The sequence below is a fragment of the Natator depressus genome, chromosome 14, assembly GCF_965152275.1.
Source record: "Natator depressus isolate rNatDep1 chromosome 14, rNatDep2.hap1, whole genome shotgun sequence".
NCBI classification, from domain to species: domain Eukaryota; kingdom Metazoa; phylum Chordata; order Testudines; family Cheloniidae; genus Natator; species Natator depressus.
The window spans coordinates 4,316,134-5,469,566 of record NC_134247.1 but is presented as its reverse complement, the minus strand read 5'-3'; the positions used below and the strand labels follow the sequence as shown (position 1 = coordinate 5,469,566).

The window sequence follows — 1,153,433 nt, the reverse complement described above, 5'->3', positions numbered from 1 at the left end:
CACAGTGACCTTTAAAAGTTCAGGTTGTGAGAATGTTAAAATCAGTCTTAAATGCCTTTCCGTACCTACCTATATTTTCTTACTGGAATGTGAGAAGGAACAGCACAATCTGGCTAACATCCTTAACTTTGCTAAGCTCCTAGCGTGCTGCTGACCTTTGTTTCAAATCATGGACTGGTTAATTACAGAACCCGATGGGGTGGAAGCAAAAAATTACATCAGGCTTCTCAGAGTGTAAGTGAAGTACAGACCATTTCTATATCTCTCCCATTTCTACAAACACCACACCTTTGGTGAAAGGAGTTTGATTTGAAATAGGTGGTTGATATCTGACCTCTAATGATAAGTACCTCCCACCACTGAACCATGAGGCTGCATCTTTACCAAAGAGGAGCAGATTGATTTATTCTCTTCCTACCACCCCAGATTATGCCACTGGCCAGGGCATCCTGAAACTTGGTGTCCTTGATGAGCAATTAGGTAGAAACCAAGTTGTTTATTTTATTGTAACTATTAATCTATCTTCGTTCTCATTTGGCTTTTAAGTAAAGATTTGCTATAGCACCCCACTGAGCTCTTAGATGTCTTTCCATTAATTATTTATTGCTCTGTCCTCAAATAAATGTGTTCATATTAAAATTGGTGCTTTTGAAGGTACACTCTGTCCATGAACCTCAGAAAAACATTCATTTCCTTGCAATGGGATTCACGCTGCAGTAAAATGGCTAAGAGAAAAACCGCACCGCTGGAGCTGACCAAGCTTTTTTACTTCTGATGTTATGCCCCTAAGCTGCTTAGAGAATGGTGGCATTATATATACACATTATGTGATTTAATACATTTAAATTCATCACATTATTACATCGGTTCTCAACCTGGGAATTGCAAATGGCTGTCAGCTAGACCTAACCACCCTCCATTTCTTTAGGTTAGATGATAGAGGAGGGAATATAGGAGAGGGAAGTCTTGAAACTTTTTTGTCCTGTGATGGGGTGATGGTATGGAAGGCACGAAGAATCACTACAAGATCGCTTGCACACCATGGAGGAAGAATTGTGGAACTGAACACTAAGAAAGCCCAATCGATGGACAATTGTCTTACTATATCCTTTTGCAAAGGCTATGAAATATAATAGCATTCTCATGATATGCTGTCATAAATATAAGGGGAAGGGTAAACACCTTTAAATCCCTCCTGGCCAGAGGACAAGCCCTTTCACCTGTAAAGGGTTAAGAAGCTAAGATAACCTCGCTGGCACCTGACCAAAATGACCAATGAGGAGACAAGATACTTTCAAAGGTGGGGGGGGGACAGGACAAAGGGTTCTCTCTGTCTGTGTGTTGCTTTTGCCAGGACCAGAGCAGGAATGCAGGTCAGAACTCCTGTAAAGAGTTAATAAGCAATCTAGTTAGATATGCGTTAGATTCTGTTTTGTTTAAATGGCTGATAAAATAAGTTGTGCTGAATGGAATGTATATTCCTGTTTTGGGGTCTTTTTGTAACTTAAGGTTTTGCCTAGAGGGATTTTCTATGTTTTGAATCTGATTACCCTGTAAGGTATTTACCATCTTGATTTTACAGAGGTGATTCTTTTACTTTTTCTTTAATTAAAATTCTTCTCTTAAGAACCTGATTGCTTTTTCATTGTTCTTAAGATCCAAGGATTTGGGTCTGTGTTCACCTGTGCAAATTGGTGAGGATTTTATCAAGCCTTCCCCAGGAAAGGGGGGTAGGGCTTGGGAAGATTTTTGGGGGAAAGACATTTCCAAGTGGGCTCTTTCCCTGTTATTTTTGTTAGACGCTTGGTGGTGGCAGCAATAAGATCCAGGGACAAAAAGGTAAAATAGTTTGTACCTTGGGGAAGTTTTAACCTCAACTGGTAAAAATAAGCTTAGGGGGTTTTTCATGCAGGTCTCCACATCTGTACCCTAGAGTTCAGAGTGGGGAAGGACCCTTGACATATGCCATTTTAAAAGTATCTAATTCTGGTATGATGGGCCAAATAGAAATTACATTAAGAACCAGTGGAATTCCAGGAACAATAGGTTCTCACTGTCCTGGAAGAGTCTTCATGCAAATTTGTAAGACTTAAGATCTTACCAAAGTGGGTGGTTTAAAAAAAAAAGTGGGGGTGAATGAAAGGTTCTTTTGACCAGTTAGTTGTTTTTGGCTTTTTCTCTGAAGTGCACCTCTACATATCAGAGAAGCAAGAAGTCCCTGAGTAGTAATATGAGAAGGATATTAACGCCATTAGCCATCCAGACTTCCTGAGGAATTGTGCAGCAGGTTCCATTGCACAGCAGTATACGAGTTGCAGAACAAAGACTATAAAGATTTCCTGTCCTTTGTATACAGTATTTTTTTGGTCTCCTAATTTACTTTGGAACACACAATCTGAATATATTTGATGTCACACAGAGCCCATTTGACAAAGCTATTCTGCAAGGTTAACAACAACTTTTTATGCATTGCTTTTGCAAGATCTGTTGTTTCTGTGAATCCAGCTCACACCAGTGAATGTGCCTGATGGCATTAAATAGTTGGTGGATCCTGTGCCTAGTGGATAAGACTAAAAAAAAAACATTAAAAAAAACCTCACCATCCCAATGGCCTTGATGAACACCAAGAAGCCAAGGACTAAATGGGCCATAGAAACTCCAGTCCCTTCTTACATCTGGAACATATTCTTCTCATTAGAATTTAGATACACCACAGGGTGGTTTCTAGGAAACCAACTGTCTGTGCTTATATCAATTCTGAGGATACATAAAGGACAGCAATCTCCAGAAACTTGGTCTGGCATCTTTCAATGGCACTAATTCTCCTTGAAATTGCTCTTTTGTATAGAATATAATCAGTTCATTGCTATAGTGGCTTATGAGTTTCTTTCTATTCTGTGCTGCCAGTGCCCTTGGTTGCAACGTCACCTGGCATAACTTGCCTTTGGAAATCACCCATGTCTGGTGTGTGCAATCCCTAGGAGCAAGAAGAATGGCTGAAAAACAAGTGATCATACGAAGGATGCCCTTATTACTTGGAACTGATTTGGCTCATTTCATACTAATCTACACTGATAACAACCTCAGAGGGAGAGGCCCCAGTCTCTAAACAGGGATTATGGTGACATGAACATCTTGCATACTTCTCAGGGTGGAATGTTGGCAAACAGATTAGCATGTCTAATTAGACCCTGACCTTTAAATGAAATGCAACCAGTTGGCTACCTTCAGATTCTTCAGTGGCTTTCCTTCCTTTGTTTTTCTTCATGCAGTTTTATCTATAAGTGTAAAAGTAAATAGTGGAGGAACTCTGTACCTTGGAAATAAATGACTTAGGGGATTTGCTAGTCCATGGGTGGGTAGAACAGTATGGTGCAAAAGCTTTTTATGGTGCAAGGAGAAAAGAAAGTCAATGTGTGAAATCTTAGGACAAGTTTTTAAAGCGTCCTCTGGTTTTGCATGGCTCAGTTTTCAAATGGAATCTTGAGACACCTGAAATTCCCAGTGACTTCAGCTGGAGTTGTGGGTGCCCATCGCTTCTGAAAATCCAGCCCAAGGAGTCTCAATCTGGGAGCTTCCTAAAAAAGCAAGGCATCAAAAATCAGAGGCCACTGGTGAAAATGTCCCTAACGTAGTGATCCATAGGTTCATTTGCTATATACACTGGTTTCTTTGACATATTTGCAATTCGTCAGCATTTAAATTGTAACCAGAAGTATTTTAAAAGTGCAACCAGTACCAACATGTGACGGCAGTTCAGCAGTATTCTCGCAAATAGAAAGAGCCTATTCAATAATGCTTCATTACAGAGCCTCTCATGCAAAACTGTAGATCTGTTGACGAGCACGTATCTGTGAATGGAAGCTTAGCTCACACCATTTAGTACCATCATGATTATGAATGTGTGCAGCTGGAAAAAATGTTAAAAGTTTTCATGGATCAGTGAATCAAAGTTTTGCTCTTAACTGCTTAACCTAGTTCTATTTACTGTATATAATCCAGCATTTTGTCATTCTGTAATCCATTAAAGCCATATAGCTTTACCTGGCAAGAGTAATGGATTTTTTTAAAAGTCTGCTCTAATAAACAGTGTTCTCTGTTTGTATGTGAAGATTTCACATATATTTCTGCATTTCTCATGGACATTTGGTTTTATTTAGCGCCAACAACTGCGGCCTGAATTTTGGTCTTTATTGTCTGAAAGCACACATTTTTATCAAGTTTATTTATAGCTGATCCAAGGGTGGGCTTTTTTTGTTATTATTTTTGGGATGCCAGAGAGAATGGAGCTCAGTTCTCATTGTCCACTCCAGATGTCCACAGTAATTGGAAGCCAGGTTAGCGATCCTTACAGACCAAACTAAGAAGCTTCCTTACTACTGTAAATAACAAGTGTTTAAATGAAGTACCACACCACAGTACTGCAGCCAGTGGTGTTCGTCAAGCAACAGGTAACCCTAAAGGACCTAAAGAATTATCTGAAATTTTTGTTTAGTTGGTTGACCAAGGCCTTATACATTCAAGGATAATGAGAGTATTGTTATCAGCCACTCTTTTAATAAATAGATAACTATCCACAGCATGTGTGTATGTCTCCGGTGTGATTTTATGTTGCACTGCATTATTTCTATTTTAGTACACTATAAACTGATACCTATTGCAAGTTATTCATTCATCTGCATTCTGCCAAATAAAGATGTGTGTGTGAATGTTTGAGAGACAAGAGGCATTGTCTATTGACTAGACCAGGAGACATAATTGTGACCCCTGGGTACTTTTTACAATCCACCAGTAGTGTTTTGGGCAACACCTAAACTCTCAATTTCCTCATCTATCTGACAGCCAGGCTAGGAGGATAAGAACATAAGAACGGCCATACTGGGTCAGACCAAAGGTCCATCTAGCCTAGTATCCTGTCTTCCGACAGTGGCCAATGCCAGGTGCCCCAGAGGGAATGAACAGAACAGATCATCATCAAGTGATCCATCCCATGTCGCCTATTCCCAGCTTCTGGCAAACAAACAGAGACCATGGACACCATCCCTGCCTATCCTGACTAATAGCCATTGATGGACCTATCCTCCATGAACTTATCTAGCTCTTTTCTGAACCCTGTTATAAATTCATTTGTATTTTCAAAATGTTCTCCAGGTGAAAGGCTCTAAATAAGGATAATTCAATATGGTTCTGAGATAACCTCTCCATACACTGTTTATTCTTGGAAAACACCATTATGAAGCTAAGAAATCACCTAGTTTTCCTTTCTGTCCTCTTATATTCTGAGTGATTCAATTTGGCAGACATTCCATGGACTTATTTTTTTCTCATCTTATCACTATTGCTCTTCATTTGTACTGGCAATGGTATATGGGAAGTGCTTATGGCTGTCACCCCTGCAGGTTTATTAGCTCATGCTACCAAGATTAACCAGGACATAGATTTGTCCAGGGCCCTTGTGTGCATAGGAAGTAAGGAGCTGTTTCCTATACTGCTTTTAATTACTAATATTCACATGAAAGAGAAATAAGATCAAGTTTGTGCTTAAGAAAACAAGTGCTTACATGACAATAGGAGATGGCTGTGTGTGAGCTCAGCTCCCTTTCAAAGAAAAACCCATAATGTTTTCACACTATTAACCATGTGCTAAGAGGTTAAGTCTGCTCTTTCTGTCCCTCTGCACATTTTCATACCTGCCTTGTGTACCATTACCTCACAACTTCTTGACAATAGTTGTTGAAGGAGAACGATAGATGAGAAGGCCTGTTTTCTTGATTCCCACTTAGGGAAGAAATCACTGGTAACGTATACACCATGGACCTTTACTATTATTCTGCTTTTTAAGATGGGATACAGAGCCCATTGAAGTCAATGAAATAATCCCACTGACTTCTGTGGTCTTTGGATGAGGCCTTAATAGGGAATGTGCAAAGGAAGGGAAGACAAAAGAAAATACAAGTGAAAAAGACTGCTGTAGTACCAAGACGTCAGGTATGCAACTAAGATCACCTGTCCATAATTACTCCATTCACTCTGCAGAAAATGAATTGTGTGTGGATATTTAGGTCTAAATGTCTAATTTCCAATACATCCCTAAATGTATTTGTAGGCCCCCAAAATACAACTAGAATACTAAGCTATACCCGAATGCTGCAAGTGGATCCCAGAAAGTATACATCTCTATTTTTTTTCCAGTTGATCTTCCTAAAAGATCTGCTCTGGGAATTATTTTGGGGGAAGTTCTATGACCTGTGCTATGCAGATGGACAGACTGGATGATCACAATGGTCCCTTCTGGCCTCAGAATCTAGGAGTCTTTTGTTGCGAGACTGCAGTCTTATTTTGTAAGCTCTAACACCAGAATTCTCCCAAGATCTGTCTGTGACATAACATTGCCTGAGTAATAGTATGCAGGAGTGTTGCCTCAAACAAGGACATTTTCTAAATATGGGCAGAAGGGAAACTTTCCACCAATTCATTTGTAATGATTGCAAACCCAACTCTAGAAAAAAAAATCTACAATTCTGCCCCCAATGTGATTGCAAACTAGCATCACTTTAAATCACTTGATGCATTTTGCGCATGTCACCCTCGCAGGGTTTTATGCCTTGAAAGTATATCAGCATTAACTCATTAATTCCCACAGCATCTATGTGAGATATCTTGGTATGTTATTTCTCCCGATTTATAGATGGGGAAACTGAGTCAGAGTGGTCAAGTACATCATTTAGTGACTGATGGTCGCATATAAGAGCTTGAACTAGAGTGCAAAGTTACTGGTTCCCAGAACCCTAGTTTCTCAAGTAGACCGCATTAAATTAGGCTTGAATAAAGACTGGGAGTGGATGTGTCATTACACAAAGTAAAACTATTTCCCCATGTTTATTTTTCCCCCCTACTCTTTCTCACACGTTCTTGTCAACTGCTGCAAATGGCCCATCTTGATTATCACTATCATTATCATCATCATCAAAAAAAGGTTTTTTGGTTTTTTTTTTTTTGGTTGGTCTCCTGTTGGTAATAGCTCACCTTAACTGATCACTCTTGTTATAGCGTATATGACAACACCCATTGTTTCATGTTCTCTGTGTATCTATCTTCCTACTGTATTTTTCACTGCACGCATCCGATTAAGTGGGGTTTAGCCCACGAAAGCTTATGCGCAAATAAATTTGTTAGTCCCTAAGGTGCCACAAGTACTCCTGTTCTTTTTGCGGATACAGACTAACACGGCTGCTACTCTGAAACAAGTAGACTGTATAATTTTCAAACATGTTCCCTAGAATTTGTCCCATTCTAGTTTTCTAATCATTCATTCAGGATCCCAGAGGTTAAAAGCTTTGAATAGAACCACAAGGTCAGTCACCCCCTTCAAGAAAGCTATCACTAGAGAACATTAACTTCCAAAACCCAGCTTTTTCCCTGAGAATACACTCCAGAAGAGATCAATTTTAGCAATTGGCGCAAGGATAGCCTGTTGCTGAATTTCTGATCTGCGTGAAGAGGAGATGCATCTCTTCAATGGCAGATATTAATCTAGAAGGAAGATTTCCCAACCTTTGGGAACTAGGAAGGGCATTTCTTTCTGCATAGCTTGTGGGGCAAGCATCACTCTGCCATGAATGGAAATACAAGGGCTAGGAGGAGGTTTGCGATCAAGCCAGGTTTTGTTTGTTTGTTTATGGGGGACACTGAATCAATGGATCAAACTAGGGAATAAAGAGGGTAGGGCCAGATGGATTTCACTAGTATAAATCAGGAGTAACTCTACTATAGTCAGTGAGGTGCAACAGCTCTTCCCCAGAGATATTGAGATCAAATTGCTATCCTAAACAGAAAGTTAAACAAAAAAGTCTATGCCTTTCTTTAGGGATGCATCAGCCACAAATTTCTCTGGGGGACCCTGGCTTCTTCATTCCAGGTTTCTCCTGTTCTTACAAGGACTCTCACCAACACTGCCTACTCTCTCTAAAGAAACTAGTAGCTTCTGCCCCACCTGCTTTAATAATCTTGATGAGAAAGCAGCCCCAGCTGGAGACTACCTAATTCCTCCAGTGCAATCGCTGAAGTGACTGTAGACAGCTGAGAACCTTGCCCTGCTTAGGGAATAAAAATTAGCCCTGTGCTCTCCCAAGGTGAGTCAGTTGAGAATCTAGCCCATTATCTCTAGGAGATTTAACAAAGAAGCCAAGGAACTAAATAGACAGCAGAACAGAATAATAATTTGTTCAGGGCTATAGGCTTGCTCTCTTTTGTTCATTAGAACTCATGCAAGGGCTGATTTATGCCTTTATCTTTGACAGTCTTTTATAACAATAACCATTTTTGTGCAGATTTTACTAGCAAAACTAGTCACCTAGCCTGCGATCCAATTAGCACAACTCTAATGTGAGATTGAAAAGATTTGGGGTCTATTCCCACTTCTACTGCATGATTAGACACGTCATTTTGCCTCCATTTCCCTTTCCACTTTTTGCCTTCTTGTTTATTTAGACAGTGAGTTTTTGGAGTAAAGACTTTCTCTTACCAAGTGTTTCTATAGCACCTAGCCCACTGGCGTCTTATTATTATCCAAACACAGACTCCATTGGGCTAGCTGCTGTACAAACACAGAACAAAAAGATGATCCCTTTCCCACAGAGCCTCCAATCTATACTAGTCTGAGGCTTCTAGATGCTCACATACTACAAATAATACTAAATACGACGTATAATGAAACAGCAATTATTATTAGAGCTCAAGTCAGATGCTCATGAGGGAGTCAAACACTGAGGACTATGCTCAAGGCATGGTGGATTATCCTTTAACTTGTTCACTAGAATCCTACTGGCATCTTTTAACCTTGCTATTAGCCCTCCCTACCTTTCCAGTAGCACAGCATCCAGTCCCAGCTGCTGCTCTGGTATTTCTTTTGGTGCATATGGCTTTGTAATTTGGGACAATTTATCAGAGACAAATTCAGATTAAACCGACACAATCCAGTGCACAAAAATAATGATTTGTGCAAGGAAAGGTATTAGACCAGCCTCCTTCAAAATAGGCTTCTAAAAGTAGCACCAGACTCGGAAGAGGCATATTTGTATTTTGAAGGCATCAAGTAAGAAGGAGAGAAGAGAAAAAGAATGTGGGAGAAGAAAGGAGAGAGAGAGAGCACCTCAGCATGACATATGTATTGGGGGCAGTAGCAGGCATATAATTATAGTATTGCCAACCTCAAACCTTCAAAAATTATGAGTCAAGGCAAAGAAAGAAATATTATCTTAAAAATTATGAGATTGAAAAATAACAGTTTTTCAATTAAAATTGAGATTTTCACAAAATTAATTACTTCCAGAAGCTAGGGTTTTAAGAATATATTTATATAACGATGCTCACAATAAAATCACAGGCATAGGCAACAGTGTTCATTTATTTCAAACAAGGATGATAATTTCAATATAAATATTCTTAGTCTAATGAGTTGGTGGCTCACCTGTGTGTCATAAGCCCTATAAATCTAACAACTAATGAAGAGTCTCCTTTAACTCAGTTGCTTTTTGGGAACAGGAACCACACTGTCAATTCAAAATGCCCAATGGTCATATTTTGCAGCACAGTGACTACTGCGGTAGCCACAGATTTATTATTTTAGAGAGAGAGAGAGAGAGAAAGAGATGGTTGGAAAATGGAATGTCTGTCCTGCAGGAAATTCTGGCATTTTGAAATTTGTTGTTGTTCTGAATCAGAACAAAAATTTGAAATTTTGAAATTTCTAGCAGAACAGACTTTAAAAAAAAATTGTGAAACTCAAAACATTTTGTTCCAAGAATGTTAACATATTATAAAATGTTATGTATTAAATATATAAAATATAATGTTACAATTAATAATATAATACAAAATAAAAGTTGAAACAAAAAATTCACCAATATCAAAATAAAATAAGAAACAAAAATGAAATGAGCCCCCGAAATGTTTTGATGTCAATAGAACAGCATTTCTCAGTGTGAAATTATTTACCTGAAAAATTTTCTACCCGCTCTAATACAATTTCAATCTAGAGATGTTAGCTCAAGCAGTGCTGCAGATTGAATCTTCTGTTTCGTCACAGAACAGGCTGAGCGGAGGCAATGATTGGACAGTCTTCCAACTTGTCATCTGACCTTTGTAACTCAGCTCTCTCCCAGGTGACCACTTATATGCCACAAAGGTTATTGGCTAATGCCAGTTGTGGTGCTTGTTTTTTGATGAGGTCCTGGATGGAGACCACTGAGTAATGTCACACTGGCCACCAAACAGTCCTCAGTGTTTAAAAGCAGTTGCCATGATCCCAAAGCACTTTACTGTGGTGGGGCTGTCACCCACTTGTTTCAGAGTTTCAGACTCGTGCACTCACCTGGGAAACCCAAGCTCAAATTACCATTGTAGTGCACACATTTGAACCCAAGTCTTCTCCTTCACTCGTGAGGGCCCTTACCACCAGACCATCTGTTACTTGGTGGTGGATGACTCTCAATCTCTGCTGCTGAAGCCATTTTGTAGAACTAATTTAAATAGTCATTAGTACAGAGACTCAAACTTGCATCTCCCACATAACTGCTCTAACCAGAGGCTGGAGAGTCTCTGAGGTTCAGTAACCTTCCATCTCTCCTGTTGAGGCTGTTCCAGTTGTCCAAAATACTTGCATAGTCACTGTGCTGGAGAGAGTGAGACTAACCACATAGCCTCCTCCTCTCACAATTTTGTGAATCTAGACCTTTAAAAATATCTGGAAACAAAATGGTTTGGGTCAAAAACATGTTTTGTTTGACCTGAAATGGCCGTTCTTGATTCACCAATTTTTTTCCTGACATTTCTGATTCAGTTTGACCCAGTTTGTTTGGCTTTGTGGAACTGCCAGCAAACTGAAAAATCAGTTATTTGCCGACCTCTCATTTTCATTCCTAACAGCTCTTGTTATTTATGTAGTTATTTCAAAGCCTGAAAACATGGCAACCATCAGAGAAATTATATCTAATCTGATTTCTTTAGCAACAGTACTTGTGGCTCTAAGGCAAATGTTTACCAATAGTTCAGTTTCCTTTGATTCAGGACAAAGGAACAGCAAGTCACCCAGCTCACTGGGAATAACTTGCATCACAGAAGGGGATGTTTGTAGGTTTTACTGCAGCCAGGGAAAAGTTTGTCACGAACCTGCTTTCCTTATTCAAACTTTATGTCCATTGCAGAGAACTCCAGCTTCCTTGCTGTCATTGGTTTGGGGTCTCAAGGACAGATAAACTGAAAGAAAACATATGACACAGAGGTACACAAGGGAAATAGGATGAAATGTTAACAATTTCCATAAAGCACAATGGAACAAAACTTTCCATATAGAGCACAAATGCAAAGAAAAGGTACTGCAAGTGAAGCAGTATAGCCCAATGGCTAGTGCCCAAGACTGGAACTCAGGTGCAGTGGGTTCTAGTCCTGGCTCTGCCAGCACCCTACTAGGTGATCATGGGAATGTCACTTCCTGTCTGTAAAATAGAGAAACTTATACTGACCTCCTTCGTAATGTGTTTTGAGATCTACTGCCCCAAATACTTATATAGGAGTTAAGTATTATTATTATCTTCACAATGAAAGCAAGCAACAGAAATTCATGGCACTGTTCATTTCTTTCATAATAATTTATCAGTTAGGGACCCTTGGGACAAGAGTAACATCAGTCTTTCTCTGCAGTTCCAGAAATTTTTTCAAAGAAGACACAATGTACCAGAGTAGGGAAATAAAGGCAAGTAAGAGAGAAATCTCACACTAAGGGCAGGGATAGTTTGATAAAGAAGCATTTGAGCAAAGTAAATTCCACATTGTGATTTTTGACTATTTCTTTTCCTGTGTTAAGACAGCACTTGATATTTTATAACCTGGCATAGTGCAAGCAAATGATGAATGTGTCTATCGGAGACATGCTCAAAGTAACACTCATACATGAAAAAAAGGAGGGAGTGCAGGCTCAGACTGTTTGGCCATGTGAAGCAGCTAAGAAAGTCCAACCGATCAAGGTTAAAGGAAAAAAAGACAGAGAGGCTGACCCAAGAGGAACTGGTGGGATATCATAAAGAAAGGAACGTTAGCATGTGGCGTGATAGAGTATATGGCATTGAAGGGAGCACTTTGAGAGGAGAGGACTCATAGAGAGGACCCTATTTGATGGGATTAATGCAAGGAAGAAGAATCTGGCATCGAGGGGGGGATTTGATAGCAGTCGTCAACTACCTGAACGGGGTTCCAAAGACGAGAGAGCTTGGCTGTTCTCAGTGGTGGCAGATGACAGAGCAAGGAGCAATGCTCTCAAGTTGCAGTGAGGGAAGTCTAGGTTGGATATTAGGAAAAACTATTTTACTAGGAGGCTGGTGAAGCACTGGAACAGGTTACCTAGGGAGGTGATGGAATCTCCATTCTTGGAGGTCCAGCTTGACAAAGCCCTGGCTGGGATGATTTAGTTGGTGTTGGTCTTGCTTTGAGCAGGGGATTGGACTAGATGACCTCCTGAGGTCCCTACGAACCCTAATCTTCTATGATTCTATGATAATTTAAGTGACCTCTCAAAGAATAGGGGAGAGGTAAAGATGTCCACACTGATATGAAAGTGAAACGGATGGCATCAGGGAACACCGATCTGCACCACTGCGTTCTGGTCATGTCTTCAGCTGCGGCAAGTCAGGAACAGAATCCTAAACACAGGTAGCGAATGGAGTTTTGCCATTCACTCCAGTGGAAGTAGGTTGGGGATCCACAGCACAGTCTCTGGGGACATAAAGGATTCTGGGAATAGCTGAGCACCTCCTGCCACCTGGATCTCAGAGGTGTTAACGACAGTGGAGGATGCTCAGCAGGCATTCAGTGGTGCACCGACTACCTTACTCCATAGGGTCAGAAGACCCCAATATTTTAAGGTTTCAGAACTTAGGCTTGAATAAAGACTGGGAGTGGATGGGTCATTACACAAAGTAAAACTATTTCCCCATGTTTATTCCCCCCCCTCCACCCGCTGTTCCTCAGACGTTCTTGTCAACTGCTGGAAATGGCCCACCTTGATTATCACTACAAAAGTTTTTTCTCCCCCCCTCCCCCGCTCTCCTGCTGGTAATAGCTCACCTTACCTGATCACTCTCGTTACAGTGTGTATGGTAACACCCATTGTTTCATGTTCTCTATGTATATAACTCTCCCCACTGTATTTTCCACTGAATGCATCGATGAAGTAAGCTGTAGCTCACAAAAGCTTATGCTCAAATAAATTTGTTAGTCTCTAAGGTGCCACAAGTTCTCCTTTTCTTTTTGCCAATATTTTAAGACATACATGAGTTGAGTTCAAGAATCAGGATGCTAAATATTCCTGCTTTGCTGAGCTTCATCTTGACCATGAATCCTTAATCAGGATGCTAAATATTCCTGCTTTGCTGAGCTTCATCTTGACCATGAATCCTGAATCCTTCCTTCCTTTTCTTGCTGTTTGCTCCTCCTCCTCCCTCCAGCTTCCTTTCTATTAGATTTATTACCTTAATATTATTCCAAATGGATGATGTTCTGGGATTCAATACATGTCTCATTCTGCAATAAATATGATCAACACAGACTCAGTCTATGGTCTTCCAGTGCTGCATTTTGCAAAACATCTACTTGAACAGTCTAATCATGCAGTCGATATTGTCTAATCCAAGCTCCTATTGGCATTCTGGCACCTAAATGGAGTCCTAACACCAAAAGAGAAAGGAAAAGAAGAGCTCCAAAGATCTTCTGCTTTAAGGTATTCAATTGCAAATTTACCTGTGTGATGGATTTCATTTTCTAAATTGGTGGAAACTGTCCAAAAATGTTGATTTCTGAAGTACAAGTGCCTACTAGTATTTTTAGCTCTACCCACTCTCTGCCCACCTCTGCACATTGCAGAAATAGCTGTGCATTTATTGATTGACACCCAAATCTGCATCCAGAGATGGGCAAAAGAAACAAAATGTAGAGATAGGAACAGATCTGGATTGCAGACGCCTCAAATGATGGAGGTGTTTGGCTCAGCGGTGTTTGGAGCATTCGGGAGATAGGCCCATTTGTAATACTTATATCTAGCTCCCGGTCAGGCTTTTAATTGTCACTAGCACAACCATTATGGTCACCATCATCATCCTCACTACCACAGCCATGGGTGTTTCGAAGTGGGGGTTTTGATCAGGCTTATCTGTGGCTCTGTCTACACTGCACCCCAGTGGCAGAGGTGGGTAGGTATGTGTAGCGCACACTGTTGTGAAAAACAGGCTGCGTCCACATTGCGGTGTGTATTTACCCCGCTCAGCGAAAGGCTCTAGCGGGGAGGAGGCACCGGCGACAGGTTCCAATGGTCGGCAGGCAGCGGGACACTACTCTCAGCAGTGGAGATGGGGAGGCACTGCTTGGATGAATAGAGAGCCGTGTAGGGTCTGCACTTGAGTGCATGACCACAGACTTCAGGTGTGCCCTTTCCCACCAAAGCTGTGCCTTGCCATCTACAGTGTATATACCCTTGCTAGGGGGGCTATCTGTGTTTGTGTTTGTACTCGACATGCCAGCCACTGAAAGAAGTAGACAGACCTTGTGCTTAGCTGGACACCCGGATGTCTGTATGTGGTCACATGTCTCTTTGGACACATGGGTGCCTTCGCTTGTATCTGTGCATTGGAGGCAGAATGGTAGAGTGGATAGGATCTATTTCTAGCTCTTCCACTGGCATACTGTGTGACCTTGGGCAAGTCCCTTCCACTCTCTGCCTCAGTTCTGCATCTGTAAAATGGAGATAATGCTACTGATCTTCCTTGGTAGATCACTTGTGTCCATTTGGACATGTTGATATCTGCTCTTGGTCCTTTCTACACACCAATTTGACATGGACATTTTTGAAATTTTACCCTATTATTATTAACATTGTAAAACACCATCACTGTGATTACTTGACCACTTTCTCTCCTGTAATAGAAACAGATGGCCCCACCCATTACCCTGTCCAGTTCAGGATTGTTTCCTTCAGTACATTCCCAGAAAGGACTGAAACATTATCTACCCCAACAAACATGAGAAGCCTTGTGTATGCATGAGGGAAGGGAATAAAGAAATCATTACTGAGTGTCAGCTGCTGTGGCCGTTAAAGAGAATAGCTTGGCCAGCGAATGCTCCTATATCCCCATTGTAGATTACACTTGAATCAAAAAGATTTCCTATTTCTTCCACCGGCTCAGGCCACAAATCAATATATTTAATAAAGTAACCAAACAACAATATCAAACTATAAATTCATTTCTTCCAAAATCAATACAAAGAAATTGAAACTTTGGCTCTATGGTACCTTTCTTCTTTTGCAGAAGCATAAAAAGATACGGTTTAAATGTTCACAAAACTGGGAAAGAACATCTTTTCTTATGGGCCAAAGCATGAGTACCCAATTGCAATCCCTTTACAAAAGTTGATAGTATATTGCACATACATCCTGAGAGTAATTGGGTTTTTAAAAAAAGACAAAGCAAAAAAACCTGGATATAGCAATTGGAATAGTCAGAAATGTTGCAAATAGAAGAGATTTGGATTTAATTTTGCATTCCTGGTGAGGAATGCACTATAAACATGAATGACAGATTGTCAAAAGATCATCACTGGTCATTCCAATATACGAGATAAAAGTTGTGTGTCAGTTTCTTAATTTGCCTTATTGTAAGAGTGAGACTTGTTGAAGGCTCTGAAATGTTCCATTTACATTGTGGTACCATTAAAGTTCATCTATCATCTCCCTCTGCAGATTGTGCTAGTACTGGAAGGACCAATATACTGATTGACTGTTTTATTCTTGAGGAACATACAGCCTGCATTGAAGCACAGGGAAGTGTATGCAGAATGTCTGTTCTTGAATGATTCCCAGTGAAAATGGTTCAGACAACTTTTGTGCAAGCTTCATCTGGGTACTTATCTCACAACCAGATTTGAACCAAACTCCCGAATTTCAGGCAGCACTAAGTGGGATCAGACAGAGATCAGAGCCGCAAAGCTTCCTCAATGTGTGAAGTTGTTGACATTAGAGGTATGTGTTTGGAGCCACCTGTAATCACATACTGAAAATACCTTTCCTGTGACATTCTGCTGCCTTCTAGATATGTGCGTTATTTTATTCATTAATTGCTATTGTTATTTGTATTACAGAAGTGCTGGATGGCCCCAGTCAGTGATTCGGGACCCAACGTGCTAGATGCTATACACACTATAAAAAGATAGCTCTTGTCCCAAAGGTTTACAATCTAAGGCCCCAGTCTTGCAAAGACTTACCCAGGAGCTTAAAATTATGCTCTGTGAGTAGCTCCATTGGCACTACACTGTATAAAATTAAGCATGTGCATAAGATTTTGCAGGATTGGGGTCTACGTATGAGAAGATATATCAACTGGATACAACAAACTGATTGTGGGGACAGGTGGGAATAGAAAAACACTTATTATTAGTAGATTAAGCAGTGCTTTGTTGATTAATGATTTCATTCCATTTCCCCCTACCACCCTTATTTTGATCTGAAATGGTTCTCAAAATAATAATTTTCCTGTTTTCTTTCCATAAAACTTAAAAATACCAGCTAGCTTTGTGCTTTTCCAGAGGTATCTAGATTTGGCTGTATATTTCAGATAAATTCTCCCACCCATTAAACAGCAATACATAAAAAGGGACATGTTTACAGCTGATTGAACCAAATGGCCAACAGTCGCTGTGCCTCAAATATTCTTGTAAACAGGGTCTTTAGTTCCAAGGCTTTAATATCAGTGATGCACTAAAAAAAAAAAAAAAAAGAGAGCTCTGGTAAACTAGATCATGATTAGGATAATTATTTTTGTTTCTTACAATTTAATAATGACTGAACAGCCATGTGACTTCCCAGTCTGTTGGAAAGCACTGGCAAGACGGAAGCCCATGTCGTGAACAAACAACATGCTAACACTGGACTTTTTTAAACACAAAAATGATTTCACCAAAGATGGTCCCTGGAATCAGTGGCCAAGCATCCAACATCCATTGGCTTTGCTGGGAAATGCTTCATGTTTACTTCTCAAATTATTACCCACAAAGGAAGAAGTCAGACAACCGCACAGATGGTGTTATACCTGACTCACAATCATCTTTTATTTTATTTTTTTTTGTGAGATAATGAGCATATTTAATTAAAGATCAGTTTCTTTTTAGCTGTTAGTTTCCATTGGGTAACCTGGTGGATATGCCAGCCAGCCCTTATTATGAAAAGTAGAGGAGGTCTTTGGTATTTTTTTGTGGCTGTCAACTCCTGATCTGAAACAGACAGGTACCCATTATCCTTAATCCATTGGATTTGCAAAGTACTAGGGATGCTCTGAAATGCTTGATTTGTATTCGTATCTCCTCCTTCTCATCTAACACCCCTCGCATCATGAGACCATCACGAGACCAACACTTGGCACAGTTCATCCTTCTCCATTTCAGCTTGGCAGTGCCCTTGAAGGAGCATTTGAAGCTGCAAGTAACCCAACTCCTTGAAGACTGGCAAAGCACATGTCAAGAAACTCTTTTCAAAGGGTGATCGGTCCACGTATTGGAAAAAGCACAGAGGAGCGTATTTGTAAAGTGACCTTTCAGCAAAGCTGCATCTATTTATCTTGTGTGACAGCTGCCAAGAGTGTTCTAGCATCTCTGCTGGTAGAAAAGAGACAGGACATCGTTTTAAATGGTTTAGAGAGGATTTTGGGTTAAGGCACAGGAAACAGACAGGACAGATGTAGTACATCATAGGACCTAACCACGTCATCCACGCCATCAGGGGTTCATTCACCTGCACGTCTATCAATGTGATATATGCCATCATGTGCCAGCAATGCCCCTCTGCCATGTACATTGGCTAAACTGGACAGTCTCTACACAAAAGAATAAATGGACAGAAATCTGACATTAAAAAACCAGTAGGAGAACACTTCAATCTCCCTGGTCACTCAATAACAGACCTAAAAGTGGCAATTCTTCAACAAAAAAACTGCAGAACTGGAATTAATTTGCAAACTTGACACCATCAAATTAGGCCTGAATAAAGACTGGGAGTGGTTGGATCATTACAAAATCTAATTTCCCCCATACTAATTTCCTCTGACTGTTACTCACACCTTCTTGTCAACTGTTTGAAATGGGCCACTCATTACCACTACAAAAGTGATTTTTCCCTCCCTTGGTATCCTACGGTTAATTGATTTGTCTCATTAGATTGACCTCCCACTGGGTAAGGCAACTCCCATCTTTTCATGTGCTGTGTATTTATACCTGCTACTGTATTTTCCACTCCATGCATCTGATGAAGTGGGTTCTAGCCCATGAAAGCTTATGCCCAAATAAATTGATTAGTCTCTAAGGTGCCACAAGGACTCCCCAGTGTTTTTGTAGTACTTTGTAGACTCTAGGCTAGTTCAGCCTGTGCTACCTAGGGTCACCACATAAGATTTCCTTACATCCTGGCCCTGTACTAAGCAGTTATGGAAGGAATTGTTGAGTACAGTACAGATGTAAGACACACGGGCCCCAACCTTCATACATAGAAGCACTGAAGCTTAGCACTAATCATCTGTTGCCAGTGTCACCAGTGTCTGCCCTTGTTGTATGTTGCCAAAGATTTCCGCTTTTTGGCTAAGGTGGGGATCATGCACGACTAAGCTAGGTCTACACTTATGGTGGTGTGTAAAGTATATACATTACTCCTCCCCCACCTCCCAAGCACAGGTATAAACAACAGAGTAGATAGTGAAGCACTTCTAGGCGAATAAAGACATCAGAACCTTAGAATATACACCCTGTACGGCTCTCTGTGTTCCCTAACAGTGACCCCCACATCTACACTACTGCTGTTCTTAGCAGTGCAGTATCCCACTGCCTCCCCTCTGTTGGAGCCTTTCCCCACCACTGGTAAACCTCTGGCAGCAGGGAAAGACTCTGGCAGGGGGGAAACATTCTGGCAGCTCCCCACTTCTGGAGCCTTTCCCCTCGGCCTCCCACTTGCTACCAAACTCTTTGATTGCTGCATGTAGCTACACACCGCGGTGAGGACACAGCGTGCTTTTCACGCCGGTGTATAGCTGCATGGACCCTATGCACTGCCACCAATGTAGACAAGGCCTCAGCCTCCTGGGGGGCCTGAAGGCACAATCAGTTGCCATGGGAAGCAAATTTATCCACGTCACTGCTGAGCTGAAAAAACCAAAGCGGCAGGGGGAAAAGGTCAATGGTGTTATTATTTATGAAGAACTCCACTTGCTGACCTGCTTGCATCCTTAGCAGAGGCCACTGGATGACAGAAATAAAACACAGATGGTGAAGGAGAAAATTTCACAAGTTATCCTTGATTAACGCTAGCATGAGAGGAGAATCAAATCTAAAAGCCAATGGCAAAGTCCAAACTGATTTAGAAAATGCTGTCTAAAAAAACCCACATAGGCACTTCCCCTTTACCTAACCTGGTACCAGTACCCAACACCAGCATGGCCACTTAGGCCAAAATCCTCAAAGGGATTGAAATCAACAGGAGTTAGCCACCTAAATATCTTTGAGGATCAGGGTCTTAGTTATTCGTGGAAACAGCAGAACTACAGCTGTGATCCTGCTTCTTGTAACTCATTATCCAGAGTTAAAGGAGCACCTGGCATAAAAACAAGGATTTTAAACAGAAGATAAATTAAACTAAATGCTTAGGATTTACAAATGCTACAATGGGAGCTTAGGCAGCAAACAAGGCATCCATCAGGGCCCCTTGCACAGGCCTAATGAAGGGTTGCTCCCTAGAACAATAGATAATCTCATCTCATACAGTAATTAGGCAGTAATGGTGGGTTAAGGGAGGGAAGCATCCAGGGATAAACATCCAACCCTGGACACCATGAAAGAGATTTTAGACTATAGTGAAGGCTTAATGGGCTGCCCACCTGTGTCAGAAGAGTTAATATAAAGGCTATAGGATTGCACAAATGGTTTCATTTGAAAACACTGAGGCTGCAAAGTGGCAGCAGGTTACATGAGTACAAGTGATAACTTATGAATGCACTGGAAGGAAAGAACCTAGCTGGCGCATCAGCACTGAGTGCTTTGGATATGAGACGCTGAGAGAACACAGGCATAGCACCCTGCCATGCCATTTTCCACAGTCACTTTACCGACTAGATCTTTACCACATGGTGATTCATTCTGCCAACGCACGAACAACTTCTGCAGGACAAGATGTGGGGAATGATGCTGGCTAACGCTTTCCTTTACAAAGCATGTAGAAGCAACAATAGCATGCTGCCATCTTGTGTTGAAAGGGAAATTGACAGGGGCAACTTTTCCCCTCTAAAGGGCATTTTCAGAAGCAGCTACTCATTTTTGGGTGGCGACCGTGAGAAGCCTGATTTTCCAAAAGTGCAGAGCACTCACCGTCTGATGAGGAGATCCTTTTAAGGTGTTCCAAGTTGAGCAGACAAAACCTGAGGGACAGGAAAACCCTTTTGAAAATGAAAGCCTGTGTCTGTCACATTTAGCAGAAGAAAACAACCCCCACCCGCACTTGCTTGCTCTTGTTTGAATTCTTATTAAGGGACGGTTTCAAGTCTTGGGCCAGGTAAACAAAGGATTTGCCATACATGATCGAAATGACCCAGTATCCTGTCTCTGGCAACAGTAGCCAATGTTAGAGGGAAGGCCACAACAAGCTAGACCCATAAAGGAAATTTAGCAGCAGTGTTGCAATGCCTGACTTTAGGTGCCTTGCTGCTCTGGAGAATTCTCAGTCCTGAATTAGGTGCCTAGGCTCTCAAACAATGCATGGGGAGTTATATGCCTAAAAACGGGATTCACAAATGCCAGTACGCTGGAAGGGGGAGCAGCTTGGGCTAGCCAGTAGGAAACGATGAGGAGAAGGGTGTGGCCTAAGCTCCACCCCTTTAAAAGAGTTGAGGCAGTAACACCTGTCTCCACTTGGGATTCACAGCTATGAACCTTCTCCTGGGGTTTATGCCTAAACCAGCTCAGTCCTTTCTCACAAAAGAAAAGGGGACTGGTCTCACCTTTTCTATCGCCCAGTGGTTAGTATACTCACCTGTAATGCAGGAAACTTAGCCTCAAATCCCCACTGCCTGTGTCAGAGAAGGGGCATGAACCCAGCTTTTCTACCTCCATGTGAGTGCCCTGACCACTGGACTGTAGGGGTAAATTGAGGAGGGACTTTCAATCTCTCCTGTTGAAGCTGCTCCACTTTGTATAAACACTTAACTTGTCATTAGCACAGGGAGGAGGAACCTGGGTCTTCCCAGAGAGTACCCTGACCACTGGACTGTAGAGACTATTCAGAGTGTTGTCGATAAAACCCTATTACATTTCTGTAGATCTCTATAGGTTTCCCTCATATTAAAGTCTAGACTAGAGTGCTTTGTCTCGAGAGTCTGGATTGATTGCCTAAAGATCCATACAGAGCGCGCTTCTAAGTAGGGAGTTCTGTGTGATTGGTCACTTAAGTCACATGGCAAGTTTTCTATTCTTTGATTGGAAGTTCTAAGCTTTATAAACAGGATGGAGGTTAGCAGAGGATCTCGCAGGGGGAATATGGGGTATAGGTAAGGGAGGGGCAGGATAGCAGTCGGATGACATTTTAGGGTATATATTTTGTAGATGAAAGAAGATTTTATTTGATCGCATACCAGATCCCAGATTTTTTTTTTAAAGTTGACTTCCTTCTTAAATGATGATGGGAGAAAGATATAAACCAGGTTCATTGTTTGTCTTCTAGGATTTATATTCAGCTTTCTCTTATCATACTTTACTGATGTATACAGGTGAGCACTAATACCCTTGCACAAAGCAGCAACACAAATACATGTTCTCGAATGAATGAATGAATGAATGATCCTCCCCAAACATTCATGTGAACAAGGACTGCATGAGCACTTGCAGAAAAGCAAAAAATATGGTGTGAACAGGAGAAACGATGAAAAGGACAATCAAATAAACCCTTTGGGGTGCCTCAGAGGTTGTGAGGTTTCTGCCTGAAGGATTCCTAAGAAACCTTGTTGTCTCTTTGAATTGCTGGAAACACTGAGATTAATTTGTATGCACATGTTCTTACTGGCATGTTCCTTGTTGAATCTGAGCCTACATCATGTTGTTGCCACTTGGCTAAAATCTAAATTTTTCTATAGGGTGAGTTTTGAATTCCGTTGGGAAAAGAAACAAGGCAGCAGTATTTCTTTCCTTCATTGACATTGGGTTGTGTAAGCAAACACCTGCTCTTTTGCCACAAAATGCCACCATGTTACCAGGAACACACCTTGTCCAGCTCTCAAAGTGTATTCAGCTCTAATGTGCAAATTTAACTCATTTTTAGTAGGCTTGATTTTTGCCATTGTTCACTTATAGTATAAAAGAGTTTATTTCAGAGCTGTTTCATAGTACTATAACTCATATCAGGGATACTAGAGATAGGAAAGTCTTATAAGGCCCTCCAGTCTAGGAGGCTATGTTGGTTTTTAACCTAAAAGCCATAAAATGTACCCCCAAAAAGAAAGGATGAGTGAAATGGAAAAGTATCTTTGCCCACTTTCTTCCCCAAAGACTCATGTGAATTGTGTCTCAAATGGAGCTTGCTCACTCCACTGCTATGTACATTGAACCTTGTTCTGTTTGGCACAGCCTGGCTCTTGATTGCCATTTTACACGAAGGGGTACGGAGGCAGAATGATTGGTCACATGCTAACGATGGTCTATGTGCTCTCAGCTATGAACAAAGCTGAGTGTCTGATCATACAACTCAGCACGATTTCACCCAGTCATTAAAGGACCTCCCCAAGACAAATCCTCATCAGTATGATAACAAATATGTGATGCAGAAACCCCAGAACATTTGTTATGCTTCTCTTTTGTTTTCTAACATTCTATTAGCATGTTTTACTCTGAAAGTTCACAATAATTTCCAAAAATCACCAGAAATATATCTGAATAAGACAATGCATGACATGTTCAACCTAAAAATGAGAATCCCTGTAAATGGCAAATTTTGAATAAGAAATTATGAACAAGAATAAACTGTTTGAATAGTTGGACCCCCCCCACACACACACTACTAGTCATTGCCTTTAACTTTATAACACTTTATACCACCACATGCAGCTGATGAAGTGAGCTGTAGCTCACAAAAGCTTATGCTCAAATACATTTGTTAGTCTCTAATGTGCCACAAGTCCTCCTTTTCTTTTTGCGGATACAGACTAACACGGCTGCTACTCTGAAACCTGTCATAAACTTAACTGTTATATCCACAAGAGGGAGCTCTAATGACACAAATGAAATAAGCATCTGCTCTACTCACTGTTCATGGAATTCATGTCTTAGATTGAAATGTATTAGAAGAACACAGTGAAAAACAACCGCGATATGGTGCTACAAACATTTTGAACATAGGGCTATTTCCAGTTACTGCAAGGTTTCTTTCTTAGAAAAAGGACAGTAGTTCTTTTCTCTGCCTTCTCGATAAAGAACCAGAAAGTAATCTGGGAGTATCTGAGGACTCTCTTCCATTTCTAGAGTCCCCAGAGAGTGCCAGTGGCTTGGAGCCTTCATCACTAGTGTGAGGTCCAAGTTTTCTTTCAGAGCTCCAAGGTGAATTCCAAGCCTCGATCTTCAAGTGGTATAAGGGGTTTGTTTTAGTTTAAGCCAGCTTCAAAAGAGTTAGAAGTTGGATGGTGCTTTCATGACTTCATTCCAGGAAGGAAAAATGAAATCTTACTGGTACTCGTACCAATGTGTGTGCCTGTGTGTTTATCAGAGACATTAAGGGGTTGGCACCAATAACATGAGCAAAAGACTCGAAGAGTAAACCAACCCATTCTCTTCAATATCTGCCTATTTGGTGCCTAGGTATGGCAGGAGATAATATAAAGATCATCCTGAGAGATCCCTTCTGGTAAATAAGGCCAACAGGGTGTCACTATCACATAAGCATTTACTCAGATGTCTGGAAAATCATAGGTGTGTAGGTTAACTCAGTTATGATGTATGAAACAAAGAATTGCTGGCCATTTGGAAGCTCCCTGCCTAGTTGCACTAGCCTCTTTTGTTCAGTTGGGAGAGCACTGACTGAAGATAGAAAGATCCGTGCTCCCTGGACAAGTTTGGACAAGTCTCTCCTTTTGAAAACTTAGATAAAACACTGATGAGCAAAAGAGAGAACCCTCTGATGGAGAGTTATGAAGGCCAAGAACACCGGATCAACTTCTTAATGTTAATTAATTGCCTTGAGCATCTGAAGTGCAAGTAGAGATGCAAAACAGAGAAATATTTCCATTTTTTAATAGAAATACCAAGGAAATTTTGTATCTGAACTGAGTTCTGAGATCAGGAAGCTGACAGGATCATATAAAAATGGACCCAAGACGGTTTGATGTTTGAACATGTTTCACATTTCCACCGCTGCCCCCCGCTCCCCCCCATGCACTTCTCCACTTCCTTATTTTGGCCAGAGTTAGAAGTAGAGCTACTGAAATGATGTGGGGGGAGGCTGTTTTATTCTGTCATTCTCTAAACTGGCTCGAACATGACCTCACACGAGTGAGACTGTGCTGGCAAATTTTCTAAGTTCATTCTTAGACCAAAGAGGCTTGGATAAGCAGAGAGAGAACTTTTAGTTACTTATCCAAACTGAACACAGATACCTCTTGAGAGCCACGCCCTGAAATATGGCGATGTGGTGATCCTGCACTATAAAGGGTGGAATGGTCCTTAAACGATTAGCCCTGATCATGAACACTCCCAGACAGTTGGGGTGGGACAGGTAGGCACCCATAAAGGCATCTGCAGGGTGAAATACAATGAACAAGCTCTTGTTGCTGCTGCAAAATAATAATAATAATAATAATTAATAATAATTAATAATAATAATTTTAATGTGGGCAAAACCAAAGCAGAAGTTCCACACTCGGAGCCTCCCTCCCCATCCCTAAAGCCACGGCTGGTACACAAATTCAGCACAACTTGTAGGCCATGCGTGAAGAAGCCTCACTTCATCCCAGCTCTCTCAGCCAGGGTGGTCGTCTGTGTGGAAAGCCTAAAGCAAACAAAGGCAAGCTACAGCCAGATGTGGGGAGGCTTTCAGGTTCACTTGGTGTTCCTGGGGTAGGCGGCACATGCATGCCTGTGCTCTCTGCTCAGAGGAATGAGGATGGGCGGGGGAGGATAAGTCCTAGTGACCAGACCATGCCTCTTGCAAACATTTTCCTCTGCAAGGGTACAACACCATTTTTTTCCTTTTTAGAACCATCTGAGCAAATATGGGCCCTGGTCAAAACATCAGCAACTGCTGATCCATCAAGGCTACGCTAAACAAACCCGGCTGAACAATTTATAACTTTACCCCACATTATGCCTGGGCTCAGTAAATGGAGTCTCTGAAAGGCCTTTTCATGCCAGACACACAAGGCTAAATTAGCCAAATCTATAGCACATCCGCTTCACCCCTCTTTTAATTCTTCTGTGAGGGAGTGATCTTTGAAGGACATTGTCCTTCAGGTGGCATTCAGAAGCCAGTGGGTGCAAGCCAAACAGTTTCCCTTTCCTCTTTTTGACAGCACACTTCTTCCTATTGCCCATAACAAGAACACTTGCTCTTCCTTGAATTAAAATGCAAGTCTCTCTGATGTCAGTCTTCTGATGTCATTCTCCTTGAGCAAGTTACTCAGCATCATAGTGTGCTAACACTGGCAGGGGGATTCTGGGTAATCCCACAGGAAATATAATTTAACTGGAGCACTTGTTTTCATGGCTCCTGGATCCTGTTGCTTTTTTGTGTTGTTGGGCAAGTTCCAGCTTTCTGTGACTCAGTTTCCGTCTGTGAAAGGTTAGATTATACCCTTATAATCTGTTTTGAGTAAGTAGTGGTGTGTACTTGTGGTGTCCAGGAAACATAGAATAAACAGTAGTGAAGAATTTACTATGTTGAAGGATAATATGAGGATAAAACCATTGTTCTTGGGAAAACTGAATAGCAGTTTGCCTATGTATTGCAGACATCATCTCTGTTTTCATGTGGCAATGAAATTCATGTTGAATTTCTTCTCTGCACAATTTATCTCCTGAGATTTTGAAAGGATAATCCGGTATGATAGTTCCATATAGAACATTTGGCATATGGAGACAGATAGATAGATGAACTAATTATATGGGTTTTAAAGTTTTGGGGAGACTCCTCCTTTGTTTCCCTTCAGGAGCCAGGACATCAACATATTGTAAAAAATGGGGAGGCATTAAAGTTCTTCTGTTAAACAGGTGGGCTTCTATCCTACTATGGTATGTCTACACAGAATTTTTGTAATGTGGGTGGATGGATGCACACTAGTTCTGCTCAAGTTAACACAGAAAAATAACAAAGTAGCCGGAATTAGCACAGGTAGTGAGTCAGTCTAAGTATGCCCAAGTATGTACCCAAAGGGTCCAGGCAGGTTTGCACTCTGGCAGATAGCCTGAGCTCCCGCCCATGTTTCCCTCCAGTCACATTGCTACCCTTATGTGCTAGAACACCTCAAATTGGCACACACCTGTCTACTTGAGCTGGGAAGCACGCTCCCAGCTGTGGCTAGATGTACCCCTTTTAGAAGCAGAGATGACCGGAGGATGACAACTCTATTTCATGGCAACTTTTGAGGTTGTAAAATTTGTTTTCATTCCACACTGGAATAAAAACAAAACCCATCACACATTTTTGTGCAAAAAGAATTGCCAGAAGGTCCATTTTCCAATGAAAAACCTGAGGTTTTAGATTCATGATTAGACTTGGCAGAATTTGATTTTTATCATTTCAAAGGATAATACCAATGTTATTTTTAAGCATTTTTTTTAAATATTGATTTAAATGTTCAGTTTTGCAAAATTATGGAGGGTAAGCATTTTTTATATTTCATCAATTTAAATTTGTTCAGTTGTGGGAGCTTCCAGGCATGGGTCGGACAATAATTATTTGATTGTCATTAATGTTGAGATTTAAAAAGTTCAAGCTTTATAGCCATTAAAACACAAATTCTCAACTTCATATGTTAAAATATGCAAAGTAAAGAGCCTTTAACAAGCAGTATTTTTCTTACTTTGCCTGTCTGAAAATTTTGATTATTGATGGAAATATTTTTCATCGGGGGGGAGGGGTGTACGGTGAAATCACCGTTTAGTGACAAAGTCTAATCCATTCAAGTTTAGATATGGTGTATAAACACCACCCACTGGAAAGTGTAATATAAATCCCTCATTTATATGCAGATGATGGCTGGAATTATAGGTAAAAGAAGGTGATTAGAAATCTCATAACCAGAGATGTCAGTGTACCCGCAAACCCACAACAGATACTTTCGGATAATGCTTTGGTCTCAAAGCTCAGATCTGCTTCTTCAAAAGACTTGCTAGGGGTTTGTGAACTTTTTGAGAAAACTGTGTCCAGTTTCCAACAAATTTGACTGATTTGTGGTTCCACAACAAGAATATTATGAAGTTCAAGGGTGTTCAGAGTCAGGATTTTAGGTCAGGCCTTTATAAAGATAGAGTTAACTTCAGTAGCTGGATGTGGATTCTCCCGCCCCACAGCAGTATTTGAATGAGAGGGGTTGGTCCAACCCCACCTGAGTTCAAAACTAGAGCTGGTCAAAAGATGAGGGAGGAGGGAAATGAATGTTTTGCAAGAAACTTTCCCCATTTGTTGCCAGCATTTTTATAAAGATATGTTGCATTTTAAAAGAATACAACCCGCTCTGGTCAGAACCATGCCAACATTGCATTTGAGTAGGTCTTGGATGCTGCACTGGGTGAAAACCGATGGATTGTTTTTGTTTAGTGCTGGGCTTCACTTGAAACCAGATCAAATCAGATCACGAGGCTGGCAAGGGAATCAGCCCAGATCAAAATTGCTGAGTTTCTCAGAAGTCTACTCCTGAGTCACCAGTGAGTCTCTTATCCACACAGAACTACGGGCAACTGGGTTAGTTCTGCCCAAACCACAGTCCAAAAGATTGTTCTCCGTGAATTGAGAACAAACACATAATGTTGCTTGACTTTAAGTGCTAAGTAGAAGCTCCCTGCATCCATTGCAGTTAAGTAGCTAGGTTGCCATTTCAGTGCTCATATAGATAAAAGTCAAATAATTTAACCTGCCAATTCAATATGAAACTGATGATAATAGTTGATGCATAGGCTACCGGATGGGTCTTTGCAAAAAAATTACTTGATAGGACAGAGCACAACAGATCAGGAGGATTAGCTGGTCTGGGTTTTGTTTCTATTGAGACAATGGTGTAAATAGGGACTAAACACCTGCAGCATTCAAGGGGAAGAAGAAATCAGGAAGGGAAAAAATAGGTCTTTTAATCAGCCGCTGTCTATGCTCTTTTGAGACAATACTAATTTATGCCACATCCTGTCTACTGCTCAGTAAGCTATACATCTGCTGCATTTCCTCCATAAATGCCATGCCAGGCCAGCACTGAATGGCTCTCATAGATAGTGTCTGGTGTCATGGGCATCAGAATTTCAGCACAGGATGTGCCATTGGCATCTGATGGGAAGGGAGGTTTTGTGTCTAGTGCACCCGGCTGGGGCTGTAGAGGAGTCTGTTCAATTCCAAGCTCAGCTGTCAACTTTTTCTAGGTGAGACCTATTTGTGGCTGAATGCCCTCAGGGATGTAAAGTGGTATGAATGACTCTGGCTTGCAAAGTGCTTTGAGATCCTCACATGGATGATGCTATACAATAGGAAAATATTATCATTATTATTGCTATTTAGCTCTTTATAAAGCACTGTATGCTGACTGCAAAGCTTTGATGGAAACCAAAGCCATCACATTCAAGGAAGCTTCTGTCAGGAACGATATTGCCTCTTTGTATAAACACTTGCATGACCTCACTGACGAGAGAGGTCATTCTCTCGGTGTGGTCCACTCCAGTTCTGGCCAGTCAATCAATGTAGAAGCAGAGTGTATGACATATTGGTGTGAGCATTTCAGCCAGCTGCTCAATGAACCCCTCATTTCTTTGCATTCTGATACTAGGGATTCTGCCGAGTTGACCCATTCTGCAGATATGTGTCTAAGCACGTGTGTTTCCCAACACGCTCTAAAACTTCTCACACTGAGTAGAGTGAAGAAGCTCATCCCCTTTCTGGCATTTGATTTTATTAACAAAGAAGTTAACAATAGCATAACCAAGTTCAGCTCAAATTTTCTCCCTAGTATTGGCTGCTCCTGAGGTTTCTCCTCAGGACTTTGCTCAGCCCACACTCTAGATCCTCTCTCTCTCTAACAGCACTCCCACCTTTCTTATATGCATAGGTGCCAGCTTCCTCTGGGCCTGTGGGTGGTCAACCCCCCCGTTCCACCCCAGGCCCTGCCCCCCGCCCCACGCCTCTTCCCAAATCCCCACCCACACCCCACCTCTTCCCACCCCCACCCTGCCTCTTTCTCCGCCTCTTCCTACCCAGTTTTGCCCACTTCCCTGAGCGTCCCCGTCCCCACCCCTCCCCCTTCCTCCCAGAGCTTCCTGCACGCTGCAAAACAGTTGATTGTGGGAGGTGCTGGGAGGAAGGGGGAGGAGTTGATCGGGGCGGCTGGAAGACAGGAGGCACCGGGGGGGAAGGGACAGCTGGCTGTCGTTGGGTGCTAAGCACCCGCAAATTTTTTTCCATGGGTGCTCCAGCCCTGGAGCACCCACTTTGTCAGTGCCTATGCTTATATCTATGTAGGATGATGAGCCACCTGCCCCAGTGAGTCAGCAGAACCCATGTCACCCTTTCACAGTAGGCTCAACCCCTGTCCATGGGGTGGGGTGTTACAGGCTGACACTGACAGATTGTTACAATTTGCTGACAAATGTGCTACCCAAGAGCATATGCGGTTGTCAAGTTTTGAAATTAATGAAAAAAGAAGGAGAAATGACAGACACTAAATTATGTGTGTGGTGGTTACAACAAAGGAGGGAATGAGGGTGTTAAATATGGAAAAGTAGGAGGCCTGTTCCTTGTGTGGAAGTGGGGAAGAGGTTGTGACCCGCTGTGAATTAATCGCCCATAAAGCATTCTCTGACATCCAAAAGGAAAATCGGAAGCAGATGGATTGGATTCCGTCTTTTCACAGTACAACATGATGACGAACAACTGAATACCCACCTCAGTGAATCATTGCAGCCAAAGATTCTTAAATCTACCTTCAGGCCTGAAAGAATATGATACAAAATGAATGACTAAGGGTTACCGCTCATGCCAATAAATTAATCATTTCAGCAGGCTGATTAAAATATGAGTTAAAAAGCAGGGAGAAAATCGTACAGTAACTTGACTGCAAAGAGACCAAGGGCTTGGCTCTCCCGTAGCCCAGACTCATATTACATAGACATAATTCCATTTATGTCAATGGATTTTTTCCTGATTTGCCCTAGTGAATCAGGACCCTATAGGCTTTTTACACATGGAAACAGCCCAGTGATGACTGTGTATGTGCCAGGTCTTCAGGTGGTGTATATCAGCAAATTCCATTCAAGACATTGGAGAGGCAACGTTTTATACCCGCTGCAGATCTGGCCCATGAACTACAAGCTGATTAGAGGAAGAAGGGATTGAAGCTTGAAAATATAGTGAAGTGTTTAGCATTTCCATGGGCAGTGGGTACCATAGGTTGTGGGAGGCTGTGCCTTCCCAATTACCAGGAATGGCCCTGCCCACGCTCCGCCTCCAGACCCGCCACGGCTTGAACTTTCCGCTCTGCCTGTGAGTGGCTACAGTCCCAATGTGAGGTGGACTCCGGGGCTAGGAGGGCTAACCTGGGGCAGGGCCGGTGGCTGTGGCAGGGGGGGCGCAGAAGGGGTGTGGCTTGGGCAGAAGGGGCGAGCCTCCCCCAACCTGCTGTTCACACGCTGCCCATGAGAGTTTCCATTAATTTTGATGGATACTAATAAGAAAACCACCATAAAGCTGGGTGGTTCTTTGACAAGATTCATATAAACTCCAGATTCATCGTGGTCAAAAATCTATCTTCCCACCTGCCTTCAGGAAGATGTTGTTACTATATTATTCTGGGGATTGCCATGAATGTTCCTGAAAATCACAATAACACGAGGAATATGTTGTCACAATGTTTGACTCAGACATGACAGGTCGTGATGAAGAGACAATTTTTCTTCCTTTATACATTTTGTTATGCTTCAGCATTTGGTAGTAGCGTGTGCTTCTCTCCCCATACCCTCCCCCCGAAAAAATAAACCAACACAGAAAATGTAGTACTGGAGATGAGGGAAGAGAAGGCCTCTGTGAAAGAAGCAAGGAGAGCATAAAACTGTCAGCTGTGTGAGCTGAAATTCCCACGACCCCTGGGCCGAACATTGTAAATAGACTTGGCACTGAATTCTCGCCTCCGGAAAATAGAGTGGTGGCAGGGAGGGGTAACAAACAAATAAATAAGTAAAACCCTCAGCTGAACCCTGGGCCTGGCCCTTAACGCAACTGCTGTGGCATCTTTTTCTTCTGACCCTGTGATAAGACCAAAGCGTTTGTGGATTTATGCTTTTTCTATTCCTGCCCTTCCTCTGAATGGGAAGCAGCACATGGAGGCTGCAGCCGGCTAAGGGAAATGGCAGGGTTGTTATTCTGTAATTTATTCTCACTTTATGCTCACAAAGAGGTGTAAAAGGGCCTCTGTGTAACTGGGGATCTGGCCTACTTTGGGGATCCTGCAAACAGCTTGTGCTGTTGTTTTACGGACAATATCTAATTATTAAAATGACAGGCCTTGCTAAGCAAGAAATGTCTTGCATACCAACATTCAAACCCCTTGCCCCTGCCCCCAGGCCGCTTGCAAGCACCACTGTTAATGTGCTACATTCTTATGCACACCAAGAAACAGTATGAATTATGCAAATGACCCATTTCCCCATCATGTGCAATTACACACCAATATTGCTGACATCAATGTGCTCAGGCAGACCAGCCTAGCAATAGACAGGCACTTATGGGGAAGTACAGAGCCACCAATATGATCCAGGGAACAATAAGAGCCACAAAATTCCCACAAGTTCAAGAGTGCTCAGAGCCAATCTCCCATTCAGCTGGTTCCCTCCCCTTATGTATAATTCTGGCCCTACATGTCAGCCCCACTCATACTACAATATGCAGGCACATGGTAACGCACGCAAGGAGAGAGAGCGCTCTGTGTCTTCTCTAGTGGCTGATCGACATAAACACCAACCGATTAACGTGCAGAAGGTCACCGGTTCAGGTCTCTGTGGGTCTGTCTACACTGCAGAAACAAAGCCTGTAGCAGTAAGTGTCAGACCCGAACCAACTGACTGGGGTTTGTGCGGCAGGGATAAAAAGAGTAGTGTAGGTGCTGCCACACCCCCAGGCTTGAAGTAGTAGTAAGAACCCAAAGACATGGTTTCTGCCTTCAGCACCCCCACTATAAAAACTGTTCCAGCACCACTGGGGCTACCCAGTCCCAGGAAAACAGGGAAGCTGTTTGGATCTCGTTGAGGAATGCGACTGAATGTGAGAGAGTCCAGAGCTTGTTGTAAGACATGGGAGAAGGGACTGAGGATGGCTATCTAGGTAATTGGTTATGGAGTAGATTAAAGCTAATAGATTTCCCCACTCTGCAAACTAACTTCCGCAAACTCAGTCCAAATTGATTTTGTCTGAATTTCTCTTACAATTCTACTCACAGCTATGCTGTTAAGTAGGAAAATATTATTGATACCCACACTTTACAGATAAGGAAACTGAGGCACAAAGAAGCTAAGTAATTTTCCCGAGGTCTCACAGCAAGTCAATGGCAGAGACAGGAATAAAATGACCTTAGCATAAATCCGGGGTTCTCAGACTTTTGAACTGGTGACCCCTTTCAATCCTCTGACTGCAACCCCCCGCCCCCATACATTAAAAACACTTTTTTTTATATATTTAACACCATTATAGATGCTGGTGGTGAAGCAGAGTTTGGAGTGGAGGCTGACAGCTCAGGACCCCCATGTAATAACCTCACAACCCCCTGAAGGATCCCGACCCCCAGTTTGAGACCCCCTGGCATAAATGCATGTAGACAGATTCCACACTGTACCAGATGGCTGTTGCGCCCAGTGTGGACACAAACCACATCATCCTCCAGTCCATAGCCTAGGTAGATGGCCAAATCTCTCAGGAGATCAGGAGAATTGCTTGCACTAAGGAAGGTCCTGTGGAGCACAAGAGATCATCCCCACACTGAGAGCTGGGGAATATGTTCCTTCACATATAGGTGGGTTCAAAATGGCCTGCTTTCTAGACTGTTTAAGATGGCAACTAAGGCCTGGCTTGTGTTTTGGCAATGCAGCTGAGCCTGATCCCTTGGACCCAGCAGCGTTGCCAAGGAGCAGTAATTTTGCCCAGACATTAATGTATCCTGATAAATCAGCTCCTGATCAGGAGATGTTCATCAAGTTTACTGTCTCCTCCATAATTGCTGGCTGCTTCATCCTGGCCTAGGCTGGCTTTCTGGCTGTTTTCTGTAAGGTCCCTGACCTGGTTCTACTCTCCTGGCGACTTGGATGCTGTATCTGAGCACACCGGGCTCTTCCCACCCACATTTAGCTCCAGTGTCTTGCTAGGTCTATACTAGAGGTTTTAGAGTTGCACAGTTGTACCGGTGCAGCCGTGCCGCTGTAAGATTGCTCCTGTAGCTGCTCTATGCCCACGAGAGAGCTCTCGCGTCGACATAATTAAACCACCTCCAACAAGCGGCTGTAGCTATGTCAGCGGGAGATGCTCTCTGCCGACACAGCACTGTAAACACACAACCACTTAGGACAGCAAAATGAATGTCACTCGGGAGTGGTTTGTTTTTTTTTCACACCCCCTGAGCGACATAAGTTTTGCCGACATAAGAGGTAGTGTAGACGCGGCCTTAGAGACTGTGCCATGACTCCACCTTGAATGATGATCTCTTTAGGACATAGTTCCTCTCATAGGTGGGTGCTCCAGGGCTGGAGCACCCACAGGGAAAAAATTGTGGGTGCTGAGCACCCACCGGCAGCCCCTCTACCAATTCCCCACTCCTCAGTGGGCCCTGCAGCTCAGCACCTTCCCCTCCCTCCCCATGCCTCCTGCCTGCCACGATCCGCTGTTTCGCAGTGGGCTGGAGGCTCTGGGGGGGAGGAGCGAGGATGCAGCATGCTCGGGGGAGGGGGTGGAACCGGGCAGGAAGAGGTGGGGTGGGGGTGGAGCGGAGGTGGGGCCTTGGGGGAAGGGGTGGAGTGGGGGCAGGATATGGGGCAGAGCCACGGGTTGAGCTCCCCCCCCCCCGGCACATTGAAAAGTCGGTGACTGTGGCTCTTCTCCCTCTGTCCCATCAGATGCTCTCTTAGCTCGCTGAGGTGCTCTGAACATTTCTTCCTGCTCCCCGGCCTCTTTGAATCCCCTCCCTCTCTCAGCTCCCCTTGTGTCTCTTTATCTTATCAGGTCAACTTTCATAGCATCTGCCTAAGAGCTGTGCCTCCCGCCTGACATACCGCATTGCTCTAAAAACTGTCCCTCTGCCTGCTACAGCACTGGGGCTGAGATCTCTCTTCTGTTCTCTCTGGCAGCTGGGGAAGTCAGCAATGCTGGGCCAGGACGCTGCACTGATTGCGAAAACACACCCACAAACGTAATTCTGATCTGACATGTCCTAGAGAGCTATCGCTTCACATCACACAGTGGGCAGGAACCAGCCATTTTGAGCCAAGAGTCAAGGCTTGAGGCATTCAGAGTCAAGGCTCTACAGCAGTGGTTCCCAAAGTAGGGGCGCCACTTGTTCACGGAAAGCCCCTGGCGGGCGGGGCCGGTTTGTTTACCTGCCGCGTCTGCAGGTTCGGCCGATCACGGCTCCCACTGGCCGTGGTTCGCGGCGCAGGCCGAGGGATGTGCTGGCCGCCCTTCCTGCAGCCCCCATTGGCCTGGATCGGCAAACTGCAGCCAGTGGGAGCCGCGATCGGCCGAACTTGCAGGACGCGGCAGGTAAACAAACTGGCCTGGCCCGGCAGGGGCTTTCCCTGAACAAGGGGCACCCCTACCTTGGAAAGCACTGCTCTACAGCATTACATATTGTTCAAAGGAGGGACATACCCTACGGGGCCTGAACATGTAATGGTTTGAAAAGGACTAACTGAAACAACCTTTTCTGCTTTTGGTGGTGGAGCTGATTTATCAGGCTACATTAATGGCTGGGCAAGGTTACTGCTCCTCGGCAATGCTGCTGGGTCCAAGGGATCTGGCTCAGCTGCATTGTCCTGCAGTCCATTCAGTTTGGAAGCTTCCAACGGACGGAGGCGACCTGTGCCTGACTGATAGTGGGGGAGGGACGGAGTGAGGGCAGCCGGCTTCAGCAGTGTTACTAAGCATGCTCAGTCTGTGTGAGCATGCTCAGTACAAGCCCAGACACAACTTTCCTGGCTAGCTACTATGTTTAAGAAATGCCACCAGGATTTTTGGAAATGGACTTGTGGTTTGCGTTGCTTCAACTTTTGATGGCTAACTTGACTGCTTGGTTTTCAGAATGGGTTGGGTACCCACCCTCTGGAAATATGACAAGGACTTCACGAGAGGTGTCAGTGAATTAGGCTTTCAAGTTTACACTCCCAAAGCTTGTTTCTCTCACCAACAGAAGTTGATCCAATAAAAGCTATTATCTCGCCCACCTTGTCTCTCTAATATCCTTGGACCACCCTGGCTACAACAACACTGCATATCTTTAAGTCATGGTCTTTTGGAGTCCCAGATTTACTTGCCTTTTGGATGACCACTGGCTATGCTTTGCTGGAACTTTAGCCCTAACCCAAGGTGCCCAAGCATCTCCTGGAGGTGCTGAGCATTGGTAAATCAATGGGAGCTACGGCATGCAGCGCTCAAAGCTGTCACTATGGACTAAGGGTGCTGAGGACTTCCCACTGCATGATAACTGTAGCAGATGCAGGGATGTTGCCTGGAAATGCAAACCAGAAAAACACAATGTCTTTGGTGGCAAAGCCATGTCCTGCATACCAACAGAAGCACTCAGCCCCTCTGATGCCGATTTGCATCACAGAGGGGGTTCTATCATTCAGGGCAGAAAGAAAAGCAAATCAGCTGCTTTTAACGAGCTTGTGAATTTCACAACACCATTGAGTTGCCCACCTTTTATTTACTGTAAAGGCTGAGGTTTCCATTGCAGCATGATTGTGTATCTCCACACAATGAAAACATTGGCCCTTCTTGATTCAGACAAAGAAATGAAGGCATTCCCTTTCTGCTGCCTGGAAGCTGGATTCAGCTGTTTGCCAAACCATAGAAGCATCTGCTTGTGCCATCCAATCCGCCGCCTTTCCCTAGAGGCCTAATATCCAGACATTGTCATTTCAACACAAGGCGTCAGATGCATTTATTAACCAACCTTTTGCTGAGCGGAAGTCTGGTCGCCCTCTCTTAATACAGCCTAAAACCCGCAGTCTCCAAGACTACACAAAAGAACATCCCCCACCACTCGGCTTTACAGAACTGGGAAGAGCTGAATGCTGCTTCTCTTTTACTGCCTGGGGTTTTGCATGCCTGTACATGAAAGTTGGACATTCCCCATTGTTTTGGAAACATTCTGTGATGGATCACATTTTAATTGGCATTGAGGCTTACAGAGGAAAGGGGTACGGCAGGAAGCTATTAGAATAACACTGCGCACCTGCACAAGAATTGAACCATGGTGGGCATATTAACTGGCCCCAAATGTTTTGGTTTTTCCCATCAATGCAAGTTCATTGATAATTTAGCTCAGCACACCATACTTTTTGATGTATTTCACTTCCAGTAAAAATGCAGGAGTTTTGATTCATTGGATTTTACAACCCCAGCATGTAATAACCGTACCTAGTTCTTATACAGCACTCTTCATCTGAAGATCTCAAAGCACATTATAGAGGAGGCAAGCATCATTATTTCTATTTTACAAATGGGGAAATCGAGACAGAGAGAGGGAAGTGATTTGCCTGAGGTATCTCAGTAGGCCAATGACAGGGTAGGAATTAGAACCCAGAGCTCTTAATTTGCAGTCCAGTACTCATTCCACTGGGTCAGAAGATGGTTTTTTTTCCCATGGAAAATGTTGCCATTTTGTCTCAAAACCAAAAACCTGAAACATTTTCTGCTGAAACCACCTCCAAATTGTCTTTCTCAGTTATGTGTAAAAAAGTTTTCAAGGAAAGCAAACTCTCACTGCATGCATCCGATGAAGTGAGCTGTAGCTCACGAAAGCTTATGCGCAAATAAATTTGTTAGTCTCTAAGGTGCCACAAGTACTCCTTTTCTTTCTGCAACGTATAAGTTAGCTGAAAGCCCAATTTTTCCCTGAGCGGGAGGGGGAAAGCTTTGATAGAAAATTCTGAACCACCCCAAATCAAAGTCACACTCAGTGAGTAAAGAACTTCTGTTTGTGCTTGGAAACATAAGTACTTCTTTTAGTTTTCACTTTATTAACCCTAACACTTCACCCTTTCTCCTTTTCCCTTGACTGCTGTCACTCCAGTACTACACAAAAGCAGTGCCCAGACTACAGCAGCTGAAGGCGTGCTTGTGTAAACCAGCTGCTGGCTTTCTGACCACTGTCATCTATACCTGCTTTATCCAAGCCCACAGGACAGGTCAAATCACCTGGTCTACCTTATCTGCACTACAGTTCCCAGCTTGAAACTGCCTCAGTGGTAGCAAGAGTAGGTAATTGTAACACAAAAAGGTTAAAGTAGAGAAGTCTGTTCTCAGTTTCACCCATATTGTTTATGTCTTCACTGGTTTTACTTTGCATTTGCACTGCTGAAACTGAGTGCAAAATTTTGCCTTTAGCATCTAGATACTGTATCCTTTGAGGGTCCTGAGTGATTCCTGTGAGGTCTCAAGTGCCTTGAATTCCAATTGGATTTGAGGATGCTCAGCAAATGACTCTGTTCTACCAGGGGGGTCTTAAGTATGAATAAGGCCTTTTGTTTCCAATTTTTAGTTTATTTAAAATTTCCTAGAAATTTATCAGTGTTTATTTCAAAAAATTGAAAAAATGGGTGAAAAATCAGCATTAAAAACAGGTGAAAAATCCATGCAACAGGTAAAAATCTGTGCAAAAAATTAACTTAACAGTTTTCTGGGAAAATATCAGAGTTAATATGGGGCAACAGAAAGAGAGGGGAAAAAGCAACAAATAGAGAAAAGTCTGAGTTTATTGTTTATGAAACCATTATCTCTGATCCCCATTACAAAAATAAAACAGCGTTTAAAACATAGTTTACGCTTGGTGACTTGCTCAGTTATGTTTGATAGAAGGGACTTCAGTGCAAATTCTAAAAGTCCTGGGTGCTAGAAGGTTGCAACTGTGTTTTCAGAGTGTCATGTTCCAGGCGCATTCTCCATTGGAGACCGATGCCAGTTTAGCTGTTTGATGCCAAAGGGAGTAGAGGCAGGATCTGAATTACTGGCAAAAACAAAACAAAAAAAACTTCCAACACTCATTCGCTGTGCTGCACAGGAGAAGCAGGTGTTAACAAAAAGGAGGAACAAAGCGTTCACGTATAAATACAGCTGGCTACCAGGCCTGGCATTTGACCCTTGGAAAGCCCATAGCCATGGGGACCCCCCTGTAACTTGGGAGAACCCAGCAATGTGAAAGACAATCTCAGCATTCATGCTAAAAGCCAGGTTTCTAGCTCTGGGCCTTTTGGGGAGTCTGGAAAGAATGGACCCACAGCTAGGATGGGGAATTTGTCATGATATCTCGTCGACATCACGGGGTGCGCATGGTCCCCCAGTACAGGAGGCAGATCGTGCCTGGTACTCACGGAGAAGCAAACAGGAGGGAAGGGGTGCCCTGAGGAGAGAGGGAAGGTCTGTATCCTCTTGGGGCCATGCTGAATGGCCAGGGGTCAGGAGGAGGCCAGTACTCACCGGGCACAGCCGTCTGCTCCCTGCGTTCTGTCTCTGCAATATTCGGATGGTCTCAGCAGGCTGCCTGCCCTTCTCACCCATCCCACCAGTCCAGCTGCAACAGCTACCCTCCCTTGTGTAGGTTAGCTGTGCCGTCCGGTGGAGAGTCTGCCATGGGGAGCCAGAGCTAGGGACTTTAAGCAGTTAAAAAAATCTGAATATTGAGCTTTTTAAACCCAGGAATTTTTCAGTGGTGTGCAGTAAAAACAGAAAACGAAGAGCCCTAAGTATGAAACATGAACTTGAGGTTAAATATCAGAACTGGAAATTGTGAGCCCAGAGTTCTGATCCCTGACACTGAGTTACTGGTTGACTTTGGGCAAGTCATTTAATCTCTTGGGGCTTGCTCTTTTCATCTGTAATTATTAATTTGCCTACCTTACATGCGAAACATGAGGATAATTTAATTAACATTAACATTAATTCATATATTTATTTAGAGAAGGTTTAGAGATGTTCAGGCGAAAGGTGCTACGTAAGGAAAAAAGGTATAATTATTTCTATGATGTAATTCAGTCTGACCTTAATACAGCCTCCAGCATAATATGCACAATTTCATGCATTCACACACTTCCACATATGCTCACCAGTGCATAGATGGGTATTAGTATTTGCACATTCAAAACCCACCTGACATTAAAACTGCCCATGTGAAATTCAGATCCATGCTATCCACTTGATCCACATTCTGGTTATTGCTGGAAGAAAATTCTTCTCCCACTATCCTTTTATCATCCACAGTTATTGTAGAGCGGACGTGCACTTTGTATTACTCGTCAGACTCACAACACCAGGTGAATCATGAACATCTACCATATGTGACCAGCAAAATAAATATAAACAGTTGTACTGGGACATGGTTTATCATTTGTTGCAATTCTTTAGGTGCAAAACCCCATATAGTCCTGCTCAGCTCCTTGGCTTCATTCCCAACTAAGTTTTGGCTGCAAAACTTCCGATGACACAGGTGGGATTTTAATGAAATAAAGAGCATCATGAGGAATGTGAAGCACTTGTTGATAAATTTGAGCCCAAACCTCTCCCTGCCCTGGCCTTTCTCTCCCTTCTTGCACATCCGTGACTTTGCTGTCAGGCCCAGAGGAAGGACACACAGCCGAGATAAAGAGATCGGAGCCAAGAAACCAGACAAGAAATATTCATATCAGATGGGACACAGATGAACATCTGTGCAGAGGAAAAAAGCCAAGATCTGGGTCCTTTCAAACTGAGAAGTCAGGGCAGATGACATATTAAAATGGGCCTTGGGGCATTCCTTCTGCCTTCCACTTAAAGTGACAACCTCCTTCATTTCATGCCTATCTTTTAAGTAGTTTCTTCCAGTGTCATATTTTGTATCTTGCAGTTTTACAGGATCAGTGGCATCCCTCGGATGTTGGATCTGCAGCTACATGTGGCATTGCCAGCTAGGGTTTTTGCTTTGAGGCACAATTAAAGGAGGAACTTGCCCCTGTCAGTTTGTTTCCAGGCATTACCTCAGAACAATTGTTCCTAAAATCTCCAGTGTTTTCACTGCTCAAAACCAATTGCCTTTATTTTGGAGAATAAAAGGAGGTGACACTAGATGACAGCTTCAATGGGCTCTTTTCCCTGGCATTCACTTTGCCCAATGTCACTTCTGAATTGCTCTAGCTGGGGGGTGGGGGGATATTCAAACCACTGATTCAGGCAAGCATCCCCTCTTTATGACCTCTGGAGAACTGTGTGAAATATTGGAATCAGATCTCCAACTGCAGTTAGTCGGGAGTTTTCCAACAAAACCTTTTTTAGTTGGAAAATGCCAATTCATCAGACCAAAAGCATTGGTTTAAATGAATCTCTCAATTGGATTTTTAAAAAAAGAAAAGAAAAGAAAAAGATTCAAAACTGTTGGAATGTCCTGTTTCAACATTTCCTGAAAAAAAGTTTCATCTTCTGGTTCAAAATGACTTTTTGTTTGGAAATTTATTTAATTTATACAAAAAAACAAAAAAAAAGAGAGAGAGAATGTGGCCAAAGGTGATCCAGTGGATATATAGTGTACTTGGGCTCTCAGAAAGCCTTTGACAGGGTCCCTCATCAAAGGCTTTTAAGCAAAGTAAGCCGCCATGGGATAACTGGTTAAAAGATAGGAAACAATTGATAGGAATAAACAGCCAGTTTTCACAGGGGAGCGAGGTCCCCCAAGAATCTGTAAGGGCACCAGAGCTGTTCAATTTATTCATAAATAATCTGGAAATAAAGGCATGAAGAGTGAGGTGGCACAGTTTGCAGATGATACAAAATTACTCAAGATAGTTAATCCAAAACTGACTGCGAAGAGCTACAAAGGGATCTCACAAAACTGGGTGACTGGGCAACAAAATAGAAGATGAAATTCAGTGTTGATAAGTACAAAGTAATGAACATTCAAAAACATAATCCCAACTCTACATACCAAATGATGGGGTCTAAATTAGCTGTTACCACTCAAGAAAGATTATGCAGTCATTGTGGATAGTTCTCTGAAAACATCTGCTCAGTGTGCAGTGCCAGTCAAAGCTAGCAGAATGTTAGGGACCCCCAAGAAAGAGAGAGAGATAATAAAACAGAAAATATCACAATGCAGTTCTCATCATTGCCTCTCAAAAAAGATGTATTTGAATTGGAACATGTACAGAGAAGGGCAACAGAAATGATGAGGGGTATGGAACAGCTTCCATATGAGGAGAGATTAAAAAGACTGGGAATGTTCATCTTACAAAGGAGTTGACTAAGAGGGGCTATGACAGAGGTGTATAAAATGGTCAATGATGTGGACAAAGTGAAGAACGAAGTGTTTTTTAGTCCTTCAAATAACACAAGAATCAGGGATTCACCCAATGAAATTAATAGGCACCACTTTAAAAACTGACATAAAGAAGTATTTCTTCACACAATGCACAGTCATCATGTGGAACTCATTGCCAGGGGATTTTGTGAAGGCCAAAAATATAATTGGGTTAAAAAAGGAATTAGATAATTCATAGAGGATAGGTCCATCAATCGGTATTAGCCAAGGTGGTCAGAGACATAACCCCATGCTTTGGATGTCCCTAAACCTCCAACTGCCAAAAGCTGGGACTGGAGGACATAGATGGATCACTCGATAATTGCCTTATTCTGTGCTTTCCCTTTGGAGCATCTGGCAGCAGCAGCCACCACTGGGAGACAGGATATTGGGCTAGATGGACCATTGTTCTGATCCAGTATAGTCATCTTACTTTCTTATGCTTTGAGGTACAAAGAATCCATAGATGGCAGACTTTACCCTGGGAAGCAGTGACTCTGAAAAAGATTTGGGGATCATGGTGGATAATCAGCTGAACATGAGCTGCCAGTGTGACACTGTGGCCAAAAATGCTAATGCGATCCTGAGATGCATAAACATGGGAATCTCAAGCAGGAGTAGAGAGATTATTTTACTTCTGTGTTTGGCACTGGTGTGATCACTGCTGGAATACTTTGTCCAGTTCTGGTGTCCACAATTCAAGAAGGATGTTGATACATTGGAGAGGGTTCAGAGAAGAGCCATGAGAATGATTAAAGGATTAGAAAACGTGCCTTCCAATGATGTTTCCAAGGAGCTCAATCTATTCAGTTTAACAAAGAAGATTAAGGGGCGATTTGATGAGTCTATAAGTATCTATAAGGGGAACAAATATTTAATAATGGGCTCTTCAGTATAGCAGACAAAGGTATAACACGTTCCAATGACTGGAAGTTGAAGCTAGTCAAATAAGGTCTAATTTTTTCACAGTGAGAGTAATTAATCTCTGGAACAATTTATCAAGGGTTGTGGTGGATTCTCCATCACTGACAATTTTTTAAATCATCATTGGATGTTTTTCTAAAAGATCTGCTCTAGGAATTATTGTGGGGAAGTTCTATGGCCTGTTTTATAAGGAGATCAGACTAGATAATCACAATTGTCCTTCTGGCCTTGGAATCTATGAATCCGCAGATGAAAGGCTTGTTGGTGAGACAGAAGCACAGTAGCAAGTTATCTTACCTGTTGCCCTGCTGGACTATGATTAAGGAGATGCCACGTTAATTCGTATGTTTGAAGCCAAATGATAACGAGAAAAGCAACATGAGAATGCTCAATGCTGTTTTTCACGTAGATGGGAATGGTGCCGATGCATTCCCACACTGGACCATGTGCTCCCTTGTCTCTCCCACTGTCTTCTGCTGGAGCCTCATAACACTGCCCTGAGTGAAAAGCAACACCACTTGAAAAAAACAAAAGCAAACAAAAGCCCCCCCTCACAACAATAGTCTGTCAGGCATGATTTAGTGTGCTAGTATTCACTGGGCAAGCTTCACTGAACAATCTGAATCCTTGGGTTTGCACCCGGGTTGGCTTTCCTACTACTCAGCAAAGAGACAAGTAGATGGGCAGTAAATAAATTACAATGTCTTTTGTGCCATTGTATGGAAGCCTCTCTCTGGGGAGGCTGAATAAATGATGTGTGAAATGTGATATGAAATCAATTTCTTCTCTCATTGGAGTTAGGTGGAGAATGGGAAAACTCACTTTGTAATGGTGGCGGGGAGGCAATTATTGTGATTGGTTAAAAGATTAAACTGTCTCCCCTCTGGAATTTCCCAATTGCTAGCCTCTCTCTTCTTCTCTATGTAGTTTTTGAAATACATAGTTACTGTAACAAATCAATTCCCACCTAAGCTGTCACTATTGTACAGGATTGGAGCTCCCAGCAACATTTGGGATATAAACCAGATCCTCCTCCTCCTCCAGAAGCACAATCCTCTAGCACAGACTTGCATAGTCCAGACTTCCAACTTTTCCATTTCTTAAGAAAATGACCCTCTCAAGGACCCACCTGTAGTTTATGGAGCCTGTTGCTCAGTATCCTGCTGCTTGGTTCTCAAAAGGGTCTATGCTGTGAGGCACCAGGAAGGGCTACTGGTGGAAGGATCACATTTTCAGAACCACTAATGTCTACCAATCAAGAATAAATAAAGTGGGAATAGGAGGCCATATCACCCTATCATGTAAATCCACATGGATCCATTAAAGTCAATGGAACAGCGTGAATTGACACTGTCTGAGGATCTGGCCCAGAACTTTTATGTGAATGTTTAAAGTTTGTTTTTCCTTCTGGTTCTGTAGATTATCCATTCAACCTATTTATGTGAAATATATGAGAGACCTATAGCTGCAGCTATAAACATGTTATAAACAGGATGAATAGATAATCTGCGGAAACAAAACATCAAACTTTGAATGTGCCACAGCAAAAAATGTCTATTGCTTGTATGTGACTGTGATATCCTTGAGATAAATTGCAGACCCATATAGTAAACAAATTTATCAGGCACTGCCTCAGTTACCCTTTGCCCCCTAATCTCCCTCTCCCAGGATTTATTGTAGTATTCCCAATCTCTGAACAGCTTCAAACAGCTGGAATATTTTTGTTGTTAAATCAACCTGCCACAATAAATATTTCCTCTTTCTACTGAGAATTTTTGAATTTCCTTCTTTCACCACACACAAGAAACAGAACAAAACAAAACTAAAACTCATTACCTTTCCAAGGCATAGAATAGTTAAGATTCAATCCAGCACCAGAGCCAGATTTTCAAGTCTGAGACTTCTCACAAGAGCAGAGGTATCAAACTCACTGACCAAGCCAAATTTCATTTGGGGTAAGTACGTTCTGCTTGTCTATCCCAATCCTGCAGTCTCCGATTTTAACTTCACTTACTGTCCTAGACCATTGTGTTATTGTTCAATGCTAAACAGCTGCCATTATTCTCTTCAAAGGGGCTGCAGTTCATCAGTGATTCTTCTATACTCTGCATACCTTACGCACCATAGGAACGTCGTGAGACTTAATTATTAAGGCCAGATTCACCGGTACAGTTGGGCTGTTTTGCACTCTGGCAATGCAAAACTGCCATTAACCCGGCTTAAGCGGCTCTTTTGTGTAACTGGGGAGTTATGCAAAGCAGCCAGATGCTACTAACCCAGAATCTGGCCCTAGATGTCCATAAAGTGTATTGCTTTGAGATCATCAGCTACAAAGCATTATAAAGTACAGAGACCTACTACTGCTCTCTAATTTAGCATATTTCTTGTCTTGTTCACCAACACACTGCAAATGTGAAGATACATGAATGGAAAGACCTTAGAACATAAAGTTCAGTGAAGCTAGCTACTATTCTTCTTAATTTGGATAGGACACTGCTTGATCTCAAAACTGCAATGTAAATACAAACAAGCTACTGCAAATCTCATGGGGTTATTAGTTTTTAGCAAATAATTTTTTGTTTACCGTCTTCCTTTATCTTCCTTCAAGCACTATTGCTTTAGTGTGCTTCTATCATCGATTCAGACCAAACTTGTCAAACACCTGAGATCCTGGTGTGGTTACTGAGGGCACAAAACACTGCAAAGACCTTTGGTAGATTCCAGCGTGGCTCAGCAATGTGAATAATTCGGGGTGTTATGCTGCCTCTGCAAACGATAGCAGCCTGCTAAAGGCAGTTGTCTCTCCACTCAGCACTTTGCTAGCTCTCTCAACACATGGAACAGATTAGCTGGGCCCTGCAATGTTGTTAAATAAAATACTCACAAAGAAAATACAATTATTGCTAAAGTGAAAACATACCGCATGGGATTATTAAAAAAGCAAGATGTTTTATATTTTAAGGATGTTCTGCTTTTTTTTCTTCCCCCCCCCCCTCCATGCTGCAAAAGATTGGCACCAAGACATTGCAAACCTAGTGTTAAACTTTTCCATCTGATCTCACTATCTCACATAACGTTCACACGGCATAATCGTGTCATCTTCTTGGGGGACTAGGCTGGATTCTCTCAACCTCAGCTGAGCACTTCTTGGACGTAGGGTTGGGTGCAACAGGGAGCTGGTTATGACTCCCTGATTTAGCTCCAGCCAGCTCCAGAAAAAGTGATTGTGGCTGGTAGCCTGCTGTAACATTTGCCACTGGCCCCTCCTCCGCCAACATGCTTCCTATGATGCGGAGAGGTGCCACTCTATACCGCAGACAGATCTCCTACATAAGGGGAATTCTCACCTTGCCATTTCTGCCCATCTACCTTGTGCCATCTCAGCAGCACAAAGTAGACATAATGGGCCAGGGAATCCAGCCTACATATTTCTCATTGACACTTTGTTTCCCATCTTTCATGATCTGTGGATCTAAATGACTGAGTTGATTCAAATCATTATCAGTAAACGAGGACTGAATGTGTTTTTTTTATTTTTTTTATTTTAAGTGAGTGAGTTCCACATCTTGTAAAGAGTCAGATAGACTTGTTTGAAAGTGTGGGTTTTCCAGGGTAGCCACAGCAAATGTGATTGCAGTCTCCTTTTCAATTTGTTGGCTTTACTACAGCACCATCTCCAGACACATTAATTTAGGGCTCAATCCTGCAAGGTATTGAGCACTAATGGTCCTGATCCAGAGAAACACTTAAGCACGTGCTTAAAGTTAAGAATGTGAGTAGTCCCAATACAATCAATGCTTAACCTCATGTATGTGCTTAAGTGGTTAGCTCGATTGGGTTCGAGCATTCAGCACCTTGCAGGATCAACCTCTGCAAGGTAGGTAGAAAATGAATTTCACTTATGGAAATGGCTAAGTATAGGAGATGTGAAGCACATGCTCTTAATGTTAGAGATCAGCTGTGAGTAGCCCCCCACATCTTTTCACTATTCATCATTCTAAACTGCTCCATTGATAAAGGGCAATTGTTTGGATGCTTTCCCTCTAAATTCTGATTTTCTACTGAGGCTATACAAAAAATTCAGCTCCTGGGAAACCTTATTTTTTAACTGCATATGAAATACTTGGGGAATCCTGACAGATGATTGGCTTATGGACAGAACTCCTATGATGCCCGGCACCAGAAATCCTGATGATTTTTCACCATAATGTCATTTCCAGATGTCTAACCTCTAGAAATCAGCACTTCTGGGAATAATATTACAGTAGATATACAGCAGGACAAATCTGCAGTGTACATAGGTGTGGGGGAAAGTCACTTGCCCTATTTCTCCCCTTTACCTGGTCTGAAATGGTCCAGTTATTAGACTGAAAGTGGTAAACCCATAATAAGAAACAGGATGTGTCCCTTTCAATTGGTTTTTGTTTCACCCCTGTGGAAAATTCTTACTACATGTTAAAGAAACCCCCCCCCCACACTACATTATAGAAAATTATAGTAACTAGAGAAGGAAAAAACCCCTAAGGTCACTCCAGCTTAGGTACTTGCTAACACATCATTGGTATTATATGTTAGTGGTTTACTAGCCTAATTTAAAACTTCTCAATTTTAAAATGAAAAACAAACAAAAACATAATTAAAAGTTAAAACATTTCCATTGATTTATAAGAGGATCCAGATTACCTTCAAAACAATTGTCTGACCAAGCCCTTTGGAAGAAGAAAAACAGCATGTTCATGGAATCACCAGGGTATTTTTCCTGTGATGACATATATATATATATATATATATATATATATATATATATATATATATAACTTTTGGGTACATATATATATAACTTTTGCCTAAAATTTTGATATTTCTTGTACTAAGAAAAAAATTAAAGGCTGGGGTCTGTCCGGCATGGAAGCAGGAATGTATGTGCCTTAAATTCTGAATGGTGGAACACTCTCTAGAAAATCAAATATTAAGGAAAGTATGTGCCATGGCAAAAATAATAAACAGTGATATAAAACTTCTGACCACAATTTGTATTAAAAGAATTTTGTTCAGACTTGTTAAGTGTAAGGCAGAGAGTTAAATTAAACTGTATTACTTTTGATAGAATCCCTGACTTTTTATTAAAAACAAAACTCCCCAAAACACGATTCTTTTTTGGGGTCTCATAATAATGGTGAACCAGGCACTTGTTTATATAAAGATTACATTGGGTAACTATAGACAACAACTTTGCTAAGAAATAATTCCAGTCCATGAGATTCTGCAAGGAACAAAACTTTGGTATAATGCAGTAGCTTCTAAAAAGCAATGTCATGACACTAACAGCACAGCTGTTTCGTTTCCTCGATTGGTTGAAGTATAGCAGCATTCATAGGTCCCAGTGAAGTTTAGCATCCCATTATACTAAGCACTCTACAGGTATGACAATTTCCTGAACTCCTGTGCTGTTACGTGGCCAAATCCAGCAGTCCTGACTCAGGTTTAACTCTAATTGTGGTCAATGGTATTTTAGTCTCCTAGTTACTCTTCTATTCTAGAATTCTGTTTAGCCTAGTGGCCCTTACCTGTCACAGAGGGGCCTATCATTAAGTTGGATAAAACCCTGGATGTAAGAGGGAAAGGATAAACCAGTGGTTAAGGCACTATTCTAGGACTTGGGATACCTGGGTACAATTTTGTGTTCTTGCACAGACTTCCAGTGTGACCTTGGGAAAGTCATTTAGCTTCTCTGTGCCTCAGTTTCCTATCTGTATATTGGGATGTTAGCAGTGCCCAGCTTTGCATTGGTCTCGTGAGAATAATTATGTTAAAGATAGTGAGAGACTCTGATAAAGGGTGTTATATAAGTACTTAAGATAAACAGACTTTCTAATGGGAAGCCACACAGCTAAAATCCCATCAAAACCTCTGAAAAACTTTCCAGTCGGATGGTGTTCAAATAAAAAGTTTGTTGAACAAGGCAAAATTTTATACTGAGAGGATGACATGGCCAAGAAGCCACTGGTACCTTAAAAGTAACTGAAAACAAGATTATCCAGCCAATGTAAATTATACTGGCACAGTCAGTGTTTTTAAAATTTTAGAGACACTTGGAATGCAAGGGGAAAAAACCCCAAACTTCCAAGTGTCAACCATTGCGTACACTATGTACACTTCAGGAGGAAACTTGGTTATGAGCAAATATTTTAGAACAAATCAAATGCCTCCCAGGAACAGGCAGCTGGGAAGGCGGGAAGAGATTAATATTGGGAGCTTTAGAACTTCCCAAACTCATTCCATAGCTCCTTGATTGAAGGCATTAACTTTTATTTTATTAACTTTTTAATGCCCTTCTAAAGTCCAAGGAGCTCTCTCGGAATCGCTCCCCCCACCCTCAGTAGGATTGCCCTGGGGATGTTGCTCCTCGTAGGTTTCAGCAGCAGCTGGCTGTGATTAGAAGGATTGTGAGGATCAGTGCTTGATTAACTTTCAGCTGCTATTGGTTTGCCCAAGTTCCTGCAACAGAATTAATCTTTTGGTTCGGCTAAATGTTGGGCCCTAATGGATACCAGACTTTTTGAGCCCACCCAGACTACAAAGTGCTAGGACTCCCTTTTTAACACATTAAGGCTCTGATGCTCTTATCCTTTCAAAGGTGAAATTCACATGGAAGCAAAAGGGTGTTTTGCCTATTTCAGGACTACAGGGTCAGCCAGTAAAACTGTCAACATTCAGTCCCATTGACCTGTCTTTCAGTCTATCATCTACCTATCTTTCATCATACTTACCTTTCTTTCACTTTTATATGCAGACAGACAATTTTATTGTAACCCAAAGGAGTTAAACTCCACCTTCAGTTATGCATGAGCCACTCCCATTAAGGCCAATGAACCTGTGCTTAAGCGATGTGTTTGTATAGGGATGTCTTTAAGCACCTGCTTAAGGTTAGGCATACATGCTTTGCTGAATTGGCGCCTTTGTGAGGGACAAAGGCCAGATCCAAAGCCACTGAAATTGAGAGTCTTTCCAGTTGTTTCCATGAGTTTTGGATCAGGCTCCAGAAGAACAAGGAATAGGATCTCCAATATTCAGGTTTTCTGAGTGGAGAATGCTGGCTGCTGGTAAGAGGAGAAACCTCACTCATTCCTCATATGATCATGGTGCTCTGGTTTGCCAACCACAGGTCTAGAACTGGATGGAAGTATTTATTACATCCTGTGGCTATCATCTCAAGATTCCAACTGGGACTTTAGAACAAACCCAGAAGATACTGACCCTATGAGAATCCCTCCCAGGTGGCAAACTGAGCCCAGGTCTCACTGGGATAGGACTTCAGGAGCTCCGTATTGGGTTATCTCTCACCTACTGTCATCTTTCACACCAGAGCAAACTGGGTGGAAAAAAGCTACCAAATCAGAACAGCAGCATTTCACATTTGCTTTGCACTTGTGTAAAATGAAAACATAGAAAGCAGGGCCATGGAGAATCAGGCCCTGGGAGTGTCAACAATACTGTGTGACTGTGATGCTGTTTCCAGGCAGTACCTGGGGTTGTGAGGCATTCTGCTACCACCTGCCCTTAGCATGAGGAAGTCTTGCTTGTGCCTGCTGTGGAATAGCTCCCTGACTCCACCAGCCTCAGGCTACACAACGCACTGCAGGCCAGGTCTCCACAGGTCTTGCTCTCTCTGCACAGGTCAGTCATAGACACACACCAACCCTCCAGTCCTCTAAGTGTCCCCCTGGAGTGCCCAGTCCCTGTTCCACTTACCACGCACAGAAATCTCATATTTGCTGCTCCTAAAGGAATAGTACATACTGTACCAGCTTACTAGGATCACTGCTCCGCTTAACACACAGCACTTATATAAATATTTATACTGAAAACAAGAATAAGTTTATTATCAGAGCACAGCGATTCAAATGACAGAAAGTAAGGACATCAGAAACAAATGGTTACACGTAAAACAAAATCAGACCCTGCTTTCTAGAGTCTAAACTTAACTCACAGGACATTCCCTGTCCTCCACAGGATAGCTTAACCGAAGCCCTTTTCCAGCCAGGCTCTCCCTTTAATAAGATCATACCCACTGGTAGCTTGACTTCTCAGACTGAAAGATGTCAGGTATCCCTACATCCCAGGAAATACAAGACCAAGCCTTTGTTCTTCACCTGAAAACAGGGCCCTCCTTCCTCACCTCCCTCCTTTCTTTCAATTTCCTTCTAAAGTCTCTGCAACCTCTTCATTGTCATTTGCTTCAGTGTGAGAATAGATTTCTGTTGTGAGAAAACACAATACACAATGATCCACCATGGTGATCTCCTGTCTGGAGATGTTTGACTCCAGGAACTGTACCTCTGAGTGACCTGTCTTTAACTAAAAGGCCTAAAGAATAAAATTGTCAACATATATACATAACTCCTCACATATTTTCCATCCTTTCAAATACTATAATGGCCAGTGTGACATGGGCTTTCATTAGAGACATTACATGATAGTCTTTTGGAGAACCCAGGAGATTACTGTACCCCTAGGTACCCCTTTGCCCTCTACCAATTGGCATCAAGAGATCTTTGGGTAAAAGTGACTACTGAGAGAGGGTCGAAGTTATCAATAGAGCTGATAGAAAAGTACATCCTTTCTGAGTCTGAATGCTTAGATTTAAGTTGACCTCAGTAACCAGGGCTGTAACAGTGCAGAAATGTTTTATTTTAAAGACATGCCTTAAAAACTGGGAAAAGCAACATTTTAATTACCTTCTTTTAAAAGTTCTAATCACTGAGCCAAAACCTGAGATCCTTGAAAGTGCAGTTGTTTCCCTTTAATTTGTTTTCTTAAACTTCAGTGCTGTTTTCCCCTTATAAACGTACAGATTTAGAGTTTAATTGTCCAGTGCCCTGCATCTTGTCTCCATTTATATCAGTGAAACATGACTGGAAAGGAATGTAAAATGCTACAGCCAGTGTAAGTGAGAGGAGAATTTTGATGTTATGAGCGTTACACTCACTTTGCACAGCTATAAATGGCAACACAAGGTGCAGAGCTGCGGAGCTTCAAGCCCTAAAAATTTGATCCTGTGCTTTCCCTTCTGTTGAAACTCTGATCAAGGACAGTGGGATTTTTGACTTAAGTAAAGAGTGCATGATTAGACCAAACTCATGGCAACAATCTAGCTATTGGGTCAAATCCTGCTTACCTTACTCACAGGAGGAGCAATCCAGCTAACGCAGTGGGACTGCTCATGTAAGTAAAGACTTGGTGCACTATCAAAAACCTTTCAATGTCAAGTGATCGTGCACAAACCCGCAATCAGAGGCAACCCTACAAAAACGAAGCAGCATGTGCAAGACCAATACTACCATAATGAATCAATGTGTACTGTCCAGTGGTTAGGTGCAACTCTACAATAGCTATTATCTTCATTCATTGTTCACAAGCAACCTTACAATAAATGAATGTTTGCTTACACTATTGAACAAACATTCTTTTAACGAGAACATTCTTAATTTTAAACTTTCATGGATTGTTTTTAAACAGCAAGTTTAAAAATTAAATTAAATTAAATAAAAATGACCAAAGAAAATAAGGAAACTTTACTGTGCCTTTTAAATATCCTGGGCTAACTTATGCTTGGACTTAAATGTTTGAACCCCAAATGAAGACCATAGATGTTTCAAAAATATATCCCAGGGCAAAGTTTGTCCCAGCAATTGCATTAAGACTTTATTCTTGCAGTTAGTTTACCATGAAACAATTTTGCTTTATTTTTGAGTCATTAGTGTGAGATTGTCACTGGAAGGATACAGTCTTGGTTTAAAAAAAACCAAAACACAACACTCTAGATGTCTCCCAGTCTCCAGTGTTTGTTCTGATAAATCAGGTTTGAAGATTTTACGGGGTATGGAAATTCACTACTTACAATATGGCTATAAAGCATGATCATGGATGATTTAACAAATTACATAACCCAAGAGACTCGGCTGCATATTGGATGAATAGAAGTCTCTGTTTCTCTGAATTAAAAGAAAGAAAGAGAGGAAGAGAAAATGGGGAGAGGACAAAAAGAGGGTTTCTTCTCATATCATTGTCTCTACACCCAACACAAGTTTTATTTCTAATGGAGGAATTAAGATTGAGGCATACCAGAAAAACACAAAACTGTGCAAAGGCAGTTAAGTTATTTTACTTATAGACTAATAGAAAGTGACAGGCCAAGCCTTGCTGTGTAACTCCTCACCATGCTTTGCATTATTGTCCTGATTAGATTTGGCTCCCTTTTCAAGTAGTCAGCCTTTGACAAGTTTGACTGCATCTCTGTTAGCATCAGAAAGACCAAATTCCTGGAGCTTCTGAATTCATAAAGAGGCCGAGTACCTCAGAAGTTTAAAATGGTATTGACCTCCACAACTTATACTATAAATTATGTGTGTATAGTACGCACCCTGGTTCAAGCACACATTTTTGGCTTCAGTACTTGCTTGGTAGGAAAAAACAATTCCCTCTATTACACAAATAGGGTGAAATTCTCTAGCCTGTGTTATGCAGGTCAGGGAGACTGCATGAGCACAGTGGTCCCTTCAGGCCTCGCAATTTAGAACATAAGAACGGCCATACTGGGTCAAACCACTGGTCCATCTAGCCCATCTAGCCTTCTGACAGTGGCCAATGCCAGGTGCTTCAGAGGGAACGAACAGAACAGACAATCATCAAGTGATCCACCCCCTATTGTCCACTCCCAGTTTCTGACAGTCAGAGGCTAGGAATACTCGGAGCATGGGGTTGCAACCCTGCCCATGTTGGCTAATAGCCATTGATGGACCTATCCTCCATAAACTTATCTAATTCTTTTTTAAACCTTGTTATAGTTTTAGCCTTCACAACATCCCCTGGCAAAGAGTTCCACAGGTTGGCTGTGCATTGTGTGAAGAAGTACTTCCTTTTGTGTGTTTTAAATCTGCTGCCTATTAATTTCACTGATTGATCCCTAGTTCTTGTGTTATGTGAAGGAGTTAATAACATTCACTTTCTCCACACCTGTCAAGAGTTCATAGGCCTCTATAATATTCTCCTTTAGTCATCTCTTTTCTAAGATGAAAAGTCCCAGTCTTTTTAATCTCTCCTCATACGGAAGCAGTTCCATACCCTTTATATGTTTTGTTGCCCTTCTCTGTAGCTTTTCCAATTCCAATATATCTTTTTTGAGATGGAGCGACCAGAACTGCAGGCAGTATTCAAGATGTGGGCGTACCATGGATATATATATAGAGACAATATGATATTTTCTATCTTATTATCCAATCCTTTCCTAATGGTTTCTAACATTCTGTTAGCTTTTTTGACTGCCACTGCACATTGAGCAGATGTTTTCAGAGAACTATCCACAATGACACCAAGATCTCTTTATTGAGTGACAACAGCTAATGTAGACCCCACCATTTTGTATGTATAGTTGGGATTATGTTTTCCAGTGTGCATTGCTTTGCATTTATCAACATTGAATTTCATCTGCCATTTTGTTGCCCGGTCACCAACGGTGCTGGAAGTAGGAGTGCTGCAGGTGCTGCTGTACCCCCTGGCTTGAAGTGCTTTCCCTTATATACATGGTTGACAGTTTGTTTCGTTCGTTCTCAGCGTCCACAATATAAAAATCGTTCCAGCACCTCTACCCGTCACCCAGTTTTGTAAGATCCCTTTGTGACTCTTCACAATCTGCTTGAGACTTAACTATGTTGAGTAATTTTATATCATCTGCACATTTTGCCACTTCACAATTTACCCCTTTTTCGAGATTATTTATGAATATGTTAAATAGCACTGGTCCCACTATAGACCCCGATTTACCTCTCTCCATGCTGAAAACTGACCATTTATTCCTACCCTCTTTGTTTCTTATCTTTTAACCAGTTACTGATCCATGAGAGGACCTTCCCTCTTACCCCATGACTTACCAACACACATGCATGAAAGTATGTTGCTATGTTCTGTACAGGTGTGCTCGAGTACAAATGACACCAACACAACCACAAAAGAAAAAGCCAGAAAATCACTAGTCTAGCGTTCATCCAAACACTTTCAAACTACACCCATCACTTGGCCTTTTCCATGTTATCATTCAAAGGACATGATGGGGACAGCTGCCTGTGCTTTACCTGTTGGGCGGATTGACAGTCTGCAGATTTTAGAGAGTATTAATTCAGCACCTTTCCACCAGTCCTGAATTCACTTTCAACTATAAAAGGTTGAAATTGTGGGGAGTGGGGGGCTTGCTTGCCAGAGTTCAAACCTCTGGCAAACATCTTGTTGCAGCCCTGTCTGTATGGGCCACTGGTGGCATATGGTGCATATCTCCTCTGCAGAGCTAGCTCAAGAGTTAAAAACAAACTTCACCTTTTGGAATGTACCCCGCAGATGAAAACAAATTAACTTTTTTTTTGGTATATTTTAATACAATGTCTGTTTTAACGTCCCGTTTTACAGTTTTTCATGATACATTCCTTGGGTTGCCATCTCTCTATTCCAAGTCAGTTTCTTCATTAATCATAGCCCTGGCACTTTGCTTATATGTTTCCAAACGCACAGGACCCTCTTCTCTGCTTGTAGCCCCACTTGTTGCAACAAACACATGGGAAACTTGTTTGCTTTGCATGTCAGACATTGTTAGTGTTTGATTTGGTGGCCTCTCGTGCAAAGTACAACATGGTCAGGCTCAGGTTTCCATTCCGTCATGGAAGTGACAACACGCCGTTTAATTTAAATGACTGCCCGGTGTGTCTGGAGATTTACAGATATTTGCTTCTGTTGCATTCTGATTCATGATTATTCCCTGCTTTTATGGAGAATATATCGGCAAACATATGAGACCGGCCAAACTACTCCAAAGGAATATCTTTTTGCACTTCAAAACTGAGCAAACCTAAGCGTTGCTGTTGACTTGGATAGCAGATATGGAACATAAGATAAATATTACACAAACATGATCTTGTTTCTGCCTAAGACACTGTTACCAGTGGCAGTATTTTTCATAAGGGAATGTTATTAGAAGCCATAGGTCTGCATGGGTACAGCTGTGAGGATAATAACTTATCCCAGATACATAGGCTGAGCTAGCCTAAAACATATCCTTAATTCACCCCATGTATTGTGGGTCACATATCCAGTGTGGAACAATGCTCACCCTTCTGAGGCTACTTGGTAAGTGGCCAGGAAAATAACAATACATAGGTATAACAAAGCAAGTCTGATGTAGTACTTCAATTTCCACTCTGAATAATTGCTGGCATGACATGCTGTGCTACCTTAATGATATGGTAATGTAGCTTTATTTTTTTTCCAGAATTAACGTGTGTTATTTAATGGTAAATATTAATTTGGGAACTTTAATGTAGATATTCCTTATTTTAGAAGAGATTTTTCACCAGATATGCCATATCGTCTATGCAGTGAGCACTTAGGAACACCTAAATCCTTATATTATTTAGCTGTATGTGCACTTTGAGTCTGCCTTCCAAGAATCATTGTGAGATTCTCCTTGGTGGCGCCATACACATGTTAAACCATGTTGTTTTGGAACCAAATGACTCAATAGTTCACGATAGTTTCATTTGTTTGTTTTTTCACATTACTCAACCCACTAGTCTACTCTACAGACTCGTGGAATGTAAAAGTCATTTGAGACAATAAGGGTCATTAGAAGAGGCCAAACGGCTTCTGGGACTGCTATATTCTCTCCTCCTCTTTTATATGCTTGTGACTTTAATATGTGCATATCTCCTTTCCAGGGCTAGTTCAAGGGTTAAAAACAAACTGGAATGCAATTCCAGTGGAATTCCTCCACACACACACACACCCTCCCCAAAAAGGAGTCTTCAAGACTGCTTTCTGTGATGCCTATCGCTAATGCTGCAGAAGAAGACTGAAAACACCTGCACACAAATAGAATCAATAGTGCAATGCTGAATCTTGGAAAGAGGGATGGAGAAGTATCCTTATTTAACCCTGTAGTGATCAGCTGACGCCCTGAAGCGTGAGACTGGATTATTTTTATTTTGGCTTGTCCTAACCACATATGTTGTTTAAAATCTATGAAACTCACACATGACCACTCAAGGGTTAAGACCCCAAATGCAGAGCTGCTCAGCATTGTTCATTGGGGGGGGGGGGGGAATATGAAAATGGCCTTAAGAAATCAAAATAAAACAAAACAAAAACCCCAAACCAACCAAACAAACAAAACCTGTATATTTCACATTTTTCTTTAAATTCAGTATATCGTGTTTCTGAACAGCAAAAATGGCTACTGCATGGTACATTTACAGTCCACCAGCTCAACTGGTTGTCATCCACTGCTCCCTCTTCTATTCTAGAAGAGAGTTGGTTAGAACAATAAATTCAATGGCACTCAAAACACCATCCATCTATTTAACAAGTCTGAACAGAACTAGTATCACTAGGCATCGCTGTAGTTCTGCAGAATTAACATTATGAATTGCCTTCCTGCCTGAACTCTGAAATGCAAAATGCTTTAACATGCAAAGACAGCTATGCCAGGCTTACTGGCTGTAAATGAAGCTGTGGTGTTTAGTTCAGCTTGATTTCCATCCTACTTCTGGCGTATCTATCAGCCAGACTCCATGCAATCTAATTTATGTCTCAACATGGGCACCAGCACTGTGGACTGTTTGTTGTCACATTTATTAGGGTAAATTTTACATAAAGCAATTGGTGGAGTTTAATCACCAAACATAGGAAATATTGGAAACACAGATTCAGAAATGTGCTTCTTTGACTCTTCAAGGTTTTCAACAAGACAGAAAGTAATTTAAACTTGGTGCTGCTTCAAAAATTCTACGAAGTCTCTTAAAGCTACACCCTCAGGAAGCTACTGCTAATGGTCACCACTGGAGCCAGTGGATATTGACCCCAGCCATGAGAGAAGGCCAGCCATGTTGTAGCCCTGTCCAAGTCCAACTGTATATCTTGTGATTGGAACCAGGAAATAAAAAGTGATCCCTTACCAGCACTTCTGTGCGCAACACCTTACTACAGCTACCACCAGTCAAGTTTACTCATATTGTAGGAAATTCATTCAAAGGGCAAGCTCTCAGCACCACTTTGTCACATGGGGAGTCAGCGTAGGTCAACACTGGTGGAGGACCTACACTGTGTTGTCTCCACGGGCTGCCATGTTTTCTGTGCATAATGAGTGCAGACAGGCTTCAGCTTCTTCCAACATACAGACTGAAGCATCTGCTACGGTGATGGGAACAGAGGGAACTCTGGATTTATGCTGGTGAAGTGAATCTTGGCCAGGGTTGCCATCTGGGGCTCAGAACAAGGATCGATACACACAATCCCAGGATGACAATAGTACCGAGATGGAATTGCAGTACATTTTGAAATGAGTCTCTAAATAACATTGATTGAGCCTGCGGGTGCCAGAGGTGACTGCTGGGTCCTTGATTGGAGCTGGCTAGAAACTTCCTCCTTGGCAAGAAACTAGGAAGATGATTATATAACAGTGCCTGCAGTGAGCATGGGATAGCATCAAATTAGACTTTGGATCAGGGTTATGTGAGCTCTAAGTGATGCTTGGACTTCTGCTGTCCCTCTGCAAAGGGATGAACTTCACTGTCCGGGAACAGTCCCTCTGAACATGAACAGGGGTGGCTGAGCTTCAGATTCACTGTGAACTAGGGACAAGTGGAGCCAAATGCTAGACTTTGCAGAAAACCTGAGCTGTAGTTAGATTTATAACTAGAAATCCTGTTCTCAGCAAACTGAAGAACAGCAGCTGGGTCTCCCGCAGATAGCTTTCCAGAAGAGCTTCAGATATGAGCTGTAAATTCTGCCTCGGCACCAGATTTTGCATTTTTGTGAAGTGAAACACAAAACAAAACACCAGTTGCCTGGCTAATCTTAAATCATGAAGGGCTCAGATGAACCTCACAATTTTCTGAAGACTACAATGATAATTATATTCTATTTCTAACTGAGCTCAGCACTTACATTTAGCAAATGTGCAGGGAAACCTGAGATATACCATATCAGTTAAACCCTTATATATACGAAATTGGGAGGTAATGAAATTAAAACTAACAGAAAAATTTCTCTAACTATAAAAATCAGTCCAATGTGTTGATAATGTTGTTAAAATATGATGGAGCATTGGGTTGATTCACTCCATTGCTATGCTCAACAGATATTTTGGATCCTTTACAAGTCTGTGTGTTTTTCATATTTCTTTTTTAGTAAGAGAATGATACATTGGACATTATATTGTTGCAGTTTGATTCAATGCATTCTGAGTAAAATTTTCAAAAGTGTCTAAGTGATTTAGTGATTTAGTGATTTCTCCCCTTCCAACGTTATAACCCTTTTCCCCAAGGTTACCTTTTTTTTTTCCTGTCCTCCCTCTTTACTTATGTTTGTTAAATAAAGTAAATGGATTCAAGAAATAAATGTTCTTTATTGAGTAGAAGCAGGGGCCTTGGACAGGGTGTTGGCTTTACAGGGACAGCTTACATTACGGTAACTCATTATTGAAACAGCTTTTCAAAACCTCGCAGCTACACAGCAGCCCTTGCTGTGCTCTTCTTCTTGCCCTGGTGTCTGGCTGCTCAAAAATGGCTGCCATGTGATCTGTCTCAACTGCTCACCCCTGCGGAAAATTTTCCCTCTTTTTTCACAGATATTATGGAGCACACAGCAGGCAGCTATAACCATGGGGATGTTCTCTTCACAAAGGTCCAACCTTGTTAGTAAACTTCTCCAGCACCCTTTTAAATGACCAAAGGCACATTCAACCACCATTCTGCACTTGCTGAGCCTATAGTTGAACCATTCCTTACTGCTGTCCAGACGTCCAGTGTAAGGCTTCATGAGCCATGGGAGCAAGGGGCAGGCTGGGTCCCCCAGGATAACTATAGGCATCTCAACATTGTCATTGCTCATTTTGTGGTCTGGAAAGAAAGTCCCAGATTGCAGCCTTTTGAACAGACCCTAGTTCCTAAAGATGTGCCCGTCATGAACCTTTCCCGACCATCCTATGTTGATGTTGGTGAAACGCCCCCTGTGATCCACCAGCACTTGCAACACCATTGAAAAGTATCCTTTTTGTTTTATGTACTCTTTGGCAAGGTGGTCTATTGCCAAGATGGGGATACGCATGCCATCTATCACCCCACCACAATTAGGGAACCCCGTCACGGCAAAACCATTCACTATGTCCTGCACATTTCCGAGACTCACTACTGTTCATAGCAGAAGTCGATTAATGACCCTGCACACCTGGAGCACAGCAGCTCCCACAGTTGATTTACTTACTCCAAATTGATTCCCCACTGACAGGTACTGTCTCCCTTTGCAAGCTTCCAGATAGCGATCGCCACTCGCTTCTCCACTGTCAGAGCAGCTCTCGTTTTCGTGTTGCTGAACTGCAGGGCTGGGGAACGCTCCACACACAGTTCCTGGAAGGTGGCCTTCCGCATTTGAAAGTTCTGCAGCCACTGCTCATCATCCCAGACCTGCAAAACGGTGCGGTCCCACCAGTCAGTGCGTGTTTCATGCGACCAGAAACGGCGCTCCACAGAGTGCTGCTCTGTGATTGCCCGCAGCAACTGTGAATTGTTTTTTTTCAATGGCTTGCAGGAGGGCTGCTTGCGGGACATCGCTATGTTCTACGTGGTGGACCCTACTTTGGCTCTGGAAGTATTGCAGGAGAAGGCGTGAGGTGTTTCAGATGCTCACAGCAAGAGTGCACAACTGAGCAGGCTCCACGCTTCTGGGGTTATTGAGTACGCGCAGCAGTTTTAAGGCATGAAAGCCACTGGATTGTTTGCCGTTGATATGAGGGAGGGAGCACAATCCATTATGGGATGCCGATGCAACCTTCCCATTCTCTCTGGCGACAGTGTTTTGGTCCCATGAGGCATCGCACAAACTTCCCCAAAACACTGCAGCAAGTTGCAGTGTGGGATAGCTACCCATGATGCACTGCTTTGTGCATCGCTGCCGGCACTGCTAGTGAGGACGCACTCCATCGAGACAATGAGCATGGTGTGACCACGGACAATTGACTTAATTAATTCGGGGTCAATTGACTACAGCTTGCAGGGCTCAGGCTGCGGGGCTAAAAATAGCAGTGTGACATTCCTGCTCAGGGTGGAGCCCAAGCTCTGAGACTCTCCCCCATTGCTGGGTTTCAGAGCCAAGGCTCCAGCCCAAGTGGGAGTGTCTATGCTGTTATTTTTCTCCCCACAGCCCAAGCCCCATGAGCCCAAGTCAGTTGACCCTGGCTCTGAGACTCAGTGCTGCGGGGTTTTCTTTGCAGGGTAGACATACCTTTTTGAAAATTTTACGCTTTTTTTTCATTCACATTGTGCGGTGGGGGGAGGGGTTATTTTCAAAACTGTCTAAGGGATTTAGGCATATAAGTCCCATTGAAAGTCCATGGAACAAGCCTTACTTGCCTGCCTTCTGCAAGTGGTCCCAGTGACTTCAGTTCTGATACTCGTGTGAGTACAGCTGCAAAGCAAGCAGGTTAAGCATTTAAACATACCCATCTTTACAAGAATAAAACCTTAGCAAAAGATCTTTGTTAAAGACTTCATGACTTGCAGCAGCTAAAGGAAGTTTTATCACAGCAAGGATAAGTTGGGGCAGAATTATGCCCCCTGATGTCGTTCAGTACTCCGAGAACTAACCAAAATCAGTGGGAGTGTTTGCCTTTAAAAAAGAAAGATCATTGACAGGAAATGCTCCTTCATCACAGGAAATAGAACCAAGTGTAAAGCTAATGAAGTCAAATTGTTCGACTTCCATGGGCTGCACAGATGTAACAGAGCAGAGTTTGACCCAGTAGTTCTGAAAACCCCTGACAACTGTATGTGGTATACGGTTTCAGAAGGCAAAAAAAAGAACTCCATTCTGAAACGTAACTGTAGTCATTGCATGAGGTATAGATTGGTTAGTGTCATGTGCACTAACTTGTGATTAGGTAAGTAATCTCTTGGGGACTGCACTGTTTTGCAATATGTCCTTGGCTAATGGGAAGTTGTATGTACGGTTTCTTTTAAACTGTAACAGGAAGCTTGGCAGGAGCAGGGCTGGGGGAAGGACTGATGCAGAAGCTCTATGGTGAAACATAGTGAGGAAGGAATTATTTTTTCCTTCTTCTCACAAAGTTCTCTGTTCGATGTTAAAACAAACCTCTGTCTGTGATTCTTTTCCATTTTAATATAATTGCTAGCACCTTTCCTTTGTCCTAATCACAGATGCATCACATCCCAGAATTTATTGACTACCCAAAATATCACAGAATTGAGCAGTTTCATTTTCACTTAGCAATGTCACCAATTTCTATAGGGTTGCCTGGATATAAGTGAGGGCAGACTTTGGCTCACTGTAGCTAATAGACGTATGCAGATTTGCATTCTTATTTCCCAAATCATCCGTTCTCCAAAAATATGAGACACCACCATCAATTTCTGACCCCGAATCCAGTCCCAAAAAATAATCAAATATTTTGAGTTCCTGTTTTAGGGTGTTAGGAGCCTTATTCCTTCACCCACTTACTTCCCTGGTCCTTCTCACATGAACAGAGAGCAACAATACCCGAAGTCCAAAGGTGCAAACAATTCAATGTTTATTGGGGTGAACTTCCAGCAAGCATGTTTCCAGTTTCCTTCCTTAATGTCCCTCTTCCCAGCTCTAACACCACAGAGCCTTACACCTGTGTCTGTTCCCATTCCTGCCCTTAGCCAAACATGATTCCAATTTCCCCACCCCCATTCCCTGTTCCCATTTCCCCCCCCACACACACACCCACACTTCCTGATTGACTGCAGACTATATAGTAAAACTTGAGTTCTGCTTAGCTATACCTTAACCAATCATTTTACTGAAATTTAACTAATCAATCCTAACATATTGTAACGTGATTATGTAACCAATTATATCCCACCACCTTAATTAGTTTACACCCAGCAAAATTAATTATACAGCAGACAGAAACAATCACAGAACCAGACACAGATTATACAGACAAACAATAGGGAAATGGGGATTACAGTGATAGAACAAACACAGAAATAAGGATTTCACATCCCAGCTATTGATAAGTGAGTTCTTGCCAGACAGGATGCTATCAAACTAAGTTTCCTTTTAGATCTTCTAGGCACTTCCCTTTCTCTGGAGGCAATAGGCATTGTCAGGACAGGATTGTATTCGTAACAGCCCAATAGCACCTTATTTCAACGTGAGGGGTTTGGAATATGAGAAGGTGACCCGGTCGCTTCCAAGCTTATGGCTGCCTCTGCTGCTTAGCCAAAGGCCTTAGCCTAAGAACAGGGCCTCAGACTGTCACAGTAAGAGAAGGCCCTTACACCGGTAGACAGTCACTTTGTTTCTTTCTTTTATACCTCTATAACTAGCCAAGTGATAAGAATACACCTAAATTCTTAGAGTACAGGCCTTTACAGACAGGCCTGAATATCTATATCCTAACATAGGGTACATTTTTTCTCATAAAAATAATGTGTCAATGTCTGAACCACATTTAGGAATTGTATGTCATCTTGGGCCTGCCAACTAAAACAATGGTTTTTGTGTCTTTATATGAAGGCACTTCACCGTTTAAAAATAAATATTTAAATACAACCTCATAGGGAAAAATATTCCTGTGTTTAGATGAGATACTCTGGAAATTTTAAGGCTGGTGCTTAGAAAGCATGTGGTAGTCTTACATTTTCCTTTTCTTAACTTGACTAATCATCTTCAAACTACAAAATTCAGGTCAGACGAAAAAAATAGGTTAGTTGATAATATTTATAACAGACTTCTTCAGTTACTTTTCATTTGTAAATTTACTCAAGAGAATAGAATTTTCCCTTGTAATCTGTTCTACAATCATGCTACCCAAAATCTTCACTTGCTCTGTGAACAGAACTCCCACTGACAAAATTAGAATAGGCAAAATGGATTAGAAAAAATGGGAGAATTTTGCCCTGTGTGCTTCACAACAGCTAGTACCTCATTTCTGATGTTTTTGGCTATTGGATTTAAGAATTGTTTGACTTTTCTTTCTACAGAGACAAAGATATAATGAAAGAAAGAAAGTTGAGGAGTGGATACAATTTCTGGAATTTATCTTTCAACATGAATAGTCGCAGTGACTATGAATCTGCTCATGTGTGTCAGATCTGCTAGTCTGAATAGGTTTCTAGAATCAGGCCTTCTGTCAGTCAATGTTATAACTATTCTGTTATAGTCATCACAACTAGCTGAGGAAAAGCCAGTTGAACTGCAGTGTGGTCCATTAGATACAGTGCTAGCTTAGGATGCAGGAAAACTAGGTTATATTCTTGACTGCTATTATCTTGTAAGGTAATTGTAGAAAAGTCATGTAGTCTCTCTGACTTCAGCTAACCCCATCTGAAAAATGAGAATCAGCGTTTCTGTAAAGCTCTGTGAGATCTCTAGATGAAGAGCTCTGTATAAGAACTCTTACTCATTTTTAATAACAATTATAAACATAAAACTCTAGTTGATTATTCCAAATTTATGCAAATGTGGTTTCGGGGCTACTTAACAAAAATACTTTCACCAGAGAGTTAAACTTCCATCCCACAGAGCTTTGTCCATAGCCTGTTGAAGACAATGTGTGTCTTTTCATTGACTTCAGTAAGCACTGAATCTAACCCAGTGGTCCTTTTGTACTGGTGACCCCTTTCACATAGCAAGCCTCTGAGTGTGACCCCCCTAATAAATTAAAAACACATTTTTATATACCATTATAAATGCTGGAGAAAAAGTGGGGTTTGGGGTGGAGGCTGACAGCTCGCGGCCCCCCCATGTAATAACCTCGTTACCCCCTGTTTGAGAACCCCTGATCTAGTCCGTAAGGAAGGATTTTCTAATATGACCTCTTGGGGGTAGGGGAGTATGTTGTTTTCAATGTCCCTTGTAATAAAATAAAGGGAAAGGGAAAGACAAAAAATGTATTGTACATGGACAGAATTGTCTCTACATTGATCATTTCTAAAACTTTTCCATGATTCAGTAGAATCAGCATGACTTAAGGAGTTCTAGAGAAGTTCTAAATTCTATAACCACTCATATTCTAAAGGGTTCTTCATAATGGGATTTGCTTTCTCCTATCTCAGTCAAATGATTTGATGAAACAATATAATCCTTTGGGGCTGGATTGTGGCCCTTTGGTGGACAGATTGAGCTGTTTCCTTTAGCATCAGTGCATTTTATAATTTGTGTTTTCACACTAATGTAAAACCCCAACCACTGGATTTATCAGTGAAAAAGGCAGCTCACTGCAAAATCAAGTATCTGACTGACTCTCCAATAGGGCCTAATCCAAAGCCCACTGAATTTCACTGACTTCGACTGATTTTGGATTGGTGCCATACTGCAGAAGACAGAATTTTAAATTTCAGTTGACATCCCTTTGCTCCTGATGCTTTGTCTCACATTTATTGGTTCTCACCCAAGCAAACAGCCTTCTCAAATCAGATTAGCTACCCTGCCTTGAGAAAATCAGATACTGATCACCACATTCATTACCTGTTATCTTGGTCAAAGAAAAAATACCTTGCCTTGAATTGGATATGGTTCTTTTAGGCAGTGGGATATCAGCTTTCAGACCTGGAATCCCCTGCACTTCAGTGCTGCCAAAGGGTAACCCATATTTATCTTTTTCACTTGGAATGAAAAAACAATATTTTCCCTCGGGCCCCGTGGCAAGCTTGAGGTAGCAAATCACACATTACTGGATTTCCAAGCTTTATCCTCCCAGTCTACCTTATAATACCATTCTCCCTCTCTCAGTGAGTCATATATCCGTTGTTTTACCACCCAATTTATTTGATCACCAGGGAAGATAAATGGCTTCTGCTGAAATATTAAACAAAGGGAAAATTAAAGTACAGGGAAGGGTAAACAATACAGTAAAGCACAATTTCCTCTCTTCAGTATAAACAGAATAGGGTCTCTCTCTCTCCCTTACTCAGTCTCAACACATATAGTCCAATTCTGCTCTTATAAAATTCTTACTCAAGTCAATGGGAGTAGCACATTTATGTCTTAGCGCAGAATTTTGAGTAAGAGTAGGTTACTAGAATTTTTAAATCTGAAAATAAGATTTTGCTCACTGATGGAACGTTTTATATGTAAAACATTTTTCTGTCTCTGCCTTTCTTCTTCATGTCTTCAACTTTTTGCTATATCATTTTATTTTTTAAAAAATCAGGTCTATAACCAGATGGAACCTTGGAATGATCATCTAGTGCACAAATTGCCTTGAGGAAATACTGTGACGTATCTGGGTAACAGATCACTATCTCTGGTGCCCAAATGATGATAAGAAGAACAAGTCTTAATGAACATTTTCACCTGTGGTGAACTATAGTAGATAATCCTCAGTCTATTATTAGAATGGTAACCAAAGCAAAAGTACTGGTATCCTGGGGCTAGCTTCTATTGGAGTGCATGACAACGCTCCATTGACTTTACTGCGAACAGGATCAGAGGTCTTGATTGTATGCTTTCTCTGGCAGGGCCCTAGTCTGCAAATACTTAGACACAAGTAACTTTATTCATGCAGGTAGCCTCGCTGACATTGCAAATTTTCAGGTTCAGCAAGTTGACAGAAATCAAGGAATGCAAATCTTCATCAGTACAATAAAGTCTTCCAACTAAAAAACCATGAGGTATGCCTCACAAATGAAAATCCAGAGCACAAAAGCAAGATGTTTAATAAAAGACATGATTGTCACTTTACACTTTCACCCATCGTGAAGGGACAGCTACATTCCGACAAGGGATAGTCAGAATCAAACTTCTGATAGTGACTTCTGCTAAGTAAGGGACTGTGCCTCTATGGAAGTGGTATACTTTTGAAAGCTGTCAGATCAAACTGTGACCAAATGCACTGAGCAGTTTTATTTGCCCACATCTCATTTCATCTTAATTGTTGATGAAAGAGGGAAAAAACCTTTCCTGGGTTTTACTTGTTGGTCATTACTATTTTACCTCTTAACTTAAAAAAACAGACCAACAAAAGACTCCGAATAATTTAAATGACATTTCAGAGAATCAGCAGCACCAGCTTTTAAAAGGGATTCCCTGACATGAATAATTTAACCTGAGAACTGATTGATAAGATGGAGGGAATCAGACTAACATTAATACAGAATTACAACTAGATCAAGGGGAAGGACTGAGGTTCAGGTCATTTCTATTTCCAAACTAGATCAATTACCTTTAGGCCCAATCTTGCAGCCCTTAATCACATGAGTTAACTTATGGGTCCAGATTCTCATCTTTTGTTGATTGTCATCGCTCCCTTGACTTCCGTGGAAATACACCAGTTGATGCAAGCTAATGATCTTATCCTTGGACTTCAGTTTGTGTATGATTCTCCTCTAACTTACATCAGTTTTACAGTCTTGTACCTCAGTTGACTTCAGTAGAGTGACCAATATGAGTGAGAGGAAAATCAGGCCCACTAAAGTTAATGTAGCTACTCAGGCAGCAAGGTCGGGCATCTACTTCTTATTACTGGATTATCTCTGGAATTTGGAATGTATTTTTAGATAGTCTGAAAAGACCTCCCTGTTTGGGGTGTAATTTGTACGTGCAAAAGGGAAGGTCACCTAACTGAACATTTATCCTGTAGGTTATTTTTTTTCCAGTGCCAAAGAAGCACAAAAGAAGAAGAAAGAAAAAGAAAACAAGTGACACCACAAATCAGGTTATTGCCCCACATTTCTGGCCTGGGTAGAATTTCACTGTAAGGAACGTCCATATATTTCCTTAGTTTATTAGTGGGAACTAACCATTTTGTCCCTTAATGTATGTAAGCACTAAGAGAGAAAACATCATTGAATGTCTGAATGGAAACCAGCACGTCAGTGTTTGACGTTTTATGAGTCCATTGGTGATAAGATTGATAAGGGCTAGCAAAAGGAGCTTGGACCAGCTTTGTCCACAGGAGCAGAATCTTTTATGCGAAGGGACTGAAGCAGAGTAAGGAGAGTGTGTTTACAGTGCTCCTGATTACTACTCAGGGAATGGGAAGGGCAAATCTGAAATCTCCTCTCTTGTTGAAGGTAGCAGTGTATGGTGGAGCTTCTGTAATGCTGCCCTACCAGTGACCTTAACCTAGCCAGAGAAAGCCTGTTTCTCTAGGGTGAAGAGTAATTCAGATTCCATATTAACTGAGCCCTGACCTTCCCTTTGACAGAGATGGATGCCAAACTGTGCTAATTATGTGTGGCGGTTTTGTGTGTGGATCTGCATGTCCAGCACTAGCCTGGGATTAGCAAACTCATTTCCCTCTCAGGTTTTGCTTGATCCATTGTACCTGAGACACCTGCCACTTTAGTCACTAACCTCCTAGAACGTATGGGGGCAACATCTTCCCTTCTGGTCTCATCTCCATGCCACCACCATGAAGACTGAGTGTCACTGAGCCTTAAACACACACACAAGGTTGTAACTGGCAGGGATCCATGGGTAAGGGAATCTATACCATTTCAAACTAAGCAGGTGGGTAAGACTAGGAGAGCACAGGATAGCTGAGGGTGACATTACTGTACAGGAGAAAGCAGAGTACAAAAGACAGAAGTTGATATTCCTTTAAGATGTGTGTGTAGATATGTATTCACTGTCTATAGATATATATACCAATTTTATTTATAAAGAGATGGAGACATGCAAACCGACATATAAATATAAAGGAGAAAAAAGAAAGGGAGGGAAGTGAGTCAGTGCTGTTGAAAGTGAGGGCTGGTTAGAATGTATTGATCTTAGACCTAAGGCCTGGGAGGTGCTCAGCATCTTTAACTCCCATTCTTGGCCATTCCTATAAACAGGAGATTGGCAAACTCAGCTGTTCAGCACCTGGCTGTTTCAGCTCCATAGTGTAAGGAAGTATTGTTACTATTACTGACCCTAAACCAAACTTGACACCTCTCTGCCTCCTGCCATAGATGTCTCTGCTCTCATTTCCTCCTGTTCCCTGTCTCAGTGCATAGAATCCTCTTCACTCCTCACCTTACTGATTCTTTTGCTTCTTCTCCTTCTTTCAACTTCATAGTTTCTATTGTGTTGGCCCCTGAGGTTGGAACATCCTGCCCCTCTTCATTCCCCCAAGCATCTTCTCTGGCTTTCTAATTCCTACTTAAAACACATCTTTCCAAGCCATCCCTCCTCTCTTCTTGGCACTAGTCCCCCTCCCCCTTCCTCTCTTGAATTGTGTCCTTTGTCTTCTCATGTCTTATGTAGGTTGGGAGCTCTTTGGGGCAAGGAACAGCTCCTGTCCATGTGTGCAAAGTGCCAGGAACACTTAACGGGTCTCAGATGAATATGTTTAAAAACAATTAAATAATTAGATAAAAGCTAACAATGTTCAAGTCTTATGCTTTTGTTTGCTCTGTGCCTTTCCCGTTCCTGCTCTAAAAAGAGAGGTATGTTTTAGTGATCTGAGCAAGCAATGGGTAATAGGAAATCTTATGTTCTAATCTTCAGTCTGACTCCTTCTATGGTCTAAGTCATATGACCACACTGTGTCTCTAATGTAGCTTCTCTTCCAAGACCAGCTTCTCCCTTCCAGAGAAAAATGTGGATAAACTGGTGAAGAAATGCTATTATATAATAACGCAGAATGGAGGCAATTGAGTAGTTTGTCACAATAGTCAACAAAAAAATTCCCTCAGGATAATAATTTTGAGAGAAACAAGAAAACAGGTTTGGCCCAGATCTGCTGAAAACTGACTTTTTGTGTTTTGTTTTTGTTTGTTTGGGGTGTTTTTGTAGGGGTTTCTGTTAGTTGGTTGGTTGGTTTTTGGCTAAAAATATTTTAGCTGGAGATTTTTGTTTTTTCCAAGGAATAATTAAAAACAATTCAATGAAAGAAAACAATTATGGTGAAAACTTTTGTTCTGCAAAAATCCACTTTTCCATTGAAAATATGTTTTGACCAGTTGAACTATCAGTGAAGGGTGGAATTGATTGGTATGTTCCCAGCCGGTGCTTTGTAGACTTATGTCATTAGCGGGGAGGATGAAAGCTGAGCAATCATAAGATACCTCTGGATCAAACTGCTGTCCTCTGGACTCAAACTTGTTCAAACCTTCCTGCTTCCCATTCATCTTCCCCCTTTCTTGCAATTCAGGGACTGTCATTGGGGTTAGCATTAGCCAACCACGGCTCCGGGTTCGAATGTTTCCAGCTTACTCATCTTTTCCCTCAGCTATGATGCATCAGATTTATGACACATGAATGGCCTCTGGATCAATATTTTACTAATGGAAATTGGTCACCTATGAAAATATCTGTGGTGTAATGTTCTTGCATATCCTTAATAAACAGCTAATAAGCAAAAGTTAAATGTCATTTTAACTGCTTGTAGCAATCTCCAGTGTTTAGCTCTCTATTCTTCTATTCACAAGGTGCTACACAGACATTTAGCCCTGATAAAACCAGCTGATGCTAATGACATCTATTTCCCACTTCACGTCACTGAAAATGCAGAGGTGAATGTTGGGTGGTTTTTGTTTTCATAACTTGTATAAACACAGGGTGAATCCTGGTCTAATTGCAATCAATGGCAAAACTCCCATTGGCTTCAGTGGGGCCATGATTTCAACCACAGGGTACAAATTCGCTTGTAGCATTGGCATGATGTGATGAGATGTGACCCTGACAAGATATTTATTTTTTTCCTTTTCTATGGAGGCTCACATGGGAGAGCAAAATAAAAAAGACCAGAGGGATTATGAAGAAGGGCGTTTTGACTCATGATGGGTAACTTCAAAAGGTCCAGAGGTTTGGCTGAGATGAGCAGCAAAGTGTTTAGCCAGCAAACTGTGGTCTGAAATGTAGATATCTCGTGCAAAGAGAACATCTTGGGACATTGCCTGTACTATGTGGTTGTAGCCAGGTTAGGAATAATGCAAAGCAGATTTGTTCACAGGATGTTGGGAGTCCCCACTTTCTCTCCACCTGAACACTGCATGAGCCTCTAATGATTGCATTACTTCACAGCACCTCAGAGACTTCAGATATCCCAGTCACCACTCCTGAGCAGGACATCTGGCCATGAATATGGAACCGAAAACTCCTGCTCCAGAAACAGATCCTTGACTGTACTGAAGGAGCTTCATGCCCAGTTATAATCTCTGTGAGCCCTTCAGCCATATTTATCATCACACACCGTTGAGCTGGTTGGCCTGATAGCCAGTAGAAGGGGCAGTGTTAACAAGTACAGCGCAGTCAGCAAGTGACAAGAATGTCTGGCAATTAAAGAAAAAAAACCCTCCAATCTCGAAGGTTCAGGATTGTTTTATTTCAAGATTTTGGTCAAAGTTAGAGACAGGTCACACATTGGAAAAAAATTAAAACAATGCACTGATTTTATTTATTTATCTCTTTATTTATTCTCTCTCCCCCCCCCCCCATTTCAATTTTGGAATTGCAAGGAAAAGAAATGTTGACATTCAAAAGATTTCAACCATCTCATAGCTGGTCATTAAATGCAAAAAAAAAAAAAAAAAAAAAACCCTGACTTTTTTTTTTTGTTAGCAATAACTTTATTTTTGTTGGCTTTTTCCCATCAAAATTTGGTATTTTGATGAAAAATTCAGTCCAAAAAGCAAATTTTGGAAAATTCCCACCAGCTTCAAAGCTTTAACAATCAGAGCAGTCCTTATTTTAGACATATGGAACTGTTACCTCTAATTTTTATATGACTTCTTTTTACCACTGCCCTGGACACCTTACAAATACTAATCTGTATTTGTAAGGTGCCCAGGGCAGTGGTAAAAAAGTAGCTAACAATAGATTAAATGAGAGTTTATCGATGCCTTTTTGATTATCCTTAGAGATTACCTCATTTTATCCCTCTCTTGCTTCTGTCAGCACCTGAGATGCTTGATCCAACTTCATCTTATACCAAAATGCTGTAAAACAAGATCAACTACTTTTGAAAATCCTGGTGTCGCTATCCAGCACATCTCTTTAACTGTAGACACACATAACAACAGGGAGCCACTTTCAGGTAGGACTTAATAACTTTCCACAGTACCTATAAATGGAGGCACGTTTCGTAATTTACTTCTTGCCTTTAGCGGGACTACTCATCCAGCGAAAAATAACGACTTGCAGTGGACATTTGCAGTTACAAAGGTTAGCAAGTGCTCTCCAGTTTATGGCTTCATTTCTGTTACAGAAGAGGTCCATTTTATAGCGGTACTTGAGCATTTTGCTAGCCCGACTGCTACAGAGTCAGTTAATTTACAGTCAAGCAGCAGGAGCTGTAAATAAGTTACTGCAGTCCAATTTGGAATATGCATTTAGATGAGATATACCATCCCTGCCTTTGAACCAGCCTCTGTGTTTTGGAAAGGTTAAGGGGCAACCTGCCCAGACTCTCAGGGCAAATACAGCAGCACACTGTTCAGTCATAACATACATAGTTGCACATTTTGCAGGAGTTTGGGGGACTAGAGTAAGTAAAGACTTTTTAAAAAAAATTATTCAAAGAAAACATTTTTCCTGGACAGTTGGGAGGAATGAAGGAGACCCTCTTCTGGAACACAGTGATTGACTTTAATCCCTGCAGGATGCAGTTTCTAATTTAACAAGGCATGAATTTAAATACATTGAGAACTAAACAAAACACTGGGAAAACTGGTGAGGTGAAAAGCCACTGCCCCTCCTTGTCCCGCTGTCTTCTTTTTGTTGGCTGCTGGGCTGGGAGACACAAAATAAAACTAGCAACATAACCTGTCTGAGTTTTATTCAAATAAGCCAATTAAAACATCAAGTTGAAATGTCAGCGAACATGTTATGGCCACTCAGGAATTAAAGCAGGAAGGCATCTGTCTGTCTTCACCACAAAGCACTGAAGATTTTTAATTCCACTTCTGCAAAAACTATGACATTAGATTACAGCCATGAAAAACACCATCTGTAATGTGCCCTGCCTGGCTGGCTGTCATCAACAGTTGCTTTCCCATAAAGCTAGATTGAGTTAAACGCCTTTTTCTTTCTCAGGAACTATTTATCACATACTGGTTCTTTCTCCAAGGTGTGACAGACTACCTTATGGCATGACAAAGACATAGGACCCTTGGCCACATCTTCAGCTGGTGGAATTTGGCATAGCTCCATTGACTTTACTGGTGCTGATTTGTACCAGGTGAAGATCTGGCCCAATGTGAACTTTGAAGACTTATAATAATGTTTCTACAATGCAAACATCTGTATGGGAAACTTAAGGAGAGCTGAAGCCAGAAAAACCCTTTCAGATGACAGCTTTAATCCCTGATATAGCTTAAAATGCTGTTCATCTTTTCATAGATTCATCAATTTTAAGGCCCGAGGGGACCATTGTGGTAATCTAGTTTGCATAATACAGGCCTTAGGATCTCACCCAGTGATTCCTGCATCAAGCCCAGATCTAGCAGTTGAGCTAGAGCTTCTTTTCTAGGAAGATGTTCAATACTGAATGTGGATTTTTATATTCTAATATCCCCATGATAGGAAATAATTTGTGATACAATATTTCACCTCCATGAGTGGAATATGGCAATAAAATACCAAAAAGGGGGAGGGAATTGATGAAACTAATCCGATTGATGAAACATTAACTTTCTCTTGAAGGGGAAGGAGGGTCCAGTGGGTAGAATACTAGTCTGGGACATTTTGTTCAAGTCCCTACTCTGCTCCAAACTTCCGATGTGACGGTGGACAAGTCACTTAGTCTCTCTCTTCACGGAAGTTCCCCCTCTGTAAATAGTACTTCAGAGGGGTGTAAATACATACATCAAAGCATTGTGAGATCTATTTAACCTATACTATTCAAACATGTCAATTTCTGTCATATCTTACAGATTCTAACGTGCAAATGGGACCAATTTCCCTCTCTGCCCCATTAAGAAAGAAAGAAAAAGAAAAACAAGAAAATGTCTCCACGATTCCCATTTTCTAAATGCAAATTTAGGTTCCCTAGGTGCAGTAACTGGCAGGGTAAGCCCTTATAAAAGTTATATATGTTCATTACAACGGAAGTTTCTGTAAGTAATGTTCTTGTCTCTAGGGCAGATCAGGATCACAAGTAACATTTTGGAACTGCTCCTGGTACACTGCCTTTGATATTTAGGTAAAGCTTGCTGGGGAAAGCTTGCTGGGGAAAGCTTGTTTTCATTTTCATCTTGACTTGAGGCCTCATTGCTCTGTGGACATAAATGCTCAGTTGATAGCAGTCTGGTTTCTGGTCTCATACCAAGACTTGGGCTCATATCTAATGCTGACATGAACATACCATACTGGGCTGAAGGGATGAGGGTATGTGCAGCCCTGGCAAAGGTGCCCTTGTGTGGAAATGAAAACTGCCGAACTTGGGCAGAGATGAAAGACCCCATCACACTTTTGAAAAGCACAAAAACTACAGTAGCTCCATTTTCCTGGACATTTTTCCTGCTTTCGGTTCCTCGGGGACAAGTTCTAGTAATCAACATATGCTTTACTTGTAGAATTCTTCTCATGTTCTCCTCCTCCTACTACAGTATGTGTCAGAGGAGTATATCTGTGCAGTAGGATCACACAGATAGCGGAACCTACCCAATGTATCTATCATGTATGGATTTTCAGGAGGATGGATTCCTTTCCTCACAGTCTCTCTGTATTTGTCTTCCCAACTGCCCTGCTATCTCTTCTCTTTTTCCTGGAACTTGGGATCCTCCCTGAACTCCTTTTCTGTTTTTCACACTCCTAGTCAGGGAATGAACCCAACTGTGAATTCCGTCTGAACTTCCAGAAGCTCAAGGGGGATTTAAAATTGGGCAAAAAAAGAGTTTACCTGCCCTAACAACTGAAAAGACACCTGTGGTGAAGATACGCAGTCCAACTATTATCATTACTGACTTCGTTATGTATTGAAGCTCGTTTATTGGGTTTTTTTTTTTAATATGATAGAGGAGATGCTGTGAGGTTCTACCTGACTTTCTCACAAACATTCTCTCTCTGTCTCCCCTTCCTTCAACTGATGGGTGCACCACATTCCTAACACTCGTCCTCTTGGGCCTAATTCTGCATTGCTTGGCTCCTTGTGTGGTCATTTACACAGATGCAAAGTGAGTGAAGAGTGCATGAAAAATTCTACCACATCCATATGGTAGCATTACACATCCACTTTGCACTTCTATAAATGACTGTCTAAGGTACAGGACAACAGAGAACCAGGCCCTTATGCTGTGGCTTCTGCTAAGAGCTGATATAAAAAGCACGGAGAGTAAATCATTTGCAAAACCCAGGAATGTGCTACCTACTCTTTTCAGAGTAACAGCTGTGTTAGTCAGTATTTGCAAAAAGAAAAGGAGTACTTGTGGCACCTTAGAGACTAACCAATTTATTTGAGCATAAGCTTTCGTGAGCTACAGCTTATGCTCAAATAAATTGGTTAGTCTCTAAGGTGCCACAAGTACTCCTTTTCTTTCTACCTACTCTTGAGCACCATCTACTGGTACCTTATCTATCAACTAATTAACTACATATATACAGAGAGCACTCCTGTAACAGGCACATCTCAGGCCCAGTAAAAGAGAATCTAAAGGCTACAAACAGGAAACCTGGCTTGGCTTGCTGCTAATTATAAGATGGTCATCTCATCTGTCGGTGGAGAAAGCACAAACAGAAACCTGACACAAAGGAACTTGCTCCTGTCACCTCCCCTATTCTGCCAATAATGACACCAGCAGCTGCAGCTTAGGGCATGAGCCTCAGCCAGTCCAGTGACATCCCACAGTACTTGGGGAGTACAGCTGTAGCAACGTTCCCTGCTGTGATTTGTCCTCTGATAGATGAAACCACACCAAAAGCAATAGATGATATTTTCTCCCAGCAAATATTGTCCCAGTGCCTTGAAAAACTCACTGCAGTGACTTTTTAATTAGGCCTTAAGTGTAAAAGTCATGAGTACAAAAAAAAAAGTTGATCAGCATCTTTATCTGAAAACGTAATTATCCTGTTGCTGGGGGAGGGTCTTCTTGTTTCAAATAATGATTTAAGAATGTGCATTGAGATCCTATGAGCTAATAAATGGAAGGACTTTTCCACCCTGATTATGGGAAGTGCAGCCTGCTCTAACCTCCTTTTAAAGCCAATGGGAGTTAAGGGTGTACAGCACCTCGTCCCACGATTTCTCTTACCAGCTCACGGAATATTGCCATAATTTTGCTAAAAGTTCTCAGGATTCTTCTCCGGAATCCTATGTAGAACAGGTTGGAAAATGTTGGGTTTTGAATTTTTCAACAAAATATGGACTTTCCCCCCCGTGCCCCTTTTTTGACCAGCTCTATGTATATGTGACATGCTGACTTTGTGTACCATGTCCTCCTCTAGTGGCAGGTCTGCATAAATGATAAGAGCCTGCTATTGCTACCAGTTAGGTGAGGTTCTCCTTCAGTTCAAGTGGCAGAGGCCTAGGATTTGATTTTAAAGGTCCTGGGGTCTTTCTTTGCTGATGACCCATGGTGGGGGTTGTTACACATATAATAACCTATGGTAATAGCAGTGCAGAGTTGTCGTGGATATTCACATTAGCCAGATTCTTGCAGGTCTATGATCACCCCTCTGTTTGCAGGTTAAATTTCAATAGGAATGCATCCATATCTAGTCTTCCACTATAGCTCATTGATCACAGTGACAAATTACTAACAAGCTTCATTGTTATTTCAACTGTTGTAGCACTTTGAGGATTCAATGTGATAGGCAGCATACAAGCACATAGGGAGAGACAGTCATTGCCCTGAAGGGCTTACAATCTAAATAGACAAGACTGTCAAATGGTGGGAGAGAAAATAAACGTACAGAGAGGTGAAGTGACTTGTCCAGGGTGACAGCAGGTCAGAGGCAGAGCTAGAATTAGAAGTTGAACCCAAGTATCCTTACTCCCACTCCAGTTCCCTCTCTACCAGACCATGCTAGCAATTTTCTTTTATTCCTTTCTCATCTAGACAATCTCCACGTCCATTAATCTTTAGTAGCTGCTCAGAATAGTTCTGAGTACAACTTCACATCTTTGCAACCCTTCTTCACCCTTCTACAAAGCCCATCATAAATATGTGCTATGAAATCTCAAGGGAGGAACATACAACCCAAATGAAGGCATGTTAAAAATAGAATGAAGAAAGAGCGAGCAAGATGTAGGAGGAAAATTACCAGACAACACAGTCTTTTAATTTGATAAGGCAGCTAGGAACATTTTGAAAAATACACAGACATTATCCTGGAAAACTGCATAGCCAGCATGAGCAAAAGAGCAATGTCTAGACTCAACTAGCTGTTTCATGCAACTTACAAACTAGGGAAATAAAAAAAATCTATTTTCTGATTTTCAAAGACATTGAGTTACAAGCATGGAAAGGATGTGATCTAGGGTGTTCCCTGCACTCCAGAATTTCCTGTGCAAACATCATGGACCATATTTTTGGAGAAGTGTATAAAATGTTTCATGTCTGCAATAATTATAGTGTGGCAGCAAAATTAAAATTTGCAATTTTCCACATCCTGAGCAAGAAAGCAGGACTAATCATACAGACCCAAGTACAGATAAAATAAACATGGGTCTTCTGTCTGCTAGTCTGACTTTTCTGAAATAGCAATTTGGGTATTTAAATCTCTCTTAAGTTATGTATGAATATGTAGATGTGTAATAACATTGTCACTCCCCCCCGCCCCATATATATATATATATATACATATATATATATTTGGCACCCAGATACTATGGTGCAGAGTGGATTAGAAATACAACTGCCACAAATTTCAGAGTAACAGCCGTGTTAGTCTGTATTTGCAAAAAGAAAAGGAGTACTTGTGGCACCTTAGAGACTAACCAATTTATTTGAGCATAAGCTTTCGTGAGCTACAGCTCACTTCATCGGATGCATACTGTGGAAAGTGTAGAAGATCTTTTAAACACACAAAGCATGAAAAATACCTCCCCCCACCCCACTCTCCTGCTGGCAATAGCTAATCTAAAGTGATCACTCTCCTTACAATGTGTATGATAATCAAGTTGGGCCATTTCCAGCACAAATCCAGGTTTTCTCACCCCCCCCCGCCCCCCCCACAACAAACCCACTCTCCTGCTGGTAATAGCTTATCTAAAGTGACCACTCTCCTTACAATGTGTATGATAATCAAGGTGGGCCATTTCCAGCATTTCCAGCATTGTGACAATCTATGTCATTCAAGAGGAGTTTTGAACAGTTAGAGGTAAAATCCTCCATTTGAATCATTAGACCAAGATTTTTCCCTGTTTATATCTGGTGGCTATCCAGGTGGATGTTAACAATGTCATGGCATTTTTCTTGTAAAGAGGAGGGCACAACTCTGATGTTGTGGCCATCATAAAGGGCTAAATTCAGAGATGATGTATACGTTTGGCTCCCTTATACTAATCTAGACTCACTTGCAATGAGAATCCCTTACATCTGCTTACGCACACTCTGCCAAGCTGTAAGCTAATTGAAGATCGTGTAACGTATACATGAAAAAGCCGGAGGGTACATATACGTTTAAATCTCAAATGGGAAGATTCTAAATAATGGCCAGGAATGTTTGCATGAACGTTTGTTTGCCTGCCGAGTCACTGCAGTACTAAAGCTTTATTTTCCTCTCATTTACAAGCTGCAGTGGAGCACTGCTGATTTCCTCCCATTTAAATGAGCTTAGAATCATGTCCCCATGATCTAAATCAGCAAGTGTTTTGAGAGCAGCAATGGATAAACTACAAAATATTTTGGATCTTTGTTTCCATTTGTCTAAGCATCCAGAAATGATGCATCTAACATCATCTCATCTTCTTAGGCTGTATAAGTAACTGCAATAAAACAGGGGAAAATTCACAAATTTTCTTTAAAATGGACTTTTAAAACCCATCATTTAAGGCAATTTTTAGAAGTTAGCTCCTGTCCCATTTCCTTTCCTCCTTCCTTCCTTCCTCTGTCTCTCTCTCGTTCTCTTTTAAAATTCATCTCTGTGTTTTAAATTAGTTATGAGAAATTAAAATAGGGGGGTTGAAATCATTTCAGTGTGACAGGATGATGTTATTTTATGTGAGTCTAAATGAGGCTTTAGAAAATGATACAGCATCCCTTAAAAGGATCTGCTGTGGTCAAAGACCATTAGGCAATGGAGGAAGATTCCACAGGGACAGCTGAGACCAGACGTCTGAATCCCAGAGGATGGAGACCACTGTTTATTTTTCTGCATGGAGAATTAATATATGTATCCATCTTCCACCAGCAGCCCTGAACCAGCGAACATAAAGAAAACAGCATGGGTGGAAAATTTTTTTTGCACGTGTGCTTTTTTTTTTCGGTTTGGATTTGTTTTCCCTTTCAGTGTTTGCCTGTTATTTTTTGCTTTCTGTCATTAGGAACATTCTTTTGTTGACTTTTGGGGCAGTTCATCTGTCCTAAACAGGTATCTACAGATTCTGAGTAAGGCTTATTATAATTTAGTGGTTTTGGCTACCTTCTGCTTGTAAGATTAATTGGTGTCCTCGAAGTGTCAAGTTTGTTTAAACAGTTTTAATGACAACAAAAAGAATTAGAAAGAAGAACAGACAGGAAACTTGGTTAGTGCCAACAGCATTAAGTACATGAGTCATGGAGTCATTTTGTTATCTGTGATATGATAAATCAGTTGATTATTAAAACAGAAATACTCCCTACTTCATCTAGGGATATGTTTAAAGCTCCATTCTGTTTTTTATTTGTTTTGAAATTTTCATTCTTTCATCTACTCTTTGCACAGCAAATAGTGTATTGTGACCTGCCCTTATAGGCAGTTCTGCTATTGCATTTCTATCAACAGTATTGCAAATGTGTAACTGTGAGTTTATAACTTGCTCACTTTCCATACCACACCAGGATGATTTGGAAAGGCTTATGCAGATAACTTCTTAGAAGTTGGGAAAAATGAGATGGGGAAAATATTAGATTAGTTTTTCCCCACTCTTCACAGGATTCATAAATTAGGGGAATAATGATTCTAGGACTTCAGTGCAATCTTGGGTAATCACATTCTCCCTTACTCATTTCTCCCTTCAATTCTCATCCCAGTGTCTATAAAATGTCTTAGGAACATAGGAATCACTGTACTTCATCAGACCAGTGCTGTGTCTAGTTCTGTCACCAACAATGGCCAGTAGCAGATGAGGATGTGGATTAACCCTGAAGCATGAGGTAATCTTCCAAAACATTTAAAGAAACAACAATAATAATTAATAATAAACAACAATTAATAATTAATATTAAGTAACATCTATTCTAGATATTTGCTATCATAACTTCCTGTCCCTAAACCGTTGTATACTGACATTGTTCATAGCGGTCAGGGTGTGGCTCTTTCACCCCAGAGGCTGCTATATTTAATTGGTGGACCAAGTGAGTTCTGTAGAATTGCAAACCTGTCTGAGAGCCAACTGGTAGGAAAGTGCTATAATTGTAAAATAAATGATTTCTTACTACACGGGACAACAGAATAGAATTGTCGTGTAGGACTGTTTTATTCACCGGGTACAAGGTATGGACCAATATCAAGAGATATCTATATATATTTCTGGAGAAGCAAAGTGAGGGGCATGGTTAAAAAGGAAGGTAGAATTAAAATCAGTTTCCAACCACATACATGTCCTCATACATCATTTTGAGCCAGGGGAGCTTTCATGCTTCTCACATTTCTTATCAACCAACACCCCCTCTCCCAAAATTAAACTGGATTCTCCACGTTCATTTGTTTTCATTCTGAGTTCTCTTTATTTAGAGTATGAGAAATTAAAAAAAAAATCTCTGTATGCAGAAGTCCTTTTCAAACTGACGATACCCAGGCTATACATCCACTCTAACTCATAGCTGTCTGTCATAATCCTGTCATATTCTGTATGGAGCATGCTAAGAATAATAGAAACAATAAACCTGAGCTCCACAGAAGCGTTTCACAGCTGGATTAAACTTGTCGTCTGTGGATTTTTGCTTTTCTGTCAGTAAGTGGAGACAAGACTCCCATATAATCCTATTTTATTGTCAGCAGCTATTTTGCACGTGTATTCTTTATGTCCTCATAATTCATTTGTGTGTGTGTGTGTGTGTGTGTGTGTGTGTGTGTGTGTGTGTGTGTGTGTGTGCGATAAACCTCTAAATGGTAACAGATTAAGTTCCCTTACAGAGTAAAACTTCCTCTGCACATGTCATGCCAAGTCATAACTGGAAATATCCTGAAATTGAGTGCTTTTGTGTGGCTAATATTCTGAGCCCACAGTATTTAACTGGATAATTTTCCCCCCAATACTGTTCACCCACCCTTGGTCAAACAGGTCTGTTTTCCAAGCAAGGACAGTTGAAAGTGTTAGTCGCCACAGTTTGTTGGCCCTTAAAGTGCTCAAGATATTGTCTGGTCCCAGAGGATATATTAACTCTGTATAAATTTAGGGTGCTGACCAGACATGCCAAACCCACGAAAAAAATGCAGACATTGGACTTGGTTTTGGCTTAATTGGCTTATGAATTGCTTTTTGGCTAGTTTTTGGTTCGTAGCTTGTTGCTTCTTTTTTTTTTTTTTTGATCAGGGGTAGGGGAAGGAGAGAGTTAGGGTGCACAGCGGGCCCACCACAGTCCCAGACTGCACGGCAGGGGGATCTAGTCACACAGAGTGTTGGGGTTCTTAGGGATTGGCTTATTTTGGCCTTGTTTTGAAATGGGATTAGCTTGGTTTGGGGTTTATTGTGAAAGTCAGGTGCTTATTTACCTCATGAAAGTTGGCAACTGTGGTGCTGACGGAGGTTTTATTCATGCTTGTGGTGCTTAGTCATAGTATTCTACTCTGCCTTGCAAGAACCTGGGTTTGATTCCCAATTCACTTCCTTGCTCTCCAGGCTAAAGGGCTGGTGACCACTGCAAAAGAGCAACCTGGAAGAAGTGTGCTGCCATGGCTTATCAGCAACACCTCTGGCCATCCATTTTCTCTCATGAGAAAGGATGGTGGCTGCAATAGAGGGCTTTTTGGTAAAGACAGAAGAAATGGGTCTCCTCAATATTACACCCCAATAACCCATGGTGAGGAATGGGTCCATAACTATGTGTCAGGGTCTGGCAGAGCCTGGTTTCTAGAACGAGGCGAATGTTTTCAACTGAAAAAAATTCTCCATTGGAAAAATGTGGTTGAATTGAGACATGTATTGAGGGACAGGGGGAGAATATTGATTTTGACAATTTTATTTTTTATTGTTTCAATAAGAAAATCTGAAATAAACAAATATTGTTTTGGATGAACATTTCAAAATAAAACAGACTTTTTTCATTTCACTATGACTTAAAATGACATTTTAATTTGCCTTTTGTAAACTGAAGAATGTCAGGTTTCCTTTTTCAGTTTTGGGTTTTGTTCCCCTCCCCACCCCCCCCACCCCACACACTTTTTCTCCTTTTTAAAAATCCCTCCCTTTTTTTCCCACTAGGTAAAAGGGGAAAAGGTAAAAAAAGTGTGTGAAAATGTGACCCCCTCCCCTACTTTTCACACATTTTTATTATTTATCATCTGGGAAAACTTGGAACTTTTCCACACACTCTGCACACTTTTTTACTTTTTCTCCATTTTTCCCAGTGCAGAAAAGGAAGAAAACTAAAGGAGAGAAAGCAGAAAAAAAAATCCATAAACTGAAAATCAAAGTCCAAAGCTTTTGGATTCCAAAAAACAAAACAAAATGACAGTTTAAGCTGAAAGAGAACAAAACAAATTTGTTACATTCTGATATTTCAAAATGATTTTTTTTATCTAGATGTGTCATTTCAAATCAATTAAAAAATTACAATTTTAAATTAAAATTCCCTCAGAGAATCTGGCATTTTGTGGTGGAGAAATGTTAAAAAGTCATTTTCTGCAGGGATAATTGGTGTTTTCCCACCATCTCTAATGATTCAAGTACACTGTGGCAAAAGTAAAAAGGGAAGAGTTGTAAGGAAACAAACAAATATTGTCTTTGTTAAGGATTAGAACTAACTTGGTAATGCGTGGACTCTGAGTCAACTCACGTGCACATGAAAAACACCCAGCAAACTATCTGCTGAGCAGCCTAATACCCCCCCATCTCCCAGGAAGATAGCTCTTTTAGGAATAATCTTTTGATTTGGGTTGTTTTACAGGGCACCGTGAATTAGAAGTTCTGGCGCAATAATACTCTTGCTCAAATCTGATAAATCTTCCCAAACATTGTCTGCTGGAGATGTCTGCACTATAAAAAGAATGATTAACAAAATGTGCATCTAACTTAAAACCTCTGTCCTCCCCTAACCATGAGTACACACGTCTTCATGGGGAGAGGAGGTAGCTGCCAGCTTCTTAGTGTCCCATGTCAAATGCAGGTTCCCCTGGCAAACGAAATACCCCCTGCAATGTAGCCATCACAATAAGTATTTCCACCTTCAGAAATGTGCATGCAACCTGCAATGTGTTACTCCAACAGATACACTCCTAATTTCTGCGACATGGGATATTTAAACCTCTCAATGATGATCCACTACACTTCTAGGGTGTATGAAAACCTTCAGTGGAATGTCAGGATATTGGCTTATGTTCAGAAGAGCTATAGAAATGCTGCTTCTTGGTGGGACACTTAAGTGTTGCCAAGGGCATAGGTAAACACACCTGAAGTTTTGGTTTGCCTCTAAAGAGGAGCCATCCAAAGAACAGATGTCGCATTCCTCCACAGTGATCTATTTCACTGGCAGATTAAATTATTTTATAACTATTTAGCCAGATTAGTCTCATAGTTACAGTTGGGTTCCATTGAGGTTACTCCCCATTTACACTAATCTGAAAGAAGGATCAGCCCTGTAGTTTGTAAAGTGCTATAAAATTCTACCAGATGAAAGTGGCTATATGAGCTGAGTAGAGGTTTTATTCTTTTACTTTCTCTTTTACTGTCTCTACTGGCACATGTGCCAGTTGTGTTTTGTGTAAATCTCATATAATAATCTATCAGGTTGCAAATTAATTAGGTGCTTTCAGGCCCTCTTTTTCATGGGTTGTTCACAACCAGCTGCAATTGGCTGCAAGCAGAGGTGATAGGGCATCAGTGCATTAGAGTAGAACTGTGCCTTCTGTTTCTCCTTTCAATGTGTAAGCCAGATATTGCATAAAGTTGGAAATGAAATAGCCCTGTACTTCTCCAGTTGCACAGACCGTACTTTCAAGCATTCTGTTAGTGAAGAGAATGCCAATATATTAACAAGGAAAAAAGCCGAATTTGACCATTAAGGCTTATGATTGATGCAGTGTTGAAAGCTCGTTTAAAGGACTGTACATTGCAGCTCACTTGAGAAACAGAAAGAAGAACAGCAACACAAAAAGCCAGTTCACTGCTTCTGTATATAGATGAAATCTATGGGTCTGTAGAGGGCACTAACGAGCTTTGGGTCTTTATGACCCATCTGATGCAAGAGAAAGTAGCAGGCTGCTTCTTACAATTTACTATTAAAAAAAGAAAATAAAGTTTTAACCCTCTTTAGAAACAAGTGGAACCACATCAGATCAAAATATTACAACTTCTCCTTTTTTAACCACTAATAACATGGTGAACTAATCGATGTTTTGATTTGGGGTTTCATTCTTCCATTTCTAAAAAATATTTAGCAGCGTGGAACCCTCTTTCAGCCGCATCTTCAACAACAGAGAATATCTTCAGCACAGCAGAATCCCATGCCTCAGGAGAAGCAATCTGCCCGAGTGGCTGACAAGTGGCAATTTATCAAACGAGTTGTCACGGTGCAAGAAAGGAGGGACGGGTGGAGAGTAAATCTGAATAAATTATGACCCAGCCTGAATGGTTTCTGGATGTCCTGAACAGTATGGGAGGCTCCTTTTGTTTATTTTTTGCATGTCTCTTCACTTTCTGGTTTTGGCTGGGAGAACAAAGGAAGGTAAGAGAATACCCCAAGTAAAGCTATTCTTGTAGTATTTTCAGCCTGACTGAAACCATCAAGAACTGGAAATCTCACAAGAAAGCCTCTTCTGATGACATTTGCAGCCTGATGAATAGACTGAACAGGGAAGGTTCATATGATCTTCAAATGCAAGCACTTCACCTGAGCTAATTCTGATTCTGCAAGAACTAAAGATATGAAGCCGTGTTGCTGTTTGAAAATTGGTTTTTGGACTGTAGGCTACTAATTCCAAGTCTGACACAAAGGGCAAAGTTCTGCTCTTGAATCAGCAGTGTAGATCTCTTCAAGCCAAGCTACAGATTTCTATAGATACTCACCATTTGTTTCCTGCCAGTAACCCACTGATACATCTTGGCTACTAGCCAAGATGATCAGGGATGCAACCCCATGCTGTGGGTGTCCCTAAACCTCTGACTGCCAGAAGCTGGGACCGGATGACAGGGAGTGGATCACTCGATGAATTGATCTTTTCTGTTCACTCCGTTTGAAGCATCTGGCACCACCCACTGTCAGAGACAGGATACTGAGCTAGATGGACCATTGATCTGACCCAGTATGACTATTCTTATGGTCTTATGTAGAATGAGGGAAGAATATGCCCTCAGAGTATGTATCTCTTTCTGCTGATTTCAGTAGGCTGTGAATCCAGTCCACAATAAGGAAATGAAACAGGACTAAGAGCTTGTCTACAATGGGAAATCAACTGGCATGACTATACCGGTAGCAGTATAATTATATCGCTATAATTTGTACAAATATAAATCCCCATGTAGACACTCTTATTCTGACATAACAGTGCCTGACTATAGCAGTATATTTATACTGGTGTAGCTATGCTAGTAAATTTCTGTGTGTAGACAAGTCCTAAGTTTATATCTGATAATATATTGTGCAGTGAAAAGGAATGCTAGCATGTATCTATAAAAAAAGAGTAATGGGATATTTTTTCACACACACTTTGCTAAATGAAATCCACTAAATGTCACTCACATACCATTAACTGATCTCACATACAAACACTGTAGTCCATTCTTAGTGTATGATCAGTTCTTCATATAGCACCTTTCTTTGGCGGAGTCATTGGCTGGTTGTCCAAGAGGAAGTTAAAGACCTCATAACCCTTTGTGAATAAGATTACAAATGACTGCCTGTCCATAAAAGTGCATCCTTCTGACACAGGTTGTGTGTAAGCTATTTCTGAGTGTGTATTGGCTTGATCTTTTCCTTAATTAACAACCAGCAACTTTGAAATAGAGATGGATGAAGGAGATCAGGTTTAGCCTAGAGTTCGGGGGTCAGTCTAAATTAGAGCTATTGTTCTGATTTGATAGTGATGAGATCTTGCAGCTGATCTCAGAAGGTTTCATCCATATCCACACTGAAAATAACCTGCAGCTTGTGGAACTGACCAGCTGGGAGAAAGAATTAGGTTGTGGTTTATCTCTTGTTTATTATTGCACCCAGTGCAGGGACACTGGCTAGAACATTCCGTGATTTAAATCCAAACGTGACTCTCATTTGTCCTGTAGTTTGATGGTATTTGGATTTGAGGTTTGGATATAAAATAAATACACCGTTTAAAAACAAACAAGCACACAAACAAAAATACCTCTCACAGAGTTCTCTGCAAGTGTATGATCTTCCATATTTAGCATTCATGTTGGTTAGCTCTGATTGGTCAGACGAGTCTCATAGTTTGGTTTCTGTTCTTTAATTTGATGAATGCCCCCAGACTTTTGCAGTAGCACATAACTGGAGTTTGAAGAGTGCTATACAAAAGTGAGAAGGCATTGTGATATATCTACCAGGGAGGCTTCCTTTTCCAATCAGCATACCTCAAGAAGCAACAAACACATGGGACGTTTCTTTCCCCATATCCAGCGTATTCTTGAATAGGTCATACATTTTATGGTTCATGGCAGACAGCCAATAGGGTAAGGTAATTTAATTCCTATTTTTAATTACTACAGGGTGCTGGTGACAAAACCAGGATGGTTTTTTTTGCAAGTACATTAGAAGTCAAGCCACTTTAAAAAAAATTCAAATGGGAATATGTATCTGAAACATAAAAACAAACAAATGGACATCTTGACTGCAAGTTCTCCCTGGGAATCACAGATACTTTAAACTAACAAAAAACCGATGTAGTTTAGCTTATAAAAATAGTAAAACAGTAAAAAGGTACCACATGTTCCTTCTGTATCACAAGCCAAACAATTGTTATTACATTTAAATCATGTTCTGACATAATGCCGTAGTAACCCCGAAAACCATAGAGCCTACATTGCTGAATTATACTCTGCTAAAAAAGCAATGTGTGTTTGGAGCTTAATATCCCATTTGCTCAAAGACTTTTTATGAGCCCCTTTCATGAGAAAACAAAATATCCATATTTCCTCCTCCTCCATAATCAACCTGTATCGCTTGAGAGCAAACGAGCTTTCAATGAATGACACCTCAGGTCGATAAACTCAGCTGCCGGGCTGTTTGAGGATTCAGCTGTTAGTCATCAGTTGGCTTGAGCAGCTCCAAGTGGCGGCTGTGCCGAAGGCAATGCCAGATCCCGTACAGCTTCAGAATACTAATCGGCAGCTCTGGCCTGTTCTGTTTATTTTTTCTTTTGAAATAGCCACACAAATAAGACACTGGCACAGAATGTCAGTGCCCCTGGAGCTTACATATGATATGCAAGATTCATGGCTTTCTTTTTCTTGTTCCTTCCCCTGCCCCCTTCTCCACCTCCTCTTTTAGATTTAGAATGAGAACACAACTTGCCTGGTAGTAAATCTGTCAATTGCTTGTAAAGGTCCTAATTTTTTGTCTGATTTCAGACTGTTCCTGGCACTCTACTGGCTTGAAGCGTCGAGCACTAACTCCGAGACAGCTCAGAATCCTTGCTGATGCACCACCAGTTCCAAATTAATGTGCATACTTTGGGCAGGAGAAAATACTGAGGTGGTTGAAAGTGCCACCACTGATCAATGCTTATGGGGTAGCCAGTCGCTGCTTCTTTTACCCGCAAATTGAAACCTGGAATAATCTAAGAGTCATTTGCAAAAAAGATAAAAACCACAGTACTTCAGGATCTAAATGGACAGAGCACCTTATATTCCATAGTAACATAGATCCCGGGGGGCGGGGGGTGGGGGGGAAAGAGATTTTCAGATGTGGCAAGGTATGGAAGAACACAAACTCCATTAAAAATAATTGGGATTTGGGCTCTTAAATATTTTAGAAAAATGTCCCCCTAAAGCCCCAAGAGTAAAACCCAGCACCACAGGCCATGGAACAAAAGACCCACAAAACCTAAAATCACAGATCCAAAAATTACAGCACCACAGAAACTAAAACACAATGGGCCTGATTCTGCTGTCACTTATCTCAGGTTAAGCTAGGAGTAATGACATTAAACCGAATGGAATTACATTGGTGTAAAACTGATACAAGAGGAGAATCGGATCTGGCGTTTGAAATTCATTTCTTGTGTGAATGTGTGTAACTCCACCAAATTACTCTTAGGATTTTCCTGCCTGGGTGAATTTGGCTCAGTGACTGTTCAGGGATCTTTGTTTGCCCTTTCAGTTGGTTGAGTTTGGGGAGCTCCTGGGTAACTGTATAATCTCTGCATGTATTTGATAGCTCCAGCCTCCAGAAATGAAGTTAGCAATTGCTGTTAACACAAGCAGTCTTCAAACTCCTGGTGCTCTCATTCCTCCCATTCATTATATTCTTTAATAAATCAGAGGATTATTATCCATTGTCTGCATACCCTCCTCAGAACCCTTTAGCTTCCATTCCATCCTTCTAAATCATTCCCATGTTCACTTATTTTCTTCCCACAGGTGTGTGTGTGCATGTGAGTGGAGAGATGGGTTCTTTTACTACTCCCCTCTGTTTACCCTTGTTTTATCTAGATAGCGGTAGAAGAGCACAAAATGCAACAGATGCATGTTAAAAAAACCTTTCATTTGTGTCATTATCTTGCTTTTGGGGATCAATCCTGATCCAGAGGCATGCTTGTCCGCCTCAGAACTTGTGTTGTTCTGCAATGCAAGGGAGGCAAGGTGACAGGCAGTTTAAGGGGAAGGTATCCCTTGAATTGCATAGAGCTGTGCTCTTTGAACACCAGTATGCAAGAGTCAGATTGGAGTTGGGCATGAACAGGCTGAGGATTGGGCCCAAGAATCTGCTGCTATGAGGATCTCCCCGTTTTCCATTCCTGGCCACCATGTAGAGGGAATGCAAGCCTCAGATTTCTTCCCATGCAGATACCCTATGGAGCTCCCTAGTGCTCAGCATCATATTCAGGTTGTGCAGTGGAAGAGAAGATGGGAGCCTTTGTTATCACTTGCTTTATGCCGAATATTGTTAGTCTTAGGCTATTAGTTTGTTATTCTCTGAAGACATTATTGCTTTATTGCTTAAGTCCCATCATTTGGATTTCATTTTAAATTACTCATGATATTTAATCATGGCAAAGTTCAAGTTACACAGGCAGCCACTAATCCACATTATTCAAGGACATTTCCAAAATTCTACTCCAAACATTCTTTGTGGTGCTTCGCAAATAGAGGCAGTTCTCAGTTGGCCCCGAAATTTACACTTCAAATATTTTCACAAAATTAAGGATGAGCAAAATGATCCTTGGGTCAGTTCAATTCATTATACAGACTTCCACCCATGTTTAATTTGGATAGCACCATTTGTTTTCCTGAACTCCCCTCCCATTCCTAAATGAAATTAGGACCAAGCCTAGTGGACCATCATAGTTTTAAGAAAAATATACTTTAACTTGATCTCCTGGTTCCTCCTTACCTTTCCCATTATTGAGTCAAGAGTAATGGTGCATGTCTTATTTAGATGCTGGTCAGTACTCTACATTAGAGAGAAGGAGTTAGGGCACAAGTTTAGGGCTTAGAACTTCTGGGTTCAAATCCCTGCCCTGTCACAGGTTTCCTTTGTGATCTTGGTAAATCACTTAGACTCCCTGTTCCTGAGTTCTCCATCTGGACAATAGGGGTGCCCGACCTCACTGGGGTGTTTTGAGGCTAAAGATATTAAAAGAATAGGAAGTGCTCAAATACTATGGTAATTGGACTCATCATATAAGCTGAGCGGGACAAGGAGAGGCTATGTACTAATCTAAGAACACTGATATATAATGTGGTAGAATATTGCAAATAATCTGGTCAGTGGGGTTGAGTTACTGTATAACTATGTGAAGATATTAGAATTTCCTGTGTGCTTATACTGGTCTCACTTAACAGGAGGCTGTGAGAAGCTCAAGCAGGAAAGCAACAAAATACATGGAGATGAGCAGCCCCTAGCACAGTCGACAGACAATGGGGCAAGTTGTTAGCGTCAACAATCATGATTCCAAGAGGTTGCAAGTCTTTTTTTTCCCCCCCCCACTGGAGATCGAATGTACACTAAGCAATTAAAAAGCCATTCCCAGGAGAAGAAAGAGGGTCACTTGTCAGAAGGTGCCTAAGGAGACTGGCTGACACACAGAGAGAAATTCTTAGGAGGGAGTTCCCAGATCCAGGGAACAGCAAGTCTTAGGGAAAAGCAGGCATGCATATAGGCTGGCTTATTGTTTTTAAGATAAGTTTTCTCTAAAATGTTTTAATAAATCATACTCTGCTCAGGAAGGTTGTTTAGTCTCTAATTACTACTGTCATTACACCCTATAGGAATAGAAACTACAGGGTCTGATCCTAAGTCAAGCCTGCTGAGGTAGTCATGGTTGATCCACGGTGGGCTGTAATCAGGGCATGGTCTAAGAGTGGAAGGACCATGTGACTCCACCCCAGGCCAGGTGAGGGGAAGGGGGCAGAGACCTGAGAGCGGGGATGAACTCAAAGAGACCTGGAGAGCTCAGAGGTACAGCTCACCCAGTAACTATGACCAGTAGCATAGATGAATGCCTGGGTTCCACTATCTACCAGATACCAATATGAGGTGCTTCAATGTTGGCAATATAATAACTCACTTAAAATAGTGTTTCATTTTTGGGGTACTTTGTGCAATAAAATGATATATTCAATCAAAACAACACAAAATTTTCATTAGTTTCAAAATGTCGATTCCTACTGAAAACTTCCAAATTTCCCACAGTTAAAACTGAAACGTTCTGTCAGAACTGATACTTTCACATCATTCTGGAAACGTGTTCAAAGCAGCCATGTGACAAAAGCCATAGTCTAGTACACTGAGAAACTGCTAAAACGTGCCCACTGCAACCTCTGTGTGACTGGGTATTTGTCTGGCTAGCTGGAAGACCAAGGGGCATTGCCCTTTTAAGGGCTCTCTTGTAAGAGGGGGTAGAAGGGGGAAAGCTTATAGGGATGCACGGGAAGGGCAGGGTGCAGTTGGGGCCAGATCAAGGTCACAGCATTGCCCTGCCTGCTGAGTGGGAGGAGTATTTATACCCCATGTAACCGCAGAGAGGCCCTCTTTGTCAGGAGCAGCAGCATCAGCAGGGTCTCCATGTGTAATTAACTTTTCAGCAGATGCCTCCATAACAGAGTGGTTAGATCACGAAGGGGACAGAGGATTCCATTCCTACCAGAAAGTGGGGCCTGACTTGGGGGAGAAGGGAGTTCACCCTTTCCAGCTGACAGACAATGAGGATAAACACTGTAATAAGATTTTCTTTGGAGGAGACTGGAAATTTAAACCCCCATTGTTGAGCGAGAGTAGCGGTGTGGCTTGGGCACTCAACCAAGACTCAGAAGGACCTTCACTCTATTCCTGGCTCTGCTTCTAAACCGCTGTGTGAAACTGGGCAAGTAATTTCACCTCTTTGTGCCTCAGTTTGCCCCTCTGTAAAATAGGGATAAATGATTAGCGCTGGGCAAAAAAATGGTTTTCCTATCCCATGAGAATTTTCAAGGTACTGAAAAATTTTTCCATCCCACATTGTGATGAAAAATTGTCATGCACCAATAATCCAAAAAGAGATTCAGATCGGGTCAATCAAAATGTTTAGTTTTGGTAATGTGAAAATGTTTTCTTTTGTCTGTGATCTTTTACCATTTTTACCCCTACCTTTTTGGGGTAGAAATTAACTAAAATTTCAAAATGAAAAGTTGTTTGGAACCAAAAAAACAAGACTTCTCATTTTGAAAATGTTGAAATGGGAAGTTTTGATAATTTCAAAACTTTTCTATTTTTTTTCTTCCAAATTGGGAGATTCATCGAAACTGCCCCATTCCCATGCAGAGTTTCAATTTTGACACATCGACAGTTTCTGATGGAAAAAACTGCATTGGAAAATTCCTGACCAGGTCTAATTATGATGCTTATGTCCCTTGTAAAATGCTTTGAGACAAGCTGATGAAAAGTATGTTATAAAAGCTGGGTATTATTATTATTATTAGAACATTTATGCACTTTACTCATGTTGGAGTAATCCTGTTTTTTGATTCCACGCTCCTGAGATTAACCTAGTTGTGGACAATCTGAGCTTGGACAATACTGATGAAGATTCTGTATTTACCTTTCGAAACTTTTAAACATAAGCATTTGAACACTGGATAAGATTTCCTGATCGGGGCCCTACAATTTCTCTTTATTGGGGATAATTGTTCCAATTGTTATTGAACTTTAAACAAGGTGAGGTAATGTTCTCACCATCAGAAAACACATTTGTGCCCTTCATATATCTGAATATTGTTCACACCCTGGGTGGGATGCCTAAGATTAAACTTGTGATTCTTTTCATAGGAACACATAGCTGTGACCATGCTATGAAATTTGGATCTCAGGCTGGGTCAGAATTTCACTACAATTTGTGGTATTCAGAACCAGGAATTTGTTAAGGCCCCTTATAGCCAGAGAGGGACAAGTGGCAACATTTGGATTTGGATCCAAATTACCCCCAAATTCTCAGTTGTTCAGAGATGAAAGTCGGGTTCAGGCTCATTTCTGGTAAAAACAGACTCAGTTAGAATCTTCACTTTTCTTCTCTTTTCCTCTTTGCAAGATACCTACAAATTTGCACTGCACATTTACTTAACTGAAACATCCTTGCTTCACTTTGTTGATTCAGGAAACCACTTAAAAGTTACAAGAGGCACTTAGTATACCTGGAAGAAAGATCTTTTTGTTCTCATGTGTTCCTGTGAGATGTAGTTTTCATCTGAGCTGTTTACTGGTTGTCACCACTTTAAATTAAAATAAATCACACTGAAAAAGCCTTACTGCTGTCATATGGGACTTTCTGCCAGCCACCAGTAAAGCTATTATGATCTAGTCTCTTCAGAATGACCTGACATTCAAAGGACTTTAGGTGGGGCATGGTTCATCTCACATATGCTGGTGTAAATTAGGAGTAACTCCATTGAAGTAAATGGATTTATACCAGTATGAAAGCAGTGCAGGAGAGAGGAAAGTCATTCTTTGGCCTTTGGAGTACCATTGAAAGGAAATTCCTAAAGTAGAGCCAAATTGAAGGAGGAGCCTAATTCATTGAAACTGCATTAGGCACAAACAGTGTAAAGAGCAAGGTATATATCCTTGCAGAAATCTAAACTTGAATTGAACTACACAGAAACAAAGGAACCAAGGAATGAAGAATGTTGAATACAAAAAAAGATTGTAGAGTGACTGGCAGTCAGTGTAGCTGTATGAATAGTGGGTGCTGGGAGCTGACATGAATGTGGGAAAGGGCTCAGCAGAGTAGATAGTCTTATTAAACAACATGAGTGGGATTCTCAAAGGTACCTCACTGAGCATCTAGGTTTATGAATATCAAACATATTCAGTGTTGTTATAATTGATTTTGGAAGGGATAGTCAGCCGCAGGCTTTCAGGCTTAAACCAGTCTCTAACTAATACAGATCAGGATGAGACCTATGTGAGAGGCAGATTGTTCACATCTACCTACTGTGGGTTTCTTATACTTTCCTCTGAAGCATCTAGTACTGGCTACTGGCAAAGACAGGATAGAAGACTAGGTGGACCTTCGGTCTGACCCACAGTGGCAACACCTACGTTCCAAAATTCCTTAGACTCCTTTGAAAATTCAATTTTATAATCTCAGTAGTTTTGAACCTTAGGGCAACCCAGGTGGGTCAGCAAGGCAATTTCAATTTTAACAGTGAATTCACTGGCTTTGAAAATATTTTTGATAGTTGATTATTTTTAAAATATAAAAAAGATAAACATTACTTTTAAAAAACCAAAAAGGCTGGTTTGGAAGCATTTTTGAACACTGTTTTAGTTTACGAAATACCATGCATTATGTAGTTACTCTTGCAGCTGAAGGCTTCTGAACAGTTTTCTCTTTGTGAATGACAAAATAAGAACAAATTATCTCAAAATAAAAAGGAAAAAAAAAAGTCACTGAAGCCGGCATTGGCCCCCTGATTTTTGCAAAGAATCTATGGAAATCTGAAAATTGTGTATGATTAATTTTTTAATGCAAACTCAAAAAGTTTGATTGTAAATGGATCCATGTTTGCTCCCAACTGAATCACTTCAATGGCCAGTGTATATGAGTGGTGCTCTTGAAAAAGATGGACAGAATTTTAGGCTTGGATAAACACATGAAACCTGGGTGTTGCATATTGTGGGGCTTTATTGTGACCGTTTGACTCAGTTCTACTTGAAAAGGCATCTCCATATAAGTCATTAACAGCTACTGTAAAAGTGATACTGTCACAAAATTTCAAGCCCCTATAATCTAATCTAATCTATCTATCTATGGTGTTTCTAGTTATTATAGTAGATATTCCTCTATCCTTTTAGTCCCAAAAGCATAGAAAATTGATGTCAGTTTTAAACATACTTGGCAAGCATTTAGGAACTGTACCAACCTTTGAATCTGAGGGTTCTTAAAATCCCAACTCTGGAAGGGAACTGAAAGTGACAAGTTTGTTTCTGAAGAAATCTTGTCATTTTCAATTTGATTTATAACCCAGCCAAATTTAGTGTCTAGTCCCACTCTCACTGAAGTCAGTAGCAAAACTCAAAGTTCAGCTTGAGACGTGGATAGCTTTGATCAAATTCTTTTCTATTTTCTTGCAAACTGGTTTTCAGATCATTGTTTTGCAGCAAATAATATATGTTCACAAACGCACAGGGATATTTATTTTGTTAGATAATTAAATTAATAATCTAATTAAAACACAACAGAATATTCCCCAGTTAAATAAAAATTTTCAATTTGAGTATTGCAAAATCATAATGGGGGAATACCTCAAATATCAAATTACTTGTTAAATCTATAATTGATCAAACACACTCCTTATTCTGCTAACACTTTACAGACTCTTTTTGTAACTGGTATTAATTTTGTCTCCCTTTTGTGACCATCAAACTCCAAAACAAAATTCTGTCCCTTTCAGCATAGCCTGAGTTTGCACTTCAGATTTAGAGCTGAAGCAAGGGAACTGTGTTGCTTTTAAACCCCTCATAAAATCAAATATTATCTTAAGAAATCCTAATCAAATTAATCTTCAACTCCATCTTCCCTCTCTTCACCCTATGACTTCATCCTGAGTTGGCCTGAGTGTGACCTGAATCTCATTTACTTCCCATTAGAAAAAGTGACGCTAACTCCTTAAAAAAAAAATAATAATAACCTTTCAATTACCTTTTAAACTCTTAAAAGAGGACTCAATTTGACCATGACATCATTCACGGATAGTTTTAGCACATGGACTATATTCCCTCACTGGCCTGTTTTATCTGAATTAACACAGATAACTAGGTAGTGAAATATTAAGAACTCCGTAACAATCATTGGCCGACTTTAACCATTTTTAGTATATATCCATATCTCTAGATAGATAGGAACATGCTATATGAACAGTACAAACACTAGGATAGATAGATAAAAAGATAGATAGATAGATTAGATATTCACCATAAATATGATTCCATCTGATTTTATATATATATATGTGTATAAACTTACACTGTACATGGTTTCCTAGTTTCAGATCGCAAATGACATTCATAGGATCTTGTATAGGTACCAGTCAGTCATCATAGATATATCAATTATCTATCTAAATCTGAGCATAGGAGAAGGGACCGATTTTTAAATCCATTCAGTGTTAGTCTAACCCTTGCTCCCATTAAGTGGAAGTTTAGGTCATTGATGAATGCTTTTCAAAATTCTACCCTAAAAGGTATCGGTAAAGCAAACTGGGTTATGATACAACTTTTATTGATTAAAAAAATCACATTTTTGTCCAGTGGCCAGATCCTACTCTAATTGAAGTCAGTGGTTTTCATTAAAATCAATAAACCATATTGCAGTAAGCTTTTAAGCAGAACTCCTCACTGACCTCAAATGGGAATTCTGCAAAATAAATGATCGCATGATACGGAACATTTATTTTAATGGGAGCAGAATCAGACAACTGAAATAAATGTCTACCATGGTCCCTTTTAGGAATCAGTTATGGTCGTACGGGTTGCAAGATGTCATGCGAGATGTGGGCTATTGTGTGTGTCTATGTACTGCTAGAGCCATCAGCCAGTGACTGATACAAATACTTGTTTATTGTGCCCTTCTCATTGCCAATCAAGGGATATTATGGAAGATCGACGTATTATTAACCTGTATTACTAGTTCCAGAAAAAAAGGCTTCATCAGTTTTCAGAATACTATACTTTTCCAAATGCCTTTACTATCTACAATCATTTACAAAGATATCAATTTTATATCTCTCTTCTAAGCCCAGATCCTGCACCATTAAAGTCAATGAGAGCTTTGTCATTGGCTTCAGTGATGATACTCAGTCTGCGTTTTAAATGTGGTTCCTTCCCCCTGACCCTTTCCACTCTTTTCCACTCTCCCCTCAATCCCATCAATGCTCAAATTTTCCTTTCCCAGGTTATCCAGAACCATAGGTGTGGGAGCTTGAAGTAGTACCCCCTGGCTTGAAGTAGTAATAACCAAACACATAGGTTCTACCTTCAGCACCCCCACTATACAAATTGTTCCAGGACCGCTGGCCAGAACTGTCCATTTTCATAATTTAGGAAACTTGTATCAGACAATCCCTTCTCTGTCGCTGACAGTGTGACCAGATCTCACTATTCTCGAGAGCTACCTTAATATTCTAACTAACCCTCACGGCTGCTACATTCTGGGGATACTTATAAGATACTCCCCAGACACTCAGCATCAACTGATCTAATGTATGTGATCACCCATTGATACCTCTGTCAGCCTGCTGCCCAAAAAAACTACTTGTAAGTCTATTCCCAAATCCAAACCTTCAAAGCTGCACAGCAATTGAATGCCATGGCCTCAATATCCTGTCCGACTGCATTAATGTAGTGTTTAATGCACCCTGGAGGAACTTCCTGTTTTGTTATTCTTAATGGACCTGCATACTCATTTTCCGTTACTGCAAGATAGTTTTTAATGGATTTGATACAGTACCAGAAAGCCTCATTGGAGACATAGTTAATGAACATTCAGAACTGGAAAACTTTAACTTAAAAAATGTCATATATCAACTGAACAGGACCAAATAAGGTAGCCAGATTTTCAATGCAAGTAGATACAACATCATCAGGATTTCCTCCTGAATGTACTATTTGGAAAAGGTGAGTGGAATTCGAGGTGATGGTGGGGAGGGTAGAATTTGTTTTTCCATGGTGGAAAGTTATTTGCTACTCCTGGGAATGCTTTACCAACACCAACTGCAAAAATATACATGTTGCCAGTTTACATTAGGGATAATGTTGTGACTGCATTTAAACTGGAAGAAACCACTCCATCAGTCAAAGAAGGATTTCAGGGGATGTGACCTTAAGTAATGTTCTGGCTTAATAAAAACTGTGGATTTCATCATTAATAATATTTTGTATGATCTCTTTTTTTTCTTCGTTCAAGGCAGACTTTGTCAGCCAGAAGGGTAAAACCTCTCTCATGTTCCATCTTTCTCCATCTTATTGCAAGCAAGAGGAATCTCTATGAAAATAATTTCTGTCTGCCAAATTGAAAAAATAACATTCCTGGGAGTGAGACTGGATTCACCTAAGGTCTCCTCAAATTATAAAATGGTCAGATTTGCGGTCTCAGCAGCTTGGATTGCAAAACACAAGTAAATAAAGGAGAATTTTCTCTCCTGGAAAGGCCTTGTTACTCTGGCTGTGCAAACATTTCATAGCTAAACCTGAAAGGAGATAAAGGTTGCCTGGCTAACAATAGCCATGCCAGTTAGTGCTTGACTGATGGTGGTTTCTATCAAGTTGACACCTGTCCAACTTGTGAAGAATGGGACTGAAATGTCCAGCTCGTTCTTTCACCAAAGAGCTATTGGGTAACAATGTTGTGCAGTGACAACACACCGGCCAATGGATTCACATCCGTGGGCCTAGTCTTGCTCCTGTTGCATCCAGAACTAGAAAGGGACTCCACCCTCCTACCTTCCCACACACACACTGAAATCCAGCAAGAACTGCTATTCTCATGAAGCTGGGAATCTTGAGAGAACATCTCATGATCCTGAGATATTCAGGAACATTGTCTGAGCTATACAGGTCCTGAATTCCTCCCAGAGACTGCATGCCCTATTTGCATGCAGTAAGAGAAGACAAACACATGGTAGTCAGTGTTCTCCTTAGGTCTCCAGCATCGTGGCAAGTGTACATCAAGACTTGCAAAGAAATGATGGACGTACAATAATGTATGACATCTCTTATTCATGCTATTCTACTTTCAGCGTCTGAGACACCCTTGCACGTACATGCACACATACACACACGTTACTTCTGGTGCTCCCAGGGCATGCTATAGTGGTGCCAGGTCCATCTCTGTAGGGTAAGTTATCAGTCCAGATCCAGTGAAACATTAGTCACGGTGGGAGTTCAATTCCTCTGTTGCTCATGCCATTCTGCTTACAGCCAGATTTATGTGTCAGGAAAAACATACAAATGGAGTCCGATTTACTTGCACAAGTTCCTGGTCTGTTTGATTTATGTCTGAGTAAATAAAGACATGTGTCTTGTAGGTCTTTGGTTTCCTTTCTCTCCATATATCTATGTCCAATTTATCAGCTTCTTTCTTTACCAGATTTCTATTTCTGAGGATTTTCAAGTGAAGCAGAGCTAGCTGAAGGTAACATCTTTGACAGTTTGAGACTCCTTTGGTAAAATATGTGCATATTTTGTGTGCTTCCAGCACCTCTCCCCTGAATATTTAAAACCATTTTACAGGCATTCTTAATAAAACTCCACTACACCCCAGTGCTATAGGCAAGCATGGCTATTATATGCATTTTACATATGACTAGCCCAGAGCAACATGGCAGCACAGTTGCAGAGCCAGAAACATGACCTGACCTTGGGGATCCCAGTTCTAACTACTAACCCATAATTAACCATTAGCCATTGGCCATACATAACCATTTTAGCCCCTTGGCTTTTCATTCTTTTGCTTCTAGTTAATAGAAGGATTGTGGCTAGAGTAGATTTGAAAACCCACATTTTTCCCATGGAAATTTTTATGAGAAAAATCCCTTTTTGAAAATTTTCAACCAACACGTTTCAGGCTTTCCAAGGAATATTGAAACAAAACAAAACAAAACAAGGATTGCCATTTTGTTTAATTTCAAAAGGACATTTTGAAACAAAAAATATTAGTTTAATTTCAACTTAAAATGTGATTTCATTCAGGTTTTTAGGAAACAGAAAAAAATGGTATACCATTTTTACTTATTGGATTTCCCCCCCTTTCTCTTCCCCCAGCCCTTTGCCCCTCTGGAACAGGGGAGAAAAAGGTAAAACATTGTATGAAAGTAGAAAAACAGTAAAAAGTGTGTGTTAGGTTTCTCTCCGCTTTCTTACCTTTTCCAACTCTTCCCAAGTGTTTAGTAACCCAGTCCTCTTCCCATTGATATTTCACTATTGATTTCAACACAAAAACATACACCATAAACCAACACATACCCTACTGACATTGGCAGTGTTAGAAATCTTGATCCAAGTCTGATTTGGGACCAAACCAAAATACTAGGACTGAACATCTCTGAATTTATGGTAGTTCACAGTCTGGATTCACATGCAATTTGTGACTGGTGTCTTTTCTAGTACTTTTACATAGACGGTGAAGAAACACACCATCTTTTCCCCAGTGAAAGCTGTGGGAACTGCAGCATGAAAGATATAAATTGCTTATGTGGCTACATTTCAGAGAGGGACTGAGTGTGAACATTGTCTTGACAAAATGGCAATGATTTTGTTTTGGGTGATGTCTAAAAGGGGCATACAATTTTTATTAGTTGCACTTCTTTGCTGAAAATATATTATGTATTTGCGTAAAAATGGACCTACTTTTGCTCAATGCTTGCAAATGAAATTTCACCAGTTGAGGCGCAAACATATCTATTTGAAGGGAAAATGAGTCCATTTACAAATACAAAATTAATTTTAGCTTTGTGAGAACAGGGTAATTTTCTATTTGGCATTGAAATGCAAATTGCATAAGAGTGTTTTAAGCCTCACCATGCTTTCTTATAATACAATAACAAGGGGACTTTCAGTCAAAGTAGAAGACAGCAGATTTAAAACTGATACATAATTTCCCACATGATGAACCATTAAACTGTGGAACTCAATCTCCTTCCTTAGAGGTTTTTAAGGTCAGGCTTGACAAAGCCCTGGCTGGGATGATTTAGTTGGGGATTGGTCGTGCTTTGAGCAGGGGGTTGGACTAGATGACCTCCTGAGGTCCCTTCCAACCATGATATTCTATGATTCTATGATCACAACAGGGTTTCATAGAGGCCAGGAGTTCAGCAGGATTCAAAAAAGGATTGGACATTTAAATGGAAAGCAAATATATCCAGTTCTAAGCATAAATATTAAAAATAAAAATAAGGTTTGGAAGGGATATAACCCCCCATGCTTCAAGGCATGAACTAACTTGTTAATATTGGACATTAGGAGGAAACTTTCTGCGGGGGCAGGATTTTCCAATATTGTCTATTGCAGCATGTCTTGAGCCTTCCAGTTTCTGGTGCTGGCCACTGGCAGAGACAGAATACTGGAGTAAATGGGCCCCTGGCTTGATAAATTCCTATGTTTCATAGAAAACATTTCACAAAGATCTATTCCTCGTGAGTTCTCTAGGTCACCTTTGATCTTGTGAATGTCAATGCACCTTTAATGGCATAACTAAGCACACACGTGGTTGGAGGCAGGCTGCATCCCATGGAGGCCAGCTCCGGTAACACCAATGTTGCGGGAACATCAACGCACTAATGTGAATGTTTTTTTGGCCACTCTTGCTACCCGCAGTTCCTTTTGCTGTTCAATTCTACTAAACATCCTGAGAAAGTATTTATCAGAGGAATGTGGTAACAGATTTATTGATTTATTGAATCCCCAAAGCCTGAGGTCAGACTTTTTAACATCAGGGGAGACTCTGAGAGAGAAGGATAGTGAGCAACACCTCAGAAATAAAGGGCAACCTACGAGATCACTGATGTTTCTGCTAATTAATAGGAAGCCTGTGGCCAATCAAACTCCAGTAGAGTGGAGGCTGGCAAGATCTCTCTCCCCTTGAACTAGTAGTGGACCTTACCATAAAGATGTGAATAGTTTCCACACAGCTGTTTAGTTTATGAGCATTCAGTGGGAGTTTGTTTAAATAGATTTGGTGCCGTTATTTTTAATAGGATTGAAATTTATAATGGTGCTTTTGTTTTAATCTGTCTTGACATTTAGGCCAAATGAACGCAATGGAATGCCACTTACAATAACAGGTCTTGGGTTGAGTGCAATTTACAATAACATCTATTGGTACGTGTAGGGCTCTTGGGTACGTAGGTAACACTCTGGATATAACATACAAAGCAGCTGGTAACACATGCCAGAGCCTAGTGCACTGAATCTAGAGTACGAAATCATTTTCTTGGTGCTGGGATCTGACAGCTGGGATGTGGCTGGGATCAAGCCATATTCACTATTACACTGAGAGTCACACTTCAGCAGCTAAATTTCTGTCCTCAGATAATGCATGCACACACTTCCCAGTGATATGGAGAACTAAATTCCTATGGTAAAAAAAGACTTATGCATTTCCAAGGGTAAAATTGGCCTGTAATATTTTAAAATCAACGGAACCTGTGCAGTACAATGGAGGGAAGCTGGGAAGCGGTTTTTTCATGACTGTCTTGATGAACATTTATCTGACTTCCTAAGAGAGGATTTTCTCTTCTGCACTAATATAGAAAGCTTAATTGCCAATTAATGTGGGGTCACTGCTTCCCCGAATCCAGCCCTGAAGTTAGTGAAGAAGCCAGAGTTGTACAGCAAATAAAGAGGCGAAAAATGTTTCACTGTGTGGTTTGTGAGGCCATGCCTGTGTTCACAATTCTCTCATCTTGGATGGAAATAGTAGAGACCAGAACTGTGGATTCCCATGTACATTCTTAAAACAAACTGAAACCAGAGGATGCATTCACAATCCCTCTGTTAAGTTCTCACAGGGCTGTAAGATCCCTACAACCTAGTTCTCCATTTTCTCCCATGTTTAATGACCCTAGGCTAAATTCTGCGGACGTTAATTCAGCAAGACTCCCACTGAACATGTGTGGAGTCTGAAGAATTTGTCCTCATGATTAGGGGATTGTGGTTCCTGAGAACAAATACCGGATGGCGGGAAATTGGGAATATATACATATTTTTGCATGAATGCTCTATCTCCTCCGCTGTCACAAACATCCCCTGCACAGTAAAGGAGGTTTTAGTTTCCCTTTAGTTTTGTGATGTAGCATGTTCTTTCTTCTAACAAGATGAGCCTTGTCAGGAGTCAAGATCTGTGGCCATCTGGAGTGTACACGTCTTTGAGATCTGCGTATGTGTAAGCCTGACAGGTCACTTAGTTGGTATATGAAATATACCAATATTCATTTTTCATGCATCAGACTGACCATTACATTATGTGCAAATTATGCAGGTCTTCTGAAGTATTCTAATGTTTTAAATGGATACAGACTATGTCAAGAAATCTCACTGTAACAATTAAAGGTTAAAACCTGAGCTCTTTACTCAATTTGGATTCAGTCATTACGAAGGCAGAGTCTCCTTGAAGTCAATGTACAGTATTAACGTTCAGTGAGGGAAGAATGTGTCTTTATGTCAGTCCCTCTGTTTAAAAAATATTCAAATTTTTTCAACCCTGGTGAATGCTGAAAAAGGAAGAACATCACAGAATAATCATTTATATCTGTCTCACTATTGTGTAGAAAAAGTCCCCTGGTAGCTTAAATATTAAATCTGCTCCCTTATTCAACATTTCCCCCACCAGTGTGCATACATTGCTTTGTAATTCTGTGGTGGCCAAGCTACCTGCAATGCTGGGTGACTCTAAGTCCTGATAATTTGGCTATGCATACAGGTTTACTGGGTATCTATAGTACTGTAGGCTTGTTCATTGTGAGCATGAAGAAAGTATGGAGACAGATCCTGGAAGCCATCTCTGCAGAACTCCCATTGCCTTCAATGAAAATTTTTTATGTAGAGGGTTTACAGGATCAAGCCCATGGTACTATCTCTTTTCCATCAAACCAACCCAACGCATCATGGATTTGTAAGATAGTACACTTAGGGTTTGTCTTCACTTTGGGCTAAATCGGCACCGCTGCAGTTGATGCAGCGGGCATCAATTTAGTGCGTCTGGTGAAGACGCGAGAACGCGATAGGAGAGCAGTCTCCTGTCGACTTCAGTACTCCTCTTCAATGAGAGGCGGAAGCTATGTCAACGGGAGAGTGTCTCCTGTCGCCACAGCAAAGCGTAGACTCGTTAAGTCAATGTAAGTTACATGGACTTGAGTTACGTAACTTAACTCATGTAACTTAGATTGATTTACATAGCTAGAGTAGACAAGGCCTTAGTTTGGTAAGGTCATCTATAAAGTGCCATCTTGAGAATATGACCCTTGCTTCTTTGGGGCCAGTTGCCCTTAGTGCCTCTGTCAGATATTTCTCTATAATCTCTATTGCCAAATGGGAAGCAAGAGAAGCATAAAGAAGCTGCCATGATAACAACAACATAATTTTCTGCTCTTATCACATGGTATAGTAATTATGCCCACTCGTTTCCATCCCCAGATGTTCTGTGTTTGAAGAGGGAGTCATAGTTATATAATGAATCAAGAGGGAGACGCAGAGAGAGGATGTGAGCCATGCTGATGGTGTAAGTAAACGAAGAGGGGATTGTTGAATTATATTGGAATAGAAGGAGGAAGGATCAGGGCAAATTCCCTGAAACCACACAGAATTCTGTGGGGAAGATTACAGTAAAAGAGAGGGGGGAATCAAGAGCAGACAGGGGAATTCACTAGTGAATTAGATAATATAGCATCAAAGCTGCTACAAAATCCAGACCTGTAAAAGGAAGAATGTCCCCCATGACGCCAAGGTTAACACAAGCCATCCAATGAGAAACAAGCCAGTTTGGTTGGAATAGTGTGCTCCATAGCCCAGTAAAATATAACAGAGAGAGCAACAACTGTGGCTAAATCTCATGATTTTTCATTTGCTCACCTCTTTCCAAAACTTTCCTCTATCGGGGTGAAAGGATCCGTGCCTGGTATGTGCCTGAAGATGGAAGTATGAGGAGGGGGAATGTTGTTTTGTGGTTTAGATTAAAAAAAACCAAAAACCACCTGACAGTTTAAGCATAAGTAGTTGAGCTATTTTTTGAATTAAATACACTGTGCCAAGGATGAAAGAATAAAACCCTTGCGATATTTTCATGAACAGCTCTAGTGGTGGTGCATCTGGCCATTGAAAGCTGTGATTTGATTGGAAATAGTCTTCACCTGGGATCCTCACCAGTTTGATTTTTTTAGCACTTCTTACCAGTGCTCTAGGGGAAGGAAAGCTCGGCTGTGCACTCGTGGGGGGTGTGGGGTGGGGTGTGGTAGCAGCGGGGGTGGGGGGCGCTAACTGGCTCCATAAGGAACTTGTATCTCTCACTGAATGATCCACAGAAGTCCTGCACATTGAGGGCTAGATTCTCAGTTGCACCAAAACTCTCCTTGGCACACCTAGGATGTGATGGCACACTCGAGTGTAGTTTTGGCCACATCAGAACTTTAAAGCAGCCTGGGGGCTGCTCTAAGTTACACCTGCCTGACTATGGCCCCAAAAGGTCTGTACACCATCCAGAGAGCACATTGCACTCTGGCCACACCCACTCCTCATCCCTATGGTTGGAGGCCAGTAGTGGGTGGTGTAGAACAGTCTGTGCCTTTGTACTCCACCACCCAGCTGGCTGTTTAAACCAGTTCTGGAGGAACAAAGGATGCCAGGATCTGACTCTGAAAGAGACAGGACTTTCTTAACCAAGCTCAATTTTCCTGTCACATCTTCGAACCATCAGTAAGAAAATCCCTGGTTCTGTGATGATGAAAAACTGGTGTGAAATTGATTACAATTTGTTGTGAAAATCGACTCAAAGTTAACAGTTGAAGATGTGGAGACCAGGAGCTACATGAAGGCTCAGAAGTCAAGGAAGGCGCTTATAAAATAATATTTATGAACAATCCTGTTTTTGTCAATCTGTCATTTACTGGTAAATAATATCAATCCATTTTAAAGTCCGACTCCCTAGTTGCAGTTACATGAAAATGAAAGTTGATATTAATAGATGTCGTTGTGCTTTTGAAATGCTTAGCAAACCTCAGTAGGAGCTTTGCTCAATGTTCATTGCTATGGCAAGCAACTAAACAAAATACCGGGCGATAGTATTTCACTTTGTTGGCAGGAACTTGTCTGTAGAACACCAGGGAGCAAAGACTGTACTGGAATAATAATAAAAAATTGCAATTATTTTTAATGTTATTCAGTATTTGTTAGCAAATTATTATACTCTTTATCTGCTACAGTGCTGCTTTGGTTCTAACAATGGCTTTCTTTCAGACCACATGGGAGGTATGTGAAAGAATTATGCCAAATTATTCCATCATTTGCATTTATTCTATTTACAATGGCCAACACTGTGTTATATATACTATGCCACCTACCAATGCATGAGACCTCCCTGATATCTCATCAGCTTTTCAAGGAGATAACTTTTGGCAAATTCCATCCCAGCTTAGGTTTATAGTCCCTTTCTACCTGTATTTCACCCTAATGCAACATACTGAGCTCATAACAACGAGGGAAATTATGGAGACAGGATCCAGAAAATCATGTAACTAATATGCGAACAAAAGGGAAATCAGATGGGGAGAATGCTTTACTGTGAACCACAGGGAGAAACTTGCATCAGGGGCAATAACCTTTCTTTCTTTCTTTCTTTCTTTCTTTCTTTCTTTCTTTCTTTCTTTCTTTCTTTCTTTCTCAGACTGATTCTTCTGTAACAATGATGAAACGTCATTGACTTTAGTGGATGCACTCTGGATTTATGTTGGTGTAAATGAGATTAGAATCTTTCCCTCTTGTTAATACAGCCAAGGATTCCACTCAGAATCTGAGGGTTTATTTTCTGCCTGAAACAGCAGTGATCATTTATAAATGTTATAAATGGCCTTGATGAAAGAATCTTTTCCCTTCTGGGAAAATCCTATATCTTGTGACTGAAAATAGAAATCTTTTAATAGGTTTTTTATACCATCCTTTAGGAATAAATGTAGGTTTAAAAATCTATAGGAAGATCATTACATTCTATAGTTTAATAGAGTAATTTCTGTAGAATCTGATTAAATTTCAATTAATCTGATCCTTGTTAAATTCTATTGGAATTTTCTAGAAAAGCTTGGCTGCTAAATATTACATTTCTGTGGGTACTGAGTGTAACATCACAAGACAGGCCTTATTAACCAATTGTTTCAAGAATGTAATTATTGCAAACAAGGTATTATGGGCCTTGTGCAAACTGGAGTCTTTCCATTGACTTCAATGGAATTTGGATCAAGCCATCATTTGTTTATATGTGTGTGTCGGCGGGATTTTAATTTTTCATTTTGTTCAATTAAGGTTGCGATTCTCTCTTTGATGCTTCTAATTCTTGACCAATACTTGAATCTGGGCAATGCTTTCTTCTAATGTTTGTTGGCCCTTCAGCCAGCCAAGGAAACACACAAGAAGAGTGCACGTACACGGCTTCCACTGCCTAAGGTTGGGGAGCACAAAGACAAGTGACAAGGAATTTCACTCATCAGGCAAACTCAAGTTAACAATTTTCTGACTGGGATCAGCAGATTCAAATACTAGAACTGGTCAAGAAAAGACACATTTCAGAATTTTTTTTATGAAAAAAAGGTTCACAAAAAAACCCCACAACTTTTTGACCAACATTTATCCAATTCAACCTGTTTAGCCTGGTTCAGATTTCCACCCAACTCAGATATAGCACACAATATTTATATAATTATTTTTGGGATACCCAAGCAAATCCTTTCTGCGGCTTAAACCTAAAGGACAAATGTCACCAAAAGGCGGTGAGGTGGAAAGTTAAAAGGAATGAGGTTTAAATCTCACATGTATTGAGTATGAAGCAACTTAACCTTATATTTCAAACACACTTCTTAAAATTTTATGATAAAGAATATTCAATACAGTGCTTCTCAGTTAGGTGATAATAGCTAGTCACCTGCTCCATTCATGCAGGAAGGTAGCTCTCCATCAGTTATGATAACATGTATTTTCATTCAAATCTTCAGAGGAGTATAAAATTCTAAAAGGTATGATAACCCAGAGTCAGTCAGTCAAGTCTTCGAGAGAGAGAGAGAGAGGGAGTTTGTCAGTTTCAAATAGACTTTGGCCGGCTTTCCTGATACGTTTTGTCAAACTTATGTTTAAAACATCAGTCACATCAATCAAAATTTTATTGGGCTCAGATCTAGGAGAAACATGCATTTTTACGCATTTTGAAAGATAATCTTGGTATATTCAGCCACCAAAATAATGCTTTCCCTTCTCATCTGTTAAAAGTAAACCCTCATAAAAATGCACAGAAGTCTGTCCCTGGTTTATTTCCAGTGGAATGTTAATTGGTGTACCTAGATGTCTTTGACACTGTACAGGATTCAACATACTGTATCAGTTTCCTTTACTGGTACAAGACTGACAGTACACAAATCATCAAATAGGCAACCCCATTAAGTGTGTGCACAGAACCAGCTTTACACTCGTCATGCTGTCACTCATGTGAAACTCTCCTAAGGATCAGCTGCCTGTAAAAGAGTTCTACCATCTGTGTGCATATGGTCACCTGGGTAAGATACAACATGGGAAAATGTGGTGCTGAATTTAAGGAGTGACCTTGACGCACATGTCAGTTCTAAAGTATCAGCTATTAGGGGAAATAAATGTGATGCTATCAGCAAATCACAGAGAACTCATATCACAGTGGGATCAGCTTCTGAGACAAGAAGAAGCCTAGAGTTAAGCTAAGTTCTTCCAGGGTCAGTTTGAATTTTCCAATCTGGCAAGCAGTACAATATATGCCCAACCTTTGGGAGAGACATTTATATCTTCTTTTTTAGAAGTACCCAAAGTTTAGTTTTGTACTGATCCAATTAGTTCCAGCATTAATTAGCTGGCTCCAGTCCCAAATCATGGCAAGAAATGAACAGATATTGGCATGCAAAAGACAAAATATTTAGTTCACAGTTCCTTCCCTGGCACAAAGTAAAATGGAGGTGTACCTTAGTCGCTATAATACTCTCCTATAAATGTGATGTAGTTTTCTTTTTCTGTTTGTAGAGCCATTAAAGGATATTGGGTCTTCCATTTAACTGCAGGGCCCTGGAACAATCTTTATTGCATTTAGGATGTGGTAATATTTTAGGATGCTTTAGATGTTTAAAATCACACTTGAGGACTATTTAAGTCCTTGAAAAAGTGCAATGGACACAGCTGTAGGGCCTGCCAATCTCATAACTGCCTGTCCTGCTAGCCCTGGGAGACATCTGCATTAGGGAACAGTTAAGAGGATTAGTTTGCCTACTGTGAGTTCACCTGTTTACCTAGGCTATTATTTATTGAAGATCAAATTGACTGAATATCATTCCCGACAGAGAGCTGGCAAGAGATTACATTATGAGGAGACCAGAGTTTGCATTTTATGGGTTCAGTTATCTGTGATTTAAGGATCATTATGATCTCTTTAAAATTCTTAGAGCTAGCCAAGAAAACTAAAATTAAAGGAAGACTGTGCCTTGCATTAAAGAATTTGGAAAACAAATGGAAATACAGTAGAGCCAGTCTGCTGGGTTTATGTTGCATCTTTATTTTGAAAACTATGAATTTCTTTAATGATTCTGAGTTTGTTTGTACCAAGCTGGGTGCTGAAGGGCAGGACTTTATTTGTAACTGGAAAACGTTTCCACAAGTAGCATTCCTATTATTTATATGGACCTATGTTTTATCTGTACACTGTATGGCAAGCTGTACAATAGCTAGAGCATTATTTTCAGAGGTGTCCATGAATCTCGGCTCCCATTGACTTAGGATGGTGTTTTGGCTACCTAGAATTTCTGAAAATCAGATGTTCGGTGAACTGTGCTCAGTGGAGCTTACTGTTTAAGGCCCCAACTCAGTAAACATTTATACCATGCAAACATGATACCCTACCCCATTGAACTATACATGGTAGTAAAGATCAGCATGTGTGTGCTTTCAGGATCAGGGCCTATGGGATCGATTTTCAGAAATGACACACACTAGAACTGGTCAAAATAAATAATAATAAATTAATAATAATAATTTGAAAAGAAGAAGATGACATTTTGTCTAATATGAAATTGTTCAATTCTTCAAAGAATTCTATTTTATTAATTAAAAAATGAAAATTAGAGATGGTCAAGAATTTCCCACCAAAATGTTTTGTTTTTTGTTTTGTTTTTGTTTTATTGTGACAGAAAATGCAGTTTCTGTACAATCAAATTATTCTGCAGGAAAATGTTGACTTTCCTTCCCCCTCTTCCCCTCATCATGAAGATCTGACCAAACTGTTTCATTTAGGATGATTTCGACATAAATCTGTCATCAAATCAGCTTCTGTGGTGCCTCATGTTTTCATTCACTGAACTATATCTCTGATGATGCATCAGCATCTCCCCATGGCCACAGATTCATAGATGATCACAATGGTTTCTTCTTGTCTTGGAATCAAAGTCATACCTCTTGTATAACATAGGCCATAAAACTTCCCCAAAATAATTCCTAAAACAAATCTTTTCGAAAACATTCAAACTTGATTTAAAAATTGTCAGTGATGGATAATCCACCATGACCCTTGATACATTGTTTCAATGGTTAATTACCCTCACTGTCATTTTTTTACATCTTATTCCAGTCTAACTTCAATTTCCAGCCATTGGATTATGTTCTAGCTTTCTCTGCTAGATTGAAGATCCCATTATTAAGTATTTGTTCCCTGTGTTTATACTTCTAGATTGTGATCAAGTCACCACTTAACTTTTTCTTTGTTAAGCTAAATAGATTGCACTCTTTGAGTCCATCCCTATTAGGCATGTTTTCTAATCCTTTAGTCATTTTCATGACTCTTCTCTGAACCCTCTCCAATTTATCAACATCCTTCTTGAATTGTGGCCAAAAGAACTGGACACAGTATTCCAGCAGCCGTCGCACCCGGTATCAAATACAGAGGTAAAATAACCTTTCTACTCCTGCTCAAGATTCCCCTGTTTATGCATCCCAGGATCACATTAGCTCTTTTGATCCCAGCATCACATAAGGTGCTCAGGTTCTACTGATTATCCCAAATCTTTTTAGAGTCACTGCTTCCCAGCATAGAGTCTCCCAATTTGTAAGTATGCATACATTTTCTTTGCTCACAGATGTATGCGTTTACATTTAGCCATTTTTAAATGGATATTGTTTGTTTGTGCACAATTTACCAAGCCATCCAGATCATTCTTAATCAGCGACCTGTCCTCTTCATTATTTACCACTACCCCAATTTTTGTGACATCTGCAAACAGCATAGAGCCAAAACCCAATCCGTATGGAACCCCACTGGAAATAGACCCTCTCAATGACAATTACCCATTTACAATTACATTTTGAGACCTAAAAGTTATGAAGTTTTTAATCCATTTAATGTGTGCCACGTTAATTTTATAGTGCTCTAGTTTTTTAATCAAAATGTTGTGGAGTACCAAGTCAAACAGCTTACAGAAGTCTAAGTATAGCACGCCAACAGAGTTGGTATGGCAACCCCCATATTTTCATGTTCTTTGTGTATATATATATATATATATCTTCTTACTGTATTTTCCACTGCATACATCTGATGAAGTGGGCTTTAGCCCACAAAAGCTTATGCTCAAATACATTTGTTAGTCTCTAAGGTGCCACAGGTACTCCTCGTTCTTTTTGCTGATACAGACTAACATGGCTACCGCTATGAAACCTAACACATTCATTATCAACACTTGTAGTCTCGTCAGAAAAAGATATAGTTTGACAGGAGCTATTTTCGATAAATACATGTTGATTTGTGCTAATTGTATTATTCTCTTTTAATTCTTTATTAGTCAAATCCTGTATCAGGTGCTTCATTATCTTGCCCAGGATCAGCGTCAGGCTGACAGCCTATAATTACCAAGTCATCCCATTTACCCTTATTAAAAATTGGTGCGCTATTAGCTTTCTTCCAGTCTCCTGGAACTTCCCCAGTGCCCCATTATTTCTTAAAAATCAACAAATGTCATGGTGCATCATGGGAGTCATAGGACTAGATGGAACGCTTCATTGGATAAGTAGAAGTAGCATATATTGATTGAGAGACCATTGTAAGCAGAAGAGACAGCAAGAAGGGCTTGAAGAATGTGTGAACAATGGAGAAGAAGGAAGCCCCTAGGGAAGGACCTGGGGCAGAACAAAGGGAAGAAATGAAGGAAAGACAAGGATACCACTGATGCATAGGCTAGTCTGAAAGGTTGATTTGGAAAGGTGCTTCTCAACATGAAGGTATTTGGCTCCCTGCAAGTAAAAACACTGAGGTTTAGCTCCAAACATCCACATATTGTGAAGCACCTGAATCTTCCCAAACCATCTCCAGTCATCCCTGTTGATGACCAAAATATGACTAAATCTGCTGACCCGGAGGAGCTGATCCTGCTAGTGGAATCATGATTATGAAATCCACATGATTTACATAATGTGTCAATGGAGGCCTGGATGACTCAAGAGGTTGGTAACAGGATATCGGAAGAAATCCTGGCCCCTTTAAGTCAATGGGAATTTGTCTATTGATTTAAATGGGGCCAGGATTTTACTTATAGAGTATTAGAACATAAGACCGGCCATACTGGGTCAGACCAAAGGTCCATGTAGCCCAATATCCTGTCTTCCAACAGTGGCCATTGCCATGTGCCCCAAAGGGTATGAACAGAACGGGTAATTACCAAGTGATCCATCCCCTGTCGCTTATTTCCAGCTTTTGGCAGACAGAGGCTAGGGACACCATCCCTGCCCATCCTGGCTAATAGCCATTGATGGACCTATCCTCCAGGAATTTATCTAGTTCTTTTTTGAACCATGTTATAGTCTTGGCCTTTATGCCTTTAGGCCACCTATTCAAATCCAGACTAGGTCGGAAGTGACCAAAGATTTTACTGCCTGATGGCTGTAGAAAAGCCTTTGTGAAATGGGCCTGTAATCTCAGTTCACTTCCTAGGCCCCAATCTTGCGCAGTCGTATGTGCGAGCTCAAACTCTGTGGGGCTTCAAATTAAGTGAGTCCTCAAATTTTTGCAGGACTTGGGCCTTGATGTGCAGGAGTGGGTCCATATCACAACATGAGCCACCACAATTAGCAGGTTTGTTGAGAGGCTCAGCACAACAGTCAAGGAGTAAGTGTGGTTGGAAAATGAACTTCTCTATCACCTTTCAAAGTGAAGGTTTGAAGATTATGAGTGGGGCAGCTTGCATTGCTGCTGCTCATCTGTGGATAAACAGAGGATTCCAACCTCTGAAGTTTTTAAGATGTTACCTTCCATGTGCATTACAGTCAATAAAACCATTTTTATTAGTAATTGATTATTCATATATTTGAATTGGCAAACAGATCATGTCAAAAGCTGCAGTTTGAATAAGAACGTAGAAGTTTGTGATTCCACACTATCCCCAGTATAAAGGAATGGTGTAGATATCTAAGGCTCAAGTTTGAAAACCATACGTTCCCTGGAGCCAAGCTTCAAAACTGACTCTGTCGTGTGTCCTCCTGAGGGCTATTAATTACCAGGCAGTTTCAAATAAGGCTTTTAGAACTGAGCCCTCATCTATTTTGCATATATATGAAAAGGGACCGCCCTGGTATCCTCAGTTAAAATTTCTGTGAGCTGACATCTCTGGACCACCCTACAGACTGGCTTATCCATGTAGTAGTCATACTATTAATTGTAGGTATATTCATTCAGAATTCAGTTGGAAATCTCCTATGAACCTCATTTATAGGAAGTAAATGTTAATGTTTGTCAGGTGAAGCCAGTTCTTAGTACTTGGAAGAAGAGGTCTGAACATTTGAAGAATGAATATCTCCCTAGTTTGTACCTCCACTTTCAACAACTTAAAAGTTTTCAGTGGCAACCATTGGCTTTCTTTAGATCATAATTTTTTCAACTTTCAGAAAGGCCTTACGGGTCCATGGGAGAGAAGCACACACTACAGCTGACTGAAGAATGTTAATATCACACAGCAGTTTTAAGTTGAAATAAATCTCTCAAGATTTAACAGCAGAGTCCTCTATTTTCCTCATACTTTTGCTTTATTTGAGGATTTCTTTGACTCCAGCCGAGCATTTCTCTCCTTATGTTTATTCTCTCAGACAAATACAGGAAAAAGCCCACTTGCTCCCCTCGACCTTTCTGCTCAGAAACTGACAATTACCTTCCTCAGCCCAAAGGCATTGCTTTTTTTGGGAGTGCCTTATTTAGAACACATGATCAGCATCCAGTGCTTTCCAGTAGTCTCTAATCGCCACTGAGTATTTATTTACATTGTATAAAATTAGAGGAAATGAAGGGGTATCTGTTTGAACTAAAAGCAACAGCCTAATTCTGCTTGTTATAAACTCCCCTAATGGAAAGATTTCAGTCAATGTCAGTTTGGGGGAAAAAAAGAACATGGCTCACAGACATTTCTAACATAATTGGGCTTATTGCCTAACAACAGAACACACTTAGCAACTTTCTAAATAAGAGTTAGTTTATGAATTGTGAGCCATTTTTGGTTCTATGCTCTGAGCTCAGATATGCTTTCAGCTTCCTATCTTACCAAAGGATGTTAACGTGAAGTCATCTTTTTTGGACAAGACAAGATGAAGAACATCCTGGTAAAAATATGTTTCAAGGTAATTTGTATGCGTTAACTTTCAGATCTACTGCATGTGAAAATAGATGTGTATCAATGAAAAGGAAGTTTACTAATGAGGAACCTGTGTCCAAAATACTGGTCATGGCATTATACCAGTTCAGTTCTGATTAGTACATAAACTTATCCTCTCTTTTTCCACTGTGGAGGAGAAGGAGGTCAGAAATGCCTCCTTGGCTTCAGTTTACACATTCAAGGTGCATGAAAATGACCTAACCTCAAGAACTACTAGCTCCAGATTTTGGTTCCAGAATAATGCTGTGAAACCAGCCTTTCCAAATCTAACAGTATAAAATCCAGACTGGGTCCTAACAGGAAGACCTGAAGACAAATGCCATAGAAGATATTCCAGACATCCATGTTGATGCTCATGATAAACTACATGGAAGTGATAATGCATCATGGAGCTCCCCAACGGTTTACCTTAATTCTTTCAGAGCATTGCAGAATAGACTATTTGAAAATGGTGCCAATAACACAAGCTATTTGCAGAGCATCAGTTGTTTTCTATTTTATTGCTTTGGGAGTGACATTTATACCTTCTTTTTCAGAGGGACTCAAGTTTAATTTTTACTTGTAATGTAGAAACACAATGGATACATTTTTGGAGGGCACCTAAATGACTTAGGTGTCCAAGTCTCACTTTCAAAAGTGACTTAGGAACCCAAGTCTCATTGAATGTCAATGGAACTTGGCTTCCTAAGGTCAGAATTTCAGAGGTATTTAGGTGCCTAAAGATGTAGATAGGCACTGAGTGGGATTTTCAAAAGCACTTAAACAACTTAGGTGCCTAAGTCCTATTCATTTCAATAGGACTTTGGTGCCTAACCTGCTTAGGTGCTTTTGAAATCCGCAGTAGGTGCCTATCTGCATCTTTAGGCACCTAAATATTTTTGCAAATCTGGCCCTAAATAGGACTTAAACTCCTGTCACTTAGACACTTTCAAAAATTTTACCCAGCATCTCTCTTGGCACCTGGCATATAATTCTTGTTAATTGTGTTGAAGGAGAGCTGTGGGTACCAGAAAAGACTGTGCAATGTAATGGCCATGTGTCACTACTTTGGGCCCTGATTCAGAAAAGCATCCTTATTGCACTTAAACATGGGCTTGACTTCAGTGGGAGTTCAGCAAGTGACTAAATTTAAGAATGTGTTTAAGTACTGTCCTGAATTGGGGCAGTTTTAATCACATGCTGAAGTGTCATTATCGGAGTCATTATTAATTATTACTATAATTTATTATTTACAAAAGATGCTCCTGAGCCTCCTCCCTGCTCCAAGGATCTCAACATCTAAAGATAGATAGACAAATAGACAGAGGTGAAGGGAAAGTACAGAAACAAGAGGTAAGTTATTTAAAAGCCAACTCAATTCCCTGTGAGTAGCATTGTGGAAGTGAGTCTTCAACAGGGATGTATAGGGTAGAGACCTTGTGGATGAGCTCAGGAAAGCCAGCCTACCACAGGGGCCTACATTAAAGATGGCATGGAAGTGATTGTGCAAGAAGCTGGTAAAGATAGAAAGACAAGTAGACAAAGGTGAAGGGAAGACTGGTAGCCTTGGCAGATCCAGGAGGACTGGAAACATGAAGCTTGGAAAAGAGGGAAGGCAGATTTTTGCAGAAATTTGAAGAGGGTGACAAAGGGTTTAAATTTGATACAACAACATGGTTAGGCATTGTCTTTAGAATGTCAGTGTAGTTGATTTTACCTGCAAAAGACATTGACATGAATGGTAGTGAGCAATCAAAACAAGAAGGCACATCATATATCTCTTGGAAAGTAAGTATATTGTAGCCTTCTAAACCAGCTTCTGCGTCCTCATAACTCCCACAGTGGGGATTGTCCGTAACTCTCAGTAATAAATATTGATGCAGCGATTTTTACATTTCTTCATTTTTTGTGTCTTCCCTTGAATGATATTCATCTTCTTCACACCAGATACTTCTTTATTACTGAGCTACGAATCATTTATTCATTGATTTATTCTGCATAGGACTTACCCCTGAACATTGTCGTCACTTCAGATAAGTCTGCCATGAACTCAAGTCTTAAAAGTTCCAAGTCAGCATTATTGATATAAAAATATTGATTAATTTCCCCATCCAATATCAGTGCTAGATATTGTACAGGCATACAGTAAGAGAGAAAGCCTCCTCAAAGGGCTTTAAATAGACAAGACAGAGACGGGGGAGAGGCATAGAAAGGAGATCAGTGGCACAGCTGGGAATCAAGAGCAAGTCTCTGGATTCCCAGTTCTGTGCCATATCCACAAAGACACACTGCTTTCCACTGTGATTTAAGTAGAGCCGGTCAAAGATCAGACTTTCTTTCCCATGGGAAATTCCAACATCTTGAAATTTGGATCCCTGAATTGGGACAAAAAATGTCAAAATTTTGTAATTTGTGTGCAATAGAAATTTAGAAACAATTCAGTTGAGAACCATAGAATTGAAATGCTTCATGTTGATAATGTGAAAACATTGTAATATAAAATATTAAATGTGATGTATATAGAGATAATATTAAATATAGTATAATTAATATAACAGTCTAAATGACATGAGACTAGAGAGCTGAAACAAAATGAGAAAGGTTAAACAAAACACTCAATTTTGAATCATTTTGAATTTTTTTAATGCAAAATATAGTTGAAATTGTCCGTTTCCCATGAAACGTGATGTTGATAAAACATTATTTTCCAATGGAAAGCTGGTTCATCTAAATATATTCAACCAGCTCTGGATTTAAGGCTTCACTCTTGTAAACATTTATGCACATGCTTAAAGTTAGGCACATGAAAAGTTTTCTTGTCTTCAATCACAGTATTTGTGTATATAAAATTAAGCCTAGGAATTATGTTTTGCAGGATCAGGCTTCAAACTATAATTCAGTCTTTTCAAATGGGTTCTGGATTTGGGAAAATTAGTTCTTCCCATCTGGACAATGTGGAAATATTCTCTATTTTGTTTGAAAGGACAAGCCACACATTGTCAGCTTTCACTATCCAGTGACCCTGTGTTTGTTTCTTACTCTAAAAATCATTGTATTTCACTAAATTCACCTCTACCTAATATGAACTAATCTATTTTAGCTCTGTCCCTTTCACTCACACAAATACACCGATCAATCCATTACTGTATGGAAATTAATAAATTTAAGTGTCTCATTGAGTTTAAGAAAAAGACAACCCTTGATCCAATAAAACTTCTATCTAAACATATATGGAAACCTCCTACAGACTTCAGTTGTCTTTGGATCAGGCCCCAGCAAACAGAACTGGTTAAAAAAACTCAGTAAAAAATGACAGGTTTCAGAGTAGCAGCCGTGTTAGTCCGTATTCGCAAAAAGAAAAGGAGTACTAGTGGCACCTTAGAGACTAACCAATTTATTTGAGCATAAGCTTTTGTGTGCTGCTCACAAAAGCTTATACTCAAGTAAATTGGTTAGTGTCTAAGGTGCCACCAGTCCTCTTTTTCTTTTTTCAGTAAAAAATGTCACAGGATTTTTTAATTACTACTTTCTAAAATTTAAAAAAGTCAACATTTCAATAAAATGAATCAATTTCTGGAAAAAAAGATCTAGAGCTGGTTGTATTCCCTAAAAATTAAATGTAAATTCTTGTCACCAATTTTTGGTTCCCTTTGTTAAAAATCTAACATTCAGTGGGAAAAAAAAGTCACTGAAGATATGAAATTTAGAAATCAGCTCTACGAAGGAGACACAGCAGGTGAATAAAACAAATAAATGCGGTGGGACAACAACACAAGCAGTGGCATCAACATAATGAGCAGCATTCTTGACACATCAGTTGCGTGGCCACTGGCAAGTGATTTGCTAGCACCAAGGCTTACGTTAGTTTTAAAGAAGGATTTGAAGGAAGACATTTGGTGGCTTTATAGGTTTTGATGGGGAACTTTTTTCCCATCACTTTAGATCATTTACCACTTTTTAGCTAGACTCATCTGACCAAGAACACACACATTTGTTTTCTGGATTTGTTTCCAACAGATTCTGTTGTGAAATGTAAATCTCTTCTGTTGCTTTTATTTCTCCAGATCCCCATTTTAGAAGATTTTCAGTTGAAATTTGTCTGCAGCTTGAAAGATTCTCAAGAAGCTACTGTTGCGAGTTTTCCACCATTCTAATTGTTTGCAATTCAGTCGCTGAAGAATGTGGATTTTTTTAAAACCTGTGGGGAGAATTTAAACTGACAGAGAGCAATTCTGAAATTAATAACATACTGTAGGCTTGATATTCTCGGCTTTCTGATTGAGATCTTCAGCTCCAAACAGAAGAAGGTTCAGCTAACATCAATTCGGTGGGTTCTCTAATGAAGCCGGGATGAAATCACAGGAGATACACTTTAATTCTCACATTAGTTTTGCATGAAACAGAATAGTCTAAGACCCGACTAGTCAGACAGAAAGCTATCTGCAACCTGTCCACTTTGAACAGAACAGTTACCACATGATGTTGCTCAGCCATATTCAAAGGCTACAATTTCCTTCCATGCTAAATTCTCAGGAACGGGTGGAATTTCTGACATACATAATGATACATCTACTCTGGTTTAATTTGGCAAGCGGCATCCCCTACATTCCACCAATATCCTTGTTTTAATCTTGAAGGACAAAATGAAAAACATATAGATAAAGCCCCGAAGTGGGTCTTGTGCCTTTGGATGCAAACAATTCAGTGGAAATATATGATCAGTGGACATTAATGAGCCTGCTCTTCAACATAATCTGAGCAGAATCCTGGATCTTCTTTATGAACTCTGGGTAGGACACACAAGATGAAACTGTTTAAGCTTCTGTCACCAGCAAAAACACAAAACCCATTTCATATTCTGTAACATAGAATCATTGACCCTAGGTGTAATTAATTATATCAACAGAGATATTTACAGCTTTCTTCCATATATTGGTATATGATAGTATCCACATCAGAGCCTTGACAAAATGCAACTGGATAAGTGACTGGTGATTTTGGGTGCTGTAGTTGCTAAACGGCATTTCATTTTCTGACAGAGGGATGCCTAGCACTTTCTGAAAAGCAGAGCCATTCAACATGTCTTAAGTTCTGATCATCAAATCAGCAGTCACTTCTGACTATTCTGACACCATTGATTAGACAGGCTTTCGTAGACTTATAAGATCAGTGGGAGTTTTGCCATCAGTTGGGCTCAAAATAGTGGTTTGTAGCTGATGTGCAATAAGAACCACATGAGTGATGGAAATGTTGGATGCTAACATCTTCAGCTTAAGCCAAAGAGAGAGAAAATAATTTAACTTGCCCAGAGGAAGAGGACACAGTCATATTTAGATAGATAGCACCATATGACAAGAGAAAAAAAATAAATTAAAACAAAAAGGGAGAGAAAAAAACCCCAAAACAAATCAAATCATGAAAGGTCAATGAAAAAGGAGGTAATTTTTGATTTTTTAAAAGAATTGTGTATGTTTGTAAATATTTGAGCATCTGGCGTGTTCTGCTAATGACTTGGAATCTTAAACAGTTTTTTAACACAAGACAAATAAATACTTCAGTGCACCTTTAAGACTCCTTTGCGATGATTAACTGCAAACATATCGAAAGGATAGACCACTATTCAGTAGCTCCTGTAATGCCCTACATTCAAGGTCAAGTAAATTCCCCGTAAAAACAAACAATTTTTCAGCCACCTTTCCACAAGGAGAGGCTGAAAACAACAGCTCACATGTTTAGAACAAACGCTAGAAAACGGTGAAAAAATGTCCAGACAAATATTTGGCCTCCATAAGAAATCACTTTTTGGCTTTTCTGAACCGAAGCTTGCAAGATATGCCTTCTCCAGAGGGATAGTTTGCCCTGCTGCCGTCTGCGTGGGTCTGATTCAGAAGCCCTCAGGAACTGGCTGAAACCTGTGTGGTGATGTAACTGTCAAACTGACACAGGAATGGTTCTGTTGATATTAGTCTGGCTAATCATTCCGCTAATTGGCCAGCCATTTGAGCCACAACGCAAAGACAGCTCAGCTTTCACTTTAACTACTCACGTAAACGAGGTTTGACTCAAATGTAATACTTTATATCAACACACTGAGTGACTGTAAAAATAATACCACATGTGCCAGAGCCTCTTTTTAATAAGTGTCTTCCTCAGTTTTCCCTGCTCTAATAGGTACTTGAACATACCCCAAATTAACGTTATTTAAGGAATATCAATTGAAAAATGCATGCACAGGAGGCTGAAAATAAATGATGGCGCTACCAGTATGACTCCCAGACGTCAGTTCTCTTAATTTGATGCATCCAATTTGACCCTCAGTTGACTTGAATTCGACAAGGGTGACCTGACTCTCCATCGCTTTGCACTTTGTAAAGTAATTTATGGCATTGGGTTTTAAATGCTACCATTATCATTTTGTAGCAACTTTATACTAACTTGGAACTGGTGTAAATTACTCCAAAAGGCAGAGGCCAATAGAGAATCGGGCCCAGATTCTGTGTCATAGTGGTGAGGCTCTTAATTTCCCCTTTAGCAGCCCTGCAACTTTGTTACTTTAACTCCTTGAGGTTGAATTATTTCCAGATCTGTTCCATAATATTTGGCTAGCCTAAAAGCGGCACCAAATTTTGATTGTCTACCTAAAAGAGCAACTGAATGGAAAACTTCTGAGAGAATTCATAGCTGAGATAGTGCTGTGTTTTTGTTATTCTCTTCTTGCACTGTCTAATAAGAGGGATATTTGCATGTAAACAAGGGGCTGGAATAAATATCTTGGACATGATTTTCTATTGCTCTGATCCTTGTTCAATCATTTACACTCGTGCAAAGTAGGCACAAAACAATTCTGTTGTGATCTCCTGCCATTTTATATCCACTTGTAAATAAGTACAGCAAGAGCAGGGTAATAAAGAATCAGATGCAAGATCTTTGTTGGGTCTCTGAAGGAGAGTATACACCTCCTTAAGTGATTGGCATGGGGGAGGACGAATGCTCCAGCTTTGAATAGAGTATCTGTGGCAGGTGTCTTCCTTTCCCTGCAATGATTCCCAGGTGAGCTACTTTTGATGATAATTATGACTGGGCTCATGCAGTTTAGAGAGATTATAAAAAGAGGGAGCTTTGTTGGTCATATTTTCTCTGAGTTTGCATGGAGCTAGAAGTCATTTGTAAGGAGAGAGCTAGTGAGAGTCTGTTTTTAGTTCCTTTGTTTATTACACTGAGCTGCAAGAAGTATTCTTAGTTTAAGTGAGCGCTGGCTGTCAGAGGCTTCTTTTACCTTTACCATTTGAGTCTTTAGGGTATTTATCCTTCCGATGCTGCTGAGAGGTAGGGAAGTGCTGTTATCCACATTTTACAGCAACCTTGTTGCCAGGTCTTACACTGGTGCCCTACCCATTGAACTATCCTTCCTCTCTCAAAGAAATCCCAGCAGGACCTCCCCAAAACCATGCAACAAATCAATAGCTGAATCAGGAATAGAACCTCGAGCTCTTACCACCTATACCTGTGTTTTTTCCACCAGACCACATTTGTTCTAATGTCATATATGGTCATACTTTCACATAGAGGTGGTGGGGGGAAAGAAGCTGAGGCCTGTGGGTGATATCCTGTCTCTATTTAAGTCTAAGGTAAAACTTGCATGATGTCTGAAGATATAAAGATCTCTGCAGATGCTAATTATAATAAAGGACAAGTACAAATAAACATAGAAATTCTATGCAAAACTGTACCCAGATGAAAGATTCTTCCCAGTTTTCCATGAGATGTCCACTGCTCTTCATAAAGCAAACTGTTCACTGTGTAACAATAATACAGCTACCCTCTGAATATAAAGAGGTAACAATTGACTAATCCAGTGTTCTGAGGATACGTTCAGCTCCAATTCAGATTCATTTAATTTTGATCACAAACAATTAAAGAAGCACTGAATTCAACATGTTTCTAATAATGAAATAGTCGCGATCATAATTTCTCTGACATTAAAATATGTTCACCAGATTGCATAGGCTGTGCATATGTACACCACAACATGAACATATATATATATAACATGATTATGCTTCGTGAAAGGCAGCAGTTCTTTTGTGATTTATATTTTCCCTGGTTTTAGTTTGAAGCTCACCAGTGATTAAATTTACAGCAAAGCCTGTAAATGGTTTTAGGAGAAGAAAAAGCAATTTTTATTTTGTTCAGAGCGAAAGGTGATCAATCTTTCTATAAATTTCTGAACATATATTTTATCATTCTAAAGAAGCGCTGAAACAGTATATCCGTTAATAACCAGAGTTAAAAATTAATGAGGAAGCACACTGAAGTTCACAGAGCAGTAGGGTTAGCAGAGCTGGGCACAATTCCTTGCAATAATAGGTTTTATTCCTGCCACTGCCCTTTTAGAGTGACCCTGGGCAGCCTTGTGACCTCTCTTTGTCTTGGGTTCGCAAGCCATGTGTCTACTAGGCATATTATAGTACTCTATCAGCAAAATGCTTGTAGTGTGGATGCAGTATATATTGGCAAAGTCAATATAGCTTCTTCCACTCAGCCCTAAATTAAACAGCTATAGCAGTAAAAGCATAGTGTTGCTGGTATAACTGCATCTACACTAGGGGCTTTGCTCAGGTACCACACTTCTTCATGCCCCGAACTAACATGGCCACACCAGCAGATGTCTGCAGTGTAGACATAGCCTCAGTGTGCAAGGTGGGGATGCCACTTTCCGGCACTACGTAGGAGCTAAGTATTTTTATTTGTAAAAAACATTCAAAACAAGAAGAAGAAAGAAACACACAGATTTTTTTTTCAAAGAAAAGAACACCCAAAGCCCAACAACAAAAAACATGAAAACCCAGCTCAAAGCAAAGAACCTTCAAGCTTGCATAACCATGTTAAATAACCACAAACCCCAGCAGTTTTTTAATGGGCTGAGTTTCAAGTCCTCCCTGATATGAATGGGGCTTTATCAGAAAGGAGAATTTGACCCATTTGATCTGATTCACAGACCCATGCCATGCACATTTTCTTAATTTCCCCTGAAGACTATATTTTACTTGTTCTATAGAAAGTTCTTTGCAAGAGATTTAGCAGACACACAAAGAACCAATGACTGAAGGTTTGCCTAGAATAGGATTACAGCCATACACAGTACCCACAGCCCTAACTCTGTCATGGGGCTTGGAGCCTGACAACACACCACAAACGTGGCTCTTGTCAAGGTGGCAGGCTGATGCCCTAAACCAGTGCATTCCCCATCAGCTCTGGCAGTTAGGATAGTATGGAGTCCTGTCCCAAGGAAATCCCCAGCGTATATAGTACTTGCTTTTCCCCAGAACTGAAACATCCTTGAGACAGATCTATCGTCATTTGCACAAGGGAATGTAATTTGCCCTACGAGGGACGGATGCATCAAGCCCATGAAATAATGAACACTCAGAGCTTTCCTGTGATGTAGGTAAGGAAGTAGTATTATATCCCCACTTGGGGAAACTGAGGAAGGAGAGGATCACCGATTTGCTGCAGGCCCAAGAGAGGGCCTGTGCCAGGGCTCAGTTAGAGCCCTGATGTTCCTGATTGCCAATCCTGTGATAAGAGCACACCCCTCTCTCTCTTCTTTATCCTCCATTGCTGATGCATTGCCCAGACAATTGTATAAATAGCAGCTCCAGCTGTAACCAGCCTCTTGTTGCTGCTTTTAAATCCCATTGCTAGTCTGAGACGCCTTCAGCAATGTCCAGGTCAGCCCCCTGATCTCGCGCCTGCTTGGAGGTGAGCTGTATGAAGTTGCAAACATTGCATTGTCATGTCACTCAGTCGGTTAGGGAGGAAGTTTGGACCAGGTGAAGCAGAAAAGAGACCTCTTGATTTATCCCTCAAATATCTTCATACTATAGAGAGAGCCTGTGACAGCACGGCAGTAGTGTGGCAGAACAGAAGAGCAATCCACAAACACTGCAGGAATCGCTCAGTGATATTCTGTAGCTTGTGCTTGCTGGAGGTCAGACTAGAGGATCACAATGGGCCCTTCTGCCCTTAAAATGCATGACATCTTTGAAAATATGTTTTATTTCATTTTCCCTGAAGTGGCTTTGATACTTTCAAGGTACGGGATGGATTTTGGCGTGAAAGGTTAATATATGCAGCTATTTTTCGAGATTCTCTGCTTCTCTGCCAGTGCAGCTCCACACTGCTTTCTGTTCTTTGGTTTCCAGATCAGATACTGACTGTGGAGGTGTAGATCATGGGTTTAGCTGGGGCCAAATTCTCTGCTTCTTTAAGAGAGAGGAAATCATCACCCAAATATCCAGTGGTCTCAGTGCAGGTTTCCTCAGATGCTAGCTGGCCAGTGCTCTCAAAAACGGTCATAAAAAACATTATGTGCCCTAAACCAGCGGTTCTCAGCAACGGGTCTGGGGCCCCTTGGGGGGGGGGCGCAAGCAAGTTTCAGAGGGTCCGCCAAAATAAACCAGAGAGCAGGGCCAGCGTTAGACCCCCCTGGGGCTCGGCGTCAAAAGCTGAAACCCAAACGATGTGGGGCTGAAGCCAAAGCCCAAGCAACTCAGCTTTGCAGGGCCTCCTGTAGTGTGGGGCCCCAGACAACTGCCCGGCTTGCTACCCCTTCACGCCAGCCCTGGCTTTGAATCTACTGGGTATGCAGAGAAACAGTTATTGTGGCACAAGTGGGCCATGGAGGTTTTCATAGCATGTTGGTGCGGGGGTGGGGAGGGGTCCTCAGAAAGGAAAAGGTTGAGAACCCCTGCCCTAAACAGATGTGACCTTAAAATACGGGGAGGGATCTTACATGGGGGGTACAAAAGCTTCATGGTGAGATTAACAGCAGGAAAATCTGAACCATACTTGGCTAGTTTCGCCTTGATTATTGCTTTCTCTTTCAGGAATGGGAGTCTAGCTATTTAACGGTGATTTCGCAGACCATTTCAACAGCAGCAAGTTCTCCCTGTGTGTATATTTCTCTTCCATTCCTTCACTCACTTCCCACTCCCCTTGTTCTAATGAAACAATCATGCCATATAATCATATAATCATTTTGTCTTTTTATTAAGAGAGCATCTACTACATGTTATGGCTCAAACTGTCACAAGGGTGGCAGTTACTTTTATTATTTATTACGTTTATTACAGTACCACTTAACACAATGATTACAGATGGAGCTTCACATGTGATAAGTGTCAAGTGCTGTACAAACTCATCGTAAGAGAAAGTCCTTGCCCTGAAGCAATTACAATTCAAGTAGACAAGACAGGCAAAAGGTGGGAAGGGAAAGGGAGGCGCAGAAAGATGAAGTGACACAGAAGATCAGTTATATACAGGGTTGTTGTAGCTGTGTTGGTCCCAAATATATCATAGTCACCAACTTCTCTTGATGAGAGAGACAAGCTTTTGTATGAAAAGCCAACCAACCAGCTGTTATTGCAGTAAAAATTATTTCAGCAGTAATCACACCTTGCACTGACCACACCACCAGAACTTACCACATTCACCAAAAAGTCCCAGTATCACTAAGGTAAATCAGCCTGCATGGATCAGCATGAAATTTTATCAGTGCTCCTCATTCTAAGCGAGTGTGACTGCAAATTAACTTGCAACATAAATTTGGCATCTGCTGTATATGGCACAATGTCCTTAAAGACATTTAACTACCAATGAAGGGGTTCTCAAACTTCTTTGCACCGTGACCCCCTTCTGACAACAAAAATTACTACACGATCCCAGGAGGGGAGAATGGAGCCTGAGCCTGACCTAGCCCTGCCACCCCGGGCCGGGGGGGGGAGGCACAGAGCCTGTAGACTGAGCCCTGCCACCCAGGACTGAAGGCCTTGGGCTTTGGCCCCAGGTACCCCCAAGTCTAACACCAGGCCTGGCGACCCCATTATAACGGGGTTGCGACCCACTTTGGGGTCCCAACACACAGTTTGAGAACTGCTGGGTTATACAATATTAGTTAGATTACATGCAGCAATTTGAATTACACTTCATTTCGAACGGTGTTAGCCATTGTCAGCTACACTTAGCTTGTGCAGATGCTCACCCCCTACTCAATAGCTAATACAGTCTAAATATTATAGCTTCCTTCTTATCTGATGCATTGTCTGTATCTGCATACTCCTTCAGTGAACGTCATGGCTATCTCTTTAATGATTTCCTGTAAGTTTCTTCGCTTCAGCAAAATTGCTCATTTTCAGAGTCCCAGGTGAATCTTTTCCGAGTATTAATACATAACTGAGAGAGCCCCCTGACTTGCCAGGGAGTAATACATCGAAGGAGCTGAGAGCAAGGTTTACAGCACAGTGGGGCATTTCCCAATATCAGGCGGGAGTGGAGGGGGTTGTGGTGTTGTACCACAGTCACTGGTAGAATATTGTTTTGGTTTTGATGAGATTGCTAAAGCAGATGTTGAATGGGAACTGGAGCTTTTCACGTACAGCAGGCTAGTATTATCCATCAGGATGGAAAGTGACCATCAGTGAGCTGTAGTGCCTTTAACCCATAGGTTTGTCCACTACTAACCCTCCAAGTAAATTCCACACCATAACGTCTCTCTCTCTTCGCGCACACACACACTGTGCTGGGATTCCTATAGACTGTACCTCTGGGTCAGTTATAGTAGCACTGTCATTGCCTGGATTCTAACTGTTCTGAAGATAAATTGGGAACCCTAATTTCCAAGGCTGAAGGATGTTGGCCAGCAATTTCACTAGCAGTAAGTTCATATGTGCAAAAAGTCAAGCATTATAAATTACTGTATAGATGGCATTTGCCTCCAGCTAAGATCAATCATATTTTGGTACCAGGGAGACATTCTGTCTGAGGGTTTGCGGGGAAACACCATACTTACACATGTGGTGTCTGTGTTCAGGAATTAGACAGTTTTGGGAGGAAATTATTGAAGAGATTCATCTTATGACAAAATGCCGACTTCCTAGGTATCCCGACTGGCTGACTTAGTACTCCAGTAAAGGATCTGCAGGTTAAACGGAATGACCAATTAATGTGTTTTTTATCAGCAGCTAGACTCTGTATTATACATTATTGGAAGAATTTGACCCCCCTCCTCCTATGGAATTGAATTATAGAAAAATATGGGCTGTTCTTGTAATGGCAAAGCTTTCACCCCATATACATACACAAGACAAGCACCAAAAAGAGGATAGATACTTAGAATTTTGGCCACCCTTTCTGGTGTGCTCAGAGGAGGTGGGCTCCTCACCTGACAAGCCAGAATTTTAGCCAGGTTCTTTCAATATGAACCTGATCCTGAGCAAGTAATGTACAATGTACTATGTTAACATTTTATTATAATTTTGCCTTAATAAAAAGTTTCAAGAATTAAGAAAAATAATTGCATTTTGACATTAGATCCTGCCAATCTGTACACTGTAAACTTATAATTAACCCTCTCGTTGAATGATTTCCTTGCATGTTCCTTTTGCAAACTAAAACTAGACATTGAAGGGAAACTTGTACATACTTGGTACACTCAGCAGCACAGAAGGCAGATATCTGCCTGGTATGCTCGCTTGCTAAATTCGGCGGCAATTAAATAGCGAGACTGGAATTTTCAAAGGAACCTAAAGCAGTTAGGTGTCCGTATACCATTACATTCGGTGGGAGTAGGGTATCTAATTTCCTTGTGGCTGCCTTGAAAACCCCAACCTAAATGTACATCAGAATTTGAGAGACCATATTTTCCCAGACTAACATTTTCCCTACCTTACTTCATAAGGCTGTCAACAATAAAGACAAATTATGTCTAGCACGTATCATTCAGCAGTGATATTGCCACACTCTGAGGAATGTTTCTTGCCAAAATCCAAGAAGAATGAGAGAGGTTGACTCAAGCTGACTGTTTACATGTATCTATTTGCCCTCAGGATATTCCTGTTACACTTGCAAATAACAAATACTAACAAGCAGCAAACTTTCTTGTAGATCAAACAAGGGGATAAGTGATCACCCCCTCCAAAAATCAGCTCTGCTGCAGAGGGTGCTAAGTTCCATGGCAATCCTTAGTATAGAGCTTAAGTGGGGCTTATATGCTAGATAAACTTGAATGGGCCACTTGTTCTTGGGTGAATTTTACTCTACACATTTCACTTTAAAAAGCAATGAGTAAATAAAATCACAAAACCACCACCCCTGACTATTATTGTAGTATCATGGTCCTCCCAAAGAGGGCACTTGTGTTCCACAGATGAGGCAAACAGCAGAGCTGAGAAATACACCAGCCAGTGCATAAATCTCTGAAGAGAAATCTGTCTTAGCACATCTACGTCAGGAAAAGGGGAATTATTACACTTAATAAAAGTGTATTGACACCATATGTGGCCCCACCTCTCCATTTTGGCTTTATTAATGATAACAAAATTGGAGCCTTATAAAGGTTTTTATTATTATTATTTATTACGTCTACACAGTAAGCATGTATCTCGAAAAAAGAAAATGCAGCAATCACTCTTGTTTAAAAAAAAACCAGATTGCAAATGCAAATAAGTTTATAGTTTCTGAAATGATATTTCTGATCCTCAGCTGGTTTTACAAAGAGGCATAAGTGAAACATTTTCTAGGTTATTTTTCATGTTATTATTTTAATGTTTGGACGGTTTTTAATACAACTTCTTTAGAGAATATATCCATTGTTTATTTTTATTAATTTTCAAGAGGGTAATTTAAATAGAACAGATGCATATTTAAAATAATGTGTGTCCAGTGTTCTCATGAGGAGGTGTTGTGAAAGCCAAAAGTATAACTGGGTTTAAAAAGGACTTAGATAAGTTCTTGGAGAGGTCCGTCAATGGCTATTAGCCAAAATGGTCAGTGATGCAACCCCATGCTCTGGGTGTCCCTAAACCTCTGACTGCCAGAAGTTGCGACTGGAAGGCAGGGGATGGATCACTCAATAATTGTCCTGTTTTGATCATTCCATCTGAAACAACTGGCAGCAGCCACTGTCAGAAGACAGGATTCTGAGCTAGATGGACCATCGGTCTGACCAAGTATGGCCATTCTTATGTTCTGTCCCATGTAAGGCAGTGAATTCCCCATATAAACTGGGTAACGAATCACAGTTAACTTACAGAGAGTTTTGATTGAATCACAAGGTAACATTTCCCAGTCTTAGGGTCTAAATGTATCTTACGGGCACCCCAAATCTTTGCCTTAGGTGTCCTTTGGTGTGGAGTTTGTATTAGACTGATCACTGTATTAGTATTTTAGAGTCCTGATTTTTTCAATCTGGTTTGTATCCCCTTATTTTTTTCCTGCCTCCTGCTTATCCCTCCCTACTTCTGGGACTCTTTTCCTACAATGAGTGCTTTTGCATTCTCTCCCTTTCCCTCGCTTGCTCTCCCTATGTCCAGAAGTTAGGAGAAATGGGAGCTCTTCCTGTATTTCCCTGCAGTGGGGTAGATGGGAACAGAATGACCGGCAGAAGTGTCTTTAACCTCTGATTTTGGGAAGGGACCAAGGTGGTGTCAGTTCAACAACCTATTCATATGCCTGGCTGCTCTGAAAAACCTGGCGGCATCTTTCTTACGCTCCAGTTGTGGGGAACCCAAACTGCTGTATGGTGGGGTACAGAGCCTGTAGCCTCTCCCCAGCAAACGAGGAGCTCACAGAAACTCAGACATACAGATATTGCACAAAGGAGCACCTCTCAGCAGCTGCTACAGGAATAAGAGTGTGCCTTGGAGAGGGCTGGTCACTGAAATCAAGGCTGGGTTGAGAAACTCTGACGGGGGAATATCTCTTCTGACATGCTGACGTTTGCTATCTGTTTTCTGTGACCAAGAAAGAATGGTGTGTCTGGGAAAGTGGATCTGTCCATCTGACTCTTTTGTTTGGGCTGTGCTGCTTCCCTAGCTTTCATCCTGCCTTTCCATCAGGGAAGCCAGCATCTTTTAGGCTACCTAGAAATCATAGGTGCAGGGGCTGAGATTTTAATGCTTATTTGGTTTCTAAGCTATAAATATTACTGGTGGCAAAAGGGTCCTGAACTTCCAAAACTTGCAGGCATTCCCCAGTAGAGTTTGGCCTTGGCTGGAAATTTCAGATAGAGCAGTGGCAAGGGTTAAATTTTTGTACCTGCCACAACATTCTCTACAATATCCCATGAGATCCCGCAACGGTTTTCCATTGCCACTGGAAATAATGACTCTCAGCTGCAGCAAAGTTGCGCTAACACTTGATATTCTAGTGCCAAATGCTCATGCACCATTGCACACTTATGAATAACTAACACCATACATTATGTTGGGCCCCTGGTCATAGTTTCTAACCGCAAGCCAGTATTTTTGATCATGATGTTTCTGAACCAGTTTTATCTTAAAATCCTATGAAAAGTGTTCCTTAGTGAGTAATAATAAATTTAACTAGCAAACTCGGGCCATATGTTCTTAACCAAGAAACAGATACAGTCACTGGACATTCCACACCTGTGGCTGTTTTTCTTCCCATGTGTCATTATAAAATGTGAATTTCAATCACGAGAGCCTAAAGCTATTAGTCCACTCCAAATTCAGGTTTGTACTTGTGATTCATATTAGGGTTTTTTTTTCACCATGCTCTTGAATTGGATAATATGATATATTTTAAAGAAGGCAAAGGTAACGATTCTAAGGCATTTCTAAGAATGAATGAATGCAGCTTTGTCAAAACACATTCTGGGTAAATTTTCTACTGGGGCTCTATCTGGCTTCCAACTCTGTATTGCCAAATTTGCTCATGCATAAAATTACTCCTGTACTTTACTACTGCAAACACCTGCTAAAAAGTTCTAACAGCTGTAAACCCCTTTCCAATAATCTATCTCTTGTGCGCATGCAAGTATTAGCATTTGCACCTGCAAAATGCATTGATCCTCTTGGGTCCATTAGATCCATTAGAGCTCACCATTGCTCGGGAGCAGGTGTCAGATTATTTAAAGGACATCTTGAAATGGTACGGCATGCACAGGAGTTTTCCCTGCTAAGGGAAGGTGCTGTGTATGTTTGTAATTTTCCACGTGCACAAATGGAGGATAATGGCTGAAAACCTGTCCCTTGCAGTGCATGTATTTGTGGTGAAGTGGGGAAACTGCCTGCTGGCATGGAAGGCATTGAAGAGAGCCTTTGGGCTCAGCTAGCCCCACCCCATTATACCTGCAGCCAGTGCCAGGCCTGGAGCAGAGAGAAAAGGAGAGAACTGGCTCAGTTTTGGCCAAAGAGGCAGGAGCTAGCTGCCTCCCTACCTGAGGAGAAGGATCAGTAGCCTGCCAGCCAAGGCAGCCACCAGAACACAAGCAGTGTCTACTTGGCCAGAGAAGACTGAGGAAGAGGCTTAGGCTTAAGAGAAAACCAGGAGATTGAAGCACAGAAACCCTGGCAAACTTATGGCTGCCACTCATGGAGGAACCAGGGACTACAACAGGACACCACACAAGGTCCATGAGGGGGCACTGTTAGAGACAAGCCACCACAGTGACTTGGACTATACAGGCCAGGCCCCAAATGGAAGAGACAGTGGTAGGAAGTAGCCCAGGGCAGTGGACATAGACTCCCCACTCAGAGGCCCCTCTACTCAGGGGTTCATTTAGACATGACCCTGAGCTGGGACCCAGTGGAGTGGAAGAGCCCAGATTCCCCTGCTTCCCCTCCCCCACCTTAAAGACTGAGGCACTTTGACGGAGCCGGGGGCCAGAAGTCAAGCTCTCCAACCACTAAGCCACCCAGCTCTCCAAGCCCCTTTGTTACAATATTATTGAGTCTCACAATTAATGGCTGAAGACAATCCGTCTCTGGTTTAATTCCACTAAAATAATGAAATACTCCTGGAATGAATTTGACCTGTTTAGTACCAAAAGACAGTAACGAAAGCAAAACATGATTATAGGGAATATGACCTAGATCTTGGTAGAGTAGTTGTATAAATTCATTAGATGGCATTGGTATCCTTCTCCACCTGCATGCCAACGCACACACAGACACAAAATGTCATCCTCGGTGTAGAATGTGCATATAAACAAAACTTACATACAGCAGAACAATTTGGGATCTTTTCTGTCAGGAGAAAAAAAATCCACTGCTAATTTTTTCCCCAGAGCCCTATAAAGGTGATGCAGAGATAAAAACTGGCAAAATAATATAGGGTTGGAACTTTTCAAATGTAATCTAATCCTTAATCAGACAATTTTTTTAAACACTATGTCCGATGATCCTGCCCCATAGCACTAGTGTTAAAAGACAGTGATTTGAATTATGCAAAATATGATCAAGGAATCAATGCCAACAATCTGTAACCAACCTGGGAATGAAGGGCGTATATTATGTCTACTCCATGATTGCTACTTCATCAGAACTTGCATGCATCCCTTCAACACTACAACTGCAGTCAGGTTATCAGTGCCGGGAACGGCATATCCAGAAATTGGAAGATTTCCAAGTCATGATCCCTAGTGGTAGTTCTATGGCAGTAATAGGTCAGTATTACTGGGTCAAAATCAGGCCCAAAATACATTCAGTATCTTGGTGGGTCTACATATCTCCAGCTTTCCAAGGTGCCAAACTTTTATGAAAAAGAACGTACATACATTCAGAACATTAACTTCCCCATATAGTACATTGGCTATAGGGGAAACTTGCTGAGGATTTAGAGTCCCATTGGAGCAGCCTTTACTGTATATCAGTAACAAAATTTCATTCAGCGTCCTTTGGATATTTTAATACCAAGTCCTCATGCCGCTTCTAGGAAGGGAGAAATAAGATTTTGGCATCGAGACTGCACGTAGTGTGTACAGTTTGGGCATTTCTTCCAAAGAGTTTGAATATAGCTTGCAGTGAAAAGTTAAAACATAATTAGTTTACTGGTTTACACTGTGGTAGTGTGAGGTGGCCCTATCCAGATCAGGGCCTCACTGGGTTAAGCGCTGTACTTTAAAAAAATGGTCTCTGACCCAAAGAATTTACTTACAACAGACAAACATTTATATACAACACATTTCACCCCAACGTACTTTACAAATGTACAGTAGAGCTCACATCATGGGCCACTGATATGAAGCCACTTCTATGGTGAAAAGAAACGGTTCGCATTTTCAGCTTAAGTCAATGGAACTATGCCCATTTACCCCAGCTCAGGATCTGGTGAAACAATAGTTTAGCAGCACATAGCAATCTTATTCGGGAGTAAAGAATATTGCATCCATTTGGAGCTGCAAAGAATATTTAGTCAGGCAGACTATAATAGCACACCAACTAGAACTGGACCAGGCCAACCGGGTTAGCAGCAGGAATGGTATTTTGCAATCAGTTAATGTAACAGTAACGTCACAGATGTACTTATAGATAGAACGTCATCAGGTAATACTGAAAGCACAACAGATAGTCTGATGGGATTGCTTCAAGCTCAGCCCCACAGGTAAAAGGAAAGATAATTTCACGCTGTATCTTCCAGTTTCTGCAAGAAGTATCTATAACTAAAACGACGACGACCACATTTCCCACAGCCTTCCCGTAACGGAAAGTGACAGTATCTCCGAAGATTTCAGAGCAAGCCAAAGTCCCTCTGTGGTGTTTATAACTGGTTATGGCAGGGGTTAAAAATTATCAGGAAGCATGAGGGATACTTGATGATGTCACAGCTGGCCTTTGGGAGAGTGAGGTCATTAACTGAGTTGTTCCTGGAGATAAGAGTCTGTTAAAATAAACAGAAATGCCACATAATTACCAAATGCTGCCAAGGAGGATTAGAGTGTTTGGAAGAGTCTGTGTCAGTATTATACTTAGTACCCCTTTTTTTAGCCCTGCTTTAGGAAGACCAGGATGGAACTCTGTGGCTGGAATCAATAACAGGAGGAATTAAGTGGATCAGTCAATGGGACTCTGCCGATTTTGTACAGCTGAGAAAACGCCCAGCTCTTCTGAAACCATTTCAATAATCCGTAGCCCATCGTAATTTTAAAAATAACAGCTGCACCTGAAGCCTTACTTTGACTTAAACACTGGTTTTATTTTTAATTTTTAAGTCCTCCAAGCGGGATTCTGAATTTAATAAGAGAATAAAACTTAATGCAATTTTTATCTATAGATCTCAAAGATCATTATAAATGTTACAGACTAAGCCTCACATAATCACTACGAGGGACAGTAGCTCACTATTAAGTGTATTTTTATGTGGACTTTAAGTGTATCGCTATACACTCCTAATAGATAAATAAACTGAGGTAAATATTGGCTGAATGGCTTATCTAAGTTCACATGCTGAGTCAGTGGCAAAGCTGGGAAAAGATTCTAGAAGCCTTGATTCCCAGTCCTTTGCTTGATTTCAAGTCCCAGGAACATTTCCATTTGGCTGGGGACACTGAGAAGGCTATATCTCCCATGTTAACAATACAACAAGGAGGGAGGGGAGGGAATCACCCTGTAACTTAATAAAGTTTTCATTGCTTCCAACAGAAGCAAAGTGCTATTCATTTGTGCCTAAAATATGTTGCTCTTTTCAAAAAAAAAATGTGAATAATTTTTTAAGGTTGTGATGCAAACCAGTCAAGGAAGGAACATTTAGAACTAAGGTTGATACACACTGTGCCAATGAGATTACAGGGATAAAATGAGGGCAGAATTTTGCCATCTGTCCTTAACTTACAGGAGTGCAAAATACATCTTTCACTATTAATACTCCACTTATTTCCTTCTTCCTCTTCTCTAACTCCTAGGGTAAATTAAATATGGCCACGGAGATTGTTCTCAACTATATTCAAGCTAGGCTGAGATCATGCGGCTTACATTTTTAACAAGAGCTAACAGTGACAGCCAAAGTATTAGGGCTTGAAAACCAAAGGTTTTTTGTCTGTTTGTTTTTTAATCTACATTCATCTCCCATAGATTTCTGTGGGATTTGAATCAGCCCCTTGAGCTCCACTGGAAACCACTATCATCAATTAATATTTTAGAATTAATGGGTCATCACATTTTTCTGTGTTTAAAAAGCACAGACTCATCTAGCATCCTTTCCTCCCCATGCTCTAGCCCTCCAGTGCCCTGGCCTTGCATGGAGAATAAACAAATGTCTTAAGGCCACCCGAATGAAGTGTCCATGATGAGAGCTGTCACTCTCACCAGGAGTAGAGCTGGTTGAAAATTTTTGGATAAATGGTTCGTTGGGTTGACCAAAACATTTTGTGGATTCATGTTGAATTTGCCAAATTGTTTTGGCCAATAAAAAAAAAGCAAACACTTTTTTTTGTGTGTGGAAAAAGTCAAATTGTTTCTATTTTTTTTATTGAAAACAACTTTCTATTTTGAATTATACTTGCTATTTTATGTTTTTTTTTTTAAAGTTAAAACAAAACAAAAAGACTTTCTCTAAAAATAAATGAAACAACATGTTTCATTTCACAAGATTTTTTTCTTTTTTTTTAAATCGGTTTTAGGTCAACCGAACCTTTTTCTTTTTTAATAAATGTTTTGCTTCCGTCATCAAACTGAAAAATCAGCTATTTACACAGCTTCAAGTAGGCAGGATGTACAAGTAGTGCCTTAGTCTGTTATCTCAGGAGAAATAAGTTAAAGTCTGCGTTTGGGTGGGTCGTAAGCATAGGGGGATGTCACCCTCACCATTAGTGGCAGTTAAGCCTATGAAACGTGGCAAGGTTGTTAGTGTCTGCCTGGCGGATGCCCAGCACTGGAATAGCAAGGGTGTGGTGGCTGAGGACTAATTTGCATGGTTTGTGCCATTGTTCCACTAGAAGCCACTGGATATGCTGCCCATGCAGGAAGCTTGCATTTCCCTGAGTAATGGCTCTGAAAGGAAAACATGAAAACCTGTGATGCAAATAACCATTTTGGCATTTTCTCCTTTTTTAAGAAGTGGAAGAGATGACCAGGAGATGTGGGCTGTCTTGGAGGCCTGTCTGAAAAGTTCCCATTTTATAAACAACTCACCAAGTTTTAAACCACTTAAAAACACTTGCACTTGAAAACATGCTTTTAGTGGTTTCATGACTGCAGTGACTTTTACCATCTATTAATATTCTGCTAGCTTTGGTTGCTAAAAGTATCCTCTTTAGCATGCTATTTTTGACATTCATCTTGGATCACAGTAAGAGCACCAGAAAGACTCTGCATAGGGTTGCCCTGGGCATTTGTGATCTTTAAAGATCTTATGGTAAGTTTCAGAAAAGGAGGTGCATAAATCCTAGGAACCTGGCCAAATTCCAACTTCAATAATACATCCTGTCTCCCCAAACTCCTCCTCAGTTTCATTTGGAAAGCTGTCCTGATGTACTATGAGGTATTGGTCCGGGCTGTTAAACAACTGCCACATTTCACCCAAGATCTGGCTGCTGTTCTCATTAAATGATTTGTAGTCACTTCCTAATGGGTTCTGGAATGAAAAGTTTTACGTAAATATATTATCATTATCATTAATATTGGCAACATTCAAGACCACCAGTGTTTAAAATCAATTAACAGTTCCTCTCCCGTTATCATCAATATTATTTTATTTTTACTCAAGGAGAACAAGCCTCTCATGAAACTTAAAATAATCTGGTTTTTGGAAGGAGTATAATAACAATAAAAGAAGGCTGATGAGGTCCCATTAGACTTTATCAGCATGTGTTTTCTGGAGCTATTCTTATATATAGAATGTTAGGGTCAGACTCAAATTTGATGTAAACGAGTGCAGCTCAGTTGAAGTAAACTCTTGAGGGACAATTGATTATTAAGATCCTGAAATTAAGACAGCCCTCAAAATGCAGCGCAAAATTACTAGTGCAGCTTTTTGTAATGATTCACAAACATAAGGTTGGACTTTATGTGAAAAACATCCCAAAAACCCATGTTGAAAGAAGATAAGAAATGTTGACATAAAAGGGTCATTGTGTTTTACATAATTCCCCCCCTTCAAATAAAAATTAGCTATGATGATACACATATTGTATATTATAAAAATTGAAGAATTACTAAATAGTAATTGGTTAGTTATATTTTAATAATTTATAACTAGGAATGGGGAATGCGTTTAGATGAGGTAACACTTAAAACCAAGGCCTTGCTGGCATGACTGTGCTTTTACCAATTCTTCTCTTCTCATATATGGATTTGCTGATTTGCTTAAAATCATGTTATTGCTGGCAGGACAAAGGTAATCTGTTGTGCTCGAAGATTTTAGATGAAAGGTACACAAACCTGTACCGATGAGAAGCCCATTTTAGTGGGAAAACCCAGGGGCAGGATTACATGGAACAGAACGTCCTAGATATTGTCTTAAAACAGCAAAATTGTGTGAACTGAAACTTGTGCATGCATATTGTATGGGTTACACAAGAAAATGCTTAACATGCTTGAAGCTGATTGGAGAAAAATTAAGAAATGTCTAATCAGAAAAAGTATACAAAGACTCAGGTGAACAAGGTCCAAATTGCAGAAACACCAGCCCAGAAAAATGAAGGAACCAGACAGAGAGACCAGACCAGAGATCAGAGATGTCATCAACCATCATGAAGTACAGAAGAACTTCCTGGTTCCCTGAAATGCAGTAACTTGGGCACCCTACCTACTCCATTTTATCTGTTTGTTGTCTGACATAAATATGTGTTTGAACACTATTAGTGATCATATTTCTGTCTGAAATTGTACTAAATAAAGGCAAAACTTGATTAAACCTAACTTCGGTGGAGTTGTGACTCTGGTTCCCATCTTACACTCCCAACAAAATTGAGCTATATCCATTTACATCAGGACTTCAGCTTGCCATTTTTTTAAAAAAAGATTGTTGTTAAAGAGGTAGAAACAGACATACTGGTAGTTTGGGTTGTGTCCAAAATTCTTATTAACCAGATATTGTGAGGGCCTATCTTTTTAATTGCTCACAGAACAAACATCCAAAAATAATGTGGATATCTTTAGAAGTTATCAATCCATTGACATAATAGTGCCAGTAAGATTCTTTTTCAGAGCTTTGTACCGTGTGTCCTATGTCAACAGTCTCACAACCTTGCACATGGGTAGGTTAGAATAATGCTAAACACACTGGACCAAATTTATGCCTGATGTAACTCCATCCTGGAGGTTTAAGTGACATATCGCTCAGGATGAATTTAGCCTGTTTTCAATGAATCTGACATTTCTGGAAGTTTTATTTAGTTTGGATCAGCATCCAGGAGTTTCAAAGCCTTCTTTAATCTGACGCTTTGTCAAAATTATGCATCTAGTATAGATGTAGCATAAGAACAAACTTCATATGTTATCTGATTTGTGTTTAGTTGGAAATAAACCAAAAAATAAATAAATAAAGATAGCCTTGCCTGAAGTATTTCCACTTTCTATTTCCGTACAAAAGCCAACATAAAGAAGTGTGTCGAAACGTCTGAGAAAATGTAAATGCCCTCCTGTCTCTCTCCCAATAAAAAAAAGTCAGACATGTTTCAAGGATTTAAAAAAAACACTCAGAGTGGAACTTTAGGAGCTATCTTATTTTATTCAAACCCATCCACCCTTATAAGCATCACCTGAATGGCACATGACGCTTAGATCTACCATTGCAAGGACAGCAGGCCATGGATGCCCTAAGTGGCTAGAAGCAGCTGGAAATAATTCGGTAACACTGTACAGAGAAAAAGAGTTTAAAAACCACATGATCTCAATGATATTTTCATAGTGCTCCAAGCAATTTACTTCCACAAGTTAAATGGTTTCAAGACTATCCAGCTTGAAATTACATACACAGCACAAATGCCAACAGTGGTATACTGCAAAGCATCAGGCCAAAGAAACAACAGCCAACAGCCCTTGAGGAAATTACAGTTAGATTTATGAATGGCATGCTCATGGCTTTGGTGGATATTACCCAAGTCCTATCTTATCTGGTCTACATCTACCTCACATATGTGTCTCACTGTGGAAAATAATTTCTGCTTCATACCTAATATTGCTGGTACCCAAAACATGAATGTACTTGTGCCTGTAAATTGCTGTTCATTATAAATTCCATGGCCTACAGTTTGCAGACATGGAGTCTATCAGTTAAAAACTTCAGTCCAAGAATCTCTACTTTTTTAATAGCATATATTATAAATTTAATATAATGGTAAAAATCGAACTTGAACATGCACAGATTTAGAATTAATACTTCTAATTCGGTTCTTAATTCATATTATCCTTCTGAGTTATTCAGGTATGGGTATATATTTCTGATTGAAGGAACCATCCAAGAAGACCTAATTTAAGTTAAATAGATCACGTACCGTATTTGTAGCTTGAGTATACTTTGACTTACAATGAGTTAAATATGGCACAATGTTTGTTGGCCGCTGTGGGATCAGCTCAGAAACTGAACTTTGTGCACTGTTGTTATCTTGGTTCAATATACCGTGCACTCTTAGTTAAAGTAGATAAAGTAAAAGAAGGGAAAACAAGCAAAGAAAATTCTGGCAAGCAAATTTTATCACTTTAAGGGATGTTAGTTGAAATATTTAGGGATTTGTCATGGATCTTCACTTAGTCAAGGATCAGACACACATGTTTAATATAAAAATTACGCCTTCTAAAGTTCCAAGCAAAAGTTATAGAGACCTTCGGACATATATATGATTAGCTTCAGAAAGAAGTTTGAATAAGAGACAGTGTCATACAGGGAAGGAGCCTACAGGGTCACAAAAGCCCAGCCATATGGAAGAGGGTCACTAAGAAGCCAGAAATCCAGCCCTGAAGAAGGCCTGGGGACATCACCTAAGAGGAATACAGGATATTATAGAGAACAAATTGCTCAAGAGCATGAAGATGGACCAGAAGACTCTTGGTAACTTTGGCTAGTTGTGGCAGCATTGATTGGTAAAGTCTGAAGAAGCGCTGAGAAAAGCCAAGAGAGCTTTGAAGAGTGAAATGATATAACAATTACAACAATATAAATGTCTTCTCTTCAGCACTTTTGCTGCAGGGATTACTATGTGAAAATCTTTGTTATACAGGAAATCAGACTGCACGGTTAAAGATGTCCCTTCTGACTTTACATCTACAAATCTGAGTGCTTTACAAATATTAATTAATTAAATAAGCCTCACCAGACCCACAGAAGGTGATTATAACCATTTTACAGGTGAATGAATTGAGACACAGGGAAGCTAAGGTCAATGTTTGCAGCCTAATGGTATTTATGCTTCCTACATGTGGATTTACATGCTTCCGACACTCATGGTTGAAAATATTGGCCTAAATGATTTGCTCAAGGCCACAGAGAAAGTCAGTAACAGAGGTGGGACCTGAATCTAGAAGCCCTTATTATTCCCCCAGATGTTCACACCACATTCTCTCAAGATGCCAAAGAACAGCAGAAAGAGACCTGGGAAAATAAGAATGTTTCAAAAGAGGTTTAAGGGAGAGTAGAAAAAGACGGAGAAACTTGTACAAACACAGAGGTGAGAGAATGAGACCTGGGTAGATTTAGGGAAGAATCTGTGGAAGTTAGAAGGACAAAGTGGTGTACTTCCAGAAAGACCAGGACAATTAATCCAATTTTGGCCTGTGAAATGACTCTTGCTGAGAGCTTACTATATTGCTTATGGCTTGATGTGATGTGTCAAAGCATAACAACTCTGAATGATGTGAGGGCAGGTAGCAACTTTCCAAGAGTTTATTGTATAGCCTGCATGACTTAACATTGCTAACTCTGCAAGGGGCACAGCGCAGTGGAGGTGTATGCCCAACCCCATGCTCTAAAGGGGTCTTTAATCTAGAGGAGAAAGGCACGAATGCATCCAATAGCTGGGACATAAAGCCAGATGGTTTCAAATTAGAAATAAGGCTCAGATTGTTTATAGTGAGAATGATTTACCACTGGAACAAATTACCAAGGGAAGTGGTGGGTTCTCCATCTCATGAGGTCATCAGATCAAGACTGGAAAGAAAGGCTTTAGTAAAACACAAATTATTCAGCTCAATGAAGGAGTAACTGGGTGAAATTTTACCACCTCAAAATCTCTGAGAGGAGGATCTCACACCAAATGCTTTCCCAACAACAGTGGGTTCCTTCTGAGTCTTCCTTGTGCGAACCTGGAAATGGTCTATAACACATAATAAATGCAACTGCAAATCACAAGGAATGTGTCACCAGAGAGCAGTTCTGCTAAAATGTCAGGGTCCTTTGGCTGGCTGTGACGTTAGCTGCGGTGCTTTTCCATGTATCCGTCAGAAACCATTACAGTGCTGAAGAAGGACACTTGGTATTTGGACTGCAGGAAATAGCCACAGACACATAGCTTAGGAAATATATAAACAAATAAATAAGTTGACAAAATATATTAGTCTGAGGTAAAATGTCATTGAATCTTCACTCAAGTATAGACTGTCTGTTCCCCAAATATGCACATACAATTTTTAAACCACTTTTAGTATTTGTAATAAGCTGTAATTATTTTTGTAGTGTTTGTAAACAAATTCTCTATGGGATTTAGGTATTTTCCGAAAGCTGTCACAGGCAGTTCTGGTTGAAAATAAGACTTGGGCAGACAGATTCTCAGCTGGTGTAAAAGGGTGTAGTTTCACTGAAGTCAACAGAGCAAGGACCATTTAATGCCAGCTGAGAATTTAGCCCAGTATCAAGATGAACTAGACAAAATAATATAAATAAAATAAAAACAGAAATTGCAAACTGGACTTTACCACAGCAAATATTGGCCTCTGAAGGGAACCTGCCTTTAGTGCTTGAACTGTCAAATGTAAAAGGTAAAACAGACGAACAAAAAATAGCTACAGCTTATTTTAGAGCCAAGATCATTGTCACATGAGGGAGTAGATCCCGGCCCCATTTGGTCCCATCTGTGCCGCTCTCATGGTGTAAAAGGGGACCTCTACCTGAACGAAGAAGCAAGATGAGGATTCTCCTGGGATGGGGGAAAACAAGCTGAGGTGGCTGGCACTGCATCCCCTCCTTTTGACCCTCCGGGGTAAGGGCTATATTGGGAGCATGGCAAGAGGGTGTGGAGCTAGAGTTCTCCAGTGATCCCTGGCTGCATAATAGCCCCTAGGGGGATGTGACCAACTGGCACAACTTAAAGTATTATTATGGCTGCTCTAAGCTGAACCCCAGGATCCTAGGGGTTACAGAAAAGCCTCTTTTGCCTTCCCCTTCCTCAGCTGCATTGAATTGAGTTTTGGTGATCCAGTGGATTCAACCCTCCAGTTAAATTATGGCTGTACGATCCAGAAGGGTAATAAGGGTGAAGAGGCACAGGCATGTCGGTGTCGGGAGTAGAGCCGTGCAGAAACTGGATTTTCTATTTCCCCGGAACTTCAGCAATTTCATAATTTGATTTTGTTCTAATCTGGAAAAAAAAAGACTTCTTAAATTTCCTGCAAAACTACATTTTTGGGAGGAAAAGTTTCATTTCTGCTTAATCAAAGCATTCAATTTTGATAGAATTGAAACATTTCATTTCAATTTCAATTTACAGTATAATGATGATGATGATGATAAAGGAGACTTATGCTGAGTTCAGTGATGAGCTACAGTCACTTATTTTTGGTCCTAAGATGAGTCCAAAGACCAGTTTTGGACCTGCTGTCCTCTCCACAAGTGCCACAGGTGAAACCAATTGTACATAAATGTGAGCTGCTATGAGCTTTACCCCTTGCACATTTCTCCTAGATTAGAGCAGTCCGTGACCTCTCGAAGTCTTTCAGCCTGAGGTGGCAGAGCAGCCACAGTTGGGTCTCACCATGGGCTAAGAGCTCTCAGGTGTTGAGGTCAACATTGTAAGATGGAAGGTGGGACTTGAGGGTGTCTTCATAACATTTGCTTTGTCTACCCCTAAAATGAGGTCCAGTTTTCAATTTTCTGTAGCTTCTGTATTTTACTGTCAGACATCCAGGCCACGTGACCACACCATCTCAGCTGCGCTCATACTATAAAAGTTACAATGCCTGTGATGTTACAGCACTCAAAGACCATTGGGAACCAGATCCTGCTATTTAATTCCCATTATCCACTGTAGACATCATGGGTAGAACTGGTCCAAGCATTATATGTGGCGCTGATAAATAGTCCACATATCTCAGCCATGGAGGACGGTGGTGACGACGACAGTAAGGTAAACATCCATTTTTGCTTGCAGTCTGACACTGTGATCATTTCAATATTATACTTTGTAAAATATATTACAAAACAAAATGCCATTTCAAATTGAAAAAATCAAAATGTTCCTTTCTGAAAATGTTGAAATGGAACCTTTAGACATTATCAAAATTCTCTGTTTTGATTTCTTTTCTAAACAACATTTCATCAGAATCAACACATTCCCACACAAAGTTTTGATTTTTGTCTAAATGGAATTAGACAGAAAAATATTTTATGGGAAAATTTTTGACCAACTTGAGTCTGGAGCTTTGAGCCAATGGTCAGTGAGCCAATAGAAGAATTCCCAGTGGCTTTAATGGCCTATGAAGCTGGCCCCATGCCTGAAGAAATTTGGAACAGTGGTGGTGAGTTAGTCTGGATTTTTTTGGTCACAGTCTGTACCCTCTTTTCTGTCAGGAAAGCACATAGCACATTGTGGGCACTGCTAGAAACAAATAATAAATTATACTAACGATGGCACAAACTCACCATGTCAGGTGTGTTCCATAATAGCTTCCCTTACTCATAAAATAACTGAGATGATAATTTGCATTATACATGGTAGTATATAGAAATAGTATATTTTCAATACACGAGCCATCTAGTGATGTTCGTTTGGTTCTGTGCTACAGAAGCCAACTAGAGCAGCTGTATCTGTGTAGGTAAGCCTGGCATGTTTGTGTATAGATAGTCAACAGCTGGTGTGATTTCACTATATTGTTCTTGTTGTGTAAAAAGCAAAAGACACACATTCACCCTCCTTGATTTTCTGTCTTGTTAAATGTTGATTGTTAGGTAGTCCTAAAGGCTCAGGAGTCAGGTGGCCACATTTCACTGGAGTTCAGTGTCTTAGCACCCTTGAAAACCCTCACCTACACATGCAGCTCTATGGTACAATGTTAAAACTAGCAGTTGTTTTTATTATGAAGAAGTACCAGAGTGTATGTGATTGGAAAAATCAAGCATTTACCCTCCTAACTATGAGCAGGTAGAACACTTAATCATTTACTGGGTAGCCTAACTCATTGATTCTTCTTTTCCTTTGTGGTTATCAACGGTGCAAGCATCTGAAAAACAGCACTACTCTCCTATTCCTAAAAGGAAGGAGAATTTTTTAGTGGTTAAAGCACAAGGCTCGAAGTCATGGCTTCTGGGTGCTCTTGGAACAGACTTTTTCTGTGACTTTGGGCAAGTCACTTTGGCCAACATTTTCAAACAGGTGACACCTAAATAAATATATAGATACTTAAATAAGTGGTCTAACTTTTCAGAGGTACTGAACACTAGCAGCTCCCAGGGAGATCATAACTTCTCTGTACCTCTGATATTCCACATTCATATATTTTTATTTATTTATGTGACATAAAAAGTCATCTAATTCAAAATAGCTCTGCCATGCTTTAAAAATATGAACCAAAACAAACAAACAAAGCAGCTTCTCCCATAAATGAGAAGAAAATAAAACGCCCCATCTCTACTACTGTCCCCAATGTATAATATACCCAGCCTTCAGCTTGTGCCTTACCCAAAAGCCTCAGGGAAAAGAAGACCTTTGCAGTGTGCCTTGAAGACTGACAGATCTGGGCTACTTTGGACCATGTGTAAAATGGAGATAATAATATGTATCGCACAGGGGCATTTGCAAGGCTTAAATAATTTATGTGCATCAAATGTTTTGAGATCTTTTAGCAAAAGGCTCCATACAAGTGCACAGTATTATCATTTGTTAAATATTCATGAGTCATTCAAGCTGCTAGGAAACCTAAAACAAGTTAGGAACTGAAGTTTATTCACCAGGACTGAGTACATTCAGCCATGCTGACATTTTGAAAACACTTAGGGACAGTACTTTTTACACACATGTGTCTCATTTAGCACATTGCCTCAGTCTTATAGTCTGTGGCTTTCCAGAAGTTCATTGACAGGTAGGAAAATGTAGTCTCAGCTGTCAGATAAATTGTTGATTATTTTAGTCCTTCTCCCAGGCTTTGAACATCCCGTTTAAATCACAGGAAAGAAAAAGCACCCTGCCCAAAAAGAAACAGATCCCGGATGTTGCTATAAGGTAGAATTCTACACTGTCTATGTTGCAAGAGTCTCACTGAACAAGAAAAGGATGTGTCGGAATGAAGCCTAGAAAGCGCTGCTTGTTTAGCAATGATATAATATCCGGTTCAGTTGGACTCAGTACAGGAGATATACCTTCTACCTGGCTCATTTGCAATTTGACAAGTGATCTTTTCAACCATTTATTTGGAATTAGCTCATCACTACTCAGTTTCATTAGGATTCATGAACAGAGTTTAAAAAAACTTTCTGATGAATGCTAGATGATACAAGTTAGCCCCTCAGTTTGGTTCACAAACCAATCCTGATTTCTACAGACGCTTCCATTGTAGAGTTTTGTTGAATCAATTTCAATTTTTTGGTTGCTCAGCTACCATTCTCTATTTGCATATTTGTGTTTCATTATTCCCGATGATTGACTGGTCGCTTGGTATTGTTTCAGATACCTAACGGGATGATTCAAAGATTGTAAGAATGAAAATGCATGGTCATTTGTGCTAAAATTCATTCAACTTTCAGGATCCCATAAGCATTGGACTGTGAACTCTTTGGGGCAGGGACTTTTTGATGTGTTTGTACAAGTCTATGTTCCATAACTGGGACTCCTAGGCGCCACCACTACACAAATAATAAATATTTGATTTTTATGAAAAAAACATCCATCAATTGCATTACTCACAAACAACAAACTATATGACCATGTGAATTGCACCAAAACAAATTTAGAACTTTTATTCATCCCCACATAGAAAATCAGGAATCAGTATTCCATTCTTGAATATCACATGAAGCTTAGAAAACAGTAGTTAAATTAGGTAGCTAGAGATGAAGCACAAATATCATAGATATCAAAACCAACCATCTCTTTTTAGTTTTTACAGGTTATTTCAACTTGATGTGGTTGTAAAAGCAAAGAAAAGTTAAAAAACATTGACAATTCCCAGGCACTAAATTCATGTACTACTGGACATTGGAGCTTACATAAACACTATAAGAAATGCAAACAATAACATGATCATTCTGAAACTCCAGTCATTTATTTGGGTTAGGAAAAAACCCACTGCAAACATGATAGACTTTTATTTTACTGCAGATTGAATTATGCCATCTGTAAGGCTTGTCTGACACTTATCTGAACCTTTGGAACAAAATGATAAACTAAACAGTAATAAGTCCCTAGGCCAGACGGTATTCACACAAGAGTTCTGAAGGAATTCAAATATGGAATTGCAGAACTGCTAACTGTGGCATGTAACCGATCATTTAAATCAGCTTCTGTACCAGCTGATTGGAGGAGAGCGAATGTGACGCCATTTTTTAAAAAAAAGGCTCAACTGGCGATCCTGGTAATTACAGGCCGATACTCCTAACTTCAATACCAGGCAAAGTGATTGACATTATAGAAAAGAACAGAATTATCAGACATGTAGAGATCATGATTTGTTGGGGAAGAGTCAAAATAGCTTTTGTAAAGGGAAATCATGCCTCACCAATCTATCACAATTCTTTCGGGGAGTCAACAAACATGTTGACAAGGGTGATCCAGTGAATATAGTATACTAGGACTTCCAGAAAGCCTTTGACAAGGTCCCTCACCAAAGGCTCTTAAGCAAAGTAAATCATGGGATAAGAGAGAAGGTCCTCTCATGGATCAGTAACTGGTTAAAAGATAGGAAACAAAAGATAGGAATCAATGGGCAGTAGAGAGAGAGGTGAATAGTGGGGTATCCCAAGGATCTGTACTGACCAGTGCTATTCAACATATTCATAAGCGATCTGGAAAAAGGGGTAAGAGTGAGGTGGCAAAATTTGCTGACAATATAAAATTACTCAACATAGTTAAGTTCTGTTACTGCTCAAGTACGAGGTCTTGGAGTCGTGGATAGTTCTTTGAAAACATCCACTTGATGTGCAGTGGCAGTCCAAAACGCTAAAAGAATGTTTTGTCAAAGCTCTCTAACCAACTGTTAACATGCGGTCAGCAGGGTGCTCATAGACAGCTGCTCTGTGGCAGGCTAGAGTGGACTAGATTGACATTCCAGCTTGCCGTAGTCTAGCTGTTCATGTAGACAAGCCCTTAGGCATTCAGAAAAATTGAGTAGTAGTATTTTTTTCTCATAGAGATTCTTTCCTTCCACTCTGTTAGGCCATAATCCAGCAAAATACTTAAGCACATGCTTACCTGTAAGTAGATGGGTAGCCCTATTGAAGTTGATGGAACTTCTCATCTATATAAAGGTAAGCATATGCTCAAATGCTGTGCTGGACTGGGGCCTGATCCAAAACACAGTAAAGTGAATAGGACTCTTTCTACTGACTTCAATGAGTGTTGGATCCAGCCATTTGTGACAATTCTATTGATACTCCAGTCTTTTTTTATTTCAAAGGCCATCCTTTGTAGAAACCGATGTTGGCATCTCACTTGGTCATATCTCTTATGTTCTACAGTTATGAATTCCCCAGGAAGGAAACACTGCACTGTTCTTAGCGAGGTTCATCTTAAACATCTGGGAAGTGTTAAAATTGCTTACAAGTGAATAGAAGTCCAGAGGTGGAGTTGGTCAGGGATCTGAAGAACCCAAATCCGTAGTCCCCTATTTTGGGATGTTTTCTCCAGAAAGCATTCCTAGTAAAAAAAGTTGTTCCATGAACCCCTGTGCATTCATTTAATGAACTATTGCTTTGCAATGGCTGTTTATAATTATAGGATTTGAATGTGGCATGTAAAATTTTGCATTTTTTTAAAAGGAGCAAAGGTGATTATATTTATAGCAAAGTGATTCCCTCCCCCTGCCCCTTCTCCCCGAGGATAGCCATGAAAACACCTTTGAAATTTATTTTTTTCCGTAAGTATGGGTTCCTTCCCGGGTGTAAGTGCACTCAAGTAAATGTAATTACATCTTGCGTTCAGCAAAATATTTGAATTCATATTAATATGTTTTCTCTCCAACTCGTGGTCAGTGTGGCTTAGTGCACAAGACACCATGTATTTTTTAAAGGTGGGCAAAAACAAAATACATTATATATAATTTTTGACATGTTTGTGCCAGAAGGAAGATCAACGGGGGGAAAAAAGCATAAGAAAAAACCTAACTCATGCCATTTTTGTGGAATAGGGGAAAAGTGTGAAAGCTCAGTGCTCACTCCTGCATTGTTACAAGCCTTAGCCATTAACTGTAAGTTACGGAGTGTACAAAAGCTGGATTTTATTAACCACTGAGTCTTCTCTGGACTCCTTCTTGGTGGCGTCACCCTAACATTTCATTGATGAATGCACTTATTTAAAGAATCTCACACTGGCCCAGTGCATACCAGTAACTTCGCCAACTTTAAGCAGTGTTTTCCCAGTATTCTTTTTGCCATCACAGCACAACATTTAAAAGGGATTTTTTTCAGCCTATTGAATTCATTATTAAGTATATTTATTCACTGGTTAAGAGAGTCCCATCTGGCCTCAACAACATAGGTACCTCTAAAGAACATTCACTACTAAAGATGGAGATAAAAAACTACCCATCTTATTGTGATGGGGTGTTCGCCCAACACCAGTCCTGAAGGGATTAAGGTAAGCTAGATGGGCCAATTATTCACAAAGGCTGCACCTGGAGAGGAGCCAAGGATCAACAATGCTTAATTAAGGATGAAGCTCACCTGGGCAGGAACAGGTGGGACTTTGATAAAGCTAAGAAGCTGAGACCAGAAGGGGACTGCAGAGGACAACAGTCTGCAGTCATTCCCTGACAAAAGGGAGGTATGTCAGATTAGAATTTGCCAAGAACCCAACAGAGGAAGCAGCTACAGTGAGCAGAGGAATCTTAGGTGGGTGGTAAACCCAGAGGTGCCAGAGGATAGGTAGAAGTAGAGTGGAGCCCAGGGAAAGAGCAACCAGGTCTGGGAGGAAGTCGACCATTGTTGCAAAGCATAGGGTCCCTGGACTGGAACCCAGAGTAGAGGGTGGGCCAGAGTTCCCCTACCAGCCACCAGGGAAGCGGCACAACCTTGGATGTAGAATGGAGGATTATCTGGAATGGCAGAGGGACGGTTTGTCCAGGGGGACACTGACAGACCCCTGTAAGGGGGTAACTAAAGTGACCTGGCTGGAAGGCTGAGTCACAAAGAAGACTACCCTGAGTCCTGTAAAGGAGACTGAGACAAAGGGCTGAGTGACTGCAGGAAGGGGCCTCTGACCTGTGGTGAGCTAATCCCCAGACGAGCCATGTGGAGGCACACCAGCAGTGAGTAGTGAACCCCATTACACTTGGGTAAGTTGGATAGTTTGAAGTGATATGTGAACATCAAAGACTTAGAAGCTCATGGTGAATGAGAGTTACCAACCTCATCTTCTCACCATGAAAGTTATAATTAACTCTACCCTTCCAGTTTTTTAGGCAGATAAAAATATTCAGTTGCTTCAATGCTGCATCTTCTTCTTTCCCCTATTCCCCCTAAATATATAACAGATGCTGAACTGTCCTCACAACATGTATGGTCACAGTATCACTAGCTTGGTGCATAACTCTTGTTTTGTCATAAACTCGGTGGCTGTGTCGTTAATTTCCAGATTCAAAGCCACTCTCGTCTCTTTGCTCCTTTCCAGAGAATCCTTTTAGTTGAATTCCATCCACAGTCTTTGACTACTTCTACCCTGGGAGCTGGGGGTGCAGTTCCTAGTTTGTGTAGATATACTCATGCTCGCTGTCATCAAGCTAGAGGGCTAAAAATAATAATGAGGTGGCGATATCATGGGCAGAATCAAGCAGTGTCATGGGCTAGCTGCACCGAGTACATAATCCCAGGGTCAGGTGGGTTTGTACTCAGGCCTGCTAGCTCATGACACTGCTTATTTACGCTACTATTTTTAGCATGCTCGCTCAACGAGAGCTAGCGCGAGTACATCTACCTGAATCAGACCCCCAGCTTCATGTGTAGACGTTGTCTGCATTTGGCTTCCTTTCTATATTCATGGCAGGTTATTTAGTTGGGGGTGATTTAGTTGGGGATTGGTCCTGTTTTGAGCAGGGGGTTGGACTAGATGACCTCCTGAGGTCCCTTCCAACCCTGATATTCTATGATTTGTGAAATCAAAGAACTGATTCTTCTTGTTCCATTTTATAATATGGCAATTTATTACCTTCTCCTAGGTTTAGGAGAATTGGGCACAGGGAACCAAACTCTTTTCTCCACTACACCTTGTAAGTTCACTGAAGTCAATGCCATTACTCCGGATTTACATGTGTAAATGATACCTCCAAATGCATGCCTGATATTCACCCCCACACAAGCTAACATGTTCTTAGATTTCACTCATGGTTTTATTCCGGATCACTTGTTCTGCTTTGTAGCAGAGGGCAAAGATACATCTGTGTTCCTCAGAGGCGGACTGCATCTCTGTGTCTGTCTCTCTCTCTCTCTCAAACACACACATACACTGAGTACCACCACTGGGGAAAGAAGTCTCACACTGTCTTCTCTCTATGGATTTGAGCCAAAGATCCTTGAAGTAGATGAAAATCTCCTGTTGATTTCAAGGGTCTCTTAAGGAGCCACACTCTATGAGCAGAAGGTCATTACAATAACTTTATATTTGGGAAGCCTAGAATTGTCAAAATTCTTCTGTTGGATTCACTGGCGGTAGATCTGTGGGTTCATTGAATTGTTCAGGGGACAATAGTTATGCTTATTGTAAAGTAATATATAATTCAGCTCGCTCAGTAAATGTTCTCATGCCAAATGGACAGGGGGTGTTTTATATGTGTCTGTATCACTCTACCAATTGTAAAGAGAATTCATATTTAAGAAGCTGACTATTGCACAAAGTAGCTCCAGGATTAAACTTTCATTTATAGCTGTCTTTACTGGTACAGGGAAGATATAAAATGAAACAGTGGACATGGCCCTTTAGCAGAATGATGTGAGATGAATGATGGGTAATTCCCCTCTTCACAGAGAGAGGAACTTTGCTGTGTGTACAGTCAGGTCAGACCCATGAATGCAGGCAGTCAAGAAAAGTGGGCAACTCCAGGAAAATACAAGGAGTACAGGGAAAAGACCGAACCCTGGACCAGAGCCAAATGAAATCTTGTTGAGGAAAAATAAATATCTTCACTGGATGTCTTTCAGAGATACTGGGATTAAGCTGGTATTCCCCAGCGAAGCCTGTAATCGCAACCAATGGCTGCTGCACCAGTCATCTTTCAGAGATACTGGGATTAAGCTGGTATTCCTCAGTGAAGCCAACCAATGGCTGCTGCACCAGTCATAGAACACAGAGGCCATGTTCAGGTTAAAGGGGAATGAAATAAAATAAACCCTCTAGATTTTTCTGAAAGACACGAGTGTAGTGCCCACACGACTCTTTGACTGAGGCTTTCAAATGACCAAAGCGACTTGCAGTGAATTTGAAAGACATACAAGCACCAGGAGGATGAATGGAGTCATGTTTCTTGAATTCTGAGTTCTCAATCTGTGCCTCAGTTTACCCATCTCTAGAATTGTCTAATACCTACCACACACCAGGCATTCCAAGCCCTATGAATTCCTCAGTTGAAAGGTGCTGCATAAATGTCCATAGAGTCACAAGGATGCTATATGTTCCACCCACTCTACATGCCATGACAACAGGGCATAAGGGAAGGTTAATTTTATCTGAGCACTATTAAAAGACAGACCTGCCACTGGTACTGAGCCTTATCCAGAAATTCCAGTCCAGCACAAAAGTACTGCCGCGTGTTTTTCAGACAGCTTCACCTCTGCCACAGCAGAATGGAGATGAAGGGAGGGAAATATCAGGTTGTGTGCTCTGTTTATCTCTCTGGCCCACATTGCCATATTATCCGAGCACCTCACAACAAGTCATTGATTTTTACCCTCCCCAAACTCCTGTGATGTAGGAGAGTTTTATCCTCAGTGTACAGATAGGTAACTGAGGTACAGCGTAGATTAAGTGATTTGCCCAAGGTCACACAAGGAGCAAGTGGCTGGGAATTCAACCCTGGGCACCTGAGTACAGTGCCCTATCCACAGCATGATTCTTTCTAAGTCCCTCTTACTCTTGCTGAAATATCAACACTTACAGTCCATTGTTTTTCCTAGGAAGGGAAAGCAGCCTTTAGTCTGCAGAAGCATTACTTGGCAGCCAATTTGGGCAGCAGTTACACAAGTTTGACATACAGGACCTTGCTTCAGAATACTGCAAATGATCATTTCTAGTCTCCAAATGGGAAAACAGAAGCATTAGTGGGTTCGCTTTGGTTTTTATCCTGAGCCCATGAAGGCAGTGCAGGTTAGATTATGTTCAGTGAACCATTCACCACACTGGGAGGATTTTAATCCTTCCCATGAGGCCCATATATATTGTTTCCTGAATCCCCTCCAAAAAAAAAGATTTAGGCGAGTGAAACCCAAGTCTGACATAAATCCATCTCCAAAGGTAACGTTCTCCACTGCAGCAATAATAATAACCATCAAGATAATAATCAAAAGAGAAAATCAGAATGGGATTGTTGAAGCTGTCCAAACTTATTGAGTTGCTTATTGATTGATGGGTAAATTTTATAATGCTAAGCACCTGAACCTGCCTGGAAAGCAAACCCAGGAGCTGTGGGTTTTCTTCAGCCTTTTTTTTTTTCATCTATCCAAACAAGAGTTTCTTTTTTTAGTTAACAGGATAAAATATCGGACTGTGCAAAATGACTTGCTGCTATATTTAACTCAGACAAACACATAACAAATCACTATTCTGCAGTGCAAAGGCACACCTCATAGGCTGTACTTTTTTTTTTTCTTGAGGCCTGGATGTAAGACCACAACCCTCTAAATAATCCTCCAGAAATAAACCAATGAAATGTTCACTCTGACAACAGACACAGTATTATACCTGCAGCTGGTAAATGTTTCCACAGTTGAACCACCTTTCCTTTCAGTTTCCAGTAAAAATTTGTTCCCGGGGGAAAGAGTCAGCAGCTAGGATTTTAATTACTTTTCTGCCATAGAGGAGAATTGAGAGAAAAGTTGATGGTTTTTTTTTTTTTAAATGCTGGTTAATATATTCAGCTTTTGTTTTCTGTTGGGGTGGTGGAGAGAAATAAGTTTCCAGCAAATGGGGATTTATCACAATTACCTAGCCTTTCATTTAGTTCCTGTGGGGGCTTGATCCTTCAATTTGTCCTGCAAGAGCAGTCTTCTGTGTTGAGTGCTGTATCAGTCCTACCTAACCTTTCCTTTTGCCCCTGCTGGGGCTTGCTCCTTCAGTTTGTCCTGCACCAGCAGTCCTCTGTTCAGAGTCCCACTAAAGATAATTGGGCTTTGAATATGCATTATAAATTGCATTTGATTGGGGCTTTCTAGTGCATTTTCACTTTTTATCTTAACAGTCACCCCGGACACAATGCATTTTGAACATGGGCTTGAGCCAAACACAAAAATGGTTGCACCCCCCTGAACCTGGAATATGAATTCAGACCTTCTTGACCTCTACATTACTAATGGGCTGTACAAAAGCCATCTTAGTTGTTTCTCTGGCCAAAGTGGGAAAAAATTTCAATGCAGCGCTCCCCTCCTCTCCCTGCAATGGCTGAGCCAAAAAAAAAAAAAGCTGGCCATCACAGCAGAGCTAATAATAATAATTAATAATACTAAAATAATAGTAATAAAACTAAAAAGACTAGCGGTTTGGCAGCACCCCCTGGAAGCTGGCACCCAGGGCGACCATCCTGCTTTCCTGCCCCTAGAATCCGCCTTGAGGCTGAAATTTAAACAGAGTATTGCCATTCCAAAGCATTCAGAAAATCGTGAGCCAGACACCAAAAATCATGAGATTGGCTTAAAAATCACAAGAATTATTTCAATATCATTGATTTGGGATTCTTTTTCTTTGCTGTCTGGAGTAATGACACATCTTTTACTCACATTGCTGTGGAACTGAAATATAAATGCGTGGGAGGTTTTGCAGGATCCTGGCCCCTAGCTTGGAGCTAGTGTTATGCTTATAAGAAGCACAGGAGATCTTTTTTAGGGGAAAAGGCAATATGCCCTGTTTATTGAAGAGACAACAATTAGCATATGCCTTCAATAACACCACGCACACATTGTCCTCCCCAGTCGATGTTATAGCTACCAGTCCAGAGTCTGGATCAACCTAGTGGCCAGCTAGGTGAATCTCTGGTAGGCAGGAGCCGGGTTCTGTTGGTCGTGACACGATGCTCTGAGGAAGTCTTGGCAGAATGAACCCAAAGTTTCATGGCAAGGCCCCCTGTTTATATAGTGATTTTCCTTCATTGGGACCAATGAGTTTTACACCGTCATGCTGTAATCAATTGTTGTTTGATGAGTGCTTGTTTTCTTAAATTGTCCTTCTCATTCTTTACTTCAAGTTCCTCAGGGAGCTATTCCATGCTGGTTTTGATCACCGCTATCTTGTCCCCACTGATAGGTGCCTGTCTCATCTTTAGAGTCGTCAATCTGCCCTCCTCTGACATTTCAATAGGGGCGTATTGCAGCCTCCTGGCGCCCTTGCGTCTGTCTCTGGCTCCTCCCTAGACCATCTGGTTCAGCAATGGCCGTCACACTTAACTCTTAACCCACACATTCCTCATTCACACACAAAACAGAATTAATTTACACAGCACATTTTGAACAGGAACATCAAGTTGCAATGCAAAAGAAAACAATCATGGCATTCCTTTACTTATTTTAAAATGCTAAACCTACAACAAATTGGTGACCCTCAAAGGATCTGTTACTGCCTTGAAATCAGTCTAGATACAGATTCTGGCTGATGGCTACAAGCAGTGAGCCTCAGAACCCAGGTCTACAGACTGGGGCTTGCAGAAGGGCACTAAAAACAGCAGTGTAGATATTCCCACTTGGCTGGAACTTGGGATCTGAGACTCACCCCCACACTCAGAACCCAAGCTCCAGTCTACGCTGCTGATTTTAGTGCCATAGAGTGAGCTTGAGTCTGTGCACCAAGGCTCTGTGACTTACTGCTGTGTTGTTGGTTTTTTTTGCAATGTAGACATACCCTCTTTGGCTTTCAGCAAGTGATTAATCCCTCTGTGCCACAGTTTCTTCAACTCTAAGAAGGAGATAGTACCAACAACCCAAGGGGGGGTGAAGGGTAAAATTACGCTGCTTAGAGCCAGACTGTGCTGTTAAAATGTAACTGTGCCTTGGAGGGCAATGGACAGTTGCACTAGCCCAAGAAAAGCAGATGCCCACTTTGAACGGACAGCTTTTAATTTCACTGTAGACTCCAGTCAACCTGCCTTTATAATCCATATAACTCACAGCATCTTTAGCTCCCAAGAAGACTCATATTTGGCCTTATCTGAATCCCACTGGAGTCAATGCAAAGATTCCCATTGACATTAATGGGCTTTGAATCAAGCACATACAGAGAAAGAAGGGACCATATAACAATGCATTGGCTCAGATTAAAAGAATTCACTGAGAATGAATTGATTGTTACAAGCAAATTTGGTCACTGCTTAACGATATTACTCTCCCTCTCCCCTTTAATAACATCACAATATTTTTTCTAGATCAGTTGCATAAGGCTCCCATGATTCCTTCTTGCTGAAAGCAAACAACAATAAAGAACCAATGCAAAAGGAGCAGCACACAGAAGTTAAGTTAAAAACTCTCTTTTTATGAAAGACTCTCCATTCCATCCCACCTCCAAAGAAACCATGCTAGCAGGCTTATCCTATCAATCATGTGGTTATTTCACTAACAGCCCATGAAAGCAGTGCTAGGCTTTCCAACCCAGCACTCAATGTGAAGGGCAAAGTTAGCACCATAAACACTTTTTGCTGGGCCACTGTGCTGGTAACTCCATCTAGAGTTTGATTTCTTAACAGAGTCTTCAAATAAGGACATAGGGAATTCCCAGGAAATTCATTAACCCAAGAGCCTCCGTGTTCTTTGACTGATTTTGACACACAAGTTCACTTTGGCAGTATATCAATATCTATATCTATATCCTCTCTCTTTAAATATATTTTCGGTACCTGGCCCTTGTCCGAACACATTGTCATTGTATTTTTCTACTGGGATCCGTATATATGTTATTTCCTGACCCTCTAGGCCTAGAGGCTTAAAAACATCTTGCGTATAACTTGTTTCTATAATAATTGTGATTTATATGAATGCTGTTTTATAGCCCCCAGTATGCATAAAACAGTGCTGCCTTCTAAATTTTAAAACTAAACTTTTCAGTAGTAACCATGCCTGCAGCATTTTCTGCCAATTATTACTCTTGTGACCACTCATCTGACCTACAAATGATCAGCTAAACCCTTTGCTGCATAGATGTGATAATATCTGCTCAGCTCATACATTCCGCAGCAGGTTAGGTTACAGAGCAGACTTTGAGAAAACCTGCGCCAGAGTTTTAGTATTAGACCTGAGATCGCTGCTGAAAATAAGCTATTTGGAATTGGGAGCCTCCGTTATTGCTGTACTCTGCAATTTACTAAAGCGCATTTGTGCACCAAAGCCCCATGCTGGATGGAGTTTGGCCTCCTCATTGGTTTATGGTGCTCTCTAGTGGCTGGGCAGTACATAGCACATAGCTTTAATTCTGCTGATTAATAATGGAGGTTTTCCTTTAATTCAAGAAGTACAGGCCTCTGATTTTAAAGAAGAATTCTAGTGGAAGATCCTTCGCTTGTGTAAACTGTCATGGTTCCCTTAAGTTAATGAAACTATGAAATTTACATCAGCTAAAGATGTATCTTGCAGCCTTCATACCATATGTGCCATTTACCGGCATGTCTATAGATTAGAGGCAGTCATCTATTACGACCACTGTGGTTTCTCTGTTCTCCTTTTCCATGCATTATATTAACATTTTTCTATTGCATATTTGTAAAAGATAGGTTTAGAAAGTGGAATTGCTGAAACACAAATATTTTAATTACATCCTGTGCACATCCCCTCTGTGCAATAAACACTTTCAACTGTATAAAGGAGGGCTATGCAATATTTGAGTCATTGGCTTCTTTATTTGTTGATAACTTTCCATCACTAAGACACAGCTTTATGAACTAGAGTGACAAAGTAGCAATATAGTCTCTGAGGATACGGAGAGAGGCCTGGGAGACACACAGTCATGGCCAGTGCAGAGAATTCATATGGTGGTTCTTGTAATGTTAACAGACAGCAGGATGTTAGTGATTCCCAAAGGCAAAAAGGAGTTTTCTTTGTAACTTACTAAGTAACTTTGCATTGCTACCTCTGACATCATGGGGATCTTTAATGAAATATTAATGGCTCTGTTCTTCAGAAGAATTTCAGCGCAACCTAAATTAAGCCACTGGAAGAGGGATATTGTTCCATTAAGAATAGTAAAACCTTAAGCTCCCTTCCTGAAGAGTAGCTGTGGGCAGTTAAAGTGACAATCAATTTAAACAGGCGATATTGCTTTATAAGTCTCTGAAGTGTGAAGTCCCAGCATGCCTGATGTATTTCATTTTAATTTCCTTTTGGACAGAGCTGTGGTTAGTGGGGAACCTCACACATACATACAAGAAAAACCTTAGGAGCACAGGAAGGGAGGAAATTATTTAACCCTTTCAAAAAGCTATACAATTTCTTTAACTAAGTAAAGAAAAATAAGCACAGATACTTTCTCCTTTAGTTCCTGTAAGAAAATAAACAATAGGCTTGCATAGTTAATAACTAGGTTGGGGCCCCTCGCTAATTTCTGCTACAAGTTCTGAAAGCTTTCGTGAAAAATCTTTTGCAGGTTTCTACTTCGTGCTACTTCTGGATCAGTAGCATGTGCCCTCTATGGGGTAGTGGGGGGAGATAAGGATCATGTAATTGCATCTGATTTCCCATTTCCAAGCTATTTCTCTGACATCAGACCACACAGGTACATGGAGACTTGTTATCAGATGTGGCTTGTTGTTGGTTTCAGGTCAAGCTTGATGTTTTCAAGATGGGAGCTTTCTTGGATCAAAGTGAGAAAGGAGTAAAGAGACCATGCAACAAAAGAAGCAGTGCTAATAGTATCCAACTGGACGAGGTTTAAAAGAGGGGCACTATGATCTAGTTTTGGGCCCTACATTTAGATTATTATGTTCTACATTTGGATTATTGAAATCTTAATAGAATGACTCATTCTCAAAAGCATTGTTCTACTGATCCCTGAAAATAAGAAAATGAAATTGACTAGAAACAACTGGCTGCAGAGCACCAGCAAAGCACACTCAAGGGGTTGATTTGTAAAGTGCTTTAACATATCACTCTCTAACTGCCCTGTGTAGACCCTGCTGGCCTACTGTGAAAGGTACCTAGTTTGTGTTAGTGTCACCTTGTTTCAAACAGGACTGTGTTAAAGCAAAATAGATAGCTTTCAGAGCACACCAGTGAGGTGTCTGTGGGGCAGTGAACGGTAAATTAGATGTCAATGCTTATAAGTTTGTTCAGTATTCTAAATTGTTATTTGTAACACAGGTACTGCAAAGTGACCTTTTATAAAGCTTGAGCCAAGACCTGCACCTGGTAGAGTCCCAGAGTCTCTAAAGAACATCAGATGTCTCTGTTATTATTTCTCTTGTACTAGCACTCATCACTGAACACTTCAATATTACCCCAGTTTTACAGAGAAATTAACCGAGGCAGAGAGAGGTGCCCACGGTCACATACTGACACAGTAGCGGACGTGGATTAGAACCAGATCTGGTATTTGCCAATCCTCTGCTTTAACCACTAGACTGTGATACCTTTTGAGAATTGTTTGTGGTACGTCTGTGTGGGATAAGTCTGTTTATTTGTAATGCACTGCAATGCAGAAAGAAATTAATTTTTTTTGCATTTGCTAGCATGAAAGGAAGGCTGTCTGTTTTCCCACATTGCCATTTTAATGGTCTGAACATCTACTCTTTCTTGCTGACAGCAGCTTCTGAAGCTGTGACCCAAGTTTGGCTGAGTTAGACAAGGCAGCTTCTTGTCTCATCATTTCATCAGCCAACAGGAACAACGTAACTTCTCTAGGCCCCCAAGGAAATTCAAAGCAAGAGGCTACCGCATGCTACATTTAGTGCTGATGCCCATCACTTGGGAGCACCGTGAAAGGCTTCTTTAGAGTTAGTAGGCTAAATGGGGTATATCAGGTTGAAGTGGTTTAGAAATGTTGCATTCAGTTTTTGAGTAAGTAGTAGAAAGTGAAGAACCCAAAGATTAAGCCTTGAAACTTAAATCTCCACTGTTGACACAAGTAGTCTTGCTTTTCAGGTACAAAAACAAATAAACGCACACAGAGCTCTACTGTGATTTGTGTCTACTGGAACTATATCTTAACACAACTGAGCAGTGCATCACCTGGGAACTCTTCTAAGCCCTGGTCTACCCTAGGAGTTGATGTCGAATTTAGCAGCGCTAAATTGATTTAACCATGCACCCATCCACACGACGAAGCCCTTTTTTTCAACTTAAAGGGCTCTTAAAATCGATTTCCTTACTCCACCCCCGACAAGGGGATTAGCGCTGAAATCGGCCTTGCCGGGTCGAATTTGGGGTACTGTGGACGCAATTAGATGGTATTGGCCTCCAGGAGCTATCCCAGAGTGCTCCATTGTGACCGCTCTGGACAGCACTCTCAACTCAGATGCACTGGCCAGGTAGACAGGAAAAGGCCTGCAAACTTTTGAATTTCAATTTCCTGTTTGGCCAGCGTGGCAAGCTGCAGGTGACCATGCAGAGCTCATCAGCAGAGGTGATCAAGATGGAGTCCCAGAATCCAGCATGGACCGAACGGGAGGTACGGGATCTGATCGCTGCATGGGGAGAGGAATCCGTGCTATCAGAATTACGTTCTGGTTTTCGAAATGCCAAAACATTTGTCAAAATCTCCCAGGGCATGAAGGACAGAGGCCATAACAGGAACCCAAAGCAGTGCCGCGTAAAACTGAAGGAGCTGAGGCAAGCCTACCAGAAAACCAGAGAGGCGAACGGCCGCTCCGGGTCAGAGCCCCAAACATGCCGCTTCTATGATGAGCTGCATGCCATTTTAGGGGGTTCAGCCACCACTACCCCAACCACGTTGTTTGACTCCTTCAGTGGAGATGGAGGCAACACGGAAGCAGGTTTTGGGGACGAGGAATGTGATGATGATGAGGTTGTAGATAGCTCACAGCAAGCAAGCGGAGAAACCAGTTTTCCCGACAGCCAGGAACCGTTTCTCACCCTGGACCTGGAGCCCGGACCCGCCAGGCGGAGAAGGGACCTCTGGTGAGTGTACCTTTTAAAATACTATACATGGTTTAAAAGCAAGCATGTTTAATGATTAATTTGCCCTGGCATTCGTGGCTTTCCTGGATATACTCCCAAAGCCTTTGCAAAAGGTTTCTGGGGAGGGCAGCCTTATTCCATCCACCATGGTAGGACACTTTACCACTCCAGGCCAGTAGCACATACTCGGGAATCATTGTAGAACAAAGCATTGCAGTGTATGTTTGTTGGCGTTCAAACAACATCCGTTCTTTATCTCTCTGTGTTATCCACAGGAGAGTGATATCATTCATGGTCACCTGGTTGAAATAGGGTGCTTTTCTTAAGGGGGCATTCAGAGGTGCCCGTTTTTGCTGGGCTGTTTGCCTGTGGCTGAACAGAAATGTTCCCCGCTGTTAGCCACGGAGAGGGTGGAGGGGCTAGCCACACGCTGCGGGGAGGCAAAATGCGAGCTTGGAACGAAAGCACATGTGCTATGTATATAATGTTAACAGCAAGGTTTACCGTGAAAAAGTGTACCCATTGTTCGATAAAATGTGTCTTTTTAAATACCACTGTCCCTTTTTTTTTCTCCACCAGCTGCATGTGTTTCAAGGCTCACAGGATCTTCTCCTTCCCAGAGGCTAGTGAAGATTAGAAAGAAAAAAAAACTCACTCGTGATGAAATGTTCTCTGAGCTCATGCAGTCCTCCCGCACTGACAGAGCACAGATGAATGCGTGGAGGCAGACAATGTCAGAGTGCAGAAAAGCACAAAATGACCGGGAGGAGAGGTAGCGGCTGAAGAGAGTAAGTGGTGGGCTGAAGAGAGGGCTGAAGCTGAAAGGTGGCAGCAGCGTGATGAGAGGAGGCAGGATTCAATGCTGAGGCTGCTGGGGGATCAAACTAATACGCTCCAGCTTATGGTTGAGCTACAGGAAAGGCAGCAGGAGCACAGACCGCCGCTACAGCCCCTGTGTAACCAACCGCCCTCCTTCCCAAGTTCCATAGCCTCCTCACCCAGACGCCCAAGAACATGGTGGGGGAGCCTCCGGCCACCCAGCCTCTCCGCTCCAGAGGATTGCCCAAGCAACAGAAGGCTGGCGTTCAATAAGTTTTAAAGTTTTGAACTTTTAAAGTGCTGTGTGGCCTTGTCCTTCCCTCCTCCACCACCCCTCCTGGTGCTTTTCTCCTCCACCACCCCTCCTGGGCTACCTTGGTAGTTATCCCCCTATTTGTGTGATGAATTAATAAAGAATGCATGAATGTGAAGCAACAATGACTTTATTGCCTCTGCAAGCGGTGATCGAAGGGAGGAGGGGAGGGTGGTTAGCTTACAGGGAAGTAGAGTGAACCAAGACGTGGGGGGTTTCATCAAGGAGAAACAAACAGAACTTTCACACCATAGCCTGTCCAGTCATGAAACTGGTTTTCAAAGCTTCTCTGATGCGTACCGCGCCCTCCTGTGCTCTTCTAATCGCCCTGGTGTCTGGCTGTGCGTAACCAGCAGCCAGGCGATTTGCCTCAACCTCCCACCCCGCCATAAACATCTCCCCCTTACTCTCACAGATATTGTGGAGCGCACAGCAAGCAGTAATAACAGTGGGAATATTGGTTTCAATGAGGTCTAACCGAGTCAGTAAACTGAGCCAGTGCGCTTTTAAACGTCCATATGCACATTCTACCACCATTCTGCACTTGCTCAGCCTGTAATTGAAACAGCTCCTGACTACTGTCCAGGCTGCCTATGTATGGCTTCATGAGCCATGGCATTAAGGGGTAGGCTGGGTCCCCAAGGATAACTATAGGCATTTCAACATCCCCAACGGTTATTTTCTGGTCTGGGAATAAAGTCCCTTCCTGCAGCTTTTGAAACAGACCAGAGTTCCTGAAGATGCGAGCATCATGAACCTTTCCCGGCCATCCCACGTTGATGTTGGTGAAACGTCCCTTGTGATCCACCAGAGCTTGCAGCACTATTGAAAAGTACCCCTTACGGTTTATGTACTCGCCGGCTTGCTGCTCCGGTGCCAAGATAGGGATATGAGTTCTGTCTATGGCCCCACCACAGTTAGGGAATCCCATTGCAGCAAAGCCTTCCACTATGACCTGCACATTTCCCAGGGTCACTCCCCTTGATATCAGCAGATCTTTGACTGTGTTGGCTACTTGCATCACAGCAGCCCCCACAGTAGATTTGCCCACTCCATATTGATTCCCAACTGACTGGTAGCTATCTGGAGTTGCAAGCTTTCACAGGGCTATTGCCACTCGCTTCTCAACTGTGAGGGCTGCTCTCATCTTGGTATTCTTGCACCTCAGGGCAGGGGAAAGCAAGTCACAAAGTTCCATGAAAGTGCCCTTACGCATGCGAAAGTTTCGCAACCACTGGGAATCGTCCCAGACCTGCCACACTATGCGGTCCCACCAGTCTGTGCTTGTTTCCCGAGCCCAGAACTGGCGTTCCACCGTATGAACCTGCCCCATTAGCACCATGATGCCCACATTGCCAGGGCCCGTGCTTTGAGAGAAGTCTGCGTCCATGTCCTCATCACTCTCGTCACTGCGCTGACGTCGCCTACTCACCCGGTTTCGCTTTGCCAGGTTCTGGTGCTGCATATACTGCTGGATAATGCACGTGGTGTTTAATGTGCTCCTAATCTCTTGCCAAAGTGATCTGAGCGGGCTCCATGCTTGCCGTGGTATGGTGTCTGCACAGAAAAAAGGCACGGAACGATTGTCTGCCGTTGCTCTGACGGAGGGAGGGGCAACTGATGACATGGCTTACAGGGTTGGCTTACAGGGAATTAAAATCAACAAAGGGGGTGGCTTTGCGAGGAACTGAATGGCCCCCTCAAGGATAGAACTCAAAATCTCAAGGATAGAACTCAAAACTGGGTTTAGCAGGCCGTTGATTTCACAGAGGGAGGGAGGGAGGGAGGAGAAAATGAATACAAAACAAATCTGGTCTATTTCTTGTTTTGAGCCACTTCATCTATCTTTATACATCTTGCTGGCAGCAGACTGTGCAGTACGACCGCTAGCCATCGTAATCTCCTGGGTGCTTGGCAGAAGAGGGTGCAGTATGACTACTGGCCATTGTCTTCTGCTGGCTGCAGATTAAAAGACTGCCGGTAGGACTCAATCGCCATGAGACGAAACAAGGGAAATGACCTGGCTGAGTCACTCCCATGTTTGCCCAGGCACCCGGTTAAAAGAGCACCCAGGACTACGTCGATGACGGCTACCAGTCATACTGCACTGTCTGCTGCCAAAAGGCAATAAACTGCTGCTGTGTAGCAATGCAGTACCACGTCTGCCAGCACCCAGGAGACATACAGTGATGGTTAGCTGAGCGGGCTCCATGCTTGCCGTGGTATGGCGTCTGCACAGGTAACTCAAGAAAAAAGGTGCAAAACGATCGTCTGCCCTTGCTTTCACGGAGGGAGGGAGGGAGGGAATGGAGGCCTGACGATATGTACCCAGAACCACCCGCGACAATGTTTTAGCTCCATCAGGCACTGGGATTTCTACCCAGAATTCAAATGGGCGGCGGAGACTGCGGGAACTGTGGGATAGCCACCCACAGTGCAACGCTCCGGAAGTCGACGGTTGCCTCGGTACTGTGGACACACTCCGCCGACTACATGCACTTAGAGCATTTGTGTGGGGACACACACAATTGACTGTATAAAAACGCTTTCTAAAAACCGACTTCTATAAATTCGACCTAATTTCATAGTGTAGACATATCCTTGATATCATACAGTCCCTATCCCCTCTGAAAGGTGTCAGCTATGCACACCAGTTTACTAGGACGCACATTCAGATACTGTACTACAGATGCAATCTGTAACCAGATGTATAATTTCTAAAAGGCAAACGCATACATCTGGGCAGCAAATTTTAACAATGGCAACAACAACAAAAACTTAATGGAGCACTAAATGAACCAGAACAAGCAATTACCACTTTGGTTTCCTCTATGCAAACTCTTATGAAGTCCTGTATAATCCCAACTTCCATTGCTTATATAGAGAACCCGGTGAATATTTCTGCAGTTCCTTTTCTTATAGGCAAAAGGTTAATTTTCCTACGGCTTAGTTTAGTGCCTCATGTGCTAAACTAGCACCTAATATGTTAAGTATGATTGAAGTTTTCCCAAACATGTGATCTAAGAAATTAATAACAAAGGGGTGGAGGGAAGAAATAAGGAAAGAGGGTCACTGATTATGTTGTTGTTTATTTCTTTGTTCTGGCCAGTGTGGTGGTGGTCAGAGTTTATATGTGGGGATATAAATATTCTTCATTCCACCTTGAAAGAGGTTATAGATTCTTGACCAGTGTCAGGGATTTATTGTTGGAGTCAGCCATTAAGAGAAAAGAATAACAAATTTATTATTATCAGGCCCTCTCCCCCTTGGAAAATGTGGAGAAATACACATTGCTCCAAGTTGTAATTTGATGGTAAAGGGAAAGTCCATTTTTCAAGGACCAGCACCAGAAAGAGTGAAAGAGATCCTTGTTTACATCCAGATTGTAACACTTAGTATTGAAATATGTGAATCTCAAAGGGGTTGGAGGTTGAGTTTCATTCAATTTAAATAAGTCCTGAAGAGTTTGTTTTGCTCAACCAAACCTTAAATGAATTCTTCAAGCGTCTTGAGTCAGCAAAATCAGGCAGGAAAGATCTCTGAAGCTTCCTGGCTGATAAGGCCAGAAATATGGAAAGAACAATGTTTCTCATGGTATATTGGATGTCCAGCTTCTGGTCTGGGACACAAGTGCAAAGGATGTCATAACTGGGCAAGGACAAGAGACAAATCACCAGACCTTGGAGCAAATATGCACATCCCAGTGCACTTGTTATGGCTCTTGGGCTCTTTAAAATTGGGAGCTGTAGACACAGGTCATATGTTTCCTCTAAGTCATGTGACCTTCAGGAAACCAAATATAAGGCTTCCTACTTCTTAGACAGTGGCAGTAAATAAGAGAGACCTACATGGGTGCTACTGTGGCTGTCTCTATAGCAGTAGACAGGAAGGCTACTTAAAGGGAAGTGTATGTCTTCTCTTCTCCAAGCAAAGAGAAACCTGAAAAGCCTTGAGCAGTTAGTACCTAGTATTTTGAGTTGATTTGTTCTTACAATTCCACAGCAGAATCCCAGTTCCAAACCCCCTCAGATTTGGAGAAGGTTTATATCGAAATCAGGATCAGACCTTCTTAAATCTCAATCTGTGCTGTGCTCAAAAACCACTGAACTAGGGGAAAGTTTGGGTTTGGATCTGAGCTTTGCAGCTCAGGTCCATAGCTAGAAAAAAAGTTATCAAACATGTATCTTAGAAATCTTTTTTTTTTTTTTAATTTGTGATGGGTTTAGGGCTGGGGATTTATATTTTATCTGGACCTGTTCACTCAATCCTAATTCTTATTAGGGCAATTTATGGCCCCTTCAATTTACAATGGCATTAATTGCTGATGCATTTGCCTTAGCAACGTATGTAAGAGTATTTGTGTATCACATGGACTAGCCTGGTTTTGTTATGTTTACTTTAGAAAAGAGAAAAGTTTGCCGAGTTGGCAAAATCTGAGGACATAATTAAAGTCAAGGGATGAATTAGGGCAACAAACAACACAAAATCTGAGGGGCAGATTATGTCTACATGTTGGCCAATTTCCCAAGTCATCAGGTTGGAAGGCTGATCACAAACCTGAAACTCAGATTGGGCTTTCCAAAAATTCACAAACATTTCAAATGAACCTAACCTAGTTTCAAGTCATGCAGGCCAAGACTGAGGGCTTCTCATTGACACTGGGAGAAATGTACCATTTTGCATAGTTTCCATGAGAGACCAAGTGAAACCTAACTGTTAATTTGGGGGTGTAAAGCCATGTGGCTTGAGACCAAATAAAATATTTGCACAAACCCCTATGAAGTTAAATTGTAGAACTTCTCACAGCTCTGCTTTTCCTCTGTGTCTCTCTCCTGTTCCTGTTAATCTGAATGGGAGCAAGACTGGTTCCCTTCCCTTTCATACCCAGTTTGCCAGAATGATGTTTTATTCTCAAAGTTCAGGTGTCTAGAGATATTGGTCGAACATTAAATGCCCTATGATTGTGGGTGCCTCAAATTTTGAGTGGTCAAAGTGAGACAACTCAAGGTATGTCTTCACTGAAGAGTTAACCCAGGTAATTGACAACCAGGTTAGCCTCACCAGGTGTAAGCAGCCACACTGCTAAGCCCTACCAGAGTTCCTGAATCCACACTGGTGATGCACTCCCTGTTGTGTGAAGCTAGACTTCTGGGAGTATATCCCATGGGGGTGGCGGGGGGGAAAGGGGGTTATACAACTGTAAGGTGAGCCACTCTCAGTCTTTCCCAGTGAATCATGGGAGAACTTGTCTTTCTTTTTGTACACACTGGGAGAGTTATGGTAAGGCATTGGAGGATTATCACTACTCGAGTAATTTAGCCTGCATCCTCACTGTAAAGTGGGTGGGTTTAAGCTATACCCTTAGCCGTTCTAGCTAGCCTAGGTTGAAAGCACTGTTGACTCAGGTGAGGAGTTTTTTCAGTGTGGATGAGAGGGCAGTTAGGGATAACACCCAGCTCAGAGCCTCGGCTAACACTGCCAGGAAGACATATACTTACAGGAGCCTGTTTTTTAATGCTTTTGGAAATCTGGCCCTTTTAAGTTCTCTCAAGTTGGCCACTCAAAAGCTGAAACATCCATGAGGCAGTTTTGAAATTGTAGGTCATACAACTTTTCTGAACCAAGTGCAAAGTGAGAAGCAGGACAAGAGAGAATAATTAAGGAAAGGAAAAGAGATAACAAAAAGAAAGTATTCTTAACTGCCTCATGGGAAGTAGGAAGGAAAATTACACTACTGGCCGATTTGCAGGTTATGATTTCCTTGTGAAACTTTCCAATACTCTGGTGTGATAAGCATAGTTTAAAACACTGGATAGAAAGAAAGAACCATTCATGACTGTTGTTTCTGCAAACTAGTTCTTGAAATCTCATGAAAACCGATTGTCTAATGAGATTTCTGATGCTTCCCACTGTAGATGGGCCACTAACACTGCCAAAACAGCCTCTCTTCATTTTGTCATTTCTGCTTCCTCTTCCTGCTAGAACCCAGATGAACAGAATGATCTGAAAGTAGAAAACAATGGCTAAGGACCAACTGAGCTTTTTTTATTAAACACACACACAGGTTTGATTCTGTCCCGTTCTTATTTTATCCAAACCAATTTGTCCATCTCTAATAAGCAGACCATGTGTGTTTGTGTATGAGGGAGGAGGCAAAAATCCACATGGATATTTCTGGGGATGTTCACAGTGCTGAGCTGAAATACCAGAGGTATGATCAGTAGTGAAGTGCTATAGCCTGAAATCAAAAATTTGAGGAGCATCCTGTCTCTCATCAACTGGAAAAAAGAACTGGGGGCATGTTAAAGTTTCCTAAATCCAGATGATGCAGGAACTAGAGTCATGGACAGAAAGTCAGTCTTCAGAGCCCAGTGATGATATCTTCTAGGATGGAAAAAATGAAGTTATACAGTACAGAAGGCTATTCAGGGCTCAAAATGGTGGAGGGGTGGGGCGGGGGGGAGCGGAGGCCAGGAGTGTAAGGAGGTTAAAATATGGATGGAATTCATAAGTCTCCAAACAGCAGCTGTAGATCAAGTCTGGCAGAGCACGTGTTTGTTTGGACAATAATATCCTAGAAGCCTCATGATAAAACCATCTCCTTGCACGATAATCCATAATACTGCCAAAAGCTTCCTTAAATATTTGCCTCCACTGGGATGTAAACCAATCTTAACTACAGGGTCTGGTCTGACATTCTGTATGGAGAGGGGAAGAGGGAATATGAAAATGATTTTCTCTTAAGTGGGGAGGAACCAAAAAAAAAGGGGTGGGGGAGAGAGGGAGGAAGGGTCAGTCTTTTGTTAAGGCTTTTTTTTTGTAATCCACAGCTTTAATTATTTCCTTGGAAAAACAAACCAGGCGATGGATCCTGGGATTCAGAGGAAGCAGCCTGTTTTTTGAAGCCCCCTTGCCATGTGGCCGCTGCTGTGTGCCTTTTGTCTCGCTGGTTTCCTGAACATGGATGGAAAGCGTGTCTCTTTCATAATCCTGCTTCACTCGTTAGCCCCCCTTCCCTTTTTATACAGTCGATAGGAGAAAAGAGCCAGCTGTAAAAAAAAGACCTTTCATGTCTCTCACACTTCTTGACCCCCTTCAACACCTTCTGTTGCTCATTGGAGCTTTCATGATTTCTAGTATTACATTAGGACAAAATCTTTCTCCTGTTGAAGTCAACAGGAGTTTGGCCACTGGGTTTGCAGCGGGCTGTTAACTTGGAATGCTGGCAATATTTTCTCCCCAGGTCATCCAAAAGTGAGAACACAATTTAGTATTGAGCTTAATAAAGAAAGAAGATAACAAATAAACTGTTGAAAATCCCAACACAAGAGAGGGGCATATTTAACTCACAAACATACATAAAACATATTAGTGTAAGATAAATGGACATGAGGTCCAGATGAACATAGGAAGAAAGGGAACATAAAATTGGATTGCAAAGGAATAACTCCATGTGGTGATTATTATTTTTTAAGTTAAAATTTATTAGAAATGGTCAGAAAATGGTAAATATTTTGCAGGGGTGGAATTTTGAAAGAAATAAAGTGTTTTTTTTCTCTTGTACATTTTTTTGGAAAGAAATGGTGTGGGATTTTGACTTTTTTTGGTTTACTTTTTGTTTTCAGCTTTTCATCCCAAAGCAGGAATATTTCTATAGAAATGAACATTTCCCACACACACAAAAAATAAATAAAAAAATGTCCATCAGCTCTGGGAATGATTCTCTGTTAGGATCTTGCCCTACCATAGAATATCATGTCAAATTAGTCCCAGCCCATATCTTCAAGGAACAATAATGTTATGAGCTGGGTGAAACCTTGTTATGTGAGGAGTTTAAATCTTGCTGAGGTTGAAGGGCGTGAACTCACCCTTCAATTAACATAACAGTCAGGATAAATTAATCACAAGCCCCTGTCTCAGACAAAAGTGTTATATGAATTCAACCAGGAATTTGGCCTGTGTGGGCAGATGGGCTTTAGCGAGTATTGTGTTGGATAAGAGTGTGGGGGGGAGGGGCAGCAGAACACACAGATGCAGAGGAGTGAAAACTGAGAGAAACAGAAGCCACCAGCAAGAAAGCCACACAATAGACTGTAAGTGCAGTGTGACCCTAGAGAAAGCTGGAGAGATATCTTGAGGTTGGCTAAAGAGGTGTAGGGCCGTAAGCTAAGTAACTGCTCCTTTTGTTCTTGGTTCCTCCAGCATTCGGAGAGGTTGGACTTTGTACATAACCAAGATTGCATCAAAGAAAATACCCACCAATTTCTTCTTCCATCCCTAGGATCCTGAACTTTGACTAGCTGCTCAGGTCTAAAATGGAAAACAATAATGGCCTAGGCTTCAGTCCTCAAAGACACCTTAAAGCTTCAGGATGAGAACTGTGGGTTGACATCTTCACTCCTCAGGCACAGTAGAGCAACGCTCATCTGTGCAGGAGATGAAGCTTTCTCACGGTCAGTCCAAGACGGTGGAAGAATTGCAGCATGATCTAAGAACCACCACACGTGCCACCACCTTCCTCTCCAGTTGGAAGGTGCACCTCAGCTTTGCCTGTGATAACACAATCACATGACACAGTGTACATGTAATATATTAAATAAAAAAATACCCACACTGTTTCCCCTGGAGAGATGAAGAAAGAAAAAATTAAGCTCATGTTCATGTTGCAAGTCCTGTTGCTTAATGAACTTCTGGAAAGCATTCAGATGTTACAGTGACAAGGGCTGCATGTAAACCTGAACAGAATAGAATAGACCACACTCAGGATATCCAGGCTACTATCCTTTTCATTTGTAGCTAGTAAATCAGTCCTCCTAAAATAAAGTTAGTGGGCCATCTATCTTCAGAAAATATCACATCTCTGAGACTTACGCTGATTTGGATCCAGGCTTAAATGCAAAAGCTCAGGAGAATAATGTCAGAAACATAAAGATGTTGAGAAGGTAGCCCAAAATCTTGCTGATTTATTTCTATATGTTTTTTAAAAAAACACAAAAAAACAGGTAGCTCAAAAGTAATCGAAGGCCCTTTAGGATAAGAAGCCGGCATTGTGCAGATTTGGCCTGGGTTAATGTTTTGCATTTTGGTTTTGGCTGCTCTGATGGGTGGGAAGACTGTTAACATTTTTTAGGTGTCTATTATTCATGAGATCTGCCAAGTATTTGGCCAGCCTAAAGCTGGGCACTGCTGCGGGTCACTGTTTAGTCTATTGAGGTATAAGTCAGATCTGTCTTTCCTTTTTTTCTACAGAAGTGCACCATCATGGCTTGTTAAGCTGGCGTAACAGTAAATGACAACTGTTACAAATGCTAGCCATTCCTCGAACACCCAGAGAGTCAAGTATCTTGAATAGGACAGGCCATATTTGGATTATTGGAATCATTTCCAAGATCCATCTCTGTAGGTAACTGACAAATATACTTAAAAAAACACTGCCACACTCAGCTAAGCTTAGTAAAGGTCATTAAAATATATTACGTACTTTTCCTCTCCACAATATTTCCATTTCCATTTTTGTTGATAACCCAAGATCCTTTCATGTAAAAGCAGAAAACCCTAGTTTGCAAAATTAACAAAAACAACAGCAACAAACTTTCTCAGGATATTTCACTTCCAGCACCAGACAGTTCTGTAGAACCAGATTTTCTCTGGGCATTTCAGAAACTCTAATTTTGCATGCAACCCGGAAAAAAAAACAAAGATCAGTAGGGGGTGCGGAATAATTTTTAGGGCAGGCAGAAGAACATACATGAATCTTTTAAATCTCAAAAAAGTTTTGGGGAAATACAACTACTACTGCTAATGCTTAGCTTTTAGCGAGAGTTTTTCATTAGTAGATCCCAAGGCATTTTGCAAAGGAGACCAGTACCATAAACTCTGCTTTACACATGAGAAAACGGAGGCTCCGAGAGGTGATACTGACCTGCCCAAGGTTGCCCAGCCGGAGAGTAGCGGAGCTGGAAAGGACTGTATTTAGAAAGAACTGACTCTGCTATCTCTTCTTGTATTTAGAGTCCTTACATGGTGGTATACTATGCTGCCACTAGCCCACTAGGTCAACTGCTAGGATTCACTATAGAAATGGCAAAATTATAAACAGCTCTAAGGAAGGGTCCAAATCTTCAGCTGGTGCAAATAGGCATAACGCTCTTGAAGGCATTGGAGTTAAGCTGATTTACAGTAGCTAAGGATCTGATTCAAAATGTGAGGAATGAAAACCACGCTAGTCCAAAAAAATTCTTAGACCACAAATACAGTAGAGATGGGTTGACTGCAATTTTCACCTTCATGTTGTTCGGTAATGACGGATTTGGCATTTGTAAATGTTTGTGAAACCTCTCTTCTGTGCGTGGAATAATTCTGCAAAGAAAATGGCCCCAGCTATTCTCAGCTCCCTGAGAAAACAAACAGAAGTGGATTAACGTAATTGCTTAATCAACAGTGTTCAACCAAGAGCCTGCAAGTGTGCTGAATTAATCATCTCATTGTGAGGTGCATTATAAGTAATGAGCATAATGAGAACTTTGCACAGCTGGGAACCATTTTGATCCATTAACAACCAAAATAAATAAGCCTTGAAAAAATATTGCTTGGTAATTTCTGACTCCCTGACTAGTGTTTGGTGTTGAATTTTATAACTGTTAATTTTGATGCAATTAAAGAAGACATCATCTTTCCACTGTCTCCCAAAATATACAAATGCTAGGTCCTGTCACAATCAGAAAGAAATTTCTCTCCCTCTCCCACAAAAGGATCATAAACCTCATGCATCATTTTGATGTTCAGCACGCATCCGATAAGAATGATACATAAAATATCTTGTACATGCCAATTGTAGGATGGAGCCACATCTTCTCACATTGCATTATAGAGCTCGAAGGTGTGAGTGGCAGCCCCACTACTGGTATACCATCTTTTCTTCCTTGTCTGATTCAACTGGCAAGAGCAGAGGGACCATGGCCTCTGCCCCAACCTTTTGCAAAGATTAGTGCCAGAAGTGGCATGAGACCTGAGGAGTCTTTGTTCTCTCTGAACACACAGACTCATGTTCTTGTAAATTCCACTGGCCAGCACACCTCCTGGAGGCATTATGATACTTGCATAGACACAAAACCTCTAACCTCTACTGTTTGGGTAGTGAACCTCCTCTTTTCTCAGCAAGTAACATGGGGTGCGGTTCTATGAGCCATAACAGACCCCTCAACAAGTGAGCCTCACAACTCCTCTGTGAGGGGATAAGTATTAGTATGTCGATTTTACAAACGATGGTAATGAGGCACATAGAAATGAACAGACTTACCTCTAGGGAAGATGGCTGAGCTCTTGAAAAGAGCAAGATTCTTATGTACGTCAATTATAGAGCTGCAGAATGGGGAATCTGTTAAGGCTAGTAACATTTTAGGTCTTTGAGCACCTTCCAAAACAGCTGCTAGCATTAAAGTCTCGCTAATTTGCGTCGACCCAACACGCAGGAATTTATTACGCTGTTTTTGAAAGGCTGACGTTTTCAAAGGAAATATTTATCCGCATGAGGCATCACTGACCTGTGATGACTCAATCAATTACAAACTGGCAAGAAAAACCAACTTATTCCAAGGGATTCAAGAGACAGAGTGCTCCCTTTGGGTTATAACTAATACATCTCTGTTCCAGTTCTCAAGGGTCATTGTTGGGGAGGCATGCAAGAAGAACCCCCAGTTGGCCAATATTTCACCAGATTGCAAAGGCAACAGCAAATATCTGGATACATTAAGTATATAAGTATACATGAATATTCTGTCTCCATTTCCCACCCAAGGTTTTTTTTTTTCCTTTAAGAGCATGAAAACAGAGACAAAACACATAGAAACGGGAGATAAAGCAAAAATTTGTCAGCATGCTGCATAGTTTGGCAAAAATAGCCAAGGGAAACTCCTTATCTGTAGACATCCCTCTTCCAAATCCATGCTGTCTCCTTGGTGTGGTGTGTTAAATATTGCAGAAATCCTGGGCTGATCCTCATGCGACTGATAAGAAAAACTTTTTTTTTCCTGTTTTCTTCCTGCAATGGGACATTCTGAAAGGGCCGCTGTCCAGTTTGAAAGCCATTTGCTGATGCTCTAGCAAAGTGGTTAATGTATGAGGCATGATGTTTCAAAGAAAAACAAAACAAAACTACATCTTGCTTACCCTCTTCATGTTAGTAATCACATTGATATTGCTGAGGCTATTCAAATGAGTAGCATTTGCCCTGCTCAGCAAAAGTTGCTGTACAAAATCCAAAGATGGACAGAGGGATTAAAAAAAGATGTATTTCCGAATGATAAATGTAAACTATCTATGCAAATCCATTCTTCAGAAAGGGGAAATATTTTCGTAATTATAGGAATTATCAGCTGTATTTTAGACAATGAAAATCACACTTTAAAGATATATCTGGATATATCTATTTTTAGACAGACAGAAAGAAGCAGTGAAATCACCTCAAAAATCATATTTTAATATCTAAGATGAACATTCATTAAGTTAGATTATTTAAAATCCTTGCATGTCAGTGAATTGTATGCAACACCATTCAACCTTAGGACACATGGGTTAAAAATCCAGATTTAGGTCAGATGTGACTGAGCTTTTTGGTCTCTTGTTCAGGTATTGAGTGTACATTTGTCCATATCACAACATGAGAATGCAGAGAAGTTCAACACAATTGGCAATCTCTGCTCAGGCAGTTCCAGTACAGGGTTGTGGGTAGGATGAATGTACATTGTCAGAATGTTTTATAATAGCAGAACTCCAGTGAACCAGCCACTATTATGCCTGGGTCTAGTCAGTGCTGGTAATTAATGTCATAATCATCACATACACATGAAATATAATACAGCGATAATCCTAAATGTGAGACACAAGTGTTTTAATCATTTTCGCACTGCCTTTGTAAATGGTTAGTGGTTGGTCACCCCGGGCATTTATGTTGGACAAAGCCCACTTGTTCTTTCAGGGACCTAGCATCGTTTTTTGGTGATCACACAGTGATATCCATGTCAGTCCACCTGAAAAAGTGGAGTGCATACCTTTTCCTTTGAGATTGAAATACCAGGTCATGAATACCAGGTCATTGCAGAGTGTTAATAAGTGACACGGGCCTCACATGACCCACTGGACATTCAAGGCCAATTTTGTATATATATATGTATGACCAAGATTTTAAAAAGTGAATAGTAACCTGAAGTATCTCAATTTTTGGAAGAAAGAAAAGGAGTACTTGTGGCACCTTAGAGACTAACAAATTTATTTGAGCATAAGCTTTCATGAGCTACAGCTCACTTTATCTGAATGCATCCGATGAAGTGAGCTGTAACTCACGAAAGCTTATGCTCAAATAAATTTGTTAGTCTCTAAGGTGCCACAAGTACTCCTTTTCTTTTTGCAAATACAGACTAACACAGCTGCTACTCTGAAACCTGTCAATTTTTGGGTGTCCAACTTGAATGAAGTTAGAGAGGTCAGAGTTTCAAGAAGTGCTTCACGCTAACCTTCTGGAAATCAGGCTCCTCTAAACTAAGTGTCTCAAGTTGGGCCCCTCAAATTACTAGGCACTAGAGCTTACTTGCGGATGACAATTTTGTTTCGCAACAACTTTTAAGGTTTCAAGGTTTTGAAATTTCACTTTTTGGGGGGTCCATACTGGAACCAACCCCCTTCATACATTTTTGCAAAATGGAACTATGTTGAAGTGTCTCTGTTTGGATCAAAAAGGTAAAGAATTATTTGAAACCACAACATATTTAGGCTTTGATGAAACGGCATATTTGATGAAAAAAACATTTTGTCCAGAATGCTCCAACCAGCTCTACTAGGCATTTTTAAAAAATCTTGGCCCTAGTGTTTATTTGCACACAGACAACTGTGCGGACATAGCTGTCCATGGGAAATCATTTACAAATGTATACCTTGTTTTGCAAATAGTTTTCACAGATAATTCTATCGTGTGTTCATAAATGATTCCTTGCACACAAAAGATACATGCATGAAAATAGAGTACAGGTTGAAAACCCTTTAAAAATTAGACCATCACAATATCCACTCATTTAACGTGACCAGCAAAAGGGGGTAATGGGGGCAATGGATTTGTGCTCTAGTGTGTTTCATTGTGATGGAGAAAGAAGGACTGAAAGGTATTTGTTAATAGTTTTGCTAGTTCCGTTTGGTTTGTACATTTAAAATTCAAGTCTTGCTTACCCTGTAGCATTCTCTGGTGACTAGAGAACTAATGAACTTGTGATGTCATTAGAGACAAGAGATGGACATTGAACATTTGAGAAGAGAATGGATGTTTAGTCAGATTATTCAGTTTTTATTTGCAAGTTATTTGCTACCCCTATTTAATTTCAACAACTAATGCACAGATATGATAAATGAAGTTTTTCTCCCCCCTCTCCATGCCCCCCCACACACACACTCTGCCTCTTCGAGTCTTTTCAACCCTTATTTTAAATCACAAAAAAATCAAAAAGAAGAAACCCATTTTAAATGAATCCTTGAAAGACCACTGTTAAGCATCTCAATTCATTTTGAAACACTGGAGTTTGGGGGTTTGTAGGAGTCCAATGGTACATACAGAATTATGGAAAAGAAGGAGAGTATTTAGCTTTTCATCAGAGTTGTCTGTATTTCTAGTTCTCAAGTTCTTCACAAACTGCACTGCAATAGCATGTGCCAGTTAAAATGAATCTATCAAAACTACACATGGGAATGAGGTTCTGTGTCCAAGATTTGATTAGTCTTAGTCACATCAGTTGGAGTAGGGCTCCCAAAACACCAGAAGCTCTTTTTCTTCATGACATTGGAGGCAAGTAAACAGCAGAAGTTAATCTTTATCCTGTGAAACTCACCAAATTGTGCTTGTTACTCCAGACACAGCAGTGACAGGTTCCAACTCATCATGTGATCAATCATAACCATCACAGGCCTTAATGTCTACTGGGTGAAATTTTGTTTGTTTGTTTTTTGCACCCATAACTCACTTTCTAGTTGAAAACAAATGGGAGAGCACTGAACTCCATCAATAGAGGAGTAAGAAAATGAACACCCTTCCACTTTGTGTTGGGTTTTCCCTTAAATTTCTCAGTCTACCTGGTATTTTGATTTATTTAAATGGCATTTCTGCCTCTAATTTCTGCCTTTGTCAAAAGGAGGGCTGGATGGGATTCCTTTCATTGCCTTTTTACAATGCCCATAGATAGTCCAAAGGACTTACTGTAGAGCCAAATGCCGCATCTGGAGTATTTCAGAGTAGCAGCCGTGTTAGTCTGTATCCGCAAAAAGAAAAGGAGGACTTGTGGCACCTTTGAGACTAACACATTTATTTGAGCATAAGCTTTCGTGAGCTACAGCCCACTTCATCAGATGCATTCTGGAGTATGTTATGTATTAGTATTCTTACCTAATAATTTTTTTTGCAACTAAGGACATCCACTACGATGGGGACCCACAGTCTAAGCTTTTGTTTTAATTAGAGCCAGGCAACCTGCCTCACCCTTTGGTTTCCACCAGAGTAACTCAGACTGCCATTCTCTAGCCACCAGACCGTTCTATGCATGTTGCCCATAAGCTACACCAGCGAGTCCAGACCCAGCTGGTGCAACCCACAAACTGATTGGGCTGGGGCAGGAGAAGTGCTGGTTTTATTGCTGCTTTAGGGACGAAGTGGTCAGACTGTGCTGTGCCAAACCACTTCATGTGGGGTCACCAGTGGCGCTTCAGTCGTGGTGTGGGGGTAACAAATGCTCTCTGCTGGCAGGTTCTCTGGCCATTTTGGCACTGGAAGCTGCTTGAATGTATTCAAGCCAATTGGACTCCTATCTGTGTTAGAACACAAGCATGAAGACCAAACTGATGATTGAAATCACATATTTCAATGATAGCTTCTGTGGTATAGTTAGCTGGGCAAAGGGGTAATAATGACAGGAAACTGTTCAGAGTATATTGTTATCAACGATTTAAGCATTCCCCTCACGCATCAATTTTACAAATCTGGGACTATTCTACCATAATTCTGTGTGTAGGTGGGAGTCCTCCTTCCAATAGCTGCTGTAAATCCAGATTTTAAATGGCCCAGGGGAAGGATTCCAGATCAGTAAATGCCAAGAAAACCTGTTTCCTGCCCCTCCCCAGTTCCACCCCTTTTCTTAAAGCAGGAAACTGTGAGTCAGAACTCCTGGGCTAGATCCACCAATGATGGAATGGATATAGTTCCAATGTGATCTGATCCCTGATAGCTACTTCCTACCAAAGACCTTTTGCTGACAACTTTCTTGTGCCTCGGTTTACCCATCTGGAAAGTGTGTTTCATAATACTGCCTACTGTACAGTGATGTTGTGACTGATTTTAATAAACATTTAAAGGAGTTCTGAAAGCTGTATTTAAAAGGATGAAGTCTCATTGTGTTTTGTTTATTCCTACATGCCGTATTCATTCTGGCAAATCTTAGCAGAGGTGAGAGTTACTTGGAAGTTGGTGTGAAAGGGGCAATCTGAAAGAAAAAGTCTCTCCCCCCTTGCTCCCCTTTCCTTCCAAGGTGAACAGCACTCTTGCTTTAGGGGAGGATTCTGGAGCTGATCAGTCAGAAGGAAAGCGACTGCTATCATAGCACACATCAATAGCACTCCTATTCTTTCTGTGCCTCATGCATGTGTCTGACAGACATGTATATGAGTCCCAAATTATGCAGACTATCACTCATCGCTCCCCACTGAATATTTGTTACATGAAAGCTTCTGTATGGCTGTGCTCTCTTGTAAACTTTCCTATTAAAAGGTTTTTTTTTTTTCCTCTTTCTCTCACCACTCTCCTTTTTTCCCGCTTCCTTCTCCAAGCTGGCTTTCCTCGGCCAGCATGGTGCTTTATCTCAGCCTTGGTCCAGTGCCTGAATGGGGCCTCTCAAAAGGTACTTCCTTTCTGGCCTACATTCGCACTGGTGAAAACCATGCCTCTCCTGAGCCCCTGAGTCGAGCTGAAGGAGGATATGAAGTCAACAAGTATAATATGAAAATAAATAAAACTCCAGTTCAAACAAACCACTTGCCTCAGTAAATAGTTTCTGGCCCATTTTCAGCACTGCCCAGCAAATCTTCTTAGCTATCTTGTTTTCAGACTGCTTGAAAGTCTAATCCTTCAAAGCTTACCTTGTTTTGAAGTACTTAATTCAGCTGACGCTGAAATGACTCAGGTATTATCATGTATTGATGATTCATGATGGCCCTGCAGGAAAATGAAAACTAAGGAGTCTAATCAATAAAATTATTTTGTCTCTTTGAACTTGTTCCAGGTCAATTTTTCTTGGCAGATTTTTGGCTTCCTGAATTATACTGACCCAAACCATGAATAATGATCTAAAATTGCACAATATACAGAAACCATCTGTTAGATAGAAAAGCTGAGTGGTGATGTCATTGGGCCATTTCTAATCTGAAGCTAATGTTCTGCCAGTGATGATGTCACAGGCTTTGGCAACTCACTGGCAGAGCCCAGCTCGTAAAGGATGAGTAGGTATTGAGGATGTTATATAACTAATCAAGAGATTTTCCTTGTGTTCTGGCTACAAGAAGGAACAATAGGTAAGGAAGCATCATACCCTGACAGGGAAAATAATCTATTGTGCATGCAGGACATTGGTTTTAAGACATTCAGATTCACTGTAGTTCAGTTACAGCCAAATCTTGCAGGCTGAAGTCAACTGAAATTCTCTTGGACTTCTTGGAGTTCTCCCATTTCTAAACTCCTGAAGGATATTCTGCCACTGAAGTCAATACAATTTTGCCTATGATTTCAACTGCACCAAGATATGAGAAAAGGAAATATATTGCATGAAAGTTCTGGTAGATTGGGCCCTTATCCTACAGTCAAAAAAATCCCATGGAAGTCAATTAAAATTCTCTTTGGACTTCTTTGGGATTTTCCTGACTGTAGGATAAGGGTCCCAATTTACCAGATTTTCATGGAATAAATTTCCTTTCCAGAAGTTACTGGTGTTTGGGGTTTCATAAAAACCTTTAGTACATTTTGTAAACATACTGCATTTCATTAAATGTTTTCAAGCTTTGTAAAATATTTGATTTGTCATTGTTTACCAAGGGCCACAATTTGATTATGCTTTCAAGTGACTGAAAATGTGTTTCTAGCTAGATGCAAACCTGACCTGGGTAAACAATCAAGATTCTTCCTTTAAAGTCATTCTCATTCTGCTTGAGGTGCTACAAGACAGTAAAATGTTGATTTTACTTCTAAATGCAGCAGTCCAGGCCCCATCATGTTTAAGGAACTGAAATCATAAAAGTTTAAAGTTCTGTTCTAAATATAGAACCAGCTATTTGCAACTGAGATTCCATTATTTGCAACTATTTAGGTGCAATAAATTCTCCCAGACCCAACTGGATTCTAATTTCTGGCTATTACTAAAAAAAACCTGCTAGTGCATATATGTAGTTTGACGCATGCCCTGAATTTATGAATTTAGGGAGTTATTTTAAATGACATAGATAGGAACCTAGATCAGAGTCTTTATATTGTGTTTTCCAGCAATAGCTCTCTGACTCTGCAGGTACCTCATATACCTACTACAGCTGGTCAAAAATTGTGAATTATTTTTGTTGGAAATTAAAAATAAAATAATTTTAAAAGCCTTTCTCAAAATGGTTGTTCTTTCTTTCTTTGATGAAAAACCGAAACTGAAAAAAAAAATCATTCTTCAAACATTATTTTTGGTTTTTTTTCTGCAAAGCATTTAATGTTGGTCAAAAAGCCATTTTTCATCAATAAAATCTTTAGTTGAAAAATGTTTTCTAATATCTATACCTACAAAGAAGAAGACAGCGTGGAAATTACAATTGGACCCATTGCCGAGAAAGCCAAAACTAAAAGGAAGAGGAAAGTAGAATTAGTTACCAAATTACTATCCTGGAAGTAACTTACTTTATGACTTCACTCTATTGTCAATATAGTATTACTGATATCTGGTTTTTCTACAACGTAGCACCTTCAGATGTGCACGGTCACTTAAATCTCCAATGATACACACTACATTATTTTCCCCTTCACATTACGGTTCATCTTCATATGTGACATTAATCAGCTTTACATAAAGACATTTTTAATGACTTGCTAGAAAGCCAGTATTGATAGATAAGACATACCATAAGTCTACAGCTAAAAATTAATAGGAATGGGAAATAGTTCTGTGTACTTCTTAACATCTTAAGCAGAGATCTCTGTGGGCTCAGAGCATGTGTATCAAAACTGAGGTGTTGGCCCAACAAAATAAATAGCACCTTACTGATCTTGTAGACATTTCCTCAAGGACCAGTCTGCTGCAAAAGTCGTCTAAAGAGTTGCTACAGGATGGCTTCATAAGGGATGTATAAGAAATATTCTCTGCTCTTTGCAATTGATTTCTGGAGTGCATCGGCTTAGTTTTACAGCATTATAAAAGACAATAAGGTAGACTGTGAGTGGGGGAGGATTAATTTTACTAATAATTTAAGATAAACATTGTAAGTGTATGGAGGGGATGGTTTGATGAGATTGCTTACCAAGGCATATGACCCGTCCTCTACTGCTAGTAGCAAATATCTCCAATGGCCAGAGGTGGGACACTAGATGGGGGGAGCTCTGAGTTACTACAGAGAATTCTTTCCGAGGTATCTGGCTGGTGGGTCTTGCCCACATGCTCAGGGTCTAACTGATCTCAATATTGGGGTTGGGAAGGAATTTCCCCCCAGGTAAAATTGGTAGAGACCCTGGGGTTGTTGGTTTTTTTGTCTTTCTCTGCAGTGTGGGGCACAGGTCAGTTGCTGGTTTGAACTATGGTAAAGGATTCTCTGTAACTTGAAGTCTTTAAAAGCAAGATTTGAGGACTTCAGTAACTCAGCGAGAGGTTATGGGCCTACTACAGGAGTGGGTGGGTGAGATGCTGTGGCCTGCGATGTGCAGGAGGTCAGAGTACATGATCATGAGGGTCCCTTCTGGCCTTGAAGTCTCTGGGTGTTTTGCCACCAGTCACATTCTGTTTTATGGATTCTCTTCTTATGGTTCCAAAGCTTTGTCATCATCTTTTTAACCCCCTCCCCTTCTAAATAGCCACCTCTAAATGACTTTGAGTTAGTTTTGGCTATAACAAAAGCAGCCTCATTTTCCCCCGACCTCCAAAAAAAAAAAAAATCTCGAAGCAGAAAAACAACAACACTGTTCTTTCCCCACTCAGGGAACACATTGCTCTCTCTTTGCGAGTTCAGTAGCAAATTTATTGCTGTTTTCAATGTGCCTTGGTAAGGTATCTAATCCAAGAACTCGCCACTGAATCAGGGCCTTAGTTAAGGCTCCATTGATCTCAATCTGTGCTCCCAGTGCCACAGCTTACTAGGTGACCATGGCAACCGAACGGTTGACGCCTGCCCAGTGTTTTCATTGGCAGCCTATCAAAGCATATGAGACCGTGCAAGGTTTGGGGCAGAAGAGGCGACATGCGTTGTCTTGTGATACCAGGCCTTGTGCCGCTTTGTTATCGGAAGTCACGGCCTTTACTGCTGTGACATGTTTGGTTCTCTAGCCATATTGGAGACAATGGATTGATTGGTGGCATTTTTAATTGCCCTCAGATACAATCATTTTCCACCTACCCCTTCACAAAGCAACTTGTTTTGCTCTCAGAACACTGAGGCTTGTGCTGAATGGAAGCACTTAGCTTTTCCTTCTGAAGTCCTCAGTGATTATAGTCATTTTATTTCAAAACGCTGGATCACATTATTTGATATGGATGTGTTGATATACAATGGACACATGGAACTTGCTAATAAACATCTCCCAAGTGGTTTAAATTCACTCGCAGTAAAGAAACTTTTACACTGAAGCAAGCTTGAAAAAACTAAAAAGGGGACATACGTTTACAAAGGAGTTTCCTCTGTCGTTCTGTGTTGCTTTTGCAACTTGGCTCAGAGCCGAGATTACTTACAGTGATGTGGAGTCATACCTGTGTTTGCAACATCACACTCTGAAAACAGTGTCGACAGGTCTGCGTTACAACTGCAATGTAGAATTAGATTGGAAGAGATTATAGACTGGGAAGGAAGCGTGGATTTGTTTAAAGTCTAGCAAGTTTGAAAGCCCCAGTTTAACAAAAATAGAATAATAACTACCTTTCAAAGGTACTATATTTTCAAGAGATATCATCAAGTTCAGTTAGGCCTGAAATTTAGGTTTTGTTAAAAAAAAAAAGTTTTCCAGAAACTAAGATAGTTGTTGTTATTAAATATTTAGGCCTCAATCCTGAAAACACTTACAGATATGCTTAAAATTACATGTGAGTAGTCCTACTGAGTTCAGCGAGGTTATTCACATGAGTAAAGTTAAGCAAGTACATAAGTGCATGCAGGATCAGGACCCAATATTGTAGCAAGCAGAAACCACAGTCAGGATCGGGTCCCCAATTTACAAGGAGCTATACAAACACAGTCAGCCAGAAGATGAAGCTGACTAAAACTGCTTGTTCTCACATGTGCTTCCAGGATTGTGGTAACCTACTGTGTCATAGTAACAGTCACTCACATATTCATAATGTTGCATAGGCATGTATTATTTATTGATGATTAAAAAAACACTCTACACTGAATACAGAGGAGTTCCTTAAAGAGATCAATTTACTATACTCTATTTGTAATCAGCATACCCCAGTTAAGCTATATTTTCCCAGTTAAGCAGATACACATCTGCCTCTTGAGAAATTTTCCCCATAAAAGAAGAAGGAAGATTGTATTATCTGTTATCATCTTTTCCCCCCAAAGAACTACAGGTTATCCCGAGTGCTACCACACAGAAGAATGGAAGAAAATGCTTCTGTCATTTTTTGTTGGGGGTGCGGGGGGGAGGGGAGCAGGGAAGCAAGAGAGGATTGGGAGAGGAGAGGGAAATATACATCTATAAATTTGTAGCCCATTTGGGATTTCAAATACTTCACTTATCTCATATTGTAAACTCCAAGCTGTGGAGTAATACTCACCAGACAAGTCATAAATCATGACTAAAGACAGGTGCAATAAATACCAATGTCAAAAAGTTACAAAGTAAAATTATATTGTTTTGACAAGGCATCCAGATGCGTTGACAACAGAGCAAGTAAATGGCCTTTTTCGGAGAACCTGCATCAGTACAGCATAGGTGGTGAAGGAGCGGATTGGAAGATACACACCCAAGAAAAATAACCCACAGGCTTAAAGGCTTATCATCAAAACTAGGCTACTGCTACAAAACACCTAGAAAGACATTTTTCTCATTTGCCATTCTTCTTTGCTTTCCTTTTCTTTCCTGAATAAATATATGCCAGTCCTGTGCATCTACTTAGTAGGTTTATCACACAAAAACAAACAAAACAAAACAAAGAAAACCTAAATAGCAACACAAAAGGAAAAGAATTTTAATGCAAAAAAAGCCGGGGGGAGGGGGTTAAGTACCCGTATGTTCAACCTGTCTGTGTAGTCACTTCTATGTCCCCACCACCACAGAATTTCAGTGCATTACAAGTGCAAGTGAGTTTATCCTCACAACCTCCCAGGGAGGCAGGGAAGTGGCATCCGCCATTTATAAATAGGAACCTGTGGTATAGAGGCCGCAGTTCAGCTAACAATCCCCTTTTCAGGAAATCAAACCTTTGCTTAAATGCTTTGCTGAATTGGGATGGGATCACTCACATGCTTAAAGTTAAAGGACCTAGGTGCTTTGCTTAACTAGGGCTTGCAGGATCAAGTACTAAGTAACTTGTCCAAGGTCATGCAGAAGCAAGGATAGAACCCAGATCTCCTGGATTCTGAGCAAGTGCCTTAGTTACAAGCCATGTGGAGTCCAGTGAAAGTCACGTCCAGAAGTTCTGTTACCATTGGCTCTTTAACTGATCTCTCCACAGACAGAACTTGAAGGGACTTTCCTGTATCAGGCAGAGCGACCTTTTCTGACTCAGATTTTTAACGGTGAGAATTTTCAGAGGACTCTAAGGACAGCTTTGATCTTAACTTTAGCTGTGAATTTTGTGGATTTCATAGCTGTCTTGAATCTTGGAGATATTAATAAAAGCCTGGTAAAATCTTGGAGATATTAATAAAAGCCTGGCCTGGTATGGCTCCTGGACAGACACTGAATTTCTCTCACCTGGTGTGTTCTTTGTCATAATGTTTTACCCATTTCCATATGAGAAATCAGTGGTGGAGCCAATATATAAAACAAATCCTAACGTTTCTACCCAGGCAAAACTTCCATTGACCTCAACGGTAGTTTTGCCTAAGTGAGAACAGGAAGTTTGACTCCTCTAATCAGGGTTCATACTGTACACGTTGGTGGGATCGCTGTGGCATAGGACTGCAAGGCCTGAGAGACAATGTGTTGCTGTTGAAAGGAATGTGTGACCACAAATGAAGGCACTTTAAGGTCAAAGGTCATTGTGTATAATTAGCACATGCCATTAAAGAAAGAATAAAAATTGGGTTTTACAATCTGGTGGGAAAGAAAGTAAAGATTGTGCCTTAGCATAAGAAAACGTTCCAACAGTGCATGGTGTGTGCGTGTGTGTGTGTGTGTGCGCTTTTATGTTTTGGGGGGGCGGGGTGCATTTCATGGTGTGTGTTCCATGACCACATACCTGAGCTTTATAGAAAAACACAAAGTGTCTTTACATTAGATACATAATATATATTTTTAAAAGCTACCTTAAAACATTTGTGTCTTCTTATCATCACATTATCTCTTTCCTCGATCTAAAAATCTTTCTGACATTGGAAAAATACACAAAGTTTGACAGCCAGGGTAAAATGAAATCTGCAAATATCCTTGGTAAATGCTGGACTTTTCAAAGCAGGCTCATGGGACACGTGAATGGATGCCGCACTATGAAAATGGAAACAATTCACAAAGGGCAAGCAGCACGCAGCCCAGTCACCTGGTGGTTAAGTGACCCATTAAAGACTCTCTTGGGACTCTGCAGTTGCCTGTTTCATTTAAAGGGAATAAAAAAATATTTTAAACTGTACATGGGACATTAGACTTGCTTAACTGTATCAAATGGGAAGTGATTTGTGTTGTAATCAGAAGTAAGCTCCAGGTCATTTGCTGCAGGAACAGTGGTTGAGTTGGATGTCTGCTTGCAATATCTACAAGCTTTTTGCACAGAATAATGTACACATACCACACTGAAGCAGACTTTTTCAAAATCATGTTAACCGTTAAGACACTTGAGAGGAAATTTTCAAATTTTCCCTTCATTGCACCCGCAGCGTTTTCACCCATGCAAGCAGACGCTGATGCATGTAATTCCTTAAACCTGTGGGATGATCAACCCTACCAGGGAATGATCAGCTCCTGTTGACATCTACCTCTTACTTCAGTGGAAGTTTGGGTGTCATTCCAACTCTCTCCGCTCCGACAACAATCATTCCAAGGACGGCTGCTCCAAGAGCCATGAAAATGTTCGTAGTAAAAAGGGAACAAGGGGGCACCTGTAGATATTTCAGTAAACTAGTTAACTGCATAAGAAATGCACACACACTTGCCCCCAAGCTTGCTTCCAGAGCGCCCAATGTCCATCACCTTCCCCATCATGGACGTCAGACACTGAGAACGGAGTTCCTCTAGGGTGGGGGATGGCATTTGGACTGTGGCTGAGCTCATGGATGAAGTCCACCGTTATTAATAGGGCCCAATTTGGTCAATCTCACGGTCATAGGATTTTTAAAATAATAAATGTCATGATTTCAGCTATTTCTAGATGAAATTTCATGGTGTTGTAAGTTTAGGCGTCCTGACCCAAAAAGGAGTTGCGGGGGGGGGGGGGGTGGTTGTGGTACTGCTACCCTTACTACTTCCCTGCTGGCCGGGATCCCAGCTCTGAGGGCAGAGCCGTCGCCAGCAGCAGCACAGAAGTAAGTGTGGCTTGGTACGGTATTGCCACACTTCTGCGCTGTTTCTGGCAGGGCGCTGCCTTCAGAGCTGGGCGCCCAGCCAACAGCCGCCACTCTCCAGCCGCCCAGCTCTGAAGACAGCACAGAAGTAGGGGTGGCAATACCATGAGCCTCCTAAAATAACCTTGCAAGCTCCCTGCAACTCTTTTTTGGGTCAGGGCCCCCAATTTGAGAAATGCTGGTCTCCCCTGTGAAATCTGTATAGTATAGGGTAAAAGCACACAAAAGACCAGATATCACTGTCTGTGACGCATTTTTCCTAGCCGTGAATTTGGTAGGGCCCTACTTATTAACCGCAAAGGCACGATACAATATGTAGCTCGTATCATCACTAAATGGGTTTTCACTTCTTGTTGACATTTCATTCTCATGGACATTTTCTAGCCAGCTCTGAGGGGAGTGAGCACCCGAAGAAAAGGGGATAGGCACATTGGAGGGAAGTTTGCATTAGTTGTTCTGCACTTGTTCACTGAATAAATGGAACATTTCTATGTCCAGTGATCCCAGAGCCTTCCCTGAACAGCAAAATGCACTCAAACCATTTAAAAAGACATATCACCAAAGATGTTTAGTAGATTATTTTACCCAAGGAACTATTTAATCTCCTGGGCCCTGATCCAGCAAAACACTGACGGTGTGCATAATTAAGTATGTGCTCAAAGTTAAGTATTTGCTTCAGTGTTTTGCTGCACTGGGGCCTTGATAACAAGTAAAAGAAGATCAGGATGTAGAATTTCATGCATCTAAATCATAAATGAGATGGATGGATCGATGGAGAAGTAGATAGGTAGTTGGATCACTTTGATTTATAGTAAATGGTTTTTCATCTCTCTCAGTGCTTGTGCCGTTTGGTGTAAGAAGCACCAGCTCTTACAATACCTCCAGCACCTGCCCAGAACACATCCTTGATTTCTTCTTCTTCTTGATAGGATAATATTTTTAATATGGTCAATTAAATTATTTTCAACAGAGCACTAGTTTTGCTTTGCTCATAGCTGGATTTTGCCTTGACTGCTTCACTGAGTGGATTTTCATTAAACACCGTCATTTTGAATGAGTATGTTGCTGATCTTTTCCTCTTGTTTTGAATATGGTAAATATGGATCTTCTTCCTGCTTCCCTTTCCTCTGTGTCTTCTCCACCTTTACCCCTTGACCTCTCTCTGACCCCAGTGTCCACCCATCATCCTGATGATGACCCTGCCCCCATCTTTTACTTGTTGCACAGGTTTCCCTTGTTGATTCTTGCTTTTTGCATCTTGCCTTAGAAGCTGCCATCCTCTGCAATGGAATTCCCCACAGGACACTTAAACATTTGCTTTTAATCTGAACCCAGCGTTTATATTGAACTCTGTAAACAAAATCAGGGAGACCTTCATAAAGCAAAGCACACGCATATCACAGCCATTTTTGCTGACACTTTTGACTCTGGGCTTGATCTTTGTCCAGGTTGCAAAATAAAAAGGGCAAAGGGCAGAGTTCAAAAGTGGCCACTTACCTCTAGGATTATTGAAAATAAAAAGCCAGCGGAAACCCTCCGGAGTAATTTGAGGAAACTTTTTTTTTCCCCTAGGAAGGATGTCATTATATTGTTTCTAAGGTTAGGTCTGTTTATAGAAATAAATACTTGAGTGAAAACAGGCACAGAATGCTAGAAAGCCAGGAAAGCAAATCTACAGAACACGTGTTTTGATATAGCAAGCAGGTACCAGGAGCAGCCTATGTCAAGTAATTCCTCCAAGTTCACGCATCCCCTCACCTGGACATGGCATGGGTCTCTGTGGAAGCTTAAAGTGGAATTTTAAAAAGCAGAAATAAAAAAGGGCTAGATTTTACTCTTAATTATCTGAGGGGTACGACTTCAGTGAAGTTACATTAAGATGAATGAGAGAAGAATTTGGATGACTTACATCAAAAGTGATGTGAATTATCCAACTCTAGACAACTTTAAAGTCATATCCCTCAGATAACTAAGCAAACTCTGTAAATCAGTCCCCTTCAAGGTGTCTCAAGCTAGCCATCTGAAAATGTAGGTGGTCAAAATTGCTAGTCACATATGAAAATGTATGCTGTGGTAAATAATACCTAGCTCTTATATAATTATTTTCTTCAACAGATCTCAAAGCACTTTACAAAGGAGGTCAATATCATTATCCCCTTTCTATTGGTGGGGAAACTGAGGCACAGAGCAGTGAAGTGACTTGCCCTGAGTTACTCAGCAGTCCAGTGGTAGAGTTGGAAACAGATCCCAAGTCTCCTGTGCTACAGTCTTGTGCACTATCCACTATTCCAGGACTTGCATCACGGTGTCTGCTATAATGTCTTGTGGTTTTCTCCCAGCCACATACACAGATGTGTGTCCTTCCCCATTTTTGTTTTCTCTCATCCTCCAGAGGTAAGTGAATGTCTCTTCACGCGTTGTAACAAATGCTAAGCAGGGACAATATATAGCAGATTGTCAGAAACTCCCTGAATATATTTCTGACATTTCCACCCTCGTTCACTTCACAGCTACACACTCTTCTCTCTTCTGATTCCCCGTATAACTGCCTCCTCCCATTCTTTCTTCATCGGACCACTCCTCACCCCCACATCCCGCAACACCATACTGTCTCCCTCTGCTTTCCCCTTGCTGTACAGGAACAAGTTTGCCACAGACTTGCCGGCTACTAAGCTGCTTGTTATGACTTTGATCCCACACCACTGAATTCAATGGAAACGAGGATATTCATTTCTATACTGTTTCTTCCTTCTGTTTCCTCTTACTATGATTTCCCCTCCTCTTTCGGCCTGAGTGAGTAGCAGTCACCATGTTTTTCTCTCCTCTGTCTCTCCATGCGGATCATTCACCTGTAGGAAGAACATAATGGACCCGATCCAAACTCCTTGCAGTAAGCAGAGAGACCGCCACTGAATGGGCTTTGGATCAGACCCTCGATAGATAGATATAGATATATAGTATTGGAGTAATATTACTCCATATTACCAAGCCATAGTCTACTTCTCTCATTGAGATAAAATTATGTATTTTTTTATTTTTCCTTTTATTGATAGGTTCCTGAATATTGTCTCACCCTTTAGTGTGGTGGATATCTCACTGGAAAAAAATGTGGTCTTAACTTGATAATAACTGGTTGTTATTTATCTATTCACTGATAGGACAGATAGGCATGTGTCTTTGTGGAAGCTGAAATTAAACAAAAAGAAAAAGGGATAATGGAAAGGGCTCGATCTTGGTCTCCGTTATCTGTGGGTCAGACTCTTGACTTTAGTAAAGTTGCACAAAGATGGATTGGACCAGAATTTGGATGACTTAATTCAGTGGCCTAAATTGGTAACAGCATAACTTGAATGCATCATGCAGTTCCAGCCTCATTTTGTGCCACATCATTCCATGGGATTTTATGCAGGACTGTTCATGGACGTCAGTGTAAAACTTTGCAATCACATTACTCTGCAACCAGCTGAGAGGTTGCAATGGTAGTCAGACACATACACATGAGGTCAGGCTTCTGTCATTCTTGATGTTGAATATGAAGTATGACGCCACATTTTCGAGGTTGGTGTTTGCTAACATAGAGTTTAGTGATGGTCAGACCCTCTTCCCATCTAATGGATATTTGGTACCCTCTGGATGAGATGAGCTTGGTGAGTCCCAGTTCCCACAGTATTAACTTCGCATTATGCTTTGCACCAGACTGTAATCTTTTTGGGACAGGTACTGTCTCTTACTATGTGTTTGTACAGTGCCTAGAACAACAAGGGCTCCATCTTGCTTAGTGAAAAGCTCCCGTATTGGGATCTAAAATTGCCTTGTCCTATACGTTTGCAAGAGTGATGCACTGTAATTCCAATATACTCATTGGAGCTAGTTAGGGAAGCTGAAAAAACAAAAGACAAAAAACAAAGCCATGATTTAAACTCATTTGTAAATAATTTCATGATTTTGGGGGATCTGATTAATTTTTTCAAACTTTTGTGGGGTTGTCCATATTGTATTCTAGATGTGTGAAAACCGGTGAGACAATGAGTGCTGTGATGAAAGGAGAAGTTAAAATGGGAGATGATGATCCTAGAGCGGTGGAGGACAGTGTTTATTGTCACTCCTGTTTGAAAGGTCAGCAGGAGAAATTGGGAGAGTGATTAAAGTAGGAAGAAAGATGACCTGGGGATTTTAAAAAGGGGGAGATTAAAGGGACTAATGAGAGTGTGGGGGAAACTATTGGTCTTTTCAACAGGACTGGAGGACTCTTCCACTTTATGGGGTAGACGGTGAGGGAAGCTCAATCTAAGGGAGATTTTGGCCAGATCATAGATGTGAATGATTTGATACAGATGGAGGCTGTGGGGGGATACTCATACCTTTTAACATCTCAACATTATATTCCTCTTTACCAAGAGGGGAGCCCTGCCCACTAGAGCCGAGGATGCGTAAAGAGAGTTGGCCGTTACAATCTGACTGCAATAATGCTCTATTCAGCTTCCCGTCTGAGAGTTTCTAGCTCTGGCTATTGTTCCCAGCTCTCCCTTCTGCCCACCGTGCAACCAATTCAGAGGCACCAGTGGGGTGAATAATGGTAGTTGGAAAAAAATACCCGCCCCCCCCCCCCCAAAAGCAGCATCTGTAAAATTCAAAAGGAAGAAATAAAGATTTAAAATCCATCCTTCCCCTCACATCTGTTTGGCAGTTTATCAGCCTGCTCTTTCACAATTTTCCTCCCCCCCAGCCCCCATTATTAATTCCCCCATGTGACTTACAGAATATCAGACTGGCTTCTGCTTTTCCTTCCTTAAGACTGGAGATAACGATTGGCTGCACAACTTGAGCTCAGCTGAAAAGGGTAATTCATGCATCCCCCCTTATCAGCTCCCAGAAGGGAGAGTTGGAGTTCTCCCTGCACACTGTGCAGTGATAGCCCTGGTCCCACATGGAGAGGTTCGTGGGTGTGGGAAGATAAGACAAGCTTGAAGCTGATACCTGTCCAGACAAAGTGGACTTTTTCTCTCTCTCTCTCTGCTCCATGGGGAGAATGTGTGGGCATCTTTGAGGACACTGGCAATGATAACTTTTTGTCTGCACTTCAGGTCTGGGGTACAGTGGGAGTAGGGAGGGGATGCACAGGGGAGAGTGAACTCAGATTGGTTATCGGGTTTTAATGCTGCTGGCATACACTTTGCCACTTTCCCAGAATTCAGAGCAAGTGGCAAGCAATAAACTCATCGTCCTTCTCCTTTCTGATATATGAGATATTTTCTTGGTGTACTCTTCCATCCTGTTCTTTGCAATGAATGATTTGGGCTTGTAAAGCATCATTACTTTGTTTTTCCAAGATCTGATTGGTGATCATTGTGTAATATTTGTTCATTATTGGTTAGATGATGCAAAGCATGGAGATCTGGTAATTTCCCTTTTTTCTCCAAAGTGCCATATATGGTAGAATAGAATTCAACAAAGCCACAAGTAATGGACATGCCTCAAACATTTTAGCTGGTCCCCAGAGTTCCTGGAGGACAACCTCACTTCTAAAAATGGGCCTGGTCTCCTAAGTCACTTAGGCACTTTTGAAAATGTTACCCTTCAAAAAACACATGCATCTATGAACTGTGTAATGAGGTCGCTGGCCCCTTAAAGGAAACTGAACTCAGCTTTCTTGTTCCTGTCCAGGAACCACTGTTTGGGCCAATTAAGAGGCTGGAGCAGCATCTGAGGAGCTATGAGAGAGTCAGTTAAAAGCAGATGGAGTCAGTCAGGAGATAGACCAGGAGACAAAAGCTGCCAGTAGAGATGCTGGTTCTGGAAGAGAGCTGAAGGCAGATGAGCAGCAAGGAGCTTGCTGGCTGGCATCCCTAAACCAAGGAGCCAGAGCTAAGGACTAGAAGAAAGGGGAAGAGTGGATGAGCTTATGCACTGGTGTCTCCTTGCCGGGTAGCTCGGTCCCAGAGGACCGATGGGAGGCTCCCAGGAGAGAGGCCATGGAAGTTCCCACTGGGAAGAGCAGGGTTGCATCTCAGAAGGAAGGGATGGGGTGGCTGTCCTGGCAGAGGGACAGAGGAGGTTTGAAGAAGAGTCCAGGGGTGGTGGAAGATGCTGAAGTTTGGTTTCTGCGACGTTCATGGACTAAAAAAGACGATATGCACTGGGTGATATGGATTATGTTGTGGGACTTTTGGTTACGGATGCTTGCACTGTGTTTTATTGATAAATTATGTTGAAGAACTTGAGGACATGCTGGCAGGGACCCCTTTGGTTTAACCAAAAAAAGAGAAACTGAGGCAAGGGGCCACTTGCAGGACTGCCACGAGGAAGCACCCGAGAGGAGGCTATGCTGTTACACACTGTTTAAAAAATATAGAAGTAAAACATACATTTCTACATATATTTGGGTTAAGCAGCATTACTGGGGAAAAGAATCCTATAGAATTTAATAGAGAATGATATCTTCTGATAGAATTTGCAAACCACCCGATAGAATTCTGCTGCAGGCACATTATTTCCTATTAAATTGTAAAAGTTGGTTTTAAAAAATATGTAGCAAAGAAATGAAAGCTGGAGAAATTATAGAGGTAATCAAAGCTAGGCCTCAAGGGGAAATGAGAGAATGTTAATTATTTGTGTAATGTTTTGGAAACGCTTATCCGTGAAATTTGGTTCCTATTTGCAAATGGATCTTCAGTGATATCATAAGACTGAATAATCTTCTAAAATTGTTTTATGACTCCGATATTACTGTAATTTTAAAGACATCCAGCCTAATGATAAACATGGTATTCACCAGCTAGTTTCATTATTGAATAAAGATCTTCAAAAATGGGGCCAAGTTATTGGCAGACAGATTTGGAAAAGTGATTACCCTCTATAGCAATTGGGTTACATTTATTAAAGAGCATAGTTCCATAAACAGTATTCACCAAGTAGTTAATGGGATTAATGCTGTCAAAAGAAGCCAAAATTATATTGTCATTAGACAGTGAAAAGTATATGACAGAACTGATTAGGATTATATAGAAGGGCTACATGAAACTTAATATGCGCCTGCCCAGTTGGAGAAGACGAATAAATATATAAATATATATATTTACAAAAAAGGAACATTTTTTCATTTAGTGTAATACTTTAACAACAATTTTCAGTTTTCTTCCCCCACGTTTCTTTCTCTTTTCCTTCTCCCCCTGTTCTCTTTATTTCTCCTTCCCCCTCCATTCTTTCTCTTTTCCATTTTGCCACTAAATAGTGGCAAAGAAAAACGAGGAGCTGGGGAGAAAAAATGATGAAACAAAACTCTCCTTTCCCCACCCTGCAAAAGCTTATTTTCAGTGGGGCCCCCATTATTTAATTAAATAAAAATAGTTCAGAATATTTTGATCAGCTGTTGTGTGTAGGTAGTGTGACAGATTTCTGCACAAGGATGAATTTCCCTCACTGAGAGGGAAAGATGGTAAGAATTTTGCTACACATGCACACACATTTGGCCTCAATTGTATGTTCCAAAATAATGTAAATATTCTGTCTCCTTATCCATTCGTATACCCCATTACTTTCCTTATAGTCTATTCCAGTTCAGATCAGAAAGGCTGCATTTATTATGATACCAGATGAATGCTCATCATTGACGTTGGTCTTCATCTGGAGCAGACACAAATAAAATAAACCTCTGAATTCAATCTTTTTTAGCTGTCTCCTCTTTGGTAGAGAATATCTTGATTATTTAAACACAGATCTGACAATGCAATGCTGATAATGCAAAGCTTATGTTTATTTCATGCCGCTGTTGTGCACAGTTAGCAAATACAATTAAGCCTGTGTAGTCTATTGGCAGTGTTATATCTGAAAACACTAGGCTTTTATTCCAAGTGTAAAACAGGAGTAGCAGAGGCCAGTGGAGTTACATCAGTGTAAAGCTTGTGTAGGTGAGAGGAGAATAAGTTTTGAGTACTAATGTGTATTACAAAAGTGTATTATAAAAACACACACAGATGTCACCTACTTAAGATGGTGTGAATGGGCTAGTTTCCCATTACTGGACCAGTTAGTGAAGGAAAATATTTACCTTGAAAGAATATCAATGATGCCAGACAGATGGTAGATGTGAATGATTTGATGCAGATGGAGGCTGTTGGGGGATACTCATACGGGAACTACCTTTTAACATCTCAACATTATATTCTTTTCCTTCATCCTCCATGACTTAGTCTTTATACAAAATCATTTATTTATATATTTTTTGCCTTGTGTCCTCTTCAGTTTTGCTGTATTCATAACTGAAATGCTAAGTCAGATATGAATCTGAGTCTATTCATGACTACATATGGGTAGTAAGTGCTCTTTTATTGGTTCCACATGACTATCTGTCTATAAATATCTCAGTAACTCCCACCGAGCTGCCGATAGTTGACTCTGGAATATGATTATGAATTTGAGACACTGTGGCACTGGTAGGTTTACGTCAACAGGCCATATTCCTCCTCTATTGACCAGCATGGAAATATAATGGCTGATGTTCCATGCTTGCTAGAGATTAACAGAAGTTGTAAAGTTCAGTTCCAAATCTGAGACCCTGTATACTGAACTAGAGATAAATTACTATTTAAAGAAATGAACAACACTTATAGATGATCATAAACCTTACAGTAAGTGAACATTTTTGTCCACCAGACCCATGGAAACGTATTGCAGTAAAGGAGTTCCATGTACAGGTATTAACAATCAAGCCAAACATTTAGTTAAATTGAGCCAAACCAATGGCAAGGCAATTAGAAGCAGATTTATGGATGTTTGAAGCTAGACACTCCCCATGGGGAGAAAGGGAAGCTGCAGTACACAGTTTCTGAAACATGACCCCCTATGTAAAAACTCTTTGATGTTGGCAGCTTCTGAAGCTAGAGCAGAGAAGAACAAGATGGAGAATCAGATCACAGTCCTAACATAATTTTAAAAGCTGGCCACACATTTATATTTTGGTAGGACAAGGAAATTGAATCCTTGGGGCAAATTCTGATCTCAGGCTGATCAGCACTTTACAATATAAGCAGTCCCATTGTCTTCAGTGGGACTATGTATTATATAAGATGATACTTAATATCAGGATATTAGAGGCTGAGCATATTGGGTCCAACTCCCTATATCTGTATTTGGTTACTCCCTACGCAATTCTTTTCAGGCCCACAAGGCAACTTTTTGTCTGCAACAAACTTTATCAGGCCAATACACCCACTAAAATTGTGGAAGGGCCTGATATAACTGCAGTGATAGCACCCCAGATATTTCACTAAAATTGACAAAGGGAGTTGAAAGACACAGTGCACAGTCTATTTAAAAAAATCACACCGGTTACAAATTAAAAAACAATATTAGTAATTTTTACTGCTGCACTTGTTCTAACAAATAGCCATTCTAACAACCTGTAAAAGCATGAGATAATGAACTAAACATTTTGAAATCAAGGACACATTTTATTTTTTTATTTGCTTTTATTATCGGCTAAAAGATCCTGATCCAAAGCCCACTGAATAATTCAGCACACTGCTGCTATACAGTAAAACAATTAAGTAATTAGTCATAATTACTCAATTAATTAGTAATTCCAAGGATTCACATGGGATCTTTCTTTTGGTTTAGTGAACATTTGAGGTTCGGATGAATCCCCAGGATCAGAGCAAAACTCCTTGGTTTTATATGAAACGTATCTGAGTAAATTCCCCTGGGTTTGGGCTTGATCCTGCAAAATTCTGAGCACTCTGGACCTCATCCAACAAAGCTCTTAAACTCGTGCTTATCTTTACACACATGAATAATCCCATTGATTTCATTGGTTCCCACCAATATATTATTCCCCCACTACCCTCAGCCTGTCTCTTCTTTTGAGACAACTGGGCTAAGTTTCAAGATCTGAAAGTTGAAAACAGGTAACTTTTTGCCTGGTATCATGTTTCGTAACAAATGTTTTGTGCAGTTCCAGAGGTGATGGGGGAGGGGGCACACTGGGTCACGTGTCCCCCCAGGGTTGTTGCTTGGCCTGTACTGAGCATGCTCACATGGGCTGAACATGCTCAGTAACATCTGCTGAAACCACTGCCCTCGCTCTGGCCCCCCACTATCGGCAGGTACAGATCACCCCTCTTTGCAGCTCCATGGCAAATCTTTCACAGAAATGCAGACCATGCCTCTTAATTAATACATGTAAAGAGAACCTGTTACAAGAGGTGCTAACAAGTTCTTAATGTTCAGTAGCTCAGTTTGGTTGGTGTAAGCATCTCTATATTTGGATGCTTGCTTTCCCAAGGCTTATCTGAACTTATCCCAACCTCTTTGGTCTGGAAATCTCAAGTGAACAAGCTTTCTTGCAAGATTCTTAATGTCTCCTGGTTTCAGATGAGTAAGAACAGATTTTCTTGTGGCATCTTATATTTCTGCTTCAGGTCTGTAACAAAATGAGAGAAAATCTCCACATTTCATGCTCTGAAAAGTTGACCAAACTTTTCCAAACCTCAAAAAAAAAAAAGAAAAAAGAAAAAAAGGTTTCATTTTCAGCTGGAGTTTTTTGTGTGAAGGCTTCAGGCTGGTGTGTATTTGATCCAAACTGGTTTGTCCAACCCCAGCAGTTTATTCACTTAGATTTTATTTTATTTTTTTTAAACTGACTTCTAAAAATAAAGTGACGCGAACCATTGAAATACAGTTTCCAAACTGATGTTTACACAAGCCATGTTGACTTAGCACTAGAATTGCTTGTCTAATTTAACTGATTCATGATGCAAGAGGATGCTGCATTCTTGATTTGTAGCCCGATGGATATTTTGCTTGCCTCAGGCAGCTATGAATGCTGAGACCTGGTTTGCATTGAATAATTAGTCCTGACAGCTGCAGGAGACAATTACCTTGCCAGCCTCATATGAAATGCTTGGGTTGGACTTTTCTGTCCCCAAGGATTGAGCCCAACCATATCATACATGTGGGAGTGGAAAGCCATCTCCCACAAGGCTAACAGAGGCATGCATAACATTCAAGAAGTAAAGAAGAGGCAATTGCAAGCAAGGCAATGGAAGGGAATGAGCCTGTTGTTGAAAGGATGTATGCCACATGGTATTGAACATTTGCTCAACATCTTTATTGGCATAGTATACTATATTCAGTATAAAATCCGACTTTGAATGAACCGTGGAACTCCATTCCCAGATTGACTCATTAGAATTGGATCAGTAATAAAATACCTTAATGATATGTTTACAAGCTTTAATTGTTTCTTCCATTTGTAGTTTTATGGGAGCACCTTGATTTTTCTATGATCCCCATCCTTTCCTTTTTAACTCAGTACCCTCTTTAAAGGACCTGCATTGGGTTAATCTGTCCTTCCTATACCTTCCTAAGGTGTTGACCTTGTTCTCTCTGATACTCATTAGAGTCACCCAGGGTCAGTTTCTAAAGATAATTTGCTTCTTAAGGAAGATACTATGAATGCGGCACCTACTGTAGCCAATTTAGCTTTTGGGAATGGAGAAGTTATCCTATTCCTAACACATAGCAAAGTCTTCTATGGCAAAACAATATGCGATTTTTTTAAACGTCAAGCTGAAATCAGCTTGCCTTTCTCGATTAAAAAATTGCATTATCCTTGAAAAATTCAAAGGTTTAAAATGTGAGGGAGTAAAGGTTCACCAAATCCAGCTAGTTCTGCAAAACCTATGAGATCCCCACCCCCAAATAATCCAAGAAGATCACAAAATTCATTGGCTTCAAAAGGTTCATTTATTCGTACTAGGAAGTGAAAACAACTGCAGGTAAGATCATCTGCCTAGATAGCTTTAATATAAAAAGATACTTTATTTTTATTTGTGTCAGTACATTTCAGGCGGGAAAAATGTTCTGGATGATAACCCTGGAAAGCAAAGTCCACTGATTCCCCAAACTCATACATTAATCACAGTGAAAGACCCTCACACAATTCCCTGCTAATGCTCCTCAAACGTGACCTGGGGGAAACACCTCTTGGTGTAAGAGGTGAGTTCAGTCTCCATGGTCTATTTAAATCCTCAGATTTCCAGGAAAATGACCATGTGGGTAACAATTGTCATTGTCGTATTCAGTAATCAGCCTGGGCCCATGGTGCTTGTAAGAGATCCTTTTTATTCGATGGTGCAGTTCCATTGACCTCTGCCTAACAAAGGCCTTTCCCTGGACTTGTTCAGGAAGCAAAATCACTTAAAGATGCAGTTCTCAACACAGCAATTTATGCTGACCTTTTTTTGAAACTACATCTTCAATAAACTGGATGGAGCTCCCCAACTTTTTTCACGTCAGCCATCACACAAGCTGGCAAGAATTTTTTGGATCAGGGTCAGATTTGTTCTGGTGGCTTAGAGGCAAATGGCTTCATTAGCTCTTACCAACCCTCTGAGCTACAAGGCTACCATAAAAAGGGGACTTTGATTGTCCCATGTTTAGGTCATATGTTGCTAGCCATGGATTCACTCTTACCCCGGTAACTCACCATTGTGCAAAATAAAACCTCTAAAGTGAAAACGTAGCCCATCTGTTAGTGATATGGGTAAGCCACATATTCTCTACATACATACATTTCCTGCATTGCATATGATTTCAAATATTTGCTTTTGGAACTGCAAGGTGTCCTACTGTCATAACAGTCTAGTTATTCATTAAGCTGTCAGCACCTTAGTGTATTGCTCCCACACAGGGTCCATTTCTGATTTTTCCATTCCCCCTTAGAGAACCTACTCACTCATCACCAAGTGCGGTTACTCTCATAAGTGGTGCAACTGAGATCCTCATGTCAACATATGTAAACCAAATCTATACCTCTCCATTGCCACGACTCCAACTCCTGAATTTCCTAGGGCACTAATGGATTTTGAGGGCCAGCTTGAATTTGTGAGAGTTTTGTTCATATCAATGTGATGCAGTTCTTGGCACAGACTTCTGAGTCAATGCCGTGAATCATTAGAAGCTAAGAAGTGGAGCAAACAAGTATCAACCAAAAGAAAACAGTGATTAATTTCAGACACCAGTGTTTTGAAATGAAGCAAAGCAGACAGTTTATAATAGCAAAGCCAAGACACCAACGTTATGTAGGCCTTTTGCCTAGGACCCAATTATTGTGCTAACACTTATTCACTAGGGAAGCATTTAGTACAGGCCATCTTTAGCAGCTGTTTACTTCTTGCAAACTCAACTTTAAGTGGAAAATAAAATCACTTTCTACAACTAATTACCTGCCCTCCATGCCCTGTGGAAAGGATACTTTTGAGATACTTTTTGTGCAGATTTGTTTCTGTCTATTCCTCAGAAGATTGAAATTAAAAAGTGATAAACATATTACCAGGAATTACACATACAATGATTTGTTATCGTAGGGTTATTCATAAGAGCTGGGCTGCCAGTGTTGTGAATGGTGATCTAACTGGATGTATCACATTTTAGCCATTTTTACTATGCATTGACTTGTGACCCACAAGTTGCAAGTCATCTCACAATATGCAAGATGAGATTCAGACGCACCCTCCATATGTCACCAGTGTCACATATCTGTGGAGAAAATGCTGTATGAAAGAAGCACTAAAATCACACCAACAACAAGGAATAGGACTGTAAAAAGGAAGAGCCTTCACTGTTAGCTAGCTGACATGTTTGATGGGTACTTTAGAGAGAACAGAGTGCTGTAATACAGCCATAGATCTGAAGGCTAGAGAAAAAAAAACAACTATGTGGATAATTTAGCCTCTCTCTCAAACCCATATTTTGAAGAACTCCCTCCTCTTCATCATACACCCCTATAATATACCCAGTTGGTTCTTGAATGTCTTGCTGGATTATGATTCCAATACTATGAGATATGTCACTGTATCATGACGTACCAATAGCCACTGACAACAATAGCCAGATCACCCAGCATAGCTCCATTAACTTCAGTAGAGCTCTGCCAATTGCCACCAATTGAAGATTTGGTCTAATAGCATTGCTGGCAAGTCACTCTTCTGGTGTAATAACTCAGAGGCTTAGTCAGATAATTGAAATAGGACTAAATCTGATCTCATCTGCACCTGAAAGGCTCAAACAATTTTTAATTTCTGGAGCACAAAATATTATCCATTGCATTCCATTCCCCTAATGATAAGTAAATAAAATACCGCAGTTCCACACTAATATGTAGATAGACATAGCAATATAAAAGAATCCCAGTAATCAGCCATTAGTTTTCCTGGACATTGACACAATTGTATAAGCACTGTTAGCAAGCAGGGTGCACAATAATGTTTCCCTTCCTCAAGGTGGCAGTAGAGGGTTATTTTGGAGGACAAGATTTTTTAAAAAAATGTTAAAATTATTTTAATCTTTTTGGACTTATTTTTTTCCCCTTTACCAGGTTTTATTTTATTATCTGAGTGTTTGTTTTTGCAGATTTGAAATACTGTGGATTTCAGAATGGGGTGGGGAGAAATCAAGTGATACCTCCTGGTTGGTAAACATTTGTTCTAAAACTTTGCAATTGCAAAGAGGGTGCTGCAAAACCGATTTTGGATCTCATCATTGCTGGGACAGCAGGGGGACTATCCCAGGTCATTTGTGGTCATATGCACTTAGCTCCAGGTTCTGAATCTGAGGCTTTTCAGCAGGAGTTTGAAGGAGTGGGGAAGATAATAACTCTGTGCTGATCAAATCCTTGTCTCTTCCAAGCTTGAAGTCAGGGGCTTCATCAAGATGCAAGATCCTTCTCCCTGGTCTCTGTGTTCAGGAATTAGTGGAGCTGGCCTCAGATTTCTCTAAGGGAGATTGTTATATAGCCCACCTCATCAACGACTTTTAAGGATATTGGGGTAGATCCTTAGCGGGAAAAAATTGTCCTGTATCCATGACTAGCTGCTCTTTCCATTTCTTTCATCCCTGCTGAATGCCTTCTCTTAAAGCTGCACACGCTTGTTCATCTTTACCAGGCGGCAATAGAGAAGTATGTTCATCTTGCCCTAAATGCTCAGTTGGTTGATTAGAAATCATTGTTTTTTATATGCTATGATGTTTTTATACCATCTGAAGATCTGTCCCATTGGTTTTCCTTCACCCTTGATATATTGACTCCTGAATGTCCTCTCCCTATATGTCAGCTTCCCAGGTCACTTTGGTATACAGATGACCTGCCTGCAACAGATGACAGAGTTCAAATGGATATCAAAGTGAATCCAGGCTGTCAATATTACTGAGGGATTCTAGTATATGCAAATCCCATCACTTCCTAGAAATCTGTTATAGAAGAGGTATAAGTAAGCGCAGTGTCCATAGCGCAGAGAGGAATGCACTGTATGTTACACCATAGCATAGGAGATCCATCCTTGAGGATGTTCCTCAGTGGTCTCTCCACAGCTGCTTTTATTTCTTTCCTCACCACCAGATGCCTCTTCTTCAAGCTCATTTCTACCAGCTCTACAGGTTGTAATAGAAGAGAGGCACATTGACCGTGACAGAAACTCTTAGTTGGCTGCTTAGGCCATTCAGCTGGGGGGAGAGCCTAGAGCAGTTGAGTCATCTAAATATGGCTATTATTATGTCCAACCTTATACTTTAATGTGCTTGACCTTCCGAATGCTTTTCATGAATGTATTTGATGATTCCAAGAAGCTGTCTCACGCTGAGCAGCTTGATACGAACAATGCCATATTAAAAATTCCACAGCAGTCTTTCAAATGACAGTTGGTGAAATCAAATCTCAGAAAAATATCTCATTTATTAACCCCGGGCAAGCATTCATAATAACACATTTCTGAACAGAGTCCGATTTAAGAGCTGGAACTGGCACAAGACCCAAATATTCGTTTTCTAATTTTATCTTTGTGACAGCGGACAGAGTTTCTCTACTCCAAGCCCTTTAAAAAGTGTGTGTGTCCATGTGCATATGCATTCAAGAGAATGTAAGCATGCAAGAGAAAAAAAGAAAAGATTATGTGACTTTATTGGCTTGGATGTGGGTTGGCCATGTTATTCACATGTAGAATTGGGCAAAACATTTTGAGTTTTGATGAAATTTCAAAATTTTTAAAAAATCAGGAAAAATGATGACTATTTTCAAATTTCTCCCCTCCTTCCCCAGGCCCCCTGGGATTTTTAACCAGTGATAAAACCTGGTTGAAATTTCAAAATGTTGAATGACTGAAATAGAAAAAAAAGGGGGGGGGGGAGGACTGCAAAACAAGTTCACAAATTCCACCCCCTCACTTTTTTTCCTCCTTCTCCTAACCCCTCAGCTCTATTCACAAGTAGTGAAGTGAGTCATATGAGTCATCTGAATGATTAGGCCAGTTCATGCCATAATATAGGCTGTATTTGACACTTACATTTGAGAAACATTATTTTATAAATGTTTTCAACATTTTTCCAACATTATATTGGCACTATTATTTGCATCCCTTTGCCTGCAAAGTCTTTCATATCTTGAGCGCTTTGTACGTGCCTTTCAGAAAAAGCATATGATATTTGAAAAAAAGATGAAAATTTGCTTCCATTCCTGTTCCATATCTAACGGGGTGCATTTAGGGTCCACTGTCCCACAGTCTCCCACGGTAAGAAACAAAGGGCCAGACAGTAGAGACAGCACTCACCAGGACACTGAACTGGGAAACAGGAGAGTTGGGTTCGACTTTCTGTTCTACCATTTACACACAAACAAATCATTTCACATCTCCTCCTCTGCTACCCCTCCTTCTACTTGTCTGTCTTTTGTATTATACCATAAGCCCTTTGGGGCAGAGGCTGTCTCCTGTTATGTGTACGAACAATGTCTAGCATACTGCCACCTTGATCTCAATTAGGACCTTTATTTGTTATTGTAATACATATAATTAGTTGGCACGAGTCCATTGACTTCAGTGGAGCTATGCTGATTTATATCAGCTGAAGATCTGACCCAAAACCTATATCCCATTATAGAGGGGAAGTCCTATTTTATTTTATTTTATTTTATTTGTGCTATAGCACATTTGTGAATAATAAGGTAAATTTGCAACTGGTTTAATGCAGAATATTTCTTGATTTGGGACTAAGGACACAATAATTTTAAGGGAAATTCCATGTTTGGAGTAGAAAGAAGGAAGCATTGCTTGGGCAATTTATTTTGTATTATGGTTTTTTAAAAGGCGGTGGCTTGAAGTTGCTCAGAGGTTTGGAATGTTAAAATCTGTGCAAACAAGGTATGTTTAGGTACCAATATGCAGGTGAGGTGCATCAAGGTGCATGATAAATATAGTTTATCCCATAGCGCTGAAATTAATCCCAGACAATCAGATTAGACTGCATACACAAAGCATTGTGTATGTTATTCCATTTATTACCTTGCTTTTCTCAGTGGTATATTACAATGCCTAGAATGCATGCTGTTCGGGAATCCCATAAAATGTTAATAAGGAAACTCTTTTCCATATAATCCACTTTGTTTTATATGGAATTCTACATACTCCATTGCAGACATAAATAAATCCAAGCGATAAATTTAATTTTGTCCATAAACACTTAACTTTCCTAATCCTGCATAAAAAGGTGAGTCCTGTCTGCACACACCCTGCTCAGATATTTCTGATTTCACATTACATGGTGTGTTCTACCACAGCATCCCCCTATTGGTTCTGTGGGGTCCATGATCATCTTTTTCTCAGGTTTCAGAGTAACAGCCGTGTTAGTCTGTATCCGCAAAAAGAAAAGGAGTACTTGTGGCACCTTAGAGACTAACACATTTATTTGAGCACAAGCTTTTGTGAGCTACAGCTCACTTCATCAATGTGCCTTATGTAGAATTTTCAGATACAGTCTACAGAGAGGCAAAATTAGATTGCAAATTAGGGGCAGAATTTTCGGAAGGGCTCAGCACCCCCAATCCAGGTGAGATTTTTAAAAGAGGTCAGATTCCATTTAGACACCAAAATAAGCATCTGGATTTTCAAAAATGCTCAACACACTGAGTGCTAAAGTTCTTTTGAAAACCTGGCCCTTATCTCGGTGCCTAAATGGGAGCTGAGCTTTGAAAATTTGGTGTTAATTGTGGGTCCTGAGCACTTGTAATTCTGGCCCGAACCATGCAGTGGCTGCAGGTTAAAAACATCTGTGTGTGTAAAAATTAACACAGGCCATTGGGCTTTTCTGTCACATAGCACTGAGGATGCTGAGAACTAGCTCTTTAGATCCTAGATTCTTTTTACTTGTGGTTAGAATAGATTTTTAGGATCAAAACCTCATCCCTTTGAGATGAGCGGCACACAGGTTGCTCCTTTCCAAAGGCTAGAGTGATTGTTAATAGATGAATCATCAAGAACTGGATGTCAGTGGGAATGGTATTCAAGCCGAAGTGTATTTGGAAAATCTCAAATGACAAGTCAATGATAAGTGTAAGACACTTCAGGAAATTTGGTCCTGTTTCTTGAAGTATCTAATTGCAGAGGGCGTTTGATGGGATTAGTAATATGTCTGTCTTGTTCCTTCATGTGTGTATTTATTTTGTCTGAAACCTTGGTGTCTCGTGTATTGTACAGTTACTAATTGTGAGATTGTTGTGTGCATGATGTTTTTCTTTGTTCATGCTCACCAGAAAATAGTACTGTTAGACAAACTGTGTTCTGCAGCTAGACTGGTGCAAACCCATTGATTTCAGTGAGGTGTCACCAGTGTAAGAGAGCAGAATTTGGCACACTGTTTAAATTAAGTGGGGGAGGGTCTTCATATGGTATCTTGGATTTTGTGCATTTTTATTGAATGAACTGGCTTTCACTGACAAAGTAAATGACCAGTGTGTCCAGGATTCACCAGAAAGACTGGAGAGTTTGCATTTTGTGTAGCTCACCTGCACTCCAAGCCCAAGTGAGCAACTCTCCATTACAAGCCACTGCAATGCGTTATTCCCAAGGGGGTAAAGTCCAATGATATCAATAGTACTATGCTACAGGGTTCAAAACACTTCAGTAAGAGTATTACTAGGAGTAGTGTTCTGGACAAATATTGTTGAATGCTATAGAGTGTAAGGACAACAAATGGAGGATGCCAAATAGTAAAAACAAAAACCTAGACTGAATGGAGGGGTATCAATCTGGATCTAGATTAGGGTTTTATAATGCCACAGATCATCATAGTATCTGAATGCCTTGGTTTCCACATAAAATCAATGGCAAGTAGAGAAGTTCCCAGCTGACTTCATGGAACCTCTGGCCCTTTTCGGGTAAAAACTCTTTGGATGAGCCCAGAACCCTTTAATAGAGTTGGAGGTGATTTGGTGTTAATATCAGACCTGTTGGTGGCCTTTTCCTATGTCTTTCTCACTGCAGTCCTGCAACACTGTCCCTGTGTGGGTACATCAGATAGGAGGGAATAAGGTTCCACTGAGCTCTCTCCTGGATAATGCACCTGCAGAGCCATGATTTAGACCCAGAACTTTTCTCATGGTTTCTTACTCTAACTCCTGGATTTTGTTTCTTTTTACATACTCTGCTGTAAAAATGAATTCAGAAGATCCAAACTGAGACTCAGCAGACAAGTTGCTCCCGGGAAAGGTAGAGGACAGATCCCTTGTGAAATCCCACTATAGACTCTCACAACCACATTCGTCTGGTCAAGTAAAGATTTATTCACCAAAAAGCCTACATTTTGGAGACTGCCGCAGCAGTGTCTCTGGACAGGATGTGTAAATGTGCAGAGCAAGGAAGCTTGCAGCTGCTTATTTTAAATGGGGCAGACACCCAGCGAGCGCCCACCGCTGTTCCTTAGAATCACATAGCTCAGAAATATCATGTTAGTTGCAGACGTAAAGAATAACAAGAAGAATTTTCCAACTTTAGTTTCCATGCTTCACTGCCAGATGAGCTTTCTCCTCCTATTTATGTGGACATATTTTAAAGAAGGTAAAAGGGGGCACTGTGTATAGCAGATTTCTTATCATTTCAAAAATAATATAAAAAGCAATTTTTCTTTTCTTTTCTTTTCTTTTCTTTTCTTTTCTTTTCTTTTCTTTTCAAATTCCCTTAGCATCATGTATTGTAAAATCAAACATGGCAGCAACCACCCAAGCATAAAGCTCATAAATAGGAGCAAGGGCAGCCAGATAATTATTCATGGGTACATTTTGCTATTGTCCTGTTCTTTCAGCAGCTTCTCATCACCGTCTTTGTAGCATATTGTACACACACGGGATTTTGAGGGGAGAGGACAGACAGCGAGCAGAAGACACTCCAATATTATGATGGTTGACCATATAGGTAGGTAGATAAACAGATACATACCAATCCACCATACTCTATTTCCCCTTCCCACCCACCCACACCCCATTTCCTGCTGGATCGTGTAGCCTGTACTAAGTAATACTACAATTTCAACTTCCATGAGTGGTCATGCTAACCACCATGTGGACATATGACTCATTTATACTGTATCATTTTTTGTTTTTTTTGAAGAAGTTCCTTTGGATCTTTAACTACCCTGGGGCCCTGAAAACCATCAGGGCTGAACAGCAAGGAACCCGGGTTAATGGTTAATATTTTCTCCTCCTGACACTCACAGACATAGCGCTGGAACCTAACCTGGAGTAAATCAGTAACTTCAATGGATCTATATCAGTTTGTACCAGTTGGGGATCTGGCCTGCAGATTTCAAAGAGGCTTTCCCTTAAGCATGTCAAAATTCAGAGGTGTGGGGTTCTGCCCTCAGAAAGCAATGGATACAAATCTAGGACTAACCGAAAATACAGGCCTCTGCCCCTCAGGATAGAGCATAATACACATTTCCAATCATATATCAGATACATAAAAAACAGTTTTGTGCCCACACAGCTACTGTATTTTTTTAATGAATCAGACAGGAATAGTGCTTAAACTCCCTACCACTAACTTTAATTTACAGCGTGTGGTAATGTAGTGACAGTAATGTTGTCATCATTCTCTTTCTTCCTCTGTGGCATCCAGCCCAGACTTTCACATTCTCATTTTTAGGATGGTGTCAAGCTGAGTTTTACCCCCACCTCCACCATCCCCCGGTGAAATGATATGTTATAAAAAGGAGACCTCACTGATAGGTCCAGAAGCTGCTGTTTCTCTCTTCTGCCTTAATGCACTTTTCATCCGAGGAACAGAATGAAAATGCATTTTCTACAGTAGGAACTGGCATGTTCTAAATGGTGTCAGAATTCAAGAACATGACAAGGAAAATACAGCTGGACCAGAGGGCTTCACCACACATACCTTAGGAAATATTGCATTCCCATGCTATTTTCATGCATGCAAACGATCACCCACATTACAAAACCTTAAAAACATTAGGAGAAACCTTGACATTTCCCAGATGGGCAGCTTATTTGAGATGAGCCCATCTGACTTTCCCTCTTCTAAGGAATTTAACCACTTGAAGTTCCTTGGGCAACTATGTATCCTTATTGTCCTGCCGAATGGCTCGTGAAATGGCATTGGTCTGGCAGCATCATTAGCCTTTGTGCTTACACCCAAACCTTTGTGCAAAGCAAGGCCAAAGATGCATCAATGGGTCTAATTCACTGATTTTATAGAGAGCAGCTAATGCCAAACTAGAATCTGTGCAAACTGCAACACAGGGCTGTAACGAGACCAAAATCAGCAAATACTATTCAGTCTACACACTCTATAATCCCAACAAGCACCTTGGCCTTTCAGGTTTTAAACTACTCTCCACGTGTCAAGACCTCTTGGGCTGGATCGCAATATGTTTTCAATAACATTGTAAAAAAAAGTTTAATCTCTCCTTTCCTCCAGGGCAGATCATTTGGGGAATTACCTCACTGTGTAGATTTTTTGGCATATGTGGATGTTAAGATTCTGGCCCATTTCTAGTGTCACTGCCAGATTGGGTGTGATTATTACTTGCCCAGGGCTGAACCCTCTATGGTATGCCCATAGTGGTCAATCTTTCTAATGCTCTTCATGGTATTATTTTAAACATGGAACATTCTGTTAACCTTGAATTAGAGCCTTGCCTTTATAAAACCATCCTGTTGGGCCTGCTGACTATTTTATAAACTAGAGAGAATTTCACTCATGGATAATCGGTTCAAAAATAGCTTTTATTTTTTCAGTGCCAGACAGCTCGTTGCTTGTATTCAACAGAATATCTGAAGGGAAAAGCATAAAAGCAGGACTTCTTGAAGTCAGAAAAATAGCACAAGGGCATTCTACTGTCAAACAACTGAATAATGCAACTCAAAGGTCCAAAAGCAAAAGGCAATGTTTATCCCCAATATAATGAGTGTTTTATCACCTAATAACCTATCTGATGCAAATCATGTATTTAATTGTTACTAGTCACTACATATGCTCTGTGTGTGTTTTAATCAAAAATAACTTCTGGAAGGAAAAATAAACAGCAGAAGACGCTCAGCTGTTTTGGCTACCATGTGTGCAAGAAATGTCTTTTTCCCCCCCTCTGTTCCTCCAAAATGAAAGGAACTAATGCACCAGCTTGAGGGCAGACAAGCAGCCTGTGAAATTTCAGCCAGTTTTCATCACAGCTGGCCATGCCTGTGTGATTTCAGAGAAAGGACTTCCGTCTTTATCTGGCGCTTATTGAGATGTCTCATTCAGCTGAAGATAAAAGGGAAAGATGTGCTTTGAAATTGAACCATTCAGGAGTCAAAGAAATCAGCATGCAAATGCCACACGCAAATGAATTCAAGATGAAGCCTCAGCGCCAAATCCTGATGCCAATGGGAGTTTGCCTATAAGCAAAACCATTGTAACGGCCTATGTTTGCACCTATGTCCATGAAAGAGAAAGAGGATAACGTTAGAAGTTGTGGAGGCAACCTTAAAGAAAGAAAAAAAGATATCTTGATGCAACTGTTTTAGAACAGGCTCAGTAGAACGGTTGCCAAAATGACCTTTGAATAAGTTCGTAAAATCTGAAACTGCTTTGTCACATCACAATTGCATATACTGACCAGTGTGTAACATTCCTTCCTATCTTAGACACATTTCCTATGCCCTGTCATGTGCTACTTTTGCACCCAAAATATCCGTTTAATCCCAGAGGTTTGGAGATTCATTCTGCAGTGTAGGTAACCTGCAAATAGATAGTCAAGACACAAAGAGTTGTTAGCTGATATGAAGTTTGCACTGATAGTTTCAATTATTCACTTCATGTAGATTCTCCCAAATAAATTATAAAGCAATTAGTTTTCCTATTATTTTTCTGCAAATAAGAGTGATGATCAGATAACACTCCTAATAGGAAGACAAGCACTCAATATAGATCCTCTTAAATCTGTCTTATAACTTTGCTATTTCAGGTGTGAGCTTCTTTTGATCCTCAGAGACTCTCAACAGTGCCAGATGTTTCAATTGTTTTGACAATATTTTTAATGTGAACCAATATCCACTACAAAATAAGATGAGGACCCAACAAACTCATTTCCACTTGGGACTTAAAATGAGGATATGAAGCATGTGCTCATAAATTGAGGCTTCAACAATAATTCAATGCTTCGGCTAAACACCTAACACACCGAGATCAAAGAGCCAAAATCCAGCAATCATTACCACTAGCAGGAAGTTTTCAACTGATGAGGTTTAATTACAAAACGATAAAATGTAGAGGGCCAGATCGTCAGTTGGTGCAGCAGATGAACTATGTTAATATGCGTTAGTGCTTTGTACATAGAATGTCTCTTTTTTTTTGGTAGCTACTAGACCACAACACAATCAGTAAGCAATGAGAAGTTTTGAGGGCTATTGAGCATTGTTTCATTGTGACACAATGAGGTTCCAATGACCCTTAAATATCCATGGTATTGTGCTGGTATATCATCACCATCATCATCACCACACCATCTGGTCTATGTCTATCTGGGTCCTTAAGAGGGTTTATGTCCATCACTGGTGATCTTATGACACGGAAGCTTTTTGCAACCTTGCGATTGCCAGCCACGTAGTGGCGTTCCTTGGAAAACACTCTTCATAATTCATTGGGCTTCCATCTTAATGATCTAAAACACATATCTACAGTTCAACCTGGCATTAGATTAATTGTTAGGCCCATCATAGCTTTCTTTGCACTGTTACTTTGCTTTAGGAAGCACATTTTAAGGGGTTTATAGGACTGGCTTTGAAAAGTACACCTTACCCATTCTTCAGCCCAGTTAGAACTTTTTGAAACTGCTATATATTTTCTGAAAAAAAATTAAGGGCAAAACAAACAAACAAAATATGTGTATTTTTTTTTGATTAAATGAAAACCAAAAATAATTTTGTTCTCCCCCCCCCGCAAAAAAAACATAATTTTTTCAAATAAAAAAAATGCTTTTTGTGTTTCCCCCCTTCACTCCCTCCCCTCCCTCCCCAATGAAATATGAGAAGAAATAAAAAAACTGAAAGCCATAAACAGAGCTCTTTTAATGTTTGATTCTGTGTTTAACAAAACCCAGAACATTTTTGTCATAAAGAAATTTTCCACGAAAATTTTAAGTTTTGTTCAAAAGCCAAATATTTCCATGACAAAGTTTTGACCATCTCTAAGGCTAGTGCATTGCCAAAGGCACATGGAAGAATTTCATTTGAGATCAGCATTGTGATAGTCTTGATCAAATCCCAAGGTGAAAATCAGAGAGATTCAAGCAGACAAATACATTTTCTCTTCCAAACTATGAAAGGGGAACATTCGCCAAAAGCAAAAGGACTGTGACAAATCAGGGTTACCATGATTAAATGTAGTGAGTGCAGTGTGTCTTCTGGTAGAGAAGAGGAACATAAAGGGGATTCTTTATTGAGCTCACTGGACACAGACAGACCCTGTGGTTCTCTTTGGTTCTCCAGCTCCCCGACTAATTTAACACAGACTAAATACATCACACAGTGTCTCGCTAATTCCTGGCCTGCACTAAGCAGTTATAGAAGGGACACAACACTGGCCACTGCAAAAATCTATAATTATAACTAGAGGCTAATTAATGGTTAGGAAAGCAGTTTGAGCTGACTTCAAGTAACGTGCCTTTCCCCACACACTCCGTGGGCAGATGTGGTAAAAGAAGTATTTCAGCTGAAATTTATTCTGACTTCAGTTACCATTTCTGTTCTTCCACACTGGCATGCCTCACAGTGGTCTTCTGATGTGGAGAAGGGAGTGTCTGAATTTTCTATGATGAAGAACATTCCACCGTATGATGGCTTTTCAGCCCTGGAGAAAACCATTGTTTAATAATGTGCAAATCTCTAGTTAAAGAATTACGGAGATTGGCCTGAAGTCTGATACTCATATTGTTACAAGGGAACTTCAGCAAAACACTGTTGACAAAGGGAAACTTTGTTAAGCATGTTTAGTTCAGCCATGCTATTGCAGTGATCCCATAGCTGCTGTCTTTTATGAGAAACCTTAGTCTCAGGGCCAACAAAGGATTTAGTTTAAAACGTATTCCTTTTACATAGTCTAGTAGTATCTAGGGATCAGGTTTTCATTTCCCATACTAAAGGTGCAATTTCATAATTGTTTCAACGATACCTGAATATTAATCAATGTCCAAGTAAAATATCAAGCACGGTGCTTGAAGAGCAAATAACAGTGACCTAGATAGCTTTTCTTCAGCAGTATTGAGTACTTATGACAGCTGTGCAAAACCTTTAAGCCCTGTCAAAAGGTGAAATTTGATGAGTATTGGCCATAAATCTCAGAGGATTTAACCAGGTCCCTCTATTTCTCCTCTTAAACAGGCCTGACATTCCCTACATCTCCCATGATGCACCTACAGTCATGTGATTCCCATGGTGCACCATGCAACTGGATAAGGGAGACCATGTTTCTTCAGGGAGGTTGTCACCTAGCCAAGAAGTACCTGAGCTACAATTCCCATGAGACAAAGTGTCACTAGGGGAAGAAGAAGTTTAATGTTGAACTGACTCAAATGAAATATTTCAGCTCTTGGTTTTCCTGATGGAAAATTGAAATGTTTTGGCAGAATCTAAATTTTCCTGTGGAAAATTTAAATTTTTCAGACACTGCATTTTCCATTAATTTTCCATTCTCTTTGGAAACTACCTGGCCAATTCAAGTTTATACCTGGATAACAGGAGGCTAATATCTGGTACAAGATCATAGTAAACAAAATGCAAGTAGAAATAAAGAAAAGGGAACAGGCACAGGTAAGCAATGGAATCTAATAGCTTCTAATATAAAAATGGAGATATCTCTATTTATCTCTATAGATATTTATATAATCCTAATAAACAAGTAATGTCTAATATACTGGAAAAGTTGTTCAAGCACATACATGATCCTCTTGAAGCTGAGCCCTGCATTTTGGGTAAAAATTTCAAAAGTTCCTACGTCACTTAAAGCATGTCTACAATGCACACTAAAACAAGACTTGTGGGCTCTGTTTCCGAGCCCATTCTTGAGTGTCCACATGGAGTGTAAACCTGGGCTTACAGTTGCTGAACGCAGTTCTCACAGCCATGCTAACACATACATATGTCACTATACAGATCTTCTGACTCACCTCTGTGGCTTGAGATGTGTCCGCACTGAGAAATGTCAGAGAGTGGACCCAAGTCTCAATGAGACTCAGGCTCTGATCTACCCCTCTAGCAGGGTCCTAGGACCCAAGTCCTGAGTGCTTGCTAAGCAGTGTCAGACTGATTTGTGTGTGGACAGAAGGTGGGCTTGGACTCAAACCTGAGTCAGATCCCAGGATTAGTGTGCGGTGTTGACATGTCCTTAGGTACCTGAGTCCCATGTTTACCCATCATCTATTTTCCATCTGAATATTGTTGGTATTGGTTATGACCCATGCAGAAGCAGGACGGTCTCATGGTTAAGGCACTGAACTCAGATGCAGGAGATTTGGCTTCAGTTCCTGGATCTACTACAAACCCCCTATTGGGTATATCACTTACTTTCTCTTTGAGCCTCAGTTTCCTGTCTGTAAAATGGAACTAATAGTACTTCCTTTCTCCCCAGCCTTTTTTCCTCTCTTGTCTATTTGGATTAAAAGATCTTCAGGGCAGCCACTGTGTGTTTGTAGAGTGCTTAGCACAATGAGGCTTTGATCTTGACTGGGACATCCAAGCCCTACCATAAGGCAGATAATAGCCAGCTCCCACTCTAAATATTCAGAGCAGTGAATGTGGACTTGAGCTGCCCTGAATAGTTTTGAATTTCCATTCCAGGCTCCAGTGTATTTGAATCTGTGTCAATGTCAGTCAGTGTAGCAGAGCACCTGGATGGCCTTCCTTCAGCATCCCTTGTGCCATTTTGCCTTTGCCACTTAAACTGATTTTGCTGTTTTTTTAAACAAGTGAATACGCAGAGAATCTATCGCCTCAGTGGTTCTAACATCAGAGGCTCTGAGTTCAGCAATACCTTGTGAAGCAAAGTGATGAGAGACAGCCTAAAGATCTAGGCATATGTAGACTATAATCGAGGCAATTCTTCCATTTGTGGCTTTGAAATCAGCCTGATTCCTCGTTTTTCCAGTAAACTCTTCATGGAAGTTGTTTCTTTGTTGATGAATTAAATGTAAAGTGTATAGCCTGCAATAAGATTTGGGCTGCTAGCTCTCTGCACAAGGGACTCTTGTGACCATATGTGAAGTCTGTGCTTCAGTGCAGTCATCCAGATCCCCACTAAATAGTGCTGTGGTATTGCTTTATTCTAGGCTGTTTGTTGCTGTGCAATAATGCTCTCTCCGTATGCTGAGAAAGGACTCTCTGTAGGTTCAGTACTGACGAATAACCCTGACTCTTCAAACTAAGAATAAAACAGTGGAGTTTCTTTAGCAGCATGTAGAATAGAGTATGCGGGTTTGATTGAAACCATTCTGCAAAAGCAGGGAGGTTTCACAGGGGCCATCAATCTTAAAATGCTTATTTAGGGCATGCTCTTATAGGGTATAAGGGCTGACAAGGTCGGGGGAGAGCGAACAGTTGTACTAGAGCCCCAAGGTCAGGGCCCCCCCAAACATCTGTAACACCTGTGTGAATAAAGTGAAATGGGGCCCCAAATATGATGTTCTGGGGCCCCAAATTTGGCTCAATGGGCCATTGACTTCAACCTGGGGGAGGGATAGCTCAGTGGTTTGAGCATTGGCCTGTTAAACCAGGGTTATGAGTTCAATCCTTGAGGGGGCCATTTAGGGATCTGGGGCAAAAATTGGGGATTGGTTCTGCTTTGAGCAGGGGGTTGGACTAGATGCCCTCCTGAGGTCCCTTCCAACCCTGAGATTCTATGAACTCACCTGCAGCTTTGGTCCCTCAGTGCTTGCTTGGTGTTTTTATTAGTTACGTTTTTGTTTATTTATTTTTCATAAAAGGAAAAAAGACAATTGGATTGAGCTCAGCAGTAACTCCATTGAAGTCAGTGGTGTTACATTGGGGTAAATTGGGTGTCAGCAAAATCAGAATCAGGCTAAGTATTTCTTAATGATAGTGACCTCGCTTGCTAGGTCAGTGCTTGTTCTCTAGACAAGATGGGGGAAATTCACCCCATGCAGTATTTCTATTATGTGATAGTTAATGGACAAACAGGCCTTTCTCACCTCTCTTCACTGGGAGGGGTATCACCCGTTAGCCATAGATTATAGCTGGATCCATCAGTCCAACAGATTATTCAGAGACAAAATACAGAAACCTGTTGTGTGATTCCTCTTTGAAATACCCATCTTGTTTGATGCAGCATTGGAAACAGGAGTGGACAGAGGACAGGAAAAGAAACTGTGAAGAGCAATCCCGCAATGGCTGGAGAATAAACAAGATGAGCTCATAGATCGTTCTGTCTTTAATTACTATGGTTCCATTGATTAAGCCCAGTAGCTCCCATCTTAATCATGAATTACTCATTGTGATCCCTACAGGGTTGAAATTCATGTGCCTTGACATTGTCACCCCAGAAATCCTGAATCCTTCAGCAGAGAGGCAGTTGCCACTGAGTGAAACAGAAACCAGCAGGTACTTTAGGGGGCGAACTCCATGTCCATCCCAGCATCCATCAAGGCAGCCTTTACTTAATTGAGTTGCTTACATTCCATGCTCAGTAACTGTCTGCTGACTTGCACAAGAACAAAGGCACAGCTACTTCCCATTAAAGAAAGTAATAACTTAATTAAAACCAAGTTGTATGCGCTGCAGGATCTAGTTTGTCATCAAGAGGCCTTAGTTGCCTACCCCTATAGTTTTTGATAATCTATGCCAGATATTTAATCGTGGGATACCCCAGTATAAAGCTTCTAGCCTCCGTAACCAGCAGAAAGCTTGTCAAAATAAATTTTAACTTCTGACCGTGGTAGAAGACTCACTAGAGGGTATTAACAGAATCAGGGCTGTCAATCAGAGCTCGGGCTCACCGTTTATATTATTAATTCCAACTCTGGTGGCATGGTCTTGGGATAACAACCATCCTAAGCTGCATTGGTCCAAAAAACACAAACCAAAAGTGGAATATATTTCGTGCTGAGGTGACGTTACCCGGTGTCCAGAGAGGTGATTTTTTTTTTTTGGTCTCTGAAAGGTGATGTTTTATTAGATTACTCCCATTGCCAAAAGACACAGCTACTGTCTGGCTTCATTTGCTGACTCTTTTCTTTCTTAATATGTAAAAGAAAAGATTTCTTCACACACACGAGCCCATAAGAAGGAAAATAAAAAAAGCAATGTGATTTTTTTCCTTCTGTTAATTTCGCTCTAATTAACGTGGCATGCTGGGATGGAGACCAGCATGGATAATGTTTGGTGGGTTACAGCTTCACAAATTGAAATATATCTCGGAGGTTGTGAGATGGAGTTTTTCTTACAATGCAAACCAGCAGGAAGGATTCCAGAGAGAAAGAGGAGAAGTGTGTTAATTGAGAGCAATAACAAGCCCAAGACCTCCAGAAGCTGATGGCCTTAATAAAATGAGACAATGCTATGTTGTTGCATAACCTGAACTTCAAACTCAATTTCAGTTATAGAGGAAGAGAAAGGATGCAGAGGTAGGTTTCTTTTCCCCTTTTATTTTGCAGAGTTATCTAAATAGACAATGTTTCTCAGTTCACTTCGAACTGGGCTTGAGTCCATAATTGTATTTCTACCTCCCTTGTGAATCACATTGGAACATGGAATAAGATTCTAAGGCCTAAACTACACATGCGGTGACATTTTCAGTAAAAGTAGTTAAAACTTGAGCACGGCTTGCATTAGCACCCTCTGCAGCGCTGCCGTATTTGTGATCACCAGAAGAACTCAAACTGTTCCACAAAGGGGTTTTAAAAGGAGGGAGCTGCTGACATTCAGTTCTCTTTGAAGGGACCACTACTTTGGAATTCACTCCTCCCTTTGCCCCCAGCACCTTGGACCAAAACACCCTCAGTTTGCTTACAGTGGTTTGAGGTCGCTGACAGCTCCCTCCCATTTCCCCATTCATTTAAGTAGCATAGAGCCTGGAGGTTCTGCTAGATTCATTAACCCTGGATGACCTGATAGTGACGCCAATCAGAAATGCCTTCTTCCACCCACAGTTTGGTAGGAATCTGCTTCTCTTCCTCTCAGATGAAGATCTGGTAACAGTGATTACTCCCACTGAAGTCAATGAGTGAGACACAAGTAGTCCTACTGAAGTCAATGACGGTTAGTTTCAGTTATCACCAGTGTATTTCCAAAACTAATATATAGCTGTACACATCTGGGCTTTTTTTTAGGGTTTGGGGTTTTTTTTAGGAAAAGTGGATCACCTCCACGGATGAAGTTGCTTTGGCACAATCTCCAAAATGAACCTTTGTGTTTAAGTGGGTGAAGACATACACACTACCTACTATTTTAAATATAGTATGGAGAGCAAAAATTGTGTACAGCCTTAAAGATTGCTCACCCAGAGGGAGGGTAATTTAGACTATTTTAAAAGCTACACTTTCAACCTGGAGCTAGTCCCCTTCTCCTCTTGTCTGAACAATAGGAGCTCAATTCTCCCTTTAGATAGGCTTGCACAACTGCTCCTGAATTGTGCATGGCCTATTAGTGGAGCAGAAGGGGCAGAATTATTTTGTCTGCCTCAGTTTTCCAGCTGCGCCTTCACAGTTCCTCAGTCCTCTAAAACACAGCAATCTTGTGTGTGCTTCCGTGGTGTGTGCGTTGCAGGCAGGCATTTGCACATATCATAAGCAGCTAGTCTCTCAAACCTTCACTGGTAGTTCCAGTTGGCTTAGAGTCTTCCTGAAAAATGTGTTTATTTTGTCTTCTTGACTTACTTTTCCTCCTGTCTGGGTATTGTGCCTCCAGGAAGAAAAGCTTAAATTGCTGAAGTACGGCCTTTTTATAAACTGTGCCAAGAATGAAATAGTTTAATAAGAAAGCACACAGATCTTGCCTCTGTTGGGGAAAAAAAAAGAGGATACGCAATTTTGAATGAGACTGGAGACTTTATTTAGACCAAGGGGTATCTTCTAAAAGTAAAAAGATTTAAGTCTTTGAGGAAGCAATAAAGAACTGACCAGCAGTGATGTTCAGAGTCGACTAGAATCTGCCAGGCTTCTGGAAAATTGGTCTCTACGCAGAGGGCTGATTTATGCAGCTGGAAATTATGTAATGGCAAATAAATGAAGTATGACAATAGATTTATAGAGTCATGGAGTCGTGCTGGCACGAAGCATCTTTTTAAAACAGCATGGCAGCCACACTGCAAGCCACGTTAGCCTTCATGTCTCATCCTGGCAATCAGTGTCACAGCTTGGCTTTGGACAGCGTGAGTGGAGCTGTGACCAGTCCATATCAGAACAGAAATGTAGGGCCTAGGCCTGCCTTCCTTGCACACCAGCAGTTTCAACTCAGCTTCCATTGTGTTTTGTATGCAAAAGGAAGGTGGGACTGGCCCCTGGCTTTTCCATCTCAGGGATGCCAATGTCAATACCAGCCAGAAGGCTGAGATCACACCCATACCCATAGTTCCTTGCCCATTTGCAGCTTGACCACCAAATGAGATGCCACTTCCATTTCTGGAGTGGATGAGACATCCTGGCAACCAGTGGTAATGATTTGTGTTTTGTCTGGACAATATTTGTGCAGCAAAAAACATCAATATGAGGCTTGATTCACCTCTGATGGTTGCAGGGCATGTGCAATGTTTTACTTCCTCCACCAGGAGGGGCAGTTACATCAGAGGGGAAATTACACCACAGTGAAAGGTAGATGGAGCTACTGCTGCTTCCCTTCCCCAATGACTCCACCAGGTGGGAGCAGCTTTAAGTTCCAGTCAGTTCCCAAGATCAAAGGCGAATCAGCCCATCTCCTGCATGCCCTGGCCCTGCCCACTTTCTGGGCTCACTGGGCAGGCTCCGGGAACACTTGGAAGAGCTGGGGTTGTGGGCAGATTGTACTCCTTTCATTTTTCCATTACACCAGGTGTACTTTCTTTCTACCACTGTGGAGTGGATTCCAACAGCCCCATTTCCCCCTGTGCATGCCCAAAGCATACAACCTGACAATGGGGAAAAAAGGAAATATGACAAAAATGGTCCCATGCTATTTTGCTTTACAAACAACCACTTGTTTTATGTCTCCTCTAGCAGATGGCACCAACAGAAGCACAGTTTGTCCTAGCACCTTGCCGGGCCAGTATTGACTCAGTCGGCTAGGAGCCACCTGTTGAATCACTTAGCATCACTTCTTGTTGCACCTGGGTTTTTATTTGTTTATGGAGGTTTCCAGTCTAAGTACAAATAAACATGCCCAACCCTTCTTAGACCACAGCCTTATGTGGAGTGGATGCAGATTTCCTGAAGACAAAGCAATGCTGGGATGAGAGACCTCTGGCTGTCAGAAAATTAGGGCAAATGATTCCCAGTGATTAGTTTCTTCAGTAATTTCCCCATCCCCCCCCCACCCCCACCGTACTATGTTTCCTATGGGTAGATTAAGAATTCCTCATTTTTTTCTGAAGAAATAATTCTTGGAATTGAGATTGAGCCTCATCAATTGGTTAAAGGAACTTGACATTCAAAACTGGTGAGGCTGTGTTGGTTAGATTTCATTGTCCACGTAGGTCACACAATACCAAATGAATGAGCATAATTCTTTTTATCCAGTCTCCTGACATTTATTAATTCAGAATTCACATTCCATGAATAATGAATAATTCTCCAATAGCCCCTTAAAATTCACTGTTATTCTGCAAAGCCAGTGTATTCGCCTGCTAGAATATTCACAGAAAGTGAATTTGTTAGTCTCTAAGGTGCCACAAGTACTCCTGTTCTTTTTGCGGATGCAGACTAACATGGCTGCTACTCTGAAATTGGAAGTACATACAGTTGAAGTAAACAACTTCTTTCTTTCTTTCTTTCTTTCTTTCTTTCTTTCTTTCTTTCTTTCTTTCTTTCTTTCTTTCTTTCTTTCTACCTACTGTGGTAATACTTAGGTCCAGGACCCTATTAGAGTGGCAATATACAAAAATGACAAAAAGATGTCATAGCCGTAGATTGGCAGATCTTTGGGGCAGGGCCAAGAAACAATAGATTGATAGAGACCGACTGATGGGGGAGCACAAGGAAACAATGTTAAGGAAACCGTATTGACAGTATTTAAAAATTCAAATGAATATTCACTGTCATATTCTTGCAGAAGTTCCCCAACTCTATTTTTTTTAAATTACAATTTAAACAAAGAAATAAAGATTCATCGCAGCCAATAGTATTATGAAACTCTGTTATGGTATATATTGTGGATAATCTCAGTAGTATTCAGTGTTTATTTTTCAACATTCCAAATGGTTTTCAAGTTATCTCAGGACACAATGAACCTTTGTTCTGCATCCATTGATGTTAATGTGATTTTTGCCATTGACTATAGTACAGGCAGGTCCAGGTAGAATTATTTACTTCCTGATTTGATCCTGTTCTGTGGAAAGACTTCCATTGACTTCAATGGGCTTTGGATGAGGCCCCTGTGGCATCTCATTTATATCAATAAGACCACTTCCATGAGTAAAGACTACTCTGTTGAATAAGAGTTTGCTGGATTGGGCCCATAACCCTTAATTTCTTATGGCCCAACTCGAATGAATAATCGCACTGAAACCAATGGCACTACCAGAGGACTAAACTACTACCCAAGTTGAGTAAAGGTTTCAGAATTTGGCCCTTTGAGCAGGGAAGATTTATGAAGAGGTCCTGTGTCCTGATTAGTATTTCTTTTAGAATCAGCAGCTAAACAGATTTGAAAGCCTCTTGTTCCATACCAGTAGAATCACCTGTTTTTAGAACATGGCACTCAAAGCTGTCTTCAGAAATAGTTTGTGTGCACTCAGGTTTCTTTATGATTCAGACTCTCTTATTTTAGCCACTGTTCTGAGGAACAGTTCTCAGGGCAGATCCTTAGGTGGTCAGAGCCCTCCCAGATTTCAGAACACTATGCTGCGCTGCCTCAGGATTTTATCCAGGGTATTGTCCCTCCCTCTGTGCCATTTACACATTGGATTGGGGGGGGGGGATTCCCTCAGTTTCTAAAGGCCAATATTTACCCTTTCCCTTATTTCTTGTGCAGTGAATAGTACCTTATTTTGAAAGTTGTCCCAAGATTTATGCAGTAAGGTACTACCCAGCATGTGTATGGGGCAAAAAACCTAGCCCAAAGTTTTGCCTAAAGCAAAATAATTCCTGCTCTGGCAGCTTTCTAACTTTTAATGTGGAACTTTCTCAATGCGTTGCACAGTTGATGAATGTCTGGTTATTATTCAAACAGAAAGTTTACCTTTGAGTACATCAGCGGTACTAAATTTTGGGGGTGGAGAAGAAACATGCTGAAGGTATTCTTTTCTGTAAAATTTGCTCCCCCTCAACCTTACGCCCCTCCTTAGAAAAGGAAAATGAATACATTGAAGTGAGTTGTTCTGTTTATTTAAGACATGGTTACAGTCAGACCAATCAGGTTTCAGACTTTGACCATGTCATTTCATCGTGAATACAATGAGCTCTGTGCTTGAAGCCTAGTGTACAACATCAAACTAGCCAAGTCATTAATTAAAAAAAAAAAAAAACCTAGCAAAACTTGATTACTGGAACGCAACAACACCCAGAAGTCCAAGTTAAAACCCCAACCTACGTCAGGTCTAATATTTATTAGGTACTGGCACCAGTGTGGTTATTTTTGCTTGTTTACTGTTGAAAAGCAGTTTACTCAAATTTGTAATCTACAAACTTTCCTTTAAGCTCCTGGGCATGAAGCTGAAAAGGGCAAATTGGGTCTGAATGGAACAGGGGGAAAAAACCCGACAAGCCAAAAATGCAAGGTATATAAACTAAAGATCTATGAGTGCCATGTCTCTACTTCACAGTGGTGTGATTACTGTATAATTTTAAAACTAGAAGCAAATTAAATTATATCGACTTTGCCACCTGCTTTTCCCCCCAAGAGGATGTTGAGAAAATGCCAGGGAGGTTGACCTCTAATGGAATCACAGAGCGAAAAAATCTATCATGGTCAGAACAAAAAAATAAAAAAAAGAAAGAGTTAATGTATGTAAATGAGACATTTGGGAATAATTTCTAAGGCATTCTAGGATTGCCCCACTAGTCAGTTTTGGTAAACTTCAAAAAGCAATCAAGTAGGCGATCAGAATGTATTAAATAGTATTTAGCTACTAAGTATCAGAGGGGTAGCCATGTTAGTCTGTATCCACAAAAACAATGAGGAGTCCAGTGGCACCTTAAAGACTAACAGATTGATTTGGGCATAAGCTTTCATGGGTAAAAAACCCAAAGTGGGTGGGTTTTTTACCCACAAAAGCTTATGCCCAAATCAATCTGTTAGTCTTTAAGGTGTCACCGGACTCCTCGTTACTTAGCTACTATAACTGTAAATGACTATACTAGTTTATGATATAGATGAGATAGCCTAATGGATGTTGTAAAAATAAACTGGGACATGTATTCATCCTACCTTCAATGGACTTCCATTGGGGTGCTCTAATTTCAATCATGAATTATGCCTAATAGGAATACGACAGCGTTGTCCACAGAGTTAATATAAGAACTCCGTTCCTATTCTCATCAAAGTCAATGGAGAAATTTGCATTGAATGTCAAACCCAGGGATTTCAGCACAGAAAATGCAGGCCTCTCCCACTTGAGTTAAAGGAGAATATTTAGCTTTGCAAAAGTAGCAAGAGTCAACCACTAGAGAGAGCCTGACTGAGTTTCAGAATTTCTAATATTTGATCCAGCTTGAAATTAGAAATATAGGCAGCCTTTGGGAAGAAAAACAACAACCAAAAAATGTAAACTTGCCTTTTTAATGAGTGTGATTGAGAAGCACAGTTCTTTATTTTACCAAAGCCATTTTGCCTGTGTATCTCCTGTAGCTGAATAAACTCTACTGTAAAAAGACATAGGAAGCTTTTGGGTACGTTAGCTCGTTGCTGCACAGGGCTCTTTAGAGAGTGGGCCTGGTTTTCTTCTCACTTGCACAATGTAAATGAGGAGTTAACATCACTGAAGTTAATGGAGTTTCACCAATTTGAAACAGGAGCAAGTGAGACAAGAATCAGGGCCTTGACTTTAGATATCCCAAACATGTTCTTTTGACTAGAAATAGACCAAAGGGCTTGCCAGGGATGCAAATCATGTGGCTTTCCCCATTTTACAGGCAATGCAAACAACATTTTTTACCCTTTTTAGTATCTGTATTATTATTATTTTCATTTTAAGAGGCAGGACATAAAAGAATATGACTTGAATAATGTGTGATACTTCCCTCCCGCCTCCCGCAATGAAACATCCTGCTAAATTTTGACCCACGCCAATTTAACAAAAATAATAACAATTGATATTACCAAAACAACGAGGAGTCCTTGTGGCACCTTAGAGACTAACAAATTTATTTGGGCCTAAGCTTTCGTGGGCTGGAACCCACTGCATCAGATGCATGGAGTGGAAAATACAGAAGCAGGTATAAATACATGAAAAGATGTGAGTTGACTTACTAAGTGTGAGGTCAGTCTAACGAGACAATTCAATTGACAGCAGGATACCAAGGGAGGAAAAATAACTTCTGAAGTGGTAATGAGAGTGGCCCATTTCAGACAGTTGACAAGAAGGTGTGATCTCTAAGATGCCACAAGGACTCCTAGTTGTTTTTGCTGATACAGACTAACACGGCTACCACTCTGAAATTGGTATTACTGTAGTTAGTGACCATGGTGCAAGGGGCTATATAGTCACAGAACAAATGGTCCCTGACTCAAAGAACTTACAATCAAAGTCATGATGGAACGTCTGTTGAAGCAGGTGCCAACACCAGAGGAGTCCACTAATCTGAACACAGAATTTTTGTCCAGGTGACAGTTCTTAGTACAAAAGTAGGATCATTGGCTTCACAGAATATGGGGACATGGGGAATTAAAGTATTTTCTCTGAAGAGAATGAAAAGCATGTTAGAGCCTCTGTTCAATGAATTTATTGCCTGAGATGTAGCCCAAACATACAGACAGATGATAATGTGATACAATATTTAGAGAGAAATTCCAAATTCTGCTCTCTAGTGTGAAGTAGATTATTAAAAAGCAAACAGGCTGCCCTCTCATCTGAATTGATTTTCATGAGCACCTTTCTTGAATGTGTATATTAAGATATTTCACTGAATATAAAAGGGATCATGTACAAATTATTGAATATCCACAAACCACCCAAATTAAACCTAATTTTGTCTATTTTAGGCTTTTTATGCTTTCTTTTTCTTTTGGCTCCCAACTAAAACTTGTGTCCTAACCAAAGCTCAGATGACAAAGAGCTTGCAGTTTACCACCACCAGGATAAATTTATAACAGCCCACTTTACTTGGCAAGGGAAAAGGATTTTTAAAAAGATGAAAATAATTAGGAGGAGGCAGTGGATATAAAAGAACCCCCAGACAAACAAGCAGAAGCATCACATGTAAATTTAGAGCCAGGGTCCGCAGGAGTGCCAACTGAAGGTGGGGACAGTAACATCACTGCGGGGTTTTTTTACATTTCCTTTGGCATGTGAAAGAGCCTTGTGAAAACCCCACCAATTACACACGAGCACACTTCTACGGCTCACTGCAAATTGTTTCAGCTCTTTTGGCTCCAGCTGTTTTCCTGGACAGGCACAGAAATGCACGGAGACTACTGCTGTTGTCTGCTTCCTTAGCTGTATTTTCATTGGGTGAACATACACGTCTTCCCCCTTCCCCTTTCCCTTTCTCCTCTCTCTTGTATTTTTCCAAGGTGGGGGAGGAGGACATGGATTTGCTTTCCTAACTCTAAAGAAACTGGATTCCAAATACTAAGCAAAACACCCAGGCAAGGAAAACCCTGACTCCTCACCTTTAGAATGTAGTGTTCTACACAAATGGCATGGTCCCCAAAGGCAAATCTCTGACACCAGATATGGCTGGTTCTAAGACCTGAGTGGAAGTGGGGCTACTGCATCCCTAAATATTTATTATTTCATTTGTTAATTGAGATGTAAACAAGGGGAAAACAAGAAGGTCTACACACCTAAACAACTAACGAAACTTATATTGTTGTTAGTAGTTATTTTATAATAGTGCCTAGAGGTCCAAACTAAGACCAGGGCCCCAGTGTGCTAAGTGCTGCACAAAACTCACCCTGCCCCAAACAGTAATCTAAATAGACAAGATAGACAATGGGTAAGAGGGAAAACAGGCTCAGAGAGGTGAGGTAACTTGCCCTAGGTAACAGACTAGATCGATGGAAGAGCTAGGAATAGAACCCATATCTGTAGTCCAGGGTCCTATCCATTCGAACCTACTGCCTCTCAGTAACAATGATGACCTCTCAGAAACATTAAATTCTCACAGCCAGCAAACACATTCATTTAGCCATCCAGCCGCATTAAATAATCATATGCAGGTCAGTGGGAAAGTGTTTGTGAATATTCATTTGTGTGAAAGCCACAGATTCTCTCCGTCACTATTTACTACATGTTCTGTTCCCTTTTTGTGAACATTGGTCTGAGTGTGATGTTGTGTACAGGAACGTCTGTGGACAGGGAAAATGTTGCAAACATAACAGGAATATTTGTGCAGCTATATATTTGCATTAAACATTCACACCAGTTTCATGTAGATTGATGTAAATCAGAAGTAGTTCCAATGGCATTACAGAGATTACACCAATGTGGTATCAGAACCAGGCCCATTATAGGGTTTCAGTTCCCAGTAGGTAGGACTAGACTGAGCTTCTTCTGGAACTCATCAAGCAGAGCTGAGCAGGAAACAGTTTTTCATCCTACAATTTTTTTTTAGATGCTAAAAAATTGTCCCAACCCAAATTGTGATGAAAAGTCAAAATATTGAAATTGTTTTCAAATTGAACACCCAAAAATATTTTGGGTCAGGTCAATCTAAATGTTTGGTTTTGATCATTTTGAAATGCTTTATTTGGATGATGACCATTATTAATTGTTTACTCTAATTACCTTAAATTTCTAAATGAATCAGAAAACTGGATTTTGAACCATTTTGACCCAGAAAACTGGAATTTTTTTTTAGTTTTGAAAATGTATTGCTTTGCCAATTTTGAAACCTTTTTTTTTTTAATTGAATCAAGAAAATCATCAAAGCTAACTCTTTCCCATGAAAAATTTCAGTTTGGAAGAAATGGCATTTTTTTAATTTAAAAAATGTTGAATTTAAAAATTTCCAACCAGCTGTCCATCAGTGACATTCAATGGTCAGATAATAGAGATCACAAACAGAGCCAGACACCTCTTTCGTCCTCATATGGCAGTAGCAAACGCCACTTGAATAGCAGGCCTGACTTCTGAAGAGCAAGAGGTCATTCCTGTAAATTCTGAACCTGGGTCCTCTCCCTCGCAATATCACCATATATTGGAGCAGCTTGAGCATTGTCCTGCAAGTTGGTTCTGTAGAGTTCTCCTATGCTGCTTTCTTGAGTTGAGTTTTGACATCTGGTATTATGACTGAGCCCAAAGATCAGATCCAGGTCCAGAATGGATTCTGATTGAAAACAGCCTTGAGGTTTCCAGATCCAGGACCCAGCAGTAGTTGAAACCGTTCCTCATGGCTTCTATGCAAAACCATAAGCCATCCAGGTTTCCTCCAACAGTTTACAAACCTTAACAATGAGACTGAGCTGATCTCTGAATTCACAATGATCTTTGTACTGCTTTGGGTTGCTAGCGGTACAATATTCCCTCTCTGTAAAGTTGCTTCACACTCTCCAATTGTTTGATTAAATGCCTAAACTGCAGAACAAAATTTGGATCGCACAGCCACAGAGAGGATGTTAGCAGCAATATTCTGCTATCCTCACTTGTGTGGCAGCATGGCAACCCAGGAGTCCTGAACTCACGGGGCTAGGGTGCCAGTTATACAGACACTGCACCATGTGCAGCCAGCAGTGTTCAGAATTGTGGTCAAAGAATACTTTCGGTTTTAACTAATATATTCTTATTAAAAAAACCATGATAGAATGGTGTGAAAAGGTTAACTTACAAAATGGTATTACTCCCAGGCCCATCCTGTGGTAGCTCTGTGGCTTCCGCCTATATAAATCTGATAATATTTTACAAATGCAGTATATGAAATATATTCTTAACATGTGTTTAATACGCTTACAATCTATTAAAATGAAAAACAGAATATGCTTCGAATACTGCTTGGGCATTTGCTTAATGCCATACGTCTGGAATATGTTAAACATTATTTTAGAGGTAATTGAAACATTTCACACACATTCACCTGGCACACTGTATGTGAAAGGCATGCACTGTGGGGCAAATCTTGCCCCATGTACATAGCCCTAGTATTTAGGCTGAGCACCAACAGATTCTGGGGGTTATGGGAGGGTGGGAAGGAATTCCCTCTAGGTATGGTATGCCTGCAGAGGTGCTTTGTGTCTCCACTTACGTTCCTGAGGGTGCATCACTCCTGCTCCCCCATAGCACAGAGGGAAATGACAACTGGGTTCTCACAGAGGTGGATCTCTGCATCTCCCGACCCCAGCTGCGCTAATTCCCCAGAGGTAACCTCTATGACAGGATTCAGAGACGCCGGGGAAGGTATGCTCTGTGGTATACAAGTTGTGCACAGCCCATGCAGAGCTGTACTGCAAAGCATATAGGCAGGGCTTGAACTGGGCTGAGATACCACCGCTAGAGCTGTACATAAGCCTTTCATGTGGGACTTCAGTGGCCCATGTGGCCTTCTGTGAGGTCACTGTTCTGTGGAGAGCACTCATATAAATTACGTATAAAACTGAGCAGCAAAGTTCTGATCCAGATTTGCACTGTGTGATTGATTACCAAGTCACATGGTGTTATCCCCACTCTCTAACTGGCTGAACCCATATGCACAAAAAGCTGTTAAAGCGACCATGCAAATTTCCAGCAGGACTATGTTGATGCATACCAGGTTCCGCTTAATCCGCGCCAGCAGGGTCTTCTAGGGGCAGTTACAGTACAACAAGTTACGGTGTGCTACAATTCACTGTAGTATGGACTGCAGTGCCATGTACACAAACCCTAAGTGAGACACTAAATTAGTTCCATGTGCCTTACTACATATTTTACATAGTAAATTCCAAATTTTGAATGTTTGAATATATGTGCTACACCAAATTCATGAGATAGCTGCAGGATATGTAAAAAGTTTTGTCAAACAAGCTTGAATATGAACCATTTCAGGCACAAACTGTAAAAAGCACAACATCTGATGCATAATTGAATCCTTCTCTTATTTAGTAATGTGTCAGCTACATACGCATTCACAAGTCAAATGAATGATAAGATCTTCACTGTGGACGAGGACTGGAATAGAAGATGAATGTTAGTATTTTAATAAGCTGCATGGTTACTGTGTGAAAAAAAAATCTTTTAATATGTGTGCACCTCAGCTCCTGCAGATGGTGCGATATAATCTCTTTAAAAAGACTTGTTATAAAATGTACTTCAGAGTGCTGAATAGCACTAGAATTATAAATGAACTTATCCTGTATCTTCAGATGTCAATGAGATACTGACGTTGATCCGCATATTTTTATTTGTTAGCACATGGCTTTGTGTAAGTCAAATGTTTTTAGCTGAATGGTTTTGGAAGAAATTGTTTCAGAGGATTTATAAATTACTGATATTTCCTTCAATTACTTTTATTGAATGCATCTCAGAATAGAAGGCCTGATCTGAGAGGAATTATGCTGGCATAAAACTGGAGGAACACAGCGACAAATAGAGCCTGGATTTTTTAAAATGTTTTTTCTCGGTGATACTTCAAAATTACTCCACTGGGATTTTATCACAGCACCAACTCTCAAGAAAAATCACAAGCATTATTTGCTCTCATTAGGGTTCAGAAATAATTATCAGTTATTGAAACATTTTCTATAATTAGTTGAAAATGTATATTTTATTTTTATAGGTTCATATTTTTAAACCACAGTTTGCATAAAGTAGCCCATCTCAAAATAAGTCCAATAATACATTCACAGCTTCATAGGGCCAAACTCTACAAGTTTTGACTTTAAGCCTGTAGGCAGGGCTGGATTAATACAGGGGCTTTAGGGGCTGCAGCCCAGAGCCCTGGCTCAAGGGGGGCCCCACAAAAATAAATCAGAGGCAGAGATCTCCAACTCTGGGCTACTAAAAGTCCTGCAGCACAGTGAGGCACTCAGGCAGGCTGTCTGCATGCTGTGGCCCCATGCCACTTCCGGAAGCAGCTGGCTGCTAGTACGTCTCTGCGGCCCCTGACCAATGGGAGCTACAGCGGCGGCGCTTGTGGGCGCGGGCAGCGCAAGGAGACACACTGTCCCTCTCCCCCCAGGGGCCACAGAGACGTGCTAGCACTCCCCCTGAAGCTCTGCGACTAGCCACTGTTGGAGACAAGACACTGGGCTAGATGGACTAGTGGGCTGATCTAGTATGGCTGTTCTTATTTTCTTAAAGAAGAATTTTTTCTGTAAGACCAAAACCTTCAATCACTTTAAACGGTCCTACTCATAGAGACTGATGGACAGAAAGCAGATTTCCAGGACAAAAGGTTCTTTACTTCCCCACAGTTGGTAAAAATACTTTTCATACACTCAGAAATGTCCTGAGTCAAGATTTCCTCAAACTGGTACCTAATGTTAGATTCCAAAGTCCATATTCAGCAATCTTAATAGGAGGCCTGACTTTCAAAAGTGCTAAACACTTAGGCAGAAGGAGTTAAGAGAGCTAAGCACCTCTTAGGAGATGCTCAGAACCCTGAAGTATCAGTTCCGTAATAATAATAGTCCCAGATGCACCATGGATATATTGTCAACACAAGGAAGGCAGCTGAAAGACTTGATAATTACTGGAGTCTGGAACGGAGAAGGTCACAACTTTTGTACCTGCTATGACTGGTGTTATATTTTCATCTATGTTCAACAAGCTCCACTATGTAAAGATTAGGCAATGCTGCAGTAACAGTGTTTTGCCTTGGGTTTTGGTTGAATATTATGACAGTATTGAGTCTATACTTTCCAGCTCTGAGTCCATAGAATCATAGAATATCAGGGTTGGAAGGGACCCTAGGAGGTCATCTAGTCCAACCCCCTGCTCAAAGCAGGACCGATCCCCGACTAAATCATCCCAGCCAGAGCTTTGTCAAGCCTGACCTTAAAAACTTCTAGGGAAGGAGATTCCACCACCTCCCTAGGTAACGCATTCCAGTGTTTCACCACCCTCATAGTGAAAAAGATTTTCCTAATATCCAACCTAAATCTCCCCCACTGCAACTTGAGACCATTACTCCTTGTTCTGCCATCTGCTACCACTGAGAACAGTCTAGAGCCATCCTCTTTGGAACCCCCTTTCAGGTAGTTGAAAGCAGCTATCAAATCCCCCCTCATTCTTCTCTTCTGAAGACTAAACATCCCCAGTTCCCTCAGCCTCTCCTCATAAATCATGTGTTCCAGTCCCCTAATCATTTTTGTTGCCCTCCGCTGGACTCTTTCCAATTTGTCCACATCCTTCTTGTAGTGTGGGGCCCAAAACTGGACACAGTACTCCAGATGAGGCCTCACCAATGTCGAATAGAGGGGAACGATCACATCCCTCGATCTGCTGGCAATGCCCCTAGTTATACATCCCAAAACGCCATTGAGAATCCACACCTAGAGAAGAACATGCTGTAGGCTTGGGAGGAACTGGCAATGGTCTGTCTGGCTCCTTTGCTTCTTTGCTTTTCATTATTAGACTCTGCATGCTGGGACATTGCACTACACACAGCAACGTCTTGTAGAAGCATCTTGTCAGATTACGTTTTTTTCCAGATATGGAAAATGAGGCCACAGTATTATTTTTAATCCTTGGATCCAACAATTTGAACTAAAATGTAGCGTTAGGCCTGTCTCTCAGACTGGAAATTCTTACCTCATTGTCAAGTCCAGTGCATAAAATCATCCATCAACTTCACAGCCCTCTGCTGTCCTATCATTTCCATGTCTTGGAGTTTTCAGTGAGTTTCTTGCAGGATTGATGTTGGGAATAACTGGACTCGCATCAGTCTGGAATCCAGTGCCATCTTGGTTTGCCACTGCAACTTGGCTGCCTAATCTCGAACAGGCATTTTGGTGTCAGCTTGCATTCCCTTCCTTCACGGGAAGGCATTGGAAAGATTTATAGCCCAATATGGAGCTGGAAGAGGAGATACCTTGAGTAAAATAATAAGATAGCTATGCCCTTAGTACACCTTAACTTTACTAGAAAGTGCCCTTCATTTGGGCCATAACATAGATTGCCCTTGACCAATGCATTCACAACTCCCATAGTTCAAGAACTACATACTGTTTCGAGGCACTGATCCCTATCATATTGGCTCTAATTATGACATAAAAGTCTTTGTGGATTAACCACAGGGTGCAAGAGAATTAACTATGAACTTCATTGCAACTTTATAGGCTTATTACAGAATATTATCCATTTTATTGTTTAATAATGTACAAGTTATACCCAACAAATAGCAAGAGATCCTTGCTCTGTCCTGACTTCCTATTTATTTGAATGGATGTTCATGAGGAAAGGCAGCCAGAAATTCAGACAGCTGTGAAAAAAAATTAGCAGCAGTATGATACAGTTGTGGTTTTTTGGGGGGTTGTTTTCATTTTGTGGTGTTGGGGTCTTTTTGCATTTAATAATTATCTTGTGGCATTTTATAGATGTTGATTAATTGTTTTGCAAAAATACAGCAAGATGGGTCAATGGTACACTTCACATGCTGCTAATTACAGCAGATGGTCCACTAGACTAAAATCCATGTTCTTCAGGTAGAAGACACCTTGCACCTGTGACTGTCAAATGTTCAGTGTCTGAAACTGTTATCGAACATTGCCCCATATGTAGAAGTCATGTTTTCACATTAGAGAAAGTGGCCACTGTCTGACTTAGCTGAAGAAACGGCTTCTGGAAATCATATTCTATCCTGCGATAACATTTTTACTCTTCAATAATTCTGCAAAATAACTTGAGAGAGAGAGAGAGACCCTAGACTGTTTTCTTGCAGCAAAATCAAATTCTCTGTGTTCATCCACAGATTCTCTTGCAATCCAACTACACGTTCTGCTTTTCTTTCTACATTTTCTCTAGCCAATTATGCAACATATTTATTTTATTTCAGTTCACATGCCAGTCTCTGACTCTGAATCTCACTGGCAATCCATAGTGTGAAGCTGCCAAGGTGAAGCTTCAATATGTTAGTCTTTTCAAGCATCAATGCCCAAGCCAATGCCAACTAGGTATCTACTAGCATTTGCTAGCTACACAGTGTTTTTGATTTGTCTGGATTTTTTAACCTTCCTGTGTGGAAGCCATTCACACACTTCAGGGCATTTTTTTCGACTGTAGGTTGCTCTGCAGCTATCTAGACATATAGGGCAGATGTTAATATTTTATTTTCCAGGTTTCTCAAGAAACATGCAGAATATACAGCAGAGAGTGTCAAGTGCTGATAGCAAATCCCTGTGGCAGCTGGATTCCTGGGGCCACTTATGAACAGACTGTCAACTTGAAAATATTCTCTTTTGCATTCTTATGTTCATTTGTTACAAACCTTATTGTCACTGCTACTGTGCTGAATAATGATTGACTAGGTCTTACAGCTCCATTACTTCCCAAGGCGTCTTTTGTTCCTGACATACACTCTGAACCAGTAGAACAGCTGCGATAGGACATCGAGGCATGAGCTCAGCTCCTTATAAGAAAGGGCTCTGGAGAACAGCAGAATTCACAAAGTAAACACCATTGAACACGTGAGCTGCCAAGGTAATTTTGTGACCAGTAATAAATAACATCTGTCTTTCCTAAGAACAAAGGAGAAAGCCCTCAAATCTTACATCCCTGGGTCAAAAGTGATCAGGAAGGCATTCCCTCCCCACGTTTAACACTGAACAATTGGCTAACTGCATTTTTTTCTCTTACGTTTCTCTGAAGCATCAGATATTGGCCACTGGAGGAGGCTGGACACCACAGGCCAATGGTTTGGTACAGCATGACAAATCCTATGCTTTTATATGGGATTTTCAGAAGCACTCAGCATGTATTTAGTTTAGCTCTCTTCGGATTATAGCATCACCAGGAACAGAGTTAGGCCAAAACTGAGTGCTTTTGAAAGTTCCATCCAATATGTCAAATGAGAGGTACTTTTCAATCTCATATTGGGGTTCTATATAATTCTATGTGGGTCAGGTAGGAAACTAGAACAAAGAAAGTGTTTACATTTTATTTTTAATTTAAATTTGTTTATATTCGTTTATAAATCCCCTGATGTACTCTCCCCCATTCCAGAATCAGTGTCATTTTGCACAGGTTCTTTTGTGTTGTTCTTTTGCATTTTAACATCTCACTGTAAAGTGCAAGGCTGGAAACTTCTGATAGTTACAGCACAAGCTATATCAGGGTTTCAAATATTTATTTCTCCACATGTGCATAAGGCTGAATTTATCCAAGAAAGCATTGAATCGAGAAACATTTTACATTTCATATCATTCCCCCGCCACACACACACACACACACATAAAAAGTGCCCTAATTTCAAAAAAAGATTGATTTTTTTTTACACATTAAAAGGGAACTTCACTAACCTCACTGTAGTTAATCAGTAGTCATGCCACTGTAAGAAAGATAAGAGTCGGGCCCATGTCTTTATCTACCTTGCCATATAAAGAGTGATTGGGTTCAAGTTTTTGTAGCCACTTAGATAGCATGGAGGCATTCAGATACCACAATGATAGATTCAGCACAAGGACCAGGGTAGAATAGACTAGAATTACTCATTTAACGTATAATAATATTATATCTAATAATATAATGCCTGAAGTCCAAAGCTGACAGTGTTATTTATTTATTTATTTTTGAAAAGGATGTAACTTTTTCCCCTTATGGTAAGAGGAGCATTGTACACAGTTATTTCTCATGCCAGTTCTCCACTGTTGCCTATAATCCATCACCATAAAATAATGTTTAAGGGACCAAGACTGGCTTTGATGGAATTACACCAGCGATGAATTTGGCCACTACATTTTAACTATATAGCCATGAAATATATGATAGCAAATAAGGATACAGAGTAACCATCAAGATTCATACATTTAAATCCTGACCCATTTAAATCTCTGTTAGGAGTCTTATTCAGTGCTGCTGAATGAAACTCAAAGACATAATACATTGTCCTTTTATGACATGAAGAGATAAACTTGAAATAGGAACTAACACATACACTACCCGCATGTGTCTTTTACAATCCCTGCTCAGCTTCACGCATTCAGAACAAATTCTAGGCAAGAGGCCACTGGGAAATTGTCCAGGTCTCTGTACCCCATGCCCAGCTCTGTCAGACTGGCTGCAGAATAATTTATTTCATACAGTTCTTCGGGCCAAGGAAAACATAATTGTGCCTTGTAGCAGGGAAGCTCTGAAATGAAGGGACTGTGTTGCAAATTATACACCCTAGGGGTCGACCTTAGATTGTGTATCTTCTGACCTTTAGGAAACGTCGAATGAGGAGACAAGACACATAAAAGATTCACTTTATAGGTCCTTATCCTTTAAGAAATCAATTTATAACCAATGGTGTGTGATACATTTCTCTTTACTTCATAAAAGCCAGTGATTTTTCTTTCTTTCTTTCTTTCTTTCTTTCTTTCTTTCTTTCCAATTATTTACAAGGTAAAAAATCACTCTCAAAGACCAGAAGATAAACACCCCTTGAAATGAAACCTCAAAAATATCCTTTATGTCTCTAGGTTGAGGTGGGAGGTGGGGGAAAATATTAAATTGAAGGCAATCCCAGTGTTCAGCTTCCTTATATTTTTCCTAATGGAACTTTTTCATTTTGGTCAGGTAATTTTTTTATGATGTTGTTATTGTTATTAATGTTATTAATGATTATTCTTAGTTGGAATGCCTGTTCAGGGGGAAAACACTTTTTCCATTCTGTACCCACCTTCCTGAGAACAAATTAAATTACTTGAAATGTGTTGTGACTAAAATAACCAAATTAGTGCTATGAATCCAGCTGGATTACTCTAGCCATGTCATTCCACCACACAGAATCCTGTCAGCATGACCTATCTTTGGGTGAAATCCTGACCCCATTAAAATCAATGAGAGTTAGAATCTCACCCATTGTTTCGTCCATTCAGTTAATCCCCTTTTGCTCCCACATTTATGCTGAGTCCAGGGGCTCTGTAGATAACACAGGATATAATAGAAGGCTCGGGAGATCCAATAGGAACTGAGCTGTTTAGGCTAGATGTAACACTTTTCACTCTTCCCAAGTGGGAATGGGGAATAGGTGTTAGCCTCCCAAAACTGTTATTGTGTGATACAGCCAGTTGGGACGACTTTGTCTGCTGTTCTAATGACTTTTCAGTGATTGCAGTGATGGTTTCTACTAATTCAGAACAAGAAGGGACCAAGGAATCTTTTGGAGAAAGATATATGCTTCTTAACTCTCAGAATATTTCTTAATGTCTAGTGGTGGGAGCAAGGATCCACAACTCTTCCAGCTCTGAAACAGACTCTTCCTGTCACTTTGAGAATGTCACTTAGCCTCAGATTACCTCAGTATATAACATGGTGACCCTGAGCTTTCACTGACGACAAAGATTAAATAATGTTTGTAGCATATCTTGGATGAAAGTCAGTATCAAAGTGCTATTCCTTTTTCTCAGCAGTCTATACTCCATCCATAATTTGTAGCCTTCCCATATTGATCTCATTTTCACTAGCGATATTATAACCAGTCCCTCTATTTTTAATCTTTTCCAAATTGTTTTGTAACAGTGTCTCAGTATTTCCTACTCCTTAACAAATGTACAGTGCCAGCAGAGAACATATAGCAAAGCTTGTTAACTTGTTTTGATCACTGGCAGGGAATGTTCTAATAAGGGCCCTATCCTGCAGACACTTTTGTACCTAAGTACAAAGAGCCAGATCTTCAGTTGATGCAAATAAGCTTAGCTTTACTGAAGTCAGTACAACTATACCCCTTCACAACATCTGGCCTGGTAACCTTATTGACCTGACCAGTCCTACTGACAGCAATGGGAGAAAGTATGTGCAGGATCTAAATCTTAATGATGTAAGTAAATAAATAAATGGGCCAAAATCTGCTTTCAATTACAGTGGTGTTAATCAGATGCAATGTCACTGATTTCTTACGTCACTTACTCTGGAGTTTCAGTAGTGTTAAATCCATTGAGGTCACTGGAGTTTCCTTGGGTTTGCACTGGCATAACTGAAATTTGGAATCTGTCTGGCTCTATGGAGAACACTCAGGTCTCAGAAGTTGTAGCAGTTCACAAGAAGCTGTTATGCTAAACCACTGTAAGAGGCTGCAAGAGAACAGTTGATCTCAGTGATCTAAGCCCACATGTATTCTGATTGGAAAAGAAAATTGAAATGAATTACATTGAAAATGAAATGGTGAGATTGGGACACTGTTATTAGGAGAGCTTTTAACATTCAATGAGACAAGCAGCCTAAATACAGGATTCCATTTACTCTGTACTTTCCTATTCACTGCCATTTATACTGGCATTATATATAAATCGAGAGTATCTCCTTTGAAATAATGTTTTTACTTCATTTGCTTGGCTGTATGTGGAAGAAGAATCAGGCCCTCTATTGTTTGTACCCAAGGCAGCACCAGGTTGATATGAAGTCATTTGACTTGAAGACGAGTTGTGCTGTCTTTCTCTTTGCATTGTCTGTCCCTGTGACACACATCCCATGTCCTCGTTTCAGCTCAGATGCTAAGCTGATTTCAGCAGGACAAGGCTGTGAAAGCCAGCTACAGTGAAAGAGATTTGACTTCCACCTGGTTTATAGGCCAGATGGAGCCACAGGGTGGGGGTATGGATCTGTAAATGAGGGAAAGCAAGTTCCAAAGTAACTCCCATACAAAAATTCCCACAAAGAACCACTGGATTGTCCCATGTACTGGGCTCTGAAACCACAACCTAGGGAATCACTGAAAAGCTCCTTTAAAAAAACTGGGAGGGGCATCCTTTTCAAATGTTTCCCAGGGGTTTGTTACCTGAGGAAATGTGTGAAAGACTCGTCTTAGCTCACCCTTGTTATCAAGTATATTTGGTTTCAGCCAACTGACAAAACCTAGCATTTAAACTTCTTATTTATTTAATGGCTTCTGTTCAGCTCCAGCCCAACTCAGTCCAACAGAGTGACAAAGGGGAGAATGAATGTGTATATGCACCTCCTGAATCTCTCTCTTTAATGCACTTGTAATATTTAAGGGAGGGCTATACATCCTGGGACTTTTTTATTTTTAAAGGGCCTTTCCATTAAAGATTCTCTACACTGCTGAAATAGACAAGACAAAAGGATCTGGTGTAAATCTGGTGCAAATTCTCTGACAATCAGTGGAGTGATGCCAATGTAAATGAGAGAAGAATCAGGCCACCAGAGGAACAATCTACCCTCATTTCCAAATGTATTTTCTTTTCAAAAAGTGTGAAGAATGTGATATATAGAAAATCTACGAAAAAAAATACCTGGTCACTGTCCTTTTTGTACAATAGTTAAAGAATCTTAAATCAACATTAGAAACTTAGATGAGACGTGAAAGACAAGTTGTCAATGACATATTTCAGCCTTTTTGTTACAAAGAAGGATACCACTGTTGTATAATGTAATACATAGAACCACTATGTTGTACCTGAGTTAATGTTTGTATATATATAATTTATCTAACACAAAACCACATATGAAAAGTTAAAGCATAAGTCCCTCTATTCTTCCACCTAGAAACACACATCTCACCCCTAAAGCACCCACTGTACCCCATAGGCAACACATCACAACCTTAACTCGGCCCAACTACCAAAGCCAATGTCCAGTACCCCTCCACAGACATGAGTAAATTTGGATGTGGTCTGTTCGTGGAGGGTGCTGGTTTGGGGGATGGGTGAGGCCTGGGATATTGAAACCATATTGGGGCCAGCTTGTGGTATGTTTTCTGTGGTGAATAGAAGTTGTTCTGGTGGTGAGAGAGGATAGACAGAGGTTGAATTTAGAAGCCAAAATTAACTATTGTGTTGCAATGACTCTGGCCTAGTAAACCAAGGGGATGCAACTCATTGTAAATCTTCACATTGTAGCAGAACAAACTCATACATTAATAATAATAATTAATAATAACTAATAAATGATGGAATTTAAAAGGTCTAACCTTGAGTCTTGTCATAGAAGACCTATGAATAGTAGCAGACTGCAGAGTATATATGCAATTCAATCGTCCACAGTTATGTCTATCTGTTGTAAGACATAATGCAAAAGTTAAAAGCCAAACTGAGTCAAGAGATTATTATTATTTATTAACCCTCCATGCAGATTATATATTTGCATTTGTGTGTAGGGCTCATTACTGTGTTCCATGCAACATCCCTTGATCCTCGGCTTCAGGTTTGAGGAACCATAATGGAAATGGAAAAATTCCACCCTAACGTCCTCCTGGGCTCCTAGTTTTTCTGGTGTGCATATGGGCACAACCACCTGGAAGAATTTGGCCCTAATTGTGGCTCAGAAGAAAGGCAGGTTCTGTGTGTATGTGTATGTGAAAGGGAGTGGAAAGGGTAGCCTACCTAAATTTTTAATAGTTATTTTATGAGTGCAGTACAGGTATTTTCCTACAATAAAACAGTAATGTTCCCATCCAGTGAGTGCTGTTCTTGGCATCTCACCTTGTTCCAATTGGCTTTTCTTGTAACCATGGGCTGGATTCATGAAAGGGCCATGCCTAGCAGGTAGGTAAGAGTAGGCACAATTTTTATACAAATAAACGGCCTTCCTAAATTATCTGCTTTCAAGCTATAACATATGGTTCAAGCCTATCCACACCTGTCACCCACCGTGCAACTGGCAACTGCCATAAAGTCCAAAAATGTGTGTAAATAATGACTTGTTCTACTGAACCTATGGTAAAAACTGTTGCAGGGATTGAAGACAAATGACTTCACTACTTGAAAACATGAGTAAGTGAAGCTGGTCAAAACTTTTCCATCAAAGTTGGATATTTTGTTTGAAAATTTCTACTTTTTTGATAAAAACTGAGAGCTCAAAAAACCTTTGGTTTTCAAAAACTGAAATGATTTTCTTTGAAAAACTTGAAGATTTCCACAAAATCTTTGGAAAAAAAATTCATTTCGGGGCTGGGTCAGAGGAATTTTCACTGACAATATCTATTACTTCCTGACTAGCCTTAGAAATAAGAATTACTACTGTACCATTTGGCTTGAAGGAGTGCATTCTATTAAATAGGGTCCTGGGCTGGGAGTCGAGAGATCTGGAATCTATTCCACTGTGCCACTGAGCTGATGTGTGCCCTCGGTCAAGACATTTCACCTCACTGTGCCTCAGTTTCTCCATCTGTAAATCACGATAATGCTACTTACTCTCCTATGTAAAGCATATTAATAACAATGTAGAAAAGCAGCTGTAGAACACCTAATTATTAGTATTTAATTGGGTTCTTTTTATTAATATTAGAGCCTCTTCATCCTCTTGCTCAAAATAAATATTTGAGCATATTTGGACAGTGGGTTCTGATTCAGCCCATCATTATTATTTATTTCTAATGCCTAGAAGCCCTAATCATGAACCAGCACCCTATTGTGCTCGGTCCTATACAAACAGAGACTAAAATTGGACTGTATAAATAGTGGCATCAAATTTGGAACCAGGTTTGAATCCCAATGCCATATCCTAAATTGGTGGTTTGAGTTCTGGTGCATCAGGCCGTTCTCTACTAAACACCTATCTGCATATATTAGCTGATATGATGGGCAAATATGATGCACCTATTAATGAGGGAGGCCAAGCCACGTACATTGGCCTCCCTCATTAATAGGTGCATCATATTTGCCCATCACATCAGCTAATATAAGGATGGGTAAATTGATCTGGGATAAATAAGAACAGCCCTTTTAACACCGGTTGATTCAAGGATCTCCTTCATACCTAACCTCTTTTAGGTTTCTGAAATGTTCGGATCCTTCCTCAACACACTGCAGGGTCTTGGCTTGAATCTGACCTGGAAATGTTGAAACTCTATGAGAAAGTTTGTTCTTGTTGTATTCCCTTCCTAAGTGTTGGAATTATCACAAGAAAGCCTGTTTTTGAGAGATTTCCAGCCTGATTCTGAAGGCTTCATAAATTCAGAGAAGCATTCAAATGTTTGGATCTTTGCCCTAACCAAACGTATAATATGAACCTCTTGAGATCTGCTCCTTTGTAATCCATGATATTAGGTAGCACTAGATAGCATTGTACATTGTCAGCAAGTCGAACAGATTTTAGCTGATTAATATCCATATATATGTGATTTGTGCTGTCTGGAACTTTACAAATTTAGCAGTATCTATGAGTCTGTTCGCAGGGACCAATGATGAACCAACCTTTGTTTCTTTCTCTGTGAGTTCAGTTTCTCCAGAATCTGTGGGTATCCTACTGTGTGTGAAAAAATTTGTGCTTGCTTTTAGGATTACCTCTTTGTGAGCATACAGTTTGTGCACCCTAATTCTGGGTTCTGTCTGCAAGATGTGCAAGGATTTTTCATAGCTCACATGTTTCTTGAGACTTTGAAAGTTCAGCTCTCTGTGTCAGTTAATGTTCCTACCATCTGTTTCTCCACCACAGACCCCCACGACATCCCCTTTAGATTAAGACCGTGTTGCAGGAAAAGGGAATCAAATCTCATGTTTCAGAGCATGCGCTGATGGCCCTTGGGTTTCGGAAGTCGTTCCCCTCCCACCTCTTTATGTCATTGCAAAAGAATGATCCTGAACATCCTCTCAGACACTGGGGAAGTTCAGATCTCAATCCAGACTTTTCAGGTTTGGACCATTTCCATGAGATAAATCCAAATCAGAATACCAGATTCAAACCCCTTTGTACTGTGGAGCTGAGCTTCATGACTTGGGGACATCTCAAGTGAGACCACTGAGCAACTGGCCAGGTAATTTGTACAGAGGGTGTTCACCCTCCTATGAAGCATCAAGACCATTGCCCCATAGGTCTCCACTGATCAATGGTTTGATTATGTATGGGCAATTTTTCCATTCCTATGAACCAAATAAAAGTTTTACTGCCCCTACTCAGACTTATGGTTAACCTTCCCATCTTATAATTCCAGTAATATAGTTGCTGAGGTTTTCCAATGCTAGCTCAAAAAGGCCAAAACAAACCTGAGAGTTGGTGGTTCCTCCTAAATATTTCAGTAAGAATAGGATGTTTCCATCCACCACTGTATATTGATTCTTGCTATGCTTCTGACCTTAAATCATTTGATGACATCACATTGTTACTTTGAATCCATGTACAAATAAGCTGTACTTCCATTAGGGAACATAAAACAGTCCATTTTGACTCATTCTACAAACTGTTTATGGGTTACTTGCAGCTTTCAGGATTTTTACAAGAGAACATCCACTGTTCATTTCCTGGCCCAGCTCCAACTGGACATGTTAACTTTGCCTAATTTCCAAGACATTTGGTGGGAATGCTTCATAATAGAAGCCATGTTTTTCCATCAGGGAACTTACACCACGTTTTTTTGGTCTATTTTTCCCAGTCAAATTAAACCCACTTTTTATGAGCTTCTTCTAAAGGGTGGAACAGTAGCTCGCCTTGTTAGATATTGGTGCTTCTGTTCGGAAAGGTGATCATGTAACTGCAAGGCCGTCGTATTTTACACTTTCTGGAGTTCATTAACCAGAGGCTTCTGTATTTGAAATGGTAACATTTTAGCTGGAAGGGACCCAAAAAAGAGAAATCCATCCAGTCCCTTAGCACAGAACTAATTGTCATCGTAGCCAAATTAGTAAATACACTGGGAGTTTACAGGAAAGGGGGAGAAGGGAAATTGATGGCTTTGCTTTTTAGAGTATAATACAGCTGAAAACATTTTACATGCTTTCTTGTTAACAGAAAATATGAAATGAAAACTATGTTTCCCATATGAAAACAATACCTATCCCAAATAATGCTGTTTATATAGTGACATATTTGATCAAATGTCTAAGGGCCCAAGGCGCAGGCAGTCTGGCCTAGTGGTCGCTGATGGGCTGGTGTCACAGAATCAAGGACAGCCACGAGACAGTAGTCTGCAAGCAGGGATCACAGTAATTGCTAGAGCCAGGATCAATAGGCAAGTGTCAGGGTCAGAGTCAGACCGGGGACGGACACTGGAGATTGGAAAGCAAGACAAGATGAAGTCTGGAGCTGCAGCAAGCTAGGAGTCTGCATCGTTGTCCAGAAAACTTCCAAGGGCACCCCCCAGCCTTAAATAGTAAGTGTGGGCTGATCAGAGGGCTGCAGGGTCCTATTGCTCAGCCCCTTTGGGGGTATTTCCTACATCACTTAATCTCCACAGTGCTGTTTGCAGGGACTCTGCTTGGCCTCCCAGTAGCTGATATGGGAACCTCAGCTCCCCCAGACTCTGCAAACCCCAGTTTTTAATCTCGCGGATCCTTACAAAATGTTAGTCACATAAGCTTTATATTTGACCACATAAGGTGCTGGGTTGTGCTTTTAAGGCAAAAAAACCCTGTGTTATGGGTAGAGGTTGGAGGATACCTTCCCTAGTCAAGACTTCTAATGTCTCCAGCTAATGCAGGGAGAACTACAAGCTTGAACAGCTCAGCTTGCCATGGAGGAGGGGGCAGTGTGATCTTGCCTCTATCCATCCCCTTTGGGAAACTAGAGGCGCTCTAAATACTAACATTACCCACTTCTGAGCTTAATGAATAAGATTGTATCTGACACAGAAAGGGGGGGGAGACTTCATCTCCTCTCTTGCAGGGCCAGACCTACTCAGACCATGGCCCTTCTCTGCAAAGACCCGATCCAAAGTCTATTGAAGTCCATGGAAAGACTGACATTGACTTCAGTGCACTTTGGATCAGGTCCCAAGTGCTCAGCATACTGGGGACACTGGATCCAAGTAAACGTGGACTTGATGCCTCCTCCAACGTCCCTCTATTGAATTAACATTGCATTTGCAGATAGTGCTTCGATTCCTGAATCCGTTTTTCCGCTCTATGGATTTTTGCAAAGCATTTTGTCACATGCCTTGCTGATTTTTGGATTCCTAATATGATTGTGAGGCAGGATGCTTTGTTTTCTCAGATAAACTCAGGATGCAGCAGGTCCAGGTGCCGACTGACTCCGAGTCATCATTCAAGTATCAGAGGGGTAGCCGTGTTAGTTTGGATCTGTAAAAGTGGCAAAGAGTCCTGTGGCACCTGAAAGACTAACAGACGTATTGGAGCATAAGCTTTCATGGGTAAATATCCACTTCATCAGATGCAAGTCATCATTGTTGACTCAGGGCCAGTTTCTGGCCTTCCTTGCATGCTATGGAATTCTGTTGATTATAATGGATGTGTAAGGCTGGGCAGACTTTTGTGCATAGTGATAGCCGATTAGGCCCAGTTCTGCTTGCAGTTTCACCAGTGTAACTCAACTGATTGCAATGGGATCACTACAGATTTACAGTGGGATAGCAAAGTGCGTGAAACTGAAGGGGGAGTCCATAAAAATTCAGTGGCTTAGCAGCTGCTGCAGAAGAAAAACATGTTTTTCTTTTACATAGGGATTCCAGTAACCGGTAAAGGGAAATGACATCATTGTGACATCATAATTCTACCCAGCGCCTACTCCAGTTTACACGCACACAAATGTGCTGAGAAATGTGTGACCATTGGAAGTGGAAAATGCAGGCAACCTGTTCATTGGGGGAAGTCAGCTCCTTTTTTAAAGCGTTCCTTTCATGATTTGAATTTTGACCAAAAAGTGGAAAAAAGAAAATCTGCATCATGTTTACAAAATTCCCATTTTTTTGTTACCAGCAAGATGGAATTAAAAGAAGAGGTAATTCTGCTAGCTCATTTCAACTGGCCTGAGCTGCTCAGTTGAACAATGTATCACCATGTGTCCAAGAGACTCAGCCTTTAGATAGATGATCTGTGATGAGTAAAGACAAAAAATAACTGAAAGATAGTATCAAAATAATGTATATAGAATTTTTAAAGGGTTATAGGCAACGAATGCTGATGATTTTATTAGTAAGACAAAAAGTTATATAGGGGAATGGATGGGAGAATTCAGGGTAAGACTTGGGCTTACTAGTTTGATGTCAACTCCACCAACAGAAGGAACACAGAAATGATGGTTCTGAGACTAAATATTGAGGAACTCATACTATCTAAGAAGAAATACATAAGTAGCAAAGGTGAGCATACCACTAGACAAGACAATATACTAGCAAGCGTGGAAGAGCAGACCCCACATACCAAAGTTTAGAGAACGTATTGAATTGTATAAGTTCTGTATGCCGCTACCTTTCAGTAGTTTACTGTCATTCAATGTACCAGGGTATTTAACAATTACACAAGTCAGTCCCAGCTTGTGGGATCATGGGCACTGATCTCTTTAATTTGTAGTGACTGAAATGCCACTCTTATTTTGAATTTCATCCCATTCGTTGATTTGGCATAGGCTCAAATTGCTAACAAATGCTGGCCCAGTTAAAATGATTGCCCTAGGGTTTTTGGGTGGCATTGTGGTCTATATTAGCTATAAATGGGGACTGACAGTCATAACTCCTGGATATGCCATTTTGACTCACTTTAGGGCTTAATTAAAATCATGCACCTGCTGTGCCAGAACTTTCCCCATCTGCAAAATGGGGATAATAGCTATCTAAGGCAGTTAGATCCCATCACTTTGGATCCAGACTTTTATATAAAACTTTATATCTTCCAAATGGTCTTACACATATTAGCTAACTAGTCCTCATACCTGAAGGTATTTAATTCAATAATGTATATGGAATGGTGCTAACTACCTCCCCACAGGTGTGAGGACTAATTAATTAATATGTGTAAAAACATTTGGAAGATATAAAACACTATATAAAGGCCTGATCCAAAGCCAAGCAAAATATTTTGATTGCCATGGGCAGGCTTTTGATCAGGCCTCAAATGCACAATGCTTTTATATCAATTATAAAATTTGAAACATTTCCTTAGACCAGTGGGGCCCAATCCTGATTAACGGCTCTAGTCAACATATAATAATATGAAGAATAATCACTAAAGTCGAAGGCAGCCAAAGTAAAACATTGTATTTGATATAGAGATGAACAGACTATTAATAGAAACTCAATCAATCATCCCAAATTAAGTTACCTCCTATTGTGGCTAATAGCATTAGTACATTGGTAATACAGTTCTTGGAATACAAGTGAAGCATTATAGCTGGTCCAAATTGACCCTTTCTAAAGAAATTTGACTATATTTAATTTATATGCATTTTGCAAACTCCAATGGTGCTTCCAGATTATTATTTTTTTAGGTGTCACCATATGGTTTTAATTTCTCTGAAATATATAGTCTAGCTTGTTCTCTGAGAAAACACTGCCAAATCTAGCTTGTCAAGATATCTGAAAGTATAATTTAACATCTAGTCTTTTCCAAGAGTGATTCTTTGCTAATGCAGAGGTAACAGTCCCAGCTGGAAAATCAAATGAGCAGTTAAATGAAGACACATAAAATGCTTATTGCTTAGTTTACTGTAAATGGAAAGGAAAATATGATTTTCTTTCCTATGTGCATTAACCATCATATCATGTCTGATCTTTTCTGTCTTCTCCCTTTAAAAAAGTAAATAACATTCGCTACTGCAGATAGCAATTAATTTAACAGCATTAGTCCAACCAGACAAATAATACCACAAACTGATTTAAGGACATGAAATATACTCTGGAAAGATAAAAGCTTTAAAATCTAAAATTGACCTGCTAAGAAAAGCTTTGACATACAGCCCTAGCTAAATTAACAAAATACAACATTTAGGTGGTCCAGTCAATTATCCAGTGGATATGCATGACTGATGAAATTCACATCCTTCTCTATAACCCTATTATCTGTTTGGTTTTTGCCTAAAATATCAGTGTGCTGGATAAGTCGATGTGAATCTTAGATTAGGGACCATTGCTTCAACCAAAGGCCATGCTTTTCTCCTGGCCCTGAAGACTTTCCACGGAACAATAAGCTAAAATGTCTATCAATATGTTCACCATCGGTGAGGTTGGTCATTTTCACGCTATTATTATTTTGTCTCGGGTGCCTGTGTTTATAAAATAGGCACAGAAACACAGACTAAATATAAATCTGTGGGGGAGTTCAGAAAGAAACCCTAAATCAGAATATTTCCAATATCAATTCTGTAGGGTGCCTAATGGTTGTTTAGAGACTGAACCAGAGCAGCGTTATCTTTGAAAGGAGTTGGCAAGAGCTGCCAAAGTTATATTAATGGTTTAAGTATTTATGGATTATCCTGGTGGTAGTTTTAACTGTGTATCATAATTTAGGTGTGGATATAGTAAAACCTGATTCATGCTTACTTCAGAAATCAGCAAACCCAATAACATTCTTAATAAAAACTTCTGGTGGTCTCATTCTAGTTTTCAGCTAAGATTTGATAGTAATGTGCTTTAATGAGGCCCCACTTTACTCAAACTTCATTACTTTTACAAAGTGTATTCCTTCATATTTACAAATATGCTGTGAAGCATAAGGGGGAACTTTTGTGTAAATTGTTTTATTTCTGTATGTAATCCCTAAACCCCTGTCAATGCATTCTGCATGATGTAGAACAGAACAAAAAGAAAAAGCAGTATAAAAAAAAACATAGTAAAATATCACCCTTTTAAAATACAAGCACATACAATCAAATGAAGGGGTCCCATTAAAAAGAGAGGGAGAGAGAGAGAGGAACCAAAAGGGGAAGGTAATAAACATAGGGCCAACAATGGTCAAACTAAACTGCCTTTGGGAAAGAAGCAAAGTTTTGTGATGTTTTTAAGTGCAGAGGGATGAAGTGAGACAGATTTCATTGTTGTTAAGGGTCAACCCTATGGGTGAAATCTTGGTCCCATTAAAGACAAAGCAAAACTCCTATTGACTTCAGTGGGACTAATATTTCATCCTTTGGGTCTTTGAAGGGTGTTAGTGCATTTAGCTGTTCAAAATGTGACTTCAATCCCCTCAAATTCCAAGGTAGTTTGCCTTGTTTTTTTTTTTTTTTTTTTTTAATAATTGAAGAAGCTCTCACCCTTGAGAGGACAGTGTTGTCCTGTTTACACCACAGTTGTTCCTGTCACAATCAATACTAGGATGCAATATTCAGTCAGGGACTGATGGTTTCTCCATTCTTCCTTGAGACCCACCCATCCCCAGTCTCCAGATGTCAGAGCCTGGGTCAACTGACTTGTGGATCTCATGCTCGAGGGCTAAAAATAGCAGGGTAGAGGCTGGGGCTGGAGTCCAGGCTCTGAGTCTCACTGCTGTGGGTCTTCTTTTTTTCAGTGTAGACATACCCTTTGCAACCCACTGAAGTTTGAATTAGGATTTAAATACCCAAGATGGGGATACATCAGTGGCATGATTTGCAAAGTTTGTAAAGCTCTTTGGGATTCTTGTAGATGAAAGGTGTTTCTAATTTGGACAGCATTACAACTGTCAATCTGTGGCATTAAATAAAACCCTACTTCTATAGTAAAAACTCTTCCTGATGTGTGGGTGAAATTTATGGGTGAGATTTTAATGCACCTAAGTGACTTAGGAGCACAAGTCCCATCGAAAGTCCATGGGTTGTGTAAATATAAATCACATAATTTTTTCAAGTGCTTAAATAATTTAGGAGCCTAACTCCCATAGATGCTTTTGAAAATTTTACTACCAGGCATTTTTGAAAACCCAACCCTATATTCTCTCCACTATATTGCTCCATTGACCTCTTATGTTTCCCACCAGAACACAGCAGTGTATGCTTTTAATTTTACAAGAAACAGCACAGAGAGCTAGAAAGCCAAATTAATCAGTGAGAATTGGCTAGTAGAGGTTTTGAAAAAATAAAGTAAAAAGTTTGTCTCTTTTTGTCAAATTCCTTTCTGCTATTTTCTATATCTTCAATTGGCCATTAGTCTCTCTGTCCATCATGTTACCATTGAAGATAAAAATTGAGACCCAGATCTTCAAAATACTCAACGGCCTAGGCTCAGGTTAACCAAAACATTGTCTAAAACTCTGAGACGAGGACAATAGTTGATTCTGCTCTTTAGACACAAGAGAAGGTTCTACCGTAAGTGTAGATCACAACTATGCAAAAGGCAGAGCTTTCTCAGGGGGCTGGTTGGACACTCTGGAACGAACTCTCCCAGGAACCAAGCATGATCACAATCCTCACCACCTTCTAGTCCAAGTGCAAGGCACACTCCTTGGGCACCGGTTTTTTTAATACAAACACCCACAGTGCTGTGTATATAAACCACTCCCACACACCAAAACAACAACAGCAACAACAACTACCAAAACAAAATCACTGCACTGCCCAGAAAATTTTCCCCTGTGAAGAGGGTGGATCACACTTATCAGATTTAGTCACATTGCTTAATGCATTACTGTAAAGATCTCAGATACCATGATGATGGTGGAAGTACAAGAATCTACAAAGAACAGACAGAGAGATTAGCTAGACAGACATTTTTCCATCACAATTTGCTTGGAACTTCATTCCAGATCAATTGGTATTAGGGTGCCGGACAATGTCCTATTATGTGATGAGAGCCATAAAAAATCTCCATAATATAGATTTTTAATGCTTAAAAATCAGAAATCTCACTTATTTTCAATGGGGAGTTCAATGTAAAAAGCTATACTACCATATGGCCCTCAGAGTGGAGAATTTTAATTCTTCTGTAGCTGTGGTGCTGGGATTCCCAAATTTCACGGTCACTAAATCAAAGCATCACATTGCTTCATCAGTTTCCCTACTGCGCTAAAGTCAGTGGCAAAATTCCCATTGACTTAATTAGGACCAGAATTTCACCCCTTTTAAAGAATATAATTCCCCCCCCACACACACACACCCTTCCTTCATCTCTGCTCTGCTCCAGTGTTCTTGGCTAACTTTAAAAAAAAAATCTGTTATTTCAACAAAACCTGAAAATGAATAAAAATAGTTTTCATTTTTTGTTTCCTGTTTTCATTTTTCTGATGGCGAGAATTTTAGTTATGTATTTTCCTTTCATATTTCCCCCCGTTTCTTACCCTACCCCACCAGCCAGCTTTCACAGTGACAAAATGGGGCAAGAGGGGAGACAAAGAAAAATGGAGAAAAAAACAAAACAAAACCTGAAAATCTATTTTTTTAAAAAACAAAATATTTTCTACTAAAATTTTTGATTAACAAGAATAATTCCTTTTTGAAACCTGTGGAATTAAAATGACTTTGATTTATAGATGTATAAATAGATCATTTGGAAACAAGTCTGTCTAATCACCATAGTGAAGTCCCTATTGCATACAAACCAGATAGAGTGAAACAAAAGGCAAACTGAACACAATACTGTCAATGTAATCATTTTTGCATTTCAGCCAATGTGAACAGCTCACATTAATGATGCATAGCAAATGTGATGATTAAATTCCTTTTGCTTTTCGTCGAAACATGTTTTATACAATGTGCACTCACATTTTTATAAATAAAATCAATTAAAAGACATTGTCCCCTATAAGATTCTGTATTCCCAGTAGAATGCAATTAATCAAAAATATGGAATTGAGGAAAATCATTAATTACATAGAATAACCATGATGACAGGGATTATATATTTGAGAAGGATAGTCTGAAAACCTCACCACATTGCAAAATACATTAATAAATGGGAGGAAGGAGGAAAAGGAAGGAGAAACAGCCTGTGTGTATGTGGGTGTTCATATAATTATATTCCAGAGCTGTTTGGACTGTTTTCCATTTAAAGCCTGATCACATCACTTACTCCACAATGCTCCTGGGAACTGTGAGGAAGACTGTTTGAACCCAGTGCTTATGTTTCTGCAGAGCTGTCAGAGATGCAAGCTTGAAAAATGCACGCCATGCAAAATTTGCCTTATATATTTTATTGCACATACACACCCAAAAACGGCATTAAAAGAACATTGTTAAAGTTACAAAATCAAGCATTCAAACTTTAGCAAATGCTAGAATTAAAGTGAGCTTGGCAACTCCAATTTGGCCCCCTTGCACATATACATTATTATGACAGAGTCTTCAATTAAATGGTCACACAGTGTTTTTTCTATGGGACCCCTGCCTCAGTCAGTGTTCTGGGGACTTGGCGACATGTTCAGAAAAAGGTAAAAGGGATGGAAAGGAGAATTGGGAGGATGAAAGGGGAAAAAGGGGGGAAACCAAAAATCTGCAAGCCAAAAGCGTTTTGATTTTTTATTCAAAGAATTGCAAAATTTGGAAAACACTAATTTTTTGCTTTTTTTAAAAAAAAGCCATGTTTTATCCACTGTTCCTTATAGACAGAATCTATAGAACCTCAGATACTATGGTGTAGGCACCATTAGTAAATTGATGGCTTTTAAATACAAAGCACTGTCTATTGATGTGTAATTTCGATCTCATCTAGCGTCTAATTGAAGTAAGTGTCGGTCTTTCCATTTACCTCAGTGAGTTTTGGATCAGGACCCTATTGCAAAACTCATTGATGTAGTGTAGCCTTACAACTGAGTATTTCTTTAATGATCATGAATGAGATGCTCCCTGACTGTGATCTATTGTAGAAGCCAGATGGAGGAGGATGATAGCACTTTTGTAGGCACTGATGCAGCCATTCTGCTTGCTGAGCACACTTTCCCCGAAGGTCTGATTTTATGGCCAAATCAAGTAGCCAAATCTCTGCTCATTTTTGTCTCCGTGCCTATGTCCAAAGCCCCAACTCTTCATTTCCAGGCTTGCTAGGAAAGAAAAACTAGGGAAGCAAAGTGAGACAATACAATTTGCATATCCCTGCACCCTCCCACAGTGCACAGCAATCGGAGAACAGTTAAAGAACGTAAAGTTGTTTTTACAAAGCAAAACCAGTGGAAATCACCACCAGTTTTAATTTGAAACAGAATAAGATAGCCTCGTTGTAGTGCCTTGAGAAAGCACACAAAGAAGGCCTTTTCTTGTTCACAAGGTGCTGACAGTATGGGCAAGAGTCCATCCTGTGCAGCTGATGTGAGGAATAGCACATCCTTAAATCTCTGCACCTGAGCACAACTCATGAGATTTAGAAAGAAAGTTTCTGAGAATGACGCTGGTGAAATCCCAAAAGGATCCTGTTGCTGGCTCACTAAAGAGCTGCAAAAATGGTTCGAAAAATAACTTCCGAGTCTCCAGAAAGGCTCATTTATCAACACAAACAAAGTTAATAAATCCTTTTTCTTTCACCCCTTTCACTAGACAATATTATTATGGCTGATGTTTCTAGATCAGATTTGTACTTGGTCATTTCACATAGCATCTGCTAATGCAACAATTGATCTCATTATAAGAAACATTTTTAATGATTTTATTTTATATTTTTTTAAAATAAAAGCTCATTTTGGGATATGTGTTTTCTACAGAGTTTCATTTTCTTTTATTCCATCTCAGAGCTGTATCTCTACTAGGGATGGGTGACTACTATGGAAAACTAAATACCAGCCAAACCAAACCTCAGGCCAAACATTGACATCAACCCAAGCATTTTTGAAGGTTTGAGTTGGTTTGGATAAGAAACCTTTCTGCCCAGTCATAAGTAGAGCTGGTTAGAAAACAGATTTTTCCACCCCGCAAAATTTTTTTGAGATTTAAAATATATATATATCCCAAATTGAGAAAAAAAGACACAATTTCCGTTTTTTTTACAAAATGAAATTTTGGGGAAAAAAGTTACTTTTGGATCAATTGAAATGTTTCGTTTTGATCAATGTGAAGCATTTCATTGTAATTTTTTACTTTTTTATTTAGTTATTCTGATATGAAAAATTGAAGCTTTTCATGCAAAAAATATAAGAGAAGGGACATTTTGACACTTTTAATTTTTTCCCCAATTTATTTTCTAAGCCAAATTTTGTGGAAATCAATATTTCTCAAAATGTTTCAGTTTAATCAAAATGGCATTTTTCTGATGGAAAACTGTTTTGACAAAAAATTTACCACCAGTTCTAGTTGTAAATTCATTCTACCCCAAATGTCTCCCTAATATGATGGAGAACCCACAAACACCATTGGAAAGGGAGATGTTGTTTTCAGGGATCTGGAAATCTCTTCTAGGCTAGCTGATGTCTTCACATCTTGCATGTATCATACAATACAGAAGAATTTCAACACATTCTTCAGACTGTGGCCATATAATGTATTCTGGGGAATTCCCTGATCCACAGAACACTGCATATGCATGGTATGAAGGCAGCAGCTAGCCTAGGAGAAACTTCAGAGGCTTCTTGATTGATGTGGGAGGATTGCTGCAGGAGTTAGAGGGTTATCAGGGATTGAGAAAAGGAAGGCTGGGAGAATTGATGGCCAGATGCATGCAATTAAAAGAAGCCAGGGAGAGAAAGCAGTAGGGTCAAAGAAGTTGGGTAGAAGGGAAGGATGGGCACATAGAAAGGAGAAGAGGCATGCAAAGAGATGTAGGAAATGAAAGAGACCGAGAGATTTTTCAAAATCTTACAGTAAATTTTGGACAAGCAGTTAGACCTTTGGGTTCTGATCTAAACAGAACATACAAACTTTTTGAAGTTCACCTACCTCACCTATACCAAGGTCGGTCAGAACTAAAAGTGTGCAGAATATTTACAAACGGCCTGATTGTGGCACACTTACTTATGATGAGGACCTTACTCCATGAGTAGTTCTGGTGATTTTTAAGAAAGCAAGGGTGGTGGAGTGGGGCTTAATGAAATTCCAAAATGCTGCAAATGTTTGATTTTAAGACTGGTCCTGTTTTCACAAAACATTTACTCTTAAAATAAGACCATTTGCAGTGTAAGCATGCCTGGCTCTGAGCAAAAATGGAAGTATTCAAAGGGTTAAAATTTTATGTGCTTTTCACAGCCATAAGAATTGCCTTCCATGAAACACAAGACATTTTGAGGAGGCATGATGGGGAAAGTGAGCAAAAATAAATTGCAGAACATTGGTTAAAATATTTCTGCAATTTAGCATGTTTAACATGTTTTTAAAATGTTTTTGTGAGTTCCTTTTCACTAGAGACCAATGCGATCACAAAAGCAAAGCCTGGAACTTTCTTGTCTTTCCCAAAGAGTTTTTAAAAGGTGATCATTTAATTAGCTATCCCCCCAAAAGGTGAGCAAACTAGAACTCGGCAGTTCAACACTGAGCTTTGTATGTAAAGGAAACTGTCTGAAATGTGAATCAGGTTAAATAGTTTAATTATTGTCCACTGCCTGCAATCTTTAGAAGGGGTGCAACTGTTTGGAATTGTTTAAGTAGTTAGTAAGGTGATCGTAACATTTACCAGCAAATGACATAAAACCAGAATTAATTATAATGGCTTAAATGGTTAAAAAGAAAGGGGATCATTGGTCCCAAGGTTTATTGTGAACTGTCAGGATAATGGAATTTTAATCAGTCCGTTTATTTTAGGAAGGATTAATTGCATGGCGCAATGCAGAAAATACAGTGACTAACTTTGGAAACTGAGTTGACTGCATAATTTTATTAAAGCAGATCAGTTGTAGCATCTTAATTTCCTTAGACATGTTTATGGGGAGTCATTTGTTTTGTCAAGATTCTTTCCTGAATGTTATAGTTGCTGAAAATGAACGTGTTCTCTGAGACCGTTACAAGGGAGTCACTCCATGTCTCTGAATGTCCCCTGGCTCTCAGTCCCAGAAGCAGTGGAGGCTGGTGGTATTTGGAAGTGAGTAGGTAAAAGAAACACAAGGTTATTCTGAGTTAATTTACAGCCATGAGTAAAGATCACACACAGTTTCTCACTAAAAACAGGGAGAACCTTCCCTGATTCACGGAGTAAAAAGATATTTCACTAGAGACATTAGATCATGTTCTTCCCTACACTACATCTGTGCAACCTCATAGAATCACTTAAACATTGGTAAGTGGTTTAAATGTTGTCTATGCAATGAAAACTGAGTAAAGGGTTATTTAATCCATTTCGTGTTACAAATCACCTCTAAATTAAGCCCAAGGTACCACCATGGCAAGATGCTACCACCCGTACCTTCTTTCTCCGTACACTTAGTACCATAAGCTGCAGTGGGACCACGTGTACTAGTAACTGTTCACGGGATCAAAAGATAGAGAGATAGAATCAGATCACCAACCACTAAAACACAGTAATTATTTTACAGGGCCCAGCAACAATACACAGCAGTCTGGCAACTGAAGTGCAGAATACTGTAGCCAAATAAAATTGCAGGGAAATTTAAGGAGCCAGAATATAGTCACGCACCCTGGAAATGGACACAACACAGGGTAGCCCAGTTTGGAGGTGATTCTGCATCTGAAACGCTGAAGACGTTTAGAATCACATTTAGTTAACAGTCTTGGCCAGTGAGAACAAAGAGAGAAGATGGGCAGACATTTCTCTCTACTGTGTCTCTCTCCAAGGTAAAAAGACAAACCCTAAAACTCTCATGCGAGGCAGGCTATTTTAAACATCCATAGGATGGAAAACAAGCTGCAACTGAAACTCGATTTTAACTTCAACCCTTCAGAGTTCCTTAGACAAAATAGGCTACTAGGGCAGAAAGGGTTCTCCTAGGTGGCTTTAGCACAGTAAGTAGAGTATGTGCCGTCCTTTGGTGCTTTCTGTAGCATGAGCAAGATCCAAGCAGTAGTGTGGGCAAGATCCCAGGGCAGCCTCTTTCCCTTGCTTAGAGGTTTTGGGAGGCAGAAACATCTTGAGTGCAATTCTCTTGTTTATACAAATGTGAGCAGAGTACTTTGTGTGCCCATGATGTGGTATATCAGCATCTATAGACAGACAAACAAATAGATGTTCCTATTAAGCAACTAGCAACCTTCTGTTTTAGGTTTGTCCATTACACGCATTTTTCCTTCACAAGAGCCTGCGGTATCTATACAAATATGACTTGTTGGATATTTTTGTTTGTTTTCTTTTTCTTTAATCCATTATTTATATTTTGTTTCCCCCTTGTTTTGATATCTAAAAAAAGCAGCCCTTCGGTAGAGAAAGTATTTCAGACTTTGCAAAGGTGGCTATAAAGAGGAATCAAGAATGTATGTATACACACTCATTATACAGCAGCATGTAGAAGCCACAACCAAGATTGGGTCCCTATGCTGCTAGGTGCTATGCATAAACAAAGTCCGGGTCCTGAAGTGTTTGCACTATAAACAAAGAGCGGGTTGAAGGAAATATTAAATCTGGGGAACTGAGATGGGGAACAAAAGAGATTAAATGATTAACCGTGGGAGGTTTGAAGCAAAGATGAGAGGATTTGAACCCAGATCTCCTGAACACTAGACTGCTGCCTCAGTCACAAGACCACCCTTCCTTTTGTATTATGTTTGGTTTCCTAGAAAAAAAGTATACTTTACCAGTATCATTCTGGTTAATTTCGGTAGGTCTAGAAACACAAGGAAAGAGGTTTTACTGGTTGAAATATTGTCAACTCTGAGATCCAGATTAAGGGGATCCAGCTATTTCTGGATGTCAGATTGTTTCTTCACAGGACTGTAATGTTGGGAACAATGGTCTTGTCAGCAGGGGATAGATTAGTCTCTCATCTGGAGATTAAAACTCAGTGGGGACAAGGATTTCCCAAACTCCATAGTGGATGAACAAGCAGGAGATGCTCTTTCTTTAGCTTAGGTAACAACTCATGACCCTGGCTTGCTGGATCCACAGGATCCTTTTTCTTTGCCCTGAATTTGGAGATTTCCTGGTTCAGTACTTAGAATGGCCAGCATGGTTTGGGACTGTTTCAGCCTTGTAAATTTGGGACTTTGTGTTTGGGACTCAGTGTTCTATGAATACTAAATTGGGTGTGACATAAGAAGACCGCAGCCATTTCCTGATGTGATACACTTGTGTCTGTTCCTTTGGCACACACCCTCCGCAAAGTTGTGAGATGGTTTTTGTTTTGCAAAAGCTTGGTCAGATTTTAGATTTGCATCAAAGCCAGGCATCGTTTTGATTTGTATCCCACTTTATCCAGACCCCCAGTGTTGTGGGACTGTGTGTGGGAATTTTGGATGCATTGTCCCAATTTGGTTCACCTTTATTTTGTTCTTCATTACTTTATATGTATATATATATAGATAAGAGAATAGGAAAGTTGGTATTCAAAATAGCTCAATATCAATACAGACTGTGCTTTCCTAAGTTATTTGTTCCCAAGCTATTATTAGGCTGCATTTGTCAGATAGTAAAACTCAACCACATTAACCAACATTTAATTTGGACTGACGCTACTAAAATAAAGTGACATAAAACAGAGAAGATGGAAACAAGGTTTACAACTAATATCATTTCTCCATCCTTCTCCCTTTGAAGCCAATGGAAAGAATTATGGTGTGCTATGCAAATAGACTTTGTGCGCATTATTAACGACAAACACAGAAAAACAAAAAAATCTTATGCTGAGTCTGAGTTACAGCAGGGAAATATTCCTAACAAGATCTGAGTAACCATTAACCTGGGAGTTGGACTCATGCAATAGAAAGAGGTTCTGCAAGGCATCTAGTCTCCGGGATATTGTTCATTTGAAAGAAAGGCTCTGATCTTGCAAAGATTTACACACATGCTTAACTTTACACTCTGTGAGTAACTCTGCACAGTGTGAGGAGTCCCTCTGAAACAAAGTTAACAATGTGTGTGTGTGTTTTTTGTAGGATGAGGGCCAAAGTTTGCATCACCCACTAATCTTTCTAGCGTCTGATGGATCTCTCAGTATAGTCAACCATACTTACATGCTTACTCTACATAGTGCTTTATTATTCAATGTTTGTGTAGGAGTTTGAAGGTGTAAACATCCACATCTGGAGCTGGGGAATACTGCTAAAAAAGAAAATTAATTCTGTAAATAGTTGTTTGAATTTTTAAATGTATTTTAATTGTGTTTGCACATATTTTGGGTTTACTTCCCATGAATGTTCCATTCAACAAGACCTACGAGCGCAAATATTAATGAAAAGCAAATTTTATGCCCAATCACTTGAATATTCATTTAAAGTGAATGTTGCATTGCATAACTAACTTACACCAGTTTGTATTTCTGCCTACAAATTTACACTCAGCTGTGCAACTGGAAATTTGTGCTGCTGTTGGTTAATTACTACAACCAATCAAAAAATAATAATATTTCCAATGGAAAACAAGGACAATTTTTTGCAGAAACGTTCGCCCATTTTCTGACCAGCTGTATAGTTACAGAAGTTATCCAGTCAGAGAAGAGAAACACTATTTTGTTATGACAATACATTTGAGATTTTCACAATCTGCTTGCCGAGGCAAAACAGCTACTCGTGCAGTGTGTAAATATTACTAGCCACATTTTACAGATGGGGAATCCGAAAAAACAAAGAAGACATGGATAAAGATACAAAGTAACTTCATGACAGAGCCCTGATTAGAAATGAGGAACTGTTAGTTCTCTGCTTAATCCACTAGACCACGTTGCCTCTGGTCAGGCCATGCTCTGTGATAATGCAGACTCCCATTAATATGAATGGAGCTTTTGTCCCATTCATTTTGAGTTTCCTTCTCACCACAAATGTTTTGAAAAGCAATTAAGTTATTTAAAAACTAGCCAACATGCCTGCCCTTTAACAGTAGCTAACATTTAAAGTGAACAACTCCAACTATTACATTTTATTTTTCAAAATATCAGGCCCTCGTCCATATACACAAATGTTACTTTTGTAACAGCAAGCTTTTTAAATTTATTTATTTTGATTTTGATTTTGGCATAAAAACATCTCTTACTGGGTCCAAAGTAGTTATATTCAGCACTAAAAGTAAGTGAGAATGACCAAGCTGAAATCCATACTGAATATAAAGATTTTTTTGTATAGTAATTAGCATGTGGGCTATTTCAAATTTTAGTCTGACACAACTGGGTAATGATAAAACCAGAATTGCTAAACAAATGCTAGAGCAACTGCCATTACTAAAAAGGTGATACCCTGATATCCATGAATCAATTCAAAGCGGGACTGGACTTTTATATGGATATCAAGAATATTCAGATTAAAAATAATTCATACTAACAAAAGTTTTGGAAGGGAAATAAAACTTTATGCTTCAGGGTTGAAGAGAAATTCTGACTAGGGGGGATTAAGGTAAGAGCTTCACGAAGGGCAGATATCAAGAATATTCAGATTAAAAATAATTCATACTAACAAAAGTTTTGGAAGGGAAATAAAACTTTATGCTTCAGGGTTGAAGAGAAATTCTGACTAGGGGGGATTAAGGTCAGAGCTTCACGAAGGGCAGATTATGCCACACCTGCCTGCCCTCTGGGGGACATTTTGCACCTTACTAGGAAGCATCCACTATTGGCCATCGTCAGACGCACAATACTAGACTAGGTGGACCATGGCTCTGATCCAGTCTCATAGTTTCTGTTGCTCACACAGTTCAGTTTCAGTTGAATCAACTCTAAAGGATGGATGTTTTACCATGATTTCTCAGAACACAAAGGAGATTACTATTATCCTGGTTAAATACTCACAAAAATACTCTTCATGCAGTTCAAATTGGAGGTGGTATTTTTATAAGAGATCATCCATCCCTATTGCCAGAAAACAAATTGAGAGGTAGCTAGTTGCAAGGGGCATGTGCTCTCCTCCACATTTGTCATGAAAGCCAGAGAAAACAGAGCCATGGGGGAAAAGGAAGATAAGTTGAAATTTTCTTTCTTTTTTTTGTAAAAGTATTTGTTTAGCTTGAAAGACAATACCCAGCTGTGCTACAGGGAGCGCACTCCCTGAGCAAACACATGCAGCTGGCATAACCGCAGTGAGAGGCGCTGCACCCTTCCAGGAGGAAAAAAGGCTCAAATGACTATATAAGTTACTCAAAACAAATAGCAGCAAAATGGAGTGGAATACAATTCTCCACTTGAATTACTATAATGTTCCATTTATAGATTCATGCCCTTAATAGACTATGATTATTGGCTAACATCTAAAAAATGCCTTATACTTGAGGTAAGGAATCTAAATCATCATTTTTTGTTTAATATACATTAGAGATCACTGCTGGATAATTATACTGTAACATGCATATGGACTACACATAGTGTTGCTGTTGTACATGGTGATTTACTTAGATTGTAAGATGCTTGGGGTAAGAACTATCTTTTTGTTCTGTATTTGTACAGCACCTAGCGCAATGAGGTCCTTGTCCGTGCCTGGGTACTATTACAAAACAAATAATAACTATTAATAATATAGGTGAATAAGAAGAGACATTCCCTGCCCTGTGGGGCTGACATTCTAAAGCCCTGGTCCTGCGAGTTGTGGTATGTGGCCAGACTGCAGGTCAAGGCATAGATAACGTTATGAAAAAATTATGGCTGATCATGAGAGTGTGGAGAAGAATTAGAAGAGAAAACAGAAAGAAAGGTGAATGGGAGACTGGATCTCAGGAGAGCATCTGTTGCAAAGAAGATCACAGCAATTATTTCTGTTTCATGTATTTGTATTACGGTAGTTCCTAGGCGCACGACAAACTGTCCTTGGAAATTTTGAATTCATACACTAGAGAGCCTAAAATGTGTGAACAGCAGGCATTACAAGACTGGATCAGAGCCATGGTCCATCTAGTCTAGTATATATAACATATATAAATTCTCTGCATTTTGTTTTCCTATTATCAAGTGCAAGAAAGAGAAAGAGAGAATAGACAACACCAGAGCTGAAGTTAGTGGTGGGAATCCAGCCAGTTGTCTCTAAAACTAGATTTTAAGAAAATGCAAAATGACAATGACTAAGAGTGCCACTGATTTGTTCAGGGCTTAATTATTACTGGAGCCCGTCACGGCCTTGCAGGGGAACAAGGGGCCACAAAGACCCTCCTTCCCTCCCTCCCTCCCACCATGAGCCTTGCCTGGATGATGAGTCCAGGCAAAGTCGAGGAACAGGAGACTGCACGGAGCTACTACTCTCCCTGCAAGCCAGTGGATGAATATTTGCCTCACTTCCCTTTCCATTGCCCCCCAGTGCACCAATGAGGAGACCCTTAGCCAGTGTAAAGGGAGAAGTAAACTGCACCCTGGGAAGGACTGCAGTAAATGAACCCCCCCCCCCCCCCCGAGGGGCAAGGATGAAGCAAAGAAGGAATTGTGTGTCTCTGAGCTCCTTTTGGTGCTGAGCACTGTCCCTTAGTCAAGGCTTTGAACAAACAATCATTCTACCTCTAAATGTGACTTGGACTGGGGGGTAGGATGGGGGCAAGGACTCCATCTCTTCTGCCACTGGATAAGGCGACCTGCAGGACCACACACCCTACCCTAGCGGATCAGGGATTGGGTTCTGCAATGTGGCACACGAACGTAAATAGCTTCTGGGATGATGGTCTGTTTTGTTCAATACAAGAAAACGAAACGGGAAGGTCGCCATTTCAAAGGAAACGACATGAGTGAGGAAACCAATGACAGCCAAATGCTGCTTCGCTGATTTTTTGGTGACATATCGTTCTAAAGGAACCATCCAATTCTGGAAGCAAAACAGAAGAAAGAGAAGGAAAGAAAGAAATCATCTGAGGCTAGATGATTTAAAAAAAAATGTCTAGGAAGGCCGCTCTGCCCTAAAGACATGGTCTCTTCCTGTCCTGGTGTAAAAAAGGCTTTTTCTCAGTTTTAGCCTGGCTAAAATCTCATGCACAGACCCTCAGTTGAGGGAGCTGACACTGATTTACACCAGCTAAAGGTCTGGCCCCAAATGTTTTGGTTTGTAGCTTCAGGGCAAGATGCTTGAATGACAGTCTGCCTTGGTGAGGAGTGGTGTGTTGCTGCGCTACCCCAGAGAATGAATTTAGTGAGAAACAATTCATCCCTTACTCTGCCATTGCTCTGTATGTCTGGCCAACAGATACTCTGGCTAGGGAGTGGGAGGACGAAGGGCCAGCTCTCTTGTTTGTCTCTGGCCTCTCCCTGCTCAGTTGTTTGCAGTAGGAGGTATTAGGCAAATAGCTCCTCTTCCTCTTTCTACAGCCAGCCACAATCTGAGCATTCTTGCTCCTCTCATGACCAACTACGGGCTGTCGAATGTATGAATACAAAATCTCCCAGGACAGTTTGTAGTGCGCCTAGGAACTACAGTAATACAAATAAATAATTATAATATCATTCGAGATGTTCAAATAATGGATTTTTCACTGGCCATTTTGAAAGGGAAAAAATTCTGGTTGACCTGAAAATAATTTTTTTTAACGTTTTTGGCTAATCAAAAAGAAGAAAAATGGATTCAGGGTGAACAGATTTTTTCATTTGAAATTAAATGAAACATTTCATTTTTGATGCCAGGAGATTTTTCTGGGTTTCTTAAATAAAATTAAAGGTCATTTCAAAACAAAAGATCTTTTTGAATAAAAAAGCTGAAGCATTCCCTTTTTGGAAATATTGAAACAAAACGTTTTGGCTGTTTTGGAAATTTGGGTTTAGTTTTCTTTTCTTTTCAGTTGAAACAATTCACCCAAATCTACCTGTATTTGCTAAAAGTTTCAGCTGAACCAAATTTGTATTTTTTTGCTGGAAAAAACTTATATTTGAAAAATTTCACCTTGCTGTAATAATAATTATTGTTCCTGTTTAGTAAACCACTATTCAGCTGTATTATTTTCTGAGACTGATTTGCCATGATTCACAGTACCTGATCCCTGGTGCAGGCCCTTGGCAACTACCATGATTAAATAATAGCTTTTGTTTGGACGTAAGGGCAATGACGAAACCCCTAAAATGCAGGACCACACAGATTATTCCATTTGAGAACAAGCCAAAGGAAGAGAGCAAGAGGCAGGATGTGAACAGAGCGCTGAAGTGCCTGGACCTGATACTCTAGGTCCTAAGGCCTTTTATACAGCTCTGGTAGTTTATAGGGAACTGAAAGGAGGCAGAAATAGCCCGTTAAGAATACCTCCTCCATCCCTTTCCCTGGCTTCTCTGGCCTGTCCAGGAGGCAGGCCAGCAGCTCTCAGTGTAAGGGATGTGTTGGGAGCAGGTCAGAGGCAGAGAGGAATGAGGCATCAGGAAGGGGTGTTGCTCCAGTCTACTTTGCGATGGCTATTTTCTGCTTCTGAGGGCCATAGCAGCCTGCCAATTAGAACAGCCTGAGAAGCAGACCCTTCCACCCCACTTCTAACTGTTCTTTCCCCAAGTATAGTCCAGCTGGGGATTCTGGCTTGAACTACGTAAGTGCTTCAAGAGCCTGATCCAAGCCCTCTGTCCTCAATGGGAGTCTTTCTCTTAATCTCAATGGCCTTCGGTTCGGCTCCTAAGTGGAGGAAGAGCAGGTAAGGAGGGCAGTTTTATATTGGAACCTGGAATGACCGGGGTGGGTTTGAAGCCAAGTTAGAAGGCAGAAACAGAGAATTATCCACTGGCCTTTTCATAACATTTGCTCAGGGTTTGCAAACCTGTCAGACTGAGGGAACAACGGAAAGCAACAGAGACCCCAGTTTCTTGCTTTGGATGCCAGAAGGTTCCCTCGAGTTTGCTAATGCCCTGGAACTGATGTATCTCCTCCCTGCAATGTGCTCAGGGAATAATCTGCGCCGGATAAATAGCAAGACTTTTTAACTGGAAAATTCAGAAATATGACATCTATAATTAATCTGTTTTCAGCAATTGACTGGGACCCTCTCTCCCCTGGCACGTGTGCGCGCGCACACATGCACACACACAAACACACACACCCCCTCCTCTGCTGAGGGCAGAGTGGTTAAATGGGCTGCCAGGCACAGGGACACTGGGAGCAGACAGTAGAAGTTAAGCATTCCCCCCCCCCCCCCCCCGCCCATATGCAATCTGTGGTTTTCTCTCCTTGGACGTATTCCCTACAGAGCTTGCAGTTACCTGCGGAAACCAAAAGGCACCGGTCTACGCACATGGCCGTCTCCATAGTCCCTGTGTAGACAAGTGGAGCCAGAGGGTCGATCCCCTGGCCCCAGCACACTGCCTTCCTTTCAGCACCTTCCGTTTACACAAAGACTAACTTATCCCACCTTTTTTTTTTCCCTCCCTCCCTCTCTCTCCCTCTCCCTCCCTCTGTCTCTGCTCCCTGCAGCCCTTGCAATGAAAAACTCTCCTTGCACAGGCTAATAAAGCCCTACACCACCTCCTCCCCCACTCCCCATCCACAGCAGTGCTGCTGCCAAAAAAAGAGAGAGGCAGAGGGAGACTTAAACCTGGAACTCATTTAGCAAAAGGGACTTTCGTTAACAAGAAAGTTACCCATCATGAACTGCCAGTAACACCTCGAGTGATCCTAAATCCATTACCCAGGGACTTAGCCCTCGCTGAGTTTGATTTTATGAACTGTGAGGCTGCTATGTTGAAAGTCTGCAAATTGGACATAAATTGGACTGCAGAAGGCTGGGGACCTGAAACCTTTTTCTTTCTGGTGATGTTAACAAACTTTGGCCACAGACTCACAGAATCTAGCGAAGAAGCTGATAGGAAGTCTCTTGCTCTCACTAAGAAAGCGAATAGGACTCTGCACTGAGAGACTCAAGAGAGCTGACTCTGCTACTTAACCACCTGACCTTGGGCAAGTCAGTGCACTTCTCTTTGCCTCAGTTTCCCCACTCATACAAGGGTAATAATACTGACTTTTTCTTAATAATACTTAAGTCTCTGGGGAATTTTCTCCACAGAGTTCAAAGTGTTAATTATTTATTTTGATTCCTCACCCACTTGCTTATATCTTTTCTCTATATTTTTGTCTTCAAAAGCAGTACAATGCAGGTCTAATTCTAATGAAACCAACTAGATTTGGCAGTGGGTTTAAAAGTTTCTCAGTTTATTCATAATCTTGGATGGCATAATTGACCCTTTGAGAAGAATGTCACTGTCGGTTAAAGTTGTTGCATGTTAGTTGCTTGTATCTGTAGTTACATTTTAAAACCTATCTGCACAGAGTTCTCCCTACAAAGCCATCTTGCATGTGAATAGTTAAACCCTTGGAACATTTGCACATATATTGATACGTCCCATGGATTTCAGAACTGTACTACCAAGTCATTGAGAAATATTGCAAGAAGAATAGTTTATTTTGTGTTTTGCTTGTTTGTTTTCAATCACAGGTGAGGTTTTATGGGGGGAACCTGTGTTTTCAGGTTTTATTTCTTTATAAGAAAGAAAGAATTTTTATCTGGAGGAGCAGCCATCAGCTAACAAAGTTGCTTTACTCAGTATACAGTTAACCTACACAACACCCTGGTGCAGGAGGAGATCAAGACAAATGACTTAGCAGTTTAAAAATGAATTTAAAAAATAAATCTAAAAAACCATGGAATGATGATTATATGACAGTCTGTAACTTTGGCTGCTTTGGACAACATAAAGGGATAAATGGCAACATGAATTACATGTGATGCAAACCCATATTAATTATTAATTCATAATATTATTATTTATATTGCATCTAAGCACCCCAGTAATAGATCAGGAGCCCTTTGTGCTACAATTCAAATTCTGATCTGACTCCAGTAGGGTTATGTCAGGACAGAATTTAGAACTAGGTTAAAAGATACCAAGGACATTTTATTTCATGCTTCAGGATATAAACTTATTGCCTGCAGAGGTCAGGAAGGAAAGTTCTTTTGACACACGGCCTTACAACATTTAATGAGAGACTCGATCCTGGCTGGCTGCAAGGTGCTGACATTAACGGAACTGCTCATGTCCTTAAAGTTAAGCATGTTCCTGGACTGGGGCAGAGTGCTCAGCACATGTAAGGACTGAGCTGCAAGTGCATTAATTAATTGATTAATTAACTAATTATATGAGAGTATTAGATCCCCATTAATTAATTGATTAATTAACTAATTATATGAGAGTGTTAGATCCTCCATTAATTCATCAAGTATTGATCATTACTGATTACTGATAGGCCTTTAGTCTCATGTAGCATAGCAACTTCTGTATTACATACTCGATCAGTAAAGGGAGCCCTTTGAAACACATGGCTAATTTTACCAGCAAGGTGGCAGCAATTCAGTATTTGGTATGTAAGGGCAAAGCCCCAGTAGTTCATTTGGTTAATTTCTTAGCCTTCTGGCTTCTGCAGTGTTTCTTTAAGGGGCACTGTATATGAGTGATTGAGTGAGAGGGAGCTTGACAGAATTAGCACACACTGGATCTTTTGACCAAGGGGTTGGGGGTGGGGAGGCGGGGGAAACCAGTCTAATGTTGGTCTAGGGGAACGTCCCCCTTAGGATTTGGGAAAGAAAAACACCCAACCGAATCATTTTGGTGCACCTCGAGCAGGGCAGCACATTCAATTAAAATCCATTTCAGAATTATTATTTTTTTAAAAGGCACTTAATCTTGGATCAAAAATAACTACAAAATTGCAGTTGGCATCATGCAGCCGGAGCTGTAGTGGGATTTCCAAGGCAAATTCAGCTCGCTGATACTGCACCACAAAATATATTTCTAAGAAATTGTTGGCAATTCCCCCTTTGAGTTTCCAAAACCGTCTGCAGCAGGCACTTTCCAATTAAACTACACAGGTACCTCAGAATCATCCGATGGTGGCCTGAAGAATTTTCCAGTGAGCTAATAAGCAGGGTGTGTTCACGTTTGCAAATAAAGAGAGAATAGCTTGTTCCATTTCTTTCTTTTGTTTATTCATGGTTATTTTCCTTTTATAGCACCCCTGACTTCACTGAATAGCCCTTCCCATGGACCAAAGGATGCTAGAAGGAATAATGCATATATATATATATATATATATATATAAGCTAGGATCCTATAGCATGTGTCTGTCTTCTAAATCCTATGTGTGTCAAAGTGATCTGATTTCTGTGTTGGGGAAACTAAGGGTTTTATCTAAAGACTAGCCATAAACCAGCCTTCCTCTTTTAGCACCTATACTTTCGTGAGCTCAGTTGATGTTAGTTATACCTAATTATGCCTGGTTGCTAAAGTGTACCAGGTAGTTAGTTCTAAATGAAAACAAAGCCTCTTCGTTTCCAGATCAAGCAACCTGATCCGGTGGTTAGAGCAAAGCTTGGGGCTCCAGATTTCTATAGCTGGCTCTGTCACTAACGTAATATTAGATCTTGGGCAATTCCTTGTAACTCACTTTTCCCCATGTGTAAAATGGACTGTAATGCAGAGGGCTTTCAGATCTTTGGAAGAAATGTGCTCTAGAGCTGCTAAGCATGGTCTCTCCTGTTGTTGCCATGCAGAGAGGTGTCACTGCTTAATAACCTGTGAGGCACTATGCTCTCGCCTGGGGAATAAAGATGTTGTCTCCATTTGCTCTTCTAACACTGAGTATAGGATTCCTGCCTACTGCATATAATGGTATCTCTCTATCTCCCTGCAGTCTAGTCTAATCCACGGTATTCCATGGTACCGATCACCATGGTGTCAAAGTGCCAGGATATAGAAGCACCTGCATGGGATCATGGGGCCTGATCGCACTCCCATTGAAGTAAAAGGAAAAACTCCCATTGACTTCAGAAGAAGTTAGAGCAGAGTTTTGGTGCCAAGGCCCTGAGTCACTTGTCTGGTGTAACTGTAGATACTCCATGCAGAATTCCTTGTTTCTAAAATGGGACCAGGCAGGATTACACACTGCCAGAAAAACATCGTACCTCTCCCATTATACACTAGTTGGCCCTTTCCTCCCAGGAGGCAGGGGGACGGGGTGGAAGGGGAGAATTTAGCACACATGTTCTGCATTGCTCCCTACATTTCTCACATGGGGATTAAGAGTTTCACATTTAAGGCCCAACTGTGCAACCCTTGCCCACAGCATCTCCCACTTACTGCAGCAAGTCGTCCTTTTGAAGATAATGGAACTACTCATGGGAGAAGGGCTGCCAGCCATGACGAAGTGCTGCAGACTTGAGCAACAATCTTTTGTCTTCCCCCCCTTTACTATAAATGAGGCCTCGATTTGGCAAGGTACTTAAACATGTGCCGAATATTTTAAGCATGGGAGGAGTGCTGTTGAAGTCAGTGGGGCAACTTATATGTTTAAAGTTAGGTGTGCTTAATTTCCTTACCAAACTGGATCCTGAAAAAAAGATGGCCAGGAAACCTTCATCTTACTAAGATACCAGAAGAGGAGTTTCAGAGTAACAGCCGTGTTAGTCTGTATTCGCAAAAAGAAAAGGAGGACTTGTGGCACCTTAGAGACTAACCAATTTATTTGAGCATAAGCTTTCGTGAGCTACAGCTCACTTCATCGGATGCATACTGTGGAAAATACAGAAGATGTTTTTATACACACAGACCATGAAAAAATGGGTGTTTATCACTACAAAAGGTTTTCTCTCCCCCCACCCCACTCTCCTGCTGGTAATAGCTTATCTAATGTGATCACTCTCCTTACAATGTGTATGATAATCAAGGTGGGCCATTTCCAGCACAAATCCAGGTTTTCTCCCTCCCACCCCCCAAAACCCACTCTCCTGTTGGGGTGGGGGGAGAAAACCTGGATTTGTGCTGGAAATGGCCCACCTTGATTATCATACACATTGTAATGAGAGTCATCACTTTAGATAAGCTATTACCAGCAGGAGAGTGGGGTGGGGGGGGGGAGAAAACCTTTTGTAGTGATAAACACCCATTTTTTCATGGTCTGTGTGTATAAAAACATCTTCTGTATTTTCCACAGTATACATCCGATGAAGTGAGCTGTAGCTCACGAAAGCTTATGCTCAGATAAATTGGTTAGTCTCTAAGGTGCCACAAGTACTCCTTTTCTTTTTGAGAAGAGGAGTTGTTTTTCTTTTTGTATCCAGTGCACCTTCCGCCCTCTTAGAATCTAACTTTCAGAGTGCTGACCCCCTGCAATTCCCACTGATTCCTGCTGGAGTTATGGGTGCTCAGCCTTTCTGCAAATCAGGCTCTCGCAACCCAGCAGAGTGCTCATCAAATTCTGGAGTGCATTCTCTTGTTCACTGGACTGGAGTCACTATGTCACATCCCTGGTGCCTTAAACCACGTAATTTAACAAGAGGGAACCATGCTTCGCCGAGCTCCCAGAGTTAGGTTTCTACTTGAATGTAAACTCAAGTTCCTGACACACTACCAGGAAAGCTTAAAAAATTAATTAAAGATAATTTATTCTAACTGAGCAGCACTAGCAATAGGTAATCTACTATATTAGAACCTTTAATGACTTAGGAGACTTATGCAACCATCAGAGCCTGTTTAATGAATGCCTGTTCTGATCCACACTTTTTGAGGCTTAAGTCTTGAACAGAGAAGAAAAGAAATTCAAAACAATTTTTATTTATTTATTTTTGGGACTGTGTGAAAATGTATGGAGCTGTTTGGTTTCCAGGACTCCTGTTCCTGCTGGGCACTGATCTCATGATGTATTACAGTAATGCATCATTAGGGCAATGGGACTCCGATGATACATTACAGCAACAAGTCATTTGTAATATGTCATCAGACAGCTGCTGCCTCCAGACTGGGGGTCTCAAATAAGATATAGACAGGCAGGCTTGTCTATGTAAATTGAAAATTCTTTCTTTTATTCTTGCTATTGTAGGAAGTGCCAATCGTATGCCATTCCTTCCATACTTATCTAGATCTATTATTTTAGGGAGGGTTGAGGTTCTCCCATGAAAATTCTTTTCCAGTGGGACTAATTGAAGGCAACTCACTCCATACCCACATGTACCCTTAGGTACAAATATAGGAACTGCCATTCTGGATCAGACCAGTGATCCATTGAGGCCAGTATCCTGTGTCTGACAGTGACCAGCATCAGCTGTTTAGGAGAAGAAAATCGTCAGTAAGCAGATGTGGGATAATCTGCCCCCCGGTCTCTTATCATAATCCCTAATAGAGATTGTTTTAAATCTAGACCCATGAGGTTTTAGAGCCCTTCTATTGTTTTTGATAGCAGTAACTCTTCTAATCCTGGATATTCATGCTAGCCATATGAATGTCCAATCCCCTTTTTTGATCATGCTGAATTCTTAGCCTCAGCACTATCATGTAGGAGTGAGTTCCATGGTCTAATTAAGTATTGTATTTAAAAAGTACTTCCTTTTTTAGTTTTGAATTTGGCACTTTTCAATTTCATGGTATGTCTCCTTGTTCTTATGTTTAAGTGTCCATGAGAATAGATGCTCCTGATCTATCTTCTCTTTACCATTCATTAGTCTGTGTATTTTATCATGTGCCTTCTTATACATTTCCTTTCTAAAGGACATTTCAGTATTCCTATTATGTTTCCAATTCACCTGTTGTCTTATGTATTGTAAACACTTAGTATATATCGGAAGACGCTGTTTCTTTATGACTTTTTCCCCATTTATCCTCAAACCAGGCATAACACAGGCAAAAAAGAGACCATATTGGGGGAGGAGGGGAAGGGAGCTTGGGAATGTTATTCTACTGAAGGTCAGTCCACAGTCTCAAACTCTATACACAATCCCAAGTCGCTGGAGGTTTTTGCTAAGAAATAGTTAACAATGTTGAAATTTCAAACATTACAATTAGGCTTCAGTATTAACACAGCACTGCAATGAATCATAGAATCATAGAATATCAGGGTTGGAAGGGACCTCAGGAGGTCATCTAGTCCAACCCTCTGCTCAAAGCAGGACCAATCCCCAATTAAATCATCCCAGTCAGGGCTTTGTCAAGCCTGACCTTAAAAACTTCTCAGGAAGGAGATTCCACCACCTCCCTAGGTAACGTATTCCAGTGTTTCACCACCCTCCTAGTGAAAAAGTTTTTCCTACTATCCAACCTAAATCTCCCCCACTGCAACTTGAGACCATTACTCCTTGTTCTGTCATCTGCTACCACTGAGAACAGTCTAGATCCACCCTCTTTGGAACCTCCTTTCAGGTAGTTGAAAGCAGCTATCAAATCCCCCCTCATTCTTCTCTTCCGTAGACTAAACAGCCCCAGTTCCCTCAGCCTCTCCTCATAACTCATGTGTTCCAGACCCCTAATCATTTTTGTTGCCCTCCGCTGGACTCTTTCCAATTTGTCCACATCCTTCTTGTAGTGTGGGGCCCAAAACTGGACACAGTACTCCAGATGAGGCCTCACCAATGTCGAATAGAGGGGAACGATCACGTCCCTCGATCTGCGGCAACGCCCATACTTATACATCCCAAAATGCCATTGGCCTTCTTGGCAACAAGGGCACACTGTTGACTCATATCCAGCTTCTCGTCCACTGTAACCCCTAGGTCCTTTTCTGTAGAACTGCTGCCGAGCCATTCGGTCCCTAGTCTGTAGCGGTGCATGGGATTCTTCTGTCCTAAGTGCAGGACTCTGCACTTGTCCTTGTTGAACCTCATCAGATTTCTTTTGGCCCAATCCTCCAATTTGTCTAGGTCCCTCTGTATCCTATCCCAACCCTCCAGCGCTTCTACCTCTCCTCCCAGTTTAGTGTCATCTGCAAACTTGCTGAGGGTGCAATCCACACCATCCTCCAGATCATTTATGAAGATATTGAACAAAACCGGCCCCAGGACCGACCCCTGGGGCACTCCACTTGATACCGGCTGCCAACTAGACATGGAGCCATTGATCACTACCCGTTGAGCCCGACAATCTAGCCAGCTTTCTATCCACCTTTATAGTCCATGACTATGTGTAGTTCTTATCATAATAATTAATACAGCCCTAAAAAGTGTACGAGGTGCTTTACAGAGCTAAGGAAAGCATATGGCTTAAGTCTTTGGGGTTAAAGGAAAAGGGTTGTGGCAATAAAAGGACATGAGTAGTTGCTTAGAGTACGTGTTCATCTCAGTGAGCTATTGTTTTAAACAGTCTGTCTGCAGACTCAGCAAGACATCGCTGCATCAGTTCACTCTCATAAGGCTTTCTTCAGAATCGTAAAGGCTAGCCATTTCCCTCCCCAAATCCTCTGCACTGCCCGTGATATGTACTGTTTCCTAGAGAGCCCCAAAGATTCTGCTCCCAAGAAATTAATTATCTTGGAATGAAGGGCCAATTTCCTTCCTATTAATTGGTTGAAACCCAAATATTGTCTTTTGTGCATCAGGCCATTTGGATATATGGGTTAGGAAATGAGTCAGTAGAAATATCCAGGTGGCAAGTGGCAACTGTACCTTCTCTTGGTATCTGCATCACTGGAATTGACTTTCCAAGCTGTTCCACTCTCCTGTACCACTCTTGGTTTTCACACATGTGGTGAGCAGGCTCCTAGAAACTGTATTTAGAATGTGTTTTTCTATCTTGAAACCGCTGTTCATTCTGTTTCTCTTTTGGCGTTTCCTTTAAAGAGAGGGCCAAGTAGAATATTGCACATCTGGATCTGAGCATTCTGAGCTTGGGGGTACTTAGAACTGGGGGGAGAGGGGAGACGATGATGGTGGTGTGTGTGTGTGTTTGTGGTTTCTGAAAGTTATAGGGAAAGGGAACAGCTAGGTCCAGATGTAAATCACTCCAGAGTTCAAGGGCATTTGAATCTATGGTTCGGGTTTTGCTCTGGGCCCATCTTTTGTTCTCTTCATTGAAGATATTTTCAGCTGGTAACACACCACTCAGTGAGATATTATTCACTGTGCTGTCCACACACACTGCAGAGTTTGTCTAATTTTTTTTTTAATTTAATGCCCGGCACTTATGAAACACCACTGCACAGCAGAACGGGGGGTGGGAAATCACATCCTTGGGTTGTCACAATGCACACGGCACATCCAAGTGCTTCAAATCCTTCAGGGGATTATTTCCAAGTCACCAGACCTTCTGGAGTTTCATTTTGGATTTGACAAAACAGTCTTTTAGCATGAAGGATGGGGTGGATGTGGGGATACCTCTTTTTGTGTGCAGAAAAGAAATATGTTCAGAAAGTTTAACAAAGGGTTCAGATGGGCTCAGCCACGTCAGCTGAGCCGAGGGTTTACAAGGATTAATCAGAGCGAGAAATGTCAGATTGCGAAAGAAATGTTCAGTGAGGTGTCCAAGCCACAAAGTTCTGTGGAGCCTAAAGTTAGTCATTCTCTAGTCACGTAGTAGTTTTTCCTCTGCTCATGCTGTCAGCCGAGGGTTTGTTCTTACGTCTGGCCCTCCTTTCACTACGTCAGTGGCACCACTGACTTCTTGGCCCTTAAGACCTAGTAGAGTGTCTGTTGCTGAGTTTCGCTCTGACTCGAGCGTATTCAGCCTGTATTCCAGTGCCCATATGCCCAGCTTCTCCCTTGTTGCTTCCGGTGCTTCCAGTTCATTACAGTGTGTGTGTGTGTGTATGTGTGTGTGTGTGTGTGTGTGTGTTTAAAGCTTAGCTCAGCACTCAAACAGGCTTTGTCTTCGCTAGAATGTGAAGGCATGTTGTTCGAAAGCATTAGCTAGCATAATCTAAAATTCAAGTGTAGACAAGGCATTGCAGATTTTAACACATGCTAAACTAGATGAGTTAAGTGAACCTCTGACCCTGTCTACACTGAGGAAATTCACACCGAGGTAGCTACTTCATTGCAAATACACAGGTACACATCCCCTAATGTAGAGATGAAGGACCAGTGCAAAACTGAGTTTACACTAATGACAAAATTATCTGCACCAGTGTAAACAATGACAAAATTATCTGCACCAGTGTAAACTCTACTTTGTCCCAGTGCAATTTAATAATAAAACATGAATAATATTTATTATTTGTGTTACACCCACAGCTCAGAATCCCAGTCATAGCCCAGGACCTGATTGTGCTAGGCACTGTCCAAACACAGAATAAAGAGACAGCCCCTCCTCCAGAGAGTTTACAATCCAAGCATCAGACAACAGATGGCTACAGATAGACAGGGAGATGTGGGATCGTAAGGAAACAATGAAACAGTGTTAGTCAGCATGGTAGGTTGCAACTGTATCATATCAACCTTCTTTCAGAACACCATGGTCTCAGCACATCATTAGCGGTTTTCACCATTATGAATGCATCATTGCAGTTGTATTCATGCAGATGTCCTTAATACAGGTCCTTCCATTTATCTACTGAGACTCACTGTGTCTTATGTAAAGCATTTATTAAAGTTAGGATCGCCAACTTTGACTGGACAAATTCCTGGAGATTTCGTCACCTGACATAATCTTTAATTAAAAAATCATCTTTAATTCCAGGATACTCCAAGACAATCCTGGAGGCTTGGCAACCCTGGTTGAAGTGTAGCTTTTTCAGTGGATAAGGGAAAGTCCTAATTCGGTGACAAATTCTCCTTTGATACAACTCCGTCGATGCCCGTGTGTTTGCCCAGTGTCACTGAGAGGAGAATCTAATTCTCAGTTTTTCCATAGGAGTCTATTTTTTTTAACGTTACCAATATAAGGGTGACAAATAAAAAGTCTATTGAACAAGTAACAGATCACAGTAAAGAGCCTGGAGGACATTTCACCCACAGCTACCAGTGATCTGTTTTAAAAACTCTGTACATTACGTATGTTTTCAAGACCCTTTCATTGCTCAGTAGTTTTTGTGCAGTTGGGAGCTGAATTTCCTGTGGGTAACAAGGAGGACAGGCTGTGACACTAAAGGATACTCACAGCAAGATTTGTTTCTTATAATATACTGAGATACTAAGGGCCAAACCCTGAGTCCTTAATCAGTCTTTACTCAGGGATGCGTATAGGTATTTTGACTGAATATGAACTTCAGGATTTAGCCTTATGTCTTGAGATAACCATAGATATGCCTTCTCAATTCACTAGACTTTGCACAGCTTCTACGACTGTCCACTTGTGCACACCATTACCTTGACTGCACACGCAATTGAGGTAATTATGGACAAAATCCTGGCCCCATTGAAATCAATGAGAGTTTTGCCATTGACTTTAATGGGATCAGGATTTCACCCTCCCCATGTAAAGTAGCAATGCGTGTTACATTTTGGGCCCAGGGAGTTCTAAAATCTGGGTGGTACTTGCTGCTAAATTTGCCAAGGGCCTATTTATTTGTCAATCAGCTTCTTTTGCTTGATACCTGCTGCAAAATCCTCTTCAGTGTCCCGGTGGTCACTTTTCCAACAGGTTTACTTGAAATCTCTGGAAGAAAAATTATGTATAATCTCAGTAGACTAAAATGTATAGGGCCAGATCCTCAGCTAGTGTACGTCAGCAAAGCCTGTGAAGCAATGTATGTTTACAATGGCTGAGGATCTGGCCCATATAGTTTACATCGTCAGTCATCATCTATCCAGGCACTTACATAGCCTTCAGCCTTGTATTTTCTGGGTATCTCAGAGTCTTTAATGCATTTTATTCTCACAGCACACTTGTGAGGTAGCAAAATATTCTCCTTGAGGACTGAGGCCCAGAATGGATTAAGTGACTTGGCCATATTCCGAAAGGGGAATCTGTGACAGAGTGAAGACATAAACCTGCATTTCCTGAGTCCCTGTACACTAAGAGAATCCTTCCTATTCTTTGTCAATCATACTGACGTAGAGAAGGGTTCAAAAGTGGAACCTCAAATCCAAATACTTTCTGGGCAGGTTTTGGTTCAAATCCCTGGATACAGGCTAAAGCTGGGCTGGAAATGGTTTTCCCATTCCACGAGAATTGTTGAGATTTCAAAGAGGGGGAAAAAAGGATCAAGTCAATTGAAAAGTTTAATTTCGATTTTGACCTAGGTTTTTTTTAACCTTTCTGTATACATTAGTTAAAATTTCTAAATGAAATGTCATTTTGAACCAAAAAATGTTTTCGGCTTTTGTTTTGAAAATATCCAAATGTCCCATTTTGACAATTTCAAAACTTTTTTTTTTTCCAAATTGTGAGATTTATCAAAATCAACATTTCCTGGAAACAGTTTTGGTTTTGACAAACTGGCATTTTCTGACGGAAAAAGCATTTCATTGGAAAATTCCTGGCCAGCATTAATATAGACCCAGCCCTTGAGTTTGGGTTATGGATTGGGTCCCAAATTGAAACTGTTACCCATCCCCACCCCATACACTGCTTACGCATCTGCTCTGTTGCTCTGTTAAAAAAGAACAGCTGAACAAATTATCATCATTTTGTGGGGATTAGGGAAATTGATACAGGCTGACTCACTGCATACCTACATAGCCCAATGCAACGTTAAAACTAAGGAAAAGAAATTGATATTGTAAAGGCTGACAGAATTATGGTATTACTCTAGCATCCTTTAATGCCAGGTTATTGGGCTCAATGCTCCACTGCCCATTTAAAGTGACAACTAATTTGGATCTAATAGCAGTTTAAGGCTTGCCTACATGGGGACATCCAAGAAAGAGAATCTGAATTTAACTAAAAGTTTGAATTTGAAGTGAATTAGTTAAACCACATTAACCCTCATTCAGAATGAAAATGGCATTTATTCAGTTTATTTTAATTCACTTCCCAAATGAATTAAACTAAACTGAATTTAATTCTGATTAACAGTGTCCACAGGATGATTTAATGTGGTTAACTAATTCACTTCAAATTCACGCCTTTAGTTAATTCAGATTCAATTTCTTGGATTTCCCTTTGCAAACAAGCCCTTAGTCTCAATTTACCTAGGTGTTTTACATGAGCTTCATTCATCTGCAAAGAAACAAGCTCGACAAGAGAGTTGGCTCAATGCAGTCTGCACATCCTCAACATCCTGACAATAATTAAGATTGCAGCACAGATATTGTCTTACTGGATATGTCTACATTTCAATAAAACACCTTTGGCTGGCCCGTATAAGCAGACTGGAGGTCTCAGGGCTCTGGCTGCGGGGCTATAAAATTGCAATGTAGACATCCAGGCTCAGGTTGGAACCTGGACTCTGGGACCATGTGATGGTGGAGGGTCCCAGAGCCTAGTCTCCAGCCCAAATATCTACACTGAAATTTTATAGCCCTGCAGCTTGTGGCCCTGAGTCTGAGTCAGCTGTCATGGGCCAGCCATAGGTGTTTTATTGTAGTATGGACATACCCTCTGAGTCTTTTATTTGGGCACCAGGCAATAGAGACTAAGAGGCATTAAGTCTACCAAGAAATATATGTATGTAATGAATGTACGCAAATGGTTCTTCCATAGAAGAATTCCAGGGAGGGACAACAATTTTCAAAATATGGCCAAAAGAAATTATTTAATACTAAGTAGGCAGCAAGTATCTTGCTTAAATTTAAAAGACAAGGAAAAGCCAAATTTGGATTAATATCTAAGTCAAAATATAAACTTCTGGTCAGATCTTGAGGGGGTTTTTCAAGCCCACTCTAATAATTGCATTTTACCCAGTCCAAATTCCACCTGCAATATCATATAGATAATTTATATCTCACTGACCCTCCTGAAAACTGTAATACTGCTGGTGAAGAAAGCCTTCCATCTCCCAAGCTATAAGACTTTTCTTCAAAGGGGGCAGAATAGTCCCTGTATAGCTAGACTTTCTCTAGCTATATAGTGGAATGATCCACATATAGTTTATAAAGTGCACTGAAAATCTTGTGGGTGAAAGATGCTTTATAATTTTTACTCTTATGATCTGTGAAGTAAATAATTCTATCACCTAAAATTTTATAAGCGTTTGTGTTTTGATTCCTTATTCTTGATCTATATGGCTAACAATAAATAATCACTTTAAAACATCTCAGAAGACCATCCTCAAAACATTCATCAGACTTCTTTCTGGCTCAAGGATATATTCAAAACAACACCAAGCTACTGGAAAAAGATTCACTTTAATGGCAATTTTCAATTCTGAAAGACATTCCTATAATCACATATGGGCCTGATCTGCAAAGGTCAGTTCTGGATCTAAACTTTCCCAAATTCCACAGGGTGTTTTTTACATCTGGGACTTTAGATCCAGCTCACTAGAATCATAGACTTCCTTTGTCCAGTGTTCATCTGATGGTGTCAGTGAAAGGAGCAGATTATCCATATCTCTGTTGTAAGTGCCTTCAAAGTATGAAAGTCCCCCTGCAGTATTCCCCAAGGCCAAGACTTTCATTTTAGAATGAACGCTGAATGAATAATCAATAAAATGGTACTACATCTGCCTCTGACAGAGGAAACACCAGGCAGACACCAGCCAGTCTGGAATCAGCTGTTTCCCTGTCTTTGATCTACTATGTCAGGGTTGCTGAAAACCCCCAACAGGCCTTGTCCCAGACTCTGATACAACCCACGTCATGCTGATAACTCCACCAAGGCCTATTGTTGGCATTGTGTTTGTGGAAGGGATCACCTGTCAAAGTGAATGGTTGCAACCCTTTCTTGACCATGGGAGGCCTTTTAATGCCGTGGTGATGATAATTAGAGTATAATTGCGTGATTAACAGCCACAGCAGCCCATGGCTTTAATGACATGTCAATATTAAGGCCTGCATTCCTTTGCAGGCCTCAGGTTTATAACTGTATGGCCATGTTATTTTCAATTATAGGCCATGCTATTTTCAATTATAAGCCTTATGCTGCCCTAGCAGGAACTTACGAAGTGGGTTCCAAGTCTTTCTTTCTTTCTTTCTTTCTTTCTTTCTTTCTTCTGTCATATATCCATACAAATAAGATCTCCATTAGAAACATGTGGAGCAATCAAAGCCATAAAAGCTGATCAAATTTGCTTACCAATGTTTTTAATCACTTTCTCTAGACACATATTGATCATGAATATTCACCGCATTTGCCAAGACACATGCAGGCAATGAAAGCCTGACTAGATATGCTGAACTTAATTAACTGGGTTTGAAGGGCCTATTAAGGCAATATTAAAAGAAGCCTGTCTCAGCAGGCCCTCACAGTGGGGAAGCAGAGCAAGGCTTTCAGTTTAAGGCTTATTACACAGATATCCTACTGCCTAGGTCCATGTTCGGCCTGGGAGCTCTTTAATAGACTACTCGGAAGCAGAATAAAAGGATTTTCAAAGAGATCAGGGTTAGCGGTGGATTTATCAAAGGAACCCAACCTGTAAAATATTATGTGCTCACTTCATGGATAGGAACAAAAGCGTCTCATAAACAGGGAGATTACACAAGGCATCTGATTAAAACAAAAGATGGTACAGACACAAATTAAAGCCATGGTGTGTATTTTAGTGATTTCTCAGACTGAAAATGGGGGGTTCTTTAATAGTTTTAGCCTGCTGCAATGACTTTCTGCTCCTTAATGAACATACAACATTTAGAGAAGGGGCAAACTTGTTTGTATAAAATAAAAAAACATTGCCAATTTCTTTCTTCTTCTACTCTCCTAGAATTCCTCCCCAACCTGGAGGAGCATCTTTTATAAATACAAGTCTGCCTCAATTAATGTTGTTCAGTTATTTTCAATTTTCACCATAGCCTCTGTAGTTCCAGATTCTCGCTGGAACTAGAGGCCCAATCCAATGTCCATTAAAGTCAATGGAAAGACTAGGATGGTACAGTAGTTAAGGCACTATTATGGGACATAGGATACCTGGGTTCAGTTACCTATTCTGTCACAGACTTCCTGTGTGACCTTGGGCAAATCAGTTAGTCCTTCTGTTCCCCCTATGTAAAATAGGAATCATAATGATCACCGATCCCACAGAGGTGTTGTGAATAAATACATTGAAGATTGTGAGGCAATCGGATAGTATGCTTACAGAGATCATCTTTCAGTTAGGTAGACTATGGTGAAGTTCTGGCCACTTTATGTCAGGAAAAGGGGCCCTAAAAGTCCTAGTTACATCAGAAGAAGGCTTCATCTAGCTCAGGTTCTAGTGAGTCATGCTTTTAACTTTGGATGTCTCTAGTTCAATCTTGGTGCTGGTGAGGATGGTGGCCACCACACCACCATTTTCCATTAAAAGGCTATACAGACATAATCTTGTCTTTGATATGTATGTGATACAATCCAGACATGTTATACATTTTACTTGGTAGCTTGGTTCCTCTACATTAGGCATATTTACTGAGTAATTTATATTTATATAAATGAATCCTGCCAATGCTCTGAATATCTGTATATTAAAAGATCCCAACCAAACTAAAAAACACACTGGTGACAAATATTGGACTCCATTTCTATGGAAAAATAAACACCATCAACAGCTCAATAATTGTGAATGGTTCAAGTTCCCGGCTATTGGAATGTAAAACAAAGCTGAGCGGTTCTAAGTGAGATGAATGATGAATAAGGAACTCTGTTTTCCAAACAGAAGCTCCCTCAGGGCACTATATATATTTATTATAAACCACTGACTTGAGAAACAACAACACAAATTAACAACAAAATAACAAAATATGCAGTTTTTCCTCATTCAGTGTAACCAGCAAACGGAACAGAGCAACAGTTAAAAGGTATTAATAATAATACTTGGCATTTATATAGTGCTTTACCATGTCAGACTGTAGCCGTTTAAGGGCTGCATTATGAAACCCTTATGTGTGTTAGGTCTGATCCCTCTATCTCTTGTATGTCGACATGAGAGTTTGATGTCCAAGTCCTGAAACCAATGGATAGGCTCTGTATCAAGGGAGGGTAAGCACTGTAGACCACCCTGCAGATATAGGGTTGGGCACTTTTCCACTACATGAGTTATTGTCTGCAATGCTGCCCCACAGTCACAGGTGTGTGGAAGAAACCAAGCCAACATGGTACATGGTTGTGACAACTCTGGTCAAGCCAGAGAGTAGCTTGTTGAGCCTAGACCAGGATCTACTATCAAATAGACAAGGAGGCCGGTACAGTGATAGACTCCTGAATTTACTTAGTGTGTTAGACTCTTTCCCACCAATGCTTCCACTCCGTAAGTTGGTCCAATAAAAGATATTACTTCACATAATTTAATCTCCCTGGCAGTGCTGATCATCTGTGCATGATAAAGGGCCAGTGGCACTGTTCTCCAAGAGCATGTGAGCTGCCGTAGCAAAGGAGTATCAAGAGATCAGCCATGGTGTCACATCCCGGTCTGTGGCAATGAGATTCCGCCACGAACATGAAAAGTCCTTCAAAGTGGCACAGCGTATTGTTCTCTGTCTGATAATTGAGCATCAGTCAACTGGAGATGTAGTGGACCGGTTTCATCTGTCGCAGCTCTCCAAACAGGCTTAACAGTAATGGCACCTTGTAGAAGGTCAGGTGGAGCTATGTTGCTAGCACATGTAGACTGGAGGTTGGTGTATAGTCCAAGCAGCCAATAATATTATGAGTGGCTGAATTCAGCTCCACGTCAACAAGCCTAGTGCGGTGGCTGCTCCCCCAAGAAACGCTTAGCAAATGTAGCTTCTTCCTGCAAATCAGTGAGAAAACTGTTGCCTTAAATGTCGCTGCACTGGCCTTCTACAAGGGTCAGTTTTGCTTCCTCTTTTGTTCAGTATACACACACACACACCGCCTCCCTGGAATGTATGCTGATGACATCTGTGCTCGACAGTAGATGTGACCTCCATAGGACTGAAGGGAATCTCAGCCAAGATTTACTTCTGGCAACGGAGACTAATTGTCAATGAAATCAAGACAGTGGCAACTACTCTCTATTTAAACAATTGTCTTGTCAATTGACCCACCTCAATCCATGTGCAAGGACAGCCACTGCCATTTCACCCAGTTGTCCCTTATTTGGGAGTAAAACTGGACTGTAACCTGACATATTGGCCTCACCTGGAACACCTGAGAATGAAGATCTCGTCTCGTACCACCTTAATATAACAATGATAGGGAAACTCCTGGGGAGCAGACCTTTTGGACCTTCATGCATATGTATTGGCCCTGGTGTTTGCTCTGTCTGAATACTTCTCCATGGTTAGGCCTGATGCACAGTTAGGTCTGAGCATTGTTGTCAACTCTCACACTTCTATGACAATAGATGGCATACTTTTCTTAAAGCCTCAGCTTGTGGAACCAGGTGATTACATGAGAGTTTCAGCTTTTCTTTAAAAAAAGAAGACTAAATTTCTAGAGTAAGTTGCAGACAAAAGCTTGAAAATGTGACCTTGGTGCACCCTAAAGGCTCCAAATCTAGCAAAAAAGCTCCTGAAAATATTATTATGTAACATCTCATGATTTTGAAGCCAGGCTTTGCGTTATTTGGGGTCTTGATTCATGAGTTTTAAACACTTGGGGTTAGCAATACTATGTTGGATATTACTTACGATAGGAGTAGTCCTAGTGACATCACTGGGTCTACAACCAGTTTTTATCACTAGTTGTGTAAGAGTTTTCAAGACCAGGTCCTAATTAAGTTACTGCCAGGAAGGTGAGAGAAACCCTCTTCTCACCCACTGCAGCCCCCTCTCATCTCTACTGAACATGGGAGGAGGGGGAAATTGGGGCTCCATACCCGATACTTCTCCCACAGCCAGGACAGATAGGTGTGGTTAGAGAGGTAGGGATAATTGGTGGATCCTTGACTCCACTCCCACAACACTGTAGCCAATACAGCTGAGGATGGAGAGGTAGTAGTGGCAAAAGATGAAAGTCAATTATTATTCCTGTTTTCCACAGGAGTAAGAGGAGAAACAGGAAGGGATTGAGCCTCTCAGAGAAAGGGTCTTCGGATGATGAGTCATTCCTTACTCTGTGCTACAGCAAAAAGGATAATCTATTAAGGATCAAATTCTACCACCCTCAGAGTTGTTACCAACTAGGCAAGTTGCTCCTTCGAAATCAGTGGGGCTACCTGGGGTTCAAGTCTACTCAACATGAGCAATAGAATCTGGCCCTATACCAGGTGGTAAGTGTTTGAGGAAAGGGTCCAAAAAAGTGAACTTTCCCACTAGGGTAAAACAAAAGGTCTCCACGTGTAAATGAAGGAGGATAAGTGTGTTTCATTGGTAACTGTATCATGTTGAGTGTTTGTAATTGTTCTTACACTTTTACTTTTACATAAAATAACAAAAGTGTGCAAAATCCAGAATCCTTAACCAACTTCTTGTACTCATTGCATTAAAAAGAGAAGGTCCTACCAAAGAATGTCTGCTCAGTACAGCCAATGGATAATTGTGTGTGGCTTCAGTTTGTTTGGCACAGGAAAATCCAGTGTAATTTGAGAATTCATTACAAGAAAAGTACAGGCCTCTTGCCATCTTTTAATGGCATTCTTACAGCTTTAAATGCAAAATTTACAAGGAAAGTCTTAAAGAAATGACAAGAAAATCTGAGAAGATAACAGAATCGGACAAGGAAATTAATGGAAGCCTTGAATTTTCTAGTCCACAGTGATTAATAATGTTGAGCTGCATGATCCTTGGTTTCCACTGGAATTGATAAAGTACTGGCTCTAGCTTCTATGCTTTAAATCAACGTGAACATTCTTCTTTGGCCTGTTTGTCATCTCTCCACTAGCTGGAGGTGAGCATAATATGTTCTAACTAGACTGTAAGGCATACCATGAATTACAGTCAGGTACGAATTCCTCCAGCTGGGTGATTCTGGAATATCCAGAAAAGATAGGTGTGACTGCCATTTTAGGTGCCAATCAGTATTCAGCACGAAAACACCATAGCCACATTGCCAGGGCTGAGCAGTTTTGTGATGTCTGTCCAGGCTTTTCAGAAAACACTGAAAATCAGGCCTCTTGAAGGTATTGCAAGTTGTGCACTGGAAAAGAGAGACATCACAGATCAATCATGACTAGACAGCCTTAGCTATCTGTATCCCCATGAGCCTTCCTGAGTCCATGCCAACCTTAAAAATTGTGCAAGATTACAAAGGAAGATAAATGTCATTGGGTTAATTTTTACAAATGGGGAAACTGAGGAATGATTTCCCAGAGGTCTGTTGAGTGGCAGAGCTAAGAGCAGAATCCAGCTACTTGAGTCTTAGTCTAGTCACCCTATCCGTGGGACCAATATGCAAGGGAAAGTATTAGCCTTCATCTTCATTTGTCATTTTAATAATGCAACCAAAAGTACAAAAGTTTTAGACATGAAAGTCTCAAATCAGCCCAAGTTTCTGCATAAAATGGGGGTTTCCACATTAGTATCAATCTAGCTCCCCATGGATATCAACTCACAAATTTGAAATAAACAGCATAATAATTTGGCACAGTTGGCTACTTAGCTTCAGAGAAGCGGCATTTAATACTGGTGCTGAAGGTTTGGATTGAGAGTAGGCATAAGGGCAAGCCTATATACATCCCACCTGTGTAAGGTAGAGGATTCAGGGCTCCAGAGGTCTGAGGGTTAAAGTCACTGCTGGTGTGCGGTATAACACACTTATTATTGGGTGGATAATGTTGATTGGATAGCTGATGAGTATAAGTAGGGAGCATGGGGGTGGGGGTGGGGAGAGCAAAGGGTCAGACCAGCCTCCCCTTGCCTATCACTATGACTCAAAGGGAAGATAAGTAAATATGTTAGTGCTGATGTGTGCTCCTACCTGACTATGCTACCATTGATTTTGGCCAGTGTTGCGAACCCTTATACTGGGGGGGGGGAGAGAATCTTAAATCATAGAATAATAGAGTCATAGAACTGGAAGGGATCTCGAGAGGTCATCCAGTCCAGTTCCCCGCACTGTAACAAGAGAGCAGTTGAACTTTTCTATGTACTAAAACATTCAGCTACAGAACACTTTGGTAAGCCAAGGAAAGAGGCTTAAACTTAGCATGAGTCATCAGGGGTATTTGATTGCATTACCATGCTGTATTTTGGCAAGGTCCAACCTACACTCTATCAGCACATCCTCCTCCAGAAAGAGAAATACTGTTCTGCTGGCAGATTTAGAAGTCAAGGCAGGTCCTCTTACATCTGCCCAGCCATTTCTAAACAGGGGCACCTGCCAGAGAGCTAACAAACCTGTAAAACGATGTTTGTCCATATTTTTTTAAAAAGTTGTTTTAGGAGAACATGGGGGATGCTTTTTTGACATAGTGGCTAACTGGACTCGTTAGCTTAATAAATATATTTTAAAATGTTAGCTTTGGGAATGCTGGTGGAAATATTGGCATTTTAGGTCATGTCAGTACACTCATTCTGGCTTTAAGCCAGTGGATAAATTTCCTCTTATTCTGGTGGGTCTAGATTGCCAGAAAGATGATAAAATCTTGCCCATATAGTTCTATTGGTCTCAAAACCTGAAATATCTGTGGGGTTCCTGGTAGGATGTACCAGGATGAAAACCTGTGGGTAATCAGCATGGCCATCGTTAGCAGCTGTGTATGTGGCCAGAGCAAAGTACTATACAGGGAGATGGGCTAATAGGGCATTTATACAGACTATCCATAAACCATTCAGTAGGTGTCTATTTAGTACAGTGGATGAGGGCCCAATCACACACCATTGAAGTCAGTGGGCCACCTACTTAGCTGGTATAAATCAGCATAGCTCATAGGAGAGGGACTGTTATTATTTTATGCATGTGTATTAACTATATTAAAGGCAACAGAGCTCTGCTGATTCACTCCAGCTGAGGATTTGGCCCAGATGACCTCTCACGTCTGGGGACCTTGACTACTTCATTTCTTCACTTGTTTCCTTTCCTTTCTCGGTGACCAGGGTATTTGCTATGGGGTCAGACATTAGTTAGGTAGCAAGGTCAAACTCAAAGGGGCCCACAGTAGGTACTTTGGGAAACATCTTTCCATCAGGAATCAGCAGCTTGCTAATATTCCTAGTCTGCACGAAATATGCTTAAAACCAGAAGTTACATTACTCACCGTTTTTTTCTTCTGATTTGGGCTCCTAAAACACCCAAAGCATTAGGATATAGGCATTATTGCTTCATCAGTGATGTACAGCACTTTAAAGACCCAACGTCCAATACATGTACTAAGTTTTTACCTTGATAGCATGCTACAACCATTCAAATCATATCACAAAAAGGACTGAAAGAACAGATTGAGATCATTGGTCATTGTTTCCCATGGGTGCATTGCTAAATTACCCCTATGGAAGCCAAATGGGAAAAAGGCCAGGATGACACAAATTCATTCAACTCATTGCTCTTTATTCATTTATTTAGTAAAAATCATTTATGTATGGAGCACTTCCAGGTGTATGTGTTGCTTTCAGATGTGCAGCCTGGTCCTGCCAGCCCTCGACTCAAATGAACAGTCCGCACTCGAATGAATGTTTCCAGTGAAATGAAGATCAAGACAGGGCATCCTTAGCCCCATTTTGAAATATCCTCCCCTACTGAAATACCATTAACTATATGCAAGGGTGGTGTTAGCTCTAGATTTATACCCTAAATATTGGGCATACTTATCATTATTTCCACCCTCACCTCAAAAAACAAACCAACTAACTCATCAGTATGTTTACCCTCATAAAACATGCTTCAGGCTTGTAGGATTGCTTTTTACAGATTTTGAGTCTCTCTCAGCCTTACATCATAGAACTGTAGAGAGGAATCCAATAACATGTTGTGTCATATCTTAAATTCTTCTCATTTATAAATGTGCATCCTTTTTGCTGGAATAAAGCCTATTTCACTGAATCTTCCGGTGATTTTTTTCTCAACATCTTACGCTGATTCTGGATTCATTTCCACTAGTTTTACATCAGCAAAATGTAATTGATGCCAGTGGAGTTGCTCATGATTTATTCTAATGTATGAGTTCTAAGAGATTCTTCCTCGATGGCACTATATAACTTTCCCACTTCAAACCCATAGAAAAACCAGTGCAGCAAATTCAGGAGGCCTGCCAGTTCTCTTTCCTTCCCAGATTCCCACAGATACAGAGTCACAAGACTATTTTCAAACTCATGTCTCCCAAAGCATGGTATGATATTGTGCCATTCTCACCACTCAAGGTAGCTGATATTCATTATTAAAAGTTTAGGCCTGTATTCCTTTAGCATTTATCTTTTCAGGTGTCCTATCTCCTCACAGATGGAGAACGTGCTGGTTGGGAGAATGAACGTGCAGTGATGAGCTACCCTTGTCTAAATATATCTTTAAAAAATAAACCCATAATTCAGACATACATTCTGTTTATTTTTGAACACAGGGTTTTGTCAGGGAATGTGCCGCCCAACCTTACACTCAACAGGAAAATGTTTATCCGAAGAGTTAACACAGATGAGTAATCTTGCACTCAACTGCCAGTTCTCGGGTGGTGGGATTCCAGTAAACAGCTAGACACTTTGAACTTATGGTTTTTCACTTTATGTCATACACCAACCACTAAAACAACACACTGCCACGGAGTTCTTCCCTGTTAAGCCAAAACACAAACGAAACCATGGAAACTTATGCTGAGAGTATCTTTCTGGAGAGACTTCTCGTCCATCATCCCATGCTTTTTAATTTGCCACTGTCTTGGGATAAGTGGCAAAACTTTACTACTACCGTTTGGATAGCTTGGTCTTATGTTTAGACTGTTTGTTCTCACCACATCACTAGTGATTCAGAAAGTGCCCTGAAAATGCTTAGTTACCCTGAAGATAAAGACACTGAGATGCGGAAGGCAGCCCGAAGGAATGTCAAAAGTGGAGGGAGTTAACATAGGGAACATGAAATTAATGCTGTCTTCTAATTAATGGGAGTAAGGAAGAAACTTAACATTTGGTCAGGTTATTTCTTATCTTTCCAGTGCAAGTTTCTTGAGCTTCTTCTGAAGCGAAGCATCTGTTACTGTTTTGAAGCATCTGTTACTCCAGCATACTGATGGAGACTGGCTAAAGGGCTAGATGGACCATTGTTCTGTTCTAGTGTGGTGATTCCAATGTCCCTTTGAGCCATCATTCACTCACTGCCCATTTTTATACCCTGTTCAAATTAAGTAAATTAAATCATCATTATTACCAGGAAAGTGATTTTTATTTTATTTTTTGGTCAGTATTCCCTACATCCATTCTTGGTCCATAAATTCTATCCTGGACAATACACATATACAGAGACATAGGGAACAACCCTGCATTGCTAGTGAAATGAATCATATAAACTTAACTGTTTTTTTTCATCTCTGTATTTATGATTCTACACAATATATTGAGCTCCTATTCTTCAAACAGAGTTATTTCTTAAAATTAATCAATCAATCAATCCCAGATTTAGCCAGGGTGGGGGTAGAGGCTGCGGGGGGAGACATCAATTTCAGCTCTCTCTGTTTTTCATATTATTACCAGCAACAAAGATTTGGAAATCAGAATGTTACCTGCAGTATTGTTTGCTGACAATGCAAGAGACGGAAAGGATGTCCAGGTCATTTTCTCAAGCTATGCTGAATGTGCAAGGGTAACTGGCATGAAAATTTGCATGGGGACACCAGCTGATGTGACTAGGAGATGCATATGGAACAGTTATGTTTAGTCAGAAGATGTTATATAGTCCAAGTGTTTGCTTATAACTAGACTTGCAGACCAAAATGCCCAAGATACATTTTGAACCAATAAAAAGAAGCTCTGAGTTATGACCTTAACCCACTTCATAGTGCATTTAGCATTAAATCCCTGTTCTGAGACTCATGAGAAATACTTGTTCATAACACAGGTGTATTAAGGATGTATTGGAAACCCCAGTTCAAAATCTCTTCTTTTTGATAGCTGAGCCCTGACTTTTTAAAATTTATATTTTTAAATTATTTCAAGTTTAGTTACTTTTGGTTTTAGATAGTAAGTAAAGGCCATATTTCCAAGATGGTCTCCATCAATGGATGAGCAAATTTGCATGTGTAAACCATTCTGCTGTTTGATTATTACTATATCTTATACACACAAGTGACAGAATCCATCATTTCCACATACTGATGATATAATTTGCATGTGCAAGAAATATTTATCCACCTATTAGGTCAAGTTGAAAATTTGGCACTGCGGGATAATTACATATTCACACCTCCCCCAGCCAATTATGGAACTGGTCTGAGAGCCATTCATGGCCAGAGCCATGTCAATGGGACTCTTACAGATCTTCTGCTAACGTTGTCACAGCCCAAAGAAGCTTTTATAATTGTTCAGTGTTAATAGCATATACAGCCATTAGAGGGAAAGTAGCCAAGGAACACTAAGAATAATACACATTGCATGTTAAGGACATTACATAACGTTCATTCTATTACATCGGCATGATTCAGTGTAATGCACTGTATATCTTTCAGGGTGGATTAAGGATACAAGCCGTTGCATATCATGGAGGCTGCTATGATGCTCCATAATGCCTCAAAAATGTGCAACGTCTTTTTAAACGACTGTGAAAAACAGCTATTCTTCATGCTCAGTAAATAACTCGGTCACGAGGGAGGCAAACGGCTAAAGGCTCAAGTCCAAAGTATGGATTAATGGCCTGTAAAATGTCATTTTAAAAGTAAAGTCCTGTTCCAGCTCGAGGAGTGTGAGAATGAAGCATCTATTACCACCAGTTAGCCAAGTTTCAGGCAGAAAAATGGGGTTTATGCTGGATGTACTGAGCTAGGTTAAGCACGGATATGCTGAATAGGGAGTAAATCAAGGGACAGTGGCACCACACGCTATATTTTCAGGTTAGCAGGATGCGGCACGTCGTACCAGAAACGTCCTCCAGGAGTCATTCCTTCCATCAGAAATGACAGGAAGTGGAAGGGTCAATATACCTGTGATGTGATTATTACATTTGTTCAGTCTGCAGTAGCATGTCTTATAAACGTATGGGCACTGTGCAAATGGACAGTACTTTCAGCTCAAGAAGGGGGTGATTTTATTGTAAAATGAAGTGGGATAAAATGGTGAATGGGAAGGCAAAAGCCAACGTGTCCTGGTTTGAAAGACCAGTGGGGTGAAGTAATCCCCAATACCATGGGAATGGGTGAAGCTTCCCCTTGGGGAGGCTAGCCCTTCCGCCCGCAGCCCCACCCATGGCCCCAGCCCCATTCCGCCCCTTCCCCACGTGACTCTGCCCCCTTTCCGCCCATGGCCCCCTCCCCATTCCACTCTTTCCCCGTGGCCCCACCCCTGTTCCACCCCAACTCCTCCTCTTCCCCCCAAGGCCTTGCCCCCACTCACTCTTCTCCACCCTCCCACCCCTGGCTGCAGCCCCAAGACCAGAAAAACTCTACGGCCCCATCGCAGCCCCAGGGACACAGCGGGGAGTGAGAGCTCCTCCAGCCTTGGGGCCGTGCTAGGGGGAAGATTATTCTGGGAGACCAAAATCTGCCACTGACACTCCCCCAGCCTCCATTACATGCCACCCATGCCTGGTGCTTTGTGCCATAATATCCATGAATAATGAACATCACTGTCGGTTTGGAGAGAGCTGCTGGCCAGAGATCTGAATTAGTGCTGGTGAGATCTCGCCAAGGTTGCCAGCATGGTTTGCCATAAGTTAGGAGCCGTAGGAAGAAATTCCTGACATTGCTCTGCTTCTATTGTATGTCTTCAGATGGGGCTAGAAGTCAATACAAGTGGGACAAATTCTGTACCACAGATAACTTGGAACTGGAGGTAAACATGCTTCCAAAATTCCCAAGAATGAGGGCCTCAAAGGAGCTTCACCAGAACAAAGAGCTGAAAGACTGAAGCAAACTCCCCCTATATTGTTGTGACAATGAGCCTGTCTGCTTCCAGATATAAAAGGTGTTTTCATTGTTTATGTCCATTCATCTTTGGCCTCTTTTCTGAGATTACCCACCAGTGCAACTGGCTCCCTCTTGATGGCAATGTGATGTGGATGGTAGAATACTAGAAACTAGACTGGAGATCCAAGTTCTTTCACAGAAGCCTCTAAACTGCCACCTGATGGTGTCACGATTGATCATTTTTATCCCAGGCTTCATTTGAAGCAACCATCTACTGCAGAGGTAAAGCTCTCCTGTAAGTCGGCCCTTCTCGTTCAAAATGCTTTCTCAAAAGGGAGCAATTCACTCTGTGCTTTTAAGCTTCTTTTGTTGTTGTTGCGGCTGCTGCTAACATTCCCACTACCCCTTTGCAAAAAATAAAATAAAAAGTTGAGGGGAGAAAGGAGGGGATCCTTCCAGAAAATTGGCTACATTTGTATTCTTTACAGCACAGAGCAGATGTTCTATTTTTTGGTCTGAAAAGAACAAAGCTTTCTCCTAGCTTTATTTTTAAACAGGAGAGGCCACCCACAGCTACAAATGTGCCTACCGAGAGGAAAAATAAATGACTAAGCTCCTTTCCAGATGCAGATGCACAAAGCATATCCATGAGGAGGAGCTGTTTGGGGGAAAAAAAATCTGATTCTGCCACTGAACTGGGCTGGCAACATCGACTTTGATACCCAGCCATGGGGCTTGTGTTACAGAAGAGACTAGCACATCACCTCGGGAGATAGCTGTACACCACCTGACATCCAAACAGGACTAAAGGGACCATTCGGCAAGGCAGAGATACACATGTGCTGAAGAGTTTGGCCACATTTTGGGAAGCTCTGAATATGGGAGTGCCAACTCCCTTATATAGAGGGAAGGTACCCGTAAGCAATTCTCTGCTGCAAGAGAATATTATTCAACAGAAATCGATCTGCAAGGATGGTCTATCAGCAGATTTTTCTCCTGAACACAGAAGCATTTTCACAGTGCAGATAATAGTGTGAGTTAGATATTCATATTTGGGGCTCCTTTATTAGGCTAGTACTCGCTCTGAGTAATTATGATACCAGGATTGCATGGAAGTTGCTTGCAAAATAACTGGTGAGCTTGGAGCAAATGTTGTTTCATCATTGCTCAGTACCACTGCCAGAATGGGAAGAACTATTCCTTCCAATGCATTATCACATTCATTCCTTCATGGAACTCAAGAAAGAGTTTACTTGTAAACTTCTGTGTCTTCCACAGGTCAAGCGTGGGGGGCCAGGTGCTGTACATATCCATTGAACAGTTTGTATTTGCTGGCTAGCTATCACCAACAGCCTGAATTTTTTAATCTAGAATAGAGTGACATCGGGTTGTGATGGGGTTACATGAAAGGAGGCTGTGAGTACTCCACAGTATGGTCAACTCTAAGCATTCAAGAATCAAGAAGTCAGGCCCCACAATCATGAACGTCACTGAATTTTTTAGCCAATCAAAATATAAAATAGTAATTGCAATCATGAGATTTTTTAAAATAATACATTTTTATTTGCCTTCTGGTTTATGAAGTTTAGACTCACATTTTCAAGCTTTTCTGCACAACCATGAGAACTAGAAACTTTGCTTTTAAAAGAAAGTTGAGTCTTTCACATAATCACATGATTCCAGGATCTGGGGCTTTATGAAAAACCACCAAATATCACAAGACTTGTGATAAAATCACTAGTGCAAGCAACACTGACTCTCCTCATCTCCTCCTTGGCCAGTTTTTCCTCTGAGTTATTTCAGTAGAAATATTCTTCCATGGATAGAAATACCAGATGAGGGCAAAATGTTTAGTTTGTTAGACCAGTTGCACTTAGAAATGACATGGGATCCTTGACATGATTGTTTGCTGGATATGTGAGTTATCACTATTTATGCATTAACGTTTTCAACTCTTACAGCCAAATTCAGATGTGATCCTAGTGAAATTTCATGTAGTTCTATATAAATCTATGGTGGAATGCCAAAACACACAAGCAAAGTACTGGACCAATGATGCCTACGTGTGTGTGTAAATTTTACATTGATTAATGGGCAGTGTTTAATTATGTGCTCAAAGGAAGAAAAACAATTGCTGTATCACTATTTTTCCATGTTAGAAACCCGTGATGAAACAATCCTTCAGCAGATGTTTCTGAGATGCCCCGTACCCCATTGGCGCAGGACATATATTCCACAAGGGCAATTCATGGAAGAAAAGTTAACAACCCATATTCAGCTGAATATATCTGGTAAATGACACCCACAAAGGGATGAGTAAGGTTGTTCTGGAGACTACTGGGTCTTTGAGACTATGTTGTAGGTTCACAATGGAATGAGTAGGGCATGTGGAAGGGATACCTGTTAAAAAAGATGACTGGCAGATGCAGAAACATCATCTCAGCACATTCATCTCTCCCTGCTCTGCCAACATTACCTTTCCCTGGCTGTTTATTTTTCTTTGCACCATTCCTCATTCTGGGAGATGCAGAACCATTTGGCGGTGGAAGGGAGAGATAGTTCAGTGGTTTGAGCTTTGGCCTGATAAAGCCAGGGTTGTGAGTTCAATCCTTGAGGGGGCCATTTAGGGATATGGGGCAAACATTGGCGATTGGTCCTGCTTTGAACAGGGGTTGGACTAGATGACCTCCCAAGGTCCCTTCGATTCTATGATCTCCATGAACTGACTTGAACCTGTAGCACAGCTGACTGGCTGGTAGGAAATTTGACTCCAGAGATCAATGGGTTGGGTGTGTTTGTTGTTTTTACGCTCCTTTCTTTTCACTCTAATTGGCTGTAGATATTGTCAGTGCTAACAAATGTTGCCCTTTTAAACAGCTACCTCTTTTAGTCAAAGGAAGACATTTGAATGACGTCCACCTCTTGATGAGTTTAATAAGTTCTATTCAAATCCACACAAAGAGAGTAATAAAGTAGAGCTGAGTGAAACCTGGTGCTTTGGGGTCCATGAAAACATTATATACTGTTCGGGTTCACCTCAGTTGGCAATCCTGGGTTCTGCTTTGAATTTCAGGTTTGAATTAACCCAAAACCTCAGAACAAACCTGAGATGAAATCACTGAATGTTGGCACCATATTTCATATGCATGTTTTCCACCAGATGTGAGACCCAGTTTCACCTAAACCCTGGCCCAGATTGGCTTGAATGTGAACCTGAGTGAATCTCTCAGTAAGCCTTGCCTGGGATTTTGTGTTTTGTAAATGTCTCACACAGATCCTAGCCGAAAAGCATCTGACTGGAAGTTCTACATTATGCAGCTCTGTATCAGAGTCTCACAAATGGTGACACTAGAATGAAAACCAAGGAGGTTTGGTTTTGAATAAGGTTGTGAAATGTTTCTGTTTACAATGTATCTTCTAAAGACCCATTTGTCTTTTACGTGGAAAATATTAATATTGAAAGTAATCCTGTTTATATTATCATATTTCAGTAACCGCATATTTTTGAATTCTTAGGGATATTTGCATGAAAAACAGGTCATTCCATTTTTAAGATTTCATTTTGTTGCTATTTCTTTCCCAGATGATATCAGAATCATCTGTTTGTGACATCAGGACTGGGTTCTACTACCAACTGATCAAAATTAAAACCCAAAAACTTCCCTAAATACCCTCAAACTTAGATTTTAACTTTTTTGCTAATATTTTTCAAAGGAATCAAACTTACGCCTCTCTGGAAACAGAAACTTAATTTAGTAGCTGGTGGTAGTTTGATGAGGGTTTGTGGATAATCCTATATTTGGCTACATTGTGTAAGGTTCTCACTCCAAATAATTACTCTCTAAATGGTTTAAATGATAGTCTAAATAGTTAATAATGATATTGGAAAATATTTATAATAGCATCTGCTGAACTGGACTATTGGACTTAAGAGAGGGTAAAAGGAACTAGAGAAATGCAAGTCATTTGTTCCATGGAGTTTTTATGGAAGATTTTCAGAAATGTTGGGATGAGGTGGGTGGAGAAAAGGGAAAAAAAAGGAGGATTATACTATTACCAAAATTGCAAACTACTTCTCAGCATATGGAAATGTACCTTAGCTCCCCATCTGTAAAATGGCCCTAGAATTGGGGTGGCTGGCAGACTAGATACCAAAGCCAGGAAACCAACAGAAGTTGGCCTTACCCAGCCTTGACACCGGAAACTGGAGATGGTGTTCATATATATAAGGGCAGGAGTAGTAAAGTGAGACCACCAGGCGTGTATAAAGCCCAGAAAAAAAAAGTCTTGATTTATACTTTGATGCACTTATTACAACTTTTCAAGTAACATTTTAGAAGTGTCTTGGGTCCAAAAATATGACAATGCATTAAGCGCAAAGTCAAACTGTAGAGGTTCATTTTATTTCCATTAAATTCCACTCTGAATATTGTGAAAGGTTTTCATTTTATTATTTTAAATTCCAACTATAATAAATATGCTTTGGGATTCAGACTGATTTATGATCATTTAAAACAGTATTATATTTGCAGCTTTCCGTGTATATAGGAAAGATTGTGACTATGTCCAAATTCAGCCTTTTTCTTCATTTATTTAATTTAAAGGACAGTGTCAGGATAAAAATCAGATATTTAAAAAAATAGTAATTTCTTTCTTCTGTGTTATTAGCCATCCTTTAACTTATTAAAACTGCAAGTATGTGAAACATCTCATTGGCTTCTTACCATTTATGCTGTTAGTTTAGAGGGAGATTTTCAAAGGCACAGGGAGCCGTTGGAGGCAAGTCAGTGGGAGCCAAATAACTAAGTCCCATTTGTGGAGAAAATCTCCTTATTTATTAGCATCTTGCCAGCTTGATCAATGAAACTAGATGATATTTTATTAGTCTATTTCACTTGTTGTTTGTGGCTCATACAAGACCAACTCATTTTCTTCCCATAATAATTATGGATGGGTTATTAAATAAGAACTATTCTGAACTTTATCCCAAAATTCTAACCAAACCAAATCCCAACATTTTTTTTATTAATGTTTGAAAAGTTATCCTTTTTATTATCAACCACACTAAAAGATACATGTTCTTGGAAGATTGCAGACCAAAGAGGATTGGCTACATTCCAATAGCCGACTCAAGCATTTGAATGCTGAAATGAACATGAAGATTTTGTGATTCACCCATCATTAATAATAATATACCAGAAGATACAAAGCAACATCCTGCAAAAAATCCAGGTTCATTGACTTTGGCTACCATAGTAACTACTAGTCATTTATATGTAATTGTATGTCAAGGGATGGCACCTCCAGAATCGTATGTTCTTTCCCTCAGAGTTAATTATCTGCCAATAACTCAATTCTACTGGGATCATTTCTGTTTAGAGGTTGAATAACAGAGCTGAGTGGGAATAATTTTTTCTGGCTCTGAAGAATTTTCAAGATTTCAAAATGTTTTCCTGTCTTGAATCAGGACAAAAAGTTGAAATCTTGAATTTTTCCATTAATTGAAAATCTTGGGGGGAATATATCAGATCAAGTTCATAGAATCATAGAATCATAGAATATCAGGGTTGGAAGGGACCCCAGAAGGTCATCTAGTCCAACCCCCTGCTCCAAGCAGGACCAATTCCCAGTTAAATCATCCCAGCCAGGGCTTTGTCAAGCCTGACCTTAAAAACCTCTAAGGAAGGAGATTCTACCACCTCCCTAGGTAACGCATTCCAGTGTTTCACCACCCTCTTAGTGAAAAAGTTTTTCCTAATATCCAATCTAAACCTCCCCCATTGCAACTTGAGACCATTACTCCTCGTTCTGTCATCTGCTACCATTGAGAACAGTCTAGAGCCATCCTCTTTGGAACCCCCTTTCAGGTAGTTGAAAGCAGCTATCAAATCCCCCCTCATTCTTCTCTTCTGCAGACTAAACAATCCCAGCTCCCTCAGCTTCTCTTCATAAGTCATGTGCTCTAGACCCCTAATCATTTTTGTTGCCCTTCGCTGGACTCTCTCCAATTTATCCACATCCTTCTTGTAGTGTGGGGCCCAAAACTGGACACAGTACTCCAGATGAGGCCTCACCAGTGTCGAATAGAGGGGAACGATCACATCCCTCGATCTGCTGGCTATGCCCCTACTTATACATCCCAAAATGCCATTGGCCTTCTTGGCAACAAGGGCACACTGTTGACTCATATCCAGCTTCTCGTCCACTGTCACCCCTAGGTCCTTTTCCGCAGAACTGCTGCCTAGCCATTCGGTCCCTAGTCTGTAGCGGTGCATTGGATTCTTCCATCCTAAGTGCAGGACCCTGCACTTATCCTTATTGAACCTCATCAGATTTCTTTTGGCCCAATCCTCCAATTTGTCTAGGTCCTTCTGTATCCTATCCCTCCCCTCCAGCGTATCTACCACTCCTCCCAGTTTAGTATCATCTGCAAATTTGCTGAGAGTGCAATCCACACCATCCTCCAGATCATTTATGAAGATATTGAACAAAACCGGCCCCAGGACTGACCCCTGGGGCACTCCACTTGACACCGGCTGCCAACTAGACATGGAGCCATTGATCACTACCCGTTGAGCCCGACAATCTAGCCAGCTTTCTACCCACCTTATAGTGCATTCATCTAGCCCATACTTCCTTAACTTGCTGACAAGAATACTGTGGGAGACCGTGTCAAAAGCTTTGCTAAAGTCAAGAAACAATACATCCACTGCTTTCCCTTCATCCACAGAACCAGTAATCTCATCATAAAAGGCGATTAGATTAGTCAGGCATGACCTTCCCTTGGTGAATCCATGCTGACTGTTCCTGATCACTTTCCTCTCATGTAAGTTGATTGGAAACATGTTGTTTCGGTAATTTCAAAATGTTTTGTTTCAAATTTTGACTTGTTGTAAAATATGTTTGTTTTCCTTAATTAACATGATGTTCAAATTAACTTAAATTTCGAACAAAACAAAAAGTTGTTTCAAACCAAAACCCAGAACATTTTTGTTCTGAAAATGTGAAAATAGGATGTTCTGAAAAGTTTGGTTTCAATGAACTGGCATTTTCCAATGAAAAAACCTCAAAAAACAAACAAACAAAGAAACAAACAAACAAAAACAACCATTAGAACTAGTCAGGAATATTTTAAGTATTACAATTGCTCACTTAAAGATCCAGGTTGACACATCTGGACCATGAAATTTTCCTTTTCTCCATGACACAAACACAGCAAAGAGAATGATTGTGACTATTTCTCCTTGTCATTCCATCACCTTGGTCTGGATGGGAACTCCTATAGGCAAATATGGGGTTAAAAACTCCATATCCATTCAGTCTTTGGCCTTTCTGGTGAGTTTGCCAATCAATGTACTAATTGGTGCCGGCTGTGGTGTTTGTTTCTGTTATATGGATGGCTGTCTAGTAGAAACCTGATTGAGATTCACCAACTCAAGTAGGGCATCAAATAGCCTTTAGCAGGTAATAACTTTTGTTCTCTTCTGATCTGGGTTGAATTTAAAAAGGCCAGTAAATAATAAAAAAATCTTGTTAGCTATCCAGTGTCTTACTGAAGTTTTGCACTGTCTACGCAGATGAAAGCCTTGTTTAATGATAAGGTGTCTGACACAATACACATTTCCATCAGCTCTGGCCACGTTATCAACATTTCTAGAAGTCACATTATTAATGAATGTTCATCGGATGGATTTATTAGGGAACAACAGGTGGGAATGAATCATAGGAGAAGGGAACTTCGGCTTGTGCTAGGATATATTCTTATGCCTATGGTGTAGGCTGAAAGGGAAGAAGAGAAAAAGGCATTTAATTCATAATGCACCTGGTCTCTCTTACAGACACAAAGCACAGTCCTGGCCACCCGTGCAACACAATACAATTACTGCTTTTGAATTACAGGGGTTGGGCTTCTCTGACCATTTATAAGATCCTGAAAGCTGACGCGACTCCCAATTCAGTGCTAATAGCAGAGTTAACATTACTCAGAGTGATTTAAACCCAATTTTAAAAAGACAAAGGGTCTCTTTCACCACTCACTTATACCATGTCTGTTGAGATGACTCCATTGATTTTAATGAAGTCATGCTAGCGTAGTGGAGCAGTGAATCAACTTCAGTTAAGTGTGATCCTAATTTCATCAGTGTAAATCTGGAGTAACTGCATTGAACTAATTTACTCCAGAGCCACTAACATCTGAATCTGGTCCATTGCTCAGCAGTGCTGAACTAAAAATACAGAGTTTATCAATGATTGCATGAATAGTGTGTCTATTATTACCATCCCTGGAAGTAGCGAATGTATCTGGAAATGCTTTTCCAGAGCTGTTTATTGCAATGAAAATGATGGCTTCATATAAAAATTTATTCTTTCTCCCATCATTGTCACAACTGTTGCATTGTGGGTGGTAATTAAGTAGGCAGTGGTACTATTTGGACCATTCACTGCACTGTTTTGAGTACTGTGCTGTTGTGGTGAAACCTTTAAAAAGGGCACATCAAGTCAGAGCATATGTAACTTTAAAAGCACATCAGTTCTCTTTCATGATTTTAAACCAGGGGATCAGATTCTGGGTGAATTGCATCCAAACAACCCTATTGACCTCAATGGGATTGTACACTTTGTAAAACAGTGCAGATTTTGCTGAAAATGCATGCATACAGGGTCAAACGTTCAAAAGCATCTGAACCACTTAGGAGCCAAATGTCCAAATAAATGAGTTGAACATGGGCTCCTAAATCACTTAGACTCTTTTGAAAATGGAACTCATTGTCGTTAACACACATGCACTCAGACAGACAGACTGAAGGAGTGAGAGAGGAGATATATCTTAGTAGGATGGAGCAAGGGATTTCACATTGATCCACAACAGTAAATTACTCTCATAAATCATAGTGGGGCTTTGCTCTTGCTCCTACTCTCTCACATACGGCAGTAAAAACAAATCTCCAGATGTAGACGTTTTAATAAAAAGTGAAAGTTAGAGGAGCGGGATCTCTGGATGAACTTGTAACTGACAGCTGCAAGCACTCAGAGCGGATAGATGGGAGAAGCTGAGCAGATAAGGCTCTGAGTGATAGTTTTCTTTGTTTTTTTTTAAAGTGGCCAGCCCAGATCCATAAAATAATCACGAAAATGTCATTGTCTTTCCAGTGCACTCTAGAGATGTTAATCACAGGACAGCTGTGCAACAATGAATAGAAATCAATGAATAATTGTTAATTATTAGTATTATTATTTGTATTGCAATAATGAATAGGAGCCCAATCATGGACCAGAACCCCTTGTGCGAGGCACTGTACACACAAAACACAAAGATGGCTCCTACTCTAAAGAGCTTATGATTAGTTGCTAGCATCATATGAATGATGATTTTAAAAGAAAAACTGTAAGAAGTCCTTCCAAAGCAGTGCAGCTTCAAGATGACGCAAGTCATTCTGCCTGGATATAAGAAACTACCATGATGAAGTCACACTGTCGGATCAATGGTAGGTTCCATTGTGAACATCAGTCTTATTTCGATTGCATTAACTACCATTATGTTTTGGGGTCTGACCCAATACCCAATATACTCAGTGGAAGGATTCCCATTGATTTCAATAGGCAACAGATCAGGCCTTCAGTTTCAAATACCACAATTGAGATCTGTTGGTGAAAAGCATTGTTTAGGCGCTAGGTATTATTATTATTATTTATTAGCTCTCAACAAAGCCAGCATTTTCAGAACCGCTTTATCCTAGGCCGGGGTGGCCAACCTGAGCCTGAGAAGGAACCAAATTTTACCAATGTACATTGCCAAAGAGCCACAGTAATATGTCAGCTCCATCAGCTCCATCCCCTCTCCCCGCTCCCAGTGCCTCCCAATCAGATGTTTCGTGGCGTGCAGGAGGCTCTGGGGGGAGGGCACGGTAGGCTCAGGGGAGGGGGCGGGAACGGGTGGAGTGGGGACAGGGCCTGTGACAGAGCCAGGGGTTGAGCAGTGACCTCTCCCCCCCCCCGGCACATTGGAAAGTTGGCACCTGTAGCTCCAGCCCTGGAGTCGGTGCCTAGACAAGGAGCCGCATATTAACTTCTGAAGAGCCGCATGTGGCTCCGGAGCCCCAGGTTGGCCACCCCTGTCCTAGGCATTCTCCTTGAAATAAGAAAATGTTACTTCCTTCTCGTGTGTGTGTAGGTGGATGGCCTCTGTGTGGATGGAAGTGCTGTCTTCTGTCCATCTGGAACTTTATCATAATAAAGAATACAAAACAGTATATAAAGATCCAAACTACAGTACTACTAACATAATATTTTGGTCAGCTATTTTTAATAGAGATTTTTAAAAGCATAGGTTAAAAGAAATCCTTAATTTAAAAGCCCAGGACTCCTCCAGGTTCATTTTTTGGTCCCTTAGCTTTTTCCAGAGTTTATATACATTATTTTATTTTCCACCTCCTGAAGTTGTTTTCTTTATAGCCATGTGTATGCAGAAAGTTGCAATTAAAACAGCTACACAGCACACCAGTGCCCGAGGAACACTTTCTCCTTGTGCTCAGGTGATGCAGTTACACCCGATCACTCTCTGCGCAGTCCATTCCATCTGCTGAGGCATGCAAAAGATCTCTGGGTTAAGTAACTCTTCTAAATGTACAAACTGTAGGAGCCATAACACAGACTCTTGTAGCCGGGCTTACTTTTTAAGTGTTAATAGAAATGAAAGATGTTCTGGATACAAGTGTGAAGACATAGGTGGCTCAGATTAGAGCTCTAGACCCATAAGTAGGAAAACTATATTATTCTCCATTTTTAATTGGATACCATATGAACCATAATAATTAGGAGTTAGCAATTAACCAAATCCATTTACTTTTCACTAATCTGAGGAATGCTTGGAGTTTCCCTGTCATCAAAACCCTGCTTGGCCCATTTGAAATTTACTATATATTGCACTTTATATGTATATTCAGTTAAGCATGTGACAGATATAAGGGTTACAAGGCTAACTTTTATACCTTAGGTTAAATAAAGGCAGCTGGGAATTGTATAGCATTTGAGGTTTCTTGTACTAGAGGTTAAATAGACCAAGGGTGTGCTGCACACATGATTTGCATTGTACTCACCAGATCCGGCACCCCCGAAGTTGGAATTATACCCCCCAATTCAAAATGTTACCTGCCTTTTCAGGCTAAATTCCGATGCCCTTACTCACGTTCTGTAGCACTTCACTCCATAAAACTATTTCAGTGGGATTACTTGAGGAGTAATGTGACTCAGGATATCGCAGTCTAGTCCTAAATGTTACATAAGGGACTGAAATAAGATAAGTGGCTCACAGTCTGACTCTGTCTTCCCACAAGTGTTTGGACTCTTACTGAAAAAATGCACGGGCTGGGGTGTAAAAACAAACAGAGGTATTTACCCAAAGCCTAATGGAGACTGTAACTACCTAGCTGTTTTATTGGATTCTGTCTTTTCATGACAGGTACAGTTAAGGGTCCCAGATTGATATGGCGGATGAACTAAGCCCATGTTTCCTTAGAGCTAATGACCAGCAACTTGACTTGGAAGTCTGGAGAGCTCTCAAAAGTTGACAGCAAAGGCACAAAAGGAAAAACAAACACTTGAGCATGATGTTTGACGGGAGTATTTTGGAAGATGAAACTTTGGACTCTGCTCTGTCAGTTGAGAGTACTTTTCAGTCTGCTGCTCCAGTAACGACAATGGGAATCAGGCTGGGTGCATTCTACAACCTATTTTCCACAAATACACTCCTGAAGCAGTTTAATCCAAAACGTCCCACTTGTGTTCACTCTCTGCAAATATTCTAGCAAAAGAGGTTACCAGCAGGCTGGTCAAGCAAAGAGGCACATTTTAAGCAAAACATTGCAGAATATTCTGAGAAAATGAATTTTGAACTCACTTGGATATTTGTTTTGGAAACCTGATAAGTGAGTGTTACACTCCTTGGATCAGGGATCAGGAACATTACCAAGTGACCTCTATGTCCAAAGAAAACAATTCACATTTGGAATATCAAATACTCACAGATTGGTAGATTCTAAGGGCAGAAGGGACCGTTATGATCATCTAGGCTGATTTCTTGCATAGCACAGGCCAAAGAACCTCCTCTAAGTATATTTTGCATCAACTCCATAGCTACTGATTGAGCTGTGGCCTATCTTGTCGTCCAGTCTTGACTTAATGACTGCAGTTGCAGGAATATCCACAACATCCCTAGGTGTGTTGTTAATTACTCATTATATTAAAAATTGGCACATAGATTCTAGTCTGAGTTACAGCCACCGCAAGCAAATTATTATCCCGCTCTAGATGCGAGTGCTGCTACGGTGTGAGCCAGGTCAGAAGAACAATTTCAACAGAATTCTTGCCCCAGAGGCCTTTGCCCCAGGAAAAAATTGAAGGGCTGTTATTTAAAATAATAATAATAGTAATCATAATAATTAATCCATGAATGAGATTTTCAAAGAAACCTAAGGAAGTTAGGTGACTTTCAATGGGAGCTGGGAAGCAACCTGCCCTTTGTGCCTTTGAAAACCTCCACTGCTATTTTAAATCTGGATTCCACTGGGGCTGGTGGGAATGGGGAGGAGGAAGGAAAGGAGACATTACAGTTGGTAGATGCTGACAATGGAATGACAACCTGTGGCGGGGTGGACCAGGCCCTTTGTGGGCCCCGCATAGACACTGAAACTAGTTTTGGGGCCCTGGCTTGAAGTGGTTTCCATCACATACAGTTGGGTTTATAGTTGGGTTCAACGGTTCTCAGCATCCCTATACAAATTGTTCCAGCACCCCTGTGGCCCGCTTCTGGAGGCCCTGCCAGCCTACCACATCCTGCCGCAGGAAAGGAGCAGTGAAGGTGGTTCCTCCAGACCTGCCTAGAGAGGCTGCATAGAAGCATCCAGTCAGAGTCCAGATAAAAGCAGCGGCAGTGTCTGAGCAGGTCAGTTGGTGGGTGGGACCAGATGGATGAGGAAGGGTGCTCTGCTCTGAGCAAAGGAACTGGGGCTGATTTACTGGCCCTTGGAATGAGGACCTGGTAACTGTAGCCCTAAAGTAATGGGTGAAAGGGGCTGCATGGGAAAAGGCCCAGGGAATAGCATCAGCAAACTCAAACCAGTGATACATGGCTGCTGTTTATAGAGTTCTGGGGTTGGGACTTGGTTCCTCCACTGGCCAGTGGGAAAGTAAACTATGCCCCAAGAAGGGGACAAGGCTCCTTTGGAAAGGAAGGGTGGGCCTTAAAGGGCCCAGAGATGGGGCTGAAGACCCTGGTGAGGGCAGAGAACTTGCTGGATTTTAGCTACCCCAGAAGGGGTTCATTGACTGTGAGACTTGGCCGTAGGGTGAGCAGCTTGCTGAGCACCTACCCTGGGAGGTGCTGGCACTTCCAAATCCCTCTGATTTCAATATGTGTGATATCTGACATAGTAGTGCCAATCCCAAGCATGCACAAATCACGAGATTGGCTTAAAATCATGAGATTTTAACAAAAAACATTACATTTTGGGTTCTGAAACCTTATGGATTCTGAACCTTTATGGCACTTAAGTCAAGATTTCAAGGTTTTCTTGAAAATGAAGGTGGTTAGAAACTTCCTTTACATGAACATCTCAGCTTTTTTTAATCACATGACTCCAGGAGTTGGGGCTTTTAGAAAAGCACCAAACATCATAAGACTTATGATAAAAATAAAAAAAGTTGGCAATGCCATCTTGTGGATTATTCCGTTAAAATACAGGGCTCAGGAGAGCCTAACCCTGGAAAAAACACATACATAGTCCCTGAGCAGTGATGATAGCCAGAGCCGGCTCCAAAGCTGGGGTAACTAACCTTTAATCTCATTCATCGTAAAACACCTGAGGCATGAAAGTATCTAGTATAACTGCATACCTTGTCCTACGCTATTGTTCTTATGCTATCCTATTGCTCTAATGGGATAGTCTTGTAGAAGGGAAAAGAGATGAATCCAACAGGTTTTCATTTTCCATTCAATTCTATAGGGTTTTCCTGTAAGTGGAAGTGTTATCTATCAGAAAAACTTTTCATGTGCTGGAAGTACTGGATTTTCTCTCTAAATCAGATTAATTTTTTGTAGCCTTTTAAAATGGCTAGAGCAAAGGCCATTTGTAACCAAATATGGTTCTTCTGTGGCTTAGCAAAGCGGAGAAGGTATCATGGGCCTCTTTTGGAAAAATTTTTTTTCTCCCTTTCGGGTTGAAAGGATCTCAAGAGTAAATAAATTACATCTAAATGTAGTGGCCTTGCCTACTAACCTCCCTCCCCCCCCAATGTGACTCCCAAAAGCCAGAGCCATCAGGAAAGTGTTTGCCAGCAGATCTCTGAAAGACTGTTTGTTATTTTACACCAATTAATGCTGTCTAAAAATAAACAAAAGCCCGATAAATCAGAGCAGTCCCAGAACCCTCTAACCTTCTAGTCCAGAGAGAACCACCAGTAGGCTGATTTTAAAACCCTTTTGCAGCTTCCCCCAATAAGAGCTTGACAGGCTTTATCTGCACTAAGGGAATAATTATTAACCATTACTTTGTTATCCTCTAGCACTGATTGCTTGATGTGGATTTTATAGCTCTATTGTTGCCATAGGGCCTGATCCTGGTGTTTTTCATCAGCACTGAAATTCACTAAAGACAATTAACATACAAGATCCACAGCATTCCCAAGAGAAGGATTGACAGCCCATACAGCTAATGGAGCAAGAGGAGATAGCATAGTTACCTGCAACATTTAGTCTCTAAGTGATATGAGAGGCCACTTGGAGTTTAAGCAGAGGATAAAACATTAAATCTTCAGAAGCTGTTAACCATGCCACTTAGTAAGTGACTTCTGCACTGAAGCTGATTATCCTTTATGCTGGATTCCACTCCTACATTTTTTCTATAGCTTACTTCTTCCATAAAACTGTCCTCTTTATATTTACAGAGAGCTATATTAGTAAACTATCATCTTCCAACCACACTGGCCAGGTTTTGTAGGGGGAGATTAGCAGAATGAAGAACACAATAGAATTTCTCTTAAATTAATAGATATTCTTCTATGTACGCTAGACATCCGCTAAAGCTTGCATTTAGACTTTAGTAATTTGGGGTCGGGATGTACCTGGGGAAGGAGTTATAATCTTCCTGATCAATAAAATGTGACAGAATTACAGATGGAATGATTGTGACAGAAAGCATGCAGGCACCCTCCTTCAATGTTAAAATACATTTAGCTTCTGACTTATTCCATGTCATTGCTATGTGGTATAGGAAAACAATTTCTCTTGAAAGCTCCATTTTAATGCATTTGATCTTGCATTGGAAATGAATACAGGCAAATAAGTAGAATCATTGCCTCTATTCCCTGTATAACTTAAAATGCAATACCTCACTGAGGTTTTCATTTAAAGATTGTCATTCTAAATTGATAATGTATATAAAGCTCTGCACAACAGCTGGAATAGACACTTTGTTTGGACATTGGATGAGTGAGATCTTGTGTAGTAATCCCTTGGGTTGGATTGTCAGCAGGGACTGTATTTGACAGTTCTTGGTCCAAAGCACAGACCTTCACAATTTACACGTAAAGACCAAGAGCAGAATTTTCAAAACTGCCTAAGTGACTAAGGAGCATAAGTCCTATTGAAAGGATCCTAAATCACCTAAAAGCTTGTGAAAATTTGGCCTTGAGTGTTAATATCAGGTGTATCTTCTATGGCTCACAAAAAGAAACACATAACACACTTTGTCAGTGTGTTACAATGCCAAACAGCATGTCAAGTACTTTGGGTTTTCTCTGGATGAAAAGTGCTGTATAATATTATTCACTTAATGTATTATTCTCAGCTACTTCAAAGAATACAGACCTAGTTCCTCTACCTCTTTTTCATAATAGAGACCATCATGCTTTATCATTTTAGTTTCAGCTTTTCATAAAATAGGGCTTAACTACATTTATTGGCTGCCTGTCCATTTTTGGTTTTTACAGGAGCCCTTCAAGAATTTATGATTTGCATTTAAAGATTCCTCACACCCTATTTGCAGCAGACAGTGTGCCAGTGTAGTGTTCTGTAATAAGTTATGATATATTATCTTAATGAGGTAGCAAACCTAAGGAGAATCTCTAAAAGATTTTGCTCTCTTTAAAATTATAACCCCCACACACACACATACATACATACATATATATATATATATAGTTAGTTAGTTAGTTAGTTGTTTAGTTTAGTTTAGTTTAACTTCATAAATAGACTTCAGACATTTTTCAGTTGATGAGTGGTGGTTAATTGCTTATTCATAACTCTGCCAACCCAGAGTCTTTGGGTTCATTTGGGTTCACATGTACAGAAATGAACCCAGTGGTTTGAAATCTCTCTTCAGAGCAGCATGTATTCAGGTATAAATATAACTTCTTGGTGTTATAAAAAAAAACCTAGGAGTGAGTGATGGAGTGAGGGATTTCCTGTCAAGAATGAAGGCATACTCAGAGGGCCAGCTTCTCAAAGGGTCTTCATCTTGCTTTATGATTTTGACCCTTTAATTTTGCGCCTGCCTTCAGTTTGGGGGGCTTACATTAGAATTCTGTTGTCTAGTGACCTGACGGAAAGACACAGAATTAGAGGCTGTGTGGTCACGTCCTGAGGACTGGCTGCGGCACAGGTCGACGTGTGTGCAGATTTAAAGTTCGCCTTTGCATCTCTCCAAGCATTGGGTTACCATATTCAACATGGTCCTGGTGTGAGTTAGACCCTGGGTTCTCAGCATTTTTCTTTCTGAGGCCTCCCCGCAGCATGCTATGAAAACTTCCATGGCCCACTTGTGCCACAGTAACTGTTTCTCTGTATACCCAGTAGATTCAAAGCCAGGGCTGGCGTGAAGGGGTAGCAAGCCAGGCAATTGTCTGTGGACCCACACCATAGGGGGCCCTGCAAAGTTGAGTTGCTTGGGCTTTGGCTTCAGCCCCACATCGTTTGGGTTTCAGCTTTCGACGCCGAGCCCCAGGGGGTCTAACGCTGGCCCTGCTCTCTAGTTTATTTTGGAGGACCTTCTGAAATCTGCTTGCGACCCCACACCCAAGGGGCCCCAGACCCCTCGTTGAGAACCGCTGAGTTAGAGCAGCATCGGGGTGGTCAAATTTATGCCACCCGCTCTAACCTCCAAGGGTACATCATCACTGCAAAAAAAACAAAGAAACCCCACACAGCAGCAAGTCTCAGAACCTGGGTTTGCAGACTCAGGTTCCCACGGTGGCACTAAACGTAGCTATGTAGCCATTCCCTCTCAGGGCTGGAGCGTGAGCTCTGAAACATGATGAGAGGAGTGAATCCCAGAGCCCAAGCTCCAGCCCTGAGAGAGAATATCTACAGGGCTATTTTTAGTGGTGTAGCCTCAGCCCAAAGACCCAGGCTCTGAGACTCACCCTCCACTTCTCCACTCTTTTTTTTTAGATTGGAGACATATCCCAAGGGGCCAAAATAGTAGTGAGGGATTGTCACAGTGTGGTTTGTATCTCATATACATACAATCAGTTGTCACTCTTTCCTCTTGACATGGCATAGCAGCCTCTTATACACCAAAAAACTCCCCTTCCACTGACATGATCCTTTTCGAGCCTGGCCAGATTCCACCACAGATGGGAAGTGAAGTAGCTGCTCTGTACCGGAGAATCTAGTTGAAGTGACCCCCAGAGGGTAAAAATATATGGTGGGGGGTAGGGTGGGAGAGAGTGTCTCTTAAGAAATCTGTTTAATCTGGGTCCATGAATACTAGTATGCATTAATTGGTAACACATGGCATCAGGGAAGAGGTTAAGGTTGTTTGAGTGTCCTAACTGTTTATTTCTTTATCTTGATTGTTTTTATAAAGATTAACCTTAGCTCTGAACTTCCGGAGCTTATCATGTTTTTTACCATTCAGTTACTGATCTGTACGCTCAACCTTAACTTCATCTTTGCAGAGTTTTCTGTCTGGGGAGATGATACATGCCTGATTTCCAAAGGTGCTGATCATGTGGTGTTCTACATGCTAGAGGTGCTAGATAAGATAACACTAAACCTTCGGAGATGCAGTACAGTTTGAGCTGTGATTTGATTTTATGATCCACCATTTCCACTGCCCTCCACCCCTTCTGCCCCCAAACCAGATGAAATATTTATTGGGTTATGCGTGTAAAGGCTCAGTGTTTTATATATAAAGGAACAGGGCAGTTCTGGCTCTGACCAACAAATTCTAAGACTTCTTTGTGGCTACTACGCGTTGGAAGAAAAACCACAAATTACCATTGGAGTGGGGCTGGGCTTTGGGTTCTGGCTCCAGTGCCCCCCCTTCACCCCCCCAAAATTTTCAAATACACTACATCTGTGTAAATAAACATACCGTAGGTAATATTTAGTGTGAATACACTTCATACAAAATCAGCAGCCGGGGGAGGTGTGGAAAAAGGCTTGTAATTACATTTTAAAAAAAATCAAGCCATTAGTGTAATTAAGATGTTTCTTTAACACATAGCTCAGGAACCTCTTGTCCTCCTTCCCTTGTCACCGTCCGCCTCCAGTAAATCAATTTCTTTTCTGTTCCGTAACAACAGACAATTATATTTTGGTTGCCACACCTAATCTTAGTGTAATCCACTGGTGACTGGTGACAGGTCCCTCTCTGTGGCCATCTGCACAAGACAAAAGTCTGTAATCCAGATAGACATGCTTGGCTCTTTAACTCAAGCTGTAGCAAGGTCATGACTTTTAGCTTTGGAGGTCCCTGGTGCAATCCCTGTGTTGGCCAATCTGCTGGCCATCACATTAGGACATACTGAGCACCTTCAGCTATATCCACCAAGGGTCTTATCATCAGACCATCTGTATGTCTTGCATTTATTTATAGATTTGATCCTCACAACACTCCTGTGAAGTAGGGAAGTATTATTCCCATTTGCCAGAAGGGGAACTGAGGCACAGGGTAGATTAAATGACTCGTCCAAAGTCACACAGGAAGCCTACAGCTGACTCAGGTATTGAAATTCGGTGTCCTGAATCCCAATCTAGAGTGTTATCCTCTAGATTATCCTTCCACACCTCCTATTTTACTACTTGCTGTCCTCCTTAATTCTCTTTATGTTTTATTTTCAGCACCATGGAGCCTGTGAAAAGCATTTGACTACATTTGCAATGCAAAGAGTCAAAGGTGCAGTTAGTTAATAACAACATGTTAATAATAAACCCAAGAAAAGACACAAAACAAATTAAACTTGCAGGTTGTGGTTTACCTGGTATATAGATTTGCACACAATTTTAGCCGTAGGGTTGGCTCAGGGACTGAATTGGCTTTGGACATCCAGAAAATACTCAAGGAACAGAGTGTATGTCTACACAGCATTTTGGAGTAAGCCTCCCAGACAATGTTGAGAGACTTCGGGTAGTGAGAAGGCAGGGGTGTTAGCACTCTAAAAATAGCTGTACATAGACAGTGCTTTGAAGTTACAGCTCAGGTTTGAAGCCTGACGCCTACGAAGAGGGTTGGCAGACTCGATGTCTGCCTCAGTTTCTCATCTGTAAAATGAGGATGACAATGCACCCTTTCTCTCACCCTTTGTCTGTCTGTGTAGGGCTCTGTTGTGATACTTACTCATGCTGCATAGTACCTTATCTTGAATTCAGGGGGACTATTCAACATTAAAAATACTACTCAGTGTGACTAGGGATATCACTGTGTGGTCCTGTCTCTGACTAGGGGTATATACAGTGTCTAGCACAATGGGACATGTGTTTCCACCTGGGCCCCTCCGCACTATGTTAATACAAATGATTAATATTATAATAACCTATAGCACAGGGCAGAGCTGTGGAGCAAAGCATGTCAGGTGGGGTTAGGTAAAGCAAAGAAAAAGCTAAAGAACAGGTTTGAGAGGAGCATCAAAGTAAATCCTTCCCCCCGTTTCCATTCCTTCTTCCCTACTGTGCAAAATTTTGAAACAGCAAAAAGCTTTTTTAAAAACAGCTGATGCTCTGGCATTTGTTTGGCTTTTGCTTAGGAAAAGTCTTTTTGTGCTCATGATGGCTTTGCTGACCCACTTCACTCCCACGTAGCCCTTCCCCAGCTTGTGCTTCCGGGCCTCTAGCACTGCGTACTGCAAACGGCACCTTTCAGATGATTAGCTATTACAGCTGCTCAGAAAATAAAACAGTCTCCCTGAAAAATGTCACCGTGGCTCTCACTCTGAAGTGTTCAAAATGGGCCCAGTTTTCACTCTTTCTACAATTTTTCCACAATTTGAAAAACCTATTGAAAGAAACCATTTCAATAGCATTTCCAATACTATTACAAACCTGGTTTTGGAAACAAAAACCTTCGATTACCAGTTTGATCATTTTTAAAAAAAAATAATACCTTTGACAAACTTTCTTAAGTGAATTTTAACCAAAGTCCTTCAGCAATGTGGGCAACTTCTATCTTGGGGAAGAAGTCCACTTTTCGATGAAACCATCTTTCTGCTTCCAAAATGTCCACCGGCTCTGTAAATTATAGCATTTTCTTCCTGAGCCACAATAAGTCAATCATGAAAAACAGACAAAAAACAAACCTTAGACTCACTCGGGCCCTGGATCGTTTTTTAATTATATTGGAGAGATTCCAGTGCTTCCATTTTACCACACGGTTTTAATGGGCTCTCTGTTTGCATTTATGGTTTTCTGATCTTTCAGGCTCTAGCATGGCTGTTTCTGGCACAGCCCCTTTAGTATCATTTTAGTAGTTACCAGGTCATTTTTGAAAGAAGGAAACTTTTTTTTTTCACGTGTGTGAAGGGAACTCCCTGATATGAATAAACCCAAAGGAAAATTTTTGTAAATTGTATGTTCCAGAGACTATGGGAGACTCCCTCATTGGATTAGGTGCTGTACAAATTCTTCTTGGAAAGACAGCTCCTGCCGCCAGGTCAATTAAACGGCACGAAATTAAAAAAAAATCAGTGAACTCGACCTAGACACTGATACTGTAACCCCTTTACAAGGGTTCTTTCCACTGCTGCAGATACTTGCAAAGCTATAGAATGAGAGGCATACTGCAGTTCTAGAAGCATTCTCCTTCCCATGTGAGTGAGTGATACTCAGCATGAGTTAGGGCTGCAGAATCGGTCTCCTAGAGTATCAAATCTTTAATAAAGAACAGGCAGGGAGTAATATAGAGTGAAATCTGGGCCCCAATGAAGTTAATGACAGAAATCCCATTGAGTTCAATGAGGCCATGTTTCACCCTCTGTATTCCTTTGGGCTGTGTTCATTTATTTTGGAAGCTTTAGGGACAGTTCAATATCTTTCTGTCCACCTGTTTTGTGCAAAGCAGCTGGAAAGCTACCCTCAGGGAACAACACAAGGCATACCTGGGTGACAAAAAAGCCACCATACAGCTTCATGCCATGCACTAGCGGCAGCAAAGGTGATGTTCTGGAGTATGGATAGGTCACGATGTGCCCTGTTAGCTGTTCTCCTCAAACACCCCTGTGTTCTCACTGTGTTATTAAGAGTAGTTCAATGACAGAATTCTTTCTTACTATATTGACCAAATTTTCAAACCCATGTGCCTACAGCCAGGCATGTAAGTACCAGTTTTAAGGATCTAAGTGATAATTCAGGCATCCAGGCATATCAGCACGTAGCTGTTTAAACACAGATTTAGGTATCCAAGTTTGAAAATTTGGCTTTATAGTCCCCATGACCTTGTCCAATCCAGTTTTACATTTTCCAAGTGATGGTGCTTCTTTTGCTTGCTCATGAAATTATTACAGACCAGTCTGTCAACAAATGTCTTATGCCATTAGTCACATAATACAGCAGCACTGATATTTTGTTTGAATTCTTTTCAACATTTTCTTCTCTATTTGTTCCCACTATCACATTTCTTGTACACCACATCACCCTCAGTAGTGCTGCAGGAGGAAAAATCTCTTAATAAAAATAGTGAAGGCAAACAGGTAGACCACTGTAAATCTGCAGTGCATGTTAGATAGCACATAAGTGTGAAATTCCAGAGATTGTCTATATGTTTATGTGTCGTTTGCTCACCCTTTCCCTTTAGATCCCATGTCAGACATGAGTTCTGTGTTATATTAACAACAACGAAAGATCTTCCCAGACAGACAAAACACGTATTTCTGTGCACAGCGCAGCAAATCAGACTCATTACAATTACGTCTTTGCCATTTCGCTGGCTACACTCAGTGGTATTTGCAAGCAAACTGAGCACTTTGTCCTGCAAAGCTTACGCTGATCAAGTGGTGGCAGTAGGTCACTTTGTTAGAATAATTCATTCCTGTATTTATATGCCCCACCATCATGTAAATAGAGTTGGGATTTAGAAGGTGTGAGCTGGCATGGCAATGATGTCTGCAAAATGTAAGCTGCAGTAGTTGAGAAGAGAGTAATGCAGGATTTTAAACTATCTTTCCCTGTGTGATTGTTGTTCTTAATTATTTGTGCAGTTGGATGCATGAAGTAGAAAAAGTTGTCTGTGATTTAGCAAAGTATTCGCTAAATTTAGAATTCCTCATTCACAATACCTCAGATTTCCTTAGAGTTGGGTCTGACCTGTGCATTTCAGAACTGGGTTTGAATCAAAATCTGTCTAGCTGGCTCTCATCACTGTAATATTTCTGCACTTCAGTTTTCCAAAGTTATGAATGATTTGGGGTAACATGTTCAAAGCACCTAAATGACTTCGGGGCCTAAGTCCCATTGACTTTCAGTGAGACTTAGGGTTCTAAATGCATGTCACTTATGAACAAGAATACCCAGAGTTATAACAGCAAATGCTTGAAAATACACAAGAAGTTATATAAACCCTCATCCTTCAGGGCTTAAGCCAACCTCTAACTATCAGGGGTTATCAGGATATCCCTTAGGTGCCTGCAGAAGGGTTTCTTGCACCTTTCTCTGAAGCAGCTATTATTGATCAGTGTCAGAGTCAGAATTCTGGACTAGATGGACACTGGGTATGATCCAGTTGAGCAATTCTTATGTTAAGAACGTCATGGACCGTAGTGACATCAGTGTGCTGCTGATATTCAGATCTACATCTTCACTAAACCCAGATCCTGTTCTGTAGCTGGTAAACTGAGAAAAGAAGTAAGGATGGAAAGTGTGTATAGACTGTTTCTTTAGTCGACTGAACGATGTGAAACGTGACAGACCCCTATATCGCCCGTCCAAATAGGTGGCTTCTTCGCGGTAACAATGGACACCCTTTCTTCTTTCAGGAGCAGACGATTTGACTGCTTGCTTACCCCCAGGAAATATCCAATACAGTGCCTCTGCCATTGTAATGCCACAACCTGCCATAAACTCTTAAGTCTGCTGGGAACAAACTGTATGAAAACTTCAGATAATGATAAGGAAACTGCCCCTCCTTTCTTTCTTGGTAATCAGACCTACTTGGGTTACACTGCTCCTTTTCTTGGCATGCATTGGGCCATCTGAATTATTCTGCTGTCTGGCATTAAGAGATTAATTATTAATTTCTATGGCCTCTAGATCAAGTGATTTTGCTGATACAGTGTTTAGCAGCTAACCCTATCACATTTCCTTTTCTAATTGGAGTCTTTTGTGATGACACACTGACCCAGCTCCAAGAAAGCTCTGTGAAGTGTTCCCAGCCTTTATTTACTCCCTGAGCCTAGTTTAAAATCTGTTGCTAACTCCTGAGAAGAGAGGACTAAAAATTCTCAGAGTAATAATTTTAGGACCTGATTCAGTATCCACTGTGAGTAATGGGAGCCTTTCCATTGACTTCAATGGGCTTTATATCAGGCTCTTAGATGAGAAAGATTTAAGGCCCTCGATTAGATTTGGGGGTCTGTTCCCATCTCTGCCACAGACTTTCTGCGTGACCTTGGACAAGTCACTTAAGCTCTCTGTGGCTCAGTTTGCCACTTGTAAAATAGAGACAGGGCTTATTTTGATTGTTCTGTATATTTAGGTGGTAAGCTCTTGTAGCCAAAGACACCGTCCAGCTCAATCAGAACTGGATCTTAGTTGGAGCCCCTGGGAATTACATCAATAATCTGGAGAGTTGCAGATGGTAGATCCAGTTAATATCTCATTAACTGTAGTCACCTTCAAGGTCTCTATGTGTGAATGTACGTGTATTCACTGCTGGGGGAAATGGTAGCCTCCTATGATAAAATAGTTTTAGAACTATTGTATTCATATCTCTGGCACTCTGTTCTCTTTGAAGTCTCTAAATAATGCCTCAGTAGATAGTAAAAAGAAAAGGAGGACTTGTGGCACCTTAGAGACTAACCAATTTATTTGAGCATAAGCTTTCGTGAGCTACAGCTCACTTCATCGGATGCATAAGCTTAAGCTTATGCTCAAATAAATTGGTTAGTCTCTAAGGTGCCACAAGTCCTCCTTTTCTTTTTGCGAATACAGACTAACACGGCTGCTACTCTGAAACCTGTCAGTAGATAGTGTGATTTTTCCCCTCTGTACATGGTCCCAGATGATCAGCACATTGTATCCAGAACACAAGTCCTAAATATAAAGAGGATTCTGAGTAAAAGTAGATGAGGTGGAAAGCTGATTTCCCCAAACTGTTATTAACGTATTTTAAACAAATGCATAGTTCAGGCAACCAGGACATTCACATTCATTTAAAACCATGCCCATTCTTTACGTCAGCAATTACTGTCAAGCATTACGAGGAGAAGTCAATATTTGCTTTCTTTTGTTTCTCTAGCTTTGTGACACAGACCAAATCTCACCACAAATTTAAATTATGCTCAATCTGACTACAATTTTATTAAAAGACATGGGGGAAGGGGAGCTCAAGCCTGCCCACCTAGGAATCATACTTCCTGATCTAGGACACTAACACCTAAATAACCTGGTCACCTTTAATGGGTTTTTTTGTTTTTTTTTCTTTTCCCTCTCACAACTACACATGGCAGTCTTGGTAACCTGGCAATGCCACTATTTTTTATTTGGGGAAAACAGACTAAGTGTCCAGGGAGCTGAAGCACCCCAAAATTCTGGCTTCCAGTGAAAGCCCTCCCATGGCCTCACCCGCTACAATCCCACCTCAATCAAGTGGGCACAGGAGCTCCCCTCTGGAGTGGACTTGCTCCAGCCTTCTGGTGTGTAAGCTCCCTTCAGCTGGGCCAGTGCCCAGCTTTTCTTTGGTTGTCAGCTGCCAGGCCCAACCTGGTTCATAGACCCCCGACTCCACCAGGCCAGTTTAGTCCTGTGCTGCCAGCTCCCAGCTGGGTTGCATTTGGGTCTTAGATGTTTGGTTAGAGCCTCTCTCATCAGAGCCAAGGCAAGACTCCAGGAGGAAGCTCTTCTCTGTGCAACATGGGCCTGCCTTCAAGGTTAGCGTGGTCATTTTCCATATTGAATATCCCCTGCTATTGAGCTATCCCATTAGTACCCTTTCTACAGTTATGCAGCCCATTTAAAACAGTCCATGAGTGTCAAGCATGGGTAACCTCTGGTTGGTACAGTCTGGGGCACTTGATAGAACTTCTCTGAGATATATGCAAATTGTACCTGACAGCAGGTAGGAAGTTCCTTGGTTTTCTCTTTGAAACCATAGGGGAAGACAGGGAGCATATAAAAGACAAGAATGAAGACATCCTGTGAGATAACATGCCACCCATATTGCTTAGTGCATACCACTGTATTTCTGCAATTATGAATGCTAGATAGTTTGGGAATAATCCATCAATAGACATTTTATTTTTGCTTGCTCTGTTCTATTCTACTCTGCTCTATCCAGGCCAAATATTTTCAAATACCAAACAGATTTGCATGTAATAGGACCATCTCATGAAGCCAAGATACCTCTCCTCAATTCACTGCATTTAATATTCAACAAATACTCTTCAAGCAGCCCTTGTCCCATTGCATTTGTAAGTTATTTTGGGGTTTGGCAGAGCAATTAGCATCAGCCTCTGAGCAGCCCTTCGAAGTGCGTGCTCAGCTAAATTTCCTTAACATAAAAAAATATTTAAAAGTCCAGCTGAGTCGCCCACCTTCCTTTCAACTTCCCATTCTATGGGATTGTTTTCAACTAAAATATCATGTGGGTGTATATAATCTAGTGGCTTGTCAAAGCTAATGTGGATATAATTATTATTATTATTATTGTTATTTTGCATGCATCTGCATTATCCTGAAGAAAAGTTTTTTGGGGAGAAGGGGGTTGGGGGAAAGAGAGTCTTGGATTCCACATGTAACCTTTTCCCTTGTTGTAGAAAGCCAGAAGAGGCCTGTGTTCATGAAGAGACTTTGCTAGCCACTTTTGAATTTACCATGTCTTAATTTCTGATTGCTTTAAAGGGACCTGACTTTCAGAGATGGGGTTGCTTAATACTTTCTGAAAATCCCTTTAAGGTATCTAAAGTTGAGGGCCCCAAAATTAAGGCACCCAGAATTACTAGTTACTTTTGAAGATCTTGGCCCTTCTGCTCTCTTCCATGCACTGAGGGGAAGGAGGAGAGAGGCTGTGGCGCGGGGATGTTCTCCAAAGGCACATCTACACTGGAATAAAAGACCTGAGGCATGGCCGTGGCTGGCCTGGGTCAGCTGACTCAGTTGTCACAGGGCTTAGGCTGCGGGGCTAAAAATTGCTGGGTAGACATTTGGGCTCGGGCTGGACCCTGGTCTCTGAAACCTTCCCACCTCCTGTGGTCCCATTGCCCAGGCTCCAGACTGAGCCCGAACATCTTATACAGCAGTTTTACAGCCCAGCAATCCAAGCCCCATGAGCCCAAGTCAGCTGCCCTGGGGCCAGCTACGAGTGTTTAATTGCTATGTAGACATACCCCAAGTGTACTAGCTAGTTTCCCTGCTCTGGAAAAAAGGGTCACACAGAAACAAGTGTGTGGGGCCAAGAGGAAGAAGTTTCAGGATGGAGAGAGCTGCACTAAGTGCTCCCCTCACCAAAAAAATTGTGGGCTGATATGGAGTAGTGAATAAAGGAATTCTGCTCACATTTTATGATAAGGGTACTGTAATACCAATGTAATTAAATGGTAATTACAGAATAATTACAATGTGGTTTTGCTTTTCAGTAATTACTACTAATTAGTATAATCAAAAGGTGAGATACATGAGTGATGTACTTGTTATTACCCTTTAATGTTCTTCCAAATACAGATAGTAATAGAATTCAGGTATGTTAGCAGAATTATATTTACAGTGCAATGAACCTTCCAGTTACACAGATTTGTGATCATTACTGATGTCATAAAGCATAGCCACACTATGTTTTTTTCTAATATGCGTATACCATTACAATAGCTCAACACTACAAGTAAAGCATTTTTTCGCAAAGTGTGACAAAAATTCTAAATATCTCTCTGGTTTGTAGGCAGCAGGATTTATAATGTTTTTTGCTTTGTTCTTTTTGTTGTTGTTCTTTAGTTTCCCTTGTCTGTGTACAATTCAAGGAGGGGCAGAAATGATCTTGGCTTAAAACATGACAGCAGAAGGCTCAGAGTTAGTGATGGAAAAATGATTTCACTAAAAGTAGAGATGACTTTAATTCGATGTAATTGAATTTGAGCATCATATCTGAATCAAACAAAAACAGATATTTAAGTAATTTAGAAAGTTTAGTATGATTTTTTTTATTTGTTCTTTTCATTATCATGCTTCTTGTAGCTGTTTTCCTGATATTTCCTCCTTGGACAAAAGTGAGAGGTATTTAAAATTGACCAGATCTCATGAGATTTTTAGCTAATCTAAAACATCTAAAAGAAGCATGATAATGAAAAGAACAACAACAACAAAAATACCAAAACACCAAACTTTCTAAAATACCTAAATATCTGTTTTTTGTTTGATTCAGAAATTATGCTAATTTTAGTCAAGAATTTCAGAGAGCTCACAGGACAGACAATATCATGTACTAACTTACCCCCATGTAAAGCCTTTTGGACTCAATAGGGCCACATTGAAACCAGTGTGTAAGTCAGGACACAATTTGGCTCTTGTGATGTATTGAGGATTATGCTGGAATTGCAAGCTATCACTTTAAGAAAGGTGGGGGGAAGGGGGGCTCCTGGTCCTGCTTGCAAGCTAGAGAGCTCCTTAGCAAAGTGTGCAATCAGAGTCAATCTGGAAAGAGCTATCTTAGCAAGGTCGGGTGAGTTGTGTCTCTCTGCCTCAGAGAGCAGCCTGTTTCTTTCTCTCTCTCTCTTTTTGGGCTCTTATGTTCTTGTGGGTTCTTGTGTTCTTTCTGGGTTCTAGGTTCTCTTCTAGTCCTGACTCACTGTGTGTGTGACCTGGACCCTGGGCTCATGATTTAACCTCTCTGTGTCTCAACTTCCCCATCTGCAAAATGGCTTGACTGACAGTGAAAATTGCCCAACCCAAAACCATGGAAATAGGTTTGCTTGTTTTTTTTATCTCTCCCTTTGTTTGTTTTTTTCTTCTTCTCCTTCTTTAGTTATTTGGTTTATTTATTCACTCATTTCCTTTAAAAAAAAGTTTTCTCTCATCTGTGGTCCAAAGTAAGCAACTTTATGTCGTTCGTTGCACCAGGATTTACACGTTTGAAATTATTCAAGTTTCAACACTTCCCAAAGATTTGTCGGCAGAGCTTGCTTTCTATCCAGGGACATTAGAACGATCAGTTACAATAATCTACCTAAACTGGTTTAAAACCAAGCTGGAATTAACCTAAACAAAAAGAAAGGTTACACCTTAAACAATCTTAGCCTAATTCCATCTGGTTTGTGAAGGGGAACTCCCAACAGCCTTCTACTGCCCCAAATTACTCCTCAGTTGTGGTACTGCACCAGGTAATTTCAGCCACTGGCTGTGGGTAATGGTTTAATATCTGGGCCATCACCTGGGTCAAACTCCACTAGTCTTTTTTTAAAGGAACCTTTTCACATAGATGTGATCTGAGCCACAAAAACTCAAATCAGACCACGATTGGGGGCATTTGGATCTGTGGGTTTGGTTTGGGCCCCATCTCAATTTTTAAGGTCACAGTCAACAAGGCTTCGTCGTTTCAAAATGCAACTTGGCTATGAAAAAGATAAACACGGGGGGAAAGCTTTTCTTGTGGACAAAACATGAAACCACTTAATAAATGTCGTGTGTATGAGATTTTTCCAGTAGAATTGGAACCTTTCGAGAAGTGTTATAAAAAACCTCAATAGGGTTGAAGTTTGGGTTTGGCTTAGCATCCCACATTTCAAGGGGGGAATTCACTGCTGGGGTAAGCAACTAGGACTCTACTGGTGGCCACACCTAGCTCGTGGCCTGATGGGACTAGCCATTTAGTGTTATTTTAAATAAAATACTTTGAAATTGTCCAGAAGTATCATGTTACGTACATAGTGAGCCCATGTGAAGGTATGGTCTTATCACTTTTATCCTCACTCTCTCCCTTTCCCTCCTATAGTTTATTATGTTTGCTTGTTGGAACTTTTCTTTAATTAGATGGTAAGCTTGTCAGGATAGGGATCATGTATCATTAGCCAGTCAGTATTTTCCAGCATTGCAGTAAGTGCTTTTCTCCCTGCTAGGTGGATGGACGGCCGCAAAGAATTGGACAAGCTAAAGCCTGGTGGTTAATTTATCTGCAAGCTAGCAAATATCGCATTACATATTCTAATGTATAATGGATTCATAGAGATGGAACTCAAAGGCATGTCATAGGTTATCAAGCCCAACCACCATGTACCTAATGCAGATTTATCCTCTACGCTATTGCCCCCTGAATTTGTTATCTAATCTGCTTTTGAAATTTCCAGTAATGGTTCCCCAACAATATCCCTTGATAGGAGGCTCCATTACCCATTTATTCTTACTGGTAGGAAGTATTTCTCTCTTATATCTGATGTCAGTTCACCCTTCTTTATTTTAAGGCTATTATTTCTTGTAATAAGTCTTATTTCAACCTCTACTAAGTCACCTCCTGTCATTTATCTTATCTTCTCTTGAGTATTTGTGTAGTGTTTTTTATGCCTCTGCCTTCTTTCCTTTGAGCTGCAGAAGTTAACATTCCTTTAACATTCCCTCATAAGTCATATCTTCCAACATGTTTATCAGTCCGGCTGATCTTTATATTCTTTCTAACGTATTCAGCAGATAAAACTGTGGGTGAATCCCTCAGTGGCAGACAAAAATAAACACAAAGTCCAATGGTTTATTTGACATGATAGTAGAAGCTTTCTGAGAATGATATTAAAGACACCATAAAGTGTTCAGTTACGAGGCTGGTGGATAAGAGAGAGAGAGAGAGAGATTAAAGTGAAAGTCTCTAGTTAAGTATAGATTCATCAGAAATAAAATCAACAGTTTGGACATCAAGTTAAGGCCACCTAAAGTCATGAGCACAACCAATTTATTTCAAGTTAACTGTAGAAACTGACACGCAAATCCATGTGTTTTGCTGGCAGCAAGGTAATGGCATAAATTACATCATTTAACTGACCTATATCTCTGTGGATCATCAATAGAGGAAATAAATCCAGTGTTGTGTCTACAGTGAAAATACAGTCCAAGCAAAACAAATAAATAGCAAGCATAAGCCCCAAATGGAACCTTCCTGGGGCATTCAAAGGTCCTCATGGAAGAATAAAAATGGCCCATGATCCATCATATAGCAGGCCACCAATCATATTGGGTTGTTACTAAGTCTAGCCAGTTTCAAGCTGTACCAGACAGAAGTAAATAGTCTGGTGACAGAAAGGACCATCATGGCTGACATCGTTGAACGCAGTGCTGAGATGGAGTAAAATGAGAATGGGAGGGAAACCAGAATTTGCATTTATGAAAAAGAATCATTTAGAACCTTGACAAGCACAGTCCCGGTGTTGTGCTAGGAATACAACCTGGGCTGAGTTTTCTCATAGAAAAAAAGAGACAATTTTGATAAATGCTCGTTCAGCTCCCTGCAGCCGACTCCTGTTCCAAAACTGTAGCCAAAAAAAGGGGTAAGTTGGAAAGAAGCCTACAATTTCCAAGGACTTCAGACTCCTGGGAATGCTCCCCAAGGTGAGGAAACACAACTGCTGTTTTAAGGGCAGGAAAAACACAGCCAACAGTCAGAGAGTTGTTTATAATAGAAACTATTGATGCCCTAATATCACTGACAAGGCACGAAAAAGGTACATTGGAATGGGGTCAAGAGGACAAGTAGTGGCCTCAAATTTGTAATAACATAAATAATTGCTGCCCAAGACAGTGGTATGTAAACATCAGTGGCTATTAAGATGATTAACCTTGTCAGTGTGTTAAAAAATATAATATTTTAATAAAACAAGAATACTTATTTCTGATCACTTTAGTTTTTAAAATCCATGCCCAGTACTGTAGCATAAGTCTCTAACATCTGCAAAGTTTTTATCTGTGGAGGAATCAAGTACTGTAGAGCTGGCAAGCAAGTGCCGAACATGGCAATAACCTCTGGCTCCACATGTTTGCTAACCCTAAAATAATGTCAGATTCTTGTCTGATATTATTGTGACCTAGCTCCATTGACTTCAGCTTTTGCACCCCAATTTACACCAGCTGATGATGTGGCCTGTTTGGTTTTGTTTAGATTGAGAGAGAAGGGCCAGTTCACTGCTGGTACATGAGGTCAGCTCCACTGATTTCAGTGAAATTTCACTCACTGACATCAGTGGAGAATTTGATCTGAAATATCTGCCTGATTGTCATATCCATGTTTCAATGAAATAGAATTTCCTGTTGATACCTGGGGAGAAGTGACCCTTATTTCTCTTAATGGTCATTTGTAACATGGCAGAGTCATCTTTCTGTGGAATATTTCATTCTCTTCTGATACACACACATACACGTAAACTAAACTCTTCTTTTCAACCATCCCTTTTTTAGACAGTTGCTCAGTTGGAGGAATAATTTGTGACCATATACATTAAATTATTGATTTATGTCACAATTTTTAAAAATCTGATCCACAATTTTTCTCATTATTTGCCCACTGCTGGTCATGGATGTGACTGAATCAAAATTTACTTTTTAATCCGAATTTGCCAATAATTCATTGTACTGTTCACCTCAGCCCTTAGCCCCATATTCATGTTTTCAAAGCTTCGTTTCCTTCATCTCCAACTTTTTCTATGAACTGCATTTATTCAGGTAGCAATATTATTTGCTTCAGTTTAATGGAAGTTTTGTTCCACAAAGGACTGCAGAAGTCGGGCCATTATTTATTGATTTCTGATTCCAAGAAGTGTGCGGGACTAGTACAAGCATGTAAAGAAATGAGGGTACAATTGTGACACATGATGTAAGAAACACATACAGGGAACTATTTACCACCATACGCCCCTGTGTGGGCTAACCATATCATGGGTTGCAACCCAGAATTGCTGTACCCCACCCCATGCAGATCCTTGACTCCATCCTTCCATGTGCTGCCCAGTGCACCTGAGCCAGCATGGAGAGTGAAGTACTTGGCAACACATATAGGGTTGCCACAGATTATTTTCTCCACCCCAGAGCAGTGCAGGAACCAGGAGCCAGACTATGACACTACCCTGGTTTCTGATCTGCTTCTCGAGAGTCCAATCACATGCTTCCCCTTACTCAAGGCTTGTGACAAAGCCAAAAGCTAGCCCTTATTGAATCCTGATGGGGGCAGAACTAAAGGTTGAGTGGATTAATCCTGAGTGTTGAGGGGACGAGCATATCTGTTGGAGATTGGCTTCAGCCCAACAAACTTGCAAAAGCATACTTCGCCCCAATGTTTCTTGAAAGAAGCCCGGCTTCAATCAACCCTCTCCCTAGACATGAGTTTTGGGTTTATAATGAAGTCTGAAGTCAGGCCGGTTTGCATGGTTTCATTGCAAACATGCCACACAACTCTACCAATAACTAGGGACAAAGGTAGCAGGATCCCAGTCTGTAGGGCCTGGGCTGGGAGAAACTTAATGTAGCTCTTTTTCCCTCTGGGAGAGGAATAGGAAACAAATGTTTTTCATTAAGCCAGCATAATTTTATGTCTCTCTCTCTCTCTCTCTCTCACACACACACACATACACACAAAGAGGCAGGGGAGGGAATGATTGTGGTAATGTGTTTGTGTGGAGGGAGTTAGGGTGAAGATCTTAGCTCTGTGTTTAGTCCATTGGAATCGTAATTCATTAAATAATATACACCAGTAAAAATCAGCAGTGTTTTCTCAAGTATCTGCATTGCCATTTATTTACTCTGGGAGAATTTACTGCAAGGTGTGTGTGTGTGTTTTCTCTGGACAACACTAATGCTTTTTATATGTGCTTTAATCTCAGCCCAGCTCTGTCAATATTTGAGCTTATCTTAAAATGAAGAACTCCAAAAGAGGGTCAAAAGAAAGTAAACTCTCCCTCCGGAAGGCAAATAACAATCATTTCATTTAATACCTCAATCAGAAAGCACTCTTTGGACACGTTCTTGACAGAAATGTCAAGAAACACTTGGTTCTCATGACACAACTGCATTGGGGTTTTGTGGGTTTGTTTTTCTTCCCCGTAATGTTGAATATTGATATGGGGCAAAGGCAACCTTTTGGGCAGTGAACTTCTATGTGATGCCACCAGGAACAGCAAGGAAAGTGCATGTGTGGTAGATTGAGGGGGTGAAATCTTGGGCCCATTGAAACCCATTGCCATTGAATCCAGTGAGGCCAGGATTTGACACCAGATTTTCAGACCAGAAGGGACCATTATGACCATCTAGTCTGACCTCCTCCATTACACAGCCAGAGAATTTCACTCAGTGTCCATTACATCTCATAATTTTTACTTCTTACCTTCCTGCCCCCCTTTCCCTTTAATAATTCCAGACCTATTACAAGCTGAACAGTCAAGGGGTCCAAGAATACAAGAAATGTACCACCTAGCTCTGAAAGATATCACCTGGCTCTCACCACATATATGCCGTACTTATTTGTATAGGAGAATTACTTACCCCCACACTGAAATGCATCCACCTCTTTAAGCAATATCACAGACAAAGTACAAGAACCATATAAGAATTCTTTATCTAATTAAAACCGCACAGGGATGACTTTGGTAGATAAAATGTTATCCAAACTGGAATTTGTCCAGGACATTGATACTAACCCTCAGCTCATATTGAAGAGTACCTTGTTCACAAGTAATCCCATTGATTTCAAAGGGACTATTCATGGTGTATGATAGTATTCAATGTAAGTAAGGATATCACAGTTTGGCCCATTTTTATTAGTCCTTTAAGGGCCACAGGATATTTAATCTTCAGGCCCTCAGTTTTATAGTTTATCCATAATCTACTAAATTCCAATATCATTTCACAGAACAATTGACAGTATAATAGGAATGGAAAATCTGAGGAAGAACTAGCGAAGACAAGACATATCAAAGGTGCATATTTCTTTGCCTGTCAAAGTGACATATATAAAAACGTCTCTGAATTTTCCTATATAGTGACATCTAAGTGTGTTCTATCAATATGTATACTGTATTTTAGAAATGATTTCTTGAGCAGTATGATTTGTTCTCATTAATGCAAATTTTCACTCTTCCATTTAATAAAGGGACAAGAGTTACTCTTTCTAGGTGTTGCTGTCAGGTGCCAGATGTTAAGAGAATTCCAGAAGTTTGATAGGTAGGTAGGGTGTGTGTGTGTGTGTGTGAGAGAGAGAGAGAGAGAGAGGACACAGTATTCCTATGTTAAGATAATTTTTCATAAATACATAATTGATATCAGTGTGCTGTACTTTTAATAATTTGAGTTCTTGCAATGAAAGCATTCTTTAAAATGCAGTCACAGACTATATTAGACACCGTTGATTCAAAGTGTGTTTCAGGTCTTCAGAATGTGTACAGACTCCTTATGGGGCAAATTTTCAAAGCAGCTGCAAATAAATTCCCTGTAACTTCTGAATGGGATTTATTGGGTCTGTAGGTCCCATGCATTGATTTGTAAACATGCTCCTTAGCTGGCTACCACAACAGCAATAAAAGCGTTCCCACCCCTCAACTTTTGTCCACCAGGGGGCAATGCCCCCTCACAATTGGAACACAGAGCCTGTACGATGCACCAGTTAAATAGGAAGGGCGGCTCATACTGGAACCATGCTCCACCTTGCTGGATAGAAGCATTTCCAGAGGCAGTGCCTCCAAGGGGACCTGTGATAGGATTTCCAAAAATGGTGGGTTTGCACAGAGAGAATAGTTATGGGGACAGAAGAGGAAATGGTGGAAATAGACTGTCCAAAATCAGGTTAAACAGTGGAGATGCTTATGCTTAGAGTATGCGCTTGCAAGCTGCTGAACATCACCTTGTGTTCAAATCTATAGTGATTATACCAGGTACCATGGAGAAATGGGTCCTAAATCCCTACAACATCAATAGAGAGATCTCAGATTTGTACGCTGATAGGACCCAGTGGTGTTTTGTGAAAACCCAAGAACAAAGGCTACCAAACTGTGGTGCTTACATCATGAGTGGTTTGCAGAGAACTAGCTGGTCCCATGGTGCTGACATGTTTACCTAATGTTGCTTTCCCATGTAAGTGAATTGCCATGGCCACCACAGAGATATCACAAATCGGATGTGATTCCGAATGGGGGGCAGATGGTGCATGTGACAATGAATGGGAGGGTGGGGGCCAATGAGACAATCTCTCAGAGTCAGATTGTGCCACTGTCATTTGCACGGCATAGTACCTTACTCAATGGGAAACCTCTGTCCTACACTTTTATAGAGCAGGATGCAACTTTGTCCTTAAAGATTTCCAGCAGTGATCTGTGGTTCCTCATTGCTCTGCAGTATGCTTTCTGGTGGTCTGCAGGGTGACATATTTGGAGACCCAAGCAGTTGGGATCTATGGGTCTGAGAGGAGGGAGAAGTCTCTGAGAACGTTCTTTCCTTACTACGGTGCCTGCAGATTGAAAATGTTGCCAGACTCCCTTCTGTAAAACGCTGTCTTTTATTATTTAGCGTGTTTCAACAAGCTAATGAGGAAGGAAAAGGTTAAGTCCAGTGCTTGGCCACTGAGACCTGTCTGGCAAAAAAATAACAAGTAACCCTTACAGAAGAAGTGTGTAAGAAGTAAAGAGTGAATCACTGGAAATAGGAACTCTGTCAGAATAAGGAAATTAAGTTCATTAAAGGTGTGGTAGCTTAATTTTCTATGCCAGAATGTAATGATTAGGGTTGGGCAGAAAAAAAAAAAAAGCTCAGTTTAATGCAAACCCACCCAAACTTGGCAAGATGGAGCACCCCCAGCCAAACCCAAATCCTGGCTTCTTATTTAGATTACATTTGCTCTAAATAGTCCAAATTAGCTTTGGACTGTGTGCCCTCCTTGTCCCCTTGATCAACATCATGTTGTGTCAACAGCATGAGAGCAGACAGGCCCTGTGGGCTGGCGGCACGCTGCTTCTTGCTTTCATGTGGGATGGCTCCTCAAACACCCCCAGTTGGGGAAATAACCTCAAGGCTCCCACAAACAAGTGGGAGGAAGGTGTGTCATGGAGACTTGGCATTTGGTCTCCCAGGGGGAAGGAGGCTGTTTCTTAAGTCTTCCCCAACTCCTTTTCTTGCCAGCTGGTCTACAAAGTAGAGTTCATGGTCAGAGGAGTGTAATGTACTAGACAGCCATAGGTACTTGGGCTGTTAGATTGGAATACCCATTATTCAAGTGTAACTGGTTTAACAAGTAAGATCCTTCCAGATCATCATGTCAGAAGCATGGGGTGAAAAAAAGCCTGTGACCTCTTTAAAAATGATATTCCTGGGAACCGTACTTTGTATAAAGGTCCCTACCATTCTCTAGAGAGCACAGTAGCACCGATGTTTTGCTAGCAATAAGTGACGCAGCAGGCAGGCAGAGCTGTAGAATAAAGGTCTTTACTGAGTGTGCATAGTGACCAGTGTTACATGCCAAGAGGCCTGTGTTTGCAGAGTCACACGCTGCTCCAGCACGTGTTCCTGAGCCTTCGGGCAGTTCTACGCTACAGCCTCAGTTGATTTAACTTACGTCGCTCAGGGTGTGAAAAACCCTCCCCACCCCAAGCGATGTAAGTTTCATGCAGTCCGCACCGGTGCTATGGCATCAGGAGACACTCTCCCGCTGATATAGCTTCTGCTTCTCACCAAGGTTAAGTAATTAAGCTGACAGGAGCTTAATTACTTAATTACTCTCTCATCGGCATAGCATGTCTTCACCAGCGCATCAGTGTAGTACTGTAGTGTAGACTTGCCCCTAGTGTCACACATAATTAGGTCTTCCTGAAACCTTGATTCTTTTTTCTCCACTTCCTCTCATCATGCTACAGTCCAGAGACTGAGGAAGGATTCCTCCAGTGAGAGCTTGTGATCTTCTGTAGCTTCTGAAAAAACGCCAGCTCACATCCCTCTCAGGCCCTTCTTAAATGTTTGTCGGCATATTCAAATTATGTAGCTCTCTTGATTTGGGGGGTGTTGTTTAAATTCATTTTGCTTCCCTCCCCCAAATCCCTCTATGGACAATGGTATCAATCAACACGAATTGTGCCATCCCTACTGCTTGGATATCAGTAAAGCATCCCTACTCCAATATTGCCTTGTTCCTATTGGCTCTTTGCCGCAGGGTGATTTCTTTGATTCATTGTAATCGGTGTTTTTCACCATTAAAAACTGGCTTCACACCATCACGTTGCCCTTGCTACCACCTGGATTTTGGTGTAGACCATCAGATATGCCAAGGTTGGGGACTGGTCCTGCTTTGAGCAGGCGGTTGGACTAGATGACCTCATGAGGTCCCTTCCAACCCTGATATTCTATATATTCTATTCTAAGGTGCACAGCTATAAAATCCCATAAGGAACCAACAAACAAAATAGAGGAGAGAGATTTCCGTAATAAAATTCTGTAAAATCAACTTATATGGTCACATTGCCCAAATCCATTCTCATTACCTGGCTTGCCATACAAGTGAAATATATGACTTTATTTGGGGGAAAAAATCTTTCTTCTATTTTTTTTAGATTCCCATATTCTAGATTCCACTCCTTCCTGGACTGCTGAGAGTCATTACATCATACACTTCATGGACCAAATTCCTTTCTGGGTTACACAGGTGTAAATTTGTGTAACTCTACAAAAACCAATAGAGTTACTTTGTATTTACAACAGTGAAATTAAGATAAGAATGTGGTTCATGTTCTTTAATTCTGTACCCAGGGCTGTTGCTGTACCCAACATTTCTTGTGGCCTTCCTAGAACTATATAAAAGGACAAAAATGTCTTGTCTCAGTGTATGCTGGGTCTTATATAAAACCTGGAATGGATTCTCTGTGGGAAGTCTCAGCTGTAGATCTTCCAAAGTCTCAGAGAGGAGCCAGGATGAGATGGTTCCATGATATTAGAGTTCCCACCAAGGGCTTATACTGCATGTATGCAGGATTCTCTCACTGCATTACAACTTTAGCAACTGGCAGTGTGTATCCCCCTTGGCAGTGTGTGTCCCCCTTATGTCTCTCATCCCTGAAATAAAGCTTTAATCAAGCACTTTCTGGGCTTTGTGAAAAGACTATCAACAAGAGGTTTCATTTTGGGGTCAGATCCTCAGATGGTATCAATTGGCATTGTTCCAGTGACTCTCACTGGCCCCATATTTCATATTTCTTTCCATCCATTAAATGTTTATCTTTTATTGTGTATCCTTCGTCATTTCACACTATTATATTCAATTGCCAGGAGAGAGCCATGGAGGGAATGTGAACTGTGTGTTGCTGGAGCTATACAGATGTGATCCTAAACCTAGGTTTTGACGACCTTAAGGGTGCAGATTGCCCCATATTAATAGGTTTCAGAGTAGCAGCCGTGTTAGTCTGTATCCACAAAAAGAAAAGGAGGACTTGTGGCACCTTAGAGACGAACAAATTTATTTGAGCATACGCTTTCGTGAGCTACAGCTCACTTCATCGGATGCGATAAAGTGATCTGTAGCTCATGAAAGCTTATGCTCAAATAAATTTGTTCGTCTCTAAGGTGCCACAAGTCCTCCTTTTCTTTTTGCCAGTATTCATAGTTTGTTTATTCTTAGTGGAGGGCCTGTGTTTTGTGCCAGGAGATGAGTTTCTTAGTTTTCAGCTCTGCTTCGTTTCCCCACTACCCAAAAGGAATTCTGTACTACAATCTCCTAAGCAACAGATGACCCCACAACAATCACCATGGTACCCCTAACCTGCAGCTGATCTGTTTTATCAGCAGCAGCACCAGGCTGGGAAGGGCATTCCTCAGCATGAAGCAAACACTGAAGCTGGTGACTTTTTAATACTGCGTTGAGAAAGTTCGCCAGGGCCTCCTCACTTGTGTATTTTTGACACCGGTCATTTTTTCTGTGCATTTTCTGTTTAATGCTGCTTTCTGAAAAGCCATTAGAGTGAACATTAAACAAAAGAAAGAAAGAAAGTAAGAAAGAAAGAAAACAGTCAAAACCAACAAGGAGGGCTTCTTTAAAAAAAAAAAAGAGTTCAAAACTGGCTCCAATTGGACCTCAACACGGAAATGCTGGAGCTTGGGCTATGTAGCCTCCAGTGGCAAAAGAAAACAGGCTACCATTATTAGAAATTTCTACAGCTCAAGATGTAACATCATAGCTAAATTCAGTCAGAGACAGGTTGAGCAACAAAAACCAGGAGCCAAGTCAGTCTAGTCTGGTCTGAAACTTGATTCAGGCACCAGATTATGAATAGATTTAACTAGTTCGCCAAATGAAAATGTAGATTTTGGCAGCGTTTGGACTTTTTATTTTTTTATTTTTTTGGTGTGCTATATGTGGAGTCCTGTTGCACACTGCAGGGATATGAGAAAGGGCCTTTTTATATTATATAACTACTTCTCTCTACACACACACACACACACACACACACACAAATTAACCCCATAAATGCTAAAAACCTGAAGCACAAGACACTTCTGGCTGATGTTCCTTAAAGGGGAAGTTTAGATTAATGCTCACCAATGGCAATCAGAAGGCAAAAGCACAATCTGCATGTCTTATAACAAATTTGTGCAAAGCCTATCCGGAGCCTCTGCTTGGGGCAGGGCTATGGCATGCAGCTGAGATCCTGGAGCAGACGTTTAGAGTAAAACGGCACTTTGCAGGAAAAGGGATGGAAAACAAATTTTTCAATGCCTTGAGATTTCTCAAATTCCCACTCTGTTCCCAACAAGCCTGGTTGTCTGCCCATCGGCACGACTCAAATTGATTTCTCTTCATTATTTTGTCATTGCCTCTGACTGCTGCTGCGGCTGTCATTGTAACTAAAAACAAAACGAACACACATGTACCGAAAGGGAAGAAGCCCTCAGTCAGATATGTTCTTTTCATTTTTATTGCAACAGTCTTGTGAAATAGAATATATCCTACTAGCTTTATTTTTCAGAGTAAATTTTAAGGTAGTGAATGGTTCTTAGACTGACAGTCTCTGAAACTGAAGTCCTCTGTGTAGCCACAGAATACATACAGTAGGGATAGCAACAATAAACACTTCCCTTGCCCTGAGCATGAGTGTATCTCAACCTTGACCTGGAGAGGTCTTTTCCAGAGATGGGGAGGTATTTCAATCTATGTAGCCCATTCAGTAGACCTCTCTACTGGGTCTTCCAAGGTTGCCAATTAGTGCCAACAGAAATGTAGATCCTTGTATGTTAGGACCAGGATAGAAACCATCAGCTCCTTTCAAATAGGCCACTGAGAAGCCTTCCAAATTTAATGTGCCAAATCTTCTGCTGGTGTAAATCAGCATAACTCATTTGACTTCAGTGGACCTAGGCTGATTTACACCAGTTGTGCCTCTGGCCCAGTAATGACTGCCTGACACTATCGACTTAAACCAAATTTGAACTAGCACTTCAGAGGGGAAGTTAGTCTATCCCATTGCTGTGCTATAGTCTTAATTGTTAGAACCAGAATCAAACAGTGTTAGTCCCCAGGTTCAAAGGGACACACAAATAGTTTTAAAACTTGACATTTAGGCTTTGTTAAAAAGAGAGTGTAAACCCGTTGGGACAGTGGCCATGCCTTCCTTTATGTTTGTACAGCACCTAACACTCACATTGTGAGTGATACTGGAAACTAGTAATATAATAACATTAAAAGGGTTTTACAAACTTATAATTAGAAACCGTCCTTTTTTAATGTCTGTGAAAAGAATATTTTTTGTTTTTTTTTAATATAAAGCATTCCTCTGGAACATTCTAAATTGCAGACAGTAAGAATGAGCTAGTGCAGGAGAACCTGTGAATGAAAATGATTATATAAAAGTGAAGCAAGCCAGGGCTGGTGACTGTAAAAAAAGTAAACAAACAGCAAACCTTGGTGAAAAGCAAAGATAGTTTTCTAATTTCTTTCCATTTTAATTATTTGAGGTCTCAGGGGCCAGATCCTGCATCTTTATGCACATGAGTATGCCTTATTCGTGAATATACATACTGGAAACAATTTTTATACCAATATAAAAATGTGCAAGATTTCAATGGTGAAGATATTCCCTAAAATAAAAGCATTTCCTTAACTGAGAAATGCAGCCGTGTATTTCTTTTCCTTCGTTGACCGTATGTGAAAAGTCTAAATCGAGTGCTACAGGAAAATGAAACACACTACGTTTATAACTTGTGTATGACTGGATGGCATTGCACAGAACCATCTAAAGCCCTCATGAAACAGAGAGGTGGATGTTTCACACAAAAAGGTTAAAAAGTACCCACAATGCTGCAGACCACATATGTACAGTAAGAAAAACAAACACAAGATCTCTGGAGGTATATTTTGATGACAGATGCCAGTTCTCTGTGGTCAGATTTCGCTCTGATTCCGTTCAGGTATGTGATCTAGGAAGTAGTAAAAAAGGTAGATGTTTAAAAAAGAAAATACAATAAAGGGGGGAAAACGCGTCAAAAGAGCAACAGAACACATGCCTGCTTTCTTTCTTCTTGGCTGTAAGCTTTTTAGGGGTATTTCATTAATAAAGAAAACACACATTGGTCTTATTCATGTGCACTATATGACACAACTGAAAGTTCAGCACAAACATGCTGGCTTCTCCCAAGCTCCCACTAACACATGAGACACAAAAGGATGCAAAGATAAAATTTCTGGACACCATCAATGATTTCTTCATGGACCAGACAGTCCTGAAACCCACAAGGGGTGAGGCAATTCTTGGTTTAGTCCTAACTGGCATTCAGGATCTGATCCAAAAGGTCAGTATAGCTGAACCACTTACTAATAGTGACCATAATGTAATTAAGTTTAACATCCTGGGGGGGGGGAGAGGGAATAAAAAAATAACCTCATCACAGTAACATTTACCTTCAGAAAAGAGAACTAAACAAACAATGAGGAGGCTGGTTAAATAGAAATTAAAAGGAACAGTCACAAGAGTGAAATACCTGCAAGCTGCCTGGAAACTGTTTAAAAACACCATAATAGAGGCTCAAACTACATGTATACCTGACATTAAAAAAAATATAACCATGGCTAAACAACAGAGTGAAAGAGGTCGTTAGACACAAAGACATCCTTTAAAAATTGGAAGTAAGATCCTGCTGAAGAGAAGGGAAAGGAAACTGTCACAAGTTATGTGTAAAAGTATAATTAGGCAGGCCAAAAAAGAATTTGAAGAGCAACTAGCAAAAGGCACAAAAAATAATAGTAAACATTTTTGAAATACATCAGAAGCAGGAAGCCTGCCAAACAATCAGTGGAGCCTCTGGACGATCAAGATGCTAAAGGAACACTAAAGAGATACAAGGCCGTTGTGGAGAAGCTAAATGAAATCTTTGTCTTGGTCTTCACTGCAGAGGATATAAGGGAGATTCCCACATCTGAGCCATTCTTTTTAGGTGACGAATCTGAAGACCTGTCCTTATTGTTCCAAAACCTCCTCTGCTGACACCTCAAACTGATAAATTAAATAGTAATAAGTCACCAGGACAAGATGATATTCACTCAAGAGTTCCAAAAGAACTCAGATATGGCATTGCAGAACTATTAATTGTGGTATGTAACCTATTGCTTAAATCAGCCTCTGCACCAGGTAAGGCTTCAGAGGTGATCTTGGCAATTACAGGCTGGTAAAGCGTAATTTAAATACATGGCAAATTGATTGAAACTATAGCAAAAGAACAGAGTTATCAGACACATAGATGAACAAGATATGTTGGACAAGAGTCAAGACGGCTTTTGTAAAGGGAAATTGTGCCTCACCAATCAGAGTTCTTTGAGGGTACCAAAATATGTGGACAAAGGTGATCCAGTGGACATTGTGTACTTGGACTTTCAGAAAGCCTTTGACAAGGTCCCGCACCAAAGGCTCTTGAGCAAAGTAAGCAGTCATGGGAATAGAAGGAAGGTCCTCTCATGGATCAGTAACAGGTTAAAGGATAGGAAACAAAGAGTGCGAATAAATGGTCAGTTTTCACAGTAGAGAGAGGAAAATAGTGGGGTCATGGATGGATCTGTACTGGGACCTGTGCTGTTCAACATATTCATAAGTGATCTGGAAAAAGGGGTACCCATTGAGGTAGCAAAGTTTGCAGATGATACAATATTACTGAAGAAGAGAGCTAAGTCCAAAGCAGACTACAAGTATTTATAAAGTTGATAAATGCACAGCACACTGGAAAACATAATCCCAACTCCACATACAAAATGATGGGATCTCAATTAGCTGTTACCACTCAAGAAAGAGGTCTTGGAATCATTGTGATAGTTCTCTGAAAACTTCTGCTCAATATGTAATGACAGTAAAAAAAAAAACAAAAAAAAAAAACCTAACAGAAAGTTAGGAACCATAGATAATAAGACAGAAACGATCATAATGCCTCTATATAAATCCATGGTGCACCCACACCTTGAATACTGTGTGTCATTCTAGTTGCTTCATCTCCAAGAAGATATATTTCAATTGGAAAAAGTACAGAGAAGGGCAACAACACTGATTAGGGGTAGGGAATAGCTTCCCTATGAGGAGAGATTTAAAAGACTGGGATTTTTCAGTGTGGAAAAGAGATGACTAAGAGGGGATATGATAGAGATCTATAAAAATCATGAATGGTGTGGAGAAAGTAAATAAGGAAGTGTGATTTAGTCCTTCACATAACACAAGAACCCGGGGTCACCCAATGAAATTAATTGGCAGCAGGTTTAAAACAAACAAGGAAGTATTTCTTCACACAACATACAGTCAACCTGTAGAACTCGTTGCCAAGGGATGTTGTGAAAGCCAGAAGGTTCAAAAAGAATTAGATAAGTTCATGGAGGATAGGTCCTTTTATGGCTATTCGTCAAGATGCTCAGGGAAGCAACCCCATGCTTTAGATGCCCCTAAACCTCTGACTGCTAGAGCCTGGGCCTGGACGACATGGAATGGATCACTCAATAAATTACTGTTTCTGTTCACTTCTTCTGAAGCATCTGGCACCGGCCACTTTCAGAAGGCTGGATACTGGGCTAGGTGTACCACAGCTCTGACCCAGTAAGGCCATTTTTATGTTCTTATCTATTCAGCCGTTGAACGTGTCCTGGAAATTAGGACATTTTTTCTAATTAGAAGCACAGATTTTGTTTTCTTCATTGATTAAGTCATCCCAAATATACTACATTAAAATATCACCATTGTAATAATTTATTCAAATATTTTGCTCTTCTATACTGTTCCATAAGCACCATTAATTAGATCCCACAACAATGCTATGAAATCAGTAGGTGTTTTTAAACTAGTGCATAGAGAAGTTAAGTGACTTACTAGGTTACAGAGGAAGTCAGTGAGAGAGCTAGGACTAGAACCAGGGAGTACACACACTCCGTCCACTTTTCAAACTACCTAAAACATTCTGTCCTATGAGAGACAGATTTTTATTTCACTTGCATTAATGTAAAACCCAAATTAGCTCCAGCAAAGTCCAGGGAGTGTGTCTGGATTTAGACTACTGAAACTCTCTCAGGTGCTTACATCGCTCCCATCATCATAGGACCAGAGCACATCTCAGTCTTTAAAATATTCATCCTCATAACACCCCATGAGGCAAAACAGTGCTATTATCACCATTTTATGTGTGGGGCACTGAGGCACAGAGAGATTAAGTGACATGCCAAAGGTCACACAGGAAGTCTGTGGCAGAATATGGAACTGAATTTGCATCTCCTAGTCCTAGACTAGGTCCCTGATCACTGGACCATGTTCCTTTCTGAGAAAAGACAAGAGACTGGCTCCATACTGTTTTTATTGACAGAATCAATCTCTGGCATTTTAATGGGGTCGCCAGGGCTGGTGTTTGGCTTCAGCCTCGAGCCCCAGTAAGTCTAAGTCTAAGCCCCACCATCCAGGGCTGAAGCTCTCAAACTCTGGCACTTCTCTCCCCTCCCCCCGAGGGTGGCAAGCTTGAGCTTTGGCCCCTCTACCCAGGGCGGTGGGGCTCGAGCTTCAGTCCCCCTTCCCGAGGTTGTGTAGTAATTTTTGTTGTCAGAAGGGGGTCGTGGTGCAATGAAATTTGAGAAACCCTGCCTAGATGTCTGTCTGTCTGCCTGCCTGTTTTCTATAGTGCCTGTTGCCACAATGCTGCCCTCAAGGGATTGTAATTGGATCCACAGGAGTGGACTTTTATGCTTGTCTAGAGTCCATTGAGGTCAATAGGCCCATGTGGGGGCACAAGAATATGCCCACTAGATTCCAATGCCAAGATTGGAGCCCAGGTAGAACCATGTGTTTTGACACACCTTGTTTAAGGGGAAAAAAAAGACGTGATGCCATATAAAAATAGCAGTAAAAGACAATGTGGCTAGAAAGCCCCTTTCTCCATCCCAGCATCTGCAGAAGAGACATAGTTATGTCCAGACAGTACAGACAGCTCTCATGGCAGCCCATTTCACACTGGGTTGAAGCATCACAGAGGAGTATCCACATGCTGGTTTTGATATTCATTAATCATCCGGCTAATTTGTTTTTACACAGGAGCGCTGACAGCAAACGAATGTTATTACAGCAAGAGCACACTGCATAATCCAGACTATTATGGCATTAGCATTGATGAAAACGGCTGCTCTGTTCGTTTATCCTCAATTCTGTAACCAACTATAATTGTAAATATATCTATTTTTATTCACATCTGCTGAAAGAAATAGACCTACCATATGTGGCTGGAGGGATAAAAGGATTGCTTCTTTCTTTCTTTCTTTCTTTCTTTGTTATCTCAGGGACATGAGTTGAAGACTAGCCCAGGATTTACTAACTGTTTGAAGACTTTTACGAACTAATATTTAAGTGGCTTTACTCAGGCTGATATGTATATATCTCCAGTACCTAAGGTTGACTTTCCTGTATATATAATATTTGTATACAATATATGCATGCTGTATGCCTGCAAGAAAGGAAGGGTTACCTGATGGTTGGGCTGGGGACTGGGAGATGCAGGTTCAATTCCCTTCTCTGCTACAAATCACTTTATGTCTCTGTGCCTGAGATGAGGATATATGCAAAATGAAGATAATGGCACTTCCCTACCTCACAGGGGTGTGATGAGGCTAAACACATTAAAGATTGTGACAGGTTTCAGAGTAGCAGCCGTGTTAGTCTGTATTCGCAAAAAGAAAAGGAGTACTTGTGGCACCTTAGAGACTAACCAATTTATTTGAGCATAAGCTTAAGCTTATGCATCCGATGAAGTGAGCTGTAGCTCACGAAAGCTTATGCTCAAATAAATTGGTTAGTCTCTAAGGTGCCACAAGTGCTCCTTTTCTTTTTAAAGATTGTGAGATGCTCAGATCTTATGAAGATGGGTGCCATATAAGTACCAAAGATAGATGTCTTTTCCCTTTCTAGGTCACATGCTTTGTCATCTGATTGTATGTATTTTCTATTGTATTAGCACTTGCCTTTCTCAAGGCAGGTACTTACTGTTACAGCACGGATACACTAGATACATATATTTCTTCTCCATAACCCCAGCTGAGAACTGAAAAAAAAATGCCAAGAAACAATCTGCCCTCCCCCAAAAAAGCATCACAGGTTTCATGCTGGACCCAGTCAGTTAAGTCTGGTGAGCCCTGGAAAGCTAATTGGTTGAAATTTTCCCACTTGCTGCCCCCTACAGGGCCCATGATTCATTGTAATCCCCATCACTTAAACCAAAGGGTTCTGCCAGAACAGCTGTGTGGGGATAGGGAGAGAAGAAGGAATGTGTCCACAAGTGACACTCTGCACAGGCATTTAGGGTCATCTGTCGGTGTTTCCTGGTAAACAGAAAAGGGGGAACCTATAATTTGCCACAGCTAAGGAACTGCATGAGTTGTGCTGATGTGCCAGGAAATCATATTAAACTCAGAGTTCTGTCAGCACATAAAAACATAAAAATGGCCACAGTGGGTCAGACCAATGGTCCATCTAGCCCTGTATCCTGTCTTCTGATATGCTCATGCCAGATATTTCAGAGAGAATGAACAGAACAGGCAATCACTGAGTGATCCATCCCCTTTCATCCACTCCCAGCTTCTGGCAAGCAGAGGCTTGGGACACTCAGAGCATGGGAGTTGCATTCCTGACTATCGTGGTTAATAGCCATTAATAAATCTGTCCTCCATGAATTTATCTAATTCTTTTTTGAACCCTGTTATTGTTTTGGCCTTCATAACATCCCTGGCAATGAGTTCCACAGGTTGACTGTGCGTTGTATGAAGAAGTACTTCCTTTTGTTTGTTTTAAACCTGCTGCCTATTAATTTAATTGGGTATCCCCTGGTTCTTGTGTTATGTGAAGGACTAAATAACACTTCCTTATTCATTTTCTTCACATCATTCACCATTTTATAGACCTCTATCATTGTGCCTCTTAGACGTCTCTTTTCCGAGATGAAAAGTCCTACTCTTTTTAATCTCTCCTCATATGGAAGCTGCTCCAAACCGCAAGTCGTTTTTGTTGCCCTTCTCTGTACTTTTTCCAATTCTAATATAACTTTTATGAGAGCACTTAAAAGAAGGAATGTGTCCACAAATGGCACACTGCAGAGGCACTTAGGGTCATCTGTGGGGGTAGGTTTCCTGTCACATATGTGTTGGCAGCCATCATGGCTGACACAGGGGATTGAAGTGGGGACCTCCAGAGCTAATAGCATGAGTTTGTGCAGCTTCTGCTAAAGAACCAGGCTTTGCAGCTCGGGCCTGTAACAGACTTTCATCTTCTGTGGATTGGGCACTGAGGGGGATACATAGCAGACGTTGATCATTGGGTTACGCATGTACTCAACACCACATGTAATTAAAGCTTCCAGCCTAAATGATTGCCACAGACATGATAATGAAATAGATGGGCAGTTGGTCTCTTCCAGCATGGCACCTCATATATGCTTCTGTTTTTGAGGAAATAGGACCTCATGATGACAATGTACTATACCATAGGGGCTGCAAAGGAGGTTCTGTATGTATCTGTCTGTCTGGCTGAGTTCCTGTGAAATAGCTACTTTAATGCTGCTGGGAATTTATTGTGTTTCTAATGATGGTAGGGTGCTTAGAGCTTTGGATAGGTGCCTTTGTTGTTATTTTAATTTATTTAGTTTTAAAATATTAAAAACTACGGAATAATGTTCCCAGTTATGTTTGTGTTGTGAAATTAGCACAAATGTGCTTGCCTGCATTGGGATTTTAGTCTCTGGTGTTGCTACATTGGGGCAAACCCCCATATAGAGATGATTTATATGAATACAGCTTGATTTACAAACATTCATTTTAACCCCTCTCAAACAAAGCCAAAACCCAATACAAACTGGACTGAGACGCAAAATCCAAGTTCAAGCTTCTTAAGGAAGAAAATAAGCTTATACTAGTGAAGATATAAGAGGCCAAACTGTAAATATATTGATGTCTGACAAACTAAATGTGTATGGAAAACAAATAGTTCCTTCTTGTATTTGTTTATCTTCCATTATTTGTGGTCTGTCCACACAGTAGGAAAGTTGTGGTTCCCTTGATTTGCTCACTCATTCTGTTATTTGAGGAGATCTCAGTCCGCACCACTGGGAACCATTTTTCTGTCCTCACTCTTTGACTGGTGCTGGGAATCCGTTCATCAAGACGGTTTGTCAGAAAGTTAAAACATGTCTATGTTTCTTCCTTCCCATTTTCAGTTGTTCAAATACCTTTGGCCAAAAATGTGCTCATATGCTTTATGCATGAGGAAAGGTGACTATTGATGTTAGAAACTGTGTGGTAATTTTGTTTTCTTGTCAAAAATGGGTGTCTGGAATCACTGATGCCTTGGGAAATTACTGTATAATTAAGCTTGGAAGGATTAGATTTTTATTGGTAGATGTCGGTTTGTGTGTGTACCGTGAAATCAACGTTTACCATTAAAAAAACGTATTTCCATCAATAATAGACATTTACAGATAGGAAAAGTAAGAAAAATGCTACTTGAGAATTTATTAGATTTTGATTTACGTATATTTACTTTGTATATTTTGACACATAATGTTGACAATTTGTACTTTAATAGCCGTAAACCTTTCATTAATTGAATCTCAGCATCTCCTGTCATTAAATAATTATTGTCTGGCCCCCTCATTATCTATCCCCCATAATATCTGTGAAATTTTAAATTGATAAAAATAAAAAAGCTTAAAAACTAGAATTGATACTCTGTGAAAATTATGTTAATAAAAACAAATTCTTCCAAATCTAAATATAATGTAACCAATTTCTTTCTTTCTTTCTTTCTTTCTTTCTTTGTTTCTTTCTTTCTTTCTTTCTTAAACAAATGTTCTCCAAGATGTTGAAATGCACAATCAAGGAATATATCAAATTACCTTTCTCTCTGATCAATGGGAAATGAATAAATTAGCACCTATGGTTTTTATTGATATTGGCCAAGATTGTCAAAATAATGATTTTGATGGTCCTAATTTTGGAGTATCCCACTTGAGGCTCCTGAAAGGGGCCTGATTTTCATAAGATGGTTCCTCAGCATTTTCTGACGCTCAGGGCCTTTTAAGATGTCTCCAATTGTGCATCTAAAAATTGAGGTACCCACAATCACTAAAACCTTTTGGATATTATGGCTCATGTGTCTGGGTTCCTAATAGGGTGACCAGAGGGCAAGTATGAAAAATCAGGACAAGGGTGAAGGGTAATAGTGCCTATATAAGAAAAAGCCCCCAAAATCGGGACTGTCCCTATAAAATCGGGACATCTGGTCACCCTAGTTCTTAACAAATGACACGAGAGCTGGAAGAGTATTGCAAAAAATTATTCATGAGTGTTAATTCATTTTTTAAATTGCTTCTATCATGTCCCTTATGTATCTTTTTTCTGTGGATATTGTACTGAGTAAGTTATACTAGTGAGAATCTTCATATATCTGATTCAGCAAAGCACTCAAGCACGTGCTTAACTTTAGGCAAGTGAGTAGGCCCAGCTGAAATCAATGGTGCTTACGTGAATGTTGCAGAATATTCTGAACTTGTAACCACAAGTATTAGTAACTGGAAATCTGATTGTAAATGTTATAAAGCAGCACTAAATACAAGATTTAGTTTGCGGGGGGAGAGGGAAGGGAAAGTTCACAAGAATGATAATGAACATTTTCCCCCTTTTTTTTTTAAACTTTAACATTTTTGGATGAAATTTTGACTACCTCTATAGTTGCTCTAAACAGGTTTAAAAATTGTGAACATTTTATCACATTTTTCCTGATTTCTTTTCAAATGTCAAAGTTTTATCAAAATTCCCTAATTAGAACAAAAAAGGACCAGCTCAAGTAAAGAGAAAACAGAGTTAGCAATTGCTTCTAAGATTCACTTTCAAAATTTTGATCCATTATGTTTTAGACAATTTCTTCTTAATCTTAGAACTCTTAAATCTGAAGTGTGGATCTCTTTGGTACATTAAATATCGTTAACTCAACTCCATATGAGTTTGTGAAGAAAAATTACACAGAGGGGCCCACTATGTACTGAAATAATGAACCACAGTGTGGGTAACAGCTTATTCTGCTGTATTTACCCAGAAATATCAGACAGTATCTTTATTGACAAACATATTCAAAAGGATATATCTCTAGCAAGGTTCCTGAGTTTGCAGCCTTTCCTGCTGAAGTACTGTAAAACTATTTATTTTGTATTACGTCAAACAGAATCTATGCTAAATAATAGGTACATTAATTAACATAATGATGTACATTACTACAATTAGCTTTAACAGTTAACTGTTAAAACTAGGATTTTTTTAAACTAACTACATTTTTCAGAAGTGGTAACTGACATGAAATCTAATATGTTGTAAGAAAAATTGAATGTAATGTGTTGTATAAACATGTAATTATGTGCATTAATGTAATTGGTTTGAGTAAATTAATCTCTTAAAATATATATATATATATATAATGTGTGCTTTTATCAGGTATCAGAGGCGTGAATTTCCTAAGGGTAATTCCAGTTTAATTATTTCTTTTCGTCTCTGTTTATATGAAATTACGAGCTAGTTAAATGGTCATTACGTTGGTTTTTTTCAGATCCAGTTTATTTTCATTTTACACTGGAGTAATTCCTATTAGCGTCAATGACTCTTGATGTACACTGATGTGACCAAGAGGAGTATCGAACTCTTTGGGCTCAATAGTTGGCTCCACACCAACTGCTTTGCACCATTCCAACAGTGCAGAGCATCCATCGAACTGGCAGACATCTGGTCCCCTGAGGACTCCTCTTGCGTACAAGGATTCTGAGTGGCAAAGAAATCTCTCTCTCCCACACCCTGTATTTGGTGCAGTGTTTTTATGAGATGTCTCTGCACCCTCGTGATCCCTGGATGCTGGAATAGGGCTCTGGGCATTTGGACTTAAGTTAGAACCACCCAGTGGTGGCTCTAACTGATGTCAGACACCAGCCCAGTAAAATTCCAGCCCCAGAATCAGGTAGGTTAAAGCAGTCTTTGCTCCTTTCCAGTCCCTCTGGTCCTGTATTGAACACAACTCTGCTGGACTGGAGAGCTAGCCTGGATTGCAGTTCTCCATGACAAAGATCCTGGAAGGAGAAAATAAAGAAAGTACCTTTTTAGAATTCTGATCTCACTTCCTGCCACAATAAATCAGAAGTAACTCCACTGAAGTCAGTGGTATTTACAATGGCATAAATGAGCTTAGAATTAGGTCTGATGAAAAGGGAAACTGTCAAAAAAACCTCCAGCCTCATGTGGCCCTTCTGCTCAGGTAAGGGACCTCTCTTAACATTTCCCCCTTAATCTTCCTGATACCAAGTGTAGCAAATTGTCAGCAGAGGTATGTAACACTAAACCTAACCCATGAACATTCAGTTAGAAGCAGACCTTGGCGAAGAACTCCCCCTCCCCATCCATTTACCCTCCATCCATTGTATGGTTTCCAAGATATCTTGTGGAAATACCCCATGGCTTGTTTTCCACTGCAGGTTAAAACCAGACTTAATGGGGTTGGAGGGGGTGTTTTTTTTTCCTGACATGTCGCCCATCACATTAAATTTATTAGAATTTTCCTTTGAAGAGTTACCTGAGGTGAAGTCTAATTGGACTTCAGGCTGCTGAGGAAGGATGCCAGAGGTTGGGAGGGTTGCCAGCAAAACTGATGTGGCTCACGCACAGAGAACAATCACAGAAATGTGCTCGATTTCATGCCATGATTTAGGATACAGCCTGTTAGGATATATTGAAGATAAAGCTTTGGTGCCTGTTAAACAGCTGAAAGTAGGAACTGTGCCACTTCAATGCAGAGAGACCAATCAGCATTAAATATAATATTTAAAAGCAAAACAGCTACATATCAAATGACAGAATGCAACAAAGGAGAGGTTAAATGCCTGGTTTCTCCAAGTTTGAGGTTCTGTGCTTTCTCTCGGTCATTATAGAAATCCAGTTGTTCCCAGCAGATGTTGCAAAGCCCATCCATTAATGGTTTAAATGAAATTTATGTGTTACAGACTAGGGGCCCCATTCTGCAAGATTTTACAGGCTGGATTCTGCTAGCCGTACTAATGTAGAGTAGTACCTTGCTCTGCAACTGGTCTCACTGTGGTTAATGTAAGGTACTACTCAAAGAAGCAGTGGCAGAATATCACTTTATGTGAATAATCCCATTGCTTTTAACGACACTGCTCATCGGACATGCCAAAACCATGAAAAAAAAAACATAGAAATTGGCCTTGGTTTTGGCTTAATTGGCTTGTGAGTTGCTTGTTGGCTAGTTTTGGGCTTGTAGTTGTTGTTTGTTTGGCTTGTAGCTTGTTGCTTCTTTTTTTTTTTTTTGATCGGCTCCCAGCAAGCAGAGGCAAGGGGGGGCAAGCAGTGGCCAGGCAGGGAGAGAGTCAGAGGTGCACCGCAGGCCCACCACAATCCCAGATGGCACACCAGGGGGATCTAGTCACATAGAGTGTTGGGGTTCTTAGGGATTGGCTTGTTTTGGCCTTGTTTTGAAATGGGATTAGGTTGATTTTTGGCTTACTGTGAAAGTCGGGGTGCAGATTTACCGTGTGAAAGTTGAAAACTGTGCTGCTCGTGTGAATGAGTGCTACTCAACATGAGTAGGGGGGAAAAAGCTAGTCCCCGTGGGAGACTAATTGCACAGAAAGGGGTTGCAGAATTGGACCCTGGGTTTTCAACAAATGCATATAATAATACTTGAGTAATAGTTGGATATTATATTTGGACAACACTGATACAACTCCACTGACTTCAATGCATCAATTAACAACAATTTTGCATCACTTTTTACATCAATTTATATCAGTTTGCATAATTTGACACTAGCTGAGGATCTAGCCTGTGCTGTTTATTGGAGAAAAACAAAGCTTCAGAAACTAATTTCATGTTTCTTCCAAATGAAATAAATAAGTAACGTAACCTATAACATATTAAAAAACATTATTTTCTTTCATATCCATCTATCTATCTGCTTACCTACCTATCTATGGTTGTAAGAATACTGTGTCAGTGAGAGAATATGACCTAAAGTTCAGCACACATCAGTCTCTGGTTCTCATGTACTAGCGAGTAAACTGACATCTAAAAGAGGTTAAAAGATTTGTTCATCAGATAATGTCATCCACTGCATGTAAGTCCTTCCTCTGGATCAGTGATGTGCATGTGTGAGAATGTTTTAACACAGAAAGTAAAATCTCCCTCTAAACCAGCGGTAGATCGGTTATAACAATTGCAACTATACTCCAAAGATTAAGATGCCCAAGAAATGTACTCTCTTTTCTTTTTTTGTAACCACAATGAAATCAGTACACGATACCTCTCTTAGGGAACCATCCCTCTTAAGAGCCTATCCACAAATATATTAGCCTAGATTTGTATAGCTCCGCGTGCAGATAAGTTTCACATCTTTGAGGTGACTGAACACACTGGCACAAATGCTGACATGGACATATAGGGACAGATCTTCAGATTGTGTACATTGGCAGAGATCTACAGTATTAACTTCAGGGAAGCTATGCTGATTCTGAACAGTTGAGATTCTAGCCCATACATGGGTAATTCGTATGCACAATTATAAGTGTGCATGCAATCACGGCAAATGCACACAAAATTTGGGAGAATGAGTAAGAGAGGAGGAGCCCGAAAATCTGGCCCAGTGTGCTCTACCTCTGTTGGAAGGGTACCTCCATTATGCAAGCAATTTTGTCTTGCTCATTTGAGGTTGCACTGCATTTAATAGAAGAAGAAACCAGGCTTGGGTTGAGGAGTCCAGCAACCAATGTGTGAAAAAATGGTTGAGATTCCCATCCCAGGTTGCAAAAAGATGATCTATGCTGCAAATACCCTCTTTCCCCTTCCAATGGCACTGATTGCTGTTGTTTTTCACCAATGGCTGCAGAAGGGATTTGGAGAAGGCTGACAGATATCACTGGATATCATTGAACATTAGACATTTAAAATTTGGTGATGGTGTGTGTGTGTTGTGGGGCGGGGTGTCAGATGGGGCAGAGGGACAGGTCAAATTGAAAATACTGAGAAAAAACACACCTATAAATGTTGTCAATCCTTTCCAGAGGTAGTTGAAATTTTTCAAATTTCAAAATTTGCAATTTGGAAGAAATTTAAATAAGAAAAATCAAAGGCAAAATACGTTGAAAACGGTTATATGATTTCTTCCCCACTCTTGCTTTTAACCAGCCTTAGTGAACATTTTGATATGCTCTGTTAGATTGTTCCTGCAGAGATGATTGAAAACAAATCACACCAACCGTTGGACCCACTTCAAATAATGACCGTGTTTTTCCATCTAATGTTATCGGTCCAAATGATGCCTTAACTTGGAATGAGAGCCAGTTAACCAAATCTTATGAAGCATTTTCCAACCCAAAATGTGGTGAAGGCTCCCTTAATGAACTCTTATTTTCCATTATAAAAATGTTAAGAATAAACAGACATACACAAAGAGAGAGAGACAGAAGGGAAAAACTAAAGCCTTTATTTTTCTTATGTACCCTCTCTGTATAATCAGATGTTTTAGAGATTAGGAGACAGAGAGTGGGGGAGGGGGAAGTCACCTGGGAGACAAAACAAAACTAAAGCCAAGATTCCTCCCCTCCCCGCCCCCCCCCCCCATCCCAACCCCATGTTGTGACTTTGACAAATGACGATGCATAGAGAAAATTTATGCCAGGTCTCGGAGCATTAGCACATTATCACGAGCAAAACAGAGCCTTTGGCTGGCGTCATTGGGGACCCATTGAAAAATTCTTTGAAAGTTATGCATGGGCCAAAGTCCATCTCAAAAAGAGCTGTGGTGCTGTCATGCTGGAGCAAGTCTGGGTAAAAGTCCTCAGAGAGCCAGGTGAAGACACTGAGCATTAGATGAGAAATGGTTAGTAAAAGTCCATTCTGGAAAGGAAAGAGGAACCTTGCCAATCTCAAGAGAGCTGCGTGTTGAATGATTTAATGGCTACCTGTAGGAAATGCTTTTTGCTTTATTGCTTTCTTGTTAAAAGGAAAAAGAAATACAATGTAGGTTCTTCCCTCCCTTTTCACCTCCCTATCCCAACTCAGTGGTCTCCACTAAGTCACAGCATGAGCCCTGTCATCTTTGCTGGAGACCCCCCAAACTGCCTGCAGATGGTCTTGTAGATTAGGTCATTACATATTTTTTTAAAAAAATCTGCAAGTGCTACTCCTTTTTAAAAGTGTTTCAGCAGGGTTTGCTGCAGAGGGTCCCGCTTCTGTGCACGTCACCTCTGCAGTTATGTCAAATGCAACTTGAGTACAGGGCCTTGTGTAGGTTAATGCTGGGAACTGACTTTTCAAAGAGGTGTACAAAAATGGAGTTCTAACAAATGAGGGATCAAAAGGGGGTGGGATTTTCAAAGGTATACAGGCACCTAAAGGCATAGATGGGTGATGAGTGGGATTTTAAAAAGCATGTAAAATGCCCGCAGGTTCTGTTAGGATATAGATATTCAGGCCTGTCTGCAAAGGCCTGTACTTTAAGAATTTAGGGGTATTCTTATCACTTGGCTAGTTCTAGAGGTATAAAAGAAAGAATCAAAATCACTGTCTGCTGGTGTAAGGGCCTTCTCTTACTGTGACAGTTTGAGGCCCTGTTCTTAGGCTAAGGCCTTTGGCTAAGCAGCAGAGGCAGCCATAAGCTAGGAAGCGAACAGTCACATCCTCACATTCCAAACTAGTCACATTGAAATAAGGTGCTATTGGGCTGTCAGGCACTATCAGGACAGGATTGTATTCCTGTCACCTCCAGAGAAAGGGAAGTGTCTAGAAAATGTAAAAGGAAACTTAGTTTGATAGCATCCTGTCTGGCAAGAACTCACTTATCAATAGCTGGGATGTGAAATCCTCACTTCTGTATTGTTTTGTCATTATAGTTCCCACTTTGCTATTGTTTGTCTGTATAATCTCTGTCTGGTTCTGTGATTGTTTCTGTCTGCTGTATAATTAATTTTGCTGGGTGTAATCTAATTAAGGTGGTGGGATATAATTGGTTAGCTAATCATGTTACAATATGTTAGGATTGGTTAGTTAAATTTCAGTAGAATGATTGGTTAAGGTATAGCTAAGAATATTACTATATAAATTAGGGGCAAACAGGAAGTAAGTTGGGATTCGAAAATAAGGAAAAAGGAACTTGTATTTAAGCTTGCTGGAAGTTCACCCCAATAAACATCGAATTGTTTGCACCTTCGGACTTTGGGTATTGTTGCTCTCTGTTCATGCGAGAAGGACCAGGGAAGTGGGAGAGTGAAGGAATAAGCTCTCTAACAGGTTCCTTAGAAGCCCAAGTCTCATTGAAAGTCAATGGAGTTTAGGTTCCTCAGTGCGGACGTCATTTTGAAAATGAGATTGAGACACCTAAATCAATTAGATGCTGCAATACTGAGTGCAGCCATACCTAAATACTTTAAAAATCTGACCTCAGTGCATTGGCCTGATCTTGCTCTCACTAATTTCAATGGCTCCATTGCTGAACACCTTTGAAATTCCTACCCCTCCCACAGACCGCAAAACATATACAATAACTAGCGTAGCATAGAATTCTTATATGTTGCAGCTGCTCAAAATGTGCATGGTGCCTCTGGTATCCAGCATAACAGTTGGCCTACCTTTCCATAAGAATTAGAACCAATTTGAAATATTGGAGGTGGTAAATCCATATTTTGATCCCCAGATCTTAAAACATACCTTCACTTTGGGTTCTGGTTGACCCAAAATAATTAAGGGTCCATATTCTGGTACTGGTTCAGATGTGACTCAGCATGCAAGATTTCGGATCATTTAACCTCAGTCTCCAAGATCTACACAGATTAAAATTTCTACAGCAAATTTGGACTGCTCCCTTATGCACCTGAGCACCTCTCCTGGAGCTACATACCCTCTAGATGCACCTATTGTGCCACGCAATATCTCAAGAGAATGTGAATAAATATAATGCATGCCTATGAGGCCAGCATGCATAAAAACTTTGTACAAGTGTGCCAAATATCCAATAAAGGCTTAGGAGTTGTCCGTGTGGTCTCTAAACATTGATATATAAAGATATGTCTCACTGGAACCTTTTAGTGATGGCCAGACATCAATAACGTGTGGTGATATGGGTTGGATAAAATATCCACTAGCTTACGTTCTTATCCACACCTAATCTAAATTATTCAAGTCTGTTCAAATTCCACAATTTAGCTGGAAATCTCAAATAGGCTTTTACAAAAATATACCATGAACAGAAAATTTTCATGCAGTTTAAAGAAAAAAATCAATACAAATAGGACCTTTAACATTTAGAAACATTCCCTTGGACTGTTGTCATGAGCCCAAATTCTGAAGAAATGTGCTAGTGCATGGGGTGGGGTCGGGGGTGGGGGGACTGACAACATCCAAACCACACAATAAACAAATAGTAAATTGACTTTTTAAAGAATTCTCTCAATTTGATAACAGTAAACATGGGTAAGGAAAACTTTTACAAATAAATGGCATTCATCTTCAGTGCTGTTCAAAGTACAGGATGTCATGATTATTTATTATATCACCATATAGCAGTTTCATGACAAATGGGTAGACTCTGATGAATGTTTGATGCAATGTGCATTATTTTATTTTAAAATAAGAAAAGTTGCTTTCAGATGCTGTCTCTCCTCAGATGTTTGCAATTGAGTCTGGGAATTCGGTTATCTGGAAGCTGGCGGTACTTCTGCAAATGTCATCAGAGCATTCAACAATCAGTGCTTTCCAGCGCTGCAATATGATTACCTCTACCCAAATACTGCGTCAGGGCAATGAGAATGGCATTGGAAAAATAAGGCAAGCTGATGCAATGGTCAAAAGAGTCAGGGATAACAAAACAGCATTGCTTCCCTTTTCTTTGGGGAAATAGTTGCCTTTTACCCAAAACTGTTTGGCCTTGCCGTTTTGTACTTGAATGAAAAAAGATTGCGCAGGAGGTCAGCCTAGACGATCATAATGGTCCCTTCTGACCTTAAAGTCTATGATCCTATTTAGTAGCATTCTATTGGAGCTCAGAACCGTGTTGTCATGCCATGTCCATAATGTGCAAACATGTGTGCCATATTAAATGCTGCATGTGTTTTAGATATGCCACCAATCCATACGCAGAGAGAAACAAAACCCCATGCTAATCCCACTCTGCGAAAAGGCCTAAGAAAATCAACGGCACTACTCAAAGAGGGCAAGGTTGTAACGTCACAATCTGCCCATGGTAAAGGATGGGACATAGATGCACCATCAGCGAAGCAGGGCAGAGAATTAATTGTGACTCACACAGGCATGATTCCTTCTCTGTCCACCTTTCTTCTAGGGAGACAAGTAAACTACTTCACCCCTTTCCATAGAGCATGCACCTGGCCAATTATGCCTAGAAATTAGCAGGGGCAGGGTGCAACTAAGGCTTCTTCTCCTGGACCCACCTGATCCACTAGCTCTCAGTGAGGAAAATTGGGTGAGTAGCTCCTAATCTATTTCCTCCTCCTGAGGATAGAGTCACAATCTGAGCAGGTCTAAGCAGAAAAGGTTTGATTTTCCATGTACAACCAAATAAACTGCTACTGCATGTGAGGAAGGACGACAGATTTGCCCCACTATAGACTTGATCCTGCAATCTTTATTCACACGGAAGAGTACTTACTATCTGCATTCCCAACACTCGTGAGTAACGGTTGCTCTGCAGAGGTGTTGCAGAATCAGGTCCTATAGTTTACTGTGGATGAGAAAGGGGAAAAAAAGCATTTTCTGCAAATAAGGTTACCCAGTGTTAAAGGCAGTTCTTTACAAAGATATCAGAGTGAGCTCGTACTGCACCTTGGACAGAAACAAGCCAGTGTTTGGAGAGAGTACAGTTGTAATTGTGGGCTGTTATATGGAGGGGAAAAATAATGTGGTTTGTCATCAATCTCTCTGCATGGCACACAAGGGCTGACTTGTTGAGATTTTGTAGGCCTGTATTTACAGAGAAAACATAGCCCTCATGCTGTGCAGTGCCCTATCAGTCCCAAGGTCTGAAACAGTCACATCTGAGAAAAAGGGAACGCCTGAATCATAACCTTTCAGGATAATCTAATTCATAAGGGAACCAAAATTACTCTGCTCCTGCGAGCGAGAATAAAACCCAAAGAATTTAATTATTGGGGAATTATTCATGAATACGTATGGTCTGGCTCAAGGCAAGAGCTGGGAAATAGGGGCATTTACTGGCTTTAATTCATGGTGCCGTTCTACATAGTTGCTGCTGATGGAAGAAAATATGGAGCCTTCCACCCTCAGGACACACTACACGGGGGAAAATGAGATTTTTCAGTGTTCTACAGAGGGGGTGTTGTTAGAGTGGGGTATAATTGGTCCTAAGCCAAGAGACCACGTTCAGAGAAAGCATTAGAACTCAAATCTTTGGTTTGTGAAGGTACAGCTTGTTTTGGTGTTATTGCTCACATGGCTATAGTCAACACTGTGGCCGTTAATATAATTTGTATTTCGGTAGCACTTAAGAAACCCGCAGACATCATGGCCCCACTGTGCTAGGCACTGTACAACCACATAACAAGAGAGAATCCTTGCCCTGAAGAGCTTGAAATCGAAAGAGATGAGGCAGAACCTCAATATCCCTCACATTACTGGTGGGGAAGTAAAGGACAGAGGTATGAAGTGACTTGCCCCAAACCAGACAGAACCAAACCCAGAACTCCTGAGATATAGCTTACTCCTTTAATCTCAAGGTCTGTCTTTCTTGCTTTTCTAGCCTGTTCGGACAGGAGCAAATCTTCTTCACCACTCTCACCAAGTGGCTAAGTGTAGAGGTCGGCCCACTAGTGATGGGCAGGAGGGAGAGTCTCTCTCAATGAGCTGAAGAATAACAACAGAGTTGCTGGGTAGCTATTAGAGCAACTTCAGGACTATTGTATTATCTCCAAATGCCTTCCAGAGTTTCCTCAGAGCTTCCTGAGATTCAGAAAAAGCAGAACCTTAGGGCTTTTGATTTGGGGGAAGATTGCAGACTATTTAACAGCTGTCTGGGGCAGTTCTGCCTAAAGTTACCACAGAATCTGATAACCGTACAGTTGCCACCAATTTCCTACCAGCTGTCTGCCTGCGGTTGAGTGAACTCCTGAGCTCAGGAGAGAGCATGACCTCTGGCCATAAGGAGAGGCAGCTCAATAGAGGTAGAATGGTACTAAAGCAAAAGACTAATCCCTGCTCTGACTCTGAGTATATGACCTTTATTATCATGTCACACAGCCCAAAATTCTAAAGCTGGGTGCCTGAAGCTGTCTGTTTTTCGTTGTCTCATTTTTAAGCATTTACCATGTATTTTCCTTTTCCTTTTTAAAAAAATTAATTCTGTCATTCTGCAGACTTATGAGTGCAGCATGAATGGCAACCCTCCCTACCCCCAAAATGTAGGAAACACCCTTGTTCTGCAATTTTAATATTTTCTTCTCGACTTACATTCTTTTAAAAGAGATATTCAAAATAGAACTGAACTGATTTTTTTAATTAGTACCACCAGATGACTCACCCAACATGCAAAGTGAAAATATATAAAAGCAACACTTCCTTTATTTTCCCCAAAACATCCAGAGGGCAATGACAGTGGGGAGGAAATTGAGAAGACCAGAGTAAGACTAAACCACACATAGATTAACACAATTTGTTGGAGGAAGAGTCCATATGGCTAATGTAAAGGGAAGTCATGATTCACCAATCTATTAGAATCACGTGAGGGTGTCAGGAAGCATTTGGATAAGGGTGATCCAGTCAGTATAGTATAGTTGGTTTTTCAGAAAGCCTTTGACAAGGTCCCTCACAAAAGGCTGTTAAGAAAACTAAGTAGTCATGGGATAAGAGGGAAGAAATTAATGCACATTGCAAAAAAATAATCCCAACTACACATAATGTGGGATCTAATTTAGCTGTTACCAATCAAGAATGAGATCTTGGGATCATCAAGGATAGTTTTCGGAAAACTTCAGCTCAGAGCACAGCAGCAGTCAAAAACGCTAACAGAATGCTAGTAACTATTAGGAAAGGGATAGAAAATAAGACAAAAAAATCATAATGCCACTATGTAAATCCATGGTGCGCCCACAGGGGTGCACAGCGGGCCCACCACACTCCTAGACTGCACGCCGGGGGAATCTAGTCACATAGAAAGTTGGGGTTCTTAGGGACTGGCTTATTTTTGCCTTGTTTTGAAATGGGATTAGCTTGATTTTTGGTTTATTGTGAAAGTTGGGGTGTTTATTTACGCATTAAAGTTGGCAACTATGGTCTCCATTTGTTACAGGTCTCCTAATAGTCCTACAGATTAAGAAACTATCACAAAAAACCCGCCACACTTATTTTAATAAACTTACCCTTGAGATATCAACATATGGCATTAACTGTTGCATTCAATCCTGTTAAAACTTTGGTAGAGACATAGGGGAATTGGTGCTCAATGTTTGTCACAAAATCACAAAAACAATGTGAAACTTGCCTGTTTTCAAGTTTTGTTACAAACTCAAATCTGGGTCAGAGTTTTGTTAAGGTTTATCAATTTAGGCCAAGTTGTTAGTAGAGTATGGATAACAATAGTACCTCGATGATCTCACCAAGATCAATACCACATTGCAATAGGTGCTCCACACATTCATAGCACTGCCAGCAGGGTGTACTGTCTAAATAGACAAGACAAAAGGTGGGAGAAAAGAAATATGACTGTCCCCATTTTACAGAATAAATTTAAAGCGAAAATAACTTGTCCAAGATCATAAGGGAAGTCTGTGTGGTAGAGCTTGGAATTGAACCCCAATATTGCAAGTCCTGCTCCCACTGCTGTCTCTTTTGGTCAAGCAAACGTTTGGCTTGAATTTTCAGCACAATTAAAATAGTGTTTCAAGAGGCTATAGCCTAATCTGAAGTCCACTCACCCTTATGATCTGTACACTCTTGTTGACTTGAATGGATTTTAGACGAGATCATGGTGAGCACGGACACTGAGATTTTCCTTGGGCCTGGTCTGTGTAACACAGAATATTTTATATGCTACTAAAATAAAGCCAAAATAGTTACACAGTGGTGGGCAAACCTCCAAAAGTTTGGAAATCAGACTAGAAATCTGTGAGGAAATGCTTATTTGCAGGAGTTCCAGTACTTTGTGGTCTCATTAAGGATAGAAATGCCTAGACAATAAGATCTATCTTGGCATTGCAGTTTTTCTAACTCCTGTCTTGGAAGAAATTAGGAGATGCAAAAGAATATATATTTTTTTTAAAAAAAAAGTGTTCACCAAACTTTTTCCAGTCTTTAAATAGTGGAAATTCAAATTGATATATGGGCTTAGTTTTGAGCTGGTTGCCATTTTACCTGAATTGGTATGCCCATCTATAGTAAATAGTTATTTCTCAGTTGATTAATACTCAGAAAACATTGTGATTAATCAGAAAAAAATGATCTGTGGACATAAATTCCTTAACGTATCTTGCAAGCACAGAAATGACAGCACTAGCTTCCTTGCTATAAGAGGTCATTAGAAAGAAAGAACAATAGCAGAGAAAAACTGAACCCACATAGTGAAGGCAATCTGGGGATTCTACCTACTCCATTGAGCTGAACCAGGGGGTAAAAACAGTAGGGATGTGTGGGTATTAAACTAGCTTACATGTTTGGATCCCACCAAAATATTGGCAGATACTAGGCCAACCATCCCTTCCACTGGGAAAATCTGCCCCAACTGTGACAAGATCTGTGGATCTCAGATTGATCTCATTAGCCACCTGAGGATCCATCAGCGACAACTAGCTATCATTTTATGGAAGACAGTCATCCTGGAACTCTGAGAGATTGCCAATTAGTATCTGAAAAAGTGCAAGTTGGGTGTCTGGTATCCTCCAAACTTAATACCTTAGAAAAGCCTTCCTTTGACATGACTGGGCCTTTCATAGGAAACAGAAAGAAATCAGAGTCTTGCCAGACTTTTACAAGATTTCCAGGACATTCAGAATGTCTACAACAGCAATATTCAGACTGAGGCTTGCAAGATGCAAGCTGCTCTTTAATGTGTCTCCTGTGGCTCTTTGCAGCGTGTGATATTAAAACACTGTGTGATTTAATTATTAACCAATCTAAGTTATTAACCAATCAGGATGCTTTTACTATGTTATTAACCACATGCAGTTGATAAAATTATAATACTTGGTCAGTCATTTTGCTGTGAGAATGATATATATATCTCCCAGGTCATACTGTTTAAATATGAATACATAGTACTACAGTAAATTAAACAATAAATTCACATTACTGTGTCTCTTTTGAGTAATGTTGATTGCTAATTTGACCCCTGAACCACTGAGGTCTGAGTATCACTGACTTACAACATTCATTACTTATACTTGTAATGGGGGTGCCTCATCCACCCATGTGCCCATTCATAGTCACTGATCAGAATGAACTGAAAGAAGGGGGAGTCCTTCTAGTGCTTCAGAGCAAAAGAGGGAGATGGGGATCAGTGCTGGTCTGGTCTGGGGAGTGGAACAGGAGGACCTGATGGGAAAGCAGTAATGTGGTGGTGGGACAGGTCCAAACAAAAGAGCAGAGCACAGTGGGGAGATGAGAGGAAGGAGAATCTCTTTATTGTTGCAAGACAGGCCAGAGGAAAAACGAGAGGAAAGTTAGTTATGTAAGATTCTGCCCTGAAGATAAGGACGAATCATGATCCAATTAACTGATCACTGAATTGCTCATTTCGGGTGATTATCTTCATTTTTATTGAAGTCAATAGCAAAACTTTGATGGACCTCAGTGGGACCATAAGACAGCCCACTGAGCTAAGTTCAGACGTTCCTGGTGACTTTTGCCAACTTGTGGTGATGTCAAAATAAATCCTGCTTCAAGAACTCAGAAGCTGCTAGGAAAAGATTCCAAATACTGGTTGCACCATTAAACAAATGTGTTATGAGTATGGGGCCATCATGGAATTCATTACAGTACCTTTGCTACTAGTTAGCATGCTCTTCATCTACTATTTAATATACTTTTGGCTACACTGCATCACCCAAGTTCAAAGTGACTCTTCAAAACTCTGCATAGCATAAAGAAATACACTTAAAGGCATAGAGAGTGTTTAAGGACAGACCGCCTTCAGAAGGCCTGAAGGCAGTCCATAGCGCTGAACATGTCATATTACAACCCAGCCTACTGCAATGACTTGATAATAACAATAACGTTTCACATTTACATGATGCCTTTTGCCCCAGTGGAAAGATCCCAAAGCACTGTACACATAGATAGCATCAATGGACTGTAGCTACTCTGGAGCACGTGATGAAAGCCAGATAAGCAACCTGCACACTGTAGATAGTAGGGTTGCAAGGTGGAATTTTGACCAGCTACTGTGGGAAATCCCTACTCTTTATTAAGGGTGTGTCCTGATAGCATAGATTTTGGTTCCAGCAGGGTCCAGACGGCTCTTTTGGAGGAAACCTTTAACAATCACATTTTGTTTGCTCTAAAAATGTTTACCATCCTCCCTTCCATGTTCACCTAACCCTGCTGTTGAACAGCATGTTGTGCATCAGTGGTTTGCCTGGCTGCTGCCCACGACCCAGAAGTGGCTGAATTTCAGAGGTGGGTGAAGGGATTCTTGCGTGTGTATAGAGCCCATGCCTATATCACTTACTCAGGCAAGTACATTTTACTCACCTGAGAAGTCCCATTGAAACACTGTTATTATTTAGTGTATTATTTTATTACATGTATGAGTAAGACTGGGAGAATTTGGAATTAGATGATTATGTATCATCCTGTATGTTCTTGATTAGAGCAGTTTGGTGGGTTACCCAGAAAGTTAAGTAAGTTAGTAGCAAATAGATAGGAGAGGAGAAGGAGGCAGGCAGAGATAGGGAAGAAAAGTGAGTAATCAATACCATTATGGAGAAAAAATGCTAGTTTTTTTTACAGTAATCAGTCAAAAGATTGTAGTGGCCCTATTGTAATCTACAGTGCATGGGGCCATTACTGTAGAATACTGCACCTTTGAAAATAAGGGCATCATAGATTTCTGGAGATATATAAAATATTAATTACAATACTGTCATATCATAATGTTATAAAAATCATTTTGTATATATAGGTATAGTTAACTGCAGGCATGAACCAATACAATATCATATTATATATGTCATATTTTGCTATATAATTGAATAGAGAATTAATAGAGAATAGAAAATGATATCCCCTATATTTAACAGATAATTGTATTCCATTAATACCATTATGGACAACATCATTGCCCAGTACCCTTTGCTTCAGTGGGATTTGGAATAGACCCTCACCAGCAGTGAAACACGAATCCATCATACAGAAATCATTTTTCAAAAAGCCTTCTGTGGCAGGGACATAATTCTCTATGAAATGCCATAGATTGATTTTTAAAATTCTACAGAAAGGATCCCACTTTTCTATTAAATCCTGTAGGACCTACTATCCATCTTTCTAGATACCAGAGATGCTCTCTATTGGGATTTAATACTGGATCAGCCTCTTGTTACAAAAGGGTCCACAGTGACGTTTCGCTTTTAAAATTATAGCAATGTAACATTATTAATATGATTATTAATATTATATCTGTCTCCAGGAACCCATAATTCTCTTTTGAAAAGTTGCTACCATATTTTATAGCAATAGTCCAAACACTACAGAGGTACTATCCCAATAGTTGAGTACTCTAGAAGAATGGATTGTTTTTCTAGAAGGGAATTCACCTTTCTCTACCTATCTCTTCCTCCACTCCTTTTTCTCACACAATTCATCAACATGTTTTTGATAGATAGATAGATAGATAGACAGATAGATAGATAGATAGATAGCAGAAAAAATATCTATCTATCTGAGAGACATACTAGTATAAACTCAGCACAGAGAAAGAATGATTCTTCTTCATCTGTGCCAGCAGCAGTGCCTTTCAGGGTAGACTTGATTACCTGTCCCATCAGACTCGTTCCTTCCCTGAAGTAAATGATTGTATTTTTTTTTCTGTATTTAAGAAGGTGATGAGATCATTTATTGTTCTTAAGGTTTAATGGAGCCTGTCAAGGTCCCCCCTCCCAGCCCCTTGGTTGTTTTTTCCGCTGTAGCAGAGATCAGTAACAGCTCCAAGCTTCATGATGCTAAATTAGACCACACTTAGGGAAAGAAAAAGAAAAACTTACCACCAAATGAAGAAGCAGTTCAAGCTGGGTTGTTGGTTTTTTTTTTTTTTTTTGGTGGGGGGGGGGAGATGGGAGGAGGAGGGAGGAGGGGACAGAATTAACTTTGGAGAGAAAATAACAAATTTTAAGTCCTGAGGTATTTCCTATATATTGAAAAGGCAGTTTGGAAAGGAAATTAGTAAAAACAAACAGAAGGTGCCAAGGTTTCTTTATCATACCTGGAGTAGGATATGCTAAATTCCACAAGCCTTTACCCTGGCGCCTGGTGCTGTGTTTTTTTAAAAATGGCACCCAGGCTCTATAAAATGATCTATTGGGACATCAAAGCCATGGCAACCCCATGTGGCACAGGATGTACTCAATTAATTATGTGATTTTTAAATGACAGGAGTTAGGAAAAGTAAAACCAAAAAATAAAATAAAATAAAAAAAGTAAAAAATAAAAGGGAGAGAGAGAGAGAGAGAGAGAGAGAGAGAGAGAGGTAAACTGAAAGGCCTTGTTGTCTGTCTGCCAAAGAGCAGTAGCAGATAAGGCCTGTAGTTACTGTGGAAACACAGGCTTGTAGGAGCCAGAATCCAATTTCAAAACCACAGAATCAACATAAACGTGTGCAAAAATAAAAAAGGTTTGTTTGGCAAGTAACAAGTAGAAGGCTACCAATGTATAAAACAGATGAACCAGGATGACCTTAGCCAACTTTAAGCCATAATAACGACAATGGCCCATGCAGATTTGGCATCCCCAAAATGAGCGCTAACAAGACACAGTCCCCTTTGCCTACTGTTAACATGGACTTGCTTTTTGTTACATTAAATAAAATGAAAAAAAAAATAAAAAAGCAACATTAGGGGCCTGTTTTTAACCCCCCTAAGAGACTATGAAATTTAGGGCTAAGGCTTTTCATTTCATATCTAGCTCATGCCATTGTGTTACTGCCTACTAATGACTAAAGGTAACATCCATTATAAGAATGGTCATACACTTCCTTTGGTCCTTCTCCATCATCTGCAGACATAGTGGGCCAGGTCTTTAGCTGCTCTCAATCAGTGTAGCTCCCCTGAAACTAATGTAGTTTTGTTAGTTGACACCAGTTCAGGATCTGACCTGATAGCTTAATGGCAGCCCAAGAAACCTACTTCTAAATGACCTGGTTTTGTGTATTTGACTCTTAATGAAAAAGGATGGCTACAGTGTTATGAATTTATGGTCCCCAACAGTACCACCTTACAACAGGCTCTATTAGTCTAGTATACTGCAGCAGTTATTATAAATAGATATTTTTATAAGTGAAATTAGATCCTTGATATTAATTTAACACAGTTTTTAACATTTATTTGTGTCTAATTAGCCACAATGTTTACTTTTCTTTTTTAAAAGGAACGAACACAACTGGATTCCAGCCAGGAAACTTAATCTCAGACCAAGATTTCAAATTCTGTAAAAACTAGGCACACTTTGATATATCCTCAAACTGTCACACTGTCAACCTTTGCATCCAGAATGTTCACTAAAAGCAGTGCTACAGTGTATGGATCAGTACTATTTTGTTAAAACAGATGTCACCGGAATGACCCCAAGTCATCAGTCCTTTCTTATAGGTGGTCAATATTACTCCATGGTCTTTGTTGTGACCATTATTAAGTGTTCAGAGGACCTTGAAACAGACTTTGAGTCTATAGGCCTTTTACTGATCACAGGCCTTGTGCATGAGTTAATTCCACGCCCCATGAGTAAGGTGTTCAGGGTTTTACCCAATGTGGGGTCTTGGTCGGGAAATGGGATAGACATACTAAGATATTGGTAGCCTTCCATGGATGGAATTTTCAGTGACTTTTGCTTGACTGCCTTAAAAAAGCAGGTTTTGTATAATCTATCATAAATCCCAGAGAATTCTGCAAACACTAGTTAATTTCTGCTGCAGATACTTTAGGGGGAGCACAAGCCATTGGTTTTGGTGGGACAAAAACGTTCTTTATATATTGCAACCCTTCTGTCAGGTGCCAATAGTAACAAAAAGGGCCAGGTTTGTTCTAGGGTGTCCTTTCCTAAAATAAATCATAACATGGTTCAAGTGCTCATCCAGAGTTGTGCATCTATTTCTCTCTGCTGCCCACACACATACATACAACCATTGAGGAGTCCAAGGGAAAAGAACAAACAAAGGGAACAAACAAAAGATACATGATAAGCACACACACACACACACACACACATATATATGGGAGACAGTGTTTCCTAGTGGGCAGAGTACTCAGGAAACCTGGGATCTGTTTCCAGCTCGGCCACTAACCTGCTGGGTGACCTTGTGGAAGTCACTTCACTTCTTGGTACTTCAGGTTCTTCATCTGTAAAATAGAAAGACTGATACTGTCTTTCTTTGTAAAGTACTTTTGACATCTGCTGATGAAAAACACTCTATAAGAGCTAAGTATTATTATGATATTTACACATAATAAAATGAGCAAAACCCAATCAGTATATCAGGAGTTTAGCCCACTCCACAATTCTAAGTATTAACTGTCCCACTTACTGAGGTTCAGACCCATTAGTCATACAACAACCACCACTCGCCTAAACCCCCACTCACTCTCAGGTCTCATTAGACTCTCTTACTCACAGGCTCTCTCCCACCTGACTGCTCCAATCCAGACATGTCCGCAACACTATGTTCTCTCTGATGTGAAGCTACATCGTCCAGTTCTGTGATATCAACTCTGCTGTCACTTGTCTGGCCGGTTCTCCCTGCCAAGTCAGCTCTGTGCCTTGGACAGCATCCTGATCTGTGGGACAAAGCCTTCTTACTCTTGCTTGTTGAATATGAATTCTGTTTATCATAGCCTTACCTCCTTTCTGCAATGACGGGGGCCAGCACAGGAGGGCGCGGACACTACAGCCTTTTAAAGGGTGAACTTTAGGAGCTGCTGCTCCTGCGCTTACAGAGGTGCTTTGTTTACCTCTGTCCACTGCAGATAGAATGCCTCCAGCCACTGTTACAAGTGCAGTTCCTCTCTGCACCCCCCAAAATGGCACAGTCTACCCCGTATGTCAGCTGAGATAGAGGCCAGGATCCTGCAGGGAGGCTGGGAGTGATTGATGGATATGAGTGAAACAGAAGAGGCCTTCACCCCACAGCGAGATGAGAATGTCTGACATGGATGATGACAGTGGTGCGGACTAAGTCATTGTTTTGAAGTATGGTGAGAATATCCATTAGGGACAGTTGGATAAGGACAAAACACAGAACCCATTAACCTGCAACAGGCTGTAAACGGCTTATATGATGGACAGAAGCAGTCATCAAGGAGCCTTTTCTCCTTGCAATGGGATAAGTGAGAATGGGACAGAAGCAGTGCCTAAAGTTAAATATAGTAGTCTTGATCCTGTATTTCTTACCAACCCAAAACTCCTGTTGAAGTCAATGGGAATTTTGGTTTCACAAGGAAGGTGTAGCATGAATTCAACGGTAGTTTAGATTGTGTCTTAATTTAAGTTTCTGTATGATGGCGGAAAGTGGCGGGGAAGAAAGAAAGTAAAAGGAATGGCACTATAATCCAAAACTATAAGAACCCAACTAGTATTCTAGTATCTTGCTGCTCCTGATGTCTTTCTACATATATTTAAACGGCAACATAATGATCCTATTCTTGCTTCAGAGCTCAAGTTAGAACTTTAGCTATGATATTTATGAATACAAAAACAGGCCTCCTGAGACAAAACGAAGAAAAATCTATCTCCAGTATAGACCTGCAAGGCCCTTGATTGTAGACTTGTTTAATTAATGAGATAATGCTAATTGCATGACAGCATCCCACACAGTGAGGAGGAGGACAAGAGGACAATGGCAGTGGCTATGATTACTTTCCATTATTAACTATTAATTATCAAACACAATTACCAAAAAGCCCAAATTAATGTATGATGGTAAAATGGGCAAGGTTATTGGAGTGAGGTTTTATAAATACCTTGCAATTGGACTCTTGACTGGGTCTTGCTTGGCTTGGAATTCCAACATTTTGATCAGTCTAGTCTTCATTACAGTCCTCTCCAGAATCCTCTCTGTCATCTTCAAGAATCTCCTAATCTCTGTCAGTTACTTTATCACCACAGAAATGTTTAGGAGACATCTCTCCAGTAAGAAAAGAGGTTGTGATTGAGACAACTATTTTCTGTTGGGTTGTTCTTTTTCCTCTAAACATCACTCCTCCCCTCTTGCAAAAGGTTTCAAAATAAGGCATTGTCCACGGTAAATTGGAAGAGGAATTGAAACGCTGACTTTACTATGTCTTTCTGTGCTTTTTTTTTTTTTTTGGCCAATGAATTGCAGAAAGAGACACTTCAGATAGGGGAACCTCATCATACACCTAGTGAAATCAATAAACGAGTCATAATTTTTGGATCTGGATTTCAAACACCTGAAAGTTTGGAGATGCTGGATCCAATGGGTTTGGTTCAGTCTACACCATTTACTGTATGGAATGGATTTGGATTTCAAATGGCCTCATACTTTGGGGACGTTTGGATCTGGGATTTTGATTCCGAATTGCATCTCTTTGATATAACTACTCCACAAATACCCAGATATTAATCTAAGGGGTGGGTATGTCTCTGTCTATGGAATAAATATGAGTTCCCCCAGCTTCTGACTATGAACCTAAATCTGGACCTAAAGAATCCCCAGCTTTTATAATTTTATACTAGATTTTTTTTAACAGAGACCAGCTCCCATGATGAAAAGTGTCAAATTATATCAGGGATTGGCAACCTTCGGCACGCAACCTGTCAGGGTAAGCCCCCTGGCAGGCCAGGACAGTTTGTTTACCTGCCGCGTCTGCAGGTTCGGCCGATCACGGCTCCCACTGGCTGCGGTTCACCGTTCCAGGCCAATGGGGACTCTGGGAAGTGGTGCAGGCCGAGGGATGTGCTGGTCGCTGCTTCCTGCATCCCCCATTGGCCTGGAACGGCAAACCAAAGCCAGTGGGAGCCACAATCGGCTGAACCCGAGGACACGGCAGGTAAACAAACCAGCCCAGCCTGCCAGGGGGCTTACTCTGGAGGGCCACGTGCCGAAGGTTGCCAATCCCTGACTTATAGTAACATTTTGTGACATGGACACAGAGCTAGGTACCACAGCTTGTGGCTTAAAACCTGAATTTAAACCAAGACTTTCAGAGGTGAAGAGCTAGTACCCTGTCTCCTAGCTCACCTTGTCCTAAAATCTGCTATTTTCAAACCAAGTCCTCAAGCGTTTGTCAATGTTTACGCCATCCTTATTCAGGCAAAAGCCTCATTAACTGAAGTTAAGTGTTTGACTCTCCTTAAAATCAAACTTTTGCCTTGATTGGGGTTAAGTTAAGAGTTTGGGATTTGGCCATTCATTTGCAGAGTGCATGGAAAACCTGAATATTACTTGTTTGGTTTTTTTTTAAATAACAGTGCAAGGGTGTTTGATTAAGTTAGTTGCTAAATAGTTTATAAATCAAAGCCAACTTATGGTATGTTGCATACACAGCTTGGGTGCGGTTGTGTGAAATGTGTTTGTATAGCACAAAGGATGTTTAAATTCATTCAATGATTAAACAGCAAGACATGATGGCTGTGCAGAAACTTCCCAATTCTGTCTCCTGATCAGAGGCTTTTTCAGGCTAGGGGTTTGGTAATCCTCTTGCATTTTTCAATTTATTCTGAATCCGATTCATTTTTGGTTTTGTGCTAATCTTTTCTTAGTTCTAACAGGATGTTCAGGAGAGCTTCCTAACAGCCACTTCACACATTGCCATTCATAACTTTGTTAAGAGTGCCATTAGAAAACCGGTAGGGCTTTAAATTACTCCAGCAAGTAAAGAAGAGAGAGGGAAGGAAAAGTGGAAAGTGGGACAGTGGGAAGGAAGTATCTGTCTTCACAATTCACATGTCTCTGGTTCTTCTGCCTCATTGGTTCTTAACACCAACAGACTTGCAAGCCCTTACTTCTCCATTCCCCTGCTTTTGGAAGCTGTGGTTCATGCATTGCACAGAGACTTGGCTTTGATGGCTTTTCTGCTCTTTTGAGTACTCCTGGGTATCAGGAATGAGATTCCATGTTGCAGGTATGTAGGACCACTCTAGTACCTCCACCGACCTTGTCTTTGTGAGGAAAAAAACCACATGGTTAAAGAAAAAAAAAATAAGGAAGGTGGAGAAAAAAGAACAAATGCAAGAACATCCCTGGTTGTTACAAAATTAATCTGCACCATTGGCTGAAACACAGTCTGCAGCTTGTTAGTAAGTTTAATATAAAAGCATTTTCTGTTTCACTGGGCAAGGTTAATAAGAAGTGACTACATGGGGCTCCCATGTCTTGTTAGATGGGGACTGTGTGCATGGTGAGTTTCAACATTGTGTGAGCTGAGAAGAAGGCCACTGGAGCTTAATTCTCCAGAATAAAAGAAGGGGCATGTTTCCCTCTCCTATTTTCAACGGAATCGCTCTGTCAGCTAAACCTAGACTTAAGGTGGCCCACTTACCGTCCATGCTCCAGATCCAAATCTACAGTCCCCTATCTGCTACTGTCTATGAAAAATGTGCCAGTGCCAAATTCCCATATTTTATTCATATGCAGCCCTCCAGAGCAAAGATTCCTCCCCCTCATAAGATGGACTCTGCAGTCTTTTTAGAAGTGTTTACAGCCTGGGTTGTGCTCGTTTTGTGACTTGTTTGTGGTTGCTCAGCCCTAAAATATGACAACAGAAACATGTACACGTTCTACGTGATATTAAAGGATGGTCTCGTGGTTCGCACCCAGGAGTAGGTGCCAGGAGATCTGCAGTCCATTCCCAGCAGTAAGACCAAGTTGCTGTGTGATCTTGGCCAAGTTACTTAGGCCTCCATTTTCAAAAATGGCCACTAAGCTAGGATGCCTTAATTTTTGCATACTCAACTTGAGAGACCTGCATCATGGAGGACTGGGTTCACAGAGGCAATCAGTACCCCACAATCCAATTCTCTCTCCTATGAGTTGTGAGTGCTCAGCACCTCTGAAAATCAGACCGTGTTTAGATAGGCATTCAAAAATTGATGACTGGTCTCCTGACCAAGTGCATAACTTGGGAAGAGATAATTGTTCCTTCTCTTCCCTCTTACACACCTATCCCAGGGCAAACATAATGCAATTTTTAACAGGTGTTAATGTTTGATGTTAGGTAAATATTCTTGTTGCTCGAATAATTTCACACATCTTTAGGGTGGTGTTTTCGAATTTTACTTCATAATGGACCACAATTCCCAGTGTCCTCAAGTCTTAGACTGTTGTGAGAACCCCAGTCATCTCTTATATAGCAATTTAAATCTACTGACTTGTGTTTTATAATGTTTTTTAAAAAGCACGTTCAATAGTGATGCCACACAAATCCTGCCACTGTTACGTAGTAGTGACACCCATGACACCTGGTGATGTCACAAACTATATATTGTGATATCAGCATGGGATGAGAAAGCTGGTTGCTTAAAAAGGGGAAGACCTCTCTTTACACAAAAGCCTTGGTAATTAGGAATTATAGGTAAGGAGAGGAGTACTTGTGGCACCTTAGAGACTAACCAATTTATTTGAGCATAAGCTTTCATGAGCTACAGCTCACTTCATCAACAAAAACCAACCTACTTGAAATATACGTAGGAGTTTGAGAAATATATTTCAAAGTTCTTTAAAGGTTCTTTAAATGTATTTGGAGATATTGTTTTATGTAATGTCTCTTTCTTTTTTAAGTACTTTACCAGTCTATCCCTGGCAGTTCAGTAGCTGTCAGCAACAGGGCTGTGTTTAAAATGATAGATATATTACAATGGAACTATACATTTGTATAGACTTACAATCTGCTTCCTTTTTTTATGTTGATAATGGGAAATGGAAATTTACAATTGAATCAGTGTCATTAGTCTTTGGACTTGATGCTGGAAACACGCATGGTGATCAGTCCCATTGACCAACAGTGCAAAAAAACCATTAGTTGGAAATAGCACATGGGATGGGTTTATGGTGAACAAATACCAGTTCAGATTTAGCTGAGCTCCCATTTTGTAAGGTCTGTGCTCAGGATGTTGTAAGGGAATTACATTTATCTCTTTCTCACCTGCCCCAGTTGCAAAGATGCTTTCATTTCCCAATGTCCCATTGGCAATAGCAGGGAAAGTCACCTTGAAAGAGCCACAGCACACCACATCCTTCGAATGCTCTTTTTTGTTGGTAGGTCAATAGCCCAACTAAGCTGTAACCAAAGATGGGTGACACCTGCCCTTGTTACAATAACTCACATATAGCCATGATAAGAACCTTAGAAACATCAGTAATTTCACAGGAGCACTCTAAGTCTATGCAAGTGGAAAGAAAGGAAACACAAAGAGATGTAACCAAGGATTCATTAAATAGGTAAACTTTAAAAAATATATACATAGTGGGAGATATTTAAAGGCACAGAGGAGGGTTAGACACCCAACACTCATTAACATTCAAAGAGAGCTGTGCACTTAACTAACCTTTAGTAATTGTAGTACAATTTGGATAGGGGTAGCATTGTAAAAACTTAAAATCATGGCCCATGCACCAAAGAGCTTTCTCAGCTGTCTCTTTGCATCTTTGAAAATTTCTTTCTTAGAGGCTAGAGCGTCAGGAAGAAACTTCCCTTATCATAGAATCATAGAATATCAGGGTTGGAAGGGACCTCAGGAGGTCATCTAGTCCAACCCCCTGCTCAAAGCAGGACCAATCCCCAACTAAATCATCCCAGCCAGGGCTTTGTCATGCCTGACCTTAAAAAAATATGGATAGAGCATTCCATAATTGTTCTATACAGAGTTTCTTGCACCTTCTTCTGAAGCTCCCAGTGCTACCCTCTGCCATAGAAAGAATATTAGGCTACCTGGAACACTGGTTTGATGCAGAAGGGCTGAGTCACAAGCTATTTTGATGCATCTCCACCAGCCCTGCACCACAGAAGGTGCAGACTGGTGTTCTCTGAAATATCCTGAAGTAGACGATTGAGACAGTCAGTTAAGTCTGCTTGGTATCAAGGGATCAGTGCAAAGCAGACTTAATAGGCTGGTGACACTGACCAATGATTTTTACCAACAGTCAGATGGTTTTAAAATAATGTTAAAATATTTCATAGCTTGATATGAGACACTAAAGATAGTCTCCATCCCCAAATAGTGACATTATTAAACACATCAGTATTTTATGAGCTGCCTCTTCCATTCTTTCTCCATACCAAATAATAATAAAATAAATAATAATAATAATTAATAATATAAATTATCTGGAAATAGAATAACAGAGCTTCCTTAAATCATAGCATTGAGAACCTGAACAGTTTTTGAAAAGAAAATTAAATAGCCTGTTTTACGATTTATTCTCTTTTTGCTGTGCTTGCGAGGTATGACTTATTTTTCCACTGAACCGTATCTGGCCACCAAGCACAAGGAAGAAAAATGCTCACAAGCCCACATCTCTGAGCACTGTTGACCTGCAATGAGTTTAAGGTATTGCCTTTTTATATTTGATATATATACACAAACATTTTGCAGAGTCATTTGAGGTCTTTTTCTTGGGCTGTACCAGTAAATTGTGGAGTCTTACCTTCAATACAGGGAGTTGGCTTGGAGATGTAATCTGATTTTGGACAGTGAATGGCTGGGTTACTTTAGTGTATGTGTGTGTGTGTATTTTCTTTCCACTGTATCACACAATGCCAGCACTCAAGGTAAGAAACAGTGGGTGAAACAGAGTCTGTTTCTTGCGGGGCTGATTAAACAAGACAAAATCAATTAGCATCTGAGACCTCACAGGTTTCTGCAGGCAAATTGTTCCAATTAGCCAGCACCAGAGAGCAAATTAGGAGCTAATTAAAAGGAGCAGCTGTGATTTCACTGACACAGTCCTGCCACTGTTGCTGTCACATGTGCTGCATGTTAGACTGATTAAACAGGGAGCTTTGCCGTGTATTTTCCCTGTAACAATAAACTTCTATGTTAATAAAAGAGAAAATACACATTTTCTTGTGTTGATCCAACAGTTGAGGACAAATGTTTCTTAAATACGATATATGGGGTGTGTGCTGTAGCTTTAACTAGAGGAGTTACTATTGTGATGAGCACACACACATACATATACACAAATCAATTACATTAATTTCAACACGAAATTAAGAAAAAATGCTATGGATAATTGTGAATGCAACATGCACTTTCATTACAAAATGTTCATCAGAAAAAAAAAGAGGAGAAGAAGAAGGGGCGGGGGGGGGAACTATTAATCCCCGTTTCACTTGAGACAAATAAACAATTTCATTGAGCTACCCATCGGTATAAACACAGATATTCACACAAAACACACATACTTTGATTAAAGACACTATACCAGTATACTGTAAGTGCAAAGACCTTAAGTCTCTTTGCAAATATGAATTAATGAAACCTCACACAGCCTTGCTTTACAGATGGGCAAAGTGAGGCACAGACTAGTTATCTGACGCAGCATCACACAAAAAGCGACTGAGTTCACTCCCCAATCCGATGCTTATTGGGCAGCCCAGCTTCCCTGACACTAATGAAAGGAAAGCTTATCCTGTGTGCAGTTGACCATTCAAGCGGAAGCCCACATGCCCCCATGTGATTTTCCTCTCTGAGGGCTGTACGCTGTCACCATTAGTTTTGCCTAGTGTATCGCCTTTTCCTTTACTATTGCTAAACCTGTTTGGGATTCTACATCTGTTGTACCTTAATTCTTAGGGCAATGGCTGATCCCTAGGTGTTTAGTGCTTTGGGCATGGGCTAGTTTCTTAAGGTTTGGACCTGGCCATTGGTGGGAGCACTGTGCCAAGAAGGAGAAGCAGGCTTCTGATCACTGAAAGGCAGAGCCATTTTGGGATTGTAGAGAGAAGCAAGTCCACCCTTCCTGACTTTCACCCCACTACAGATCCTCCTCCTTCCTTGGCCTGTGCTCCCAGCATGACCAACCTTCATGCGCGGCCAGGTCCCAACCCCTCTGTAGTGGAAAGGGAAGTTGCATCAGGAGCTAATAGCAAGAAGGAGCTGATACAGAGCTAGCACTTGGCATTGTGTGGGAAGGCTGGTGGAGAGCCATGAAGCTTTCTACCAGTCTGTGAGAGGATGGTGTGGTACTCATTGCAGGAGACAGAGAGATGTGAGGACTTGTTGTTCTATGGGCATTGGGAGGGAAGAAGCAGGAGCTGGGCTGAAAGTGAGGCTCCAGTTTGGGGGAGAAGGAGAAGAGGTGTGGATTACAGACATGTACGCTCACCGCCAGGACCTCGGTAAGGAGTATAGATGTCTACTGCACTCATCCTTAGCACTCAAAGGGTTAACAGCCTCCTTAATTAAATGGAATGTGTCAGCTTGGCTGGTACCACCCAAAAACAACAACCCAAAAAGCCCATTTTCACCTCACCAGCCGCTAGTCTGCAATCAAATCTGCTCAGTCATGCCGGGGGACAGATGAAGGAAAGGAAACCAGCCCGTTCCAGCCCTAATAATTCTGATGACTCATCTCCTGAATCAACAGAGGCCTTTGCGACAGCCGTGACGGGGTCGTGCTGCTTTTTTGAGGGAGGGTAAACACTGCTGGTAAACATGTTTCCCTCTGTCCCCTAAACATTCACCTCTTGCAAATAACGTGAGTCAGAGATCCCACCCAATAGCAGGTCACTGCCTGCCGTCTAGCTCAGACGTTCCTTTGACACAAGCTTTATACCACCCGACATCAATTCTCCCTGGACGAAGGCTCCTCTGGAAAACTGACAGGGTTTATTTATTTTTACAGAGGTACACATGCACATATATATCTGTATAAGAAAGACTTTTTTTTTTTTTAGGAGTGAGGAGAGGCGTCTCGCCAAATAAACGATGCTAAGCGGCGCGTTCCATTTTAGGTGTTGACAGTGTATAATAAATCCCGACCCTACCTAACATTTACAGGAACATTATAAAATGAGTGAAACGGCGTGAGCTGGTTCCCTGGGCAACCAGACAAACACAATAAACAAGCGGCAGAGGCAAGAGTAAGTTACACCATACTCCCTGGGCCTGAAATATATCACTTTACATTAGCCTTCTGCTGTTGCTGCTCCTAAATGCTCTTTGTTTTATTATTACTCAAAAATGATGGGGATTTTTAGTGCAGATGGGTATGAAATTGAAAAGTTCCTTTGGTGTCTTGCCTTTATGGGCCTTTTCCTATATGTTAGAGGTGGTGTGAAATAATAATAATAATAATAATAATTAATAATGGCTAATAAACTGATACAAACTCTATTCCCCCAAGCCAGAATAATATTTTTTAATATTGTGTCTAGAACTCTGAAGTTCCTCTTTGGCAGGAAGAAACTAGTTGTTTTTTCCCCTCAAAATAAAGGAAGATTAATCATAAAACTTGAGATGTGTCTGAACCAACACTCCAACTGAATTTGGATTTGGATCTGAGCTTAGTGGCAGGTCCCCAGTCTTTAACCAAACCAAACCCCTGAGTTTGACAAGCACCTGCTTTACAGAACAAGTTTGGATTCAGATTAGAACTTTGGATCTTGGGCCCACCTCTAAATATTTATTGCATTGTACGCTGGAGCCTTCTCTGTTGACTGATTGTACCTACACTGTGTGCTAGAGATCTTTCTGTTTACAGATTGGGAAGTCATGTATTCTGGGCAGGAATGGGATAAGGAATCTGGACATAGTCTATGCCGTCAGATCATCAAGAAGCGGGGAGGGCTTCTAAGAGGTGGGAAGATGGAGTGTTCCAGGGGAGGTGAGAGCAAGAAATTGTGGAAGGACCACACATAAGAAGATATCCTTAGAAAATTTCAGAGAAACCTCTAAGCCTTTACAAGTCCATTCACCATTGATTCCTCCATTGTTACTTCACCGCTGATGGATGAAATAGGATTTATTTGCTGCAGTCTCTCACCCCCCGACCACATTCCTTCAAAGTTTTCCTAGCATTTATTTTTAATCAAGCACTTTTTGTGGTTTGTTCTTGTTTTGGTTTATGTATTTATTAGTTTAGTAGCGGCAAACCCAGTGTGAGCCCTCTTGGGCTGAAGATGAAGCTCAGCCTGTGACAAAGGCACTGGAATGGCTACATTTGGTTATTCCACCTATGCAGAAACTGTATGAGCCCAAGAGGAACGTAAAGAGGACAGGAGGCAGGAAGTCATAGACTTACTGTCCTAATACCAGAAAGGCGTGAAAATTCATTCAATCCACTTAATTCCACTTCTGTTAAACAGCAGCTCTAGTGCAAGGAGGAAAATGGTGACCAGAGGGAAACTGTTTTGGAAAGTAAAGTGAATAACTAAAAAACCCAGAACTTTCATGCAAAACAGCTACAATGCATGGGTCCCCTCTTCATTTGTTGTCCAGGTTTTTTCCCCCCCTTTCTTCTCACCCTGCTTATTCCGCTCACCTGCTTTTCCCATCACTAGCTTTTTTGCAGGGTTATGAAGTTTGGAAACCTTACATCAGAGTGACTTACAAATGAGGGTGGGGTAAGTCACATGCTTCTGGCTCCCTTACCATATGTAGCTGCAATCTTTCCAGCCTGCTGAAATTTACAGAGACAGGCCTGGCAGCCCTGCCAAGTAACAAGTTACCGGCCTGTGAGCTCCAGGGCGGATGGCTTTTAAATGGGAGCACATCCACTCTCCACGGTATGAAAGCAGAGAAGAGAGCCTGGAAACGCCCCTGTGTGAAGACAGGGTAAGAGTGGAGGATTTTTTATGATAGAAACACCACCCCGTTGATGACTAATTAGACTGAGCGGGCTCCAGATGGCCAGCTTCTTTAATGACGCCAATTAGGGATCCAAATATTTGTGTGCAGTGCCCTTTTCCTAGAAAGACGGAGCAGCAATGGAGGCCTCACATTTCTGCTTCAGACTCAGGTCAGCCTTGCGATCCCTGGAACCTGAGTGTGTAACCGCAGATGTGAAGGAGGAAACCGGGAGGGATTCAGCAAGGATTGAGATATTTAAATCCCCCTTCTGACTCCAAGCTTTATCCTAAGCCAAATTATTTTTCAAGATCTGAAAAACTCCGGTTGATCAGATTCCCACCCCCATCTTTTTATTTTTATTTTTGCAGCAGACTTGGTTCTCCCAGGTTTGGGCCATGAGCAGAAACAGAAGAACCATAATACTGTGAGAAAGGATGCCCTACTCCTAACTTGACCAGAAGCAGTGAGTACTGGGAAGCTCAGAAGGTTTCCATCCTTGTTTTGCAGACCCAAGGGGTTTCCTTAGTATATGTGAGCAACTGATTTTTGGGCACTTGTCCAAACTGAATTGAATCTTCTGAGGTTCTCCAATCCCAAAAGCCCATCTAGCTCATTTGCATAGCCTCTATTACCATAGCATATGAGCACCTCACAACTGTTAATGTATTTATCTTCCCCAAACCCCTTTGAAGTGTTATCTCCATTTTACAGATAGGGAACTGAAGCAAACAGAGGATAACTGAATTGCCCAAGGCCACACAGGCAGTGCATAGAAGAGTAGGGAATTGAACACAGGTTTCCTTAGCCCCAGGCTAGCACCCTAACCACCAGGCAAGCCTTCCTCTTGCTCTGTCCTGTGATATACTCAGGACAAATGGGCAGGAACACTTGACTCCACTCCTGTCATGGGCCAAATTTTACAGCCCTTACACACATTGAGAAGCACTTACTCATGAAAAGCAATCACACTCATTTGACTTTAATGGGATTGCTTGTATCCGTAGTTACTAGACCTGGCTAGAAAACAACAATTCTGTTTCACGACAACTTTCAAGGTTTCAAAATATATTTTTGAACAAAAATAAAATCTTTCGATGGTTTTCGCAAAATGGAATTGTGTCAGAACGTCTGTTTTCAGCTCCAAAAGATCAGGCTTTTGATCTCTTTCTACCTCTTTCTCTCTCATACACCCTGGACTCGAGAAACTGTCCCATCAAAACTTCAATGCAAATTGACACATTTTTCCACGCCATTCTGGTTTTGACGAAACAACTTTTCTTCGAAATTTACCCCCGGTCCAAATCTGGCCTGTTGTATGTGTTAGATTCAAAGAATCAAGATGGAGAGCCCTCTTCTCCTGAAGGCGGCAGGGGAGGAATGCTGGTGGGTTCCAAAATGTACATTTCCAAATAGCCATTGACATGTCTGAGTGCATTGGACTAAATTAACCACAGATATTATGAGGTTTGTGTTGTGTCTGAGTGTAACAATAGCAAAAGAACCCTATATGAGAATTCCCGGACACATAAGACTAATATAGCCCATATATGTTTCATGAAATGCACTGAGCACAGCCACTCAGCTCTTATTATTAAAAATGTCGGGCATGGGAGAATGCATCTGAAACATAGCATCAAACGCAGAGGAAATGTCACAAAAACTAGCTGAACTAATGCTTTATTTTGTGTACATTATGTATATTTTATTAAAAGGATCATAAAGACAGTATGTAGAAGACAGTTTTTCTCCTTCTGTTGACTAACACACTCACCCACCCCCTCCCTCATCAGGAAGAGCCACCCACAATGCAACACAGCCCTGGCAGACAACACAGTGTCATCACAGCTATCTTGCTGTGATAATCAGGGAATGCAGGATTTGTTGGGGTAAAGCATCTGGGTTATTTTCCTTCATGAGGGGCAGTGACAGACCACAGAGAACTCAACACGCCAAGAAAGCAAATATAGAAGGTGAGCTTTGGGAGCCACTGACAACTGAAAATGCCCATTTGTTTGAAAAACGCATGCCTGTAAGGCTATCAGAGGCATATATTGCAGTTTTCAAGATGTTACCAGCAGAGCAGCAGGAAATAGCTGTGGCAATGTACTTATTTCCCAAATTCCTTCAACAACAAAATGAAAAGAACTAGCGAGAGAGAGAGAGAGAGAGAGAGAGAGAAAGTTTGAGACTTAGGCAAGGAAAGGGAGATGTATGCCCAGTTTGATCTGAATGCAGGAACATTTGCTTGCATTTAGGTTCAAGAAAATAATAATAGCGATCAGCATTTCTCTGCTGGGTTTTGGTGAGTTTGTGAAAAGCCGGCGTCTAGCAAATGGGCATCCTGAAACTCCAAAAGGAAATGTCTGAATAGTTTGGATTTCTGGCAGGACAGAGTCTGGTGGATATTTACAGAGAGCAGCTCACCACTGAGAGAGCAAAGAAATCTGCAGCAAGCTGCCCCAGTGAGGTGTGTGATGGGATGAGGAATGGTGAGAGGACATTTAAGGGCAAGATAAGTCTCTTGGGGCTCTCTGACGTATTTTGGGGATGAGCAGCGGCAAATGAGAACAAAATTTAAGACAACAGTATGGAAGTGACAGTCTAAAAACCCAGAGATTGAGCTCCCTTTGTTGTTATTTGTGGAGCTCTGGATAGGATTTCACTTGTGGTTTCTATTCTCTCCATCGTCTCTCAAAAATGTGACAAATTCAATGAGCTTTTCAACCACCGGCCAGGTCCAGCACTTGCAAAACCATCCCACCCTCCCCCAATCACACAGTCCCTTCTCCAAAGAGGCCCATTTTAATGACAGACCTCCTGATCTAAAGTGTTATGGAATTATTCTGACCTTCCTTCCCCCTCAGGCTCAGCTGAGTGTGTGTGAGGCACTTCAGCTGTGATCCAGTTGGACTTCAAAGGCTAGCGTCCCTGCGGACGGTTCAGCCGAGATCCCATTACTCTCATGACAAGCACCTGAGATTTGCAGGTTGTCTATTTCCATTGTTTGAGTTCATTTAGTGCTCTTGTAGAAGTAGTGGAATAGTGCTGTCAATAATCCAATACAGTGCTAATCGATTCAGTCTTGCAATGCCCCTCACACCTGACCTTCATCATACCAATCCATGCTGTCCCAGTCCTCATCCCTCATTGCAGTTTTCCTGATGCTCTTCAATCCCCACACATCTATGTTAATATACCTTATAGCTAAAGAGAAGCACTCCTGAAATCCTCGTCTTGTCAACCTTTCCAATGCAGTTTAATCCTCATCTGTAACAACTCCTGTGATCCTAGTCCTGGGGCCCTGTACCGCTATGCTGATGCATCTCAATAACAACTTGCAACACTCCCGTGCTATTTTAGTAATGTGCTGTCTGCCTCAAGGTTCTGTCTCAATGAAAGTGGGAAGCATGCACACCTCTGGGAATTTCAAGAGAGGAGAGAGGAGGAAAAGAAGCAACTAGTAGCACAGAAGATACGTGCCTTTAATTTCAGATGATTATCTGTAACAATAATAAACCATGTAGAGTATATCTCTATACCTTCAATGGGTACTTCCGACCCTTAATCTGGACACCTGGTTTTAGCACACTAGCTGTGTTTTAGATTCGAGAGGCAGCCTACTTTGAACTAGAAAATAAGGGTGGGAATTCTACTGAATTCCAATACAAACTGTGACAGACAGGTTGTCTTAGACAAGTCACATACACTCTCTGGCCTAGTTCTGGTTGCTTTGCATTGCTCTGGTGCGGCAAAGCAGCTGGAAAGCTGACTTAACCTGCTACTCAGGAATTCACCTTGCACAAAGTGGAATCAAGGGGTGGCCTCCAGCCAGAAAGACACAGTACGGGTTGAAATCCTGCATTAAAATTCAAGTGTTGACATTGCTATATTAAAGGGAGGAGGTACCTTCTGTCCATCTGTGATTTTCCAGATGGAAGTCAAAGGCCCTCTGGGGACAAATCCTTGTGCCCTGGCTGAGGTTCCTTGACTGAGCAGAACAAACTTAATACCTAGGGCTACCCATAAGCTATTTGCTGAGTGCATATTTGTTGTCCACATAATGACTGCACTACCAGGATGGGCTCTAATTCATCATTTTGTATACAATCCTTGGGTAATAAAAGGCAGGGCATAAACTCCAATTCTATCCCTATTTCTGGAGCCCCTTTATAGGGTCAGGCCAGCTAATGGGCCATTTCGTTCAGCACCCTGCTGGCATCTTCTCCATACTGCTTTGAGAGCTCTTTGACCAGGCTTACTTTCTGGAAGTTTTCTCTCAGATTAACTTCTAGCCGTACTTGGTCCAAGTACTCTGGGTTTGCAGCTTTCACTGTCTCCTCCAGCTGACTTTGACGCTGAAGTACAGAACGGACCATTTCCTGGAGCTTCATTTCCATAGCAATGACACCGTTCGTGGCATGATTCAGCTCCCCTACCTGCCGTTGGGCCTGCTCCAATTTTTCAGGCATTTCTTTTTCTTCTGCAACGAGTGAAAACCTATAGCCCTCCATGTGCACCTGTACATTGCAGGCACCTAAAAGACAAAACAATGTATATCTTGGGATTTAGCTCGTTCTGGTTTTGGTCCAAGAAAGATGTCTAAATGCTTTTGTCACTAGAAACCTAAACACTTGGCACCACTGAGCTATTCACAGTGACTGACTGTGAAAGGAATGACATAAAATTAGGTTCTTTCCAACTTCCTTATCTGTGGTTGAGTTTTGTGTGTGCGTGTGTTGTACAATAGAGCCATTTCCCAGTAGTAAGTCAAGCTCCTCCATGCCACTTGCTTAAACACATGCGGACCAATTCATCCTTAGTACAAACACATTGATATTCCCTCTAGGGAAGTCGTTGGAGTTAAACCAGAGTAAATTTGACCCTTAATCCTCTGTCTTTTACCTGCCATTCTTTCAATGCAAACCATCAGGTGTTGGGTGAGTCTTTATAAAAAGTGTATTGAAAATCTGGTCTAATCTTCCATGAGATGCATCATTGTTCTTCTTATTACTGGCATCACAAACACATGGTGCTTCTAGTTCCATATGGGATTTGTTTAGCTCCTTGTTTAGATTGTTTTTCTTTTTTGCTGCAGTGGCTCAGAAGGTTAACATTACATAGGAAGGTTTGGATTTACTGCCAAGTGAAGAGTTACTGCACTAGAAAGCCAAATCTAAAGAGGGGAGGAGAACTTGAGACAGATTTTTTTAGGTCACTGAACCTGGCTGGGAAATTTTTTATTCCTCTACAATGCAGAACCAACCTAGAAGCACGGTAGGTGGGAAAGGGTGTCCAAAATTCTTCGCATCTTGATTGCACATTGCGACAGAAAACCAGGAAGTGGCCTTACAAGAATTAGCAAATCAATCATATGCTTTTGTTAAATAACTGGGAAGTTCAAAACAGGGCTGGTTCTGTTGTCTAAGGATTGCCATGCCACATGGGAGACCTGGATTCAGTCCCACTCCTGGACTTCATGAGGACAGCAGAAACAAGAAACAGTGTAAATACAACTCCACCCACAAGTGGGGTGACTCCTATCCTGGAACAGTGACCCCCTTCACCCCCTGATCATCTGAAACCTTGTGAAAGGATGAATCAAACTAGGTGCCGTGTTCTTATTTTATGCAAAGCAGTTCCCTACACCCCCCCCAAGAAACATAGCCCTCGGTCTGAATGGTGTGAAACATGTTGTTTTGGGGAAAGTGAAGGTAACCATGGTCTGACACACAGCTTCGGAGGACTAATCCTTATTAATACGCTTGTTAATCTCTGCTGCTCTCTTGTAAAATGCAAACTCTTCATTGCTAACCTTCCTAGTAGCCACGGGGACTAGACAGATTCTCTATAGAGCCCAGCCAATGCTGTGCCCACATCAACTTGCAGGGGGGCACAGTTAGTTCAGTCTGAGCATTTGGTCATCACTGTTTTACCATAGGCTTCAGTTCACCCTTAGCCCTTGCCTGCTTACCGTGCTCCTGCTTTATATTCTCTATGCAGGCTGCAAGACTATTAGTGGGAGCACAGCCAGAGACTTCTTTCAGCCTTTGGATGGCTTCCTTCATGGCCCAGTGATCCCCATGCTGCTTGTTGAAAGTTTCAGCGATATCTGAAAACACCGTGTCAATCTCGAGCACATTTACCAGTTTCATGGTGAGGGTCCCTTCCTTACTGAAGACATCTGCGAAGATTAAAGACCCACAGGAATTGGAGTGTTAGCAAAATAATAAATCAAATGGGAAACGAAAAAAGACTTGCATGAAATATATGGAAGACTCTGGGCTACCGGCCATGCTCAATTACAAACTGGTAGTAATATTTAGCAGTCCTCTTGGTACCACTGGCTGGAGCCAGATATCTGTCTATCTACTTTGGTGCTTATCAGGCCCCAGTTACCATAATTATCTGCTCACTTCATGATCTTTAATGCATTTATCCTCGCAAAACCCCTCTGCAGCAAAGTGCTATTACTCCATTCTGCAAATAGGAACTGATGCACAGAGACAATAAGGGTAAGATTTTCAAATGTGCTTAAGCGATCTAGGAACATAAGACCAATTTTCAGAGTGACTTAAGTGCCTAAGTCACTTTTTAAAAATGGGACACTAAGACGTCTTTGAAAACTTTACCCTAAGTGACTTGCCCAAGGTCACTCAAGGAGTAGAGTAGAGAACTGAACTGAGATATCCTGAGTACTACACTAACTACTGCACCATCCTTTTTCTTCTATCCTCCACTTAGAGTTTTGACCAGTAGATCCCATTTTAGGGTAGGAAGGCTGGATAGGGCATTGGACTGACACTTTGGAGACCTCAGCTCCATTTCCATTTAGCCACAGACACCCTGTGAGATCTTGTGCAAATGACAAACTGAGAGATGGTCGGAAATAAATAGATGGAATTCAATAATGACATATGCAAAGTATTACACTTAGGAAGGAATAACCAATCGCACAAATACAAAATGGAAAATGACTGGCTAGGAAGGAGCACTGTAGAAAAAGGATCTGGGAGTGATAATGGATCACAAACTTAAGTATGAGTCAACAGTGTAATACTGTTGTAAAAAAAGTGAACAACATTCTGAGATGTATTAGCACTGGCAGGAGTGAGGTAAACAAGACATGAGAAATAATTCTTCCACTCAATTAACTACTGATAAGGCCTCCATTGGAGTACTGTGACCAGTTTTGGGCACCACACTTTGGGAAAGAGGTGGACAAATTAGAGAAAGGTCTAGAAAACATGACCTAGGAAGAAACTTTGTTATCATGTTGCCCCCATCCCAGTCTTCTCTTCTGCAAACTAAACTAACCCAATTTTTTCAGTCTTCAAGTATATAAAAGGTTGTTATAAAGAGGAGGGCGATAAATTGTTCTCCTTCTGCACCGAGGACAGGACAAGAAGTAATGGACTTAAATGCAGCAAGGGTGGTTTATGTTGGACATTAGGAAAAACTTCCTGTCGGGGTAGTTAAGCAGTGGAACAAATGACTTAGGGAGGTTGTGGAATCTGTCACTGGAGGTTTTTAAGAACAAGTTAGACAAACACCTGTCAGGGATGATCTAGTTAATACTTAGTCCTGGCTCACTGGAGGGGACTGGACTTCATGATCTCTCGAGGTCCCTTCCAGTCCTACATTCTATGATTCTATGATTTAATCTACTCTATGCCTCACTTTCCCATTCCTCACTTTAGAGGGGTGTTGGGAGGATAAAATCCTTCAATGCTCAAATCTTCTCCACTAAGCAAATTTTTCTTATTCTTAGCCTACGAGTTCCGTTGAACATTATGTTGCAAAGAATTTCAACTCTACTTAGAGCATTTGGCTGTCCAGTTCCCAATAACTTTAACGGGAATTTGAGAACCAAATTCCTTAGGCAATTTGAAAAAACGGTTGCACCAAAATAAGTACTAGAGTCCTAATTAAAAGTTGAGGTATCTAACTGGAAATCAGACCCGTGGTTCCATGACAACACACTTAGACCATAGTTTGTTTTACAAACCTGCAGAAAATCTAATTGCATCTCCCGAGCAATGGAACACATGATCCATTTGCTAGTAATATTTCTAACAAATGTCACAGAAACTTTTTTTTTAAAAGAAGGAAAACTCTAGTCAGATTTTATTCTCCAAAAGTAGGCTTCAGTATGCTTCCTTGCTGCCAGATTAATGCAGAGAGTGGTTTTCAAAAAGTGTCTTAGTTCTATTAAATAAAAGAGAAAGAAAACACTTTTTTTCAACAAAAAGGAAAATTAAGAGTGCAAGTAATCCATCTGTAACAAAACAGAAGGTCAGAGTCTGCTCTCTGAGATGTCAGGGAAAACCCAGAATTACTCCACTGAACTCAATGGAGTTACTCCAGAGTCAACTGAAAGCAGAATATGGCCATTTACTTAGTTCCAGGTAGATCTTTTATTTACTTATTCAGTCTGTCTGAAACAAATACCTGTTTGGAGGCTTTGTTGAATACTGTACAAAAGTGATTTGAGAGACTGTGAAACCTGTGATAAATGCCAAGCTCATAGCTTACTATACAGCTGTCAGTTATCCCAGTTCCAGGTAAAATATTAGGGCTGTTTTTTGACAGAAAATGGAGATTTCAATAAGACCAAAAAAATCATGATAAGTCTCTGCTTTCTGATAAAAATTTGAGCTTTCTTCAAAAAACCAAATGCCCAAAAACCTGAAACACTTTGATTTTTAGCTGAAGACCTATCTGATGCTGGTAGAATTGTCCCAATTTGCCACTTGTGTTCCCTTCCTAAATTACTATAAAGTCTATCACCATAGTCTCTAACCCCTTTAAATATTCCATTGAACATATTGCAAATTAAAGAGAGTTTTTAGCCCTGGTGTCTTGGGAAAAATCCATCTTTGTCAATTACATTCTATTCTACCTCCTTCAATTATCCTCCAGTTTCAACTAAATTTGGTATTCTTAACTTCCTGTCCTAAACTGCTGCATTCCACCCCACATGTGGCTCCACTTCAGTAGCACTGCAGTGAATTCCTATACATGTTTGGTAGTTTAGTTTTTTGGGGGGATAAAAAGTGTTATATAAATGTGAGAACATTCCCATTTGATATGCTCTTTTATAACCACATGCTTACAAACTCGGGGGCCGGGGCGGGGGCAGTCTGCTTTATTATTTTGTTTGTTTCTCTTGATTGCCCAAAATGGGAGCCTGAGAATATGTGAATGCGTGCATCTATGTACACACATATATATGCCTTCAGCAATGAAACATTTTTGGGTGAATACCAGAACTTACTAATTATCACTTCAACCACCATCTAGAAAGAGAAAAAATAAAACGTCCAAGGAAAATAGTTAAAATCTTACCACCGCCAATGTCTCGACAGGGTCGTTTTGGATACTGTGCAGTAAGAGCTTCCCTCTGTGAAAGAGAAGAAAAGTTATTATGTCTAATGCAAGGGTTTCAAATTGAAGGGGAATGAGCTTTGCTTATGCTAAATCAATGCTGATATCTTCACCTAAGACTATATGTATTCCCCCTTGGAGGGGAATATTAAAGACTAGAGAAGAGGAAGACTCCTAGTGTACCGGATATTATTTACAAGTATAACTCTAAAAGATGGGAGGTTTTTTTTTCACTCGGATCACACAAGGTTCAAGGTGACCAACAAATGCTGAAGCTGTGATCCCCTTGACTTGTGTTGAACAGTGCCTCATTACACCAGGAGTAGTCCTGTTGAAGTCAGTGGGGACTAGTTATGGAATAAGGTATACTCATTGTTGAGTAAGTTCTGGCCCAAAGCAAGGACAATCCCACCCAAAGAAGACTGCTAAGAACCAGAAGAAAATTTGGAAGGGTTTTCCATTAAATAAGTCAGGTACAGTTGCCTCATTTTCTCTCTCTGAGAAGATCCTGAGCTGGTGTAAATTATGATGTAGCTTGGACAATTTACACCAACTGAGCCTCTGCCCCCATGTGTTTAATTGCAATCTAGTACCATGAATACTTTTCCCAATCTTAGCTATTTTATAGCAAATTAGGTGTCTGAACTCTGAGACCTAATCTAAGTAGTTGCTCTTAGGCATTGTTTATGAGTGCTCTGAATTCTAATATCTATCTGTTGCTAGATAGAAAAGAATTTTCTCAGTTTTAGCATCCATTACATTTTCAGAATTACCACTAGAAGTTGACTATTATCAGTCTATTACACAGTTCATCATTCACTGTGCCAAACACGCCCTCTAATTCCCAACCCAGGCTTGGGACAAGATGCTGGAAAAACAATTTGCCAATGAGCTCACCGAGTGTTTAAAAATATATAAACCAGAAACATAAGCGTAAGAGAACTTTGGGTAAGTCACTTCACCTTTATCTGTGCCTCAATTTTTTCATGAATAAAATGAGGACACTATTTCATATCTACCTCAAAATAGGAATCATATGGCATAAGTAATAATGTTTGCAATGCTTTTTGAAAAGTAGAGATGAGAACGGATGAAAAAACACAGTCAACAAAACATTTGTAACATTTTGTTTTTATTGTTTCCTGTTTTTTTTTTCACCACAATTCAAAATGTAGAGACAGTTGTTCCTCATAAGTTTGAAATTCAAAAAATTTCAGTCTGCTCTTCTTCAGACGAAAGAGCTATCTGATGAAAGTGTATTTGAGGGTAAAGCACGCTGATGATCATCAATGGCAATGATCACTTATGCTGGGTTGAAAAAGCTGCTAAGAATCTGCACCAATTTTGGTTTTGTGGGTATATTTTTATATGAACTAATCAAAAAAATAAGCAGCTATTAAGGAGTGTACAATTTGGGGCCTGTTATCCCTTGGCAAAAAGGTGCTATTTAAAAATGAAAAAAGTGAAGAAAAGTCAACAGTTAAAGAAGGGGGAGCTTTCATATTATTAATTATTACTATTATTAACGTATTAATTTGTTTGGCGGTCGGGCCCATGAGCCCTATTCATGGACCAGGATCCCCATTGTGTTAGGTTTTGTACAAACACACAACAAAAAGAGGGACCCAGCCCCAAAGACCTTAGAAGCTCATACAAGCCTTTTCCAAAATCATGTACCACACACAAATTATTTTGAGAAATGTGCTTAGCTGTAGTAATTTACTGTCTGCCCTCGCTCTTATTTATGGACAGACTGGCACCTTGCAATCTGCCCTGAGTAAAGGACAGCCCACAGTTAGGCTGCCCTGGGGGCAAAGCAGACACCAAATTGTCACTGCTTACTTTCACCCCATGCATGGACTCAGCTGTGCAGGCCAGCACCATGGGGAAGTGGACCCAAAGCTCTGCCCATGCCCAGACCCTGGTCACTTGTGTAGAAGGAGGGAGTGACAGTTCCCCAGGGTCTGCTTCCCACGGCTGTGGTCTGCAATGAGACTAGCCTGTGGAGGACAGTAATGGGGCATCATACGTCACCTTAAATCCCTGCGAAGACACATACACCAGCTCAGAATTAGACCCTTCATATGCATATATGGGATTTCTGGGAAAGTACACCTACACTTCCCTCTCTCTCACATTCTCTGTACGGTGGAATCTGTTCAGCAGCCATGCCCTGCCCACATAAGACCATCTTTGCCCAGCATTCTAGGGCAAGAAAGGGGTTATCAGTTTCCAATATTATTAGTCTGCTTGATTCCCCCCCCCTCCCGCCACACTGGGCACATTAATAACCCTTTCCCCCCCTTCCTCCTTCCTATCCCTGCTCTCCCAAGAGTTCTGTCCTGCTAGGGTGACCAGATTTCCCGATTTTATAGGGACAGTCCCGATTTTTGGGTCTTTTTCTTATATAGGCTCCTATTACCCTCTACCCCCTGTCACGTATTTTTCACACTTTCTGTCTGGTCACCCTATGTCCTGCAGGCATTTTTGCACACAACAGGGTAGCTGCTCTCTTACCTCTCCTGGAGTAGCTGAGAGGCAGTGGCAACAGCAGAAGAAGGACATGCTTATTTTAAAAAAAGAAAGAACGAGGCTGAAGTTCACTAGCGGGCAGAGGGCCCTTTAACCAGCCTGCATGGACCACTTACTGTACTGGAAAACAACAAAGCAAGCGCAACCCAAGCGAAGTCAGTGTTAATGGCATTGCAGACACAGGGAATTTCAGAGAGAAACCGCTGTCCTGCCTAGAGATTCCCTGCCAAGGTTTCTTTCTTTCTGCATTTTTTTCTCTTCAGCACAGTAATGGCCTCTGACAACTCAGGCTTGTTCCCTCTGCAAACAAACTGTGCATTGTCAAACAATTACGGTGCATCTGCAGAATTTACTTCCACCCAGCAATCGCTCCCAGAACATACCATTTTTCCCTCTGGGTGGGGGAATGACTGAAAAATGGCATATACCAAGACACAAGAGGCCAGCTGTTGAGGTTACTTGGAGACTAAGGGCTAGGGTACTACCTTGATGCACGTTGAGTACCACCTCATTCCAAGAGGAGTCCCATTGATGAATATGGGACTATTTCCACAGTGAGGTATTGTATAGCGTGAGTAAAGGTGGCAAATTCTGGCCTTATGATAGAGAGAGATTATTGTAATAAATACGTGGTCACCTAGTATCTTCAAAATTTTCATTATGCTGCACATCATGTCCACACTGAACTTCGTGGTCGCACCAGAGAGAAAACTCTCACCAAAAGCTCTGAAAGCAAAAGTCCAAAGTGCTGGAAATAAAGGGGAATCTCAGATGGCTTTGAGCAATATAGAGTACATGACAAAGAGTTCTGATTCTGCCCTGTAGAGGGGAGTGCTGCACATCAGTCAATTCATTACCTACTCCTCTTAGACAAAACCTATCCTTGAGCATCTGAGGTTCATGGATCTCACTTCTGGGACAGTAGCGTAACAGCTCTGAGGCATGTCTGCCAGACTGAATTTGTCAGTAGAATTTTACAGTCACAGCAGGGATAGATCTCAGTCTACCTTAAAAACAAGCAAACAAAAAGGCACTTGCCTCTTGAGTTTAAGGAGAATCTCCATTAGCAGTTAGAGGGCCTAGGAAACACAGTTGAGCAGTTCGGTTTCTATCCAGTAAAGAAGAATGGCACTCTCTCATAGCAACTAGCTCATTACATCCCTGTAAAATTAAAATCTGAACATTGAAGAGCAACTTCAGATTTCCCATTTATTGAGGCAAATGGAAATTGACACTCCAAAATGCTTATTATTAACCACAATGCTCTGGGCAGAGATTTGTTTCTCAAATTCTTTCCCTTTTTTTCTGAACCCACTATGGCATCTTTTTTTTCTCCTTTCCTCCCACTCTTTCAACCATGGATCCCAAGTAATAGTCATATTTGTGTTCAGCCTCAAGTCTCCTGCTAGTTCTCTTGTTCCTATAAAATGGAGCAATTAATTTATTGCAGACTCACCACAGTTGTTTTATTCATCACAACTTTAATGCTGCTACGAAGTAGGCCCCGGAGATGTAATATCATCTTAACAAAACTGTCCTGAAGACAGAAAGCTGAGAATCAGGGAGAGACCTTAACATAAACAATGTACCTTGAGTGTGTTTCTGAGTTAATATTTCTTGCTATAAAACAATATGGAATAGCTAAAGAGCACACAGTATGTTCCGAGTGAAGTAACCATAATGTAAATAGATTTGGAGAGGGACAATGATAAAAACTACCCACTAACAGACCCCAGAATAGACCTAGTAAAGTTACAGTGAATAATTTGGAAGATCCACGAGTTCTACATACAGCTACCCTATCTTGTGAATAGTTTGGGTAAAATCTAACTTCACTTGAAACAAGATCTTTGCACACAGTATCCATGTCCAACAGTCAGGGCTATCAAAGCTATTTGTAGGTACTTGGATACAGTGTTAATGAGTGTAGTATAAGAACTAGAATAGAATAGAGTGGAGCGTGATTAGTGAAACAACGACTGGTGGAAAGCCCAAGCTCCAAAAGCCAGTCACTAGGACACAGGTCGTAGTAGGAGGCTTGCTGCTTCCCCAAAGTCATGTAGAAAGAGCCTAAGATCTGGGAGCTTATCACCAGAGCACAACAAGAGGAAGGGTTCTGTATGTTTGATTTGATTTTGTCATGTCTTGTGATCATCTCTAAAGCCTAAAATCAACATCTTAATCGCTCTGCCTTGGCTGCCCTTACCATTACCTAGGGATAATTTGCACAGGCACCCAAAGCCAGGACAACCTTACAAATCTGAAATTTGGGCCAGGTTCACGGAAGGTTGTTAGCCTTTTGGTGCATCTGAACTGAGTTTTACATTGCCTTGGTCTGGGTTTTCGTTCAACTTATGGTTTCAGGCAGAAACCCTGACAAACTTGGTGGATTTTTTTTTTTTATGGTTTTCCTGGTCTGAACCCATCTGCTCCGAACTGTGGGAAAGTTTGAGTCTGAATCTTGGGTTACAAATGTCCTGGCTCAGGCCTAACTCCACAGCATGCTGAAACAGAACACAAAATCTGAATCTCTCCAAACCTTGGGGACATTTGGCTCCAGTTCCATCTGTGCCTATGACTCTGGATTTGTTTTTTGAGCCCCAGTCTGGCAAAACTGGTGGCTTTATTTGAATATCAGTGTAAGGATGTTCCTAAACCAAAAGAAAAAACAAACCTTAAAAAAAAGCCACATGAAACCAAACTGTGGGTAAAACAATGTTTGCACAACCCCCTGAGAAATGAACATAATCTGGTGCCAATATCACTCCACCTTTAGAAGGCTGTTTAGTACATTCATATAAAAAAACAGTGGTTGCGGGAGGGGCGGCAGTGGGGACTACGGGGGGACAAAGGACTTATTATACCAGATGAGACCCATGGTCCATCTAGTCCAGTGTCTTGTCTCTGATAGTGGCCAGAACTAGAGCCCTCAGAGTGGAATAAATTGCCCCAAAGGAAAGTTTCTTCCTAGCCCCCATCAGGTAACAGCTGGTTTATGTCCCCAAACAGAAGCATTATGTGATCAGCCACAAAGCCACAATCAAAACCTGAAGTGCTCTGGTGTCATCCAGAGCTGTTGACAAGTATCTGTCATTTCCCTTCCAGCCTATCTCTACCATTCATCGTGTTTTATTATCATGTGTTTTAACAACTGTAATATATGTAGTGTAAAAAGCAACTGTATTTAAACAAAAAAAGGAGCTGAGACACAAAATTGGATTGTCTTACTATGACATAGTGTCATCAGGTTCCCAGCCTGTCATTATGAAAATATAGCTTACGAGCATAGTGCCCCTGCCCAACCAGGTTTCATTTGCCAATGCATGTTGAAATCATGCCCTGTTGGCCCTGCCTCTATTTACCACAATGGCATCGACTCCATGCGCTGGGGCCCATTCTGTTTAGGTTGCCTCAGCCAAGGTCATCATTGCGTAAAGCATGAGCCCACAAATAGCAATTTCTTGCTATTTCTGAGGAGAATTACTAGTCTCTGTTTGCATCAAAAGCTGTGAGGAATCCCGGCTACACTTGGGACGTGGCAAAGCTGACTTAGTCAGAGTTTCTTGGATGAAGCAGTAAGAAGAAAAAAAAGATAGAAAGATGAGTCACTGCTAAATGAAAACCTACCCTGTAGCTTCTCACAGAAGTCAAGCATTATTAATATATATATATATTTCCCTATATCCATATGGGTATATACATGTGTATATATTTATATATAGGACCAAATCCTGGATGGTGATATGCATATGCACCTGCCATAAGGCTATTTTGTCTCACAATGGAAATCTTCAACAGAAGTAACCTGTTCCACCTGTGTCTCCTTCAGAAAGTCATGGGGACATGGAGTAACATTGCAGAATGGGGTCATGAAGAAGTTACCTTCTCTGAAAGGTACTTATATAGCCCCCGTCAGCATATTATGTGAGCACCTTGCAATTTTAAATGTATTTATCTTCACAACACCTCTGTGAGGTACAGAAGCGCAGAAATGGGTTAGGAAGGGGAGCTAAGCATACGATTTCTCATAGATAAATTTCTGTTCCCTTTCAGGTCTTTCAGAGCCCTCACCCCACTCCAAGGTGTCATGCTTCATGCCTTAAACTATCTCAGGATGGATTTGTTCCATTCTCTTAGAGCAAGCCCTGATCTATGGTACCCTGTGCATTAACCATGCTTACCCATCAGGTCTGATTGAGTTCAAACATCTGCATTTCTTCCCTTCAGGTGTCTGTGACCAGTAATGTATATTGGGGGTGGGGGAAGCTTTCTTAAAACAAAGTATTGTTTCTCGTTTTAAAATCCCTTTTTTCTCTAAATGGTTTGTTCTTACTCCACAATAAACAGTTTACACACATGTCTATCTTACCTAAGCAGGATTGCCAACCCTCCCAGATTGGCCAGGAGTCTACCGGAATTAGCCTCAATCTCCCGGTGACTATTAAAAGCAATCCAGGAGATTTTAATAGGCCAAAAGTCTGGTCAGCTATGCAGTGGGACTAAGGCAGGGCTCCCTGCCTGCCCTGACTCCACGTGGCTCCTGGAAGCGGCCGGCATGTCCGGCGCCTAAGCACAGGGGAGGCCAGGGAGTCTCCACATACTGCCCCCATGCCCCGCCCCGAGCGCCGACTCCGCAGCTCCCATTGGCCGGGAACTGTGGCCAATGGGAGCTGCGGGGGCGGTGCCTGCAGGCAAGGGCAGCACACAGAGCCACCTGGTCACCGTTGAACCTAGAAGCCAGACATGCCAGTCGCTTCCGGGAGCCACCCAAAATAAGTGCCACCCAGAGCCTGCACCCCTCACCCCCTTCCGCACCCCAACCCCCTGCCCCAGCCCTGAGCCCACACCCAAACTCCCTCCCAGAGCCATACCCCACATCCCCTCTTGTACCCCACTCCCTGCCCCAGCCTGGTGAAAGTGAATGGTTGCGGGACAGCGAGTGACAGAGGGAGGAGGGATGGAGTGGGGGGCAGGGCCCCTGAGAAGGGGCGGGGCAGGGGGCTGGGCAAGAGTGTTTGGGTTTGTGCGATTAGAGAGTTGGCAACCCTACCTAAAGCCTTACTGTCCTCTGATGGTAAGCAGGCCTATCTTGTTTAGAAACCACCTGTGGAGTCCCATGTCTCTGTCTTTTTAAACCTGCGACAGTTGTTTTGATCTCTTGTTTGTGGGGCCTTTTTCCTATCTTGGCATTGTCTCTTAACAAACTCTCAAGTGTTTGCTAAAAAGTGGCTTATCTTGTGCCATTTTCCCCATTTTCCTCCACATCCCTGTATTAAACAAAACCAATGTATCCATACAATAAAGATCCCAATATCCAGATCAATATACATGATCCATAAATTATTACAGAGTGGCTCCAAATCCATGCCAGGACTGGTCCACATATTAACACCAGTTTCAAAGTATTTGTGTTTGTTTCAAGGAACAGTTATATCACCTGCCTCATATTAGCCTGCATGTGGCTTGTTAACTTGCACATCAATAACTTATAAGCACTCTAAAGAAGTCTCCAACTTTGTTGCAGTGAATTGGAAATGACACTACTCCAGTAGTCTCAACAGCTACTTCATTTTCCCTTTGATATATGTATATATCCTCAGGAAAACCAGATCACTTGAAAAAAATGTGTTATGTAATAGTCAGTGCTCCACTCCCCTCCCCTCCATGCACACACAACTCAAAAAGACAAAAATATTCAGAGAAAGTTATATTACCCAAATCTGTTCTATCTTAATTGAATGACCTTTAAGGGGTAATGTAACAACAGTATAAAGCGACATCCCAAAAGTTTCTTCCCACCTTCCGTCTTAGGTACTAGCTTTTAAATTTAAATTGTATGTTCTTGCCGTGATGAAAGAAGGAACTAAAATAAACTTTATCTGACCATGTCAAGAGTCTAAATGTATGTGAGGACAGGAAGGGGACTTCTGAGAATTTTTGTGATACTGCCTTTATCTGGATTACTCAGTTCAGCAGGCACTGTGCAGCTAGGCAAGACTGGATGAATTCTCCTCTTGTTTTCTGTGGAATTACTGAGTCAAATTACTAGGGCTGCAAGCCAGAAAATATAATTCTACCAAGTGAGCCCCTTGTCCTACTTCTGTTTATAATATGGTACTAAAACAAGATCACACTATCTTCACAGGTGCCCGAGATGTCTACCTTTATTATTCAGTCTAAGATACCATATCATTAGTCTGTAAGCCTCTTTAAACAGTATCAGCTGTCAGTAGGGCTCCTTGGAAGAGTTCAACATTAAAGTAAAAAAGTGAAATAATTTTTCTGTTAATATACCTGAGAAATCCCTCTCCCCGCCCCGATGCTTTTTTTTAATGAGTTTTACTGGTGGCTGGAAAATGCTGATAATTAAAAAAAATAGATAAAAAGTAGGACAGAATTTGTTAAGCATGTGCTTACATTCTTTATGAATATAGATGGACTTAGGGTGACCAGATAGCAAGTGTGAAAAATCAGGGTGGCGAGTAATAGTTGACTATATAAGACAAAGCCCTTAATATCGGCATATCTGGTCCTCCTACATGGACTTCTGATTTAGCTAGGGCCTGAAGCAAAAGCATCCTGACAGGTCGATAGACATGAAATCCATGCTAATAAATCCTATATGCTCTAAACGGTCTAAAGAGATGAGTGGGGGTCCAGCCTACTTATCAAATAGAGTTCTTGCCTTGGGAAGAAATACTCTAGAGAAAAATAAACACTTTTGCCATTATTTCTATGTAAACAATTCCCTCATATTTTTACTGCAGTTGAGGAATTGAACCTTTTATAAAAGTAATGAAGTCTAAGTAACCGTTTACATATTTTGTTACATATTGGACATGGAAATCAATGAGTCAAAATGTTGACTTTCCAAGCTGTATGATGACTACTGCATATCTTAGTTTGTAAATGTTTAAAATGATATGACAGTCACTCACTAGACATACACACACACACACACACAAACACAAAAATTTATTTTAAAGGATACCCATGTAGATATACATACAAAATACCTCATAATGCTAGATAAGTTAAAGATGATACATGTCAAGTGATATTAGTGACACTTAACCATCTTTCCCCTCCATCTATGCATGCAAGAAAGGTTTTTTCTAATGATCATGAGAATGTTTTGAAGGTGAGATGTTCTTATTTTTAATATTTTCTCCTATGTTTCTGTAAAAACAACATTTTTTTATTAGTGATACATCTGTAAATGACATTAAATAGTCAAGTTCGCCTTCAAGAGTAACATTATATTTACCTACAGAATAAGCCCAGTGATTGTTCTGGGTACTGATTTATTCAACAAAAAACTGAACTTGATAGTTGGTGCATTAGTCTTTCTCCTCTTGAGATTTTCATTCAGATTTTGGCTTGGGTTATGTGTTAAAATGAGTTTATTGTATCACCTATTCTAGGCCACAAAGAATGTTGTCCACATCAAAAAATTGCTATTCTCTTTGCTACAACTGAACACCACTGTTGGTCTCTGCTCAAGGAGGGACCAGAACTGGAATTGCTGGGAATACTGCATGTCAGAACTGAAGTGTATTGGTGGATCTGTTGGGGGAAGCTTGCATATTTCCTGCTCAAACTGCATCTGACACAAGCCAATGCTACTGGTCCCTCACTTTCAAGAGCTCATGCTGTATAAAAGCTACTGTCAACCAAATGTTTTGAAATCACCATGATGAGTAAAAGTTAAGTACAATACAGTGGCAAAACTAACTGAGATAAACTCCACCAATAATATAAATGGGCCTAGATCTCATAGAAGGGAACCTCAAGAAGTCATCTGGTCCATTCGCCTGCACTGAGGGAGGATTAAGTATACCTAGACTATTCCTGGCAGGTGTTTGTCTAACCTGTTCTTAAAAAACTCCAATGAGAGGCATTCCACAACCTCCCTACTAACCTGTTCCTGTGCTTAACCATCCTTACAGTAGGAAGCTTTTCTTAATACCTAACTGAATCTTCCTTGCTGTGAACTAAACTGATTAACAATCTTGACCAAGTTAAACTATCAACAGAATTTGTCCCATAGTGGGTCTGGACACACGATTTTACACACATCTGAGGCTTAATCCCACAGCCATTTCTCAGGCAAAACCGAGCTGGCTTCAGTGTGTCTGAGTAAGAACTGCAGCCCTACTTACAATAAGCAGAGAAAGTTCCCTGTAGTGAGGTTTAAGCTGACAAAATAATCAGTATGGATGGAAAAATAACTTGCAATTTGCTCTGCCCACTGAAATCTGAGACTAATCTCCTAAATGGTTTGTAATCTAAATTCTGAAACAATACCATGGCTTGGTACTAGAGGTTTCATATTACTATCTAGTGTCCGTACTTTTAACATGGCTCCTGGCGTCTTGATCTATCACCGGTACCACATCAAGATTTCAAGTATGTTATTAATAGTTGGTTCCATACCCCCAGTATCTTAAAAACTATATTGTATTTCAGTAAGTCAGAATCTCTGACTTAACAGCAGTGCATGCTCTGTTCATGTTTTTACTTTGTATTTCAATTCTGCTAGTAACAGAGTAATGGAAAATGAGAAAAAAGAAAAGAAAAGAAAATGTTATATAGCCAAAAAAATACTGCAGCTGCAAGCTTTTAGATCGCCACGAGAGGTTCCTTGTACTACATGCAAAGCCAAAATGCCAGGTTGTAATATTGTATCAGCTGACATAGTGCGTTCATACACTGGTATAAGTGTCACAGAGGGTACATCTACACCGGGGTGGGCAAACTTTTTGGCCCGAGGGCCACATCTGGGTATGGAAATTGTATGGCGGGCCATGTATACTCTGGGGTGGGGCCAGAAATGAGGAGTTCAGGGTGCAGGAGGGGGCTCCGGGCTGGGGGAGGGGATTGGGATACAGGGGTGGGGTGAGGGCTCTGGCTGGGGCTGCGGGCTGTGCAGTGAGGGGTTGGGGGTGCAAGAGGGTGCTTCGGGTTGGGGTCGAGGGGTTCAGAGGGTGGGAGGGGAACAGGGGGTTGGATTGCAAAAGGGGGTCAGGGGTGCAGGCTCTGGGTGGCACTTACCTCAAGCAGCTCCCAGAAGCAGCGGCATGTCCCCTCTCCAGCTCCTACACGGAGGTACGGCCAGGTGGCTATGTGCGCTGCCATGTCCTCAGGTGCCGCCCCTGCAGCTCCCATTGGCCGTGCTTCCCGGTCAATGGGAATTGCGGGGGTGGCGCTTGGGGCGGGGGCACCATGCAGAGCCCCTTGGCTACCCCTATGTGTAGGAGCCAGAAGGAGGACATGCCACTGCTTCCAGGAGCCGCGTGGAGCAGGGCAAGCCCCTGATCCTGCTCCCTGGCTGGAGCACTGAAGCGGGGCAGGCCCTGGACTCCGCTCCCCGATGGGAGCTCAGGGGCCGGATTAAAATGTCTGGAGGGCAAGATGCGGTCTACACTGTGATAAAAAGCCCATGGCATGGAGTCGCAGAGCCCAAGTCAATTGAGTCAGGCTGGCAGGGCTCAGGCTGTGGGGCTATAAAACTGCAATGTAGACATTCAGGGTCAGGCTGGAGCCCAGGTGTTGAGATCCCATGAGGAGGGGAGGGTCTCAGAGCCAAGCTCCAGCCTGAGCATGAATGACTACACTGCAATTCTATAGCCCTGCAGCCTGAGCACACAAGCCTGAGTCAGCTGACCTGGGCCAGCTGTGGCCATGCTGCAGCCCTACCGCAGCATAGACATAGCCACAGTGCTTGACGTGTTCAAAATCACCTAGAGCAGGGGGCTGCAGGCCAGAGCTGGGGACAGAGAAAGAGATTTCAAAGACACAAATGGGACCTAGGCAACGGATTCCTGTTGATATTGACATGCCCAGAAAACTTACACATAGAGCAACACCAGCAAGCCTTAGGCAACGCAAGGCAATGCATTCTGGAATATCCTACTAACAAAGGCAAACTCCTAAGCATACTAAGCTTTTATTCAGTCCTCTGGCAAATTCCCTCTGACGTCAATGAGCTGAGCCTGAGTGAAAAGCAAGCGACCACCTCAGAATTCAATACAAGCATTGCACCTCCTGAAGAGAACAGAGAGCCCATCATAGCCCAAGACCTGATTCTAAAACTCTTCCTCACACAAATATTCCCTTTGTAGAAGATGAAATTATCCATCTGAGGAAGGCTGACAGTGTCAGGCCCCCAGTTATTTCCTTGAGATAAGATTTGGGACTGAACCTCTCTGGAGGCCAGAGGAGAAGACGAATATTATTTCTGAAGTACATTCAGCCCACTTGATTGCTGAGGCCAATCCCACACATAGAGCCCCTCCAGTGCTATTTATAAAAAACAAGGTTGGATTCATTGGAAACATTCACCGGTTAATGCCAGTTCTGATTGATGTTTTAACATAATTTCCAGTGGCAGTGTGTCTCTGAACTTCCTACCTGGAAAATACCCTGCTGTTCCAGAATCCAAAATGGAACATCATGGCCACTGCTGAATCTGGTTGAATAACATCTGTCCCATAACATCTGTCCCATCTGGAGCATCTATAAAAGACAATAAATATATTTAAAAAACAAGGCTAAATCTGTTGGGTAATTTATTCACAATGACTATTACAATGGATATTTCAGCCTAGAAGGTATGATGCTAACTGGTAAGCAACACAAAAATTATTGCAGAAGCACACTATGGTGCAGCCGGCACGATGAAGCAAATGTTTTCTCCAGACATTTCTCATGCTTCATTGTGTCCAATTAAGGTTTTACGAGATGGTAGGACCATTGATCTCTCTCTTTCTCTCCACTGAGAACCCCCTCCTGTATGGTCACCGCATTATAAAAAGAGACACCTCTATATAAAACACAGCTGCAAACTATACAGACAATTTACAAGTCTCAATGATCTTATTTATGCAGAGGTCCCTCAGTAGATATATTCTTAATGGCGGACCCTGTAGGTGGAATGTCATTAATCAGAGGGTAATGGACAGGAAGGTGGGTGGCTGGTGATAGTTTTGGCTCATTTGAGATGGTTTTGGGAGGCTGCCAGATTGTGTGTTAAAATTTTGAAATGTTTCAAACAATACGGTCTTTACAATGTTATAAAATACTAGGGTGGTTAGAGTGGGTTTCAAACTGGCCCTAAGCCAGTAAAACCTCAGGATTCCAGTTAGCTGTAACCTGGAGTTGAATGTTTGTCTGAGGTGTTCGAGGTCACCTACCGCCAGTCTCCTCTGTGCTCACACGGGTCTTTGCACACCTCCTTAAATAAGATATGGCCCTTGGTCCAGAAGGTTACATTAAACCATAAAGCCTCTGGTTCATCACTGTACAGCTTTGCAAACACAATGGTTTCCTCTCTCTGTCTTGCAGAAAGCACCTCAGCCCCGCTGCAAAATGAGCCCATTGTGCAATCGAGAAATGAAATAGTGATTCAGATCAATCAGGGCCCAATCTTCCAATTGAGGGTACTCAGACTGTGGACTTCATCCTGGGAAGTGCTGCTATGTCCAATAGCTAAGGGAACCTGTTCACCGCAGAGAACAGACAGTGGTTGCAGAGGCACACAGGGATTGATTCTGCAAGTTCCCGTGCACCTTTTACTCCAGGTACTCACTGAGTTGCTCAGCTTCTCCACAGGATCGGATCCACATAGAGAAAATCAGACTGGAAACAATGCTACTGAACCTTAACAGCCAAGATGTGCAAATGGAAACAGGGCCAGGTTCCACTTAGGATTCAGGTCCCTTTGCACCACATGCATGGGAATGATGCCGGTAATTTGCTTAAGTAGAAAACTGAATGAAAAGAGGAGGCAAATATTTCATTTGCTTGTTTCTTATTCACTTTCCAATTATGTCATGTACGCATTTACCTGCGGTGGTAAGTGCATATGGTCTTTAAACAACGCTTCTATTGACAGTTTTCTCTTGAGAGATCAGCGCTAGACATTTATACTTCCTAATCATCTGCCTTAGGTAACTGAGGAGCATATACAACTGATGTACCCTGCCTTGGAAACAGGGAGAAGGATAAAAATACCATAGCAATCATTGGGACTTTCCTTACCCTTGTGTAATGGTTCTCCTGAAAGTGTTGTGCTGGAGGTGGTGTCTTTCCTGTAAGGCGCTAAACCCTGATTCTGATTTCTGATCACTTGCAGTCATGAAAAATCTGGCACTATTTTTTGCAAGGAAAGGTTGTCAGCTTATGTGATCTGGAAAAAAATTCTAGTTTGTTACTAGAAATTCTAGTTTGAGTAACTACATTCTGCTGGCTAACATTTCCCTTATAGTTTCTGTTTGATGGAGTCTATTTCTTCCCTGTTGTGTCGTCATTATCATTATTTATCAATGGCATTATATTAGTGCCCAAGTGCTCCAGTAAGGATCAGGACTCTATTGCACTAAGTGCTGTACAAAAGGTCTCTGCCCCAAAGAGCTCACAGTCAAAGGGCCAAATCTTGCAAACACGTACATTCAAGTATTACTCACAGGAGTAGACCCATTGATTTAACTGCCAGCCTTGTTCCTAGTGCAAGGGGAGAGGAGTAACTGACCAGGGCATCCCTGAATGATCCCTGATGTAATAATGGCTTCATGGGTAGAGCTGCTCACAATATTTTAATCAGAATAGTTTTTCAGTGAAAAAATCAATTGAAAAAAATCAAAGCATATTGAAAACCATGTCAATTTTGAGGAAATTTTGTTTACGCTAAAAACCAAAATGAAGCATTTCAATAATTTGGAAACGTTCCAGTTTAAACATTTTTTGGAATAGAACATTTCAATTTTTCATTTTGAAACAACTTTTCAAACTGAAATTCATTGTGTTTTATATAATTTTTAAAAACATTATAAAGGTCAAAATCACAACAAAATGTTTTGATCAACCCAATTATTTTTGGTCTCAATTTTGTTTCACACAAAATTTTGAAATTTTTGGTTTTCATGCCATTTCAGAAGGGAAAAAAAATTCAAATTTGGGAAATTTCGAACAAAATGGAAAATCTGGTTCAATTTTTGTTTTAATTTTATTTTAAGAAATATATACAGGTAACAGAAAATAATTTACATTACCAAATCTGGCACCATTCAGACAGCTTAATTTGTAGGAAAGTAAAATCTCAGCCGGAAACTATCTTTTCCCCCCCTGAAACCTGTGCTCCTTGGCACCTCTCAGCTTTCCCTCAGCGCTTAGTTTAAAAAATCCTCTAACACCTTTTTAATTTTATATGCTAGCAACCTGGTTCTGTTTTGGTTTAGGTGGAGCCCTTCCTTCCTGTATAGGTGGCTCCTTTCCCAAAAGGTTCCCCCTGCTCCTTGTAAATGTAAATTCCTTCTCCAAACACCATTGTCTCATCTACACATGGAGACCCTGCAATTCTGCCTGTCTGGCCCTGTGCTTGGAACTAGAAGCATTTCAAAGAAAGTCACCATGGGGATCCTGGACTTTAATCTCTTACCTAGCGGCCTAAATTTGGCCTCCATGACCTCTCTCCTACTTTTCCCTATGTCATTGGTACCTACATGTACCACGACCACTAGCTCCTCCCCAGCACGGTACATAAATCTATCTAGATGTCTCTAGTGGAACACAACCCTTGCACCTTGCAGACAATTTACCACGTGGTTCTCCCGGTCATCACACACCCAACTAATCTATATTTCTAATAATTTAATCCCCAATTATTATTACCTGTCTCTTCCTACTAATTTGAGTGCCAATTAAATGAGGATATTGATATAATAGGCTTCACAGAAACTTGGCGGAACAATGATAATCAAAGGGATGTGGTAATACCAGTGTACAAAATATATAGGAATGACAGAGTAGGTCATGGGGGAGGGGAGGCAGTGAGAATGGCACTATATGTGAAAGAAAGCGTAGAGTCAAATATAGTCAAAACCTTAAATGACTCAAAGTGTACCATAGAAGCTCTAAGAATACAAGTTCCATGCTTCAATAATCGGAGTATAGCAGTAAGAATATACTACTGATCACCTGGCGAGGATGGTGATGGTAACTGTGAAATGCTCAGGGAGATTAGAGAGGCTACATAAACAGAAAACCCAAGAATAATGGGGGATTTCAGGTATCCCCAAATATGACTGGGAAAATATCACCTGAAGGCAGGATGCAGAAATAAAATTTCTAGACACCATTAATGACTTCTTCTTGGAGCAGCTATTCCTGGAACCCACAAGGGGAGAGGCACTTCTTGATTTTGTCTTAAGTGGAGCACAATGTCTGGTCCAAGCAGTGAATATAGCTGAACCATTTGGTAATACCCACAGTGTAATTACATTTAACACCCCGGGGGTAATGGGGGGTGATACCAAAGAAATCTACCACAGTAGCATTTAACATCAGAAAGAGGAACTATTCAAAAATGAGGAAGCTGGTTAAATGAAAATTAAAAGGAACACTCACGAGAGAGATATGCCTGCAAACTGCATGGAAACTTGGAGTCATTGGGGATAGTTCTCTGAAAATGTTTTCTCATTGTGCAGCGGTGGTTAAAAAGCCGGCAGAATGTTAGGAACCATTAGGAAAGGGATAGATAATAAGACGTAAAATATCATAATGCCACCATATAAATCCATGGTACCCCCACACCTTGAATATTGTGTTCAGTTCTGGTCACCCCATCTCAAAAAAGATATATTAGATTTGGGAAAAGTAAAGAGAAGGGCAAAAAATTATTAGGAGCATGGAACAGCTTTCATATGAGGAGAGCTTAAAAAGATTGGAACTGGGAAATGAGACAGCTGAGAAAGGATATGATAAAGGACAATAAAATCATGAATGATGTGGAGAAAGTGAATAAGGAAGTGTTACTTACTCCTTCACATAACACACAAACCAGGGGTCACCCGATTAAATTAATTGGCAGCAGGTTTAAAACAAATATAAGGAAGTACTTCTTCACACAACACACAGTCAACCTATGGAACTCATTGTCAGGGGATGTATTGAAGGCCAAATGTATGGCTGGGTTCAAAAAAGAATTAGATAGGTTTGTGTCAGATAGGTACATCAATGGATATTAGCCAAGAGGGTCAGAGACAAGGGCAGCTCTACCAATTTTGCTGCCCCAAGCAGGCGCCGCTGAATTGCTGCCGCCGTGGTGGGAACAGCAGCGGAGCTGCGGCCGAATTGCCGCCACGGAACACAGACTGCCACCCCATTCTCAGTGCCGCCCTGGAGCCGGCCCTGGTCAGAGACACAACTCCATGCTGTGGGTGTCCCTAAACCTCTGACTGGATGACAGGGTATCATTGTTTCTGTTCTGTTCATACCCTCTGAAGAATTTGGCACTGGCCACAGTTGGAACACAGGATACTGGGCTAGATGAATCATTGCTCTGACCCAGTATGGCCATTCTTATATTCTTATAACAGAAGAACTAGGGATCACCTAATGAAATTAATAGGCAGCAGGTTTAAAACAAAAGGAAGTATTTCTTCATACGATGCACAGTCAATCTGTGGAACTCCTTGCCAGAGGATGTTGTGAAGGCCAAGACCATAACAGGGTTAAAAAAAGAACTAGATAAATTCATGGAGGATAGGTCCATCAATGGCTATTAGCCAGGATAGGCAGGAATGGTGTCCCTAGCCTCTGTTTGCCAGAAGCTGGGAATGAGTGACAGGGGATGGATCACTTGCTGATTACCTGTTCTGTTCATTCCCTCCGGGGCACCTGGCACTGGCCACTGTCAGAAGACAGGGTACTGGGCTAGATGGACCTTTGGTCTGACCCAGTAGGGCCATTCTTATGTTCTTATGTTCCCCTCTGTATTTCCATAAACATAATTTGTGCCAATGGAAAACATCAATAGAAATAACTTGTCATAATACTATCCACCAAAAGGCATCTGATAATCCCAGACATCTGAAGTCACGTTTGCAAGCGAAACACACTAATGGAAACAAAATGTTTTAAGAACTAGCCAATTTTGGTTTCCTTTCCTTCCTAATGTTTTAGAAAAGTAGTGGCATGCCTGAAAACCTATCCTTTGTTGTGATATCCTCTTTGACCACAACTTTAACCAGAGAAGGGCAGTGTTGCCATTTATCTCTGTGATGCTACATATAACAGCATTCACACTGTTGGACAGAGAGTTACCGCTTTCAGTGAGATGGATTCTTCAGTCCTCAATGAAGAGCAGATAAATTATTTCTGAGGACCCTACTTCCTTCTGTATGCACAGGAGATTATTAATTTGAGCATAAAACACATTTTCAGTGACACATTCTCTCTCTTCAGGAGGTTTTGAATGATGCATATTTTGAGGGTGAATGATAAGGGTGCAGCATTGACTCCCAAAAGATAAGAGCTTGGATTGAGGCCAACTAAATTAAGAATAATTATGAAATGCACTTTGGGGGTTCAGTTCAGACATATCTTTCTGTTATCCCTAAATGTTGACACACTGGCATTCACACATAAACCCCTGTGGTCCTACTGAGCTTTTGATGTAGCAATCTTAATACAAGCATTACGTTATGGTTTCAGTAACGCTACTGGGCCTGAGTGCTTGGAACAGTTTGCCTTTTCCAGTTATTAAACTACAGCATTTTCAGCAGGTTATTTTGTATGTTTGGTTTCACAATACAAACCTCTGGGGCATTATTTTAGGTCCACTCTGTTGCAGAGGATGAACTTGTGAGGTTAAAGGCTGTAACCTTGTGTGGGTTGGGGGCAAGGGGCCTGGAAGGGAAGGGAAGGGAAGGGAAGGGAAGGGAGGGGAGGGGAATGTAACTCACCAGAGTTTGTATCTCTGGTGAACAGCTCAGCATAGCTCTACTCTTGATGCCTCGCCAAGTGACTTAAACAACAGAAGTGAAAGTTAAATCTGCACTTCCATTCAGCTCTGAGGTTGCCAAACCACTTTTCCCGATCCTGTACCTATGGAGTATCAACCCCCCGCAATGCCTCACGCTCACTTCATTAACTTCGCAGCTACTGCTGCAGGTCTCTGAAGGTTTGGAATTTTTTTGTTAATATATATTATATTGTGATTATATAGTAGTTTAAGGGGCGGTATCATTAGAAGCACAGTCAACATTCCCATAATAGTAAAATACAAATAAAATTAAAAACAATTCCCAGGAATCATCTTTGCTAGAAAGGAAATTCATGGTATACAATCTTATGGCCATTTTCCCTCCTCCAAACACCAATTTGTGTTGTGAGTGGCTTTTCATGAAAGAACAGGGGAATATATTGTGGTTTCACACATACATGGATTTTACGGTCACTTATTCCGAACTAGGAGGCAGAGATACATAGCAGAGAAGTATTCTTTCTTCCCTCCAAAGCACTTAGCTTATGAGTACAGTAGGTGGTTCAATTTATTGTAATCTGATAGCCAGGAACCACATTTATACCACCAAAGAAAAAGATAAAGCAAACAATTCCAAGGTTCAGATGATGGGAAATTGTTTTAGGAGAGTTCATTTCAACCCCTAATACCTGTGATTTGGGGTGACTGAATGCTTGGTTTGTTGCCAAGCCACAGTAATCCATTGCATTACTTCATTTTTCACTTCCCCCAATGCTTCAGATAAGACGTAAAACCATGATCCTGGCCTCTTTTGGGGTTTGTGTCGACAAGGATAAAAGCTGGTTTATTAGAACCTGTTAGCAAGCATGTTCTACACAGAACATTCTAAAACTCTAGTGTAGACAAGGCAAGTTGTACTTTAGCACATGGTAGCCGGGTGACAACCCTTTTATATTAATCAAGACAAACCCAAGATACGCAAAAATACATGCATTATTGAGTGCACACTGAATGACCATGCTGAAAGCACAAAATTCATATTCATAGATTCTAAGGCCGGAAGGGACCACTGTGATCATCTAGTCTGACTACCTGTATAAAACAGGCCATAGAACTCCCCCAAAATAATTCCTAGAGCAGATCTTTTAGAAAAAAAAATCCAGCCTTGCTTTAAAAATTGTCTCTGATGGAGACTCCACCACAACACTTGGTAAATTATCCCAGTGGTTAATGACTGTTGCCATTACAAATTTACACCTTATTTCCAGTCTGAATTTGTCTAGTTTCAACATCCAGCTATTGGATCATGCTGTATCTTTTACTGCTAGAATGAAGAGCCCATTATTAAATATTTGTTCCCACTGTAGGTGCTTACAGACTTAACCTTCTCTTTGCTAAGCTAAATAGGGTGACCAGATGTCCCATTTTTATAGGGACAGTCCCGTTTTTTGGGACTTTTTCTTATATAGGCGCCTATTACCTCCCACCCCTTGTCCCGTTTTGTCACCGTTGTTATCTGGTCACTAAATAGATTGAGCTCTTTGAATCTATCACTCTAAGGCATGTTTTCTAAACCTGTAATCGTTTTTGTGGCTCTTCTCTGAACCTTCTCCAATTTATCATGTCAAAATGCCAAACCTATTCCCATATGTCAGAGTTGCATCCTTGCAAAGGCATGTGTGTGTGCAAATCTACAACTGATGGATGCTCATACAGTACTTTGTGCAACCAACTCAGGCAATGCAAAAGCATGCTTTTAAAAAATTGGGCTAACAAGCATAGCTTAGTGGCACTATTGTAAGAGTAGGTATCTTAGCCAGCACCAAATACCAAGACACCAATGCAAAGGCATTCAGAATAAGGGTTTGGGCTGAATTATTTGAAATAATTTAATTGTATTTTGGTTTGTCCTGCTCTATGCTGGGCTACAGTAGATACTGGGCTACTTGTGTCATTGCCTTCCCACTGTATTTCTGGCAGGTTAGGTCTGTTTGTCTGTTTTTGCCATGCTGGAAAGAGTCTTACTATGAGATTGAATTGACACATTACAGTGAGAACATGTGTGGTACACAGGCAAAAACCTCACGGTAGGTGATGTGATATTAGCAGCATGACCAAGAGGAATGACCACAGGACTGGAAACCAGGAATTCCTGACTTCTAACCCTAACTGTGCCACTGATGGCCTCAGTTTCCCCTGGAAACTCCCTTTGCCTCTCTGTACAATGGTAATAATCATATCTGCTCTATGCAGGTGTTGTATTACGATCATCCCATGCAGAGGGCCAGTACTATTCGATGACCAGTTTAGCCAGGATTTGAGTTGGTGCATAGACCTTGTGCTGGCTCAGCCTCACTTAGCTAATTCCCATAAAGTACTCTGCAGCAGTGCAGTAAAGCCAGATGTTCAAACGTGGGCCCCTAGAAGTGAGGTACATACATCCATAGTTGGGTACCTTCATTTTCCAACTTGATGTGATGTTCAGACCCTCTGAAAATAACTAAGTTCCAGTTCAGCAATGCATTTAATCACATGCTTTAGTCCAACCCTCTTCAGCAAAGCACTTACCTGCATATAAACACGTGCTTATATGCTTCAGTCCCACTGCCCATTGAATGGGATGTGCTTATGTGTTTTGATGAAGAGAAATGAATTGCTGAATGGGGATCTTTCTTAAGTGCCTACTATGAACTTAGGTGCCTCACTTTAGGCACCCAAATTTGAAATGTTGGTCTAAGGATATTTCAGGGACACTGAAATGTCTCTACTGTCCCTGCCCTCCATGACATTATTATTTTACAGGAGCTAGCTAGAAAAAAAAAAGTTATGCATATGGAAAAAAGCATTCTCTAATTTGGACCTACTTTTGATTGGCATTTTCATACTTTTTTCAAGCAGGATATTGGTAGCTCCTTTACAGACAGCACAAATAAACGAGAAAACGTAAATGCAGGCTTTTGTTTGGGAAATTTCCCCCCTCCCCCTCCTTTTTTTTTTGGTTTCCATCTGAATGTATCTGGGGTGAATCAAGGTTGATCCCAGTGCAAAGCTATTCTCCAACAGATAACCAAGCTGCTTGAACAAATGGTTCATGTTAGCTAGAGAAAGACACTGAATCTAAACCATGTGCTTCTGGACCTTGTGGTTTCAAACTGAACCACAAACACTCAGGCGAGCTGTCAGTCTCTATTCACAATTTCAACCAAGCTTGTAAAAAAGAAGGCAGGGGGAGGCAAAGTAATCGCCCACCTATCGTGTTTTTAACCCTTATGTGATAAGCGGGGTGATTTTTATGCTTTCAGTCCTAGAAGTGGATTGTTGCTCAGAGGGAGAAGCAAAGGGGCTAACAGGCTGGAGGAGGAATCGACTTGATGCAAGAGGGATCAAAGTAAAGACTTAATGCACTAGACAAAGCATCAGCAATGTCAAGGGTTGGAGGCTTTTTAACAGCGAAGCTGAAGGAAAAGATCCTTGAAGAAATAGCTTCCACCAGAGACCCAAGAGGAGCAGGATTGAGTAACCTAAAGGACAAGGGAGAAAGATGTGTTTATAAAAGGCCATCCGTTACCATTCTCAGTAGGCAACAGTGGAAGTGCTACTGTAGCAAATGACATCACAGGGGTTTGAACCTAGGACCTCCATCACCAAAGGCATACGTTGTCACCACTTGAGATAAAGGAATAACACGCATATCTTCTGTGGACCTGCCACTAGATAGGAATGGTTAACACACAATGAACAGTGGGTTACACTATGGAGTATGTTTATGGTCAGTTTTATGTCACAAATGGTAGAGTTTTGAAATATACAAACACGGCCATTTGTGCATTAAACTGTTCATTAATATAGTCCATGGTGTAACCCACTGTCTATTGGATGTTATACTTTCCCCTCTATTTACATATCTACAGATATAAATAAACTAGGGCTGTTCTCTTCCATGCCTTGCATTCCAAGACACAGTTGTCTGCCAACTTGATCACAGAAGGAAAGGTCTAAAGGATGAAAATCTGATATAGGGGGAATGGTTAGAGCAGGTCACTGGAAGTCAGAATTCTTGTGTTCTGCACTTAGGAAAGCCACTGACAGCCCAGGGATGACAATGCTGCCAACTTCAAGCATTCTAATATCCTGAGTCAGGACCCCAAAATCTTCTGAGTGCCTAAAAATCATGAATTTTAAAAAAAAATACATTTCAATTTCTTTTTGTTTCACTTCTGCTTTTTGAACCTGTAGGTTACACTCAGGTTTCATTTTCAGGCTTTTATCCACAACCATGAGGACTAGACACTTACTTTTAATATAAATTGAGATTCACAGGACTCCAGGAGTTGGGACTTTAAGAAATGTACCAAATATGTTGCGATTCATAATAAAATCATAGCCAGCACTAGGGTGGGGAATAATTTACAACACACTTTTAAGGAATGTACCATACAGACTGCATTGTACAAAACATCTATTTGTAGTTCCCTCTGTCATCTTTGGTGTGTAGGTGACCTACATGCACAGTAAAGAGCAGCTCATTCAGGAACCACAACTGTTGGGGGGAGGGAGACTGGGAAAGGCTACATCTGTGTTCCAACGATCGTGCTCTGCTTCGTAGAGTTCAGATATCTCTGGTTGCGAGCCCAAAATGTAAATGAACAAGGATTGAACATCATTTGAGAAGGACATGTCAGATAACACTGTTGCTTGTTCGGATGATTTTTTCCCCCTTCTGCCTATATTTTCCCAACAAAAAAGATTCTATAGTGAATGTCTGTCTGTTAGGGCTATGTATTATTAGGTCTGAATACAGCGAGGGAATGTAGTTTAGTGGCCATAGAAAGGAACTAGATGGTTAGGGATAGGCAACTCTTCTAAGTTCAGACACCTATGTGACTTTGTCACCCCTCTTTCCCCATCTGTAAAATGGGGCATAATAATATTGACTTCCCTCCAAAGACATCCTTGCAAACTGTCATGAGTAGATTTTGTACAGAGGCAGGTAACCTTTCATGCCTCCCTTTTCAATGAGAATCATTAAAATGGAAAAAAAAACCAAAGAAGTCCTGATCAAACAAAATTATTTCTTCCGCAAAGAATTCTTGGTCTGCCGGGAATTTGCATTTCCAACTGCAACGAACATGCATTATACATTTTGTGCCATAAATTATGCAACTACGTTGTGTGACTATTTGTACGTCTGCTATATTGTAGAGGCACATACAGCCACTGGAACAGACCTCTTAAAAGAAACCTAGAGAAATACTTTCAAACAAAAAAAAATAGTTTTGATTTTGTTTGAATGTATTTCTCTAAGTTTCTTTTAAGAGGTCTGTTCCAATGGCTGTAATTAACTTTGCTAATCAACCTTGCTTGAATTTCCATTTGTGTATCTGTCAGAATTATTCACAACCTGCATTATGCTTCTTATCTGCATGAATCATGCAATCAAGGAGCAGGAACAACACCACACGGCTTATGCAACTAACCATGAATCTTATAATCAACTAAAGTAGGCAATACAAAATTCACTTTTGGCAAATATGGGAGCATTACAGCTTAAAAATTCTTGTGAGTATTCCCTTGTGAATCCGGACACTCAGATGTTCCAAGAAAGCTAACACCAAAGGGGTAGAAACATACTCATATAGAAATTAGCTTTTAACTTTAAAGGAATATCATGGAGAAAAATGTTCCCCTATTCTCCTCAGCTCTGTCCACCAGTATTTTGACACTAGTTCTAATATTAATCAACAGAGGGCACTATCATATGACTTGAATCATACCCGGAAGAAAGAACCACTGGTGCAAATGGCAACGTTAAACTGGGAAATGCCATGGCAGAATTGGAAAATGCTCTCTGGTTGTCACGAGGGGAAAATGCCAGCAGTAGCATATTCAGGTTTCCCACAATGTGTGCACATATTTTCCAGGAGCCAGAGAACGGGCGAGTGTGAGGTGTTTCTGGTTTTAACCTGAGTACACAAGCGTAGCTCCTTAGCTGGTGTAAACTGGTGTCGCAGACAGATGGTCAGGAATTTTTTCCCAGCAAAATATTTGGCCAAAATCAAAACCTGTTTTCACCCAACATTTTCTACAATTTCTGGGGAGGGATTTTATTGGCGGGAGGCGGGGAATCAGTTTTTGGTTAAAAAAAACAAAAACATTTCAAAAATTGTTAGTTTGCCATTGCTGAAAATGGAAAAGAAAACTGATTTTCCAGCTTTTCTCATTTCTTGATGAAAAAGCTGAAAAAATAAGCTAAAAAAAATTCCCATGGAAATTTTCATCTTCACAAAAAAGCCATCTTTTATTGAAAAACAATATATGGAATGAGACATTTCAACCAGTTCTAGGTTAGCTCTGTTTTCTTGATTGACTTCGGTGGGGCAACAATCGTTTGTGCCAGATAAGGATTTTCTCCTGTGTATTTAGTGCTGAACTGAATCAATAAGTTTAGTGTAAGCTGATAGTTTTAAGTCTTAAGGAAAGACAGGATGAAGATGTGACACTAGGTCCTCTGTACTAAATAACTTAAGTAATTGAGTTGTGTTCATGGTGAGAAGCATTGGCTATATTGGGCAGATAAGTGTATTTAGAAGAAGCCAATAATACCTACTTGTAAACCCAACCCGTTCTTGGACAATGCTGCCTTAGCACTAGGAGTAACCTCTTCAACAATTATTTTGCTATGAGAGGCCATTAATAATTATCTCAGGGAATTATTATTCATTATATTCATTTATAATAGTGCAGCTGTTATACTGTCACAGGCAATACATGCTGGGGGCAAGTCTATGTCATATTCCCCACTTGCCATGCCACCAGGAACTCTTAGAGGCACGGTACCTCCCTCAGACACAAGAACTTCAGTCTCTGCCCATTAAGTTCCACCCCGGGTCTAAGTGAGAGGAGGGGGATGGACTGGGAATGGGGTGCAGGCACAGTGGAGCCAAGCTCCGCCATACCTGATCCCCCACCGGTGCAAGTCCTGGAGCTTACACAGCAGTGGAAACTTGTGTAGTTCTCCTGCTGCTCTAACGTCATCCAGGGCTGAGTGGCTGGTGATGTGGGAGATACAGCTAGTCCCTCAAGGCTGCTGTTGTCCACGATAACCGATCAGAGTTTGGATATAGTGGAGAACTGGCATTCGGCAGTAGTGGAGAATTGGAGCTGATGTCTCTGGAAGAGGTGGGGGAATACAGTCAGAGTGACCTTTATGCACCTTTTTTATAGAGTTTAATATGTACTCCCCATCAGTAGATCAGCTCTGCTCCCCTAGACCTTGTATAAGGGTCTCTGGCCATGACTCTCCCTCATTTAGCAAAAGAGACATCTCTCTACTGATTTAAATTGCTTCAGCTTGTGTTTTCAGAAAACTCAGTGGATCCAATTCTGCCTTCTGTCACCACACACAAATATAAATCCAAAGTCACTCTGTTGAAGTCAGTGATGTTACCCCAGATTTCTACCTCTGTACATGAGAGCAGAACATAACTCTTAAAAAGTGAACTTTTCCAACATTGCATGAAAGTTATATGATCCCCTGCTTAATATGCGCAGGGACTGGGAAGCCGCAAACTTCCCTGGGGTCTTTCAAGGGCTAAAGTAAAACTTAATTATACCTATTTGGTTAGACAGACTGTTAAACCTTTTGTTTCGCATATACTTCAGATTCCCTTCTTCCCATCTTTTCATATTTGCCAAAACCTCCTGAAGAGAAAATAGAGATTATTTTACTTTTACCTTAAAGAGCTCCTTGTGTGCATTTGCCTTATTTAATAACTGCCAGAATATCTAATATTCTGAGGACAGCGCTGATGAAAACCAATCATAACATTGGTCAACTGAGCAGGTTTCATGTGTAGCTTTGTCCCTAATTTGGTCCCGAGCCAATGAAAATTTCATATTGTGCAACCTGTGGCTACAAATGAGTTATTTGCATTTAAAGGGACCTTATACAAAATAGGATTTTTTTTTAATTTCTCATTATCCTACCTACCACAATCACGATCCATTCATTTCAATCCCAGATAATTTAACCAAAATCCACTCATGTCTTCCACCTGTCCCTGCCCAGGGATGAACCCCCTTCCTCTCCTGGATACAGTTACCTTTGCTGGTTCTGCGAAGAGCAAATAGCATTTCCCAGAAGCAGCAGTGGTGAATGGATGCAAATATTATTATTGGTCACAACAGTCTGCAGACCTGTTTCCAGCCCCGTAAGGTTTATCCATTACTACCCAAAATATAGCTATTTACTTAAAACTCTGGGGCAGAAATTGTTATCTGGTACACATTCACTGGCTTCAGAGTAGCTAGTATGTGAAAGTCACTGTTGTGCAGAGGGCTAGCTCAAGGCTGATGCATTACTTCAATCCTCCAGTGTGGGATTTATATGGCAGGTAGGCTTTCTGATGACTCTCTACAGAGGACTGATTTTCAACATCCAATGACGTGAAATTGTGCTACCTTTCTGCATGCACTTTACCGTGTTTTGGCCACCATTTTGAGGAAATGCATCTTTTTTTTCCATATGAGAAATGAAATAGCAGTTCATCTGTATGTTAGCTACTGACTGCAGTTTAATACCTATACTGTAGGTTTGCCAGTTGTTAGCTAGGAGATTCCATTCTTCAAGGGATGGAGCCTTCAGACAGGGATTTCTTCCTCTATGGTAAAACATCCCCTACCTGAGGCACCGGGATTTTGTTCAATATTGCAGTCCAGAAATAGCAAATTCAATCTAGCTGTGGCAGGCAGAGGGCGAACTGGAATGCCAACGGCGGACTGGGATTCCAAACCACGAAGCAGGGACTTGGAGCAGTGACACCAGTTGGGAGCCAAGAATTCTCACCCAGTTTGTTTAAAGAGCCTTCATTTGTCTGTGCATGTGGACAATCTTTAATATATTGCTCCACTGCTTTAAATGTATTTACTACAAATCATGCTAAGCTTTATACGACATATGGATCATGTGTCATAAGTAGTTTCCCTCCTGAATCTTTAGTGTTCTACTTATGTCATCTGCCAATTGGAATGCAGAGCACAATGAAGCCACAATTTTGCTCTGCTTTGGGGCGTTAGTGAGGTTTTTTTTTAATGGCTCTTAATGGTCAGGTTTTTAATTCTATTCAAAGAGGGTGAGAAGGAGAAACAAAAAGACTTCCAGAAAAATTTCAGTTTATATACTCAATTACACATGATTACACAGGGTGATCTAGTGGTTAGAGCAGGAGTCTGGCAAGCATTACTCTCAGCTCTGCTGCTGATTCACCACATAACCTTGGGCAAATCACTTAACCTCACTTTCCCTTAACTGATCTGTAAAATGGTTAAGTTGTGGAGCTTAATTTATTGTGTCTAAATCATGTTATGATTCTTATTTGAGCGGTACTATGTAAAAGCAAAACACTTAGGATATGTCTACACTGCAAACTCCCCCCTCCCTCTAAAAACTGTGCAAGTGAGTCTGAGAGCCCAGGTCAACAGACTCGGGCTTGTGGGGCTCCTGTCATGGGACTAAAAATTGCAGTGTAGACATTCCCACTCAGGCTGGAGCCTGGGGTCTGAAACCCAGTGAGGAGGGAGGTTCTCAGAGGCCAGGCGCCAGCCCTAGGGGGGACATCTATACTGCTATCTTAAGCCCCATTGCGCCAGCCCAAGTCAGGTTACTTGGCCTCTGAGACTCGCTGTTGCAGTGATTTTTTTTTCAGTGTAGATGTACTCTATGACACAATATATACCTGTGGCAAAATCCTGGCCCTATTGAAGTCAACAGGAGTTTTGGCATTGAAGTCAAAGGGGGAGAACCTTTTTGACTCTCCTATAGAATCTAGAATACCTTAAGTCACTGAAGTTTGTCTTTGTTTTTATGTCTGACACTTGGCATTATTATCTAGTTATCATCCACTCTGACTCTTCCTCTCACAAGCATACCCATTTTAAGGAATTAGTGGAATCCACATTAGTTTGCAGAAGTTGTCACCACTATCAATCATCTGCTTTTCAAATGCATTTCAAATATGTTTCTTTAACTTTGTGGACCAGTGGCAGAGTGAATTATCCATTCGAATAACAATGATCTACAAAGGGGAAATTTGACAGGCAAAGTAAATACTCCATCCATATTCATGTGTAAACATAGGCACATTAATGTTCATTTCAGCACACTTTTAGTAATATGGGATAATAATATTTAAATTAATGGGCCAGAGAAGAAGCTGCTGTAAAATGATGTAAAGGGAGGTGAGGATCTAGTTCAGATATGTCACATGGTAGTTATGAAGCTTAATTACTGTCATAAAGTACTTTGAGATTCTTGGCGGAAAGCTGGTATGCATGTCAAAAGCATTATTTGTTATTGAAAACAAAAGTGATTAGTGAATATTTTCAGATAATAATTGTGATCTTTATTGGCTAGAAAGAAGAATCTTTGTAACAATTCTGTCAGGGTGGAAATAGAGTTAAACAGGATGTCTTGGACTAAGAGAAATAAGTTAGAAATGGAAAAACATGTTTCAATAAATTCTGATCCTACTTGAACTTTGTGGGTTCACCAAAAAAGAAATTACTCAGAGAACCAAACCATTTTAGAAAGTTTGGAAATGTGAATGTGACACGTTTTTACTGCACTCTGAGTAATTTCCCATGGAAAAAAAATCAAGGTTTGTTTAATTTAAAAATAATGTATTTTGTTTTGCTTGATTGCCAGAAAGAAATTAGAGAGCACCTAGGAATTATAGCAGAATTCTGGAGCCCTAGCAGAAAATAATGTAGGTATATTTTTTTTAAGAATGAAGGAGAATGTTGAAAGTGACAAAGAATCGTTGCCATCTCATGGCTCTTTGATGGCCTGCGTGAAACGAATATGTGTGAATCACTGCAGTTACCAGTGAAGATGGGTCCATATCACAAAAAATGATTACCCAAGTAGCACCCTCTCTGGGATTCTGAAAGTATCCTGCATGGAGACTGAGTCACACCTAGAGACAAAGGTAAGATTGAGACACAAACGTGCACCAGCATGTGAGGAGTTGTACGTGATCTGTGAATACATAAAGGTTTTCAATTTCCACAGCTGTTCATCTGGCTTTTACTACCAATTCACTCCAAAAAAAGAAAAAGAAGACAAGCATGGGAAGGGAAAGATTTCTGAGATGGAAGATGAAGAGGGGAATATTTCAGGCAAGACAAGAAGGATGAATCACTGAATAGACAAAGGATAGGAAAGGAATTGTCTTAGACGATATGGACAGAAAATCTCATACTGTGAGTGAATGGCAAAATATGATTTTTCACTTAGCCAATGAAACTCTTTCTCTGTCTCTTTCCCATTCCCAAATTATCATTGCACAGCAGTTGTTAGAACTCGAAATAGCCCTGACCCGAAACCCGAATCCCCAAACCTCTGAGCTTTGGGAGAGCAAGGAGAAGGCAGAATCCAAAACCACATGCAAATTTAAATTTCACAAATGGTCCCTATTTCTATAATAGATGAACCAACCAGACACGATGTAATCCAACAAAGGGGGCACTGGACTGAGACTGAGAAGACTTGGGTTCGACTTCTAGTTCTGCTACTGACTTCCAGTAAATCCCGTATCTCTCTGTATATCCTTACATCTCTTGGCCAGCATGTCTACTTTGATTATAAGTTCTTAGGCACCATCTCTTCCTATGTTCATACAGTGCCTAGAACAATGGGCCTCAACGGGGGCCTTTCGGCCTAACTGTAATATAAATAATAATAATAATAATAATAATCAAAATAAGAATAAAAACAATCCCAAATTCTGAGCCTGAGTTTTCATCTCTAGCCCATCTGTAGTGAGAGTAAAAGTAATAAGTAGATGATAATATAACTTTACATCCCTGGAAATTTACTTTCCAAAAAATGTGCTAGGAATTTCAGCTGGAGTTTATGCTCATGGAACTTCTCTGAGTGCTGTTCCCCCACAGGCACTGATGAGAGAAATAACTCCTTAAATTAGGAGAGATGAGAAGAACAAAAACATGAATAAAGTGATGGAAATTGATTCTTGATATGTTTTAGGACTCAAAAACAGGAATGACTGGGCGGTATAGAAAAGTGACATTTACACTGTACATATAGACTTTTTTCCAGCAATGGAACTGTTTAAGTTTACTTTTTTTTTTTTAACTGCAGCCATGGGAAGCATTTTAGGACTTTTCGTACACCTGCTAGCTCCATTTCATTTGTTTAAACACATTTTATAACTGCAGTTTATATATTTTTCCAAGAAAATAAAAAAGCTAAAAATATAATGCAGTGTTTGGGAGAATGTAGGGGGGGGGAAGAGGGATTTGAAGGAACACGAGAACCTCCTATTAGCATATGTTCCACTTTATGCCAGCTCCAGCACATTCATCATTAACATGCTGTTTGGGGATTACCTCTGTATGCGTCCTCCACATACACACACATTTCTCCTTTGGACCAAAGAGCAAGATCATATACGGGACTCAATAGGCCTATTGGACAGGGGTGCTGCTTTATTGCTAATTACAGTGTTTGCTTCACCAAGATGTTACTGCAATTAGCCTTGAAGCAATTTTCTGCTCCATTGGTAAGATATACCTCAGCCCTTTTGGTGGTGCAGTCCCTTTTGGGACATAGCCAGGAAGAAAGGCTTTCTACACAGAAAACACTGCAGTATTTGCCCCAGGGAAAACTCTTTAGGGGGGACCCAGACTGAGTTTAGTGAGGACAAGATGTTAAAATTGTCTTATTAGCAATGGGCTGACATTCCTGTTACATGGCAATTACATATGGATCTGAGTTTCATGTGGATTGATGGTATGGTAGGTTACTCTCGTAGTCTAAAGGAAGTCATTTTCACTAGACCTATCACCAGAAGGACAGTCAGGTGTGTCTTTGATCATCCATCGTATGGGTAAAATGATTTTAGTGTTATCCGCACCAATAACCAGCTAAAGAGAAGGAGAGGTTTCCTTGGAGGGGTGATTTTCAGAAGCTTTGAGCACCATCATCAATTAATACTTTGAAATAATCAGATATCAAAGTAAAGTACTTCACAAATGTTAATTATTCCAACAGAGTCAGCTCCCTGACACAGAAAAGGGAAATGACTTGTTTAAGGTCCTACAGGGAATCGTTCGGAGTGCTGGGAGAAAAGAGAGCTAGAAATCTTGATTACTATTCCCACCACCACCATGCCAGACTGAATAAGAATAATTAACATGTTTTTGTTTTTTAGCTATAACAAGGACAAACAGCTTTGACAGCCTTTGAATTTTATAGACCATCGTGTACCTCAATCACCTTTCAATATGGAAAGGCTTCCTGATGACCAGCTCATCTGTGTCTTAAGCAAGTACGTCATATCAACCCAGAACATGTTCCATGAGACAAAGGGATATGTTTTTTTTTCTGAGGCAGTTAGTGTTCTTAGACTACAGTATTTGACGAAACTAGCCAATATGATTCAGAACTGCCAAACTATACACAAGCTTAATGTATAAAAGGAGGTAGTCTCCATTCCCAACTAACACTGATTTAGTCTGGCATTAAATACTCTCTCCCTTAAACTCCCTTCCGCCAGAACCAGAAACTTGTGACCTTTGACTTCCTTTTTGGCTTTTACCCTCTGGAATCCATACTAGTCTCTTCTCACATCCCTCTTCCTCTTCCCTTGGATTTTTTTCACACTGTCCTCCCTCAACCTGTTTTTTGTCTCTTCCTTCAGTTGCCATTAAAACAAAACCAAATAAAAATTAAAAAAAAGAATTAATACCAAACATGAAACAAGTTTGTCTTCTATATTTGAAGAGGAAAAAGAATAGCCTCAAGACAAGGCAACTCCCTTACAGCCAAGACGACTGACAAATTCTTGTGGTTTTCTCCAAAAGTCAAACCAAAATCCAACTGCCAGCCAAGCTGAGTTCTGGCACTCCTGCATTGCCTGGAAATGAGTGCAATCATATCCTAATAGCTATTTGGATAATTGTTCGTATGAGTGATCTGCCAACCAATGTTGGAAACAAGTCTTTATTACAAATATAGCATGCAGCCTAATCTGGAATACATTAAAATGTTATTTCTGTAGCTGCCTTTTCCCGAACTTTAAATAATGGCTAAACCATTTATCAGCTTTTGAGGAGAAAGGTTGTGTATACTGTACTTTTAGAGTAGACTTGAAAAAAAATCAATCTTAAACTAAAAATATGCTCCGGAATTCTTGTTCCCTGTTACACTGCTCAAAAATCACTACAAGCCCATTTCAAATTTGCTTTCATTTTCTGAAAGGTCAAAGTATGAATACAAAATATTCTGCATTATGCTAAGCACCTGCTGTGAATTCCCATTGATATCACTAGAGGTTGCAAGTGTTCGGACCCACTCGGGGTTTGTGTAATACAAATAAATAATAAAACAAACACCATTACACAACTTTCCAACAATCAACAATATAGAGATACCTAAATGCTAAAGCGACTGGCACGCTATAAGCACAATTAATAAGTCAATTGATGGCCTTTATTTGGCAATGTTCTTTTTTTTAATCCTGTGTGCAATGGAAGAGGTCACTCTAGGTAAAGCTTTGATTTGCCTCCTACATCAGAGTTCTCCTCTTTATCACAAAGGACCTGTTGGTAGCCATCTTATTTGTGAGTCAGGAGGTTGTTGGTTGAGCTCTCACACCTTGGATTGCTTAGGCTACTTTGCAGAGCTGATGCTGTCTTACAGCACCAGAGAGGGTGTGTTGCCTTTTCAGAAGTGCTGTTCTTTAGATGTAATATCAAGCCCAGTGCGCTTTTTAGTGTCTCTGGTGGCCCAGTAGGTAGAAGTTAGATATCTGCAGATGTTTTTCATAAGATGCAGAATGATAATGAGCTGGCCAGAAAATGATAAATGTTTCCCATGAATTCTAAAAGAAACAAAAGTTTTCCATACACTTTTTAAAGTCAATTTTTCATTTAAAAACAACCCCCTCTCCCCCCGTATCCTCATTTCCATCATTTTCTCAGTAAAAACAGATTCAAAGTAGACATGGACCGAAATGGGAGTACTAGATACAACTTCCCTCAGACTTCAGGAACTTCACATCTGGACCTAAACTTTGCAATTCAGCTCTATCGCTATGATAGCCTGAGCTGGAACACCAGACCAAATTTTGGATCAGAACTTTGCTACATGGGTTCATCTCTAGTTCTAATGTCTTAGACTGTGTCTTAGCTACTGTTGAACACACAGGTCCAGAACTTGAACTGATGTAAATCAACATAACTCTACTGAAATCACTAGATAATCTATACACAATATATAATCATGCTAATTTACACCATTTGCGGAGTTGACTCAGTTTTTGCTGCTTTAACTTACAGAGCCACTGTATTAACACAGGAGCTACCTAACTGCTTTGTAAAATGACTTGGGATCCCTCAACCAATATTATTCCAATTTGCTTGGTGTTGCTTGTTAGACTGTCACCGTCTCCCATGGTTTTCCAGTGGAGCTAACGCCATACTATAGTTACTCCATTGAAGATTTTACAATCAAATCAAGAGTTTGAATGTGTACAGTTCTCTTCAGATTGCAAACTGTAGTCCGTTCTATAAAAGAATGGTTCTCAACACTTGTATGTAGTGAAAATAATTATCCACCAAATAGTTCATTTTTAAAAGGTGCTGAAATCTGACAAATACATTATTTGACAAGTATTATCTGACCACATTTAGTGTATAATTACAGAGCAAGATTCTTGCACTTGATGTTTTCCATGTATAGGCCCAAATTCTGCTCTGATTTACACTGGCACAAATTCAGATTAACTCCACAGAAGCTGATGAAGTTTTATGCATTAGGGTTACAAAGATCAGAAGCCATATTTTCTACAGCATGTGCCATGTGCTTGATTCTCACACAGAGAGTGGAGAATGGAGCCTTGGGAATATCAAACCATCCTGTAGCCTCAAAGGAAGCTAGATCTCTTCTATACACCTATGATATCCACCAGGTAAATTATAACATATTGCCTCACAAGTAGCACCACACCGAGAAGGAAAACTGGGCCCGAGATTAATGTACTAAATCACAATGACTCCTTTTGGCTCTCAATGAATATATATATATAATACATTTAAATGGCATCTCATGCATCAGAGCCACTTATAACACCATAACAGCTTGCTCTAAACTTTTCTTAATTGGTGTGTTCCCCTCCACCCCAAGAAGAGTATTCTGTGTTTGATGGATGTGCTGTGACTGCCGTATTTCAATCTCCCCATTCCCCTACCTTCTTTTTTTCTTATATCTATTAAAATGATTTACGACCTTTTCATTGTTCTTCCTGGAGCCCAGCCAACTGCCGAGATCAAAATCCAAAAAATCCCCCTCACCAAAACATTAGGGTGACCAGAATGAAACAGGACCTGTGGAAAAGCCTTGAATTGTGGGAAAGGAAATAACCCCATCTCCATGGAAACACATTCACGTTTTCCAGTTGCTCCTGAATAAATGAAGTTTGTGTTCTCTAATTCCCAGACTCCAATCTCAAGCACACCTAGCTTTAAAGTACCTGGGAATACTGTTAAAAACATCAAGGTTTTCTGAGCGGCGTTATTACAGTTTAACAGCAAAGCTTTTTTTTTCCCCCAGGAAATCACCATCAGGGTCCCCTGAACAGTGGCTGCAAAACATCCACAATCCACAAGGTGCTTATAAGAATTAGTTTTAGTGGCTAAGACTCCACCACAGAGCATCAGGTCCTCCTAATTCCATAAGAATTGGTATAGTAGTCAGTAACATATAACAAGCCCCATGAGTGTGACATTAAAAAAAAAAACCAACACCTTTTAGCTTGATCCTACAGAGGCTGAGCATGCAGCCAAGTCTTTCACTCAATTTCTCCTTGTCACTTAGCCACAGTACCAGTCTGGAAAGATGCCATGCTGTTTGATTTTTCATACACAACTGTAACATACTAAATGTCTGCACCAAAGTATCCCAGGTCTGAGTCTGCATTTAGACCATGTACTCTTATAGTGAATCAGGAAAGGCAAGTTACAATCCATCGAATACAATTGTTCACACAAGTGCAATAGTTCTTCTGTGTCTCCTGGATTTTTTAGGGATACCTGGGCCATGGGATTGTCTCCTGTTGTATCTGTAGTTAAACTCCAGGCTGGGTTCAGAGGTGTATGAGATGTAACTCCATTGACTATAATGCAGTTACTCTGATTTGGACCAGTAAGTGTGAATAGATTCAGGCCTCATAACGCTTATAATAATTGTATTTTTGAGCTTGTTACCTCTGAAGAGCAGATTCAATCCATAGGTGGATCATAAAGAAAATGATTAGTGTTGTTAGTATGATAAGATATGTGTGCATGGCTCTTCAGACATGTAAGAAAACACAGTCCATCCCCCCCAGAAGCCTGCCAATTAAAGGATCTCAGCCCACTGTGGGGCAAGTGTCAGCAAAGTGGGCAATCAGAAAAAGGCATTTCACAAATACACAAGGTTTTTACAGAGCAGGGGGGCTTCTGGTCTCCATGACCCCTGGGCCGTGGAGTTCACGATTGTGACCAGAGCAGTCGCAGTTGGGCGTTCTGGAACAAATGATGGAAGTCTGTTAGGGTCCACAGAGGTCACATACTGCCTACACTCGTACTGCATCAACTTCAGGTGGTCGACCATGGCTCAGTGCTGTCGGGGGAGATGGTTTTACCGTGTTGCCAAAGGATCTTCAGGGCAGCTGCTGAGAGAACAAAGTGGAGCTGTGCTTACCTTGGCTAGAGACAAATCTGAGTGTAGGCACATGCACAAATAGGTCAACACAAGGTGACCTAACTTTGTAGTGTAGACCAGGCTTGAGTGTGGCTGACTTGCCACTCCCACCTGAGAGTTACCCCTGTAGAACATGTCCACTCTCCACTACTCTCAATCAGGGGGGCTGGAACAATTTTTATATTAGGGGTGCTGAGAGCCATTGAACCAAACTGTAAACCTGGTATATGATAGAAACCACTTCAAACCAGGCAGTGCAGTAGCACCCCCATCACCCCTAGTTCCAGCACCTATGCTCTCAATTGTTGCCACCTTGGACTGGCTCTTCCCTTCTGAAGCTGCAAAATCTTCTCAGATGTACATTTTCAAGGGGAAGGAAGGCAGAGTCTCAGCTCCTCGAGGACAGGAATCTCCTTCTTGATTCTTTGTCAGAGCTTCCAACAGATCACTCTGTTAAGGACACCCGGCACTGACAAGTCCACTGACATCCAGGCAAAATGCAGGGGATGCACTAAAAATCCTGCCCATTGGCATGGCCTCCACCCTGTCTCTTGGCAACCTGCAGCTCTCAACCCACCCCACCTACCAGCACAGCTTCACTTTGCTTGGTCAGCAGCTGCCCTGGGGAGCCAGATGGACAACACAGAAAGACTGTGCACTAAACAGTACAGTCAGGATGCATCAACTCCTCTGTCAGTGCTTAACAGTTCATAGGTCTACCCCTTTCTGCCTCTCCATCTGAGGATTACAACAGATGTACAGCATCATGCCCCTATATGTGGAAAGGTGACTGATCCTTCCTCTATGCCCCATGGCCTGGAATCCACCATGTTTTCATCCCCTCTGCCCCCTAGGAGAGAATCAAGTTATAAATACAGTAAAGGTGTGTTTCAGCAAAGCTCAATGTCTCCCTTAGCTAACAAAACTGTGACCACAAGGTGAAAGGCTTTATATCCCATTTCTAATCCCCTGTGCCTTCTGGTCACCAAGTCTGTTTATTTTTATTTTTCTGTATAAAATTAATGCTTGAAAAAATAAGGGATTAATAGAAATAACTGGTTGGCATTAGGTTTGGTGTAGGTAGGCTCTGTGCAAGATTCCCCCAGCATATAGCTCTGCCAGTACATTGCAGTTCTGACTTGCATCACTTATTACTTCTCCAGTCCTGGGTTACTCCCCATTCCTTCCAAACCAGATTTACAACTGTACATCAATCCTGCCCTACAGCAATCCCTGCTATTCCAGTTCAGGGTTCTTTCCTTAGCCTAGAAAGACTGTCACTCAAACTAGACAGTGCCAATTTTTGTGTTGATTTTTGTGACACCCAATAGGGATTAAACTAAGAGACCCTCCAACCTCAGTTTCACTTTTGACCTAAGTCGAATTTTGAACCTAGGTCTTTCGAGGTGCCCAGAGCAGCACTCAGTTCCCAACCCCCAAAGATCTCTTAGCTTTAAGACAAAGAGAGCTTTATTTGCAGTGCCACATGTGCAGTAGATTGCTTCCCTTTCCCCCATTCAATCATATTGCCACATTGTCGTGAACCTGAGCTTTCTTTCTTTCTTTCTTTTTTTCCATTTTAACTTGTTATTCATGGGGGGAGGGGTTAATTACAGATACTGTGAAGAAACAACAAAAACAAAACAAAAAACACCAAACCCTTTATAAAAAAAAAAAGAAAGAAAAAAACAAACCCTGGTCTGAAAAATTAGACCAAGCCAATACATTACACCCCATTGCCTCAGTCATCAATACTGAAGACCGTGGAGATTCCTGTGTTCTTTATCTCTCTTTGGGTTTCTTCCTGATGCCAGCACTGTACTAACTGAGTGACTTTGTCTTGATAATGCATTTTGTCTGAAAGCCCTTAGTCATCTCTATGGAGTCTCTGGATCTTAGATTCATAGATTTTAAGGCCAGAAGGAATCATTACATCATCTAGTCTGATCTCCTGTATAACACAGGCCATAGAACTCCCCCAATTCTATGCTGCGTGCAATAACTTGTGTTTATTCAAATCATCTCTTCCAGAGAGCCATTCAGACTTGCTCTGAAGATTCAAAGAGATGGAGAATCCACCATGTCTCTTGGAAGTTTGTACCCCCACTGTCAAACATCTGTGCCTCCTTCTTCTAATGGTATCCACCCAAAAGTCAGTGACTAATTTTTACAAAGAGCTGAAAAGTAGGAATAGGAATCTTTAAATCCCTCAGGGAAATATCTGTATATGGTGCCCTTCTTGCACTGTAAAATTCAAGGGCAATTCCTGACCTTGGGCAAGTCACTTAGCCGATCTGCATCCTTTCCCCCATCTATAGCACTACCCTCCCTCACAGGCGTTTTGTGAGGTACATTAACTATTATGAGGTTCTCAAATATTAATGTAATGGAGGCCATATGTATATCTGAGGTAGATGAAGAAGTAGCCTGATTTTCAGACACAAGCACATGCAGCTACCACTGACTTCAGTGGGCATTGTGGCAGCTTAGCACTACATCAGGTCAGTTATCTGGGTGTCTTTGTATGCATCTAGCTGCTTAACTTTAGACACCCAACTTTGCAAATGTTGGCCTTATTCCTATTTAGTACTATTCAGTGCTATATACTGTGCAGGACCCATGAAGTATGTTTGTTTTACATTTCAGTCCTTGGGGGTAGCTGACAGCTTTCATTCTTGCAAGGCTTCCTTGGCAGCCTAAGTGAAAGTGTTAAAATGGGTTTGACAGAGATGAATTGTCCCTCGCTGCATGAGTGAACAGGTATAAGGTGTTCAGTCTTGCTTCACTGTTACATTAGACTCTCAAAGACCCAATAGCAAACAGCTGAGTGGATCAATAAACCTCTGTGTTTCCAGTCTCTGCTCTTATTAAAGGTGGTGCATGGAGGGGGCGGGTGGGGAGACTTCTCTATTTATATCTGGAACTTAATGAAGTGAAATTATCACAGCTGACAGGCGCTGGTGTTGTAATTCAGAGACCTGGCTTGGTTTAGGGGGATTTGCAGGCTGTTTTTATTCCAAAAATTTTTTTTAAAGTGAAACCTAATCCTCTAATCAGTTCCAATTTACATATTCACGAGTCTTGTTTCCAGCCTCCTTGAAAAAAAGAAGATGGTGTTGGCATCACGATGCGATTATTTGATTAAGTAATTATTAATCCCAGAGTGCTGTGATTAGTGCTGAGAAAGTTAAATAAACCGATCGGAGCTGGGCTAGTCACCTTAACACCATTGTAACACGCACAGGCAAAACTGGCATCTATATATATTTTACCTGCTCTACACTGAGGAGTTTTGTTCACTTAAGGTCTCCCTTTCACCTCTCAGGGGGTTAATATCCTACAAAATGAAGTGTTATACATTTAATTTTTATCTGTGACTAAATGCAATACCAAATGCAGATCTTTATTTTCAGGCTGGAAACTCCATCTTGGATCTGTGTGCAATTCATTTATTACACAAGTGAACAGAGAAGAAAAGAAAAGAAAAGAAAAGAAAAGAAAAGAACATACAATTTTTGACCATATAGTGCACGGTCTATGCCTCCTGCAAGGCATCAGTCATTTGAGAGTGTGTCAAAGTGATGGATACCTATTTCAGGGTAGCTAAGATGTTCATGTGAGAATCTTATTGTTCTTCCAAAAGGAAAGGAAGGGCAAATTGGGAGAGAAAATGTCTGGAAAATTTTGCTGCATCACAAAGATTTTGCCAGGTGTATTGGAATTTTATTTACTTATTTTGTTCTGATTTTAAAACATTGTTCTGTCCTATTGCTCAGAAAGCTTCTACCATTAATTCATATCACAATAACTCAGAATGCCATTAGTTCCAGCTTAAAACTCCCTTCGAAGCCTGCCAAATTCTGTTTCTCAATCTCACCTGTTTTCCTAGTCCCCAGAAAAAGTCGGGAATGATAGAAAGGCAGTTTGTCATGTACTGATAGTAAATAAATCTGTGGTCTGCTGGACTAAGGTGGGAAGTAAATAGCTGAATCAGGATCCCATTCCCAAAAAGGGTCTGCTATCTCTATTATGCTACCAATGCTTCCAGTTTGTGCCACATGGGTGTGACTCCTTAGCAACCAGTGCTGGTCAAATTTTCAGATGTTCTTGTAAAACTTAATGCTTTTATTAGCAAAAATGTTTATCATGCGTGCTTTGCTGGATAGGAAGGGATTCAAGCTTAAACTTAAATATGGGCTTAAGTGCTTTGCTGCATTGAAGCCATTAGCTGTTTTTCACAAATCTCCAAATTTCACACACTTTAGTATGAATGGCTATTTGTCCAAAAGTCCGTAACTAAATGTTGTTATTCATTATTCATCATTCATTAGCCTCCTGTTTCAGGTACCTAATAAGGACCGCAACCTCATGTAATTAGTTATACTACATGTCTAAAACATTTGAAGCAAAGAGTTTGCCAGCAATTTGTAGGCTGAAATCAAGATTGGGTTGCCAATGATTTGCTGACAAAACATAATATTCATAACAAATAGTTTGATGAGTTCTTCTTGTGAGCATTATAGATAATCCACTGTACTCCAGCAGCATATATACTGTACAGATTGTAGGTTATGAAGCCCAATTCTACTGATTAGAAAGAGAGTTTAAATTCCCTTTGCCTCATTTTTAATGGGACACAATGTAAATTCATTTCAATGGGAAGGTTATTTGTTGAGGGGTTTGGGGAGGGGATGCAGAATACAATGTGAAACTCACAGGTAAATATTTACTCTGCATGTTTATCTTTCATTTAAAAAAACACCATGCACTCATATAGTGCATCACATAGCCCTTGATAAGCTGTGAGTGACCTCTTCGGACCAGAGCACCCCACCGGTGAAGCTCCTCTAAGAGACCCAGAAATGCTGACTTGAGCCCATTTCCTTTGATGCAGGCTGGTGCACTGCAGACAGTCACATGAATGGGATAAAAGGAAGAGTAGCTCTATCTGCAGAGGAGAGCACTCGATATGAATCAGCAGAGGATGAAAGCAGTGACCCACCATTATAATTAAAACCACAGCAGAGACTCTCAGCTACAGTGAGCAGAGCAATTGTGGGGCAGCAGCAGCATGCTGGTAGATGGTAAGTGAAACATGCAGGGCTGATTATTCCCTGTCTGTGTGTGACCAGACTGACAGACAGTTCCACATATTTGCTTAATACAGGACATAATCCCATTGAAACCAGTGAGATTCTGGGGAAGAATAAACACTGGCAGGATTAGCCCTTCACTCTATAGCTTCCAGCTCAGTAAGAATATCTATTAGCAGAGCTGACCAAAAATGGGATTTTCATCCCATGGGAAATTCCAATATTTCAATATGTTTGTGTCCCAAATCAAGACAAAAAGTCAAAAGGGCCAAGCTTTGCATGAAGCAAAAAGTTCTGAAAAAACTTGATTTGGGAATTTCAAAACCTTCCTTTGGATTGAAATAACAGATTCCTATTCTCTTCTCTTCTACCACCCTTCTCACTGTATCATCTGAGTACTTTCTAGAAGTGCCTTAAGCAATATGACTAACATCTGATCAAAACAGTTAGTTTGGGGGTTTGTCGATCAAAAGTCTACTTGTAGCTCCTCGTGAGTGTGACAGTGAGTTCACTGAAATCCCACAGAAAATTTGATATCAACAAAAGCACATTGTCCAACAGGGGTTGGCTAATGCTCTGAGGTGGTACCAAGAATGCTCTTTCTCAGGACTTGGCTTCTGGGTCTTGTTCACATGCTCAAGTTCACATGCTTTAACTGATCATCACTTTCAGAGCTGAGTAGGAATTTTCCCCAAATCAGATTGGAAGAGACGTTTGGTGTTTATCACCTTCCTTTGTAGCACAGCACAAGGGTCACTTGCTGGAATCATCTGTGTACATCTCTGTGATGGGATGGACCTTTACTAGGTCCCAGTTGGGAATTTTCAGAGTCTCTTTCCCTTCCAAAGTCCTTTCCACCTTTGGGAAGCTTCCTCCTGTATTTCAGAATTCACAGGTAAGAGGATCTTTCAATTAAGGGGACATTCAGTCTCTGAATTTTCCTGTAAGTGAATCTTTAGTAATCTGGCTTGTTTATGGCAGTTAGGTATTGCTAAACTTTGAGTCAGAATTTATCTTTGACTACTCCCTGCAGCAATCATCTTGTACCTAGTCTGGCGACTCCTTGTGGGTGGCAGAGGTCTACAAGCTGTCTTCCTCCTGGTGACTCTGTGGCAAGAGTTGGCTAACTCAGAGGCATGGCAACTTTCCTCCTGGTTGCCACCACTTCCTGTGACAAGTTCTCTCTTTTAAGATTGCTTCCTCCAACTGGAGCTGGCTCTGCAGGTGTGCCTGTTTAGTAACAGTTGAGTTCAGAGGAGGTTGTTAGCCGCCTTCTAATTGGGAGGAGGGTGCTCCCCGTCACACACTGACTTAATCAATTCGCTGCCATTGCAGGGGCCTCAGGCATTTGGGGTACCTCCATCCCTCTTGTTTTCTCCCTTTGGCACACAATAACTTAGTCTCTTGAGGGCTCTAATACTTTGAACTCATTCTGGTTGTTGACTTGGTGTAGTTGTGTGCTGTATAGTGGCCTGTGGTATATAGGAGTTTGGACTAGATGACCTGGAGGTCCCTTCTGGACTTAAACTCCATGATTCTGAAATGTTTCTTGCAAAATGTTTTGAACCAGTCCTATCCCTTAGTGCTAAATCGGATCCCCCGACAATACAGAGAACCACAGTCTGCTAACGCAACCCCACTGGCAGCTAGAAGGTAGCAGGGATGTAAATTAGGGCACACTGGGTCCCTGACTGTGACATGCTACAAAATCTGTCTGCTACATGGTAGGGAAAGAGGAGAGCTGGAAGAACATACCCAGCTACCTCAGACACTTTCAAAGTTTTCCAAGTTTAAAGGAAACTCAAAGGCAATGCAGGAATCTCCAAGAAGAAAAAAAAAAACCTCTCTTTTTTTTCTGGGCTTGTCAAATCTTTCTGGTTCTTTGACTCACTGACACACCCATGTGGAGCCGTCAAATCCACTCAAGACATCTCAGCGGCTTCCGGGCTGGCGTTTCATTCTGAGCGCAATTAAATGGAGAAGTGGCAATGAGTTCAAAAGCTTAGGAAAGAAGGTCTAGAAGCTCTCCCTGCCTGCTACAGTTTGAGTCTGGCTGCAGGCTCCATATTTGTGGTAGCACTGTACACACTGAACAGCCAGTGTTAGAGGGGGACTTTCAGAGCCTAGTCACACATCTAGCATTGTGGCTGAGAAATATTATTTTCTATCAGCCGGTGATAAAAATAACCTCTTTCCTTTATGGTTTGGAGTCACTTTTTTCCTGCTGTGAGCCAGCAGTATCTGCCTTGACACGTGTGTATCGGTATGTCTGTTTAACTGAGCTGGTCAAATAACACAAATTTCCAAATATTTTTACAAATGAAAGCAAAGAGCTCAGATTTGTGCTACCTGTTGCATCAGATTATTCATTGTTCACAAATGTTTGGAAAGTTGCCAGGTCCCTGTGGATACCTTTGTGCTTTGAAGAACTTTCATGACGTTTTAATACCAATGAAAATGCAGACTGGCAAGTGCATTGTTCACTATTCATTATTCACCATTAGTTATGCTCCTGTGTACAGTTTTAATTACCCTGTGAGGAAGCAGAATAAATACCATGTGACTTTAGAAACCAATCACTCTCTGCAAATGGTAAGTAATGAATATTCAAAGAGAAGAGTTCACAAGCAAACAATTATCTGATCTCTGCTCAAGCAATTTTTGCCACCAAATTCTTACGAATAAGAAATGTGTTTGTAGAAATCAGGGATGGTTTGCAAACAGAACGGAAAGGCTGACTATACAACACTTATTCACAATTAATGATTCAACCAGCTCTCCTGTCTAATTAGTTACAGCAGGGAACAGCTATATAATGGATTTAAAACATGACAATGCATTTCCCTTTTACTCACATTTTAAGCATACAGTACCATGTGGACACACGCTTCATTTGGTTCTTTCCTAAGTATCAGAGTAGATAACTAAACACTTGAACACTAGGGGAAAGCTCGTACCCCATGTCAGGATATGCGTGACTTATTTTGGCAAACCAGTTTCCATACCTCTCTTCAAACATAAACAAACCACATAGAACTGCTCCGAATCAGGTTTCTGTCATGTTTGCTTTATTCTCCCACATATTAGGGGGATGCCTTATGTCTGGAGAAATCCTGCATTCAAATTTTGTTTTTATTCAAACTTATCAAAGATCATGCGCAATGGATCAAATTATCCTGTTAACCCTTTTCTGGAAAATAAATGATCTTTTACTGATTTTGGTCCTTTACTTTATGTAGGAGACTCCTGCTTATAGATCCAGAGGTCCTGGAGTCAGTTGCTGCAGATGAACCATCCAAAGGCATCATTTCACTGGATGTCCTCTCTCTCTCTCTATCATCCCCACCATAGTTTGTAAACAGAAGCTTCTTTACCTGTCCTAACTAAAAACACATACGGGTTATATTTGCATGAAAAATAGAACAGTGAAGCAGAAATAGGAGTGTGGAAACTGCTCAGTTATACTTGGACCTGAAGACTGAATATCTCTCTTCTATCTCTAACTACCATCATTCAAAGATCCCAAAAGCTCCTGTGGTGGATGGACTTATGTATATGTCTTTCGGTGGATATGGCTGTACTTCAAAGAACACCCCTCTCCCCCTGTGGCACCAATTCTCGGAGTCTAGGTCAATTGACTCAGGCTCGTGCGGCCCAGGATGCAGGGCTAAAAGTAGCAGTGTAAGTATTCCTACTTGGGCTGGAACTCAGGCTCAATGACCCTCGCTTTTACGTTTCAGAGCCCTGGCTCCAGCCCACTTGGGAATGTGTACCCTGCAATGTTTTTTAGCCCTGCAGCTCAACCCCCAGTTGACCTGAGCCCTGAGACATGGTGCCATGGGTTTTTCTTTGCAGTGTAGACATACCCAATGAGCCTTGTCATCAGGGTTATTCATCATTCAAAGAACCAAGACAAAAGGGGAAACGGTCATAGATTTCACCATAAAAACAGCTAGTCTGCATAAGCACTGAATAAGTTGTGTGACCTTGCTTAGAGTGAAACTCGCCGGTGTGCATTGGCCTACGTGCAAGTCCTGCTTAAGTCATCCACACAGGGATGAATTTCACTCCTAATTAATTGGGCAGGAATCAGGATGCTGATTAATGGGGAGAGAGAGATTTTCTTTGGTGAGTGGGAGGAGAGGGTAAAGTTATGTATTGAGGGACGATAGTAAATATCCAGAAAACGTTCTCAAGTGTTTAGAGGGAATTGTGTGTTGGAATTCTGGTGAAAGGTATCACCTCTAGAAATCAGAGAGTAATTCAGTCTTATTTGGCGATTAAGTCCTTGGCTTTTCTGCCTAGACTGTTGACAAGGTGGCAAAAAAGCAGTGGTTGTTCTTGTGATGCACTCCGTTGTCCACTGGTACATAGACTGAGAACAAATCATTCAGGTCACATGAGCCACCCACGAGTTATCAGATGGTTTAACAAAAGAAAACAGTAGCCATGTTTGGTTAATCTCAGCTGGGGAGGAGCTCAAACCAGCAACTAGGTGAAAGGTAAGTGATTCTTTTCCAGTAAAATGTTCAAAAAAATGAAAAAAACCCATCAGTTTTATTTTTTTTTACCATTTTATTTTTTTTAGTTAAAAAATTATTTTTTAAAATCCTCTTTTAATTCTTTTATTAAAAAAATCCTGGACATTTAGCAAAGGAACGGAACTTTTTTCTCAAAAAAATTCATTTTTTGTTAAAAAAAAACAAATTCAAATGACAGTTCTACTCATTATCAGTCCCATTAGTATCCATTTAGTAGGACTGTGGTATTAAGTATTTATGGGAGAGACTGGCAGAGAGTGCAAAGGTCAAATGTAGATCCATGCTCATGTAACAATCGGTAATGACCAGATCTGGTCACTTTCTCTGAGCTCATCCCCACTGTAATGTATGTATGTTTCTTTAGATATTGTACTTCATGAACTCCTCATAACTAATTGCTCAAATATTCGTAACTAATAGTCTGAGATAGCGGAACCAATACCTCGTCTCCACAGTGTGGCAATGCATGCTACAGGGGTGTGATTTCTAAAGTGCACTAATGTGTTGCACATTGCTATGTGAAAGCACACTAGGGAATCCTTAGTGCACACCAGCAGGGTCCACACGGGTCAATTAATGCGCAACACATAGTGCTCTTTAGAAATCATACCCCCAAAGTGCGCATTGCCACACTGCATAAACAAGCCCTGAGGCACATCACTGGACCCATGCATCCAGTAGCATTCTGTCTCTAAGACGTTGTCGGTATCTGACACTTCAGATATGAAGCTTAGCAGGGATACTATAATACTTTCCTTAGCGTTATGCAACGTCTCACCCTGGCAAAGAGGAGATTTTAATGCAGATTACTGTCCACCCACTCTCGGATTCGAATCTGAACCTAGTCCAAGATGAACAACTATGATGAGCTGGAAACTCTTTGGGGCAGGATGGGAAATGCTCCTCTCTGGTGACACGTTCCAGGATGGATCTGCTAACACTTTGCCTCCTAAAAGCGGGATTTGAAGCAGACAACATAAAACTTTGTCTGCAAAATTCTGGGTGCTTGAGGAAAACCTCTTGTGGAAGGCGAAAATGCATGTCAGAAGACTTAACGTCTAGAGTCTTTATCCCCCACCCCCATCCTGTCTACTTCCTCTAATTTTTTTTATTTGTTTAAGCCCTCCATTAGTTTATTAGCTTGACAGCAGCCCAGTTAATTAGTCCGTCTCCTCTCCACTACTGTAAGTGGCATATTAGGCTCCCTGAATGCACACAAAATTTAGTGCTGCTGCACTTCTCAAAACAAATAAAAGATTTGTGAACTAGCCACCAAGCATCCAATGTAATTAAACAGCATTTGTTTCTTTTTCGGCACTCACACACAATCAGGGCCTTGTGAGAAGCGAGCACTGCCCCAGTAAGACTGTTTTTCTTTTGGAGGGAAGAGTGCCAGAAATTCTACTGCCACAGGTAACTTAAGATCCCGGCTAAGAGCAAATGGACAGTTGCAACCAGAATGCTGAGCTGTGGGGAGATCTATATGAATGTGAATATCTATAGCTATGGCTATATATATATGCAAACATGCACATACAGGGGAGTATAGTTCTTTGGGGAAAAAAAACTGGGAGAGGGATGGAAAGCCTCCTAGAAATTACCGCCCCATGCATAGGTATGTAAATGACTCTGGAGTCTTGCTGTCCACTGCCTCCATCAATTGCAACGTTATTCACGATAAAACAAACACCATTTCAATTAACTACATATACAGTGATGGTTAGGAGCACGGGCAGGGAAGAGGAAGCAGGGAATTTTTTGGAAAATTGAACTTTTTTCTTCTTCTCTAGAAACACACAAATAGAGGTTGCCTTGAGGTGCTCTGTGGCAGCCGCGAATCTCCAACCTCAAGGGGATATATAAAAAAAAGTCAGGTCCATATTAACTTATGTTAACCCTTTGCAGGATTCTAAAAATGGCTTAGAGAAGAAGCTGGTGTTTAATCTAGCGCATCTCTCTAGCTGGGTCAGATAGACCCTGAGTTACAAGGACTTACAGACGTGCTTAGTTCCTTGGATTTCACTGGAGTTGTTCGTGTGCTTAAAGGGTAGATAATTCATGACAAATAATTAATTCAATGAATTTCACATCGTTTTCTCATTGTTGTTGTTGTTCATGACCGACTTTCCATTTTCTCAAATTTATTTGTCTATTAAAATTATTCAGCAAAGAATTTCTGGTCAAAAGTCTTGGCCTGCAGATTGTTCAGCAGCAGTTTGTAATGGGAGTTTGATATTCAACATCTGACATACATTGGATTCATTTAGATTGGACTCATAGGTAACGTGGTGTTGATTCTTTTCTGTAACTCTTAGGATCAAGTGTCTGGTTGAAATAGTCACATTTATTAATTTAATATGTGCTTTGTAGTTGAAAGTCACCTTGTAAAGGGGAGGAGCACAAAGCTTGTAGCTACAGTTCTACAAGCCAGGATGACTTGCATCCTCAGGGTTTTAAGTGGGATTTAAATGATACATCAGTTATTTAGTTACGGTTTCCAGAGAGGGGAATTTTACCCTATCATAGAGATAAATGAACATCTTGGATCCCAACATCCTTGAACTTGGAGGATGGGAGGGATAGAATCTGATCCCAGAGCTGGTTCGAAATTGCACAGCCAGTTCTCTACCTCTATAATGACTAGAGCTGGGCAGGGAACAGCAAAAGACCCACTCCAGGGTATCCCAATAGTTAGGGCTCCCACCTGGCTGTGCCAAACCAAGGTTCAAGTCCTTGCCCTGCCATTCTCCTTCATTCCAGATAAGTGCTATGGTTGTTGGGCTAGAAGCTATTCTGCGGTGGGTCTTGGCCTCTTTTTTACCAGAAATTCCATCTTGGATACAAGAAACCTTTCTCATTGGAAGTTTTGTCAAAACCGGCACATTCTCATGAAAAGTTTTGGTTTCAACAAATTGACATTTTTCAATTATAAGCCATTTTCTCATAAAATTCCTCACCAGCTCTAATAATGACCCAAATCAAGACCCGAGATTCCAAAACCCTTGAACTTTAAGGGGAAGAGTAGAGAACACCAGGTAGGCATTGAAGATCCAGACACTGACCTGGATTTCGGACCCAGGCTCATCTGTAATTTAAATTCAGAAGCACCAGCTCCCTTTCAAACTTTATTCCTTCAATAAACATGCCTCATTTTCTCCAATCCATCCACTGCCAAAAGTCACCCTTGGTACAGAGTCAGAGATCCCTGCTGACCTGGAGACATAGCTTTGGTTTTCCTGTATATTTCTCAGGACTATTAACAGACTAATATAATGAGAAAATGAACTGAGGTTAAAAAATTCAGTACATCATGTATTTTCACTAAAAACACTTGAATACGTCAGGGGACCTGCCAAGGGGAGAGTTTAATATCTTATGAAAAGGAAGAATTTTCATAATGATACTTGGCAGTGCCTCACTCCCATCCCGTGAATGAAACTGCCGGTGCACTCTCTTCTCAGCACAATGGCAGCATGTGCTATTTTCATTTAAAACAAGCAGCAGTGATTGGGAATTGGGAGCTTTGGCTTTAGTCATGCCACTTTAATCTGCCACTATCCTGCTGGGTAACCTTGGACAAGTCGCTTCCCTGCTTTGTGCCTCAGTTTACCCATCTGTAAAATGGGGATACTGATACTGACCTCCTTTGCAAAACCTTTTGAGATCCACAGATGAGAGCAGTACGTAAGGGCTAAGCATTATTATTATTAACAGAAGTATTTTTTTTCACATATAGGGACCCTGAAAATTAATTCCTTAGCACATTCTGATCCCTGAGAGATGCCCTGCTCATGTTCTGGAACTTTCCCCTTAAGACTGTAGCATTTTCATTTGTGTTTCCTTCATTCGGTTTATTACAGGGTAATGACCCTGCTTGCTGATTACTGCTACCTTCCCCTGCCCCCCAAATGGCCTGGAAGAAAAGGATATAGCCAGAGGTTGCCCTGTGTGTCCGGTTCAATAGATAGCCAGTGGAGGGCTCCATGATGGCCACATCACAGGAGAAGGAAGTGCTACCCTGAGCTGATGTCTTAGTGATAAGGGAAAGAAATGAATTGTCCTCAGGTAGGTGCACTGGGGCCAGAGCACTCTGTAACAGAGCCCTTGGAGGGCCAAGTGGTCTAGTGGGTAGTGCACCCACCATTGCTTCTCAGGGGGCAGGTCTTTCAGTCCAGTTCCGTCCCTGAGCATGGGTTAAGTTTTACCTCAGATTGCAATGTCCGTGCCCTCTTCTTATCAGAGAGGAAGTGAGCTTGGAATGTGGCTTATGCCCCTCCTGCAGAAGGGGCAGTTGGTAGGGAAGCCCAAGCCCTTTCAGTCTACCAGGCTCCAACCCAGGGCCCTATGAGAGTCACCATTGTCCGGCACCCTGGAGTGCCCTCGGAGTTCCCCTCCCTGGGTTGCCCCTTACCATCCATCTCTCCCCCACAGCTCCAAGTCCAATATAAGGTGACAACAAAAAAGGAAAAAACAATGAAAGCTTCAGCCCTAACAGGGCACAGCATGCAGTCCTATTCAGCACCCCCTGTCTTCCTCCCGCACCTCTCTCTGACTGAGCTGGGCTGCTCCCTTCTAAGCTTCTTCTCTGTTTGGAGCACACTCTGCAGGTCTGGAGGGAAGGGACTACCTGGGCCCAGTATTGTCCTTTAGATCCTTCAGGCCCAGCATGGGTTTGCACACCCCGTCACACCATCAAATCCAAGTGTGCACTCACAGACAGCGAGGATCTGGCTGTCCCTATGTCTGTCCATGTGCTGCAGATCCTGTCCCCAGTGTAACAACATAAGGTGCTGGGATCGGGATTCTAGCTATGTGTACTCCCTTCTAGTTCCCCTGGGGATGCAAGTCACATTGGCTTTTGGAGCCAGTCAGCTTCCTCGGGGAAGCAGGCTTTACCTCTAGGGCCCATTGTGCTGGATCCACAGGCACTCTGGTAGGAGAAGGGCCCTACAGAAGTTGATGAACCTGGTCCTGCCTTGGCTAAGGGAAGTGGGTCTTTTAGCTCAAGCAATAGAGGTTTAGGGTTTAAAATCCCAGAGGGCCCAGGTTCAATTCCCTGCTGCCGATCACCCACCCCGGGATGCAGCGTAACAAGTGGTGGCTCATTCCAAGTGGTCACACTGACTGAATGTGAGTGACAGTGTTCAAACTCACAGAGACACAGGGCCTCTGCCCTGCAGAGTTTACAATCTAATCGATGTTATAGTCACGCATAGGGATGGACAGTACACATGCTTCCTCAGTGTGCTAGGGGAAAGGGTCTGCCTCATCCCGAGGCACAATCCCTCTTGAATTCCTTTTTGTGTTGTACATCCACCTCACAGATGCCGGTCTGACACAAGCAGGCCGTATACGCCGCATGCTCTGCTCATGCTAATATTTGGATGGAACTGCCAGCTCAGATGGTGAGAGACATTGGAGAAGCTGGCATTGTCCTCACAGACACTGTAAGCCAAAGCATGAAATTCAGGCTACTCTTTCTACCCACTTTTCAGCCCAAGTTTGAAGGCATGAGTGTCATGGAAGGGCTCCCTACAATATCTATAACATGCACTGGGAAATGATCTCCTTCTCTCCCCTGACTGATTCACCTTGGGGGGAACAAACATACTTCAGTACAAAGCACAGCTCTGTGAACATGACCTCTGTCAAAGGCTCCATGTAGCCACAGAGAAGAGTGTCTGGGGAAGATGCTCCCAAGAAAGAAGCTGGGAAGGTTGTGTTTGGCAGCTCTGTTGTTTCAGGACACATCCCTTCGATTCCACAGCCAAAGTACTCGCTGTGAAGAAGAAACCTCAAACAGTACTTTGGAACCTGGAAAGGGGGTTCCAAAGAGGATGGCTCTAGACTGTTCTCAATGGTAGCAGATGACAGAACGAGGAGTAATGGTCTCAAGTTGCAATGGGGGAGGTTTAGATTGGATATTAGGAAAAACTTTTTCACTAAGAGGGTGGTGAAACACTGGAATGCGTTACCTAGGGAGGTGGTAGAATCTCCTTCCTTAGAGGTTTTTAAGGTCAGGCTTGACAAAGCCCTGGCTGGGATGATTTAACTGGGAATTGGTCCTGCTTCGAGCAGGGGGTTGGACTAGATGACCTTCTGGGGTCCCTTCCAACCCTGATATTCTATTCTATGAAACCTGTTGACATTAGCATCGTGTTCGCTGATATTTTATACTAAAGTAACTGACAATCAGACTAGAGGAAATTTAGGCCACTGGCTGTTTGTGGATTTGGTCTTTAACTCTTTAGGAGGTACTAAGAAAGCACATCATTGATAGCACCAGTATAAAAACCAGGGTAGACACACAAAAATCTGGGATACATATTTGTCAGTGATATGCTCCATACTGTTAAACTTCTAGATGAAAAGATAAACCCACACAACAGAACTGATTGCACCAACCCCCCCACCTGACCTCCCACATACGTATACACCACAAGAGTTTCGTTTGCTCTTCTTATTCACCAGATATGGGCACATCTCAAAACATTCAAATGTCATTCTAGTTCAGAACAGCATGCATGAGTTTGGAAATTTATTTTAAGCTTAGCTGAATTTCTATGGTCATCTTTAGTCAAATTGAGCAGTAAATATCCTGAGCAGATCAGTTCTCAATTTATAATAAGATTCCCACTATTTCTTGGTTTCTCTTGGATCAGAAATTACACAGGGAGAGATGTTCTGGTCACAGCAAACAAGAATTAACCAAAGAGGACATTTATGTGTTAACTGCCATGTCTGAACTTCACCAGAGTTTTGGTTCAGTGTCTGGTTGAACCGTGGTTCTTATTTTATCTGAACCTGTTTGTCCATCCTTAGCTACCAAAGGTTGTAATGGGGGAATTGTGCTATTCTCGTTATTGCTCCTTGTTTTCTCTTAGTTTAGCAAATACTTTATCACTAACTATGTTTGTTCTTTTCCCAACTTCTGAATCCCACCTTATCAGAAAGTCCATGCCATTTATAATCAGATATGAAATGGAAATGGACATCTTGAAAAGATATAATATAGCTTATATTGGCCAAATCTTGTAGCCCCTACTACGAGCTCTAAAGGTCCAATCCAGGTCTCATTCATGTCAATGGAAGCCCTTCCATTCATTTCAGTGCAGGCTGGATCAGTCCCTAACTCGGGGCTGAATCCTGAATTCTCCTCTCAGCTTTAACTTAATTTTGGTTGAGGCAAAACTCTCCTGGTAGCCAACAGGAGTTTTGCCTCAGTAAAAGCTGACTAAGGATTTCACAGTTTGGCCCCGAGATGGGACAATCATTGAAGTCAAAGAAAGTTTTGCATGAGGAAGCCTCAGATTTAGTGAATCATTTTAAGCATGTGCTAAAATTTAAGCATGCACTTAAGTGCTTTCTTGAATAGGAACCTACGGATGAAGAGCCAAATCGCATTCACTTTATTCACTGGAGATGTCCCAATGGAAATCCTCACTCCTTGATCTTCAGGGGCTTACTACTACCCATCAGGAGTTATTCAAATCCTGCTGTAGCAGGAGACTATGGTCCCCGTCCTTGTTTGCTTTCAATGAAGTTCCTCGTATGAAATGAGTCGTAGGGAACAACAGCAGGATTTGACCTTTCTTCCCTTTGGCGAACATGGCAGGACCCTGATTCGCAAGATGCAGGTGATGCATGTCACCACTCTAGTATCTGCACCATATTACAGCCATTCCAAGGGACTAAGCCAGACAGCTGTAACAAGGGCTATGTAACCGGCAGTGGCATAGGAGGGAAGGAGCGAGAAACAGAAGAGCAATCTGAGTTTTATTGAGTGTGTCATGGGGGAGGTGTCTTTTTGCTTTTTTTTTTTTTAATGAAATGAGGTGCCCCAGGGGAAAGTCAGGAGTTAGAAACAGCCCCACCTGAGTGTGTCTTGGGAGGAAGCCTACTGCCTCATATTTTTTAAAAGGAAAAAATAATAATAATAATAATAATAGGCCTGAGCCAAGAATATCAAGCCGTTCATAGCTGTTAAAAAGCCAGGGAAAGCTGAGTCGCACCCATTCAATGTTTTTCTTCCAAACAAGCTGACCACCCTCCCTTCATAACATTTTATTTATTAAAGCAAAAGTTGCCCAACTGGAATAAAACGCCGCAATTTACATATTTTTTATTCAGCCAGAAGGTGCCCTGTTGATTTTAAAGCTCTGTTTCTTGGAAGTGGGTGGGGGGGGACTGGAGAGAGCTAAATTCTTAAATGATGTGGAAGGAAAAGAGTTAAAAATAAATAAAGGAACACCAGACTTTCCTTAACAGTGGAACTGGCATAGAAAAATTTTGAATGTTGGCTGTAAAGCTTGTCTTGGACATTTACCTTCTCCTCCAGAGGGGGTGTTTAGACACCCATATCAAGTGAGGGCCCCATTGGTTAAACTCATCATTCAAACACTGTCTCTTTCTACTGTCTTTAGCTGCATTGCCTAATAAGGGCACCTCTACTCTTCTGGCCAGTGGGACCTAAAACAGCCCAAGGATCTCTTAGGTAACTCTTTGGTAATGATACAAAACACTGCCATTTACAGTAGGCTTTGATGGAGTTACTGGTATTCCAGATGCTTGCTGTAAAATAATTTTTCTTTCTCTCCTGTTCTCTTTCTCTCTTGCTTCCAATTTCCTCATTGCTGTGGATGGAGAAAGAGGAACAGAGGAAGAGGGAAATTATATTAGCTGGGGAAAGAGTGAGTGGGAAAGGAGAGAAAGAGAAAAGTGAAAATGGGAAGAAGGAATAGAAGAAGGGATGGGGAGGTAAAGAGAGGGAAAATGGGAGAGAGAGAAGGGAACAGCGGTAGTGAAAGAGGAAAAGTAAAATGTGGAGGAGAGATAAATAATAAAATAAAATATAAAAAGAGAAGAGGTAAAAGAGAATGGTAAAGAACAGAGGGGGGTGCAAAAAAGATAGTAAGGTCTTTACTTACTATCCTACAAACCTTCGGTGTTTGTACAGTGCCTAGCACAATGGAACCCCATTCTCTGTTGGTCCCGAAGCCCTGCCATAATAAACAGAAAGCGAGCCAGTGAGAGGGAAGATATGGGGAACAGGTGGGGGTATAAGTGGGGAAATAGAAAGTGGGAGGGGAGCATGGTAACACTTGCCCTGGGAGACCCAGACTCTGTGGTTTTATTTGCATACATTAGTTACCTCTGAATACTTTTTTAGCTGTGAAGTGTCTAACTCAGTTGCAGGTTTTATGGAGTTATTTTAATAGCTTCATCCTGAACTGCTCATTAAAAACAACCCATTCCTGGCCATGGGGACAAAAACCTGCAGTGCCGTTAAAGATCTGACCAAACACGTTAGAGGGGCTGTAGAAGCAGCTTCTTGTTTTATTTTCCTAAAATGGGCACATTCCCATTCTCAGGTACCCCATGTTTATCTGCAGCACAGCCTGGAACTGCTGCCATAAAAACATATCTGATCTTCACAAGAATGCAACAAAATTATCAAAAATGAGTGCACATCTTAGTAAACTTCGCAAGGGTGATCCTATGGTGCAGTGTGGCAGAGATCAACACAAGAAAAAAACCTGATGATTTTTATATACATTAAAGTAGCATCTAACAGCTCCAGAAGAAATCAGCACCCTATTGTGCTTGTCACTGTACAAACACATAGTGCAAGATTTACAAAGGTATTTAGGTACCGAAAAATGCAGATAGGAATCCAGTGAGATTTACAAAACCACCGAAATGAGATAAGCGCCTAACTCCCAGACAAGACAGACAAAGGTGGGAGGAAAACAGAGGGAAAGAGAAGTGAAGTGACTTGCCTGACATCACACAGAAGGTCGAGTGGCAGTGGTTTCTTTAGATTTTTTAAATTTCAACATGCACATTTAGAGCCTGATTTTCAGACATGGCTCCCAAATTCTCATGCTAAATTTTGCACCTATTATAGGTGCAAAATTGGAGGCAATTCCTTATCATCAGACCTTGACTAAAGCAGTAACTATGGTAACATTATTCTCTTTAGACAATGAATCAATTTTCATTTGGACCATAAACTGATAGCAGAATGAATCCCCCATTCCTCGAATGGGTAGCACTGGAAAACGAGTAAATGAATTTTCGTGAAGGAAGGTGCATTCCTCTGCAGACAAGGAGCACTGAGCTTTAGAAGCAGGATACGGGAACTGATGGGCCAGTGGTCCCATGTGGTCTGGAAGCAAAATGTATGTTTCATTATTTTGCTCTCCCCATGGTTAATCCCAGAGTTTGGTTGCAACGCTCCCACTTGACTCCTGTCTATTTTCACATGCCCAGGCCAGCTTTGGCCTCACAGCACTGCACAGCAAACAGCTGGATGGCATGCAAGGATGTGAAATGCTTGATTTAGTTTCAAGACTTCTTTGATGGCTTTGAGATTAGTGGAGGAAAGAGGGAGGAGGAATCACCTGGGAAATCCACTGCTGGCACATACCCAACTCTCTTCTGAAACCCACAGAAGAGAGAGAGAGAGAGAGAGAGAGAGAGAGAAATAAATATCCCAGTTGCTGTTACCCAGTCCCCACCTTCCCCCACCGCTTTTTTTTTTGCTCATCACCATCACTCATCAATCGCCTCGCCACCCATCAGATTTTCCGACCCTGTGTCTCGTGGCGTCGTGTGGTCCTCCTGAGTGACTGCTCTGTGTTGTTTCTGGATGGAATGGTACTACTGCTTGGCATGGCAGCTGCTGGGTAATTCTGAGGTGCGTCACGGCAGACAGAATTCTGTCCAGGGTCTTCCCATGAAGGCCCTACTTCCACACAGAGAGAAATGAATTAAGCCTAGCAGAGCACGTCTTCCAAACTATCAGGAGGGGAAATTGGCACAAATCATTTAATTATTTTATTTCCACCTAGCTGTCTTGTAATTAATGTCCTGTGCAGAGTGAAGCTGTTGTGTCTTCATCTGACGTGGATTCCTTGGGAGAACTATTTTCTTTTAATGTTAATCCTTTATTTACAATCCCCTTGCACAGATTCTGGCTGCATAAAGGCCCTTTTCTTTGTAGCCTTTTTTTTTTCCTTTTTGCTGTAGGAGGAATGGGTGAACCTCAAAAGCTTCCAAGGGCTTGATGTGGTTTGGATAAGCAACCAGCCCGTCAAAACAGATGCTCTGCAATTACTCAACCACAAAACTGGTCTATCTGCTACAGCACCCCATCATTGGCAGGCAACAATGCCTGTTGCTTCAAAAGAAGGCAAGTCCCAGTCCCAAACATAATGCACCTCTCCAGTTGTGGAATGCCATGGCTTTTTCCTTACCTGTGCTTTGATTAACTCACCCTGGAACACGAGATTTATTAATCACAGTTCGGATGTCCAAAGGAACATAGGGGATTTAGGTACCCAAACCTTATTGACTTTCAAATCCAGCCCATATTATTTGCTTTAGCTTCGTTAGCTACCAACGGTATGAACAATCCTAATTTTTTCTAGCTCTTTCTGCTCTCTAAGACTTCCCCTCCGGTTCCATGCTTTGCTTACTCAGGCTCAGCTCGCGGGAAAGCCAGCTGACCTTCTTTGCCTTGCTGTGATCTTCAAAAGCATGGAATAGAAACTGGGGGCGGAGGGAGTCTGCAGTGAGCTCTGAGACGGCAAAGATGTGATGTTCACCCGCAACAGAACATGGAGGGGACAGTGGTGACAGGGAGTACAGAAGGAGACTTCTTGCATGCACCCTACACACAAATACACAGGCAAGCACACACACACCTTTGTACACCCAGACAGAGGCCAGTCACAATCTGGCTTTGTACATCAAGATATTTTTGTTTGATTATAGTTGTGTTGGCGTCTATTGTCAGTGCATGTTGATTTGTTGTTCTAGGGTGGTACGGGAGTGCCGGGCCTTGACTCTGCAAACTATAATTCAACAGGGTAAAATAAAGAAAGAAGGGATATCAGATTTGGGCCAGCTACTTTGGATCCACTGAATGTCCACTTAATGCCAGGAATTAAGTCTGCAACCAAACCTGGCAGTGGCTATTAAAATACCACTGGGTAAGTAGAAAGGGTATTCATCCCTCTCAACCTACCAAGGCCAAATGTGGCATGCAGTATCTGACAAAGCCTCAAATGAGAAACACAACAAAATTATCCATGCAGGAAACTTAATATGCTGTGGGATTCCTTCCTTTAGTGAGAAGAACTGTGACTAGAACCTGTTTCATTACTTTTTTTTTTAATTTCTGATCTAAGTAATTTTCAGCTATAAATGTAAGGGGACACCAACATTATGTGCCCACTAGGTAATTTGGAAAGTAAAATGAGGGATGTCCCTTGAGAGGGATGTTTATCTCCAAACTGAGTCAGCCCCTTTTAATTGGGCAGCAGGACTGGAAACTGTCACAGAGGATCATGAGTTTGGAGGGTTTATTTAAAAACAAAGAGGAAAAAAAGAGCAAAATCTAGCAGCCAGTGGGTTTTCCTACCTCACCCTGTCTTGCCTTGCATTAACAGAACTGAAGAAGCATTTACTCCTTGTGGCAGTAAAAAAATGCAACTCTTGGTAGATTGACTGTGACTGCTTTGGTTAGTTTGGCTCATGTATGACTCCACCTAGGCACAGAGCAGCCAATGAGCAACCACTGGCCATACTATGCCTACGTACCAAAAATCAGAGGCTTTCTAATATACTGGGAGCAAAAAGCAACCAAACATAAGCCAGACGTGATTATGGCTCTTGTACATTAATGCAGGAGAACATTTCACAAGCCAAGCAGGAATAAGGGCTATTTGGAATAAAAGTGGGAAATTTTGAGAAAGCAATGCAGGGAAATATCCTAGACTTGTTCATGTGCTATTATAGACATTAGCTCACTGTCCCTATTTCAGCAAAACCATTCAAAGCATTTGAATGCACAGGAATGAGAAAAGTAACTCATACTTTTATTTTGAAGTTCAGTCTTCTTGGCTTTAGCAGGAACTGCAAAGTCATTAAGTTGTGTGCCCTTCAAAAATTACATATGTCCAGGTAGTGTCCGTAGGAAATGAATTACTCTCTTTCTCTCTTCCCCCCATATAGTCCAAAGGAAATTGCCTGTATGGTGAACTTGCAGATGCTCCAAGGTCACTGGGCCACCCTAGGCCCAGGTTCAAGGACATTTGCAAGAGGGACTTGAAAATGTTCAAAATTGGCACCAAGGAGTCATTCCGCTTGAAAAGAGATGGCTGAGAGACAGGAAAGTGAAGTGAGTGAAGAGGAAAGTGCATCAGGCCTCAAATGCTAGTAGCGCACCAGCTCCATCTTCTGGCCTGAACTTTATGCCTCCATAATCTGTGGCAAGGACTGTCACTCCACACTGCCATTCACAAGACTGCAGACTGAACCACAGTATCTGAACTACTTTGGCACTTGCACCGTTGTCTTTCAAGAAGGATGGTTCCCATTCCATATGTGTGCAGGGCAAGAGCCAGTGATACCCTGACCTTACCAGTGATGCCATGCGTTACTTATTGAGATACCACAAAACACAGCTGTACTGGACACTACTTCCTGGGAACAGTGTATATGACTCAGATGATCTACCTGGTTTGGCAAAAAATATGAAGCATCCAAAACTCAAATTTAACCATTTGTTGGGTTTAAAAAAATGGTTATTGTATTTAGGTTGGTTAGTTTAGTTTGTTTTCATGGCTCCATATTTTCTGGTTTTAGATGGAAAAGGAAATAACCATGTCCCAGGCAAAGCCTGGTCTTGTGGTTAACATACTGGCGTGGGATGAAGAAGACAAAGAATTCAATTCCTAGGTCTGCTTCTGGCTGAATTAATAATAAAATTAATCACTCTTTTATCAATAGTGAATACATGAGAATTTCACAGTCTGTCTAGAGACAGTTGATGAACAATCAGTTCTGATGAATCATGGGCCTGGTCCAAACTTCACTGAAGTTAATGGGATCTTGATTTTAATGGGCTTTAGTTCAGACCTTATTTGAGCACTTATACTTAAATTAACTTTTCCTGGGTATTTGGATGCAAGCTGCACATGCAGGAGATAGGTTCTAATGACTGACGATAAAAAAGATCAAACTTACAAGTGCAAAACCCATTTGGCTGAATAAGATTTGTGCATGCAAATTCAGTCATCTGTATGCACAAATGCTAGAATCTATCAGCATTGTTTATAGCTGATCAAAAAAATAAACAATTCGCACAAAAAAAGTTTAAAAATATGGAGTTGATCCTGCTTCAGAGGGTTAGAAACAGACTATTTTTGGTTTTAATCAAATTTAGGTCAAATTTTGATCAAAAGTGTTGTTAGCAAAATGGTTACTTAAATTTTTCAAAGATTAAAAATAGGTTTTTGGAAAATGAAAAAAGTTGATAATGATTTTTGTTACAATTTTTTGATAGTGAAAGAAATGCCAAAAAAAGAGAAGAAAATATTTGTTTCATTAAAAATGTTGTTTTTGAAAAAAGTCCATTACTCAACATTATCAACTTTTTTGTTGGAAGTATTCAGCCAGCCCTACTGTGTATGCGGCTGTTCACTTGCTCAAATACTTGTGAAAAGTGAATTTTAAGTTTCAGTGCTCAAATATTCACCAAAAGTGCACCTTGTGAATCAGCTGTAGACAGATTGTGAATATCAGGCTATCTGACTGTGAATGCCAACTTCAGGCAGACTGTTACACGCCAGGGCACAAACCCCACACTGGTTGTGAGCTCTATACTTAGATGTCACCAACCGCGTATCAAGTATGAGCTTGAGTATGAGTATCAAGCTCTAGAACAGCCTTAACATGGAGTCAGAAATAGTCCCCTTGGGCATCCAGCTTGCCAGCCAGGCAAGCCTGCCTTTGTGATAGATAGTCCATGACTCCAAAAATCACAAGAATATTCTGGTTACTTGCAGTCCCAATGGACCAGTCACTGAGGTCATTTGTGACTCAAATCTCATACCAAAGACAAAGCTTGTAGCCAATCCTATAAAAAACTAACTAAAAATTTATTAACAAGGAAAAAAAATAAAAGACTTATTTACAAGATTCAATCAGGTAAACATACGGACAAAAATGACTTGCAATCTTAGGTTTCAAAAAGTAGGAGAAGCTGTTGTAATGTGCAAGCTCTATATGTCCTTTAGGTCTAACACAAGCTAAGCAGTTTGTAGATCCCTTGCTTATGCCTGGAAATATTGCCGTCTCCAAATTCCAAGCAGAATAGCGATAACAATTCTTTCTTGACAGGGATTTTTATTCTCTTCCCTGAGGTCAAACTGTGATGGGATGCGGCTTTGTTGATTGCTCTCCCTCCACACCCATGAAGAGGGGACGCTCACAAAGTATTTTGTCCAGTGATGTTCCACAATGGTTTGTCTGGTGTCTATAGTCCTTCTTTTGTTGGGCACAAGATGACACCTCTTGGGTAAACTAGCATTTTATACTTCATAATGCTGCTCTCCTGACTGGGGGGTGAGGTGGGCGGTGGTTCCCATTTCATAGCAAACACTTTTATAGTTATAGAGCAAAACATAATATCTGTCTCTCATGTTATAAGGTAATATTTAAATAAGTGAGATTAATGCAGGCAGCAACTCACAAGCTTATCATAAAGTCCAAACACTAAACTCATCTCTAGAAATCTAATACCTATTTCAACATTACGAACACATAGGTGAGCCAAGCTGGCTTCCAGCTATGCCTTTGTCAATGTTCAGTGAGGCCTAGGGGCCTTGTCAGGAGCTGGCATGTTGTCTGCCAGCGTCACAGTGAAATCTTATTGTTTAATCATTATTCAAAATTCATTAGGATTCAGGGCCTGATCCAACTCCAATGAAATCAATGGGAGCCTTTCCATGACTGCAAGAGACTTTGGATCAGATAACCAGTGACTCATTCTTTGCATTCAGAAATCATTCAGAAAAAAGTCTGTTGCAATTATTTGCAATTTTCACTGTGTTGGTTAGTTACATTATTCACATGATATTGTTCTGTTCTTTGATATACCTAGTACGTTCATCAATACAGCAGGTGCATGCTACTTTGAAGTACCTAGAACATTCACTAGCACATAAGGTATTTTCTACCTGGATATACTTGGTATATTCAGTAACTCAAGTAGTGTTTCTTTTTAAATTACTACTCTGAACATTTCTGTGTGACAGGCACAAAAACAGATCAGCTATCCAGGATATTTTTAGCACATTATGTATTTTTAAACTGTCTGGGAGAATGTCTTATCTCTCCTTAATAAGAGCTGATGTAATGAAAACTAATAAAACATATTGTTTTAACAATATTTGCTAAGAGTCATTATGGAGGTGAGGGAATTTATCTTGATTAAACTGCTAATATCCTTCTTTGACAGGGTGACAAGACTTGTAGATGGGGGAAGCAGTAGATATGATATATCTCAACTTTAGTAAGGCTTTTGATACTGTCTCACATTATCGTCTCATAAGCAAACTAGGGAAATATAGCCTAGACCAGGGTCAGCAGCCTTTGGCACGTGGCCAATCAGAGTAATCTGCTGGCGGGCCATGAGACATTTTGTTTACGTTGACTGTCAGTAGGCACGGCCCCTCGCAGCTCCCAGTGGCCATGATTCGCCATTCCCAGCCAATGGGAGCTGTGGGAAGTGGTGGCCAGCACGTCCCTGTGGCCCGTGGCTTCCCGCAGCTCCCATTGGCCGGGAAAGGTGAACTGCAGCCACTGGGAGCTGTAGGGGGAGGGGGGGATGTGCCTGTGGACGGTCAACATAAACAAAATATCTCACGGCCCTACAGTGGATTACCCTGATGGGCTGCGTACCGAAGCTTGCTGACCCCGGCCTAGACAAACCTACTATAAGATGGGAGCACAACTGATTGACAAACAGTTCCCAGGGAGTAGTTATCAATGGTTCAGTGTGAAGCTGGAAGGGTACATCAAGTGGGGAGCTGCAGAGATCTGTCCTGAAATCAGTTCTATTCAATATCTTCATAAATGATTTGGACAATGGCACAGAGAGTTCACTTATAAAGTCTGTGGATGATACCAAGCTTGAAGGGGTTACAAGTGCTTTGGAGGACAGGATTAGAATTTGAAAGGATTTTAACAAACTGGAAAAATAGTCTGAAATAAATAGGATGCAGTACAATAAGGACAAATGCAAAGTACTACACTTAGGAAGAAACAAATAATTACACAAATACAAAATGGCTGCCTAAGAAGAAGTACTGTAGAAAAGGATCTGGGGATTATAGTGGATCACAAACTAAATATGTACAACAATGTAATACTGCGACAAAAAAAAAGTAAACGTAATTCTGCGATGTATTAGCAGGAGTGTTATAAACAAGACATGAGAACTAATTTTTCCACTCTATCCAGCACTGGTAAGGCCCCAAATGGAGTACCGCGTCTAGTTCTAGTCACCACACTTCAGAAAAGATGTGGACAAATTGGAGAAAGTCCAAAGGAAAGCAACAAAGATGGTTAAAGGTCTAGAAAACATGATCTACAAGGAAACATTGAAAAAAGTGGGTTTGTTTAGTCTGGAGAAGAAAAGACTGAGGGGGGACATGATGCCAGTCTTCAAGTATGTAAAAGGTTGTTATAAAGAGAAGGGTGATAAATTGTTCTCCTTATCCACTGAGGACAGGGCAAAAAGTAATGGGCTTAAACTGCAGCAAGGGAGACTTAGGTTAGATGTTGGAAAAAACTTCCTAACTGCAAGGGTGGTTAAGCGCTGGGACAAATTACCTAGAGAGGTCATGGAATCTCCATTATTGGAGGTTTTTAAGAAAATATTAGTCAAACACCTGTTAGAGATGTTCTAGACAATATCTAGTCCTGTCTCAGTGCAGGGGACTGCACTAGATGACCAATTAAGGTCCCTTGATTCTATGATTCTATTATGTCAAGCTTCACAATTATTTTCATTTGATTTATTTTAAATAACTATTTAATTTCAAAATTATTTTCAAATTCATTTATTCAAATTCATCTAAGATTTTCAAAAGTGACTGGTAGAGGAGATTGAAAAATTTCTATTGATATTTTTCTCTTCAATGAAAAATGGTTTTTTGAATACCAATGTTTTTGAAAAAAAAAAAACACCCAAATTCCATTTTTGTCAAAATGTGTCAGTTTTTGTCTGAAAACCAAGCAAACAAAAACATGAAAATCAAAAACTGTTTGTTTTCTGACATCCAAAAAACATTTTTTTCCATTTCTGGGGGTATAGATTTTCAACAAGAACCCCCAAAAATCCATAAAATTTTGACAAAACCTAAAAGGCTTTGGGGGTTTTTGTTTTGTTTTTTTCAGAAAATCAAATATATTTCCTCACCAGCTCCAGGAGTAGTGATTTTGGGTGCTTCGATTTCTGAGAATTGCAAATACCCCTCTAAATTGTCTTTATACCACATTTTGAGATTGTAAAAGGGACTGAGGCAAGGAAGTGGTGCACCAAAGCAGTCTGAATACCTGAAATAAAGCATGTTATGGAAACCTGGATGGCACGATTATTTCTTCCTATAAAATTCAGAGGCTGGACATTTTGTGAGAAGAATCAAGGCCAAAAACCAACTCCTTACCAGAAGTATACATTTTTTTTTACTATCAGATGAAAATTATTGCATCAAATTTGATTGCGACTCAGATGATATGCCAATAAGAAGTGGCTAGGAGAGGAAATCCCAGTTTATATGACTCACTGTTTTTGTGCAAATGTTAACTTTGGCTGGTGAGCATTTTTTCTTGTATCACTTTTCCAGATCTGAGAGGAATTATACAACGTCTAAGAGCAAGTTAGTCTGGCTGTATTGGACTGTAGCCTTTGGTTATTTAGATAGCTTTTGTTTTTAACAATGTTTTGTCTATTTATTGTTTCTGAAACTGTAAGGAGAATTTATTTTTCCCCTCATTCTAATCCCAATGATGCTGTATCGAATTCTGCACCACTGAAAAATTCAAATTTGATGCTGGCAAGAAGCTTAACGGTGAATGACCAGGGCTTGATTTGCTGTGCTAAAAACAAAACAAAACCCTAGAAGCTGGCAGCTCAGCAATCGCTAGTTCTGAGTGTCTAATTAAACTTAAAACCCATCTAGTCTGAGAAGTTTACTTTGTCCCCAGGGATCCTTTGGTAGAAGAAATATTGATGGACACTAGAGTTAATCTTTCATTTGACAAAGAGTTTTCCTACCCTCTATAAAACTACAACTAAAGTCTGGTACCATGGAGACAAGCACCATGGACAAACTAAAGAGAGCTAGTTGGCCTAGTACATTTTAAAAAAACAGACTGAGATTCAGAAGACAGGGGTTCTGCCACTGGTCTGCTGGGTGACCTTGAGCAACTCACTTAACTTCAGTTTCCTCATGTGTAAAACAGGGCTAATGATCCTCAGTGTGCTGAGACTAGTGCCTGTCATACTGACCAGTAGTGTCTCCTTATGTTCCCTCTGTTCCCTCCTTATGTTGCCTCTGTTCTGCCTAGATAGATAGATAGATAGATAGATAGATAGATAGATAGCAGGGACCATCTTTTTGTTCTGTGTTTGTAGAGCGCCTTACAGAATGAGGTCTTGTTCCATGACTGGGGCTACTAGGTGCTCTAATAAATAATAATAATATAATTAATATAATAAATTGTCTTTCAAGATTAAATGACAATGGGCATGGCCAGAGCTAGTTTCTTAGAGGTGAAGGAAAGTATTGCATCGCTCATTGGAGACGCCTCCAGATGATCAAACAGTAAAGTTGATGGATTCAAAGAGAGTTCCTTCTAGTTGCCCTAGCCGGATGCCTGCAATACAGGAGTTTGATGATGGCTACATTAAATGTGGATTCACAGATCTTTGAGAGAGTCATACATGAGTGCGCCCCATGGGGGGAAATTTCATATTTATACTAAGTACCCGCTTTCCTACCAATTCACATTAACATATTTGGACTTATCAAAAACTATTTGAATTAGTAATAATAGAGCTTTTCTTTCTGAAGGAGCCCAAAGCATTTTTCTTGTTGTGAACTTCATTCTCCTCTTGCCTACACTTGAGGAATTCAGTTGAATTCAGCGGAGTCAGACCAGTATGAAACCGGGGAAAGAGGGGAAATCAAGCCCTATGTATATAGGGATGACTCATCAACTGCTGAACCTCAGCACCTTCTGAGATGCAACATGCCACCATTTTAACAGCAACACTGTGCAATAGCTCAAGACAGAAAAGCAGAAATAACTTTTCCAGTTGAAACTCCAGGCGGTATTTTAGGGAGGCAGAATATGAATAGCCAAGTTCAGATTTGGCCTCTACACTGGGGCTAACACCCATGCTCTTGCAAAATGTGCCATGCGCTCTTGAATGACCACAGATGGTCAGGAGTTTGGTTTTGGCATCGTATATTGACATATTTTCTCCATGAAGTCAACAGTCTTCTCCCCTGTGGTCCTTTCTTCCGCTCTCAGGAATAGCAACACTGCAGACTGACAGCTGTGATTCTGGTAGGCTCTACATCTCCAACATTTTTCTCTCTCTCTTTTGTTCTTTTACAAAACGGCTAAAATAAACAGTCAACAAGATAAAACGAGCTTGGTGCAAGCTGAGATGGAAGGGCCCTGTAAAAGGCCCTGCTAGCATGGGATCTTGAACTGAATTGAGCAACCCAGACCTTCCGCCACTTAATCTGGTGACTGCAACTTGTTTTGCTATTAAGTTTAGGGTTGTTGGGTTTTTCTTTTTCAATGAGGCTCCTTATTTCCTATTGTTATTTGATCTGTAGGCTGCTGTGGCTCTCATCGCTAGAAAGTTCCTGTTTCTTTGCACTTATCTTATCTGGGCTTTCTAATTTCCTCCATTAGGTGATGTCTGACACCTTATTTGCTCAAATCCTACAGTCTGTATACACAAGGAGATTAAAATGAGTCACTGCCCTCCTTTCTCCCTCAACCGCCACTTCTTCCAAACCTCCCTCCCTTCCCCCACACTGAGGGAGTGACTCTGTTTACAGTTTGCAATATGTTCAATGGAATAAAGGGCGCCTGGGGATTCTTTGATGAGAATACTATACACACCAAGAAAAACTCTCAGAGAGGGAAGTCTTATAAAAGCCCTGAAAACCAGTGATGACCAGAAGAATAGCCTGTCCCTTTAACAGAATTCTGTAGTGATCAGTCATACCTTGTTTGCTAAATTAAACTTCACTGCATACATGAAAAATCATTTTTCCAGAATGTCCTCAGAAATACTTCTCACCAATCCATGAATCAGATCCTTGGTGGGTGTAAACTGGCCTCAGTTACTCAGTTGAAATCACTAAAGCTATCATTGACTTGAGTTGGGTTATGTCATTTTACACCAGCTGAAGATTTGGACCCATAAGTGCAAATGTTGGTGTCTCTCTCATTGAAAGGTACTATTTTTCGGGTACTTCCTAGCAGGAAGTGCAGTCTGACGATGTAGTTTGTGACACAGGAAATGCACAAGAAAGGCAAGAGGCTCTCAGAGTTACTGGAAGGTCAGTTCTGTTTTCTCTTACATGGGTGGTGTTTGGTTAACTTAACACAAGAAACTTGCACTGTGGGTCCCCTTCCTCAGAACAGGGGAGGACTCCTGGTCATGAATTCTCCAGAGATGGCTAAATGTGAAACAGAACTTTTGTGGATTCATCTCCCCCTGTTTACTATTTGGTGAGCACTGACTGTGTGAAGCACTGCCATACTGTGTACTCAGCCACTACTCTGCATCCTGATCTCCCAAGCCAGCAAAAGCTGGGGGCGTTGTGCTGGCCAAGTGCTCAGCCCCTGGGGCAACAGGGGAGTGCCTTGCATTGCTCAGCCACAACTCTGGCCAACCAAAGAGCAGAAGTGATGCCATTTACTGACCCTGTCCGCAGGCCTGCACTTTGTTACTGCATTCCAATTTGTAGTTATAATTCTCCCCCGAGAAGAGGCCTCTTCCTTCCTGTAGCACAACGCTGGCCAATAGCCACTGTCTGCTAAGTACCAGTGTCTCAATTGCAAGCATGAATCTGAATTAACCACGGGATCTCCCCTTCTACCACTATTAATTGTTAATGCAGCCACTATTCGTAAAGCTGCTGTCAATATTATTACTTATTATTTTCATGTAAGACGTTGGAAAAGAATATTATTTTGTTGATGCAAAGCCATAGTCTGCCATCACTCACACAAACCTCTGAGTGATTCAGGTCTCTAAGCAATGACAAAATGTTAATCATTATCACTGCTCTGATGAGGTTGCAAATTGAAGGGCTAGTTTTCGGGCATCTTGCTTTCATAGTTATTCCAAATGAAATCCATGGGCCAAATTCCAATCTCAGGTGCAGTGACATATATCTGAAGTTTCCCCAGGATTTATACCCCAGGAGATAACACATATGAGTAGGGTAAGCAGAGATTGGCCTTTGACTCAAACCCACTGTAGAGGGCCAGCATACCCTATTACATTAAGTTCCAGTACTTCCCTCTTCCTCATTCTGTCCAGAGGAATGTTAAGCATCATAGTTCCTGGGGTTGATGGGAGTTGCAGCTCCACCACAAAGTATCCTGGGAAGGGTTAGTCTTCATAAAAGTGACTCCATATCTTCTCAAAAGGCGATACATGAAGATTGAAAGGGCCTGAGCAACAGCTAGAGGAGAAGCTAAAGCCAGGTGCAGAACAAACCTGGAATCCATCTTAATGGGTCAGCATTGCATGCCCTGTTACTCAGACAAATGTGAAAGTGGTAGTGGGGAAGTGCAAAAAATGATGGGAAGGGCACAGTGCCCAGGTAGAGATAACCATGTCAAGGCTCTATGGACAAAATAGGTCTGAAGGAGGAGATGGAGAAAATATGGCTGATGAGAAGCTTTGATTGAACCACTGAAGAAACAACACTGGAGGGGAAGGCCAGAAATCAGCTATGGGGAGAATGGATAAAAAGACTTTCCTTACAGCTGCCATGTGGGTCCTGCTGGCTGGTACATGCAGAGTTGGAGAAAGCACTTAGTGTGTGAATAACAATTACCAGGTTCCTAATTGAAACGTGCAAAGTGGACAATTAAAATGTAATTGTTTTATTGCAGGAAGACAATCAGCGTGAGTCAGATGATGAATGGCTTGCTGTCTTCTGTGCTTTACTAGAGAACTCCAAAGACTCCGGGTTCTAAAGCCCGTCTTCGCACTTCCCACTTAACCTTTAGACCAGAAATAAAAAGTGCCATTACTGCATTAAAAATGCACTTGGCCTGGGTTTATTCTCCCCCTGCAGTTCCCTTTTTTGTTTCTTTAGCAAAGAGCAAGGCTGTGAGTGTTCATAATTTTGGCCTTTTAAAATATTTTCACTCTGATATCCAGGGCAATAAAAAGCTCTTCCGCAGAGAGAGATGGAAGCCTTGAGCCCCCATAAATCTCGCTCGTACAAGGTCTGGACATGGTGGGCGGATGTCTTGGCTCCGAAATGACCTTTTGGCTCCTCCTCTTCATCTTGGTTTTTAACTGGATCCCAGCATTGGCCAGGTGGATCCAAGCTGTGCCCTGGCAGCCTGCCTGCAGACCCATTACTGGTTTGTAGATTAAAATAAAGGGAGCGAGCGCGCAAGAGAGAAAACAGCAAAACACTTTGTTCCAATTCAGGTGAAAATGTTCATCTAGTTGACTGTCAAGGCAGCGTGCCACATACAGGTTGGAAGGGAAGAAAGGTATTTGTGTGTGTTCGTGTGTGGATATATATAAATGATATAAATATATGTATGCGTGTGTGTATATGTTACATTCTCTAATTATCCCTGTGTGCCAGCCTCTAGGAGCGAACAAAATCCAGTGCCAAAACCTAAGCCTGCTCAGCCGTCATTCTTTTGGGAAAGCACCAGGCACGGCCTCGCTGTCAAGTGATTATCCAGCCACTTCCAACTCCTTTTCTTTTTAAACAACTGTTCATACTCACAGAATGGCGGCTAGTGGTTAGAGCAGGGATCTGGCTAACAAGATTTGGGGGTTCCATTCACAGTGCTGTTATTGACTCCGTCTGCAGCTTTGGCCATGACACTTGAACTCTGCCTCAGTTTCCCTATCTTTAAAATGGGGTCATGATACTTACCAGTGTAGAGGGATGCCGTGAGTCTTGCTTAATATTTGTAAAGTGATCTGAGATCCTTGATTAAAAGGCAGTAAAAAACCACAAAACCACAATATCTTTTCTTTGGAGATTATTCCACAGGCTATTAGACCTCGTGGTTATGACATTTTCCCTCATAGTATTCCCTCATTTTCTCTTGTATGATTCTATACTATTAAGCCTCTCTTGGACCACAGTTATACTGTCCCATATGGGGAACACTGTTCTTGTGCACGGCAAAGGGAAGAGGGTTCCTGTGAATACATCAAAGGATGGAGCTTGGGAATGCTGCTTGTTTTCTACTTGATACAAGGAGCTATAAAGATGTCTATGCACAGCAACAAACTTGAGTGAGAAGCTCAGAGTGGGGAAATGTTATCCAGTGGTTAGGGTGCTAGCCTGGGGGAGTAGGGAAACCTGGGTTCAATTCCCTGCTTTTCCACAGACTTCTTATGTGACCTTGGGTGAATCATTTAGTCTTTCTGTGTCTCAGTTCCCCACTGATAATAGCACTTCCCTATATCACAAGGGTGTTCTGAGGAAAAATAGATTGTTAAGTGCTCTGCTATTATGTCAATGTGGATCGCATAAGCTCTATTGATAGAGAGGTTGGCACCAATTAAAATGATAGTAAAAATATATTTGCTAATTATCCTTAATATTTATTTATGTTGAGAGTAAAGAAGCCAGTCCTGTGAGTTGGATTTAAACCCTCAAAATCTACTGTACTGTGGCTTTGCAAACGTGCAGGAGAAGAATGCCCCTTTATATTCCGAGGTTCAGAAAAGTTTGCAAAGAGAAATAATAATAATGATGCATCTTTTTTGTCCTCACAGTGCAAAGCAGAACTGTTTCTCATCTGCTGCTGGGGACTTCCTCTGGCTGTAGAGTGAGGGGCAAGATTTGTTCCTTAATGAGTGCTTTTGATTCCTAATCTATGCTGGCAGGTGTGCAAAATCAATGATGCATAAGGTGGACCTTCATGGGGATAATTTCTGCAACCGTCCCTCTGTCTGATGAATATTTATTCATGTGAGTAATCTCAGTGATTTACAGGAGTAAGTGCTGGCTAATTGGAGTAAGGTATGTAGAACTGGGCACCTCAAACAGAATAGGGTTTATGAACTCACAAATGGGCACATTTTGCTGAAAAATTCACCATGTTTCTTGATTATTTTGTTTAATAATGATCCCCTTTACCAATTAAAGTGAGTCCTTTTTCAAGCAACAATGAGCAAGAGGCAACTTGGAAATTTAAAATTCAGAATTTGCATATTCTCATAATTTCAGTTCTAGAAGAGTCATTTTCAAATCACGGATATTTCAATGTGACGTTTTTGCCATAAGAATATCCACTCATTTCCTCTAGTTCGGTTCATGCTATGCAGTGATATTAACTTCTGAGCAATTCAAAAACAACAAAAAAATGGCTGCCAGTCTTTAGAAGTGGTTCTAGACAACGTAGGCTTGAACAAACCAGAATCATGTCACCAAGATTTATTGGTAGCTGATACCTTCTTGAAAGCAAGAGGGACTGATAGGTGCAGAACATAAGTCTATGATACTTGCTCTACCTGGTATAGCAAGCATCAAAGACGGTTCTCATATCTCTGAAGCGAAGAAATCCCAAATGTAGGGAAATAATCCAAAATGTAACACACATGGTAAATGACTGAGGAAACTAGAACTGACATGGAGAATTTCTTTTTATGTTTTCCATAACCTCAGTTTTCTGATTTGGATTTTTTAATTAAAAAGATATATAATAATAGAAAGCTTGAAAACAGCAAATCTGTATGAGCCCGAGACAGTATTGCAACTCCCCAAAGTTCAAAAATGATGAGTCAGGCTCCCCAGAATTATGAGATTGGCTTAGAAATCATCAGATCTTTTAAACAATTATAATTAGACAGTTTTTCCTTAAAAATGCTTACTGTTTTTTGTGCCTTCAAGGTCAAGTTTTCAACTTTTCCCTACATCCATGAGGATTAAATACTTACTTTAAAAATAAATAAATAGAATCATAGAATCATAGAATATCAGGGTTGGAAGGGACCTCAGGAGGTCATCTAGTCCAACCCCCTGCTCAAAGCAGGACCAATCCCCAATTAAATCATCCCAGCCAGGGCTTTGTCAAGCCTGACCTTAAAAACTTCTAAGGAAGGAGATTCTACCACCTCCCTAGGTAACGCATTCCAGTGTTTCACCACCCTCCTAGTGAAAAAGTTTTTCCTAATATCCAACCTAAACCTCCCCCACTGCAACTTGAGACCATTACTCCTTGTCCTGTCATCTTCTACCACTGAGAATAGTCTAGAACCATCCTCTTTGGAACCACCTCTCAGGTAGTTGAAAGCAGCTATCAAATCCCCCCTCATTCTTCTCTTCTGCAGACTAAACAATCCCAGTTCCCTCAGCCGCTCCTCATAAGTCATGTGTTCCAGACCCCTAATCATTTTTGTTGCCCTTTGCTGGACTCTCTCCAATTTTTCCACATCCTTCAGGTAGTGTGGGGCCCAAAACTGGACTCTGTACTCCAGATGAGGCCTCACCAATGTCGAATAGAGGGGAACGATACGTCCCTCGATCTGCTGGCTATGCCCCTACTTATACATCCCAAAATGCCATTGGCCTTCTTGGCAACAAGGGCACACTGTTGACTCATATCCAGCTTCTCGTCCACTGTAACCCCTAGGTCCTTTTCCGCAGAACTGCTGCCTAGCCATTCGGTCCCTAGTCTGTAGCGGTGCATTGGATTCTTCTGTCCTAAGTGCAGGACCCTGCACTTATCCTTGTTGAACCTCATCAGATTTCTTTTGGCCCAATCCTCCAATTTATCTAGGTCCCTCTGTATCCTATCCCTACCTGCCACCATATCTACCACTCCTCCTAGTTTAGTATCATCTGCAAATTTGCTGAGAGTGCAATCCACACCATCCTCCAGATCATTTATGAAGATATTGAACAAAACCGGCCCCAGGACCGACCCTTGGGGCACTCCACTTGATACCGGCTGCCATCTAGACATGGAGCCATTGATCACTACCCGTTGAGCCCGACAATCTAGCCAACTTTCTACCCACCTTATAGTGCATTCATCCAGCCCATACTTCTTCAACTTGCTGACAAGAATACTGTGGGAGACCGTGTCAAAAGCTTTGCTAAAGTCAAGAAACAATACATCCACTGCTTTCCCTTCATCCACAGAACCAGTAATCTCATCATAGAAGGCGATTAGATTAGTCAGGCATGACCTTCCCTTGGTGAATCCATGCTGACTGTTCCTGATCACTTTCCTCTCGTGTAAGTGCTTCAGGATTGATTCCTTGAGGACCTGCTCCATGATTTTTCCAGGGACTGAGGTGAGGCTGACTGGCCTGTAGTTCCCAGGATCCTCCTTCTTCCCTTTTTTAAAGATGGGCGCTACATTAGCCTTTTTCCAGTCGTCCGGGACTTCCCCCGATCGCCATGAGTTTTCAAAGATAATGGCCAATGGCTCTGCAATCACAGCCGCCAACTCCTTTAGCACTCTCGGATGCAACGCATCCGGCCCCATGGACTTGTGTACGTCCAGCTTTTCTAAATAGTCCCTAACCACTTCTTTCTCCACAGAGGCCTGGCCACCTACTCCCCATGCTGTGTTGCCCAGCGCAGCAGTCTGGGAGCTTACCTTGTTCGTGAAGACAGAGGCAAAAAAAGCATTGAGTACATTAGCTTTTTCCACATCCTCTGTCACTAGGTTGCCTCCCTCATTCAGTAAGGGGCCCACACTTTCCTTGGCTTTCTTCTTGTTGCCAACATATCTGAAGAAACCCTTCTTGTTACTCTTAACATCTCTTGCTAGCTGCAGCTCCAGGTGTGATTTGGCCCTCCTGATTTCATTCCTACATGCCCGAGCAACATTTTTATACTCTTCCCTGGTCATTTGTCCAATCTTCCACTTCTTGTAAGCTTCTTTTTTATGTTTAAGATCTGCAAGGATTTCACTGTTAAACCAAGCTGGTCGTCTGCCATATTTACTATTCTTTCGACACATCGGGATGGTTTGTCCCTGTAACCTCAATAGGGATTCTTTGAAATACATAAACTAATGAAAACTAAAACTAATCACAGGACTCCAGGAGTTTGGGTTTCAGGAAAAACAGCAAATGTTACTGCCCTCGTGGTAAAATCCAGAGAGTTGACAACACTTCAGAGGTGACTTTGGGATTATAACCAATGGAGATCTTCAGAATAAAAGAACAGAAAGGCATAGGGGTGATGTGACCTAAACCTGAGCTAGATTTCTCTGTTTAGGTGGAAGACATGCAGACTTAGGGTATGTCTACATTTCGCTCATGGTCTAGCTCAATCAGCGTTAGTTCAAATATGTCTCCTCGAGCTAGGAATGGCACCTCCAGCCCAAAGTGAATGCATTTTATCTTTATTCTGGTTCTATTATTATTCCAGTCACAGGACTTTTTGTAGTCCTATTGGAAGACAGCAGCCTTGACCATGGTGTCCACTATTTTCTGTCCTTTCTCATGAATCGTTACCTCTAATATCTTATGAGAATTGTGTCATGATAAAGTCCCATCCAAACAAAGTTCCTGAACACATGCATCTTTATTCTGATTTCTGAAGCTTGTTTGAGAGCTACTAACTCACTCGGTTCAGTCTTGTATTTATTTGAGATTGTTTATGCTGGGCAAACTCCTTGGAGACAGACAGCAAATTCCTCTGAGATCTTGTGGCCAGATCAATTTGTAGAACTGTTTCCATGTTTTCTGATGCAATCGAGTGTAACGAGGTTGTAGCCCAGTAAACATGGAAATGGAGCAAAGAAAACATTTCTCAGTCAACTTCCTAAAAATACGGCTCTGGTTGGGGAGAGATTTGATTTTTATTCCAGGAGGCCTTTCAAGCCCTCACCGCTTTCCACAACATCTCAGATTTTTCTTCATCTTACATTTCACTAGCCTGACATGCAGTAAGTATTATGCATTTAAATGTATATATTCATGGGTGGAGCAACGCCAAGCCTTGTTGGAAGCAAATTTGGTATTTGGCAAACTGGGCAGACCTTTTACATCAAGGGGAATCTTGATAAGAGCTACTTTAAATTTCCTTTGTGTGTGCGTGTTTCAATCTACATGCAGCTTTTGTTTCTGTAGGAAACAATACCTGCCCTTTTCCCCCCTCTGTCTTGAGCTTGTCACAAATGAGGCTCAGCTTCCAAGCCGAAGTTCAGGAGAAAACAAGTTCGTATTGAAATTTTAATTTGAAAGACCAAGAACCAAATGGGCCAGGAAATTTCTTTTGTGTCTGAGTTAAGGAGCATTCATGAGGCGGGTGCAACATTAACTCGTGCAGGTCCCACCCAGGCCTTTCCTGTCCTAGACAATTTCAGACTCCCAGGTTGTCAATCAGGCACCACAGTTACACTTTAAAGACATTACATATTAGGACCCTGCCTTTCCAAATGTCATTTGCACAGCGAATTGTTCAGAAACACATATGCATTTGCATGACCGATTTCAACTTGCAGTTAACGTGACTGAATGTGCAGATTACCAATTTGCATATGCACCTGAGCACCTAGACACTTCCTGGTCCTTTGTTTGTATGAATACTTGATCTGAGTATGCAACTGTAAGGTCATGTAAGTGCATGAACATTTTGGCAGGTGGATTTGTTCCCCATAACCTTTAAAAATCTGACTGTAGGTATTTGGTCATTCTTTATTTTTCCTAAAATAAAACAAAATATGGCAACATTGAAAATCTTGGGCCAAATGCTGGTGTAAATGGGTGAAACTCCACTAAAGTCAATGGAGCTGTGCACTTTTACTCCAGCAGTGAATTTAGTCCTTTGGCATAACACACCATCTGGACACCGCCAGTGTTTATGATCCTGATGCACTACAAAGTGATGCCTCAGTAGCAAAAAGAAAACTTTAGCTGCAATGACTGTGTCTTTTCCCTGCTGTGGATGTTTTTGTTCTTTCTTTCGGAACACTTTGAAGCGAGTGTCTTTCCATAACCGAGATAAGGGCCCACAGAAAGCATCCTGTGGGCCCTACATTCTCAGCCGCACGAGTCACCGCAACCCCTTCCAGAGGGAGGCTCTTTGGATGATGCCCTCTCAGACTACCGCAGCTAATCCGGCTGTACCCGCGGTGATTATGTGAAGTGACATTCAAAACGGAGTGGTTTTTCTCGACACTGAGATTATGAAATTATGAAAAGCATTACAGAACCTCAGACCCTTTCCGCCCCACATGTCCCGAGAGTGGGCTAAAAATAGCACTAACTGTTCTAAACGTGTCCAAATCTTGTCGCCGGGAAGTTGATGAGGTCATGTGACTCGGGCAGGACTTGTCTGTTGTCGGAAGGATGGAGAAATCAGCACTGAGGGCGCAGTAATGTACTACTCAGTGTGAGTCAGGAGGGAAAAATAGGGACCTTTGTTTTGTTTTTTAAAGTGCTGGATTAGAAGCATTAGAATTTAGAATCCTCTGTCCACAGCAGGTACAACATAAGCAGTGACAGCACAGAGTTGCCACTCTAAGCCAAGTACGGATCAAAGGCTTTCACCCCGTAGGAAGCTACCAGTGTATCCATTACAAACAGAGCCATGTTGTGAAGTTGAGATAAAAATCTGTAAATTTCAATTGTAGGGTTTTGCTCTGGTCCATTTCCAGCATCCTGGTAACACCTTTCCCTCTAAAAAGAAAAGGAGTACTTGTGGCACCTTAGAGAAGAACAAATTTATTTGAGCATAAGCTTTCGTGGGCTACAGCTCACTTCATCGGATGCATGCAGTGGAAAATACAGTGTAATACTTTTCCCTCTGCATATACTAGCAATTTGGAGTTTCTCCTGCAATGTATTTAGGCCAGCATCAACTCTGAATTGCTTCCCTTTGTTTCGATACGACTTGTTTTCAGTATTACTCATGGGTAATATCTAAACGCTTGACTCTACTTTGTTACTGGATAGAATTCTATGGTCTGAGTTATGCAGTAACCCAAATTAAATAATCATAATGAGTCCTTCGGACCTTAAAATCAATCCTACTCTTATTTAAGTCAATGGGAGAATTGCCTTTTTCACATCTAGGAATAGGATTGGGCTCTCAGGACTGACTGACTTAAATTGCCCTATGTGTCTTGCTATGCATTCATATTGCAGAATATACATCTAGAGCTCTCTATAAATTATAGTAATGATGAGGAAACTAAACAGTGTCTGGGGGTCCACTTGGGATAAATATGCAAGCCTTCACTCTTCATCTGCATTCTTTTGTCCTGGATATTGGGGCTGGAGAGAGATTCCATCCTTCCTCACATTAGCAAGGTTGAAAATATCATGAGGACAGCCTCTCACATGGTAATTTTGAAATTTGAGCCTTGGAGGAAGCTATCAAACACAGAGGTGGAAGGGAAAATTGAAGGAGAGAAACAACCACATAACACGTCCTCTCCAAAATATGAGTTAAGATTACACTTGGTATTTTAGACCAAATCAGTTTGATAACATATTTTTTGTAAAACATATATCTTAAGAAATGATATGGATCTTTTCAGTTCTGTTTCTTTTCTGCCTTCCCAGCCCTTGGCCCTACTGAAATACAGAGAAAGAGAGAACTTCATCCATGTACAGAGGGCCAATGCAAAGCCTACTCTGAAGGCTAAAGTTGAATTTTAACTGGTGGATGTGTCTTGTGCCGGCCCTCTGCATAGGGATTAATTTTACTCTCAGAGATTAAGTGCTTTTGTCTGCTTTTGATGATGGTGTGGGAAAAGATCATTTGCACAGCACATTACATCCCTGTGTGCTTTACACAGTATAGACATTCAGCATCATTTGAAGTTGCACGCCTCCTGTCCGATCACAGCAGTAGTGAGACTGGAAGGACAGTTTGGCCAAGGTTGCCACAACAAACTCCTGTTCTTACCCTACTCTTATTAAAAGTGCCATGAGATCTTAAATATTCATGAGAGACTTTGGTTTTTAAGCTTTCACACTACACTTCCTGAAGCTGAATTTTTCTATCTAGGGTGGATGAAGGGCTGAACAACCAGGATAGCAGGGGGTCGTTGTCTTATTATTTATTTATTTATTTACTTATTTACTTATTTATTTTACTGAGCCCAAGTCATAGCCCAAGGCCCCTTCGTACTAAGGTCTGTACAACCAAACAACAAAAAGACTGTCCTGCCCCAAAGAGCTTACAGTGGGCAAACCTCCCATTGATTCAAAGAGGCCAGGATTTCACCCCTGGTGGTTAGAACTTTGAGCCTTCTTCTTTTGTGTGTAATTTCCACTACAGTCATGGGAGTCATACAGCGAGGAGTACGGACCACGTCCCAGCTCCACAAAGAATTCACTATACCAAACACAAAACTTTTCCAAAGGAGATCACCATAGAATAATGTATTCTCTTGCCTTTCATTTTCAGTTCGTCCAAACTGCACCCAGACTTCCAAGACCATCCTTATGTTACCTACCCACCCCCACTTCTACAGCCCAGTAAAAGCTGTTAAGCTATAGATCTATTATTTGCATAATTTGGTGCTAACAAAAATAAAGCTCACAAATTGCTGATAATTGCAAAATGTCAGCCACATTGGGGAGGGATCAGAGGTGAAATGCGAGGGTGGGCTTGCCAGGTGCGATGGGGTCAAAAGCAGCGTGCTATTGAAGAGAAACTTGTCAAGGGTAATATCTGTCAGAGGAAACCTGAGAGACGATTGCATTGAGGCCACCAAATTGTAGGTAACACGTAGCCCCCTTACTCCAAGACACAAGGATATGTCCTGGTACAGTTCATAATGTAACTGGTCATTAAATATTTCCTAGCATCACACTTTTAGAGTGGAGAAAGAAAGCCAGGCACTAGGCAGAAACACACTCGTGCTACAGCAAAGGGTATGAGGCACTGTAGAGCCTGCTTATAGGGAACTCGGATACCGTGAAAAATGTGAAGTGGAACAAAAGTTTAGGATCATTTCAGTGTGCTGTTCTGTGCAAACTGAAATCCTGGTTACCAGGTAAGTTTGTTCCATAAGAGAGTTCCACACTGTACTAGAAATGGCGAGTGACTGACAGGAGCAGAGATGCCACTGTTGCCTGGTCTGAGACTTGAAAAATTCCGGGATCAAGAAGCAGTTAACTTTTACAATACTTGCACTGAAGCTGTGGAGAACGGATAGCCCAAATGTCCACATTTTCATTTCCCAGCTGTAAGGTCTTAGATCATGGTTTTTTGGGGGTCGGGATTGTGTCTAGTCTTTATAACCGATTAATCTGGGTTGAGTGGCAGAAGGCACCCCTCCTTCTGTCCCTCCATTGCTTGAATGTCCTGCTTCCTCAACACATCCAGCCACTGCAGGTGGGAAGGTAAAGAGAATTGAACCTAAATATCCCATATTGTGCTGTAGAAGACTACAGGTAGGCCACCAGCATGGTTTATTTATTTGTTTTTGGTTGGGTCTCCTAAAGGGACAAGCACATTGGTCACATTCTCTGCCCACCTGAGACACTGTTCTCCACTCTTAGAATTCCACAGTGCATTGGATTCAAATGTACCTTTCCACCAACTTCATCGAGAGCTGGATAGGCCTCTTAAGGTACACCTATGCTGCAAAAAGCCCTCTGCGGCAGCCAGTTTCAGAGCCTGGGTCACCACCCATCCCCAGCCAGGTTTCAGAGTGCAGGCTCCAGCCCAAGCAGGAATGTCTACACTGGTATTTTTAGCCCCATAGCACCAGCCCCACAAACATAAGTCAGCTGACCTAGGCTCTGAGACTCACTGCTGTGGGTTTTTCTATTTGCAATGTAGATGTACCCGTAGACGACAGCAGCAGAAATCCGGGAAAAACACAGTACTCTGTAAAAATGCCCTTGGTTTTAACTGCCATTCTGTATTGCCACAGAAATCCCCTCAAGATCTTTCTTAGTTAAGTGAACAACAGCTGTACTAATTGCAAGGGCTGTTTAAAGTAACTTCACTGCAATAAAGGGGTATATGTTCCTTTAGTCTGTGGTGTTGAAAAAAAAACCTATCTGTAATGATATGTTAGATAAACACTCAGGACAAAGAGAGGGCTTTGCTGGGACATGAAGCTTCCTCACGGGGATCCTTTTTCTCTTCTATCTTCAGTTGCTTTTGAGTCTTTAACCATATGGCAGCAAAGGCAGAAGAGAAACTGCCTGACAAAGGTTTTATTGAGAAGAAGTGCATGGTTTTTTGCTAGAAAGCACTTCCTTCTGGAGAGGAGTCTTTGAAGTGCCTTCTTTGTTCTTTCAGGCTTGTTATTTTAATTCTTATAAAAAATGCTAGAAAAGAATCTTAAAAGTCATCCCTTAGTATATGCAGAATGACAAAAGCAACAATAACATAACCCCATCATTTTAAAGGATACTGTCAAGAGGGAAATAATATATTTTAAGAACCATTTCATATCTCTCTTAATATAACAGAACACTAGATGATTAGAAACTGATTTTTTAAAAAATACATACAAATTGCTTTTCAACCTGTTTTCCTTTATGCATTTCTATTTCTGTGGGTTCTTCTTCTTTTTTTGCCACTGGCCTGTTGGGTGATTATGGGCAAGTCACTTAGCTGTTCTGTCCCTCAGTTTCCCCATCTATAAAATCTGGTTAATGGTATCCAGCTTCTCTGTAAAGTGCTTTGCTATCTACTGATGAAAAGTGCTATATCAGAGCTAGGTATTATTATTATCATCATCATTTTATTTTATTATTTCACTCTGCTTCACCAGTGACATTAGACTGGTCAGTTTTACCTCTGTATACACTTAATTTCACTTTCTGTGTTTCATACATTTGTACTCTTGCCTGACCTATTGATTATGTATTAATTATACTGATGACTGAAAAATTCCCACTGAACACTCTGAGTTTTACTTGGTTCTTATCCCAAGATCAGGGCCAGTATTATTCGAATTCCTGTTTAATAGGGAACCCTGATGTGCACGGTTGCCACACTCACACTTAGAAAAAACCTTTTGTAATTGTAATAACATGGTTGGCAAAGTTACAAATACTCCAACCCAGCAAGGTAGTAGAGATAACAGAGAGTGATCTGAGCATCCATGTTTTCACACTATCCCTTGCAGAAGTGTTAGTTATCGTCTTCTTCATCTCCCCACTCACCATCATCACCATCTCCAGTGGTCATCATCCTGGCATTTCTCAAGGGCAACATCTCCCAAAACACACAGGCTGGGATACAACTTCTATAATATGTTACGCTGACTCCACTATGCTTAATGAATATTCAATAAGGGTTCTTCCCTTTTTCCAAATTTGTAGTTCCTCAGCCTGCTAATGTTGGGGTGTCTTTCTCCCATAGGTTACTAGTCCGTTTACCTCAAGCGTATTAACATATACATCAACTAGCTACCATGGCATTCTCTTGGTCAGACATCTGCTGATGTCCCTAACTTAAAATATCCCATGCAGGTATAAACTAGCATTTTGTGGTTACCTGTCAGCAGTTTAGTCATTACAGCATACTGTCTTGTGATGTCTTATGATCTAGGGTTACTTTTGGTTAGCTCCTTATACTAAGACTTTTGGGGCCTTATGCTTTGATTAGTTTAGCTGAGATATTGTCTTACAGGCCTTGAGGCTTGTAGGATCATTGCATTATTGCCTTACCTTATACCTATGCCTTACCTAGCAAATGTCTTTACCTATAGGCTATAGTACAATGATATTGCTTGAGTTTCTTCCTTGTTTAACCATGCCAAGTAGGCCCCTGCCATCCCCATCAATAACCTTCACCCTTTCTCAAACAACATGCTAAGATCCTGCCATTGACAGCATGCAGGCGGATTGCTACACCTGTGCTGAACCCTGCGAAGTCACTAGGGTTCTGCATGGGCTCAGCAGTTCCACTCCCATAAAGGCCTGCTCCTGCACCATTGAGTTAATGGGCGTTTTGCCATTGACTTCTATGGGAAGCAGGAGCAGGTCTGCCCTATGTATTGCAGGAGCAGGGCTTGAGGCTGAGCCCACAGGTTACACATGGAAGGTAATACAGATCAACAGTGAAGTCTGTTTTACTCATAATATCAGCTCAGTCAGACCACAGATACCAGCAAACCACCAGAGAAGACTTTCTGTGGTTTGACACTCTAATCCTTTCGTGAAACATGATTGTGTTAACCATATTTTTTTTTCCTGATTAATGTACTTTCTTGACTAAAGAGTATAAAGTCCAAGATCTCAGTTTAGTACTATCCTCCAAAGAGGGCTTTCTTGGCATGGGCTGGGGAACAAAAACTCCTTGGCACACAGGAATGATTGCAGCAGAGTCATTCTGCTCCTCTGAGTGCCTCCGGACTTTGCATATAGATGAAAAGCTCCTTGATATCCTTAACCCTGCCGTTGTCCACAGCACAGTAAAGCAGCATGCCGGTGGAGATATTGGGGCCTTTTGTTATTAGAAAAATGTAAATAACTCTTTCAATGCCGCATGGCCCCCCTTGTCACCATTTTAAGCTGTCCGTCCAGTGAAACACAGCAGAATGTAGGGGACACATGGTGCTGCGCTCAGCAGCAATGAGGTGTGTTTCCATGGGAATGTCTACATCTACATGGCGCAAGAATGTGTACTGGAGGGTGTGAATTCTAAAGGGGGGGGCATGGATCAGCATTCATGTGGCACTCCCCGTTCGTACCTGGCCCAAGCCGGGGAAGCTAATGATCCATCCAGTGCGCTCCTGGTCACGGGCCACCCGAGGCACATTGCACAGAAGCTAAGAAGAAGAATTCTAAAGTGCACCAACATGTTGCACACTAATTGTTCCATGTAGACCCTAAAAGTTCCCTAGTGCACGTAAACAGTACTATGTTAGTGCACGCTAGGGAAGCTTTAGAGCTGAGCAGCAGGGTCTACATGGGCCAGCTAATGCACAACACATTGGTGCAGTTTAGAATCCACACCCCTCTAGTGTGCATTGCTGCACCCTGTCGAGAAGCCCTATCAGACCCATTTGGGCCCCAGGAGTTAAAGAAAAGAGCAGACAGAAAAACGAAGAGACGGAGCAAAGTCCTAGAATAGCTCCTAGTAGGGCCCTGTTGGTGCTGCATCTGTACCATAGTTTGAAGGAGGACACCGGTCTAATGCACTGCAATGAAGTCGTACCCTTCAGGCTGAGTTGAGCTGGTCAGAATTCACTGAATCTGAATTTTTCATCTATTTTTTCCTTTTGTCTAAGTCACAAAGAAATAAAAAATTGAACGAATTTCTTGCAAAATATTTTTGAGAAATCCATCTAATTTTCCACCCGCTGATTGAAAAATTTGGACCTTTGACATTTCAATTAAAATTTCCTCAGAATTTTGACAGAAAGAAAGAAAAAAAGAAAGAAAGAAAGAAAGAAAGAAAGAAAGAAAGAAAGAAAGAAAGAAAGAACACATTTTTCTCTCGGCTCTAAATGCGAGTGATTACACAAAAGACTCAAAGATGAACATACCTGGGGAAAGTTAGAGCTCAGTTCTGTGCATTTGATTCATGCAATTGCTCATGTGAGTAGAATAAACATGATTCGTCCCCTAGATTGCCTGAGATTGTAACATCAGTTTCTCAGCAGGAATCAGACTGGACAACGTTTTTCAAAATTCTAATTCACAGGGTTAGTGAAGCTGAATTGCCAGCCTCGTAAAATCTTTGAAACTTTAATTCATCCTCATTCTTTTATAATCCTTTCCCATTTTAAATATTAGTATAAAAAGGAGATTTGAGGAACCGGGATTGCCAAAGCAAATATTAAACACACTGGTATATTACAGTTTTACGATATTAAAGCTTACGCACGCAGACACACACGCTGCTGCTGTGCTGTGATTCAAGTAGCTACGCTTGCGAGGACAAAAGCTCTGGAAAAAGAACATCAGTCTTTTTATTTGTGTGCGTGTGTTGTTTTTAAAAAGCAGTAGGATTGCACCCTGTTGGCATGGCAACAACATGTAAAATAAAAAAAATCCTGCTATTTAAGGCTCAGAAGGATATTGACTAATTTCTATCATTTAAAATAAAAACAGTAACACTGACACACTTTTTCTTTTCTTTACTGTGCAACAGACATTTATATTTGTAGGTTGTCATGGAAACTAACTGGGATTCAAAATGTTACTTGGGTTAGTTTGGGTTCTCTTTGAAAAAGACATTGCAAGATACTAAAGCTTAGGAGCTGATTCAGAAACACATGCATGCTTAACTTTGTGCATCTGAGTGATCTCACTGAAATCAGTGGGGCTACTCTCATCATGTGCAAAGCTAAGCCTATTTGGCCCAGATCTACAAAGGTATATAGTCTCCTGGCTTTCACTGAAATCAGTGGAAATTCAGAGCCTAAATATCTTTGTGGATCTGGGCCTCTGTATTTCCAGGGTTGAGCTGTTGGTTGGAAGAGCTCAATTTAAAAATTCTCATATTAATAAAAAATGTGTTCATGAAATTAAAATAAGTGAAGAGCAGAAGGTTTGTTTGAAACTCTGTGCTCTCCTTCAGCGTTTGCAACTCCAACGCTCCAGCTCTGTGCTGCTGCAGGAGAGCAGGAGCGGGAAGCACGCTGGAAACAAAAAGGGAGAAGAAAATCACAGTGGCTTGCCCTGAGCACAGGGATTTGCAAAGTGACGAGGCTGGCTCAGCTGTGGGGAATTAATTCATTGCCCACACACAGATCTTTTAAAAGGGATGAGCTGTGGTCTGCAGGGGGGTTGAGTCTGTCAGTGAGGGAAGATGGCTCTGGGAGAGGAGGGCTGTGATAATGAGTGGGTGTGTGAAATGGACTAGAAGTAAATAGGAAGCCAGGGGATTTCTGATAGCAGAGTGGTGGGTTGTTGGGTTTTTTTTTTTTTTTCTTATCTTGGAACTTGGCTGGAGTGAGCCGCACTTTAGGCCTTTACATTGGACTTGGCTGAAGGATACCAAGCCTCTTTGCTTTAGACTTGAACTGATGGAAGCCCTGCTCTGTTGGCATGTAGCCCATAAAGGTTCATAATTTTTTGACTCTTGTTTTACCCAGTAAGCCACCACCAATAAACATGGGTAACCCTTTCCCATTTTGACCAGCCTACCAAAAGATATACAACAGAATGAGAAATATGCATGTATGCAACAGCCAAATAAAAATCCCCCCAGTAGAACAGTAAGAAACACAACATCTATTAGTCACACAATATTTCAGGGGGTAAACTTTATCAAAAACGCCCCCAGCTTTCATCTTCTCCACATCTGCTCATTCTCAGGGTCCATACACCATTCTGCAATGTTTAATTCACTAGCCCTTTCCTAGGTCTGTGCTTCTAACATAGGTGCTAATGCTCAGTGAAATGAGATGTTAGTGTATATTTCATGGGCTCTATGCAACAAGGACTATACTCTGTTTGCAATGGATTCCTCTCTGCCGCAATGGAGTGGAGGGATCCAGAATTCAACTAGCATCCAGCCCTTCAATAGCTCTGAGTTTGATAATAACTTGGGGGAGAGGGGACCGTGTTTTTGTAGGAGGCCCCCTTCTCCCATCTAAACAAACAACTCAGTAAAGGAAAGGCAGCATGGGCAGCTTGATGTGTTTTTTCCAAGCTGCATGGAGGCTGTTAAAGAGACACCACTGGATCAGAGCCACTGTATTCAGATATACACCAATCTCTTGGCAGAACGGAGGAAAGGCTCCTGCCTTGTTTTGTGCTGTGGTTTGATGACGTAAGGTATTTTGGGAAAGGGATGTTTCTATGCAAACAAGACCAAGACAACAGTGTGGTGTACCACAGTCGCCATCTGTAAGCCATGGGTCATCCTACAGTGGGTTTCTAGGCTAAAGAGATGCATGTGTGGGGTGTGTACGTGCACCACTGCTCCACTACTCTCCTATTATGAGACGCGTTTTAATTCCTTTACTAGACTCCAGATAAATTTTGCCTACTTGGGTCCAATTTGTCTTCAGAAGAGAATAGGAAACATAGCTGAATATCTTTTTTAAAAAGTCTTTGATTTATCCTTATCCAGGAAGAAGGGTGTAGTGTGGATAGAACACGGGATTAGCACTCAGGAGATCTAGGTTAGGTTCAATTCTGCACTCAGCCACAGACTTATCAAGTAGCCTTGGGTAAACCATGTAATCTACTCTGTGCCCCATCTGTAAAATGGGGCCAATGCATCCCTACCTATCGGTGTGGTTCTCAGATACTCCAGTACAAAGAGCCATCCATAGATGGTGTTTTTCTTCTAAGAGAATAGAATCTGTTCCACACTGTGAAGCTTTCTCCAGAAATCACACTGCTAATGAACCTCCTCACAAATCCCCCCATGAGGGTGGGAAGAACTAATGCTAGCAGCTCCAGAGAGCGATGAAAAGCTGAATGGGCCCTGGAAATTTAACTCCCCTGCTGTGCTTTAGAATGGGTCTCTCCAAGTCAGGTTTAGTGACACAATGGCCAAAGTATCTCACAGGGGCCAGCTTTCCCTACCACAGCCTGTGCTGGGCCTGTTCTGGTGCCATAAATAGGATTAGGGCTCTTGTGCCCTAACAGGAACAGTTAGCATGGATTCACCAAGGGCAAGTCAGGCCTGACTAACCTAGTGGCCTTCTCTGACGAGATAACTGGCTCTGTGGATGAGGGGAAAGCAGTGGACGTGTTATTCCTTGACTTTAGCAAAGCTTTTGACACGGTCCCCCACAGTATTCTTGCCAGCAGGTTAAAGAAGTATGGGCTGGATGAATGGACTATAAGGTGGATAGAAAGTTGGCTAGATCGTCGGGCTCAATGGGTAGTGATCAATGGCTCCATGTCTAGTTGGCAGCCGGTATCAAGTGGAGTGCCCCAAAGGTCGGTGCTGGGGCCGGTTTTGTTCAATATCTTCATTACTGATCTGGAGGATGGTGTGGATTGCACCCTCAGCAAGTTTGCAGATGACACTAAACTGGGAGGAGTGGTAGATATGCTGGATGGTAGGGATAGAATACAGAGGGCCCTAGACAAATTAGAGAATTGGGCCAAAAGAAATCTGATGAGGTTCAACAAGGACTAGTGCAGAGTCCTGCACTTAGGATGGAAGAATCCCATGCACCGCTACAGACTAGGGACCAAGCGGCTAGGCAGCAGTTCTGCAGAAAAGGACCTAGGGGTTACAGTGGACGAGAAGCTGGATATGAATCAACAGTGTGCCCTTGTTGCCAAAAGGGCTAACGGCATTTTGGGCTGTATAAGTAGGAGTATTGCCAGCAGATCGAGGGATGTGATCATTCCCCTCTATTCAGCATTGGTGAGGCCTCATCTGGAGTACTGTGTCCAGTTTTGGGCCCCACACTACCTGAAGGATGTGGAAAAATTGGAGAGAGTCCAGCAAAGGCAACACAAATGATTAGGGGGCTGGAGCACATGACTTATGAGGACAGGCTGAGGGAACTGGGATTATTTAGTCTGCAGAAAAGAAGACTGAGGGGGGATTTGATAGCTGCTTTTAACTACCTGAAAGGGGGGTCCAAAGAGGATGGATCTAGACTGTTCTCAGTGGTGGCAGATGACAGAACAAGGAGTAATGGTCTCAAGTTGCAGTGGGGGAGGTTTAGGTTGGATATTAGGAAAAACTTTTTCACTAGGAGGGTGGTGAAGCACTGAAATGGGTTACCTAGATTCCACCACCTCCCTATGTCCTTAGAGGTTTCTTAAGGTCAGGCTTGACAAAGCCCTAGCTGGGATGATTTAGTTGGGGATTGGTCGTGCTTTGAGCAGGGGATTGGACCAGATGACCTCCTGAGGTCCCTTCCAACTCTGATATTCTATGATTCTATGCCAGGCCTTCCACCACCAAACTCATTGAACAATGCACCTGAGGCTGAATTGTGCCTTCAGCCTGAGTCCACCCCAATGTATCATACATACGGCGACTCCAATTTGGCTTGAAAACTATATGGGGTTGGGCTCAGAAGATGAATCCTTAGTAGGGTGACGAGATAGAAAGTGTGAAAAATCGGGATGGGGTGGGGGGTAATAGGTGCCTATATAAGAAAAAGTGCTGAATATCGGGACTGTCCTTATAAAATCAGGACATCTGGACACCCTAATCCAGGGGTGGCCAACCTGCGGCTCCGGAGCCCCATGCGGCTCTTCAGAAGTTAATATGAGGCTCCTTGTATGGGCACCGACTCCAGGGCTGGAGCTACAGGGGCCAACTTTCCAGTGTGCCGGGGGGTGCTCACTGCTCAACCCCTGGCTCTGCCACAGGGCCTGTCCCCACTCCACCCCTTCCCACCCCCTCCCCTGAGCCTACCGTGCCCTCACTTCTCCCCCACCTGCCCCCAAGCCTCCTGCACGCCACGGAACAGCTGATCAGGAGGTGTGGGGAGGGAAGGGGAGGCACTGATTGGCGGGCTGCTGGTGGGTGGGAAGCACTGGGAGCAGGGATGGGGGAGCTGATGGGGGGCTGCTGACGTATTACTGTGGCTCTTTGGCAATGTACATTGGTAAATTCAGGCTCCTTCTCAGGCTCAGGTTGGCCACCCCTGCCCTAATCCTTAGTAAACAGACAACTGAGAGCAGATAATATAGACAGCATACCAGCTGCAATATCACTTGCTTCCTGTACACACAGGCAAAGGATGGAATTAAATAATAACCAGGAATTAACAAAAGAAACCAAAAAGCCACGGCAACAGGAACCTGGCCAGGTCCACTTCAACAGCACGTCAGCAGAGGCTCAGACTTCGCGGGGGGAGGGTGTATGTACCTCAGCAAAATGAAACCTCCAGCTACCGTTTGTCTGCTCTCCCACCCTGTCTGTTCGGCTCCTGTCTGCTACGGATTTTGCACTGTCCATCTCCTCAGCAGGACACCGTTGCTGCAAGCAGAGAGGGGCCAACCAAAACCTGGACTCACAAATATGTCACTGTTTTTCCTTTGCTCATGGCATAAATCAAAAAAAAAAAAATCTGTTAGCACAGGGCTCAGGTTTGTTTATTTTTTTGCCAGCTGCAACATGCTACCCTCTTAGGGGATCACCTAAAACCAGTCATGGTTTAGCTTGGAGTGGCACGTCAAACCCACGCCGTGGGCTTGGCTCCTCTCAATGAATTACAACCTTGTCAGAAACCTTTTTTTTTAAATCAAGGCAGGTTTTCTATCAAATCAAATACCTGCACACTAAATTATTTGACTGGTGCCAGTCTGACTCGTTCCTCTCTCTTTTTTCACTCTTCTCACTTTCTTTTCCCCCCACGTTATGATAGAGATTTTTGTTCCTTGGAAGGAATTGATGCTTGCGACCCCACACTGCTCTGGAAATGCTGTTTGACCTTGTCACACATTTTGGTTTTGGACAGTCACTGTGACACATCCCCCCGATGGCCGGTGCAATGATAAGGATAGAGTGAGTAGCAGTGGAGGGGTGCGGGCAGAAGGAAGATGAATCGGTAATAAAATGGCTGTCAAAGATGTTTACTCATCTGTTTTCTGAAACAAGTTTGTTTTGTTTATTAATAGGGCCTGAAATGCTTAAGGGAAGACTTAGGGCGAATTGAAAATGCCATTGTTTGCTCTAGTACGGAATCTCCTTTCCTACTGGCTAAAATTAGTTGGGGGCTGGCTTTTCCCTGTTTGTTTTCATCCAATTCTTCTAAGTGTGGCCTAGATGATGGAGGAGGAGGAGGAGGAGGAAGAGGTGTCAGCAAGGGTGTTCAAAGGGTTTCCCTTTCCAGGGCAATGCAGAACTCTGTGAATGCTGATCAGAATAGAGGGCTAGGGAGTTCTTCTAGGGATGTCCTTCACAGATGCCACTCCAGCCTCAATGCTAGGGAACATTCTGGGCTAATTGTGCTTTACCTCTTCAGGGTGAATGGCTCATGGATCCATCTCTTAGGGACTTCAATGCTCCCCAATTACCATAGATCTGAGCACCTCACAAGCCACAAGAATGATTAATAGAGTTGCCAATTTTCCAATTTTTGAAAACCAGACACTACAGGCCCCCCCAGCGTTCGCTCCACCCTTCCCCTGTTACTCGCTTCCCCCACCCCCAGGATTCACCTGCCACCTGCAGAGCTGGTCTGGGAGGAGCTGACATGGAGCCTGCCTGCCTGCCCCATCAAGGCATGGTGAGGCGGGAGGGGTGGGGGGTTCAGTTCCCCAGAGCAAGGGGCCAGGGGCAATCAGGGCATGGTGGGGTGGAACAGGGGTTAGTTCCTGGGGCAAGGGGCTGGGGCAAGCAGGACACAGTGGGCAGTCCCTGGAGTGAATGGCTGGGGGCAATCAGGGCACAAAGGGGCAGAGGGGGAAGTGGTCCTCAGAGCAAGGAGTTGGAGAGAACTGGGGCCCGAGGAGACTGAGAAGGTGGTACCTACTGCCTCTCTGCCGGAGCTAGGAGCCAGTTCCTAAGATTGTCTCCAGTCAATCAGCTGAGCTCCTCCAGCATCAGCTGCTCTTCCCAGCCCACCCAACAGTGAGGCCAGGTCCCGTGGCAACCAGCCTTTTGGGATCTGGTCAGCAGTACTGACCAGACACTGCAGAGGTCCCTTTGGACCGGACTTTCCGGTTGAAAACTGGACACCTGGCAACCCTAAATTTGATTAAAAGGTCTTAGAGTGATGGACTCAAGAAGCTCAGTCTATTTTATTTAACAAAGAGAAGGCTAGGGGGTTACTAAATCAGTTTAATTATCTACCTGGGAAACAAATATTTGATAATGGGCTCTTCAATCTAGCAGGCAAATAACACAATCCAATAGCTGGATGTTAAAGCTAGACAAATTCAGATGGGAAATAGCTTGTATACTTTTGACAGTGAGAATAATTAACCATTGGAACAATTTACCAAGTGTTGTGATGGATTTTCCATCACCGGCAATTTTTAAATGAAGATGAACATAAGAACGGCCATACAGGGACAGACCAAAGGTCCATCTAGCCCAGTATCCTGTCTTCCGACAGTGGCCAATGCCAGGTGCTTCAGAGGAAATGAACAGAACAGGGAATCATCAAGTGATCCTTTCCCTGTCGCTCATTCCCAGCTTCTGGCAAACAGAGGCTAGGGACACCACCCCTGTCCATCCTGTAATAACCATTTATGGACCTGTCCTCCATGAATGTATCTAGTTCTTTTTGAACCCTGCTGTAGTCTTGGCCTTCACAACATCCTCTGGCAAGGAGTTCCACAGGTTGACTGTGCATTGTGTGAAAAAATACTTCCTTTTTGTTTGTTTTAAGCCTGCTGCCTATTAATTTCATTAGGTGACCCCTAGTTCTTGTGTTATGAGAAGTGGTAAACAACACTTCCTTATCTACTTTCTCTACACCAGTCATGATTTTATAGACCTCAATCATATCTCCCCTTAGCCATCTCTTTTCCAAGCTGAAAAGTCCCAGTCTTATTAATCTCTCCTCATACAGAAGCCGTTCCAGACCCCTAATCATTTTTGTTGCCCTTTTCTGAACCTTTTCCAATTCCAATATATCTTTTTTGAGATGGGACGACCACATCTGCACGCAGTATTCAAGAGGTGGGCGTACCATGGATTTATATAGAGGGAATATGATATTTTCTGTCTTATTAACTATCCCTTTCTTAATGATTCCCAACATTCTGTTAGCTTTTTTGACTGCTGCTGCACATTGAGTGGATGTTTTCAGAGAACTATCCACAATGACTCCAAAATCTCTTTCTTGAGTGGTAACAGCTAATTTAGACCCTATCATTTTATATGCATAGTTGGGATTATGTTTTCCAATGTACATTACTTTGCATTTGTCAACATTGAATTTCATTTGCCATTTTGATGCCCAGTCACCCAGTTTTGAGAGATCCTTTTGGAGCTCTTTGAAGTCTGCTTGGGACTTAACTATCTTGAGTAGTTTTATATCATCTGCAAATTTTGCCACCTCACTGTTTACCCCTTTTTCCAGATCATTTATGAATATGTTGAATAGGACTGGTCCCAGTACAGAGTCCTGGAGGACACCACTATTTACCACTCTCCATTCTGAAAACTGATCATTTATTCCTACCCTTTGTTTCCTATCTTTTAACCAGTTATCAGTCCATAAGAGGACCTTCCCTTTTATCCCATGACAGCTCACTTTGCCTAAGAGCCTTTGATAGGGACCTTGTCAAAGATTTCTGAAAATCTAAGTACACTAAGATGCAATGTTTTTCTAAAAGATCTGCTCTAGGAATTATTTAGGCGAAGTCCTGTGGCCTGGGTTATCCAGGAGGTCAGGCTGGATGATCACATTGGTCACTTCTTGAAGTCTATAAATCATCAAAGAATTTGTCCTCATACCCCCCTTGTGAGGTAGGGCAGAGGAACTATCTCTATTTTACAGTGGGGAAACTGAGGCATGGAGAGGCTACATCAGATACTTTTTTATATGGACCACCATACTGTTGCCTCTCAAAGGTGTGGGTGTCATTGTGCAAATAATTTAATATAAACGCTCTCCTCTTCCCGCCCCCCACCCACCAGTGCATTATAGCTAAACCATGCAATCTACCTTTGTAAGGCAAAAAATTGTTCCTGGTTAACAATTCATCCAGCAAAGCATTGGATTAAAAAATGCCCTTTGGGTGCCACCCAGAAGTCTATTGTTTGCCTGCTTTGGAACTGAATTCAGAGCAATCTTGAAGAGTAAGTAGATGTCTCCTTGAGGAGAGCCCCACCAAATGTGACTACCTCCGTTCACAGGGATTTATGTGGAAACCTCTTTCCACTTTCTCATCATGGGTGTTTGGACCTTGAGTTTTGCTTTGAGCTCATGTAGAGCTGAAAAGGGCTCCTTCACAAATTTAATACGGTATTATTGGGTCTGCTAAAGTCTAGAGAAGTGACCAATGTGATCATCCAACCTGACCTCCTGGATAACCCAGGCCATAGGACTTCCCCTAAATAATTCCTAGAGCAGCTCTTTTAGAAAAAATCACATTTGAGTGTACTTAGATTTTCAGAAATCTTTGACAAGCTATATTAACTCAGACCTATGCTTGCACTGCCCTAAACTCATACTGTTATTTGTTGTTCAAGACTAGAGGTTAAGGGATATATTTTTCTACAATTTTATTCATAGAGAGTTCTTGCAAGTACCATGCCCTTGAATCTCTCTTTAGTCACGTCTTTCGTTGTTCGGCTCTTCTGAAATCATCCAGCAGTTTTTAGATACCACGGTGACCAGCCAGGAATAAAGCCCTAGATTTAAATGTGTCATGGTGAACTAGTGACCTGCAAGTGGTATAAGGGCAAAGTGTGTGTGCGGGGCCAAGGGGGACCTGGTTGGAGATATGAAGTGGGAATGTGTACCCCTAGCTTATTTCCCTCTTTATGTCCTTGCATGCAATCTGCAGGAGTCATACACTCTCCTCTGTGACTTAACATGGTTCAAGTTCTTCAGATGCACAAAAACCATGATTGAGACAGGAGACCCAATAGCCAGCGTGACTTTGTGACTTCGTGGACTGTACAGCCCGTGATGTTGCATATGAAAAAAGCTGATGTTAAGCTTCATTGCACATTGGAGAGCCATTTCAGTGAGGGTGCGGCTGCTTTCTACTTAACCACAACCAAGATGTAGAGATACAGCCTGCACAGTTGCAGGGCTACATAGTCCCACAATTCAGTACACCAAACTCCCAGTGGGCGGCTGTTCTTGGGGGCTCTTTGTAACCCTGAGGAGTGATCTCATTGTAATGTGCCTAGAACACATATTGGGTCAGCAGCCAATTAGGTAATCCCCTGCATATTACTATGGTGACTGATGTGTGGACAGCATGCTTCTTGCCTAGCTTCTTTTTTGCTCTATTACTCTGACAACTTTGAGAGAGGGAAAGAATCACTAGATCTGGTAAACTAGCGGAGAAGGGGAAAACTAAATGTATTCAGTCACTTAATCACATTATATCCCTTATTAAATACATACACAGGCAAACACAAAGGTGGCCTGCTTTTATTTTTGATGTAGATATTATGTAAATTTATGTACCTGATTATGCAAATCATGTGCATCCCCTTGGGTTTCTGGCACATTCCCAATGTCTCCTTCCCTCAGCATGGATCACTTTGTTGTTTTGTTCTGTTTTTTATATGGGACCTAGCAGGCAAATGTTTTGCTCTCCCTTCATCCGTGGGCCAGAGCTGGCATACTGCTCTCTGGCTGGGTGGAAAACGTATGTTTTTGAGGTAAAAATTTGCCTTTCAAATTTCCATACAGCTTGTACTGAGATCATGATTACTATTCAGGGCTGAATACAAAGTGGCCCTGTGATTTCCTTTGCAGAAATATTCCGGGGGTGGGGGGTATGGTAAGGGAAACATTGTGGCCCAGATTCAGCCCTGTTGTAATTTGAAGTTGATGGCATTATCCCAGAGACGAATTTGGCTCATTCAGTCTCTCATTCTGTTCTAGATGATTAACGAATTACAAATCTTGCATAATACCCCAGGGCTTAATTAACAAATTTACTCAGAGATATCTTTTCTTACTGGACTTTTAAAGAACGAGAACAAGGCAAGCAGTAGTGGGGGGGGGAGAGAAGAAGGAATTCAAACATTTGTGTTAATAAAACCAGTGAATTTGACTGGATTCATGGCTCCTTTTTATTCATTGATTGTGAATATTCTGCCAGATAAATGTTTTGGTTCCCATGAATGTTTGGGAGAAGCTCCTGTTCACAGACCCATGTTCGTGTGAGGTGTTTGCACCAGAAATTATTAACATTATGGCCATGCAGTTAGGAAGCAGGAATAATACTGCAAGACTCTTGGTTTCCAAATCACATGGTGCAAATACCAAATGCTAACCTGAATATAGTACTCACCTGACTGTGAGCATCCCGTAGGCTGCACATAAAATATTCATTGGACAGTTGCAAATTGTGAATGAAGTCCATAAAAATAACATTGTTAGTGGACAACTTTTGAAGAGAACAAGGATTAAATTCACTGACGACTATGCTGTGAGTAGTTTATCCAGCTATAGGAAAGCTTTCCCAGAGACCTAATGAACTATGACAGGAAGATGAAGGTGAATGGAGCTATCTCATCAAACCCTAGAAGCAATGGCCCTGTAACATGGAAAAAACATCTTTATGGGTGCACATGGTGGTATAACAGGCCCCTGTGCAATCTTTTAAAATGTTCATTGTAAAATGAAAAAAAAAATGAAGCTTCCCCCTACGTGATAACAATGGATCAATCCATTACACCTGTTACACATGAAAACATCACCTCACTGATGTCTGAATTTGACCCTATGGCATCTTTAATGACACGATGGGCTGAACTGAGCTTTTCTGACCTCATCCTTCAAGTCTCATCTATTCTCCCAAACCTTTCCATAATAACAGAAGACTGGTAAACACCGACAGGCATGAAAGGAAGAAAAAAATGAAGGAAACCATCCTGGAACAGGTTCCTAGGACCTGGTGGAAGAGCAGAGCAGAATTCACGTTGAAGTGTGCTATGGATTGTGGATTCCTTTTGCCTTGCTCAGTGCGGTGAGAGGTGCAATAGAAACAGATAAAATAGATAGAAAATATCTCTATCAAGGGGACAAGAAGACCCCTCCCTTTGTGTTCATATTATTTATGGGTTTTTTTAACTGTATTCAGAAATAATATAATTTATCTGGGGACTCAAGTGGGTGACTGTGATCCTAAGCACCCCTGTATTCACCCCTCTACGTGCTGCTGCAATCATGTTTGTCCAAAATATGGCTTGTAAGGTATCATTTGAAAATTAGTAGCACACTATCGTTGTAAAATGCATATGTTAACTTTATATGTAAAGTTATGAATTCCCTCTGCACAATGTTACCACAACGTGTGTTACAAAGACAGCCTCACCTATGTAAAGTTGAATGACAGGTCTGTCCTAGACAAAGGAATGTGGATTTACCTCAATCTACATATTAGCCATAAACAAAGCTTGAAGGGGTTGTCTAGAGTTTGAACTCAAGACACAGAATATTAACATGGCTCGTGCACCCCAGAGAGACACAGGAGACTGAAGCTCCAGGAGGCCTTACGAACGTTGAGAACAAAGACTATTCTTTGAGACTATAAGGGACAATGAGACTCCATCTTTATCTTTCACCTAAGAAGACAAGGAAAACCAGCATCTCCTATTTCTGTGGAAGGTCCTGACTGAGAGACAATCATCCCTTCTGGAACAAGAGTAACTAGTGAGCTAAATCCTCTTAAACAAAGACCACACTTGCTAGGTTAAGTTTTAGACTTTTAGATGTGTTTTCACCTTTATTTGCTTATAATCATCTATGCCTTTATTTCTTTTATGTAGCTTCACTTAACCTAGGTCCTGTTGTTAATCAACTTGTTTTATTTTAATCTAACCCAACCCAGTGCTGTGTCTAAATTGAAGTAATTCTAAACTCCAGTTAAAGTACAAAACTTCTGGGTATTGTTTCTTTAAAGGAGCAAGCAAACTTTATTATTATTATTCTGAGTGGTCCAGCAGAAGGCAGATGGTTTGGGGGACATTCAGGACTGGAAGTGTGTTGGGGTCATTTTGGTAGGTGTAACCAAAACTGGCAGGAACCATGCTGGGGCAGCTGCATTGTGCAGGTTGCTGGGGTTGGAAGCACTGAACCAGGGCTGCACAACACACAGCCACCAGGATTCTGCATGCTCACCTTCTGGCTTTTGGTGTCCAGGCTGTGGTCTAGAGCAGAAGATCATTTAAGGCACCCAGGGTTGCAGGGCAGATGGTGACACAGCCCTTTACTGGCGTGAATTGCACCCCAGAACGTGACAGTGAATGCTTATCCTCAATTCAGTGTGCACGCCAGTCTCCATCTCTTATTTAAATGCTATTTTCGAGGGTAATATTATACGTTGCAAAATAACCTTCTGCCACCACAGCCCACCCCCAAGTCTAGATAATTAGCTGATGTGACTCTAATACTTTGCACATCTGGTGCTAATTGTTTTCTCCCACATGAATCCCAGTGAGGCAATAGAGCAAAATACCAACTTCAACATATATTTTAACTTTTCCTTTAAAATCTTTGCTCCATGGGATTGAAATCTTGAGATAAAACATCTGGGTTTCAATTGTGTCCCAGGGGATGAGAAGTTATAGTTCTGCGGAATACATATTGTGTATAATGCATGCTTGTTATTTCTGCATTAGCACTGCTTGTGCTGGTGCCGGCCGTTAGCATGTCATTCTCCTGACACATCATTAATAAACAGGTAATTTCAGACCTGATTTCCACCCAGTGTCATGCTGAAAACCACCTGGGTTTAGGTTTTCACCGACATAACAAGAGACGCAGACTGAAGAGTGGTGGTTATTACTGAGCTGGGGCTGGTTTAATTGAATAATGGATCAATCAGGTGGAGACAAGCACTCATGGAAAGGGGGAAAGAAACATAAGGCCCCGCTGCCCAGTTTTGCTGTGAAGCATGGGGAGGTGTGGGGCACAAAAACATACAAGTAGGGGGCACAGAAACGGTGGCTGGGGAAGCTGACAATATGGCAAATTCCATCCTTATGAAGGAGACTGAAGAAGCATCCCTGCATGACCAGTTGGGATGCGGTGGGTTTAAGGGACAGCTGTCATGCTACACAGGCTGAAAACCCATTTATGTCAATGCTGCTTGTGGGCTTGTTAACTTCCTCTCTACATGGTCTTTCCCAGGAAAGGAGAAGAAGGGCACAGGTGTGAAGTTTGTGGAGGTGGGGAGCTGCCAGTCTGAGTAAAGTTGTGCAGGCAACAACGTTGTCATAGGAGAGGGGCACCCTGGACAGCACCTCAGAAGAACGGACCCCTTGCAAAGTTGAAACATTCTCACCTCCTTACCCCAACCCCCCATGAAGGGCAAAGGCTTTGGAGGCAGGTGAATCTATTTCCCAAGTTGTCAGTCCCCTTTCTGCATGGTTTGCTAATGGATGGTCAGAATCTGAGACTTGGGCCTGATCCAACATCCATTGAAGTCAATGGAAAGATTTACCCATTTGCTTCAGTCTTTGGATCAGGCTCTTAGTCACAGAGCCAAGTGATGAGCTGCAATCACTAGTCTAGTTCAGCTGTTCTCAAACTGTGAATCGGGACCCCAAGGTGACCCTGTTTTAATGGGATCACCAGGGCTGGTGTTCAACTTGCTGGGGCCCAGGGCCGGCCCAAGGGCTTCATGCCTGGGCAGTGGGGTCAGGTTTCAGCTTCAGCCCTGGGCAGTGGAGCACAGATTACAGGTCCCCTGCCTGGGGCTGAAGCCCTTGGGTTAGGCTTCACCCCACCCCTCTCCCAGGTTGGTGGTGCTAGAGCTTTGGCTTTGCCCCCATCTTGCCCAGGTTGGCGGGGCTTGGGCGGGCTCAGGCTTTGGTCCCCCGACCTGGGGTTGTGTCGTATTTTTTGTTGTCAGAAGGGGGTCACGATGCAATGAAGTTTGAGAACCCCCAGCTCTAGTTTAATTTGACAATTGGTCCGTTTGCCTCAGAAATTACAAGGATCTGCATCCACCAGCAGGTGTCACTGTAAGAAAGAAAACTGGTAAGGCCAACAGTCAGAGTGCAACTGAGTCTTGCACAAAACACATCGTTGACCGTATAATCTCGGTATTTACATACAACTGACACCCATGTAATCTGCAGATTATATATAGTGACACCTCGGACACGACCATATAGGCACTCTTGTGAGTGCACCATTTAGGTGTTATGACACAAATGACAAGAACTAGACCAGGACAAAATTCAGCATTTACCCCAGGGCCAATCTATTGGGATTTGTAAATAATTTTACTCAAAGGAAATATATCCTGAGAAAGGAAGAACCCTAAACCATAAATTTAAGCATTTCAGAATCCAGAATATTAGGCATATCACCAGAAACTACCTTTTGCTCTTAGACATTGTTTATGAATCTACCATCTTCATGAAAGCCATAGCGAACCATACAGAATGGGGTATGCCCAATTCTGCCCTTGACAATGACTTTAAGTACCCAAGGTTACTCTGTGGACCCCTGCAACTTCTCCACCATTCCTTCCTGCTTCCTCATCACCTTCACGGATGGTCTTTGGGCCAAACAGAGAACGCCAGCTGGATAATAATAATTTTGAGTCAGTGTCTGTTGAGGCTCAATGGCTCAAAAGCCAAGGGTTTGGAGGATTCAGTAGAAACTATCTTGTGTCTGAAAGGCTCACCATGACTTCCAGGGACCTTTTTGTGTATTTAGTTATTAGCCTGGCAAAAAATACAACTCAGTGACAATGACAAAATTAATCACAAGAATGGAAACTTGCAATGGCTTTTCCACCCTTTTCCACAAGAGCTTGAGGCAAAAGCGTTGAGATAGAAGAGGTATATTTTCCCCCCGTGATGACCCAGCAAATACTGCATGAATCCTGGAAGGCAAAACAGTATTTAAATTGTGAAGCTGGTGTCCAGCTAAGGCTTAGTAGTTAGCTGCTTTATCTAAACACACAGCATTTTCACCACCACCCCCTCCCCAAAATAAAATATTGTGTCGTTTGAAATTTCCAGGGAAGCTAAAGGCCTAAAGCGTTGGGTGAAATGTAAATTTCTTAAAATATTTATCCATCCATAAGTGGCTACATTTTTGACATTATTATAGGGTTTCGCAGTGTTCCATTTTATTAAAAAATATTTATTTGGTTTCTAAGATTACTGCTTCTCTGACCACAGAAAATTCAATTACCGAAAACTGCAGCTATCAAATTGGTCGAAAATAAATAGCCTTTTATCCAAACCTGGCACAGGTTGGTTTACTTTTAATATGTAGCCATAAAAAAAGAAGCCCTTTCCACAGAGAGCCGGTTGGTTGCAGAGCAAGAAGCCAAGGAATACTTTGCATCATCAGGTTTTATTTAAAAAAGGGTAGGAAAGGGGTAAAAAAGGAGTCATTATAAGACTAATTAACTGTTGTTTTTACTCCTTTGTTTTAACAAGTGAAAGCCTATTTTAAGGCTTTCTGCCAAAATAAATTTGTCCATTTCTCTGATTCCTGTGAACAGCTATAATGTACAGGTAGCATTCCCAAATGTTGCTTCTAAACATGGTACGTCCTCCTATCAGTAAGGATTTGACTGTGCACAAAGTTTACTCATCACCTACAAATAGGTTATAGGAGAAGTGCATTCCAATCACGGGAGCACAGGTCTGGGAGCAAGGACTCTCCAAACCCTTGAACTCTGTGTTATAATACCCTTCTTCTAAAAGTTAGATCAAATCCACTGATGTCAAAAGTGGCTACCTCTTTGCTGGAGCCAATGGAGTTCTGCTCCCTGTCACGAGTGGTGAATATAGCTAGCTACTCAAATCCACTGTCAGCCAGAATGACTTGGGTAGTAGTAGGTGACTCTGTTATGCTAAACTAACAGTTACCTGCCTGAGTTAGGGGCAGGCTGGATTCTGCAACCCAAAATAGCCTAATAGGGCTACTCAACATGAGTAGGTGCTACTCAGTGTGTGTAAGGGCTGAGGAATCAAGTCCTAAGTAATAACTTGGCATTGTACCATGTAGGCACTGGTCTGCATTGGAAGTGGTATGAAAGCAGAATGTGCCCATGCACTCCTGTGTGCAGAGAAGCAATAAGTGCACCCTATCAGCCCCTGTGCAGCTGGCTACTTCTGCCGATAGGGACATGGTGCACAGAAATAACTCTGGCCTGGCTGGGGGGCTGTGTGTCTGCAGAATGGAGAAGAACCAACCCCCGCATCTCCCCTGAGCATAGGGATAACAATTCTGCCTGGCCCTCACAGGGGTTTTGCAATCTGTGTGTGGAGGCTGCTGCGGGGTGAGGGACGCTCCTTGTGTTATCACCACCCCGACTGTGCATCTATATAAGGGCTAGGCAAAATCGATCTCAAATTTACTCTCACTCCTTCCCTGTTGCTCCCTCACCAAGGCTGCCACAAAGGGGAGGCATATCAACAAGTGCAAAAGAGAAGGAAAAGGATTTTTAATGAATGACTGTGCTGTTTTGCTGGCCTTTTCACGCTTTCCAAAACATTAGGGTGGGGCAATCTCGTTCCATTAATTTGTTGTGCAATTGTGTTGCTTTTTCAGGCTCTTTCCTTCACCACATAGCCTCTCCAAGCTGGGAGAGAAGTTGTGATGTCTTTCAGCTAGGGCCCAAAAGGCATCAAAGGCTGGAATGTTAAACATCTTTGTAGTGCCATATGCCAACAGTTCATTGTTAACAGGTTCTGTTAGCAGAAGTGCTCCCTTGGCCTTAATGGATCAAGGGTACGTGCTGAGAGACAGCCCTGCGATGGCTGGATAGGGAATGATGTGTTCCAGCCGAACGTGGTTCTCCTAAGGCAAGGAAGGGCCGTCCTCCCTGGCATGAGGATGAACAGCTGTGGGATCAAAGCTGAGAACCAAGGAAAGAGTAACAATGCAATGGGCACTAAGACTGCACGGTACGTCTACTCTTAAAGGGATACTTGCCCTTTTTTATCTGGTAGAATAGAATCTGCAAAGCTTAAAGGGAAGTCTTAAAGAATGTCAGGATGAGTTTCAAGGAGAAGCTTAAAGAGTAAGGCAAACATCGTCGAAAGGGAAGAAGAAAACTCATCACTGTTAAAAATCCAAATCCTTGTTTCTTTGAAGATGGTGGAAGAGGGGAACCTAAATCCTATGGGAATACAGAAACCAATACTATGGAGTGGTTTAAAATAGTCTCGCAATTCCCATTGAGTCCAATGGGAGGTGTGGATGCTCTGTCATAGGGACATGTTGCAAGGTTTAGTGAATTTTAGATACTGCTTGTAAAGTGACTTGAAGATAGATCCTGTGCAGAAATGCTCAGTGAAAATGTGAGGAAAAGTTGGTTATTTTTACGTATGTGTGTGTTTGCAGAGAAACACACACATCATTGTGCAAAAAAAGCTTCTTAAGAATTTATGAAGCCCGTTGGCCAGCATATTGGTTGGATACTGAGTCACACAAAGATATTGCTTTGGACAACATGGCAGCAAAGCAAAGAGGCTGAGAACTCCCACGCTAATCTACTTACGATGTGATTTCCAAATTGCATCTGGTGCCCAATAAAACAGAATGCAAACTCTCCCTGTGTTTAAGGCATAATTATGCTGGAAGGAGGAGGAAAGCCCATAATTTATACCATTTATACCACATTCAGCTTCCAGGAGACCTGACCCTTTCCTCAACCTCCATGAGAATGAGCCACTTCCAGCTGTTTCCCATGCAATCTCATAGCTGTGATTCCATTGGAAACATAGGGTAATGGATCTATAATGGACCTTCCATTCAAAACCAAGAGACCGGTAGCTTAGCCATCCACAATCAGCCCATAAAAACTATGATTATCTTTTCTTTTTTTCTCCCTCCTCCTCTCTGAAAGGGGGCAGCATGCTAATGGATTTGAAATTGCAGGAGCAGGTCAACAGACTTTTTTAATAAATGGAAATAAAAGTGGGTCTCAAGTTGATGTTGATCTGTATAACTGTGAGCTGTGGAGTCCTCCCTCAGGGTTGATTCCTAGCCTAAACCACCTAGCTCTCATAGCTGATAAGTGTCTACTGAAGGGTAATAAAATACAGTGTATGCTGTTGTAGTGAAGGTAACTTATCGCTTTCATCAAAAAGCTCCCTGGAAATGTGTTTATCTAAAAGACTTGTATATTTGTGTATATTTCAAATGTCTGCTGCTAGATTGCATTGCCTGCCCATTTTAAAAGCTCTGCCTTGAGAAAAGGGCCTTTTTGGAAGCCGTTTAACTGTGGGTTCATGGTTACATTTCCTTGGTAGCAGATACCCTGCAGGTTACGGTATTCACTGAGATGCAAACAAATGAGACATTGACTATGGCCCAATTTTACTTTCTCAAGGCAAGGTTTTAAAGCCCAATTCATATTAAAAAAATTTCTGTGGGTGTTAGGTGATTTTGACATGGTCACAACTGGCTTTGGGCACCCTCCAAACCTGTGGCTTCAGAGCATAGAGGGGGAAAAAATACCAAAGGGGTAGGGGGTTGGTAGAGAGTTTGACGACCATTGGGTAATGGATGCTTGGCTTTAATTCATGTCACATAAAAGCTAGTTAGCGCTCACCATTTATCACTGATTTATGGATCATCTAGTCTGCAAATGCTTGTGGATCTTTTCCTCTACACAACCGTCCTCCCTCCCCCGATTTTTCCAATCAAAATCTGTTAGTTATAAATATCCCTGTGACATCTTGAGGTTTTCCTTAAGGAAGGTGCACACTAAGTAGCATTGATGAAACAGTTGTACGGGTACTCGTAAAGTAATATATTTTTCCATGCATGTCTTACAGGTTTCTGAGATGCAGACAGTATTGCACGTATATTTTAAAATATATTGGACATGTGCACTGCAACTGGCTAATCTGACTATTGAAATGAATTTGTATCATGCCATATATTTCAATATATGTAAAATATATAGTGTCATTGTAACAGTTCTGCCTCACCACCGTGGTGCCTCCTGCTGGTTGTTCTGGGAATTAGCTCAGTCTTTTCACAGGGCGCCCTCCTCCAGTGGTGTCTCACCTGCTGTCACTGCTGCTCCGGACCTGCGTCGCCTCAAGGATCGTGGCATCCTCTTCAGGAACACAACCCTCTGGCCATGCCCGATTCCATTCCCCCCACTTCCAGGGGAGCAGCAGTCCTCTGTCCAGCCACTCACCTCTGTGGCTAGCTGCAGCCCAAGGTTCTAGCCACTTGCCTCAGTGGCAAACTGCAGCCCTTCACTGATTGGCTGTCTGCTGCGCAGCCTCCCCAGGGCTGCTTTTAACCCTTTCTCCATCAGTGTGGGGCAGACACCCCATCACAGTCATATTTTAAACAACTTTTAAATCTGTCCCTCTAGATAGATTCTAACATGAAACGCAAATATATAGAGTCCTTATCCCTGCCTCGCATGAATTGTACCTGAGGTGCATAGGGAGGGATAGCTAAAGAGCTGCAGTATTTTCCTGTGCTCTGCTGATTGTAATAGGGGGAATTACTTGAATACAGAAGTCAAGTTATTCAAGTTATGTACATAATGATCTAAAACTACCTGGCAAGATTGTAATCATGTGTGTATAATTGTGTGTAGATATAGTGTATAAAAACTGCACTTATTAAAAAAATGTAATAGAAAAATATATTATCCAAGTAGCTGACATTTTAAATAATGAAAATACTGCAAAAGTACCTCACTTAATCTTCCGCTCTGTGAAGGTACAGAACGGACAGCTACAAGCTATGTCCACTGCTCCCGGCCAGGGTGTCTCAACCTTGGCTTAGAGGGATCATCCTTAGATATTTAAAATGTGGTGCTCTCAACGTACCCCTTCAAGCTACAGCCAGTCTTTGCTGAGACTACACCACAAACACATCACTACAGCTGGGCCTATTGTTGTCAGACACCCAGTTTTGAATACTCCCATCGACATACTTCGAGTGCTGTATGAAGGTTCATTGAAAAAAATGAATGAGCCCCATCACTCCTATTTAACTGCACGTGGACTATGGTATTTCTACATTCTCAGGCAGTACGAAATGGTGTCCTGTCGGCCGTTGACAGACTGCCAAAATAATCTCAGTTACAAATTCAGTCTCGTTTTCTCCTGCAACATTGAAGCTTCTTCCACTACAGGAAATAGCCACAGGTCGATTTTCATTTTAGGACACAGCTGAATTGTTTTAATTTTAGACATAGCCACCACTGGTAGACAAATTGGAAAGACCCAATGCCTCATGCAGTTTTTGGAGGTGAATTTTGCCAAGGGTAGAGCCAGGCAGGAAGCCCTAAGTCACCTTGATGATTGATTAAAACAACTTCCCTTGGGGATGGGAGGGGCTAGAACATCCTTTAATTTCATCCTTGTAAACGTCCTGCTTTAATTTAGGGATATTTGCCATAAGGTACAGACAATTTCATTTCTGAAGAACTGCGGGGGAGAGGAAGATAGATTAGTTGCAAACAACTTTTCCCAGTATCTTTCATCCCTGAGCCTGTCAATACCAATAACATTTGCAGTATTGTAGCCATGTTGGTCCCAGGATGTTAGAGATACAAGGTGGGTGAGGCAAAATCTTTTATTGGACCAACTTCTGGGTAGCTCGCAAGCTTGTCTCTTTCACCAACAGAAGATATAGCAGTGAGCATTTAAAAACAAGTGTCTCTATACAGGAGAAAGATGGGAAAGGAACAGAGGTGGGCCCAAGCCACAAAATTCAGATTTAGATCAGGCTCCAGATTTCAAAGATCTCAGATTTAGGGGTTATTCAAATCCATGGCTTCAGTTTTGCTCACTATAGAAATAAGGACCAACTGGAAAATTCAGATTTTGTTTTGGATTCCAACTAAGGCTCTGGCATTAGAGATGTTTGGACCCTAGAGTGTTAGTTTCTGGGTCAATTTTTAGAAAGGAATGATTATTTCATGGGTAGCTACTTATTTTAAATGTTGTTTTAATTCATTAAGAACAAACTGCTTTATGAATTTTTCAAATAGCTCAAGTCAAATGTGGCAGCCATATTCTCTGTAAAGAGCTAAGGCAATGCTCTTCAGAGAGGGAGACTATGTATACTTACTGAGCACTTCAAGAACTGAACTAATTTCTAATGTGCCAGTCACTGGGAATCCCTAGAGAGTCTCCTTTGCAACTCTACATTTTAGTTACAAACTTGGATCTTTCACTGGTTCCCATCAATACAGGCAGCATATTTTGCTTCAATTGCAGGACTTCTTGGACATAGGTCTAACGAAAAGTACAGTCATCGTATGGACTTGCAAGCCTAAAAACATTTAATTCCTCCATTAAAGGCCTGCTTCTGTTCCTGCTGAAATCAGTGACAAAACTCCCATTGATTTCAAAGGGAGTAGCATCAGACCCTACGAACGCATTCTATGAACTGTTTCCTTGTGGGATGTTGATCTTTCAGTGTCTGCCTGTCTGTCTAAGATTTGGTATAGAACTCATGTGCTGGATAAATAAAATAACGTGAAAATTGCCAATAGATCTGAGAAAATAATTTAAAAATGAATATTTTAAAATGAATTTTGCTTATTTCTCTGCTTGGGAATATCATTAGGGCAATCAAAACTTCCTCCAATTTATTCATAGTTTAAAATTATTCAATGGATTTTTGGTGATGCCTGGTGGATAGAGGAATGGACTCAAGAAACCTGGGTTCTATTCCACTTTGTCCACTGGCCAAGTAGGAGACTCTGGGCAAGTCACTTTGCCACTCTCTGCCTTAGTTTACCAATCTATGAAATGGGGATAATGATACTGACCTTCTTTGGAAAGTACTTTGAGATCTACTGATGAAAAGCACAAGATACATTTTAGGAACTGTTATATTTATAGTGCAGAATAATCAGTAAATATTCATCTGAGCCATGTTGTTTGGTTGTGACTGGCTCAACATCTGAATGCCATTCTGCCTGATGCATGGTTGATAACACTGTCACTAAAGCTTGGAATGCAAAATCCTCATTATTTATGGTGATGCAAGAAGCACAAAAAAAACCCCATGGCTTAGTTGGCTCCCAGATCAAGCTTCCAACTGACCGCTAAATATATCTTGAATGGTAAGAGATAATATGTTGGATGCAGAAGTCGTCAAGAGTAAATGAAGACAATGATATTGACACAGCTGTTTATCTATGCATATAATAGGTTAACATTATGATTAGGAACAGGAAAAAGATTACAATTTGTCATGATTTTTCCAATTTTTTCACATCTATTTTCAATAGAAATTTTCCAGATTTGTTTTATTGCATTTCTATTAAGTTTGCATGAACACCAAGTCACATATTCTGTTTAAAGGATACAAACAGATACAACCAATCCAAATAGTTGACTCTTTCCTGCTTAAAAAAAAAGACCCCCCCTTTGTGTAAAATTCTGCTCTGACCATCCATTTTCTTTCCCAAAGACCATTTGGGATTACTTAAAGTGACAAAGCCTGTCCGATGGGTCTAAGATGGGTATCCACTTCTTTTCTGAAGAGACAAATGAAGAAAAAGGCAGTTGAAATAAACGTATCAGAGCTAAAAGTAGCAAATTCATGCTGACTTGTGATGAGAAGCATTCTGCTTTTACCTGTCTCTTCCTGAGCCCCTTCAATTGCAGATTTTCAGAATTTCTGGTAAAAATTTCCCAGCCTTGAGTTAAATTTTGTATATATAAAATGAGTGTGTGTGTGTATGTATAAAAGAAAAAACGAGCAATAAACTCCCTAATAAATCTGTCACTAGAAAAGACCCTTGAAACTAAAGTAGTTCTCAGCTTTCCCCAACTATCACATCTAGTCTTTTCAGAATATAAATAGCCAGTTTTAAAACTTGGGCTGTCTACTGCAAATGTAAGATTTGCTGGCACGAGATGCCAGCTTTTGACATTAGAATTTAGGACCACACCATGAGATTTACAACCCTAAGGTCCATATTCCCTTGAAGATTAAACCTTCATTAAGTTCTTTCTTTTTTTTTTATTTCCTGCCTTTTGCTCCCATCGTATCATACCTTTCATAACCACTCTTGTTTTTAGTGCCTTATTAAAACAGCTTTGGTAGAAGATTAAAGGTACTTCAAGTGCCCTGCCCAAACCTTTTAGAAATTCATGCCGAACGAGGTAATTCAGCCTCCCTCAGTGTCCCTTTGCCTCCGACCATAGATTTCCATTAAGATGCATCTAAAGGAAGGTAGTATGTAATTTAAACGATTGCATCATGAGTTTGATTTTGTCCCTACACCATTGTTATGACTAGACAGAGGATCATACTGAATACATTAGCCAGCCAGTGACTCAGAACACCTACTGCTTGGAATGCCATTGCACTCTGAAAGGAGAGGGATAAAAAATGTCTACCTTCCATCCCTGAGCCCCACTATGTAGTAATATTTCTGCCACAGAAATACTTGGCTGTCAGCTCCAGCAAGGCAACATTGGATAGCTGCAGTAGTTTGTTGTCAAAATGAAAAATGGTTCAGTGCAAAAGGTCTCATTGCTGGGATGCTAACAATCAAGGAACACTAAGTCAAGCATTTGACAAGGAACTTTGGTCTTGCTGTTAAATACCACTTAATATTGTCCTGCCTGATAATCCCTGCTGTTTAACAACTGTGCAATCATGGCTCAGCAGTGGCATTATGCCTTTTCTGAAGGGAAAAACTGGGCCATATCTCATGCATTTGCCTGAAGGGGGAAAAAAGAAGAAAGAAAAAGAAAATACATGTCTGTTAACATCCAAGCAAAATATAAATGTTTCAAAAATAAGACAATTGCAAACACATTAGGATTGATTCATCCTTGGAGTTCATAAGGATGAGTGTTGAAATTCTAGCTGAGGTTAGTTGTAGGTGAAAAGCTGAGTTAGAGAAAGCCATAATCATAACCTGCTGAAGTGCTTGTATGTATTGCATGCTACACAGAAGAGAAAGAAATGCATTTTATATCTCCCACAAGCCTTTCTTCAAGGTAGTGGAACTGGAAACTTCTGCTGTTGTCACCTCTTGAGTCTGCAACGGCAGACATCAGAAAAGGTTACCTTATAACACCATCACCTTTTCTCTGAGGGTTTGTAACTTTCACACCATGACCTTTCATTTATCCATTCTCAGCTGGTTCTCCTCAGATAAACCCCCGAGTTCTTTGCACCATTTTTCATAGCGCTTTTGAAACCCACTGTTCAATGTGTGTTTCCCTTCCCCACCCAGTGCCTAGTCATCAGAAGATACAAGTCACTTACAACTCCCAACTATAGGAACTGGCCTGATAACTCAAGATGTATAGGGTTTATGATTTTAGCTCTGGAGGTTCCCAGTCCAGTCACCTGTGGCAGACAAGATAGCAGCTGGCACATGTTCCTGGAGCTACTACAGAAAGCAGTGAGCTGTTCTATACCTAATAATAATAATTAATAAATATATTTGCTGCTTCTGCTAGTCTGGGAATACCCCAAGGATATCCCTTCTCACCATGATTTTCTTCCTTTTAAAATACATTTGTCTCCAAAAAAAAGTTAACTGAATTTTCTGAGTCCCCAAAATAGCCTTGTTTAGGTTTGTTTTGACCTTTCAATGACAGTCCAGGTGGCGGCTAATGTAGCCCTAACCAAGGCTCTCGTGTTTAATTCAGACTGCTCAAGAGGACTTGCTGGTATCACGCTGCCTTCCAGTGTCTGCACTCTGTGATCACTCAAAAAACAATGTTGAGTCTGGTCTCCCAATGTGTGCAAATGTCTTCTTTTTCATGTCAAGGCTTTATTCCATGTGCTGACAGAGCACGGAAATAGAACCCCTTTGCTTTTGTGGTTCAAGTCATATTTAATATTATTGTAGTTTGTTATTCTGTTTGAAGCAAACTTAGCAGTTGATAGCTTATTACTGGTTTTGTTTATAGGGGGTGGTTTTGATTGGGTTCCTTCTTGTGGGTGAGATGTAAAACAAATAACCTGGCCACATTCCAACTTTGGCAAATTTTCTGTATTCTCTCTACCATTTCGGTGGTGACAGTTTCTTTTACAATGAGCCCCCATAAACCCTTTGTGTAGAGTTGCTGTGTGCTTCTGTGGCCAGATGACTGCCTGAAAAAGGAGGGGCTCAGCATCCCACAGCAGGTGCACACAGAGTCTTGTAGCCTGGAACAGATCGATAGATTCCATGTTCTACCCCACAGATAGCTGCATTTCAGCAGTCAGCAAAGTGATCCATGCACTTGTAAAGTTCTCAGAAAGCTTGTAGATCCTTCAAGATGGAAACCCCTACAGGAATGGTGAGATGCTGGATGAGACTGTTGCCCCCACTCCGGCCCTATACATAGCTGTGACAGCATACAGAGGCTGTAAGACACCTACAGCAGGGCAAGGGAGAGTATCTTTGGTGGGAGGCATTGTGGTAGATTAATAAGGACCTCCTGCAAGAGCTGGTGCAGGGGGGTTGCTGGTGAACCATGGAGGGAGCAGAGAGGTAGAACTATGTGCCATAGGCATTCTTCTCAGTATTGCACTCACAGGCCAGGGAAGACTTCTTAAACTATGCCAGGAGCTATTTCAGCCCCTGGAGCAGCCTGGGCACAATGGTGGCCTGAAGTGATTTTACCCCGCCCTCCCTCAAGGCTCTCCTAGGGGGTAGAGTGTGGACGCTCAACTGGTATTACCGTAATGATGCACAGACATCTGTTAATCAAAGCACTGCACACCTGGGGTTCAATATAAATAATGAGAGACATTGACATTACACACCTAGTTCTTTCTGGACATCACTGGATATTTCCAGAAAAGACAAGCTTAAATGACACCATGCTGAATTCTTGTGTACAGGTCTGGGTTATGAATTGGGGAATATATGAGCTGGAGAAATCAAGTGTGTATCTTAACATTGTTCCCACTACCTGCTGGAGCATCAGATGAACTCTCTGCAATTAGCCAAGTGTAGGAACTGATGATAAAGAACGTGAGCTGGTGGCAGGGGTTTTGTGTGGGGTTTTGTTTGTTTGTTTGTTTAATATTTCCTGATCTTTGTCTTAGTGGGATATTCTGAGATTCTATTAGGGGAACAAAAGCTTCTATCTCCAAGGATTTTCCAAGTCTGACAAGAAGTTCCTTTTGAAGATAGACAGTCATTAAAATTAGCTAGAAATATGGGGCCAAATTCATCTCTGGGGTAAATCCCATTGACTTTGTGAGTTTAATCCTAGGCATGAATATATATATATAGCCCATGGTGATTACTGGCTGAATTAGTTTTTTATATTAATTATACCTTTTATATTTAAATAAATTGCTCATTTTCACAATTGCATATACATTTTCTCTAAGTATTAGTATTATCCAGAAAATCTGGATTGAGCAAATGAGAGTTTACAGCTCGGTCATATCAGTGGAAAATAATCTAGTTGGACCAAGTTCTTCCTTGACTTAAACTCAATACAACCCCACTGATTTGTGCATCTAATGTTTACCAAATAGTTCTTCATCTTATAATGGGTCCAGGCAAAATTCTGATTCCCATGTAGGAAGCAAAGAAGTCTAATAAGAGGGTCTCTGAGTTTTGCAGTGCTAAGGCACTATGCATATCCTAGCAGATGCTTATTAAGAGATCACTGTAGTGATCCACTGTGTTGCTTTTGCCACCAAAAGCTGGGAAACAGCACTTTTCAAGAGACACTACAGGGAAACTAGGGATACTGAGTGACAAAACAGCTAATCTGTATGCAAAGAACTTTAAAAAATATATAACTTTGTTTTTTTTTTCTCCTTACAATGAAGTTCAAACCCACAGGCTCCTGAGCAGCTCTTGTTTCTGTTTCAGGTATCCTCATCTTGATGAGCAAGGCATCGTTTTCCTCATTCAGTAGCCTCAGAGGGAGGGCTTTAAGTGATTCTATAAATTTACTCCTGAGCCTTTGCAAGGAAATGATAGTCTGCCAGGTTGAACAAAAGAGCATATATATGTCAGATGGCAGGAGCATGGCTAGTGGGATTGTGTTTCTGTTTGCTGTGGATATAGGCTGTTCTCATTTTTTAAGGAAAAATTACTCACCCTCTTCACATTCAATTGGAGAAATGGAAAAGAAAATTGTTTCTAAGGTTTCCTGGTGTCAGAAGTTGGCTCTCTGTGCTTGGAGTGCCCAGGTCAGGCAATGACAGTGGAATAACTTGCCTTAGTATCCCGCTGCAGAACTGTTTTGTCTCATTGTGATATTCAGCACATGGTGGGGTGAATTCCTTTGCTTACTCCCAGAACTGATATACCGGCTGAACTTGAAACCATGAGCAAACACTAACCCAGGAACCTATCCCTGCAACAAACCCCGTTGCCAACTCTGTCCACATATCTATTCAAGGGACATCATCATAGGACCTAACCACATCAGCCACACCATCCGGGGCTCATTCACCTGCACATCTACCAATGTGATATATGCCATCATGTGCCAGCAATGCCCCTCTGCCATGTACATTGGCCAAACCAGACAGTCTCTACGCAAAAGAATAAATGGACACAAATCAGACATCAAGAATTGTAACATTCAAAAACCAGTAGGAGATCACTTCAGTCTCCCAGGGTACTCAATAACAGACTTAAAAGTGGCCATTCTTCAACAAAAAAACTTCAAAAACAGACTTCAATGCGAAACTGCAGAACTGGAATTCATTTGCAAACTTGACACCATCAAATTAGGCCTGAATAAAGACTGGGAATGGCTGAGTCACTAAAAAAAAGTAAAAAGAAAAGGAGTACTTGATGCAGCCGATGAAGTGAGCTGTAGCTCACGAAAGCTCATGCTCAAATAAATTGGTTAGTCTCTAAGGTGCCACAAGTACTCCTTTTCTTTTTGCGAATACAGACTAACACGGCTGTTACTCTGAAACCTAAAAAAAAGTAATTTTCCCTCTGCTGATACTCACCCCTTCTTGTCAACTGTTGGGAATAGGCTACATCCATCCTGTTTGAATTGGCCTCATTAGCACTGACCCCCCACTTGGTAAGGTAACTCCCATCTTTTCATGTGCTGTAATATCTATATCTATATCTATATACCTGCCTGCTCTATTTTTCACTCCATGCATCTGATGAAGTGGGTTATAGCCCACGAAAGCTTATGCCCAAATATATTTGTTAGTCTCTAAGGTGCCACAAGGACTCCTCGTTGTTTTTGCTGATACAGACTAACATGGCTACCCCTCTGAAACCTGTCAGCATTAACTATGGAGAGCATCCCCGGGAACATCTGAGACAAATGCCTCCCCTTCCTTGTAGAGGCATTTGTCTCAGATGTTCCTGGGGATGCTCTCCATAATGGATTTGCTATTGTTCTGACTGTGGCAGAGCTGCAAGTTGGAGACTGGAGGTTTGCGCTACAGCAAGGGAACTTGACAATAAACCCCAAATGATCATATTAAAAAGACAGGAAAGTAAACAAAGTTCCATTATCTGGCAGAGTCCTAAATAATTTTCCTTTGGAAGCCCTTATTTACTATTCTATCCTTTACCCCTTAAATTACCTCTATCCATAGCTCACCATGGAATACTCATAACTGGATTGCCCTATATTTAAAGAGAACCCCGATAAAATGGTACAATTAGGTTCTGGTAAGACAATAACCTGTACACAATTTAACACTTCCATTTTCTTCTGCATAAGTCGCCAAGCTCATATATTACTGCTGAAATCCGCCACTGAAAAATATACCACAAAGCACTTGAGATATGGAAAGAAGACTGCAAAGCTGCAGCTGAAGTAAAGACCTTGGGTAATCCATTTCCTTTTTCTCCACCTACCAGTTCCCCCACAATTTTCCCCATTCAGATGAAAAATAGTTGGACATTCCCTCCCCATCTTTCATCACTTGAACACTTTAAATACTGGAAAAAAACAAAATAATCAAACTACTTGTTGCCAGATCATTCCCAATTCCTCCTCTTTAACTAGCAAATCCACTGCACTTCTCTGAGCCAGATTGTATTGGCTCACAACATATGAAATACCAACCCCCTTGCCAGTTTCATGACCAATATTTTAATGGGAGGATAAACATAAATGTAGAGCATTAAAAGCCATGTTTATTAGTAGACTCTTTCTGCCAGTGTCGCAGGCCATGCCTTCCACCTCATCACCTTATCCTGAAAGGTGAAAGTCCATCTATCCCAACTCAGCTCTGCCGCTGAATCACCACCAAAAGTTTCCCCCGGAATAACAGCTCCCTACAGCAGTTTTGGCATAACGTGCCAATCCTGTGCGAAAAGAAAGGAGTTGCCTGAATTTCCCAGCCTTGCCACCTTTATTCTTTCCTAGGACACCGACCCTGCAGTGAGATCCCCATGTGTAAACCCCCATCCTATGTGGTGTCTCTCTGCAATAAAAGGTGGATGGTCTCTTTAGTAAGAGAGGGGCTAGAAAGGGAACTCAATGGGGCCTACTTTAGTGATAACTTCACCTGCAGTGGAATAACCCTTTCCCAAGTTCCATCCCTCCTTCCACATCTATCACTTTCATTGCCTGTTCTCAATTCACTTGAGATCCAGATGTGGGTCCAGACTTTGTGGCTGGGGCTCACATTCACTTTCACTTTTCACTTAGAGGAGACTATGAAAGTGTGGAATCACCCATCTCACTCAGCATCCTGGGGTTTTCCATTACTTTACCAACAAACCTTATTATCCTCAGCTGCTTCCTGAACTGGCTGCTTTCCAAGGATTTTTCATGCCAGAACATCAGGTGGCTAGAGAGACTCTCCGCATTTTAACTTCCTGAAGTGAAGTTAAAGGGACCCACCTGGTCCTGCTGCTAGATGGGTCAGCAGAAGAGCTCTGCATCACCATGCAGGATCTTCGAACTGTCGGGGTAGATAGACTTACAAGACCCTGATGTCCAATGATGCAAAGGAGAGTATAAAAGCAAGCGGGGGAAGGGTTTATTCATTGGTGTCCTAATATCACTTTGTTACAGCATTGCACAATAAATATGTGGTTTCATCATGTTTTTTTCCCATGAGAACATTTTAATTAATTAATAATTGCATCTGCACTTACAGGTATTTGAGTGGGCAACTTTTCATTTTTGTGCAGCCTCCGCCCCCCATGCAGAACTTGCCTCTGTGGATAGAAGCCACAGCTTCCCGGCATGTCTGTGCTGATCACTGTCACATGATGGGGTGAGCTATGGGTGGAAACATAGGGTTTTAACGTCTTTCTACCATTTTCATGCCAAATGAGACTGCTGCAACTGGCTATCTACATTCCTGAGGTCCAGTTTTAACACCCCTGTAGTTTCATGGCCCATTCTGAACTGGAGATGCCATCTGAGAGATGTGTCCAGTTTTGACTGCTCCTTGCAATTACATTTTTGCATTCAGGGTAAACGCTGATAACACAAGTACTTACTGAGTAATCTTATTGCTGCGGTCCCTTTCTTCTGATGCCAGTGTCCTGTTCTGACATCAGCTTTACCTCTGCAGAGTGTAGCAGATAATCCAGAGCTTTGCAGGTCAGTTTCCCAGTGGAGGAGAAATCAGTGAATTGGAATCAGAGTGTATTCTAAGTTATATACATCAACCAGTCCTGGAACGAAGGTGATCAAACAGCATGCAAGGCAATCCCTTCTCAGCAATCTCAGCTCTTCACAAGCGCCCTGTTCCCAGAGGACAACTCTGCCTAAAGTATGGATTCCAGAGGCCAAGGCAGAGAGCAAACAATCCTGCATTTGCTTCAGCTTCTCTCTCAAGACACTGCCTTTACATAGTTTTAGGTCATGCAAGGTTCTATCAACAACACAGCATGTCTTCCCAAAACTGAACATTTGCTTGCATGGTAAGAAAAAGAAATTAGAAGACTGTAAAAGTGCCACCTCATGATGCCTGCTATAACACTGGCTTGTTGAATCAGATCGGAGATTAGATTGTAAGGTCCTTGAGCCAGGGATCCTAGCTCTTTATGTGTATAGTGGGATGCCTATCTTATTCTGGGTGCTATAAAATTAAGGTAAGTAAAACCTTTCTTTACATTGCTAGCCTTATAGTTAATAAGGTTAGTATCTTTCTTTTTACACTGGAAACCATAGATAAATTTTTCACTACAGATTAGTTATTCTATTTATGAACATGTAAAATGTAATTTACAATCCATTTCTTTTTCCGGTCATTTGCCCATCCAACATTATTACTTACTGAAGATGAGCCAGTACTATAGACGTTTCTTCAAATAATTGTTTGAATTTTTAGCCAGTTTGCTTCACCGACGTTCATGACCCCTTTAATGTTCTAAAAAAAGACATTTCTGGCAGGGAATGCCCATGAAGAAGGTTATTACTTATTATATCCTTGGACTGGGTGGCCCTAAGGGCTGGATTAAGAACTGTTACTTAATCTATTCTGTGTAACCATTAAAGCAATTGTGCCTAGGAGGATTGCACTGTTTATTTCTGATAGGTCTAGTAAAGGAATTATTAGTTGCACAAAGTGTGCAAATGTTTTTTGGGAACCCAATAAGGGGAAGAATCCAAAGATCCTAGTGATAGGAGCACCAATAGTGCTTAGCTTAGCAAGGGCTGGCCAGATAACAAGATTTCTGTGTCATGAAAAAAAGTGATGTTTCGACATTTTTGTTCAATCTGCACTGAAATGAAACAGAGACCTTTTGGAATTGTTTGTGGAAGAAAATGAGACACACCAGAATCACCAGTAACCTAAGGGAATCATACATCCCAAGTGATGCCATAACCATGGGGATATTGGCTATTTTGGGCTCCCCCTCTCTCTTTCTCTGTGGTTTTGACCAGAAATTCCATCCTGGATCTGAGAAACCTTCCTGGTGAAACCTTTGACAAATCAATTGTTTTCCAGCAACAACATTTAGTCAAAAAATTCCTCACGACTGGTGGTGGCTCCGATCATTCACTCTCTCAGATGCTTGGCTGGCTGGTTCTTGCTCACATGCTCAGGGTCTAACTGATTGCCATATGTGGGGTCGGAAAGGAATTTTCCTCCAGGTCAGTTTGGCAGTAACCGTGGGGTTGTTTTGCCTTCCTCTGCAGCATACGGGTGCAGGTCACTTTCCAGGACTATCTGATATCTCATTTAATCATTTCCCTACCATTAGAGGGACCACAGGCACTGGTGGGCCTTGGTCCCCCTTATTCTTTGCCTGTGGCCCATAATAGTCTAGTCTCCTGTGGACTGTAATACTTTGGTCCAATTTCAATTGTTGGGTTAAGTGTACGGGTACTAGCTGGTGGTGATGGCCTGTGATATATACAGGAGGTCCATCTAGATGATCTGGTGACCCCTTCTGGCCTTAAATTCGATGACTCTATGACCTCTACCTGGCATGCTACCAAAATGTCTAGGGGACTGCTGTACCAAAACACTTGCAATGACACCTTGCAGTGGGGTCAGTTGCAGTTCTAACCACAGACTTTTGCAGTAAATCAGTCAGATTAACATATTAATCCTGCTGAGGTCAGAGTTAAGGTGTTGCATTTGTGTGCACTTTGGGTAGTTGCAAACTGGATGCAACTCCTCGTGCATGCATTTGGGGGAGTTAAAGGCTCAATAATTAAGGTTAGTCTGGAGGTTAGTTTTGGCTTAACTGATGATTTTCTAGATTTCATTATTATTATTTGGTGTTTGTGTTGAAAAGAAAGACACTTGTGTAGCTTTAATTTCAAGAGAATGACTTTTTTTTTTCTTTTGGGAATATTACAACAATCAGGTCCACATATGGCTGGCTGTTCAAGCCAGCATTGCATGCATATTTCCTTTCGAAACTTTGTTGCTAATTAAAATACACAATGCATTCCTCAGGGATAGGAGGCCTACAGCACACCAAAAAAGATAATAGTTTAATTACTAGAATCTGGTACCCTTCCAAAGTATACTGTGTCAGTTTGAGGTATGTGAGGTTGGGAAACTCAGTGTAGCTGGTATTTGAAAAACAGCTCTCAAGATGAGTCTTGCAGTAAAATGCTAGCCACACTTCAGTGAAAGACGTCAGGTGTCTGATCTCTTGTGCTAAGCAGGAGTTGCCTTCAATTTGTATGCAATGTACTTTATGTCCTTCTCATCCAAGGCTAGCATCAAATGTAGTAGGTTTTGGAGCAGTGGGCTACATTTCATTGGGTGGTAAGATCATGACAACCAAATTCATCTCTTACAGGTGTCTATTTGAAAAAATCCAAAGGCCAGGTCATGGGAACTGAAGGCCTCATGGTGAGCCAATACGAGTTACAGCTTGTTAGTCGCTAATCAAAAACGGGAAGAAGATGTATTTGCTACAAAGAAGCTCTAAGCAAAACGAGTAGGATCTCCTTTCTCCTTGCTTAGGCATCAAGGGATGACTCCCAGTGAAAATATTTTCCATTTGGACCATTTTCGAGCTCTTCCCGGACAAGGGATGGGTGTGTTGTTCTAACCATAGCAAAGTTGCTAGGTGACAAAGATTTTTCTCCATTAAATGTAGCTATAGGTCAAGTGTTAAAATATCCAGAAAGTTCCACTTACTGATACTGTGCTCCCTTCCTCATTCCTTTGAACCCTCTAGCATTAGTCGCCTCCATTGCTTTTCTCCTACATCTCATTGCTGTTGGAAAAAGAGCTTTCTGATCTGCAGCTTCTGCTATCTGGAAAATCCTCCTTGTATCTCGATGGCTGTGGACTCTCCAACTGCATTCAAATCTTCTCTGGAAGCATACACTTCCCCTTTTGCCTATAATTCTTTTGTTTCTCTTTCATTACTATTGACTATTTGACTCTTTAAAGCATTTGGAGAACATAGTTTGTATGAAAGATGCTACAAAAATAAGCTTGTACTTTATTTTGCTATGATACCCTAAGTAGCCCTGGCAACAGATTCCCTGAATGAGAATGTGCGTGTGTGTGTGTGCGTGTGTGTGTGTGCTGTTGCATGTAGGGGACCGTAGCTAACATCAAGTCTTTTTCTGACCAGGCACTGTACATTCACAGAATAAGAGACAGAGTATAGTATTCTCCCAGAAAATGATCTTCCCAAGTTGAAGACAGCATGGGTGTGAGGCCATGTGTCAGTGCAATGGCACCCCCTCTGGCCAAGCGTGGCATGGTCCCTGGGCTCACATAGCCAGTGGGGCTGTCAAGCTATTCCATGTTCCAGGAGTCTGAAAACCCTTTCTCCACCTCCAGTATGCCAGGGAGTTGGTAGAGGAACCCAGGCCAACCCACTCCACTGGGTTCCAGCTCAGTGCCCTCAAGTTAGGGAAGAAGCAGGGTCAGGGTTCGTCATCTCTGACAGTGCCCTGAGCTTCTTCCTACTTCCCCCTGGATCTCTGCAGGCTCTCCAGCCTATTGGTCAGTTCATCCCCTCCTGGGCCATTGTCTCAGGGCAGCTCTTTTGCAGCTCGCTGGCAGGAGTTCCTTTCTCCAGCCTGCTCGCTCCCTTGGTAGCTGCCCTGCCCCTCTGCTTCCCAGCCCTTCTATCCTCCCTTTTGCTGTGAGGCTTCCAATCAGCAGGGGTTGGCAGTGCCTTTGGTCACTGGGCCAGTGTGGGGTACATACTCCCCATGACAATGTCATATGCCACAAATCCCAACAACCACCGTTGCCTCTAGCTTCACTGAACTGTGGTTTTGTAACTAATAATTTCACTGATTTAAGCAGATTTATACAAGCATCTTGTAACTTCCCGTGTCGTGGGCCATGTTTTCTTTTTGTGGACAATCGCGTCACTTGTGTCACGAATGCTGATTTATTAAGGATTTGTATTTATAGGACAGTGGTTAATATTTGCAGCAGGGCATGACTGGGGTATAAAGGGAGGTGTGGCTTGTATAGTTAATCACTCTCCTATGGCATAACAAGGCACAGCTCAGCCAGGTGCATCTAATTTCCCCAGGGGGTTGATTATCTCATGATAACCACATCCTCTGAAGTTGCTTTGTTACTATATTTTCCCAGGTTCTCATACAAAGGAGCAATTTAGATGAATTGAATTGACCAACAAGAAAAAAAAAGAGGTTAGTTAGACAGCCCCAGTTATAAAGTTTACCAAGAGAAATGCCTCTTTTAAAGGACATTGAACAGCCAATTAAATCAAAGAGAGATGTTTGTAAGATGAAATAACCACAGTCGAATTTTAGTTTTAAACAGGAGTGTCAAAGCCATTAAAACATCAGTTTGCCAGGCAAACTTGAAATCTGAACTAAACTTGTTGGTATTAAACTAACTTTTGTAAACCAAGTGTCACTGTCAAATTAAAGAATGTGGTTGCGCAATAATTTTACATTGAAGAACAAACCAGTCAACGGGGGCGGGGGGGGGCGGTTTATGGTGGTGTAACTGTATAGAGACTGATACAGGGCTTCACAGAGGATGACAAGTATCATTATTAGAGCTGGTCGGATGTATATTTTTTGGAAAGTAATTTCTCATCGGGGAAAAAAACAGCCAAAAAGTGCTGAAAACCAGTTTTATTTTATTTTTTGTTTCTGGCCAAAAAGTTTTGGATTTGGGGTTTTAAAAGAATTGAGGAAAGCAGACACTTCCTATGAAAACTTTCATTTAACCAAATACCCAGTTTTTCAATGAAAAATGTTAGATGGAATTTTTTTGACCAGCCATAATCATTAACAGTTGCTCAGACAGTGAATGAGGAATGCTTTGGATTTACATTAATGTATTCAGAATCAGAATTTGGCCCCAGGGCAGGCAGATTTATAAGTCTCACAGTGTCTGGTTTAGTATTTCTATGCCGGAGTCTCCTTTTGCTCAAACCAAGGTAAAGCAGGAATAATTCAGTTGAAGTCACTGGAGCTAGAACCAGGTAAAACTGATGTGCGAGGAGAATCCAGCACTCCAGCTAATCAAAGGAAGTATGTGCTTCCTTACTTCTCTCATTTGCAGCAGTTTTACACTGGTGTTACTCCATTGACTTCATGGAGTCAACCGCTTCATTTACTGTTGTAAGTCAAAGGAGCATTAGGCTCAGTGTCCTTATAATTTATACAATGAGCCATGATCTCATTAGAACCCTATAATGACAAGTTCCCCACAGTAATGCTAAGTCATTTATTTAACCAGGGAAGTGTCTGCTTCGGGATGGGTATGTTTTAGGCCCATTCAATCTCTGGGTCCATCAATCCATTATCTTTCACTGGGTGAAAATTGAGGATTCTTTAAGAGTCAGGCAAATCCTTAGTTTGAAAGATGAATGAGTTCAAACAAACTGAATATACATGTGTCTTTTTCAGGGGAAGGATGGGCAAGAGGTAAAGTTAAACTGTAGGAACATAAGAATGTCTATACTGGGTCAGACCAATGGTCCATCCAGCCCAGTATACTGTCCTCTGACAGCGGCCAGATGCTTCACAGGGAAAGAAGAGAACAGGGCAATTTTCAAGTGATCCATCACCTATCATCCAGTCCCAGCTTCTGGCAGTTTAGGGACCCCGAGAGCATGGGGTTGCTTCCCTGACCATCTTGGTTAATAGCCATTGATGGGCTTATGTCCCATGAACATATCTAATTCTTTTTTGAACCCAGTTATACTTTTGGCCTTCACGATATCCCCCAGCAACAAATTTCATAGGTTGACTATGTGTTGTATGAAGAAGTGCTTCTTTATGTTAGTTTGAAACCTATGAATTTCATTTGGTGACCCCCGGTTCTTGTGTTTTATGTGAAGGGATAAACAACACTTCCCTATTGATTTTCCCCACACCATTCATGATTTTATAGATCTCTATCATTTCCCCCCTTAGTCTTCCCTTTTCTAAGCTGGCCTGTCCAAATCTTTTTAATTTCTCCTTACCTGAATGCTGTTGTATACCCCTAATCTTGTCTGCTGTCCTCTGTACCTTTTCCAATTCTAACACATCTTTTTTTGAGATAGGGCAACCAGAACTGGATGCAATAAGTGTACCATGGATTTATATAGTAGCATTATGATATTTTCTGTCTTATCTATCCCTTTGCTAATGGTTCCTAACACTGTTAGCTTTTTTGATTAACACTGCACATTGAGCTGATGCCCTCAGACAACTATCGATAATGTGTCCAAGATTTCTTTCTTCAGTGGTGACAGCTAATTAAGACCCCATCATTTAGTATGTGTAGTTGGGATTATGTTTTCCAGTGTACATTACTTTGAATTTAGCATAGAATTTCGTCTGGCATTTTGTCACCCAAACACCCATGTTCGTGAGATCCCTTTGTAACTCTTCGCAGTCAGCTTTGGACTAAGTATCTTGATAATTTAGTATCGTCTGAAAATTTTGGCACATCACTCTTCACTCCCTTTTCCAGATCATTTATGGATATGTTGAACAACACAGGTCCCAGGAGAGATCCTCGGGGGGATGCTGCTATTTACCTCTCTCCATTCTGAAAATTGACCATTTATCCCTACCCTTTCTTTCTTGTCTTTTTTTAAACAGTTACTGATCCATGAGAGGACCTTCCCTCTTATCCCATGACTGCCTACTTTACTTAAGAGCTTTTCTTGTGGGACCTTATCAAAGGCTTTCTGAAAATTCAAGTACACTGTATCCACTGGATCACCCTTGTCCACATGCTTATTGACACCCTCAAATAATTCTAAGAGATTGGTGAGGCATGATTTCCCTTTACAAAAGCCATGTTGACTCTTTCCTATCCTATAGGGTTTATCTTTGTCTGATAATTCTGTTCCTTACTATAGTTTCAATCAATTTGCCTGGTACTGGCCTGTAATTGGCAGGATCGCCTCTGGAGCCTTTCTTAAAAATCAGCATTACATTAGCTGCCCTCCAGTCATCTGGTGCAGAGGCTGATTTAAGCAATAGGTCACATATCACGGTCACTCATGTTAATTCACGGGGTCAAATTTGTAAGCTAGACCCCGCTCCATCAACTAATAACTCCCTTGGAGTTACTTACACCTGCTCTTCTGTCACTGCTACTTGAGTGGTGGGGCCCAGATAGCTCTCCTAATGCACTTCCTTTCCGACTGGCAGCACCTCCTGTTGTTCTCATCCTCAAATTTCCAGCAGCATAGAATTGCCAGTTCTCATCAGTCCTGACCTACAAGAACTCTATCTGGAGTTCCAGACAGTACTGCCAATGCACTCCAGTTATGACCTGCAATCTTATTCCAGTTATCAGCCTTTCTTGAACAGAGACAGTTAGTCATCCTAATAACTACCAAACTCATTCTACCTGTAAACTGAGATACCCAAGTCTCCAGAAGGGCAAGATTAACACACTAGTTCTACCCACCTAGGTCCACCCTGCCAATAAACATATTTTTGTAACTATTTTCTGAGCAGCAGGAGCAGGTAATAGATGCAGAAATAAAAAATACAAGTGGGGCTCCATCCTAGGTGTTCTTCAATATTAAGTATGAGCTCAGATTCCCCTGCCCCCGGTTCAGCATCATGTGCCCAAATGCTGGTGTAGGGATTGAAATCATAACCTCCTGAGCTGTAGGTGAGAGTGCCGCCAGGTATAGTCACAGAGTCAAGTGTGAGCTGCTTTGTCATACAGACAGGGCACTTCTGCATCTGTGACACCAACATGGAAAGTGATGTATATTTTTCTTTTCAAAGGCAAGGAAATGTGTCAAGTGGCAGAACACAACACTAGGAATCAAGGAGCCCTGTCCTTAGCTCTTCCACTAACTTACTGAATGGGCCTGGACAACTCACTTAACCTCTTTGTGCCTTAGTGTTTCCCCACCTGTAGAGTAGGACATTAATCTTTCATGTATCAGGAGGTAGCCGTGTTAGTCTGTATCCATAAAAACAACAAGGAGTCCAGTGGCACCATAAAGACTAACAGATTTATTTGGGCATAAGCTTTCGTGGGTAAAAAACCCACTTCTTCAGGGGTTTTGTTACCCACAAAAGCATATGCCCAAATAAATCTGTTAGTCATTAAGGTACCACCAGACTCCTTAATCTTTCATGGCTGCTATATAACTTTATTAGCTAATGTTCTTTAGATCACCCATTTGAGTCCATTGAAAGGCACTATAGACATTTAAAATACTATTAATAAAGATGTGAATTCCTCCAAATTCACTTCTATCCCTTACCCCTTCTTCTTATTACTCCTATGACTATTCCTTCAAAACATCCTAACAAGCTGTTGACAGTCTCCTTTCTAACGGGAGAGCCCAGACTGCTGTGTCTTGCGGTAATGCATCCTGCATCTAAAAGGAAAAGGGAAGCAGTGGAGAAAATGTCTGATAGCTGCAAGCTCAACCCCATCCTTGGATAGATGAAATCTTTTTGTGAGGCGGCCAAGTTCGAGATTTTCCAAAGCTCAAGTGTCCGTCAAAAAAGATAATTTCACCTTGGTTGCTTTCTCACCGCCATTAAAGCTTTGATCACTGACACAGGCGTAGTCCTTTCAAGGAATGTGACTTAAGGGAGCATATTGTCTCATTAAGGGTCTGATTCTAGAAATACATACCCAAGGAGGGGCAAATTGTCCCTCTTGCCACTCGTTAGCATTCTGGCCACCATCTTTGTGCTCAGTGGCAAGATCTGCCCCTAACTGAAAAGCTGAGAATTTCAGCTCACATAAAGTGGCCAGCTCCTGTATCAGTTGCCTCCCCCTAATATGGGGTGTGTCCAGAGGCAGGGCAAAGTATGCCTTCACTTCACCAGTTTTCTACCAGGGTACAGTACAGTAGGGGAATTCTGTAAAGAAACATGAAAGTTCCTCATACTGGTTGCAACCCTACCTTTTTAGATTCCATCGCTTTACAAATACTCAATTCTGTATGCCTCAGTGTCTCAGGGAAATATGTTAAATAATGCCAAACTCTACAGAAGATTTAACTAGCCAAAACTTTACATACCACATCAGCGGCCACGCCAGCAATAGAAACCGTGGGCCAGAAATGTATCTGAAATTTGACGTAATGTCCATATGCTATCCACAGCTGTTCCTCTCTAGCAGTTCAACAGTGTTTCTCAGTCTTGTGTGAAGTGTGAACAGTGAGCATCTTTAGATGGAAGTCCACTGCAGGGATGGAGTGTTTGGGTTTGGAATCTCCAATCTCTTTGAACTTAGCCCTCTGCCTTAACTCACCCTGTGGTGCCTCTGAGAATGCTGGAGGAGTGTGACCCGTGGTGGATAGAATTGGTTCTTTCCTGGAATCTGGTCCAACACAATTGAAAGTGAGATTTTTGTTATAGTGACTTCAATGAGAGCAGGATCAGGTCCCTCATATGAGCATGTTGAAGACCTTCGGGCGGGGGGGGAAATGTCCGTTCAAATTTGCTTCAACAAATGGAGAATGCTAGGGACCGAGATATACTTAGGATAAGTGTGGGAGGAGGCTGCACAACGGAATCAAAGTTGCCTGGCAATGTTCGGAAATGTTCCATTTAGGGATTTTGCAGTGAGGCAGACAGATCCAGATATCTTTTCCCCCTGAGGGCAGTGTGGGAGGCTTAAATATTTTTTTGTCCACATTTGGTTCTCCAACCTATTACTTGGAGTTTCATCCCTTCAGGAAAGGAATGAATATTTTAACCGATTAAGGAAGTGCTGGGATCCAAAACCAAGCCCTGAAGTGTGAAGGTATGCTAAAGGGCTGGTGGTGTTGGTGTTTTGGAATTCAGGTGTGGGTGGTGTGTGTGTCTCTCTCTCTACCCCTCTGCAAGCTCCAACAAGGTGCTGTTTGAGAAGCCCCAGCAGAATATTGGAAAGCCCCATGCTCATACGAAACGCATTTTCTTGGCAGTTCAGGCAGTGAAGTTATATGGAATGTCTGACTCAGAGGGTTTTCTCTAGCTTTAACAAACACCAGTCAAAACAATATCTCTGAAACCTATGTCTTCCCACGGGCAAATGCCCTAGCTCTGTGAATGTCCACCTGAGAACATCCACTCCTTTCTGCTCCAGAGCTTTGCAAGGGGCAGTAGGTTATCAGGGAAGCTAGCCGGGGTGTGTTAGCTAAATTCTACTTCAGGTAATTTATTTTCCACCTTCCTAAAACTCTCCCCGCAGCTTCAGCTGGTTACAGCATTCTTTGGCTTCTGCCCTAAAATGGTGTGTAGAGGAGTTGTGATCTTGATTATTAGCTGCCGCGTTCAATCCCACAGGTAGCTGCACTTCAGAGGTGGGTGAAGGAATTCTTGTTTGATGTGTATGACAATTTGCCAGGTTTGAAAAGCCCTTTGACCTCTAGCTGAAAGAAAAACTCAGTCTAAGTGAGAGATGGGTGGGACTCAAAACCTTGGATCCTAACATCCTACTGAACTTTGAGCGCACTTGAAGTATAGACAATGGGATCTGCTTCCAAATTTTGTATCTTGTCTGTATTGTGGACCACCCCAGTCTAAACCCCCTCAAGATTTTGGTGTGTTCAAAATCTTGGATCTGAAGTATACAGTATGTGTCCATCACTAATATATTAATATGTATGTAGGTCACTATCATTCCCATAAATATTTACTTTATGAAAGGCAAAAGGACTATAATGACAGTTTGCTTCTGTCACTTTCACTTTACCATGTTAGCAAAGGGCTGCTGAAGAAGCAAATATTTTGTGCAGAGGTATTTGTAGAACTGGGGGAAATTTTCTATTGTTTGTGTCTTTGGTAGTAATAGCTCTCATCAAAAAATGTGGAATTCCCACAACATGTGAACAAAAGGGACAACTTTTTAATTGTTGTTTCCAAAAATTCTGTCTCTCATTTTCAGTCAACTCTCGGAATTACATGTTACGGGGTTGCTGTTTCTTTCTTCGGTTTATTGCATTTTCAAATGTTTTCTTCTGTAACCGAGAGTGTTCAGAAAGACATCTCTTATTGTTTTGGGATGAAAGTAATGCATAAATGACAGCTTCCTGGATGTTAGACCTAGGCTTATCTCATAAGTCCCTTGCACCTCCGGTATCTGTCATTTTTGGCCTTGCAGTTGATATGTGATTGATGTACGCGTCCATCCTGGACAGGCTTCCCAGTATCCTTTGAAATGATTGCCCTTGGCATACCAGTGTCTCCTCCTTCCTCCCCCTGTACAGAAGCAAAATAAATATACAGTATCTATGAGTCTGCTTACACAGGATGCCAACAGATGGCAATATTTTATCATCATTACACAATGCAGGCCCCTTTCTTCTGAGGCTTAGCTGAAAGTTTGCATCCAGCTCTTCGTCGTGACACAGAAGTTGATGAAGCTTTGCTGGTCTAGCCCAAGAAATGCCTCTGGCATGATTTTTCAGGACGTTCTGGTACATGTCACACTCATGACTTTTACAAGAGTCACTTAGGATGCAGCATGTGTATAATGTGAGTCCTGGAAGGCTGTAATTGGGAGAAAAGAAGAACGAGCATCTGAGTTTCAAAGGGCCAGTATGAACAGCACTCTACAAGTTTTCCATGTGATTTTGTTTTCACAATTGTTGCATGTGGATCTCTGGTTGCTTATGCCCCATATGCATGCAGCTGATGAGACTGAAAGTCAGGAGAGCCAATTCTTCAGATATATTCTCGATGTGAAAGGTTACGGTTTGGAGGTTCTTTTCAGCTAAACACTGAGCTGGTCACTTGTTCCTAACAGCTCCAGGTTTGAGAATTAGATGTTGTAGCGTGAGCGCTGGATTGCGGATTGGGAACATCTGAGTTCTAATACTGGCTGTATCACTATCCCTCCTACTGATTTGGGGCCCATCTTTTAACCTCTCCGCCTCCACCTCCATCTCTAAAATGGGGTCATTAATAAGACCTGCCTCAGAGGTGTTGGCAAATGGACCAAATTCAGAAGAAAGAGGTGCCTATTATAACTCTGAATGCAGATTAGGCAACTAGGTGTGTGAAGGGGAAGCGTTGACTAGTATTTTAATAATGCCTGGTACAGTGGGCACTCCTGAGTGTCTGGATAGTGTTAAGAAGGTGGAGTGTTAGACTTTCTACCCAATCAGAGTTGTCAGCTCAGGATGACCCACTTTTTACCCTTTCTACCCTTCACAATTTCTCCGCCCTTTATAAATAAATTTGTACCATTTACTATCATTTCCACAGACAGAATGCAAATGGCAAACAATACAATGTAGAACAGTGTCCAGAACTGCACTGGAGTGAAAATGATGGTTTATATCAATTAAGCCTGACAGAATTAGTTTTCCCCTTTCGCTTACACAGGGATCAGACAGTTTTTTTTCCCTCTTACACCTTCTAGCTCTGAGGCTAACGCGTAAACAGAAGAGAAACACGTCCCCTGCTGCCGGGGCAGACTTTTTCTGGCATTTAATCCATAAAATAAGTGCAATGGCTTCAGGCAACATTGGACTGCATGGAAGGAAACCTTACATGAGCATCTTTGCTTCCATCAACTCTCTCGGTTCAGGAATACAGCCATGAAGGCAAAACAGCCAAAGATAGTTGTGAACAAGGAATTTGTTGTGGGAAGGAAAAAAATGGAATTTAACATGTCCCATTTATCTTATTCACAAGCAGTTCATTTATGGGGAAAAAAATCTTGTAAGCAAGTTATTTTTTTTTCTTTGACCGTGTGTGTGTGTGTGTTCATATAAAATCTACAGAAAAGTCTCTTATTGAATATCTCTGTTATTATTACAATAGCCCAGGCAGGTATAAACCATGCTTCATATCCTGTAACAATACACATCAGCCCCGAGCCACTACGGCGGGGCAGAGCTCAAACATCAAATCCACAGGCAATAAAAATGAGACCACCAGAAAACCAACTGCCATTTATTTCTTTTTTAAAATGTTTTCCCTCTTTCTTTCCCTCAGCAGATTTCCCCCACGTTGAAAGGGATCCCCTGGTCAAAAGTCAGCAGGCGAGCTTGTAGAAAGCTTTGATAGTCAGTGAAGTGGAACATTACAACACATGGTAGTAGCACACACCAATGGTGAGTCCCCTTGCTGGGTGGACCTCCCTCCAAGAATAACCTCTGTTCATTATTCTTCCAGGCCCCCCTCTAGCAGTGCAGAGCCTGTACTTCCACTGGTCCTGGGACTGCCTTGGTCCCAGCTTGCCCTTTTCCATAGGTGTTGCTAAAGCAAATAGCACACAGTATTTACTAGGTGCAATGCTTTAAATCATATTAATCTAAGCAATAAAAATATTTATTGCCAATAAAAGTTCCACAACAGCATAGCTGATTCGTAGAGAGGATGGTCAACAGAATCACGCTTTGCCCCTGGCTGGAAAGAAAAGAAGGCACAGTGAGGAAAAAGCACACAGAGTTCAAGCTGACTTTGTTTTGGGGGAGAAAGTGTTAAGAGTTTTGCATTTTTGTCTGTATGTGAATTTAGCAAGCAGAAACCAAGCGAATGCATAAAAGGGACGATTGGTGATTAGATCTGGAGGCATAAAAATGACAGATTAAGGTCCCATTTCAGCAAAACACTTTGGCCTCCACTTAACTTTATCCCAATTCTACAAACTGAAAAAGATACAAAAAGGGATTGGATGTTTCTATGGATATCAAGAATACACAGAGTTATAACTGAGGCTAAAAAATATTGGAAGGAATATTAAACCCTGGGCTTCACAGCTTAAGCCAGTTATCTAGCTACTAGAGACTACGATGAGATCTAATTTAGGGATTAGATTATCCCACATCTACCTGCTGCAGCTTTCTTACTCCTTCCTCTGAAACTTCTGATGCTGGCCACTATCAGAGACAGGATACTGGGCCTGATGGACCCTTCCAGTCTGGCAGTTCCTATATTCCCACTTATGCACAAGTTTAAGTGCCACTGAAGCCCTCATTAACCAATGGGAGCTTAGCTGAAGCGCTTTGCTGAACTGGGGCCTAGAGGAATGGAGAGTTCTAGACAATGGCCGAGGTCTGTGTGTACGGTAACACCCATTGTTTCATGTTCTCGGTGTATATACAATCTCCCCACTGTATTTTCCACTGCATGCATCCGATGAAGTGAGCTGTAGCTCACGAAAGCTTTTGCTCAAATAGATTTGTTAGTCTCTAAGGTGCCACAAGTCCTCCTTTTCTTTTTGCAGATACAGACTAACACGGCTGCTACTCTGAAACCTGTCAAAAAGGAGTATGGTCATTTTACTAGAGATTGGATAGGGCTACAAAGTTCTGATCTCAACTTCCTCAAAGTTCAAGCAGAGTCCGATCCGCTGTTCCAAATTGGACCCGTGTCAATCTGTAAATGGGGCTAAGATTCAGGACACAAATTTAGCCCTGTCCCCCACAAATCTGTGCTTCTCTCACTCAGAAATAGTTTACATAAGGAATACTGGATCATGAAACTAAGCTGACATGCTGTTGTTCACAGCTTCATGCCCTTCTAATCATCTTGCATCCTGTCCTTCGTTTGATATTTTTACCCCACATGTGAGAGATGGTCCATTCGTTAGGGTACGAGGCAGTGTGAGGGGGGTTCAGGTCCTGCTCTGCCACCAACATTCTGAGTGACAGTGGATAAGTTACTTAGTCTCTCTGTGCTTCAGTTCCCCCTCTGTAAAACAAGGACTGTAACAAATTTATCCTTGCAACACTGCTGTAGGGCAGGTCAGTGATAAAGATTGTGGGGGTCTCAGGTACTACAGAAATGGGGGCCATAGAAGTACCTAAGACAGATAAAAAGAAAAGGAGTACTAGTGGCAGACTGTTAGTCTCTAAAGTGCCACTAGTACTCCTTTTCTTTTTGCGAATACAGACTAACACGGCTGCTACTCTGAAACCTAAGACAGATAGCGAGCCTCCAGAAACTGAGGGAGAATAACTGAACATAGACCAGTTTATCCTGCTCTGGGCAAAGGACATTAAAAACCTGAAGCATAGATTAGCCATTTTTCACAACGCTATTTGTTTTTGCAAAGTTATTTTGTGCTCAGTGTACATTGGGCTATAGAGCCACCCGCAAACATTATCAAGGCCTCTAGAAATTGTTGAATCCTTAATGCACTGAGTACCAAAAGGGCCTTGGAGAGAGAATCCCTTTGCCAAACATCTGATGAATATAAATCTGGGTCAGGGTTTGCTCACAATGCCTTCTTGGGTAGGTTTGCCCTTTCTGGTTGCACAAGTTAGATGAGTTGTAGAAGGATTTTATTCAGCACCAAAAGAACATAAGAATTTAAGAACTGCTATACTTGGGTTAGACCAATGGTCCATCTAGCTCAGTATCTAGCTCTGACAGTGGCCAGTACCAAAGCTTCAGGTGAAGTGTACAGAAAGATCAATTTTGGAGAGATCCACCCATCTTCCCCTCCTGGTTTCTGGCAGTGAGAGGCTTAGGGTTCCCTTGAGCGTGGGGTTACATTCCAGAACATCTTGGCCAATAGCCATTGATGGACCTGTCCTCCATGAACTTATGCAATTCTTTTTTTTTAACCCATTTATACTTTTGGCCATCACAACATCCCATGGCAATGAGTTCCACAGATTAATTGTGCATTGTGTGAAGAAGCACTTTCTCTTGTTTTGTATTAAACCTCCTGCCTATTAATTTCATTGGTGACCCCAGATTTTTGTATTGTGGCAAAGGCTAAATAACACTTCTCTATTCACTTTCTCCACACCGTTCATAATTTTATAGACCTCTATGATATCCCTCCTTAACTATGTCAGACTTTTAATCTTTTTAGTATCTACTTGTCTGGAAGACATTCCATACTCTTGATCATCTTTGTTGCCTGTCTCTGAACCTTTTCAGGTTCCACTATATCTTTTCTGTGATAGGACGACCAGAACTGGATGCTGTATTCAAGGTGTGGGCTGCACCATTGATTTATAGAATAGCATTATGATATTTCTGTCTTATTTTCTATCCCTTTCCTAATAGTTCCTAAGGTTCTGTTAGCCCTTGTGACTGCTGCTGTACACTGAGCTGAAGTTTTCAGAGAACTATTCACAATGACTCCATGACTCCACTCTTTCTTGAGTGGTAACAGCTAATTTAGAACCCATCATTATAGATGAGTAGATTATTTTCTGCATTCTGCATTGCTTTGCACTTATCAGTGTTGAATTTCATCTGCCATGTTGTTGCCCAGTCACCCAGGTTTGTGAGATCCCTTTTTAACTCTTTCCCATCAGCTTTGGACTTAGCTATCTTGAATAATTTTGTGTCATCTGCAAACATTGACACTTCACAGCTCACTCCCTTTTCCAGATCATTAATGAATGTGTTGAACATATTCTCCGAAAGGGAAATGACTAAGCTGACGGGGTTAAAAAAAATGAATCATATGTGCTTCCCAAACCACGGCCCTGGCCACATGATTGGTTAGCTTCCAACAGGCTTGTTCCAAAACTCCTTGCAACACCATTGCTTCTCTTCTCTGAGTGGGTAGATGACTCAAGCTTTTGCTAATGTTGTGGACCACACATGACATTTAGTATGATCCGTTTTGATTTATCACGGAAATAGTGTATTCAGGAGGTGAGTACCAGACTTGTGGCTGCACCAGGTCAAAATCATAGGCGAAGCATGCTGTAGCTCATCTCAGCTTCACATGTGCTCATTAGTTAAGGTCATTTTGGAGAGTGCCCTTCAGTTACGTCTGTTTTCTGGACTATTCAGCAGCTTTCTCCCTGTTACTGTGCAGCCTATTGTTCCATATGCACAAAGCATTCATGGAGCTATGGAGCAGCTGCCCCAGCCTTGGTCCTTCCTCTAGGAGGTGGAATCATGATGGTATTAAATTAGCTGCAGCTGTTTGCTGTAGGTCAGTTTTACACTGATTTTATTTTTCTATTTTCCTGGGTGCTTCAGTAGCAAACCTTCCAATACATCACACTGGCTTGCGGGGTCACATTGCACAGCATAGAACTGGGAAAGTAATGGCAATGGAAGAGCTGACAAAAGGACTAATCTGTACAAAATTCCTGCTTCCACAAGCTCCTGTCAAGCTTAATTAATTTACATTGGAGATCTTTGGAGGGAAGGCACAATCGAAGTGCATAGTGCTGTTATCTCACTGTGGGCATCAGGCAGAAGCAACATAAATGACCGCTCCGATGCAGTTTCCCTTGGGACCCTGCAACCCTTGTGGGTTGATGTGACCTCCCGTTCTTGCTGTGGGGCTAGAGGAGGAGACTGCTTCAGTGGAGGTTACCTCTCCTTGTCTCCAAACTCCCCTTTATCAGCTGCACCAGAGTAAATGAGAGACACTCTGACATTTTAGGGCCTTATAAATCATAACGCTGTCCCTGAGATATTGCAATAGAGATGACATAGCTGTCTGGTATTGCTAACAGGTATCTGTGTTAAAACCCCTTATGGTATAGAGGGGATCTTGCTCTTTTTAGATGGAACATAGGGGAAGGTGAGAGACATGAACTCCTGGAAGGGTTTATGCACTTGTCTGTTACTTTACGCTGCCCACAAGTCAACCCCATTTCTTAAGTTGTAGTTCCCCAGCATCTTCCGTTCAGCCGCCCCCAATTAATGTTCCCTTTAAGCATCTCCGCAGTGGTCAAAGAGGTTAAGTCCTACAAGAGGGGCAGAAAGGACAGGAGAAGGGAGGAACATTTCCTGCAAATACAAACACACAAGGTGTTTTGTTTGGGGTTTTGGTGCCAATTCTGTGATGACTTTCCATCTGGCACCTTGCTGGGGAGATTGCTCAAATGGCACCTGTGTCGGTAACACACCACCCCTTAGAACAACAAATCCAACAGCATGTGTAATTAAAACTCGAACATGGCAAGACATGAGAAAGGAACAGAGGAGACACCCAAAATTAGCAAAGGCAAAGTGTGTGGATGGGGACGGGGGAGTGGAAGAATTCAGCCACAGAGCCAGATTCTTCACTGAATTGACTTAGGCCGAGCTATGACAGTCTCACTCCCAAAAAACCTCACAGTTCAACTACTCCCCTCTTTTTTTAATACCGTACCTATGCCTGAAATTTGACCTTTGTGCTTGCAACCTCTATCCTGGACCTGTGTTACAGGAGTTGTCCACCAGACAGTTTCAACTTTCTGGAGAGAGATCAATTAGATGGTTCTTATCTATCTGGTATCTACAGTATATGGTAAGCATGGCTTCAGAGCACCTTAAAGAGTGTGAGTGTGTGTGTGTGTGTATACCTCAATATGAACATGCTTCTTTCCTTTGTTTTCTCCCTTCTTAGGGAGAAAAAAAAGGGCTCTGGCAAAGAGATGAGTCTTGCATTCTGTTCTGACGGCAATAAGGTTTGTTGTGGTCATTCTTACCTATCATGGGGATTTGTGGTTGCTTGACATCTATACCTACAGCTAGAGACCTTTCACCAAAAGGAAAAGTCCTCTTCTCTTTGTCAGATTGTGCAACTGGCCTTCAGCCTGGTATTTTGCAGCTTTTCTTATGTATTGGTGCCATTCTTGTGCAGACGTGCTAACATCCTGAAAACCAAGTGTGAAAAACCCTAGGCAGAAACAGAACCTTCCATGAACACAAATACATCCAAGAGTTCATATGCTTTATTATTTCATATAAAGGCCAGAGACTCTGTACTTCAAGTTGAATGTTCTTCCAGTATATTATGTGATGGAAATCAACACCTTAACATACGTATATATGTGAAAACCAACTCCAATTAGCCCTTTTTTTAAAAAAAACCTGTGTTTCCTACTCCTTATGACTAAGTGTGGATAATTAAGCCAGGCTCACTTTTTCCGCTCCACCCTTACTTAGCAAAAACCTGTTGCAAGTTTTCTTGATATTTTGTTCCCTCTCTCCCCTCCACCCTATTCACTTTTAAAACTAAATATATACATATGTAAATGAAGCTTCTAAATGTTAATAAAATGAAGGAACCTGGATGTATTGTGCAGAGTTATTTTCGTAGCTCTTTTTATTGTAAATATTACAAGATAATGTTTTTTTGTGCATTTTCAATAACATTTAAATTTAAGTGAGGGTGGCGCTATACTCATATCATATGGCTACAAAACTATAAACAGGGGTAAATCTATTATTTGTTTTGAAATAGCTTTTTTCCCCCATTTTCTTTCAAACTGCTCCAAGTTGTGTGGTGTCATTGCTCAGTTATAAGGTTTACTGTGACCAGGTGGAGATATATTATCTTTCTGCAGTCCTGCTGTGTTCACCAAGCCATCCAGATTGCTTTTTTTGGACAGTGTTAGTGGGACGCTGTCTAGGGTTTTTGGCTTTGTCTGATATGATCAATAATGGGTAAACCTATTTGTACGTCCTCCGTCATTCATCTTCCTCCTCATGGAGAGACTCCTGCTTTGGCACAGTGCCTCATTGACTTCAAAGTAAGCTGTTTGGAGGAACCGTAAGCTTTTGTGGGAGGAACTCTGTTTTCATATGTGTTTATACCATTTTATCTAGCAGAAGGGGGCTCTAAACCCAAATGCAACCTCTAGGTACTACTGTGTTATAAATATTAAATAACAGGAATTCTGCAGATGACCAACCAATGGATAATAACCTCATTATATTTCAGTTCCAGGACTCGGGAGGGATAGCGTCACTGTCTACAAATATCTAAAGGGGATAAAAGAGAGAGAGGAGATGAAAAGAGAGAGAGGTGGCCTGTGGGCAGGAGAGGAGTCAGGGAACCAGTGCTCTGTACAGCTTGTTCCACGTACATTGGTCAGCAGCCCCATTTGCATGTCTACAATGAGACTGCTCTGAACAGCATTAACACCCGGTCTGTACTCCTCACTGGAGAGGCTAGGGGGAGTGCGGTCACTCCAGGTAACCAGTAGGATCAGGATAGAGAGACTAGCTGTTTTGCGATTGCTGGGAACTGTCCTGACTTAGGCCGGTGGAGGAGTTTAGAGTCAGATGCTCTGCAATCTGTGGGCCTTGGCCTCTGCTCATTTGGGGGGAGATCTTCCATCTCTATGCACTGCACAGAGCCCATGATCTCTGATCACCTTCTCCTTAACCTCTCCCCACTTATACCACACAGTACAGGCAGGGAAACTGGCAGCTACAGCAAGAGGGGGAAAATCCCCATGAAGGCACATTTCCCTTTTGGGTTATTTCTGCCGGACTTCCATGGCTATATGCTCCTCTGTGATGGGCAAGGGAGGGGGGAGCATGTGAACTCAAGACTGAGAGAGGGGAGCTCCCTAGGAGGGAGTAGTGTGGGAGAAAAGACCCCAAAGAATCAAGCCTTGAGGACTGTATGTAGCGACAGCTCTTAGACTGATCTGCACCCCAATCCAAAGCCCACTGAAGTTGATATGGAAAGACTGCCATTGAGTTTAGTGATCTTTGGATCAAGGCCACCTATATACTTCTCTTAAGTTATTTTGTTTTCATTTCACAATGAACACTAATGTAATATTTTTGGAAATAGGCTTTCCTTGCATTCTGAGGAGCTATCACCCCTTCCAAAACATGTAACGCTCATTCAAAGCATCTTGGAGATCTTCGCCATGCCTGCTGCTTCGGCAGCCCCATAGCTAATGCAGACAATGGGGATATTCAATAGTCCAGTACAAATTAAATTTAAAGTCAAAGTAGTATGAAATATGTCACTTATTTCCAACTAGTGGCAGGTTTTGGCCGCATCGCAAGAAAGTGTTTTGAAAATGGGGAACCTCCTCCATCAGGAGGAAATCATGCCTCCTACCTGTTTTTTTTTTAATGTTTACACCCATGCAAATGATCTGCTACTCCTAGGTGGAGTCTTCATTCCCAGAGCAAAAGCTCTTTCAATTGATTTCAATGTCATTTCTCTTTGTTCAGTTGAAAGATCCTGGCAAGATGCATTCTCTCTGCCTCTTTCACGAGAACATCTGGCAAAATATAGTAATACATTATCAGATAATACCCTGCATTCATATACCATTTCACACATAAATAGCAAAAATATAAACACTAACCTCCATGGATCAAGTCAAATAGGTCTCCGAGGCATTTTCGCCTGACCTCCTAAAGATCCATAACTTTTCTTTTCTTTCTCCAGTAAAGGTTCTCTAACTTCTTAAAGGATATACTGTTTTGATTTACAGAGAGGGCTGTTCTCTTCTGTTCTGTCATTGAACAGCCCCGGATTTTAAGACTAGTGCAAATGTTCAAAGGATTCAACATTTGAGAAAGGGATTAACAACATGAAGTGTGGTGGGATTGTTCCATTAATGTTATCTGCAGAGGCTAGTAGAGTAATAGCTATTGTGCTATTAATGTGTTTATGTGTGTCAGGAGTCCAGATGCATCCCATTTATTCTCATTATTGAACTCCTTTTATGAAAACATGACGGACAGAAGCAGTGAGCTAGTGGGGGGAGGGAAGTGGGAGACATCTCATAATGTCACATGGCGGGTCTGGGCTGGGGAAGAGAACAAGGTTAGGGAAAGCAACAGAACTCTTTGTAGTGATTCAGAACTGGTCCAAGCCAGGGGAGCAGAGCACAGGGGCAGAAGGGAAAACAGGGGAGCTCCTATAGCACTGCAAGGTTGCTCTGAGTTGGGGCACAGATACAAGGAGGGTACCGGCGAAGACCAGACTGCTGCACAGAAGTTCAGAGCTAGGGATGCAGCGAGATCCCTGTCGTGCAGGTCTGAGCTTGGGGACAGAACTCTAGGGAGATGGACAAACAGGGAGTTCTTGTAATGATGCATCCTAGCAGTAGGCTGGGGAGCTAAGCACAGGGGCAGAGAGGAAAGCAGGGTTCCTCTTGCAATGCTTTATATATATTCAGAGATAGGTGAACCAACACTTTGCAAGATGCAACATTAGATAGGCTGAATGATATAAACATCAGGGATTCGTGTTTCATCACAACTGATATTTAGTTTTACTTCTAGACACAATGAAAAAGAAACATCTTAAATACGTATATATTTCAGATGTTTCTTCTTTAATTGTTTGAATATGTATATCGTTTCTTGCAGTGTATATATATATACTTCTGTTGTTGGTTTGCTCCTACTATCCTTGCTGAACAGTGAATATCAACACACCCGTGTCTTTATGGCTTTCTTTCTGTGTCTAGTCACCCGTGACTCTGAGATGCAACTTGCTCTGGGCCAAAACTCAAAGGAACATCAAAGTGAATATTCAAAAAAAAAAAAAGAAGAAGAGTAATTAAACGTTAATTAACAGCTGTCATTTTTGGCAGGTGCAAACGTATTACTTCCAAGAGGGATATTTTTATGACTGTTTCTACAATTACTTTATGATGGGGTACAAGTCAATTTTTTTTACCTGATGTCTAAAAATATATCTGGGCCTTTTATTGGAGAATGTAATAAAGTGTGTTTAATAGGTAAATAAGAAGGGAAGAGAGGAATTGAGATTTGCCCTCTTTTTTTGTTATTCTCCAAATGTTGCATGCAGTGTTGTTATAGCCGTGTTGGAACCAGGATATTAGAGAGCAAGGTGGGCTAGGTAATATCTTTTATTGGACCAACTTCTGATGGTGAGAGAGACGAGCTTTCAAGCTTACACGGGCCTGAAGAAGAGCTCTGTGTCCGCTCGAAAGCTCGTCTCTCTCACCAACAGAAGTTGGTCCAATAAAAGATATTACCTCGCCCACCTTGTCTCTTTATTCTCCAAAGCTGTTTACCTTTCAGTATATTTCATTTGCTTCCCAGAAACCATGGAACCTTCATCGCTGCCCTTCCTATTTAAGGATCAGAATCTGTAAACCCTTAAGAGGAACTGGAGTGGAAGAAAGATCCAGTGGTTAACACACTCATCTGGGATTCAGGTGACAGGGTTTTAATTCCCTGACTTGCCATGGACACCTTCAGTAAGTTGTTTAGGAGCCTAGATTCCTTTCAAAAAATCTGGCCCCTTAGTTTTTCTGTGCCTCAGTTCCCCATATGTATAAAGGAGATAATTGCACTGCCCTCCCTCCCAAGGGTGCTGTGAGGCTAAATGCACTAAACGTGGTGAGGTACCCAGATACTACAGCAATCAGAGCCATCTAAGATGGTGATGGTGCCACTTGAAGCCAATTAAAACCACGTGTATAAGAAGTGGTCACTTCTGTGAGTACAGGGTTGGAGGAGTGGGTCCCAAGTATTTCTCATGATTGACTGATCACTGAGACATTGCAACATCTTTTTTGTGTACTTTTGTTAGGCTGCTCACGTATGATATCCAGAGAGAGAGCGAGAATCCCCGGTGATTCTAATCCAAGTCTCATTGCCAGGGCAGAATCTGCCCTTTTATTTTGTATTAGTTTAAGCGAGGCAGCAGGGTCCATTGGGTAGGATGCAGGACAGGGTCACAGAAGATCAGGATTCTGTTTCCAGCTCTGCAGCTGCCCTGATGAATGACTTTGGGCAAGTCACTTCAGCCCTTCGGTTTCCCCATTCCTGGGGATAATGATAAGATCTAGATATTATTATTTTGCCAGTATGCTCTTAAAAGAAAACTGCAATACAGTTTGCTGTGAATAAAATGAGTCTACAGTAGTAAGACTAGGAGGACTTGTGGCACCTTAGAGACTAAGAAATTTATCTGAGCATAAGCTTTCATGAGCTATAGCTCACTTCAACGGATGCATGCAGTGGAAAATCTCCCCACTGTATTTTCCACTGAATGCATCCGATGAAGTGAGCTGTAGCTCACGAAAGCTTATGCTCGAATAAATTGGTTAGTCTCTAAGGTGCCACAAGTCCTCCTTTTCTTTTTGCGGATACAGACTAACATGGCTGCTATTCTGAAGTAGTAAGACTGACTTCTTTGCAATAAAGAATTTGTTTTAATTCATCACTTACTGAAAAGCAGAATTTCGGGGGGTTGGGGGGCGGGATCAACTGTTTTTTCCCTAGTTCCAGTTAATAAAGGGACTATGGTAATAACTGTAGCTAGTAATTGCATAGTGCTTGAGCCAAAATCCATGGAAGCCTGCCATTTAAGACTCACATTCTGTTCAATGTGCTTTGGATTAGACCTTTTTGTGTATGTATATGGGGAGTATTTATTTTAAAATGTGTATTTTACCCACAAATAAGAAACGTTTAGATAGGTTTAGCTATAGCCAGAAACACAGAGATGCCAGAAGGGAAATTCTGTGCCTACAATCAGATCTTTTTGTATTGATTTATATAAAGATGAATATTTATAATAATACCTGGCGACTTTCTACCCAGCTTGTCTCAAGTTGCTGGCATGTGTGTTAACCCTTAACACCTCAGCTAAACAGAAACATTTAGCATTTAGAAGAATGATTGGGTCCTTGATGTGGGAGGTTGCATCGCATTTCAAAACTCCAGCCCTTCCATTATGCTCCTTGTATTAGCACCATGTTTGCTCATCAGTGAGCTCGGTCTTCCAAACAGGGAATTGAAATTAGTTGTGCAAGTGACCAGTCAAGATGATCGGGATCATTCCCTTTGTGGTGCAAGGTTTCAGCAGGAGCTGAGCATGCTCCAAGCCTCGCAGGAGGTATTCAGCACCTCCCAGAATTAGACCCTAAATATCCGTAGGCTACAGTGCCTGACTGAGCTTGTGGGTTTTCCTGAATTACGTTGGGCTGTCAGCTCTCCTGCTTCTGTCAGCATGGGCTTGTTTTATCTTGTCTTCCACTGCAATAATTCCCACAGACTGAGCAACAAAGAAGGTTCAGGTACAGGTTACAGACTCCCAGTCATCCAGAAAATTGACACTCACAACAGGAGATTAATTTGACTGTGTCTCTTCCGTACAACACTTTTCCTAGTATGTGAGAAAATAGGAACAAAAACCCAAGCCCTCTTGTTCTGGCCATTCCAGTTCTTTCATCATTGGTAGCACCAGCAGGCGCTGTATGAAAGTGGGTCCCCAATGCAGCTGGTGCTGGACAAAGACGTAGAAGGACAGTTCCTGCCCTGAAGAGTTTGCAGTCGAAGGACCTGAGTAAGAGAAGGAAAAGAAAGTGGTGGTGAAAGGAGAGAGAGGGGGAGAGGAGAATGAAAAGGTGAGGAAGAGAGAAGAAGGAATGAATTTTCATAGCCATAAAATGAAGCCAACAGACCAAAGCTCCCTCATTAAGCTGTGCTGGGGTCACTATGGTGAGGGTAGATCAGGGTCACCAATCACTCCTGGGGCTGGCCTATTCTAGTGTGCGGTGATGCAGTAGCAGGCACTCAAACAGTCCCACACACAATCAGGATAAGAATGGCAGTGGTTCCCTAATGGCTTTTTACACTGGATTCCTCAAGCCCTGTCCCACCACTATACACACTCAGTCACGCAAGCAAAGAGGCCACCATGGCTTCTGGTGGCCATTCACTGGGAAAGAGCACAAAAACAATGCTGGCCTGGAATCTGAGTCTACAAAACATCAGCTCAGGGGTCTGGTTTGCAAAATTAAGGCACAGCTGAGATCTGGGTCCCTTTTTGTCCAAAAGTGTGGGGAAGAGAGTCATTACCATCTAGAGGTGCTTGCCTCTCAGGGGTTTCCTTTGACACTGACCACCTAGATACAGGGTCATTTGGGTACTAGAGGGCTCTTTAATCTAGCAGACACTGACATAACAAAGTTCAGTGACTGGGAGCTTGAAGCTAGACAAATTCAAAGTGGGAATATGGAAAAATGTTTAGACCAGTGAGAACACGTAAGCATTGGAATTCCAAGGGAGGTGAAGACTTTACATCAAGACCAAATGTCTTTTTCCAGAAGAGTTGATGCAGTTCAACCACATGTTGTTGGGCTTGAAGAAGGCATTAATGAGTGAAATCCTGTGGCTTGTGTCATGGAGGCCATTAGGGTAGATGATGACAGGTGTCCTTTCTAGCCTTAGAATCGACAACAGAACTAGGATAGCTGACAAAGCATGATTCAACAGCACTAATCAGGGTGTAGAGAAGGAACTGGTTTCCTTGGTATGTTCCCTGGCCACATCAGGCAATTAATTAGAACAACATAAAGGTTCGTTTTGAGATATTTAAGAAAAGACATTCTCAAAATGGGCCCCGCCCTTGTGGTTTGCACTGAGCCTTCCTTTAAGTGTGAGAACCTTCTTCTAGATGGATTAATCAGTGCAATCATCCTATGAAATTTGCGTGAGCGAGGCCTAAGTTGACTCCATTCCAACTGATAATGAGGTTAATTGTATGGCAGACATTTTTTTTTAGGTTTAAATACACAACAAAGAAACTTGTATCCTGTGTGTTGACCACTTAATGTATTCGTTTTGTGTCTTGTGTCCTGACAAATCTAAAAAAACCTCCCCTATTTTAGTAGGTAGCTTCCTTACAGAATCTTCAGATCCTCCTCTGCAAGAGATAAAGATCAAACGATGCAAGAAAGTTGCATAAGAATTAAATTCAACTCCCAGCAACCCATTATTGCCTATGTGGATGTGAACCAATGCTTCAAAAGTAAGAGATTTGAGATGCCTGCATCCATTGTCCTGATATATCCAGCCTTCCTCACCTGATATAAATAGATCCAGGTTTTAAAACACCATGCCAGTAACCCATCTCTGGTCGCCAATTGCTCTTGTTAATATTTCTAATAAACAAAATAGGCAATATTTAATTTTGGATGCTTTTTGAGCTGGAGGGATTAATTAAATCTCCAGTATCAGGAACACCTGTAGGGCTACATGTATAGTAAAAATTAACCCCAGTTATGAAGTGGTCTCTTTACTTACAAGAGAACCAGTTTAAACAGAGAGAGAATGTATCACTGTGAAATTCAACATGCATTGGCTCTGCAGGCATTCATTTGTTGCAATTCAGTCGTTGCTAAGGATGGCCATGCCTACCACCAGAGCAGCAGTGTGTCACAACCTGTGATGTGAAGCCCCGAGCCCCTCTGTGTTTATCGGCTACGTGCATGAGAAATATCCCAAAATTCACACTCTCTGAGGGTGCTGCCAGGTGCCAGCAAGAGCCTTTTCAGTTTCAACATGCCGTTGGCTCAAATGAAGGGAGCAGGTGGGCAAGGCAAAGGGATGGTGTGACACCTGCACAAGCGCGGGCCTGCAAAACCAAAGCACAGCTGATGGTGGGTGTGAATTTCAAGCCTTGACAGTCTCCCTTTAACAACCTCTGAAGGAGGAAGGCCTTATTATCGGTCTTGATACCTAGTTCTCATTACCTTGTCAGCAAAGCAGTTTTATTAGGGAAACAAGTCCACACAACGAGTCAAGCAAGCAGCTGCTAAGCTGCTGAATTAGGACAGTCCTGTCTACATAAATGGGTATGCTTCCTCCATAACAGATGTTTTCCCTCTTTGGGACTGAAAAAAGGTACCGAGATTTTGATAGGAATTATGTGTTAGATGCTGTCAACTGAGAAGAAGGAAGGTCTTGAAGTTAAAGCACTGGACGGGGACTCAGGAGACCTGCATTTAATTGCTGGCTCTGGCAAAAACTTCCTGTGTGATATTGGGAAGTTTCCTAATTTCTGCCTTCGTTCCCCGTCGATAAAGTGGGAATAATTATTCTTTTCTCCCTCCTCCTGTTTGTCTTATCTATTTAGATTGTAAGCACTATGGGACAGGGACAGTCTGTTACCAGGTGTTTGTACAGTGCCTCAGATAACAGCATTTCACTGTAAATTGAGGCTTCTAGACACTACTGGAATAATAGAGGACCGGCCATTATGCCAGGAATTGCATTGTCATATCTTAGGTGGTGGCTGTGGCAGGCCCTGGAGAGGTTTTCACCTTGATGTCAATCTCATGTCATCCCACCTGATTTTAAGTGTGTTAAAATCTCCCCCCCCCACCCCCAACCCTGGTGCATATATTTAGTTACTGACATTCCTGGCTCCAAATTGCTATCCCTCCCCACTCCATGGATCCAGATGCAAACCCATCACTTTCAGAAGACGTGTCTGTGGCAGGTTTGAAGTATTTTTATGACGTTGCATATTTTAATTGTTGTTAGGGTGTTTCAAGCACCTCAGCAGGTTTGTGTAAGTTCTAACCAGGTTCTACCTCCAGCTTTGCCACTGGCCTGCTGGGTGACCCTTCCTCTCTATGTGCCTCAGTTTCCCCCCTCTGTAAAATGGGTATCATGATACTAACCACTTTGAGATCTACTGATGAAAAGAGCAAGGGGGTTATTATTATTATTACTGTTATTTATTATTATGAGAGGATGAAATTTGAGGAATTATAGTATGTTCTGAATAATGCATTATCTCACTCTTCCACCACCCAAGGCTTCCATTACAGTTACCACAATTCTCTTTGATATCCTACCTTTCGCTGCAGGCTGAGGTCACTGTTGAATAAAAGGAATTTAACTCCTCCTTCCTTTGCTTGGACTGAGTGAGCTGCATCTGCAGCTATTCTCAGCCATTATGAGCACAGGTTGAAGAATCACCCCCCCGCCCTCCCAAAAAAATCTTATGTGGGAGCCAAGGGATGTGCTTGCCTAGGGGAGAAACTGTCTACTAGCACTTTTTATACCCCCTAAAGATTTTATAGGTCCCAAGGCTCATCTCACTGCTGTGAGGTCAGTAAATATTATCCCCATCTTATCAGCTGGGAAATGGAGACTGAGAGGTGGAAGGATGTATTCAAGACCATAATGAGAGGCAATGTCAGAGCTGGAATTAGAAGACAGAAGTTCCTGAGTTGGCACAAATGTCTCTCTAATCATCCCTATACAAAATAGTTGCTCTAGAGCAGGATTGTTCTCATGTGTGCTCTAATCCTCCTGTTCAAGACAAAAAGAAAAGGAGTAACTGTGGCACCTTAGAGACTAACCAATTTATTTGAGCATAAGCTTTTGTGAGCTACAGCTCACTTCATCGGATTCGTGAGCTGTAGCTCACAAAAGCTTATGCTCAAATAAATTGGTTAGTCTCTAAGGTGCCACAAGTACTCCTTTTCTTTTAGCGAATACAGACTAACACGGCCGCTGCTCTGAAACCTGTTCAAGACAAAGACACATTTCTAATCAGCCACATTAACTTGAAAAGGGATTTCTTTTAAACGCCGGAGGCCCTATTCTTCCCACGTTTACACCATTGTGCATTTTTGAATACTCTGGATTTACAATGGGGTTCATGAGAGGCCAAATGAGTACATTAGGTCACTTCCATGACCAATCTGATTGTATACTTCAGTGAAGAAAGACCCTTATCTGGCTGGCTCATCAATATACGATGCTGCAAGGTGGCAAATTGGGTTCATTTCAATCCTTCTCCTGTTTAGACCTGCTGCTCCCTGCTCACTGACATATGGATGAATGTCAAATGAAAATATTTGTCAGGAAAGAGAGCACTTAACCTCAACAATTGATGTCAACATTGCTAACAGCTCAGATAGATTCATGGTCAAAACAAGTTGAAGCTAGGTAGGTGGCCCAGCACCGCGCTGCCAGGCGGAAGATCTGGGTTGGATTTCGGAGAAGCAGGGAGCTAAACACTCAGCTATCTGGCCCCCACAGAAGACATCATTTTCACCAGACACAACTGGGGCTTTAAAGACGGCTCATGCTGAGACCCTGGAGTTTTGCTTGGGCCAACAGAAGTCCTAAAATTAGACGATGGGGGATGTGTTTTTCAGGACACCGGGAAGTCTAAAATCAACTCAACGAGCGCTAAAAACTCTTCCTGCTCTGGCCTTAGTTCTGCTCAGGGTGCAAAGTAATTCCAAAGACTGTCCATAGGGGGAGTTGTATGCAGTGTTGTAGCTGTGTCAGACCCAGGACACTAGAGAGACAAGGTGGGTGAGGAGATAACTTTTATTGGACCAACTTCTGTTGGTGGGAGAAACAAGCTTTCACGTTGACACAGAGTTGTCATCTAGTCTTGCTTGGGCCACAAACTCTAAAACCAGCCCACAGGAGAGCTGTAATCCAGTTGTAGCAGGGCATCAGAAGCTAATAAACTAAGAGGGTGTAAATTACTAACACCTCGGGTCTGGACTCAGGCATGACAGTGTTGTCTATTTTGATTGGAAACTCCAGAGCAGCTCAGTCGTTTTATCCTCCAGTTGAAGAGACTTCTCCATGCTACTTTCATTTTGCAGGCTTCCATATTTCTGTATTTTGGGTTATGGGCTTTGGTTTTTTGAGGTTAAAATACAATGCAGGATCAAGGGAAGTCTGCTTTCCGAATAAAGCCAGAGACAAGCTAAATAAAGATGGGCCTAAATCTATTGCTGGTTTGTTTGCAATCCAGACTTTGGTTTTCCTTTTGAAGGTTTCTTAAAAGACACAAAAATATCAGATGCCGGTAACCCAGGAATATTAAAAATGATCATGATCTTAGGTGTATCGTCGTAATTAGAGTGTTAAATCCATTCTTGATCTGTGGGGTGACAATGCGCAGCATAGTAAGCTATATGGAAAAGATCTGTGGGAAACAAGGTGGCTTTCTCGAAGATTTGCTTGTTGCAACATGCTATCTTTATTGCAGCAAATCCTTCATGCCTATTTGCAGTTGTTAAACTAATCTGTGGCGGGGGGGAGAATGGGACTGTGGAAAGCTAAGGAAATTACACAGACACTGTCCACCCCCAGAGCTAACGTTCCCCTTCCATGTGGTTTTGGGATACATGTGGGATTTGAGTTGTACTTGGAAAGCATAATACATGTACCAACATCTGGAAGTATCATAATGATTGCTGTAAGAATTATTACAGTAGTTGTGGATGAAGTCTAGCACTTTGCAGCACATTCAGACTAGCAGCAGCGTGCTTTCGTTATTGAAAACATTTTATACCCAGGGCCAGACTTCACCAAAAAGATAAGGGGAAAAAAAAAAGAAAACAAGCTAAAAATTAGACAAACAGCATGGACTTTGAGCATTTGCATCCAAACACTATCATGAATGGAATATGTTTAGTAGTTAGAGGAAAGGACCGGGAGCCAACAACTGTGTGTTCTATTCTTAGTTTTGCAGTTGATTTGCTTAGTAATCTTGGGTCAAACATTTCAGAAATGCCAACTCATTTTGGGTGCCCAACGTGAGACACCTAAAAACCTGTGGGTGCTCATCCTCTTTGGGACTTAGGTCCCAGGTGCCTAAAATCATGAATTTAAAAAAATAAGGCAGACCAAATTAGTGGGAATATCGGAACATTTTTCCTCTTTGTGCTTCAATTTTCTCCTCCGTAAAATGTGTACAATACAATATAAACTTCTTAAGGATGTTAAGCAGCTTAATTACTGTTGGACAGTGCTTTGAGATGTTTAAATATGAAGTGCCTCAGAAGTTGCAAAGCATCAAGTTAGTCATGTTCCGACTTGTCACCCATGGGTGCTATCGTGTTTTGCTCCATGTTTGGAACAAGAACGTCTAGAAATGGCATTTCAAAACATTGTCCAAGGCTGTTTGGAAAATGTGCTCATACCCTCATCCAGAAGATACCACCTTTCAGAGGCAATAGGTAAGAGAAGGATGTGAAAAGATGGCAGCTTCCACTGATTTGATCAGTTCATAATCAAGGCAGATTTTCCATTAGAGGTAATCCTTTCTACAAATTTGATCCCTATAAGTATTATTACACCTCTGGCCTGAGTTAAGCAATATTCAGGTCCTTGTAGGCTTGTTCCATGTGTAGTGTATTGGCCCTGGTTGCAGGCAAAGGGCTCCGTAGGGAAGCATGTGATCAGAGACGAATCAGTGTGCTGCAGACTGAAAGCCTAGAGTAAGGTAGCATTAATTATGCCATTCTGGTTTAGGGAGCAGCCTGTTTTGTCTCTATCTTTTTTTCCATTTCTTGTGTGTTATCATTCTGAATTCTAAGCAGCAGGATCATGTTAGTTTGAAACCTTCCAGCAAGAGTGTTTTATGTTTTTTTAATCTAACTTCTCTATTTGTATGCTGTGAAACATAATGGGATGAGAAATTAATGATTCCAGTCTGGTATATATATTTTAACACAATTTTGTTTATTTAAACAAACATACAGAAAGATCTGTTTCCTTGAACACAGTAAAAACAAACAACACCAAGCAGTTTCCTTGCTCAGAAATCCTTAGATCTGCCACTCAAGCGACCTCTGTGCCCAGAAATCTCTGTCTCTCCACTTCATCTCAGGGTCACACTCACAGCTGTTTTTCCAGGATTTCTTCTGTCATTCTGCCTCTAATACATGCAGGCTGCAAAACCCATCTCCTAGCCCCCGAATTTGCAATCAGTCTGCAGCCCACGTGGCTTAGCTCTGACCTGACTTGTGCCTTGGGGTGGTCCCTCCACTGTTTGTAGCTGCATCTACTACAGAAAGGGGCTTAACTGCTCCTTCTATTGAGCCGGAAATAATGCTTCACATCCCTGCTGACTTTAAGGAGATCTTTGATCATCTTTGGCAGCCACTAGCCCCTTTCAGCATAACAGTGTTATTCACAGAGTGTAAGATCTGACTCTAAACCTCAACATTTGGACTTACGCTTTTGAGGGCTGATGTGTCTTTCATGCAAATCACTTACCATGATTTGTGAATAACAAACAACAAAACAATGAGCAACACTAACCATCCAGACTGAACTTCAACTCTTGGGACGTTTCCCCAACATTTTTGAACACCTTCCTATGGAACTTTGATACTTTGTGGGAGAATCTTACCTTACCTGCTGCAATAATGGGTAATCTCCTCGGGTTCTAATGGGGAAAAGGCAGCCCCACTCCAAAACAAATTAAGCCATCCATAAATGAAAGGAACACAAATTAAACCTGCTGACAAAACTCAAAGCTGCATCATTTCTGGCCATGTGCCACTCCAAACAGGCTGCAGGCTGAGGAAGGTGGGTGTGTTGTTTATCAGAGACACATCTCTTTAAGTTTCATAATAACTGCCTTTCAGGAAGAGCTCTAGTTAAAACAATTCCCATAGTCATGTTTTAAGAGCCCAGGGTGCAGCAAGGCACTCTGGGAAACAGCAAGAAAAAAAAAGTTCATTGAGGTCAGGCTGAGCTAAGAGTGGGAAAATGGTCCTGGAGGTGTTTTTGGTTCCGGCAATAATACAACCTGCCATTTGTTATATTTCATTTGCTCATTATTGTCTTTTGTAGGTTGATCAAAGGTTTCACAGGTGGCGGAGTAGTAATCTGTAATCTGGTTTGCATAGTCAGGTTGACTTCAGGAATCTTGCAGTTGAACTGATTCTTTGTAAATAAATTGGGTACTAACATTCCGTATGGGGATGGCACCATCAGTTTTTCTATCACCCATATGATGATCTCAAAGCAAATTCTCACAGAGAATAATGAAGCCTACAATAGCCCATACATTGTATGTAGTGTAGTTTGTAGCTGGTGCCCAGAAAACGTGTCCCTCTCACCAACAGAAATTGATCCGATAAAAGATATTACCTGACCCACCTTGTCTCTCTACTATTCCTGACAGGTTAGACAAACACCTGTCAGGAATGGTCTAGAGAATACTTATCCCTGCCATGAGTGCTGGGGACTGAACTAGATGACCTCTTGAGGTCCCTTCCAGTCTTATGATTCTATGTTTCCATCCCATGAAGTACATTATTATTATTCTCATTTTACAGATGGAAAAACAGAGGTTCACTGATGGAGCTAGGAACAGAGCCTAGATCTCCTAATGCTAGTTCTTTCTTGTAGTCACATGTAAAAGCATCCCCTCCTTTGCTATCAGCCACATCCTCGTGCAATTTGCAGTGAGCCACTAATTGCTGCATAGTAGAATTATGTTAATATGGAGAATGATTTTATAATGGTTTTTCATTAAGGAAAAGTCATTTCACTCACTACATATGTCACACAGTTAACTTCCGCCATTCTGTGAAAGGCCTCGGGCTGTTCATTCATGGGTCTGACAAGATATGGCACTTGGTATGATTGGAAAGTCCTGATGTTGACTGGGATGGAGAATATTTCTTGACACTGTTGCCCAATTTAACTCAGAGGGTGGGAAATGAAAAGCTGATACAAGGGAGTAGGTATTGAACTCTAGCACAATTCACTCGCATTGGTTTCTAAATATCTGTACTTGCCTATTTGGCTAAACAACTGTTGTTAATTGGTGGGAGATGAATCTGAGGAATTCTTGCACTGAAAGCTAAAGAAGGTGGAATAGAGAAATGCCTGTAAAACATCTTGGTCATTTTCTCACCTGCTGTGGAGACTGTGGCAAGCTACATAACACTATATAAATTCATTAGTATTTCTGTATCGTACTTGATCATGCAGCAGCTGGGAATGAGCAACAGGGGATGGATCACTTGATGATCCCCTGCTCTGTTCATTCCCTCTGGGACACCTGCATTGGCCACTGTCGGAAGACAGGACGCTGGGCTGGATGGACCTTTGGTCTAACCCAGTAGGGCCATTCTTATGTTCGTATGCTTACACCAAACCAACATCCTAGCAATCATCTTCCAGAAGTTGCACTATCATTCCATATTTTGTCTGTTTCCATATTTTACTGATTTTTACTGCCCACAACATGGAGAGATTGAGATTGCTGGCTGCAGAAATAGAGAACAGGGAAGAAAACTGAGCGCTATCCCCTCCTTCCCCCCACTCCGTGCAGCCCTGCCAGTACACTAGAAACCTGACTTGCCACACTTTCCCCTCTAACACAGTCTTTGACCCCTGCAGCTCAATCCAGACCTGTAGACTCCCATCTTTTCCACTCCCAGGTCTCTAAATGGATTTCAAAGCACTTTCCACCATACGAATGGCACATGCAACATGACATCCTTTTCTAGCCAAAAAATCCCAAACAAGAAAAAATAAAATAAACTCCCAAAGCCTAAAAAAACCAAACAGTAGCTTGAAACTAATCAACCTAAAAACAGTAAATTAATTTAAAAATGCTATTCCAAGTAGTTTTTACTCCAAAACAGGACAAGTACTCAATTAAGTAGGAAGGTCAATGTTGCTAATGATTTTTACATGTAAGGCTCTCTGATACTGCAGTGAAAGGCTACAGGTTTAAAACCCTAACACGGATTTCTGATCTGCTCCTACTCCTGAGACTTTACTCTCGTTAGCTTCCACTTCTGGAGCAGGGAAAGTTGGTAGTACCAGCATGTATGGTGGTTTTATGAGCTAAAATGAAACCAGCAACCATATTTCCACTTCTTCTGACCTCACCTACAATTGAACCCAGATCTATAACACTTTAAAAAACAAGTTAATTAGCCAGCCTCTCTTTTAATCCCATGTCTTGTTTGTACTCACCTGTTTTCCTATCTGTAGTCAATCTGTTTTCATGTGTGTCTACTTATATAATCATTAATCCAGTTTCTTTAGTTCAGCTCCAAGAGGGACATAGTTTAACAAGTTTCTTGCCAAGTGTTCTCTCTGCACCTGGAGGGTGTTTTTTTTTCCCCCCTTTGTCTAAAACATAGAATTTGCCTGCAGACATTTACAACATCGGATTAAAGATTTTGGGTTTTGTTGGTTCTTTTTTTAAAAAAAAAAAGAAAGACGGCAAAAAATCTTTGCAAGAAGAAACAAGTGAGCTGGTTTTCTGGTTGTGACAGGCTGAGCACAGACCACCACATTAGAACTAAAGGAAATAAACCAGAACCAGCAGCAGTAATTATACAGTACACAAAACAAAGGACGACTCAACACATCTGCATATATACCATAAATGTGTCTTGAAGAGATTTATGGTATTACTTAGACTTACTGTGGGAAGAGCTGTGTGATGGGGTAATATGTACACAATTGATTCTAGCACAATTGCATTGCTCTACTTTTCAAGCCCTTACCATGACTTCATGCACAAATTCATAGAGTCATAGCTTCCAAGGCCAGAAGAAACCATTGTCATCATCTAGTCCAACCTCCTGTATAACACAGGCCCTAGAACTTCCCCCAAAATAATTTCTAGATTGTATCATTTGTTTTAAAAAAATCCAATTTTGATTGAAACATTGTAAGTGATGGAGAATCCACCACGACCCTTGATGAATTATTCCAGTGGTTAATTATCCTCACTGTCAACAAAAATTACACCTTATTTTCAGTCTGAATTTGTCTAGCTTCAATTTCCAGCCCATTATTAAATATTTATCCCCTATGTAGATACTTATAGACTGTGATCAAGTAACCTCTTAATCTTCTCTTTGTTAAGCTAAATAGATTGAGATCTTTGAGTCATTAGGCATCTGCCCTTGCACACAGCCTGCTCTGATGAATTAAAATGCAGGTTACACATTTCTGAAGATGAAATTATATGCTTATCTGCTTCACCTCAGACCGGTGGTATTTTGCCTGCCATCTAGTGGTAGTTCTAAAAATGATAATAATACCTATCGGTAACTTACATCACACTTTCCATCAGTAGTTCTCAAGGTGCTTTACAAAGGAGGTCAGTGTCATTATCCCCAGTTTACAGCTGGGGAAACTGAGGCACAGGGGGATGAAGTGACTTTTCCAAGGTTTCCCAGCAGGTCAGTGGTCAAGCAGGGAATAGAACTGATAGCAGAGAAGGGAGAAGGTATTTTTTTCTCTGTAATACATTCTCAGAGGGTTTTTTCTTTGGGTGTGGGGGGGTGTTATCTCCTTCCTCTGGTGCACCTGGGTCCCTTATATTCTCTGCCTGTGACATATAACAGTCTAGTCTCCTGTGAGCTGTAATATTTTGGTCTAATTTCGGTTCACCAGTGAAATACAGGAGGGTCAGACTAGTTGAGTTGGTGGTCCTTTCTGGCCTCAACCTCGGTGACACTATAAGTCTCTAACTTAGGTCTCCTAAGCCCCAGTACAATGTGCTGTCCACTAGCCCACACAGCCAGCCCATAATTATAGTAACTCTTTATTCAGGAAATGCATTTAGGACAAATACTATTTCAGAATCCTTTAACAGTCTTGTCTATTTGGAAAATGAAGAACCGCGGAAGGAAGCAACACGGTTCCAGGTCTCTTTTATTTTCCTTACGTTAAACATAAAATTCTCCCTTTATGCACAATATACCACAAGCTGAACCATTTCCAAGTCTCTAATTTATGCTTATAGGTCTTCTCATCTGGAAGAACTAACTGCTCCTAACTTGAAGTGTTGTAGCTCTTATGGGAATGTCCCAGGATAATAAAGAGTTCTATGAAGGGAGGAGCTATTCTTCATTTTAATGAACATTATTTGGGTTTCTTTCCTGCTTCATTGTTCAATAGTAAATGTGTACCATGCCCTTAAGCTGCCTTTATTTTCATTACCGTGTCTGATACACTTTATTTAGGACAGAGCAACTCTTCTTCTCGTTACAAGACCTGTGGCTAAAAAAACAGAAGATCCAGTGGTTCAATTTAGAGGCGCCCTCTGGGCAGCTTACAAATGGACAGGAGGGGTTCGCTTTATGTTTTTATAGTGCCACTAAGAGCATTGTATCAATCCTGGTTGTAGTTTCATGTTTAGAGTGTGAAGGATGGACGGTGCACTCGGAAATGGATATCATACCATACCATTTTCTCAAGCAATATATCTTCATATAAAGGCGTTTGCAAGCTCGATGCATTGTTCAGGGAACCTGAATTTAGCAAATAATAACCAAGTTGCACAGTAGATTCTGAGGTATCTTATTTCTTCCCATTGTTCTTTTTCTCCCCTCCAGCTTGACCCAGAGAGGCTGTGGCTAATTGGTTGAGCTTCCCTGTACATTATTCAGCTGTAGGATATACTGGGGAAATGGAAATTGTATTCCCAGTGACAGACTGATCGGTATCATCTCACTGTTTCCTTGTACTCCCCATCCATTGAAAATGTATCCATCCATTTTCTCTTGTCATACTTAAATTGTAATCTCTTTGGGGCAAGGACAGTCTCTTTGTTCTCTGTTAGCAGATAACCTAACACAATGGAGTCCTGGACCCTGGCTGCTAGGTCCTACCTCAATATAAATAATACTAAAACAAAAATGATAGCCCTTGGCACTTCTACTGCTCCTGAGAGGATCCCAAGTATTCAAAATTACATAAACCTCACAACTTCCCATGAGGCAGTTAGATTGTCCTCATTTGACAGAAAAGCAAAATGAGGCAGGGGAGCAAGTGACTGCACCTCTAAGGTTTCACCGCAGGTCAGAGATGGGAATCAAACCTTGGCATCCTGATGCTGTCTCCTGCTGAAACCACTAGACAACACTCCCTCGAAACATATATAAAGATAGAATTTTGGGTACATAAAAGGTTGGACATGAACCCTAACTCGGTTCATAGGAGTTGGACATTCTGCCAGATGTCTGACTTTCAGAGGTTTTGCAGTCCGATCTTGAATTTGATTTATATCCTTGACATTAAGAGGAACCATTATTAATGATCTCCGTGCAGGTAATGTACAGGCAAAGAAATGCACCATATAATCACTTTGTGCATTGGCTCTTATTTGACTCATTGAAAAAGATTAACTCAATTAGTAGCCTCAGTTTCTAAACTGTGACTTAGAGCTTTCCCGTTGTTCAGCTACGTCTGGAAATACAATATGAGCCCTATTAGTTACAGGGTTTATGGCACGGTAAAGCACAAGTCTATGTCACAAATTGTAAGTAATCTGCCTACCTGAGCTCCAGCTTGATTTATCTAGATCCTTCCTGACCTCCAAAGTGGGCCAGTGCCTTAAAGGCACAATTAGGCCCTGAGGTAGGGCCCTGTCTTCTACTTGTTCTGTGAAGCATCTAGCACGTTTGTGGGCACCTGCAAAATACTCAATATTGTGGCATCGCCTGCAAGGCCCCACAGTTTTGCATGCCAAACAACTACTCAATCAGTATTTGCGGAGGTGGATTAAAAAGGTGTTGGTCTGGCTAAAAAGGAGGGAGTGATGGAGGCAGAGGGTGGGGGGAATATTTTAAATCCCCAGATTTAGCGGCTCCACTGAACTTGGTATGCTACTGAAGGATGCAGCACGAGGGAGTTTTGTTCTTGTTGAACCTAAACGCTGCTGCACAAATTGGAAGAGAAGCCGCCATGCAATACAAACCAGGAAATGCGTAATTCCTTTGCCTTGAGTGAATAACTTGAAAAGCGTGACGATGGGGGTTCTAGTGAACAAGGGCAGTGATTTAGGTCCAGCCCATAAGATAGGGTGCTGCAGAGCCCTATGGTTAACACCAGTGGTATCCAGTAGCTCTTTAGCATGTAGAAGCAATGTACCTGTTGCTTACACGGCTTTGCTGACAGCAGGTTACCCCTCTTCTAGCTTGGCCAGCCAGCTTTGCTACCTGGTGTGTAGGTGGATGAAACCATAGTCCCGTCTCACCGTTGGTTTGATCCTGCCCCCTTTAGAGCACTATGTGCTTCTGGGGAAATAGGTTGGCAGCAGACTCCCTGGCGAATTACTCTATAGCGGCAATGCTGTATATATATGGGAATACAGGCCTTATGGAAACTTTTAAAAAATCTTTCTTAAATGGGTTTCATCTCGACAGGTTTTAAAGTAACATTCTCTGGCAAGGCGAAGATTCCCGAAGACGAGCTGTTTGATTTATTGCCCAGTTCCAAAATCGAAAAATTATTGTAAATTGTCTTGTTTGGGAAAAAAACAATGACATTGGTCAGAACGTTGTTCCCTGATGTGACACTGGTCATAACATTGTTCCCAAATATTTTTTTATTTTGCTAATGGATGAATGATGAGTGACTGGTTGTTGAAAAAGAACACTGCAGGATTCTTGTGTTAAACTGTCCCTAAAGCCGACAATGTCACCTCAAGACCTGTTCACCTGTGTAAGACCATACCAGCTTCCTCAAAGTGGTCTTGTTTCTGGATTTTTGATATTTTTGAGGGCGGGGGAGAGGGGTGTGTGTGAGAGACTCAGATTTACAGTAAGTAAAACACTGAATATGTTTGAAATAGCTGATTTAAACAGGACTTTTCCCAAAACTGATGCTAGCAAAGGATGACCTAAATATAACACGATTGGACCAAATTACATAGATACAAGGGAGGCCCTCACACCTGAGTTGTCCAGAATTCTTCAAGGAAGGTGCAGCAAGGCTGATGGTGCTGAGATCACAAACCATAAAATTCAAGTAAAGGGCTGAGAAGTCACCTAAAGGAAGACTGATGTTTCAGAATTTCCAAGATCTGGCTACCTTGGGGAAAGGAAGTCAAGACATCAACAAACAGGCTATTCCAGCCTTTGTGAACTTTTCAACTCTTACAGTCTTCTGGACTCTTGCAGAGCAGAAGCTGGAACAAGAAGCTAGATTGTGATGTTCTGCTTGCACAGTGCACCTTGCTAACAGGCCTCCAGGTGCAGGGAGAGACTGGTCAAACACCTTATTATTTTAATTTCTTATTTTTCCTTTTTTCTGTTTTTTGTCCCTTGCTTCATATTAACTAGGAGATATCCCAGCCTTTTTATATCATTTGATTTTAGGGTGTGAAAGTGTGGCATGCACGTGTGTGTGATCATAAAGGCTACACAGGGAAGACTCCAGAACAAAAATTCCCCAAATTTAAATCACTAAATATTGTCTCATAAAATAACTAAAGTGTGTCCTGTGTTAAAAAGTCCTGAAAAGTTTGACAACTTGTGTTTACTAGAATTTACAGATGCCAGTTTCAAACTTTTGTTTACCAAGAGTAGTCTGCTAAAGTCTGGATTATTATATCTCTCTTAGTGGATGAGAAGGAAAGGGTTAACCACCACACAACAAGAAGGAAGCTTCATAATTCGCTTTATGACTGTGGTTTTTATTAGCTAATTGGGTAATTATAATAATACTGAAACCAAATTCTTCTCTAATAAAATCATCATCACTTAACCAACTCCGCATTATAAAATTGAATTGATTTTGATAAAATTCTTTAGCCAGGATTTATAACCAAATGGATAGCCACCTTCTTAGAATCCACTTTAAAATGTAGAAGGACTTATTATTTCTAGTATTAATTTAATTATTTAACTCATTTGATGATTTAATTCCAGTCCAGTGTTGAATCTTGTTGATTTTTTTATGGGACATTGTATTACTTTTTTCTGGATTTTTATATTAGTAAGAGTAGCTTAGCTTTGAACACATTGATTTTTATTTTTAGGTGTTTTAATACAAATAATAAATACTGAGTCACTTTCAATAACATGGGTCCAGAACCTTTGAGAGCTCTGGCTGTATATCAGCTGGTCAGCCTAAAAGCCTGACCAATTTCCCCTCATTAGCCTTTGGTTCTCACAGCTGAGTCATGAGAATGGACTTAAAGAAGAGGTTATTTTTCATTCTTAAGGAAATGAATCATGTATCCCTGAATGCTCTCCTGCCCTGACTTTAGTCCTGTGACCTTTTGCCATGTCATCCCAGGTTGCGTCCTACAGTGTGTCCAGGCAGATTGTGGGAGGTCTGACTCTCTCTGAAATCTCCGAAATTGACCCCACTCCAGGTGGTAAGTGCAAATGGTGTGTAAATAAAAGCTGGCAGACACAGGCCAATGCCAAATCATGGATGTTAGCATTGCAAAGAGGGAAGCCATTGACTTTCTGTTTGCATTCTGGAATGAAGTAGATTAATTAAACATGGCAATGACATGAAATGTTATCTTATCAGTAACATTCCACCCTTCCAAAAAAACAGGTCCCAGAACTGTCCTTCAACCCTGATCAATGTGACATCTATTGGCTGAATACTATACTACACGCACATATCGTTATTACTACAGCTAGCCCCAAACCTGGCATTTTTCCTGCAAAATTCTTCTTGGCTGGATTCTCCTTTCAATTTTTTTCCCATTGGGAGATAGTACAACTATGGAAAAGTGGGAGGAAAAACACTTGTCACTTGTAAAAGAAACACTTCCAAGATTTTGATGCTGTTGTCTGACAAAACTTGGAAAATAATTTTTAAAAAGTGTGTGTCTGAGATAAAGGGACCCACAATTTTGAAATGAAACAATCTCCCAAAATCTTCACAGTCCTCTGCAAAAAGTTTCATTCAAAAAATGAAAAATGTAGTTGAAAATATTTTTTCACCAAAACGTTTGTTTCGATTAGACCCTATCAAAAAGATTCGCTTTGAACCAGACACTTTTCAAGGCTCTCTACTTATTGCACACATTCAGTAGCATCACAACAGATGACCGCATCCAAGCTCTCTTGGGGCGGCGACATTCTGGTCTGCGTTTGTACAGCGCCTAGCACAATGGGGTCCTGCTGCGCAACGGGTGCACCTGAGCGCTACTGCAACACTATAGCAATAAAGCTTCATCGTGGTCCTGCCTTGCTGCTACATTGCATCGGGGGGCGGGGGTTGCTCTTCATGGCACTGACTCCCTGAGAAGCGCATGCAAGTCAGACAGGGTGTAAGTGAATGCAGCCGTATAGTTGCCGTTCTGTTTGCATTTGAAAATGAGAGTCTAGAAGAGAATTTTCTAGGCATTTTCTCAGTCAGAGTTCATCAAACCAACGAGGGAGGAAACCTTGCATCTAATGTGAGGCAATTTTTTTAAAAAGGGTGATGGAAGGCAAAGACAGGTTAGAGAAGCAAAACTTGACAAATATGGTCTAAACATGCTCCTCCCTCCCACTCGTCCCTGACGAGTCAGGAGAATATTTCAGATTTCTTTGCTATTTTTTTTTTTTTAAATTTGACCAACTTCTAATTTCCTGCTCCAGTGTTCACCTCTGCTGTGTCATTCCTGATAGCACTGTCTTAGAAGGTTCAAGATCTCCCACAGGGCTGGATAAGCTTTCAAGGAAAACAAATGCAGCAATACTGTGAGCTTCTACAGTATTTCATGCTATATTGCTATGATGCTGCTCTTTGGATGCGGCTGTTGGGCTTCCCAGTGGCTAGGCAGGTAGCTCCACACTAAAGGTTACTTGAAGTGTACCAAAAGAGGAGTTCTTTTGAATAAGCCGCATGATTTATGTATTCCCGGTCACAAAATGGCTAGCATAAGATTAATTCCTGTCCAAATTCCTGAAGGGTGTGGAGAGATTGGTTTCTTTGAGGAAAGGTAGTCAAAACTGCATATAGCCTATAACCAAACATATAACCAAATGCAGATTAAAGGTACTGATAACTAGCTACGAGTATTTGAAGGAGCCAAAAATAAGGTGAGGAGTGATTCTTTAGTATTATTCCAGGGTTGTATAACTAAAGTAGTCAGTCAGATATGAGGACTTAGGCCAGGTCGACACTGTGGACTTATATTGGTATAACTACGTCACTCAGGAGTGTGTAAATTCCACCCCCTTGAGCGTTGTAGTTATACCGACCTAGCAGTGTAGCTACCTCCTCTTGGGAAGGTGGATTAACTATGCCAATGGGAGACACTCTCCTGTTGGCGTGGTAGCGTCTTCACTAAAGTGCCACAGAGGCGCTGCTGTAGTGCCGTCCGTGAAGACAAGCCCGTAGTAACGAAGACCAGGTCTAGACAAGGTCAGAGGTGGCAGCTCAGTTTCGAGCCTCACTGTGGATTCCACCTGGGAATGACAGGCTGAAGTTAAGAGGGAATATTAGGATAAGCGTACGCTTCTTGAGAGTGGGTTCTATTAGCCTATTCCATAGGGATCCAATGGAAGTGGTGATGGAACATCCATTAAATGAGACTGGTGAGTGCACCAGAGAAGATATTTTAGGGGACCATCCTGCACTGGTTCCGAGGTAGACGGACTACTTAATCTTTCCCATCTTTAACTCCTCTCCATCTGTGATTCCTCCCAACGTTTATTCTTCTCCTTTCGGGAGACTGCCATGGACAAAAGAAGTGCATGTTCTGCCCCCAAAATCCATCCTTGAGACCCACATGTGCACAGGCTGCTGCAGTGTGTCTTCAGCCACGCCGAGCATGTACAATCCCTGCTGCAAATACGCAGAGACTTTGGAAACCCAGAGTTTAATTGGAAATGAGGTGGGATCAGACTTGCCCACATTATTTTCTTTTGTGCCAGGGTTAACAGATGTTTTGAGTTAAAGTAAGAAACAGCCAGGGAAAATGTGCAGATGCCTAATTCTCTGCAGGATTTATAATATTATATGGTAAGCATTTGCACCCTATACCATAAAACTGAGTTGGCTTTACTACATATAAAAGAAACCAAAACAAAAAAATCACAAGTTTGACAGTAATTAGGGTGAATAGACATTTATTTTATCCTTGTACTAGCAGGACCAATTGTGATTTTATGCTCTGAAAAAGCTCATTTTAAAGTTTTAATGTCTGAAGCTGCTTTGCCAAATCTAGCCTAATATTGTTGCATTAAATAGATGGTAAAATGCGTTCTTAAAACCCGCCATCCTGTAAAGAACCTGGGAAATGCAGCTAATGAGAGTCAGCTCCTGAAACGAAGCCCTAGTGCGTGTGTGTTAGCTACAGCACTCAATGGCTTTGCCAGTCCTTCCCAGCATGAGTCCTCCTCTCTTTTCAGACTACATAGGCCATCTAAGCTCCTGTTCATGTCTAACCACCCAGACCACGACCATTTCCACAGCCAAAGCAGGAAACCAAAGCTGTTTGAAGTCTTGCTGGCACTGTGAAAATCCTTAGAGAAACCCTCACTATCTTTAGAAGTAGATTCCCCAGTCCCTGTCCCCGTTCCCTCCCCCACTCTGGGCCTTACAAAAAAATACAAATATTCAGAAGTGACTTGGATAGAGCAGTTTCACAGCTGGCCAGAGTGCTCATTTGAGTGTTCATGAGAAATTAAACATTGCAATATGTGTATATTTTGGTAATTGCTCTTCCCATTCTCCTCCCCCACCAGTTTTCGAAACATCTCTGGTTAATGATAATCTTAGTAGTCGTAGAAGATCTTATTAAAGGGTTATTTTTATCCTACCTCCCCCAGCCCATCTTTCCACTTGTTATGAAAGGGAGTTAAAAGTAAATATAATTAATGTTCTGTGCTGCAACAAAGCTCCAGCCAAAGCTAGTTCAGAAGATGTCTTCTGAACCTCCACATTATTCACTACTTTCTAGGATGACTCCAAAGCTAGCAGGGATCTATGACTAAGCGCTAAAGCTTTCTATCTATATCTCGGTACTTACATGGCTCTCATCACAATTGTATCTGAGCACCTCACAATAAATAAATGCTACCCCACAATACCATTGTGAGGTAGAACAAGTACAGTCCCCATTTTACAGATGGGAAACTGAGGCACAGGGTAGAGTAGGCAAAGTGACTTGCCCACAGTCACACAGCAAGACTGGCCAAGCTTGGAATTGAAGCCAGGTCTCTTTGAGTCTCAGGCCAGTGCCATATCCACTAATCATCCTTCTGACCCTTGACTAAACTTTTCAAATGAGCTAAGGGAGTTAGGTACTCAATTTCAATGGGCTGTTGGGCTCTTTCGAAAATACTATCTTAAATGTAAAAGATAGGCAGTTAATATCACATTACTAATACCATAAAATCAAGAAAGAAGATACTTGCAGAAAGATCTTTCTCCTCCATCCCACGTCACGTGCCCAGGATAGTGAATATGTGAGGCTGGGTGTACGGGGAGGGGGACAGAATAGAAATTGACCTCTTGATCACACAGTCTAGTTAGATAAAAGCTGATTGTATGAGCAAATTGCCACAGTAGGCTCATGGGTTTTGAAACACGGCAGTTGCACAGTGCCCCCAGCAGGATTATGTGGTACAGCCAATTCAACAGGGTTACAATAACACCCTCGAATGATCAGCCTATTGCAGGTAAAGGCGTGGAGCGTTTCCTAGAGAAACACACCACACATTCACCTTCACGCTTCTTATGGGCCCAGGAAGTAACAACAATGCACGGAGCTAAGAGGAGATAATTAAGAGGAAAATGTGTCCAAGTGGGAGTTTAGATGTTGCCTAAGGGCAGCTGGATGAATGCTGAAGGTGTTGAAAGTTGTCACAAAGTGTTCAGGACCCATTACAACTATTACCATACCCCATTGCTATAACAGAGCACCTGAGAGAAAGGATCATCTTGTGATTTAAATATGACTGGGTCCCAAGAGAACTGGATTCAATTCTTGGTTTACAATGGATTTCCTCTGTAGCCTTGGACAACTCCACTTAACCCCTCTATGCCTCAGTTCCCAATCTGTAAAATGGGGATAATGTAGACCTGGGTGATAAGTGGTTTTCCTGTCCCATGGATATTTTTTGAAATTTCAACATTTTTTCTCATTATGCTTCTAAAGTTTTTCATGAAAAAATAGGAAGAGGCAGAGCAGATTGCCCAGTAACATGGCAGGATGTGGGTGTGACGAAGAGGGACTTTTTTCTCTGAATATTGTGGGGGTGCCTCAATTTCCCCTATGCAGTTCTTAAGTATCTAGGTGGTGGGATAAGGGTGTATGATCGTTGCAGAGCCCTAGAGGGTAGGTCCTCTTGTATGGATATGTCTCCTCTTTGGCAAACACCAGTCAAGGATGGTCTAGGTATTGTGGCAGAGCTCTGACCTTGTCCCCGTGGGTCCCGCGCTTCCAGGAGGTTTATGCTAGCTTCAGAGGCTCACTGCAACCCTCCATGTAGCCCTTCTCTCTCTAGGGCCAGGGATACAGTCTACTGAGCCCTTTTCATCATAAGCCAGCCATGGAGGTAGGTGAGAGAATTCGCACAGTCTCTGTTGCTCCTACGGCCTCATGCCATAACAGTTTAGCCTCCTGTCCTGCCAGGAACCTGTTTTCCCCTCCCAGGAGGTGTTTCTGTAGTGGTGGGCTGGCGGGAACCCAGGCCCGCTCTCTACTCTGGGTTCTGGCCCAGGGACCCAAATGGTAGCAGCTGTTGGCAGTCAACCTTTTACTGCCAGAGCTGCTTCATTTTCCTGGGCCACTTCCCCACAACTCTCCTGCTTTTCCCTCCTTCACCCTTACATTAGGGCTCCCTTACCAATGACTTGAGGGTGTCTTCATTAACCAGCCCTTCAGCCACACTTCCTCTTCCCTAGCTCCTCTCTGCCTGACTGGAGTGAGCCCTTTTATATTATCAGAGGGGCCTTAATTAGAGTCAGGTGGCCATATTAGCTTAATGGCCTCACCTGACTCTTTGCAGGTTAATTGGAGTCAGGTGTTCTCATTAACCTGGAGCAGCCCCTGCTCTGGTCAGTCAGGGAACAGAAAACTGTTAATCCAGTGGCCAGTATACCTGCCTTCTGCTAATCTGCTGTACCCAACTGGCCTGGGTCTATCACAGTATACATGGTCCAATCTCAATGCGGGGAGATGGATTAGATGACCTCTTGAGGTCCTATCTAGCCCTACATTTCCATGATTCTATCTGGGATTTGAAAAATCTTTCCCAAAGAAAGCATTGTCAAAACTGTTACGTTTCCACAAAAAGTGTATTTCTTCGAAACGGCATTTTCTGAAAAAAAAACAAAAAACCCTATTTTGTTGAAAAATTCATGAGCATCTCAACACTGGGGAGTCTGGAGTTAAATGAATGTGTCTAAAACACTTTTTGAACTTCACACGGATGATACTAGATAAATCCAAAGTAGAATTACATGTTATCCAAGTGAGAGTTGTTGAGAGTAATGCTGAACCAAGAATTGGCTTTATTTTTGTAGGGCTGCTCATGAGGACTGGGGTATATGCACACATTTGTTGCTGCAGGAATGATAGCACTGGTGCTGGCCTTGGTTTCTGACATATAAATTCATAATCCAAATGGGCTGAAAAGAATTATAATTTTCCATCTTAAAAAGCAAAATAGCAAGGTAACTTAGTCTCTCCGGACCTACCAACCTTGACCCTGTGCCTTTAATAACATTGCCTTCTAACCTGTCCTAGGGCTTCTTTCTGCATGAAGAAGTTGGTTGGTGGACAGAAGAGAAGTAAGGGAAAATGTATATCTCAATAACAAGAAGCAGGAATATTGTTTCATCAGCTTGGCAATTTCCCATCCCCACTCCCCCTCCTTCTGGCACTTGTTACTGAGCTTGGGTTAGGCCAATGGTTTGAAGACTGCGTTCAACCCAAGGGGGAAAAAATCCTGTTAAAACTAGACACATATTTCAAAACAGATCTTCACAAGTTTCATTATTAATCATGTAGGATCTAACTTTTTATCAGGCCATCCTGCCAGTATTAATAAAGGTTATTAATCCTTTTTTTTACAGGAGAGAGTCTTTGGAAATACAAAATACCGGGTTGAGCAATTTTGCTTTAATTAGAACACAGGCAGCCATTTCAAACCAGTGTTGGCTAACTTTCTTCACCGTGGACTTGTTTAAAGCTTTTTTAGCTTTCCTGGGTTGACGATTTCCAGCCTGTTTGCTCAGTAGGCTCTTATTAAAAAAAATTTTGATCATCTTAAATGCAAACAGCAAGAGTGCAGTTACTGGGAAATTAAAACTATATTGGTAGCACAATGACAAAAGCTCTTGTTTTTCCCATGAAGGGTTGGACAGTGTTTTATGTGAAAACGTAACTGTGCTTTAAACAAATAATGTTTAATGCTGGCTTGGGCCATAAACCTTTGTTCAGGCTTTCAGTGAAAGGTTTTTAAATATACATTTTATTTCAATATTTACAGTACTATTGTATGTTAACAGATGTTTTTAGTAATCATTTTATATGTATTAGTGATTAAATACAGTAATTAGATAGGGATGTTACTTGCATTGTTTTACTAACCAGTTGGTATTAAAACAGCTTATTGGAAAATGAGCCTGCTCTGTTACTTGGTACACCATAGTTTCTAATGAGATATTTGTCATTAATTTGCATTAGAATAACACCTAGAGGTCCCAGCTGAGATCCAAACTACATTGTGCTAGGGGCTGTATAAACATACACAGTAGTAAGAAACAGTCCCTGCCCCAAAGATCTTACAATCTGGGGCCTGAATACTGTAAACTTTTGTGAACTTGTCTACCCTTAAGCACATGAGCAGTCCTATTGACTTCATTTGCACTCACGTGGCACTGGTGTAGTGACTGCAGAAGGAGTAGGGCAATAGTGTAGTGAGCCCACAACCTTTAAAAATATACTCAATTCCATCCCCTCATTCATTTCAAAAGGAATTCCTCTGAATTGAATTCCAGCAAACCTTAGTGGCTCCATTTCTGTAGATAAGCACCTGAATCCATCCCCATCACCACCTGGCATATGTCATTGTTTTCAAGCACACCTGTATATTTAATGAGACAGCCACCGGCCTTCTCATTAGGAGTGTAGGAAGGTTGTGCAAGCTATAAAGGCCTAGGACAGAGTGCACCATTGCCGGTTCACTTGCTTAATTGAGGAAGTTGCACTGGGGGATAGTGGTGCAATGGTTATGTTCCAGGCAGCTGGTTTGTTGAATTCTGGATATTGGACTAATTCCATATTTCTTGTCCTTGACCCTTAGGAGGAAACTTCATGACACTTATGCATGAAAGAACAGCCTTGATGATTCAGTGACATTTCTAAGGTTAATCACTGAAGCTTTTCCACTTTCTGATGTTGACATTAACAGGGCAGAAAAGAAGAATTAGCCAGCGTGAGCTGATATGACTTTGTTCTACATACATGTCAGTGGCAACCCAGTAATTAAACACCTGTGTGATGATTAAGAACCAGTTATTAAAAGGTCTCATCCAGCATTTTGTCAGCACAATTTTGAGACTGCTATTTGGCTGGGCACTGATTCTAACATATGCATGGCTAAATCTTCAGGTACAATCAAGAGGTTAGATGGTAGCAGACACACCTTCTTCTCAACTGTGATGGCAAAAGTAGAGGCTGTTTCAAAAAATCAGGTAGTTAGAATGCAAATTGCCACTTTTAGACAAAGGCCTAAAGGGCCTTTTCATTAGATATGAGATGCATAGTTTTCTTTTTTTATTATTTTCATTTCATATCTATTGTTTTAGTGGAAGGATACATGATGCTTGTCCCTTTTTAAATAAATCTTCAAGTTTTAACAAGACATTCTAGTGGTAACTTCTGGATTTCTAGGCTCGTTGAAAATATGAGCATATGAAGATAACAGTACAAGCTGATATTTATGAATGTCAGTATTCCATGAATTTGATGATCATCCCTATACTGAGTGAGGTTGTATTAGGGTGCTAAGAAATCTTTGTCTAGAACCCTGAACTCTTCTGATCGGGTGAGTTAGGACTCTAATTAAGCCTATGAATGAACAATCTGTGGATCTAAACTAATGTTGTATGCAAAACCCTGGACCCCAAATTATCATCCCAGATGAAATTGTTGTGATACTGAAAGTGTTTATATTTTGGGCCTTTTTTTACCTGTAGAACCCTGCTTTACTACACCAGCCTGCTCTGAGACCCTAATAGCATTCCTTCTTCTCAAGAATAAGGTATACTAATGCCATTGTCACAAAGATGTAGGAGACCTAGGGTTCAGTGTGAATTTCAGACTCTGAATGGAATTCAGAGTGTGGAAGGAACATTATTTTCTTGCTACAGAGAAATAAGTCAACAAGTGTTTCTGTTGGGACACTCTCTTATGGGTGGTGGGGTGCGGGAATGTGGACTACCCTATCATAGTATTTCCATATAGGATGGCTTGCTAGTATGATGACAAAATGAAAAGCCATAGAGGGAGTTTAAGAAAAGAAACCACCATTATAAAAGACTGATACATTCTCAGTACAAATCCCCTGTACGCATAGTCTTCTAAATTTCAGTGGGAAAGGTGACGCCATCATCAGATGCAGTAGTACTTTTATTGAAGTCTGGCCTGTTTGTTCTAGGTGACTTCAGAGCACAAACATGAATCTGAAGGACAAATTCCCTCAGCCCTTTATTCACATTTAGCAGTATCTTGCTCCACAAGTGATCCAACTCAAATCAATGGAAGTGTCTGTGGAATAGGGAGCTAGTGAAGATGAGTAAAGGTGGTACAATCTAGACCTAAATAAATTGGAAAGGCTGATAAAAGCTGAAAATCATAGGACTGGAAGGGACCTCAAGAAGTCATCTAGTCCAGTCCTTTGCACTCAAGGCAGGACTAAGTATTATCTAGACCGTCCCTGACAGGTGTTTGTCTTACCTGCTCTTGAAAATCTCCAGTGACAGAGATTCCACAACCTCCCTAGGCAACTTATTCAGTGCTTAACTACCCAAGCAGTTAGGAAGTTTTTCCTAATGTCCAACCTGAACCACCCTTGCTGAATTGGACTGGGAGTCCCAGAGTGAGAATTGATGGGTTTTAGTTGAGAAGGATGGCCAGAAAAGTTAATGGCAAGCGATGGAATGGGTTGCCCCATGGTTCAGTGCTAGCTCCCGGGCTGTTTTGTCTACACAAATGACCCAACAGAATTCCTCAATACATGAAGATTCATTTATGCAGATGATCTTTGCATTGTCACCCAACTGGAAATATCTCAGGACAGTGAGTGCATTTTACCAGGCTTCCTGAGCACACAAGGAAAATATCACTCATGGTCTCTGAATGCCAATGCTCGCAAGACACAGGTGTGCGCCTTCCATCTGAAATACCATCAGGCCAACAAAGAATTCCAGATATTGTGGGATGGTGCAATCCTTGAGCACTATGAGCTTCCAGTGTACCTTGAAGTCCCATTAGACTGAATGTTAAAGTACAAAGAACGCATCAAGAAGATGACAAAGGAAGTGAATTCTAGGAACTGTGTACTCCAGAAATTGTCCAATACAAAATGGGGCGCGGACTCCAAAAAATGGAGAGTAACCAGCCTTGTGTTACTCAGCTGCAGAGTACTGTGCTCAGTATGGTCATGCTCAAGTCATACACACAAAATGATGCTGAACTCAATCAATCTTGTAGGCTCATCACAGGGGCTTTGCAACCAAGTGGCCCACTGTTGTTATGCTGCTTCGTAGGATTGTTTCATCATCAGTGAAGCAGGATGCTTTCAGTAGAAAGGAAAGACAAAAACAGGTGCATAATCCAAGACACCCACTGCATGGACATATTCCACCACTGAAGAGGCCAAAGTCCAGCAAGAGCTTTGCTGCTGAAAATCCCTTACCTGAAAATACTACCATGAAAGGCCACAGAGTAACACAATGGTGAGAAATTCTGATGACTCTGGAGACCCTGGCTTCTTCAGAACAACGAACAACTTCCTCTTCTAGGCACTGACCTTGAATGAGAACACTGGTGTACTCTACATTGAATGAGAGCTGGGGTGGCAAAGACTGGTGACAATATGAATAGGTAGAAGCTGAGAAATTACCCTAAATGTGAATGTGGAGAGCTTAGACAAACATTCGAACATTGCCAGATGCTGTGCCCTCTATCAACATAATGTATTTCTGCGGAACTAGGAGATAATTGACAACACAAGAACCTTCTTGCAGTTTTGCTATGATGAATGGAACATGCAGTTCTAATTACAAGTGCAAATTACAGTGTTTACTATGACACACGCAATACTACTTTGGAGCATAATAAGTTGTGGTACAGAGATATTACATTTTAATTAAAATACTGTAGGCTGTGTTATTGTAGCCATGTTGGTCTCAGGATATTAGAGGGATGATCCAGGCCTAAGCAAATCTCAGAGTTGGCTAACCCGGTGGAAGAGCAATGCCACTCGTAAATGTCTCTCCCAATACTTTCTGTTTAAAGACACTGTATAGAAGAAGCATGTAAATATAATGGAAGGTGCAAGTCCAGCCTTAGTGGACCTCTGTTTGAGATGAAAAACAACCAGAACAAGAGCACTCAGTAAACTTGTTGGCTGTCTGAGCAGGGAGGCTTTCGGCTAACAAGGCAAAGAGACTCACCTACCGTAGTTCCTCCCAGACAGGGTTGAGGCTGATTGGCAGAGTGGTGCAAAATTAGCTTGTGCTGCCAATGTGCGATGGATAAACACAGGAGATTCTCTAGATAAACAGAGCAGTGCTGGAACTCCAGTTTCCAGTGATGTTGATCTGGCACTTTTCAGCAGCACTAAATTCACTTTAAAGGAGGTGGGGGGGGGAGAAAGTGGGAAGACTAACAATGCTAAAAAAAGGACAGCTATATTTAGACTAAAACTAAGACCTCATTGGTCAGTCTCCAAGGCAAGTGGCCCAATGACCTAATTGCCATCCAGTAAAATAGATGGGAAAAGCTGAAGCTGGAAAACTGAATCCATTCTGTGACCTTTAAGAACTGGAGTTAAAAAAGTGAAGTTAAATGCCACTACCTTAACATTGTTTTTAATATTAATAGTTCCTAGGAGACATGTAGCTTCATGTTGCCAGAGTCTGTCCTGGTTAAACTGAACTGCTCTGAACATTACAAAATATTATTAATTATTTAATGCCTCTCCTAAATTAAAAGTCTTTTTAAAGGGCTTTTCCTCAGAGAGGCCAAGTCATCTGGGAATAATCCTTGCCATTTGTTTTTTAATCTATTGATCCTTAGATTTTTCACTTGACTGCCATTTCTTGCAGTACAACTGTTCTAATTGTTTTATTGTTCATTATATTTCAGCAGCTCCAAAAGGCCATAATTGAGATTGGGTTGTGCCAGATGCAATCTGATCCAGTTGTGCTAGATGCAATCTGAACGCAGGAAGAGACAGTCCCTGTCCCCAAAGAACTTACAGATGAAATAGACAAGAAAGGCAAAAAGTGAGAAGGGAAACTGAGAGGTGGAATGACCAACATCACAAACAGTCAATGGCCGAGCCAGAGCAGTACTGACCTGGACCATCTTACTCTTTCTCAAAATTCTTGCCAATCTCAGTAGAAGTGCATGACAGCTCACAGTGTAGTAAACAGCCATCACATGAACAACCATAGCCCCTATGATTTTGCAGGTTTTGAAGCCATCTTTGATTTATTGAGTTAAGTTTGCATCTTGGCCACAGCATGAACACGCTGGGAGGAAACTGGCTTAGTCATCAGTCAGCTGTCCCTTCAACTACTGGTGCTAGTCTACACTTTGCTCCACCTACAAGCTATAGGAGTGGATGACAGGGTAAGGATATTGCTGGTAGCTCTTTGCAGAGATAGGGTCTTTATGTAGTTGGAGTAGTTCAACCATTTTGTCCTGACTCCAAAGCCTGGGTATCTGCATTTTCTCCATACAAAAGTTAAAGAAGTCAAGTTGCCATTTCTGTGCTTTCATCCTGAACTTTAGTAACAGATCATTTGATACTCCACTGAGTCCAGCTGCCTTTCCTCATTCGAGGGTTTTCATAGCTATTGTCAGCTCCTCAGTGTTGAGCTGCTCACTGTGGACTTTGCTGTCTCTGAGGTGTGAGCAATGTTCATGTTTAATATGTTTATACTGGGTTTTGCCTGGTGGGCTGGTTTACCACACAAGATGAGTTAGTGTCTGACTTGGTTGAGAGAGATGGTAGTGATGCACCTTGGTTGTTGTCCCTCAGAGTTCAGTTTATGTGAATGGTGGCCCACATCTTTTTGCTATTGTGGCACAAGGTTGATTGTTTCAATCGTCTCCTTTCAGCCGTCACACCACTTCTTTCCTATCTCTCTCGTAAGCATCTCCCCCGAGCCCAAGGGATCTGCCTCAAACAATCCTGAGTATCTCTTATATTGTCATTTGCTTTTTTTTCCTGAAAGCCCAGGTACAGACAAGGTCTGACATCCCCTAGGGATGTACTTCTAGGCAGTCTTCCACACCGGGGAGACAAATTCTCCATAGTACTTGTGTGTCAGAGTAATGTTACAGATGGATTCAGCCAATTCAGAGGTAAAGCCTTCCCAACCAGCCTTTGTGAAGCTGAATCTTGGCAGGTACTTTGTTTTTCTGGTTTGTACTGCACCTTCTATTATCAATATGCTATTCACTGAAATCCATTAATAAAATTTCAGATCTACCTTGACAGCTCCTGAACTTCTCTGTTTTTTTTTTTCCTGAGTCTGTTTTGATTCCTTTTGATGGCTCTAGGCTTTCTCCGTTGGACGCAGAAGGATTGTGTGCAGGCAATGGGGTGTAAATATTAGATGCTGGAGTGACAGGTTGTTGCATACACAATATTTCAATGTTACTACAATCTGCTCACTAGAAATGAAATAGTTTTGATACCTGGATGTTGTTTATCTTCTGAGCCCTAGAAATAATGAGCTTAGTTAAAACATGTTCCAGAGTACACTCGACTTCAACTGAAGGAGAATATATGGAATCTTTTTCCTTGCACAATCTTCCTGTTTCTTTAATCTGTGTTGCTCCATCTACTCTACGTCATGGCAGCTAAAAGAACTGAACTGCATTACTCATTTGGCACACACGGAGGGTTTGGTCTGCTGACTTAGAACATCTCAAGAGGTGCTAAAAATATGTCGCTAAGTTCCTTCTGAAGTTAATGGGAGCTGACAGTGCTCACTTAAAGACTCAGACTCCACTGGGGGTGCAAGGTGCAGGAGCAAGCTCTAAACAAATGTGCTTGCAAATTTTGCAGGTGTGACTAAGGATACTTACTGCACAATTGACCAAAGGTAGTTGAACACTCATCTACGTGGTAAATGTTATCAACAGGCCTTTTCTCCACTAGTTAGTGGGATGCTCTTTTAGACATTTCATTCACAAAATCTGATGGATACTTTTGACGATCAAAGTATTTTTGGTCTAAAATATAGCTTTTATTGTCCTCTCTCCCTTCATACCATGGTCATATTAATGGTCATCAATCTATTATCAATAGATTTTCCCCTACTTTTTTGGGGGGAGCACCAAAAGTTCCTTTGGTTTCTCAAAGAATCTGTTTCAGAGGAAGGATGGCATGGGTGTCAAGGCATGGGATGGGGACCTAGGAGACCTGGGTGCAATTCCTGCCTCTGCCAATGATTTCTCGTAACACCTGAACAAGTCACTTAGGCTATGTCTACTCTACAGCCTATGTTGCCAAAACTTATGTCACACAGGGGTCTGAATATACAACCCCTCCTGAGTGATATGAATTACACCGACATAAGCGTTCATGTGCACAGCTTATGCTGCTCACGGAAGTGAACTCTCTCCCGTTAGCATAGAGCGTCTTCACCAGATGCACTGCAGCATTGTACCTATAGACATGGCCTGAATCTTCCTGTGCCACTACCCATCTGGATAATGACAATTCCTTTCTCCAACCCTTTACCTGGCTTGTCTATTTATTTTTAAACTGTAAACTGTGTTGGGCAGGGATTGCCTTTTTTTCTTTTAGTACAGTGCCTTGCACAATGGGGTAATGCTCTGGTGTCAGCTAGAGACTCTAACTGAGGGTATAAATAATAGATTTATAATTGCTTTCACCCAATTCCTTAATCTGCGGGGAATGGAAGAGGGAGAGCTGTTTTCTTAAATGATGCAACTTCATTTTACATTTTATTCTCTCAAAACAAACCCACACACTGTGTGAGCCATAGACAGACAGATATTTGTCACTCTATTATTGTTTTACAGTGTCAGTTCCAGATACTTAAGCATTGCTGGAATGCATTGGGGGGTGGGAGGGAATTGTGTTTTAAATCTCAGATGGGGTAATAAACTGCAGCCAGAAGCTAATTGTCATGAAACTCAATCCTTTATAATATGTTACTGCTGTAATGGGACTACTCAACACTACTGCACAGGGGGTTTATTTCACCATTAGCTGCATTTAAAAAAAAAAAGTCAGATCACAGTTTTGCTCCCAGATTACAGTTGTGCTCCCAGCTGTAGACCTAAGCACAACTCTCAAAGCGATCAGTACATTTAGTACATTAGGCCAGTGATGGAGGGTATTATTTCCCATCACATTTAATAGCTCACTGTGGATTTTCTTCCTACCAACTTTCTTCCACCCAAGAAGTCCTGAGAAAGCTGTGGCCCTCCTGTCAGGAGAAAATGAATCGTGACTAGGCAGGAGGCTGGAAGGCCAGAGGTGAATTCAAAGCAGCAGCATGAAACACTCAGATTACAGTGTTATTATTTTCTTTTTACACCCGCATTAAATAATATTTGAGCTGAGGGTGGCCAGCCCAATGGGTGGCTTAGTAAGCTGAATACAGCTGAAGAAAGAGTACATCCATCATGCATTCGTTTCAGTCTTAGTTCAATCTTTTTTGTCCCAAACTGGGGTGAACTAACCATGTCATAAGATATAAACCTTCACCCGGCATTTGGACTGAACCTTGAATGGAAAATATTATGATTACCCAAAAAATGCAATTTTGTTTTCAAATATTTTTCTCTTGTGTATTCTCTGCAAGACAGATAGCAGATGTGGCAAATTAGCACCAGAGAAGCTATTCTAATAGTATTTTTGACTCAACCAGAAGAAAACGTAGTTGAGCTGGTAGAAAAAAATGAAATATTTTTATCAGTTTCCTTGCAATTTTGATCATTTTTTTCAGAATTTTCCAATCAGCTGTAAATTCTAGTGTGTGAATCTACTCTCGTGAGATTTCCATTCCAATTCTTCTAGCTTCCAATCCTGCAAGCAGTTACGCACGTATCTTTACACATGAGGATAGTATCACTGAATTCCTCAGGACTACTCACACTGGTGTAATGTTCCACACATGCAGCAGCATTTGGAGGATCAGGGGCTTAGTCTTCTTCTAAGCCTGCACTTTATTTGTGATGTTGGTTCTTCCTGTAACCAATGTATCTAAAGTTGTTCCGTTTATTTAATTTGCATTATTTCTTTTTCCTCCTGTTGACAACTCCCTCATAAAGGATCTCCGCTGTTTACTGCAGTAACTTTATCTAGGGTGGATTTCTAAAGTGTAGTTCTAATTTATAACATGGTGCCTTTGAAATTCCAGCACTTGTTAAATCAGTAGGATATTTGCCACTGACGGCATTAGGAACAGTATTGGCCTTTGGCACTTTGGGTAACCCTGTTGGGGTCCACATGATTCTTTAATAAAAACTGCTTAGTTTATAATTAACAAGATGAGTTATCTAGCTTGCCAGCTGAGCAAATTCAGCCTCAGCCCTGAAATCCAGACAGTAACCTTTCACATTTGTACCTCATCTACGGTGACCCTTCCCCAGTGGAGATGCATTCTAGGTGTAGTTACTGTGCCACCGGGACACCTCTGTATGTCTCTAAGAAAAGATTTTGCAGCTGGAACTTAGTTAACAGTTTTGTTGATCTTGTATTTCCTTTTCGCTCCGTACAGCACGCCCTTCCATAGTTGGTCAGCTCTGAAATGCTTAATGCAGGAATGTATTTTTGACATAAAAATCAATATATTATCAATGTTATGATTTCCATTACAAAAATACCTACAAATCCAAATCAATGATCAGGTCCTATCGATCTAGGCACTGGACAGACAAATAGCAAAGAAGACAGACCCCCTCCCACAGAACTCAGACAGGGAATGACAGGTAGGCTAGCAGACATACAGGGTGATATAAGATCTAATATACCCGTCAAAAGCTCAGAACCCAAGCCCACAGGGAAGAGACCAGTTGAGTAAGTGGGTGCCATTTTATTACACAATCACTTGTCAGATCTCAGAGTAACAGCCGTGTTAGTCTGTATTCGCAAAAAGAAAAGGAGTACTTGTGGCACCTTAGAGACTAACCAAATTTATTTGAGCATAAGCTTTCGTGAGCTACAGCTCACTTCGGATGAAGTGAGCTGTAGCTCACGAAAGCTTATGCTCAAATAAATTGGTTAGTCTCTAAGGTGCCACAAGTACTCCTTTCCACTTGTCAGATCATAACTCTTAAGCAATGGACTGCAAGTTCTCTCTGCCCCTACTCTATCCAAGATGGGATATATAATCCTATGGTTTAAACAGAGCAAATTAGAAACTAATTAATTAAACCCTTTAATCCCAATACAGTGGGAAAAAAGCTGTTGAAATTTGAAGCTGTTAATCTAGCATCCTAAGGGAACCGGCACCAAAATGAAAGAGCGGAGCTCAACCCAAGCTAACTCAAAGAGGTTTTTCTGTTTACTCTTTCTTTAACCATAAAAGTACGTGTTTAGTCATAGGGGTCTTGCTGTGGCTGTAATTATATGAAGCTTTCTAGGGGTCTCTTAGACTTTCAGTCCTGTCTGTGCATGTTAAATTAACCTTCAATGAAGCAAGAAATGGGGGCAGTTTCATCTCTGGTGTAACCGTATTGGTAGCCATCAGGGATGATTATAGCTCATAATGATTAGTGGTGCATACAACACTTCTCATGTATGGATACCTAAGGTCTTCCCAAACATGGGCAAATATTGTTGGCCCTATGGATACAAAGGGCAAAATCAAGGTGAAAGGTATGACAGACGTGGCAACTTCTTGCAATATATTGGGGAGACCTTACTGTATGAAGTTTTATGTACCATTGTGGGCCACAGATGGCATGTAATGCCATTGGGGAGGGAGACCACAGCCCCTCCAGGAACTAAACACAGTGGAGGTGATTAAACAAATTAACTCATTCTGTACCATCTTCTAGAGAGTCTCGCTTATACTAGTTTAAACTGGATTCAGGACCAACAAACACAGAAAGGACATTTGGATAAAGAGCCTGAGTTTAAACTGACTCAGGGCCTTCTTTGTGATACAGCAAGCGGGCAGGACCTTCTGTCCAATGGGGACCCCTATTTTTCCTGGGAAGGGCTGGAAGAATTTTGGCCTCTGGGGAGTCCCAGGAGATTGATGGGTAACCTCTGGTAAACTGTTAGCAGGCATATAGTTTCTGTTATTGTTTTTAATGTTTTTTCCCTGTAGCCCTTTCACCTTAGGGATAAATGTGCTTGTGTATAAAGTGCTGTATGGTAACTCCTAATTTCTGGCAATTATATTGTTGGTAGCCTTTGAAGAGAAAGCAAAGTGCAGACTCTGGCCTGTTTAGGCTGTCTGGCTTGTTTGGGATATCACGGCATAGACAGGGAAAAATCCTGATCAATAGAGAGAGACATGGGTCTTTGCTCAGGAGAGGTGATGGCTGAGGACCCTGGAGTCTAGAGTGGATGTCCTTTGTGGATCACGAGGAGGCATACAAGTGTAGTTGCCCTGAACTGTGACATGGGGATTTTAATGGCCTTATTCTCCACTTCCTCGTACCCTGTTTTATCATTTACACCTGTGCAATGTAGATGTAAAAATGCCACTATTATCTCAAGACAGTCACAACTTGTTCAAGATAACACAGCAAATCAAAGCGAAGGGTGGGGAAGAGAGCCCAGGTCTCCTGATTCCCAGTCCACACCTTCCCCACTGGATCTATCTATTGTCCCTCTGAATAGACAAACAATAGAAAAAAAAATCTTCCCATGTATCAGACTGTGATATTGTTTCTATTTTCCAGGACCTTATTCCATCAAAGATGTGGCTTAAAAATTCAATAGTTGAGCTAAGTACATCTCTTAAGTAAATTTAGTGTTGATAAAAGGTGAGAAGTCATGGGCCTTGGAGACTGATGCCCTTTATATATGTAATAAATGTAGTGAATGCAGCAACAGTGTAAAGTTCCCCACTTCTCTCATAGAAGGACCTCTTATTAATAGTTCATCTGCAATGTCCATTCAAGCCTGAGTCCTTGCCTCTTGGCTGAGAATTCCAACAGAGGTGCCAGTTGTTAGCCATTCTGTTAGCCATTCTCTCGCCATTAGACTTAGACCAACTCATTGCGTAGAAGCCGGTTGAAAATTTGTCCTCTGGTAATAATTGACACACTCAGTTAAACTGGAATCCATCAGCTAAAGGTGAAAACTCTCTGTATCCCGCTGCCAGTCAATGAGTGACCTCACTGGGTGGAGAAGCTAGGGATGGGCATATTTGTTCCATTTAAACACTTTACATTTCGACTTTAAAAGTTATTTCATAGAACAGGGGATTTCATTTGATCTTTCCAGCTTATTGAGATTTCAGAGAAGGATCTTCTCTGAACATCTTTAAGGAACTATCTCTATACAAGTTCATATTTAAGGTTTGGTATAAATAATTCATCTGGTCAAAACAACTCAAATGTCATTGAAATATGCTATCACAATTTCAAACGTCAAGCCAAAAACCTGTAAAATTTTGAAAAGTTAATGGGGGAAAAGTATAAAAAATTTAAAAATTCTGTTGTAAAAACAAGGGGGAAAATAAACAAAAAAAAGTAATCCCCCCCCTTGTTTTTCAACAATTTCTAATGAATAACCTTTAGTTTCTATTGAAGCTGGTTTAAAGTTCTTACTTAAAGAGTAGTTATCATAGGTTTTCTGTCAGACTGGAAGGGCTTAACTAGTGGGGTCCCAAAGGGTCAGTTGTAGGTCTGGTACAAGATGAAATTCAGTAAAGACAAGTGCAAAGTACCACACTTAAGCAGGAAAAACCAAATGCACAGCTCTAAAATGGGGAATAACTGGGTAGGTGGTAGTGCTGCTGAAAAGAATCTGAGGGCTGTAGTGGCTCACAAATTGAATATGATCAACAATGTGATGCAGATGCAAAAAGGGCAAATACCATTTGAGGCTGTATTAAAAAGCGTGTTGTAGGTAAGACACTGGAGGTAATTGTCCCACTCTACTTGGCACTGGTGAGGCCTCAGCTGGAGTCCTGTGTCCAGTTCTGGACTCCACACTTCAGAAAAGATGTGGCTAAATTGGAGACAGTCTAGAGGAGAGCAACAAAAATGATGAATAGGTTTAGAAAACCTGACCTATGAGGAAAAGTTTAAAAAACTGGGCAAGTTTAGTCTTGAGAAAAGAAGACTGAGGAGTGACCTGATAACAGTTTTCAAATATGTTAAGGGCCATCAGAAAGAGGATGGTGAACAATTGTTCTCCATGTCCACTGAAGGTAGGACAAGAAGTAATTGCCTTAATCTGCAGCAAGGGAGATTTAGGTTAGATATTAGGAAAATCTTTCTCGCTATATGTGTAGTTAAGCACTGGAATAGGCTGCTCAAGGTGTCCACTTGATTTATCCTCTCTGACAGACTTGGCCCAAGATTGTTTTGGCTGCAGAGTACTGAACTTTTGCACCTGAGGGCTGCAGGAGCCTTCTTCCTGCAAACTGAAGTTAATACGGACAAAGGCATGCCTTGTACAAGTGCCCATTGTGTTTGTGGCATTTCTAGCATGACTTATGAAAACTCCAGAGCTGGTTCTCTTATTTTCCAGTCAATAGAGGTAGAGTGTTTTCTGCAGGAGAGGTGACATATGATTAAGGACAAGCAGCTAAAGAAATATTGTTTGACAACCTTTTATAAAGCCAGTCACTGACCACATTGTCAGCAAGTGTCCATATGTTTCTCCTACCAAACAGCCATGAGTACTGCCAGGATGTATATCAGTTGTCTGCCCAGCTGTGTTTTGGGATCTTCTGCTAGAAGTGCTTCCAATGTCTTCCCGCATGCTCCACTGAGTTTTACATACACCTGGTTGAGGGGATGTAACACGGCTTCCTCATACACCTACATTCAAACAGGAGCTTTCCCACCAAGTCAAGGGAGTTTTAGGTTCTATCTTGCATTGCTCAGGACCCAGAATTCCTGTTCCATGGGAAATCTGAAGCTTCAATTTTTTTTTTTCATTTTGAGACATTTTGACTTTAATATTGTATTTTATTTGATCATATTGTTACGAAGTATAACAGGAAAGTCAAAATGGCACATTTCAACCTTATCAAAATGAATCATTGTTATAATTATTCATCAGAATTTTTGGTTAAATCATTACACTCCTGCAGAATGTTTCAATTTAGTGGAATCTGTTCTATCAGAAAAATTTCAACCAGTTCTTTCTATCTAAACAATGGTGCTTGTTACACTTGTGCAGAAGGGGTTCGAGGGAGAAGCTCTTGAATGAATTCTCACTCCTCTTGCTTCTTCATTGGTTTCATAATAGGCCAAAATAAACTTCAAGGGCACAATCACATTTTAGACTGAGTAGTGTGGCGGGTAGAACCATATTCCACAGGCACCAGGGGTGTACAAAATTGTGTGTAAGCAGAGCCCATTTTAAATTCTATACAAGAGAGGTTGATTGTTTTGGCTTCTTTCCTTTGCTGTAGTGTAAAATAGAGGAGGCCCTCTCAGGATATTATTGGTGCAAAATTGAAAGTTTCAGTTTTTATAATCAATTGCTGTGTGCATGAATGTGAGAGAGACAGGGGAGGGAGGGTATCTGAGAATATAATCACTCTTTTATTCTTATGAATCCTTTTCACTGACATGTGAGCCTTTTCCCCTTACTTCTCAAAAATTATATTTTTAGAATTGAATGAATGCTTCAATTTAATGCAGGTGAAAAAATTAAATAGAAAGTTACTATGTGCTTTATTCTCTCTTTTCGTGCTACTGTCCTTTTTATGTCATATACATGAGAAAATACTCTATTAATAAAAGTCATTCCTATGATGCTGTTAATGTAGGTAGCATTTTCAAAGAATCATGGGCCAGATCCTTAGCTGGTGTCAACTGTTGTAGTTTAAAGGTAACCAATTTATTCCAGCTAAGGATCTGGTCCAGAGACTGACATGTCCCCTGTCCTGAAGAACACTTAAATAGTCTTACTCTGAAACTCTTACACAGATACCTATGCTCAAATATCACAGTGATGGACACAGAATAAAATGACAGGCTTCCACAGAGTAGCACTTACTCACATATGCAGTCTCACTATGACTTAATAGGATTACTTACATAAGTGCTACTCAGCCTGAATAAGGGTTATAGAACTGGGGGGCAGATGGAGACATTTTCCAAGGCACAAAGTGCAGTTAGGTGTCCAGTCCCTAAGGCAGACAAGGGGTGGGGGAAAAGAGAGGGAAAAAAGGACAGAAATGAACAATTCAATTAACAGCGGGTGTTGAGTATTGTTAAACGGGTCGTATGGCTTGCTGGAAGAAGAAGAAAAGGGACTTGAAAGAGAAGGGTGTGTGCTTGGCAGAGAAGAATGTGTTATAAAACAGAAAAGAAGTGTATACAACTGTAAGGAAAGAAGCCAGGCTGTTGAAAGGAGGAAAAGTAGGGCTTTTTTAAAATTTACGCTTGTAGTCCTTAACTGAAATACAGACCAGCCAAAATGCTTCCTTTAGTGTACCAGCATTCCATTCATTTCATAACGTTAGATTTTGCCTGTGCTTTGCCCATCTTTAATTTCTGCTAGCGCTGTGCACTACAAGAAGGCAACACATGGGTTTGGCCAACAGTGGCAGTTCTCTCCCTGAGTGAAATCCCTCTCTTCTATTGGAAAATGGCAGGGGGAGAGGGTGAAAAATGAAAATATAATTCTTCAACCCCTTTCCATGCGCTATTCACTGCAGTTAATTTAATGGTGTAGCACTTCAGTGTTTTCAAACTCAAGGATGTGTGGAAGATCATCTTCTCTGATGACTTAGGTTGTGTAGCAAGACATTCTTGTAGAGGGGGAATCCAAAATGGTGAGACCAGGATCCTAGGAGATAGGTAGCACACACAGCAAAGGACTGAGGGGCACTTTCAAAAGTACCCATATGAATAATCAGTCATAAGTTATATTGAACCATCTAAAACACTAACTTAAAGCAGCCACTGTTTGCCATAAAAAATGTCTCTCTCTGCTGTTGTATTTCTCAGAGTTGCAGGATCTGTAGCATATTTGTATTCAGTCATCAATAACATTTTTCTTAAAGATGGACCCAAGCTTCAAAGTGCTGAGAGATCCAGATCTGGGGGCATGGTTCAGTCCCAGTAGAAAGAAGGCTCCAACTGAGAAATTTAGATCTGAAGCCAACCTTTTCCCAACTTCTGGATGTTTTGATCAATGGTTTTGCTTATGGTTCCTCTCTAACTTGTTGGGGTGGGCATTCCATGAGAAGTCCCAGCTAAGGTGTTCGAGACTGAAATTTCTACAACAGGAACTTTCTCTTCCCAATTTGGTCTTCTGCCATCAGAAATAGGGAGCCTGTCCTACTCTAAGTCTGAAAACAGCATAGTACGAGCTACCTCACCACTCCCTGCCTCTCTCCTCAGCTGTCACTGCAAGAAAGTTTAGCCACCCCCCTGTTCTGTATGTCCCTTTGTCGACATTCTCCCTTCCAATACACCAACTATATCCTTCCCCTCTAATAGCATAGGCAGGAAAGGTGTCCCTAGCCTCTGTTTGCCAGAAGCTGGGAATGAGCAACAGGGGATGGATCACTTGATGATTCCCTGTTCTGTTCATTCTCTCTGGGGCACCTGGCATTGGCCACGGTCGGAAGACAGGACACTGGGCTAGATGGACCTTTGGTCTGACCCAGTGTGGCTGTTCTTATGTTCTTAATAGTCTGTGCCTGAGCTGTGCATGATCAGCAGGGAACCTGTGCCACAGGACCATGTAATCTGATGATGTATTTTAGGGAATAATCACCCATTAATTTTTAGTTCCTTTACAAACAGGCCTTAACCGCCATTGAAATGATTTATGTATATCCCTCTAGTGTGTTTGGGAAAATATTAACTTGCCTTGAAGCAGTTAGGGGGCCTTTAGCGCTATTGTATGTTCAAGACCTGTCAGCCGACTTCACTCTATGGTGGACGGAGCTTGGAAGCAGGACCTGGGGAGAGCAAATCACCTCAGGCAGAGCAGACCTTATCATGATGATTCGAAGCTCAGCTGGAGCCGAAGGGCAACGACTTTGGTGCTTGAGACACACTTTATATAAGGTCTAAATTTAGCAAACATTAAAGTCATTCAAGTACCTTTTTTTTTTTTAATGATTGTTACAGTATTTTGTAACTTCTGTTCCCTTCTGGCTATGATTCGAGAAACCTTTCTCCCCCCTCCTCCTTGACAGCAATCGCTAGTTGTAAAATAATAGACCATCAGCCAGCAATAATTTGCAATCCAAACAGACTTGACGCTCTCTGACATTTATTGAAACCTCAGACCCTGTTCGCTGGTTTCAGTTTTCCTCCCTTTGCTCTGTTTTTACAGACAGACAAGTACTTAGATTTGGGTTTAATAATGAGGAGAAATTTCGTCTTGGCCCAGCTTTGCTTGTGTTGGCTGCACTGGGGGCTTGCAGCAGACGGGCGGTTGGAGTTAATTACGCTAAATGGTGAGAACATTATTTGACCCCACTGGTTCGGCACCAGATGGTGTATGTAGCCTCTGAGAAACCAGCACAGACGTAACAATTTCAAGACTGCACGGGGAAGGATAACATATTTGGAGTTTAGTCATTGTTGTACAGCACCATCCATCCTGGAATAAGCCTGTGACAAACAAATCAACAAATGACAGTGTTCAGCCTTAGCCACTGGGAGCAGATTAGGGCGTTGTTCTATTTGTGCAGGCAAATGCATCAAAAGCCAAAAAAATCCCTCTTGCTAAACATGCACTTAACATCCTGCCAGCACAAGGTATCAACTTTGGTAAATCCTTCCTGGAAAGTGAACTTTACATTTATGGGCCAGACATGATGGAATTTAATGTTTGAAAATGATTAAAGGATTTTGTTCTTTCCTAGTAACAACTGCATTTATCAAGGTGGCAGCCATGGTGGCCTTAACAAAGTGTTGAAATGCAGCTGAACTGCTGAGCCTACAATGGTCTGGGGATGGGGGTATCCCGTGTGGCCTTTGCACATTAGGGTTGGGGAAAGCCATCTTCAGATATAGGAGGCAGGGGCTTACTGATCCCATAGTGTGTTGTTAAAGCATTTTTGGTATTTACCCTACTCAAAGATAGCTCATTGGAAAGTAAAGTTGCACCGATTTAAAGGAAAGTTGAAATTCCAATTATTCCTTGAATAAAACAATATAAACTGTTTTGCATTGTTCTCACAACGTATCTGGAGACTTAAACAGTACAAGAAGACAAACATAAAAGCTTTTTAACTGCCAAGGCATTATTATTGTTATTGGTTTTATTGTTTGCACAGCACTGACAGTGTGGTTGAGGCTGTCCAATGCCCAGAAGAAGCTGAGTTAAGTTTTCCATGTGTCTCCTTTTCCATTGGATGAAATCACTCACCTGTCAGTTAAGGTTTAAAATTTCTTCTACTGTTTTGAAGTTAACAGTAGGTCAAATCTTTCAGGAGAGGCACAGAACTCTGGATTAAAATCTAGGCAATTCAAATACCTTTCAATTCACCATTGGAAAAATATATGATTGTCCCTTTTAAGGGTGACATTCCATTGGCATAACTCCGTTGGGTTCAATAGATGCAAGCCAGCAGAGAATCTGACCCTAAGTCAAATATATTGTGTTAATAATGTGGGATCTCGAATAGTTTGGGATATTTATATTTTTATACAACTCACTTCATTTTTAACATTATTTCTGGAGCTTTCCCATAACACATTCATTGTCTGTTCTGCTTGTTGTTGGATGTGGGCTGTCCATAAATTACGTAACACATTTTTGGGTAACTTCCAAGACCCACTCTCCCCTTGTAACACTTTGTAACACTGACACAAACATGCAAAATAAAGGACCCACCCACCTCCTCCTGCATTATGTCATTTATGGGCAGCCCCATACATTCCTCGTTCCACCACAAAGCTTCAGCAGCAGCAGCAGCAAAGTTAGAGGTAAGCTGTGGCCTCACCTTATCCCAATAGCTGTACCGAATGTTTTGAAATAAGGCAATTATGGGGGGCAGAGGGGAGGATATACAACCACCTTTTTCAATTGAGCAGGTCAAAAGGTTCCCTTGCAACAAGTTTCTCCCTTCTATGTTTCATTTTGAGTTTGGTCATCTCTGAGTTCTTCTCCAGTAACATGCTTATGCATAATAAAACCACTGTTCACGTAATGCCAAACACATGCGCACAAGTACATTCGTGCAGTTATAGTCATTTCTTCTCTGCATCAATTGGGACACTTGGGACACTTAGATCAACTTAACCTGTTGAGTTTTGGCACATCATGGGCATATGGGTGCCCCTTTGCTATAAGCCTAAGGCCAAAGAATGCAACACAGTTAAAGTAATGAGGCACTATGAGCTATTGGGTAGACCATGTGACTAAAAGCAAGGAGCTCCTGAGTTCTAATAATAGATTTTACCATTGACTTACTCTGCGAAATATGGCAAGAGATTTCACCTTCCTATGTCTCAATTTCTGCATGTTAACTGTGGGTAGGTTTCAGAGTAGCAGCCATGTTAGTCTGTATCCGTAAAAAGAAAAGGAGGACTTGTGGCACCTTAGAGACTAACAAATTTATTCGAGCATAAGCTTTCGTGAGCTACAGCTCACTTCATCGGATGCATTCAGTATGCATCCGATGAAGTGAGCTGTAGCTCACGAAAGCTTATGCTCGAATAAATTTGTTAGTCTCTAAGGTGCCAATTGTGGATAGTAATACTTAACGCCCAGAAGGCTATAAGGCCTGTGTGCAGTCCAGCAAAATGGTGTTAGGGGATCTGCTGCTGGAGGGAACCACCTTTAAAATGGGATATAAACTCCCACATGGATATTAGGAAACACTATTTCACGAGGAGGGTGGTGAAGCACTGGAATGGGTTACCTAGGGAGGTGGTGGAATCTCCATCCTTAGAGGTTTTTAAGGCCCAGCTTGACAAAGCCCTGGCTGGGATGATTTAGTTGGTGTTGGTCCTGCTTTGAGGAGGGGGTTGCACTAGATGCCCTCCTGAAGTCTCTTCCAACCCTGATATTCTATGATTCAAGATCCCATGATGCTTTGCACACACATGTAAGGGTTTAGCCCTACTACCCTGACTAAAATCCTATAGGTTGACTCTCGTCTTACTTACAGCGACATAAGTAAATCATAAGTCCATTAAAATAAACGGAGTTATTCTGGAATTTCACCCATCTCGGTTTGAACAGAATCAGCCCTCCAAAGTCCTGTGCATTGTTAAAGAGATGACATCTCCCACCCAAGAGGTGGCTGCATTTCAGCAGTGGTGAAGTGATGCTTTGGTATAATTTGTCAAGCACTTTGGGATCCTTCTGCATAAATTGTGCTAGAAGACCAGATCCTGTATAACTGAAGTCAGTGGAGTTATGCTAACTTACACCAGTTGAAGATCCAGCCCGTAATATTTAAATGTTAATTATCCTAGGCTTGATTCTGCAACTCTCACCTTGAGTAGGTAGCACATATACAAATAGTCTCATTAAACTCAGTAACTGAGTTTCTACTCAGTGTGAATAAGGGTTGCACCATCCGGCCCTATTCAAATGATTAACATTGAAAGAACTGTAAAACTTACTGAATATTTGTTAACAAAAATGGTATGCCCAACATTCTCACCTCAAGACCTGCTTGTTTCAACTGTTACGCTTCACAACCTTTTCTTAAAATCAGGAAAAAAAAATACTTTGGTGCAATGGGGCTTTCAAGGAGAGCTTTAGATTCACCCACACACTGTGACATTGGCTATAATTTACTATGAAGCATGAGAGACATTAGCTCAAATTTTCAGAAGCAGATTAGGTTGAAAAGATTTATGACAGCATTTAGAAACATTAGACTTAAGACTGCATGCTGGAACATGACAAAATGGCAGGTAATAACAGATCTCATTAAAGACTGTTTATTTAAATTGAACATTATCCTGTCAGGGATGTTTTCACTGCTGTATAGGTCTTATTTTCATCTCGATTAAATATTACCAAATACAGGCACCGAAGGATGTGCACCTGGGGACAGCTCAATATGCGCATTTGTTCCAGTGTGCTCACAAAGCGTGACTTTTTCACGAATAATTTGTGGATCCTCTTTGGAAAGTACGATGCAATTTTCGATTCCTCTTTATTCTCCATCTCTGTTTATATTTGTTCATCTCTCCATAATAAAATACAGTATATCTAAGAAGTAACATTTTCAAAAGCACCTAAATCCTATTTCAAAGTCAATGGGAATTAGACTCCTAGGTGTCTAAAAATCACTTTTGCAAATGGGACTTAGGGTCCTAGGAGAATTTGGAAATTGTACTCAGAAAGTGAAATCCTCGGCCCGGTGACGTCAATGGCAAAATTCTTACTGACTTCAATGGGTCCAGGATTTCACTGAAAATCTGCATATTCAAAAGGTCCAGTGGATTTGCAGAATCCCTAAAATCAGAGCTCCATCTCTCCTAAGATCGTTGCTTACTGTGTACATTTTAAGTTCTCATTTTGCTCTCTCCTGAGCTGTGTTCCTTCTAACTCTCTCCTGGTATCCTCCTCCTCTTCCCACTTCCCCAGCTCAGACACAAAACCAGCAAGGTCTGACTCCTCCCCAGATCCATAAAGATTACCCCGCCTCAACTAGCCTACCCCTCCTAACCCCCATTTGCCCTCCTACTGATATGCATATTCCATTGACTGGTCCTCAGATCTGCAATGTTCACCAGTGGGGTTTGGGAGACTACTCTAATCCATGCCAGTTACCTTGCTGATCTTTCTTGGGTCAAAATATTTAGCTCAATACGTGTGTTGTTGAACTGTTTTTACTGGTTTGGAGGTGGTACTTACTGGAACGGTGTGATACAGGTAGCCAATAATGTCACAGTGTTCAATGCCTTTTGTTCACATGCAGTTCTGGGCACTTCAAATGCCACCAGGGCTCTACAAAGTAAGTCTCTTTATTGTTTTTAAATAAGAATTTGGTGGTGTGCAATGAAATTCACCCTGCATATCAGTTAGTATTTTAAATCTCGGAGACAGTCAATACCAGCTTTCAGTCGCTACATTTCTATTCGCAATGAACAGAATTGTTGACAGCACAAATTGTTTTCATATGTAAGTATTAGAAAAAAACGAAAAAGCTAGGAGGAAACAGCAGAGTTAAGGCAGTATAGCTATGAGTTACAGTAATTTTATATATATATTCTAGACCTTCAGCTGGTATAAACTGGTGTTGCTCTACTGAAGTTAATGGAGCTATGTTGATTTATTCCAGCTAGCTATCTGGTCCATTGCTTTTATCGATGTTTTATAGCACTACATTTTCTATCAGCCCCTCCCAGTTTTCCTCAAAACAGTCAATTGTTAATCTCATACAGGCAGTATGATATTCCATTTCTCACAATTCTTTTATTCTGGTCAACCACATTTCTAAAGATGGTATTTGGGGGTTTTGCAACCATAAAATGCCTTTAATGTCTGCAGTCAAAGTATTCTAAACATTGACCTGTCTTTCTTTAATTGCAGAAAATCAGGGTATTTTCCATACATATTAGTCATCGGGATTTTTGAGGGGTGGGGAGAGGGAGAGGTGTATATTCCTGGAATATCTTTTTCAGGCTTTTTTTCCAGGACACGTTTCAGAGAGGGAGATATTTGTTTAATTAGACGTTAGCTGTTTAGGATAATAACACCCAAGGTGAAAACATACTTTCCTGGAGGCTGATGAATCGGAAGTGCCTACAGGTCAGAAACCAAGGACTTATAAAAATATGATGAAAGGTCATTAATGATTGAGAGAGGCAAATTTTCTCCTTTTAGATTGAATTTTGGATGGCTATCATCTACTAAACTGTGATATCAGAGTCTGATTTCCACTCCCACCATTCCAAAGGCCAATTCCTCCTCTGCAATAAATCAGCAAAATACTATTAACTTCAATAGAACTACATCAATTTACTCCAGATTTAGGATTTGTTCTTCACACATTCCAGGTCCTATCCCCAAATGAACACAGTGAAGAATGTTTTAACTGATCATAAATGACAAGGAGTTGTCTGTCAAAAACCCATCAAATCCATTTACCAGTGACATCTAACTTTAATACACAATTTTTGCAAAGTTCTTTACCTTTACTTCCCTGCAAATCTTACCACTTTATTAAGCTCCATTGAGCAGCTGGCAGAGAGCGCTCTGCTTTATTTGGCTGATTGGTACAGCTGGTCTTGTGATAGTGCCCACCTTGGCATCTCTCCTTAGAACACTCAGCAGTTTGAAAAATGCCATTTGACAGCAGGTGAAACAACTGAACAGATGCACCTGTTAGACTTCCCAAGAACAATCAACAGCAATGGGCACGATGGCGTGAATTAATGAAGTGACAGTGATGAGGCACACAATTTGCTCATTGTAGACAGCACAGCGACAGGGTGGAAGGGAATTTCTCGGGAAGTTTTAGAACTGAATTTTAGAGTAGCTTGTGCAAAGTCGATCCTTGCTAATACACCTTTATTATTTTGGGTCCAATCTAATGTCCATCAGTATTAGTGGAAAGATTCCCATATGGGACAAACACAACAAACCAGAAATCCACAAAACAGTTAGCTTTTACCTTCAGCTGTGGATACAAAACTGTGTCTGACCAAAACATTATCCAACTCATTTTTTCTAGTCTTGTCCTAATTTCCTGCTCACCCCTGAGTCCCCATCCTCATATCCTGTTGTGTTTTGGGTACAGCTGAATGAATAATATAAATCATTTTCTGCAAATTTTCATTTGCTTTTTTCCAGTTAGCTTCAGCTGTGTTTGTGCCCCCCCCTTGAGTTAACTAACATTGAAGTGGATGTGACTTACTAATAGACGTGCTTACATACACGGGGGGAAGATTCTGGATTTATAAGGCTCTGAAGTAGCAGAGAAAGGCATGACAGGAGTCTGGAGGTCGATGTTAGAAAAATTCCAATACGATGCAACTTTTTACCAGGGGGGAAGTTAAACTTCAGAGCAGCTGATCCAAAGAAGTGCACATGGAGTCTTTAAATCCAGACTGGATGTGTTCCTAAGAGAATTCAGCCACCAGTTAATGAGCTTGATTGTGTCATTTAGATTCCCCCCATGATAGAGATCACTGAGTGAAATTCTATGGTCTGTGTTGTGCAGGAGCTCACACTGAATTCTCCCAACTGGCCTACCCCAGATGAATCTATAGTGAATTTTCAGCTTGCATGCTCAAATATTTGTAGAAAGTGAATTATATATATACTAAGGGTCAGTTCCTCAGCTGCAATGACAGCAGCAGAGGAAGCTTCTCGCGTGTTTCCCCAATAATGGTCCTCAACCCTGATCTAACAGGGTAAAAGTGCTACGGCTTGTCCCCTGGGCCCCTTTGCTGAAGCAGATAGCAAGGTAGCCAATTAGAGCCCGTTGTGTGGGATGTCCTACATTTTAAACAGAATTAATAAGGAGTTCTCCCCCAATATTTTTGGTATGTTCTCATATTACATAGAGTGAAAAGTACAGTGACTTTCATCCAAGAATAGCCACTCACTTTAGGTTTGGTTTGGCTTTTTCCTCCAAAGAAGGCAGTGATGTTGATTTCATTGCGGACAGTGTGGTGTTCCTGTCATAAAGCAAACAGAGATATTGTATGTAGCACTGCTGTTGTCGTGTTGGTCCCCAGATATTAGAGAGACAAGGTGGGTCAGGTAATATCTTTTATTGGACCAACTTCTGTTGGAGAGAGAGACAAGCTTTCGAGCTTACACAGAGCTCTTCTTCTTACTAGTGTTGAGGACCATTGTTCTTACCTGAAGAAGAGCTCTGTGTGGCTCAAAAGCTTGTCTCGCTCGCCAAGAAAAGTTGGTCCAATAAAAGATATTGTCTCACCCAACTGTTCTCTCAAATAGAGACATTGTCACTTTGTAACAGCCCAGTCTTCAGAGTGCACACAATAATTTTAAGTTGCTTTTCCCACCCTTCCCCCATTTGTTCCTGTATCCATTTCATGCTTAACTCCCCCAAACCATTTTTAGTGACTTTTTCTCAGTGGTACACACCAAAAGCTGGTGAAAGAGGCCCCAGTTGAATCCAGGTGGGATCACACTTGACTGTTGCCATCTGTGGCTCTGGATGAAAACCACTGAATGCCTATTTAACATAGGGTCTGATGGAGCATATGTGAAAAAGGAAGCATTGGCTTTCTGGTGCTGCTCTTTAATCCTGAGCTGTGCAGTGGAACATACCACACCAGCAAAATCAGATTGTGGTTTTTCTTTTCTGGCAAGAACTATCATTTCTTTTTGGTTTGGGCTGTATCTTGCCTAGGGAAAAGAGGGCAGCATCTGTGTTCTTGGTTGCTAAACAAGTCCAGTGCACCCAGCCAAGCCACAGAAGCAAATCTTCAACTGGGGAGCGAAATTCACAAAGGTATTCAGCCTCATAGTCTTAAATTGCCATTGAACACAAGCGCATTTTCATGGTAACTGGCAATATTTTCTCCCACCCTCTATATCCCACGTGTTTCTTGTGCCTAAATATCCAGATTTAGTTTCCTACTGTTTTTCTGGTTCAGTCCCAGATTTCAAGGGGGAAAAAATCATATTAGCTTTGCCAGGACGTCAATTAATATAGTCTTCTCATACTGGTTCTACACAAATTTGCCACCCTTCCTAATCTCGGAGTGCTACTTTTGTGTGCACAAGTGGAGCTTGTTTTAGCAGTCCTGTCTGATAATTATTAGAGCTGATCAAAAATAAGGGAGGGGTAGATTTCATGATTTTTTAAAAATTCTTGGTTTTGTAAAAGTGGCAAAGAGTTCTGTGGCACCTTATAGACTAACAGACGTATTGGAGCATAAGCTTTCGTGGGTGATCACCCACAGGACTCTTTGCCGCTTTCACAGATCCAGACTAACATGGCTACACCTCTGATACTTGGTTTTGTAGGTTTTTTTGTTTTGTTTTTTTAATCAGCCAGCTCTGTAGTTGGTGGGGAAAAACTGGGGATGGCAGTGAATTGTGAAAATTTCATTACAAGTTTTCCTTTTTTCTTTATTTCAAAATTTGAAATGTCAAAAAAATTCAGATTTTGGCCAGTTCCAACAATGCAAATAATGAATGAACATGGTGTATTGTTTTATCCGGTTACATCAAACATTTATACAAAGATGAGCATGGATCATTGTCACCATTTCACATATGGGAGAACTGAGACTTGGAGATTTATCCCAGACAGGCAGTGTTGTTCAGAGGTAGAGGTCTCTTGACATCTCCTAACTGCTTTGACCAATCTGTATCTTTTGGGTTCAGCTGCGACCATCTGTTTGTTGTATCCTCTTATTGTCTCTCATCTTATATTCAGATTGGAAGCTGTTCAGGGCAGATACCATCTATCTGTGATGTGTTTGTGCAGAGTCTAATACAATGGTACCCTGGTTCATGATTGGGACCCTTGGTGCTCCAGTAATACAAATAAACAATATCCAAAATGACATTTTCTGTAATGTGAACATCTGTCCAGTAAAACTGGAGTGGAAACCACCAACACATTTCATACAGACCAACAAAAAATCTTGATATAGCTAAAAAAAAATGAGCCATGAACTGAAGTGGATTTGAATCGGTTATACAGACACAAGAAATAGCCTATATCCCAGTATCAGTCCCCTGAACTGTCCAGTCTCCCACCTAAATCCACTGTGTTACTAGATATTGTCCCTGATGGGTCAGGCAGCTTTGTTGGACTGTGAAAATTAAGCATCCAAACTACAATTCCCATGAGGCACCACGGCAGCTCTGGTGGATGCAGATATTAATGTCAAACTGACCTGAGGCAAAATATTTCCTTTCTATTTTCTTCAGGGAAAATATTGATTTTGAATTAAAAAAAAATCTTAATTTCCACCAAAAAAACCATTTTTACAGAAAATTTGTGGCCAGCTTTGGATGTTGCAAAACATTATTTAAATACAACAGTAAAAGAAGAAAATGATTTAGCATTTGATCTTCCAGCACTCTGCTCCCCAAACTACTCCCATGCCCCAAAGATTTCTCTGCCTTTCCCTCTCTCTCGTGGCTGGTCCACATAAAAGTACCACAGAAGTAGTACCTGACCCAAAATCCATTGAAAACAAGAGGATTCTTCCCCGTGTTTTCAGTCAAGTGTGTCTGAAGACTGTAATCTGTTAGCTTGAGGAGGAGAGGCTTGCACTTTTAGCGTTGAAGGCTGTGGGTTTAAACGCTGCTGACGATTGCCCAAATGGGCCAGGTACTTAGGCGAATGGAACACTTTATCCAAAGTGAATTCCTTGCAATAACTTATTCTTGTGAAATGTGGGGAGGAGAGGACACTTAGATATATTTTCTCAGTTTCTGGTAAAAATGGTTAGAGTCTCTCTATGTAAGAGTTCAACATGATGACCACATTGTAATCCACAAAGCAGGCAGCATGTGATTACCGCTGGTCCTAGCTACAACTGGAGGTTTGGACCTTTAAGAAGGAGGAAGTTGCCAATGTGCTAGAATCTGCTGTAAGGAAATCTCAGATGTTGGCACCTATTTCAATTAAACAGTAATGTGGCAGGCAGAAAACAAGCCTGGAGCAAAACGGTTCACATCTCATCTGCTTTGTGTCCTCCCCATTGCCTGAAAAGGCTTCCTTTAGCCCACACACTCCACTTGTCAGCTCTATTAATCAGTTAGAACTGCTGTATATTTGTTCAGATTTCCCAATCCTGAATCTCTCCTTCACCTGTTACTTGACACTGCTGAAACACTAGCAGAAAGAGGGTTAAAATTAAGTATAGTCTTTGGCCGGGGATCAACCACGGATGTTGGATTATTATTATGGTAATGTATTTGAGAACGACAGCAGGAATGTGTGGAGACTGACGGGACCTGTGAAATGAAACAGGAGTGTTTAAACCATATCTGAACCTTAATTCCCTTCCTTCTTCTAATAATAATAATAATAAGAGATAGGAAAGGATGCATGAAGGCTCTGATTTGTGCAACGGCAACCTCACCAGCACACCAGGAAGCAACCGCTACAATGTAATTGTTCAGTATGACTCCTCGTTATTGTTCGAATGGCCTGAAGTAGGACCCAGTCTGTGCTGACTTCTTTGATGCAATGCTTAGTGCTGAAACAGGTATATTTGATCCTGCCTCTGCATGGGGGGGATGGATTGAATAGCTGCTTGAGGTCCCTTCCAGCCCTTCACTTCTGTGATGCTATGCTTACCTCTAAGGTGGTGTTCACCCCAGTGCAGGGACCAATATAAGTGGACCTGTGCCCCACTTACTATAAGACCCACTTAAGCCTTCAAAATGCTGTGACTGATTCTCTGGACTGTTACGCTTCTTTGATGCTGGTATAACTCCATCAACGTCAGGGCATCTTTCCTCTCAAACTAGGACTTAAATGTCTCATAGGTCTTTTGTTGATCCTCTGCAAAAGGGTGGTTTTCATTTTAGTATCTTGCGTTTGCCTCCAAGGATTGCCTTAAGTCCTCCCATTTCTAATGTAAATAGTCATACCTCTATTTAATGACCCCAAATATCCATGTAGGGCCCATGCCCATGGGTTGCTGTTTCCAAAGAGAGTTGAGAGTGCTCGTTAAGTTTCAGAAGTTTCCCAGCATGGCACAGTATCAGACCCTTAATACTGTTTTATTGAAAGTGTGAGATGTTCAATAAAAGTGAACGGATATTAATGGCTTACCTCTATAAAGGGAGACATTTTCAAAGGGTGGCCTCCTTTTGCACTTACAGAACGAATCACAATCATAAACATGAGTCTTGGCATCTCTAACTTCCTGGTCACAGACACAAAGCAGGCTGGAGGTGCCAGTACTCAGATTTCTACCTGCCGTTCATTTTGCAAATCACTCCTTCACAAGCAGAGACTCTACCTTAATCCTTGTGAAAATTGAAGCAAATACACAGGGACAAATCATGTTCCTAGTGAGGTTAGTGGCAAACGCTCAGCTACCAATTCTTCATTCTTACCCTGGTGTCATTCCACTGATTTCAAATGTATCATTTTTCCTCCTGCTTAATTTCAATGACGTTATTTCAGTATAACAAAACAGAGAATTTCACTCCCGATAACTGCACTGGGTGCCAGAGCAAGGCCTCAAGAGATAAAACTTCAGTAAACATATTCCAAGTACTAACTTAATATTCCATATCTGTACAGACAACCTACAAATACCCATCCTATTGCATTTAAACTCTCAGATGTCACAGCGTTTAGTCACGCGTTCCTTTGACTAGGGATCAAAGTCAGGGGTTTTTTCCTGGGCTGTGCAAAACAGAAGGCTGTTTGCACTGCCTGTCACAGGCTGTTTAACTTAATACAGTGCCTGCTTTGAATGTATGCCATGTGCCCGGCAATATAAATCAACAAATAAAATAAGCTATTGTGTGTTTAAATAGGCAGGGATTGGCTAGAGAGCAGGTTTAATAAGGATCATCACCAGCATTTTCAAGAGTGTCTAAAGATTTTGGGTGCTCAGCTTGAGATACTTTGCAGGCCACGGTCTGGCTGATTTTGGGGGTGTGATATAGCTCAGTGCTTTCTGAAAATCAGGCCCCTTGCAGTTGTCACAAATGGGACCCCAACAACCGGGTCCCTCTAGTCACTTTTAAAAATCTTGTCATGTGTCTACAATTGACCTTTTAAAGGGTTAACCCCTTTGCTTAGTGTAAATTGGCCTCCTCAATGGAGAGACACCAATTTACTCACACTGAGGATCTGGCCCTCAGTCTTAAAATCCCATGCTGTGACTACTGCAATTCCAGAAGAGGTAGTAATGATGGGAGGTTAGTGTAGGATGGCTGCTGATGTTTTGACCACATAACCCTGTTCCAGAACCTTTTCTCCAAAGGCCTAATGTATAGCCCACTGAAGTCAATCGGAGTCTTTCCATTACCTTCAGTGGGCTTTGAAGCCAGCCCCAAGAGCAATCTTTGTTAGCATGAGTGGGGAATTTTAAGAAAACAAAACAAAAAAAAAAGCCTAGTGTAGACAAGTCCAAAGTGAATAACATCAGAAGCCTGGTCATTTGTCATGTACAGTCACCCAAACCCATTATTTCTTTTACACACTGTAATTTTGAACAGACTTGTATAAACAGTGCACAGATTTATTTTCTCAGAATATCAGAACCACTTAGCATGAGTCACAAGCTAGATTTCAAGCAGATAATTTTCTTCTAATAGATTTTTGGGTTAACAAGATAAAAATTAACATGAAAATGATTATGTGCTGACTGAGGGAAACCTGGTTTTATTTTGTTCCCTATTTGTTTTACAAGGGAAGTCTTCAAATATCTTGCATTTAAAGTGTTTGCACATGTTTCCCATTTCCATTTTATACGATTCATTCACAGCCAGCCAAATGTATCTCTCCTTTGTACCTTTTTTAATTATCACAAAAGACTCCAGAGGTGCTTTTGTGCCTTTCTGTCTCTCTCTTTCTTCCAGCCCTGCAAAGCGGCAAGCAATCCTAGCAGCTAAGCAACGGGGCAGTAAGAAACGGCTCTGGACAAGCCTCAAAGGGTTCTGGGGTGTCCTGTGAATTGCTTAGTTCTGTACTTTGCACCTTTTCACTGAGTAGACAAAGGAGTATGCACCATGGTGAACTACAGTGGCTACACTTTGATAATGCAGATTAAACATGATGCTTTTACTGCCAAATCCTAGCCCCACTGGGAGTTTTGCCACTGAGTTCATTGAGATAAGGATAGTGGCCTTTACCTGGATAAAAACTCCTCAATTGTCTACAAGTTATTATTCTATAGTATGGTAGCACCCAGAGACTCCAAAAGAGATCTGGGCTCCATCGTGCCAGATGTCATGCATACACTTAGTAAGGGATGTTCCTTGCCCGACATGCTTACAATCTAAATGGATACGTGGGCAAAGGGTGATAGGAAAGAATTTTACAGATGGGGACCTAAGGCACAAAGAAATTAAAGTACTTCTCCCAGGTCACACAGTAGGTCTATGGGAATAGAGCCAGGAATCGAGTCCAGATCTCCTGTCTCCCAGGCCAGTGTTCTAACCACAAGGAACTCTTCCTCTCTGGAGCAATGTGTCAAACCCCTACACTTACAGTGGTGTTGCTACAGTGTTTAAGCCCATTACTGTACAATACAGTGCAATTGCTTTATACGGGGAGGGAGCCCTCGGCCTTTTTTGTCTGACCCCAGGGAGTAGATGTTGCACAGAAAGCCTGTGTTACGTATTGTAATGGGCACTGATGGTGAAATCTCATAAAGTCTCCAGTTATATTTGACAACTGAGGCAGGCAAAGGCTGGAGATAAAGGGCTGATTCCCTCCACATTGAAACTCCAGTGAGAACATTGTAACATTAAGCACTCAAGGTAGCAAATACAAATGTTCAGTTCTGTCCCCAGATAGTGCTGCTGTAGATATGTTCACTGGCAATTGTTAAAGAGACCTTGATCGTGTCAAATTTTGAGGAGGAGAAGAACGTTATCAAAGTGATTAAAGTTGCATTATACTTTGAAATGTGATAATTTTCCCTCTACACCAAACTTCTGGCAGAGAGTTGTCTTCCTCTGTCAACAAAAGGCAGGAAAAAGATGAAAACAAGTGTAAGGAATGGTTAGGCTAGCACATTTTCTTTTCCTCCCTCCGAATTATGAGAGCAATTTCCTAAGCAGTACTGTAGAATGTGGTGGCTCACATTCTAATCTCTTTATATCTTTTTTCTCCAGTGTAAATTCGGTGTCTCACTCCTTAAGGTAGGTGAAGTGACTCTAGATTTAAATGAGATAAAAATTCAGCCTAGTGCTTTTAGCACGGAAGGCCAAACTGGTTCTGCCCTCAGTGATCCCAGTTTGTGCATGCAGCTATTTTCATGAGATTTCATCTGCATCAGATGTAGGACCGGAAAATCAGCACCTTCTAGTTTGGATCAGACAAAGTACCAAATAACAATGAACAAATAAACCACCATAAAGGTGGCTTTGGATCTGGGAATCTGGTTCCATATCCTCCTGAAAACTGAAGAGGTTTGGATTCAAGGTTCCACGTTTGGCCATTTGGACAACAATATCCATCAGAGTCCATGTGCTTCATATTTCATATAATGTAACAAAAATGTTTCAATGAAAGAGCCACAAATCCAAGAAAAGGAGCATAGGGCCAGATCCTCAGCTGATGTAAATCAGTCTAGTTCCTTCAGCTTCTGATTGGCACCAGAGGATCTTGCCCCTAGGGTTTAAGTGATTTCTCCTGTTCGACTTTAGCTTCCAGTGGAGTGCTGCAACAATTCCAGAATAACATTCATTAGGCATCACCTGGAAGCCACTTTTCCCTCTTTTTCTCTTGGAACATTCTCAGCAGGCATTGTGGAGCTGTTACTAAACATGTCAGATTAAAGGTACAACCGCCCGAATGAATCCAGTCCGTTTCATAGAATCATGGAATCATTTCCCCTCACACATTCAACAGTTGTCAGCATTTTGAATGGGATTCAGAAACATGTCCTTGAAGCTGGTTGGAATGTAGCTTAATGTATCAGGGGCAGCATTAGAAAAGAAAAAGGTTTCATGGAAACTTTTCTACTGTTGCATTTACTGTAAAGCAGAAATAAATGAATTGCATTAACAAAGAAAACAAGACACTTGCTATCTAGGCAGCGAGAGGGGTTAGTTTATGAAATATTCTTCACAACAAAACTACACACACAATCTCTCTTTATGTATTTCTCTTCCTTTATCTATAATAATACCTCCTAGCTCTTATGAAGTGCATCTCCTAGTGCTTTACAAAGGAGGTCGGTATCATTACCCTGCTTTGAAGGGGGCGGGGGGGAGACTGAAGCACAGGGAGGCAAAGTGAGTCACCCAAGGTCAGCCAGTATAGCTCAAAATTGAACCTAGGCCTTCTGAGGATCTGTTCCATGCACTAGCCACTAGACCACACTGCGTCCTTACTTTGCTTAGTCTAGTTCAACTGCCTATGTATAAATCATCTATCCTCTCTCTCTCTTGCTCTCTCTCTCTGATTTTTTCCATCTTGGTGCCTGCTCCTGTTGAAGCCAATAGACGTTTTTCTATTGATCTAGTTGCCAGCAGGAGCAGGCCCATAATAAGCTGGCAAACTATGCCTTATTATTATCAATTCTTTGAAGCAGCACCTAGAGGTTGCAACATGTTAGCCACTGTACCTACATGTCGTAAGAAACAGTCCCTCTTCCAGAGAGCTTACAGTCTAAGTACACAAGATTGAAAAAGCAGCAAGGAAAACTGAGGCACAGAGAGATAAAGTGACTTCCCCACAACAGAGTACAGCCAAGGGAGAGAACAGAACCTATCTCTTTTGAGTACCTGCCCAGTGCCTTGGAACACACGGCCTTCTCCTTCCATCCCAAATTATGGAATGGCTGTTGCATGGCAGAATAACAATTTCACAAGAGGAGGACCCGTGAAACACCTGTTTAAACTTCAATATATTTAACAGTGGCTTTAAATATGGAAGGAATAGGAGATGGGGGGAAAAAACAAAGCTGTTCTCTTAATTTAACTTAAAATGTCTAATTTTTTTTCCTTTTTTCCCCAAATCTTATTCCGGCAAATTTTATTCCATGAATGAAGCCTTGATAGCTAAATTTCATTATCCTTCCCACAACTGTATCTGGGGTTTGAATGGAAATCCTAGAAGTATAAACAGTGCAGCTGGAGCAAATGATCTATCCAGAATACCTACCCATCTTTAGCATTTATCTCTATTTATCACATGTATTTATATGAAGACAAAGTGTGGTGTTAGAGTGAAAGAAAAACCATATAGGCTTCTGTACATAGTAGGGTACTTAAAATATCTCCTTAAAATGTAGATTTTGACTTTCTGCCCAGCACTGCACTGAAAGTTTTGCCACTAAGTCCTAATTGCTAAGTAAATGTTCACTCAGTATTTCTCCTCGGAGAACAAAGAGCAAGCATTTTAGTGATTTGTTTTAGTATCATTTTTTGCTTGGGGTAATCTGTTCCCTTTATTTTATGTGACATTCTCTGAATTGCAAGTTACTAATCTTCCATCTTGGTGCGGATTACAGTTCTCTGAAACCCAGGGGGAAAAATGTGTTAGATTTCCAAGAGTTATTTACCCCTTCCCAACCAAAAGAGGGATTTCTCTTCTCCAGGGCTGTGTGCACCATAATTTTCTCCTAAATATCCCTGACATGTCACAAATCACCGCTTGGTTCCCAGTTTGGAAAGAGACTCCTTTTTGCCTCTCTCATACAGATCAGGAAGCTAGTGGCTCAGATCCAAGACTGGGGCATAAGAAACACAGAGGGCTCAGGGATTTTATTTACTTAATAAGACGCATGAAATTAACTTAGTTAAACTTTAATATGATAGTTCTGTTCTATGATCTGGTGGCTTAGCACAGCCATGCAGCATCCCCAGGATAATGACGCTGGGAGTGAGCTCTATATATTGCTCGACAAACAGATTCCCTCTCCCCTCAGGGGATGAAGCCCACCCTCTTCCACTTCTGCTCAGACTTACTTTCTGAAGCAGGATCCTTACCATTTGGAAGACCCCACATCCATTACGGGCTGTGTCTAGATATGCCATGTATACAGACCCAGCCAGCCCATTAACTCAGTTACAGTTTGACATGATGTTCCAGAAAAAATGGCAAGCATAAGTACCAAAGCCCAGGGTAGGACTTTCAAAGGGGACCAGCTTTCCCAGGCACCATAGAATTGGACACCTACCTTCCTTGCGCCCCTTGGAAAATCCTTCTTAGATTGTCAGTTCTTTGGGGCAAGACCCATCTTTTTTTATTCTGTGTTTGTACAGTGCCTAGCACAATGGAGTCCCAGTCCAGGAGTTGGTCTCCTAGGTGTTACCACAATACAAATAAATAATAATGATTGGAAAAATAAGTATAAGTGGCCACAATATTAAAAAGCAGGGCCTGCTTGTGCCCTAAGGGATCTGCTCACAGAGGGGACCTCGTATGTGGGGATCTCCTTCCCCTCACAGGGAAATGCTGGGGATTCATTCACCCTTGACAATGTTGACTCTTTCTCCTGGACCCCAAGGAGGGCATCCTATTTGACTTGAAAGAGTAAGGCCGGGGAAGGAATACATGGACCGGGGGTGACCTCCAGAACTCACCAGAACCACAGAAATGTAATAAGGACAGAAGTTGTATTATCTTTCCTGCTGAAGCTGTGGTGAGGACCTCTGCCCCTTTAAAAGAGGTGCCAGCGGCAGCCATGGTTAATGGCCTTGGTGTGGAGCTACACTGAAGAGGAGGGCAGTGGCATTGGGTGGAGCAGAGCAGCTCTGGAGATACAAAGCTTCCACTTGGATGGTCCTAGCTGCTTGCAGATTTCTAATTTTTCAATGAAGAACAAAGACAATGTTTTGTAAGAGAACATTCCCCCCAAAAATGCCACCATGGAAGTTCCATGATTGAGTCACTTCTTTCCAGGCCAGCACAGACTCAGATGGCTAAAGAGGCAGCAAGTTCACATCTAGGAAGGGATGGAAATAGGGCTTTTCATTGCCTTACAGTGATCCTACTCCAGAGTGATGGTCCTGTGACCGCCACCCTCCTGGCCAACACAGTGCGAATGGAACCGGGGACCTCCGGAGCTAAAAGTATGAACTGTTACAGCTTGCAGAGTTTTTGCTCACTTTGTAGCAAAGTAAAGCTGTGTGAATAATGGATTTTTTTGGTTCACCGACAGTTCCAAAAAAATCTGAATACATACATACATACATACATACATAACCCTCATTTTTGGTCAAATGAAACATTTCTATTCAACCCAAAACAGTGTTTCAGTTCCATGGTGGGCATTTTTAATCATTTTTCAAAAGGAAGGAAATTTCAAAACAAAATGTCATTTCAACCTGAAAAATCAAGACATTTTGCTTCAGAACTATTAAAACAAAACTCTTCTGAAGTTTTTGGTAGGAGGCACGGGGACAAAGGGTGATGAAAACAATTCATCAAAATCGATACAAATTTGCTAAACGTTTTGGTTGACCTGAATCTGCATTTCTCTCCATCCCCCCCCCCCCCAAAAAAAGTTTTGGGGATGAAAAAAGTCACTCCTCTCTGTCACAGGCATTCCTCTTTAGATGTGCAGGGAGACCTGTATCATGCATTCATCACTGGACAGCAGTTAGTTTAGATTTGATCCTTCAGTCCACCAGGGTACATGGGAAGAAGTTTCAACTGCCCTTCAATCTTCCCCACCTTGGTTTTCAATGTGAGGTGAGAGTGTTCGACATCTTGCAGGGATGAAGCTCTGTATGATTTGTAAACAGCAACTGATCATTGGGAAAAAAATCTCAGATTCTGTTCTATTATACCATAGACATGTATGTAAGTGAACTTACTACCAGTCATAAATTTTTTAACCTAAATCATCACTTGACACTTATTTGACATTATGATAATTATTTTATTAAAGTAATTAGAAGCTTATTTTGGAAACCTTAAATCATTATGAAGGTAGCATACAGCAAGAAATCCCTGCCTCCAATATACCTGCATTTGGCTGACAGTGTCAGCCAAGCTGGCAGTTATTAAATGTCTTGTTAACCCATCCAAGGCTGTGAAAGTTGCACTAGACTTGAGGGTGTGCAGCTAATATTGCACTATTTGCACCATTCATGTGAATTTCAATATATAGAAAATATTTTCAATGCAGTCATAACCTGATTCATCGTCACTTATGTGAGTATTGGACTTGGGGGCGGGGGGAATGGGAAGTAAATTTTTTGTGGAGGAACTGAGGACAGGGTAGTAAAACCATCTTCTGAAATATCTTTGGTTTTGTCTTAGGAGAATTCTTCACCTCTGAATAAATTCACCGTCTGAGTTATTTCAATAGACTTCATTCTTCTCTGATGTGAAGCATGAAAATATATAGTCAGGATGTAGTAAGGAGTTTGGCATTTGGCTCCATCGGCAGATGATGCTTTGAGAGAAGAACCTGTGAGGGAAGTCCAGGTCTGGGGTTCAGTGGCGAGTACAGAAAAATGGCTTAGCCAGTTGAAGAAACTGTCAGCCAAAATGTAAATAAATAGAGGATCCTGTCTGCATCCACCGGCACACAGAGAGAAGAAAATCCAATTCATTTGTGTGTTCACTCTCAAACCCTCCCACAACACAGGAAACTGTGGGCCTTGTGAAGCCTATAAATAGCTGCATGACTTTAGGTTCCTTCTCAGATATGGAGTAAAAAAATAAAATGTTCCCTCGGGAAAAACATGATCTTTTCTCCATGTTCGAGTTGTCAGTTTTGACAGGAATGCTACAAGCTAATTAAATTTTTGTTAATTTATTTTGTCTGATTTGGTGACTGCCTGTCACACAAATTGTTCACTAAGTCAGACTTTTCTTTCCTCTAGACTTTCCTCTCTGCTATTAGGTCAACGGAGGGAAAGTGGACCTGTTTAACTCAAATAAACACAAAGAGCACTTAAGTTCAATCCACCCTCAATACTTCAGCTTCTTGTGTCTGCTTTAGACATAAGTGACTCATTCCAATTTATCAATCTACCATGGGTGGACCATTGCTTTCTCTTTTCAAACAGCTATGATCCAGATGAAATATGAAAATGGAATTAAGGAATGGCCACTGGGTGAAGGACAGAATTTATTCCATTCCAGATTTAAGGCTGTCTTTGAATTTTCACTAAGATCAGAATGATATCACATGCATCAACTCTTCCTTGTACTAATTCCATCCTGTGAAATAGCTAGTGTCATGCTTTCCTAATTCTTTTTGCTCCACTCTGGTTAATGTTGTGACCACATGCTCACCAGTGTTGATAGGGAGGGTTTTCTCCTGTGTATAGATCTTGGTGAGCATACGCTTAGCTTTGAGGAGTGGGATTTGGTGAAGGAAGACTCATCGGATTTGCATTTGTGCAACTTCTAGCTTGGCATAACCTTCTGTAGACTTATTCAATGGCCAGTGCTTATGGGACATAGCTCCTAGTGTTACCATTTTGGGAGCTAGACTGCAAGGGAAAGAAACACTGAGATATCAGGCTCTACAAAGCCAGCAAAATAACTGTCACTGGATTCACTACACAAGACCCTTGCTTCTCCTGTGATATACAAGAACATTGCAGCCATCCTAGCTGAGTGGGCATCTTTAGACTAGACAGCAGTAGCTCTTAACAACAATTAAGGATGTGTGTATGTCTCTCTTTTTCTCTGTTTCATCCAAGTGCACCTTCTATTGACTCCTCTTGGAATCATCCCACTGACTTCCTCCATCCTTCCACATCTAGTTCAGCCTTCTTGTCCTCACCTAGAAAGCTCTGTCCCAGCCTGTAAATCTCTGTTCTCCGCACTTGCCCTCTTCGCCCTCCTAGTGAAGATCACCTCACCAACCCCTGAAAATATTTCTGTCACATACCTGTGGGAGCTTTCTCCCACTCTAACCCCTATTCCTGGAACTGCTTCCTCATCCCAGTGTGCCAGGACACCCAGCCTTTCTTCTTTCTTCTCAGCTCATGACAACTCACCTAAAAATCCATGTCTTCCACCGAGACTGATGCTCTGTCTTACTCTATCAAAGAGGGAAACTAGAGGACAAGAAAACCCTCTGTGACTCAGTATTCTTCTGGGGCATCTAGTGTTTTCCCTCTCTGTCTACATGGTAAGCTCCTTGGTGCTTGCTCCTTATCTTCTGTGACTTGTACACCACTACACAGATTGACAGTGCTTAAATAATACAGAATAATGACCTCTAAAGAATGCTGGGGAAACCATGCGGCAATTCTTAGCCAGTCAGGCTCAAGAGCATTATCCCACTTCACCATGTCCAACCAAAGTATGTCACCACCCTTTCCATTTCTCATTGTCATGAAATTCTGTGTGGGTAAACCAAATCCAAAGAAGGCATTCTAAGGTCTGATTGTTCTGAGATAATCATTCAAGGAACCAGGTAAAAAAACATTCCCCCTCCCCTTTCTTTAAAGGGGTGTATACTATGCAGGCATTTTGCAGTTCAAAACATCTTTAATAAGGATTCACAAAGATGAACTATGGATAGGTTCAAAGCTGGAGGCAATCAAAGGAGAAAACATAATGAACAATTAGCAGAATTGTTCGAAGAATCAGGAGGAAGAAAAACAAACCAGACACACCAACCTAGCCTATAGGGGCTCTCTTGCTCCAGTACAGTCTATTTACATAAATATCCAATTTGGGGGAGTCATTCATCCCAGCATGGCTTTATGTTGTGTTATCATGCTTAACGTGGTAATTTCTGCTTTAAAGGAATTGCAGTTTTAAATTAAACTCTGATGCTCTTTGGCATTGAGATCCCAACGTACGTGACTTTACACTCATAAACCTCTGGCAGTTCCAACCCCTTTCTTGTCAAACAGGAATGCACCCACGGTACATTCCTCACTTTCCCTCAGCTCGCACGGCATATCTGGGGGCATGAATTCTGGCAGGTGCACTTCACAGGAGGAGATGGTATCGCAGGTTTATTGAATCACAGCAAGAGATGAATGGTTTCCATAACAACTCAGCTCATGGCAACTCATAAGCAGAATCAGAAGTGATGTTGTTAGAAACTGTCAAGTGCTCTGCACAGTTACCTGCTGATCTGGTGTCCTCATAGGTCTCTCATGAATTTCATAACATTTAAATCAAGGCAGGTGTGAGGCAAGGGACTAGATTTACAAAAGTCATTAGGCACCTAGTGCTGCAGATGCCAACTTGTGTGACAGGAAGTTAGTGAGATTTCCCAGAGCTTTGTGGCAACTTAGCCAATGGGAGCTAGGAACTTCATTAACTCTATTAGGATTTAGGAAAGCTACTGTGTGCACCTTTAGGTGCCCAAAGATCTTCCCCCATCCCTTTTAATCTCTTTATTTTATTTATCATTATTATTACAGTAGTGCCTGGGGGCCAGCTGAAAAGAGAGCCCCATTGCGCTGGGTGCTGTACAAATATAACGTAAGAGTCAGTCTCTGCCCAGAATAGTTTACAGTCAAACAAAGAAGATCGACAAAATGTCGGGGAGAGGAATGGAACGTACAAGCTGAGGGAACAATGCGCTGCCAGCAAACCTCACGTTAGTTCTGTGGGGTTTTTTGTTTTGTTTTATTTTATTTAAATCCTTTCGGAGAGGAGTAGCTAGATGGAAAGACAAGGGGGCGGGGGGCTGGAGACCCTGAGAGGGGAATGTGAGGGGTTGGAGGAAACAGCCAATCAGCATAGGGGAGAGAGAGTTCAGAGAAAAAACTGCTGAAAACAGTCTGATGACATCATTGGTGTCTGTCACTCCTGCCTTGTACTGATGACATCATCAGCATTCCTCAGTCGCTACTGGATGTGAAGATCCACAGGACTCTGACTCCGGTGCTGACCTTTGACCCAACTTTTGATTCTGGCTCTGACTCTAGGTTTGCCTCCTGGCTCTGACTCCTGCTCCAGCCACTTGGTCTGATCGCACAAGCCCCAGTCGGGAGACTTCAATTGCTTTCTGTCGCTGCTGTGCTGCCTTCAGGCTCCGGCTGGCTCCTCCCTGCAATTTCTTCCCCAAAGCTCACATGGTGAGGAGGAGAGGAGATGCTGCATGGGGCCCTGGGGCCTCAGTGAGAAGGGGGTGTCCCTTGCACAGTTCTGGGTCCTAGAGTGCATAACGGAGGGGTGGCGGACATTTATTGCAGCCTAAAGTTTTCCTTGTTATTAGTACGCACATTCAGGTCCTTGGGGGAAGAAACAAGATAACCCTCCTGCAGAGTCCGTAGCAATGGGAGCCAGGAACTCCTGCAGTGACACCCTGCAGTGCTATTGACTTCCATGGAGCCAAGGTTGCAACCTTAGCTTGAATCCTAGCTTTGCCAATGACTTGCTAAAGTCACTTACCACCTACCTCTACCCTTCCGTTGCTCCATCTGTAAAATTGCCAACCTCACAAGGGCATGGGCCCTGATTCAGGAAATCACTTAACATGAGCTCAAGTCCACTGCTCCTCAGAGCAGCCCTTGAGCACATGCTTCACTGTAAGCACACAGGTGTTCCCAGTGATTATGATGACATGGTCATTTTGACTATGAAGGGAAGCTAGGTATCTCCGGTAGCTAAGGAAAGGAGACGGTTGTATTTTCTCTTTCCAGTGGGAACTTTAACATGGTTTGACGTGGCTTTTGGCCGGGGGCAGTGTCATTAGCACTGTCCATGGAGGAAGAGGTGCAGACAAAAGAGGAAAGGAGGAAAGCATTCAGCTCTCTCAATCCTTGCAGGGTATTCCCTCAGTGAGGGGGACGCACCTGAGTTTTTGAAGCTGTAAAGCAACATGAACCTTCTGGTTTAGAAACTCCAAGGAGCTGACTAAGGCCTTAGAAAGATGCCTTGAATAAGCATTTAATACTATACATACATATGTATGGATCATAGAATCATAGAAGATTAGGGTTGGAAGAGATCTCCAGAGGTCATCTAGTCCAATCCCCTGCTCGAAGCAGGACCAACACCAACTAAGTCATCCCAGCCAGGGCTTTGTCAAGCTGAGCCTTAAAAACCTCTAAGGATGGAAAAAGAAAAGGAGTACTTGTGGCACCTTAGAGACTAACAAATTTATTAGCGCATAAGCTTTCATGGGCTACAGCCCACTTCATTGGATGCATAGAATGGAATATATAGTAAGAAGACATATATATATATATATATACACACATAGAGAGAAGGTGGAAGTTGCCATACAAAATGTAAGAGGCTAATTAATTAAGGATGGAGATTCCACCACCTCCCTAGGTAACCCATTCCGGTGCTTCAGTACACTCCTAGTGCAATAGTGTTTCCTAATATCCAACCTAGACCTCCCCCACTGCAACTTGAGACCATTACTCCTTGTCCCGTCCTCTTCTACCACTGAGAATAGTCTAGAACCATCCTCTCTGGAACCACCTCTCAGGTAGTTGAAAGCAGCTATAAAATCCCCCCTCATTCTTCTCTTCTGCAGACTAAATAACCCCAGTTCCCTCAGCCTCTCCTCATAAGTCATGTGCCCCATCCCCCTAATCATTTTCGTTGCCCTCCGCTGGACTCTCTCCAATTTGTGAACATCCCTTCTGTAGTGGGGGGACCAAAACTGGATGCAATACTCCAGATGTGGCCTCACCAGTGTCGAATAGAGGGGAATAATCACTTCCCTCGATCTGCTGGCAATGCTCCTACTAATACCACCCAATATGCCATTGGCGTTCTTGGCAACAGGGGCACACTGCTGACTGCTATCCAGCTTCTCATTCACTGTAATCCCCAGGTCCTTTTCTGCAGAACTGCTGCTTAGCCAGTCAGTCCCCAACCTGTAGCGGATACACATACACAATAATCACAGTACCCTTAAACACTCCTCTGCAGGAGACAAGCTACTTGGGTCACTAAGCCAGCAATCAAACGTTCAGTAAGAAGTGAGAGAGACTTGCCGTATATTAATAAGTTGCCAATTTAGGTCCCATACCTGCAAACATCTGTCTCTGTTCTTCCAAAGTGACTGTCACTGTGACATGTGAGTGATGCACATCAGTGAAGGATAAGCAGCAAGTGTGGTCTAAATGCCAGTAGTCCCACAGATTACCTTCTTTCACAGTGTCTGTGTCTTTCCCCGTCTTTCTTGGCTTCTTCTCCTCTGCTTTGTCCTTTCCAGCCTCCCCAATTTACCCACTTGAATAGTAAAGTCCCATGAGTAGTGCCATTGATTTCCGTGGCGTATTCAAGGGAGTAAGGAATACTCTATAGGATCAAAGGCCTGCAGGATTTGAGACCCTTTTATTTTGGAGCTTAATGATTCTTCACCTAGCCTGGCAATCTAATGGCATACGGCAGGGTATTGTGCCACTAATGCAGGTGATCAGATTTTAGCTCACAGGGTCTCTGATGAGCAGGGTTTTGGAGAGGTGCTCGGGATTCAACATGTTCGGCCAGTGTTCAAAGGGAGCTCCCCATGGCTGATTTATGGATCTGCATCCAGATCTCCTTGGAATGGGCCTTCTTTTGACTGGAGGGTGATTTGTGAGCAAACAAAGCCTTCAGCATGTATAGAGTAATCCCACTTTGCATTCACCTGGAATGAGGAAGGAAGGGTGTGAGGAGAGGGGGGACTGAGCTGAATCTCTGATTCTATATCCCAAACTGACTGTGGCTTTCTCCTGTTGGCAGCTATTATCTGGTACCTATTATGCAATAACAGTAGTGCTTAAAGACCACAAAGCCTCGGGGTGTTTCTCTTGTGGGATGAAGTCCAGGATATTTTCAATTGAGGGACTATAATATTTCCCCCTGATACTGCACATATCTAAACAGATTTCAGAGTAGCAGCCATGTTAGTCTGTATCCGCAAAAAGAAAAGGTGTAAATCCGGTGAAGTGAGCTGTAGTTCACAAAAGCTTATGGTCAAATAAATTTGTTAGTCTCTAAGGTGCCACAAGTCCTCCTTTTATCTAAACAGAGTTTAAGATGTAGGTATTGATCTGCAGAGCCCTGAGTAGCATGGGGACATGTCTATTGGAAAGATCACATCCCTCCCCATGCCATGAGGCCAGCTGCAATCAGCATGGAGGCTCAGAACAGAGGCCCCTCCTCAGTGTAAGAGGGGAGGAGCATTCTCTTAAAGGGCCCCTCAACTTCGGATCTCTTCCTTCCACATCAGTCTGAAATAGTCTGTATCTGTTAACCTTCAGGACACTGAATGGCCCATCTCGTGAGCCAGGTTTTTGGTTGAGGTAGTGGGGAGAAAAGAGCTGGTATTGCTGGGCAGGTGGCACAGATCCTTTGAATTTGAAATCTGGGTTGATTATTATCTTATCTCCTAGTGTGGCAGAAAGTTACTGGTTTTCCCATTTATGTCCTTGTTCTTTTCACCTCCTCAAAGGTGCCTAAAATCCCAGGATATGGGGCTTTTTTTTATATGAGTGAAATAATGCTCCATTTCAGATTCACATACAGGAATGGATCTTGGTTCACGAGCAACCACCTTTCCTGAGAGCTACTTTTATCTGAAGATGGAGGCTCTGGGTAACATTGGAAACAGCTTCACAAAAAGGATTGCAGAGGCTCAGACAAGTCAAAAGAAAAAATGCGGTGGGCAAACAGAGAAATCATCTACAGGATGTGGCCCAGCTGTTTATCTTGCAATGTGCCTAGCTCACAAATCAGCCAGGCAGCGTAGAGCCTGGCGTGGTGCATTTCCCCCCAAACAGCTCTGCCAAGCCACCTCCATCCTGACTTGCTATTTCATCCCTCTGCCCTTCCAGAGCATGGACTGCCAAGTGAGCCAAGCAACATGTCAAAGTATTACCAATCATGCCACTCGCTCCTCAGGCTCATGCCTGCTTGTCTTACTCTGACGTGAAATTCAAGATTTCAGCCTGGGAGGAATTATTTTTTTAAAAACACATTTTGCAGGGGAAAAAATGGAGACCTATCGAGCTGTGATGTGTAGGGCCAATGTCTCCCTGTGACGTCAGTGGCATCATTTCTATTAGCCTCATTGGGAGAGAGATCACATTTGTCTGGCACACTTGTCTTTCACACCTTTGAAACCTGTGTTCTAGTTCTGGCAGGTAAACTGGGTTTGATAGGTTTGGAACCTAATTCCCATTTGTCTGCCATGCTAAAAGCAGTTACAGCTGTGTATTCTCAGCGGCCTCTGCTCTGGGAGAAACAGGATTGGAATTAGCAGGGAGGTGATGCAGGTGAGGACACAGCTGCTACGGTACAGCTGTTGGGTGCAGGCAGGAGTGGAATTGCAGGTGCACATTTGGATATATATGAAGTAAGAGCTTGCAATTGTATGTGGATAAATAACTCCTAACCACCCAGTTGCTCTTGGTTTCTCACTACTTTCATGAGCATGACATTCATTCCCAGATTATTTTAACTGAAACCATTTTTCCTGTCCCACTGACACTGAAAAAAAATAGCTTTGTGTTTTCAAATTATGTTTCTGAACCTCTACGTCCATGATTTGTTTTAGCACCTTCAGCTATGCAGGAAATAATACTATGTAAAGAAAATCAGAGGTTCTCTCCTTTTCTAGAGAAGCGGGCTTTGTAATATGCACTGACTCCTCCTTTTTGCTGAGCTCTCTAAAGCTAAGCAGGGCCAGTCAGGGTATGTCTACACTGCAGTTAGACACTCGTGGCTGGCCCATGCCAGATGACTCGGGCGCATGGGGCTTGGGCTAAGGTGCTGTTTAATTACAGTGTAGATGTCCCGGCTTAGGCTGGCACTGGGGCTCTAGGACCCGAAGTGGGAGACTCTCAGAGGTTGGGCTGAAGCTCATGATGGAATATCTACACCACAATTAAACAGCCCCACAGCCCAAGTCCCGGGAGCCCAAGTCAGCTGGCATGGGCCAGCCACAAGTGTCTAATTGCAGTGTAGACATACCCTCGGTGGCTGGGAAATCTCTAATCAATACCTGGGTGCTGCAAGGATTCCATAGGTGGCATGAGTCAGTGCTGGAGTTAAGTGGAGGGTGTTAGGGACACTCTACTAAAGAAAAATGATCTCTTTCAGATGAGACATGAAAATGAGGGGCCTGAATATGGTGTTCAGCAAGGTTTAATGGCAGTCTCCCCCACACAACCAATGACATTGGTGCATACAAATTAGCTGTAGAGTAATGGTGCTGATTGTTTGGGTTACCTCTGATATCAGAATGGTCTGGACTCTTGGGCTGGCATACAGACATGCCTTACTATAGCTATAAAAACACATGGGTGTAATTTGCAAAGTCAAAATGGCTGAGAAATTGGATGGTTATGGACCATGAAACCTGGTTGTGATTCAGTCTGGTGATATTCTGAACAAAAAGAGATCTAAGCTACACTTGAAGCTGTTTCCATCACTTCATGATGACTCAATAGACATTCTGGGCTTCCGAGTGACACACAGAGTGGCAGTCCTGGATTCTTATTATATAGATGAGCTGGGTCTCTCTTCTGCCTCACACCAAAAGCATTTTCAGCCAAATTCTGATGGTAGGTAGGGCAAGTCAAAAAAATGGACAGTGGAAGGAATTTAAAAAAAAAAAGTCAAAATATTTCCTTATGATTTTTCATCAAAATTTGAAATTTTGGTCAAAAACATTGTTGACGTTTCAAAACATGAATCATTTCAAGTTGCTCTAATTGCAACATCTTTGTGATGTCACAGAAAGAAGGAACCCAATCTGAATTGATGGTCTCGGTTGAGGCCCTACTTCTGCAGACAGTTAACTTTCAGCCAATTAAGTCAATGGGACGACTTAAACCTTGTCTAGAGTAGAAAGGGTTTGTTGGTCTAGTTTACATCAGTCCTCCAAACAAAATAAGCTATACTGGAAAAAGCAGGGTTTTTTGCCAGTGTAACTATATCTATACTAAGGCTCTGCTGATATAAAAATGTACTTAAAAAAAATCATGCTCCTAAGTGACATTACTGCAGTGCCAGTTGTGAAGGTTTAGAGGGGTCACTAGGGGTCCTAGAGCACAGAAGTAAAAGTCTGTGTAAATAGGAAATAAAAAAAAGCCTTGTTTTCACTGCAACCATGGTGTGGCAGGGTCTCAGTAATCTCGACAAATACTTGTCCTTAGGTTCTTTGAATTAAGCATGTGCATAAGTGTTTGCATATCTGGACCTCAGTTTGCAGCACGAGTAGTTGAGAAGACATCATCTTTTGACTTGGGCAAATGTTGATATGAATTAATTGTGGAAGGACACAATTGAAGTCCCTCATCATTTTTAGAGACTCACTTCTCAGAATATAATCACACTTTTAAGCCAGCAAAATTCCTGAAGGTGTGGAGTAATGGGCCCTGATTCACTAGTGCTTTTCTCCAGGTTTACACTGGTGTAAGTCTGTTGAAATCAACTGGTTTCCACTTTACTCTCAATGTATGCACATGATGCCTATGTATGGGAATAGATCCCTTTAGCATATACACTCATGTAGTATACAGGCTGCAGTACCTAGACAGAACAGGATGAGATAAGGATGGGGTGGCAACCACATCTCTGGTTTGTTTGCTTTTGTCAGTTTGTTAATACCTAAAAGTTACTGAATGTAGCTTTGTGTGTATGTGGGTGTTTGTGTGTGACTCTGTGTTACTTGTGTTCTACAGAACTAGGTAGAAAACAAAAGTTGCAGGCTATCTTTAACAAAACTCAGGGCTTTACTGAAACAGCCCCAATGGTCTAGTTACACGTTACATCATTTGTCACTGGACACATTGAGAGTATGTCACGGGAAAAACCTTAAAAGCTGAGATGTAAGTGGTGTGGAGACAACCCCAGCCTCAGAAGGATAAAGAAGACTGTATCATTTGTAAATGTTTTCATGTATAATATTTACATTTGGAACTTTTGGATTTTTTTTAAAGCAACTTTTAACATCTGCCCAGATGTCAACTCAAGGGTTCACTAGAATGACATTTTATGACCAAAGGGGAGCATTTCAGCTGCTCCACACACACCCTCCCCACTGGATTAATTGAGCTGCATGTTGGTTCCATCACTCTTTACTCTTGGCCATATGGTTGTATGTCATTAACCCTGGAGACTAACAACCTCAGAAAGTGGAACCATATGTTCTTACCAAAGATAAATAATAAATATATTGCATATATTTTTGCAAAGAAAATTGGCACAAATACACTTTGCGCGTGCATGCGAACACGCACACACATGCACACATCCTGATTCAAAACTTGGTAATAGCGGTGACATCAGACAAAGCAGATCTCTCTTCTCATGGTGGGCTTGCTGGGTCTGTGCGTCATCATGGACTCCTGTACTAAAACACTAGGAAAGGGTAGTGCGGGTGTTTTCTCTTTTGGTACATTGAACTAATGCCTAAATCTGCAGGGAAAGTCCTCTTTCTGTCACTGCAGGGTCATTTCGTTCATGTCCCAAGATACTTGACACCAGCTGGAATCACCACTGCTTTCTGTCGATGCAGGCAGTTCGTGATGACCCCATTGAATAGATCAACCTTTTTTAAGCTAATTTTTCAGAACATTTTATTTCTTGCCAGTTTCACAGGCCGACAGGCAGCCTGTGACTTATATTTTTTCTCTCTGATAGTCTTACCCAGCGATTCCCAAACTTTAACAACATGCGAACCCCTTTCACTAAAATGTCAAGTCTCGTGAACCCCCTCCTAAAAATAAATATGTCCAGGGATTTTCTCCCTTACCTCAGCATAAATGATAAAAGCAGTGATCTTGGCAATATAAAGTTTGTTTTTATGGCATGCTTATTACACGCTATTTATTAATTATTATTTATCATTACAGTATTTTTACTACCTTATGAAAACGGCAACACTCTTCCAAAATCTCACTTTTGTAGCTGGTATCACTTTTGATTAAGCCTGTTATAAGATAAGGCTCCTATCAGAGGCACCAGTAGAAAAAAGGTGTGGGGGTGAAGCCCCTGCGCATCCCAGGGCCTGGGGGGGTCACTGCTGGAAAAGTGGGGGAGCTTGTGGGAGCCACCAGAAAAAAAGGGAGGGACCCATTGGGGGGGAGAGCCGACGCGGAGGTGGCACGTGACCCTTGTTGCCCCTCCATACTCACTCCTCTGGCTCCTAGGTTTCATCAAGGAGTATCAGATGTGAAACAGCATGAAGGTATTTGAGAAGACAACTCAAAGAGTTCCTCCTACACAAGCATTCAGGTCTTGAGCAGTCCAGGCAAACAACGCACGTTACAACAAAGCTTAAACTTGTCCTTCATAATCATTTTACAAACAATACTAGTAGCCTATTTAATTTTAAAAACAGAAAAAAATATCCACCCACCCCCCCTTCTATTTCATAAAAGGAGTCTTGAAGTTTAAATCTCCTCAGTGTGATAGATATGCTTGCTTTGATCTGCTTAGCTCTTGGAAGTCCCCAAGGCTCCGGGCTGCTGGTCCCGTGCTGCCCAGAGTCCCTATGGACAGCTCTGTCTGCCATTAGGGATTTTTTTCCCAAGAACCCCATGTAACATTTTGTGAACCCCAGTTTGGGAACCACTGGTCTTACCTGACTCTCATTGACTGGGGTAGCACATCCCGTTAGGCCAAGTGAGAAGCATGGTTGTCAACAGATGGTGTAGTAATCTAAATACTAAAGCAGGAGATTGAGAGTCAGGAGTTTGTTCCTGGTTTTTCCACTGGCTCTGTGTAACATTCAACAAACCAAACTCCCTCTCTGTGCCTCAGTGTACCCATCTTTAGAATGGGGGGACTTTAACACATACTTGCCTCATGGTGTGTTGTGAAGGTATGATTAATTACTTCTTTGTAGGAGGACAGGCACAACAGAAGTGCAAAATAAAATTATTTTATTTGGTGGTAGGAATCGAGATTCTCATTTTGAGACAAGCCCGGTGCTACTGCATGTCTTCTATAAAGCTGTTGTTTCTTGCCTGCAATAAAAACTGTGACTAAATATATCTGCCAAGTGTTTAAAGTTATTTTGTTTTAATATTAAATAAAACAAATGGGCATTTTATTATAAAAATAAAGAATTAGTTGGAGTTCACATAGGGAGATACAGTCTAGAAAAGAAACAGGGCCAAATTTTATACCCTGTCAGCTTTTCTGTCTTCTCTTGGACCTCATTACAGATGTGTTACTATGTTTGTCTACAAGAAGAGGAAACATTGTATTAGAAAATGTTGCCTCCATTCCACATCCAAGAGAAGGCGAGGTCTGGAGTCCTATATTTAGAGCAGGTCGGGAGGGGGGCATGATAAGCAGATGCCTGAATAAAGACCATTTTGTCTAACCCGAGATGTCTCACATTCCACAGACCTTGTGCCCAGTAGCACCCGGGGAAGACACTGCAGCAGTCAGGCTTCCAAATGTTATTTCTCGTTTGTTTTTACATGAGCTGGATTTCAAGCATGGCCCTGAACAACACGAAGTTGCGGTGAGCACTTATGACCCTGTTTGTTTGGCTAAATAGCCTATTAGGTAAAAACATAACATAAGTCTGCCAGTGGCGGAATTCAGAGCAAGAGACCTATAAAAGGACACTACCTATCTAGGTCCCAGAATGTACCTTTCCTAGTAGCTCTATCCTACAGTGTCCCAGGTTGCTGCTTCTCATGGGTAGAGCCTCATTATTTGAGACTTTTCTGATTGACACGCTCCCCCCACTTCAGAACTCCCACACACAAACACAAGGGGTTCCCCAGTTCACAACAATGGATTAATAGCAAAGAGCTGTAGCGAGCTCCCATACAATGTCATTAGAATAGGCTACAATGTATTTGATTAATTTAGTACGAAACATCATCAGAAACAAATGCACTAGAAATTAAAGGGCATGGTACAGCTCTGCTACTGCACATGAAAGTTACCTTCATTATCTGCTGCTGTATCTGTCCTGCGCTCCCTAAACAAATTTGTTCCAATGCACCTTTCTTCCAACCCTGCTATTCCTGCTTTGGGCCTCTCACAGCTCTGCTGACCTTCAGCATTACGTGCTCCCTCTTCTTCTATTCCAGTCTGGGGTTCCCTGTACAATGTATTTCACGTCTGGCCTGCAGCATTCCCTGCTAGTCCAGTCCTGTCAGGCCTGGAACAATAGAGATGACAGAACAAAGGGGGCATGGACAAAGCTCTGAGATTCAGGGGCCTGATCCATCCCTTCAGCAGGCCCTGCTAGTTAAATCTATATGGGATGGGGTCACTATTGGAACCTTCATTTGATGCAAATTGTACTTTTCACACTGGCCAGCAGATTTGCTCTGGAAATTGATAGACACTCAAGACTTCGTCTGAGCCAGACCCAACTTCAAGGAAAGTAGGGGAAACGGCTTCCCTTTTTGTGCCCCAGAAGTTCATACATAGTCCCAGCATGTCTGCCTCTTGGCATGTCTTCCATTTACTACATCTGGACTATGAGTACGATGCCTTTAAGGACAAAGCCCAAAATGTTAATCTTTCCTCCAACTGACTAAGTGGGAATCCAAGCCACTTTTCTTCTCTTCGTGTTTAACATTATGGGCTCATCAGAGACATCCTCTGCCATTGTGCACGTGCCTGTTTCTTTATCCTCACACATTTCACACAGCCGTGCTTTCCTCCAGAGCCTTGGTTTTGTGTGTGTGCTATCCCACTTTGTAGAACTACCCCATCTGGAAAGCAATGGGGGAGCTCAGCTTGTCATGTTTCTCTAAGCATTCTGGGATATCCTCTGTTGATGTGCTGGGCTGCTAGTTGCTTCTCAGAGCAGAGTTAATTGGATCATATTTAACATGCATTCTTCACACGTGATCTTATTACAGCTCCAATGGTCTTGTTTTTGTTTATTCGAGCTGACCTTAGGCATCTCTTGCCATCCTCTGCCATGGTCAAGACCTCCCAGCTTGCTGCCTGGTGGCCCCCAAAGGAAGGTGTGAAGATTAACAGCCTAGAGGATGTATTTAATGAATAGCAACAAGGGATTAGTGACACAGTGTCACCTTTCATGGCCCTCTTTAACCAGGCAAGCTGACACCCGTTTATTTTTGTTTGCACTGTTGAGTAAACTCTGGAAACTAACTGGATTTACAGTCTACACTCCCCCAGCTCAGAGCCCCCTTCTGTCCATTGGGCTTTGCTTGGTCTGATAATAAAACTTTTCCCCCACGGGGATGTCAGGCCTAAAGTTTCCATGGTACTCTCGTCCCCTTTCAAAAGTGATGTTTTAAACCTTAGGAAGATTTGATTGACAGCTTGGATTTGCAACACAAAAAGTCTATCAAACACTGACCATATTATCCCATCCTGCCCACCCTCGGACATGGCTATGGTGCACCTGAAAGCCTAGGTAATAGAACATTTTAGCTGCTCACACCCTATAGAACTTCACAGCCAGTCTGTGGTGACATTATTCTGCAAAATACATCGGCAAATGTGGATAACAATTTCATGACAACTCAGCTTTAACCTGCAGCTCCAGGCCATAAGACTGTAAGGACATTTCAAATTCTCAAACACAGGGGACTTTTTTTTCATGCCACAATAGCCCCTGGGCTGGGATGCAGCAATTAAACAAATAAGCCATTTCATCATAGAAATTAGAACTAGAGACGACCTAGTCATTTAGGAGCTATATATACTCCTTCCATCAAAGTCAATGACAGAACTCCCTTGGCTTTTGGATTAGGCCCTTTGGGATCAATCCTGTAAGATGCTGAGAACTCATGGGAGACTATGAATATGCTTTAAATTGAAGTCAATGGGACTATGCCTTTCCTCACAATTAAGCATGCGCTTAAATGCTTTGCTGGATTCAGGCTGAAGGGAGCTCAGCACTTTGCAGTCTCAAGCCCCTAGTCAATTTAGAAGCTAGTGCCTGATTGTTCCTTAGCAGAAATTCTGAGAGCCTTATCCAGTACAGTTTTAAATGCCTCAGCAGGCTTCTAGCCATTCCATTGCAAGGTTATTCTGCAGGCTAAGAAATCTCGTGACCCAAAATGTTTTCCTGATGGTGGCCTCCAATTCTCCTTTTTCATCTCATTCCAGCAAACACTTCTCTCCCCCTCCATTCCTCCTAAACAAATCTTCTTCTTTGGAGTCTGCACCCTTCAAAGAGTGGTAGACTCTTATCTTGGTACTTCTCCCCGTTAATCACAACCCTCCCTCCTAGCTGCAGGGTGAGGAAAGAAGCACCAAGAATGAAAGGACAAAGGCCAATCTGGCAGGAAAGGCCATCTTGGGGGATGGTAGGATGAAAGGAAAACCTGGTATGGGTAAACAGAGGTTGAACATAAAGATGGTGCATGGGAATCTACAAAAAAGAGGCAATGTCCATAGCTGGCCGTATCTTTTTGTTTCCTTAGAAACCTAAGAAGAGATATATTTGAAGCATCATGTAAGTGGGGAAGCAGCTGGGAAACTGGGAGGACTTATCTCCTCCAAGAACCTTACAATGACAAATATTGCAACTGTATCTGAAATGCTATGCAGAGATGAGTGATGTGTCTCCAAATGTGAAGCATTTTGAGTGGCTTCTCGCTCTCTCTCTCTCTCTCTCTCTCTCTCTCGGGAACAGGGAGTATCCCATGAGTCTACTTCATTTCATGCAAGGTCAGGGTCTGATAATGCTTCATGCCTGGGGAAAAAAATGAAAAAGTTCACTCAGCAGCAGTGGAAAATATAATTGTTGGCTCCATGCAAAAATGGTCACTTTGGGTGTTTTTTTTTAAATTATTCTCTAGAGACTGGTTAATTTATATTACCATTGTATCCATTTCAGCAAAGCCAGGGCATGGGTTTTTTGTTTGTTTGTTTGTTTTGTTTTGTTTTTGTTGTTTTTTAACATTAATGCATTCTTTGCAATATACGTGTTTTTTTTAGCATTGATGCATGAAACATTATATCAAAGGGTTTGTTTTCAAAGTTACTCATTCTATTACTTTGTTCAGTGTAAATACTATACACCATAGATGATTTAAATCCTTGGTTTATATTACAAGAGGAGATGAATTTGATTGCTCCCATTGTAATTGTATTTGTCTGCATTGCAAAACAACAATGCGATTAGCACCTTCTGTTCAAGAGAGTCTTAGAAGTGAAAAGTTGGGAGTGGCTGCAAATCAGGATGGTGGTGCATCCTCAGGACTGCGTGCATTCTGGGCAGGAATGATAGGTTCAGGAGCAAAGTGCATTAGCAGAGCAGACCTAAAACTGGAACAACCGAGGGTGCTGCAGATCAGGATTGAGGTTTATCCGCAGAGCTGCCTGGGATGCTGAGAACTGGAATAGCAGAGGGTGCTACATATCATGTCTAATGGGGACTGGCAGAGCAAGGGAAAGAGATAACAACTGACACAGGAATGTCTTTCAGTATGTCTGGAACAAACTAATTCTATTAGACCCTTTCTTTTATTGCTAATTAAATCCAGCCACATAACACACCTTTTTTAAAAAAAATAAAAAGACCACACTCCCAGAATGGTCCAGAAGAGCTTTAGAGAGCCCTGCTCATGTGCTTTCTGCACTCCAGGCAGTGGCATAAGGGGCGAGGAGCCATTGCCAATCCCATCAGAACCAGTTCTCACTGTGGAGGAAAGAAATGAGGATCAATCCACATGATCCATCCCAATTGCTCCCAGTGAACACAGGGTTTGAAAAGAAACCCCCAAGAGTCTTTTCCCCAAAATTCTTCTAGAGGAACGCATGCAACGCCTTCTGCTAACACACAAGAGCCATCTTTAGAAAAGCACCAATTAGCTTTGCACAGTTTCAGCAGCCAGCTTCCTGGCAGTTGGCACTGCTGTTTCTCAGAGCCTCCGATGCTGTCTGTGAGTCGGCGTGGCTGGATTCCTGAGGCTTAGCACCTTGATTCCTGAAATGAGCCCCAGTCCTAATTCCTGATTTTAGGAAAACAACATTCCTCCCATCGAATGAAAACACTCGTACACAGTTCATAAACCATCTTCCTGAGGGGGAGGATTGCAAGCTCGTGGCAGCCTAGCATAGATGGATATTGTTTGCGGCCGTCTGACGTTGCCCGAGGTGGGAGCCAGCTGCTGTTTGGTTAAGTGCTCTGTTTAAATATTCAAATCCCCTTCTGGACAGAGCTGTGATCAATACACTATGTGAATGCTTATAAAAATGCTGCAAAGAAGCCAGATATATAGATTCCTCTACATCCGCAACTGACCTGACTCAAAACTCGGGTTCCAAACACCCATGAACATTGCCGAGGTTCCGATTCAGATCCAGACCCTAACTTTCTGGCTGGCCCCATCTCTATAATGGGTCAGGTATAAACAGCCCCAGACCTTGGGAAAAAATGGGTCTGGATTCAGATGCTTTGAAGCTTGAACTAATCTCTACTTTCCATTGATTTTTGCCCAGTGACCATAGAAATTAAGACATTTTTCCCTACAAAGCAATAGATCCTGTATGTGATGGGATTCCTTCACTTCCCTCCCCTTTATTACACCCTCTCTCACGCACCCTGTTGTTGTCCCTTCCGTCTCTTTGTCAGACACGGATTGCAGCACACCTTCAGAGTCTGGTTAATGCTGTCACTGTAACAGCTACAAGGTGTCACCTAAGGTCAAGGCAAGGAGCTCTCTTCTCTCTTTGCCCCAGGTTTGAGCCTTGAAGAGTAATGGAGCCTGTTCAGGATCGCAGATTTCCTTTCTGTGGCAGCACAAGTAATTTACTGCGGGGCTAGTCCCAAGCATGACTTTCTGAGCCCAATCCAGGCTTGATATGCAAGGGGCACATGTTGCAAATCAATTTTCACTTACCCCTTTGGTGTGGAACTTGGAAATCCTGGCCCTGCTCCTACTGAAGTCAATGGCAAAAAAAAAAAAAAAAAAAACCTATTAATTTTAGTGGCGTGAGCTCAGGTTTTATCTCCTCAAAATATTTTCTCCTAACTTAGAACTGTTTGTTCCTATTAAAATGTGCAGGATGGCAACTGCAGCTCAGTGCCTACATTACACACTGGTGAGAGAGAGAGAGAATTACAAGTCTTCCTCTGTGCCCAGAGCGGAGAGAGAGTCTACTACAGTTTCCAGCTACAAAGTCAGGCTATTTAGCTCAAACTGCAGAGACTCATGCTATCATCTCTGGAGGTCTCCAATCTCGAATATGTTGGCCATGATGGCTACCATCACACCAGCCTCTCTCACACTGTCCCTGCCTGTCTGGTTTAATCCTGAAACAGAGGAGTCTGGCCTTCCGTGGCCTCTCTAATCTTTGACCTCTCTGCTGATGTCCAGAAAAGATGCCAATAGAGAAAAGTTCAGTCTGGCAAGAACTGAAGGCCGAAGGAGCCACCAACTTGATCCTTGCTCCAAACCACCCATCATCCCACTCCCAAGAAAGGCTACCTCTTTGCTGACACTTTAGGAACAGAAAAAACAAGACGGAGCAAATATTGTTGGCCACAGATCCTCCTCCATAGGAAGCTGCATTCCTGTCATAGTTGGTATCACTTTGTTCTACTCCTGTAATCTGAAAGTGTTTGCTTCAGTTAGGGAATTACATCAATTTAATGGCCAGAGAGGGAAATGAAGATGCTTTATTTATATATATAATATATTGGCTTCATATATAGGATTCTCATTTACAGCTATGTAATTCTACTGATTTTAATGGCGTTGTTCCCGATTTACATTGGAGAGGAATATCAGGCACGTACATTATATTCACTCACTGTAAATCCTCTCTTTGATTTAGAGCACGATCCAAAGTGAAGGTTTTTCCATTGAAATCAGTGGACTTTGCATCAGGGCCCTGATGCTTGATGGTGCCCATCTAAAATAATTTAGCCATAGAGGTATTGGGCCAGGTAATTAGCTCCTGTAAGCCCAAGAGAGCTATGCTGATTTACACCAGCTGAGGATCCAGCCCCTGGGTCTGAGCTCCAGTGGCTAGGCTGTATCTCAGCTGGAGCCACAACATCCACACTGCTATTTTTAGCATGCTAGCCCCAGCCCTGCTGGCACGAGTCTGTCTACTGGCAATAGGAGGCACACTCCCAGCTGCAGTGTAGACATACACCTAGAGTTTCTGGTGCATACGTGCAACAATAAAGTGAAATCTGATGTGATCATGGACGGGGCACTGACAGAGGGATTCTAGGAGAGGAGTGATATGATCTAAGTGATGAGCAAGAGGGGTGATCTTAGCAGCTGCATTTTGTATGGATTAAAGGGGAGTCTGATAAGGCTAAGAAAAATGATGATAATCCCAGTCCATGGGGTTTTGCAGCAGTATTGCAGCCCAGACTCAGCCATAGGTGGAGACCTAAGAAGGTGGTGTGTATCCTGGCAATGATATTTCCCCAGTGAGGGCTTGGTACCCACAACAGGAGCCAATCATTATGTTAGTCTCCTATGTCAGGAGATGTTGTGTATCTTCTGAAGTCTACTTTGATCAAAGTTCACCTTAAGTCTTGTTGGCTCTTCATGACACAGAACAAATTGCTGCCTTTAAGCAAGGTCTCATGGTTGTTATAGAAGACTGAGATCCCAGGGAAGATCCTGGTTTTGAATTCAGACTGAGCCACTTACAATGGGACAGATCCTGAGATTCTTACGCATGCAAACAGTTCCATGGACTTCAGTTTTGCGGCCAAGGGGAGTAACCCCGCTCCACAGTTATGTAAGAGATTTCCAAGCTGGCCCTTATCAGATCTGCAGTAAAGTGTGTCAGCTTAACTCAGCTAGGAGCATGTGACCCGAAAGAGACACCTCAGTGAAAACAAGATGAGTCAGAGCTGTGCTTCTCAGGGTAAATACATGGGGTGTGAGTCAGGGGGTGTTAGACATAGGGAAAGAAATTGTATCATAGCAGCTTGTTCCCTGTAAGCCTGCTCTCCCCAGTACCAAACCGATACTTTGTTGTACTGTGAGTTACAAACAGTCAGGAAGAGCACAAACTTCTTCACAATATGGGACTGGTAAACGACCTCTTTATCAGGCTGCCATATTCTGGCGCTGACGCCTAGACAGACAAGGGAAATCACACGTATCTGCACTGACCTCAGCACAACCAGAACACTGGATCTGCATCTGCTCCTGAGCCCGGGACCCGAGGGTCAGGAATGAAGAACACAAGAGAGGAAAACATGAGTCATCAAAGGTATATTACAACTCCATTGTCCAATTCAGATCACATCAGCTGCTATGGGCACTAGCCTTTCCAGGTTACTCCCAATGCATTATCAGTTTATCAGCAAAACCTTTCCACATTCTCTCCCTCCCTGCCTGGGTTAGCTTTCAGGAGTGCGGAAGCGGGTGTCTCTGTATGATCCAGCCCTGATATCAGATTAAACTGTCTCTGAGTTCTTACAGCAATTGAACTGAATAAATGACAGATCACAGAGATAAAGAATCTAAACCATACACCACACCACTGCACTCTGGCAGAGGGACCTTTCTGACTCCCTATTTTAATCCGCTAGACAGGGTTGTTTTTTTTTTTTGTATAGTGCTCCATGCACTTGTAAGGTTGGAGCTTATACCTGCAGTATGCAACATAATAAACTATAGTTCCTAACTGGTAGAGCCCCTTATTAGTCAATTATTTGGGCAACCTGCTAACTGGTGCAATTAGCATATTTTTAGCAGTCAAAATAATTTATTTCAGGTTATTTAGCCTGCTTTAGTACATTACAGATTTACTCGGGATATTGAGAAGCTAGGCCCAACTGCACTTCTAATGTCTCACACTATGCCCAATGCATTTCTTAAATCCACAATGCTGCAATTACCATGGTTTACTGTATTACAATTTTTTCAGAGGATCTTTTCACAGATGTGGGGCTCTGAAAAACAATTTGATACATGCCTTGGCTCAGGAAATGGTCATACAAGATGAAATGCAGTTGTTGCAAAAAAGGAAAGAAAAAAAAGAGAGAATAAAATACCCCTGCAGCTAACTCTGCATCATTAATACCCTTCTCAGATGACAGTGAAAACTTGCTCCTATGTCTTAAAAAGCTCAGCTGGAGTTTTACCATTACAGAATTCATTTGTGAAACTTGCTACCAGATGTCCCAGAGGGCTAACAAATTTGCTGGCATGGTGGCTGATAGAAATGTATTGAGTCAGGGATCATGTCTGATGAGAAAACAGCTCTGTAGTACAAAACCAGTATTACCAAAACTGCAGTACTTGTATGGGTCTGTTTACCAGCCTGCTTATATGCGCTGGCTTCTCCCTGTACACATGTCCACGCATAAACCACACGCGTAATAACTCCCAGTCCAAAACCTATCGCTGAATATTCTTAGGTTAGACAGTTTATACAAAAGGGACTGAAATGAAAGACAAGCAGACTATGCAGAACACAGGGCATGCATCTGATTGTTCTCTTGCTTGCATCAGAGGAAGACGGGGTAAATCCACTCAGCTTTATACTGGTGTAACCAAGATCAGATTCTGGCCCCTTGTTCTCATCCGTGTATGTAAACCATGTAGCCAATTTCTGTGCTATGTAAATAATAGATAACATCCTCCTCTGTTTTTAAATGGTTGAGAGCATTCTTCAAGTGACATTTTTTTCGTTACATTTTCTTTGTACTCATTCCCATAGTCTTACCAATCAAATCCGATATGTGCATCACTGAAGCAGCATGGCTTACATTGGAACAGCCCCTGGCAGGAACTCTATCATAGTTTCAGAGTTTATTGTCACGTGCTAGAAAACCCAATTATTTTTCTCTACTAGAATGACTCAGTATTTTACCACGGTCGTCTGTGTCATAGCATTGTGTCCAGTCACTGGGGAAATCAAAACAGATTCTTTCACTTTGCAGCAATGGATAGATTAAATATTCAACTCTGATGATGAAGAAATGTGTTTACAGTTGTAGCTGAGTATTAGCTGGTTAAACAGAGAGAACAGCATTGTACGAATCGTTTACCTCTGGGTATTGGTATTTAGAATCCCTCCTTGTCATATGTGGTGATGAATTTTGGGGGGGAGTGAGGTGGGAGGGATTCACACCTACAATAAAATTTACTAAGTGTTTGTGGGCATTACAAAGTCCAAATATTGCTTAGCATGATTAGAAATCAGTGCCTGGTCTAGAATAGCAGTGGATGCTGCAGGTTAGGCTTGATGTGCTTTAGCAGAGATGTGCAAGGGGAGGGGAAGACTCAAATATCAGGGTTGCTGCAGATCATAATTGGGGGGCATCAGCAGAGCTATATATGGGTTCAGGAATAATGGGGCTGGGGTGCAGCAGGCTAGGCTTGAGTTCAGGGGCACGATTGTTAGGGTGAACTTTCACTTTACTTTTCAAGACCTGAATCTGGCCAGTTCTATAATTTTCCATTGAGCATTAATATCATATGCACAATTTGAAGGAGTAAGTAAATAGATCTAAATCTGAAACACAACCTGCATAAGAGAACTAGTCATTAGCTATTTTATTCTTTTCCTGGCTGCAGGTGGTTAATATGACCCTGGGTGAACCAGGGTCCATGCTGGGTAAACCAGGGTCCAACATGCATCTACATAGGGGGAAAACATTCCTTTACTACCTCTTTCTTGAGGATCTTTTCATGCCACATTATCTCCAAGAGACACTGGGTTTCTAGGCACTAGAGTGCTGTTGAGCATCCATTTGATGCAAGGCACAGATTTTTAACAGTGAGGATAATTAGCCATTGGAACAACTTAACAAGGGATGTGGAGGATTCTCCATCACTTGATGTGTTTAAACCAAGACGGGCTATCTTTTTTAAAGATATACTGTAGCTCAAAGAGAAGTTTCAGGCTTAATGCAGAAACTACTCTGTGATGTTTTTTAGCCTGTGTATGCAGGAAGTCAGACTATATGATCATAATCATAGATGACCATCTGGCTTTAAAATCTGTGTGTATATATAGATAGAGAGATAGATTCAGGAGGCCAGGATGATAATGTTCATTGCCACCTATCTCCTGCTGAAAGTTCTGCTATGTTCTCCTTTTCCCCAGCTATAGTACAGTATGTTAATGCACCTTGTCTCGCATGCCTGGAAGCTCATAATCCACTCAACATCCTGCCAAGAACCTCATCCCAGTCATTCTGTCATAACAAACAGACCTTTTCCCCCCATGGGCTGTGTAAGAGCACCAAGGGTTGACAGAGGAGCTGACAAAAAGCAAGCAGAGGAGACAAAGTGAGCTCCAGTGGGTTCTAAGATATATATTTTTTCTAGCACACACTCCCTGTCAAATTGCAGGATACAGTCAATATGGGGAAATTACAGTCTTGCAAAAAAAAAAATTCTGAATTGGGAGGATTAATGGTCAAAAGAATGTTCTTCTGGGAGTAATCTAAGTGTTATATTTACATTTGGCTTGGAATTATTTGCAGTGAGGAATTTCAAATGCAAATATTTTAAAAGCGTAGCATGTAGAGAGACACTGTGGGCACTTCTGTTTTCCTTAAAAAAAAAAAAAAAGGAGAAGAAGAAGAAAACGGTTTTCTTGACTTTTTTTATTGGAATCTTAATGAGACCATAATTACGACAGCATAAGAGGAAAAAATGTAGCTCTTAGACACTTGCTCTTACTGTACATACAGGGCCCGGGATTTGAAAAAAATTAAAATGATGTATTTTCCAAAGTGGTGCAAAGGGGGGAAAATGACTTAGCTAAGTAACTCTTGCCCCTTTATGTACTTAGTCAGTATTTTCTTTTCTTTTATATGCACATATGAATAGATGTTGAAAGCAGGAACGACCTGGTTGCGTTGACTCCCTCCTCTATCAGGTTTGATTGTGTTGTAGCGACACAGAGCGTGTTAGCAAGAGTAGATTTTTTAGCATGGCTTCCTATGCCGGGCATCTCTGGGGTGGATCCAGACCGGGTACTTTCATGAGCCTCTGACTCTCTGGACTATGGCTTGGGCCTGGTTTCCATGTCTGTGGACACAGTTTGCACCTGCAAAGTGAGTTGCTGGCACAAATCAGAGTACATTTACCTTTAGCTCCTTGATGTGCACTCAAAGACAGATAGAGTTGCAGCTGCTGACATCTGGATCTTTAATTCCATGAGGGACTTGAGGAACCAAAATGCCCTAAAACTGTTTCCTACATAAATGTGTCAGTTTCACAGCATCCTGGTGGTTTAAGGTCCCATTGTAATCAATTGCAAAACTCCCATTGACTTTAATGCTGCAAGATCATCCATGGAGGAAGTGGAGATACTCTTCATTTGAGGTCTTCTCACCTTGATGTACCATTATCCTTATGCTCATATAAATCCAGCTTGTCTGAGGCAGAAAAATTGAAATCCAGGGTCAAATTCTGCTCTCATGTATACCATTTTAATGACAATGTGAGTCAGTACCTAAACGGACATCAGATTTCAACACCATTGAAAGGTTACAGATCTGGCATGGATTTGATATCAATTGAGTTATTCTGAATTGAGCCCCTGGACTTCGAATGGCAGCTAGTACTAGCTGTTGTCTCTAGTTCTGTTCTGGGCTCTTGTAAGATCTCTTACTGCATTCCCCTTTAGGTTATTTTATTTATTAATCTCTTAGCCATTTACATTGTCTTTAATTTTTCTGAAGGTTTACTCCATATCTTTCTTTCATTGTCTTTCCCCCTTTCTCTCTCTCTTTCCTCACAGACTCCACTTTGTGAATGTAGTAATTATTCCAGAATAAAGTCACTTTTGTTCCAGAATAGAGTGTCCACACGCAGAGTTATTCTGGAATAGTTTATTCTGCAATAGCTATGCCAGTCAGTTTTCCCAGACAGGCAAACCCTAAGAGGCAAAGCATGGAGATAGACCTATCCTAGTCTCTTCACAGCAACTTGGACCTGGGGGCTGGACTTCATCCAGAGTCTTGGCTGGGGAATAAGTCTTGTGTCTGACATACTAGGACATCAGGAAATGGGAAGCCTAACCTGGAAAGGATCCACCTAGCTATCAGTCAGAAGGAGATAAACCTTGCATGAAACAGGACTTTCTGCAGTCATTAGTTATCCACTTCTGCCAGAACCACTGATGTGCAGCTCTGGAGGAAACCGAGGACACGCAGCCAAAGAGAACAGAGAACAAACATGAATGGCAATCTGCCTGCAAGGAAGCACCTAACACAAATGTGGAAAAGTCCCTGGCCTGAGCCAAAGAGGCCACATAAAGATTTCCATACATATAGTATTGATCCATGTGAAAAATGCATTACCTGGGAAGACCTATAAACAAGAATATTAGATCAGTTTCAGGCTAATGGATGTAGCTCTAATGAAAGGGAAAATGAGATGAGCAGCCATTGTTCAATAATCTGTTATTCAAACTCCAAGAGGATCATCTGCTAGGAAAAAAGTAGCTGTGAGAGGAGTACATGGAAAGCTGATAATGCGAATGTAAGATGTACATTTGGTATACATTAAATGAGCTGCAGCCATCTCCCGTCTTCAGCTTCACCGCTCAGACAGAATGTTCTTTGAAATCCTGTCCTTAAACCTTAGTGCACTGGAAGTTGCTCAGCTGGCTTTGCTTGTTGGATTGGGTACAGCATTTTGCATGTGAAATCCTTAGTCCATAAAGTTGTCCTTCTTTGTGCAACCAAAGGCACCGTACCATGACACACAGGCAGGGCTACTCTGGCTCACTTACGGGAGCAATTTCTCTGGACGAGGAGAGGAGAGGTGGGTTACGAGTCTGTCACGAGGTGCATGCAGAAAATAACAGTACTCCTCGTTCTTTTTGCTGATACAGATTAACACGGCTACCACTCTGAAACCAGTTAGTGGAAATGTTTATTTAACACTGTAAGAGGCCAGGTGCACTGCTGGTGTAAATCAGCATAGATCCACTAAAACCAATAGAGCTACAGTTTATACCATTTAAGGGTCTGGCCCAAAACAGTTTCCTTTGTTATAAATAACAAGCGATGGTTTTTATAAGGTGACGAAAAGAACGCCACTCTTCCCATCTTGCTTTGACTCCTTCGCTCCTGGATCTCTTGTGATAGGCACTCCAAACAGAATGCTAAAATCCAGTCTGTAAGTTTCCATCCAATGGACCTTTGCCAGTGCCAGCCAATGACCCAGCAGGCTACAGGCATGTGTGTGTCTGCACTGAGTTTGGTTTTAATTTCCTTTCTCTAGTTTTCCTTCATCCTGCAAGGAATAACTGTGAAGTAAATCAAATGGCCTATCTCCACAGGCTGCCCTCGGCTTGGCACAGGGGGAATCTGGTGGGGGGAAAGAGGCTGCCAATCCTGCGGTCACTAGACAAAGTGGGTTCTGTTAGCACAGTGTAACTTATTGTAATAACAATCATCTCCAAAAGCCGTTTGGTCTTTGCTGCAATTGTGTCATGAGGCCAAGTGATCCCAGGCTCAGCACTCCCGCTTCCAGATTGGACCGAAATCAGGAATCACATGGGAACGTCTGAAAAACAGAAAGAAGTGCTTAACTTTTGCTAGGCAAAGATTTGAGATACTTCTCATTTTATCGTCAGTCCTTTGCTGCGAGGAGCACCTTCAGCAAACTCTGCGTGGGAAAGTGAGGGTGGGGATTCCGTAGTTGGTGCACTTTCCTCTGAATGGATTCAGAAGCCTGCTGTTCGGGGGCAGGAGGCTGGTGGAGGTGTCTCAGTGCAGATTCAGTATAAAGCAAAGGACCCTGACCATTTGTGCTCATTAAAGGTCTCATTGCCCTTCTCAGGAGAGGAGAGGCGTTAAGTGGCCTGGCGAAATTCCAACTTGGCCAATTGCCTTGCACCTAAAACTCCCCTCTGCAAGATCAATCGGCTCTGGTATTATCGGCTTCTTGTTCATGTAATGATCCTGTGCACTGTTACACTGTTGTGCTCCATCCCAGAGGTGGCTGCTTTTCATTCGTTAGTGAAGTGCTCCCTAAATACCTCTTCCTTCCTTACAGTCCATTTAATGCACCAAATCTTGCAGTTCTTATTCAGCCAAATATCCCATAGAAATGGAGGGGAGTATCAGTAGTGTAATGAATACAGTATTTGGCCCAATGGTTGTAAAGGGTTTTGAGATCCTCTGATGAAAGACATTGCAGACATGCAAATAATTATTATTACTATTTGAATGAGTCAGTTCAGCCCATCCCAAAACCCATATAGTGACAGGTACAGATGCAGGCTTGTCTCAGAATAGCACCATCAGTAAACCCATATATGGGGATTTCTTTGCTCTTCAGCTGTGAAGCCCACTGGCCCACTTTGTTTCCAAGTCCGACAGCTTCCATGCCTCCATAATTGTAGATGAGGCTGCAGGAAATAGCAAAGCCAGAACCCTGAAACTATCATTGTGTCTAATGCCATAAAGGAAAGTTCAGTTATTATCTCTAATATAACACACGTGTTTAATCGATGCTTCAGCAGACTGCTGCTGACACACCGACCAGCAGAACAATAGCTTGCCAGCCATATTGTAATACTATCCTAAATGGTGTAGCTGGAAAATTCTCTACAGTATGACAACTGCCATTATCTTGAGAGTTTACCAATTCCCATAAGGATCCGAAGGTCCTTTGGGTTGCTGTTTGTTTCAGCTTAGGTTACTTGGCTAAATTGCATGCATTCATATGTGGGATTGGCAGAGGGCTAGTTATCTTGTCAAAAGCAATGTAGAAGCAAAGGGAGGGAAAAGCGATCAAAGAATTAACTTGCATTGTTGCATGTTAGTAACATATTCACGTTCCATTGGGCCATATTTATTTCCTATCTCTACCTTTGCACCCATAACATTTGCAAGTACAAATGCAAAGGTCTGCCACAATATTTATGGGTACACCTTTAAGCAGGCTAGTGGAAGAGGTGACCTGTATATCTTTATCCCAGCTATTAGGTTTCAATATGCCTATTGTGCTCTATATTCAGTGGTATTCTAACAGTGAACTGTACTACCTTTTGGATTTACTCTGTTGGTGTTTAACAGCGGTCTGACTGGTTTTTCTTGTTGAATATGTGTGAGTAAAACTTCTAATACAAATACTCAGGATACCTCATCTTTGATGGGAGAGAGGTAAAGATGGGAAAAAGAAAAACAGATGATATAATTTCAATATGTTTCATACATTTAAATTTTTTAAAATACTCATTGCTTAAGTAGCTGGTTAGAGAGTTAACCCTGAATGACACACTGGCTGTTATAGAAGCGCTATGTGGGAGTCCATATGTAAATAGTTTATGGATAAAGTGCCAATAGATGTCACTGTAACTATTATAGCTACCCAGTGCGGTGGTACATGAGCCCTCTGAAGTACTAATTGTGTGCCAGGGACACTGCAACTTGGAGCAAAGTCCAGAAAGTATTTCAGCAGCGAGTCCCTGTAGGGTATGTCTACACTGCAAATAAAAGCCCGTGGCTGGCCCATGCCAGCTGACTCTAGCTCCCAGGGATCGGGCTGCAGTCTGAGCTCTGGGACATTCCCACCTCACAGTGTCCTAGAGCCCGGGCTCCAGCCCGAGCCCGATTGTCTACACAGCAATTAAACAGCCCCTTAGCCCAAGCCCCGTGGGCCTGAGTCAGCTGACATGGGCCATCCTCGGGTGTCTAATTACAATGTAGACATCCCTGTAGTTGCTAGCCCTGGTGGGTCCCACTAACCACTCCAGCACTTGACTGAAGCGAAAGGGTATTTTACTAGGGCTGGCAAAAAAGGGCATGTTTGCAAATTCCCTGTGTAGAGTGGCTTAAACCCTTACAGCTCAAAGTGAAACAAGAGCGGTTCTTATTTGTGTAAGGAGACTGTTGCCCCCCTACTAACATTCAGTGGGGGTGTTTTAGTTGCTAGCTCCCAGTACTAGAAAGGGAGAAGCGTCGATGGGGAATCAGGAACCTGAGAACTGACAGCCCCCAGGAACAATGGGGAGAGGCCAATGCTCCAAGTCAGGCTGAATGACAGGGAGAGCTAGGCTAATCAGGGAGTCAGCAGGCCAGGGAGGTCCCATCCTCCATGTGAGCTGGATTTGCCTGGGTCAGACAGAGTGGAGCCGAGCTAAGGAGAAAGCAGGGGCCTGAGCTGAGCTGGGGAGCAGAGCTGGGCCAGATCCAGAGAGAGCAGCTCCTGTCCTGGGAGCAGAGCTGCAGCCCCAAAGCCAGAGGCACAGCTCAGGGAGAGCAGACTTGCCCTGGGGCAGAGCTGCAGCAACCAGAGCCAGAGGGGCCAGAGAAGCAGCCCAGGAAGCAGGTCAGGGCTGGGAGCAGAGTCACAGAAGCAGCCTGCAGAGCAGACCTGTCCTGGGAGCAGAGCTGCAGCAACCAGAGCCAGAGGGGCCAGAGAAGCAGCCCAGGAAGCAGGTCAGTGCTGGGAGCAGAGTCACAGAAGCAGCCGGCAGAGCAGACCTGTCCTGGGAGCCGAGCTGCAGCAACCAGAGCCAGAGGGACCAAAGAAGCAGCCCAGGGAGCTGGAGGCAGAGCAGCAGCAGCAGTGCTGAGACCAAGTGGTGGAGCTGGGGCTGGAGCAGTCTGGAGCTGGGTGCGGTGAGCAGCTGGGGGAGTGAGGGGGACCCTGGGCAGTGGGCCCAGCACAGGGAGATGCCTCAGCCAAGAGGCTCTGCAGGCCAGACTTGGATCGTAACCCCGACAGGGCAGGGGCGACACTGGGAAGAAGGGTCCTACCACTTAGAGCCTGAGAGCGTGTGGCCACCACCAGAGCGAGTGTCCAACCCACAGCATCCCTGCAGCACGGCCAGGGCCTGAGAAGGGGCCTGGGACTTACAAGGAGCAGACTGTGAACTGCCCGGACATTCCAGAGACACTGTTTGTGATGTTCCCTGCCACCGAGTGGGCTGATGTGTTTCCTTTAACCTTTCCCATTTTTCCTTATCCTTTTTAAAATTAATTGTTGATTAAATAACATGCATTTGCTTTAACTTGTATGTAATGGTCAGTGGGTCAGAGAAGTGCCCAGTGCAGAGAGAGTACCCCGGAGTGGGGACACCCTAGCCCCTGTCCTAGGTGACCACAGCAGGGTTGGGGGTCGAGTCCCCCAGGAATCCTGGGCCCAGCCTTGTTGGGGTTACGAGGACTCTGCCAGACAGGAGAGTGGAAGGGGAGTCCTCAAGGGCAGGGTGACCAATGGGTAAAGGAAGTGGGAGCGAGGACTCAGATCCTTTCGCTAGCCCACTTCACCAGGGTAGTGCAGAACCAAGAAAGTTCCCCACAATAGCGGGACTATTCCCCCGCTTACATTTGGGCTCCAGGGGGCAGTCCAATCAAGAGTTAGGGCTCTAGTCCAAGGGGTGCCCTCTTCAGTCCAGGTTTCTATTCAAAACAAATAGGCACTTGCAAGTTTCACGGCCAAGATCAGCTGGGTTCCCTCTGCACTGGCTCAGTGCCCTGTCTCTCTGTTTCCCCAGAAGTCCCACATTGCTGGACTTTGCTGCTTAAGGCTATCGCATGTGTCTGCCCCGGCTCCTGCTGCAGCCAGCACTGTACTCAGTTCCTGAGGGTTTCACCCTGCATCTGGTTTCCCTGCTGCTTCTGGCTAGCCATGCCACTGCTGTTGCCAGGTCACTTCCGGGGTCAGGATATTTTTGTAGATGTTCTGCCCCCTCCCACCTAGCTAGGGGTAAGGGATGTGCAGTGGGAAGGGGTTTGTTGGGCGTTCCCTGCTTATGCCTCAGGAATATGTAGTGTAGTTCCTGAGTTTTGGAGGACCAATAAAATGTCTTGTATGCCCTGCAAATGGCTTCTTATGTTATACAGCTCTTAACAGAGCCCACCCAAAACAGAGATTGGATCATCTCTGCAGGTTGGGAATATGAATGCTGACAATTTCTGATAGACTTAAGTCGGTGGTATTTACTTTAGTACTGGGAAAACCATCCATGAAATCCATGGACCCAGTTTCTCCCCTCTGTAGGTTATAAGTAAGGATGCAAGAATAGGCCTCCCTGTGTGATTTTGTTTACCATGTTTCTTCTCGCTAATGGATCACTCTTGTGCATCTTTTGGGGAAGTCACCTTGATGAAAGCATGATGTGAAGTGGAAAGAAGGTGACTGGGGGCACACACCATCAACACACTACAATTATGAGGAATAGTGGTCAGATTATGGGTTCTTTCTCAGCCTCATCAGCTCAGGTCTGCTCTGTTCACACTGTCATCTTCTGAGCCTCTCACAGCATATTGTTCCCATACCTGAATCCCCAAGCCCTCGGATCATTCCACTCAAGCAATTTATAACTGTTTGTTTTCATTTATGGTTTAACAGACCTGCTGGAATTAGGCCCTAATTACCCTGTTATGCAAAGGAGCTCCTTTCATTTTTATAATGTCAGCTCCAATATAAATTGTATTTGTTTTTAACTCTGACATCAACGATAGCAACAGAAGGTAATGATCTGCATGTCTCACGACTGGATATGCTACCCCGTGGCTCTCAACCTTTCCAGACTACTGTACCCCTTTCCAGAGTCTGATTTGTCTTGAGTACCCCCAAGTTTCACCTCACTTAAAAGCTACTTGCTTACAAAGTCAGACATAAAAATACAAAAGCTTTCACAGCAGACTATTTCTGAAAAATTGCTGACTTTCTCATTTTTACCTTATAATTATAAAATAAATCAATTGGAATATAAACATTGTACTTACACTTCAGTGTCTAGTATACAGAGCAGTATAAACAAGTCATGGTCTGTATGAAATTTTAGTTTGTACTGACTTTGCTAGTGCTTTTTGTATAGCCTGTTTTAAAACCAGGTGTCTATCTAAATGAGTTGATGTACCTGTTGGAAGACCTCTGAATACCCCCAAGGGTACATGTACCCCTGGTGGAGAACTCCTGTGCTACCCAACTTGGCTTAGGAAGGTGGAAGAAAGAAGGAAATGTTAGTGTTCGGGTCTCCAGTTAATACCAAGACAGATAGGACCCTCTGATAGGAATTCAGAGTATTTGGTCTGGATCAAGCACTAGAAGAGGAATGTCTCTCACTATAGCTCATCCTTCTCCTCCTCTCATTTCCCACCAAAAAAAGCCCTGGCTATTATGGGCTAGCATACACAGAACTAAACACCTACACACCAGATATCTCCAGCCGTACATGTGCTGCTGTCTGGCACCAGTCTCGATACAGAATATGCTACAAGATAGTTCTTTCCATGCAAAGGAGGGAGGTGTACAGGACAGATAAGAAATAGCTTTTTCCCTTATTGTCCTCCTCCAGTCTTGCCTCCTTGTCTAGTAGCTGTTTTTCCCTTCATCTTTCAGTCCTAATTCCCTCCCTCCTTCTCTGTTTTGAGAGTTGATATTCACCCTGTTCTTACCATGCTCTCATGTTTGAGGGGCCTTTTTCTCCTCTCCAGAGAGAAGGCATGAGGGATTCCCGAGGTACAGATAATTTCCCACCCATGTGTCATCCCCTCTCAAAAATATACAGATAGAATCTGTGATGAACAGAATGTGTGATTTGAGATCTGTGATCATAGTTGGTTAAAAGTTAGGGTGTGGATCATGTTTGAACTCAGACGTTCAAATATGTATTGGTCAAAAACTCTACATTAACCGATATAACGATAGATCACTGTGGTATAATTTCTATATAATATTAGGCAATATGATTGCTCTGAATGTGGATAAGCTTCTTCATCTGTAGCTCTAAAAGTGCTCCATAAAGGAAGGATGGTCTTATGGCATTTGACTGGCCCTCAAGAGACCTGGGTTCAATTCCTGGTTCAGCCACAGATCCTGGTGTGATCTCAGACAAGTCACCTAATCTATCTATTCCTTAGATCCCTACTTGTAAGATGGGGATAATGGCACTTCTTCCACCATTGGACTCTCTTGTCTATTTAGATTGAAAACTCTTCAACGCAGGGACTGCCCCCTAGGTGTCTCTGCAGAACCTAACACAATAGGGCCCCAAACCCAGCTGGTTTCCCTAGGCCCGCTGTAGTCCAAATAATAATACAAAGGCAAAGTAGCCCGGTATTGTCCTCATGGATTAGATGGGGGAAACCAAGGCACAGAGTGTGATTTGCTCCTTGTCACTCAGCAACTTGGCAGCATAGTTGAGAATGGAAACCAGGTGTGATGACTCCCAGCCACTGTTCAATCTGCTGAGAATCATGAGAAAAAACTGAAACAAAACTTTGGGAAGGTTCCAGTCCCAAGTGGCAATCTGCAAATGTGAAATACAATCAAAACAATAATTTTGTGAAAGTAAGTGATGTTTTCCCCCAGAAACTTTAAACAAAAATCATTTTGAGTTCAGCTTTAGTACTGGGTGAATAGCCTGCTGCTTTGTTTGTTTGTTTGTTCAGAACAGGTCTGTGGAAATAATTAGGGGCGCATATAAATTAACACATACACACACACACACAGAATGCAGACAGCAAGAAGAAGTCATTCCACAGTCTAGCCTCATTAAAGAATATAGTCAGTTTCCAACAGCAAACCTCTCCCCCCTGCCTCTTTAGCCAGAGGAATTTATTTCACCTCCTCAGAAGCTGCTTATTAAAGCAAGGCTGGTGCTGGTTCCCAGGTAATAGAACATCAGCAAACCTTAAATAATCTCTATTTTTATTGCTGTAATTAAACCGTGTACTTGCTAATAAAAAAGTAATACTTTAAATTAAGGCCTCGTTTCTAAATGCGGTATTAGTATTTATGAAATGATTACTGCATACAGTCACATTCTTTAAGGACTTATGAGAAAACATGTTAAACACCCAATTGTAATAAATCCTTAATGGTTGTGCTCAGGCGAGTTGCTATTTTTCTACCCTTCCAGTAGTGTCTTCTTAGACTGGGAGGACAACACCCATCCCCCCGCCCCCTCCCTCCCGATGTTCTGCATATTGGCAATCTGAAGTCCTGTTGAATTAATGAGACATTCCATTGACTTCAGTGAATTTTGGATCAGACGCTAAAAAGAGCCTCGTTATGGTTTCCTCTACAACCCCCCAATCTCCACCTCCAATCATGTTGCCTCCTTCATCTGGCCTGAGAGCAAATTGGAATCCCAGTCTTGAATTCCTCTGCCCAGGTCACTAAGATTACAGGACAGACCTGCGGATGATACTGTTCAAGCAAATCCCTGTGAAATACAAGATATTGGGCCAAATTCTGCACAGTTTGGTTGGCTTCAGGGGGATGCCCTTGTGAATCCTACAAGCAAGGGTTTGTCCCATTACGTTGTTATAAAGCGTTGGTTCCCAACTTGTTGACTAAGATGTCAGCTGTGCCAGCCAATGACCACTGCTTCTCATTAACATAATTGACGTTGAGTTTCTCATACAGTATCTCCATTCTCCCAGTGAACAGCATACACCATTGTTGCAGAAAGAGGCAGCTAGTGCTAATCACAAAAATCTGGAGCACTAGTGTTGGCACAGATTTGGAAACTGCTCTTTTAAAGAGTCCTAATATAGAGATTGCAATGCTAGATCAGTACCAAAGCCATGGCTACGTGAGGTAACTTTTGGCCAGTGCTGAATTTTTAATGGCAAGCACTCTGTGTAAGAGAGAATAATTATTTGTAAATTAGACTTTATTAGAAATTCCCATTCGTTGTAGGTAAACTCACAATGGGAATTATGCCATTGATATCAATGGGGGCAGGATTCCCCTGTTTCTGTCTAGTTTGGAACCCACCCAGAACTCAGTTATGAAAACTTCTCATGGACTTGGACTTCTTTGGGTAAATTACAGATCCAGAGAAACTCTGTGGGGGAAAAGGAGCAAGAGTCATTCACAAAACAACTCACAATTTCAGGGCCGTGTTTACCAATGGGACAGATAAACCCAGGTTAGGTCAACAATGAATGAAGGCCTGCATTCAACCATCAACAGAAAGAGAAACGGGAACTTGGATGATTTTTTTTTCTTATAAAATGTGCCCCGTTTTTCAACAGATTTCAACGGGATTATGTCTTATTATAGAGGCCTCTCTCAGCATTTGTAAACCATATCCAGGATATTCTGGTTTGTTCTTGAAAACTTGATTTTTTTTTTGTCAGATATGGGCCCTGATTCATAAATGTTACAGTCAGAAGGGACCATTACATCATCTAGTCTGGCCTCCTGTATAACACAGGCCTTAAAATGTCACCAATTTATCCCTGTATTGTGTCCACTAAAGTGTGTGTGACTAAAGCCTATCTTCTAGAAAGGCATTCACTCTTGATTTGAAGGCTTCAAGTGATGGAGACACCTTCATTTCCCTTGGTAGTTTGTTCTAACGGTTCAGCACCCTCACTGTTAAAAATGCATGCCTTATTTTTAACTTGAATTTGTCTGCCTTTAATTTCTTTTTTATGCCTCTCTCGGGTGGCATACAGAGTCCTGTAAGACTTGTAACTATACCCCCAAGAAGGCACTTATACACCATACTGAAGTCAACTCTCAATCTTCGTATTAATAAGCTAAATAGATTGAGGGGTTTTTCATCTCTTGCTGAGAAGCATTTGCTCCAGCCTCTAATTATTTTTGTGGCTTTTCTCTGAAGGGTTAGCATCTCCTGGGAGGAGGTGCTGAGCGTGCTCAAATCCCATAGAAGCACACACTGACAGTCAGAGGGAGTTGGGGTGTGTTTCCTTACGGCCCTTAAGTGGGACAGGGAGAGAGGGGCAATATTTGTAGTGCTGGCCCTGGAGCAACAAAACTGCTATGATTTCTTATTAGTTTGTTTTCTGGAAGCAACCACCATGTGCAATGGAAGGGAGCAATGCTGACCGATTGACAGCCAGGCATGGGTGGCAGGTGAAGCTTCCCCTGTGGGATGCTAGCTCCCTGTTCCACCTCCTCTGCCCACGGCCCCTGGCCACGCTCTGCCCTAGACCCCATGCCCTCCCCCGCTCGCTCCCCTCCCCGCTCAGCCACCTGCCGCTGGTCGCTGCGTCTTTCCTCTCCTCCACCCCCTCCCGCGCGAGGCCCCCACCGCTCACGCTTTCCACGTCCCTCCTCTCCTCCACCCTCCACCCCCGTGGAGGTGAGGGGGGTGAGGAGGGACACAATGGGGGAGGGGAGGAGAGGAGGGATGCATCGAGCGGCGGGGACCTCCGGAGAGGAGGGGTGGAGTGGAGGAGAGGAAGGACTCAGCCAGGCAGTGGCAGGCTGTGGGGACCTCGGGGAAGGGGCGCAGTAGGGAGAGGAAGTGGTGGGGCCACCCAAGCCGAGGCGGCAGGTCAGCAATGACAGTGCCAGGGGAGGCTTAGTAGCCTATTATACCCGCCGCCTATGCAGCCAGGCCAAAGGTTATCTGAACTACAGCATTTTGTATGGAGTGCAACAGGAAGCCTGGATGTTGGGGGTTGAAGAGGGGAAGTTTCCTGGGGTCACAACAGATGATGAGTTGGTGAGCTCTGAATGAGAGTTTTGTCTATGGGGATAGAAATGGAGGGAAAGAAAGGGATGGATCTTGGAAATGATATGAGGAGAGAAAGGCCAGGATTTGGAAATAGTTTTGATATGTGGGGCACAGGAGACGGAAGTCGACCTATCGCACAGGGAGTGTAAGCTTTTCATGACGAAATCCAAAAGCAAATGCGTAACTCAGGCAGCTTGGTGTTTGAAATATAGATATGAAACCAAGTAGGGACCTGAAAACTTTCATCAAAGCTAAGCTTCTTTCTTGTTTTCTGGGGAAGAGCATATTTGTGTGAGCCCGGATTTTCCAACAAAAGGTGCCAGTTAGTAACGATGTGTGTCTTTTAAGCTAAGGGGAATCCCCACAAACTCACACATACTAGTTGAAAGACCTGGAAAAACTAAAAATGATAGGATTTTGCTGAAAGGTGTGTGGTTTTTTTACGTTGCGCAATTCTTATTTGCAGTGCAAACATTTGCTCAATTGTGTTTTAAGTAGGCAAATTTTGCAGTTATTTTCTGAAGTTGTTTAATTTTTCCCAGCACCCTGTGGAAAATAGTCTTTTGCTTAGATAAAAACTCTCAAAATGCATCACCAAAAATGTGTTTGGGGGAAGGTTGCATTTAAGGTGATAACTTGCTGCTTTCACTTTATTTCCAAGAAAAGGAGGACTTGTGGCACCTTAGAGACTAACAAATTTATTTGAGCATAAGCTTTCATGAGTTACAGCATCCGATGAAGTGAGCTGTAGCTCACGAAAGCTTAGGCTCAAATAAATTGGTTAGTCTCTAAGGTGCCACCAGTCCTCCTTTTCTTTTTGCGGATACAGACTAATACGGCTGCTACTCTGAAACCTTTATTTCCAAGGTTTTTCTTATCTTGGTTTTTCTTTTCCACCACTGTGTTTGTTAGTGAAGTAATTTGGCGTGTCATGATATTCCACCTTCTGCTCCACCTTTTTATTAGACCTTAATAGAAAAATACATCGTAGGTTCCCAATCCTGCAAACACTTAACATATGTGAGTAGTCCAATTTAAGCCAGTGGGGGCTACTCATGCACCTAAAGTTACTCCTATGTATAAGAAGGAGTATAAGCGTTTGAAGGATCGGAGTGTAAGTGATTAATCTTTTTTAATTAAAGCTTGGGGGGGAAAGAAAAAAAGGCCAGCACAGGAGAGGATTAAAGTGTTGCAGTAAAAAATGAAACCCCCAAAACCCAACACCTTTAAGATCCAGAATGCAAAGAGTTTTGTTTTTTGCTCAAACAGATCTAAGTTAAAGTGCACGCTTTATGGTCTAGTAACATAGCAACGTTTGTTATGTATAATAACAAGCATCCGAAATGACACAATAAAAAAAGAATTATCTGCGATTAGAACTAAACTATTGAAATTTCTCCAGCTGGAGCCAAAATTTGGAATGGGGGGGTGGCAGGGGGGGGAGTTTATTATTTCAGTAGCTGCAGTGAAAATCCCCTCTGGGTGTTTTGCAGACCGCCCTCTGCTCCTTGAAACCATCCCCCTCATTGACATGGTAATGGGCTTTGTTGAATTCAAAGACGATTACATCAGACATGTGTGGCCTCTTGTGGGTTTTCCAAGGCTTATAAAGCACACAAATTATATGAAAATATTGGGCTGAAAAATTAGCAAGCCATAGGAGTTTGTGTTGTTTTAGCCATGCTTTACTGCAGGGAAAGAAAACTCTGGCTACTAGAGACCTCTGGCCCGTCTTTCCTAGCTACTTTCTTTATTATTTTTCTTTTCTGGTGGGCTCTCTTTGGATACACCATCTGTATTTTTAAAGATCTTTCAGGCTGGGGGGAGTGGGGGGGGGGAGTGGACGGTGGACTTTTCAGTGTGTTAGGCTTAAAGACCAGGCTTAATTCTCCTCTCTTACACCGGTGGGACTCTATTGACTACACAGCGTAACAGAGAAGAATTTGGGTGCATGTTGGTTTTTTTTTTAAAGATTGCTCCCCAGTGTTGCTGCTGTGCTCTCGTGGTACCTACGCAACCAATATTTACACATGCAAAATAGGCCATGGTAGGTGTGACTGCTTTTTAACGTTTCTTTATGAAATGAGTGGATTCGCAGGGTTTTTTTGGCCATGTGTTTTAAAATCCAACCTTTGAAAATGTGGCCCCACGCACGTATCAGTTTACATTCCATTTACTTTCGTTATTGTTTTCTAACAATGTTTGCCTAACTACCCAGGCCCAAAGTATTAACATTAGGCACGGTATCTGGACAGCTAATTCCACATGCAGGCAACTAAATTCAGCACAAGGTTGTGGCCGCCACAAGCTTTGCGTAAGGGGTGACAGGTACAGCATTACCCACTCTTGTGATTTTTGCATGAGTCGTGTCATAATTGCTGTTTTCCTTAAAGCCCCAGCTCCTGGAGTCAAGTGGAGATGTGATGATTCCAGCCTTCATTCTTAAAGAAAAAGTAAGTTTCTAGCCCTCGTGGCTGTGGAGAAAGCTTCCAAATGTGACCCCCCAGGGCACTCTAAGGCTCAAAAAGCAGAAGGCCATAAAAAGAATTCCAAATCTATTATTTTTACATGATCTCCTGATTTTAAAGCCAATCTCACGATTTTTGGTGAACATGACTTACGATTTTTGAACATTTGGGGCTGGCCATCCTACATGGAAGGGCATCCTCCCAGGTACAGTGCAGGGCAGGAATTGCACCTCTGAAAAAGCACACATTCCTTCCAGCTTCCACCCTTATTCTAATCTGTATTAACAGCAAATGGCAACATATCCCACACCAGCTCAACTGCCCTGGCAAGTGAATCATTAAGGGAATTGCCAAGGCATCATACATTCCCTACATACTAATGCGAGGGAATCGCAGTACCCAGCATCTGTTTATCCCTTTGTGCCTAGATCCAAGGACTGTTTCCGGTGCTGGAAGTAAGGGGTTGACTTGACCTTACTTCCCCTTTACAGCTTAGTCATCTCTTGGACTCCAGAGTTCTAAGTATGGCTTTGTTATCAGAGGTGCTGAGCCCCAGAGCTCCAGCTGAACTCAGCTGTGTGTTATGGATGCTAAACACCTTCACAAATCAGACCAAACTCAACTAGGTGCTTAAATATGGATTCAAGGACTTACAATTTCAGTAAGTTTGAAAATTTCAGGCCAGTTTGAAAGTTTTACCCAGAGGTATTTTGGTTCCCCAAAAACTCAAACCCAAAGGATCATTTTTCACCCAGCCCAGCTTCTCTTCTGAGCTGGTCAAGGAGCGAAGTCCAGCGTTGCTCAAATCGGGACATCACATGGCATTACACTGTGATACATCCTGTAAACACAGGATGGTGACCTCAGAGTAGGATCTAGCAGAGAGGAAAGTTCAATTGTGGGGGTTGGGGGGAGACAGCTCTTATTGGGAGAGAGTTCATCTAATGGTTAATGTCGGGGAACCAGGACGCCTGATTCCCTTCCCAGCTCTGCGGCTGTCTAAACTTGGGCAAGTCACCCCACCTGTCTGTGCCTAAGTTATTATTCTATGAAATGGATATTTCATATGTCACGGTAGGGAGGAGGGTTACTTCTGTATATATTCCCAGAGTGATGGGGTTGTTTGAGTTGATCATGGGAGAACTGATGGGTCTATCTCTCTTTTATGGCAGCTTCTTGAAAATTGAAATACATTATCAAACAGAGGGGTTGTGAGGCTTCTCTAGCTATATGTAAAATGTTTTGAGGGCTTACACTAAATGAAGCTACAGTGACACCTGTGACATTCTTTTGCTTTTCAGTTCTTTTCTTGCTAAGGCTCAAATGCCCCTTTCTAAGAATTCTGAGCGATTGAATGTTAAAGGCCAATTATACAGTTATCCAAAACACAAGAATGCAGTTCCGAAGGTTACAATCCAGGAGGGGTTGATACAACAGTGTTGATACAGGTTATTGACATACTTTATCAGGAGTTAACAAATGCAATGCACGTCTCCTGTTCCCATTCAGGTTACCATGTAATCAGGCAAATTGTCCACACCTCAGAGGCAAATAAAAGAGGCTGCTTATGTAAAGGAACTTGCTGTGGATAACATTTATTTGATCTTGTCTGTCTATAGTTTCTGCAGTGATCAAGTTTATTCATGTGTTGGTTCCAGTGTGACAAGACGAGGCAGAAACTATCCACTTAGATTTGAGAGGTTTCCTGTTCACCCAAGCAAGAGGTGGTGGTCTCAGATATTGTCATGTGAGAGAAAAGAAAACCTTTTCCTAAGAGCACAGGGTCACAGGCCTACAGCTCAGAAATAATCAATACATTCATGAGCCGGAGAGTGACAACACCAAAGTGTTTCCCAGAATGAAAAGGAAGGATGGTCTCACAGACTCATAGACTTCTGGTCAGCAGGGACCATTGTGATCATCTAGTCTGACCTCCTGCACACTGCAGGCCACAGAACCTCACCCTCCCACTCCTGTAGTAGACCCCTAACCTCTGGCTGAGTTACTGAAGTCCTCAAATCATGGTTTAAAGACTTCAAGTTACAGAGAATTCACTATTTACAGTAGTTTAAACCTGCAAGTGACCCATGCCCCATGCTGCAGAGGAAGGCTACAAAAAACCCCAGGGTCTCTGCCAGTGTGACCCCGGGAAAAATTCTTTCTTAACCCCAAATATGGTGATCAGTTAGACCCTGAGTATGTGGGCGAGACCCACCAGCCAGACTCCTAGGAAAGAATTCTCTGTAGTAACTCGGAACCCTCCCCACATACTGTCCCATCTCTAGCCATCGGGTATTTTTGCTTTTGGCAATTGCCGATGGGTCACGTGCCATTGTAGGCAGGCTTGTAATTCACATGGTGTTTTAGGGCTCAGAAGATCCATGTTCAATTGCTTACTTTGTTACAGACTTCCAGTAGGACCTTAGGCAAGTCGTGTTCCTTACCAGGTGCCCAGCGAGATGCTGGCTGCATTGCTGGGCACGCTCTTCCGGCGTGGCCAGGGATTCCACATGCCCGCCTGGCAGGGTTGCCAACTGTCTAATTGCGCAAACCTAAAGACCCTTGCCCTGTCCCCTGCCCACCCCTTCCCTGAGACCATGCCCCTGTCCTGCCCCTTCTCTGGGGCCCTGCCCCCTGTTCACTCCGTCCTCCCTCCCTTTGTCGCTCGCTCTCCCCCACCCTCACTCACTTTCACCAGCCTGGGGCAGGGGGTTGGGGTGCGAGAGCAGGTGTGGGTACAGGCTCTGGGAGGGAGTTTGGGTGCGGGAGGGGTGAAGGGTCAGGCTCTGAGAGGGAATTTGTGTGTGGGAGGGGGTGAAGGATCGGGCTCTGGGAGGGAGTTGGGGTGTGGGCTCTAGGCTGGGGCAGGGGGTTGGGGTGCAGGAGGGGATCAGAGGGTCGGTGCTTACCTGGGGCGGGTCCCAAAAGCAACAGGCACACCCCTCTGGCAGCAGCTCCTAGGTGGGGGGCCCAGGCACTGCCCCCGCAGCTCCCATTGGCTGCAGTTCCTGGCCAATGGGAGCTGTGGAGTTGGCACTTGGGGCGGCGCGTGGAGACCCCCTACCCCCCAGGGGCCATACGGCCATTCCAGCTACTTCCAGGAGCGCCGTGAAGTCAGGGCGGGCAGGAAGCCTGCCTTAGCTCCACTGCGCTGGCAGTGGCCGGGGGCCCCCGGCCCCTTTTAAATCGCCCGGGCCCCTGGGCAATTGCTTCAGCTCTGCCTGTGTGTTAGAGGCAGATGAATTTAGAAGTGAGAAAGTCTGTTTTGACTACCAGTTAGGTGGGTCTGAAGACAGGAGGAGACTTGAGGGGGGGGATTTTCCCCTCTGTGACTTCTGGCACTGTTTCATTAGTCCAAGCATGCATGATTAATTGCCCATCATTTAAATAGCTCTTTTTATTCCAGCCACTCACAATATTATTATTATGAGCTACTGTTTTTCCAAAGCCAATTATTGGAGGATTAAAACACGGTATTTGCCCATATATGTGTGTAGATGCATAAATAAAGAACCAGCAATCAAATCATATATATATTTGCAGCACATCGTGTATGTGTATAAAACTCCTTGCATGGAAAGATTCAGACTTGAACAGCAATGGGATGAAGGTTTGTAAAAGGAGTAGTCAGTGGGGGGACCCTTTAGATCAAACACATGTGTCAAGCTTTTGTTCTTAAGTGGACTAACGCTGGAGCCTTTGGGGAGAACCTTTCGGCGTTGGCCATTTTTAAAGGGCTGGGGAGAGGGAGGAAAGTGAGAAAACAATTCTCCCTAGGAAGCTGTGGCAGACTAAACGGAGCTTGTTGTTATTGGCAGAGATGTCGATGCTGAGGACAGAAGCATCGTCACTGGCCCTGGAGGCAGTGGAGGTTTAAGTAAATAAGGAGCGATCCATGAACCACGATAAGTGTAATCTAGCTGTGTGGGTCTGTCTGCTCTTTGAACCAAGGGGGTATCAGTGGGGATGCGAGTAAAGGGAAGCGAATGGGTATTATTTTATGGTGGATTAAGGAGCAAATTAGGACACATTTATCTTGCTAGCAAATGTAATGTTTTTCGGGGGCAGGGGGGCGGGATCATTTAGCCCTGCTCCTCCATAATATCAAACAATCACGTGCACACACACACACACACACACACACACACACACACACAAAGCTAGCTTCAGGGAAAGTCACAATCAGGGCACTACTGGGTGTCAAAGGGCAATGACCCTCATGCAAAGGCCACTGAAGACAGTAGGAGTCTCTACACTGATTTCAGTGGGTTCTTACTCAGTTTTGCCCAGTCTTTACTTAGCAGTAAGTACCAGTGAAGTTAATGGGGACTTTGGCTCACAATCTGGCCCAAAGACTCACGTCCAGGTACGGAATAATACTAATACTAATGAAGTCTACAAAATGCTTGAGACACCAGTGGCCTGTACTGTGCAGAAAGGCAAGTATAATATCTGGTTCTCTGTTCAGGATGGATGTTCAAGAATACATTCACTAACACTAATACTCACCAAAGCAGTCTACACAGAGGTTTAGTGCCATGGGACCAAACGCATTCTGCCGGTATAATGCAACAGGCTTGTTACAGACCTCCATGCAGGAAACTTTCTTAGAGGTTCAGTGCCCACTGAACCAAACGGTTGCTCTGATTCAGGCAGAATTCCCATTGCAGGCACCTCAGGGAGGTTTGTCTGTGTAAAGAATGATCAAGGACTACTGGTTTCAGCTCATATGCAGAAACAATGCATGCCGATATAGTCTGGTTCCTTTTGGCATTTGCATCACACATGTTTCAAGCACAGGACTCAGCTCAGCTCATTGACTCTGAGCAGCAAGGCCTGGTAGACAGCGGCGACATCTACACTTGGAGGAATCATAGAATCATAGAATATCAGGGTTGGAAGGGACCCCAGAAGGTCATCTAGTCCAACCCCCTGCTCGAAGCAGGACCAATTCCCAGTTAAATCATCCCAGCCAGGGCTTTGTCAAGCCTGACCTTAAAAACCTCTAAGGAAGGAGATTCTACCACCTCCCTAGGTAACGCATTCCAGTGTTTCACCACCCTCTTAGTGAAAAAGTTTTTCCTAATATCCAATCTAAACCTCCCCCATTGCAACTTGAGACCATTACTCCTCGTTCTGTCATCTGCTACCATTGAGAACAGTCTAGAGCCATCCTCTTTGGAACCCCCTTTCAGGTAGTTGAAAGCAGCTATCAAATCCCCCCTCATTCTTCTCTTCTGCAGACTAAACAATCCCAAGGTGTGGGAAAAGGTGTGATTACTGGGAGTCACTTGTACTGTGGACATAGCCTTTGTGAGAAGCCAGAGATCTGAATTTTATTGCTGACTCTACTGCTTGCTGTGCGATTGTGAACAAGTCACGATGAGCAAAATTTGTAAAAGTGCCTAAGTCCCATTTTCAAAAGCCCCAAAGTCCGAAGCAGGATCAGGACACAAGCAAGTTGCCCCTGTATAGCTCCACTGCCTACCGACAATCCAATGCTGCAGCTGCTCAACTGAAAAGTCAGAGGGCAAATAACAAGACCTGGCTGAAACTCTGCAAGTGAAAAATTTTACCATCAGAAAATGTGATTTCATCTAAATCAAAATGTTGATTTCGATTTTTTTTCTGATGAAAAACATTGAGACAAAAATTGTGTATTGAATTAATATTTAAAAGGAAAACTAATATTTTAACTTCATTTTGACTTTAAAATGTTGTTTTGTTTCAGTTTTTGGAAACGTAAACTATTTTGCTCTTTCATGTTCAGTTTGGGAATTTGGGGTATTAGGGGGTTAAAAAATAAGAGCAAATGTCAGAAAAAAAATTCCCTGTTTCATTTCTTTATTTCTTGAAAAGTGGGAAAGGGATTTGTACAAACTTTTTTTTACTTTTTCATTTGTTTCCGGGGGGGGGGGGGGGGAGATTTTTTTCATCTGTTTGTTTTGTTTTCTTTTCATTTTTTACCATTTTCTTTCACTTTTTAATTTTTCCTTCCTAAGTTTTTCTAGTGGAAAAAAAATTAGGAAGATGTAAAAATAGTAAGCAGTGGGAAGTGAAGAATTCCAAATCCCCAAAATGAAAATAGAAATTGTTCAGCTTCCAGGAAAAAATAAAACAAAATTTTAAGCGGAAATGAAAATAATATTTTTATTTCATCTAGAAATATCCTGTAAAAAAACAAAAAAGAAAAGGAGTACTTGTGGCACCTTAGAGACTAACCAGTTTATTTTGAGCATGAGCTTTCGTGAGCTACAGCTCACTTCATCGGATGCATAGCATATCGTGGAAACTGCAGAAGACATTATATACACACAGAGACCATGAAACAAAACTTCTTCCCACCCCACTCTCCTGCTGGTAACAGCTTATCAAGCTGTTACCAGCAGGAGAGTGGGGTGGGAGGAAGTTTTGTTTCATGGTCTCTGTGTGTATATAATGTCTTCTGCAGTTTCCACGATATGCTATGCATCCGATGAAGTGAGCTGTAGCTCACGAAAGCTCATGCTCAAAATAAACTGGTTAGTCTCTAAGGTGCCACAAGTACTCCTTTTCTTTTTTCTTTTTACGAATACAGACTAACACGGCTGTTACTCTGAAACCTGTAAAAAAAACAAAAATTCTTGACAAAAAATGTTGAAGGGAAATTTTTCTCATAGAATTTTCCATGGAAATGTTTTAGGTTTTCGCCACCAGCTCTGAAAAGAACACATAATAGTGACCCAGATGTAGCAGAAATGAACGATGATCAAAATCTATGCAAAATTCCTCTTCTTCTTTGGAGACCCTTTAACCACTTCATTTCTTAGATACTTACTAACCCTTTAAATATTGAAACCTTTTGCTCTCCCATTCATGTTGTATTATGCTTGCAGGCTCTCTGAGCTGGGACTTGTTAACTGTTTGGCACACCTGATGTGCATTGATGCTATACTCACATATACATACAATGTATATATAACTAGGCTTGGAAGGGTTCCATTTTTATCGGTAAACATGGATTTCACCATACACACAAAACAATATTTCCATCTATAATCATCAAAATTTGCATAGGCAAAGTACAAAAATGCTGCTTGACAACTTATTAAAGTCCCAACTTAACACGTGTAAAACCTCTTGTAATGAATGCTGCATAAAGTGCGTATTTACAGCTCTGCTAAAACAGCCAGCGTGTAAAGCTTTATTTAATGACAGTAGATGTTGAGATTCAAAAAGTTAATTATTGTCTAACTCCTCTGCCCCATTATTTTGCACAACTGTGAAAAGTTATATCGATAAAAATAATAAAATGCTTAAAAATAAACATTGATATCTGTGGAAACTATAAAAAATAATTGAATTCTACCAAGCCTATATAAAACAGGTCAGTTAAGTTTGGGGTATATCCCAAAGAACTGTCATACTGACCTGCCCCCGAATCCTCAGCAAGTCCTGTGTATAGTGCTGTGATGAAACCCAACAAGAATCTTACTTCCGGGGATTCCCCCACCAAAAAAAAAAACAAAAAAACAAGTTCAAACTCAGTCTGCTGCTGATTGTTTAGCCTCTGCACATACACAGAGAGTATTTTAAAAAGGAAGGAACATTAATTCCCCACCTGACAACAATAGTAAAAGTCCTCGACACATTCCATTGCCATGCATCTGATTCCCGCGGCCAGAACCAACAGCAGGTCCAGGTTAAGCTGCTTGAGTACAGGGATCAAAGAATCAAGAACCTGTTTGTAATTTTTCCATGTAAACAAGAGCTGCATTAGTGCCCTTACGGGCTATATAAAGAAGCCTTCGTTTAGCAGTAAAACAGAACTATTTTTACAGAAGCAAGCGTGAAAGACTGGATCCACAAATTTAGCAAGATTACAATGAATTTTAAAAGTCCCATCTGGGACTGTTTATTCTTCTTTTGGGGATGGCAGGGAAAGGGAGATATTATTTCTACGGATTAAAGCAACAAGACAAGGTTTGTAGAGCAATTCTAATTGAATGGCGCAAACTGAGTGGCTAAAATTTTTGCCTCAGGGCTACCAATTGTATATCTTCTCACTTAGGATGCGGGGGGAGTCGTGAAATGAATCAAAGCTGTTCTGGCACCTGAAAAGGGGTCAGAGAGACCATCAGGTGGCCATCAGATGGGATAGGCTTTGAGTATATTTTGAGCCACATTTAAACCAGCAACCCAGCTCTGAAAGGCCCATTACCCTGACCCACCAGTAATAAAGAACTGGTGAATGGCAATTAGAGCCTGCTCCCATAAACTGAGCCACACTTCCTGTAAGATACTGACCCTCTCATCTCCTGTTCCAGTCATTGTGGGGCAGAGGGGCAGGGAGGGAAGCATTCAATACCTCACAGGAGCAGGTCTTTGCATGATGTTTGTTCATCCTTAAAACTCTTTTCAACCAATAACTTCACAACAATGTTTTGTGAGGTGGGCAAGTATCAGTGTCCCCATCTCACAGTCTTGGACAAGGTCACAGAAAAAGTCAGCATCCAAAAATTCAAAAACACCCAAAAATCATAAGACCAAACTCTACTCTCATTCAGACGGAAGTAAGGCCATGTACTTCAAATGGAGTCACTCTGGATTTCTAGCTGCTGTTGGATTTGTGCCCATAACTTCTAGCCTTATATAGAATCACAGAAATATAGGACTGGTAGGGACCTCATCCAGACCAGTGTCCTGCCCTGAGGTAGAACAAAGTCAGCTCAGGCCGTCCCTGACAGGTGTTTGCCCAACCTGTTCTTAAAATCTTCCATTGGGCACTCAGCTGCAACATATCACTCATTCCCCACTGCTCTACTGAAAGCACAGTTATGGCCAGAAAGGGGACTTTGCCAGATGGCATGTTTGTGTTTCTGCCATTTATTCTCCAGCAGTGTCTTTCATATCAAACGGACTCAGCGTGTGCATCACATCAAACTTTCTCCAAATGCAAGCACTTGAAATGCAACCTACATTCTTTCGGCTTCCTTTGTCACTGCCACACAGTAAAGCTCTATAAGCAGAACACAAGGCCTGGTTTAAAGGCACCTCTTGGCAGCTCCACCCCCATCTTGGAATACCCTTCCACAGACTCTGGCACGGAGGGGTCTGCAATGCAGGTGTCGCCTCGCTTTGGTGAAAGGTCAGGATTGGGGAAATAAATTTTTCCTTTGTGCTCCCTCTGTTGGGTGCCAGTTTTCTGGCAGGCACCTATGCTTGAGTTTGATGCGCATGTACAAAGGGAAGATGTCTATTGGACTCAGAATTCCAGGGCAAATTCTGTTTTCCATCTCACTAGCATAAACCCATGTGAATCTAATAATGGCTTTAGTGGAGCTCCTTGTGATATAGGATGATGCGGCAGACAGCAAAAGCATGTCTCCTGGGAGCCAGGTTCTTCAGATGGTGTAATCAGATGGTGTAAATCAGTACAGCCTGATTGATTTCAGTGCCAGTTTATGCCAGCTTGAGCACAAAGCTTCCTATGTTTAATTCCTCCTTGATTTCTGTTTTATATGCTTGTCTTAATTCCCGCATTTTTGTTAAAATCTCCCCTGCTCCCCCAGTGCGTAGGTGAATTGCACCTTTTGTTCTTCTTTTAGTTTGGCTTTGAACACAGGGAATTCCAAACAAGCTGAGTGATGAAAATCAGCCCATAAGTTGCAATTATTCGTGTCTGTTGAGCGATGTCACCAAAATGGGATCAGAGTGTAAATATTCTACTTTGCGCACACAGCAGTTCCCTTTCCTGCAAATGTGTCAGGCTCACGTCGGAGTCCAGATCCAACGGCATGTTAGTTATGGTGCAAAAACATGATCTACAAATATTTTCTATTTCGTAATTATACAAAATGAGTGGAAATTTCTATCCCCACCCCAAAAAAACATATCCCACTCTGAACACAGAGCCGGACTGCCAACTATGCAAGAACATAAATATCATTTAAGTTGTTTCGTACAGGGTAGTAGCAGGAAAGTGGAAAAATGATTGAGGGACAAGTGGTTTTAAAAATCCCCCAGAGGCCTGTAACTTACCTGTTTATTTCAAGAAGAGCTGCAACTGCCAAAAAGAAAGGAGTTACTTGAGCTGATATCATGTTCTGTTTTCACAGCAAATTTCAAAATAAACAGGCATCAAGTCATTGATTCTCTTCTCTCTTCTCTCTCACTCTGAATATGTATATGTGGTGTCATAGGCGCTGACTTTTCATTTTGAAGGTGGGTGCCCCGCACTGGCTCTGTCCCCTCCCCCCAAGGCCCCGCCCCCATTCCACCTCTTCCCACCCCTGCTTTGCCCCCTCCCCAGAGACTCCCTCCCCTGAGTGCCTCCCGCCCGCCACTCCCTCCTTTCTCTGCCCCTCCTGCCTTAAGGGCAGTGAGAGTGGCAGGGGGCAGAGAGGAGTGAGTGGTGGGGCAGCCCCGCTGAACAGCTGATGGGGGAGCCACTAAAGAGTTGCTGGGAGCATAGGGCCAGCCATTGAAACTGGCAGCCAACCCCAGGGCCACCAGAGCAGCAGCCCCCGTTAGCCCAGTGGGTGCTGAGTACCCCCTATTTTTTCCCCGTGGGTACTTGAGCCCTGGAACACCCACAGAGTCAGCACCAGTGTGTGGTGTATACATGGAGGTATAGGTATGTATATGCATACACATGTATACCCACACACAGGCTTAGATCCTACAATGGAACTACTGACATGAGTAAAGTTAAACATGTGTGTAAGTATTTGCAAGATCAGGGCCATAAGTACATCTGCACCACAGCTCCCAAGATGTGGCAAAATGGAGAATTCAGAATAAAGAGCACAGCAGGCTTCCTCTTAGGCCTCAGGTCTGATGGGCAGCTAGCTTAATTTTGGTCCTCAGAAAAAAAAATTGGGTTGGAAGTCTCCTCTCCCAGCAACTTTTGGGATATCAAGGATAGTCCCTCTGTTTTTGTAGTACACACACAGATTCCATTGAGAGTGAGCAGCTAGAGCCCTTTGAAAACATTTGTCATTATCACCTGCCTCTTGAAAAATGAAAGGAGAAAAGAGAGAAAGACACTAAATAAATTTAATGAGCAACAACACCGCTGTGCTATCCTGGGAAACGGAAACAGAATTTGTCATCATCACACTTGACAGGGTTAGTCACAGAAATGTGATGCCCGTTCATCATTGGCATAATAAAGTCTGCGGTGATGATAAGTCCCATGGGATGGTGATAACAAAGGAGCCAAGCATGATTCCATTTTTTTAAAATGACATAAATAATATAATAAATCACTCAATAATCCCTTCATAGTTGATGGGTCAGACAGTAGTGGCCAGACTGAAAACAATGTTCATTATTGCATCTAATTATCGAAGCCTGTTTTAATGGTTACCTGGTAGCCTTTGGCTAGGAAGGAGAGAGCACACTGGCATGATCTTCATTTGTACAATTTTTCATGGGAGTGTGAACTTGATGCTCAAAAAAAATGTGAGAAATTAATATTGAGACACAGGAGACCTTGCATTAGCTTCCCTCTCCAGTTCTGCCAATGCACTTGAATCCTCATCGCTAATATGTGGTGCTGTCCTGAGCAGAGACTACAGCAGACAAAGTTTTCTTTGTCTATTGACCTGTGCTGGCTCCAAACTAGAGAAACCAACTCAATATTCCGCATCCCATCTTCTGCCCCCTAAGCCGTGGAGTTTCCTGAGTGCTGACACTAAATAGGGAGGAGAGGTAGATACGTTGGAGGGCAGGGATAGGATACAGAGGGCCCTAGACAAATTAGAGGATTGGGCCAAAAGAAATCTGATAAGGTTCAACAAGGACAAGTGCAAAGTCCTGCACTTAGGACGGAAGAATCCCATTCACCACTACAGACTAGGGACCGAATGGGTTGGCAGCAGTTCTGCAGAAAAGGACCCAGGGGTTACAGTGGACGAGAAGCTGGATATGAGTCAACAGTGTGCCCTTGTTGCCAAGAAGGCCAATGGCATTTTGGGATGTATATGTAGGGGCATTGCCAGCAGATCGAGGGACGTGATCGTTCCCCCCTATTCGACATTGGTGAGGCCTCATTTGGAGTACTGTGTCCAGTTTTGGGCCCCACACTACAAAGAAGGATGTGGAAAAATTGGAAAGAGTCCAGCGGAGGGCAACAAAAATTATAAGGGGACTGGAACACATGATTTATGAGGAGAGGCTGAGGGAACTGGGATTGTTTAGTCTGCAGAAGAGAAGAATGAGGGGGGATTTGATAGCTGCTTTCAACTACCTGAAAGGGGGTTCCAAAGAGGATGGCTCTAGACTGTTCTCAGTGGTAGCAGATGACAGGACAAGGAGTAATGGTCTCAAGTTGCAGTGGGGGAGGTTTAGGTTGGGATATTAGGAAAAACTTTTTCACTAGGAGGGTGGTGAAACACTGGAATGCGTTACCTAGGGAGATGGTGGAATCTCCTTCCTTAGATATTTTTAAGGTCAGGCTTGACAAAGCCCGGGCTGGGATGATTTAGTTGGGTATTGGTCCTGCTTTGAGCAGGGGGTTGGACTAGATGACCTCCTGAGGTCCCTTCCAACCCTGATATTCTATGATTCTATGATTCTTGAGTGGTTGACTCTAGCAAAGAATTGTACTATGCATGGAGAATTAAAGAATGAATGCTCTGATCTTTCATTTGACCAGGAAAAGAGATTGATTCAAGAGGACAACAGCCACTTAAGGGCCTGATCCTGTAGCCTTTACTGATATGATTATCCCCATTTGGAACAACAAGAGCTGACGTATCCATCAACAACATGGTAGGCTGTGGATCTGAAAACAATGGGGTATATTTATAGCACTTGAAATGTCCAAAGCCATCTCTTAACATTAATAGCCATCCAACCCCAGAGAAGAAGTGGAATTTATCCTCATATAACATCTCATTACACAGGGCAGTCATATGACACTCTCACGGCCCCCACCCTATGCTGATTATGCACCTTCAGTCTGTCTAGCTGCATTTATAATTAACTCATCACCATGTTATCTGAGCTGTCTTTCAGAGGTGTTGACCAAGATATGTAGATGGTTCATATAAGAGATTAATGACCTGCTAAGTCCTCAGGCACCTGCACCTTTCCAAGGACTGTATGAGCACTGGAAAGTTTGAACCTTCTGATAAGAAGTGCAACCCAGCCATGGTACGAAGTATGACTGGAACTTGGTGGAGTGAGGTAGACATAAAAGAATGAGGAAAAAGAGATGGGTGACTTTTGAAACCTTAGCTCACTCTTGTAATGACAAATCAGAGAGGACCAGAGAGCTGCCAGATCAAACACTGAGTGCCTCATGCGGTGAGGAGAAAGGGCTCAGCTGTGAACAGCCTCGGTGGGATGGCCCCTACTAACTTCCCTGTCTGCCCCGAGCCACAGCAAGTAAATCTGGAACTCCCTTTTGAAACCATTCATTTCAGGCTCCTGGCTGCAACACTCAAAAGCTTTCTCACCCACTTCATCTGCTCCCAAACATTGGCCATGCCAGCCTGAGGGCTGGGGGAGCTTGGACCCTTGGACCCATTCTCAAAGTGTGAAGGTGGAAAAGAAAATGAGTAAGTGGCCCATCACCGGTGGGTATGTTCGTGGAGGGAGCTAATGGGAAAGTAGATGGAGGTTCCCTTTTAAGCAATTATAATATGCCCCCCACACCAGAGCTACAGGAAAAGGGAAATGTCCTAATTCCCCAGGGCGCGCACCCACATCCAAGGTAGCCACAACGGTAATAAACATTCATTGTTTAATAAATAGATTTTTAAGGCCAGGGGGAACCAACAGATCATCTCATCTGACCTCCAGTATAACCCAAGTCATAGAATTTCATCCCAGTACTCCTGTGTTGAGCCCCATAACTTGTGTGTGACTAAAGCATCTCTTCCAGCAAAGGATACAGTCTGGATGTGAAGACACCTAGAGATGGAGAATCCACCACTTCCCTTAGCAGCTTGTGCCAATGGTTAATCACCCTCGCTGTTGAAAATCTGTGCCTTATTTCTAATTTGAATGTGTCTGGCTTTAACTTCCAGCCATTTAATGTATCTAAGAAGGGCATAATAAGAACTAAAAAGCCTTTTATTACCCAGCAGGCAGCTTGCTGTCACCTAACAAGTTCAGCATAGTCCAAACAATTGTATTTTGTTTTGGTAATTTTTAGAGCTGGTCAAAAATGTTTGGTTTGATTTTGATTTTTTTTTAAAATAGCCTTTTGTTTTTAAGCAAAAAAATTGCAGGGGGATTTTTATTTCTTTCTACATTTTCTGGGTTTCTACAAAAAAAAAAAAAGCAAAAATATTTGCCCCTAACCATTGCACTACTGGTACCTAACTCCCTGTCATGAAGCAGATTTATTTCAGCTTGAAAGGCATAATATAAAACTACATTCCACAGTTACATCCCATTTGTCAGGAATTTGATACCCACAGACATGGTGTTACAAAAAGAAAAGTAAGCTGGGTAATGATTATTGATACTGTAATTGCAGAAGATCTCTGGTTGTGCATTTTAACCAGCAAACTGGTAACAAGAAAATAAAGAACTAACTTGTAGCTTTTTTGTTTCTTCTTTCCCTGACTACAGAACTAGTTGTTCCAGATAAATTGTTACAGTATTAAGAAAGTAAACAGTTAACTGTCTGAACTTCTGAAGTACCCTCATGTTTTTTTTTCCCTAGCTCTCACACCCTTATCTCAATTGCCATTATAAACCATCACCTGCAACAGCTATCTAGCTAGGCCAAGCAACTTTCATCTGGCATCCATTGAGGCTGTAAAAGAAGTTCATAAGTGCACAGCCCAGGTGTCTGCAATTTTACGCCACTGATCCATTCAAAAGCTCCCAACCAATTTCAACTGACTTGCTTCATACCTTCAGAGATGGCAGTAAAGTATATTATGGGATAGTCCCAAGATCATTATGGCAATTTAGCTAACGATTTGCTGATTTCTCTTCTAATGAGCTGAGCTTGCAAATGATCAAAGATCATTAAGAAAACATGAGTGTTGGAAATCGAAATCAAATGTGCTAAAATAGATTATGTTCTTCTCATTTCTGGAGACTGTATATTCTCAAGGAGAGAGAGAACTGTCTTGACTTGTTAATATATTATCCTGTACCCAACATGTGACTATACAGTTGCCTGTATCCCAGCAGATCATTTGCGCGTTAGCATGTCACACACTGAATATTTTGGAAACAGAGTAACTCTGGTCACTGATTTGCTTTCATTGAGAAGTGACAATAATAAACCAAATGACACCTCATGTCCGCTGAGTCAGGCTCAGGGGCTTGCCGTGGTTTTGAAGACTACTAATCGAATGAGCGAGGCTACAGCTAATGTGAAGCAAATTAAAGGCAAAATTCATACCACGTGTTGCTATGATAGCTAAAGACCTCTTCGGTTGCTGTATGTCCCGGCATCTTTTCAGCTGAGCAGGGGTTCTAGACAGTTGTTTGGGCCACTGAATCACACTTTCATGCTTAGTATTTACCAGGTATAGGGTTAAATTTCCTGAAGCAGAACTACTGGAAGCCTGATGGCCACTCTCCAGTGCCTCTCCCTTGACCACACAGTGATACCTTTGATTGATCTGTGTGATCAGTCCAGACAGCGGGTTTGTTCATGGGAATCAGGATAATGGATGAGTATTGGATGAGTTATGATTTTTAATGTTTGGGGTTGGCAATACTGCTGACAGCTCTTCAGTGCCTCTAGAAAATGAACTTGTTAGTCTCAGTCCAGTTCCTATTGGAAAACACTAAATCAACCACCTTAACTGGCATTAATTCACACCCCTCATTGCCAGTCTCAGTAGAGAAACCAAGCTTTTAACGGATCATGCAAACTGAACTTATGCTTTCCACCCTAGAGGTGGAACTTCCTGCTCATGGATGAGGCATATTGCACGGAGTGCCCCGGGTAAAGCTTACAATGTCACTTTGTGCCATAGAGACTCAATCCTGAGCCCTGCTCTGGTCCTTTTGCAACATTCCCATGATGCAAAGGAGCTGGAAAGCAGCCTGGCCTCCCCAGCTGGGGTACAGCCCAAGTAGCATACTCCTATGCAAACCATCCTTGCAGCTCCTGGTATAGAGTGAGCTGGCATCATCCTCAGCAGGGTGGGAGATGTACCCATCCAGACATAGTTTAAAGCATTCTCTAAACTACCCAGAGCCCAGGACTGATGAGCAACAAACACCAATCCACCTAGCTGCACCCAACAGATACCGGAGGATTGAGGCCTCTCAGCTCTTTGGATACATAGAAGAATTCAGACTCGAGCACTTAACTCACTTAGATTCTTCTGTAGTTGTACTGACTTTGAGCTCACGATCCGGCTCAGTGTGGCTCTGGGTTTTTTCAGTCTCAGTGGAAATTTTGTTTTGGAAACGATGCCGGGAGCACAAACAGGAAGCAGGAAGGACTTTTTGCAAAAATGCGAGACTCTGAAGGAGCTGCAGTTTCACTTTTTGGATCCAACCCACCGCTTAGTTTTGCAACAACAGCAAGAACTGAGTGGCGAGGTCAAGAGAAAAGCAAACATGTAGCAGCCGCAGAGAGCAACTTTCAAAATCACTTTTTGGAACTCTGAGTCATTTTATGTGCTGCACGCAGCCAAGATGCCTAGAAAAATAAAGAAAGATGCTGACCAGTCCCCGCAGAGCAGCCATCTATTGACAGATGGGATTAAGTGGTAGGAGTGCTCAAAGTGGGTTTGGGTTTTTTTATAGGCCCATTGCCTTTGTTTATTGTAATGTTGATTTTAGTTATTTCTGTTAAGACATTTGGGGGCCTCTGGGCATAGTGCCTATTAACCAAAACGTGTCGTTCCTGCTAATATTGTTGTTAGTTTATTTGGGAGCGCATCTATATAATTCTGGAGCGTAAAGGGCTGGGAAGAGATGGGGAACCAGGGTCCTGAAATGCAGCCGCACGTGCTGGGAGACAAACAGAGCACAGGGGTGGGATATGGCAAAAAAGGATCATTTCCGTAATGGTTCAGGGCAGGTCTGAGCTCAGGAGCAGAGCAGTAGGGGAACCTGTGCAGCAGGAGAAAGCGTAAGTATTAAGGACCCAATCCTGCAAGCTCCTGTGACCAGGTACATGGGTCCAGAAGGCCCAGCTTAGGTGATCAAACCATGGACCTGGTCCTGCAGGCCCTTTCTATGGGATATATTGCTTCCTACCTTGAATATGCCCATTAAAGTTGCTGTGCCTGACAATAAGCATTTGCTGGATCAAGTGCTATTGCTCTTTGCAAATATCTGAAAGGAAAACAAAACTGATGAATATGTTACAAATATTTTTCAATTTACCCTGAATAAGGACCACAGGATTAGGCCCGACATGGTACATCTCTAGGTGTCTTTTGTACTTAGTGGGCTTGATTACCCCCTGTGCCCAAGCACAGAGAAAGGAGCATCAGGGAGGCCGTTATGGTTCCCTGATCTTGCACTAGCCCTGGAGTCAGCTAGAGCAATCATGAAGCTGCTCTAACTTACAGCACTGACATAAGATTCCAAATGGACATTACACTAGTGGGAAATCACAGTAGCAGACCTCCATTTTACCCCACAGTATGCTCCTTTCCTCTTTTAGGATGCCCCCTACACGAAGGTGGCATAGGCGGGAAAGAGGACTCATGAGCTACCTCCACTAGGTTTCTTTAATTCTCTGCTCGGAGAATTCTCCACTGGCCATTTACAGCCCGACTCTGGCATTTCTGCCCCATCTAAGTGGGAGCTGAATCATGCAGGAGAATCTGACCTAGTGATTTTATCTCCACCATATGCTTATTCCTATTAAATAGTTTGTAAAGCCCTTTGGACTCCTTCAGTATTAAAGGTGTGATTACATATTTATTGGTTGTATAGTAATATACACGATTAGAGCTGCAAGTGACTTTAACAGGTAAAGAAAAGTATCATCAAAGAGCTGTTCGGAGTACAATATTTCTCAGATATGTGTATATAGAAGAGCTAGCCAGGAAATGTCCCCTCAGTCCCCCTCAAAAAAAAGTTTTTTCTCAAAAAACCTGAAAACCAAAACAGTTGTTTTTCTGGCAATGAAAAACTGAAATTTTTTGGTTTTAAACCACAAAACAAAAAGTTTCAATTTGAAACCAGAACGTTTGGGGGGTTTGGTTGCTGAAAACTGAAAAACGGCCACAGCTCTTAGTTTTTCAGGGCAAACCCAGATAACTTTGTTGCAGGTATATTTTTTTCCCATGAGGCACCATTTTTGGATGAAAAAGCTGTTTGCTGAAAATGTTTTGAGCAGCTCGTGTATGAATGAATGTGTATATTCTTTCCTTCAGGGAAGACCTGAACTTTTGCAGGTTATCTTTCAGATATTGTTATGTCACACATAACAATAAAAGTCGGGGACATGCGAAGGCAATAGAAATGGGTTTCTTGAAACTTGACTTACAGGTCACAGGAATAGCAGGAACAAGGGAAGTTTACCTGTTTATCTTCAAGTGGGTGACTCACCACCGCACCAAAACATTACCCTTGACCAAGTTTTATAGCTGATAGATAAGAATTTTTATCACATTCAGTTTAATATTATTGCTTAATTTTCAGAGGTGTGACGCAGTTCCTGGACTGCTGATTGGCTCAGGGGGATCTTGCCATAGGCAGTCCTACATCAATCAGTGACAGCCATCAGTATTTGCTTTTTCACAGCCTCCGAGAGATTAAAGAAGCACTCCCCACCTTTTCACCGTCAGTCAACGCCTTTCCCTTTCTGCCAGCCTTTGTGATTGGCAAATTGCAGGGCAAACTTATCAAATATTAAATGATAAATAATAGAGGACTTCCGTACTGGGGGAAAATAACAGGATTAGACAGGCCATTACCTTCTAATAGTGTGTTTATACTTTATAGTAAAGATAACTCTATGTACCTTAGGGGTTTACTCCTTCCTTCTCAACAATGCATATGTATGCGCAAACAGATGCAGTATAAAATATTTTATACACTCTCTTACAGATCACCACTTTAAAACACATATTAATGAGCCAGATCTCCAGCTGATGTAAATGGATGTAGCTCTCCTGGTGCCACGGGATTTATGCTAGCTGGGGAATTGAGTCATCGTCCCAATTCTTCTCCAGATTGCTCTTGTTTTGGATTCAGTGACATCACAGGAGACTCAGAACCTGTATCTAGTTACTCCAAGCCCAAATCTGCCCTTATATAAGAAAATGAAATCTTATGGCACATATCACTGGCAATTGTAAGTTCGTGGAGCTAGAGCCAGGGATCTGGCCCATATAGTTCCCAGGAAGTTGCAGGTATATATCTCAGGGCAGAACGTGAGCCTACACTATATATGCAGGGGAAATATTTGCTTATGGGTTCCCTGCTTTCAGATTAACAAGATATGTGTATCCTTTACACTTCAACTCTCACCTCTTCAGGAACCAATCTCACAGAATGTGGACATTCGGCACAAGCTGAACCGTCTTCTTTATGCTTCCCTGGTTAGTGTTTTTTAGCTGTTGAGTAGAAACTGGTGTTAGCTAATCAAGGTTGCATGTTGATGTTTGGTCTCACTTTGATTATTATTTTGTTTCTTTTACTGAGCAGTTTCTTTTCTACTCTTTTATTCCAAGAAATACTTGAAATCAAAAGAGATGGGGCTTGTTTTTTTCCATCCGTGGAAATTTACCAAGGTTTCCAAAAAAGATGAAGTATTTTATTTTTAAATTTGATTTATATCATGTCTTCAGATGAGCTAATCTGATTGGCTGCCTGCCAAGGGGCTAAATCTGCAAGCATGTATTGCTGGGTGAGTATAATCATCGCACTAGAGCAAATAGGCCAGAAACTTAGGGCAACATTATGAAATGAATGTCCATTGGAAAGGGAAGACCCAAGTGTCCTTGTTATCCCTGCAATGGGGCCAGATCCTCTGCTGATGTAAATCAATATGACGATGCTTAGACTTTGATGGAGCAACACTGAAGAATGCTACTTAAGTGCACTCCAAGGTCAACATTATCACTTACTTACAGAACCAGTTGTTTTGTCCTCCCCCCGCCCCTGCCATGGTTTTGCTTGGGAACGTCTCCACTCTCAAGTTTATGGCTCTTTGTGGCTTTTGTTGCTACAGCGTTCTGGGAGTTTCTTCCAAGTTGTTCTCAGTTTGTTTCGTGCTGTTGGCTTCTTGAGATTCTGTGAGGCCCAAACAAAATGTTTCTAATGCTAAACTGTCAGTAGAGATTAGGGGAGCGGAGAAAGCAGATCTGATTTCATATCTAATTTACTGTAAAATGAGAGGCAGGGAAGAAAGGAATTATTTTTAATTGGGAGAACGATTGTTGAGATACTGCTAGGTTGCTTTCTGTTTCCAGTGTGGGATCTCTCATGTATTTAACTTAGGCCTGTGTCTTTCCGAAGAAGGAAAGATTATAAACCTTGCACTCTGCTCCATCTCTACTGCTGTTTCTGCTTGGAGCACTTTGGAACCTTGCATTTTCCTGACTGCCTGACACGCGAACATTTAAGAGAAAATGTAGCTATGGGTCAAATTCTCTACTCTCATAACTCCACTGATGTCAATAGAGTTATGCCAGAAGACCCTATATATGTCCATATATAGTAGTTATGGGCTTGCTGTGTCTTGTGGGAAACGGTGCAGTCAGCAATAACACATGGCAGGGTGCAGTGATATACCCGTCTTTAGTCTTCAGGGACACATTCCTTACCGACTACATACGGACACTCAGACCAAGATGGAGAGTTGACTGCTGGGATCTGTAGTCTCCGCCATATATTCCTCTGCGTGAAAGCTGAAATTTACTCTATGTTATACGGTTTAGGTATGATCCATGGGCATCCTCAGTCTGGCCAGTTTGGGGTGATGCCCTTAGGTAAGACAAGTTTGAGCGCTTCTGTGAACCTTGGAAGAGGATAGCAATACTTTATCTGGCAAACTTATACTTAATGATCTGCCTTGTTATGTAAACTGAAAATTTAACCTAGCACAGAGAGTCTTTAAGAAATTACGGGTATTAGAATAGGCAGTTTTTAACGGCAAAGCCAGCTCCCAATTAATGGAAATACTTATTTAGGTGACTGGCGGATTATGCATCCTGCCAATTAGCTCCATCTCAATGTTCTATTTCTTGCCTTAAATCAATAAACAGTTCAAGATTTCCTGGAGTCAGAAAATGAATGTCAATGCCAAGAACTGTGGGTATATTAAAACCATACCTATAACAATAGCCCTCAACTTGGAAGTTCAACTAATCACTCCCTTGTACAGCTGAGTGTCTGACAGAGAAGTTAGAAAGCTGAAACTGGTATACACCCCCAGTAAAGAAACCACAGCTAACAGAACCCATGAAAAATATTTACTAACCTTCAGGTGCCCTTTGTTCTCTATCCTTCCTGACAAGCACTTTTCATCAGCACTGCATACCTTAAATGCCTTTGCAATATGATTCGATTGTGGGGCTTACTAAGGTGGATTGAGATGAGTGAGTCATTATCTGCCATTTATCTTTCATTTAAAGGAAAGAAAAACTCAGAACAAAACAGGACATAGGGTTTCATACTATAATTTGGCCAAATTATTTCACATTCCTTCAAAAAAAAAAAAAAAACCTGAAGATATCTATGATGGTCACACAAGGCCAGAAATTGGGGGCAGGGGGGAAGGATTTAATCAATAGGCACTTAAAATTCTGAAGTGTAGAGACTCAGCAGATTTGTAAATAGCAGCAGAATGGTGGCCCGGCATTAAATTGGATGAACCTTTTATAGAATCCATAGGGAAGTTGCATCCGATGAAGTGAGCTGTAGCTCACAAAAGCTTATGCTCAAATAAATTGGTTAGTCTCTAAGGTGCCACAAGTACTCCTTTTCTTTTTGCGAATACAGACTAACACGGCTGTTACTCTGAAACCTGCCATAGGGAAGTTGTGTTCTTCTCTTAATTTTGTTATGTCTGAATAACTCGGGTAGTAGGGCTGTGGAATCTTGCCCCTCTGTGTCACTTGATCCGTTGCCACCCAGGGTGGTATCATCTAAAAGCCACTGTCAATTAAAAACTCTCTGGAGGCCTATGTGAAATGAATTAGTATGTAGTCATGCATTGCCAAGGGAATGTGTATCCACATGAAGCTAATCCATGGATGGGATGGGCCTGGAGACTGTGATCTCTTTTTTAACTCTGTATAGGGACCCTCCATGTCAGAGTTGAAGAACATTGGCAGGGTGGCACATTCGGCAAAGTCTGTTTTAAGAGAGAACCAGGACTTGAATAGCAGATGGTGCTGCAGTTCAGGGTTGTGGTTTATCCGCAGTGCTATCTGGGGATTTCAGGTGTGGGATATGATACGAGCTGTGGGTCAGGAGTCAGGACTGGGGTGTGTTAGCAAACCTAGTGGCGGGGGTGCAGGAGGCAAGACCGGCATAGAACAGAAGTTCTGTAGGTCAGGAGGAAGACACATTAGAAGAGCCGTACAGAGCTTTGGGATTGCTATAGCACAGACATTCTGTAGATCAGGAATAAGACACATTTGCAGAGCTGTTTTGGACCCCAGGAGTGGAGGAGCATCAGGGTTCTGTGAGTCAGGACTGAGCTGCACTAGCCGAGATCTCTGTGGGCCCAGAAGTGAAGCAACAGGACAACTTAGCAATGATGGACAATGAATGAGCTGTGGTGCACAGGGCCTGCCCACTATACCACTGACTGGAGCCAGTCCCTCACTGTAATGACCATCAAATCAACTTCCCTTTTCTAAAAATCACAATGGAAAGATCAGTAAATTGCACGGTATGTCCCTCCATCGGGGTGCAGTTTGACCTTCCCACTGACGTTTCCTATCACGATAACATCAGCAAAAAATATACATACATGCTACAGTCCAGACACTTACCCTTCTTCCCAGCATTTCACCCCATCCCCAAGGCTCTGGGCTGGGATATCTGCATGGCCAGGTCAATCGCTGGCCACTTGCAACATCTTGCAATCTTTGCTGAAACACCTTGTTGCAACCATGCTGCCAAGCTCCCAAGCGGAGAAACCCAAGATGGAGAAGAGGAAGTGAGGGATGAGACCATGATTTGGCACTTTTGCGATGTGCAGCCTGGTCTGACTTGGCAGTGCTGAGATGTTAGTGGTCAGGATAGTCCTGGGTCCAATTTAATCCGCGCTGGATGGTTTTTCTAATAAGTAAATCTCAACCTCATACCCTGTACAAACCATTATATTGTTTGCGTATGGGTGAAGAGAAATTTTGCAGTTCTCAAAATTATTATTTTTTTCCTAAAAGAAGGTGTTTTTATTTCTTCCTCTACTGAAGCTGTATCACCTCAGACCGTGATCTCATTAGGTCATCCTAGCTAAGTAATATCAGAGCTGTTCAGTACTTCGATAGGAGACCACCAGGTAAAACCCAGATGGTGTTAATGCTACCATCAGTGTAGCTCTTCCTGTCTCCAGTGAATCAGTACTGCTTGAAAGTCCCTGTTTAGCACAGAGGGTCTTTGTGTTGCCTTTGGAATGTGGTATAAAAATTAAGTTCTGATCAATCCCAGTTGTTGAAGATTCCATTGTAGTTTTCACTAGAACTGGGCAGGAAATGGTTTTCCTGTCCCGTGAAAATTTTCAAAATTTTGAAAAATGTTCGTATCCCAAACTGGGACAGAAAGTTGGGCTCTTGAAACTTTTCACAAACTGAAAACACAAAAATAATTGGTTTGTTTCAGTTGTTACTTTTTGTTTGAACCATTTTTACTCTGATTGGCCTACATTTCAAAACCAAGTCGTTTCGAATAAAAAAACTAAAAATTTTCATTTTAAAAATGTTGAAACGGGATGTTTCGACTATTTCAATTTTTTTAAAAAATAATTTTTCCATTTGAGAACTTCCTGGAAACCAAGCATTTTCTGCAGAAAGTTTTGGTTTTGATGACCACCGTTTTTCGATCCAAAACCTTTTTGTCAAAAAATTCACAACCAGCTCTACTTTTCTCAGGTGTGGGGATGCCAAATGGGTTCCAGTTTTGAATGGGCAGCATTTTCAGCTCCTTTGCAGTGATGTAAAGGACGGTGCAAGGTACAGCGCATTAGAGGCTCAGGACTATGTTTTTCAGTTAGGAGCTAGCAGAGCAGATACAAAATCAAGAGCGAAATGGGTGAGTCTGACAAATTTGACTGAAATTGCTTTTGAGAATTAGTTATTCCTTTCCGCTACTGGCCATCTAATCTGCTCTTAACTCCACTCTATGATGTCATCATAGCCACAGGCATAGCACTCTGGGCAAAATCCTGAAATTCACCAAGACCAGAGTCCCCTCCCAAGCAGATCATTTTGGTGCACTGGGGCGTGGGGGCGGGGGCAGGGATGGGGAAGCACATTCACCCATATATCAAAATGTTTGTCCTCTTCCCTTTGGTGAAGAAAATGGATGAAAAACGAGTACATTGGAGCAGCCCGTCCTAGTTCTGGAGCATCAGCAGAGCGTAGCTGAGCCAAGAAAGAACACATGGCAGTTGTGTGTTGCAGTGACACCTCAAGAAAAATCACTCTGAGTCGTGAGCCTGATCACTTAACTGCTATGGGCACCTTCCCAGATTTCCTGAGTCAAATGTAAATTACTTAAAGAACTTGTTTTTTTCCCTCTCTCTCTCTCTTCCCCCTTTTGACTGAACACCATGTCTCACGGCTATTTTACTGTGTTTACCAATTATGAAAATTCTGGTCAGTTAAATATGAAAATGTTGGTAAGTCTGTAACACTGGCTCCTGGAGCCAAAGCAAAAAACAGACTGGAAAGCCCTTGGAAAATGAGCTGCTTTCTCTCCGTTCTTATTGCCAGTGGATTTTGTTGTTCTAGGGTATGACCGGTTTCAGAGGAGCAGCCCTGTTAGTCTGTATCCGCAAAAAGAAAAGGAGGACTTGTGGCACCTTAGCGAAAGCTTACGCTCTAATACATTTGTTAGTCTCTAAGGTGCCACGAGTCCTCCTTTTCTTTTTTAGGGTATGACCGTACTAGCCTGCAAAAGTTTCTTTACAAGCTGAAACACAGGAAGCTTGATTTACTTTGTACATTTGTCCTGTGTTAAGCAGAGACAGAGAGAGAAAAAGTTGGACAGAGGCCTAAAGTCTGTCTCTCTTACACCAATGTAAATCCAGTGTAATTCCAATGATATCTGTGGACCTAGCACCAGATCCTTATCTGGGGAAATCAGTGGAGCTATTTTGATCTGCTGAGGATCTGGCCCTTAATTCTTATCTCACACTGGTTGAAACCCAGAGTGATTCCACTGAACACTAAGGTCTGATTCTGATTCCGTTATAGAGGTAGTCTCCACTTAACTTCAATGCCATTATTTTGCAATGTGCATGGTGAGTGCATAACCAAGGTGAGTGAGAGGAGACTTAGTTTCACTGGGCTAAACTCTGAAGTCAGTGGAGTTATGCCAGCAAATAATTTGGCCCATTGTCCTCCATACGGCACCAGTACAGGTGCGAGGAAAATAAACCTCAGCCCGCAGCATCATTGATTTCGAAACAGTGATAGCGATTTTTACTAACTGAAGATATAGCCTGCTGAATGCAGTGGAATTACACCAGCAAAACAGAGAGCAGAATTAGGGCTAGACAGAAAAGGGAAATTCTCTGATTGATTTCATTTTCTTTACACACACTAACAAAAGCGGGCAGGGTTTTTCTTAAGGTTAATGGACGGAAAATCATCTCTGCGCATTTTGTTATGTCTTTTTTAAATTGCATTGCATGTACCTCTAAATAAAGGAGGGGATAATATATGCAAAATGCAGCGTAGTCACAGTATGACAAAATTGGTCAATTTTCGTTTTATTTAAATTATATGGTGTGACACAATACATTTAAAAATATTTTAATCAGCATGAAAATTGACCAATTTTGTAATATTTAACATATGGCTTATACATTGTTGAATATGTTAGAAATACATTTACCACGTATTTTACTAAAAAAAAAGGTGTGTATATTTAGCATGTATATTATATTTTGCTGGCATTTTGCCATTCTGGTTGATATTTAACTCATATTTTATTAAAAGAGCTGTTGTAAAGACAAGTTGACTATTGGGAACATATTTTCTGGGCTTTAATAGCTACATAATAGATACATATCTCCTTACATAGCTGTTAAACTTACTTCATGAAATTATGCTCTTAGGGTCTGATCCTATGTTCATTGAAGTCAATAGCAAAGCTCCTGTTTACTTTAATGGTGCAGGATCAATGCCCAATTCACAACAGTGTAACCCCACTGAATTCAATGAAATTAGACTGGTGGTGTAAAGAACAGAATTTGCTTTGCAAAATCAAGTGGTTTAATAAATTGAAGATTTGGGGTTGGATCCTGCATGGTGCTGAGAGTCATTGAAGTTTATAGGTTTTGAAGAAGTTCAGCATACTGCAGGATCAGAATGTTGTCAGCACATTATCATCTTTTCATTAAGGGTCGGATTAATGCACATGATTAAAGTTAATCCCATGCTTAAATGCTTTGCTGAACACAGTTGAATTTAAGCACATTCTTAAAGTTAAGCCTGGGCTAACCGACACCTAAAAAGACCTTGTCAGGGTATGGTATTCAATTTCTAGAATAATTTTTCCTTTGGTTTTGTAGGTTGGAAATTTACAACTGAAATCTGTTTCATTTTTGCAACTAATGCTATATTCCATGTCACATTTGACATGTGGTAACCGGGAGTGCCAATAGATTGCTAAGTCCCGTTGCTGTGAAATCTATTTAACATTTCCCAGTATTGTAGGAGATAACACTCATATGTCCGCACGGAATTCCAACATTGCTTCATGTTGGATTTATCATGACTTAGGGAAACAAAGTATTGGAGTGAAATATACAATAAGCCTAAGTGCAATAGTTTCCTTCATCGAAAACACTCGTGAGAACTTTAGTTAATTAGTCTATTCAGCCACAGCACACTCCAGTTTAATAACAGTTTGCAGTTTGAGCAGTTGTATCCTATAGCAAAGCAAATTATTTATTAAAAATGAAAAGGCACTTGGTATCTCCAGAATAATCAACAATATCATTTTCTAGGAAGAAAGTATTTAGTGAAAGAAAAAGTTGAGCTGCCTCTACTCTAATTACAAGAATTTAGTTTCCATAGATCTGCATTCTTGAAGCTAGGGTGTAATTTAGAAAACAAGTCTCCTTATCTAACTACACTGAGTAACTTCTTTTGTTCTCTGAAAGAGGATAGTTGGGATTTAAATCATTTAATTTCCAAGAACTGTCTTGGATCCATCCAATATTTGATAGCCATGGTATGAAACCAAGAGTCTTTTTCAAGAAAGTCCAATTGCAAGTAATAAAGAATGAGGTCTAGAAATGGACAAAGCTGGTCTAGAAAAAAAAAATTGAGATCACAGGGCTTTGGCTCAGAAGTTAAATATTTCACAACCCTCCTTATTTCAAAACAGTGTTAGAATGATTACTGGTAGACTGAAATTATGACTGCAATCTGATCTAGGGGCTATTATATACACCTCTTTCTGCTGTGGTCATCTCAGCTGGAACACGGTGAGTAAAGAGGCCATAAAACTGGATGTAGAATTTAAGGTGAGCAAGGCAACAATTAGCTTTGTAATGGTCTTTTCTTCCGGTGGCCATGTATGCGGCTATGACAGTCTCCAGTTCATGTAATCTCAGAATGACACTGCAGTATTGTTAGGGCAGAGTGGAGTTGATGAGGGTCGACTAGAAGTGCTAAGTCTAGCTTAAAAAAAATGGTTGGACTTTTTTTAATGAAATACGGCTTTTTGCACAATCTGAATATTTTGGTGAAAACGTATCACGGTGTTTGAAATATTCTGATTTTTTGACAACACAATTTGAAATGGACATTTTAAATTTGGATTCAAATCAAATAGCATCAAAATTAACTTTTTTTAGGTTTGGGGGTTTGTTTTTGTAGGTTTTTCCTTCCATTTTCTTCCCTTTTCCTCTTTCCTGGATGGAGGGAGGGGAGGAAGGAGGGTAAAGGGGACAGAAATGAGGGGAAACGAGCAAGCCAAAAACCCCTTAAAATCAAAGACCTATTCTGCTTTTATTTTGAGTCCATCTGATTCAAGACTATTTTTTTTCTTTTTCAATCAATGTTAAATTAAACGTTTTGTTTCACAGATGCACTTTGTAAACCGCTACAAACCAGGGAGTGTGGCAGCCCCCCATCACCTCTAGTTCCAGCACCTATGATCCAGGGTTTACAGCTTGGTTCAATGGCTCTCAGCACCCCCATTACACAAACTGTTCCAGCGCTCCTGCTGGGAATAGTGAGAAAATATCATGTTCACTTTTTTTTTTTCCAGAAAATATTTCCCATTTTTTGACCGGCCTGTAGAGGTACTCCTAGTGTACTGGGTGCTTTGATTCTGTAAGTGTCTAGTTATATGTCCTTTAAGAGATATAGATGTATTTAATACATCAGAAATTACATTCCATTTGTGCGATTAGGGGCTGATTCTCTTCTGGTTTACACGGATTTTACACCAGTGCGGCTCAGTTGACATCAGAAGAACTATACCAGTGTACGCAACAAAAGAATCAAGCCCCGTGTCTTTTGCTACTCTGCCCCACCCAATCATATGGGACCAGTTCATCTGAAAGCCCACGTATCACTCTCTGATAATTGAAACTGAGGAACAATTGAGCTTCCCTCGGTTCGGTATAGCAAAGGGAGAAAGGGATGTAGCAGTGTGAAGCTCTTCCAGTGAGGGATAGCTCAGTGGTTTGAGCATTGGCCTGCTAAACCCAGAGTTGTGAGTTCAATCCTTAAGGGGGCCATTTAGGGATCTGGGGCAAAAATTGGGGATTGGTCCTACTTTGAGAAGGGGGTTGGACTAGATGACCTCCTGAGGTCCCTTCCAACCCTGATATTCTATGAACTATGGGGGTTGGACTAGATGACCTCCTGAGGTCCCTTCCAACCCTGATATTCTATGAACTATTGTTAAATATTTTACAAAGTGCATCTGTGGTCTCTTCCAGGGGCAATGTTCAAGATTCCTTCCTCTTTCCCTAATGGTTTATGAGTCTTGTTCTTGTGTTGTGTGTATTTTATGTTAATGGAGGTGGCGATTTTCTCACTGAATTTCTCACTGACTCTCTCACTGACTCAAGCACATTGCTATATTGGGCAGCTTAACTATATATAGTTATAGTTAAGCTGCCCAGATGCCTTTGTCTATTATTATTATTATTGTTCAATATTCTGAAATTGGGTGCAGGCTGATCATTGTGTTCCAAGGGTGGTTAATATTTTGCAACATCAATTCCTGTACGGGCATTTGTTGGATTAAAGGGAGGCCTGCTTCTAAAATCAGTTTAGCACTGTATAAATCGATAATTAATGGCCCATCGCTTTGCTCTGCGAATATGATTTGCTCATAAAATTGAATTTCAGTGGCGAGTGCCTCCGATATTCCCGTTCTCATTAAAGCGCTATTTAGCTATAGTGTAGAAAATACCAGCTTGGCCCTATTATTCTAAAGTTAAATTGAGCCATATGATTGGAATATTGCCCAGAGTTAAAAGAAAAAAAACAATCATTTTGAAATTAACATGATCAATACCCTAATGCATGTTGAAGGCTGGTTGGGTCTGACACAGGAAGTGATGCAATAAGGGAGCCCTTAAAACTCACAGTCCTCAAACAGGAAATGTTTTCCTCGAGGAATAGTATACTTGAAAACTGCAGATTACAATTTAATACTAACCAGATTTCTACATTAAACGTGATTTCCGAGAACAATTTGATTTTTCTTTTTTTTTTTCCCCTTCTTTTTTAAATGATCAAAACTGTGTCCAACCGCAAGCAGCTCCTGGAATGAGCCCATGGCTGCCTGCAATTTAAATGTCAGACTTCACAATTGCCGAACTACATCAGATTGCTCTCAGAACCCTCTGTCACTCACCACTCACCTGTCAATCTTAATCTGCTTTGATGCTTGCACATTTCAGTATCCCTTTACTTCAATCTCATTGCATGGTTAGACCTATTCTGAGTGGGGATAGCATGGAGTTGCCCCTTAGTGTTATGATACAGAGGTCAGCTCCCCATTTAATGCACAGTAAGATTCAGCTGATTAGAATAATTCCAGAAACAGCAGCAATTAAACCCTGCTATATTTCTGGGGACCGTAGCAGAACGTGTGATCTCCATTCAGGTGCTAAGGATGGAATGAACGGAAATTCTCTTGAAGATTTTTTTCTTAATTGATTTGGGTATTGATTTCCTGCTCTGTCTCCAGCAATATGATGATAATAATTATTGGTTTCAGAGTAACAGCTGATGAAGTGAGCTGTAGCTCACGAAAGCTTATGGTCAAATAAATTGGTTAGTCTCTCAAGTGCCACAAGTACATAATAATTATTATTATTTAATTATTTGTATTGTGGTGGTAGCAAGAAACCCCAGTCTTGGACCAGAAGTAGGTGCTGTACAAACACAGAAACAAAAAGACAGTCCCCGCCCCAAAGAGTTTACAATCTGAGTAACCACCACCTTGATGACTGTTGGAGTAACTGTTTAAAGAGCCAATGTACTTCCAGGAGTAATGTGACATTAGGGGCTATCTGTGATTGTTTAACCTCAAATCGTCATTCTAGCGACTACCACCTTTTTGAAACAGGGACAGGTCAGTTCCCCATTAATATGGTCAAGTTATATTTTGTGATGAACAGCACTCATGGCTGTCAGCACCTACTCTGATAAGAAATTTCAGCATTTATTCACTTCTAGGAGGAAATCTGCTTCATGGTCACCACAAAAAATAACTTGAGCATGTTCATGGGGAACTGACCAGTCCCTGTTTCAAAAAGGGACCATATCATACACTCCCTCCTGTACAGCAAGGAGCACGTTGCCAGAGATGATTAACAAAGAGTAATTACAATAGAAGACTACTGAAATGATCGGAATATGGTGAAAGTTATTACTATTATTATTTATTATCTGTATTAACATAGGCACCCAAGAGCCCTAGTCATGAAGTGGACCCAGTTCTGCTTGGTGCAGTACAAACACAGACCAAAAAGGAAGACTAGAACCCCTGGCTAATAAAGGTGTCATTAGAGAAATAAATGGGGTGAGACGAAGGTGCTGACAGAACATTCCTCAGAGGAAATCTTCTGACCGAACAGAAGTTCTCTCTAAAAATGTCTGATTGCTGGACAGCAGCAGATTCCCTTAAAACTAAAGGCATCTGCTACCAGAGTGTAGAGGTTGCAGGGCGAAGCAATTCTCTACAGTGCAATCAGCCACTGGCCACTTGTGCAGCTTACTGGAGCAAAGTTAAAGATGGGCAAGGGGAATAATTGGCTCAACTTGATGATTTGGCTGGTAGCCCAAATTCTGTATATAAGAGCTTAGGAAAACTCATCTCCTGCGAACCTCTGTCTCTGTGGTTTTCTGAAAGCTTTTGAAAAGGTCGGCGGCCACATGGTAGTCTTCTGTACAGCACACATGAATCATCTGATTTGATTCCTGGCCCCAGCCTATCACTCCTGTGGCTAAGATGCACCCTGGGGGATATAGGAATGGAGTGCCTCACTTTAATTAACCTTCCCAGACAATTAAGGGACAAAACTGGCAAGCTCCAAAATGAGTTCTCACCATTCCTCCGCCACCTTGTAATGGGAGGCCCTGAAGATGGAGGGATTCAAGAGAGGGAAAGCAGTAAAGGATATTCTCTGAGCTCCATGAGGATACAGAGGACCTGCAAGGAAAACTTCCCCTCTCTGAAGTCAAAATGCCTTGTTCCATGGATGAATCTGAATGATCTTCTCTGTTCTCACATTCAGGAATCGAAAATATTGTTCTCCAGCCAGAACTGAAGGGCAAACCAGGGACCCTATAGAGCAGTGTGACAATTTAACATTAATCCAACCCTCTGCTGCTGATATGATGGTAATGGAGGGGAAGATTAAGCACAATAATGCCTCCCATGGTGAGCAATCACTGTACTGTAAATTGTGACTTTCAGACATCTGCTCATTGGAAACATTTACATTGAGACTAAATCCCTCCCAGGTTGCATGATAGTACCAACTCTGTTTTCTTAGGCTGTACTTCCACATTTGGCATACAGAACAAAGCCATCCAGAGGCTACAGAATCCATAAAGCACAGGCTTCAACGACCCACATATTGCCAGAAAAGTTGACAAGCATGCAGGAAACGCTCCCCAAAGCTGCCAAGTCATACAGCTCTTGAATGAACCAGCTTCTCCATGCAAACCTATTGCTTTCTTGAGCATTAAATATTATTGCTCTCCAGATGTGCCATGAAATTCTCCCACTTGTAACAGTGTCTAGAAAAAGGAATAGGCAGTGAGACTTCTGGTCCTAGACCATTACTTTTAGTTTTGTTCTGTTCATGTTTAAATTCATATGTGGCACTCCTGTTCCTCACTGTTCTGTGGGCGATTAGAAGGAGGACTGATGAGGGGCATTAAAGCATTTCAGATGAAAGGGGCTAGTACCTTATGGACATGTGTCCACATCAGACTCATATACACAAGACACTAATTGTCAACTTTGTTGTCAATTCCAAAGAACGAATGGACATGGTCTTTTCCTTTTAAGCTAATTGGTCTCCATCATTTTTTCCCCCTATTTTAAAAATAGGTTTATTGAGCAAGATAGTACTTGGTCCAAGTTTAGCCTGAAATCTAGATTTTGAACATGCCATCTCTGGGGTCTACAGATGCCAAAACTTGCTTTGCCCAATTACAGATAGGGTTTTATTGTGAAATTCAAGTCAGGCTCCAGATTCTGATCCCAACCTCCATGTGTGGGCATACACCCATATACATACATGCATGCATGTAGATCAAAGTTTAGAAGAGTGTTTGAGTCCATGGTTTTGGTGTGGGCCAATTTATAATCATGGTTTGAAACCCTCCCTTACATGCAATCCAAGACTCGGTCTGGTCACCTTTTCATTCAAGGAGATGTCAGTTTTCATGGCCATGTGGACCTACTGAGAATGTGTCCTATCTTTACAACATACAGAGGATTCCCAACACAGCTGTGAAATACCCTTGTTAACACCCTTGCTTCTTTCCTAAAATTGGATGCAACTGCATAATTCCAGGGTGTTCTGCCCTAATTTTAGGACTGCAGCTTTGGATAACCACCTATGTGTGCCTATTTTTTCTAATTAGGTGTCAGGTAACAAGCTGTTCTGAAACAGAATGTACCAGCCTGGGAACAGCAGGGATGGAAACTAATGCCAGTAAATCAGAGAGAATTTCTTCATCCTTATCCTTACTTTGACTGCAACATAGAGACGGACACTAGAACAAACCACAAAGTGTTGCAGCCTGTATCTGTATATAGTGTGTGTGTCTGTACTTTCCATGCTCAAAAGAGCTCAGGAGAAAGTACAAGATATGAGCATTTTATTTTTATCGAGCATTTCTTGAACAAACGTAAACCTCAGGAGTGAAGCACTCTTTTTGTCTGGAAGACAAATAAAAAAAAAACATAATATTTTAATACCAACAAAAAAATTGTGGTCAATTGGTTTAGGGTTGGATCTTCATCAGGCATAACTTCGTATAGCTCTATTTACTTCTCAGGAACGGGGCTGAACGACACCAAATGAAAATCTGGCCTGCGTATATTTTTTATCCAACACTTTGTGGTATCCCTTAATGTCTTCCTAAATATATTCACAGTTTCTTCAGTATCATTTTCTGCAGGTGTGGGTTTCAAAGAAAACTGTAAATGGACATTCGTGTCACAGAAGTAGAGGGGAAAGGAAGAAGAAAGGAGAGATGTAAGAAGGGACAGTCCAGACCCTCCTCAATTAATTACAAGAGATGCAATTTCTAAGTAAAAATTAAGCTTGACTCATGATCTCAGGATAGAATTTTCAAGTGTCCGGATTTTTTTTTTTCCAAACTGGAAAAAAATAAATATCTGGGCATTTGAGAGTTCTACTCGGAGACCATGAGTCAGGTTTAATAATTTTACTTAGAAATTGCTGTCAGCCAGCCCCAGGAACTGGAGCTCCCACTGTCAGCCAGATGTGTGACCTGAGAGCACCTTAAAGACTCAGAAACCGGAAGGGAAATAAAGGGAGCCCACATTTCATTAAAAAAAAATCCTCACGATTTTTGAGGGGTGGAGGGGGGCTGACTCATGATTTTCCAATGGCAAGAGGTGGCAACATTGAGACCCATTGGTGAGTCCTGATGCAGGAAACGGTGAAGTCTCTGGGTAATTGTAATTTCCTTAATGGAGGTAGTTGTCACTTAGCTATCATGAAGATGGGTGAATTAGAGAGAGAGAGTGAGAACGGCAGGCCTGATATTTCTCATTGTTACAACTACATGGTTGAAACCAATCATTATGTTCTCAAATGAACTCACATAGTATCACCCGTGGAACTCACCACAGTATCACTTTTCATGAGATGATCACCCTATATCTAACCTTTTAACACTCATCCTCAAAGGAAACCGGCACAAGGTGAGCCAGGGAACCTATATTCAGAGCCCTGCTAGACACAAACAACCATGGACTCAACAGGGACAGTGGTTCTATGGCTCATTACAACAATTTGTAACACACCAGACTGCTTGTTACCCTTAGTTGCCCACTTCAAACCTGTTATGCATGACAATCTAACCCTCAATTGCCCACTTCATTTCAAGTGACCATCTACAACACGTGTTACCTCTTATGCTTAACAATCTGTCCCATCTTGTATTTAGCTCAGACACTCTAATTTCCTTCCCCAGACCTGAAGAAGAGCTTCGTGTAGGCCAAAAGCATGTACCCTCCAGCAACAGAACTTGGTCCAATAAACAATAATACCTCACCTACCTTATCTCTCTCTCTCTGTTATACTAGCATAACTCCACTGAAGACAATGGAAACTCACTGGTGTAAAACTGGTATAAAGGAGAGTAGAATCAGACCCATTGCATTGCCCTGTACCTTGTGTTGTAATTTACATGAGCGCAAACTCGGGGTAAAATGCTGCTGATTGCGAATGGTAGCATTTTACAACCACTTCCCAACTCATCTTGCACTGATGCAAATGACGACATAAGGTGTAGAGTAAGAGAATGAGCCCCTTGAATTTTCCTTGAGGCCACTTGTTTTGTAGTTACTTCAATACCTGTTTCAGCACCTCTTTGTGAGTGTGCAGTTTTTTCTTACAAAATGTGATCTCAAAAGCCTAAGCAATCAAACCCATAGAGATCATTAGGAAAATACATTTCTGTAATGGAATGGAGGAAAGGATTTAATCTTGCTATCTTAAATCCATGCAAGACATTGAATTTGTCAAAAAAACACAACATAAAAAGAGAGAGAGAGAGAGAAACCCTGAGGGGAAAGCAAGTACATTTATGAAGGAAACACCTGTCCAGCCACAGCATCAAAATGATAGGAAATCAATATCTACAAGTTCTGTAGACTGTCAAAGGGACTTGCAGTTGGGTGTTGTGGCTTTGATTAGCTGGCACACCCTAAGGAATATCACAGGTTGTGAATAGCGAACTTCATTACCATGGGTGTAAAGTAGCTTGTTTTCAGGAGATTAGTTGGTTATCACCATTTGAAAGTGGTGAAATGCTGATCTCCCCAACACCCCTCTGTAAAATGCAGCCATTAAATCTGATTTTTTTCAGTCAGGGATTTCTGAGTTTCCAAGCAATGCCAACAAGAATTGTACCGAAAAGTTTTTGTTTTGTTTTTCAGTTTGGGCCCCCCTCCTTCCCCCCCACAATTGAGTAGAACACGCTACTTTTTGGTCATGACTGTAGATCTAAGAACTTGTTATTGCCTGAAGAAAAAAATGACTTCCTAATTCTAACAACATTTGAGCATCATCAGCCCAGCCAACCCCAACTGGTAATGAACAAAAGACGCTGTGATGGCCAACAGCTGCATTACTTTTAAATGGGTCGTTCTTGCCAGGTCCCAAAACTCAGCGGGCCTGGCACTGATCATTTCTTCAGTGGGGACACTTGGCTGCAACTTAGGAAACTGGGGTTCAACCCCTGGCTCAGCCACAGACTTCTTGTTTGAACTTGGGCAAGACACTTACATGAGTCTAACTTACATTAGCCTAACCGATCATTCCGTTTGCCATCTGTAAAATGGGGATAATATTTTCCTGTCTTACAAAGGTGTTATGGAGATAAAAAACATTGATGATTATGGGGTGCTCTATTGTTATATTGATGAGAGCCTTATAAGTGCCGAGATAGACAGACATTGTTCCTTTTGTATTAGTATTGAACAAGTAACCTAGTGTCAGCCATTTAAATGGAAGTCCTGTCTTCTCAGTGGACATTAAAACTGCAATGCCCTTATTGAAAAAGATAGGGCTACTAACCCAGTTTTTGGTTGGTTGGTTCATGAAAAATTTTGAGCTCTTTTCATCCCAGTTCAGGTAGGAATGTTTTTTTTTAAATCTGGGAAATCCTCACAGAATGGAAAAAACTGTTTTCCTCCCAACTCGACATTGTATCACTATATCTCCAAAGGAACATCCTTTTAGCAATCTAAAATTGTGAGCTTTCCCTCAGAAACACAAATAAGTTTGATCAGGTGTTTGAAGAGAAAACAAACCCACCCGGCCCACTCCACAGTAACAATGAAGAAATATAGAATGTTTAAATGCGCTGGGATTGGTGGCTAAATGGAAGAGTTTACACACGTTTGCAATGTACAAAAAGGGCAAAGGAGGAGAAAGAACATATTTTAGTACTGCCATATCAGGAATCATTACGGCTTAGCTGTTACAGGAAGGCAAGAGCGGAAAAAAACACAGAGAAACACAAACAAAGACTCATATTACCAGCCTTTTAAATGAAATACTGACCATAGAGAGGTAGTTTAAAGGCTTGGGGAAACAAATTCAGATTTCAAGGATGCGACGATGGTATCATGAGCCAAAACCTCTCATCGATCATTTAGTGGGCACCTCCAAAGGCATGGAGTACATCCAAACCCACTTGCAAAGTCATTATGGGCTCAGTCCTACAAACACCGGACACGTAAGTAATCCTTGATTACGTGTGTAATCCCTGGAAAGCCACTTAGACTACTCGTTTCAGTAAAGGCTGCCAAATCATATCAACTGAGCTTCATATAGCAACCACCCATTTCCCAATATGAAGAGCATCTTGTGTTGTTACTCATGACCCTTTAGATTTGAGATTTTTTAAACAACTTGAATCCTTCTTTGCCACAGAGAAATTGAACCCTGCAGTTCTATTCTCTATTTTATGTGTGCAGACTTGTAGCTAGAGCAGGCGACTTAGAAGGCTGCTCCATCTTGCTGTTCCTGTATTTGTCACTGATTCCCTGGGGGCCCCTGGTCAAATTATTTAACTTATCCAAGCATCAGTTTACCTATGTGAAAAATGGGTGTAACAATACCCACATCATAAGAATGCCATGAACTTTATATTTTTCTTTGTGCACGGCTTCAAGGTGCTTGAATGAAAATTGCTGTCTGAATCATTATTGGGGCTGGTTGAAATGCCTTTGAATCTAGAAATTTCAATGGCATTTTTCATCAAAAATTCAAATTTTGACAAAAGATTGAAATAAAATTTCATGAATGTTTCTCCCACCTCCATTTCTAGTCAGCTGTAATTATTATTATGGTAATTATTATTATGGTAGCATGATGTTCTTCAATGTTAGGCACCTGTATCCATCAATGGATTGGCAAAGTTAGCTCTCTGCTAAAAACTACATTGAATGGCACAGGATAGTATAGTCCAAGCTCTTTGAAATCCTCCTCTTATGCAGGAAGAGAGGGCCGTTCTAACAGAAGCTCAGTGTTACTCATGGAATTCACTCTGCAGCGAAGGTGGAGTTTAAAGTAGAGTAGGACTATGTAGCTGAGATTTCAAAACCACCTGATGGAAATTAGGCCTCTAAATCGTGTAGACAGCTTTGCAAATCTCTGTCTATATGTATTGTGGTGGGTTTGAGTAATGATGCCTTATAGGTTTCAGAGTGGTAGCCGTGTTAGTCTGTAGCAACAAAAAAAAATGAGGAGTACTTGTGGCACCTTAGAGACTAACAATTTTATTTGGGCATAAGCTTTCATGGGCTAAAACCCACTTCATTGGATGCATGCAGTGGAAAATACAGTAGGAAGATCTGTATACACAGAGAACATGAAAAAATGGGTGTTGCCATACCAACTGTAACGAGACTAATCAATTAAGGTGGGCTATTATCAGCAGGAGAAAAAAAACTTTTGTAGTGATAATCAGGATGGCTCATTTCAAACAGCTGACAAGAAGGTGTGAGTAACAGTAGGGGAAAAATTAGCATGGGGAAATAGTAATATGTGCAATGACCCATCCACTCCCAGTCTTTATTCAAGCCTAATTGAATGGTGTCCAGTTTGCAAATTAATACCAATTCTGCAGTTTCTCTAGAGTCTGTTTTTGAAGTTCTTTTGTTGAAGAATTGCAACTTTTAGGTCTGAAATTGAGTGACCAGGGAGGTTGAAGTGTTCTCTGATGGGTATTTGAATGTTATAATTCTTGACATCTGATTTGTGTCCATTTATTCTTTTGTGCAGAGATTGTCCGCTGGCTGAAAATGAAATGCCACTGTGCAGCAGTTGAAAAAGTGACGTGTACCACACTGAATCAGTGACTAGGTTTTTCCAGCTCTGTTATGCTTTCCCATGGCATGTAATGTAACTACTGTTGCTTACTCAGGCAGATGGGTGACAGATTCACCTGAGAGACCTCACCAAATAAGACATCTTTTATTCTTTGAAGGATCCACATAATTTGGCAAAAACATTTAACTAAAGTACCTAAGACCAAGCCAAACCCCAAACACTCCCCAAGCTTTTTTCCTTCTGGCTTTGCACAGTAAATCCTGCCTACAACACACTGCAGTGAATATTCGGTTTTGGAGACAGTTTCTTTAACAGGTCATTTTTCGATGGAGAGTTATGATTTAATGCGCTTCATCAACATGGACCATAACTGGCTCAAGCTTCTTTTGTGAACTTTGAATGCATTGGTGTATTTATTTGTCAATTCTCTTACCTCTAAATGAAACTGCTGACTTTCGGTATTGTGTTTTAGTCTTTGCTAGGCTTCATAAGGCAAGTAATATTTTTTTCTGAAAATTGAATAACCATACTATATATAGGTATCCTTATTGTTTTATTGGCAAATAAAAAAATTGTTTATGAGCCAGTCAACTAATAACTTTTAAATGTACTGTTTTAAAGACAGCCAGTTAAGATTTTTTTTAAATCCTAATTTTGTCAGGGATTATGCTAGTTGCTTTAAAAAATATTTGGTCCAAATTATCTGCAGACACAGCTGCATTGATTTCAATGGAGTTTCACCCAGTTACTCAAACGTGCAATTTGGGCCCTTTACTTAGCGTATGTGTTCATTTGTAAAGAAATTTTTTAAAGAAAAATAGTGTTCTAAAAAATGACTATAACAGAATTTTTATTAGAATGTGGAATTCCTTCCTTTGGGAGTGATGGAAGCACTCTTGTTTTTGGTCATTTAAACTGGACTAGATTAAGTGCTGGCGAATATACTTTAGGAAAGAATCTGGCATTAGACTGTGAAGGATCACCCAGTGAGGTATTTTCTATATCCAAATTCTTTGATTCTCTGGAATTAAAATGTCATTTGTTTACATTACATATAGGGCTAGATTCTCATCCACTGCAAACTGGAATGACTTCAATGAGGCTATGTCAATTTATACCCGCTGAGGATTTTACCCATAATCTTGTGATATAATTTCAGCCTTTACAGTCTCTAAATTTGATATTTGGGAAAAAAATCAAAATGTGCCTAAACATTTGGATTAACCTCCATCACCAATCATCATCCTCATTTAAGAAGAAAATCTTATTTGTTGATGAACCATTCAGATATCTTTAAAAGTAGAGGTCAGCATGAACCCAGACCCCAGCTAGGCACATCCCCAAACCATCTGGGAATTTTAAATGGATCTGAATTTTACAGGGGGAGGGGGAATGAGGCCGTTTGTATGTTGAGGAATCAATGCATGTGGTAGGCAAGTGAGGGATCAGAAGCCTTGCTGGGGAGGAAGCTGGTGACACACTAAGGGAACCATGGGAGTTGGAAGAGCCTTCCACAACCATTTCCAAACCACACAGAAGGTTTGGATTCATTTTTTAAAGGAGTAAAATTCAAGTCTTAATAAGTAGCCCACCCATCCATAGTGTTAACATAAATGGCTAACCTTATTCCTATGGCGAGTGCTATCCTGGAATATCTTTGGGTACTAGGACCAGATCCTCAATGGTGTCCCAGATCAATGGGAATTATAGACATTTAAATCCCTTCTTAAATCCTAGGGATCTGAGCCCTATTGAATACAAATGGGGCCATATTCTGCTCTCCGTTACACCCATGTCACCTCACTGGAGCCATATGTGATCACGGAAGGAATATGGCTCAGTATGATTGCTTTTTTTATTAGAGTTCTTCATACAAAGCATTAAGACGTATTTTGCAGACAGAGGCAAATTAGACGGATCAGATGCTTTTGGTCCTCAATCAGCAAAGCACTTATGAGCAGGTGCTTAACTCAAAGCACCTGCTTAAGTCCCACTAAAGTCAATGGGACTGAAAGGCATGTAACTTTAAGAATATATTTAAGTAATTTGATGAATAGGAATGGCTTGCTGAAATGGGCCCTTGGAAGTTGTGGATTGCAACTTTCTTTTTATATGCCATGTTTTCCCCTTTCTGCCTGTATGAAAGTGCAAGGAGGAGATATGTATAATACATGCTTTAAGGAAGATAAAAGGTCTTAAGTCTCCAACAACATGACTGGAGAATTATTATTAAATCCCTCTTTTTAACGCTTTACATATGGTATGTCATATGCTTTCTGTACTGCAAACATTGTCACTGTTTGCTTTCCAATTAGGTTGAGGGGCATCCGGAATTTGAATATGGGCCAGAGATTTTTTTTTCTCCAATGCCTCTCTTTCTTGGTCTCTCTAGCAGAAAGAAAACAGTGAAAATAGTAAAACAAACAAGAAGAAATGCTCTGCCGGGGTGGAGTTCTTCCTTTTTCCATCACAGACATTTTTTAGAAAAACACACTGAAAATGTTTGACATCCATTTGTGGGAATCTCTATAATTAGAGTTAATAAAAGGACTTGTCAAGTCCACCTACCTTTCAAAACAGAGATTCTTTTATTTTCCCCTCTTGATAACTTTAACTTGTTCTTCTGATTGGCATCTACAGAGAAATTATGATTAACATGTGATATGCATACTGTATATATAATGTGTGTGTGTGTTTCTATAGGTATATGCATGTTCTCACCCATCTCCTCTGAGGATTCCTTTAATTAAACAACTCCAAGTATCAAGGACAGCTAAAGCATTAACATAAAAATATCTATGTGAAATGAGTTAGTTCTGTCAGTGCAATTCTCCGTGGACATGTGTCTACATCAACATAAGCCAACCACCACAACTGGCACTAATTAGCACCCCTGCTGACAATCTCAGCTGAGAGGCCATGGGCTACAGAGACTCTCAGCATTAAATGTGATCCCTGTGGGACTGCTTGAGGTACAAAGGTAGACAGTGTTGGAGAAGCTTGCACTGCTACAGCTTGTGCTTTGTGGATAGCAATAAACTTCTCTCTAAATTCAGAGTGAACCCAAACTTTCTGAAGCTCAGAAAGTTTCCGTTCTTGGTCTTTTTCCTCTTAATAGTCTTCATTTCTATGGTTGTCTGATTCTGGAGGAAGACCTTGAGATAGGGTTTTCTTGTGAGCTGTCCTTCCCAGGTGTGCATGCCCCCGAGGCTTATATAGATTAGTGCTGATAAGAAAAAAAAATACAAATTGAAATTTCAATAAGAAATGGAAAAAAATTGATACTTTTCTTCTGCCAAAATTTTCCATTTTTCAACCAGCTATAAGGTAAATACTTGAGGATGTGACTACAAAGCTCTGGTGTTAGATATGTAGCTTCCTTTTGATAGCCACTATTCCCCTTGTTGAGCAGAAACAGGCAAACTGGTATGAATAAGAACTGACCAGAACCTTCATCCAAAGACCAAACCAAGCAAAACTCAGAAACGTTTTTGAAAAATTTTCTTATTTCTCTGAACATCCTGGTTTCTGATGATACAGAGAATGGTCTCCTTGTGATATTTTAGTTCTGCTGATTTTTGTATTTCTCACTCATCTAAAACACGGGGAATGCTGGAAGTCTTCTGAGAAAGTCATGATCCAAGAATCCACAGTTTCATCCAAAGTCTTTCTCCATATTTTTGGGGGGGTGCAGGGTGGGGTATTTGCATAGGCATCTACCAAGTGAATTATCAAGCCATTAGAAGGACATCCATCACTAATGCCTACATGACGGTATATCATCCGCCATACACTCCCAGGTCATTGTTTCAGCTAATAGTGAATTACTGTTAAATAATAAACAACAATTGTACCAGCCAGATCCTCAGCTGGTGCACATCAAATTAGTTACTTTGAAATAAATGGAACTACAATGATTTACACCAGCTGAGGATCTGACCCCAAACTAGTACCAAATTGAGGGCCAGATTCTTAGCTGATGTAGCTCCACTAATTTCAAACTCAATTCATTTCAATGGAGCTATGTCAATTTACACCAGCTGAGATTCTGGCCCCAATCTGTGAGACAAAATCCACAATAGAAAGGAGGGGAAGGGCTGCAAGGGGAGGGAAAGGGGAAAAGGCTCAGTTGCCCAAAAAACCAGAGCAGTTAAATAACAAACGGGGTAGGGGATGGGGGACTTATTTTAGTCTTTTGTGGGCCAAGAATGTTAATTTCACTTTACTGGAAACTGATGGGTGTGATTTGCCATTATTTTCCATTTCCTGATGACCTGAAATAAAATACGACAGCAGTCCATATTCCACCAGCTTTGCCTAAGCTCTAGGTGTTTATACTGCCTTCTGTAAACACACCTTGCTTTTCCAACTGCAGAGAGAGAGAGAGGAGAATAATTGTGTGTCTATTACAGAGAGAGAAAACCTGTGTATTCAGTGAATCACGGTCTTGGAATGGAACATTATTGTCAGCTCAGCCTTCCCAAACCAGACAGAGGTTTAACAATGGGCACAAGTTTCGCCACAGAATCATCCAGCTGTAATAGAACCAAGGCGGTGGTCACTCAGTCTGTTAGGTCATAACCCACATCGAAATATTATATATTCCACCATATGTAATAACATTGATATTGCACCTTCCAGCCCAAACCATGCACAAAGGAGTTGATTCACCCACCACTGAAATGCAGCCAATAGCCGAGGTAGAAGGGTGCGTGGGTGGCAACCAGCTTAGCCAAGCGGCACACGTCGCATACTGCACAACAGTGGGAGTTGAGGTTCCTTTTGGCCACGGACACCAAAGCAAATCCAATGGCTTACCAAAAGTGGCATGGACTCTTTAATGGCTGCACTGAAGAAACAGGACCTCTGCTTTTAATGTGCTGTCCAAAAGGTCTTTCACTACTCAGTGAGCTGTATGGAATTCAATTTCTCTACCACAGGAGGATGAAGGGCTGACTCTGCTCTGCCAGGATGTTAAGCTGTGGTTCCAGGGAATCTACAGAAGGAATTTTGAACCTCATGTTGAGACCACAAAGCCCTGCCCTCTGATATCTGTATGAAATACAGAGTCAGCAGAGCTCATCACACTTATTTTTAAAACACATATCGTAACACTGCCAAACCATGTGTGGAAAGGATCTGTACAAAGGAGCTATGTATTACCAAATAATTCTGACAATTAATAGCACTGTTCTGTGATAAAACACCTCTCCTCCAAAGTTCTGAGCCCTTTGAAAGCACTAGACAGCAGCAATTTCATGGTATAGCGTATGGAAGCCATTTGGTATCAACAGACATTCACAAGCCTTAGAGTGAAAAAGGGAAATGAGATGTGTTTCCTTATTGTATTGAAACCAATGGGAAAATGGATCAAGAAGAGGTCTCTCTCCTGTGAATTCAAATACTTTTGGTTAGCTTCTCCTCAGAAAGTATGATGGCATGTTTAGGACCTTATTCAGCAAATCAATTAAGCATGTGCTTAAGACACACCTATCAGTGTGATAGAAATGTTCTGCATACTAAATTTCTGCATGCTATGAACCAATACGGTCAAGCACAGGAGGGTTGTAGGTCCTCCCACCTTCTGACATAAGTTAACTGAACCAATCTGTCACTATATGGGATATTTTTCAAATTAAATGAGGATTATAGACCTGATTCAAAGCCCGTTGAAGTCAAAGGGGACTCTTTCCATTGATTTCCACTAGCTCTGCATCAGACCCAGAGACTCAAAGAGATCCATAAATTGACAGCTCCAACCAGATCCCATGTACAAGTTTAAAGTAGCTCCCAAGAGCTTTATATTCAGGGCCAGACTTCAGAAACATTTGATGGGCATTAGAGAAACATCGTAAAGTCAATATGAACTCACAGAAGTTCTCCTCTTTCTGCTTGCAGATAACTCGGGGGGAGGGAGGGAATGGGAATATGAAAAATAAAATGGATTCTGATTTAAATATTTCAGCACGTAGGATCTTAGCAGGATTCTCCAATTACATTCTCTTCAGCACCAGCCATTTTATCTTCATGTCAACACATCAGGGTGCCGTACCAGACTTTCAAATTAAAGACCATTTTCATAACCTCAGCTGTGCCTCAAAAATAGGCTATTCCTTATTTAATGAGGGGGGGAAAAAGGCGAAGCAACGCAGACACAAATTAATCTTTTTTTTTTCATATATGTGTGAGTGTGTGGGAAGGGTACATACCTCTTGCTCTAACACTGCTTGTTCTGAACAGTAAATTGGAATTCTTGCCACTTCCGAAGTCAGGGATTCCTCCAGACTTTTCTGAAACTTGACGAGCAATTGCCTTGGTACCCTGAGCACAGGTTTGCAACCCCAATGTGTGATAAATTAGACCTTTCACTCTGAGTTTTTCCTGGCATGGGTACTAGAACAACCCTCTGAATAGCTACTACTGCTGAATTTTAAAATCTCCCTGGCTCACTGCTCAGCCAAAACTTAAAGCTACAGTCCACGAGAATTTGGCAACGTGCAGTCTTCTGTAACCTTATCTTTTTGTAATAATCATGTTTATTAGTATTATACAGTGCATTATAGGGTCCCACTTCAAAGCCAAGGAACTATCTCTGTTACAGCAGGACATATAGCTCAAGTAATTGTCACAGGTTTTTCAAGCAACTGTTAGCCAAACTCCAGCAGTGTGGCCCAGAGAATGGTGTACTGGACTGGGACTCAGAAGATATGGGTAATATTCCTGGGTCTGCCACTGACCTGCTATATGACCTTGGGCAAGTTTCTCTGCCTCCGTTTCCCCTTCTAGACTTTGTCTATTTAAATTGGATGTGTGTTGGCACAGAGACTGCCTCTTACTATCTTGGGTGGAGGGATAGCTCAGCGGTTTGAGCATTGGCCTGCTAAACCCCGGGTTGTGAGTTCAATCCTTGAGGGGGCCATTTAGGGATCTGGGGCAAAAATTGGGGCTTGGTCCTGCTTTGAGCAGAGGGTTGGACTGGATGACCTCCTGAGGTCCCTTCCAACCCTGATATTCTATGATTCTATACTATGTATTAGTACAGCTTCCAGGATTCATTTGGGCCCTCTAGGTGCTAACATAATTAAAACAATAAATAATAATTGTCAGTCATTTCCTTTTAATTAAGAGGTATTCTATTAAAGGATCTCAAAGGGGAACTCATCTGCTTTTCTTCAACAAAAAGAAAAAACGGTCAAAATGCCAAAGATTAAGATCTGTTTGAGATCTCAAATCAGTAACAGACCGTAGAGCAGTTTCCAACGTCACTGACTTAAAATGAGATGAAGGATGAATTTGGTCTTATGTATACACTGAAGATTTACAAAAAAAAAGTTTTTAAACTAAGAATGTAAAACAGAGTTTCCCCCTTGATTTTCCAGTGATGCACTGAGCTCCAGCTTCTGGGTTTCCACTAGAGCAAGTAATAAAACTCCAACTACCTGAAGTTGCCTGCAATGATTTCAGAATGAATGGCCATGTGATCAGCTGCTCCTGGAGGACCATAAGACTTGGACCTTGCATCTTGGTAGCGTAAGGAGTTGAGTCCTGCAATAGTCTGTGGTTTCACTTGACACAAGCCTGTGCAAATGTTTTCATCAGGGCACAGTCGGTTTCTGATTCACGCGAGAAGAGTGTCACTGTGAGAGCTGAATTCAGTTGAACCCAGTATCTCAATTTTCACCTGTTTTCTAATCCAAATCAGAAGCAGCCACAAATATTGTATGATTTGGATTCCTATTTACAAAATGGATCACTTTACCCACAACATCCCAGACCTTGGGGAACATTTTGTCAGACATAGTCTGACTTTTGCTTAAAAAGCAAAGTTATGGCACTGGGCAGGTTCAGTACAGTTCCCTTCTAAAATTAAGGTTATTTGACTGTTCTCCTTCATGTACTGGAGATAAAACTTCTGTATCTTTGATTACTATCTAATCTGTCTTTGGGTATCTGTCTATATGCCTGCCTGCATTAGGCAAGGGAATTAAAAACATGAATTTACTGCATTTAACTATTTAAATGGCTACCATGATATTTGCAATAATTCTTCAATTTATATGTAGGGAAGAGCATAAATCATGGTAAAAATTGCAACTGCAAGATTTTAAGGGCAGCCATCTTATCTGTCTATGTATGGTACCTGGGCCCTACTCCAACAAAGCACTTAACCATACGCTTAACTTCAAGCGCCCAGTAGTCTATTGGCTTCAGTGGGAGTACTCAAGTACTTCAAGTTAAGCATGTGGTTTCTGGACCTCATAGAGTGCCTGATATCTAGGTGCGAAACTCTAAAAACAAAATGTCTACCTAATCGGTCTGTGTGTTTCTAACATGTCCGGCACTGTGTTATCCAGGTGCCACGTAGAAAATCAAAAGTATAATCACATCTGTCCACTAAAGACTTGTCTTTTATAACACTCCCTCCCCCAAAGCAGGACCATATTCAACAATATTTAAATTAAAAATAAATATTTTTTTTTAGCGGAGCCACTGTTGCCTAGTGGGTAAATCACAGGACTAGACCTCCAAAGACCTGGGTTCTAGTCCTAGGTCCATGACCAGCCTGCTGGGTGACCTTAGGCAAGTCACTTCCCTTCCTTATGCCTTAGTTTCCCCATCTGTAAAATGAGGATAATGATCCTGACCTCCTTTGTAAAGTGCTTTGAGATCTACTGATGAAAAGTGCTATAGAAGAGCTAGATATTCATTATTATTAATTATTATTGTTATTATTTTATTTTAAAAATCAAACTCCCAGTCAACTGTCTTGCATCCAAGCATTACCGGTCTTTCTTATTATTAACTAGTTGTTATTATGACTTATTTATTATTATTATTTTATTTTACTAGCATCCAGATGCCCCCATCACACATACACGTAACAAAAAGATCATCCCCGAAGAGCTTACAATCTGAAATCTGTTGACCGTGTTCCAATTCTTGTTTCTACCAAGTGGTGTTGGATACTATTATAATCATGGGCCTCTCCTGAGCGGACACTGTCCGTGGCATCACATTTCGTTTTAATCTGCAGTCATGATAGCTTACTCTTATTCTGGCACTTTGGGAAGGATTCATGCACTATTACCTTGTTTTCTTTTCACAGAGCTGCCCATGTTTTTTTTCCTAAAGGAGACATTTCATCTAGAGTGATCTTCTTGTTGGATTTCTTGAAGAAGGGAAACTGAAGGACTGAGAATGAGATATATATATCCACAGATAGATAGATAGATAGTGTTTGTATGTGTGACATACACACACACACACACACACACATTCAGATCTGCCCTATTAATAAGGTACATATACACACCTACAGCTGGGCTTGCAAACTTCTAGCTCTAGAGAGTTTATTGTAAAACTCAGGAATAAGGATAATCATTAATAATGGAATTTTCAAAGGGATTTGGGTGCCCAAATCTCATTGGCATTCAGAGGGAGTTGGACATGCCTAAGTTCCTTAGGCTCCTTGGAAAATCACAGCCTAAGATTTGAAGAACTCTCACTCACTCAAAGGTTTCACACACGTTTTCATAACTGCTCTCTGCTGCAAGTAGCGAGTCTCGCCAGGCTCCATACTGACTGAGGTTTCAGCAGCAGTAGCCTCTGTAAATGCGGGAATAAATATGCAAGAAAGTGAATACAGCCAAAGAAATAAGTATTAATCAGTTTACTGTTCTCCCGGTGAAATTTTAAGCATGGGGAAGGGGGACATCAAATATGTAAAATCCTGACCAGGATTTGAATCCAGGATCATTCTTAAAACTCTCAAAGATTGTGGCGGGGAGGGGTTGTCTTCCCCTCAGTGTCTGATTAGAACTTTTCTTACACACCTGTTTGGAGAAAGAACTCCATTCATTTCCCCTGCGCCTTTTTGGGTAATAAAACCCGCTGTGACTCTTTTTTTTTTTTAAATAAATGTCCAGGTGGTCATTCCTTCTGTTGTCACCATCGTATTGAAAAACCTTCACCTGCCATTCTTTTGCCACTGTGGAGACACCTCTAGAGAAGATCATGCAATTTTTTTTCTCTCAGAGATCATTTGTATGTCATACAGGGAGCTCTGAAGCAGAAAGAAATTGTTCAGAACATCAGGTGGAGAGCCCAATTTTAAAACATGGGCACCTAAAGAGGGTATCTACATCCTACATGCTCAAATTGGCACTTAGGCAATTAAATACCATGTGCAAAGTGTGCCTGTTATTATTTACATTACAGTAGCATTTCCAGACCCTACTTGAGACCAGGCCATCTTTGAGACAGGCCCTGTACATAACAGGGAATTGAGAGAGTAAGCAACTTGACCAAGGTCAAGCACAAAGTCAGTAGCAGAACTAAGAACTGAACATCAATCTCCTGAGACCCGATCCAGCTCCTTAACCACTAAACTATCCTTTCTCCGTGGAGGATATGCAACATGTAGGAACTGGAGGACTGTAATAATATTTCCTTGTTAAGATAATAGGAAGTTGTTTCAGAGTAGCAGCCGTGTTAGTCTGTATTCGCAAAAAGAAAAGGAGTACTTGTGGCATCCGATGAAGTGAGCTGTAGCTCACGAAAGCTTATGCTCAAATAAATTTGTTAGTCTCTAAGGTGCCACAAGTCCTCCTTTTCTTTTAGGACGTTGTTTGTTTATCAATTACATAGCACTGAAGTGTTGATGCAAATATTAGGCCATCAGTTTGAGAGAATTATGTCTGTTATATTCTGGTTGCTATTCAGCTTGTACAGCAAAATCTCAGTCAATATTCTTTACTTATACCATACCTGAAACTTCAATGGCCTATCTATTTAAATTATCTAGGTTAATCTACCTCGCACCTTCAGTGGTAGTTCCATATCTCAGTAGTAGCTGGATGTGAATGGGAGTTCTGTACACTAAATGAGTGCAGGATAGTCAACAGAGCAGTGATCTACAGGGCTACTGAGAGATCGGCAACGTGGAGTAGAGAGGAGACATTTCTTTTAGGTGAAGAAATGATTGTGTTGTGCTGGGATAAAGGACTCTGGCATGGATGGGTTTAAACCCCTTGCTCAAAACAGCTGATCACACCCACACTTTATTAACAGCAAATGAATTTTCAGGTGCTTTCCAGAGGAAAACAGATTAACCTTATTGGCCACAGGCAGCTGATGCCCTGAAGTTTGGGATATATAAGCCTGCAGGAAGTGAGACAACAGAGGTTAGCTATCTGGAGGGAGAGGGAGTTACTGTCTCTTGATTTTAGCCTTTGTGATAGCTGAAGCAAGCCTTTTATCTGTTTCTTTGGGGGAGCTCTGGCTAAAGCAAGCAATCTTTATGTCTGAATTTTAATGGGGCAGAGTAGAGATATATTTTGCAAATATCTCTGTTGAAAAGCACACTGAACAATTGCTTCAGATCTACCCTGGGATACAGGGCTCCAGGCTTGTAACTTCCCTTTTGCGTGTACCTTCTCTCTGCTTCCATATGATTCCCTGGAGATAAATAAAGCTTGCACCTTTTCAAAAAATACATTTGACATTTTAAAAGTATATTTCCCCTCTGAAGTCTCCACTCTTGATATAAGTTTAGATTTCAGATCTGGATTTGTTGTTGTTGAACAATGAACCACAGAGAGTTAGTATCTTCCTCTTATTAACTCTTGCAATGTTATCAAATTTTGCTTATTTCTATAATGGCAGAAGATGAAGTGTCTGTAGTTTAGTTTATCTGCATGGGAGGAATTATGTAACCCATAAGCACTATGAAAAGGAGGACTTGTGGCACCTTAGAGACTAACAAATTTATTTGAGCATAAATCGTGCATCCGATGAAGTGAGCTGTAGCTCACAGAAGCTTATGCTCAAATAAATTTGTTAGTCCCTAAGGTGCCACAAGTCCTCCTTTTCTTTTTTTGCAGATACAGACTAACACGGCTGCTACTCTGAAACCTGTCATAAGAACTATGGAGAGTAATTGCCTTGAAAGTACTTTGCATCAAGCTGTAACTATCTTTCTAGCAACGGAAGACAAGGAAGAGAACCAAATAAGTTAGTTTATTTTCTTCTTCATAGAAACCAATACATCATCACTTCAGTGATATTATTTATAAGGGGTTTTTTTTCCCTTATTTTTCAAGCACAGAAAAAAATTCTTGCCATGTTTTAGGAACAAAATGGGTATTTTACACACATACCAATACCTCTCTGGAAAGCACTTAAATTTACAAGCTGTTCGTAAATTTACTGACAGTTGGCAACACTGCATCCAACATAGAGGAACTCTTTTGGAAAACAGATCTGTTGCAAATAATATATATTGCTGCTTAATCTGAGCGTGTTTTAACTCGAAGTAGTTTTAACAAACGTTCGCTAATATATTTTTTAAAACATTAGTTAACGAGGAAGGATGTTTCAGTATCTAAAAAGATGGGTTTTTTTTTAAAAAAATTTAATAAAGAAATATAAACATTGAAAAGACGAGAATTCATAATGTTGCCACATTGGAGAAAAGAGGAAATACCTTTTGGAGAAAGATCCTTTCTTATTAATGCCTTTTCTGGATGTTTGAACAGTTGAGATGTACTCTAGGTATTATGTATTTTATGCCATATTTCTATGCAACTCTTCGATACATAACTGGGGAGTTTTCCCATTGACTTGTCTGGGAGTGGGCGTAAGCTCATATGGGGAGAAATACAAATAGGTCTATTCATTATTAAATAACTTGAGCTTTTATAAATTGTGGTTTTGAATTGACTGAGGTTGCATTTTAATAAGATAGCTGAAAGCGTTAGTCTACAATGTTGTAATATTTAAAATATAGTGACCCTGAAATACAAGCGCCCAAACTATTTGCAGATATCCCATATTTCTGTGACATGTGACAGACAATATATTGTATTGGTATTAGCTGGGAAGCTGATGCTAAACTGTAACAGCACAAACCAGATGTGTACAATGTACATAGCTAGTGACAAATCAGCACTTTTTAAAAATTCCCTAATGGTTATCTCGCAGCACAGGGAACTAACTGAAAATGGGATACAAAGCCTTTCTCCTCTTGATTCCTTTTTTCAAATTCAATCCAGGCTGACAGTGACTGACGATGTTGCTCTTTGTGGTTTGTCTGAAACATGAACGTATGACGTCAGCAGGAGGAGCAACAGGCTGCAGGATAAGGGCCCTCATTTGGCAGTGTTTTAAACTCTTGGGATTTCATCCTGAGTCTTGCGATATTTTGTGGAATTCTTCAACCCCCAGTTTCCAGAAGCACGTGAGTATGTAAGGTCTTCAGCTTTCATTTTTCAGTACTTTTTTGAAAGACAGTTTCGATCCCTCATTGTTGCAGAGAAAAGCTTTAAAACATAATCACTAAGGGGATTTGCCCAGAAGCAAATATGAAGCACCTAGAGTTGGTTACAGTCTTGTGATTTTTGAATGTATGGTGTTGGTAACACGGATGTGGTGGCTTTTCACTTCAGCTCCCAGTGGACAGGTGACCAGATCACAAACTGCCCCAAAACTTCCAGCCTAGCTTTCTTAGCAGAGAGACAGGTCGTGAATGGACCACAGAGGCTAACCTACTGGTTTATCCCTATTAGAGGTTTATATGGTACATGGTTGAGGCCATGCACAAATGTTTTATTACAAAGGGGGACTGTAAATGTATTTTTCAACTGTTAAAATCAGTTTCTCTTCAAAACTCACTGTTGCTTATAACACTCTTTGCAGACTTGAAAAGGAAATGTTACCAGGCAATGTCTTTGTCCACATGCCCACACCGGTACATTTATTGTTATATGGTTGCTCCTGACATACTGGCACTGATTCACTGCTTGCTTGCTTTGACTAAAACATTATTTGGAGCCTTTGTTTTGAGCAAACGACACAGCAAAATTATGTAGAGGCTGCAAACTATACAAGAAAAGGGGGGGAGAAGTCACTTTTAATTTCTAATAATAATGACAATGGTTACTTTTCACTTTCCTTCTAAAGCTCTCAGGTTGCCTTAGAAACAATAATAAGTTAGCCTCATAGTATCCCTGGTGGTTAGGTCTGTAAAACTGGGATAGTAGTTACATTTGGGGAAACTGAGGCACAGCATTGTTACTGTGGTACACAATCAAGTTCAGAGCCCCATTGTAGTAGGTGCTGCACAAACATACAAGAAGTCCGAATTCGTGGCCTATAGAGATTAGACAGCTTAAATGATTTACCCAAAGTTATTCAGGGCTTGATCCAAAGTCAATGGACATGTATCCATTGATTTCACCAGGCTCTGGCGCAATCCACCGGTGATTTGAAAATACAACTTAATCTTGTAGTTCCTGGTCATTTGCTTTAACAAACAGACCTTACTCCTTTCATACAAGGGAGATGATACAAGGCACCAGACATGTTGTGTGATGGACCAAGCATTAAAGCAGCTTGTTAAAGCAGTAAAAGTTAATACTTACTTCATTTGCATGGTCCGGATTGCCCAGCTCTACTTCTGTTCTCTGATCCCAAGCTCATGGCTGAATCTGGCTGCATTTCCCTTTTGTTATCCTGGAAAAAAGAAGCAGTGTCCTCCCATAAGCCTGGAGGGAGGAAGAAAGACCTGAAGTAAGCAGAATGCAGCCCCACTGGGCTAATTCGAAGGCCTTGCGTGGAAAGGGCTGGGAAACATTATATTGCTTTTGTCTGGCCCTAATGAAAATAAATGAGGGCTTCAATTTAAAGTCGTTACTAAAAATTTGTTCTTTCCTCTGCACTAATTCTGAAACCCACTTGTAGTTAATTAGACCGATTCCAGCACGCTCTCGCTGGGCTGCGCTAGTGTAAACAACGGCCATCTGAGTTTCATTACAATAAAGAAATAAAATAAACAGTGGTCCAGAAACCAGTAGTTTGGGCACAGCTCATTACAGTACAGTGCAGTTAAAATTCTTTATGCAGTCTTGGGAATGGTAGGGGGAGAAGGTAAGGGGGGCTTGATCCTTGTTTCAGTAGGGAAAGTGTTTTTTAAAGCTAGGTAGGCTCTGCTCTGCTCAGCTGTTCAACAGCTCTCCAGCATTCAAAGGATCTTCTCTCCTAGTATTTAATTAGAATTGGTTGACATTTTTTAAAATGTTGATAACTATTATCAACATTTTGAATTTGGATGATTAAAATGGGGATCAATGCTTTATGTAATTCCCCCCTCCCATTTTTGACCAGCTACAGAGCTGGAATCAAATTTTCAAAATGTCAACAATTATTGTGGTCCAAATGTCAAATAAATAAAAATGGAAAACATATTTTGAATGTCACATTTTTTTCCATTTTTCAACCAGCTCTAATCTCAATATTTCTAAGCAGATTTCTAAGCAATCTAATTTTAATATTTCTGCTTCAGGGACCGGGCTGATAGGAAGATCAGGGATATGTATAGAGATTGGGAGTGGCAGGCACCATAGAAAATAAAAATACAGTAAAAACCTAAAAGTTCAGATACATATAAGACCAGGCTGCAAATCATTTCACCACCTGAAGTCCTGTTTGGAACCATTTGCCCATTCCTATTTCTAATTCTTTTATTTTAGAGGCGTGGGATAAGTCATTTAAAAGCTCTGAGCAATCTTAAATGGCCTAAGCATGAACAAATTCATCAATGAAGCTGAAGAGCCAATGAGTAAAGTGCATTTAGAAATGGCAGAACCCGGCTCTGAAAACTACCAGGCAGACAAAACTAAATGTAAATACTAAAACACATGTCCCAGCCTTGAGATTAAAATTAATCTGTAGAAGCAGCTGTCCACCCATCCATGAAAAACAAAAAACCAGGACAGCATTTATCTGCAGCAGCAATTATGAGTATTTTCAAACTAATGCCTGACTATTACAGTGATGAATTTTTCTCTCTTGCGTGAGCAGGCCCCAATTTATCCCTTTGAAGCCTTTCCTTGAAGGATGCTTCACAGATAAAAACAAATGCAGGGAGAGGGGAGAAGGCTGTGCAACTGGTGTGAGAGTACTTAAAGTAACTAAATTTGTACAGGGATTCTCAGTAGTTCAGGTGATTGGGAACGAGGTATGGAGATTTTCACCCTTCCCTATTTTATTATTATTTCTGTCACATTAGATGCTCCAGCCGAGATCAGGGCACCATTGTGCTAGGCACTATACAAACACATAGTAAGTAAGGCACTCCCTGACCCTGAAGAGGGCAGTCTAAATGGACAAGATGGAGAGAGAATTCAAGGGGAAATAGAGGCACAAAGAAGTGAGTTGTCCAAGGTCACATAACAGGTCAATGGATAGAAATGAGGCCTCTTGACTCTTGGGCTAGTGCCCTATCCACTGCCTGGACAGTAATGACTGATGGATAGTATTGCCATGTGGTTTTGTACTGGACATTCAATAGAGTGATGATCTCCAGCAAACAAGTTTGTCCACAGCACAAAATCCATCCTTGTTGGCTGTCTTCGCAGAAAGGCAAAGAATTAACTGGCTCAGGGTCACGGGCGGTGGGTGAACCCCCCTTCTGGGAGGCTAGCCCACTGGCCCCGCTCCCCTGTGGCTGGAGGAGCCCCGAAACACACACACCCCTACACACACCCTGCAGCCAGAGGAGCCCCGGCCCACCAGCTCCAGCCACACAGGCTGTCCCCCTCCCCCCAGCGCCAGTCCCCACCACAGCACCAGGCCAAGCTGCTGGCCCCAGCACCACCTCTGGCTGCTGACAGGCCTGAGCTCCAGGCCACCGGCTGGAGCTGTGTGAGGCCCCACCAGCTTCAGGGTAGATGGGAAAGGAGGGAGGGCCTCAGGCTGTGGCCCCGCCCATGTTCCAACTCAAGTCAGGGGAGACTTAGCCTGCCCTGGCCTTTGATACCCGCCGCCCATGCTCGGAGTAGACCTGGATGAAGTGTTTCAGCAGAAACTTTATTTTTGGTGAAACATGCAGATTCAGTGACCACAAGACATTTTGCTCATTCCACATCAGTTCGGTAGAATTGTTTCAGTGAAAATAAAACAGAAAAGTTAAATCCAAAAATATCCAAACATTTGATTTTTCGGTTCAAACCAACTTTTCATTTCAGATGTTCCTTATTTCTAAAAAAAAATCAATAGCATTTTTAAAAAAATAGTTGAAATTGAAACAAAACTATTTGATTCTGTCAAAATGAAACATTTTGTTCCACCTAAAACAGTTTGGTTTTTCAACTTTTCGATTTGCCAGAAATTAGAAAGAGAAAATTGGTTTTGGCTCAACCCCAAAAGAAACATTTAGTGGGCCTCACACATACCTCCGTTGGACATTTATACACTTTGCAGGACTAACAGCATCCAACATGATGAGCAGTCTCTGCACAGAAAAGGCCCAGGACTAGAACTGCAGGTGAAAGGCTAGCCCGGTGGTTATGGCACTAGCCTGGGAGAGCTTGGTTCAGTTCCTTGCTCTAGTACAGAATTCCTGGGTGACCTTGGGCAAATCCCTTCGCTTCTCTGGAAAATGGTGATAACAGTACTTCCCCACCTCACTGGGGTTGTGAGAATAAATATGCTAAGATTGCGAGGTGCTTACACGCTATGATATTGGGGACCATCTAGGTATCTCAGCTAGACAGGCATGGCAGACCAGACTGATGTATTTTGGCAACTGGTATAAGCTAGCAGGACATCCCAAGGACAGCATAAATAGCAGAGATTGCTGCCGTTCAGATAAGACTGGCTTGGCAGATGGTGAGATTTACTTCTTTGTAAACCACCGTTCACATCCATGGTGTTAATGGCTGTTCATTCAGTTGCTAGAGACTGTCTTGCCCTCTGTTACGTTACCCTTGTGTCTCTCTGGTCTGTTCCTGAAGGAAGTGTTCTTCTGAAAGGCAAGGTCAAAAGCTAGAAGAGCTTCTCGCCTGGGCTTCAACATCCTGCCACCTGCTGATGAGAATCCTTCTCCTGTAGCAGTGGCCTCTTGCTTCAGAAACCCTGAACTCTCCTTCCAAACATCAATGCCAACACAATTCCTGTTGTTCAAAGAAAGAGCTGCAGCAAGCAGAAACCAGCTCACGCTTGAGGAGCAGAGAACCTGACATTAATCCCAAGCTAGTTGGTCTGTTATCATTTGGAGTGTCAGCCGTTCAAGGATGGTCTGTGTGGTAAGACAGAAGGCATTCTGGGAACTGAGGGGCTATTAGGAACAGGTCCCTCATACAATCTCTGTAACAGTCTCTCTCTCTCCCCCAGTGTCCTGTTTTTCTTCTTCTTAAGGAGGATATCATCCTCCATTCACTGCCCTCCAAACTCCCGGTGCTCCTGGAAAAGATAAATCAGCCCTATTAAAGGGCGGGGTGGGCTGCCGTTGGGCAGTTGCTATTCTCCATTCTCAAGGAGAGAGCAGTAGGATGTGAACCCTCTAGAGGAAAGGAAAGTTAGCAAGTGTTAGTTGACGAAGTGCTGAGATTCTCTCCTTTATTTTAACTCAGCGGCATATACTCTTCCGCTGAATGGAGACGGGATATGGTTTTCCACCAGATGAATAACTACCGAGGGAACGGCTGCACTTTGCCCTGAGAATGAGGCCATTTAAGGCACTGATTCAATAAATAATGAAAGAGAAAGGAAATGGTGTTTCTCTACTCGTCTTGTGGTCTGATATTCTGTCCTGTACAACATCCTCTTAGAGCTTAGTTTCAGGGCAAGAGTGCAAAGGGCTTGTGTGCTTTGAGTTGGAGCTGAAGAGCAGAGCCTTGGAGAAGCTTCTATAACACTCCAAGGTCTGTGAGCCAGGGAGTGGCACACAAAGGTAGACTGGGGTCACCAGATGTCCCGATTTTATAGGGACAGTCCCGATTTTGGGGGCTTTTTCGTTTATAGGCACCTATTACCCCCCACCCCGTCCCGATTTTTCACACTTGCTGTCTGGTCACCCTAGGGTATACAGGAACACCGGCAGCTCCTACAATAATAATAACGAGCTATTATATGCCACTTTTCATCAGTAGGTCTGAATGTGCTTTGTGGAGGAGGTCAGTATCATTACCCCGCCTTTTACAGATGGGGAACTTGGGGTATAGAGGGGAAGTGACTTCCCCAAGACCCAGTGGCTGAGCCCAGACTAGAACCCAAGTCTCCTGTACTGCAGGATGGGTCACAGCTGAGGAGCAGAGAGAGAGAGAGAGAGAGAGAGGAAAGCAGAGGAAGCTGGTAATGACACCCCACAGGTCTCAGGTAGGGATCCAAGCAGAGGGGACATGGAAGACAAACTCTTGTAATGCTGCAGGGCAACCCTGAAGTGTAAAGCAGAACAGTATGGGACGTGAGAGGGGGGCTTCTCCTTGAATCTCAGCTGCAGAGCAGGGTGAGGTAATGAAGTAGGAATGATCCATTTAGAAAAGATACTATCAGAGCCTTGAAATCTTTCTTCTCTTTTCACTGCCCCGTCCCTCAAACCTCCTGTTCATTCCTTCTCGGGAGCCCTCGATTCTTGATCAAACACAAAGAAAAGACCCTGTTTCTCTTTCTTTTTCTTTCAGGAGCGATGCTGAGGGTGCGAAGTGGTTAGGTTCCAAAACATGCTGCACTCCATATTTGCTGAGGGATTACCTGGGAGGGTCAGTGGCGAACAGGAGTTGGGGAACCAAAACTCTACCAAACTCTGGTTCTTAATTATGTCAATGGCCATTAAAGCTGAGGAAGAAAAGTATCACAGACACGTTAGAGAGCTGACTGCACACGTGCCAGCCAGCTGGTCAGAAGGCCAGACCCATTTCACAGCTCCCCTCACTCTGGACAGGGTGGGTGGTGGGAAGAGACCAGCATTTCCCACTTCAGCTGGGCCTCTAGCTGGACTCTCGGTGGCCTGCAGGTGGAAGTGTTGCCAGTTGGCCTAACAGCAGAGCTGGCTGGGAAGTCATGCTAAGCTTTTCTCAGCTGGAATGGGCTCCAAAAGCCAACACGCTGCACCACAGGACTGCTCCAGAAATCGCAGGCAGTGGAGCAGAAGGCCTATAAACCATGGAAGGTGTGAAACAGGGCTTCTCATAACAATTCTCTATATACTGTGGGTGTCTTGCTTTCCGCGTTCCGTTTCTTTTAAAACATGAACGCATACCCTCCCTTCCTCCTCCCCCCATTCCCTCCGCCACCACCAGCCCAGCAAGTCCCTTCCCTTGTCTGCAGACATTCATGCGGCACTCTCTCTCTCACCGCCCAGATTGGCTCGGAGCGCTGGACTTGTATCAGGGTGCTGCGCAGAGTTGCCAACTGGCAGACCTACCATGTGTTTGGTAGGCAAGAGCCAAATCATGCTCTGATACGCCAGCATAAATCGTGAGTCACAACACTGCCTTCAGCGGAGTCCTTCGAGACCCTCACCTACCAGGTGTAATGGGATCTGGCCCTTTTTGTATCTCAGCTTCATGCTGAGGCTTGGCAAGTGCAAAGGGAGATCAAGGTAGCAGGGCAGGAGGGAGGTGCATTGAAAGCGGTCCCAGTGTTTAGTGCTGAGCGGTCAGGCTGTCCACGTTTTCACATCACCTCCACGAAAAAGAGGACGAAACCAGTTCGGAATCGCCTCTGATTCTGCAGGGCAGGAGAGGTCTTTTCGTTCAGGAGCTGGTCATTAAAGAGTTAAAGCTTGTTGTGTGTTGTTTTTTTTCCCTTTGCGTCAAGATAATAAAAGGCCATTTTTTCAACTAATTTACCATCTCCCCCACCCCTGAAAAAAAATTAAAGCATTTTTACCACTGTTTGCTTTTCCAGTTTCTTTAATTTGGGTAATTGCTTAGTCAACTTTCAAAAATATATATTCTGTCTTAAAAAAACAGCAGAAAATGACAGATCACCTTCCTTTTCATTTCAGATTTGGCATGCAGGTCCCAGATTGTGTATTCTTTCCATGGCGCCATAACAGCGTCCCATACTTAATTAATTTCCCTTCGCTTGTGCAGCTTTGCACTTAAAGAGACAGTGTCCCATTTTGATGGTTTGGCTTTGGCTCGCTTTCAAGAGTGTCACTTCTTAAATCTTTTTTTTTTTTTAACCTTCCCAGAGTGCTGCATGGCAAAGAGCTGGCATTTTAATTCCCATCACTCCCACCGCTCCCCCTCCTCACTCTTCCTGTCGCTCAAGATCCAAACCAGTCTGCACACACACAAAAAGAGCGCATGAGATCCCATTTCATGTTCTTGCTGGCGTTTGCCGTTGAAAGTGGCAAGATGGCTTGGTAATGATTCTGTAAATTGGTCGCAATCACTGTGAGCTATCACATCCTATTAGATTTTGGCTTTGGTCAAAATCTACTCTCTCACACACCAGCGCAGCTCTGTTAGCCCTCTGGATCCTTACCTGTATCAACATGAGTGAAAGCAAAGGCTTTGGATCGAATTACCACTGAACTGTAGGGACGTGTGAATCTGAATCCAAACTTTAGGGCTAGCCCATCTCTCTATATGGGGGTTGAACAAAATCCCTGGACTTTAGCATCCCAGACCTTCAAGGTAGTTTGAATGAGTAGATAGATATGATCCAAAGCTAGCAAGTTTGGATCCTGATTCAGTCTATCTAATCTATTTTCTCTAATATTACTATCTTGGAACCAAAATATGCCACTTACTACCACTTTCCTCCATTTCATCTCTCACAAGGTGGCGGGGGGACAGACTTGGTTTAAATATGTTTCCTTTTTGAAAATGTTGTGAGTGAACTGGGTGCTTGTGAATCAAAGAGAAGGCCGGATAGCACCTCACACCATGCACATTTTCCTACACATCACCTTTGGCAGTGTGTAGACATAATTTTCTCTTGCTGTTCTGCTTCTGGCTCCCTCCCTCCAGGGCATTTCAGCTTCAGATGGAAACATCTCCTGCCCACTTCAGTACTAAGCTTGCACAGAGCTCTAGGAAGGCATCTCAGCCTACGGCTGTTATCCAACGCTTGGGCCTCTCTTGAACCGAGATAGCCAATTGTGCTGGAGGGGTAGAGGGTTGTGCATAAATTGGGCCAGAAATGAAGACCACTGTTCCCTCACAACAGGTGTAACGTAAGGTTAAAACCTCCAGAGATGATAGATCAATCCACTAACTCACTATGTCTCTGACCTCTAGGCAAGAGTGCTTTGCACTATGCCAATGAGCTTCCAACTCCTGCATCATGTCAATGAGCCCCTAATAAATGTCTTTCTCCTAATGACTGTGCCAGCTGATGCTGGATCTGTGTGAGTTTAAAAGCAGAATGGAGGATTGAATATAACAAGGATCATTTTGAAACTAAACCTCCTGTATCCTGGGGAAGTGGACGGCATTGGAATGTGCTATTAAGTATTTATGATGTTTGGAATTGCAGCATGCAAATTTCATAGACCATGTGGTTCAGTAAGCCAATGCAGTCGAGGAACATTTGCACTGTCCTCAATTATAGGCACCAAGGATTTTTTGTCAGATGTTCCCATATCACAATAAATGTGATTTGCAAAGGAGAAAAAGAAATGGCTTTTGCCCCATACATGCCATCACCAGGAAAACCAATCCTATGACCATTCCTCTCTCAGAATGTGGTCCAAAGCCCAATCAGGTCAAAGGGAGTGCTTCTGTTGACTCCAAGATGTTTTGGATTGGATTCTCTGATCACTGATGCAGAACTTCATAGAGTACTAAATGATTCCAGCTCATCCACTCAATAGAAAATCCTTCCATTATTCCTTTGGTTGTTTTTCTCATTCAGCCAAAACACCACAACCAGAGAATAGGAAGCCTGACTCACAAAAAATGAGAATAATTTTGAATCCTCCCTGAAACCAGTAAACAAAACTGAACAGAACCTTTTATTTTTACACACTGGCAAATGTTCACCCAATTTTTATTTCTAAGTATTTTTCATTTTCTTGCACCTCTGCACCATCCTGGATTTGGTTGGAAGTGAGACAGGTATAATCTCACAAGAACACCTGAGGAATACGAAATGAAATTAGTTCCAATAATAGTCGGATGAGCATCTGAAGGGTAACTGTCTGAACTAAATTCTTACTATCTAGACGGTTTCCCATTACTATTATACTCAAGGTATATCTAGACCACTGAGTGGCTGTTGAGGAGCTAATGATTTGTAGTAGCACACATCAGCATCTTTCAGATTATAGAACCATCACACAAACACACACATGTATTATTCATACTTTTAGTTTGTTGGTGCCATATGGCTGCAGGCCTCTGGGAATCTTAATAAAATTATAGCATTCCAAGGTAGCAACATGCCCTAGTAAATCTCCAGACTGGAGCTAAGCAATTCATTAATAATACTTGGTATAGCACTATTCATTTTCCAAGAACCTTGTGAGATCTTCAGGGCAGGGACTGTCTCTTATTATGTTCCATAAAGTACCTAATACGAGGGGATCCCGATCTCAGTTGGCTTATTTTAGGCACTACCATAATAAAAATAAAAATGATAATGACAAACAAACTGAACTACTCTGAATAAAATCCAGTAGAAACAAGGAATCCAAACCACAAGGCAGAGATCACGGTGTGACCCATTCAGAAGGCTAATACATACACAGTACAATATGTTCTCTTTACAGTCCCAGTAAAGTAGCCACGCAATGGAACACTAGGGAAGGAAACCTGGTGGCTACCTTAGTCGCTACCACTTGTTCTTTTTTATCCTGTTACCCAGACAAGTGATTGTGAACACTGCAGAAAGATGCTTTATGGAATCTATTGGGGTTCTTGTTTTCCTTTTACTGACTATACAGCAGAACTGCAGTACTTTCCGTACCCTGCAAAAAGAAAAGGAGGACTTGTGGCACTTGAATTCATTGAATGCATCCGATGAAGTGAGCTGTAGCTCACGAAAGCTTATGCTCAAATAAATTGGTTAGTTTCTAAGGTGCCACAAGTCCTCCTTTTCTGGTTGGATCAATGTGGTCCCTGCTTAATGGCAGCATCCATTCATCAGCCCTGCAGTCTCATCCCAGTGTCGTAATATCTCTCCTGCCACTCAGTCTCCATTATTAGGGTGAGCAGATGTCCCATTTTTATAGGGACAGTCCCATTTGGGGGGACTTTTTCTTATATAGTCGCCTATTGACCCCCACCCCATCCCGTTTTTTCACAGTTGCTATCTGGTCACCCTACCCATTATGCACAAAGCGCCATCACTAACAACAGAAGGTCTGAATTAGAACTTGGTTGGCATGAATCTGAATTGAGTGTGTTGGTTCTGTGGTGCTGACACCAATAAAATACAGCTTTTGTCAATAAAATATATTGATAGGCTCCCATATCTGTGCTCTACAGAGATATCACCTCATCCCTGATCCAAAAGCCACTCAAGTCAAAGGTCGGACTCCTATTGACTTCAGCAGGGTTTGAATCAGGCCAATAGCCCTTGGTTCTGACTGTGGAGGAAGCAGGAATGCCAAAATACAGCAAGAAGAGGTGCTCTTGTATGCTTTTCCAGGGCCAGCGGGAAGTGTCAGTAATCTCACAAGACAGCCTGATCTCACAAGATGTATACTCCGGTTCTGCAGACCTCTCAGGTTTGTACCCTTTGGATAAGCACCTGACCTACCCAAAGAGGACTGAGGGTTCCAAGCAGTTTGAGGATCAGCCTGTAAACAGAAGCTGGTGTTTTTTTCTTCCAAGCTGAATTGAGACAACCTGCTGTGACTTGAAGCTCACTCTAGTCTCAGAGCACGGCGCGCCAAGAACTCTGAGATGAGTCTCAACGTAGTTATCTTAATTACCATCCCTTAATTTCCAGGACACTCACTAACCTGGGTTCCTTTGCTAACCCCACATACAAATTCACCTGGATAAGCTCTCCAGTCCTGTTGAGTCAGGACACCATTGCCTGCAACCCTCCGTGCTCTCTTTTTAGACTGAACAGACTATCCCTTTAAAAGACCCAAAATGGTCATAGGCCAAGAGTATGGAACCTAAGGCTCACAATCCCTACTAAATTCAATCAGACAAAATAGTCTCCAGTCAGAACTTATCTCCTCTAGAAATAAAACATACAGTAGGAGAAGAAACAAATTGCTTGGCACCTCATTAGCAATTGTAAGCAGACTCCATTTTCACCCTGGGGCCTCATTGGAGTGATTTGTGAGGTAGTTTCTCTCTTCCTCTCCCCTTCCCCTTAATGGCTAGCGTTTTGAAGGAGTTGGAGGCAACACAAGAACAACAGTGATTATTTGCGTCCTTCTGGGACGCCCGTCTTGCTGTCTAGTGCCGAAGTGCCCCTCTCTCTGATGTTGTTTCTGGAACCTGAAGCCAGCTCCATGTTGCTTCCGTGTGTGTGGCTGATTGTTGAGAGGACGTAGTTGGTCTAATGCGAGACGGCCAGAGCTGACATTTTCTCCCATGTCGAAAAACTGAGCAAAACTCAGTCTTCAAAAGAATTGACTGACTATGTGCATGAGTCCCAAAGGATCCTACTAACATATGCCCTTCCCAGAGGACAAATTTTGAGGGACTTAATTGAGTAATAACTTTCTGCATGAGTAGACTCATTGACTGACTGATTTCAGTGGGACTACTTGAGAGTTAAGGTACTAGTCCAACAATGGCAGAATATAGCCCAAAGAGATCAGCACAATATAGGCAAATATCTGATTTGTTACACAGTTGCTTATTTTTAATTAAACATCCCAAACTTCCCTCTTTACCACCTTCCCTTCCACAGTTTGACCCTCCCATCTTTTCCTGAATACCAATTTCCAGGTTTTTATCCCCCTTCTTCGCAAAATTCAGCATTCCCTCCCTCCATACAGATAAGGAGCTTAGTGATGAGATAAATGCCTAGAGCTGGCCAGAATTTTTCAAATTTAGAAATTTTAACAGAATTTTTGGCAAAAAATTTGAAAAAACAATTTAAAAAAAAAGTTGGTCACATTTCCCCCTGTTTTTCAACCAGTTCTAATAAATACACGGCATAGATGTTGGAGAAGAAGAAGAGGGTCTTCAGAAGAGATGTAAGTGAGAAGAGGGCAGTGGCTTTGCAGAGCAGCCCAGAAGGAACATGCAAGTGAAAGTTTGGTGGTGGTGGTTGTGGGTTTTAGCATTTTTCTTCTAAATCACCAAGCTGAAGGTTCTGGTGTTCAGAGCCATGGAGCCTGATGGAGCTCTGCTTCATTCTATCTGGTTCCAACTGGCTGTGCGTAAAAATAACAAGACCTTTATAGCACCCCACCCAGTCTTGCCATCTGGGAAGCTCAACCCATAATGGTACGTCGGTTGCTGTCTTGCCAGGAAAAGAAAATTGTTGTTGTGTAGTGTTGTCTGGATTTGGATATCTTTGAAGTAGAAACAATTAGAAAACAAGGCCAACAAATCCATCCCTCTACACACAGAGAGAAACATTTTCAGTTCTATGTTTCATCAACATTTGTTTTTCATTGAATTTTTCCAACCAGCTGTGCTTGAGAAGAAGGAAGAACCTTCCCATGTCCTCTAAAACCCAGTGAAGGAAGATGGTTTTCTGGCCTGAAACACAATCTTTGAAACTGTAGCAGATCAGCTCCCGCCAGATGTCTATTTGTCATACCTCACAGATCTCTGAGTAGTGCCTTTTTCATGCTAAAGTAAAGCAATGTGTAGTGACCACCATTACAGGTCATCAGTTGAACTGAACCAAGGATCTCCAGTGCTAAAAGCATGATTCTTTATCTCTTGAGAGAAAGGAGCAACTTCTTTAGTTGACAGCTGTAACAGACTTCTGTGGATACTAGCCACTGAAAGGAGATATATAACATACACCGAGCAGTGGGTTACAAGAGTATTCCCTGAAAGAGATTTTTTAATGATAGATGGATAGATGGATGGATAGATGGATGGATAGATAGATAACTTGTTTGTTTGTTTATTTAAATGCTCCTTGTCATGGTATCTCAAGCTATGTCCATATTACAGTGTGTGGTGTGATTCCCCTACTTATGTACACATACTTACACTTGCTTAATGAGATCTAGTGAGAGTATAAATAGCAGTGTAGCCACGGTATCATTGGCAGAGGCTCCGAACCCACCTGAAACCAACGGGCATGTACGTGCCATAGCTTAGCCATTTGTGCTACCACGGCCATTTATCAAACTCATGCGAGTATGTGAACCCGAGCAGGTGAATCACACCCTTAGCTCACAATGGAGTCGCCACGCTGTGTAATTCAACCTTGCGAACCCTAATAATGTCTCTTGTAAGAATAGGCATAGAAAAACATGACAGATTGTATCTCTCTGAATTCTCTGTTTCTCTCCATCCTTTCCTCCCGCTGTTCAGCTGTGATGTGATTCCACCATTAAAATAATTGCTGGGGGAAATGGAGAAATTTTGTCTTGGATGAAATTCAACCACATGAATGTAGAGAATTTTCATTATGTTCGATGTGGCATAACACAATACAGAGAAACACACCAAATATATTTCATCTCTTTAAATTCTCTCACAGATGGACTCCGGGTCTAATAGACTTTTCATCTCTCAGTATTGAAAATGATCATATATATATATCCCCCATCTGAATCAAATGCATGCATCAGAGAGCAAAATTTGGCCCATACCTGTTTTCGTTTGCAGCTGTCTTCATCCTAGTCTTAATGTTTAATACAGCCTGGAACAAAGATGGTATCTAAATGAAATTCTGTTTAGAAAATAGAGAAGAGTTGGCTTTATTATATTTGTAAACAGAATGATAACGTGCCACTGGTTCAGATAAGAGGGAGGCTGTGTGATTTTTAACAGGCCTAAATAAAGCAGGTTAGAACTGAAGTTGCAAAAAGGTTGGTACAGAGGCAAAAAAACCAGCAGTGCCATGAATATATTACCCTGGGATCTAAGGCAAATCCTTATTGTATTGGATACACTGTTCGATGTAAATCCATAATGCTGAAATACTGCATATTTTTATGCACCCCAAAGCTGAAGACAGCTTCTATTTGATGGATTTCTGGTGATGAATGGCTTGTTTCATTTGTGCAAATGAACTGTCAGAAACAATAGATGTACAGTATGATTTCTCTCCCTCTCCCCAAAGGGCAGGAAAGCTCTGTAATCAAAATAAAGTTGTATTTTTGGTCAAGTCTAGTGAAAGAGCCGATACGGCTAGAAACTCAGAAGGATATGGATGACGAGGAAACTACTGCTGTGACTTGCCTAGGGTGTGCTATTGTTTTTTAAGCATATTGGGAAGAAAAGAAATTCTAGCAATGGTATAGGCCCATCACTAGATGGAGATGGTAAAATTGTTAATAATCACTCAGAGGTTTTCAATAAATATTTCTGTTCTGCATTTGGAAAGAAGCAGGATGAAGTGTATGTATCACATGAGGATGAAGAGTTACTTTCCAGTCTATTAGTAACCAAAGAGGATGTTAAACAACTTGGAATAGGAGTAAACATTTTTAAATCAGCAGACCCAGATAATCTGCCTCCAAGAGTCCCAAAAGAGCTGGATGAGGAGACCTCTGGGATATTGTGGTTAATTTTTAATAAATACAGAGTAAATTTCAGAAGACTGGAGGAGTGCTAATGTTGTGCCAATACTCAAAAAGGACAAACAGATGACCCAGGTAACTATAGGGTGGTTACCTGACATCAATAGCAAGCAAAATAATGGAAAAGGCGATAGAGAATATCTACAGAATGGGGGACTGTATCCTGGAAAGCAATGGCTCTAAAAAGGATTTAGGAATCATAGTGGACAAATAACTGAACATGAACTCCCCGTGTGATGCTGTGACTAAAAGGACTAATGCAATCCTTGGATTATAAATGGGAGTAGTGAATAGTAATAAGGAGGTAATTTTACCTGTATATACAGCATTGGTGAGATCAACACTATATAAATGATTCAAGGGCTAAACAAAATGCCTTACAATGAGAGACTTTTAGAGCTCACTCTGTGTATCTTATCAAAAAGAAGATTGAGAGAAAGACAAACCCAGAACCAATGGCCAGAAGCTGAAGCCAGACACACTTAAATCGGAAACAAGGCACAATTTATTTAACAGTGAGAGTGATTAATCTTTGGAGCAAACTACTGAGAGAAATGGTGGAGTCTCCATCTCTCGATGTGTTCAGACAAAGACTTGATGCCTTTATGGAAGATAGGCTTTAGTCAAACACAAGTTATTGGGATCAGTACAAGGGTAACTGGGCGAAATGTCGTTGTCTGTCATACACAGGAGGTCAGACTAAATGATCTAACTGGCCCTTCTGGCCTTAACCTCTATGAATCAATGAAACGGTTTGCCTCTGTATCTGAATGCAGATTCTCAGAGCATGCTAGGTTCCTTTAAGTATTTATCATCTCAGTATTTGTGAGTGCATTTTTCTCGTGACAACCCTTTGATATCATGATTTACAGAAGACAGCCTATACATTATTGACCACAATGTTTACCTGAAACTGGGATAGATGTATTGGAAGAAGGAGGTGTGGATTTATTCTTCATAGACTCATAAACAGAATCCAGCCCAAATGCCAGATCAGAACTCAAACTTTAGATCTCTTTAGAGTGCCTTTCAGCCAAAGTACTGTTTCAGAAGTCTATGAGACCAAGAAGCCTCCTGAGTTGCATGTATATGTGTACTTGTAAGCACTTGTGTTAAACAAAACTTTGAAAGGAAATAGAAAGCATATTATAAACTGCAGGTGGTTTGGGAGATCGATGAAAGAGAAATATTCTTGGAACCAAGTTTTTGCAGTTCAGGATGTAAGGGACTACACTCTGTAATTTCCATTTATTACTTAATAGTTCCTTTCTGAAATATTTCCCTGGATGTATCTATATCATTACTAAAAGAAAAGAAAATCTAGTAACAAGTTTGCGTTCTCCTTCAGAGTAACTGGATTCATCTTTAACAAAGTGCAACAGGCAGAGGGTTTTTTGTTTTTCAAAAAAAGATCCCACAATATAGTGAATTAGCCTGGACATTGGTGATGGTCTTCTAACATTTCTTCCCTAAATAAAATAAGTGAGCTCTTCCTATTCCATTTGTCTATGCAGTAATTGCCCTGCCAATATGTCTATACACAAGGCCCTACCAAATTCACGGTCATGAAAATCGCGTTACGGACCATGAAATCTTGTCTTCCCCTGTAAAATCTGATCTTTTGTGCGCTTTTATCCTATACTATACAGATTTCATGTGGGAGACCAACGTTTCTCAAATTGGGGGTTCTGTCCCAAAAGGGAGTTGCAGCGGGGTCACAAGGTTATTTTAGGGGGGCTCATGGTATTGCCACCCTTACTTTTGCACTGCCTTCAGAGCTGGGCAGCAGCAGCACAAAACTAAGGGTGGCAACACCACACCATGACACCCTTACTTCTGCGCTGCTGCTGGGGGCGGCTCTGCCTTCGGAGCTGGGATCCTGGCCAGCAGCCGCCGCTCTCCAGCTGCCCAGCTCTGAGGCAGCACCGTCGCCAGCAGCAGTGCAGAAGTACGGGTGGCCGTACTGCAACCTCCCCCTACAGTAACCTTGTGACCCCCCCACCCCCCACAACTCCTTTTTGGGTCAGGACCCCCTAGAATTACAACACTGTGAAATTTCAGATTTAAATAGCTGAAATCATGGAATTTACGATTTTTAAAACCCTATCACCATGAAATTGACCAAAATGGACCATGAATTTGGTAAGGCCCTATTTATACACTACTTCAGTATGTCCTGTGCACCAAAGTGAGGCAGCTTGGTCTAGTGAGAGTCAGGAGACCTGAGTCCAATTCCCAACTCTACCTCTGACCTGCTGTGTGACCTTGGATCAGCCACTTTACCTCTCTCTGTTACCGGGTCCACACCCATCCTTTATCTATTTTTTTTAATCTATCTTTTTAAATGTGGTTCTTGTAACCAAGGAACCTTATCATGTTTTCAGCTATGGACCTTCCTGGAATTCAAAGATAGAGCAATGAATCTGAAATCTTTCTCATCATCTCAACTCTCCTGCTCTTTACCCAGGATCAGTGAACCTTCCCCCTTCTCTATTGAAATGTTAAGCAATGTACTTCACTGTCCTTTCTGCTTAGCTTTTGAAAAGGAGAGCATCCATTTGTTGAAAACTAATAGCCATGTTTTCTCCCTGCACATACTGCCGAGTAATGGATTTCTGCCCATCTGAGCAGCCCAATTGTGTTAGGATTGCACATCCCCTGGGCTTGCTGAGATTCAGGGAAGGTGCAGGGAAGGCCGGGTTGCCCTAAGAATGTGAACTGCATTGATAACTACATTTAAAATGAAAGCATGACATCAGTGTATGCAGCGTCTGGTAGGATGCAAGATTATGTTGCAGATACTTTGGGTGGATGGGCTAAAAAGCACTCATGCATTCATTACAGTTTGAAAGCAATCCACCAATGCCTTGAAACATCCTTATCAGAAAGCAAAATTGGTACTGATTTTGCCTCCAGACAGTTGGGATCTTTTTTCATTTCTTTTATTGAATAGACAGTATTTCAGAACAGGAGGTTTTAATGCACTTGAACAAAGCTGCTCTAATAAGACAAAAAAAATTGAGTGACTATTGATGAAAAGAAATGAGGAAATCTATAGGGAAAGCGCGAGATCTATAGGTGGAACAGTGAACACATTTATTTGCAAATAACTTCAGCATAAGCAGGGAAGTTATCTTTTCCATTCAGAAACCTGAAAATGCTTGTCTCGGTGCCTGATGTGCTTTTTTGCAGCTCTCCATTCAAGTTTCCTATTTGTGCCAGTCAATAGCCCCCAGTTTGGGTTTTAGAGCTGCCCCTTTAAATCAAGCATCATGAAAGCAGGATCAAGGAGGCAAACTAGGACAGCAAATAAAATGCCAGCTTCTTGAGACACTCTTGAAGATTTATGGCCTCTCTACAGGATGACCAGGGTCCATGCATGCCAAGATTATTCCACAGTCATCCCACACTGCTGGTGCTGCCAGGAGGGGAGTCCGGACGGATGCAGCGTGATGGGCTGATCTCACAGCCGATGTCTGTCCCAGCTGGTAAGCTGCCAGAGGCATTGATGGGCAGGGAGAAGGGGCTCACTTTCCCAAGAAGTGGAGTGGCTGAACAGAATAAGGCTAGCTTGCCTAGGTCACACATGAGCTGCTCCTTTCTGTGAACTATCTGTTTCACTGGTCATTTACAGGGTACTTGGCTTCTACACTGTCTGCACCAAAAAAAAAAAAAAAACGTGCAATGTTTCTGCATGCTGCTGAGACATGACTGTACCTCTCCAGACCCTCTGCCCGACAGGCAGCATTGTCTAAATTCTCCTTGATTATCACAGGGACAGTGCGTGTTTTCAAACTTACCCACATCAGTTACACCAGTACAGACAGAGGGGCATTTTACAGACATCCCATTGCACAGCCACCACCACGGGTGCACTGAGGTAGTGTGTGGCCTAGTGGACAGGCCACTGGACTGAGACTCAGGAAACCTGAATGCACTTCCTAGCTCTGCCGGTGGTTTGCAGGAGGACCTTGGGCGAGTCACTTCACCTCCCTGTGCCTCAGTTTCCCCATCTGTGGGGGGCGGTAATGGTATGGGCTTCTTTTTGTATAGCGTTTTGAGATCTATAGGTGAAACGCACTACATAGGAGATTGCTATTAGTCATTGCTGGCCTCTGTTTTGTCGATCACAGTGGCAGCTGTGTGATCTACTGGTGAGAGCGCAAAGGACCAGCAGCCTGGAATGTCCTGGATTCTCTTTCCAGTTCCAGTCACTCACTTGCTATGTGACCTGGGCAAGTCACCTGACCTTCAGCCCACCTGGATGGGAACAGAAGCCAACTCACTCGGAACCAATGGCTGAAGCCCCTCAAAGGTTTCCTAGGGCCAGTGGGTGCTGCAGACCAGGACAGAGTTACACAAGAGGGCAGAGCTTAACTGCACTGGCAAAGCTGTGTGAGAGTACAGGGCTGACATAGAGAGGGCATACTAAAAGACTGAGGTGTGCTGATGGATTAGCATAGGTGTGGGAATCAATGGTAAAATAAATATATAGGAAACAAATCAATATGAAAGTAAAAGCTGGGACAATGATGTTACATTGACCCACCACAGCAACTAGAAGATGGGCTGATCAGGGAAGGAGAGTTAGCTCTCGACGGCATGCAGTGCTCATGCACTGTGGAAATGAGAAAAGATTTTGTAAACCCAAAGTACAGCTCCACAGCTTATCAGCGTCCCTAAAGTGGGCTATATTGTGTTTGTATAATTACAGTCCCGGAAGCCTTTAACATTCTATTCTGTATCGCAAAGGAAATACTTGCTTACTGACTGGATGCCCTATCTAAAGCTGTCTGTAATACATTTCCAGTGGCAACATGAAAATATCTGCAAGGGCTGCAAAGTTCTGGCAAGGGAACACACTGAGTCGGACTCATGGAGGAACTGCATTGCTGATCAGGACAATCTGTGTATGTGCTACTAAAAAAGAGGGAAAAAAATCCATCCTGGGATGACAAATCTTTGTCCTGTTTGCATTCAAGCTAACACGGGGTGCACACTCAAAGCACTGCTGTTTAGAAGTGCCTTGATTTCAACTGAGCGATTGTTTCTTTATCTTCTTCTTTAACTATAGGGAGGGAGATAGATTTGGATTCTAAAGCCAGAAGGGACCAATAGGGTCATTTAGGTGGATGTAACATAACAAGAATGAGATTGGAAGAGAGACAGAAAAAGATAAGAGATGTTGGGGAAGATGCAGGGAGCGACAGAGAATGAGGGGAACCAAAAAGGTTGCATAAGGCTCCCTACTGCCACCTCCTAGACAAGTGGTTCTCAACCTGTGGCCAGGGGCTGCTTGTGGCCCAATTGGCACACAGATGTGGTCCATGTGACATCCCCAGGGCCATATAGGTAGTATATATGTTGTGTGGATGTGGCCCACATAACACACAGAGAGGTGCATATGAGGCCTACAATTGTAAATAGGTTGAGAACCACTGTCCTAGACCCAGAAACCCTCTGGCAGCTCTTGGACCAAAGGACAGTTGGAAGAAAGTCTGCATCATTCAGGATCTGCTTTCCCTTTCCATCGTCTGAAACCACAGGAGTCCCTTGGACAATGGTTATGCAGCACAGTGTGTTTTGCCCAGGGGCTGATTAAACTTCATCCCTCTGTAAGTACAAGCTAATTGTGTGCCAGTCGGTGTGTACTAATGTCTAAATATTGGCATGCAATCTGCTTAGGGACATAATATTTCAAGGGACCTGACAGAGCTGCCAAGACGGAGCAGACTCTCATCCCTTGCAAATGACCCACATGATAATTTGCAGCTCGGAGTCAGACTATGCAGTCCAGCGTGATGCTCAGATGATTATATTAGGGATATTTGGGTTGTTGGGGCTCCCTTTTCCTTGTTGGAATTTGACACCCAGGGACAGACTTAAACCTATCTTCTTACCTACAGGAAGGGTTCCTCCACATCTGGGTGGTGTCATACTGCCAACTGCTTTAGATATGTAATTAGGATAACTATGAGATATTAGAATATTTATATATGATATATTAGATAATAAGTATGGCTAATTTAAAATGAGTCATAAATGGATGAAGTACATTAAAAAAAAGCAGAATTTATCCATGTACTTATCCAGTCTTCAGCATCCTAGTGTAGGAATTCCTCACAATGGATTAATCCTCACAACAGCCCTGGAGTTAGGGCGGTATTATCCCCATCTTACCAGTGGGAACTAGGGCACAGGAAGATGAAGTGAATTGCCCAAATTCACAATGCAAGTCTGCAGCTGAGCCAAGAAAGGAGCCATGCTCCTAACTCCCAGTCCAGTGCTCTGTTCACTCCTTCCACTCCCTCCGACCAGTAAGGAATGCTCCCACCTGCGAAGAGCTTGCTGTTTCAGAAGCAGACATCTGGACTGCCGCAGATATGACTCAGGCTGATCCATGGATCTAAGGAAGCATGTCTAGTCCACCCCAGCACTTGGATGTGCATGTTTGTCATTTGTGTGCGTGCATATTTTGCAGATGCTTTCGTGAGGTTTGTCATCCCTTTCTTTCTGGAGAGGTAGAGTGGGGATTATGCTTTGCCTTCCAGAAAAAAAGAAAATCTCTAGTGGAGTATGCCTGGAGTCTTTGCACTGCTTCAGAGAAACAAAGCCAAGAGGGGTCTCTTGCTGTCAGAGGATCCATCTGAAGAAGACATATTCACCCTCTTTCCCTCTCCTGCTGCTGCTGGCTCCCTGCAGCAAACCTGCCTGGCTGTAATTGGCTTCTAAGGGGGGAAAGGTGAAAGTGGGAGGGAGGGAGCGAGCTTTTCTCACCTCCTCTTAAGGGTTCAGCTCCCAGTCGGGTTTGCACAGCTCTGATGGTGCAGCCTGCTTTTCAGCAGCCACAGACCTGGCCGTGACTCTCCCTGGTGAAAAACCTCCTTGCTGTGCAGCAGGAGAAGCTGGAATGCTAGCATGGAGCAGACACAAGGTGGAGATGGTGCATGGCTCATCACTTTCTGCTTAGATCACCCACCCATCCCCCCACCCCCGGCACACACACACACACACACACACACACACACACACACACACTTTTTTAGTTGCTTTCTTTTTACCCAGGAGTCTGAGGCCAGGGCCCATTCTGTTGGGATGCCTTCCAGTTCCCATTCACCTCCTTTCACCCCAGCATATTGGCGCTACAGAGGTACTTACTCTCCCTGGACTCAGAATAAAACTGCACAGAGGCATGAAACACAAAACCCTGGCTGGGCTGGGTTGAAACGTTCAATTATCGCTCTGGCCAACTTCAAAGGGAGTCTCTGTTCATTTATTGCATTCCCCTATCTTCTCATTTCTTGCTATCAGTTTCAGGGCGTGTTATTGTTTTATTCTCCTTCCTCCTGTTTTGCTCTAAGCACAGCCTATAAGCATTTCTCAAAAGCACCTCCTGGAAGACATGGAATAATCCAGTCCCCCTAAGAAGAGAAGGATTTGCCTCCCCAAAACCCCTTCCTTTTGGAATCGGGAACAAACAGACCAAACCCATCTCAGGTGCAAATCTATTGACTTCGGCAGAACTGCAGCAAGGTTGAATATGACCCATTGCCTCCTGGGCCAGCCCTTGGTTGTGGCTCCTTTAGCTATCTGCCTCTGTCGCGCAATGGGTCAGCGCATTCAGCAGTTAACTGGAAGGATGGCGGTTCGAGCCCACCCAGGGAGGGTGATAAGCCTGTTTGGGGGGAGGGATAGCTCAAGTGGTTTGAGCATTGGCCTGCTAAACCCAGGGCTGTGAGTCCAATCCTCGAGAAGGCTATTTAGGGACCTGGGGCAAAAATTGGGGCTTGGTCGTGCTTTGAGCAGGGGGTTGGACTAGATGACCTCCCGAGGTCCCTCCCAACCCTGAGATTCCATGATGCTATGGCAGCTCCGCTGCCTCACAGAGGCTGCAAAGTTGGGTTCATTGGCTCCCAGGTTAAACATCCTCACAGCTTTGCACTGCCAGAACACCTGTGCATTCACACATGAGCAGCCAGCCAGTGTGTGGGGGCAATGCCTACATGTGAGGAAGGGTGAGCCCGGGGGGGTCTGCTCCCTTCCATGCCACAGGGAGACTTTCAGTGCCACCCTAAATTAGAACAACTTCTGGCAGGTGCTGACTGGCCTTGGTGCCGAGCCTAGAATTCAGGAGGTGCACAGTCCGAGAGTCAACCCACTGCTCGTAATCAGGGCCAGCAGCCTTCATTACGGGTAAGCCTAACAAAACAAAGGCTGAGAGGAGATCTGACTGTGCTCCCTAAATGCCTCAAGAGGGTAAACAGCAGGCAGGGAGATAAGGTTGCCGGGCGTCCAGTTTTCGACCAGAATGCCCCGTGGAAAAGGGGCTCTGGTCGGTGGTTAAAAGTCTGGTCGTGGCGCAGCAGGGGCCTGGGGCTAAGGCTAGGCTCCCTGCCTGCCCTAGCTCCGCGTGGCTCCCGGAAGCAGCTGCCGGGTCCTTGCAGCCCCTAGGTGCATGGACGGCCAGGGAGGCTCTGTGCTCTGCCCCCGCCCCAGTGCCAGCTCCACAGCTCCCATTGGCTGGGAACAGCAACCAATGAGAGCTGTGGGGGTGGCACCTGCAGAGCCTCCCTGGCCGCCAATGTGCCTAGGGGCTGCAAGGACCTGGTGGCTGCTTCCTGGGAGCTCCAGTAAGCGCCGCCAGGACCCCAAACTCCCTCCCGGAGTTTGCCCCCTGCACACACCCCAACTCACCAACTCCCTGCCCCAGTTCTGAGCCCCCTCCTGCACCCCAAACCCCTCAGCCCCGGCCCCACGCCAGAACCTGCACCCCCAGCCGGAGCCCTCACCCCCGCCCCTGCACCACAACCCCCTGCCCCAGCCCCCTCCTTCATGCCAAACCCTTCATCCCCAGCCCACCCCAGTGCCCACATCCCCAGACAGAGCCCACACCCCTTCCTGCACCCCAAACCCCTCATCCCCAGCCCCACCCCAGAACCTGCTCTCCCAGCCGGAGTCCTCACCCCCTACTCCCTGCCCCAGCCCAGAGCTCTCTCCCGCACCCTGAACCCCTCATTTCTGGCCCCACCTGGAGTCTGCACCCCCCACCCCAGAGTCCATAACTCCCCTGCATCCCAACCCCCTACCCCATCCTGGAGCCCTCTCCTGCACCCCAAACCCCTCATACCCGGCCCTACCCCAGAGCCTGCACCCCCAGTCTGAGCCCTCCCCCCCATCCCACACCCCAACCCCCTGCCCCAGCCTGGTGAAAGTAAGTGAGGGTGGGGGCGTGTGATGGAGGAAGGGAGGATGAAGTGAGCGGGGGTGGGGCCTTGGAGTAGGGGCAGGGCAGGGGTGGGGGCTAGGGGAAGGGCAGGGGCTAGGGGAAGGGGTGGGACCAGGGTGTTTGGCTTTGTGCCATGAGAAAGTTGGCAACCCTACTTGAGGGAGAAGAGCTATTTAAGCAAAAGGACCATGTTGGCGCACAAGCAAATGGGTATGAACTGGCCATGAATAAATGTAGGTGGGGAACCAGAAGAAGGTTTCTAATTGTCAGAGGAGTGAAGTTCAGGAACAGCCTCCCAGTAAGACTAGCGGGGGCAAACAACCTAACTCGATATAAGAAGGGGCTTCAGTCTATGAAAGGGATTATATGACAGGTCTGGCCTGCGATAGATGGGGAGCTGGACTTGATAAGCCTGGGGGAGGGAGAGCTCAGTGGTTTGAGCTTTGGCCTGCTAAACCCACGGTTATGAGTTCAACCTTTAGGGGGGCCATTTGGGATCTGGGGCAAATATTGGGGATTGGTCCTGCTATGAGCAGGGGGTTGGACTAGATGACCTCCTGAGGTCCCTTCCAACCCTGATATTCTAACCCCAGAGGACACTTCCAGTCCCCCAAGTTCCTTATTGGCTGCATTATTTTTTTAACTCTCACTAATCAATTCAAATGATAAAGGAGAAGGATTTGCATCACCGGGAGACTGAAGCCCTTTTAGAACTTGCCTCTTGACATATATCTTGTGGAAATCTCCCTTCAGCTGACCCTGGAGGACCACCCAGGGTTATTTCATCCTACGGTCTATCTTCTAAAAACCCACTGTAACAAGGTGTGTTCACCTCTGAGGTGGATTCGCAGTTGCAGCCTGGGCTGACGATGGTAACTCATCTCCCTTGTGACCTTCCTCCTCGCACATTGAGGCTTTCATCTGGCTCCTGGGATATTTTGCAGAGCTAAATGTCACCAGAATAAAGAGGAGGGACCCCACCTTTCTGAAACAAAATAAATAGGCTGTGTTGGCATCGTCGAGGATTTTCCTCAGCCCTTTAAAATAAAAATGTGTTTTTGGAAAGTGTCTACCAGGATAACTCATGTCTTCATCCACAGAATAAATTTGTCTCTAAGAAAGAGAGCACAGTGAGCAAGAAAAATATTGTGGTCCAGCAAATGACGTACAGGTCTGCTGGGTAATTACAGCACCTATAATCCTTCTGCTCTTTGAATGGAAAAGGGGGGGGGCGGGGGAAGGGTTAGAGTTAATCAGAATTTAAGGTAGCTCAGTCAAATTACTTTTCCCCCATTCTCCCTTTTGTTGGTTGGAGGTGTCGGGTGAACTCCTGTCCCCCACCCCCGACCTCAGGAAGAAGAGAGCTAATTTTGGCATAAAGTAGAACAAAGAGCTCATTTTTATAATTATTAAATCACAGGACTTTTTTTTAAAAAAAATCTGTTTTCTGATGATGCTGTGGAAAGCCCAGGTAGACAGGCAGACACTTCAGCAGTCCATTTAGCTTGATTTTCACCAAATTTAGTTTGGGCATGGATTCATAGATTCCAAGGCCAGAAGAGACCCCCGTGATCACCTGTTCTGACCTCCTGTAGAACCCAGGCCATAGAACTTCCCTGCAACAATTTCTGTTTGAACTAGAGCATATTTTTAGGGGGGGAAATCCCAACTAGATTTAAAAATTGCCAGTGTGGAAGCAGGGGCTTTGCTCTGTCCCCCCTCCCATCAGGTCTTAATTTGGTCTCTTGCGTGAGGTTTCCATGCTTATAAATATGGATTTACAAATCCTTTCAAATATTATTTTAAAAAATACCAATATCCCCCTGCTTATTACCATGCTTTGGGGCCCCATGTGGGAAAACATTCCTTTCCCATAAAATTATTCAACAATTTTTCAAATGTATAGCTTTTTATATTAAAATATATAAAATGTGCCTGTCACTGAGATTTCTGGGCACATGTTCAAATATAAGAGAGCAGCATATTGACCGGTGCCAGATAAATTACACTCCTTCAGCACCACCTCAGTGCGTTCCACCATCATCCTTCGTAGGCAAAAGACTGCGGACATGAACTTTACACCTGATGGTCAGTAAACTCCCTGGCTGTGCTGGACCAACGGGAGAAGCAATTCCAGAGCCACAGGCCCTTCCTTGAGGATGATATATCCACTGTCTTCCCTACCAACAAAAGCGTGCCTGTATGCGGACCACATGGTTCGGGTAACTGAAGACTTGGGGTTGAATCCTGGCTCCACTGAGGTCAGTGGCAACCCTCCCGTTGACTTCCATGAATATGTCTACACAGCAAAAGAAAATCCCCAGCAGCGCATCTCAAAGCCCAAGTCTACGTACTTAGGCTCATGGGGCTCATGTTAATGTGCTAAAAATTGACGTGTAGACATTCCCATTTGGGCTGGTGCTCAGGGACTGAAACCCGGGGAAAGCGTGCGTTTCAGAACCCAAGCTCCAACCTGAGCAGGAACATCTGCGTGGCTATTTGTAGCTCAAGCCCGGCAAACCTAAGTCTGTAGACCGGGCTCTGAGACTCACAGCTGTGGGTGGTTTTTTTTTTTTTTAATAGTTTAGACATTCTCAGTGAGGCCAGGATTTCACCCATGGAGCTTTTCACTTCACCAGGTTGCGTGGTCAAATCCAGCCTGGGTTGGCCAGCGAGTGCTGGAAATCAGGATGACTATTTGGTGGCCCATATTAAATGGTTTATTTTAAGCCTAGTTTCTAAAAAACAAGTGTCCACATCACAGCTAGTTCACAATACTGACACTTTTGGGCCTTCGACTCCCATAGAGCAACAGTTTTGCAGAAGGACCCCAGCTGGCATCAGCTTCCGCTTTGATAAATAGGGAGTGACATGGAAGCTGAGATTTTCAAAGTTTTTTCAGGAAATGGGATACCCAATTCCCACTAGAAATTAGTTAAACTGGTGCACACTATAGTATGGGTTCATTTATATTAGATTTAAATGGCTTAAATTTAGTTTAAACTGATATAAAAGTGCCCAGACAGGGCTGTGTCCCCGTTGAAGTAAACCAGTTGAAAAACGCAGCTTGAGTTAAACCAGTGCAACTTCGTGTGTAGACCACACCTAAGATTTCCAGAACTCAAATAATGAGGGGCTTTACAGAGCTAGATAAACACTTGGATACAAACTGGAAACCAATACAACCTTGGGACAATGGGACTCCGGTTCTGTTCTTGGGACAATAGTTCCCTACAACTAACACCATTGAGGAAGAAGGTATCGACTTTCTTTACTAGCCTGAAGCTTCTGACCAGTTCCAGGATGTCTCCACATAGAGCACACTGCAGTAGCATAACCTTGGAAGCATAAGAGCTGGACAACTGTGGCACAAGGAGTCTTCTTCCTTCTGGCCAAATTCAGATGCCAAATGCCCAAGGCCCCAGCCATCGATTAGAAGATATATGCCCAGATGAACATAGCAGATAATCCACATTCACTCTGCTGTGGAAGGGAAAAAACTCCAAGGTCCCTGCCAATATGACCTGTGGGAAAATTCCTTCCTGATCCCAAATCTGGAGACCTGTTGGATCCTGAGTATGTGAGTTAGACACACCAGCCAGGCATCTAAGAAATCATCTCATGATCCCGCTTTCTCCCTCCAATCTTCATGGCAGTTCTCTAATAGACAAACCCCCCTACCCCCACCACCACTAGCTATGGCTGCACACGATTTACCCCAGTCCCGCACTTCAAAAAGTGGGGCACGCAGTGGTATTGGGGGATAAGCAGTAACTTTGGGGCACACTTGTCATTGCTGCTTCCCATGCAGTGACTTTCACCTGCCCTAGGGAAATGAATTAAGTTCCTTCTGCAACAGACTAGATATAATTCTCTTTTTTGACCCATGGCCATACTGCACCCAAGTACCAGAGAGGCATGGTGGGTGAGGTAATGCCTTTTATTGGACCAACTTCTTTTGGTGAGAGAGAGAGACAAGCACTCTCGATTAGTCTGTCCATAGCTACACCCCTCTCCCCTGACTTTCTACCCCCATTTCCTCCTGCCCTGCCAGGTGAAGTTCTACAGGGGTGAACCAAGCTCTCAGCAGCTGCAGTACCTCTCTATTAGCTAGGATGAGTACAACTTCTCTGTTTTGTGCAAGGTGGGACCAGAATATGCAAGGAAACCTGAAACTAGGCCACACTCACCTGTGTTAGTTTCATGACAAACCCAGACCTCATTCATCAAAAGATTCACTAAGGTCCCTGGAGATCTTGCAAACAAAGTCACACGACAGTTGGTATTGACACCAAACAAATTTGTGGCATTGCTTGGTGCTGATGAGAAACAGCCTGAGGGAGAAACTCAGTGGATTGGGGTCTGATATCCAGCACCTGCACATCCCATGTGCTTCAAGTCATCAGCAAATCTGGGATTAGAATCCAGGCACCCTGGCTCCCGCTCCCTGGCGCTAATCGCTTTTCACCTGGGGGGTTGTTCAAACCTGAACCTCATAGCAAACCTATATACATCGAAGTGGAGAGAAATGTTTGCATGAACTCTTGCAAAGTGAGTGCTGAGTGCAGCCCACCAATAACTCCCTGCCCGCTTTCTCCAAGGGAACCATTTTTTACAGCAGAGTCCATTAAAAGAGAAGCAACATACAGATGGCCAACGTCCTTAAGAGCTGAAGTATTCCACAGGAAGGCTTAATCAGGGAAAAAAGTGAGGAGTTGTGAGTTCCTTGCTGTAAACAAGTTAAACAGTATTAAACACACACATGTCTCTTTAAGGAGATGAAATTATTGAGCGTGTTTATTTTCACAGCATTATTTAGCAGGTTCGGGAAATAGAAATACTGAGCATTGACGCCAGGACTACATATCAGAAACAAAGCCGAGAAAAGGATATTTCCACTGTGATCATTTTTTTTCCCTAATAACTGTCTCTCCTATCTGCCAATCTTAGGTCAACAAACATGGGCTGATTGACAAGTTAAAATGTTTAACTTAGCCTGTAACTCATATAAACCAATTTAAAATGTCTAGTGCAGGAGGGAGATGTAAAAGAAACCAATAATATCCATGCCCCCTCCCTACAGCCGCCTCCCAGAACATGATCTTGTCATGCTTGTTGGTTGACATTGTGGGATGCTCCTGTTTTCACAATTCCACAGGTAGGAAGCTCTTAGGTGGGCTAAAATGTTCTAGGGTGTGAAGGACTATGGGATACTCAAGCCACCCATCACCAGTAAAACTGATCATGTCAGAAGACTGGAGGACTCATGGGATTCTGAGGATGGTGTTTTTCCACCTCCCTGGATTCGTTATTCAAATCCAGCCAGGATGTGTGGGTGGTGATCAGAAGTTATGCTGGCTACTCAATGGCTCTTATGAAAAGAATTGGCAGTTGTGAGATGTTTGCTTCAGAAACCTGCCCTCACACCACACGTTCCATCCAATGGATTTTAAAATTCTTTAAAAGGTGGGTAACTGTGTATTTAACTGTATTTTGCAGGTGGGGAAATTGCAGCACAGAGAGGTTGCATGTTTTGTTCAAAGTCACATAGTGAATGAGCTGGGAATAGAACCTAGGTCTTCTGATTCCCAGGCACTTGCTTTAACCACCACAGGCAAAGAAAATGAACCACTGTCTCATCCTTAGACGTACGCTCCCTAGCACAGTGTCAAGGCATATTGGCTGCTTGGTACATAGGAACTGGCTCTGCTTCAGAAAGTGCTGTGCCTGTTCTTCAGATCGAGGATTTTAGTCTCCAAAGCTGTTGATCTGAGGTCTTCCACAAGCAATAAAAGCCTTAAAATGAAACTGGGAAGATGTTAAATAAAAACAACCATCTGAGCACCTAAATAAGGTTTTATTTCAGAACAGATTCCATCTCACTCTAGTTCAAGTAGCTGATCTCAGGCAAGCCTCACAGTGCCTGTTACCAGGTATAGAGATTTCTTATTCTGATCCAGTTTGCTTTTCTCGAGCAGGTGAGCCCAGGGGTTGGCATCCCATTAATGCACCTGGTGGAGCTGTGGACATGACAGTCCCCTGGTCCATCTCAGCTGCACGGGGTTGCATTGTGCAGGAGTCCAAATGCATAGTCAAGGTCTGTGTATGCATAAAGCTATTCTGCAATTCCACAGTTCACCTCGATGGCAAATGCAGCCATCCTGGGCTTTGAACAGCAGATAAGTGAATTCCCGCAGCCATCTAAGAGACTCAGCTCACCACTGCAGTGGGTGGATTACTTTACGTTCTTACTGTAAGGGAAAGCTGTTCTTTCAAGTAGGTTCTGATCACTGAATAAGCTTAGTTTTTGAATGCTAATTTTCCCTGATACCATGTGTATCTCCCCTGTAGTTTTGTAATATCTGCAGATCCTGTTTATGTTATGCACACACACACGCACACACACACAATACTATAGATAGGGTGACCAGCCCTCCCAATTTTAAAGGAACAGTCCCATATTTAAGCCCTCCTGCACTTAAAAATGGACAAACTGTCCCATATTTTCTGTCTTTCCCCCATCAGTACTGGCGGTTCTTGCTGCTGACTGGATCCCTGCTCGCCAGCCACCCGCCCACCAGCAGCGAGTGGGGTGGGGAGGTCCAGTGGCTGACGATGGGGGTCGCTGTGCAAGGCTGGTGGTGGGGCAAAGCTGCAGCACGCAAGGCCAGCCGCTCTCCCTGCTGGTCCATCAGCGCAGCCCCCGCTGGGTGCCAGCTCTCGGCCAGCAGGGCCCCACACCCCATCCTCGGTCAGTCACCACCACCACTGCCCCCTGTGTGAGAGCAGTGAACGGGAGCATGTGTGTCAGCTCTCCCAGTGTTACGGGGGAGGTACAGGGGTGTGTGTCATCTCTCCCCGTGGGGGGGTAGGGATGTGTGTGCCCTGTGTAAACCCGAAAGCCTTAAAGATAAGAAGGTAAATTAAAAGAATCCAACTATGCAGTATTTCTTTTTAACGGGGGCTCAGTCAACTTGATGTTAATTTGAACGTTTGTACTGCATAGTTCTGATTGATTGCCGTTGAAGTCGCTTGAATACAAGTAATTTTACCGGGTGACCCATATTTAGCACAGGGACATATGGTCACCCTAACTACAGCAAGCTTCGTAAACAGGAGTGCCCAGGCCAGATCCTCAGCTGATCAGTGGAGCTCATCAATGGCACAGCACCAGTTTCACCAGGTGCAGATCATCTGGTCCATGATGGTTTTTGCACCTGTCTTCCTGTTCTCTGTAAATACGTTAGCCACAAAGTTGAGGGCATCTGCATCACTGTTGATCTGGCCCCCCAGCTGTGATTCTTTTAATGGGAATAATATATTAAAACAAATAAACCCTTCATCATAGCTGGAAATCCATGATGGGAGAATTTGTTCTGGTGGCATCAGAACAAACGGTGCTCCATATGGCACCTTTCCGCCATTTCTGTTTTTGATGCTGTTAGTTTGTTTTGTTTCGTTTCCTCATTGTTTGTTTTTCCACAGGGATGAGTTGGCTGGAGAAGTCACCTACCCCAACATGGAAGTGCATGTGTGGGGAGAACTGGACCTCCCCATATAGCTCAGCCACTGGCATGGGGGCCCGTTGGAATCACAAGAGAGAAAATGTGCAAACAGAGTAGCTTGTCTAGGATGAGCTAGTGACACATACAGGGTCTCTCCTCCTTCTGTACCTCTCTGACCACAGAAAAAGTCCTCGCTGCGAGGGATGAAGAAAGTGATTTGGGTTAAATAAGACCCAACCTAAAGCTTTGCAGAGAATTCTAAGTCAAGTTGTTTAGTTAAGTTAGTTTTTATTATTAGGCCTTGGTACTTCCTGATTCAGACATGGTCACAAGCAAAAGGATCGAATTGCCATGACGGAGGCCTGGCTAGAAGCAAGGGACACCAAAAATCTAGCCAGAGAGCCTGCTCTTGTCAGATTTCCATCTCATTTTTACAAATATAAGAGATTCAGGTATTTGAAATAAACATCCACGTTTGGAGATTGATACAGTAACCCACTGATCGGTATGTGGTCCACAACACCCCCCTCCCATGTTTACAACAGTTTACAACAACCCCTAGCTAGAGGGGTTAGCTCTTTAGCTGAACTCATGTTCTTCACTCAGGAGATCTTGCATTCAATACTTACTGACAATCATTGGAGTTATATTGATCAACCCTCAGATCTTTTAGGGTTTTCCCTTCCCTAGCACTCTCTAAGGACTCAATTGTGAGAGATACTGGGGAGTTCAGTTGGAAATGGCAGTGATCTGCATCTCTCAGGGTCTGTGTGTCTCTCCCTCGCTCACAGGTGTGCCTTTCTCTTTCGCGCCCTTCCCCCAAACTCACAAAGGTCTGTGTTCTACAGCAGCCAGCCGAATGATAGCTGGACGTGACTAGTAGCTGTCAGCACTCTCCTGACATGTCATGGGGATTAGCCATAGCGTTTACAAAGTGCTACTCTCCATTGTCCCCCCAGCTAGGGGACTAGAGATGGGCTTGCACCGAAATCCCCAGATGTGAACGCCTCCAAGAAATTCAGATCTGGAGCTGAACTTTCTAGCTTAGGTCCATATGCGATTAAATGGTCTGACTCCAGCCTGCTTCTAGAACACTCCCCAGTCCAGAAGAAGATGCCCAAAGCCTGCACCAGAGACCACGGAAAAGCACAGGAGTCCTTCAGGCATTTTCAACGGCCTTTGGAGCAGGACCTGCGGGAACATCTCCCAGGCAGATGCTCTGCATTGTTGGATGCTGCCACCAGACTATGGAGCTGCCTATGGAGATTTTTGGGTGCAGTGTTGTATTTGTGTCAGCTCCAGGATATTAGAGACACAATGTGGGCGAGGTGATTGTACCAACTTCTGTTGGTGAGAGAGACAAGCTTTCAAGCTACACACAGCTCTTCCTCAGGCCTGGAAAATGTACTCAGAGTGTCACAGCTAAATACAAGGTGGAGCAGAGAAATTAGCATAAGTAGTTAGCACATATTCAAAGGGACCATTCAAAGTGAAGTGGCCCATTAACACCCCTGTAGTCATAGGGAAAATGGGGATTCCTGAGTTACAGGTTGTTGTAATAAACCATAAATTCAGTGTCTGTTTTAAGAACGGGATTTTTATTGTCAAGCAAAGTGATGAGCTCCCAGGCTGTCTTGCAGGATTCCTTTGAAGATGAGGACTGAACACTTTCCAAAAGACAATGTTGCTCCTCAGAGCTCAGACTGTGGACTGCATTGAATGCAGGGAAGGCTGGAAGGGGTTAATGAGCCGACAGCCAATGCACCACCAGAGAGTCAGTCGCTTGTCAGAATAAGGTGCTTCCCTTCTCCACAATAGACTCTTTACTTGCTTACCCCCATGCCCTCTTCTTTTTTTTTTTCTTTATGGAAGTTAATAAATTTGGATGCCAAGACACATTGCCCTACTATTAGAGGCTGCCTTGTCGCAGAAGGAATGGCCCCGCTCTATGGGAGTGGTTTTCTTTGTGGGGAGGGGGGCGGTCACCCATGCTTCATTCGTCTCTCTGCTGGGTGTGTTGGACAAGGCAGTTAACTGTGGTTTCCTCAGCCAAGCCAATACAAGCAAGCTATATACCACATGGATTGCTGGAAGGTCCATGGGTCATTTCATGGTATGCAATGAATCAGAGGCTCACCAGTGGACTGATGCATGGATTGGCCACGTCAGAATGTACAAGCACATCATATCAGGTCTCGTGCACTTTAAAAACCCAGACACACAAACAACACTCTTTACCCTGCTGTGGCATGCACAGAATATACGAGCAATTGTTAGGATGTCACAAAACATTTGTTAAATTGAGGGTTAGTTGCAGCTGTGACATAGCAACCTAGCTTTTCCTGGCCACCAAACAAGGCTTAACTGTCTCATTTTGGGTTTCAGAGTAGCAGCCGTGTTAGTCTGTATCTGCCGAAAGAAGAAGAGGACTTGTGGGACCTTAGTTTCTAAGGTGCCACAAGTCCTACTCTTCATTTTGGGTTGATTTCCAGAGAAGTGCTTGCTTATTCATTTCCTTTGAATCCCGGGGCTTTTGAATCCTGGCTTTTACATAACTACCACTGTCTTTTTTAAAACAAATTACATTATAATATGTGGAAGGCTAAGGTGAGCTTAAAAAATGGTAGCAAAGACTGATGCATGTGCATTGGGAATCCTCTTGTTACCCCACCGTTTATGATAATACACGTTTGCTGCGTGTGCCCCAGCTGTTAAGATCTTGTTAGGATTTCCACAGTGAACACCTACTTTATGTGATTCTGACACACACACAAATAATGGCATCAGTGTGGAAATGCCATACAGAGGTCTTAGACAATGGGGCAGTTAGACGCAAACCTCTTTGTTTTTAAAAAACTGAGGAGAGTGAAAAAAATCTCTCGGGATGGTTTTCAACTGTAGGACATCAAGAAAGGAAAAAAAGAAGTAACTAAAGACTTTGAGGTGTGACTAGACCAACCAATATTTATGATCACTTTGACTTATTCCTCTTACTCATCAATACTCACAATTCACTATGCAAGCCATAAGATTAGCCTGGACTACCCACCTTTGTAAACAGTGCTGGTGTCAGCAGAGGTGGTGACAAGAATCATGGATTTGATACAATACTGGATGGGAAGCCAATGGAGGGATTCAAAGAGGGGTGTTACATGATCAAACCGACAGGCAAGGAAGATGAATTTAGCAGTCAGATTGTGTATGGATTGAAGGTGTGTAATGAATTCTGTAAGACTTCTCATGTACTTAAAGTTAGGCACATGCATAAGGACCTTGTTGTTACAGGGTTTTCTAGTGTATAGAAAATGGGTAGTTTGTGAGCCTTCTAGCAGGCATCTCTGTCTTCTGTAGCAGAAGCCACCTAGCCAGAACCTAACAGAGCATCAGTGTATATATGTAACTAGGGTTTGTATGATTGTGTATAGTTCGTAAGCTCAGTTATATGAAATCTAACTGCTTCCAGGCAGTTTCCTTATATTTTTAATGTTGTGTAAAGAGCAAAGACTAATCAAAACAATTTGTTTTGTGACTAACCAAATCTCAGCTACAAACCTGGGCTTCGATTTCCACAAATACCAATATGAACAAAATGGTTCTCGCCCACACATTCATGAAAAGCAAAAGATGAGGGTCCCGACGAAAGTCTCTTTAGAATCTGAAAACTCCCCACCCACTAAGTCTCAGCTCTTTTGCTGAGCACCCTGCTGTGTGAGGTGGAATTGGAATTTTCCCTGACTCCATGGGCTCAGACACATGCTGTGAGGAGGGAAGGAGGCGGCATTACTTCATGGAAGGACTGGTGAATTTGCTTGTGATTTAGTTGGTTTGAGGTTTACTTCCTACATAACAAACATCTTGTTTTGTGGCCTGACAATAAGAGATACTTAAAACACAGTTTGTTCCTGCCATGTGCTTTGCGGTCAACTGGAGGGAACCCAGCCAAACTGCCACTCTGTAGTCAGATTGCCTCCTACTTACGGTCATTGAACACGATACCATGGGCATTGGCAAGTTTCACAGAGCTCTTCATTAAGTTCCAGTCATCTGCTTTTATTCCAAGACAGTAAAATTGCTATTCATTTCCTCTATTAACATGCTTATCTGTGGTTAGACATGAGCAGCTGTGCAAAGATGGAATGAAAGCGGAAAAGCCAAAGGAATTGCTCTCATCTGAAGAAGCAGCTGCTAAGCCATGTACTGTGCTACAGAATGGCAGTGGTTCCACTCAGTGTAGGTGTGTTTTTAGCCTCTTGATGGACAGGACAGTCTTACAGACTGTTTACCTTCTGGCACAAGACAGGCAAACTAGTATGAAAATGAATACTCAGCTTGCAGATTTCACTCAAGGCCCCCAACTGTGGGCTGCCAGTGGGTGACCTCAAATTTAGTGTGAAAAATGGAAGAGGAAATGGCCTTGTTTTTCTAACATTCAACATTAGCTAAAATTGGGATAATCGTCAGCTGCCAGAAAAAAAGTCCCCTCATTTGACTACATTATGGACTTGTATTATGGTAAGATCTACAAACCCCATCCCAAGCTGGGGCCCCTGAAGACACTGCAGTCTAAATAGACAAGACAGACAAAAACTACCTGTAAACCCAACTTCTTCATTGGAGCTATATGGTAGCAAAGCTTTTAAAAAGATACCAGGCACCCGTAATGCTGGGAATGTCACATTCCAGGCTTGCTCGATATCTTGATGTGATCCCCTCCATGACAGATTCAGGTTCTGCAGAATGCAAGCCATTATTCAACCTAAAACCCAAACAATTTCTATCCCTCAAGGATCCAAAGGCAACCTTGTGAATTAGAACATACACAATTCTGTCTTTGACTGAAACCAGCTTAATTAGAGCTATGGATTTTCTCTGTTCTTCTCAGTGGGGTATCTACTCTGAAGTCTAATGATGACAGAACAGGGGTCATGCTTTCAAGAAGTTTAGGATTATAATTTTGCAACATGCACCTAATCTGTGTTTGTAGTTCCCACAAGAGGCCATGACAGCGGGGTAATTCAACACAAAAATGACAAACAAAATGCAGAAATAGATATGAGGTAACTTTTCCAAAAGTGCCTAGAGAACCTGATTTTTAAAGGTATTTTGCTGTCTTTGAAAATCAGTCCCTAAGTGATTTAGAAGCTTAAATCCTATTGACTTTCAATGAGACTTGGGTGCCTAAATATCTGGGTCACTTTTGAAAATGGGACTTAGGCACTTTTGCAAGTTTTGCCTGTGGTCTTCAAAGTATCCAGTTTTATTTTTGCCCACAAAATGATACCAAATATATCAGTATCTTAATTACCCCAAAGCTTAGTCTAGGACTTTTAAAGGCATTTATGGGAGTTAAGCATTCAAACCCCATTAAAATTCAGTGGGAAAGGGTCTTTATAATTTCCTGAAGCTTTTCTTTCAAAAATTGCAACTTTAGTCACTACCTGGGCTCGTGGATATGGCACAGAAGATTTTAGATCAGTTCCTGGTTCTCCCACTGCTTTGCTGGGAGGACCTCGGGCAAGTCAAGTCTCCCTGTGCTTCAGTTCCCCATCTGTCAAATGGGGATAACGGCACTGACCGCCTTTGTAAAGCACTTTGAGATCTTTAGATGATGAGAGCTAGGTTTTATTGTTATAGTGGCCTCATTCTCTCCGTGATCTGTGAGCAAACAAATCCCGCAGTCACATCAATAGGCTATATGCTTAGGTCTGAGGGTAGTATATGGCCCTGTTTAAATGATTCTACCCCAGACTAACGTAACCCTTGCCACAGGATGTTATTGACACCACTGCTTTGTGAGGAAGAGGGCAAACTTTGCAAGGGGAGATATTTAAAAATCATAGAATTGTAGGGCTGGAAGAGGCCAGTGGAGAGGTCATCTAGTCCAGTCCCCTGAACTTACGGCTGGACTAAGCATTATCTAGAAGTGCCCAATCTCCCTTCTCCTCAAAAACCAGTGGGATTTTCCCAACACTCCTTGGAGCTGGCACTATCTTGCTCATTTGAAGCCTGATCGAAAACTCACTGAAGTCAATAGAAAGACTCCCATAGACTTCAGTGGATTTTGGATCAGGCTCATTAGGAACATGTCTTGTTCGATGACTTTCATGCTTTGCTGGGACGTGGCAAGCCTGGAAAAACCCAACCACTTCCTTGTGCTCACCCGAGAGCTCCAAATTGGATTAATATCCTTATCTGATCGGGGAGCATTTTTCCGTACTGGTAATGGAACCAGAGGGGGTTTCAGCTTCGGGGCTGCCAATCTTTTTATGATTTAAAAGTGATACTTTTAATATTTTGTTACTTCCTAAAGTGGGTTAAACTAGATTAGGAAAAATTAGCACCTTGCAGTTATGAACTCTGATTTCACTGGGATGCTTGTTATTCCCCTTTCAGGAGTCGTTCCTTTCCAAGGTCAAGAGTGCACAGTAGCATGCTGGAAGTGTTGGATTAAAGTGTTGATAAAGTCAGAGAGTTTAAGACCAGAAAGGAACCACCAGCTCATCCAATCTGAGCTCCTCTATAGCACAGCCCACCAGCCCCACCCAGATCCACCCCCTCACCGGTTCTCAGAGCCCAGGCTCCCGCCTGAGCCCAAACATCTATGCTGCTATTGTTAGCCCCATAGCACAAGCTCAAATCAGTCAATCTGGACTCTGAGACTCACTGCTGGGGGGAATGGGGGGAATTTCTACAGTGTAGATGTACCCTTAGATCCCTACATGCCTATGTCACTTCTGAAAATGGGAATTAAGCTCCTAAGGCACTTTTGAAAGTGTTACCCTACTTATCAATCAATTTCTGTGACTATTTCTTAGCCTGCAGGTGGTGTGAAAGCAGTTCCTTGCGAGCGGAGCTGGTTGGAACATATCTAAAAAATTGACATTTTGATGAGAAATAAGTGGGGGGGGGAAAATGTTGTTGAACTTTTTCATGGAATTCCACCCCCTCTTCCCTCCCCCCCAGTTTTTTTACCAGGTCTAGTAACAAGTATTTGGTTTTTGAAACAGGGAGCTGAGTTAGTTAGTGTAGATTGGATGCAAACTCTGATTCTGATCTGATTTCTACTCGTATAAGAGACAAGTTACCATCAAAATGTCAACATTTGCAAATAATTCCCATTGTGGTGAGGATGTATATAGTGCCCTTTCACAGGAACTCTGAGTTATTCAATGGAATGCCCACTGCAGGGATCCTGGATTTTAACAGTTAGAGGACCTTGTAAACCACGTGGTACATGGAATTACTTTGCCCTGGTATTTGCATATGAAATATGCTGATTACTATGTGAGTAAAAAGAACTTGAAGATAACTGATGCCTACAACTGAAATTTCGACAAAGGCTCCTTAGAACAGCTGAGACCCTTAACCTACAATACGTTAGAGATCCTTGTAAAGGAAAACAAAAAGTGGGCAGGGAAAAAAACACTGGGTGACTTTCTCCCCTTGCCACAGACTGAGACTCAAATAGGTCACAGTGTTCCTACTGGAAACAAAATTAATATTCGTATATGTTTATTCAAAAAATGCTGTTCTCGGCATTTTCATAGAAGTCAAGCAATCCGTCAACATAAAGGGCAAAGGCAACATTGTTTTGAATGTTTTATTATCAATTTCCACCAAGGGAAGTAGCCTCATGCTGTTATCTGCCCCTGTTTTCTCTTGCTGTAAGGAGACTGCTGTGGATGACTGTGGTCTCTGTGCTGCCTTTTCGGCTGGCCAGGGCAATACCATGGCTTTAGAAAGGCCTTCTTGTAGAAATTGGTCAGTTTCTATTGTTTGCATTTGGTCTGCAGCCAGTGGTTGGCAGACATCTGCCTATTGTGGCTGTTCAGTGGGCGCAAGCTAGGTGTCCCTCAGTCGTTTGGGTTTGGGAAAGCCTTGCGAGGGGAAAGAGTAGCAGGGATTTCCCATGTGAAATCCAGATCACACCATTTGTACAGTGTATGTTACTAATGGCAAAGCCAAAGTGACGTATTTGATTATTAATCAGACATCTAAAAAATCAGTCGGTGACAAATCATAGAAATGATTTTCATGACATTCAACACAAAGGCAGAGACGATGGCATCAGCAATGCTCAGCAGAAGTCAGTTTGGAGTTCTGGTCACTCTTTGCCTCTGCCTATCTATCTTAGGCACTTCTGAAAATCAGGAACTAGGTATTTTTGCAGCCTGGTTACCATACCTAAGAAATCATGCCCACATCCTGCAGGCATAAGTGGGGCTCAAACTCCTGACCCGGAACATCAATAGCTCAAGACCCGAGCTAAGGAAGCAACTCTGCTGGCTATGCATAAATAGGAGGCATGAGCTTCACTCAGGACAACCACTAGAGGGAGACAGGATCTCACATGTTATCGTATTGGATGTACAGAAAATAGCATAAATAAGAACATCATACATAGAACCAGCTTAATTATAGATTCAACAAAGTGTAGTCACAAAATAAAAATGTGTATGAACTAGAGATTGAAATTTGGATCCAAATTTCCTCAAAGTTTTGGATGATTGAGATCCAGGGCTCCAATTCTAGGCCACGTAAATTGCAGGCATAATAAACCACAGACTATCATTATAGAGTGATGATAAATGGGTTTGTGATTAAGGAGCTCCAGGGTCTGAATTCACCCTTGGGATCACTGAATAGCACAGTGACAACCGAAAAGCCCTAGGTGGCCTTCGCTCTATTATAGCAGCAATTTCCCTGGAGTCAGCAAACGGGATGATGGGTTCTTTCGCCTGGCACATCAAAGGATGGTTTGTTGAAGTCTGAGGGCCTGATTAAGCCGAAAGAAGAAAGGGATTTTCTTAAAATCTACTGCCTATAGTAATGGACCTAGAAAAGGGCATGCTTCTGCTATTGGGGCTCTTCCATGTGAATGGAAGAAACCAAAGCTGTAACAAACATGTTAACAATTGTCCCTAGCAAAGAGTGGATTTTCACCCAATCTGTTTTAGGGTTTTATACACCATCCATCACTATAGCATAACCATTTTAGGTTCTTGTTCTACATGTCCATGTCATCCTTTTTATAGATGCCTAACATTGGAATCTGCTCTCAGTTGTTGGAATCTGCATAATGGGACCCTTTCAATTTTTTTTTCCAGTTTGTATTGCCATCTTACTTTTTGCTTAAATATATCTGGTTTAGGTTTTGGACTCAGAGCGTTTCCCTCTGTTCTTACTTCTTCTGTTGCTGCGTGGGGCATGGTATAAGATCTGTGTCTGAGTTAATGCATTGGCTTTGGCAACAAGCATCTGATTGGCTTGTTGAGCATAAAGGAAAGGATCTTGGGCAAGGAATTTTGATTGACAGGCAATGTGAAACACCAGTATGTCAGGAAAGTTCTTCTACCATTATCAGCAGTGTATGGGTCTTTGCAGTGTAGCAACACATTATTCTGCTATGAAATAGTCATGGATGAATCATTATTCTGCTGTGAAATAGTCGTGGATGAATCAGTGTTCACATTTCCACTTGACTCTGTAAAACTAGATCATCAATCTCATAAAAAATGCTCTTGCAAGAGATTTCTGGAAATACTGTAATAGACTGTCTTGTGGTAGTGGCTCGTTCTTAGTGTTTCCATTTTATTTCTGTACGCTTGAAATGCAGTCTTCAATTTCTGTCATTGCACAATCAGCAAGATAGGGATATTCTCTCAGTGGACTATTTATTGCCTTGTCACATGGTCTTTGGGGTAGACCACTGGAGTCCAGTGTTCTGGGTTTGATTCCTGGCTCTGTCATAGATTTCCTATGTGGCAAATCACTTAATCTCTTTGTGCCTCAGTTGCTCATTTGCAAATTGGGAATAACAACACTTCTTTTCTCCCATCTTTCATCCATCTTGCCTGCTTACAATGTAAACTCATCTGGTTGGAGATTGTCTTACTTTATGTATGTCCAGATTATTGCTGGGCTATTCTAAGATACATAATTATAATTTTATTGTTTCCCATCCCAGCACAGAGCAGAATGGTGCATAAAAATGAGGAAATAATTGGAGGAGGCAAGGGGAGATTATTATAAAAACTTTTCTAATATTAACCTACCTTTTTCATATTCCCAAAGATTTGTTTCAAGTTTTAGGCAAATGTTTCAACAATGTGCTTTTATTTCCTTTGAAAATAAGTTTGCCGATCCCAATCAAAACCATTTGTAACAAAAACGATGATACATTGAGCAACAGAAGTGTGAATACCTTGCCAGGTTAAGTGTTGATTTATAAACCTGTATCGCCCTTGGTTTCAGAGTGTTTTTTATCCGTCTGTACTCACCTAGAAAAGATGAACATCTGCATGCACAGCTATCACAAGACACGGCTGCTTTGCTGACTCTCAGGAAGTGCCAATGTAAAATGGGTGTAACCTTCTTCTCCAGCTTGCCCTCAGAAAAGTACATGAAACACATCAGCCCTTGTTGCTTCCATAAGCTGGAAGGAGGTTGTGATTCCAGGTCTACTCTGCTCACAGCACGACATGCCCTGGGTCAGTCCCAGCAATAATGTTTTTAAACAATATTAGGTTATTCTTGGCAATTGATTGTGACATTTTTTTACCAATCGGGATATGAGAGAAACTTCTAATAAAAAGAAGTGATACGATAACAGAACTGGAGCTCAAAATATTCTCAAGTGCAAAGAAGTCTAGTTACTCTGTGGGCGAAGGGGGAAACTGAGTCAGGTCCCAGCTACAATTTGTCTTAAGAGTTTAACTCAAACATACTGTTAATTTCACAGTTGGAGACCCCAAGTCTAATTGTCATGTGTTCAAGGGGGACTTTGCAGTGGTAGATGAGACAGATGTTGCCAGGATATTTTCTCAGCTTCCATCCATTATCAAATTATTGCCATTTAATATATTAATTGCAATAATAAAACCTGACTTACTAATAACCCCCCAGTTACAGTGAATGTTGGATTTGTTGGATTTCTTTCTTTTTTTGAAATTTACCTCCAAGCTAAATGCACTCGCTCTCTGTAGGTATACATATATATATATTTAATGTATATTTTTGAAGTACATATTCGTTGACAAACTCATTTAGTTCTGCTCATTGATATAGCATCTGTATATTTTCTTCGGCAGTGCAAAGAGCTAATCTGGCTCTCGTTAACACTTTTCTTTCTTTCACCCTTAGTGTCTTTGTTTATTTGATTGTTATGTCTATCTTTCTCCAGATTTTCCCCAGTCTTTTCCTTGCTCCCATTCCTATTTATTTTTCCCCTCCACTTTCTTTGTTTCTGTCTGCTCTTCTCTACTCAGGTTCTACTTCCCCCTGCTTTTTTACTGATCTGGCTCTCTGACTTCTTGTTTTGCTTCATTTTTCTTCCATCTCTTTGTCTGTTTTTCTTATTATCTGTTATTTGCATTGTGGTTGCACCTCAGAGCCCCAGCCATAGACTAAGCCTCCATTGTGCTAGGTGCTGTACAAACATGGAACCAATAGATGGTCCATTTCCCAAAGAGTTTAACATCTAGGTATAAGACAAGAGACAACAGATTGATACTGACCAACAAAGAGATGGGGGAGCACAAGCAGGTAACTAGACAATACGGGTCAGCATGACATTCAATGATTTCAGCGCACCGGCTGCCTGACCATTAACCTGTCATGTGTTACTATGCAGGGCAGGGCTGATGAGAGGGGGAGGAGGGGGACAATTGTTCTGGGGCCCTGAACATCTGTAACATCCGTGTAAATGGGGTGAAATGAGCAGGTGGGGCCTCAGCAAACACGATGTACTGGGACCCCGGATTTCTCTTGATGGGCCTGTTACCAAGACTATCCTTCCTTTCTACGAGGGCTATTTTTGAAAGGCCTCATGGAAGAGGAGGCATCTGAAGGAGGTGGTTTGGTGCATTCGGAAAGGAGAGACTGTGCCAAGTTTAAAAGGCATCGTGGAAGGAAGCACAGAATAAAAAGGGAGCAGGTCGGAGGGTTAGGTGAGATGACTGATGGGCACAAAAGGGGAAGCAAGAGAAAATGAGTGCAGAGAAGTCACAAGGGCTGAGTTATGCCACGAAGGTGGTGACAAGGAGTTTGAATGTGATGCAGAAAGCAAGAAGAAGCCAAACTTTCTATGTATGTATCCTAGGAATTTTTAAAGCACCAATCACTCACGGTTGCTGACAAAGAGGGGTTCAGAGCAGCAGGAGAGGAAGACAATTTCAGCTGAAACCTTTCAGATAAACTATAAAACTTTGGCCCTGCCAGTGCAGGCTTGTTCCTTGCAGTGTATTTTCCAGTGCTTTGTCCGGCTAAGACTGAACAATAATAAGCTTTGCTCTAGCTCTCAGGCATGTGGTTACAGAATGATTTCTGCAGCTCACAGACAAAAAAACAAGATGATATGGGAGTAGGAAAAGGAACTATCTCAACAACTCCTGCTGTTACAGCTTTACCAGCCTCACGTGGTTCTGTTCCACTCCAGCCATTTCAGATTATTTTTTAGGATTTAAAAATACCCAGACATCTGCACAGAAAGCGTCATCTGGTTCTTCAGAACCATTTCCAGCAGGCTTTTCCCCAGTTCTTTTGTTGTTGTTGTTGTTTTTCGTTCAGAAATGTATCCTATTCCATGGCTAGTCCCCTCAAGACTAAAATAACTCTCTTTGGCCAGCCTGCAAGTTAGTGCAGCATTCAGGGCTTGCACAGAACAGCAGTCAATCACTTTTGCAGTTGTGATAGGGAAGTGACCCTGAGATAAACCTGCACCACCAGAGTGTGAGTGTTTCCAGTGGGCGAGCTGGAAGAACCAAGAACTGACCCAAACTGAACCAGAGGTGGAACGACGTTTAACGATTTTAGCCCCTCATTGTTTCTGCTTTACTCCAGGGCCTTAAAGCAGGTGTAAAGAACATTTACACTCATTATAGGCCACTAAAGCCTGAGAGGTGTAAAGGGACCTCAGCGTAACAGGGAATCAAACCCAGAGCCTGTCGTGATAGCGGCCAGAATTGTCCATTCTCCATGAGAGACTGTTCTCAGAGTGACCCCGTCACAGGCTCTCTTGAAGCCTCTGGACCAGTGGTTCTCAAACTTTTGTACTGGTGACCCCTTTCACAGAGGAAGCCTCTGAGTGCGACCCCCCCTTATAAATTAAAACATGTTTTTATATATTTAACACCATTATAAATGCTGGAGGCAAAACAGGTCTGGGGTGGAGGTTGACAGCTCGTGACGCCCCCATGTCCTAACCTCGCGACCCCCTGAAGGGTCCCGACCCCCAGTTTGAGAACCCCTGCTCTAGACCACTCCAGTCACTCACGGGCTAAGGGCTCTCAAGCTCCCAACAGTAATATGTCTAGAGGCATCACAGTCTTCAGTGCTGTGGAAAACAGAGAAGACAGAGCCAGCAGCTGGAGAAGCTTATGTGCTGAAAGGCAGCTCCAGGGAAATGCAAATTCCAAGCAGCTTCTGCAATGTGCGGATTAAAATCAAGGACACTTGGGGCACTTGACACCTTGCTGGATCATCTCAGTTGTCTTGGATCACACTGCAGTGCCTCTCCCAGCCTCTCCCATTTTCCAAGCTCTTCTTTTTTTTCTCTCCAGTCTCTCAAGTTCCTTTGTAGTCCCCCACCATTTTTACCCATAGCTAATTAATTATGCCTGACTCAGCACTTGATCTATCTTAGACACTTATATGGCTCACCCCCTTTAGTGTATTTTTCCCCACAACATCCCCGGGAGGCAAAGCAGTGCTCCTATCCCCATTGTGCAAATGGGGAACCGAAGCACGGACAGACCCAAGATCACTCATGAAGCCTATGGGAGAGCAGGGAATTGAACCAGGGTCTCCTGAGTCACTGGTTTACCCCTCAACAACCCGATTCTTTGAAGAAGCATGAAGTGGCCTGTGAATCACAGACTGAAGGATGCTCTGAGTCCCCCCCAGTACCAGTCTGGAAGATGCTGATGTTTGAACCATAACCCCTTTTATGACCTTATGTGAGGCACCCAAGGAGAAGGGCAGCACGAGCCGGTTTTGTTTGGAAGTCGATAATGCTAGACTGAGCAGGATACTCCACTGATGTAGACTAATGGCTCTGCCATTGCGGTGCGACAATCTGCGCTTGCTGCCCCAGTGTAGAGCAGTGGTTTTGTCTTGGAATACACATTTCAGCAGAAGGCTTTAGGGATGAATCATTGCATGTGCGGGTTGGTGGCTATGCCTGGTTTACAGCCCATTATACATTTTTTCAGTGCCAAGTTGGCAGAGATTTATGCTCAGCTCCCCCCTCCCCCCGCCAACTCTCCCTCCAGAAATATAAAATCTTTCAGCAAAGGCAGCCATTCAGCTTTTCACACTCACTGAAGAGAAGAAAAAATCAGGGTGTCCTCCTCTTCTGGTCTGCCTTTGCTTTCTTCTTCCCCTCCCCCAGCCCCCCGCCCCCTGCACCCACCCTCAAACATTTATTGAAAGAAAACCCCTTCCCTCCTCTGGTGGCTGACACATCGGTGCTAAAATGTAGCTTGCTCATAAAAGGGGAATCAGAGAGAGACGCGCTCACCCCAAAAGACAAGAAGTGGCTATTTGCAACAAAAATGATGCTTAATTTTAGGAAAGGGTGGATTCCGTTTTCCAACAGCCTCCACCTCTCCTCTCTTTAGAAAAGAGATTGCTCTGAAATTAATCTCGGGGAAGTTCAATGTAAAATGCATTTATCTAAATCAGAGAGTGCACAGAATCTAATCCATTCGTTTTGGATTTCTACCTTAGGCCTTGTCTACACGAAAGGGAAAAGTCGATCTAAGCTACACAATTTGAGTTACGTGAATAGCCTAACTCAAATCGACATAGCTTAGATCTACCTACCGCGGGGTCCACACTACGTGACATCGACAGGAGACACTCTCCCGTCAACTCCCCTTGCTCTTCTCGATTGGGAGTCAACGGGAGAGCGATTGGCGGTTAATTTAGCGGGTCTTCACTAGACCCGCTAAATCGACCGCCGATGCATTGATCACCACAGCATCGATCCTCCAGTAAGTGTAGACAAGCCCTTAGAAATGGCAACTGACCTGTGTATGTAGAATTTTCCAGGGCAGGTCTACACTTAAAACACTGCATAAGCACAGCAGCACAGATGCCGCTGTAATGAAGATGCTCTATGCTGATGGGCAAGAGCTCTCCCGTCAGCATAGTTAATCCACCTCCATGAGAGATGGTAGCTATATCAGCGGGAGAACCTCTCCCCCGGCATAGCGCTAGCTACACCGGTGCTTAGGTTAGTATAAAGGCCACTCAGAAGTGTGGAGTTTTTACACCCCTGAGCGATGCCATTATACCAAAGTAATTCTATAGTACGGACCTGTCCCCAGTCTGTTCAGGATCTGAGGAACACCCGGCTGAATGAAGTGACATACCTAAGATGATAAGAAGTAACATGCCAAGGTCTGGTCTACACCATTTTTGGTAAAGTTAAGCACATGTGGGTTTGCAGAATCTGGGCCATTTTGTGCTGTACTTTAAATGCCACAGCAGAATATAAATAGTCTTTTTCAGTATTTTATTTCCATCTAGTCAGTTTTGCAGGTGCAAATTGTGTTGACATCTTAGAAGCAAATTATAGTTTCTGTTCTAATATTTTAGGACATACTTTACTCATTAAAGACTATTTTGTATCCAAAATGGCGGGACCGTAATATAAATACAAAATAATAAGAATGACACGGATGCATTTTCAAAGCAGCCTGATGAAAATCCCTGTGTAGGGCCTGTAAAGAGATGAGGAACTTCCACTGACATGAAAGCAATCTTCCCATGCACTTCCCATGAAGGACTCAGCACCTCTCAGGACCAGATTGTAAGGGGGACTTGAGGGTTCCTTTTGTTTTTTATCATCCCCTTTATAAAGCATCTTCCATGGATGTAAACATTCAGCACATGTGAGTAGTCCGGTTGGTTGGCCAGCCAGAAAACTAACCATGGTGGTCGGTGGTAGTGATGTATTTGACTAACGGAGGTTAGATTTCTCTGCCTCTCCACATCTCTTTGTCTTAGACAAGAGGAGGGGAAAAGTCCTAACTTCCAGACAGCCATGAAAAAAAAAATAAACATGCATGTAAATGAGAGGTTATTTGGAAGAGAGTTTGTGGATATTGGCAGGAAGAACAGCAAAACTTATGACTCTCCTTTTTTTTTTTTTCATCATCGTCTTCTTTTCTTTTTCTCCTCTCAGGGCCAATGGAGATATTTTTAAAGCCAGGAGTTTATTTTTTTGACCAAATTGTTATGGCAAAATGGGGAAATGAACTTTTCATTTAGTTGGGAGGCATCGCATGATTGGCAAGTGCGAACGGCACAGGGATCCGGGACTTGAGCCATGGATGTTTTAGGTCTTTTGGGGGAGGTTGTTGCCCCTTTTACATCTGCTAACCTTGTAGGCAGAGAGTGTGAACGCTCCTGAAGTGGTGTGGAACATGCACCCTTGCCTGTCGTCTGTCAATGCTCTCTATAAAGGAGGCTACTTCACAAAGGTGGCAGCAAGGCTCAGGAGCCTTGGCTTTCTAGCTCGAGCTGCATCAGCTCATGAATTGGTGGGAGAACTAGGATTAGAACTGGGGAGTTCCTCTGCCACTGAGTTCATGCCACTGAACCATGCTTCCCCAGGAATGACTGGTGACAGGTCTGGGGTGAAAGGCTTCATTTCCCAGGCTATTGCCAAAATCATCATATTGAATTGGATCATTGGCCTGTCTTCCTCCATCCCATCAGGGGGAAAAATCTGCAGTTGAGTATTTAGTGCCCAAATCAACTAACACCTTCAGAAAATTCCCACGGGTGTAAATAAAACCATTCATAGTAGAACTTTGTTGACCAAAACTGAGGCTCTCCATCCATTTGCCAGGTAAGCTACACCTGTCACTGTGCAAGGTAACAATGAACTGTCAGGACTGACAGGTTTGTGTGGAATGGAGGCAAATTAGGGTCAATAGCAACGGCGGTTCTATGCACTGAGGCACAGTGGAAAAGCTCACAAGGGCCTGTCCTTTAATGGTGAAGCTCACCCCTCTGTAGCAGATCAGCACAAGACCTATGCATCATCTAAGTGGTACATATAAGTCTTGTGCTGGCTCTCTATATACAAGTGAATTTCATCACGGGTCCTCGGAAAGCAAGTGGGGAGTGGTGGATTCCCCCTCTTCCTGCAGGGTTTCCCATCCGTACGAAGCACCTTGAGATGCTTGTTATGAAAGATGCTCTTTAAATATAACAATGATTGTAACAGACCTGACCAGAGAAGTCATAATGTTCCACGCAATGGATGGTTGGGGAATGAGTAGCAGTGGTTATGGAGGGCTTTTTTAACACCAGATGCTGGTTTCTCTTTCGGCTGCTCTGAGGTTCTCCATTTGGGAACAATCAGCTTCTTCCTGCACCAGTGAAGTCAATGAGAGCTTTGGCATTGATTTCAGTGGTCAGCTCCTTATGTTCCCCATGGTCAGTGCACACTCAAGCTCCTCCTCTGTGCCTGATCCATATCGTTAGCTCAAGCTGGAGCAGGTCCTGGGTTGTGGGGGTTTTTTGCCTCTGGAAGTCTTCAGTTCAATCCCTGGTGTGTCAGCCAAGATGGTGGGCATCGCACATGCACACAACGTCCTTCATCCAAGCATCTCCAAATATTAAATATTTAAGCCTCACAAGGCATCACTGAAGTTGGTAATATGCTACAAACAAGTAGCAAATAGGATAGTCAGGTTACTAAGCAAGTTATGTAGATTTCCTTGAGTCTCCACTGTCCAAGTGACTCTGCCTAGCTCCAAAGAGAACAGGCTTATGGATAAATCCAATCTGTTCTAAGCATCCATCGCATCCCTACTTAAGTAGAAAACAGACATCAGGACTTAGGAAAACTTTAGCATTGTCCTATGTTAGTCAGGAACTTATATCATAGGGGCTGCTGGTGGGGAAACTTTTTAGCATGACTTTGAACAACCATTTAAAGCCCAAGGCCTGAAAAAGCTTAGTTAAGGGGGAGCGACCAGGAAAATCAGAGTATATGAAAATTGATTTATTCTCTAATAATGGTTGTAGCTGCAGCCCCAAAAAATGTTTATTTTCTTTTAATTTAGTATTTGGATCAACTTTAACCAGCTTCTCTTTCTTATTTTAACCTCTGTATACATTCTGAACGTAATCTTAAAAGGTTTAATTCTACTTTTTCTTATAAATATACATATCCCTGTACATCCTGGCTTCTGCTCTGTTCCAGCTTTCATGCAGTCTTAAAGCTGTGGGTATGAGAGTCCTCTCTGGAGCTTCTGTGGTCTGGAAAAGCCTTCCTGGATCCCTGTGTCATTTGACCCTTCCATCTCACTGCAGATTGAGTACCTCTTTACTCCCTTGTCTATAACTCTTACCTTTTCTCCCCTTGCTCTTGCTTACATCTTTTAGTGTATTATTTAACTCTGCAAAGTCTTTCCGGATGCAATTCCAAATTGTAGAGTGTGTGCATGTGTGTCAGCCCACAAATATGTCTATAATTTAAGAGTAACAAATGAGAGACACGTCAGAATAATTTATTGTAAAACTTAATGAGTCTCTTGTTAAAATCTGGTTTATTGGTGGAGGTACAAATTCTGGGCTAATATAAATCACAGAGGGAAATAAAGAAACAATCCATTTCCACCTACAAGATAAACCAACTTCACATTTAAAGTGCTCTCCGCCTTGATCCACCATTTCAGATAAGCTAATATATGGCACTGTTAAGTGCCCTGGTCTGCCTCTAACCACTGATTAACTGATGGAGCTGTGACCCATCTGTTAAGCTCTCAGAGATGCCTCCCCCACTGAGTCTGATAGCTTCCAGTCCCCGTGACCCTATCTCTCACAGGAATTTCTTTGCCCCTTTTCCCTACATACAAGATCCCACTGCATTTTAAATTGGCTCATAATTCTGCAGGGTTCCAGATGGAGGAAGCAAAAACAGGCTGAGGGAGTTGTTCTCATTAGGTGATATCCTTGCAGGTATCCTTGAAATGTGCCTTAAACTGTATGGAGGGCTTCCAATTTTCGCCATGAATTGACTATATTTCCCAAAGCAAAAATAAAAGCCAAATAAAAGTAAACAAACAAATCCAAGAAAGGCTCAATGGTCAAATGAAAGCGGGACAGGCTGTGGTGCAAAAGACCGTAGAAGAAAAGTGTCTTCACCCCTTGGCATACTAGCTGCCTAGTTTGTGCATGCAACTTTGGTAAAATACACATGCAATTGCAGCTGCCCTTTTGCACAGCAATCTCAGGACACCATTTGTGCATGATCAGCCCTGGAATCAGAGATGGACAGGGCCTATTCATCTGTGCACAGCTGCAAGTATCACCATAGGAACGGCTGGGTGCTGTGCTCGTTTAAATTTGGATCCCAGTTGTGGGTTCTGAGCACTTGAAACGTCGGCCCTCAGCACTTTTGAAAATCTGGCCCCAAAGGTCCATCCTCCCCGAAGCTGTTCCACAAAGCTCATCATCTTGTAACCTTGCCTCCAGGTTTGTTTCTCTAGTTCAGCAGTTCTCAAACTTCATTGCACCGCGACCCACTGCCGACAACAAAAATTACTGCCCGATCCCAGGAGCGGGGACTGAAGCCTGAGCCTCCCCACGCCCCGCAGTGGAGAGGGGAGGGCGGAGACAAAGCCCGAGCCCTGCCACCCCATCGTCCCCTTACTGAAGAGCTCTGAGTCACACAGTATACCTAGTGCATGTTATGCTCTGTTGTACCTAGTGCAACTGCCCAGAAGCGGAGCTGCATTCCACATTGCATGCACTGTGTTTCTAGTGCACTTGAGAAGGGGTGTGGGGTGTGTCTTTCGAAGACTTGCTTTCCAGATCTCTTCCAGTTATCTTGCACGAATCGCTTTCCAACATCCGGAAGAGAAACCCTATCTATAAAACCACCAGAAATTGCTCCCACCCTCACAGACCTAGAAGAGCAGGCAGCGGTGACTGTCACATGCACAGGTGCTCACTGTGGGTTTTCCCAGTGGGTGCTCCACCCCTGCTCCACCACAAGGCCCCGCTCCTGCTTGGCCTCTTCTCCCAAGGCCCCACCCTCGCTCCACCTCTTCCTGCCCCTCTCCGACCCCTCCCCGAGACCCCCCTCCCGCCCACCACTAGCTCCTCTCCACCTCATCCCCCGAACCTCCACCCCCACCTCCCCGGCTCTCCTTTCTCTCCACCCACTCCCCCAAGCACCTCCCAGCACTCACTGATCCTGGCCAGCCCCTGGGCCCCTCCCAAACAGCTGATTGGCAGCCAGCCCCAAGGGCCGTGGCACCACTGTGCCTGGTGGGTGCTGAGCACCCCCTGTTTTTTTCCATGGGTGCTGGAGCCCCAGAGCACCCACAGAGTCAGCGCCTGTGGTCACATGCCTGTGCCTCTGGCCCGGCTTTTTCTCTAGGAAGACTGGGGAGAGAGAGTCGGAGAGGGCCCCTGCTGGTTTTCTTTCTTAAAAACATTGCAGCGTTTCGTTCCAAGATCAGTAGCACAAGCAGCTAGTACAACCTATTAACGATGCGACTGGATGTAGAGCTGCTTTGCTTTGTGCCAGAGTCATAAAAGCCCAAAAGAGAATCACACCGGAAAAGAGAGCCAGCTAATAATGAAAACAAGGAAGGGGAATAGAACTTGCTTGTGGTCCTGATTTTTCATTAAGGACTGGAGCATTGCAAGCCAGTGGCGTGGAGCTGCAAACTAGTTAGGGGGGGAAAAGACAAGAGCTCAGCTTAACTCTAGTATGGAAGCCCCACTCCCAAGCCCTGGACCCAGTATCAGGAGTTCTGGCATTTCCTCTTTAGCAACAAGAACAGCCAGCACAACAATCGAGCTGTGATTGGGAACAGAGCGCAGTAGTTAATTAAGCCTGCTTCTTTTATTCTCTCGGGCAATTCAGCCTGGCTTGAATACGCCTGAGTGCCAGGACATGGTGGGAATCTCTCTTCGTGCAGCAGGGGAATCAAGTCTCATGGTCTGGCTCATTAGCATAACAATATCCCCCAGGATGCACTTGGAGTGATGTAATGCCCAGAGTTAGTGAGGAGAGATGAAAGTTCTTGTTGCAGGAGCCGGGAGCGATTGCAGCCAACTGGGGCTATTTCAGTGCATGAAATTTCTTTTCTTTCTCTCTCAGTTTTTTAAAGCAATGTTCAGTAATTGAGGGAGCTCAAGGAAACAATGTGCCATTAGAGACCCCCTCCCCCACCTTCGTTCTTAAATTAATGTTATCTCGATTTGCTGGCGATTTGCTTTCTCTGCTCTTCAGAAAAGAGCTAATGATGATTTTAGCTTTAAGGCAAAAGCTCAAAACAGGCCTAATAAACAGGAGAAACATGATTTGCTGGATAAAACTCAATCTCCAGCTTCCCCTAGAACAGAATTTTTAAAGTATGGGGTCTTCTCACGTGTGGGAAAAATAACCACCTCCCTGATATGTTTGCAGGAATCTCATAAGTAAAAGGAATCAAGCAACCAAATCAGTGATCTATATACAACTGACCCAATTTATTATTGCAGAAATATTGAGGATGGAAAATTGAAAGGGATCTAAAATTGTACCAAATGCTATCACATTAACTCAGCGGGCCTGGTTCCCTTACACTTACACACTTGGTGTTCACTTACACACTTGGTGTAAATCGGGAATGACTCTGTTAACATTGATGGGGTTCTAGTTGTCATAGCGATGTGAGGGAGAGGCGAATCAGGTAACCGGAGATATTTCAGGGGCTAGGTATGCCACTGAGAACCTCGAATTCTGGATGATGAGGATCCGCTCTTCCCCTGCATGAATTCTAAAGGCATAATATACCTGAGACCCCTTGCAGGAACACAGCCACCGTGCTGCCCCTTAGGAAGGCTTCCCTCTGTAGTCAGCTGGCCCTACTGCTTTTAGATAGGGTGACCATATGTCCTGTTTTGGCCAGGACAGTCCCTTTTTTAAGCCCTGTCCTGGCCATCCTGACTTTTTTGGCAAAGACTATATAAAAATTCAAACACAAATAAAATAAAATTCAGAGAATTATGCCTCTCTCCCCTGCCTGTTACCCACCCATCACCCCATGGTATCCTAGGTGAGGGAGGATGATCATTTGATTCACTGGGAGTCTGTGTCCTCATACTGTAGGTGAATTACACTTGCCAGGGAATAAAGAAAGAAACTCAGTATTGCCTATGCCAATGGGGGAAGGCCGAATGGTGCTGATGATGGCTCAGAGCAGGAGCACACCCCATGCTACCAAGGCAAATGCTCCCATCCATCTCCAACAGTTCTTTGTAAAGCCCAGATATTGGCCAGATCCTCCTTATCAACATCCTGTCTCGAAATATTCAGGCTAATTCATTGTGTATCCTGCATATGGAGATGGGGCACTGGGAGGGGTCAGCCAGGGCTCTGAGATGGGGCTGAGCATTCTCTCTCTCTCAGGTGCTTGGCTGGCTGGTTCTCGCTCCCATGCACAGCATCTAACCGATTGCCATAAGTAGGGTCTGACTTGATCCCAGGTCAGATTAGCAGTGACCTGGGCAGGGAGGGGTTTGCCTTCCTTTGCAGCATGTGGGTGTGGGTCACTTGCTAGGATTATCTGAGTATATCTCACTGAATCATTCCCCTGCCATTGTGTGGTCCGCGAGCACTCCTATTCTCCACTTGGGGCACATAATAGTGTAGTCTTCTGGGGGCTGCAATATTTTGGTCTCAGTTCGGTTGCTGGGTTTAGTGTGCAGGTATGGGGTGGCACTGAGAGCCTGTGCTATCCCAGGGGTCAGCGCAGATGATCTATGTAATTTCTCCAAGGACAAAATGTGCAGTGAAAAGAAAGAGCTCTGCAAATGTAATGCAAGTATTCCACCACGTAGACATCCTAATATTTTCTAGAAGCTTCCATTTGAGGATCTCAAAGTCCTGTGTGAAAGCTATAAGATGGGGGGAGAGGATGATCCCCTTTCTGATCCAGCAGATTTGCAGAAATCCAGAAGCATCCCTGTCATTAGCATCTTCTGCATTAGTATCACTGCAGTTTCTATTCTGGTTATAAACATTTTTGATTCTCTGTAGCTTTGAGTGCCACAGGTTAACTATATGATTGAATGAACACGGCATTTTTATTCTTTTTTTTTTTAATGAAAACAATAAAAAAGGACTTTCCACTGATTTTCTAGTTTCGTAGATCGATCATTTCCAGGCATTTAATGGAACAGAAATAACAGGAATTTTAATAAACCTCAGATTGATAGCTCTACTTCTCATCTTTGTTTCCTCTTTCATGTTTTGTCTGTCTTGTCTATATAGACTGTAAGATCTTTGGGTCAGGAATATTTCTCACTGTGTGGGCCTAAATCTTGGTTGAAACATCTAGGCACTTTCCTAATACAAACAACGATAGCAGCATGCCGCTAGGATTCACTTTGAGCAAAAGAACAGCTGTGCTTGTGTTTGTGCTCGTCTAAGTTTTATCTTCACGCCACACATTACTCATCACACTGAACACTCTTTCCGGTGGATTTTTGTGTTGTGTACACATATTTTGTGGTTTAAAAACCCCATGCCACTAAATGGTTTGACTGATTGAATGAAAAAACAGGACATTTCAGGTGCTCTGAAAGTAATCCCTGGGACACATGGATATCATATGAAAAACTGTGACTAAAAATGGGATCTAAGATCACTTTAGTTTCCTGCCCAATCAGCCAAGACAGGTATATAAAGGTAATCCCCTCCGTAACAGGCAGAGGGGTGCAGAGTTCAGGGTAAGAGCCATTGCAGGGATTAGTTTCATTAGAAGAGATGGCAGGCCTCTTACAGCATTAAAGCTGGTTCTGAAATGTACCTTTGGCAGGACTTCTGTCAAGTGCGAGAATTCCTTGATATCGGGAAACACAAGAAACATATCCTTGCCACCTGTCATCTCGGTATGGCCAACATTTGACATCTCTGGCATCCATCCTCCTTTTGTGTTTAAGGTTCCCCCTCCCACCCCAGACAAAGTCAAACATTTTGTTTCCACTTTTGCAAGAGGCACCATTGCCCGTACATCTCTCAGCACATGTAAATTAGCCATAAATAGTCCCAAATGTATGCACCCTTCTGAAGTGAAAACAGCAAAGCCATTTAAAAAGAATGACAGGTCCTGCAAATAACAAACCCAATCTTGAAGAGTTTATCCTCTTTTATTGGATTCCTTCCTCTACTGATTTTGCTAGTTAGCAATTTCCCTGGATTGGTTAGAGGGCTCAAACTCTGGGGTAGAGTGCTGGGGTACTCTGAGCTTTCATAAAGACAACAAATGAATCATGCAAGGTTGAGATTAGCTCTACTTTATTTCTCAGTCATGCATTATATATGCACAACCCATGACTTGTGGGGACAGTGTGAACCCCCTCACCATCATGGAATTCAGGGATCCAGAAGTCTGTCGATGTCCAGAACCTGCATTATGGTGTTAGAGGTTCCAGCATACAGTGCATAAGAGGTGAGAGGCACTACCATGAATCTATGGAGGAGCCAGGAACAACCTGGCCATTAAGGGATCTTTTGTAGATTGGTTTTTGTGGAGGGATGAAATAGAGCAGATCCTCAGCATATGTTCTTGGAGTCAATGGAGCTATGCTGATTTACACCAGCTGAGGATTGGGTGGACCTGATTCTGATCTCACTTACCCTTGACTTCAATGAAGTTATTCCTGATTTATGACTGGTTAGGTGAGATCAGAATCAGGTCTGTTAAGTGAGATCAGAATCAGGACCTCCCTGAGGATTTTTTTTTTTTTGCTGGCTTTGGTCCAAGAAATAATAAGATAGAACCAAAAGCGTTTCTTTTCCCCTTGAAGCTGGGAACTTCAGTGCATTATGCATGGACATAAAATCCTTGGAGAGACCTAGCCTGCAGGTATATGCCTGCTCCTGACCACATAGCCTGGAGACAGACAACAAATTCAGAACTCTCCAGACCAAGCACCTTGGCTGTTGGGGCTCTGTTATTCCAGGATGATCAGCGTATTTCAAATAGGATTAAAAATGGGAGGATTTTAGCCAGAAGTTTAACTACCAAAATGAAAGCTTGCTCCTTAAAGGAGACACAGTAGTTTATAGAAAAGGAGTACTTGTGGCACCTTAGAGACTAACCAGTTTATTTGAGCATGAGCTTTCGTGAGCTACAGCTCACTTCATCGGATGCATACTGTGGAAACTGCAGAAGACATTATATGCACAGAGACCATGAAACAATACCTCCTCCCACCCCACTCTCCTGCTGGTAATAACTTATCTAAAGTGATCATCAAGTTGGGCCATTTCCAGCACAAATCCAGGTTTTCTCACCCTCCGCCCCCCCCCCCCAACTCACTCTCCTGCTGGTAATAGCCTATCCAAAGTGACCACTCTCCTTGCAACGTGCATGAAAATCAAGGTGGGCCATTTCCAGCACAAACACAGGTTTTCTCACCCCCCCCCTTTTTCTCAAAAAACACACACACACAAACTCACTCTCCTGCTGGTAATAGCCTATCCCAAGTGACCACTCTCCCTACAATGTGCATGATAATCAAGGTGGGCCATTTCCAGCACAAATCCAGGTTTTCTCACCCCCCCCACCCCCATACACACACAAACTCACTCTCCTGCTGGTAATAGCCTATCCAAAGTGACCACTCTCCTTACAACGTGCATGAAAATCAAGGTGGGCCATTTCCAGCACAAATCCAGGTTTTCTCACCCCCCCGTTTTTCCTTTTTCCAAAAAAACAAAAACACACACACAAACTCACTCTCCTGCTGGTAATAGCCTATCCCAAGTGACCACTCTCCCTACAATGTGCATGATAATCAAGGTGGGCCATTTCCAGCACAAATCCAGGTTTTCTCACCCCCCCACCCCCATACACACACAAACTCACTCTCCTGTTGGTAATAGCCTATCCAAAGTGACCACTCTCCTTACAACGTGCATGAAAATCAAGGTGGGCCATTTCCAGCACAAATCCAGGTTTTCTCACCCCCCCGTTTTTCCTTTTTCCAAAAAAACAAAAACACACACACAAACTCACTCTCCTGCTGGTAATAGCCTATCCCAAGTGACCACTCTCCCTACAATGTGCATGATAATCAAGGTGGGCCATTTCCTGCAGGAATCCAGGTTTTCTCACCCCCCCGCCCCCCCCCACACAAACTCACTCTCCTGCTGGCAATAGCTCATCCAAACTGACCACTCTCCCCACAATGTGCATGACAATCAAGGTGGGCCATTTCCAGCATAAATCCAAGTTTAACCAGAACGTCTGGGGGGGGGGGGGGTTAGGAAAAAACAAGGGGAAATAGGCTACCTTGCATAATGACTTAGCCACTCCCAGTCTCTATTTAAGCCTAAATTAATAGTATCCAATTTGCAAATGAATTCCAATTCAGCAGTTTCTCGCTGGAGTCTGGATTTGAAGTTTTTTTGTTGTAAGATAGCGACCTTCATGTCTGTGATTGTGTGACCAGAGAGATTGAAGTGTTCTCCGACTGGTTTATGAATGTTATAATTCTTGACATCTGATTTGTGTCCATTTACTCTTTTACATAGAGACTGTCCAGTTTGACCAATGTACATGGCAGAGGGGCATTGCTGACACATGATGGCATATATCACATTGGTGGATGTGCAGGTGAACGAGCCTCTGATAGTGTGGCTGATGTTATTAGGCCCTGTGATGGTGTCCCCTGAATACATATGTGGGCACAGTTGGCAACGGGCTTTGTTGCAAGGATAGGTTCCTGGGTTAGTGGTTCTGTTGTGTGGTGTGTGGTTGTTGGTGAGTATTTGCTTCAGATTGGGGGGCTGTCTGTAGGCAAGGACTGGCCTGTCTCCCAAGATTTGTGAGAGTGTTGGGTCATCCTTCAGGATAGGTTGTAGATCCTTAATAATGCGTTGGAGGGGTTTTAGTTGGGGGCTGAAGGTGATGGCTAGTGGCGTTCTGTTATTTTCTTTGTTAGGCCTGTCCTGTAGTAGGTGACTTCTGGGAACTCTTCTGGCTCTATCAATCTGTTTCTTCACTTCCGCAGGTGGGTATTGTAGTTGTAAGAATGCTTGATAGAGATCTTGTAGGTGTTTGTCTCTGTCTGAGGGGTTGGAGCAAATGCGGTTGTATCGCAGAGCTTGGCTGTAGACGATGGATCGTGTGGTGTGGTCAGGGTGAAAGCTGGAGGTGTGTAGGTAGGAATAGCGGTCAGTAGGTTTCCGGTATAGGGTGATGTTTATGTGACCATTGTTTATTAGCACTGTAGTGTCCAGGAAGTGGATCTCTTGTGTGGACTGGACCAGGCTGAGGTTGATGGTGGGATGGAAATTGTTGAAATCATGGTGGAATTCCTCAAGGGCTTCTTTTCCATGGGTCCAGATGATGAAGATGTCCTCAATATAGCGCAAGTAGAGTAGGGGCATTAGGGGACGAGAGCTGAGGAAGCGTTGTTCTAAATCAGCCATAAAAATGTTGGCATACTGTGGGGCCATGCGGGTACCCATAGCAGTGCCGCTGATCTGAAGGTATACATTGTCCCCAAATGTAAAATAGTTTACATTTTAGTTTACATTTACATTTTAAAGTAGTTTATACACACAGCAACCTTCATGAAACCATCACTTAGCTTGCATGGGACCCATTAAAAGCAGTGGAAAGATTCTCGTTGTCTACAATAGGAACTAGATCTCTCCACGTTTATTGCTATTCCTTGGATGTAGAATAGGGGAATCTAGAGTAAATGTGGGAGACTCTGTGACTTCTGTACTTGCCATTGGTACAACTGCTGCTAGAACACTGTGTCTGGTTCTGGTGTCCACACTTCAATAAAGACATTGATTAAATTTGAGAGATTTAAGAGAAGAGTCACAAGAACGATTAAAGGATTGGAAAATATGCCGTATAATGATAGACTCTCATTCAGTTTAGCTTCACCAAGGAAGCTTTAAGGTGTTACTTAATCAGTCTGTAATTAGTACCTACATGGGGAAGAGAAAGGTGTAATAAAAGGCTGCTCAATCTAGCAGACAAAGCGATAACAAGATCCAGTGGTTGCCAGCTGAAATAAGACAACAGGGGAGGGAGAGCTCAGTGGTTTGAGCATTGGCCTGCTAAACCCAGGGTTGTGAGTTCAATCCTTGAGGGGGCCATTTAGGGATCTGGGCCAAAAATCAGGGATTGGTTCTGCTTTGAGCAGGGGGTTGGGCTAGATGACCTCCTGAGGTCCCTTCCAACCCTATGATTCTATGACATAATCATAGGGTTGGAAGGGACCTCAGAGGAATATGGTGCGATTTTTAACAATGACTGTAATTAACCACTGAAAAAACTTTGGAGTGAATTCTCCACCTCAGAATTTTTAAATCAAGACTGGAGGTTTTCTGAAGCAGATGCTCTAGTTCAAACATAACTTACTTTGGGGAAGTCCTATGGCCCGTGTTATACTGCAGGTCAGATGAGATGATCATAGTGGTCCTTTCTAGCCTCAGAATTTCTGAATCTTTTGAAGATGGGGAAACTGAGTCACATAGCAACTTGTCCAAGGTCACACTAGAAGTTCATTGCAGGGGTTGGAATAGAATCCTAGTTTGGTGTGTTAGCCAAAAGACTGTTTTCTCTCACAGTTTGCCCAGCTTCCAGCTTTGCATGGTCTTTCGTTCAGTCTGTCTCTGCCCTCTATAGGTGACTGCAGCATAGCATCTTGCACCGTGCGTTTCTCTGTCTATCCCAAACACCTTTATTTCTTGTAGACTTTCTACTGCTCCCTGAGACATGAGTGTGTGAACTAGCTATAAGTGATGACACTGCTTAGGTTTTGTTCCTAACTGAAAGCTTTGGGTTTCAGGTGGCTATTGTTTAATCTAGGTCTGCTGTTTGTTTTTGTTTTCATTTTTGTTTTAATTGGAGGAGAGGTGCAATGTCAGTTTCTGCAGCCGAAATAGCTTCGGCATTGGGCTGCTGTAGATTGTAATTAACACATTCACCAGCTAAGCTCCCAATAAGCACCAAGGAGCAACATTTACTAGCTATGAACAAAAAAAATGACTTTCAGATAACATGAAGGCTTTAATATACACTGAAAAGAGATTCAAAGCGCAGGTCGATGTTCAGTCCCCATCCGTTCTTTCGGCAAAATTATCCTCAAGCGACATGTGGCACTCCTGGTAAAGACCATTCAGGCGTGCTGGAACAACTTGTACAGTGGGGGTGCTGAGAGCCATTAAACCAAACTATAAATCCTGTATATGACAGAAACCACTTCAAGCCGTGGGGTCCCCAGCACCCCTAGTTACAGCACCTATCGGTCCACTAGAGTTATCCTCAGAACCAGAGAGGAAAGACTGAGCAGTGGTTAGGAGCCTGAATTCAGACTGAATTTCTAGCTCTGCCACAGATTTCCAAGGTGACCCTGGGCGGATCACTTAGCCTCTCTGGGCCTTAGTTTCCCATCTGTAAATCAGGGATAATAACTCTAACTCACAGAGGAGTTGTGAGGATGGATACATTAAGGATGGCAAGGGACTCAATAATTACATGTCCTCCTATCATAGCATCTAAGATCTCTAAACTGATGAATGGCACACATGGTATTAGCCCCGACGCCGGTTCAGATGGGCTGGCTGAGTAATTGTGCAAGTGTCTCTGCAAGGGAGCTACATATAAACTAATATCAGACTGTGGCTGAACTGGAGAGCATCCCATGAGCAGGGGTTCATTGAACGGCAGATGAGTTCCCCATGCTTTGTAGAAGACTTGAGGAATCTCACAACTTCACAGCCCAGCAAAGCTTTGAAGTATGCTAAAGAACAATCATAGGGACCTGGCATAACTCCATTGAAGCCAATCTGTTCTGCAGGTTGACTTGCACAGAGCCTACTCACCTTAATTCTGCAAAACACCAGGAATTAAGGGCACTACAGCAAATGCATTTCGAGAATTGGTTGAAAAATTTCCATTGGAGCCTTTGTTTGATGGATGATGGCTTCTTGATTAAACAGATTTTCATGGGGGGAAAAGCATCTATTTTGTCCCATTTTTTCAAGTTTTCAGCAACTCCCCCCCTCCAAAAAAATGTTTTTTTGGGGGGTCACTTTTTAATGAAAACCTGAAAAGTTTTAAAGAGAACTTATGATGAAAAATGTCAATGAAACTGAACATCTTTCATTTACCTCAAAATTTTTCACAGAGGAAAAAACTCCCATCAAGCTCTAAGGTATTTTTAATCTAGTACAAATCTTCAGTCTAGACTTAAATACCCACATATATTCAGAGCAACGACGTTCATAGCTGCCTAAACCAGATAGGCATAGAGCCTTTGACACTGGATCTGCCATCTGCTCACGCAGTCCTCCTGGAACTTTGGGGTTGAATTTGTTGATAAGCAGAGAAAGCGTTGCCTCCTTTGACCTTATGCCTTTATTTTCTAGAGAGTCCTTCAAGCCATCGACTGATTAGACTCGGGGATTTATTTTGCCAGAAAAGGTCATCATCCCAGCGCTGTCCACTTCCTGTTTTCCTTACAGATCTTCCTCCCTTTTCCCTCACTTGCCCCCAAGCAGTTTTGCCGTTTGACTTGAATACACAGGAAGTTTATTTATGAAGCATTTCTCAAAAGGTTGAGGTTATTGCCTGGAGCAGTCCATCTGTTAACCCTGATCAATCCAGATTGCCTGACAATAACTCTAATATTACCCAGCTGGCAAGTGGCAATACATGTGGCTTTTCAAAACCAGATTCATGGTGTCCTGATGAGAGATCAGAAGCGTAAAGCTGTATTTCTAGGTTAAATTTCTATGCGACAGCAATTTCAATACCAGACATTGTTTAGGTGCACTTTTGAGATGAGTAAACCCTGCCTCAGAGGATGTACCAAACAATATTTCTGCTTTCCCTCTGAATTATTCAAGGTACGATAAACCCTTTTCCATTCTAATATATCGGTATCCATACAATTGTATGTATCTATTTATGTTTAGAATTTTGTAGGGCACCAACCACCAAAATACCTGGAGGCCAATATACTACATGAGGACCTGATCCTGCAAAGACTTAAGTACATGCAAACTTTACACATCTGAATGACTCGAGTGGGATTACTCAAGGACATAAAATAATGCATGCATGTAAGCCTTTGCAGGATCAGAGCCAACATGGCCCAATCCCTTATGGTGCTGAGTACCCTCAATGCCCACCAAAGTCAACACAAATCAACGTTTCTCAGCTCCTCATGCTATCAAGCCACTAACTATATAATGTTGCAGAGTAATCATTCGGTTGATTGTCAAAGGCTCACATGACACTTAAATGCCTAGTTTCCATTGAAATGGGAGGATGGGTGCTCCAGTGCTTTGGGTGCTGATCTACGGCTTGTGACACCTGGGCACAATTCTCTGTCCGGGTACACATTTCTGATGTGCCCTTGGGCATTTCACTTAACATTTTAGTGTCTCATTCCCCATCTGTAAAATGGAGACAGTAGTGCTTCCCTGCAGGAGTACTGTGAGGATAAATACATTAAAAGACTATGACATGTTTGGATCATATGGTAATGGAGGACATACGAGCAACTACGATAGTTATGCACCTGCATGACTTCAAAAATCCCCCTCCAACATACTCCTGACATTCCGGCCTAGAGCCAGTTACCTAGAGTTCAGAATATTTGGACCAGCTTGATATTTTACCAAAACCATGCAGCTAAATCCCACTGCAATTACCTTGGTTTTCTACCATGGCTAATTTTCTTACAGTACATTTCCCTGTCACTTATTAATTTTTGGTCCTTTTTCTTAGATGGGGGAGTTTGATTGATATTTGGGTTTTGTGACCACCACAGCACTCTGTTTTATGGTTCATAAACGGATTTACTGCCTGCCCCATTGTTTTTCCCTCTTCCGCATACATTTTGTTTTTGATCTGTCCATTCTCAAGGGTTCCAATCTTCTTCCAAAAAGCTATTTTGCAAAAAAAAAAAAACCCAAGACCAGAGCTGTTGGGTTCTGATATATAATTGTTCATTGATTCATAAAGTGGCAATTTTCACATGTACAGTTGCAGTTTGTTATTCTTATTTATTAGTAGAAGTATTACATTAAAGCCTAGAAGCGCTGGTCCCTGGTCTGCCTGATTCAGTGTGATCTGTGATTAAAAACTTTCTCTGAATCAGGCAGAGCAAGGAGTTGAACGTGGGTCTGCCACATCCTAGGTGAATGTCCTAACCACCCGCAAAGGTTCCAAAATGGACATTTGGACACAATTCTGTTTGGGCAAAAACATTCAAAGGGTTTTGTTTTCATTCCAGTGCGGAATGAAAACAACATTCAAAACCTCTGAAGTGGCTGCAAAACAGTTGTCATTCTTTGGGCAGCTCTAATCACAACCCATTGTGATACATGGTGTACAGACACTTGGGTAAGAGACAGTTCCTGCACTAAAGAGCTCCTATCTGAAATGGACAAGTCAAAAGGTGGGGTGAAAAACAAAGGAGTAGAGACAGAAAGGGACTTGCCCAGGGTCACACAGTAGACCAGAGGCAAAGTTGGGAACAGAACCCAGCTTTTTGACCCTTAGTTCAGTGCCCTGTCCATTAGATACTTTCATATATTGCTTTCATGGTCAGGAGGAATTGACTTGGAAGAGACTGTTCCCACCAGGTTATTCCAAAGTCTAGAACCTTAGAGTTGTACAGGGCTCCATATATAAGGTTCTCTATTAGTGTTTTATATATATATTAGTGTAGGCAGTGTTGTACTGCTGTTTCTTTTTGCCAGCTCTCATTTCTACAGCCTCTTTGGAGGATCCCAGCAGAAATTAGCCAAAGTTAATTGAGTCCCTCGGCACTCAAAGAAGGAAGGAAACTACACTTGTTTCAGAAATACTGGGCCAGATTCTGCCTTGGATTGGGGTAGCTTCAGGATGTATCAACAGTGCAAAGCTATTTGAAAGACAGTTTACCTGGCCACAGAAGGAGCATCCTTGTGTGCTGGATCTTCAAGCAGAATTAAGCTACAATAGCATCTCTTGCACCACTCCCTCTCTTTGCACCTAGCCAATGTCCAAGGAAAAGGAGGTAGAGCTAAGGCACCCATCCAGCAATCACCAGCTGACATACTGGTTTTGCGGCTATTACCAGCCAAAACAAATTAGAACAGCCTTCTGACTGCTCTAACTTGTGCCAGTGATTCCAATGCAGAGCAGCACCAGGCTTGGGGGTGCATTAAGATGGTTTTAAAGCCAACTTTGCATACTTTGCCCGTCAGGACTAGTGTGACAGCCATTAAAAACAGGGGCTTTCCAAGCCACAACAGTTAAATGTACATTATTTTCCAGTACCACAAATCCCCCTAATAAAGCTGCAGTAAATGTCCATTTTTAATAGTATCCAACAACGGTAAACTGAGGCAATGAGAAATTAAGAACCAGATGTACAATGGTATTTAGGCACTTAAAGATGCAGATGGCTGCCTAGTGGAATTTACAAAAGTGCCTAAGTGAGTTAGGCACCAAACTCTCATTGACTTTCCATGGGAGTTAATCAACTAACCTGCGTAGGTGCTTTTATTAATTCTACCATCTGCATCTCAAGGTGCCTAGATACTTTTGTACTTCTGGCCCTAAGTGATTTGCCTATTGCCATGCACCAGTTCTAGACATGCCCTGAAATATTTCACTGGAAATTCGAAGGCGCTAATATTAAGCTTAACAGTAACAAGTGAGTGAGTCCCTTCAACGCTCTAAGCAGATCATGCTCTGTGTGATGGCCTGTGTGTTGTATAACTAGTGAGGATAGAACTTGGCTCAATAGGAGAGACTGGCTTAAAACTACCTGGTGAATGCAGAACAGTGGGATACAGGAAAGTAAGGAGGAGCTCTCCACCTTTCCTATAAACACCCTTGATCAAAACCACATTGTACAGGCTCAACCCTCTACATCCATCCTTTCCATGAGACACTGTAAACACTGGCCATGGATAATCACTGTAATTAAGATGGAATATGTTTCCATTTTCCAGTTGCATTAGCAAATGTTGGGGTGTTATTTGTGGTAATAACCCAGAAAGGATCTGGGGGGTTGAATTCCCCCATCTGGAAATGGTTAGGTCAGGCTTTATGGCTATTATAGCAGAGGCTGGCATTCAAGGAAGGCAGAAGGTGAGGTTTAGAACATAGGTTCTGGGATGCCAGCCTGCGACTGTAGATACATAGGGTGAGGAAGTGGGTCCTGAACGATACTGCTCTGCTATCTTAAATAGTAGCCAGAAGCTTTATAAATATTATTATCTTACAAAATGAAGAGGTGGGGGAAGAGAAATAGTGTTTTGGCATTAGAACAATTTCTCCATTACCTCAATTAGCTCAAATGATCTGGAAAGGTTCTCTCTGGAGAAATCAAGCCAGCGAAAGGGCTGGTGATTGCTTTAGGTGTTGATATGAGCATTACTCAGCACCGTAGATTGCAATGAAGTCTGCAGTATGGGCAGAGCCAGAAATTAATTAACTATATCACTGTGGTTACCAAAGTCCTTGTACTCGCTAGGATTCTGATTTGACACCTTCCATGCTGTTTCTGAAGCTGTCCACCCTTAGAAAGAACTGTTTACATAATGTCAGGAACCAATAGAAAAGGGCTAGCTAGACAATAAGACAGAAAATATCATAATGCCACTATATAAATGTCTGGTGCATCCAGACCTTGAATATTGCATGCAGTTCTGGTCGCCCCATCTCAGAAAAGATATATTAAAATTGGAAAAGTACAGAGAAGGACAACAAAAGTGATTAGGGATATGGAACAGCTTCCATAAGAGGACATTAAAAAGACTATGACTGTTCACCTTAGAAAAGAGATGACTAAGGGGTGGATATGATAGAGGTCTCTAAAATCACGAGTAGTGTGGGGAAAGTGAATAGGGAAGTGTTATTTACCCCTTCACATAACGCATGAACCAGGGGTCACCAAATGAAATGAATAGGCGGCAGATTTAAAAGAAACAAAAGGAAGTACTTCTTCACACAACGTAGAGTCAACCTGTGGAACTCATTGCCAGAAGATATTGTGAAGGCCAAAAGTACAACAGGCTTCAAAAAAGAATTAGACTTTGATGGAACTATCTTCCATGAACTTATCTATTAGTCAAGATGGTCAGGGACACAATCCAGTGCCCTAGGTTTCCCTAAGCCTCTGACAGCCAGAAACTCGGACTGCATGATGGGATGGATCACTCAGTAATTACCCTGTTCTGTTCATTCCCTTTGAAGCATCTGGAATTGGCCACTCTCAGAAGCCAGGCTACTGGGCTAGATGGACCATTGGTCTGACCCAATATGGCCATTCTTATGTTCTTACTGAAGGCCAATCTCATTCAGAGAGCTGGTTATTGAACAGATTATTTCCTACAAAACTTGGACTTTCTAAAAGATATTCATGCTCATTCTTCTTCGTTATTCTTGAGAAAGAAAGCAGAGCACAGAGCATGTGCCCTGGCTAATGAACCGCTTTTTCCATGTGCTCAAACAATGCCTTTTCCTATAGACAACAAAGATGGCCTTGTGGATAAGGTGCTGCAATAGGACTCAGGAGATCTGGTTTGAATTCCTGATTCTGTAACTTCGGACAAGTTACCCAATCTTTCTTTGCCTCAATTCCTCATCTGTGAAATGGGAATCATAATACTGCCAGAAGCTGGGAATGGGTGACAGAGGATGGATCACTTGATGATTCCCTGTTCTGGTCATTCCCTCTGAAGCACGTGGCACTGGCCACTGTCAGAAGACAGGATACGAGGCTAGATGGACCTTTGGTCTGACCCATTATGGCCGTTCTTATGTTCTTATGTTAACAGCTTCACTGTGTCTCCTTGAAATCTTGTGAAACTAGCAGGTTTACATGGTAGCCACATGAAATGAGGTGAAGCTCCCTGGGTTTGGCTGAGTTTCAGTTGGAGAGTTGGGGTTTATTCAAACTCACAGTGAAACTCAGGAGGAAAGATACAAATCCACACGGGTCAAAACCAAAGCAAATGTTTGTGCACAAACAGCCAATTTTGTGCACAAGTAACAGCCCATTATTAAACCTGGAACAGGATCAATAACTAACATCCTACTAAAAATTAAAGGCTTTGGATACTCATAAAATGGGATGGGAACTGATTCTCTTCAGGACTGACTCTCTTCACTGTAGTTTTAATCTTTGGGCAGCACTTAGATACCATGGAGATGGATAGATGGATGGCTAGAACCAGTGTTTCCAGCACTTGTGATTTTATTGCAAGCCTCACGGTATTTGATATTTTACTTAAAGTCCCAGATCCTGAAGACTGGATGAAAAATCTCAGCTTTCTTTAAAAACAAAAACATCTTCATGATTGTGAAGGATCAGAAATAGGGTGACCAGACATCCCAGTTTTAAAGGGACAATCTCGTATTTAAGCCCTCCTGCAGCATGTCCCGACTTTTTCTTAAAAATGAGCAAATTGTCCCATATTTTCTGTCTCCCCCGCCCCCAATACTGGCAGGTCCTGCTGCTGGCCAGATCCCCGCTCGCCAGCCGCCCACCCACCAGTGGTGAGTGGGGTGGGGAGGTCCAGTGGCCGATGATGGGGGTGGCTGTGCAAGGCTGGTGGCGGGGAAAAGCTGCAGCGTGCAGAGCCAGCCGCTCCCCCTGCTGGCCATCAGCGCAGCCCCCGCTGGGTGCTGGCTCTTGGCCAGCAGGGCCCCACTCCCCGTCCCTTTTCCAGCCAGCACTTGCTGCACGCTCTGAGCTGTGGTGGCTGATGAGTGTGGGCAGGCGGCCAGTTATGTGTCACCTCTGATGCCCACCCATTGGCCCTTTACATGCTCCCCCTCTCGCTGTCCTCTCTCTGCTTTGCCCCTTCAGCCCCCCCAAGCCCCGCTGCTCCTCCATATCCCCCGCCCCCAGCAGGGTGCATCCCACTCCCAGCGCTGTGTGGAGAACCAGCCCCAGGTTGGAGCGCTCAGCTCACCAACAGCCTGGCCGGCAGTGCCTTTCTTCCCCCACTGCCAAAGCCCAAGACCCTCCGGCCTGGGGCACTGGCCAGGAGGAGCCAAGCCCTGCGTGTGCCAAAGCCCCCCACAGCACTGGCACGGGGAAGCCTCTCTGCCCCTCAGCTAAGCTCTGGAGTGGCGGGGGGAGGGGGGGGGAGTGATTTCCAGCCTGTTCGCATCCCACCCCTGCAGACTCCACAGCAGCCTCTTCGCCCCCCTTCCCCCCCCCCCCGGCCCTGGGTCCTGTTTCCATGGAGCGAGGGGCTGCTCCAGCCCCTAGGCACCCTCCCCTGCTGAGCCGCCTCTCTGGCCGGGTTCAGGGAAGCCCCTGCAGTCAGGTTCCCAGGGCCCTGATGCACAATGCATCCTTAGGGCTTAACCCCTTCCTGCGCACGCTGTAGCCAGGGGACAGGAGGCAGCTGGGTTATGTCGGTGGCCAGCAGCAGCCAGGGGGTGTTAGCTGCCTTTCGGCATTGTGTAGGCAGGAAGGCATGGGAGCTGTTTCCAGCCACGAGGGAGCAGCAGGTGAGGGACGGGGCAGGGGGAGATGAGCTCTGCAAAGACCAGGGCCAGGTCATCCCTTCCCCAACTCCTCCTGCCCTGCGGCTGGAAGCAGCTCCCATCCCTTCCTTCCCACACAGTGCGGAAAAGCTGCTGCTGACCACATTCTGGTGTGAACCCTGGCAGAAATCTGGAGAGGGGGGGTATGTGACCCTCTGTGCCCCCCACCCACATGTTGCCTCAGGAAGACATGGCACCAGATACCAGGTCCATAACCAGCCAGGCCTGGAGGGTGGAGAGCCTCAGGCAGAGAGGGTCATGTTGGTCGGTCACTGCCCCCCCACCTCCCCTGTGAGAGAGGTGTACAGGAGTGTGTGTGTGTGTGTGTGTGTGACCTTTCCCTGGGGGCGGGGGAGGTGTCACCCCTCCCTGTGTGAACCCTAAAGCCTTAAAGATAAGAAGGTAAATAAAAACTATGTAGTATTTCTTTTTAGCAGGGGCTGAGTCAACTTGATGTTAATTTGAACGTTTGTACTGCATAGTTGATGGTCGTTGAACTCGCTTGACTACGAGTAATTTTATCAGGTGTCCCATATTCAGCATAGGGAAATATGGTCACCCTTCTCAGAAAACAAAAGGACAAAGAAAAGAACCCAGAACGTTTTTATTTAATTGCATGTGTTTCAAGCCAATTTCATGATTTTTGAGGGGCCGGACTCATGATTGTTGAATATTTGGGGTTGGCAATACCGTAGAGCCACCATTCAGTTTAGCAGATAAAAAACAGTTTGTTAGATGCCCTTAAGAGAAACCAACTACTAGGATTTGTTTTGAAGGCGCTTGATATTACCTCACCTACCTTGTCTCTCTAGTATGGCGCCTGTCTGTCATCTACGCCTTCTCTTCTCCCCCTCCTGACCAGTGAGTCAGGGCATGATCAATGTTTTCAAATAGTAGACCGTATAGGTGTGCAGCACTAGGGACCCCTAGGAGCAATGGAATATTTTTGTAGGCCTATAAACCTCTCAATTAACGCTGTAAATTGGGAAAATGGCTCTCAGGCTGGACACTGCCCAAGACCTAATGTGCTTTCACCGCTTCAACGAGCAAACCTTTTTGCAACTGATTGATGTGGGTGGGGGGAGAGGGATTTTGTAACTGTATTTAGTTCAAATTTCATCCAGCAGTTTTTATGGAACATTTTCTCAAAAGTCTTTACAGGGACAGAGACAAAATGGCCAAAGTAAATGAAAGGTATGTTTTCCAAAGAGCAATAAATAATATCCAACTATTATTTGTATGATGTTAGTACCCCACGGCACCAGTCAAGACCAAGGCCCAGTGTGCTAAGCACTGTACAAACACATGGAGAGAAAGTCCCTATCACAAAGAGCGGACTATGTAAATATAAAAGGCAGATAAAAGGTAGAAAGGGAAACTGAGGCACTGAAAGGCAAAGTAACTTCCCCAAGGTCATAAAGCAGTCCAGCAGTGGGAATAGAACCCCAGTCCCTTGACTCGTACTCCAGCACCCTACCCGGAAAGCCTTTAGGTTCGCTTCTGCATCTGGGGCAGCGTATAGCCTGGCAGTCTCAGGAGGAGTGCAGCGAGAGGGTTGTGACTCAGAATCCTATTTCCTTCCCTGCTCCCCCTAATTCTCCAGCAGATGTAATTTACTGGGGCCCTGAAGAGGATGTTGCTTACTTCTGCCCTCCCATCCAGTGCTTTAGTAATGGGGCTGAGCCCTAAGGCAGCGAACTATAACGCAGCTGCCCAGGAAGTTAAGGAGGGGCTTTTCTCCTCCACAGGGTTGATGGCACCCTTGGGCGTAGATAAAGGGCTAATCGGGGTTCAAGGATAAGCAAGATTTGGATGAAGTTAAATCTCAATGTACATGGTGTGGTCAGGTATAAGGGTCCCGGTCAGGCTTTGTGTAACTCTGGTTTCACTCCATGCACTTCGGTGCCTTTTCATTTACACCCGTGCAAATATGATCAGAATTAGGCCTGAGGAAGGGGAAAGGAGAGTTTAAATGATCAGCTGGTGCTGAGCTGTTCTGCAGGAATCCATCGTTGCTTCTTAGTTGCTCCGATTTTAATAAGCGCACAAAAGGAGTGAAGCTCTCATGGCCGAGCACAGCTGGGAAGACCCAGACATTGAGGATGGGAAGGAAACAGACTATCCCACTGACTCCGTCCTTTTGAAGTCCTTTTTAATTCCCCGAGCATCCTGACTCCTCTATGGCCAACTGTCTGACCACTGCCTGGAGGCAATGGCCAAGCCATTCTTTGGCTCTCTTTCCCCGCTGGGAGAAGCAGGAGGGGGATGAAGATGCAAGGGAAGCCCCTGCCACACAGAAATGTCCCTCCAGGTTAGTCAAGTGTCACAATGTTTCCAGGCCTTTAAAAAGCCTCAATTAACCAATAATCAGCACAGCATGGCAAGTTGGGAACTGATAGTTACTTCTGCTGACTCCGTGGCCAAAGGCTAAAAAGCGCTCAAGGAGCTAAATTAGTCATCTAATTGGGATTGTTCCATCCCTACACCAGTACCCACTCCTGCAGGCTCACAAAAATGTGTTGTTTGACCTCAGTAATAAGATTCCAATGGCTTCTATTTTCCTGCCGCTCTCCTCTTAGCAAACTCTCCTAATGAGCTTTACGAGGCCAAAGGGGACAGTGCATGCCAAGTTGTGACCTCAGATGCACAAGCATGACTCCAAGGAAGGAATCCAGCCCAAAAGATCTGGGGTCAGATCCTTGCCTAGTGTATATTGCTATAGCTCCTTTGGCTTCAGTTAGCGACGCTGATTTACAGCAGCTGGAGATCTGGTCCCAAATTCATTCCCACGTGCATGAGAAATCTGCTCCTTGCAAATATTGTTGAGGCCCCTGGGGGCAGAATGTGTGTGACAGAGACACCAGCCGAGGGATACAGCAAGCCATAGCAGAGGAGGACGAGGGTTGGAACTGGCAATAAAGACTAGGCACCTGGGTTAAATGTTCATAACGTTTTCTATCACTTCAGTTTTCTTGATTGGGCTAAACACGTCTTTTCTTTATGGAAAAGTCCTATAGAAAATGAGAACTTTTCTCTGGGTGTTTTGAACCATTCTATAGAATTTTAATTTTTTGTAAAGACCTGTAGAAAAGTTCTCTATCTATAAAATGTAATAGGGTTTTCGAATAACTTCTATAAAGCTCTTCTAAATGTCCATGATTTCAGCCATATTAAATTATATAGGACTTTATTGTAGAAAGAATTATAATTAAAAGTAGACTTAAAAGTGTGAAATCTTTGCCAGTGTAAGTTACGGACCCACCTGTCTGTATAATGTGTCTGTCTGTGCTTGGTAATTTAGTCCTTCCATCCAATGTCTGAGCAGAAACAAAATAAATTTTGCTGGTAGCGTTGGGTTTTTTTGGTCTTGTTTTGTTTTTCCCACAATGGCTAGCTGAGGAAAAAGAAAACAATACATTAATTCTCCCTGTATACCCCAGCTCCGCATGTTCAGCCTGATTCACCAGCGCATTGGAATCAAAAGAGTTATACGAGCAATAAGCTAGAGAATCAAGCCCTTTGATTAGAGTTGGGGCTGAACCAAAACCCCAGACCCAAACTCCCCCCCCACACACACACACACTTTGGGGAAGCCAAATGGGGAACTGAATTTTCAACTCTAGCTCCACATTTAATTGCTCCTCAGCTTTTTCCTCTCAAAAGGAGACACATTTCTATTCAGTATCCTTGAAATCAATGGAAAGACTCCAACTGACTTCACTGAGCATTAGAGAGGGCCCTGTAGGTGCTCTCTATCCCAATAGATCATTACCCCTTGGAAAAGGGTCATGGCAGCTCTGCTGTAATTTTCACTTCTCTGTCTGATCTTATTGAAAGCCTGAAGGGTACCAAGGAGAATTCCAGTCACCTCTGACCCTTCCACGCTCTGGGTTGCCTACGGGCTGTTTCCCAAGAATATTTCTAATTCACTCTTCATCAGAAGCTGCAACCTCTGTGATCATCCAGGTTAGGTTAAGACTAAAACACCAGGAGCTCCAATAACAGGGCTCCATATATTAATTACAGGCCCCACCTAGTGCTGACAGAATAGTGGATATAGCTGACAGCCCCAGCCCTTCACACTCAGATGGAATTGCTTTCTGGGAGCGGATAAAGAGTTAATTTCCCCCCAGATTATCTCTTCCTGGTTTCCAGCATGTTTCACTCTTGCACCTACCTAAGTTCCAGGTGGATTGTTCTGAGAAGGGTCATGTTTCCATCTGACATGGAGTTTGCATACAAAGGGACTTCCACTAAAATCAGTTATAGCCAGATCTTTGGCCCTGGCCTAAGGAGCAGACTAGGACAGCTTTAAAGTCCATTAAAGGAACCACTGCGGATTGTGGGGGTTGGCATGACAGAGGTTGGAGGGAGCAGGGTTGGAACTTGCTGCACTCTTGATATCCTGAGTCAACAGAATCCAAAACCTGGCAAATGGGGATTATCTCTAAATCATGTGAATGGTTCATCAATGTACCTTGCCTGGCAAATCTGATGGGTTTTGCAGGGTATAATCTCAGCTGAATCAAGGACAGAGGAGTTATACCTATTCTTTAGGCAATGCTGTTCATGCCATTAACGTTCCAGATGTGTTGTCACGTATAAGCCCCTATTTTCAGAGGGGTTATAACTCCTTTGCCGTTTGTTCCATGCTAAAACTGGCACATAGCATTTCTATCCTCCAAGAGCTATTTCTCTTTCAAGAAAACTGTGTTCTGGTCTTCTTAGTCTGCAGCTGAAGCAATGGGAGGGTCCTGTTTCCATTAGCACGGATTAGAAAATGTTTTTCTTGTTTTGGCTGAAAATTTTGATTTTTCACTGGAAAAAAAAATTTATTTTCAGCAGCTGAAAATTTTGGCCAAAAACTGCCAGAGATTGTTCCATTTTTAGCCAAAAGTCCAAAAATGTTTGGTTTTCCAGTTTTAATTTCCCCCAAAATTTAAAGGATAGCAAATACCATATGAAAAATTTTGCTTAGCCAAAACCAATGGGGAAAACAAATTCCAATGGCACAATTTTTAAACAGCTGTCTCCTGGGTTTCCATCCACAAAGCGCAAACATGTACTTTCAGTCTAAAATGAATTTTAAATTAGTGGGATTAAAAACTAAGGAAAATCAGAAGTAAAGTCTCTGAGAGAGATTACAGTGTGTGTGTCTCTTCCTTAACAGACTGCAGCGGTTCTGGGAACCAAATAGCTGCCGAACTCTGAAGACAGAGATCTTAGCTCTTTAAAATACGTACCCAGAAAAGAAAAGGCATAGCAGCTTCATAGCATCATAAATGCATGGGCCTTCTGCACAGAAAGCAGTTACAGGATTGGACCATTCCCTTGCCAGGAATTTGCCATTAGTTTAGGCCCTGCCCTGAAGCATGAAGCTTAATACAGCCTTACTGATTTTTGTCCATATTAGTTTCACTGCCGATACTGTTCCTATTCATGCAGGTCAAAAGAACTGGGTTCTAATCCCACCACTACCACTGGTCATCTGTGTAACTTTTAGCAAGTCACCCCCCACACTCTCTTTCTCCTCCCAGCTTTTGATTTTGGACCAGGGACACTCTTCCTATGTGTTTGCACAGCACCTAGCACAATGTGGCCCTGATTTCCATTGAGGCCTCTAGGCGCTACTGTAATACAAATAATATTAAATAATGATGCTAACATCCAGGAAGAGTCCTAATCTACCAGCCTGAAACCTGAGACATTTCACTGAGAGCTTGTCTCTGATTTCTGATCTCGGGTCTCTTCAGATAATCTGAATTTGCCTCCCCAGACTCTGAAATTAGCAAAATCTTTGTAAGCCTCAAAAAAAGTGAAGCCTCAGCATTCTTTGAACTCGACATACGGTAGTCAGAGTATCTGGAGCAGATAAAGAACTGCCTTACATTTAGTGCTGGTGGCTTTTGCCAACCCCATAGATGTTTACTTCCATTTCCTCCACACTAGGTTTCCCCCGAGTTCTTTCTCCCTGTGCAATAACCGATAAGAATGAGCATTCAAGTCACAGAACCATTTGCTACTGGCACTCCACATTGCACTACATACTGCAACAAAGCAAGTAGAGTTTGTGAAGGGGGCTATTTTTTTATTTTATTTTTTTGGTGGTGAAAAGGTTGCATACACTTTTTTTTTCCTGGTGCAAAGGCTCAGAAAGGGTGGAAAGCAAAATATTTTGATAATTATTCAGGCCATCGGGTTACATAAAAGGTTCCATAGCCCTGTGCATCAAACCTTAACAGTTAAAACCACAAATTCTGTTTTTTCAGCTATAAAACATTCAGAGCAATATATATATATATATAATAAAATCTATTTTCCATTCGCCTGAAACTTATAAAATTTAATGTGGTGAAAAATGACAGTTTACTCCCAGAAGGAAACTGCTCAGAGAAGCTTGTTTCATATGTACACTGGTACGGAGAAATATGTCCATTTTCAAATAAAAGTAATTAAATGTTGGAAGAGGATGTCACAGCATAAAATGTGAGAGCTACGAAGAATATGATGTTTTAAATCTTAACGGGAAACCTTCTGGGATGATGGTTCAAGAAGAAGTCAGTTCTGGAGATCTCTCTATACCAGTGTTTCCAAGGTGGTCTCAGTTTTGATAGGATGATGATTCTGCCAACTTGAAGCCAATGGCTAGATCCTATAAGGTGCTGTGGACCCACAACTTTTTTATCGCCTGGATCTCCAATTGATACAGCACTTCTCAGGTTGGTATGAGACATTAAAAGGCACTGAGATCATGGACATAGGAATGGCCCTATTGGGTCAGACCCAATGCCCATCTAGGCCAGCATCCTGTCTCCAACAGTGCCTAGCACCAGACATTTCAGAAGAAGATGTAAGAATGCTGCAGCAACAGACGTGGGATAATCTGCCCCCCAGATAGATCTCATCACGATCTTCAATAGTCTCATAGTGCCATGGCATTGTGACTGGAGCAAACCAGAAACCCAAGACTTGATTGTCCTCACACAGCAGAGACTGTAGTAGAGACACCAATGGATGCACTGAAGGTACACCTGATTTATGCTGGATTAAGTGTGAGCAGAATCTGGTCCTCTCTGTTAGACAACCTTACCAGAGCCCTATTTTGGCACAAGACATTCCAGTGATGATTTGGAGTCCTGGTTTCAGCCATACTGGAAGTATAGAGAGAATAACATTTCTTGTGCCATTTCAGTGTATGTGTTTCTGTTTTAAAGAGACAAAACATTTATGAAGTGCTGATTGTTTGAGTTTGTCTTAATTTGGTTTAAATTCTGGGGTGAAGGCTCATGTAAACATTATCTCATGGACTATTGCGCCCATCCCACCTATAAAACAACAACAAGGTAGGTTGATAATTCTCCTCATTTCACTATCCCCCCCCCCCCAAAAAAACTCTGCCTTAAAGACTTAGTTTGAGACGATACGTTCATCACCTGGTATGCCCTGACTCCACATACAGCAGCGGGGAGTTGCTGCTTCCCTTCACTTCAATGTAAATTCCCTTCACTTCCAATGAGTAAAGTATATCTCTAAGTGTGGTAGATCACATCACACTTCCACCCAGGACAACAGAGTGGCTGCACAATACAATATGCCCTGAGGGGGGGAAAGCATCCAGTATTCTGTTAAATATACTTGCAGCCTCATAGCACCTGAAGACATGGGGAGTTGGAGAAGGCAGCCCCCAGGAAATCAATCTAACTTCTTTAAGCCCACAGTAAATGTCTTTGTGGGAAAGAAACAAAGATTTTCTTTGACTGGCACATTGTTGCATCCGATTGCTGTGGGCAGCTGTATCCTGGTGCCTGGAACATCTGGGTGACTACAGAGCTGGGTGACTTTGGGGTGGCAAATAGTTTATTCAATGAGAAATGCCATTTTGGTTGACTTCAAAACTATTTGCGAATTTGACACCGTTACTTTCATCCCTTCACAAAATGGCCAGAAGAGGAGAAGGAGGGGACGGTAGTAGTGCTGCTGTTGCCACCACCACCCCTTGTATGTCTGCCCCTTTTATAATTGGGCACTCACGTGGGAGATCCAGGTTCGAATCCCTGTTCTGGAACAGCCCCAGCATTGACATTTTCAATCCACCAAGAATCCCAAAAAATGTCACATGTGATTTGACCCATTGAACCAAAAAATCCGTTATTCACCCAGCTCTACCTACGATGTTATCTTGTGTCAGCTGGCCGTTTAAGGCCTGAAATTGCAAGGTGGTGAACGCTTCTGGGAGGTGAAGTGTTGCTTTCAACTACCAGTGGTTTCATTGCAACTCGAGAGCACTTTCCAGGATTGAACCTGATCTTGCTCCCATTGAAGTCATTAGCAAAGCTGGTGTTAACGCCAAATAAGAGTAGAATACATCTCATAATGAAGGCCACAGCTATAATGACATTATAGCCGCTCAGAAGTCGTCGGTTTTCAAACTGGTTGTTTACTCGGTTTGCTGAAAATATCCAGCTTAAAATCCTAGACAAAGCATATAAAACAGCTCAGAAAAATCCACAGAAGAATACGCTTCTTTATAAACCTTTCCAATAGGATATGTATACACAAAAGATAAATTTGTATATGAAAAATCCACACTCACCAGACTTTTGCTTGCCAACTAGAATGAGTCCCACGAACATTACTAAGAAAGGGATATACTTTTCTTTATGTTCTTTCTGCATGGGAACATTAAAAAGTCATCTAATCTCCTGAAACTACAGGCTAAAGAAATATGTTAAAAATTTCCCAATAGTCAGCCACAAAAACACAGACTATTACCAGCTAAAAACCAACATTATTCCCTCTGCGTGTTAGAATTTGACACTTCTGGGCACCAGGAGCATTTTTCAAAAAAAAAAAAAAAAAAAATCAAAAATAGGTCTCTATAAATGAAAACTCCTCGCTCCCCCTTTTCCATTTCAGACATAGAAAAAAAATGACTCTTAAAATATTAATGAGCAAACATGAGCTGTGGGAGGAGACCTAAAGCCACGAGCAGGACATAATGGACTGTGTGAGTAGCTCAAATGCATGGCACATTTAAAGCCATAAGGTGATTTTGATTTGCTATGCTATACAATTAGCATGTCGAGAGAAATGCTCTCTGCTCATCAGCTAGCTAACAAGTGGCCAAATGTGTGTCTCCATTTTTAACAAGTAATGAAAATTCTACATTGTATTACAAGAGCAGCTAGAACTCCCAGTCAAAGGTCAGGGCTCCGTTGTGCTAGGGCTCTTTACAAACATGCATATTCGTTCTATCTATATAGTTATTTATGAAATATCTAATTACCATGGTGACTATGCTTCTTGGGCATGATTTTCAAAGCTAGGCACCTAAAACTAAGCTCCTACATCCATATTTAGAATAGGATTTCAAAGCCAACTAAGGGATTTCAGCATCCAATTCCTGTTAAATTCTACTGAGATTTGGACATCCAGGGTCTTAAATAAGTAGCCGTATTTCCAAAAGTGCTGAGCAGCCAGCATTTCCTTCTGAAGTTAAATGTCTGACTGTCATTTTTGGAACACCAGGCTTCTTATTTAGGAGCCTAAATATTGACTTGGAAGCCTAGGTTTTGGGCTCCAAGTTTGAAATATTGGGCCCTACTCTAATCAGAAGCACACTTCGGAAGAGCTGAAGTTTTGGTTCAGACAAGCATTCAGCAAGTCTGGTGATAACAGAACAAGGGACAAAATGCCTGCCTCCCAGCATGAAGCCTGAATCAACAGGCTTGGTGCAGGGGTTCCCCCAGGACTTGTAGTTTGCAATCCTCCTCCAAGTTATGAATCAACAGCTGAGTACATCCAGGGGCAGTAATGCAGCGTCAGGGATGCAGTAGTGTCCATGCGCTTCCCCTTCCCCACCCTCAGAGGTTTTAGCTATTTGATCCACGTAGTTGTGGATCCACTGGCTATGCTATGGTCTCATGCTAATAGTTCAGAGAGGGCCCCTGTAGAGCACTGTTATACAGGCATCCTCCACTGGATTTCAGAGGAGTGGCTTTTGCTGTACTCTGAGCGGGGCCTTTAACTCACTGGTAAATAGCTTTTAACAGCAAGGTTTTAAACAGAGAACACAGTCTCCTGACAATAAGTACTTAGAAGAAACATGCTCTCTGGGACAGAGATTTTGCTGCTCGACTGTTGATTAACTTTGCCAGCTGATGGTTGTTACCCACAAGTCAATGGTAGGGCCAGGCACAGAACCCAGGAGTCCTGACTCAGTCCCAGACACTAACCATTAGGCGACATTCCTCCCAGCAAACATGCTGCAAGACAAAACAATTGTGTACAGAAACAGAAAGACAGTCCTCATGAGAGTCGATCTGAAACACTGGTCTTCATAATGAATGAGAAGGAAACCCTGTCCTGGCTGATTTGCATCTGACAGGTAGATAGTCCCATTACTGATACCCTAATGTTTCCCAATCACAGTCTTGGGCTTTTGGGATAGGCTCAGTCATTTTCCTACATCACAGCACCTCTGAAAATATAGTGCTATTTTCTCTGCCTTAAACCATAACATGCCTCTTATGAAAATATTTTAATAAGCCTCTTTTCCCAAAGAACTTCTGTGACATTTCTTTCATAACCCTATCATGCCCATCACCTCTTACAGTAGTTCACATGCACAGCACTCATTCAGGCTCGCTTTCAACTTAAACGAGGGGTTTCAAATGTGACTTGCGATTTCAGATGTCTCAAATTTGGGGAGGAGGGAACTTGCAGCACTGAATGAGCCCCTGTAAGACGTCTCGAGCTGGGAACCCAAAGTCACCTTTGAAACTCTTGGCCCTAAACGTTACGGAAAACTCCTATAGGACTTAAGAGACAATGAGTACCTTCCTATGTAAGCTTTAACCTAGCCAGAACATTGAGTGGAAAATTTGATCCCACGTATAGATTCTTCGGAAAGGTTCAATAAACATAAAAGGAGGATCTGATTCTCTGTTATAGTCGAAAGAACTGTAGAATCATTTCAGCAGAACTCTATGTAATTGCCGTTTAATTTCACCATCGCTTCATTTCCACAGGACCTTTCTCCAAGGAAAGGGTGGGAGGTGCACACCGCTCCCTGAGGTTCTGGTTAAAAGTCTATCAGCGTGGGGCAGGAGGCATATGCCCCATTGCCTGGCAAGAAGCCAATGGAAAGCACATTATGCTGTGTATTACCTGAGTCGCAAGGCAATTTCCAGTCCTACATGAAGAAGAGGATGTGGCTGATCTGCCACTAGAGGAGACAAAGCACAATGGCAACTGTCTCTGTGTCCATCCCGCAAGATACGATCACAGGACCTCAGCAGTATGTGACTATTAGAGCAAAAGAACATAGATAATGTTGCAAGCTGCGACTTTAGAGATGGTAATAACCAGGCTGCAGAGGTAGAACCAACCCCCCTTCCTCTTCTCCTCCCTTGCTGCTCTTTTTCTCTCCCACATCTAACCTGCAGACACTCGATCCCAAAGGCTATTTAGTTCCTGGCCCTTCTGAGACCACTGGAGGCTGAGTGATACGTGTGGGAAAGTGGCAGCCATCTTTGGTGCACCTGTTGTATGGGTCACCCCCCTCCTCCACTCCCTTCTCTTCTGCCTGTCCCATTGTGCGCCACCTTATTCTGTTTCAGCAAGAGCAGAATAGAAGCCTAGCCGCTCACATTCAACACAGATACACACACACAAAAACTCCCATGAAAGAGCGCAGGAGAGCCCTCCCCGCTGTCCCTCTGAGGGGCAGCCCAGTTGCATGGTTCAATAGCAAGTTTAGCAACACTATCCCCCTTTTCAGAACAACAGCGCAACAGGGTCACTAAATAGCACTAACCAGGTCTCTCTAAGCGTGTGACCATTTTAATGGGCCTACGAACAATAGGGCTCCGGAGCTGACTTTAAAAAACATAACAAAGCAAAAACTCCTTGTATCTTGTATCCCTCGGAACAACAGATCCATTACTTTTTTGTACAAGGAAACAGACTGGAGATCAAAGGCAGCTAAGATTTCTAACTTCCAAGTAAAGTGTCTTCAGATCAATAATTATGCCCAGGATCCTTTGCACAACACACTGTGGAGCATAACCCAGGCTCTAATAACGCAGCATCCAGGATCATGCTAAAATAAAAAAGATCAGAAACCAACCCACCCCCAAAAAACTCCAAACCCTAACCCACGAACAACCCAGCTCTAGAGGGCCATGTCTTCTAAACAGCTATCGTTCCACTGACTTCTATTGGTTTCTTATACTATCCTATAGAATTTAATAATTATTTCGTGACTAAAAAAATCTGTAGGATGCATCAGAAATCCTACAGACAGGAAATATGTCTCCATCAAATGCTATAAGTCTTCAGAGTAACTCTATAGGTTGTATTACATTTCTTCAGTACCCTATTGTCTGTAGGACTTTTCCATAGTGGCTGGGGAGAATGGGGTTACTGAGGATTGGGTACTGACTGGCTTATGAGAACCATGGATATGTTAATAGTCTACAAGATGCTAAGGAATTTGCATGTGCACGCACCTGAACCTGAGCACTCTCTTCCAGTTCCATCACTTGAGTTTCAGTCCGGTGTTTCTGAAACAGCCCTGCATGGAAACAACTAACGTCTTTTCATTTTCTAGTCTCCTCAGCACACAGATTCCTTTGTAGCACACACTGCACCCCTGTCGGCAAACTGAAATTGTACAAACATAATAATAATAATGCAACCTAAGCCCAAATGCAGCCTGACATAGAGCATCTGGTGAAGATGCCCTCTGTCGACAGTAGAGAAGTCTCCCATCAGCATAATAAAACCACCCCCCCAAGAGGCGACAGTGATGTCAGCAGGAGAAGCTCTCCCGCCAACATAGCGCTGTCCGCATCAGCGCTTAGGTCAGTGTAACTTACATGGCTCACACCCTTGAGTGACATAACTGTAGTGTAGACAAGCCCTGAGGAGACTCCTAAATTCACGCTCCCGGCTTCCTTTGTCTTCCAAAGGTCATAGGATGAGGGCAAGGCTGGCTAACTGCATGGTCTGATTGCTGCTGAACTCCTCCAAAAAGCAATTTCTATTCATCTAGATAAAAAATGGAACAAGGTTTGTTTTTTCATTGGAAACATTTTGAGCCAAAAATCACTTTTTGACCATTCTCAAATGGACATTTTTTGGCATCTAGATTTTTGTTTGTTTTGACAAAAAATTGAAATTATCGGTGGAAAATTTGGACAACAAAAAATTACAAATGTAATGGAAATTGCCTAGGGGCTGAAGGTGGGTGCAGTGAAGAAACATGTTTTCCAGTCAACTTTATTGATATTATTTTTAGATTCCCAATACACAGGCAAATGAAATGTGACTATCAGGCTCCTGACCTTTGAATGGGAGGAGTGGTAGATACGCTGGAGGGGAGGGATAGGATACAGAAGGACCTAGACAAATTGGAGGATTGGGCCAAAAGAAATCTGATGAGGTTCAATAAGGATAAGTGCAGGGTCCTGCACTTAGGACGGAAGAATCCAATGCACCGCTACAGACTAGGGACCGAATGGCTAGGCAGCAGTTCTGCGGAAAAGGACCTAGGGGTGACAGTGGACGAGAAGCTGGATATGAGTCAGCAGTGTGCCCTTGTTGCCAAGAAGGCCAATGGCATTTTGGGATGTATAAGTAGGGGCATAGCGAGCAGATCGAGGGACGTGATCGTTCCCCTCTATTCGACCCTGGTGAGGCCTCATCTGGAGTACTGGGTCCAGTTTTGGGCCCCACACTACAAGAAGGATGTGGATAAATTGGAGAGAGTCCAGCGAAGGGCAACAAAAATGATTAGGGGTCTAGAGCACATGACTTATGAGGAGAGGCTGAGGGAGCTGGGATTGTTTAGTCTGCAGAAGAGAAGAATGAGGGGGGATTTGATAGCTGCTTTCAACTACCTGAAAGGGGGTTCCAAAGAGGATGGCTCTAGACTGTTCTCAATGGTAGCAGATGACAGAACGAGGAGTAATGGTCTCAAGTTGCAATGGGGGAGGTTTAGATTGGATATTAGGAAAAACTTTTTCACTAAGAGGGTGGTGAAACACTGGAATGCGTTACCTAGGGAGGTGGTAGAATCTCCTTCCTTAGAGGTTTTTAAGGTCAGGCTTGACAAAGCCCTGGCTGGGATGATTTAACTGGGAATTGGTCCTGCTTCGAGCAGGGGGTTGGACTAGATGACCTTCTGGGGTCCCTTCCAACCCTGATATTCTATGATTCTATGATTCTATGATTATAGAAAATACTTTACAAATCAACAAGGAGCCCGATGGCACCTTAAAGACTAACAGAAATCAGAATCAGTAGAGAATGCAGCTTTCCCATACCATGTTACAGAATTCTATTCCAGGGCTATAGTTTTCTGCTAAATTCTGTAGGACGGATCAGAAAACCCTATCATTTTCTATTACATTCTTTAGAACTTTTCCAGTAGGGTTTGCACTGGGAAAAAAAGGGGTTTTAAAATTGCCTGTTTTCACATTGATGAGAACTGGGAAAGAAAATGAATTATTTTAAAATTTAAAATGATTTTAATCTGTCTATTTTTTTAAGCTCTGACAGGCCTTTAAGCCATCATGTTAATCTCTAATTCCTGGATAATCATCACGCTGCGATTTAAAAATGTGGTCTCAGAGAATGACGGGAACAGCCAGGTGTAGAAAAAGCAGAACAGAACCAGAACCAGCACATCTCAGAGAGTTTTTATTATTTTTAGTATTACAGTACTATTATTTCAAGGATGCCTCTGGCATGTCTCTCCAAAACCTCTTCCCATCTGTCCTGCGGTGAAGTGAGTTGTAGGAACAGCAACAGAATCAAACACACAATGTTTCAAGAAGTTTTTAATAAAAACAAATAATAAATCTTCCTTTGTAAATCAATCAATAAAATTACATAGTTTGCCGCCTATTTAAAACAGGGTATTTACACATAACAAGTGTTATTTCATTGCTAGTCCTCCTCACCCTCTGCTTAAAAAGAAAACCCATCGCTCTACCCACATTTACAGAAGATTGCTCTTATACCAGTGTGAAGAGCAGAATAACAATCCTTATTTCAGCGACAACTACAGTATGGCCTATGAAAGCAAAAGAGAGAGATTAATACTTTAACATCAATTTTTTCCCTGTCAGATTATTTTTCCTCCTTCCCGCTCAGCTTGTCAAACGATGATTGATAGATGTAGAAATGGACCTTAAAAACAGCAGCCATTGCCTGGGGTCCTTCCTATAATCAAAGAACATGCCCACCCATGGCTAATTAGACATTAGGCTAATGTCAGCTGATTGATTTAGAACAGTCATACCACCCACCAGAGAAAGCTGTAAACCTTGTTCAAAGAGGCACGGTGCCTTTGACAATCAGCGATGGAGTGAAAGTGGTACCCAGAGGAGACGGTGTTGTTACACCTTGAAAAACCAGGAAGAAGAAAGTATTTCAGCTTATTTATGCAAGGGGGAACTGGGGATTCTTACTCCCCAGTTAAAGAAAGGAAATAGCAGGAAACGCAAGGTAAAGTGCATCCCAGCAATGTCATTCAGTTGTTTAAAAAATGAAGATATAGGGACGTTACCCTCATAATATAATTCAACGTTTTTCCCACCTGTATTGGTTTCTTCATCCTGAGTGCTCACAAGCACGTTATGGTGAGCTAAGGAATGGGGAAGGAATGCCTTGGGCCATGGGGGTGCATGGGCTGTGTGAAAGGAGACACTGCGTGCGGAGACATCCTCACGAAGCAAAGATGTAAAAACAGCAAAGGTGCAAATCAATTTTTTTTTTACAGAGTGAGGGGAGAAGAGCAGGAGGCTGTGATGAGTTTAAGAGACAGTGAGTGAAGGGGGGAATTGCAGGGACGGGGCACTGGAAAGAGGCAGGAACTGGGGATAGGGGAAAGAGAGAGGAAGTGAATGTTTCAGTGACGGGAGAAGGACAAAAGCAGAAATGGGGGATCTACATGCATAGGAAAATAGATCATGAACTTGGAGGGCATATTCTCAGCTGCATGAACTTTTAAAACAAGAACACTCAGAGGTCATCGGCTGAGTACAATGTAAGAAATCCTGGCTACACAAGGAGCCCTGTTAGGCAGATTACCCCATAAGAGAGCAGCTGTGACCAAGAAGGTTATTGCACTGCACTATGGCAAGCCCTGGCTCCATTTTGCTGGTGTTCCCAGTAGGCTAGGAAAGATCCCTATTCATTTGGCTACAATTTAGGTACAGTTTTTCAAAGTCCTTTGGCCTACATCCTTCCTGTGACTCCTCATCCCCACACACACACACTTGCTCTGAATTTATGGGCCGGAAAAACTCAAAGTTGTCTTGATGGATTAAGCAGAGACAAGTCTGTATTGAGTAAATTAAAAATGAAACAGTTACAGCTGTTGGAAGGGTCTTGGGCCCAATGAAGGTAAAAGCCTTTCTATCCTCCAGGGGCAAGGAGTCGTCTGTGAAGCACCAAGCACTTAAGTAAAGACAGCTTGAGTGAGAGCACGGGCTGTCACTGAAGTCCTGAAAGACTCATCCTTACCTGTGGCTTAGGGCATACTGAGAAATGTACAAAAATGTCCCCTTCTAGCAAAAAGAGAGCTTCAGAGTGCTTAGTTGCTGAGGGAAACAAATGCTTGTTATAATTTCCCTCCATGCATTTGTAGTGAAGATGTTAGGGCCAGTTCCAGAGTTAATGGAGCAAAGGAAGCAGAGACATTTGGAAATAAAAACATGGAGGAATTCTCCTCTCTACTCATCTTCAAATAGCACCCGGGGGTGTCTTTGTGGGATGGAGGGCATTGGACCAGATATTTATTCTGTAACATTTCCCCACACACACACACACACACACACACCCCAGCATACCAACTAGGTCCCTGAATTACTGTTTTTAAATGAGTTTAAGATGGAATTCATTTCTGCGGTTGAAATTGCAGAATTCCACGTGCATCACAAGGTTCCCCTTAACTCATCTCCTCACAGAGGAGAGTTTGTGTGAGTGAGCGAGAGAGGAGGAGAGGGATTTTTCTCCAACTGAAGGATCTGTGCAACTTGACGTTTTTCAGCTATAAACCTTTCAATACCTGGAAGTAAATCCTTCAGTTCTGTAACTGAGCTCAGCCTCTGCAGCTGCAGATTTACTCACCCAGCAGAGAATCGGGCCAAAAGACGTAAACATGAAAGATGTGACTGATAGCTCTAGGACATAACTCAAGCTCTCTCTGCCCTGCACTGCAGGGCACTTCCCAGGGAGAGACTCTCTTTGCTAACTGCCTGCTGGAGCTGCAGATCTCATACTAGAAAGTGAGGAAATTCCTCCCTTGGAAGTTGAGGGAAGGTATAGACCAGGTACACACTATGGCTGGTATAGTAACCAAATGCACTTGTTATTGTAGGGCTGCTTGCGCTGAGCTCATGTTATGAGCCTGGAGTTTTAGGGTTGCGAACGACTAACTGGCACATGGAGTTTGAAAAGAGCTAAAAGACAAAAGATGGTCCTGCTAAATCAAATGTTGAGACACTCAACCTTGATATGAACCAGCAAACTCTAAAGAGGCTTTTATTTAAAACTCACGGACAAAATCAATGGCACAGCATTGCAACCATTGCCTGTGAAGTTAGACTCTGAATCTGTGAAAGGCCTTTATAGCCTCTTTTATGTGATGTAATATACAGTCCTGAGAAAAAGAGCTTAGGAAATTACCTAGATCCACATTTCACACTCAAAGGTGTTGGGGAACGACTCCCTTTGAGTTTTCTACAGGGTCTCAGTTCCTTTTCTTCCACAGAACTGGCACATATGTCCAGCTACGGCCCTCGCTGCTACCAGAAGCATCCCAAGCTGCAAACCAAACCAAATCGTACAGATACTTAATTCGCTCAAATCTCCAGCCCAGTTCCAGTTGCTTTGCAATGCTCCGGCAGTGCAAAGAAACCTAACATTGCTTTACCTGGAGAATCTTACCCAAACTGCCTCCTGCCTCTAGCGTAATGGCATGTCCAGGGACTAGAGGCCGTGCCTGTGCTTCTCATAACCCCCCTGTCCTCAGTCATCCCTGGCTGCCAGAACAATCCTTTGGGCAGCTGGTGTAAATTAAAGCAGCCCTAAGGCAGCATAAGACAGCCCCAGCAGCTCAGACAGGAAGGTGGTTTAGAGGTACCTCTGACTCCCTTCCCTCCATGGCCATCACCACCGCACAAGCTTCTGGTCTGCCACTAATTCAGCTCAGCCAGAGCAGTGGATCTAACGGGGTTGGTGACGTTTCAAGTTTACACAGATGCAGTAATCGTTCTTGAAATCGGCATAACCTGCTCGAGCTCACATGTCCCTAAACTGGGTGACGAGGGGGTGGAGTTTTTGAGGGTGGATTATGTCTGGGGTGGGCTTGATGCTTTAGGAGAGTCTCTTGGATTTGAAGGTTGGCTGCATGATGAAGTTCTGTGTTGATGAAAGGCAGGGGAGGAGCCTGGGGGGGTGAGAACAGAACAAAGACTAAACATAAATAAGGCAGCACAGCGCTCCTGCTCCTGGCTGTCACTGGGAGCTGCTAGACTCTATCAAGCTGCAGTCACAGTGGGCCACTCATAGATACTGAGGCCAAGGGAGGCCATCCGCAGTCATTGCCAGTTATTCCTGTCTGATGGCTCATTGGTCATCTGAGTGTGGTGTCAATCCAGTCCATAGCAGATAAATGCCCACAGAACAACAGTGCTCTGAATAGCAGTTTCTTTAGAGAAGTCACGGACTGAATGAATCCAAACTGCTCTCAGACTTCATGCTCAGAGATGATGAACCTAGCAAGGCAGTGGAGGGAAGCTAGTTTATGGGTCAGCAGCTGGGTTTTGAATCTGGAACCTTTTGCATCACAGCTCTTTTACACCTAAGTGCCATTGGTGAGCAGCAGTAGTAGACTGTTATCCTTTAGTGCACCAACTACTAGATGGGGAGACAACATGCACTCTGCCAGTGTGTTACCCTGCATTCTGTTGAGGGAGGCTAGCTTCACTTTCTAGGCCTCCTGCGCTGACGATCTGCTCCAACCCAAAATTTACTTTAAAGAAAACATAAAAACAGTAAAGCTACAGTGAAATCCAGCCAAGGAAAGCAGAGCACTTGGGTTTTAAAGGAATAGCTTAAAGGGGAAGATGCAGCAATATAGCCGATCAATATGACAGCGTTAATTACCTCTGTGCCTTCCCCACATAACTTGAGGTGTGTCTGAGGCTGCAATAACTGCTCTGGAATGAGTCTCCTGATTTCGCCATGCTTGGGCAACTGTGTGCACCTCCCCAAGGCCATTGGAAAGGCAGACAATAAGGATGCAGTTTTACCCTCAGGGATTTGGCAGGATTCTCAGATGCAGGGGAGAAGCAGTGCCAGCACACACACACACACACACACACACACACACCGTGGTGGAAAATCACAGCATTAGGCTGGGCTGCAATGTAGACTTAGAGAGAGGGGCTTTAAGAACTTAATCAAGATTCTGTTTAGGGGTGAGGTCGCCCCTTTGAAGAGCTCAAATACCAACCTTGAAGCCAGTTAAATTCCACTGAACAGGGGTGAAAGTTTCACCACAGCGGACTAAGGGCTTGTCTCTACTAGAAAAGATCTGCAGGTATAACTTCAGTATAGGCCTGTTCCCTAGTGGCCAGAGCAGCAGACTGGAGACTTGACTTCTATTCCGGGCTCTGCCACTTGCTGGGTGAACTTGGGCAAGTCACGTCCCTGCCCTGTGCCTCAGTTTCCCCAACTGTAAAACAGGGATAATGATACTGCCCTCCTTTGTAAAGTGCTTTGAGATCTATGGATGGAAAGCACTGTGTGTGAGCTAGGGATTATTAGTATTAGTGTAGATGGTTTACTCCAACCATAAAATGCTTTTGCCAGTATTACTTACACTGGTTCCCCCAGCAAAATAAGCTATAGCAGCAAAAGCACTTTGATGTCTGTGGAATTGTATCGACATTAGGGATTTTAATGGTATAAAAATGTCATCCAAAATCACCCCCTAACCAACATTATTATACTAGTAATGTTTCTATGTAGACCTGGCGGGGATTGTAATAACAGGAGGAAACCACCCAGCTCGATCGATTTAAAGAGTCAGGTGGAAATATGATTTGTCTTTCCTTTCTAAACAAAACAGTGAGATAACCTTTTCTTTACCCCCCCCCCAGCCCCGTACTTGCCCTCCCAACAACCCCTAAACCATCTGACATTGCAATGCACTTTGCAAAGGTCATCTTGCAGTGTTAACTGCTGCATTTTGGCTTGGTTCATGGGCTTCTCCCCCCAAAACCTAGTGGCAAAAGCATATGACAGGCATTAGTACTCGGTGGGCAACCCCTCCCCATTCTCTCCTCTCTACCCCGGGCTCAGCCGCTTGAGAGACTGGTTTCCATTAACACGGGAAAAGCTAATAAGTCTCCTGATAAATCGGAGTGACCTGGATCATGCTGACTTGCTGGGAGAGAGAGAGAGAGAGAGTGTATTTCCTTCACGGTCCCTGACTAGCATTTCATCTTCACTTCACTGGCAAGCAACAAAAGGGGAGATTGTTTTCTCCTTTAACCCATAGGAGTGCCCCTTCCTATGTAGCACTTGAAACACTCAGCACTCTCAAACTCCATCGACAGCTGTTTGGTGCCAGGGGAAAGTCTTTGGGAAGGGGGCTTCTTATCCTTATTAAATAAATGGGGCGTCCATTTCATTAATTGCAACCCATGCCCTGCTATGAAAAGGATTTATGGAATCAGACCCAGCAACGTAGGAAAGAAGAGACTGGTGGGCAACACAAGCTAGGTTCATTACCAGAAAGACAAGAGTGATTGTCCTTATGCAACATGGGCAGTGTTGTCAGCTCTTCTGAGTCTATATGATATGTGGTGGTTTTCTTAAAGCTCCAGCTCCAGGAATCATTTGAATATGTGAGAATCTCAGCTTTCATTAAAAAAAAAGAGAGGATGCTTCTAGCTCTCGCTGTTGTCGAGTAAAGCTTGAAAATGAATAAAATACAATACATTGGAAATGCAGATTTACTCATAATGATTTGAAGAGAAAGAACAGAAGGCCATTATAAAGAATCCCAAATGTATTTTTAATACAATCTCATGGGGCAGAGGGGTCAGGTTAAGCCACTCTCATCATTTTTAGGGGCCTGAGATGTTTTCTGAGGTATGATATGTTTGGGGTTGGCAGTATTGTTGATGCTGGATTAGCCCTTGGCATAAGCAGTGCAGAAGACTACTCGGGGCCTTGTATGTTTCAAGGCCCTGTGATCCTGCCTAATTGGCTAGATGGTTATGGTTCAATTCGGGTTCCATCCCTGGCAAGTGGACTGAAGGCACCATGCTCGTTACCCCAGGCTTGCTTCACTATGTTTGTTTGTTAATAACAGCCAATGCAATCCTGCATTCTAGCAGCACCGGCTGAATTCTACATTGGTCTGGCCAATCAGTGTAGCAGCTGAGCTTGCCTAGGAGCAAGGCCCATTGTGCTAGGTGCTGCACAAACACAGACCAAAAAGATGCCCCCCGCCCCCAAAACACTTCTGATCTAAGGAATGTTTTCTTCCCACCCCAATTTTAATCTTATTTTATTCTGAGCCACTTTTCCGGGCCCCTTTTGTTGGCCTTTCTGTTTAAGGTAATTTTGTGCCTGGCCAATGTTGCTTTTGCATCCAGATTTGACCACATCCCATTGAAAACATGCCAAACCTCGACATGTCGGTTTCGAAAAGGGTCTTTCACCTGGATCAGGCCCATTCTTACTGGAAAATGGGTTCATCGGCATTGTAACAGGTTTGGGTTTGAGCCAAAAATAATTAACACAATGGGGGACACGGATGCTTAAAAAAAAGGGGGGGGGCCCATTGTTCAGCTTGTAACAAAAGATGCAGAAACGCTAATTCATTTTTCCTGTGGATATTTAGCTCTCACAAGGCTTGGGTCCCCGTAGTCAATTTAGTATTTATCAGTAGATCTGGGTCCAGTCAGACTATCCTCGCCGATCAACTCCTGGGTTATGTTTGCAGCACAATGCCTAGTTTAGCAGTAGGACGCTCAGTGATGCTGCAGACGTTACTCATGGCTGCGTCCTGGAACCCAGACGTGAACACTCATTTCACACTGCAACCATTCCTCCCACCTCCACCCCCCCCGACATTTTCTTTTATCGAGTTTCAATATAATAAACAAAGGACACGATATTACTTCACTGGCAAAGAGTCTGACTTATGCAGAAACAGCTTTAAATACTGGCAGACAGAGTGGCTTTTTCGCCATGCACTGGCTAATCCGTTCGGAACAACATCAGCGCTAATGGCTTCGAGAAATGGAAATTCAGATCCCTCACCTTAAAGAACAGTCGCAATTCATGCATTGCTAACGCTCTTTTTTTTCTTGCAAACATAGTGAACTGACTCATCACAGTTGTTTCAAAGGAAATTTTTACAAGACATTCACATATTGGAAGGGGGCTGCCTCTCGAGCTTTCAGATTTGTTCTCTGCAAAATGTGCCAACGTCTTTGGGTGGCAGTGTGTGTACCAGATACGGCACTGAACTGTGGGTCTGGAAACACCGGGTCTGTTCCTGCCTCTGCTACTGATTGGCTGTGTAACCTTGACTAGTTACTTTACTTTCCTGTAGAGCTGGTTGGAGTTTTTTCAGCGAATAGTAAATTCACCAAAGTGCATTTTTGGGGGAACCAAAAATAATCACGAATTCGTGTTGAATTTGGCAAATAGTTTCAGATGAAAACTTTTTTTAAAAAGTTCTTAATGGTTTGTTTCAACTATTTTTTGCCTTCCTCTGCAGGATGGGGCACAGGTCACTTGAGGGTTTAAACTAGTGTAAACGGTGAAGTCTCTGTAACTTGAAGTCTTTAAGCCATGATTTGAGGACTTCAGTAACTCAGCTGAGGTTAGGGGTCTATTTCAAGGGTGGGTGGGTGAGGTTCCATGGCCTGCAACGTGCAGGAGGTCAGACTAGATGATCATGATGGTCCCTGCTGACTTTAAAGTCTATGAGAACATTTTGACTCTGTTTCAAAATGACATTTTGTTTAGAAATCATAGAATCATAGGACTAGAAGGGGCCTCAAGGGGTCATCTAGTCCTGTCCCCTGCACTGAAGCAGGAGTAAGTATGATCTAGCCCATCCCTGACAGGTATTTGTCTAATCTGCTCTTAAAAACCGCCAGTGATGGAGATTCCACAACCTCCCAAGGTAATTTCTTCCTCACATTTTTTCCGAATGTCTTGACAAAGATCTCCCTTGCTGCGATTTAAGCCCATGCCGTTGCATCTATTAAAGCAGGGGGGGGCGGGAAGATAATAAAACACCCAGAAACCAAATGAAATGACATGAAAACCTCAAGAAAAAAAAAGTGAGATTCAACCAAACCAAAATATTGGGGGGGGGGGGGGGTTTCGGCCCCTGAACTGAAAAATCAGTTATCCACTAAGCTTCACTGCTCTGTCCCTGTGTCCCTTCCCATCCTTTGTCTTGTCTATTTAGACAGCAAGGCTGCCCTTATTGCGTGGGATCTATGTTCTACTCTCTGTCTGTATAGGGCTGAACACTATGGGTCACTGATCTCAGTTCGGGGGGTCGTCAGGGCTAATGTAATACAGAAATTAATAACAGAAATGCATATCAATGTAAGGGTGTGCCATGTGTTTGATAGTATTTTTGTATTTGCACAGATTATCAGTCAGACCAGATAGCATGGCAGTCAGGTAAAGGAGACAAATGGAAAGGAGGCTTTCTCTTTTGTCAGTAACTCAAGTCAGTGTTCAATCCCACATCTCTGGAGCTGAAGGGCTAATAAAGATCATAACCATTTGTACTGACACGGCAACTTCATCTTAAGGTCTCAGAGAACCTCACCAAATGTCTCACTTGACCCCTGTGGTTTGAGCTAAATTTCCCCATTTTGAGTGAGCTTCGCTGTGTAACTAAGCTCTCGTCCACCAGTGTGGCAGTAAAGGTTCAACCCTTCTCCACCCCGTGTAGGCGCAAGGCGAAACAGAGATAGCACCAGCACCACCCATCCCAGTAAGTCACGCTGGTGAAAGCACCATTTTGCACTGGAGCAGTGTGCCTCCGTGAGAGGAGAATCGACACTGTTACACCGCTGCACTTTTCACTAGTCTAAACAAAGTGCAGTGAGAAAAAGTCCTTTCTGTTCAAAGGGCCAACACAAGACTCGTGTACTACTTAAGTCTGAGTGAGTGAATGACTTTCCTAAGATTGTACTGCAAGGTCATTGGTAGAGCCAGGGCTAGCAATTTGAAGTCCTGAGTCCCTGTCCTACTGCTCTAGCTATGAACCAATACATCCTCCCACTGCACTTTCGCAACCCCTCCCCTCCACCTGGTTCCCTCACTGGAAAAACATGCCATTTTCCATAGGTGGAGGAGTTTTGGGTTACTAGGAACACAAATCGTGATGACTAAAATGGCATTCCCAATTTATTTCATTTATAATTTTATTCCTTACTCCACATTTTCCATGTGTTTCACGTCGCTCACGTCCATTCAGGACTTTACATGGAAACTTGGGCTCCTCTCTACTGGCTAATGTGTTGACGGCTTTATAAACAGTCTTGTTTCATTGTTTTCTCTGCATGTTTCTATCCCAAGGGTGTGTGACTAACGTTATGTTTGGTACAAGTCCGAGCATTCTGCAAGAGGGGGGGAAAGGGAGGGAGAGAGAAAGGCAGTTATTAATGTGATAAGCTGGAGAAAATAAGGAACATAAAATTATTCAACCCCCAGCTCCAATAAAGGAAAATCTTGAGAGTCCAGTTAAAAAAAAAAAATCTGGCCAAAGATAACAGGCCAGATTTTCCATGAGCTCCAGACAATGCAAAGAAGTGCTAGATAAATCACCTACACATAACTAGATTTTCCATCAGCTCCTGAAATACAACCCTTTGAATGAAAAGATCTCCTTTTGCTGGTGGTAGTCGAAGGTTCTTTACTTTCTCTAAGTTACAGCGAATAGACGGCACCATCACATGCACAGATGGGACACGATTGCTCACGCCCTGCCCCCCTAAACAGCCAGTGCAATTATTTTCTCCAGCTAAAAACCGACTGCATGTATGCGGGCAACTCAGGAATGCTCACTGACACCATTTGCCCCTATACATTCAAGGTTTTGGGTGTGCAACAGTAGGGGTGCTGATTTACAGGCTGCTTTTGAAGATTTGCTGCAGTGTGTCTAATTATATTCAGAGGTATTGCTTGAAGTGACATCATCATTCAGCTCCTCAGTGGAGGGATGTTCATTTACACCAGCTGATCTCATAAACTTTTAATAATCCTCTTGTGAGTTCTTAATGACACCTTCGTTAATTAATGTTTTTGTTCGTTCTGTGAACAAATGTTTTGTTCAATGTACCTATCCCATACCCGCAGCACATGGGTGGAACACACACAAGATTATGATCTTTTCCTCACCCTTCCAACCTAGTAAGAACCAGCAATTGTTTGCAATGTCAATTTTGCCCAAGTAAGATCTGTAGGCTTTTCCCCTCAACATTTTTCCTTAACTTGTACGATATCAGCACCAAGAGGGCTATCCCTTCTGGAACTATGGAAAAATGGACTAAAATAAAAGCTGGTCGTGGTGGTGATGTTTCAGTAATCTAGGGCAGTGCCGTATCAAATCAGTGCTCAGCTCCTGTGAAAACCTTGCTGGCTGTGAAGATAGATACTGTAGTTAAGGTGATTTTCTTACATTAAGAAATAGGAAAAAAATAGTATTCTAAGGCAATGAAAGGGTGAGGAGGGGAGACTGAATTAACACATCTGGTTACGTAATTACATTCACTAAAAAGTTTACAATCCAAACTACCCATACGTAATTGATCAGACTATTGTGGTGTGTCACTTTCACTTACTCATATTAAGCAGTTGGTTTCACCTAGCTTCACCCTGGGCTAACCTTCGTTGTTGACCTGCTACAGTATACTTATTAAAGCTGCAATTATGGGGTGACGCTTAATAGCAAGGTCTTGGTTCAGAGAAGGGGGGGAATGTTTCTGTAGCTCACATGTGACAATTAAAGATAATTTAAAATGTAAGTAATTGAGCTGGGTTTCTGGAAACTACTGGAGAGGTCTTGTCCCAGGCATCTGACAGGCACGGCGGTGTATTTTGACAAGTTTTGTGCAGATTTCCATTAAATGCCAAGGAGGAGTTCGATCTTCTTTGGAGTCACTGGTCAGGAAATGGTGCTTGTGAAAGGTCAGGCCTGGAAGACTCAGAAGGGGATGAAGGTGTTACTCAGATTCTATACCCTGGGGATCTAATTTCAATCTAAATCTTAAATCCCTCTCAACCTCATGATTCTTGCCTCCTGTGTAATCTTCAAGCTGCAGTAAATAGGGCCTGATCCAAAACCAATGCAAGTCTTCCCATTGACTTCCATAGGTTTGGTTCAGACCCATAGAGAGGCACCAGGAATGGTATAGCCGAGAGAAATCATCCTCAGTTCTCTGAAGCCCTGGTGGGACCCAGACCACTGGCTTTTTTAAAATGAGTAATTACTGAAGTTCATAACATTTAGAGGTTTGGCTAAACACCCACGTCTGGCTGATTTGCCATCCCCTTTCTGAATTCTCCAGAATCCTCAAGCCTGCAGAACTGGATGGGAAATCTCAGCTGTCTCCAAAGATTTCCCCAAGTTGTGATAGATGTCGGAACATTCCCGAAACCACACCCTGAAACTTTTGGAGGTTCACCAGCCACTAGCAAACACTTATGTGGTCTCATCAATTTCCAGTGCCTCAGGCTAGTGAGTGGAAGTTAGGGATTAATTTAGGGACCATCTTTAATTAAGGGACTGCCATCTGACCACAGGGATAGGAAGCATATGCTTGATAGACTGTTTGTGTACATTCTGTTGCCTCACTCTTCCTCAACTCCTTTCTTCTCTCTCTTTCTTCCTACAAAGCTCCTATGTGACCTACAGGTACCCATTTAAGAAACCAGAATTGTAAGTGTGTAATGTCTCTCAATATACAGGGACTTGGATTTTTTATTTTACTGTGATGAAAGATCATTGACATAAGGCATTACATATGAGACAAAATTACAGGATTTTTTTTTGAGGGGTTTTGGGGTTTTTTTAAGATTGATTTCAAGTATGACCCAATCACGGCCCCATTTTCATGAAGCAGCCATAGCTAAGCGCATACATAACACAAAGCATGTTACAGTGATCCAGACAGATATGCAACACGTGTCATGCAGACAAGACTATGGCTTCCCACGAGTTATTCTGACAAATGCCACCACATTGAACAATGCAGCAGCACTCGCAAACAGCCATATCCCAGTGTCCCTACAACCTGACAAGTGAGGTTTATAGTAACATCATATGGCTGTCTCCACTGTGGCTGGAAGGGGGTCTTAGAGACTCAGATGTATTTGTTAGAATTGTACATTTACAGATCTTACAATGTTGTGCTACACTGGTAAAGGAGGGAGAAAAGAAAGCAATATGGAGCTAGTTTTTAACACCAGCATTTGGATAACCGGTATTGATTGCAGTAAGTCTAATCCAACCTTCTCTACTTTTGTCTGTGCAGAGTTGTTGTAGAATATTTTGGGGGCAGCCTTTTTTATGTTTTTAAACACATAACACAGAGGAAAATAACACACTAAAGAAACTTGGCAATGGATTAGTTTGGAGTAGCCAAGTTGGGCATGGAAAAAAGAATTTTGACAATAAAAAGTTGTTTCTAGCCAAGTTTTAAGTGAGTACACAATACATGCCTTTTTTTGCCTTACTTATTGGCCAACTTGGCTAAGGGCTCATGGAAAACAGGGAAATGGAATTATTTTGATTTTTGCATGCTCTTTTTTGACCAAGCAGAAGTTCTTATAAGCAATAATTTAATTATGGCAAAAGAGGAATATAGACATCGCTTTAGGGATGTACCATAGCAAAACCTATTTTGTGTACTGTACTCAAATCTAAGGTTCATTTTCAAAGCCCCGATGATCAAATGCTATTACTATTTATGATTATTTTAAAATTATTTATTATAAAGCATGTCATAAGGAGGAAAATTACTGGTGCCAACCACATTTCCAAACAGGGTAATTGAAACCTGAATATTGAACATTTGCTTACTAAATCTAGTGTGTTTCATTATGCTAGGATCAAAAGGGATACTTTTAAGTTAACCAGCGGCTTTTGAAGTGGACAGACATAGCTGTCTCTTTTCCGGCATGCTCTTTGCATGGCAGCTATTCTCCAAGATGGCTTCAGTCTGCCGTAACATGTTTCCACATATTTTTGTCTTTTCCCTGAGGTATTTCAGGTGGATTGTTGATTAAGAGCAAGTTCCTTGCTGACGTAGGTTGAGTATTTAACATCCCTGGCATGGCGCTTACTTTTGGCTTGCCCGGTGCCTTGGAATTTTTATGAGGACATGCAGTGTAAAAAAAAAATGAAATGAAAAAACCTGTTGTTTTTCCTGAGCAGATTCCTAGACCTTTGTAGCTTGGAATCAGGTCTTCAAAAGATCCTGGGTTTTCTGTGGATGTGGCTACACTGGGGATTTTGGGACCGCTTTAGCCATGTGGCTGACCCACTGCAGCCCCCTATTGCAGATTTGCTGCAACAGCTTCAAAAGTCGCTTGCACCAATGCAGCTAATGCTGATTGAAACGTCGGACTGGATTGGGGAAGGGTTCAACTCTGCAAATAAACAGCTACAAAACTAGGAGCTCACACGGGAAAGTGGTCCTCTATAGAGGTCAATACTCCAGAACCCTCCTTCCTTTTGAAGATGCTGGGCATTGTGCCATAAGGGTTAGAGATCTCCTGAAAAGCTTGATGTAGGAATGTAAGCACTGCCAGAGTGGATCAGACCAGCGGTCCATCTAGCCCAGTCTCCTCTTGTCAACAGTGGCTGGCACCAGATGCTTCGAGGAAGGTGCAGAAAACCCTGCCCCTGAATAAATCCTGATTTCCAGAAATGTTTTGCAGGTTGAAATTTCCGGATAAAAAAATGCAGCCTTTCTTGGCATTCATTTCTGCTAGGACAGAAATTATAACATGACAGCAGAGGAGGGGAAAGGCTGAGTGCTGACAAACTGGCCTCCCAGCTGAGATAAAGATAGGCGCAGTGGGGAGAAGGACATGGCAGTATAGGGCTGAGAGAAAGAGCTGGAAGCTTTTGAAACTGTTAGGTTTCGGTGCCAATTTTTTTTCTCTCTAAGACAGGAGAAACCCTGGAAACAGAGCAGGAAGAGAGGCTACAGTTTATACTACAGAAACCAGTTAAATAAGCACAATCATCTCCTGAGCTGCCACTTGCTGACACAAGGCCATTCTTTTTGACAAGTGCTGGTCAAAAATTTTCCATCTAAAATAATTCCCAAGGGAAAATGGTCTTTTCTGACTAAGTGAACATTTTTAGGTTTTTTTTCATTTTTAAACCTTTTGCCAAAAAACACAAACCCCCCAAAATTATCAGTTTCCATTTTGCCATTGGAAAAAAGTGTGGGGAGCAAAAAACCAAAAAGTTTTCAGTTTGGCGTTCTTTTTTTCATAGAAAAAAATTCAAAGGCAATTTTGAGACCCACCCCCCCAAAAATGTCTCAAAATTTTCCACAGAAAATCACTGGCAATATTTAATACCAAAGCACTGCAAGTAGCTTCCCAGCCCACATCAGTTGTTACGTGCAAACGGCAAGTTAATGGTAACCATTTCTGAGCAGATGAGAATCACCCAGCTGGCTGTCATGACTGTTATGTGAAAACCCACAGACAGGCATCTCCAAACCTTGAATCTGGCACAGGCTGGCACACCACATAAACGGAGCAGCCAGCCCTCTGGGAAAACTTCATTGCCATCTGTTTACTTGTGTCAGTGGGGGAGAAGTTGCAACATGGCAAGCCTCATCAAGTTCCACATGTATAAGGCAGGTGAGGTCATTCCTAATTATACCCTTGGTAAGGATTTTCATGAACTAACATACCTAGCACATGAGAAGTCCATGCTGTGTAGTTTATGCAGCATTTGTTAGCGAGTATGACCGGTTAGACGTCCTACCCAGGCCCAAGCAATGATATGGATGGGAACAGTCAACTTGATGAAAAGGAGGACTTGTGGCACCTTAGAGACTAACAAATTTATTTGACCATAAGCTTTCATGAGCTACAGCCCACTTCATGATGAGTAACTATCCATTCAGAGACACTGAAGTCATCTTTAATTCAGCAGGTAATAACTTGATTTTTGACATATGCAGCAGCAAGATGGGTTAAAATGACATAGCTGGCATGAGACACGATATTAGATTTTATTAGCATTGTATGTGTGGTGGTGTGGTATTCCTACTGCATTTGTATGTCATAATAATAACTCAGATGAATGCATGAAGGGAATACCCCCCAGGTGAGACCACTGTAACTGCCTGGCCCCTTTGCAAAGGCACGGGAGAGTGGGAGCTTCTTGAAGAGAGGGAGTGGACAGCACATTGGACGGGGACTCAGGAGAAGAAGTTGCGTTTGCCATTGACAGTCTCCAAGGTCATTCACCCTCTGTTTACTCTCCTACTCTTTGCTTGTTTACACTGCAAGTCTATGGGAAAGGAACCATCCCTTACTATGTGTTCATACAGGGCCTAGCACTAAAAACAGCATGTAGGGACCCATTAAAAATAAATTGAAGTGTTAGTAACACTTCTGCACTCTTCTTTCCTACACACTGACTAGCCATGATCTGCCCGCAATTATCTAAGCATTACACCACCGCTCAGAGGTACATAAGCATTTTACACCAAGGGCGATTGAAAAATACTGAGGCTAAGTGACTTTGCCCAATATTACACATCAACACTGTGGCAGAGCTGGCAATGGGACCCAGGAGTCCTGACACCCAGTCCTCACTTTAGCCACATGACCATGCATCCCTCCCTCCCTTAGTGTCTCCAGAAGTTTTATGAAATCCTCAGAAGATTATGCAAGAATGGAAGGGGACAATGTTTGTGGGGTTTTTTTTACAAAACCCAGAACTCATCCCTGTGCTGCACTGTCAAGCCCTATTCTTAGCCTCTGCTACTCCCTTGTTTGTTTGCTCATTCCAGGAAACCACCCAGCAGCATTTCAGGGTTTGGTTTGATCAGACGCGAAGAATCTCACCCAAGCGTGAGAACCTCATGATATCAGTGGGACAGGCCATCCTGTGCAAGGATTCTGGAATCTTCCTGCTCTTAATTGTTAATGAAGTTACCTTCAGCAACATGCAGGAGTTGAGAGAAATGGCTTTAAGACGTGGTCCCACATGTTTGATGGCATTTCTTTACAGTTCTGGTGACTTTCCTACTGCATTCATTTCTGTGCCGTTGTTACGACCTCTCCGGTTGTGTTATTGACAGAGAATGAAACTGGGCTCACTAGCACCAACGCCCAGATGTCTACCACTTGAGCAAAATGACAAACTCCATTAGCTGGGAACAGCAGCGGGTGGCCATGCTCTGTGGATCAGTGACAGAAGGGGACCCAGACATACTTGGCCAGTCTATGCTATACAATCCTGCTCTCCCGCTGGACATGTGTTTCTTCAGCCTGCCTGATCTGAATGTATAACCAGGAGACCTGTTCAGGTCAGCTTCTCCAGACACCTGAGTTTGAGGCTTCCCGTACTTCCCATACAGGGCTCCAACCCATGCATAGCTCAACACAAGCCATTCCCCACAGTTCTTATGATAAGGCATGCCACAGAGTTTAGTCCCTGAGCTATCTCTGTCCTACGCAAGCCTGCTGTTGACGGCACTGGATAGTCCTGGAAATTAAGCATTGCCAGGGATGTGAAATTGCAGAGCTGCTGCTATGGCAAACAATGTTAAAGGGAAGAAGGCTGTGTCAAACTCCTGCTCACTTGGTGGCCCTGGCACATATTACATACCCGGGTATCAGAATGCAGAGTCTCTCCCATGCCTTCATAACAGAAATGGAATAAGGTGGGGAAGGATGTGATGGGGGGAAGGACACCCAGTTTAGAGCAAGCGGTAGGGAAGAATCGCCCTTCCTTTGATGGTGCTAGTCCCAGAACCAGAGGCTCAGGGTCTAATTCTCCTGTGTCCTCATTTACACGCCTGCAAACTAGATGTAACATGCTTCTAAATCAGATCAGAGTCACTTTGCCCTGGTATAAATGACGGCACAAGGTGCAAAGCCATGGCGTGTCAGGCCCTCCATGTCGCTAATTATGGTGACAAGCTCAGTACAAATGTGGATAGGTCTGAGAGAGACAAGCAGCTGGAAAGAGACAGACAGACACAGATCTAGCTTACACCTTCCCCCTTGTCCTTCTGCTTTTTAAGGTCAGTCCCTGGAGGATGCACCTAGCATTCCTCTGCGTGAGTTAGGGGGTGCGCAGCATCTCCCAGAAGGCTGCCCTGAGAAAGAATCGGGGCCCTTAAAAAGCAACAGGACACAAACCAGTTTGCAAGGTCCTGCCTACGTTCTTCTGGAGAGGATTTTCAGTGCATAGCCACAGCTAAGATTCACTAAAGCCAAGGCCCCCTCCTACGGTGTTTCCTGATCACTGCACCACCCAGAACCCACAGCTCCACGCCCATCTGCAAAATCAGCAGCTAGAGCTTGCTCGGGGCCTGTTGACTCACCAGGACACCTCAGGATGTGTAATCGTGGCGTCCTCTTAGCAAAAGCTATTTTTGTCTCCCAAACAAACAGAAGGCAACTTTGATGACGCGGATGAAAAATGGCTTTGTGGCTTCCCCGAAGGGAAGCCTTGTTTCAGTCTAACGCGAGGCAGCGATCAACAGCCCCTCTCTCTTCGATTTGATGGATCCTAGAACCAGCTTTATCCAAAAGCTACTGACAAATACCCATGTGCTAACCTCAGGAAACCTAACTCAGAAAGGCTGGCTGAGATCCTAGTGTAGCTGAAAGCATCTTGAGGCCTGGCCAGACTGAGCGGAGCATTCTGTTGTTGTTTCTTAAGAGCGCGATTCATTAAATCCAGGAGTTGGGCAAAGTTCCTTTCTTTTCATCAGGCCAGTGTACTCCTTTGCTCTGGCTACTATGGAATGGGGGGTGGGGGAAGCAAACCTTGAAAAATAAAATGTATTTGGCATTGCTGCATTTCATTGTGGGAAATTGTGTTTGCCCAGATTTTATTCAGCTCTGATCTCTTCCAGCCACATAGGGTTTGTTTTAATGATAGGGGAGTTATAAGGACCTATCTTTTCCTGATGGTTTTATATTATAATATCTATAATAATAATAATGTTTAATTCTTATACAGCCCTTTCTATCCACATGTCTCAGAAGGCTTTATTAAGGAAGGCCAGTAATAGTATCATTTCCTATTTAAATCTGGGGAAACTGAGGCACAGATGGTTATGGTGATGTGCCCAAGGTCACCCAGGAAGTCAGTGGCAGAGGCAGGAATCATGCTCATGTGCCCCTATATCCCCTTAGATCAAAACTTTTCCATCAGCTCTAGTTTGGCTCATAAATAAAAATGCCCAGTTCAATAGTGGTGTAGTGGCTGAGAAGTGAGAAAGCAGGGGACTATAAAGATCCGGTGGAAGGAGGGTCCAGTAGTTAGAGCTACAGACTGGGATGCAGGAGACTTGAACTCACGGATAAATACATTGAAGACTTGGAGCCACTCAGACACTGGGTTAAAGGGGGCCATACCAGAACCGAAGCTATCTACAGAGAGACAATGAGGCAAAGGTGTAATTTGACTGTAGAAACAGCAAAGTGAAGCTTAATCAAACTTATCTGGGGCAGCTGGCACGAAAAGAGGTTTCACAGATTGACAAATGACTAGACTCCCCTCCCTTTTTTTAGACTAGGCCCGAGAGCGGAACCAATTGCCCGAACGCCTGGTCTCCTCAGAGCCAGTCTCGGGAGGGAGGGAGGGAGGGTGAACCCAGCAAGTGAGCTATCAAATCAGCTGTGGGGAGACAGCCAACCCACCCGTCTCAGGTTCTTGCCCATTTCAGAATCGTTTGGGGAAAGCCTGCTGAATCTGGAATTGTTTGGTCTGGATTGGGGGGTGGGGGTGGGGGCTTTTTGTTTGGCTTGGGGTTCCCCCCCCCTCAATTCAGTGCATTCACCTTTCAAAGAAAAGTTCCACCTCCATTAGGAAATGATACCATTCGTTTCGCACGGTGGCTGCGGTGACAAAAGACAGCGAGGCTGAGACAAAGGCAACCGGCCGACTACATTTCTCGAGCGCCCAGTGGTAACAAGCAATAGGGATAATCCAGTTGCCGTCATGAGCTGTCTGTCGTCACGCTCATGCTCTCGCTGAACTCAGTGGTGACAATCGCATTCACTTCAACAGCAGCAGAGCCATGAGCTCTCTGTTACTGCCTCTTGCCCATATGAGTGGTGCGGGGGGACATGCACGTTTTGCAGCGAAAACCGATTTCCCCCTCGGATAAGCAGTTCCGGGGCTAGGAAATCAAAATAGCCATTGAGGATGGGCCCAATCCAAAAACTCAGCTTGAATTCACCAGGGGCAAAGTTCTGTGCTGCACTTTTAAGTGGCACAGCACAGAACTCACAACCCGGGGAGCTCAGGAAGTTATGGTCGTTCTAAGCTCATTTTGTACCCTGCAGAACCTGGGCTGCTCTGAGGACCAAAGAGAGCCCCAACACAACTTAGACAGCTCTGGGCACCTACCTAAGTTAACAGCAGCCTTGCTGTGGGCATCGGTGCTGCCCAGAATATACTTAGTGTCCCACCCCCAACATGCCCCCCTGCCACTGGCACACCCACTTTTCCAAGGTTTGCGAGGAGATCTTTGCAAACGGGGCTTTTGCTCCTTTTTATAGCATTTTACCCTTTCACCTGGCATAAAGGGACTGGAGTGGGGGTGAGGATCTGAACCCTGGGCTTTGGAAATGGTCAACGCCAACTAGAACCTTGTGGAAGGAGGGAGTCTCTTCATTGCTTTCAGTGGGCACTGGAATCTTACAACTTCAATCAGTTTCCTTAGGAACCTACCTCATGTAACCGGCAGACGCTCAGAAGGATCCCACGGCAGCGAATTTTCAGAGGTAATCATTTGTAAACGTTTTTAATTTCTGACCAAAGAACATAAGAATGGCCCTACTGGGTCAGACCAAAGGTCCATCTAGCCCAGTACCCTGTCTTCCGACAGTGGCCAGTGCCAGGTGCCCAGAGGGATGCTTTGGTTTGGTGTTCCCAAACATTGAAATGGAAAAAGCTGGCAGAGTTCAAACTCCAGGTAGAGAAATGGCAGAAAAAATATCACTGGAGCCTCCTTTTTTCATCTCCTTTAACCCTAACCATTTACTTGGACCATGTGTGAGGCAACAGGAAATGTAATATACAGGGAATATTATATTATGAATATTATGTCTAGGTTAAGATGAATCAGATTCCAGAGACATGCAATAATCCCCTTCTCCCAGCACAGGTGCTGGAGGGGAGAGGTGTGTGTACTTTTAACAAGTAGACTGATGCTTACCGAGAAACAAGCCCCAGGGAAAGCCACATTGACTTGCAACCCAGGACGGAAGGCGTGAATCTGGCAAGTTAATTTAACCCGCCAAGTTGGTAATATTTTATGTTAATTGCTGTATGTTAAACCAATAAGCAATTGGGTCAGCAATGCAGCCAGCATGTGGGAAATGACAGACAGTGGGGATCCTGCACTCAGAATGGATTTGGGCAAAACCTCCCATTGTAATAGGAAAGAACAATTCCCAGCACGACAGGAATTACTGTGTAAAATTCTATGGCCTGTGTCCCACAGGAGGTCAGACTAGATAATCCCAGTGGTCCCGTCTACACTTAAAATCTGTATACCCAGATCCAGAACACAGGCGGCTCCTTGCCTTCCAGGAATCCAGAGGAACCTGGTCCCAAACCAGGTCTTGCTAGCTTGCACAGAGGAGAGTAATGAAGTGCTGCATTTTGACAGGCCTCCCAAGAAGAAACTGCTCACGCCACCAGAAATAAGCCGTGTGGTATCCTGAGTTCTCTCTGGCTAATGGCAGACACCTGGGACCTGGAAGGAAGGAGCTGGAGCAGGAAGAGAAAGGCGGAAAGGGACTGAGATTAAAGAAGGTTGGAAAGAAGAAGTCATATTTCACTTTCCTGCCATTTCTTAACCTGCCTATACATGATCCCATATGTTCAATATGTGCTTCTGATTCCAGCTCTCCATGCGCCCTACCCCAAACAAATCCCTGCACCCTGGAATCTAGCTCTCTCCATTTGTGTTGGTAAAAAAGAGAGAGAGGAAAGAAAATAAAGGGTGGGGGGAAGCAGGCACGGAGTCTTTTTAGGGGCCTTGATTGTCTTTAATGATCTTTCTAAATTTCACATACTAGCCGATAACATGTGGGTCTCATTTATATCCCATTCACCTCTGAACTGGATGACTGATAAACATGCTTCCAAATGCAATACTGCTCTGTGACTGCTCTTGATTTTAAAAACACTTTGAATATAATGAATGCAAGATCCAGAATAGCTCCAAACAGGCCATCTGCCACTGGGTGATTTCAATTTCAGGCAGCATGTTCCACCTTTTTAAAAGTGCCTCTCTCCTTTCTTGAATTGTACGGATCAGTTCCTCAGCTGGCATTTTAGTGATGACAGTGCAAGAGGTTGGCATGGTTTTATTATCTCCACCACTGGAGCTGGTTGAAATTTTTTCAACAAAAAAAAGCTTTTTTCCCCCTCTCTTTTTTGACAAAAAACAGGGTTCCATCAAAAATGACATTTTTCACAGAAGCAATGTTTTTTATCAAATAACAAACCCAAACCTATTTCCATTTCTAAAATCCAAATTTTTTATAGGAAAAAAAATTGATGAGTGTGAAAACTTTTTTTGTTTTGGTCGAAATTTTTAACAGGGGGGGTGGGGGGGGGGTCCCGTCCTGCTCTAACACCACAACAGGGTCGCCCAGAGGGGGAGGCAAGTGGGGCAATTTGCCCCAGGCCCCCGGGCCCTGCAGAATACTATAGTATTGCAACTTATTTTTATGGAAGGGGTCCCCGAAATTGCTTTGCCCCAGGCCCCCTGAATCCTCTGGGCAGCACTGCACCACAGTGGTAATGCAAGCTTCCTCCATGTCACCCCTCCGCTGCGCTCAGCCCTGTATGGGCTCCAGACATCAGAGGGGAATTCAGTTTGCATGTTCTAGTCCTTGGCCTCCTCACTGAGATGATAGTGGTGGTAGCTTTGCGACAAGCTTTAGTCTATCCAGGATTTGGGTTGAGACACCAGCTCATGTCAAACTGAAGTCACCACGAGATGGTAACAGCTTCCGTTTACAACTGTCTGGGGTTAGATCTACACTGACAATTTAAACAAGTAGGCTTGGTATCCCATTCTTAGACCCCTCAGCTATCCTGTTTACTTCTGCCTCCATAGTTTATGGCTCTGTTGGAGTTCCCATTCAAAATCCCCTACTTGCCAGGCTTTCTAAAGCACATATTCAGTTCTGTTCCATTGTGCATTGGGGCCACACCACTAGAGAAGCTGCAAGGAAACAGACTGTTATATGGGATCCAGAACCACACCGACGCAGTCCCTTCAGTGCTATAGGATTTTCCATCTGTGAATGGGTAACGAATTCTTGAGGAGGGCTGTGTTAGGACAAATTGGACATTGTCAAGGTAAATTATATTTGGAACATCTCAGCCTAGATAGTGTCTGGCTTAAAGATTTGCTGATGGCTCATGAAAGATTTTTGAAAACTTACAACGCACGGATGTTTCTGCTGAGAGCAGAAATGTTCTGTATTTCTCCTCTTCTGTGGATCCCACCTGACATGGCAAGCTCTCGACCATGACCTAGAGCCAGTTGGAGTACAGGACCCTCAGCCCCGCGGGAAGCAGTTGCACCTTTGCAAGACTGGGGTGGTGACATCAAGAGGCCTGAGGTCTGACAGCAAAAATATGCAAGTATTTATGCATCTACTACATTTGTGCACAAATAGAGTGTGCCTTGATGGAGCAAATGTCCTAGACTAAATTCTCCTTTCACATCCACCAGCATGAGAGCACAGCACTTCACTGATAGCGGCAGAGTTATTCTGGATTTGTGACAGAGAGCAGGTCTCTGAGCCAGATTTGTCCCTGCTGTGTGACCCTGTTGCACCAGATAGGCTGGCACAAAGGGGTCATCAGGTAGGTGTAAGGCCCTCTACTTCACAAAAAAAAACCCTAGAACAGAGGACCCTGCATCAGGCCAGCTCTGCTAACTGCTGCACTGCAGGAAGGAAACGCCCTTGCTGCAGGGGGCATGCCAGGAAGGGATAGACTGAATAAGGGAGAAGGGACCATGTTGGGGCTGGAGGGGGTGTGACCTGGGTTTTCCTACACCCTGGCAGTTCTTTGCTCCTACAATGGCCCACCTAGGTCATTGCATCAGGGAGCAAGTAAGGGACAGATCTCAGGGTTTCCCTTACCAGTACCAGGGACCAAACAGGCATCCCCTGAACAGGTGAGATGCAAGCTGCCAATTTCAGTCCTTGCACCCCGTGTGATGAATCTTCCCCTCTGTCTTCACACAAACGTCCTTTGTAATTAAAACAAACTAAAGAAAAGAAAAGAAAACACCTGCTCTCTGAGCAGAAGACTTAGCTCTTGTCTAGTCATTTTCATCCATCGATCTCAAAGCACTTTACAAGGCATTCAGTATCATCATCTCCATTTTACAGCTGGGGAAAACAAGGCAATGAAAGGCGAAATGATTTGCCCAAGGTCACTCAGCAGCAGTGGCAGAAATAGAATCCATGTCATCTGAGTCCCTGTCAGTTGCCCCATTGACTAGACTTTTTCGTTTGTTTCTTTTCTGTGAGATGTCAGCAGCTTGTCATTCAAAAATAAAAAAAATATATCAGGTCAATTTAATCCAGAGTTCAGGGCCTGACTTTGGCTTTAGATCACTTAATGGCGACATGAATTCCATTTTTTTTCTCTTTTCAGTTGGGCTGCTGTGTCAGTCTAAATTTTCAGCCTTAATTCTGAATTTCCTTCTGTGGGATTTACATCAGGCCCTTACCATTACTTAGTTTTCTGTGGTTGAATACATTTTGCTGCTCTCCAAAATGTGAGCTCATAACAAAATGGACTGCATTTCAGTCCAGCTCTACAGCTGAGGCTTGGAAGGAGCAGGAAGAGTTAAAGGGAAACCCACAAGACAAACCACTTTGCCATTTGTTTTTCAATAAGCTAAATAATGATGGAGGACAGTGTAATGGACAGACCCTGCCAGAGCACAGAGAACTGTTTTGCTGATGGAACCTTTGGATTGAGTTTTCTGTTTAATTCTCCCAGACCTGCCCAGTATTGCCTGGGGGTGAAAATATCATGAACCAGCCTTCGGTGGCTTCTTCCCAGCATGTCTAGAACTGGGACATCTCCAGCTCGGATGGACGCACCAAGGCTCTTCACCAGTCAGTACTCCCAGTGCTGCTCACCACTGACCTTCTCCACAATGTTCACTCACCTTTCCCTCCTCTCCAACTGTTCCTTTCCATTCCCCCTAACCATCTCCACTCTCCCCTTCCTTCCACACTAACCTTCACCCTCCCCAACATTCACCTTTCCCTCTCTGTTGTGGTCCCCATCCATCATAGCATCCTTCTCATTCTCATCTCCACACTCTGCTTCCTTTCATGCGCCTCATTGTAACCAGTCTGCAAAAAATTCTCAGCCTTCTCTCTCCTCTGGGCCATTCCAACATTCTGTCCCTCTCTGTCTCTCAAGATCATTTTCCTTTAACTCTGAGTGAGTTTTCACAGCAAAATGCAGCTGAGGCTGACAAATTTCATCTCACTTTGACCCTCTGACCATAAATTGGCCCAGCTCCACTTGTGACTTTGCCTGAAACTTTGAAACCCCACTGGGTTTTGCTTGAAATTCCCCCTAAGTTGAAGGCTTACAAATCTCAGCAAACCTTTCCCTGAACCAGGGTTGAGTTTTGAACTGATAAAGGAACCTGAAGATTGATGAGTTTCACCAGATTCCATGTTTTGTTAAGAAACAGTCAACATAGTTTATCCTAGGAACTGCTAAAGTCAACTCTGGTCCCCAGACACCGTATAAAAAAACCTCATGTCCCTTACCTCAGATTGTGGCATCCCCAACTCTGGCAAACTGGGGCAGGTTTGAGAGAAAACCAAACTTGGATGATTATCCAAGTACCAAAAAAACATACCATATATTGTGCTGATGGATTCAGAGTTGGACACAGCTTGCATTTTGCCCTGTACCATGAGAACCCCATTTTCCATTAATGAACCCTCGTTAGCTTGCCTTACTTCTGACGCAATCTCCCCTTGAATGGGTGCCTATGTTCTACCTGGAGGGGCAGCCCTTGCTAAATGTCGTGGTTTGGAATGAGCCGACACCAGGCTGGACAAGCTTCGCCAAGTCAGTTAGGGACTGGGGGCTCGCTCTTTGAAGCTGCCATTGATAAGAGGATAAAAAGATAATTATTTGTCCAAATTTGAGTGAAACAAAAGAAAAAAAGGTAATTTCCACTGCAGCTTTCTGTTCCATCCCAGGAAGAGATTCCATTGACTCTGGAAATTCTTGTGGTTTTTCCTTATCTGTTCCCACCTCACTGTGTTTCACTCCATTCCCTCCCTTTCCCGATGGTCCTGTTTCCGGATTTAACAAGCCATAGATTATACACTAGCTAGGAATGCAGTGGTGTGGCAGCTGGGCCAAGTAATCCTCTAGCAGTGCAGCCTCCCGCACGCAACCTGTGAAATTGTTGCAGGCAAACGAGCTGTACGGTAATGGTCATGAGTGGCTGAGTTACCTCAGATATCAAAGTAATGTAGGACTCTTGGCATGGCATAGATACATGCCTTGCTGTGGCTGGACAACACACAGGTATAATTTGTACCGTCAAAATGGCTGAGAAGTTAAACGCTGGTTGGTAACAGACTGTGAAACCCACAGGTGAGTCCACTTCATGATTTTCTGAACAAAAAGAGCTCTCTCAGCCAGGCATGTAGCTGTTTCAATCGCTTCACGCTGACTCAACAGATTTTCTAGGCTTCAGAGTGACACATGGCCACGTACCAATCCTGGACTCCTATGATATAGAGATTTAAGTGAAAGGGACACCCGTAGGCAGAGGGCCAGCACAAAGGTTATGCTCCACTAAATTCCTAATGTTGTTGGTTATTTTACAGTTGGGGAAACTGAAGCCCAATGCTACTGACAAAGAATAGAGCTGTTCCTGGCTTATAGTCCTATGAACTAGAGGTCACCAAATGAAATTAATAGGCAGCAGGTTTAAAACCAACAAAAGGCAATATTTCTTCACACAGCGCACAGTCAACCTGTGGAACTCCTTGCCAGAGGATGTTGTGAAGGCCAAGACTATAACAGGGTTCAAAAAAGAACTAGGTAAGTTCATGGAGGATAGGTCCATCGGTGGCCTCTGTTTGCCAGAAGATGGGAATGGGCAACAGGAGATGGATCACTTGATGATTACCTGTTCTGTTCATTCCCTCTGAACCACCTGGCACTGGCCACTGTCGGAAGACAGGATACTGGGCTAGATGGTCTGACCCAGTATGGCTGTTCTTATGTTCAGGCCACTAGAATACATGTTCCTTTATACAGGAATATTTCTCTTTAGCTAAAGCAAAGGCGGCTTTTGCAGGGTTTCGAGGCCTGGGCTTTATCCCTATTACCAATATATACTCATTAGGGAGATAAACAGCCACCCTTACAACCAATAGTATTGTCCAACAAAAAGAAGGGATGGGTATTACTCATGCTGCCTGTAAATAATGGCCAACCGTGCAGGCTCAGACATGAAGACACATTTTGCCATAGGCAGTGGGAGGATAGGGCTAGAGGCAGGAGGACCAGGGAGGAGAGAACTGGACACAGGAAAAATGGCGTGTTTTGTCCTCCTTTTGTGTCCTGTCTTTCATACAGATTGTGAACTTTCTTGAGGAAAGGCCTTTGTTCTAGGAGTGCACAGGGTCTTGCACAATGGAGCTTTGATCCTTGATCTGGGAACTGAGGTGCTTGTGACGTTTAAATAATAACTAACGATAAGAAATGGAGAAAGAGACAGAAGAAACGATCGAGCAAAAACAGGAGTCAAAGAGCCACATAGAGAGCAAGAATAAGGAAAAAGTGGAGGAAAAAATAGAATCTGTCCAGAGAAGAAGAACTGACTGAAACAAAGAAAAGTGGGAGGAAAGAAAAAACCCAAGTAGGAATGGGAGAACATGGCAGCAAGGAGAGAACTGGGGAAAAGCTCGAGAAAGATAGAAATGAAACATGAGGGAAACAAAGACACTGCGGATGGAAAAGAGATGGTGAATGGCTAGAAGGGAGTTAATGAGAGCCAGAAACACAACAGGTTGGAGAAATGTTGATTTTATTTAGTATTAATTGCAGGAAAGAGCCTATAAACTGTGGTAAAAAAACTATTATGTGCCCCATGCAATGCCAGCTTCATGCCAGCCACCCCTTCGAAGCAGGTGTATTATTCCTAGTTCCCGAGGTATAAATAAATATTTGATTTTCCATGTCTTTTTATGATGCCATTTCATTATTTTTACTGCTATATAGTTAAAGGATCTGATTCCTCCAGAACAAATCTGGAGATTAGCCCGGGTGCATGTAAATTAGGGTGTAAGGGAGTGATGGAGGAGTTCTGCACCTGATCTCTGTCCCCTCCAAAACATACCTAATGATCATAATAATAATTCCTAGCTCTTATCTAGTGCTTTTTGTCAGTAATTCTCAACGCACTTCACAAAGAATGTCAGCACCATTATTCCTATTTTACAATGGGGAAAGTGAGGCACAGGGAGGTGAAATGACTTGCCCAAGATCTCCTGAGTACCAGTCAGTGCTCTAGCCACTAGGAAATACTGCTTCACTTCCACATACACAGAGTCATCTCTGTATCCCATTCACTGACTCATGCCTGCAGCAATTCTGAAAACTTTGAGGTGACTATACTATAGTAAAAACTATGTGTCTATTTCTCTCTGTCTTTCACTCTTGCTCCTGACTCCTCTAGCCAAAATTCAGATTAGGGAAAAAAAGGGTGTCTGTACTTTACTCAAGCTCCACCCAATAAATTTCTGCTAAAATGATTGGCGGTGAATTAACTGGCACTGCCGTTTTTAGGCTTCAGAGTTAAAATTGTCAGTTAAACTGAATGGGGCAGTTTCTTGGGCATTGTTTATGTCTGTATCTGCAGGCTTGATTTAATCAAGTCACATTCAGAAGACTTTCTTCACAACCATAAGGGCTGGAAACCTTTTCCGCCACAATGGAATCTGAAAGTCTGTAGAGTCAGATGGGATTACCAAAAAGGTGCCAGGAAGATGTGATCATCTAGAATTGGCTCACTCCAATTCCTGACCTGGGATGATGGGCTGTGCAAAATGAACACAAATTTTAAACTTGTGGCCAATTCACATCAAGGTTCACTGAGGGCCACAAACGTTTTGGTGGATCTAACCTCACTTTGGATCAAAGCACAGTTCGATGTATGATTTTAGGTGGAAAACCATGAAACAGTGATTTCAGTGCAAAAGCAAGTGAAATTTTGCTGTTTCAACTAAGAATCAGTACAGGTTAGGGGGCTTCCAAAATAAACCATCGATGGAATTAAACAAGACAGAAGTTTTCATGATGTATAAACAGGGGAATCTTAAGTAGAAATAGGAGGTTGTGTTAAATCTGTGTTGGGCACTGGTGTGACTGCCAGTGGAATTCTGTGTCTAGTTCTGGTGTCCACAGTTCAAGAAGGATGTTGATAAACTGGGGAGGGTTCAGAGAAAAGCAATGAGAATAATTAATGATTGGAAAACATGCCTCATAGTGATAGACTCAAGAGCTAATCTGTTTAGCTTAATTAGAAGGTTAAGGGGGTGACTTGATTACAGTCTATAAAGTACCTATATGGGGAACAGAAAATATGAAAACAGAGAACCTAGCAGACAAAGATATAATATGATCCAATGGCCAGAAGTTGAAGCTAGACAAATTCAGACTAGAAATAAAGTGTAAATGTTTAACAGTGAGGGTAATAACCACTGGAACAACTTACAAGATTTGTGGTGAATTCTCTTGATCACTGGACATGTTTTAATCAAGACTGGAAATTTTTCTAAAAGATCTGCACTAGTTCACACAGGATTAATTCAGGGATGTTCTATGGCCTGTGTCATTCAGAAGGCCAGACTAGATGATCAATGCTTGTTCATCAAGTGTCGGGCAGAGCTAGCCCACCCACGGGGATCTTCAACTCAATCCAGTGTCCAACCAAAGACACCGAGAGGAAAGTGATTTATGGTTTTCACAAAAATGAACAATCACTGCAGTGAGCAACAGATTTTGTTTAAACCAGAAAGCCAAGCATCAGCTTAGGAACTAGCATTTAACTAGTTTCGCCATTTTTAATGGCTCTGAGGCCAGCCTACTCCCCAGAATGTCAAAACCCGGAGTAGCACTGGGGAACTTTCAGTACATATGCATTGGCTGTATAATGTGTATGGCGCTTCCAAAGTACCAACATAAACTGCAGTACACCCACCCTTAGTCTGCAGTGTCTCTTAACCAAGAGATTGGGACTGGGGGGGGGGCGTGGGGAGGGGGGAATTATGGATGGGGGGAGGGGATTCCTGCAGTGTTCACAGAGTAAAGGTCAACTATGTAAAACTGTTAGACTCCCTGAGCTTGCAGGATATCTAAAGTTTATAGTCAGTGTTGATGTGGGCTCGCACTTGTAACATCTGTATCCAGTCGCGGAGCCAAGTCGGTCTTTTTTCCACTGCTTGGTCTCCCCTCTGTGTGCATGTAAATCTCCAAAGGGAAACACTACATCATAATTTTTGACCAAAAAGGTAATCCTGGGCAGTCTGTTATAGCAACACCTGCAACACACAGAGTCTTTTCCAGCCAGGACTACTGTTAATATGGTACAGGGCTTCCACTGCCCCCTTAGGGAATCCACAGACCAATGTGAGCTAATAAGCAACAGGGCAGACCCGTTTCGATCAGCCAGCAGGTTTGTGTCACAAGACACGGAAAAGCGGGTAACGTGACCAGTGACATCTGTCGTGGGGAAGCCAACTGGCAACTGCTGAGATTGTAAATGGGGATCTCAAGAGAACTGAAATCAGGGTGAAATTCACCCCAGTGCAAAGGGCTCATGCAAGGTGAAGCACAGCCTCAAACCAATGGTGCACGGGAGTGAATTTCAGCTTGCTGCTTAAACACTGCTGGGAATCAAACTCCATCCTTGATCTTAAAAACGGCAGCCAAGTCCTTTGGTTTGTTTGCAGTTTTCAGCACATCTTTATTTTAAAGATGAGTTTACAGTTTGGGAAAGGTACCACACTGGTAAATCCTAGCACTTGGGGTCTGAGAGACCCCAGAACTTCGGGTGAGCATGTCTTTCTTCCATATTAGTTGAATTTAGTGCAGGGTGAATAACTTTTTTCTGAAAGCAGCCATTGTGAAAGCTTTCCCCCCCTTCTTTTATTAAAATTTTCCTTTTATTGCCAATACACTTTACTCTGCATACCCTATTCCTGGGCATGCACGACCCTGCCAACATGCCTTACTCCTGACCTGCAGCACCTCTTTCTTTGCCAACCCAGAGCTCACATACAGTTCTTCTAATACTCCTCATTATTAACCTTCTGAACCCCCTGCACTTCCAGCCCTTGGCCCACACATGGAAGGCCAGGAATGAGGTACATTGCCTTACTCATCTCCATCCCACCATCCCATGACAGAAGCTGCGGGGTTGCAACCACCAGCTATGTCCTAAGAGAAATGTGACCCCCAGGTCTCTCGAGGTCTAATGCATTTACTCTGGCTGAGCTAGCTTTTTCACGACTTGGATAGCATCAGTAGCATATTTCTGAGCTCTCTCTCTCTCTCTCACTCTTTCTCTCTGTCAAGGTCAAAGAGGTTCCTTCACGTTTTCTGAAGCAGTCTGAAGAAGGTGAGTTTGCTCAAAGGGTTTATGCAGGACCTACAAGCCCTGGAGATGTAATTGGGGCACTAGAAACACAGCTTTATTAAAGGGAGAGAGAGCACAGGTATTAGCCATCTGTGTGCCATGGAATATTTCTGCCGTACTTGGGGCTGTGGTTTATTTTACTAGTGGTGACTAGTTCAAGCAACATTTAGTCAATAAATATGAGCTATGAGGTCACTCTGCCGTTTAGCTGTTACCCTGTCTACACATTTCACAGCTGGGTAGTAACCTTTTAACTAGCGTCTACCTCGGTGGGGAGTCTACATAAAATAAGAGCCAGGATCCATTGGTCTTGGTGGGGGATCAAGAAATAGAAATGCACGCAGGGTTTCTGAACAGGGAACAAAAATAATAGGTGGGGGCTCTCTCTTCATTCTGTTACGTCTGTGTGACTCCCAGTGGAGTTACTGGACCCTGGAAGCTCTCTAAGCAATGACGCCCTTCCTGCTTTTGAACATGGAAGCAAGGAGAGCACACTACTTTGAGGGCACTGTGGTGTCCAGCTTCTGCCGTCCATTTGGAAACATGGGCCAGGACACAAATAATTCCCTTCAGTTTCCATCCTCATGGAACAGTCCTATATGATTGAATACAAAATGGTAGCCTTCCATAGGGTTATTTTTAAAAATGTATAAAATGGATCTCATCGTCTAGCAGATTCTACAGGGCCCTATTACATTTCTCTAGAACTCTGCTGACTTCATCCAGTTCTACAGGATCCATCCATGAGGCCAGAGTTTTGATTCAGTGTATTATGTAGATTCCCAAATCCTCTCATGCCACGAGACCTGAGACCCAGCTGGAGAAGCAAGGGTCTTGCCCCTCTTTGTAGTCTCTCTCCCCCAGCTAGTTAAGGCCTTCAAACTGTCCAGCTCCCCAAGAATGAGTGGTGGGACGCAGGTCCTTGTTAAATGGCACTCTTTATTCTACCACAGAGTGGTTGCTGCTGAGTGACATGAGGCTCTTCCCACTAAACTCTGTTAGCAATGGGTCAGGTGTATATCCAGAACCCCTGCAGTCATGGAGCCTGAGACCACTTGTCAGAGCTAAACCTGGTTGTGATCATTGCAGCAAGCCCTGATCATAGAATCATAGAATCATAGAATATCAGGGTTGGAAGGGACCCCAGAAGGTCATCTAGTCCAACCCCCTGCTCGAAGCAGGACCAATTCCCAGTTAAATCATCCCAGCCAGGGCTTTGTCAAGCCTGTCCTTAAAAACCTCTAAGGAAGGAGATTCTACCACCTCCCTAGGTAACGCATTCCAGTGTTTCACCACCCTCTTAGTGAAAAAGTTTTTCCTAATATCCAATCTAAACCTCCCCCATTGCAACTTGAGACCATTACTCCTCGTTCTGTCATCTGCTACCATTGAGAACAGTCTAGAGCCATCCTCTTTGGAACCCCCTTTCAGGTAGTTGAAAGCAGCTATCAAATCCCCCCTCATTCTTCTCTTCTGCAGACTAAACAATCCCAGCTCCCTCAGCCTCTCCTCATAAGTCATGTGCTCTAGACCCCTAATCATTTTTGTTGCCCTTCGCTGGACTCTCTCCAATTTATCCACATCCTTCTTGTAGTGTGGGGCCCAAAACTGGACACAGTACTCCAGATGAGGCCTCACCAGTGTCGAATAGAGGGGAACGATCACGTCCCTCGATCTGCTCGCTATGCCCCTACTTATACATCCCAAAATGCCATTGGCCTTCTTGGCAACAAGGGCACACTGTTGACTCATATCCAGCTTCTCGTCCACTGTCACCCCTAGGTCCTTTTCCGCAGAACTGCTGCCTAGCCATTTGGTCCCTAGTCTGTAGCGGTGCATTGGATTCTTCCATCCTAAGTGCAGGACCCTGCACTTATCCTTATTGAACTCATCAGATTTCTTTTGGCCCAATCCTCCAATTTGTCTAGGTCCTTCTGTATCCTATCCCTCCCCTCCAGCGTATCTACCACTCCTCCCAGTTTAGTATCATCTGCAAATTTGCTGAGAGTGCAATCCACACCATCCTCCAGATCATTTATGAAGATATTGAACAAAACCGGCCCCAGGACCGACCCCTGGGGCACTCCACTTGACACCGGCTGCCAACTAGACATGGAGCCATTGATCACTACCCGTTGAGCCCGACAATCTAGCCAGCTTTCTACCCACCTTATAGTGCATTCATCTAGCCCATACTTCCTTAACTTGCTGACAAGAATACTGTGGGAGACAGTGTCAAAAGCTTTGCTAAAGTCAAGAAACAATACATCCACTGCTTTCCCTTCATCCACAGAACCAGTAATCTCATCATAAAAGGCGATTAGATTAGTCAGGCATGACCTTCCCTTGGTGAATCCATGCTGACTGTTCCTGATCACTTTCCTCTCATGTAAGTGCTTCAGGATTGATTCTTTGAGGACCTGCTCCATGATTTTTCCAGGGACTGAGGTGAGGCTGACTGGCCTGTAGTTCCCAGGATCCTCCTTCTTCCCTTTTTTAAAGATTGGCACTACATTAGCCTTTTTCCAGTCATCCGGGATCCCATGTTAGCTAAAATTGCATCTAGAAACAGTCTCAGATGGGTAGATTTCAGCTAATGCTAAGTGAGTTAGGCTCAAAAAAATTAAATCCATGAATGTCTGTGCTACAGGGTGAGCAGGGACAGGGACAGAAGAGAATGTTCTGCCAAGAAATTCCAAGAATGCCAAGAAATTCATAAGTGGAAGGATCTGGAAAGATGCCAAATTTGGAAAATACCAAAATGAGGGGAATAAAGAATGGAGCTAGGCTGAATTACACCAGTTATGGATCTGGCCCTGTAAACCAGAGGTTCAGGGGTGTAGCTTGGAAACAAAAATGCATGAGCAGGAGGTGTGGACATGAACAAACACCTGGGGCTCAACAGAAGTTGAGGCTCCTGTCCATCATCCTTCTGTAGACTGAAATGAAACGAAAAGCAAAGCCAGGGCAAAGGAGAATTCCATCGAGGGAGGGCTCTGTTCCTCCACTGTGATGTGAGCAAGGTGATGGCAAGTCCCTTCCAAGCATTGCACAGAGTCTCCGAAGAGGCAAGCCAGAAAAGCAGCTTGCTTGGGCTGCTGGCAGGGCTAGAGGTGATGGCTCGGGTAAGCCTTTTGCTCCCGCCCTCTGGCACGCCGAGAATTCCAACCTGTTTCTCTCTCGCTGACGTCAGGACGGAGCATCAGTGCTGGACACATGGCACCAGCTTCTGGAGACAGCTGCAGGCCCCACCCAGCTCAGCTGGAACCTCCTAAAACGGGACCTGTTCAGTAAGCTGCCTTTTATAGAACTATAAAACCAAGAGTTCACGTATGAGGAGCTGGGCCAGTGCGTGGGAGAGGTGGCCAGACCTGGCTGCTGCTGCTGCCATCCTGACCACTGCTCCCTGGCAATGTGTGCCACCCTGCTCCTTGCCTGACCAAAGGCCCAGTGGCATTTTTTTTTCAGAAGATCAGGGACCAGATGGCACAGAAGCAGAAGAACCAGTGCTGCATTTCCCGGACCTTCAGGCAAGATTCAGAGCGGCAGACAGATAGACTGATGGTCCGAGGGTGTTTATACACGTTCATCTTTCCAATATGCCTGTATTTGCTCGAGATAAAAATGTTTCACTGCCTTTTTCTTGTCCAACGATGTTTTCAGCTGCCTGGCAATACTCAATAGCGTCAGAATACACCCCTCTGAATGGCAATGATTGCAAGAGGGATCGAACCAAGACGCCTTGTTCCCCAAGGACAGCAGAATGTTGCCCACAGCCTCCCCCTGACCCCAACAAATCTCTTGCTCTGCGCTGGATGCAAGCCCTCCTGAGCACATTAGTATCAATGCAGTTAATAAAGTGCACACTTGTAATGCTGGGCCCGGAGACAAGAATAACATTAAATAACACTGCACCCACCCACTAAGAACACCGAATGTGTCACACTCCTCTGTGTCATGCTTTTAAAAATATCTTCTCTGACGGGCCCTCTTTTTTAAAAATTGTATTTATATTTTTGAACGTCTAACTCTGCCAGGTGGAAAATGTTTGCATCAGAGCCCAAGCAGGGGCCGGTGATGGATGTCTGCTTGTTTTACGTTAAATGGGAGGAAAGGAACAAAAAAAGTTTGCAATTACATGTTCCTCACAAAGAGGTGGGGCCGCTGGCACAGAGAGCAGCCTTAACCTAAACCGCATAGACAGATGCAAAGGGAGGTGGCTTTTGTGGCCAGTGGAAATATACAAACAGGGGCAGCCTGAAGCTGAGATTTTATAGGAGTGAAGGGATTACAGGCTGAACGAAAGGCTGGAGGATTTGGTTCTCCTGAGGGCTTCCACTTTGTGTTGTTCGTTTTGCCCGGCCCTGTGGAAGAACTTGGCAGCAGAATTTGAAATGAGAGACAGGCCTCGGTGATGGGGTTAGAGCCCAGTACCAGTTTGAATCTGGATCCCATTCTAGGAGATGTCTATGGTTCTGAACTCCCCCAGGGTCAGATACCATGTGCCTATTTGACCTCATCATCTTGCTACATAAAGCCAGGCCGGACTCAGCTATGGTGGAACGAAAACAAGAGCACCACTCCATTGAATGCATCCGATGAAGTGAACTGTAGCTCATGAAAGCTTATGCTCAAATAAATTTGTTAGTCTCTAAGGTGTCACAAGTACTCCTTTTCTTTTTGCAGATACAGACTAACACGGCTGCTACTCTGAAACCACTCCAGACAGTCACAGGATGACTGCTCAGTGTGTTCAGTTTCCCACTAACAGTTTGCTGCCCCTTTCCTGACAGGTCTCCCTGAAACTTTGCTTGTCATCATCAAAGACTTATTTTTAAATTGCCATTTCCCCCCCCAAAATTTACAAAAGCAACATTTAAATGTTACATTTCAATTAGCAAAACATGCAGCTCATTTTCAATCTGAAAACAATACAATAAATGCATTTATTCTTGAATTATTAATGCAATGTAATTCAATTCAATTAGGCTGTTATTGATGCATTAAACGCAAATTGAGATGGTACGCTCTTAGGGGCAGGTACTGTCTCCTTCTATGTATGTGCAGTGCTTAGCACAGTGGGGGCCCCACTCCCCTAGGCATACAAATAATTAATACTATTCACCTATTTCTTAGGTGAATATGAAGGACAACAGGGCTCAAGAACTGTCATCTTAGCAACTGTCTTAACAAGAGTCATTATTTACTGCCTCTGTTGAACACCCCTCTTTCTCCTTTTTTCAGTGGTCACAGCAGCCACAATACCATCCAGTGGCACTGTCCAAGTCAAATCCTGCAAAGCCTGTCATTCAGGCCAAAATTATATGGCTAGGTAGGCACAAAAGCCAGCAGAGTTTCATATAAGACTAGACTGGGCCTCACAAACTGTTCACAGAACCTCCAAGCAACAAGGTTTTGTTGTTCCCTGCTCTCGCTAGAGGTGAGACATTCCATCTCCAGGACAGATTTAGTTCTTGGGCTTTCATAGGGGTGGGAACTGTGGGTATGTCTGCATACGGATAAAAGACCCATGGCATGGCCATGGCTGGCCCGGGTCAGCTGACTCGGGCTCGCGGGGCTTGGGTTGCTGGGCTAAAAAATCACTGTGTAGACATTCAGGTTCAGGGTGGAGCCCAGGATCTGGGTCTCTCCACCCTCACAGGGTCCCAGAGTTCAGGCTTCAGCTCAAACCTGAGGATCTACATGGTGATTTTTCAGCCGCCAAGACCAAGCCCCATGAGCCTAATTCAGCTGACCTAGGCCAGCAGCGGGTTTTGTTCTCCCTGCATAGACAGACACCACAAAACTGCCATCACAGGCTATAAGATATCCCAGGCATGTTGTGAACTACAAGGCCGGTATTCCATTATGTTAATCCTGGAGACTGCCTAGGGCAGCATTTTTATATGCAGCAATGACTTTAAAGTGACATAATGGGATTGTTTGGGATTGCCGAAGGAGGTGGGAAAGAGAAAGGCTGCGTTATCAGAATAGCCTCTCTTCCAATGCCTGCTGTAATTGCTGCACTAATTTCATTGTGTTGAATTTGACTTTCCAGGCCAGCCTGCCAGATGCTTCTGGCTTTGCTATTTCCTCCAAACACGACCACAATGGGCAGTAAAAGTGACGTAGTTCTTATTCTGCCATAGCGGGTTCTCTGCACTGAGTCTGTTCATTGCAGCTTCATGGAGCGTGTTTGCATTCCAGCCAAGTGCCAGCCCCCAGGGGCTGAACCGGGAATTTGGGGTCCCATTCACTAATGTGCTATGTATCATTGCTGTCTGTTTGCCACAGGTGCTTCTAGACCCGCCTCAGCCAAATGACAGTGCTCTGCCTAGGTAGCTATCAGGTACATACCCAGAGGGGAACGCAGCTAGGCAGCATTGACCGTCTTGTGGTCAAGGCCCTGGAGGTCAGGGCTTGTGTGCGACTTAATCTCTCTGGTTCTCAGTTCTCCCTCTAGAAAATACGAATAGTAATGCTTCCTCCATCTGTCCTCTCTGTACAGAGTCTAAGGGTACGTCTACACTGCACAGACAAACCCACAGCGGTGAGTCTCAGAGCCTGGGTCAGTTGACTGGCTCGCCGGGCTCAGGCTGCAGGCTAAAAAAGAGCAGTGTTAATGTTCAAGCACAGGCTGAAGGGAGATCATAAACACACATCAGGTTTCCTTCAGGGCAAGGACTGTCTCTCAGCCCGTAGCACAAAGGGGCCCGCAGGCATTACTGAAATGCAAATAACGAATATGAATATTTGTCATTTCTTCACTGCCCAGTTGGGCCCATAAGACAAAATCCTAGTGATGGCTGGCATTGTGTTAAACAAATGTTTCCCTTGGTATATTTCATGATTTGGCACCTCCATGTGCAGCTAGAGATGAACTTCTGCCTACCACGAGAAGGAGGTTTTTGTCCCGAGCGGTACAGACAAGCATTCAGATTCCATGTGCCTGTCTACATATCCCGTTATCCCTCTGTCTCGGGGCACTGGTGCCCAGAACACACACTGTATGTAGCTCGGTTATTCCTGGCAGTGTGGAAACCATACGGGCCGCCCAGACAAGCAGAGTTTAAGATGCCCCACTGTGTGATTGCGATGTAAAGACAGATTAATAACCAGTACATAGTAAAATGGCAAAGTCACTTTAGCACCAAGGAAATGTATTGGGCTGACACCCTGGGGAGAATGGTGTTCTCTTACTGAGCCATAGGCTGCAGCACAGGCGATAGCAAGGAAGCTTAGGCACTGTGCCTAAAACCTGCTTCACTGCAGGCTCGAAAAGACCGCCTCGAAGGAGGAGGGTGGAGTTCCAGCTCCCTGGACCATTGAACCCTTGGTTTCGGGCAAGAAAGGCAGGGGAGCCAATTAGCGTGACTGGCAGTGGTGAGATTTCTACTTTGGGCACCTCTCCACCATTAAGACTTCCAAAGCCACCCAACTGCCATCAGCTGCATAATAACTTCTGGGCAAGCTCTGGAGAGGACGGCTGATTTAAACCTGTAAATGGCTCCGTTACAGAACATACTTAGAAGTCCCAAGATACTCTAGGAAACATGACCAGGTCTTTACTGCTCTCATGAAATGTAACAGATTGGCACTGAAATGCATAATGTATGCCAAAGCAATTGACAGCACAAACCCTGGACTGAGTTCCTCATTGGTATCAATCAGGATCTTTCTGGTGTTTAATTTAATTTGATTTCTCCTTTTCTCTTTAAGTTCCATGGTTTTTGGCTGGTGCGCTTTTGGAGTCAATTAGAGGTTTCTGGAAAAGCATTACTTTGTAGTCCCCCACAAATGCAATTATCATCCCTTTTCTAATTATTCCTTTTAAAACCTGCATGTAGGGGCTTCTGTCACTAGATGTTACTTTATATTTAAAAAATTAAAAAAAAACATTTGCAAGATTAGTTAGTCAAAAAACATCACCATCTTTTTCCTCTTACACTGATTTCCCACATACATATCAGTCTTAATGGGTTTCATTTTTGCCCCTTGCAAACTTCTCCTGCACATCGCAACCAATGTGTTTACACCCTCACTTCTAGAGACAAGAGGTCTATGGTCCTTTCACACTATTGCCTCCCCCGGTGAGAAGATTTTGCTAATGGTGCTGTAGCTACCTATCCACAAGGAAATATGCTCAGACCTCTTGAAACCAGGGATATGATAAAAATATGAGTGTGAAGTTTAGCTCTTACTTATGTGATTAGGGTGTTCAGTTCCCCTGTATTATGCTTTCCAGCATACAAAAGCTCAGCCATCCAGCTTCAGTCTAAACCCGCTTTTATTTTATATTGAGAAAAGCAACAAAGAAGAAAGAAGTAAAGTATCCATGAGAGGGCCCAATGTGTGTCTCTCTTCTGTAAGTCTGCAGCAGATCTGAGGACAAAATGGCTGCACTTACAAATGTAAAGGTGCAGAGCACGAAACAACAAAAGGCATCACAAGTATCCTAGCTATATACACTGACACTTGCTGTATGGAGACCTGCTTTCAACACTTCTTGGAAGACTCCTAAAACTCACAAGCTTAAGGCACTGAAGCTACTTTCATAACAAGCCTTCTCCACCTTTTCCAGTCAGGTACAAATGCCTCGTGACTTGGACAGTGTCATTTCTGTCATCTATTCAACCTTAATTTAATTGTGCAGAAAAATGGTTTCAGGTTTTGTTTTGTTTTGTTTTTCCATGAGGTGATGAGGATAAAAACAGTTCAGCAGAAGGCCTTAAGCGCTGAACCTTTCCACATTTTTTCCCATTCCCTATTTCTTCCACAACAGGAGGCTGAGGCATCAAATCAAATTTCTGACCTAATGCATGGCTGCTGCAGGATAGGAAAAAAGCAACCGAGCGCTGTATAGAATTGCCATGTTGTCGCTGTCGGGAGACTCGGCTGCAGACTAATTTGGTGCAGCTTCCTGTTTTTCTATAGCCAACTCTGAAGAGAAACAGCGGAGAAGCTAATAGGAGCTTCTCAAGGCATTGACTTGCTGCTGTTGTGTTTTTCAGCTGACAGACCCAATTCAACAGAGGCCTGACTATGCTTCCAGCATCAGCCACAGCCAAGGGACATGGTTAATGTCAAACGTGACGCACTTTGTTTACTGTGAGGTTGCAGTTACACAATGTACCGCTTGGTATTTCCAACTGAGGTCCCGGCCACGGCCTTTTTTCATTGTTTTTTGGGCAAGTGTTTGGCTTTTCAGGCCTTCGTGGACCTGGGTTAATCAGCCATTAGGAGTTCGTGTAACTCCCTGGGGGCTGCAACGGAACATCACTTTAATCTCTTCAGGCTTAGGAGAATCACAATCTACTACGACATGAACCCGATGTCTGAAAACTAATTGCATCCCTAGCCTTTAAATACCATGATGACATTTCTTAATTAACTCCTCCAGGCCTCTGCCAATTTAGACTAAAAGAAGCAAAGAGGTAGATTCCACCCCCTTTCCCCTCCCCAGTGCAAGGATACTAGCACTTATTAAGCCATTTAATTAGTCATGAGGCAGTTTGGGTGGTAGGGCTCATTTCACTGTAACTTGCATCTCAAACATCAGCATCAGTTGAAGTAAATGGAGTCATACGGGGTAAGACAGAGAGGAGAACTGGGTCTACTGTGTATTAATAACCCTTCACTGTGCAGTCAGTTTGCCCAATTGCTCCCCGTTATTGCAAATGCACACCTTGCAAAGTGCTATTGGAAACACCAGACGGGCAGAATTCCATACACACAGCACAGCTGTAGATAGGACTGTCCTATTGTGAAAAGGTCATATAACGTGACTGATTTAATCTAGCGCATGGTGTTTGCTAAGGGAGCAATATTATACAGGCGAGGAAGGCCCTGATTAACTGGTCTGGCCAAGGTACACTTGGCACAGGGTTGAGGGCGGTAAAGTTGTACCACTTTCATGTGTCTCCAATTCTGGGGCCAACCAGGGGTCAATCTAGTCTGCAGTATAACTTAGAGTAGCCTCAGGACTTCCTATATCCTACACCCAGCTGCCTATAGCCCCAGTGGGCCATTCTTGCAGCCAAAGCACAGCAGAACTGTAGCCATGCCTCCTTTTCTCCAGCCCCACACTAGCAGTTGTAAATGTAACTCAAGAGCTTCCTCCTGCGGGACTTGACTTTGTTTCTCCAGGGGAGGGGCAGAGAAGCATCGTGAAGGGGACATAGCTCTTAGCTGGATGTTCTGCGTCTCAGATAGAAACATCCCAAACGTCTCTTTGAAACTGACGGGGGACTATTTCCCATCTACTTATCGCAGTTTTACATACAAGAGCCCATAGGTCTTACCTCGTGTAATACTTTCAGTAAAGTCCTGAAAAGATTGAACTCTGGCCTATTCTTCAGCAAAGCGCTAAGCTGAAATGCAGGAAGAAGGGAAGTGTTTAGTTATGCAGAATACTGAGAATCCCCTGCCCCACATTGCCCAAGGAGGGACAGCAAAGCCCCTCTATCCCACCAGGGATTTCCTTTTGGTGGAGCGAATTCCACAATACACAGATCCTCCAGCTTCATGGCCCCTTTCCACAGGCTTCTTTTCACTTTCTGCATCAACAGTGACAATGCTAAAATTACACTGCATTGCCCATTTCATGGGAAGATCTCAGAGTGTTTTATAGATGGGGAACCTGAGACACAGAACGGGAGCTAAGCTAACCCAAGTCTCCTAACTTGCAGGTGTGTGCTCAGGCTAGAACGCGCTACATCATCTATTCAAGAGATGGTTAAGAGGAGGTTTGATCATGGTCTATAAGTTCGTATGCGAGGAGAAGAGTTCCCATAGCAGAGGGTTCTTTAATCTAGTGAACAAAGGCATAATGAGCCCCAGTGGTTGGAAGCTGAGCCTAGACCAATTTGGACTAAAATATGGAACATATTTTTAACTCTGAGGGTAATTAACCACTGGAACAAGTTAAGAAGAGGTGTAGTGGATTCTCCACCATCTCAATCTTTAAATCAAGACTTGGTGTCTTTCTACAAGATCCACTCTAGTGAAGCCAGAAGTTACGGACTTGAAGCAGGAATCACTGGATGAAATCCCCTGGCCTGTGTTATGCAGGAGGTCAGACTCAGGGATCATAATGTCTCCTTCTCTCCTTAAAATCTCTGAAGCTGTGAAAGGCCTCCTTTAAAACATGCTTCCTCTGGGAAGCTTGCCTGAGATGCCTTGTCCAAAATCTCTGTACACCCTCCCATCATTCAATGCATTAGTCTGTGTGAACAACCGTGTAAGTAGCTTCTAGCAGGGGCCTTGTCTTCTGTAACAAGCATGTGGTCGGTACTTAATCAATAATAGGGGTAAGGCCATGCATATGATGGAGACCCCTGCCAGACTGTCTGCTCCCCGCACCGGGCATAGCCATGTACAGCAGATGCTTACTCCTAGCATGTCTGTGTGGGAGGAGCTGAAAAAACACGTTACTACCCCATGTTAGTGAAGAAATGCAGTGCTGCCAGCTGGTTCCATCACTAGCACAATATCCACAGTTTAATATTATATGACACTGCTGCAGCTCGGGGCTTCAAAGAGGACAGGATCATTGGCTAATTGGATTTCTGTTCTCAATTAGGGCCGAGGGAAAGCCAAATCCAAGGTTGACATAGAAAGCTTTAAACATCTGTAACAACAAATGGGTAATTTATGACCAATCCATGGAGTCGTTTGTAATCTGAATGCAGGCTTTTACCTCAAGATGCCTACCTTTTCCCATGTGTGCACGGATTTGTTTCGCAAAATAAAAGAATGCAGAAGTTTTCAAAGTAAAATCTCCATTCCCGCTCCCCCATTACAATTATGAAGATGGTACCTGGGAGGATTTGGGTTTCAGAAAGTGAGCGCCAATCTCTTCCTGCTTTGCGATGGAAATTGGACATTTAACAGCAGGCGTGATTATTATATATATATATATTTGTGGTGGGGATGGAACTCTCTGCAGCTCAGTTGAGAAACTCCAATCGGTTTCACCTTCAAATCAAACCAAGATTTGAAACTAGCAAGCAGGTGAAATATAAAATTGGTGTTGGCCACATGTTGCAAATCAGAGGCTAATTAATCCAGCCAAAGATTTGAAGTCGATGTTCAAGCATTTCCACATGACATTCAAGAAAGCAGCTAACCCTGGAAACCCTGGAAAAAAAATTAGGAACCAACTGATAGGAATTCAGATATCAGCCATTGGATTTCCCCCATCATGTCATGACATAATACAAACCAGCATATAGCAGATTTCAGTAACAACGTGGGAGGGGAGAAGTAATTCTTTGTAATTTGGGCAGGAGACATCATGTTGGCAACTCTGCCCTTCTATTAGAGGATCTCAAAACACTTAACCAACATTAAGGGCTAAATTTTGGCCTTAAACCACCTTCCTGTACGGGAGGCAGTACGGCACTGCCAAAGAACACACCTGTTGTGCTACAATTAAACACTGTGGGTGCACTCCCTTCCAGCACCCCTGGCTAGTAAGGATGGAGATGCGGCAAAGGCCCTACCGTCTCTTTGGGATGGGTAGTGTGTCTAGCAGCTCTGGCCAAGGGGTTACCAACACTGGAGCTGTGGTCAGCCCTTGCATGCAAGAGGAGCCCCTTGCACCCACACACCCCTTGCACTTGCTGGTCATGATCTAGCCATAGTCAGTTAAGACATGCAAGGCCTTTTTAAGGTATGTAGGAAACATCAGAAGTATTTTGTGGCTATATGGTGTGGGTAACTGTCTTGACAAAATCAATGCAAATAGATCCATAACAAAGGCAGGAACTGAATTGAGGAGTCTAGTCCCTGCAGGGGGCTGGACTAGCTAACCTCTCGAAGTCCCTTCCAGTCCTACAATTCTAACTACATTCCCTCTCCATGGGAATGTAGTTACTTACTCATTGAAGACAAAGGGATACTCATCTAACGAAGGCTTTGAAATATCTGGTCATGTGCACGTATCAATCAGCTGGTGGAAGGGGAATTTAGATAGAAAAATACTATTGTAAGCAAATTGTTCTGGCTTTAAAGAGACATAATAAGTTATTTTAGGGGTCCTAATGCTTCCTTAAAAATGCTTTAATTTGATGGGGAAATACCTCCTGGATAAACAGTTTGTAATATTAAAATGCACTGTTGCTGAGAAATAAAACAAAAATATAGCCATATGTCTCTTTAAGTGCGACATATCAACAAATCACTAGATAGTGTTCTAGCACTCCGCCTACTGGCCTTCCAGCAGCAGCTAATGAACAAAAGGAACATAGTCTATCACCAGGACCTAGCTGATTAGTCTGGTGTACGAACAAGAAAATGAAGCAAGTGATGGACAAAATTTGCACACACAAATGGGAAAGTTAGATGAACAGCTACAGATTTGAGTGTGCAAATGAGAGCGAAAGCAATATTCACCCACAAGACTGTTTTGAACGTGTCTCTCTTATGTTTTCCAAACCGTGACTTTGGAGCCCCTCAAAAATTCAGCACAATCCTCTCTCTCTTTCGATAAGGCTGTTCCTTTAGCTACCAGCAGGCGTAAGCTACTATCCGCTGATGGAACTGCCGGGGAAGGGGAATATGATACTTTCTGACATGGTGCTACCTTGATTCAGCAAATAAAGCTGTGTAAACTGCATTAGCACAGCTTTACCTTTTACCCCAAAGGCAAAAGATTACATTGTTTAAATACATTATGTCAACTGAATTAAAATCTTGGTTTACATGCATTTGCATGGCACATTTACATACCCATCGGGCTAAATAACACTCAGTTAAACTAAAGTAAAGCTAGAGTAACCCCAGCAGCTTTATCAAACCAACAGCATTGCTGCAGATTCGGAAAGCTAATGATGCTACTCGAGGCTTAGTCAGAGTAGAAATTGTCCCTTGCGATGTTAGACACAAGCTAAATAGAGATCAGACATTGCAAAGTCTTCGTATGCCCAGGTTGGCTCCTGCGTGCACATGCACTCACTGCAAATGCTAGAGTATCAGTAAGTTGAAAGGAAAGGACATGAGAAGCTTCCCCAACTTCTGCCTTTGTACACAGGCTGGTTTCAATCATATTCCTGCACTGTCTATGGTCAATGTCAACACAGACAGCCACAACAGCTTCCCAAAAGGCAGTGGTGAGGGGTGGGGTGATGCTGTGGCCAAACGCTCATACATTAGCATTCAGAAGTGGACCAGTGTGGTGGGGAGCACATGCCGAGTCCTCTCAAAGGAGCTGTTCTTGGTCATCATTTCTGCCGCCTGCCCAGAGGCATTTTTCTTCCGCAGTCATTGGGATCTCCAAGCAGGGGGCACAAACCAACTCCCAAAGCCTGTGGCTGAAAAGCCACTGGTTAGGGCAAAGTCTGTACACTTCATTTTCCAGGCGCTACAGGATGAGGGCAGTTAGGCTGATTGCCAGGGGCACAGGATAGCGGCACGCTGCCGGGCAACCGCATATTATTTATGACACAGGTTCTAATAATTCGCTGCACCAACTAGGGAACTCCCAGCAGTTTCCACCCGCAGCACACACCGGTTTTTCAGTGGTGACCATCTTTGTGGCCCACAAATATTTTCATCGAGCTGAATCAAACTCGGGCATACAAACATGAGTGGCCAGATTTTCAGCTGGTAAAAATTATTTAAGACAATGGAAGGAAATCATTTTAGACAATGGGCGGTATACCAATTTACCCCGGCTGAGAAGGGGGTCTGCGAGATTATTGGTTGGAATATTTTCAAGTGTCCCGGGTTCTTTCCTATTTGAGTAGCCCTTCATTTTTACTTTCCTATAATGTGCAGCTTGACCAGAGATGGGAGGGTTGAAATGCTCCATTTTCGTTTGGCACCGTTGCCACTAAAAAAAAAAAATTGAAGCTTGGTTTGTGTGTTAGCCGCATGATTGTGAAAGGAACTCCAGGGATCCCTGAAGGATTCCAGCCAGTTCTCCCAACCACCACTGACATGGAAGGGGGGGAAAGGGTTTCAGAAGCAATGTAAAGAGCAAATCGGGCTGAACCAACAAATGTTGGGGGGTTTCGTGGCGGGGGAGGACCCACAGCCCTCCAAGCAAAGTGGCTATAGAAAGTTGATGCAGTGTAAGCACATGATTCCTTAAGACTTCTCTGAGTGTCAGATGTTCAGCATTCAATGCCATTGCCTCCAATTTAAATCATTTTTAAAGAAGTGCAGAGAAAGGTGATGAAAAGGCCCTAATGCCATTCCCTGGTCTGAAAAACACAGCCCACTTGTACACTGTGGTCAATTTTTGCATTTTGGCGAGACATCTCGTGCAGGGTTGTGCTGGAACCTTTGCTTATTTTTTAAAAGTGTAAGTCACCAGTGAGCCATAAAACGAGAATATACTTTTCCTTTGAGGAAGATTCTGGAGGAGTAGCATCTTTTCAAGAAATGGGGCGTTGCCCGCCTCCTTTCAGAAGGGGGTGTTCTTTCCAAAGCTGGGTACAAACTCAAACCTTGGATCGGGAAGCCACTAGGTTTTGTGGGATGGGCCCCTTATTTCCACTTCTCTTTGAAACGGTGGTTTAGGGACTTAACACTGTTTCAAAGGGTCTATCACAGTTTGCATCCACACTATGCTGGGTTTAAACTCTGCTGTGATCAGGTGAATTGGGGCTAATTCTCACTCTAGCCTCATGGAGCTCAGTACCACTCCATGAGGTCAGAGCAAAGTTTTCAACACAGATCTCAAATGCACTGGAAGTTTGGAGCTGTAGGCCCTGGGGTTGGATTTAATGCATGTAGCTGATTGATATTATTATTTTTTAAATTTCTGGATTAGTACCTATGGGCCTGGGAAAGCAATCACTCCAGGATTTAAGACCCTATGTGCTAGGCCCTGTTCCCCCACATAATGAAAAGAGAGTTCCAGCCCAAAAGAGCTTACAATTACATGCCTTTTCCTCTCCCACAATCTTTAAGACAATTTTTAATTTTGCCACTCAAAGAGCAGTCTTCCTTTAATTCAAAGCAGTGAATTAATATATTTCCATCACAGGGCACTGCAAAGAGGCAAACTTCAGAAGTGACCGCAAACATGAGATGGCAATGAGATCAGGAAAAAAGGTAAACATTACAATGAAACATTCAAATAGGTTTCTAGAAGGAAAAGCCAACTCTATGTGTATCATGTACAAAAAAATTCTAAAAATAGCTAACATGCTGGGTTTATCTTAATGATTTCATCTGTGCTGAAAAGCTAAGTGCCCCCAATCTAATGCATCCCCATTGACTGGCTTTAGCTGATCCAAAGCCCACTGAAGTCAATGGAAATACTCCTGTTGACTAAAGTGGGGGTTGGATTGGGTCCTGAAAGAACTTTTTTTTCAGTGATGAATGGAATCCATTTTATTCCTGAGTAACCATAATGCTAGCCCTTCAGAAGTGCATTTTGCATCCTAAAGGGGATGGCTTAGAAATACGAGCATTGGATTTCGACATACCTACCCTGGCATCTAGCCTAGCTTAAGATTTCTGGTAGAGTAGATTGAGCCCTTCAGTCTTTCCAAGAGAAATAAACTGAGTTCCATGCAGTTTACTCTATGGAGGCCTTTCAATGATACCTGTTTGCTCTGCCTAGACACTAAAGGTGCCATGGCACATTGTACAAGTAAACAATGGATAGATCTGCAAATGAGCCTCTCCAAAAGTTTAGCAGTCTCCTTCGGTTTTCGTTGTGGTTCCTCTCTAATCACCACATCTGCTTCTGCATTGCATTATTCTCTATTATGCTCCCTGTAGGTCCCACCCTATTCCATTAAAATCAATGGCAACACTCACACAGACGTTGTGACTTTTCCCTCATTGTGCAGCTTGGGCTCAAGCCTGTGAAGTGCTGGGAGCCCTCAATTCCCAGAGAAGGAAGTACAAGCCGAAGCATTGGCGCTCCACAGGGTCAAGCTCATTGACTGTAAGAACCGGAGTTTCCAAAATACACAGCAGTGACCTTACGCTGCTCCCATGGGTATAAATGACTGTACAAAGGCCGGGCAATGGGAGCTTCTTATTGACTTCAGAGTGAGCAGAGTTAAGGCAACACTGAGCACTTCTTTGAAAATCCCATCCTAAACCTCCCAGGGCCAGATTCTCTATTGCTCTACACCAATGCCAAATTGGCATAAAATGCTACCCATTCGGAATGGTGCACTCACTTTTCATTGGTATAAATGACCGTGCAAGGTACAGACCAATGGAAACTTTGGTGGCTACCTGGTTCAATTATTTGTTTGGCAAAGCTCACCAGCGTCAGAGTGCACGGCACAATCCTGATGCTACAAAATATACGTACTCTCGCAAATAAGAACATCCCTTAATATAGGCTGTTTGACTAACAGCACAGTGCTAGTGTCACTTTGAAAACAGTAGCGCACAGCTATCTAGGTAGAACCACAAAAGCAGACTCCAAATATTTGTGAATTTTTGGGTCACTATTGAAAAGCTCTGCAGGTTATGTCAAAAAAAAAATCCTCATTTCTTTGAATTGCTCTAGGTTCCTGTGGCCATTGCATTAGCCTTAATAACCTAAAACAAGAGTGGATTGCCTCTTTTAATTCAGTATTTCCTTGCACTAATTAATTGATTGATGGATTTTAAGGCCAGAAAGGTCAGCTATGATCATCTAGTCTGACCTTCTGCGTAACATAAGCCACAGAATTTTCATCAAGCCCTTAATTTCTGGTTGAGCTACAGCAGGTCTTTTTTAGAACAACATCTAAACGAGTGTCTCTTTTTATCTTTAAAAAAAAGTAGATGAACACATAAAAAGCATCCTTTTGTGATGCTGAACTTCTAGATTTACTCTCTGGAGAGCGTGTGTGCATGCTTGTATTGAAAGATAAGTTTAACAATGGTGTGATTTCAATTTTTCTTCCTGCTTATGCAGAGTTACTAATATCCTGATTGGAACCAGATTTGTGTGAATTAGAAGTCGAAATTGGAGCAGTAACTGCTGTGCAGAGGATGTAAAGGGAATAAAATGAATGGGGTATTAACCTTCAACCACTGAATATTAATCAGTGTTTCACAAAAAAGAAAATACAGAGCCTGCCACACTAAATATTTTTAGCACTTATTGACAGACTTGATTTCCTCTCTCCCTGGGTCCATTTGCTTCCATGGACCAAAAAAAGGGACATAGAAGATTTTCAGGGGGAGAAAAAATATTATACATTTTTAAATACTGTATGATGTTTGTGAGTTATGCAGTACAGAACCCCCGGTAACAAACAAAACACCTTATCCCAAAAGAGATCTGTTCAAAGGATCATTTCTCCAAGCCTCAAGCTAAACAGTAATCTAGACTGGAATATGGTGAAGCCCTCGGAAATGAATGCACGATAAAGAAATAAACTTCCTTTAAAAATAAACTTCCCGTGTGCCGAAAGGTAAAATGCAACTGAAAATCAGCCTAATAAAAGAATTGGCATGTTAAATGAAGACATTTTCTGTGCACCAAGCTAAAGTCTGTTTCATAAAATAGCAGCATCTTCTGAAAACAAAGTCCTGCTAAAAGATTTGCTGGAGTAATGAAATCTGGCTTTTCATACACTGATAACTTACATCTAGCAACACCCCCATTAGGTAGGTGTTGGCTATTATTATTCACCACAGATGGGGCAAATGAGAAACAGAGGGCCTGATATTTAAAGGTATTTAGGCACTTAAAGATTAACACGGGCACCTTCATATGTGCCTAAATCCCAATGATTTCAATAGAATCAGGCAGTTAGGTGCTTTTGAAAATTCCAGTAGGCATCCATCTCCTTCTTTAGAGACCAACATACCTTTAAAAATCTGGCCCAGAGACCCTAAAAGTGTCCTTTATATATTAACTTCTGGATGCTGACTGAAAATACATAGGGTTTGATTTCCAGAAGTGCTGAACGATGTTAGAGGCCATTTTTTATCACTTAGGTCTTAGTGAATTGGCGAAAGTCACGTATAGCAAAAAATGGCAGAACTATAAATAGGACTCAGGAATTCTTGTTCTGTATTTTAACTGCTCAGCAGTACTCCCCATCTCCTACCACTGATAAGTAGGGATAGCTAGGATGGACTTGTTATTGGCTTAAATTTGGGATGGCTGTGTTACTTAGAGGTTAAGGCCAGGTCTCAAGAAAGGTGAGTATCTATGAATGACTCTCTATCTATCTAAAGGTAGATTTTTGCTAAATTAATTAAATAAAATCTCATAGTCAGGATAGTTCAAAGAAACTGCAACTCCATATTGTCAGGAACTTATTTCAGGGTTCTCACATTGTTTATGAAATCTATTTGCTAAAACAAACAAACACACACACACACACACACACACACACACAACTAAGGCAGCTTTGACAGCAACCTAACCCATATTATGTATATTGTTGTATTTTTATTTTAAATGCCTGCCTTGTTAGACCCTTGTGAGAACTGTTGTCTACACAGGGAAACTGAAAGAGGCTGTAGACACTTCTAAGGTGATATCACAGTTTAGCAGCATGCCAATGTTGTTAGTGCTCTGATGCTGCTAGAATGTCTCACGTTTGACACATTTCAACAATCCTTTGCCCTTCTTTAGCACCTTACTCAGGGCATCAAAGGGCTGGTGAGCATCTTCAACCCCCATCGACTTCATTTGGAAGTGTGGGTGCTCAGCACCTCACCAGAGGCACCCTGTTCCTTGTAGAATTGGGCCCAGAGTGATTTACAAACATTGATCAGTCTTTGCAACCCTCTGTGAGGTGGACAGAGGCTATTATGTCCATTTTACAGATGGTTAAACTGAGGCACAGAGTTTAAGTGACTTGCTGTAGTTCACACAAGTCCATGGCATAGCAGGGAAGAGAATCCATGAGACCTGACTTCCAGCCTTGTGTTCTAACTATTAGACCACTCTGCTTTCCAGCAATCACTGGCTCCTGGTTACCTGTACATGCACGTCAAGGAAAGAATAGATTTCTCATGACTTTGTGATGGCAATGAAAGAGTCTGCTGCCCACTATGCAGTACAATATTCATACAGCATAATCATCTCTTGAATTTTTTTTTTGTCAGAAAAACAATGAGGTCTAGCAATTGCACTGTCCGTACCTTGAATGAGGACTCAAATTTCTATCTATCTCAACATTTTCAATGAAAAACACAATCCTGTTAGTAAAAAAAAAAAAAAAAGTTGTTCCAATAACTTTCATCCCATCGTTTTCACACAAACAATGTTTAAAATAACGACACACGCACAAATGGAAAACTACAGAGGTTTCTCTTTTGCCTATTCTCCCCCACAAAATTTGGCACAGCAAGACTCCGACGCTCCAAACTATAAAGCCAGATGGCCTTTGAAATCCCTTTTCAGCAGAGACAACGATGCCCCTCTCTTGCAGACTCTGCTGCCCCTCTCCTTAATGCATCTTTGAAAGACAGAATTAATTTGTTTTCATTAACTCCTTATCAAGTTACCTGGATTTGAGTCCATGCTCAAAATGTATTTAAAAAAAAACCCAGCGGTAGGTTTTCAGGAAATAGCAAGTTCTTTTTCACTAAGATAGAAATCATTTGGCAAGCGACAGTGAAATACCTCTGGTTTCCAGTAGAAGAGGGGGGAAGGAAGTTTTAAAAGAAAAATCAAACCTTACATTTGAAAACTCCTCTGTTTGAAGCCGATTTTTTCAAGTACTATCAGGGTTTGTCCCCAAGAAGGTAGATGATATCCTGGCCGTGTGTTTATGAAATGAAGTCATTAAGATAAAGTCCCACACATAATAATGACGGATGTTTAGATAGCATCCTGTAGCCAGAGGTCCTAGGCACTGGTTCAGCAAGCACTGAAGTGCATGCTTATCTTTGACTTCTGTGGGACTTAAGCATGTGTATAAGTGCTTTGCTGAACAAGGATAGATTTAAGCACATGCTTAAAGTTATGCATGTGCTTAAGTATTTTTCTGAATAAAAGTCCTCAACAAACTGATTCAGATCCATATTTTTTGTATGTAGTTATCATACTGCAGCCTAAAACTGCAGGTTAATGCAGCATAAAGCTAAAGCAAAGTGGTCGTGAATCAGGGCCACTATACGTGGGGATCAGTTTGACTCATTTCTGTAATGCAGCCACTTCGTGGCCAGATGGTAGCTGCTTTTACGCTACAGAGCAAGGAACACCCTTTTCCTAGGTTATTGCTACTTACCAAGCTACTCAGAACCGGTGTCACTGGAGTGCTGACGAGAGACCAAGGGGATAGCTATGGCCTTTGGGAATTTGTACACACATGGGCCAATCTGGATTTTCTGGCCTTATACAAATTGAAATGGCAATGTTCTGCTCCTTTATTCCATGCTTTCAGGAGATTGTCAGTCACTTGGTTTTTTTACTCCGAAGCAGGACTGCATTCTAATTAGTTTGCATTTAGAGGCTACATAATGGTAACGTGATCCTTACTCTAATATTTATCATCTGTTTCCCATCTTCAAAGCAGCACAATCCTCTTAACTCCTGGTGCACAGGCGCGGTTTTTAGACTTGCTGCTTTGCTGAGTGCAGTATTGAAACAGGAGGAGGCAAAGGTGACAGTCTCGCTTGGGGAGGGTGTCACCCTATTTCTGATACATGTACCTGGGAAGATGCAGGCTACTACCTCTGAGATAGTGGCCTCCATCTTCCCAGGTACGTGTATCAGATAGGTTCCCATGTATCACACAATGGCTGAGCTCATTTAAGGCATACTGATTGACAATCCCTGCTTGTGATGTTTGTCCCCTTCTGTGCAACTCCAGTGGTTTCTCAGAGCTTAGTTGCACTGACAGTGGTGCAAGAGATGTCTATTGGGTTGAACATTTGCTTGACTCCGGACCAATAGTAGTTTGTTTAGGGACGGCGCAAGGAAAGGGCTGCTAATACTCTCTGTCGTAGGTGGTTTCAGTTAATGTCATGTGGTGTTTAGTCTAGATTAATGCACCACATGCTAAGGTGATGGGCTCACCAGTGCATAAATGAATGCATTAAAACACCCATCTGGTGTTTTCAAAAGTTCTCACCGGTGCTAACTCTGCTTCCGTTAAAGCCAACGGTAAAATTCCCAGAGCGTTTTTGAAAACCCCACCCTAAATGGCTTAGATTTCTTTAAATCACAATAAACCCTGTGCCTGAGTAACAGCCTGCAGCAGTGAGTACCACTGGTCCTATTCCATTCTGTTTGTTTACCTAGCCCCTTTGATCCAAACGTTAATGGTAGGCTACTATAAAAAGCTTTTCTTCTTACCCATTTTAAATCCATTGCTTTTGATTTCCACCATGTGCTGCTAACTCTGGAATGTCCCAGAGAATATTTCTCTCAGCAGAGCAGGGGGAGTCATCCTGAATCGTTCCTCTAGCGTTGGCCTCCGAAGAGGAGGGGAGGAGGAACCTCCTTTGAAGTCTTCCCTGTGATTCATTTCCAGGCCCTTCCTGTCCCTTCCCACAAGCTGACCTGACCTCCACTCCTTTCTACCTCTGTGTCAGATGCAGGGAAGACCAAGTGACCTTCCAAAATCCTGAGTCAGGGAGTAAATCTCTCCCCCTCAGCTGACTGTCCTGGAGAGACAGGACCCAATTCTCCTTTTACTCCTGGTGGATATGCACCAGTGCAATTCTGTTGACTTAAGTGTAGTTCTTCCTGATTTACACCAGAAAAGATGACGTAAGTAAGAGGAAGATCGGACTCTTAGTAAATATCTTTTTTCCCCTATGAATTGTTTTTACTCCGACCTAGAGACCTTATATACTCTATTCCAGTCTTTTAAAATAAATGTCCTCGATAGAGCCCTCCTTAGATGCTGAACAAGATGTGAGCTGAACAGGAAAATCACCCTGAAGTCTGTAGTAAATACCATCTGCTCAAACCACTGTGCTAGGCTCGGATATAAAGGGGTAGCGAGATGTCCCACTTTATCTTTTCAAATAACCTCTCTCGAAAGGGTTTATTAGGATCTCTTTCATCAGTAATGTCGGGAATTTTTGTCAGGAGCGGATGATTATAGTAGTAAAATGCACTCCAAACAAAACGAAAGGCTTATTTGTTGGAACACTAGCGTCTCCATGCAGAATCTGCTACCTTGCTTTGATAATAGAAGAGTGCCAGCTAGATTTTTAAAAAAAAATTCTTTCTTTCTTTTCAAACATAACATGTTGCTTTTTTACTCATTGTTCTGCAGACACAGTTCAGCATTTTACAAAAACAAAACAAAAATCCCTAGGTGTGCGATGATTAAAGTTTTCTAGGTCTGGACGTTTTAAAATCGGAAACATATGTTTAAAATAAATTGTGCTGGCTGAGGGCCACTGCTCTTTACATCCAAAGGGCTGCTGCATTAAAAGGCTCTGCAGTTAGCATGAAGAGAAGAGAGCGCAAGCGTCAACAGGTCCTCCTGTCATTCTGATACTGCCAATGCAATTCCACACTGTGCTCCTATAGCATGCATTGCCATATACTCTGTGCTGGCTCTAGTCCCTAACGTTAATGTTATTACCCAGCGGTTCTCAAACGGGGGTCCACAAGCGTACTCCAGGGGGTCTGCAATTCATGTCCAGGGCTGCCGGCCCTGCTGATTCACTCCTCCCCCTCCCTCCCAGCGCCTTCTGCACACCGCTGAACAGCTGTTCCGCGGTGTGCAGGAGGCACTGGGAGAGAGGAGGAGGAGCAAGGACAGGTGGAGGAGGTGGAAAGAGGTGAGGAAGAGGAGGGTCAGGGATGGAGCGGGGAAGGGAAGAGGTGAGGCAGGGGTGGGGCCTTGGGGGAAGGGGTGGAGGGGGGGCAGCTTCTGGGGCTGAGCGGGAAGTTGAGCACCCCCAGGGAAAATTAGAAGCTGGCTTGGGGGGGGTCCGTGAAAAAATTTAAATCAAAATGGGGGTCCTTGGGTTGCTAAAGTTTGAGAACAGCTGTCATAACCATTTCTTTAACAGCCTGGGTGATTTTCTTTGTATTCACTGTTCATCCATCTCCTAAACTGGGGATGGAATACACCCCCATCCACATCCCCAGCAAAGTTAGACAATGCAAGATCTTCTCTACCACTTAGGGCCCAATCCAGCTCCTGCTGACATCTATAGCCAAACTCAGACCTACAGTGATTTACCAGCTGAGGATCTGGCCAAGCCTATTGACTTCCAAGAGCACTAGATCAGGGCCCTGAAGTGGGGCCTACGCAGGTCAGGAGCAAGGGTCCATTTAATCTTCAGATCACGGACACTCATTAAAAATTCCAGCCAGGGCAGGTCTATATTGCACAGTGATTTCCACATCCCAAAGGGGCAGCGGGCTGTGTATCCTAGCTGGGGCACACATTGCCTTAGTCTTTTGCACAGCCTCCTTGGTCTGAACATGCAGGAATGTGAGTGGTGATTCCCACCCTCCAGAGCAGGTGGATGTCCCAGCTCCTGCCCCTGACTCTGCTCCGAACTATCACCACTCTGTTCCTTTTTCCTCCCGTCACCTCTCCCACCCAACACACACCTGGGAGTTTTGCACTTGACGCTGAAGCAGCCATTATAAGTCACAGGTGACTGAGAGATCAGATATCAGATTAGATGGGCCGTTGCTCTGCTGAACTGGGGTGATTCAGATGTGGCTGTACAACATGGGATGACAAAAAGCAGAAGCAGCATTTATTTTGGGAAGGAAATGAATGTGATTTGTTACTTTCAATTAGACACATTTCCTCTTTCTTTTGACACATGATGTGTCCTCTCTGGCTTCTTAGAAAATTAGTAGAAAGGCATTTTTGACCCCTTACATCTCCTCACTCTGCAAGAAATGTGACCTAATTAGAGACACTTGTTTGACCTGCATCATCTAATGATATTTTTCCTCTCACTTGCCTTCCCTTTATCTGCAGGACATGAAGGTCAAGATTCCCAAAAGTATCTAAGTGACTTAAGGGCACAAGTTCTATTAACTTTCATTGTGATTTATGCTCCTACGTCATGCAGGCACTTTGGAAATGCTCACCTGCAGTGCATCTACAAGGGTTAGTTGAACTAAATGGCTGTTTTCCTGATTTCTCCTTGATATGTTTTGTTTTCTTCCCTGTTGGGTCAATGCGTTCAAGACCAAGAGGCAGCAAGAACCTGTCTGCAGAAGGGATTGTTTTGCTGCAAACGTTTGTTTTAAACCTTTGCAATGATCATAGATATTGCACTTCACTAGAAACGCCCTTCTAGGGCCTGATCCAAAAGCCTGTTGAAGTCAATAGAAAGACTCTCATTAACTCCAATTGCCTTTGGATCAGCCCCCAAATATCCAATTCCACAGCACATTAGCCTCTCTGATGATGACCCATTCAGGGAAACAGAAAGGCAGAACATTTAAAACTAGTAAAAGGTGTCCCACTTCATCACAAAAGGAAAAACATTTTAAAAAAAACCACAACAAACAAATTAGGCTGTGGAACTCATTGCCACAAGCTATGAGATCTTTAGCTGAGGCTCAGACCTTAGCAGGATTTATAGGAACAAAAAGAACATCCAGAATTATGAAAATAAGCACTTTTAAAAGGTGAGACTTTTGAACAGAATATAAGGCCTCTTACTCCAGAGCACAAGCCAACCTCTAGCCAATATGAGTAAGGAAGAAACTTTCTCTGTGGGAGGATATTTCACACAGGATAAAAATCACTGTCAGAGACTGGATGCTGGACTAGATATAGAATAGAGCAGTTTTCCTCTGCTAGTGTTTCTGTGGCTACCAGATAGTGTCCTAAAGAAGTTATCATGCAATTTATTTTCTTCTCCACTCCCTGTTTTTCTTCTGGTGTTTTAATTGTATTGTCGTTATCAGCAAAAGAATCATCTAGGTCAGGAATATGAATTTATGGACCTAACTGGTGGGAAGAAAATCCTGAAATAATTACATTGCAAGGCTGCTTAGAAGCTGCTTTACACTGAATAATATTCTTCCTCCTACATAAATTTATAGGATTTTTAACTCTTCCCTTTTTATAGGTGGGTTTCTGAAATCTATTTTATTAGGGGAAAAAGATTTGAGTGTGTTAGGCAAAGTGCCAGTAGCCATGGCAACCTAGGATTTTTCCATCTTCATTACAAGCTCAAGTAAAACCTTCATATAAAATCTAAATGAAAGGGTACATTATAAGTCAATTTTCAAATGTTTGCCTGGAAGTAAAAATTTGGACTGCATCCTTTTTTTCCTGCAGAACATTCTGGTTCTACACAGAACACATTTTTAAAGTGAGATTTTTGTTTTATTTATTTTTGCCTTCACGTTTTATTCAGTTTTCTCATGCAGAGTGTGTTGTCTAGTTGTTAGACCAAGGTAACTGGACTCCTGGATTCTAGTCACAGCTCTGACCCGCTGTCTGACCTGGGCAAGCTATTTAATCTCTACACATCTTTGTTCACTTGTCTGTACAATAATGATGACAATAAGTTATATATCTCACAGGGGTGTTGCAATGATCAACTAATTAGCAAACTACTTTGAGATCTTCCAGTTAAAGGAGTTATAAGTCTGCTAAGAGCCGCTGGTCTCTTGATTATATTTTCTCCTTAGTCTAAAAATCATACCAAAAGGCAAAGGAAATGTGTGGGTTAGAGAACAGTGTGAAGTGTCTGTTTTCTTTTCAAATAATTGATTATCTGAGAGCCTGAAGAGGAAAAACAAGGCTGTTTGTTTGGTTAAGAAACTCATGCAATGTTCCCCTAATACAGAGTCATCACACATACAAATGTTTAGGTGCCATTTAAATGGATTCATTCCAACATTGTTTCATCTGAAAGTGCTTCCGGTCAAGAGAGGAGACAAATCTGTAGCAGCCTTCATTTCCAGCCACATGGGCTGGACAACAGGAATCATTTCAAGGAGCCCCTGCTCAGCCATCCATCTCTGGGATATGCTGCTCAGTAGCTCCCGGGAGTTTGAACCAGGATGCGGCATCTCACCTCAGATCTCTGGCTGACCCTCCCTGCCTGTTCAAGGCATTCAGAACCACAGGTTTAGGGCTGTGTTTTATCCTCTAATGCAGCTTCCCCAGGGAAAGGCACAGGGTCTCTGTACGCTCAGTGCTCCCAAATGAAATCACAACCAAGCTCAGGGCTGCAGATCCAAACACGCATAGACATAAAGTCTCAGACACACCTCAAGGCAGGAACCTTGCCCATAAAGCACTCTGTATTTATAGTTTCTGAAGCCCCATGGGTGTGCAAACACGGAGGATGAAACGTGCGAATGGGACTTTCTAACTTGTGCGCATAAATCCTGTTTGCACATACAAAACGGTGGGCTGATTTTCCAAACATAGCCCTTCATCTGGAAACAGATCGGCTCCATCCCATTAGTTGGAGCATAACAGATAAAGCAATGATATACTGGTATGCCAGATTGGAACCTCACAGCAATGGTGCGAGCACCTAGAGGCATTGTGGGCCAGAAACAGGCAATTCCTCCTGGAGTTCCCTGGGAATCGTTGTCAGGCAGGGACCGGGCACAATCTGGCCTTTATGCTTTTCTTTGCAGTAAATTTCATCCTTCCTGGTGTTCATGGAAAATATTTTCCAGCTCCGCCATTAGGATGAAAGGAAACCCCACTCCTGTTGTATCTGATTTCCCTTCTGCCCTGTTACGGTTAAAGCTACAACCTGCTGCCTTCTAATATTGTACATTTCGGGGGGGAGACGGATTAAAAATGGCAGGGGGTTCTTTCTTTTTTTTGATACATCCTTCCTTCCGCCCCTCGCAATCAATTAGTGGGCAAAGACTTCCGAAAAGCTCTTTCCTCCCTAACCTTTCACAGACTGTAGCGATAATGACTCTGGAGAGCTTGAGCTGGGCCTTTGCGTGGGGTTTGTTACCCTCCTAGGGCAGCGTCAGGCGACCTCCATCACTTCCTCCTCTTCCTGTCCTACTCCTGCAGCTCAGATAGTCTCAGGAAAGAGGAGGGGGCTGCTGGAGGAAGGGATAATGTTCTCAAATTGGCTTGATGCCACCAGATAATGTTTCCTCTCTGGTGTCGTTTCTGCAGTCAGAGGTAAGAGTATGGCTGTAGAGATTATATAGGCGCACTCTTTTTCCCGTTAATAAATAATAATTATGCATACCTGGAGTCAAGGTAGGGGGGAGAGCTCGCTGTTTTTAATTTACATTCTCTTTGTCCGTCTGTCGAGTCAAACCACTTCTCGGAACCCAACCTCCCTACTGCTGCAGCTCCATCCCCCCCCAAAACACACAGCTTATAATTATGGCGTTACTTATTTTGCCAGCATTCCATGATTTTCCTTTATGCCCCTCAGCTTTCTCAGAGAGATAGATATAGGTCTGTATGAATAGGCATGGGATCCCATTGTACACTGTTGCTTGGCACCTGGTCCCTGTTTCGCAGCCAGTTTGTTTGTGACAGCTGTATCATGGGTAGGTGATGCTTCAGTCTAAAGTGTTTCTGTTTTGTGGTGCGTGCCTCTTGGGTGTGTGCATGAGAGAGAGAAAGGATCCAGTTCTGGGAAGGATTTCTAATACTTCTTAGAAGCAGGCACGGCACGGGCAGGATTTGTGCTGCACAATGCTGCCAATCGACCCCAATCCTGGCGGGCATCATCTCCTGCTCCTCCAGCCCTGGGACGCCCACAAAGCTCTGCTCAAGCACCTCAACCACTTCCCACTCTCACAGTCCTATGGCTGACACACACACACACACACACACACGCACACCTCTGCCAAAGCACCTGAGCCTGGATCTGCAACAACCCCTGCTATTCCAGGTCTGGAGTAGCTCCTGCACAAACCTTGTCACTGGTGCCATTCCAGTGGTTTACTGACGCACACCAGTGTCTACTAGGAAGTGACCTCCACGCTCATTTTCACTTGTGACCTCCAGGAAGTACTGATGGACTCCCCATTCGCCTTCCCACTACGCCGAAGTTCTGCTATTTTAACTGCGCACACAGCTCTCCTGGCGTATCTGCATCTCACATACAGATCTGTGAGAAAAGGAAGCGAACCTATAAATAGCAGTTCAAGCCATTCTGTGGCTGCTGTGCGCAATTCGGCATCTCAGTTGGCAGGGATTCAATTAAACCCATTTTTTTATTTCTCTTCGTGGCAGGGTTCACACCCTGGGAGTTTTGGTTTGAGCTTTAGGTTCAGACTAAGCCCCCTCCCCCAAAAGAAATCCTTCAATGCAGAATTCAACATAAACTTCCACTTTTTGTCCTCATTTCAGGAGAAAGATGGAGGGGATTTGGCCCTGGGGTCATTGAAAATTCAGCCCCAGTTCAGTAGCAACCCTGACCCAGACCTTCAAAGGTATTTCAGTGCATAACTACCATCAATGGGAGTTAATAGGGCTCCATGTGTCTCGTAGGATCAGGCCTATATCTCTGTCTCCATTTCTGGGTTTGGGTGTTTGGTGTGTGTCTGTCTGCTGTGTGTCCGGTCAGAGGAGATCTGGATAGGACTCAGACTTTTGATTAACTATTTGGAAACCAAGTCTTGCTCCTCTCTCGCTCTATGTTTAAGCCAACTCCAGGACTTCCATTCCAATAAACCATTCCCCCTTTGGACAATGTGTCTCCTTGTTAATTTCTCTTTGGTAGCTGTGACAACGTTTCAAACACAAGAGGCAAAATGGCCTAATCCATGAGAATACTGATTTCTGCCTTTCCCTCCTCCTTTAGAAAGCTACAAAAATTTGCAAAATTCCAAGTTTTGGTTCAGCAAAAGTCACGCACTCTGTCTTAGCTGTGTTTACGTCTCACCTTTATTTTAGCCTCATCCATCATTCTGATTCCAGAGATTTCATCCTATCAACATAATCGAGAGGCCAAAATTCTCAGTCCTAGCTGGGCATTAATAAATACAAGACGAATCCATCCAGAGGCTTAATTCTGCCTGAGATAGAGATAAGGGCTGTTAGTTATTAGATCTTCTTATTAAACCTTAACTTGGGATAGACAGTCCTTCACTAAATAGTCTAAGTTTCCAGACCCTTTTTCCTTTTCAAAAACCCATGAAATCTCATCTCTGACCACTAGAAGGAGACGGGAAAGTCAAAAGACAAGCGGAGGACACAATTCCCACTCCCCCCTTCACCTAAAATCTAATAAAGATGATTAAATTACATGTCTTTTCCTCCCATTGAAATAACCGCACACTGCTCAAATATTAGGACTCAGGAAATAAAGCACGACAACTTCCCTCATGAAACCTTAGAAGGCAGAGCAGGGGGCAAGGGCTACAGGCCTGCAAGACTGGGCTGGTCTAATTAAGAAATCACCCTGCTGAGCAGAACCTAATCTAAATAAAATAGAAAAAGGAACCTAGTTCAAACCTCTGCCTCCCTCCCTTCCTTCCCTCCCCCCCTCCCCCCCCTGCCCCAGCATGTCTGCCCCAGCACACCTCACCCCCATCCAAAACCCATCCAAGTCACAGTGCGTTTTTCTCCTCTGGAGTTTCTTGGAGGGTAAGATTGGCTCACACAGAGCTCTGTGTGTGCTTAGGGTGGCCAATTTCCAAAGGAAAAATACACCAGCCATGTATGGCAGAAGACTGCTGTTTCTTTATTGGCGATTTTTTAAAATGCTACTTGGCCTGCTGTTTGCTAAGAAAAATGCTGGTGTCTCAATTGTTGCTAGGTAGGGCTGGTTGAAACGGTTTTGGGTAGAAAATCAGGGGTTTCCGTTAAATGGCATTTTTTGCTAAGTGTCCTCTTCCCACTGAAAATTTTGATTCTTTGTAAAAAAAAAAACAACAAAAAAAACTCTTTTTAAAAAAATTTTTAGACTGAATACCAAAATATTTCTTCCAGACCCTGAAACATATTGATGCAACTATCCTACCCAGGTGTCTCCTGAGACTTGTAGTCTGGTGTCCTCATGCTCCCAGTCCCCTCTATGGACCAGAGTCCCCAGCTGGACTACATGCAGTGTAGTTGTAGCTGGGTTGGTCCCAGGATATTAGAGAGACAAGGTGGGGGAGGTCTCAGGATACGAGAGAGACAATATCTTTTATTGGACCAACTTTTGTTGGTGAGAGAGAGAAGCTTTCGAGCCACAGAAGTTGGTCCAGTAAGAGATATTACCTCACCCACATTGTCTCTCTACATCTCCCATGATTCATCATGGCCAGAGACTCCTATAATGCAAGTGCCTCCCCTCACTATGGTACACCGTGGGAAATGTAGTCCTTCCGGGGGCCCAGACTATAAAGAGAATGGGAGCATGAAGCACCCATTTGAGGCCAACTACAACTCCCATGAGGCACTGTGGCAGTATTCAAATTGAAACATTTTGGTTTTCAACTGACATATTTAGATTCCCATTTTCTGACCACCTCGGACGATTGACAAATTACCTATATATAGGCACGAGAAGCCAATGTTTTCAAAAGTGACAAGTGATTTTAGGTGCCCAATTTGAACTTCTGTAAAGGGGCCTGATATTTACCAGGAACATGCTGAGCCCCTTCTGAAAATCAGACACATTTAAAGGGTCTCAGACTGGGCACTCAAAGTCGCCGGTTACTTTTATAAAGCTTGGCCCAAAGCAACGTGGAAAGTCCATGGGAGATGGATTTGAGCCTTCCTTCCCCACCACCACCACATGAAAAAAAATAAATTTAAACATTTAAGGGTTGAGAGTTGTTATTTTCTGCTTTTTCATTATATTAGAAGAATCAGGAAGGTCAAGGACAGCCGTCCCTGTTTGTGTTGGAGAACTCATGGGAGGTCTCAGATGTAGACTGAGGTATCGCAAACCCTTAAGTGAAGTGGTGGTGGCGGCATCACATCTTTATCAGATACTTTCCTCCAGCTGTTTTCAAGGTGTTTGAGTTAAGTGGCTGTTAATAAAATGGGGCAAGAATATGTGAGCACTGGACTGACTTGGGCTACGCCTGATCCTACAGTTACTCCCAGGCCAAAGACCCTGATACTGTGACGTGTATGTATAACTCTAGGTATATATATACCCCGTTGTGTTTTTTAAAAAACTTACTTAGATGGTTAAGAAGGAAATTGTTGCAATTTGAGGGAAACATGGCCGGACCTGAAATGCAGAGCAAACAACATATATTTTTACTTATTAATAATTCCTGACAGATTATTTTTAAAGGGGATTTTGCCTTCAGTGGAGCTAGGCCAATTAACACCGGCTGAGGACCAGGCTGACGGCTGGGTGTCCTTTACAGACATAATTAGAGACGTGACAAGACCAAAATCCTAACATCCCCGAGAAGTTTGCATCCACATCCATACACTACAGTTTTGGCCCACGTCAGTGGGTAACACAGGAGTCAGGATGAGAGACAAATCTATAATCCAGAAAACTCCTTTTCTCCTTCCCAGCCACAATCTGCTAAAAGCTAATCCTAGTAATCTATAGGACATTGCCAAGTTCCTAAAGATTCCTTGCCACTGATGTGGCCCAAAGGGACCAGCCTCACTCTTGTTATCTCTCTTTATTAATAATTATTAGTTATTATGATTACCTAATTAGGTTGTCATTCAAAGAATATAACAGACTCCCAGGTTACTCACAGAAGAGAGAGCTTCAGAAGGGCAGACGTGTCCACAAGATTGGGATGTCAGCACGAGTTCATTACTCTGCCTGTGTCAGACATTACATCTGTGATCATGATGAAACAGAAGCAGACAAAATCTCAGGGGAATGGGAATGTCACAAGCAGCATTTCCAGGTTGAAGCCTAAAAGAGAGGTCATAATAACTTCAGAACCAAACATTCAGAGCCTGGGGCTCTCACTGGACTGATTTTCATACTGTGGGACTCTGCTGTCACAGATTATATTAAGTGGAGAAAAAGGCAAAGAATCTAATTTGACTGATAGGATCACCTGAAATAAGAAGATGAACAAAGCCCACCTCATCACACCCCACCCTGGCCTCTAGACACACACACACATACCACTTGCTCTCCCAAATACCCTTTGTAACCTTATACTTGCTCCTAAAATCCCCAAACAGCAGTGTAGCACACTCCCAGACACTTCCAGACTTACTGCCATTTCATTTTCTTCTTAAACAGTAAAACCGTTTCACTATAACTTGGCTAAAGCATTAACACTCTGGTTTCAGTTTCTTTTATGATAGCCTAGGGCAACTGCCAATTAGGGTCCCCCAGCCACCCTGCCCCCTCAGTAGCAACTCCCTGAACTGTCTTATAGTGCTACCCAGACACATAACTCTCCTGTTCTCTGATGAAAAAATATAAAATAATAATAAACACACCGTAGAAAAGATTATTGGAGTTATTTGCCAACAGAAAATGGCTACAAGCCAATCTCTCTTCTCAAATCCACTCTCCTCGCCCAGCATCACCACCCTTCCCCAAGCCGTTTCAACCACCATCGTTTCTTAAAGTGAAGTACACATGATTTTGCTCATTACAGGAACTGTCATAATACAGTTGTTTCAGGCTACCATGTCTGCTCTTAAATGTGAGACAAAGAGGAAAGTTAAGTGACTTGCCCAGTTACTTGCCCTGTTAAGATTGAACAGCAAGCCTGTTGCATAGACAGGAATAGAACCTGGGTATTTTGTCTCTGAGTGCTGTGCTTTAACCACTAGACAATGCTTGCATATATGGGCATTTTAACCCCTTTGTTTCTCATATGGTGGCATATATTCCCCACCATTATAAATTGACTTCATATGGCTCTGTGGACAACACAAAGCTCTACTACTCATTTACATAGTAACTAATACACTTCTAAGGAAGAAAAAAGAGATGGGAAAGACTAGAAGAAAAGCTAAAAAGAAAAGACTAAAACTGGTGAAACAAAAACAAAGTGGTGGTGTGGACGGCTCTTGAAATTTGTTGCCACTTGAAGACTTACATGGTTCAATAGACTCACTCAGAAACACATACATGCTCACAAATATGTACATCAAACCACTAGAATAAACAGACAGATTCCATCTATGAACACCACAAACATTAGAATAGATCACTACATGAATGCTACAGAGAGAGAGAGAGAGAGAGAGAGAGAATGTTTATTCCCTCATATGCATATATATCTGTAAACGTACACACACACACACATATATATACATGTTGTGCGTTATTCACACAGATAATACTTTGCTCAGCTCTTTCATGAACTTACTGAATCTTAGCCAGGCTTATGGATATGAGTCAAAATGTTAAGAGAAAATGGAGAGGGGGGGAAAAAGACCACTAAGGACATGAAAGCATAAGGTAATAACCCGGGAAACACTCAGCCTAATAAACATCTCTCAGCCACGGCCTATTTTGACTCAATTCACCGAAGCTGTGCTTAAACACAGCGTTTAGCCAATCGCATCGGGCATGGATGTGCAGGGAAAAAGGTGGATCCTGGGTCCTTTGTTGCTAAGAGCACTCGAGGCTAATTATTCTCCTTACCTTCCAGTTCTTTAAGCCTTCTTGACATCAGCAGATGTCCTGATTTGATTCCTATTTCACTGATCCTGAAGCAAGTTGATGGGTGGGGAGGGCAATGGGAAGAGGATCTTGATAGTTTGACACTCTAGATCCAGGCCGGGAAGAGAAGAAAGGAATTTATTATTACACATTTTAAACGTGGAGCCACTCCAAATTTTCATAACAGTTATTTTCATCCTCTTCAATAAATTGTAGCTTGGTACCTGGACGTCATCTGCAAATGAGCAGCAATGTAATCTCTCTGGAATAGCAGGATACCATCACATGGACCATTTTCTCTTTCTTTCAAAGCCAGACTCAGCTGAAGCCATTTGACTGCAGCTGCTGAATTCAGAACCAGCATCACCATCAACAGAGAGAGCCAGACATGTGTTGCAGCTAGGTGCATAGACAGCAATTGCACGTTTTCCACTGGGCAGCTTCTTAACTAGCTCATGGAGCCTACATGGCTTAAGATATTTAGGACAAGGACGCGCTGTCAAAATCCCAGCTCCCAATAAAGCGCCAGCTTTACCACCCCACCCTACCCCATTGCTCTGTCCGACATCACGTTTACAGTGTGTTTTCCAGTCTGGAAAACACAAAGCTCCACTAACACTCCAGAGCCAGAGGTACCACCGAGCCAAAAGGGGGGGACCAGGTCCCCAGCCAGCCTCCAATGCGGCAAGCAGCGACAACCGATCGGTGAGCAGGTCTGGTTGCTGCTGCCAGCAATGAAATGAGGCTGTAGTGTCCACCAATCTTATCTTTTATAGGCTTTGTTTATTAGCTGGGTGCCCCTATTTCATAAGGCAGCGTTAGCTAGACTGTGATGAAGATGATGACTATTAGCAGGAGGCCAAGGACACCTTTTCTTAAGCCTCATTCATAGTGGCAGACATGGTAAAACAGCCTAGCAATTGTTCTCTCAAATGTCACCTTTCTGTGTAGGCCACTGTGCAGACAAAACCCTGCTCTCGGTGGGGCTTTTTTCCTTCCCTCCCCCCCTTTAAAAAAAATAACCGTACTATCCTTTAACTATCGCCAAAGAAATTCAACCCACCAGGGACGTTTTTCTTCTTTTAGGCCTCCCCGCCCCCCATCCTTTATTTTTTCCCCTCCCTTCTTCACGTCGCTTGAACAATCTGGCTCTGTTCTGGGCACATTCTTGTGGCCTATTCTTTAGGTTGCTCGTGCAGGGTTCATTCTGAGTGGACGGTGGGGGTGGGGGGAACAATACAAGGTCTGCATTCAGGTAAGGAAGGGCAGGAAGGTGAATCTAATGTCGTGGGGGATTGTTGTGCCATCAGCTTAATACCTGAGCTGGGGAAACAAAGAACCTTTAGAGAACTTGCTTCTAGGCTGTGACCCTCCCCCTCTTTCTCCCCCCCCACCCCCACCCCTGAAGGAACTCAAAAGATAACAAGGACTGAAAGAAATGGCACCAATATAATTAAAGCTATCCAAGCAATTTCTGGGGGTATTAGATATGATGACAGAGAACCAAGCCATTAATAGTATTCCTGGTATTATTAACATCCACCAGCATGAAGGGACAGGTGTCTTTTTAAAACTCTTCATCAAAATTATTCCTCTTAGGAGTGACTCAAAGCAGGGCTGATGCTCCCAGACCAGGTAGAGCACACAGTCATTCCTAGAATGATCCAATGATCCTGTATATATATATATATATATATATATATATATATATATATATATATATATATACACACACACATATAGTCAGCAGGGTGTTTAGTGACTGCAGAACTGGGATATTTTGCAGTTCACATAGGTGGCAAATCAGGGGCCTAGTGACGGGAAAGCGTTTGACCTTGATGAGTTTGATCAATAGAGTTTGACCAAGACTCAGCTAGAAAGAGGCTGAAAGTCGCTGCTGTCTGACAGCTGTTTGATGGATTGTGGGACATGATTTGATGAGGAGGAACTCAGTCCAGTTCTCAGCGTGCAGGTATCTATCATTTAAGCCAGCTCATTTGCTGGTAGAGTCAGCAGAGAGGGATTGAATGGACCTTGGAGATAGTGTCCATCTAGCAAGCCTAGAGATGGTCTCTTGCTAGAATAATTTTGAGGCAGACTAGTAGGGCAGCTGGGCCTATTTCAGTGGCCTCCTCATCTCATCATTACATCCAGATGGCCCTAGACTACATTGGTGGATATAGCAGTAGGACGCTTTGTCAACACATCATAGCTAACGTGAAGTGCCCCTGGTGTGAGAATGGGAGAGGAACACGAGCCAAGAATACAATAAAGAATGGAAATACATACAGGAGTTCAGTTCTAAAAAAGGCTGGATACTTACATTAACAATAACATTTGCAGTTATACAGGTTAAAATGAAGATAATTAAATTTCATGCTCCAGGGCACAAATTGATTCCCACAAGGGTCAGGAAGGTATTTCCCCATAAGTACAGCATTGCTCAACTGGCTAGGTAGTTTATAAGGGAAGAGGAAGGATCACTTTCCTGTGAAATATGAGGTACTGGCCTCTGCCAGTCACAAAACGTAGGACTGGCTAGATCATCGCTCTGCTTGCAGATGGTAAACAAACACCCAGAGGCTGATCCAAAACCCATTGAAATCACTGGGTATTGAGATCAGTAGGGATTGCAATCTCTGCACAATGTGTATGGTAGTGTCTGTAGGCTCCCTTATGCTCTAGCCCTGGGTATCCAAAGCTGTGACATGCAATGTGGACTTTGAATGAAAAACATTAAAAAACATTAACTTCTCTGGGAGTTTTCTCCCCCCATGGTATCATGTCAGTCTGAAGTGATCCAAGCCAGGGCAGGATGGCTTTGGAACAAGGCTAAAGGGGTGTGAGAGATTAACTACCTGGCCTATCTTTTTGTTCAAGTGAAAGGACTTCAAACTCCCAGCTAATGAAGTCCAGAATCAAGCCATTCATCTCTTTATTAATCAGTCTCTTCATCAGTCCAATTTAATTTCAGACCAATACATTTCAAACTAGCAGCATAGCTCTGTTCTAGGTGGCAATCCCCACTACCTTCCTCAGTATTCTGTAATGAAGAGATCCCACTGGATCCTATACTATTATAACAGGCTAGACTCAAAAGCCTTATATCTTCCTCACTATCTGAGCACTGCCTGTGTCCCTGGCTCAAACCGTCTTTCCTGTGTGCTGCCAGAAGCATTATAAGCTTTTTTCATAAGGCCTCACCTTAGTTATTGGGCCACTGTTTAAAGGGATACCGTCAGCTCTTTGGGAAATGTCACTTGGACACAGCATTTCTGGCCCAACTAATCTGAGCTCCTGAGCCACCTACAAGTCATCTGTGATTTTGTTTAGTGATTAAACAAATCTCAGCTACAGGCTTGAAAATGGGCTTTTGGCAAATATCTCAGTGTTCCTAGCTCTTGCAATTTTATCATAAGTCTCATGGTTGGATGTTTTTCTTAAAGCCCAAGCTGATGGAATCAGATTCTATGAGAATCTCTGCTTTGTTTAAAAAAGAAAAGAAAAAGATTTCTAGCCCTCTGGCTTGCAGAGAAAAATCTTGAAAACATGAAGCAAATGCAGCCTAAAGGCTCACACACTGGAAGGCAAATAAGAAAACTAACCCAACATATATTGTTTTTTTTAATCTCATGATTTTAAAGCAAATCTCATGATTTGGCAGGGTGTGGGGGTCGCTCGAATCATAACTTTCGAATATTTGGGTTGATGATACTCATACCAGTACATTCCCCTGCTTGGAATGTAGCAGCCTGAGCTTGTTAACCTTTCTGGCTCATCAAAGGAAGGCTCATGTTTTCTGCTTGACCCACAGGGAGTCAAGAGCTGGGGGAAATTGGGGTAGAAGATGTCGGGGAGCTAGTGTTAGCTGTAAGTAACTACCAGAGTCGGATTATGTATGAATGGTGCCCAAAGGGCGCACTGGCCCCTCTTTTATGTAGGATAGTATGAATCTAAATAACTGTTGCTTGCACAATACCGTTAATGAAAAAGGAGTTGTGAGAAATGTGAAGTGAAGTGAAATCCTACTTAGAGGTCACCAAAAATGTTTGCAAATAGTTTTCGTCACTCTTCACCCACCTCCGCTGGTACCTAAAGCCCAGTTCCAATCTGGTCCAGTTCCATAATATAATTAATAGTCAGTTCAGCTCCTGCTGTTATGCCAGAAAACTTAAGGTAATTTCTGCTCCAATTTCAGCTCTTCCAAATCAATGTTTTTCTGGACTGGAGTTCACACTGTTTGCCTTGCTCTGCACTCAGTGTATAACCTCATTAAGCAAAAGCATAAAGTCTGTTATTTATTTATTCCACATGATAAAACCAGGATATTACTCACAGTGATAACATGGGTTAATTTTCAGTGAAGTCTCTTTTGGCAGCAGGTGGCAAACTTTTAATAAATACAATGAATAACACTCCTATCAGATCCAAGATAAAAGGCTGTCATATCATAAACTCATTTCGCTCTTTGGGCCAGTAACATTAGACTTCAAGGTGCTGTAATTATCTTCCATTGATTTTTATTTATTTTTTATTGTTACTCATAAAAAATGGAGCATAAAATTCAATGAGTTCAACAAGATTTGGTGTGAGCTTGGACGCTAAGGTGTAATAGGTGTCTATACAATGTAATTTAAGGGCACCACCCTGCCAGCTGACTACTATGAACATCCTACAGAGCTATTTCTGCTGGAAGAAAGGGTCTTTGCAGGAGTTCTGGCTGGGGATGTCTGTAATGGGAGCAAAGTTCACACCACACCAGCAGGACGGAACATCTGAAGTGCACTAGGAGCAGTGATAAGCTCCATTGACAACCCAGCCAGCCCTGCTTCTCTCTTAGAACAGAGGTCACGAGCCCTCATGGTGGAATCCACTTGCAATACAGGACAGGTAACTAGCCCTTCCCAAATGTTTCCTCCAGTAATAACCCTCACTCTAAGCTGTTACGGCAGAATGAAACATGGAGGCAGCAGGGCCCAGTGGCTGGATTGGGACTCACGACACCTGGGTTCTATTCCTGGCTCTGCCTTTGGGTGACATTGGGCTACTTACTTCCCCTTTCCTTGCCTCAGTTTCCCCAGCTGCCAAATGGAAATGATGACACTGACCTCCTTTGTAAAACGCTCTCTTATATGGTGGTTTTCGTCAGTAGATCTCAACAATGTGTTATTATATTATAGATATACCATATCTATCGATGAAAAGCACTATAAAAGGACTAGGTACTATATATATAACGGTCGAAGACGGGATCAGGAATTACTGTGGAGTGCTCCCCAGTTCAGCCCCTAGGCCAGATCCCCTGTTGTAGGCCAGCCCCTTTACAACACTGATCCTTCATTCACCTTGTAATCAGGGTGTAAGTCAGGGCAGCTTTTGGCCCGGCCTGTTGACGTTAACTATCTTGGGTGAGTTTTCAGTCAGGAATGAAAGGGGTGGGGTGTTTTTTTGGTCAGAGGTTCTGGCATGTGGTAACATTTCCAAAAGGCTATATTGATTTGAAGGCTTGTGCTATGGATTCATGGCAGGAGTTACACACACAGCCCTGCTAGCCGCAATCTTGTCCTCCTTCCCCCCAGAGCTAATTCTATTTTTAAAAAAACAGTGAGCATAGGGAAAGCAGCAGAGGAAAAAGTTTAAAACATGAACAAGGAAGCCCCAAAAGGTTTTGGGGGTGGGGGTCAGTGCAGAGAACCCCCTGAGGTTTCCATAAGAGAGAAACCCAAGCTGAAAATTTCAGATTTTCAGTAGGCGTTGGGTCACCTAAGAGACCACCTCTATCTCCATCCTCCACTGTCACAGCTGCAGAAGCACTGATGTGATGTCCCTCCTCCATATAACGGAGAGGGAATGACTGACAGGACGTTCTCTGGAAGGGTCCAGGCTTTGGAATACCTTCCCATACTGGTCCAAAATAGCCTGGCTTTGCCAATTTTCAGGGCATGCTCCAGGGCCCATTTGTTGCATCTGGTTTTAGTGACAGGAGACTGCTAATGTGCTGGGGTGTTTTCATTTGCATTTAGAGGTGCTACTCATTAAAAGGAGTGAAATGGTGTTTGATCTTGTCCTTTTAAATCGCTGACAGAGCCCTCAGAACCTTTGGACAGGTGCTTTTCACCTCTCTATATGAAACAAAATATATAACAACAGGTCAGCTCCAGATTCCAAACTCCCCCAGATGGGGGGTGTTTGGATCCAGCCCTCTGGTGTGGTATGCTGGGACGGTGGGGGCTATTGGCAAAATCAGGATCTGGCTTCAGATTCACAGCACTCACAAAGCATGAGAGGTGTTTGGAGCTGGAGTTTGGGTTCGAGTGCATGGTGTCAGAAGGAAGATGATCTTGTGGTTGAATCACTGGAGCAGGAGTCTAGAGATGTGACTTCAACTCCCCGCTCTACAGTAGGCTTCCTGCGTGACCTTGGCCAAGTCACCAGATATCTCTTTGTGTCTACACTGAACACTAAGCTTGTGTCAGGGAACTGTTGCTCCCTTACTAACATTCAGTGGGGTGTTTTAGTTGCTAGCTCCCAGTACTAAAAGGGGGAAGGGTCGATGGGGAATCAGGACCCTGAGACTGACAGCCCCCAGGAACAATGGGGAGAGGCCAATGCTCCAGGTCAGCCTGAATGACAGAGCGGGCAGGCTAATCAGGGAATCAGGAGGCCAGGGAGGTCCCATTCTCCGTGTGAGCTGGATTTGCCTGGGTCAGACAAGAGTGGGGCCGAGCTAAGGAGAAAGCAGGGGCCCGAGCTGAGCTGGGGAGCAGAGCGGGGCCAGATCCAGAGAGAGCAGCCCCTGTCCTCGGAGCAGAGCTGCAGCCCCAGAGCCAGAGGCACAGCTCAGGGAGAACAGACTTGCCCTGGGAGCAGAGCTGCAGCAACCAGAGCCAGAGGGGCCAGAGCAGCAGCCCAGGAAGCAGGTCAGTGCGGGGAGCAGAGTCACAGAAGCAGCCTGCAGAGCAGACCTGTCCTGGGAGCAGAGCTGCAGCAACCAGAGCCAGAGGGGCCAGAGCAGCAGCCCAGGAAGCAGGTCAGTGCTGGGAGCAGAGTCACAGAAGCAGCCGGCAGAGCAGACCTGTCCTGGGAGCAGAGCTGGAGCAACCAGAGCCAGAGGGGCCAGAGCAGCAGCCCAGGGAGCTGGAGGCAGAGCAGCAGCGGCAGTGCAGAGACCGAGTGGTGGAGCTGGGGCTGGAGCAGTCCGGAGCTGGGTGCGGTGAGCAGCTGGAGAGAGCGAGGGGGACCCTGGGCAGCGGGCCCAGCACAGGGAGACGCCTCAGCCAAGAGGCTCTGCAGGCCAGGCTTGGATCATAACCCCGACAGGGCGGGGGCGGCACTGGGAAGAAGGGTCCTACCACTGAGAGCGTGTGGCCACCACCAGAGCGAGTGTCCAACCCACAGCATCCCTGCTGCACAGCCAGGGCCTGAGAAGGGGCCTGGGACTTACAAGGAGCAGACTGTGAACTGCCCGGACATTCCAGAGACACTGTTTGTGATGTTCCCTGCCACCGAGCGGGCTGATATGTTTCCTTTAACCTTTCCCATTTTTCCTTATTCTTTTTAAAATTAATTGTTGATTAAATAACTTGCATTTGCTTTAACTTGTACGTAATGGTCAGTGGGTCAGAGAAGTGCCCAGTGCCCGGAGTGGAGACACCCAGCCCCTATCCTAGGTGACCGCAGCAGGGTTGGGGGTCGAGCCCCCCAGGAATCCTGGACCCAGCCTTGTTGGGGTTGCGAGGACTCTGCCAGACAGGAGAGGGGAAGGGGAGTCCTCAAGGGCAGGGAGGCCACTGGGTAAAAGAAGTGGGAGCGAGGACTCAGATCCTTTCACTAGCCCACTTCACCGGGGTAGTGCAGAAGCCAGGAAATTTCCCCACAATAGCGGGACTATTCCCCCGCTTACACTTTGGCCATGACTCAGGTTTGAGTCCAAGCCCCTCTTCCGTCCACACACAAATCAGTCTTGGGTCAGCAAGCTCCCAGGACCCAGACATAGTTGCTGTGTCTCCATTTCCAACCTTCTGCTCGCCTGTCCTTTTCTCCCCCCAGTTCCTGTCTTGTCTGTTTAATTGTAGGTTCTCTCTTACTAAATGTGTCTACAGCACATAACAGAATTGGGTTCTGGTGTCAATAGAGGCCTCCAGGCATCTCTGTAATACAAACAGTAAGAACTGGACATTTTCCAGAATTATTTGGGCTTCTTACCTATGCAAAGACACATCGTAAGTAGAGCCAGTTGACAGCATTCATTTCATTTCATTCATTTGGGCATTTTTTAAAAAGTACAAATTTTCAATTTTTTTTTACATTTTCCAGATTAAAATAGTTTTTCATTCTTTTGGGCTTCCCCAGTTTTTTATGTTTCCTTTTCCTCCCCTTTTTCTTCCTTCCATTTTGCCAAAAGGTGGTAGAAAGGCAGAAAGAGAAAAAACAAAACGCTAGGAATTCTTCAGGTTGAGGGATTTTTGAAAGAAAGAACCTTTCATATTTTTAAACAAATATTTTCAGAAAACATGTAACATTTGTGACCATCCCTCATTCGACATTTCACAAGAACAAGCCTTCTTGTGCAATTTCTACTGTTATCTGCTTCTGATAGATGCAGAAGTGCCACAAGAACGACCTTTCTTTTGTTATTTGGCATTTCCAGTCCCTCCTCCCCCCCCCCCAGGAAAAAAATGAAAAATAATATAAAATAAATTAACAAAAAATTTCTGAAAAGTCAGCAGGGTTTGGTTAACAGAAAAAATTGGCCTAATTCCTTATGACGGTTTTCTGAAATGTCATTGATTTTAGTGGAGTTATTCCTGATTTATATTATATTGGTATAAGTGACAGGAGAATTAGCCTGCACCTAAGTACTGGGTGCAGCGGGGGTGTTTTAAGATAGAAATGAATGAGTTCGTTATTTTGCAGAAGATCTTTGCATACTAAGAAACTGGAATATAAAAAAAAAAAGAAAAAATCAAGCAAGAGGTGGCATGAAACATACTATTAAACCAGTGTAGCCTTCCAAAGGTGTGAGAGTTGTGATAAGTCCTGTTTAAACTTTACCCAGAGCTAAATACCAAATGTCAACAGGCGTTCATGCCCAAACTCTCTGATCAGGCCAGACAAACATCCAATCAGAAGCATAAATCAAAGCTGAGACATAGTCGAAGGGAGGCGGGAATGTTTCGCTCTCCAATTCCCAGCGGGTTATCCTCAGCCAGTTCTTTCCCCTTCATCTATTTATACAAGACACCCTGCCACATGTATCTTTGTTTCCCATCAGGTAAACAGGCACAGTGAGTAATAACTGCTAAGTGTACATCATGTACCAAATCCACACCAACTCAAAAGGGCATCTCCAGCGTACTGTGAAAAGAAAAGGAGGACTTGTGGCACCTTAGAGACTAACCAATTTATTTGAGCATAAGCTTTCGTGAGCTACAGCTCACTTCATTGGATGCATAAAGTGGAAAATGCATTCCGATGAAGTGAGCTGTAGCTCACGAAAGTTTATGCTCAAATAAATTGGTTAGTCTCTAAGGTGCCCCAAGTCCTCCTTTTCTTTTTGCAGATACAGACTAACACGGCTGCTACTCTGAAATCTGTCAGCATACTGTGGATGCAGCATGCTTGTTTGCCTTTCCTCCAGGTCCCATCTACCTAGCAAGCATTAGGCCAGGCTCATGAACTGACTTCCGTCCAGCCACTTTCTTGAACACTAGGAGGAAAAACATTCCCTTTCTAAATCCTTCAGCTGGAGGAAGATAACGGCTCAAGAGGCGGCAGAGTGTTATAAACAGATTCTGCTGCCTTAGTTCACCTTCAGTCCCTGCCTCTGTCTGTGCATACATGGCTTACATGATTAAAGGCAGTTGTTAGACCATCATATTGCTGCGGGTGACATAGTGCATTTTGTAACAATAGCAAATATATTTCAGGTCTGTTCACAATGGCAAACATTCCGCCTGTTTTATAACCTGTCTCCGCCTAGTTTGAAGCCTCTAATCGGGTTAGTACATATATTCATGAACATCTTATGACATAATATACTTTGATCTGATCCAAAGCCTTTTGAAGTCAATGGGACGCTTTCCATTGATTTCGAAGAGCTTTGGATCAGGTCCTTAAATCCTCAAGTGACTTAAATTATAACACTCCTATGTCCATACAGCGAGTTTTTTTTATTATTGGGCTGAAGAGAGGCTAGAAAACACCATCTGTCATGGTAATGTCTTTCTTTTCTATATTTCTTTTTTCCCTTCCTCTTTAGAAAAAGCATGCTCATTCGAAGCAGGCAACATGTTTTATTAATTGATGGCAAATAATCCTAAGATAAAATGTGCAATAAACTTTTTAATGAAAACATATGGTGGGGAAAATTGATAGGGTTGAGCCTTCGAAGTGCAAGCTTTCCTTGGGAGTACTGTTATAAAAGGAGATGCTGTGTGCAGAGGGACCGGCGTGCTCTCAGAGGAGCTGAAGGTGGGGACCAGCTTCATCTACTCTGGGGAGGTAGGCTAGGCGTATTAACTGCCATGGCAAGGTGGGTAGTATTTTAACCTGAGATGGACCCAAGCCACAGAATTCAGATACGGACCTGTCTTCCGCACATCCCAAAGCCTGGGGTTTCAGAGCTTGTCTATATGCAGTCATGATGGTTTAACTGAAGATATTATTTTAGTCTGTCCACAAAGCTGTTAGCACTAGTTTAACGAATTCACTCTTATTCCAGTTTAAACCGCTCTGAGCTTAAGTCAATTAGAAACACGTTTAATCTAACCTGACGTAAGCTGCGCTTAACATGAACTAAGAGCTTTGCAGCCTTTGACCGGTTTAATTGAACCAGTGTGAGTTTGTGTGTAGATCTGGTCTTGGGGTGCAGCCTACTGTAAAGATAAGAGCTAAGTCCGATCTTGGCTATGAAGCTACATCCCCATTAACTTCAGCAGATTCACTCCTGGTTTACACCAGGGTAAAATCTTAAGCTATCATATAGCCTCACTCTAGACATAGTGGGCGAGATCCTGCCCCCATTGAAATCGGGTTTTGTTGAAAATGGCACTGCAGTTAGATCAGAGGGAATCTGTGCCTGGCTCTGCTATGACTCATGCCATGTCTATACTACGGGGATGACAGCAAGGGTACAGTAGCATGACCCTGTAGTGTAGACGCAGCCTACCAAGACAGAATGGGTTTTTCCATCGCTGTAGGACCCAGTGGTTGCTAGCTCGATAGAAGCATTCCTCTGTCAATCTAGTTCCCTCTGCACTAGTGGTTAGGTCAGCATATGCTCCAGGATGTAGATTTTCACACACCTGAGTGCCACAGCTGTGTTGACCTACATTTTAAGTGCAGACCAGGCCTCACTGGGGGACTCAGGGCAAGCCATTTTATCCCCACTGCCTGCCTCACTTTCCCTTTTCGCAAAGCTGAGAAAACAACTAATACTCCTATTAAAAACCATTCACTTCAGGCCAAATCCTGGAAAACTGAGCCAAGTGTGAGCCAAAAGGAAATGCCGCAAAGGACACAGGGAGCTTTCCTTCCCAAGACCAACCCGTATAGCCAGTTTAACCATTAAGAGTGGGATTTTTACAATGTCTAAGGCCCAGCACCTCAATGGTATTTAGGTGCCTCACTTCCATTGGATCTGTGCCTAAGTGACTCAGGGGCACAGAAGCAATTGATTTTCAGCAGGACTTCTGGTCCCTTGGGTGCTTCTGAATATCCCATCCGAAGAAGCTACCCTAAATGGTGATGTTCTGAAAGCCAAACACACACACTGCCTCAACCTGCTACTCCCAGATGTGCCTGAGAAACCAGACAAGTCTTGCAGGGAATGGTGAGAATTGGTTGATGTGGCGAGCTGCTCCCAGCTTTTGGCCCTTGTGAACGGGTTCTTTGTGCATGAAATGCACTACTGTGCCAGCACAACCTCCGTATACCACTTGAGTCTTGCTTAAACTCTCAGAATAAGTGGGACTTGCACGGAGCATACTCCAGGTGCTGGCCCTCCTGGTGACACACCATTGGCCATGGCCCCTAACACATTTCAGTGTTTCAATGCAGAGAGACCCAGACCTCAGGGGAGCAGTACAGAATCACAAATAACATCTTATTGCCTCCTCTGAGTCTCTGCATGCCACTTGCATTATTGCCAAACCTAACCATTCAAAAATCATGAGTCAGGCCCCAAAACTCTTGTGATTAGCTTCAAAAATCAAGAGATTTAAAATCATAATAATAGATTTGTGGTTCTTCTAGGTTAAACTCGGGTTCCATTTTCAAGCTTTTCTCCACAATCACAAGGGCTACAAACTTACCTTTTAAAAACAACAAAAGCTGACATTCACATGACTCCAGGAGCTGGAGCCTTAAAGAAAACATCAAAGAACATGAGATGTGTGATAAAAACACAGAAGTGGGCAACACTTCACTTTTTCTACCCAGTCATTGTTTGCTGGCCCTGATCCATCAGTCATGAGATCCTGGTTGGGGGTCAGAGGTGCCAGTTGGCCCTGGTAATCTATTAACCAGAGTCACATAAAGGTATTGAAAATATGGAGGCACCTGAATTCACTAGCAGCTTTTGCTGGCTTGTCCAGTCGTTCATTATTAGTAACATTGTTATACTGGCACCCGGAAAAAAACGAGTAAGGTCCATCCATCTGAGGCCTTTCTTTCCCCGGCCCCAGGCAGAGTTGCAGAAAGGCACCGACTGTGTCAGACGGAAGCACAAGCCCCCTCTTGCCAAGAGGCTGTAAACCTCCTGGCTCCCGGTCTCATTTATCACCTCAGCGAAGGTCCTGTGGAATTCCACTCATTCTTCACAAGGACTTTCACCGCTCAGATCAAACAAGGGAGTGACATTCCCGGGACAGCATGTGTAGGCGGGGAGGTGGGGGGAAAGGCTTAATCAATCCAGCAGACTTTCCCACACTTTTTTATCAGGGTTTTGACACAACAGGTCAAGGACCTTCTAATGGTGTCAAAGGTGCTTTTCTGGCCTAATAGGCATTGGCATTGACAGTGGAGATTTTTAACCTCCCTACAGGTGGTCCCTCCACCACAGTGGTGATAGGGCCACTCTACTGGATCCTCTCTATCCCCTGAGTAGCTAACAGACATGCCATGCAGGAATACCCAAGTATTATTTGCCCATCTTTTGGAATTCAGCTCTTAGAGCAAGTAGAACCCACTTTTTATCTGTCCAGCCACCATGAGACGCACCAGGGCTCCTTCTGCATTCCACACATAGACATGTAGAGACCCCGGAACATTCTCGGGAAGAGCAGTGAGTTCCTGTTGACAAGACGCACTTCCAGGAAGATGGGTGGTGATTAAAGAGGTCCAATTTCCCTGTGATTTACAGTCACTTTATGTCCCTTGTAACACCGTTAATTTAAATGGAGTTCCTCCTGCTGTATGAACATGTACGTGAAAAATGGTCACATTTACATTTCCCAGGTATGTTACAAAGCACCAGCTTAAGAATCACAGCACATTTATTTAACACGAACTGTACCATGGTTTCAGAGACAGGCAGTGAGGTTCTGTTTTGCAACAACAAACAAGACATTTGAGAGTATAAGGCCTGTAGAAATCGCTATGGACCAGATACCATGGTGAGGGGTTGACTAAGAAGACAGATATAGATTGGAAAGGATGGATGCTGGTAGGTGCATAACATAATCTCATTATGACCCACCCCAAAATAACTGATGGGCAGACCTTGTAAGTTTCAGAAGTTAGGTTCTGGTTCAGATACATTTCTAAAAACTCAGAATCTCATCCAAACATAAAGAGTCTGCAAACTTCAGCTAGGAAACTCATTACAACCAGATTTCTCACCCACTTTCTTGGACTGGTCAGATTGGAGATACATGGGAAATAGCTCTACTTATGGGTACTTGGCACTTCATTTTATAGTCCCAGCTGAAATAAGGAAGCTCAGAGGTTGAGAGGGAACATGAAAAATAACTCCTGGCGGGGGAAGGTAATCCAAATTTTTTACAAACTTCCCAAAAGTCTGGTTTGAGTTTTGGGGGCAGTTCTACTGTGGTTCTTATTTTACCCACCTCTACCTAAAACTAAATGCCTATCAGGGACCCAATCCCCGAGTGGGAGTTCTAGCTGCTATTGCACTACAGATAAATAATAATAATGGGTTCCTGGAACCTAAAGGGGAAAGTTTGCTCCACCAGCTAATAAATGGCTGTTTTGCAACAAGACCCAATTAGAAATCCTTTCTTTGTTTCACAGTGTCGGGTCATGCAGGGTACGAAGCCCCCTCAGCTTCCATGTACTAAAAAAGAGGAGCTGAGGGCACCTAGCAGCTCTCCAAAGCATTCAGCGCCACACAGGATCGGGCCTTAGGATCTGAACGCGTTCACTGGGGTAGAAACTGTACAGAGTGTTCTGTATCTTTTGGCAGGTATTCACTGTTTCTTTAGTTGGGGTTAAGGATACTTCTCCTCCTCATTGGCTGGAATGTCAAAGAAAATTCATAAATCTTATGTAATTTTCAGGAAGTGTGTCTCTGCAAGGAGACTGGAAATGCAACTTGCAGGCATGTCGTGTTTTGTTAACATCTCAGTCAGTAGCCTGTCTTAAAGTAGCTCTGTCAGGCCAAAAAAATTGACCCACTCTAACGTAAAATTAATTTGGGCCTTTAGAACTTCAAGGAGAGCAGCAAATATGATTGATTTAATTTTTTGCAGGCCTACAATAACAACCCGCTTTCTCCTCACGATCGCAGGCACAAGCCTGCATGAAGCACTTTGCCCATCTGCTCCCACTGACTGGATTCAGTACAGGGCAGTGAAATATACAGGTCTGTTGCTCCTCGAAGGAGACAGCAGGAGGGGCCTTGAAATTTCATTTCATGGCTTACAAGAAAGCTTCACGCACAGCAATGAGAACAAGTCCAGTTGCTAATGCTTAAAGGAGTGGATGGGGAGTCAAAACTCCCAGGTTCCATTCCCAGCTTTGCCACCAAATCATTGCCTGACCTTGGACACGTTACTTAACTTCTCTGTGCCATTGTTTCCACATCTGCAAAGGGGATAAAATACACCACTCTGGCCAACACCTTGAGAGCTAGGGGCTACGAGGTTCAAACTCACGTGCTGATTGTTGGAGCCATGGGCGCATGGGACCCCAGTAATGAGCGAGTGCTGAGAGAACGTGGAGTCGGTCAACGCTACGCTCAGCTGATGCGGCAACTCATGGTGTCGGACGCCATCAGATGGTGGAGGGATATCTACATAAAACACATCACCAGACATCAGCAATACCAGGAGGGATGAGCTGGAGTGCCGATCAGAAGTGCAGTCGGGAAAGTAACTCAAATACTTTCCTGATGGACTGTTTTTTTCTAAATAGACAACCTATCCCAATTTCTCAATTACTGAGGGACAGTCTTCATTCATTGATATATTTTTCTTTCCGCCACCATCTCTCTGTATTACTTTTTTCATGAGTAATGTACCCGAATACTTGGATGCTAAATATCTAAACTGTATTCTTAAATTCATTCACCTAAATTTGGGTTTTTGCTGATTATGCACTATATGTATCTTATGACTTTATCCACAAACACAAGGTTTGTTTTTAATCTAAGCACTGTACCCAGATGTACAAACACTCTTTTCTCTACCTGCATATTATATAATTTTAACATTAGCTTTAATAAAAATTTTAAATCTGTATCTCAAAGGGGACTTGTGAGGCTCAATTAGGGCAAGTGTGTCCCTTGCCCTACATGTGCCCACAAAGGGGGAGTAATGTTATTATAACTAAGCCTCCCCCTTACTCCCTTATGCTGGCTTCCTGCATTGCCAATCGCAGCATGGGGGTTGGACAGACTGGATTCCATGGGACCACTACACCACTGTCCCACACAGACATAGAGGTGAGCAGGGAAAGAGCAAGCCATGGCCAGAGCCTTGGTTAAATACCTCCTCCCCCAGTGCACAGGTTAGCACATCTCAGTCAGCACAGAGTATTGATCTGTCAATACCAAATTACCTTCCTCTGCAAGCAAAGAAGGAGCCAGGAACGGAGATGATTCTTATATATCCCTGGTCTGTTCCTGGGGTGATGCAGCCACATGCTGCTCCTTACTTTTGGCCATGAGCAAAATCACAATTTTGCCCTTAATTAAATGTTTTCAAATCTGGAATGCTGAGATAAAAGATGCTACATAAATTGTACTATTCTGTCTGAATCTTTTTTGTTTATGTGTACAGACAGCCTGCAACCTAAGTAACAAGTCAAAATTGTAGTCCACCTTGACAAGTGTCCCCCTAAAGCTGTTATTTCAGGCAGTGGATTTTCCAAGTGTGGCACTGTGCTGTTTTGGCCATTGCCTTTAATAGCACTTTAAAAAACATTACTACTGTTTTTAGAATAATCACCCCAAACAGCACAGTCTTGCTATTGTAAGAGGGAGCGTTCAGTTCTGGTCTTATGTTTTCAGAAAAAGGTTGCCCAGCCCTGGTAATTAGCTCAGTCTGTCTGCACTGGGTTTCTCCAACTTCTCATGAAAATACTCGTAAGGTTTTGAATAGATTTTTTTTTCCATAGCACTTTTCAGACTTGATGTTTTCCAAAGTGACTTACAAAGCAATGGGCTTGGTCTGTGCACTGCAAGCTCAGAAATAGCTCACACATGGCCCTGGAAACATAAGACTGTTCTATGGGGTCAAAGAATACTTGTCAAAACCATGGCGTTCTCCCAAGGAATGGAAACCCAGTAGAACTTCTCAATGGCAAGCTGGTGCCTTGAAGACATCATTCTTTTCCTGCACTGTGATCACCGTAACAGGGCTTTAGCTAAAGATGGGAGACCCTCATCAGGTTCAGGGCCCTGGGCAGATAAGCACACATCAGCTCAGAAGCGTATCAGAACCTCTTGAGACAGAGCTAATGCAAATCTCATGAGATCAGGTTTTTCCTCACAAGATTTGCAGTGGGCAAGTAAATGAAAAATAACGGAAACAATCTTTCCAAATGGAGGCTCTTTGGAAAGACACAAGCACGTCAGCCCAAATCCTCAAAGAGATTTCGGTGCCTAGCAATCAGTGGGAGTTAGGTGCCTAAATAGCCTTGAATCTCTGGAGAGCTACTGACTAAAACCTTGATTCAGCAAAGTACTTAAGCGTGTGATCAGTGGAACAATTCATGTACTTCAAGTGAAGCACCCGTTTAAGTACCCAGCGAAATCAGAGTCTAAAACAAAGCACTGAGCACCCAAACCAGATATTCAATGCTACAGCATATAGAGCATCATCAAAATTAATAGTCTGGCCTTGAATCTGCATTTAGGTGACAAAAGCTCTGGCAGCACAGAAGACATACATTTCAAACTGGCTAGCCGCATAGCTGGCTAAACTTACACAACAGAATGTAATGGCCATAAAGGAATCATTAGGGCATTGGCAACTCCTCTCTTCTTGTCTGAGGTATGATTATTTTGCTGTTCTCTTGCAATATTTTTAACAATTATAAGAATTTATACAGCACCTTTCATCTTGGAGGATCCCCAAGCACTTTAACTAAGGCTACATTTCTCAAAAGTGGCTAGTGATTTGGGGTGCCCAAATTTTTTGGGTGCCCAACTTGAGACACCTTAAAGGGACCTTATGTCCTGTTGGTGCGTGCTCAGTACTTCCTGAAAAACCAGGCCATGTGTCTGAGCCTTCTTCAATTTGGGCATCCAAGTCACGTTTGAAAATCTTGGCCAGTTTACCTGCCCAGAAATCTCTTTATCCACATGGGAAATGCAGCCATTTCGGGACTGGAATACTGCTCCTGTAACAATGCACAGCAATGTGGTGTGCTGTTTAGGAGAGGAAATGGAAAAGAATACCATGTCCAACTGAAACTGCAGGGGGAACTCCAGCAGAAAGAATGCAATTACCAAAACTAGGATAAACAGGACACTGGGATTAAAACAAGCCCTGTTCTTTCAAAAAGTTCCATGGGATCTTTAAAAGACAGGAAAGAGGGTCCAGTGGTTAGAGTTAGCTAGTGGCTAGCCTGGGAGCTGGGACACACAGGTTCAATTGTCTGTTCTGCCACAGATTTACCATGTAACGCTGAGCAAGTCAATTAGGCGCAGGTCCTCAAAAGTATTTAGGCACCTAACTCCCACTGAAAGGCCTTAGTCTCTCTGTGGCTCAGTTCCCCACCTGTAAAATGGGATAATAGCACCGCCCTGCCTCACAGGAGTGTTATGAGGGTAGTGCATGAATAATTGTGACTTGCTCAGATACCATGATGATGCGGGCCATGTAATTCCCTAAGATAGATACCAATTAGGACATTGTTTTATTATTATTTATTGGTCACTGAAAGGTGACATCTGCAAAATGTCCGCTTCACATGGGGCAAGGATTCAGTGCTGACTCAGAGGTGGACGCCTTCTGAACCACCAGTACTATTCCCTCCAGTACCACAGGTTTTGCTTGCAGTTCTTCCTGCTTAGTTGGGGAGCTCTGACAGCCACGTCAGTATCACTGAACACCACAAAGGCCAGGAACCAGAACCTGTTCCGCCCCAAGATGTATTAAAGGGACAGCAAGAGGTGAATTTTCAAAGTGTGCCATCAGCATTGGTTTAAATGATGTTCCAGATATAACACCATGTCTGAGGCTTTAGAAGGGGAAGTAAAAGGGCTGACAAACCCAAAATTTGCGGGGACCTCCAGCCTCTCCCCTATCCCCTTCTGCACACATGTTGCGGGTTTCTCCGAGGGATAGGTATTACTGTATATTCTGCAATACCCAAAGACTGGTCTTAACTGTGAATTCCCTACATTCCATAGGATTATGCTGGTCTGACTCAGAGTATTGCTACGCTCCAGTCAGAGGTGTGATTGCAGCTCGGTTAGCCACGTTAGCTTTGATCTAGTTAGTGTATCTAAAATAGCAGTGACGTTGAGGCAGTATGGACCTCAGCACAGGCTAGGAATGTGAGTACGTACCCAGGGTTCCAGGCAGGCTTGTACCGCCCATGCTGAAGCTCATGTCATTGTGTCTTCCTAAAGCTAGTGCAGGTATGCCTACATAAACTGTAACCCCACCTGCCAACGGCAGTGTACACATACCCTGAGAATTCACTTCCATGAGCTTCCAAGACAGCAACATTCTACTGGAACAATCAGACTGTCGGCACCCAGTAGGACAGGATCATCCTTGCGGGAAACAGAATTTTCCCAGAAGCGGGAATTTCCCAGAATTTTCTCAGCCACAAGAAATAAGAATGACAGAGAAAGTTACCTTGAATAAATGGGTTTGGTATTTAGTTATGAACAAGATGAAGCCTTCTAAAGTCTGTTGTAAGTTGCAAGCTGGTTCACAGTCAAGCTGGAAGGGCATATCAAGTGGGGTCCTGCAGGATCTGTCCTGGGTCTGGTTCTATTCAATGTCTTCATAAATTATTTTGAATAATGGCACAGAAAGTACACTTATAAAGTTTGTGGACGACACCAAGATGGGAGGTGTTACTAGTACTTTGAAGGACAGAATTAGAATTCAAAATGATCCTGAAAAATTGGAGGACATGGTCTGAAATAAATAGGATGAAATTCAGGAAGGACAAATGCAAAGTACTACACTACAGAAGGAATAATCAATTGCACGACTGCCTGGGAAGGAGTACTGCAGAAAAGGATCTGGGGGTCACAGTGGACCTTAAACTAAATATGAGTCAACAATGTAATACTGTTTCAAAAAAACAAAACATCATTCTAGGACGTATTTGCAGTAGTATTGTAAATAAAACATGAGAAGTAATTCTTCCACTCAGCACTGATAAGGCCTCAGCTGAAGTATTATGTCCATTTCTGGACAAATTGGAGAAAATCCAGAGGAGAGCAACAAAAATGATTAAAGGTCTAGAAATAACCTATGAGGAAAGACTGAAAAAACTGGGTTTGTTTAGTCTGGAGAAGAGAAGACAGAGGGGAGACATGATAATAGTCTTCAAGTGCATAAAATGTTGTTTTAAAGAGGAGGGTGATAAATTGTTCTCCTTAACCACTGAAGACAGGACAAGAAGTAATGGGCTTAAATTGTATCAAGGGAGATTTAGGTTAGGAAGTTATTCCTAATGTCTAACTGTAAGGGTAGTTAAGCACTGGAACAAATTAGCTTGGGAGGTTTTGGTGTCTCTGTCTGTCATTGGAGTTTTTTAAGAACAAATTAGGCACCTGTCAGGGATGGTCTAGCTAATACTTAGCCCTGCCTCCGTGCAGGAGACTGAACTAGACGACCTCTCGAGGTCCCTTCCAGTTCTACATTTCTATGATTCACATATACACAGACAGACACACATAAATACACCCCTCGGTCACACATTGACAAGCAAAACCTCTATAAACTACGTACGTAGGTCTCCTACAGGCTGTGAAGACAGATCAATAGATCGATAGACAGCCTATTATACAGTCATAGCAATCATCTCCAGGTGGCTAAGTTCGCTCTAAGCTGTGCGGCCCCACAACTGTGCAGCAGGCTATCAAGGGCTGCGCAGGCAGGGAGAGGTGTCTCTCTCCTGGCCCTTGCCCCAGAGCTGCCTTGGCTGGGGAGACGCGTCTCTCCCCCGGCCCCGGGTTGCTGCTGTGAGAGAGGGCTGGGGGGGGAGTCCTCTCTCCCCACTGCAGCCCCAGGGCAGCCTGCACTCCAAACCCCTCATCCCTGGCCCCATCCCACAGCCCACACCCCCAGCCGGAGCCCTCACTGACCCCTCCACCCCACATCCCAATCCTCTGCCCAAGCCCTGAGCCCCCTCCCTGACCTTGAACCCCTCATCCTCAGCCCCACTCCAGAGTTCTCACCCCCCACATCCCAACCCTCTGCCCCAGCCCTGAGCCCCACCTGCACCTTGAACCCCTCATCCCCAGCCCCACCCCAGAGCCCTCACCCCCAGCTGGAGCCTTCACCCCCCACATCCCAACCCTCTGCACCAGCCCTGAGTCCCCCTCACACTCCAAACCCCTCAGCCCCACCCCCACCACACATCACCTCCATATTGGTGCACATAACAAAATTCATTCCTCACATGGATAGAAAAAATTAGAGGGAACATTGCTACACAGACACTTTCAAGTTGTTTCTTTTTGGGTATGTCTACACTGCAGCTAAGTGTGTGCTGCCCAGCACAAGTAGACAGACGCGTGCTAGTTCTGCTCGAGCTAACGCACAAAAAATTGCCATGTAGCCGGAGTAGCACTGACAGCAGCTCAGGCTAGCTGCCTGTAGCCAGGGGCCCACGTGGGTTTGTATTCAGGCAGCTGCCCACTGTGCTACCCCTGACTACACTACTATTTTTAGCATGCTAGTTCAAGCAGAGCTGGCATGTGTTTTGTTTACCCAAGCAGGGAAGCACACTACCCTTAGGTGTGAGCAACTTTTGACTCTTAGGAAGACAAACTGTTACTGTTGTTAGTTTGGGGTCATGCAAGGTTTTGTGTAGAGGCAACTTCAGAAGAGAGGGAGTGGCTGCATTGTTTGCTCTCTGATTGGAGTCAGTCCCTGAAGCTGTGTTTCTAGGCAGTGGTTCTGTGCAGAGATTCCCGGGCGATGGGATTGCCCTGCATGCTGTGTGACCACCTCTGTTCTAGGACGGATGTATGCATGAAAATAAAACAAGTTACACTTGCATATAAATACTTTATATATACCCAGACGCCGAATCACTGATTTCTCCTCTAGTGGGATGCCGACTTGCAAAACCCCAGACATCTGCTACAACTTGGTAGAGGAGCAACAGTGGTGTCAGAGCAGGGCCCTGGTGTCAGGAGAAGGGGCAGGAATATTATTTGAACATACATTTTAATACTTTAATACGTATGGCCAGGTATCATTGCAGAGAGAGGTTATACTCTGGTATGAAAACCTACAAGGTAAGTAATGATTTGACAATCAGTAGTTTCTCAGTTCAGTGGAGCTGAATCTTTATGAGCATCTGCTGGAGCAGGTTCTATATTTTCTCTATCAGACTCCTTCAAAGTTATTGGGATCCTGAAATAAAAGGGTGAGGAGAAAAGCAAAAGAGGGCGGGCTAAGGAACCAGAACTGGGTCCTTTCCAACCTCAATAAATGAATCTCTCTCTCTTGAGGAAAACTGTTCACAAACAAATCCCGGCAGACAAACCCAGCCCTATATTATTAGTAGTCATAACTTATTCCCATTTAGCCCATCAATTAGTGCTGCTCCCCACCCCCCCTACTCTCAACTAGGTCCAACATTGGCTGAAAGGAGGTGGGGCAAAGGGGTTTCAGATTTTGGCACCCAGGCTCCAGCTGTTCTGATTGAGCAGCTGGGAGTGGAATCTGACTCTGGAGGAAGGGATTTACGACATGGTTTAGCAGTTTACCTCCAACGTTTGTCCCGAATTTTTACGGAGAGGTTCGAACTCGAGCTGAGAAGTTTCTCAAGCCCTTGTCCAAGCACAGAGGTCCGTCACACAAATGCCAACCCTGCTCTTTACCTCCCCTGAGATGCTAGGAACTTCACCAGACCAGGAGAGGAATTTTTCAGTTCCCCCCACCACCACATTCCCTCCCTCATCCTTTTTTGGCCACTGCTGCATAATGCAGTTGGCTTGTCTTGGCAGCCAACTGACAAGGTATATATGTACATACTGACCAAAATGAATGGAGTTGCTGAACTAGGTGTCAGAGTGAGACCCCTTAAAATGATGAAATACGCTTACTGTAGAGCAGAATCCAAGTCTACACAAGCCCAGCCAGAACTTCCACAGTGTAGCTCTTTTCTTCTTAACATTTTTGCTGTGGAACCATCCCCCGTGTTCAGAGTCGATTCCTTCTGGGGAAAAGACACTGCTGCCTTGAATTCAGGAGATCTCATACAACTCTCCCACTGCCTTGAATTTCATCTGCTCTTGCGAGTTTTCCACTATCTTTGGCCACATCTGTTCTGGATCCTTCCCAATTCTGGATTCAGCCTGGACCCAGAAGTGTAGCAGAAGGTTCTGGTCGAGGGACTAAAATATCACATACACACACACACACACACACACAAATTTGGGGTTGGCTCATAGCTGAAGTAGCACTTCAGGCCCCTCACTCTCCATTCACCCCAAGCTGAATGGATGAAGTAGAATCGTACAGTGGCAGGTCATCATGAGACCACTTCTATTTGCTGTTCTTTCTCAAAGGTTTCTAATCGCTCCGAATCAACAGGGCATAATGCACCGAGCACCAGTACTGGGTGCAAGTATCTGCAATCATTTCCAAATACAAAGCACTGCATTGTGGAATGGAGCTCAGATTCCCAGGTGAGTTGGTATATCTGCAATGCGTGCAGCTTCTTCTCTATGCTGGGGCAACTGCATTGGTTTCAGTTGGATCAGAACTAGAGATCTCTTCCTATGAATTGCAACCATCCAGCAGAATCCGTGCCTGGAAAATGCCTGGGGCAGATGTCATGCTTCGGCACACAGAGGTCCTGATTCTCCTCACATCTATGTTGATTTTATACAAGTATCACTCGATTGACTTCAGTGGAGTTGCTTGCGATGCACAACCAGGAAATCAAGGCCACAGTTTCATGTATGCACCGAAAGTTTCAGTCACTCCAAGCAATGATGTTTGTGACTTCTTTTGCTTAGTGTAGCTTAATGAATGAAAGCGGCTTAATTCTCTGGCACTATGCTGGGACTGGGAGTGAAAAAAACTCCTTTTGAGTAATAGATGGAGTGGATTTGATACAGAAGGTCATTGACAGAGTAAATACAAAACACGAGGATGTAATAGTCTCTCCTGACCACAACCACACCCTAAACATTAGTTTATGATGCATACAGCCAGCTATCTCCTGCTGAAGCCGGTGAACAAATGCCCTCTGAGGACAGGGAGAAGCAGACCAGGTGAGATATGGGCAAGCCAGCAAGTTTGGAGACAAGAAGACTCGCTTGGCTTTGGGAATCAAACCACAAGCGGAGCCATTGACGCTGGCCCTCCACATATGAAAAAGGAAACATATAAATAAAGATTCCTGTGGATGGCAGAAAACGATGTGAAGGGATCCCATTGGCTTGGTTTTCCTTTGGCTTGCCCTCAGTCCTGGAAGCAGAACTAAGCTGAAGTCCGGTTCTCAGATGGAGCCAGCCTTCCGTCGCCTTGGCTTTGCCCACCTCTAGAATGCAGGCCCCCCACACGCTGGAATAAGGCAGAGCCAGAACATGTGTAGCCTAAAAAAACAATTGTAACAAAAGTGACGATGGTTTTTTAAAAAAGAGATGAACCCACCTCTGTTTCAAAGGCTTGCGTTGTTTAGGTCAGTCTGACAAACTGTGAGTCTAGCCTTCTGTGGCAGAATCTTGTAGAGAGCCCCCTGGGTCAGTGGGCAGGGCACTGGGTTGGAGATACAGGCTCTATTCCCAGCTCTGTCACTGACTTGCTCTGCCACCATGGGCAAGTCACTTAGCCTCTCTCTGCCTCTGTTTCGCCTCCCACCTCTTAGGGTGCATCTACATTTGAGCTGGGAGGTGTAATTCCCAGTTCGCGAAGACATACCCCCTGCTAGCTCTGCTCAACCTAGCGCCTAAAAATAGCATTGCATCCACAGCAGTATGGCCGACCACTTGGGCTAGCTGCCCCATGTACAGCCCGCCTGAGCCCCGGCTTACATACTAGAGCTGGGATCCATGCAATCATGCGCAACCTGCTATTTTCAGACACTAACTCAAGCAGAGCTAGCACAGGTACCTCTATAGGAGCTGGGAATCCCACCGTCCAGCTCAAATGTGGACATAGCCTTAGTCTGTCTTCTTCATTTGGACTGTAAGCGCTTCAGTGCAGAGACTATATATCTGTACAACACCCACAGCAATGAGTCTCTGATCTCAGAGGAGGCCTCGAGGTGTTGTAATGGTATAAACAACAACTTTGAGGAGAAGCAAACAGGTCAAGAAGAGAAGAGGCCTTTCCAGTTTAAGAACCCAGCAAATAGCCCAGTAAAGCTACTGAATTTCTAATGTTCCTCTTGCATTTGCTGAGTCCTAAGTGGCGATGAGAGAAGTTAACAAGTTGTGCTGATCACAGGTTTGAAAGATGCTACTAAAATGCACCGTGATTCTTTCATTTCTATTCATGGAGGAAACAGGGCCCTCAGTCGCACCTTCTTTTAAAGAAACTTTTACATTCGCAAAGGCCTCAATTTTTTTTATTTTGTGCCACTGAGATTTTGAAATATTCTTTCAGACAAACCAAGATTCTCTGGAAACTCCTGTGCCAATGGGCCAGAACTTCAAGAACTTCAACTGGGGACAGAGTTTCAAAAGAACATAGCATCCAAAATCTCTCCAACATACTGAGCTCATTTGAAAACCTGGCCTGGATTGTGGGTAATGAGCCCTTGTAAATATTCTGTCCATAAATCTCTTCCCTTTTATTTTTTGTAATTGTTAATTATCACATTTCTTCAGCCTGAGGCAAAGTCTGTACTGGCGCCATTGCCAGCAGCCAAAGGGCATGGGACTTGCCTTCTGAAAATGTTCTCTGTATGGTACACAAATATTTATAGAAGCCTGACAAGGTCCCATTAGGCCATTCAAATTAAACAATGGTCTTTAAGAGGAGTGAAACTGACCCCCAAACAAAACCTGAACTTCTGTGGCTTCTTCTACCTGTACCACACACTTTCCATGGTGATTAATTCCTAACAATAAACCTACTGGCAAAAGTAACTCCCATACTCCAGAACCTAGCAAAAACAGGACAGACTCCTTAAAGCAAAGGAGTTTTCTTAATGATTTTTTCTTAGAGTTTTTCTTAAGGATTAAAGATTGGTCTAAAGACAGTCCCCAGTTCTGAACGCTCTGGAGAGTGGGATTTGGGATCCAAACCCAGATCCAAATTTCATGACTGATCCCAAGTGCTATAAATATGGGCAAAACCAAACCCCCCAGATCCTGAAGTTGAGCTCTAGATCTGGATCTAAACCTGGTGGCTTGGGCCTGTCTCAAGTATAATTAATTAGTATTGATTTTATTATTATTATTATTATTATGAGAGCGTTATTTTAGATAACACCTCTGAGGTTCATGGGGATGTACAGACAAGTAGTAAAACCAGGCATTAAATTCACTGCTGGCATAGGCAGCTGTGACTCCATTGTCTACAATAGATGGACTCAAATGACACTGATGAACGTGCCCAAGAGTTCCATATACTCTAAGCAGGTGAAATTTACCCCTAGGCAGAGTGGGCAGTGCAGCGTCTATTACACTAATTAAGCCTGTTGTTTGTCTCCTCAGAACGTCAGGAGACATAAGCAGTACATAGGCCTTCTGCTAGGGGATGAATTTCACCCAGTAACAGCAGGCAAGGGTGAAACACCAAATTCATTTGGTACAATAAGAGTCAGCCCAAATTCTCATCAAGAACCTTTGTTAGGGTTGGAATAAAATAACTGGCTAATTTTTTATCATCATGCTTATTCTCTTTCTTGGGCCCTTCCATTTCCCAGCCTTGTCCAAAGGGAGAAGCATTGACGTATCATAAGAGCGGCTATTCCCACCAACAACAGAGGAAGCAATGACTGGAAATCCCACAAGAGCCTATTCAGGTGACGCTTCCAGCCTGATTTCTAACTGAAGTCTGGCTGATCTTCCAAACTTTTAGATGTTTATCCAAACCAAGCCGACAAACCTTTGAGGTTCACCAACAGAGAGGCAGATCCTCAGTTGATGCAAGACTTCAGTGGCGTTGCACCAATTTACCGCAACGATGGATCTGCCCCAGATGTTTTAGTGAACTATTTTCCTTTTTCACACACACCTTTCCTTCCATTGGAGAAAAAAAAAAAACTTCACTGTCTCGTACCTCCTAGTGTTCCTTAAACACAGATCCGACTTTTTGGATTGGTCACCCGCAGGCTAAACCTACTGAAAGAGCCGATCGGGTTCCTCAATCATATTTGCAAATGCGCTCTCATTTCCTGCTTGCCAGGCTACCGCAAGCATATTTTGTCCCTTTAAATCATTGTCTTCGGCTAGTGATGCGAAACACTGAGCAGCCCTTGCTGCGGATGCTCAATGTCATCAAATTCAAGGAGTGGATAATTAATATTGAAAGGTGTGATTGCAGCTAAGCAGGTCAGCTAATCAACTACTGATTTCTCTATAATGTCCTAGATCGTTTGGAAATCTAATCCGGAGGGGAGGGGGAAGGGGGGACTGCTGGGAATTAGAGTGGAAATGCAGTATCCCTTTTCAAAGATAAACACTGCACGATTATGCCAGCAAGTTGGTCCCTCCTCATTCATTGGGCTATTCTCAAGCTATGGAAGTTGGACAGGCATTTCCTCCAGAGCGGCCTTCTAGTGAGTCAAATAAGAGGTCTACTTTAGCCATTGGATCTGAAGAAGTCTTATGTCATATTCATGTCTGCTTTGACAACACTGTGACTGCCTGGGCATTCATTATAAGAAATAAACAGAGGGCACTTATGCCTTCGACGCCTTAAAAAATGGGACCATGTAAAAGTACGTCTATGTAGCCACCACGCAGCTATCCGATGCCTGTAACTTTAAGTATAGGCTATGCCAAATTAAGGGACTCTATTGATTTACAGTGCTTGGGGAGTCCTCTACATATTTGGGGTCGGGAAGGAATTTTCCTCCAGGGCAGATTGGAAGAGGCCCTGGAGGTTTTTCACCTTCCTCTGTAGCATGGGGCACGGGTCACTTGCTGGAGGATTCTCTGCTCCTTGAAGTCTTTAAACCATGATTTGAGAACTTCAATAGCTCAGACATAGGTGAGAGGTTTATCGCAGGAGTGGGAGAGTGAGATTCTGTGGCCTGCATTGCGCAGGAGGTCAGACAAGATGATCATACGGTCCCTTCTGACCTTAATATCTATGAATCCATGAATCTATGAATGGAATATATTTTCTGATATGTGAACATTGCAAAAACATTATAGTAATTTACTTGGGTGATTACCTTATGTTCATGGTTCCCACAGTAAAACTGACACTTTAAAACTCTAAATACATTCCAGCCTATGTGCCCTTGTGACACGAAGATATTCCCCACTTCAGCTGTAGGACAATTCCCAACAAAGTTATAAAAGGACTAGAATGATGCAGCTGTACTGGTGCTTTTCTGGTTTCCTGTTAATCCTTTCATTACCTCTAAGAACGTGCATATTTCCTAGCTTTAGTTTTCAACTGTGGCTAACTATAGAACTTCATAGGGATGAAATCAACAGAAATGTAGTAGGATTCTGTAGAAATTGCTCTACAGAAGCAATTGATTTAAATTGAAGTGAAGGACATAGACCTTTTTGAAGATACAAGTAGGCACTCCTATCTACATCTTTTGGCACCTAAATTCTTTTAAAGATTTGTCCCTAAGAGTCTAGGCACAATCACATGAGAGTTGAGAGCAGAGCTGGGAACTGAACCCAGGGCTTTACTAGCCCAGGTCAATGTCTTACCCACAAGTCCATGCAGTTGTCTAGATGAATAGTCAGTGCACGGCAAGCTGGGGTGTAAGCCTCCAGTGCACTAGCATGGCCTGCACCTAGGGTTGCCAATCCTCCAGGATTGGCCTGGAATCTCCAGCAACTAAAGATTAATCTTTAATTAAATAGTATGTCATGTGATGAAATCTCCAGGAATACCTCCAACCAAAACTGGCAACCCTACCTGCACCACCTGTCCATGCGGACCCTGTTACCGTGCACTGAAAGTTCCCTAATGTGTATTGATTTACTCTTGTTTCAAAGCAGAGTAAATCAAAGCACATTAGGAACTGGAGTATTGTGTCCAGTCCTGGGCACCATATTTCAGGAAAGACATGGACAAACAAGAGAAAGTCCAGAGAAGAGCAACAAAAATGATTAAAGGTCTAGAAAACATGAGAGAAGATTGAAAAAGTTGGGTTTGTTTAGTCTGAAGAAAAGGACATAACAGCTTTGAAGTACATAAGAGGTTGTTACAAGGAGGAGAGAGATAAATTGTTCTCGTTAACCTCTGAGGATAGGACCAGAAGCAATGGGCTTAAATTGCCGCAAGGGCGATTTAGGTTGGACATTAGGAAAAACTTCCTAACTGTCAGGGTAGTAAAGCACAGGAATAAATTGACTAGGGAGGTTGTGGAATCTCCGTCATTGGAGATTCTTAAGAGCAGGTTCGACAAACACCTGTCAGGGATGGTCTAGATAATACTTAGTCCTGACATGAGTGCAGGGGACTCAACTAGGTGACCTCTCGAAGGCCCTTCCTGTCCTACAATTCTATGAACTTTTAGGGCCAGTTTGCAGTGTCCACATGGACAGTTAGTGCGTGGCAAGCTAGCGTACCACAGATTTACACACCAGCTTGCCGCACACTAACTTTTCATCTAGACAAGACCCACATTTCCACGCTAAACCAGTTCTTGACACAGACAGGTCATTTTCAGCTCAGCAAACACCTGCATTCCCTTTTGTCAATCTCTTTGTCCATATGCTGTCCAGAAGCATAGACGTGTTCAGCCTGTACATACTCTGGGAATCTCTCTCCTTTCTGTAGGCCTGTCTCCCTGCCTCTCACCTAGCCTTTGTTGGGACAGCCAACATTCCTCTAGTCCCACAGGAGCTGGGTGTTGTCCTACATTGCGCAAAGAAGGATTAAAAACTAGGATCTTATACCCAAAACAATGATGCTTTATTTGTCTTGGATCTCAGCAGGATTATTGCGTTTTCCTTTTAATTAAGGAAAACAATTCCTCTGCAATAGTATTTTGATTTTCCAGCCTGTGCCGTTCTCTCCTCCCCCACCCCATCTGCTTTCCTGAGACAGCGCTCAAGATAGATAACTTCATTTCTCCTTGGGACGCAAGTGCGCTTGAGAAATCACATCATATCCTCCTGCTCCTTCTTACATGTGGGAATCGTCTTCTGGGAGCTTGCATTGCTTGCAGCGTCTGTTTGTTTTGGACGCAAAGCCTGGTGCATTGGGTTAGATGTTAGTCAAACTGACCTTTCCTGTTTTCTGAGTCAATGATCTAAGATCACTAAGTCAAGCACAAGATGTTGAAAATTAATCAGCATGTGGGGTTGACAGTGAACTGTATGGTTGGGGGATGAGAGGGGGACCAGACCGACCAGCTTTCTCAGTCAAAGCATGGTCCTGTGCTTTTAAAACCTGCCCTCAGGAATTCCACCAGAAAACCCACCTGATGTGGCCACCCTGAGGCAGTGTCAGAATCGATGAGCCGCCTCCACCCCCCACTGGAATCCAAGGAAATGGAAGGTGCTCCGCACAGTGAAAGAGCTGGCCCCAAACGCTGATGGCCTCACTCACAGGGATAACCCATTTGATTTAAAAGAGCTGACCCTAAATGGCAATGAATAGCTTATTCCCTGGAAAGAATAAAACTGAGGGTGAAGATCCCATGCATGAAGTTGGCACTGTATTTCAGACATCAATTTGGATGTCGCTTTAGCTCTCCAGAAATGTTTAAGGAGTTGCACCAAGTTCTGATACATAATTTCAGGGTGTTTTCCAGTAGCAGAGGATCTTTTCTAGCACAAACCTGTATGTTTCATACACATCTAGCTATACACCCCAGCTTTTGCTCTTGCAGTGCCACAAAGCCCATGGTCTTTTCCTCTCCTGGTATACACCCCCCTATATCCCCACTGCAAATAAGAACCTGGGTCTACATTTTCAAAAGTGACTCATGATTTTTGGATACTCAGATGGACTCATTTGAAAGGAGCCTGGCTTTCAGAAAGCGCTGATCACCTGTCCGCTGGAAATGTGGGCTCTTTGGATCTGTCTCCACTGCATCTGGGAGCAAGTCTTTCCACCTGGTAGACAGACTCATGCTAGATCCACTCAAGCTACCATGGAAGAACTAGCAGAGGGGACCCTGCACCTCAAGAGACTGCTCGAGCTCCCAAGCCCTACCAGCCCCCTGAGACTGAGCTTGGGTGATGAGGCAAAGTCCCCACCAGATCCACAACATCCACCCTGCTGGTTTTAGCCCAACAGCTTGGGTGAAGCTAGGCCGAGTCAGTCTATCCAGTCTGGGAGACACATTCCCAGACGCAGTGGAGACATATCCTTTGTGGTGACTCAAGTCAGGCACCCAAAAAATGGAAATACCTCACTTCCTTTGTCTTTGAAAATCTAGGCCCAGCTGGATGAGTGGAATCCCAAGTCCTTCAGCCTGTTAAGGCTAAGTGCTAAGCTTGTGGAAGTGTCAATAAATAATAAATAAATAAATATGAATAAATCACTATTTTATAAAGAGCACATGCTAGCCAACATCACTCATGTGATCCAAGGGCCCTGCTATCAGTTTCAAGTTTAGCCAGATAAAATTTCTATATTACCAAGCAATTGTTAGCAGTAAAGGGATGAAATAATAAGTCATTCTTAAGTAATATCAGTACATTACTGTCCCGGATAGAAAAGATCCAAATTCCTCCTTTGTTTCTAAACTCTGCTGTTTTATTAAAAAAAAAAAAAAAGAAACAATACCTCCTTTCAGGCACTGCCAAGCTCCAGCTCAAGCCCCTCAGATAAGAGCTGGCAGGAAAGGTGACTGCCATCAATATTTTGGTGAATGTAACTACAGCTGAGGATGGGCTGTGTATGGGGATAATCGCAGACACTTTGGTATACCGGGGCTATGTTTAAAAGACATTTCTTATTGGATCCCCCTGAATTCCTAGCAAACTTCCTCTAACACCAGGGTTTGTAAAAGACAGAGTTTAGCAATAAGGAACTAAGTCGACTGTCCTCCATATGAAGGTACGTTTTCATCTCTTGATGCTTCCTATTGTCGATATTTCATTTACTCCATTCAAATATTATTCATCTGGAGTTTATTTTGGATGGGTGGGGAAAGTAGATTTTTTTCTTCCTACATTGCAAGTTTCAAATCTGCAATGCTAAGAAGTCTAGGGCAGCCTGGTTCCTTCAGCTCTGTAAGATAGCTACACAGTATCTGACATGCTCTGTGAAAGTTATAGTTTCTTATTATTGTTTGTATTAAGGTAGCATTTGTTTTCATCACTTTTCTACAAAGTCACTTGCATGTTACAAAGAGAGACCTGGGATTGATTGTTATGAAGAATGAGTTTAGGTTGAGAGTGAATGAAGATGTGAGCAAAAGTATATATACTGTTCTGAGACAGATTTACAATAGATTACTCCTTAAACCAGAAAATGCAATGATATTCCTTGGGCATCCTGGCTTTTTTATATTACATATATTATTAATTAGTAGTTGTTGTTGTTGTTATTAAATAATTGGGATGTGTTATTCTCAGAGTGATCTCTCCCCACTTATAAAGATGGTGAATTTTTTCAAAACTTCTATCAAAAATGTGGGACTTTTGCCAAGCTAAATGGTCAACACATGTTTAAAATCTATCAGGGAGAGAGAGAAAAGACCCTGAATGTTTTTGACCATATAAATTCTGTGCTGTATTATTGTATTAACTTTCATTTGATGTTTTTAATGTTATCCTTTTCTCTTTTAAATCCAGTGTTGTTATCTGTAATATAGCTGATTTAATATTTGGAAAATAAACATAGCAAATACAAAATAGATCCATAGAACAAATAATATGACCAGCAAGATTTCATTCTTTAATTGTTAAAATAGGAGTTTATGTTATGGTTGCTATTGTATCAAATTGAGTGAGTGCAAGTTGCTTTGAACTGAAAGCCACTATATTTTTCAGGTGCAGGTTTAGTCTTCTTTTCAAACCTTTTACACTCAGCTGATCAAGCAATTGACAAGCAGAAACACAGCATCCAGGAATGCAGATAAAGGGCTTAGTCTGAAAGAAAGGATGATCTTGTGGTTAAGGCACCAGGCTGGGCCTCAGGAGACAGGAGTACTGTTCCTGGCTCTGCCACAGACTTTCCTGTGTGACCCTGGGAAAGTCACTTAATCTCTCTGAACCTCAGTTCCCCATCTATAGAGAAGGGATAATATTTCCTTTCACCCACTCTTCCTCTGTTGTGCCCGTTTAGATTGTAAACTCTGCAGGCTGGAGGGGTTCTTTGCTATACGTGTGCCCAGTGCCTTGCACAATCAGGCTCCTGAAACCACCAGATGCTACCAAAATGCAAATACTAATCATGGTCTAAAGCCCACTGAAGTCAATAGATAGATGCAGTGGGGCTTGGAATTAGGCCCAAAATGCTCTGAGAGAAAGAGATTTTCAAAGGCACTCAGGCCACTTAAGGCATCTAAGTCTCATTGAAAGTCAATGGGAGTCAGGTGCCCAAGTGCTTGATCATCAATGTGCTGCTCAAAAGAGTGCCAGTTAAACCTTTGCAAAGTGATCAGGCTGTCAGCCCCTGGGCCAGCAGCAAATGCTGCAGGAAACCCTATTGGTAGGCTGGGCAGAATTCAAATTTTTTTTGTTTATAATTTTGACAGATAATATTAATGTTTATTTTTAAGCATTTTAACTGATTTACATTTTCACAATTGCATGAAATTATTGGGGGCCAGACAATAATTATTTAATGACAGTGGATGCTGAGATTTAAAAAGTTAAAGCTTTATAACCATGAAACACAAACTGTCAACGTGACATGCCAAAATATACACAGTAAATATCCTTAAAGCAAACTCTAGTAAGTTCTCAAGCTGCATTTTTCTTACTTTGCCTGTCCATAAATTTCAAAGATCATCCATAGAAATATTTTTCATCAGTTCATGTGTGGACAGTGAAATCCAAACCTGAAGAAGAGCTCTGTGTAAGCTCGACAGCTTGTCTCTCTCAACAACAGAAGTTGGTCCAATAAAAGATATTCTCCCCCCCCACCCCCACACCCCCCGCCACCTTGTTTCTCTACGGTGAAATCGACGTTTACCGACATTTACCGATAACCATTTAAACCTTCCAACCCTACTTATTGGGAAGTCCAGACAGCTCCATGAGCCCCAAGTACAGACAGCTTCCTTCCCATCCCCAAGTTTAAGATGGGTGAGGGGGCTAGTTAAAAATCCTCTTCCACTGGAAATGAGGGGAGAGACCAGTCTCTCATTAACACCTGGCTTCAAATGACAAAGCAAGATGCCATTCACACCTTTAATCCTCATCAAAGGTGAGAGCAGAGGACCAAAACTAGGGCCCCAATTCAGCAAGGTACATAAACGCATTCCTAACTTCAAGCAGTTACCTGCTTTTACTGAATAGAGATGGGATTACTCAAATGCTTCAAGTTAGACAACTGCTTGTGTGTTTTGCTTACGCGGGGTCTGGCTCAGCAAAGGCAGATGTGAGAGAGGAATCATTGATCAACATGTCAAGCTTTACCAGCAATCATATTTAAGGATCCACCATTTCTTTCATTAAAAAGAGAAATACAACTGAGAAAGAGAGAAAACGGGTTACTTCTGCATATGCTGATCCTTCTGCAAAAGCTTCATTAGGTTCTTTTAAGTAATATAGTGCCAGCTGAATAGGAAACATCTTATCTGCCTTCTAATAATGTCTTATCAAACTTATGTGAATATATATGTATAATGCACACATACATATATATACATTCAGAGACACAGAGCGAGACATACACACACACACACAGAGCTATATACACACAAATATACCACACACACACATATATAGGCTTGGCAGAATTCCATTTTTATTTTTTATAATTTCAGTGGATAATATTGACATTTATTTTTATCAATTTAAATGTTTACAGTTGCAAAAAATTATGTTTTAAGCTTTTTTCAGTTTTTATTGATCTAAATGTTCACAGTTGTTGACTGTCAGTCAATAATCATTTAATGACAAATGTTGAGAAGCAAAAAGTTCAAGTTTTATAATGGTTAAAACACACACAAATTGTCAACATCACTTGCCAAAATATGCAAAGTAAATACCCTTAAATCAAACGCTAATAACTGCTCAGGTAGCATCTTTCTTATTTTGCCTAGCTGTAAATTTTAAGTGTAATTGATGGAAATATTTATCGTCAGCTTGTGTGTACAGTGAAATCGACATTTACCAATAAAAACCGAATCCTTCCAAGCCTCTATATATACACACACACACACACGCACACACATTATATGCCCCCATAAATACACACCCACCCACATATATGAATCCCTGTTTATTATGCAGTAGAGAAAATTGAAGTTTTTAAATAAATAATTCCAATGTAAATAAACTTCCCACCCTGAGCAAACAAAAACGGATCCCATAGCAGATTTCTCTATTTTTCAAATAAATCATAGTTCCAAATGAACATGGGCCTGGCAGTTAGAATTTCCAAATGATTCAGTATTGGGGAAGGGGGGAGGGGGGGCAAAGGGGCTGGAAAAAACCCAAACAAACAATTTTACAAGTTCCAGAAGTGAAATCCCTCCCCCCCCCCCTTTTTTTTTTTTAATTTGAAGAACTGGGAGGGGTGGCGGCTGCGTTCTTTGGCCCATAGAAAATCAGTGACCTGAGGACATCTGCAAGCTATTAGGACACAGACTTCAGGTAGCTCCCAGAAACACATGCTGTCCACATTACACCCTCCAAGTATATTTCCACAACTTTAGCTCTCCAAATAAATAGTCGAGCTCTCCCTGCATTAGGAAGGAGCTGCACAAACAGGTAGAGAGAATGGTAGTTTTATTCCCCCTTCCAATTCTCATGAATTTCTTGTAAGCCATTGCTGGACTGTGTAATATGAACTATTCCTTGGAAAATATAATAGGGCTAGTTTTAAATTACCCCCATGCATTTATCTGTAGGTGACTATGAAATATCAGGTCCAATTTCCACAACATGTTAGCTTCAATACATATGTCATGCCTGAATAGCCACTTGTAAGAATGCGTTGTGTCAGCTGAAGAGTTAAAAAAAGATATGAAGCTACCAGGGTTTACTATGTTGCTGATGGACTTTTTATTATTAATATTTAAATAGAGTTTTCCACCTTTTGAAACAATCCTGTTTATTTTTAAGAGTTTGTAATGATTTTTAAAGGAAGGCCTCAGCACCAGAGCATGTGTTTCTTTGCAAATATAGAACAACACATAGCAACACAACCCACTGCAGTTTAAAACACTGCATCCTTCAGAATATATGCAGTTGTGATGGAGGTTGAAAGCCGACAAACGCATGATCTGAACGCAAAGCACTTGTTCAATTTGAATGTAAGATCTCTCGGTCAAACAGCAGATGAGGGGAAAATTGGGAAGGTGTTTTTTACTGTCATTTTCTTGCTGTATAGGGCTGATTTTAAGAAAAAAAAAATACTGGTTGTTCAACAAACATCTATTCCTTCTCCAGCCATCTCTGTGCTGTTATGAATTGGAAGCCAGGTCTTTGGCCCCCATTAGCAGAGTTTGACCTTTTCCCTATGATTGGTTTAAAATAAAATTATTCAAAACAGATTGCGCATCTGATTCAGATCCCTATCCAGGCAACGTCCACTCCAAAGTGGGACTCGAAGTAAGATGAACTTGAGTTAGAAAGGTAGCTCCTGGATACCTCTTCAGAGCCCACAGTTCTGACCTAGCAGAAGGCAACATAAGGCTATTTTTAGCTTGATTCTTTTGCCTGGTAGCATACTTGGATCACATCTCAAGACCTTCTTAGGAACGAAGTATCGATGTTCACATCAGGAGGCAAAAATTAGGCTATGTGACCAGACCACCAAATATAAGATGCACCCTAACGTCTTTGAAAGTATCTTGCAAAATATTCCACTTCCACTAGCATGGGAAAAATTCTGTACTATTGCAAGGGTATTCCCCTTCACTTTCAACTGTCAGATACATCTCCTAGACCTACCAAGTTTGCAGAGCTTGAAGCCAATGTTATTTTTTAAAATAATAATCTTGAGAAGAGAACATTGGTAAATTACAAGTTTGTGTGCAGTGGTTTCAAAGTGTGGAGGAAACGGGAGAAAACAAAAAGTGTGTGTGTGTGTGTACACGCACACCACTGAGCCTTCCCTGGAGCCACGAAGTGTTAAAAATCCTATAGAACTAGTCAGGTGCCCTCAGCTCAGAGATCTGGATTCAAACATGCAAAATAGAATCAACCAGTCTCTGGAGTTTCTGCTCTGCTCTGCTATCACTCATAAACAATGGATGGGTTAAAACTCCCTATTTTTCCTTGTACTAATTCTTGGTCTCTACATATTTTGGGTGCTTCTAACATTATTTTTTACCCAATGATCAGGCGCAAAAGAGCTTTCATAATCAGAGACAACAACTGTACTTGCTGCTGTCTGGAAAATTCAAATGCAATGTCTGATTCTACTTGCTGCAAAAACAGGATCTGGCCCACAGTGAATTCATACTCCTGGAATTATCTTTTTCAGGAGCAAATCTCAATTCTATTTAGAATGGTGCTATTTCATAAAGCAAGGGTCAGCCCACAGTTATTCTGTAGACAAATAAAGATGTATACCCAATCTGACCTTGCCACTCAAAAGAAGCCAGCCCTTAAAAGTAGTTACAGTATTTTTATTGCAGCACTGTCCACTTTTGCTTTATACTTTCGTTATGGAACCTTTTCATTATATTCTACATGGCAAACATGAAGAGGTAGTCATTTTCAGGGATTAATTAAAACATTAAAACGTCAATGTCCTTCAGGAAATCATACTGTAATCTGTAATCTCCCCGTCACTTTACAATCCAAAGAAAGAGAAAAATGCCACTGGTCCAGCTTTCACTCCTATTGCTTTACATTTCATTAGTTCCAAAGCTTAAATCAATCTACATTTTGCCCAGCTCAGCAGCAGCATAGGGTTGTAAATTATTCTGACAAACTGGTGATTAGATAGATAGATAGATAGATAGATAGATAGATAGATAGATAGATAGATAAAGAGCTTTGTTAATGAACAGTTAAGGTTAATATAATAATTCAACACAAATACCAAAGAATTCTTAATTCAGGCTGCAAAATAAGCCATAATTCTGCCCCAAAGCCATCACCTAACAGCCACCATTCTCACTAGTAAAACAGGACAGAAACCCACATTCCTCCTGACAAAGGCTAATCAGAAAGTGGTCTAAGAAATTAGCAGGCATTTGCAAAATAAATAGCTACAGTACACAAGGAAACATCCCAGTGGTTACTGGATTCTGAGTAAGGCAGACTGCTAACCCGAACAGAGGAGTATGTGATGGGCCACTCCTACACAAGATAATTCCTGCAGCCTCCAACCACTTTCAGCCACAGTTTAAAGCACCCACTGTTCTCCTGGCATCTCTGTAAGTGCCACAAGGGCCTCGGACAACTCTGGCGGCCTGGCAACAGCTGTTTCTAATGTTAACCCTGACGTGCATCCACATGGGTTGCCTTTCACAGTGCATGTAAAATGTAATTCTCCCCTCTGTCATTCTCTAAGCTCAAGTGATATTTATTCTTTTGCGTCAATAAAAAATCGTGAACAATTATTTATTGTTTGTTAAGTGACAACAATGTGTTTGGAAAGGTATAAGGTCCCTGCCCCAATGACCGGAGTACAAACAATCTGAATGAGATAAATTAGCTAAAATGCTAACATCTTGCACCAACAGATGAAAACATTCTGCACTGATCAAGGGTAACACTGACCTTCCAGATTTACATCTGTTCAGAGCATGTTTCCAGGCTCTCACTCCTTTTATTTTGTAAGTGGAAATAAAAATGTGTCACTGTTTTGACGTTGATGAAATTGTCTTAACACACATGAACACAGACAGTGTGCTCTTATTTAAGAAATCATCCCATGGCTTATGAGTGGGCAAAATGATTACATAGTTTTAAAAAATTCTTTACACCTCCAGATTTTCCAGTTGAAAGTTGCCTTCCAAATGGAGGAAGCACTGAGGAATCTAGGAAGTACAGACTTATCTGGCATCTGCTTTTGTGCCATGGAATAGTCATGAAAAGTTTTGCATACAGCAAAATTCAGAGAGATTTTTGCATTAGCTTCCTGGTGTATATTTTTAAAGGGTTGCACTGCATCCCCGCTCCTCTCTACTTTGCCCCACCACACACACACACACACACACACACTCCAAATGGCTGAGCATATGCAGTGACAGAAAGGGCTTTCACTCTGCAGCACATCATTTGAAAAGGCGAACATTTCTCCCAGCAGAAATGCAGGGAGCCAGCATTTCCCTGGGTTTCCTGTCCTACCAAGGATGAACTTTTTGTTCCAATGAAGAGTCTGTTCTGACCCAGCAGAGAGGTCCCAGGGCTGTGTTGGTGACATCACAGCCGACAACTATGCAAATAAGTGGCTGTCAGCAATTTCAGCATGACGACTTCACAGGGGGTTATGGGGGTGGTCAAAGAGTCTGGGGTAGAGGGGAGAGACACAGTGGACTTTAGAAATTACTGAACTTCTTAAGGAAAACATGAAGGTGAATTTGCCATCCTCCCTTCTCCCTCTCCTCCTCCCCTCTCATTTCAGTATACTACAACTGACTTACATGTACATGCAGAAGCTGGCTCTCAGCAAACACATCTGATTCATGTCAATATGGCTATGGTACACATTTGCAGGGTTTGAGAGAAAAATATTTAATGTCTTGTGTGGATATTAGTCCCCTTGCTATTAAACTGACCGTCTCTTTCCCTCTCTCCTAAATAGCTTAGAAAGAGGGTTTCCTGAAATAACTAAATAAGCTGAATTAGCACAAGAGGGGGAAAAAAATCAAATGAGGATTGTAATTCACATTCTTATTTGTCAAAAATCTTTCCTGAAGCCTGGGCTTGAATACTCCCTGTAAAATAAGATTAAATCGAAAACACACTATCCTGTTGTATAAAACATGACTTCAATAAAAAACATTCTACTCTTAAAAAGTGAATCTGATTGATCAGATTGTCCATATGTCTAACTATTCTGGAGAACAGGGCTTTTTTTAAAAAAAACTATGCAAACTATGAAACGGGACATGATATCTGCTTTACATTTTTCTTTTGTTTATTTTTCAAACTTGTTAAAACACTTTCTTTTGTTAAAATAGATTCTCTTGTCATGAGAAGGCAGAATATTTTCAACAAATGGACTTTCAGGATGAAAAATGTTCTATTACATTTTTCATTAAGTCAATTATCCTCCAAAATCATGGGATTTTTTTTCTTTGCCAATCAATCAGCACTAACAGAAGGGAACAATCTGTTGTCACTTCCCCCCCTCCCCCACCCACACCCCCTTCTCCTCCAGGTACATTTGTTCAGACTTTTTGCTTTACCAGTTCCGCTGAGAGAAGAACAATGTATTGGTTGAGCTTTCTTTGATATTTCTAGACCAAATATTAAAGAATAGATGTGCTGTGCTAAATTTGTCTCCTGAAATAGCTAATCTGAGTCTTAAATTGGTAAGCGAATTTTTTTTCCAGAATTGTCCATCTAAATATTAAGAATAGATTAACTATGTTCATCCCAAATGTTGATGCAAATCTCAATATACCTTCCTACTTGGTCTCTGCTATATATTTAGCCCAGTCATATCTGTAACACTGGGAAATGTTTTTAAGTGTTGCAGTCAATCATAAGAAAAAACAAATAATCTTCTCGCCTCCCCTATGATTTCTGACAAAGGCTCTATAAATAAGGCATACACTTACCTTTCAGCTCACCCAAAGATAGCTGTTTGCCAGAGGTTTCCAAGCAAAAACTCCCAGAGAAAGATAGCAAATACAGAAAGGGTCTAACAGGGAGTTTTTCTTCAAATTGATTTCTTCAGAGCTCCTTCCCCCTGTGCCCTTTTTTTTTTTTTTTTTTTTGCCACGCACAATTTCCAATGCCATTTCAAAAAATAATTGCACTTTTTTAAAAATGTCCCCTCGCCAATGTACGGTCATCCAGCAGGACAATGCTACCTAGAGGAATTGTTTAACCGAACAAAGGCTGTGAACTGAAGCAGTTTCCATAAAGCACTGAGGGGAAAACCCGACATCAGTGCTCGAATTGAATTCAGAATTAGGCACTGTATATTTTATAAGGAAAACTACAGCAAAAAAAGGTGTCCCCCTACTTTGGCCCTAGAGGTTTTGATCACTTAGTTTACAGGGAAGTGTGTGTGGGGGGGGGGGGGAGAGAATAGACCCTTAGGTTAAATTCGGAATCGCAGTCTTTAAAAAGCATCTGTTCTGAAATTCAGTTCTCAGCTTAGTCTTTTTATTTATTTATTTCCTTTGAAGTATCAGCACAACTTGTGTCTTATTCCCAACCGAGATAACCTTGTTATTATCTCGGACAATGCATTGGCTGTCTTGAAAGAGAAGTCTGCAATTAAAAACGTAGGTGCCGAACATTTCACTACAAAGCGAAGGGGGAATGTTTGGACTTTTTTTTTTTTTTTTTTGAAGCGCCTCTCAACACACACGTTAAAAATCGCGGCCCTTTAGAAACAGATCAGTGGCTGCAATTTTTAACGTGTGTGTTGGGACGTGTTTGTTTGTTTTTGCTGATCGAGTTTGGCCAATTTGGCGACTCTTTAAAAACCGTGCGTTGCGTCACCGATTGAAGTTGTACAAGGACAGAGACAAGTCTTTGTGGGAAAGTGTCCCCAGTCAGGCTGGAGAGCAATCTAAGCCTTCCTAAGCGATGCGGCGGCTCTGCCCAGAAGGTACTTCCAGCACGCAGCGAAATTGACATAGAAGTGCGTTGGGAAATCCAGACTGCCTCGAAGTGAGACACTGCATCGTTCACTTATAAATATGAATTTAGAAAAAGTGTGTCAGGAACTGTACGGAGTGGCCAACACGCTGTATTCTTGGGATACAGGGGTTTGGGTTTTTTTAATTCTTTAGTTATTTCTCATTTTACTCCTTAATTTTCCCACATGAACCTTAGAGAAATATTAAGAGCTCTTTGAGAGCAGCATCACAAGCAAATTAGGGATTGAGAACACTTGAGGGGGCAAGAGAAAATGCACCAGAATAACTTCCATTAGAATATGTAGATTTCCCCAAAAGTTTAAAAAAGCCCCCCCCCCCATACTTTATGGAGTATTTTATAACTATTTGGTATCTTGTCAGTTTCATTGACCACGGGCTGAAAGCACTTTGATCAGTTTCTCCTCACGGTTTGCGAAGTAAAGTTTGCTGTTGAATCTTGTAAAGGGGGAAATGCCTGGAGCTGATCAATCTGATTGTCAAAGACGAGTCCAGATTCAGCAAGAAACCTGTTCTAAAAAAGTCTCCTAAAGCGAAAAGTTTGGGGTTAGTTTCTGGGCTTTTGGCGCCCCCTCTGGATGAAGAAAAGAATTACATTTTACCAGCAGAAAGGCGATTGTTGACAACTGTAAAAGTTCCAAAAAAGAAACGGGACTATGAAATGTGAGTATCAAACGCACAGAAAGCAAAGCAAACCCATGTAATGGTGCCTGGCAGGGATCAGACAACATGACAACAATGAGGGTGCTTCTCCCATTTTAAACGATTTCTATCAACAGCTAAGTTTTATTTGCAATAGCTCTGGTACAGATCTGATGATCTGTGACTGCGAGATGATATAGATATGTGTTTGATCTGATTGTGCATCTACAAATGTTGAGGCATTAACGTGTTAATTATGAGAAGAAATAACCACATAGGTATGTTTAAAACTATTTTCTTCGCTATTTTTATTACACGGTAAATTATTTAATGATCACTAGCGGGTGTGCTGTGACAAGCTTAAAGTCAGGAATAACATTCTCAATTTTTTCCCTTCCTGTTTGTTTCAGAATTATACCAGCTTTGCAAAACAAATAGATCTTGGATGCCCTATACCAGTTATCGGCCCCTAAAGAACAGGAGATAAAGAGCAAACTGAAAATGAGTTAAACTTTTACTAGCAAGAACCCAAAAGATATTCAAAACATGTAATGAAAACGTAAACATTTACAGCAGGGAAAACAGTCTTTCTGCAAATATAGAGGCAAAGATTTGCATTCTATATCCTGCAAGTAAATTTACGGGAAGAGAGAATTTCTGGGTTTAAATGCTGGGGGAAATGCTATGTATTAGTAAATGTCATGTTTTATTACATTATTTTGCAACTATTTTAGATATGGTCTTTGCATATTTTGAGACTGTTCTCGCTTAGCAGTTAACAATTAACTTGAGCATGTATATCCCTCATGTCTTCATGATTTCATCCTGAAAACAAATCTGTTGCAAAGAACTATCACTCTTTCTAGTACATCTTAACTTTATGAAGCTCAGAAATGCAAATATACCGTTTATATTGTAAGACTGGAGAAACTTCAGTGCCATCGGTTAGCTCTATAAATGCAAGTTACAGCGATGGACGAGAACGGTATATAAAGTTTATTCGTGTATTAAAATGCAGAAAGTAGACACACTTTTACTTAGTGTGTTTCAGACCACTGAATAATTAAGGTTTAATTTTAAGACGACTAGCCCAATTGCACCATACTGACACAGTGTCAATGACTAGAGTCTTCAAACTACAGTCCAAACCAGAAGACCAGCCTCTGAACAAGGTAGCTCAGCAATAAATTGTCACAGAACTTTGCAGAGTTAAGCGAGCTCTACATCTGTGAGTACAGAACTTAAAGCACTGAATTATCAAATAAGCCTGCGCGTGGCTTTAAACCATGCTGGTTTTAATTAAAGAATAGCAGCAGACCAGTGAGCGTAACATCATCCTTGATGACAAATGTATTTTTAAAACCAGCTCTAGGTGTTATAATGAAAAAACAAACAGAGGCGAATCACAACATCGTTTACTTCACAGAAAAAGCTCGAAGTTCTTTGCCACGCCAAAGTAAGTGCAAATTAGGAGCACACAACCTGTGTGATGCAATTTGACCCCCCTGGAGTATCTTTTATAGAACAGGAGACTGTCCATAGTCCCACTGAAATCAATCAAAAATTGCCGAGACAAATATAAAATAAAGACGAGTTTACTTTTAAGGCACCACAAAAGTTCTGAAGTACAAAGAGTAAACTCAGACACTTCTACTTTTCTGTATTTTTGTCTTCCCCTTCTCTGAGACCTGCGCTCCTTTCTCCCCTCCCTACAAAAACTTGTAGCCAATCATCTGTGTGCCAGCCCCCCAGGGGCAGGGCTGTCATTGGCTGAAAGTTTCTAAGGTGAAATAGAAGAGGAGAGTATTTATTACAGAGACGCGGAGAGAGAGTTGGAGAGCTGAGCTTGAAATTGACTAGGTGAAATTGGGAGCCTTAAACTTTCCAAAAACCAAGGAATTTTTTTTTTCTTCTTCTGAGAGGCAGAGAGAAAGAGGGGACAGAGAGGGGGCTAATAAGACTAACTCCAAACTTTATTTCCCACCCCCTTTTGACTATCCTCAGAGCTGGGTCCATGCACGTCTCTGAGAGCAGATCGCTGCAGCTGCAACTTTGCAGTGGGCTGTGAACAAACTTTTTTTTCCCCCCTCCTGCAAGCTGCTGTTCACCAGCCAAAACTTTCTTGTTTCTTTTGCAAACTTTTTGCTGCCTTCCTTCCCACCCCACTCCCGCCTCCATCTCTTCCTTGCTTCCTCCACCACAAACCCAGCTGGTTTTAAAGAGGCGTTGCCACTTTATAATTATTATTTTTAATCCCTCCCCCTCTCCTCTCCCCCACCCCTTGATTTTCATCCCACTGTTTTCCCCCTCTGCCGCTTTCTCGCATGAATCTCCTAGACCCCTTCATGAAAATGACAGAAGAGCAGGACAAATGCATCTCTGGCGCCCCTAGCCCCACCATGTCGGACGACTCCACGGGGTCCCCCTGCCCTTCTGGTTCCGGCTCGGACACTGAGAACACCAGACCCCAAGAAAACACTTTCCCCAAGGGCGATCCGGATCTGAAGAAAGAGAGCGACGAGGACAAATTCCCGGTGTGCATCCGAGAGGCGGTCAGCCAAGTCCTGAAGGGTTACGACTGGACCCTGGTGCCCATGCCGGTCCGTGTGAACGGATCCAGCAAAAACAAGCCCCACGTGAAGAGACCCATGAACGCCTTCATGGTGTGGGCACAGGCGGCCCGGAGGAAGCTGGCGGACCAGTATCCGCATCTGCACAACGCAGAGCTCAGCAAAACGCTGGGCAAACTCTGGAGGTGAGTGAGGCGGGGGAGCGTGTTTAAAGGGCCTTGGTTTGCAAAGCAGGGAGAAGTTTGGACCAGGCAGGAGAGCGTGTGGTTTCGATTCTGGGAAGCTGGCTGCTGCTGCTGGCAAACTCGTGTGCATGGGGAAAGGCAGCTAAGCTAGCGCTGGGGCAAGAGCTGGGGCAGGCGGGTACTTGGGCTTGGCCTCCTCGACTTTCAAGTGGCTTTTCTGCCCTGCATGGGCTAAGGAGGAGGGGCGGGGGGCGCTGGTCCGGGAGAGGTTTGCGGAAAGATGGTGAGAAGAGCCCTTTGGTCCCCTGGCAGGCTTTGGAAAGTGGCTGGTGCTAACAAGGAGGGCGGTCTGGAACGTGTGTGTGTAAAACCGGGCTTCATCCGCATTGCATCAGATTTGCACAAACGAAGAAATGATCCTGGGGGAGAGGGGAGAGAGAAAGTTGGCAAAGTTGTGCCAAGCTAGTGAGAAAGGTGCATGGCCCGATTTCTTCGGCATTGAAAGGGAAGGAAGGGAGGGGGAAGGAGAAAGACAGTGAGTCACCTGGCCGCTTATTCTGTGACTGCAGGAGAAAAAACAAAACAAAACAAAAGTTAAATTCGCAGCAGAAGGGGAAAGTTCTGAGCGAATCTGGACCTCCAGAGGTGGTGCCCGGAGCCATCCAGGGTGTTAGTCATCTAATCTTTTTATTGAATCAGTGTGTGTGCGCACTCCTCTTCCAGAGGGGGAGAAAAGTCACTGCCTAGTTTTGTTATGTCTTGTTTGGCCACCAAAACAGTCTGCCAGTTTCATGGGGGCGGGGGGTTAGAGGGCGCCACCAGCCAGCAAGAGATTATGAAGCAATGGCAAGAGGCAGGCCGTAGAGGAAGGGGTACCTAGTGGGGATCCTTTCCTTGCAAATCAGAGAGATGCCAAGCTGGAGCAGGGGAGGTGTGCTGGTCATGCAGGATGGAGTGTGCAGAAGGGGGGCTGGGGGTGCAGATTATTGGGGGGGAGCAATCTGCACTGCAGCCTGGCCGTAGTAGTGTGTGCGGACATTTGTAGCACCCTAGGGGTGCAGAGCTCTTTATGGCAGGTCAAGACAGGGGGCCCCTTGGGGCCTGCCCTCTAGGCAGCACGACACGCTGTAAACTGTCCTTGCTGTTGGAGAAGCAACTAACCCCCAGCTCCCCTGTGTCTTGCCCAGGTTGCTGAATGAAAGCGAGAAGCGCCCTTTCGTGGAAGAGGCCGAGAGGCTGCGGGTCCAGCACAAGAAGGACCATCCCGACTACAAGTACCAGCCCCGGAGGAGAAAGTCAGTGAAGAACGGGCAGTCGGAGCAGGAGGAGGGCTCCGAGCAAACACACATCTCCCCCAATGCCATTTTCAAGGCCCTGCAGGCGGATTCTCCTCAGTCTTCCTCCAGCATGAGTGAGGTTCACTCTCCTGGGGAGCACTCTGGTAAATATGCAACCTGATACAGACACACACGCGCGCGCGCTCCTGGGCCCAACACGCTGGGCTAGGCAGCTAAGGAGAGACACAGCGGTCTGTATGTTACGGAGGTACTGGCTGTGACTCCACAGCTCATGCTGTGTTCTGAACCAGGCTCCAAATGCAATCTGCGTAGAGACAGAGTGACAGACAAACAGTAGATATGGCTCGCGAGAGCTGGATCCAGCGTCAGATACACTCACACAAACACGCTTACTAGGCTTCAGACTTTTTCACCAACTTTTCTCCTTGCAACAAAGTTTCAATCGACGTTTTCCGGCTTTTTAATTCAGAAATTAAATTAAAAACCACCTTGAGCTGCAGGCCATCTCAAAAGCCCCATATTTTATCTGGTGCTACATATTTACACAGATACAGATCACACTCGTGTTACGAACCTGGAAACGTTCGTGTTACCCTTCGCAACTGACTTCAGGGGCAAAGCGGTGATATCTGCCAGGGCCCCAAAGATCTTGAGTTAACCATTAACCGCAGTATCACCCTTATACAACTGCCTCCTGCTTATAAAAAAAACAGCTCACTTTAGATTTCAGGGCCTTATGGCTGTCTTTGTGTGCCATATCAGCTAAAGAGACAGAGAGCTCACTTAAAACAAGGGAAGCAGCCAACTCACGACTGCATGTGCTATTTCTTTTCCTCTCCAGGGCAGTCCCAGGGGCCCCCGACCCCTCCTACTACACCCAAAACCGATGTCCAGCCTGGGAAGCAAGACCTGAAGCGAGAAGGGCGCCCTTTGCAGGAAGGAGGAAGACAGCCGCCCCACATTGACTTCCGGGATGTGGACATTGGGGAACTCAGCAGCGACGTCATCTCCAACATAGAGACCTTTGACGTAAATGAGTTCGACCAGTACCTCCCACCCAACGGTCACCCGGGAGTCCCGGCCACCCACGGCCAACCCGGTCAAGTCACCTACAGCAGCAGCTATGGGATCAGTAGCACGCCCGCCACTCAAGCTGGAGCCGGGCACGTTTGGATGTCCAAGCAACAGCCGCAGCCACAGCAGCCGCCGCCCCAGGCCCAGCCGCAGCATGCGATGACCACCCTGAGCAGCGAACAGGGCCAGTCCCAGCAGAGGACACACATCAAGACAGAGCAGCTCAGTCCCAGCCATTACAGCGAGCAACAGCAGCACTCCCCTCAGCAGCTCAATTATAGCTCCTTCAACCTTCAGCACTACAGTTCCTCCTACCCGACCATCACCCGCTCGCAGTATGACTACACAGACCACCAGAGTTCCAACTCCTACTACAGCCATGCGGCCAGCCAGAGCACCAGCCTCTACTCCACCTTCACGTACATGAACCCCACCCAAAGGCCCATGTACACGCCCATTGCAGACACTACCGGAGTCCCTTCCATTCCCCAGACCCACAGCCCGCAGCACTGGGAACAGCCTGTCTACACACAGCTTACGAGGCCCTAAGGGCGACAACAACAACAAGGAGAGAGAAAAAAAGAACGGTCTCCAACTTTTTTTTTTTTTTTAATAAAGACACTAACGCTAAAGATGATGAAAAAAGAGAACACATCGGGCCTTCTGCACTACAGCACCCTTCAGGAAGTGGCCAGACCACTCTGCTGAGAACCAGCAAAACTCGGTACAGACATTCCAAGGACTGGACTTTAACCTTGATTCCGGGGCGAGAGATGAGCTTTCTCACCAGCCAACTCGTCTGCCTGTGTTTGGACTTTTGTAATTATTTTTAGCAGTAATTGAAAGAAGAAAAAAAAAGGAAAAAAAATACCCAGAGTCCTCTGTGAGGAATATTCTCTATTTTAAATATTTTTAGTATGTACTGTGTATGATTCGTTACCAATTTGAGGGGATTTATATATATTTTTAGAGATTTTTTTTTAAATGCTCTTATTTTTTCCAACAGCTAAAACGACACTTAGTGGAGCAGTCCTAGCTTTTCTTGCAGTCAGAGGTATTTTTGTATAGATAAAAGTCTTTTCTTTAAAGAAAAACAAAATAAAACGGTGTGCATTAATTAGGAACAAAAACTGTTAAACAGTGATTGGCATCAGGCTAAGCTTTGGTCAGCTGTGCAACCTAGGAGACGCAAGGAGTTAAAAACAAAAGAGGCTTTATTTTTCTAACTTGGAAGTAGCGAGAGAGCCAGGAGGAGAATTTGTTAGTTTTATTTTTTAAAGACCTTGAGCCTTAAAGCAGCGCTGTTGAAAAGCCTTAAAAGCAGTCCTGTAATATTTTTTTTCCCCCCTCAAGATTCTTATACGACTGCCGTCCAGTGCAAGGAGAAAGACAGAGCCCAGAAGGGAGGCAGATCCGATTTCTGGGAAAACTTACGTCTGACTCTTTTACCAACAATCAGCAGCAGATTATGATGCCACAACCAGCATCACCCTCCTCAGCTTCCTGCTTTGGACACCATGTGCATGACAGATGCTGGAAGCCTCCCATCACCTCCCCAGCCCTTTAAAGAGCCTTGAGTGCAAACATTTAGGGCCTGATCCAAAGCCCGTTGAAGACTCCTATTGGCTTCAGTGGGCTTTGGATTAAACCCGCAGGGCACATTGGAAACATCAGATACATTTTAAATTATTTATTTTGTGAGAAAAGCCAGTTTAATCAAGATTTTCTTTTTAAAATCTCCCTTCCATTTTTTAAACTCCTTTAAAAGCGATTAGATTTGTTGGAGTCTTATTTGGAGGGTACGATGCCTGTTAAATTATGGTCTAAACTGTAACCAGTTCTTTATTTATCTCTAATTCCTTTTTATTATTATTATTATTATTCTTTGGAATCTGTGTCCTAGGTTTGTACAAATGTGTCCTCTTCCTTTTTTTCTTTTGTTTTAAGGATAAACTGGAATTTTGTTTTGTACAAACTAGAGATTGCAAATGTAGTGTATCACTGAATCATTTGCCTTGTTTTCTGCCTCAGCTCTTTTGGACACACAAACGTGTGTGTATGTGAGACACAAGACACCATTGACAAAATGTGTGTGTGTCACCTTGCTAACCTTCCACCCCTTGATGTTGTTTTGAGGTGGGGAAGCTGTGGCTAAACAGTTAAGAATTGCTTTTTAAAAAAGACAGCAAACTTTTTTTTATTTAAAAAAATGTTATATTTGTTAACAGTTGTGGGAGTTTTTTGTTTTGGGGGTATTTTTTTAGGGATTCAGTAGAAAAAAATCTTAAAGCACTCATAATATGGCATCTTTCTATTTCTGTATAAAAGCAGATCTTTTTAAAGTATTTCTGTAACTTAAAAGACCTGTCATTTAAATCATATTTTGTCTTTAGGTAAGTTTGTTTTATTTTGTTTTGTTTGCAAGACCATTTGTTCTCTTTGTGAAACTTACCATTTTTGTATATTATTGTTTGCAATAAATATACATTGTATTAAAAATTTTAAAAAGCAACTGTGTATATTTTATTAAGTGCATCCACTTAAGAACAGTGGGATGTTAAAGCTACAGAGGGTTTTTTATATCGTGACTTGTATACTTTTGTCTCTTGTTTTGATTAACTGTTATCACTATATGGTTTTGGGACCTGAGCCTGCTTAATTGGGCCCAATCCTGAAATGGTTCTTTATACAAAACTCTCATTGAAGTCAAGCAATTGTGTCAATTTCCTCCTGCTACAGTGATAGCCCCATATGGTCAGCATTAATCCCATGGCAGGATAGGTCATTTAAATAGAAGGCTACCTGGTTCCTACTACCTCTCAGGAAAGCTAGTGTGAAAAACCTTCAAAAGCTGGATTCATATTAATGTGTTACAGTAACATATTACAGTTGGTAAGATACACCTACATGCTGTGTAAAGGCCTGTACACATGGAATCATACACAAGTTTGTGGTCTCATCCCAGTTCCTGGTGGCCAAGTGTTTATCTCACACACACCACAGTCACATCGGAGGCTAATTGTTAACAGAGTGGATGAAGAGGACCAAAGGGGGAAATGGAGCTAGAATTCCCTTCTAATCCTCTAGGAGGCAACCCTCTCAGCTCAAGAGGAGGCATATTTAAATGAATCACGAGTGGGGCTGGCAGGAGAGTGGGATTTGCATTGCTGCTGCTTATTTCTCTGCCTGTTAGATAGATGAAAGGAGGACTTGCCGCAGAGTTGCCAGACGGCCTAAATGCACAAAAAAACAAAGGCTGAGCTTGGTTTTATTTTTTGGGTGGGGGCAGAGGGGAAAAGTAGAAAACAAGAATGAAAAAAGAAGGAACTGTCAAAGAAAACCAGAGACCAATTAATCCCTGGCATAATTCCAGGGAAGTGAAAGTGATTAAGAGAGGAACCCAACTGACTTGTCCCATCTGAAAATGAAGCATAGTAACCTGAAAGGTGACAATGCGCTTCCCATCTCTACCCCCAGGATGGAGCTGGCCCTGATTTGCTGTGCACCGTCCATGCCTGCATTTCAGTTTTAACCAATTCATATCACAGCAGGGGCGCGGGGGAGGTAAGGAGATCGGACTCTGTTAGGTTTGGCATGAATCATTCAGGGAGTTTCCAAGCTCATATGGACTTTCAGGTCATTTTCACTAAACAGATGATATCATCCCCTTCCCTGTGCAGCAGAACAGAACAGGTATCAGCCTCTGTACAATGATGTCACTTTTCCTCCGAGCCAGGGGGAATGCTGGGATTTTTAAAAGGACACGTAGTCACAGTTGTTTATTATATTTACTCTGAGACTTCAGGCTTCCTGCTGAACTGCTAGCAAGAATTTTAACCCCCTGCCCTCCCAGGAGCTGCGCTTCCATCAGGTTCATTTACTGCCTCCCGGGCAGCTCACATGCCATTTGAAGGGAGTTAAGAGAAGGGGATAGAGGCTCTCAAGAGAATACCAAGCAAGGGATACGCTTGCTTTTTCCATTCCCTCTGGCACCAGCAAGGGCTGGTTTCCTTCCACTCCTGATCCTGCAAATACTCACTCACCCAAGTAGCCTCACTGATATCAGTGAAAATACTCAAGTGTGCAAGAGCTACTTGCACAAGTAAGAATTTTGCAGGATCAGGGCCGTAGTCTTTCAGGGTTTTATAACCCCAAATTAGGGCCTATTGACTTCAATGGGAGTAGGAGCAAGCCCATAACCCTTATTTCTGAGCTGGAACCTGGCAAGGGTCTCACCCCTTTCGCATGATTCATGTCCATCAGCAGGACTGTGCCTTCACGTACGTGTCCGTGTACCTATATTGCTATGTCTGTACCTAAGTGTTCTTATTCAGCACTCTATAATTAAAAATACCTTTACTGCCCATAAAAGTGAGATGCTGACATCGCCAAGTGGAGCCAAGCTACCCGTGGGCAGCTGCATAAACCCTCATGAGCAATGCCAACAGGCACCGCAGTCCAGGTCTGAAACACCTTCCGGGCCACCCTATCTAACCGCGCTGTTAGTGCATCTCAGCGCCGCCTGCTAGCCCAGATCCGCACAGTCACTGAGCTCCGCCAATGCACCTTCACCTGATTTGCAGCTCCTTCTGCTATTCCAGTGGTGGGACCCTACACAGCGCTCAAGCCTGATCGACAGACCCCATTATTATTCTAGGGCTACATTCGCCGCACACAGCTGTGCAAATGCACCTTAAACCTGACCTGCAGCCCGCCCACCCCCACTGCTATTCCAGGCTTAGGTTCTCCACACACAGCACATCTGTCCTGCAGCACCTGTTGCTGTTCCCTGCTGCGGCTGAGCCAACCCTCTCAGAGTTTCTGTCTGGTGGTTTTGAGACACTGAGAAATGTGTACTCATGGCTGGAGCTCGGTTTCATTACAGAGGTTAAAGGTTATTGCATGAACTCGTTGTGTTACTTCCCTCTTTTTGAAACGGCCCAGTTATCCACCTAAGAACACCGGCTGCTGAGCATCCATAGGAACTAGCCCCAGAGTCTGTTTCGAAGGAGCAGGGTGATCACAGAGACAGCCTCATGCTGGGAATGGACACACATTCCACTACTCCTTAAGGGCTCCTCCGGAGCTGCCGTCACTTACTGACCACAACACCTGTTCTGCAGTGTCCTTTAGCTACATATTTGCCTGACAGGCTGCAACAGTCTCCATACCTCCCTGCTGGCTGCTGTGCAGGAGGCAATCGCTCCTAGACTAGCCGCACAACGTGGGGAGTTAAAGCTGGCTGCTCGGCCTTGGCAGTGGCCTTGGTTAGTGCCCATTAACAATCACATTTCTGCCTGACCATTTCTTAGCTGCCGAATGGTTGGTCTTGAAGGCAGTAGACTGGGAGCCATGAGATCTGGATTCAACTCCCCGCTCTGCTACAGACTCACTATGTGACCTTAGGCAAGTCATTTATTCTCTCCACACCACAGTTCCCCATCTGTAAAATAGCATTTGTCAACCAGCTCTGTCACTTAGTTATTAATATTTACTGTATTTGTACGGCAGTAACACCTAGGATCTCCAATCACAGGCCAGCACCCTATTGTGCCAGGAGCTGTACACACACAGAACTAAAAGACTGTCCCTGGCCCACGCAGCCAACAATCTAAGTAAACTACTTAGTCAGTTTCCTTCTACGACTTGTGTCTTGTGGGTGTTTTGCCCAGTAATGAAAGAGGGAAAAACATTCCAAACCAGAAAGAAAAGGAGTACTAGTGGCACCTTAGAGACTAACCAATTTATTAGAGCATAAGCTTTTCGATTTTCCACTGAATGCATCCGATGAAGTGAGCTGTAGCTCACGAAAGCTTATGCTCTAATAAATTGGTTAGTCTCTAAGATGCCACTAGTACTCCTTTTCTTTTTGCGAATCCAGACTAACACGGCTGCTACTCTGAAACATTCCAAACAAGGAAAATGTTTGAGGGGGTTGTTTATTTAATTTCCTGATCTGATTCACCTCATTCCAGGAACATACTTATAGACAGTTCTAAAAGGATCGCATAGCAGTTCTGCAGCCTATACACTCAGGTCTAGATCTTCAAAGGCATTTAGGCTCCTAACTTCCTTTGAAATCAGTGGTTTCCTGGCATCACATATGATTAGGACTAACCATAAGAGCTGTAATGAATAACCAATAAGGAATGCCACTGTGCAGCTTTGCATTCGAAAAGGGTGGGAGGGGGGAGTCTGGTCCCTCAGAAGATGTTTGCCTTTGCTGCTGCGGTTTTATTTTTTCAGTTATGTTTTTCTTCCATTTTCTTAGTGGGAAGAAAAGGTTCCTTCCAAAGTGGGGACATGCGGGAAGAGAATAGAGATGGCCACTGCGCCCATGCTTGCTGCCCCCCTTGTCTAGAAAAGTCAAGTCATATTCCACAGCTGGCATTTGAGGAGATTGTAACACATATGTGCTCCCACATTACAGAAGAAGCCCAGTCCAACCACAGAGAAATCATACATAGAGCTGTGCGAATAAGGGATTATTTGATTCGCTGGCAAGTCTGAAAACAATAAAATATCCATTTCAGGCAGAACCACAACATATAATTTTTCAAAATTTTTGGTGAAGCAAAGAGTTAAAAATAAATGTGCTGGGGGGTTGAGCTTTATGTTTCATTAGATATCAACCTTTAAAAACACTTCTTGTTTTGCATTTTCCTTCTTTTTTTAAAAAAAAACAACCAAGAAGTCATTTCAACCCTTCACAAAATGTTTAAAAATCAAAACATTTAGATTTTTTCCCAACTTTTTTTTCAACTGAAACAATTGGGTGAAACTGCCATGAAGTTGCAGAATGTTTCGTCGTCCTTTGTTGCCAGAAAGAAAGTTTTGGCCCAGTTCTAGCTATGCTTCACCCTGGCTAAGAGGTGCTGTGAGTTCTAGGCCATTTGTTTCCACCTCTGGAGACCCGGGGTGGACTTGGGTCAGAAATGAAAAATGACTCCAGCAGTATCTTTCCAGTCCTGCTGTTTGTTGTACCCATCACAGAATAAACTCACCCAATGAGCAGCCCCTGCTCCGTAGTGCTGCAGGGTAAGTGGGTGCTGAGTGTGTGTGGGATGTGGGGAGAGAAGGGGAGACTTGGGAGCTGGGAAAGCAGGGGAACATCTGTAATGCCGCAGGGCAGATCTAAGTTAGAAAACAGAGCATAGGAGGGGTGAGAACCTCGCAGCCTGGGGTCTAGGGGAGCTGCTGTAATGCTGCAGGGCAGGTTGGAGCCAAAGAGCAGAGAACAGAGCAGAGTGCAGGGACAGCTGGGACAACGGGGAACGCCCGCAATGCTGTAGGGCAGGTTTAAGAACAGGCAGAGTGTGGTGGGGACTGCAAGGGAGGGAACTACCTGTAAAGTTACAAGGCAGGGCTGAGCTGCGGGTGGGGGAGTGGGAATGAAGGGGGTAGAACAGTCTGATCGACCTCAGCTGCTTTGTTGTCACCTTCTCTCTTCACTGGACCCCACTGCCTTATCTTTAGCCTGAGTGCGGTTTTTTCCCTTATTCCAGAAAAACAATAAGAACTTCAAAAAAGGGCAGGAGGGGGGAGATAGGAAAAGAAGCCCAGCTCCTGGGACGTCCTAGTGGATCAGTCACATCCCTGCTCTAGAGCCATTGTTGAATACACATTCTTATTAACATCTAATACACGCTGATGGATCAGGAGTGAGGGGCAGAAGGGAGAGAAAACCTTATTTTGTGTACGTACAGCACCTTCCACAATGGGGCCCCCCATCTCAGTAGCACCTAGTGGCCCCAGGTGTCATACAAATAATTGATCATAAGGCGCATAGAGAGATGTATTTACTTGGATCACTGGTTCTCAACCTATTTACCATTGTGGGCCACATATGCAGTTCTCTGTGTGTTGTGTGGGCCACATCCACACAACATATATACTACCTGTGTGGCCCTGAGGATGTCACATGGGCTGCAGCTGTGTGCTGACTGGGCCTCGGGTTGAGAGCCACCGACTTAAATCGTCAGCTCTTTGGGGCAGGCACCATCTCTTTGTTATTTGTTTGTCCAAGGACCAGCATGATGGGCCCTGATCTCTGACTGGGGCCCTACATGCTTCCATAATACAAATTATTAATACCTAATAAATAATAATAATAATTAATAACGCCCTGGGCATTACTCAAGTGAACCCTGTTTAGGGTTATACCTTGCAGGCAAAACTCTATTGACTTCAGTAGGGGATGGGCCTTCATGAACAATATTGGGTCAGAGCCATTTAGCAAACACAGTTATGGTGAAACTCCATTTTTGGTGCAGAAGAATGAAAGCCTGGTGCAGTTTTAATGCACTGAAAGAGGCAGCTTCTGATTATAGCAAAAGGCTTGGGTTATAGCAAAGCCATCTGAAAAAAACCCCGACTTCCCCGTAAAAAGGGTTTGTGATTTTTAAAGTTTCAATAAAAACCTTTTGAACTACGAAATAACAGTCAGCTTTGCAGCTCAGCGAAGGGCTGGGAAACAAGTTTCCAAATGCATATTTTTAATTAATGACCTGCCTAGGAGCTGCTCTCAATTTTCAGTGACTAAAAAGCCATTCAGGATTTTTTCCTCTCCCTAAATCTGATTATTTGTGGAGAGTATTTATGGAGAGCCTTTGTGGATTTTTATCTCCATCACATGCATTTTCCATTTTAAAAAGAAAAGAAAAAAAGAGAGAGAGAAAAAAAGAACTACCAACTGTAGCGTTTACTTTTAACCCTTTGCAGGGTAGAGTGATCATTTGTTTACCATTTTTCCCTGTCTCATATTGGCAATACAGGGCCTGATCTTGCAGGTAGTCCTTCGCACGATGGGGTCCATCTGTGTGGATCTGTCTGCAAGATCTGGCTGGTCCCGAAATATTACAAGAGCCTCATTTTGGTATTTCAATAGGTGTTCCACTGCTGGGTCCAATGGGAATGGGAGGTGCAGAAAAGATTAACACAGGAGAGGATAAGTGGTCTTGTAACTAAAGGTACATCTACATTGCAAAGAAATAACCCTTGGTGTCATGTCTCAGAGCCTGGGTCAGCTGACTCAGGATTCACGGGGCACGGGGTGTGGGGTTAAAAATAGCAATGTTAATATTCGGGCTCAGAATCAGGGACTCCAGGCTGAGCCCGAATGTGTACACTGCTATTTTTAGCTCTGCAGTCCAAGCCCCACAAGCCTGAGACAATTGACCCAAGGTCAGAGTCGGCACCAAGGGTTTTTCTTTGTAGTGTAGACATACTCACAGGCCCTAGCCAAGGACTTGGGAAGTCTGGGTTCAATTCCTGGCTCTGCCAAGGACTCTCTGTATGGCCTGGGCAAAGACATCTCTGTGTCTCAGTTCTCCACCTTTAAGATGAGGATACTAATCTTTTGCCCATCTTGCCTGTTCAGATTGTAAGCTCTTCAGGGCAGGGAATGTCTCTCACTATGAATTTGTACAGCTCCTAACACAACAGAGCCCCACTTCCATTGGGGCTGCCATTATACCGTTGCCCTATCTTCTGACACCAGAGTCCCATCCCGACAACAGCATTACTCCTCCATAGAGCAGCAGCAGATGTTCGGGGCTTTGCAGATTGCCTTCCTAGTGTAGGAGAAATCAGTCTTGGTATATTCTAAGCGTAACTTATTTTATTTACAGCTAAACACCAGTCCTGGAACAGAGATGGTCAAAAACAGCAAGCAGAAAAATCCCTTCTTTCAGGAATCTCAGCCCAACAGCAACATCCTGTTTCCAAGGAGAAACACTGCATCAGAAATTTACTCCAATCAGAGACCAAAGCAGAGAGCAAGTTCTCCTGTTGCTCTCACAGCTCCCTGTGTCCAGAATGTTGCATAACAAAACTACCACCACCACACAGCACGTCTTCCCAAAACTGAACATTTGCTCATACACTACTCAAAAGAACTTGTAAGACTACATGTAATGAAATCACCTGGTGATGCCTGCTATAACAATACAAAATAAATAGCAACTATGGCACCAACTCCCAGTACAGAACCGAATTCTTGGTGCTCAGTTTATCCCTTAGGCTCACAGACAGTGAGAAAGGATCACTTACATTCAGGAGTTTCACTAGGTTTGCTTCACACCTTTGTGTAATGGGCTATTAAGCCCAACATAAAGGGAATTCCTTAGGTTATCCAGGACAAAGTTTTGACTCAGGCAGCCAGGACACAGACAGACTGAGCAACAAGAGGCCATGTTTACATAGTAACACACAGAGAATATAGTTAAAGGTGCAAATCATAAATTTTAGGGCAAGAGAGGACGACTGTGCGCACCCTACTCCGACCTCCTGCATAACACAAGCCAGAGAATTTCACCCACTGATGCAGCAGAAGGAACTATTCTTCTCTGCTGTGCAGGTGAACATTACTGAGCCCAAATACCTGCGGTTAACTATTGTCTCTCTTTCAGAAAGACATCCAATCTGTTTTAAAGACTCCAGATGATGAGGAATTTGCCACCTCCCTTGGTAACTTGGTTAACAACCCTCACTGTTCGCATTTTTCATCTTATTTCCAATTTGAATTTCTGTAGCTTCAACTTCTAGCCACTGGATCTGGTTATACCTTCATCTGCTGGATTAGAGACCCTCCCTCAAATCAGATACTTCAGCCTAAACACCTCCACCAGAAGAAGATATCTCACTATAGAACATGAAAAAGAATTCATAGATAAGGTTGAGAAGCTCCAACCAAATTCACTCCATCGTGGTCTGATATTTCAGCCCACGTGGTTACATATCACACATGGATCTCAGATCCCCTCTACATCCTGGGCACAGCAAGATGAATTAGAGGGCAAAAGGGAAAGTCTTAAATTGGACTTTCTTCCCCCAGTGTGGGCATTAATTACACAGAGCTGTCTGGGCACAAACCAACTATCACCAAGGAACGTCTCACTCCATAAATTTTAAGGTACTAATAATAAGACTGGACAGCAGTTTTTAGGCTTCAGTAGATAGTTTACAATTAACCTACTCCTGTCAGCTGGAAAATCAACTTACATGTGATTCCAGTTCATGTCTGAATCACTTTGAGTTAGAAATTTCCTTTGAAACCAAGTAGACTCACATTAGGTTTCTATATAGAGATGGGCCCAAGATGCAAAACTCAGAACCAGATCCTGCTCTGAACTTCCCGGACATTTGAGTTGTTTGCATACAGGGTTTTGGTGTGGCTTATTATAGGAATAAAGGCCACCAGGGGGCTTTGGATATAAACTTCCTCAAAGGTCAGGGCTGTTTTGCCCAGGGGGTTGATTCGTCCCCATCTCGACTGAGTTTATCATCTGCTCCTAGGCTTCCTCTTTTGGAGTTAGCAGGGGCCTCAATCGCAGCTAAGACAACAGGGGAGAACAGCTGCATCTGGACGTTCTAAAGCCAAAAAGCGTGAGCTGTTCACAAGCCTCACTCAGTGAAACTAACCTCCATGCAGCTTATAGACGTGCACCGTAAGGGGCACCTGGCCAGTAAGTCATAAGACTTTTTTTACATACCTTCCTTGGATTGCTTTTTAGAAGGGAGAAGGACCTGCCTCCTGATGAGTCTCTCCAGCCATCCAACAGCCAGCTGGATGCCCTCGGTCGTCTTTCAGACAGCTCCGGTAGAGCTCTATGTACAAAACCAAAACAATCAAACCTCAGCAGTTGTCACTAGCATCCAACAATGCTCTGAAGACAAATGTGCAGCCATGTTTATCTACTGCTCAAAACCATTACAGCAGAAAGGTTGGTCACTGCTCAACATTGGGTGTGGGAGGGGGATTGCACATTTCAGAACCAAGGTGCAGCAGCTGAGCTGGGAAAGTAAGCCCAGGAATGGAATAGCAGGGAGGGGCTGCAGTCAGGAGAAGAGTGCATCAGCATAGCTGTGTAAGTGGTAGGCAGGGGGTGGGGGTGCAGGTCCAGACAGGGGTGCATTGGAAGAGCTGTCTGAGAGGGGGATCTCTGGACTGGAATAACAGGGAGCGCTGCAGGTTTGGGCCAAGGCACATTAAAAGCAGCATGCAGGTGCCATAGTAGTAGACGAGCAGAGCAGGCCTGAGGAACAGAGCAGTGCAATGGAAGTTATACCTGGCACACAGCACTCTGAGCTCCTCCCTTTCTTCAGCACCAGATTCACTCCCCATTTTTTAGATGCAAAATACAAGCAAGCAAAACGGGCATTTATTGGAGCTTTTTCCAACCTAAACCGCCCACTCAGCACCTCACGCATTGCTGACAACTGTGTCAAAGAGCAAAAACATGGGCAATTCAGGTCCATCCATCTCACGAGAGCTCCAGAGGCGGGCACTTACCAGGGCCTATAAGAGGTTTATAATGACAGAACTGGTAGTGAACAGGGGATTGGGCAGGGGAGGAGTGGAAGGGGGAAACTGGGTGGGGGGGTGGGGTGGGAATAGACGCCCAGTCATTTTGTGTGATTAGAAGGGACATTTCATTCCTCTAGGAACTTGGACCCAAATGTGGCGTTGCCATGGTTTCACACCCACAGACTGGAAATGACAATATTAGCAGGGTGACCTGGTAATTAGAAGCTGTGCCCCCAGATCAGCCTGCGGGGAAAATAAAGAGAGATTATCGAGCCCGAAAGACGCAGCATAATGCTGCAGGCTCCTGGGTTCCATACCTTTTATAACTGGCCCATTTAAATGCAGATTATGACTTTCCACCTGGGGCTGCTAATCTGTCTCACAGCCAAATCAAACAATAAAGCATCTCTCAGCACAATGGGGCCAGGGTTTTTTCAAATTTGGTCTGTCATTGGGGTTGGGTTTTTCCCCCTTTTCTCAGGAGTTGCCACATTCAAATACGATTATTTCTCCTATTCCAACCCCCTCCCTCCCCCCAGTTCCAGAGTGGCAGGGTCACATCGCAACATTTGTTCCCCAAGATTCTGAGGGCAGGATGGGCCCAAAGTTTGATCTGAGTTACACAGGTGGGAATGAGTTTCAAATGCTCAGCGCTGAAGGCAGTGAGAATGAAGGTCAAGGAGTTATGCACATGTGCAACTAAGATCAGAAACTGGGACACGCCTCTATTCCATCTAACTACACAATCCTGCTAGAAGATCTACCTCCCTACCAATCTGGGTGTTCTTCACCCATTTACCTACACTGCCTCTAGTGATGTGATTGATGTCACATTGATGTCAAGGTAGGACTTGAGAGGAAGAAGGGTACAGTGGCTACAGAGCTAGCCTCCAGCTAGACCCTGTTTCAACTCCCCCTGTGTGACCTTGGGCAAGTCACTGTCTCTTTCCATGCCTCAGTTTCCCCATCTGTGTAATGAGGATAACAGTCCTTCCCTACCACACAAGAAGGGTGAGGATGAATACCCTAAAGGTTGTGAGGCACTCAGATACTGTGTTGAAGATGTCCATGTAAGTACCTTGGGCAGGTTTGGTTGTATTGTTGGTGAAGAACACTCGGAGAGAATTAAGAGTCAACCCCTATTTTGTCTGAACGAGTTAGCCCATCATTAGTGAAGTAGCAGGAATTTCCATAGACCTGGTCTACACTTAGAAGTTTTACCAGTAACTATTGCAGTTAGGGTGTGATTATTATTACTGTTTTTAACCAAAATAGTCATGCCAGTAAAAAGCCAGTGTAGACATCGTTATATTGGTATAAAAGTGCTTATCCCAGTAGAGCTTATTACTTTTCCCATCCAGGAGAAAGCCATACTGATATAAGCAAGCAATTTTATACCAATATAACTGCATCTACACAAGGCCTTTATACTGCTTTAACTATACCGATCTAGTTAAAAGAACAGGAGGACTTGTGGTACCTTAGAGACTAACAAATGTATTTGAGCATAAGCTGTCATGGGTTAAACCCCACTTCATCAGATGCATGCAGTGGAAAATACAGTAGATAGATAGATATAGATAGATAGATATACACACACACATACACAGAGATCATGAAACAATGGGTGTTATCATACACTCTATAACGAGAGTGATCAGTTTAGGTGAGCTATTACCAGCAGGAGAGAAAAAAAACCTTTTGCAGTGATAATCAAGATGGGCCATTTCCAGCAGTTGACAAGAATGTGTGAGGAACAGTGGTACAACTTGGGGGTGTAAATAAGTCTTCAGGGTTTGATCCTGTGAGACTTTGATAATAAGACCTGTCTAGTACTTTTCATCAATAGTTCTCAAAGCACTTTGCAAAGCAGGCCAGGATCATTAGTCCCATTGTCCCAGATGGGGAAACTGAGACACAAAGTGGGGACATGACTTGCCCAAGGTCACCCAGCAGGCCGGTGGTAGAGCTCTGAATTGGACACAGGTCTTCGGAGTCCAGTTCAGCATCCTGTCCACATGGCCCCACAGCCTCTCAACTACATGGCCGATGGGAAAAGAGATACTGGAAGTGTCAGTTGGGGTTGGTCCTGCTTTGAGCAGGGGGTTGGACTAGATGACCTCCTGAGGTCTCTTCCAACCCTAATCTCCTATGATTCTATGATTCTCCATTCCTGCTGCAGCCAATGAATCTTGCCTGATCAGGAAAACAAAAAACTGTCTCTTTTTAGATGTGCTTGGCCACGGCTGCCTGCACTGGCTGTGGGGGGAGGGTTCATGCCAGAGACATTAGCAGCATTTTCAGATTTAAACAAAAAAATGAAAATAATCCATTAAAAAAATCTTCATTTTAAACACTGACAAAGCTGGTAAATGTGAGTACTGTGGAAGCCAGACAACTATATCAACACAGTCAGAGACTGGAAGGTTTAAGCTCCTTACTCCATGAATATGCTTTGAACATGCTGGTTTTTATAAAGTAGGAGAGCATTTTAATGAATTGCAAACATAGCAAAAAGCAAGCACTCTATCTGACCTCTCAGTCCTCACCCTCAAAGAAAACCTGCACAACACCTTCAGAAGATGAGCCTGGGAGCTTAAATTCATAACTTTGCTAAACACTAAAATTCATGGTCTTAATAAAGACACTGCTGTAATTGCCATAAATCCAACCTATAGCCCACTAACCCCGCTATTTTGTCCTATGACTGCAGCCATGTTAGCGGGCCACTTCACCTCAACGGTCCCTTGAAATATGTTAACTACTTAAGCTACACAATCTGTTCCACCGTGTATTTAGCTTTGACCCTCTGAGTAGTGTACCTTTCCCAGCCCCGAAGAGGAGCTCTGTGTAAGCTCAAAAGCTTGTCTCTCTCACCAATGAAAAAAGAAAAGGAGTACTAGCGGCATGTTAGAGACTAACCAATTTATTAATGCATCCGATGAAGTGAGCTGTAGCTCACGAAAGCTTATGCTCAAATAAATTGGTTAGTCTCTAAGGTGCCACAAGTCCTCCTTTCCTTTTAGCGAATACAGACTAACACGGCTGCTACTCTGAAACCTCTCACCAATGAAGTTGTTCCATTAAAAGACATTACCTCCCCCAGCTTGTCTCTTTAATCATAACACTAACGCCATGTCTACACAAGAGAGCGAACAGTGGTGCAGCTGTACTGATGTACGATCGCTCGTGTAGCCGCTCTAGGCTGAGGGGAGAAGCTCTCCCGTTGACATAATTAATCCACCCCCAACGAGCAGTGGTAGCTATGTCAGCGGGAGAAACTCTCCTACCTACACAGTGCTATGCACACTAGTGCATTTGTTGGTGTAACTCATGTCGCTCGGAAGGGTGGAATGTTCACACCCCTGAGCGACATAAGTTTTGCCAATATAAATGGTAGCGTAGCCATAGCCTAAGTTAACATCCAAGTGTTTGATCTATGTTTTCTCATAACCCTGCAGTAAGTCAGATACCACCACGATGGGCCATTTTATATAATTTTAGCTAGAGAGCCTGGATTATCATCCCCCTTTTACAGATGGGGAAACTGAGGCACGGAGGTGTGCCCCACTCAAGAAGCACCTCAGCCTTCCCATCTCAGGCTGGGAGAAAGAAAAGGTGTGGCTCACGCCTAGGGAGGCAGAGGAATCATGCTGGACTGTCCCAGAACACAGATGTACAAGAATAACCTCAAGAGAAAACGTCCCAGTGATGACTAAGGCAGGAAGGGTGCATAACTGTACAGCGCAGGCGCCTGGAGTGATCTAAAGGCATGGAGTTGCATCTGACACCACCTCCCCCAAAACTAATGCTAATCAAAGTAGACTGTTAAGCAGAGAGGAAGAATGGGCTAGTGGTTAGAGTGCTAGCCTGAGACTTGGGAGACCCAGGTTCAAATTTCTGTTCTACCACAGATGCCCTGGGAGATGTTGGACAAGTAACTCAGTTAGGCACCCAAATACCTTTGAGAATCTGGGCCTCAATCTCTGGGTCCCTCGTTGCGAGTGCATCCTGCATTAAAGGCTGTGAGGCACCTGAGCCCGACAGTAATGGAAGGTGGTTTAGGAGACTGACCTTGCACTCCTGTATTCCAATCCCAGCTCTGACACGGATTCTCTCTGGGACCTCAGGCAAATCAGTTCACATCTGTGCCTCAGTTTCCCCACCTGCAAAATAGGCACTCGTTCCACAGGGTGCAGTGAGGATTAACCATGTAATGTTTGGAAAGTGCTTTGAAGTTGAAGATTTACAATTTCACCACCCTAATATCTTAGCAACTTATCAACACGGCACAAATGGTTTCACTTGCCATAAAACTTTTAAGCAGCAGGTAACATTGATCCAATAGGAAGCTATTCTTCTACCCATGGAGAAAAGGCCCAGATCAAAAAGCTGAGGCAGGGTTTTATTACATTCATAACATGCCCTTCTCTATCCCCCAGCTCCTCCTCTCTTTCCAAAGCTGCCAGGGTTTATTTTGTTTGGGTGGATTTTTTTTCTTTTTTTTTTTTTTGCGCAAAGAGATAGTTTTCCCATGGAGATGCAATGTGCCCTGTGCCTATTAGCATCCTTGTGCATAATTAGAGCTCAATGCATTGTCATGCAAAACAGCCTCGGATGACAACACTGAATCCCGGAGGACACGAATACAGCAAGAAAGTTTCTCACACTGTTTTAGCCAATGCAAGGGGGAGTTTACAAGCTTTTACAATTAATTGATTTCAGGTTGTTGGGGTCCCCACCCTACCCACCAAGTTTGGTCTGAGCAAGTTGCATTTATGATCCCAGCTGTTCCCCTTCCATACCCCAAAGCTGATCTCTACATTTTTAATAGTTTCAGCTTGTTAAAACAAACAAACAAACAAAAAAAACCAGCAAAATCATTTCCTACCACCCACAAAACAAGGCGGGATCAGATCAGCATTTCCATCACAGCACTGAGTCCCTGCTAAGGACCTGGCTACACTGTGCAGCTTCTAGCATACAAGGCAGAGGAATCTCTCACAAACTCCATTGACCTGCTGTGTGAACCTGGGAAAGTCACTTCCATTCTCTGTGTATCCGCTTCCCCTTCCAGCTTTTCTCGGTCTTGTCTGTTTCAGACTCCCTCTCCAGGGCAGAGACTATCTGCTACAACAAGGGTCTGATCTTGGCTGGAAGACAATGCAGGTATCCTGACACCAGTAGTCCTGCTCTAACCACTATACAGCAGTCTCCTGAGGAATTTCTTCTCTCCCCCCGTCCCTCTTCCTTCCATTAGCAACCTTCCCCAGCCTCCTGGGCAGTTTCATGGGCAACATATCGGGAGGGGGGGCGGGGCGTGTGGGAACTAGTGAAAAACCAAATGACGTCCCACAAACATCTTTGCCATCACAACCTCTGAAATCTGCACCAGGGTCACGCACATCTCGGCCTTTGCAGACCAGGAGCCAGGTCTCTTCTTACAACACCCCAGAGACGGGACTTGCATGCAAACCTAGGAGCCCCCATAAACATGAAGTGGGAGTGGGGGAGGGTAATGCTCCATTTACTCCAGTTTGAAGAAACCGTGCTGATCTCTGAGGAGGTCACGTTGAAGCTGGCGCTGAAGTCTCAGCTGAATGGGTCGGCCTGCCACCACTTCACATCTCTGGAGTGGTTCCCAGCTGCTGCAGCGAACAGGGAAGAGATACTTCTTCCACTCTCCCAACTGTTCCCTTCCCACAGCTTTGGGGGAACTTGACACGGCAAGAGTTTATGGCTTTTTGTGGGAGGCAGACGGCACCTGTGTAAATCATGGGGCAGGTTTCAGAGGCAGGAGGGGGAACTCCCCAGTCAGCTGAGAAAGCAACTTTCTCATGCATTGTCAGTGAGCTTGGTGGGAGAGGGATGAGATGCCAGTGAGGAAGAAATTAAACTGTGTGAACTGGGGAGGAAGAGGGCTGAGTGTCAGGTTGCTTGTTTGCCCATTGGAATTTTGTATGGACCACAAACCCAGTGTTGTAGTCCCAGCCCTGGCATGCTGCAGCTTTGGCTCTTTCTTTCTGACCAGGACATGCAATCTTTAAAAGAAAGAGAGGGGCAGATCCAAACACTACTCCATCTATTCTGCCATTGAGTGGCACTGCTCACACGTCACTCTGCTGATGCCAGTCGGATTTACTACACGCACACTAAAGAAACTAGACCTCCTGGGTTCTGTTCCCAGCCCTGCCACGGACTCACTGTGTAATCTTGGGCAAGTCACTTCACTTCTCCATACTTCCATTTCCCTTCCAACCCTTTGCCTGTTTAAACTGGAAGCTCTTGAGGGCAGGGATTGGCTCTTAATATGGGTTTGTTCAGCAACCAGCACAATGAGACCCTGCTCAGTTGGGGACCTTTGTTCACTCGTGTAAAACAGATGATGGCAGTAACAACAACAACTTAACATGAATAAAGGTGGCAACATTTGGCTCAAAATTTAGGGAAGGTCAGAGCCAGGAACAAACTTGGGTGGCTGGGCCTTACTTCTACAGATCTCCAGGCCTTACCCCTTTGCCCCAGATTCTGCATTAAGATCCAGATTTTATAGCTACCCCCCTTAAAATGAGCCTAAACAAATATACGACCGATCTAAGCCCAAAACCTCAATTCAATACCACTGAACTTTAGGGCAGTTTGGATCCAGGCCGATCTCCAGTTGGAAACGCTCAGATCTGCCAGCAAGAGAGAAACCACCTAGTGAAAGAGATTTGCATCAAAACATATGAGTTGTTGTTTTTTTTAAATGGTGGGTTTATTTAAAGAAAATCAGGTGTCAGATCATAGGCTTTACCCCTCAGGTCCAGCGCAAGGCAAAGGATCCTCATTCTGACATTGAGCTGAGCTGAATGATACCTGGCTAAAGAGGCCTTTTACTGACCTGAGCACTAGAAAACGCGGGCTGGCAAGAACCGAGGCCTTAATCTCAAATTTCAATTTTGTGCTCAGAGGAAGACAAAGGGGAGAGCACATTCACATAAGGCAGCAGCAGCCGCTTGTGTGCTCAGATAATGCATTTACATTCCCAAGCACTTAAAGCATAATCAAATATACAGTGGCACTTTGGAAGCCTTGATTTTCAGTGGGGAACAAGGGGACCAGATCCTCTGGCTACAGAGAGGAAAAATACCAGCTTCAGGATGGAAAGATTTCTGGCTACTCATTTCCTGAACGGACACTGTCACCTCTCCTGGCTGGAGATTGGAATCCCAATCAGGTTACTGCGTGGCTCAGAGAGTCGTTGCAATCCAGGAGTTGTTTGGAGGCCCACGACTTCCAAAAGAACTCAGCACCTCCAACTGGGGCCAGATTTTCAGATCCCATAAAATGGACTGAACAGATATTCAAAGATGCTCAGAACCCAACAAAATAAGGAAGAATCCCATCCCTGGTCCCCCAGCCCATTGGGAACAATGGGAGGTGCTGAGTGCTTTTGAAAATCTGGTTCTAAACGATTGTAGACTCAGGCGAACATTTTCAAAGGTGCCTAAATGTCTTGAGGTTCCCTTCATCCCATTTTCAAAGTGATTTAGGGTTCTGCATGCCTGATCCTCATTGACTTTCCATGAGATTTAGGCTCCAAAGTGCCTCACTCCCTCCTGAAAATGAGACTTCAGGCACTTTTGAAAATTTTACCTAAGGGCAGGTTGGAAAACTTTCCATCAAAACTTTTTTCTTTCCAGAAGAAAATTGGGCTTGTGGCACAACAAATGTTCCCATGGAAAGTGCTCACTTTTCTCCCAAAAAGTCTTCAATATTTCACTGGAAAACCCCAAACCAAAAATGTTTGAGTTTCTAGTTAACAGCTGGTGGTTTTCCATTGCCATTGGGTTTCCAGTTTCTCGATGAAAAGGTCTAAGTTTTCAGCAGAATAAGGTCCCATTTTTTTCCCCCATCAGCTCTCTGGTAGCCCAGTGGCCGCAGTACCTGGCAGAGGAAAGAAGGTGAACTTTGCCATTTTGGACAGTGATACTTGTGAATAATTTAGGCTTTGATCCTCAGAAGCATTTAGGGAACGTGTCTGAGAACAAGGCCCTCAGTGGCCTTCATGGAACTTCAGATGAGGCTCCGCCCACTGACAGGCAGTGATGCTGCGAAGAATAAGCAACCAGATCCAGCCTCCCATCCACCAACTAGGGGACATTTTAGGGTTGCCAACCCTCCAGGATCGGCCTGAAGTCTCCTGGGATCGGCATCAATCTCCCGGTGACTCTTGAAAGCAATCCGGGAGAATTTAATAGGATATTTTAAGAAAATGACATTACGTCATGTTGGGAAAAATATCTCCTGGAATAGCTTCAGTCAGAGTTGGCAACCCTAGGACATTTAGACGACTCCATAAACAGATGCAGTATTAGGATCGCTCCACGTGATGCTCCCCTCCATCAGGAACAGAGGGAGGAGACTGGTGGTCAATACAGCTCTGAGCAAAAAGGCTTTGATGGTGACCCTTGTAAGCATGTCCGCTTTTGATTCTTCCCAAAGCACATGATATCCTGCAACACTTGCCAATCACCCCAGCGTGAGGCAACACCTGGTTCCAGCCAGTAGTCACCGGCACATCTTTCCTAGCCTGCCTGAGATTGCATGATGCGATTCTGAGCCCGGTTCTAATCATCCACCCTGCTGTATGTCACTGTGTTAAGTGAAGGAACAGGCAACCTTAATCCTCCTGTGTCAAGTAACATATGTATCATTCCCTTCTCCCCCTCTATAGGTTTGGCAGGTAGCTTGCAAACATCTGTTGCCTGAGGGCAGGCTGCAAACCTTAGATGCCCCTCATCAAGTAACAGCACCGGTAGGCAGCCTCTCTCTCTCTCCCTCTCTTTCTGCCAGCTCTCAGCCCCGGGGTCCACAACCACAAGCCCCTTGGAGAGGGAAAGCCCCAGAAGAGGTAAAGGGCAGTGGAGTTCTGGGAGGCCTGTCAAAAAAGGGGGAAGCAACTCTTAAATCATGCCTAGGAGATATCTCCCCGAACCATCAGTCATTGGTCCTGGAGGGGTGCCATATCTACAGCAAACTTAGACGCTGCCAGCACACACTTTGGAACCCTGCAAACTGGAAAAAAGTCACTATTTTTTGCAATTGATTCTCCCCACCCATTCTCACTCTGCCCCAGTGTAGGATTGTTCCCTAACATCCTTCACCCAGTGGTAAACTTTTCAATTCCTAATAAACAGGGTTTCCATCTGAGTTCACCAGATAAGCAAGTTCCCCTGCATATCCTCAAGGTGCCAGAGCCTCTTTTAAGGCCCAAACCACCCAGGGCTATGGCAGATCCGCTGTCACTAGCCATTTGAAATCAAGATTTCTTTTGTTTGCTTTTTTAAAAATATGCTCTAGTTCAAAAAGGAATTTATTTCGGGAGGAAGCTCAGTGGCCTGTGTTATGCGGGAGGTCAGACTAGGTGATCACAAACTGTGCCTTGGAATCTCTCTCCGAAACCCTTTCATAGGGCTCTGGGTCACGGTAGCCTATAAAGTGGGGTAAGCTGTTCTGCTAAACACACCATTGCTAGCAAGGAAGCTTTGCAAGGTGCACTGGCTTAATCATTAATCTTCGAGCTCCACTCTTCAGTTTCGCTCTGTGGCGTCCCCCCTTCCCCGCCCCCTACTCCCTACAGATCTTGAAGCAGCAGCATTTGAAGAGAGAGCTCCAAAAGTAGCTGAGGAGCAGCATGCGTCAGCCAGAAGGCATGGGGGCAGGGGAGTGGGCAGGGGGTTGCCAAAGAAAAAAGAGACAGTCCCTGAGCATGCTGTCCTCTCAGCACTCCCAGCTAGCCCAGGGAGTAAACAACCTGGACAGGCATCTCTGGTATAACAGTGCATTGTGCCAGCCCTGGATCTCCAAAGGCTTCAGCAATGAACAGTGCCATAACTTGCTTAATCCATAATAACCACGCCTTGCACCAGAGGGTCATTACGAACTTTCCACCCATTCATTTATTACACTTAATAAAATCCCTGTGAGGCTGGTATTTCTTACATCCATTTTGCAGACAGGTATGAAGAGGCACAGAGGGCCAAGGTGACTTGCCCCAGCTGAGTCAGTAACGCAAGTCCCTGCCTCTAAGTTCTCTCCCTCTCCTATATCTAATCACCCCAGACAAATTTCATGGAGCCGCAGCAGCACAGAGGGGATATCCCAAACAACCTGTAACTGCTTAATACTGACTGTTTGGTTACCTGATTGGCTGACAGAGGGAATAGACCGATCGGCTTCTGTGTTAGCCATGGATGACACACAGCTGATTAGTAATACCATCACACAGAAAGGAGATGGGCCCCTTTGAACTCCGCAGCATTTCATTCTGCCATCTTCAGAGGCTTTGTCCCCAGCGCACAAAGCTGGAACTCCCCCCCTCCCCTTCCACACACACACTCACCCGTGTATGCACACCACACACACTTTTCTCTCTGCACCACCCTGGGCGAAACACAGGAAGTTTCGATCACCATGGACACTTGGGGCCAGAGGAGGTCACAAACTGCTTCTGATTTGCGTTTTCCATCATGTTTGCTTTGCATGCCCCATGGACTCTCTGACACAAAGAAAGGACACAATGAGAAGTCAGGGGCTGACCCTTCTGGTGACCTGTAACTGGGCCATCCAAGCTCCTGATTGCAACCTTCTGTATGGGGTAACAGCTTTTAATACAATCCACCTGGATGTCACGCACTCCAGAAAGAGCTGCCAACCAATGCCTCTGCTCCCACCTTGCATACTTCAAGTGTGGAAGAGCGGCCATCCACGCCCAGCTGAAGAGCGATGGGGTAAGAGCTGTCACACCGCCATGCACCCAGGTGTCCTGGCAAGTAGCCCAAAGCACTGTACAAACATTAATGCATTAAACCTCACAATCCCCCAGCCCCTCCTGTACTGAGGAAGGTGGGTATTGTTATCCTCTCCTGACAGATGGGGAAACAGAGGCACACAGGCATTAAGTGACTTGCAGAAGGTCACATAGTAGGCCTGACTCTAACTGCATGTCGAGGAAGCATGTCAGCAGCAGAGCCATACTATAAAAACCAAGTGTCCTGTCCACACTTCCTCCCTCAGCCTTTAGAACATAAGAACGGCCATACTGGGTCAAACCAAAGATCCATCCAGCCCAGTATCCTGTCTACCGACAGTGGCCAATGCCAGGTGCCCCAGAGGGAGTGAACTTAACAGGTAATGATCTAGTGATCTCTCTCCTGCCATCCATCTCCACCCTCTGACAAAGGCTCTCCATCAGATCGATCCACTTTGCAATCATCTTTTATGTAGCTACATTGATTTGGTACCTAGAAACTGTCTTCCACTTACAAATCTGTTCTTTTTATCAGGTCGGTTTTCCATTCCCCTTTTTGGTGAGCAAAGGGCTCATTCCTTTAACATGCCTATTCCTTTTCCAGCTTTCATATGAGGGTTCTGCTGTATTTCTGCAGGGTTTCCTGCACGGGGAATGTATTCTTGGCACAAGTTTATTCCTTTAACAGGAACTCACTTTAATAGGTCTCATGGTGTTCAACATTCAAGAAGAAAGCGCCTCCTACATACGTAGAAAAAAAGAGGTTTCAGAAGAGCAATATAAGTTCCTCATACCCGTCCGCTTAGCCACTCTACTGTCATTCACTCTGGTAAGAATAGATATATAAGATGGCATAAGGCCTTCCATAAAGCTTCAACAAAGAAAAACCTTCCAACACACTAACATTTAGCAGGTTATAAAATGACAGTGCTTTAATCATCTTTATCCTAATCTAAAACTTTTTATAGGCCTCCGACAATCTAAATTCAATACATCCTAGTCAGCCCTCCCTCTCTCCCTCCCCCTCTCTTTTTTCTTTTGGTACCTGTTTAATCCTTTTAAGTTCAAGGATTTGCAAAGCAAATATTATAAAAGATGAAAGGTGGGACTGAGGAAATCAGCTTTGATAAGAAGCTTTTATGGCTTGTAAACTCTATTCCGGCCCTGTTGGCTTGAAAGGCAATGCTGATTTTAAAAGAGGTGTGCAAGCGTCATGTTGAACTAAAACGGATGCCTGACTGTAAACGATGCGAAGGGAACTTTCATTGTGGCACACTTAGAGGGCACTGATAAGGTCAGACAATTCACCACTGGACACACTCTGGCCTTTTCTTTTTCATACCTTCCTTTGCATACAATTTTCTGTCAAAACGAACTCCGAAAAGCTCCTTTCTCCTGTTAAAAAACTAGCACAAAACACCAGCAGCACAACCGTACAAGAACAAACCACCCTATGTGGCACTATCCTTGTCGGCAAACCTACAGCAAAAAAACCAGCGTGTTTAACGCAACCCTAGGGTGCAAAACTGCAACAAACCACCCCCGGGAGCTAACAAAACCAGCAGGGGCAGCACAACCCTCTGGTGCCACCCTACGAGAGCAAAAGTTCGTCTAGGATAAAGAAAACAAAATGTCAGTAAAACTGATTCAGTGTCCAGCTTCCAAGGGGTTTATAACTATGGCAGACCAAAAAAAGAGGTGAAAATCCCACAGGTGCCCTTTCCCTTCTGATGGGCTGTGCGCACATCCGTAGCAGTTTTCAACATAACATCAGTTTAAAAGGCATGTTGATGTCCCAGGCATGTCAGGTTGCAATGCAGAAGCCTTTGAGTTACCCCACCTACTTTTCCCGTCCCTGTTTACACAGCCTTTGCTTTCCCCTGCACTTTATTTAATTTATATTACAGCTTTAACATGACAAGCCTCTTTTCGTCTGCCTCAGTGGCTGAATGCACACAAGACATTGCTGAAGTGTTATGGTTCGTTACGTCTCAGGAAACAGTGCTGATCAACACCAAGCATTCAAAAACCACAAATCAGGCCTTCCCAAAACTCTTGAAATTGGCTTAGATTGTTTAAAATCATACATTTGAGGGTTCATTTTATTTGCCCTCTGGGTTTTGAGCCTTTAGGAGTCATGTCTTCAAGCTTTTTTTTTCTGCAACCACGAGGGCTAGGAAAAGCACACACTCAGAGTATATATGTAACAGAGAGTGAGAGGGAGGATGGTCTAATGATTAGGTCCCCAGCCTAGACCTTTCTCCTGCACAGACTGTCTGTGACATCTTGGAGAAGTCCCTTAACTTTTCTAAGCCTTTGTTCCCCATCCATACACTGGGGATAACAGCACTGCTCCACCTCACAGATTACAGATTGTGAAACGCTGAGCTACAATGGTTGTGGGGTCCAGCTATGTGCTTATATAGCTAATGAAAAATGAGATTCTCACCTCCCCTCATGACTCAGCCAGGGCTTTAAGAAAGCACTCAGTATTGCGGGACTTGGCAATAAAACCTTGAGAGTTGACAACACCGGAAAAGTATTATGAGATACCGACAGCCTCATGCATGGCGAGTCTGGACCCTCTCTTTCCCCAGGAGGCTTTGCAGGAGCTTTCAGGGGCAGGAAGGAAGCAGCCACAGTGTTCTTATGCCCTGGCAATTCCACACTGCTGCCAGGTGCTTTCGGGGCCATGGTAGTGGGAGTCACAACTCAAGGGTGGTAGCTTTAATCTGTGCCATGAGCCAAACCAGTCTCAGGAAACCCTGGTATTGGGATGCCACAGCTGGTACAGGGATGAAACAAGGGAGGCACAGGTAGCGACAGACACTATAACACAACAGTTCCAGCAGCAAAGAGGCCAGTTGATTAATTCCGTTCAGGTTCAGGCTCTGATCTGCGCTATACGATTCTGCTTTCACCCAAAGCTGAGGCCTGGATGTGATTAGATCACTGGTTGGCACAGCCATTCCCATACTAACTGGAAATGTGGAGTATGCGGATTACATAAGATACACGGGTGAAAGCAGAATCGTATAGCGCAGATCAGAGCCTGAAGCGGAACGGAATTAATCAAAAAGGAGAGGTCTTGTTTGACAACGTAAATATGAGAAAGAATCACAGTTGTTTGAACAGAGGCCAGGTGACTTAAAGGTAAAGTGGCTTAGCAGAGTATACCAGGCAAAGTTTTCAAAAAAAGGGCTTGTAAGATCAGAAGTCCCGATTCTGGGTACACATCAGACCTCAAAGCACTGTACAAAGGTGATCAGTATCTCTATTGTCATTTTACAGATGGAGAAACTAAGGCACCGAGAGATGAAGTGACTTGCTCAAGGTCACAACAGCAAGAACCCAAGTCTCCAGAGTCCCAGACCAGTGCTTTCTCTCCACTAGGCCACACTGCCTCTCCACAATGTTTCACGCCAGGCATTCAGAAATGGAGGCACCCAAAATTAGAATGCACTTGTAAAAATATGGCACAATATTCCTTAAAAAGAAAAGAGAGAGAGAGAGAGAGAGACTACAACAGCTGGCCACTGAATGAATGACTAGCAAGCAACAATCCACATCAAAGCATTTGTTAAGGTGTAACGATTACACAAGCAGTGTGAGTGGCTGCAAATGTCGTTAGCTCCAAATTCCATGTGAATAAATAGGCAATTAGAGTTGTGGCATTAATTAGCATTGTGTGGCATGTTCATGGAAGCCACTATTATTAGAGATTGGAGTGCTGGCTCACGGGAAATTAGCATGGATCCCAGGGAACCCTGAAGGAGGAGCAGCGAAAAGGGAACTAGGGATGGGTTACAGAAGCCGTACTCCTCTTCCTGGCGGGTGGAGATGAGGGCATTGCATGAATGTTGTGATGCCTGAATACCAATGGGTATTCAAGCAGGTGCAAGAGAAACAGAGGCAATCAGCCTGAGACAGAGATGAGGGAATATAGAGGTTAGGACCGCTTTTCAGGTAAATAGAGGGAAAATCCAAGTCTTTCTTTTATGGCACAAAATGGTTTAATAATCTTTAATCCACACACACAAGACCTGCTCCAAAGCCCATTGAAAACAATGGATTGACTCCCATGGATTTTATCGGGTTTGGGATAAGCCCCGTCATGAATTATGATTGCTGTCACAAGTGGCACCACCTCCTTGGGTGAAAGGCGCTCTCTGGAATTGCACAGCGCTATCCTTATCCTCCTGTTATGGGGGCTGGCTCCTTTCCAGATCGTAAACATTCTTTTAAAACAAAAAGCAAGTTCTGTGAGTCTATATCCCGCACTGACCTGGGTACCCAGATATGGTGGCATCTTAGCAACTGGTAGGGGTCACTTGTGTGGGTGGGAGGAAGAAAAGTCCAGCAGCTAGAGCACTGGGCTGGGAAACAGGAGACCTGGCTCTGCCACTGACCTGATCTGGGCCCTTGGGTAGGTCACCTCACCTCCCTCAATATCATTTTCCCCTCCCACCTTTTGTCTGTTTTGGTTGCAAACTCTTCAGAGCAGAGGCAGTCTCTTACTGTGTGTTTGTACGACACCTAGCACAACGGAGGAGGCCGTTGGGACCTCTAGGTGCTACTGTGATACAAATAAACGAAACCAGCAAAAATCCTTCCTCGTATACATGTTGTGTCTCCTCCTTCTCCCCAGAGCAAGAGAAGAATTTGTTGATCAGCTCCTCTCAGACCCAGCTCGCATTTCCGTTTCAGAGGTTTTATCCTCTTTCCCAAGAACGCGTGCTCGGCGCTACCACAGAAGCAAACATAATTTTGTTTAAAAGTGTATTACGGGCCCGATCCAAAGTGCACTGTCGTCAATGGGTTTCTTCAAAAAGGCTTCGGATCAGGTCCTACATGTGGCTTTGCACTCCAGGGACCCCTGCTAGGGAAGAAAGGGCAGAGCAAGAAGAGAAAATATAAAACATAGTCACCGGCTCTTTCATTTGGGACTTCGAAAATAGGATGGTGGATCCCGCCCACCACATATTCACAAAAGAACCGAGGCACCCTTAGCAGCTTCTGCGATTGCTGGTGGCACCAAGAACTTGCCCTTGGAGGCGAACAAGGGTTTTTTGTTTGTTTGTTTTCTTTCTGCCCCACAAAGTTGTTTGTTGTGTTAAAAATAAAGATAGTTACGTGTCTGAGCCAAGCAGAGGAGAAACCATGTTTGTTTTTCAACAAGCCTCTTGCATAAGTAGGGTCTGAGGTCATGCAGACGGAGGGGAGGGGCGGTGGGGGGATGGCCGGTGTTAATGGATGGCCAGGTAATGAACTGGCTCAGTAACAACACTGGCTGGCCCCACCCTGCTTCTCAACAGCTTATTTTTGCATTTAGGGTCTGAATCTGCAAGATGCTGATTATTTATTAGTGTTTGTAGTATGGTAGCAGCCATAGCCTGCATCCTGAGATCTGGTCCCCATTGGGCGAGGCACTGTAGAGATGTTAAGAGACAGTCCCTACCCCCAAAAAAAGCTTACCATCTAAATGTATGAATCAGATAAAGGGCCGGGGAAAATAATTCCCCAGGTCATACAGGAAGTCTGTGGCACAGCCAGGAATTACAGCTTGAGTTCCTGATCCCAAGTGCAGTGTTTTAACCACAAGACCATCCTCACTCCATGCTTCCCATGTCATCAATAGGTATGTCTCAACTAGAGATTTAATCCTGCTTTATTTTAACAGACTCCCAATTAACTCGAGTTAACAGAGCCTTTACAAATGCCAGTCCAGACACTCCACAAATGTTTGTTGCAGGACCCAAACATTTGTGGTTTACCCTGGGTTGAGCATGAATAATGATGGACAAGACAGGGCTGAGTAAACCACAAATGCTTTTAGGTGACCAGATTAGCATTTGCAAAGGCATTCGTTAATTTGAGTTAATTGGCAAGCAATTAACTCAGATTAAAACCAGGGCAAAACCCGTAGTCTGGACATACGCGATGGCAGCTCAGGGAGTTCAGCACTGCTCAGGTGTTGCGGCAGAGGTGGTGAGCCTTGTGCTACAAGTTATTAGACAGTCTATCCCCACCCACTGGGAGTGTAAACCCCACAATACCAATTAATTCCAGCCTAGGCTGACACATCCCAACCTCTGGGAATCTATGTTCTTGCCTGTTTCTTTGCAGCCTTCCCTCCCTTCTATGCCATTCCTCCTCTTCATCCCCTGCTGTTTTCCCCCCAGCTCCCTACCTTCACCCCATTTCTAACTGTGCGCATCGTGATTTAATTCTCTTCCCTTGCTCCTCTCCCCCTTTCTCTCCTATTCTTCCCTTTGCTCCTGTTTCCGCTGCCTCTCCTCTGGCTGTAGCAGAGCCAAACGTGCGAAAAATGCCCCATCAGAGAGACTGACCTAGTCTGAGCTTCACATGGATTCATGCTTTGTGCTGAGACCCAAGGAAAGTGAACCCAGGAAATGGAAGGCTCCGGGCAAGTTTTCCAGCTGGAACAGGCTGCAATTAGATAAAAATCTGAATGCAAAATATAAACAAAAGACAACTGCACTCCAGCCATGTCACCCACCCCCTGATGTCTTTGAAACCTCCCACTGGCACCCTCGTCTTTTACAGCACCAGATCCAGCACCTGGTTCTCACCTATGAGACCCAACATAACCTTTCTTCGACCCCCTTCTCTGCTCGCATTCCCCTGCTCCACTTGCTCCTTCCAATTCTATCCTCTGTCTTTGCCTCCTTCCCCTGATGTTGACTTCACACCCTTCATCATGCCCCTTAGACCAGAAGAAGTCCCCTTGTTCTCACCCAAGGAAGCATCCATCCCTACCACCACCACCCACACACCGCTTTAAACTCACTTCTTACAGGAATCCGTTTTACCTTTTTCTCATTAGTAACCCCCACACCCACCCTTACCCAAAGACATAGCTTGTGTCTTCCTGGTGGCTGATCTGCAGAGGACAGCTGCCTGCTATTGCTCTCAGGTAATGGACTTGGTTTGTTAGCTCAAGGTACAGTAGTCTGTGTTTCATCAAAGGAGTCCTGGGTTCAAACCCTGAAATCAGTCCAGGGTGGTGGTTGCTGTCTTGTGCTGGTTTGCTTCACCTATAAATCATTGGTTCTGCAGAGCAAGGAACTTTGCTTACTGCCAGTATAAGCTGGTAAACAATGTATGGTACTAGGTGCTTCACTTTAAATAACAACCGCGCTTACAGTTTGGCATGTATCCCAAATCCCTCTAGGTTTCTTAGCCATCTTCAGGCTAAAGGACTAAATTACAAATTATAACCAGTGACCTTCATAATTGGGCAGGTAATAGAATTTAACTATGTACTTTTCGTTGCTCTGTTTACAAAGTCAGTTGTATAAACAGTGCTTTGAATTAGGATGCTCCCAAACTGTGTATTTAATCTTTGTTTGCGTTGACATCCTACACCTCAGTCCGTGCAGAAAGGAGTAGCTGGAAGGGAAACTTATAAGATCTGAAACACCTAGATCCGGAGAAACAAAAGAGGGCATCACATCCCAGCTTTGACTAAGGCAAACCCTTCCAGAAGAACAACATTGAAGTCCCTGTTGGTCATCCTTTGTCAGTCTTCCAGAAGAGACATTAGAAAGTAAGGTCCTGACGGCTGTGTATGGACACTGGAGAGCCAATGGCACTTTTTGAACAAGGAAGACTGCCCTGGCATCTTTAGCCAAAATTTCATCCTGACCCCGTCCATTGCAAGCAATGCTCACTTCCATCCCATAGTTAGTGGCACTGCAGTAGTGTTGTGTATTTATATACTTGCCTTCAATGGAGTTACTTCCATGTAAAACCAGAATCTGGCACAGAGAGAGGAAGGGGGCACGCACCCCAAGAGAGGTCTAGATGAAATATTGTCACCAGCAGGAGAATGTAATAATTTTAATGGCCACCTGCCCCTCTCTGATCTGATCTGCCAATCTCTCCTTTCTGCACCGAAAAGCTTGTTGCCTCACACTTCGTTCCATCCATGTACAGCACTGCAAAAGGAGTGCAAAACACCCTCCATTTCAGAATGACAGCCTATTGCATCCACTGTCCTAAAGGTATCATGCAAGGTGCAGGGCAACAATGCATGAGACCATGAGTCATAGAATCATAGAATATCAGGGTTGGAAGGGACCTCAGGAGGTCATCTACTCCAACCCCCTGCTCAAAGCAGGACCAATCCCCAACTAAATCATCCCAGCCAAGGCTTTGTCAAGCCTGACTTTAAAAACCACTAAGGAAGGAGATTCCACCACCTCCCTAGGTAACCCATTCCAGTGCTTCACCACGCTCCTAGTGAAAAAGTTTTTCCTAATATCCAACTTAAACCTCCCCCACTGCAACTTGAGACCATTACTCCTTACTGCGTATTTTGCAGCCTTTCACTGCAATGAAACTCCTACACATGAGATGAGCACCGAGAGCTGTTAGAGACCCGCAGTGTGGCTAAGAGCACAAAGAGAGAGACCGGTGGGTAAACGGGGTTTGAGACCCTGCCTAGCACTGACAAGAGCTGTCAGTCATGAATCAGTTAAGCCATTCCTACAAACGTAGGGGCACAAAAGGAGAGATTCTCCTTCAAACAATGACCGGACCCTGTTTCCACATGGCCAATAGATAGGGGTGCAGCATTCAAAGGCAGGGATGCAACCTGCATGTGTTAATGAACTAAATCAGGGGTAGTCTATTTTTTTGCTCAAGTTATAGTCAAGGTCCAGACTCCAGAGAAAATAATAAAAAAAACCCCAACAATTACTATAATAAGAAAATAAAAAGATTTCGGGGTCCGTTCAAAAGTGTCTGGCTGCCCGCATTTGGCCTGTGGGCTACCTATTGACTACCCCTGAACTAAATGCTACGGCCAGAACAAGGAACGGGCAGGGCATGAGAGGGGAGCGATAAGGAACTCTTCTGCTCTACAATCAAATCAGCTCTGAATAAGCCCTGGATTTTTTTCCCCATCATCCTCATGTCTGACTTATTGTCAAGCACTTCCTATATATTGGCTCTTTAAAAAGGCCAGGCTGAGAGATCTCAGCCTGAAACCCATGTGCTCTAATACTATGAAATATGCACCAGTTTCCATAACTCAGCTTCCCCCCCCCCCACCTCCTCCCTCCCCTCTTTCACCCGCCTTTACTCCGTGATCTTTCCAGCTTGAAAAGCTATTGCTCATTTTTTGGCAGGGGGCCCTCCAGCATGTTCAGGGATTTGGGCAATGAATCAGCTACCTGCAGCTACTCCTTAGCTGCCACCCAAGTGCAAAGAATTCTAATATTAAAGTTGCAATCTACCTTTCCTAAAACCTGATTTCAGCTAATTTCAAGCAACAATATAAAGATGTAAAGCCCCTTTCCTCCCCCAGTCTTTATCCCCCTTACCCAAAAGGGCAGAGAATTTCAAACATCTACCAGCTCAGCAATGGAAACCCCGAGTGAACTCTCTAGATGGAGCCTGCAAAGTGCCTTCATCTGTATGCTTTAAAGGCAATATGTCAGGCTGTGCCATTAAAGGGAGGCTCCTCTGGCTAACATTCATTTCATACTTTGCCCCTTCTGCTCAGGGCTTTTGACCGGTGACCAGGTGGGTCTTCCCACTTACCACTCTGTCCCCGCAAGCTACTCTCCTGTTATTTTATCACAGCCTTCACAGCAGGCTTGGCTGGAAGGAGAGAGAATGCACAGCAATAGAGCCTCCGGGAATTGTGCATGCCTTGAAAAATGATATGGTACATCATAGCCTGGGGCTGCCCTGATCATCTGGAGATGTGGGTGTATGTTCCTTCATTTCAACGATGATCAGTCTGCATGGACAGGCTTTCCCTGACACGGGACAGTGACACCACATTGAGCCAGAGGGGCCCATCTAATCCTGTATCTGACTAATGCTACGGGGGGGACACCCCCCAAACACACACACACAAAAGGACCTAACAACAACATGAGCTCAAGTTTAAAGACTATCCCAACTTTATGATGAACTCAAGCTTGAGGCCGTCCAAAGGTAAGGACAATTGTGGAGAGTCCCCCATTTGAGATGGCCAACGGTTGTGGTTTGGCACAGATATAGGAGTTGAGGTGAATTCTAAAACAATCCCAATTCTGAGATAGGCCAGCATTCTGAGTTAATCCAGCTGTCAGTCCATCAGAAAGAGCAAAGGAAGAGCCCTTCATCTGGCTGAGGAGCTGCAGGAAAATATCACATCAGAAGAGAGAGTTCTCTGTGATACCTGTAGAGGTCGTAGGGGAAAGGATCCTGAAGCTGAGAACATGTAATAACATCTTGACCATCCTATGATGCTAACCTTGGAATAATACAGAGGAGAAGGAGAACTATCTATTACCAAGATAGAAATATTCAAATATTCTTGAATATTTTCAGCCAGAGAACAAAGAAAGAATGTATAATGAGGAATTTCTAGTTTCTCACCAACACCCTACAAATAACAATATTTAATACTTTTCATCTGCACTTAATGAGTGGTAATGAATTAATCTTCCCATATCCCTTGCAGTAGGTAGTAGAGATGAGAAAACTGAAGAACAGAAAAGTTAAAGGTGATGCCTTCAAAGATGGCCCCCCGATTTTGAATGCCCAATTGGAGAAAACCCAGCTTTATTTTCACATGTGCTGGGCACCTGCATCTCTAACCTACATCAGCTGGACCAGCAGATGTTCAGCACCCTGGAAAATTAGGTCCTAGACGGGCATGCAAAACCAGAGGCCACTTGGCCTAAATATGAAATATTTTGAGCTCAAAGCGACAGAGAAGCTGAGTCATAGCTGGGGTTAGACTCAGGAGCTCCTGGCTCCAAATCCTTTGCTCAGGTCCTGAGACATCTCTCTGTAAAAGAGAAGAATGTCAGCATAGGACAGGCCTTGGAGAAAAATATGGGAGAAAACTCTTCTTTGACAGCCTCCTACGTGACAGTGAATAACAGTTGATGAGTATTGGTTCCTCCTAGTTCTCCTCCTCACATCACATCACATCTGTGAAGATCAAGATCACATGTTCTGCCTTCCAAAGTCTGACAGGCTTCTCATAAGTAGGAAGATGTTCATTTGAGCAATTTAATCTCACCATTGCTTAGCTCTCCCCTTGCAAAGACAGGTACAGCTTTTAGACTTTATGAGAAAGAGCATTACAGGAAATAGATCTTGAGGAAACAAAAAAGTGGACATAAAAAGCCAAGGATGGCTTTCCAGAGTCCTCCCTTGAATTAACATTTTAAAAAATCCCAGTGTATTAATATTCATATCATTTCAACAACCCAAAGTGCATTCAAGTGGAACTACTTAAATTGCTACAAATACATTTTCTCAGTGTCCACAGATGTTCACTGCGTAAGTGGAGCCCGTCCCATGTAAAGATGTCAGGGCAGCCTGCCAGGCAGCTTTGACAATTCTACCTCTCCCGCCCTTCCCCCTCCAATTACCATGCCTCTCCCTCCACCCTGCTTGAGCAGTACTATATGCTAATGGCAGCTGCATTGGACCTGTGCCAACCCCAGCAGAATGCTGGGATGGGCACTTGATTATCTCATTGCAAGTGACACAAAGAGCACTGGAGAAGCACAGAAAGAGAGAGGGAGACACAAAACACCAACTTCTGCTGCAGAATAATAAAAACTCAGATAACCACAGCTATTTGTACTGGGGGCAAATAATGTTTCAAGCTCACAGTTGGTTTAATTACCTGCTGCCTATTTCTGGCCCAACCAGGAACACTTCAGCTGAGAGCATTTGCATTTACAAAGTCTTATTGTAGTAAGGATTATTTCTTCACTCACTTGATATTTCTTCTGTAGTTCTATCCCTGTCATTTATGCACCACTGGCAACAAACTCACACATGTACACAAGTGTCTTCTTTAGAGGTTGAAAAACTGGCTTGGAGAGAAAGCATCCTATCAACCTCTCGCCCATAACTCAAACCAAAGCTAAATTTGTCCTTTCTCATGGGTCTAACAGCAGAGCTGGTCATGAATTTGACAAAATGTTTTTTGGGTTTGTTTGGGTTTTTTTGGTCAGGAAGCCAATTAGTCCAAAAAAAACCTGAACATTTTTGTGGGGAAAGGTTGGTTTTTACATGTTTTTACTCTCAGAATTTTTTTGGGGGGGGGGGGGGAGGGAGATTAGAAATTGTGAAAATGTTTTGTTTCAACATTTTCTAAACAAAATATTTCAATTTTCCAGTTTGAAACAACTTTTTGATTTGAACTTAAAGCTAATTATTGTAAAACGAGTTTGAAAAAGATAAAAAGTGTTGAAATTTAAACAAGAGGTTTCAAAATGATTGAAATAAAACATTTCAATTCACCAGAAATTATTTTGTGTATTTTATTTTCAGTTTGTAAAAATTGTCAAGATTTTGACTTTTCATTCTGATTCAGGATGGGAACAATGTTCAAAATCTCAAAGATTTTCATGGAATGGAAATAACATTTTCCATCCAGCTCTACTTAAAAGGGACCACAAACTGAAAACTCACCTCAAAATGTGGAATTTGTAAAAACAAACACACATAAAACAAAGTCAAAAACTTTGACAGAACCAAACATAAGAACATAAGACTGGCCACACTGGGTCCAGACCAAAGGTCTATCTAGCCCAGTATCCTGTCTTCCGACAGTGGCCAATGCCAGGTGCCCCAGAGGGAATGAACAGAACAGGTAATCATCAAGTGATCCATCCCCTGTCGCCCATTCCCAGATTTTGGCAAACAGAGGCTAGGATATCATCACTGCCCACCCTGGCTAATAGCCATTGATTTTTGAACCCTGTTATAGTCTTGGCTTTCACAACATCCTCTGGCAAGGAGTTCCACAAGTTGACTGTGTGTTGTGTGAAAAAATACTTCCTTTTGTTTGTTTCAAACCTGCTGCCTATTCATGTCATTTGGTGACCCCTAGTTCTTGTGTTATGAGAAGGGGTAAATAACACTTCCTTACCTACTTTCTCCACTAACTAGTATAGCTGGTCAGAACCATGGGGTAATGTTTGAGATCTATTTTTCCCAACTTTTTTTTTTTTTATCAAAAATGCAAAATGTTGATGGCACATTCGGCAATCTGAAATGTTTAAATTTTTGAAATATGTTTTCCAGTGGAAATATTTGTTTTCCAGTTAATCAAAAATCCCCTGCAATGCCTGCAAGCTAAACACTCATAGATCTTGCCAGTTTATGGGAACCAGAGAGTGAAAATCTCTAAAAATTGCAAAAGTGAGCTTGACTCAGGTTTTTCATTGTCCAAGGTGAGCAAAATGCTGGTAGCTTTAAAAAAATGAGGGTTGTCAGGGGAAAGTAGCTAAGGCTTTTTATTTTTTTATTTTATTTTCAAAATTCACTTTTAATGATCTTTTGTGTTATTTGTAGGCCAGGTTTGCCTGGGAAGGGGTTTCATGACCAATCCAAATTATAGGCTCATAGCATCACCACGATTCTTTAACAATTCAGTGAATCTGAAGGCCACCTTTCAAGCGAACCTTGGCTCTATTTCAAGAGAAACTGGGACCACGTTATGAGAACATTGCAAAGCTCAGTTGTTTTGGCCGAGTTTCACTTGGAGACTTGGGTTTTGTCGCAACCTGAAACTCAAAGCAAAGCTCAGGTGAGGGCAAATCCCATGCAAAGTGAAAGGAGGAAAGTTTCCTGAACAATTGCAAACAGAAATCACCGAGTTTTGCATAGCACTACTGCGAGAAACACCATGGTGATGCACATGCACTGTAACAAGATGCACTGCTGGGGAACAAACCCACATTCATCTGGACCGACAGACTTCCAAAAGGCTCAATCTGTGGGCAGAACAAAAGGCAAAAGAGAGGTTGCCCTGCTCTGGGACAGAGAACACACAAACCAAACACCTCTTTCCATACCAGGCAACAAACTTCACCAATATCAACGTTAAACGGGAGAAACAGACAAATCCTGCAGCTGCCCTGCTGAGCAGCCATGTACTGGAAATGCTGTGTGCTATCAATCATCATAATGTTCCCCCAACATTTGGTCACCAGATTTGCTCCTTATTTATTTTGAAATGAGGAACAATTGCTCAACAGCTGTTGCATAGGACTGGTTAGGCAAAAACTCCTTAGCTCATGGAGAGGGAGTAACGTGGCTTCGCCACTCATTTATTTGTATTATCGTAGCACCTAAAGGCTCACACCAAGATCAGGACACCATTCTGTTAGACACTGTACATACACACAGTGAGAGACTGTACCTGCCCTAAAGCCTTTACAATCTATTCAACAGGCAAAGGGGTGGGCAAATGGACAGGTTACACCCCTGGGATTGAACTGCGGACCTCCAGAGCTAAGAGCACAAGCCACTAAAGGTCTCTATCTTGGAGCTGTATCAGACTCATAGCCCCAGCAGATTAGACCCAAAGGGCCACCTGTAGAGACTCTCATCAGTGGGTCACGCTAATATATTCAATGCTTCTCCAGCATACCTCCCTTCTCCTTAGCCTCCACCCTTTCTCTTGCTCCTTTCTGGATGATGGCTCACTCCTCGAATGGGGCCTGATCTGTCTGCCCTGGTTGATGGAACACTCATGACTACAAGTGATTGTCTCATGCTGCATGTCACAGCTGCAGTTCTCCACTGCCCTGTGCCCCTGCCTTCTTCCTCAGGATATTCTCAACATTCGGTGGCCAAGATTCTGTCCATTTCCCTGCTCTGCTGCCTCGAGCCTCCAGCATTAACAGAGGTCAGATCTTTGCTTATCTACAAGCACACGCCTGACGTTGCCGGTCACTGACACACCGTTCTCTGCTCTGAATGGTTTTTGATTTCACACCTTGCCAAATCTGACCATCTCCAGACGCGATGGGGGCAGTCCTCTCTCTTCATACCCAGTGGATCGCTAGGAGCTCGGCCTTTTCGTTGGTCTGGTTCTAGCCCACGATATGCCTCTGAAGGTTCCAAGACAGCACCCCCTACCACTCAGGTGCATTTGGATTTTACCTGAGTAACGATGATTCACAAAAACCAGGGTTTACAAGAGGAGACCCTGCCCCCAAATTTACAAAGGTATTTAGGTGCCTAACGCTAAGTGAGTTAGGTGACTAACCTGCTTAGGCACTTTTGTAAAAACCCTAAGTAGGCACTTATCTGCATCTTTAGGGGCCTAAATAGCTTGGTAGATCTGGCCCCCTATCTTTAATTAGAAGCCACTGAAGCTATATCGATGTATACCACCTCATAAACCTAGCCCTTACTTCCTACGTTTTCTTTGAAGATAGCGTACCCAAAGACAAGTCCACTGTATCAAGATTAACAGCCAAATACTACCAATGTTGCATATTTTACATGATTTGAAAAGAAAACCTTTAAAGATTTTATGAAGGAAATAATGAGCAATTTCTCTTAAATCTTTAGATCCTTTTCTACATGGTAGCACCAGTGGAATTCATGCTGTCCCTGCAACTGATAAATAAAACCTTTAATGTCAAAGTGGCTACATATTTACAGAGGTGTCTCAAACTTTAAATCAGTAACACTGGAGTCTGTTGCTTTTTAATTACCTGAAACCTCCAATATCTGAAACTGCATCTAAACTTTTTTTTCCATAAGGTGCATTGTTGTCAAATTCAAGGAGATATTTCCAGTCTGAATTTTGACACAGTATGTCCTAGAGCCCCGCACGGAGAGGCTGTGTGCAAATAACTCTGCACTTAATACCGATAGGGTTTTTTTGCAAATTAGAACTTCGCCAAAGTTCAGGGATAAACAGGGTAAAGCAAGACCCATATTGTAGCAATCTTCTCTTCATAGCCATTAATTGCATCCTGCTGGCATAGCACTTTCACATTCTGGACCGAATGTATGTCAAACACATTTCCCACTTGGTAAAGAAACGTTAACCTCTTCAGGTCTGAGACCCTGGCAGGGAGCCGGGTGGGATGAAAGCAACCAGGGGTCATTGGATGGAGTGAACCTCCAACTCATAACTGTCTTCCTTCACAAAGGACAGGGACTCTGCTGGGACAAACGCTGGTGGGAACCCGTTCCTGCTTCCCAACCTTCGGAGGATATGGTCCTGGCGGGGGATCTCCAGATGAAAGACTATCTATTTCCAGACCAAAGGCTCTTAGTTTTATTTTATTTTCAAAGGCCACATGAAGTCAGTGCCTGTAAAGGTGTTAGAAACAGATGGGACACCGTTTTCTGACCTCATACAGGGTACCCCACTTAAAATGCCATTAGAAAAGAGGAATAAATGCTTCCTAAAAGCTGCTGCTGCTCAATTCTTCCTTGCTGAGACTGGCACTAGACAACTAAAGGCTTTCTAGGGGTCAGCACCAACCACAGTGGGAAAGCTCTGGGCACTTTGAGGAAGGAGGATCTTGTGGCTCAAACACTGGTCTCTGACTCGGGTGAACTTGGTGCAATCCCTAGCTCTGTCAAACTTCTTTTGGGACCTTGGGCATTTTAACTCTCTGTGGTTCAGTTCCTCATTGAGGATCAAGAGGGGTTAATACTTTCTCTCCCACTCACTTCATATGAACTGTCTAGTGAGGCCCTGAGTAACTCATAGTAGTAATAAGAAAAGGAGGACTTGTGGCACCTTAGAGACTAACAAATTTATTTGAGCATAAGCTTTCGTGAGCTACAGCTCACTTCATCGGATGCATTCAGTGGAAACTACTGAATGCATCCGATGAAGTGAGCTGTAGCTCATGAAAGCTTATGCTCAAATAAATTTGTTAGTCTCTAAGGTGCCACCAGTCCTCCTTTTCTTTTTGCGAATACAGACTAACACGGCTGCTACTCTGAAACCTGTCATAGTAGTAATGTATCAGGATTGGGGCATGAGTTAGACTGTAAACTCTCATGAGCAGGAGCTGTCTTGTATTGATATGTATAATAACCATCGCACTACATGCTTCTCTTCTCATAGGTCTCAAGCATATTTCAGCATGACCAGCTAATTGCAAGAACAGCCTTTCTCAAGACCCATCTCCAAGCATCCTTGGTGCAAGTGCAGGATGGGTAAAGTCTGCCCACTTCCCCATGATGGCAGGGGATGCCCAAAAAGGTTATGACGCCATTTTGGCTCTCCCAGAGAGAAGATTAAACAGTGGAGCCAGTAGAAAAATGGTGAGTATTTTTTCTCTCAAAAAAGGGATGTTTTAAAATTTTCTGTGAAAAAATTTCCAGTTTTGTTTCAATTGAATAATCCCCCAAGATTTTAAGTTTTCAAAATCATTTTTGGGGGGGTGGGAGAAGGTTTTCTTTGGCTGGGTTTAGTTTTTATTCCTTCTCTTCCCCCACCCCCATCCCTTTTAGTGGCAAAATGGCAACAACAAAATAAAGCGGGAAGAGGCTCAAGGGAAAAAGGTAGGAGGAGGAAACAAGGTGGGGGAGAAATGTTGAAAAATCAGAAACCTTTGAAAAAAAACTAAAGTTTTCTGCACAAATGTTCATTTTGCCAGAAAAAAAGGCCATTTTTACCTGGGGAAAAAAAGCTTTGAACAAAAACTTCCAACTGGTTCCGTGATATAACTTGTGAGTCTTTTGCTTGGTGAAGGCCTGTGATCAACCGCAAGCTGTGACCCGGCATCCAAGCTGCAACCCGATACCAAAGGCAGCCCAAAGCCCTGTCACCACTTGTAAGCGGAACTTTATCACTCCTGGAAATACACAAGGTCCCTCTCTCTTCCCCCTCCTCTCCGAACGTTGTAATACGACTGTTTCTATGTAATATGCATAGCCAAAGCAAACACAGGTTTCTGGAGCCGGCTCTCAGATGAGCAGCTGCACAACAAAGCTGGCAACAGCGTAAGAGCCTCCTCCTCCTCGTCATCTTCCTGGTACGCCACATGTGTATGAGCGGAAGGGTCTCCCCAGTGGTTACATGTCATAAGAGCAAGTCCCTGACTCGCACATAAACTGATCAACAAGGCAGCTGTGTAATCCAGCAAGGCCTGAACTGCTGCATCTGAGAATGCAAATGAATCTCCATTTCACCACCTCATCCTCCTTGGCTGTAAGCCCTCATGGCACTGGTGCCCTAGTTAAGGGCCAAAAAGGGTAATTTACACTCTGCTACCCTGAGTTCCCCATGCCTTTTGAGTTAAATATGGCCTTCTCCTTCATTTCCTCTCCCGAAGCAGCTCTGCAGTGTTCTGTGTGCTATTCAAATCATTTCTGTGTTCCACCCCAGAGGTAGCTGCATTTCAGGGTAAAGCACATAAAGCTTACAAATCAGTTTGTAAAGTGATTTGGGATCCTTCCGGAGTCATGTCATTGCAAGAAGACAAAGCAAGTTCAAGGAAGGATGGGAAGCAGGTATGTTATTTTTTATTACTGAGCTTCCTCCAAAGGCATTTGACAGGAAGGCTGCTTTTCACCTCTTCCAAGGTTTGCTGGGCATGGACGAAAGGAATGGATTCAGCTGTCCATCATTTACTTACCTTAGCACAGAAAATGGACTCTCAGAGCACTGAACTCTTTCACAGATGACGGCCAACAGCTGTTGCATCCCAGGCTAGATATTTAATAATAAATCACAATGATTACAATTCTAAACAGCTAAATTTTCATTTTAAATGGTTGATATCTAAAGGCTTCGGAGCGCTGCATATTTAAAAGCAGAGTGTCCTGTCTCCAAATGGCAGCATAGCCCAAAAAACAAACAAGATGCAGGCATTGGGAAAAGTGGATGGGGGAAAAGGCAATTACATACAGAGGTGCTGAGGAGCCTACCAAGATCAACTCCTTGGCCCATCATGCTCCTGTGTCCTGTTGATGGCAACCCAACCAGTTGAGCTGTGGGGTTATAAAGTTTCGAGGAAGTAGGTTTGTGTTCCTGGGAAGAGACAAGCTGAAGACAGCTTTCATTTAAGTAGAAAAGTCTCTGAAAGAGGAGACTGAATGGCTCGGATGGCACCCCAGGTCTACTGAATACGGGCCCCGCTCAATAGCATAAGGTCAGTGAGTTGATGGGTATCAGTACAAGTCATTGTCAACTGCTGTCCACATCACAACTGAGACTTCCAGGCAGCCTCTGCTCGCAGTTTCACAGTCAACTGGACTGACGAACCAAACTTAGGACTAAATTCTGACTTCCAGCTGCTGAGCGGAGGTTCCCTGTGCTGTTCTGCTTGAACAGGGCAGGCAAAGATAAAATGGCTCAGAGGAGCTGGGGCATTGCAGCCAGTAGCATTCATTATGGCCAGTCAAAGCAGCAGCATATTCTGCCCCTTCTGGAGGCTGGCAGATCCAAAAGTACGGGGGAACGGATGTCTATGCGCTGGTATGGCAGATGATTCCTAAAAACCAAGTTAATAGCCTACCAAGCTGGGGCTGTTCCCATTGGTATAAATAATTAAACATTCATGGGGCCAGAGAGACACTAACTCTATATTCCATAACCACCGGGCCTGACTTCTCATAGATTCCAAGGCCAGAAGGGACCATTGTTAGGATCTAGTCTGACCTCCTGTACAACACAGGCCAGAGAATGGCCCCGAAAGTAACTCCTTGAGCAGATCTTTTAGGAGAAACATCCAATCTTGCTTTAAAAATGGTCAGTGATAGAGAATCCACCGCAACCTTTGGTAAGGCATTCCAATGCTTAGTTATGCTCACCATTAAAAATGGATGCCTTATTTCCACTCTGAATTTGTCTAGCTTCAGCTTCCAGCTATTGGATCATGTTAGACCTTTCTCTGCTAGACTGAAGAACCCACTATTAAATATTTGTTCCCCATGTAGATACTTGTAGACTGTAATCAAGTTACCCCTTAACCGTCTCTTTGTGAAGCTAAATAAATTGCACTCTTTGAGTCTCACTATAAGGCATGTTTTCTAATCGCTTAATTATTCTCTTGGCTCTTCTCTGAACCCTCTCCAATTTATCAACATCCTTCTTGAATTGTGGGCACCAGAACTGAACACAGTATTCCAGCAGCGGTCACACCAGTGCCAAATGCAGAAGTAAAATAACCTTTCTACTCCAACTCCTTGGGTGTGGGAGTCCCGGGGTTTAAGTCCATGGATTTAATCAGGCAGAGAAACTGGCTATTCTGAGCTCTCTCTCTCTCTCTCTCATATGTCAGAAATTCCATCCTGGACTTCAGGAACTTTTCCCAATAAAGTTGCATTGTAATTGGTACGCTCCCTGTGAAAAGTTTCAACTTCAACTAATAGGCATGTCCTGATGACAAACTGTTTTGTCAGAAATTTCTGAACAGCCCATTCTTTCCCCCACCTATGATGCAGCAGGGTCTGTTCTCCTCCCTGGAGATAACAGATACCTACCCCTGCAGTATACAGGCCCCTTTCTCGAGGTCGCAAGCCCAGGGCTAGAGCTACAATCTGAAAAACTCAGGCAGGGTTGCCCTTTCCTCTGATTCATTCCATATTGAGCACTTTATAAGCTTGTTAAAGACTCTCACAAAAATTCACAGGCAAAATAAATCTGAAAATAAAACAGAAAAACAAAAACCCATGTGCACTCAGATTAGAAAAAAAACAGTCCACGGAGATCCCTTTGAAGTTACTAAATTATCCATGAGCCTGTTTATGCATCAGCATGACTAGATACTGCAGGAACGCCCTCCGAACAGCTGTGATAAAGATAGACACCGAACTGAGAAGTGCTAGGAAGGGTCCTGGCATTGTCCTTGGCCTTCATCTGCATGACAAAGGGCCGCTCAATCTGAGTAGTAATTTATAGAACATCCCTAGGGGAAGCACTGTGGTTTAGGGCTTGATCCAGAGCTAGTAGAAAGGGGGTCATTAACTCAGTAGACTTTGGATCAAGTCCTGACTGGGTTGGCCTTTCACCTCTGAAGACCTGTTCCCAAATACTGGCTGGATTTTCCCAGCTAAAGAGAGCTTGGTGGCATTTCTTCGTTTCTGCTGGTATGCATTACAATCACCCCATGGGATGACACATCACACTGCTGGCAACTCATGATCTGTCATGCCCAGAATTACCTCTTAAATCTGGGCTGGGGAATAGAAGTCAAGACAGAGGTACACGCTGCATGAAGAATTCAACAGATGCTCTGCGCTAGGCAATCCCAGGGTACAGTAAATAAAGTTTAAATGAAGGAAATAGAGTGCACTTGAGTAGGGCAGGGTTGGTTCCTTCCTAATTTTTTTTTCCTACCAGGGAAAAAAGGTAATGTGATTTTTTTTAAAAAAAAGGAAAAGAAAATTTTGGAAAACGAAAGCCAAACTGTGTAAAACTGTTAAAAATCAGATTATTCCAAGTTGCATCCTATTGGATGATCTCCAGGGCTTTGCATCATTTACCAACATCACAAGCTTTTTATCTGTTTATCTAGGTTCTTATATTGGCATCATTGCTGAAGCAGGAAGGAGGAAGTGTGTTCTTGGGATTAAGACATAAGCTTTTGGCTCTGGATCCCTAGGTTAAATTTCTTGCTCTGCCAAAGACTTCCTTGATAATTATAGGCCACGTCTACACTACAAACTTCTGCTAGCACAGCTACATACGTCGGGGGTATGATCCCTGAACAACGTAGCTGTGCTGGCAGAAGTCCCTGCTGTCGATGCAGTTATGCGAGCAAAGCTGCATTTTTACCAGTATCGCTTGTTTCATTCAGGCATGGTGGAATGCGCTAGACTGGTAAAAGTACAGCTTTGCAGGTACCAGCTGTGCCCATGCTAGCCGTATAGCCAGTGTACCTGTATACCCATATCAGCAATGCAGTCCTAATGTAGACACGGTGTCCCTCTGGGCCTCCGGCCCCCCTCTGCAAAATGGAGACGATTAGAGCTGCTAGAAACAATGCCAATTTTTCACAGATATGGAAAAAAATTCTTCCTCCAGCCCTCGTTTCCCACCACATATTTAGAGAGGCTTTCAACAAGACATTAAGGCGAAAATTGAAAGATGTACTGTTTTAGAAAACCAAAAACTTCTCAAGGTTTTTTGAAAGCCAATGCGTGCGTGTGTGTCTGTGTGTGTGGTCATTAAAAAAAATTCAGTCTTCAGTTCTTGAAAATTGTAAATTTTAACCAAAACTCCAAAATTTTACCAAAATGTTTTCAGTTTCCAGCGTTGTTGTCAAAACACCAGTAATATTTTAACCAAGATGAAAATTTTCAACGCAGAATTTTTTCCTTTTGCTCAAAAAGCCATTTCCCCCCCAAAATAACCCGATGAAAAGTTTTGGGGGCAGCTCTAATAATACGTTCCTTGTCACAGGAGGGAATTGTGAGGACAGAGCCATTGAGGAGTGTGGAAGGAGCCAGATACTAACAGTGATGGACAGCAGTAATAAATACACGTTATGGGGCATTCAGATATTAGAGTGATGAGCACCCATGTAAGCAGGTAGCAGCCAAGAGTACCTGTCAAGATCAACTAGAAGCAGCAGAGACTCGAATCACTGTGCAACAAGGCACGACAGCCATGACCTGAGCGTAAATTGGCTCCGATTGAAAGAAAACTTTCTAGCACTGCACCTGGTAAAAAACAGAGCAGATTAACACATGCCTCAACCAGGGCTGTGAAGCTGGCACCGCTCATGATCACTAGGTTCCCTTTAATAGATCTATATAAATTACGTTTCCTCTCTTTTGAACTTAAATCATATCCAAACCCCCCATTCCCCCCTCCTCTCCCAACCAACAGCCCCGCCCCTTCGTTGGCTACATTGTTCCTGGATGCTTTTCTGGACCTCTCATGGTTGGAATTCCTACTGCATGACACGTGTGGGGTACCCGCCAAGGGAAGACTGGTGCAGATCAGTTCATCCACCCGGTGTCAGGGAATTCCTGACCTAGGGGCAGGAATAGGGGCTGCAGGGAGAGAGAGTGCTGTCCCCTGTTCAGGGTCAAGATCCCTGAAATCAACTTCCAGCCCCTCTCCAACTTTGCCCTTTTCCGCAGCTACTAGAAGCCTCCCGCTCCCTCATTGACAACTGACCACAATGCCCCTAGTTACTAAGATCCTCTTGCACCCCCACATGATCAACCACGACCTATTCTGCCCCTGAAAAAACCCATCCTGCTACTTTGAGCTGCTGAAATCTCTTACATGCCTTCAGGGACAGGCACACCCTGCCCAACACTCCTTCAACCTACCAAAACCCTCCAGTGACAAGTCCCGTCCCCCCCGCCCCTTCAGGGGCCAGAACTTCTGGATCCCCTGTACCAGGATGTCAGGTTCCAGGACCCCATATGGAGATCCAGGGCTCTTTTGGTGACTCCTCCTGGCAGCTGAAACCAGATGAGTCTTACCAGCAAGAATGTAGGCACCTAAACGTGTTTGGCCCTGATCTTCCATTGCCAGTCACCTCATGTAAGCATGGATACCAGTGCAAAATGAGGACAAAATGCTACCAGATCAGAATGGCAAGGTGCTATATCCATTCTGCTTGGGTGTAAATGATTTCACAAGGTGCAAGGGAGAATTGAGTGCTTTGTGTCACTCTTTGAGTCAGAGAGATCATAGAATCATAGAATATCAGGGTTGGAAGGGACCCCAGAAGGTCATCTAGTCCAACCCCCTGCTCAAAGCAGGACCAATTCCCAGTTAAATCATCCCAGCCAGGGCTTTGTCAAGCCTGACCTTAAAAACCTCTAAGGAAGGAGATTCTACCACCTCCCTAGGTAACGCATTCCAGTGTTTCACCACCCTCTTAGTGAAAAAGTTTTTCCTAATATCCAATCTAAACCTCCCCCATTGCAACTTGAGACCATTACTCCTCGTTCTGTCATCTGCTACCATTGAGAACAGTCTAGAGCCATCCTCTTTGGAACCCCCTTTCAGGTAGTTGAAAGCAGCTATCAAATCCCCCCTCATTCTTCTCTTCTGCAGACTAAACAATCCCAGCTCCCTCAGCCTCTCTTCATAAGTCATGTGCTCTAGACCCCTAATCATTTTTGTTGCCCTTCGCTGGACTCTCTCCAATTTATCCACATCCTTCTTGTAGTGGGGGGCCCAAAACTGGACACAGTACTCCAGATGAGGCCTCACCAGTGTCGAATAGAGGGGAACGATCACATCCCTCGATCTGCTCGCTATGCCCCTACTTATACATCCCAAAATGCCATTGGCCTTCTTGGCAACAAGGGCACACTGTTGACTCATATCCAGCTTCTCGTCCACTGTCACCCCTAGGTCCTTTTCCGCAGAACTGCTGCCTAGCCATTCGGTCCCTAGTCTGTAGCGGTGCATTGGATTCTTCCATCCTAAGTGCAGGACCCTGCACTTATCCTTATTGAACCTCATCAGATTTCTTTTGGCCCAATCCTCCAATTTGTCTAGGTCCTTCTGTATCCTATCCTAGATGAAGGGTGTGAGGCAGGAAGTCTTGCTAGAGGAGAGGAACCCTAAAAACAGCCAGCTTAGGCAGGAGCTGAAGCTAAGATTTATGGTTTGTTCTCTAAAGGGAAACCCCAGCAAAGTGGGTTTGAGTTTTGGACACTAAGCCAGCTCATGGGGCTGAGAGTTGGGTAAGGACTCTCCCTGAGATGTCGGAGACTCTGCCTTTAAGGGCTAAGCTTCTAGACACTGAGCCTGGGCGTGGTGCTGTGAAGCTCTCGATAAGCACAGTCACTTGGAACCAGACACAGAATAAAGCAGAGCTAAGTTGCGAGCACCTTAAGTATTGAGTGTTGACTGAACTCTGCCCATTCACCATCCCCATAATAACCTTTCCCCCTGCCCCCAAACAATCTGATAAACCCTCCTGAGTTCCCAACAAACAGGCACTCTGGAAACCTCGGCTAGACATCACACAGGGATGTCCCCCAAGAGCTGGTCTCTTCCCCCATCATGTTTGGGTGGGGGGGAGGGGCTGTTTTATTCCAGTTACCATAAAATGACAAAAATCTAGTCTTTTGGGGCCCCCTTTGTTACTCCTTACTGGGAGCTTCCACACAAAGTCAAACCCTTCCCTTCTCTCTCTGCTGATCCCAGTCACTTCTGCTGCACCACGCAGACCCAAGAAGGAAAAGAGTGTCTGCTCTGTGCCAGAGCAATATGACCCTAAGCCCCCTTTTCCCTGACACCACGGACCGCAGTGAGTCTGGCAGCTCTGGGGTTAAGCCACAAGATAGGCTTCAGGCATTCCTTTGCACTGCCTCAATGCAGATACCTCTGCGGCTACCAATAAAGAGCTTTAGCACTGACGAGCCTCGACATTAGAAGCAAGCTCAAAGAATCTAATGAACCTCTCTTCACCCCCCTCCCCAGCTCCCTACTGACCTCATCTACCAGCTGTTGATGGGTTCAGTCAAGCTAGCTGAGCTACCCACCAATCAAGTGGTGAACAAATGACCCACCAGCTCTCCCATCAGTCTCACTGCCTCCATCCCATCGGGTCTCTCAGTTTCCTTCTTTACCCATCTTCTCCCGAAGTGTTTTCTGCTCTGGATCTGCTTTGCAATCCCAAAGGAATACATGCTCGATTGGCCACACTCATTCTTGCTGGACACAGCTAGGACTGTGTGAAAAGGTTAGCAAAGCAGCTGGAAACTCCTGCCAGATTCAATATTCAGGTAATAGTGGCAAAGTATGCCCAGGCCAGTGACACCTCCTCACAAAAACAAGCAGGCAGATGTCTGAAACACCACTAGCTATTCCCATAATAAGCCTCTCCTGAATATAGATTGCCAGGCACGCTGAATCACGGGATGTGGACGAATGGCCACCAGGGACTAGGCTGAGAAACCCATCACATTCTTCACTGGTGGAAATGCTGAGACTTTGCAGAGGACACAGCCCTTGCCGCGTTTCAGTTGGAGCAAATCCCCACACTCAACCAAAACTGCCTCATCCTGCCGGGTTGCCGTTTGACAGTGCAGGCTGGCCCAAGTTTCCCTAAGCCATCTCCTCCCAGCCTCGCTAAAAAAGTCCCTGGACTCTGGTAAACGCTCTGGAGAAGATGGCCTGAGTCTGGGGTTTGCAACAAAACTTGAAACCAAGCGAGTTGCCCGGGTGACTTGGCCCAGCTGTGCTTTGAGAGTGGGCTCTGGCGGGAGGCCTCGAAACTGCTAAAAAGGGGCAGCCAAGCGGGAGGGGACAGATTCTCAGGATTTCAGAGAATTATCCTCCACCCTGCATACAAATTTTAAAAAGAGGTACAGAGGATATGTAATACCAGGTGGGCCCATTGATCCAACAAATCTGGCTTCCTGTACATTGCAGATTGTTCTATTCCTGACACTCCAGAGGAATGCAAAAAAATTCAAAGAAGACAACAAAGAGGGGAGTGCTGTACCCAGAAAGAGAATAATTCCTTCCTGACCCTTGCAAGGGTGTTCTGAAGCCTGACTTTTGATTACCCCTACCATAGTAAGTACAGCTATAAAAGATGAATGGACTATAAGGTGAATAGAAAGCTGTCTAGACTGTTGGGCTCAACGTGTAGCGATCAACGGCTCGATGTCTAGATTGTCGGGCTCCACAGCTAGGTATCAAGCAGAGTGCCCCAGGGGTCAGTCTTGGGGCCGGTTTTGTTCAACATCTTTATTAATGATCTGGACAATGGGATGAATTGCAGCTTCAGCAAGTTCGCAGATGACACTAAGATCGGGGGGAGAGGTAGATACGCTGGAGGGTAGGGATAGGGTCCAGAGTGACCTAGACAAATCGGAGGATTGGGCTAAAAGAAATCTGATGAGGTTCAACAAGGACAAGTGCAGAGTCCTGCACTTAGGACAGAAGAATCCCATGCATCGCTACAGGCTGGGGACCGACTGGCTAAGTGGCAGTTCTGCAGAAAAGGCCCTGGGGGTTACAGTGGCTGAGAAGCTGGATATGAGTCAGCAGTGTGCCCTTGTTGCCAAGAAGGCTAACATAATTTTGGGCTGCATTAGTAGGAGCATTGCCAGTAGATCAAGGGAAGTGATTATTCCCCTCTATTCAGCACTGGTGAGGACACATCTGGAGTATTGCATCCAGTTTTGGGCCTCCCACTACAGAAAGGATGTGGACAAATTGGAGAGAGTCCAGCGGAGGGCAACAAAAATGATTAGGGGGCTGGGGCACATGACTTACAAGGAGAGGCTGAAAGAATTGGGTTTGTTTAGTCTGCAGAAGAGAAGAGTGAGGGGGGATTTGATAGCAGCCTTCAACTACCTGAAGGGGGGCTCCAAAGAGGATGGAGCTCGGCTGACTCAGTGGTGGCAGAAGACAGAACAAGGAGCAATGGTCTCAAGTTGCAGTGGGGGAGATCTAGGTTGGATATTAGGAAACACTATTTCACTAGGAGGGTGGTGAAGCATGGGAATGGGTTATCTAGGGACGTGGTGGAATCTCCATCCTTAGAGGTTTTTAAGGCCCGGCTTGACAAAGCCCTGGCTGGGATGATTTAATTGGTGTTGGTCCTGGCTTTGAGCAGGGGGTTGGACTAGATGACCTCCTGAGGTCTCTTCTGACCTTAATCTTCTATGATTCTATGAAAGGCCCTGAGTCTGCTCCAGTCTTATGCAGGGATCTGCATTTGGGTTCCCTTTTGAGCGCAATGTGTCAGCCTGAGTGGCCATCGTAAGGTCAGCTGCCAAAGCAAAGGAATCTAATTGGTGCCTAGTCAAGTCAGTTACAACCACCCTCCCTTCAGCTACCAGCTTCTTGCTTGGTGTAACCACGCATAAGTGAAACCACAGAGCAGTTAATATGGGGAGCCAGGAAGAGAGATGTCCCGAGAGATCACAAGCCCCCAGATCAGTGGTGGCACTGTTTACTGTGCTACACTGATATATTTCACGGTGTGTCAGGGGCAAATAGAGGCCACAGGGGAAATTCTTTCATGTGGGATTTATGAAAGCCTGTTCACTCACCTCCTTAATCCTGCAGCAGCTACCCAGCATCTGGCTCCCGGCCCGCTGCGATGCACATGTGAGGCGGGGGGCAGATCACTGGAGATATCAGGGTGGAGCTTAGTGTCCATATTTATAAAGGCTACCCCAGCCTGTCTCTTTCTGGAATTACAAAGCTCTCTGGCGAGCTTCTGGGGTGACACCAAGTACCGATTTGTGGGGGCCGGGGGGGTCAGCCCCGCTGCCTGGGTTGTACCACTTCTACAGAAGGGAGGACTTCTGAGGGCTAGAGGACATCGAAGTGGGACTAGTCAAAGCAGTGATTCTCAACCTTTCCTTTTCCATGTGGGTATCTCCTCCCATCTAGCCAGGACCCCCATGGTATACAGCAACATGGGAAAGGCAGGCTGGCCATGACCCTCTGAGAGTTGGGACCCATCATGCTGAGCACCCACGGATTGCAGCTTGAGCAATGGCTGATCTCTAGTGAGGTGTGCTGCTCTCCCCACAACACACCTCCTCCCATCCCAGTAACAGAAAGCAGGGACAGGACAGCGGAGCAGTAAATACACCTCCCAAGGTCCCAAGTGATATAGACGCACAATTCACCCGTGGCCTAACTCCACTGAAACCAGGGGGATTATTTCTGGCCCACCAATAAAAGTGCTGTTGCAGGTGAAGGTTGTCTCATGGCTGAGGCGCTGGGGCTGGTTTCTGTTAGGTGCTTTGGACTCTGCCCTGCTGAGCTGCAGAGATCGAGTCACGGCCACTGGTTTTAGTTTCCCTCCAAAGCCGGCTCCTCGGCTTTTCCCCACAGCATGCCTATTAGACAAGGCCGTATTGCTCCTGCTCGCCTCCCCCGGAACACAATCGAGTGCGCCTACAAGGCAGAACAAAACAGTGACAATCGGTGACAAATGGACTGCACAGCATCCCCTGTCTCTGTTGCCACGGAGACATTGGCCAAGCATGGCCAGGCGATCAGGAAATGTCAACAAGGGATGGCACAGGGGACACAGGTGCTAGCAAATCAATACGGATCAATCCACTAATTGAACCTGCCAAGGCCATCAAGGGAGGGGGCAGTGAGAACTCATTTATCCTGCATGACAAAAGCCAGAGAGAGAAGCTACCAGAGCCAGCATTTGGCAGTGTAAACACGCCAAAGCTCACACCTCAGGACCTTTGGATCCTCTTGCACCTCTCAGCTAAAGCTGTGTGAAGCCAACTGCGTTTCAAGGGAGCTACCAAGGGGCGGAACGTGCCCCAAATGTTTCCTTTACTCCGTGTATCGATCCCATCCCCCAGCCGCCCACTCAGTCCACAGCTTGGTCATTATTTATTATCAGAGAGACGGGAATGAACTCTAAACCAAACACCCTTGGGTGCACAATCATCATTATTATTCCTAGCAGAGTTTTCAAACAATCGAACTTAAATCCTCCTATGGCTTCCGCTACCACAGTATCGTAGCACCTCGCACTCTAACCTAATTATCCTCACAACACCCTGTGAGGCAGGGAACAGCTGCTATCCCCATGGTACAGATGAGAAACTGAGGCACAGTGACACACAGAGTGATGAAAGACCCGCGGCTGGCTCAGGTCAGTGGACGTGTTATTCCTTGACTTTAGCAAAGCTTTTGATACGGTCTCCCACAGTATTTTTGCCAGCAAGTTAAAGTAGTATGGGCTGAATGAATGGACTATAAGGTAGACAGAAAGCTGGCTAGATCGTCAGGCTCAACGGGTAGCGATCAATGGCTCCATGTCTAGTTGGCAGCTGGTATCAAGCGGAGTGCCCCAAGGATCGGCCCTGGGGCCGGTTTTGTTCAATATCTTTATTAATGATCTGGAGGATGGTGTGGATTGCGTCCTCAGCAAGTTTGCAGATGACACTAAACTGGGAGGAGTGGTAGATATGCTGGAGGGGAGGGATAGGATACAGAGGGAACTAGAGGATTGGCCCAATTAGAGGATTGGGACAAAAGAAATCTGATGAGGTTCAAAGACAAGTGCAGAGTCCTGCACTTAGGACGGAAGAATCCCATGCACTGCTACAGACTAGGGACCGAATGGCTAGGCAGCAGTTCTGCAGAAAAGGACCTAGGGGTGACAGTGGACGAGAAGCTGGATATGAGTCAACAGTGTGCCCTTGTTGCCAAGAAGGCCAATGGCATTTTGGGCTGTATAAGTAGGAGCATTGATAGCAGATCGAGGGACGTGATCGTTCCCCTCTATTCAACATTGGTGAGGCCTCATCTGGAGTACTGTGTCCGGTTTTGGGCCCCACGCTACAAGAAGGATGTGGAAAAATTGGAAAGCGGAGGGCAACAAAAATGATTAGGGGTCTGGAACACATGACTTATGAGGAGCGGCTGAGGGAACTGGGATTATTTAGTCTGCAGAAAAAAAGAATGAGGGGGGGATTTGATAGCTGCTTTCAGCTACCTGAAAGGGGATTCCAAAGAGGATGGATCTAGACTGTTCTCAGTGGTAGCAGATGACAGAACAAGGAGTAATGGTCTGAAGTTGCAGTGGGGGAGATTTAGGTTGGATATTAGGAAAAACTTTTTCTATTGGAGGGTGGTGAAGCACTGGAATGGGTTACCTAGGGAGGTGGTGGGATCTCCATCCTTAGAGGTTTTTAAGATCAGGCTTGACAAAGCCCTGGCTGGGATGATTGGTTCTGCTTTGAGCAGGGGGTTGGAGTAGATGACCTCCTGAGGTCCCTTCCAACCCTGATATTCTTTGATTCTCTGACTCAGACTCACAGGGCCTATAGCATTCCAGTGTGAACATTCAGGCTGATGCTGGAGCCAGGCTCGAAGACCCCGCAAAGAGGGTGGATCTCAGAGTCCAGGCTCCAGCCTGGGCCCAAACATCTACACAGCAATTTTTAACCCCATAGCCTGAGCCTTGCGAGCCCAAGCCAGCTGGCCCAGGCATTCGCAGACTTGGTTGGTGCCGTGGGTTTTTTTAATCGCAGTGTAAAAGTACCTGAAGTGACCTGCCTTCCCTCTCTAGGAATGGCAAGCTGGTTAATGATATGTCCTTGGATCTGTACTGTGATCCATGAGACAATAAAATATACTCCAAACAGGTTAGGCTGGGGAAGAACATCTCTGACTATTAACACTTTGCACTTCCCTAATGCCCTCCAATCAGGGATCTTGGAGCACTTTTTAAATATTAATAAATTAAGTCCTGTGCTAGACGTAGGTCAGTGTCATTATCCCCATTTTGTGGATGGGGAAGTTGAGGCGAAGCAAAGGGAAGTGACTTGCTCAAGTGGTTCAATGACAGAGCCAAGAATAGCTATCTATTCATAAATACGGCGCTCAGAAAGACCGGCTCTTTTACCTTAAGAGGTACTGGTGCAAACACTACAGGGGGAGTATTGAATTAAACTTTTAGTTCTATTCTGTATAGTTTCTTACACCATAGAACAGGACCGTGACAAACAGCTCGGGAAAGGAGGCTGTTCGTATCTCTGAACAAAACATTGTGGTGGTTCTTTCAAAAGTTTACAGCTGAACAGTGGCTCAATACAGCTTTGACATTTTACTATGCAGAAGAAAAATGCTGATTTTCTTTTTTACTGGTTTACATTTAACACAGTACTGTACTGTATTTGGCTTTTTTTTGGAGGGGGGGGGTCTCTCCTGCCGCCTGAGTGCATGCTTCCGGTTCCAACTGAGGTGTGTGGTTGACTGGTCAGTTTGCAACTCTGGTGTTCGTAACTCTGCAGTTCTGCTGTACACGGTGTACCTTGGAGCCGTCTGAATTTTTTTTCTAAATTCAAAAAGCCGACAAAATTTTTACACTGAACTTTTGAATTTTGACCCAGCAAAAATAGGGAAGAAAAACTTTGTCTCATTTTGCAACCAGCCTTAGTTCCCATGAACCTCTGCAGCAACAGCCGTATTTGTTATTTCCTGGAAACGGCAGCTTGAGCTCTTCCGTCCACACACCCACTGATTTCGATGGAACCAGGGTTTGGCCCTTTATTCTTTCTCGATTCCAAGGTTCCCTCAGCAGGCTACACTGGTTTTCAGGAGAGGCACTAATGTCTGGGCACCTGAGTTAACGCAGAGCATCCAACATGCTGCATTTTGGTTGATTATCCTCCTCACCCTACCCCCGCCCCAAATCTAGGCGGGTGGGCAAGAAAGAGTTAAGTGTGCAGCTGCCAGCCCATGCAGTGTGGAGTTATGTTCAAACTGTTCCCATTGCCGCATGAAGTCAGCTGTCATTAGAGAACAAAGGAGCCCTGGAGCAGCTCAAGTTGTGTCACACTCGGAAGGCGCTCAGACTGCTCCCTGATTAGGATTTCTAAATCAGCCCCATCAAGACCCAAAGAATAAAGCTGCAGAACAATAAGCTGGCCACATTCACACAGCCAGCAGCCCCCTTCCATCCTCCTCACCTCCCCCCCCTTTTCCTCCCGCCATGGCCCTCAATGCCACTTCATCTCCAAGCCCCATTAAGAACCACAGTTCGCTCTGTTGCTTGAGCGATCGTCTTTCTTGCTGGGACCAGGCACCAAATCTCCACATCACTTGGATGCTTGGAACTCTGGATTCCTTGTTTTTTAGTCTATCCACCCCCTGACTTCATATCTAGGGGAAGAGACACACACCTCATGGCCCACTCTAGCCAGTTGTGGTCTGCCACATGATCATGCCAATCAGAGGAACATATTACGGAGGTGGATGCTCTTCACAGGTGGCCCTGAACTGAGGCCCCAGGCTTCTATTTCCATCAGAGCAATCTATCTACTTACAGGCCGCTTGGCAGGGCCAAATGTATCCCTGGTGTTAGCCCAGTGAGGTCAAGGGAGTTGCAGCAGGTATAACTTGAGCCCAGATGTTGCCTTATTGTGGCAATGCTCCACCCCTCTGAAGAACGCGTCGGGAACAAGCACCGATGCCTTCTGCAGGCTCCGCAGGTTAACGGTGAGTGCAATGCAACATTCGTTAACCTCCTCGCATGAGGAAGAGGGCTAGCAGCCGCTGACTGCACTAGCAAGCAAGAAAGGCAGCAGCCAGCCTCCTCCGTGTCTACCCGTATAACAGACATAACGACACACGCACCTGCTCCACAAAGTCCGAGAATCCTCCCCTGCTGGGCTCTCGGGGGACAACGATGACCAAGCATGCAGCCCCGCCAGTCATGGCCTTTCAGACTGTGCCACCTGCCTGTGTTTCCAGACAGGAAACTGACTGCCTCCCTGGGATCTTTGGTGGTGGCATTGGACAACGGAATCGGAGGCTCTCACCAAGAGATCAGTGAGATGACATGAGATCACATGGTACCAGGCTCCTTTACGGGAGGTTCACGGATGTTTGGTTTTCTGAATCATGACAGTAAGGTGCTCATAGGACTTTGCAGCAGGCATAAGCTGGGCAGGGGCTGTAGATTTCCTTCACACAGCTTTGACAATGACCTTTATCCTGACCAGAAGCAACTCCTGTTATTCGAGCCTTGGGCTCCCCTCCTCACACACAGCTCTGCTGATGCCCCTGAACTCTCCAGCCTCCCGCTATTCCATCCTGGACTCCTTACACACACAGCTCTGCCAATTCACGGCAGCCCTGGCCTAGGGTAGCCCTGCTATTCCATTGCTGGACCCTAACATCGGCGGTAGCAGCTATCCCTCGATACGAGGATGGTTTCTGCCGGAAGGAAGTCCCTGATGAGACTTCCGATGGCTGAGGAGTCCAATCCGTGCTGTACCAGTTTTTCCACATATTTGACAGGTGGTTGCTTGGAGAAAGCCTAACTGCTGGCCAGGAGGCTGTTCCCTTTTCTTCCTCCTCTGCCATTTCTCAGCCTCTTGAGCAAGGTGATTCTGTTCAAAACGGGCTGAGGCTTGATGTGTGATGCAACGCCACTGCAGTCTATTGCCAGCCAGCGCTTCCCAATTCATGGGGTCAATGCCTCCTTAGGATATATTCTCAGGACGTCCTTGTAGTGTTTCCTCTGTCCCCCGTGAGTCCTCTTACCATGACTAAGTTGAGAAAAGAGGGCTTGCTTCAGAAGACAAGTATGAGCCATCTGCATACAATGGCCAGCCCAGCAAAGTGGACGTTTCATAATCTTCTCCTCAACACTGGTGATGTTAGCTGCAGAAAGAACGCTGGGATCGGTGCGACGATCTTCCCATCTGATACAGGGCAACCAGCTGTCTGTGCTCAGGAGGGACCCAGGACTGGGGTGTATTGGCAGAGTTGTGTGAGGAGTCAGGACTGAAATAGCAGGGAGTGTTGCAGGTCAGGATTAAGGTGAATTGCAGAGCAATGTATGCGTGAAGCTGGCATGACCAAGTCCTGTGTTTATCTAACACATACCATTAACCAATCGCATTCATGAACATAGTGACACACAGAAGTACAAGAGACATCTCTTCCATATAGCTGCTAAGATGTATTTTCCTGTCTGCTCAGGGTGAAGAGATTTCCACTGACATGTGTTTCTTTCACACTAAAAGGACGGTCATGGATGCAGAGAAGAGGGGTAAGCAAGGTTTTGCTCTCCTATGCCAGAGTAACATCCTCAGGATCACACCCTTCTCTCCTGCATCCATAACTGCAGGGCTGGGGAGAGGCAGAGAGAAATGCCTTTGGGCGGGAGAAAGGCAGGCAGCCAGCAGGTGCAATGAATAAACATCTCTGCAGAAATCAATATGGAAAAAAATTTGTGGATATCGGTCATTCCCTCCCTTCCCCCAGCACAGTCCCAACACACACACAGGCAGACATACACTAATCACAGTGGCTTTGGCCACCATATGACATGGCCAATCAGTCCGAGGGAGGGGATTGAAGGCACGCCTCTTCTTTCACGCCAGGAAAGGATTTTCATTTCTTGAGAGCACAATGAAAAAAAAAAAGCCAATCAAGCTGGGATCAGCTGTGGGCAGGGCTGCTGCGGATCTGCTTGTCCCAGAGGGGGGTGCAGGGAGACATATTTGGCCGTGTGGGAAACCCACAGCCTCAGCTTCTCACACATTGTTCTCCTCTTCAGCTCCCCCCCCCCTCCAACCAAAGCCGTTAATGCCACAAAAGATACTTTGCCCATTGTGTGATAGACAGCTGAGAGGATAGAGTTAGCCTGACACAGCTTTACTGACTCTCTAGAGAGGGGATGGAGCAATCAAAATGGAGAGTTTGATGCTTATCATACAAAAGAATTAAATCCAGTTAGGCCCCTTTCTTGCTAATCTAGGACTGTGGGGGGTTAAATATGGTTACATTTTCATTAGGTACTAATAGCAAAAGGGCAGCTAATGGCAGCATGGACCGGGGTATTGTCATACTGATGGCTCAGAAAAGGGCCACTCACCATTACAGCACCAGCCCCTGTGCTGAGGCATGCTCAGAGTGGGAAATTGTGTCACACGGCATTGTGGGCTGGTGAATTCCATCAATGGGAAAGTCATGTTTCCTCCAAGGAAAGGAAACAAGTTAAAATGGTCAGGGACAGGAGGGGAGGGTGGGAAGTGGTTGGGCAGGGGTGGGGGAAGTGAGAGAGAAAAGGACAGCAGAGGAGATGTCAAGTCTGTATGGCCAATTGCATCTGAACCTTTAGTATTGCACGCCGATGGCTACTCTATGACACAAAATGCTCCTATCGGTGTTGGCAAAAGAGGCCAGCATGGGCTGTGGGAGCGGAAGATCATTTTTAAAAGATTAATTGTGGGTTATTTTGGAGGGGGGAATATCAGCGGTTGCATGCAGCACTGTGGTTAATGCGCAGAACTCCCTGAATTCTATTGCCACTTCGTACGGGCTCTCAAATCCCAGTTAGTTAACTAGCTAGACGGGTCTCCGATACAGAAGGAAGCCCCCAGTGTGTTTGGTGCCTCCTGTCTGGAATGTTTGCTACCCAGTTTAAGCACTTGTAGGACACCCAAGATACCAGGGTGAGAGGAGCCTTGCCTGTAATAACTTTCAGTTCTGCCACCAACTTGCTCTGATCTTGAGTAAGTTACTTATCCCTCTGGTGTTGCAATAAATAGGATAACAGGATAGTCTTTACACACCTCACAGTGAAAAGGATGAATGTCCCAAAGGTACTTTAAGCTCCTCAGCTGGAAGGGGAGTAGTTACCAACAAGCCATTGTATTTCACATCTGAGCACTGATTCAGGAAGGTACTCGGGCAAGAAATGCCTTGGTCCAGAAAGTGAGCTAGCCTCCAGGCCAGTACACCAGAGGCATCTGATTTGCAGGGGTGCCCTGCATGTAAAATTAAACAGGGAGGTCTGGGTGAGCATGTGGAAAGGGGCACAATAGTATCGAAAAAGCATTCAATCAAGATCCTAATTGCTGTTTTCCTGCAGCCAGACAATGAGCAAACACTTACAGCCTGGTTGTCATTTTCAGTTAAGAGAAAAATAAAACAAGAAAGAACAGAAGTCAAGTCTACAGGATAGAGCACACAGCGTATTCCCTGGGTGACACTGGCACTGACCCATACACAGGAACTGAACACACAGCAGTCCGTAGAGATTTAAAGGTGCAGTACACAGAAAACAAGGCCATCACAGTTATGTACCTAAATCCATCACACTAATCCTTCCAGAAGGATTTAGTAGCACATCATTTTAGCTGTGACAGGTAAATCCCAGACTGGAGTCCCAGAATCATTTGAGCTGAAAGTGGGTTCATAAGTGCCGACCACTTGAGATACTTACAACTAGGAAAGACAAAACACGGGACAATGTACAGCAGGGAACAATTCTGTCGCAGTCTGCTGAGGTGATACGCTAATGGCCTAATAGCAGAGCTGGTGGGGAAATGTATTTTAGTGTCCAGACAAAAATCCAAAGAAATGATTTTTTTTCAGTGAATTTGGGGGATTATTGTTGGAAAAACTGAACCATTTTCAGGGTTTTTTAGGAAAACGTTTTCTTGCCAAGGTTTCTGAAATGACCCATTTTTCACCTTAAAAGGATGCTTTGATGAATCATTTCTGACCCGCTCTAATAAGTCTTTTCCTATCCCTCATTCTTATTATTCTATTGAGCTGGAAACTGGAGATTCAAAAGAGAAGTGGGGTGAGGAGGGGAACCAGCCCTGCGGGTTTGACTCACCACCTACATCACACTGCTGCCCACAGATTATACTGCACAGTGTAACTAAGAGAACCTCCGCTGTGACTTTAGGTCATTGCTTTCATCCTCTCCTGACCCATCCCCAGTGACCTCCTCAGCAGATGGGGCTATTCTTCCTGCCTTTTATCCCACTCATGTGACAGGCTGCAGCACAGCAGCCTGCATGAAAGGAAAGGGGCTTGGGTCAGCATTTCTGGTTCCACTACCGGAAGGATGCCTTAGCTTCTGTGTTCATCCCAACTCAAGCCAGGGGATGGCTACTGACTAAGCCAGCAAAGGAGCAGGATCTGTGCTTGATATGATGAGTGCATTCACGCTGGCAGATCTGTGCAATCCATTCTCTCCATCTAGTACGTGGTAATGTACTAGGGGAGTTTAATTCTTCTGCAGACCTCACTTTGCCAGTACCTTTGGGTCCAGGCCCTGATCCTGAAGTGCATAGCGCACACAGGTGGATTGCTGTGCTGGCACCAATCTCCACTGACACACACGCTAGTCCCTGAAGGATTGGGGCCAAAGCGATGGCACGACTGGATGTGTATGGGATTCCAGGAACACCAAGGAACTGAGAGAGTCGCGGCACCTGGGCACAGAATATCAGCGTACGTAACACAGGTTTCCTGCATCTGATGCAATCAGAACCTTCTCTCATAGCCTGTTACACTCAAAGTATTTTTTACAAATACTTTAGATAAGAAAGGTTGGATCCAAAGAAGTCAATGGAGAGATACCCTCTCACTTTTACATGCTTTGGGAATCAGGCCCTACAAGAAGATAAAGGTGTAATTCAGAAACAAAGTGCTCACACATTCTGACCACAGGAAAAGCAAAGTTACACAAGAGTGAGTCATGATGAAGCAGTCACTAACTGCAGACAAGAGAAGAAATCAGATATTGGTGGTACAGTGGAGAGGATAACTGCCTTCAAATACGGAAGCCAGTTGCTGGCCAGCACAGTGTCAGGGGCAGTGTGATTTAGCAGCGAGGGCAATCGACTAGGAAAATCAGGAGACATGAATCCACAATGGAACTGTGCTACTGACTAGTTGTATAACCATGAGCAAATCACTTTCTCTCTCTGTGCCTCTGCTTTTCCTCCTGTCTTTTATTTGGCTTGTCTATTTAGACTATAATCTTCTTCTCTGATGGCTCAGTGCACAATCACAGTGACTGCACAATAGGGCCCTGATCTCCGTTGAGGCCTCATCACAAAACTCCAGGAGCTGAGGCTTTAAGGAAAAACATCAAATATTGCAAGACTCACAACAAAATCACAGTAGTTAGACAGAAAACAAAACAAAACCAGCATTGCCATTTGAAAGAGACACACGGTTGCAATCCAGACCCAGAGTTTAGATCTGGAATTTTGGGACAAACTTATTCCTACCGAAAAGCGTAACTGATACATATTATGTACCAAGTTTACATGGGCTTGATTCTTCGCTGATATAAATCCACATAGCTCAGCTGGAGTCAATGGAGTGTCACCAGTTCACACCAGCAGAGGACCTGGCCTTGTGTTTATTATTTACCATAAAATAATACATTACACTAAAGGCAAAAACGTTTGCAAGATTTCATAAAAAGGTCAGCACTTGCATTTTTTGTTGTTGCATCTTAAGCCTCTCTAATACTCTGGAGTTAACTGGCATAAGTCCCGGAACTGTGGGAGGGAAGGGGAAGCAACTAGTTTATTTCACTCAATCTGATAGCTTCAAATAAATAAATTAATTAATTAAATAAATCCAAGCACAACAACACAGCAGCAATGGCGGCTGCTTTTGAGGGGAAACTACCTTCTGATTCCTGGCCCTGTCCAAAAATTACAAGCAGTCTCCGCAATTATGAGAAGTAAAAGATTAAAAAGCATGAGGCAAAGTGCATTTGCATGCTAATAGCTCCCCTTGGTAGTGCTGCCAGGCTGTATCCAACAACAAAGCAGAAAACTTTTCTACTAGAGAAATATTAACCCTTGTGGTCACTTCTCCCTTCTTTGCCCCAGGGTTTTAACACCAAGGGATAAATTCAGACATGTTCTAAACAGGTCCAGCAACATCACAGTCAAAGGAGTTTCCACCACTTACACCAGTGCTTGACTATGGCCCCCAGAGTTTGAGTCCTCAAGTCTCAGCTGGCTTGGAGGTTCAAGGGTGAAACTTTGCTTACTCACGCCATCCCCTGAGTAGCCTTTAATGGGCTGGGGGTGGAATGGGAGGGGGGGATTGTGTTCTTTAAATGGGAAGGGTTTCACTAGCAACTGGTGTTCCAGTAAAATGCCTTCTAGGTCCTTACTAGCTGTTGCAATAACAGGTTTCAGTTTGATTCAGATAGCACAGGTGGGCAAGTTACCTGAAAGCCATAAACAGGAATCTCCCACATCCGCTCTCAAAGTGTAACTTAAGATTTAAGCCGATCAGGTGGAGGGGGAAGGGAACCTGAGAGGCACCACCTTTGCACCACCCAGAGTAGGATTTCACCTGGAAAAAAAAAAAACACTTTCTAAACATGAGCTGACAAAAGACCCTTTGAGCAAGAACTGTGGGCACGCCAGGCAAGAGAAGCAACTGCAAACCCAAACTAAAGCTTTTCAAACTTAGAAAGCAGGGGCAGCTAAAGACCAAGGGCTTGATTCGCCTCTCATTTATAACTATGTAAATCAGGAGTCACTCCACTGAAAGTTAACTGAGGGTGCTCAGTCCCTCTGGAAAGCAGCCCACTTTTATTTAGGTGCCTAAATTTAGGCATCCAAACTTTGACCTTCGCTGTTTTAGTCAGTTTCTCTAGCCCCCTGCTCTACCCTGTATTCCACCCCATTTGTCAAGATCCATATTACTTGCCTTTCTCACAGCCCTGTTGCATTCCAAGCTCATTTCTAATCTGCTGTTCACTGTCACCTCTAGCTTTCTTTTGTCATACCAACTCCCAAGATGCTTCCCCCTATTGAGTTTGGGATTATTTCCCCCTGCCAGCGTATTGACTTCCACTTTTCCTAACAGAATCCCATTTAGCTATTCTTTGTTCACATTTCTCAAGTATCTAGGCCCCTTTATATTATCCTTTCTCTTCTGACATATCTTCTCAGCTCCTCCCAATGTCATCTGTGAATTGCATTAGCACGCATGTTAAATAAAACTAGTTTTAACAATGGGTATGGATATAATAGGAAAAATGGTAGAATTGTCACTAAGAGGGTGTAACTAACCTCAACCTTTGTCCTGATGTAGACACAGGGTAACACCTTTTACCTCAATCTAGCTGGTCAAGGTCAATCCTAGGAGAAGCCTGGAGTTAATCTGAAACAGCTAAATTGGGATGACCTAGGAAAAAGGTCAAGGTTAGCTACTATGTGTTTACCTAACATTGATCATTTCTCCTAGTGTAGGCATATCCACTGGTCATTCCAGTATCTTCCCTGCAACTTGATAGATTGCCATTTATCAGAGCTGTTTATTTGTGGACCTTTAACCCATTTTCAGACCTCATGACAATTTCCCCAGTCCAAGCCAGTTTAAATTAATTTTCAAGTAATATTTTGTGCCATAGCCTGAACATTCAAATTCAATCACTTATCTGCATTTACTTTCATTTGCTGTGCTAACTTGGCTATTCTATCAAAAAAAAAAAAAAAAGTAATCACGTTTGTACTACAGTATTTGTAAACCCAGATCCATTGGCTCCACCTCTCCTCACCCCTTTTCTACTGACCACCACCACCACCTTGCAGATATCTGATCACAGAATGGAAGGAAAAGGAGGTAGAGGATAGCTAGAAAAGGTGAGACACTTTTGCTTACACAGACAATCAAGGCAATCAAGTATGATGGGAAGGGATATACAAGAAAGGATGAAATTACTCTGCAAAAATATTCATCTTGGTATTGTTGGTTCAGATGGATTTTGCATCTCCCCCGCCCCTACCCAACTTTGGTGTTTAAAATGCAGACAAGCCCCCGAAGCTCAAAGTGAAATTCAGTCCAAACCTCAGAGCTCTGCCTGGTTTCTAACTGAAACCAAAAGCCAACCCAGATTCACCCAGAACTCAACCCACATTCACGACCCTTGGCACAGGTCCCTCTGAAAGGTTCAAAAGCCTCAGCGAATCTTGCCCTAGACTAACGTTTACCATGGTGGGGTGAGGATGAACTAGATGGTCACCCGAGGGCCGTTCCAGGCCTACGTGTCTATGACTCTATAAGCTGCAAATCTCTCTATGACATTTCTCATCAGTGTTCCTGATGTTGCCCACGCAGATCCAGGCAAATGGAGCAGTTGCCGAGCCAAATTCTGCTGTTGGCTATGTTGGCATACATCCAGAGCAATGCCATGGAAAGCAATAGGGTTACTCTGGATCACCCTGGTGTACACAAGTGCAGAATCAGCCCCACTGTCTACTAGCCTGAGATAATTTCAATCCCCAGGCTGAATAAAGCAGGGGGAGGGATAGCTCAGTGGTTTGAGCGTTGGCCTGCTAAACCCAGGGTTGTGAATTCAATCCTTGAGGGGGCTGTGGGTTGGACTGGATGACCTCCTGAGGTCCCTTCCAACCCTGATATTCTATTCTATGATTCTGCTTTTGTCTCATTTCTCAGCTCCCTCCCCACATTTGTCTCAACTTTGGGCAAGCTCTGTTTTACTTTCAAGACCTGACTGCTACCCATTGTGACCTAAGGAGAGACAGGGTGATCTCCTCAGTCTCAGAGGCTTCAGACAAAATTTAAAAAGCATTTCCTTAACCAAGGATGCTTCAGGAAGGTGGGTGGCAGGCATTTCACAGTTAACCACACAGCGAGCCTTTGAGTGGGTTTGCAAATGAGATAAAACAGCCCTCTGAAGACCTTTCAACGTGACACGAAGTTTCAGAGTAAATACAGAAGTGACACATTTGAGGAGCACCCTGCAACAAAGGATCCAAGTGGCGTAAAGGGCACGTCCAGAGCTTGCTATAGAGAAAACTTCCTAAATTTATATTTAAATCCACAGGGGGATTTGTAAGTTACAGGCTGCAAAAGAGACAGGCCTTTTTTACTTAGAAAAGGCCTTCAGATTCTGTAAGTCTGCAGACTATTTCACAACCTAATCATTTTTAAATAGTGCGTATAACAGCAACCAACATGAAAAAGACTCAAAATCAAAGTAGAACAGCCACTTTCCAAGAGGTATCAATCCTCATGCTTCACGGCATAAGCCGAGGCCTAGCTGGGAGCTCTGGCACAAGGCAGGATGACAGACCACACGAGCCATCCATCAGTTTCCTGTAGAAGTTTGGTAGGATGCTTAGTAATACACTCCCCAAGCGGTGAATGAGGTTTAAAAGCACATGGCATGTCTAAGTGGAAGTCAATCGGCGGATGAAGACACACAGCTCACCACACTGAAGATATACCCCCTCATTACTCTACCTAGCCACCTCTCAACCTGCCAAGCCCAAACATGGGATGCAATGTTACGGTGAAACCCCAAAATGAAGGACATGCAGGAAACTCACATTGGGTGCGGCCGAGTGGGGGGGGGGGGTGTCAATCCTTCAGTGCAAATAGCTCTGGCAAACCCTCAGTTTCATTATTTCTGCTGTGAATTATTATCAACAATAAAAGCGAGGGGGCATTGAATTTGCGTGGGATGGAAGGGACTTCCCGACTCAAAGGCGTGAAATCCCCTGAAACAAGCACCTGAGAGACATACACATGCCAACCGGTTGCAAACTCTTTCAGTCATGGACCGAGCGAGGATTTGCCTGGGCGTTTCTGGGCTCTCCGTAAGCAGCAGAGGGAGGTTCATTAGAAGTCTCCCGCAGTACGGTATCTTTCCCCCATTTAAAAAAAAAAAAAAGATGTTCTTTTGAAGGTTGTTTTCTTTCCTCCCTCTTTTAGCCCCCTTGTTGATCTCCTTATAACCACTTGCGGTTGGCTCATTACCTCCAGCTGCGAGAGCAGGACGCTCGCCAGGAACTAGCTCCCGCGATACAGCTGCCAAGACGCCCCCCCACACACACACTATGGATCAGATGGCAACGGCTACCACAGTAGCTATAGTGGCAGGACTCCCCTCACCCAATCCGCCGCTGTCCTGCTCCACCCCAGCGTTGGGGCATCACCTCTGTGACACACACAGCTCTTGCCAAACCAGAGGGCCTGGGAACTTAAATCCATCTCAATTAGAGCTCAGGTCTACAGCATGGCAACCCAGCACAGCGTCCCTGGGGCAGCTTCCATTTGGGAAGGCTGAAACAAACCGGGGAGGAGAAAGAGAGGCAGAGATGTTTGTCCAGGGAAGAGAGGAGAAGGAATTTCCAGGCGCTTTTTATTGGTCCTATATAGTACCTCTGGCCCAGTCTTACGGCCTCTATACTAGCTAAGCTCCTATTGACCCCACAATGGGAGTTTTGCTGCATTGGGACTGCAGGATTGGGTCCCTCCATTGGGTTATCATTGAAACCTGATGATATAAAAACACATGTAGCTACACACAGTCCTTGAATGCCCCCATGGGGTTGATTTTAAACCATGCACACCGCTGGTTGGGACCCTGGGTCAAGTCTCATGTATTCAGAGGGACAGGGAAGTCACAGTCCAGTTTGCACCTCCAGCCCCACTGCTTTCAGCTCGGACCCCTGCAAATCCTGTCCCTCTCAGCCCCAAGTGACAGGATCTGCTTTTGGTTTAAGGGTGGCAACATTTCCTGTTCAAATGTAGAAAACAAGACTGAAACCATTAAACTCATTTCACCTAAGATTTTATTATTATTTGTATTACAGTCACACTTAAGAGTTCCAGTGGAAATTGGGGCCCCATCGTGTTAGGCACTGCACAGAATATTAATGTTTAAGAAAGATCAATGCAAACTGGGACAGGTGCAGAGAAGGGTTACAAGAATAATCAGAGGAATGGAAAACGTACCTTGTGAGAGGAGACTCAAGGAGTTTGGCTTGTTCAGCCTAATCAAAAGAAAGTTGACGGGGAAAAGGATTGCGCTCTATAAATACATCAAGGGGATAAATACCAGGAAGGGAGAGGAGTTATTTAAGTTAAGGGCCAATGCTGGCACAAAAACAAATGGATATAAACTGGCCATCAATCAGGTGAGATTACATGAAGGTTTCTAACCATCAGAGAAGCGAAGTTCTGGAGCAGCCTTCTGAGGGGAGCACTGGGGGCAAAAACCCTAACTGGCTTCAAGACTGAGCTTGATAAGTTTATTCAGAAGATGGCATGATGGGATAAGCCTACAATGGCATGTAGCCAAATGCGATTGCTAGTAACAAATATCCCCAATGACCGCTGATGGGACACTAGATGGGGAGGATTCTGAGTTCCTACAGAGAATTCTTTCCCAGGTGTCTGGCTGGTGGGTCTTTCCTACACGCTCAGGGTCTAATTGATCACCATATTTGGGGCTGGGAAGGAATTTCCCCCCAGGTCAGATTGGCAGAGACTCTGGGGGGGACGGGGGGGGATCACCTTCTTCTGCAGCATGGAGCACAGGTCACTTCCAAGTTTAAACTGGTGTAAATGGTGGATTCTCTGTAACCTGAAGTCTTAAAATCATTTGAGGACTTCAGTAACTCAGCCAGAGGTTAGGGGTCTACTACAGGAGTGGGTGGGTGAGGTTCTGTGGCCTGCAATGTGCAGGAGGTCAGACTAGATGATCATCTAGTCTTAAAGTCTATGCATAATATAAAGACACTGCCACAGAACACTTACAAAGCAGACCAAGGAAGTATGATTAACTCCACTGTGCAGATGCAGAGCTGAGGCTCAGAGAGGCAAGTGAGTGTCCTGTCAAGGAGTCAGTGGTGGAGCCAGGAATGGCACTCAGTTCTCCAGAGCCCTAGTCTAGTACCTTAACCACAAGACTATCCTTCTGCTGAAGATATCCCCTTACGGTATGTCCACACTGGCAGAGTTACATCGCCGCTCAGAGAACGCTGAAGGGAAACTGCTGCGGTGTGTTCACACTGTCAGCTGCCTACGCAATAGCGTGGAGCAGGCATGGTCACCTGGAAAGATGCACTGAGACCACTGCATGCATCACCGAGCAAACAGGAAGGGGACTTTCAAAATTCCCAAGGAATTTAAGGGGTGGGGCTCACGATTGGTCACCTGAGGGCAGGGCAGTAGAGTTCAAACCAATGACCAGAAAGAGAAGAACAGGCATTGTGGGACACCTCCTGGAGGCATAGAATCATAGAATATCAGGGTTGGAAGGGACCTCAGGAGGTCATCTAGTCCAACCCCCTGCTCAAAGCAGGACCAATCCCCAATTAAATCATCCCAGCCAGGGCTTTGTCAAGCCTGATCTTAAAAACTTCAAAAGGAAGGAGATTCTACCACCTCCCTAGGTAACGCATTCCAGTGCTTCACCACCCTCCTAGGGAAAAAGTTTTTCCTAATATCCAAACTAAACCTCCCCCACTGCAACTTGAGACCATTACTCCTTGTTCTGTCATCAGTTCCCATTGAGAACAGTCTAGATCCAGCCTCTTTGGAACCCCCTTTCAGGTAGCTGAAAGCAGCTATCAAATCCCCCCTCATTCTTCTCTTCTGCAGACTAAACAATCCCAGTTCCCTCAGCCTTTCCTCATAAGTCATGTGCTCCAGCCCCCTAATCATTTTTGTTGCCCTCCGCTGGACGCTTTCCAATTTTTCCACATCCTTCTTGTAGTGTGGGGCCCAAAACTGGACACAGTACTCCAGATGAGGCCTCACCAGTGTTGAATAGAGGGGAACGATCACGTCCCTCGATCTGCTGGCAATGCTCCTACTTATGCGGCCTAAAATGCCATTGGCCTTCTTAGCAACAACAGCACACTGTTGACTCATATCCAGCTTCTCGTCCACTGTAACCCCCAGGGCCTTTTCTGCAGAACTGCTGCCTAGCCATTTGGTCCCTAGTCTGTAGCGGTGCATGGGATTCTTCCGTCCTAAATGCAGGACTCTGCACTTGCCCTTGTTGAACCTCATCAGATTTCTTTAGGCCCAATCCTCTAATTTGTTTAGGTCCCTCTGTATCCTATCCCTACCCTCCAGTATATTTACCACGCCTCCCAGTTTAGTGTCATCTGCAAACTTGCTAAAGGTGCAATCCATGCTATCCTCCAGATTATTAATGAAGATACTGAACAAAACTGGCCCCAGGACCGACCCTTGGGGCACTCCACTTGATACCGGCTGCCAACTAGGCATGGAGCCATTGATCACTACCCGTTGAGCATCTAGCCAGCTTTCTATCCACCTTGTAGTCCATTCACCCAGCCCATACTTCTTTAACTTGCTGGCAACAATACTGTGGTAGACCATGTCAAAAGCTTTGCTAAAGTCAAGGAATAACACATCCACTGCTTTCCCCTCATCCACAGAGCCAGTTATCTCGTCATAGAAGGCGATTAGATTAGCCAGGCATGACTTGCCCTTGGTGAATCCATGCTGACTGTTCCTGATCACTTTCCTCTCCTCGAGGTGCTTCAGAATTGATTCCTTGAGGACCTGCTCCATGATTTTTCCAGGGACTGAGGTGAGGCTGACTGGCCTGTAGTTCCCCGGATCCTCCTCCTTCCCTTTTTTAAAGATGGGCACTACATTAGCCTTTTTCCAGCCATCCGGGACCTCCCCCGATCGCCATGAGTCTCCAAAGATAATGGCCAATGGCTCTGCAATCGCCAGCCGCAGCGCTGTAATCGACCAGGGTGTCTCCACTGGCACCGTGGCGCTGTAACCCCGGCGCAGAAAGTTGTACGGCTCTCGTTGGGGTGGGTTTTTTACAGCGCTGCAACCGTGCAGTTTCTGTGCACTCAGTGGCTTGGCAGTGTGTACCCCTGGGGAGTTACACTGCAGAACGCTGCTTTACTGCGCAGAAACTTGCCAGTGTAGACAAGGCCTCAGACTGGAACCCGGGTAGGTCATGAACTCAGAGCCTTCCATTACCTAGCTAGGCCACTGCATAAATTGGAGGCTTTTTATTATATCAACTGGAGTCAAAGAAAATCAACCCAATCTCCTTGAAACAAAAACCCTTCCATTCTTCCCTCTCTAACCCACTTCCTTCTCTCTCCCTCTCTCACCTTCCAGGCTATGCTCACAAATAAGCTGCCATGGTAAAGAAGGGATTCCCCCCGACCCCGGTGGTGGTGGTTGTGGTAGGGGAAGGCCCTTGTTTCAAATAAATAAATACAATTTATTGCCGGACACATATCTAAATCCACAGCCCAGGCCGGCAAACTGCAGCTGCAATGTAATAAGCACATAAATAAAGTTTATGGCTAAACTGGCCTGACCTAGCATTGCCCTGAGGTACAGAAGCAGTATCTTGTCATTAGTATGCAGAACACATCGCCTTAATGTCTGCTCATTTGTTCTCAGCCCACTTGGCTCTATAAATCTCCACAAAAGGGCAAGGCAGGACTAAGGGGGGGCTGGAGGGAGGGAAGCGGCGGTGGGGGGGAGAGAGAGGCTGGAGTTTAACTACTGTAATCAGACAGTTCTGCCACCATCAGAATGAATTATTCCGGGGGGCTAGGGGAGGGAGGGAATTAAGTAGTTTAAGATGAACTTTTTCTTTCCTTCCTTCATAGGCTGAAGCCAATAACTGAGCCTGAAAAACCTTCTCTGTCCAAGTGTTTGATCACTGGTTGGGCAGTGCCCATGCCGCGCTGGCCCATTTCTTTTGAAGGAGGAAAAAAATAAGGTATTATTTGTATTGCAGTATTCCTTACAGGGCCCAACCAAAACCGGGGCCTCGTTGTGCTAGGCGCTGGATATATAGAGAGTAAGAGACAGCCCCTGCACTGAAGATCTCAGAATCTACATAGGACTAGCCTGATCACAAATGCAGCTTCCGATCTGCATACAGAGTCCAGAGACACGTATGAATGTGGCAGGGAGTCCGTAGGGCTTTGAGGGTTATTCCCCAGATTGCTCTGTGCTGCTGAACTCTGGCTGATCTAGGAAGAGCAGCTCCAAAAAAGTCTCTCTCCAGCCTTCCCTTCTGGGTTTATAATTATAAAGCCTTTGTGTAGTGCCATAAATGCACATGCAGTGGACCTGATTCTGTGCAGTGCAGAGTGGCTGCTTGGGAGATGCTGAGCATTGCCAATTCCTACTGAGGCCATGATGGTTCCACCGTTAAACAAAGTCTCTGGCCACTAGCCCCATAGAACAGGGGGAAAGGAGCCAGGAAAGCTACATGCATACCGTCAGCTGATGCTTCTGTATTGCTTCTCTATTACAACTGGTCAAACTGTTGCCATCAAAACAGTCTTTCAACAATATGAGGCTTTTCGACCTTCATGGAAATTTTCACCTTGGTTTTTTTTTTTTTTTCTTTTTGGCCAAAAAGCTGAAATAGATTTTTCTTCACTGTTTGTAAACCAAAAACAGCAACATTTTTGTTTTTTAAGAACAGTGCCTAGAAGCTTCCGTGGGAAATTTTTACAGAATCTGGATTTCCTGTGAAAAGCAAAAGGCATTTTTGGACCAGTTCTACTGAGAGTGCGACCCAGACACTGAGGCTAGATGCAAGGAATCTGAAATGAGGGTTTATCTGCAACATTTTAAAGCTCCCGGTCTTTCTACCGATGTCAACCTTGTCAAATGATGAGCGGTGCCCCATCTATATTGCGATCCAAATTCAGCTGTGGTCTTGCTCCAGTGACTTCTTTCCCCTTACCGCTGTCATACAGAGAAGAGACACTTTCAGACTTCGCGATTTACTGTCAAGCATTATCCTGCAAGAACGAAAAGCTTCATTGCTTCATAAATTTACATGGAACGAGCATGTTTTCCTTACAAGGGGAAAATATTAACAGCCCTTTCTCGGTCCACGCTCTTGCACTTTTCCCCCCGTGAAGAAGACAAGCCATTATTTATCATCTGACAAAAAAAAGATGGGAGAGGACAGGTAAGAAAAGCAGGCATCATCATGGCAGGCGAAACTTCTGGGGACCAGAAAAGGAGCAACGGGAGGGTGAAATTCACAAGCAGGGAGAGAGACATGCAGTTGTTTGGCTAGAGGCAGGGGGAGTTCTGTAGCCTGTGTAACGCAGCTCAGATGAGAGGATTATCGGAGGATAGAGTACATGAGATTAGAGGAGTACAGAGGCGCCTGCTGGCTTTGAAATCTATCAAGTCCATTACGTGTTACTTTTGGGAACAGAGCAGGCTATTGAGACTGGGCCCCAGAACTTGGTTATTCCAATGTCAGAGTGGAGTAACTCCAATGATTTACTGGTGTGAAGGAGATCAGAATCTGGCCCTTTGGTTTGTTTCCAAACTGCACTGTTGGAAAGATAAAGGTGGTTGGGAAGTAGCAAAAGGTGAATTTCAGGAAGGTGCTTCACCTGTTTACCAAATAGCTTGAGTGCATGTAATATACAGATGAGATTGGGTTGATTCTCCTTCTAGTGGCTGGTCCACTCGAGGATCACAGCCTATTATTGCTACCTGTTAAGGAAGTTACTCCTTCAGCTCAATAGGTCCTGGCCCATGCTGTGGTGCTGAAGGGCTTAGGTCCAAAGCTGGGCTAATGGGCCATGCTTAGGGGTCCTTCCGCCTGAAACACAAGCTGGAAATCTTAGAGATGCCTGCTTTTTTCCTCCCACATGATTCCTTGCAGCTCAAACTGCTATGCAGATTGGAAATCTCACTGCATTTCTGCATCTCTGCTTTGGTCCCAGCCAAAGCTAGAGAAGTCAAAAGTAAAAATTAAAGGGTCCTTTACAAAGAAATGCATAGGGTACCCAAACTTTTCTCTGAGTAAAGTTTCGCATTGTGTTGCGAACCAACATTTGCAGGGAAAGGAGAGGGAGCGATCGATTCCTCCCTGCTTCTATTCACCAATTACAGGGGCAAGCTCCTACCTAGAAGACAAAAGAAGAAGCTGTGGTTTGCTAGGATGCCCTCTGGATTGCTCCTTGCTAGAAAGCCGCTGAGTTCCAAAGCTCTGCCCAAGTCAGCTCTCCATGTACTGATAAACCAGAAGTGACAGGCATGTCATCCTCTTTGGAGAGTCACCTTAATGAAGTCGTCTGGTAGGTAAGGCCTTTGTTAAAAGAGAAGGGCTACCTACTGGCACAGCCCTGCTGCTGGGGAATCAGCTCAGGGAGCATTCTCCACACATGTAATAAAGCCCCTGCTTTTCTCTGGAATTTCACACGGTGAGCTGCATTGTGCGCCCCACTGAAAAATTTCAATGAGGATGAGCTCCCTTCAATAGCGTCTGGCAAAGGCAGACTCTGGCTGCTTTGCAGAGCAGAGCTGGGAACGGTTTGGGATTCAGACCGACTCTGGCACGGTGATTGATTGCCACTGAAATGCCAGCTTTCTTGAGCACAACAATAGTTCTGTGCCTGGCCTTAGGAATGGTAATAGCTAATGATACTCTCGGTAAACAAGAAACCGAGACTGGAAGCTCTTTGAAGCAGGAATGGCTTTTTTTGTTCTCTGTTTGTACCACACCTAGCGCAATGCAGTCCTGGCCCTTGACTGAGGCTCCTAGGTGCTACCATAATACAAATAAAATTAAAAAATGCCAGGATATAGCTTTGAGAGGTGATGATTCATTGGGTTATTTTACTGATGAGGACTGAGAAGAGGGCAGTGCTTGCCATAACGAGTTCATCAGTACTGCCACTACATAGTAAACAAGCACGCCCCAATTTACAGACCACTACCAATGCAAACCCTGCCTAATCGTGACTACATTGTTATTAGTACTTTGGTAGAATGTACGAAGTGCTTTACTACCATTAACTAAGCCTCACGACAGCCTGCTGAGCTGGTCAGTATTATTACTTCCATTTTACAGATGGAGAAACTGAGGCAGAGAGAGGCTAAATGAGTTGGGGTAGATCTAGGAACAATGCCCATATTTCTAGTCTGTTGCTCTAATACCTGGAAAAATATACCCCTCTCCTTATTTCCATTCACATACATATGCTTGTTTCTCAGTTCTGGGTGGCTGCATACTAGCCCCAGAATTCATGCCATGCCATGCCATTCTGCAGATTCCAGTCCAGTGCCAGGCCCTGACTCCATTTTCAGCAGGCACCAGTGCTGGAATTCAGCCACCAGAAAAGTAAAAGTCTCCCAACTTTCAGTTAGTCTGATGTCCTGTCATAAGGGACGAAAGCGCAGCTTCTGGGAACTCCAGAGTTCTCCCCCTGACCTTGGCATACAGTTATGAGAAGATGGGGCTCAGTCTCAGTATTGCAGATGAGGTACCACCTACAACAGTCGCAGGTGAGCAGTGTTGACTTGACATCTATACCCACCTCAGGCTAGTTCCAGGACTCGCCTATCCTGCTCCTTGCTCTCTCTTTTGGAACATGAAATAAGAGAACCCAAATTGCTTGAGGGCCGAGGGCCTTCCCTCGCTGAAGACAACAGCAAAACCCACGTTGACTTCCGCAAGCCCCTAGGCAAGTCGTCTGCTGTGAACTCTCTGCACTCCTTAATGCTAACAGGCAGGAAATGGAGGTATGGAATGCTCACAAATGACCCTACAGATTGGCATGATCAATTCCAGAATTAACTGGAAACGCTGAAGACCAATCTACTTAAAAGGAAGCAAACAAGCCTTCCCCACAGCCTGCACTTTCCTGCAGCTCACGCTGGAATGGGTATCATACGGGGTGGATGTCGCAGCACTTGACGTTGTGAAACAGAAAAACAGAGTTTACAGCTTGAGACAAACACCAAGATTAGGTTTGCTCAATATCTGATCCATTCTCTCCCCTATCATCATATCGGTTTGCAAAGTCCATGCAAATATTTTAATTTCAGGCTCCAGGGCTAACACACAAAATGCTTTGATGCTTTTTTCCCTTCCCTCGAAAGATAATTACTAAGAACATTTAAAAGCAACCCGCAGTCACAACAGTAAGTGCTCATGTGAGAAAGCTATATCAGTAAGAATTCAATTTATTGTCCAGACGCTAAAGAGACTTATTAGGTCATCTTGTAAATCACCTTCCCTGCCAATGCAGGATCGTTCCCTACTGTATATTCCTAACGTCTTATACTATCTAGTTTAAAATATTCCAAATCAACCACTTCCCTGGAGAGACTATTCTAGAACCACATAGATTTCTTTGCCAGAAAGCTGAGGAAGATGGTATCTGAGAATCCTGGGGTATGCCAATTCTATTGGCTTTTTCTCCCCCCCCCCCTTTTTTTTTTGGCTAGACAGGAAGAAAAATAATCTCCCCCCCCCAAAAAAAAATTCTTATTTTTCTTAATTTCAAAAATTTGAAATCTTCTCAAAATTCCAAACATTTCAGCCTGGCTCTCTGCCTGGCGATATCATGGAGCCATGGGGGTTTGAAACTCCAGCTTGTACAGTTTAGTGGAGAACTAGGAGGCAGCATTTACTTTCAACCTCGTCACTACACTAGAACTCCAATGTAGAGATGCACCTGGAAACAGCCTCCCCTACACATACGCGCACTAAATTTTGTGGGGGCTCAAAGTAAAGATTTGAATTTTGCAGCTGAGACCCATGTCTAATCAAACATCAGGATGGGGAGGGTAATTAAAACAGAAAAGACCATGTGGCACCTAAGAGGGTAACAATATTGAAGCATCCAATTGTTGATCCCTTCTATGTTTAGTGCATGCTCATTTTCAGTGCATTGCAGTCCAGACCAGACTGAACTGTATCTCGTAGGGAAAACCTCCCACTAAGAGAAAAGCCAGCCTTTGAAGAGCACCTTAAGGCCAGAAAGGAAAAACAAAACCTGAAAACACAGCTGAGCTTTTAAGGCAGGCAAGCTTTGTATTCACAGCCCTCAAAACACATTACAATAGTCACTTTTCTGAGTCCCCAGAACTTGGCCCGGCCGGAACCTTTGGGGGAAGTTAGTCCCAGGTGGCAATGGTCACAGTAGTTAACACTATGTTCTAGCTTCCATCACGTTAACCCATTTCACAATAATCACTCCTTCCAAAGTTCTCCCCTAAGGTTGAGCTTTCCCTTATTGGAGGCCCCAACCCAGTGGGTTCTAGATTTAGGGCCAAAAGGGACAATTGTGATCCTCCAGTCTGACCTCCAGCATATAAACTTGCCATAGAATTTCACTCAAGAGATGATTTAAACTTCTTTTTTTTTTAATTTGGTGAAATCTTAGCAATCTCAGATCACCAATTTTAGAAATGTGGCACTGACAAAACCATGCATTCCCTCCATTTTTTTCTAGATTCTTTTTTGCATGTGGATAATTCTAGAAAAGCAGAACTTTAGAAGTCAAAACTTTCCAGATGTCTAGTCCTAACTAAAGACTGTTTGAAAGCTATGTATTTTTGTAAATTGCTTTTGTAGATTCAAAGTACCCAATTTCTACTACATTTAAAGTCATGAATCTATTTTCAGAAACATGAAATCAATTCACAACACTGTAGTTTCATGATTCGATAGATGGCCTCTGTCCAAATATACCAGTGTAGAATTTCACAGTCACATAGTTTCATTTTTTCCCACTGACTTGGAGAAATATGCTTTTAGTTCCTTTTCTCTTGAAACTAAAAATCAAGGAAATTAAGTGAAAAAATCTTATCAATGTAACAATAAGGTTTGAACTCAAACTAAGGTAGTGCAAAAGTTATGGGACTCCGTTTTCAAAAAAGTATCCCATATGCCTCAATCCCGTGGTGCCCAGACTGAGACATCTGAAAGTAGCCCAATGTTGGGAGGGGAAATTACACAGCACTTTCTGGAAAAATGAGGCCGCTTTAAGGTGTCTCAGATGGGGTACCCAAAAATGAAGGCACCCTAAATCACTAGCCAGTTTTGAGAATTTAAAGCCAGTAACTTTAATTTGGCCCTATTGGTACATGGCTAGTACTTTCTATTTTCCTTTTTAAGGACCGGATTCAGGAAAGCACTTAAGCACATTCTTAAACCCAACCCAATTCAGCAAAGCATTTACATGCTTAACTTTAACCATGTGCAAGAGTCCCCAACGGCCTCAATGGGACTTAAGCACCTGCCCACATGCTTGGCTGGATAGTATTGCTTTTCTGAACCAGGACTTAATAGCACTTATATTGTTACAGGTAGACCATGAAATATAAGGATGTGAAACACAGCCATGTTAAAATTCTTATGAAATCCTTACATTTTTGCATTCTGTAACCCCAGATTGTTTCACCTCCTAACCTTAGCATTGCATTGATGTCAAGGTGGATTTCAGTACATCAATGTATGGGACAGTGTATGTTATGGTGAATGAAGATTATATTAAAAAGATGTCAGATCCATTAAAACGCCTGTGGTGCTGAGAGCAAGGTGACCTTTCTTACCTTTAGTGGGAAACCAGCACATCTAGACTCTGATGCATCTCACAGATATGCTAACTTGGTAGATTGTACTCAAAGTGAAACAAACCCAGTGTTTAACTCTGTTAATTACCAGCAAGGTGTACATGAGTAACACAATATCATTAAGGGTGTGGTATGGTTTCCATTACAGACTCCTATTCTCATGACCTCCATCAAAAACGCTCCCTCTTGAATGAAACTTGGCATAAGGAATTGTTGCTCTAGTTACACTTTCCTTATCCAGGTACCCCAATGAGCTGTTGGAATCTGCCTCCCTCTCCAGTGTGGCTAATTCTACAGAATGGTACTTTGGGGTTATCTTGTTCCACCTCTAGCCAATCAGGATTTAGAACCATCACCCAAATGGCACCTAGCTGCTACAGTAATAGGGGCATTGTCAATATGATACAAATGGATAGAAGGCGTCATTCCTAAAAAATAAAGCATCCTTAAAGGGGAACAACACTATCCTTCTGAACGAAGTGGGAACTGGCGGAAATAATCGGAGGGGAACACATGAGATTTCAACAGGAAACACGTGAGTCCCACCATATTTTCTCCTAAGGTCCTGCTCTATTAAAAGAAGGGCCTGCGTTTTTTAAGGAAGTTGTTTCAAAAAGTGGCAGTTTTGCCCCCTGGGGGTTGAAGTTAGAACTTTAACATTTGAAGGTAGAAGTGGTCCAAAAAATTTCAAGTCTTTAGTTCCCACACACACACACTGGAAGAAGAGAAACAAGTAAAAATGTGAGAGTGTAGTTTCTCCCAACAACATTTAAAAAAAAAATCAAAAATATTTCATTGACTTTTTTCATCAAAAAATGAAAGTTATAAAGAAAATTTCAAATAAAATGAACAAATTCCACTTCTTAGGCTCTGACTTCTTAAAAGGTGATAGGCCTATAAAGGAACCAACCTGTTAGATATTGGTAAGAGTAAAGGAGATGAAAGAAAAAGTAAGTCCACAATGGGGAAAATCTATGGGACAGAGTATAAAAGGAGACGATAAGAACGTTTCTCAGAGATCACTGCAAAGGTAAAATGTGCAGTTTGTAATCTATGCTGTGCAGAGCCTGGGTTGTTTTGCTGGACCACAGTGTTTCACTCGGTGTTTGTAATCCTGAACTGTACACTACCAAGGAAAGTTGGTGCACCTATCCCATTAGCCTTATTAATAACCACCTGTAGCTAAAGAGGCCTCTTTCACCTTCGTTACCTTTCTCAGCATTGACAGGCTTTTGTCAGAAAGAGTGAAAGAAGATGAAGAAAGAAACATAGGTTCCCACCTTGCTTCTTTCGTCTCCTGGAGTCACTGTTCTGCAGTGCAGGTATTTCAGCTCTTACTGTGCCGTGGAACAGGATTAGACAGGTCACCGGGGAATCGGATTACAGACTTTTACCTTTTTAACTTTTCTTCTCTGCACGTAGACTGGAGAACTGACACCGAGGCAAGGGAGCAGGGAAGGGACAAGGATGGGAAGGGACGGCCGTGAAACCTCAGTGATACAGAAAGATCTGCAAAGTCACTGGAAGAGCTCACCATTCCAGCACATATAGCAAAGAACCAGTGGGGGATTAAATTAAAAAGAGCAAACCAGACCCAAGACATTTCTTCCAGGACACAAGGACGGCAAGGAGGTGAAATGCAAAAAGTGATTTGCACAACAGTTTATTCTGGGAACCCCCAAAGGCACATTTATTTAATTCCCTTCCCATTTATACCTAGAAGTCCCCATTCAGTTCTCCGGTCATTCACACAGAAGTTAAAACTCATCAGGCTTACACCACAATGAACAATTTCATTGTGTATTAGAGCTGCACCGACAACCTCTTGTATTACCTACAAAGGAGTAACACCCTCAGTTATATCCTATAGCCCACGGCCTACTTCCTCCCCAAACACCCAGAGAACCATAGAAAGTGACAAGGACTGGGAGTTACAAACTCCTGATTTCAGCTCAGGTTGTGACCATAGACAATTAGTAGATTTTTTAAGGCACCATTAGGTTTATCTAATCTGACCTCCTGTATAACACAAACAGAATTTCACCCAGTCACTCCTATATTGAGCCCAATAACTTGTGTTTAGCTAAAGCATCTCTTCCAGAAAGCTACTAAGTCTTGATTTGAAGACTTCAAGGGATGGAGAATCCACCACTTCCCTCGGTAGGCTGTCCCAGTGGTTACTCACCTTATTAAAAACGTGTGCCTTACTTTGTCATTTGACTTTGTCTGGCTGCAACTCCCAGCCACTGGTTCCTGTTAAATAGCAATTTTTCAAACATAAACCAATTAACTTGAGCCTTTCAGATAAAGCTAGCACTAGACATGATATACATAAAGTATTATAAAATCAGTGGCTAGCTCTGAGCACAACGTTTTTACCCATAAGTCAAGTTCTTGAGATTGTGATTTTAACAGGTCACGGCATGTGGAATTACTTTGCAATCAAATTAACTTTTCATCATGAAACTCTAGTCCAAACCAAACTGAACTGATCTCTCTTAGTACTTGTATAGCCCCAGTGCCTCACAGACTTTTAATGTATTTATTCAAATACCCCTGTGAGGTAGGGAATCACAATTGTACAGATGGGAAACTGAGGCACAGAGCGGCTATGTGACTTGCCCGAGGTCACACAGGAAGTCAGCAACAGAGCACGGATCTGAAGCTGGGTTTCCTCTGTCCTAGAATAGTGCTCAAACCACGGAAACATCCTTCCTCATTCACCTCGTGATTAGGCTCACTAATATGACACCTGGATTTCAAACAAATGGAAAAATTGTAACGACTAGAGAAAGCAAACTATAATTAATGAACAGTTTTCAGCCAAACAGTTCAACTTTTTTTTTCTGTTCACAAATTACCTGCTAATACACAGATTTTTACCAATTTGTTTGTTATTCAAAGTTGCCTGATTCCTCCACAGGAACATATTTGAGCCTATGGGCTGTTTACAAGATATCCACTGCAACTCGACTATGTACTATTCATAATGATTGGGCACCTAGGTCACATGGGATTGTTTCTGATCCCTGAATGGAGAGTGAAATTTATGATTGTAGGGAGAGGGAAAAATCAGATTATTTTTAGGCAGGCAGCATGAAAACATTCAGCATGAAAACTTTATCACATAAGTGTTTGTACAACGTTCAGGTTTCATGCACAATTCTGGGAACAGTGCTCTTGCAGCTTGTAGCAATGTTCTCAGAAAGTAAGTACAAAGGGGCACTGATACAGCTGAATAGAACATGTGCAGTTTATAAGAATGAATGTTTGCAAAGGCTTCTGGACAACATTGGTCCAACTCTATTAGCAGCCATCATCATCTGTAGTCCCATATGCTCACCTAAGGGTAATCAAATCTTCGACATAAGGAGTTGATTGGCACAGGTGTCCGTAGGGAATCTCCCCTTGTGCCCAGTGCAGCAACCTGCAATTGACCAGGTAAGTTATGAGATGCTGTTGACTTCAAGCACTGACACTGCCAGAAGCAGGACCCTGGGGCTGTCAGACCATTAGCTGGATCTGCTAGATCTCTTATCATCTTGTACCAAGCCAGTCCTGCACTGGAGAAGCGTGGCATGAGTTTCTGACACAACCCCCAGAATGGCTGTATAGAGCGGAACGCTCAGCTTCCGGTGGATGGAGAAAGGCAGATTGTGGTGATTTACCTGGGCGGACGCGGTGTCCCTGTTGCTGCTACGCATCAGGGTGAAGCGCGGTGTGGTGAATGACGACGAGATGTTGAACAGCCTCTGGCAGCTCTTACGTGGGCTAAGGTGTGAGGTTCTCAATGAAGTGAAATAACCCTGTTATTTAACCCTTTTAATCAGCAGCAAGGTGCTGGTTTCTGAGTAATGTTATAGCACCAAGAGCGTGTCTGGCTTTTGATTCCTATGTCGTCTTTGCAGGAGTTATAAAGTCCAGAGGGAAGGTTGCTCATTCTATCCAGGATTTAACTCTGCCGACACAGAATTTCTAAACTCTTCCTAATGTTTTAGTCGGGGTTCCGTTTTTCAAAACAAAACCCAGGGGGTTGCTCAAATCAGAGCCTCATTCAGATAAATGATTTCAATTCTGATCCATCTCTACTTGACCAGCACCAACCAGGTCTCCTGGGTCAGAAGGATACTGGACACCATTTGTTGGTAGGGGGTTATAAACAGGAAAAGACAAGAACATTGAGACCCTCTTGATAAGGAAACCCTAAGCTCAAAGGGACATCCCCTTAATATCACCACACAGATGCCAGTGCTCTCAGTACTGAATGGTGAAAAGCCATAGGCCCCCATTCTACCTTGTTAGTCGAATGTCGGCGGTTATTATATGTGGATACTTCCTTTTCCTGAGAGACATTTGAAAGGAAGGAGAGTTGCAAACTAAGCTGGCTGGGAGCCGCTGCACCAAATGACACAGGCATCATAATCTCACAGCTGGCTTCTCACCACACACTAACAAAAAAGCCAGAAACAACAAATCTGAAATGAAAACAACAGTTTAAACAGAAGCCTAGTGCCGGCAGATTTCTGCCTCAGGCTTTAGTTAGTGGTATCCCAGCAAAACCTCTGAAATCCAGGACACATCAGCAAACCAAACAGGGAACTCAGCCCATAACCAGAAGGAAAGCATTTTACCAGTTCTGGGCTCCAGAGCACAGCATGGACATAGATGAAGCCCTTAACGCAGAACCCTACCTACTTTTGGATTAGACCCACCCCTCTCCAAAGACAGGCATCCAGAGAGAGATGCCTGTTGGCAGACAAATTCCAGCCTCCGCTACTAAAAGGTAATTCAAGGAGTTCCATATCCTCTGGGATGTTTGTTTACAACAGTTTGAAAGAAAATCACCAGCAGCGCCTTGCATCGTGATATATTTTGGCTGTGGGCACGGTGACATCTCACAAATAAGACTTGGTTATGAACACAAATGTAGTACTTGTGAGATGCGTCTCCACAGAACAGGTGTAGCCTGGAGCTTTCTCCAGCTGTCCCAGCCAATATGCTGCTTTTCCTTTTGTAGCAACCTGTATGGAACTTGGAGCACAGGTTGCAGGAAGCACCAGGACATCAGAACTGGAGGGAGCCTACTCTGTAGCAAACGGAGGAATTACCCCCCATCCCTGCACCCATGGCCCATTCAATCCATGGGCTTCCCATGGGAACTACCAGCAAGGGACGTGGAGGGAGAACTATTAAGGATGTGGATTTTGTGACATGGAGACCTCTGCCACTAGGAAAGCAGCTGAGACCACCAGCTCATTTCCACACAGGCCTCCAAGCAGCATCAAATGCTAGCAACTTTCAATCTCTACAAAAATGGAGTGAATTTAAAATGCCCAGACTGGGCCAGGTTTTCAAGGGAGTTCAGCAAGCATTTGACAACTTGGCCACAACTGGGAGCTGGACTCTTATGAAAATCCCAGACCTGGTTGTGAAAAGTTTCATCTCTTTTCCCCACTCTCTGTCTAATCAGGCCTGTGTGAGCTTATTCTTTTTGACGTGATAATAGTGACGTTTCAGCCTATCATAAAATTCTCAGATTAACCCTTTCACAAATGCACCAAAGCTCCCTGTCTTGCTTTATACACAAGCCGCTATCTCAAAGAATTATTCAACTGGAAGTATTTCCTTAACCCACTTCTGCTTATTTATGCAACACAGTTGGTCAAAATCTTTTGTTGGAAAAAACAGTGATAAAGCATGGCCTTTTTCTAAACTAAAAATTTTCACCTCAAATTTTCTTTTTGTTCAGAACTTTCTATTTTTTCAATGAAAAATATTTTTTGGTTTTGTATTTCAGTTTTTCATCAAAAACAAAAACGTCTCACAGACTACTACATAAACCACAAAAAATTCAAATTTCTCTGCAAAAAATAAATTTCCATTTTTGACCAGCTTCGTTATTCACCAAGGATATCAGATCAGATATCACAGGAAAGCTCAAAGAGACAATGCAAGTAGCATTTTTGAACCCTAACAAGGGAAAGAAAAGTTTCTTATTGACATGCTGGTTTGTTGTATAATAGCTATAATCACAATTGCTTTGTAGCAAACTCGCAAGAAACAGCTTTGGAAGGTTTCAGCTAAACATCAACTATTAATCCCAGCAGCCACTTATGGCTTTGGGTAACACAAAGCCGTGGAGTTTATCCCTGAATTAGACCAGATTTGCAAGCCCATCTCTGGCATTTTGAACCGAATGGATAATTAGACAAGACCAGATGGGGGCATGAAGGGTTAAGCTGTCATGTGTTGATTAGAGATGGTCCTAAACCAAAACATCAGATCCAAAACTGCCCCTAAGCTTTGGGAAAGTGTTGATCCTGATCTGAACTTTGTGGCCGGCCAGCTGCTCCAGATCTGAACTGTGAATCTGGAGGAAGATTATATGTTGCTGAACTTCCAGCTTAGGCCCATTTCCAGCACTGTTCATGGCTGGCCTACTTAGAGTGTAAGTTCTTCAGGACTGCGCATGCTTTTTGTTATGGGCTTGTTCAAAGACTAGCACAATGAGGCCCTCGTCCTTGATTGACGTCCCTAAGTGCTACTGCAATACAAGAAATAATAAATACCCAAGAGAGCAGCACTCAGTGAGTATGGCATCAGACTCTGGAAAGCAGTAAGAGGAAACTTCATAGGCCATTTGTAGACGTGCTTGTTGGTGGCCAGAGACTGGACCAGGTCTGCCCAATTAATCTAGCTAGTGACTAGATTAGGTAGGTTAATCCTGCATGATATCACAACGGAGGTTTGAAACAGGAGCCTTGTGGTCCAAAGGTGGAAATTCTACCAGGTGAGTCATGAAGGAGCAAAGCAGGCAGGCGCTGTACGCAGCTGTTAATCATCTCATCCAAGAGTGCGAACACGGAAGGCCCAAACTCAGCAAGGTACACGAGTCATCCTACTGAAGCCAATGGGATGACTCACATGCTTAAAGATAGACGTGTGCTTCAGGCCTGCAAGTGGAGCAACTGTTCTTTATTTCAGAGATGCAAAGATGGAAATAAAATGTTAGGCCTCTCATCCTTTTGTTTAAAATAAACACGCGCTCGCCAAAAATCAATCGAAGAATCAGATCAGATTGATAAAACCCTGGCCTGGCTTGTCCAAAACATGAGAGAATCAGATGTCCAGAAATCCCTGCTAAAGTTTTCTGCTCCTTCTCAAAATGGCCGCCCTCGCTGGCATCAGTCAGTTAGCCAGCCAGTTCTAATTACAGCACAGCTTGCTTAACGGAGCACCTGCCTTACCCTAGCAGAATAGCAAGCAAAGCCGAGTAGGTAGATGGATTACTGCAAATGAAGTGAAGATAATCCCAGGCAAGGACCTTTTTATCCGGGGAAAGTCTCCATCTATTCCACATCACAGTTCTTCGCCATCTCCTCTTAATAACTCGCATGCCTGAGTGTTGAAAAGATTAAAACCACCGAGTGATCTGATGCTCGGCAGCGCTGACAGGGAGCACTTAGAGCTGAAAGAAAGAGGGAACATTCTCGGCTATTCTTTTATTCGGTGCTTTTGTAATCGGGACGTTTCATAGTAACGCACTAGATTTGCTCTTGGGTTCGTCACAGAGAGTGAAAGCAAGCGAGAAGGGAGCTGGGGCACATGGAGCATGGTGGAGGTTTGCTTTTGCTAAGACTGATTACCCTCTGGCACCCTAAACCCAAATGCTGACTTGAGCCAAGGAGTGATTATGCGAGGGATGAGTAACCAACCAAATGTGTGCACTGCTTCGTCAGCTCCTTGCTATTTGCACAGTGCTTGCCAAACCCACGATGTAGAAATAGAAAGACAGTGAGCTTACTCGGACATAGCGAAAGTCCTAGGGAGGCTACCCTGGAAAATCTCATATTGTAGCTATTTCAGCATTTCCTGTAATCCAAAGGCTTTTCTTCTTTGAGTAGATTACAGTATAACCACCTCCTCTTTACTTGGTACCCAGTATCTTCAATCCAGTAAGCTCACAACTGGTTCTATGGACTTCACCTGCCACTGACTGAAATGCAGCCACCTCTGAGGCAGGAGCCACTCTTTGCAGCAAAAGTAATGACATTTGGGAGATTCCGCATATTGTTTCGGGCTGATTCCTGAAGATCTTCTTTAACTTTTTACTCAATCCAAAAATTCTCCATTGATTTCAGTGGTAGTTTAGCCCAAGTAAAGATTCCAGGATGTGGCTCACTGTTCCTTCTGGTACCTGGCTAATTAGTGTACTACACTTCCAGCAATAGCGTAGGGAGCAAAATCTAGCAGTTAGAACAAAAAGGCAGGACAAAGGAGTCACAACTCCTGAGTGCTTTCTCTGTTCTGTCACTGATTTTCTGGGTGTGTCATTCATAAGCACATTTTCAGCTAAACTATGACCCTACCTTGCACTGTTTCTGGTGCAATTTGCTGCCCATCCAAGTGTTAACATTTGTCTCGGCAATGCATTCTGGCCTCAGAAACATGGACACAACCTGTACCTGCATTAGATTTTCTTTTGCAGGTTCAAATTTTAATCAGCAAGACAGTTGACAACATATCCCTTAGCCTCTCTGTGCCTTGGTTTATCTATCTATAAAATGGGTATCATCTCACAGGGCTGACTGAGACTTAACGAACATTCGCACTCTGCTAAATAAGAAGAGCCGAGAAAGATGCATTGATTCTTTTACCATGGGGTTTCCAGCCAAAGGGATGAAACATCCTTGGAAACTCCTTGAAATGGACTGAAAATATCTAAGGAGGTTTTCGCATCTCTTTGACGTTGATGTTAGAGAATAATTACACAAGTACTTTATGGCACCCAGAACCTAAGCCGGGACACGACGGTGGTGATCTGGCATCATTTAAATTGGTTTCAGAGAATCAGGTGGACGCTCTTTGCTGAAGTACATACCTTGGTTAATAAAGTTTAAGAGATAAAGGCCACTGCAATCTTTTTTACAGGGGTTCTACTTGGTAATTATAAACCCATCGCTTAGAGTTAATTACATAGTGTTAAAGACGTTATTATGTATATGTGGAAAACCATCTCACAAGAACTGACTGCCTTTTGCCCTTCAGCCACTGCCAGCTCAATGTTTCCAAACAGGAGCTTAGGGAGATTCTCAGCTAAAACGGGAAGGGCCAGAGCTGTTACACAATGCCTGTACCTTGTGGGAAGGGAGGCATTGGCTCCTTAAAACACCACCCCAGACAGAGGAAATGTGTTTGAACTGGGAAGCCTTGGAGAGAGATGCCTTCATTGTTCTATTTTTCTGTTTAACCAACCATGGATATTATATTATAAATATAGAGCAGGGGTGGGCAAACTATGGCCCAGGGGCTGCATCTGGCCCTCCAGACATTTTAATCTGGCCCTCGAGCTCCTGCCGGGGAACAGGGTCCAGGGCTTGCCCCACTGCACGTGGCTTCTGGAAGCAACAGCATGTCCCCCCTCCATCTCCTATGCATAGGGGCAGCCAGGCAGCTCCGCAAACTGCCCCTGCCCCAAGCACTGCCCCCGCAGCTCCCATTGGCCAGGAACCATGGGGGCAGCGCTTGGGCAGTGCCTGTGGACAGGGCAGCATGCGGAGCCACCTGGCTGTACCTCTGCATAGGAGCCAGAGGAGGGACATGTTGCTGCTTCTGGGAGGTGCTTGAGGTAAGCGCTGCCCAGAGCCTGCACCCCTGACCTGTTCCCGCCCCCTAACCCCCTGCCCCAGCCCTGATCCCCCTCCCACCCTCCAAATCCCTCAGTCCCAGCCTGGAGCACCCTCCTGCACCCCCAACCCCTCATCCCCAGCCCCACGCCAGAGCCCGCACCCTCAGCTGGAGCCCTCACCCCCTCCTGCACCTCAACCCCCAATTTTGTGAGCATTCATGGCCTGCCATACAATTTCGATACCCAGATGTGGCCCTCGGGCTAAAAAGTTTGCCCACCCCTGATATAGAGCTACCATGGTCAGATCCTCAGCTGGTATAATAGGCATAGTCCATTGACTTTCAATGGAGCTATACACATTTACACCAGATGAGGGTGTATAATATAGGTGAAAGATGTTGAAGTGATAGGTCTGGAGACTGAAGTGTCCTGTCGGCAGTGGTGGAATAGCTTCCTTTTACTGCCTCGCCAAGATGCACTGCATTGAGGTATAAGAGGATAGGCTAGTCTCTACAGCTCATTGACTCAGAGGACTCTCTGGAGATATTGCTAACAAAAGGCATGTTGTACAGGTTTGCATTATGTGGAAACCCTTCTAGAACTGGTGTGAAAACAAAGAATTTGCTTCATGTCCCAGGAAGAAGTCAGTACCTGTTAACAACTGCCACATGGTGGTATCTGAGATAACGCCGCTCGTCCTAGAGTTACAAAAGTAAAGAACTGTGCCATCCTCAATAATCATTGGGAGGCAACCACTGGCAAATGCTGAATTTCTGATGGCAACAGCAATAGGACACTGAGCAGCCATCAGATGGTAACACCTTTTGGCCCTTACCAACCCTACAACCCAACAAAAAGATGGAAACCATTGTCATGTTATGAATTCTCTGGGCAGTCCAGTCCTGTCCCTTCATCCTTACACATTCCTTTGGCACTTCCTTTGCATTTGGGAGAAAGAAGAGAAAGATTTCAGTAGATTTCAGAAAGAATGTGACGCAGGAGAGGATTTCACTTCAGCTGCCTTCTTATATTATAAACCAGAGTAATTTCAGAAACCAAAACAGAAGAGAAAAAGCAACGTCAAGCTGCAATGACTAAAGCATGCCAAGCAGCAGAGTCTCGTTCTCTGGTACGATGTGTGTGACAGGCCAGGGCAAACCCTAATGAATGTGTTGCGTTGCTCTCTGCCTCAGGGCTGAACAGGTAGGAACAGAAAGAAAAACCATTTCACAATTCGAAAAAAGGGAACTTGGGAGAAAAAACATTGAAAAGAAGGAGGCAGGAAAAGCTACACTGTAGCTAGGCAATAAGGGTGATGAAAAAGTTAGCGGAGACAATCAGATGTTTGCATCAGGAATGGCTATAACGACAATTCTTCCTAGAACATAGGAGTGGTTCCTCCTTTCATGGTAAATTAGCATAGCTCCATTCAGGTCAATGCAGATGTGCTGATTTACACCAGCTGAGACTCTGGCCCACCCACTCATTTTTTTCATCAAATTTAAAGCCAGAAGGAACCACTATTACTCCTGAGGGCATTCTGCACCAAACATTTTAAAAATCTGTGCCAAAAAATTAAAAATTCTGTGCACAGTATTTTAAAATTCTGCAAAATTCTGGAATTTTTATTTGTCAAATAAAAGCGGAGGCTCCAGCATGGCATTGGCGAGCACAGGCCACTGGCTGCCCAGAGGTGGGAGATCACTGTGCTGCTCCCCCCATCGGGACACGGACTTAGTGGTGAAGCCACACCTGACACAGCATAAGGACCACACCTGCCTCAGAAACACCCCAGAGCTCTGCCCCTCCAGGCCAGGTGCGGGCAGGCAGGCTCAGCAAGGCAGGATCCAAGTGTGGAGGGGCTTAGTGTGGGGGGATCCAGGCGTGGGTTGAGAGGGCTCTCTGTGCGGCAATCTGGGTGCAGGCGGCTCAGTGGGGGATCCGGGTGGGGGGGGGGGATCAGGATGCACAGCGGCTTATTGGGGGTTCTGGGTGCAACGCTAATGGGACTCTGCAGGGGAGTACAGGTGAAGATGGTTGGGGCTCAGCGGGGGGGTCTGGGTGTGGGGAGGATAGAGCTCAGCAGTGGGGTCTGGGTGTAGAAGGTTCGGGGGGGGGGTCCAGATGCTGGGGGAGTGGGGCTCAGTGGGGTGGGGATCCAAGTGCAACTGGTTGGGGCTCAGTGGGCTGGGGATCCGGGTGCAGGTGGCTCATCGGGGTGGTCCAGGTGCAGGGAGAGTGGGGCTCATCACAGGAGGTTTCGAGTGTGGGGGGTGAGGCTCGGTGGGAGGGTCTGGGTACTCGGGGGTCTGGATGCATGGTAGTTGGGTGGATGGAGGAGCAGCTCCCTGTACAGGGATCCTTCCCCCTGCAGCTGAGGAGGAATGGGTGCAGGAAGTTGTGGTGGGGGTGTTTGCAGAGCTTCCTGCAGCTGGGGGAGAAATCTGGGGGTGGGTCAGACCCGGCCCTGGATGCCATGCAGGGGAAGAGGAAGTCCCATCCTCCCCAGCCCAGCTGTGACTAGCAGCTGAGCCCAGCACAAGGGTAGGAGCCACCAGCTGGGTCTTCCGCAGTGCCGCATCCTGCCCCACAGTGATTTACCTCTCTGTTGGCTGCCCTGGGCACCCGAAACACTGCTGAGGAAGGTCACATCACCACTCTTGTGACTTCCCTGTGCTTCCCCATCAGAAAGTCATTTTTCTGCAGGGAAGCAAAGAAATCTGCAGGGGACATAAATTCTGCACATGGGTGGTGGCACATAATTCCCCCAGGAGTACACTATGATCATGACACTGCCCATAGCATAGGCCATAGATTTCATCCAGAGGATTTCTTCATATAGCTCAATAACCCATGCTAGAATGACAGCAGATCTTTTAGAAAGAGGTCCAGTGCTGATTAAAGGCTGATTAAAGGCTGTTCCACTGGTTAATTAACTTCATGGTTAAAAATGTGTGTTTCCAGCTTGAACTTTGTTGACCTCAACCTCCAGCCATTGCATTTTGTTAAGCCTTTGTCTGCTAGCTTAAAGAGCCCTTTTGTATTGGAAATCTCCTTCCTGTGTAGGTACATACAGACCTCAATCAAATCACCTCTAACCATTAACTATGTTACGGACCATTGGTACCATAATGAAATGTAACATTAATATGTGAAGTTTGGATGACATATATTTTATCTTTTGGCCCACTAGGGACTCAAAAATGCTACACTGCTCATTCACTGCTCAATAGTTCCTATTAAAGTCACTAATGTCTAGCTACATCTGACCCTAATCCCATACAGCGATCGCTGTCACAAAAATCATTACTTACCACCGGTTACCTCACAGTGAAACTGAGCTACCAGTTACATCCTAGACTAAATAAAGGCAAACCCCAATTTCCTGGATCCCAACCATCTACCTTTGCATGTTACCCAGAACTTGGATCTGGTTTGAGCATTGCAAGCCAGATCCTCAGCTGTTGTAAGCCAGCATGGCTCCATTGAAGTCATCAGAGTGGCATCCACTTACACAGCTGAGGATCTGGCCCAGTAACTATGTGGTTGCCCTCTATTAACAGGATTGCAAAGTATTCTCCAATAGCCAGTCATCCCAGACACTCCTGCAGGCCTCAGACGATACTTGGCACGACAGCCCAATTAAGTTTTTACTTTTGAACACTCACCCTTCAAAATTGCCAGAAGAATTTACTGCTGTTGGCCTTGTTTACTCACAAAACCACAGTGCTTTGCTACCCAACACAGAAGTGAAACGCTTTTCAAAGACATTTGTTGATCCTCCATACACATTGTAAAATGTGTGAGGCCAGCATTTATTTACCCAGCAAAACATAAAATAGAAGGAAGTTTTGGGATGAGCCAAGCTACTTATTTCCTAGAATCTCGGGTTGAGTTTATGTAAGTCTCTTGCTTACAGGTTATTGACACCAGCGTTTTATGATGAAGTACTGTTAGCTCGACAGCCTGGCTGGAAACGATTCTACCCGTGTCTATAAATTCCTGCAGCTGCCCTAACGCTGCCACCCACAAAATATATTGTACATGGATACCGATGAAAAGGCCCTTCCTGACACCCAAGCACTCGTCAAGGACCCAAGGTGTTTAATCGATATCCTCCAAGTTCCCATATGTCTGGAATAATTAAAATTGAAAACTGAGTTTTATTGCATCCTGTTTCCCCGTCCCTTAAGAGTCAGTGATCTCATCTTGAATTGCAATGCACAGGAGGACACTGTTTGGCTAATGCTCCCTTTCAGTTTCAAGAATATTTGTATCATCAGGGAACTGCTCTCTGTATTCCCAGCGAGCTATAAACTACCATGTGCTTGGCTGGAGCAAGCAGAATGCTTTGCACTTAGACAAGAAAGAACATGCCATTTCCACTTTGCAAATGTGCTAGTATTTTGGGAATAGCTCTTCGGATTATGCTTTTATCTAATCTGTCCAAGGTAGTAATAACACATATATAAACTTTACATAGTGCTTTATATTTTCAGAGTGCCGTGCGGACATTAACTATGTATTCTTCACACTCCCTTTTAGAAGGTCTGGGGCTTTATCATCCCTGTTTTGCAGGCAGTTGAAATTGAGCTATAGAAAGGATAAGAGACTTGCCCAAGGCCACAAAGTGATGACCAAAGTAGGGATTGAACTCAGGAGTCTCTGACTTCCAGTGCTTTGCTCAATTCTGCTACTACCACCAATTACCATTGTTAAGATCTAGTATAGTAATTAAGGAAAAGGGTTTTGAGAACAATACAAAATTAAGAGTAACTCCAGATGAAACACTATGCAGGTATCCTTGAAATTTATGTTCCCACATATGCAGTTCATTTAATTAAGATTTCTTAATGAGGTTATTTCAGCATTCTCAATAATAATGAATCGCTGAGACACATTCACTGATCTAACTAACGTTGCATACTGGTCCCATCTTAATATGTCTACCCTTTGATACAATACTGTGCTGTGTTTTTTAAAAGGTCCATTTGACTATTCAAAGTGTCCTATTAAAATGAATGTCTAATCCATGAATAAATGCAGCCACTTTATAACATGTGGTAGTTAACCCGCACTAAGAAGGAGTTTAATAATCCACCAGAGTTTAATAATCCTGATTTATCAGGCAAAAAAGTTGAGGAAGAGAAGAAAGATGGTTTTGAGGTGAGGGTACCACACTTGAGTAAAAGATCTGGGCTCATTCTTGTCTCTGCCGCAGTCTTCCTGTATGACCTCGGGCAAGTCATGTCATCTCTGTGGCTCAGTTTCCAATCTGTGAGGTGTAACTAAATAATGCTTCCTTCTTCTGTCTCGTCTATTTAGAATGTAAGGGTTTTGGGGCAGAAACTTCCTCTTACCACATGCATACACACTGCCTAGCACAATGGAGCACTACTGTAATATACCTAATAGTAATTCATCTCAAAAAACCTGGGTCTCCTAATGGCATCCAGGCAGATTATACTCAGTGACTCACAAATCCATCACACAGCCCTTAATCATGTAAATCACTCCACTGATGTCAGCGGGAGAGGAAGGCTTTCAGCACCTCGTCGGCAGAGACGGTTGGAACACACATGAAAGTTCTCAGTTTTCACAAATAGTATTCCCCTGATTTTCTTATTAGCTCTACCTATAGGATTGGGCCCCAGGACATTAACACAGACAGATACAGGGCCCATTAAATCTAAGGGGAAAACTACCATTTACTTCTTTAAATCGGGCCCATAGTTCATCTAAATCAGTGGTTCTCAAACGTTTGTACTGGTGACTTCTTTCACACAGCAAGCCTCTAAGTGTGACCCCCCCCCTTATAAATATAAAAAAAAGTGGTTTTAATTTAACACTATTATAAATGCTGGAAATGAAGTGGGATTTGGGGGTGGAGGCTGACAGCTCGCGAACCCCCCCCCCATGTAATAACCTTGCGAGCCCCTGAGGGGTCACAACCCCCAGTTTGAGAACCCCCGATCTAAATGACTCTGATCTCGAATCCAATTCGGGTAAATTGAATTTCATCCTGCTACAGTGATTCTTTGGCTGAAGCTCGACAACACATTAGGAACCAAACTAAGCCACCATCACCACAACAAAATACAGGCAAGGGACTTAAAAACCATACACGTACAAAAGCCAATTAAGCCAGCTGAGGTGTTATCGTCACTTTAGGGTAGGGTCAGAAAAGTTAAAAAAACAAGACAACAGCCCATAATATGCACCCTAGCGCTTCGCAGCGGCTTTTGCCTAAACTTGGCCATGGCATTGTGTACATAAGTCTGTCCTCGCTCTGAACCGCAATCTCCGCCTCGACAGAGAACACCCATTTGGGATCCAAGGACAGGTAATTGTCAGGGGAACACAACAGCTTGTTTTGTTCAGGTTGAAACCTGAGATCGCTCGCCCGGCTGCAGGAAGTCTTGAGAGCTCCATGTTATTCCCCCCCCCCCGAAAAAAAAATTAATGAAAAACCACAGAAAGCAAAGAGCCTGAGGAAAAGCAGAGCTGGCACCACCACATCTGTGTACGGATCCACCCAGCCAACGCTCTTTGCCTGCTTGGGAGGAGGAAAAGATGGGCTTTAAAAACAAACGGGGCTGTGGAGGGAGAGGGGAGGGAAATTTCCCTTCAAAAAGAACAATTTTTACATGCATCTCGCGAGGTCATCTAAGAACAAGATCTTTTAGAAAAGGTGGAATCTTTCAGGGAGCTATGCCCAAGCTTGGCTCAAAAGGACTCTGACCAACTGAGGGCTGGCTAGCCACTAGAGCGTGACGCTTGGTTTCCTGTCACTGATACAGAAGTCTGCAAGGTGAACTACTTTGGAAACAAGAGCCAGAAAGAATGAGAGTGCGGCTGCAACCTGCCAACCAATGGAGCAGCAACGGACCCTTTCCTGCTAGTTAAAAAGGGGGCCAAGCTTGGGGCAAATTCCGAGATGAGGCTTGGGGAACCTGACTGGGTCTACAGGAGGCCTTTGTTAATGTAACTAATACTGTCTTCCAACAGCCTCAATCCTTAGCCAGTTCTCAATCCAGAATGTACAGCACCCCACTTACGCATCAACTCTGAATGTGGCCCACTGAGCACAAGAGAGGATGATTTGGTGCAACTCACACCCCAAGAGGAGTGCAGCAAGCCAAGCAACTCACGGGAAGGTGTACGAAAGTTGAAATTAAAGCAGCCTCACTCTACTTGAACTTACACCTTCTTTCAGCTCCTCGGCGTGCACCTTGCACCCTCCTAGGCTTCCTTACGCACATCTATCAATACCGGTAGATCTATGGAAGTCAGCTTTTAAAGAGAGTTTAACTTTTAATGCCTTCTGCATCACCCCTGAATTTGGCTCCAGGCTTCAAGCCTAGGCCAACGGTGCTAAATGCTATTCAGAGATGACTTGCTACAGAGCATGTTGTAGATGGGTGCTAGATGGTTGAGCTATAATTCTTGGAGTGGCACAGCTAGATTTGAAGTGTCGGGCAACCTAGGGCTCGGCAGACTGGAAGTTCTTACCTGGCCACTATGTGCTGGGACAGCTACTGCCAGAGGAGGGGAAAGGGGATGGAACAACTGGTTCTAGCAAGGAGTGGGATTAAAAGAAAATGGGTGATAGCGTTTCAATGCAAAGGCTTCCGTTAGACACCCAATCTACAGTAGTTCACAAGTATGGGACCTTAAATCAACACAAAACTGCATATAAATCACACAATAAAATGAATGATTTAATCCTAGCAAGACTATTGACATCATTTGGGGAAAGAATGTAACAAGAGGAACAGAATCTGCTCTGACTTCAATAGACACCACAGCTCTGGAGTCAGAACTTGTTTACACATGGGGTTAATCCACATGCTCCTGACAAGGTCAGGAGGGTTTCTGCCTCTGATCACAGTGGGATATTCTGATTGAGCCACAAGTACCACAGGAGCAAAGTCACAGAAGAACAGATTTTGAAAGTCACCAAGCAGCGCTGGAATGATGCTAGGGCAGTGTTCCAAATACATTAGTATCTCCTGTGATGGGAAAAGGTCACAATTTATAACTGTTGCATCTAAGAGCCCCAGTCATGGAGCAGAACCCCATGGTGCTAGGCATTGCACAAACACAGAACACAGAGACAGTCCCTGTTCCAGAGAGTTTACAAGTCTAAGACATGGGACAAACCCATGGATACAAACATGTGGGGCAGCACAAATAAACAATCAGATGATACTGCTCAGCGTGATAGGCAGTGGTCAAGATGAAAGCCCCCCGATCCATCAAAAATCTCTCTACCACATCAAGGCCAGCCCTTCGTCCAGTATTCTATAAACCTGGCCTGTACCACGTGTGTCTGATTTAGTGTGGAAACGTGACAGACACCATCTTGGCCAACAATCCAGCATTTGCACGCCAACTGTAAAGAGTAACAACAGTAGCTCCAAAAGCTGCCTCAATACCTCGTATCTTGAAATCAAACTAAATGAATGAAAAACACGTGTATGGCCTCCTGATCCAACAGCTGAAAGCCAATCCCAGTGTGTGATCTCCACTGGCCCATGTCTTTGTCCCCCTGATCCCCTCTGCCACTTTGAAGACTGAATGGAAACTGACAAACACACAGCAGATTTCAGAGTAACAGCCATGTTAGTCTGTATTCGCAAAAAGAAAAGGAGGACTTGTGGCACCTTAGAGACTAACCAATTTATTTGAGCATGAGCTTTCGTGAGCTACAGCTCAGCTGTAGCTCACGAAAGCTCATGCTCAAATAAATTGGTTAGTCTCTAAGGTGCCACAAGTCCTCCTTTTCTTTTTACACAGCAGATTGACAATGATCACAAGACCAACTGGGACATTTTACTGCCTGATTTATATCTGAATGCCAACTAGTTCAGGACACCTGGGTTCTATTTCTACCTTAGGTTGGGGCAAGTGTAATCTAGTGGCTGGAGAAGGGGACTAAGGCTCAGTACTCCTAGCCTCTATTTCTGTATCCTTCACTGTGTTACCTTGGATCGGTCACCCAGGGTGAGGTTTTCAGAGGCGCCTAAGGGAATTAGGCACCTAATTCCCACTGAATTTCAGTGTGAGTTGGGCATCAAAATCTAGTAGGTGCTTCTGAAAATCTTGGCCTCCCTACAGTTCAGTGAGCGCACTTCACAAGACGGCAGGTTGTGAGACTTGAGTAATTCATACTGGTCACACACTGGAGAGCCCAGGAAATGTCACTCGGCTAGATACAGCATGGTGCTGAGGAACTCTGCACTCCCACTGAACATACCAGCAGCTGTGGGCGCACAGCACCCAGTGAGATCAGGCCCCTTTTTATTTGTTTGTAACCTTTTCCCATGTTTTCTGCAAAGAATTCTGGCTAAACAAAGCATTGAGAGTCGCCCCACGTGGCCAGACTGGTGCATGCAAGGATCTTCTGAGGCAGTTTTGTTGCAACTGACAATTTAATTAGCAAAAACCCTACAGTGAAATTTAAGAAGAAATGTTATCTCCGAGTTAATAAGAGAAACATTTTAAATTGCCATATTTAACAAGTCATGGCCATGGCAAAATTTTCTCTTGGGAAGATTTTACATATTTTCCCAGAACTGAAGGAAAGACAGAGGTAGTGGGAAGGGGAGAAAACAGAAGAGGAAAAGAGATAAGGAGACGGAGGAAAGGAAAAGGAAAATTTCCCTGATTCAGCCATTGCTATAGAGCCAAGATTTTCAAATGTGAGTCAGATCCTCAGCTGGCATAAATTAACACACATCCACCAGTTTCAGTGGCCAGGTGAAGGTGAAGTGACTTCAATAGAGCTTCAAAAATTTACAACAGGTAAGGATTGTGCCCTTAGTAGCCCCCAGATCCATATCTGGGCCTCTTCATAAGTATTTTCAGAGACGCTGAGCATCTCCAGCGTCTAGTGACGCCAATGGAAATCACAGGTGCTCGGCGTCTCTGAAAATCAGCTGACTGATTTAGATGCCCCAATGTGGATTTAGATGGCTTTCTCTAGGCAACGAAGAGTTTGATTATTTGGACCCATATTTCTAAGTAGCAACACCAGTACTGTCCCCCGCATTTTGAAAGGCGCCACATGCTAACACACAACAATCACAGCTGATTCTTAGAGGATATTGGATCCACTGTATCAGTGCGAAGATATGGATTTTGCCAAGACAGCTGCTTCCAGCTACATCTAAGTGGTTACCCGCTCTTGCGCTGCTTAGCACTTTACACCCTAATCTGGCTATAGATTAGGGAGGATCACACATAGGGTTGCCAACCCCTGGCCTGGAATCTCCCAGAATCAGCATCGATCTCCCGGTGACTATTGAAAGCAATCCTGGAGATTTTAACATGATATTTTAAGAAAATGACATTACGGCATGTTGGGGGGAAAATATCTCCCGGAATAGATTCAGTCAGAGTTGGCAACCCTAATCACACACCAAATGATCCTTCAAACGTGAAGAGGGGAAGGCTATCTTAGAAGAGATCCAAATGGAAATGATTCGGCATTTTCAGGAGGGATTTGAAGGAGGGGAGAGAGGCATCAAAAGGCTGGCTTAGAAGGAGACGCTAAATTGTGACTGGGAGAGGGTGGAAAGAGGCAATTAGGAGAGATGCTGAGGAGGGGAGGAGAAAGGAGAGCACAGATGTAGTGCTGAGCAGAGCCTTGAAGCAGAGAAATGAGAACAGGGAAAGTGTTGCAAAGCAGTTGGATGTTACCATTCTACGCTATTTGCTGGACACGGAGTTATTATAATGGCTCAGATACCCACACACATACAGCTAGTATATTCCACTGAAAGGCAGCCAGTCAGGATCCACTCGCCCACCCACCCTTCTGAAAGTTACAAGATTTAGACAGACCTAAAAAAAAAAAGCCCCTTTGGAAATGCTGATTGGGCAGGGAGATAATGATGATCCATTAGTTCAACCACGCTAAAAGTTATTTTCCTATCCCCAAAAGAGATCACAGTACAGGTAAGCTCATGAAAGCTTCCAGTTACCAAGACAAACCCAGTTCTAAAAGCCAAGCTGCAGTACCAATGAAATGACTGACAAAATATGAAGAGCTGTTCATCCAAGCTCCCACGTCTGGTCTTTAGCTGGAATATGTAGGGAACAGGGAATTCTGCTGCCTTTGCTATTAATTAAAGCAGCAAAGGGGACCAGCAGAGTCAAGCTGGCTATTTCTCAGAATTCTTCCAAAGGCAAGTGGTGTGCAGAAAATGTTCCTCTTTTCAAATCCCAGCCTGCCATTTGGAGCTATGGTGTAGGTCCCGGTGCTGATTACCATCATGTAACATGGCATTGGCAGCAGACACCAAATGGCATGGTGACAAGCCAAACGTTTCAAGTTCATTACCTGCAGAGAAAAAAGTGTCTCGGCAGGAAGCATCCATCCATGCTCACCCGAAATACAATACTTCACTGGAATGTTTGGAGCTGGGGTTTGTATTTAAATATTTTTTTTTAAATAGAAATTGGCATCTCTTTTAAAAAGTTTTTTAAAAAAACCCTTGTCTGGTTTTATAGACGTACTTGGGAAAGGAACTCGCCACCTTTGATAATTAGGCCATTTATAACGTGGATAACGAGGGAAAGAAGCAGTGGAAATAATTTTTAAGAAGAAAAAATATTTTTATACAGTTAAGTTCTGGACTTCTTTGAATTACTAAATACATTAGCAAATCTTGGTGTAGTATTTGTTTTCAGTAGCTAACATTTCCCCTTTAAATGGGCTTTATTCTTTATTTCACCCTGTACCTGCCTAAAATAAACCCTGCAATTTAAGTTAGATACATTGGGCCAAACTCTGCTCTTTGTTCCATGAGTGTAAATTTGGAGTGAATTATTATTTATATCACAGGTAGTGTCTAGGAGTCATGGACCAGGACCCTATTGTGCTAGGCGCTGTACAAACACAGAACAAAGGGACGCTCCCTGCCTGAAAAAGGTCACAAACTAAGTAAATCCATTGAAGAACAGGGAAGAACCCAGTATTTCCACGCTTCCCCTCTAGTGTTGTTGTGCAGTGTTGACAGTGGCTGCTACACAATAGCTTCTTTCTTCCAGCCCGTACGTGTACGTCGACATTGCCTGAGGAAGCAAGTCCCCCCACTCCTGCAGCCAGGTTGACAGACAACTTCAAAGCACTGTCTACGCAGATGTTTTTAGAGCACTCCCACAAGCCCCTGCCACCCAAAGTCTGTAAAAACCAGGCTGGGAAGATCACTTCTGTAGGCTGTGAAGATATACCCCATGTGGTTCAATTTCAGTGACGGGTGAAGTGTATAAAGGCTGAACCTTTGTCCGAGATTATCCCCAGGCAGAATTGGGCATGGCATTTTGGGATCCCAAGTATCCCCAGTGTCATCATAGGCTTCCGATGGAGGTTGGAATGATGGGCATCATTGCAAGTTTTTAAGAAGAGGCTGGACAAACACTTGTCAGGGATGGTCTAGGTTTCTTGCTCCTGCCTCGGCACAGAGGGCATGACTTGATGACTTCTCAAGGTCCCTTCAAGCCCTGTATTTCTCCGATTCTATAGTTTTATCATAAATATTCTTTTAACTCTGGTTGTCCAACAAAAAAGCCCTTTGGCTGTACCCATATGCAGCCCTTCAGACACCAGCCGACAGGTCGTGAGCTGATGATAGCAAGCGGCTTTCGGTTTTCACATTAGGTGGGGAGCGACTGGCGAAACCGAACAGGTCGTGCAGATTTCTTACCACCAAGGCAGTTTGTGTATACTCCGCAGCTCACCCAAGCAAGTGTTCCCTCAAAGTCATAGACGGCAACAAGTGGTATTTGCTGTTGATTCCTGTCTATGGGCATGTAAAACGTAGTCTCTGAGCACCTCCCTTCACTCATTTCCTTATTTCGGTGGAAATGGATGGAATTTGATTTGTTCATAGTTACCACAAGCCCAGAGGAGGTGGAAAGAGATGCCAACCAGATATAAAGAATAAGTCTGGGGCCTGGAATTTTTGCAATAGGACTTGCTATGCAGTATAACCACATCTGCACATGATTTGCTGATTAAATACTGTCATACGACAGGCCTTCAGTTCTGTATTATTAAGGAATCCCATGTTACATTCATAAATACCAAAAGGGCTCTTCATGCTTAATGTTGTTAGAGGGAAAAGCCAAAGGAGGGATCATTCAGACTCATTTTTACCTGCATTCAGAAAACATTCCCTCCTGCTTTCATCCACTATGCCACTGCCAGGGAAGTGGGGGCGGGAGATTCCCTGATACGCAGGTTGCCAGATCAGTTGGGATTCAGAGTTTAAATTGGCACATAGGCCATAGAGTGGGCAACTGGAGAAGAAAGAAGAAAGATGGACAAATATATGAAGCCCGAGTCGTAGCCTATTTCTTCACCGTGACTTGTAGGAGATCGCGGACTCCTCACAAGGACGTCACGAACCAGCAGTGACTCTCTCCAGTATATTGCAGTCTGCCTTGGGCATTTCGGACTTTAACTCCTGTTACCATTCCATCCAGCCGTTTGGGGCTGTCCCCTGAAATAACAGAGGAGAGTCCCAAGTCTGGGGCGGTCAGTTACAATAAAGCCAAGAGCTCGACAGGAGTGGCAGGTTCAAACACAGTCTTGCGACAAGGTAGGACTTATTGGTGATGAAATGGCTTTTAAACTGCCCACCCTCCATTTCTTTAAAGTAAGCTATGGAGCAGTTTCTCCTAGGTACCCATGAAACATCTTAATTTGGGGAATAGCAAGCCACACTAGAAAACAGTGTCATGGGCCAGTTCAAGCCAACAGTGTAAAACGATCCATCTCTTTTTCTTCTAAATATGGTTGGCTGCAAGCCTGTGTTAACGCAAGGCTCCCTTGAGATTTGAACTCTCCGACCTTCTAAATAAGAGACCCACCTAAAGCAGTTTGCCACCCAACGACCTGTCAAGATGATTAATAACATCAGAAAGCTGGTTTAGCATTGGCTGCTCGCTTGGCCACCTGTGTCATCTGTCAGTCCTCAAGAAGACACCCTTAACCACAGCTTTAAATTTCCTGAAACTGGAGATAATTGTTGGTTTTGGCCATGGTCTGAAACTTGCCCAGCTTACAACAGCACACCAGAACCTTTGCACTCAGAGGTTCCTTGCATCTGCGTGATTGAACAGGAGACAGAAACTGACTCCAGCGAAATGAAACAGCAAGCTCTAGGATGAAAGGAGATTTCTTTTACTTCAACAGGCTGCCTTATTGGCTTTTCAATATTCCCTCATAACCACCCCTTTCCCCTTCTAGGAATGCCAATGTGAAACCAAGGAAGTGGATAAAAACTTGGGGCTGTGATCAAAGGGAAAGCCACACACTCTGCTAGCCAAACTACATTTACCCTCTGCAGCCCACTGCACACAGGAGTGGAGGAGAAACAAACATCTGCTTCTCTGACAGCCACACCGCCAGCAGCTAAAATGTCAACAGAGCTCTTAAGTGAAGCAGGGTTGAGCCTCGTCACTGTCTGGATGGGAGACTGCGGAAGTAACCATGGCGATTCCCTCTGACTCAGCAGAGGATAAGTGCTGCAGCATAATGCTAGGTTGGGGCACTGTGCTCCCGGATAACCATCTTACAGCCAAGACAAGCCCAAAGTTCCCACGCCATTTATTACTTGGTATCCTCCTCTCTTACTCAGCACCTCTGTAAACGACGCAATCCCAGTGCGTTCACTCTGCCGTCACAGGGAGGTCCTTCCATGACTCATCAGTGCTGCCACCCACCTCCCAATCTGGGACTCAGGTGACTCGGGTGCAGTTCCCTGCCCTGTGCAAGTCATTGAGTCTTTCTGTGCCTCAGTTTCCCATGTGTAAAATGGGATAATAGCACAGCCCTCTGTGACGGGGTACATGAAAGATAGGGAGCTGTTCAGACACTTTGGTAAGGAGGTGACACAAATACCAGATCGATAGTCTGAACTCCATTATGTCTGTTCTAGCTTTTCTTTATGAGCGAATTGAGCATAATATTGAAGGTGAAGTATGCCTCATCAATTTCTACAATGGCCCTACAATCGTTGCATTATTTTCTGCCCCTTCCCTTTTTTTTTCCAGCCTAACATTTCACGTAAGTGAGAGGAGAATCAGGCCTTGGGCTTTTCTACACTGCAGACTATTCTTTCTGTATTTTACATATTACCTTGATTACATATTCTGCACTAACGTGAGCGATTCTCCAATACAGCCCCTGTTTAGCTTGTACGCTCTTTGAGTCAGGGACTCGCTCTTCCTGTGTGGACACACAGCACCAGCACAGTGGGGGCCCTGATCTCAGTTGGACTCAGGCACTATTGCAAGACAGATAAATTATGTGACTCTGAGGTTTATAGATAACATAGAATTACAAGTGCAGCTCAAGATCAAGGGGTTAGTATGCTACCAAGAAGCTAAGAAAAGGGGAAAACGAGACTTTAATGGTCCGATGTGGAATATTTGTTTTTCTTCCCTTTACAACTCCATTCTGGCCGGGAGACCGAATGGAATTTTATACTCCGTGCAAACTCAGGAATCCATAAGATCAGCTCAGAACGGGGGATCAAAATACAAGAATGCAGAAAGAAATCTAACAAACAGATCCAGGAGTAAAGCCTTGGGGTCTGAGTCAAGGGTATGTGCCATTATCGTTCAGGCCTCCATAAACCAGCAGCACGTGGGCATCATCCAATTCAGCTGTCGGAGGCATCTCATTCTCACCTGTACGGGGCTCACGGACAGGGGGAAGTGACAGATGTTTTAATAAAATATGACGGAAGTTCTGAGTCATATAGAAGGCACTGGGATGGCATGGAGGGGTGGGATGTCTGGCTCCCTGGAGCTGACCGCTTGCTTTGGTTGTAGCATAAGAATCCGCCCAGTTAATGTGAACCACTAGATTTCTTACATCTCCCCAGTGAAACACAATAACCCATGAGCTTCTCATGGAATTCAATGGAAGCAGCTATGAATCTTAATCCCATGCACCTACAGAACCTTAGGGGAACAGGACTAGTGCTGGAAGTGGAGAAAGTTTTCTACACGACTCAGCTGCCCTGAACCAATATTCTGTGCCAGCCTGATCAGCTGGAACACTAACCCTGCCCCTGCTTTCAGACATCTTTGCTATGTGGCTGTTGGGTGGAGGGCTTAGTGTGAAGCAAAGCAGGGTGCTGGACACAGCTTCTTTGCACATTCATCACCCATCCTGCTTTTCCAGCTGGCTGCTGATCTACAGAAGTGCTGAGCTCTACAAAGATGCATGCACGGTTATCAACGGGAGCCCACGCATACATCCAAGGGCAGGAAATGACCCCAACGTCATGGGCCAATATACTCCTCCCCACACCCCGCTATCCTCTCTGCCAGAGTCCAGACAGCAAGATGATGCTTTTTAAAGTGGAGAGAAGGGGAAATATGGTTGTGATGGGCCACCTGGAGCTAACGATTAATTTTTTGATTCAGTGGCTGAGCCAAAAGAGTTGAAAAATAATATCATTTTGGGCGGACCTGAAAGAAATGTTTTTACATTTTTTTCGGGGGGGGGGGCGGGGGAAACGTTGAAAATGTTTAGTTTCAGGGAAATGTTTCATTCTGGGTTTCAGGATTTGAGGTGGGGGAGGTTTTAACCATTTTTAACAGAAGTAATTTCAAATAAAAAAAATTAAAACATTTTGACTTTTTGGGGACGGGGCTGAAAAAGTTGGTGAATTGGCCATGAATTCGCCCAATGTTTTGGTCAACCCAAACAGGCATTTTTCAGTGATGAAAGTATTGTCCAGAAAAATGTCACCCAGCTTTACCTAGCAGGGACCACGTTATCACACAAGAGTTTGTGCGGCATCATGAGCCCATTGGGCACTTTATAAAGTAAGAAGCACATGAAGTGGGCCTCCCAAATTGCTAGGTTGGTTCCCTTGCTGACCTGCCACCTAACAGTGACCTGGGAGAAATTTACCACGTCTCCTTCCTGTGCCGTCCCCGCCAGCCTCTGCTGGGTAAATGCCTGAAACAGAGCCAGTCTCCTTGCAACATTTCTTAGCTGTGTTCAGAAACTCAAGAGCGCTCAGTAGTTAAAGCAACCTCATTGCTGAGGGATTTCTCCGTAATCTGAACACATGTCATGGGGATCAGGACTGTGGGTGGCGGTGCTAGTCTGTGGCAGTTGTTCGGGCCCACGGCCCACCGCCTGACTCACTCGGAAAGCCCTCTTATCCGAGCAGTTTTCAAATTTAATTAAGAGGGACCTATCACGGGCTTAACTCCACTGCTGTGCCAGGAGTTCTGCACAAAGGCAGGGGAGCGCAGTGTGATCACTTGCCGGCGTGGGGAGGTTGGAAAGGTTTGTGCAGACGGCAGTTTCACCCAACACGACAGTCTAAGGGGATGCTAAGAAAAGGTCAGATTCATTCCGCAAATGCAGTGGTAGAACCTCGTGGACCTGCAAGTTAATGGAAACCGGACTCCACTGCTTCACGTTTGCCAGTTACAGAGAGTTGCACAGAATATCTGCAGCTCTTTGCTACACAGCCAACGCTCCCATGTCTAATCAGATCTCGCTCTGCTAGCTAGCTAGCTGACAAGCAGGGAGCTCCAAAGGGGTGGGGGGGTGGGGGGAGAAGGAAAGTGAGACAGAAAGCAGTCAGCTGTCTGCAAAACTCAGAGCATTAAGTCTGGTTGTTGAATGGGGGCGTGGAGGGCTGGATAGAGAAGGGAGATTGTAGGCGGCTATTTTCTGATTAGACAAACATTGGCTTTTGAACTTCAGCCTTCAAGGATATAGAAGATTCACGGGGGGAAGAAAACCCTAGGATTTTTGGCGCAAGTCCACATCTAGCTGAGAATTCAACAAACAGCTGACTTAGAAGGAAAGAGCAGAGTGGGTCCCCAAAGAATGAAGTGCAGGGGGATCAGCTCTCATAAACTCACCAGGGCACAGTATCCCCAGCACTTACAAAAGGCCCACTGAACACTCACTTCCCTGCCACATCAGAACTTCAGCCTAGACTTGTAAGTCGTGCAGTCTGTAGCCTGCTAAGTAGCCCAAGACTAGAAGAGGTTGTATTGGAAGCAGGACATTGCACAGCATCTTAAAGCATGCTGGCAGTCCATGATTAGGCAGGCAAGACATTTACCATCCTTTTAAATAGGACTCAGCCAGTTCCATCCTTCTCTGATCACGACCATTAAGGATGTCTTTTCTTTGTTCAAATCACTCGGGCAGCATGTTTAGAGCAGCCTGAAATGAAGTCCAAACACTGGGGAATTACGATATCCAGATCTACGGTTTGCAGCTTGGGCCCAGCTCTAATTTTGTAATGTGCAAAACGAGATGAACCCTCCAATCAGAGAGCATTCGCCTACATGGTTAGAGCACAGGACTGGGAGTCAAGATTTCCCTCTTCTCAGATCTGCCACTAGCTTACTGTTTGACGTCAGACAACTGGTTTAACCTCTCTACCACCAGGCACCTTTCTGTAAAATGGGTCTAATCCTCACTCATCTCACAGGGACCTTGTTATAACTCAAGTAGAGTTTGCAGAGTGCTTTGCAATTGTCCCAAGGGAGGTGCTATGGAAGGGCAAAACATGATCCTCGTTACTGGGTGCAACGAAGGAGACGGATTAAAAGTAAACAACTCAGAGATCAACATGTGTCTGCTTGGTTGGTTTCCGCCGTGGTCGGTCCCACGCCTACACAGGTCACCCAAGCAGCACTTCCTCCTTCTCCCTCTCAACTGTTTGCATTCTTACTCCCCTGGGAGCCACATCGATGGAGGCAGACAAAGGGCTCTGGCACTGCACTCCCAGCAACAGACCAAGTGTGTCCAGCAAAATCTGTTAATCAGAGTGAGCAGCAGGGAATCAGTACAGAGTGCAACAGATTTTTACAGAACAACTGTGGTCGCTGCCCACCCCCATAAAATAAAGAGGCCCGGAGGATCTACGGTATACACCACCCAGCCCTCCTCCTCTTCCAAATTTCAGACCCAGACAGGGCTCCTCGTTTGTATTTTAATAACCAGCAGCAAAGTGTGGGTTATTGTGACTGACCATTGTGTCATCTTGGAAGATTGGCAAAGCAGGAGAGCGAATACAAACCACACATATCCAAACACGTTTGCTCTGTGCATTTTGGGGGCCAGCGGGCTGCTGCTCAGATGGGAGAATTTGCCAAGCAGAATTTCTTGGAAGGGTCTATTTCCAAAAAAACCTGGGGGCTGTGGTAGCTGGGCAGGAGAGGAACTGAGCAAGCACCTGAGGGAGGGGTGGGTGTGTGAGAACAAGTCAGACTTTTGTATTCTGCCCCCGCCCCACACACACACCTTTAATTCCTTATGGGCCAGATCCAAAGCTTGTGCAAAGACCTAATGGGCTTTTGGAGATTGGGCCTTGGGTCATAATTCTTTGGCAGGTCTCAAAAAGAAACATCTAGGCATTTTGTCTGGTGAGGTTTAAAAAAAATAATAATAATGAAAGCAAGGGGGAAAAAAGAGTTGAATGACTAAACATCTAAAGCAGCTGAGAGAAAGCGGGAGATGGGAATGCAGAGAATGAGAAAAAAAGTCTGCTTTTTTATTATTAAACTATTATCTCAAATTTCTAATAAGCAGGTTGAAGTTTAAATTACAAGATCTCTAACAAAGTCAGGATCCAAACAGTTCAGGAGCCTCCAGATAACAATCGCCTTTCCCCGGATAGGTTTCAAGTCATTTCTTTGAAAAGACAAAGCTCCTATTCAGAGTGGGGAGAGGAACCACAGAGTTTTTCATTATCCGAGTCATTGTAGCTCTGAAGGAGGAGGAGGGGAAAAAAATCTGCTCTCCCAGTGCATCGCCTGAGATGACCGCATGGAACGCAGCGCACACCTGATGCTCACAGCTGTGCAAGGCCCACTCGAAAGAGAGGAATCAAGCTCGGAAAGTCCCAGCCCATCGCTTCTATTGTTACACAATAAAAATAAAGCAAAAAAAGAGCAGGAGAGAAGAGAGAATTGGAGTTTAGGAGGTAGTCTGATGCAGGGAAGCTGATCTGATATCTTCCTTGGGCTATTCCTTAAACGCCTAGAAAATGAAACTGGATTTCTTCTGACCTGTTTAGTTTAAAATCTAGAACAGAAAAATGAATTTCAGAGCTAGTCTGTCATTTTCCTCTCCCAGTGGGGAAGGGCACAAGGGTTGCAAGATTCATGTCACTCCACAGCACCATGTGCTGGAAGGTCAGCTTCCATAGCCCTTTAGAGTGGCTACAGACCTCAGTTCTGAACCTCATGGCTGGAGACTAGCATTATATGCTAGGTTTGCCAAAAACAGAGAGCGAGAGAGTGTGTCCGTGCCCTGAAAAACACCAGGGCTAGGTTTGTTCACATCTGCTAAGCGACAGGATACCCGCTCAGTGGAGAGAACCAACACAGAAGGTGTCAACCGTTCCAGAGTATGGCAGGCTGGTGTTTCCACACACTTGATGGCTTTGTACCAACCAATCCCGAGCTCTAAGACGGGCCCCTATGTCTATCCATCAGTGAAACAGTATCAGGCAAACCCATCACCTTCCTCCTTCTTCACTCAGGACACAAAGCTCTCTGGCATAGCTCGAGTGCTCTTGTCTCCACTGTAATTATACCCCATATAAACTATAAAACAGGAGACAGTGACTCATACTATGACTGGCACTGTAGCTCCTGCAGGCTGAAGTTCCATTCAAAGAGCACATTGGAACGGGCACATACAGTGCTCAAAACTCAATGCACTCTGCAGCCTCCCCATGGGAAAGGTCATGAAGCCAACCACACACACACACACACCCACCCCCCTTCCTCTTACTTTGGAGGTCATCAGTGCTGTACTCCCAATCGTCTAACCTCCGGCTTCCTGAATCTGCTGTATATTGCAGGATTATCGATGGTGTAATCATAATGTTAAATTAAGATTAAAGAAGGTACATCATGGTTTTCAACGTAGAAATTCACCAGAAAGGTGTGGTCTAGTGTGGATGTGATCTAGGACACACCTGTCTTATTGCAGGTGTGCAAACATTTGTAACAAAATAAAAATCCAATACAAGGTTTTGGGGGATTTCTTTATAAACTCAAAAACTAGCTTGTGTTGCAGGACATTTTGCTAAGCTATGCGCTTTTATTTTTTTTTTTTTTTTTTTTTTAATCAGAGGAAGTAGGCTTTGCCTTTTCTAAGCAAATCCAGCTTATGCATCCAAAACATGGGGGAAATCCGCATTTTCAAGAGTTTTTCTATGCAATATATATATACTGGCATATATATATACTGGCATATATATATGCCAGCCACAAGGCAAACAAAGCAAATTGTTGCACTGGTTTTGCAGAATTTCACAAGCACATTTCTTCCAGTTTGTTTAATATGATCTGAAACAAAATAGCAAAAATGAGCACATGAAAATCTGCAAAATTTAAACTACAATTTATTGCACAGGGGTAGTCCAGTGATCTGAGTGCAGAACTGGAGATCAGAATGGGACAGTTTTAATCCTGGTTCTTCCACAGCGTCTATTCTGTAGGTTTTGAGAAACCAGAGGATCTCTATAAAATATGGATCATTACCCTCATCTATCTCCCAAAGAAGTTAAGCTGGTTACTTAAAGTGCATGTAGTCCTTCTGAATGGGGTTGTTTTGGTTTTTTGTTTTTTTGGCATGTATATTTCTTTGGTATGTCTTACTGTTCTTTTACTCAGGGATCTTTCAGGGAGTTAAATCAATATTAGTAACCTATTAATATTCACTTGGCACAATAATTCTTAGGATTTGCATTTCACATACAGCATTGGCTTCTTACCCTCGAAGGTTACCTAGGCTCTGAAGATTGAATTATGTATTGATTTCATACAGAGTCTATATCTGTGGTTATTTCTGAAGTCTGTGTTTTATTTTTAATGTTCAAAAAAGAATTCAATAAGTTCGTGGAGAAGAGGCCCATTGATGGCCATTAGCCAAGATGGTCAGGAATGCAACCCCATGCTCTAGGTGTCCCTAAACCTCTGACTGTCAAAAGCTGGGATGGGACAATAAGGGATGGATCATTTAACAATTGCCTGGTTCTGTTCATTATCTCCGAAACACCTGGCACTGGCCACTGTTGGAAGACAGGGTACTGGACTAGATGGACCATTGGCCTGACACAATGTGGTCATTCTTACATGTCAAAGATTTACTGCAAAAATGCCTAAATCACTCAGGCATATTTGAAAACGTTACTATCAGTCTGAGGTTATCAAAGGAACCTGGGAAATGGATGCCCAACTCCTACTGAGCTTCAATAAAATGTGGGCATCTATTTCGTTTAGACTCCTTTAAAATCCCACTCCTAAAAAACTAAAAATATTTTCTGAGAAAGAAAATGTACAACCCACCTTCAGTGATCTAAAAATGAGACCAGGATTGGTGCCAAAACCCAGATAAAGATTTTTTTTCCAGTTCCTAAGAATCGAATACTGAGAAGATAACATGAGCACTTAGAACCTTCCAAGTACTCCTAGAGGGGCATATCTCTGATGGCTGTGCCACCGGCAGGGTGTCAGGGTTTTACTGAATATCGCTAGCCAAGCTAGGCTGTGTCTGTGTGTCACTGGAATGAGAACCCTTCAATGAATACCAAATTGCTGCTGGGAGCTGGATTGGCAATTAATACTGAACTGGTACCCCAGTTGTGCTGTTTGAGACGCGTTTAAGATCTTTACTACTTGAGGTTGTTTAGGACCGCATGGCACTTTCTGCTAGTTTCAGGGTCATGGCCAAATTACAAGCCGAGTAACTTAACCCTCCCTACGTTTCCAACAGGAGATGTCATTCTTCTCTATTTCCTGGCCCAGCCTGTTTTGCAGGAAATAGTGTGGTCTAATGGCTAGGGCACGGGACTGGGGACTCTGGGAGAACTTGGGTCTAGTCCTAGCTTAGCAACTGACCTTCTATGTGACCGTGAGATGTCACTTTGACCTCATTTCCTCTTCTTGCCTATTTAGGGGCTCTGTTCTTCCAAAACCTACACAGAATGCCTGGCACAATAAGGCCGTGATCTAAGCTGGAGCCTCTAGGTACTACTGTAAAACAAATAATCCCATGATGTTGCTCTGCACTGCTAAACAGCTACCGCTTTCCACTCCAGAGGTGGCTGCATTTCAGTGGTGGGTGGTGATTGTATATTAGTGAGACGTCTGAACCAGAACCCTGGGTTTGGACACCCTGGATGGATCCAAACTTTACAGCTTAGGCCCACTTCTAAATTGTCTGTGTTATAATGAGAGTCTAAATCCAAACACAGAAACAGTTTGCAAAGCACTTTGGGAATCTTTAGGAGGGATGGCAGGCAAGAAATACATGCAATTCCCACCAAGGAGAACTGTCAGGTACTCCCTTTTGGAGTCTGTGGAGGTTTCTCAATTAGCCAGAGGGGTTGCTGGTGTTCTGAAACATGCGGAATCTCTGTCCCTCCCAGTAGCCAAGCCAGCTGCTTTCACAGCTCACCAAAGCAGGGAGCATGAGACCAGGAGTGCAAAAGAACTACAGGTCTCCCACCTCGCCCAGACCAAACAGCACAAAGCCTCAGAGGATGGAAAGCCTTTGACCTGCCACACTGACCTTTTATTTTCTCAACCAGAGTCTTTTTTCTTTCCCCCACAATCTGGTCTCAGCCTGACAAGGGTCTTCCAAGCCTCAGGTCTCAGCCAAATTTGTGTTCTGAACTCATTTTTTTCCCCTGCTCCTAATGCCGCCTCCTCCTTCCCCCCCATCCCACCCGGACTGTGTTTGCCTTCCTTTTTTATACCCAAGTCTTCCTTCCCCCTGCTTCAAGCAGGCATGCACTCATTGCTGGCTGTTTGTCAGTGTTAGCGCTCCTGTAGGGGGTTCTCCCCCGCAGGCCTGGAAAGCCGCCTTCCCGCATGGGTCTTCCCCTCTCTCCTGGCCCCCGGTTTCGCTCCATATTGAGGCTGATAATTACTGCTGAATAGCCTTCCAGATTCCCATGCTTGTCAGTCTGTGCTCTCCTCCCCCTCTTTCTCTGCACACTTTGTTCTGCAGGGAGGAAGGATTAACTGCGAGCCACAAACCAGTGCTGCAGGGGCAGGGGTGAGGAGGGTGTGTGTGTCAGGGGGTGCATTTCATATTGGCCACCTCGCTCGGGAGAAGCAGGTGAAGTGCAGGTTGGACCCTCCCGTCCCGTCTCCCTTTAACTTGCTCTAGCTGCAGGTAAGAGTCCTGAAGCACCCAGTGCTGTCCCAAAAATACCGTGCCTCTCACAGAAAAAAGACCTTCCCAGGAGAGTTGACACCATACCCTCACCCCCATCCCCGTCTCAGGAGGTTGAAAGGGATCCCCCAAAGCACCACCAGAGTGAGCTTTCCAACCTGGTACAGACATGCAGGGCCAGGTGCCCAGCTGGTGTAAATCAACCTAGCTCTGCTAAAGGCAACGGAGTCATGCCAATTTACACCAGCTCAGAATTTGGCCCCCACTCATCCAAGGACGTTTTGAAAGGCTACATTTGACGGTTTTGCATGTTCACAGTCTGGGACCCTGCGACCCACCCTAATCTCAAATCCACCTCCATCGTCACTATGTCACTACTGCAGCTGCAAATCAGACCACTCCTTACCCTGCCCTTCCCTCCCACAAATCCTTTGCCTTTTGGGAACCTTTTCCCACTGGAGATCCTGCAGTGCTTTGCAAGCTGTAATGAATCAAGTCTGCCCTCTGAGGCTATTAAATACTATTCCCCCTATTTTATGAATGGGGAAACTGAGGCACAGAGCTGCGAGCATGATTTGCCTGAGATCACAAAGCAAATAGAGCCAGGCATAGAATCCACACCTCTCAAGCCCTGTGCTATGCGCTTTAGCCAACTTCATCTGTACCTATGGAAGCAACAATAGGAGAGCAGTCCACGCCTCAAACATCTGCTTATTTCGTTCATCTGGTGGCTTAGTCATAGGGCTGGAAGGAACCTCAAGGGGTCATCCCTCTGCACTAAGTGGGGACCAAGTATACCTAGACCAGCTCTCGCAGGTCTAACCTGTTCTTTAAAACCTCCAGTGTTGGGGATTCCTCCCCTGGAAGCCTAATCCAGAGCTTCGCTATCCTTATAGCAACAATGTTTTCCCTAACCTCTAACCTAAAAGTCCCTTGCTGCAGATTAAGGCCCTTGCTTCTTGTCCTGCCTTTAGTGGCCACGGAGAACAATTGATCCCTGTCCTCTTTGTAACAGCCCTTCACGTATTTGAAAGCTGTTATCAGGTCCCTCCCTCAGCCTTTTTTTTCCTCAAGACTAAACATGCCCCGTTTTTTTTATGCTGAGCTCGATCAGCCATGTGGCTGCCACTAAATCTATGATCTGCCCCAACAAGACACAAGCCCTGTTAGTGAAGCCCGGCAGCCACGGGCGCCTGCTACAGGGCACTGCAGGATGAGCTCCATCTTTGCAGCTAGCCACTTGTCCCGATTTTGTTCTTTCCCTGCCCCGCTGCACAAAGGCTGGCTGGAGCTCAAATGGGGAATGCATACGCACCCACGCTCATTCCCCAGGACCCAGCACTCCTTGGCTCAAGACTCTGTCTCCGCTGACAAACAGGAGAATCTTACTACAATACTGCACTGGGTTTTCATTTCAGCAATCTATACATCACCATGAAAAAGCTTCCCAAATTCCTTCCCCCTCCCCACCCACATCCCGCCTCCCTCCAAAATTCTTCTAATTAAATCAGGAGAAAATTAATTACAGCAGGATTTTCCAAAGCACAGCGTCTAATGACCAACTCCCTCTGCCTTAAACCCGATAATCTTGATCTCCTATTTGCACTGGCAAATCTCGGGCCCCCCCGTTCTCATCCGGCTCACAATGCTGCTGTCTAAATTAGGCAGGGAACAAGTCACTTGGCAAAGGCAAATGGAAGCGCTAAGGTTAGGCCCTGAAAAACAATAAAACTGCCTAAAGAACCCCCCTGTGTTAATCCCAGCCATGTTTCCGCCAAAGATTCCCCTTTTCAAGTGTTTTCTTCCTGGTAAACAAAGTTCTTTCCATTGGTCTCTGAATTTCAGGACACGGTTGCTTAGTAATGCTGGGATGAAAACCAACAGGTTTTCCCTCCCTCCCCCCCCTTCAGATCTCTGACGATAATACAGGGTTTTGTAAGCAGCAACTGAAATCTTAAGGGCCTGATTCTGACCTGCTTTACACCCGGATAACCCCATTGCCTTGAATGGAGCTGCATCTCAATTTCACTGGCGCAAGTCAAAGTAGAATCAGGCCCTCAGTCTCTCCCTCTGTTGATTGGTTTGGGTTCTCAGTGGCTCATGCAAGCCTTTTCTTTAGTTTCCCCTCCACTCCCCACCCCCAAGACCGGACTTTGGTGTTTGACCATCCCGTACCCCCAAGCGCGAAGCAACACAGCTCCAAAACCCACAAGATCCCTTCCAGACTTCAATTCTGAACCACAAATTGGCTCTGGGTTTTCTCAAACAGTTTGCAAAGTGCAGGGTAGTCGTGGGAAGTCTGCTTTTTCTACGCCCAAGGGCCAAGTTCCAGGTTTGTCTTATTTACTGACATGCGATGGCATCCGTTCTCCTGCTCCCCATGCTCCCCAGGATTCATAATAAGCAGCAGCAGCAGCAGCAAGGTATGAAACCAGATGGATTTCACCTGGTCCCAGGTTTTGTGGTGACCATGTCACATGGCTCAGCATGCTGTGATGGATCTAATGCCAGGTATAGAATGGAGCACTCCGGCCCTGGCTCTAAACAGGGGCTGCAGCAAATATGTAACACAAAAGGACAAAGAGGGGTGGGGGGAAACAGGTGCCAGATGACTCCTCCTCCACCGGTAATGCTGACGCTGTGCTCTGCCAAGCGGGAGATCCTGATTTAGAAAGAAGCTCAGATAATTCATCCCCCATCTCCCTCCAGCCCCAGTCACAGAGGTGACATGCAATCAGCAGAGAATAGAATAACTGAGACTCCTACATCCGAGCCCTAAATAGGACTCTGGATGGATTCTCCAGACTCTGCCTCATTCAGTCCAACCATTTTTTATTTAATCTGTGGTTATGCGGAGTTCAGTTTTATCACCCTCAGCACCAATGACGTCCACCATGCATTTCTCCCTCCCTTCCCCTGGGTTTTCCAACAACTTCAGAAAATCAGGTTGTGTTCCATAAATGATCAAGCAGGAAATAACCACAATCACGGGCTTCTTAATATGACAACAGCACACACACTGCACATTTACATCAAGCAATCCATCTTCCCAGCACTCCTGTAGAGCGGTCTCCCAGCCCCTCACTCAGTACCCTAAACCACTTACGTGCCCTGTCTTCAGCATCATGTGCGGTCCTCAGCCCTTTGCAAAAGGAGCGCCAAACACACAGAGGCAGGATGGTCTTGTAGTGAAGCTACTGACCTGGGACTGAGGAGGTCTACATTAAATCTCCAGCTCAGATGGTCTCTATGAGAGACTTGAAGTAAGTAGCAAGTTTAACCCCCCCGGCCCCATCTGTAAAAATGGGGGTTATCAGTCTTCCTTTGTATTTCTTGGCTTTTTGGGGCAGGGAGTGACTCTTGTGTATCTGCACAGCACCTAGCACAATGGAGCACCATTATTCTAGGCCAGTGGGTCCCAACCAGGGGTACGCATACCCCTGGGGGTTTGCTGAGGTCTTCCAGGGGGTGCATCAACTCATCTAGATATTTGCAGAGTTTTACAACAGGCTACATAAAAAGCATAGCCAAGTCAGTACAACAAAAATTTCATACAGACAAGAACTTGTTTATACTGCTCTGTATACTATATGCTGACATGTAAGTACAATACTTATTTATTTTATAATTATATGGTAAAATGAGAAAGGAAGCAATTTTTCAGTAATAGTGTGGCTGTGACACTTTGTGTTCTGATTTTGTCAGCAAGTAGTTCTGAAGTGAGGTGCGACTTGAGGGTCCGCAAGACCAGTCAGACTCCCGAAAGGGGGACACTCGTCTGGAAAGGTTGAGAGCCGCTGTTCTAGGCAAATTAACAAAATCCTGAACTCCCATTTTAGCAAGTCAAAAGTAGCTTGGTGGAAGGCACTTCCAAAGCTATGCCCTGGTTCATAATCCGGACTTGGCTATTTGATCATGGCTAATCACCTCTCTTGCCACACAAAAGCAGCTGCCCCAAGTCAACAGCCTTTCAGTTCAGTTCCAGCAGAGCCTTACTCACTCTCTTCACAGCAGCATCGGGGACATGCAGTCCCTCCCATTCCTGATGATGCCAATCAACACCCCACACACGCAACAAATCTGCTGGCATTTAAGACTTGACCCTGCAAAGGACGGAGAATTTTCCACTGCCCCTGAGGCTCCGGTGGAAATTGACAGTGTTTCTCAGCCCCTTTCAGTAGCGAGTCCTTAGCAATCAGTTAACTCCCATAAGCTCATGCAACTTGCTAGCTATTTCTTGGCAGAGCCACGCCAGCCCAAGCTTGGCATTCAGAGAGGCAGGATATTATTTATCTGCATCATCCTCTTCAGGAAGCTCGGAGAATTTTTATATGAAGGTTCACACAAACATCCAGACTAATTGTTCGTTAGTCATGCTCACCCATTATATAACAAATGAAAAATGCTTAGCCCAGTGTCAAGGAGAGCCATGCCAGAAACCACAGCTTGAGAGGAGCAAACACGCTGCTCTGGACTCTCAGCTCCCCGCTAAGCGTGCATCCACACCCGGAGGAAAAGTGATGGCCATGGAGGGAGTGGGGGGTTAGCCAACATGTGGTAAAAATCGTAGCATGGAGAAGGCAGTTGTGATTTTAACACGTTAGCTGGTCAAGGTAAATGCTAGGTTACCTCAGCCTGAGACCATGCCTGAAATGATAAGTGCCCTGCATACATTAGAATTTTAACATGTTAACGAATAGACACCATTTTTCCTCGCGAAGACACAATCAAAGGGTCTAGACTCCTGAAAAGGAGCCCCACTTGCCTGCACAAGGGTGCGAAGTCTTATCCAGGCGAGACTTTGCTCCTTAAGCTTTGCGGCCACTAGCACTGGTGTAAGGTCAGCGGCCACCAGCATTTAACCACTGGCTTCCAGCCTACACTGCCCCCAATGGAGCTGTCGGGTAGCACCGGGGGTGGGAAATGCTCAGGGCAAAAGTTTCGGAGTAGCCACCGTGTTAGTCTGTATTCGCAAAAAGAAAAGGAGGACTTGTGGCATCTTAGAGACGAACCAATTTATTTGAGCCTAAGCTTTCGTAAGCTACAGCTCACTTCGTCGGGCGAATGCAAACACAACCAAAGAGTATTATAGCCTGTTAGAGACACAAGGCAGAGGAGGTAATCTCTTTTATTGGACCAACTTCTGGGATGAGTGTTTTGTGAAAATGTTAGTGGAAAAAATCATTTTTGACTAGCTCTAGTCATTATTAGATACTTGTTTTACAGTGGCACTGAGAGCCCACATCAGGCCTGGGACCCCCCCCATCCCACCCCACCCCATCGTGCTAGGCACAGTACACACACAACATATGCCACAAAGCCCTGCAGAAATGTACCATAAGGCAGGGCAAGAGACAGGAGCACGGAGGACCTGGGATGCAGTCTCTCTTTTGGGGATACAACCTCTTGCGGTGAGGATGCACCAGAATGACAGCCACGCATGTGCACACACTTTAGCAAAATTGCAATGTCAGCGGCTGTATGTTGGCAAGAACCCTACTGGTAAAACTTAGTGTAGATGTGACTGGAGAGACAGTCCCTCTCCTGATGAGTTGGCAATCTAAGCAGACATGGGTGGGTGCCCGTTTATAAATAGATGCGGAACAGCGGCATGTCTACTCTGTTATCGGAGAACTGATTGCACCTTGGGTAGGCGTAACTGTGCTAACTTTAATCTAGCTAGACGCAGAGCCCTGCACAGGCTAGCAAGGTGAGTACATAACCAGGGTTCCAGTGGTCTCATAGGGTATGTCTACACTGCACACCAACCATGGGCTCCGATTCAGGTTTGAGCCCAAGCCACCCTTCTGTCCACACATAAATCAGTCTGACTCGGGTCAGCAAGCACTCAAGACCCAGGTCCTAGGAGGTGGGTCAGAGCCCAAGCCCTGCTATGATTCAGGTCCAAGCCCTGTCATTTTGTAGAGTGAACGCAAGTCAAGCTGCAGACCTGAGACAGAAGGTCTGTGTAGTGCAGTATGAAAGCATTAGCACAGCTGTGACACCTGGTCTAGCCCTTGTAAACCCAGGTTTCCAATGCACCGTGGACGTTCAGCTACAGGCTTGGAAACACTGGGAACAGCATGCAGTATCAACATGTCCATGCCACCGCATCTTCATTGCTATTTTGAGCAGTACTAGCTAGATTAAGCTTGTGCAGGTACGTCCACCTGAGCTGCAATCACACCTTCGACAGCAGCATCCACAGATGGATGAAATCACTTGCCCAAGGTCCCACAGGGAGCATTGTAAAGCTGGGAGTTGACTTTGCAGATTTCCTGAGCCCCACTTCAGACCAGCTCTTCCCTGTCTCAACCCATAAAGGAGAGAAGCTGCCCCCAGTTTTCCACCTTCATACCCTAGGTGCTGTAACCTCAACTACACTTCCCCGCCAGCTCAGGAAAGCCTGGGACCAGACTACAGTAGTACATGGAAATGAATACCTGTAGAAAGGGGAAAGAACCCTGGCCTGCAGCAATTAGCACTCATTGATACCTCACTGATGCATTTTAATAGCTTTATTCATCAACAAGTCTTTCCGTTCCCCACTCTGTTTTCTATGATCAGCCTCTCAGGAGAAGCTTAAAAATAAGACTCCAAAATGAGCCAAGACAGAACTGTTAAGGGGAGGGGAAAGCCAAAGCATGAAGTATGCCCTTCTCTGCATTTTGACCCGTGCTGCTGAAACAGTGTCCATTCAACTGTGTCAACTTCCCGACAGCAGTGCCCTCAGAAATGAGGTCTATAGTTGACGGGTTGTTTTTTGCAATTTCTCAGCAACCAAGCAGGCCAATTTGTAAAGAAATAAAACCAGAAGCATTAACTGCGTGGAAGCAGGTGGTTCGTTTTCATCAGATTTTAATTCTTAGAAGGCAAGGTCAAAGTTGAATGCTGGGGCAAGAGTCTTTGTTGCATCCTTTTAAATAGTTTGCAGCTTGCCAAGCAATAGTCAAATAGCAGCAGTTGGATCTATGTACCCTGGCATCAGAGGGGTGCAAATCCTCCCTTCTAAAGAAGGGCCTCGGAGGCAAGCGTGGAACACACGGCTACTTTTCACTCACTTTTCAAAACCTGACTAACAGCGCAAGCTAACCTGCCCCTTTAAATGTCTGATCTGATTTTTAACTCCACAGTGCTCCTTAAAGGAGCTCAACTTACTTCAGTGGGAGTTGGCTCAGACCGTTAAAGGGAGTTATTGCTGGGTTGGTGAGGCAGATTTTAAACCTTTGGCTACATCAATGACATGACCATGGCACTGAATAAGCTTTTATTTCCAAAGTAGGACAGCGCTCCAGTTATCTGCTCAAAAATCTGCTTGTAATGTCAGCTGAGAGTTTTGTTTTTCAGACAGAAGCGTTTGCTGCAGAGATCTCGGATCCAAGATGAAACGGAATCATTTTTATATATAACATTTTAGGAAGATATTTAGTTGTCAGTTATCACCCTTCCCCGTCATATTTCATTTCAACCCGTTTCTTAAAACATAAAACTATAGGTATTTGATTGCTGTCGATTGCAAACCCCCTTCCCACCCATCTCACATCCCCCCTTCCTTCGCCCCCGCCCATGTCAGACATATAATGAACTGCCATTCCTTTGGACAGCAAGCTTGAAAACTTGCTGTTGCCTTGGCAACTTTGCATCCCAGGGGGAAGGAGGGGAAGATGGGCAGAAAAGAAAGAAGGGGGCAGAGATGATGTCACCTCTGTGGAAGGCAGGCAGCCAATCAGCAGCTGAGATAGTGATGTCATCGTCTTCCCTCCCCCTCTCATCCCAGCCCCCCCCCACCCCCACCCCATCTTTCGCCAAGTCGGTCCCATTCAAAACTATAGAAGTGTGGTGAATGGAAGCAACCGCGAGGTCATCCTCCCCCAGCCTGTGCGAAGAGAGAAAGGCTGGGGGGTGGGGGTGTGCAAGAGAGGAAAAATTCCCCTCCAGCAGACTGAATAGATGCTAATAGTCTTGACCGGAGGCATCCTCATAAAGATGTCATCAACTTCGACTCTCCCTGTTTTACAACACAATGGGAAAAAATGCGTGGGGGGGGGGGGGAGAGACGGGGAGCGAAAATTTATATTTAATCGTCTCCTCCCCCGCAAGGAAAAAAAAAACAAAAAAACTTGTGAATGAAATGTCAGAAAGTTCCTCCCAAAGAATCAAGGAGCTAAGCCAGCCGAGGGGTGAACATTAATAGCTGCGTTCTCCTCCACCCAAGTCCTTGTTTGCTTCCTGTTAGACCGGAGCAAGGTGCAAGAACACACAGAGCCTCCCGTTGCAGGGATCATATTTTGTGCAACCCTGAATATTGTTGCCTGAGCTTAAGAACATAAGAAAATGGGGGAGGCAGTTTCCTTGTGGCCCTGGCAAGAGGACAATAAGCACGTCCTCTTGCTTTGTGCTGCCACTCCCTGAGAAAAAAGATGGGTGGTGCTTGGAGATAGGACTCCAGCTTGGTAGGATTCCCGTCAGAATCAGAGACGGGAACGGAGCTGCTGAGTTCAGAGTGGGATCCGGACATCCCCAAAGCTCAGCAGAGAGCTCAGAGCTCTGTTTCGGCTCAGGTCTGTTATCACACAGAGAGCAGCAAAGTTAGGGTGTGGATCCAGATGTACGGAAGCCATTCAAAAATCACGAGTCAGGCCCCAAAACATCAAGAGATTTAAAAAAATTAGAATAAATTATTTTTAATTGCCTTCTGGTCTTTGAGCCTTTAAGGTGCCCTTGGGTCACTAAAATTTTCAACATTTTCTCCACAACCATAAGGATGAGAAACTTCCTTTTTACTGTAATGAAGCAACTGGAGATTCTCACATTTCCCTTGTCTCTAGGAAACCCAATCCCATGAGACCCATAATAAAATCGCAAGAACTGCCACCACTGGGGTTGGTGTGGGGTGGCTGGATGCAGTCTTTAGGCTTGGGCCAGTTGCTAATCTGGATCCTGCAGGGTAGCAGAGGAAAAGCAATGGAACTGGTTTTGCTTTACAGCAGGGTCACATAGGATACATCTACGTGGCAATAAGAAATCCAGGCATGGCTGCAGCTGCCCCAGGCCAGCTGACTTGGGCTTGTGGGGCTAAGAATCACAGTGTAGATGTTTGGACTCAGGCTGCAGCCTGAAACCATGTGAGGGGGGTCGGTCTCAGAGCTCGAGCCCGAATGTCTTCACTGCAATTTTTAGCCCAACCCCGTGAATGCAAATTAATTGACCCATGTTCTGAGACTCGGTGCTACAGGCTCTTTATTGCAGTGCAGACAGACCCATGGGATTTCAGTACAGAGAGCACTGGAGGGTGGACGTGGGGTGAGCTAGGTTCATTCCTGAAAGCAGGATAAGGATCTTGACTAGCTCAGCAGTCAAGGGAGAGTAGCCAATACTCCCCCACCTCCAATCACCAGTCCCTGTCCAGATCAGGAGCTGTGGCTGATGTTGCTTCCCATAATATTCCATTTCACCCCATTTTCAGGCTGCTGTGGTAGATGGGCTCAGCTGTGAACATTAGCTAAGCCTCACAACCCCCTGTATTATCCCCATTTTACAGGTGAGGAGACAGACACTGAGCGACTGAGGTTATGATGGTAGAGAGATGCCAAGGAGAACCCATTAAGGCCCTGGTCCAATGTAACACTTTAGCAAGTGCTTAACTTTAAGCACGTGACCAGTCCCGCTGAAGTCAGAGCAATGACTCCCATGCTGAGAGTCCAACACGTGGGTAAATGCTTCAGTCCTTCAGGGCCCAAATTAAAGAGATCCTGGCCAAGCCCCATGAAAAGCAACATTAGCAAGAGGGGCAGTTTCCTCTGTTCATTTTGCTTGATTGTGGATCCAGGGTCTAAACCCAGAAAGCGCAGGGCGGAGGCTTCTGTTTCCAAAGGAAGGTAAGAGAAAGAGCATGTGCTGAGCAAACCCCATCAAAGTAACTATTCCTGCTGCAGCCAGGTGGATCTGAGTCACTGTCCCCCTGGTGAATTACTCAAGCTCACCTGCTCAAACGCTAGTGTATGTCATGCCCTAATAAGCTGTTTTCAAAACTTAGACTCAGCCACTCCCAAGAGGTGGGGGGAAAACAGAGGGGGGGTTTGCAGCAAAAGACAAGTGAACCATTTCCCCCACTGCAACAGATGCTGCAAGGATCCTGCGCTCAAACTATTGTGAGCCTCAGTTTCCCCATATGCAAAACAAGATAATACATGACCCACTAGCGTGGAGGACATGAGCTTTACACTGGGAAATCATCAGCTGAAAGGTGCCAGGGTTGAGGGGACACCGCGGCCAAGCATTATCACTCAGTCATGTGACGGGACTTGTCAATAGCTGCTCTCAAGTGTAGCTTTAAAGAACAGGTCAAACTTTTCATCAGCTTCAGTGAACTCCAGCCAGGTTTCTCCTCATTAGTTCCATTGTTTAATAAACACTCAGATGAGCCAGCCACACCAACCTGGCAGAGCATGGATGAGTCTGCTTTGCTACAGTTCACAGGGCCTTTCAGGAGAGATTGCAATTTTTTTTTTTTTTTGGTTAATCTCAGCTGTGGGGTGCCAGCAGGCCCTGCTGTATTCTAGCTAGCTCTTTGGCAGGCGTGCACTGTGCTCTCTCCCTCGGCCAAAGCTACTCACTGTGGCTTGTTGTTAAAAAGGAAAGCTCCACCAAATTTTGCTGAGGTCGGTCATTTTCAGTCTAATGGCTTCGATGGAGCACTATCCCCAATCTTAAGTGTATTTGGGGTTGGCCATTCCCTGCTGATAACAGCCATTGAATGGAGAACCCATGCAGAGCCAGGAATAGAAGCCTGAACATCTGACATCCAGTGCTGTGTTCTACACGCTAGACCACGCTACTCTCACAGCCACCACATTCCTCACCAGTTCATTGCTTCTGCTTCGCCCGTCTGCAACGGGCAGCATAAAACCTCTTCTCACTGAAACCACACACATAGTGTGCACATTGAACTGCCCAGAGGCTGCCAGGGACAAGACATGTGTTAAAGGTTCAACATCCCAAAGCAGAGTGAGACAGCAGGGCAGAGATTTGAAAGAGAGAGAGAGAGAGAGAGACTCTCTCTCTCTGGCTGTGACCAGACAATTCCACCCTGGACCTGAGCAGCTTCTAGATGCAAGATTTATTAAAACTGATACATTTCCGCAAGAAGTGCCAGTTTTGACAAATCAACTTTTTCCGATGTTTTGCTGGAAAATTCCCGAGCAGCTCTCGTGACAGGGCATCAGAGTTTGTGTGCTTTTTCTATACGAAAGGACCGGGTAGCCTTTTGAAAATGTCTCTCTTGCTGATACTTCACACATGATTCTGACCACAATTGTGATTCCCTCGGGAAAGAGAACAATTTGTGTTACTGGGACATGCTGTAAAGTCTTGTCAGAGAAGGTGATGAATTTACTTGGGTGGCCAATGTACGTGCTCATGAGCTCCTGGGTGTCAGCAATATGAGCGCTCCGCCACGTCTCTCTCCTTTGTTAAAAGGCATCCCATCGTACTAATGCTTGCAAGTGGTAGGTTTCGGCTCATTCCAGCAGTGTGCACTCTCTTACTTAACATGGGTTTCCCTCCCCCTGCCAACAAAGTGTTGCAAAAAAGACAAGGGATTTCTGATCCTTTACTGATTTCACTCCATTAATTTTTGGGGCGGGACACCAGATCTGAATCCAGCCCAAGCTCCAATCATTTAACTTGGATTCCTTTTGCAACATCCTGTGCAACACTATTTCAAAACGCCTTCCTTGCTCATGGCTTGCTAGATGGCAAAGATCATACGATACAGAGCCCTTTACCTCTGAGACTACAGAACCCAGCTCAGGTGAGTAACAAGCAAAATACATTGGGCCAGATCCTAAGCTGGTGTAGCTCCATGGACTATAACGAATATCCTAGTCTGCAATAGGTAAGGATGTGGCCCATGGCCACCAGTGGACTTCTCTGGGGAAATAAATCGGAGACTCTCGGTCTCGTTGCTAGCGGACAGGTATCCGCATTGCCAAGACTGTCACCCCAATTGGAAAGGTCAGAGGCAAAGCCAAGGACTGAATGGATCCAAGGAGCCTCCGCAGCCCTCAGACCTGCATGGGAAGATTATTGCAGGACAGGAAAGCTGGCACAGCCATTGCCCAAGCTGTCCTGGCTCGGCAGATGGAAGGCTCTTCTATCCGGGGCTGACAGACAAGCACTAAAATTCCCTTTGGAAGAAGTTTTTAAAAGGCATTCCCTGCCCCACCCTTCCCCAGCAGCAGAGCCATGGTGCCGGGGAATCTTGCAAGCTAACATGTGATTGCATCTCAGACTCTCAGTGTCAATCAAGGAGACGTCCCCTTTGGCTGCTTCTCTAGGCTGCCATTCAGAAAACGCGAGGCAGGAAGAGGATTTGTTAGCTCCAATTTGATCCCATTCCTGTCGAGCAGGTTTGCACTCCCGTCCCACATTGTTACTGTTCCCATGCAACCTCCTCTAGGCATATTGGGGCATGTCCGGAAATGATTACAATCAGCTACAATAACATTAGAGCTGTTCCAAAGCCCAGCCAATGCAGGAAAAAACCACTGTTCCTACATTTTATGAATGAGTAAACCCTTATGCTTTCTATAAATGTCAAGATAAATCACCTGTAGGCATTCCCCTCTCTGCACAAACAACCAATTAACTGCTGCAGCTTTTAATGGAGATGTCAGCCAAAGTTACTTTCCCCTCCCCGGGAGCAGAAGGCAGTGGTAGGGGGAGTTGTACGTGCCCAGGGCTACAAAAAGCCTACATTCTTTCCTGTCCACCCTCCTCAAATTTGCCCAAACACAAAGATCCTCATCTCAGCTCCTGGAGGGTGTTGTAACTACAATCCCTGTTGTGTTTTGATTTGCAAAGAGTAAAATACAGCTTTTCAGTCTAAAATGAGACACTTTAGGATTAAGGTGGGGAAAAACCAAGAGCAAACAAAAGTAAAATTTCCCTGGGAGAGCACAGGGTGTGTGCTTCCCACTGTTACAGGCAGCAGCAGCTCTGAAAACAAAATGGCTGCTGCAAATCTCTTAGAAAATTAAAGGGGCACTACACAGAAAACAAAAGGCATCGCAGGCACAAGCTCTGCGCGCCAGGGCCTGAATGAAACTTCTGCAGGGTCAGCCATCATTGACCAAATGGGTCACTGGCTGCAAAGCAACCCTTCCCAGTCGAGGAGGAGGAGACTGGAAGTAGAATCCAGAGTCAGGTTTTCTTGTGCGACAGAGCACAGTCAAGCTCTGTCTAACTCATCCCAAAATTACTGAGATTCACACATAAAGCATCCAGCCACTAAGACATATTACCGGCACTGTTTCGTGGGGCTGGTACTCTAAGATGATGCCACATGGCCCTGAGCCCCAGTTCACTTCTGCCCGTGTCCCAGTTAGTTCTGCACGCACACTAATCTGCAACGGGGCTTGCACAGCTCCAACCTGCAGAAAGTTTAGTGCCAGTTGGATGGGAGGCTGCAAGCTCAATCCAAGGTGATCTTGCAGGAAACCGGCACCATTCCCCACAGCTTTTGGCAATTACCAAGTTCAGACAAAAAGGGAACTAGGGAAAAGATCGGTGCTGTGAAAGCCTTTGGTGTGTAAAGCAACAATAAGCATCTCATTCGGGACTTTAACTATCAGGAGACTCAAGTTCAATTCCCAGCTCTGCTGCTGGCCTGCTGGGTGACCTTGGGCAAGCCCCTTTCCTGCTCTGTGCCTCAGTTTCCCCATCTCAAAAGTGAAGATACTGATGCGGCTCTCTTTTGCAAAGCACTTTGAGATCTGCTGATATAAAACACTAGAGAAGAGCTCGGCATTATTTAACTAGCACCAGTTTATGAGATTTGGAGGAAGGCCAATGAGCTAAAACTCATTTTGATTCCGCAAAGCCAGACCTTTCCTTTGCAAAACTCTGTAGAAACAGCAGTAAATTCAGTACAAGTTGATCAAAGCGGAAGAAGTTGCCCCCCAGAAGAAACAACATTCACACAATAGCATGATGAGTGGGACTGGGCAGAAAGGGACAGATTTCAGGAGGGCTTTAGCTGGGTGTCACACCAAGAAGCGCAGGAAATTCAAGCAGCGGCCAAGCTGCTAGTGCTGTCTCTCAAACTGTGGAATCTCATTATGTAATACTGGCCACTCAGCATACTTCATAATGATTTCTTTCCTGCAACTCTGCCTTCCAGCTGCATTGATTATTACCAGTGAAATATGGTGGGAGCGGTGGGAATAAAGCTCCCTTTCCCACAAGACTGCATCTTCCTGTTGCATTACTTACAGCTCATGAAACACACCCCCATCTTGGCAGGTAGGAGGGTCACCACAATGGGGTGTTTTATTTTTATTTTTCAGGTCGCGGGAGATCCCAGGGCACCTCTTCTTCCCAAACACCCCAGTAAATAGCTATGTAAAGGTTCACACTGCTAAGTTTTTTTTTTTTTTTTGCAATATCCAGAATGTTTTCCTCCTTTCCCAAAGAGGACTGGGAAGGTCAGCTCTCTTGAGAAACCAGTACATTGTAAAAAAGACAGGTGTTTACATGTGCTTTTACCAGTCTGGACAATCCCACCTTCCCCATGGCACTGGGGTAAGTCTTTCATTTCTCAGATCTTTCCCCTCAGGCCTGCCCCCTTCTCCATGTTTCTCTTCCCTCCTTGCTCTGGAACTCAAGTTTATTTTCCAAGACGTTTCCGTTTACTAAACATGATTCATGGTCTTTGCGCATTGGTAAGGCATGTCTAAAAATACACCCAGAAAATTGAGATCTCACAGACACACAGGTGTCAGCCTCCCTGTCATGGCTGAACGAGCCCTTGAGAACACGGAAATAAATAAAAGCCAGGCTCTGCAGCTATATTCACCTGGGTCGTGTTTTTGAGGTGTGGCCATGTGGGGAGGGGCATCAGAGGGTTGGAGGAGGAAGATCCCATAAGAGTGAAAGTTGGAGTAGATTTCCATAACCCTAAACGGTGTGTTCAGCTGTGCTAGTCAACGGGACATTCCAATTAAGTCCAGCTGCGCTGAGACGAATGTTTCATAGACATGTGTCTCTCGGGGGGGACATGGAGCTAATTCTACGGCCGCAGAAGCATTAACTACGATGCACAGCATGGACCCCAGCAAAGACTCAAGTCAGCTCAACACCAGCCCCTGCCACTCGAGCTAAAGGAGCATCTCCCTTATTTAGCAGCAGTAGTTTTGTTCCTTATAACCCCTTCGGGCCTTCAGCCAGTAGGGGGTGCCTTTAGCAGGAGTAACATTTCATCCAGGAGGGGGCAGCTACACACAGAGAGGGTCCCCTATATCCATAACCATTGTCCAGCCTTTTGCTAAGCAGCAGGGCGTGCACCTCTGCACTCTGTTTAGTTTTCATTAAGACGTCTTGCCGCCAATATGACACCATGCGTCTGATACTGTACACACACCAAAGGAATGTAATGAGAAAGGCAGTGAAGCAAACACCGGGCTCCTCTAGCCAGCTGTGCCCTGCAGAGCTATGCAAGACAAGAACAGAGCCAGTTTTCAGAATGCATCAATTCAACGTGAGCTCCCCAAGGTGTGCAATCCTGAGGCCACACCTGCAAAGGGTCACGTTTGACTGGTTCCTGATGGGGGAGGTTTCCCATGCCCCTTCCCCCACCTAAGATTTTTTTCTGACACCACTAGCTTCCTTCAGGCCTTAACTTGTCAGGCAGGCTTGCTCCGGTATTGTACCTTATCCAAACATCTTCATCTCTTTGATAAATTCAATCCCTCCTTATCAACCATCAAGAGGAAATGCAGAAGTTTTAGCAAGTGAAGGTAAGAGGACAATGTTGATTAAGCCACTTACTTCTCAGAGGTCACTTGCAGTTCAGTCACTGTGGACCCACATATTCCCAATCACTTAGCTGGGAATCAGTCTGCAGGTGAGCGTTTTCTTAAAATTATGAACTAGAGAGCTGAGCAGAGTTCATATTCATTTGAAAAATCAGTTCAACGGTGCTCCCTGTTGCCAATCCCCACCATTTTATCACAACCCTCTTGATAACTGGGGGTTTTCTTAAAGGCCCAGCTCCTGGAGTCATGTGAATATATGAAAAGCTCGGCTTTCATTTAAAAAAACCACATTTCTAACCCTCATGGTTGGTTCCTGCTCCGGTGGAGTCAGAAGCTGGCTCTGTACACAACAGCAATGCAGATTGCACCTGCTTTAAAACCGACTTGAGTGAACCCTGAAGGGTCAAAATGCAAAAGGCAAACAAAAAGAGCCCAGAATGTATCATGATCTTGAACATTCTGGTGATTTTGCTGCCAATCTCATGATTTATTGGGGTGTTTGGGGCTGACAACACTATAAATAAAACAGCGTAACTGAGAGTTAGAATCAGCACAGTGGCATGGGTCACTTTGTGTCGTTGCTTTCTGGCTCCCATCACCATGGTAACAGATGCATTTATCCTCCCAATGCCCCTTACTATCCCCATTTGACAGACGGGGAACAGAGGAAAGTGACTTGCCCAAGGTCACACTGGAAGTCTGTGGCACAGCTGGGAACTGCATCTGGGTTTCCAGAGTCCCAGACTAGCACCCTAACCCCCTGGACCAGCCTCCCCGTGCTTTGACGTAAGCAGCATGTGAGCACATTCACCTTGGACTTTCACAATGAGGCCATTAGCTAGATCTGAAGGCCTCGGCCGATACGGTGCACACAGCAGACACAGCGCGGGACCGTTCAAACGTGCTCCAATGTGTACAAAGAGAAAGATTTCTTTGCTCGGTGCAAGACTTGGAGCTAACCAAAGGGTTTCCTACAGTTAGCTACAGCATTGTTCTCCAAAACCTTCCTTGCCCCTAACTCCCAGTCTGTCCCAGTCAGTCGCTTCAGGGTATTGACCTGGCTCGTTCCTGCTAGTGGGCTGGATAGCAGCTTTCCCAGCCCCAGCCCACAAATCACTACAGTGCTTATCCTTTCCCACAGGCAAAAGCAGCTGCACAAGACGTAGCTCTCTCACTCGCTCTATCCACAGCCAGGGAAGCGTGCTGAGCAGTCAGCATGGATACGCACAACAGAGGGAGCAGTTTTCCAAAAGGGTTTTAATGATCCCCAGGTATTTAAAAGTGCAACATTCTGCTGTAACCCAGAAAGGCATTCCTGGGATAGGGCATGCCTCGTGGAAACGCCTTTATCAGCCTATCTAGGTTCTTTCCTGCTCACAGATCCTGGATTCACCCTCCACTCCAAACTGGTCTTGCTACAGAACGTGCACTGTCTGGTTTCCCAAGGCAGAGTGATTTGCAGAGCGGGTGGGGGGAAGTGAACTCACCGTGACTGCCATAAAAAGGCCGTGAACCGGCTCAACGTTAGGAAGCCACAAAGGCACGCTTGGAGGCCATAAAACATGTCTGGTGCTGGACATGAAATGCATTCTCTGAGGACTTTCCCCTGCCTCCCTCAAGCCTCTCAGATGCTTTAACAATGCATCGGATTCAGGGCCAAATTCTCTGCTGGTGTAATTCCATGGACTTCAATGAGAACATGGCTCTTGGCTTCAGACCTACAAACACAAGGATTTTTGCTTTAAAGAAGTCAAATGACACCGCTTGACATTCTCAGCCAAAACAGCGGGGCTACCCCGTTGTCTTCTGTCTCTTGCCCCCTCTGTATTTCTACCTGCTGCCCCCTTGAGGTGAGAATGACTTCCCAGTCCCAGAGAACTAATATCCTCATTTGGCCCTCCTCATCAGATCCGAGTCTTTGAGGCATTTATTCTCACATCACCCCTGTGAAGTAAGGCAGCACTGTTATCCCCTTGTTTCAGATGGAGAAAAGACACACTAAGTGATTTGCTCAAGCTCACACAAAAATCTGACAGAGCAAGGAACTGAACTCAAGTCCCCCAAGTTCGAGGCTACCCTCCTAACCAGTGGACCATCCTTCCTGCTACCAAAACCCCACCCCGCCCTTCATTAAAAAAGCCTTCCTCACACCCAAATTAATTTATTATCGTTTTGGGGGGAAATGAAAGGGTTTGGGGTCGGGGGGAGACCTCTCTGGATTTCCCAGTCCACTTTGTCTTCTTTGTCTATCATTTAGATTACAAGCTCTTTGTGGCACAGGCTGTCTATACGTACTGCACAGAAGCAAACACATTATCAATGCTAAACAATGTTAGTAAAGTCAGGGCTGTGTAGAAACACAGCTGGGAGATTAATTATGCTATATTCGGCAGCATGAAACAGCCAGCTGAATATCAGAAAAAAATTCCTGAAGAATGAGCTGTATTAAACTGTGGGATAATTTCCGTAGGGAATAGGTAGCAGCCACATTATGTCAGTCATCTGAAGTGGGAGATGATCCAAATAGGGGATGATCGTTGGTCCCTGTGGGAGAGTAGACTAGATAACCAGACTTGTCTTTTCCCAATTCTAATTTCTTTACTTCGTTGTCATTCCCGTGGGGATGCACCTTGTATTTTAATTACACCACAATATCAGTTGAAGAACACACTGGATTAAAGATCTGGTTTCCACTCAGCAGAAGTAGGCTATGTCTGCACTACAGACCCTATGTCGGCATAGCCCCTAGCGCAGGCACACCGTACCCCAACAGAAGGAGTTTTTCTGTTGGTGTAGGAATTCCACCAACCCAAATGGTATGAGCTATGCCCACAGAGTGTGTGTCTACATAGGTCAGTATAGCTATGTGGGGGTGGTTTTTTCACACCTCTGATGGGATAAATTTTAAGCGTAGACCAAGCCTTAGTGTCCAGTTTCCAATTGCTGAACACACGACTGTGCTGAAGAACCAGAAATACGCGAAGAGCACTTTTCTACGAGGATTTTTTTTTGTAATTACACACTCGTGTTCTTTACCTTGCACCCTTGGGTGAGCCAACCCTGAGATGCTAAATACAACCCACTCAGAAGCACTCATCTCATTTTCTAGGAAACGAGTTCAAGGCAGTTTTGCCAGAGCAAAGCATTGTACATTAGCGGTCAAAATGGCCACTGGAATATTTCCAAATAGAGGAAAAGAAAGAGAGAGAAAACATTTTGAAAGGCGGTATATCATGTGCAGGGAGGGGAGAGACCAGGGGACTGATCCCACTGAAAATGCCTACTGAGGTTTGAATCAGGCCCTATCAGACACTTCTCCTAAAAGCTTCCCTCACACAGCCTTGCCAAAGCACACTGTGCAGTACACCTGCTATTCCTGTCCTGTGGCATCAATTCAGCTCCCCCAATGCACTTCAGCGCCTCTTGACAGTCCAGTCAAACGACACCCACAACAAATAGCTCTGCCAACATACCTCATCCCTGGCCCACAGCATCTCCTGGTGTTTCTGCCCTGGGAGCTCTGGCAATGTATTTTAATCAGTCCTGCTCTTCCAGTCCTGATATCCTGTGTATAACTGTACCGGAGGCTTGTGTTATGTTGAGTACACCAGAATTTCCCTTTGCCAGACAATTCCTCTATTTGTGGCTATATCCAGCTTTGCAACCTTCCAGCACCTGAGGCTTTTTATCAACATTCACCAATAAAACCTCACACCATACATGAGGTGGGTAAGGGATGTGGAAAAACCATCCTGTAGAATGGCGTCACTGTTTAACTGCAATGCTACACAACACAGGTTAGGAGAGGAGTGGGTATCCATTTGAAACAGTCCAGGAAATTTAAGTGTGTGAAGATCATGCAAATAAGTGAGCTGGGATTTGGGCAAACAAGTTAACACACACATTTATAAAAGCACTACAGGATCCATAAGGACCCCAAGTGGTCAGCTCCTCAGATTCATCTCTCCATCCAGAACTTCTTGCACACACCAACTACTCCATTATGCACATTTTCCCTGTGCATAATAATATCTTTCAACTGGCAGTTTTAGGCACATTGTAATTATACAACTGACTGCTCAAATGAGAAGATTATCTATAGCTGTAGGATCCAACGCAAGGTAAGTGATTTGCCATCATTGCCGAGTTTGTCTACAACATTAAGAGGGGTTATAAACACCACTGACTTGTCTTTTGTACATTACATTTTCTGTCTTCACCACCTTTTCTTCTCTTTGGCAAGTACATCTCCAGATCTTCTTCTCAAGGACGGGTTCATGAGTAAAATCCTGAGGAGCAACAACCTATCAGTCAATTATATGAGCCTGATGCTACTGAGAGTGCCCAATAATAGGGTCACAGCAGGTCCCAGTCCAACTTCAGTGGAAAGATTCACATTGATTTTAATAGGGCTGGATAAGACCAATAATGCAGACCTGCCAAGTCTACAGTGTTTTTCCCCTGTAGATTTGGGGCCCTTTTTACAGGTCTACAGGGACCTGGAGCAATCTGACAATTTTCCTGATGCTATTCTTAGAGTGGAGACATTTCATCTGAGCCTTGAAAGTGATTTCTTGCACAAGTGACATCATTCAATTCCAGATCCCCATTCATTCCCACAAGTCAGCGTTCTAAGCAAAGGTATCTCTCTCTTTGAAAGTGAGATCATCCCTACAAATCAGAAAGGGGGACATGGGATAGGGGGTACAGAGATGGCAAATAGATTGAGAGAGATGACTGTAACAGGTAAATTCAAACAACTTAATGGGTCTAAATCAGGGATCCCAGATAATCTCCATCCAAGAATATTAAAGGAACGCATATGAAATTGCAAGCCCAATAGCAAGGATTTTTAATAAATCCATAAACTTGGGGATCATAACCTATGGCTGGAGAATTGCAAATATAGTACCTGTATTTAAGAAGGGGGAAAAGTGATTAGGAAACTACAGGCCCTTTAGTTTGGCCTCAATTGTATTAAACAAATTTTTGAAAGAGAGAGTAGCTAAGGGCATAGAGGTAAATAGTAATTGGGATAGAATACAACATGGTTTTACAAACAGTAGATTGTGCCAGACCAATGTGATCTCTTTCTTTGAGAAGAGCTGATTTTCTAGATGAAGGAAAGGAAAGTAGACCTAATCGACCAGGATTTCAGTAAAGCATTTGATACAGCCCCACATGGGAAATTATTAGTTAAACTGGAGAAAACAGGGATTAATGAAAGAATTGAAAGGTGAATAAGGAACCAGTTAAATGGGAGACTACAATGGGTCATGTTGAAAGGTGAACTGTCAGGCTGGAGGGAGGTTACTAGCAGAGTTCCTCAAGGATCGGTCTTGGGAGCAATCTGATATAACATTTTCATTAAATGATCTTTGCACAAAAATTTGCAATGACACAAAGTCGGGAGGTATTGCCAATACAGAGGAGGGCTGGAATATTACACAAGAAGATCTGGATGACCTTGAAAACTGGAGTAATAGAAATGGGATGAAATTTAATACTGCAAAATATAAGGTCATGCACTTATGGACTAACAACAAGAATTTTTGCTATAAGCTGAGGGCATATCAATTGGAAGTGACAAAAGAGAAAGACCTATACTGGTCAATCACAGGATGACTAACAAGCCATCAGTGTGATGTGGCCATGAAAAAGGCTAATGCAATCATAGGATGCATCAGGAGAGGTATTTCCAGTAGAAATGGGGAAGTGATAACATCATTATACCGGGCAATGGTGAAACCTCATCTGGAATAGTGTGTGCAGGTCTAGTCTCCCATGTTTAAGAAAGATGAATGCAAACTGGAACATGTGCAGAGAAGAGTTATTAGGATGATCAGAGGAATGGAGAACCTACTATACAAAAGAGTAGACTTAAGGAGCTTGGCTTGTTTAGCCTAACAAAACGAAGGACAAGGGAGAGATATGATTGCTCCCCCTAAATATATCAGAGGAATAAACACCAGGGAGGGTGAGGAGTTATTTAAGTTAAGGGTAAGTGTTGGCACAAGACCAAATGATATAAACTGGCCGTCAGTACATTTAGGCTTGAAATTAGACAAGGGTTTCTAACCATCAGAGGAGTGAAGTTCTGGAACTGCCTTCCAACGGGAGTAGTGGGGGCAAAAAACCTAACTTGTTTTAAGACTGAGCTTATTAAGTTTATGGAGGGAATGATATGATGAAATAGCTTACAGTGGCACACAGCCCATTTGTGACTTGTATTAGTAAATATCTCCAATGGCCGGAGACGGAACCCTCAACGGGGAGGGCGCTGAGTTACTACCAAGAATTCTGTCCCCTGTGTCCAGTTGGGGGGTCTCGCCCACAAGCTCAGGGTCTAACTGATCACCATATTTGGGTCAGGAAAGATTTTTCCTCCAGGTCACATTGACAAAGACCCTGGGTTTTTTTTTTGCCTTTTTCTGTAGTGTGGAGAATGGGTCACTTGCTGGTTTGAACTAGAGTAAATGGTAGATTCTCTAAAAAGAAAAGGAGTACTTCATCGGATGCATTCAGGAGGTCAGACCAGATGATTATGATGATCCCTTCTGGCCCTAAAGTCTATGAGGTAAAGGTGGGTCCCCCTGCATAGATATTTCCTATAGATATGTCAGTGAAACTGGCAAGTTTCGCACAGTTTGGCAAAGCTCCATGTTTCCTGCTCATTATTGCTTTTTCAGAAGTTATGAAAAAAACCACAATTAAATGGAAAACTACAGGAAAGGGACATGGACCCTGTAAGACAAAACAAGATCATCATGGAAAACCAGATAGCTCCTAGCGATGTCCAGTGTCAACCAGAACTCCTGCATATCATGGAGAGCGGCCAAGCTGGGCTTTGCGGTCACCTGACATTCACAACAAAGGTCTGAACAACTGTCACCACAGAAATAAACAGGCTCAGTTACCAGGTGACAGTGCCTTTCACTTTCTGAGCTTCAACAACAAACCCCTACCCTGACACACGCCAACAAAGGAAGAAGAAAATGCTGAAGCGAAAATGTTGAAACATGAGGAAGCCTTATTTGGAGAGGGCAAAACATATTCACCCCAGCTCTCTGCCTTGCTCAGACTGAGAATGGGACTAGGTGTTTGTTTATATACAGACACGGGATATGGCTGACAATAACTTAGTTCCTCGGGCTTTCCCCTGTACCCACCAGCACCTTTTTGCATGCCACCCACCAATTGCCTTTCCCTCTGTCACTCCAGACACGCTTTTAATCAGTCTGTTGAGAAATAAATGCCCTTTTATTTCATGCACGGCTCCAGGTGATAGAGAACATTACTTGGCATTCAGATACCATGGTGATGGGCACATTAGAAATACCTACATAGATAGGTGTTTCCATTACAATGGGCCTCTTCCAAGCCCTTCATCTCTTAAAGATCAACTGTACCTCTTAACTAAAACTGCCCGTTCCCAATTTGCATAGAAGGCCAGAAGGAACCAAGAATCATTATGACCATCTAGTCTGACCTCCTGTACAAAATAAGCCGGAGAAACTCACCCAATAACTCCTACATCAAGCCCATTATTTCTGGGTGAGCTACTGCACATCTTTTAAAAAAACATCCAATCCTGATTTAAACACTTCCGGTAATGGAGAACCCAGATGGAGAAGGCTCTCCCAGTAAGTATCTATGGGCCAGGGGGTGAAATGGAATTTCTTAGCCAGGGGGAAGGGCTCAGCACTTGCCTAGTTATTCCCAGGGCTAGTGCAGGAGTTTTGCAATTAAACCCCTGTTAACAATGCTGCACAGTGAATTTTAATCAAGGTTTAAAAAAAAATCCCAAAGTAATTCATGAACGAACGTCAATAATACTAAACACATGGCTGAGAGGAGCAGCCCACATGCCATGAGGAGGGAGCGTTGCCATGGTCAAGCATTCTCTCAAGTGGAGTGCTGAGGAAGTACAGCTCCACCCACACTCTTCCTCCACCTCCCCCCTCACAGTCCCATTATTACATCTGCTGGCTTTCTCAGAGGTGAGCTAGTCTCCCCTCCCTCCCACACACTCTTCCTGTCCCAAGGCCCATCCATGCATGTGACATACCGCCACATTATCAAGGGGGATGTGTGCCAGGTCCTGGAAAGTCCCTCTCTTTTTTTAAAAAATAAAGTTCCCCCGGTCCTGAGGAATGATTAATTATCTGCCTTGCCAGAGTGTAAAATACCTCACTAGTGCTGCAGGCAGGGCTGAGTTATTGAGTGAGAGCTCTCTGAAAGCTTCCCCCGCCTCGAGATTACATGGCGATTGCTGCAAACTGAAAATTAAAGTGCATGTTGTGAAAAGGTAAGAACGTGCCTTTTGTGAAACGGGGGCTTGGGGCTCCCACACTAATGAGGGGCCAGTTTCTTAAAATAAAAGCACTCATGATAATGTACAATCAAAGCAGATGGTGGCTGCATGAGAGCAAAAATGCCTTCCTTGGCATAGGGCTAGGTCACTCTTGCTCCTGCTCAGAGATCAACGTGAAATAAGATTTTCTTTAGGATCTGCCCAGCAAAAAGAGATGTATCAGGGAAGTTTCCATCTAGCCACCAAATATATAGCCAAGAAATGGCAACACTTCACACTTTTCACCTCAAAACACTTCACAAAGGGCAGAGGCAAAGAATCATTATTTCCCCATTTTATGGAGGGGGAAACTGAGGCACAAAGAAACCAAAGGTCAGCATTTTCAGAAGTGATGGCTGATTTAGGGTGAGAGACTGGAGATAGTGAGAGTCTGGTTTTTAAGAAGCCTGTGCAGGAGATGGAGCTTTCTCAGGGGTTGTTGAACCATCACGACCCTCACCACCTTCCTCTCCAAGGGCATGTTGCATTTCTTTGACCTTGCCTTCTCTAAGACAAAGCAACAAGTATATTTGGAAAAACCTAATACCTTCCCCAAATAAATCTGTTAAGCTTATGCACAAATAAATCTGTTAGTCTTTAAGGTGCCACCAGACTCCTCACTGCTTCCCAAACAAGACACTCCTCTGCACGTGCTTCTCCCCCTGGGAAGAGGATGAGAGAACAAGCAACACATGACGGGTGATAGTCATGTCCCTCAGCGCGCAACTGGAAGGTGCTCAGATATTACAGAGCTAAGGATGATAGAAGAACCTATATAGGATAGACTAGGACATGCAGGGTCTCAGCACCTCTGAAAATAAGACTCAAGTTGGGGCCTCCAAAATTCATGGCCACTCTTGAAAACATTGGCCACAGTGACTTACCCAGCGTCACTCAGCAAATCAATGCACAGAGGTGGGAACAGAACCCAGATCAACTAACTTCCTCTCCCTGTGTTCTAGTCTAGACTTCCGTGCTGCCTGCATCACTGGCTCCTCTTTACAATTTGACATACCAGATTAGACCACGGCCCCATGTATTGCTCAAACCCTGCTGCTTCAGAAGTCAACCTTCCCCAGCCCCCTTCTCTCCCTATGTGATGCACACGGCTACCTGTGAAATGCTGTGTATATGGGGCAAGGACTTCCATCCTCACCACACCTGTGATTAGATTATACCCTGGAACTGGAGATGTGTTTGCACATGTTACTGTCTGGGTCAAAGCCAGCCTTGGTTACACCACCATATCCAGGTTACCCCAGGGCTGGATTTGACTCTCTGTAACTAGATGCTTCCCTCTTTAAGCGAAGGCTGTCAGTCCATGTCTGCCAAGATAGCTTTGGATGGTAATAAAACTGACATGAAGAAAAAACAGGAAACCTCCTGGTGGAGAAGCAGGTTTCTCTCCGATTAAAAACTTCCTTGTTGTGTTGATGAAGTTGTGCATAAAGGCTCCATACCACATCCTTCCAGTGCCTTCTCTTCCGAAGCGATAGATGTGGCTTCAGGACTCAGCTATGGGAACGAGGGGTCTCTCTTTCACATGACATGGCAACGTGGTACTTGCTTCCTGAAACTGCTGGTGCCACTGCCTGGAGTGATGCCAACAATATTGGGTGAGTTTCTTAAAGCCCCAGCTCCTGGAGTCAGCCGAATGGATGAGAATTTCAGCTTTTATTAAAAAAAAAAACAAAAAACGTTGCTAGCCCTCATGGGTGTGAAGAAAAACCTGAAAAAGCAGGACCCAAGCGTAAGCTAAAGGTTCAAAAGCTGGAAATTAAATTTAACCCCCCCCCAATGTATTATTTTGTTTTTAAAAATATCTCATGGCTTTTCAGGGTCTGATTCATGATTTTTAGGGTTGGCAATACTATGGGAGCCGTTAGCAAGTGAGCAACAACCCAGGTCAAGAGCCCGAGTAAGAAACACGTTCGAGAAGTAATTCTGGCCCATCTCTCCACTAATAACATTCATGCCCTAAGGCACCGTTTGCCCACAACAAACATGGAAGGGAGTGCCTGGACAGAAGGGATGGACTGCAGCAGCAGGAGACCACTGAAAGCTGAAAATGTTTTGGAGGAATGATTTAAACTAGTTGCCGGGGACAATGCCAGCAGGTTTAAAGAGGCACTCAGGTTGGGCAAAGACATCAGCGTAAGTGGGTGGGAAGATAGCAGGAACTGGTGGGCTGACACTACGGCGGGACCGTGCAATTAACAGATCCACTGTGTCCCCAAGGTCCATTGGCTGAACAACCTCCATGTGTGTGCCAATAGCTGCTCAGCTACGAGAGCGGAGAGATCTGCTACCGTTTCTGATTTAGGGAGATTTTCTTTAACCCAAGAGGCAGAAGCCTGTGCTTTTAGAGCTGAAGAGTTCCTGTGTCTGTTGTCTCCAGTACCTGGAGCTGTTCCAGTGCAGGTCCTGGAGATTACAAGAGCAGACCCACAACCCAGGACCCTGTTGCTCCACGGGCAGTAGCTAAGTGACCTCAAAAAGAAGTCTCGCTTTCACCATGCGGCGCACAACTTGTCTCAGCTGGGCGTTGCGGCCTTGCGAGCACGGGTGGGGAGGACAGTGGGGGCCAGTACCTGCCCACATGGGATACCTTCCATGCCCCCTTTCCTGGCAGCATTCTGGAAGTGAGAGATTTTCAGATTAAATGAGGACACACTTGCTCCTCGAAAGATCATATTATGCCATATGCACTGGTAGCAGAATACGCCAATGCCCAGGCAAACACCGCACGTCGTAAAGAATGCACTGCCACCGTTGTGCAAACCCAGGAGAGAGAGGACGTTGGGGTCCTCTCAACCCACCACTTTCCACCAGATCCTTCGGCAGGATTCACACGCTCCTCCTGCATTCCTGTCCTTATCCCAAATCCTGCGGCCTGTCCCATCGGTTTATTTATTTTGCAGAATCTGGCTTGGGTTTTGGCCCTCGCCTCTCCTCCACCCCTGCTTTGCCAAAGTCTCAGGCCAGGGGTGGCCAACCTGGGGCTCCAGAGCCACGTGCAGCTCTTCAGAAGTTAATATGCGGCTCCTTGTCTAGGCGCCGACTCCAGGGCTGGAGCGACAGGCGCCAAATTTCCAATGTGCCGGGGGGTGCTCACTGCTCAACCCCTGGCTCTGCCACAGGCCCTGCCCCCATTCCACCCCTTCCCACCCCCTCCCCTGAGCCTGCAGTGCCCTCGCTCCTCTCCCTTCCCCCCCAAGAGACTCCTGCATGCCACAAAACAGGTGATTGGGAGGTGCGGGGAGGGACGGCGAGGCGCTGATCAGCGGGGCTGCCGGTGGGCAAGAGGTGCTGGGAGCCAGGGAGTGTGGATGGAGCTGATGGGGGGGCTGCTGATGTATTCCTGTGGCTCTTTGGCAATGTACCTTGGTAAACTCTGGCTCCTTCTCAGGCTCGGGTTGGTCACCCTGGCCTCAGACATTTCTACCGGGAGTCCAGCTGTTCCACTCCGCCCCCTATCCATAGGCAGCGGATGGCACCAGAAACCAGGGATCACAGAGAGAAGTAGGTGTGAGAATTCTGGGAGAGGGGATGGAGTAGTGGGCCTGAGTGCATTAACCCCTGCAGTGCTGAAACAGAGCAATGCACCTGAGAAGCATCCTCAGAAAAGCATCTGGTGGGCCCTCATGCTCTTGAACACACCAGTGGGTTTGGGAAGAGTCTGGGAGGCATTAATGCCACAAGGCCATTGCAAGATATGGATAAAGATAACCATGCTTCATTACGGCACTCCTGCTTTACAAATATGGTGACCAGTCCTGCAGCCCTTAATCACACATTGGGCCCAGAAACAGCCCATTTGCACTTCCTTCTCATCCCGGGCCATAATTCCTGCTTGTACATTGACAGTGGTAGCGAGACTTTTGTACCTACCTCTTGCACGCTGGCATGACACAATGCTTGGTCAGAGACTCCCCTCGCCTGTAGGACTGGACTCTCCATGCCCCCAACAAGCCTTGCAGGGGAGCTACCACTCACTACACCACATCCTCACTGGCCAAATTCCTGCTCTGAGCCTATCCACGACTCTAATGGGCTCTCCGGTCTAGCACAGAAAGGGTTAACATGATCCAATGGACGGAAGTTGAAGTTAAACAAATTCAGAGTGGAAATAACGCTGATGGGAATTAACCACTGGAACAATGTACCAAGAGCTGTGGTGGGTTCTCCATCTCTGGCAATTTTGAAATCAACATGGGATGTTTTTCTAACAGATCTGCTCTAGGAATTATTTTGGGGAAGTTCTATGGCCTTGTTATACAGGAGGTCAGACAAGAGGATCACCATAGTCCCTTCTGATGGAGGAATCTATGCAAACCCAGACGTTTACACAAACACAATGAAAGCTACTTTATCACCAAAGCACCAATAACCTTACAAACAGCTCTGCAAGCATGCAGGCTGTGGAAAGCAGACTTTCCAGTAAACCCTAATTTCTTCTCCATGCTACCAAAAAACCCCCAGAACCCTGTGTGGCTGTGAACTTCCTTGGAATTTAGGCAGATTAGCATTATTTGTATTACTGTAGCACCTAGAAAGCCCCACTGTGGTAGGGACATGGTGAGAGAGAGTCCAACACACGCCTATGAGACTATGCTCATGTGATCAGAGAACAATCCTGGTTTTTGGTTAGAAATTCCTTGAACTAAGTTTCTGTTTGACTTCACTGTGCTCATTATATAGCAAAACAAAACAAGAACCCTCGGTTGAGCCCATCATAGAAACAGGCCCCAGCAAAAAATTCCAGATCCGAGTACCGCTGCCTTCCTCAGGCCTTAGGGGTAATTGGGTCCAGAGTTTTGCTCCCTGTCAAGCAGTAGTTCTTCCTTCTGGGCTTTATCCACCTTCATCTAATCGCTTGCTGTACAAACATGCTTCTCTGGCAAGGTCATTCACTGGCTGGGTTTTCCCCATCTCCCTGCAGGAGCTCATTTAAAGAGCAGCAGAAGAGGGAGACCAAAGGACAGACGGTTCCAGCAGAACAACTGCACCCTCTGGAACCTGGATGGGTCTCGTTTTGGAGCAGCGAGCCGAGAAAAGCTACATGCTGTGAAATGCAAAACAGCTCCGTGAGACAGAGCGCTGAGGAATCTGTTCCCTGAATTCCACCTTGCCAAGAGCTGCCACCCACGCCTGGCCAGTCTCAGACTTCGATCTCTGGGCTCCTGACCTCCCCTCCGTGCTGGAGAACGCTGGGACAGCCTGCGCCTGGCTCCCCCATAAGCCTATCATGTGCGGCAGGCGTTAACGCCACCAGCTGCAGCCACTGCATCACCCCAGCTCTCCAAATCAGATTAAAACCACAGAGCGGCCAGGGCCCTGCAGGTTGCGGCATTGTAATTATTCCCCCCCACCCCCATTCCTTTCCAGAAATAAATTCTAATGCCTGTGGAGGAGGGGGATGGGAGAGAAGGACCACTAGCTTTATACCCATCTGCTAAAAAGGAACAATCAAGATAAACTCAGAATTTATAACACTAACCTCACATGGAAGTTGGAAACTCAGATTTACTGCATCTGGCACCCTGCTTTCATTCTCGCTCTTAGTCACCCAGGCTTGATGTGTTATTGTAGGGTTGCTGGACTAGGCTTGGTGTGCTGCAATCAGAGCATCAAGCTGATAGGATTGAGGGTTTCTTAATCAGTTACTTTGGGGGTGCAGCACGAAAAGGGGGGAAGAATGCCAGCCAAAGAATTAGAAGAATATTGCAAAGAGATAAAGGGAATTAAAAAGAAGGAATGATGTGTTTGGGGTGGGGGGGGCACGGGAGGGGACCAACCAACCTGCTGCTGAGCAGCATCCTTTTAAAGTTCTGGACGACTCAAGGCTTTGGGGGCCAGTAAGTCATGGAGCCATTCAAGACTCCATGGTCAGTCTGAATCCCACCCAGATTAGCTGCAACCAAGGGTTGTTAACAGGTGGGTCACAGATCACATCTCAGAGACCACCACCACTAGGCGCTGGTCAGTAGGCTGAATTCCTGACCCTCTCACTCCCACCCCTTAGAAGTGGATGAATCAAATTAGCAGGACAGTTGGGTGGGTGGGGTAGGCAAATTTGAACCACCACTTCCGGGTATTTAACACTAGACCTTGTTCTCCAGATCCACCAGGCTTTGGAAATAGCCTAGAATAGCTTGAGCCTCAGGGTTCCCTGCAGAGCTCATCTTCTGAGATCTGGGTTGGGAGGGCTGTTCTGTGGAGGGGGTGAATAGAACTCCCGAGTTGCTAGGTTTGCTGATGGGGGATTGTATCAAATAGTATTCGTTAGGCTGGACAATTTGTTGTATTATTAAGGTACAACAAAAAGGGGATCTGGACAGAGGCTCTTTTTTAGAGTGTGGATAAACGTAAAAGAATAATAAAAAAATCAGACACCATCCCTATAACCATTCAGCTGATTCTACCTGCCCAGAGAGCAGCTGTACTCATCAGCAGGAAGATAATCCAGGGTGCGCTTCCCCACAGGCAGCAGACGTGCACACACCCCTGGGAGTGGCAAGCCAACCTTCAGAGTACAGTCATCCCCAGAATATATATGAATAACCAGCCTGGTTCTCCCAGCGGGATAACCCGCAGGGGCTTGTTACACAAGGACCTTGGCAGAACCAGGAGCCCCAGACCTTTTCATTGGCACTTCAACCCCAGAGCCAGGTGACTGTGCAGAGTCCTAACACCCATCTTGCTGTGGCACAGAGAGTTGGCAGGCCGCTTGGAGGAGTCCTGGGAAATGTATGGCCTGCTCCAAAGCCCTATCATAAATAAATAAATTCACTATGGTCCATTGTTGTTTGCAGTGTGGCTCTAGCATGTTGGCCCCAGGACATGACGGAGACAAGGCACGGGAGGGAATATCTTTTATTGGACCAGCTTCTGTTGGTGGAAGTGCTGACTTCTCGAGCCACACAGAGCTCTTCTGCAGATCAGCTCGAAAGCTCGTCTCTTCCAGCAACAGACGTCAGTCCAATGTATAATATGACTTCATAGAATCATAAGGTTGGAAGGGACCTCAGGAGGTCATCTCGTCCAACCCCCTGCTCAAAGCAGGACCGTCCCCAATTTTTGCCCCAGATCCCTAGATGGCCCCCTCAAGGATTGAACTCACAAGCCTGGGTTTAGTAGGCCAATGCTCAAACCACTGAGCTATCCCTCCCCCCCTTTGTCTCGCTCAGAAATGAATAAGACTGCAGCAGAAGCTAGAGAGATAAAGCTTGTACCAGGTTGCAGGGACATTTGTGTTCATCCAGCACAGGGGGTAGGCAACCTATGGCACGTGTGCCAAAGACGGCAGAGGCACTCACATGGCCCGGGTCCAGCTCTGCATTTTAATTGAATTTCAAATGAAGAATCTTAAACATTTTAAAAACCTTATTTACTTTACATACAACAATAGTTTAGTTATATATTATAGACTTATAGAAAGACCTAAAAATGTTACAATGTATTACTGGCACGCGAAACCTTAAATTAGAGTGAATAAACGAAGACTCGGCACACCACTTCTGAAAGGTTGCCGACCCCTGGTCTAGCACCCCGGAATGCTCTCCCTTTCCAACAGGGCTGCTGCTAAGCCCCACCTGCAATGCACGCCTCAGAACAGGCTGGGGTTTGCTCCGAGAGCCTGCCCACAGGCAGAGAGGAAGCAGCAAAGGGGAAGGAAGGGAGAAAGGGAATATTTGTAATATGCTAAAAGACTCATCAGCCGGCCACACACACCTCAGTTCCGCCCCTGCTCCCACAGCAAGAACCATCTCCTCCTCAGGCCCCCGCCACGCCATTCCAGGAACTTTTCTTCTTAAAGGCTGAGGACAATTGAAGAGTTCCATTACAAAAAAAAACCGAAACAATCATCATCGTCCAAGGCCCTCCCTTCTCCACGCCCTCTTCCAAATACTCTATGGCCTGTTTTACTTTCGGATACAACTTTCCATAACACTGAGGAGCCTCAAAGGGAAAATGAGAGCTAATGAGACTAGGGGACAGGGGAAAGGGAGTAGCCATTTATCACCGTGTCCAAGGCAAATATAGCCACATGATGGGAGCTAGGTGAGCTGTCCCTCAATAGCCAATCTAGCTGTAGTGTGTTTCTGAGACCCCCCCCCCAAATATTTAATATCTCTGCACCTTCTGTCATTAAAATTCACTTGAATAAAAGAGGAAGTGCGGTTAACCTCTACGCTGGTCCCACAAGCAAGAGTTCTATAGGATTTAATGAGCAAAGCCAATAGGGTTCTATATGATTTAATGGACATTGAGGACTGGAGTTACAAAGCAGATTATGGAATTTAATTTCGAGTGAGTTTCAATGGGTTTAGGTGCCTAACTCCCATAGGCTCCTTCAAACATCCCTGCTTAGATTCTTTCTACAGGGTGTTTGAATCCCATAGGATTGTCTTGTATGGATACAAATCCTACAGGATGACTCAGAAGGGTCTCATTCTGCGTTAAATTCATAAATTCTTGGCCTGTAGCTTGGGAATCTCACCAGCAATGGTGAGAAAAGTCCATGGGTTTTGATTTGTGTACTGTGGCCACATCTAGGAGGACCCCAGCTATGGACCCAATTGTGGAAGGTGTGGTGCAAACACAGAATAAAGTCTGTCTCCCTCCCTCAAATGCTGTAGCATCAGCAGGGGTGCAAAGCCAAGGCCGGACAAAGGAATCAGACCCACAACCTTCCAGCCCTGGGGGCCACAGCGTTGCCCAACCTGAGCCACACAGATGCTAAACAAACACAGCAGAGGGGGGAATAAGCTGTGGGTCTCACCTCTCTGGAGCAGCATTCCCTATTCCATTCACCATCACTTTGCCTTCCTCCTCTCCTCAACTTAATTCCCATCTCTTATTGCTCCCTGTAGCATAGATAATAATGTTGCATTTTACATGGAAAACGTCAAAACGGGATAACCTTTTAAAAAGATATTTCCACTTCGCTGCCTGCAATCAGACTTTTGCTCGCCCCTTTACCCCACTTGCTACCAGATTTTGCTGTCAAGCCTCTAAGCCCGTCTAATTGAAAAAACATGATTTAGGCTAATTGACAGCAGATGAGTTACGCTGCAGAAAACCTAGGGAACATTTGCTCAGCATGATTTACGGCAGCAAAGCCACCACCTTCCCCACTCATGCGCCTCACTCAGAGACCTGCTGCCAAAACAGCTCAGCCAGGGGGGGCGAAAAAAGTAATTAGCGTTTAATTTTTTAACAATTTTTTACCCCCTTTTTAATTGCTGTACATAAACCTGTCCTAGAGTTTTATGGTCTCCAAAGTTGTGCCCCAGTCTAGTCCTCCTCGCTGGGTTTAATTAGAGCGAGACATGTCTGGCACATTAAACCAGAAGAGGAAAAATATATACGTAAAGCTAAATTTCAGAGCAGTTTTGCTGTTGTAAGTGCACAGCTCGTATCGAACAGCGCAGAGTGGAGAGCACAGAGCTTGGAAATCGCTGTTTGTGTGAAAGCTACAATGAAAAGGCTCTCTCTAGCCAATTGTTAACATGCCCTATTTAGAATCAGGTTTGACCTCTGCTTACCAGAAAACATCTCTAGATACTATTAGAGAACGGAGCTGAGATGTTTCCAGGGGACCTTGGTCTGCTTTGAGGCTACATGAAGGCTTACAGGGAAAAATTAGCCCAGACACTGAATGTTCACTGCAAAACTGCTTCTCAACTAATTGGCATTCCTGAGGGAGTGTGCGTTTGCTGATATTCTTCCTGGGTCTCCCTTCCCAGACACGGGGCTGCATGCGCAGAGTCCTGATGTGAACTGCGTGAGCATGTGTTCCCAAAACACACCCAACCAAAATCACAGGGAAAATCCTGGCCCGCAGGTCGGGCTGGGTCCTGAAGCTGCCTCGGTAGGCTGCGGTACGTCAGCATACACAGGATAGGAGGACTGTGCAGAAGTCCTCTAAAACCCATACGCACAATGGAGGAAAGGGGGGGATTTCAGCCTGAGCCCTCAGCATCCTGGTTGTCTGACCCTTAGCATCAAAGCCTCCTGGAATCAATAGAAGCAGAAGGTCCCACCCATTTCTCTTTGGCGGAGCCAAATTACGACCTCTCCAGATCAGAGCCTCCAGAAATGGGACTGGCCTCAAATCTGGTTGCAGGCCTGGCCAGCCCAACTAAGGGAAGGCCACCTGGTGCTGCCACAGCGGCAATGGTCCCAGAGGGGGAGCGTGTCCAGCCAAGTCATGGCCCCGCACCCACACACACTGCGTGGGCTGCGCTCAGGGAATGGAATAGCGGGAGCTGTGTCTGACTGTTAGCCTGACCCAGAGCACCACTCAAATCAACGAAAGTCTCCCATTGACTTCACTGGGCTTTGGATCAGACCCTGCAACCTCACCCGGGTCCGGGAGGCCGTTAGGAGGAATAATCCCTAGTCACTGGCGCTTGGGTGAGGCGCTGTCTCCTAAAAGACATAACAGGACCGGCACATGACATAATTTGCGATAGCGCCGCCTATCCCGGCTCAGACTCGGTGCAGGCAGGCACGGGCTCGCAGGAGCCCTGGGGATTTACCGAACAGGATCAAAATGAGAGCTTGTACTGGGGAGGCCAAGCCAACGCCAGGGTGAGCTGCTCTGCTCTTGCTTCGGACAGAAGGGCGTATTACAAAACGCCATTCGACTCCAAGTGCCTCAGACCCCGCCAGCTCAGGTGCAGCTGGGGTCCCTTTGTGCCGTGCCTGCCGAAACTCAGCAGCTCCCTGCGAGCAGAGCCCAACCCGAAAGCGCTGGGGCAGCACCCATTGCGGCAGAGAGCCGCCGGGCACCATGGAGCGGGGCAGCCCACGGCACGGCGTGCGGCCAGTTTGGCTCCGCGCAGGCAGACCGTAGTCAGCACTTTGAAACCCAGTAGTTCTTACAATTAAAAACATTACTGGGGAGCGCCTCCCTAAGAAGGCACATTAGGCTTAAAATAAATTGGAGCCATCCCTAGGGCAATGGAGCCAGTTTACACGCCTTGATTATTTTCAAAGGTGACGGGGAGAGTATTTTGCAAGTGCAATTACGTTGCAGTGCAAGGTAAGGGGGGGGAATGAGGATTGCCCTCCCCCGCCCCCCTCCACTCCCAGCTGTTCATGCTTTAGGAAGAGCGATGAGAACTCTGATGAGGTTCAACAAGGACAAGTGCAGAGCCCTGCACTTAGGACGGAAGAATCCCATGCACCACTACAGACTAGGGACCGAATGGCTCGGCAGCAGTTCTGCAGAGAAGGACCTATGGGTGACAGGGGACGAGAAGCTGGATATGAGTCAACAGTGTGCACTTGTTGCCAAGAAGGCCAATGGCATTTTGGGGTGTATAAGTAGGGGCATTGCCAGCAGATCGAGGGACGTGATCGTTCCCCTCTATTCGACACTGGTGAGGCCTCATCTGGAGTACTGTGTCCAGTTTTGGGCCCCACACTACAAGAAGGATGTGGAGAAATTGGAGAGAGTCCAGTGAAGGGCAACAAAAATGATTAGGGGACTAGAACACATGAGTTATGAGGAGAGGCTGAGGGAACTGCAATTGTTTAGTCTACAGAAGAGAAGAATGAGGGGGGATTTGATAGCTGCTTTTAACTACCTGAAAGGTGGATCCAAAGAGCATGGATCTAGACTATTCTCAGTGATAGCAGATGACAGGACAAGGAGTAATGGTCTCAAGTTGCAGTGGGGGAGGTTTAGGTTGGATATTAGGAAAAACTTTTTCACTAGGAGGGTGGTGAAACACTGGAATGCGTTACCTAGGGAGGTGATGGAATCCCCTTCCTTAGAAGTTTGTAAGGTCAGGCTTGACAAAGCACTGGCTGGGATGATTTAGTTGGGATTGGTCCTGCTCTGGGCAGGGGGTTGGACTAAATGGCCTCCAAAGGTCCCTTCCAACTCTGTTATTCTATGATTCTATGAGCTTGTATGGGTTGGTTCCATCCCAAGTGAGGGTTAGAATATCATCTAATTCCTTCCCCAAATGCCTACCAGCCACCACTGTTCCTTTCACGAGTAGCGCTCAGAACAAGCCCACGGAGTCTGCACAGCTCCTCACATACCATGGTGCTGATCAGCGCAGCCATACACCGAAACACCCTTTCAGCACTGACCCTGCCAGCCTGCAGCTTCAGCTCCTGAAATGCTGATGCTATCATACCAGCCACTGCACCTTGAGAGCTGCTGTATATTGAAGCCGTTACCAGCCTCTTGGTTCATGAAGCAGTTAAGGAATTTGTTTTATAAGAGATATTTATCCAGGTCATAAATAGACAGGGGCCAAATCACAATCCCGACACAAATGCCTTTGAATTACAGCAGGGTTGGGATTCCAGTCCCCAGATCTGACCTGTTGCTTCCTCTCCCAGTCCAGCTTCCAGGTAGGATCCAAAGCCAGAAGGGACAGGTTGTCCTGGTCCCACTCAGATGCAGCTAGAAACCCAAAAGCACCCAGCTAATTTTGTGACATTTCCACCGTTTAGGGACAAAATCTCCCGAGCGCAGCTAATGAGCTTCTAGTCCAGGTATTTCCTATCCTGACTAGGCTTTGAACCCCCACCTGGACCATCTCTTGGCCAATCAGCTCTGCCAGCTGCCATTTGCATTTCTGCCATTACCATATGAAAGCAGAGAGCTCACCTCCTGCTTCCATTGTGCCAGGCTGCTCTGTATTTTGTGACTGGTACAGGAAGGGGTAGATAGATCCACAGGCATCGAAACAGAAACCTAAAGGAATGACTCTCAAGCCAAGCAAGGGAGCAGACCTCCCACAAACGAACCCCCCGGCCGCAAACAATTGGCTGTTTCCTATCCGGACTGCTTCAAGGTCACGAAGCCCCCAGCCAGTTCTCCGACTACCTGCTTGGGTCTTGTCCCCACTGGCATGGGCACAGTGGCACCCCAGGAGCCCAGTACAACGTCTCACCAGGCAGACTTCCCCAAGCTGACTTCTGTCTCTGTAAACTGGACATAACATGCACACAACCGAGCCAGGCAATTTTTCACGGAAATTAGATACAACTTGCCAGATTAAGCAGTAGAGGTTTAAATCACACATCAGGTGAGCCAGGCCACATGCTCCTTCTCCCCCAGGGGTTTTGGGCAGGTGAGGTTCAGCCCCAGCCTCTGACCTCTGCCCCTCTTCCACCAACCCACTTTCCAAAAACAGTCTCATTCTGCCGGCGTTACACCAGTGCCAAACCAGGGGATGGGGCTGCACATGCTCAGTGACCGTCTCAAACGTTCCCGGAACAGAGTGGAGTCACATGGTTATAACACAGCAACTTGCGCTCAGAAAAGAACCAGCCATCAAATGAAATTTGCCCACCCTGGAAAAGTGGATTGCCAAATAGGAGTCACTATCTCCCCCCACCAGTTCCCTCACTTTGTTTGTTTTGCACAGTCTGGACTCCTTTAAGGTGAATCAGTTTCAGCTGAATGTTTCAAAAAGGGGAGATGCAGGAAGGAGGCGGGAAACGTGTGGGGGTGAAGTGGAAGGGATGGGATGGAAACAGGAGTTTAGATACCAAGGTGACAGGCACCTGATACAGAAAGGAGGGGGATATTTTCCTCCCTTTTCTGAATTTGGCCCTAAATAAATTACAAAATCTTGGGATTCCTCCAAGGGAAAAACAAAGGATTAGTCTCCTAATGAACCACACCAGCCCTGGATTTGCTCAGCTGTGTTCTCTGAAGTACAAAAAAATAATAAAATAATAGTAATAATAATAATTAGCCATTTCATTCCTAGGTTCTGTCATCTTTGCCCTGTGAGCCCCCTGGCAACATCAGACTGTTTCACAGAGGAGATTTCCCCCTCTTTACTGTGTAGGCTTTGAACTACCCAAACTTCAATCAAGTTCATTGCAGAGCATACTCCTCAATCTTCAAGGCCCAAACCTGGGCCTCAATGTGTGACAAACACTCCAAAATGAAGGACTCAAAAATTAGCCATGCAGGAAGTTTGAAATGCTGCGGGATTCCTCCCTTTAGTCTCAATAACTCTGCCTAGGACCTTGGGGTCATGACTCTTTACTTCTGCTCAAAACCACTGTCAACAACAAACATGAGGGGACACCAAATTTGTGTGGAACATCGGTAACAGACTGAAAAGAGGGCCTTTTAAGCAGTGTCCTTCAGAGGTTAAATACAGGCTGCTAAGCCAATTGTTTAGAACCATTTATTAGTTGTTTGCTGTAGCACAAACAAGCAGTCAAACAAGCCTGTGTGTATTCCACAGCTACATCTTGGACAAATAAAGAGAGTCTTATTCCGCAAGGACCTGTTGTAAATCAAACAGATTTCAAAACTTGTTGCAAATTGCCAGTGTTGTTGTTGTTATTATTATTAATAACAATAATTATTTGTATTGTAGGAGCCCCAGGCATGGACCCAGGACCCCACTACGCTAAGCGCTTGCACAAACACAGAACAACAGAGTCCCTACCTGCTTAAATGTTCTAAAACAATTCAGCCCAGCCTTGGTGGAAAGGCAGGGCAAGAGGCAACACACAGCCACAAAATGGCTCCTGAAGGGCTGCAGGACCAGCTTTCTGCCATATTTAAAGGGTCAGCCCCTGGAAAGGCATGCTGGGGAAAAAAAGTCCCGTTAGATAGAAGCCCTGAAAGGGGGAAGGTTAGTTGGGAGCAGGCAATCATCAAGGAGGTTGCTGTTGTGAATGGTATGTCACAGCTACAATATACAGCTATGGGGTGGGGGGTCCTCATGCACTAGCTCATTGCTGTTGAGTGCATATTTCAGAACATTAGTGGTTCAGTGGTTAGGGAGGTAGCCTGGGAGCGAGGAAACCTGGGTTCAGATCCCTGCCCTGCCATGGACTTCCTGTGTGACCTGGAGCAAGTGACAGTCTTTTGATACTTCAGGGCCCCATCTGGCCAGTGGGGCTAATAGCATTTCCCTACCTGACAGGGTACAGTGAGGACAGATGTGTCCGAGATTGTGGGGTGCTCAGATACCATGACAATGGAGGCCATAGACGTACCCAAGATGGACCAGTTAGAGCCATAGGGTTAGGAGGGACTGCAAGGGTCAGCTAGTCTCAACCCCTGCCAGGATGCGGGATTTGTTGTGTCTAAACTATCCAAGACAGATGGCCCCAGCCTCTTTTTGAAAACCACCAGTGAAGGAGCATCGACGACTTCCCTAGGCAGTTTGTTCCATTATCCTCCTGTTCTCACAGTTAAGAAGTTTTTCCTGACATTTAATCTAAATCTGCTCTGCTGTAGTTTAAACCCGTTGCCTCTTAGGTTAAGTAAAACACTTGTTTAAACCAAACCTAAATGCGGGGCCTTAACTATTTGATAGCATCCCTACAAGGCACGAGCCAGGCTGTGCAAGCTGTGGCCCCATCATCAGACAGATGGCTGCACCCCCAGTTGTCAGACCTGGGGGAACTAGAGGGTGACAAACACACCAAGCCCCTCTGTCTACACGAGTCCTCCAGTGCACCGAGTCGAAGTTGGCAGTGTCCACCCATCTGTCCTCTTTGAGCTAAAAAACAACCCAGATGTGCCAAGAATGAAACCTCCCTTGACCTTTCCCGTGCAATCAGAGAGCTGTTGCTTGAGCGCTGCATGGTTTAGTTACAGCCGCTCTGTTAAACAGTCTAAACCGAAGGAAATGAGCTGCTGGAATACAATCTCATCTCTTTAAAGGTTAGGTGCTGGCGCAAACCCTTCCGAATGCGGGCAGAATATGAAAAGGTGATGAAAAGAGATGGATTTACTTTTATACCATCCTGACATCCTGCTTAAGAAATTCTCAAAGTGCTTTTGTAAAGCTACCAGGGCATCCCGCTGATCAGGAAAGCTGTCAGAGACTGGATTTAACAGCATCCCCGCTAACGCCTTGACTTAGATTTCCCAGGAGCCCCTCCGGGCTTCACTTGGGATTCAGATCAGCTCCCCTCAAAGGCAGTTGAGCAACTGTGAATTCAGTAAGAGCTGAAGCGGGCATGTCTCTGAGGCAAAACCACAAAAATCACTGGGGGGCGAGGCACCTAAATACCTGTGAGGATCTGGGTCTTTGAGCCTCATTGAGGGGTGATGTGCAAGTGACATCCTCTTATAAGGCTCCCTGCTAATCACTTGGGCTGTCTTGGATTCAGGCTCGTTTAGACTATTTTCACCAGACCCAACTCAGGACTGAGTCTAACCTGGTGTAGTTTATATCTTCTGCTGACCACCTCAGTCCCTTAAACTTGAAAGGCGGCAGGGGGGGCAAAAGCTCTCAGTGCTGCCTTGTCTCTGTTTCCAGGGAAGTCAACTGGCCTAATTCTGCGGGAGCCGAAATAGGTGCGAGTTATAGCAGCTTCTCCGCTCCTCTGAATCTGACTCAGCGACTCCAGCGCGCAGGTAGAAAGGGCAAGAGCAGTCCATCGTGTGTAATAAGGATCAGACTCATAACGAACTGATAAGGGAAAGTGAGTCAAGGTATAGCAACACTGAGTCCGTTGGTTCATTCATAGATTCATCCAGTGGGCTACAGAACTGCCTTGAGCTGGTAACTTTCACTGACCACACCCCTTGGCTGGCTTTTTTCCACTAGGAGACTTGGGAGGTCGAAAGGATCGAAATTTACTCCAGCCATTGCTTCTGTCCATGTAGGACTAAGTGTTAAAATTATTTCAAAGCCGCAGCTGGAGAGGGAAAGGTGGAGGGAGTTGCATAGATTCAAAGTCCTCTCAGCACTGACAGTGCGGGCTCATGCCTTTTTCATTCGAATCTCTCACCCTGGCTACAGCGAATGGAGGAGGTGAAATGCTACAATAAGAAGGGAGATGGGTAGACCAGGAGTGGCACTGGAGCAGGGCAAATGTTTGAATAGGTAAGTGGGGAGATGAGGAGAGTTAGTGTTGGTCCAGTAATTAGAACTAGATCCTGGAAATCAAGATTTTCATGGATTCCGAGGCCAAAAGGAATCACTGCGATGATCACGTCTGACGGGCTGCATGACATGGGGCCAGAGACCGGCCCTGAATTAGCTCCGGTTTCATCTTTTAGGAAAAGATGAAATCTCGATTTTAAAATGGCCAGTAATGGGGAATCCACCACAACACTTGGTAAACTGTGGGTTCTGGGTTTTAGTCCTGCGCCTGCCCGATTGCCTGCAAGACCCTGCCACTCAGCACCCACTTGACCCACCCCCTCCCCATGAAATAGCTCAGGGATATGGGTGTGTGGCTTAATAAATTAAATGTCTGTCCAGGAGCAGCGAGATCCTTCGAAGAAAGGGGCAAACAAAACGGCCAGAGTGTTATCCGTCTCAGAGCTGCTCAGGAAACAGTAAGGAATTCCACCAAAATCAATCAATCAAATAGAAGTTACCATTTTAGATTTTATCCTATTTTGTTTTTTTGATGGAGATTTTCTGGTGTTTGGAGTTTTGGCCGGAAACCGGAAAATTTCCTGGCCAGAAAAAGGCCATTTTTCAACCCAAACATTTCCACTCGCTCTACGTTTCACTAAAGGGCCCCAAGCACATTTCAGGGAGAGCCAGTGTGCCTTTGTCAACATGCCCCCCTTCTTCCCCTTGTTTGGAGACATCCGGCGCACACCTGCAACCACCACGCCTGACAATGGTAAGCTGTCAAAACAAACAATGTAACAAAATGTGTGCAGCATCCAAATCTGCAAGCCATTGGTGTAAGGGACCACCCCAAGGCCTGGAAATTCCCCCAGAGCTGGCCAGCCGCTCAAGCAGATGGGTTTTATGGGCCCCGGAGGAGAAATAACATCTCAAAGAGCATCTAGAACTCCTTCTAAATACATACCAGATGATGCAGGGACAGATGACATAGGAAGGAGATAGGGGTTAGAATAGAAACTGGGGGGCGGGGGGGGGGGAGAGAAGGATGTAGCTAAGCACATGGAAAAAGCTTCCAGCAACTCGCTCCTCTCTGTGCCCCAGGTTGCAGCTCATTCACAAATCCAGCCAAGTTCCCTCGCTCACTCCTACCTGCTGAGATTTATTTTTACTTTGCTGGTTTGCTTCAGAGTGAAACAAATTATTATTTTACAGTAAAGTTAACAGACTAGGAACCATCCCCCCAGCGGCACCCTGCTGCCCCTTCTCCAGGCAGTAGAGAAAAAGTCTCATCTCACCCCTGCAACCTTGACTGCTCCTGCTCAGGTCATAAAGGCGTTGCTGGGGAGGCAGGGTGGAGATCACACAGCCACTCAAAGGGATTTCTCTTTGGCAGCATTATTGCTACGCTCCACACGGAGCTTTCTGCAGAGTGACCCCAGCCCCGAGCCCCATCTCTTCCTTTCCATTAGTGACCTCGTCTGGTGCAATATCATTTGCTCTCGCTTCTAAAAACAGCCTGTCCCCTTCTCCAAACACTGCCTTGACAGGGGACCCCCCTCCCTTTCAGAGTTCAAGCTGAACTTGGTTCAGGTTCAAGCCAGACAGTTCTGTCCTGGATTCCTCTGAGGATTATTTGGGGATTTCTTTGCAGTGTTTAGAAAAGAAAGAAAAACATGGAAAGAGCAAAAGAGCCTTGTAAAGGGGTTGGGGAGGGAATACAAACTGTGCTCGTGACGATCAGTGGGCTAGATCCTCCACTCCAAACAAGTTGTGCTTGTGTAGTACCTGGGGTGGTGGGAAGAGGTTCATTACAAGCCACTTCTCTAGTCCTGGGGAGCCCAGGGATAACTTCGAGCAGCCTCTCCAAGTCCTCTAAGTTACACCAGCTGTGCCTGCCCTCTAGGTTCTGCCTGCTCCCTCTTTCCACACCAAAGTTGGGTAGCGTACAGTCAGAGGAATCTTTAGCTGCTGCTGGAACTCACACCGAGGATCCGGGCCCCTAGATGCAATTTTTGAAAATACAGCAAGGAACAAAAAATTAAAAATAAAAAGGGTTTTACCAAAACCTAATGGGCCAAACTTTTAGCCTCTCCTTTTAATGCGCACGCAAAACGGCTACTAAACCACCATTTCCTCTGGCCAATCTGCATGCCAATATCTGCATGCACAAGCAGCCGTGCTGAGATTGCATATTGTTGCCTCTTTTGTACCTGCTCGACTAGTCAAAATTTGGGGCCCTGGTGTTGCTCCAATTTGGAGTAGAAGCGGAGCAGCTGGACGACCTAGTGGTATGGCTCCCACCTACAGGGTGAAAGGTCCTGAGTCCTTGCTCTAGGAATTATTTTGTAGACATTCTCTAGCCTGTGTTAAACAGGCAGCCAGGCTAGGTGATCACAATAGCCCTTTCTGGCCTCGAACCCATGATGAAGTCTGGTATTTTCTTTGATGCAGTCTTGTTTATTTACAAGGAATGTATCACGTCCTACTTCTACAGATGCAGGAGGAACCAGAAAACAGGAGATAGCTTCTCTGCGTGCAGCCCCCCGCCTCTTTAGCCAACCCCAGAACCTTCCTCCAGGCTTCTTCTGGATCACACCATGCTTACAGGCAGACACTCAGAATACTCAGTCAAACCCCTCCACCCCCTCAGTCCAAAACTCTGGGGAGAGTTCACAATTCCTTTTGTGTTAGGTGGGTAGGGGGACCCTTGCGACTGGCTTATCCTGACAGTTATGTTAATTGTATGATGCATTCCCACCCAGTCTAAAAGAGGTTTTTGATCCATGCCATCACCAGTACTTCTGAGCATAACTGTATACAAACCACAGTGCATTGGCCATCTTGCACATACACAAAAAGGAGGCCACATCAAAGTGTGACCCAATATAATTTTTTTTAAAATCTTTCCAGGACATATTTTTAGATTGCAGAGAGAACATTTACGGGAACCAAAACCTTTCATGACTAGTTGGCTATCCTAACAGCAGAGTTATGCTAGAGTAACCGACTGGCAGACTATGTATCGTGTCCTCTTCTAATGGTTGGTGGATAACAACCTACTATTGCTAGCCACTAATAGAGTTACTGCATTAGCACAAGTGGTAGCAGCCAGTGTTGCAATGCTAAAGTCTCCTATTTAAACCATGCGGCGTGCAATTACAACACAAACGAGAACCAGAAAAAGAAGCAGAGCCATCTAGTTTCCCTGGCCTAGATGAGTGAAATTCAGAAAGGAACCAAAGAAAAGCATATGAATGGCTGGGAAAGATTATTTTGGTTTTAAGCATTTCAACAGTACCCCTTTAAAATGGATGTCAGCGATCCATAGCTAGGGGGGTCAGAGCCAAGTCAAATCAGCAGTAATTCTTATTTCTTTTCCTCTCTGCTGCATCCAGCTCAAAGCAAAATAAAAGTGCTGAAACAAGTCGTTCCCTTCAACCCTCCTTTTCCTGGTGAACTGTTTTACAATAAGCTACCTGCTGGGGTCACAGAAACACGAGAGAGGCGCCTTTCACCTCACACAAAAGCAGGAGGGGGGGAGGGAGACGCTCTGAAAAGCTTGCAAAATGGAAAAAAAGGAGAAAGGGAAAAAAAGACAACACTACCCCTTTTGTCATCTTCTGGAGCCTTTATTGGAGACCATTTCTGTCCCGCTTCGGCTCACCATCTCTCAACTAAGCTCTTCAGATACCCGGCTCTCATCCAGGGCTGTAAGAGTACATTTGCCAAGTGAGGAGATGAATATCAAAGGGTGTTCAGCGACAGAAAAAAGGGAAAGTAGTTTTTCTGCCTTAAAAGGAAAGGGGGCAAGGGAAATGTTATCCATTGTTTATTAAATCAGATGAGCAAGACAAGGACCCACTCCAAAGAAAGGCTCAAAGCAACAGGACCCTTGTGAGTGAAACTGGTGTTCATCTCTTGGTGTTTACTTATAACCAAGTGACAGCCTTTTATGTTCTATTAAATGATTGCTTTCGAGCTGGGGATTAGATAACGCTGGGATAGAAGGGGTGGGATTTCTGGGGTTCAGAGGCTTCTTAAGAGAGTCACTGTAACAAATGCCAGAACTTGAACCCAACCTCGCTCAAAGTATCATGGTGCTGGGTGGGTGGAAGCAGAGAAGATGGGGCTTTTTCCTTCAGAAAAAATTCTTCCTTTGGGTAAGATGTAACTATGTATACACATGAGATGGTGTGAACAGCACCAGCTTGAGCCAGGTGTGGCATGGCTAGATGTTGGAGACGCCTCTCAACAGCACCTCATCTTGGTGGTGCGCCTCCATCCTGAAACGAAGCATCCCTGCTGGGCCAGTGTTTCCCTGCTCTCCTCCTCAACACACACACACGCACCATAGCTGACCGATAGCCCGCCCTCCCTCCCTCCCATCCACCCACCCTACAGTCCAATTCCAGGCTGCTCATGAGAAGATGCTCTCAGTCAGATCCAGTTGTCCAGTAATTGTCTAGTATGCATACACCGCCACCCATTTACACTTACAACCCAAAGTGAAGATTTCAACCCTAAGGAGCCCAATTGTCCCGTGGTCTACTCTCAATGTTTCCAATAGCAATGCGTGAGGGATGCGTTTGGCCCTTGTTCTTTAGAAAGGAGAAACAAGTGCACTGACCCATGACCTCACAAACCCCTCCGCACAGTCCTCAATTTATTTATGACGTTTTCAAAACTCAGTTATTTCAAATGGAGAAATATTAGCTCGTAGTTATTGCTTGTCGCCCTAGACTGCCGACTTGACCCACTCCCTAAGACAAAGCAGTACAGAACCAGGGTGAACTGCAGGGTGGTGGCACCTGTTCACCGCCACAGACCTACGTGCCAATGGAGTGAAAAGTTTAGCGAGTCTCAGCAGGACCCGAGAACCACAAACAGTTGAGTTCAGCATGGGGCCTGCTACTTTAAAGAGCTCGGCCTATTTGGCGTATCAGAAAGAAAACTGAGCGGTCACTCTATTGTCGTGTATAAATACCTTCACCGTGAGAAAATACCGGGCACAGGCCCTTTAACCTGATGATGAAAGGCAGCACGAGAACCAATTTCTGGAAACTGACGCCAGATACAAATGGTCAATAAGGGACAAATTTCTAACGGCGAGTGTGACTGACCCTTGGAACAAACTACCAAAGGAAGTGGTGGGTTTTCCATCTCTGGCTGTCTTCAGATCAAGACTGGAGGCCTTTTTGGAAGAGACTGTTTAGCCAAACACAAGTTATTGGGGTTGTTACAAAGGTAACAGTTTAATTTATGAGCTTGTGCGATACAGGAGGTCAGACTCAGTGATCTTAAGCTCCCTTCTGTCCTTAAAAAAATCTACGAATAAATTCAAGACTAAGATGTGTTGGCAGAGCTGGGTGTGGAGTGGATACTGGAAGAGAAAGGTGCCACGGCTCGGTGTGTGTGTGTGTGTGTGTGTGTGTGTGTGTGTGTGTGTGTGTGTGTGTGTGTGTGAAGGTGCCACGGCTCGGGGTGTGTGTGTGTGTGTGTGTGTGTGTGTGTGTGTGTGTGTGTGTAAAGACACCTGCACAATGCTATGCCAGCTCCAGCTATTCTGGTCAGCCTCTCCATTTTAAAGTTTCTACATGAATTTGCATCTTTAGACACCTAAATATATTTGAAAATCTGCCCTCTGTGACTTTGGGGGCTTGTGAAAGACAAAAGTAAGGGCCAGTTTCCTTTTGAGTACTCTGTGCTACTACAGAGGCTCCAGCGTAATAAGCGTTCGTAGAGGTTACAGTTTACCTAAGGAATAGGTTAGGTCAGTCTTTAAGTGCCTGTAATTACGTTCCGACAGTGGCAGAGGGGAACAGAAGCCTCCAGAGTCCGGCGGCGAAGCATGGGGCTGCGTCAGAGACAGGCAGTGTATAGGTGTCAGGCTCCCGAGGGCAATCGCATAGCAAGCAGGAGCTTGCTGCGGCCAGCTTTGTGCCTGGAGATGAAAAGCTCAGCACTAGCGTTAGCACGGTGCTTAGGAAATCAAACAGCCGTGCAGCTCTGTACTGGAGCCTGGCTATGTTGGTTAGCCACGACAACCCTCCCCCCGTAGACTGCAAAATGGAGGGCCTCACCGTGCACGGTGCTGAGACCCTCCCACGAGGGAGCTGATGGGAACGAAGGGCCCTTCGCACCTCTCTGGAGGCGCTCGGCCTCGTGCGGAATCAGAGCCAAAGAAAGGGAGACAAAAGCATTTCAGAAGAACCTCCTTTAGCGTAACTGGCTAACCACGGAGTGCCCTCTCACCGGCCAGCCCTGGCGCCAGACAGCACAGTGCACACAAAAGGTAGCGCTTGGGCCGAGTCAGCTTAGACTTAATATTTGCATTTCGTAAAGCAAACGAATAAATCCCCACGAGTGTATCTGCGCTTCCCGTTTGTATTTATTAGCAAGAACAAACAGGTTGGTTTTCCTCCTTCGTTACACAGGTAAAATAGCAGCATAGCTCCCACGCCCTTCTCCTCTCAACGGCCCGGCCTGGTGTTGACTCTCCATCTCTAAACAAGCTGAGATTACCCGACCGACCAACCAGAAGAGCAAACAGCCTTTGAAGTAAATATTCGTTATGAACTCTGAGAAGGAAGAGTCTCACAATGAGCAGCGCTGGGATCCACTTCCTCCGAGCTGCTGGGAGAAGTAATTCACATGCCTCAGAGAGAGACAGCAGAGCCTGGGCAAGGCTGTATGCATCCCCTTGCCCAGCACAGCCCCTGCAGTGGTCTCCACTGGCATGAGCAGGGAACAGACACCACCACCTCAAGTCAGGATGTCCATGCAGGTGCAGATTCATCCAGGAGTAGCTCCCAGGAAGAACACAAGAACTGCCAAACCAAGTCAGACCAACGGTCCATCTCTCCCAGTACCGTCCCCAACTCTGGCCAGTGCCCAAACCTCAGGGGTAGTGTGCAGAACAGGACAATTATGGATGGATCCACCTCGGTCTTTGCTCCCAACTTCTGGCAGTCAGAAGTTGAGGGTTGCCCTCAGCACGGGATTGCATCCCTGACCATCTAACCATTGATGGACCTTTCTTTTTTGAACCCAGTTATACTTTTGGCCACCACAACGTCCCATGGCAAAGAGTTCCACAGGTTAATTGTGCGTTGCGTGACAGAGTATTTCCTCTTGTTTGTATTAAACCTGTTGCCTTTTGATGTAATTGGGAAATCCCTGGTTTTTGTATTGTGGGAAAGGGTAAAGAACTCCTCTATTCACTTTTTCCTCACCATTCGTGATTTTATAGACATTATCGTATACCCCCTCAGTTGTCTCCTTTCTAAGATGATCAGCCCCAATCTTTTTGGTCTCTCCTCGAATGCAGGCCATTCCATACCTTTGATCATCTTTGTTGCTCTTCTCTGAGCCTCTTCCAGTTTCACTAGATCCTTTTGGAGATGGGGCAACCAGAACTGGATACAGTATTTAAGGTGTAGGCGCACCCTGGATTCGTATAATGGCATTATAATATTTTCTGTCTTATTCCCTTATCCCTTTCCTAATGGTTCTAACCTTCTGTTGGACGTGTTGACCGCTGCTGTGCATTACTTTGCAATTGTCAGTGTTGAATTTCATCAGTCACACACAAAGTTACTCTAACAATTTACATCCTATTCTGTTTATACCGTTTGTGCACAGGCCCTTGGCATCAGCCGGAACCCACACTGGTTAATGCTTTAGCTCTCACCTTCTCAAGCACCTTGTTCAACCTTATGCGATAAATGAAATGAGTCTACAAGGGTTCACCACAGTGCCCACTGGTGTACACCAGGGACCAGTTGCCTTGGGTCCAGTCCATGCTATTTTATTTTTCACTTTTTATTAAAGCAAAGTTACAATAAAATGTGAACATGCTACATTGTCTGCTACTCATTACAGATCAGGTTAATATTCAAAGAAGCGGGCTAATGATTCTGCCTGGGTGGCAGGAGAGGCCTCCTCCTCATAGTATGCCACAAAGGATGACCACATTTTGAAATACCTATCCTCTTTCTGATGCTTCTCTTACGTACCCACTTGGCGTGAATGTTTTTCCCATTATAAAAACGGTCCATATTTTACAATACCACAATTCCATAGGAGGAGGGGGCCATATTTTTTCCCCAACAACACACAATACAAAATCTTGCTGCTAACAATAAAAAAAGAAATCCAGGCGTTGTTCTGTTTAAAATGCAGACCCTTTCCGAGAGCATTAGATAAGTCGGGTCAGGGCATCTCCAGGAAGCTGGTATTTGTGATAAGATGAATATCTTTAATAATTTCCCCCAAAACTGACCTAGTGCCTGGACACAACCACCACCTGTATAAGTACGTTCCCCTTTCCCTACAAGGCCTCCAACAGAACGTGTCCCCATATAACTATTTCAATAAGGAGAGGTGATTTTGTTTAAAACCAAAATAGTTACACCAGTTCTACCTTTAGTGTGGATGCAATTACTACAGTATAAAGATGCCTTGTACAGTATAGATTATGCCCCTTCCCTTACAGGAAAAAGTGATCCTTGTTTAAGCACCTTTATACCACTGTAACTGTGTACAAACTAGGGTGGTGGTGAACGTAGAGACACCCCGAGTTTAGTTGAGACCTAGCAGAGGAATAGCAGGGGTTGGTGCAGAAGAACTTGGATGAAAAAACAGATCCCATTACAACTGCACCCGTGGTCCAATCATTTTAAAAAGACTTGTACTCAGATAAGAAGAGCATTGAACGATGTGGTGGTAAGAGGTCCTGGGAGCGACAATTGGAGGTAGAAGCAATGCCAGCTTCCTTCATCTCCGCTCTGGAGCTACCTCCCCTGCTAGAGGTTACTTTAGTGTCCTTGCTCCCCGACTAGCAAAAGGATGCATTAGTGCCAGCTGTGATGGCAGCTTCTTTTGGACACATGGAGGCCTGTCCTCAAGGCAAAGGACTGCAACCACCCAACTTATTTCACAGACGCCACCCAACTGCTGGGAGGGAACAACCAGCAACCAGGGCTATATTCCAGCCCTTCGTCCCTGACCTAGCCTGTGTTCTCTAGCGTTTGCCCATTCCTACAGTAACACGCTAACTGACAGGTGGGGTAAGCAAAGAAATGTAGCTCTTCTGGAGGAGAGAAAAAACAAACATTCACAGCCGTGCACAGCCACAATTTGAACTACTCTCCGAAATCACATCTTCCCTGGCGGAAATCCAAAATACGTTTGTCTGTTCAAAACACAGCAGCTGCAAAGGACATAAATTGGTTTGAGCTGCCGGAAAAGAGATGGGACAATTAAAGAGATGCCCCAGGGTAGCAGGTGTGCACGTTACGCATGGGTGTTAGTGTAAACTGGCATTAAGAAAAAGGACAAGGCATCAGTGGAGACACTCTGGGCCATTTTTCTCATTAGGTGTGAAGCCTTTCTGAAAATGTCAACCCATAGGCCAAGTTCTGCACATGTTTCCCTTTGCCATGATGCCTACAAAAAAACCAACTTGACCATGGCTTGGCTGGTGGTGTGCTGAAACCACCGCTCCTATGTTGACCTGTATTGTCTCATTGTGTCCTTGAGCTCCCCCATCTGTTGTCTCTCGTCTCATAAGCATTTTGGGCAGGGACTGTCTCTTTGTATGGTACCTAGCACAATGGGGGCCAGGCTTCTAGGTGCGACGGTAATGCAAATATACAGTTACATCTCTGCAGCCCCTTAAAAAAAAAAGTCACTGGTGTAACAAAGCAGATTTTAGCCCAGTGAGTTCGAGTGTGGACATGATTTTAAGTGGTGGGGAACATGAAACCATCAGACGAGTGCTGTGCATCATAGAGGCTGGCGGGTAGAACGGTAGTAGGGAAAAGCAACCAACAGGAGGGTGTAAGAAGGGTGTAGACATTTTATAGCTGCTTGTTGGTTGTGTTTCCTGCTATAAGCCCATCATTCCTCCCCCCATGGGTAGGTTACACTCACACTCCCTGTGTAACTTGCCGTACACCATCATGTATGTTACCCCGGAATGCACAGCGTGACTGCGCGGGGGGTTTTACACTGACTGAAAGAGTAATCTTCACACAGACATTTTAGGGACACTATGTCAGTAGCCCACTGGAGCAGTGCTGTTACAGCAAGCAGGGTAAGAGCCGTGGCTTGAATTCTCTCCCTATGAACGGTTTAGGCTGTATTTTTAGCCGGAGAAGTGTATGATGAATCCTCAGCCGGCAGCAATACTGGGACTCAAAGCAATCATGAATATCCAGGTTTGACTCACTGACAGGAACCCTATAATTTTCCTGAGGACTGTTCCTACTAGTTCCTGCTGCTGTTTTGAGGCTGGGGCTGCAGAATGCCAAGACACTGAGCTTCGCTCAACTCTTCATGCATCCAGGAGGAGAAATACCGGTACAACCATTCAAAAGCACTCCAGCACTGAATAAACTACAGGATTACTCTTGCCTTCAAGCCAATTTAGCTCTTTCCACTTACCCTTTGGATCCTCTGTGTACCTTGTAAGTACATCATTGCCACAAGACAGCACTACAGGATGGGGGGGAACTGTTTTAGGAGTCGTTTGCACACAGTCAGAGTCTCCTCTCGCTTGCACCAGTGTGACTAACAACTTCCACCAAGTTGTTCTATTTTAGGCTTGTATAGGCGAGAGGAGACTCAAGACGAACATTTGACCTGCCTTTGGGTCATTGGAAAAAATGGAGGAAAGAACATCCTTATGATCACATCTGTTCTGCATCCCTAACAGACCCCCAGTTCTGCAGCTGGGCACTTAGGTACATGAAATGGCCCACCAAATGGCAATCAATGTGCCCATCAGCAAAACAGGGCTCCTTAATTAAATGAACAAAGGTGAAACTGGCTCCCTACATCTTTCATTATGAGCCACACAAAACCATCACTACAAAACCACAAGCCACTCAACCACCATTTGAGTCAGGATTTCATAACTCTCGAATATCAGCCCAAGGGCACGAAAAGGGTCTCAAAACCTTTTGAGCAATTCTGGGCCAAAGGATAGTTTCAAGTCAAAAACTATGTGACATACAGTATTTCTGACTGAGTCCCTGCAAGTCTGAACCCAAAACGCAAAGCAGGGGCAGGAAGCCACAGCATTGGGATACCAATTCAATAGATATGCAGGAAACCACACAAACTTAAACCATGAAATGTTGTAGATCTCTGATCTAGGTCCTTGATAAGAGAAGCATCATCATCACACACTGAATTCAATCATATTAAACACACAGTCTTTATTCTAACTTGTCTTCAATTCTCCATAGGAGCTATTTTCTCATTGAACAGGGCATAAATCTTGTCCGTTTCAAAAAATATTTTCAATCTCTGTATTAAGAGCTCTAACTACTGTATAGTTCCACAGAGCACCTTCTTGTGCTTTGCATGAATATTGGGGGTAGGGGTAGAGAAATGACAACACTCAGGTTTGGGAGTTGAAAACCACACACATTAAGGGGAAGGCATTCAAATTCAGAGCTGTCACTTGAACAGGAAGCATGTTGGAGCCTGAAGTCCTGCTCACACTGCGCAAGGCTGGGCCCTTTAATAGGGGTGGGTGGGATATAGCAGAAAGCAAAACTTCCCATCTTGAACACTGAAGTGTAGAGATGGTTGCCAAGGTGCTGACCAGCTTTATATCAGACACTTCCACTCTCCAGCTGTCTGACAGGGCCCAGTGCAGAGGTCTCAGAGCGAAGGCAGAAGGAACTGAGTAGCAAGAGAAGCAAAGGATTTTTTTAAAAAGAGACATTTAATAGATGCTGATGGTGATGGTGACAGTTCCCCAACTTGGTACTGTTGCCTTGATCTTCCCCCTCACTGTGGTTACAGGTCTCCCGTGTTCCTTCACCTAGTCCCCCAGCCAACCTGGTTTATTTTTTAAATGAGGCTGCAGTGATGCGTTGGCCCCTTCTGTTTTAGACGGCGTTTCCTTGGGCTTGCGCTGGACTGACATACGCAGGACCACACAGCAAGTCTTCTCCCTACACCATGAGAGGATTTGCATCTCATGCGACTGTCCCAGCAAACAGGCCAATGTGCTCTCTTCCCAACAGCTGTTCCGAGCATTCAGCTCCCAGCGTCGCAAGGGCTTAGACGTTTTCACCTTTGCTCCTGCAACGGCAAGGGGCTGCATCATGCTCTCCGCACTGGGTCATAAGCCAGCCACACGTACAGAACCAAGACCCAAAGAAGTCAGAAGGGAGAGGGGGAAAAAAAAAATTCCGTGGCTGCTTCCATGGAAACGGGCCAACAGTGGGCTCTTTTCAAAGAGCAGGGAAATCAAGCTCCCGTTTGGCTTAAAAGCACATAGCTGCTCACCCCAACATATCCGGCCTGAAAGTCTCCTGGCCAAGAGGAGAATTTCCAAGTCTAAAGGCCCAGAAGAGTGCGTCTTGAAGGAGGCTGGTTAAGTCCCATCTCTGCGTGGGAGTCTCCGAGGTAAGTGAGAGCCAGCAGGAAGCTGAGGAAAGCAGAAAAAACGGAGCAAAGCAGAGAAATTGAACCACAGTAACTGCACCGTGGGCAGCTGGTCAGGAGGCCATTTCCATGGTGGGGGCAGCTAGCTGAAAGATCCCACCACAGCCTCCAAAACCTGAGCTTCTTTCCCCCAACGCCTCTACTTCGGGTCTTGCAGGTGGAGAGTTCCCCTTCCGCAGACTGAGGGGTCCCAAGCAAAGCTTCCCAGAATTTCATTTCCCAAAGGGCTACTAGGTGGAACGCAGCCCCTTCTGCAGAGACCGTCCTGGCCTGTGCTCCAGCAGCAGGTTGGTTTTCCTGTTCGTGTCCCAGGTCCCAGAATTCTCTTCCCTCTCTCGCGACAGAGCCTGCAGAAAAAAAAAAAAAAAAAAAAAAAAAGAGCAAGGAGTTAATGGTCTGTCGGACAATGGATTGTAACAAAGGAATCAGCACGTACTCCGCTATTACTAAACTGAACAGGACCCACTTCCTCCAGCGACAGCAGGGAGACTGGAGCAATGCAGGCAAGCGTAGATATCAACTAGCAGGCCTGATGGGTCCCTTAAAAACGCTGGGCCCACTGCCGTAAGGGGCTTCACATCTGTGGAGAGAAGCGGAGTATTCAGTTCATACCGAAGTCATGAGGTCTCAGCGCTTCTTGGGAGAGGATCGGCACCTTGCACAATCGAGACCTCAGGAAGTACAAACCCAAACCCAAGTCCACAAGGACTGCACCCCCACATGTTACTTTGCTGAAACAGGAGAGAAGCAGGTAGCAGGTGCTGCTTTCCCAGCAGTCTCAAGGTGTCAGGGTAACCAATCAAAAGGACTTTTAATCAACGCCTTCCTTCCTGAGCTATGTTGGGGGCAGCGTGCGGAGGAGGATTGAGGACTGGAGGGAGTAACGTAGACAGCATTGCCAACCCCGGCTAGCACGGGGAATACGTAGGTTGGGAGTGACGGAAGGTGACCCCTGGAACCTTTTAGACTGTAAAGCTTTTGGGGCAGAGACCATCATCATTTCCATATACAGCCCCGAGTACAAGTGGGGCGCGGACCTGGCCGTCCTCCAGGCTCCACTACAATACAAAAGTGTGAACCACCACCAAGAATGCACCTAACATTGCCTTCTTCGCTTGGATTAGATTTGCTCCCCTTTACACAAGCTTTTGTCTGTTGTGTCTGGTTACACAAAGCTCTTTGGGGCAGGGACAGCGTCTTCCAAAAGCCATCGTCCTCTGTACAGCACCTCATACAATGGATCGAGCCAGAGATGGGAACATCACTGCACAATGCCTGGTGCAACAACATCAACCGTGGCTGGTGCAGCAATTCACCATTGACAAGGGTAGTACAATGGGCCCCAATCCCGATGGCGCCTTTAGGCATTACCACAACACAAGCCAACGGCATGGCAGAACAAGGCTACTAATGTAGGCTCAGTACCACATGGACCGCTGCCCAGGAGGCTCAAGGTGTCTGCACAGCAGCGGAGCCAGCCCGGCATGAGCAGGAACCATTTAAGCTTCCCCAAACACTGCTCAGTCAACATGCCCCATCCTGACCCCTCTGGGGGAGAAAGGAGTTCAGTCTCCAACTCTCTTCTGTACTTGACCTCTCTGCTGACATGACATCCCGAAGGGATGCCAGCAGGGATGGAGGACTGGGTGATGTGAACACACTGCACTAGAAACTGGTCTGAGACCTCTTAGTTCATTTCCAATAGGCTGCCAAAGAGCTGTCAGCAGATAACTGAGCCAGCCAACCCCAGGAGCTATAATTCAGTGATAAGAGCGGAGGATGTGCTGACCTCATTCCTGGGAAAAGCAAATGTACTCAGCTGGATCTCCCCAGGGAGCCAAGAAATGACATCTGCTCCTAGGTTCGGCTTCTATCATCTTTGTGTGTGATTAAGAAACTGATCTTTGCTTAGGATGACTCTGGATTGATTACATCGTAGGGTGTGATAGAGGGTTAATGAATATGAGAAACGGGTATAAGAGGATGTCTGGAAATGACATTTCGATTTCCTTTCAACAAATAAAGGACCATGGCTGGAAACACATAGATGGAGAAATCATTTAATACTACTTTACAGATACATAGGCCCCTCTTATCCAAGGAACTCCAAGCGAATTGCAAGTAACTGATGAAACATCACAAAGCTTCCGGGAGATAGTACTATTACCCTATTTTGCCAGGGGGAAACTGAGGCACAGAAAGATTACAGCTAAACTGTTCCAGTACACTGGCCCCAGCTGTAGGGAACAGTGTCTTGAAGACAGATGCAGGAACGGAAATCAGGATCCTTGACTAACCACACCATGTTCTAATCCAGCGATACTCAGACTGAGGCTCGGGAGCTGCAAGTGGCTCTTTAATGTGTCTCCTGCGGCTCTTTGCAGCGTGGGATATTAAAAACACATGCACACGCCCCGCTCCAGGTGTCAACGTCCCCTCGGAGGATCCTCCTCTCACAGGCAGTGTTTAAACACACAGCTAATAGCAGATTTTTTAAAAGTGTAACTTACAGAGGGAATCGAATCTTTCACTGCGACTCTGATCTGTTCAGCTCCATTTGGCCTCTGGAGGTTCTTGTCCTTTAAGGAATTAGATTTTTCTATTCTCTCCTATTTTCCCCCCCCTTTTCGGTCAAAGAATCAAAAGCATTTCATCGTTAACAGGTATCCTTATGAGGGTACCATGTCTGGCTTCCCCTTCCTGTTGATACCAGCTAGTTAACGGCATACAGGAGAGGTAGAGGTCTGTATGCATGACCCAGTCACTCAACTGCACCTCTCGTATCTCAGAGCTGTGGAGACTGATGTTCGGAGATGATTGGCACCTGCACACCAAGATGCCAGCCACATCAGAAATGCCACAAGATGGCTCTTCACATAAACAGTCTGGGGGACCTGTTCCAGGCCTGCTGTTTGGTCAACTGGGTTTTGGGGGTCAGGAAATAAATGTAGCTCCTAGGAGTTTACAAAAACCGTGTGCGCAAATGTCCCCGGCTCTTGCAAATGTGTTAAAAATAAAACCCTTTAAGAGCTTCCAGATGTTCTGTTTATGTTGTGGTGTTACCCTGGCCGATCCTCCGGAGACCAATATGCAGCCTCCTGACTGCCAGGATGAAATCGCGGCAGCCAAGGGGAACGGCATGGGGGAGTGGAAGAGGTCAGAACCCTTCCTCTCCTTTCCACCTCCAACTCAGCCTGTTAACCCCTGCACTGCTAGCAAACACCTGGAGCCCACCAGAAATCTTTCACCCCAGCTCCAGGTCCTTCCTTGCCTTTGGTTAGTGAGGCAAACATACTGCGCCCCCTGTAGGTCATCAGAGTTCACTGTGAAACCTTTAGACCTTAATATTCATCGTGGATGGAACGGGGGGGTGGGCGGGGAAGAGCAGAAGGGAGTTATTGTCTTACATAGTGTCCTGTTGGTGTCCCAGCTTCCATATGGTGGAATCAATGCAGGAGTGTTTTGTATTGCAGGCCTGGATTCAAATCCAGACACTCTCAGCACAAGTGACAGTGAGTTTCAGACTCATCCTAGGATCTAAGGGCCATTTTGTTTCCCTCAAAATCACTGCACAATTTCAAAAGGGCTAGCGGTCTCTGTTCAAGAGCAGGCCAAAGATGGGAATAACAGGCCCAGACTGAAGTGCCCAGGCCCGGTTGTGTGTGAGGGATCAGGGCTGCAGTAGGAGGGTGTATGCGAGGGGAGGATGCTGGAGACGGGTGAGAATGGGCATTGCATTGAGGTGCATCAGCAAAGCTGGAGGAGTGAAAAATGCATAGCACCCTGCAAACCTCTGGCTGTTCCCGTCAGCCTAATTCACAAGGGCTAAATCCAAAACACGAAATGTAACGGAGCACCTTCCTCCTGCCGCCAACCAAAAACCACGCTGCAAATCAAAAGCATCACAGCTTCCCCGTGGGCAGCAAAGCCAAACAGGCACGGAAACCTACGGGGCCAAGGAAACAATTAGCGCAGTTTTGGCCTCATCAACCCCTGATGGCAACAGAAAAGAGAAGAGAAAGCTCCGCACTATTGTCTGCAGTAAGATTTGACGTGCCAAAAAGATTTCTTAATGAGCGCTGGGTTGGCAGGCAGAGTCCCATACACACAGGACTCAGGATTCTTTGCACAAGGCGGTGCACTTACAATCTGCTTCTTTTGAAGTTTCCTTGAGTTAGCGGCATGGCAGGCAGCAATCAAACCTCCATAAAACACAGATAGCGCAGCTGTGTGCGCGGGATCTGATCGGTTATCTCACCCTCTCCCAGGGCGGGTGCATGAGCGGGGGGGAGGGAAGGGTGCACTCCACGCGGCTCATTTGAAAAAAGGCTTGCCGCAGGAGATCAAAGCCGCTTCCTCAAGTGCCTTGCTCAAGCCTGGCCATAAAGGAGCAGCACCGCTCCCCACTGGATCCCAGAATTCAGGTCCATACTTAGCATGACAAGGGAAGGTGGTGTTAAAATAGTAATGACCACACCAGTACGTCCGGTTTTCTATTGCATGCCAACACCACCACCTAGCTGCACTTTTCCCCCCACCAGTAGACCTCCAAGCACTTTACAAAGGAGGTCGGCATCGTTATCCCCATTTTGCGGATAGAGAAACTGAGGCACGGGACGAACAGACTTGCCCAGAGGCAGATCCAAGAACAGGACCCAGGTCTTCAGAGCCCCAGTCCAGTGGTCTGTCCACTACCACCATACTGCCTCTTCTCATCTTCATCAGATTGTTCCTCTGGTACTCAGAAGAACATCTACATGTTATTATCCCAGCCCAGAGAGGAAGGAGGAAGTGTTCATAACACATCCTTCCCCATACTCAGTTCCCCCCCCCCCGGCCCCCACAGGCACCTGTAACAGCTCTACCTGCTTCCTAAGCGGAGGATGCCACTGGGCAGGAGGAGTGGCAACATGCCATCAGCTTCTTTGGAAGCAAAGAAGCATTCAGAACTCTAAAGCAAACCCAGATTACAGCAAGGAGCAGAACTGGGGACTCAAGATCTAAACTTCTGATCCAGTGACCGAATGCCATCTTGTAGAAGAATTTTGACCCCAACGTCCTGCCCATTTCATTACTAGACCTTCCTCCCCCTCCGTGGCACGTCTCATTAGGGCGGCAGATGAGCCCTGGTGTGCTGGATGAATTCCAGCATGGGTGGTTACATTCTGTTAATTATAAAATTCCCTTCTGTTGCAACTGCAGCAATTATACAATCACCAGTGCTCCTAAAAGCGCCTTCTCCCTGTCCTCTGCTCCCCACCACACTGCATTTCAACGGGGGGCAAATGATTCCTACACAAGGTCTATTAAATGCTTGGGGATCCCCCAGGATGAAAGCTACATGGATAGTAATAATGCATATGCAATTTCTTTCCCCAGGACAGCCTGGCTCCCATGCACTGTCATCGGGTTACCCGAGATCTGAGAGCCTTGAGATGCCAGGAGGTCAAGTGAGTTGGCCAGTAAGGCCCCACACGCAGTGAGACAGCGAGGTCTCTACAGTCCAAGGTTCCTCCTGGCTCCAGGCCCCTTTCCCTCTGACCAGTAGACCACACTGCCTCCTTCGGGGCGTGAAGAGAAAGAAGCATGAACTGCTAGAGCCCTGGACAGCGCACAAGAGCCCAGGCTGCAGATGGTCAGTTCCACGCTCAGCAGCAGGACAGGAAGAATGCTACGTCCAGAGAAAACAGAAAGGGAGGCAATAACCAAACACCACAACAGGATGTGCGTTCAGATTTGTTTGCTTGAGACTTTCCTGCTTCCCCCTTCCAGGGTTTGACCAGAGTTTGGGAACGGACGCGTCTCTTCTGGCCGCTTCGTGCTTTTCTAAGTCATAAAGATTCCCGCGGATGCGAATTGTGTGTCTGTGGACAGGCTCAGCGCAACTGCATGGGCTGCAAAGCCAAACAGGGAAGGAAACCATTCGGAGAGTTTTGGCCTCATGACTCCCCCCAGCACCCATCAGAGCAGGACTACTTCCCAGCTGCCTCTTGTCTACAGGGTGGTACCCCTCATTTAGACCCTCTGCCCTCACCCCACTGGTACACTGGGAATTCTTTACATCAGATGTGCTGAATTATGAAAATGCAGCTATAGAGGCAGATCTTATTATTGGGAGTTATTATTTATAGCACCTAGAGATCCCATCCAAGATCGGGGGCCCTTTATGCTAGAGAATCTTTCCCCCGAAGAGATTCCTATCTAACCAGGCAAGACAAAGGAGGGTTGGTGATCTCTAATTTTACATATGAGGAGTAGACGAAGTGACTTGCCCAGGCCCACACGGGGCATCTGTGCCAGAGCAGCGACTTGAACCCAGATCACCTGAGAGTATCACCCTTCATCAGAAGCACTGGTTAACTGACGAAGGTGCTGCCACGGACAAAAAGAAATCCAATGGAGCTACACCAATTTGTCGCCCACTGAGGATCTGGCCCACAGAGACTTATTTAGCCTAGAGAATAGATCCCATATACTTTTAAATTTCGTATACCATCTTCTCTTCTCACTTGGAGAATTTGTCCCATTTCCTGTCCCAGCATGGGCTCTCCAGGGGCTGGAGCGCATGGTGGAATACTCTGGGGGAGAGAAGAAGGGATAGGACTATTTTTAATGTGTTCAATAACCCACAAGCAGTCAGATTGGTCCCTCTCCTCTGAAAGGGGGGAGGGAGGAGATGATATAAAGTGCATGGGTGGAACAAAGACAATGGTTTGTGCATTTAGTCCCTTTACATACCAGACAATGATTTGATTCTAGCCCTAAAGCAATTCATAGTTTTGGGATGCCGGTTTACTCACATGCTCTAACGTGCTTAATGACCAGAGTGATCTTCAGTGAGCGAAGGGCTGGATTGTAAAAGAAAATCAGCCAGGAAAGGGAATTTTTTTTTTAAAAAGAGGGAAAGAATCTAACAGAGATAGAGCAGACCTACTGAGTCCTAATCCTTCCTCGTCAATGCACCATATCCTCCAGCGCTACAGCCCATCTAGACATTGACAGTTATGGCCCATCCATCGCTTCTCCTGAGAGACTATGTCTCAGTCTAGTAAACTACTCAGAAGACTGTCAGCATGGTCTCCCAGATGGTCTCAGGAATTGACTTACCAGAGTGGACTGCAGTTCATGGGTGCAATCACTGCAGGTGGGCAGATAATGGGGGGTGGGAAGAGAGGGTATGTGTCTCTCCAGCTTATTGTTACACTCCAGAGGACTCATTTGATGCCGATACAGGACGCCTTCACTCTCACTCCTGATCTCCAATCCGTACCTGGCAGTGGTGAATCACTAGTCCCTCCAGGCCAGTATCCTGCCTTCAACAGCGGCCAGCACCTAACAGATACTTTAGAGGAAGGCATAAACCCCTGTAATGGACAATAGCATGCTAGCATTTGTCTTCACTGCAGAGTTTACTCAAGCCTCGTCCACACACAAAAACCTTTCCCTGGAGCATGGTGGTGCTTTTCACTCAAGCTGGGTGGGCCTGTCAAGAGCAGAGGCTCCAGGTCAAGTGAGCACAACCCTCAGCTGCTACCACCATCGCTCTGCAGCGTGCATGCAAGCTAGCACCACTCGAGCACTGCTAGCCCTCCCACGGCCCTTGCTGAAATTCACCCTGTGTATCCAGAAAGGCAGAGAATTCACGGGGGGAAAACTCAGAGCTGCTTAGCTTGCTTCAGCATGGAGGAACCTGGGATATCCTTCAAATATGGCACTAGTGCTGAAGGACCGTTGAGCTGATCAGTGGATGCAATGCTGTCCATTATGATTAATGGAAGTTACCTGGGTTAGAGGACTTAATTGCTGGAAGTAGATGCTTTCCCTCTATTTTCTCCTGTCTTCTATGCTCTTCCTCCAAGAATGTGAGGGTCTGTTTCTGCATAGCCAAATAAAGAGTTCTCGGACTGTACACAAAGAGACTTCTAAATCATTACTTTAAATCTAGGTTATCTGTCAATGGGAGCTTTGCAGGCAGCGTCCCAAAGTCTTATGCAAAAGTCGCCAATGTGAACTTAGCTGGGAATTAAAGCCTTGTTGGTAGCGACTGGGAGTAGTAGTTACAGACATAAGCATCCACACCACAGTATTTAGGCACAAGCCTCGTTACCCTCTGGTGCTTCTTAGCTGGCATAGCCAGCGCCATCTTGTGGACTCTTCAGGTAAGCAGAGGGGCCAGGGGAAGTAGGCTAGAGAGAGGATGAAGACCAGCAGCATTTAAGGATTCCCTGAAGGAGACATGGAATTGGGTTTCCTCTGTTGTCATTGATGAAACAGTTGACTAAAGGCTTTTCACCCCAGAGACTCCCTGCTTCGTCAAGAAAGCTACAGCTGACCTACGTGAAAAGGGTGAAGGGTGTCAATGCCATCCCCTGTGATGGGTATATCACCCCTGGAACTCAGTGGGGACACAGTCTCTGTCTCTGCAGACAGGCCAAGGAGGAAAGAAAGCTGGAGAAAGAACTTCCCTCTCAACTCATGGAAGCAGTCCCTTAAGGAAGCTTGTTCTGTCTCCTCTTCCTGCACCCATCCTCTGCCTAAACAACATGGTGGGATGTCACTGACCAGGGCTATAGGACCTGAACTTTTCTCCAAATAAAGTGTGTGTGTGGGGGGAGCAGTTTGAGAAGAGTCTGAGCAGCCCAGTGGATACGGGTACTCCGATGGGAATCTGGATACTGGGGTTCTCTTCCTGGCTCTGACCTGCTGTGTGACCTCGAGCAAGTCACTTCTCTCTTGGCCTCAGTTTCCCCTCCCACCCTTGTGGCTCACCTCTTTAGAATTGTAATTTCTTTGGGACACCACCTAGCACAATGGGGCCCTGATCTCTGCTGGGCCCCCCTAGACACCACAGTAAGACACACAAGTAATATTGATAAATAATCCGACTCTGTTGCAAGATTGCACCTTCTCACAGAGCTTTGGTCCGTATGGATTACCATCGTTTACCACTGTTAGTCACTGTTAAAGCCCTGCCAAAAAACACAGAGCACCTCGGCATAGATGTCATTAAAGCTCCTTAAGCTGGAGGAAGCGAAGCAAGCGTTTTGTTCCCATGCCACCCTTGTCCGTAATGTGTTAATAAGTAACCATGTCCCAGACAGGTGCTGTCAGCTTAGCCTCAGGAGTTCTTGTTCAGTTGAAAGGTGAGTCATTTCCCTTTTATATTGTAAACCACCATGAGTCATGGAAAAATGGTCCCTTTAACTAAACACACTTACATGTTCACACACTCGTCTATTATTACACACACAAAAATTGGTGATGGGTTGGAATTACACCAGCTCTCGCGCCCCTGCTGCCTATAATGGACGACATACAAGATCCCAATAGAAGTCACGATGCATGAAGACGGTCCCCTTTATTCTGGCAGTTGAAGTCAAGAATAGCTAACGCCGTCCCCCAAAGCTGGGTCCAAAATCCTGCCAGAGCCCAGTCAGAATTCACATCAGCCACTGAAAACCATGTCACTTGCCTTGGCTTGCCACTAAAATGTGTGATAATGGACTGTGGCTTCTTTCGCTCTGCAGCAGCTTCCCGCTCTCATGTCAGAGGATCAACCAACCCACAGAGCAGCCACTGGGTTATCTTCTAAGTGGGGGTGCTCAGAGCACAGGCAACGTGACATGGACGCATCTCACCTGCAGGCCAATGGTGAGTTTCTGGTGATGGCTCAGGGACAAGAGAGAATTCCTACAATTCAGTGGCTCTTTGCCAACCCACCCAAGACGAATTTGGAGTCTCCCACACATCATAAAGACAACGGCTCAATGGGCACCCTTCTTGGAGGGCTCAGCTGAAAGGTGATGGACTGGATGCCATGAAAACAGAGCCTTGCTCTCGGCCAGTGGTCCCTACCAGGACACAAATGAGGCAGACTGGAGGGGCAGTGCAGAGACAAGGTTGCCTAATCTCTGCCTATGCTCAACCTGCCGCATGGCGAGATATACAGCTTGACCCTCCAATGCTTACAAAAAGACTACTGGTCAAGGCAGAGAACAAATGAATCAGAGAGAAGCCCCAGGTTCAAAACTTTGTACCCAGAGCCTGGGGTGTTCTGGGCTGGGGGTTTAGTCTGGCCTATTAAAAGGGGGACAATTGCCAAGTTCCGGATCAGGACAGAGGCTTGAACCTGAATCCAAAACATCCCTCATCTCTATCAGCTCAGTGACATTTTAACGCAAAGCCCCACCCTCGGCTAACCCTCACTGCGTGGTTATGAAGATCTTCTACAACATCCTTCAGCCGCTTGCATTTCAGAGCCTTACCTCTGTGGGAAGATGAGACCTAGTTCAGTTAGAACAATTAATTTTGGCTCTTCTTATCCAGTGAGATTTCTGCCCTCCTCCATCCCCACCATATTCCATATTTTTGGTAAAAGAGTACTGGCCCTTTAAGATAACGGTATCATGTTTAAATGGACAAGAAGATGAAAGAGTTAGGAACCAGGGAGAAGGGGATTTTCTTCAAACAAGATGATACACATGGGTGATGTCAGAGCTTTGAAAACACTCCAGGTAACCCACAGAAAGGGCTGGAGGCAGGCTTCATTCAGACCCGACACCTTCATTAAAAAACATCCCACACAAGATAACATTGTGATAGCCGGATTGATGGGCTGTCAGACTAAATTATCTCCTTGCCTGTGAGCTTCCCTTCCCTCCCACAACTTCACCTCTTCTACTGCAGCTCCAACAGTCCTTCCCTTCACCTATACTTTAACACAGAGATAGGAAGCCAGGTGTGTTTGTGTCTCCACCGGTCGCAGCTCTTGCAGGTTTGACTATGCCATGTGGAAGACGGATGCTTTATTCAGTCACCCAGGGGCAGTGCCTGTGTTGTCCCCCCCCCCCCCCAGATTTAATCTAATCTAGTTGCCCTATTTCATAAAAGGGGAGGTCACTTAACAGTAACTTGAGTTTTTCCAAGATGTTTTCCCCCCCCGATGGGTGCTCCACTCTCAAATGTGAGTGCTCCCATGCACTCTTGATTGGAGAGCAAAGCAGCTTCGGCCAGCCCATGCCTACATAGAGCAGCACCTTGTGCCTCCAAACAAGGGCATATCGTGAGGCATGGGCCTGCAGTCACTCAGCTCCTTCTTGACCGCAAAGCAGACTCTCCACAGCTGGGGGGAAGGAGCGTGGGAGGTGGAGCGCCCATTAGGGACAAAACGTTTTGAAGACCTCAAGTCACTGTAAGGTAAGCAGCTTCTCCTTCTTCTGTGAGTGTATGTCTCTGCAGCTGTCCCATGGTCGGAGGCACCCAACAGGAAAGGAACGAGAAAGCGGGTGCAAGTCCAAGACAGTCTGGAGGCCTGCATCACCAAAGCTAGGATCATCCCTGGAAGCGGGTCAGGTGGTGTAATGCTGGGCAAAGGCATGACTAGAAAACCAAGTTGAAGACCTACGAATTTCTGTTATGGGAACTGCCTTCAGAAGAGCTAGAGATGCGGACTGAGCTCTAGTGGAGCCTGCTGTCACTCTGCGAGAGGCCTGCCTTCCAGCATATTCAGAGCAGGCAAAGATGCAACCGAAACCCACTTTGACAGTCTGAGTGAAAATAGGTGGGTCCTTCTTCCTCCCTGCAAGTGATACAAATAGCCTAGGAGAAGCCTGGAAGCCTTAGTCCTGTCAAGGTAGAAGACAAGGGCCCTTCTAATGTCTAGTGTAGATAAGCTGGTCTCCCCTCTGAGGCCATGAGGTTTTGGTTAGAACACTGGCAGGGAACACTCCTGAAACAATAGGATATCCCAAAGAGACCTTCGGGAAGAAGTAAAGAGGAGGATGCAGCATAACCTTGTCTTTATAAAAGGTGGTATATGGCAGGTCAGCCATAAAACCACTGAGCACGCCCATTTGTCTGGCTGCAGAGGTGCCTATGAAGAACAAAGTCTTGAGTGAGAGGTGGAGGAGAGAACAGGTAGCCATCAGTTCAAAGGGAGGTTTCCTCAGAGCACTGAGAACCAAACTGAGGTCCCATTCAGGGGCCAGGTTCCGTACAGGCAGAAACAAGTTGGGTAAGACCTTGAGGAATCTAGCTATAGTAGGGTGGGCAAAGACTGAAGCTCTTGGTGGGTGAGTGGAAGGTTGTGATAGCGGCCAAATGTACTCTGAGTGAGACCATCGATCGACCTTGCAACTTTAAATCCAACTGATAATCCAGAATTTTGGAGAGCAGAACCTCTGAGGCGTGGGAAGCGTAACGAGAACACCAGAGGTGGAAGTGTTTACATTTTTGAAGGCAAGTTTTGCAAGTACTGGGTTTCTTGCTTGATGGGAGAACTGACTGGATCTTATTCAAACAGGTTAGCTCTATGCTCCAGAACTGTCTCAGAACCATGCTCTCAGGTTCAAGGATTTGGGGTTGGGATGGACCAGGGTTCCCTAGTTCTGTGACAGGAGAGCCTTTCTGAGAGGAAGTCAGAGAGGCGTTGCCACAGAGAAGTGGAGGAGGTTCAAGTACCACACTTGTCTTGGCCAGGATGGTGCTAAGAGGAGAACCCTTGCTCTTTCCTGATGCAGTCTGAGTAAGGTCTTGAGGATTAGAGGTAGAGGTCGGAAAGCACACAGTAGAATACAGAACCATGGTATTATCACTGCATCTCCCAAAGCACTGCTCCTTGGAGCAGAAACGGAACTGAGTAGCAGCATGCCCACACCTCCCAATGCACCCTCGTTTGGAGGCATGAAGTGTCACAGGCCTGCAGTCACTGCTTTGCATTCACCGGTCAAGCACACATGGATGAGCATGCGTCCTACGATGGAGCATTCACAGGGACATATCCCTGAAAAAGCTTAAAAGGTCTCCAAGTGAGAGAACGAATGTTTTCAGATGTGCAGTGACTACGGAGGAACATCTCTCCCTGCATATTCAGTGCGAAGTTCTCAGGGTCTCTCTGTAGCACCAGCACTGCAGATACACCCCATATAAACACATCCTGAATTGCTGGGAATTTTAAGGAGACTAAGGAAGAGATGACAGCCCTATGAAATACCAGCTGAATAAGTCTGGAAGGGGATAAAGGAGATGGCACTCTCAGACAGATGGGAGTGTTGGGGCAAACCCCGCTCTGGATGGCATTTACTTTATACAAACGTGGGTAGGTGTCTGTACCAGCACTGCTGTGGTCATTGTGAAGCACATCGGCTCTCAACCACAACTCAGCATTAGCCAAACCACTTGCCATGGCCCACGTTCAGCCCTTTGGTGATGTGCATGGCAGAGCCTCTGATGAGCTAGGTTAAAGAAACTACCCCTCTGTCAAATGGTGGGTCTGCAGGAGTCTCCATGAGAATAATTGCACAAAAATGTTGGAGATGTCACTTTCAAAAGTTCCTTGCTCACTTGCTTCCAAGATAATCCACTGAAATTGGATCACTAAGCAAATTGCTCCAAAGAGGAACCAAAGCCAGAAAAAGCACAGTAGAGAACAGAGTGGGGAAGAACCGCTCCTACACATTCAACAGACTGTCACTTTTTAAACTTAGCTATAACTAGGCTCGGAAGGACAAGACTTTGATCAGTAAATGTTGATTTTACTAACAAAAATATTTCCATCAATAACAACAGAAATGTATAGATAGGTAAAGTAAGCAAAACACTGCTTGAGAATTTACTAGCATTTGATTTAAGGATATTTATTTGTATATTTTGATATATATATATATATTTGACAATTTTCAGAGTGGTAGCCGTGTTAGTCTGTATCAGCAAAAAAACCGAGGAGTACTTGTGGAACCTTAGAGACTAAAATTTATTTGGGCATAAGCTTTCATGGGCTAAAACCCACCTCATCGTGTGTGTTTTAATGGGTGAATCTCAACGTCTACGGTCATTAAATATAATCAAAATTATTTTTTTTAAATTGAATTCTGGCAAGCTTAGCTATAACCATGAACAGTTTGACCTGTCCTTACACCCTGGTAGCTGTCAAGCTGGACAATTAAAGTGACCAATGGCATCATGGCTTTAGATCTTCAAGGCCAATCTACCAGGCTGTAAGGTCATTCCTGGTAAATACTGGCTTCCAGATTTTAGTAGACTGAACGTCAAATCATCAGTGCAGGAGGTAACTTTAATGTCCTCTGTGTTCTGCCCTGAAAGGAGAATGGACTAAAAAATGACCGAGTCTTTCTCCTCCGAATCAGCATTTTTGGCACTTGAAAGACCATACCATCTAGTGAAGATGGCCTGGGAGTGGCCTCTGCTAATTGTTTCCTTGATTAGGGGGCCTGCAAAGACATTCGTGTGGGGGAAGGGACCGGAAGAGCTTACAAAACTCCAATCCAGAGTTAAACCACAGAAAAGCCTCAGCTAATGAAGTCTGTGCTAACCTCAGCTGTGTACCTGGGTCTGGAATTCTCCCTTGGGGTAATTCATTAACCCCTTTCACACAAAAGAGTCATGGGAAAAGCCCCAGTGGGAAGCTTGGTGCTTTTCTGCCATCACCTCTCCCACTGTCTCACAATCTAAACTCAGCCATTCAGCTCCTTAATCAAGAAAGGAGGGATTCCCCATCTCTTGCATAAGGTCATGCATAATAGAGACAGCTACTCCTGGCCCACACAGAAAGGGTCTGCGAGAGTCACGCTGAATCTGTCTGGCCGCCCCCAGAGTAAGTACAAATGGAGTGAACTACTGAATCAGACTCAGTGGCTTGCTGCAGCCTAGAGTTACTGGAGTGTTAAATGGAGAACTGCGGTAAGCAGTTCGAGTGTTGATGCTAAACAGATCCTAAGTAAATCCAGCCAGTGGAATCTGAGAGCCCCCCACCCCCCAACCTAAATCCTCCTTTATTAGTCTAATTCAGCTTTCACCCAAGAATGCCCTGCAGTCCCATTTAATCCCACAGCAAACTCTTCCCTCTTGAAGGCCAACAGGTGTAACCCACCTACTCCGATATCTCCCCATATCCTGAATGGATAGCTTACCAGGTAAAGCAATGGACTGAACAGTATAGAGCCACTTCCCCAAAGACGGTGATTCAGACACAAGACAGAGGGAAATGGGAGTGCAGTATGCTCGCTTGTTCGTGGGGAATGAATGGCAATGCTGCCTATCTCAAAGCAACCTGAAAAAAAGATAGCAGAGATCATATTTGAGCTTCCCCATCTGGCTCTCTTCAAACAGCAATGACCTCTCCATCCTTTCTCCTCTCACTACCAAAGGACCAGAATACAGCTCAGATTCCCAGAAAGAAACAAAAACACTCTGGAGGAAATAGCTGAACAACATTAGTTGCAAACCATCTGCATGCCAGGGGGTGTTCACAACACCCAAGGGGGGGGGGAGGGGGAGGGGGGCTGGGAACTCTTGAATCCAGCCCTGCTTGCATACACATTGGGCTTTTCTAAGCCTTACCCTCAATCTGAGCACACAAAAGGGTTTCTTGAGGTCAAATTCGCCTCTCACTTACACTAGGGCAAGTCTGTTGAATTCACAGAGACTGAGGTCAAGTCCTGCTCACTTGTGTTCATTAAAACATCCCATGGTGCTTTTCATAAGTCGAGAAGTAATAACCCCAGTGTCTGAGCCAGCTCTGATCATTAGCTGGCCTATGTGCCTGGCGCAGGTGCAACTGAAGCTGGTATTTTTCAGCCCTGCCCTCAGCTGCCATATATAGTTTTGTTGCGTTATGTTAAAAGCAGTAAATACATTCCATCCCGAATGTGGCAGCATTCTACCGCTGGGGGAAGTGCTCCCATTTCTACCTCCCAGGAGGGTGGTGAAGTTTAATTAGTGTTTGTAAACAGCCTGGAACTCCTCACTGTGTTCTGGTACTAGAGTTTGGGTCAATTCTTCTGGAGCGAAGTTTTGCAAAAAGGTTAATAAGCTGGAAAGAAAAGCTTCAGAATAATAGGTTTTAAAGCCAGAAACGACCCTTATGACCATCCAGTCTGGCCCTCCAGCATTACAGACACAGGAATTTCCCTCTGTGATTCGTGCAGCTTGTGATGAAAGCTTCACTGGGACTCTTGATTTTAATGTTTGGGAAAGAAAAAGCTGGCCATACCCGGCTATTGCAAGCCTGTGTTATACGATCACCTCTGTTCCACAGTTCTGTTTATGCCCCTCGGTGCTGTCCTGAAGCACCTCCTCCCATTCCACTCCTGAGCAGACCACCAATGAAACCAAATGATGGGCCCAATCCTGGAAGGTGCTGAGCCACCTTCTTGTAAACGGAGGTGTGTGCAGGCTCTGCAGAGAAGGCAGGTCCTTTGTATGAAGGTCTGAAAAGACCCCAGTGGACACGGACACAGGGGACAACTAGTGCATGGGGAAGTTTAAAGAGTGCTTTAAACAGGATGTTTCGTGGCTAATTTTGAGCTGGGACAAAAATGTCCACGGGTGGGGCGGAAGACACTTCTGACTGCTTTCATTTCAGCCCAAGCCACCAGTTGAACCCAGGGTGGGCAGGAGGCAGAACACCGTAGTAGAACGGGCTGCACTAGCATTTTAACACACAATACTTTTCGGGGGGGGGGGGGGGGGGAAGAGTAGGAGGGAGGGGGAAAAAAGTCTGCAAATTCATTCTGCATCTCTGAGCTGATTCCTGTCCCTAGGGGATTACCAATTTAAGCAGTGTTTTTTCCTGTTCTGATCCTAAGCTGATTAATTCCCACCCCTCCTTTCCTTCCCCCCCCCGAAAAGGTGGATATCAAATGCAGGCAAGATGTAGCGTGTCTGGGAGAGGGAGAAAGAACTACCAGCCCCTGAGCAAAACAGCCACGGATCAGGTGTCAGTGCTCAATGAAGGAACTGCTGCTTCTATAAACCAGGAATTCCTCCATGTGCCTTTAATGTGCCATAAAATTGGCTCTCATGGCAAAAGCATTTGGGTCTCTTTGCATGGGTGCGTGTAGGGGGTGAATGGTCAAGTTCACAGCCAGGGTTTTTGTCTTCAGGGCTCTTAATGGAATGGAACCAGATCCCTAGAAGATCTCCTAAAGCTCCAAGACAAAAGCTCATTGACCTTGTTTGTACCAGAGACAAAACATTCTCAGGGACTCATGCAAGAGCAAGGAAACTCACCCTGACAGGATCTAACCACCACCATGAAACTCACCACTTTCCACTCTTCTCCCGACAACCATCACTAACGAGAGCACGCAGCACAACGCTAAAAGACTAAATCAACAAGTATGAAATTTTCCACCCTCCTGGGCAAGAGAAATGGAGGAGAAACCACATGTGAGAAAGCCTAGCAAGGTTACTTCATGCTTATGATAGGATAGAGGTCTATAAAATCGTGACTGGTGTGGAGAAAGTAAATAAGGAAGTCTTACTTACTCCTTCTCGTAACACAAGGACTAGGGGGCACCAAATGAAATTAATTAGGCAGCAGAATTAAAACAAACAAAAGGATAAGGAAGTATTTTTTCCACACAATACATGGTCAACCTGTGGAAATCTTTGCCAGAGGATGTTGCGAAGGCCAAGAATATAACAGGGTTCAAAACAGAACTAGGTAAGTTCATGGAGGATAGGTCCGTCAATGGCTATTAGCCAGGATGGGCAGGGATGTTGCCCCTAGTCTCTGTTTGCCAGAAGCCGGGAATTGGCAACATGGAATGGGTCACTTGAGGATTCCCTGTTCTGGTCATTGCCTCTGAAGCACCTGGCATTGGCCACTGTTGGAAGACAGGATGCTGGCCAAGAGGGACCTTTAGTCTGACCCATTCTGGACGTTCTTGTGTTCTGATCATTGGGACGTGCTCAGTTGCCACAGTGATGGGTGCAGCGTAAGTAGCACTGGGAGCTGGGCAGGCCCTCAAATTCACAGGATATAAAGGTGACAAAGCCTCCTCGCAATGCCCGAGCTGCATCCACTCAGGAGAGGAATCTCAGAGCTTGGGTCCTAGTGAGGAATCTCCTCTCCACATAGGTTGGGCTACGGCAGTTATTTGTATTAGTGGAATCAGGGCTCCATTGTGTTAGATACTGTACATAACTAGAATGCAGGCATTCACTTTTGGATAGTAAAGTCAATGAGATGGGGGAATGGATTGCCTGCTGGTGCAGTTCTAACCCCAAGCACCTACAAGGAAAGGAGAACCACATAGGCCCTTCCAGCCTGAGACAAGAAATCCCTTCCCGTCACACAGTCAGGAACAATGAGAAACACAGTACGTTCTACGTAAAGGACACCCCATCTTGAAGCACTTCAAATGGACATTTTGGGGGGTTTCAAATAAGCGGCTCTATTTATGGGGCACAGCAAATGTCATGCAAGGCTGCTCTCTCACTAGTTCTAATGCCCGCAAAAAATTAGCTGGGTTTGGGAGTGAAGACCACTTCCCTAGCCTAGAGATGGGTTCCCAAACTACCCCTGCCCCCCAGTTCCAAACTTTGGCAGCGTTTCGTTTTGGAGCCCAACTTTGCAGCTCTCACGTTCACCCGCCGAGTCCCAGCGCATCAGCTCTTCGTGTGCAGACGTCCTGTTCATTTTCACAACAGAAGGCAGGCTTGGCTTTCACAGACCCCCCCCGTGCTAGTGTTTGCCAGAATGTTGACTCTCAAACCCTAGCGAGTGAGCATAGAAGCAACAGAGTCAGTCTATCAGTCTTAGCTTGATGGATAACCCCAGTTACTGTAGTGCATGAGCACCTCCCACTCTTTAATACATTTATTCTCACAGGCCCTGGTGAGGTAGGGCAGTGTTGTGATCCCCATGTGATCCCCATGTGTAACACTCCACAAGAACTCGTGGAGAGACTGGACGTGAGGAGCCTGAACACCTTTGTAGATCTGGCCCTGAGCTCACACAGGAAGTCCAAGCAGAACAGAAAACTGAACCCAGGTCTGAGCACACGCGCACACACACACCCGCTGCAGCACAGCAAGGAAACAGAGAACGTATCCCACACAATAAAAAGATAATTATACAATCAGAGCTGGGAAATTAGCACAGCCAAAAAGCCTGTCTAAATCTCACAACGGACTCCAGGATAGGATTGGGAGGTAAAATTCAAATTTCCAGTGAGACAGGCCCCCAGGTCAGGATTAGGGTTTACTGCAGAGACAGGGTGGAGAAGCTTGAAAAAAAAAAAACAAAAAAAAAAAAAACAAAAAAAAAAAAAACTGTCCCCACCCTAAATTTGGCCTTTGGATACAGGCAAAGTGGGGCTGTTCCCTGTCCCCTCCTGACACTCAACCCTGTTATGGTCTTGGCCTTCACAACATCCTCAACCTGTGGAACTCCTTGCCAGAGGATGTTGCGAAGGTCAAGACCATAACAGGGTTCAAAAAAGAACTAGATACATTCATGGAGGATAGGTCCATCAGTGGCTACTAGCCAGGATCGGAAGGGATGGTATCCCCAGCCTCTGTTTGCCAGAAGCTGGGAATGAGCGACGGGGTGGATCACTTGATGATTACCTGTTCTGTTCTTCCCCTCTAGGGCCCCTGGCACTGGCCACTGTCTGAAGACAGGATACTGGGCTAGATGGACCGTTGGTCTCACCCAGTAAGGTCATTCTTATGTTCTTATGAAATTAACACACAAACACACACCCAAGACAACACAACTTTGGCCCTGTAGACTAACTGGTCGAGGATTTTAGATGGTAAAGCATTTAAAAAAAACAAAAAGCAATTTGCATTAAATTACCAGGATTAACTTTCTTCCAAAGAGCAACAAAAAGGCCCACACAACAATATACCTTTCAAATTGCTCCAGTCTAACTAGGGAACACTTATGTAAAGAGAAGAATTTAAACAAAACGTATTTTTAATATAAAATCTTGCTTTCTTCCTCCAAGAGAAAAATATTTACCTTCTTCTATCAAACAGCTGGAACGTCACATGCAGAAATGTTATCATGCAGTAGACGAGAGAGCTGGCAGTTCTCTTACCTGGCACTGGTTAACAGTGGCCTAGTTAAGCAGAGTGCTGTCCAGAACACCGATATTGCTGTCCATTTAATTTTGCTACATTCATACATGATGATCACATGATCACAGTTGACATTTCTACAGTGCTTTTTATCCACGGCGGTTTGCAAAACCTATTAACTAATGAGTTTCCACTCCTGGGATTATGATTAGCCCCATTTGACCGATGGGGAAACTAAGGCACAGAGGTTAAGTAACTCCACCAGGGACTTCATTATTGCTAGGCACTTGGATGCCATGGTGATAAGTGGGGATCTAAATCTCCAAGATGGACAGGAGCAAACAGAGACCTCGAGGCAGAAACATGGTCTAGAAGACGGAGAACAGGACTGGGAGCTAATAACTTCCACGTTCACAGCTTCGCTGTGCCGCCTCGGGCACCTCACCAAACCCAATATCGTCAAGGGAAGCATCCTCATTTTTAGGTGCCCAGCTTGTGAAAACGACGGGCTGGATTTTCAGGGGCACGTCATCACCCAGGAAAACAAAGTTTTCTGTAAAGTGGCCTTGTCCCACGTGGAGCTACTGATTCTCTTTGAACACCTTCAGCATGACTTGAAATTTACAGTGTTACTTTAAAGCCAGGCAGCAGCCTGGGAAGTACTCACCTTTCAAGCCCCCACCCACCGCCCCACTGAGGTAACGGACTCAACAGGCTGTCACAGAGGCAATGGCAGGCCCACATTCTGCAATTTTAGTTTGTTAGTTTTTCCCCTTTCTCGGTTAAAGCCAATAGTGCAGCCCCTGGTTTCATTCTTCAGGTTCCTTGGCCAATTCCCATTTAATAGGCTCTCTCAAAGCCTCATGTCAGTGGTGTGCCTGGGATAACGCTGCCTTCACTGCCATGGGCTCTGGGGGGGAACGGACCAGCGGGGTTCGGTGAGGCAGTCTCTGTTCCCAATAGCACCGGGCCCTGCTTTCCTCTTAGAGCGGTTTTTACTGTAATGGTAACAGCAGCGCGGTCACCCCCCATCGCAGGTGGAGGCGTTCTCCCCCCCCCCCCATCACAGCATCTGTTCAGAGTGGAGCTGGTGAAATCTTTCCAGCCCCCTTTTAAAAAAAAAAAAAAAAGATTTTGTTAATCTAGAGGGAGGTGGGGTTTTTTGGTGGAGGGTGTTTTGGGCAGCAGAAACGACTGGTCAGAGCAGAGGAAACCACTGTTCACAGTTCAGTGCACCCCGGACCCCTCCGGTCCTGCCCGACAGCACCCCTTGCTAATCCAGCACAGCTTCCCCAAAACCACCACCCCACAGTAATCTAAAATGCACCTCAGTCCTATTCCAGTGCTGGGCTCCCCATATGCACTTCCAACACCCTGAGCTCTTCCACCCCACTCCCAGCATATACCCCCTCCAGAGCTCTGCCAAGGCATCTTCTTCCAGACCTGCAGTCGTCCCCCCACTGCCCCACCCCCATCACACTCCTTAGCACACTTCTCTGCCATTGTAACTCAAGTCTGACCTATATTCACTGGCTACCGTGGTACCAAGTACCCTGCACAGCTCAGCCAGTGCACCTCAGTTTGGCCCTGCATCCCTGCCGACTATTCTAGCCTTTAGGTCCCACAGAGCTCTGCCAGTGGACCTGAACTACAGCTCGGTCCAGCTCTCTGGAAGAGAGAATTTCTTTTCACTACCAGTCTTGTTCAGGGCCCAGTTGTTCCCCATTCCCAGGAAGACTGCAGAGCTACAGTGAACCAGCTTCTACAGAACTTATTTTACATGGACACTGAACGGTCAGACACCCAATTTCACTTCCTCCCCCTCCCCCCACCCTTTTTAAAAAAAATAATAATAATTACAGATATTTGCAAAGTCCAGTCAATTCTTCACGCCATTTTTTTTTTAAAAAAAACATCAATGCTTCTTCCTTAAAAGTAATTATTGCCACACCCCAAGAGTCAGATCACCAGACCTGAAACAAGAAAGCAGCAGGAGCGACCCTGTGCTCATGCGCATCACCACTACAACAAATCAGAAGAACCAGCCCAGCAAGCCACCCTATAGAAACAAGCTATTTTTGGGTACAATGAAGAGATTCCAGAGGATTATTAACAAACAGTGAGTAAAACCAGGGGACTCAAAGAGTTTAAGAGATGCTTTTAATTAATTTACATGTTTGAACTTATCGCTGAGTTCTGCTTAACTGTCGAGCCATGGGGCTGATTGAACGTGAATATTCCTGGACCCCTCAAAGGTCACTAGAGCACACACACCCCCAAAGAGACACACCTGGGAAAGATAAAAGTGCACTGCAGTACGAAAAGTCCCGTGCCAGGGTGGAGCTCAGTTTTTTCTAGGAACATTATCTGAAAGATAACGAGTATAATCAAATCTCATCCTTCAGGGTTTAGCTCTCCTGCTGGGGTCAGGAAGGTGTGGCCCCTCCTCCTACCTATATACACCCCCACCCCTTGCACTACACATTTGGCCAAGGCACACTGGAAGGAGGACAACTGCTTTCTTCTGAAGCATCAGGAATCAGGTCCTGGCATAAATAGCGAACTTGATTAGCTAGACCAGTTGCGTTATCCTGCATGAGAAATCCTCCGACCAGTGCTAAACTAACCTTAGAATGAGGGCTCTCGGGCTCCCCCTGCCCGGGGAACGTCATGGGAGTCTGCCCCCACCACCACCCCGGGACACTGCTACTCCAAAGACACAGACATGAAATCTGCACACCACACAAGTGGAGAGTGGGATGTTTCCCCCGCCCATTCCCAGCACCACCTCAAGGCTAGACAAATGGCCAACCACACAGAACCGGTGTATGAATCAGCTTCTTCCATCTCCTAAAGAGGAACTGGTCTGTGGGAACAGCAGCTCACTCAGAGGAGTCACGTTCCACCTGCAGCCTGCAGGAGTTACTGCCAATACTGACGGTGCACGCAGCTCAGAGACTCTCATCCACACACATACAGAAACTATGCAGAATGCAGACTGACCTCTTCAGCCTGCCTGAATGCTTTTCTTCCTCTCCCAGCGTGGTGGTTTCAGCCACAAAACCACTCTCCAGTACAGACAGCAGGCAGGACTGGCTCAGAGACCTATTGAGTTTGGCACAGACAGTAGAAGACCCTCTGCCAGAGATAGCTTCCGGCTCTCTCAGCCCAAGCCAACAGCGGTTAGATGCACCACAGAGATAACAGGGGCAGAGGACTCGAAGTAACAGGCTGCAGGCCCCCTCCCCTTCTCTCCAGGGATTGCTTTAGAGAGGAGTAACTGGGTCTCTCTCCAGATTTGGTGGGGAAGAACAGTGATAGAGAACAAATGGCTGGATAAAGGAACCCTAGTTTGGGGTGGCCATGCATCAGCTACATGAGGTGCACACATACCTCTGAGCCATGAAAGGAAGGATGAAATAAGTATCCACTGCTATGGTAACAAAGCAAGACAACAAGCAAAGGATTTGAGTCAAAGCTGATGCCAATGTGACAGCCACATGGCAAGAGAGCCTCTGCCTCCCGTCATCCAAGCCAGAGGAGTCTGCACATTGATGAGCTTCTTTTAGGGAAGTGAGCAGTCCTCAGTTCTGCTCTTTTGCCCAGCTCTGCAGAACCAGCAGTTCTAGCTAAAGTTACTTCACTCCCATCCCTAAAGCCTCTCACTGTCTTAACCGCTCACATCACACCTAGTGCCAGTTTCATAAATTAAACATAAATTAAATGAAAGGCTTAGACAGAGCCAAGAACTGGAGGAGACAGCGCTTCAGGTCAAATGGGCCAGCCTCCCGAGTTCTGAGCCGTCTGAGTTTCTGCTTGGAGATAGGAAAAGAGGCCGTGAAAGCTGGAGGAGAGCAGGATTTGCACAGTTTCCAGGAGGAGGGCTCTCAATGTCACTTGACTTATTTAGGTACCTGGCATGGAGAAAGTAGAAAAAAAGACCTCCTCATTATACTATCAGACTAGCAATCCAAGTGCAGTCCAGCTAGTGCCTCTCCATTCTCAGATGGTCGTCTGTGCCCTTTCTCCTGTGCTGGGTCTCTCGTGCTAGAGAGGAGACAGTCTTTTCAGCCAAGTCCTATCAGGCAGATTCTATTGATGCTGCTGGGCACAGACAGACCCTGCGGTTCCCTCTGCCTCCCAGACTGACTAACGAATCTCGTGCTGCCTAGTGTCACCCACCACACAGGGCGTCCCAGGCCTGGATCAGGCAGCCATGGAAGGGAGTGGGCTTTGCACCAGACCCTCCATTATTGAACCACAATGATCCCAGGGACCATGCTCAGCTGAAAGCCAGCTTTGCACCTGTGGGGCCCCCAAGTGGCGAGGGCAGGTGGAGGTGGTCAAGGGGAATCTGACATCACCTGGCTCCCCTCTTAGGCCCTTTGCCAAATGGGGCGATTTAACTGGCCCGTGAGCTGCGGAGTATTCAGGGCTGCTTCTGTTGCTCGGGCTTACAATCAGCATTGCTGCTCAGCCTAATGCCACACTAGCCAAGGCCAGCAGCAGCCTGGGCTACAACAGAAGAGGGTGAATTTAGAGCAGAGGGGAAATTTAAAAGATGGAGAGAGGAAGCCAGGTGATGTCTCCGTACCCACTACTCCTGAACTATTCCAACAACCCCTAGTCCTGGAAGAGTCATGTCGGTATCACCCTTACGTTGCACGGGACAACGAGAACAGAAGTCCAAGGCCTCGGTTACACTGGGCTAAAACCTCTAGCCTCAGCTAACTGCCACCAGTGACTGGCTACTGGCACAGTGCAGGCAGGGTGAACCCCTAGAAACCATCATTTGGAGCTGAGCAGCGTCAGAATTGTGGCTTTACCTGTTGGCACTCTCGGTTCACACGAGTGCAGCTAGCTAACCGCTGGCTGGGTCTTGATGACCGTAATTGGGGCAAACCCCAGAATAAACAAGGCCTGTCTACCTTAGGAGTAGAATAGAAAATTGTAGGAGTGCATAGGCACTGTGATCTCTAATCAAAACACTCCAGTAGTAACCCATGGAGCACGCGCTGTACTGAAGAGGAAGTGTTTGGGAACATTACAGCAACGTACAATAAATAGATGTGTTCTCGCTCTGACCCTCGCAGCCCAGGCTGGTAAGTCTTAAAGAAAGCCTCAGTAACGGTGTGAGCACCACAATCCTGAAGCACTCCTATGATGAGAAGCGGGATTTGTGAACCTGTGTTCTGAGACACACCAAACAGGAGCTGGTGTGAGCAAAGTTTTCCGGGCAGGGTCTACCAACCTCACGAGGGTCCCTTTCACTTCAGTTTATTGCAAATCTCTGCACTTCCCCCTCATGTGCAGTTTCCCAGCTCCCTAGCTGCAATATCCTTTCACTCTTCAATTTTGAGGCAGTTTGCATCCCACAGCCAGCCAGCCGAGGGTTAAAATGGGGCTTTTCAGTACATACGCTGCTGCGAATAGGGGATGGCCAGGTTAAATCTCCAAGGCAAACATACCGTAGCTGGAACCTGCTCCATTTGCATGCAGATCACAGATATTAAACAGCAACCGTTGGGCTTCTACTCCCAGCGGTTCCTGAAACTTCCCACCTTCTTAAAAAAAAATTGTTGCAAAGTGAATAGATGGAACATCCAGCTCACGTACCACACCAGTGGTACCCGTACCGCAGTTAGCCACCCATCCTTCCATCTATTTCACCTCCCCTCCCCCTTTTCTTTACCTCACACAGGGTCAGGAAATAGTCACTGAGTTTGCAATAAATCTGTGCAGCATAGTGCGCTGATGGCAGGAAGTGAAACAAACAGGGAGTAAGAGCTACCATGTCTCGGGGGGATCCATGTGAAAGGTAGCAGTGTTGGGACAGCACAGAGGACCAGGAGAAAGCAGACAGAGAGAGCACCCCTTTGCACTCCAGGCTATGAGCCACCAGAGAGGCTGATGCACCTCTGAGGTATGTAGGTATTGCTACCCATACACAGCCTTCAAGCGCATTTCCATCAACAACTACAGGAGTTTGCTCAGTGTGGAGATGTGGGGGGAAATCCATGGTGACAGTTATTTACCCATTAAAATCGAATCTTGCTAAGTCTATCCACCTCCTAATCATTTCCAGAAGTTGCTTTTGAAAGCTGGGAGACCACTCTGAGCTTAGTGCCTGGCATGCCCAGTTTTGTTTATAAAAACAAAGAAGAGGTTGGTTTTGTGTTTGTCCAGAATCCCGAGGCAATTGCCATGCAGCCAGAACACACTGAAGAAGCTCCCTAGAACTGAAAGGAAGCAGGAGAGGTCACCGGTAGATAGGCAGTATAAGCCAGTGAACTGAAGGCCATTCAATGGCCATCTTTGTTCTGCTAAACAATGGAAAAGCTAGTGTCAAACCAGAACCTGTTGGGTAACATAACAGCAACTCTGTCAAGCCAGCATCAGGGCTGCTCTGTTGTTCTCTTCCCAGGATAGGGTAAAGAGCCTCCTGTCTATTGTGCAACAGGGCTCTTATATTAACCACTCATGGTAGCCTACTTCAAACTGGAACCCAGAGAGGTCTTCTGGTCCCTTCTCTAAAGAGAGCGATGGGTTCCCCGCTGTTACGATGGGACGGGAGTTATTGGGGGACGTTCTAGGGCTTTATGCTACGCAGCAGGTCAGACTAGATGATGGCAATGGCCTTAAAAAAAAAAATAAAAAATCTGTGTGTCCAAAACTTGGCCCAACTGAAGTCAATGGTCAGATTTCCATTGGTTTCAACGGGGCCAAGATTTCACCCTACGAGTCTACAATTCCCACCCTGAGCAGGAGCAACTGTATCGGCACCGTGCATCCAGTGCCCCACTGCTACATGAGAGAGAATAGAAAATGGGTCTTTCCCAATTGACAATCCCCTGCACATCACGGTAGTCTTGACACTAACAGCTTGGCCCAGCATTTTGCAGCCTCCTTCGGGCTTCCACTGGAAGGCAGGGTAACTTCCCCAGTGCCCCTGGCCCAGCTGCACATAGCAATGGGGAGGTTTCTCTGCAGTGCCACTGGCTTCCAGCGAAGTTTGAAAGCCCTGCAACCACCTCCTCTCCTAGTTCTCTGTCTGGCTCCCTCACAGATGCAGGGTTTATGGAGGCATCAATTGCCCGGTCCTTGTGGAAGGTTCCATTGACCTGTGACGCTGTAATGAAAGCATGGCTCACAGGAGCGCTTGAGAGAGACGACTGAATGGGTTCTATGGTACCGCACCCAGCCTAATCTGTGGCCTCAAGTCAAACTCTGGATTGCAGGCCCCTAAAGATAGTGACTCAGCCTTGAATGGGGGTGTGACCCCTATTCCACCAGAGGGTCTGGAGTCGGAAAGCATGAACTCAAAAGTGGGCAGGGTCAGCACTGAAGGGGGCAGGACCAGGTCAGCCAGAAGAAGTTAAAAATCAGGCCTAGGACTGAATTTAAGGAGTGATTGTGTCCCCAAAACCATGCTGCTCTGGATGCACAGGTGTCAGTCTGGCCATAATGCCTTAGGAAGATAACATATATTTGCAAACACTGATGTTTTCGTGAAAATAAGTGCTTTTTATGGGACAAATTGCAAGATCCATGAAATATAAATAAATAGGACTAGAGACACCACCAAATGATACCATTTGAAGTGAATTTATTTATGCCTTTAAACCCACCAGGCTGGTATTTAAAGATGAAGGCAGCATGAGGCATCTGAACACATCGCTTTGTGTGAACTCCAGACACCCTACAGAGCCCTGGTGGTCTCCAAAGCCAGCCAGGGGCCCCCTCACCCCCCAGTTGAGCAACCCACCAGCATCTTTCATGCGCCACACAGTTTAGCCACTGTTAAACATTCCATCCTCGTTGCAGTCGCGAGCAGTGGCTCCCATCACCAAAGAACACAGCTTCCCTCCCAGTCTTCCACCAGCCCCAGTTAAAAAGGGTTTCTCAATAGTCGCCTTCGCAATATCAAAAGGTGGCAGCGGGCTGGTTTCTGAAGCACTCGGGAGCTCGCTGGTGGTCCCTAAATAAGCAGCCGCATGATCTCATACCAAACATCCTCAGGCTCTTGTGGCCACCCTCTGCTCAGACCACAGAAACCTTCAAACAAACCCTGCAAACAGGAGAGTCCCAGTTCTCCCCCAGCCACCATCTTTCTTTAGCTGGTTCCACCCAAGGGGATATTTCTCAAAGTAAACTCAGTGTTCTTGGGGTTTACCCAAAATATAAACCGTCCAGGACAGACAGACGCTGGAAAAGCTACCTCCAGGGAAAGAAGGAAAACAAACAATCTCCACTACTTACTCGGCAGAGTCTAGTTAGTTCCCTGTGATTTTAGGAAAGGGAAGAGGACTTTTACCCAAATCGTGTAGGAGTCAGTTCCTATCTCATCTAGATCAAGGAGGGGTGCGGGGGACAAAGATAAGTGTCCCTCAGAGACCTCACCACTAAAAACAAAATGACTGGGTGACAATAGGAAGGCGACTCTAAGAAGGGGAAATCAACCGCAACAGAAGAAAGCTCCAGAATATCCTAGTGAGGCTCCCCATTTCAGAGAGGCTGCTCGTGTCCCCACCAGGCAGCCCAGCAACGTGAATGGGTCTATGGCATCCAAGGATCCTTTCCGTGAGTGTCAGTGGTTGCGGTTCCATGGCACGAGATCATTCGGGTTTCCTGCTCCCCTTGGCATGTGGCGGCTAGCTCTCTCTCGGCTGCCGCACGCTCCAGGGAAGAGATCCATGAAAGGAAGCCAGATCGACCTGGCACGGTGTGCTGTAATCACTGCCTAGACAGAGAGGATGAACGGTTGCTACTGCTGTGGGAAATACAGCTCAGCGTGCATTCGCTGTTGGTGGTGTGGGTGAGCGCGAGTACCACAGGATGGGATGAGGACAGAGGGAGGGAGGGAAGAAGAGAGAAAACAAAGAGTCAGTCTATGGTAGAAGCCCAGGGCAGCCAGTTATAGGGCTTCTTTGGCCAGCAGGGCACACTTAATTGTAGCTACGGGGGCAGGGGGTGACAAAAACAAAAAGATCAGACGTTGGTATGGGAGAGACAAGACAGTGGAGACAACACCTTTTACTGGACCAACTTCTGCTGGTGGAAGGTACAAGCTTTCGAGCTGCGCAGTCTGGGGAAGGAAGCAGAGGGTCTGAGCTACATGCAAGTTGGGACAGATTGTTAAGCAGAAGGGATCACACATGTGGCAGGGGGTCACTTGACATGAAAAGGGCAACTGGGGGTTAGATTGCTATGCATAAAGGGTTAGAAGTGGGCAAATGAGGTTGGTTGGCAGGCAGCGTGGTGTGTTACAAATTGTTGTAATGAATCACAGAACCTGTGTCCCTGTTAAGTCCACGGCTCTTGGTGTCTAGCGAAGTTGTGAATCTGAGCTCCACAGCACCCCTTTTGATGGTAGGTTTCTCTGGAGGACAAGTACTGAAAGACCAGATGTCGTCATGTCGGCCCCAGGATATCAGAGAGAGAACGTGGGCAAGGTAATATCTTTTATTGGACCAGCTTCTGTTGGTGAAAGAGACGAGCTTTCAAGTCACATGCCTGGTGGAGATACGGAGTAATCAATTTGTGAAAGGTGTTCACTCAGGGGTGATGGGGGCGGGGTTTGTCTTGTATCATTTTTCTGTGAGAGTTCATTTAAAAGCCTAGTGATTGTCCAGTTTCACCCACCTAGTTATTGTTCAGCCATTTAATGCACCAGATCAGGTATACCACATGTTGTGATAGGCATGCGTAAGACCCATGAATCTTGCATTGGGGTGTTCTGGACTGTGAGGAGCTTGCTTAGTTGGGGATTGGTCCTGCTTTGAGCAGGGGGTTTGGACTAGATGACCTCCTGAGGTCCCTTCCAACCCTGAGATTCTAGGATTCTGTGCTTTTGATGACTATGAGTTTAGGGCGGTTGGGAGGGTTGTTTGCAGGCCAGAAAAGGGGTTGGCGGGGGGGGGGGGGGTCAGGAAAGATTTCTTTCAGAATGTGGTCCCCAGCAAATATGGGTTGTAATTGTCTGATGATATAATACCCTGATGGGTCAGCATCTGAACCTTTTCTCCATTTGGTTACGATAATTTTCCATTCTTGCTTATAAAATATCTCTGGTGCCCTGAACTGCACCAGTTCCGTGCAGTAAGGCAAATAGATTGTATTGGGGCTTTAAAGAATGGGGGAGAATGCTGGTCCATTGACCATCATGCAACTGTCAATAGACTGCTCTGTAGGACAGATCTCCTCTGGCAGAGCTAGTCTCTCTGGCCTGGAGACAAAGCAATTGCCTTTTAAATCAAAATGACCATGGCTTGAGAAGGGGGCTCCTTCTCCGAAACCTTTAGAGAATAGCTGTTAGGGCTTGAGCTATTGATGTCAAGTGGGAATTTCACCTGCACAAGATCAGGCCCTGGGCATAATACAGTACAAAGCTGAGACCTTCAACCAAAACCTGTCTGAACTGCTGTTCAATGGCATTCTTACAGGAATAATGGAATGACAACTCAATGGGCTAATTGACAGACAGTCCTGTAGGAGGCTGCAGCTTAGAAAACCTTCTTCTCCAACCCCTTGGTTGCTTTTCTTCTAAACACCCTAACCCCACACTCAGCCCCGACATGCGTTTGGCACACGCTCCCAATATTGCTTAGCTACCAAACTTGTTCTTAGGATACACATGCAAGAAAGTAATTTCATAGTCGATAGATGATCATTCCTGCCCGGGAACGAAACAGCTAAGCTCTATGGAGACTAGCATTATGGTTTTGTTTTTATCTCCCAAGAAGGGGGTAGATAGGAGCTCTTCTCTCCAAGCAAAATAACCCAACTTAATCCCAACAGGATAGGAGTAGGGTATTGAGAATTAGATCCAGAAGCGCTTTCCTAATGCTTCATCTGATCAAATTCCCAAGCTAAACCAGTTTCCCACAAATCTTCGGTGCCCTCTCTATGGCCCTACAGAGCTCGCCTCTGCCTTGCTGCTCCTTCTGAGATTTCTCAGCCTGCACTTTCTGTCCAACCGGTTCTGCTCTTTATTTTTGTTTCAGGGAGGATTATCACCATGGCGATGTCCAGGTGACAGCAAGGGGAGAAAACCCACCTGCATTTATACCTTAATCCCTTAAAGTGGGTCAGAAAGAAGCACGTACCTCTAGAAAAAAAAACCACAACTATTGTCCTCCAGCCTGTGTAATCAAACAAGCAGGGATAGAGTTGCTGTATATCCAAGTAACCTCACAGCTGAAGGGCATTTACGGAGTTCACTAAAATGATAGGATACACACTTCCTTTTAAAAAGAAGGTAACAAGAAGTTGCTTCTTCATTTGACATTTCAGGACCTGGAGAGCCAGGAAATAAAGTCTCTGAACAACACAGAGGGGACGGCTTTGTGGTCTGTAAACATCTGGTTTGCAGCACCCAGGGGCCTGTTCTGACTCACACCGCTACACACAGCACATAGGGGCTCTTAAAGGTGCTCCAGCTGGTGGGGGAAGATTCCTCCAGTTCAGAAGCAGCTTGCACACATGGCTCTATGCTGACTACTTGTAGCCTCTGCTGTAGAGGCTCCACAGGGTTGGACAGGGTGCCTCAGTAGCGCTGAGCACAGTGGATATTCTGTCCAGCTGCTGCAGGCTGCTGTGCAGTCCATAGCCAACTGTAAAATAGAGCAGCGTGGGGGCTGCTCTAATTTATGCTGGGAGGGCCATCTCATCCCCAAGCCAGTGCAGAAGCCCGCTCCCTCCCACAGAGCTGTGCCTCTTGAGAAGTGTGCAGCACAGAACATGTCTTTTGGATAAGGCCTTCCAATTAAAAACCTCCCCCTAGGTTTCTATACTGTGCCCATCACCATGGTATCTGAGTGCCTTGTATGCACTGAGCAGGCACTGAAAATCCCAGGTGTGTTTGCCACCATTTAGAAGTGGGGTTCACCCATGTGTCCTTGGCCAAAAGTTACCCATCACCTCAGGAGAACCCCATTGTGATTTCCAGCCCCCAAAAAACAGGACCTCTACAAATTAAATCCTGTGAGTTTGTGCCCATCACGGGTTAAAGCCAGTCTAGGTCTGGATTGGTTCAGACCGTGTTAGCTAGGCTGAGCTGCCACATCCTTGCCCTGCATACAGAGGACATGAATGCAGGAGTTGGAGTCATCATGTAGATCAGACTCACTTACAAATGTGGAGACACACGTGGAACTCCATCTTGATGCAGAAATTAGGATAGACTCCAATTTAACAGTTCCACAGGACAAAAATAACCGAGTGTCCCAGTTTGCTTTTCCACATGGTGCCTCTTCACCACCAGCAACCATTGCAGCTTCACACACTGGTGAAACAGAGCAAGGCTGGAAGTCCACCTGGGGACCCAGCGTGTCCTGAACTCGAGACTCATGGCTCAGTCTGCTCGTTTATTTCTGGCCTTGTGATGGAGCAGAGACCAATATGCCAACCCAGCCCCTTTCGCTCCTCACCTCAGAGAGCGTACATGGATTTTAAAATTTCCTGCCCAAGTACCAATTGTGCAGATGTTGGATTCTTGGCAGGGAGTGCATGCACAATCCCTGAGGTAACAAATAAATCCCTCCCAAGCACATGCTCCGGCTAAGCATACACTTAGTGTGGCGCTGATGCCCACACCCACCCACCATGCTTACAATGAAACTGCACCTTCGTGCCCAGCAGGTTAAAGTCACGAGGAAAGAGATTCATGCCAAGCCTCCAAAATCCATTGCAGGAGCAATGCTGAGAAGGAAACCAGCCAGATTCCTGCCCTCTGCTGGGTTTCCTGCTCACCAACTACAGTCTGTCCCTACTCCCTGAGGCTGACTCGTGTGAACAAATATGGTAGAGAGCCAAAGCAGTGCCTCTGGAATCCACCGATCTGTTGGAAATGACCATCACATGGCCCTATTAGTGGAGGCAACTCTCCAAAGCAGACACCATCAAGACACACACATACACACCCCAGCTCTGATATGGCTAACCAAAATGCAGCCCTGCTCTCCGTTTTGTTTTCTTTCCTATAAATTAGAGAGGTGTGTTGTGATAACCTTCTTTGCAAACATTGGTCCATATGACTGGATTTTCTCCCCTTCACCACTTTTTTTAAAAAAAATAAAATAATAAAAAACAGCATGAAAGAGAAGAGAGGAAAAATGCCTCCTTTTTGTACATGGGTAAAGAGAACTAGAGAAGAGTTCAGCTTTGCAGTGGGAAGGGAAATGGGGCCAATGCAATGGGTACTTGGCTGTCCCTTCCATGCATTTGCCCTGGAGCTGACCTGTAGGCCAGGAGCTGGTCAGCCCAGCTGTAAACAGAGTGGTCTGTGACTCTAGGAACAGTCTGGGATTAATGACAGCACAAGTGGGGTGCTTCTGATCAAAAGATTCTCCAAAACATACCTCGAGTGCAGGCAAGAGCTTGAGAGCAACCCTAGCCATGCTCTGACTTAGAGGGAGGCCATAACATGATCCTCTCATTATGAAAAACTCTTGGCAAAACTCCACCTTCCATGTATCCTGTTAGCGATTTTGTATCCGGTTTGGGAATTCCAAGAACATCTGCAACGGTCTTTTGCCTAACCGCACATCTGTGAACTGAGGCACATCGTGTCCCTACCTGCCGTGCTCTGTCATTAGAAATGAAGCATGAATTCCCTTCTCACTAGTGAAACACATGAGCTTCAGTACCCGGCCACACCTGGAGCACACAACCTCTTAACCCTAGGCCCTCTCCTCCCTTGGACAAACAAAAAATACATTGCATTCTTCCTTGTCCCCCAAAGGAGGGAGGTCAGGGAGTGTGTTGTAATAACCTGCTTTGCAAAGGAGGGAGATCAGGGAGTGGGCGGGGGTTAAAAACAAGAGGCCACTCAAAACAAAACAAAATCCCCAAATCCGGTTAGATTTCTGCATTTGTGCTGGTCACCTGCAAAGTGCCGGATGGTTTTGGGTGCTACACTTCAGACACCTAAAAAGGGGACCCAGTTTGCAGAGAATGCAGAGCACCCACCCCAGGGGGGGGGGGGGGAGGACAAAACAAAACAAAACCCCAAAACAGGGCATTCTGAAAAGCATCTGCAAATCACTAGTCCCTAGCCAGCAGCGTGAGCTGCCATTGAAGTGTGCTGCACCCCAGTCAGGGGATCACAGCGAGAGCTTTTGGGTTTAATCCAATAAAGCCCTTCTGCACTTAGAGCGGATTTTAAGTTGGGAGAGAGACACTCTATTTCTAACAGAATGCACTGAAGGTGAAATTTAGTCCCCTTGTGCAGAATTGGTGTAAGGCCTCTGCATCACCTGGACTTCAGTTGCACATAGATTTTGTGCTGGCCCCCTCTGCACAAGCTTAAATTTCACACTAAAGAAAGTGTTCATACTTCAGCCCCTTTTCCTTGGATTTAAAGCAGTGATGCTCAGAGTGAGGCTCGAAAGCCACAAGTGGCTCTTTAATGCGTCTCCTTCGGCTCTTTGCAGCACGTTACATTAAAACACGGTGTGATTTAATTATTAACCAATCTAAGTTATTAACCAGTCAGGGTGCATTTACGATGTTATTAACCAATTGTAGAATACTTGACCAGTCATTTTGCTGTGAGAATAATATATTTTGCTAATTTTGCTTCCTGATTCTTTGTACCTGCATGGGGTTTGTGTTCAATATAGATTATCTATCTAATCTAGAGGAGAGAGAGAATGAATTCATGCTACTTTGGCTCTTTTGAGTAATGTTGGTCGCTAATTTGGCTCCTCAATCACTGAGGCCCGAGTATCACTGCTAGTAACACAAATCCTGTGCAGGTACAAAGAATCAAGCAGCAAAATTAGCTAGGGACTAGAACCAGAAAGTGAGGCTGACCCCAGCCCAGTTTCAGCACCAAGCCCGGTGCAAAAAGGCAAGAGTAGCAGCAGAACAGCAGAAAGAAAAGGACATTTAAAAAACCACAAAAAAAAAGTGTCAGTGTTCCCAATCTAAAGGCGCGTCATCGGGAAGGAATTCCTTTCACGTGTAAGGGGCCAAACTCTGCCCTCAATGACACCCATACACGGATGCTGGTTTTGAGGCAGCCGATGATGGAACTTGGGCCTTGATCATCCATCCGCTGCCCCCATCCCACTCTTGACAGGGTCTTTTAACGTGATCCTAAATCGAAGACAACTGGACTCCCTTCCTTTTACTGATGTCTATCACAGAGTGCCCCGCTCAGGGCCTTTAATACGAGTTATGTCTGTAAAGCTCAAGTACCGTAGGACACAGCGATTCAGGAAAACTAAGGGCCCTGCCTGTGTAATACAGGATTTTATTTAATAGGATCCAATGGCTTCTGTGTTCTACTGATCTTTCCTCTTCCCCACCTCCACCCCCTCTTCCAAGGGCTCTAATAGCCTTCCATGGCAGCAAGAAACTACCAATGCAGGTCAATGGCCAAACAAAGTAATTGAAGAAAAGCGAAGGCGGTGGAACTAGAGTGGATTGGAAAGCAAATTCCCTCCCCTCCCTCCACATGCACACCCCCCCTCCCCACCACATGGAGACCCTGAACTGGCAAGTACATGTTTTCCTAGCGCCTGCCTGAGTTTTATAGAGGAACGGAGCTTACCTGGCATCTGCAGGCTGACTAATAAAGTGCTCTGCGGGATGATGGAGGGATTGAAGACCCACACACCAGACTCAAGTGATTTATGCACAGCAGAGAAACTCCTGCTGCCTCCGTGCTGTGACGGCTGCACACCGGGCACCATTCCCACAACTGCCTTGCTCAGCTCGGCCCTCCCACTCCGACCCCATTTATATCCCCAGATCAGAGATGCAGAAGCCTTCTCCATCTCCTGGAAGGGGTGGACCAGATGGTGCCTATTGGAGTTCAGGGTTTGTCTGGTCCAGTTAAGCAACTGGACTTTCACCCCTTTCCCTGGGAGACTATTCCACAGGCTAACAGCAATGCAAACTACGTTTCCTTTTGCTGAATCATCCCATTCATCCTGCTTATACCCCAGGGACCCCAACCCATTCCCCTCCCTCTGTGGAGTCTGTAGCCTTCAAATTTTTGAATATATTCTCTCAACTCCCCCTGCCATTTCCTTGTCCTGTAGCCAAGACACACCACTCGTCAGGAATGGTCTAGATACTACTCAGTCCTGCCTTGAGTGCAGGAGACGGGACGAGATGACCTATTAAGGTCCCTTCCAGTCCTACACTTCTATTCTATGATTCAGTGCTTTGTCTCTTGGATCACATAGTACATCCTTCCAGTTCCTTCATCCGGTTTTTTCCAGCTCTTCCCTGAATCCGTCCCGATTGGTCTGCCTGCCCCCAGTATCATGGTACCTGGGACACTGGCATTTCAGGGCACACTCCACCTGAATCACATACAGAAGAACCATCACTAAACGTGATCCCTCCGAATGTGCAGTCCAAAATTGCACAGGCTTTTTGTGTGTGTTGTTATTTTGTATTGCAAACTCATGTCCTATTCGCTGTGGCTGAACAGTTTATAAGTCCCCTCCCATCCAGAATTACAAGGGGCAAGGGAAAGTCTGGATGGAATGTCTACTGCCCCTGGGGATACATTAGGTAGGAAAGCATCCATCCAAGATGTAGCAGATTACAAGGATAATTCCTAGGCCTTCTGAAGAGAGGACACCAGAGGATCAGTTTAGCATCCCCTCCCTAGCAGAGAACACCCATAAAACCTGACCCATACACCGTAACTCATGAGAGCTGGCAGCCAACGCTCAGAGGCGATCACAGTCTGCACGTAGGCAGCATAACCCTTCACCTCTGGAGCTACGGCCGAGGTTAAGGGCATGATATAGAGCAAGGGGGAGGGAAGGGAAGGAGGTTTATATGGGTTAGATTTTTTTGAAAGTTGATGTAAGCATCTGCACATGTGTATCTGCATGCACCGACAGGCAACGAGGCAGCACGCTAGCTGCATGCATGTGCGGACACACCCATTTGCATGCATGCATCAGGTTTTGGGAGGCAGACCTTTGGCGCACGCCACTGCCTGAAAATCGGATGCTGAATATTCCTCTCTCTTCACCAATTGGTCAAGAGCAGTCTCAGGCAAAGAGCAGGACGGTAGAGCTGCAGCAAAGTTTGGCCTGGTGTTTATGGCTCCAAGTTTAAGTTTTCTTTTAAAAAAAAAGGAAGGAGAGGACTAAAGTTTCCGTGAAATTGAAGAAACCCCAGTAAACATAGTTATGAAGACATTCCCTCAGCACTGGCGGTCTGGATAGAGCACTGCTCTTCATGGAAACGAATGGACTGTTCTTGCAAGAGCTGGTTAAATCCTGCCAACACAGTGGTCACAAATTTTCTTTTCCAAATTCCAAGTGGCCACTGGATTCCCCCATGGGGTGACCACCTTTATTGGATGGAAATAGGGAAAAGCCACATGAAAAATAAGGGACAACGCTTAGTATATCATGTATTTTTCTCTCAAGTGTTCATTTCTTACTGCCCTCAAGTATACAATCCAATCATCATAAGCTTCAGTTTAATGTCTAAATTGGTAGCATTATCGGTTTTAATACATTTCAGTACGCCTTAAAATAAGGGATGGGTGGTTACCCTACCCGCCATGGTATTTACTCATCATATTCACTGGTGCAGAGGTATTTCTGTTTGAGGAAGAGCAGTCCTGTGAATGGCTACTACTTCCAATTATGTAATGTCCTTGTCTCACCCGTCTAATGGCTAAATCACAGAGGACAACAATCGACTACTGCTGCCCGAAAATGGAGTCACTCGTTAAGGTCAAATGGTAGATGGCTATGCTTTGGTGCTGTTTGGGTTCAAAGTGTTCTGAGCCATGGTCGGGAAGATTATACATGCAAAGAAGAGGATTATTCATTCATTATTCACTGCTACTTATTGACCTGTACACACCACAAATAGTTATTCAGACTACAGGTTGCTTGCAAATTGACCAATAGTTGTCAGCATCAAAGACGTTCTCAGATAGTCAGGCTTGGTTCGCTATCAATTAGTGAGAACAGAAAAAATGGTTAAATCCATGCAACAGTTTACATGAGGAATAAAATCAGTCAACCAACTCGTTATTATGGGTTATTAAATGAGCAGCCCTTGTGAGCCCATATGCTACTTGGCCCTTAACAAATACAGAGTAAAAACACTGTCCCTGTCATGGGGAACTTAGATTCTCAATGAATCAGACAACACAGTACGCTACATGACAAAAGGTGTGGGAAACATTACTATGGAGATGCTTTTATATTCCTCTGCAGAATGGAGGCGTAACGCCAAATACCCCTGGATTGGTCGTCAGCAATTTGGGGATTTAACCTGGGATCTTGATGCATGAGCCCCTGGTGCCTGCTCCAAGAGACCTGGGTTTCTTAGCCAAGGCTGTCGAGAGTTTTGCGGTCTCTAGGTGGCCTAGCCACCACTAGAGAGGGACAAAGCACCAAGCCAAGTGGGCATGGCTTACAAAGCATTCGAAAGCAGCACACACAAAGTGTGCACTGCAGAGGGATTTAGACGGAGAGAGTAGCTGGATGCACAAGGAAAGGGAGAGAATGCGCTGGATACGACAAGCGGAAAGGGAATCAAGCCATTCTAGGATCACATTCCAAGCAAAGTGAACCCACAACCTAGGTTAATTCAGTTCCTGAGGTCACTGCCTTAGTAACTGTTCTAAGAGGTTCCATAAACAAAGAGTCAATGGAGGTGGAGGAGGAGTGGCAAAAAATGGGGTCAGCCCAATCTACCAGGATTCAAGGGGCTCCCTCTTCCTGTTTTGTGGTACCCAGAACACTGGCTGTCCTTCTCGGGAGGTCAGTCCTTGCAACCAAGCTCCATGCTTAAAGTAAACTCGGCTTCCTGCTTCAGCTCTGTCTACTTAACTGCCCAGGCGTGACACAACCAGCCAAGCATCCCACAGTCTGCTAAGGTGATGCAGGCCACCAGTGGCAGCCTACAAGAGTTGGGATGAGAGAGTCGAAACGGCACTCCCCACCTGAACTTCTCCCCCACCACCACCCCACCAAGCGTGGTTTGAAATCCAGAGCCAAATCAGAATGGAATTTTACAGCCTAGCTGGTATACCAGAGTAAATCTGAGCCCATTCTCTTCCCAGTGGGAGTAACTCTGGGAGGACAGGGTACCAGTTGGGAAGGAGAAGAGGTGATGGAACTGAAAGGACACCATAAAGCTATTTTAAGCACAATTACATAGTTATACATAAGAACAAAAATAGCCACGCCGGACAGTTTCGAAGGTTCATCTAGTCTAGTATCCTGATTAATATCATACCCTGCGTAGTTAGTTAATATCTGGCATGTTCCTGCAAGGTACAGAGGGAGAAGGCTCAGCAGCTAACTGGACTAGGATCCATCGAGCACAAATAGTTTCCTTCTTCCTACTTAAAGTTACCTCCGCAGCCTCGTTCGAGCACAAAATGCTCCTGTAAGTCGCGTCCTAGATTTGTGTAGTTCAACGATGTGCTTTTAGACAGCTGATGCATTCGACCACAGAGGTGGCCGCATTTCAGTGGCAGGTTAAAGCAATTATCCTATAGAATAACTGTGGTTAACTGTAAAGTGCTTTGGGCTGGATGAACAAAGTGTTACAGGGCTACGATCGTGTGATGGAAATCATGAATATCATGGAAACTGTGATTAAGGGTCACAAAATCTTGGAAATGGCTGTAAAAGAACAAACAAAAAAACCCCCCACATTTGATTAGGCTCCCCAACTGAGTGGCAGTGTGACCTGGGGTGGCACTGTGACCCCATGCGCTAGGTTGCAATGCCTGGAGTGGGGAGCCGAGCCCAGACCCGCGGGACAGAAGCCACAGCTGCGAGGTGAGCTCACTCTTCAAACCTTCCCCCCTCTCCAGGCCTCACCTTTCAGCACCCCCACTATATTCTATGTATGTTGATGTAGTGAAGACTACGTCATTTGGTGATCCTCCCTGTGATTTATCGGGTTTTTTCCTGCATCTCTCCCCTGAAATTTACTAAAAATGCGCATGCCAAAACTGTAGCCTTATTTAAAGTGTAATTCATGAAACAGTGTCTTATGCCCCTCAAGGAAAGATGATGGGCGGGGGGGAGGGGGGGAAGGGGGAGTGAGAGTAGATACTCGGCTTGTCTTCTAAGTTAATTTCATGCAAGATCGAAGGAAATTGTTAGAATCCCTCACACAAAACACAAGAAGTGGGGGAGGAAGAGAAAGCAGCAAAATTAAGTGGCTCAGTGCGGCTGCTTAGCTCATTTCCTTTTATATTCAATCCCTGGTCTGTTTCCCACCATCCACCTCCCTAGTCTACGTGGAGAAAGCAATCAATTATTTTTTACCATAATCAAAGCTAACCCCCCCCCCCCCCACACACACACACACAGACTGGAGTCACCTGTTATTTACCTGGACAGGTGTCACTCCAGTGGCACAGACCTCAGAGAAGCTGGGCAGGAGCCAGGCCTCTGATTAAGACGCTGGGGGAGGTGGGGTGGGGGGGGGGAGAGACGAAAAACAAATGAGAGGAGGGTGAAACTTTTTGATTAATTGAGAAACTGCAGCCTTGCCATGTTTGAATAAGATTACGCAAAGGAATGTGGGTCTCCTTTTTTGTGTGTTCGTTCAGTTGAAACGGAACGAGTTGGGTTAACTCCAGACAGGGAGGGGAGGACAGAGAAAAAAGACTCATGTGAACTGGTCCGTGCTCGGGATGGGGGCGGGGGGAGAAAGGGGGTTCAGCTGCTTTCTTATAATTAGTTAGAGAGTGATCCACATTTGAGGCACTGGCAGTAGAGCTGCTGTATTTGCCTGACTCATTTCAGGAAAGCTTGTACTCCGGAAAATCAAAAACCCCACTCTGTACTTCCTCCTAACCCTATCGTAATTTCGCTTACACCCTCTCCTGTCCCACTGAACATACTGTATTCCAACAATACCTGCTGGAATTTTACAGGGACACTTATGGACCTAATTCAGGACCGTAAGACCTAAAAAAGGTAAGAAACTGCACTGTCCATTTGTTTCCTGGCTACCGCTACTTTTAAATTTTAAGACCTGCCCCTTGCGCGCAGAGTGCAGAAGCCATCTTGTTCTCAGAGCAGCGGCTGCCTGTTCCAAAGGAGACGCCTACCGTGTGCTCCCTCTTGCAGGTGCTTTATTCTTGTTCTTTCTTGCCTTGCTGTTTCCTTTGATCTAAAATTGAAGAGCCAACTGCACGGCCGCTCTTTCGGTAAGAGGGGAAAGAAACAACAGAACAGGCGGGGGGGGGGGCACAAGTTTGACACCACCATGTAACCACATTAAAAGTCTGGTAGACCAGAGGCACTTGAGGGAATGCTGCTTTTTACGAAAACCATGAAATCTCATTGCACCAGCTCACAGCAGCATCTCTGGAGGAGCTAGTATTTTTGGGGAAAACAAAACAAACAAACAAAAACCACCCTTAGATATGCTTTGTATTAGAAAAATTAAGAAAACAGACCACCACCAGCTACCATGGGGATAGCTTTTCTCTAGCAACCCCAAATAGCATGTTGGCCATTACAGAATTGCACTGGTTTGTTTCCAGTATTCCACCAGGACTTCAGGGATAGTGTATAAATCTGCCTTTTACCTATTTGGACTCTACCTTGACAAACCTGGGAGCTGCCCCAAAGTCCTATGGGAGTCCTTCCATTGACTTCACTGGGATTTGGGTCAACCCTCACTAGCACAGAGCTTTTCTGCCAAAAATCACCGGAAAAGTACTTTTCTCCTCTCCTGTGTCCAATCTGTGTCATCTGCAGGACTTTTGTCAATAAGCCGGAGTACAAGGAGGGAACCAGAAGCAGAGAGAAGTATCACACCCACACACATGCAATAGAGCAACTAAATATTTTTGTCCTACCGTTTGTGAACGTCTCCTAATGGAGGAGTGTGTTTGATCAGCATCTCCACCACATCCCTGGGGCTAAACCCCCAGAACAGTCTTGGGTTCACACAAAAGATTCCGTCTACCCATCACACTTCATATCTCAATCCAGCCCTGAGTCTTCCGTCTCACGCCCCCAGTAGAGGCCCCCAGTTCATTTAGTCTTTGGCTCACCTATCCCGCTTCCCATGTCCAAGAATTTAGTGGCGTGACATCTTTGCACAAAACCCGCTGTCTGGCCATCGTAGCGGCTCCTCAGAGCTCTTCCCTGATAGAAGCCTGCTGTTTAGAGCCATTGGAAATGCTTCATGGTGTTCATTTGGTCAAATCTTGTTGTGAAAATTCAAATACGATTAAAAACACAAGCAAAATATTACAGGGTTTTTTTGTTTTTTGGGGGGGGGGGGGGGTTGGCAAAAGCATCATTTTATATCAGTTTATGGAGTAGTAGAAACTTACTGAAACTTTGAAATTTTTGCACCTTTTCAGCCAACACTGCTCTAAAGCTGGTTGAAATTTCTTAACCAAAATCAGTAAAACAATTTTGAGAGTTTTATACATTAAAAAAAAAAAAAAGAAGATTCCCCAACCAGCTCAAGTGATACAATCTCTCAGCTGAGCCACCTTACTCAGGACATTTAAACTCTATGCCCGCAGATGCCAATGCATGAGAAGGGGTGTTGGCCCTTAAGCCCGAGCCTGAGCAAGGTAGAGCACCTCTGGTAATGGCATCTAGATTCAGTTCCTCAGGGCCCAAGCCAGAAAAGCTTTTCAGCCCCGAGGGGGCAGGTGGGGTGGGGGGGGGGGGGGAGAGAAAGAACAAGAAGTGCATAAAAACCAATCAGAAGCCCTAATTAAGAATTGTCTTAACAGCACCTGAAGCGACAGACAATATGGCAGGTGCAGGCAGATGCCTCCCAAAATGGGTTGCCAGGGCAGAGTCATTTCTCTACAGCAGCTGCCACTCTTGATTTTGGCGTTGCTCTGGCACAACTTTACGGAAGAGAAGCGTGATGCCGGCAGCCCCAGCAAGGACTCCCCCTGCTTGGTCTGCTCAGTGATGACCAATTGCACCTGCCGAAACTTTCGCCTCTCTCCAAACACGCACGGGGGCCAGGTAAGGCTTAACCCGGGGCAGCCTGGCTCCCCCAGGCCTGCTTTTTCAACCAAGCGGACACGAGTCAGTCCAGCAAGTCGGATTTATCACACAAGGATGTAGCAGGAAGCGTCTGAAACTAGCCACCAGCCTACAGGTACATGGCGGCAGTGCTTCCGGCTTGAAAAGCTGGCTTGTCGCAGACAATCCTGGCCTACAATATCAGGCCCTGCAGTACAGGGCAGAGGGGGTTGCATGTGCTGGATTAACAGCTTTAGAGATTGGAGTCCCAAAACAGACAGCAGTGGCAGGTCAGCCATCCCCTGTCCCATAGGGGAAGGGAGTATCAGCATTGACCTGGAGGGGGTCGTTACTGGGCTGGGAAGCTGAGCGCCCATTTTGCACCTCTGTTCTGTGCTGCTACAGGGACTGTTCACTGGAAACCAGAGAGCGCCACTGAGTTGGTTGCCTGGAGGCTAGACAGCCATCAGGTGGGAACAATACAGAAAAATACAAGGAGACAGAACCTCAGCTGGTGTAGATCAGCATAACTTCATTGAAGGTAGTTAGGGATCTCTCCCTTAGCACATATATGGCACTTTATAGACATTTACTCAACGCTAGGCAGAAGCTAACTGGTTATAAAATTACTTTAAATCACTAATTCTGGCCTGGATTCCAAAGGCACAACAAGATCTCACACAAGGGAGGGACAGAACCCTGCAAACCAAATTCCCACAAAAGCAACAGCTCCTAACACCATAAACATCCCCAGGATCGCTCACCAGGGGTAGGAAATTATCTCAGGTTGCTACAATAGTTTAGCTTTGTTTCAAATTTCTAGCCAAAGTCAGACCTGCCCACCATGTACTTCTATCCCACCCCCCACCAAAGCAGAAAAAACCATGACCATCAAAGGAACGCTGCCTAAAGCGCGATCAAAGGCCCTCATCGGTGCAATGCTGATTAAAGGAGTCCACCGGGAAGGGAAACACACCAAGGCATAGCATTGCAATCTACTTACCTGCCTTCCCCACTATCAAATACCATTTCAGACTACATTGCCAGAGCTCCAAAAGCCTCTTGCTGATAGCCAGAAGGCTTCTAAGGAGGACTGTCTCGGAGAGAGCCAAGGATCAGTGTTTGTTATGGTATATGCCCCCAATAGCCTCTTTCAAACCTCACCCTACCAAGGCAGTCACTTTCCTCTTTCAGGCAGCAAAGGAGGAAGTGATCTTCAAAAACAGAGTGCATCTGGTCACCATACTGCAACACGGCAGCATATTGAGACTTTCAGTGTAGCCGAGACGACACTAAAATCTTTTAAGACATCATTTCTGACAAGTGCATTGATAAAAGTTGTTCCTTCTTCCCTTTTTTGGGCAATGCAATGCGTGACAATCTGTGACTGCTAAAAGGCCTCCCTACTGCTTGCAGGGAGGACTGGCCTGAGATGAAAGCAGGGCAGGATCAAAACAAGCTCAAGTCAGGCTGGCATTTCGGCAAAATGGCCTTTGAGGATGGAAAAAAAAAAAAAAAAAAAAAAAAAGAGAAAAAAATGCATCGCCACAAAAAATCTCACCTTCCTACAAACCACCAAACTCAGACTTCATTAAACTATCCCCTCTTCCCCAAACAGCGTGAAACTCGCCAACCCTTTGGCTGCTACACTCATCACAACACAAAACCAAGGGTCAAGTTGTATTGTATGTTATGTGGGGTGACATTCCCGGGGAAACCAATTGAGGCCACCAGGGCTCAGCAGCCGGAGAGTCAGGGTACTTTTCTGGAGTAATAGAGCAGTTTGGTACTCCCAAGTCTGAAAGTTTTGGCCTTGCCTTCTTCTACTCCATTTTGCAGATGGGGAAGAAAACCCCAAGGAGTTTGAGAGGCATAATTAGGTAAATGTTTGCAAGGCTTTATGCAAGTGCCTCCAAGCACCAGTGCTAAGATCCAGCTGTTCAGCATGCTCACTGGAGAGCAAAGTATTTGGGGTCAGTTACAGCTCGGCAAATCTCTAGCCATGCGCTTGTGGGGCACATATGGTACTAAGAGATCGTATTGCAGGTACGATATTCACCCCCGCTGCTCAGGAGGGTCCAAGGGAGAGGAGGAGAAAGAAAAACAAAATCCAGGTCTGGAAGATTTATGCAGGAGGTTCCGTTTTCCCGCTTCAGGCTGAGTGCAGAGCAGCAACTCATGAAGCTGCTGTTGGCCAGGTGACATCCACTGTGCTGCTGGTCAGGGGTTTTGAAGACGGATAAGAAAGATCAGCAGCAAGGGCTGCGTCTCACACACACACACACACACACACACACACAATATCCAGGACCCTCAGCCACAGTTTGGGAACAGTCCCCCAAATTATGGTCAATTCTCCTTGCAGAGCCTTCTCTTTCACAACAGGGTATCCCCTCCAACTACCATATGCCGCACAAGTGTAACCTTCGCTACTTTTCGAAGGTCTTCAGGGAGAAGAGGGGGGGAAGACAGTGGCCTTCTCCCCCAGCCCTCCCATCGTTCTCCCCAGGTCTGCAGTTATTTCCTGCCAAGACTCTTCAAAAGGAGAAGGTCACCAGGCACAGGCTGCCACCTCTGAAGAGGAAAGGGAGACAAATGTAGAATCCAAACTTGCCAGGGTTGATTCTCTCCTATCCCGGTGAACGGATCATGCAGGTTCTGGCTTTGCCTAGGCCACACTGACCAGAACTCACCGCTTTTGCACTGCTCCAACTCACCACGACCACTCAACAGCATCATTGATCTCCTGCAGCAGCCATTGTTTTCAGCCCCAGCAGCACCAGAGTTCAATTATACCTTATAAAGGAAGAGAACTACAGCTTTCTATGGCAGTTACCTAAATCGCTACAGTTTAGAATAGCGAATGCAGCATTTGGGGCTGTTACAAAGAATACTGTAGTCGTTTGGGGGTTTGGTTGTTTGTTTGTAATTTAAAAAAAAAAAGTGTAAAATTAATGTACTTTCAGGGCATCGGTAACCCTGGCTGAGAGAGACAGACACATTCCCTCTCCTCCCTAGACCTGGAAAAAAAAACAAAACAAAACTGCAGAATCATCCTTTAAAATTGCTACAGCACAGCTGCATTACAAGGCACCTTGAACAGGAATCCGACACACCAACTAAAGAATACCACTCTACCTACGGGTGTAATTTCATTTAAGCACATCTCACATGAATGTGTTCTGTGCTGGAATAAAGAAAGCTTTGTGTATCAAAGATCTCTCACCACGTTTACGTATGGAATTTGATCAAATGGAACTTATGATCTTAGAGTTGCTTTGAAATCCACCTCCCACTCCTCAACGCCCCCTTCGCCCCCAGTGTTACCGCAGATGTCAGCTGTGACATTAGAATAGAGAGAGACAGGGAAGCTTGGCACATGCACAGCCCAGCTACAGGAGGTGGTGTGCACCCGACTGAATGACAGACCTTGTCCCCAAGGCTCCATGAAGGAAGAGAAAACTCCAGTAAGGAAGCATTTGCCAGTTTCTGATCTCGAAGATTCTCCCCAACCTAAACACTCATAAGCGCTGGACTAGTCACTGGTGTAACTATAATCATGTTGTGAGTACACACACACACACACACACACACACACACACACACACACACCCCTCCCTCCACGACCACCTCATCATATATCACCCAGACTAACTGTGTAATGAAGTGCATTTACACAAGTATTTTAAGTTCCATTTCTTTAAAAATTGTTAGGTAAACAGTAATACTCATGATAGCAAGGAACTGGGATCTGGCTCCCAATGGGTTTAGCATCTTCTCTCCCAGTCCTGCCACACACACACACACACACACACACACACCCCCCTCAGCCAATGCACCTCTGCTCTTCTGAGCCAGTCACCCAGCTCTACCAATGCAGCTCCATTCTGAATGGCAATAATTCTGGGCCACTCGAGTCTTGTGTGCCTCGATCTCAGATATATGCTGTAGTTCAAACACCGCTATTGGACTTGAAGCAGAAATTAACTGAGAGAAGCCTTATGCCCTGTGTTATGCAGGAGGTCAGAGGATCACAAATGGTCCCTTCTGGCCTGAACAAAATCTATGTACCTGCTGCACCCTTGGCGGTTCTTGTCCTGCCCTCCCACCCCAAATACAGCTGTGCCAATGCTCAGTCCAGACTTGCAATCAACCCAGAGTCCCATTTGCCTGATGAAGTCACAAAGAGCCCTGCATCTATTGTTCTGTGGTTAGACATGCAATTTGCGGTGTAGAACATGCCCTTAAATGGAAGCTCATTGGAGATCTGCAGAATCTGGTATGCATGCAGGAGAGATAGTGGGTGTACCTGTTGGGAGATCCGTGGATGAAAAGCTCTACACGGGATTAATGGTCCCCAGCTCTGGAGTAACTAGCTTGACCCAGAACCGCAAAAAGGAATGCAAATAAAGAGCAGGCTTTTAAACTGCCCCTTTATTTGAACCCGTCTGGAACATTCTGCATGTCAGCCAGCAGGACTGATGGCCGACGACCTGTCTCCATTCCCTAACCAGGTCCAGGGCATGCAGCCACCGCCTGCGTCTTTCTGCACAGCCTCCCCCAACTAGTCTGAAGAGTCAACATTGCTCCCTTGGGCTGGGTAATTAGCAGAGGCTATGGAGTTTAAGCCCATGGCACCCTGCAGTTTAGGTTTCCCTTATTCTTACCTGGACACACCTCTCACTCTCCACCCCCACAACTCAACTGTGGGTTATCACCCACAACCTTGCACTGTGCAAAGGCCACCACCCTCAGAGGCAGGGGGTCTCAAATATGTGGCAGCCTTGCTGTTCCTCTCCCTTCACCACCGCCCCAGAGATTAATTGAAATCTTAGCCTGGTTTATGAGATCACTGAAGCCATTATAGTAACTACAGTGGAGAGAGATTCACGACGATCCATCTTTTTAAGAGGGGAAAAAAGAATAGATTTACAAGCACGTCCAAGAACAACAAAATCTGGCAACTTTATTTGGAAAAATTAATAATTCTGCAACATTTCAACAGAACAGAAATGGTTCCTTAGGATGGAGAGAGAAAAGCCAGAAAGTCCCATTGACTTTCTATCCCCAATCAAAACAGGGGTGGGAAATAAAGAGAAACAACATGTTGTTGATGAGTTTTCCATTAAGAGCCAGCGGTTAAACCCCTTCTTTGTATTCCAGCCTTTGCTTTTAGCCTCAGCAGGCCATGAATTTTTTCCCCTCCCTTCTTTTTAATAATAATAAAAAAAGTTATATGACTTTAATTAAATGCACTTATGAAAAGGGTGAAATATTTGGAGAGGCTGTTTTTAGGCTGGAGGCACATTTCCCAGCGTGCTGTAGAGTGTCTGCATCCGCCCGCCCCAGGCAATCTTTAATGCACAAATAAATCCCCACCTGAAGTGCTGACAGATTATTATGCAGTGTGGCAGCCAACTAACGTAAACACAGGGGCAAAGTTTTAACCTCTTGCAGTCACGGAGCGTTTCCCCTGCTGAGCCAAGTTCAGGTGTAAATGACCAGGAGCAAAAATCTTTCCTTCCAGTTACTCCCTTTCAGCCTTACTTTCACAGGTGAGGCCCTACTTTCATTGCCATCTCTGGGTCTTTTGGGGTTTGTCTTGCCGAGGATGAAGAGGTGGACACAGACTGTGGCACATTCCAACCCACACATTCTCAAACCCCAGCCTGGACCAGGTATGTTGTACTTCAGGCTTCAACTTCACCAGCTCGCACACGCATGGCTCCCAGTTTGATACCGAGAGAGGTTTCAACTGAAGCCACGTCCGATTAATAAGGGCCCTCCTCCCTACAACCCTGGCCAGAGTGAAATGCTGAACACACAGGGAGGGAAATGGTGGAAGAGAACAGCAGAAAAACCTACTGTGCCACCGGATTTTTCTCTCACCCTTGATACACAGAGGAAAGCTTCCATCATGTTCCGTATTCTAGGGGATGGGGACAGTCCACCAAGGACAGTTTCTGAGAAAAAACTAAGACCGTGCCTTGCTTGTATCAGTCCCCCCTGGTTGCAGATTTCAGCACTTTGCACTGCGAAACCTGCTGGGTAAGCATCACGATTCTGTAACCGTGAACGAACGTCCAGCTAGTTGAGGTTTCTGCATTCAGCAATGGACCCGCATCAACCACACATGGCTACGCCAAAGGACCCAGGGCAGTAAGTTCCAGTAGCTCACGAACCACTAGAAAGCAATGGTCTCTCCCACCGGAGCGCCAGATTCCCAACAGCACAAGAGTTGTATTTCTACGGTCATAGGCAGAGCTTTAAGGCCGGAAGACACCATCATCATCCAGTCTGACCTCCTGTATAGGACAGGCCACCAACCCCACCCACACCCGCACACAAAACCCAATGACCGAAACAAGCCCGAAGTACTACAGTCCCCAGGAGACAACACCATTATGAGCCACAGGCAGAGAACAGGAGGGACAGAGATACACCAGTGTCCAAGGCCAGGAAGGGAAATGATTAAGCTCGAGCAGGTCAGAAAACAGGCTTTTCACATCTTTCTGATGACCCCATCCCTGCATCCGTCTGAACACAGGCTATACTCCACCAATGGCTGCCGTCAGAACTATCCAATCTAGAAACCAAGGCTTTACACGCCCTCAAAGTTTTCAAATGGTCTAAACCATTTATCTGCAACACCAGCGCCTCATAAGCAATCAACTATTTAAAAATCAGATCCCACTTTGCTTAGCATAGGCTGTGACTGCTAGGTGCCTGGGGCAGCCCTCACTGGAAATGCCAAGGTCAGGGCAGGCTGCAAAAGGGAGAACAGATACTCCCAAGACTGATGGGCAACACTGAAGTTAAACCTCCCATCCAGTCACAAACTGTGCTTTTGACCCCCTACACTAGTTATCAAGAAGCAAAAAAAGAAATCACACAGCCCCCTATTGCATTCCAGTTCTCTGGCTCCCAATCAGCACCTACATCCAGTACAGTGAGAAATAACTCTGTTCACATATACAAAATGCTCTTCTGACCCCAAAGGGTCAGCCACATTACCAGGTCAGTACAGGTCTGGATCTTACCCAAAATACCAGACTGCCAGCCAATCCTTTAGTGTCTAAAACTAAAGGTTTATTATAAAGAAAAAAGAAAGAACAAGAAGAGAGATGTTAAATGGTAAAACTGTCACATACATACAAAGACTTCAAAGTCCATAGATCAGATTCCTAGCAGTATTGGTGAGTTTGCTGGTTTGAAAGTCCCTCTGAACACAGTCACAGCTTGGATAGGTCATTCAGTCCTTTGTTCAGAGCTTCGATTGTAGAAAGGTTGCTTCAGAGGTAAGAAGCAGGACTGAAGACAAAATGGAGAAGATGCAGCTGCCTTTTATAGTCTTTGGCCACGCGGCCTGTGTGCCTTTGTTTCAAACACAAGCTGCCCAGCACATGGCTTGGAAGCCTTAGAGTTCTCTGTCGGCAGGTCCCTGTGTGCCTTGCTGAGTCACAAGGTGTATCTGCCTTCTCTCAATGGGTCAGTTGTGTAGCTGATGGTCCTTAAAGGGCCATCAAGCAGGCTAGGCAGTGCTGATGCCAAACTGTCTGGGGGTGTCACCTAGAAGCATAGCACAAGTTTGAAATACATATAGATATCTATAACTCATAATACAAAGGTGATACAAACACATAAATGAGATCATAACTGGCAAAGAACAATTTTGCAGATACCTTACATGGCCTATCTGGCATAACTCATTACAATTTAACAAGTATTGATATTCATAATATCCTCAAGTGTCCCCCAGATTCCACACAGCATCACATAGGCGACCAGCTACGTAGTCCCAGATCCACTCCTGAGGCCAAGATGCATTTGGTGCAACTCAGGGGGAGGAGTGCAAAAATGGCTTTAATCCACCTTTCCACGCCTCGTCCCCCCATCATGGGCCAGCAGCACCCCAGACCAGTCCTCCCAAAGGCTGCTTTGAGTTCTGCCAACTGCCAAGAGCTAGATGTGGCTGGAAGCCCTCACCGTGCCCCCAGCCCTAGCCGCCAAGGGTGTATGGTACCCTAACAGCCATGGGTACCATGGCATCCATTCCACCAAAGGATCCTCATACACTGAAATACCTTTTCCATGGGCTGCTACGCCAAGCTTTAAAAGCAGCTTTCCACCAGTGGGGCAGCAGAAAGCTGCCATAGCACAGCAGAGTCTGGCCCTCACAAGAAGCAGCAAAATAGTGCACACAAGCATTGCCATGACACCCTAGCGAGAGGGCCCCCAACTCAGTGTGCAACTCAGTGTTAAGCAAGTAACAAGGCACCCAAAATTTTCACCTGCAGGCTATTTTGCTTAGACACAGCAAGTTTCGTGCTAGGGTGGCACTTGCCCTCCATGTCCCCTTAAATCTATCCCATGCACGGCATCCCTTCACCTGCTTTGCCATCTCTTCAATCCTCTCCTTGTGCTGCCTGTCTAATCTTCCCGCTTCCCACATGCTTAAGCCATGATACAGGGCTCTCAGTGTTAACAGCTGGATGAAATCGCTGTCTCCAGTCTACTATGAAGTTCCACCACAGGGAGGTGGTCTCCAAAGTTGAAAAGTCATCAGGAGCCTCTAATGCGGAGGAAAATTCAGCTGCAAGAGCTACATGCTTTTCAGTTGGGACGCCAGTTCTCTAGGGAAGCAGAAAATGGAGTACCAAGAAAGCAGTGTAGCTCACCTGTTGCTGCCCAGGGACACTCTGATGAGCCGCTGTTCTCAAGAAAGCTGCATTCCACAGGGCCCTGGGCTGGAACCCGGAGTAGAGGGCGGGCCCAGGTTTCCCCCATATCCTCCCAACTCCTGGTCAGACACAGGAGGAGTCAATCCGGACTGCGGGTTCAGAAAAACGGCCAAGCTGAGGGCTGCCGTGAAGCTCCAAGGCGAGCAAATCCGCCAATAAGCACAAGATCCACCAAGGTAGAGGAGGAACTTTGTCACAACTGGTGTCAGCAGTGGGATCTGGTGTCCACAGCGCAGTGGAAGAAGGAGGGTGTTTGGGGCGGGGGGGGGGGGGGTGAAAAAGGGAGAGGATCTATTTTTTTTTTCCGCCACAATGGAGGAGGGAGTGCGGGCACTGATACAAGCCACGGCTGCCCTGCAGGAGGCTACTCGTATCCAGGCAGCTGCCCAACAGGAGGCAGTGAGGCTGCAGCAAGAGACTAATCGTCTGCTGATGGACCAGGCTGCTCAAGATCGGGCTATATTGCGGGAACTGGTAAACCAGGTAAAGGCCCTTACAGAGCTGAACCGCGGCCATGATAGGACGCAGATCATGCAGGCCAGCAACTGGCTGCAGAGAGAGAATGACACGGGAGGATGATGTGGAGGCATACCTCCTGGCCTTTGAGAGGACAGCCCTGCGGGAGGCTTGGCCCCGAGAACAGTGGTCTGGCATCCTCGCCCCATTCCCGTGTGGGGAGGCCCAGGCGGCCTACTATGATTTGCCTGAAGAGGCTGCGGCAGACTACCCCCAGCTGAAAGCAGAGATCCTGGCCAGATCTGGGGTAACGGCCGCAGTGTGGGCCCAGCGATATCATGAGTGGAGGTACCAGGGAAACAAAACCCCACGGTCCCAATTATAGGATCTCATCCATCTCGCACAAAAGTGGTTACAAACTGAGTCCCGGAGTCTGGAAGAGACACTAGAGGTTCTGGTAATCGACCAGTACATGAGAGGACTACAGCCAGACCGTCATGCCTGGGTAAGCCAGAACGAACCCTCCACCTACGACGAGGTTGTCGTGCTGGTAGAAAGGTGAAGGATGGCGAGGGAGCTGACCCGACCAGTTAAGGAAGACGCACCCCAGGTTAAACTAGCAGCACCAAGCCCTAGAGCTCGGGTGACTGGGCCACCAGGAAAACCCAGGGACCAGGACCCTACTTCATAATGAAGAAGAATCTCTTATACCGGGTTGCACCAGTACAGGGCAGAAGGTGCAGCAGATCCTAGTACCTCAAGCACACCAGAACATTTGGAAAAGGCGCAGGAGGCCCAGCGAACCCATTACAATCGCCAGGCAGAAGTCCGACAGTTCCAACCAGGGGATCGGGTGATGGTGTTGGTACCCACGGCAGAAAGCAAGCTTTTGGCCCAATGGCAGGGGCCCTAGGAGGTGGTTGAACACGTGGGGGAAGTAACCTACAAAGGTGCGGCAGCCAGGACACTGGAAACAAGAACAAATTTATCACATTAACCTCTTAATAAAGCCTTGGCACCAACAAGAGGCGTGTGTAGTGGCTCAAGAGACCCTGATCCAGGGAAATAATATGCAGGAGCAGATCAGGATATCCACTGATCTGACACCAAACCAGAAGGAGGTAAATGAGATGATCAACCGATACCAGGATGTGTTTTCAACCAAACCGGGCCGGACCACCGAAGCATATCACCACATTATCACAGACCCTGGGACAAAGGTAACTTTAAGGCCTGATCGGGTCCCAGCAGCAAAAAGGGAGGAGATCAAGGCAGAGGTAAAAAGGATGTTGGAGCTGGGAGTCAAAGAGTCCCGCAGTCAGTGGTCAAGCCAGATTGTGTTGGTGCCCAAACCCGATGGCACCACTAGGTTTTGTAATGACTTTCGCTGACTGAATGAGATATCGATATGGGGTATGCATTGAATTTGGATGCGTTAGTTGACTGCCTGGGCAATGCCCGATTTTTGACCACCCTTGACTTAACAAAGGGATACTGGCAGATGCGAAAGAAAAGACTGCATTCTCTACACCAGAGGGTCTGTTTCAATATACTGTTCTTCCTTTTGGACTGCATGGGGCACCTTCCAGAGTCTTATGGACAAGCGCCTACGGCCCCATACCAGTTATACAGCGGCATACCTGGATGATGTGATTATTCACACCCCCGACTGGGAAACCCACTTAGGAAAGGTGGAAGCTGTTCTGGACACGCTAAGACAGGCTGGCCTCACAGCCAACCCAGCCAAGTGTGCTATAGGCTAGCCGAGGCTAAATACCTTGGCTACATTGTGGGAAGGGGCATGGTCAAGCCCCAAGTACACAAAACTAGAGGCTATCCAAAATTGGCCCCGGCCGAATCAGAAAAAGCAAGTCCGGGCATTCCTGTGTGTGGTGGGGTACTACTGACGATTGAGTCCCCATTTTGCTACCAGAGCGAGTCCCCTGACAGACCTGATAAAAGCCGGGGGTCCAGACATGGTGAAGTGGACAGATGCCGCAGAGAAAGCATTCATGGATCTATGGACAGCCCTCTGCAGTAACCCTGTGCTTATAGCCCCAGACTTCAACAAAGAATTCATTTTACAAACAGATGCATCTGAAGTAGGATTGGGAGCTGTCCTATCGCAGATGGTCGGAGATGAAGAACACCCAATCCTCTACCTCAGCAGGAAACTCCTCCCGAGAGAGCAGAAGTATGCTGTGGTTGAAAGAGTGCCTAGCTGTGAAATGGGCCATGGAAACACTATGTTGTTACCTTCTGGGACGATGGTTTACCCTTGTGACCGACCATGCACCCCTCCAGTGGATGCAGCGAAATAAAGAGAAGGGGGTACGCGATAAACGTTCGGGAAACTCTGCGAAAGGGGGTGGGGGGAGGAGGAGAGAAGAGTTAGAAAGACCAACCCGGAAACATCGGGGACACCAAGCGCAATCAGAGATTGCCAAGCCTTTGGTTAGAAGAAACAAAGGTGACTATGCCCGTGTTTCACCCTTCCGACCCTCTGAGAGGTAAGAGCGAGTGGCCCCAGTGAACATGGTTCTCTGGAAGATTCCAGAACCTCTCAGCATGGGATCCCACAAGTGGAAGCTTGCAGAGGCCATTTGGAAAGGAACTGATACTTCTTATAATCCTAGAGAATTTATTTAACATGTTTAATATCCGCCGACATCTGGTCAGTCCCCAAGCCCTACCCTCTTGGGAGGTAGCATCTGTATTACACAGCTGGCCGGTTCCATGGGCAGTGCCTCAGAGGAGCTGGAGAGAGTTACAAAGCAGAAGATAGCATCAATTCCTGGCAGTTTGGACAAGATGGGAGCATCACCAATGGAGGGCTTGTCTATAACACTTAGCCCATGGTATCCTGGGGTGTGAATCTACCCTGCATTAGCCTGGCATGCACTAACTGTTTGTGTAGACCCTGATAACACACACCAACAGTTCTTTAAGGCACTCTGACTTACCCCACATGGACCAAACCCTGAGATAACCTAAGATTTCAGGGGGAATTCATTAGTAGCACTCATCTTCAATGATTTGTATGCAGCGTTCCCCCTCTCATAGGCCTTGGCATCTGCATGGTTGTGCTACAATCCATTTGCATCCCAAAGCAACAGGGAGGAATAAAGAAAGGTAAAAGGCCTGGCAAAATAAAAATCACACCGCTGAGAAAGAAGAAGTGTGGAGAACGAAGCTCTTATTCCCCATCCAGTAAGGCCCAGACTTCTTGCCTCCTAGTTGGATGAGAAAGAGCACAATGGTCAACGTACCATGGTCCCATTAGAAAAAGAGGAACCTGGACTTTTGGAGAGGAGGCGTCTGATTAATAAAAATTCCCTCGGAGGAGTTATACCAAAACAAAACAAGAGTTCGTTGCCATCACCATGTTCACACAACAGGTGGTGTTCCTACTAGGAGCCCCAGTGGCTCCTGTAAGGGTATCATGGGAAGACAACACGCCTCCATGCCTTTCCAGTAAGTTATCAGGAGCCCGGGTACCATGTGTCCCCAAACAAGATGCTTCAGGAGATCTCCAGAGCTCAGCAGAGCAGCCAGGTGCTTTAGAAGTGGCCATTAATTTTGGGTGCTCCGCTGCAGATATTCAGGGGAGTCGAGCACCCACAATTTCAGCTGAAGTCAACGATTAGCTAACATACACTCAGCACCTCTGAAAAACCGGCCCTTGGGGGTCTGAAGTTGCCCCCAAAAGTCGAGACATTCAGAATTAGTGGCCATTTTTGAAACGTTGGCTTGATGCACCGAGCCCTTCCTTCTTACCACGAGTGGAAAGTCACACTGCTCAAGTTAAGATAAAAAGCATTTGTCACAATGCTGTTTGTACCCATCTCCCGCATAGTACGAGGAGTCTCTGCCAAAACAGGTTTTTAGCAGACAACAGCCTGAGCAGGAAAGACATCAACAAGCACGTCAGCCACTGGCCTGAGTTTCACTACGTTCACCCAAAACATGGTCAGGGCAACTCATCCTCCTCCAGCGAAATAAGCGATCCCTTCCTTTCCAGTTGGCCAGTGCGTGCCTGAGATATGCTTGAACAGAATCCTCTCTCTTGTATTGAAATGTTAAGACCTGAACTGTGCTTCTACGTCGACAAGACGCCGCATGCTTTGCTAATCCTTGGAGGAGATTAACTTTTTATTTAGAATTCCTTCCTTTAAATGTGGCAATTATAATTTTCTTTTCCTTCAAGCTCTTGGCAAGGAGAACAAGACTTTCTCCAAGTTGGCTGGAGAGGTTTAGATAGGAGCTAAAACTACATTCTACATTTGAGTCAAAGCAATGAGAACTTGAGCAGAAAAGGACAAAAAACTTGCAGTAAAAGGGAATGCCACCTGCAAAAAACCAGATTTGCAACAACAGCATGCAGGACAGGAGGCTGTAGAGAATCAACCAGGTTTGCAAACATAGGGTCATTCATGTTATGGGGTGGAAAGGTTGCATTACAAAAAGATGCATCTTCCAGTGTTGCAGACAATTTAAAACTCTGGGCCCACAAAAATCATCCCCAGCACCTGGAGATCAAGGAGGTACCTAAAAATCAAACATGTTACAAGTTTAAAGGAACAAGAAGCAAGTATCAATCCTGAATAACGACTAAGAAGAAAGATTTACAACACCACCACTTATAGGGGCAAGTTCTCAGACAGTATAAGCTGGCAGAGCACGACTACAGACAGCAGAATTCTGCCTGTTTACACTGGCAGAAAATTTGGCCTGCAAATCTTACACCTCAGAACAGATGTATCGTTGGCAAATTCAGGTCAAAAGGTGTTTCAAAACACTCCTTCCTATCCTGGCCTAAGAATCAAACAGCTGCCACATCTCACTCAGAGGTGGCTGCATTTCACTGATGGATGAAGCAATTCTTGTAGAATATCCACCTTACATTTATCAGTAATGTCTAGAGCATCTTCCATTCCAGAGGATCCCAAAAGAATTACACATGATATCACCAGCCACTTACACTTTGTATAAAAGTCAGGTACCAAAATAGGGAAAGGGGGGGCCTGGAAGAAATTCTCATCTCATCCAGGACAGAAACAATCGCAGTGCAGCTCCAACCAGAACAGTCATACAGCAGCTTCCTTCCACCTAGGCCAAAACACCTACAAGCTTCAGGCAAGAGTCTAGCTGGAGAATACAAAACAACCCCCAGTGCTTAGTGTGGTCACTGATTTTAGAAGTAGCATCAGTCCACTTCAGTTCTATGCAGGTGAACAGTTGTATGCAGGGGCACCTTTCTGCTAACCAGGGCCCAAATCACAAAAGTCTCCTGAGACAGGAGGAAACTAGACGGCAGGGCCTCGCCTGTTCTAGGAACACTCCTGTCACATGCCCGCTGTGGGGTTCTCGGCTTCCTTTGCCTGGCTTCCCTCATTCAGGAGGCATGGCTGTCAGCTTCACCTCCCAGCAGCTTAACAAGCCACAGTGGCCAGCTCTTCCTTCTAGGTCTGACAGCTCAGGCAGTCCTGCAAGGTTAACTGATTCCCTTCTGCATAAGAAAAAGCTTTCAAGCCCTTCCTGCTTCAACCAGGAATGGAGCACGGACACCCCAGGGAAAGGTCAACCTATATTTTACACACATGTGTAAAGTCATTTAGCTGAAAAGGGGCTTCTAGCAAAGTAAACCATAAAAGTATAACATTATTGTTAGTCAATATACATTGATGGGAAGGAAATGTTCTTCTCAGCAATGCCTACAGAACTCTAGCTTAGTGTTTAGCGTCAGATCCAACCTTGGACTCCAGTGAAGCAAGTTTGGTGGGTCTCAGCTGAGGCCTCATCTATATAGGAAAGGTCACCGCAGGGCAATTACATCAACCTAGTGACGCTGGTGCAAACCCCTAATGTAGATGCACTCAAACCTGTTTAAACAAGGCTTAAATCTGGTTTAGCTTAGGCCAGTCAGTTACCAAGTTAAGAGAGGCTTGAACCGGTTTGGGTGCATCTACATTAGAGGTTTACACTGGTGTAGCACAGCATTGCCATCTCTCAAGATTTGATAAGGAGCCTCCCGACGTTCGGAGTTTTTCTTAAACCCCCAGCTCCCGGAATCACACGAATGTGAGAGAATCTCAGCTTGCATTTAAGGGAAAAAGTTTCTAGCACTTGGGGTTGCAGAGAAAAAAAAAAAGCTTTAAAATGTGACGTTAAGGGCTCAGAAATGAGGAAGTGAACAAAAAGAACTTATGATACTTGACTCATGACATTTGAATGCTTGGGAATGGCAATGCTTAAACTAGATAGAAAAGTTGTACCAGTGCAACCAAGCCAAACACAAATGAGGCAGAAGACCTTGGTGGATATCTGGCCACACCAGAAACATGCTACATGATTTGGGCCCGATCTGATTAGCAGAGGCCCCTCAGGCCAAGTAGGCTAGACCAGTCAGCAAGTTGAGGCGCTAAGGAGGGCTCCATGTGGAGAGATTTGGAGTGGCTCGCTGCCCTAGGCCTGGCTTTGGTCAGCCTGTTGCTTTCACAAGCACTAAAATTCCACTAAATAGTTGAAATTAAATGAAAAATGTATTAATAAACTCCCTTGCCCACACAGGGATCTGAATGTATTAAGACAGACAAGCGGCCCCAAGGCAGCACACAGAGTGCAGCAAACATTTGGAGGATTCAGGCAGCTGTTTCCACTCAACAGACAAAGCCCGAGTAACTCCAGCAGCGGTAGATCAGTTTATATGAAACATGAGGAAGGATGCCCTGGAACTGAGCATAGGTAACCCATACTGTATATTAAAAAGGAAGGGTATAGAGAGCCTGTAGCTGTCAGAAGGCATATAGCTTTGGCGAGATAGACACAACTAATTTAGGCTGCCTCACAGAGGTATATTAAGCTGTCAGTCTGGATGATATGAATTTAATCACTCACGGGAGATGAAAGCTCCACTAGCCCCATGGGTAGTGGGCTGGACACACATGAGGGTAAGGGGACTGGGTGCAGGGGAGATGAACACGTAGTGGAATACAGCAGGAAAGCCTGTATGAAGTGGGACAATCCCAGGATGTTAGGAGACGTTACCGGCTCTCTCATGCAGGTTGGGATCTTTTATCTCTGTGCTGGGCAATGAGAGGCCAATTATTCAGTTTGCCAGGAAGGAGCGAAAGAGGACCAGGTTGGGTTGCTGTATGCAGACGAGAGCTCCAAGTGCAGTTGAGGGCAGAGGGATCCCAGCAATGGCTCAATGCTGGCTGTGGTCCTTTGTAGGGAAGAGGATTATCCCACTGCATCCCCAGATGCAAGAGACACCCTAGATCTTCCTTTGCACAGAGGTCAGGCAGCTAAGGTCTGCTAAAGCAGCACCTCTCTGCTCAGAACAATGGCCCCCATCCCAGGTCTTGTGAGGCACTGCTGCTTAGGAAATCAAGAGACAGCTGATCAGGCCAAGTAGATCACCTGTCAAAAGCTGGCTATGGGAGAAGCAGACAGACTCCTGGCTGCTAGTCCCATAGGAAGTGACATGTCTGAGTTTTACAAGGGTTTCTGAGGACGTAACGAGCTGGGGGGGCATCCACACAGGCACCGGGGTCATCATCCAAAATCGAGCCCAGGATCTCCAACTCCAGAGTCCAGGCTGCAGTAACTCATGCCTAAGAGTCACACCAGGAGCCGTGAGCAAGCAGCAGACTACACCAGCCACTAGGCCTAGCGCCAGACAGAGGGACCATATGCACATGAAAGCAGCATATCACCTGAGCACTTCCTTTGCTCACCTAGCACAGACTTGCAAATCACCCGTCTTGCCCTGTCCCAGGGCAAGCCTTGAATGGGCCAAGGTTTGCTCAAAACCTTATTGGCTATTCCAGTGACGCTGCTCGGCATTTCACTGCAAACACTTCACTTGACTGTCTCCTCCTAAACCACGGACGAGGGAGGTTTGAGGAGCTGACAGGCCATTTAGTGGGATGGCAGAAGACCGCTTCCTGCTGCATGGAAGTTTTCCCTCCATCCCACCTCTCGGAGAACTGAGCCGTTCCCTTTAACTCCACCTGAAACATCCTCCTTGACCATATATTGTATCCCCACCACTCTGGCCTCCCCACCTTTGGTATCCATTCGCTCTGCCTGGTGCAGGAGGGCAGAGTCTGCTATTGGGTCTCTGGGAGACTGGACAGCTCCCTTCACATTAGCCGGAGCATCAAACTCATGGCCAGAGGAAAGGGGCTGTTAGAGAGAGGGGAAGAGAGTTGCCTCTCACCCCCTGCCCCCCTAGCAGAGACAAGTCTGGGGAGACCAGAGTGGGTGAAGGAAGGATAAAGGAAGAAGGGAGGTGCATGAAGACAAGTGACCAGCTCTTGTCGTCAAGCTGCCAAGGTGGCAGAAATACTTGGCTCAGATCCCTCACCAACATGAAGTCAAAACAGCTCCCAGTGTGTCTCTGAACAGACTGTGTAAATAAGGGCAAAGAAACTGGCCACAGATCCTACTCTCAAACACATTTAGAACAAAATAATCCCTTCCACTGCTTCGCCCCCCCACCCCACCCCCACACACGCTCGTCCCCTTCAATTTTCCACCACCACAGAGGCGTCAGAGAGGCCTGTCCGTCCTCTCGGTCTGGGCTGCTGCAGTGACAACTCTGCTCCCTGGCCTACCTGCCCTGCATAGGAATGAAGGCAAAGGCAGTTATACGATACCCCCACTGGGCACAGCTGGGCTACAGCTCCTGCATTTGGAGCCACAGGAGTTACAGAAACAGAGACAAGGCTGTTCTCAGAACAAGAGATGCTGGAGAAGACCCACTGAAAATGCACAGGGAGGCTGCCAAATTAATCTCACCTTTGCGGGCGGTGGGGAGGAAATACGGAGCACCAAAGCTTCAGGCACCAGAAAAATGCCACTCGACAGTCCTCTCTGACGGGCTGAGGGATGGATGTGTTGCTGGATGGGGAGTTTGGTGTTCCCATCAGCCCTCCAGGTTCTGACTCTGAAGGCCTCATCCCACTTGCAGGGCATTCGGTGGAGCAAAGGGTTGCTTCTGAGCGGGATTTCATCACAGCCTCGTGTTATGACGGAATACTCTGAAACACTGTCTCATTTCACTGCAGTGTCACAGTATTCGGATACAAACAGGAAGATGTCTGGTGACAGATGACAGCGTAACAGGACATAGTCAGGAGAGCCAAAGTCTTGCCTAGTGCAATGAACTCAGAAGATGGCTCCTCAAGAAATGCTTTCATTTGTGTTTCTCAAGATTGGGTTTTTTGGGGGCAACATCTAACGTAGATTGGATTTTAAGGGGGGAAAAAAAAATCAGTAAAGAGATTCTGAAAAACAAAAATAAAACCACCAATGGGGTGGGGGGGGGGGGGAGACTCCTATTCGCTCTTGGAATTGTCCAGATTAATTTGCCTAATTTAGAAAAATCCTGTTTTGACTTGTACTTTGCCAACATTAGCAACTCCACACAAGTTCCAGAAATGGACCAGACTCCAGACACCCAACTGCACAACCCTGAACTGTATAAGTTTCGGCCTGGAGCCAAACTTCCCCCGCTTTCGGGGAGTTTGCAATCCAGGCTTGTGTTTCACTCCTTTCTTTCCTTTCTAGAGACCCACCTAGAGTCCCGGCCATGGTATAAAGCTGCCACATTCTGGAGGGGAGCCTTCCCCAGTCACCATCACATAAGTGGATGCATGGCAAATGGCTACACTCATCCTGGATTTGTTCTCCTAGAAACTAATTGAATCGTACAGTGCCAGCCAGGCTGTTCGCATGTCAGGGGGCACCGAAAGCCCACTCCTTCAGTAACCAGCCATTGCAGGGGAAAAGACCTCACGAGCTGCCCAGGCTGATCCAGCCTGATTGACCCACACATAGGGGCTCTTTTAATCCTCTAAAATGGCCCCAAACAGAACCTGCCATGTAAAAGTCTCAAATGAACAAACCCAAGAGAGGTGTGGAGGAAGGATGGTCCAGCGATTGGAACACTAGCACGGGGGACATAGGAGATCCAGGTTAAAATTCTCTACTCCAGTCACAAACATCCTTTGTGACTTAGGGCACGTCACCTAGCCTCCATGCCTCAGTTTCCCCTCTGTACCATGGAGATAATAGCATGACCCAACCTTACAGGGGTTTTGGGAAAAATAAATAGCTTAGAGCAAGGGTTCTCAAATTATTATTTGAGCCCTCCCCCCCCCACCCCAATGCTATAAAAACTCCTTGGCCCACCTGTGCTACATCATCTGGTTTTCTGCATATAAAAGCCAGAGCTGGCATTCCTGGGTAGCAAGCAGGGCAATTGGCTGGGGCCCCATGCCACAGGGACCCCCGCAAAACTAAGTTGCTCAGGCTTCGGCTTCAGCCCCGGGTGGCAGGGCTCAGGGCCCTGGGCTTCAGCCCCATGTGGTGGTACTTCAGCTTTCTGCCCTGAGCCCCAGCGAGCGTAACACTGGCCCTGCTTGGTGGGCCCCCTGAAACCTGCTTGCAGCCCCCAGGCGGCCTGGGACTCCTGGTTGAGAACTACAGCCTTAGACTGGAGGTGCGCCAATACCAAGGTGAGGAGGGCCATATAAAAGTATCTTCGAGAGAGTTTTATTTCTTCAGCACATCGTAAGGGCGCTCAGCACTGGGAAATGCAGCCAGGCTTCTGATGGCCATTTTACACATGGGACCAAAGCAGCGCTTCTGGCTTCAATGCAAGCAGCCCATTCATACCCCAGGGTCAGAGCATTAGCCCATGCTAACATCAGCGGCGCCTTCCCCAGCCATTACCATGTGACGTCTACGTAATTCCCAACTCCAGGCATTCAAAAAAATTATGAGTAAGACTCAAAAAAAACCAAAAAAACCACACACCACACATGAGATTTGAAGAACAGTACATTCAGCTCTCTTTATTTGCAGTTTGGCTTTTGCACCTCTAGGTTCAGGTTTTCAAGTTTAGCTTGACCACCACGAGGGCTATAAACATTTAAAAAAAAAAAAATGAAAGCTGAAAATTCTGGTGTCTCTCCGACTCCCGGATCTAGAGTTTTAAGAAAAGTCACTAAATAAAACATCAACAGGAATTGGCAACACTTCTGACAGGACTCCAAAAAACGTAAGTTATGTGTGTGGTAATTTGGCACCGGGGGGGGGGGGGGGAGGGAGGGAGGGAAGAATCATCTGAGCAATCCAAACTTTAAGTACCCCAAAATTTGGGAGCTTACTTAGTGTATCTGAAATTCTTGGGTCTGCGAAGGTGAAGAATGTGATAGACAGACAATGGAAATGTAATCATCACACAATTCAGACTCGTTTAGCGGTGTCTATTCATGTATTGTTTGAGATTTGCAGACTTGTTTACAAGCCTGTCTTCCCGGCAAGCCCATGGCAACTCAGACACAGGAATGTCAGCCAGGGGTAGATCGGGAAGGTTTCATCCCCCTGAGCATATTGGCAAGGACCTTGGTTTTCCCTCCCCCGCCTTGTGGAGCGCTGATGGGGTGGGTGGAGGGGCCCCCTACTTTTCCTATCTCTCTGCCCTCCAGCTCACTTTTCAGAACCCGTGTGCAGTTGAATTGCTGCCTATTTGGGAGTTAAAATTAAAACCCTCCACTCCACACCCCGTCTCCGTGCTTTGGTGGCTGACGCATGAGGCACTGCACAGAGGTGAGACTGGGATCTTTGGCAGCCCGGTCACAGAACTGCTTCCAGGGTGCTGGCCTAATTACCCCCCCCCCCCAGGGTTTCGTTTCCTTCCCTCGTTTCTCTGTAGCGTCTACTGAAACTCCCTGAAGGAGAATCTTTGAGCAGGCGGCTCGAGAGGTAACCAAAGCCTCGAGAAGGACAAAAGGGATCCAATAGTCAGCAACTTCATTTCAAAACACACCAGCCTAAGCCCTTTGCAGGTACAGAAGGCTCAGAAGGGATTGGGAAACAAAGGAGCTATCGGTCCAAGTTCAATGTCTGCAGCTCACAGCAGAGGGAGATTCACACAGCACAACACACTCTGCCAGCCAAAGCCAAACAAGGCAACGAGATCTTCCCAATCGACAGCGGCTCTTCGATGGGCACCGAGAACCTGCTGAGAACCTCGCTGCTCAGGGTACAGGAAGTTGGGGTGTTTGTGGAAGGGACGCACTGTACGAAGCAGTGTTTCCTTCCACCCCAGCATTCGCAAGCCCGTCACTCCCACTTACTCAGGGCATTCATCTTGCTAGGAGCAAAACTGAGAGGGAGGGGGGTACTGTTCCCCAGCTTCCGAAATACAATGTGCGTCATCACAGGCTTGCTATCTTTTAGGCAGCGGGGTCTGGCAGGCTCCAGGAGCACATATCCATTGAATTCCCCCCAGCTGCAGCAGGATCGGGGAGCAGGGGACGTGTGTCTTTTGGTGGATGCGAAGAGAGTGTGCGTCTCACTAGATCCATGAAGACAGAGCAAGTCCTAAGGACAACAGCAGGGGTTACAAGCGGTAAATCCCAGTTCGTGGTGACAGGGCAATGAAAAGAGAGTCCTGTTTCCTTTTCAAATGAGGATGAAAGCTTCAGAGCAAGAAGAAATTGGTGCAGTCAAGTAAGATTCAGTCTTCTAGAGCTCTGGCGGTTGTGCACAGTTCTGCAATAATTTTAAGTTTACTATCTTGCGCATGGCAACCTTGGAGAAATCGGCCTCCCCATTCCACAAGGTAAAGAGTATCCAGAAATTATACACTTCGAGATCTTTGGTCCTTCTGAACTTTCCACTTGAGGACTTTAAGGCTGTCCACAAAAGCCAACTTCATCGAACCAGAAGTAAATAAAATATTAATCCAGCATTTGTACAGTACTTGTCATCTCAAAAGGACCCCAGAGTGCTTTACAAAGCATACCACCCCTCCTGCAAGGACTGTGCGTGGACTGAATCCTTGATTGCTGTATTTAAAGCATAAGTCTCTACTACTTGAAGTAAACACACTAGGTCCATTAGCTTAGAAGCAGTAACAGACTTACAGAGCTCCTTACAAAGAACAGGAGGCCGAGTGGCACCTTAGAGACTAACCAATCTATTTGCGCATGAGCTTTCGTGAGCTACAGCTCACTTCATCGGCTGCTGTAGCTCACGAAAGCTTATGCTCAAATAAATTGGTTAGTCTAAGGTGCCACTAGTCCGCCTTTTCCTTTTGCGAATCCAGACTAACACGGCTGCTACTCTGAAACAGAGCTCCTTATGTGGTCCAACCACTAAAGGAAGACAAAAAGATACACAAGACTGATTGTCACTATCACTGAAATGCAGCCACCTCTGGGTGAGGAATACAGCAGTCAGGTGGGGAAAGGATACTGTATGCGTCCCTCAACCTTCTGAAAATGCAACCAAATAACTATGCTGCTATCTCGCCGCCATCCTCCCTGTAAATCATTCTTATCAGTCCGATGCCCAACAAACAAGCAATAAAAAGGAAGGCTGGACTGAAAAGCTTATATAACTGCTAAACGACAGCTGTACTCTGCCACGATTGGCTTCCCTTAGCATACTAGAGATATGGGCCGGCTTGCTTTCATCCGAAGAGACTGTATTTAAGCCATAAACCCTAGCCATGGTTTAGCAGAGTTACAAAACAAAAACAAAGGCACCGTGGGATTCCACATTTGTCATTCGGCAACTGTTTTCTAAACTACCAGCTCTGGCAACTGAAGCTAAGATCTGAAAGTCAAGTCTCTTCTTCTGTAGAATCTCAGTTAATCCTAGACCAACCAACATCTATGTTGTGCAGAGCTAGGGTGCTATCGACTTGGAGACCCCAGGCACCCTTCAGAGATAAGCCACAAGTTAATGCTCCTCGAAGATGAAAGCAACCCACGCTGCGGGCTGCCAGGCAGTTGAGAGAGGCAGAGTTCAGCCATCCTGGGCAAGTTATGTAAGAGTTTCACGCAGGTGTTGGAGCTGACTGCCCCATTTACTGCTTTTTCACTGCACACTCGAGAGAAGGAGAGAGGTGAAGGCCTGTCCCAAGTGACTGGCTGAGCCAGATTCGCTAGTCCTGGCAGTTTCCATTCAGAAAAATCAGACACACTGGAGATCTCCAGGCAAACCACGCCTCATGCTTGGGGAGCCAGTTAAGCAACTGGTGCTATGGTCTCCCTGAGTTAGGAACTCACTTGGGCGAATGGTGAAAGCGAAGGGGCTTAGAAGTCAGGAACAAAATGCATCTGTGTCTGTGGCTCAGCCCATGGCCCCATTCAATCCAAGGAGAATGTATAGGCAGGACAAGCTATGAGAGAGAGGGAATAGAGCCTCAGTTCTCTGCCCCTGGTGGCTACTATCCACCCAGACAGGGTTACACACCGCCTCTGGGATTTCATCCTCTCTGTCCACTTGCCATTACTGTCCATTGATTTGGCAGCAGGATGCTACTGACCCTAGCCCTCTACCATCACTTCCCTTTCTCCCAGAGTCCTTCCATCCATGCTCAATAGATACTCCTCTTGCCCTAGTCAAGTCAGCCAGGGGTTTTAAAGAGAGTGGCTAAGACAGAAACTTGCCTAACAACCAGAACCTGCCCTTAGGGAAGCACTCTAGGAGGGAACTGAGGCACTGAAAAAGTATACAGCTAATTAGGCCCCTTTACCTATCACTGATAGATTAATCTTGCAACAGGGAGGAGGGGAAGGCCGCACTAAGAGGGAATTTGCTGCACACCCCAATGTGGAAATGCTCTGGAGCATCATCCTGCACCTATTCTACGTTAGAAGAGGTTAGCCACCAGGGGACAATGGTCATGACCCCATGGTCTTCTACCATCTCACTGAGGTCGGTCTCGAATGCCAAGTTTAGTCCTCACTGCCCTGGTCACCTGCTCTTTCTGGAGCAGGAGCTGCCAGTGTCCTTAGTCTAATGGGAGCAAACATTTGGTTCTCTCTCCTTGGCAAACCACCATGGCATTGAGTGACAGCATTCAGACACTATTTAATGCTTAGATCACGGGACAGAGGAGGTAGTTTGGGAGAGAAAAAGGCAGGAGTGGGGAGATGGAAACTACAGGGGAAATTCCGCAAGGGGAGATTAAATGGAGCTGCAAAACTATCCTGACAGGTTAACAGACAGGTAATATTCCTGCAGTGTTTGCTTCACCAGCTTAGCTCCTGGTGCAGCCAGCATGAAGGCCGAGAGCCCCACCAGAAACTGCGAAGGGGAGAGTTCAGCACAATCACCAGCGCTGGCGGCTTTGCTCACTTGGCCATGAGCCTCCGCAAGGCTTTCGCCTACAAAACTTACCACCAGGATTCAGACCCCAACAGCTTCCAGCCCAACCAAGCCGCCAATTCAACAAGATCACATTAGTCACAGTGGTCAGGCGGAAGCAGGGAGCCCTGGGTGCCAACCCCAGCGCTGACACCCAAGGGTGCTGCAACAATTTGTATAGTGGGGGTGCTGAGAGAGATTGATTCAAACTGTAAACCCTGGATATGATGGAAACCAAGCCAATGGGTGCGGCAGCACCCCCAGTTCCAGCACCTATACGGACACCCATTCTCTGCAAGACTTGAAACCATTGCCACTGCAAGCTCCTTGGGGCACAAGCCTTTTCCTTCCCATATCTGTAAAGCATCAAGCACAATGTGGTGACTGTTAAACAATTTAACCTCCCTGCACTTCAGCTTACTCATCTAAGAGGTGGTTCTGGTTATAAAATGGCATGCCCATCCTAGTCGGCTGCTGGGAGGCAGCTTATTAATGGTAATGAAGTGCTGGAAAGTCCTCATACCAGAGGCACTAGATACAATGGGTGCCAGGCATTAGGAGAGCCACACTTCACATGGAGGGTTAACAAATGCTCAATCCAGGTTATAAGCATGGTGTAGACCGAGTGGAAGGTGTTCTATAGATCGTTACAGTCCAACAGATTGATTTTAACCACTGAAACATTCGAGTACCCATTTATTAGAAGCATCTAATAATAATTTATTAACGCTTTGTAAACTATTTATGGATGTATGTCCTGAACAGACCATTATTACTGATCAGTTCATGTGGCGACCACAGCGTTAGAAAGCGAAGGGCAATTTGATTCTTTAAGATGATTCAGAAAGTAGCGATCAAAACCACCACAGTTCTATTGGCCTTCTGGATCCCCCAGGCTGGATTACCAAGTGTTGTTTAGAGTTTGCAGCATTGCGGTAGCTGTATTGGTCCTAGGATATTAGAAAGAAATATTCTGAAGACAGATTGTATAATTTTTAGAGAGTTACTGGGGGGGTGGGAAATCACTGTGGTTTAAAAAAAAAAAAAAAAAGTGAGTGACACCTGTCAGTTCTTCTTGTCCCATAGCTCCTGCACAGTGCTTGAAAACACACATGGGTGAGTGTCTGGGCAATGCAATCACAAACTGCTTTTAAAGAATGCACACACCGAACAGTCAAACTTCTGAAACCCCTGTGTCTGTCGCCCAGAGCCATAAAGTAATTCCTGGAGATATCGATGCCCAGACTTAACCCTGTATTTCCTCTAAACCTGAAATTCCCAGTACTACATAGATCCAGGCCACATTTCATGTTTTCTGCTGCTCCCCAGACTCAGCCCCACTTTGTTTTCTACAGTGGCCTCACCTGATACGCTGCTCTCCAGTATTCTATGGATTACATGTAGCCGCTAGGACATCTTTGCCACTAGCTGTAACAAAATGCCTGTTGAAAAATGAACCGTGAAACAGCTTCAGGCCATGGCATTTTGTTGGTTGGATCATAAAACACACTCTTGTTCCGGGCTCCACATGGGCTCATAGGCACAGAGAAGAGAGAGAGACAGACATTGCTGCTCCTGCAGAAGGGAGCTGGGTTTAAAGAATGGTTTGCTAGGGCACAATTGCACTGAGAGGTGAAAGATCTCACAGGGACAGTGGGAAAATCATCCATAAACCGACAGGCCTCAAACACCATCCTTTGTAAATCCACGCAGTTGCGTCACTTTAAACTGCACCTTACGCAACTGGCACAAGAAGCCTCACGGAGCCAGTTTCAGACATCAGAGAAACCACCCCAGTTTTATAGGCATCTGGATGAGTCAAGGTCAGTGATGGGAAGTTAGTTCAAAGGTGCGGTCTCCATCTTTACCTTTGTTGCCAACACAACCACCCAAATTCAAGGTGTGCTCTCATACACGGAGAAACTAACACACACAGGCACAAAACCTCCAACCGTAGCCTGATCAGCAGGACCCGACCCGGAGACCAAATATTGTCTCAAAACAGGAGCTACCAGCCTCGTTGCCGTGACTGAAAGTAGAGGAATGATTGCAAGACAATTTGACCATTTTTGTTGTTCGAATTATTTCACTGGAAAATTTCAAACAATTTGTTCCTGGTTTCATGGTTCTCCCTTCTCCAGTGCGGGGAAAAAGGGTGAAAGAAAAATAGACAGGGGGAGGGGACCCAAACAAACCAAAGAAAGTTACTTTTGATTCTATTTCAAAAAGTTGTTTCTTTTTTCTGGAATAAAATGAAATACTTCAGGAAGTTTTTCTGAACCAAAATGACACCCGTCCCCCCCCCCCTTTATTTTCTTCTAGAAAAAAACAAACAAAAAAATTAAATTAAAAAAATAATAATTTTATATTTTCCAGCCATCCCCACTGGGACTTCTTATCCAGTATATTGCTAGTTCTCTCAACCTGGGCGATGGAGATTGGGGTCCTTTTGTCGCCACCTGGCTCAGGTAGTTTTGATGAGAACCAGCTGCACAATCCCTTGTTGGCTTAACAAGGGGAAGGGGTCCCCAGTTACAGATGAGGGATTTAAAGGTACCTTCAGGGTGGTGAACATAAAACATCTGTATCAGACTCTGGGTTGTCGCTGTCGTGCTATCACCATATGGCATGATGTGCCCTGACTTCTTATCTCCACGAGGGCTATTCCCAATATTCCCAGCTGGAACACTTACAATAAAACCCAATTTAAAATGAACCAGGAGTGCAAAAGCTACAACTCGACGATAAAACACAATACAGCAACAAGCAGGTGTCTTGTACTGACAAGGATGGAGGTCACTCATACATGATCTAAGCAATCCATAGCCTGCTTCCTTTGCTTTACAGGTCCTGCATAGTTTGCTTTGAAAAGACATGTTTTACTAGAGATTGTAGGGCGGAAGGGAACCTGCTCTTAAATGCAGTCATAAATTTGCCTGAACTATGTTTTCAAACATTTGTTGGGTTATTTCTCCCCCACACACCCTCAATGAAGACAGAATTTATGGCTTGTCAGAGGAGTCGCTTTGCAAGCAGGAGAGAAAGAAAAAGCAAGAGCCCTCGGGACAGTAAGATTTGCCAGGTAAAAGTCGATGAGAAAATAAACACTGCTCTGGGAAAAAAAGGGTGTCTTAAGGTTTTAAAACAGCTGCGCTGGGCTGCGCCAGAGGTAAGCCCCGCCAAGCAAGGCAGGGAGAGCGGTTAAATATCACTCCACCTAGGGCACTCTCATGTGCATCATTTGCCCTTCGGAAGTTTCTCTCCTCCTCCACCCTGTCTGGCCTAGTAAAATGCCCTTCCCCTTCCCCCCGCCAGCTGGCATGCCCCACCCCTTCGCTCCTTTTATTTTCATCCTGCTCTAGAGGACAACAATCTTCCTGGTGGGGGCGTCTGAGCTGGGTTTGTAGTTACGGCTCTGGCCGGCTGCTCAGGAGACCTGGGCTCAATAACTGCAGATTTCCTGCATGGCCATCGGCAAGTGACTTGAAAGTCCGGGCTTTAGGTGCTTTTGAAGAATCCCACCCTTCATCGGTCTGTGCATTAGGATTGTCCCCTTGTTCCAAATGAGGGAACTCCCTCCCAACCCCCAGAAAAATACTGCGAAGGCAACCTCATTAGTCTTTGGAAGGGGACGGGAGCCTCAAAAGTAGATCGAGAAGCTCAGAGTACCTTTTTAGTGCTTCACGAGTAATAATATGCCCATGCGGATACTTCAGCAGTGCCTTTCATGCGGGTCCCTGACATCGCAGGCCCAGATACTCCGGGGCATTTAGGGGTCTAACTCCCACTGATTTTAATTGGAGCTAAGCACCTAAATACCTTTGAGGATCTGGGCTCAGTGCTTGCAAGAGCTCTGCTTTATTCAGTGTCTAGTTCCACTTCGCTGTGCATAACATCCCACCAGACCCCCTGCCCACACTCCATGTGGGAAGCTCAGCCCTTAAAGGCACAGTGCCCCAGCACCACCCTTTTCATCTGCGGAGTCCCAGAGCACTTTGCCCTACACAGCAAGCCTCAAGCCACTGCCATCCCTACGAGAGGAGCAATTTTATTTTCTCCCCATCTTACAGACCAATGAAATGGGTTGCAATTGATCCCTGTGCAGAGGGCCAGCCAGCCAAGGGCTTTGGTACCATTTATGCACTCAGCATAGCGGACCCTTCTGAGCAGGAGTCAATTGCTCCCAGAGAGGCCTGCTGATTTTTTCAAGGCCAGAAGGTGTCAGGAAGAGAACCCAGGCACTAGCTTGGATTCCCGTATTTTAGCCACTATACCATGAAGATGGCATTTTGGAAAGCAGCTGGCACAGACGCAGCGTGCTACACATTGGGGGTAAAGCTACTGAAGACAAACACCAGCATGTTATGGTAGCTGATGCCTGCAAGGACGATAAAAGTTTTGTATTTTTAAGCAACTTTCCATGGCTCATTTGCCACACAAAAAAAAAAAAAAGAAAAAAAGAAAAAGAAAAAGAAAAAAAAATCGAAGGAGCAAACTCCAGCTTTCGCTGCAAGGTGTTTGTTTCTGTTTACCTAGAAATCAACATAACCCTGTTGAAATGGATCTCATCATGTGGCAAGAAGGGAAAGTTGCCTGCTCCACCTCATTGTGCAAAGCAGAGAACTGGGAGACAGCACCACATTTCCCAGTCAAACCAACCTTCGATCTTTACTCAGCATATTCCTGGGCTCTGGCACTCCCCAACCGCCACGGTAAAGGGTTCTGCTGTGCCACAGACTTCCTGTGTAACCTTGAGCTCTGCAATTCGTTTTCCCCACTTGTAAAATGAGACTAAAAGCTAAAAAGTATCATTTGCCTGCCTGCCAGGGGAGGGGTGACAGAGACAGCAATACTTTTACAAAGGGCTTTGAAACCACGGCAGAGAAAGCGTGAGAAAAAACAGACTGTATTGGAGTCGGTTTTACGGTGAAGAAATTCAGGCCGAGTCATGGAGTTGCAGCGCTTCGTTCCCAGATTCAGGGAGAGCATTACAGATACCGACCTTGTTCCTGGGAAGGGATTAGAAACTGGCTCAAAGAGGGCCTGGATGACTCAGGGAGCTGGTCATGGGGCACAGAACCTTTCATCTCAAGGTTACCATCCAGCCTCCAAACCAATCCAGCCCAGGCTGGTAGTGTTGGGGAAATCATCCAGCTGCCGTTTAGTAGCCTAGCAAGGTAAGATCCGTGTAGGAAAGCGGTCTCCTCCAGGCACACGATACCATTTCACTGGTGTCCAACCAGTTGTGCACCAAAAACAAAAAACAAACACCAAAAAAAAAAAAAAAAAACCCAACTATTCCTAAAAGCAGATTTCCCCCATGTTGAGAGGGCAGGAGTTTTCCTTGCCCTTTAAGTCACTCTCCTCTCTCCCTCCCATGCCCACTCTCTGGGATAATGATTTCATAATCTTAGGCACACAGTGTAAGAATAAAAACTGACAATGTTGTACATTAAAGCCCAGTCACAGAAGGGATATGGGAAAGCTTTGTCCTGCACAATACTAATAAATTAAATAATAATAATGAAAAAAAAGCCAGGGCTAGAATAACTGAATCATAGAAATGCAGGGCTGGAAAGGACCTTGAGAGGTCATCCAACTCCTGCCCCCTATCCTGAGGCAGCACCAAGTAAACCTAGACCATCCCTGGTAGGAGCTTGACTAACCTTAAAAACGTCCGATTCACCCCCTAACCACAACCTCCCTTAGTCTATTCCAGAGCTAAAACTACCTTCGTAGTTAGAAAGTTTTACCTATTATGTAACCTAAATCTCCCTTGCTGCAGATTAAACCCAAGCCTTCTTGTCCTATCACGGAGAACAATTGATCACAGTCCTCTTTATAACAGCCCTTCACATATTTGAAGACTGTTGTCAGTCCCTCCTCAGTCTTCCTTTTCTCAAGACTAAAACACATCCCGTCTTTTTAACCTATCCTGACCTATCACTTTTGTTGCTCTCCTCTGGAATCTCTGCAATTTTGTCCACATCATTCCCCAAGTGTGGTACCCAGAACTGGAAACAATACTCCAGCTAAAATCTCACCAGTGCTGAGCAGAGTGAGACAATTATTTCCCTTAACTTACAACACAACACTCCTGTTAATACACGCCAGAATGATAGCAGCCTTTTTTGCAATAGCAGGACGCTGACAAGACATTCAATTTGTGATACACGATAACCCCCAGATCCTTTTCAGCAGCACTACAGCCTAGCCAGTCAGCCCTCATTTTGTAGTTGTACATTTGGTTTTTCATTCCTAAGTGTAGTACTTTGTGCTTGTCTTTATTGACTTTCATCTGGTTAATTTCAGACCAATTCTCTAATTTGTCAAGGCCATTTGAATTCTAATCCTGCCGCCCAGAGTGCTTGCAACCCCGCCCAGCTTGGTGTCATCTGAAAATTTTATTAGCATACTCTCCTCTCCATTATCCAAATCTTTAATGAAAGCATTGAATAGTACTGGACCCAAGACTGATCCCTGCAGGACCCCACTAGATATGTCCACTCAGTTTGACAGCAAACCATTGATAACTACTCTTTGAGTATGGTTTTTCAACCAGTTGTGCACCCACCTTATAGATCACATTTCTCTAGTCTGCTTTGCGAATGTAATTTGGGACTGTCAAAAGCCTCATTAAAAATCACAAAAGATCATGTCTACTGCTTCCGCCCCCCCCCCCCCCGATCCCCTCTAGCCTCACTCAAAGCTAGCGTGGGTCTGCCTAGACAAGCCATCCAGATTGCAACATACCCATTGTAGAACTCAAGGGTGGTCTTGTGGTTTGGGCACCAGACTAGAACTAAGGAGATCTGGGTTTCACTCCTAGCTAGGCCACAAATTCTGTTTGACCTTGGGCAGCTCCGTTTTTCTGTGTTTTGCTTTCCCAGCTGTAAAATGGACACACTATAACTTCCTCCCCCGCCCCCTCCCACCCCTTTTCTAGTCTAACTGCTACTGTAAGCCGTTTGAGGCAGGGTCTGTCTCATGCTATGTATTGACACAGTGTCTTCTGCAGTGAAGCCCTGAAGCCTTCAGATCCTACTTTTGGACTAAAACAGCACACAAACGTTTCATTTCCACAGTCTATTTGCCCAGCTCCGAGTACGCTATACGAGTTCCACCGCACAGGGCCTTGTCTGCCCTTGCCCCCGTTAAACTATCCATGTAGCTGCACCAGCGGTGACCTCTAAGCGTCGGCGAGAGTGTGCAGGATTTCGGCTGGACCAAGCGAGCTGGGATTTAACTGGGAAATAAAGTGATGTTGGATCCCAATTAACAGCTTTGTGGAGTAAATCTAAGCAGGAATCACTCTCTCCATTCCTGTAATGCAGCTGGAGCCATTTCAAAACGGGGGGATATATATATTTTCGTATGCTGATGTGAGTGATCACAAATACTAATAAAAAAAACACGCAAACAATTCAGAAGGAAAGTCTCTTGGCAGGGTTTCTCCTGGAGCCGTGGGGCTGGCTTTGTTTATGGGCTAGAGGAAGTGGTAACCGCTCCTGTTTGTTCTTCTAAAGAGAAAGCTTCAGTGTTTTCATTTGTCTGTCTGAAGCCCTGGAGATTTTGCCTTCACTGAATCAGAACTGCTCCACTCCAGATTCAGCCCCCCGCCCCTGAGCTTTTTGTTGGACCCCTTTCTCCCTCGTGAAAAAGGAAATGGAGCAAGAAGCAGGTATTTCTGTTCCTAGAAAATATCACTTGAGAGAGCATTTCGTAAGCCAGAAGGACGCACTGTATCTCCCACCACATACAAGACCAGCTGGGCAGAATCTTTCCAGGGAAGGGTAAATACATTAAAGTAAACTCCCTTGCAGTATCAAGCCACGTGAGGGAGTGCGCGGTAGGCCCAGATAAAAAGCAGTAGGCCAGCTTTCCAGCTGAGGACTCAACTCCAACCGAAGTCAATGAAAACTGAGTGGTAGTTATTTGCATTAAAGTTGTACCTAGCCAAGATCTGTCCCCGCTGGGCTAGGCTCTGTACAAACATACAAGCCTGGTCTACATACAGAAGCTGCATTGATTTAACTTAAGGTGCGATTTTGAACAGATCTGGTTAAACCCAGCTGCAAAATCCAGCGTGAACATTCTTATTTCAGTTTTCAAGTGGCTTATTTCAGTTCATTTTAAGCCAGCTTCTAAACAACAGTTTAAGCATCCTGTTGCTTTGAATTGGGTTCAAAGTCACACCTGCTTGTGGACAAGTTCATAGGATAAGACTGTTGCTCATAACAGGCTATCTAAATAGAAAAGGCACGTGGTAGAAGGGGAAACTGAGGCACAAAGGGCTGAATTGATTTGCCCAAGTGACAGAGCTGGGACTAGAACCTGGGTCTTGGTCCATTGCCCTCACCACTGGTCCATAGTCCCTTTGAAGAGAACCATATCCACACAAGACACAGGTAGGTAAATGAGCCTATCGCAAGAGGTCAGCTGTTGCAATGCTTTAAACTTCCCTCTCTGCCTGCGAATCGGTCAACCCCTTCCTTCATCCATCCAGCGGGAAAGTCCCAACTAGAAACAAACAAAGGAAACAACTCCATGGTGGCAGGAAGGAACTTTCATTCGAGGGTCAAACTTTAAAACAAAGCAAACAAACATTCTCCAGTTTCATCGGTACAGTACAGGAACGAAATCACCATGGAAATCCAGCTCCCGGGTTTGGTAGCACCTCTGGAATTTGCATATGTAATTTACAAATGCAATCAGCTAAAAATATCAACAAGACAGACCGTACAGTGAAGTCTTTCTGTATGAATGGCACCTAGTGAGCTATCCCTCGGCTTCCAAAGAGCAGAACTGAAGTCCAGAGGCCGGATTCTGTCTCCAGCATAAATCTGGAGTAACTCAGTGACATTACTCTAGATTTACCAAGATCAGAATTCGGCCCTTTTCCTCTGACTAGCAAGCAGGACTGGAAGGGACTATCACAAGCCTCTGTACGTGAAGATTTGAGAGCACAAGTCAAAATCTGCTCTCTTCACAGGAGCCAGGAATTTTAGATATTTTTTTTTAAAAAGTTACATCTTTAAAACTCACTATCCAGGATGGCTGGAGGTAGGGTGACCAGACAGCAAGTGAAAAAAAAAAAAAAAAAAAAAAAATCGGGATGGGGGTGGAAGGTAAATCGGGGCTTATTTGGGCACCTACTATCGGGACTGTCCCTGTAAAAATTGGGACATCTGGTCACCCTAGCTGGAGAGTGTGTTTCCTAAAGTAATGGGCAACAGGGGAAAGGACTTTTCCAAATTAAGGAGACAGCGCACAAATTAGACTGAGGGGAACTGGAGTTTTTTCCAGTTCGGAAATTCCCTGTTGAATGTGGCCTCTATCCTAAACACCCAACTGCCTCGATCATGCAAGGGGCTCAGAGAGGCAGAGTAGTGCAGGGGCTACTGAGGCCAGCTCCCTCCGGTTTGCTTTCACTGGGCAAAAGCTTTCTGGAGGGGGAAGAGGGAGGGACAATATTTCAGTCACTGCTCTGGAAGGAGCCTTAGAAGTCCTGTCCCCAGGAAAGTTGCCACATTTCAGCTTTTCACTGGCCTGTCAGCAACAGACAGGCTGATTCATCCAGAAGCAATTCAGCCACCTCTAGACAAAAAGGTGTGTGTGTGTGTGTGTGTCTCTCTGTCTCTGCAGGGGGGTCGGGGGAGAGCAGAGACTGCTGCACACCCCCTCGGCTCTGCGTAAGGAGGAAGATTTGGGGAGGGCTTGGGAAGCAGAAGAGGAGATCCCCAAACACATGCTTCTGGGAGTGAGGCCCATTAAAACCCCATGTCCCCGTGTCAGTCACTCAGCACAGGCACGGTTGTGCGTATGGCATAGGTGTGTGTGTGAGCGACACACACACACACTCACTCAGTGGCGGTACGCGCTCCCATTCTAGCGCATTATATACAGCAGACAGCTACTACACAAGCACATGTGGCCCCAGGTGCTGCCGAACCCCTGGCTTGAAGCAGTAACAACCCAAATACCTGGTTTCCACCTTCAACGTGCCCACTGTAAAAATTGTTCCAACACCACTGCACAGTCCAACTCCCCAAAAGGTCCCTCTTGAACATCTTCCCTTACACCTCGTTTCTGACGCAGGCTCTCTCATGACTCAGGGTCCCAACACCACTTCAGCCCCAAGTTCCGTCCCCACATCACAAATCAGAGTCACCTTGGCTGTCAGTCAGCCCGTTGGCACCTGGAGCTTTGATATGTGCCAGCCGGCCCATGCACCCTCCATGAAGGAGCTAGAATCACAGGGCTGGAAGGGACCCGAAGAGGTCATCTAGTCCACCCCCCCTGCGCTGAGGCAGGATTGAAGAAAGGCCCCACCCACTTGCCTACCTGGACAGTGCATGTGTCAAATCTAAAAAAAAAGAGTCAGCGCGTGTCTGTCTGGGTTTAAAATAGGCCGATTTCCACTGGTGTTAAACAACAAACTAAATGCACCTAAATGGCCAATTCACCAGTTGTGCCCGGGTGTAAAAAAGGCCCGTCACAGAGCAAAGGCCAAACCCGAGTAAGTGTCCATTAAGAGAATGGCCCACAGATAACTGAGCAAGATGGAAACAAAAGTGATTCTCTAGCAAAAGCCATCTAGCGAGAGGGAACAAGCCATGGAATGGCTGCTGGTAACGGGACAGAACTGAAGCCTGGAAACTTCAGCATCAGCAAAAGCTGCTGGTCATTGTTAACTGGGACCAAAGCTGGATTGGCAACGAGGGACTGTGCCCTCCATAAAACCAAGTTGCAGACTGGCACCTAAACTGAACTCCAAGTTCTGCAAACCAGATTTCCACAGCAGCCTGAAACGCAGACGAAAAAGGAGAAATGGAGCAACACTGCCATCAAGTGGCCATTCTGTAGAACTAGCCTCTGACATGGCTTATGACTATTCGATTTCTCTGGATGAATGTCATTACTGGGAAATTTCTTCTTCCACCAAAAAAAGAAATGAGAGAAAAAAAAAAAAAAGTTAGCCAGCCCTGAACATTTACAAAAAAGGGACAGTTTTAAGATATTCAGTTCAGGGGATATATTTGCTGGATGCACACAGTTCAGGATGCCATGTTTCCCAGCTGATACTTAGAAGAAAGAAATTAACATTTATATTTGCTATTTTATAATTTTGTTTCTTAATCCATTATAACCTTAACATCTGCAGCCGTTAAGCAAACAATACTAGTAATGGATTTAAAAAACCAAACCAAAAAACCGAACACATTCTTTCCTGTTAGCACAAACCTGCATGCATACCATAAAGATTGCTTGAAAGGAATATCCATTTCAATTCATAGGACATTCCAAACAAAGAAACAAAAAGATTAGGTCCAGATCACATCAGTACAAAGACCAAGCACCTCAAATACAAAAGTTTCTATTTCAAAGGCTCACTGTACTGGACAAAGTAAGCGGTGCCCCATCTCTCTCTCTCACACACACACACAGAGACGTCACTTTGACTCGTTACAATACGTTTCATTTTATAATGTCGGGCATAAACAGATGAAGTCAACACACCAGTGTTGCCTAGATTTTTCCTGAATGTTTTGGCCTTCCTGTTCCACAGAAAATTTTGGAATTGCCCACGGAACGGGAATTCCGGGGTGTGAGTAGCTCTGCTCATCAACTGTTACAAACCCAGCAACAAGGGCCTGGAGAAGCTCAGGAGGCGGTGACAGACTAACAGGACCCTGGACAATTAATATAAACTGAAGTAAGTTAAACCTTATTGACGTCGGGTTAATAGCTTTGGGGTCCCTTGTATTAAAAATGCAGTCGTGCAGGTGTTACTGTGGAACGGAGTGTCACTTCCTCTGGTTATCAGCCCTTTGAAGCCGTCCTCCAGAGAGGTCTGTAAATATTAGTTCAAACTAGATTCTTGAGGGAAAAGAAAAAGGATTTTTGGATAAATAGGCTGCTTGTAACGGGCTGTGGGCGGTCTTCCTGATCCAACAAACAAACAGACAGGATGTCTGGTCCATGGATGGCCTGGGCATGGCAAGGCCCCATAAGACTACTCTGAGTTGAAACTGTGATGACCTTGAAATCCACAATGAAAGCCCATGGGTGGGGCGCTGAAGGACTGTTCCTGCCAGAGCCCATGTTCAGATTGGGGTGATCTCTAGTAAATTTATTCGCATGTTTTTAATGTTTTTTCTCTGTAGTGCTTTTGCCTGAGGAATAAAATAGGTTTGCACAGAACAAGCCGTGTGGCCATTGTAACTCTGGGCCGTCACAGTGTGAGTTGGCTCTGCAGAGAAAGCCAGCAGGCATGCTTGGGCAGACGGTGTCCGGGATTAACACAGCGAAGGCAGGGAATGGAGCAGCCGGGATATATCCCCCTCACAAAGGAGCGAGGCATGGGTCTCCAGCCAAGAAAGACAACAGGTCGGGGAGCCAGAAACCTGAGAACAGCTGCCCTTGCTGGACCACTAAGGGGAAATACAGATGCAGTTGCTCTGTGACTGAGGCATTTTGGACCAAAGGGAAAGGAGTTTGCCAGCCTCGGAGTAACCCCAGCATCAGCCTGACCTCTGAAATCTAGCAAATCTCTTCCTTTGGGAACACCCAGGGACTGGGACAGCAGAGGGAGCTACAGGTCTGGGCTCAGGGGCATCAGCAAAACTGCATGTGTTGGGATATGGGGTGAGTCCAAGAATGGACCTGCATTTGGGGGGGTGAGAGAAGGGGGTGGCCAGGCAGAGCTCCCCCAGCAGGGGAATGCTGGAGCCAGAGAGGAGCCTGCAGAACGCCTGCTTCTAGCCAGCGCTTTTCCTCCCCTCCATTGAAGAGCACTGAACAGAAATAAATAAAACAAGCAGGAAGCATCAGTCTCACCCCTTCTCCTAGGCCCCGGAGAGTTACAGCAAACGCGGCCCTGAGTGCGTGCGGTGAGCTTGGCAAAAAGAGAGCAGGAACGAAGCCCGGAGCAGCCTTGCTAACACGGAGGGGCTACAGGCTGACGCACATCCAGGTTGCAATCGTTCCTCAGGCTCCTAACGGAAGGTTGTTTCCTTTCAGAGGCCAGATTTCATGCCTGGCCCAGGACAGCTGAGGAAGCTCCTCTTTCGCATGCAAACAGATCCCTGGGCAAGCCAACATGGTGGCCGTGCAACACTGGGGGCCTGCTGGATAATTTGGCCTAAAGCATTGCGGGAAGGAGAGGGGAGAACACCCCCGCTGCCCAATAAGACGACATGAAACAGACACAAGCAAGCCAGACACAGATGGATGAGGTGATATAATGGTTTGAGTGCCCTGTACACCTGGGTTGGCATCCCAGCACTGACACCAGCTCCCGTTCTTGGGTGCTGAGCTCTACCCAACAATCTGGCCCATTGTCGCCATGTGCCTCAGTTTCCCCACTGTAAAAAAGGGGACAAGGGTACTAACCTCACAGGAGGCAGAGTGGGAGTGGTTGGGAAGATTCAGCAGTGAGCTCTGGAGGTGAAAAGTATTCATGATCAGAACCAGGGAGATTACTACATTCTCCATCGATTTCCATCAGGGAACATCTCTGCATGGAGGTGCTAGTTAAAAGTGAAAGGGACACTACAAAGGAAAGGAAGTTTTCCTAGCTGTGGAGGAGAGAAAGGGATCTTTTAGTGGGTGCTTAGGAGATCATAGACTTCTCTCCAGACACTTTTCCACTAAGACGGCCTTGGACCACAGAGTGTCGCATAGTCGGAGCACGAAACAGTTAGATCTTCTCATCGGCACAGAGAAGGCCTTGGGGCTTAAATAAAGGCTCACAGACCCCTTGCAGAAATCACAAGTTTGGAATAAAGCAACCGTTATGGAGATCACCTGCTTTGAACGACAACCATGAGGAGCCCAGAGCATGTTCTTAGCAAGGATACAACAGCAAACCTGTGGCCACCTCAGACTCCATTGCTGTGATTGTGCTGCCAAAGACGGCTCCTCAGAATTTGACAACAGCAGCAGGGACAGAATTCCCATCCTATAGCTACAGAAGCGCCAAGGCTGGAGGAGAATCTCCCTTGGAAGGGTCTATGACACATGGCTGAGCAGTACAGCTCCCATCCAATAGAGGGCAGCAGTACAGGCACAATCACCAGTGACAGCCATGCTCTCCATTTCCATGCACCACATTTCAGGGAAGATGTGGACAAATTGGAGAGAGTCTAGAGAAGAGCAACAAAAATGATGAAAGGTCTAGAAAACATGAGCTGTGAGGGAAGATTGGAAAAATTGGGTTTGTTCAGTCTGGAGAAGAGAAGACTGTGGGGGGGAGGACATAACAGTTTTCAAATACATAAAAGGTGGTTACAAGGAGGAGGGAGAAAAATGGTTCTTAACCTCTGAGGCGAGGACAAGAAGCAATGGGCTTCAATTGCAGCAAGGGAGGTTTAGGTTGGACATTAGGAAAAACGTCCTGTCAGGGTGGTTAAGCACTGGAATAAATGGCCTAGGGAGGTTGTGGAATCTCCATCATTGGGGATTTTTAAGAGCGGGTTGGACAAACACCTGTCAGGGATGGTCTAGATAACACTTAGTCCTGCCCTGAGTGGAGGGGACTGGACGAGATGACCTCTCGAGGGCCCTTCCAGTTCTAGAATTCTAGGCCTGCTTTCAGCCAGACGGATCCTGGAGCGCTTTCCAAGCTGCAGTATCTACATGCCAGGGAGCCACCTGGCGGAGGGCAGCAATCACCCGCGACAGAGAGTGCGCTGCAAGCAGGGCGGGTGCGGGGAGGAGAGGCACGATCCCTTTCGGGGTCCTTGGGCACACAAGGGGAGCAAGCACACTGCACCCCTCGTTCCTTCGGGTGGGAGAGCCTGTCCCATCTCGGTGGGCTGGCACGGAGGGGGCATGATCATGCTTCCCTTACCTTTGGTGGGTACATTGGCATCCACCAGCTCCTTTGGTCCCCTACACTCTTGTAATCTACACCACCCTCAAGCAGGGGTTCTGCACTCGCTGAAATGGTCTCTACTCCTTGGCCTGCCCGTCGCGGGGCTATTAAACCTGGCTGTGCACACAGTCACCACGCTGCACTTAATAGCATCTTCCAAGCACTGAAGGAGGGGGAAGACCGGGGATACATGGGTAGCTGCCTTTCCCTACAGTGAAGGCTCCTTCCTGGCTGGGCTGCAACACATGGGCCCTCTGTTGACTCTGCTCAGCTTGAATACGCAGGAATTCTAGCTGGGCCCCACCACACCCTCCAGTGCAGCTGGCGGGGGCCCCCAGCCACCTTTATAAGGGTCACCGGTGCTGACTGGTGAGCAGAACACCCAGATCCCCCACATCTGTTCTCCAGTCCCCCCCATCAATCTCTCTGCCCAGGCCCTGATCGCCTCTGGCCTTCCCAACTGTAAGCCCCCCTTTCCGAGCTTCTACTTTCTCCCCCTCTGAATCCAGCCAGAGAGCTGCACCAGCGAGTGTCTCCCTTGCCTGCACTTAACCCGGGGATGAGCAGATATTGCGGCATGCCGGTGTGGCCGCAGAGTGCGGGGGAAGGCGAGACGCTGGCCGGCAGGGGAGCAGAACAGGCTCTTGTTGCTGTGCGATGTAACGTTTAAATAAAAGTCCTTTAAGAGTTAAATACAAGCTCCCCGGCTCTTAATACAAATACAGACGCACACAGGCCTCTGCCCATATCGAACCCCCCTTAGCTGCCCTAACCTGCGTCACACCTTCAAGCTCCTGCACCGGTTGCCTCCCTGCCCCACCCAGCATGCATAAGCCCCCACCCATCTCCCGCTTCCCTCTCCGGCTCTGCTCCAGGAAGCCCCCTATGCCTGCAGGGGACGCAGCAGGCAGAGCTGGAGGGAAACAAGGCTTTGTCGAAACGTACGAAGCAGCCAGCCTCACGTGGGACACTCTGCTCTCTGGGGACCATCTTCAAAGGCAAAGAATTAAAAAAAGGGGGAGGCATGTTCCTACCTGGGGTTAACGAACGCATGCTAAAGAGGCAGCAAAGATGCGGCAGCTCAGCCGCTCCAGTTCCACCGTAGGCTTGAGCTTGGTGAGCAGGTCCAGCGGCCGTGTCATCGCTGCTCTTTTAACCCGTTAGCTAGCCTGAGTTAAGAACGCACCTCCCACACCCTGGCAGACATACCCTTTGCCTCACCGCAGCCAGCATGGCCGGCCTCTTCCCAGTCTAGGCCACCCCTGAATCCTCCTCCCCTCTCTTCCTCCAGCTCCACTCCTCATAATTCACCGAGATCCTGCCCCGCGCCTGGCCCCCAAACCCACCAGATCAACACGCCCCTCCTCCCCGCAAGAACATGGGAAACAAGCCTTAAACAAAAACAAAACCACCCCCAAATATTTCAGATGAACAAGCCACATGCTTGAGCCCAGTCCCCAACCTTCAGCTATTTGCAATCTATGTACTCTTCACAGGAGGTGCCTTGTCTTTGAATTTCTCTGTTACCTACCTAGCACCTTTTGGGCCATGTATCCATAATAATTCCGTCAAGAAGCTATCTGAGGTACCTATAAGGGCCCCCCATTACCATAATAACCGATCACCTCACATGGACTGATCCTCACAACACCACCACAAGAGAGGTTGGGAATTGCTATTATCCCCATGTTATAGGCAGGAAGCTGCGGCCTAAAGAGACAGACTAGCCGAAAGCCACACAGGAAGACTGTGGTGGACAGGAACTTGAACCCTGGACTCCCAAGTCCCAGGCTAGAGTCCTAAGCACTGGGCCAAAGATAAACCCCCTAGAAATGACGCTACCAGAGAAGCGAGCGCTCCATAGTGCCCTTGCTTCAGCCATTCATCCCCCAGAGAGCTAATCCGCTCACAGACCACAGCCTGCCACCAAACAAGGCCCAGCCACAAGGTCTCACTCAAGCTCTCCTCACTGGGCCACCCAACTGAAGCCACCAAGGAAAGCTTGAAAGGAATCAGACACACCAGTTCCTCCTGCCCCTTCTTTGCTTCTATGCCCTGAAGGATGTTACCTTGCAACAGCAGCATTTGCAGAGAACCCCAGCCCTGAGGCTTTTAACCTCAGGGGCGCAGGAGGGCAAGATTTTCCTCTCTCTAAGACAGGTTTCAGAGTAACAGCCGTGTTAGTCTCTAAGGTGCCACACGTACTCCTTTTCTCTCTCTAAGAGAGAGTGCAAAGAACACCCACCAGGTGGCAGCACACGCCAACAAGAGCCATCACCACCACCCAAATGGCCCAAGTGTCGTGACCGTGGGTCACCAGTTTGAGGCTATTCCCTCGGGCAGCCTCCAAATGGTAGAAGCTTGTGAAATTAAATAAGCAAATAAAACCAGTGCGTAAAGTTGGCTAGAAAGAGGAAGTGTCAGTACTGGGACTACAAAAGGCGCTGTTTGCAGGGCTGAAAATTAAAAGAGTTTAAACCAAACCCTCAAAGCCAGCCTATTTTCAACTGGGAGCAGAGAGCAGCAGGAGAGCTAGGGAGGGCAGGGACGGACCAGATCAGAACAATTAAGAGCAATTTACGCACCAGAATGGTTTATAAACCAGAGTCTTGTTTATAAACTCCAGTTTTATTGGGTCCACTCTAATCAACCCCTACTTTCCCAAAGATTCGCCAAAGCGGTTTTAAAATATCTCCAGTTGTGTCACTCCTGCCCCCTCCCCAGGGAGGCTTCGTTATGGGTTAATGAGGGCTCGGCGTTGGAGAAATTCAGGATGGATGGCAGGAAGAGAGACTTGGGTTTAATTCTTCTAGTGATGCCCCCTCATTCTGCTGCAGTTTCCCTCCCCCTTACATCCCCATCAGCCAGGTCTTTCTCCATAGATCAGTCCATCTGGACAGCTCTTTAATGGCTGACGGAGGCTTGCGCAGAAACAGATCGCCCCAGCCAATGGCTGGCACTCACCAACGGCCATACACGCAGCAGTTTCGGGGTGTTGCTCTTGCCAGCTCAGCCACAAATCGCTTTCCTCACCCCTGCTTGAAGAGTGCTAGTGAGCACAAGTGGGATTCTTCAAACCCCAGATTTCCTCTACCAGGCAGCTCTGGGTACTTACTGACTTCAGCTACTCTAGGCAAGAGCCAATCCCCTTAATAAGCACCCACCACCAAACATCTCAGGGGCTGATACTGGCTTTCTTAACTCCCTCACATGTCACCAGTGCTGCCCGTGGGCAAAGATGCAGTATTGCATTGAACGCCGGTACCGCAGTGCCTCCCTCCTCTGTAACTTACCTGCCCCACCACCATTATTCCCCCACTCTTTCACTTTAGCAAGCCACAGGGACCCCCATCCACAGACCTGCCCCTTTGGGAAGTTATATAAAACCCTCGTATCCTTTCAGAGTGGGATAGGCATTTCTACAGCTCGACTCACAGGAGTGCCCACTGCCTGCAACTAGGAGGCCACGCAAGGCTTTGGAGCAAGGTGGCCTTGAATATCGACAGCAGCGTTGTACCGTATGATGCTGTGTAGTCACCTGCGTGTTATCTTTGGATAAAGAACGTGTGATACCTTGTGGGGCCTTCACCCCACACTGAGCGCAGAGAAATAAACACTTCAGTATCGTTCTGTGCTCTTGAAGGGCTGGAGAATTCCAGCTCCACTCGCTCTGACCTGAACCCTCCCTGCCCCCTCACACACACACACACACGGCCTAGGAAAACAGCCAGCCGCTGCGAACTGCAGCTCTAACGCCAGCCAGTTAAGTTCTTGCAGAGATGCAAGATGCAAACGCTTGGGGTCACTCCTGTCTGCACAGCCAACGCAGCCTGCAAAGCGGCCACAGAGCAGCCTGGAAGAGGCAAGTCCATGTGCAAGCTGCCCAGGCTGCAGGAGCCCAGCTGCACCATGTGAAAGCGGGTGGGGAGATTCCTTCAGGGTAAATTACTCTGGGGCAAATGGAAGGGAGTGGGCATGTGGATGACAAAGGCATAAGGCTGAAGCAGGCGGTTGGAGTGAAGCCCTGGAGGTACCAGCAGCTCCCTTACCAAAGGGGAGGGCAGTGCCCACAAAGCCCTCGCCCTGCTTTAGGAAAGCCCAGGAAAGCCTCCCCAGGATGAAGACTGAGCATCACAAGTGACGGAATAGGTGAATCTGGGACAAGCTGCGGCTTTCTCGCAAGCTGAACTGCGCTGATCCCAGCCCCCACTTGCAGGTTAGCCTCGAAGCACATACCTCCTCCCTCCCCAGGACACGCCAGCCGGCCAGGCAACTTGAGGCAAAACTCAGCCCAAAACCACCCCGGTTTAGCCTGGTTTTTGGTTGCAACTAAGCATCTCCCCAGCCTGTGGTGGAAGGGCAGAGTGCTCAGACTGGCACTCAGAGCCCATTGGGGCCCTTGCTTTGCGTTCCTAGCAGAACTCTCAGCAGGGAGAGTCTGACTCACATCTGCACCAGGGGGTCAGCACTGCTTTGAGAACGGGCCACTCCTGGGCCTTAGGGAAGACGTGCCTCAGGAACACACTGTGCTTTCCAAACCCTGCATTTTTTACATTGCATCCATTGCCGAGTGATCTAGTCCATGGTCCGGAGAGAAGGGGGGGGGCTATCGCAGTTGGTAGTTCAGCCAAGGTGACATGGGGGGAGGGGGTGTGTGTGTGTGTGCGCGCGCTTGGCCTGACTGGGAGGAGTGGAAGTAGGAATGCTCATTCAGTGCACCCTGAAGTGAAGCCATAGGCCACAAGGTAGCAGGCTGTTCTGAAGTCCAGATACAGAAGTCTTGGTCTCGCTGGAAGTTGCAACAAGCCAAGCAGGAGTTAGTGTGTAGACCCTAGACAGACAATTAGATCTAGGCTTGGAAGGGTTATGGAAATGCTAGTAAACGTCAATTTCACAGTACATGGAAAAATATTTCCATTGTTAAAAACTGAAATTTACAGACAGGCAACTTAAGAAAAACGCTGCAGGAGAAGTTACTAGAGTTGGATTTAGGGATATTTACTTTGTTCATTTTGACATGTGCTGTTGATAATTTGGGTTTTAATGGTTGTAAAGCTTTCACCTTTTGAGTCTCAACCTCTCCTGTCATTAAATAATTGTCTCACATGCACACCACCGGGCGTCACTTATCAATAAAAAATTTTCACAATTGTACAAATAGAAAAAAAATGATTTAAAAAAAAAACAAAAAAAAAACACCCACCACATCTAATTTGGCCCAGCCTGACTGTATTCCAGGGAATTTGGGAACTCCCCCAGGGTCAGCTGCTTGTGGTTTTTCCATAGGAAGTCAAAATGAGGCCAGCACCCCACAGAAAGGTGAAGAACTCCCCCCTTTGGTGAACAATAATGGCCTAGGAAGAGCCCAAGTGCCTTTGGTAGTGGCATAAGGGGGGGGGGGGGAGAAGAGCAGAGGCTGCATGGACACACCAGAGAGCCCGCCATGTGGAGTCAGCAGCTCCCCCTTAGATCTAGGGTCCCAGATGGCCATTTTAAGTGGTTTGTCCAGGGCTGCGTGGAAGGAAGGATGGAAAATGGTCGTGTCAGCCCACCACCCCCACTGGATCGGCTGTGTCCACACAGAAAGCATCAGCTAGTCATGCTCTGGCCAGTGCTACGCTCCCAGAAGACCTGGCTTCGACAACAGTGCTTTGGGTATGAAACGCTCAAACTCCCTGGAGCACTAGGGTCAAGTCCTGGGATGCCTCTCGCTTGGCGGCAAAGACTTCTGCTCCTGGTGAGAGACTGTGGAGGTACTGGCTGGCCTCTGGGGAACATCGAGTTAAATGCTCAGCTTTCAACAGATGCCCGGGGAAGGGAGCCCTTGGGAAAGCGAGGGTCATACAACTGGCTTGAACCCTAGACTAGGGGAATGCTCGCTGTCCTTTGACTAAAGCCATTGGGCCCAGAGCCAAAGTCACTTAAGTGCCTAACTCCCAAGCACATGGATTAATCTGGCCCTCAGTGCCAATGGCAAGGATTTGTTTCTGCAGAATCAGCCTGGCAGTTTACAGCGTCCCCTTGGATCCTTGACGTCCACACCGAAGACCCACAATCTCAGTCGTTCGAGCCTCATCTGAAAAGCCCACACCCTGCATAAACCACCACCTACCTACCTCAGACAGGGTGCAACAAACTGACCCTGCTGGGGGGGGTTCAAACCTCTGACTGCAAAGTCTGGGCAGCTCAAAGCAGATACCAGGAATCTCCTCATGGAAGCATATTCCTGTGAGGCTGCTGTGACAGAAGGCACTAGACCCGGTCCGTCTCAGCAGCAGGACCACAGGGTGGTTCTTGAGAAGGAACTCGCCATGTCTCTCAGTTTATTACTTGTATTGCGGACTCACCTGGGCCCCAACTGAAAGTCAAGGCTAGACACAGGCACTCAGACAATTTTATATGGCTTTTTTTTTTTATGGGAAGGCCAGGAAGAGAATAGAATCAGCAGTGGCTTCCCATCCCCCAACCAGGAGATTGTTAAACCCAAACATCATCCCCATTCATTATCCTTAAGACTAGCCTCCTCAAAAGCCTGGCCAATTGGGCCTAGAAACTTGTCCTAAAGATCACATTTTGGATTCCTTATAGGCAGAAAGTTCCCTCCCAGAAGTCATGTAGTGTCAGCTGAGGGGAGACTGATTGTCCTGTCCAAGCAGCTCTGAATAGCAGGGGTAGGCCAAGAGAATCATTTTGCAGAATGGAGTGAAGTCAAGTGTTTGGTATTTCCAGATGCTCATTTAACACCCCACACGCCAACCCTATAGACTGGGGGAAAGGCTGAACTATTTCATCCGAGTCAGACATTAGGACAGTAGCAGGGAAGGGGGGAAAATTAACAGAGCCAAATGTGTTGTCATCAAGTATGGATAGAAATTTGCAGCCCATGCCCAAGGGTGGTGGGGAGAGAACCAGACGGCTGGCCACCTGGGCTGATTTAAACCAGGGCGCCTGCAGGGCAGAAGAGCGAACAATGAAAACGCTGTCCTCTTAGAAAGCGGCATGAGGTGCCATTGACTTGGGGTGGGAGGGCAGAGGCAGGAAAGTCACTAAACGAGACTGGTTTATCCGAGTTCAAAGAGAAAGGCGCAGCATGCCGAGCACTCGGAGATGCACACTGGGGCCAGGGAGCAAGCGCTGACCTTAGGCTGCCCACTCCGAGGCAGTTGGCTTTAGAAATCCCAGGTCATAGGGTTGATGTTTTATTTTTTAAGAAAGGCCCCAGAGCATCTGACTGGCTGAGATTATTCCCTAGGTAAGAACCGTGCCATGTTTTCCCAGCCTGGTGCTCAGTAGAAAGGGGATCAGATGTCTTTAGGGGCTTTATGACGGCTCCCTCTCACCCGGTTTGCACAGCCCCAGCACTCCTCCGCAACCCGACGACGACTAGACGGTGTACAGAGCCCCACGGCTCATGAGTAGGTCCTAGGCTAAATCAGCGTGTGGGGTACCAATGGAAGGGATTCACCCTGAGCTCATCCCTCAGCTGTCACCACCCCAACCCCACTGCAGGGAGAGCTGCAACCCGCCCGCCACATTTCCTGGCTTCTTGTAACTGAGCTTTGGGTCCCAGAGTCACCGGGAAGCACTTGAGTCAGACAGGCGGGCAGGGGCCAAGACAAGGCAGCTTTTCTGTTGCGAGGGGTTGTTTGCTTAGCACTCAGGCTGCCAGAGCTCACGGAGGGTTATACAAACCCAGGGGGGGATTTTTAAAACCACTTCATTGCCTGCTCCCAGGCCCCGCTTTCTCCTCCCTGAAATCCTGGTGGATTGGATCCTAGATCCTAAATCCTGGTCCTAGATTTTGCAATTGTTTTCTGAGTCAAAGTTAAAACAAAAAAATAAAAAACCGACATCTGGGACCTGGAGAAGACTTTGAGCTGGCCTGTTTCCCTCCCCCACACACGCACTCTGCACAGTTAAGTGGCTCCCAAGGCCCATCCTCCCTGGCTAATTGATACCCCCACACATACACACTCCCTCCACTCCTGCCCCACATGGCTAACCAGCTCCTGGGACCCATTCTCTCAGGCTAACTGTTCCACCCCCACAAGGTTCGCCGATTCCCATGGCCCAGGCTCCCCTCCCTCTCAGCCCCCCAACACTCTGCTTGGCTAAGCAGCTCCTGTGCTCACGCTGGTCTTTATCCTCACACAGAGGGATACCATAGTGCTGGCTCTAGCAAGACCCCAAAATACAACAGGCCAGGTCCCTGGAGTTGGCTGGTAGAGCCCAGACCCCAAAGAACTCCAAGCCAGGTGTGCAAATCCCTCCCACCCCCCAGCCCAAATCCACAAAACAGTGCAATCCGCCCCCGCAAAGGGCATCCCAGGACTCCCATGGACTTCAGTGGGTCAGGATTCCCCCCACACTGCTTAATTCAAACCCAGCTCCACAAGGCAATCCCTCGGTCGCAGCCACAGCCCTCATGCAGCTGCTGTGGGCCTGGCTCCGATGTAGTTAATGAGGACCGAAAGGTCATTTCCGCAGAGGAAATCCAGGGGTCCATAAAAGCCGGGTTTGGCCAGCAGGCAGTTCTCACAGGCTGCGATGCTCGAAAGGGAATATTCAAAAGCCCAGCGAGAACAATCGCATTGCCTGCAGGCAAGAGACAGCACAAGAGGCGGGCGCAGGGCCAAAGCAAACGATACATAGTTGAGGCAGAGGACAGTCATTCAAGCAACCTATCAGAATCACAGCCCAGAGAGGCTACCTACAGGGACAGGATGGGCACTGTGGGATAACCTGAACTACACCGATGAAGAATGGGGGAAGATTAGCACACACAGAGCCACCTCCAGCAGACGGAGATGAGCAGCACCCTCTGCCGCACCAAAGCGCTGAAAGATCACTTGAGATAATTGCCCATCCAAAGGAACGTTAGACACGTTCTCCTCCTGACCCAATGCCGGCACAGAACAAAGAAAAATCTCTGGAGAGGGACAGAGCTAGGGAATGGGAGTCAGGACCCCTTGGTTCCACCCCCAGCTCTGCCACAGACTGGGTATGCAACCTCACTTCCCTGCCCCATACCTCAGTTTCCCCATCCGTAAAAATCATGATAGTGACGCTTGACCTCTCTCACCTAGGGCTGCAGGAGCTGGTGTTTGCAAAGTTGAGAGAATCTCTAATGACGGGGGTTCTAGAACCTCGTTATGTTAGTGTTCTCCAAGCTGTGGTCAATGGCATTAGGGAAACGCCCCCCAAAAAACCCCACAAACGCCACATTTCTGTTGGTTTACATGCACAAATCAGAAGCACCCACTTCCTGCTCTAAATGCCTCTGACACATCATGAAGATCAAAACTGAACACTGCACTACACAGAGCCAAAGTAACGGACCTGGCCTGGTCTCAGATCCTCCCACCCAAACGCTGGAGAACACACATACAATGTAGCTGCATGGTCCAAAAAAATCAGCAGATCGGGGTTCTTTCAGACCAAAAGTGGATGGGTGAAATGGGCCCCTCCCTTTTATTTAGAGGTGGGACCCACCTCACGTGCCTCTGATGATCTCAGCTATAGCAGTATGGCATGGGAGACCTGTCTAAATGACAGGCCAAACCATGTCAGGCTTTCTAGGTTGAACCCAGAAGCCTGAACTCCACCCAGGAGCTGAGAAGCAGCAAGTGCAGATCAGAGCAGAGAGGCCAAGTACTCACAGTCAGAAGCCCCACCTAACAATCCAGCCACTGCATTCGGCACCCCTCTTCGGTCAAAGCTGTAGCCCCAGCACAGAGCGCGTTGCAGCAAAGCAAACCAGAGATGGCCACGTCCCCGACTGCAACGCAGGCTCGGCCAACTGGCTGCCAGGAGGCGATGAGGGTTTGAAGCATCAGGATTGCAGGACACAAGTCCAGACTGCAATTACTGTTCCACTGAAGCCTTCCGGACCAGCTTCATGAAAATCCTCTACCCCCCCGCCCTATGTCAACAGGGCCCAAAAAGTAAGAGCTGTCCAGTCTGCGAGAGGCCGAAAGACACAGAACCAGAATCCTCCTCTGGCAGCCCCCTGGTCTTACCCAAAGATGCTTTTCACCTTCAACGATGGTCCCAACACATTTTCATCAGATTCAGCCTGGGTCCTCTCTCTGCCCAGGCACCAAGGACCCTCTGTGCCCTAGAGACAAGCGCCACATTGTTTTCAATAGGCCTAATAAAATGGCAGCTCCCCCTCCCAGCCATCACCACTTGCTCTGAAATGCATTACAGTATAGAAAACAGCAGGGTTCTCTTTTTCCAGGGAAAGAGAAAAACCTGCTTGTATTCTGCTCCACTTTAACTTCTTTGTTCATTATTGGGCAACAACCTTGGGAAGAGAGCTCTTGTTAGGGACAGCATTTCAGGCTCAAGGCATGCAAAATTAGGGCCTGAACTTAAGTGGCAAGAGAAGGCAGCTTTAGTGTCAAAGAAAACAAAAATCCACTATCCTTCTCTCCGAGGTGTCATTAGGAAGGATTAAAGGAAACCCGAGGAGCCCTCTTCTCCAAATGCAGAAAGGACGATTTGTTACAAGAGCCTGTTAAACCTTAGAGGGGTATGTCAAATCTGTTGTGACCATACCAAAAAATAAGACACTTTAGATTCCAATGGCGGTTTCCAGAAAAAAAAAAATTTACAGGGGTAAAATAAATATTCCAACGCATCAGATTTACTCAGAAGCCTAGAAAGTAAGATTTTTCGGAAGTGACTTGAGCTTGTCTACACCACCCTGCAGTTCTGACACCCCCAGGGGGTGTCAATCGCAGCACGTCCCAGCACGCCACGGTCTATACAGCACAGCATGCTAGCGCGTGCTGCAGTTAACACCCCCGCAGCCCAAACTGCAGGGCTGGCCTGCGTAGGCAAGCCATGAGTCCCAGCGTCCAACGTGACTCAGGCGCTTTTGAAAGTTCTACCTCCTGTCAACAACAGAGGTGTGATAAGCCAGCCGCTTTCTGATCAACGAATAATAGGGGCTTTCTGGAGAACTTGGAAGTTGTCTGTCAACTGACAGTCACTAAACATTCTGCCACGCCTCGTGTACATTACTGCCTTTAGGTGAGGTCCATGGGAGGGGAGGAAGTGCCACACTTTGCAGGATTGGGCCCATAATGCCTGCATTTCCCAGTGTAAATTGGGAATCTCTTGCCAGGAAGCCTGTTCTCTCAGGAATAATGAAAGCATGGGGCTACCAGACACATGTCAAGCGGAGCAACTCATTGGATTTTAATATAAAAGTCAGTTTTAGGTGCCCAAAGTTACATTTCCAGATATGGATGGGCCTGGAGCGTCTAAAAGCGGTGACCATTCTAGTCAGTAACTTTTAGCTGTCAAAACTTAGAGAGAAACCAATGCAGAATACATCAAGAGAAAAAACAAACAAACAAACAAAAAAAAACCCAAACACACGTGCTATCACTGATCCACAAAAAAGTTATTGGGCTCCATGCAGGAATCATTGGGTGAGGGTCTCTGGCCTGGACTATGCAGGATGTCAGATCAGCTGTTTTCAATGGTCTAGTTAGATGGAGATATTTCCATCCCCACAGCTGCTCCTCCCCATTCACAGTATGGGATGGAGACAAATGGATGTGAAAAGGATGTTCAGCCCTTCAACAGCTGCAAGTGTTGGGCAAGAAAGGCATCTTCTGTTCATCGGGAGAGATTCTTGGTGTGCTGGCAGGCACTGGCTGAAAGAGGATAGAGAACCTTTCGTTTCTAAAGGATTTGGTTTTGGTGGAAGGCGAACGACTGGCAACCTCAGATACTGAGCAGCCTTTTTGATATCTGCAGAACAGGTATTGCACCAGCTGCTGGTAGATGTGCAAGGGCCAGATCACAACTGGTCACACTAAGCAAAGAATGGCATTGCAAGAAACAGCTGGTTGGCAAGTCTTCCGCTTGCAGTGCCTGCGTGATGCTTTGCCACCACAATTGCCATCCCAAGTGTTTGGCTCCTGCCGGTTGTAGACATTGGCTGTGATGTCTGGCTCCACTGGGCTACAGTTTCTTCCATAGGAAAGGAAGCCACCACACAGCAGTTCAGCCAGTTTAAAACACGCGGCACTGCAGCATGGGAAGTTACCCAAATGTCCCTGCTCTTCGCAGCAGCGCGAGCACCGTGGGATAGCTGCAGCGATATAATCAGGGTCAAAAGACATGCAGAAAAATAGTTACGCTACAAACACTGGAACAGCAAGCCCATTGCAAGGACATCCAATGAATGCAACAAGCCAGGTTATGCAATCAAGTCCCCTGCAATGGAATTAGTAGAATTCCACTTTGACTGGAATTTTCAGAAGGAATTAGCACCTATATCTGGTGCCAGATTTTCAAAGGAGCTCTGCACATTGTGTTTTCTTTTGAAGATCTAGCCCATTATAAGTGCCATAAGAGGAGGAGCTGAGCCCTTTTGAAGAACTGGACCTTACTGAGACACCCGCTATCTAGCACCTTTGTTGTGGGTCACAGCCAAAAGGCTCAGAGTGGAGTGGACTACAGAGAATGCCCTTTCCTCCCGCCCACCCCACTTCAAAAGCAAAAACAAACCACACACCCACCCACCCCTGAAAGGCTATCAAAGATAGCGGTAACTATGCTTAGCCAGCCATCCTGCCTGCCTACCGTTGCATGTAGGCAGAGACTTACAGAGAGACATCTTGATTTATAGCTTGCCCCTTAGTTTCACCCACCATATCATGATATTTATTATATGTTCATATGTCTACAAGCACACACACACTTTTATTTGAGCAAGATTAGTACACATGCTACGCTGGTTTGTCAGATCACTGCTCGCTGGCACAAAGTCCATATTTGTTTCCCCTGCAGGGGTGAAAATAAAGGGGGTTTTGTATTTTCTCCCTCTTCTCTTTGCGGGTCTGAGTGAGTTTATTTGACACTCCAGTGCTCTTTGTGAGCTGAGTGCCCCACAATAAATGCTGCCCTTAAGAGTTACTTGGTTAGACAGAGGGACCCTCTTCAGAGGAGAATGGGGGGCTTGTTGAGATGAGGCAGGAGGGAGGGTGGGAGAGGCCCACTGAAGAGAGAGTCTATGCAGCCCTCATAGAAGGGTCTCTGTCCTGGACTCACAATAGAGCAAAATTCTTAAAGACACCGGGGGCTGAAAGGAAGGAAGGAACGAACGAACGAACGAACATTTTCCTCCCTTTAAAAAGGAGTTTTAAGGAACAATTGAAGAAGCAATAAAAAAAAAAAGTCTTTACTTTCCCAGACATTTTTGGAAGTAGAGAAAACATCCCTCCCCCTTCCACAGCACAACTTTTTGCCAGAAAAAGTTCCCCCCTGTTTACACATATTTTCACCTCTTACTGCCACAAATCAGGGCCCTAGAAGTCCCCCTCTTTTTTTTGGGGGGGGGGAGGGGAGAAGGGGCATAGCACAGAGATAATGGAGAAATAATCCCCTCTTCCAGTTGAAACCAGGCCAAATATTAGCCTATGGTTCAACTCTACCAATGGCTCCTCTAAAAAGCCCAATTCACGGAGTGGAGCAGGGGAAAGAGACTGCAAAGCCCCCCCGTGAGCAGTTTTCCATGGGAGACCCAAAAAAACAACCAACCAACCCACCCACCCACCCACCCACGTAAACCACAAACAGCTACCAGAGTCACTAACACCACTTCGTCTCCTGCTCCCAGGGCAGAGCAGCGGCTTGGCTTGCCTGCCACAGGCACCCATTTCGACGGCCAAAAGGTGGGAAGCTGCAGAGAAGGGGACATTCCAGGACAGGGGTGAATGGGAGCGAGACCCACCTGTCCACGATCATTAAATTCATCCGCAGACACAAGGACGATGGTTGGGTTGTGTTTATTAAACACAAGAGAAGGGGGAGAGCACGCAATTCTTCCTCCACCCTTATAAAAGGTCAGCATGCAGGCCAAAAAAAAAAAAAAAGGACACAGCTACCAACGAACCTCCACTTGCAAGGTCAGAAACCCAGACTTCAGCCAACGTACCTACAACATCCCCTGCTATTCCAGTCCTTCCCCTCCACAGCTTTGCCGGTTAAACCTACATCAACCCCCTAACATTCTAATCCTGGGACCAGGGCCACCCAGGAGAGGGGAGGGGCAGTTTGCTCCAGGCCACCCATTTGAGAGGGCTCCCAAAACAAAGGAGGGGCACAGCAGGGCCAAATTTGAGTGAAGCATTGCGGCCATCAATAGTGCAGGGAGCAACTCGTCCACCCCAGCCAGGCCCAGATCCCACTGGCACCATGCCACGTGCTATGGACGTTTTGTAATGTGAACAAGTGGGATTTGAATGAAAATACTGGACTTCTTTCCGTTTGTGACCTAAATCAGGATTTCAAAGCCAAGTCCCAGGAGGTGAATGGCTGAAATCCAGAGCCTTTGCATTTCTAGAAGTACACATGCCACTGTTCCACACTCGGGGTGCAGAAAAAGCTACTGGATATTACACACTGGACCCATAACAAAGTCCTCCCCCCCAACACTTCATTTCTTTCCCATCCTTAGCTCCCCTTCTCAAAAGCGGACTTCTGGACCATCTCAGCGCATCATTGTCCGTTCACTTGGTCAAAAAACAGGGTCCTCTGCAACCAACCTCAGTCTGAGTTTGCATCTAGAGCTGAACTCTGTGGTTTGGCCTCCTATTAGTCTGGTTTGTTTCCATTTTGTTTTTAAGCCCTAACATCTTTAAAAAAAAAAAAAAAAAACAAACAAACACACACACCACACAGTTCAAAGCCACTTGCCGGGGAGTTGCGTGACCTCAGCTCACGTTGCCCACATAACATGTCTGTCAAAGACACGAGTCATAGCCAAGCCCCACCCTGGCAGGATTTTTTTTTTCCCCCCCTTCCATGTTAACTTCGGTTGCTGCTTTGCTGTGTTTGTGGCATTTGATACAATGGAAAACCACATCCTTGAGGGCTGCAAATCCACTCCCCACACCCAAACCAAACGCTGCTCATCATATATGTGGCACTATGAATACAACTCTTTAGGACGTTGGCCAGCTAAGCTGTCTAGTTTCTTGCTTGTTCTCTTTTGTGCTGGCAAGCGGTCAGGACTGTTTGTCAAGACTAAGCCTTCAGAAGAAAGAAACACACCAAAATTTCAAGTGGCAGTGAACAAGGAAGTCTGACTACTCCATGCAGAACCCACCCAAACAAGCGTCTGATCTCACTCCTCTTCCTCCTTCACAGTCATAAAACAGACTTTTCCACAGGACAACTCCCTCAGATTCAGAGCACCTTGGAGACAAAAGGGCTCCTTCCCTTGGACCAGGTTCCAAACCAAAACATCTGGCCATCAGCTGCAGAACTGATCAGAAAAAGGCCGAGATGGGAGAGCAGACAGTTCTGGTTATTCTCAGACATCCAGAAGGTACTCTTATTTTTCCCCCCATACACAGTTACATTCAAGGTGGGTGTTTAGCCATAGTTTTCATACATCATTAATCGAACTGCCTATTAGGCCCCTCTGATGTCACAGAAGATGCAATCCAAAAGCAGCACAAGTCAGGCCCTGAAGTCCTTGAGGATGTTTAAGTGTTAGGTTGGAGGTGTCGGGGGGGGGGGGGGGGGGGGAAGAAGCAAGTGTTCCTGAGCCATCTCTGGGTGGCCATGAGCTATGCAGACTCAATGAACCCAGGTCCACAACACTTGCAAGGGCCTGGAGTGATGATCACAGTCTCACTAAGCCCAAACTAAACCCAAGTTTACTCTAATTAAAGGTGGGACCATCTTTCTTATCCCCGAGAGTTGCTATAGATCCTATTATGCCCATTACACAGATGGGGCAACTGAAGCAATGGAAGTGAATGGCTTGATTTGCCGTAGGTGCTCAGCATATCTAAAAAGGTCCAGGCCCTTACGACTTGCCCGGGGTCATGCAGGTCAGCAGCAGAGCCTGGAACCTCTAGAGCACTGAAATAATCCCGTTTTTAATCTACATGTCACACTGCTTCGCTATGCACAGCTCCCCAGCATTCATCTGGCATCATTCATCAAAAACGTGGTCAACCACGTTTGGCTGGAGTGCAAGCACTTTGCACTTCTGTATGGAGATCGGGATTAGAGATTATTGGTCCTAGTCTTTACTGCCTGGGCCAACACATGGATTGATACTGCCTTCAAAAACCAAAAGAGTGTTTTCAAGTCTTTTCACAGTGACTGGTGTGGCCCAGTCAAAAAAAGAAAAAAAAAAGGGGGGGGGCCCCCCCGAAGGGTCTCATTTAATCATTCTACACAGCTGAGAATGATTTTGCCTGGGACCAGAAGAGGAAAGAGGAAGAGAGAATTAACCAAACTCATATTTTAGCACAGAGAAGAGAGTGGCTAAAACAAAGAACTGGTGCGACATATCCACAAGACAATTTGTTTCCAAGAAATTTAAGAACGAAGATACTTCTCCAATTTGTCCACTGCCAAAAAGACAGATTGCATATGAGAACTTCAAGTATCTTAATTAACACATCTTAAGGAGGGGGAGTAAGATAAAATGAGCCATTGAGTCCAGAGCCAAATGTAATGCCCAATGGTTAGAAGTACAGGACTGGGAATCAGGGGTTTTAGTTCTGGGTCTGACACGGACTCTAACTGATCACCACAACTGACGCTGGGAAGGAACCTTCCCCCAGGTCACACTTGCAGAGACCCTGCGGGGTTTTTAGCCTCTCTGCAGCATGGGGCATGGATCACTTGCTGGTTTGAACTAAAGTAGAGTGTGGATTGTTTGTAACCTGAAGTCTTTAAATCAAGATCTGAGGACTTCAGTAACTCAGCCAGAGGCTATGGGCCCATTACAGGAGTGGGTGGGTGAGTGAGGTTCTGCAGCCTGTGATGTGCAGAAGGTCAGACTAGGTAATCATGAGAGTCCCTTCTGGTCTTAAAGTTGACCAACTCCCATTTCTCGAGGCTCCCGGGCCATGCTGATAAAGTAGGAGATGGGGCCATGTTGAACACTGAATCTGTCTCCTGGGACAAGTAAAGCAACTTGCTGTAAACCCTAATCCTGCGTTAAGAGCTTTCATCAAAAAGGAATGGTATTTATTAAGGAGTTATAGGAGGTAATAAAACAGATTGTTTTCACACAGGGTTGACACTAACATGGGGGACTGTTAGTATTTGGCCCTTCGTTTTTAAATACATCTTTCTGCTGAAATAAGCCGTTTTAAACAAGGCTCACCTTTGTAGTGCAGTTCTACCTTTCGGGTTGGCCTTGGTAACTGGCAAGACATTAGAATTTTCTCTGTCTCTTTGTTGCTTTTCTTTTCTACTCAAAGTTTAAACAAATACTCAAGCTGCATTGTCCATCTGGCATTATCCCCCTATTGCCTAGTGGATAAAAAGGGGGGTGGGGGGGAAAAAAAAAAAAAGGAGGAGGAAGAGAAGGAGATGAGCCTCAAGTCAAGAAGTTTAACAGCCCAAAATTCAAGAGCATTCCAATCCATTCTAGAGAGAGGACCCCCTCCACCATCTAGAAAATGCTGGTTCCAGCTACTGCCACAGGTCAGAACCAATCACTCTTTTTAATAATACACATGAGGAATGAGAAGTGGTGCTGCTAGATTAGTTATTTTTCTGATCCAATCAATCAAAAGGGAACGGAGATTAGCTTTTCCTGATGTAGGCTGCATTTCAGAGTATGGCAAGAGTACGCGATCCATCATTTTGTTGCTTGAAGAATATCAGAAGAAAATGCACCCCCAAAAGAGCATTAACTTCTCGGGTGGAAGCCTTTGAGATACATCTGGCATCAGTGATTCGCCAGCTTTGGGTAGTAGGGGGAGAAGTTCCATTTCATGACCCAGGGCATCTCCAGTTTTATTTGCATTGCAGTAGTGCCTGCATGTCCCATCTGAAACCAGGGCCCCCTTGTGCTGGGTGCTGTACGTGCACATAGTAAGAAACAATCCCTGCCCTGACATCTACAACAGGCAAGCCAGACAAAGGATGATCTTCTCCCTTTAGCAGATGGGGAGCTGACTCAGAGACAAAGATTTGCTCTAGGTCACGCAGAGAGGCACTAGCAGATCCAGGAACTGATCTCCTGAGCCCCAAATGAATGATGAAACCATATGACCCCCTGCCATTTAAACCACTGCGGATACTCAGCTCAGTGGCACCATAGGCTTGGGGCAGGACTGTAGCTGTGCAGCAACTGACAGGTCAGCTGTCTTGCTAGTCTTTGCTTAATGGCTGAGATTTGAGAATTGCTTTGCCCATCGCTTCAGTCCGAGTTTCTGAAGGGGGGGGGGGGAACAAGTACTCAAGTGATGGAGCAAGTTAATCCAGTAAAAAACCTAACCAATCAGCTGATAATCAATACCTGAAACCATAGCTCCTGTCCCACCTCACTGCAGGAACTCTCACATTTATTCTTGGGTTCTTAACCTCACTGGTTAAGACTTAGCACATAAATAGCCTGATTTCATTTTCAGTTTACCTGGGCTGTGTCTTTACTAGGAAACTTCCCAGCTGTTCACCCCCACCAATGGAAGTGGCAGCTCAGACAGGACTCCAGAGCAGGGGTAAGTGGGTTTCATTGCAACCGTGTCATCTATGTCCCATCAACACTGCAGCCCCTGCTATTGCTAACACCAGTGGGAAACCATGGCTAGGACATTCGCTAGTGTAGACAAGCCCTAGTGCCCCAGTCACTGTTACAGGGACCACAAGAAACCCGACAAGATTTCATTTTTAAAAATTCAAGGTTGGTCCATGACTAGTCTGGAGAACGGCACTCACAGTGGGGTAGGTTGGGCTTCTGCACCCCAGCTCCCCCAGCCTGTAAGATGGGGATCGCTCCCCTCCCCCAGCTCAAAAGGGGCAATTGTAAGGACTAATCAAGGCGCAATGTCGATTCCCCCTAGAATCTCTTGGGAGATTGCTTGGGCCAGTGGAGCTCGATGTGGAGACGCAATGCTGCTGTATCGCAGCAGTGAGAGGGCCGGGGTGCACAGGAGCATCACGTGTCCCATGCAAGCTGCAGAGCCCAGCTTCATGGAGGTCCTCCTGCTGATGCTCCATAGACGAGCAGGGAGACGGTGAGTGACCCAGGTTAGGCTGTGGGGTGGCCAGAGCTGTATGCACAGTACAGAGCCATTGGGCGAAACCTTCCCCAAAAAGGCAGAAAGAGGAGGAAGAAACAGCAGGTCCCATTTGCTCCTCTCCCACACACCTGCTGTGGCCCAGCTTACTGGCGGCCGCTGCTGCAGGCCAGGCAGGGCAAAGGAGTAAAATCCCCAGCATGTTTCTCCCTGTTGGAGGATTCTACAAGAGGTTTCCGGTGTACAAGGAGACCAGACTCCCCCTTGAAAGCTTTGCCACTGAGAACACACGATTACAGCGCTTATTCCCCCTACACAAAGAAAGCCATGGGTATAATTCCACCAACCCAACTGCTACCTGCCCTAAGTCTTGTGGGTTATAAGGAAGGTATCCTGTTGAAAAGGACGGTGGGGTGTAGATCTCCTCCCTCTACCCCCATCAGCACATATACACCAAGAGAGACAGCAGTTAATACAACTGCCAAAGCATCTCTACTCAGTGAGCTTTGCATTTCTGTGTCCATTTCATAATCTGCCCATTGTCCAGGACTCACTTCGCCCACCACTGAAACGCAGCCACCTTGAGGTCGGAACATGGCCGCAGTTTAAACAGCGCACCGCAGATGGGGAGTACCTCATGCCATCAACATGACAAGGGAAGTTTGAGGTTGGCAGAATGTTAGGACTTGGGATACACAAGGGGCATCAACAGAAGCCTGTCTGGAGCCACGTGGTTTTATTTCCTGTATTTATTTGAGTGAGAGCAAGAAGCAAAATTAGTCAGTTTTTCAGCTATGCTGTTATGTGGCCTACAAGCAAGTAACATGCAGAGTACTGTGACAACATTTTACATCCTACAGTACCTTCCATGCAAGGATCTCAGATGTACTCTGCAAACACTGGACCAAAATTTGTCATTAGTAGAACAGTGTTCAAGGTAGTGTTGAATTAACCCCAGGGGTGAATAGGACTAATTAAGCTTGTGAAATAAATGTCCTCCACCCATTTTTACAAGTAAGAACAACCGATGCATTGAGAGATTAATTGAGACATTGACTGAGGGCACAGAACAAGTCAGCAAGAAACCAAAGGAGTCCTGAGTCCCAGTCCCCGTCCCCTGCTCTAACCACTAAACTAGAATCTCTCCCTTCATAGTCTCCATTTCCCTAGGATATCTTCCTCCCAAAGGCCTTGCATTACTGCATGCCAAGCTTTCCCTTCCTGCCAGCTCTGGTGCCCCCACAGCCACTGTCTGGTAACAAAAAGAAAGACTGCTCGCTTCTCTTGCTGAGACATTTTAATAGGGGCACTGTCTCAAGCCCTTAGGAGGGACATATGCCACACAGTGAAAAGCAACCATACTAATGTGTGGGAAATAAAAGTGCCTCTTGTTTACTTCAAAGTAACCGCAAATCTCTCTTTTCCAAGCTACCGTCACTTACTCTCCACAGAAAGCAGCAGATAGCCTTTGAAAGAGATGGTGTTGGCCTCAGTGATATGTCCAAAGGAGCAGACAGCACTAACTTGCTTGTATGTTATTGGTTGCAGGTCTAGACTGGTGTGGTCTTCTTGTTGTAGGAAGCAAAATAAGGGAGTCATTCATATTTTTCCAAATTCTCACAGAAGTACTCTTGTGCATCAGAGATACTTGCATAATCAGTCTCAATCAAGTGTTCCTCTGCATCGGTGTGAGCAAGGAGTCTCACGCCAGCCAGCCATACATCAAACACTGCTCATGTCCTCTGCAAGACCTCACTGCTAGGAGAAATTAAACACACACAGAACCAGCGCCAGCTCGAGGCAGGAAACAAAACTCATCTAGGTTATTGTCGATCCATATTTTTTCCCTGGGGGGCGGGGAATCCATCCACACCTATAAGGTCAAGTGTCACAAAGAAAAGCAGTATTTTCACTCCTTGATTGCCCTTCCTACCACTCTTAGCATGGCATGACAAGTCACACGCCTGCAGCATTTTATAAATTGGACCTTCGAGTCTATTCACACTACCGGTAAAGTGTGTTTGACCCATTCCAAGAAGCTAAAAATTTATTTTAAAGCATATGTAACACAGACATTTCTCAGGAGGATAAAATATGCAAGTTCCAAAGAAAAGCAAATATTTCCTATATAGAAAGAAATACAGTCCTCCCTTTCTTTTTTTTTTTTCCATTTTAAGTCTCTCCTAGCTGCGAGCTGTGTTTATACCAACTCCACCTATGCCCTCCCTTTTTAAAACGTCCAATATCACTGTCAAGCTCAAAATACTTCAAATACTGTTCACGTATTCATTGAAATGGGCTTTAAGTGACAGGTTAAAACCATTTCCAATGAGTGGTACACAAGGCTGTGTTGTGGAGACTGCGATCAAATAAAAACAGGGTCCTGTTACAAATATAGGGGAGGATCAAATTGCAAAAAACAAAGGTGTCAGGTCACTTAAACTACCTTTGCCTGTGGTGGATGATAAGAAGGTGAATCATTCGAAAGCATTCCAAGTTTAGATCAGCTGAGCGTTCGGAGTTCCTTGCCCACCCTGGCTGCAGGGTGCCTGAAAAAACGTACCCCAGTGGGAAAGACAGCTGAGTAAAAACAAAAAAAAGTCACCCAAAAGGACGTAGGGGCAAAATAGAAACAAAGACTTATTATATAGGGGAGAAGCCTAAAGCAACCATTAGACCGGTTTATAGTGCCCTGAAAGTAAAGGGCCTGGTGTTAAATTACAGGCCAGGGTTAGTTACTCTGTGCCTCCAGCGACAGATCTTAAAGACACAAGATAAAATTAAAACAAACACCTTGCGGGAAAGACGAAAAGGCAGCGCTTTCTGTAAGGACAAAACCATTTTATCTACTTTTTCCAGAGAGACCTGGTCGCATCAAAGTACTTGTGATCAGACACCCACCCAGAGCACGCACTGCCCTTTCGGGCTTGAAAACGCTGCCCACTGCACTTCCATGGCACGTGTTGGAGAAGACCAGGACAACACACAAACCGAGGCGCATTCATGTGTACCAGATCACTCTGTGTTACTCAGGAAAATGGATTACCACCCCATAGATTCTACCCCAAAAAAACCCCCAACACACACACACACACTCCCCCTGCATGAAATTTGGTTATTTTTCTTTTTTTCTTTAATTCCTTTCCTAAAACCAGCTGATCTTTTTCTCCATTTTGGCGTTTCCAGACAACACTTTAACCCCCTGGTACATTACAGCCTTAACCTGAAGCCTTATTTAACCCGCCCTGGCTCCATGCTCTGGGAAGTTACTCGGTTTCATCGGTCTGCTGCTATTCCTCAGAAGCCTGACCCAGCTGCTGCTGAGGGGAGGCGCTATTTCCTCACCGATCTAGCCAGCAAAGTAACGGATCTGGGAAAAGAGCGACTAGAGAGACAAGTGCAACAGACACCTTTATAGGTCGAGTCTCCTTTCTCTCCATGGAGCACAGTAGCAAGGTACGGTGCCCATATAAACTGCCCACTTATTTATCTACTCTTTACAAGAATAAAGGTTGCTCGTACCACAGTTTTAAAAAAGGGGGGCGGGGGTTGTTTTTCAAATGCATTAAAATCGACCCTTCCTTTAGGGTTAAAAGATTGGGGGGTGGGGGTGGAGAAAGATGATCTGTGTGGAAAGAATCTGATTCTAGGCAACTCCAGTGCGCCCCACCTGTTACCATTTCACCAGGCCGCTCCTAAAAGTGTTTCCCCAAAGCATTTGGGTCACCAGGAAGGCCACTTACCTTCAGTTCACCAAGCAGGATGGGGATCGAGTCAGACGAACGGGTGAGCGTATATTCCACACAAAGGGACCCAAAAATACATCACCAAAAACGGATGGAGAGAGAGAGAGAGATAATTCCATGTGGGACCGGGTCCTCCAGCAGCAGCCGCGCGGCGCATTCCCCAGGCGGCATAAAGCACCCCCGACCTGTTTGGGGCGCCCCCCAACAACACGCCCCGGCTTTGCAGCGACTCCTTTTCCGAGAAGGGGGGCGCAGAGACAGCAGCTCCGAGCCAAGCGGGGTATTTCCGAAGGACGGCGGCTGGGAACCGCGTCTCGCCGGCGGATGCTCCGCGCTCCGGAGAGGGACCGGCCCGCCGGCGCCCCAGCCAAGGCAAAGGCGCAGCGAGGGCTGCCAACACCTCTCCCCGCACGGGACCTCCGGGTCCGGCCGCAAGGGGAGCCCAGCCCTGCTCCGGCCGCAGCCCCGGGCGCAATTCGCCGGGCCCCCCGGCTGCTGGTGAGCGGGCAGGGCACCCCAGCAGCCAGGCGCCCGCTCCGCTCCGCTCCGCTCCTCCAGCTGCTGCGCCCCTGCTGCCAATGCCCCGTCCTGCGCCTGCCATGCCGCCCTTATATACTCCCCAGCTGCGGGCTGCAGCCGGGCAGGCTCGCTGGGGAGCGCACAGCACCCTGGGAGTTGTAGTCCGCCCCCCCCGCCCCCCCCCGCGCCCGGCAGCAGCGCGTGGGAGGCGCCTCTTGCAGGCAGCTGGGCAGAGCTGGAGCCGGGGGGGGGAGGGGGGGGGCAGCAGAGGTTCGTGTCGGCGGGGGGCAGGTGGAGTGCAGAGCGAAAGGCGTCAGGGGCTGCCCAGCCTCGGAAGGGGAAATCTCAGAGAAGGATCAAAGCACCTTAATCATAGAGGGGATGAACACGTTGCGAAAGTTCCGCAGTGCCCAGCTCGGGTACTTTAAAAATACCTCCTGGCTTCTTTTTATTGGCCAGCTTGTTTTTTCAGCCAGTCCCGTGCACTGGCTTCATAGTTTCACGCTTTTCCCTGCAGGCACGAGGGCTAGAAATTTCCCTTGAGAGTTCCAAATATTCACAAAAAGAACAGGAGGACTTGGGGCACCTTAGAGACTAACACATTTATTTGAGCATAAGCTTTCGTGGGCTACAGCTCACTTCAGCGGATGCATCAAATAAATTTGTTCGTCTCTAAGGTGCCACAAGTCTTCCTTTTCTTTTTGCAAACACAGACTAATATGGCTGCTACTCTGAAACCAAATATTCACATGACTCCAGAAGCTGAGGCTCTAGGAAAGACACCACTTATCATGAAACATGCAATAAATCAGGTGACTGGACAATAATGCAAGTTCCAAGTGAGAGGAGTATGTACAGAATTAATTCCCTATACCCACTGAGTAAATGAGTTAATTAGGAGTTTTAGGGGTGAAACTGATTAACTCTCTCAGGTATTAATCAATAATTAAACTAATCATTAAGACATGTATTAACTGAACTAGCAGTCAGCTACATTATTGACCTGTGTGTTAATCTAGACCCAATGCCTGGAAGCATTTACACACAGGAGTAGTCCACTCAAAGTCAATGGAACTACTCCCACTATAAAGTAAGAGGCGCATGTGTAAGTCTTTGCAGGATATTTGGGGCCTGAGTGATGCATTAATTTAATTATATATTTCTGTGGATTCCTTCTAATATCACAGTTTTTGCTAAGGTGCAGGAAAATACATGGGTTAAGACACGGGTGCAGGACAAATGGTAATGCTTAAATGAAGTGCATATATTTAGAATGCAAGATACTCCTTCCCCATAATGAGGTCCCAGGATTTGTGTGGATCTGTGATTTGAGAGGACAGGACCTCCCCACACACAACACACCTATTCAGGACAAATTCCTTTCTCTCCCCCACTGTAATGGAACTATTGGGAGGCAAAGCCTTCTGGCTCCACAAGGAATTTTCTAGCCTCCTATGTGATTCTTTTCCCCATTGCTTAATTTGTGCAAGGGCTGAGCCCCGGCTCCTCTGGGCCTGGCAGTTCCTAGGCCTGGCACCTCTGGGCCTGGCAGTTCAGAGCCCCGCCACCTCTGGGCTTGAGGTGTCAGTTATGAATGTAAAAAAACTGCTTGAACCCCAGCACCTCTTTCATTACAAATTAAGCACAGCCTTTTCCCCATACAAAGCTAGTCTGTAGCCACGCAGCCCATTTGGTACCCACTGACGTCGATAGCTGGGGTCCAGGATTATATAAAGCCGGCAGAGGGACTCTAGGCTGGGTGGGTAGTTCAGGTTAGACACCAATCTCCATGTAAACTGCAAAATTTTCTTAGGGGCCAATTTGAAGAGCAAGGCTGGGCTCTGGGGAGATCTGAGGGGGGAGGGAGGAATCTTCCACATCAGGCCAGCTGCTCAATAGCCACTGCTGCTTGTGTGCATAGGGTACCCCCTCTGCTATGGGGAGAGGATGGGAGGGTAGGCATAGCAGCAGCTGCAGCTTGCCTAGGTCCTGACCTCTGCATGATAGCAGGCATCCACCAGAAAGCACACACCAGCTGGCAGCCACCTTCTCCAAATCCTGCTACTCCCTTGCTGGGTGGCACAGGGTTCACCTGGCAGGGGATTCTCCGGCTATGTAAAGGCAGGAGTTATCCCCTAATGCACCCAAGCAGGCTGCCTCTATGAAATGGCAAGAAGAGTCCAGTGACAAGCCTGCAAGGGGCGCCGGGTGCGGGGAGGGCAGGTTTTCAGGACCCAACGCTGCTGTGGAAATTCTTCTTTCCCTGAATTGCTTTGAGATCAGATGAACTTATTTAAGAAACCACAGCTGAAACACTGCACAAATTGCATTGCAGTGCTTGCATTGGCTGAGTTTTGAAGGAGAGAGTGGGTCATTTTTATGGTACATTAAAGGAAAAACAAAAACTTACTACGTTTCATCCTTTGGGTGGAAATTAGAGTCTACTTGAAGTGAGGGAGTAAGGGCTAGTGGTTAAAGCATATAACTGGTAGTCAGGAGCAGAAGGGTTCTAGTTCTTGGCTCTGCCACAAACTTCCCGTAGGAACTTGGGCAAGTCAGTTATCCTCTTTGTGCCTCAGTTTCCTCCTCTAGCACAATGGGAATAATGGTATTCAGCTCCATGTTTTGCTATGCTCCTGCACGCAGACCCACGGGGAATGCTCATGTGAGTAAAGTGGAGAGGTACATAAGTCATCACAGAATCAGGGCCTCACAGTGAAAAGTATTTTGTGTTTATCAAAATTCTATAGCTCATTAACAAACCAGTATTATAAAAGCCCTCATGCAAGGGGGAAAGCCAAGGGCCTTGTACTACTTTGCTCAAGCCCTAAAAGATAGGGGCTTTTTTCCTCCCCTTCTGTTTCTTGCAGCTCTGTCCAGTTGTGAATTTCATTCTGCAGCAGCTGGCTCCATCGTGAATAGTGTGACTAGATACTTGCTTCGCTGGGTCTCTGGGGGCTGAATCACCAGCCAGTGAATAAGGTGCTTGTTCCTCTTACTTCGCGTTTTGAGCCCTACTTGGCACCAGGTTCTCTTTTTTGTAGGAATCTTTTAACATTCCTTGTATGTAAGAAGTGACACCTTCCAAAACATGGACTGGCAGTGATGGGGGTTTCAACCAGCAAACAACGCGCGTGTGCAGGAAATCTTAGGAACAGCTGGTTAGCTGGGAAAGTAATAGCAACAGCTCCAGCAGTGACCGATGATAATTGGGAATTTAGAACACTCCGAGAGGGTGTGACAAGCTTAGAACGCTGCTTGCAGTCGCTCACTTGCTAAGTGTGATTAACTTTTTTCCACACTTGCAGTTCAAGCTATAGACTTGTATCAGATCCTATGAGCAGACAGTGGGTGTGGAACTGGCTCAGCTACTCAGTGGCAAAGCATGACAGCCTTTTGTTGCGAATGTGCTGACTGACAACGTGCAGAATAGCAGAAAGCTCCACGATTAAATGTGCACACAGTTACATGGGGGCAGGGTCTGTCTTTTGTGGTGTGTTTGTACAGTACCTAACACACTGGAGCTCCTAGAAGCAACAATATTACAAATAAATAATAATTAATATGAGCACTGCCCTCCTGTATTCCCACAGCAATTGCAGCTGGAGAAATCATTCTTCACTTGCTCTCCTAGAGCAGTGGTAAAACAGAACAGGGGAACATTTGCCCAGAAGTGCTGCTTTTCAGTAGCAGACAAATAATAATGATACAATACCTCACTCTCCATAGCACATTTCATCAGTGGATCTTAAGGCACTTCACAAAGGAAGCAAGCACCATTATACTTATTTTACAGCAGGGGAAACTGAGACACAGAGGCAAAGGCCTGGATCCACAAAGGGACTTGCATAGACTCCAAGGACGGAAAAGACCACCGCGATCATCTAGTCGGACCTCCCACATAACGCAGGCCAGAGAACTGCCCCAAAATAATTCCTAGAGCAGATCTTTTACATCAAATCTTGACTTAAAAATTGCCAGTGATGGAGAATCCACCATAACCCTTGGTAAATTGTTCCAATAGCCCTCACCATCAAAAATGTGCACTTTATTTCCAGTCTGAATTTGGCTAGCTTCACCTTCCAGGCATTGGAGCCCGGTATACCCTTCTCAGCTAGGTTGAAGTGTCCATTATCAAAATATTTGTTCCCCATATAGCTACTTAATCATATAGACTGAAGCAAGTCACACACACCCCCCTTCTCTCTGTTAAGATAAACAGACTGAGCTCCTTGAGTCTATCTTTTATAATCTTTTAATCATTCTCGTGGCTCTTCTCTGAACCCGCTCCGATTTATCAACATCCTTCCTGAATGGCAGACACCAGAACTGGACACAGGATTCCAGCAGCAGCTGCACCAGTGCCAAATACAGAGGTAGAATAACCTCTCTGCTCCCTCTCGGTATTCCCCTGTTTATGTATTCAAGGAGCACAGTAGCCCTTTTGGCCACAGTAACACACTGGGAGCTCACATTCAGCTAATTATCCATCATGACTCCCAAAGCTTTTTCAGAGTCCCCACTTCCCAGGAGAGTCCCCCACCATTAGGGACTGTAAGGCTGAGTGTTGCAATGCTTAACTCTTACGGACCTTGGAAAATCACTGGCACTCACAAAGCCTGGGTTAGCGTCTAGATTCCCTATACAATGAACGGGAACCCACAGACACCTGAGAATGGGATCCAAAAAAGCCAGCACGTGCGGGGAAGGGGGGCTGCCTGAACAAACCAATGGAAGATGGCAATGAGAGGGGTATGGCCTAAACCTTGCCCCTCTCACAGATTTAGGTGCCTAGATGTGGGCTTCAGCAAAGTGCCTACCTGTGCTTGCCACCCTCTGCCACGAATCCTCTCCTGGAGTCAGGGACAAAGGCCATTCCTGCAAGAACGGCCACACACCATGGTTTGGTGAGGAGGAGCGGGGAAGGGGCGTCCTTTCTACCTTTCAGTTCAGCTGCGAAGGTACTTCCCGGGGAGGGATGTGAGACCCCACTTCAATTTCCCACCCACCCCTCCACCTGATGAGACGGGATTTGAACAGGGGTTTTCTGCCTCTCAGGTGAGTGCCCTCATCTCTGGGCTACAGAGTCACTCTCGCTCTCTGTGGCCCAATTAATACTTAATTATTGACACACAAGGGAACCCCTTCAAGAAGAGCGGCTGAGAGGGACCGCCGTCAGACGTTCCCAGAGTCCAGCAGTTGTCCTGTGTCAGCTGCGGTTGTCCTGACCCGTTTCACGGAGTTCTGTCTCCGCTGCAGACCACACAGCGGCACAGGTCTGCCGTGTATCTGCTCTACGCCGGTGGGAGAGCATCTCTTGCGGGCATAGTGCTGTCCACATCAGCATTTTTGTCAGTGAAACTTATGTCGGTCAGGGGTGTGTGTTTTTTTCACACCCCTGACCGACAAAAGTCCTAGTGTACACACAGACTTAGGCACAATTTTTCGAAAGCTTCTCGGTTTGACATCCTCCATTGCCATCTGATTTATTGCCCTTTTTTTGGCTTCGTTATGGAGGCCTGAAAGTTCCCCAAGGCTCCCGCATAATTTTTACATTAATTCAAATCTTGTGTAGCCCGGGAGACTCTACAGACAATGGAGCACTGGTACAACTACCACATCAGAAAGCGCCAAGGAAGCAAAACCTGGTTCATCAATTTCCTCCCCCCCGACTTTTTAAAATCCTCTCTTTTCATTAGCACCTATTGAACCAACACAGTGGGAAGAAAAAGCTCTCTGCTAAAAGTGCAGCATCCCACCCCTGCAAACCAGGGCTGAGATACCACCAGTCCACGCCGAGCTCTCCAAAAAGAGCTGACGCCCTGATATTTCTCAGGGCTCGTCTACACACAGTTTTTGTTCTGCTTTCACTTTAATTCGGCTTAGAAACAGAAGAAGTGGCACGAACACCCTAGCATGGATGAGGTACTATAGGTATCAGGAAGCGTCTAGTGCCAGAGGGCATAAGCTATACGGAAACAAGCACTAAAATCTGAGTTGGGAATTTTTGACGGCATCTGAAAATGTCGATTTGTCAAAACAGAAACTTTTTGCAGGACTGCATTGTGACAAACCGTTTATTGGATTGAATGAGAGAGAGACCGAGCCCTATCCATGCTAGAATAGCCAACAGCTAAATGATTATGGATCTCACCTGGAACGTACCTGATTCGGATCAGGCTCTTGAACCTGCCAGGTGACTGCCCTAACCAATGTTCTATTCTGGAGTCTCTCTCTCTTTCACAAAATTAGAGAGAAAGGTGGGTCTCAGTTTCATCCTGATGCAGAATGGGGACAATTTTAAGATTTCAGCATTTTCTACCGCAGGAAAGGAAAACCATTTCCTGCTCATCCCTAGCAAGTGCCTTTACACTAGTACAGCTCCATCCAGAATCGGGGCTGGAACTGTTTTACTAGATAAGTTTCTAAACCCAGATAGCGACAGCAGTACAAAACCTGTGTTTACAGCAGGCCTAAGGAAACACACAAGTAATTTTTTTTCTCCCCCCAAAATAAATACAAATCTTTTGGGGTCTTTTTTCATCCATCATAAAGTAGCAAATAAAGAAGACTGGGTGCAAGCCCAAGTTTTTCTTTTTCCCTCTGCTGTTTGCCTTTAAAGAGGAAAAGCCTGCAAGGCCACAAAATCTTACAACTTCACTTCAGTAGGGATTGTTTAAAACATACATACAAACAAAAAAACTGAAACAGACCGAAACCAGAAAAGATTACAATGACACAAAACAATAGCATTCACTGAAATGTTACTGTGGCATCAATATGATTTTCAAAATCTCTCTTCCCCTCTCACAAAACTAAAGGGTTCTGATAAACCAAGGTGTGAGATTTTGACTTGCACAAGAACCTGGAGTGGAACTGGGGAAAACCCAACCCTGGTTTTGTAAGAGGCTGATATGACTCAAGGGATTTTCGAAGCAGTTGATTCCTGCTGTGTACCTGGCCTGCAATCTGTGGTGTCACTTCCAGGTAACTGATCATTCAAACGTGTAGCGAGAGTTGGAAAGTCTGGCCTTGCGTGACTAGAGCTCTGGCTGGGAACACAAAGACATTGTTTTAAAGTGATCGTCTCCTCCCCTTCCTAACTTCCTTGTAACAGGACAGCATTCCTGTCTCACATTCCTTAACCACTGCTGAGTTGGGGAGGGGAAACGGAGAGAGAGAGGAAGAAAGCAAAATGTGTTAATTAGTGAAGTCGCCTGAGTGTTTGAGGGATGATGGTGGGTGGTGTGGGAGGGAGAGACCAAAACTGCCAATAAAGCAAGATAAAGTATGTATGAATCAGATAATAAGGCCAATTAAAGAAAAGCCTGTAGGCTTAAGAATATGTCAACCAGATGTTTCCAAGACAGAGAAAATCAGTGGTTTCCCTACAGGCCCATCAGAACACTTAAAAGCCTCCTTTATGCTCCAGGAGCTGGAACTGCGAGTTCTCATTTGAAAAGGAGATGATGCAATTCACTCCAAGGTCTGCTATGTGTAAATCAAAGGTAATCTCACAAATCTGGATGTTGTCTAATCAAGAGGCTCTTATGATGGAAAGAGGTCAGAGTAAATGGGAGAGACGAGTTTAAAGGAGTCCATTGGAAAAGTCTCCTGGTGGAAAGTGAGCCTCCGAAAGCTAGCACTGTCCGCACTCTTTTTCCTGTCACCTCCAGGATAACTTAAATTCTACATTCTTCCCGCAGTGGAAACAGAGGATTGCGCTAGTCCTCATGAAATCCATGCACTATTGTGGGAAGATTTCACAGGCCCATTTCCCTAGAAGTAGTACTGTGACCCAGACAACTCCACTACAATGAGCAAACTTCAGGTGACTGCATAAGCCATCCAGCCTGGGATGACTAACCAGCACCGCATTGTAAGACCACACCCAAATTCATGTTTAATGTTGAAAGGTGTTTCCTTCCTACACCACCCCCTCTCTCCAGTTGCAGGGAAAGTACCTGCAAAATCAGAGGCAGCTCTAGAGGCTACTTGGGTACAGCGAGAGCTGAAGAACTGACCTCACTGCAGAACAAAACCTGTAGGGGAAGAGAATCATGAAAGTGGGGATGGGAAATGAGGATCCCCTCCCCCAAACTCTAAGAGGGGAGGTCACAGTTCCCAGCTCACTGCACCTTGCACCCTCCCTGCCCTTAGAATCCTCTCCCACTCAGGTTTCAGGCCTCATGCCGTCCCCCACATTCTTCCACTCTTAGACCGGGCCTGGGCTGCAGGCCTGTGATCACCTCAGCAGGTCTGACTCATGTTCAATCCCTGCAGTTCCGTTCCCGCCGGGAGCAATGACAGTGAGCAGGTCCTTAAAACAAAATATTGTTTATTTAGGGCAAAAACATCTCACAGAAACACAGATCTTAAAACAGTAAACAGACTACACACATCTAGTTTGCCATAGATCTACTCATCTTCCACGTCCGTATCCTGGCAGGTCTAGCTTCCAATAGACCCTTCCTCTGTGCCTCTTTCTGACATGTCCACTCATCTCCCCAGACAGCCCCTGGCAGCTGACAACAGCCCTTTTCTCTTCCCAGGGCTTTTAATCGTTTAGTGTCCTTTTGATCTCGAGACTCCCAGATTGGCCAAAAAATGTTTGCATCTTTGCTGGAGACAGAATAGAGTTCCGGTGGTCAGGCCACTAGCCTATGAGATCCAGGTTCAATTCCTTGCCGACACTGACTTCCTGCATGACCCAGGGCAAGTCACTTACGTGCCCCAGATACCCCCCCTGTACAATGGGGAAAACTGCACTTCCATATCTCCCGTGGGGTGTGTGAGGATACATGTGATAAAGATTATGCAGCATGCTGAGAACTACTGATGCAAAGCGTTCTCTATATAAGAGGTAGGTATTCTTCTAATAGCTTCCTCCATTGTCTTTCCAATGTGTACCAGAATGTTCTTATCTGGGGAGCCTTCCTGCACTGTCCCCACTGAATTCAAGCATTAGAGGTGTCTAATGAACATCCCACAACCCACACTGTAAGTTACAGTCTGTCAGTAACTAGATTCCAGATCAGTATTCTTCCCCTGTGACAGACAAGGGACTGTTGTGTAAGCTCAAAGATCAGGTAGGAAACTGGCATCCGGAAGTGCTGACACGGGCGATAGGTCAGGCAAAAGTCACCGCACAAGAGCACTCGGCTCAAGCTCTCCGAGAGTCTCCATTTGTTTATACGTAGAACCGCCTGGATCGCTGGAATCTCAGTCCCTGGGGGTTGGGGAACAAGCCCTTCCCATCCCCTGCTGATTCAGGCATGGTATCGATGGAGCATTAACCAGCTCTCCTAGGCCTAACAAACACTGCTGGGGTTGGGTTCGGTTCATGGGCGCTCTGATGGGCACTTGCATACGCACACACTTTTTGCAAAGAAACCTAGCCTGCAAAGACTGCAGAGGTTATGTGTAGGCTACAAGACACTGGGGGAACGTAGAAAGAGGGGGTCAAAGGCAAGTCTGATTGCACCATAATTTAGGGAGGATAGAGCAGAGAATGATTCTTCTTGAACAAAGAGTGTAACTGCCTCTGGAACACCAATTTCCAGATATTAAGCAGAGGGCGAAGAGACAGGAGAAGTAGCACTTCAAGAAGAGCAAACCGAGCTGCTCAGTAGTAATCCTTCTCGAGCTCAGTAGGAAATCGCTGTTAAGTGTTTTTAAGAACATCTGCACTGATCTTTTGTCAGTGGCACTGCAGCGAGCAGAGGCTCATGAGCTACCAGCCTACTTGACAGCATCGCCACTGACCCAATGGGCTGGGAATGGCAGTCGTTTTTTTGTGTGTTTTGGCGTGCGGGAAGGGGAGATATAGAGCCGAGTCCTACAAAAGCAATACCAGTATGAGCACCTTTAAGCTGGTATAGCAGCAGCCACTTTAGCTGTGCTGGTTTCTAAACAAAATGTCCACGAAATGCACCAAGGACTTTGCTATTGCTGTCTGTTGATTTTATGTGGAAGGTGCTCAGAACTACCACGAAGGGCAGCATAATAAAACCCTTAGATAGAGAGAAAGGTAAACAGATGCAGAGAAAGTGGTACAGAAAACTGTGTTTAGACAAGCCCTTAGTTTCCACATGACCAGTGTTTCTTATGTTTTGTTCATTCCCTCTGAAGCCCCTGGCACTGGCCACTGTCGGAAGATAGGCTAGGGGGCTAGATGGACCTTTGGTCTGACCCCGTATGGCCGTTCTTATGTATGTTATGTTTCTCAGGGTCAGGCCAGCATTATAACCTCTGAAAGTCCTCTGCCCTTCACACACCCGTACAAAAAATTATGATCTAAATGTGGAAACAAAACACATTTTGTTTCCTTCCCTGAGAGTGCCAAGGTTCTGAAACGAGCCAATAAAGAAGTTTTACTACAGGGACAGGGGAGCTGTGTTTGAGGTAAAATTAAGGAAAAAAACCAAACACCTCCGCCCCCCCAACAACCTGAACCTTTGCCCAAAACTTGAACCAACCCCAACATACAAAAAAAGCCTGAGCTTTTAAGTAAGAAAAATTTGGTAACATATTTTCAATTTTTACTCCCTTTTGGATTCTGGCCTGCATCACAAGCCAAAGTACTGAAATACCACGTGAAAGGCAGGCAGGAAATGCCAGGTAAAGGGGCTGGCAGGGACTAGCACATCGAGGGCTCTTTTCCTTGCCTAGTTCTGCCGGCCTAATACAATGGCAGTCGGGAGTAACTAGCGATGGGCTCTACTGTGTCTTTGGAGGTTCACCCTTCACTAGTTTATCCCCACTGTCTGCCGCTGTGTGGATTTTATTCCAACAGTGTATGTATTACACACTATTACCTAGATACAGGGGATAGTTTCAAAAGCACAAAGGGCAGGGAAGTACCTGGAGAGGCACTGTTGTCTAGTGGATAGGGCACTGGACTGGAGCTCATACGACCCAGGTCCTAGTCCCAGTTCTGCTAATAGCCCATCTGGTAAGTCAATTCCCCTCTCTGTGCCTCTATTTCCCCATCTGTAAAATGGGGATAATCCTTTGTAAAAGTGCTTTGAAACTGATTGATGAAAAGCACTATATATGAGCTGGGTGTTATTATTTTCATTCAACACCCATTCATGCACTTGAAAATTTCCCCCTGGATGTTGCATACAAAGATCCACAAGACTAAGGTAACATCTGCACTGCTACTCCTAGCCACATAGCACAAGCCTCACTCACTTGAATCAGGCTCTCAGACTTGCCAGTGTGGGGTAGATGTAGATGTATCCTAAGGTACGGATCGGACAATGAGCTTTATGCAGGCAGACCTGTAGCCACAGGGAGGAAAGTTCCACAGAGATCTTATAGGAAATGTCTCCCATGTTGTCATTTCTGCAAATCTTGCAGTGCTATCTGCCTGCATACGCACATACTGGAACAAGAGCAAAATGGGGTACACAGTAGGACCCTGTGAGTTCACACAAGTGAAGGGTCTAGCAGCAATATACCTCCTTCCTCACAGGCTTCAGAACCTGGCAGTAAGAATTTGCTCCTGGGTGAACTTGACAAAGTCTTTGCATCCTATTTAATAATTATATTTAGCTCATTAATTTTAAGTGGGTTTGCCCAAGTTCAATATATAAGGAGGGAAGATAATGCAAGGAGGATGGGTAGCCGCATCTGTATAATGTACATGTGTATTCAACATGGCTGCGCAAAACTATGATTTGATGCCACTGCAGCTGGAGAGAGAGGACACCAAACTAGAATGCGTACAATTATCCAGAATGCTTTAGAGTATAGATATTTCAGTCCTGGTCACTGGGAGCAACCCCAAATTTGGTATGAGCTCACAGGGTTGAGTTATTCTGTGCTATGGAATAGACGGAATGTTGTACCAGGGTTGGAGTGCGCAGACTGAAGAGACCCGAGTTCCAATCCTGACCGGCACTCGCTGACCTAAGGATCTAGCTAAGATCAGGAAGCCACTGTGCCAGGTGCTCTATAAACACATAGTAAGAGACAGTCGTTGCCCAGGAGAGCGTACAATCTAATTAGACAAGAGTAAGACACAAAGGTAGAAGATGGGAAGGATTATCCTCCTTGTTTTACAGCTGGGGAACTGAAACAGGGAGAGATTTAAGTAACTTTAAGTAACTAGGTCATACCAGGAGTCTGTGGCAGACCCCAAGCCAGAACTCAGATCTCCCGATTCCCAGTCCAGTTCCTTAAACCCAACACCCTCCTTCCTCTCTGACGTGGTGTATTACTCACTTGATGCAGTAGCATCAATACATTTTCACCTTAAGAAGACAGAGTGGTTAGCCCACAACGCAAGTGTCGAAGATTTGGTGCAAAAATATGTTCACACTATTTGTGCAGTGCAAGTACATAGCTACATATATAAGCTAAATATATGACCAACAACAATAAAACCTGCTTTACATTGGCAGTGAGTATGACAAACATCATCTAGGCACCTGTGGATGCAAACACTTATAGGCTGTGTACTCTATATTGGGCACAGTTATTTAAAAAGATCTTTAAAGCTGAGCTACTTTGAACAAGTACATTGTATGCTACATTTTTTAGGCTAAATTAATAATTTAGAGACTTGAAAAGGCAAGCCATCTAAGGTCTATTACAATGGAGGATAAAAAAAAAAAATGCACAGAGTGATTTTCAAGGAGGCCAGTGATTTAGTGTCTCTTTCTTTCTCTCCCTACACTTTTTGCCTCCTGCACAAGGATCTATTGAGAAGCTGCAGAACAAACGTTCCCTTATGCAGCTCCAAAAAAAGTCTCCGTCAGTTTGTCTGAGACAGCTGCCTCTAAGCACGCTATGGTTACTCATTAACCGGGTCTCCCAGGGCAGGGGAAAAGGAGTAAACTTAATAGACCCTAAACAAGGAGCAAAAATAAAATAAATAAATCAGGTGTCCTGGGAAATAAAGTGAAGAAAACAGGTGGCCTGTTGGATACCTTTACAGTCAAACAGAGGGGCATCTAGTCTTCCCATGGCACCCAGGCAGCTATCGAAGCAGAAGGGAACAATCACATTGAGAGTAAATGTATGGGCACAAAAGAATAAGATTATTAAAAGGGGAAGGGAAGAAAGACACAGGACAGAGAGGCACTTGTGCTCTGCTGATCTTTATATGCTGAGGGTACAGAGGGGGAGGATTATTTCATTGCAAAGTTGCCTGATTCTGCTCTACACTGGATGAGATTCATTCACTCCCCTTGGGCTTTTTGCATTTGAACAACAGACTGGTTGGAAACAGTTTCTGGTGGGACATCTAACTCCAGACACCACTAGCCACCTTCCAGGGGACTCAGCAGTCGGCTCCCCATCTCCAGTCACTAATGTTCTGCCCAAGCAGGCTTGGATCTCACTTGAAAAGGGCCCTGTCCACGAACCACTGCGCTGACCAGCGCCTCCTTCCAAGTGTTGAGGGAACTAGCGCCACATTCGGGATGCATGCCTGAGAACTGGCTGCAAAGAGATCGTTATGGAGGTCAGGGAGGGAACCCTCGGCTGGCCCCTTTCCTTCGGCGGGGTGGACAGAATGGTTTTGTGGCTGAATTTAAATCTATGCCAACGCCAACGAAACATTTCAATCAACCCAAAATTGGTACAGCGAGCAAACGAAACCCCAGTTATTTGCCCAGCACTAGCTGGAACGTTGATCTCTTTGGGGGTAGCAATTCCTCTATAACCGACACTCATCTGAGCCTGCTGTGTAGTATATTCCTCTAGGCCAATGCACTGGGCAGCGACACCTGGATACCCTCCCCCGCAGCCTTACATTGGTATGTCACAGGGAAAAGCTGCCAGCACTTCCCAGGGGGATCTCTTTCCTCCCGCTGGCGAAATGACCAGCAGCGCAAAAGCCACCTGTGGTGCACGCTCAGCTTGGCTTGAGACAGGAGAGATGCCATCTCTGCGCGGCAACGGGTGCATTGCTGGGGCCTGACATCTCACAGCTCCGGACCGAGAACAATAATTATGGCGGCAGTAAAATGCTGAGTATAGCTCACCCGCAACAATAAATCAGCCCTCCCTGCAGCTCAAAACTTGGTGTGACTTAGCCTTGGCTTCCCCCAGAATTAACTCTTTCTCCTCCATTTGCTTGTTATCACTCGGCAAATCTCTCTCTCTAGGATAATTACAGTCAATTGGTTATCAAATCCCATTGTACTTCCTCATCTGTTTTGAAACAATCTAGCAATTG

General features: G+C 43.3%; 2 protein-coding genes and 2 long non-coding RNA genes across 5 annotated transcripts; 1 reads left to right on the top strand and 3 right to left on the bottom strand.

Annotated features, from left to right (window-relative positions):
• Positions 1-373,143: 373,143 nt before the first annotated feature.
• On the bottom strand, positions 373,144-382,352 carry LOC141998356 (uncharacterized). The gene is made up of 4 exons (XM_074971115.1): positions 382,215-382,352; positions 379,659-379,713; positions 376,285-376,494; positions 373,144-374,847 (listed from the first exon to the last, which is right to left on the bottom strand). The coding sequence occupies exons 1-4, from the start codon at positions 382,260-382,262 to the stop codon at positions 374,498-374,500; spliced, it is 663 nt and encodes a 220-aa protein (XP_074827216.1). The 5' UTR covers positions 382,263-382,352; the 3' UTR covers positions 373,144-374,497.
• Positions 382,353-508,852: 126,500 nt separating this feature from the next.
• On the bottom strand, positions 508,853-1,139,396 carry LOC141998630 (uncharacterized). The gene is made up of 11 exons (XR_012641872.1): positions 1,138,721-1,139,396; positions 931,655-931,782; positions 880,851-880,965; positions 837,072-837,208; positions 821,938-822,061; positions 820,071-820,236; positions 819,529-819,579; positions 817,294-817,426; positions 673,267-673,357; positions 661,415-662,072; positions 508,853-509,050 (listed from the first exon to the last, which is right to left on the bottom strand). It is a non-coding gene; the product is annotated as an uncharacterized LOC141998630 (long non-coding RNA).
• Positions 627,446-637,444, bottom strand: LOC141998631 (uncharacterized). The gene is made up of 3 exons (XR_012641873.1): positions 637,375-637,444; positions 627,800-627,886; positions 627,446-627,645 (listed from the first exon to the last, which is right to left on the bottom strand). It is a non-coding gene; the product is annotated as an uncharacterized LOC141998631 (long non-coding RNA).
• Positions 864,204-871,769, top strand: SOX9 (SRY-box transcription factor 9). 2 transcript variants are annotated; one of them, XM_074971482.1, is made up of 4 exons: positions 864,204-864,252; positions 866,569-866,986; positions 868,174-868,427; positions 869,126-871,769. In XM_074971482.1, exons 1-4 carry the CDS (start codon positions 864,246-864,248, stop codon positions 869,905-869,907), a joined length of 1,461 nt encoding a protein of 486 aa, XP_074827583.1. In that variant the 5' UTR covers positions 864,204-864,245; the 3' UTR covers positions 869,908-871,769. The 2 variants fall into 2 exon arrangements, with proteins under 2 accessions (XP_074827583.1, XP_074827582.1); XM_074971481.1 differs by lacking the exon at positions 864,204-864,252 and adding an exon at positions 864,473-864,509.
• Positions 1,139,397-1,153,433: the final 14,037 nt, after the last annotated feature.

Coding starts and splice junctions, on each gene's coding strand:
- LOC141998356 (XM_074971115.1), bottom strand. CDS start 382,262: ATGTCCTTCTTCTGCTGTTGCCACTGCCTCTCAGCTACTCCAGGAGAG. Junction 379,714..382,214: donor TCTCAGCTACTCCAGGAGAG/GTAAGAGAGCAG, acceptor TCTCTTTCACAG/AGGGAAGCTCTTACTGCACA. Junction 376,495..379,658: donor CTGTCGAGACATTGGCGGTG/GTAAGATTTTAA, acceptor TAATCTTCGCAG/ATGTCTTCAGTAAGGAAGGG.
- SOX9 (XM_074971481.1), top strand. CDS start 864,488: ATGAGAAGAAATAACCACATAG. Junction 864,510..866,568: donor GAGAAGAAATAACCACATAG/GTATGTTTAAAA, acceptor TGAATCTCCTAG/ACCCCTTCATGAAAATGACA. Junction 868,428..869,125: donor CTCTCCTGGGGAGCACTCTG/GTAAATATGCAA, acceptor TTTCCTCTCCAG/GGCAGTCCCAGGGGCCCCCG.